Source organism: Lissotriton vulgaris, chromosome 1_1, assembly GCF_964263255.1.
Source record: "Lissotriton vulgaris chromosome 1_1, aLisVul1.2, whole genome shotgun sequence".
Classification (NCBI taxonomy): Eukaryota; Metazoa; Chordata; class Amphibia; order Caudata; family Salamandridae; genus Lissotriton; species Lissotriton vulgaris.
Genome location: NC_141685.1, coordinates 1,695,115,411 through 1,696,150,065, shown reverse-complemented (window position 1 = coordinate 1,696,150,065; position 1,034,655 = coordinate 1,695,115,411). Strand labels below are relative to the sequence as shown.

General features: G+C 47.5%; 1 protein-coding gene across 1 annotated transcript; it reads right to left on the bottom strand.

The window, feature by feature from the left end:
- Window positions 1-104,189: 104,189 nt before the first annotated feature.
- Window positions 104,190-1,015,471, bottom strand: TASOR2 (transcription activation suppressor family member 2). The gene is made up of 38 exons (XM_086918936.1): window positions 1,014,796-1,015,471; window positions 992,262-992,407; window positions 992,067-992,162; window positions 945,674-945,746; window positions 914,179-914,270; window positions 873,617-873,754; window positions 873,360-873,496; window positions 873,257-873,276; window positions 873,046-873,145; window positions 859,191-859,291; window positions 847,236-847,339; window positions 806,418-806,490; window positions 806,245-806,337; window positions 788,022-788,810; window positions 753,499-753,786; window positions 748,920-749,856; window positions 706,594-707,038; window positions 603,390-603,443; window positions 602,923-603,000; window positions 602,138-602,215; window positions 601,610-601,687; window positions 588,353-588,415; window positions 535,062-535,142; window positions 497,114-497,191; window positions 486,018-486,095; window positions 485,481-485,558; window positions 484,935-485,006; window positions 484,467-484,667; window positions 471,473-471,553; window positions 400,696-400,782; window positions 400,375-400,422; window positions 318,313-318,390; window positions 314,184-316,454; window positions 219,698-219,823; window positions 210,759-210,912; window positions 181,483-181,588; window positions 135,323-135,504; window positions 104,190-104,302 (listed from the first exon to the last, which is right to left on the bottom strand). Exons 1-38 carry the CDS (start codon window positions 1,014,920-1,014,922, stop codon window positions 104,190-104,192), a joined length of 7,944 nt encoding a protein of 2,647 aa, XP_086775062.1. The 5' UTR covers window positions 1,014,923-1,015,471.
- Between the last annotated feature and the right edge of the window lie 19,184 nt (window positions 1,015,472-1,034,655).

The following is a 1,034,655-nucleotide window of genomic DNA, read 5'->3' as shown; positions in this document are numbered from 1 at the left end:
GCCTCATTGGCGACAGGGTATCAAAGGCTGCGGTTAGGTCAAAAAGAATCAGTAATGTAGTATGCCCTGCGTCGACCTGTACTCGGATGTTATTAAGTACGGCAGTTAGCGCATGTGTCAGTACTGTAATAGCTTCTAAAGCCTTGTTGTGAGCGATCAAGCAACTGGTAATCATTTAGATAGGCGCTGTAATGAGAATTTAAGTGTTTTTCCAGTATTTTAGCTGGGACTGGTAACAGGGCGATAGTTCTTTAGTGCCACTGGGTCCAAGGAGGGCTTTTTTTTAAAAAGCGGTTTGACCACAGCAGTCTTCCAAGAGGTGGGGTACTGCCCTACGAAAATTGCTACGTTGAGTACTGCAGTAAGATGGGGAACAATAACTTCTCTTTCTGTTTTTAACACCTTCAGAGGACATGAGTCCAGAGGGGACCCAGATGGAATTCCCCCTAAAAGGAGGTCCGTAGTTTCTGGGGGTCATAGGAGGGAAGGTAAATAGCCTTGGTAGTTCCTCTGTGGTTACCGAATCATTCGGTTGGAGGTGTGACAGAGTGAGAGAAGCAGATAAAGCAATTTCCGCATTGGAAATTTCCAACGAGGAATATATATATCTGTTATTTTAGAGCATAAAAAATCCGCCATTCTGTCACATGGTTCTTGAGAGAAATAACGACAAATCAAACGGGGGTGGAATAAGAGAATTGATGACGTTAGAGTTCTCTAGATGATTTAATGGATAATGTCACCTTGGAATAATATGATACTTTTTCCTCAGTGATACATGTCTTATATTCCCTCAGACACTGAGGTAGTCTCTTATGCAGTCATAGTCTACCATCGACTTGGCCTCATAAAGGTTGGTAATGTAGAGCGCGGATGCTCCTGCTGTTGCATGTGCTGTTGTGTGCCGGGTGTCTGCTTCTACTCTCTGGCTGACCCAGTTTGCCTCTCTTTCCTTCCGGCTTAACCAAGCTAGGAGTTTCCCCCGCTCTATCTCCTGAATCATATGATCTATGTTGTTTGGCCTTAATTTGAGATCAGACTAGAGCTCCAAGTTCACTATGCATGACCTCTATCTGTCTACTCAGGGCTACCTCATTGTCCAGGGTGATGCCGCTTTCCAGTTATAGGAGTTTACCTTGGAGGTTTTCTATTTGTGATGAATCTCCCCTTAATTTTTGTGCTATTGTAGCTTACCCCTAATAACTGCCTTGTATGTCTCTCAGAGTGTGACTTCTGAGGAGATTGAACCCTTGTTCTCTTGGAAGAATAACTAAGCCTCTATTTAATTATGCCCTTCACTGCTACATCGTGGAGCTCCCACGCGTTCAGCTTCCAATCTTGACGTTGTCCACGTTCTCTCCCCCCCCCCCTATTTTCAAACTTAGCGGTGAGGAATCCAAGATGCCGCTTGCAAGGTATTTTACTTAGTCTATTGTCTGAATCTCCCTTGACAGAGCGAAGAGGTAGTCCATCCTAGAGAAGGTTTTATGTGCCCTTAAGAAGTAGGAATAACCACGATCTAGTGGTTGATGTCGGCGCCAAAGGTCCGTCAGTCCCAGTGAGCTCACAAATTCTGCTAGTGAGGTAGGAGGAACTCTAGTTCCGGCCGGTGTGCAGGACCTGTCTTAACTTGGGTTCACTAAATCTTGGAAGTCTCCTCCAATAATATTGGTTGCGGAGCCTTAATCTAATAGTATCTTGGGGTTGTAGTCGTGGTGGGGCATAAATGCTAGCAAGGGTAATCTCTTGCTGCATCCACATTCCTTGGACTGCGGCGTTGAAGCTGCATAATTGATCATAACATTAACCCTTATTTACCAGGGGGCGTAGCACGTGAACAGAAGCCACCTGCACTGTCCAGTCTCTGCAGAGAGTACCTCAATAGTTCCCATAGGCTGTCCTTCCTTTGAAGTGTGATATAACAGATTTACAAACATATGTATTTGGTATTACGTCGATTTCAAAATGTGTGTATTACACAGCCAACTTCCTTGGGGAAAAAGTGGGAAAAACTTAGCACAAAAAAAGGACAAGGTGGAAATAGGTAAAGAAAAACAGCATTAAGAAATTAAAACGCATTCCAAAATGTCCTTAGTTTACATCATCAGCTAATACACTGAAAAAAATATTTGCTCCTGCTTGTCATTCCAGCCAAGTTACATGTACATTCACTCTAATTCTATTTCATATTTTGAACACTGTTGTCCTCTTTAAACAAGATAGTGTATTTATTATGAACTGTCTTATCTGAATAATCCTATTTAAACGTGACTAAACTATTTACATTTAAAGATTAATCAAGTTTTAGCAATTAGATTCATACGAAATGCCATATTTCATAATAAGTTTATTCATACAAAATACTGGAATGCACATTACAGCCTGAAGTCTGTATGCATGCACATGGTGGTGTGTTTGTGCATGGATATATTGTTCTACATTAATGCATGTTCTGTCAATTTATGCAAGGATGTTATGTTTATGTGCATGTACTATGTGAAAGTCAACACTATTGGCTTTGTCAGTCACTGCTTGCTTATTTGTTGCGGGTCTGACTGATTCCCTTGCATCAGGTGGTTTATTTGGTTTGTGATGGGCCATTCCTGGCACAGGGCCTAAACAAATTCCTTCTAACTTGTCCCTAAAATTAGACCGGATTGGTTCCTACTTTGTTGTTTTAGGTGGGAAAGCTTTATTCTCGGTCGTTGGATTCTCTCAATAATCTAACTACATAGCTATCCTCGCCGAATTTGCGGAGATATGAGTTTCACACATGCGTAAGATACTGTCGCTAATGAATACCAAGAGAATGCCCATGATGGAGAATTATGATAATAGGTAAGTTTATTTCCCTTCAAGGATGTCTTCAGCAAATGGGTGGAGTTCATCATACTAAGTTCATCTGAAAGAGACACGTTAGTGATAGATTCCTTACCTTAGAATAGAATATCCCTAGGCGTCAGACTGGATCCGGAAAGTTTTGCGTAGCAGTACCCTTGCGCGTCGGTAGGCGTCGTCTGCGGCTCCGCGTCCGTCGTCGGCGCCGTGATGACATCGTCGGAGTACTTAGACGCCGCCTCCGCGTGCTGACGTCAGTTCTTCTTTTTTCCGCGCCAGCCAGCGTAGATCTGGAAAGAGCACTTCCCTAGTCATTTTTTGACTAAACTTTTGAGATCTTTTGATCCATTTCGAAGTCTTACGACTCCGACGGTGCCGTTAGGGACGCCCGGATTCAAGCATTGCGACGAGTGCGACCGTACCATGTCGGTCACGGATCCCCACCGCTTGTGCCTGATGTGTTTGGGCGTCGACCATGACGACGAGGCCTGCTCCGACTGTCGGGCCCTTTCGAGGAAGGCCAGGCGGGAGCGGTCCCGCAGGCGACTCGAAATCCGCCAGTCGGCCCCGCGCCGTGTGAGGTCCCGGTCCCACGGGAGGTCGAGGGACAGGTCGCGGGGACGGAGCCGTCACAGCTCCGGGAGTCGGCGCCACTCCTCCGGGTCCAAGTCGTCAGGTAAGAAGCATAAGAAGTCGAAGAGACATCATCGCTCTTCTGGCTCCCCCCCCGACGCTCGCGCGATGCGGCCGGGGGTTCGGGTGACACCGCCCACGCGGCTCCTCGGGAGTCACGTGCGCCGCGTTCGGCCCCATACCCCCCGGTCCCTGGGCTGAACACTACGCCGGAGGAGATCGAGCGTTTCCTCATGGCCATGAGGTCCCTTTCTCCTCCGACGGGTTCCGCGGCGCCTTCGGGCCCAGCGAACCCGTCTGGGGGCCCTAGTGGGTCGGGGGCTACGACCCTGACGCGGTCGGGTGCTTCGGCCTCGGCGCCGCGGGGCTCCACGATCCCGACACCGCCGCAGGGTACAGCGGCCCGGCGTCGTCGGCGCCTTCGGGCCCGGCGCCGCAGGGCGCCGCTGGACCCTCCTCGGGCGATGAATCGTCACCGGTGGACCTTACGACCCCCCAAACCCCCCCCCCCCCCCCCCCCCCCCCGGCGTCGGTCCGTGTGGTGTCTACTCTGGCGTCGTCCTCGGGCGGCGCCGTCCCCGATGCCTCCTCTCAATCGGTTACGGGGGGAGTTTAGTCTCTATGAACCGACCCCATTCACTTACGACCCTGAATCTCAGGAGATGGGAGAAGAGGAGAATTGGGAGGGGTCTGAGGACCCTCTGACCAGGGAGTGTCAGTCTAACATGGACTGGACAGGAGACCTTGGGGAGGCCAGAGGGCTGGACACCACTCCAGACACTGGATTTGTCTCTCCTCCTACCGTGGCTTCGGAGGAGGGTGCTACTTATGGTGTGGTATTGATGAGGGCTGCTAAGGCCTTGGGCCTTGAGCTCCCCGTCGCGGCCGTGAGGACTAACCTCCTCACGGAGGTCCTTAAGCCGCAGTCATGCTCCATGGAGCCTCTGCTGCCGTTTAATGAGGCCTTGACGGACGTTCTTTTGGGCACTTGGCCCAGGCCCGCTACAGGTTCGCCTGTAGATGGGAACGTGGCCAGACGCCACCGCCCGGCCCCGGGCGACCCATGTTTCCTGTCCACCCACCCCACCCCCGAGAGTCTGGTTATCCAGGCCTCTAACTCCCAGACCGCATTCCCGACGGCTCCCCCCGATCGGGAATCCAAGAGGTACGAGGCCTATGGCAAGAAGGTATTCTCGTCCCTTAGCTTGGGACTGCGGTCTTCCAACACCGCATGCCTCTTGGGCCGTTACACCCACTCTCTGTGGGAAGCGGTTGCGGAAGTGCTGCCTGAGTGCCCGTTGGAGGTACGGGCCAAACTCGGCCAAGCCCTAGTGGAGGGCCGGGACGCAGCAAAGTATTCAATCAGGTGCGGACTGGATACTACTGACTCGCTGGGCAGAGCGATGGCTACGACGGTGGCGATACGACGCCACACCTGGCTGAGATTCGCCAACTTCTCGGCAGATGTCCAAAATACACTCATGGACATGCCGTTCGATGGCCGTCGCATCTTTGGCGACAAGGCAGACCACGCGCTTGAGCGCTTTAAGGACTCCAGGGCTACGGTCAAGTCCTTGGGCCTCTCGGCCCCGCGCCAGCAAATGGGTGCCTTTCGCTCCTTTCGTGGCAAAGGAAGGGGCGCCCCCACACGTGCCGCCAGCCACTCGCCGCAGACTGTCGTCCAGCGCGGCGGCGGCCGTGGAAACCGCTGTGGAGGAGGTCAGGGAAACAAGCGGAGCCAGTCCACACCTGCCCCCGCAGCATCCGCCTCTAAACCCTCCTAGTCTGTGCTTTTCGGCCCATGTGACGCCACTGGGAGGCAGGGTTCGCCATCACCACTCTCACTGGCGCACAGTCACTTCAGACAGGTGGGTGCTGCAGATCGTCCGAAGGGGCTACTCCCTCCCCTTCGAGACGACCCCTCAAGCCATGCCACCGCAACACCACCGCGTATCGGGGGATCACTTGCGGCTCCTGCAGGAGGAAGTTTCGGCCCTCTTGGCCAAGGGGGCCATCGAGCGTGTTCCTGGGCCAGAAGTAGGACGTGGTTGCTACTTCCACTACTTCCTGGTACCCAAGAAGGGCAAAGGGGGCCTACGCCCTATCTTGGATCTGAGGAACGTCAACGGCTTCCTCCGGAAGGAGAAGTTCAAAATGCTGACACTGGCTCAGGTCTTGGCTGCCCTAGACCCAGGAGACTGGATGGTAGCGTTGGACTTGCAGGACGCATATTTCCACATCCCCGTCCTGCCGGCCCACCGGCGTTACCTGCGGTTCACGGTAGGCCTCGAGCACTTTCAGTTTACCGTGCTCCCCTTCGGCCTTACCAGCGCCCCACGGGTGTTCACGAAGGTGATGGCAGTGGTCGCAGCTCATCTGCGCAGGTTAGGGGTCTCAGTCTTCCCCTACCTAGACGACTGGTTGTTGAAGGCGGCTCGCCCCAGGCAGTCGTCAGCCACCTCCAGACTACGGCGGATCTCCTGCACCGGCTGGGATTTTCCATCAATGTGCCGAAGTCACATCTGTGCCCCTCTCAGAAGCTCCTTTTCATCGGAGCGGTTCTCGACTCGGCGCAGTTTCGGGTTTACCCGCCCGAACAGCGGGTTCGGGATATACAGGCCCTGATTCCGATCTTCGGGCCGTTATCCTGAGTCTCGGTCAGGTTGACGCTGCGGCTTCTGGGGCTGATGGCCTCCTGCATCCTTCTGGTGCATCACGCACGGTGGCGGATGCGGGCTCTGTAGTGGGACCTGAAGTTTCAGTGGGCCCAGCACCGGGGCAACCTGTCCGACCATGTCCTGATCTCGGAGGGCACTGCGAGACAGCTGCAGTGGTGGCTCACGGACCGCGATTGGGTCAACGGCAGATCCCTCTCCCTTCCCCAACCGGAGATCGTAGTTGTGACGGACGCGTCCCTCCAGGGCTGGGGAGGCCACTTGGGAGAGGCGGAGATCAGAGGACTCTGGTCTCCGGCGGAGTCCCGGCTCCATATCAATCTGTTGGAGCTGCGGGCGATTCGTCTGGCACTGAAAGCATTCCTCCCGTCTGTCCGAGGGAGTGCAGTGCAGGTGTTCACGGACAACACCACCGCCTTGTGGTACTGCAACAAAAAGGGCGGAGTGGGGTCGTGGACCCTTTGCCAGGAGGCTCTGCGTCTCTGGCAATGGCTGGAACATCAGGGCGTGACTCTGGTGGTTCAACACCTGGCAGGTTCTCTGAACGCCAGGGCGGACGAACTCAGCCGTCAGTGCTCGATGGATCACGAATGGCGTCTGAACTCTGACGTGGCGCAAGGCCTCTTTCTGCGATGGGGAGAGCCTTGGTTAGATCTTTTCGCCACTGAAGAGAACGCGCAATGTCATCAGTTCTGCGCGTTGGAATTTCCAAGGCGGCACTCGCTCTGAGACGCCTTTCGTCGCGAGTGGAGCTGCGGTCTGTTGTACGCCTTTCCGCCTACACCTCTTCTGCCCAGAGTGCGGAAGAAGATCAAGCGCGACCGGGCACAAGTCATCCTTGTGGCTCCGGACTGGGCACGAAGGTACTAGTATCCCGAGCTACTCAGTATGTCAGTCGATCCCCCGGTTCGTCTGCCTCTTCAGGAGGACCCTCTGTCGCAGCAGCAGGGGACGGTCCTCCACCCGAACCTATCCAGTCTCCACCTCCATGCTTGGAGATTGAGCGGCGGCGTTTGAGGCCATTTGACTTGCCTCCTGAAGTTTGCAACATCATTCTGACAGCCAGGCGTCCCTCCACAAAGACGGTATACGCCTGCAGGTGGAACAGATTCTTGGCATGGTGCACAGCAAAGGCTGTGGATCCCATCGATGCCCCTCTCTCTGAGGTTCTCCTCTTCCTTCTTTCTCTTGCCCAGCAGGGCTCTGCTCTGGGCACTATCAAGGGCTATCTTTCGGCTCTTTCAGCGTTTCTGAGGCTGCCTGACCAACCTTCTTTGTTCAAGTCCCCTATCGTAAATCGATTCCTGAAGGGCATCACTCATACCTTTCCTCCTGTTCCCTTCGTGATGCCTCAGTGGGACTTGAACCTGGTTCTAACATTTCTGATGTGCGCTCCCTTTGAGCCACTTCACAACTGTCCTCTTCGCCTTCTTTCTTTGAAGACTGCCTTCCTGGTAGCCATCACCTCTGCCAGGAGAGTGAGTGAGCTCCAGGCTCTTTCTTGTAAGCCTCCTTTCCTTTCAGTCCATCCGGACAAGGTTGTTTTGAGGACTAGGCCCTCCTTCTTGCCTAAGGTGGTTACGGCCTTCCACATTGGGCAGTCCATCACATTGCCCACCTTCTTTCCGCCTCCGCACCCCTCGAGAGAGAGGAGGAGAGGCTCCACCGTCTGGACCCAAAACGTGCGCTCTCATTCTATCTGGATCGCACACGCCAGTTCCGGGTGGATGATCAACTCTTTGTTGGGTATGCGGGCGCTAAGAAAGGGAAAGCGGTGCACAAACGGACCATCTCTAGATGGATTATCATGTGCATCCAGGCGTGTTACTCCTTGGCTAAGAAGGAACCCCCTGTTGGGCTGAGGGCTCATTCCACTCGAGCCACGGCCACTACAACTGCCTTGGGCCGAGGTGTGCCCTTGCAGGACATTTGCCAGGCAGCTACGTGGGCCTCGTTGCACACGTTTGCACGGCACTACTGCCTGGACAGTCAAGTCCGGAGGGACGGCTACTTCGGCCGTTCCGTTCTCCAGGACTTTCTGGTGTGAATATTGGTTCGCAGACCCACCACGGGGATGGTATTGCTAGGGTATCTATTCTAAGGTAAGTAATCTATCACTAACGTGTCTCTTTCAGATGCACAAGTTACTACTTGTGTAACGATATATCTGTAAGAGACATTAGTTAGTGATAGATTCCTTACCGACCCACCCATCCTCCCCGTTCTGCGAGCCGATATCTAGGGTTAAGGTCATCCCCTTTCAGGGCCCTAGTTTCTTGGCACCAGTGTCGGTTTTTGTCATGGCTCTGTGCTTCTGGCGCGGAAAAGCTGTGGCTAAGAACTGACGTCAGCTCGCGGAGGCGGCGTCTAAGTACTCCGATGTCATCACGGCGCCCACGACGCCGACGACGGACGCGGAGCTGCAGACGACGCCTACCGACGCGCAAGGGTACTGCTACGCAAAACTTTCCGGATCCAGTCTGACGCCTGGGGATATTCTATTCTAAGGTAAGGAATCTATCACTAACTAATGTCTCTTACAGATATATCGTTACACAAGTAGTAACTTGTGCATTAGTATGCATGAAACTAAATATTTCCACTTGTATGCATTCCCTTAAACATTTACGTTAAATATAAAACTTTTCTCACAATATCAATTTTAAATATTTTAGCCTCTCTTACCGAAGGTCATTAACCTGAAACAGATGACAGGAACCCTCCTCGGAGTTTAAGGAGCACTTTTTTCCTCCTGTTCCTTTGGGGGAAAATGTGGCACCTCATTGACAGCAGCATGCTAACCCTTCAACCCAAAGTACAGAGCAGTGAAAGTTGGCCTCAATTTCTTTTACTTCTTTGTTGAGCGAGGATCACAACCACTTCTATCCCGCCATTTCACTTTGATTTGTCCAGCAGCTTCTCAACTTCCTTTTGATAGCTTCTTTAGAGAAATGTTTGTAGCGGTTGCAGGTCTCTGTTCTGGGAACTTGTGCACAAGTGCAGCAATGGAAGCAGAACTAGCCATGCCTCAGTCATTGCACTCTGCGATAGAGAGTCTCTCCAATGTAAGTGTTACATTGAGAGGGCTTTAATGTCAGTGAAGCAGCAGTGACAGCACCTTCGTGATGTTGCAGTCTCTAACCCTACGATAAAGTGTAGTAGTGCACTGCAGCAGAGATTTAAATCAAAAGGAAAGAGGCATATAGTAAGGGTTAGGGGCACAGTTGGTGCCACTCTGAGAGGGGGATGTTTGAGCTGAAGTAAGCACGAGTGGAACTGTTATCTATGTACGTAATGTGCAGTCTTTCTTCTCGGTGACCGCCAAGGGGTAGATTTATGAACGTGTCACGCAGTGCAGCAAGTCGCCTTCCTGCTCTGCCTGACAGTGAAAGGGTAGGAATGTGCCATATTTAAGGCAATCCAGCACATTACTGCCTTTTACCCTGCGCTTGTACCCTTTTTGAAGCCTAGCGCCATCGCAGGTACCCTTGCACCATGGTGCCTCCGTTGCACGCAGGGTTGTTTTTGTGCAGGCAGAGCAACCTTCCTTCACACACAAAATCCTGAGATGCATATTGCTCTTTCTGTGTGTACTGCAGAATGCAGCACACATAAAGGAAGTAACATGGGGAAGTAAAGATCATTCTCCTCCTTACTCCTCCCCTGGGAAGGTGTATCTTTTTGGGGCATTACCAGGTATACTAATTCTGGTAACTCTAGAAGTGCGTCAACATCCATGGGAGTTGCGTGGGAATACCCACACTGCGTCCATGTAACGCTTTCCCAATGGCTAAGGCAATACAGTGATTTGCTTTGCGTTGCCTTACTCCAGATTTACGGAGCCACTCTGGGCCACACCAAGTGGCCTTTTGTGGCTTCATAAATCACATGGAAGGTTTAGAGCAATGCAAATCCGCTCATAAATTGGTCCCTTTGTTTTCTTGTATTTCAACAGCTAATCGTTTTAGGGTTACAAAAAAAACTGCTAGAGTTTAGCAGGAACCCCTTTTATTTTATTCATTGATCTTATAGTAGCAAAGGTTTTCTGAAGGGTAGAGAATAGTTTTGAAGTTATTTTTGTGTATTTTCTCTATCTGCATAAGAAGCATGTCTTCCAAAGGATATAGTACTGATTCCCTCATGTATAGTTCATCCCTCACTCAATCCATAGAGTTCACGCTTGATGTAATTTTGATGAATTTGTGAGTTGTATTGTAACTACTTTACTGCTTTTCTGTTTGAAGATAATTGGTAATAACCTCTGGCATTCTTGTCCAGAAGGGTTTCTCCATTTGATTGGTGCACAATATGAAGTAGGTACTGTTAGATTTGCATAGCTGTTTCAAATTCTTTGGGCTAAGCATCTTTTTTTTTTCTCCTCTTATTTGCCTCTGACCCCAGACAACTAGGAGACTAGTATGCTGCCACTGTTACGAGAAGTAGGCCCGCGAGATGTGAACCCCAGCTCTCTGACTGCGCCTATTAGTTGCAAGCAAACCCGCTCCTGTTTCTGACCTCTCGTTGTCAAGGAAAGGATGGTCATACTCTCTTCTGATGTCTCGAAGCAAATGCCTTATGCTGTGTGGGTCTATTTGCAATAGGAAATCGATACCGAAAAGACACAACACAACCTGGCACAGTCTGAGAGCTTCCTTGAGGCTTAATCATAGGATCACGAGATTATATGTGTTATATAGATTATCTTATAATGTGAGGTAGAATATCATTATTAACGTTATTGACCAGGAGACTATTTAATCAGGTGATCCCAAATGGCTTTCTTCCTGCTGTTTCCCAGTCTAGCTAAATCAGTTCTAGAAGTTTATATAAAGGGAATAGCCAGTCTGAGTGCGTGGGGGATATGGTCTCAGCCCATCTTTTACAAATTTCACGTCTAGCTAACAAAATAGCATAGAATAGGAAACCTCTGCTTGGGCCTATAATTTCACTTGATATACCGAAGATAATAGGCCTGAGGAAGATACATACTGGGCGCACTAAAATATCAGTAATAGTGGTTTCTGCTTTCTTCCAAAATTCTGAAATGGCTGGACAATCCCAGAACATACGTGTATCTGGAGCGCTTTCCATTTGGCACGTTTTGCAACTGGCAGGAGGGCCTTTGGATATTTTAGTAAGTCTCGCTGGGGGAAAATAGGCCCTTTGTGTTGTAAACTAATGATTTCTTCTTAGCCAAGATGGTTTCACAGCTGTAAATAGGGTGTTTCAATTGAATTTTCCACATATCTGCCCAGTCTATATCCGAAATTGCATCTCCACATTGTTCCTCGGGTAATTTGAATTCTCCATCAATGGTCTCCTCTATAATCCAATAGAAGAATGATACTTCATTCTTTCCTTCTTGCTTCAGTACTAAATGTTCCTCATGGATATTACCCATGCCTATGGGTTTATCAGAACTCTGAAATCAACTCTTTAACTGTAGATATTTTAATCTGGACATACCTTCCTCCATACTCTTGTCAAATGATGCCCAGGGCAAGAGTATTCCCGCAGAGACCAAATTTCCCCATACTAGAAACCCCGCAGTTTTGAGGGGAGCTGCCAGTTCATCTTTCAAGCAGCTCGGAGCTCCCGGACTATCCCACAAAGGGGCAAAGCTTGAGCAATATTCTAGGCCCATAGATTTTTCAATTCTGGCCCAAGTTTGAGCTACTAATACCTTCAGCCTTATTTTTTTTTTTTAAACTTCCGGTCTCCATATTTAAAAAAGAAAACCCTCGCATGATAATCCAACTTGATCAAACATTGCTGAAAAACATTCTTCCCCTTTCTGATGAGTCTGGACATTTTAGCAGCATTCTGGAATATGTTCGCTGAAAGGCCCAGGCATAATACTGGATATCTGGTAGTGTAAGACCGCTTTTTTCTCTCCTGCGCCTCAGCTTTTTCCACACTATTCTTGTCGATTTATAGGCCCATACAAAGGAATTAATAGGGTGCTGAAATTTATCTATGGCCTGCTTCTCAAATTATATGTTATGTTATAGGAGGTTTTATAGCGCGCTCAATTACTCCGGAGTATCCTGGTGCGTGAAGATGCAGATGAAAAGTAGACCGATGGAGATAAAAAGTTAGACCCACATTTTAAAGAGATGGGTTTTGAGTGCTTTTTAAAAAATATTAAGATCTTGAGAGGCGGGTAGCTGCATGTGAAGGGTGTTCCATGCCACAGCTGCTTTCACAGTGATCGAATGCCCACCAAGACGAGCCTGTCTAAAGCGGGGGCAACCAGCCAGTATTGAGTACCCGACCGGAGGGGGCGGTTAGGTACGTACAGGGAGAAACGTCTCCTTAAGTACCATGGTCCCTGATCATGGATGGCTCTATGTGCAAAAATGAGGGTCTTAAACATAACCTGTTGTGCAACTGGGAGCCAATGCAAGCTGCGCAGATGTTGCCGGACACTAGACTTTCGCAAGATGTTAAAGAGAAGTCTAGCCACAGCATTCTGTATGATCTGAAGGCGATTGATCAGGTACGCTGGGATGTCAATGAACAAGGCATTGGCATAGTCTATGCGGGAAAGGATGAGGGCCCTCGCTACTGTTTCCTTGGCCTCCCTTGGGAGCAGGGGAAAAAATCTGCGGAGGGCTGTGAGGGTACCAAAGCAGCTGCTAGTTTGTTTTTTGACATGTTCTTCAAATTTAAGTTTTCCCCAAACCACACACCCAGATTTTTTGCCGGTTTGCCCACAGAATTACGGCGTGGTGCATCAGGTGGCCACAGAGATTCCCTAAAGTTGGTAGGGTACTGTCCATAGAGCAGAATTTCCGATTTGACTTCGTTGCACTTCAGTTGGGCAAGTGCAAGCCAGTTGAAGACCGCAGAAAGGCAGGTCTGGACAGATGAAGTATCCAGATCCGTACCTGGCCAGGTAAACAGCAGCTGCGTGTCATCGGCATAGGCTATGATTTTAGCAATCAGTTCCTCAGCCAGAAAAATCAGGGGGTCAGGTAGATATTAAACAGGGGGCTTAAAGTAGACCCCTGTGGCACCCCGGTGGAAAGTAGCTCGGCCGAGGATGAATAGGGAGGCAGCCATTCCTGCTGAGTCCGGTCATCCAGAAACTAGGTCAGCCATTCTAAGGCAAAACCAGTGATGCCAATGGACGACAGCCGGGTGAGAAGAAGCTGATGGGGTACCGTGTCGAAGGCGGCAGAGAGGTCTAACGGTATCAGAGCTGCTCTGCCGCCAGCGTCCAGGCACTCCCGGATAGCCTCAGAAATTTCAACCAGGGTTGCTTTGGTGCTGTAAGCAGTACAGAACCCCGATTGAGCAGGGTGCAAAGCATGAGAGGCTTCAACAAAGGCATCCAGCTGGCGAAATGCGATCTTCTCACACACTTTGGCCAGTGCCGGCATCAGGGAAATTGGTTGATAATTAGCTGGAACTGAGGGGTCCGATCCTGGTTTTTTAAGAAGCGGCAAAAGTTTAGCCTGCTTCCAACAGGAGGGAACTGTTGCAGTCCGAAAGGAAAGACTAATAATCTCAGAGACCTCAAAGCAAACCACCACGGCCACCCCTCCTAAAACGAGCGGGACAAGGGTCAGTGGGTGACCCAGACTTCATAGATTTCAAGACAGCCAGAATGTCGGCTTCAGTTGGTAGAGAGAGTTTCCTAAACATGTGAGTAGGGGGGTAGGCTGAGGAGAAAGGGCCAAGGTGGTAGTACGCTGGCTAAAACAATGGTACGCAGGCTGTACTGAATCCCAGCTATTTTATTGGCGAAAAAGGAGGACAAATCCTCGCACCACTGCTCAGAGGATGGCAGCGTAGGTTGCTCGGCACAGGGGGAAAGAAAGCTCTTAACAATAGCAACATTTTCCTTGCTGTTGTTATTAGCCTTAGTGATCCTGCCCACATAATAGTCGCTCTTAGCCGCCCTGATGGCAGCATAATAATCCCTCTGAGCAGCACGCAGAGCACCCTTGGAAGTTGGACAGTAGGCGCGTCTCCAGCATCGCTCCAGTTTTTTACAGCCTAGTTTCAGTTCACTCAGGGCATGCGAGAACCAAGGCCTTAGAGGGCACAGGGCATTTTTTGGAGCTGGCGCCAGGTTTCACAGATGACCCCATCCCCGAACCAATCCAAGTGTTAAAGCGCAGCACAGCCACAGGAAGCTCGGAACCTAATATTGGGCGCCTCTGATGCAGAGCATTAGACAAGGCAGGAAGATTAATCTTCTGATGGCAAATGTTAGGCGGGATGGCACAAGACTGCTTAAGGCCAGGAGAATCTAATCAACAAGTGATCAAGGTGAGCAATTCGGGATCTGATAACGTTAAGTCATAGTTGAAGCAAATTACATCCAATAGATGGCTCACCGAATGCGGGGGCAGAATTACCCACTGTGTTAGCTGGGCTAGATTCAAGGAGTCCAACAGACTTTTAGAGTCCGGTGACTCGGAGACATCCACATGAACATTGAAGTCCCCTAAAAGAAGAAACTTAGGGAACCTCAGTGGGATGTATTGAAGAGAAAGGTGACTTTTGGTAGAATTACCATTTTTACTAAATTCTGCCCATGATGGTCAAAGGAAGGTGTGCCCAGGATTTCATGATTTTTTGACATTCTCTTATAATGTTAAAAAAAATAATTTCTGCAATCTTATTAATGCCCTGGACAATTTTTACTCCCAGATATCGTATTTCGTTTTTAACCTGATGTCGACACCCTGGTAGATTCTATGTCATAATTTCAGTTTTATCAGCATTAATTTCGTACCCCAAGACCTGGCCAAAATCCTGCGCTAGACGAATAATATGAGGGAAACATAGCTCCAGATTCGACGACAGAATAAGTATATCATCTCCATGCAAAGACACCTTCCTCTCCCACATTCCACTTTTAAATGGTATAATATCTGTCTCTTCTCTTAGACGCACAGCAAATGGTTCTATATATATAATAAATAGGAGCGGAGAGGGGGGGGGGGGCAGCCCTGTCTAGTTCCTCTCTCAATTTTAAAAGGTCTAGTTAAATTCCCATTGACTACCAATCTCGCTGAAGGGTCACTATATATGAGATTATTAGTTCGATAGAATTTTGGCCTAAATTATACTTCTCGAGTACTGCTGTAAGATAGTTCCAATTGACCCTGTCAAATGCCTTGGCATCCAGGGTCATTACTGCTAAGGGAAGTGAGAAAGTTGAGGGAAAGTCGATGGCACCTATGAGATCGTGGGTAAGGTTAAAAAGATTCCTGCCTTTCAAGAAACCCTTTTGGTCTGCATGCAGCAGACTTCCTACTACTCCGCTCAGCCTGTCTGCCAATATTCTAGTAAAGATCTTATAATCATTGTTTAAGAGCGAAATACGTCTATAGGACCCGCAGTTGGTTGGAGATTTACCTGGCTTAGAGGGGCCTAAGCATCTTGTAGAAATGAGACCGGGGATTCCTTCTCAGAGGGACATATTTTTCGTATCATAGTTTTGTACTTTTTATCTTGCAAACTGCTAGAGTTTGGATGTCAATGACCAGGTGCAATTTTGCGAATAATTCTCTCTTGTCTGCCTATGCGTAAGGTTCTAGTAGGGCTGCTTTAGTCCTTCATTCACCTTATCACTTTAGCCAGTGATCTTTACAAAAGTTTGTTTTTCTATGTTTGTAGTCACTATGCAACCCTGTTTTGTTAGTAGGGAATGATTATTATTGCTTTTGTGTATTTTTCTGCCTTCACTCAATATAATGGGAGTGTCTTTATTTTCTAAGATTTATTTTGGTAATCGACTCATCAAAAAGACATGCTGCCATCTTAAATAGATTATGATGTATATAATGCATAAGATCTGATTATTACGATTCTTACAATTAGTATGTAACAGCTGGAGTAATAGTATTTTAAGGCAATGTATGGTTTTTATCAGTCACACAACTGGTTGCCCTGTGGTTAAGAAGTTTTTCTGTTGAGCGTTTGAGGCCAGCCTCTGAGGTTACTCTCTGAAAGTATCGGGATGTTGTGGTCAGGCTTTGGAATCCTCTGTTACCTCGACCTCTAATGGTGGTTCCTGATGGATCTTACCTGTTGCTTAGCTGTTTTGTAGGTTTCAAGTTGGATGCTTTTTAGGAATTTAAAAAGTAGTATTTTGCTAACAAGTTACTTTTTTGTATAAATGTATTGTTGTTTATTACTTTTTGGATAACTAGTACCACATGAGGAACAGCCTCATGTGGTACTAGCCATATTGCAAACTTCTGCAATATCTTGAACAGGAGTGAGAGCTAAGCCATTCAGGGGGAACGGATGTATTGCCACCCCATATCAATGTCTGATTCCGGGGAATATGGTGGTAAAGACTGTTGTAAAGCAAAAAATTAAATGTCGCTATCTTCCTCCTCTGCTACTGTTTTCAGAATTTCAGTCACCCCTAAGAAGCTTGCAGTGGGGCGGATCGCATATGCAGTGTCTTTTTCTGCTAAAAAACCTGCTCTTTATTTCAAAGGAATCCTCAAAAGAAACTAAAAACTGACCTAGAGAATGTGGTCTTGTCCCAGCACAGTGATGTCAACTCAGTGACCTGAGGGTGTCCCTCCATCTGGGTGCCAATAGCTAATAGAAGACCAAAGCACAAGTTACTACTTGTGTAACTATATATCTGTAAGAGACATTAGTTAGTGATAGATTCCTTACCTTAGAATATCCCCAGGCGTCAGACTGGATCCGGAAATTTTTGCGTAGCAGTACCCTTGCGCGTCGGTAGGCGTCGTCTGCGGCTCCGCGTCCGTCGTGGGCGCCGTGATGACGTCGTCGGAGTACTTAGACGCCGCCTCCGCGTGCTGACGTCAGTTCTTAGACACAGCTTTTCTGCGCCAGAAGCGCAGAGCCATGCCAAAAACCAACACTGGTGCCATGAAACTAGGGCCCTGAAAGGGGATGACCTTAACCCTAGATATCGGTTCGCAGAACGGGGAGGATGGGTGGGTCGGTAAGGAATCTATCACTAACTAATGTCTCTTACAGATATATCGTTACACAAGTAGTAACTTGTGCATCTGAAAGAGACACGTTAGTGATAGATTCCTTACCTTAGAATAGATACCCCAGCAATACCATCCCCGTGGTGGTGGGTCTGCGAACTAATAATCACACCAGAAAGTCCTGGAGGGCGCCTGCTGGCAGCCAAATAAACCATCCTATGCTTTTGGGGCCACCATACTCTACCATCCGTACTTAAATTGATTGAAAGACGGTGGTGCATTCTTAGTATGGAGAAGCTGTTGAAACCAGCACAGGGGAGGAGAATATTTTCACTAAACATTGGAAACTACCTCAGCAGACACTTTAAGGAGTTGTTGTGCCCAAAGCACCTCTGAGCACTGAAAACCCTAAATCCCTCCAAGCGCAAATATTACTACACTATAATTTGCCTGCACTTTGAAGACCTACAGGGCCTGGATGTAGTTAACATTGGAACTTTAGAGAGACAGAATTCTGGCCTTGCAGCAACCCAACTTTACAAAGTCCTGGAGGACGGATGGGAGGGGGTAGTTATTTGGGTACTGGCTGTTGTTCGTTGTAAGGATGGCTTTATTTACATATTATATTCAATGGACGCTTGAACATGGCAATAAAAAGTTTATGAAAATGTATTCAAACATAAAATGACAGTTTACATAGGAAATGTGGCATAGCTAATACACCTAAAACACATTTCTATACATCATACAATACTTGTTTCAATTGCAGTTATGTTAGTTCAGTCTAAATAAAGCAAGTGGAAAAAGACATATAAATCATTGCTATGAATGCACAAAATAGAAACATTATTTTACAAACCCCACCCTCTGATTATTTTATAATCATTAAAACAACTAATAAAACTATTAGTAAGGAACGCATTCAGTCTGCATCAATTTTGGCTTCTTTCTGGAATTCACCATCTTTAACTAGTTGTAAAAACTGTTCTTGATGCCCTTCATCTCATTGGTTTCAGACATGACCTCGTTAACGAACTCTCATTATTCTTGTATTTGCATCTTTTAATCAAGCACCCATAAAGTTATAACACAAGAAACAAAATAATTGCATAAATCATTATAAATATGATTGGGGTTAGTATTAAGCATAAAGTCCTCCACCTCCCCCAAGAATCAATCCATTCACCAACCTTACCAAAACCCTTCCCTATCTAATCCAAAATCCTACAGCTTCCTGCTCTTGAAAAGACTGAAGCTTGTGAGAATATTAGATTTGAAATATAAGACTTAATATTGGACAGTTATCAGGACTGAAGTTGCAGCATCTCTATACCTTTAGGACTTTACAAACATCACTTTCCTTTGCAAGGCAAAAAATCTAATGCTTAGTCGTTCTGCAAAACCATAGCCATTAGTTCAGAATTTGAGTTAGTGCTCCAGCAAGTTTATCTACTAGGGTAGATAAACATCTAATGTTTACATTATTCATTGCCACATCTACTGGAGGAACATAGAACCTAGTATATTTAAAATGAACTGCTCATATCCTCATTTCACGCTCTACACTCTTCTTCTCTTCACTCTTCAAACCATCCATTTTACCCACATGATAAAGTCTAGGAAGCACTAAAGCAAGATTACAAGATCCAACCCATTTCCACAGCAAACTGAAATTATTAGTCTTACCCCACACACAAATAATTCCTTTCAAATTCGGCTCTGCACTAATCACACTTATAATAACTAATTTCACATTCACTTTCTCCCACCAATTCAACCTTGCCACCTTTAAGATGTTCTCAACGCACCATTCACATTTAACCTCTTCTTTACTGGTTCTATCTCAATCTATGAGGTAAATTCGACAATCCCAATTCTTCATCTACCGTAATGTGCTCTTTTATAACTTCTAAATCGCCCCAATTCCTTACAATGTTTACTGTACTCGCATTGTATTCTTTAATACATGGTTTTAGTCACTAAAACCACACATACACCTGCTTTTTGTGCAATCATTTTCAAAAAGGTATCACACTTAATATTATTATTGGATCCTCCATTCTCCGAGATGTGCGAATCTTCCAGTGACGCAGTGAAATCCGACAAGGAGGCAACAATTCATTATTGTTAAATATACCAACAAAGACTGCACAAGTTGATAGTGTTTTCTTGTGCTTGTTCTTTTCCGTGACTACCTCATCATTTACTTTATTACAGCCATAAAAGTACAGCAACATGCATCCAGATAACACAGTTAAAACCGTCAAATACTGCTTCTTCTAAAAATAGAAATAAAATACAAGGTACAAGTCAGCATCTAAAATCACAGGTGTAGAAGAGGCGATTCATAAATACAATGGGCTGGAATATAGGGGCATATTACCGAGGTGTGTGTTGCAAAACGCACAACGCGCATCTCCGTATCACCGGCTATCGCCGGATTTCATCGCCTAATTAGCGCGCAATTATCAATGCGCATCAGGCAGGCGATTAGAAATCCGGCGATAGTAGGAGATATGGCACATTAGCGCATGAAAACAAACGTTGTTTTCATGCGCTAATGTGGGCCTTGATAATATGGGGGGGTGGATTCAGCTTTATGATCCACACCCCCATGTTAACAATGCCTAACGCTTGGTCGGAGCAGGCGTTGGGAGACCTGCGATAAATGAGTTTATCACAGGTTTTTGTCTCCCAACGCCTGCCTTGGTAATGGGGTGTCCCTCATTCAGGAAATCACCTTCTGCTACGTGGTTAGCTACAGACTTCTGCCTGCCTGCACTTCGAGGCTGTCAGTTCGTCCGCTACCTTTCGCGACACCCGCTTCGCGGGTGCCGCTCATCTGCTCCCTGAGGCTGTTCTCCCCTGGTGTGAGCGGCTCCGCAGTCGGCGGAGAGCACACGCGCTCCCAGTAGAGGACGGCCCAGGTCGAGCCCCTTGGCAAGAGTACAGTGCGTGGAGCCTACCGGGGGACTGCGAGGACCAGCATCCTCCATTTTCACACAGCTGGTGCCTCTTCCCCCGGCGGCCACGCCCTCAGCCTCCAGCAATATCTGCGCTTGGGAACACCGGCTGATTGGGTCCCTCATTCAGGAAATCACCTTCTGCTACGTGGTTAGCTACAGACTTCTGCCTGCCTGCACTTCGAGGCTGCCAGTTCGTCCGCTACTTTTCGCGCCACCCGCTTCGCGGGTGCCGCTCATCTGCTCCCTGAGGCTGTTCTCCCCTGGTGTGAGCGGCTCCGCAGTCGGCGGAGAGCACACGCGCTCCCAGTAGAGGACGGCCCAGGTCGAGCCCCTTGGCAAGAGTACAGTGCGTGGAGCCTACCGGGGGACTACGAGGACCAGCATCCTCCATTTTCACACAGCTGGTGCCTCTTCCCCCGGCGGCCACGCCCCCAGCCTCCAGCAATATCTGCGCTTGGGAACACCGGCTGATTGGGTCCCTCATTCAGGAAATCACCTTCTGCTACGTGGTTAGCTACAGACTTCTGCCTGCCTGCACTTCGAGGCTGCCAGTTCGTCCGCTACTTTTCGGGCCACCCGCTTCGCGGATGCCGCTCATCTGCTCCCTGAGGCTGTTCTCCCCTGGTGTGAGCGGCTCCGCAGTCGGCAGAGAGCACACGCGCTCCCAGTAGAGGACGGCCAAGGTCGAGCCCCTTGGCAAGAGTACAGTGCGTGGAGCCTACCGGGGGACTGCGAGGACCAGCATCTTCCATTTTCACACAGCTGGTGCCTCTTCCCCCGGCGGCCACGCCCCCAGCCTCCTCATACTTTACCGGCCCAATCACCACCGCGACGCGGGACGCGCACGGGACGGAGCTCGGGGCAAAGACCGGGCAAAGAGCGGGCCGTTTGAGGCCGTTCGAGTATGTGAGAGCCCGGCCCGGGCCCCCCCTTTTCAATTGCCATATCTGGTCCTCTCTTCCTACGGAACAATGTGTACTAGAGAAACCAGAAGTAAATCTACATTAGCCGCGGCAGGAGCTGCAAAGGGCCCCATTGACAATTATTTTGTTAAAGCCTGATCTCTGTTAATCGAGGAAATTGAGGTCTGGGAAAGAAGAATTTCCCAAGAAATAGACTGGGTCAGAAGATCTTCAATTGGGCCAATGGCTCAAGCTAGAACTCCGGAGGGGAGGACCGAACTCATAACCCAACCAGGTAACACTTCATCTACCTAACCCAAATATCACTGACCCGGATTTAACAATCGAGGTTCCCAGTAAATTTGAGGACATGAGTATAATGGCCCTCCCAAACACCCAACTGCCACATACATCACCAGTAATTTTACCTTTACCGCTTGATCCAAAAATAGTGGTAGTTAACGATCAAGAGCCTAGCCTCGATAGAGATAGGGGGACCAGGGAAGGTGCTATACAAAAAAAGAGGGGGGGTCCCAACAAAGAAGCTAACAGGACAAAATCCCCAAAATCTAAAACTTCTAGGGGAAAAGGGGCAAAGGGAGGTATTACAGTTCCTATCCCAGAAAAGCAGGGCATAACAACTTCCCCCACAACCCATACTATAAAGGTACCAGCAATGGCCACAACCACTACTCCAGCTGATAACTCCAGTGATGACATCACACTGGAGGATATTGGTGTACTTCTTAGATCACTATTGAGCCCCCTTGAAGCTCGACTGATCAAGATTGAAGCCAGGCTAGTTAATATTGAAAAATCCACTGTGCAGCTAGCTGACTCAAAGAAACTTGATCTTAATGCAGCTAAAGTAGCAAAAGGGGGCCCTGATCTAAAGTCCAAAAAGGGTAACGTATCCATAGTCGCAAAGAATAACTTACCCCTCACTGATTCCCATAATCCACCGCCCACTTCGGCTAAAACATCTTTACCCCCGCCTAACCTAAATTCCAACAAAGCACCTCCACCAACGCCACAAACACTAACTGCTTTACCGATTACTACCCCCACACCCAAAGACACTGCTCCTACCCAGTCTAACTCCAAGGGTGACCAAACATTTACGGGAGAGAAATCCAACTACACCCGTAAACCAAAACCTGTCAACACCCCTCCAGAGGCTGCCCCTTACATGCTAGTTTTGGCAGGGGTTACGGAATTAAAACCTACAACAATAGAAACAACATCATCACTTAGGAATAAAGTTATTGGCTGGTTATCCACATACAGACCGAATAACCAGCGATATCTCTTTGGTTAGGCGGGTTACGTGGGTGGGATACTCCAGAAAATCAGTAAGGGGAGACTGTGTTTTGGTCACCTTCAGAGAACCGGGCACTGCCGCCTACATCTGTGCCTGGGCCTCTGATGACCAAACCAGTAACATCCAACCCCTCCCTCTCTCATTCTTTTATCCATCAAGTCCATACAACTTGGAGGATCAAAGATGGGGGCATCACCAAGACTTACTGGATGAATGGGGAAGTGGTCAAAGGGAGAGAAGCGGTCCTCTCAATTACAGGGGAAGACCCACTGATCATTTTATACAGTTTGAGGAGGATGCAGGCTGGGAAACTATTACAAGGAGGAGGGGCCGCCGGGGAGGATTTACAAGAGGTATCCCAGGGCCCCACAGAATGCATTATCCAGCCCATCTCCCTGTCTATAGCAGTTTGGAAATGGTGGATTGACGCATGGATAATGGGGGGTGTGAACTGCCCGCAATAGAAGGGATGGGGAATAGCCCACTCTCACTATCCACTCTGCTCACAGGGACACAAAACCCATTGGAATTAAATCTAGCCTCGGAGTCCTCTACAGAGGCTCCAAGTGCGACCCGTACTAATCTAAGATCTGCCCCGGCTTATTCACCCTCAATTCAGATGGTTACTCCAGAGATTAGAGAAGCTAATAATAACACCACCATGGGCCTATCCTCTACCAAACTATGCCCCTTAACCCTAGTTTCGTGGAACGTCGCAGGATTAGCCAGTAAAATTGACTCTACAGACTGGGCCTCCTTTATTAGCTCTAAAAACATTCTACTTTTTCAGGAGACCTGGGCGCGCGAGGACATTTTATTTCAGGGATTTGCAGTCTTTTTTTAACCCTGCTAAGTGGGGGGGAAGGGGAAGGCCATCGGGAGGACTCGCGACATGGATAGCTAAAGATTTAGGCTGCCAGGCTAATTGCCTGGAAACAGAATCTGATGATATTTTGGCCGTCCTATTAGAGTGGCCAAATTCCTCGAAATTGGTGGTCGTAAACACATATTCCAGGCCGGTACCAATGTCTAAGGAATCCAGCACCATTGAGCAACTCTCTGTGTTCCTTGACGGTATTCCCTGGGAACTTGCATGCCTGGTGGGAGGTGATTTAAATTCACAGTATGAACCGCTATCAGGTCTACGTGATGGCCCCTCCCTTGAGGAAGACTTACGTTGGCTCGTCCCTGTGACGGTGGCACCTCCCCCGAGAGCTTGGACCCCCCTGGCCCTGCAGATCACTGCCCTCACCCTAAACCAAGGATTAAGGGCCTGCAACGGTTGCTGTAAATCAGACTCACCTAGTATTTGTACTTACAATAAAACCAGCAGAGAATCGAGAATAGATTATATTCTCGTTAAACTATCCATGTGGCCACAAGTAGTTGATTTTAAAATCATTGAGAGAAGGGATAGTGACCATAATGCCCTGGAACTTTCCTACATCTCACCAGGGAACGAAGCCACTATGCTTGGCACGGATAATGACAAGTCAGGGCTCCTACTAGAAAATAATCGGAGGAAAGTCAGGTGGGAGAAATTGGTCACTAGGGGAGACAGATTACCCAAACTATATGCAAGGATTATTCCGCACTTGGAAAAGGCTTTCCAGACAGGGAAAGAGGCGGAAGGGCCAGCTAATAGAGAAAAGCTCGCTCACACACATGCTGAGCTAATTAGTACCCTAGAGCTAGATCTGTTCTCAAAGTCGGGAAAAAGATCAGGACCCGCAGCCAAGACGACCTGGTACAATGCTACTTGTAGGGAATCCAAGACCAAACTGCTACTTGCCATCAAGAGTGGCAATAGCAGGGAGGAAATCCAAGACAGGAGAAGATCTTATAGAAAGCTCTTGGTGGACGCGAGGACCGAATGGGACCAAGAATACTGGGAAAATCTCTCGAGGTCACTAACCACTCGAGACTCGCGCAAATTCTGGCGCCTAGTCTCTAATGGCACAGAGGATTTATCTTCAGCAATCGAGCCTAATATAGCTCCCAGCCTATGGCAGAGCCATTTCAAGGCATTATACTCAGCAGAAGAAGGGTCTCCCAACATCTCAAACAGTACGTCAGGTCTAGGCACATGTGGCGACCGTTTCACAGAAAAAGAGGTGAGGGAGGCTATAGCTGGGCTTTCCGCTGGAAAAGCCCCCGGTCTTGATGGGGTACCTGGGGACTTATTCAAGCAAGAACCAGGGATATGGGCCCCATACCTTACATTGATATTTAATGCCATCCTGGGGGTATGGAGGTCCCGGATACTTGGCTGGGCGCAGAGGTGGTCCCAATTTACAAAAAGGGGTCCCCTCTGCTCCCAGCCAACTACCGCCCAATCAGTCTTATTGACATATCCCAGAAGCTCTTTGAGAGACTGGTTCTGAATCGACTACAGGACTGGGTAGATGAGATGGGCATTCTGACTCCCTATCAGGCGGGATTCAGACAGGGGGTGTCCACAACAGACCACATTTTTAGGCTGAACCTCCTATACTGGAGGACAGCTATAATCGAGGGCGGCACCCTGTATACAGTCTTTGTAGACTTGCCTGCCGCCTTTGATTTAGTACCAAGGGTGAAATTATGGAAAGTTTTGGAGGAGTTGAATGTCCCTGGAGATATTTTGACTATCCTGATGAGATTGCATCATAACAACTATGCCCGCGTTAGGTGTGGCAGAGGTGGCAACTTAACCGAAAGGTTCCCCGTTCGCAGAGGGGTAAGACAGAGTTGTGTGCTCGCACCGACCCTGTTTTGCCTCTTTGTGAACGGGATAGTTGACACCTAACCAGGATTCCCAACACTGACGCCCCAAAGCTGACTGGCAGCAGGGTGCCTGCAGTCATGTTTGCAGATGACACCCTGCTGCTGTCCAAATCCCCTATGGGCATTCAACGTGTCTTGGATGGGTTCTTACAGTTCTGTTTAGATCGGGGACTTGAAATCAACCCACAAAAGACCAAATATATGATCCTCAACCCGAAGCCGCATAATCAAGCCCCTCCAAGGTTGGGAGCTGTCCAATTGGAACAGGTGTACACAATAGAATACCTGGGGATCACTCTTAATGAACACCTAACGTGGTCACCCCACCAGTCGAAAGTGAACATCAAACTGGCACAGTTGGAGGGTGGCACTATGAGACTGGCAAATAAATCCCCCTTCCGTCCACTTAGTCCCATTGTTCACATCTATAAAGTCCAAGCCCGGGGTGGTGTCACGTATGGGGGTGAGCTGTGGGGGCACATTCCATCGTCCAAATTATTAACAACTGAAAATAAATTCCTGAGACAGATTGTTGCTCTTCCACAGAGTACTCCATTACTCCCGCTCAGACTGGACTTGGATATTCGACCAATAAAGGAGGAGTTGGGCCTAAAGCCCTTGACAATCTGGCGGCGTCTATGGAGTAGCCCAGACCTTTCAAACTACAGAGCTGAGTTGCAGGAATTCTTAGAGTTACCCAATGCCAAAACAATGCCATGGCTGATCTACATCAGGAGAACGCTGGAGGCAATTGGACTCTCTGAACTATGGATAGACCCATTAAACATCTGCCCAAAGACCCCAAAAAAGGCACTGGCAAGAGCTTATTACGATCACATGCTCCTTAGAGCCAGGGACGGTGCACGGAAGGGGTCACTGTCCAACAAGTTCATACAATCAAAAGATTCCTATCAACTCGAAAGCGTCCTAGATGCCATTTCCCCACAACTAACCAGGAAATTCTTTCTCCAATGGAGATATGGAACTCTTCCCCTAGCATCGTTTACAGCATCTTGGTCCTCCCGCTCCTCTTCAGAAATTTGCCCGGCATGTGGACATCCAAAGGAGAATGACGTTCATGTTGTCTTCTTTTGCAGGGGCTATGAGAGGAGCAGGAAATATTGGCTTGTCCCTTTGCTCAGGAACCTGGGATTCAGAACCTTTCTACCCGCTTACAGAGTCCTAAAGACAGACTTATCCCCCACTGTAGTTTTTGCTCCATCTAAATTTTTAACCTCCATGTGGTACACTCGATGTCGTCGTGTAAAAATGATGTGTAAGGAAACTTGAAGTCTTGAGACAGTCCTAAAATTGTGTTACATTTTTAACTCCAGTTTTATGCTGATCACTAATGTTGTTTAAAATGCTTTTTAAATTTTGTATAGAATGGAATGTACATCTTTTATGATCCTGTGATCGCAATTTAGACTATTAAGTAAAAAAAAAAAAAATAGGGTGTTCCCACCTCCAACCACATTTTAAATGTGGTTGGACGTGGGAACGCCCACTTTGCATGTCATTAGCGATGTTTATCGCCGACATGCAAAGTGGACTCGGCCCAGGCTTTAAAGTGCCCTTGGTAATAGGGCTCTAGCTGTATCGCCGCTTTCTCGGCACAATTCACCGAAAAAGCGGCGATACTAGCCCTTGGTAATGTGCCCCATAGTTATGCAAGCAAGCATGTAAAATGTTTGACATTACACATATCTATCGGACAGAGTACAAAATCACAAGGACATAACTGCTAAGCTCATGAGCCTTAGACTGAAATATAGCTAGACAAATAAAAGTGCATAATACTTAACATAAAACATTCCATAAACCACAGGACAGGGTACAAATATGAGGATACCAGAAAATAGCAGCTAGTCAGCTGCAAACAGTGACTCATGAATCTTAGTATTTGACCACTTGCCTCAAGGCCTAGCCTTTTAATGCACCAGCACGATGGGACCAGACCCAATTTAGATATCTTGTGAGGGCAAACACAATGACTTTAGTTGTGTCAGTTTTCATTATAAGTAAGGTTACCTCACATTGATTTACTCCTAAATTTCGACAAAGGGGGAGGATCCATTTGGCCCTAGGGGCATGGTTTGGGTAAAAAGAGCAGCTCTTGAGTCCCTGGCCTGTGGTGTTCCCACTTTACAGTAAAGGACCTCAATGGCAGTATGCCAATTCAAGTGTATGTACAAGGATTTAGTCTCACCTGGGGTAACCGAGTCAAGACGTGTTTCAAAGTGCGAGTGGGCTTTTGGCTCAAGAACCCGGTTCCCAGTTCAGAGGTCGACAGCTCTAGCCATTAGGCCACATCCTCTCACGCTAGGCCGCATCCTAATGAGCAGTGGGGATTGAACACTATCAGTTTGGACTTCCCTGTGTTACTCTCAAGACCTCTGCGCTGCGTGAATTCCTCAAAATGATTCAAAAGATGTTGCAAGCCTATTAGGGTTTGTGAGATCAAAAGGGTGTTGTCCACAAATAGCAGTACTGGGAAACGTACACCAGCAATCTTTTGGGTGTCATGCTGCCAGTTGAACAGGTCTTCCACCACTCTGTTCATAGAGAGAAGAGGGTGGAAGCCAGCATGCACCTTGGGGAAGTACCCTGCTCAACAGGAATCCGCAGAGGTAAACCACCCAGGTCATTGCATCTCACCTTGGCATACGTATTTGTATGTAGCTGGATTAACAGAAGTAGCAGTGCACGAGCAGCCGCATCCGGTCCAGCACCTCCCAAAGTGTATATTTCGGTACTAGATCGAATGCGGCCCTCATCTCCATAAAGGCCACATATAAATAGATACTCCTTCCCAATCGTGGCATACTTCTAGCACAGGATGCTAAAGCAGAATATCTGTTCCACCTTTCCAGTCTTCTCCCTAAAGCCCACCTGAAAATGTGATAGAACATTCTGGTTCGTCATCCATTCGTGAATCCTAATTGAGACTTGGCGAAAATAGATCTGGGTGCAATCTATAAGGGTAATGGGCCTATAATTGGCAGGCGTGTATTTCTGTAATTTTTTAGGTCGCGCATGATCAGCGCATGTGCTGCTCTGCGAGGCATGCTGTACTCTGGTATGGACTTAAAAACCCCCCCACTCTCCGCCCATCTTTTCAATTTGCTCATGTTGCTGTTCTTTCTAAATGGTTGCTTCCGGTTCGTTAATGGGCTTGTTAGTCTCTCCTTAGTAACGCCTTGTCTGCATTTGTAACCTCCCAGGAGGACTGGACTTTTTACTTGTGTGGTTACACGGTATGTTTATTTAGTTTATGAGCACTAGGGGCCAGATGTAGGTGGCCGTAACGGCCGATTTTGGCCGTTACCGATCGGTAAATGGGTGACAGGTATGTAGGAGGCATTATTTTACCGAATCGGTAAAATTACCGATTTGGTAATTTTACCGATTCGGTAAAATAAAAATTCGGTCATTTTACCGATTCTGAGGCACCCAGATGTAGGTGGGACTCTTCAGAGTCCCAGAGGCCTTCCCCAATCGGTATTTTATCATCAAATCCAATTTGATGGTAAAATACCGATTCCGGTGTGCATGCACATGTGTGCATGCACACCTATGCCATGTGACAGGCAGACCTGCCCTTAGGGCATGTATGCCTGCCACATGGCACCAAGCCTGTTTTGGGGGTGCCAGAGGGTGTCAAAGTGACACCCCCTGCACCCTTGTGAAAATCGGTATTTACCGATTCGGTAATGCCCATTCATTCCTATGGGCTTCAAAGCCCATAGGAATGAATGGGCATTACCGAATCGGTATTTACCGATTCGGTAAATACCGAATTCTTCCGAATCGGTATTCCAGCACATCTGGAATACCTACATATCCACCCCTTAGATTTACCGATTTTTAATTACCGAATCGGTAAAATTCGGTAATTAAAAATCGGTAAATCTATTTTACCTACATCTGGCCCCTAGTTTCTTTAATTATTTTGTCCTACTGCAGACACAACATGCCTGCAAGGCTTTTAAGATGTGCGCGAGGCACCTTCAGGTTTGAGAACGGCAGGCGATTAATTGTTTTGTTATGTACGACTGACGAAATTAACACCAACTCAACTCAATCAATCAATCAATTAGTTCTTTATTCGGTATTCAAAAAATACCATAAAAGTACATGTTAAACAGTTAAAATCCATAAAATACAATTCATATTCCAATAATTAAGAACAATTGACCAAAAATGCATTCAACACCGCCCTCTTGAATTCCTTAGCCTTACAGAGACCTTAATAAAATTCATAATACAAAACAAGTATGAGGATCATTAGCCCTTTGCAGGAACAGTAAAGCAACCTTGGCGTGTTTAAATTTTGCCCGTTTTAAAATTTCTACTAAAAAACTATGCCTAGGTAAAACATAAAATGGACATAAAAGTACAAAATGGAGGGTATCCTGCGGAGACCTATTGTCGCAGCCGCAGGTACCCTTCTGCTCAACTGTCGCAGTAAAACCTGGTGGGTTAGCCAGTATGTGATGTAAAAGGTTGAGCCTAAAACGGGTCATTAAAAATCTGTCCTGTGCATTATAAGTAAGGGCAAGATAAGGCTCCATTCCTTCCTCTGTTTTCAGTAGTCTGTAAGATCCAACTGTGGGTTTACATTCTTCTATGGCCACCCTGCGTGACGCTGCCAATTCCCCAAAGATTTTTTTGACTCTCGATTTATCTTGAGGGGTAATTTCCATGGGGTTAATGAAAAGATTCTTACAGCCAATTCCCTCAAGTGTGGACTTCACATATTTTAGCCAGGGAATACTCATTCCTTTGTCGCTTTTCAGGCAGTCTATAATAATTTGTCTACTTAGATCTGCCTCGGTGTTGGTCCAGATCTTCAGCTAGGCAATGAGAGGTCCAACCTTTATCATGTCCTCAATGTATACCCTTCCTAACTCTTCATGTGCGATATAGGCGGGGATATTTTGCGGAATTTTAAGTATCTTTCTGAAATATTTGTTCTCCTCTGCCTGTAGCTGTTGAGTATTTGCAAAACCTCAAACTTCTGACCCATATGCCACTTTAGAGCAACAGATTGAACTATATCGTTCATAACTTGTTCGGGCGACCACCTTCCCAGCCCACGTCCGTAGTTCATTATCGCCCCATTCGTGGGCACCAATCTGGATCGTCGCTCTTCCACTAGAAGTTTGAAGTTTAAAAGCCCGCCAAATAACAAGCCTAGGTAAGAAAAGGACTGAACCTGCCCTAGTTTGTGAGTGCCTATCTTGTAAGAAAACTTCTTCCAGGGTTTGGATCCTGTCAGCATAACCTAGGACTTAGCCAAGTTTGCAGATAAATCTAAAGTATCTATAAAACTGACAAACCCGTCAATCAAACGCTGGAGTCCCTTAGGGGTGCGGGCTAGAAGCACCGCGTCATCCGCTGGAGCCTACTTGGGGAGAATTGACTCCTAATTTGCATAATTCCATATCTAAATTATTAATATATAAGGAAAACAAAAAAGGAGCTAATATACATCCCTGCCTGACCCCACTGTTGCTGGAAAAGGTAATGTGGTGCCCCCTTCCGAATTGAAGCGGACTTTGGCAGAGGTGTTCCAATGCAGTGCTCTCAGTATATTCACCAAGTCCTGTTCAACCCCTAATCTGGTCAGCAGGGCCCACAGCTTTTCTCTATTAACATGATCAAAAGCAGCAGTGAAATCCATGAACCCTAGATATACTGCCTTGTTACTGGCTAGAGTGTATTTTGCCACCAGGAGATAGAGGTTCAGGCACTGATCCGTTGTAGAGCTTTCAGCCCTGAATCCATATTGCGTGTCAGTAATGATTTGGTGTGCATCGGCCCAATCCGTGAGGCGGCTAAGACCTACTCGCCCCAACACCTTGGCTGTTACATCGATCAAGGATATCGGTCGATAGCATTGAGAGTTGTCCCGATTTCCTTTTTTAAAAATGGGTACTATTGTTGCGGATGACCAAGAACGCGGACGGCCGGATACGACCGCCACATTTAAAACCCTCGTGAGGATGGGGGCCCACAACTCAACCTTGCTTAAGTAAAGGTCAGGGGAGATACCATCTGGGCCTGGCGCTTTATTTTTGGATAAGCCCTGGATAGCCCCCACTACTTCCTCCGGTGTGAACTCGGTCGTAACTACCCACTGCGGGCCCAAGCCTTCATCCTCGCTATTTTATGCAGCGGGGTTATATACATTTTTAAAATGGTTATGCCATTGCTCTGGCAGAATAGTGGTGCCGATCTCTGGGGCGCTGGGGTCCTGGAAACAAGGGTTATTTATGATTTTCCAGAACTCTTGTCATATCCTTTCTCTCCGCTGCCTCCGTTAAATCCACCCAAGCTTGAGATTGGAGGGAATATTTCCTATATTTAAGTGCCTTTTTATATGCAAGCCTACATTGTGCAATACGTGACTTGTCCTGGGGTAAGGTTTTCAGGCTAGATTTCAGCTCATTGCGTGCCCGAGAGCAATCTTTATCAAACCATCTGGGGATGGTGTTTACTCTCGCTTGCTTAGTGGTCTTTAGTAGTCCGTCTATTAGGTGCCTCACTTCCTCAAATGCTTTGACCACGGCAGCACCCTCCACAGATAGATCGAGACACACCTTAATCTCTTTGCCTTTCTCCATTAAAGATTTATAAAAGGTGTCCCCATCCACTTTCGACCATCTAAACCCTCTCCCCTGATCCGTTGTCCTCTCTAAGCTATCTACCCCTACCCCTCTGCTAACGCTTCTAATGGACACATCTTTCAACTCCAACACAAGGAGATTATGGTCACTGAATATGCTCCATTCAATGTCTGCCCCTCTTATCCAGGCTTTGAATAGGCTGGAGACCACTATGTAGTCAATGTAGGATCGACACCCTCTGCCCTTAAATGTGGGGTTGATCTCATCTCTGCATCCCATGACTACAAGATCAATGGTGTGAACAAGGGCATGGCCTTCAAAACCCTATCCAATTCCATCCCCTCAGGGGAACGTGAAAAGTACGGGCCATCCTCCAACGTACAGCGGGACCAATCCTCACTAACAGGTCTCAGGGCCGGGCACAGGTGGCAATTAAAATTGCCTGCTAATACCACAAGCGGGGCCACCACGTTCTTCCTTGAGGTAGTCTCAACATTTAAAAAGTGTCCAGTTCTCTTATTGTGGATCCCTTCCCATTGGCTCCCACTGCGTTATATAAATTAATCAGGATGATTTTCATCCCATTTGTGCGTAACCCGAGGGCCTGCATATTATGTGACAACCAATTTAAGTTGGTCCACACTCCTTCCACTTGCAAATCCACGTATATGTGACCAATCCTCCCATGGCTCTCCCCGAGGGTGACTTTTGGGCAGGCACAAAAAAACACTTATATCCCGCTAAATAAAAGGGGTTGCAGTCTATCACTCAGGTTTCCTGCAAACAAATTACCTGAAACCTAGTGATATACTGCTTCCAATCCTGATTATCGAATTTCGCTGCCAGACCCGCTATGTTCCATGATAGCAATTTTAACCCCTCCTGTGTTTGTATCACTCTTACAGATGCTGTAACTGGGTTATTAACCTTTATACAATCGCTATTCGGAACTCCCTTAGGCCTGGAAGGGTTATGTAAGTTCGCCAGTTGCTGAGGGTATAGCGGAGTATGATCCAGCTCGTTGGTTCATCATTCATGGGTGGCCTAACTTGTAAACCAACACTTGTCCCGCCCGAAGGCTCTGTGCCTGTGCCTGATGCTTAGGTCAGTGAAGGGAAATAAGGTGAACTTATGGACTGGGCAGTGTAAGGTAAGCAACCCTTTTCCCAACATTGACTCTTAAGGGAGACACAGTCTATCACTCTTTAACTTCTCTAAGGACATTAGAGGATCGAATCTATTCTTCACACTTCACGACGACTAGCCCAGTCCAAGTTACTGTCATTTCTGCAGCGCCAGGCGGGCTCCGAGCCAAGGCTGCAAGGTAAATGTCTACTGTTAGTGAGATAACTAATCAGACCCCAGCTTAATATTTGATCGACTACTCTGTGGTTCCTAAAATTTACCACCACGCAGTCGCCAGAAATGTCCTTGAGCCTATTCCCCAACCAGCTCACCCTGCGGACCATCAAGATTTCCCCCTGTTCATTCCCTGTTAGCGGCCTGTTCTTATTCAGCCAGAACATGGTTTTGTTCTTAAGATCGTCATAGGCCTCTAGTTGACCTGGCTTCAACTCCGGAACCCCCGTTAGTATAATTACATATGGTACTGCTTCGGGGGGCAAGTTTATACAGGGTAGAGGATTGGTGGTTACTATGGGGGGTGGTCCTTTTGTTTGACACCGAGATGGAAGATTGGGTGAAGACTGCCTATGAACAATGGCTTGATGTATACCTTTTGTTGGACAGGGGATGACATCACCTGTACTTGCTGTCTGACCATTAGGAGCCCGGTTAGTATGTGTTTGCTGACGATCTGGGGTCTGTAAGGGGGATGTAACAGTGGTAATTTGACCTTTCAAAGAGTTACTAGGTAGCTCGACAGCCGAATTTATGGTATTGGCCTCCGCCGCTATAGCACTAGTTGGAGGGGGCAATGTTGTACCAGCCCCCAGCCCCTTCGTTTTTACCAGGGATACAACCTTATCTAGCCTGCTTAGAATTAATTTCATTTGGGTGTTAATAAGCTGCTCAAAGTGAGTCTGCAGGTCGCTCATAATTTGAGCTACCCAAATCGGGGGTACTTGTGAGAGCGGCTCATGCCCTGTGTGAACCCCTGCAGCCCCATTGTCCTTTTCAATTGGGGCCTCAATGGTTTTGCCATTCTTCTGCCTTGATTTCTTAGTGTTAATCTTCTTTTTCTTACTGGTTTTTCCCTTCTCCCCCTGATTTGTGTCTCTGAATCATTGATTATCACCAACTGGGCACAGGGAATTTCCGTTAGCTCAGCCTCAGGCGGAGTGTTTAATGGGGCTAGGGCAGCTTCTATCTCCACTTCGTGTAACGAGGGAGTAAGATCAATTTTCGGGGTTAATGAGAGACGCCTCTCCATGCGCTCAATTTCATTAGCGACCGCCCCAATAGCTTTACGCAACATTCTGTCAATTAAGGTTGGTTTATCAAGTGTGGGGGGGATGCACAAGTTACTACTTGTGTAACGATATATCTGTAAGAGACATTAGTTAGTGATAGATTCCTTACCTTAGAATATCCCCAGGCGTCAGACTGGATCCGGAAACTTTTGCGTAGCAATACCCCTGCGCGCCGGTAGGCGTCGTCTGCGGCTCCGCGTCCGTCGTCGGCGTCGTGAGCGCCGGGATGACGTCGTCGGAGTACTTAGACGGCGCCCATGCGCGCTGACGTTAGTTCTGACACACAGCTTTTCCGCGCCAGATACGCAGAGCCATGATAGAACTAACACTGGTGCCATGAAACTAGGGCCCTGAAAGGGGATGACCTTAACCCTAGATATCGGTTCGCAGAACGGGGAGGATGGGTGGGTCGGTAAGGAATCTATCACTAACTAATGTCTCTTACAGATATATCGTTACACAAGTAGTAACTTGTGCATCTGAAAGAGACACGTTAGTGATAGATTCCTTACCTTAGAATAGATACCCCAGCAATACCAACCCCAGTGGTGGGTCTGCGAACCAATATCACACCAGAAAGTCCTGGAGGACAGAACGGCCAAAGAAGCCATCCCTCCGGACTTGACTGTCCAGGCAGTAGTGTCTTGCAAACGTGTGCAGCGAGGCCCACGTAGCTGCCTGGCAAATGTCCTGTAAGGGGACTCCTCGGCCCAGGGCAGTTGTCGCCGTGGCCCGAGTGGAGTGAGCCCGCAGCCCAGCCAGGGGCTCCTTCCTCGCCATGGAGTAACATGCTTGAATACACAAGATGATCCACCTAGAGATGGTCCTCTTGTGTACAGCCTTACCCTTCTTCGCGCCCACGTAACCAACAAAGAGTTGGTCATCCACCCAGAATTGGCGTGTGCGATCTAAGTAGTAGGAGAGCGCACGTTTTGGATCCAGACGGTGGAGCCTCTCTTCCTCTTTCGAGGGATGCAGAGGCGGAAAGAAGGTGGGCAAAGTGATGGACTGCCCGATGTGGAAGGCCGTGACAACCTTGGGCAGAAAGGAAGGTTGTGTACGTAACACCACCTTGTCAGGATGAACAGACAGGAAAGGTGGAGAAGAAGAAAGAGCCTGGAGCTCACTCACTCTCCTGGCAGAGGTGATGGCAACCAGGAAGGCAGTTTTCAACGTGAGAAGACGGAGAGGACAGTTATGGAGTGGCTCAAAGGGAGCACACATCAAGTAAGTGAGAACAAGATTCAAGTCCCACTGGGGCATCACGAAGGGAACAGGAGGGAACATGTGCGTGATGCCCTTCAGAAATCTACTTACAATGGGGGACTTGAATAAAGAAGGCTGATCAGGTAGCCTTAAGAAGGCGGATAGAGCAGAAAGGTACCCTTTAAGAGTGCCCAGAGCAGAGCCCTGCTGGGCCAGGGAAAGAAGGAAGAGCAGCACTTCCGAAAGGGGTGCAGAGAGAGGATCCACAGCCTTTGCTGTGCACCATGCCACAAATCTGTTCCACCGGCAGGCGTATACCGACTTCGTGGAGGGACGCCTGGCTGCCAGAATGATATCACAGACTTCAGGAGGCAAGTCAAATGGCCTCAACTGCCGCCGCTCAATCTCCAAGCTTGTAGGTGGAGACTGGACAGGTTCGGGTGCAGGACCGTCCCCTGCTGCTGCGACAGAAGGTCCTCCCGAAGAGGCAGACGAATCGGGGGATCGACTGACATGCTGAGTAGCTCGGAATACCAGTATCTTCGTGCCCAGTCCGGAGCCACAAGGATAACCTGGGCCCGGTCGCGCCTGATCTTCTTCAGCACTCTGGGCAGAAGTGGTATAGGCGGAAAGGCGTACAACAGACCGCAGCTCCACTCGCGACGAAAAGCGTCTCCGAGCGAGTGCCGCCTCGGAAATTCCAATGCACAGAACTGATGACATTGCGCGTTCTCTTCTGTGGCGAATAGATCTAACCAAGGCTCTCCCCACTGCTGAAAGAGACCTTGCGCCACGTCCGAGTTCAGACGCCATTCGTGATCCATCATGCACCGACGGCTGAGTTCGTCTGCCCTGGCATTCAGAGAGCCTGCCAGGTGTTGAACCACCAGGGTCACGCCCTGATGTTCCAGCCATTGCCATAGGCGCAGAGCCTCCTGGCAAAGGGTCCACGACCCCACCCCGCCTTGTTTGTTGCAGTACCACATGGCGGTGGTGTTGTCGGTGAACACTTGCACTACACGTCCCCGGACAGAGGGGAGGAATGCTTTCAGTGCTAGTCGAATCACCCGAAGCTCCAGCAGGTTGATATGGAGCCGGGACTCCGCCGGAGACCAGAGGCCTCTGATCTCCGCCTCTCCCATGTGGCCTCCCCAGCCCTGGAGGGACGCGTCCGTCACAACTACGTGCTCCGGGTGGGGTAGGGAGAGGGATCTGCCACTGACCCAGTCGCGGTCCGTGAGCCACCACTGCAGTTGTCTCGCAGTGCCCTCCGAGATCAGGACATGATCGGACAGGTTGCCCTGATGCTGGGCCCACTGAAACTTCAGGTCCCACTGCAGAGCCCGCATCCGCCACCTGGCGTGACGCACCAGAAGGATGCAGGAGGCCATCAGTCCCAGAAGCCGCAGCGTCAACCTGACCGAGACTCGGGATAACGGCTGGAAGATGGGAACCAGAGCCTGAATATCCCGAACCCGCTGCTCGGGTGGGTAAACCCGAAACTGCGCCGAGTCGAGAACCGCTCCGATGAAGAGGAGCTTCTGAGAGGGACACAGGTGTGACTTCGGCACATTGATGGAGAACCCCAGCAGGTGCAGGAGGTCAGCCGTAGTCTGGAGGTGGCTGGCGACTGCCTGGGGTGAGCCCGCCTTCAACAACCAGTCGTCGAGGTAGGGGAAGACTGATACCCCCTGCCTGCGCAGATGAGCTGCGACCACCGCCATCACCTTCGTGAACACCCGTGGGGCGCTGGTAAGGCCGAAGGGGAGCACAGTAAACTGAAAGTGCTCTTGGCCTACCGTGAACCGCAGGTAACGCCGGTGGGCCAGCAGGACGGGGATGTGGAAATAGGCGTCCTGGAGGTCCAACGCTACCATCCAGTCTCCCGGGTCCAGGGCAGCCAGGACCTGAGCCAAAGTGAGCATCTTGAACTTCTCCGTCCGGAGGAAGCCGTTGACGTTCCGCAAGTCCAAGATAGGGCATAGGCCCCCTTTGCCCTTCTTGGGCACCAGAAAGTAGTGGGAGTAACATCCACACCCTACTTCTGGCCCAGGAACGCGCTCGATGGCCCTCTTGGCCAAGAGGGCCGTGACCTCCTCTTGCAGAAGTTGCAAGTGATCCCCCGACACACGGTGGTATTGTGGTGGCATGGATGGAGGGGATGCCTCGAAGGGGAGGGAGTAGCCCCTTCGGACAATCTGCAGCACCCACCTGTCCGAAGTGACTGTATGCCAGTGGGAGAGGTGATGGCGAACCCTGCCCCCCACAGGCGTCACATGGGCCTGAAAACACGGACTAGGAAGGTTTTGAGGCAGGTGCTGCTGAGGGAGGTGTGGACTGGCCTCGCCGCGGGCCCCGACCGCCGCCACGGCGGTTCCCACGTCCGCCACCGCGCTGCTGGACATTTTGCGGTGTGTGGCTGACGGTACATGGTGGGGCGCCCCTTCCGTGGCCACGAAAGGAGCGAAAGGCACCCGTTTGCTGGCGTGGGCCCGTGAGGCCCAAGGACTTGGCCGTAGCCCTGGAGTCCTTGAAACGTTCCAGCGCATGGTCTGCCTTGTCGCCGAAGAGGCGACGGCCATAAAACGGCATGTCCAGGAGGGTGGCCTGGACATCGGCCGAGAAGTTGGCGGACCTCAACCAGGCGTGGCGTCGAACCGCCACCGTTGTTGCCATCGCCCTGCCCAGTGAGTCCGTTGTATCCAGCCCACACCGCATAGAAAAGCGTGCTGCATCTCGGCCATCCGCAAGGGCTTGGTCGAGTTTAGCCTGGACCTCCTCCGGGCATCTAGGCAGCACCTCCGCAACTGTGTCCCACAAAGTGTGGGTGTAGCGGCCCACGAGACAGGCGGTGTTCACAGACCGCAGCCCCAAGCTAACAGACGAGAAAACCTTCTTCCCGAACTGTTCATATCTCTTGGATTCCCTGTCGGGCGGGGCCAACGGGAATGCGGTTTGGGAGTTTGAGGCCTGGATGACCAGACTCTCGGGGGTGGGATGGGTGGACAAAAAGCATGGGTCGCCCGGGGCCGGGCGGTAGCGTCTGGCCACGTTCCTATCCACAGGTGGGCCTGTGGCGGGCTTGGACCAAGTGCCCAGAAGAATGTCACATAAGGCCTCATTGAACGGCAGCAGGGGCTCCGCGGAGCCTGACTGCGGTTTGAGGACCTCAGTGACGAGATTAGTCCTCACGGCCGCGACGGGGAGCTGAAGGTTTAAGGCCTTAGCTGCCTTCGTCAACACTACGCTGTAAGCAGAACCCGCCTCCGAAGCCACAGTCGGAGGCGATGTAAATCCAGTGTCTGGCGATGTGTCAATACCACTGGCCTCCCCAAGCTCATATGTCCAGTCCTGCTGTGACTGGCAATCTTGTGCCAGAGAGTCCTCGGACCCCTCCCAATGCTCCTCGTCACCTGTGTCCTGGAAACCAGGATTAGCAGACAGGGCCTCCTCGTGGAGATAAAAATCCCCAAAGGCCGACGGAATCGGCGCCCAGCGGCACCCCTCCGGCGCCTGAGTAGGACTGTAGGAAACATTGGGGGCGGCAACCACATTGGCTGCCGGGGGCGACACCTGAAGGGACGGCGCCGGCGAGGTCGTAAGGTCGACCGGCGAGGTCCCGGATCTGGAACCGGATCCAGCGAGGTCCTGCGGCGCCGAGACCGAAGTCGCCAGCGGCGTCGGAGCCGAAGCACCCGACGGCGTCGGGGCCGAAGCGCCCGACCCGGAAGGACCTCCAGACTGAACCAATCGGCCCGAAGGCGCCACGGGAACCGACTGAGGAGGGAGGGCCCTCATGGCCATGAGATACCTCTCGACCTCCTCCGGCGTCGCGCCGTGCCCAGGTACCCGAAGGTGTGGGGCAGGCGGCGACGCTTGCGACTCCCGCGGAGCCGCGTGGGCGGTGTCGCCCGAGCCCCCGGCCGCATCGTGCGAGCGTCGGGGCGGGTCGGAGGATCGATGACGTCGCTCCGACCTCTCATGCCTCTTACCTGAGAACTTGGAACCAGACGATCGGTGTCCACTTCCGGAGCTTCGATGACTCCGACCTCGCGACCTGTCCCTCGACCTCCCGTGGGACCGGGACCGGGACCTGGAGCGGCGCGGGGCCGACTGCCTCAGCTCGAGACGCTTGCGGGACCGCTCCCGCCTAGCCTTCGACGTCAGGGCCCGGCAGTCGGAGCAGGTTCGATCGTCATGGTCGAGGCCTAAGCACTTCAGGCACCGGCGATGGGGGTCCATGACCGACATGAGTCGATCGCACTTCGAGCAAGGCTTGAACCCGGGCATCCCTGGCACCGATAGTCGAGAATTCGACAAAAAGAGAGAGATCAAAAGGATCAAAAAGTTCAGTCAAAAATTAACTGGGGGTAGAGCTTCTTCCGGATCTGCGCTAGCTGGCGCGGAAAAAAGAAGAACTGACGTCAGCGCTCATGGGCGCCGTCTAAGTACTCCGACGACGTCATACCGGCGCTCACGACGCCGACGACGGACGCGGAGCCGCAGACGACGCCTACCGGCGCGCAGGGGTATTGCTACGCAAAAGTTTCCGGATCCAGTCTGACGCCTGGGGATATTCTAAGGTAAGGAATCTATCACTAACGTGTCTCTTTCAGATAGCCCTTGGTTTGCTAACCGGACGGGAATCTGGTGTTGTAGTCAGATTGTGCTTGGCTGACCTTGTTTGTACCGTACTAGCCATTATATGTAATATCTGTGGGTGTAGTATCCTACAACAATAGCTACCGGCCTAACCTTCGGAGATGACAACAAAGGTACAAGCCTAGCTATGATGTCAATCAGAAACAGGGAGACCCCCTGGACACCAGCCCACAAACAATCTTAGATTGCCCCCCTTGTCCACTTAATCCTGTACAGAGATTCACCTCTTCTCTAGTCCACGACCAGTTCTGGATTCATCCCACAGTTCAAGCAGAGCTTCTTAGATGGGGGGCCCAGCCCAGCCTCTGCCTGCCCCTGACGGCCACAGTCGCGTTGCGTAGGGCCGGGTGTGGCTAAATACCCTCGATGGAAAGGGGGGAGGGGCTGCCGCTCCTCCCCGCGGCTCCATTGCCTGCTGGGACACCGAGTCCCGATGCCTGCCCTCGCTGCTGGTGCTCAAAGGTCTCTGTTGCGTGCACCCTCACACGAAGCGTCTCCCACGGAGCGGGAGGCGCGAGCCGCAGATAAAGTCCCGATGGATAGGGGGTGGGGGCTGCCGCTCCTCCTCGCGGCTCCACTGCCTGCTGGGACACCGAGTCCCGATGCTTGCCCCCGCTGCTGGTGCTCAAAGGTCTCTGTTGCGTGCACCCTCGCACGAAGCGTCTCCACTCACCGGGTTGGGTTGTAAAATTATTCCCGTCTACCACCCCTATCGTCGGTTTTCCTTTCAGCACCATTGCAGAAATTGTGAGAGATGGGTCAGTTAATAAAACATGATTTTGCACCATTTTTGTGCACATACTCCTCCTTACCTGGTCCCATTGTAAACTTTGCTCTCTCTGGTACCTGTATTCCTATTTTAATCTTTGTCAATGCACGACTGCATACTAGCGTGGCTGCTGCCTCCTCCCTCACCTCCACTGCTTGGTATTTGAAGGCTGCGTTCATTGTGAAAGTGTAGGAAGCTGGGTTTCTATTGCAGTAACCCCCCCCCCCCACACTTTTTGCCAGACTATTGATGCACTTTGAATTGATGTGCCCTGGGTCCATGCCAGTCAGGTTCCCAGGGCCTGTGTTCTTTCCCAAAACTGTACCTTGTACCCCCAATTGGCACCTCTCTGGCCACATGTTAGCCCCTTGTAAGAGGTACCGGGGGTAGAAAGGGCACTGTAGCCAGGGAAGGCCTCTAAGGGCTGTAGCTTATTGTGCCACCCTTAGAGGCCCTGCACCTTTACACACACACACACACACACACACACACACACACTGCCATTGCAGGCTGCGTGTTTTGTTACAGAACAAAGTGGAGAGTCGGCATGGCACACATCACCGTGTACTATTCACATAGAAGTACGTCAGGCTATGTGTCGGAAGAGGGGAAGAGAGGAGAGAAACGAAGACTGAGTACTATGTAGAAAGAGAGGGGAGAAAATTTCCTCAGGACAAGAGCCCTCATTCACCGTTAGGTGACATGCTTCATCATATGGGTTCCCTCCTCACACCGTAGTGTGGGCTACGACGCCACACGCGGGAGGAGCAAAGGTGTTTTCTCAAAAGATGAGCGTAAAATACAGATGAATGAGGGCCAGAGTGCAGAAAAGAGTGATAAAGTGTAGTTTTAAAATGTCTAGCTGAGTCCACTGAAAGTTTATTAGGTGGTCCCAGTGACATAGTTAAAAAGCCAGAGGATTAGGGATTCAACAGATATACCCTAGTTTATAAGGTCAACATGTTTCTGCCATCCGTAGATCCCCTAAAGGGATCCAAAGGCATTCATCAGGACCTATTATATCAAGTCACTCTGCAAGAAGTGGTAACGGTGAAAAAGAGAAACTGAAAATATACAAGCCACCACTGGAGCTGTTGGCCAGTTGTTCCTCGTACCTCTGCCTATTAGAGGGTTTTGTAAACTAATGTGCGATATAGTCATGTAGCTTCAAGCTCTTGTACCATCTCGTGGTGCCAGACTGTAAGTGCTGTGTGCCATGCCCTGGTATAGGTCAGCCACCCCTTTGGCTGGGTGCACTATACCAGTGGTGAGGATACAGGTGCATGAGCCCTGTACCTGTGCAGTGTCTAGACCAATTCTTAGACATTGTAAATGTAGTAATGCCATTAAGTGTATGTTGCTGGGAGTTTGTCATTACGAACTTCACAGCACCATAATGGCTTTACTGAAAACTGGGAAGTTTGGTATCAAACTACTCAGCACATTAAAGCACCCAGAGGGCATCTTAGAGATGCCCAATGAAAAACAACCAGGCTTTGGTGGGTTCCCTGACTGGTACACATCAGTAGCTCCCCTTCCTGTCTCCCCTCCTTCTCTGCAGGAAGACAAGCAGGTGAAATTAGCCCAGCCTAGAAAGTGTGCCCACCTCTGCCAACCCCACCCTTCAGGTGGGGAAGGCAAGGTGAAGCCCACTCTTCAGTGCCCACCATCTTGTAGATGGCAGGCGCTCTCAAATCAGGATTAGAGATTGTGCCAACTTCCCCACATGGGGTGAGCGCACACCAAGGGTGTAGTCACCCTAAGGTCAGTAGCCCATTGGCTACTGACCTAGAGACCCCTAAAACGCCCCTAAATTCAATATTTAGGGGGCAGCCCTGAGCCAAGAAGACAGATTCCCTCCTCCTACGAAGAAGGGCAAAAGAAGACTAGTAGCAGACAAGACTGCAGAGAAGAACTGACTTGGCCCCAGCCCGTCTGCAGTTTCCAGAGATACTGCCTTGTCCTGCAGCCAGCGACCTCCAGAACCCTGGGAAGAGTGATTGCCTTCAACAAAGACTGGATCGCCTGTGAACAGCGGCTCCAGCGCTCCAGATTCTGAGTCCACCGTGGGTTGACCCCACCAGGACTCCATGACATCTCCTGCAGCCTCAGCACGGAGTCCACCATGATTGGCCCAGAAAGATGAAATGCAGCCTCAAAAGACACCTGTGCATCCAGCCGCCCTGCACCCTGGAGAAGAGAACCTGAGGTGCACCTACATTCCAGAGCCCTCTAACTTACATACCCAGCTGTTGGTTCCTCCCGGAAGTCTTCCTGAACCAAGCCTGCAGCCAAAATCCAAAACCAGGAACTCCAATTGAAAACAACTTGGAACCTGATTACAAAACAGCACCCTACACCCAGCCTCCCCTGCACCGCAGCAGCTGCACCTTGTGCACCAACTCAGATCCCCCTTTGCCCTTAGTCTAACACCAGGAGCTTAGCTCCCACAACCTTGTGGCCTGCTCGTAGGCAGCCACGAACCGGAGGCCTCATATCCCCATTGGATAACATTGGGCCTCAGCACTGTGCACACAGCCGCCCTAGTGCAGCTAAGGGTGTTACAAGAGTGCATCCATGACCAGCCGCGGCCGGTAGTGGAAGTACCGGCTGGGCGGTGATGTGGGGAGGGGGAGGGGCAGGGTGGGGGGTAGTAATGTATGGATTACGAACTTTAACAGGTAAGTACACATATAAATAAATAAAATGAATTTCGTTGCGCGCACTGCTTCGCATTTGGTGATGCAGTGCACGCGACCTAATTTGTTTCATTTATTTATATGTGTACTTACCTGTTAAAGTACGTAATCCATACATTACTACCCCCCACCCTGCCCCTCCCCCTCCCCAGTCACCGCCCGGCCGGTACTCCCACTACCGGCCGCGGCTGTCCTTGACCCTGGGGGAACCATGGTTCTAACTCCAGAATACCAACTCCCACAAATAAGTACCAACCATTAACTTTATTTCCTCCTATAGGATTGCATGGACTGCTTTTCTTGAAAATTATGGAGTTTGTTTGTATGAAACATTGAAAAACTGCATATGTACCAAAAGTGAATTACTTACCTTTTGTCTAGGAAACATCTCAGTGTAATATCTAGGCATATCACACTGATTAGCAAAAATAACTTAAAATGTAATCCAAGAAGTAACAAGTACTGTAATCTACAAAGTAACTGAAAAGTAATTCCGATTATTGACTTACCTGTAAATTAACCAAATGCATTTTAACCTGCATTCAACTGTAATTAATTGCATAAGTATTGCACAGTATTATTTCAATTGCCTTCACCAGGCCTGGCTTGGTTCTAGAAATAAAATAACTAAATAATATTTTGATACAAACAAATTGGTCCTAGTACAGTGTTTGAGTGTGTGACATCATTTCTTGCCCGAGTGTGTACAACAAATACTTAGCACTGCCCTCTGATAAAGCCTTACTGCTCGCCCACACTACTATCTACTTTTATCTCTGCCTACCTTTGGGGATCCTCTGGACTCTGTGCACACTATACCTTACTTTGGTATAGTATATACAGAGCCAGCTTCCAACAGAAAGTTTAAAGAAAATAAAACTATAATTATGCACTGCTATAATTAAGACGTCACCTACTCACATCTCAATTTTAGCAGTGCATAACTATAATTTTATTTCCAATTAACGTTCACTGGTTCCATGGTCGTGACATCGCAGGTTGCATGGGGTGCAAATCCAGTTACACCATGCTTAGCCCCTTCCGTGCTCATGACGAGCTCAGGCGTTGGGAGAAGGAGACCTGTGATAATCTCGTTTATCGCAGGTCTCCCAACGCCTGCTCTGATCAGGTGTTAGGCATTGATAACATGGGGGTGTGGATCATAAAGCTGAATCCACCCCCCAAATTATCAAGGCACACATTAGCGCGTGACAACAACGCTTGTTTTCACGCGCTAATGTTCCCTATCGCCGGCTATCGCCGGATTTAATATCGCCTACGTCTTGCGCGTTGATAATGACGCGCTAACACGGCAATAAAATCCGGAAATGTGCGATGTGCAATTTTAACGCACATCTTGGTAATATGGCCCCATATGTTTATTCTAGCAGGGACCGGTATTAATGATGTGGGCACCTATTATGTCTTTTGAGCCTGTTTCCATCACCATTAACCCTATAGTCACGCAAATTTTTTAGCCAGATGATAAAACACCCCGAAGCCTGATCCTGATGTATCTTGAGTGGCATTGACATACAAAGTTAGATAACCAGGCCCATAATCAAGGTCTGTGGCCCATGTTTTGTTCAGTAGTATAATTTGGTGGCCACCTATGAATTTCCACACCCCATTCAGGATCACACAGCTTGGCTTGCAAGCCATCCACATTCCATGACATAAGTTTGACCGTGGTAATTGACTCTTCGGGGTTAGTTACAGGAGTTAGTGACAGGACTGTGTCTGTGAGAATCGTACAGGCAGGCATGTTCAAATTTGCTAAAGCCTTTCTGGAATCATTCATCTTTGTGTTCTGTGTGAGTATATGGCAAGACACAAATACATGCACAATAGGGTAACATATTGGCTCATGGTCGGTGTACGTTTTCTGGGCTGGGTGCTCATAGAGTCAGTCTACATCCGATGTGGCTGATGAGACAGCCCTCACCTTTTCCTGCTCCTGTGGATGTACAAGTGTTCAAACAAACCTTGAGTTAGTCGCTTGATGGGAAGTCCCAGGTGGATTGATTTTAATGTGTATTTTGGTGGCAAGTTGAGGGGGCTCTCAAATCCATAGCAATTAGACCTTTGTTTATTTTATTGCTGACAAATCTTATACCTATATGGTCTAACTCGTTCTGGTTACTACCATAACTCCTACAATGTCCTCCCTGATTATTAACCGACAGTTTTGAACTTTGCGGACCCAGTGGGTCACTTTGTTGGTGAGGGATTCACTGTTCTCTGTTTGGGCTTCAGTTAATTTAGAGACATTTATCAGGAGGATCTCTTCTCCCTGGGGGGTATTTACCTACCCTCTCTTTTTGCCTGGGGCAAGGGGTCTCCCCCATTCCTTGCTGGCTGATCACCCAATTTCATTTGACCTGCCCCCCTAGAGTTGACAAATGAGGGGCTGTAGCACATGTATTGGCTATGTTTGGATTTAACCACCCTCCTGCTCTTAGCACTCACTTGCCTTATGCTCATACTACGACTCATGGTGGAGGGTTTAGCGATAATATATGCATCATGGTTGGGCATCTCACAGGATTGATCCGGAAGCTTACATCTTGGGGTTGTATTGCATTCACTTTAGAATTTGAGACTGTCCCATCAAGCAAACAATTAGCTTGTCCACCTTCTCTGTAAGTATCCAGAGCGCTTTCCTTAGTTCACCTATTTCTCCCCTTACAAGCGGTGGATGAGCAACCGTATTGGTGAGCTCTGCAGCAAGGGTTGCACCTAACTCGTTGGTAGCCGAGCCTACATTATTCATGGATTGAACCTCTTCGTTTGGCTGTAGTGCTGCAAACCTATTGGAACACACAACACTAACTAACAAGCCTTTGCAATGCAATAGGTCTCACATTAGGAAAGTTTGAGCTATTGGTCTTGTAAATTACACATTTTTTATTTATGTGTTGGTTTTGAAAATAGCGAAATTAATAGCTTTGTCATTTACAATGCCAATACTTTTAAATTTGGCAAATGTGACACCTATAGCATTTGTAATGCAACATGTTTTGTATTTACGTGACTTAGATGTATTGATATTACAAATAACAATGGCTTTTAATTTTTTTAATAATATATACTTAAATAACAGTTATTGTAATTTATAATGGCAATAGCTTAAACTTTTGTAAATAACATGCCTTGGGAGGAATGCAACAAATGAGCTGCAGCAATGCAAGCACCATCCTACGGTTGTGCATGGCTGCAGTGGCAGCCTCTATTGCGGTCTCTCTTCTGCTGGTTGGGTTTTGAACTGCGGTCTCTTTTCTTCTCAGAGGACTATCAGCACAATTTGTCAAGGGTACCTTGGAGATTTTTATAGGGTAAAGCTAGATGAAACATTACATTACTGAAATAATTGTAAAATTATAGCAAGCTCAATCAATGTCAGACGCCTTTTAATTGCTCATATCAGGGACAACTCTAAAGAAACATATTTTATGTCCGCTTTATATTCTGCTGCACCTACACATTTTAGATTGCCCTCTGTGACTTGCGGGGGAGGACCTTCGTCTTTTCCAAAATAAAGCACATTTGGTAACTAAGCAACGAATAACCGCTTTGAGCTTAAAAGCAGAAGAAATTATTTTTTTCACACTTGTGGATGTTTTAACTTACCTGCCAATAGCCAGTTCCATTTTTTACTCCAGTGGTAAATAAGTCTGATGTGTTATTGAAGACATTTCATGTTCCCTGAAAAAGTCTTTCTCGGTTCTTAAATCTCCCTGTATTTAGACACAGAGTTAAGAAGGTTCGACGTTGTTTGAGCAAAGAAGGAAGTAGGCTTTCCATTGTTCATTGATTGACAGACACCACCTCTAAATGCGTTAATAAGCGTGCAGTCTGCACTTCAAAGACTGCTGTCATTCCTATACATATCACCCAGACATTTCTAAACATTTGTAACCTCAGTCTTTTTGCTCATCTTAAGATCCTTTTAGGCAACATTTTGTTAAAGTGAGAGGCTTCGAATATTTTAATTTCCGAGCCTAATTATTTAAAAGCATCTGAGACCGTTACCATAATCTCAGTATTCCCCTTGTACCTTCTTAGTATAGTAAATATAGTTGTGACGAAAAGAAAGACATCTGGCTTTTAAAAGAACTTTCTAGTGGGTTGAAAGGACTCTTCTGACATTCAAAGCCCGGTCATGCACAGGTAAGTATTAAAATTCCGGATCCGTCATTAGATCCAGTTAGTTTTTTTTAACCAAATATTCTTGTGGTTTAAATTTGAATTCTGATCTGTGTTTAGTAGCTTTTCAGTAAACACATTTTGTCTGTGATTCCAACCACTGCCCTGAACTATCTCCAGATCTCAGCAGGAAAGACGCAGAATTATTTTAAACAGACTATAAGCTGTAGTAACCCATTTTTAAGGTTATTAACTTTGCTTTGTAACTGCTTGGATTTTATGATCAGTGTTTGAATATTAGTTCCATTGCTAGCATCATTAAAGGCCTGCCATCCGCAATGAGTTTAAATTGTAATGGCGCGGACCTCGCTTTTAATTCATGGAGCAGCAGTCCTAAAAAACAGACATTCAAGTGCTGCGAAGGGGTAGAGCTGCCGAACAGCAACCACGCCACGGGGGTTATGACCTTACACTGTATCTGACTCAGTTCCGCCTATCAGTCAGCAAAATGTGGCCCACTCGTCTATGCTGCTCCACGCGGGGCTGAGCCTTGTAAATTTAGAGCACAGCCTGCCCACACTTAAAATACTTACTGTGCGTCATGAAGTCTGTTTCTTACCCCCGCCCAAATAAAAACGGCGGATTGATAGTAAAGGAGTGGGTGGCTGGAAAACAAAAGGATCGAGTGATCCCTTGAGGTTCATTGGAAAAGAAGTATAAAACCTTTCTCACAGTGAGTCGAGATTTAGTTGATGCTAGGAGAAACATCCCCCCTGACCCCCCCTCTCCCTTATAAAACTGCCTAAGATCAAATGTGTGTTTATGTTCAGGAATCGAACGCGCAACTCGCCTATTTGAACAGCTCAGTCTATTGATTTTGCAGCACAAACCCCATGAATTCTGGGCGTACGTGTACACCAATGTACAGCCTTTTTATGTGGCAGAGAGCGAGCGGGCGCTGTGGGGGATACCATTCTGTATGATTTGTTAGGTATTTGATTTTGTAGTTTCTGCGTGTCCTGGAGAAATGTTCGTGCCTTTTTCCTCTCTCTGCATGTTCAGAAAGATGCGGTATGGCCGCTTCCGTGTTTCTGTAAGCACTGCACTGTGCAAACTACTGTATTCGGGTTTCTGTGCACCGTGTCTATCAAGTGCACTGCCTTGCATGCCATTTTAAAGTGGTTTCTTACACTACGGTAAAAGTTGCGGTCACTACTGAAAAACGAGTCTAATAGGGGCAGAAGGGCAGAAAAACAAGGGAAAAAACAAGTCTAATAGGGGCAGAAAGGCACAAAAAAGCGAGTCTAACAGAGGGCAGAAGGGCTGAAAAACGGGAAAACACGAGTCTAATAGGGGCAGAAAGGCACAAAAAACGAGCCTAACAGGGGCAGAAAAAACGCGGCCGCGAAATGAAAGTAAATAAACGCGGCCGCGAAATGAAAGCCTTTGATGCAGCAGGGGGCGGAGCGGATCCCTTTGAAGTGAAGCTGCTGGCGGCACCACGCTGGGGAAGCAACAGATGGCTGGCTTTGATGTGGTGATACGAGGCAAGCAGGCAGATAGAAGCGCGTGCACGGGACACATGCACTTCTGGAAATCCGCATTTTTGAGAGCTTAGTTTAGCTCTTAGTTTCGCCCCAATAATCTCGTCCTATTCATTCCTTGCGGAAAGGAATAGGACGAGACCTAAAAAGGGGACTGGGCAAATTTCTTCCTGCTCTACCAGTAAAATGGTTTTGACTATCTTGGGGCTAGGCGGCATCCCACTAGCTGTGGTGGGAGTTGGATTGACCACAAGAGGAATACTACTCTGCCCAGGGCCATTCTTAAAATAAGACTTAATGCCATTGAACTTTGGTTTATGATGTGCAGGTTCACTTCCCTTTATCTTCTTTGCTGAGCAGCCCTTGTACTTCCTCAATTAGCCCTTCTATTTCTTTTAGGGTGCCATTCAAAGCTGCATGCTTTGCCTGCTTTCTAGCCTTCCCTGCCTGCCCTACATTTTCTGTGGCCCTCCATTTGCCCTGAGTGAGCAAAAGAGAAATTGGACTATAGATAGACAGAGAAGAGCACATATAACACCCCTCAGATCAATTATTAACAACACAGATTAATAACAAAAAAGTAATGACAAGCAGGTAAAACACGGTTCACAAGCAGCAGCAATCGCATAACGGACTGAGGGGCTAACTTGCACACAGAGCTACTGTTGCAGGGATTCTGCTCAGTGACAGAACTATGATTGGGACCATAGAACATCAGTATGTAGGGGACTGAGTCACCACAACAGTATCTACGTGCCTGAGTGCGACTAGCTTTAGTACCTCAGTTGCCCTCCTAACCTTTCCAGAGAGACAAGTGATTTGGCACCCCAGAACACAAGACTCTCGACCCTCTCAGGGATTGTGGTAACAGGACACACTCTTTGGCTCTCACTTGTACTTCTCCACAATAACATAAGAAAGAGACACAAAGGAAGTTCACAATGTTTTTTTAAACAATCGTGCTCTAAGATGCAATATTGCGCAACAATTAGAAAACAAATACATATCAATGATATCAGCATGGTTAATAAACCGTGCACCATGAAAAGCCCCGTCATAATATGACAGCTCTGCATAACCCCTCCTGTATTACTGAAGCAAATTGGTTATATAGTATAGATCTCTGGGTTTATTGGCGGACCCCATACCTTAGCATGCATAGGTGGATGTTCTAAATCCCAGCTGACGCAGCACTCTCCTCTTAGGATCTTTGCTCTCTCTATGTGCATTTACAGAACCCCTGTCCTCAGTTATATGACAAGATATGTGTATTCAAAAACAGCAGTTGCATTCCTATATTATGTCTAGGTGCTAGTATCTGACCAGGAGAATAACAAGGGGCAATGTTGTTTGATCTGGCTAAGTGGTTCAGACTAATTTCCAGGAAAAGAATAAACTGCAAAAACGTGCTGGTTGTGTGTGAAATTGTAATGTGGCACAAAGGCAAGTGTGTTATTTAGGGATGTATGACGTTACAACGCATACTTTTACAACGCATACCTTTAGCATGCATTTTTTACAACGCAACATCCATTACAACGCATTCCATTACAACGCATGCCATTACAACAAATTTTTTAAAAGTACCTTTACAACGCATTCCATTACAACGCATACTACCTTTACAACGCATACCATTACAACGCATAACATTACAACGCATAACATTACATTGCATGTAAGGAAAGTATTGGATAGTGTAGGGGTAAAAATTACTATTCTAACTCCAGGGGGGTGCAACAGTAGCGTAAGTGTTGGATAGTGTAGGGGTAAAAATTACTATTCTAACTCCAGGGGGTGCAATAGTAGGGTAAGTGTTGGATAGTGTAGGGGTAAAACTTACTATTCTAACACCAGGGGTGCAACAGTAGGGTAAGTGTTGGATAGTTTAAGGGTACTATGCGTTGTAATGGTATGCGTTGTAATGACTGCGTTGTAATGACATGCGCTGTAGTGGTATGCGTTGTAGTGTCATGCGTTGTAATGGTATGCGATGTAATGGATGTTACTTTGTATAAGTTTCGTTGTAATGGTAGTGCGTTGTAAAAGTTGCGTTGTAAAGGTTATTTCCCGTTATTTAGTAGCATGTGCAAAATCAAAGCGGCCTATAATGTGAATGTTTAGACTAACAGGGAAATCGACAATGGGCCATATGAGAAAAGCATGACACACTCCCTTGGGTCAGGATAATACCACGAAAAAGCACTAAAAATATAAATGCAATTGAAAAATAAACCTCAAAGCTTGATCCCAAAAACTGTACTGAAAAAGACTTAAGAAATAAGTTGTCAATTTAGAAAAAATAGTCATATTATGGAGCTTTGGAGAAATTCATTGTGTCTCTCACAAAGTCCGACTTCGCAAAAGATGATTGGTTAACAGTCACGAGTTCCAAAGAACAGACATGATCCTCTATCTCAGCTGGTGCTGAGATAGTTATTGGGCAACCTGCATCTGTGTTAGTAGAGCCACTATTCCGTGATCCATGTGCCGAATCACATATTTCCTCAAAGGTGAGTGGTTCAAACCTTGCATTGTGGAGAAGCCACAAACCTACGGGACAGTCCTGAAAATGGGGACCTAAGGAACTCAGGGGCATATTATCAAGGACAGGCGATACATTATCGCCGCTTTTATCGGCAGGAAACTGCCGATAAAGCGGCGGTAATGGCCTTGATAATATGCTCTATGAATTCCAATCGAACCCCATGTTCGATGTGAACACATCTAACATGGGCTTCGATTGGAATTCATAGAGCATATTATCAAGGCCATTATCGCCGCTTTATCTGCAGTTTCCTGCCGATAAAAGCGGCGATAATGTATCGCCTGTCCTTGATAATATGCCCCTCAATATCCAGTGCCTATTCAAAGCGGCACCAGAGGCAGTGGAACACTGGTTGTTCGCAGGTAAACCAGGCAGGCTAGAATGTAAAGGACCAATCAAGATCCAGCTCTTGTAAAAATATAAAATCCCAAAAATCAGAAGCACGCGCCCACAATAGTGTAGTAGCGGTTGTAGTTGCAGAGAGCTTGCAAAAGGAACATCCATTGGGGAGAACCAGTACGGGATGAGAATGAGGCAAATGAGGAATAACAGCAGCAAAAATCCAATCCTCTGAATACACTGGAAAAAAATGGAATGAATAAAAGCCGGTATTCCAAAGTTAGTCTGGATGGAACTGACAAGGCCAGAGCCGACTATTGAAAAAAAGTGTTTAAGACCGGCTATGAGAAAGTGCCATCTTTCTTGACTTGGTATGCCCCCACTTTTTTCTGAATTGCTGATGTGCTTTGACTGAGTGTGCCCTGGGCTACTGCCAACCAGGTACCCAGGTCCTGTGTTCCTTCCCTAAAACTGTACTGAAACAAAACCCAATTGGCATCTATGGCCTCCAGTCAGCCCCTATTAGTTGGTACCCTAGGTACCCAGGGCATGGTGACCAGAGAAGACCCCTGAGGGCTGCCGCACTTATTGTGCCACCCTCAGGGGCCCTGTACCCTGACACCCACACACTGCCTTTGCAGGCCGAGTGCCTAAGTACAGTACTAAAACCAGAGTCGACATGGCACACATCACTGTGTGCCATGTCCACAGAACCCACTGCCCTGGCATACTTCAGTCACCCCTCTAGCTGGGTGCCCTATGCCAGAGGTGTTGGCACAGGTGCATGAGCCCTGTGCCCCTACAGTACCCAGGGCCATTCCTGGGCACTGTACGTGCAGTGATCCCATTAAGAGCATATGGTGCTGGGAGGTTGGCATTACGAACTCCACAGCACCATAATGGCTACACTGAAGACTGGCAAGTTTGGTATCAAACTTCTCAGCACATTAAACCCGCACTGATGCCAGTGTGGGATTGAATGTAAAATTCTCCAGAGGGCATCTTAGAGATGCCCTCTGAAACCCTAGCCAATAATCCACGTCTGGCTGAGTGGCTGCAGAGGCTGCAGAAGTTGCTGGACCCGTGGGTAGGAAAGCCCCCGCTCTCCTGGGCCTGCAACAATGCACATCCTGGGCGAGGTGCTAGGTCTCCTCCCCCAGGATGGGCAGGGGGAAGCTTCAAAGGCATGCTGCCTCTGTGAGCTTCTCCAGACCATTTGCTGTACCCAGCAACCAGCCCCCACCAGTCCTGCCCCCCACTCTGGCAGGAAGACTGGCGGGAAAAACTACGTCAGGAAGGGGGGGGGGGTGCCAGCCTGTGCCAACCCCACCCCTCACGTGGGGGGAGATGAGGTGAAGCACGACCCTGGGCTCCGGCCATCTTGAAGCTGGGGTGCCCTGCCCTATCACAGCTAGGCTCCTGCCCCCCTCCCACAGGAGAGGAGTTGGCTAGGGAGTGTACCCACCCCAGGGCAAGGACCCATTGGTCCCTGTCCTTCACCTACCGGTAACGCTCCTAAATTCTGTATTTAGGGGCTCCCTGAACCTGCCTTCCTCAGATCCCGATAGGAAAAGAAGGAAGAAGATCAAGAAGAAGAAGACCCGCCGTGCAGCTGCTAACAGGACGACAACATCTGTCTTGGCCCCAGCCCTACCGGCCTGTCGATCCTGGAACCTGCTCCTGCTTAATCCCGGCGACTCCTGCGGACAGCAACCTTGGGACACCTGGAGGACCTACCTACCTTGACTCTCTTGAAGACTGGGACTCCCATCAGCAGAGGCTCTGCTGCAACAACCCACCTGGTGCCAACCAGGAAGCTCCGGACCAGCCCAATCTGCGCCCGCCGAGCCAAGGTCGGGCCCAACCGAACCAAGACCACAAGGACATCCTCCCGGCGACTGAGACCCAAAGTCCAGTGCCCAAAGACCCTCCTCGACGAACCAGCCGACTCAGAACCAGGGGCCACCCCAACCACGACCAGCCGAGGGTAAGCTTTTCCAACACCCAAAGACACCCTTGCACCCGGCCCCCTACAGCCCCCTGTGCCTCCCTTTGGGGTACCTACCTGTGCTCCAAGATCCCAACTTACCTCTCGAAGTGCTGGTCGCCCCTGGAGAGTCTCCGTCCCGAGCCTGCAGCCTTTGTTCCTTTTTTACCTTTCCCATTGGATAACATTGAGCGCCCGACGGCTCAAAAGCACCCTGCACCCAGCCGCCCGAGTGCCGCTGGCTGTGACCCCTGTGTCCTATCCTACTTCCCCCCTTGCCTTGAGCAGGTGACCCGGAGTCCAACTCCCATAGCCGCGTGGCCTGCTAGCCAGCAGCCACCAACCGAAGGCCCCCCTTCCTTCTTTGGATATCATTGGGCCTACCTACCTCTGCACCCGGCGGCCCCTGTGCTGCTGGGAGTGAACTAACTGTACTTACCTGACCCTGGGGGACCCCTGAGTCTATGTCCAGAACCTTAACTTCACCAACCAAGTACTCACCTGGGAACCGGTCATTTTTTTACCTGCCATTGGATAACATTGACTCATTTTGACTCGAAAATATTCTAAGTGTGAGATTTTGAAATCTGAAAATATTCACAAAAAATCAGCCAAAGTCAGAATTCCGAAGTACTCACCTGTGATCAGGGGAGAAACCAGGGAGAAACCTTTCAGCCCAGTACTGAACCGCAAAAGTAATCCCTAGCGGGGTTACCAGTAATCTGTATTTTCTCCATAGGAACCCATTGTCTGCTTTTCTATGAAATTTCTTCCGTCTACTCTTGAAAACTAGAAATATTGTTCAAAAACCACACGAAATACTGAAACGCAATTACCTACCTGTTTTGAGTTAAGACCACAGTGCTGGCCCTAGGAGACCAGTGCTGGGTTACAAAAGTAACGCGATCGTACTTTACCTGCAACCTGAATTTTCTCCCATTGAATAACATTGTCAGATTTCCTTTGAAAGGTTTCTAAGTGTGAACTTTTAAAACAGCTTTATATTCATGAAAATTCACTACAGGAACTAAAACGTTTTTGCTAACCTGGTTGCAGCTTAGACCCCAGGACTGAATAATCCTGGGACTACTAAAGTTATCTATATAGTAATCAACTGTACTTACATGTGGAAAATCCATTGAGCTCAATGCTATAGTGTGTTTTAGGATTGTGTTGCTTACTGTCAATACTGTATTAATTGTGTGCACAAACTTTATTGCTCCTTTGCAAAGTAATTACATGAGAGAACTCATAACAAGAAAAGTATATTTTTATAACTGTTGGTTCTAAAAATAAAACACCTAAAGCTGTGGATATAAAAACAATTGGCCTGGAGTTCAGTCCTTGGACAGCTCGTGAGTGACTCCTGGTCGTCGTCATCGTCGCCTAGTCCACGCTGCTGAAGAGACAAGCTTCACAACAACACCTGTTGGCACCCGACCACGCCTGGTTCCTACCTGGTTCCACGCCGGTCACTGGCTAGTGACTGTGAACATTGTCCCCTCTGCTTTCAGGTCTTCACCATTTCAGATTCACCCTTGGATCCACCGGAACTCTTCACGTCAGGTCGCCTGCAGCATCAACATTCCAAGGCTCCATCTTAACTCCTGCAGAATCCCGACACACTTTGGCTCCACTGCACCCGCTTCCTGTGGGTGAGGTACTTCCTACCTTCACCTTTAACACTTTTACGCATCCATTGATTTCAGTGTGAACTGCTCCTAACTTTGCGCACTGCAAACCAGATCCCGTGGGCCTCCTAGTTCCTAACTTGCGTTAGTACAGCATAGCCCCAGCGATTCCCAAGGCCCTAGGCCTTACTTCCTTTCGACTCGTGGTAATTATACCACTTCTTTAGTATATGGTTTTAGGGGCCACCTGGGCCTATCCATATTTGTGCCACTTTTGTATACTTATCAATTGTATTGTTTTAACATGTTTGCTTCTGTGCTCATAAAATTCAGGGGACTATTTGTAGTAATAAATACATATATATTTTGAATATATATCCTGTCTGGTGTCCTTTCACTTGGTGTTCAAGGGGGTTACATATGGTAATACAGCTGGCTTCACATGCCAAAAGAGTTTAGCCTAAGACTGCTTTGTCCACGCTACCACTAGGATAGCTGGTCTATAAGGGTGACTTACAACCAATCACCATAACGGTTGTTTGGACTGATACAAGGTGGTCACTAGAACTAGTGAACATCATATATCAGGCCAACTTCTCACAGTGATCCTCCCCCAAACACAACATGCAAATAAGGTGAGGGTCCGTCGCCGACATAAGGCGTCCACATGATGAGCATGTCTTAAAGCCTAAAGGCATCCGCACACTGTTCCCACAAACACACGCAGTGGCGAAGGGAAAAGCCAAACAGGCCCAGAGCACACGGAAAAAAAAAAAAATGACATAGGCGCGCTAGGGTGGGACTTATGTGACCTCGCTGACGTCACATACGCGGACGACGCCTGGGCGGAGTCGCGTGATGTCGTCGCCCCGGCGCGCAGGGATGCTGGGCAAACAATTTCCAGATCCAGTCTAGCCTGGGAATAATTCTACGTTAAGGAATCAGCGGCTAGTAGTCTCTATCAGATACCAGGTTTTGTCATCATATTGGGGGAACATATTGGTATCTCTCGCCATAATTGTCAATATCTGAGTCAGCATTTAAAAATCCCCTGGCTAAAACACATTTTTTATTGGTATAATTCCCTTTTTGGTCAAGACATTTTTAAAGACACCCTAACAGAATCAGTGCTAACAAAGCGTGACCTAAAATCCGCTTATATAGATCATGCAGAAGGGATTAGAATGCAGAGGTATGCTACACAAAGTACTTTTAAACTGTACCTGGAATATAACCTAAATACAGGATCCCCATTATATCTTACTTTCGTCAGTATTAATTCCCATCGTTTTGTCCTTGCACGCCTGAGGCTGGGTATAGTCCACCACTTGGTGGCCTTCCCTACTGTAAAGAAGCCAGGGTCTTGCCCGTGCCCATGCGATGGGAAATCGAAACAGAATATCTGCCACTTTTTACTACTTTGTAACTTTTATACTGGTTTTAGAAAGTTTTATCTAAAGCAACTATTTTTAGAATACAGTACATGTGATATAAGAGCTGCAATGCAACTGTTGTTTGACCTGTCGTCTCCCAATATATGTTACCGTGTAGCCACTTATGTCCTTAAATGCATCGGGCACAGGAAATCAATTATTATATGACTGCCGTTGGTAAAAATATCCATTGACCAACTGTGAGCTATCGCTAAAACTTTGCATTTCTCTTATACATGATCTTTTGGTATTATTATGTTCTTTGATCCCATATTGATTGTTCCCCTGGCCATGTATCCCTCTGGACCTACCTTTTAAAAACTTTTCTGTATATAATTGCTGCCAAATACGTAAGAGAATTTATAGACAGTGCACTTTAGTTTCTCTTGTGCATTTTTGCACATACTATTGCACTTTATACCTAGTTTAGGCCTTTTCTTTGTTGCTGCTAAAATATGTAAGTGACGTCGTAGACATTGCACTTTAGTTACCCTTGCATATTTTGCACACACTATTGCACTTTATATCCAGTTTAGGCCTCTTCCTGACTGATATTACCTCATTTTGCATTTTGCACTAGTTTTAAAAATTGCTGCTAATATAACGTTTTGTACTTTGCACATACTATGTCACTTTAGGCCTAGCATAGGTCTCATATTTTGTACCATCTATTTGTAAGTTGTATCAAATGCTAAAACGACTGCTATATATAAGTGATTATTTTTAATATGACTATTTTTAATATGATATGTTTTTCCATTAATTGTTAAAATTGCTGCTAAAATACTATGTTCAACCTTTTGCTTATTTTTGCACACATTACCGCACTTTATGTCTTGCATAGGCCTTTGTCTAGTATTACCCCACCTGGCATGTCCCGCACCAAATGTTTATATTAGCGCTATATCTAGTGATTACTTTCTTCTTTAGGTTTTATCTGATTGGCTGTACTAAAGTATTAATGTATTCTGTTTTTAGCATGTTTCATTATTCTTTAATACCTTCCAAAAGTGACTTCAATTGTATCTATGAATGTTGCTATATGGTTGTACCTGTACAAACCGAATAAAGCATTTTGAAACTGAAACTGAGTCAATGACGAAAATATTGTGAAAAGTTTGAGCCCTATTACTTGCTATAGATAAAGTATCAGAATTTTAGAGATTGACTATCGACTGTGTGCCGGTCGGAGCTGGGAGAGATTCTTGTTGAGTTTGCGGTGGATCCTGCTTGGAGTTGTATAGCATGATGAGCTGTACATCCTTTGGCATAGATGCAATAGAAATTGATGCTGGGACAGAAGAGGGTATAAGGAGTGCTGAACCAATATAGGTTTATGGGGCATAGACATTGTCAAAGGTAGACCTGCTGGTGGAGGTCCACATGGGGGACTCTGTGGATCCTTGGGGATCGAAGTCATGCCAGAGGGAGCCAAGTAAAGTGAAGAAAATGACCTCTCTGAAGGCCTCTACTTGCTGCAACGTCACTTACAGATTCAGAATCCACGCAGAGTGAGAATGGAAGACAAGTTGAGGACCTTTCAACCTCTCTTGAGTCCGAGAGTGGCAGACAGGGGCTGATTCCGACTTCGACTTCTTGGGCTCTTCTTGGACATACCTGAACACTTTGACCGCAACAATGATCTGCTGTGGGAATGACTTTGGGAGCAAGAACAGTATCTTAGTTTCGACTTTGACAGGTCATGACGTGGAGTCTTCTTGTATTTTGCAATGTGAAGTTTAGCCTCACGCTCTCTTATGGCCTTTAGGTTCAACTGGGTGCAGCTCTCCTGGTTCTGAAGTTGTGCTTCAACCCGATGTACCATAAGAAAACAAGTTACTTACCTGTAACTTCAGTTATCCAGTATTGATATCTTTCCTAGATTCACATGCCTGAATCATTCCCCGGTATATAAAAAAGCAGTGCCAAAGGTAAATTTTAGTAGTAGGCCGAAGAGAAAGGCCTGAGGCCTACACTGTAGTAGCCTATCTACCTCAGTATACCAAAAGGACCAAAGACTTTGTCCCAACCAATCAGCTTACAGCACCCTCTAAAACCCTCTCTGCAGAGCCAGTTCTCCAAAGACTTTCGTTAGCACAAGTGGGAAATGAGTATCCCAAAATTAGAGAACTGACTCTCTCCGGGGAGGAGGGTGGGTGCATGTGAATCTATGAAAGATACCAATACTGGATAACTGAAGTTACAGGTAATTAACTTGCTTTCTTATCCAGTTTTGTGGTATCTTTAGTAGCAAGCAGTATAACCATATACTGTGATTTGTAGATGTGGGAGACACTGGTTCATATACTCCCAAATAGCATCCTCAGTATTTGGAAAAACATCTTTCTCTTTTTTTTTTTTAAACGTAGTAGTCTTGAAGAAAGCAAAGCTATATCCAAGTATTATAGATATACATACATCTATATATATATATCCAATCCAATTTCAAAGCTTTATTCGACAGCATGTCATAAAAGCAGAATAAACATCCTATCACAAACATTATAAATACTACATAGCAAAAAAATTACGATGTTAAAAAGTTATTAAATGTTTATGGCTGTCATTTATAGAGTTAAAAAGTTTTTTTAAAAGAGTATTTTAAAAACAGCTAACATTATACATAGAACAAGATCAATCATATGTTTTTAGATGTCTTAGAGTTCTTTAGCTAACTTCTAGAGAGTTTAATGTGCAAGTGCGTATAATCCAAGCCCACCTTAGAAATTTAGCAACAGCAATCGCTATACAGGGTGAACAGTCAGTCTCTAATATTCTTAGGGCCTCAATATACCTCTGGGTGCCCAAGTTGATACACGTTGGTTTTAGCCAGTTACGACGAGGGCTTGTGTAAAGGGGCATACAAACAACATATGGGCTATATTCTCAGTCAAATCTTTACAGTTATGACATTTGTCATCCCGGATTGCTGACCATTTATAGCTGAAAGCTTTTACAGGTAGAGTTCCAGTTCTAAACTGGAAATACAGCTTTCGGTCAAACAGACCCTCTATAATATCCCAATAAGCCTCACAGAGTGGGCGAGGTTTAAAATCAAGGAAACATCCTGTTAGATTAGTGTTTGCACAGTTACTATGGGCGGACATCCAAATCATTTCCCAGTACTTTTTTTCAGAATTATTTTCGATGGCAACCTTGAGACGTCTGCATCTTCCCATAGGTGGTCAAGCTCCAACTTTCTTAATAGGCCCCTTATCTCTTTAAGCCATTGGATAGAATGAAAGCGGGCACAAAAGGAAAGGGAGGTAGAGGGAGGAAAGGGCATAGGCTCACCCACCAATTACTTTAGTCAACAGAAGATCTCTGAGAAACAGAAATCAAGAAGCCTAGCCACTAACTATAGCACCATTCACAACACTCATTGGGGTTGGACTGGTAGGTATAGTAAATGGAAAAAGAGAATTGCTCTTTTTCTTGGTGTCCCCTCACTCACCAGGGTTGCCCCATGGTGACATGCTTCATCATAGGGGCCATCCCAGTCCTCTACGGACTGGGGCGTGCTGCGACTGACGAATTACGTATGGGCACTTATAATTTGACTATGTGTGGTGCGGGTGTGATAGTGGAGTGGTATAAGTGAATGGTTAAAAATACCTGCCTAGTAAGCTTTCAATAAATTTTATTCTTGCTTCCTGGCGGTAACATTAAAATATGGGGTGGAAATACTAGGATACCCAAACGCAATGTGTTAAGGTGTACCTATCAACATGTTTCGTGCATACCCCAAGCACTTCTTCGGGACTACACAGGGACCAGCCCTGTGTTCGCCACTCCTTAAACGCTACAATGAGCTTATTTGTGAAATGCTGCAATCGAAATTAGTGCATGCATATAGTACCTACGCATTCGATTGAATCACGAGGTTCATGTAGTGGGACCTAATTGCGCCCCATGGACTCGAAGGGGTTCAGTATCCCAGCAATTTGCTAACAGGATACCTCCCTCTTATCAGCACCTACTCGCGCCGCTTCGGTCCGAATGCGGCGCGAGTAGGTGCTGATAAGAGGGAGGTATCCTGTTAGCAAATTGCTGGGATACTGAACCCCTTCGAGTCCATGGGGCGCAGTTAGGATTGCAGCATTTCACAAATAAGCTCATTGTAGCGTTTAAGGAGTGGAGAACACAGGGCTGGTCCCTGTGTAGTTCACTTATACCACTCCACTATCACACCCGCACCACACATAGTCAAATTATAAGTGCTCCTACGTAATTCGTCAGTCGCAGCACGCCCCAGTCCGTAGAGGACTGGGATGGCCCCTATGATGAAGCATGTCACCCTGGGGCAACCCTGGTGAGTGAGGGGACACCAAGAAAAAGAGCAATTCTCTTTTTCCATTTACTATACCTACCAGTCCAACCCCAATGAGTGTTGTGAATGGTGCTATAGTTAGTGGCTAGGCTTCTTGATTTCTGTTTCTCAGAGATCTTCTGTTGAATAGAATGAAAGCGATCTGCCCTAATGATATCCTTTAGTGCAAGGGCATAGTGGGCTAATTCCGGAGTTGTCCAGATACGCCTCCAATAAAGTAGAGTCCGTAACCGTGCTATATCCTCAATTTTTTTCCTGCCAAGATCATATAAAAGCGGAATGGTGGGAGTACTTTGAGGGACCCCGACTAGACAGCGTAGAAATGTATTCTCTGCCGTTGTTAGTTGGTTCAAATAATTATTAAATCCCCAAAGTTCTGAACCATACAAAGAGGCACTTATAACCTTCATATTGTAGATCTCTAGGGCAGGTGTAATTGGCTTGGTAAAAGAAGCTTTATGCTTTGTGGCTAAGGCACCCGCAAGCTGGTGAAATTTTAGAACAGCCATGTCAATATGACTTTTCCCACCCATGTTACTCTGGAGAGATATCCCTAGATACGTAAATTCCTCTACCTGCTCTAGTGGAGTTCCATTAAAATTAATTGTACCTTTGAAGGTTTTTCGCTGATTCAGGGACATGAACTTGGTTTTTGGGGTGTTTAGCTCAAGTCCACGCAGTTGACAAAATTCTCCAAACGCATTCACAGCCTTCTGGAGCCCACTCGGGGTCCGGGAAACAATCAACGTATCGTCTGCAAACATGAGAACTGGCACGCGGGCCCCAGCCAAAACAGGGGCATCAGTGGGGGAACGATTAAGATGATCCACTATGCCGTTGATGTATAAAGAAAACAGCGTGGGTGCCAGTACACACCCCTGCGGAACACCACGCTCGACAGGAAATGAGTCGGTCACCTCACCCTGTGCCCCCCATCTGATTCTGGCGTAGTTGTTCTCATGCAGGCGGAGGAGGAGAGTCAATAGTTCCGGGGATATCCCTGCTTCAGCGAGAACCCTCCAGAGTTTGGAACGGCGGACTAAATCGAAAGCAGATTTCAGGTCTACAAAGACCGCATAGAGTGTCCCCTTAGTTAAGGCCACATTCCTCCAGTAAAGTGCTATAAAGGAAAAGACCTGGTCAATTGAACTAGTACATGGCCGGAAGCCAGCTTGATATGGGGACAGAATGTTGTGTTCTTCTATCCATGTTTGCAATTTATTTTGCACTAGATGACCTACAAGTTTTTGGGCTGAGTCTATAAGACTGATGGGTCTATAGTTACTGGGTAGAGATTTGTCACCCTTTTTAAAAACCAGAATTATTTCAGCGCCTTTCCATGAAGGTGGGATTGGCCCAGCCCTAGCCACAGAGTTAGCTAAACACTCGAAGTACTGGCACCAAGATGATCTATCACTTAAAAACACGTCAGCGGGGATGCCATTCATGCCTGGGGCTCTTCCCCCGGTCACGCAGTCTAACGCTATACTGACATCTTTAGCTGTAAAGAGCGGACTTTGATAAAAAATAGTTCGGGGTAGTGGGCAGTCTTCTTCAGCTCGATTACGAGCGTATTGTGGTCTGAAGAAATCTACCCATTGTTGTTTGGCAACATTGTTTTAGGGCGGTTCAGCTACACCTCCTCTATCCCACTTCACAATGGCCCAAAATTGTTTTGAATCCTTTGCTCCACAGGCTGATTTCAGATCACACCATTGTTCCTCATCACACTGTTTTTTGCTACTTTTTGGGCTAGCCTATAAGTCTCCCTTGCCTTTCTCACTCCTGAGGGATTCCTAGACATTTAATTCTGCACTCATGTTTTGACGGGCTAATTTACAAGCGTTGGTATACCACCCCTCCTTGGGTTGTTTTTGTTTCCCTTGTCCAATTTAATGGTTTTCCTAAAAATCAATTGGAGTTTTGTGAAAAAGTGGATATGGGCCTCATACATTATTTGGGGAAAGTCTAGCTTACTAATGTGAATATTTAAATTAACCACTTCTTCAACAACCATGTTTTTAAGGACCTCCAATTTATCAGGGTTCTCAATAAAACTACCCCATTTAATGTGACGCATGTTGTTGGAGGCAAAGATATCCAGGGTGACTTTCCCACACCCCGGATTCAGTTCTCTAGACCCCTTCTGTGCTTGGAATTCCATGCAAAGTGGATTGTGGTCACTTTCCATCCTGTTTTTAACAGTCATATCTATCAGACTGTGCCATCCTCTTATATCCACCAGAAAGTAATCTATGACTCTAGAATGCCTACCATTATCAAATGTATTTTCTCCCAGGCGGTCGGACGGAGTACGCCCATTTGCTGCTCTAAGCCCTCTCACTAAACATAAGGCCTTAAGCTGTATTGCTACGGCTGTCCATCTTCTTACGGCAGGTAATTCAAGCTGGGGGACACCCCATTTACTGTCCTCCTCAGCAGCAAGAAACTGATCCTCTTGCCCAAGAGGTTCAAAAGTAGTATTGAAATCTCCACCTACTACAATAGACAACTGCGTAGGGAGGGCCTCAAGCTGGTGATCAAGAGCAGAGATTACCTCAGATGTTTGTCCCCCTGCTGTCCCCCTTGCATAAATATTGTAAATAGCCACCCCCTGACCATTTGCCCATGTGATTTTTACTGACAGAATATCGTTCGATGGGGGGCTAATTTGTTGCACCTTACAACATAAGGATTGGCGAACCCAAATGATCAAACCTCCAGCAGGTCGGCCTTTAGATTTCTTGGTGGCAGGAGCGTGAAAATTAAGGAACCCCAAGCGATAAACTGGAACCATTGACCAGGATTCCTGAAAAAGAATGATGTCATACTGGCCAACTAAACTACACACCATTCTGGAGATGTTATCTTATTGTCAATTCCAGCAAGGTTCCATGAAAGGAAAGCCAGCCCTGCCTCCCCTTGTAAGATGCAAGATGGATCCTGCCGGATTTTAGCTACTGGGGTCACGCCCTCAGTCACTGATTGATATTCTATGTTAGTGAGCATGTGGCAGTACATCTCTGGAGGGAGCCCATCTGATTCTGGGCAGTCATTTTCCCCAAATGGGTCCGAACAAATTATTTGTCCCAGATCCCTGCTCTCTGAGGGCTGCCCTGTACGGTGGGATCCCTCCAGTGGGATTATTCGAGGTATAGGGGCCTTGTTAGTTTCAGCCCTGCTCCAATCCTTAGGACCATACATTCTGCCAAACTCTGTTGCTTTCATATCTACAGATCTTTCAGCCCTCAGGAGTCAATCACATTCATTCAAGTCAGACAAAACCCCAAACCGATTTTCCAAGGTGATAATACTCCATCCCTAGTTTGGGCACCCCTCCCCAGTGTACTTAACACAGGGGTCCGTTTCGGCCATGGTCTACTGAAACTCGCTACACTCCATCTCCTGCTATAGAAAAATTCAAGTGTTAGTGGGATCATAGCAGAATCCCTGCCTTGTGGAGGGAATAAATTTGCCAGTATGTTTGGGAGTACCTCGGGTCTTGAAAAATTCAAGGCTATACAGTCTCCCTTAAATTTTTTCGGGTAGTCCCCAAGCCAGGCTACCCTTCTAGCCATAATAATTTCCCCTGCTAACTGCTGTTTACCCCAGGGGGCCATCTTCATGTTTTTCGTCAACCAGTGCAGAGCTTTATCGATAAGAGAGGTTGTTGACTCTACCTGACCAGGGGCCAAAGGGGGGGCATTTGCCAGGACTAAAACTACGGGAGAAGCTTCCACAACAAATTGGAATAAGTCGCGCTCTTGGCGCGGTTCTGTAGATGTTATTAGGGGAGCCTCTATAACTACAGTTTGGCAATCCTCGCCTACTGAGAGCTGGGTAGGGGGGTTGCTGTACGACATTCTCACTACCTCCTAATCCTCTTCCAGGGTGAACCTCCTGGGTTTCACATCTGTTTGATACCAAAGCTGATAAACTACCCACTTCCTCCATTGTCTTATTGAGGAGTCCTCCTAGTCTGTTAACCTCTGCAGTAAGCTGATAGATTTTTGCCACAAGGGGTTTAAACAATTCCCTTGATCTTTAAATCGATCATACTTACAATTTTTTTTATTTGGTCGTCCTCCAATTTCACAGTATCACCTTTCCCCGTAATTACATCATCATTATCTAGGATTTTGGGTGGAGAAACTATTCTTCTTCTAGCAGAACGTGACCCCCCACGTTTGGTCTGTACTTTTCTGCACGCTCTGACTGCTCTACGCACAGGAGTCGGTAGATTCTGCACCGTCGTATCTGACGATACTTCTAGAACAACTGTGGGGGCAGTGTTATGCTCAGGCATGTCACTGGCATAAAGATCAAAACTAACGATATCACTGCTATCATCCCGTGCCGGTAATGCTGGTGAAGGTTGCGCAGTGGATCGTGTAGGGGACAAACTTAACCCTAACGACTGCCGTCTTTCACTGTTTATTTTACTCACAACCTTCACTAGGTAATTGTCATGGGTGTTAGGCACCAGGGAACCCTTTTGTTTAGACATACCCAACGGTGTTACTTGAAAAAACAATCTGAAACTTTACCAAATAGCACAGGATAGAGCAAGTCACCCAAGATAAACACTAGGAACTCGAAATAACTAAGAGGAGTGAATATAAGTACAATATAGTCTCACTGTATGAGGGTCACGAATATTCAGCGTCAACAAGAATCAGGGTCCCTGGCCCAGCCCAGTCACGTCCAGTCCCGGAACGTCACAGATTGTCCGCCCTTTGTCCGGGCTTCGTCAGGCGCGGCCCGCGCGCGGTCCCGTGACGCGGGGGCTGTCCTGCAGTGAAAAGCGCCTCAGGGCGCGGAAATGGCGTGTGCGGCTTCCGCTGCTAAGGAGCCTGGGAATGGCAGTCCCTTCCCCTTCCTCCACTCGGCGGCTGCGAGGAATGGAGTTGCGGCGGCGGGAGGGGGGACCAAGAAGAGCAGCAACCACAGCGTTCCGCAGGTAAGGCATGCCCCAAGAGTTTTGACCAGTTCGCCCGCTCTGCCGGGGCTGTCCTGCAGTTAAAAGCGCCTCCGGGCGTGGAAATCGCGTGTGCGGCTTCCGTCGCTAAGGAGCCTGGGAATGGTAGTCCCTTCCCCTTCCACCACTCGGCAGCTGCGAATGGAGTTGCGGCGGTGGGAGGGGGGACCCAGAAGTTTTGACCAGTTCGCCCCAGTATGGATATCTTTCATAGATTCACATGCCTGAATCATTCCCCGTCGCCGAGGCGGGAGTCCCACGGTATATAAAAAAGCAGTGCCAAAGGTAAATTATAGTAGTAGGCCTAAGAGAAAGGCCTGAGGCCTAAACTGTAGTAGCCTATCTACCTCATTATACCAAAAGGACCAAAGATTTTGTCCCAACCAATCAGCTTACAGCACCCTCTAAAACCCTCTCTGCAGAGCCAGTTCTCCTCAGATTTTCGTTAGCACAAGTGGGAAATGAGTATCCCAAAATTAGAGAACTGACTCTCTCCGGGAGGAGGGTGGGTGCATGTGAATCTATGAAAAAAATACCAATACTGGATAACTGAAGTTACAGGTAAGTAACTTGCTTTCTTATCCAGTATTGTGGTATCTTTCATAGATTTACATGCCTGAATCAGAGTAGCAAGCAGTATAACCATATACTGTGATTTGCAGCTGGTGGGAGACGCTGGTTCATATACTCCCAAATAGCATTCTCAGTGTTTGAAAAAACATCTTTCTCTCTTTTTTTTTTTAAACGTAGTAGTCTTGAAGAAAGCAAAGCTATATCCAAGTATTATAGATATATATACATATATATATATATATATATATGCACACACATATTTAAAATATTGCAGACATGCAAATCTGTACATTTGCATGAATATTAGAGAATGGAATAATACATAAAAGGGGCAAAAGCACTTGAGTCTGATCTTAATGAAAGAGATGGCGTAGAACAGCCTGTCTAATCGCTGCATCTTCTTGATGCGAAGATTGAAGACAGTAATGCTTAGTGAACGTGTGGACATTTTTTCATGTCGCAGCACAACATATATTTTCCGGAGATACTCCAGCAAACAAAGCCGTCGACGTTGGTACTGTTCTTGTCGAATGAGCTTGGACTTCTCTCTGCAAAGGTTTGTTATCCTTGCCATGGCAGAAAGGAATAGTAGATGCAAGCCATATGGCTATTGTTGACTTTGCTACAGCATTTTTGAGAGTTGCTTGACCATAGGTCACGAACTGCTGGTTTGATCATCTGGTATCCTTAGTCTTCTGTAGGTAGAATTTGAAACAGCGTTTAACATCCAGCGAGTGTAAAGCTCTTTAAGCTGGAGTGGATGGATCTGAAAACAATGTTTTTAATCTTACCGGTTCGTTCAAGTGAAATTGTGTTGGTACCCTCGGAATGAACCTGGGATTTGTTCAAAGAGTTACGTAGACCCAGGCAAAATGTAAAAAAGAGTTCCTTTATAGTGAAAGCTTGGATCTCACTAACCCTTTTTTCTGAGGTAAGAGACAGTAAATGGGCAACCTTCAAAGTGAGGTATATGAGATCAGTTTTATGTACCGCCTCAAATGGACGGTTCATTAACTGCGCTAGCACTGTGTTGAGTTCCCACTCTGGAGGGGTGCTCTCACTGGAGGGAAGGCTCGGAAAAGTCCTTTCATAAATTGTTTGACAAGTGAAGAAGAGCAGAGAAAAGAAAAATTTGAGCATTTCCTGAATCTGGAAAGAGCAGCAAGATGTACTTTGACCGATGAAAAAGTAAGCCCAAACTTGGCTAGAGAAAGCAGATAATGGAGATCTTTTTCTGCAGGAGTTTGAATTGAGTGAATAGTATTCGCCTCACACCAACAGCAAAATCGATTCCATTTGAAACGATAAGGCTTGATTGTGATTTGGCCAATATTTCACGACAGTCCTGTGAAATGTTTAGGTCTTTGAACTGTAAGAAATGAGGAGCCATGCGTGCAAGTGTAAAACTGTGGGTCCGGATGAACCACTTGGCCTCCGTCCCTTGACAACATCGTAGACATCGGCAGTAGGCGAATGGGCCGTCTTGAGACAATAGTAGAAGATCCTGGAACCAATATTGTCTTGGTAATGGGGTGCAAACAGAATAAGATGGCAACCTTCCAGCTTCATCTTGCGTAGCACCCTGGAATCAATGGTATTGGGGAAAAAGCGTACGCACAAATCCCTGACCATCACATCCCTCTTGAGGGAACCTGCTGGCGTAATATCGGTACAAAAGGGGGTGGTGATGGACTGAGCATCTGAATCAATCAAACACTCACACCCAGTCAAAAGATATCGGCATTCCTTGTTCTCTCTCGTTGCGAATAGACCCAAGCTTGAAAACTGGGTTAGCCTCTTCCTTTTCCAGCTTCCACTTGTGACAGTCTGATTGAAACGTGCTCAGTGTGCCCGCCAGGGTATTGTGGAGATCCCTGACGTGTTTGGCTCTCAGGGCATCTTGTGGAATGTTATCCCTTCCCACAATTCCTGATCGTCTTGCGAGACCGTAGCTGATTTCGTTCCTGCTTGTTATTTGATATAATACATGCTGATGGTATTGTCGGTCCGGACTAGCACAGAGAAACCCGCAATCCTCAGGAGGAATGCTTGGAGAGACAGAAAAATGGCGCGGAGCTCCAGCCTGTTGATCTGCTGTTGTTTTTGTCTTCGAGACCATCTTCCTTGAATCTGCAAAACCTGCAGATAACCTCCCCATCCTTCCATGGAGACATCAGTCGTTAAAACGAAATCTGGAATGGTCTTTAGGTATGTGATACCCTGGGTTAGATTCTCTGTCTGCGACCACTAATTCAGAGAATTTATCATGCGCAGCGTGATCTTGATGGTATCGTCCAACGAACCCATGGCTTGTTCCCATTGAAGTTGCAGTTCCTCCTGAAGAGGTCCCATTTTGAGCCGTGCCAAGGGTATGAGATGTATCGCTGAAGAGACTGACCTGTTTGAAATGAACCTTGCAAATTTTTGAAGACGTAGCTAGCGGCCGTGTGACCAGAATGCATTGCACTGCACCGTGTCTCACCTTGCTCACAGAAAAAAACATGACTTGGAGATAATGTAACTGACTTGCTGTCGTTGAGAACCAGCCCCAGAGAAGAGAAAGCCAAATTTGCCAAGGAATTAGCCGTTGAACTGGCATAACCTCTTAGTTCCCCAATTTCCTATGCGGACGACACGCAATTGATTTTTACATACAATAAAAAACACCCTTAACAGTCAGAATACGTTCTTGGAAGGCATGAAAACAATCACCTCCTGGATGAATATCAATTTCCTACAATTAAATGCAGGAAAAACGGAAATCAGGCTTTTCAAGGAGGCTGTTACTGGGTGGTCCCCTAGTTGGTGGCCAGAAGATTTGGGCATTGCTCCCATTCCAAAGACAGTTGTTAAAAATCTTGGGGTCCTAATAAATAATGACCTTAACCTAGCAGACCACATAGCAAACACTAAAAAGGAATATGCTTCTTACCAGTATGCATCTGTTCTTGGCATGTAGGGCTGCTGACATTCATATCTGTGCATAGATCGCCGCCTAGTGTTGGGTCCGGATGATTGCACCTTGTTGTCCTGGAAGAGTCTTCGAAGTATCACAAAATAGGTGACTCCTCCCCTGGACTGCAGTGCGCATGGGCATCTTCTCCACCCTCAGATTGTTTTTCGCCATTGTGGCAGAGATGGAGATAGTAAAGTAAGAGATGGCCAAGCACAAGATAATGCACCGGGGAGGAGGGCGGGCGATATGAATGTCAGCAGCCCTACATGCCAAGAACAGATGCATACTGGTAAGTAGCATATTCCGTTCGAGGCATGTGGGCTGCTGAATTCATATCTGTGCATAGACTGAATAGCAGTATCTCCTCTAGCGGTGGTTACCTGTGCCAGCTGCAGCAGTTTGAAAAAGAGTTTTGAGGACAGCCTGGCCTACAGCAGCTTGCTGCTTTGCTTGCATGCCTACACAGTAGTGTTTTGTGAAGGTGTGTATGGTAGTCCATGTGGCTGCTCTACATATGTCTTCAAGAGGAATATTCCCTAGGAAAGCCATGGATGCCCCCATTTTTCGCGTAGTGTGTGCTCTCGGGGGGACAGTTAAAGTGCGTTTAGCCTTTTGATAACCTATTTGAATGCATTTAACGATCCATCTGGCTATTCCTGACTTTGATATTGGATTTCCTTTATGTTGTGGTGAAAAAGCAACAAATAATTGCTTTGTTTTCCTAAATGATTTCGTTCTGTCCACATAATAAAGCAGAGCTCTCTTTACAGCCAGTATGTGTAGGGCTCTTTCAGCTACTGACTGTGGATTTTGGAAGAACACCGGCAGTTCTATTGATTGATTAATATGGAAGTTGTATATGACCTTTGGCATAAACTTAGGGTTTGTTCTAAGAACCACCCTGTTAGCATGTGCTTGCATGAAGGGTTCCTGAATTGTTAGTGCTTGTAACTCGCTAACTCACCTGAGTGAGGTAATGGCAATCAAGAATGCCACCTTCCACGTTAAGAATTGCAGTTCGCATGAGTGTAGAGGTAAGAACTATATTTAGATTCCAGACTGGGGGAGGTGGGTGTCTTGGAGGGATCACCCTTTTAAGACCCTCCATAAAAGCTTTTATTGCTGGTACTCTAAACAGTGAAAGGTGTTGCCTGTTTTGAAGGTATGCTGCTATAGCCGCTAGGTGTAGTCTTATGGAAGAGTACGTTAGGTTGCATCTTTGAAGATGCAGCAGGTAACATATAATGTTCTGTATGGAAGCATCTAAAGGGTTGATTTGGTTATTTTTGCAGTAAATAACAAATCTCTTCCATTTAGCTGCATAGAACGCTCTTGTATTTAGCCGCCTTGCCTCTTTAATGATGTTCATGCAGTCTGGAGGCAAGTTAAGGTATCCAAATTCTAAGACTTGAGGAGCCAGATCGCTAGGTTCATCTGATTGGGATCTGGGTGTCTGATTTCTCCATGGTTCTGAGTTAGAAGATGGGGTGCGAGGCGCAGCCTTTGATGAGGAACTACTGAAAGTTCCAGGAACGTTGTGTACCATGGCTGTCTCGCCCATGTGGGAGCAACCAGGATCAGTGTGAGTGACTGTTGCCGCAGTTTGCGTGCCACCAGCGGAATCAGTGGTGCTGGGGGAAAAGCGTACGCAAATCTGCCTGACCAGTTCATCCATATTGCATTGCCTTGTGACAATGGATGAGGGAAACTAGCGGCAAAGTACTGGCATTTTGAGTTTTTGTTTGTGGCAAACAGGTCTATCTTTGGATGCCCCCACTGCCTGAAGAATGGTTGGAGAACTTGGGGATGAATCTCCCATTCGTGTAGTTGCTGGCTGTGCCTACTGAGCAGGTCTGCAATCGGATTGTCTTTCCCTGGGTGGTGTTCTGCCAGGAGAAAGATATCTTTTGGAATAGCCCACTTCCATATGCTCTGTGCTAAGTGGGACAGTTGTGGAGAGTGTGTTCCTCCCTGTTTCTGGATATAGTAATTTGCTGTCATGTTGTCCGTCCGGATCAACACAGTCTTGCTGTACAAGTATTTTTGGAATGCTTTCAGGACGAGGAATATCGCTAGCAACTCTAGTTGGTTGATATGCAGTTTTTTTTGTTTGTTTGTCCAGAGCCCTTGTACTGTGTAGAGAAGGAGGTGGGCCCCCCAGCCTGTCAGTGATGCGTCCGCTGTTAGTACTAGTTGTGGAACCGGCTCTTGGAACAGTCGCCCCTTGGAAAGGTTTTGTGGGTTCCACCACTGCAGAGAGTTGTGAGCGCGACTGTCTACCAACACTAGGTCTTTTAGTTGTCCTTGAGCCTGGTTCCACTGCCGTGCTAGGCATTCTTGCAATGGACGCATTTGAAGTCTGGCATGGGGGACAATGAATATGCAGGAGGCCATCATGCCTTTGAGTTGCATGAAGACTCGAGCTGGAAGAGAGTGTTGTGGCAGAAATTTGCGAATGTGCATCTGCATGCTGGCTATCCTCGCTGAGTTTGGGTATGCCTTTGCCACTGAGGTATCTATAGTCGCTCCCAGATATTGTTGTATGTGGGATGGTTGTAGATGCGATTTTGGGTAGTTTATGGAAAACCCTAGGCTGTGTAACAGCTGAAGTGTTTGAGATGTGTCTCTTGTACACTGTTGGTACGATTTTGCTTGTATCAGCCAATCGTCTCGGTACGGGAACACATGGATGTGTTGCCTCCTGAGATGTGCAGCTACTGTCGCTAAGCATTTTGTAAACACTCTTCGAGCCGTGGTCACCCCGAAGGGGAGAACCTTGAATTGGTAGTGTTGACCTTCTATTGTGAACCTGAGATATTTTCTGTGAGCTGGATGGATGGGTATGTGAAAGTACGTGTCCTTTAGGTCCAATGTTGCTAGGAAGTCTCCTTGCTGTAGCAACGGGAGCACTTGCTCTAGTGTGATCATATGAAAGTGTTCCGACAGTATGTATTGATTTAGGGGTCTGAGGTCCAATATTGGTCTGAGTGAACCGTCCTTCTTGGGAACAAGGAAGTATAGGGAGTATACTCCTGTCCCTTGGTGTTGGAAAGGGACTGGCTCTATGGCCCCCTTTTCCAGCATGCATTTATTTCACCTCTTGTAGTAGAATGAATGAATGAATGGGGGTCTTATAATGCGCAACTTAGCCCAGGGGCATCAAGGCGCCTGAAAGATCGGACAGCTGGTAAATTTTTCTAGAGCAGGAATTACAGATACGCCTCTACAAAGAGCCAGGTTTTAAGTGCTTTGCGAAAAAGCGTAATAGAGGGTTGTCCGGACAAATCAGATGGAAGAGTATTCCACAACCTAGGCGCCAGGGAAGCGAAGGCTCTCCCTCCCCACCTCACTTTGCGAAATCGAGTGATTGCCAGAAGGTTTTTACTGGAAGATCGGAGAGTTCTACAGGGAGAGTAAGCCTGTAAGAGGGACCTAATGCCCTCAGATCCTGACCCATACAGAGCCCCGTGGGCGATGTGAGAAGTTGGCCCGATATGCAGTGTTCACTATTCTAGCGACCACTATGCATCGGTCCAAACGACCCTTATGGTGATTGGTTGTAAGTCAACCTTAGACCAGCTATCCTAGTAGCGTGGATACGAGCAGTCTTCGGGCTAAACTCTAGAGGGCGTTAAGCCAGCTGTTATACCATCACATACCCCTTGAACACCAAGTGAAAGGACACCACACAAGTGTTATGAAAATAAACGGTATATTTATTAGAATCACAACAGCCCTGTACTCTTTATGAGGACAGGGTACTAGGCACAGAACAAAACTCTTAGGAAAATACTTCAAGTGCACAATCAATACAAGTGCCCGAGGGCACGGAAAGTTTAGAGGTCTCGGGCGGACCCGATAAGGCAAGTCGGAAGCGAGGGACTCGGGACCCTTAAGTAAGGAGGCTATGCGGGCACCGAAATGCCAAAGTTACCTAGCCACAAGGGCTGCGGCTGCACAAGTCTTACAGGCGTCGGGGGTCTTCGCTGATGAGCCAGGAGCCGGAATGGAGGAGTTTCTGGCCAGCGACCAGTGTGTGGAAAACTAATACGGTTTGGTAAACATTATCTGCGCCATCTTGCCTTTTCCCTCGAAGCCACACTTTTTGTCGTGCACACCCGCCATTTTAGGTGCCTTGGCCAGAACCACACTCCGCGCGCTACTGACCCCTAGCACGGCTCTTCGCCCTCACAAGCACATCCCCCCCGCCTGCTGACAGCCCCCGCTCTCACATGCCTTGGGTCATAAACCTCTCTTCCACGCAGCTCTGCCTCGGAACCCCATCCTGTTCCCAGCGCGACACTTCCCTCCGTCCCTTTCATGGTCCCGGATCCCTTGATAACACCCCTCTCTCCTTTGTGCCCGTTTGTCTCACTCGTTCCCAAGCCGCCACCTGGCCCTGCGGATACTGTCATTACCCCCTTCCTCCTGTACAGTGGGAAACCCCCCATCAAAGGATCCTTGGGCTGATCAAAGCCCCCACCCCATGAGATCCGATCAACCTCACACATTCCGTGAATCGGCGGAATGTCCAGCTGCGCAATAATCATCATCTCTTGTGACCAGGGTGGGGACTTCAACTGTAAATGTGTGTGGGAACGGGCCTGAAGCGGGGATTCCGAGGATGTCCTTCCGTACATCAAAGGGTTGACAGAGATGTGTTTTATGCAATAAAGTAATAAACTCATGTATAAGAGGCCAGGCCTCGGAGATGCAGTTAGAGCACCTCGTGACGATACTTGCTGTCCGAACTGATGTGTTTCTCCTCCGGAGAGAATAAACCCTTGTTTCCTGCCTTCCAGTCTCCAGCGCCTTCCTCTTCATTGATTAATATTTTGTGGGTGAAAGAGGCGACACCGCCGGGCAACACTAAAGGGTCTTTGGTCATTGGTTGTCAAAACGACCCTTTTACAAGTGAAGAATAGTTCGCAGAGATCCAAGCCTGGATCAGTGATAGATGATACCTGAAAGCAGAGGGGACCAAGTTCGTACTACTAGCCAGTAGTCAGAGGGTACCAGGAGGGCACCGGATGGCCGTCACCTCGACTAGGTGAGTGGGCGACGCTAGGCTCTGCAGTCTCACGGACCAGGAGGCGTTGTCGGCGACCAGGATGGAGGTGCGAGCTGTCCCACGAAGGTTGATGCTGTCGGCGTCGCTGGGCCCAGGGTTGGGGCAACATGCCTTGGCAGATTTCGGGGCCACGTGGTGGGCCTAAAATGGCGTCTTGAGTGGACCAGGAGGGTCCGGGGTGCTCCTCTCGTAAAAGGGAGCAAAGGCCGGTCTGGAGCAACCAGACCAACAGCGTTGGTTGTCGGATGTCGTCAAGGAGGTCACAAGCCAGCGGCGGGTAACCAGACAACGTGCTGAGCGGCAAAGCAGAAGGGCCCCACGCAGATCGTGGAGATGCTGGGAGACTGCACTTCGATGCTGGAGCTGCTCAGGGTCGGGGCTTCTCGGACCCCAGAGCACTCACCAGAGGATTCCTTCGGTGATCGTGCTGGTTTAAGAAAGCGTGCAGGTTTTGATGATGGCCGGTCCCTCGAGGTCTCGTCGCACCCACAGATCTCAGCTAAGCTGACGATGTGGGTAGAGGTCAGAGGTGCCAGGGAAGCCGGTTCTCGTCGAGCTGGGTCGTCGGATTCCTGAGGAAGGACTTGCAGCAAACCGCAGAGTTCTTAGATGGTGCCTGCGGATGCAGGGTGACTACTCCTTAGCCACAAGGGAGAAAGCTTGAGAAGAGTCTCGAATGTCCTTTCGTAGAAAGTAGTTCTTGATTCAAAGATGATCTAATTTGGAAGGGTCCCCGCTCCTGCCTTTATCCTAAAGAAAGGGGTGGGTACATGACTAGGTCCTGCCCTAGGGGTGGGACCAGGAAGGGGGGCAGTTACACCCCTCTCCCCTGCCGGGCTTTCCCCAGGTCAGGGGCTGCGCGCCCCTGGAACTGGCTCTAGCCGGCAGATGCGTAGTGAGCACCGGGGTGCCACTCCGCAGTCACCTTCTCGCAAAGCCCTACCTACCCAGAATACACAAAACCCTGTCTGGGATGGTGCAAACACCGCCCCTGACAGGAAACCCTTTGTCCAAGCTCTCCTCGCTGGAAGGACTCCCAGCAGCAGGAGGTCAGACTCGTGTCTGTGGTGGCAGCATCCATTTTGTGGAGCTGAGGCTTCAGTTAACTTTAACCGGGGTTCACAGTTACGTACATGTCGTGTCCCTCTAGAAGGGCGGAATGCTAACCTCGTCGCCAGCATTGGTGAGGGGGCAGCATCCCGATTCGTATGACACCTTACTCGACATGTCTTGATAACGCGATACTGAAGTTACCGATATGGTACGCGTTATCGTGGAACAGCCATTGGGTCTTGGTTCCGCAAGCTGCAACCGGGCTCGGCTCGTGCCAGAGCCCAATTCACACGGTTCCATGCACTCTGCCTTCAGGATTGTCAAGGCCTGCCATAGGAGTGACTGATAGGAACTCGGGTGTCCATCTTAAGGTTAGATATAGGGATACTATACCTATAGCAACGAGCGAGTACGCCACGTTGCCCCAGCTGTCGTGCAGCCAGTTGTGTCAGCTTTAGATGGCCATCCAGGGGTGGCATAATACATGCTTCAGCTCCTGGTAGGCCCTGGGTACACCGATGCCCTGAGTTACAGGGTCTGGCAAGGTGGCCAGGTCCAATTAGGTTATGCACCTAAGGTACACACATCAATTTAGCGAGAGAACAGCTAGGCTGTGGGTCTGATTGGCAGGCCCACAGCCCGAGAAAGTCGTAAACCAGTGAAACAAAAGCAAAAAGTCCGGGTGATCATAGGATTGCAGACCCTACTCTCCTACAGGCGAGACACAGGATCTTAAACGAGATCCTGAACTGGATGGGAAGCCAGTGTAGGCTCTTTCTGGCTGAGGAGAATCTGGGGAGATAAAGAACCATTCTGGCCGCCGCATTCTGGACAGTCTGTAAGCGCTGAATAAGGTTCTTATTTATGCCTGAGTAAAGTGCATTGCAATAATCAAGTCTCGAGGAAACGAGAGCAACAGTGACTTGCTTCCTCGCTTCAGGAGAGAGATAATGAGCAATCTTTCTCAGAATCCTAATAATACCACAGCAGGTGGAAACGGTCCTGCTGACTTGACGTTCAAAAGATAGCGAGGTGTCTATCAGCACACCCAGGTTTCTGGCAGATTGAGAGGGAAGTGGACAGGGCCCAAGGGAAGAAGGCCACCAATCACTCGACCAGAAGTTTTGGGCGCCTCTAAAGATCAGAACTTCTGTCTTCTCACCATTTAACTTCAAGGAATTATGGATCATCCATTGGGAGACGGCATCCATACAGTTCCTGAAGTTAAGGGCAGAGGAACTCACCGAGTGAGAGAGGGAGACCATAATCTGGGTGTCGTCGGCATATGATAGTACACCCAACCCAAAAGATCTTACTAGCCTGGCAAGAGGGTCCACGTAAATATTAAAGAGAATGGGGTTCAGGGCAGATCCCTGGGGGACCCCACACTGTACCGGTTTAGACGAGGAGAGGAATTCACCCAGCTTAACCCTCTGTTCTCTTTGATTGAGAAAGGAGGTCAAAAGTCTCAGAGCTGTGCCTCCCACACCAATCTCCCTGAGACGAGTGACCAGAACAGAGGGATACAGAGTGTTGAAGGCTGTCGTAAGGTCAAGCAGGACCAGAAGAGTGGTTTGGCCCATGTCGACCTTCGAACGGATGTTATTGATGACCACTGTAAGGGCGGACTCGGTGCTATGAGCTCTCCGAAAACCATGTTGGGATGGGTCCAGCAGGCTAGATTCATCCAGTAAGGAACTTAAGCGGAAATTGAGATGTGACTCCAAAATCTTTGCTGGTGCATGTAGGAAGGTGGATATCTGACTATGGTTGCCCCCAACTTTTTGCCTAGTGTTTTGCTGGTTTTCGACATAGTTGGCCTGGGATCCTGCTATTCAGGACCCCAGGCTTCCTGCTCTCTCTGTTAAAATGGGCTCCATATACCTTAGGTACATATCTAATTGGATACTGGGTCACCTTATCAGCCCCTGTACAGTGTACCTTAGGTACCCAGGGCATAGGTGTACCCAGTGCCTACCAGGGGCTGCAGCATGTATTATGCCACCCCTAGCTGGCCATCCAAAACTGACACAACTGGCTGATCACACAGCTGGGGCAAGGTGGTGTAATCACCCTTTGCTTTAGATATAGTATACCTATATCTAACCCTAAAATGGACACATATACTCATATAAGTCACTCCTATGGCAGGCCTTAACAATCCTGGAGGCAGAATGCTTGGAATTATGTGAGATGGTGCTCTAGCATGAGCTGAGCCTGTCTGCAGCTTTCGGAAGTCCTTTAGCTGTTTCCATGATAACGCTATACCATATACTCTTAAGTGCATTATAATCCTTGCGGTTAGTGCTAACTTTGGCATAGCATTATCAAAACATGTCGAGTAAGGTGTCATACGAATTGGAATACTACCCCCTCGCCAGTTCTGGCGACGGGGGAAGCATTCCACTCTTTTAGAGGGACACGACATGTATGTAACTGTGAACCCTGGTTAAAGTTAACTCGAGTCTCAGCATCACAAAATGGATGCTGCCACCACAGACCCAAGTCTGACCTCCTGCTGCTGGGAGTCCTTCCAGCGAGTGAGGCTTGGACAAAGGGTTTCCTGCCATGGGAGGTGCTAGCACCACCCCAGACAGGATTTTGTGCATTGAGGTAGGACAGGCTGAAAGGAATGAGACATGCCTGGGGCACACAAGGTGTCCCTGTGCATACCCCGGTTCAAACCAGTTGCTGGGGCACTCCAGCCCCAGCTCTGGCGCGAAACCGGACAAAGGATAGGGGGTGTAACCACCCCCCTTCCTGGTCCCACTCATAGGAGGGACCTAGTCATAGTACAGCCCCCTTTAGGAGAATAAAGGTAGGAGCTGGTCCCATTCCAAATTAGATTATCCTGAATTGAATCTACAAGAAGAAACTCTGGACTTCGACGTTCTGCTACACAGAAGACTGAATAAATCTCCCTTGTGCCCAAGGAGTGACCACCCTGCAGAAGCAGGCACCATCAAGCGTCCTAGCGGTTCACTTTGTCGTCCTTCCTGCCGGAACCAGACTTCAGAGGCCAACGAGATCCGGACTTCCAAACCTCTCCGACCTCTACTGTAGGAGAGTAGGGTCTGCAATCCTATGATCACCCAGATTTTTTGCTTTTGTTTCACTGGTTTACGACTTTCTCTGGCTGTGGGCCTGCCAATCAGACCCACAGCCTAGCTGTTCTCTCACTAAATTGACATGTGTACCTTAGGTGCATTATCCAATTGGGACTGGGCCACCTTATCAGACCCTGTAACTCAGGGCATAGGTGTACCCAGGGCCTACCAGGGGCTGAAGCATGTATTATGCCACCCCTGGATGGCCATCTAAATCTGACACAACTGGCTGCACGACAGCTGGGACAAGGTGGTGTAATCACCCTTTGCTTTAGATATAGTATACCTATATCTAACCCTAAAATGGACACACAGATTCCTATCAGTCACTCCTATAGCAGGCCTTAACAATGCTGAAGGCAGAGTGCATGGAATCGTGTGAGATGGTGCTCTGGCATGAGCTGAGCCTGTCTGCAGCTTGCGGAACCAAGTCCTAATAGCTGTTCCATGATAACGCATACCATATACTCTTAAGTGCATTATAATCCTCGCGGTTAAATGCTATCTTTGGTATTGCTTTATCAAAACATGTCGAGTAAGGTGTCATACGAATTGGAATACTAACCCCTCGCCAATTCTGGCGACGGGGTTAGCATTCCACCCTTCTAGAGGGACACAACATGTATGTAACTGTGAACCCCGGTTAAAGTTAACTGAAGCCTCAGCTCCACAAAATGGATGCTGCCACCACAGACACGAGTCTGACCTCCTGCTGCTGGGAGTCCTTCCAGCGAGGAGAGCTTGGACAAAGGGTTTCCTGTCAGGGGCGGTGCTAGCACCATCCCAGACAGGGTTTTGTGTATCCTGGGTAGGCAGGGCTTTACAGGAAGGTGACTGCAGAGTGGCACCCCGGTGCTCACTACGCATCTGCCGGCTAGAACCAGTTCCAGGGGCACACCAGCCCCTGGCCTGGGGAAAGTCCGGCATGGGAGAGGGGTGTAACCACCCCCCTTCCTGGTCCCACCCCTAGGGCAGGACCTATTCGCGTACCCACCCCTTTCTTTAGGATAAAGGCAGGAGCGGGGACCCTTCCAAATTAGATCATCTTTGAATCAAGAAACTACTTTCTACGAAAGGAACTCTCGACTTCTTCTCAAGATTTCTCCCTTGTGGCTAAGGAGTAGTCACCCTGCACCCGCAGGCACCATCTAAGAACTCTGCGGTTTGCTGCATGTCCTTCCTCAGGAATCCGACCGACCAGCACGACGAGACCCGGCTTCCCTGGCACCTCTGACCTCTACCTACCTCTACAGCTAAGCTGAGAACCGTAGGTGCGACGAGACCTCGAGGGACCGGCCATCATCAGAACTGCACGACTTCTATCCAGCACGACCGCCGAGGGATCCTCTGGTGAGTGCTTTGGGGTCCGAGAAGCCCCGACCCTGAGCAGCTCCAGCACCGAAGTCCAGCCTCCCAGCATCTCCACGATCTGCGTGGGGCCCTTCTGCTTTTTGCTGCTCACCGCGTTGTTTGGCTACTAGCCCGCTGGCTTGTGGCCTTCTTAACGACGCCCGACGACATCACTGCTGCTGGTCTGGTTACTCCAGACTGGCCCTTGCTCCCTTCCAAAAGACGAGCACCCCGGACCCTCCGGGTCCACTCCAGACGCCATTTTAGGTCCACCGCGTGGGCTTGAATTTGCCAAGACTTGTTGTCCCATTCCTGGGTCCAGCGACGTCGACAGCATCATCCATCGTGGGACAGCTCGCACCTCCATCCTGGTCGCCGACGACGCCTCCTGGTCCGTGAGACTGCAGAGCCCAGCGTCGCCCACTCACCTAGTCGAGGTGACTACCATCCGGTGCCCTCCTGGTGCCACCTGACTACTGGCTAGTAGTCACGAACTTGGTCCCCTCTGCTTTCAGGTGTCATCCATCTTCAATCCAGGCTTGGATCACTCGAACAATCTTCACTGGTCGCCTGCCAGCAACTTCTTTCTTCAGGCTCCTGGTTCGTCTACGAGGATTCCCGACGTCTTTTGAGACCTATGCAGCTGCAGCCCCTGGGCTAGGTAACTTCGGAATTTCGGTGCCCCAGCATAGCCTCACTATCCAAGGGACAGGATCCACTGTCGTTTTCGATCTACCTTATCGGGTTCGCCCGAGAACACTAACTTTGTCTTTACTAGCTCCCATAGACTTTGTCCCGCATCCCGCGTGAGAGTGCATACTCGGCACCCGAGTCCCCTAGGCCTCCTACTAGTAATCTGAAGGTTCAGTAACGTAGTCCTAGCGATTCCAAAGCCTATTAGTCAAGTACTTACCTGCTAGTAATTTCGCATTCCACTTTCAGAGTATATGGTTTTTCGTGCCCCTCGGGCATTTGTGTAAATTGTGCAACTTAAAGTATTTTCGTAAGAGTTTTGTTGTGTGCTTAGTACCCTGTCCTCATAAAGAGTACAGGGCTGTTGTGATCTAAATAAATACACTGTTTATTTTCATAACACTTGTGTGGTGTCCTTTCACTTGGTGTTCAAGGGGTATATGTGATGGTATAACAGCTGGCTTAACACGCCCTCTAGAGTTTAGCCCGAAGACTGCTCGTATCCACGCTACTAGGATAGCTGGTCTATAAGGTTGACTTACAACCAATCACCATAAGGTTGTTTGGACTGATACAAAGTGCTCACTAGAATAGTGAACATTATATATCAGGCCAACTTCTCACATCTACCTACATCTGCAGCACAGCTGAGATCCGTGGGTGCGACGAGACACGTGGGACCGGCCATCTTGAAGAAACTGCACTTCGCTTCCAGCACGACTTCAGAGGCATCCTCGAGAAAGTGCTTTGGGTATTGAGAAGCCCCAGCCCCGAGCAGCTCCTGCACAGAAGATCAGCCCTCCAGCATCCACGAGATCTGCGTGGGGCCCTTTTGCTTGATTGCTGCTCAACGCGTTGTCTGGTCACTTCCAGGCTGGCTAGTGGCCTCCTAGACGATGATCCTTGAAATCTACACCGCTGGTCTGGTTGCTCCAGACTGGCCCTTGCTTCCCTGCAAAGGAGAAGCACCCCGGACCCTCCTGGTCCGCACCAGATGCCTTTTCCACTCACCGCGTGGGTTGCCTTTGCCAAGGCCTGTTGACACCGAATCCGGAACCAACACCGCCAACAGCGAGAGCCTGCGTGGGACAGCTCGTGCCTCCATCCTGGTCGTCGAAGACACCTCCTGGTCCACGTGGCTGCAGAGTCAAGCGTCCACTCTTCACCTGATTGCGACGACAGCATCTGGTTCCTTCCTGGTTCCACTCCGGTCACTGGCTAGTGACTGTGAACATTGTCCCCTCTGCTTTCAGGTCTTCATCTTTCTCGATCCCTTGGATTGCTCCGGACAGCTTCCTCCTGGTCGCCTGCAGCATCTTTCTTCAAGGCTCCATAGACTTCAAAGCGGAAAGTCGACACACTTTCACACCTATGCACCCGCAGCCCGTGGGTGAGGTAACGAGAGCATTTCGGTGCTCAAGGGTAGATTGACTCTCCTAGTGTCCAGGTATCCAGTTGTTTTAGTCCTAACTAGTCGGAACTGTCTATTACTTACCTTTCCATAATTTGTACTGTCCATTGACTTTGTCCCGCATCTCGCATGTGAGTTCACACTCTGCACACGCGTCCCGTGGGCCTCCTGCTACTTACCTAAGGTTAGGGTAGTGTAGTCCCAGCGATCCTACAGCCTCTGGACAGCTCAATTCCTTCTATCGATTTCTTTATACTATTTACTTAGTATATGGTTTGTCGTGCCCCTAGGGCACCATTGTAATTTGTGCAACTTATCGTATTTTTCTTAAGAGTCTTGTCATGTGCTTAGCCCTCTGATCTCAGAGTTCAGAGGTGTTTTGTTAATAATAAATATATTGTTTATTTTCATAACAACCTGTGTGGTGTCCTTTCATCTGGTATTCAAGGGGTTATATGTGGTAAAACAGCTGGCTTCACATGCCAAAAGAGTTTAGCCTAAGACTGCTTTGTCCATGCTACCATTACGATAGCTGGTCTATAAGGTTGACTTACAACCAATCACCATAAGGGTTGTTTGGACTGATACAAGGTGATCACTAAAACTAGTGAGCATCATATATCAGGCCAACTTCTTACAGTGCAGGTAGTAGAGATATGGGGCGGAAGTTCTTCATAACCTCGGGATCCAACGAGGGCTTCTTAAGGAGAGGTTTAACCACTGCCAATTTCCAAGATAGTGGAAAAGTACCTTCCAAGATTGATAGGTTCATAACCTCTAAGAGAGGAGGAATCAGCACATCCCTACACTTCTTAAGTATTTTAAGAGGGCAGGGGTCCAGGGGAGAACCCGACTTGGTTTTATCGAGGAGCAGGTTAATCCTTTCCAAAGTAAGAGGAGGGAAGTTAAGGAGACTGGGGCATGGATCCTTCGACCCAGGGTCAGAAGAGCCAGAGCCAGCGAGAGGGAATACAGGCAGATTAACATTAAGTGATGGAAGTGTTGGAGTTCTTGTTAAAGGAATCTTGGGTGTTGACTTTGTATGTAGATGAGGTCTGTGAAGTATTGCCTTGTGTAGCTGCTCTGTATGAGGAGAGTCGAAAGGAACCTCTGTGTTGCTGAAACTGCAATGTACTCATTGATTTTGCAGTTTCTGTGTCTGTCTTCATTTTGTCTAGAATGGTGTCAACTGCAGGGCCAAAAAGGAAGTATTGATTGACTGGTTGGTTAAGAATGGTGGACTGCACCTTGTTCTTAAAACCCGAAATACGCAGCCATGTATGTCGTCGTAATAGAACGCTAGTGTTAATAGACCTGGCTGAAGTGTCGGCTGCGTCAAGCGCACATTTGATGGAGGCGTTTGTAATACATTTTCCCTCCTGTATGAGGTCATTAGCTTGGGCTTTAAAAGGCTCAGGCAACTGTTGCATTAAGCTTTCAAGCTGGTCATAGTGTGCTCTGTCGTAACGAGCTAGCAGAGCTTGTGTATTTGCAATTCTCCATGAACTGGAGGCCTGTGAAGCTACTCTTTTACCCGAGGCCTCTAGTATTTTGGACTTTTTATCAGGAGGAGGAGCCTCCCCTGTTGTCTGTGAGATGGCCCTTTTGCGTGCATTAGCCACTACCAGTGAGTCTAATGGTAACTGACCTCTGATATAGGTAGGGTCTGTAGGGGCTGCTATATATTTCTTTTCAATCCTAGGATTGATTACGCGTGCCCTGGCTGTATCTTTAAATATATCAGGCGCGTGTTTTAATACCCCCTTTAGCATAGGAAGTGTTCTGACGTTTTTTTCCGAAGTAGGGAAAGTGTCAAATAAGAAGTCTTCTTCTATAGGGTCATTGTGCATGTCAACGTTGTGGTACTGCGCTGCCCTGTCTATTAGTTGGTTGAAGACAATGGTGTCGTCAGTAGGTGACTGCTTTGTTGGGTATGAGGGGACATCAGGGATGGGATGCGTGTCATATGGGTCAGTTGATTCCCCCCATGGTTCATTTTGGGGTTAGGATCCTCTGGATAGTCAATCATGTGGAGGATCTTCCCCTGTGTCTCCATCATTGTCCCCATAGTGAGAAGGAGAGTAAGGAGCCAAAGGCGTAGTAGGCATAGTGGGATAGAAAGGAATGAAGGGTCTAGAGGGAGAAGTCCCAAAGTCCTTTTTCTTTAGAGGAATGGGGGAATGAGAGTCAGTGTTCAGTGGTCTCTTCTTCCTGTGTAGGATTGTGACTTTACCAGTCTCAGGATTAATGTATATTTTAGCCTTGTCGTCTGATGGATCTGGATGGAAGAGTTCTTCTTCCACCGTCCATTTCTGTGTCTTTGATTTCTTTGGCTTAGTCTGTTTTGGATCGACTATTGCCTCTGGGTCGATACCCCCTTCTGTGTCGACGGCTTTTGGTGGCTTATTGGTTTTTCTCGGCTTGGACTCTTTGGTTGGGTCGACGAGTGATTTCGGGTCGACCGGCTTTTTCGGTTCGACGCGCTTTTTGTGCTCGACAGGTTTTTTCGGTTGACTGTCCTTTGTCGAGTCGATGGCTTTTTTGGGATCGACCGGTCTTTTTGGAGCACTTGTCTTTGGTTTGATAGCCTTCTCCGGCTGGATCACAGGCTTCGATACGGCACTCTTTACGTCTGGGACCTTCTTTGGTTTGGCGACCTTAGGCACAGAGGGCTTTTTTGGCTCGACGGCCTTCTTCGGGTCGGCGCCCTTCGGCTCTGTGGCCTTCTTTGGCTCGACGGTCTTTTTAAGTTCGGCGCCTTGTGGGTCGACGGCCTTCTTCGGGTCGACGCTTTAAGGCTGTACGGCCTTTTTCGGTTCGACGCCCTTCGGGTCGACAACCTTTTTGGGCTCTTGAACCTTCTTTGGGATCACGTTACTTGGCCCTGGGGTGTCTGAAGGCTTAGGTTTCGGAGCAGAGCCGGACGGCGGGCTGGCGAATGTTTCTTCGGATCTTGGCTAAGGCCTTTTGGCGTTGTCTCGACGTGAGCCTTCGGTAACGGGGTAATACGTGTCGTGGCAGTGTACTCACGATTTGCCCCGGTGGGATCTCGTCATCGGAGTCCGAGTAGTCCTCGACGGTGATGATCTCTAGGTCCGAATCTTCAGCTTCTGGAAGTTATTGGTCATCATCGAAGATGTTGTCTGGTTCCGGTGCCTGTCGCATCTCTTGCCTAGCGGCCCGTCGAATCCGGATGCTTTTCTTCGACCGGAATTGGGCACAGGCTGGGCAGGTTTCTTCCTTATGGTCTGGTGCTAGGCACTTGTGCATACTGAGTGTTTGTCAGTATGCGGGAACTTGGATTGGCATTGTGGGCACCTTTTGAAAAGGCCCAACGGCCCGCGTCGACGACCGGTTCGAGATGGAAAGTTCGATCGAGTCAATGAGTACCGAGCGAAAACAATACCGTCTAAGTTGAAGGCCTTTTGGCCTTTAGAAAAGTTTTGTTTCGATTCCGAAGTTGGAGTATAGGAATAACATCCGAACCCAATGGTGGAAAAAAACAATCGGAGGATGGAGAAGATGCCCATGCGCATTGTAGTCCAGGGAAGGAGTCACCTATCTCGTGATACTTCGAAGACTCTTCCAGGACAACAAGGTGCAATCATCCGGACCCAACAGTAGGCGGCGATCTATGCACAGGTATGAATTCAGCAGCCCACATGCCTCGAACATCTTGTTTTTATGCCCTAAGCCTGCTCCGTAAGATCTTCCATTTTCTCCCAATCAGTACTCGCAAAACCCTAATCCATGCCTTGGTTCTTACCCGCCTGGATTATGGTAACGCTTTTCTGATTTCGGCTAGGGACTCTGACTTGCAAAGTTTGCATGTAGTGCAAAATACTGCGTCACGTCTGATGACCAATGCCCCTAGGCTTACTCCCTCTCTTCCTTTATTGCATAATCTACATTGGCTTCCGATTCGGAAGAGAATTCAGTTTAAAGCATGTTGCCTTGTGTTTAAAGGCCTCAATCAGTTGGCCCCCATCTATTTGTCGGAAAAACTCATCAAATATACCCCTTCTTGGACACTTCATTCTAAGGGCAAAGGCTTACTTGTGGTGCCTCAAATTAAACTAGCTAGATAAGGAGGAAAATCCTTTTCACACATAGCCCCTTCGCTATGGAATCAATTATCTTTGGACCTTCGCCTGAATAACAACTACTTGATATTTAGAAAGAAGCTTAAGACCCATCTCTTTTAACCTCTGCTCTCCCTTTATGCTGTACCGTTTGTCCTTAGCGCGGAGATGCCCCATTTGGGGCAATTCAGGCGCTTTATAAATGTGATAAATAAATAAATAAAAATAAATGGGTACATTCTGCTATGGCAATCTTGGCTTCGTGTTCTGAAGGACCTTTGAGCAACCAATCGTCTAGACAAGGGAATAATTGTATTGCTCAAGATCTCAATGCTGCTGCCACTGGTGCCAAGCACTTCGTGAAGGTTGTTGGTGCTGATTTTAGCCCAAGCGGGCGCACTTTGAACTTATAATGGGCGCCAGCCACTTGAAAGCGAACATATTTACGCTTTTTGGGGTGGATAGGTATGTGGAAATACGCATCATCCATATCCAGAGAAGCCATAAAATCTCCTTTGTTTAAACAACTCAAAATCTTGTGAGGACGAGGGGGAGGGGGAACCCTGGGCGGAGCAGGAGATGGCTGTTTGATGAATTCAAGGGTGTGGCCATTGGTTACTAGGTATAGAACCCATTGGTCTGATGTCATTTCCTGCCACTTGTGAACAGAAGCTGAAATCTTCAGGCCCACGGGTACGGAAGGTAAAATGGTTGGCGCCCTTCGGAGATCACTGCTTCAGGTTAGTGTCTCGGCCTTGATACTGCGATCTCTTTCGACCACCCTGACGGGAGATACTAGTCGTAGACTATTGACAGTATGATGTCTGGCTCTAAGGCTGTACTGGGATTGATACAGCTTTTTCTGTTGGTTTTGGTATCCTCCTCTTGATAAAAACCACGTCCTTTCGCTCCTCTGAAAGATCCGCGCCCGTATTGAAGGGTGCCTAATGATCGTGAAGTATCCGTGTCAGTTTTTATAGCTCAGCGGGCTTCATCAATATGTTTACCAAACTAAAAACTTTCCATCATAGGCCATGTCTAGAATCTTGGTTTGCCTCTCAGGCCTGAAAGTAGTGGCTTTAAGCCATCCCTGACGTCTAAGCACTGCAGCTCCTGCTAGCTGACGGAAGTTGGTGTTCACGATGTGCAAGGCGCAATCTATAGCTTCCGATGCGGCACATTCCTTCCTGCCTTCGATCCTCAGGAATGAGGTCAATGCAACTCGCCATGTCTGACCACATTTGACGTCAAAACAGCAGATTATGGCTAGAAGATTGGCAGCTCTAATAGAGGCTGCTGCCAACGTAGAGAATTTATTTATTTATTTTGTTTGTTTTTTGCCTATAAGGTCCAGACGACGTTCTTCCTTGTTAGGGGGTGTGGTGATAGGCGTTGCGGGATTTTAAGATTGTTGTTGGGCGGCCTGTGAAATTACTGAATCTGGCTGAAGGGTGGCCTTTCAGACAGGATGGGCTGTTAGCAGGTGCGCAGTATTTCCTTTCTATGCTGGAATAGACATTGTCTATTATAGGTACCACTCTCGTGATCTTCCTGGATTCTTCCTTGAAATCATAAAGGAAATATTCTGTCTGTTCAACTGTAACTGGCAGTTGAAATCTAGCTGCTGCCCGCTTCATTAAATTATGTACAGGATGCTGCCATAGATGAGGCCATCGTAGACGATCTCATCGTAGATTTTGCTGTCGTAGACATGGTTATGTAGGCGAGGTTATTGCAGACGGGAACGTCGTCATAGATAACCGCCATGAACAACCATCATTGATGAGGTTGTCGTAGATGACAGTCATAGACAATGCCATCATAGATGAGGCAATCATAGGTGAGGCCATCCGTAGATGGGGGAATCATAGATGAGGCCGTCCTATGATGGCCCTCTGTGGATGAGGCCATTTGTGGATGAGGCCATTCATGGATGAGGCCATTCATGGATGAGGCCATTCATGGATAAGGCCATTCATGGATGAGGCCATTCATGGATGAGGCCATTCATGGGTGAGGCCATTCTTGGATGAGGTCATTGTTGGATGAGGCCATTGGAAGATGAGGTCATACATAGATGATGAGGCTGTCATAGAAGACAGTCATAGACAATACCATCATAGATGAGACAATCATGGGTGATGCCATCCGTAGTTAAGACAATCATAGATGAGGGAATCGTAAGATGGCCATCCGTGGATGAGGCCATTCACAGATGGGGTCATATGTAATTGAGGCCATTCGTACATGAGGCCATACATAGATGAGGCCATTGTCATAGACGACCGTTGTAGATGACCATAATAGATGAGATTGTCGAGCTGAGACTTTCCTAGGCAATACCATTGTAAAAGAGACCATCATAGACGAGACCGTCATCGACGATCGTCGTAGATGAGGCCGTCTTCGAGAACTGTCATAGATGAGGCCGTCGTCGCCGGCCATCGTAGATGAGGCCGTCGTGGCCGACCGTCGTAGATGAGGCTGTCATCGTCGACCGTCGTAGATGAGGCCGTCGTAGACGACCGTCATAGATGAGGCGTTCGTCGATGACCGCCGTAGATGAGACCGTCGTAGATGAGGCTGTCGTTGACGACCGTCGTAGATGGGGCTGCTGTTGATGACCGTCGTAGATGAGGCCATTCTTGACAACCGTCGTAGATGAGGCTGTCGTCCTCGACCGTCGTAGATGAGGCCGTCGTCGACAAACGCCGTAGATGAGGCCGTCGTCGACGACCGTCGTAGATGAGGCCATCGTAGATGGGGCCGCCGTTGTTGACCGTCGTAGATGAGGCCGTCTTTGACGACCGTCGTGGATGAGGTAGTCAACAACAACCGTCGTAGATGAGGCCGTCCTCGACGACCGTTGTAGATGAGGCCGTCATCGACGACCGCCGTAGATGAGGCAGTCGTCGACGACCGGCGTAGATGAGGCCGTCGTCGATGACCGTCGTAGATGGGGCCGTCGTCGACGACCGTCGTAGATGGGGCCGTCGTCGACGACCGTCGTAGATAGGGCCGTCGTCGACGACCGTCGTAGATGAGGCCGTCGGCGACCGTCGTAGATGAGGCAGTCGTCGACGACCGTCGTAGATGAGGCCGTCGTCGACGACCGTCGCAGATGAGGCCATCGGAGATGGGGCCGTCGTCGACGACCGTCGTAGATGAGGCCCTTGTCGACGACCGTCGTAGATGAGGCCGTCGTCGTCGACCGTCATAGATGAGGCCGTCGTAGACTACCATCTTCTACGACCGTCAAAAGTGGCCATTGTAGACGAGACCATCGTAGATGAGGTCAATATTGGTGAGGCAGTAATAGTAGGCATGGAGTTTTTAGACTCCGAATGTCAGGTTAAGAGGATTTCCCTGATGAGTTGTAGGATCAGCCTCCGAGGAAGTTTTTTCCAATTGCCTCTTTCTGTGAGAAATGCCTGATAAAGAATCGAGGTGAGTCTTTATGGCTTTATGCGCGCCCTCTGGAGACTCCTGGTGCGACTTTTCCCTTTGACCTCACCTGTAAGGTGAAGGAATCCTCATTGTCTGCATCAGAATTGGCAGATAAAAGTATCTGTAGTCCCAATAATAGCCTCATCTCTCAGAGCATGGGAGTTATTGAGGAAAAGAATAGACATATTTCGTAGTCTATTACCTAGTTTTCTGGCAATCTGCCAAATTACTGCCTTAATAGGGTCAGAGAAATGAAGTATGATCCAGGTTGATCCAAAAAGAAGTAAAAGCTGAAGAAACTGAGCAGAGCTCAGGGAGACTCCCTTCACACACGACGTGCGGTGAAAATCTGAGGAGAACTGGCTCTGCAGAGAGGGTTCTAGAAGGTGCTGTAAGCTGATTGGTTGGGAAAAAATCTTTGGTCCTTTTGGCATAATGAGGTAGAAAGGCTACTACAGTTTAGGCCTCAGGACTTTCTCTTAGGCCTACTACTATAATTTACCTTTGGCACTGCTTTTTTATATACCGTGGGACTCCCGCCTCGGCGACGGGGAATGATTCAGGCATGTGAATCTATGAAAGATACCCCAATACTGGATAAATATACTTTCTGCATGTCCGTTACAGACACCCTTTTGCGACAATGCCTACATGGTTTAAATCCTGTGTTTTAGGGGGGTGACAATTTCCCTTGCACACTGGTAAGTTGTTATAATATGTGTGTTGTAAAGACAGAGGATATCTAGATATATGTATGAAAGCGCAGAAAGTAAGACATTTATATCAGTATGGGTGCTGCGTATTTGTGGCTGTGCTTGTCACTTGCAGAGTGGAACGACAATGCAAGGAGCTGCAAGACGCCACCTACTGGCCTGCAGAAGTACAGCTTTAAAGATGCCTCATCCAGCCTGATGTCCGTGGAATATTCACAAGGTGGGGTATGTTAGGTTTGAAGTATCCACCAGAAGCACATTTTCACTGGATTTTATTCATTTGTCCAGCACAAAGAACGTAAGGGGTAGCATAGATGTAATGACCATGAGAGACCTTGCACACACGAAGTCTAGTATGCCATCTTGACCTTCCCCAATAAACTTATTTTTAGCCTATTCTGTTTTGCAGTATTAAAGGCATTAGTTAAATTAAATAAAGTTGACTTTTTTCACAATAAAATTCCAAGTCAGACAGTCTCTAAAATCAACACACTGATCCTTCTGGGGAGATTGACAAAGTGGAGTAAACATAAATAACTCCACTTAAAATGTTGTTTATTCCAAAATGCTCATATTTTGGGCAAGCGCTGATCGGCAACATGTCCTGTGCTAATCAGTGCAGAGTAGTACGGTGGGGTAATGACACCAAAGGAAGGCCACAAGACTGTCTACATAATAGCTTGCACCATCAGAAGTTCGCTTGGAATGTTTGAAAGTGCACATTTAGGAATATTCAAATGCTGCAGTGAGAGCGGTAAATGCCTTGTGAGTATTTTCCTGGTACTGAATAAGGAGCAGTCAATAATGACCAAAACATGCACGTGCTTGCTCTTAATGTAAGAAAACCACCTAATAAAGGTGCTAAAATTTTATTTTATAGCAATAAAATAGGCAACCTCATAGTTAAGATCTAGTTCTATAAACATATGCACAGATACTGAATGTTATGCCACTACTTACATTTTAAAAAACATTTCCAATATGGATTTTTTTAATTTGCATGAATGTACTTTTTTAATGTACAGGTAACAGCTTCATGAAGTTCTCTATCATACATTCATGACAAATTACGTATTTATATAAAAATACAAAACTCTGTCCAAATACAATCATTCATAGTTGCTTACATGCTTTTCTAGCTCTGGTTTTCTTAGTGTGTTTTATATTTTTCTGATATTTTGTTCTTTTATATTGTAAATATGCTGCTTTTGATGAACTGCATTGTCTAGTTTCTTAGCTACAGGTACAAAATGTATTTACAAGAGAAAAAAATGCATTCATCATTTTTTTTAAATCTGTAATTTTGATGTGCACCACAAACAGCAACATGTGACTCTATGTGCTGGAAAACCTTAGTGTTCGCACTTAAGCTTTTTTTTTCTTAAATATTCATGCCAAAAATAAGAAACAGACGAGATCCTGCGCTTAAACATATTGTTCATTCTATGTACATAAAAATAGTGACTGCTTTAATCGCCACCCATCCAACATAAAAAAATATACAATAAAGTGCACATTTACACTACGCCCATTCTGCCTATGACAGCAAACAAAGCAAAGCAACAGTTTTTCCCTTCAAGAAAAACAGATTTCCTAAAGAATATGTTTTAATTCTGGTTTCGAAACAAATAAATTAATTCCTCTGATAGATGAAAAGTCAATAAATAAACCTAAAAGGCAAGCAGGAAAAGCCTTTTTTAACGGCATCGCGCTGCCAGCCTTAAATAGTCTGCAGATAATATGAAGACAGATGAAACGGAGTGATGTTGAAAGTTTCCATTGTGCTCTTCTGACACAGTGCCGTCTCTTTTAAACTTCTAGGTCTTCAGTCAGGAGGGACCTGTGTTTTTGCACAATTTCTTGTTGAAACTCTAGCCACAAAAATGCTCTTGGTCCATTACCTAGTGGGATGAGAGAAGAGATTTTCTTTTTGTTATCTTTTCAGTGATGTTTTTCCACTAATAAATAAACAAAACACATTATTTGTAGCCATCAATAAACTGTGTCCAATAAGCTTTATCTATGGCTCATTTCTCAGTAATATAAACCAATGTTAGAGATTCTGAATAATATTCTGAAAAATGTCTCTCTATGTTGACAAAACAAATAATGAATAAGACTCAATAACTTACGTAACAAGTTCCTGCTCTCATTTCATTTTTTTTCTCACCGACGGATGTCCCCAAATGTCTTGGCATTTCCCTAGGCAAGCCCTTTCCTCACAAACACCCAGTTACTTACCTTTGGTAATGCTCTTCCTGGTGGATACCCTATCAAACAGTGGATTCTTCAACTTTAGGCTATTCCCATGCACCAGACTGGACCTGGAGAATTGGCTTTGTGCGGCTCTACACTGACTCCAAAAGCCCTAGGAAGTGACATCAGTTTCCTGTCTTTCCTATGCTGTCCCCTCAGGCGCGAAGCATAAAAGATTATTGGTAATCGTGTGTTGATCACTAACTTGAGACCTTTGTTAGATGTTAAAAAGAGGGGGAGAAAAGTAGGCGGGCAGAGTGATGGATTGCCCTACGTGATAGGGAGCTATTACCTTATGCAAGAATGCTGCCTGACTCTTAGCATCAGCTGGCCTGGGAAAAAGACAGTCCGTGGCAGCTGCACTGAAAGGGCTTGGAGTTGCGACAAGCTGATGTAATCGCAATGAGAAAGACAGTTTTCTAATTCAAAAGATGTAGCAAGGGACTATGCATCAGCTTGAAAGGCATGCACATAACCAATGTCAAGACCAACTTCAGGTTCCACTGTGGCATCAGAAACAGCGTTGGGGGGGGGGGGACATGTTCATCAAACCCTTTAAAATCGCATCTCAACAAGTGATTGAAACAAGGGAGGTGGGTCGGTAAACGTAGAAGAGTCGAAAGGCCCAATAAGTAACATTTAATAGTGCCTACTGCAAGGCCTAGCTGGGCTAACTATTAAACAAAAATACGTCCATCAATTTTGCTTGTGAGGGGTCAATCTTATGAGGACCAATCTTATGAGGACCACACCAAGCAAACAGTTTGTCCAAGCTCCCAGTACAAATGGGAGGGGCTCTGGTGGCATGGATGACATCCATCGCCTCAGTCAAATGAAGTCTGTTGCCACCATGGAATCCTTACGCATCTACGTGTAGATTTTCACAGATTTGAGAGGAGGACTCTACCCCATTGCTGCAACATGAGATCCTCCCGAAGTGGCAGCTTGATAGGTGGACAGATACTCATGCCCTAAGTTTCGTTACCACACTCTTTCTGCCCAATCTAGAGCCACTAGGATGACCTTGGTGATCTTGACCTTATTTCAGAACCCAAAGCAGGGGCGGGAAGGAGGACAGGAGTCCCTTTTTCCATTTCAATCAGAATGCCCCCCCTAACAAGTGTTCTTGTGTAAACTTCAATGTGTAAATCGTTTGACAGTGCACATTCAACACGATGGTAAAAAGATCTAGACACAGTTCTCCCAACTTTTGCAAGATGCCCTTTTGGGATGCAGATGCCAGTCATGGTCTGCCAGGCGCTGCCTACTTAGATCACCTGTTCTGACATTCAGTGACCCTGCAAAGTGGTTCACAACCAGAGAAATGCCCTGGTAGTCCATTCAAATCCAGAAACAGAGCCTCCTGGCATAGGACCCAGGACCCCACTTTCTGTAATTCCAAATGCTGGTGATGTCTGTGAGAACCTGTACCAGCCACGCCTAAATGGAGGCATGTTATGTTGTACTTTATTACTGTGTTGTATATTGCTTTAAGGCTCGTGTTAGGAGCGAGCTTATCTCTAGAATGCTTAGACATCATTATGTTCCGACTGTGTGAGTCAGTTGAAGCCTGACAATATTGCTGTACGGTTGTGCTTCCTGGCACCACCTGTTCTCCACCTTTTATCTAGAATAAAGAATTACTGAAGGAACCTTGCCTCCACCTCTACTTTACAATTGGCGACGATTGGGATCTGCATACAATTTTTTTTATTTTTTATGAACATCGAGAGAAAGACGGAAAAAGAACACGGAAAAAGAAAATAGCGTCTGGAATTTGTATCAGAGATTTGTGGCGATTCCCTCTACAGCGTCTGCGTAACATATGGATTCGTTTCTATCTTATTTGTCTGCTTACTCCAGGTAGGCAAGAAGTCAATTGCTGGTTTCGGTTGGGCGGCGCATGCTTGCATCTTTTGACTGTGTGCTGAGTTCCGTGCACGATCTTCTGGCGGCGCGACCCTCGAACCACGAACTCATTAGAACGTCTTCTTACTTCCTACGCTGGTTACTTGCGTGATGATGCATTCGCGCAAGGTCACGTTGCGTGACCCTGCGTAGCGGCCATCTTGGATTTCGTCGAAAAGCTTCTCTGTCTCTACAGTTTCTCCGAGTCAAACGAAGAAGCACCGATTTTCAAAAATAATGGCACTATCAATTAAGAACAATTAAGCGACGCAACAATACCTTGCAAGGAGAACAGGTGAGACTGTCGGGGCACATTATTTTGTATTTATTTTTTTAATTGTATATTAGTGAAGCAAATTACATATTTAAGTAATTTACTTTTATGGATACTGGAGATCAACCCCAGGGAATTTTGAAAGAAGAGATGGCTCAACAAAGTTTTGTGATCAGTCCTCCACAACCTTTTTGGGCTACAGGTTCTCAACCGGACATGAAATGGGTGGAATGGAAAGAGTATTTCAACAATTATATTTGTGCTATTGATGAGAATGCAAAAATGAAATCGGAACAAAAGAAAAGGATACTTTTGCATTCTTTGGGACCTAAAGGTTTAAAGACTTATTCACGAATGCAAAAAGTGATTAATCCAGATCTAAGTGAATTTGATAACGCCATCGCTGATATGGATAGGTATTTTGCACCTAAGGTGTGTATAGGTGTAGTGAGGCACACATTTTTTCAGAGGAAACAAAAGAAAGAAGAATTGGTTGACGAATGGTTAGATGACTTAAAAAAACTGGCTATTGACTGTAAATTTGGAAATTTGCACGATGACCTCATTCGAGACCAACTAGTGATGCACAATGACAACTCACCGATGCAGGACCATCTTTGGGTAAATGGTGACGCACCTTTAGATGACGTACTTGCTATTATGAGGAAGTCGGAAATGTCAGGGAGGTGTGCTATTGTTGTCAAGGACACAGTAAAGGAATCGGACAAAGCGTCATCTGCTGTTTTCAAGATTCAAGGAACAACAAAAAGTCAGACTAAGCAATTTCAGAACAAAAGCTTTAATCAACCTTTCAAAAATCAAGGAAGAGACAACAGGGTAGATGACAGAAGGTGTTACCGTTGTGGTAGCAAAGAACACATGGCTTACAGCAAGTCGTGCCCTGCCTTGCGGAAAAAACGTAGTGTGTGTGGATTAATGGGCCACTTTAGCAAATTGTGTCGCAAGCGCAGTAATGTCAAATGCATCTGGAATGAAGATGTGAGTGCTAGTGAAAGTGGTGAAGATGAGGATGGTTGTGTGAAAAATGTGAGGGGGAACTATATGCTAAATATCACTGATGAAGCAATGGAAGGTAAACCAATTTGTGAAGTATCCTTGGGTGGTATTAAGGTAAATGTGTATGCTGATTCTGGATCTCCATACACGATCGTTAATGAAGAAGTATGGAGGAAGAAATTTACACACAAAATAGGGGACAAGTTGAATGCCTCGGATGTTAATCCTGTGAGTTACACAGGGGAAAGAATAGGGTTGTTGGGTTTCAGATGGCTCACTTTCCTCTTTAAAGGCAGAAGAGTTAGTGGAAGTTTCAAAGTTTATTTGTCAAGGATGGCCTAAAGAAAAATTTATGTCAGGCAGTTTGAAATCGTTTTGGAAAGTACGGTCAGAGTTATCATTTGAAAAAGAGGTTTTAATGAGGGGGGGCAGGATTGTTCCACCTGCTGGGTTAAGGAAAAAGATTTTACAGATGTGTCATGAGGGACATTTTGGTATAGTAAGAACTAAGTTGGCTGTCAAGAATTTGTTTTGGAGGCCGAAGGTTGATAAGGAGGTAGAAACTTTTGTTAAGGGTTGTTCAGTTTGTAGTTCAGCAGATAAATCCTTGAAGACATTGAGACCAACGATGAGTGAGGGACTCATTCCTAATCTTCCTTGGGAGACTATCGCAGTGGACATTTTTGGTCCGATTGGGGATGCGAAGGAATATGGTTTGGTTGCCATTGATCTTTTTACCAAATGGCCTGTGGTTAAATTTGTAGAAAAAGTGGACACTCAAGCAGTTTTAAAATTTTTGGATAAAATTTTCGTAGTGGAAGGATTACCAGTGAATATTCTAACGGATAATGGAGTACAATTTTTATCCAAAGCTGCTAAAGAGTATTTTGAAAAATGTGGCATCACACATAAAACAACCTCCTTGTACAATCCTAGCGGGAACGGAACGGTAGAACGCTTTAATAGGGTTATTAAAGGCATTTTGCAGGCAGCTAACAACAAGAATTTGGATTGGAAATTGGAAGTACAGAAAGCTGTTTGGTCCTATAAAGTGACTTTGAACAATTGTACTGGTGTGTCTCCTTTTGTAATGATGAGAGGTAGATTACCCAGGTGTAAGTTTAATCCGGGTTGGTTATTTAAAGACAGTGTTCAGGAATGGTCACCTGAGGAGGTGAAAAAGAATCTAGAATTAGTTCATTGCAGAAGCAAGGTGTACTATGATAAACGTCATGGTGCAAAGGACACTATAGTGAAAGCTGGAGATTGGGTAAGGATCAGGAAACCTTACAAAGTTTTGAAAGGTGAAAATAAATTCGATTCGCCTAAAAAGGTCGTTGATGTCCTTAGGAACTCGGTTAGACTAAGTGATGGTAAGGTTTGGAACCTAAAGGATGTTGCATTCGACATTTGTCAAGATCATGATGAGGAGCCACTTGTGAGGAAAAGTTCAAGTGATTTTGATTGGGTTGAAGACTATTTTGAAAACACTGAGTTACAATCTCAGCTAGCGCCTGATGGGTAGCTTCCTCAATTAAGGGAAGGGGAAGTGGTGGTTAGTGATCCTATCTGTCAGGCTGGTGGGTCTTCGCATGGTCCAGGTCAAGATGAGTTTTTACCAGGTCAAGGTGACGTAGGGTACAAGGCTGGAAATGAGAGTTCTTGTTCCACTGATGTTGATGCAAATTCTGTTCCCTGTTTGTCTGGCGCAGAGGGTTCAAAGAGGATAAGAGTTTTGCCTAGTTGGCTTAAAGATTATATTAGGTAGGTTTCTTAGGGTTTGTTTTTTTTCCTTCTTCTTCCTTTTTCTTTCTGCCTCCATCCCTTTGTTTTTTTTTTGGGTTCCTTAGTGAGGGGGGGATGTGTTATGTTGTACTTTATTACTGTGTTGTATATTGCTTTAAGGCTTGTGTTAGGAGCGAGCTTATCTCTAGAATGCTTAGACATCATTATGTTCCGACTGTGTGAGTCAGTTGAAGCCTGACAATATTGCTGTATGGTTGTGCTTCCTGGCACCACCTGTTCTCCACCTTTTATCTAGAATAAAGAATTACTGAAGGAACCTTGCCTCCACCTCTACTTTACAAGGCACCAGCCATCCCTCAATGGAAGGCCTTCATAGCCTGATGAATGGCCTGCAACTCCAAGAGACTGGTACAGAGCCAGGTGCATTCTGGAGACTAGAGTCCTCTGATCCGCATCTCCATCAGATGAACTCACCAGGCCAGCAGTGTCTGTCTGTCACCTCTGCCAGCTCTTGGTGAGAAAGGGTCCGTCAACTGCATTTGAGCAGCCATCACTGCAGATCTACAGCCGCCTCCTCTGAGATCTGGATGGTATTCAACAGATTTCCTTGGTGCAGGACCCAGTGGACCTTCGGATTTAATAGCAGACACCACATGTACCACAAGGAGCCGCTGACAAAGATGGTGCAGGATGCTAGGAGGCTACGAAGTCTCATAGCCTCTCTCAGTGTGATCCAGGACTGAGACTTAAACATCAGAATCAAAGGCCAAATGTCCTGGACCTATTGAGACAAAAGGATGGTCTAGATCTGCACTGTGTCTAAGACAGGTCCAATGAACGGAAGCCTCTGTGGAGGTGTCAGGTGTGATTTTGGCTAGCTTCTAGTTAACCTCAACGATGTCAGGAGGTTCACGGTTGTCTGGAGGTGTTCTACAACTGGCATGGCACGCCCTCCTTCAACAGCAAGTCGTCGAGAAAGGGGAAGGCTGGTATCCACGACCTCCAAATGAAAGCAGCAACCTTCACTTTCTCAAACACCAAAGGACGTACAGCAAAATGCAAATGCTCCTGGACTATCTGGAGCCATAGATAATGTTTGAGGGATTGCAAGACAATATGCATTCTGCAGGCCCAAGGACACAAACGCAGACAGAATTTGGGCCAATTTTTCCTTCCTCCTGAACGCTTTCAGAGGCCGAAGATCCAAAACAGGACGAAGACACCGATACTTTTTCAGCACAAGGAAATAACGAATGTAGCAGCAATCTTTTACTAATGTGGTTCCTTCTTGATAGTACCCTTAGTGAGCAAAGTTTGAACCTCCTGCAGTAGAATGGACAGGTGCTCTTCTGAAATGTTGTCTGAAGTTGGGGAAATGTTTGGTGGGACAAAAAGAAAAGGTAGTGCGTATCCATGCTGAACGATTTGTAAAAATTATCCGTCAGACATGATGGATCATCACCCTCGGAGGAAGTGTTGAATCCTGCCCCCATAGCGTGAACAGATGCCACTTAGAGTAAACGAATGCTACTTGGAGGCCGTTACGAGAGGGGAAGTGGGAGAACCTATGTTCCTGCTGGCCTATGTGTTGCCTGCCAGATCCACGCTCACCTGCTTGAAATAACTGTGGTAACTTTTATACTGGTTGAGAAGATTGCCTTTGCTTTTTCTCCAAACTTTTGGAATAGCCTTAGAACCTCTGAGGCACTGAGCAAACCGGAAAAGTGCTGAAGATCTGCAGTATGGATTCCTTGCTGCAGCATCGCCAATGGCCTGGGAAACTCAAGTAGACCCGGGCTCAACTGGGAGATTGGCTCTGTACTCGGGGACCCTGGGGGAGACTAATTGTGACACCCTTACACCTTCTCCTTGGACAGAGTGGTGGGATTGGGTCAAGACCCAATTTGCTTTTTTGTCTGCATTTAGACTTCGATTTGGATTTTACCAGGGGGTTCCACAGGAAGGTAGACTTCTCCAAAGATTGAACCTGAGAGCGAGACCGCACCGGCAACCTGAGGCACGACTTATACAAGGGTTTCCACTGCTTCTTATATTTGGTGACATACAGCCCCCCTCCTAGTCCTGGATCGCCTGTGGGTGTATACGGTTGCTCTTGTTGCACCACTTCAAGCCAAGCCCAAAAACCAGACACATCTCGTGCCGGTCTGTGACCAACATCTGTTTTCTGCAAAACCAGCATGGCTTGAAGCCTGCCATTTTAGGAAGGAACATCGTTTCTCTCAGCACAATGACTTTGGAATGTTTGAAAAATCGTTTTAAACCAAACAAGCATTGGCATAGCAATTAGGTCTCGCTTTTGGGACCTTATAAGTGTTTAGCCATGCAGCACATTATCCTGGGTGCTGTGCCACTAGATTGACATGGTAAATGACAATGCCTTTTATTTATGTTTTGGTTTTTAAAATATAAAGGCATTGTCATTTTCAATGGCCAGCCTGTTGGACACTGGCTGATTGTTCTGTAGACCAGGCCGACCTTAAATCACACCTTGAACCGCAGACAACAGTTCATCTGGGGGAAAAAGATATTAGATAAGACAAAGATATGCTTGGATATTACTTTACAGGCTGTATAAAGATAAACAGGGCTTTGACTATAATTTTGATCTTCTCTAGCTGTTTATCTGCAAAGGATTTGCTGGTTTATCTGTGTTTTGTAGGAAGGTCAATACAACAAGTAACATTACCGCATATAACAAACTAAGACTATTGGCTTTGTCAATGGTTGTTAGCTGCATAAGATAAATAAGCAACAACAATGGCTTCCTTTTTATTTTAAAATGCTTCAATTCTAAAATGACGAGACTGTGAAAGAACTATAAAAAGTTTTTTAAAATTACATCAAAGGCAGTGAAGGGTGGTACAGCTGCAGAGTGTATTTTTTACCTGGATGGTGAGGGCGAAAATGGAGAGCCTAATAGGTACCCCTTTCAGCACAAGACCCGGCCCACTTAAAACCCTGTATACAATATACTGAGCGTAAAGTCAACACATTTTGAATATTCACTAGATCCATCGCATAGAAATTACATTATTTTAGACCCATTTTTGGTCTGACATAGAGACAGCTTTAGCTGGTTGGCCAGCCTCATATTGTCCACAGCGTCATAAAAAATGCTTAAATGTATACAAACTTACTTAGGCTGTTTATTAGCTGCTGTACCTTGGCAGCTGAGCCACTTCTTCACTTTTATATTTGCGTAAGATTTTACGTTTATTGCATATGTCTGCACAAAAAGCCGCAGGCTGCTAGCCAGCTACCAGTGCGGAAAATTAAAAGGAATAAAATAACATTCCTGTTCTCTTCTGGCTGCATAATGGCGGCAGTCATACTACTGCTGTGTTTCAGTTTTGCTTTAGTGAACTGGGAGCACCACTCCCAAGTGACCAAAAACCATCAAGAGATATTGTCTTGGGATCCGCATAAGCAAATCTTAAGGATGATGACTTGTGTAGATCAGCTGTATCTTTGGTCCTTCAGCGGGCGGGGCGCGAGCAGACTTTAATGTGCACGCTGAGTACGTACTAGTGTGTGGATAAGTGTTAACATGTGGTTCGCTTCCCTTTTTTGGCTATTTTATTTTGCTCTGTATACTTTGTTTGAAAAGTATGGAGTAGGTGTTCCTCTACTGTCCGAAGACAACACAAGTGCACTGGCTGGTTCCATTTAGATCTTCCCCTGTAGCTAAGTGTTGTGCTGCCACAACACAGGCATTAAATGAAAAGTATTATTAGTTTAATAAATGGGCAAGTGATACAGATGCACACAGCTACACACTAACTGCCCCATCAATGGCCTCATGTTGATACCATAATGCCACACGCTTTGCAGGCTGGCAGGACCTTAAAAACATTTATTTTGAAAGTATTGTTATTTGTGCCCATGCCAATCATTTCGTGTGAATGGTTTTCAGAAACGTGCATAAGACCATCTCACTTTAACCCATAACACATGTGTCTGTCGAAGCTTGGCAGGCATGTTTAACTCTAGTAGGCACTGGCACAGAAGCGATGAACAATGTTGTGGGCTAGCTCAAGGCACATGTGTGCAAGCTTGTGACAACAATGGTCTGTCTGTTTTGGAACTGTTCCCAGAGCGCCTCCATGTCCTCGCGGTTGTGCTCACCCGCTAGAGCCCTGCCATCCTGGGAGCGCGGTCTTGTGACACTTGTAACAAGTAGTACTGCCAGCATTCGCAATGATGCTGGTTATATCGACCCCGAAGGATGAAGGGCCGTAGCAGTAACTATGTGCATTTGTCCTCTGAGCAAACCCTATCTTAAGTGTTCGGGCGCTTACTGGATCGAGTCTGTGGGTTCAACAGAAGAAGCTGGGAAACAAGTGACGAGCGCCGGTGAAAGTGCCCTTTGTGTGTGGAGCAGCAAGAGGGGAGAGCTTGTTAAGGAAGTGCTCTCTCGCCCCCCTGGCAGCTGGTGAGTGTGTGCATCCCCGGTGATGTGCGGTGCACTCCACAGTGAAAGTGCGTGGTGGAGGTTGGAGCACTAGTTTGTGCAATTGCCGAGTGTGGGGGAAGTGCTCCGTTTTTGGGAGAACTGCTGTTAAGCCAGCCTGCGTCCATAGGCTGGTCCTGAATGCACCAAGTCGGAGTGCCCTGGCTGTGAGGAGCCGATGCGATAACGCCGCCGACCCCCAGTTGTCCAGCAACCAGGAAGTGCCTGAAGTGGCTGCACCAGTCGGCGGGGCCTACCCGCACAATGAACAACACAGGAACATTGAAGCTGTCCTGAGGCCGTACTTCTGGAACGCCCTGCAATCACCAGCCTGCCGAGTGAAGGAGCAGGCCTGGGACAAAAGTAGCAGAAACATCGGACGCACAAATTCAGCCCAGTGACTAACAAGGAGAGAGGGGGAGAAGGGAGGGGGTAGTAAAAGCAGAGAGCAAGGGGGTGGAGGAGCATTAAAACAAAAGTGATTTGCGAGCTCTAAGGCTTAATGAGCCATGACAAAAAGCCAGATGGCGGGTGCATGCACGCGTAACCGCAAGCTTGAGGCCAGCAAAAGTTTGTGGTAGCACTTTGTAAACCCACGTACTAAATGTCTCACAGAGCAACGCATGCGCTGGCTCAAGCGAGACCTAAACAAAGAAGGAGTGGAGCTCCGGATCAGGGTCGGAAAAGAAAACTGACATTGGTGTGCAGGGGTGACGCTTGTATGCAGCTCCACCTCCGAACATTCAGGTCTGGGCAGAGCAGTCAGAGTTGCACAACGCCACCTAGCGGCATCCAGGACTATTGAGAACGTTTTCAGGTCCAGCCTGGGGAGTATTTAAAGGTGAGGAATCTGAGGTTAGAAGTATCCATCATAACACAAAACACTTCGGAACTGCCTACTTATTTAACTCAAAATGGAATCTCAGGGCCAACAAAAACTTCAGAGTGCGTACTACTTCCTCCTTGAAATCTAAGCATTCAAAAAGACGCCAACACTAAAGCAATCACTCCATGGGAGTCCCCCTAGGGTTTGGGACTCCATAACACTAAGCATTAGAACAACTCCTTCATATTACAAGAGGTTCCTGTATATTACGCCAAGTCCTGAAGTGTCTTGAAAGTTCTCAGTTTATTTTTATTTATTCACACATTAGTGTACACTTCCTTCAGGTTAATTACAGCACTTTGCCAGACTTTTGCATTTGTATACACATTGGGACTCCATAACACTAAGCATTAGAACAACTCCTTCATATTACAAGAGGTTCCTGTATATTACGCCAAGTCCTGAAGTGTCTGGAAAGTTCTCAGTTTATTTTTATTTATTCACACATTAGTGTACACTTCCTTTAGGTTAATTACAGCGCTTTGCCAGACTTTTGCATTTGTATACACATTATTTTCAGCATCCAATCATGTTCGATGTAACATGTTTGTATGATATTATGCAGTTCTTTCTGTCTTATTGGTTTTATATAGTCTGTCTAGAACGAGAAACGTTGCCTGTAAGCTTCTATCCTAAAACTATGGGAAATTGTCCATGCTTTAAAAAACTCTTACCTTTTTAAAGCTTTTCTATATATGGATCTTTCCCAGGATGTTTATAGGATATTTATGTGCCAGAGAGAAACACAAATTATTTGTACAGTAGAAAACCTTATTAACATTTTTCCTAATTTTCTTACCAGCTATGAAATGGAACAGTCATCTTCTGAACAGTTTCTGCAAATGTATTCACATCAACAACAACAATTCCATGTTTTGTGCAGGTTTCTTTCACAATATTTGGCTTTTCTAGAAGTGGAAAAATGGAAATTAAAACACAGTAGGCCGAAAATAGTCTATAAGGAATTACATTATAGTTTAAATGTGAACTCAAAAAATTGTGCCCAGCTTTGAGGAATCTATGAAAATAAGTGGTTTTCAACAGATATGCGCACTCAAAATACATCAGAAAAGGCAAAAACACAGATATGTCCTTTGAATTATAGACTGATTAGGTCAAACCCACCAAACATGTTTTTATTTCTGCTCACCAGAACAGAAGATGACCCACTCAAGTGTCTTCAACCTTTGTTGCCCTTGATAACACTCAAGGATTTCACAGCCTCTAGATTCAAAATATTTAATGCAATGCAGGAATGAGGTTTAATAATGTAGTTTGAAACAAGTGTGCTAAGATAACACTGCGACTTTTAATGCAGCTTCTACATATTCAGGCAGTTGTCATAAATACTAGTTAGATAACAACCCTTCTATCAGACAGGCAGACATTCCTTTAAACCTTGGTTGTAGTGCAGAAACGCACAAGTTACTTACCTTCGGCAATGCTATATCTGTAAGAAACATTAGTAGTGATAGATTCCTTACCTTGGAATTACCCCCAGGCGTCAGACTGGATCCGGAAAGTTTTTCACCAGCAGTACCCCTGCGCGTCGGTAGGCGTCGTCGTGCGGCAGGGATGACGTCGCCGGAGCTACTTAGACGCACCCACGTGCGCTGACGTCAGTTCTATACATGACTTTCCGCGCCAGGAACGCAGAGCCATGCAAGAAACTGACCACTGGTGCATTGAACCTAGGGCCCTAAAAGGGATAACCTTAACCCTAGAAATCGGTTCGCAGAACGGGAAGGATAGGTGGGGCAGAAAGAAACTATCACTAGTAATGTTTCTTACAGATATATCGTTACCAAAGGTAAGTAACTTGTGCGTCTGAAAGAAACACGTAGTGATAGATTCCTTACCTTAGAATAGATACCCCAGCAATACCAACCCCGGTGGAGAGTCTGCAAACCAAGATCACACCAGAAAGTCCTGGAGAACAGAATGGCCAAATAAGCTGTCTCTCCGAACTTGGCTGTCCAAGCAGTAGTGCTTGGTAAACATGTGCAGCGAGGCCCAAGTAGGTGCCTGACAGATGTCATGCAAGGGAACTTCCCGTCCAAGAGCAGTAGTGGCTGCCGTCGCCCTGGTAGAAAGGGCGCGTGACCCCCCTCGAGGCTCCTTTTTAGCCAAGGAGTAACAAGTCTTTATGCACAGAACGACTCACCAAGAGATGGGCCTCTTGTGCCCAGCCCGACATTTCTTGGCACCCACGTAGCCAACAAAGAGCTGGTCATCCACCCGGAACTGTTGTGTGCGGTCCAGATAGAAAGAGAGCGCACGTTTTGGGTCTTGACGGTGGAGCCTCTCTTCCTCTTTTGATGGATGCGGAGGCGGAAAAAAGGTGGGCAAAGTGATGGTCTGCCCGATGTGAAAGGCAGTGACAACCTTTGGCAGAAAAGAAGGACGAGTCCTCAGAACAATTTTGTCCGGATGGACAGAGAGAAAAGGAGGCTTAGAAGAGAGAGCCTGGAGCTCACTCACCCTTCTGCCAGAGGTGATGGCAACCAGGAAAGTAGTCTTTAGAGCGAGAAGACGAAGAGGACAATTGTGAAGTGGCTCAAAGGGAGCATACATCAGAAAAGTAAGAACTAGATTCAAGTCCCACTGATGCATCACGAAAGGAACAGGAGGAAACATGTGCGTGATGCCTTTCAAGAATCTATTTACAACAGGAGACTTGAAAAGGGAAGGCTGATCTGGGAGCCTTAAAAAGGCGGAAATGGCCGAGAGTTAGCCCTTGCTAGTGCCCAGAGCAGAGCCCTGCTGGGCCAAGGAGAGAAGAAAAAGAAGAACCTCTGAAAGAAGGGCAGGAAGGGGATTCAAAGCCTTTGCTGTGCACCATGCCACAAACTTGTTCCACCTGCAGGCGTATACCATCTTAGACGAGGGACGCCTGGCTGCCAAGATAACATTTGTTGGTTGATAGCTTTATTTCAATATGCAAATATATCTTAAAAGCATTACATACATGTACAAAACTACAAGTCATAAATTTAAAAATGCATTCGAGAATTGAAACAAGTAAAAAATATCATTGGTACATACAATAAGTTAGTTAAAAATTAATTAAATTGAAATAGACAGTCTTTTGGAGCGAATCAACCATGCCCATTTTAAAAATTTTGAAACACCACAGACTATAGGGGTGGGAGTGTCAGTTAGTAAAATACGTAACGCCACCATGTGCTGGCGTGTCCCTAATAGTCTGCAGAGAGGTTTGAGCCAACACCTTCTTGGTCGAGAATAATCGGGGCACTCAAAAAGGATATGTGCCACCGTCTCGGGCCTTGTGGAACAAAGGGTACAAAAAGGCGAGAACTGCACAGGCATTATCCATCTTGAAAGGAGATCCCCTATCGGAAGAGTACCTACTCTAAACTTAAAGTAAAGAGCCCTGTCAGTTGGCATGGTAATCAAATCCAGATAGGGTTCGTAGGCCACCACGTCCTTAATTCTTAGAAAAGCTGCGGTGGAATTGCAGTGACGGGAATTACCAATAAGTTGCGAGGAGACCCATTCCCAATACAGTTTTTTCAGGATAGCCTTGGGTGGAGAAGATTTTGTAGCCCAAGAAGCATAGCATAGATAACATTACAGACTTCGGGAGGCAGGTCGAAAGACGTCAACTGCCGCCGCTCAATCTCCACGCAAGGAGGTGGAAATTGGACAGGTTCGGGTGGAGGACTGTCCCCTGCTGCTGCAGAAGATCCTCCCGAAGAGGCAGACGGATCGGGGGATCGATGCTCATACTGAGTAGCTCGGGATACCATACTCTTCGAGCCCAGTCCGGATCCACAAGACTGACTTGGGCCTGGTCGCTCCTGATCTTCTTCAGCACCCTGGGCATAAGTGGTAAAGGCGGAAAGGCGTCGACGAGCGAGTGCTGCCTTGAAAGTTCCAACGCGCAGAAGTGTTGACATTGCGCGTTCTCTTCGGTGGCAAATAGATCTAACCAAGGCTCTCCCCATTGCTGAAAGAGACCTTGCGCCACGTCCGAGTTCAGATGCCATTCGTGATCCATCATGCACCGGCGGCTGAGTTCATCCGCCCTGGTGTTCAGAGAACCTGCCAGGTGTTGAACCACCTGGGACATGCCCTGATGTTCCAGCCAAGCCCAGAGACGCAGAGCCTCTTGGCAAAGGGTCCACGACCCCATCCTGCCCTTTTTCTTGCAGTACCACATGGCAGTGTTGTTGTCGGTGAACACCTGCACTACTCTCCCCATGACTGAGGGAAGGAATACCTTCAGTGCAAGTTGGATCGACCGAAGCTCCAGAAGGTTGATGTGGAGCTTGGACTCCGCCGGAGACCAGAGGCCTCTGATCTCCGCCTCCCCCATATGGCCGCCCCATCCCAGGAGGGACGCATCCGTTACCACTGTGTGCTCCGGTTGGGGAAGGAAGAGGGATCTGCCATCGACCCAATTCAATTGGTGAGCCACCACTGCAATTGCTGTGCAGTGCTCTCCGAGATCTAGACGTGATCGGACAGATTGCCCTGGTGCTGTGCCCACTGGAATGTCAGGTCCCCCTGCAGAGCCCGCATATGCCACCTGGCATGATCCACCAGCAGGATGCAGGAGGCCATCAGACCCAGTAGTCGAAGGGTCATCCTGACCGAAACCCGGGACAGAGGCTGAAAGATCGGAATCATAGCCTGAATGTCCCAGACTCGCTTCTCCGGAGGATAAACCCGAAACTGCGCCAAGTCCAGAACCGCTCCGGTGCAAAGGAGCTTCTGCGAGGGAATCAGGTGCGACTTCGGCACGTTGATGGAGAACCCCAGCAAATGCAGGAGGTTGGCCGTAGTCTGGAGGTGGGAGACAACTTCTTGGAGTGAGCCCGCCTTCAATAGCCAGTCGTTGAGATAGGGGAAGACTGAAATCCCTGATCTGCGCAGATGAGCTGCGACCACCACCAACACTTTCGTTAAACACCCGAGGGTCGCTGGTAAGGCCAAAGGGGAGCACGGTGAACTGAAAGTGCTCGTGGCCTACCGTGAATCGCAGATAGCGCCTGTGGGCAGGCAGGACGGGAATATGGAAATAGGCGTCCTGCAAGTCCAACGGCACCATCCAGTCTTGTGGGTCTAGGGCAGACAAGACCTGAGCAAGTGTGAGCATCTTGAACTTCTCCTTCTGGAAAAAGCGATTGACGTTCCGAAGGTCTCATATAGGACGCAGGCCCTTGTCCTTCTTTGGAACCAGAAAGTAGTGGGAATAACAACCACGATCTACGTCTGGCGTCGGAACGCACTCGATGGCCCCCTTGGACAAGAGGGCCCCAACTTCCTGCTGGAGAAGCGTCAAGTGATCCCCTGACATGCAGTGGTACTGAGGTGGCATGGCTGGAGGGTTTGTCTCAAAGGGGAGGGAGTAGCCCCTTCGGACAATTTGCAGCACCCACTTGTTCGAAGTGATGTTGCGCCAGTGGTGGAGATGATGGAGTATTTGTCCACCCACTGGCGTCTGATGGGCCTGATAAGTCTTACTAGGAAGGCTTCAAAGCGGATGCTGCAGGGGTGGAATGACCCGCCCGCCCGCTGGCCCCCTGAACCGCCCCGGCGATTCCCACATCCGCAACCATGCTTAGGTTGTTGCTGCTGCTGTGGTCTGTGGCTCTGCAAACGCTTAGGGGCATCCATTCCGTGGCCACGAAAGGAACGAAAAGCAGAAGGTGGAAGGGGTAGAGCGGCCGACAGGCCCAAGGACTTGGCCGTAGTCCGGGAGTCTTTGAAGCGCTCCAACGCACTTATTGCCAAAAAGGCGAATGCCATCAAAGGGCATGTCCATGAGAGTGTTCTGGATATCCCCTGAGAAGCCTGTTGTCCTCAACCAGGCGTGGCGCAGAAGCGCCACAGTCGTGGAAATCGACCTGCCCAGTGAGTTGGCGGTGTCCAGCCCACAACGTATGGTGAACACTGCTGCATCTCTCCCGGCCGCAATCGCCTGGGAAAGAACTATCTGGGCCTCCTTCAGGCAGTTAGGCAGCACCTGCGCAACCGTGTCCCACAGAGAATGGGTATGACGACCCAAGAGGCATGCAGTGTTCACCGACTGCAGCCCTAAGCTGTCAGATGAAAACAGTTTCTTACCACACTGATCCAGCTTCTTGGATTTCCCATCTGGAGGTGCGGTAGGGAACGCGCTCTGGGATGTAGAGGCTTGGACAACCAAGCTCCCCGGGGTGGGGTGTTGGGTAAGGAAGAGGGGGTCGCCCGGAGCCGGGCAATGGCGTATGGCCTTGCTCCTCTCCACAGGAGCCCCTGTGTTGGGCCAGGACCAGGTGCCCAAAAAAACGTTGGACAGTGCTTCATTAAGGGCAGCAAAAGCTCCGAAGAGGTAGCTGCCGGTTGGAGCACTCCTGCCAGGAGGTTAGTCCTGACGGCCACCCTATGGAGTTCGAGGTGGAGAGGCTAGGCCGCCCTACGCAACACCACTGGGTAACTGGCTCCCTAGCGACGGTAGGAGGAGACAGCATGGAAAGGTCAGGTGAGGTGTCAAGACCACTGGCCTCCCCCAAATCCTCTGCCCAGTCCTGATCATAAGCACAGTCCTGGGCTAGAGGGTCCTCAGACCCCTCCCAATCCTCCCCTTCTTCCAAAGTCTGTGAAACAGGCTCAAAATAAGGAGGAGGGACATAGGGCACAAAAGGGCCCATTGGCGTTAGTATCATAGCCTGGCGACGTCGATCGGGCATCGTGTCCGGGTAGGCGCTGAACCTGGGGACGGCGTCGTCCCGAGGAGCGGGTGACGTCGGAAGCGGTGCCGGGGAGATCAGCGCCTGTGGAGATGTCACTAGGTCAACCAGCGTTGATCGGGATCCGATCCCAGATCATTGGGCGGGCCGCAGCGCCGGGCCGAAGCCGCCGGCAACACCGGGGCTGGAGCCGCCGGAGATGGCAAAACAGGACCCCCCAGTCGGGCCCTCAGGGCCAGCAGCCAGACCAGCGGGGCCAGACGGCCCAAAGAGTCGGGCCATGGCAGCAAGAAACTCTTGCACCTGAGCAGGCGTCGCCCCCACACCCAGGAATGGAGGGTAGACTGGGGGCGAGGTCGCATGCTCCGCTGGAGCCGCGGGGGTGGCACTGCCCGCACCCTCAGCCGCGTCACATGACGGGCGAGGGGAAGTCAAAAAGCTGGATGAACTGAAAGAAAAGGAGGTTTAGAAGAAAGAGCCTGGAGCTCACTCAGTCTTCTGGCAGAGGTGATAGCTACCAGGAAAGTCGTCTTTAGAGTGAGAAGACATAAGAGACAGTTATGAAGGGGCTCAAAGGGAGCGTACATCAGATAGGTCAAACCAAGATTTAAGACCCATTGAGGCATTATGAAAGGCATGGGAGGAAACGTGTGTAATGCCTGTGAGGAAACAATTAACAACCGGGGACTTAAAAAGAGAAGACTGATCTGGAAGCCACAGAAAGGCGGAGATGGCTGAAAGATAACCTTTGATAGTGCCCAGAGCAGGGCCCTGCTGGGCCAAAGAGAGAAAGAACAGAAGGACCTCGGAAAGAGGGGCAGAAAGGGGATCCACAGCCTTTGCTATGAACCATGCCATAAATTTGTTCCAACTGCAGGCGTATACCGTTTTAGTGGAGGGATGCCTGGTTGCCAGAATGACATCACAGACGTCGGGAGGAAGGTCGAATGCAGTCAACTGTCGCGGCGCAATCTCCACGCATGGAGGTGGAGGCTGGACAGGTTCGGGTGGAGGACCGTCCCCTGCTGCTGCAACAGAAGATCCTCCCGAAGAGGCAGTCGGATCGGGGGATCGATCGCCATGCTGAGTAGCTCGGGATACCAGTATCTTCGTGCCCAACAAGGAGCCACAAGGATGACCTGGGCAAAGTCGCGCCGAATCTTCTTCAGCACTCCTGGCAGAAGTGGTATAGGCGGAAAGGCGTACAATAGACCGCAGCTCCACTTGTGACAAAAAGCGTCGCGAGCAAGTGCTGCCTTGGAAATTCGAACGCGCAGAACTGATGACATTGCGCGTTCTCTTCGGTGGCGAATAGATCTAACCAAGGCTCTCCCCACTGCAGAAAGAGACCTTGCACCACGTCCGAGTTCTGACGCCTGATCTGCGCAAATGAGCCACGACCACCGCCAACACTTTCGTGAACACCCGAGGGGCACTGATAAGGCCGAAGGAGAGCACGGCAAACTGATAGTATCTTGGCCTACAGTGAACCGCAGTTAATGCCGGTGGGCCGGCAGGACGGGGTTATGAAAATATGCGCCCTGCAAGGCCAACGCTACATCCAGTCTCCAGGGTCGAGGGCAGCCAAGACCTGAGCCAGAGTCAACATCTTGAACTTCTCCTTCCGGAGGAAGCGATTGACGTTCCTGAGGTCCAAGATGGGGCACAGGCCCCTTTCTCCTTCTTGGGGACCAGAAAGTAGTGGGAATAACAACCACGTCCTACTTCTGGCACAGGAATGCGCTTGATGGTCCCCTCGGCCAAGATCGCAGTGACTTCCTGTTTGAGAAGTGCAAAGTGATCCCCCGACATGCGGTGGAACTGAGGTGGCATGGCCGGAGGGGCAGACTCGATGGGGAGGGAGTAGCCCCTTCGGACGATTTGCAGCACCCACCTGTCCAAGGTGATAGAACGCCAGTGGGGGAGGTGATGGCGAATCTTGCTGCCTACCAGTGTGGGGTGCGCCCCAAAGCTCGGACGAGGAAGGCTTTGAGGCGGATGCTGTGGGAGCGGAAGTGGACTGACCCGCATGCTGGCCCCCCCCTGTCCTGCCGCGGTGCAAACAACGTCTGCGCAGAGGTTGGTTCTGCGCAGGCTTCTGGTTGATCAGGCGCCCCTTCTGTGGTTACGAAAGGAACGAAAAGCAGACCTGGCTGGGCGCGTGGTGGAGAGACCCAAGAACTTGGCCGTAGCCCGGGAATCCTTAAAACGCTCCAGTGCACTATCTGCCTTATCGCCAAACAGTACCATCAAGGGGCATGTCCATAAGAGAACTTTAAATATCCCCTGAAAACCCAGTAGATGGCAACCAGGCATGGCGACGGAGAGCCACTGTCGTGGAAATCGCCCTACCCAGCGAGTCTGCGGTGTTAAATCCACACCTGATGGTGAACTTAGCTGCATCTTTCCCCTCAGCAACAGCTTGGGAAAGCATTGCCTGATCCTCCTTCGGAACCTAAGGCAGCCTCTGCTTAACCGTGTCCCACACAGTGTGAGAGAAGTAGCCCAAGAGGCATGCGGTGTTCACTGACCTCAGCCCTAAGCTGGAAGGAAAACAGTTTCTTGCCAAACTATTCCAGCTTCTTAGATTATTTATTCGGCGGGGCAGTAGGGAATGCGTTTTGGGAAGTGGAGGCCTGGATGAACAGCCGAGAGCTTGTTTCTGGACAAAAGTGAAAGTCTACCGTGCTTGTTTACAGTATCCTTGCTCCTCAAATGCTGTTGCTGTGTTGCCATCTCGCTAGGGACACGCAGCTTGAAAACACTCGACTTGCTAGCTGCAATGCTACATCCGCTATGCTTTGTCTCTAGACACGTTGATCCCTCACAGACTGTGCTGACTCTGCCCCTCTTGATTCTGAAACTGACCAACGCAGTCCCCACACATTCTCTTTTCTCTGTCTTGTGATGTCTGGCCTGTCACCATTTACTTCGTACCCTTACCCGTACACCTCCTCACCCTCATACCCTCTAACACCCTCACACACCCTCAAACCCTCCCACACACCCTCACTCATCCTCTCACCCTCACACCCTCACCCACCCTCACTCACCCTCACCCCTCACACCCCCTCACCCACCTCCTCAGCCTCACCCCCCCTCACTCTCACACCCTAACCCTCACACACCCTCAACCTCACACCCCCTCACCCTCACACCCCTCATCCACCCTCACACCCCCTCACCCTCACATCCCCTCACCCCTCACACCCCCTCACCCACCTCCTCAGCCTCACCCCCCCTCACTCTCACACCCTAACCCTCACACACCCTCAACCTCACACCCCCTCACCCTCACACCCCTCATCCACCCTCACACCCCCTCACCCTCACATCCCCTCACCCTCACACCCCTCACCCACCGTCACCCTCACACACCGTCACCCTCACACACCGTCATCCTCACACACCCTCACATCCCCTCACACCCCCTCACCCTCACACGCTCCCCCTCACACCCCCACTCCCCCATCACAACCCCTCACCCTCACACCCCCTCACCCCCCACCCTCACCCTCACCCTCACACACCCTCACTCCCCCTCACATCCCCTCACCCTCACACACCATCACCCTCACCCTCACACACCATCACCCTCACCCTCACCCCCCCTCACCCTCCCTCACCCTCACTCACACACCCTCACCAGCATAGCATAGCATAACAAAACACAGCATAGCAAGCATAGCATAACAAGGAAAAAAATAGAGGATAGCAAAACATAGCATAGCATAACATAACAAAACAAAGCATAGGATAGCAAAACAAAACCTAGCATAACTAAACAAAACATAGCATAGTAAAACACAACAAAGCATAGCATAACAAAACACAACAAAACATAGCATAGCGTAACAAAACATAGCATAACAAAACAAAGCATAGCAATACAAAACATAGCATAGTAAAACAAAACACAGCATAACATAACACAAAAAAAATGGCATAAGATAAAACAAAGGATAGGATAACAAAACATAGAAAAACACAACAAAACAGAGCATAGGATAACAAAACAGCATACATAACAAAACATAGCATTGCAAAGCATAGCAAAACATAGCATAGCATAACAAAACACAACAAAACATAGCATAGCATAACAAAACACAACATAGCATAGCATAACAAAACAAAGCGTAGCATAACAAAACATAGCATAACAAAGCATAGGATAGCATAACAAAACATAGCATAACAAAACAAAGCATAGCATAATACAACACAAGAAAACATAGCATAGCATAACAAAGCATAGCAAAACACAACAAAACATAGCATAACAAAACAAAGCATAGGATAGCAAAACTAAACATAGCATAGCATAACATAACAAAACAAAGCATAGGATAGCAAAACAAAAACATAGCATAGCATAACAAAACATAGCATAACAAAACACAACACAGCAGAACGAAACATAGCATAACATAACATAAAACAAAGCATAGCATAACAAAACAAAGCAAAACACTACAAAACATAGCATACATACCAAAACATAGCATTGCAAAGCACAGCATAGCATAACAAAACACAACAAAACATAGCATACCAACACATAGCATAACAAAGCATAGCATAACAAAACATAGCATAACAAAACATAGCATAGCAAAACAAAGTATAGCATACCAAAACATAGCATAACAAAGCATAGCATAGCAAAACACAAAAAAACATGGCATAGCATAACAAAACAACACAGCATAGCATAGCATAACAAAACAAAGCATAGCAAATCTAAACATAACATAGCATAACAAAAAAAGCATAGGATAGCAAAACAAAACATAGCATAACATAACAAAACATAGCATAACAAAGCACAACACATAGCATAACAAAACATAGCAAAACACAACAAAACATAGCATAGCTTAACAAAACACAACAAAACATAGCATAGCAAAACAAAGCATAGCATAATAAAACACAACAAAATATAGCATAACATAACCAAACACAGCATAGCATAACAAAGCATAGTATAGCAAAACATAGCATAGCATAACAAAACATAGCATAACAAAACACAGCATAGCATAGCATAACAAATCAAAGCATAGGATAGCAAAACATAGCATAGCATAACAAAACAAAACATAGGATAGCAAAACAAAACATAGCATAGCATACAGCATCACTCCGCACCACCACAGCATCACTCAGGGGCACCACAACATCACTATGCGCTACCACAGCATCACTCGTTCGCCATCACAACATCACTCAGCGCCACCACAGCATCAATCAGTGCAACCATTCAACAACACCTGGTTCAAATATGTTCACTCAATGTTTCAAGCTTTATTACAAATGTAACAAAAAGATGTTAATATTTCACTTCTGTTCTTGGATTATCGTCACAATAAAATACACTGAACATAATCTTCACAAAAGTTATTTACAAAACTTTAAGCTATTGCCATTATAAATTACAATAACTTTTATTTAACTATTAATTATTGAACAAAATTAAAAGCCATAGTTATTTGTAATATCAATATATGTAAGTCAGGTAAATACAACACATATTGCATTACAAATGCTATAGGTGTCACATTTGCGAAAGTTAGAACTATTGGCATTGTAAATGACAAAGCTATTAATTTCGCTATTTTCAAAAACAAAACATAAATAAAAAATTTGTCATTTACAATACCATTAGCTCAAACTTTCTAATGCGAGACCTATTGCATTGCAAATGCTTGTTACTTACTTATTCTGCATAGTGTTGGTTGTTGTTGAATTGTTTGTGCAGTCTCCTTTCTTAGTAAGGATAATGGCTAGCCGCAGGATTACTGTTGGTATGCTATTGGAGTCTTCCTCTGACCATGGTTCAGAGACTGACTGCATCTGAGGCAAAGGAGGCAGGGGAAGATTCAGGCAGTGAGTTCTCTCTCCACATGGCATCATCGAATGATGAAGCTACTCTCAGTGTGGATAAAGCTACTCTTAGTGCGGATGTAGTTCTTGTGTTAGAGGAGGACATTAATGTGCCGATAGTGCACCAAGATGAATCTGGGCTGCAGCCTGGGGCTAAAAGGCTTCCCGTTAATATAGTGCAGCAAGAGGCATCTGGGTTGCAGCCTGAGGCTGCAAGGCTTCCAGTGGAAGTGACAACCTATGGGTTGCCCCAGGCATGGTGCAGCCTTTACTGGTGTTCCAAGTAGTAGAGTGAACACAGAAAACTTTTTGACGATAATTTTTTTTCAGTTGTTTATGGACGATGGGTTTTTGGTAGACATTGTTCAGCAGACTAATTTGTATGCCGAACAGTTTTTGAGGGACAACAGTGCCAGCCTTAAGCCCCATTCTAGAGCTACCCGGTGGACTCCCACAAATCTGGAAGAGTTGAAGAAGTTCTTGGGTTTAACTTTTTTGATGGGCTTGCTAAGGAAGCCATCAATGTCTTCATATTGGTCTACTAGTCCCTTGATGGTAACTGATACATTTCCGGCAGTCATGAGTCATGATAGGTATTTGCTTCTGCATCGGATGCTGCATTTTGTCGCTAACGGTTTAGCGTTGCCACAAGGTCACCCTGAGTGTGTCCGTATTTTTAAGATTTGGCCTGTCATTGATCACTTTGTTGATCGATTTTCTAAGATCTATTCTCCAGGGAAAGAAATAGCAGTGGATGAGTCTTTGGTCTTGTTCAAGGGCCGCTTGGTTTTTAGGCAATACATTCCTAGTAAGAGGGCACGCTATGGAATTAAGCTATATATGCTGTGTGACAGTAGGACTGGATATGTCTCTAATTTCAGGGTGTACACTGGTAAAGAATCCAGGATTAACCCCCCTAGTTGTCCGTCCACTTTTGGAGTGACTGAGAAAATTATGTGGGAACTTGGTAGAGGACTTTTAAACAAAGGTCACCATTTATGTGTAGATAACTTCTACACTGGTGTGCGGTTGTTGAGGGAATTGGCCAAAGTGGACTTAGTTGCTTGTGGAACAATCTGCTCTAACCGTAAAGGTTTCCCTAAAGGACTAGTTTGTCAAAAGCTTGTGTAGGAGCAGTGCGTTGCGTTGCGAGGCACTTCTAGCTGTGAAGTTTTCAGACAGGAGAGATGTCTACATTTTGACTACCATCCATGATGAAAGCACTTCACCCGTGACTGTTTGGGGTCAGGTTGCTGAAGCGCACAAACCTGTGTGCATCTTAGACTATAATAGGCACATGGGTGGTGTTGAGAGAGTAGATCATAGGTTGGAACCTTACGCTGCTCTTCGTAAGGCTTTCTTTTGGTATAAGAAGTTGGCTATCCATTTTTTCCACTTGGCAACCTTTAATGCTTTTGTTGTTTTCAAGGATTCTTGTCATGAGTCAAAGATGACTTTTGTTTAATTTCAGGAGTCTGTAATAGGCAGCCCCCCCCAAAAAAAACTAGGTAGTGTTCTTATTGGTAATTTTGAAGTCTCCACAGTACGATTTGGGCCATTTCCTGTTGCAGCCACAAAGCTTACTCACACAAGTGAGGTACCATTTTTATTGAGAGACCTGGGGGAACACTGGGTGGGAGGAAATTTGTGGATCCACGCAGATTCCAGAACTTTCCCACACAGAAATTTGAGAAAAAGGTGATTTTTTCAGTGAAATTTGAGGTTTGCAAGGGATTCTGGGTAGGAGAATGTTGGGGGACCCACTCAAGCCATACCTCGCTGGACTCCCCCGGGTGTCTAGTTTTCAGAAATGTGTGGGTTTGGTAGGTTTCCCTAGAAGGCCGCCGAGCCCAGTGCCAAAAGCTCATGGGACCGCCCTTGCAAAACCAGGCTGGATTTTGATAGGCCATTTTGAGGTTGCCTCAATAGGTATTGGGCCCTTGCCTGTCGCGGGTCCTTGACCCACCCACGCAAGTGAGATACCATTTTTATCGGGAAACCTGGGGGAACACTGGGTGGGAGGAAATATGTGGATCCATGCAGATTCCAGAACTTTCTATCACAGAAATGTGAGGAAAATGTGCTTTTTTGGACAATTTTTTAGGTTGCAAGGGATTCTGGGTAACAGAACCTAGTGGGAGCCAGTCAAGTCACCCTATCCTGGATTCCCCGGGGTGTCTAGTTTTGAAAAATGTATAGGTTTGCTAGGTTTCCCTAGGTGCCGGAAGAGCTAGGGTTCAAAAACTACAGTTAGGCACTTTACCAAAAAAGGGTCATTTTTCACTGTGAAATTGTGGTGTGTCCATGTTGCGTTTTGCGCCGTTTCCTGTTGCAGGCATTAGGCCTACCCACGCAAGTGAGGTACCATTTTTCTCTGAAGACTTTGGGGAACGCGAGGTGGGTGGAAATTTGTGGATCCACGCAGATTCCAGAAAATTCCACCACAGAAATGTGAAGATTTTTTTTTTTTTTTTTAAACTTTTGTTTAGGTTTGCAAGGGATTTTGGGTAACAGAACCTGGTGAGAGCCAGTCAAATCACCCCATCCTGGATTCCCCTGGGTGTCTAGTTTTCAAAAATGTATAGCTTTGCTAGGTTTCCCTAGGTGCCGGCAGAGCTAGTGTTAAAAAACGACAGCTAGGCACTTTGCAAAAAAAGGGAAATGTTTCAATTTGAAAATGTGGTGTGTTCATGTTGCGTTTTGAGCCGTTTTCTGTCGTGGGCACTATGCCTACCCACACAAGTGAGGTACCATTTTTATCGGGAGACTTGGGGTAATTCAGATTTGTAAAGCAGCTTTCAATGCATTTCTGCCTTCCAAATGAAAGACAATGTGTAAATCACAGGTTACTACTTGTGTAACGATATATCTGTAAGAGACATTAGTTAGTGATAGATTCCTTACCTTAGAATATCCCCAGGCGTCAGACTGGATCCGGAAACTTTTGCGTAGCAGTACCCTTGCGCGTTGGTAGGCGTCGTCTGAGGCTCCGCGTTTGTCGTCGGCGCAGTGATGACGTCGTTGGAGTACTTAGACGCCGCCTCCGCGTGCTGACGTCAGTTCTTAGACACAGCTTTCCGCGCCAGAAACGCAGAGCTATGCCAAAAACCAACACTGGTGCCATGAAACTAGGGCCCTAAAAGGGGATGACCTTAACCCTAGATATCGGTTCGCAGAACGGGGAGGATGGGTGGGTCGGTAAGGAATCTATCACTAACTAATGTCTCTTACAGATATATCCTTACACAAGTAGTACCTTTTGCATCTGAAAGAGACACGTTAGTGATAGATTCCTTACCTTAGAATAGATACCCCTGCAATACCAACCCCGTAGTGGTGGGTCTGCGAACCAATAATCACACCAGAAAGTCCTGGAGGACGGAACGGCCAAAGAAGCCATCCCTCCGGACTAGACTGTCCAGGCAATAATGTCTTGCAAACGTGTGCAGCGAGGCCCACGTAGCCGCCTGGCAAATGTACTGCAAAGGCTCACCTCAGCCCAAGGCAGTAGTAGTCGCTGTGGCTCGAGTGGAATGAGCCCTCAGCCCAACAAGGGGTTCCTTCTTCGCCAAGGAGTAACACGCCTGGATATACAAGATGATCCACCGTGAGATGGTCCGCTTGTTCACCGCTTTCCCCTTCTTAGCGCCCACGTAACCAACAAAGAGTTGGTCATCCACCCGGAACTGGCATGTGCGGTCCAGATAGAACGAGAGCGCACGTTTTGGGTCCAGACGGTGGAGTCTCTCTTCCTCTCTCGAGGGATGCGGAGGCGGAAAGAAGGTGGGCAAGGTGATAGATTGCCCAATGTGGAAGGCCGTGACTACCTTGGGTAGGAAGGAGGGCCTTGTCCGCAACACAACTTTGGCCGGATGGACTGAAAGGAAAGGAGGTTTACAGGATAGAGCCTGGAGCTCACTCACTCTCCTGGCAGAGGTGATGGCTACCAGGAAGGCTGTCTCCAAAGTGAGAAGGCGAAGAGGACAGTTGTGAAGTGGCTCAAAGGGAGCGCACATCAGAAAAGTTAGAACCAAGTTCAAGTCCCACTGAGGCATCACAAAGGGAACAGGAGGGAACGTATGTGTGATGCCTTTCAGGAATCGATTAACGATAGGGGACTTGAACAAAGAAGGTTGATCAGGCAGCCTCAAAAAGGCTGAAAGAGCACAAAGGTAGCCCTTGATAGTGCCCAGAGCAGAGCCCTGCTGGGCAAGAGAAAGAAGAAAGTGAAGAACCTCAGAAAGAGGGGCATTGAGGGGATCCACAGCCTTTGCTATGCACCATGCCACAAATTTGTTCCACCTGCAGGAGTATACCGACTTTGTGGAGGGACGCCTGGCTGCCAGAATGATGTTACAGACTTCAGGAGGCAAGTCAAATGGCCTCAACTGTCGCCGCTCAATCTCCAAGCATGGAGGTGGAGACTGGAAAGGTTCGGGTGGAGGACCGTCCCCTGCTGCTGCGACAGAAGGTCCTCCTAAAGAGGCAGACGAACCGGGGGATCGACTGACATACTGAGTAGCTCGGGATACCAGTACCTTCGTGCCCAGTCCGGAGCCACAAGGATGACTTGTGCCCGGTCGCGCCTGATCTTTTTCAGCACTCTGGGCAGAAGTGGTATAGGCGGAAAGGCGTACAACAGACCGCAACTCCACTCGCGCCGAAAAGCGTCTCAGAGCGAGTGCTGCCTTGGAAATTCCAACCCGCAGACCTGATGACATTGCGCTTTCTCTTCGGTGGCAAATAGATCTAACCAAGGCTCTCCCCACTGCAGAAAGAGACCTTGCGCCACGTCCGAGTTCAGACGCCATTCGTGATCCATCATGCACCGGCGGCTGAGTTTGTCCGCCCTGGCGGTCAGAGAACCTGCCAGGTGTTGAACCACCAGAGTCATACCCTGATGTTCCAGCCACTGCCAGAGGCGCAGAGCCTCCTGGCAGAGGGTCCACACCCCACCCCGCCCTGTTTGTTGCAGTACCACATGGCGGTGGTGTTGTCCGTGAACACCTGCACTACACTCCCTCGGACAGAGGGGAGGAATGCCTTCAGTGCTAGACGAATCGCCCGCAGCTCCAAAAGGTTGATATGGAGCCGGGACTCCGCCGGAGACCAGAGGCCTCAGATCTCCGCCTCTCCCATGTGGCCTCCCCAGCCCTGGAGGGACGCGTCCGTCACAACTACGTGCTCCGGTTGGGGAAGGGAGAGGGATCTGCCGCTGACCCAATCGCAGTCCGTGAGCCACCACTGCAGCTGTCTCGCAGTGCCCTCCGAGATCAGGATATGGTCGGACAGGTTGCCCCGATGCTGGGCCCACTGAAACTTCAGGTCCCACTGCAGAGCCCGCATCCACCACCGGGCGTGATGCACCAGAAGGATGCAGGAAGCCATCAGCCCCAGAAGCCGCAGCGTCAACCTGACCGAAACTCGGGATAAAGGCTGGAAGATTGGAATCAGAGCCAGTATATCCCGAACCCGCTGTTCGGGTGGGTAAACTCGAAACTGCGCCGAGTCGAGAACCGCTCCGATGAAAAGGAGCTTCTGAGAGGGACACAGGTGTGACTTCGGCACATTGATGGAGAACCCCAGCAGGTGTAAGAGGTCTGCCGTTGTCTGGAGGTGGTTGACGACTGTCTGGGGCGAGCTCGCCTTCAACAACCAGTTGTCGAGGTAGGGGAAGACTGAAATCCCTAACCTGCGCAGATGAGCTGCGACCACCGCCATCACCTTCGTGAACACTCGTGGGGCGCTGGTAAGGCCGAAGGGGAGCACTGTAAACTGAAAGTGCTTGTGGCCTACCGTGAACCGCAGGTAACGCCAGTGGGCCGGCAGGACGGGGATGTGGAAATAAGCGTCCTGCAAGTCCAACGCTACCATCCAGTCTCCTGGGTCCAGGGCAGCTAAGACCTGAGCCAGAGTCAGCATCTTGAACTTCTCCTTCCGGAGGAAGCCATTGATGTTCCGTAGGTCCAAGATAGGGCGTAGGCCCCCTTTGCCCTTCTTGGGTACCAGAAAGTAGTGGGAGTAGCAACCACGTCCTACTTCTGGCCCAGGAACGCGCTCGATGGCCCCCTTGGCCAAGAGGGCCGAAACTTCCTCCTGCAGAAGCCGCAAGTGATCCCCCGATACGCGGTGGTGTTGCGGTGGCATGGCTTGAGGGGTCATCTCGAAGGGGAGGGAGTAGCCTCTTCGGACGATCTGCAGCACCCACCTGTCCGAAGTGACAATGCGCCAGTGAGAGGGGTGATGGCGAACCCTGCCCCCCCACTGGCGTCACATGGGCCGAGAAGCAGGGACTAGGAGGGTTTAGAGGCAGCTGCTGCGGGGGAAGGTGTGGACTGGCCTCGCCGTTGTCCCCGACCGCCTCCACGGCGATTTCCACTGCCGCCACCGCGCTGGATGTTAGTCTGCGGCGTGTGGCTGGCGGCACGTGTGGGGGCGCCCCTTCCTTGGCCACGAAAGGAGCGAAAGGCACCCGTTTGCTGGCGCGGGGCCGAGAGGCCCAAGGACTTGGCCGTAGCCCTGGAGTCCTTAAAGCGCTCAAGCGCGTGGTCTGGCTTGTCGCCAAAAAGGCGACGGACATCAAACGGCATGTCCATCAGAGTGTTTTGGACATCTTCCGAAAAGTTGGCAGACCTCAACCAGGCGTGGCGTCTAACCGCACCGTCGTTGCCATCGCTCTACCTAGTGAGTCGGTGGTATCCAGCTCACACCGGATGGAATATTTCGCTACATCACACCTTCCACAAGGGCTTGGCCGAGTTTGGCCCGTACCTCCAACGGACACTCTGGCAGCACTTCCGCAACCGTCTCCCACAGAGAGTGGGTGTAGCGGCCCAAGAGGCATGCGGTGTTGGAAGACCACAGTCCCAGACTAAAGGAGAAGATGTTTTTCCCGTACTGCTCGTACCTCTTGTATTCCCTGTCCGGCAGAGCCGACGGGAATGCGGTCTGGGAATTGGAGGCCTGGATGACCAGACTCTCGGGGGTGGGGTGGGTGGACAGGAAACATGGGTCGCCCGGGGCCGGGCGGTGGCGTCTGGCCACGTTCCTATCAACGGGCGAACCATTAGCGGGCCTGGACCAAGTGCCCAAAAGAACGTCGGTCAAGGCCTCAATAAAAGGCAGCAGAGGCTCGGCCGAGCTTGACTGCGGTTTAAGGACCTCAGTGAGGAGGTTAGTCCTCACGGCCGCGACGGGGAGCTCAAGGCCCAAGGCCTTGGCAGCCCTCATCAACACCACACTATAGGTTGCCCCCTCCTCGGAAGCCATGGTAGGAGAGGAGACAAAACCAGTGTCTGGAGAGGTGTCCAGGCCACTGGCCTCCCCAAGGTCTCCTGCCCAGTCCTCTTGAGACTGACACTCCTTGGTCAGAGGGTCCTCAGACCCCTCCCAATCCTCATCACCCATCTCCTGATACTCAGGGTTCTCAATCAATTGGGCCGGTTCGTAGAAAAGAAAATCTCCAAACGGCGTCGAAAGCGGCGCCATTCCGATGCCGGAACCGGAGCAAAGGAAGTATCGGGGCGGTGCCGCCAGAGGACGGCGCCGGAAGCGACACCTGACAGACCGACGCCAGGGGGTTCGTAAGGTCCACCGGTGACGATCCAGAACCCGAAGAAGGTCCAGTGGGGTCCCGCGGCACCAGGCCCGAAGGCACCGGCGGTGCCGGGACCGGTTGACCCTGCGGCGCCGGGCCCGAAGGCGCCGGCGGTGTCGGACTGTGGGGCCCTGCGGCGTCAGGGCCGAAGCACCCGACGGCGTCGGGGCCGAAGCCCCCGACCCGCTAGGGGCCCCAGACGGGTCCGCTGGGCCCGAAGGCGCCGCGGAGCCCATCGGAGGAGAAAGGGACCTCATGGCCATGAGGAAGTGCTCGATCTCCTCCGGCGTCGCGTCTCGCCCAGGGACCGGAGGGTGTGGGGCGGGACGGGACAACAACGACTCCGAAGGAGCCGCGTGGGCGGTGTAACACGAACCCCCGGCCTCATCGCGCGAGCGTGGGGGGGGAGGGGGAGTCAGAAAAGCGATGACGCCTCTTCGACTTCTTATGCTTCTTACCTGACGACGACTCCGACCCGGAGGAGTGTGCCGACTCCCGGAGCTGTGGTGGCTCCGTCCCCGCAACCTGTCCCTCGACCTCCCGTGGGACCGGGACCTCACGCGGCGCGGGGCTGACTGCCAGAGTTCGAGTTGCCTGGCTTTCGAAGAGAGGGCCCGGCAGTCGGAGCAGGCCTTGTCGTCGTGGTCGACGCCTAGACAAGTTAGGCACAGGTGGTGAGGATCCGTGACCGACATCGTGCGGTCGCAATCCTCGCAGTGCTTGAAACCAGGCATCCCTACGGCACCGATCGGAGTCGCAAGACTTCCAGAAATGATCAAAAATGATCCCAAAAAGTTAGTCAAAAATTGACTAGGGTTACTGCTTTTTCCAGATCTGCGCTTGCTGGCGTGGAAAAAAGAAGAACTGACGTCAGCACACGGAGGCGGCGTCTAAGTACTCCGACGACGTCATCACGGCGCCGACGACGGACGCGGAGCCGCAGACGACGCCTACCGACGCGCAAGGGTACTGCTACGCAAAAGTTTCCGGATCCAGTCTGACGCCTGGGGATATTCTAAGGTAAGGAATCTATCACTAACGTGTCTCCTCCAGATAAAAGAAGTCGTAGGAGATGCTACAATACCGGCTCTCCTATACGCGGACGACACAGTCTTATTAGCTTGCACTGGAGTGGGACTTCAGAGACTGTTGGACCTATTCGGGGTCTTCATGGATCGGCTGGATCTAAAGATTAATGCGAAAAAATCCCATTCGATGGTGGTTGGCCACCATAGAAATAAGTGTAAATCCAAAACCTTTGTGCGCAAGGGCGAGGTGGTCTCCAGGGTTGCCGTTTTTTCCTATTTAGGGGTTCTCTTCGATGAGAAGGGGACGTGGGCCCCTCAAATCAAGGCCAAGAGCATATCCGTGGCTAGATCCACGACAGCCCCTATGGGCTTTTCCAAACAGCTAGGGGCTAGGCCCATGGAGGCCCTTTTAAAAGTGTACAACACCAAATGCATGCCAATTGCCACATACGGTTCATCTTTATGGGGCTATGTATCTCATGAAAAGATCTAAATAGTGAAAAATAGGTTTTTGAGATACCTTTTGTCTGTTCCCCAGTCTACCAGCACCTTCTCGATCCACTCTGAGGTGGGTCTGGACTACGTCACAGACAAGCTGAAATTAGCCCCATTAACATTTCTGGGCAAAAACCTGGCTCAATCAAGAATTAACTTTGAATCACGCTATCTTGATTGATGTTATGGCATTGGATTATGCTAAAAAGTACCCTGAATGGTATATGTGAGAAATGCTTTCACACAGTTAGGACGCCCAGAACTCTTTTTAACACCATCTTGCATCAGGAGGGAGGACGTTAATTGGATCAAGAAGCACTATATAGATAGGGATAGAATAGGGCTAGATTGGCTCGTGAGGAGCAGGAATTATTGAAACCTACAGTTAGATCGCATTATATGCTATCAATTTCCCCCTCACTTGAGCCGTATCTTACAATCATAACTAAACCATTTCACAGATTTTTATTAACCAAATTTAGATTCAATCTGATACATCACTCCCTGGGTAGCTACCAATCATGGGCCAAAGCAGAAGGTGGTCCACCTTGTAACTGTGATAATTTCTCGCAACAAGATACCATTCATTTTATTATGTTTTGCGGGATCTATTCGGACATAAGAAAAAAATATCTGTTACCAATCCTGAGAGTGGCCGGCTTTATTCAAGTCAGGCCCGCTCTTACCTACCTCCAGTTGTTGAGTAGCACCCGCATCATTTTTTGTGTGGCCAGTTTTTTAGTGGCGGCAATCAGAACTAAAACAAATAACGTGCCACCTAATGTATTATCCTGATTAATTGTTTTATTCATGTTGATTTTAACTTGATTAACTGCAGTGTATTTGTTTAAAAAGGCCTTGCATTGCATTGAGTTTGCAAATACATGAATTTCCCGATTTTATGTGTGTATGTAAATCTTTATGCCTTTTATGATTTTAACAAATCGAATTAAGTGTATTTGACTGACTGACTGAAAGACAGTGCGCAAAAAAGAAGTCATTTTGAAAAATGACTGGTAATTCTCATGCTAGTATGAGTATTCCCAATTTCGGAAATGTGCAAATATGTCCTGTTTCTAAACCCTATATTTTGTTCCCATTTCAGAAATACATAGGTGTCTTTCAACCGATTTTTCCATGTATACATTTTCCCAGAATAATTGCTACATGCACCGGGTACATAATAAAAACCATTGCAAGTTGCTGCTCAGATTTTGGCTCTGGGTTTGTCGGGTTCTTGGTGAACCTACAAGTCATATATATCCCCACAGCCAGTAAAGTTCAGCAGATGTAACGGTATGCAGCTTTCAAAGAGCTGTCATAATTAGAAGAAGTTACATGTGAAAACGTTGACACAAAAGGCTGTTTTTTTCAACTAATTTTCAATTTTTCCTATATTTAACTGTTAGCTTCTATAAAGAAACCTTGAAGGATCTACACTAATGACCCCTTGCTGAATTCAGAATTGTGTCTACTTCACTAAAATGTATAGCTTTCCAGGATCCATTATTGCTTTCATACCCATTTCTACCATTAAAGGAGGTTGAAAGCACAAAAATAGCAAAAATAGGCTATGTCCCAGAAAAATGCCAAAACTGTGTAAAAATATTTGGTTTTCTGACAAAAGTCTGTCATTCCCTAAAAGCTGGGAAAATGGTGATTTCAGCCCACAACCCCTTTTTTGATAACACTTGCAGGGAAACACCCAGACGCTTTTATTTGCGGCCCTTTTTCCCATTTTTACAGAAAAAAACAAAATGTAGCTGTTTTTTGGCTAATTTCTGGGTCCCCTCCAGGGGGATCCACAAACCCTGCAATCCCTATGATGTTGGAAGAAAAGGACGCAAATTTGGCGTAGATACCTTATGTGGTCAAAAAGTTACAGGGGCCTAAGCACGAACTACCCCAAATAGCCGAAAAAAGGCTTAGCACAGGGGAGGAAAAGGCCTAGCACCGAAGGGGTTAATGAATTTGCTTTATTATAGGACATTGAGGACACAGTGTGGTCATGTTTGAAGCCTAAGGGCAGGGTTTGTGTCAGCCCTTTTCAATTGCTATATTGTTTTTATGTTATTGAAATGAGAACATACGCAAGTTTTGTTTTTGATTTAACCCGTTGACACTGGTGATTTATGGCTGGGCGTGGTCCGGACGGCCCCCGGCCGTCCTTGGCACACGCCCACCGTGACGTCGGATGGCCGGGGGTCGTCCGATGCACGCAAAGGGTTAATGCACTTGATAGGTCGCATTTTCCTGGGTATATATTGTGTGCTTGAATTCCGACTGTAAGTTGACTTTGCTACGCTTTTTGTGTAAGATTTGGATTGCTTGCGACTTCGCTTTGGTTGATATTTATTAATTGAGCTTTTGAGACAGGCTGTGGTTTGAAGGCCATTTCGAGTCGCACATTATTGTGTTCTGATTCATGTCGAATGTGGGTTAGCTCATCTTTACGCACTCATGGCAGTTGTTTTGTATTTAATTAAAATATTTGTGTATTATATATGTAGGTATTGATCTGTGAACTAAATTATCTCGACAACTAGATTTCGAGATACAGTGACACAATTTGTCATGAGTTACTTTTGATCATGACTTGGGTGGATTTGTAGTGATTTAAAACACACAATATGGATGCCTTTATACAATCATGACTTGAAAGGAATTATATTAATTCACTACGCATGATACAGATGCACTTAAATGTAATTGCATTAAGAGGAGATTTGTATGGATAAATGATTAAATATCGTCTAAAACAAATTTTTAAGTCTAACTGTGAAGACATTAAGTATGAAGTAGTGTTCTTGTCCCTTTAGGTATGTAGGTACACTAGGTTCATATTTAAAATAAGTGGCTACGTTATATATGGAATTTCCTTAATGTTTTGTAACTAGTAAATGTATGTCTAATTCTCATTTATTACAGTTTATGTTTTAACATTTGTTGACCATGCATGTATAGACTAATGGTTAATGTGCCAGTCTTAATATTGTGGGTATTTTCTGGTGACGTTGTATATGTTTTGTTATTATTGTGATTTGTATATTCATGTTAACAAGTCATATGTTTGTGTTGAGTGTTTAGATTGTATTTTGATACTGGGTTTTATATATATTTGTATATCATTTTCAGCCATGACAGAGTTCTATTTGTTGCTGGAATGAAACGCGCTGGCTGGATTTTGTTGAAATTGATTGATGAAAATAAATAAGCATATTTGGAATTAACATATTAGATAAGCTTTGACTTCTTGTTGGTGCACCCATCCATTTGGTTACACCTACTTCTATAAGGCTTTAATGACAATGACTCTGAAGAGTGAAGATTGTTTCCTGTTTTATAGGTAAGTTGCAAGGGCAACCAAATGTAAATTAATATAAGTGTAAGCGAGACCGGAGTATTGCAAATGAAGCAAGTAGCAAACAATGTTTGTACTCTTGGATTTAGGTGTTTAGGTAGGCAGCAATGAATACCTTCCGATGGTAAAAACTGAAGTAACCAAACTCTAGGACATTTGGAGCCAAATCGCAAGGTTAAACTGACTGGGATTCGGGTGCCTGAATATGACCTGGTGTTGAATGAGGTGGTCTAATCGGTTTGGAAACCTTTCGTGAGGGATCACAGACAACTTGAGGCAGGTCATGAACCAAGGTTGTCTAGCCCACGTCGAAGCCACTCGGGTGAGAGATGTTTGCTAAAGCCGCTGAACCACGTACAGAAGTAGTCGGAGAGGACATAAAACATAGGCAAATATCCCTGACCAGCTCATCTATGGGTACAGAAACCTGGAGGTGAAACTTGGGCATTTGGCATTTTTGTCAGCTGCGAACAGGTCCACATCAGGGAACCCCCAATGCCAGGAGTATGGGAGCAGGACTTGCAAATGGAGTTCCCATTCATGGCCTTTTTGTCGCATCCTGCTGAGTAGGTCTGCAAATTGCTTTCCACTCCTGAAAGGTTTTCTGCTTAGAGACTTACTATCTGGTAAATCGCCCAATGCAAAAGGTTGTTTGCCAATGCAGAAAGCTGGAGAGAGAGTGTGTGCCTCCTTGTTTCTGAAGGTAGTACACAGCAGTCATTTTGTTTGTCCTGACCAGGAGCTACTTGTGATGTATCTGGCAGAAGAAAACCCTGAGAGCCAACTGGACTGCTATTATCTCTATGAAGTTGATGTGCAAGACCTATTGAAGCTGTGTCCACATGCCCTGAACAGTCATACCCTGCAGATTCATTCCCCAGCCCATTAGAGAGAGGCTTTCGTGGCAATGGTCACTTGGGGAACTGGGTGTAGAAAGGGTCTGCTCTGAAGCAGGCTGTTGCTGCTCCACCACTGCAGAAAGCGATGGGTACTTGCTCAAATCAACACTAGATCTTCCATAGACCCTCCGGTTGTGGCCACTGTGCCCCCCCCCCCAAAAAGTGTTGCTCTCTACTGAAGAAGGACAATTATCCTGAAAGACATGTCTAGAGAAACACAGCACTGGCTGCACCAACAAGGGTGAAAAACTAAAGCCTGACACCGAAGAAAGTGTTATCATGCACTGCATTTATTATGATGCATCGGGGCAAACTGAGTGCTGGAGTGTGAGGCAGTGTGCGCCCACCCCCCTCCTATTTGAAAAAGCCCATTTGAGTTAACACGCTCTGGTTGATGCACCTGCGCCCAGCAAGAGGTACTGAGACCTGGGAAGACTTTGGGCAGCGTCTCCAGCACCCCCCCAAAAAAGTGTTGCTCTCTACTGAAGAAGGACAATTATCCTGAACACGTGTCTAGAGATACACAACACTGGGTGTACAAACAAGGGTGGAAAAACTAAAGCCTGACACCGAAGAAAGTGTTATCATGCACTGCATTTATTATGATGCATCAGAGCAAACTGAGTGCTGGAGTGTGAGGCTGTGTGCGCCAATCCCCCTCACATATGTAATCATGTGTGGGGAACAATGGCGATGCAGGAAGCTATCAAGCCAAGTAGGCGCAGCATTACTCTCATGTCCATTACCTGGCGATCTGGCTGAAAAAGGGGCAGCAGAGGCTATAAGGCTTGAACGTGTGAAGGACTGGGATAAGCTTTCCCGGCGATGGAACTGAGAACTGACCCTAGGATCTGATGTATTTGAAGAGTTTGGAGGTGGTATGTGGCCACATTAATGGTGAAACCTATATTGTGTAAATTATCTAAGGGGATCTGGGTGTGGGCCCGCACTGCTCTCTGCTTGCACTTTTTATCAGCCAGTCGTCGAGCTAAGGGCAGATGTGGAGATAAGCAGTTACCAAGGCAAGGCATTTGTAAAGACCCTGGGGGCTGTAATTCACACCGAAGGGCAGAACTTTGAACTGGAAATCCTATCCACTTACCAAGAACCAGTGGGAGTGACAATGAGAAGGGTGGATTGGAATGTAGAAATAGGTGTCCTTAGGTCAATAGCAGTCATGAAGTCGGCTTGCTGCAGCTGAGGATTGATGTCCTGGAGCGTGACCATGTGGAAATGCTTTGACAGAATGTACTTCTTGAGGGGCCTGAGGTCGATGATGGGTCTGAGGGACCAGTCTTTCTTGGGGATAACAAAGTATAGGGAGTGCACCCCTTTGCCAAGCTGGTATTGTGGCACAGGCTCTATGGCCACTTTGAGCATGAGCGCTTGTACTTTTTCTTGGTTACTGAACACTTGGAGAGAAACAACGTGCTAGACGCCTCCCAATCCAGTTTCCGCTCCAATCACAGACCCGAGACAGATTGCTGCCACTGACGACATCTGCACCACACTCAAAAGGGGAGAATCAGCTGCCCTGATCCTCTTCAACTTGTCCTCAGCATTCGACACCCTATCCCACCATACAAACAGGAGACTTCACCACATCGGGATCCAGGGAGATGCAATCAAATGGATCGCATCGTTCCTCACGTGACAAACTCAGAGAATCGCCTCCCTCCCTTCACCTCTGAACCCAAGAGCCCCATTTGGGGCATCTTTCAAGGTTCATACCTCAGTCCCACCCTCTTCAACAGGACACCTCTAGCCGCATCGTCAGACCCCACAACCTCAACATAATATCCTACGCCAACGATACCCAGCTCATCCTCCCACTCCCAGCAAACCTTACCACCAGGAAGACCAACTTCCACAACTGCATGAAGCATGTCGCCGACTGGATGAATGTCAACTGTCTGAAAGTCAACACTTTGGCAACACCACCTCCCCTTGGAATGGCCTCCAGGTGGAACGGCACCTGGGGGCCTGCCGAACTCAGACCTACTCCCACACCAAAAGACTATGTCCACAACCTCAGCATCCTCGTGGACAGCAAACTCATCATGAAAAGAAAGATCAATGAAGTCGCCTCCGCCTGCTTCAACACTTTCCGCATGCTCTGAAGAATCTTCACATGGCTTCCCAATGGCACGGAAAAAAACATTACTCAGCTCTAATCACCAGCTGGCGGAACTACAGCAACACACTGTACACAGGAAACAACAACAAACTCATGAAAAGACTCCAGACAAAACAGAACTTTGCAGCCAGACTCATCCTCAACCTGCTCAAGCAGACCCACATCACCCCACACCTTAGGAATCTTCACTGGCTCTCCATCCAGAAAGGATGCCAATTCAAGATACTGAGGCTCGCCTACTAAGACCTCCATGACCAAGGACCAGAAATCATGAACTTCCACCAATCATCCAGGAACCTTCGCTCCGCCTGCCTCGCCCAGACACCGCCATCTGCCAAAGCCACAGCAGGGGCTGTTCCTTCCCCTACCTTGCATAGTCCTGGAATGAACTTCCCCTCCACCTCAGGCATCACCCTTGCTAGCGGACGTCAGGAAGAGACTCAAGACCTAGCTTTTCGACTGAGCCCAGCAACCAAGCACCTTGATGCACTCACAGGTAATTAGCAATGCTTTACAAATACTGATTGATTGACCGATAGGTGGCGCAAGTGTTTGCGGGGGTGTTTTGGTGGTGAAGCAGTGAGTTTCAGGAAGTAAACCTGCTCTGCATTGGAAGAACCCTTGATCTAAGATGATCTTTTGCCAGTGTGCAAGGAACCCCTGGAATTGTCGGGATACTTAACAGAACGCAGAGTGTCAGAAAGCATTTCAATGAGGAAGTCATCCTCCTCAGGGATTGGATGAAGGTCTACCTTGTGGAAGGTGGCCCCCCTGTGAATAACCTCATGATAAGAGGTGGGTCACTGGGTGGGGGTAGCTTTGCAGGGTACAAATCACGGTCATATTGTCCTCGGGGGCGGCGGGGGCGGGAGGTTTAGGGGGGACAACATCATCATTGTCCCAGGAATCGTCTGTAGGCTTAGGGTCATATAAAGCCTTATAAGCGGGCAGATGATTTGAAGGTCTACTCCCCTATAGTTGAATGTGGGGAATCCTCTGGAAAAGGCTGTGGAAGTGGTCTATGTGGCAGTGGTGTAGAGGGTACTGGTGGAAGAAAAGGTTATGGCGGTGGAGGAACAGGGGGGTGATAGGATAGAGGAACAGGGGGGTGATAGGATAGAGGACTGATGCGCCGGTCCTAGTGTTTCCTCTATTTTGGAGGTGGTAAGTGCTCCAGACTGAGTTGTTCCTCAAAGGTAAGTTTTAATTTGTGAAGAGTCTCCTGTACCTTTGGTTGTGTTTTTTTACAGAAATCTTGCCTGTTTAGGGTTGAATAAGAAGTATTTTCAGCCGACCGTTCAACTCCTCCTTGAGGAGCTGCAAAATAAGGAGGTCGAGCTCCTTGGAGTCCGCAGAGAAAGGTCGAAATAGGTTTCTGCTTAGAGGAAAGCTTCAATGCAGAATGTTGTTTCAGCTTTGAAGAGGCCTATGGCGCCAGCATCGAGGGAATCTTTGGTGTCAAGGGAACAGTAAGTGCCGAGGAAAGCAGCCATACTCACGGTCAATGTTTTCAGACATTGGCCTGGCTGAGGATGCTGGTCTTTGGTCTCAGAGATTGAAAGAGAACTCGACTCTGGGCCGGAGGTAAGAGGCTGGTCACTGGAAGGGGCCAAGCTTTGGTTTCTCTAGGACTTCCTCGTGGAACATGTCTGGGGTGTCATCATCGTGTCAATGCACCATTGTGCACCGAGCTAAAGTCAATGATCACACTAGTACCCGAGGGTCTTTTGGCGCAGTAGACGAGGCAGCGGAGCATCAGGTCACGTCATGGCCTGGTGATAAGCCAAGAATGCAGACCTGGTGATGATCTGTCCACAGGTCCGAGTGGCACAGTGGCCACTACTGAAAGGGAGTACCTTCTATAATGGCCTGTGAATTCTCAAGGTCGAAAGCCCCAAAACGAGGAATTGAGGAAGTCCCTATTGCAGAACTGACAGAACCATGAGAGGCGAACCAAGTGCAAAAAGAAATTGTCCCTTGCCAACAAGAATGGAAAAATCAAAAGTCCAAGTGACGAGCACCACACGTGGCATTGACCCGGAGTTTTAGCGATGCCCGTCCAAACTAGATGGCGGAAGAAAATAATATAACTAGGGAGCCGATGCCCATGTGCATTACTTGTCATAGGAGGAGCCACTATACCTTGTGACTTGAAAGATTTCTTTGAAGAAAAACAAGTTTCACACGTCCAATCCCAGCACTAGATGGCAGGAGTATGCAGAGCATGTGTATCTACAGCTACACAAGCCACATTCTGTATGTTATTCTCTATTTATTTTGCATCTAATGTTGTTAGATTAACTCTTTTGCAGTTATAAGGAATTCATTTAAGAACTGTTTCCAACCCACTAATTTTAATATCTGCAAATTGGTGCAACAAGTACACATCTTATGTGCAATATACAAAACAAATCTCCTTTTAATTTTGTGCTACCTATTCCTAGAATGGTTAACATATGGCATCTCCTGACACGAATGCCAGGCTCTCCAAGTCACAACTTCTTTTTGGGATTCATTCTGATTTATCTAGTACATTTTATGTTGAAAGGAGAGGGAGAAATGCTCTATTTAATATATCTACTTCCCGGATGCTTAATTCATAAACTCCAATAATGCCATCTCAAAATCCAATCCATCACCAGTTTGTGATCAATATATTTCATTTTAATAACAGTTGTCACTTGACTAGAGGCAAATAAATGCTGCAGAACAGATTGGGCAAGATTGGTGCCATCCTCCCAAAAAATATCATATTTTAGCGTTTATTTAAGGTTACCTAATAAATAATAACCTAATAATTTGGTTTAATGGGAGAAATGTCTTCTTTCTTAAATTCAATCATGCAGAGAAGCTCAGCTAAGTTTTCCGATTCATACAGAATCATCAGCTCCAAATCCCCATATTGTCTTTGGCCATTTAAGTCTTTGATAATAAAAAAGAGGGAAGACTGGGGGAAGTACAAACCAAGGAAATATTTTGAAACAGTTGTCCTGCAACTAGCCCGGTTTTAAATTTTATTATAGTACACTGATCAAATTGAGAGCTTTAGGGCTCCCATGTTGATGGAATATAATTGTTGCCACTAGTTTGAACCCTTTGATCTTACTAATGTATTTCTTAATATTAGAAATCTGTGAAGCTGGTCTGTTAATCCAGTATTTATAAAAAAATTGGTGTGCCCAAACCACTGTGCTTTCTTAAGGTATCTTCTTTGAAATTCCTGGAAATTTGAGCGTCCTAAGAAATCTAGAAATACTCAAGCGTCTTTGATGCTTTACTTGGGGCTGAAGTTTGTCCCATAAATCTGGGAAGGATTTCCTCCAGTAAGCCTAAACTGCTGAAAACCTCTACCACTGAAGTATCAAAGGAGTAACTTGGCTCTACAAATAAGAGTGCCCCAGTAAACAAGGCCACCCTCACAAGACACTACCAGTAACCATTAGTGTTCCAGGACTTCAAGAAAAGAACTCACAACTTCAAGTACCCCATTCACAAACTCCTCACTTTGGGAAGATTGTGACAGTCTGAAAGGTAGATTCCAAGGAATAAATAGAGGATTTATGTCTTTAGCTGAAGAAATGGGTGTAGAAAAACACATCTTGGGTTAGCAGTCATTTTTCATAGACACTGCTTAATACAATGGTTTTGATTACAAGAATAAATAGTAAGCTTATACAAAATTAATAATCGGAAAATTTGAGAAAAATATACAGAGTTGCAAGAAGGCCTTCACTGTTCTCTTGTACTGCGATTTGAAAGAAAAATAGTTGCAGTTCCTCGTGCCCAAAAAGAATAAAACGTTTATGTATAAGAAACACTCTTACCAGTTAAAAATATAGCAAATCTAGTGCTGATGTGTTGGATCAGTAGGTTCAACAAACACGTCAAGTCCTCAAATTTGGGAGGTGATTTGGAGTCACACTGGTGATAATGAAGAATCTCCACTATGTTGGACTCTTGGTACGACTTTAGCATCAGTTCCTTTTTCTTAGCAACATAATCCACCCTGTTTGGAAAAAGATATATAATTGTTAAATCAATAGTGTTTGAATTACAGGGGGCTCAGTACAGTACAGTACAGTGCAGTACAAAGTAATCAGTTGTCTAAGATGTGATAAACATTGCTATGCATTCACTTGCCAATGCCAGGTATCAGTTCAACTTGCCAACTGCCAGTGCTTAATCTGGGAAAAAGGAAGTGCCAGGGCCCTTCTCAAGAGGCTACTGCAGCTTGCATAACCCATTTCCTCTGCCAGCTCTGCCAATGCTAGTACCAACACAACGACCAACCACCACTCTCGAACAAGCGTGACAATTCGGACTATTCAAGCCACCCAAAGTTATTAGGATGGCCAAGGCGGAAAGTATTTCATTAATTTTTAATGTATAATGAATTATTAAACACTTTTGTTGTGCTCTCCTCAAAATTAGACTAACAGTGCCACCATGTAGTTGACCGTCATAAGTGCCGGTGTTGAGAATTAGGTGCCGGTGCCTAGCACAGGCAGACACCAGCTCAATATAAACATTGTCAACGGCTGTCTCCTTTAATACACTATAACAGAAAATTCTCATTATAGTTAAATTGTGCTCCAGATTTAGTGAACCATTCTACTAAGTTGCATGCCTGTCTTTGATGTTGGAAGCTGGACCGGAGGCGACACTAAAAGAGAAAGCTACTCCTTTAACATTCTGGCTTCTGTGAACAGCAGTATTTAAGAACATTACTGTATAAATGCAAGATACTTACCTTTGGTAATGCCTTTTCTGGTATAGACTCTATCTAATCACAGATTACTCTCCTTTTGAATACCCCTAGATCTCAGCCTGGATCTAGAAACATTTGTATATCAATGTCCACTAGCATCAACAGGTGATGTTGTGCTATCTCATGGTTCCGCGTGTGACTCCATCTCGTGCGGTTGTGATGTCGGCTCACCTACATATACGTCACCTACTCAAGCTGATGTCAGTTTCTTTCTATCCTCCACCAATACCAACAGACGTTCAGCCTTAAAAACCCAAATTCAATGTACATGTTAAGTATACATTTTTGTGTGTGCAGAAATTCAGAATGGTAAATGAATATTCACATAACCTCTATGTAAGTCGCTTCCACAGAACAGCGAGATGCAGTTAGATAGAGTCTCTAGCAGAAAAAGTATTTCCAGATGTAAGTAACTTGTTCTTCTAATAGAGACTTTTAACTGCAGATTCTTCACCTTTTGACTAGATACCACAGCAATACCTCCCAGGTGCTGAGTCTCTGGAATGCCTCAAACTAGGAAATCTTGCAGGACAGACCAGGAGAAATGCCCCTCTCTCCTGATCTGACTATCTAAATAATAATGCTTGGTGCACGAGTGCAAAGATGCCCACGTTGCAGCATTACATATCTAAAAAGCAGTTTCCCCATAGCCAAATCTGTAGTAGCAGCTTTTGCTCTAGTTGAATGTGCACACAGTCCCTATGGGGGCTATTTCTTTGCCCAACTACAACAGATCTTAAAACACATGACAGTCCATCTAGAAATTGTTCTTTTTGCATTGCCTCCCCCTTCTTCGCTCAGGAGAATCCTACAAAAAGTTGTTCATCCTATCCAAATTCTCTCCAAATAAGAATTCTCTTGGGATCACGAAGATGTAAACATGATGGATTGTTCCACATGAAAGGGCGTAACCACCTTAGGATGGAATGCCGCTCTCGTTCGCAGGACCAACATATCAGGGAAAAAGGAAACAAAAGGAGGTACCGACGACACAGCCTGAAGTTCACTTACTCACCTAGGAGACATTACTGCTATAAGGCACACTATTTTCAGAATCAACAAATGCAAAGAACAACTGAGCCTATGCTCAAAAAGTACATTAGATAAGTTAACACAAGGGTCTTGGGAGAATGGCACTGGAGGAAGAAAAATGTGTCCCCCGGAGAACGGCTTTGCTATCTAGCAATTTTCCTATTCACAGGTAGGCAACATCCTAGTTTGGCTCAAATGCCTATCAGGGAATTCTTTGGGCTGGTGGACTTTTGTGAGAATATTATTAGGTTGAGCCGAGCAAGGGCATGCGCTGCTCTGCGCAGCATGCTGTATCCCGAATATTTTCTTGAAGGCTCTCACCTCTTTTCTATTGGCTCCTGTTAGTGCCCTTCCTAAATGCCTACTTTTGTTAGGTGGATATGCCTAATTAGTCCCGCCTTTTGGTGTTTTGGACTCTCGCAGCTGACTGCCCATGTTACGTGTGGCCTTACTCTTTTTTTATGTATGTTCCTTCCTGGGCATTCTTTTTTTTTTTTTTTGCTTTCCCTCGGCTTGTGTATCAGCACTGTGCTGTGCTTCATGTTTTGGACTGTAACGCAATTCCATGCTTAGCTGACGGCATTAGGTTTGTTCCACAGCTCATGTATCAGCAAGGCTCCTGCTTCACCAATGCCACACTTCATGTTTTGGACAGTAACGCGATTCCGTGCTTAGCGGACGGCATTAGGTTTGCTCCTCGGCTCGTCTTTGGTCCACTCGCAATAAATCCAATCAATCGCATGGTTTTATCTGCCTCCCATGGTATTGGGCCCCCCTTCTGAATATGATGAACCCACCCACCACTAGACCACACATCTCACACTGCCCACCTCCCTAAAGTGTTCACGTCTCCTGGTCTGCCACTGACAGCTGTACCCCTCTCTTTGTTCCTCTTCCTCTTCTTCCCTCTCTTTCTGTCTTTCTCCTCCTCACTTGCTGAAAACGATGACTTCAACAAACAGCTCTTACCATCTCTTTCCTCTCCTTTCCTTTATTTGTTCCCCTGCGAAATGAATCATAAAAAGAAAAAAACACTTTGGCTGCAAATGTCATCTTTTTCTGTCATTTTTCTATTCCAAAGTGCAGAAAAAAACCAAGACCGAGTGGTTGCAAAGTGGCAAGACTGTTTTTATTCACAACAACACAAAACAGCGCCACTTTACAGAGTTTGCCAGTAAAGCGCAAATTTTGTTTTCTCGTCTTTCTTTGAACAACATTGTTTTCCCCGGGTGTGGAAGTGCAACAGTCCTGGAGGTACTGCAATACCGGATTGATGCATAGAGTGGAAAATGTGTTCAATGGGATCCATATCAGCTGTTTTCCTTATCTTAGTTTATAAAATGTATACCGCAGCTCTGTAGTGTGACCCAAAGTGAGGTACTAGTCCAGTGCGAGTCCTCACCCAAAGATTCTGGAAGTACTGACTCAGCAGTTTGTGCAAGTAAGCCACAGAAGAAGAAGAAAAAGAATAAGTGTAGGAAAGGTAGGCAACTTTTAGGCAGTAAACCAAGGAGAACCTGCCCCTGCTGGGGAGGGCTCCCTAAGTGGTCATGGTGAAGACCTACCTAACCCACAAGAAATCCTGACTAGTTAGGCAACTGTTAAGAATGAAATGGCGGCTCCTCAGCTTACAGAAAACAGAGTGAAAGGATGGTGGTTGCTACAGGATGTAACCCCCCACTCTCAAACAGCAGACAGGCAAGCTGAACACAAAGAAGCCTGTATGTTAGTACTTTAACCTGTCAGTGAAGAGCTAAAGGTGCGGTTCCGGGCACTGACAGCTGTTAATAGCCTCTGCGGGCTGCACTGTCCTTGGCATGGTAGTCTGACCCCATGCCAAATAGCAAACTAGGGGCCCCTGAAACTGTTAGTTACAGAGGGGTTACTCTAGTTGTGGGTAACCTCTTTGGGTAAGCTGGGGGTATGACTAAGACAGGGTTTGCAGAGGGGGGACACCTCTGATCCCAAAACAAAACGATTGGGAGGGGACACTAAAGAGTTAGACAAAAAGCATTTTACATTGGGTCCTATCACTGTTGAGGTAGGTCAGCGCCTCAGAGGGAATGAGCTAGACAAGAAGATGTTCGGCATAGAAGGCCCTGCAATAATCCAGCCTGTTTCCTTACTCTTTCTCGCCTAACAGCCTAGGAAGACTCTCCCAAGTTTGGCTGAGTCTCCAGCCCTGTGGGCTTGGGAGGGTGTGTGGGGGGCCTTGTGTAGGAAACAGGATATTTGTTGCAGTATCCCTCAAGATTTTGCCTGGTTTTTGATGCAACCTTGACTGAAATGTACTCGGTCTCCGCTAACAATCTGTTCAATTGTTCCCCCAAATTGCAACATCTTTAGCACCCTCTGTAAGTCTCTAGTTAATGGTACCCTGGAACCTAGGGCCTGAGGTGCTAAAGAGAGTCCCTAAGGGCTGCAGCACAAATTGTGCCACCCTAAGGGACCCCTCACCAAGCACGTGCTAGACTGCCATGGCAGGCTGCATGACTTGGAGGAGACAAAAGAAAAAACACGACATGTCACACATCCCTGTGTGCCATGTCCCTAAAACTGCAAGTAATATTTGAAAGTCACCCCTATAGTAGGCTTAACAACTCTAAGCCAAGGTGCTGAATATTACATGTGAGGGAATACCTGCCTGAACAGATATGCCCCTGTGCTGGTCAGCCTTATTGCTGCCAGTACAAGTGACCGGGGAAGCCATTTTAGAACATGTGCCAGACACTGGTGAAAACGAGTTCCCCAGTTACATGATGGCTTCAATGAAAATAGGGAAGTTTGATATCAAACATCTTGTATTGGTAAACCCACAGTGATGCCAGTATTGGACTTATCAATACATGCACCAAGAGGGCACCTTAGAGTTGCCCCCTGAATAGCTACCAGGCTCTGGTGTCCTGTTGACTGGTTTCCGACAGCATGCCACTTAAGATGCTGCTCTGGACTCCTAGGGTGAAAGCCTTTGCTCTCAGGAAGCCCATAACAAAAGCATGTCTCTGTGTAACAGGGTTATGCCCACTTCCCACAGGAAGTGGTCATATCGGGGCGTAGTGACCCCAAGGGTCAGTAGCCAATTGGCTACTAACCTACACTACCCTAATGCCCCTAAATTCAGTATTTAGTCCCTGGTACCAGAGAAGCAGTTCCTGACAACATAAGAAGAGAGAGGACACCGAAGAGCCACAAAAGCAGAGAGGAGAGAAGAAGCAGCTGACCTGGTACCAGCGCTGCCGGCCTGTCTGCATCCCTCATTGAAAACTGCACCAAAGTAGACCCGTCCTGCAGCTTTTGAAACCGGAAGCCTCGGAGGACTGCCTGCCTTTGAAAAAGACGCAACGAGAAGCTTCTGAGGCCTCCGGAACTGCCAAAACCTGACACCCGAAGCCACCGCTGCACCTGTCACCTCTGGCCCGAGTTGAAGTGAAGCAACGGTGCCAACAAGGTTTCCCAGCCCTTCAGAGCTCAAGACCATCGTGGTTTCACCCCTCTTGAACTCCCTGATGTCGCTTGCAGCCTCTGAACACAGGCCCTTCAACCGCGACTGCTCTTGTAAGGAAAAACCTGACGCTTACGACACCCCTGCGCCCTTCTTTCTTGCCTTGGAGAAGAGGACCAAAGGTGTCCCGCCGTCCCTGAGCATCTCAAGGCTTGAGCCCACTTGCTGGTTCAGACCGACTGGCTTTTTAGCCAGAGCCTGCAGTCTATTTTTACAGTGATGATCCCCACTGAAATGCATTGGGCTTCTGGCGCTGATATGCACCCTGCACCCGGCCACCCTGGTGCCACCAGTGGTGTACTGCTGGTGCTATCTTGGACCTTGCCCACCACTCATCTTAACTCCTGGAAATTGGTCCTGTAAGTCGATGTACTGTACCTGTTTGCAGAACTTGTTCTTCCTTCCATAGGATAAGATTGCAGAACTCAAAGATTTGATTAAGTGCTCACTTTTTAAAGTGAAAACAATTTATAATTAAAACCGTACTTACCTGAACAATTTTTCTCTGATAACTCATATATAAAAGTACTTGGTATTTTTATCAATTGGTGTGGATCTCCTTCTCGAGTCGTGTGTGTTATTTATCAATTATTGGGTGTATTTACAAATGTCTAACACTCCTCTGTGTTAAGCCTCAGGCTGCTCAACCGTACTACCCCTTAAGAGAGCACTTTGGAATTGCATAGCAAGCTCTATCCACTCATATGGAAACCCATGGACTCTTTACACGGTATATCAGATTTTTGATATATCACATAAAGAGCCAGCTTGCGTAACCCCTGTGATGTCTAGTTTCATTGGCACAACATTGCAAGTGTTCAGTAAGCCTTCTTAAGTATATGCAGTGGGCACTGGTCATTCATTACGAGTTACCCAGCTACATAATGGCTTCATTAAGAATAATGGTGTTTGGTATCAAAAACCTCGTCGTGACAAATCCATACTGATGCAAGTATCAAATTTGTCCTGACATGCATCCGGAAGGCACCTTAAAGGTGCCCCTGAATCCTACTAGTCTTTTAGTGAGCTGGCTGACTGGTATCATCCAGCCTGGCACCACAGACATGTTTCTGATCCCCTGCAGATGAGAGCCTGTGATCTCCGAGGTCAGAAACAATGTCTGCTTCAGAGGAAGGTGTTAACACCTCCTCCAGTAGGGTGGCTAGTGTTTTAGCATATCAAGACCAGAGCTTCAAAGCTCCTTTGATATGCGACCCCAGCTTCCCTTAGACCTGGGAGATGCCACCCCCACCCTGAGGCCCATTTGGCACCAGGACAGGCGGAAGAATTACTAGTTAGAAGGTGTTCATCCTCAGGATAATCACACCCCTAAGGTGGGCTACCTTAAGTGAACACCGAAAGAAGGGTTTGCTTGCTTGTTTTTAGTGGAACTAGGAACTCTGGGTCAGGTTTTGCCCACTCTCCACAAAAATTAGTCATATAGGGGTAGGTAGCCTATTGACTACTACCTTACGCTCCCCTTAACGCCCCTAAATTCAGTATTTAGGTGATCCCCTGATACTAGGAACTGAGATTCATCTACAGGAAACAAAAGAAGGACCAAGAACAGCCGAAAACACAAGAACTGCAGACAAGCCCCAGATTTGGTGCAAAACCCTACCTGCCTCTGTGCCGACAATTGCAAAGACCTGACTGGTCCAGCAGCTATGCATCCTCTTAAAGCCTTGGAAAGAAGCCAGCACTTTGTAAACAAGTGGAGGAGCCACTTCCTTGCAGGCACACCTGCATCTGCCTGCTAACCCGTTCTGCTGACCACCGGTTCCACCAAGAAAGCAGCACCCCAGAAGAAATACTTTGTGACTCTGAGGTCAGGCCCGTCTCCCCAGTGAGTTTTGTATTGCTAAACCCTCCAGGAGCCCCCCTGCACCAATACACTGGGTACAGAGCACTTGCAGCAGCCAAGTCTTGTTCAGTGTCCAGTCCCGACACCAACTCTGCCAAGACCGACAAACCGACGAGGAATGTCAGCATCACTGGCCAGTCAGTGGCCCTGCTGTCCTGTTTGCCCCCGTCCCCAGGTCGACTCCAAAGAAGTGAGAGCCTCCAACTCAAGAAACCCGCCGGACATAGCACCTCTTTACTCGAGCCCCACAGCCCAAGTCTGAGCCAATCACCGGTGCTCCCTTGCACTAAAGACCTTCAAAAGCCATACCCCCCTTTGGGTTCTGCCGGGCTTGTCTCCAAGTCCCCAATTTCAGCCATTTTTGTTACAGGTTACTCCATAGACTTTAACGGGTAGCGTTTGAAGCTACCATCGTGAACAGCACCTCTGCACCCGGCCACACCAGGGCAGGTAAATTTGAACTGCTGGTGGTTCAGGAGAGTAACCTTGAGAATGGTTTGTAAGTGTACCTATGCAGTGAATATTTCTCCTACAGGATAATATTACTGTGTTCGAGTCTCATGCCTCAAATCTGACATGCGATTTTCTACTGTTTCACCTCTAAAAAAATCGGTAACGTTTAAAGTACTTACCTGATTCCGATGATCTAAAGTACTTACCTAATGCTGATGATCTTGGGTGTCTAAAACTATATGAAAATCTGTATTATTTTTCTAAATTGTTCTTGAGTTTCTTCTTGAGTGTGTCTCATTTATTGACTCTGCATGTACAACAAATGCTCAACACTATCCTCTGATTAGCCTAAACTGCTGCTGCATGCATTATGCCACCCAAACGGACTAACACAGAAACTGCATGCAGACTGCCACTACAGGATGCGTGAAATGGTGCAAGCCATTCTGAAAACAGGACATTGCCCACTCACTGTGCACTGCCTAAGGTCACTTCAAGGCGGGGAGGATAGAGATAGGGGGTGTTGAAAAATATATTTTAAGAAACACTTACCTCTCGTCGTCTGCCCGCATCTCTCTCCACAGTCCCAGAACCAGGAAGCACCCAGGCAATACAGCTTTGTGATTGGTCTGAACACAGTGGATCGGCGCTCAGAGTGGGGCAGGTAGCCTGTGCATATTCCCTACAAGGCTGTCCATTACAGCCTGGGGGTGAATATGCAAACCGTGCATGACTGTTTGGCCGGGCCAAGACGGCCGGTCAAGCAGTCATGCACACTTAGTATGCACAGTCCATCCCTGAGCCAGCAGCCCCGCCCGCCCTAATCCAGCCCTGCAGCAACGAAAAATAAAATGATAATAACCTTGCTGTTATCATTTTATTTTTCCCTTTTTAACTGCTCTAAGAGCTATGGGGTGACACACCTCCGCCTTAGTGGAGGAGCTTGCCGCCACAGAGGAGTTTCTGATCACACCTCCTCTAGCACGATGGCTAGTGAATTTAACATATCAAGGCCAGAATCTTCAAAGCCTCTGCCACCTTTGATATGCAACAACAGCTTCCCCCCAGACCTGGGGTATGCCAGCCCCTGCCCGAGGCCCATTTGGCACCAGAGCAGACAGGAAATTAGATATACAGGGGGGGTGTTTCACTTATTGACTAGTCACACCCCTAACATGGGCCACCTGAAGTGGACAGCCAGAGAAGGGTTTCACCATCTTGTTTTTGATAAAACCGGAGAATTATGGTTCAGAGTAATGCCCACTCTCCACAGGAAGTGGTCCTATAGGAGTGTAGACAACTCAGTGGTAGGTAGCCTATTGGCTACTATCATATACTCCTTTAAAGGTCCCTAAACTGTCTGAGACCAGAACAACAGATTTGTCTTTCTGGGACAGAAGAAGGACAAAGAAGAGCCGTAAACGCGAGAACTGAGGACCTACACTGAACTTAGCGCAAAACCCTGCCTGGCTGCTAGTACCTCGACAATTGCTAAGAACTGAATCATCTAAAAGCTCTGCATCTTACACCAACACGGATAGTCTAGCACTTTGCCAACCATGTAGCATCTGCCATGGGGCAGAGGAGCCACCCCCCTGCATCTGCAGGCAGCGACTGCACTTGTTCGGTACACTGTGTTGTTGGCCATCGGGCCCACTGAGGGAGCAGCACGTCAGGCTCTAGGAGGTCAGCCCAGTCTCCCTGCTGAGATTTGAGTCGCTAAACACTCCTGCACCAATATCCTGAGTACCAAGGCACTTGCAACCTGGGCTTGTTTTTGTCCAACCTGGACACCACCGCCATGGAACTGACCTGCACAAGGAGGTACTCAGGATTCACGAGACACGTGACAAAAGAGGCCATACTGTCTTGTTTTTCCTCCCCTCTACAGTGACAGTGGAACAGCGACACCCTCAAACACAAGTGGCCAGCCAGCCAAACACCTCTGCACCCAAGCCCCACAGCCCGGGTTCACGACTCCTGACTGTGTTCCCTTGGTCTAAGGGTCCTCACGACCGGAACCCCCTTTTGGGTTCTCCTGGACTTTTCCCCAAGTATCTCCTTGCAGCCTTTTTGTTTCAGGTACCCTTGACTTTAGGCTCAAGACAACCATCTCGATCAGCACCTCTGCACCCAGACAACCCAGGGCAGGTAAACCCAAACAACTAATGGTTCTTTGGACCTTGGCCCCTAATAGCCTTAAGTACTAAAGGGCACCTCTGTACATCGACTTTAAGTATACCTTAGCTGTGTATGTTTTTCCTTCCATAGGATAACATTACCACATTTAAGGCTCATTCTTCAAAAAACGTTATTTGATTATTTTTTCTGTTTTCTAGTAAAATCGATAAATCCAAAAGTACTTACCCAATTCCGAAGAATTTGGTGTCTAAATTCATGTAAAAACAGGTGTTGTTTTTCTAGATTGGTCTCGAATTTCTAAATGACTGTTTATTGTCTCTATGTGTAAAACAAATGCTTAACTCTCCTCTGAAATAAGCCTAAGATGCTTGACCATACTAACACAAATAGAGCACTTGGGATAATTTATTTTTTTTGTTTAATAAGTTTATTAAATTTTAAGAAGTATAAGAAATAGTTAAATACAATATAAAGTGATACATCAGTTAAAATTGATACATAAGTGAAATATAAGAGACCCATAAGGGTTATGTCAGTGAACCAAAATATCCGTGAATGGCATCACTATTATGAATGGAAGAAGTAAAGAGGAAAGTAAGAAAGAAGAAAGAGAGTAGAAAGGAAGACAGCAAGAAGATGGAAAAAGAGAAGAATAAAAGAGGTACAAGGGGGGAAAGGAAAGAGGTGGACGTGGAGAAAAGGAAGGGAAGGATCCACTGCAGTACTACAAAAACACACCACACAAATAAGAAACAGCAAATAATTAGAAGAGACAAAATGATACTGGTCAACCAATCCCTTTGAAGCCAAATCCATATATGCGTCCAGAGCTTTCCAAACATCACTAGAGATAGTAGAGGTAAGATGAGCCACATCAACTGAAATGTGTGCACTTCGTAAAAAAGAAACCCATGCCCACCATTGTATGATATGATACGGAAAAAAAAGACTTCCATTCGATAAGGATTACCTTAACAGCAACTGTCAATAAAAGATCCAATAATTGCAAATATAAGGTATTCAATGGCAAAGGCACTCGGGAAGATAATGGGCCCAACAGAACCATGGTAAAGGAAAGTTGGAAATCAGTATTAAAAATTAATATAAGATGTTTATTTATTAGATCCCAGAAGGGTTGTAAAAGAGAACAGGTAAAAAACATATGTGGATTATCACCAGTAGCCAGACCACAGTTCCAACAGAGATCATCATCTTTGAAATTTAGCGAATGTAGACGCACAGGAGTCCAATGTAGAAGGTTGATAGAGAAAAATTTGGATTGGGTTAAAGAGGGGGCAATCTTAGCACAGAGCGACAACGTTCCAATCAACTGCCAGGTTTCCGGAGAAATATGCTCAGTAAGCTCCTTATCAAAATGATGTAACCATTTTTGTTGGGTAACAGTATGTGAGGCAGAGGAAGTACAAGTCAAAAATGTATAGATTTTTGAAGCCACATGACCAGATCTAAGCCACAAGGAGAATAACATAATAGTGGGCGAATTGTGCTCCAGGCGTAATTTAGCAAGAGCTACTTTAATTTTTAGAAAAGTATAGAAATCCAAATTGGAGAGCGAGAACTGTTGAGCTAAGGAGAAGAGCAACGGATCATTATTGGAGTCATATAGATGACGAACTAACGACACTCCTTTAGAAGTCCAGTAAGGGATCAACGCGGGATCAATAACACATTTTATTCTAGGATTACGCCACAAAGAAGACCACCTCGATTTATGAATCGGGGTAGCTACTTTCTTATCCACAGACCTAACAGCTGCAACAGTATCCAAGATAATTGAGAGGGAAAACGGAATAGATAACGTGGATGTGGTTAAAAAGGAAGAAGTTGGTAAGGGAAATGAGAGATATTGCTCAATTAATATCCAGGAAGGTGTGTGAACAGGAATCAAGGAAAACCATAAAGCACCTTGAGAAGCTAAAAAAGCCACTTGATATCTCTCCCAATCAGGAAAACTACAACCACCCATCTCATAAGGTTTTCTCAAGGACTTATATGCAATTCTAGCCCTCTTGTTGCTCCAAAGAAACTTAGAAGTAATTGAGTCAATCTCACGAAAAAAAGGAAGTGGACAATTTCACCAGAAGCATAGAAGAGACAAAGTTAATGATAGGAGCAATCATCATTTTTAGAGTTTGGATACGACCCCACCAAGAAATATGTTTAGGGGACCAAGTATCTAAAAGTTGACAAACTTTGAGTAAAGTTTGCACCTCATTATATGCCACCGTATCATAGAGAGTACCACAGAACCAAATCCCTAGGTATTTGAGATGTTTAGATTGCCACTTAAAGTCAGCGTCACCCATATGCGCTGGGAAACAATAAGCATTCAGGGGGAACATCTCAGTCTTGTCCGTGTTAAGAGTATAACCATAAACTTTACGAAAAAGGGCAATACTATCTGTAAGCGCGGGAATAGCTGATACAATATCATCCGAAAAAATAAGAACATCGTCCACATAAGCCGCTGTTTTTATGCAATGCGTACCAAAAGTAAACCCCTTGATATCTGGATGGAGATCAATTAATCTAAGAAGGGGATAAATAGTTAATAAAAACAGAAGCGGGGATAAGGGACAGCCTTGACGAGTACCTTGATGAAGACTAAAAAACTCAAAGGTAGTCCCATTGACTAGGATATTCGCTCTAGGTTGGGCATATAAGGACATGACCATGTTAACGCACAAGTTACTACTTGTGTAACAATATATCTGTAAGAGACATTAGTTAGTGATAGATTCCTTACCTTAGAATATCCCCAGGCGTCAGACTTGATCCGGAAATTTTTGTGTAGCAGTACCCTTGCGCGTCGGTAGGCGTCGTCTGCGGCTCCGCGTCCGTCGTCGGCGCCGTGATGACGTCGTCGGAGTACTTAGACGCCTCCTCCGCGTGCTGACGTCAGTTCTTAGACACAGCTTTTCCGCTCCAGAAACGCAGAGCTATGCTAAAAACCAACACTGCTGCCTTGAAACTAGGGCCCGGAAAGGGGATGACCTTAACCTTAGATATCGGTTCGCAGAACAGGGAGGATGGGTGGGTCGGTAAGGAATCTATCACTAACTAATGTCTCTTACAGATATATCGTTACACAAGTAGTAACTTGTGCATCTGAAAGAGACACGTTAGTGATAGATTCCTTACCTTAGAATAGATACCCCAGCAATACCAACCCCGGTGGTGGGTCTGCGAACCAATAATCACACCAGAAAGTCCTGGAGGACGGAACGGCCAAAGAAGCCATCCCTCCGGACTTGGCTGTCCAGGCAATAATGTCTTGCAAACGTGTGTAGCGAGGCGCACGTAGCTGCCTGGCAAATGTCCTGCAAGGGCACTCCTCGGCCCAGGGCAGTGGTAGTCGCCGTGGCCCGAGTGGAATGAGCCCTCAGTCCAACATGGGGTTCCTTCTTAGCCAAGGAGTAGCACGCCTGGATACACAAGATGATCCACCGCGAGATGGTCCGCTTGTGTACCGCCTTTCCCTTCTTGGCGCCCACATAACCAACAAAGAGGCGGTCATCCACCCAGAACTGGCGTGTGCAATCTAGATAGTAAGAGATCGCACGTTTTGGGTCCAGACGTGGAGCCTCTCTTCCTCTCTCGAGGGATGCGGAGGCAGAAAGAAGGTGGGCAAGTTGATGGATTGCCCGATGTGGAAGGCTGTGACTACCTTAGGCAGGAAAGAGGGCCTTGTCCGCAACACAACCTTGTCCGGATGGACCGAAAGGAAAGGAGTTTTACAGGATAGAGCCTGGAGCTCACTCACTCTCCTGGCAGAGGTGATGGTTACCAGGAAGGCAGTCTTCAAAGTAACAAGGCGGAGAGGACAGTTGTGAAGTGGCTCGAAGGGCGCACACATCAGAAAAGTAAGAACCAAGTTCAAGTCCCACTGAGGCATCACAAAGGGAACAGGAGGGAACGTATGTGTGATGCCTTTCAGGAATCGATTAACAATAGGGCACTTGAACAAAGAAGGTTGATCAGGCAGCCTCAAAAAGGCTGAAAGAGCAGAAAGGTAGCCCTTGATAGTGCCCAGAGCAGAGCCCTGCTGGGCAAGAGAAAGAAGAAAGAGAAGAACCTCAGAAAGAGGGGCAGAGAGAGGATCCACAGCCTTTGCTGTGAACCATGCCACAAATCTGTTCCACCTGCAGGCGTAAACCGACTTTGTGGAGGGACGCCTGGCTGCCAGAATGATGTTACAGACTTCAGAAGGCAAGTCAAATGGCCTCAACTGTCGCCGCTCAATCTCCAAGCATGGAGGGCGAGACTGGACACGTTCGGGTGGAGGACCGTCCCCTGCTGCTGCGACAGAAGGTCCTCCTGATGTGGCAGACGAACCGGGGGATCGACTGACATACTGAGTAGCTCGGGATACCAGTACCTTCGTGCCCAGTCCGGAGCCACAAGGATGACGTGCCCGGTCGCGCCTGATCATCTTCAGTACTCTGGGCAGAAGTGGTAAAGGCGGAAAAGCGTACAACAGACCGCAACTCTACTCGCGACGAAAAGCGTCTCCGAGCGAGTACCGCCTTGGAAATTCCAACGCGCAGAACTGATGACATTGCGTGTTCTCTTCGGTGGCGAATAGATCTAACCAAGGCTCTCCCCACTGCAGAAAGAGACCTTGCGCCACGTCAGAGTGCAGACGCCATTTGTGTTCCATCATGCACCGGCGGCTGAGTTCATCCGCCCTGGCATTCAGAGAACCTGCCAGGTGTTGAACCACCAGGGTCACGCCCTGATGTTCCAGACATTGCCAGAGGCGCAGAGCCTCCTGGCAGAGGGTCCACGACCCCACCCCGCCCTGTTTGTTGCAGTACCACATGGCGGTGGTGTTGTCCGTGAACACCTGCACTACACTCCCTCGGACAGAGGGGAGGAATGCCTTCAGTGCTAGACGAATCACCCGCAGTTCCAAAAGGTTGATATGGAGCCGGGACTCCGCCGGAGACCAGAGGCCTCTGATCTCCCCCTCTCCCATGTGGCCTCCCCAGCCCTGGAGGGACGCGTCTGTCACAACTACATGCTCCGGTTGGGGAGGGGAGAGGGATCTGGCTCCGACCCAATCGCGGTTCGTGAGCCACCACTGCAGCTGTCTCTCAGTGCCCTCCGAGATCAGGACATGGTCGGACAGGTTGCCCTGATGCTGGGCCCACTGAAACTTCAGGTCCCACTACAGAGCCCGCATTCGCCAACGGGCGTGATGCACCAGAAGGAGGCAGGAAGCCATCAGCCCCAGAAGCCGCAGCGTCAACCTGACCGAAACTCGGGATAAAGGCTGAAAGATTGGAATCAGAGCCTGTATATCCCGAACCCGCTGTTCGGGTGGGTACACCCGAAACTGCACCGAGTCGAGAACCACTCCGATGAAAAGGAGCTTCTGAGAGGGGCACATGTGTGACTTTGGCACATTGATGGAGAACCCCAGCTGGTGCAAGAGGTCTGCCGTCGTCTGGAGGTGGCTGACGACTGGGTCCAGGGCAAGCCCGCCTCTCCTGGGTCCAGGGCAGCTAAGACCTGAGCCAGAGTAAGCATCTTGAACTTCTCCTTCCGGAGGAAGCCGTTGACGTTCCGTAGGCCCAAGATAGAGCGTAGGCCCCCGTTACCCTTCTTGGGTACCAGAAAGTAGTGAGAGTAGCAACCACGTCCTACTTCCGGCCCAGGAACGGGCTCGATGGCCCCCTCGGCCAAGAGGGCCGAAACTTTCTCCTGCAGAAGCCGCAAATGATCCCCCGATACGCGCTGGTGTTGCGGTGGCATGGCTTGGGGGGTCGTCTCGAAGGGGAGGGAGTAGCCCCTTCGGACGCTCTGCAGCGCCCACCAGTCCGAAGTGACAGTGCACCAGTGAAAGTGGTGATGGCGAACCCTGCCCCCCACTGACGTCACATGGGCCGAAAAGCACGGACTAGGAGGGTTTAGAGGCGGACGCTGTGGGGGAGGGTGTGGACTGGCCTCGCCATTGTCCCCGACCGCCTCCACAGCGATTTCCACGGCCGCCACTGTGCTGGATGTTAGCCTGCGGTACAAAAGGGGGTGGTAATGGACGGAGCATCTGAATCAATCAAACACTCACACCCAGTCAAAAGATCTGGGTTTAATCCATCACCGTTCTTTAGCCCACTCTGCCACCCCAGTTCAGACATGGCTATATGCAAATCAGTCTGACCCTGTGCCTCATGGGAACAGTCCAGCCCGAACTGCAAAGCCATGTCTTCCCTGGACCGGAAACAAGCTTCCGAGGACCGGTTTCTGGCATTCCAGCCGACTTCATCCCGGCTTGCTTGAATCCAGTGGCAAAGTGAGCAAGGGACTCACGTCTGAGCATACCCTGCCACACTTATGGTGGCCAAAAGCGGTACAAAAGGGGGTGGTGATGGACGGAGCATCTGAATCAATCAAACACTCACACCCAGTCAAAAGATCTGGGTTTAATCCATTACCGTTCTTTAGCCCACTCTGCCACCCCAGTTCAGACATGGCTATATGCAAATCAGTCTGACCCTGTGCCTCATGGGAACAGTCCAGCCCGAACTGCCAGGCCATGTCTTCCCTGGACAGGAAACAAGCTTCCGAGGACCGGTTTCTGGCATTCCAGCCGTCTTCAGCCCGGCTTGCTTGAATCCAGTGGCAAAGTGAGCAAGGGACTCACGTCTGAGCATACCCTGCCACACTTATGGTGGCCAAAAGCGGTACAAAAGGGGGTGGTGATGGCCAGAGCATCTGAATCAATCAAACACTCACACCCAGTCAAAAGATCTGGGTTTAATCCATCACCGTTCTTTAGCCCACTCTGCCACCCCAGTTCAGACATGGCTATATGCAAATCAGTCTGACCCTGTGCCTCATGGGAACAGTCCAGCCCGAACTGCCAAGCCATGTCTTCCCTGGACCGGAAACAAGCTTCCGAGGATCGGTTTCTGGCATTCCGCTTTTGGCCGCCCACTTGCTCACTTTGCCACCTGATTCAAGCAAGCCGGGCACAGGGTCAGACTGATTTGCATATAGCCATGTCTGAACTGGGGTGGCAGAGATGGATTAAACCCAGATCTTTTGACTGGGTGTGAGTGTTTGATTGATTCAGACGCTCTGTCCATCACCACCCCCTTTTGTACCGCGGATGTTAGTCTGCGCGTGTGGCTGGCAGCACATGTGGGGGCGCCCCTTCCTTGGCCACGAAAGGAGCGCAAGGCACCCGTTTGCTGGCGCGGGGCCGAGAGGCCCAAGGACTTGGCCGTAGCCCTAGAGTCCTTAAAGCGCTCAAGCGCATGGTCTGCCTTGTCGCCAAAAAGGCGACGGCCATCGAACGGCATGTCCATCAGTGTGTTTTGGACATCAGCCGAAAAGTTGGTGGACCTCAACCAGGCGTGGCGTCTAATCACCACCGTCGTTGCCATCGCTCTACCTAGTGAGTCGGTGGTATCCAGCCCACACCGGATACAATATTTGGCTGCATCCCGGCCCTCCACAAGGGCTTGGCCGAGTTTGGCCCGTACCTCCAACGGACACTCTGGCAGCATTTCCGCAACCGTATCCCACAGAGAGTGGGTGTAGCGGCCCAAGAGGCATGCGGTGTTGGAAGACCGCAGTTCCAGACTATGGGAGGAGAAGATCTTTTTACCGTACTGCTCGTACCTCTTGGATTCCCTGTCCGGCGGAGCCGACGGGAATGCAGTCTGGGAAGTGGATGCCTGGATGTCCAGGCTCTCGGGGTGGGGTGGGTGGACAGGAAAACTTGGTTTGCCCGGGACCGGGCGGTGCCGTCTGGCCACGTTCCTATCTAAGGGCGAACCCGTAGCGGGCCTGGACCAAGTGCCCAAAAGAACGTTGGACAAGGCCTCATTAAACGGCAGCAGAGGCTCTGTCGGGCATGACCGCGGTTTAAGGACCTTAGTGAGGAGGTTAGTCCTCACGGCCGCGACGGGGAGCTCAAGGCCCAAGGCCTTGGCAGGCCTCATCAACACCACACTGTAGGTTGCCCCCTCCTCCGAAGCCACGGTAGGAGGTGAGACAAAACCAGTGTCTGGTGAGGTGTCCAGACCACTGGCATCCCCAAGTCCACCTGTCCAGTCCTCTTGAGACTGACACTCTCGGGTCAGAGGGTCCTCAGACCCCTCCCAATACTCCTCATCACCCATCCCCTGATAGTCAGGGTCATCAAACGATGAGGCCGGTTCATAGAAGGTAAACTCCCCAAGCGGCGTCGAAAGCGGCGCCCAGCGGTGCCGTTTCGACGTCGGAACCGGAGCGAGGGAGGCATCGGGGACGGCGCCGCCCGAGGACGGCACCGGAGGTGACACCTGACGGACCGACGCCGGGGGGGTCGTAAGGTCCACCGGCGACGACCCGGATCCCGAAGCGGGTCCAGTGGGGTCCTGCGGCGCCGGGCCTAAAGGCGCCGGCGGCGTCGGGACCGTGGGGCCCTACGGCACCGGGCCCGAAGGCGCCGGCGGCGGCGGGGCCGAAGCACTCGACGCATCGGGGCCGAAGCCCCTGACCCACTAGGGGCCCCAGACGGGTCCGCTGGGCCCGAAGGCCCCGCGGAGCCCGTCTGAGGAGAGAGGGACCTCATGGCCATGAGGAAGCGCTCGATCTCCTCCGGCGTCGGGTCTCGCCCAGGGACCGGAGGGTGTGGAGCTGGTTGCGGCACCCGCGACTCTGACGGAGCTGCGTGGGCAGTGCCACCCGAACCCCCGGCTGCGTCGCGCGAGCGTCGGGGGAAGTTAGAAGAGCGATGAATCCTCTTCGACTTCTTGTGTTTCTTACCCGACGACGACTTCGACCCGGAGGAGTGGTGCCGACTCTCGGAGCTGTGGTGGCTCCGACCCCGTGACATGTCCCTCGACCTCCCGTGGGACGGGAACCTCTCGCGGCGCGGGGCCGACTGCCGGAGTTCGAGTCGCCTGCGGGACCGCTCCCGCCTGGCTTTCGAAGACAGGGCCCGGCAGTCGGGGCAGGTCTTGTCGTCGTGGTCGACGCCGAGAAAAAGTAGACACCGACGTTGAGGATCCGTGACCGACATCGTGCGGTCGCAATCCTCGCAGTGCTTAAATCCAGGCATCCCTATGGCACCGATAGGAGTCGTTCTTCACATGATCAAAATGATCCAAAAAGTTAGTCAAAAAGTGACTAGAAGTACTGCTTTTTCCAGATCTGCGCTTGCTGGCGCGGAAAAAAGAAGAACTGACGTCAGCACGCGGAGGGGGCGTCTAAGTACTCAGACAACGTCATCACGGCGCCCACGACGCCGACGACTGACGGGGAGCCGCAGACGACGCCTACCGACGCGCAAGAGTACTGCTACGCAAAAATTTCCGGATCCAGTCTGTCGCCTGGGGATATTCTAAGGTAAGGAATCTATCACTAACGTGTCCCTTTCAGAGAAAAGAATCACCAAAATTATGTGCACGAAGAACCGCATGGAGAAAAGGCCAAGACACCTTATCAAAAGCCTTCTCGGCATCTAAGGCTAGAGCAGCAGCTGGAAGCGTAGACTGCTTAGCTGTACCTAGAATATGGCAAAAGGTACGGATATTATCTCTAGCAAGTCTACCCTTCACAAACCCCGTCTGAGAGGAGTGGACCAAAGAAGGAATATCAGAATCCAACCGTTTAGCAAGAATCTTAGCAAAGATTTTAGCCTCCATATTACGAAGGGAAATAGGGCGAATGTTTTTAGGGTCTGAGACATCTTTTCCTTCTTTTGGAATTACTACAATAGTAGCATCTGCCGCAGTACCTGAAACCGTGCTCTCTTGAATAAACAAGACAAAAACAGATTTAAGGCGAGGAACCATAGAAGGGAGAAATGTCTTATAAAACATGATGGGAAATCCATCTGGCCCAGGGGCTTTACCAGACCGAGTAGATTTGATTGCATATATAATTTCATCAGATGTAATTGGGCCACCCAATTTCTCCCCGTCCGCCGTAGATACATACTGAAGAGGAATAGTTTTTAAAAATTCTTGGCAATCTTCAAACAACGACTGATTAGTGGGGGTATAGAGAACTATAAAAATCTCGAAACACCTCAAGAATCTCCTTAGTCTGAAATTTTTTAATACCAGATCTATCAGTAATAGAAGAGATGTGAGAAGATTTAAAGTTAAACTCCTGAAATTTCAAAGTCGATGCTAGAATCTTACCAGCACGATTCTTCAAAAGTAACCGTTTGGATTTCTGGGCCTGAACACCAATATGAGCTCTCTTGGTGAGGATAGTGTTGTAGGAATATTTCAAGGTTTTAATGGATTGCAACAATTGTTTATCATTAGTACGTCGAAAAAGAAGCTCCTGTTTAATAATATCTGCTAAATCAGCGAGTTACCTTTTGATGTCAGCATTTCATTTCACCATAACTTTAATAATGTGTCCCCGGAGTGTACACTTAAAACGTCCCATAAAACCACTGGAGAACTAACTGAGCCTTTATTAACAGAAAAGAAATGTTCAATCTCATCATGTATATTTTGAACTTGAACATCGTCATGGAGAATTTCCGTATTGAGTCTCCATGAGGAAGGTTTTCTCTTAGGAGCTAGATTTAAGAGAGAAAAAGAAACAGCCGAGTGATCGGAGATAAGAATAGGATGAATGTACGGAGAAGATGAATGTTGCACTAAAGACGAATGAACTGAGAGATAATCAATACGAGAAAAGCTAGAATGAGGGGAGGAAAAGAAGGAAAAATCACTACCCGTAGGATGATGGAGACGCCAAATATCTTGAAGATTCGCAGAAGAGCACATATTTAACAATTGTTTATGAGCTCTAGGAGAACGGAAAGAGAAAGCCGAATTCCTATCTAGTATGGGATCTAGTGGCAAGTTAAAATCACCACCAACGATCAAATTACCAAGAGCTAATAGTTTAATGATCTTTTGCCAAAAAGAAGGATCATCATTATTTGGAGCATAAATGTTCAGAACATAAAGATCAGTAATACCATCAGACAATCTAGATAACAACCAACATCCCTCGGCATCATGCTCAGCAGAAATCACAGTTACTCCAGATTTTTTAGAGATAAGTGTTATGACCCCATTCACAGGCGCAATACATATTAAAATACAGACATTATGAATATATATGAACACGCAATAAAAATAAATACAAGTCGATGTAAAGAGCAAGCAGACAGCTATGTGTAAAAGAGTAAGCATATATCCTGTATATGGAACCTATATATTAAATATGTAGAATTAATGCTCAATAAATACTGTAATTAAAACATCATGAATAAATATGAGCCAGAAACTAACAATAGATAGAATTCGTCAAAGGAGAAGAAAAACAATGAACTATATACATAGAATATAAACAGAGTGAGTAAACTAATCATACAGAAGAAATAGGCAGAATTAATACAGAATAAATACTGCAATATGAATAATATGAATAAACCTGTAAACTAATCATGCTTATTAACTAGTCAGAAGGAATTCATCATAAATATTGTAAGAAAAACATCATGACTAAAAATAAACCAAAGCTAACAAGAACTAGAATTTCATCAAGAGAAATGATATTCAACTATTCGTAAATAGAAAAAAATGAAGCCAAAAAACCCAAAAACTAATCAAACATAGTAAATAGACAGAATTAATTCTCAATAAATACTGTAATACAAAAAACAACATGAATTAATATAAACCAGAAATAAAAGTAAGTAGAAGTGTATCAAAAGAGAAAAAATACAATAAAGCATTGGGATAGAGTATACAGGGAACCTGTAAATTAATGATACATAATAAATAAGTAGAATTAAATACTGAAGAGATGCTGTAAAACTAAAGAAACAACATAAATAAGAACGAACAAGAAACAGTAATACAGAACATTCCGTCCAATGAGAATAAAGCAATCAGGTATGTGTACCAAGTAAAAACAGAACATGTATCCTGATCACAAAACAAATAGATAGAAGTAACTATATGAAGAATATAGACATAGAGAAAGGAACATAATAAACATCAGATCTGAAGAAAGATAAAAACTACCAACACATGAAATACATTGGGAGTACATCAAGTGAACAATGCATATAATATACAGATATCAGGAATACAACGAGATATAGAACAATGCAAAAGGAGGGATAAACAAATAATAAAGCATAAGCAAAGGCAAATTATTAGACATATAAAAGATCAAATACAAACAAAAACCACATAAAAGAGGAAAGGATATGAAAAGATACAGAAGAAAAATAAGAAAGGGCGGAACCTTGACGTCTAACGACAGTACATCAAATAGAAGAAAACACCGTAAAAACTGGAAAGAGCAAAAAGAACTAATAGTTATATTTAAGAGCAAAACCACAAGCTAGGCAGAGGGAAGTACAAATACATGAAAAGAAAACACAACAAAGCTCAAGGAACAGAGGGACCAGGAGCAGGGGAGGAATCTATTTGATATTCAGACTGATTGTCTAGGAAAGTGGAAAGCTCAGAAGGTTCATCAACAATACGAAAACGACCCTTAAAGGTGATACTAAATTTTGAAGGGCCCGCAAAGGAAAAGGGAATCTTCATGTCAATAAGACGTTTCCACAAATTGAGAAAACCTTTCCGTCGAACGACAGTGTCTCTAGCAAAATCCTGAGCGATAGCAATCCGGTGACCTTCCCAGTGAACTGCCTTGATCTTCCACATATGGGCCAATATTTGCTCCGAATGTTGGTGACGTAGCGGCTTAAAAATGACCGCCCTCGGATGTGTTGAGGATTTGGGTCGAAAAGTAGGCACTCTATGAGCTCTTTCAATTTCAAAGTCTTTCTGAAACGAAATTTGCAAGGTAGAGGGAAGCCATTGATATAAAAAGTCAATCATCGAAGAGGCTGACTTTTCCGCATCCTCAGGTAGACCAAAAAATATGCAGATTGCTCCTACGGTTATGGTCTTCCTGCTCCGTAAGGTCTCTCCGAAGAACGCTCCATTTGTTGAAAAGATTTAGAATGTTAGTGCGTAGTATCTTCCACATTACTAATACGAGACTCTGCAGTGGTGACACAAATAGACAAATCTTTAAAATCATTCCTGAGAGCTGCCACCTCAACTGGCAGTAAGTCCGTATTAGTTTTGGTTGAATGTGCGATATCATGCACATTATTGAGCCTAGAAAGAATAGTGTCCAATGTGGTAGCAGAATCTTTCTGAGATGACTCTGGGGTAGGGGAGTTTTGCTTAGACCTCTTCAGAGCACCTTTAGAGTCTTTGGTAGTGGAAGGAGGACCCATGTTGTCAGCCATAAGGTAGCACCACAAGAAAAGCCCAATAGCACAATTTGTAGAAAAAAATAGATGAAGAGAAGGACAAAAAATAACAAAAAAGCAGGTTAATGCTCACAAAGACATAAGAGTCATGAGGAAATGTATGGAGAAGACAACTAACAAGGGCTCACTGATATTAGAACCTGTGTGAGCAACAAGCAAGGACCATGGCCGTGGCATTAGATCGCAAAATGGCGGTCAGAAACAAGTGAGGAAAAATAACGCCATGATAGTTTCCACAAGAGCGTAGAAAAACAAGACTGTCCAAGTGTTGATCAACCTCTAAATCAGGTTAAGCAGTGCAATAACCCAAGTTGGTCAAAATACCGTAGCAAAACAACAGAGGGAGGCCAAAGATGTCAGTCATGAAGCCACATCAAGTAGAAAGACTCATAAAAGTGTCTGAAGTCATTGAAACACATCCGTGAGACCAACAGTAGAGAAGTATAAGTAAATATCACGTCATGTTAGCTTGAAAAGTGAGTTCCGGTATACTGCCACTGCGCCTGAGACAGAAAACGCGAGCGCCACCACAAAAACAAAATGGAGGTCGCTCACGAAATTCAAGGAGCGGAGCTTCCAAACGATGTAAAATTAAGTTCCTGCCTTCTTCAGCGAGGACAGCGCACTTCAATACGCTTACGGCACATTCCGAATCAATATGCCGAATTCAGGACGAAAAACGCTGTCAATAGGGATCCCAAAATCGTCCCGACAGCCGCTGTTATCCCGGAGCTCAAGCGCGATCCGCCATCTCGTAGCAGCGCGCAAGCCACGCCCAAGAGCAGTTGGGATTATTAAAGTAAGCCCTGTAAACCAATAAGGGTTGTCTGGACTTTTTGCATTGTATGCCCTTACACTGGCACTATTACATAAAAAGCCAGCTTCCTACACAGGAGGATCAGAGGTGAAATACAAGCCTTTGCATTTGCTGATAACACTAAGAAATACACAATTGACATTACTTCATAATAATTTGTTTAATTTGTTTATTTCCGACTTTTTTTTACTACATGTTCTCATTTGGAACTGTTAGGGTCTTGTGTTACGTACCCCAATCCACTGCATTCGAATTTTAAAAAGTAAACTAGTCAGTTAGGGCTTTAGAATTTTGTTCAGTTTTCTAAAAGTGTCCTAATTGTGCTAAACATGTATCGCTCAGAGGCGATTGTGTAGGAACTCAACATGATCCCATATCTCCAGCATAGTATACAGCAGGAGCAGTTAAGGGACCTCTGCAAAGCCAGTAACATTGCTATTGCCTCAAATCCTATCAAAGTAAGCCTCCAGGAGATCCTTGAAGAATCTGATGCAGCCCAGTTAGCATAAACGTCCTGACACCCCTGAAGATGGGTGGACAGTGACAATGAGACTGTAGTCAGTACTCAACGGGGTATCCCCCATCCTAACCAGAGAGAATGAGTAACAAAACTGACACCTCTATCATAAACATGTGCCTAGAGTGCCTTCTCCTTCTGGGGGTAGGTCTTCCCACTCAAGCAAAATGCAAGAGCTAGATGAGGAAGATGACTATCTTGCAAGACTAGCCTAAAGAGCAGTCCTTGAAGCCACAAGATCAAGTTGCTTACTTTTGGTAACGCATTATCTGGTAGAGACTCTATCTAGCTGCAGTTTCCCTACCATTGATTTTTCCTGGCCTTAGGCTGGATCCGGAAACCTTTGCTAAGCAATACCCCATGCGCGCGACTTTGGGTGGTGTTTCTGCGTTGGTTATGAGGTTGTGGTGCCTATATAGGCGCCACCCAGGTGAGCGGACGTCAGTATTTTTCGTTTTTTCTATGCCAGAAATGCAGAGCCACAAAGTAACGGACTTTGTTGCATTCAAAACTAGGGCCCTGAAAGGGGAGAACAACCTAGTGCTACAAAATCAGTCTGCAAAGCGGGAGGCATGGGTGGGGCTGTAAGGAATCTGCAGCTAGACTCTACCTGATAATGCGTTACCAAAGGTAAGTAACTTGTTCTTTTGATGGAGACTTCGTGCAGCAGATTCCTTACCTTTAAATAAGATACCCAAGCCATACCATTCCGGCGGTGGGTTGCGGACTCATATCCTAAACAAGTCTTGCAGGACTGAATGGGCAAAATGTCCTGACGTACCTGACCATCAAGGAAGTGATGCTTTGCGAACATGTGCAAAGAAGCCAACGTTGCTGTCTGACAGATGTCTTGGACTGGGACACCCCGGGCCATTTTCGCAGCCTTACCACTGGTGGAATGGGTCCTTAATCACTCAGGGGGCTACTTCTTCGCCAAGGCATAACATATCTTGATGCAGAGAATGACCCAGCGAGAAATTGTATTTTCTGCACTGGCCTTCTCTTCTTTGCTCTCACGTATCCCACAAAGAGCTGGACATCCACCCGAAACTCTTTTCTGTGGTCAAGGTAGAACGACCACGCTCTTTTTGGGTCCAGCAAGTGGAGACGCTTCTCTCCCTTAGAGTGATGTGGGGGAGCAAAGAAGGTGGGCAGAGTGACAGACTGACTAAGATGGAATGGGGTCACAACCTTAGGCAAAAAGGAAGCCCTGGCCAAGACCATCAGATCCCGGAAGGAAGCCCTGGTGCGAAGCACCACCTTGTCCGGAAAGGACATAAGATAGGGAGGCGAGCAAGATATCGCCTGCAACTCACTCTCCCTCTGGGCAGATGTAATCGCCACAAAGAAAGCTGTTTTGATGGTCAACAGCCAGAGGGGACAATTGTGCAAAGGTTCAAAGGGAGCACATATTAGATAGGTAAGAACCAAAATTAAGTTCCCACTATGGCATAACAAAGGGTGTGGGAGGAAACAAGTGAGCCAGCCTTTTTAGAATTCTATTTACAATAGGAGACTTAAAGAGAGAGGGCTGGTCTGGCAGACGCTAAAAAGCAGACAGAGCAGCAAGTTAACCCTTGAGAGTTCCCAAGGCAGATCCCAGCTGGGCAAAGGTTAGAATGATTAAAAGAAGCAGAAAGAAGGTCAATGGAACTTTCTGTACAGTATAATACAAATTTCTGCCAACAACAGGCGTATACCGTCTTAGTTGATGGCCGCCTGGCCACTAGAATAACGTTACAGACTTCAGGAGGAAGGTCAAAAGCTATCAACTGTCACCGCTCAATCTCGACGCATGGAGGCACAGAGTTGACACGTTCGGGAAGAGCACCCTCCTCTGCTGTTGCGCCAGAAGATCCTCCTGAAGGGGTAGTTGATCGGAGGATCGATACTCATTCTCAGAAGCTCTGGATACCAGACTCTCCTCGCCCAGTGCGTCGCTACAAGAATGACTTGGGCTTGGTCGCTCCTGATCTTCTTCAGAACCCTGGCCAGGAGTGGTATGGGTGGAAAGGCATACAACAGGCCTGAGTTCCACTTGCGGCAAAAAGCATCACCGAGCGATAGCCGCTTTGGAAACTCCAGAGCGCAGTACCGCTGACACTGACGTTGTCTTCGGAGGCAAATAAATCTAACCAAGGTTCTCCCTACTGCTGAAATAGACCTTGCGCCACCTCCGACTGGAGATGTCACTCGTGATCCGCTAGGCATCGAAGGCTGAATTTGTCCGCCCTGGCGTTCAGAGAAACCAGCAAGGTGTTGAACCACCAGGGTTATGCCCTGCTGTTCCAGCCATGTCCAGAGACGCGGGGCTTCTTGACAGAGGGTCCATGACCCCACCCCGCTCTGCTTGTTGCAGTACCATATGGAGATAGTGTTGTCCGTTACCACCTGCACTAACTTCCCCTTGACCAAGGGAAGAAATGCCTTCAATGCCATTCGAATTGCTAAAAGCTCCAACAAATTTATGTGGAGCCTGTCTCCGCCGGAGACCATTGTCCCTTGATCTCCACCTCTCTCAGGTGGCCGCCCCATCCCAGAAGTGATGCATCTGTCACGAATGTGAGATCTGGTTGAGGAGGGAGAGGTGTCTGCTGTTGACCCAATCATGGTTCCTTAACCACCACTATCTATCGCAGTTCCTTCTGAGATCTGAACCACGTCGGTGAGATTTCCCCGATGCTGTGCCCATTGGAACTTCAAGCCCCACTGCAGAGCCTGCATACGCCATCTGCGTGTCTCAACATTAGGATGCAGGAGGCAATGAGGCCCATTAACCTCAGAGTCACTCTCACCGAAATCCAGGATAGAGGCTGAAATATCAGAATCATAACCTGAATATCCTGGACTCGCTTCTCCGGAGGATAAGCCCTAAACTGCACTGTGTCCAGAACAGTTCCGATGAAAGGGAGTGTCTGAGAAGGAGTCAGGTGTGACTTCAGCATGTTTATACAGAACCCCAGTAAATGCAGAAAGTTTGCTGTAGTCTGAAGGTGGGAGACGACAGCCTGGGGTGAGGACGCCTACAAGAGCCAGTTATTGAGGTTGGGGAAGACTGACACCCCTAACCTGGGCAGCTGAGCTGTGATCACTGCCATTACCTTGGTAAACACCAGAGGGGCACTGGTAAGGCCAAAGGGGAGCACAGTAAACTAAGTGCTTGTGGCCTACCCTGAACCGCATTATGGGAATAAGAAAATACGCGTCCTGCAGGTCCAACGCTACCATCCAGTCTTCTTGGTCTAGGGAAGACAAGACCTGAGCCAGAGTGAGCATTTTGAATTTCTCCTTTTTGAGGAAGAGGTTGGGGGGCTGAAGATCTAAAATGGGTCGTAACCCCTTGTTGTTCTTCGGAATCAAAGAGTCACAGGAATAACAGCCACTGCCTACTTCTGAATCAGGGACCCTTTCTATAGCTCCCTTGGCCAAGAGAGCCGTAACTTCCTCTTGAGGCAACTTTAAATGATCCTCTGTCAGCCGTTCCTGATTTGGCAGAATAGGAGGAGGAAAAGAAAGAAAAAGTAGGGAATAGCCCTTCTGAACTATCTGCAAGACCTAGTTGTCTGATGTTATGGATCTCCAGTGTGGGAGATGATGACGAATTCTCCCACCCACTGGAGTATTGTGTACGTCCTGCAGAATCAGCCTAGGATCGCTTGGAGGCTGTGGCACACAAAGTCAGAAATCCCAAAATTTGAGAACAACAAGAAGTTGAGAAAAAGCCTACCCAAAAAGTGGCAGAGGCGTAGCTCTTCCCGGATCGGTGCTTAACTGGTGCGGAAAGAAAAGAACTGATGTCTCGGTGCCTGGGTGTCGCCTATTTAGGGACCGCGATGTTATGACCGTCGCTGATGATGCCACCGACGTCATGTGGAGCCGAATGTAGCCACCCAACGTTACGCGCAAAGGGTATTGCTCAGCAAAAGTTTCCAGCTCCAGCCTGACGCCTGGGAAATTCAATGGTGAGGAACCTGCAGCTAGAAGTCTCTATCAGATTCCTAGCCATAGTTTGAGAGAGGGGTGATATGAGTTTAGAACCCATGAGTGGAGGCAGAAACAAAATAAATAGGGAGAGAGTGTACATTTTGACTCCAAAATCCCCAAAGGGATTGTCCCTAAACATGTTGAGGGTGTTGTCATTACAGAGTGGTTTACAACCATTGAGAGGGCTTGTAAAATGAGACCGTAACACCAGAGACACTGGGGCTCTCTGTGCGTGTTATTCTCAGAAAAGTGCAGGGATAGGCTACTGACACTTGGTTTGAAAGAAGTGGAGTCCTATGACTTCATGAAGGGTACCCTGATTGAGGGTTTTGGACTCACCACATAACAACACAGGATCAAGTTCAGGGAGACTCACAAAACTTTGAGCCAGTCCTGGATAGATTTTGTCGACTTCACAGTCAATACACTAGGTGGCCGCCTGAAAAACAGTAAGGTGCAAGAATTTGATGGGCTCTGTAATTTGATAACGAAGGAGCTCTTGTTAAGTAATTGTACTTCAGGAAAACTGCATTAGTACTTAGTGAACTTGAGGTTGGTCTCTCCTTAGGGGTTGGGAAGAAGGATGGCCACTGGGTGAAAACAAAGGTGTCCAGAAAAACCAAGGGAGGGTTGACCAGACAAAAAGGCTTACTGATCCTTCCCAGAGTAAAGATGTGGCATACAATGGGGAAAAACCAAAGGAGTCTTCTAAAGGCCCGAAAGAGAACTGGGTTCCCAAGAAGGAGTGGTGCCTTCTCTGTAAACAGAAGGATCATTAAACTGGGGGCTCTACTTGTTCCAAAAGGGTTACTACTAGTCCAGCACCCAGAGGGGTTACTAGTTTCAAGATGGGATCCTTGGTGATTCCTCACCGGGTCAGAGACTAGACTGAAGCTATTTTAGTCTCAGAGGATGGGGTTGCTACTGCTACCCCAGCTGTCTGGTCCAGTAACCTAGAGAAATACAAACAGAAGCCACTCATCAATGGGGTTGAAGTAGAAGTACAGACGGATACAGGTGCAAGTGTCACCATGGTGGCTGAAAAATGTGTATGCCCACAACAGTACTTAACTGGACAAACCTATCCAGTTATCAGTGCTTATAACATTACTAAGGTTCATCCAATGGCTATGGTGACCTTGCAGTGAGGAGGGGTTACTAGCCAAAAGAAGGCATTCGTGTCCTCTGCCATCCCAGTTGATTGTCTTTTTTTTTTTTTTTTTTTTTTTTTTTTTTTTTTTTATTGGAAATGATACATACATAGCTGATATTCGTATACAAGAGACATTCATCGGTTGATAAAGGACCTGTTGACAACACTTTCTACATATAGTCACAGAGATACATAACATTGTATGGTCTATCCTTGTTATTTTTCCGGCATTCCAGGTCGTGGATATAGCATTGTACAGTACACGATGGGAGCTGCACCTTTGTTACATATCTCCTCAGGGGGGGAGCCATCCTCAAGGGGCGGGTAGTCTGCTGCTTCCTAGGTTACATAGATGTGTCCTGTTCGCCAGCATCCGTGTGCGCCAGTAGGTGCTCTCCCTCGACCCCATCAACAGGCCACCTGCCGCTTTACCAGCATGAGGCCAAAGGACACAAATTTGCAATGTTTTGCCAGGATCTGTTCAGTATTGCCATGCAGCGCCACCAGAGGGGAACTCAGAATTTGTATAGAAACCATATGATCTAGTGTAGTTAAGGCCATAGTCCAGTATTCGTACACCCCTGGACACAACCAAGCTAGGTGGAGAAAGTCAGCAGATTCCGATCTCCATCTGTCACACCTGTTCGTGTCTTGAAACCCACATTTGTATAACTTTAATGGAGTGTAATAACTGCGCTGAAGAAATATATAGTGAGTGATGCCCAGACGTCTGTTTGAGGAAATTTGTTCAGTTTCCTTGCAGCAAAATTCCCATTGCTTGTCAGTGAGAGGTTGATCCAGTTTGGCTGACCGTTTTATCCCAGTTGATTGTCTGCTAGAGAATAATATGGAGACCTCAATTTGGGCTGATGTAGAGAAGAGAACCCATGTAGTCATGCTGGGAATACCTAAATGGGTTAATGTAAAAACAAGAGCACAGAGCAAAGCCCATAGTGAAAAAGAGTTCTAGAAGCCTAGAAATATGGCCCAGACCTCCAAGTGAATAGAAAGGAAGGCTGGGAAACCAACTTGCACACAGACAGAAGCTCAGGTCCCCTCTCCCCAGGGAAAATACCCGTCAGCCCTTGAGGGAACTGAACCTCAGGAACTTGGGCCTTACACAGCAAAGCTCCTAGGCCCAGTGGAACCTCTAGGGAACATTTATGCCAGGGACAAAAAACATCTCCCACTCTTGAAAGCCTGGGACAGCAGGCTGATGCACAGAAGAAATAGGATTTCAGTGAATCCTAGAGGACCTATTGGGAGGAAGGACTACTATACAGGTGGAAGATCCCAAACCTGGTGCCACTAAGAGAGTGGTAGTGCCTCAGATGTACAGGGAGTTTCCACTAACCTTAGCCCATGACATCCCCCTAGCTGAGCATCTTGGACAGACTAAAACTTGGAGTAGGTTGGTTACCCACTTCTACTGGCCAAAAATGTACAAGAAAGTAAAGGAGTTCTGTAACACTTAAGTTATCTGTCAAGCGAAAGCAAGAGAGGTAGCTAAACAAATGGCAACATAATTCCCCAACCAGTGGTTGGGGTTCCCTTTGAAAGGGTAGGGATCAACACTGTTGGCCCCCTTGACCCTCAAACATCTTCTGGCAAGAGGTTTATTCTGGTGGTAGTGGACCATGCCACCAGGTATCCTCAGGCTATTGCCCTTAGGACTGTCACTGCTCCTGCAGTTGCCAGTGATCTTTTAAGTATTTTTACTACAGTGGGATTCCTAAGGAGGTCGCTTCAGACAAAGGTACCTGAAAGCAATGTGGGGTGACTTACAAGTTCAGCACCCCATAACACCCACATACTAATGGTCTCGTTGAAAGGTTCAACAAGACCACGAAAGGTATGATTATGGGACTTCCAGACAAACTCAGAAGGAAATTAGATGTACTGTTGCCATTCCTGCTTTCCGTCTATAGAAAAGTGCCACAGAAAGAAGTGGGCTTAAGTCCTTTTGAGCTTCTGTTTAGTCATCCTGTTATAGGTCCTATAAATCTTGTGAGGGAAGGCTGGGGGAAGCCACTCAAAGAGTCAAAGCTGGACATAGTGGACTATGTACTTGGCCTTCATTCAAGGATGGTTGAGTATATGGAGAAAGTAAGCCACAACCTTGAGGCAAGCCAAGAGCTACAGAAGCAATGGTTTGACAAAAAGGCTGCACTGGTTCAATTTCAATCAGGGAAAAATGTATGGGCATTGGAGTCTGTGCCACCTAGGGCCCACCAGGACAAATGGATTGGACCCTACTCTACCCTGAGAGGAAAGGGTAGGTCACCTACTTGGTGGACCTTGGCACTTGCAGGAGTCCTAGAGGGTCATCTATGTGAATCACCTTGAACCAGGGCTGTTGTGACCATGCTCATTGTCACTGATGAGGATCAGGAAAAAGAGAGTGAACCTCTCCATGACCTCCTCTCTAACAAGCCTAAAGATGGGTCTGTTGAAGGAGTTGTCTTGTCAGACACCCTTATTGCCTAACTGCAAACTGACAGCAGGCAAGTCCTGAGCTAAATGCTGAGCTGGTCGGACAGCCTGGTCCACACACGATGTGGAGACTAAAGACAGCCTACCTGTCAAAAATAAAATGTACAGGCTGTCTGACCATGTTAAGGAAAGCATCAGAGCTGAAGTAAGCAAGACGCTGGCGCTACAAATGATTGAACCCTCTGAGAGTCCCTGGGCTAGTCCAGTGGTCCTCAAAACTCATTCCGAGAGAGGTAAAGCAGAGCTGAGGTCTTGCGTGAACTACAGGGGTCTCAATGCAGTCACCAAGACTGATGCTCACCCTATTCCAAGAGCAGATAAACTGATGGACAGGTTGGGTGCATCAAAGTTTCTCAGAACGTTTGACTTAACATTAGGGAATTGGGAGATTGGTCTCACCCCAGGAGTCAAAGAGAAATCAGTATTCTCTACCCCCAGATGAGCATTACCAGTATACTGAGATGCCATTTGATTTAAAGAATGCCCCAATCATTCTTCTATAGGGTGGTGAATAAAGTCCTGGCAGGGCTGGAGTCTTTTAGTGTAGCATAACTTGATGATATTGCTGTTTATAGCTCCACTTGGCAAGATCACCTGATCCACCTTGGAAAGGAACTTGAGGCCCTGCAGAAGGCAGGCAGGTCTCACTATCAAGGTAAGTAAGTACCAGATAGGATCAGTTGTATACTTTGGCCACCTTGTAGGTGGAGGCCAGGTTCAATCCTTACAGCCCAAGATACAGACTATTCTGGATTGGGAGGCTCCAACAACCAGACTCATGTCAGGGCTTTCTTTAGATTGACTGGGTACTACAGGAGGTTTGTGAAGGGGTATGGTACTATTGTGGCACCCCTCACAGAATTGACTTTCAAAAAGCAACCAAAGAAGTGAACTGGACAGTGAGCTGTCAAAAAGTGTTTGACACTCTGAAGGAAGCAATGTGCTCAGCACCAATTTTAAAGGCTCCAGATTATTCATAGAAGTTCATTGTTCAGACTGATGCTTCGGAGCATGGGATAGGAGCAGTCCTATCCCAAACCAACAATGATGGCCAGGATTCAACTGTTGTTTGTATTAGCAGAATCTTACTCCTCCAGAGAGCAGTGTAGCAGTGCCATTGAGGGGGAAGAGTTATCCCTGTCTCCCTGCAGAGGTTCTAGATGCTAGACACTCCAAGAGCCCCCCTGCACCAATACCCTGAGTAACAGGGTGCTTGAATAAAAACAAAGCTTGTATTTGTCCAGCCCGGACACCACTGCTGTGTTATGTTATGTTATGTTAATAACACTTCTATAGCGCACAGATGCCCCAGCAAAGGGGCGTCCCAGCGCTTCTGGAAGGGAATCCAGACACAACACAACAGAAAGATGGAGGAAGCACACAAGACAGAATCCTAAGAGGGATGGGGGAACAGATGCGTTTTGATGGCTCTCCTGAATTTCAGCAGCTCATCCATTTCGCGGATGTGGGACGGTAAAAAATTCCACAGCTTCGCAGCCAGGACTCGGAAGGAACGTCCTCCCGCTCTGCATAATCGAAATCGCGGAACCACAGCCAAGTTTTGGCCCATGGATCTCAAAGGGCGCAGGGGAAAATAAGGCTTCAAGAGATTGTCAAGAATCGGGGGGAAGCCATCTTGAGAATCTTAAACGACAAGCATAGTGCCTTAAAATGGATCCTCTGTGCCACCGGCAGCCAACGAAGAGAGCGGATGGTACTCTCAGCAGAGCAGAACCTCGGTAGCCCCACCAGGGCTCTGGCTGCAGCGTTCTGAATACGTTGCATCCGCGTGATTTCAGCCTGGTTGGCACCCAGCAATAATGAGCTGGCGTAATCAAGCCGTGATAATATAGATGCTTGGATGACCAGCTGCCTGGTTGAGGCATCAAAGAATCTCAGGATAGGTCTCAGCCCTCGTAAGATGCCGAAACAGTTGGCCGCTACTTTTTTCGTGTGGCCACAAAAGTTGAGGGCCGGGTCAAGCCAAACCCCCAAGTTCTTTACCTCTGTCACTGGGGTAGGGGTTACACCCAACTCAGGGGGCCACCACTTATCATCCCAGAGATCCGCTCGCTTACCCACTATCATGACCTCCGTTTTTTTGGCGTTAAGCTGGAGACAGTTGGTGTTCATCCAGCTGGCCACTGCCAGGAGTCCTTCCCGAAATCTGGGAGCATCACGATCGGAGTCACCACTTAGGGTGACCGCCAGCTGGGTGTCGCCAGCGTAAAAGGCCATGGTCAGACCCCAATGCTTGACGACATCAGCTAGCGGCCTCACATAAAGATTGAATAATGTGGGGCTCAAAGACGAACCCTGAGGCACACTCAGATCCAGGGGATAGAGTTTGGACTCAAATGGTGGAGTGGCAACCTTGAAGGTCCGATCAGATAGGAAGGAGGGCAACCAATCGAGAGCAGTGCCCTCAACCCCTGCCTCTCGTAGACGTTGAAGTAGAATTCTGTGCGAAACCGTGTCAAACGCGGCACTTAGGTCGAGAAGTATCAGTGCCGCAGTCTGACCGCACTCGAGCACAGAACGAAGATGTTCCGTCATAGAGAGCAGGGGGGTTTCCGTGCTGTGGCCCGCACGGAACCCGTTCTGGGAAGGGTCCAGAATACATTCCCTCGCAAGATGTTTAGTCAGCATGACGCTTCCGCAATTTTCGCGGCCCAAGGAAGGAGAGAGATAGGGCGATAACTCTCAAGTTTAAGGGGGTCCAGGGTGGACTTTTTGAGTATTGGTGTCACAACGGCCTGTTTCCACTTTATCGGGACAATGCCCGAAGTGACTGAGAGATTAATGAGGTGGCATATTGGAGGCAGGCAGGCAGGCAGCAGCTGATTCTCTAAACTGGGCAGGCTCCAGTGGATCCTCTGGTGAGCCTGATTTAATTTTAGAAGACAGTTTATGGAATGCCTCCATCGACAAACTGGGTAATGAGGATAAAGCCTCACCTATGGTAAGTGTGGAACTGGAGGGTTCATCTCCCTGATTAGTGGTGGGAAAGGCGCGATAAATGGCTTGAACCTTTTCAAACCGACCTGCATAAGGAGGGATGTCAGGACCCACGAGACCCACAACGATAGTAGCCCTGCTGTCTTGTTTTTCCTTCCCTCTACAGGTGATGTGAGAACCTTGAGAGATTCAAACAAAAGTAGCCAGCGAGCCAAACACCTTTGCACCAGACCCCACTGCCCGGGTTCACGAATCCGGACTGTCTCCATTGGCCTAAAGGTCCTCATGATCTGAACCCTTCTCTGGGCTCCCACTGACTTTTCCCTAACTCCCTTCTTGCAGCCTCTTTGTTTCAGGTACCTTTGACTTCAACAGTGTAGTCTCGAGGCTACCATCCCGACCAGCACCTCCTCACCCAGACATGCCAGGGCAGGTAAACCGAAACTGCTAGTGATGCTTTGGACTCGGCCCGAATCCCTTAAATCCTAAAGCGCACCTCCGTACATCAACCGCAAGTATATTTTTGCTGTGTATGTTTTTCCGCCCATAGGATAACAGTACTGCGTTCGAGGCTCATATCTCTAAAATAGTTATTTGAGCATTTTTACTGTTTTCTTATAAAATCGATAACTTGAAAGTACTTACCTGATTCAGAAGATTTTGGTGTCTGAATTCATACTAAAATGTGTTCTCTTTCTAAATTGGTCTTGGATTTCTTCTTGAGTGTGTTTCTCATGTATCGACTCCTGCTTGACCATACTACCATAAATAGAGCACTTGGGATTATTAAAGTAACCCCTGTAAACTAATAAGGGTTGTGTGGACCTTTTGCATGGTGTGCTCTTACATTGCTACTAATACATCAAAAGCTAGTTTCCTACACCAAACCCTCAGGGGTTGCTTCCTGGCCAGTGCGTACCAGATTTTAATGCAAAGCACGATCCATCGGGAGATGGCCTGCTTCTGCACATACCGCATGAAGAGTTGGTTGGTCCACACGGAACTCTTTCATGCGGTCACAGAAGAATGACAATGTTCTTTTTGGGTCCAGTTGGTGAAGTCGAAGGGATGGGTAGCTTACATGAAAGGAAGTAACTAACTGGGGAGAGAATGTGGCCTAACGGCTTGGGAGGTCGACCTCGGAGCGGGGACCCGGGTTCGAGTCTCGGCAGGGATGCTCAACATTCTGTGATTCTGGGCAAATGACTTAATCTCTCCATGCCTAACAAAACGAATGTGTCCATGTCTAACGTAACTGTTGCTCACGTAAAGCGCTCTGATACCTTTGGGTCTAGTTCGCCATATATAAAACTCCACAAAAAAACCCTTTTAGTAGAAAGGAAGTTCTAGTTGGTAGATCTAGTTGTCTGGGTGGATGTTCAGTTATGGAGGCTTGGATGACAAAGACTGAAGCTCAATGACCCTCCAGGGCAGGTACTATTGCCACCAGGAAGGCAGTCTTGATGGTAATGAGCCTGAAAGGACAGTTGTGCAAGGGGTCAAAGGGAGCGCACATCAGGAATGTCAGGACCTGATTAAGATACCACTGAGGCATGACAAAAGGAGAAGGAGGAAACATATGTTGCAAACCTTTCAAGAACCTGTGTACAATAGAGGATTTGAATAGTGATGGTTGGTCAGGAAGCCACAGAAAGGCTGAGATATCAGAAAGATAACCGTTTAAGGTGCCCAGAGCAGAGCCATGCCGGGCAAGGGAAAGAATAAAGTGAACCTCAGACAGGGGAGCAGAAAGGGGGTCAACCCGCTTTTCTGCACACCACAAATTTGCCCCAATTGCAGGCGTATACTGTTTTAGTGGAGAGATGCCTGGCTGCCAGGATCACATCGCAGACATCGGGCTGTAGGTCGAAGGCTTTTAACAGAAGGTAATTTCGAAGGGCCCGCCTGATCGGAGGATTGAGGGCCATGCATAAAAGCTTGGGATAGCAAAGTGTCCGAGCCCAGCCCGGAGACTAGAATGATTTGGGCCCTGTATTTCCTGATCTTCTTGAGAACTCTGGGCAGGAGTGGTATGGGCAGAAATAGGTACAGGAGGCCTGAGCTCCACTAGAAAGGAAAAGTGTCTCTGAGCAAGAGTCACCTTGAAAGCTCCAGTCTGCAGAACTGCTGACATTTAACGTTCTAGCCTGCGGGTCCCATACTCACTGTGCCACTTGATTCAAGCTAGCCTGGCTGATGTGGGGTGATACCCCGAAACCAGTCCCAGGATGCTTGTTTCTGGTCCAGGGAGGACCTGATCTGGCCATTCAGGCTGGACTGTTCCTATGAGCAGAAGGGTCAAGACTGGTTTGCATGTGACTGGGTCCAAACTGGGGTGGCATGTGGAGCAAAAAAAACAATGGCTTAAACCCAGATCTGTGATTGGGGGTAAATGTTTGCATTGTTCAGTATTTTGTTCCTCATTTGTTACTTCTCCATTTTTAGGAGGGCCATGTAAGCACTGATCAGTGTTTATGGCAAGGCAGAGTCCTGGGCATCAAGAAACTGATAAAGTATATTCTGGAGAAAAATTGGAGGGGTTCTGTAAGAACGACTCAAACCATGGCAAATCAATTCTTATGAAGTGTCACCAAAGATATGTATGTTGTAAACAGGTTGAGTTGATGTATTTGAATGAATGCAACTATTGAATCAATCTAGCAATCAATCTATTTACAAATCAATTTGATAAAGACTGGAGTGGTGCTGGCTGTTATCTAAATGTTAGAATCAGTAAAATGAATCTTAAGTCTTTCACTTGAAATGCAAATGGCCTGGCGCATGAAATAAAAAATGCAACATTTCCAATATTTGTATTGACTTAGGATGGATGTAGCATTGCTCAAGGAGTTCTTTCATCTAAAGATAAACTTAACTTATTCTAAAACACCTCCCAATTATTTGGTTAAAAGATACCAAATGAATTGGTCAGATGCCTAAACTGCAGTAAGGCAGCCTCTTAGTTTATTTGAGCAAGGTTTTGAGGCATTACAAAAGTGTTGGACATTTTTATGCAGCATTTTAATCGGAAATTGATGGAGATAAATTCTAAGAAGCATGGTGACAGGAAATGGAAAAATTACTCCACGATTTTGTATGCATTTAATCAATGCTATAGACTGACGGCTACCTTCGGTGACTTTCATATGCACATACAATTACATATTTGGTACAATGATAAGCAAAAAGACATGGATGTAAGCACATCTTGATAAAGGATTACTGTAGTCTAGTTAAATACCTCAACCTTTAAAAGATGAATCAAGTCTGTGACTTCTGTGTGGACTGTTCCACCAAGTAATGGCCTTTTTGCATACATGCCAGTACGCTACACATCATCTTGCCATTATCATAATGGGGCTTTTTTTAAGTTAGATATATATTGAATGTTCCTCAGTCTGTTTTTTTAATATCACTCTGACTCAGCTTTCCATCAATTTATTTAAGACATAAATGCACCTCCTTCTGGCTGCCTTACAGCAAATGAAGGATCTAATACACGCAAAAGAAATAGCTCATATCACTGTTCAGTACAGAGAGTTTGTGGGTGGCCCAGTGGTAATCAATTGGGTCCTACTGGTTTAAGCTTTCCTTCTGCTAGATGGTTCATGGAGTAAGCCTTGGTTTTGGGGAAGTCGTAGAGTAATGACTCTTGCCATGGAGGCCGATGCCGAGCAAACTATGGCTTGTAAGGATGAATTTCATCCTGTTGACTGAATACTTAGGGATTTGTGCATACTTTTGTTAACAGTATAAATGCAGCCAGGGCTATTACTAAACACATTTTCCAATTTGAAGAGGTCAAACCTTATACATTCACTATCAATATTGTTGAACTTCTTTGCTAAACCTGAAACCAGCAAAATATTTTATAAGGATAACGACTTAGAGAACGTTATTGTCATGTAGCATGGACTGCAGATTAGCACCCTAGAATGGCTGTGGTACATTTTAAAAAGGCTGGACTTTTGTGACAATTACAGGAAGTACTGACTGTTATCCAGTATTGGGGTATCTTTCATAGATTCACATGCCTGAATCATTCCCCGTCGTCGAGGCGGGAGTCCCACGGTAAATTATATATATATAGCAGTGCCTAAAAACCATTAGTAGTAGGCTAAAAAAGGATATAGGCCCAACTAGGCCCAAAACTTAGCAGCCTATCTACCTCATTATGTAAAAAGAACTGAAAATGTAGCCTCAGCCAATCAGCTAACCTCACCCTCTAGAACCTTCCCAGCCCAGGCAGTTCTCCTCAGATTTTCACCGCACTTCGTGTGTAAGGGAGTCTCCCAAGTGCCTCCTTAGTTTTCTTCAGAAATTTCTTCAATTCTTTCAAGATGTCGGAAAAGAAGGCTTTATTCAAGGCCTGTGCTTCATGCTTCAAGAAGAGAGTTCACGTGGACGACGAGCACTCGGACTGTATTTATTGTTTGCATCCTTCACATGTTGTGAAGGATTGCAGGATATGTCGAACCTTCCCTCCTAAGACCAAAAGGGATAGAGAGGCGAGAGTTCTTTTGTGGCTGAAGTCGTCTGTCAGAGATGACGAGGACAGAGCCTCTACTTCAAGTAAGAGAGCCAGTTCCAAAGAGAGGTGTTCCCCTGAGAGATTGAAAAAATCTAAGTTCTCTCATAAACCCTCTGAATCCACAAGGAGTGCTGCGTCAACAGAGTCTTCTACTGTGAGTACAGTCCGCACTAAAGCTGTCACTTTAGTGTCTTCTCTCACTGTTACCACCTATTCTACGTCTTCTACTTCTTCAAATACTGTCTCCACCTCAGCAATTACTTCTCCTGTGATGTCCGTCATGGCCTCTTCTTCTGAGACAAGATCGTCAAGGAAAAGCGCGTCGTCGACGAGTCTACCGTCGACGACCACATCACCATCTTTGAAGCGCTCGTCATCGCTTCCGTCGACGCTCTCGTCGACGGCTCCCCCGTCGACGAAGACTTCCTCTATCCCGTCAACGAAGACCCAGTCGACGAAGATCCCGTCGACGAAGATCCCGTCGACGAAGACCCCGTCGACGAAGACCCCGTCGACGAAGACCCCGTCGACGGAGGGCCCGTCGACGAAGGGCCCGTCGACGAAAGGCTCGTCGACGAAGACCCCGTCGACGACAAGCCCGTCGACGACAAGCACGTCGACGAGGTTTTCTGCTCCGTCGACGACTAGCTCGACGACGAAGAGTCCGTCGTCGGATCCGTCCACTAGAACGCCTTCCAAGAAGTCTTCCTCCATGATTACAATACCTGTGACGATACCGTCGACGACAATATCGGCAACTCACGCATCTGTTTCTCTAATGCCATCGACAGCAGCGCTGGCATCTTTGAATGTACCATCTACGCATTTGTTGCCCACATCTCCGGTTAGGGTGCAGTATACCCATTTTCAGATGAAATCTTTTCAGAGACAGAGTTACTCTCATTTGTCTCCCCTCTTGCCTTCGCATATCTTGGAAAATTATGTGGAAGCAGATTCGGATAATGAAGAGGATGATGATGATGATGATCCTTTTGGAGTGGCTCATCACCCTTCCCAGTTGCACATAAAATATCAAGAGGATGAGGATGATGATGAGGTTCATTACTATCAGGAAAATTTGGCTACTCCTTATCATCAGGAGCAACAACACACAGAAGACACGACTCATCTTCCGTCTGTTCTAGTACAGGATTTGCAGGCCATGCTGGCCGATTATCGTCAGAGGTTTCCACCAACTCTGCCTACTCCAAATACTGTGCCAGAGGACATGCCAGTACATCCACCGCCACATCCTTCACACTCTCCAAGGCAGGATGTTGGCCCCGGGACTGGAGACCAGAATGTTGACATCTCATCTCCAGATGAGGATGAAAGGGAGGAGGGGGAACTTCCGGATTCCACGCCTACGGAACCATGGAATGATTACGTCATTCCTATGCCCTCTCCTAATATGCCAAAACCCTCAGATTCTCCGCCAGAAGACATAGGAGGTTTTCATAACATCATGCACCGGGCGGCTGCTCGATTTGCAATCACAGTTTCGGTTGAACAAACCGACTGTTTTCTTCATGATTTTAAAGAAGGGTATAGAAGGGTGTCCAGGTCTATCCCTATCATTGATTATATCTGGAAAGAAGGGATTGATATTATGAAGACGCCAGCATCCATCCCGGCGGTTCTTCCAAGAGTCGACAAAAAGTACCGAGCACCACCGGACACTCCTTCATGTTTGATTGGTCATCCGCGTCCTGACTCAGTGATTTCACAAGCGGCTCAACAACGATCCAAAAATCCGGTTGCACCTCTTTCAACGCCTCCAGACAAAGAGGGCAGGAGATTGGATGCAATTGGAAAGAAGTTCTCGGCTAATGCCGCTGCTACTGTCAAAATTGCTAATTCTTTGGCAATTTTAGCACGGTACGACAGACAAATGTGGTCAGATCTGTCGGAGTTCATCAGTTTGGTTCCCGATGACCGTGTTGAAGAGGTCAGGAAGGTTGTCTTGGAAGGCGAGCGGGCAGCTTCTGAAATTATCGATTGCGCCCTCGATGTATCTAATACAGCCTTTAGACAATTGGCCGGAGCGGCAGTTCTTAGAAGGCAAGGATGGCTCAAGGCGACTTCTTTCAGACCTGAGGTCCAAACCAAAATACTGGACATGGCCTATAATGGCGAGTTATTGTTTGGCAAGCACATAGATGAAGCATTGCTTGCGATAAAAACGGATACTGATACGGCCAAATCGCTTGGTGCACTACAGTATAAGCGAGGTTTTTTCAGAGGAGCAAGAGGCCGGGGGTTTTCCTCAAGAGGACACTATCAAAATCAGCAAAACCGCCAGTATCAACCTCAAAATAAACCGTACTACCAGCAGTCCTATCGGCAGTCATCGTCAGCGGGTTTCTCTCGTCAAGGAGGGAAACGACGTTCTAACTACCAGGGACGTGATTCAAATAAACGCCAGTGAGTTTTGCCGGACACCATCCTCCCTTCCCTCCCTCCCCGTGGGCGCCAAGATTTCCGCCTTTTATCAGCAGTGGCGGAAAATAACTTCAGATCAGTGGGTTCTGGACATAGTCAAACACGGACACACTCTGGAGTTCTTGCAGAAACCTCCAACATTACCGCCCAGGGGTCCCCCCCCTCCTCGTCTTCATTTGTTATACATGGAAGCCATGAAAATGCTGCACAAAAATGCGATAGAGAAAGTCCCAACATCCCAGAAAAATCAGGGGTTTTATTCTCGCTTCTTCCTTGTGGAAAAGGTTTCAGGAGAGTGGCGTCCAATTCTGGATCTACGAAACTTAAACACATATCTGAAAAAGCAGAGTTTCCGCATGGTGACACTCACGGATGTCCTCAATTGCCTCATGGAGGGAGATTTCATGGCTTCCCTGGATATGGAAGACGCTTACTTTCACATTCCAATTCATCCAAACCACCGCAAGTATCTGAGATTCACAGTGGCTGGTGTCCATTTTCAATTCAAGGTGCTCCCTTTCGGCCTGAAGTCCGCACCAAGAATCTTTACCAAGACTCTAGTCCCAGTTGCGGCTGCGTTGAGGTCACAGGGAATCCAAGTATTCCCGTACCTCGACGATTGGTTAATAAAGAGTCCGACGAGGACTTCAACAAGGCAATCGGTCAAGAGTGCTCTGTCAATGTTCTCGAATCTGGGTTTGACCCTCAACGCCAAAAAATCTCAACTTCAACCCAGCCAAATTCTGACGTTCCTGGGAGCAGTACTAGACACCTCTCAGTGCAAGGCCTTCTTGACCCAAATTCGTCAGGACAAGATCTCAAAGCTGGCAAGCCAAATACGGTCAAAAAAGTCTCTTTCGGTCCGACAGTTTGTTTCCCTGCTAGGGATGTGTTCCTCCGCACTCCATCTAGTCCCACTGGCTCGACTCAGAATGAGGCCTCTCCAGGAGGAATTGCATCGACAATGGCGGCAGATAGACGGATCTTTCGAGGACCGTATCAAGGTCACGCCCAAGATAAAACAAACTCTTCTGTGGTGGGCGGCAAAGAACAATTTATCTCCAGGGCTCACTTTTCTTCAGACTCTACCAGAATTTACTCTAACGACAGATGCCTCCATGGAGGGTTGGGGAGGTCATCTCCAGGACCTTCAGGTGCAGGGACGGTGGTCCCATCAGTACAAGCACAAACACATCAACTGCCTCGAGTTGAGGGCAATTTTCCTGTCCCTGCGAGCTTTCCTGCCAAGAATTGCAGGCTCTGCAGTGCTGGTGCGCACGGACAACACCACCAGCATGTTTTACGTAAACAAGCAAGGGGGCACAAAATCTCTGGCCCTGTCTCTTCAAGCGCAGGAAATGTGGGAATGGTTACTCCACCACAAAATTTCCCTCAGAGCGGAACATGTTCAAGGAATTCAGAATTCTCTGGCCGACGATCTCAGCAGATCATTCACAGGATGTCACGAGTGGGAACTAGAACAACGCCAAGTGGAAACAATCTTCCAGCTCTGGGGCACACCAACGCTGGACCTGTTTGCCACGCAACAGAACAGCAAATGCATATACTTTGCCAGCAGGTTCCACCAGCAAGGATCGAGGGGAAATGCCCTGTTGATGAGGTGGACCGGAATCTTTGCATATGCCTTCCCGCCGATTCCTCTCATCCCAAAGGTTCTACAGAAAATGAAGAGAGAGCGTTGCTCTCTAATCCTAATTGCTCCTCGCTGGCCGAGGCAGTATTGGTTCCAGGAGCTTCTGATACTCTCCCATCAACCTCCACTGCGCCTCAAGCCGACGCTTTCAATGCTGACAAGGGAGGAAGGACAAATACTTCATCCAGATCCTCAGTCGCTACACTTGCACGCCTGGCTCCTGATTTCTTAGAGTTTAAGGACCTAGAGATTTCTCCAGACTGTAGAGCTGTTCTATCTCAGGCTCGTGCACAGTCTACCATCAGAACTTATCGCTTCAAATGGAAGAGATTCTGTTTATGGTGCGGAGAGCATGACGTCCATCCACTACAGGCTCCTCCAGAGAAGATTCTGCCTTATCTGCTGTCTCTAGCCAGATCAGGTCTCGCTTTTTCTTCTATCAAAGTTCACCTTGCTGCCATATCCAGATTCAGGAAGAGTTACAACAAACCATCTTTGTGTTCTTCTTCTTTGATTAAACAGTTCCTTAAAGGATTGTTTCGCGTTTTCCCTCCAGTGCGGCCTCCTCCTCCTGAGTGGGATCTCAATATTGTGTTATCTCAGTTGCTGAAAAGGCCTTTTGAACCAATTCATAAATCGGAACTTAAATTCTTGACTTGGAAGGTGGCTATTCTGTTAGCCCTCACTTCAGCCCGGAGAGTAAGTGAGATACAAGCGTTCACTATATCAGAACCTTTCCTACATTTTTCAAAAGATTGTGTGACACTTAGAACTCATCCTAAGTTTATTCCCAAAGTTCCGACCCAGTTTCACATCAACCAACCGGTGAAACTCAAGACTTTCTTTCCAGACCCAAAGACTCCAGCTGAAAGGATGCTGCATTCCTTGGATGTCCAAAGATGCCTCAAATTCTATTTACAAAAGACAAAGGATTTACGCAAATCTACCCAACTGTTTGTGGCTTATGGTCAAGCTGCACGTGGTCAGGCAGTGACGAAGGCAACTATAGCCAGATGGCTTTCCTCTGTCATTGTCTTCTGTCATGAGAAAGCGAACAAGCCCCTGAAAAGAACGGTTAAGGCGCATTCCACCAGGATGATGTCAGCGTCTACAGCCCTTTTTGCAGGGGTGTCCCTGGAAAACATCTGCCGTGCTGCTACATGGAAAAGTGTGCATACTTTTACCAAGCACTATTGCCTGCAGCCGGTGCTACATGAAGATACGTCAGTGGGAGAAGCAGTGTTACAGCATCTTCTTCACTGAGGTCAGCCTGTTATGGTTTTTTCTTGTTTCTATTGCTATATGTGTGCTAATATACTGTTTTAATGCTCTGTATATAGATATATATATTTTATATGAAGGTATTGTCATGATTTTGCATATGTATTGGAATATGTTATTGCTCTAGTACCTTCCAGGTTGTGTGGGGATATATGGTTTGGATTGTCTCCCACCTTCCTCTACCGACAGTTATGGTTATTACTGCTTGCTACTCTGATTCAGGCATGTGAATCTATGAAAGATACCCCAATACTGGATAAGAAAACAAGTTACTTACCTGTAACTACAGTTATCCAGTATTGGTATCTTTCATAGATTCACATGCACCCACCCTCCTCCCCGGCAAGGCAGTTCTTATTATGGATACTACTTCTCACTTGTGCTGGGAAAATCTGAGGAGAACTGCCTGGGCTGGGAAGGTTCTAGAGGGTGAGGTTAGCTGATTGGCTGAGGCTACATTTTCAGTTCTTTTTACATAATGAGGTAGATAGGCTGCTAAGTTTTGGGCCTAGTTGGGCCTATATCCTTTTTTAGCCTACTACTAATGGTTTTTAGGCACTGCTATATATATATAATTTACCGTGGGACTCCCGCCTCGACGACGGGGAATGATTCAGGCATGTGAATCTATGAAAGATACCAATACTGGATAACTGTAGTTACAGGTAAGTAACTTGTTTTCGTAGCACAACTCTGTTGACTTTGGTTATGGATTATATGCTTCATGGCCATCAAGTACTAGCCAACCTGATAATGCTATTTTAGGACATTTCTGGAAAAAGGGGGTGCTGAGAGGCTGTATCGACAAGAGGGTTTCACCTCTGCTTGCTCAAGAAACATGCCTTTGGGGTCTAACAGGTTTATTTAGGTTCCTATTACTGGCCAGACAACCATTGCTGCAGATCGCCAAGCAGATACTTGTAATTCAGAGGAGTGTTATAGCTACTTTATTCAGGTGATAAAACTCAAAGTGAATGTTGGAAATAGGGGTGAATATTCAAAATGCAAAACAACATATATACACCCCAGAACAATCCCAAGATGCTATTTAAAGTGGTTACACATGCATACAAAAAAATACAAGTACAAATTTAAATATTACCTAGATTCTTCTTTCATCTTTTTCCTTTCCCTGTAGTGAAGGAACCACTTCCACCTCTCATGTCGATTCAGCTTTTCCAAAAGTTTGAGAATGTCCTGTAATTGCCCTGCAACATGTTTTAAAAAGAGTTACGGGTAGTTAGAATCACCAGGGATTCATAACATCATGATATCCTATTATAAAAGTACATGATATACAGCTAGATTTTGAAAAATTCAGTACACTGTGCTTACTGAAATCGGATATCATAACTGTTAAGGCCATCTCTGTGATGATGGTACATTATTTTGTATCCCATACATTCCCTTTACCTCAAAATCTGATTGCTAAGTCTACAGTGAAATCTACTGCACAAAAAAACAAATATTTTTTAAATCATATTTAAGCATAATCAATGCTGTCATACATATGCAGTGTATACTGGCACTGTAAACTCACATAATCTTTGGTATCTAGACCTTCAACTATGTACTGGAATTGACAAAGTTAGTGTCATTCTTGTTTGGACAAGACTGCCAACGTTCATGATGCTGTTAACTATAACCTGTATAGGTTACAAAGAATCTGTAAGAAGTTACCATGTGTCATATTAAAAGCACCAGAATGCAGGCAGAGCAAACATTTTCCCATGGTACTTTATGACTATTTAAGTTTAATAGAAAAAGATGGCTCATGAAAAAAGGTCATTCTAGTAATGTGCGCCTATAACACCCAGATGTCTTAGCAAAACATTTACCTTCTTTGATTTCACCACTACCAATATGTTTCCAAAAGGTCTGTCATGTTTTTACACATATTTCTGCTCTTTCTCGTTGTAGGAAAGAGGGTTTCTGATGCAGTAACCCCCCCGTACTCTTTGTCAGACTATTGATGCATTATGACTTGATGTGCCCCGGGTCCCTGCCAATTAGGTTCCCAGGGCCTGTGTTCTTTCCCCAAAACTAACCCAATTGGCATCTCTGGCCACAGGTCAGCCCCTGGTAAATTATACCACAGGTAACCTGGGCACTGTGACCAGAGAATGACTCTAAGGGTTGCAGCACTTATTGTGCCACTCTTAGGTCCTGTACCATTACACTCACACGCTGCCTTTGCAGGCTGCGTGTTTTGGCACAGAACACAGTGAAGAGTCGACATGGCACACATCCCTGAGTGCCATGCCTACAACCCAATGCCGTGGCATAGATCAGTCACCCACCTAGCTGGGTGCACTATACTAGTGGTGAGGGTACAGGTGCATGAGCCCTGTACCCCTAAAGTGTCTAAGTCCATTCTTAAACATTGTAAGTGCAGTGCTGCCATTAAAAGTATATGGTGCTGGAGCTTGTCATTATGAACTCCACAGCACCATAATGGCTACTCTGAAAACTAAAATATTTGGTATCAAACTTCTCAGCACGATAAAACCCACACTGATGCCAGTGTGGGATTTAAAATGCACACAGAGAGCATCTAAGAGATGCCCCCTGAAAACGAACCCACCACTAGTGCCCAGGCTGAGTGGCTGCTTTCAACTGTCCACCCAAAAATCTAAAAGAATTCCTGTTTTTTTCAGCCTTCCTAAGTACATTACAATCAGCAACTAGAATAAGAAAATAAAGAATCCAAAAGCTATAGATTTTAAGTAAGTCTACTTAGCGGCTTCTTTTAAAACCCTAAAACAAGAATAAGCGAAAACTTGATGATTAAGATTATATCAACCCCCTCTTGTGTTTATAGTATAAATCCAACAAGAAGGACCCCTAGGAGGACCAACCTTTAGGGAATCCATTGCCAAGCCTCACATAAAGCGAAGGCCCTGAAGAAAAAAACGAAGTGAGTACAAACATCCGCTCACTATATTTTTAGAGTTTGAGTGGAAAAGAATATGAGGCAACATGGGGTAACAAATGTATAGAGCGAATCAGTATGTTGTTTCTTGCAATTATGTTTTGTTAAGGACTCTGTTCTGACATGCCCCTGAGAATAAAGGAAGTTCCCAGACTTTTTTTAAAATTAGGATAATATGTCTTATCAACCCAATAGACTTGAATAGAAAGAAAGTCCATCAAATGTAGAGGTCAACTGTACTAGAATGTTTAGCTAATACATTTTTTTATTTATATTCTTTACATAGATTGTTTTTAACCACTTAATAAGCATTGTCCTGAAGAAGGTGTCCCAGCCAGTTCACCGAAACGCCGCGTCGACAGTTATAGTGCTTTCTTTTAAACAAATGTATTACTTTTTCATGTTTTAATAAATGGAATACAATGATGTGTTTTTATCAAATGTTAATGAATGTATGATTTCTTGTGAATACAGTTACAATAAATGTGACAATTTTAAGCAATAGTTATTCTAGTATATGGAAAAATTTTTGACCTCTTATTTTCTCTTGACAAAACTTTTATGGTCATTTTGTGGAAAATACTGTGATACCTGTGTCAATATTTCACAACATTAGTCTCAATTGTGAATTTGTTACCATGTGGGGTGCCTCATATTAAACTATAACTTAAGTAGGGTATTCGGTAGTAGGACTGTCATTTACAGTCCTTTCTATCCTCTACAACCAGGAAAAGGGAAACTTTTCTTTTTTGCACTGCTTTCAACTGCCACCACCAGGCATGTTTCTGGACCCCTGGGTCGAGAGCCTGCTGCTCACTGGGGCCTGAAACAATGCACATCCTGGGCCGAAGTGTCAAGCCTCGTCCCCAGGATGGGCAGGGTTCACGAAGCGGAAGCTTCAAAGGCTTGCCGCCTTTGTGAGCTTCCTCAGGCCAATTGCTGCTTTCAGCAACTGGTCCTCACTGGTTCTGACCCCCACTTTGGGCGGGAGAACTGGCAGGAAAAACAAGTGAGGAAGCGAAGTGTGCTCACCTCTGCCAACTCTACCCCTCGAGAGGCGAGGTGAAGCACAACTCATAGTCACCCCATCTTGAAGATGGGGGACTCAGCCAACCAGGGACAGATACATGCCCCCCTCCCACTGGAGGGTGGCATAATTGGGGGTGTACCCTCCCCAGGGAAGGGACCCATTGGTCCCTGCCATTTACCTACCTGTAACGCCCCTAAATCTAGTATTTAGTGGCACCCCTGAACTTTGCTTCCTCAGACCCAGACAAGAAACAAGAAGAAAAGAATAAGAAGGACCGAACAGCTGTGCAGCAGCTAACAATAGGAAGACACCCACTGACTTGGCCCCAGCCTTACCGGCCTGTCTCGCCCTTGAACCTGCTCCTGGGAAATTCTGGTCATTCCTGCAGCCAACAACCTCAAAAACCCCGGAGAACCTGCCTGCCTTCACTTCCAAAGACTGCTTCTCCTGTGAACACAGGATTTTTTCAACTGCAACCTCTGGCAGCAGCCGGAAACCGCAAGTCCACCCCACTCTGCACCCGTCGTCCATGGCCCTAGCTCAAGTGGGCAAACACCACGACGAGTGCACCCCGGCGATCCTTAACCAAGATCCAGCGACCCCTGACCTTCCTCAAGCCCCAGCCGAAGCCTGCTGTCTAAATCCAGAAGGCCCCCTAACCACGACCAGGAGCTAGTAAGAAGATCCGACCCCAAAAGGCACCCCGGCACCCGATGCCCCACGGCCTTGTGTGCCCAAACCAATGGTGCCTAACCAACCCCTCCCATCTCAACTTACCTCTCGGAGTGGTGGTTGCAGCCAGAAGTCCTTCATCTCTCTCCCTGCCTGCAGTGCTTTTGCAACCAGAGGTTCTCCATTGGAAACAACAGGGCATCAGACCTCGAAACAGCACCCTGCATCCGGCCGCATTAGTGCCGCTAAGGGTGCACCTTTGGTTCTCATTTGTTTCCGCATTTGCCCTGAGCTAAAGTCCAGGAGCTTTACTCCCACAACCCAGTGGACTGCTTGAAAAAAAAAAAAACGTAAACGTGTTTACTTATATAGCGCACGTATCACCCCAAAGGGGTCTCGCGGCGCTTGCTTTGGGAACCCGTCCTGGTATTCCCCGGAGATAACCCCGGCAGGGTATCCACAAGGTGAAAGCCAGGCATCCAGCCGCGAGGGGCCGTAGTGGAGATTAAGCAAGCTATTGCCCAGAGTCGCAGAGTGTGAACCCGTGAGTCGAGTAGGCACCGGAGCGAGAATTATCTAGTCCGTGGAATTTTTGAGCCCAAGACCCGCCGAAGCGGGGAATTGAACCCCGGTCCAGGACCGATCTCAGCTTCCAGGTCTGCTGCCTCTAACCCCTGAGCCACACTTCTGCCAGCAGCCAAAAACCGGAGGCCCCCTATCCCCCATTGGATAACATTGGGCATGAGCACGCTGCACCCGGCCGTCCTAGTGTCGCGAGGTTGTAACAAGAGTGCATCTTTGACCCTGAGGGAACCCTTGTTCTAACCTCTGACCCTCAACTCCAAAGACCGATAACTTACCTGAAAACCGATACCCATATTTTCCTCCATAGGATAACATTGACCCTTTTCCTGAAAAAATTTCAGTGTGCACTTTTGAAACCTAAAGAAATTCTTTAAAATTGTACGATTTAACAAAAACGCTTTTACTCACCTGCTTACAGAAAATGTCCCAGTGCTGCATCCAGGCATACAGCAATGAGTAAGAAAAGTAATCCAAAAGTAACTTACCTGCTATTTTACTGAAAATCTCTTGAAGTCTATGTACTGTATTTACACGTGATTGCATTTCTCTGAAACAATACTGTAAGTCAAACCAAAGTGCATTTACAATTGCAATACAACTGTGTTAGACCTGGCACCTTGGCGTGAGTTTCCCTGCCACTTTTTGCTGATGTGCCTCAGATGTTTTTGCTGGTGTCCGCTGCTCAGGGCACTGCACCACGGCCAATCCGTGCCGCAGTGCAAGTGCTCCCAATGTAAAATGTATATGTGATTGATTTCCATGATTGGCTCATTGGATTTACTGTCAGTCCCCAGTAAAGTGCACCAGGAGTGCCAGGGCTTGTAAATGCCAATACTGCTAGTGGACCTGCAGTGCTGGTTGCGCCACCCACAGAAGCAGCCTTTTAAAATGTGTCTAGGGTCTGCCATTGCGGAACCTGTGTGCAGTGTGGTACTGGCATGCTGGCTGGGCGAGTGCACACATTTGCCAGCCTCAAAACCTTCCCTTAACTTCATATTAGTCACCCCTATGGTAGGCCCTAGGGCAGGGTGCATTCTAAGTGTAAGGTAGGACCAGCCCTGCTGTGTGTGGCATGTCCTAATAGTGAATTACAGCCAGTTTCGTTTTTCACTATTGTAAGGTACCTGTTCTCTTAGGCCAAGATGGGCTGCTGGAATTATTACACCCTATAATCCCAGCAGGCTCAGGGAACATGGTAGAAGGTCAAGTTTAGTATGCCTGAACTCAGAATAATAAAATACTTCTTTTAGTAAAGTTTATTTTAATATCCTGTGTTTGCAAATGCTACTTTTAGAAAGTTAGCATTTGCTTGCCTAGCAATTTCAGCCCGCCTCTGCTAGGATGTGTATCTGCTGTCTGGGCTGTGTGAGTGACAGGGCTGGGGGATGACAGGTGATGAATGCAAGGTTTACACCTTAGTGGGAGGTGGGAGTGCCCCTTGACTCTGAATAGGGCTGTGCTCTGCCACCACAATGCTGGCTCCACCTCCTTGGGAGCGACTGATGACTCAGCCCGACACCTGGCCCAGGAGGAGGTAGGACTGTCAACAAAGTACTCCTGGCTGCCCCTATCATCACAATGCTGGCTCCACCTCCTGCGGAGCGTCTGATGTCCCTGCCCCTCACACTGAAAGGAAAAGCCAAGAACAGCACAACAGAGTGCTTCAAAACTGAAAGAGGCTAGGCAAATGCCCCCCTGGCCTGAAGGAACAAAAGAAACTGAGTATAAGTATAGGAGCCCTGCTCCCTAGAAACTAGATCCTGTTTCCCACAACGAACCTCTGCCCAACTAGAAGGAGAAGAAGAAGCTGGAAGGACTGGCCTGCTGTCTGCCTTGCTGAGGAAGGAGAGGAGAAGACTTATTGAAAAGACTTTGCTGACTTGTGCTTGAAACTTTCTCCAAGGGCTTGACTGAGCTTGCCCCCTGAACTGAACCTCAGGACCAGTGGGTTCTTCTGTGCTTTGGCTCGTCTGAAATCTAAGGCCGAGTATTTCCTCCCGCCGGAGGTGAAGTCTGCGCCCTCTCGCCCCCTCCTAGGGCTGTGGCACCCGGGAGCCCGCCTGCCTTCTTGCCTGTGAGAGCCTCGCTCTGTTCAGAGTCGCTCTCTGCCCTCGGGTTAAGGCCAGCCGCTCCTCTGCCCCCGCCTGTTCCTGGATTGCCTGAGCGCTTCCTCGCCCCTCCCGCCGGAATCCAGGACCCGAGAGCATCCTACAGCCTGGACGGCCGCCCGTGCATGACATTGCACCCGGCCACCCCGCTTTGCCCTTTCGTCCAAGGAGAGGCCGCGCCGCACCCTGAAGGGATCCTCCCTCGGTACGGACCGTACTGAGGGCTCCCGTGCTGCGCCCCGCCTGTCGGAGATCGTCCGCCTGTGAGAAGACCCCCAAGCACTCTCCGTGACTACCGCACACTCGCTGAGTACGCAGCGTGGTCCGGAACCCTCTACGAACCGTACCAACCACTTCCGCGCGCACAGGGCTTGTCTCGGGCTCGGGGCCCGCAACGTTCTTCTTTCCCCATGGCCTGTGCGTTGCCCCAGTGGTTCAGGTACGCCTCACCCCCCGTCAAAACTGTACGCTTCACATTGTCAACCCGAAGCGCAGTTGGGACTTGACGTGCCTCTTAACCTGAAGTGCACTCGAGCCCCGAAGTACATTGGTAGCTGGTGCGCAACCGAGTGACAGCCCCGTACGCCTCGTTGTCGGATGCGGTAAGTCGCGTACACCGGCTCACGCGAGAGGCTTGAGCATTGGAAGGGGTGTCGGGATTTTACCCGTTCGAAGCGCACAGAAGCGCTACCAAGTGTACGGCTAGTTCTTTAGGCACAAGAGGGGTGGAAACCTGTCTAAATCAGTTTAAGAAGTAACAGAACTATTTTTAAGTGAAAGAGACTAGAATGAAGCAGTGTACAATCCAAAAGAGAATTTGCGATTATCTTACAAACTTGTGGCTTAGCTAAAAACGTTATATTGGTCTTGTGATAAATCATTACCTGCATAGATATAATTTTATATAAAGAAGACGCATTTTTACATAACCACAGCCTGGTGTCCATTTGTGGGGGGATTGATATATTTACTGTGTGCGTGATTACAAATGCTTAACCCAATAATGCCTCAAGATTAGCCTTGGCTGCTCACGCCACGCACCTAGAGGGTGAGCAAGAGTAATTCTAAAGGGGTCATCCTTCGCCCTGACTTAGAGGAGAGGGTCCCTTCTTGTCACAAGTGAATACTTGCGCCAACCAGAGACCCCCAATTCTAACAAACTGTATAATAGTATATACAGAGCCAGCTTCGTACACTCGCTTCCACTGGTCCCACCTTTCCTTCACCACTTACCATTCTTCTATTTCAAATGTATCATACTTCACACATTTTAGCAGATGGAATTCAAAATTATGACTTTGGGCCTGATTTAGATCTTGGTGGATGGGTTGCTCCGTCGCAATGGTGACAGATATCCTGTCCGCCAAAATATAAATCCCAGAGGATATAATGGGATTTATATTTCGGCAGACAGGATATCTGTCCCCGTTGTTACAGAGTAACCCGTCTGTTAAGATTTAAATCAGGCCCTTAGTCAGCTAATAAATTACAATGCTAAGAATAGAATAACCACCTATTATTTTTTGATTGAGACATTTTCTCTAGAGTAGCAACATACAATCAGGATTCAGAAAGAACCCACGCACAGAAACAACACTCATCGTGGCTACCAACGACATTCAAAACATCCTGGCCCGAGGAGAAAGAGCGGCTATCATCCTGTTCGACCTCTCCATGGCATTCGAAACTGTTTGGCGCACCTCCAGCGCCAGAGGTTGTGGTTGTGTTGTGGTAGAGGTAAGCCCGTTTGCGCCCGTTCACGCAACGGGCGCGCCTAGGGCCTGCCATTCTGCTCATTCGACTAGCCCACGCATAGTATATTCCAGGGCAGATCTCCTGCAGTTCAGGCCTGACCTGACCCCTCGCTCTCAGCAGGCTGCTCCTTTGGACAAGCCAGAGCAGCTTTCATGTGGACTACTTAACGTCCAGTCCCTCTGTAAGCACCATTTATTTTTTTTTTTTTTTTTTTTTCAAGACGTTTATTAATGTTCAAAGGTGCAGTACATATAGCAAAGCCTACAACCCTGCGGGCCGGCTGCAAATAAACGGTGAATCGTGAGGCTGCGGGTCAGCAGTAGAGGGTGTGTCACTGCGCCTCTTGTGTCCCCGGTGTACTAGGACATAGATAAGATAGTCACATTACTGTAAATCAAGCAAGGAAAAGTCCAGAAATGACGTCTTATTTTTCATTTTTTTTCTAGAACTGGGCCATGAATTTGGCAAACTAAACAGAACGGTTTGTATCTGTATGTCCCAGTGTTCCTATCGCGACTTCACCATTTGAAGTCCGCCCCACCTGCATGGTGTTAGTAGGAGCCACCTCTAATCGGTGTGGTGTTCGCCGATGTTGTTACAGTACTACAAGAGGGCAGAGGTGTGCATGCGCAAGTGTGCTCGTGCTTAGTGTGGGACAGCTCCTTGGGCTATGGTATTTCGCCGGTCGCCGGCCTTGTTAGTGGAGCATGTAGCAGGTAGTTGAAGTAGCCTCGCTGTCGGTGTGGCAAGCGGCGTGTACGCCTTCGGTTGCCGTCTGGGGCGCCACCGACGGCGTCTATCCATTGTGGCGTGGGGGGTTGGGGAGGCTACCGTCCGTGAGCAGGGATCCGATACTACAAACATGTAAACATATATATGAAAGTGGGTAGGGGGGGTGGAGTGTGCTTGTGGGGGTGATGTCAGTAGCTCTGTGCTTGGGGCGCTCTGCTGGGCAATGGCTGCTGGTGGGCTCCCGTGCGGGCGTCAGGTCGTGTCTGTGGTCTACGCGCTGATTGATTCTTGTCTGTGTCGGGGGGGCCGCAGGCGGTGGTTCCTGCTATAGAGCGTTATCCTCTGTGGCCCGCCTCTGGTGTCGCTTGTTCTACGTGAGCCCTCTGACAGTGCCCTCCCCCTGCAGGGGCCCCAGGATGCCATCCCAGAGCTGTGCTATCGGGAACTGCCGCAGGCCCGCTATTTCTTCCCGGTGGAGCGCTGTGCCTTCCGCTCTGGCCCAGTTTGTAAAGGATGCGAACCAGTGTTTCGGGGTGGGCGGTTCCCGCCGTTTCCAGTGTCGTGTAAGCAGCCGTTTGGCCGTGATGAGGCCCAGATCCCAGAATCGTGCCTGTGTTTTGTTCAGCTTGGTTCTTTTATAAAGTCCGAGAATGCACGCCTCCCATGTGTCCGGCAGGCCCGGGCCCGTGCTGTGATTCAGGAGTGAGATCACCTCCCCCCAGTACACGGTCAGGGTTGGGCAGTGCCATAGCATGTGCAGGATATCTGCGCCCAACAGGTCACATCTGGGACAAACGGCAGTGTCGATCACGAAGTACCTGTTTATTCTGTCTGGCGTTAGGTATGCCTGGTGCAGTATGTACAGTTGAATGATGCGGAAGCGGGAATTGCGGGGGACGTTCACTGGGCTGGCTAGTACTAGGTTCCACTCCTTATCCGTCCAATCTCTCCCTCGGTGCGCCGCCCATTTAGCCCTAATCTGCTGTGTGGGTTTTTGCGTGTGGATAAGTAGCGCCTGCGCTAACCAATGCGTGATGTGCGAGCCTCTGCCCATTACATGTAGATATTGGATCAGGTGGTGCATCGGCGGCTCATCCTGGATGTCGCCCCAGGAGTCGGTGTATGCCCGCAGTATCGACGCATGGAGTAGGAACTGCCCGGCCGGGAGTCCCGTGGTTTCAGACAATTCCGCAAACGGGAGCAGGGCCCCATCAGCATACAGGTCGCCCATGGTCTCTACTCCAGCCGCGATCCAGTGGTCCAGGTTGCGCGGCGTAACCATCCCGCTCCTCCTGGGGGTGCCCAGCAGGGGGAGGGCAGGAGCATATGGTCTAGTAGTTCGTGTCAGCCTCAGGCTGCGGAGAAAGCACTTGCGGGCCACGGCCATATGCAAAGGCAGGGGACGGGGTCCCTTGGTTAATGGGTGAAACAGGGCACAGATCTGGGGGTGGGTCCATTGGTAGTCCGCAGTGGCCGTATCATCTAGATGTGTATCGCTGAGCCAGTACGTCACCCATTGGAGCTGTGCGGCCAGGTAATACAGCTCCATGTTGGGGACAGCCAATCCTCCCTCCGCGGTCGGGGAGTACAATTTGGCCAGCGCCACTCGGGGCCGCCCCGCGTTCCAGATCAAGCCGCGAAGCATTGATTCCAGGTCGCGGAATATCCGCGTGGGGACATACGTGGGGATGTTCGCGAAGTAATAAAGTAGCCTAGGGAGCGCTATCATTTTAGAAAGAGCTATTCGGCTGGGCACGTTCAGCGGCAGGGTTTTCCAGAAGGACATCTGGGCTCGCAGAGAGGAGATGGCGCGCACTAGGTTGCCCTCCAGTAAGTCCTGTGGATCTCTATAGATGTGTAGTCCTAGGTATTTAAACGTGGTCGGGTACCAAGCAAGCCTGGCCCCTCCCAGTTGCACATCGCATTCTTCCTGATCGCGGCTGAACGAGTATACCCCGGACTTGGCCCAGTTGACCCTGAGGCCCGAGACCTCCGCGAAGGTCTGGAAGATGCCCGACAGCTCGGCTGGCACCGCTGCGAGGTCCCGCACATAGAGCAGCAGGTCGTCTGCATAGAGTGAGACTGCGTGCGTTCCGTCAGCCAGTGGGATCCCCCATTCCGCTCCTCTGTCCCGTAGCAGAGCCGCCAGTGGTTCTATGGCTAAGGAGAAGAGGAGGGGCGACAGGGGGCAGCCTTGCCTGGTGCCTCGACGCACCCCGATCCTCGCCGACAGCAGCCCACCCGTCCTCACTCGGACACTGGGTCTCTGGTAGAGCAGTCCGACCATGTCAGCAAATGCATCTCCCACCTCGAATTTGTCCAGCACTGCTCCCAGGTACGGCCATTCTACTGAATCGAAGGCCTTCTCCAGGTCCAAGACCAGACACCCCGACCTAGGCCAATGCGTCAGAGCCGCTTCCTGGATCCGGAATAGGCGGCGTAAGTTACGAGACGTGCTCCGCGCCGGCATGAAGCCGTTTTGATCCGCATGTACCAGAGTTGATACCTCCAGGGCCAGGCGGCGGGCCAGAAGGGAGGTGTAGATTTTATAATCAGTGTTCAGCATGGCCAACGGCCTATAGGACCCCATGAGTGCGCCATCTCTGCCCGGCTTCAGCAGCGAGACCAGGTTTGCCTCGTTGAGCGAGTCTGGGAGTGCTGATTCCTCCATCGCAGTATTGTACAGTTTGAGCAGCTCCGGAACCAGCGTGTCCGAACACGCCTTAAAGAATTCGGCGGGTAGTCCATCTGGGCCAGGTGATTTGCCGTTGGACAGTGCGAAAATGCCCTCGCGTATTTCTTCCGAGGAGAATGGCGCCCCCAGGGCGTCTTGCTGCGAGCTTATAAGGGAGGGTAGCGGGATATCCGCCAGGTAGTCTGCTATATAGGCCGCGGATACTCTCAGTTGCGATTCGTATAGGGCCTGATAGTGTCCCACAAACGCTTGATGTATCCTGGCTTGGGTATACACTAGCTCTCCCTCAGCCGTGCGGATGACGGAGACCGGCTCCGTGCGTTCCTCCTGCCTGACTAACCAGGCCAATAGCCTACCGGGCTTGTCACTGTGCTGGTGTACTCGCGCCGAGTGGGCCGCAAAGTTGATGTGTCGCAGCCTCTCCAGCAGCGCGTCGTGCTCCGCCCGGGCCTCCCGCAGTCGGTCTCCTGCGCCTCCCACCGCCTCCTGTTCCCCGCCGAGTAGGTCCGCTTCCACCCTGCGCAAGTCCTCCTCCAGCTTCCACCGTATGCTCCCCTGAGTGCTCAGGCAATGTCCCCTTATCACTACCTTGAATGCGTCCCACTCTACTCTCGGGGAGGATGCTGTATCTGAATTGTCTTCAAAATATTGCGCGACGCAGGCCTGCAGGGAGTCTCTAAAGGGGCCATCTAGCAGTAATGCAGGTTGCAGTCGCCACGTGGGGATTGGCGGGCGCGGGCGCTCCCAGGCCATGTGTAGTGTGTGGGGGTTGTGGTCCGAATGTGTCCTACCCAGGTATTGAGAGTCAGTGATATGGGGCAGCATTTCCGTTGATACCATATATCTGTCGAGGCGAACGTGTAACGCATGCGCTCCCGAGAAATATGAGTACACCCTAGTGTCCGGATTGTGCACTCGCCATGCATCTTTCAGATCCCACCGTGTCGCCCACTGTGTGAGTGCCCTCGTGGCCCCCTGGGATGTTGCCCCTGGCCTCGGCGGGACCGAACGGTCCAGCACTGGGTCTAGTACCATGTTATAGTCGCCTCCCAGTATCCATGGGACGCCGTGCCAGGGCGCCAATTTCTCTGTGATGCGCGCCAGGAAGGGGCCTTGATCCGTGTTTGGAGCGTAAATGGACGCCTTGACCACTGGTTGCCCGTCCATGCGACCCTTCACCAGGACATACCTCCCCTCCGCATCTATGTGAACCTCTGACATCACGAAGGGGGTTCCCGGCTTAACCCACAGCAGTGCTCCGCGGGCGTATGAGGAGTATTCAGTGGCATACAGTTGTCCCCTCCATCTCCGCCTCAGCGCTGTCACCTCCGCCCCACTCAGGTGTGTTTCCTGCAATAGCGCGACCTGCACGTTCTGCCTCTTCAAGTAGGAGTAGATTTGGTACCTGCGCGCGGGCGTGTGCATACCTCTAATATTCCATGTGCATAGTTTTATGACAGACATTTTGGCAATATGCAGTCCTCCCTGACATTCCCATTGGCATCGGCCCCACCAAAGGCCCCAGCAGTGACTCTCCCAGCTCTTCCGTTCCCACCCCCCACAGTACACTCAGCAAAATTCGGGAAAACATTGGGACAGGGAAAAATAACAATAAAAAACAACAACCAACAGCGGGCTATCCCCACTAAAATACCAAAAGGGCAGTGGCGGAACAGGCCACCGTCCATGCTCTCAAGGGAGAGGAACATTCTTACTCGGTTAAGGGGCAGTGTGTGCTAAGCACAAGTTCGGCAAGACGGATATTCAGTCAGTTAGGGGAAGCAGGTCGCTTCCCTGAGCCATTCGTTACAGGACATTAGTGGCCGCCCACTACGGTCCAATGTTCCAAGTAGCCCATCCTGTGCGCGGCCAGGCGCAGACACGTGCTAAGAGACCCCCCCTTCAGTGCCCTCCCTGCTTACCACCAGTGCCACAAGGGCATTACTCACTGTTCCAGGTGTCCACAGTTCGGTCAGCTGGCAGGGGGGGGGGAGGGGGGGGGGAGGTCCCAACAGTGGCGGGCGCCGATTGCGCATCATCGTCCAGTCGACCACTGCCAGCCCTCCCTCGTTGTGGCGAGGCCAATGCAGACACCTCCTGTAGGATCAATGGATCAGGTCAGAGGTTTGCGGTGTGACGATGGGCAGTTCCACCGAGATCTGTGAGTTTGGGATCCCGTATATGGCCTCGTCGTCGTCGCTAGGTACCGGCTGTTGGCTGTCTTCCTGGGCTGTCTCATGGGAGGATGAGTTGCTTATTTGGGAAACCTTCTGTAGTGCATCCCGTTGTTCTTGGAGCATCTGGTCCAGTGTGGGGGGGTGTCCCGCCCCCTCCTCCGCGCGTTGGGACTGTTGGGTCCTGTGCCTGCGGCGTCGTCGCGGTCCTCGTGGCCTGGCCCTCGCCTCGCCTCCGCGAGAGTGTGTCGGTGCCGTGTCCGTGCCCCCGTCCAGCCACTCGCTGGCCTCCTCGGGTGTGCTAAATCCGCCGCCTGGGCAACCGCCGTCACCTGCGTCCACTCCGGGTCGACCTCTGCCCCGCCGTGCCTCTCCTTGGTCGGGGCAGATCGTGCGTGGGGGCCACAGCGCGAATAGGGGGGTCCTGCTCTCCCCGTCGCCCGGGCTCGTCCCCGGCGATCTGTGGCTGTGCAGGGTGTCCTCCGGACCAGTAGCGGGTCTCCCCGGCAGGGCAGTGCGCAGCTCAGGAGGCTCGGGCAGCTCGGTGGGGGTGGGCCGTCGGGCCTGTCTTTTGGGCCCAAGCCCCGGTCTGCCTTGGATGCGCCGCCGGTCCGGGAGCGCTCTATCCCGCCAGAGGGCAGCAATAGAGGTCGAGGTCGGCCCCGCCGGAGCTCGACACCAAAAGTTCTCCAGATGTGCCGCGGCGGGTTCCGGGGGGGGTCCGCTCGAGGTTTCGGGCGGCCACGTCCAAAAATTGCCGGAGAAATGGCTCAGGAAAGGGGAGCCGGTAGCGGAGCTCTACCCAAGAGCGTCCGTCGCCATTGCGTGCTTAGCCACGCCCCCATCCCTCTGTAAGCACCATATGGAGATAGTTTTTCTCATTGAGTCCTGTGGACTTGATGTGCTTTTCCTTACGGAAACATGGACTCGGGCGGACAGTGAGGTAGAACTGGGCCTGGCCTGCCCTCTGGGCTACAAAATCAGGCATACTCCTCGCCTGAAGAACAGAGGTGGCGGCATAGGTTTTATCTTCCGGGAAACCTTAGCACTATCGCAGTTACAGATCAAGGAGGTGCCGGGCTTTGAGCTCATGGGCTTCTCATTCAAAGGGCAGGAGAAAACGTTACATTCAGGGGTTCTTTGTTATAGACCACCGGGTAATGTTCCATCTACTTTGCCGGATTTTATTGACCTCATTTATGATCTCTCCAATTCTCATAATAGACTGCTAGTACTGGGAGATTTTAATTTGTGGCCAAACAGGCCTCTGGACTCTGCCTATAATGATCTCTGCCAGGCTTGTAGCAACATTCAGCTGCAACAGCTGGTTCTCTCTGCTACTCACCAGAAAGGTCATGCTCTGGATCTGGTTTTTGCTGACGCCCAGCATGTAGTGGTGAATGACATGTCCCAATGCTGGACGGATCATGCGCTTGTTTCCTTTCATCTTTATCTACCTGCGGTCCGACCGAGTGACACAGGGCTGAGTCATACCAAAATAGGCAGACCTTGGTCTAGACTCCTAAAATCTCCAGTCCTGCCTACTCTCCTCCCTGAAGGATTCACACTAGGAAGTGGTGTTGATGAAAGCTACGCCAGTCTATGTCGGCAGATATCCAACTCCCTGGAGAAGGTGGTTCCATTGCGCAGATCAAGGGATAGACAGAACCGTGCTATGCCTTGGTATACCCCCGACCTCCTGCACCTGAAGCTGAGATGCAAGCAGGCAGAGAGGGCGTGGAGGAAGCACTACTTAGATGCAGCGAAAGTTACTTTTAGGCTAGCATTACAGGAATATAAAGCACAGATTAAGTGTGCTAAAGCAGTCTACCTGGAGGATATGCTAAACCAGGCGACTAACAAGTCACAGACCTTGTTCAAGATTGTGAAAGATCTTTCTCACCCGGCTGGAGCCATGAATAATATTTCAGTCTCACAGGCCTTATGTGATTCTTTAGCAGCCGCCTTTGAGGATAAGATCATCACGATCCTGAGCGGACTTGCTGGGGGGGCTCCGCCCCTGTCGGTCCCCTCGGACAACTTATCTAATCGGGCTCCCCCAGGAGGCCTCCCATGCCGCCCTCAGCTGGGAGCTCCGGCAGAGCCTTCTAGTTGACCCCTGCCGAGTTGTTTGTCCCTCGGCTTGGGAGCTCCGGAAGAGTCCTCCAGTCGACCCCAGCTGAGTCGCTCTTCTCTCAGTCTGGGAGCTCCGGAAGAGTCTTCCAGTCGACCCCAGCTGAGCTGTTTTCCTTTCGGCGTGGGAGCTCCGGAAGAATCTTCCAGTCGACCCCAGCTGAGTTGTTTGCATCTCAGCTTGGGAGCTCCAGAGGAACCCTTCAGCCAACCCCAGCTGAGTTATTCTTCTCTCAGCTTGGCAGCTTCGGGAGTACCATCCAATCGTCCCCAGGAGCTTCCCCTCCTCTAGCCTGGAGGCTTTGGAGGAATTTCCCAGTTGACCCCGGCGGAACTGCTTTCCCCTTAGTCCGGGAGCTCCGGGTGAACCTTCCAATCGACCTCAGCTGAGTCACTTCTCTCTTCCTCCTTTTGAGGAGTTTTGTAAATTGGCACAGACTGTGTCATCAGGCTCTCCGCTGGATCCTCTTCTGAATAAATTCGGGAAACTATTCCAGGAAGAACTCTTCTACCCTCTGTATTCTATCTGTCATCAGTCTCTTGCCACTGCGACAGTTCCGGAGAGCTGGAAGTTGGCGGTGGTCTCTCCCCTCCTGAAGAAACCTACACTTGACCCCACCTGTTTGTCAAATTACAGGCCCATTTCCTTGCTCCCTTTTCCGGTTAAGATCTTGGAGAAGTTGATTACCCGTTCTCTATCCAGTTTCCTAGAGGATAACATCTGGTTGGATGTGGCTCAGTTTGGGTTCCAGCCAGCGCATGGGACGGAGTCTGCGCTGGTGGCCGTGTTAGACAATATTCGTTCGCGGGTCGACACAGGTCGGGCAGCCTTTTTAGTGCTGCTCGACATGTCGGCCGCGTTCGACACGGTCAGCCACTCCACCCTCATTGAGAGACTGGAAGAGATCGGGGTACTGGGCTGGCCAGGGACTGGTTAGTCTCATACCTTAACAACAGACAGCAGGTGGTGGCTTTGCCGCCTTTCAAGTCGGAAGTGCGGAAAGTCGGGCAGGGGGTGCCGCAGGGCTCGGTCATCAGCCCGATACTATTCAATCTGTACCTCCGCCCTCTGATCCAATTGATAAGATCTTTCGGTATCTCGGTGTTTAATTACGCCGACGACACCCAACTGGTTTTTTCTTTGGAGGGCAAAGACGCTGTCTCCTTAGAGACATTTCACCGCTGTATGACTGCCACATCAAACTGGCTGCGCTTCAACTCTCTCCAGTTTAACGGATCTAAAACGGAGGGGCTGTACTGCTCCAATGACCGTGTCCCGCACTCACTACCGGATGATTTCTGGCCCTCTTCATTTTCCGGGGCAGTGACTGCAGCAGAGTCTGCCCGAAATTTGGGGGTCATGTTTGGCTCCAACCTACAACTGGACCTTTTTGTCAACAAAACGGTAGCCACTTGCATGATGCTGCTTCGGATGCTGCGTAAAGTCCTACCACTGCTCCCCGCAGGAAGGAAGTGTTATGTGCACCATACACCAGAACTTATTTATTACTTTTTCAGTTCTATAGACAATAATCAGGACAGAAAGGGCGAGGGAGGGAGGGGCAGCGGACTTGCGGAGTTTCCCGGGATGTACACAGACGGCGGTGGCAAGCTCTAGCTCCCACAGGACGGAGTTTCCCGCTAAATTTTTCAAATACGACCCCAGCACCGACTCTGCTAAATTACCCTGAGTTAGGTGGTGATGCTGCACGGACTTTAATAGACTAGTGCTACGGCGTGCAAAAGGCGTCCACATTGCCGAAATTGTTCGGAAGGCTGATTCATCCTGACCCTCGAGTACATCCCGGTGACAACATTGTCAATGAAAGCTTGAAGAAGAAGCAAGCTTCCAAGATACAGATCTATGGTGACGATTAAGGTCGCCCCCCTTTCTTTTAATTCGTGGAATCTGCCTGGTATCCAAAATTCCCCGCATGGGTTGACAACAGTGTGGGTTGACAACAGGAAATCTCACCAATCGGCTGATTGGTAGACAAACTAAATATTACTGCCCCTCCCTCCCTCGCCCTTTCTGTCCTGATGAAGACCCCGTTAAAGGACCTAACAGCCTACGGCCAGGGGTCGAAACGTCGACGGCTCTTCTCTCCGACACAGACCTCCGGCACTAGTCCTTCAAATAGCACTAATGCTTTATGTGTGACCGTTGAAGGTCTTCTGTGTATTAATTCTATATTGAATGCCCTAATTCTTCAGGCGATTGTATCAAATTTGTTTTGATTCAGATGTTATCATTCATGATTGTGTCCATTGTAATTACGTTTATTCCTTTTGACTTTACCCTGCCATGAGCACACCCCCTCCTTCACTCCCCTCCCCTCTTCTCCCCCGACTTTGGGGCTTTCTGAAATGAATTATGAATGTATTGTTAAGTGTACGACACTGGGTATTGGAAAATAAACTACAATACCTTTCTTGAGTAATTTTGATTATTGTCTATAGAACTGAAAAAGTAATAAATAAGTTCTGGTGTATGGTGCACATAACACTTCCTTCCTGCGGGGACCCCTCTCTACACATACCATATAGCGCCCAGGTCCCCGCGACTGCATGGGTTCAACCCCCCTTTGTGTAACTACCACTGCTCCCAGCGCAGGCTAGGCCAGAGGTAGTGCGGGCCTGATCCTAAGCAGATTGGATTACTGCAACGCACTGCTCCTGGAGGCACCTTTAACGCTGGTGGGCAGGCTGCAGCGGGTCCACAATATGGCAGCTAAGCTGGCACTTTCTCGACCGCGCGTTGCCTCTTCCACCATGGCACTACAGGATCTACACTGGCTGCCTGTTCATCAGCGGATCCTTTTTAAAGCATCCTGCCTGGTTTTTAGAGCTGTACATGGACAGGGCCCAGTCTTGCTGCAGAACTTATTCTCTTGGTATTCCACATCGCGTAGCCTACGCTCCTACTCTGCATATCTGGTGACGGTCCCCAGAATTCAGAGGGTAAGGATGGGAGGTCGGTCGTTTAGCTTTGCGGCCGCTAGACTCTGGAACTCTCTTCCGCTCTCGCTAAGGAGTCAGGGTGAATTCCTAGCATTCAAACAAGGGCTGAAAACCCATCTGTTTCCAAGAGTAGTTTGAGCTCTGCATCAGTGGTTTCGGCTTGCTGAGTCAAAGCGCCAGGATACCCTCTGGGTGACAGTACAGCGCTATATAAGTATGCAAATACATACATACATACATTCATCAGAAGACTCCAAGAAATTGGCATAAAAGGATACGCTCTCAAATGGATCTGTTCCTTCCTCACAGAAGGAACTCAAAGGGTCAGGTTGCCACTCTACACATCAGAGACCAAGAAACTGATATGCGGTGTGCCACAGGTATCGTCCTGCAGTCCCACCCTTTTCAAAATATTCATGACACCGCTAACCAACATCATCCGATCACAAGACATCACTGTCCTCTCCTGCACCAATGACACCCAACTTATTCTCTCCCTTTTGGACAAGACAACTACCAACAAAACCAACTTCACCAACTACATGACCATGGTAGTAGACTGCATAAGAATCAACAGCTTGAAGCTCAAATCTGACAAGACAGAAGTATTGGCCTTCAGCAACAAGACCTCCCCTTCAGATTCCACCTGGTGGTCGTCGGAGCTAGGACAAACACCCACACCCACAGACCAGGCAAGAAATCTAGGGATCACACTAGATGATAAGCTCAACATGATGGCTCAAGTCAATTCAGTGCGCACCTCCTGCTTCCACATCCTACACAGGCTGTGAAAGATCTTCAAATGGTTGCTTCAGACCACCAGACATACAGTCACACAAGCACTCATCAACAGCAGGCTGGATTATGGCCACACTTTCTATGCCAGAACCTCCATACAACTCCTACACAGACTCCATACCGTTCAGAACACAGCTGCAAAATTCATACTTGACCTCCCACGCCCGCACCAAAATCACACCACACCTCAGGAAGCTTTACTGGCTTCTCAATCACAAGCGCAGCCAATACGAACTTCTTATGCACACATACAAAGCCATAAACAACACAGGACCAGAATACCGTGTCGCGTTCTAATCTAGGACCCTGATCGATACTGTGACCTTATGCCCCTATTCGGCTATAAATCCATTTGTTCCCTATATTGGCATAACCGTTCAAGTGCAATATTCAGAAACTCATCTCTGGCCTCACAAGAACAGAGCCACATTTCAGAATCGCTTTCTCTGCCACTTCCTTTGCAACCAATTAGTGCAATGACATAGCAGAAGTTACTATCTGAGATTCCTAGATTAACACTCCGAGTTCTTCAACAAGATAAAAACTCAGCAACCTGGAAATCCCCACTTGCTATGTTTTGATTAGTAATAGAACTCTAATGAGCACTGATAGACGATCACGTCCTAGTGACATCTTTATTGACGTCTTATGTCCAAAAACTTACGTCAAACAAGGCACCTTTCAGGTATAAATATTACCAACGTTGCCTTAAGCAAATGCTGATGTTGCTGCTGTTTTCGCTGAAGCTATCGCTGTCTCGCTGCTGAAGAAGCTGCTGTTATGCTGATGATATCATAGCTGCTATCGCTACTGCTATCGCTGCTAACTAGCGAACGATGGTGTGGTGAACTTAGGAGCTGAACAGGCGTCCCCCTGCAAGAGCCCAGCAGATGCAAGCTGCCCGCGGACGCTGCCCCTCCTCCTTGACGCGCTGAGAGAGACGCTGTCTTTTCTCCTGCAGAGAAATCCAGCTCCGGCGTTTCTAGTCTACCCTTGCGGGTGACTGGGATATCGACCCCCTGAAGGAGATACCAGACCTCCATCATTCTATTCCAGAGGTATGGTGTTGACTAAACCCTTAGAGAGAATTCTTGAAGCAAACCTTGGCAAAACCAACTTAACTTAAAGCTACTTACTTACTCCCCTTCCAAGTATTAGGCTTAGGTCAGGTACATTGGGGTAGGCATAGTTAGAAGCACCAGTTGAGTATTTTATCCTAATGTATATATGAATGTATATATTTTATTCATTTTAAACCATTGTATGGCTAAGAAACCATATCAATGCTTTTACAGTATTATTTCGCAATACTCATCTTACTGTACGTACTTTTTATAATAACAAGTCTTGCAATTGTGGCAATTCATTTCTCTTGTACGAGAAGAAAGACTGTTCAATAAATGTTACCCTTTATTGACAACGCCCGTCTCTCTATTCTCTACATATTGTGAAAGTAAACTGCACAACCACTGACTGAGTAAAATAACTGTCTATTGTTTCACACGACCCTAGAGATTGACTCTTATCTGAGGAGCAAAGTTGTCATGTTGCACGGTTGTTGGAAAACTGAATCCCTTCTTGTCTGTACCAGGGAAGCTGATCACTTCCTATTCAGAGAAGAAAGTTTCCAGTGACCTCTGAGCTAGTTGGTAACAAACCCAATTAAGTTTAGCATAGTCAGTAGAGGCCTGGAAGATCTGCACTTCTACGCCAATACTACTGTTTATGTTATTCCAATGCGCAGGGCCTATTGGGAAAATAGGAACTACACTACAACCGGAACTGTTGCATGCACTTTCGTGAACCCAGCAGACACCAATGTTCTGCCACTCTCTCACTCGCATACACTCCCCGTATCCACAAAAGCAAAACTGGAGGTCACTCATTCCCCTACATAGCACCCAAGACATGAAACGACCTCCCTTAACACATCAGAGACTCCTCCTCATTTCCTGAGTTCTGCAAAAAGCTGAAGACCTGGCTTATAGCACCTTGGGATCAAATCAATCAATCAATACATTTGTAGAGTGCGCGCTACTCACCCGTGAGGGTGTTAAGGCGCTGAAGGGAGGGAGGGGAGGGGTGTGGGGGGGGGGTCACGGTGCCGCTATTGGTCGAATAACCAGGTCTTGAGGGGTTTCCTGAAGGTGAGATGGTCCTGGGTCAGTCGTAGGTGTGCGGGGAGGGAGTTCCATGTTTTGACTGCCAGGTGGGAGAATGATCTTCCTCCGGTGGTGGTTCTGCGAATCCGTGGGACGGTGGCGAGGGCATGACTGGTGGAGCGGAGCTGGCGGGTGGGGGTGTAGAACGAGAGGCGGTTGTTGAGGTATTTGGGGCCCTTGTTGTGGAGCGCTTTGTGTGCGTGGGTGAGCAACCTGAACGTGATCCTCTTGCTGACGGGGACCCAGTGCCGGTTTCTCAAGTGGGCGGATATGTGGCTGTGGCGAGGGGTGTCGAGGATGAGTCGTGCGGAGGCGTTCTGTATGCGTTGAAGGCGTTTCTGAAGTTTGGCTGTGCTTCCTGCTTATAGGGCGTTCCCGTAGTCCAGTCGGCTGGTGACGAGGGCCTGGGTGACCGTCTTTCTGGTTTCGGTGGGGATCCACCGGAAAATTTTTCGGAGCATGTGCAGGGTGTTGAAACATGAGGACGAGAATGCGTTGACTTGCTTGGTCATCGTGAGGGAGGAGTCCAGGATGAAACCCAGGTTGCGTGCGTGATCCGTGGGTGTTGGTGCGGTGCCCAGTGTCGTGGGCCAACAGGAGTCGTCCAAGGCGGATGAGGATTGTCCGAGGATGATGACCTCCGTCTTGTCCGAGTTGAGCTTCAGACGGCTGTGCTTCATCCATTCTGCGACATCTTTCATTCCGTCCTGGAAGTTGGCTTTAGCGGTGAGAGGGTCTTTGGTGAGGGAGAGTATCAGTTGGATGTCATCGGCGTAGGAGATGATGTTGATGTTGTGTTTGCGTGCGATGGCGGCGAGGGGGCTCATGTAGATATTGAAGAGGGGTGGGCTGAGTGAGGAGCCCTGGGGTATGCCGCAGGTGATCTTGGTGGCCTCGGAGCGGAAGGGAGGGAGGCGGACTCTCTGGGTTCTGTCGGAGAGGAACGATTTGATGCAGTCCAGGGCCTTTCCTTGGATCCCAGTGTTGTAGAAGCGGGTTATTAGGGTGCAGTGGCAGACGGTATCAAAGGCTGCCGAGAGGTCCAGGAGGATGAGAGAGGCTGTCTCTCCATTGTCCATCAGGGTCCTGATGGATCAAACACCTACACACCTTGCCCAAGCGCCTGAAACCCCTCTTGGTGATTAGTGCGCTATACAAATCAACATACATAGAATAACTAACCCATTATTAAGCAGCATCATCTTTTTATCAATAATGATAAACTTAAAATGTTAAAATATTCATCAGGTGAATTTTTCCTTATTTAGTCCCTCGAAATCTAGTACAAGCACCTCCATATGTGTTCTTCATTGCACTCTATGCAGTTGTGGTCAGTTATAGATATGAATTACCATCCGATGCAGATTTAAGGCCACTGTGCAATGTCTATATTTTGATGTTCATTATAGGTTAACAAACTAGACCTAACAGTTCGATAGACAGTGGTGAGGGCAGTAGTATTTAGGATGTAGGGGTTATGCTTTCCTCTGATGAATGCCCTAGGCCGTTTTTGGCTATACATCAGAGGACAGAAACATGTCAACTGCTTAAAATAGACCACACAGTGCACTAATAGCACACCTTAGGGTTTTGGAATTTTTGTTATTGTGATGTGGACACAGAAAATTCTAAAATTAAAACACCTTTCACTACACAATTTTAACCAGTCCCTAGAACGTGGATTATTTCCACACACCACAACTGCCCCAAAACAGGATATAAGACCTCACCCAAGAAAAAGGGTCCTTAGCTAGAATCGAACTCAAGAACTAAACACGTCACTTATTGTCGGTGAGAGTTCAGCATCCTACATAATATGAGACCTTCCCTTAAATATAGGTTTTCTAAATAGCATGCATTATTGACTAAAACCAGAGTTAGAGTGGCGCCTATATAGACCCCTCATGTCATTCCTGGAGCAAAATGGAGTCTCAGCGGAACCGCATGGTGCCACCTACCGGGGCACAGGGCTACTGCTCAAAAGACTTCTGGTCCAGTATGACACCTGGGGTATGTTCGAAAGGTGAGAAATCTGCAGTAAGAATTCTCTATCAGCAGTATACGTTGTGGGGATTCAGTTTCTTTAGTCCTGTGCTCTTGTCTACCAATGTTAAATGTTTTGTGTGGCTATAAACCTGGTGGCAAATGTGCATTCAATTTGCCAAGTTTATCCTCTCAAGCTCAAGGACAAATACAAAAGCAGAGGTTATGCCTCAGGCTAACTCTGAGGAATGCATTATGTGACTCGCTCCTCTCTCACGGGCTGAGTGGTCGCTCCCAGTGTCCCTTGCAGACATCTGGTATCGTAGCGCTGCATTGCTTCGTTTGCTTTGAATTTTACCATTTCATTTCGCCTGCTGTGTGCTAGATTAGCGCTTTGCTTCATTTGCGCTCTGTTTATTTGTGACTGCTGTTTAGACTTTATCAGCGCGTTTGCCTCTAGCGCTCCGCTGTACTCCCCCCTCCGCCTCCATTTTGTTTGTTGTTGTCGTCCTCATGTGCCCGCCCCGCCTCCCAGCTGAGACGCCCTCGCCCCTCCCCCTCCACTATCCATATATGACAGTTCTTCCCGCGCGCAGCGACCGCGCCCAATCCGCGCCGAAGGTGCGCCAAAGGTAAGCCCGTCTACGCCCGTCCGCGCCTGGACCGCGCCCAGCGCCATACCCCCTGCCCCTCGCGTTGCCCAGCCCTCCCGCATTACCTACGATGCCGCCACCCTCCTAGCCCTTAACCCCGGTCGCGCCCCCAACTGCGTCCAAGCCGCTCCTGGACACACCCATGGACCTTTCTCGCTACTCCTGCAAATTCATCGGCACCGACAACATCTCCGCTACGACCACACCACAGATTCCCGACCCCAACCACCTACAATGCATCTTGCTCAACACCCGATCGGTCCACAGGCACGCCATTGACCTATGGAATCTACTAGACACCATCTCTCCAGACGTCGCCTTCCTAACAGAAACATGGATGAACGCTTCCTCCGCCCCAGACATCACCATTGCCATCCCTGAAGAATATAAGATCACACGCAAGGACCGTACCGGCCACACAGGAGGAGGAATCGCTATCGTCCATAAAAAATCAATCCACATCTCAACCAGCTCTGACGTCAATCTCGCCAACTCTGTCCACCTTTTCTTCCAGATCCACATCGACCCCAAGACCACACTCAGAGGCACCCTCCTCTACAGACCACCAGGACCCCGCGCAAAATTCAGTGAAGACATCACGGACTTCATCACCCCACACGCGCTTCCCTCCAAAGATTACATCCTTCTGGGAGACCTCAACTTTCACCTTGAAAAGAACAACGACCGCAACACCATCACCCTCTTGGACAACCTCGCCAACCTCGGACTTAAACAACTGGTCACTTCCCCCACCCACATAGCAGGTCATACTCTCGACCCTATCTTCACCTCCAGCAATCACGTCTCCTTCAGCCACACCACGGCTCTCCTTTGGACTGACCACAGCTGCGTTCACTTTACCTACAACAAGCCTAAACTCATCAACAACCCCCAACCAACTCTGCAAAGAAACTGGAACAAAATCACCATCGACCAGATCTCCTCATCGCTCCTTCTAAACACCCCAGCCCACTCTTCTAACCCAGACCAAGCCGCCGCCAACTTCTCCCTATGGTTATCCAACAGCGCCGACATCCTAGCACCACTGAAAAAACGTCAAAGCAAACCTGGCAACAAGAAGGCCTCATGGTTCAACGATGATCTTAAGAAGTCCAAGAAACTCTGCCGCTCCCTTGAAAAGGCCTGGAAAAAAGACCCAACCACTAGCACCAAGGACGCCTTCAAAAACGCCACCCGCATACACCACCAACTAATCCGAAAGGCCAAGAAAACAGCATTCAAGGATCGACTAGACAACAACGCCCACAACAGCAAGGAACTTTTCAACATCGTCAAGGAATTTACCAATCCCTCGGCCAACTCCAACGACATCACCCCCTCTCAAGCCCTCTGCGACTCCCTGGCTCTATTCTTCCACAACAAAATTGCAGACATCCACAACAGCTTCAACAACCAACCTGGAGACCAACCCACCCAACCATATGCTGAACATTCACCCCCCTTGAACACCCTCAACGACTGGAACCCAATCTCCACTGAGGACACCATCCGCCTGATGAACTCCATCCACTCAGGATCCCCCACAGACCCATGTCCTCACCACATCTTCAACAAAGCAGACTCCATCATAGCACCACACCTCCGAGACGTCATCAACTGCTCCCTCAACTCCGCCACCTTCCCGGAAAGCTGGAAACACGCTGAACTCACCGCCCTTCTGAAAAAACCCACAGCGGACCCCACCGAACTCAAAAATTACCGCCCCATCTCGCTCCTTCCTTTCCCGGCCAAAGTCATCGAGAAAGCTGTCAACAACCAGCTCGCCGCTTTCCTCGAAGCCAACAAATCCCTCGACTCCTCACAATCTGGCTTCCGAGCAAAACACAGCACTGAGACCGCCCTCATCGCAGCAACAGACGACATTCGAACTCTACTGGACAATGGAGACACAGTCGCCCTCATCCTCCTCGACCTCTCTGCAGCCTTCGACACAGTCTGCCACAACACCCTTTTACAACGCCTCAGTAACATCGGAATCCAAGGAAAAGCACTAGAATGGATCACCTCGTTCCTCACCGGAAGAAGCCAGAGAGTCCGCCTTCCACCATTCAAGTCCGAGGCCACTGAAGTCATCTGTGGCGTACCACAAGGATCTTCACTCAGCCCCACCCTCTTCAACGTATACATGAGCCCCCTCGCGGCCATCGCCCGCCAACACAACCTCAACATCATCTCCTACGCGGATGACACTCAACTGATCCTTTCACTCACCAATGACCCTAGCACCGCCAAAACTAACCTACACGAAGGAATGAAAGAAGTTGCCGAATGGATGAAACACAGCCGCCTGAAACTGAACTCAGATAAAACAGAAGTCCTCATCTTAGGTACATCCCCCTCTGCATGGGACGACTCTTGGTGGCCGGAAGCCCTTGGAAAAGCACCCATCCCGACGGACCACGCACGGAACCTGGGCGTCATCCTGGACTCCTCACTCTCAATGACCAGACAAGTCAACGCCGTCTCATCATCCTGCTTCAACATCCTTCGCATGCTCAAAAAAACATTTCGCTGGATTCCCACCGAAACCAGAAAAACAGTCACCCACGCTCTGGTCACGAGCCGTCTGGACTACGGAAACACCCTCTACGCAGGTACTACCGCTAAACTCCAGAAAAAACTCCAACGAATCCAAAACGCCTCAGCCAGGATCATATTAGACATCCCGCGTAACGAACACATCTCCGATCACGAAATCGGACCAGAATGCCTCAACTCACGACTGTCCTTCTACACCCCCCCCGCCAACTACGATCCTCCAGCCAAGCCCTCGCCAATGTACCTCGCATCAACAAGACCACCATGGGAGGAAGATCCTTCTCATACCTGGCGGCTAAAACATGGAACTCACTTCCCACTTACCTTCGCCTTACCCAGAACCACCTAGCATTCAGAAAGCAACTTAAAACGTGGATATTTGACAAGTAATCCTCCTCCCCTCCTAAGCGCCTTGAGACCCTCTGGGTATGTAGTGCGCTATATAAATTTTTGTGACTTGACTTGACTGTTTATCATTATACCAGCCTCTGATCCCGCAAAGCAACATGCCTTCAAACAGTGGTGTGAATATTCCTATGCTGAAAATAAATAATGGCTATTAAAAGCAATTTAAGTGAACAATCTTAGGCTTACCACCCGGGAAAATCTATCTGTCACCCCAAAAGTATAAAACATTCAGAAATAGTGCCAGTGAAGCACCTCACTCGTTGCGAAACAAACATTCAGGTTTGAGAATGCCTTACTTCAGCCAGCCTAGGAACATCAATTACTAAAAAGTAATAGTCTGAAAACCTCACTCGGGTGGAGTGTTCCATGGAGGTTTTTTTAAATCCTAGTCATGAAAAAAAAAGTTCTATGATACGGGGTATATTGCGCCCTATTATTGTTCCATGAGCCTGATGTTAGCAGAAACAAACAAGAAGAGGACCTTTCAGTTCAACGCAGAAAATTCATGATAAAGGACATTCAAAATACTTTTAAAACAACCTGAGCAAGAATAACACATCATTGGAGAGACCACGTTATGGCACTTAAGACCCCTGAGGAGGATGACCCCATGGTGGCCGTTGATTAACAATCGGGTTTGACTGCAACTCATCATGTCAGCCAGCAGCTGTTACTGACCCTTGGGAAAGATGTCCGGCCCTGTGGCGACTATAACCGTCTTGATGCACTATGAGCTTCGGTTCTTAGCTCTCCACAATTGCAGGGGCGAGCCCTTGCACGACACGCCTTGGAGGGTGGTGGGGGAGGGGAGGCTGGGGGTTAGTTGAAGTTGGGGCAGGGTTAGTTGAGAGTAATCAGTTGAATAATGCCCACATATGAACTGTGTCACATCCAAGGTGGGAAGAGGGCAGAACAGAGGGCAATACTTACCTACACAGGGGATCCTATATAGTGGCTAATGGCTACGGGGAACGTGTTACATGAATTTGATTGTTTAGGCCTATTACTGGACGCTGTACATGAATTTGATGCAAAACAATAAAAAATGTTTAAAAAAAATCATTGGAGAGAACACGCGGATATGGATTTTAAATGATTTAAAAACATGTCTTGAATTTGCAAGATGGAACATGTCCTTGCCCCACTGCTTACAAGCATTTTTTTAACAAACATATGCTATGTATAGGTATTTGCCCTCGCTTGTGATTGGTTTCATAGGAAAGTGCATTACTAGTTGAACCTACAGCGGGAAAGTAGAGGCAGTGTTCATTTAATACATTAATGCTGGTATCCCAATCCAAAAGGCCGTTCCGCAACTGTTCGGGCTGGACTGTTCCCATGAGGCACAGGGTCAGACTGATTTGCATATAGCCATGTCTGAACTGGGGTGGCAGAGTGGGCTAAAGAACAGTGATGGATCAAACCCAGATCTTTTGACTGGGTGTGAGTGTTTGATTGGTTCAGATTATCCGTCCATTACCACCCCCTTTTGTACCGCTTTTGGCCGCCATAAGTGTGACAGGGTATGCTCAGACGTGAGTCCCTTGCTCACTTTGCCACTGGATTCAAGCAAGCCGGGCTGAAGACGGCTGGAATGCCAGAAACCGGTCCTCGGAAGCTTGTTTCCGGTCCAGGGAAGGCATGCCTTGGCAGTTCGGGCTGGACTGTTCCCATGAGGCACAGGGTCAGACTGATTTGCATATAGCCATGTCTGAACTGGGGTGGCAGAGTGGGCTAAAGAACGGTTATGGATCAAACCTAGATCTTTTGACTGGGTGTGAGTGCTTGATTGGTTCAGATGCTCCGTCCATTACCACCCCCTTTTGTACCGTTCCGTAACTTGAGTCGCAAAAAAAATTTATTCAGGCAGGCAAGATCTTATAAAGGATTTTGACAAACCTTCCAGTGAGCACTACGCCCTAAAGGTGACACCAATTTATAATCCAAAACCAATTGCCTTTCAGAAATTTCACAATTTGAGACTTAACAGGTGTTTTATTGGTCACATTTATTCAATGACAATAAAAAAAATGCTTACCTAAAGTTACATTTTCGAGGACCGTTTCGTCTGATACAACAAAACCTCCTGAGTGGAAAAGCTTTTGATAAGTGCCATCTGTTATATCTTCAGGACTATCTACTCCAGCAAATGTTACACTAGGTAGCATCTTCAAATGGAGCAAATCAGGAATCTATAAAGACAGAAGAAACATTTCTGAAGGTTTACCGAGATAAACATGACTGCTGCACTCTTTTCAGACAATACATGTAAAGGTGAAGGTACCATGACTTGTGTTCAACCATCTAAATAAACAAACACATTTCCAAGCAGGCACGGTACAGTAACGTATTCAAACTGATCTTAAAAATATTATTGCTATTATAAAACAGAAGACTGCGAGTAGCTAGTGCAAAAGCTCTCAAAGAAAGTAGAATTGACACCCCACATGGCACACTGCAGAACATTAGTCACACGTTTTGATAATTCAACATATAAGACTTTTATATACTTTCCAGCTGTAAGGTGCACACATATAACCAATATTTACAAGCTTTTAGACAATATTAAAACAAGGTCGTGATAAGGCCAACTTAAAGGTCATACAACAATGTTATTGAAAGCTAACTTTTAAGCTTCACAGATTTACCTGCGTCATTTCCTATTTCCCAACTGACACTCTACACGGCAGAGAGATCCAAAGAATCGTCTTTTGACCAGATCCAATCAGGTATTTTGAAGGGACTCCAATTGTTGTCTAAAACATGATTTTCTCTACCACTTTCTCTATCACTAAGCTCATGAAGACCTACCTATTTTGTTGCTGCAGGGGTTGGACTGGCTGAGGAGGGAAGTTGGGATGGGCAGAATAATCAAGACAAATTCAAACAAACATGCTAGCACAGTGACCATATTCTCCAGACAAGGGCGAGTACTCCTGCTAGCCATCCCACCATGACTGAGAGTGACCGAGAGGTCAGGTGAAGCTGGGCGCTCTCCAATACTTTTGTCAATTGGTCCCTGATTTTGCCTGGAGGGAATTCACAGCAGGAATGATGTTGAGAGGCTTGTAGGTGTACTTCATAGCAAACTGCTCCTTCTCGCTGTGGTGTTTGTCTTTTGCAGATTATGGATCTTTCATTTAGAAGAATGTCGCACAGGTGATAATGGCATCAGTCAAGAAGTCACAAATAAGGGTTTAGTAAGTTCAAGTGGTAGAACGGTCACCACAAATGAAGACTGGCATATTCCTTTTAGCCAAGGAAGAAAGTAGGTTTACTTCTCATCCTTGCCTTAAAAATAAACAATGCACAATGAAAAGTATCCATTTCACTCACTTCACATTCTATGTGGTATTCACAATTCTTTCACATTTTGGCTGAAAGTTGTGATATTTCTTGCCAGTATCATGTTCACAACCTACTTCCTAAAATAAAAAAAGAGCCCTCAGACCGGCACGTATCTGAGGCAGCATCACTGGCCAATCTTTGCTTGAAGTGGGATAAGCAAAAAGACTGAACATTTAATTATGCCTAACTTCGGAGTTATATAGGCTAAGTTTATCTCATTAAGGGCAACAGTTCGCCTTTCTTATAAAGTAATGCTAATACTCCCAATTAAGACTATTAAGAGATTAGGGCATAATAGAGATAAAAGAGCATGTACCTTTTTCCAACGGAACAGCTCAGTGCCACAAGGAAGCATGCTATATGAGTGAAAGTGGACTTTAAAGATAAAAACAAATACATTGCTCGTCAATGTATTTTTGAATTATTAAATGTAATAAAAGTATGGACTGCAGGGGGGCGTGGCTTCGTGGGCGACGATGGCGGACGTGGCTCCTTAGAGCACCCGCCGGCCCGCTACTTATCCTGTGGATTTATCCTTCCCCGAACCTGTAATTCTCCCTACAGTGACGGCGGAGACTGCTGGGGACGGAGGGCACCCTCCGGCGCTGTATCTAGGGCCCCCGATCGCCGGCTGGAGAAGCTGTTGGTGGCGGCGCGCGCCGGGCCTGCCCGCCGCGTGGTGAGCCGGGGCCTCAATTTTTGCCTGACCCCGCCTGCTAGCTCCGAGCGCCGGGCGGCCTGCTTGCTGGTGGGCCGCCCGGGTCCTGGACGGCTGGCTCCTGGCTGCCGGAGGAGGGGCGGGGGAGTCTCCTGCCGCTTGTGGGACCGGGAACATTGCTGGAGGCAGTGAGGAGGCGGCGCTGCGGAAGGATTCCGCGGACCCCGGGACGGTCGGGTCCCCCGGGGCTGCCGGGGGAAGGCGCTGTGACGGAGCTGGCGCTGGACTGCCGGAGTGAACAAGGGAGCGCCTCATCCGTTTTTGCGGCCTGCTGTGGCCCTGTGGTGTGGCCCCGGGGGGAGCCGGTCCAGTGAACTGCTTGTGCCCCATATTCCCACCGACCCGGCGGAGCGGACTGCGGCGCGTCAGCGCCTTTCTCGCCCCCCGACTCTGGGGCCAGAACTGGTGGCTGGTGCAGCCCGAGGGGGCGGCGTTGCCTGGTTGCCGCGGCCTCGGGGCCCGGTGGTGCCTGCCTTCTCGAGGCAGTGAAGTGCTCTATGGACTGAGGTGAGCGGCAGTGGCTGGTGCGAACCTGCGGGGGCCCCCTAACGGTGGGGGGCAGACCCGACCGCTACATTTGCTACTGGAGGCCCTGGCTGCCATCGGGAGCCGTTGATCGCTGGTGTCTGGCGTGGTGGTGGTGAGCGGGTGTGGCGCAGTGCCCTGCAGGACTTCCAGGCCCCAGTCTCACCCCGGATAGTGGCTGATCTCGGAGGACAGTGTGAGGAAGGCCTGCCACGGAAGCGAGTCGGCCCGCCGCAACTGTCTGGACCATGACCAGAGGCGGGGGTGGCACGGGCTCCACCAAGCAGGGGACCATTGATAAGTTCACCGGTCCCGGTGGAGGCTCGGGGGCTGCCGGGGGTGGCCAGGTCGCCGGACCGGACAATGCAGCTTTGATGGCGGCCATCACGCAGTCAAGAGACATGCCAAAATTGGTGTGGTGGGTGTCGATGTAATGCTGCTGCGCCAGGATCTCCGCAACGCTGTCGCCCGCATCACGGAGACCGAGACCAGGGTCGCGGGGGTGGAGGGAGACGTCGGCGCTCTGAAAAGGAAAATGGCGGAGATGGAGAAGATCCAGAAGGGACTGGCTCTTCATGTGGAAGATGCAGAAGGGCGAGCGCGAAGAAATAACCTGCGCTTTGTAGGCTTTCCGGAGGATTGCGAGAAGGGACCCATGGACGCCTTCCTGACAAAGTGGTTGGAGAGCTGGCTTCCCCCGGACAACTTGTCACGCTGCTTCGTGGTGGAGCGAGCGCATAGAGCCTTAACACAGAATCCACCGGTGGGGGAACGGCCTCGGCCAATCATCGCAAAAATCCTGAACTTCCACGACAGTGACACCATACTCCGGGAAGCGAGGGTCAAAGAGACTTTGCTGTTCGACAATCATAGAATTATGATCTTCCCGGACTACACAAGCAGGTCCAGCAGCAGCGCCACTCCTTCCTGGCGGCGAAGGCCAAATTGCGCGGCCTAAAAATCCAATATTCACTGCTTTATCCAGCCCGTCTGCGGGTTGTCTTCAACTCCAAAACCCACTTCTTCGACTCCCCGGAAGACGTATTCAAGTGGACAGATGAGACGGTCGGGATCCGACCGAACGCCCAACCGGGACTGAGCTCTGGACCTTCGCGTGGATCATCGCAGGAGAGGAGCGACCCCGCCAGCAAGGGTAAACGACATCGGAAGTCTCGTTCACGACGGCGGTCCCTGTCCCGGGAGGGCCTTTTGGGTGAAACACAGCCTGACACTGATCAATCTGGCAAAGAAAACTGAACACCGTATGGATCCAGCCTTTGTCGATTAACCCTGGTCCGTGGATGGACTCTATGGAGGACTTTGCTCTGGTGATGGAGCGGACGACGACTGGTGCAGTATGACTTGGGCCTTGGTGGGGGGATTTGGGGCCCTTGCCGGGCTGGCGCCTGTTTACTGCGCCCTCCCTGTGCACCGGATAATTGGTACAATGGGGTTCGGGGTACTGTTTGTGGGCCGCCTAGTCCTCCCAGTGTTGGGGGGTGGTCCTAAGGGTGAGCCCTGTTAGTTGGGGGGAGTAGTTGGGATCCATTGGTATGGTGGGTTTTAGGCGCTCTGTTTTGGGCCTGAAGCTCCACATGCAGCGACAGGTACTTCAATGTTTTTTGAGGTATAGGGGTGGGGGGTGGGTTCTGGGAGTTGGGCTGTTGGGCTGTTGGGGGGTTGGGGCTGGTGGACCGGGACAGGGGGGGTTGTGGGTGTTCTGAAGGGGGTGCACGTGACTTCTGATGTTTTGGCTTGTGTGGTGTGGGAGTCCTGGGTCGGGCCCTGGAGGTTGCAGAGACTTGTTCATCGAGACTATGGTTAACACCTCGGGCAGGAACCTGCTGGTAATTCTGTGCGAATTTTGAGCTGGAATGTCCGGGGGCTGTTGGACAAGATCAAGCGGGGGCCGTGTTGCGCTGGGGTAAAAGGGACTCGGCTGATGTAATGCTCCTCCAGGAAACACATATGTTGGGTACTAAGGCACTGAGCTTGCAGCGATTTGGCTTCCACCAGGTATTTCATGCGGGGTTCTCCAGGGGCTCTAGGGGGGTGGCCATTCTTGTCCACAGAGGGCTGTCATATACCCACGAGCGTCACTGGCTCGATCCCCAGGGTCGGTATGTGTTTGTGAAGGGGAGGATTGGAGCGGAGCCAGTGGTGTTTGGCAGTGTGTATGCCCCCCCGGCTGCAGTGGTCCTTGGCGGAGAAACTGTTTGACCTAAGGGCCGAGATCCACCACTCCCTGGCAGTGATTGGTGGTGACTGGAACGATGTAGTGGATGTGAATCGGGACAGGCAGAGGTTGCAGGGGGTCGCGGCTGCGGCCTCTCCTACGCGGCTAAAGACGATGATGGATGGGTTGGGATGGGCGGATGCCTGGAGACACCTGCATGCCAGGGCGCGTGAATATACCTATGTGTCAGCAGTGCACGGCTCCTTCTCACGCTTGGATTGTGTATTTGTGCCAGGGGCTTTCCTTGACAGGGTGAAATGGGCCGCAATTCGGCCTCGGGGGCTGTCTGATCACTCCCCTGTAGCGGTGCAGATTGACTTGCGCAAGACACGCCAACCATTTCGGTGGCGGATGTCCTCATGGCATCTACAGCAAGCGGCCTACACCCAGCATATGCGCAGTGCGATTGCCCACTATTGGCAGGAGAACCTGGCGGGAGGGGTTGACGCGGTGACGGTGTGGGAAGCCATGAAACCCACTATGAGAAGCATTGACCTTGCATGGTGCGCTGCTGCCCGTCGTACTCGACAGGAGTTCATTGTTACAGCTGCAGAGCGGGTGGAGGTGCTGGAGAGACGATGCCGAGGAGAGGGTGATGACATGGCACTGCGACTGCTTCTCCAGGCGCAGCAATCCTACGCCTCGGTGTTGCTAGACGAGGCTCGTCAAGCGTGGCTGGCTACGCGGAGCAGGGTATACCAATGGGGGGATAAGTCCTGCACCATGCTTCATAGGCTCTGTCAGCAAACGCTGCAACCGATCACCCTACCAGGCCTCACTGACGGGGAGGGGATCACGATAACAGACCCTGCGACTCTTGCGGCGAGCTTTGCGCGCTACTATGCCGAGCAGTACGCTTCTCGGGAATGCCTCCCACCTGACGCAATTGATGGGTTCCTCGCAGATGTTCCCCCTCGTGCAGTCTCGGACGAGGTGAGGGAGGCCCTAGACCTCCCCTTGACGGCGGAGGAGCTGGGTGATGCACTGGGCCAGCTCAATGTGGGCAAAGCGCCGGGTCCGAGTGGGTTCCCCAGTGAATTTTACAAGAAATTCCACTTGCAGCTTGGGCCGCACTATAGGCGGGCGTTGGAATTGGCGCGGGAACGAGGTAGCCTGCCGCCGGATTGGCGTTAAGCCGAAATTGTGGTATTCCAGAAACCAGGTAGGCCTCCCGACCGCCATGAGTCTTATCGCCCTATATCATTGATCAATTTCTAGGCCAAACTCCTGGCCAAGGCACTGGCGAACCGCCTGCTCCCACATATTGCAGATCTGGTCCACCCGGATCAGGCAGGCTTTATGCCGCACCGGGCGACGAGGCATAACATTCGGCGTGCACAGGCGGCGGTAGATGCTGTGGGGTCGACGGGGATCGGGCAGCGTTGTTGCTTGCGGATATTGACAGGGCGTTTGACTCTGTCAGCTGGACCTACCTCTTTGCCCTCCTGCCGCTCCTCAACTTGGGACCGGTGTTCATCTCCTATGTGAGGCTGCTGTACACAGACCACCGCCTCGGTGCGTATCTCTGGAGCGATCTCTGAGAAGTTCCCAATTGCTAGGGGTACCCGCCAGGGATGCCCCCTCTCTCCCTACCTCTTTGCGCTGGCCATGGAGCCATTGGACGTTCGGGTACGTCTAGATGCACAGTATCGAGGCTTTGTGTGGGGGGCGGAACTCTCGGACCGCATCGCATTGTATGCGGACGATGTCCTTTTCTTTATGACCGACCTTCACCGCTCTGGCCCTCGCATGCTGGACATAATGTGAGTGTTTGGCGAGGTTTCGGGACTCTTCCTCAATCCGCGTAAATCGACCCTGTGGTTGCTGGGTGACGAGCCGGAGACATACCCCTGGGCCTCGGCTCTACAGGTGGCGGTCGGTGGTCTAAAATACCTAGGTGTCTTCCTGTCGGACTCTGCTGCTGTGGCATGGGAACGCAACGTGCTGCCGGTATGGGACAAAGTCCAATCGGACGTCAAGACCTGGTCACGCATGCCCCTTAATATCTATGGCAGATCTGCCATCTTTAAGATGGTTGCCCTGCCACGGCTCCTCTATCAACTACAGAACCACCCGTACAGGATCGACCCGCAGTGGTTCCGTCGTGTGAATTCAGTACTTGGCCGATTTCTGTGGGCTGGGGGTGCCTCCAGGGTAGCACTGCGGACTTGCTTTCTTTCCACGTACTGTGGAGGTCTGGCTACCTCTGACCTTCTGTCCTACTACCAGGCCTCGCATCTACTGGTGCTCAATGAGTGGTGGTATGGCGACCACAGCGACCCGGCATATACGTTGGAACACTTTTTGATGGGGGATGCCAAGCTACACACACTGCTGTACTCGGTCAGGCGGCGGAGGGCGCTGCCGCGGGTCACCCAGGTGGTCTTCATGATATGGAGACAGGCACTGCGCCGTATGGGATGGTGGGGCAGGCTGACAGCTGAAACTCCGCTGTAGAATAACGGACAACTTCCAGCACTGGCCTCTCTCTCGGGCTTTGGAGGCTGGGACGCCATCGGGATTTCCTCACTCGGCCATGTCCTCACCGGGACTACGCTCAAATCCTTTCAGGACCTCAGCTCCGAATTCAATATGCCCAAGACCCAATTTTTCAAATATCTACAATTTCGTCATGCACTCGCACCGAGCCTGGTAGGGATGGACCAGCTTCCCGAATTCAGCCCAGTGGAGGCCAAGCTCTTCATGGGGGACCTGGGAGATAAGAAAGTTTCCAAAATATATCGAACGCTGGTTACTCACTGCTCTTCTTCTCTCCTGTCACTGAAGGCCTCCTGGGAGACGGATGTTGGCCCGTTGGATGAGGATGACTGGAGGGAGGCCCTTGAGTCCCCCGCGGGGCTGCCATAGCTATACGCCTCAGGTTCATACAGTTTAAATACCTACATAGGGCATACTACACTAGGGAGCGATTGTGGAGAGCGGGCCTCATTGCCGCTCCGGAATGTTTGCGCTGTGGAACTGAAAGAGGAACGCTGCTGCATACGGTATGGTCCTGTGTGAGTCTGACCCGGTTTTGGAATGGGGTGTGGAATTGTTTGTCGGAGGTGCTGGGGTGGGACCTCCCTCGTACGCCCAGACTGGGCCTCCTCCATGTCCTGGAGAATGTGGGAGGCAACATCTACAAACGCCACCTCCTGTCACTGGGGTTGGTTGTAGCTATACGGGATCTGGCGAGAGCCTGGAGGAGCGAACGTGCCCCCCCACTTAGCGCCTGGAAGGCGGGATTAGATTTTCTTATGGGGCTGGAATTACCTGTGTTTGAGGCCAGGGGGTGCCCCCGGAAACACTATAAGATCTGGAAGCGGTGGGCGGACTACAAGGGGTTGACCTTGGAACCCCCAGTCGATATAGATGATGTGCCACCTCTGGATGGGGACCTTGGGACCTAGGACGTTATCTGACACCTGCTTTGCCTTACCCACGTATTTGGTGAACTGTGAACACGTGCACGGGGTTAGGGTGGGATAAGGGGTGGGTAGCCGGTGAAGGGAGTTGGGGTATGTTTCTTGGGGGTTGGTGGGACATGGGATGGGGAGGGGGGTGCTTCCAAATTTAGGCCTTCTAGTCATTCTACCATGTATGTACTGTGGACAGTATCCTCCTGATTGTGGAGAACTGTACTTATGCTTTGCCTAAACTTCCAATAAAAGCGGTTTTGGAAAAAAAAGTATGGACTGCAACAAAAAGAGTTTGAAAGGTTAAACTATGTTCTTCACTTGCATTAAATACTCGTGCTATAAACAATATTTTTTGACTTCTAAAAAGTGAGTCAGTTGGAAATGTACAATGGTAAGAATTTAAATACCACTTAAAAATTACAAGAACCTTAGAAATATGGTCAGTCAGTGGCAATATTCCCTTTAATGCAAATAAGCACACATACAGTTAAAAATTAACTAGTGTGGTGGGTGCTGTGACAACAGAATCTAGAGTAATGTGCTTTCCACGATGTCCTCTGCAAGCACCAAGAACCAACAGCATCCATACAAGATCAAATTAAGAACAATCTTCTGAAATGCTTTGCTTCTTTCTTATATTCAATTAATAAATATATTCCAGAAGTTGGTGAAAGAAATAAAAGATTTTTGTTCTGTCCATTAAATACCTTTTAAAGTAAACTAAAACTCACCTCATGGATATGCAAAGCTATGTCTTCGTTCCTCATGACGATAGTCAGTACACTGTCTTCTGTCCGCTCTGCTTGGCAGAATTGAAGAGGCTCCATTTCACTGTAGCCATCCAGCTTCAGCATCGTCTGAAAAAGAAATATTTGCCATCATATTTAAAAGACTGAAGGCAGAAAGGCAAAAAATATTTATTGTGACAAGTCTTTTTCATTACTCATAACCTGAGTGGCCAAACACCCAGGAAAGACATATGCTTATATATGAGACAGAGTACATTATAAAGATATTAAAATTCACAGAGGAGTTTCATGAGCATATAGAGGAACGAGGCAGAAGGCCGCTTTCCTTTATAAATTTATGGAACTCCGAGGTGACTAACAATATCCTTATGTAATGCAGGGGGGTACTTTATTCCTTATAATGCAAGGATACACCATCACCTTTCCCACAAAACACCTAAATCCTTGTTACGTAGCTCTTTCATATAAAGGAGAAAGCATATTTGTAAACATGAAGAATAAAAATAGAATATCTTGTGCAAAATTAAACACATCAATATAGCTGTTGAACATTTGTTACAAACAAATATTCAAATCAGTTTAATAATAGTCTGTTTTGTTTATTAAAAAAAACAAAAAACAAGGCGCAGTAGCTGGGAATATGTAAAAAGATACAGAAAGATCCTAAGTATTCCATAATTACCTAGGGAGTGCAAAAAAAAACATATCTCCTTTCTGCTTCTCACTGTACAGCTAGAAAAACAAAACAGAAGAAAGAAAAGCCATGTTCGGCTTTCGTTTTCTAAAGAGCAGCTTTGATTATACTCTGTGACCAGACTTGTCTTTTCCCTCCGCTGCAGGCTTTGGCAGCAGGCATTGTGAAATTAGAACTCAACTGTTATACGTTATTACAGTTGAGCAGCGAAGGCTTTTGTTTAGAATAGGCGACTGGGTGTGTCACAAATTGTCTATATATTATATAGGCCGTGGAGGGATCGCACCATCCAACAACACGGAATGGATGCTTACAAGGGGAAACTTCCCCTTGTGAAAAGGCACACTAGGACTAATTCTAACAGGCAGAGTGCGATCCGGGGGCCCAATGGAGGGCTTGAAAGACAATCCTAAAGTTATTTGAACAATCGGGACCCACTGGAGGGCTTAATTATGCGTTACCTAAACCACAAGGACCAGCGTGCCTTGCGAAAATTATCAAAAGCAAAAGGCACACCTGAGGCCAACTGAAAATGTTTAAAAGCACGCAGGGAACTCGTGATTATGCATGAAATTACCTTTTGTTCAAAAGCCTCTGAGGAAAGAGGGAGACACCCTCTGAAACGCGTCAGGCTGGAAGGATTGAAATAGGGGATCGTAAGCTTTTTGTTCTCACAAATATAGGTTGTTCCTTACTTGATGTGTTGTGCGGCCTCATCTGCTGGGAAATATTTGGAAGATATTATATATATACACATACTGTGGCATTTGAAAAAGGCGCACAGTCGAAACCGGTCATGCCGTCTAGTTTCTAAATGAAGCAACCATACGTACCCCACTGTGTCCTCTGCTCTTTTGGGAGGAGAAAGTATATCTATAAGTGTATATATATATGGTCCAGTTGAAGACTGATTGCAGTCGAAACGTGTAGGCCGTCCATTTTGCACTTTCTTACACATGGTGTACTTAAAATAAACTAAATTAAATTATCCTACTGTTGTGGTGCCGTGACTTCCGTCGTGAAACCTGAGAACGTGAAGATTCAAAGATATATATATACATATATATATTACCTACTGGCGGTCGCCAGTAGGTATATATAGTTAGGACCTAGTTACCATAGGAAATCCCCAACATTCTATTGGGAATAACTTTGGCGCCGATTGAGGAATCTGCGTGTAATTTTCCTTAAAATTGCTTTGCTCCGCTACGCTCCTTCCCTGAAAGTTTCGGGGGGATTCGTCAAGCGGGGGCCGAGAAAAAAGGGGGGTCCCAAAACATGTTTTCCCCATGTTAATTTCCATAGGGACCTTTAGACACGGCTACAGCCTGAACGGCTGAATGGAATTACACCAAACTTGGCAAAATGGTACGGCCTGGTATGCAGATGTGCCTTTGCTATGTTTGGTGAAAATCCCTCCAGTAGTTCTTGAGAAAATTGAATTTGAAATTTTTCAAATGGCATTTTCTATGGGAGTTTAGACACGGCTACAGCCCGAACTGCTGAACGGAATTACACCAAACTTGGCAAAATGGTAGGGACAGGCATGCAGTAGTGCCTTTTCTATATTTGGTGAAAATCCCTCCAGTAGTTGTTGAAAAAATTGAATTTGAGCAAATTATATATCTATATGCGTTCAACATTCTATTGGGAATAACTTTGCCGCCGATTGAGGAATCTGTGTGTAATTTTTCAGAATTTTGGCCAGCTCCGCTCCGTTACTACTTGTGTAACGATATATCTGTAAGAGACATTAGTTAGTGATAGATTCCTTACCTTAGAATATCCCCAGGCGTCAGACTGGATCCGGAAACGTAGCAATACCCTTGCGCGTCGGTAGGCATCGTCTGCGGCTCCGCGTCCGTCGTCGTGGGCGCTGTGATGACGTCGTCGGAGCACTTAGACGCTGCCTCCGCGTGCTGACGTCAGTTCTTAGACACAGCTTTTCCGCGCCAGAAGCGCTGAGCCATGTTAAAAACCAACACTGGTGCCATTGAAACTAGGGCCCTGAAAGGGGATGATCTTAACCCTAGATATCGGTTCGCAGAACGGGGATGATGGGTGGGTCGGTAAGGAATCTATCACTAACTGATGTCTCTTACAGATATATCGTTACACAAGTAGTAACTTGTGCATCTGAAAGAGACACATTAGTAATAGATTCCTTACCTTAGAATAGATACCCCAGCAATACCAACCCCGGTGGTGGGTCTGCGAACCAATAATCACACCAGAAAGTCCTGGAGGACGGAACGGCCAAAGAAGCCATCCCTCCGGACTTGACTGTCCAGGCAATAGTGTCTTGCAAACGTGTGCAGCGAGGCCCACGTAGCTGCCTGGCAAATGCCCTTCAAGGGCACTCCCCGGCCCAAGGCAGTTGTTGTCCCCGTGGCTCGGGTGGAGTGAGCCCGCAATCCAACAGGGGGCTCCTTTCTAGCCAAGGAGTGGCATGCCTGGATACATAAAATGATCCATCGGGAGATGGTCCTCTTATGTACCGCCTTCCCCTTCTTAGCGCCCACGTAGCCAACAAAGAGTTGGTCATCCACCCGGAACTGGCGTGTGCGATCCAAGTAGAATGAGAGCGCACGTTTTGGGTCCAGACGGTGGAGCCGCTCTTCCTCTTTAGAGGGGTGCGGTGGCGGAAAGAAGGTAGGCAAAGTGATGGACTGCCCGATGTGGAAGGCCGTGACAACCTTGGGCAGGAAAGATGGCTTCCTACGCAACACAACCTTGTCCGGATGGACAGAAAGGATGGGGCCGGTTCATGGAAAGTGAACTCTCCAAACGGCGCCGGGCGGCGCCGTTCGGGCGCCGGAACCGGGTTGAAGGAGGCGTCGGGGATGGCGCCGCCCGAGGACGGCGCCGGGGGTGACACCCGTGGGGTCGGCGCCGGGGAGGTAGTTAAATCCACCGGCAACGACCCGGATCTGGAACCGGATCCAGCGGGGCCCTGCGGCGCCGGGGCCGAAGCACCCGACGGCGTCAAGGCCGAAGCCCCCGACCCGCTAGGGCTCCCAGACTGGGCCGCTTGGCCCGAAGGCGCCGCGGAACCCGTCGGGGGAGAGAGGGACCTCATGGCCATGAGGAACCGCTCAATCTCCCCCGGCGTCGCGTCAGGCCCAGGGACCGGAGGGTATGAAGCCGGACGCGACGCCTGCGACTCCAACGGACCCGCGTGGGCGGTGCCACCTGAACCCCCGGCCGCGTCGCGCGAGCGTCGAGGGGAGTCGAAAGAGCGATGACGTCTCTTCGACTTCTTGTGCTTACCTGACGACTTCGACCCTGAGGAGTGATGTCGACTCCCGGAGCTATGACGGCTCCGCTCCCGCGACCGGTCCCTCGACCTCGGTCCGGACCGGGACCTCTCTTGGCGCGGGGCCGACTGCCGGAGTTCGAGTCGCTTGCAGGACCGCTCCCGTCTAGCTTTCAAAGTGAGGGCCCAGCAGTCGAGGCAGGTCTTGTCGTCAACCATGATGCCTCTTGTAAAATGCTAACGATTCTGATTAAGTACGCTGAATCAGACAGGCAAAAAATGTTAGTAGAGATCGATCAGATCATGGAAGTTCTAAATAAAGACACAGATCAAGACCTTGTCACCAAGCATTTAAACGAGATGAAAGATCGTTTAAAGAAACTGGAGACATCCATTAAAGAACGTAAAAGCCAAAAGTTCATCAGGGACAAATTGGATTATGAACGGGGGCAAATTTACACCTTCGCTAAAAAATTCGACACCATACGCAAACAGAAAATGAACCCTCCCCATGGTAAAACAAACCAATCCGATGCAGGCAGTGTGGTTAGCTCGGATGTGGAAACTGACCCGGAAGAAGGCGCAAGTGGGGGAGCGGGACTTGCAGCAACTGTCTCGACTGTGATAGATGAGTTTGCTTTTTTAGAGGAGGATCGGCGCTTCAACCTGAGACCGAGGCGCTATGTATCCTACACAACAAAACCAAGAGGAAGAGGCAGAGGAACCGGCGGCGGAAAGGGAGGAGAAAACGCCAAAAAAAAAGCGAAATGATTGCTGCTGAAACATCACAGGGAGAAGTCAAAGACTCAACCATCATTAACCTGACTAAACTAACCCTGTCATCCAAGGAAGAGCAAGTGTTAAAATTGGGCTTATCCTTCTGTCCGCCAGCAGAATTCAGTTATGTAGATACACGCATAGATACTTACAAATTGGTGAGAAACTTAAAACTGAAGAAATTCTTTGCTCTCAATAAGTTCAAGCAACCTCAAGTGAATATGGAGTCAAAAACTGCTGCTACCGTTATTGACAATTTGCAAGTCTCTGATATGGACCTTATGATGGAACTTCATAGTTTTGACAACATTGATGATGAAATTACAACTTCTAGGGCTCTGGAAGTTAATGACGAAGCTCGAGGTGACACAGTAGATGTGCTTAGCCGAGCCCTGGATCTGGCTAAAGAACAGAATGTGGATATTTCTAAAACCGTGAGCACTGACTTCAGAACTAAATCGAAATTCACCCCCCTCAATGTGAGAGACTCTGTTGACATTTTTCACGAGTTGGTGGTCAATGACCTTAAAAATCTAGAGAAGTGCACAAGTGTGCAGAATAAAACATTTAGCAAGCAGGAAAAGGAGTACTTTGCCTTAGTGAATAAGTTGAAGTCTAACAGCAGCTGTATTGTACGTGATGCAGATAAAGGGGGCAATGTTGTCCTATGGGACAGGAATCAATATTTGTGTGAAAGCTATAAGCAACTAAACAACAAAAACAATTATGTTAAAACCATTGATAAAGTCATGTATGATAGCTTTGCTAAATATAATATTCAGCTACTTGAATGGTACAAACTTAACCTAATCTCTAAAGAAGAGTTGCAATTTCTAAGAGTGAGTAACCCAGTAACACCGGTGTTCTACCTAATACCCAAAGTGCATAAGTGTGCGGTCAACCCCCCAGGGAGACCTATAATCTCTGCAATCGGGGGGGCCCTGGAAAGCACCTCAAAATTTATTGACTCTTTTCTCTGCCCCCTAGTCAAGCAACTCCCATCCTATGTCCAAGATTCAGGGGATTTCCTGCGTAAGATCTATGACCTACCTTGGGAAGAAGACTATCTTCTCATGACAATAGACGTCACCACACTCTACACCAGCATTAGACATGAGGACGGCCTGAGGGCCCTGAGACATGCATTACGAGCCAGACCGATCAATCTTTGGCTACACTCACAAATGCTGGTGGAGATGGCGTCTGTTTGTCTCAACAACAACTTCTTCCTTTTTGAGTCTACTCTCTATAAACAGACATGTGGGACCGCGATGGGCACTGCTTCGCCCCCAGCTATGCTAATTTGCATATGGGCTGGTGGGAGGAGCAGGTGATCCGGGCGGAGTTCCACACTGAATGGGGTGTAAACATATTACAGTGGAGTCGGTATATAGACGACCTATTTGTAATATGGAAAGGTTCAGAAGCCAGCGCTAGGAATTTTGTAGATAAGATCCAGGCCAATAATTTGAACTTAAAATTCACAAGTGAAATCAGTTCTACATCTCTGAATTTCCTTGATTTAACCATTTTTGTGAAGGACGGCCAACTACATTCCCAACTGTTTAGAAAACCCTCAGCAGGGAATACACTGCTTCACGCAAACAGTTTCCATCCCAATAGCCTCATCAGGAGTATCCCTTATGGGGAGAGTTTGCGTGTGATACGTAACTGCAGTGACCCTGAGGGCCAAATACGAGAGCTCGGCACCCTTGAGAAAAGATTCAAGGCCAGGGGATACTCTCAATCAAACATCTCAAGTGCAATACAGAAGGCCAAAGTGAGAAGTAGGGAGGAAATTCTTTTTAAGAACCCCTCGAAAGATCAGGTAGCCAAACGCCCCATGAGTAACATCAGAATGATCACTTCATACAATAAACAACATAAAGCAGTAAGGGGGATCATCAAAAAGCATTGGCACCTTATAGCCAATGATCCGGTACTTGAGCAGTTTGTACAGAGGAGACCTGAAATTACTTACAGAAAAGCCAGATCGTTCAAACAAATGTTGGTTTTGAATGTGCTGCCGGCTACCATCCAGCATCAAAAGAAGGGGTTGGATTGGTTGAAAAGGAAACCTGGCTTTATCAAATGTTTTAAATGCAAAGCCTGCACTGCAGGAGTTAATACCCGCACATATCAGACTGGAATTTCTAAAAGACTTAAATCCATCAGGGTTTTTTTTAGCTGCAAGACAGATTATGCTGTTTACGTGCTCCAGTGCCCATGCGGCCTGAGGTACGTGGGCAGCACAATTCATCCAGTCCATGTTCGTATCCTGCAACATATGAGAGCCATCAAACATGCCGATCCAGCCTACCCGGTAGCCCGGCATTTTGAGACATTTCACAATCAAGATGTAACAGGGCTCTGTTACTTTGTTGTTGACTCTGTCCCCATCAGCAGTAGGGGCGGGGACCGCTTGCAGAAGTTGAGACGGCTTGAGTCCAGGTACATACTGGAACTCAATGCCAAGGCCCCTGGAGGTCTCAACCTAGAAGAAGATCTAAAAACACACCTTTAAATAAGGATGTCTAGACAAATTGCCTTAGTCTGGACCTGAAATTCTGCTTATAGGCTGCTGTACTAGTATATTTGTCCAACAGGAGTTGGTGGATGGCCCAAGATCCCCGCTCCCACATTGAAAGAGGTTTTTATCCTATTTTGCACATTTTTCAAGGGTGTCACAAATTTTAGTTGGGTTCATGTGTGAAACTGGTTTGGCTTATTTGCCCACTTGGGCAATATTCCTTGCGGATTGCTTAGCACTATGACATAAAAAAATGGCCTAAAATTGTCAATGACAATAAGCCCACTAGGGCGTAATTTTTCGAACTATTTATAATATTGTGGTTAAGTCCGTCTTACTGCATTTAATTTTGACTGTGTATTATAATGTATGTACATTTGTGATTGCTGCCGATGAATTTATTCATTTAGTCGTGCTTCGCTATGATTTTTTTTTTTTCACAACCAATTTTATTAAGCAAATGATCATCACAAATGTGGCATCTCCACACATCGAGAACACCACAACAAAATCAATATAGCAATTACACAGGCAGCAAATAATAGAGCAGATTCAGAATAGGCTTAGTATAGAAATTCCCCAACACCCTACTCTAACTCCCAACGCTACCCCCCCCATTCTAAGAACCCCCCCCCCCCCCCCCTACCACACGTGTATATATAGCAACAGGGAAGAGAAAAATGTGGGTGTAATTCCACCAGGGCGTTACTGCTGCGGGCCAAGATTGTCACTGCGATCAAATGTCCTCCTCCTGCTCCGCCGGGGGATCCAAGGACAGACCACGGTAGTCGGCCCAACGCTTCCAAATTTTGTAGTGTTTGCGCGGGCACCCCCTCGCCTCAAAGATCGGCCTCTCCAGACCCATGAAATAATCCAGCCCAGCCTTCCACGCCGACAAGGGGGGAGCCCTCACTGACTTCCACGCTCGGGCCAGGTCCCGCTTAGCCACGACCAGCCCCAATAGCAACAAGTGGCGCTTATAAACATTACCACCAATCCCTTCCATGATATGCAAGAGGCCCAGCCGGTGGGTATGGGGAAGATCCCAGCCCAGGACCTCAGCCAGACAACTCCACACGCCCCTCCAGAACCCAGTCAATCGGCCACACGACCACACCATATGCACCAGAGAGGCAGGCACCACTCCACAGCGCAGGCACTCCGAGGACGCAATCAACCCAGCCTTCCACAACCGCTCACGGGTATAATAGGCACGATGCAGATATTTGAATTGAATTAGCCGGAGCCGGATCGCAATGGCGGTTCCACGTGGGGATTCCAGTGCCTCCCTCCAATCGTCTTCATCAAGGGGGCCCACATCCACTTCCCACGCCTCCCGGAGGGAGTGTAGGGTGGAGGAGCAATGAATTACAAGTGTCTGGTAGATCCTAGAGACCTTCCTGTCCCCCAGGTCCCCCATAAATACCTTGGCCTCTACTGGACTAAATTCCGGCAGGGAGTCGAGACCGGCGATGCTCGGGGCGAGGGCATGCCGCAGCTGGAGGTAGCGGAAGAACTGGGACTGAGGCATTTGGAACTCTGCACAGAGCTCCTCGAAGGATTTGAGGGTGGTGCCCGACACAACCCGGCCCAACTGAGTAATCCCAATGGTCTCCCAACCCTCAAACCCGGTTAGGGCCGCCAGCTCCGGGAGCAAACCATTGTGCCAAAGCGGCGTCTCAGCCGTCAACCTGCCCCACCATCCCATGCGGCGCAATGACTGTCGCCACACCGCAAAGACCACTCCGGTGACCGATGGCAATGCACGGCGTAAGCGAGCGGAATAAAGAATTGTGTGGAGCGTGCGGTCACCCATGAGCAACCGTTCCAGGGCATAAGCCGGATCTCTTCTATCACCATACCACCATTCATTTAGGACCAGCAGGTGGGAAGCCTGGTAGTAAGAGAGGAGGTCCGAGGTGGCCAGGCCACCACTGTATGTGGACAGAAAGCACGTCTTCAACACCACTCTGGCCGCACCACCACCCCACAGGAAGCGGCCCAGCACTGAGTTAACCTGACGGAACCACTCCAGGCCAATGGGGTATGGGAAGTTCTGGATTTGGTACAGGAGCCGCGGAAGCGCCACCATCTTGAAGATGGCCGATCTCCCAAAGATAGTAAGCGGCATCCTAGCCCATGTCTTGACATCAGCCTGAACCCGCTCCCACACCGGCAAGACTCCACGCGCCCAGGCCACGGCCCGCGACTCCGAGAGAAAAACTCCCCGATACTTTAGGCCATCCGAGGCCACTCGCAACTCAGCAGCCCAGGGGTCAGCAACCACACCACCGCCCAGCACCCACAGGGTCGATTTATTCAGGTTAAGGTGGAGGCCCGAGACCCCGCCAAACTCCCTCATGATTTCCTTAACTCGGGGACCTGAGCGCCGTAGATCCGTAAGGAAGAGGAGGACGTCATCCGCATACAGTGCAATCCTATCCACCAAATCCTCATTCCAAACGAAACCGCGCAACCGGTCATCCGCACGTATCCGCGACGCCAGGGGTTCCATGGCGAGGGCAAACAGGTACGGGGACAGCGGGCAACCCTGCCGAGTACCACGACCCACACGGAAGCGCCCAGAGGTAGCACCGGCCACGCGGACCGAGGCCGTAACGTTGGTGTAGAGGAGACGAATGTACGACAGGAAGACCGGCCCCAGGTTGAGGCGGGCCAACAGTGTGAACAGATATGCCCAGCTCACCGAATCAAAGGCCCGGTCCATGTCCGCTAGGAGGAGTGCCGCCTGTTCATCTCTAGCACCCATAGCATCCACCGCTGCCTGCGCCCGCCAAATATTATGTCGAGTGGCCCTGCGAGGCATGAATCCAGCCTGATCGGGGTGGACTAGGTCAGCAACGTGGGGCAGGAGGCGGTTTGCCAAGGCCTTAGCCAGAACCTTGGCCTCAATGTTGAGGAGGGAAATCGGCCTGTACGAGTCATGCCGGTCCGGTGCCCTGCCCGGCTTCAAAAATACCACGATTTCCGCATGTCTCCAATCTGGTGGCAGCTCTCCCCGAGCCCGTGCCTCCTCTAGAGCACAGCGATAGTGGGGCCCCAGCTGGACGTGAAACTTTTTGTAGAATTCACTTGGGTAGCCACTCGGGCCGGGCGCCTTACCCGTATTCAGTTGACCAAGGGCCTCTCCGAGCTCCTCAGCCGTAAGCGGGGCGTCCAGTGCGGTTCTGGTCTCATCGGGGACGGCTTGCGGTAGTAGGTCGTCAAGATACGCGGAAATCTCGCTCACCTCTAAATGATCCCGGGGAGCGTATTGCGCCTCGTAATAACGGGCAAAGCTAGCCGCCACCAAATCCGGGTCGGTCATGACCGAACCGTCATCTGCAGTAAGGCCCGGTAACACTAGGGGCTGGAAGGTCGCCTGGCACAATCTATGCAGCATAGTACAGGACTTGTCGCCCCACTGATACACCCTGCTGCGCGTGGCGAGCCACGCCTGCCGGGCTTCCTCATAAAGAACAGAGGCGTATGCTTGCTGGGCCTGCAAGAGCTGCCTCACAATGCCCTCGTCGCTCCCAAGCCGGCCACGCTGCTCCAGCTCCTCCACGCGGGCCGCGGCGGTCACAATGGCCTCCCGATGTTTTCGTCGAGCAGCCACGCACCAAGCTATATCCACGCCCCGAAGCGTGGGTTTCAGCGCCTCCCACACCACCACTGCACTCACATCTCCAACCAAGTTCTCTCGCCAGAAATGATCAATCGCCTCACGCAGGTGATGCACATACTCAGGCCGCTGCAACTGCCAAGAGGACATCCGCCATCGAAACGGCTGTCTCGTGGAGGGGAGGGTCATGGTAGCTAGGACGGGGGAGTGATCAGACAGGCCTCTGGGAAGTATCATAGCATCTTTGACCCGACTCAGACAGGCACCCGGCACAAACAGATAGTCCAGTCTCGAGAAGGACCCATGCACCGCCGACACATATGTGAATTCACGCACAGCAGGATGAAAGTGCCGCCATACATCAACCCAGCCCAGGCCACTCGCAGTCGCACGCAATTTGGTGGGAGCAATAGTGGGGGGGGGATCCGACACCACAGGCACCCGCCTCAGACGATCCAGGCCTACATCCATAACCTCGTTCCAGTCGCCCCCCACCATGGTTAGGACTCCGGAATCTCATCCCACAGCGCGAATAGCCGCTCAGACAAAGCCCACTGCAGAGGGGGGGGGGGCATATACGCTACCAAAAACCACCTGTTCAGTACCCAACCGGCCTTTGATGAAGATATATCGGCCCTGAGGATCAATCCACTGCTTGTCATGCACATAAGCCAACCTGCGGTGTACTAAGATAGCCACCCCCCTAGAACCCTTCGTAAAACCCGCATGGTACACCTGCTGAAACCCGAACCTCTGGAGGCTAAGGGCCTTAGAGCCCAGCAGGTGAGTCTCTTGAAGCAGCAGCACATCTACCATCTCTCTTTTCCCCCAACGCAGTACAGCCCCACGCTTGATTTTGTCCAGAATACCCCTCACATTCCACGTCACAACACGCAGGGTCTTTTGAGGAGGTACAGTCGTAGTATCAGCCATAATCAAGACAGTGTCCAGCATCCGGCCCCCCGCCCCACCCTGGCGCACCCCACAAAGCAACAAAATCAAAAGCCAAAGACACGTGTGGTCCCACCCTCCCAACCCGAACACCCAGTAGCCCAAAACCCACCTGGCCACCTCCGGCCCCAACCTCCCCAACCCCCAACAATAAGACAACCCCCCCCTGCACCCCACACCCCCCACCCCAATACCTCAGAAAACAGTGAAGTATCTGTCGCGGCATGGAGAGACCCGGGTCCAGAACAGAGAACCCCAGGCCCACCATACCAATGGATCCCAACACCCCCATCAACACTCACTCACCACCCCCCCAACAACACCCACTACTCTTGAGGGTCTAAGGCCCATAGAAGCCGCCACCCGAGCCCCGCAGTGGCTCTACTCAGAGCCTCAGAGTGTTTGAGAAGCATACAGAGAAGCTCAGGCAAAGTCACATGGAACAGTCTCACCAGTCGGTCCATTTCGGGCAACACCAACAGCCAGGCACCACCAGGGTTCAACTGCCAGCATCAGAGTGTTCAGAGTCAATTGTGCCGTTCGTCTGCGTCGCACTGGCGGAAGCTGACCGTTTCTTAGATCTGGACCTTCGATGCCTTCCTTTCCGGTTGGTGCGGTCCGTCCGCTCCGGTGATGATCTCTGGGACCCGCCAGGATCCAGCCCCGGCTGGGCATGGGGCCGAAGTCGCACCGTCTCATCGGTCCAACGAAAAACCTCCTCGGGTGTATCTAAGAAGTGTGTCCGGGACTGGTGTACCACCCGCAGGCGGGCCGGGTACAGGAGAGAGTATTGAAGCTTCAGGCCCCGCAACTTAGCCTTGGCGGCCACAAAGGATTGTCGCTGCTGCTGAACCATTTTCGTGTAGTCCGGGAAGATCATTATGGCATGATTCTCATATGTAAGCGAGCCCTTGGTCCTCGCCTCCCGCAGTATGGCATCGCGGTCATGATAGTTCAGCAGCCGAGCAATGACCGGCCGAGGACGTTCCCCCTCAGGCGGCCGCTGAGTCAGGGCCCTGTGCGCCTGTTCAATCACAAAACACGACGACAGTGTCCCCTCGGGGACCCAGCTCTCCAGCCAGTGAGTCAGGAAACGCTCCATGCCATCTTTCTCGAACCGCTCCGGAAAGCCAATGAAGCGGAGGTTATTTCTCCGTGCGCGCCCTTCGGCATCCTCCACGCGGGCCGCAAGCGTCTTCTGGACACACTCCACCTCCGCCATTCGTTTCTTTAGGGCGCCAATGTCCGTTTCGGTCACCGATACTCGAGATTCAGTCTCAGTGATCCTCGCCACTGCGTTTCGGAGGTCCTGGCGAAGCAGTGTAACGTCCGCTCCCACCGCCCCTATTTTGGCGTCCAGCATGTCCCTGGATTGGGTAATGGCCGCCAGGATTGCAGCGTTGTCCGGCCCTGATCCGCCACCTCCGCCAGACGCCCCGGCGCCACCACTGGGCCCGGCAAACTTGTCCATGGGGCCCTGCTTGGGCGGGCCCCCTCCGCCACCCCTGGTCATGGCCGCTCACGGACACAGCGGATCAACACACTGGACTGGACGGGTAGGTTCAGCAGGCCCGGGGCAGTGAGTCCACAACAAGAAGCGCAGGACCACGTTCGGACGGCGGGACCGGTGCCCACGCAGGAGGGGCGGCGGGTCAATACGACTCCAGTGGCACGACACACAAGGCTCCGGACCAGACAGGTCCCCACGATGCCCACAGGTACCTCCAGGATCCAGAGGAGGCAGGGCACCTTCAGCAGTATCCTCATGTAGTGGTGTCCCCAGGCTGCAGCAGTGTCCTCATGCAACAGTGGCCCAAGAATACAGCAGTGTCCCCACGCAACGGTGGCCCGGGAATGCAGCAGTGTCCCCACTCACCAATGGCCACCGGGTGAAGTATCCGGCCAAAGTCCGCGCCGTTGACGCCACTCGCAGCGGCGCGCCCACTGCCACCTCTCGGCTGTCCCAAAATCGAGGTCCCCGGCCCACAGCCAGCTACCAGGCCGCCGACCGCCGTCAGCGCCACAGGGTCCCAGAGGGAATGGAGCCGCTAGAACCCGGCACCGGAGGAATCAGGGCCCACTCACGGACCGACGGCGCCCGCCCGGCACCAACCACGGGCTCAGGGTCCAAGCGCTGCAGGGACGTCCGGGATCCGCACCCCAGATGGCACCCTCAGCCGCTCTCCGACAGCCGCCACACAGCGTCACCAAAATCGAGGTCCCCGGCTCGCGGCCAGCCACCAGGCCACACTCCGCCGTCGGCGCCTCAGGGTCCCGGAGGAGACAGAATCGCGGGATCCCGTCACCGGAGAGAACAGGACACACTCCGGAGTCAGCAAGACTCGCCAGGGATCTTCTGCGGGCTCGGGGGCCAGGATAAATGTCAAAAGTAAGTTCGGGCCGGCGGGAGCTCTACTAAGCTGCGACCGCCATCATCGCCCGTCAAGCCACGCCTTCGCTATGATTTTTAACTATCTATTTACGTGATGGAATGAACTATGAGTCTTTTTTCCATTTCCTTCCCTAACTTCCCGTTTCTGTGCACGTGACCTTACAACCTGTTTTGCACTTTAAATGGCGATGGTTTACATTGTACCTTAGGTGATCAAGCATGCTGGTCAGGCGAAACGCGTCCAGGGTTTTGACAAATAAAACTTTAATTTGTCTGGTACACGGTCTCGTCAGTGCGTGGTCTTTCTACTCGTTGTGGCTTTATGTGAAAAGACCCGGCAGTGGAGGTCTTTTGAACAGACGAGACACCCGTTGATTTGGCGGCGGTGACTACTTCCGAGGCAAGGAGTGGAGATATATATATATATATATATACATACATATATAAAAAATATAATATACATATATACACTACAAATACAATGATAAAAATACTGAAAGTGATAAAAATGAAGGGCAAGTGCCCAATACTTCAGCCGACTAGTACAACAACAGTAAAATATTAACCTGGTATTACTGTCCAAGGAGGTCAGAGGGGACACGGTTCAGAAAAAAGGAAAAACCACATAATGTAATAGAAAATGCAAAAATAGTGCAAGAATATTGGCCCATAAAATGGACTAAAGCAAGATAATTTCAAAGAATTATAAGTTATCAGCAGCAAAGAAATTCTTACAGTGAAAAGTGCAAAGTGCAAAAAACGGCTAATGCATCATAATCAGCAGAAAAGTACATGCATATTGAAAAAGTGCAATACTGTACTAAAATTTAAAAGAATTCATAAGAAGAAAGAAAGAAAATAGGTTGCTCCTAACGTCTGTTCAAGAATGGTAAAACATTTCAACAAGTTATTTATCATGATATAAATGCCTGTTAAAATCTTTATAAACCGCTAAGTATCAATAAATTAGCCCATTAAATTGACATCAAATCATCCTATGCACAATATAAAAATAGGTAAAACCATAAATATAGGTAAAACCATTAAAAGACTGTGCTTATAATGAAAAAAGCTAAAATTCCTTAAAGTTAATGATGGTATAAACCAAACACAGGGGATATATGATAACAGGATTTATAAAAAATTATGAAGATCTTCCCCCATATTCAGGCCATTGGGAATTTTGCTATTAAGAAGGACTATGTAGTGACTTTCAAATTGTCTCAATTTCTTTTCTCTGTCTCCACCTCTTTTGGACAGAAGAACAGCGTCAATTACAAAATATTGTAAGTCATTTAAATTGTTGTGTATTAATTTAAAGTGACGCGCCACTGGGTAACATGGGTCAGAATTTACTATGGCCCGCAGATGTTGTAAAATGCAGTTAAACACTTGTAGCTTAGTACTGCCAACGTATTGCAACTCACAAGTGCATTTTAAAACATAGACCGCATGATCAGTCTAGCAGGTATAAAGATTATTGATCTTAATGGCAGTTTTAGTGAGTCCTTCATAGTACTCAGTAGTGTTGGTTCCAAATTTACATGCCCTGCAAGAACTGCATTTACGAAACCCAGTTCTTTTGGATAGCCAGTTAGGTTTACTGTTAATCTCCGGACTAGTTTTAACCAGAGCATCCCTCATGAAGGGTGCTCTACGAAAAGTGATTCCCGGCATGTCTTCCAACAGGGGAGCTAATGTAATATCCGTCCTGAGATAGGCCAATCAGATTTCAAAATCTGTCTGATTTTCCTTTCTTGATTATTAAAAGTGGTAATTAAACGGATAGTTGTTTTCTCAGTCTCAGTGGGCACCAACTCTATTATGTTATCAGTAGTAACCCCCGAATTGACTGCAGAATCAACCTGGTTAGACATCACTTTTTTAAGGGAACTAGTAAGGGCATCTTTGTTGTATCCCCTGCATAAAAACCTTTGAAAGGAATCCTCAAGACACGTTTCAAGGTCTATCTCGTTATTACATATACGCCCAATTCTTAGAAATTCCCCATACGGGATGCTTTTAATGAGATGGCGAGGATGATTACTTTGGGCATGTAAAATCGAATTTCCTGCTGTGGATTTTCTATGCATCCTAGTCACGATACTATTATTCACAATATAAACCTCTACATCCAAAAAGTCAACACTCACATTATTGATATTGGCAATAAATTCAAGATTCAATAAATTTGTGTTGATGTTTTTCACAAATTCTTCAGCAGAAGCCTTACAACCTTGCCAGATTTATTTATTTATTTTATTTTATTTATATTCTTATAACGCGCCTGAATCAGCCCCGAAGGGATATCTCCGCGCGTGGCTCCTGAATAAGAGGGATAAATCATATTAGGGGGATGACAGAGAAAGGGTCAGGTTAACCAGATATGAATAGGAAAGTTTTTAGTTGCTTCCTAAAGGAAAGAAGATTGGAGATTTGTCTCAGCTGCGGTGGTAGAGAGTTCCACAGCAAGGGGCCTTTTAGGGAGGGTGCTCGGCCACCCTGCCTTTCTCTGGTAACTTTCGGTATGTGTAGCAGCATAGTGTTGCTAGATCGCAGAGCACGTCCGGGACAGTAGAGGAAAAAAATATCTTTTAGATATTTGGGACCAGACCCATATATGTACTTATGCATGATGCAGCAAAGTTTAAAGCTCACCCTCTGTTGCACTGGGAGCCAGTGAAGGTGGCAAAGGAGGGGACGAGAAGGGGTACGGGGAGGAACATTCAGGATAAGTCTTGCCGCGGTGTTCTGCACCACCTGCAGTCTGCGTATTTGTTCTTGGTTGGCGGAACTCAGTAGACTATTGCAGTAGTCTATCCGTCCAAGGATTAGGGCCTGAACCAATGTTTTCCTATGAATGTTCGGTAGGAAGGGGAAGATACGCCGTATGAGACCAATAGTGCGGAAACACGTTCCCGCGACCTGGCTGACATGATCTTTCATAATCAGATTTTGGTCCAGGCGTACCCCCAAATTTTTGATGGTCTGTTTGGGTGATGGGACAGGTCCTAACTCAGATGGCCACCATAAAATATATAATATAAAGACATCGTCTATGAAACGCCACATGTTAACAATACCAGTCTCAGAGTCTACCAGACAATCACGGAGCCCACCAAGAACATGCCTCTCCCACCAGCCCATGTGTAAATATATATATATATATATATATATTGCAACACGTTCCAACTTAATGTAGTCGAAAGGATGGCAAGCACTCAGGGATCCGATTTGATAAATTATTTTATTTATTGCAAACCCCCCTCACCCCAGACAGACGCGTTTCGCTATACCAGCTTCGTCAGTGTCAGTTTGTGTTCAAAATCAATCGCCATTTAAACCCCACCGGTCATTGCTCTGTTCATCGACATAGAAGATGGTAAAAATGATGAAAACGGTGGCCATCTTTAAATATATGTATCCACATACATTACAGTTGTTTAACCTGGCGAATAATAAAGTGCTCAAGTGCTTAATAATAAAAACATTGCACCAACAAACAATTAATCATTTAAGTACATACTAATGATTTAATTAACGGAGAATCGTGACCGGATCCTACATGGCATCATTACGATATCACATAATTCTAGTTTATGTGCCTATAAAGGGGTGTATCCCCCATGTATACTATTTATAATTTCTATCAAGAAACTAGGTCACTATTCAATCATTCTTATTGGTCATGTCACCCTGTATGGGCCGGGATCTCATTTTGTAATTCAGTGAGCTGTATTGTCTCATGTCAGACCCACGGGTGCTTGGAGATTACAGTTGATATTATGTATTTTTCTCTCAGCTAGTGACCAGGTTGGACGGGCTGATATTTCACATGGTCCCATGTGTTGATCTACAGGTGTACCCACATTTCCTCATCATTATTGAGACCCCATGGTGTCATAGTTTTAAGGTCAATGATGTATCTGGACTCTAGAATCCGGAGTGCCTTTTCTCTGTCCCCCCCTCGCTCTAGACGGTTCACTTGATCTATACAGTAAAAACTTAGGAGATCCCTATTGCTTTGATGACATTCTGCAAAATGACGAGCCACCGGATAGATTTATCCTTATTAGCGATTGCTCGCATGTGCTCGAGGATCCTAAGTTTGGCGGGGTTAATAGTGCTTCCTATATACCGCTTTTTACAGGGGCACTCTAGGCAATAGATGGTATAATCCGAGTTGCAGTTTAGGAGATTTTTTATTTTCCTGTTTGGTCTACCCTCTCCCGTTCTACCTGGGTATTCAGAGACTTTTTTACTGTAATTGCACGCTTTGCAGCGAAGAAATGGGAAGAACCCCTTTATGTTGGTTAGATTGGGGGGCTGGGTTTTTGAGGAGAAATGACTGTGGAATAAAAAATAAGTTAAAAAAATAATTAAAAAAAAAAAATATATATATATATATATATATATATTCAAAATCAAGTGCCCATACTTGCACAAGAACGTACGCGACACTCCAAAATTGCTGGTGCACGTAGAATTTAATGGCAGGAAACTGGCTAGTTTACCGGAACTGTTTGAATATATATATATATATATATATATATATATATATATATACACACAAACTTTCTCCTCCCAAAAGAGCAGAGGACACAGCGGGGTACGTATGGTTGCAGTATTTAGAAACTGGACGGCAGCCTTCACAATGTCACAACAGCCAAATGTTAAGACTGCATGCCCCATAATGCAGCGTGTTGGTTCATACCGCGTTGCAGGAGGTAAACTCAGCAAAATACTGGTGATAAAACAACCTTGGGCCCCCAACTTCCAGCAAGCCCAATTCACAGGAACGAAAGCGGAGGGTGTAAGGACATATAATTATAGATTGGTTACGGTAAATTATGGTGATGCTTTTTACTGAGGGGTTCTGAGCCTCATCAAATAGACAACAAAAGGGAAGCTCGAGTTGTCAATGACGTCACCTAGTAACGCAAGGTGAAAAATATCCCTGTAATTCAATTTTTACCCATTTATAATTTGATGTTATGTATGGCCCACAATAAATCTGCCCTGCTTTCAACTGCTGCACCAAAGATAATGGGGGAGTCCTACATATCATAGTATCTACCCACTGCCCCCGATTTAAAAATACAAACCTTGCCTCCTCCTGCCCACCTCCACTGCTCTCTGTGCCTTCACTTCTCTCCACTCCAGAAGTTGTGCTCTCTACTTTCCAACACTGCTCTGACAGGCTTTGTGAGAGCCTTGCCAGAACAGCCTGAAATTCCTTTATGGCGTAACCTGTTGTTAACCCGTTTACCGCGGCGGACATTCCGCCGTGGTGCAGGCGTTCTATTAAGTGGGCGGGCTGCGTCAGCCAACAATTATGCGCAGCACCCAGAAGGTAGTGCTCGCATCAGCCGTTTGCCGACTCGAGCACGGAACGGGTTAAAACTGTTGCTGTGTCATAGGAGTGAGTTAGTGAATTTTCAATCCAATAATTCATGTTAGTGGCTCTCTACAGAGCCATACATATCAAATATATTATAGACTTGGTTTAATACAGGGATTGCAGTATCACATGAATCATAGTACTATACATTTTAAGACCCATTCCCAACCTAACCTCCCGAACCACATGGATGTAGGTTCACAGCAACCAATACTACTTGTGTTATTTTTCTCTTACTTTTGAAAGGGAGTCTGCTTAGTGCACTTCCTCCCTCCAAGATGTTAATCTATTAACACAGCTTTATCCCTTGTAAACTGTCTGCATTTCTGTAAGGAAACAGGCTTTTGTGCAGGTTCCCCCCAATTTTTCCCCCATTTGGACTATTAGCTGCTGGTCTTTCGACTTTGATCTTTGAAAGTGCACGGAGGCTGGCTCTTCAGGCCTTAGTGCTAGTGTTCCGACCCATTACAAAAGGTATGCATAATTGGATACACCCAATTTGCAAGGACTGACTTACTTAAAGGTAAATCTATGGTACCAAGGGCTTGTCAGGCAGGGTATTCACCCAGGGCTGCAACTATCTTTGTGCCACCCTGCTGGTGACAGAGTCAAAATGGCCCCCAGCCGGCCACTGCAGACTGACAGGGCAGTGTGTGACACTTCCAGTTCAACTTTGCCATTACACCTAATGGCAAAGCCACCACTTCCCTTAAGTGCTATATACAAGTCTCCCCTAATGAAGGCCTGTAGTGCCTAAAGGCAGGGAGCTGTATATTACTAAGTGAGACATACAATTTTTAAAATGTCTTAGCAGCAACATATCTAAATTATTGTTTTGTTGTGGAAAGGTTAGGAGAACCACTGGCTAACACAGGGTTACCGTCCGGCACCACAGCCCATATAACTTCTAAAGGGGGCCACCTAACAACATCAAGCATGGTATCAAATTAATGGGGAAATTAAATCAGACCTGATGCGCAGGCAAGATTTAAAGTCACTATTAAAGGGAAGCAACGTTTAGAAAGTTGGCACTCTGCACTGGCTAGTCCTGTAGCCTCACAAAGGCACTGACCCATAGACTGGTTTCTGACCACCGGGGGAGACGTGTTAACGACTTCCAGGCCCGTGAATGAAAGCAGTAGCGGCAGAGTGAGGTGTCACCTCCTCTCCCAGAATAGCCTCCCAGGGTGTTAGCCCAAAAGGCAGGCTTCAATTGTGAAGCTGCCTTTGAAGGGCCGCTTGAGAAAACATCCCCGAGCAGGAGGCCATTTGTTCCTGCAGACAATTTGGAGACAGAGCTAAGGAAGGGAAACCTGTGTCCTAACCGGTTTTCCTGTGGGCGTGTAGCCCACTGGTAGGGTGGCTAGCCTGCTCCTGATGACCAAGGAAGGGTTCTGCCATCTGAAGCAGGTAAAAATGGGGCACTCTGGGATAGCAAGATGCCACACATCACAGGTACTTCATTACTATGGAGGAGGGGGCCCAGTAGCCTTTGGCCAGTGACTGTGTGGTCCCCTCAGGCATTTTCCTGGGATAAGTTGGGCACCCCTGACACCCTGCCCCTCAGTTCATATTGGAGAAGAGAGGACCGAAGAAGGACTGCCCTGCTGCCCTTGAAACGCGCACATAAAAGCCCGCACAATCGAGAGGACTGCACCTGCTGCACTTTTGGGCTTGTGAGACTGGGTCTATGCTTGTGACTCTTTACCTCTGGAGAAGTTGACTGCCCAGCCTCACGACTCTGATGATCAGTCTCCTGATGTCCAGCTCCAGGACAACAAGCGCTGAAAGTGCCCAAATGGACAAGTTGGTAGGTACTGCATACGTTTTGCCGCAACCAGTCGGCAGGCACGACAAAGGACACATCCGCAATAGCCAAAACATGCAGTCTGGTCTGGTAGATCTCAGAGTGCTGTCCAAGTTCGGATTCGTCGTACTCAAGGGACACCAGCCCCACCAGAGAGTTTTCATCCAACTGCGGTGCAACGTGACCTGTAGTGCAGCATCGACTCTCGGACTACTGCGATGTAAAGGACTTCGATGGACCCCGATCTCCATGGCCATAATCACTCCAAGTCACCCGTGGTCTGAGGAACCACCACCAAGACATCTCCATCGATCGCACCACTACTGGAGCATCCTTTTGAGCATCCCTCAGCATTAGGACCACTCCATTGACCTCTATGGCAGTTGTCCTGTAAAGTTTGGAACTTGCTTCAGAAACTCTCTGGTGGCAAGGTAACTGTCAAAAGTATCCTATTGGATTTGGTAAACCAAACTGGGCCAGAGTACTCTCACTAACGTTTTCAAACGTTTCAAAAGTTTTCAAACTTTATGTTTGCCAATGTTGTTTGTGGTTGCATTTACAAGTGATAAAGCTCTAAAATCTGTATGACTGGAACCCTCCAGTGGATTTTAATCATCAAGGTCTCTAAAAATCCACAAACATTAGCTCTATGTCTATAAATTGTTGTTGTGTCATTTTACTGGTGTGTAATTTTCTTACACCTTTGTTTAGTGCTGTTAAATGCTTCACACTAAGTTCCTTGGCCAAACCTTACTGCTTGCAGCCCACAGCTAGCCAGGGTTGAGCTAAGGTTAAGTAAACAATACTGACTGGACCTTGGACAGTATGTGTATGTACTCCACGATTAGCTTCAAAGTCATATCATATAGTACACCCAGATCCTCACAATCTCTCACCAACGTCAAATATTTGTAGACAGTAGCATGAAAGGTAATAAAATGGGTAAACAATGTCATAGGCTAGAACAAACGTCTTGCTAACATCAAGGAGAAAATTAAAACCCTAGTAGAGGTATAGCTCTCTGAAAACCAATGCCATTTTGAGACATAAAACAGGAAGGAAAATAATAATTAGTCTTGTAAACATAAAATATAATTGTTGGTTTCAAACTGATGAAACTGGATCACAGGACGACTCCGTAAGTGCTACCCGGAGATAAAAACAAAATACACACAATACCTAGGAAACAGAACCCGTAAGTAGCACAAATACACAGTGGTCTCCATGGGGAGACCAAACCATATACTAAAATAGTGGAATGCGAACCACGTCAAGAATGGACCCAGAAGAAGTAGAAGAGCCCTAGGTGAGTATCTAGGATCCTCACTGAGGTCATGTGCAGAGTGGGAACACAACAGCGGGCTCAATGTTAGTCAATAGGTAAGTTGCGGTTGCAATTTTAAGAAGAAGGACCCTTCTCAGCAGAACCAGAAGAACCCCTGTGGAAGATGGAAGGTTGGGGAGTCACCCCACCAGTGAGTACCCCAGGAACCAGGATACCTACACCAGGGAAGCCGGGTGCATAGGTGTCAAGTGACGTTGAAAACCGCTGTAGACAACAATGGAGGACTTCAGGAAAGATGCAGCTAGAGAAGAAGACGAAGGAGTCCGGCGGAACCCCAAGGCGGATTCAGGATGAGAGGTACCTGAAAGCAGAGGGGACAGAGTCACTCAGGAGGCACGGAAGATGAATGCCAACCAATGTCGGAGATGCAGGAGAGGTTGAGGGAGACCAGGAACCGTTCACAAGCTGTCCCATGTCGGAAAAAGGTGCAGTGTCAGGACCAGCAAAGTCCACCTGATTCCTCAACGAGCAGGTAACTCTGAGCAGGCCCGAGCAAGCAGGGGACCCCACTGGAGCCAAAGAAGACCCTCAAGAGCCCAGCCGAAGGCACAGGAGTTGTAAGAGGACCTCAAGCAGCTCACCAATGAAGAAGGCCAACGGAGCAGGGGAAGGTGTGAGGGTGAAGATCTTTGCTGGAAGAGTTGCTTGAGGTTGGAACTTCTTGGAGTACGAAGATCTCTGGAGGAGAGAGTCAACAAGCCTTGGCAATGGCAAGTCAATGTGGTGCACAGGGGTCCTGTTCCAGCGGCTCCGATGAGGGATACTGGCCACTAACTCGGTATGAAGACAGTGCAGACCGCAAGGGAGTAGCAGAACCACCATCTGTGTTGCTGAGCATTTCTGAGTCCATGGGAGCCGAGGATCAGCAGACCGGTCAGCTGTGTTGCGGTGCCTGAAGATGCAGGGGATTGACTCCTTCACTCCAAGATAGATTCCTTCAGGTGTCCTTCAGGTGTCTTGGATGTCCCACAGGCCTGTGGGACATCCAAGACAATGAGATGCTGTTCAAACTAATTGCTTCTACTAGTCACAGAATCATAAATGCCTTAAAAGCTTTCGATCTTTTAAGTCTTTTTGTTGATGCAACTCATGTGAACTAACATCGTATATAAACTATCAAGAGGTGCTTCGCAAATAACATATATACACACAGGCAGTAAGCGCAATGTAAATACCAGCAGAACAGATGCACAATAGAGAAGCACGTCTGTAATAACCGAAAAGGCACTAAAAGGCTTTTTAAAAATTTTTATATAGCACAAACTCGACCCAAAGTTATCAGAGTGCTTTACATGAGCACCAGGTGCGTCTCAGCTGGACACATTCATTTTTTGTTAGGCACAGGGAAATGAAGTGATTTACCCAGAGCAGGATGTTGAGCGTCCGTGCTGAGACTCAAACCTGGTTCCCTAGTTTCGAGGTCGACCGCTCTCTTTGATAACAATGCACATACCCAAAAAGAATGATCACCAACTCTGCACACACTCTAGCACGAAGGCTCTATACCAACAATGCATGGACACTGTGCCAACAATGCATATACAAGCAAGAAAACCCAGCTAACAATTCAACACAAGCACTTAGAATCTATTTACTGAGGATGCTTATGCCCATGAACACTAGAATAGTAAACCTAAATAGGAAAACACAAAGAACATCTCTGCAAACACTGTATATACAAAAAGCTGCCCCAAAAGAGATACTAAATGCTCTGTCCTGCCAAAATGTAGACCTTTGCTTATAGCGCTATAGGCAGCATAGAATGGATATTTTCCTTTAGCAGTATACCTGTTCGAAAGCGAAGGTCTATTCCTTCATCTGCTCATGGTACATACAGAGGCCAGCTATCCCTAAACACCACCTTCAAGAGACAGTAGGGCTTTACACACTGCACATAATCATACACTAGAGACTCCTTCACTGCACAAAAACAATCACTGCTGGGAGGGAGGGCCATAACTAAAAACACCATAGGCTCTCACTTACTGCTCACGAATAAACATATGGCGCACGGCAAGGAGTGAGCAACGGGACAGATGTCAAGGATTAGCTTTTAGCAGTTTAAGTTTGAAAAAAAAGTGGCAAAATTTAGATGAATGGATGATTTCGGGATGTTGTGTTGTTAGCAAGTCAATGCCCTTAAATCGAATTTGTTAATGACAAAAGTTTGCAACAACCTCGAATATTTTATGGGTTTGGGAATCGTAGATGTAACAGCGTAAAATACTTTAATGAATAAAAATGCCTGTGTGTATAACTCACACATTGGTATGTCACCCGATAACTATTACGCCATTGCTGCAACTCAGCAAAATGTTGCTTCTAGCAATATGTTTTCCAGCCTATATTTAACTGGCAAATAAAAGTGACTTGTACATTTTAGTTAATTTTATAAACTAGGGGTCCAGTTAGCAATTTCACTATGGCTGTCATTCTGAAAATGTTATACTATTTCAAACCCTAAAATCAATTTTTTGCCAGCATTCCTTCCCCTCCCTACATCCCCTCTGACTAACAATCTACTCCTATGTTTCTGGGCCTCTTTTCACAGCCCTGCATACAAGGTGCTCATGAATAACACTGTTAGGCAGTATCCTGAGACAGGAATGTAGGTGGTAGGAGGACATGGGGCAAGGAAATAGATAAAGAGATATTAGGGAAAACACCTTGATAAAGGGACAAATAGAAAAAGTGAGCGTAAGGAAAATTAAGGATGTGAAATAGCAGATGGGTATATAAAGGAAAGACAGAAAGAAAGACTGGAAGGAAAGAAACATGAAAGGAGATGAGGGAGAAAAGGCAGGATAGAAGGGTGAAAGGAATGATGAAAGAATTAATGAATAGAGTAGTGGAAGAATTGATAGAGGGAATGTTGAAATGATGGCTGGAAGAGTGAAAGATCAATTGTTTCAAGGGTGAATGAATTGATGGATGGAGAATAGATAGATTGGGAAGAGTGAAGGATGAATAGATTAAATAATGTGTAGAGTGATCCATGGATATGATGATTGATGGATGCATGAAAGAAAGGCTATACATTTATGAAAGCACTACAGTCTTCCGCTTGCATCCACCTGTCAGGGATGGTGCACAGCAGTGGGAGCATGTCCAACTATAAAAATGCAAGCAGCCCTGCGTCATGGTCACACACACACTGTAAAGCTCGCATTCTGACATATAGTTGTCGTAGTAGTTCATTCAAAAGTTTATTCAAAAGACCGATGTGTTTCTACCGGAACGATCTTTGTGGTGTTATTTCTGATATTTACATGTGTTGATAGTCTTCATTGCTTAATTTTACTCACTAGAAAGTGTCACTCAGTCGTTGAAATGTCACTCACACTGAAATTATGAAAATGTCACACATGGCATTCTGAAACCTTGGTAGCTATGACTCCAACAGCCCCCTTTTTTTTCAGCCTACAGAGGCCCCGTCAGGGCTGTAGCGCACACAGGCAGCACTACACTCTCTCGCTGGCGTTAGTTGAACCATTGCATTGCCTCATAACAGTCCTACTTCATAAATTGTACATTTACTGCTGTAGTATGAGAATGCATTTCATTAAAAGGAATATAAAGTAGGGTTGCCAAAAGAAAAATGCCAGCCAAGTGTTTATAGAACCTGGAAAGACCTTGTCTTGGCACTAAATAGGGTTATAAATAAAAAGGTATGCATAATTATCAGTCATTGATCTCATCATTCAGGCAGCCCCAGAAGACAATGAAAGTGCATTCTATTTATATTTGCTGTAAGAAGTATGCACAGATAAGTGCTGAAAATACGGGTTTAGGTGACTGCTTGTTTTTGTTGGTGGGGCAAAGTGGTAGGAGGTGGGCCGGGCTGCTGGGGGGGGCCCTCATTGTGCTTTGCAGGGGGGCCCTCTCAAGTTTCGTTACGCCACTGGCTGAGCTCTGTATTTCATACACGTACAGCGCGGAATGCTGGAAGAAGGCCCACTTCGTAGTACAGTGCTATATAGCCGGCCGATAGAGATATAAAGTGTTGATAGTCTTCATTGCTTAATTTTACTCACTAGAAAGTGTCACTCAGTCGTTGAAATGTCACACTGAAATTATGAAAATGTCACACATGGCATTCTGAAACCTTGGTAGCTATGACTCCAGCAGCCCCCTTTTTTTCAGCCTACAGAGGCCCCGTCAGGGCTGTAGCGCACACAGGCAGTACTACACTCTCTCGCTGGCGTTAGTTGAACCATTGCATTGCCTCATAACAGTCCTACTTCATAAATTGTACATTTACTGCTGTAGTATGAAAATGCATTTCATTAAAAGGAATATAAAGTAGGGTTGCCAAAAGAAAAATGCCAGCCAAGTGTTTATAGAACCTGGAAAGACCTTGTCTTGGCACTAAATAGGGTTATAAATAAAAAGGTATGCATTCATTTGCAATGTGACTTTTCAGTCTTTGTTCCCCTTAATTATCAGTCATGGATCTCATCATTCAGGCAGCCCCAGAAGACAATGAAAGTGCATTCTATTTATATTTGCTGTAAGAAGTATGCACAGATAAGTGCTGAAATTACGGGTTTAGGTGACTGCTTGTTTTTGTTGGTGGGGCAAAGTGGTAGGAGGTGGGCCGGGCTGCTGGGGGGGGGCCCTCATTGTGCTTTGCAGGGGGCTCTCTCAAGTTTCGTTACGCCACTGGCTGAGCTCTGTATTTCATACACGTACAGCGCGGAATGCTGGAAGAAGGCCCACTTCGTAGTACTGTGCTATATAGCCGGCCGATAGAGATATAAAGTGGTGTTCATCTGGGAGAGGTGAGTGGCATCATTGAATACAAATCTATGGTATAGCTGGCTCCTGACTGAAGTAAAACCAGTGCAATCGCTGCAGATGAGAAATATCATAAAGCATAACTACTCCTGGAGAGAGTGACGTCACAAGGAGATGATGCGATCCAATCAGCCGTGTCCTACGCAGCGCTAGGTCTAAGGCTGCTGATTGGCTGTAGTAAGGGGCGCTCAGACTCACCTCATCAATGTCAGTGCTGAGTCCGTGCTTTTGGGTGGGCAAATGCAGACCCCCATCATGCAAAAGGGGCGGCTCCTCGCGGTGTACCTGCAGCTCACTTGTTAACTTTTCTAGGTTTCAATTAAAAACAAGTTTGAGAAAAGCGCGGAGCAAAAGGATGGGTTCATGGTGTCCGCACCGGGATTTTTCAACATGGGGTTTTAAAAATAAAAACTGTTTATAAGGAAAACTGTGTCGCAATGCCAGATAAGCAAACACGTCTGTAAGTACCGCAGCAGAGGAAATAATGCATTTGATAACACCAGGCGCGCAAAGCAGACCCAGCCCTGTGTGAGGTGCCCGAGGAGAAGCTGGACAAGGGATACATACACAGCGGCACGATCAGCAGCAGGCGGAGGTGAGCAGTGGCAGAGATACGGGTGTGAGAAGCAGACACTAGTGAAAAGCAGTCAGAGGTCAACAGTGGTGAGAGATACCGATGGGCAGCTTGAGCACCACCGCAGGACAGAGTGAGGAGGGGGTACCGCTACGAATGTCTCTAAACCCCTGGACCCTTTGTCCAAACACTCACCAAGTCTACACTCATAAACATTCTATCAGGCATTTGTAAGGCACAAAATGCGCTGCGATATAGAAGGAAACTCGGGAGGCGCACGCGGTGCACTGTGGATGGGGTGGCATATGGCCACTCACTCACCACCCATCGTCCTGGGCCCTACAATGAAGGAAACACTGAGCGTGGAGAGTACACTTAGCCTGGGGAGGAGGAAGTGTCTTTACAGTTTTGGAAGTTGTAGTGACCATCAACAAAAGGCGGAGACACTGTCAAAGCTGAAGCGTTTATTTTCACGGCAACACAACATCAGCACGTAGAGCGGGGCCATGGTGTGAATGACGTTATCACATACCCCCCCTTTCCTCTACACGCAGGTAGGGAATTGAGTGGAAGAATAGGGCAAAAGGAGGGCGGGTAAATTGGAGGCGGGAACATAGAATATAAACAATAAATCATCCTACAATGAAATCATGCAAACATTGAGGAGGTGTCCTGGCCGGTAAGGGTCTCTGATAAGGTTGGGCTTTATGGAGATCATGCAACTTGTCATTTATGTTAATTGTTCTTTGACCTGTGCTCAAGTTATCTCCACCAGGGCCTGGTGCCCTCACCTCTGTGCCTGTGCGAGCACTGTCAAGCAGATGAGGATCATGTGCCAACATGTAACCTGAACATAAATTCTTACTGGCAGCATTACTAACAAAGGTTTTAGGAAATTGGTCACACGAGCAATACTTTGCTACCCTTCGTAGGTTCCACTTTTCACCATTTTCCAACACTACATAGAAGGGATATACTTCCTTCACCTTGAAGGGTCCTCGAAATTTACATAAACCTCTGACCCATCGTCCGAAACGGACTTTGACCCAGTCACCAACAATTATATTGGACAAGCTCTTTTCTTTCTGGAGAACACTCTTGGAAGCATGCTCAGGAATGCTCACATCACCACCACCACCATTTTTTCCTTCAATCAATTCTCTGATCCACGGAGGCACCAGTTTAGAAGCTGGTTTTCTCCCTCGCATGGCGATGAAGGGAATAACTCCAGTGGTGGAGTTCTCAGTCGTGCAATAGGCCCATACCAACTCACTCAAAGTCTCTTCAACATCAAGATTATTGGAGAGTGCCAAACTTATCGCACTTTTAATCATACGATTGGCCCTCTCAACAATCCCATTGGATTGTGGGTTGTACAAAGTGGTGAACGAATGTTTGATACCACACTCGCTTAAAAATTCTCTACGCTCATTGGAAGTCAGCTGGGTCCCATTGTCTGTAATAAGGACGGTGGGATAACCCTCCTCTTTGAAAATCATGCGCAAAACTTTAATGGTAACACGAGTTGTTATTTCAGGGAGTAGGTAAACAATGAGCAAGCGAGTATGGACATCCATAACCACTAAACCAACCCTTCTGCTGGGGGCTGGGGTGAACATAGGCCTGATAAAATCGAGGCATATGCTGTGCCACGCTACGCCAGGGTCATGGATAGAACTGGGGACGGATTGGGGTCCCACCTCGAATCTCTTCTCACTCTCACAGCACTCATTGCACCTCTCCACCCACATAACCACATCACCGTCCATTCCAGGCCACCAAAATTTGTTTCTCAACCGTTTTCTTGTAATAGTTTGGCCCAGGTGCCCTTCATGCGCTAAGTTAAAGAGTCTTTTGCGAATGTCAGATGGGGAAATTATCTTATCACCACGCATGATGACTTGATCAGCGACAATAGATAATTCATCAATGACTGCATTAAAAGGTCTAACGCTGATTGGCAAGGTGCTTTCTCTACGTCTACCCTTAGAGATGAGGTTCATAACACTCTTTAAAACTTCATCCTGAGACATACCTTCTGCCCAATCTTTCTTACTGACTGGGCCATTACTCCATTGAATTACATCCTCAACACAAGAGATAGCCCCTTCTTTTTCTTTTTTTGTCACTCCTGTCTTGTCAACATCCTCCCATTTCAAGGATAAACGTGACATACAATTGGCTTGTACATTACGCCAGCCCGAAATAAATTCAACATCAAAATTGTACTCTTGTAGTCTGGAGGCCAGCCTAGCAAGTCTGGCTGACCCCTTTCCTGTTCCACCTGGTGAGAGTATTTTCAACAAGGGCTTATGATCTGTGTGAAGTTTAAACCTGCGCCCCCACACATACATCCTGAAATACTCTTCACCCCAAGCAGCTGCTAAGCTTTCCTTTTCTATAACAGAATAACAGCGCTCAGTGGTAGTTAAAGTACGAGATGAAAATGCCACTGTTTTCTCCTTGTGCCATCACTCTGCGATAACACAGCACCTATGCCAGTATCGCTTGCATCCACAGTGATATTAGTGTTCCCATGTACATCGAATGGGGCTAAAATGCCAGCATTGCAAATTTCCATCTTAATGTCAACAAAGCACTTTTCTTGCTCATCCCCCCAACAGAACTTTACTCCTTTCCTCAAAAGTACTTTAAGGGGTTCTGTCTTACTTGCAAAGTTCTTCACAAATTTTGAGTAATACTCAATTAGCCCAATGAATGAGCGTACTTGGTCTCTATTGGTGGGAACGGGAGCCAATTTTATGGATGCTAGTAGGTCTCTCTTCGGTTTCACACCATCAGACGAGATGGAATGCCCTAGATACTCCACCTCGGTTGCCAAAAAGGAAAACTTTTCCCTGCGCAATGTCAAACCAGATTCCAAAATTCTTGCAAGGGCATTTTTCAAGGCAAAGTTATGGTCACTCACACTGTCGCCAAAAACCAAAATATCGTCCTGGAAATAAATAACATTTTTTTCACCCTTAAAAATCTCAGTGACCACCCTCTGAAACACACTTGCAGCTGAACAAAGCCCAAAGGGCAACCTAGTAAATTGAAATATCCCTTCATTGGTGATAAACGCTGTCAAGTGTTTTGAAGATTCATGCAAACGTATCTGATGATAAGCATGGCGAAGGTCAAGCTTCGAAAAGTACTTTGCCCCTTTAAGTAATACCATCATTTCGTTAATGTTTGGTAGGGGAAAGTGTCAGGGATTACATTCTGGTTCAGACTTCCAAGGTCAACACAGAAACGAAAATTTCCGTCAGCTTTTTGTGAAATTACCACAGGGGAAATCCATGATGAGCACTCAATTGGTTCTATGACTCCACTGGAAAGCATCTCATCCAACAATTTCTTAACCTCCCCCTTACCATAAAGGGAACCTTTCTCAGTTTGTGTTGCACTGGGAAATCATTACTTTTGAGTTTTTTCTTGTGTACATATCCCTCAAAATTACCCAGCTGATCTCTGAAAACACCTTTACCTCCCTCTAAGATGTCTTCCACTGAGAGGTCATCCACCACCATAACCTGTTCAACAGCGTGTGGGTCAATTTTGATATGAAGGTCAAATTGGTGATGCCACCCTAAAATAGGAGATCCTGATTCTGCTATATACACTTTACCCCTCACAGATCTTCCCTTAAACACAATATCAGTTGCCATGTACCCTAGAATGTCAATTTGTTCACCTTGATACCCCCAGGGTTTATATCTTTGGGCATCTGTTTTATGTTAGGCCACTCCTGCTTGAAAATTCTCTTTGGTATGATGGTATATAGTGACCCTGAGTCAACCATCAAATCAACTTTTTTTCCTCCAATTACAAATTCTGCTTTAGGTCTGTGTTTCCTCCTGTCATCTGATTTGAGAGGTTCAGTGAGAAGAATTTCTCCGTTCTAACCACCATCATACAACGAAGGTTCAACACACAAGATCCTATCTGGTCGGTAAGAGCATTCATACACAGTGGGTTCTTCAGATAACATTGCTACCTTTCCCTTGTTTGCATCCCTACACATTCTTTCAAAATGACCCTTGCGGCCACACCTTCTGCATTCTTTCCCAACGGCCCAACACCGCTTTGAGTCAGACATGTGGTAAGTGCTGCCACACTTTCCACAAGTTTTGTTTCCGTATCTGCTTGGATATGTTCTACCCCGAGAGGTATTCTTCACACCCTTAAACTTGGTAGAGGCAGCTACTTCCCCTTCACAACCCTCTACGACTGAAGTTTTCCCCTCACTAGACATGTTAACTTTTGCATCCCTACGATCCATTTCTTTCATGCAAGAGTCTGACTCTATTATTTTTGCAATGTCAATTGCATCCTTAAGAGAGGAGTCTTTAGCAGCCCATAACCGCTCCTGGGTTTTTCTGCTTCTACATTGAACAATAAGTTGGTCTCTGATCATCTCCTCCGTCATAGGGCCAAATTTACATTTTAGTGAGAGCTCACGAAGTCTTGTGACGAAGTCATCAATAGACTCCCCAACTTTCTGTGGCTGGGTGTAAAACTTGTACCTTCTTAATGCTATATTAGTTTCCTTAGCAAATCTCAATTCCAACCTTTTGCGTGCCTCCTCAAAAACATCCCCAATGGATTGACCTCGCTCGTTGTTAGCAACAGGTAGATATTTAAAAATTTGTTGTCCTTCCTTACCCAAATTAGTAAGCAAAATTGCCTTCTTCCTATTGCTAGTGAAGTCCTCAGCATCCAGGGCCTCCAAATAATTATCAAACATCTCAATCCACTCATCCCATTCTATATTTGGATTCCCAGGCTGATTGAGGAAATGAGGAGGGGTAGACACAGCAGATACATCAAGGGCACTTATATCCATTTTAACTCAAAAGTCTACTCTAAACTAACTCAACTAACAGAAATTCAATTAATATTCCTTTATCTCCACTTTCTATTTATATGTAATGCAATGTGACAACAAAGATTGCCTGACCCAACAACCTGAAGTTTTGTACAACTGAAGTATACTTCACGACAACTCCAGTTCACACTCCCCTTGTACACAAGGTTGTTTTTACCGTTAGATGTGCTTTTACAGTAAATTAGGTGGCAAGTATATACCACTTTGTACCATTAGGTGGCAACCTTTCACCAGGAACTACTGTAGTCCTCGGCTAAATATGTCAAGTATGCGCTTTGTTTACGTGAACTCCGTCAATTTCAGTCACAGGATAACCTGTTCTTCTTCTCAATGCCCCTCGATGTGACACAGTAGATTACGAAACAGATGGCTCCCACTTTCAGTCCACTACGACAACGCCTCAATTAATGCGATGCTGCTCACACACCCAGCCTGCATTTTACTACGACGTGGCTCCTCACATATACAGCATATGCGTTGTTATGCTCGCGCTCACATCGTCCTTGCTACGAAGTGCGAACTTCAGAATGTTATCAAGAACCACTTCCTGATGTTGCGCCTCTCACCACAGTCAAGTTTTCCTTTCCTCATTCGACAGCCGGTGTGCTTATAATCCCCACGTCAATGGTATCGACTCGCCGCCTTCACACTGCTTACAATCCTGTCACTTCCATTATGCGTTTGAATCGCCTCAATGCCTTCGTTAATAAACCTCCCATGTGACTCATCATCATCCCAGGGTTTTCTTCTGGTACAGCTCTTCAGCTCAAATAGGCTGTCACTTTCTTCTCCCAAAGCAGAGTCTCACACGTTCTCCGTTCCGTTCTCTGTTCCGCTCTTCATCTCACATCAGTTGTCACTTTCTCGGTCTAGAGCAGAGTCTCACACGTTTTCCTCACACATCTGTCACAACGTTAAAATTCAGATTTGATTCCTTACTTCTCGACTGCTTCTGCTTGGGAACATCTCTCTTCATGACGCGTGATGTTTCAAACACAATGTTCACGCTTTCCTCTCGGTCGCATCGGAGGTCACTTCCTCGCTGTAGGTCGTGTTGCCCGCCGGCAGCAGAACACCTCGTCGCCAAGAAAATGTAGTGACCATCAACAAGAGGCAGAGACACTGTCAAAGGTTAAGTGTTTATTTTCACGGCAACACAACATCAGCGCGCCCGCTGCCTTCAGCGAGCATACCATAACTGACAGGTCAGCGTGCAGCGCTCACCATCGAAAGTTCACATTCCCAACATTCCACCGTGGCACGTAGAGCGGGGCCACGGTGTGAATGACGTTATAACAGAAGTGTAGAGTACAGTCTGGAGTCAAGGGTGTGATGGAGCAGGGTGAAGAGCAAAATTTTGTTCTAACCTGTGAAGTTAATCTCCCATAATGTATAACTAAACTAATAAGCATGTGGTGAAATTATTAATCAACTTAGTTTAAAAATGCAATCTTCAGTACACGCGGGATAGACTAATGTGCTTTATGTTGCAAACGCAAAAAAGAAAAATAATAAACTAACCCTGTCTATTGTCTTTGTCAGTATTAAATGCGGCTGTTTAACTAATGGCATGTGCTTATTATGTGTGCTTATGTTATGTCTTTTGTGACAAAAGCCTTTGGAGTTCGCGTAGTTCCTGAAGGAAAAGTAAATATATAAAGCTGCCTGACTGTGCTTCTGCTAGGTAACATAATTAACCCTGTTAATTAGTAAAGGGGGAGGGTAACAGAATGGGTCTCAATTCTTTAATTAATGGATGTCTTGTGTTTGTTTAATAATAGTTTCCAAAGTGAGGCCTGAAAAGTGGCTCAGAAAAATATGTCTGACAGAGATGCAGACGTGAAACCTTGTCCAGAGTGGAGCCTTGCATTTACGCAGTAGTGGATATTTTGCTGCACAAACATTATTAATTGAAAGAACAGTTCTTTGCTTGAATAAGATGTGCTCACGGAGAGAAGGCTCAAGGACAGGAAGAAAGTGTCTACCAAGATTAGGAAGTGATGTTCTGAACTCGAGCGAAAGTAACTTTTCTGAAGAAACTGAGAAACATGGAAATGAATAGACATTAGGGCTCATATGAAGACTGGACTTGGTCAAAATTCAGAAATGACCTAACAGTGGACTGACATGGCTCAGCCAATGAGAAGCCTGGATTTCATTGAAAGAATGTAAAATGTAGAAAGTTTAGATAGAAGAAAGGTATAAAACCTGACATCATGTGCAGGCCATAACGCTTGCTTCCCGATTCCTGAATGACGTGCTGATGGACTTTTGGCGCATGTAAGGACAGCAGACTTTAAATGATATTTTCCTTTTCAGGTGAAGCGAGAAATAGACAGGGAAATAGAATTAGGGTATGGAAACTGTTATTTGCTAATATTTCATGTTTCTGAACTTGCTTGAATAATGTCAGTTTATTAATTAATTTCCTAATAAAATGCTGCTTTCTTATTTGCTTATAAAATAAAGATTCTAAATGTAAATGTTCTTTCTTTATGAAGAATAAAGTTAATAAAAATTAGATTTGAAAGGACAAGCTGGTCTAGTTTATTCATGGTCTAGTTACTATCAGTTGATCCAATCGCCTTAAGTGGTTTGATTTAATAAATGACAAATGCTTAAAACCATGGTAATAGATGATAAATTGCAGTTGTATATAGTATTGTAAATATTATGTGAATAGTTTTATAAATCATACCACTAGATTCAGTTGCTCAAAATTGTCTCATTGGTGTTATGGGCCTGTTTAAGAGTATCATGATTAATGGTGAGTATTGAGGTGATAGATAGTTTGTGAGACGGCTTTTCTATAACAGCGCTGGATCAATTTCGTGGTAGCAGAGTTCGGTTACTATGGTAACTGACATGTTACATGGTAATACATAGGATACATGTCTAAAACAAGTTAAGTTTGTTCAGTTGTTACATGTAGTCGAAAGGTTTTTTCCAGCAGTGTGAAAATTCCTAGTTGTGCCGGGATGAGCAGTGTGACAGGTGAAGTTACACAGTGCATTTGTTCTGTTTCAAATAGTGGTATCGCCGTATATCACAAGTGTTGTGGACGTACAGCACAAGTTTAGGGATTTTAGGTGTGTAAGGTAGAATGCGTAGTGAGGATTGTCTATGAAATCGTAGCTTTCGAGTATAGGGACTTTTATCCTGTTTTTAAACTCACTGTGAAAAGAGTAGTAGAATTTTTCTAAGCTTGAGTGAAGGGTAAGGAAGCGTTGCCTATCTTACTGGCGAGTGAGTATTTCTGTTAGCAGGTTAAAGTCCTACTAAAGATTTATGTATGAGTGGTTAGGGATCCTTTCCGTATGAATGTGCGTAAATGAATGGGTAAAGTAGCCTTACTTTATCGACAAATTTAAATATTCTGTGAAAATAGCGTCGTCTATTTCACGCGAAAGAATACTTGATTGTTTGAGAAAGCTATCACTTTATTTAGCAAAACAGACAAATGGTTTGTTTTTGTGGTGTTACTAACTGAATTCAATTGAAAGGGTTGTAAATATGGCTCTGTGAAAATTTTTTGTAAAGGAGGTGTCAGTGTAAGGAGCAAAGGGAGAAACAGAAGCTGCAGTGGTAGCATACGTCACAAGAGTCACGCTGTGATTGGCTAACATACGTCACAGTATTCGCGCACAGATTGGTTCACGTGAAAAGACAAGCTTCCATTGATTGGCTCATCCTGAAAAGCAGTAATTCTATTGGTTGAGCAGAACAGTGACGTGGCTTAACCTGATTGGTTAATTAGTTAGTTTCGCGCACGGATTGGTTGGTGTTGCGGAATAACAACTTCCTTGTTATGAAAGTTGTTACGATCTTTACCGAAGCAAGAAAATTTGTTTAAAAGACATGGATTATTATTATTTGAAAGGAAAAAAGAAACTTACATGGTTTCAGAAGTTGAAAAATAAAGTTAAACCTGACAAGATAATTTCAACACGAAACGGAAGATTAATTCATAAGTACAAAACACCAGCAGCTTATATGTTAGGTGAATATGGTTACCATACTTGTCTTTGGATTGAGAATTGGATGAAATATACTGAAAATGATGGTATATTAGCATGGCCGGAAGATGGATCATTTAACATTGCGGTCTTGAGAAACTTAAGAGAAAGGATGATGAAACTTGTACCAAAGCCTAGACCTAATCAATTTGAAGCTTTAGATGAATGGGAGGATGAAATGTTTGAATTAGAACGAGAGAGTAGAGGCATACCAAAGGGAACAGGATTAGGTCTTGATAGGGAGACACATGAGGATAGAATGAGTCGATGGAGAAAAGCAGACATGTGTGATGGTTTGTACCCAGTGAGACTAATTGATGAGGTAACTGGTAAAAAATGTTCCCAAAAGAAAAAACATGTTAAAGAAGAAAGTGATTCAGAAGATGCGGTATTAGAAGAAATTTATACCAGAAAGCCACCACCTTATCAACCAGTTTGTACATGGACTTCTCCAAGTGCCCCTCCAAGGGAAATAATTATTGAGACATCCCCTGAAACAAATCTGAATTATAAAAGAACATCTGGAAGAGTAGAGACATCTCCAGAGACAAATCAGAGCAACAGAAAAACACCTGAGAGAGTAGAAACGGGATGTAATTCAAATATATCAGGAGAAAATAGTAATTTTACTGAAACTCCTGTTCAAAGAAATGAAACCCCAAGAAATGGAAATAGAACAGAAAGATATGAGGGTTTGCCAGATACATCAGAATACATTCGTTCTGCGAATGAATTAATACAGCAGTTAACAAAAAGCATGGAAGCAGTAACAGTTCCTGTAACAATTGGACCTGTTCTCCCAGTGTTTGATCAAAAAGAAATTAGACAATCAGCTTTAACGGTTCAATTAAATTCAGAAATACAGAGTGACTGAAACATTTTATTCAGATTTAAGTGAAATACATCGAGAAAAAATGATGATGCCTGATTCAACTTTTAATCAAAGTTTGTCATGTAAAACCCCAAAAAGGTGCAGATTCTGAATCTCCGGTAAAAAGTTTGAGCAAAATAGATTTAACGCAAACCCCAGAATGTAAATTACTTTTTGTTGCAAAATTGAAAGCAGACAGAGGAATTAATAATAGGAACGATTGGAACTGACAGATTAAAAGCATATCAGGATGATGAATTATTATTCATTTGCATAAGCATAACATGGAAAACGAAAAACAGATATGACCAATTAGAGGAAATGGCTTTTGAATTAGAAGTAGATTTAAGTAAGCAGAAGAGTTTGCAGAAAAATTATAGAGTAGATTTCTCTGAAAAAGACATTGAAAATCTGAATACTGCAGGAAGAATCACTCATATAAAAGATGTAACTGTGATCCTGAGAAAGTGGGTTGAATTAAGTAAATGGAGAGCAAAATGGGCAAAGAAAAAAGATGAAGACACAACAAGCTTAGCTTTTCCTATCAAAGAAAAAGAGAAAGTGGCAAATTAATTTCCAATAGCAGGAGGAGGCTATGTGCATGTCCCATGGACAAGACAAGACATTTTAATGTTTACAAATGATTTTCCTCGATTAAGAGAAAAACCTGTAGAATGGTATCGACAGGTAGACAGATTTGTGAAAGTTTCAAAAGTCCTGTGGGTTGATCTTGATGGATTTTTTGACATAGTTGTCCCATCAGATCCGTGGACGGAATGTAAAATTTCCATAGATTGGCCTAGAGAAGAACCCTCTCGAGATAAGGTAACAGGTGCTCCTTCACCAGATGTAATGAAGATGTATGATAAAGTAATTGTATTTTTGAAAAACAAGATTGCCCCAAAAGAAGTGGATTGGGTTAAAATAGACAGAACAACCCAAGAGCCGAAAGAATCAGTACATTCATTTTATGAAAGATTACTGCTGGTATTTAAACAATACAGTGGCTATGAACATTTAAGTGAAAAGGATATGAGCCATTTTATATACAGATTTGTATATGGCTTAAGACCTAAAATTGGTGAGATGATAAGGTCTGGAATAGTTGGCTGGCGATTACTCACAGTGGATGATATTTTGAGAAAGGCAAAATACTGTAGTGATGAATTAGATGCGAAACAAAAGAAGCTGAAAGAAAAAGCCATGTGGGCACAGGTAAAAGTGGCTGAACAGCAAATAGCAACTTTAAACAAAAATGTTGATCAGAATCAAGGGAAAATTAAAGGTAATTATGATAAACCAAAATTGATGGGAAACATAGAAGAGTTAAAAAATAAACTCCCATGTTTTAATTGTGGCGAAATTGGACACTGGAAGCGCGAGTGTTAGAATCCGCCCACAAATTTTGTAAAAAATGCATCATTAAATCCACAGATGCAGAATGAGATAAATGAGCAGCAACAGCTACGGCGACACATAGTGAATCAGCAAGGTCAGATACCACAACCGCCCCTTCCAAACTGTGTAAATGTGCAGAGATACAATACAGAAACAGGATTCTGCGGAGGTGAACAGGTAAACAGATCACCGAGAGTGAATGTGTCAAATGTGTCTCAACAATTTTGGATGAAAGAAGATGGAGGGAGTGAATCTGAGGATTACTTCTGACGGTGCCTGAGAGAGGAGGAAGAGTGTGTGCTTGGAGCCACTCTTGAGGTAGATCAATCTGGTCCATTTGTAAATGGTAAAGTGAATGATGTAGAAATTACTTTCCTAGTGGATACAGGTGCTACCCGTTCTACTGTTAGATCAGTGGAAATAGAAAACCTCCCTCTCTCTGGTGAAACGATCCAAGTAGTAGGTGTAGCTAATCAGCAAATTAAAACAGATCTAACTGAACCAGTTGAAGGTGAAATAGGTAAATTTAAGGACATGCATAGATTTGTATTTTGTGATAGCAGTCCTGTAAATCTATTAGGAAGGGATATTCTCTGCAAGATGAATTGCAAAATATATTGCTAACCGGATGGTATAGAGCTTCAAACTCCAGAAGGGAATGGGCTTTACAAATTAACAATGTCAATGGTTGAGGCAGAAGAAAGCAAATTATTTCCTGTGTTTGCTAAAAATAATTTACCTGAAGAATTAAAAGACACAGTGCATGTAAAAATTTGGGATTTCACTAGATCAAATCAAATATAAACTTTATTCGGATTATTACGATCCATAAAAGCCTTACAATTACAATTAAAAATCTTCAATGAGATCTGAGTTACCAATTAATTAAAAAGATAACAGTAAGAAGGGATTACAGTACCATTATAATTTAGAGGTTTTTCCGATGTCTGTATATACATTTCAGAAAATTAAGGACATGGTAACATGTGGCTTCGGTATTCATGAGCTGCAAACTCAACATCGCTGCTCTGCATTGTCTAAGACCCCAAGATTTTAGAAGGGTCAGAAGCCAGAGTTTGCGGTGTTCCTGATAAAATTTACAGAACAGAACTGTGTGAATAGTGGATTGAGCTGATGACCCGTCACATGGACATGGGGGTAAATTTAAATCCCAAACATTTGGTGTTGGGAAGACCACCAGTTTGTGAAATATGTTCAGTCTGAATCTTATCAGGAGAAATCGCTCAAAGGTACCAAGGTCAAGATTTAAATAGGGCTGCATTGAAAGGGTAGATTGGACCAGCACAGCATGCTGCACCGACTTTTTTCCAGCTTCTGCCTGAAGTCTCAAATTTGTCAAATGATCCAACGCTCGCTTTTTTAGGTTATCATTTGCGAGTTCTCCAATTTTGTCGGGATTAAGATAATATTTTTCCATTCCAAGGTCGCTAAGAAAGGTCCGAATATAGGCCAGCCATTTGATTTTTAAGACGTAGTCCAGAGACATTGCATCCGCCAATATTGTTTTTGTGAGGTCGTTTTTATCTGACGCCCAAATACGTCGCCAAAGTAGAAGTGGTTGGATTTTGGCAAGATCTTCAATATATGGTGCCCCTAATTCCAAGTGGCAGGCGTAAACGGAGGAAGTTTTGGGGGCAGATAGGATGAATCTAAAAAACGTATTTTCTGCGATTTGCAGAGAAGTGACGTCCGTGTGTCCCCATAGTCCTGCTCCATATAAGGCTGTAGATTGGCACTTGGCTTTATATATGGTTAACAGTTCCCTGGGTGGACGTTTTCCTAATTTTTGAGAAAACGACACCAATGCGGCTAGTGCTCTTTTAAAACAATGTTTTCTGGCTTCTACTGCTGGTTTCCAGGAGAGTTTATGGTCTATCATGACCCCCAAATAACAGTATTCGTTTGTTGAGTCAATTTTTTGGCTGTCGAGGTAGATGGATTTTTGGTGTTTTTTCCCGACCCCAGCATTCATTACGAAAGTCTTTTTCACATTTATATGGAGGTCGAGAGTTCTCATAAACTGGGAATATCTGTTGAGGGACCTTTGGAGTTCACGGGGAGTTTGTGCGAGGAGGACGGCGTCATCCGCATACAGCAGGGCGGGGATCGGGCGGTGTTTGGCCAATGGGAGGTCACGGGCACCCTTTAATAGCTCGACCTCCAAGTTGTTGGTATAGAGGGAGAAAAGGAAGGGTGCCAGGACACCTCCCTGTCTGACCCCACGCTCTACTGTGAAGGACGCCGTCAGTTCTCCCTTTGTCCCGTAGCGAACTCTTGCGGATGGGTTGGAATAGAGTTCCCTTAGAAAGTTCAGGAGTGGTTGGTCTACCCCCATCTGTGCTAAAAGGGACCACAATTTTGTGTGGGAGACGCAGTCGAAAGCCGCGGACAGATCTACGTAGGTCATATAAAGTTTTGCTTTCTTTGCGTGCACATATTTTCCGAAGAATATTGATAAGTTTAGAGCTTGTTCCACAGTACCTAATCCTTTTCTGAATCCGAATTGAAGGTCGGATAGGATGCCTCTTTCTTCCGCCCAGTCCTGAAGTCTTTCTAGTATCACTCTTCCTGCTATTTTCCCCAGTGAGTCCAGCAGGGAAATTGGGCGATAGCAGGCGGGGTCCATACGATTACCCTTTTTAAAAATCGGCACCATGATGGACCTAGTCCAAGACTCTCGAATTCCTACTTTTGCCGTAGCGCTGCAGACCCTTGTTAAAATTGGTGCCCAAAGATCTGTTTGGTGTTTAAAAAGGTCTGCCGGGACACCATCCGGCCCTGGAGCTTTCCCTTTTTTGGTAGAGTTCAATGCCGCGAGAATTTCAGGAATTTCGAAATTTATATCTATTGGGTATGGTGGGAAAATTTTTTCCTCTTCTTCCAGCTCTTGGTCATAGATTGGTTTTTGGAAGATACTAGTGAAATGTGATACCCAAGTTGCAGCATCTATGGCGGCTTCGATTTTTGGGCTAGTGTCATCCGCCAAAAAAGGAGTTCTTATAATTCTCCAGAAGGCTGTAGAGTTTTTTTCCTGGGCACTGGTGTGGAGTTCGTGCCATAGCGCTTGCTTCAGTTCCTCTTTCCTCTTTTTCCTTGTTTTTTGGTATTCACTCCTGAGAGTGGCTATTGTTCTGGAATCCCTGTCGTTTTTATTTAAGGCTAGCTTTAGTTTTGTGTGAGCCTTAGTGCACTCTTGATTGAACCAGCCAGTGGGCCGGGATGAGTCAGATTTTTGTTTTCTTGTAAGTAGCACCTTGGTTTTTTCCATAATTTGGGCGAAGCTTGTTAGAAGCTCCGTGTCATTAGTAGTTATATCCGAAAAAAAATTTCACTAGAGATAAAATGGGTTTGATGAAAAACGTAGATCCAGTACAAATATCAGTAAAGCAAGGAGCAGATTACCCAAACATTCCTCAGTATAAAATGAAACCAGAAGTGATTGAAGGTGTAACTCCTGTAGTAGACAAATTCATAAAACAAGGAGTTCTAAAAGAAATCGAGAGTAGCCCATGTAACTCACCGATTATGGGAATTAAAAAGCCAAACGGTACCTTCAGAATTGTTCAGGACCTGAGAAAGATTAACAAAATTGTTGTTCCATGTTGTCCAGTTGTACCAAACCCAGCGATAATTTTATATCAGATTCCGCACGATGCAGAATGGTATACAGTTATTGATCTATGCATGCATTCTTTACTGTTCCATTGCATCCAGAAAGCCAACAAATGTTTGCGTTCCGGTTCAAAGAGCGTATATTAGCATGGTTTAGAATCCCTCAAGGGTACACCGAGAGTCCATCCATTTTTAATCAGTTGCTAAAGAAATCCTTGGAAGATCTAGAGTTACCTGGAAATTCTACTTTAGTGCAGTATATTGATGATCTCCTTGTAGCTGCAAAAACAAGAGATAACTGTGTAACAGATACCATTACTCTTTTAAATCTTCTGGCAGATGAGGGACATAAAGTGTCACCTGCAAAATTACAGTTTTGCAAACAAGAAGTAAAATATCTTGGTCACAGAATTGCAAAGGGAATCAGACAAGTGACAACAGAAAGAATAAAAATGATTCAAGCAATGCAACCTCCAAAAACACAGAGACAGGTTAGAATGTTTCTAGGAATGGTAGGTTATTGTCGCCAATGGATCAGTGGATTTTCGGTAATTGCAAAACCACTGCAGAGACTGACAAAAGCAGACATAAAATATCCAATTAGATTAACAAAAACTGAATTAGAAGCTTTTGAACAGTTAAAGAAAAGTTTGTGTGAAGCTCCAGCATTGGGAATGCCTGATTATGAAAAAGAGTTTGAGCTGTATTGCAGTGAGAGAGAAGGATGTGCATTATCAGTTCTGATTCAAAGACACGGAAGACTGAGAAAGCCAATAGCATATTTCTCAGCTGTACTTGATCCTGTTGCAAAAGCATTACTAGGTTGCTTAAAAGCAGTAGCTGCAACAAGTGTGAGTTTGAAACAAAGTGAAGGAATAATAATGGGATTTCCAGTGAAAGTTTATGTCCCACATTCAGTTGAGATTCTCCTCACCAGAAGCAAAACACAGCATTTGACAAACAGGTTAACAAAATATGAAAAGGTTATTCTTGGTTCAGATAATGTTTCGATTTCAAGATGTGTGAATTTAAATCCTTCCACATTATTACCTGACACTACTGAAACAGAAGTCAGAGATGAGGTTGATCATGAATGTCTGGATGTATTAGAATATTGTACAAAACCAAGGCAGGATATTAAAGATGTCCCTTTGCCTGAATCAGATTTAGTTTTGTTTGTTGATGGTTCATGCTTAAGAACAGATGATGGTGTTCTGTGTGCAGCATATTCAGTGTGACAGATGCACTTCCACTTGTTCTGATGACTTTGAGAAGCATTCCAGATAGAAAAACAGGTTTGAGCCCCCATGAGATATTTATGGCAAGGGTCATGAGACAAGCATTTGTTCCAGTTGATAAACTACTGAGCATAAATGATAGCGTCATTATGGATTACTGCAAAAATCTATCTGACGTGGTGACTTCTGTGTTCCATCAGGTAGGAACTGAAGTACTTTCAAAAGAAAAAAAACAAGCTCATGACCTGTTGCCAGTAGACTGGGTAAGGACAAAGGTTCATCGAAGAAGGAATTGCCTAGTACCAAGGTGGCAAAAGGCAAGACAGGTGATACTGGTCACAACAAATGCAATAAAGTGTAGGGGATTGAAAAGGTTGATTCATGCAAGTCATACCATATGTGTACCTCCACATGAAAATCCTGACGACAAAGGTGATACAACAGCTGATTCAGATTCAGAAGAAGAACCTGAAAGAAATCCAGATTCTGAAGATCGACAAGAAAGTCGAGATCTGGAAGATTCAAATGCGAATGAAGCATTGAATGAAGAGAATGAAGAAATTGTGATACAAGATTCTGAAGAAGAAAATGATAATGATCTGCTAGATCAAGTAGCAGAAGAGGAAACTGAAAAAGAAGTGATTCAAGATCAAGATCAGGAGAGTATTGAAAAGCAGATTGGAAACTTTGGAAGAAGGAACGAAAATTATGAAACTGGTGGATTGGAAGTAATTGAAGAAGAAGAAGAAATTTCAAGTACCAGCTATAAGGATGCTGTTCCTAACAAAGTGAAACTGCTGAGTAAAGAAGTACCTGAATCTGAAGAAGAATCCGATATAGAAAAATTGATAATCAATGAATAAGCTGATAACACAGAAAGTGAAACAGATGACAGTGGAGATGAATCAAAAGTAAAAAGATCAAGAAAAAGAGCTTGGAGAGTGGAATATAATTTGGCAGAACAAAAAAGGAGGTTAACAAGAAAAGGAGACAATTGGCCAAGTGAAAACAAAGGCCTAAAATTCAAATTGGTGAATAAAGCAAAAGAGCAGGTGAATGAGATTTCAAGTCAAAAAGAAGAAGACTTGAATAAGAAAAAGCAAGCAGGATAAAGAATAGAAGTGATCAGTAGTAGGACAAAGAGAACAATAAAACCAAATCAGAAGTATAAGTCTCCTGAGTGGACGTACATTATAATCCCACCAGTGGTAGAAGTAAATAGCAGTCAGGTTGATTTAGATGATGAAAGTGATAATGATTGATTTTATTCTTTAAAGTGACACAAGGTCGAACAAATTGTGTTAGGAGACACAAGGTTAAAGAAATTGTGTTAGCTGAAAAACACATTTGATGTATGACATACGGTCGAAGAAAAGCTGTTAGAAAGCAAAGTTATCTGTTAAAAAAAAAACAGAGGGGAGTATATTTAGTAATTTTTCAATTTTATTTTTTTCTTTTTAGTAAAAATGCCTTCTTATAATAATAATTTGAGATGCTCAATTCTCAGAAGATGTTGCAAATTGTCTTTAATATGTGTAATTTTGATAATTTTAGTTTGGTTAATTTTAGCTGTCATTTTTCCTTTTGGAATAGATAACGAGATGTATAAAGCTAACATGACTAGTAAAGCTGTGGTCAATCATGACAAAATTGATGACCCTGATAAAGTTATTGTACATAAACATCAAGATAGATCTGTGGGAGATTTTTCTAGAAATACTTTTTCAAGACTTTTCTCCGAATATGTTAAGGTGATGAACGCAAAAGATTCCTATGTTTGTGTGAAATTACCAACTTCTGTGTCGGAGGGCGTCACTTATAATATGCTTCCTCTAACTTACGGTGTAACATGTAGTGTAATAGCTAGTTTGTTTTATAAAACTGGACGTCTTGAATACTACTATTCAGACTTTGGTGAGATTTTTGCATATTTAAAAATTGTAGAAAGCTTGAATAAAGTGAAATATGCTAAACAGATGAGGGAATTTTTCTTAGTGACTAGTGAACTTACTTATGAGTATGCTTTTAAAAAACCACGTCCTGCTGCTCCCGAAGGCGGAAGTCCCGAGGTCAACACCCCTCCTGCTCCGAATAGTGATCGATTACTGGAAAAAGGCGGTGAAATATACGTCTAGCGTGTCAACTTACGCCCCTACGATACCGCTTCTGGGACTCCCAGTTGGCCTGAGAACACCTTCGACTCCAATGCTTACGGAGTGGCATGACTCGGGCGTGACACAAGTGGGGGACCTGTTTGCAGAGGGCAGGCTTATGGCATTTGAAGACTTTCGAAATGCACACCACGCGCCTGGAGGATCATTCCTGCTACACGCGGGAGTGAAATGCTACATCTCCCAGGTGTGGACTCATGACGGGGTAGAGCCACCCACAAACCCACTACTCACAGTGCAATACCTGATGGGATCGGGAAGCCACTTAACCAGATGGATAACACACGGTATAAGGGAGGGCAGGGCTATCTCCTTGCAGCCCTTAAGGGATAAATGGGAACATGATATTGGGAGGCCACTCAGGGATAAGGAATGGGACCGGATTCTGAAATACCCTAAGAAGGTGTCAAGAAACCAGAAATTCAAATTCATACAGCTCATGATCATACACAGGGCATACCTGACCTCCCACCGCCTGCACACAATGTTCCCCGACACATCTGCTGCATGTCCCAGATGCGGTGCAGAGGATGCCCGTATAGTACACATGTTATGGACCTGTCCCAAAATAGGGTATTTCTGGACCACAGTACAAGATGACCTGACTAGGTTGGTCCCCGCTAAACCATACACCACACTGGAATACACCATACTGGGGCTGGGCCCTGTAGAACGGAAAAAGAGTGTTGGCACACGATTCACTGACTTGGCCCTGATCCTGGCGAAACGTACCATAACGATGAAGTGGAAGTCGCCTAGGCCACCAGACCCCGAGGTATGGAGGGCAGAGGTGGTGAGATGGGGGAGGGCTGAAAGCACAGCACTGCACCGCGAAGAACGTACGGGGCTTAGGAAACACCCCATATCCCTGGATTGGAATGCGGTATTGGGGTCATTTGAGACAGGAAGTGATGTTGAGTCAGATCACACAGTAGATATAATGCAACAGGAGTGATGACATGCACTAGCGCCACGAAGCTCCCCATTGTACCAGGCCTGTACAGGACGGGACCGGTACACGTAGTCCCGGTGCACGAGAGGTGTCAAGTATATATGAAGAATATGTAAAACCTTAATGTGGTTATAGCAGGGTCAGGATAAGCAATGACTATATCTAGAAGGAGTTCGGAACTAAGTATGCACACAATGTTAAGTACGGCAGTGCCATAGGGGGGAGGGAGAGGGAGGGTACGTTATGTTTGGAACTTGTTCCTTTTTTTGTTAAATAACAAATGAAAACGATTGCATCCTATTGTTACGATGATACTATATGAATACATTTTATGTAAAATATGAATATACTGTATTGTAGACCATGACCTATAACTATCCTGCTAATAAACAGATTAAAAAAAAAAAAGAGTATGCTTTTAAAAATAATCTAACATGTAAATTGAGAACAGAAGAGAAAATGTTTTTAAATATGGTGGAAAAGAGGAGGGCAATTTACAATCGAAATCAAATGTCGAAACAGACTAAGGGGGTCATTACGATTGCGGTTTTTCCGCATCCTCGGGGCCGGCGGAAGCCACCGCCGGCCCCGAGGATGCGGAAAAACCGCAGCGGACTGACCAAAGACCCACCGCCACATTAGGATGGCTGGTGGGTCCTGGTTTCCGTCTGCAGCTTTTCCGCCGCGGGTCGGATTACAACCGCGGCGGAAAAGCTCTAATATGGTGACGGTGTCTTCCAGACACCGTCCACCATATTAGGATGGCCAGTGAGTTATGCTTTTCCGCGGCGGGTTTTCCGCCGTGGAAAAGCATACGGAACTTCATTGCGGGGGCCCGTTGCGGGCCCCCTAGGTGAAGGGGGGGTGGGGGGTGCACATGGGGGGTACCTATGGTACCCCCCTGCATTTGCATGCAGAAAGCGGCAGGCACCGCGCGGTGCCTGCCTCTTTCTGCATGCAAATGCAATGCGTGCATTTTTAACATTGCCGCGGGTGCAGCTTGAAGCTGCACCCGCGGTAATGTTAAAAATAGAGGATGTGACCGCCAGGGTGGCGGTCACATCCTAATTGCAGAGGAGGGAACTCCGCATGCCATGCGGAGGTTCCCTCCTGCTCTGGGGTCGCGGACGGACGCAAGTCCGTCCGCGATCCTAATCGACCCCTAAGTCTAAATTTTGGCAGATGGAAGATAAAAAGATTAATGGTAGAAATGAAAATGTGGTAATTCACATAGATAAACCTGTTAGTGGAAAATTTTGTATAAGAAGAAATAATACCCAATGGGATAATTATTTTGTAGGTGCAAGTCAATGTGAAAACACCTATTGTATTGTAGGGGGTTGGGGATTTAAAGGAGGCAAAGATCCAATTTTTCCTGGAATTTATTTTATTGGTGGGGATAAAGCTTATTACAGTCTCCCGGACCACTGGTATGGGACGTGTTTCGTAGGTTTAGTTTTTCGCAAAATTTTCCATGTAGATAGAAATGCAAAGGGTTCATTTGAAATTGGTAATCACTTGAGTAGATTTAGAAGGGAAAGCTTTTCAGAAATATTGGGAGATATATTTGGTGCGTTAATACCTATGGTAGGAATAACCCTGAATGCAAACAAAATTAGAAAAATGTCCACAATTGTTGACAGATTGTCAACAGATAGCGCAGGTGGATTTCAATTAGTAGATACAGAACTTGTTGCCATGAGATCGATGGTAATGCAAAATCGTCTTGCCCTGGACAATTTGCTAGCAAAAGAGGGTGGAGTCTGTGGGATATTACATGTTCAACATTGTTGCACATATATACCTGATAAGAGTCAGAATATAGAAATGTGTATAAAAAATATAACTGAGTTACATAATGAAATAGATGATGAAAGTTTTACAGAGCGCTTGGGTACAAGATTTGCAACAATTGAACACTGGTTTCAAGAGATTGGTAGTTTAATTATAGGTAAAATAGTTTTTCCTTTAACAATCATAGCTATATTAACACTTTTGTTGAAAATTAGTTGCATGATACACAAGAGAAGAAAACACTTAAAAGAAAAGAAAAGAATTTATAAACTCAGAAAAGAAAAAGAAAAAGAGATTGAATTAGAAGAGTTTCGGAGAACTCAATATGAAAAATGCAGAAAAACAGATGAATCTAAAGTTTAGAAATACTAATATCAAGAAAGTCCAAAACATGTTCAAGGGTTGAAAATGTATAACATTTTGGGTATTGTTTGGTGATTTTGAAATCACCAGATGAGGGAGTTAATGGAGCAGGGTGAAGAGCAAAATTTTGTTCTAACCTGTGAAGTTAATCTCCTATAATGTATAACTAAACTAATAAGCATGTGGTGAAATTATTAATCAACTTAGTTTAAAAATGCAATCTTCAGTACACGCGGGATAAACAAATGTGCTTTATGTTGCAAACGCAAAGAAGAAAAATAATAAACTAACCTTGTCTATTGTCTTTGTCAGTATGAAATGCGGCTGTTTAACTAATGGCATATGCTTATTATGTGTGCTTATGTTATGTCTTTTGTGACGAAAGCCTTTGGAGTTCGCGTAGTTCCTGAAGGAAAAGTAAATATATAAAGCTGCCTGACTGTGCTTCTGCTACGTAACATAATTAACCCTGTTAATTAGTAAAGGAGGAGGGTAACAGAATGGGTCTCAATTCTTTAATTAATGGATGTCTTGTGTTCGTTTAATAATAGTTTCCAAAGTGAGGCCTGAAAAGTGGCTCAGAAAAATATGGCTGACAGAGATGCAGACGTGAAACCTTGTCCAGAGTGGAGCCTTGCATTTACGCAGTAGGGGATATTTTGCTGCACAAACATTATTAATTGAAAGAATAGTTCTGTACTTGAATAAGATGTGCTCACGGAGAGAAGGCTCAAGGACAGGAAGAAGGTGTCTGCCAAGATTAGGAAGTGATGTTCTGAACTCGAGCGAAAGTAACTTTTCTGAGAAAACGGAGAAACATGGAAATGAATAGACAATAGGGCTCATATGAAGCCTGGACTTGGTAAAAATTCAGAAATGACCTTAAAGTGGACTGACATGGCTCAGCCAATGAGAAGCCTGGATTTCATTGAAAGAATGTAAAATGGAGAAAGTTTAGATAGAAGAAAGGTATAAAACCTGACATCATGTGCAGGCCATAACGCTTGTTTCCCGATTCCTGAATGACGTTCTGATGGACTTTTGGCGCACATAAGGACAGCAGACTTTAAGTGATATTTTCCTTTTCAGGTGAAGCGAGAAACAAACAGGGAAATAGAATTAGGGTATGGAAACTGTTATTTGCTAATATTTCATGTTTCTGAACTTGCTTGAATAATGTCAGTTTATTAATTCATTACCTAATAAAATGCTGCTTTCTTATTTGCTTATAAAATAAAGATTCTAAACGTAAATGCTCTTTCTTTATGAAGAATAAAGTTAATAAAAATTAGATTTGAAAGGACAAGCTGGTCTTGTTTATTCATGGTCTAGTTACTATCCGTTGATCCAATCGCCTTAGGTGATTTATTAAATGACAAATGCTTAAAACCATTGTAATAGATGATACATTGCAGTTGTATATAGTATTGTAAATATTATGTGAATAGTTTTATAAATCATACCACTAGATTCAGTTGCTCAAAATTGTCTGATTGGTGTTATGGGCCTGTTTAAGAGTATCATGATTAATGGTGAGTATTGAGGTGATAGGTACCGTTTGTGAGGCAGTTTTTCTATAAGAGCGCTGGATCAGGTGCACATTCCTGCACGTCAGTAGTTTATGTTATGTGATGTAACGTGATGATAGGGTATGGTATGTTATATGCGTTTGCTTACGACTTGAATCAACAGTGTGTGGTTAATTAATTTGCTGGCGCTGACTCTTCTGCGACAGGAATGATTTTTATGGGGACATTCTTTGTCTGCAATCAACAAAATAAAAACAAGTTTGAGCTGTTGACGTTGTAAATGACTGCCTTTTCTATGTTTTTAAAACTTATACAAAAGGCAGTCATTTACAATGCCATTGTTTTAAACTCGTGTAAATGCGAGACCTGCATTCTCTGAAACCAAATTCGGCAAAAAAAACAACATGACTCCAGGCAAAGCGGACCCCGAAACCTTGATGGGTGCTGAGACATACTTGGCTACAGGACGAAGCAAACAGTCCAAGTGCCCTTCTCAATAGATGGCAAAATAACTTAGGAACACTAAACTAGACCAGAGGATGCGGGAGATTTGCCAAAGTAATCAGATGGAAACCAAGAAACACAATTGTTAAGGCTGCCACGGAAGGAAGCTTTGGTATGTAAATACAATAGTCTTGTCTTTGGCCAGACGTTGTTGGCAAGAAAAGACGAATGAAAATCCAACCTTTGCGACCCACAGGAGGCCTTCCTTAGGCCGAATGGAGCGATAAGGCCTTCTCACTAGAAAAACAAGCACTCACTTTCAAATCTGTCTGGTGGCCTCTTCAATGTCACATAGATTTTTAGGCCTGACAGTGTCACTTCTGCCTTACAACACAGTTGCGCTATCCTTCCTCAACCAGGGAATGGCGTAACGAACACAGCGATTGACTTGGGAAGTGGGGAACCGGGTTCTAATAATATTTTAAGTGGTAAACTTCCATGTATCAATCACTACACTATAGTTTCGTTAATTTTAGAATTAGTTGAAGGGAAATTTGGCTGAAATTCTATTTGAAAGAACCTCATTTGAAGAAGAACTGGAAACCCGAGCTAAAGCCATGCACAACAAGAATGTAATATGTCACTGGCTTTCACAGAAGCTGCATCGTGAATTGTTCCTCAAAACTGTCATGGACGTAGCGCAACGTCCGCTCCAGCTTTTTAAATGTTTTTATCATACGTGGGAATTGTCCCGTTTTCCCGGGACAATCCCGACAATTTGAAGACTGTCCCGTGTAATTCTGCAACCACATCGTCAGCAGATGGAAGTGGGTGTGCCTCTGGAATCAAGCATGGAGGAATACAAAAATATCAAGAGTGGAGGTAAGGGGAGGCGAGGCACAGTTATGCCATATACAGGACGGAGGTGAATTAATGACTAAACAGTTACGCCACGTTAGAATGTACAGCAGAATGTACAGCACAGGCATGAGAGATGTAAGTCACACAAAATGGCTCCGGGAGTTGAGCCTCTGCTGCAGAACCTTGCACGCTCCCTGAAGGGCAGGTGTGAAACCCCAGATTACAGATACGACCGTCACCAGGTGTACTGAAGAAATCTGTGAGCAGCCAGCAGTCACAGGTTCACATAAAAGCCGGCCTGACTCCGACTTTCAACCTTTCCACGCTTGAGAAAGCATTACCATTACTTTAGGTAATGACAGCACGTAACCTTGTAGTGCAAAGAAACGAACAGTTTGTAAAAAGTGCTTTGTAAATGTCACATTTTATTTTTAATAGTCTTCTCTAGACAGAGGCTACGGCCTGTGCTTAGCGCCGACTCTACCCTGGCATGGGCATACACAAAAACACCCTGGCGACCAGGTTTCATCCTGGACCTATAAATAATCCTCATGGGGGCTAAACACTGTTCCCATTCAGCTCTTCCCACCAGACTCGCGCTAATTAGGTGCTGAGCTCTGTATTTCATACACGTACAGCGCGGAATGCTGGAAGAAGGCCCACTTTGTAGGAATGTGCTATATAGCCGGCCGTGATATAAGAGGTGTTCATCTGGGAGCGGTGAGGGGCATCATCGAATACAAATCTATGGTATAGCTGGCTCCTGACTGAAGTAAAACCAGTGCAATCGCTGCAGATGAGAAAGTTCATAAAGCATAACTACTCCTGGAGAGAGTGACGTCACAAGGAGATGATGCGATCCAATCAGCCGTGTCCTACGCAGCGCTAGGTTTAAGGCTGCTGATTGGCTGTAGTAAAGGGCGCTCAGACTCGCCTCATCAATGTCAGTGCTGAGTCCGTGCTTTTGGGTGGGCAAATGCAGACCTCCATTATGCAAAAGGGGCGGCTCCTCGCGGTATACCTGCAGCTCACTTGTTAGCTTTTCTAGGTTTCAATTAAAAACAAGTTTGAGAAAAGCTCGGAGCAAAAGGATGGGTTCATGGTGTCTACACCGGGATTTTTCAACATGGGGTTTTAAAAATAAAAACTGTTTATAAGGAAAACAGTGTCGCAATGCCAGATAAGCAAACACGTCTGCAAGTACCGCAGCAGAGGAAATAATGCATTTGATAACACCAGGCGCGCAAAGCAGACCCAGCCCTGTGTGAGATGCCCGAGGAGAAGCTGGACAAGGGATACATACACAGCGGCACGTTCAGCAGCAGGCGGAGGCGAGCAGTGGCAGAGATACAGGTGTGAGAAGCAGACACTAGTGAAAAGCAGTCAGAGGTGAACAGTGGTGGGAGATACCGATGGGCAGTTTGAGCACCACCACAGGACAGAGTGAGGAGGGGGTACCGCTACGAATGTCTCTAAACCCCTGGGCCCTCGGTCCAAACACTCAACAAGTCTACACTTATAAACATTCTATCAGGCATTTGTAAGGCACAAAATGCGCTGCGATGTAGAAGTGAACTCGGGAGGCGCGCTCGGTGCACTGTGGATGGGGTGGCACATGGGCACTCACTCACCCATCGTCCTGGGCCCTACAATGAAGGAAACACTGAGCGGAGTCGCTCTATCAATGGGAGAAGCTAGCTCACACAAACAAGACAGCGCCGTAATCACAGACTATTGAATACTCTGTGACAGTTGAGAGATACTCGGCTGCCCATCAGTACGCACAATGCCAAATGTGTTCATGGGTACTCACAAAAAGAGATAGTCAAGCGTCATTAGAACTTACAATGGCAGGCATGGCAACACGGACAGCGAGATACTCACACGACCATCAGCACAAACAGTCACCAGTACTGGCACTGACTGACATGATCACAGGAACTGCGGTACTCACACTATGAGGCAAACACTTACAGATAGATAATACGCTTCAAATAAGATGTACTCATAAGGCACCAGCACAAATGTGTCCACCCGCCTCCTAGTTACCCCGGCACTCACAGAGGCTGGAGCTGCTCCAGTGCGGCTTCCGACATAAAATTAAAAGGCGGTATAATGCAATCGAAGCACACTTTTCGTACTCATTTCTGCAATTAAAGTATTTAGGGTCTGAAGAAAAAAAAAACAGTGGTGCGCGCGCACTACAGAGGAGCGTGGGTAAGGGAGTGAATACAAAGAATTTCAACCCTGCACGAAAACCCAAAACAATTTGTAGACAAAGTTGCATAAACAATTTAAACAAGCCTTTTGATTATGTACTTTTTAACCGCACCCCCCGGGTGCAGAGGTCAGCAGCGCGGCCCGCATCCCTTTGATCCCTCACAGCTAGAGTTCGTCGGGCGGGTCAAGAACGCATCGTGTCTGTTTCTTTCAAGAGGTGCCAACTTTACAAATAAATAAATAAATAAATACACGTTCAGGAGCTAACCAGTGCGCACTCTGTCGTCACCTTCATGGAAACCCTCATTAATGTATTTCTTATCAGCAGATACCCGTAAAAAAAGCAGAAAAAAGACACAATGGACTACACATCAGTATGGGGAAATAAAAGAACGAGGTCATTACAGACAAGACGTCAGGCTTCGCTGTGAAATGGATCCCAAAAAAAAAAAAAACGTCTGCGAGTGGTGCGCCCACGCGCGCCACTGCGAGGCATATGTCTTCAATTATCGCGCTCGTGTCGGCACGATAATTGAATACATATGGGCTTTGGTGAGCGTAACAGACACCAATAGGCCATGGGCGGAGCTATGCGACCGCCTATGGCCTATTGCGTGTTCTGTTAAAAAAACAGCACGCATGTAAAGCCCAATCAAAATGGACCTAGGAAATAACACGCACGAGCTGTGTGGAATTTCCAAGTCCATTTTTAAACCCCCTGTAAAAGGGCTTTTCGCTTCGCTTCGCTTCGCTTGCGAGCCCTAAAAAAAACACACAATGTTCCCATGGGAAACCATCTGCAATAGTCTCAGATGACAGGAGTGGGGACAGAAAAGGGTGCACTAGGGATTACTCCCTAGAACCTGCCTGGACTTTGAGATCCTACAGAGAGTGGGGACCAAGACTCAATGTAGAATGCCTTTCCCCCATATAGGAACTGAGTCAGCACAGAAGCAATGGAGCGAAAAAGGGGGCGCTCTAATAAAGACATGCTCATCAAAGCAGGGAGCTCTCAGGAAGGAGAGAACGAGGGAGGCCCAAGCAGCGCAACCTCCCCCACAGCGGAGGACTCAGAAGCTCCAGTCTCACGTTCTTACCTGGAGACCCTGTTCTCAGGTCTGAGAGAGGACCTCCAAGCTGTTAAAAGAGATCTTACAAACGAAACGAAGAAATAGAGCAATTACAACAAGAAATCAACTGCCTCTCAGTGCAACAACTGGATCTGCAGGCACACATGGAGGATTTAGAAAATTGTTCCAGAGGTAACAACATCCAAATATGTGGAGCGTCCAGAGGTACAGAAGGAGAAAGCATTGAGAACTATGTGGTGGACCAGTTCACACACATACTGGGTGAAGCAGCAACGGAAGCAATTTGTCTGGAGAGGACCCAGAGTTGGCAGCTGCGGTCCAGGAAAGACCTGCCCATTGGATATCCTAACCTGCGTCCATAGTTTCACCCTAAAGGAACAGAACCTCAAAAAGGCTTGCGCGTCGCCGACAATTAAGTTCCAGGGCCAGACTCTCCACCTGTACCAGGATCTTTCAGCTTCCATGCTCCAAAAAAGGTGAGAGTTTCAACCAGTCACGACATTCCTTTGAGACACAAAATTAGCTTATTCAAAGGGCCACCCATTTAGATTGGTATTTCGATGGCGAAGACAACTTTGACAGCTCCGTTCCCTGTTCGAAGCGTGTGAACTGCTTCAGATAGATAACCCAGAGGAACCCCGACTAAATACCCAAACTAGCAGGCAAAGACAAGATGGCAGATGGAGGTGACGGAGGGTCCACGGTGGCCTCAGAGGCTCTGGCCCGGATCAAGAGACTATGGCAGCAGAAAGTAAAGCTCTTCTGGACAAACTGGCTGAGGACAACATATTGAGTACACCTGCCTGAGGCTAAATGGAGATTGAGAGGTGGGTGGCGGGGGGGGGGGGGCGGGGGAGGGAGGTGGAGGGGAACGGGAGAACGGGAGATGTAGAGAAATGGAGAAGACCATCTAAGATAAAGCTGGACACTCACGCGGAGAGCACCACTGGGAACGGGATGTGGTGTTTCTGCCACCTCTAATCTAGGGACTATGGTTTTGTGTTGTTACTGTTACAGGGTTTTTCCAGGGATGCCTGTTATAGAGCAAGAACATTCTTTTCTTCCTAGATAGTGATAAGTCATTTGGGGGTCCTGAGGAGATAGCTGGAAGGGGGACTATAGGCGCGATCATGGAGTGTGCAAGACTCCAGACATGACATCGTCAACAAGGAACCTCAGGGTACTGACCCTCAATGTCAAGGGTTTGAACAACCTGGTCAAGAGGAATGAGATACAGTTCTACCTCGAACAGTCGAGGGCGGATGCCTGCCTCTTACAAGAAACACACCTACTGCGAAGGGACTGGAGCAGGCTGAAGACCCGAGCCTTACCACAGCAGTCCTTCTTCTCTATGACACATAAGATGGCGGGAGTCGCACTGCTGTTTTCGCGCTCCTTCCAGGGGAAGGTAGTGTTAAAGGTGGCAGAGATTAGGGGTCGTACACGTTGGCCCACACTCCATACTCCTGGGATCTATCTACGCCCCAATGAAAAACAGGAACAGTTTTTACAAGAAGCACTAGGAGAAATAATGGCGACACAGGATAGGTGGGTGATCCTAGGGGGCGAGTTAAACTTAGTGTTTCACAATGACTTGGACCGCCCAGCCCAACGACAGGAGGCTACAGGGGCACTATTCACAACTTTCACTATTCCTGGAGAGCAACAACCTACTCTGGGTCTCCCAGACAGGGTTCCGTCCAGGCCAGGGCACTGACATCGCCCTCCTGGCAGCAGTGGAGAAGGCCAGAGCATTCTGGACATGGGAGGATCAGTGGCAGTGATCCTCCTGGACCTCAGTGCGGCCTTCGACACTGTGGACCACCTCACCCTAATCCAACGACTGGGAGAAATCGGAGTAAGGGGTACGGCCCTGAAGTGGCTAAAATACTTTCTAGCAGGCCGTTCCTTCCAAGTCTGGGAGAACGACAGCCACTCACCCGTTATCCCCCTCCGCTGTGGAGTACCGCAGGGCTCATCCTTGAGCCCTACGTTATTTAACGTATACATGGCCCCACTGGAGAAACTGGTCAGTCCGTTCGGCGTATCAATCATCAACTACGCCGACGACACTCAGCTGGTGGTAACCCTCTCACACCCCCACCACTCCCCCTCTGACCTCCACAGTTGTCTCACTGAAGTTCACCGCTGGATGAACTTCTCACTAAAACTAAACGGCTCAAAGACCGAGATACTGATGCTCGGACACAAAGGGCCCTCCCTGCCGCCTCACCTCTGGCCCAACTGCTTGGGTGACCCCCCCGCTCCCAAGGAAGAGGTCAAAAGCCTAGGCGTATGGATTGAAAACGACCTGAGCTTCAGAACACAGGCAAAAAAGATGGCAGGAACATGCTTCGGACTCCTCAGAGCCTGCAGAAAGATCTTCCCCTTGCTCCCTGCGAACGCCAAGAAACTTCTGATTCAGGGCCTCATCCTGGCTAGACTGGACTACTGCAACGCAATCTACCTGGGAGCTCCCGAAGCCACCCTCAACACCTTGCAGAAAGTTCAAAACGCCGCCGCCCGCCTACTTACTGGCACACCTGCAAGATCTTCGGCAAAGCCAGCTCTCAAGTCTCTCCACTGGCTCCCAGTCAGAGAAAGGGTTGCCTTTAAGGCTCTCTGTCTGGCCCACAAAACCCTTAACAACAACGGCCCTCCCCTCCTCAAGGAATTCATCATCCCCTACAAAGCGGAAAGGGCCCTCCGGTCCAGCGGTCCCCAGAGTTAAAAAAGCTAGGTCCGGTGGCCGCCGCTTCTCGGTCCACACGGCCAAACACTGGAACAACCTTCCACGGAGACTGAGAACAGAACCCAATCTCCTCCAGTTCAGGAAATCACTAAAGACCCTCCTCTTTCCTCACCCATAATTCCCTCCATTGCTGAACCCCCCTGAGATTCAGGTCTAGCGCTGGGATGCTCTAGGGTTACTACGCGTTCTACAAAACCTTTAAATAAATAAATAAATAACTAGCACCGGGGATACCCGCTAGATATGGGAACTGGGCTTGAGAGATCAATGGCAACACCCGGACTTGAAGAGTATGCCTTTTACTTCCACGCACATCGATCCTACGTACAACTAGATTACCTCCTGGGCTCCAGGGAGGTACAAGAGGCATTACACAAAGTAGATCTGTCCGATCACTCCGCAGTCCAGCTACACCACGCTCTCCCGCCTTCAAAGCCGAGTACCTCGCACATGAAGACTACTACGCCGCCCAGAATATGTTCAACAGATAGAGAAAACTATTAGGGACTACTTAGAAGTGAAAGATATTCCTGAAACCTCACCCGCGATGATATGGGATGCTCTGAAGGCGGTAGTCAGAGGCGTATTAATCGCCATATTTGCGGCGAACACTAAAGCCAGGCATGACAAACGGGCAAAACTCCTGCAATAGGTCCGGGAACTCGAGCATATCCGCCAACGCTTGGGCGCCCCGAGGATATGGAGACAACTAGAGACAGCTAAGAAGCAACTGGCTGCCCTCTACCTTGATCACACAGAATATTCAATTTTACGTCTTAAAAGCGTGTTCTAGACAGAAGGGAATAAGAGGGGGAGACTACTAGCTAACAAACTTAAAGGGCAACAACAGGCAAACACTTTAGAGGCCCTGACTACAGAGATAGGAGAGGTAATAGAGGGGGATGAAGTGGTGGCAGCTAGATTCGGATCATTCGAAACGGAGCTATATGCGGCGCAGAAGCTCCCTTCCAAGCCAAGTTCTGACAATCCATGTACTTTGATGAAAAGATCAAGCTATCCGCTAACTCGTCCAGAGAGACATTCCAAATTGTAAAAAAACTCTTAAAACTCCCTAACCCTCCTCCGCTTGTGGATCCCTCAACTAGTCATTGTTATGAACTAGCCGATTTTTTCTACGCCAAAATCAAAAGAATCCTTATCTCTCTCCCAGCCCCCCCCCCCCCGACACTTCTTTTGAGACCCTTGATCCTGCATACCCTCTGGAATTCCCCACCCAGGTCCACACGCCTAAACTAAACCAGTTTGCTCTTACAACCCCTGACAAACTTTTATCCGTACTACAATCAATCAAAAGCGGATCCCCTGCGGACCCTGCCCCTTTAAATATTTTAAAACTGGTAACTCCGACCATCCTACCCTACTTAACCCACTTGATTAACACCTCGTTCTCACATGGTGTGGTGCCACCTAGTTGGAAGAAGGCAATTGTTAAAGCCCTAATCAAGAAACCCAATCTTGACCCTCTTGATCTAAACAATTTTCGCCCAATTTCCCTGTTGCCAGGAGTCAGCAAAATTGCTGAAAAAATAATTAATCGTCAAATTTCAGACTACCTGGAGTCCAAGGGTCTACTCCAATCCTCCCAGACAGGTTTCAGACCGGGTCAAAGTACAGAGACCGCAATGGTTGCTGTGGTCGAAGAAGCAAGAAAGATTCTGGACGAAGGAGGGTCAGTGGCAGTGATCCTCCTGGACCTCAGCGCGGCCTTGGACACCGTGAACCATTCCACTCTGATTCACAGGCTCAAGGATACGGGAATCTCAGGGGTCGCTTTGTCCTGGCTTACCTCCTTTCTGAGTGACCGATCCTTCCAGGTGGTAGACGGGAATTTCATTTCCAAAAGCATTCCTATACACTGTGGGGTCCCCAGGGCTCATCGTTGAGCCCAACCCTTTTTAATGTTTATATGTCCCCCCTGGAAAAGATTGTCACTGCATCAGGAATTAAACTCCTTTCCTATGCAGATGACACTCAGATGGTAGTATCTCTTAGTCAGCGAAGCCCCCGCTCCCCTGACCTTTACACCTGCCTTGGAGAAACATCCAAATGGATGGACAGATCCCATTTGAAACTAAAAAGTGGAAAAACGTAGATCATGATTCTGGGCAACCCCTCCCACTACCGTCCTGAGTCCCTATGGCCCCCCTGTATGCCCCCCCCCCCCCCAATCCCCAAGAATGAAATCAAGAGTCTGGGGATCTGGTTGGACGAAGGCCTTACCTTCTCTGCCCAAGCCTGAAAAACAACGGGCACCTGCTTTGGTCTCCTACGGTCCTCCAGGAAAATCCTACCACTGCTGCCCCCTCAATCTCAAAAACTCCTGATTCAAGGTCTAATATTGTCTCGCCTGGATTACAGAAACGCCTTGTACCTTGGAGCCCCCAAAAAAGTGATTTCGCAACTCCAGGTTGTACAAAACACGGCAGCCCGTCTCCTTCAAGGCACGCGTAACTACTGCTCAGCTAAACCTTCCCTCAAAGCCCTCCACTGGTTACCAATTCAACAAAGAGTGCATTTTAAAGCTCTGTGCACTGTACATAAAATTCTGCATAAAAAAGCTCCCCAGATACTGAAGGACCTCATTACCCCCCATACAACCAATAGAGTTCTTCGATCATCCCACCTCCACCTCACGTCAGTACCCAGAATTAAGAGAGCACGTTCAGGCGGCCGTCTCTTTTCCTACAACGCCTCCAAGTTGTGGAACACTCTCCCACTGGATGTCAGGGCTCAACCGAACCTGCTCTCCTTTCGCAAACTGTTAAAGACATGGCTGTTTCCCTAACCTCACTTCCCTTTCACCTTCTTCTTTTCTCACTAGCGCTGGGACGCTTACGGGCAGCCATGCGCTCTATAAATCTGTAAACATTAACATTAACATTAACTACCTGAAAGGAGCGAAGGTGTCTAGCTTGAAGGCGGAATAAGCAACGGACCTCGATTCGCATATCAGAATCAAGGAGGTCATGTCCGCAATCTCTAAATTAAAATCTAACAAATCGCCTGTCCCAGATGGCTTCTCAGCCACCTTCTACAAAAGTTCCTGTAGCCCATTAGCTCAACATTCAATAGGGTGTATTGGCCCTATCTGGCAGAAGCTCTGTGCAGTTTTGGATGAGGAGACAATTTCTGCTCGTGGGTGCTGAGTGGGTACGATAGACCCTGAGCATCATTCAGAGTTAACAGAAGGAACTCCGAAAGCTTCCTAATCAGACGTGGCACGCTACAAGGGTGCCCCTTTCTCCGCTCCTGTTAGCGCTCTACATGGAGCCTTTCGCGCTGAGAATAAGGGACGACCCAGAGGTGAGGGGGCTATGTTTCGGGGGTGAGGAGCATCTGATGACACTTTATGAAGACAATGTCATAGTCGGACGAGTTACTTACCTGCGGCTAGACACAGTCTAGCCGCAGATTCCTTAACTTATAATATCCCCATGCGTCAGACTAGATCCGAAAAACTTTCCACAGCAGAACCTCTGTGTGCTGGGGATGGCCCGCACGGCTCCAGCCCGACGTCGTCCACGGACGTGATGTCAGCGGTGCCATATAGGCCCCTCCCGATGCTGACTTCAGTTTCCGTCTGAGAAACATTTCCGCGCCACAACGCGGAGCCACCACCAAAAACTGTGAGAATATGGGAACAGTGTGCAAAAATTGAAGAAAAATAGAATCACAAAGGTCAGTGCCTGGCACTCTATCCTGCAAACCAGTAGAAGGAAGAGCAGAGCACCGCTCTGAGAAGCACCCCCACAAATGCGAAGGCCCAACTACCTGTGGAGTTAGAGGAAGATTTGAAAAAACAGCATGGCAGCCTGCAACTATAATGTATAACAGCGAAGGACCACAAGTCCAGAACATAGGATTGAGGACAATTTCAACATAAGACGTCAACAGAAGAGATATCGCAACCCCAATAAAAGACCGATAGAATGTGACAGAGCCGATAGACTTGAACGAATTACGTGAACGGGTGAAGCAGAGAAATGAAAAAAGAATGAACACTGTGTGTCGAAGTGAAGTGAAAAAGTCACCCTGTAGAAAGGCAAGCCACACACAGAGGGAGGCGAGTATAGAAAACCCCACCTGAAAAGGTCCTCCCAGAATGGGGAGGTCAGGCGGGCGTTAAGGAATCTGCGTCTAGACTGTGTCTCTATCAGATATATTGTTACCGAAGGTAAGTAACTTGTCCATCTGATAGAGACATCTAGCCGCAGATTCCTTAACTTAGAATAGATACCTAAGTCATACACATAGAGGAGGTGGGTGTGCGACTGAACCCCATGAAGTTCCTGAGGGAACTTAGCAGTCAACAAGGTGACGAAACACAGTGGGGACCGCAAGCCAGCGCAGCCACAACAGACCATGAAGCTCATAAAAGAGGGGAATACATGGGGAGGCAAAGGCACCACAAGATGTCCAAGAACAGCATGAAAACCCCTGTATGTATACCGGGTGAGAAAAAGAAAACACATACTAGATATGTAGGTGTGAAAGAGAAAGTGCAGGACTTCGCAAGAAGTGGAACTGAACCTAGGGTCTGATAGATCCGCAAGATCCGGCGTGCCGACTGTAAGTAAGACCCAGAGAGATGGCAACTGGTATGACAGAGTTAGCGCATACCGGTGCAGTATGCACAACAGCAGAAAGAAGCACTGTTGAAACCCGCACCAGCAAAAATACGTGTGACAGAAGTGGCAGAATGCCAACCCACGGCCAGAAAATGCCGGTGGTACGAGAAACAGGAGACACACCAGTACATAGTCGGTCTGTCACAGATATGTGAAAGGGCTGACGGCAACCAGCTGATGTGCCCAAAACCAGTAAGAACTATAGTCAAACGGAAGACTGGAAAGTACATAAGTAGACCGTGTGGACGTTAGAACCACACAAAGCACAGCGAAGACTCTGTATAGTGTAGCATGAACAGTCCATATGTGAGAGTCAACAGCAAGAAGGCAACCAGCAAAAGGAGACCAGGCAAGCCGGAAACCTATATAAGAACTTGTAGTACAAGCAGACCGGGTCAAAGACCATGGACACCACATGAAGGAACGTTGCCAGCAAGATACTACTGTGTAGGAGCACAGCAGACATTGAATAAGAAGAAAGACGCTCAAAAATGAAGCGTAACACAACAATAGACTAGGGCATGCGAAAAGTACCAACAGACATGTGGAAGCAAAACTGGACAGGACAATGTCCAGGCCCATAAGCAACATCCGTCCCTCGCCCGGGGGAACAACGGTCCCCCGCAAGACAGAGGAGGAGATGGAGCTAGGCACGATAGTGGAAACAGTCGGGACCAACCTAAAGGTCCCGGGACCCAAAAAGCGAGTATCCTTAAGAGAACACTCCTTTTGAGAGTGTTATAGAATGAACACAAAGCAGATGCGTGGAAAACACCTGTGCGGAAGCAGCAGGGAATGTGGAAAAATTGCTTTTGGGAAGTAGCCAGAAAACGAGGCTATAAGACAATGTACAGCAGAGACGGACATGCTAAATCCGCTACCTAGAGGGGCATGGCCAGGAGCGTCAAGATAGCGGTCGCACTTTAGGAGTGCTCTGGACCCTCTGTCATCAGCTCCTAATCGGCCACCATCAGGATGTCCCTGAACCCCAGACCTGCTTGCCTGACTGCCCCGGGCTCTGGAATCCTGTTTGGAGGTGACATTGAGAGCCTCTGAATGCCACAATCTGCTGTCCCGCCAGGAGCCGGCCTTGCGGCGAAACTAATATGGCGGCCCTGCGGAGGTGAGCGGCGACGAACCCCTGATCTGCCCTGAGCCCCGGACTTGCCTTGAACCCGGAGCTGCTTGCTGTGTGGTGCGGGCGGGCCCTGAATACCTTGAGCACTGCAGAGGCCCGGAGCTGCCTTGACCCCTGGAGTTGACTGCTGTGTGGTGCGGGCGGGCGCTGGAAGCCTTTGAGTGCCACAATCTGTCTTGCATCGAGAGCCGGCCTTGTGGCCGAACTGAGAGGACGGCCTGCAGCGGTGGTGAGTTCCTGGTCTGCCTTGAGCCTCGAGCACCAGAGCTGTCTTGGACACCAGAGCTGCCAACTGTGGGGTATGGACGGTGGGTCTCCCGGGGGCTGCACGGACCACCCTGCTCAGCCCTGCAGTGCTGGGCGCTCCCCGCCCTTTTGACGCCAGTGAATACCTTACTGCCTGGGGAACTGGAGATGGCCTGCCAGGACCTGAAAGCCGCAGTCTGATGTTGCTCCCGGAGCCGGCCTTGCAGCAGAACTACGATGGCGGCCCTGATGTGGTGAGCGGCGGTGAGCACCTGATCTGCCCTGTGCCCCGGACCTGCCTTGAGCCCCGGCACTGCCTGCTGTGTGGTGCGGGCGGGCCCTGAAGTGCCTTGAATGCCACGGAAAACCCAGGACTGTCTTGAGCCGCCTACCTTCGTCCCATGGCCTTCCCGGGAAGCGGTGTGGGATACATCCTGGGGCCACAGGCAGCCCCGGCCGAGATCTGGGCCTCAAGGGGATATCAAGATGGTGGCTCTGCTGTGCCGATCTCCCGACCCGATCTACTGTCTTGAGCTCCCGGTTCCTTCCTAGTGTGCTCTGGAGAGGGGGCCCCTGAGGAACTGTCTGCGCTGCTCCGGAGGATATATGTGCTGCTTCTTCCTTCCTGACAACGAGGGCTCCCTGGCTGGGGGCAGGACGCTTGGGGAGCCTCCTGGGTCGGATCCTGTGTTTAGGCGGCCTGCGACTGGGCTATGGTTCCGGAGCTCCGGTGAGTGCCTGGCGGTGGGGGGGGGGGACTGTGCTGCATGGCGGCGTGTGGTCCTGCTGGGCCCTATGGTTTGACTCTGTGGTGCTGGCCTGGCAAGAATTAGCACCTAGGGGGAGGGGGGTGGAACCGGCAGCAAGCATCAAACGGCGTGTGGTTTTAAGAGAAGGCCCCTCCACCACCTCACCACCCCCCTGCCTCCGACTTGCTCCCGTTGCTGACCGTGGGTCTTCCACTAAGGGCTCCCTGCTGACCTCGAGACCGGACCCCCATCGCGCTGCCTCCGGTGTGAGGTACAGTTCAAGGGAGGTGGAGCCGGCCGCGTGCACCAAGCGGTGTGAGGTCCTGGGAAAGGACCCCTCCACTGCCCCCCTGCTGCTGACTTGCTCTTGTGGCTTCCGGGACTGACTGTGGGCCTCCATCACAGAAGCCCTCTGTAGGAGACACGTTTGGGCCCCCTGCCCTGCTGGGTAACGGCCATGGTCGAGACAAGCCAGCCAAAACCCCTGCCACCTAGACTAAAATGGACCGATTCACCACCACGGACTCTGGGGCGACTGAAGGGAACACGGATAAGGATGCCCCACCTGCTGCGGATTTATCTACCATCCTTCAGGCCATCCATCCCTCGCAATCCTCTGTAGAGGGAAAGATTGCGGAAGACCGGGTCAATGTTACCCTCATCCGGCAGGACCTTAAAAACGCCAAGGCCCGGATTAAAGAAACCGAATCCCGCATTTCCACCGTGAAGGATGAGGTTCAGTAACTTAAAGGCCAAGTCACTTGTTTCCAGTCTCACACCCAGGAGCTACATCTGCAGGCGGAGGATGCAGAAAACAGGTCCCGCCGCAACAAGCTTCGCCTGGTGGGATTTCTGGAGGGTGCAAAACAGGGCGGACGGCAGACTTTGTGGAGAAGTGGCTGGGCTCATGGTTCCCCGAGGGCTCCCTCTCCCCATGGTTCACTTGCTCCTAAGACGCCTCCGGGGACACCCCCCAGACCGGTCATAATGTGAATCCCCAATTTTAAAGTTAACGACTCTGTTTTGGCCGATGCCCGTAAACAGCAACACCTCAAATATGACAATCATGCAATCATGATCTTCCCAGACTACACTCGCGAAGTCCAGTGTCAGCGCTGCTCGTTTGAAGAGGTCAAGCAGAAGCTGCGCACTGTCAACATACAATACAAATGAATGGGTGAAGATGCCTTCAAGGGAATTTATTTCATGCGTACTTGATTATTTAGACTAATTGTAGGAAGGATCGGTTAGTGATCCTTGTTAAGAATCAATCAAAAACTGTGGAATTTCAATTCAATTTAAACAATTTGTTTCAACAAGACACAACATACAAAAAACAACACAAGGTGTATTAGAAAAATATAATTTTATCCAAAAGAATTTTTAAAGAAATCACTTCATATACAGATAAGTGAACAAACAGAAAATTAGGACTGTGGGTACACACATGAGTAAATTAATACGTGACTCAACAGAACCTAAAAAACACCTATCCCAAATCACACTGAATAAAACTAGACAGGGATAAGATGAAATGTCGACGTTTCGGTTTCCTATGAATTAATTACGGAAACCATCTTCAGGACTGAAGTCAATTGGGATCTGTATAGAGAAAATTGCAATCTGACTTCCTAGCACTGCCCGACTATGATTGCTTGAGGGCTGCCACGGTCTAATTTCAAGGTGGAACCGCTTCTATTTGGTATGTTAGTTGACTTCTGACTTTAAAAACAAGTTTGTGGGCTTCGCTGTATTGATGCTTTAGTTCAAGATAGTTTATCGCTGTTCAGCAGTATGTGAAGCAGCTGAACAGCGATAAACTATCTTGAACTAAATATTTACCACGCTGCAATTTACTTTTATTAGATTATCGCCGTATGGTTGATTACACATCTGTGTCTGAACTCTCCATGTGGAAAAAACTTCTCTATGTACCGGTATTAGTTTCTGCTCACCGCGTCCAAGCTTCATTCAACATACCGCTTTTCAACAGGTGTGGCCAGAAACCTCCCTTCTTTTAAATAAAAGCCAGCATCAATATAGCGAAGCCCACAAACTTGTTTTTAAAGTCAAGAAGTCAACTAACATACCAAATAGAAGCGGTTCCACCTTGAAATTAGACCGTGGCAGCCCTCAAGCAATCATAGTCGGGCAGTGCTAGGAAGTCAGATTGCAATTTTCTCTATACAGATCCCAATTGACTTCAGTCCTGAAGATGGTTTCCGTAATTAATTCATAGGAAACCGAAACGTCGACATTTCATCTTCTCCCTGTCTTGTTTTATTCAGTGTGATTTGGGATAGGTGTTTTTTAGGTTCTGTTGAGTCACGTATTAATTTACTTATGTGTGTACCCACAGTCCTAATTTTCTGTTTGTTCACTTATCTGTATATGAAGTGATTTCTTTAAAAATTCTTTTGGATAAAATTATATTTTTCTAATACACCTTGTGTTGTTTTTTGTATGTTGTGTCTTGTTGAAACAAATTGTTTAAATTGAATTGAAATTCCACAGTTTTTGATTGATTCTTAACAAGGATCACTAACCGATCCTTCCTACAATTAGTCTAAATAATCAAGTACGCATGAAATAAATTCCCTTGAAGGCATCTTCACCCATTCATTTTCATTACCCAAGCCCTCAAGGGTATACTTGGGTTGCTCACTTTTTGTAAATAAAACATACAATACAGGCTCCTCTTCCCGGCGCGCCTGCGAGTTGTGTTCTCCAACAGGACCCTCTTCTTTGATACCCCTGAGGAAGCATGGACAAGGGCCACAGAGGAGTGCCCCCTACAGGCCGGCAACCGGAATCCATCACCTGTGAGTGCAGCTGGAAGCGCCCACCCGTAGGTCCCGGGCTCCCAGCCTCAACGCAACCGCTCCCGCAGGTGCCGTGGTCAGAGGTGAGCCCGCTTGGATTCATCACTGGGCCCCTCTCACCAGCTTGTGCCTGGGCTGCTCCGCGCGGGTTCCGTGGTCATGTGGAGATCTGGCTCCACAGGTCGCTCTGACCCTGGGGGTGCCTCGCCTCGGACATCGCTGTAAGACCTGCCGGATATAGATCTCTCAAGTTGCCCAACGCTTCTCATGGGCCCCGCATGAACTCATCTCTTCCTGCCCGGCCTGGCTCAGCGGCCGGAGGCAGCGCATCAACTCAACACTACTTCAATTCCCGATGGACTTGATTATGCACATCCTGCTATAAGTAGGGGTCCTCCACGATTTCCCATTCCCAAGCGTTCTAGTTTGGTTCCATTTTAGTTCTCTGCTGTTAGGGCGACAGATGCTATTGTTCCTGAAGTATAGGGTGGGGGTTGGGTTGGGGAGGGTGGACTGTTGTCCTGAGTTGTATTGTTTGTTTTTGTTGTTTCTCGCACCAGCACTTCTGCTCAGCTCCAAAACGAGTGCACAGTGACCGGCACTGTAAATTTGCGCCTGTTGCTCGCACAAATACACCACCGCACCCACTGTCCAAGCTGGGTTGCCCAGTTGCTCCATGTCTGACAGCTATACCGGGATAGCATCGCTTCATATCTCCTGGAATGTTAAGGGCGTCTTGGATACGGTCAAGTGTACTGCGGTCCTGCGATATGCCCACGCTGTGGACATACTGATGCTCCAGGAAACCCACCTGGTAGGCAACCACTGTCCCTTTCTGGCGCGCTATGGCTATGGTGGGCTCTAGCACTCTGGTTTTACCCAAGGATCACGGGGGGGGGGATGGGGAGGTTGAGGGGGGCTGCAGGTTCTGGTATGCGCGTAAAGTAGTACATGACCTTGGGGGCTACTTTGTTATCTTGGGAGGTAAGCATTGGAGACCGGTCCCTGAACCTAATTGCTGTATACCCCCCTCCCCCCTCTGCTGTCCTCTACGCTTCAGCGCCTCGCCACACTAGTAGCTGTGAGGGAGACTTCAATGCGGTTATGGACCCAGGCCTTGACACTGAGGTGGCCCCTTTTGTCTCCCGAGTTACACAGTCTGCCCTCCTTTCGAATTTGGCTGCTACACTGGGCCTCAGGGATGCATGGATGCTCTGGCACCGGACCACTCGTATGTTCACTCATCAATCAGCCTCCCACTACACATATGCCAGGCTAGATTATCTCTTCCTGCCGGCCTTGGACTGTCGGTCAATTCAGGCCATCACCATCCTTCCCAGGGGCTTATCCGACCACTCGTCAGTATTTATGCAGAAGGGGAACCTCTCGGTGTCTTCGCGCCCGATCTGGAGGCTAAATGCCTGGTTCCTCCAGAACAAAGACTTCCGGAAACAGATAGGGGACGAACTCTGTCATTATTTCTCCACTAATCAGAGCTCGGTCTCATCTCCTGGCACTCTATGGGAAGCCAGTAAGGCCACCATCCGCGGCTTTGCCAAAGGCCAACTCAAACTCCAACGTACGAAACCGCATTCCCGCCTCACACTTCTGGAGGCCCAGGCTGCCCTGCTTGAAGCCCAACCACCGGGGGAAAGAACAGAGGCCCGGGATCGGAAATTGGCGTTTCTCAGGGATGAGATCAGAGAGGCCTCCCTGGAGGCCTCTAAGCTGCAACGGAGGTCCTCTGTAGCACAAGTGTATGGGTGGGGAGATAAAAATGGGAAGCTCTTGCATTGTTTGGCCACCTACCCTGTAGCCAATCGGATTATCCCTGAGGTGATTGACTCACACGGGGAGACCCAACGGACCCCCGTGACGGTTGCCCAGTGCTTTGCCACCTAATACGCTACTCTCTACTCTGTGCAGTCTCCAGATCTCACACTCCCGGAACTTCTCTAGCCTGAACACCTCCCCCTTCCGCGGCTCAGTGAATCCTGGGCAGAGGACCTAGATCTTCCAATCAGCCTGGAAGAAATTAATGATGCTATCTCACACCTGTCCTCGGGTAAGACACAAGGGACAGGCGGACTCCCGCAGGAGTTTTATGCGTCCTATCGAGATACGCTGGGTACCCACCTCTTAGAGGTGTATCATAAAGCGGCTGACTGCGGCTCCTTCTGTCCCGAGATGGATCTGGCCACCATTGTGTTGAGTCTTAAGTCTCAGCCTCCCTCGGCCCACTGCTCTGATTATCACCCCATTTCCCTCAATAATTCGGAGCTGAAAATATTCGCCTCGGTCCTGGCTAATCGCATACGCCCCTAACTGGATGAGCTGGTCCACCCAGACCAATGTCGGTTCATGCCTTCCCGGGGAACCAGTCACAGCTTTAGACGTCTCCACCTCGCGAATCGGCAACAATTGGCCCCCATCTCTCTTTGCTCCTCATAGACTTAGAGAAAGCATTTGATTTGGTGGATTGGCGATATCTGGAGGCAGTGTTGTCAGAGATGGGTTTTGGGACCCACTTTCGCAACCTGGTTAGGACACTCTATTGTAAACCACAAGCCCAGGTACTAGTCAATGGCGCCCTTTTGCGCCCCTTCCCCATCAGGAGGGGGCACGAGACAGGGGTGACCCCATTCAACCCTCCTTTTCGTGTTAGCGATGGAGCCTTCTGCTTCTCTTATTCACAATGATCTGCTTCTCACAGGAATGCAATTGCCCAGCCTGGTAGAGGGTAAGATTGCCCTTTACGCTGACGACGTTCTGATATTTTGATCAGATCCAGCTCGATCGGGACCTCAGTGCCTCCAAGCCCTACACTTCTTTGAACGAATCTTCAGCCTCTGATTGAATTCGGCCAAATCAGTCCTGGTCCCTCTTCATCTTTCGAAAATGTGCTTTGATTGGCAGTCGTCGATTCCCCTCCGGCGGCAGTCGTTCAAATATCTGGGGATCTGGGTGACCCTCCTTCCCGCCTGGTCTCTCAACGTCACCACTCTAGTGAAGCGGGTTCGTGCTCACCTCCTTAAATGGCAAACGCTGCCACTGAACCCTATGGGCAGAATAGCCCTTTTTAAAATGATGGTCCTGCCAAGATTTCTCTACTTGCTTGGAAACACACTCATCTCCTTCTCACAGTCATGGTTCCGGGAGATGGACGGTTTGGCCACCACATTTTTATGGGGAGGTCAGAGATCAAGGCTGGCCCTCACCCAGTGCCAGATCCCGCTCTTTGATGGTGTTCTGGGAATGACAAACTTATATCAATATTATCTGGCGACTCTGCTTCTTACCGTGCATGACTGGTTTAATGGTGGCTGGTCAGACCTGGCGTACCGCCTAGAGCTACACAACTTGAGTTTCTCCAATATTCAGGGGCTGCTATACGGGAACGTTATCTCCCACACACTGCCCGAGGTCACGCGTAGGGTGCTTCTAGCCTTGCGAGTCTCCCTGCGTCACACCAACTGGTCGGGCAAATTAACCCGATATACCCCAATGTGGTGCGGAACGTGGCTCAGGGATGTTGCCACTCTCTCTGGCTTTAGAGCTTGGGATTTCACAGCTTGGGGATGTCTGGGGTGGGAGCCACATAGGCGCTTACCCAGATGTACAAACTCTGTACTCCCTCCACGCCTCCCAGTTTTACAGCTACCTGCAGCTGCGCAACGCCCTCCACGCTCACATCTCAGAGGGGACCTCCTTACCCGAATATAGTACACCCGAAGCCAAGGTCATGACTGGAAATTTGGGGAAAGGGGGGGGGGATCTCCCACATCTATCGTTCCCTTACAAATAACAACCCCAACTTTGTATCCCATCTCAAGGGCAAGTGGGAGGGTTGGCTTGGATTCCTGGACAACGCTGATTGGAGGGACGCGCTGATGACTCTCAAAACAGTCACTGCCTCAGCGTGGCTCCGATTAGTTAAAATATACTACCTACATGCTGCCTACCTCAAACCATCGCAACTTCATCACGCTGGGCTCCGATCTGATGAATCCTGTCACTGCTGCGAATACCCAAAGGCCGACTTTTATCATATGGTATGGCTCTGCCCCACAATTACGCGTTATTGGGAGTCAGTAACAAGGGAACTCACAGAGGTTATGGGTTGGGTGGTCCCCCTTATCCTGATGAACGTACTCCTGGGTATTACCGAGGGATTGGATGGCTCCAGAGCTGAGAAACTTTGCTTAAACACGGCTCTGATGGTGGCTAAGAGAGATATTGCGGCCAACTGGCTGGGCCCGACTGCCCCCACAATTGCGCGTTGGCACAGGGGGGTGCATTTGTGCGCTGTGCAGGAGCGGCCCATATATGCGGCCTGAGGGTGCACGAAGAAGTTTCGTAGAGTACGAGGCAAGTGGGTCGAGGTGGTAGAAGATTGAACATCCCAGAAGATTACCTATGGACTTGGGCAAAGACACTGTTAATGGACTGTACATTCTGGGGTATTAATTTCTCGTCAATGTTTTGCACTCACAAATGTACGAAGAGCTGGTATTGTTTTTTCTTGCTGTCTTACAAAATAAATAAAATTGATTATCAAAAAAATAATCTGCTACCTTGAAAGACAAGCCCAGTAAGGGCTAACCAGACAAACAACAACGCAAACATACCAGGGTGTATCCAAGTGTGCGCCAATAGTAATAAGCGTGCCGCCCAGCGGCTTTTGTCACTGGGGCAAAGCAAGGACAGGGCGTCCACCGTGAAAGAACTGCGCCTGAAGTGAAGGGAACAAAGGCCCCGAGAGACGTTGGCCATCAAAAGAAGAGCAGCCATTATGGACCAGAGGATCACTGCAACGCTAAAAAAATATAAGGACCTTGTCAAGGCAGGCGAGGGAGAGGTAGCACGGCAAGGAACCCATGCCTAGGCCTAGAAGCATTACAGACAACTGGAGCCAATTGCAACCGAAGAGCAATAGAGCAATGCTAACAGGAGGATCGCAGCAGAAAAAATAGGACAGCCTGACCCCAGAAGGATGTCCGTGAGGAAGACTCCATAGGAGCGTACCAAGGCTAAGGCAGTCACTCCATAGCCAGCAAATACCCCACATAGGGTAAGTCTCAACCCCTGTGAGGGGAGTCCTCTTGGGTAAAACACACATTCAGAGGAGTGGAAGGATGACAGAACCAGCCATCCGGTTGTACTGAATGAATACTGAAATGGCGGAACAACTGCTTACACTATCCAGATACTATGCAAGAACCTGGATCCGTGTTGTTTTTCTTTTTTTAAATCAAACCAACAAGGCAACTTTGCCTATGCCAAAGAGAAACATAGGGCAGGAAGTCATGCCGCAAGACTTACGGTAGCCCAGGCAAGAGGCGGGAGCCCGCAGAATCTGCGTGGCGGTCAAAAAGGTCCTCGCCATTGAATGGCAGATCCCTAAGAGCATCCCAAACATTGTTTAGGAAACGACTGTCGCGCAACCATGCATGACGGCGCAATGCCAAACACCAAACAAGAGCTCGTCCCACTGAGTCGGTGGTGTCAAGGGAAGAGCGGAGGGAAAATTGTGCCACTGCCCTGCCATCGTGCAGAAAGTGAAGCAATTCTACCCGCAGACCTTCTGGAATAGAAGGAAGAAGGTTCGCAACCAAGTCCCAAAGGGTAGAGGATGCGTGTGCGAACACGCAAGCCATATTTAATGCGCGGATGCCAGCACTGGCAGAGGCAAAAACCTGGTGACCACACGTGTCCAACCACCTGGTTGGAGGTAACAGTGGCAAGGCGGAGGAAGACTAAGTCAAAAGCCGCCTGAACAACTAGGCCCTGAGCTCCAGGGTGAAGGGATAGGAAGAGCGGATCATCCGGGGCAGGACGGTGTTGACGAGCTATGGCCTGATCAATAGGGTAACCAGAGGAAGGTTTCACCCATGTGCCAAGCATGATGTCAAACAAAGATGCCCCAAGGGGCAGCAAAGGCTCCATGTGTAGAAGATCCAACTGTCGGGTTCTAATCTAGGACCCCGATCAATACTGTGACCTTATGCCCCTATACGGCTATAATCCATTTGTATCCCTATAATGGCATGAACGATCAAGAGTGATATTTCAGAAACTCGTCTCTGGCCTAACACGATCAGAGCCACATTTCGGAATCTCTTCCTCTGCAGCTCATTAGAGCAAATGACACAGCAGAAGCCACTATCTAAGATTCCTAGATTACACTCCGAGTTCTTCAACAAGATAAAACTCAGCAACCTGGGAAAACCCCGCTTGCTATGTTTTGATTAGTAATAGAACTCTAATGAGCACTGAGAGACGATCACTTCCTAGTGACATCTTTATTGACGTCTTATGTCCAAACACTTACGTCAAACCAGGCACATTCCAGGTATAAATATTACCAACGTTGCCTTAAGCAAACGCTGCCTCAACGACATCGATGATAGCGATGGTGTGGTGAACATAGGAGCAGATCAGCTGTCCCCTGCAGAGCTCAGCAGATGCAAGCTGCCCACGGACGCTGCCCCTCCTCCTCCTAGACGCGCTGAGAGAGACGCTGTCTTTTCTCCTGCCGAGAAAATCCAGCTCCGGCGTTTCCAGCTTACTCTTGCGAGTAACTGGGATATCGAGTCCTGGAAGGAGATACAAGACCTCCAACATTCTATTTCAGAGGTATGGTGTTGACTAAACCCTTAGAGAGAATTCTTGAAGCAAACCTTGGCAAAACCAACTTAACTAAAACTGCTACTTACATACTCCCTCCCAAGTATTAGGCTTAGGTCAGGTACACTGGGGTAGGCGTAGTTAGAAGCACAAGTTGAGTACGTTAGCTGAATGTATATATGAATGTATATATTTTATTCATTTTAACCATTGTATGGCTAAGAAACCATATCAATGCTTTTACAGTATTATTTCGCAATCCTCGTTTTACTGTACACACTTTTTATAATAATAAGTCTTGCAATTGTGGCAATTCATTTCTCTTGCATGAGAAGAAAGACTGTTCAATAAATAATACCTTTATTGAAAACGCCCGTCTCTCTATTTCTTTCCATCTTGGTGAAAGTAATCTGCACAACTGACTGAGTAAAATAACTGTCTATTGTTTCACACGACTCTAGAGATTGACTCTTATTCTAAGGAGCAAAGTTGTCATGTTTATGCGGTTGTTGGAAAACTGAATCCCTTCTTGTCTGTACCACGGAAGCCGATCACTTCCTATTCAGTCAAGAAAGTTTCCAGTGACCTCTGAGCTAGTTGGTAACAAACCCAATTAAGTTTAGCATAGTCAGTAGAGACCTGGAAGACCGCACTTCTACGTTTATACTACTGTTTATGTTATTCCAATGCGCAGGGCCTATTGGGAAAATAGGAACTACACTACATGGCGCCCAACGTTTGGTAAGGCGATAAAACTAACGCAAGACGTTAGAGTAACTCAGTCGTGCATTTTTCACACAGACCCCTTTCTACCGTAAATACTCCAATAGACGTCTGGAGTGGGTGAAAGGTTAAAATCCGCCCGAACATAGTAGGAAGAGATTCCTATGTAAAGCTCTGGTTTATTCAACGTTGAAGGATACAGTGTTCCAAAATATTGTGCACCTAATCTTTGTCTCCTTGGAGACCTGCTCTGCAAAAAACCTGCATTTCATACAATGTCAGACTTAGAGAACGGAACCACTGAGGGTGCAGTAAATGCGACTCAGCAGGGTCCCGACGGTACTAATGAACCGGGTGCGATAATCATCCCGGTCAACATAAGAAAATCTATAACGTCAAAACTTATAGAAAATGGACTGACCACACAAGGTGGCACAGTCGTCTTCGTGATAGAGGCACACGAATATCGGCAGACAGAGATATTCTATTCTTGGATAAAATTTCCAGCGGCAAACACCGCAACACACGAGTTCCACTATTACCAAAATAGGGGATCCACCGGAAGAGTACGCTCTTTCGAGGAGATTGAAATCCCATTAAAATTCCAAGAGCACCTGCTCTGGTTTAAAGGCGCCCTAAAACGCAATGATCATATTACCAGGCTCGGTCCACTAGGTAGACCAGGAGCAACGTGGCCGGTTCTAGCCAGCTACACACCTCATCCGGACATTGATAAAATGTCAAGTGAAGAACTCTTAGTTAAAATAAGAGAATTAACAAAGGCATATAGAGAGTGAGTTCAATTGACAATGGAGGATAAAACGATCCGCCAGAAGTTGAAGGAAACAGATATAACAGATCAACCAATTGAGCTTGCCAGAATTATAGAAAAATGTTATGAAGAACTAGGTAGAGACAGCTTGGGTGGAAAACCAGTAAAGCCCCAACTGCTCGAAAATCCTGAAAAATTATTTATTAAAAATAATTCAAACACTCCTAAAAAGAGCTGGGATGGAAATAAACAATCCACTCCCAAGGAAAAAGTTTTCCAGTTAAGAGGAAGGTCTCCTCAACGGAGGGAAAGAACTCCGACTCGAGAACACCAGTCTCCCCAGAGGGAGCCCTCTGAGAAAAGATATAACCTTAGAAATAGGGATAATTTGAAGAAGCCTGATAGATATCAAAGTATTGATACACGTCCCTCTCGATCTTTTTCGCAGAAATCAGAAAGAAGAGGACGGTCAGACCCAGGAGAGCACACCAAGTCCAAAGACAAGGAACCTGCTCAAAGTAAAAATCTCAATTTCCAAGAAAGAAGGTAGCCAGTATTAGAGTAATCGAACATGCCGAGAATACTGAGGACACAGTTGAAAAACGGGGAGTGAGCACAGACAATGCTAGACAGTGCAGCAGAAATCACCATAGCTCGCAAGATCCTGATGAGTCATCTGGAGACAGTGGACACGAATGAATACATTCAAGTAGAAACTGCCGACACCAGAGTTAGCGAGCCCCATAAGATATACGAAATAACACTGCGTTTAGAGGGTGATAAGACTAGGAAAATAAGGGGTCTATTTTGGGATAAACTCTCAAAAGGCTATGACATTCTGTTAGCTGAAAAAGATTGGCCCCCAGAGTTTGTCAGGGAGAGCCCTCGTGGCGAAGAAATGATTATGCCTGCCTTCTCGAATCACATTCCGATTCACACTAAATATATATATATGCAAGGAAATGGGCAGTAGCCCAGGCACCAGCATTATATAAAAATCATGTAGGATGGGATGAGGACTCTCCTTCTCACAAAATCCAGTTAAAAAGTCAACCGACTGCACAAAGGCAGTATCCCATTAAGCAAGAAGCTAAAAAACAAGTCAGGGAGATTTTAGATCAACTTGAATACCAGGTGGTGATTGAAACATGCACCTCTCAAATGAACAATCCTTTGTTTCCTGTCTCCAAACCAGACAATTCATATTGTTTAGTTTTGGATTACAGACACCTTAATGCATGTTGCAAAACATTTGCAGTACAAAATTCACATAGTGCTGCACTAATGAATAACATAGTTAGGAAAAAATATAAAACGACATTAGACATATCAAATGGTTTCTTTTGTCAAAATATTGCACCAGAAAGCAGATACTTGACCGCTTTCTCAGTAATGGGCTCAGTAAACAGCCCAGGACTATTCTCAGCGGGAGTAACAACAAGTTACTACAAATACATGATGATGAGGCATTATCTTATGTAGATGATATCTATCTCACAGACGACGACTTGGAGACTCACTTGAAAAGAGTGAACACCATCATACTTGGGTTCGCAGCAGAGGGTTACAAATTCAACTTTAAAAAGTCTCGAATTGCCCATCTGACAGTATTATTTTTAGGATACGAATTATCAAGTGAAGGAAAAAGCCTAGCGGACAACTTCTTAGAGAAGTGCGCTGTACTCCAGGCACCAAAAACGCTGAAGAACTTACAATCGATTCTAGGCTTCCTGAATTTCGGAAGAACTTGCATACTAAATTATGCGGAGAGGGTTAAACCTCTCTACGAACTAATTAAACCTGATTTTAAACCAATCACCTGGACTCAAAAACACACAGAAATTTTGAGATCACTGCAAACAGACATGTTAGCAAAAACAAAATTAGATACACGTGATAACACACGCGATCTTGTAATCAAAGTAATCCCAGGAAGATGCGGATTCACGTACCGGACCTCTAATGAGGGAGAAAAGGTACCAATAACTTACAAATCACACTTGTACACACAAGCAGAAAAAACATTCAGTCCCACAGAAAAAACCGTGAAAGCAGTAGAAACTGCATTAGCGAATGAACGAGAACTAGCACATGGCAGAAGGATCAATATCCTCACAGCGGAATCCGCCTTCGAGGCGCTATTCAGCCCAGTAAACCTGCCTACAGTGTCACTGGATCCGAAATGGATACAGTGTGTAAATTCTCTTGGAGCGGAAGATGTGAAATACTATTTTGCCCCGCAATTCGAAAAACTGAATGATTTGACTTATGAAGAAGAATATCCTCTGCCAATCGAAATTCTGCCTCTCCAACAATACTCCTGTATAATCTATACAGATAGATTCGTACAGCATTTCAACGTAGAGAACAAATCCTACGATGCAGCCTGCGCGATTGTTAAAGGTCGCTGGCTGTGCGGTAAATTCAGACCGAAAATAACAAAAACTGAATCAGTAAGAAACTGTTCGGCTCAGCGAGCTGAAATCAGATCTTTAAAGATGGCGCTTGAAAATGCAGAACGTGAATTCCCAACACTAATCGTGTGCGATTCGCATTTTTGCGCCAACTCTTACAATAATAAGTTGCAGAACTGGATTCAAAATGATTACAAAGATGACACAGGTGCCACAATCAAGCATAAAATGCTTTGGAAACAAGTAGTTCTCTTACAGAAGGAACTACAAAAGACTCACGTGATACACACTCTGAGTCATCAACGTGATGGCGTTCACGTTGCAGGGAATTCATTGGCTAATACAGCCACAGCGGAAGCAACTAAACCGGCTTCCGTAGCCACAAAAAAGCGTTCAAAAAAACACATAGACAGGGAAACCATGCTGGCAGTAAAAACGCCCGTAAAAGGCGACTGTGCAGCACTACCCGTGAACTATCCACTCAATTATGCATACGTAATTGATGCAAACTCCGTTCCTTTTGCTCGAATCCCTGGAGTGGGGGATAGGGTAATTCCAAACATGAACCAGAGAAAGTTATTAATAGCAGACGCACACATGGGTGAAGGTCCAAGACACAAAAAGATCAAGAAATCTGACTGAATTACAATCAGTATACTGGTGGCCGGGGATGAGCGTGCAACATCAAATATATGTGAAGAACTGTCCCAATTGTTGCAGGGATCGCAGTAGTGAACCGGTTCAGTCTGTTGCCCGGCTACCAATTAGAAACAGCGTAATGCTGTCTATATGCCATCCAGTGTCCTATTAATCATTTAAGACAAAACACACTTAAAAAAAATGTGGCCCAAGCGCTCGGCTGACGCCAGAACGGTTATAAAATATCTGCGAGTCTTTATCGGCACATACGCAATTGCCATGTTCCATTCTGACCAGGGTCCTGCTTTCAGCTCTCGAGCTTATAAGGAGGCCATGGCCAGCATGGGCGTTGGCTTGCGATACTCTTGTCCATCACACCCTGAAGGGAACAGTGTAGTGGAAAGAAAAAACCGGGACATAAAGCAATCTATAACAGCGAAGGTATTAGGTTCGGGTGATGGGTGGGTCAAACATTTAATAAGTTTCCAGTTAAGTCTTAACAACTTGCCAAGAAATTCTCTAAAAGGTTTCAGCCCATACAAACTATTGTTCGGAACTAGAATGTACATTCAGGACTTAGATAGTCAGGTATCAGTGGTAAAAGATAAGAATAAAGACTTTGACATCAAAGACCGTTTGGCTGTTTTACAGGACTTGAATGAAACAAGAAAATCCTTAAGCAACATAAAGTTAAAGAAACAGCCAGCTACCACTGACGAGGCACCACCAGCCCCAGCAAGGCCTGTCTGGATTCCAAAGATTGGGGATCTAGTCAGAGAAAAAATAGCGGTGAAGAAAGAATTTGGGCCTTCTTACAGAAAAGCAGTACCTGTCTTGGCAATCAACGGAACAAGATCAGTAGTACTACCGCCCCTTGCTGGTAAAAAGGAGAACAGAGTTGTATCAATCGACCTGGTAAAACCACAAGCATGTGGCCTACAATCAACAGTAGGCCCAGTGGACTCCGGAGAAACAACAGAATACCCAAACTTGCAACAATTCAAGAGGTTCAAACTGAAAGACTAATCACATTTGATAAACCTGCAGTACAGAGAGGGACTACGCAATAATGCCATAGAACTTGTGCCTCTTGAAACACAGATTGAATCAGTTCGTCAAGAAACACCAGTCTACAATGATGTGGCATCAGAATGTGCTACCGAAAGACAATTGGAGAGAACAATTCCAACAATTGACAGAAAGGCATGGCTACTTCATCAATTTCGATACCTTTTCTGAAGATCAAGACGACACCGAAGTGATGCCAGAAACAAAGACTTTTAAAGAAAAAGCAACAGAACTCTTTCATCAACTCAAGGCAATTTACCTTGTTTCTCCATGGTTAGAGTTCTGGTTTGGTCTAGGTGTATTTTTCCTCCTGCTTTGGCTCATCATGGTACTTTGTTTGGGAAAATTCATTGAGGGAAAATACAGTTCAATGGACACAGCAAGTCAGAACATCAACTTAGTCCTCAAACCACACAAATCATCCCACGTGAAGAAAAGAGAACTGTCAACAGTAAATGTCACAGCCATTCCAATACCCGGCGGGGTAGTATGGGACAAAACTGACTATGAAGTATATGGTCCGGTCGAAATCCTGACATATCCTCACCAGTTCAAGGTTTCCTTAAGTGACTTTGTAAAACAAAGTACATTTTCTGATGATTGGGATTTTGAAAGTATTAATAATATGATGTCTGATTTAGTGTTGTCCGCAAGATTTACAGAACATGATTATTTACAAGGTTCGTCTAGTTATGAACAGATGTACTGCTTCTCACATTACGGTGACCATTACTTGCATAAATCTGCACAACCTAGAAATGTTTTTAAATATAACCAATGGGAACATTGTGCTACTCCACCTAAAAGCAGTTCTAAAACATTCTATGAGAAATTCCAGTACTTCTCAGGGTTTAACACCAGTGGTGCAGAAATGTTTTATTATAAACTGTTAGATAAAGCCGGATTGAAAACAATGCTGACAAATACTAAATTGATATATTCAGAAGCATTTTATGAAAAAATGATGACATTTGGTTTTGATTATTGGAAAAATAACATTGAAACAAAACCAATTTGGGGTACAAAAGATTGGCAGGTACAAGGCCTTGAAGCATTATTTTGAGCCTGCATGATCCCAGAACAATTAATGTTTTTAAATGACACAATTCACCAAACAACCTGTCTTGGCCTAGCTAAGATTAAAGACCTTAACAAACCGTCTATTCCGAAGCCAATACCTGATAATGCAACAACAGATATTGAGATAGACGTATCAACATTTTTTACATCTAAACAGAACACATCCTGATTGGAAAAAGTGGTTAATCTGGCCTACTGACACAAACAACTGTCAAGATAGATTCCTGAACAAAACACAGGGGTTAACAATGACCAGACAAGACCCTAGATACTCCCAGAGACAACATCCAGGGATAGTAACAACATACAGTGTAGGGAAGCTGTGCCTCGAATGGCTAGAAACATCCACACTGGCAGAAATTAAGCAACACTTATCTTTACTTAAAGATGGTGCTGATTTGCGCGATTTCATTATGAGACCTCGCAAAAAGCGTCGAAAACGTTTCATAGCGACCAGTATATATGCGGCTTACAACGAGGCTTGGAAAGTCACACAAATTGAAACAGCTGAAAAAATACGAGAAATTGATCGTATTAATTTGGAAAAATCACTTTCTGTTGTGGACAATGGGTTAATGACTCTGTCTTCCAGAATATATTCACTGGACAGTATTGTATCATCTGCCATAGATATAATAGACAATGACTTGCTAATGTTACAGCATGGCCAGTCGCAATTGCGTTCTATTGTACAGTTAGACTGGACGCTGCAGAAACTTCGTTCAGGCTATGTGCCATGGCGTCTAATCAACACAACGTCATTGTTTTCCATCCTTAACCTTACAGATAAACAAATCAGCTTGGCACAGAAAGGAGCAGACTATACAATCCTGAGCATCGAAAAACTTGAGAGATTACCTTTGACAATGTCAGAAAGTCCTGTCATTGAATGGATAATACACGGGATTATCACAATTCCGATAACAACTTTCCAATTTAAAAATTGCCTTGAATACATACCGACTGGCCAGTATGAACGTTTGGGTAAAGGGTACATTAAGTCAGCATGGAAATTACCATACACACACACATGCTATAGTGACAGCAACAAAAATGTATTTCTTAGTGGTGAAAACTGCAAACATTCACTAAGCGGTATACTTTTGTGCCAGGGTATTAATCTACACGGAGCCTGTGAAGGAAATTTAAACAACCTTTCATGCTACCAACATGTCACACCTGCAACGCAGACAGAGCCTTTCTTTAAGCAGCTCTCGAACGGGAGTTACATTCTAATAACGGATCACAGCTGTTGTGGCCTTTTGCCAGGGAAAGCATATCTCGTAAGCGTAACTTCCATGGTCAAATGCTGTATGCAAGCATTGTTTCCAAACGGTCGTGGAGACTCAGAGACTCCCATATGGCCTCGTTTGAATGCCTCTTCTATACGAATTGATACTTTAAGCAGAATGAAGTCTGTGCTTTTGCAGACAACAGTGCCCATCACGTCATCAAAAGAGACGTATGATCTCCTAGTTGCAAGGACAACATCAGAGATTCATGACCTTTTATCAACAAATTGCCCCGTGCATTTCACAGAAATGCTTAGCCAAATTCTTAACATGTCGAGTGCCATTGGCATCCCAGGCGTATTTAAGACCATTTTTACGGGACTGTTAACACCATTCAAAGCAATTCTAGGAATCATTCCTAATTTTGTCCATTCAGTCTTTGGCGGCATACCCCTATTTTTGGGACTTGTAGGAGGCATTTTGTTTTTGACCGTCCTGCTCCGATATGGCAAGCCAAAACTCAGACATGACTCCGGCAGGAATGGAAGAAACGATCCTAGCAATACGCTACCGGGACCGAATAACTAGAGTCCTTGGATTGGCCAGGCTGAGAGATCTGAACATGACCTGGTTTCTTTCATTCAGACCTATATGGCAGACCTGCATCTTACCTGTGCTTCGATGTATGCTATGCGGAGATGAGTGCGTGTTGGACATCTGTCTTGCACTTCCATCAGCAGTACCAATGGATATCGATACTTTGCTAAGTCCGGTAACGGCTCACACATTGTGTTGTCCCCAGCGGCTACCAATCCTGATAACGGCATTCGTTGAGACTCCTGTGCTACGACTAGGTGGTAACAGTGGAGCGAGAAATAAAAGCAACATCACCCAGGTACGACCCTCTGTGAGCATTGCTGATCCAGACTTTGATGATAGCAATCATTCTCACACCTGCCAAGTTACAGTACTATCGAACTTGGTCGAACTGTCACCTGATTTTGTAGACCAATTTTTTGAGAGCCTGTCTGATATGATGTTCTCCCCTGAACAGAAACAATCATTTTTGAAAAGCATTCCGACACACAGCGTTCCCATGAACTCTGAATTCGGCCTTCAGTTTTGATCAACAAAAACTACTGAAAAACGTTGGAACTCTATTCCCCCTGTTCACCATGAAAAATAATTTTTTGAATTGAACATTTTTTCAAAATATTTACCTTTTTCTGGCACAAAAAATTCTTTGCTTAAAGTAAACCTATTCATAAAGAACAGAACTTCTATTTTTAGGTAATTCTAGAGACATAATAACTTTACACCAGCCTCTAGCACATGTTACAGTAATTGCTTTTCTATGTGATGAAATTATCTCGCCCTTTTTTTCTGTATAAAGAGATATTTCATGTGTAATTTTTTCGCAAAATCGTTCATTGATTACATATGCTATAATTTTGAATGATTTCTATGCTTAAAGACGTACAGTACAAATAATTCCATGTATTTCAAATACGCCATTTCAAATGCGAATATGTATTTTGGGGTGGGTAATGTTACACATGCATCCTATTGCTTTAGTTTTTAGTAATTTGATGGACATAAATTCGTGGAGTGGGTGTCGTGCTCTAATCTAGGACCCCGATCAATACTGTGACCTTATGCCCCTATACGGCTATAATCCATTTGTATCCCTATAATGGCATGAACGATCAAGAGTGATATTTCAGAAAATCGTCTCTGGCTAACACGATCAGAGCCACATTTCAGAATCTCTTCCTCTGCAGCTCATTAGAGCAAATGACACAGCAGAAGCCACTATCTAAGATTCCTAGATTACACTCCGAGTTCTTCAACAAGATAAAACTCAGCAACCTGGGAAAACCCCGCTTGCTATGTTTTGATTAGTAATAGAACTCTAATGAGCACTGAGAGACGATCACTTCCTAGTGACATCTTTATTGACGTCTTATGTCCAAACACTTACGTCAAACCAGGCACATTTCAGGTATAAATATTACCAACGTTGCCTTAAGCAAACGCTGCCTCAACGACATCGATGATAGCGATGGTGTGGTGAACATAGGAGCAGATCAGCTGTCCCCTACAGAGCCCAGCAGATGCAAGCTGCCCACGGACGCTGCCCCTCCTCCTCCTCGACGCGCTGAGAGAGACGCTGTCTTTTCTCCTGCCGAGAAAATCCAGCTCTGGCGTTTCCAGCTTACTCTTGCGAGTAACTGGGATATCGAGTCCTGGAAGGAGATACAAGACCTCCAACATTCTATTTCAGAGGTATGGTGTTGACTAAACCCTTAGAGAGAATTCTTGAAGCAAACCTTGGCAAAACCAACTTAACTAAAACTGCTACTTACTTACTCCCTCCCAAGTATTAGGCTTAGGTCAGGTACACTGGGGTAGGCGTAGTTAGAAGCACCAGTTGAGTACGTTAGCTGAATCTATATATGAATGTATATATTTTATTCATTTTAACCATTGTATGGCTAAGAAACCATATCAATGCTTTTACAGTATTATTTCGCAATCCTCATTTTACTGTACGCACTTTTTATAATAATAAGTCTTGCAATTGTGGCAATTCATTTCTCTTGCATGAGAAGAAAGACTGTTCAATAAATAATACCTTTATTGAAAACGCCAGTCTCTCTATTTCTCTGCATCTTGGTGAAAGTAATCTGCACAACTGACTGAGTAAAATAACTGTCTATTGTTTCACACGACTCTAGAGATTGACTCTTATTCTAAGGAGCAAAGTTGTCATGTTTATGCGGTTGTTGGAAAACTGAATCCCTTCTTGTCTGTACCAGGGAAGCTGATCACTTCCTATTCAGTCAAGAAAGTTTCCAGTGACCTCTGAGCTAGTTGGTAACAAACCCAATTAAGTTTAGCATAGTCAGTAGAGACCTGGAAGACCGCACTTCTACGTTTATACTACTGTTTATGTTATTCCAATGCGCAGGGCCTATTGGGAAAATAGGAACTACACTACACAACAAAGGATCAGAAGGCAGGGAAACCACAGGGAGCTGAAAACAAAGAATAGCTACCACCTTGTGACTAGCCCGTGTGTAGGCAGCACTAGCCTCAACTGCCATCTGGGGAGGTGACAATAAACCATCGGTAGGAGACGGTTGGAGACTAACCCATCCACTAGACAGCAAAAGTGGAGGAGCCAGAGGCTGATCCGAAGGCCACGCAACACAAGGCACCTGCACCATGGACCGAAACGCCCTCAACTCTGGGGAGTCCATAGGGGCGTCAATCTCTTGCATAACAGGAAGCGTATGTGCCGGAACCAGCATCGACCGACGAGGCTGTGGGAGTCGCATCGACGTCCGAGGACCCGGGTGGGACACCAACCTCATGCAAAAGAGGAAGCATGGACGTCGGCACAGGCATCGACCAACGTTGAGTCGGAGTCGTCTGGACGTCGACGACCTACAAAGAGGACTCGGCCTGAGCGCCGTCCGACGTCGACCCCACGGCAACATGTGTGGAGAAAATACGTTGAGAGGGCGTCGAGGCCAGCGCCGCGTCCGACGTCAGTGCAGGAAGCCGCTCAGGGCTATGCAGTGACTGAAGGGGTCGGCTGGACAGTTGACTGGGAGGGCCCTCTGAGCCGTGTCCCATCGGCGTCGTATCGGCACCGGGGTGGATTCACACAGCCAGCGCCGAGAATGCATCCGCCGGCGAGGACTCGACATGAGTGCCTTCCACCTATGTGGGACCCGAAGGCGCACCAGGGAGAGGGCGAGACCCAAAATAAGAGTGGAGTGCTTTTGAATAAGCCTCCATTTGGGCCCATGTCGCTCCAACTCCCGGGAAGGGAGGATTAAGAGGAGACAACTACCGGACGCCCGTGCCTGGCAAAGAGCGAGAGGAACGGGCGCCAGAGTCACACGTATGGGAGGAGGACCTCCGCGACTTACGCTTGTGCTTACCTGCCTCCGAACAACGTCCGTGGTAACAACCTCGGGAATGGGCTCGATCCCGAGAGGGAGAGCGGCAGCGCAAAGATGCAGGACCGGACAGTCGTGCTGCCAGCAATTTCATATGACGCTCCCTTAAGGACATCGGTTTCATTTGCTGACAGGCGTCGCACTCTTTGGCGTCGTGGTGCACTCCTAGGCACCATATACAGATGGCTTGCGTGTCCGTTACAGACATATGCCATGCACAGGTCGCACATGCCTTAAAGCCCGAAGGCATTGCACACTGCTCCGGGATGCCAAAGGCGTCGAGAACACCTGAAAAACAGGCCAAGGAACCACTGGTTTTCCAGGATCCGCAATGGGACACGGAAAAGAAGAAAACTGACGTCAGCGTGCCGGGAGGGGTATATATGGCTCCGCTGACGTCACGTCCGTGGACGACGTCAGGGCGGAGCCGTGCGTACCGCTCCTGGCGTGCAGAGGTGCTGCTGCAGAAAGTTTTCCGGATCCAGTCTGACGCCTGGGGATATTCTAAGTTAAGGAATCTGCGGCTAGATGTCTCTATCAGATTCTCTCGCTAACCCTCGGGAGTCGCTCCTGAGTTTTCTGCAAGAGGTCTAAAGTGGTAGAGTAAATATTACCAATTTGCAGGTGCTGAGACCGATAGACTCTCAAACGACACAGGAGCACCTCACACAGGCATTCTCAATTAGCTGGAGAACTAATATTCTGTACCTGGGGATACAACTATTACCGAGAGCTAGTGATAGAGTGAAGTAGGACCCGGCCTGCTGGCCACCATACCCGCAGTCGTGGTTGGGGTCTGTCACAGCACTAAAAATGACAGCCCTTCACAGATTACTTTACCTATTTTTGACTCTGCCCTTTGGCCTTCACCGGGAGAGCTACCAGACATTTGTTTAGGCGAACCAGAAACCTCGGATGAGGCGTGATTTAAGTTGGCAGACCCTGAGGGAGGAAGGGCTGGGCATCCCACCCATACTGCAAAACTAAAAGGACACACAGCGGTGACAGGGCGCGGGCTGGAACCTCCTTGTGGAAGATCCCCTTCTTGAAAAAAGTAGGCCGCCCTCCTAGCCTGTACATCTTGGCTATCACTATGTCCTTGCTCAGGGTCTGGGATGCGGCTGGGACAAAGAGGGGACTTACATCATTCCGCTTCCCATTGACTTCAATAGTGGAGAACCCAGACTTCACCCCAGGAGTGAATTGCTCTGCATTCACCGCCTGGCAGAAGTCGGGGTGTAGATCTATAGGACATTTATTCGACAAAGAGGGTCGAAAATCTATTCGACACCATGAAAGCAGACAATACACTCTCTGAGGACGAGAGATTTCACTATACACAAACCAGGCACTGGGTAATGAGCTCAGAATTGAGTGAAGCTGCACAACAACATTTAACTAACTTTGAGCTGTGGCTGCTTGGTAGGGAGTCCGACAAAGGAAGAGTCTATGACATATACAAATTCCTGATAGGCCCAGAACCAGAGAAAAATCCTCTTTACAGCTACGGTGGAAAAGAGAACTGGGATGTCAATTAACACAGAAGGAATGGAGGGACATACACTATAGGGAAGGAGATAAGACACCCAACACTTCTGGCAGAGAGACGGCAGTGAAGATCGCTGCTTACTGGTATTAGACCCCTACCCGTTTACATAAAATCAACCCAGAACGGGGGGATAAATGGAGAAGCGATGACTCAACAGGGAACCTGGTTCACATTCTCTGGGAATGCCCCAGACTGTCACACTTCTGGGAAGAGATCCTATCGCAAGTCGACACCCAACTCCCCAGATTCCCCTCCTATATAGTACTAGGTCTCCCCAACCCGATAACCTTCCCACTGCAATCCAAGAGAGGCAGACACATTACATTGTCTTTGAGGGCGGCGCACCAATCAATACTGGCTTTATAGGGTACGGAAAAAATCCCATCTAGACTGTCCTGGCTACATCGTATTTGGGATTTGCTGGGTATGGAGAGGCTGGCATCAACACTTAAATCTGAAGGTTACACATTTAGAGAGACCTGGCGCCCTTTTATAAAGCTTCTCTCGCAGGAATTCACCGAGCTCACACGCCCCAGATCCCTCAGGCTGCTACGCTTCACAGAGCCACACCCGAACTAGTTTGACCACATGACCTAGAGGTTGCTATTCTAGGACGCACTACTAATAACACAGGTACAAGTGGGGCGGGGCGGGAGATGGGAAATTTAAAGTTATAAGTCGCATAAGCACGGAGAGTGGCCCAATGTTGACGCCAGTCCAGCAGAGGATTGATTATATTACCATGCTTTTCCAGCAAGAATAAAACAAATATAAACATAATAAATATTAACTGAGAACTAGAGAGTTAGATCTCCCCAAAAACATGTATCCTTAAGCCTGAGGAGTGGATGCACCCCAAGTGAGTTGGTGAATCTATAGCCATGGTCAATGCTCCCTTGTACCTTTGCAGGCCTGTTCATTACTTGACAGACATTTCAGTGATTCATGTTATCACAACATATTCATTTAACAAGTGCTCCATTATTCGATGTTATTAGGTGGTTTGTAATGCAAGTTTACAAAGCGCTTATCTAGCTGATGATTGTTTATCTCCCTTCCTACTACTGTTTGTTTGTTCCTATTTATCATCACGTTGGCTGGTGGTGCCCTTTATTCATTTTCTAGAAGTATCTTTCTCCTCACCAGGTCTATACCCATGCAGACATTCCATGCCTGTCTCACTGTGTGTTCTACTATGTAAGGCTGTTGTCTCTACACAGTTGAGATGCTGACTGTGGGCCCGATAGGGCCAGCTCCGCGTCGCATAACAGCATTTAACTCCCTGTCAATCTCCCTTCTTTCTACTGGAGACTAGCTGGAATATGTTTCTCCCAAGATAATGTCCCTCAGTTGTGCACTGTGGTTGGACTCCAAACAATAAAAGGAGGCAGTGCTTTTTTGAGGGTACGCGGGGGAAAGGGTTTCCGCACGAGCTCCACTCTGGAGCCACTCCATTGCTCTGGTGCTGGCCACACCCCATTACACAGTTGGATGTACAGGACAATCCTTCAGGTTCATTTCTGGATCGCTTTCCCTTTATTGCACCTTCAAAACCAACAAATAGCCGATCATCCAGGCAAAAATAGTTAGCAATAAGTAAGCTAGAGAATGTTTTAGATATAACTGTTGCAATCTCACCTCCTTCGTAAATAGATGGGGCGGAATAAAGAAAGTGTGAAGAGTAATGGATTGCCCAACATGAAAGGATGAGACACAAATTTAACATTAAAGGGTCAACAGGCTTCTTTCTCCTCTCACCAACAACAACTTGAGAACAACTACCTGGATATAAGGAACTTGTGGAATGGCAGCAAGCCAAAGATGAAGTCAAATGCTCAGATTACGAAAACTGAAGTAATAGATTATCTCAGCCCAAACTGGGCCACCAGAAGGATTAGTTACTTACCTGTAATCCTAGTTCTCTTCCAGGGGTATACTCATTAAAGTCATAAGCACTGAATTATCTCCCGGGTAATTCAGTGCTTATGACTATTAATGAGTATCCCCTGGAAGAGAAGGATTAGTTACTTACCTGTAATCCTAGTTCTCTTCCAGGGGTATACTCATTAAAGTCATAAGCACTGAATTATCCCCGCCCATGAGCGGGTCCCCGCTCATGGGCGGAGATAATTCAGTGCTTATGACTATTAATGAGTATCCCCTGGAAGAGAATGAACTGTGCTTGCCGCCCACATGATTTTCCTCAGAATATGCAGGGTCGAAGAAAATGATGAAAATGTGTACAGAAGTCCCACTGAAGGTGGAATATGTCTTGCAAAGATCATAAAGCGTAAACTGAAGAGCAAAAACAGCAGAGACAGAGCATTTTTTGAAGTAATAAGGAGTTCCACCAAGGGTGTATGCTTTTGGGTTAAGATTTCCATGATCTCCGCAGATGAGCTGCAACCAACGTCATCACCTTAGTGAACACCTGAGGTGTGCTGGTGAGACCAAAAGGGAGTATGGGGGACTGAAAATGCGTGTGGCCGCCAAGAAGCGCAAATAGCGCCTGTGCCCAACAATGGGAATGTGAAAATAGGCGATCTGCAAGTCCAACGCTACCATCCAGTCTCCGGGGTCCAGGGGAGAGAGGGCCAGAGCAAGAGTGAGCATCTTGAATTTCTCTTTCTTCAAAAGAAATTGAGAGGGCACTGGTTTGGGATGTCATCCTCAGATCCTTACCAATTTATTGTGATTTTCATTGGGCCAGCGGTTAATCTTATACCGTCTGTGCTTTTTGGATCTGGGTCACCATTATAAAAAAAAGGGAAAAAAGTTTAATTTTTTGACTGTTGCGTTGATTCTAACTGGTGTCTCCCCTTAGTCAGTCGTGACCGCGTTGGTGTATAGCGTTGTCTCAGCACCGAGGTGCTGAGACAACGCTATACACCAACGCGGTCATGACTGACGGTGGCAGTGAACGTGACAGCCAGTGAGACAGTGACTATGCACATACTCACATGCGCATAAGGGTACAGGTATGCCCATGAGAGGCAATATCCCGGAACACTAAATAATTGACAACAATTGGTGCAGGATGGTGTGATTGACCCACGCCTTGAAGAAATTGCAGTGAGTTCTCCCCTGGCAATGTAACATGTCGGCTTTTAAATGAGCAGACACACAGCACTGAATAAAACTTAAACAGCCAGTGTGATCTAGCTCGGTTTTAACTGGGACAGGCGGAGCTATGGTCCAGGTCCCGCAGTCCTAATCTTTGGGTTGATCCTGCGGTACATCGAGATAAACTATCTGGTGTACATGCAGTGTTTGACGTTCTAGCACCAGTGTTCATTTTTTCTTTTCTATTCACTTTACACACATTTTTGTTATGGATTGGTGGTCGCTGATGATGAGAACCTGAGGAAGCAGGCGAATACCTTCCTGCTCACTCCCATCGTGTTACTTCCGTGAGGCACCACCAACCCTTTTTCACACTTTTTTACACTCTAAACTCTCTTCTCGCTCCCTGAAGCATACACACTTCACATGAGGGTAGGGGATTGACTGAGGGAGACACCAGTTAGAATCAACGCAACAGTCAAAATGTTTTACTTTTCTCCTTTTTTTTTTAAAATGGTGACCCAGACCCAAAAAGCACAGACGGTATAAGATTAACCGCTGGCCCAATGAAAATCACAATAGATTGGTAAGGATCTGAGGATGAGATTCACAGTGTGAACACGTCCGATGTTATGGACTGCCAGCGGGTCAGGTAATGGAGAATCCTGCCACCGACTGGGTGCCCATGATGATATGTGGATAGACAAGGACGGTTTGCATGATCGGGCACCAGGGGGGATGGTGGACTGACCTGACTGCTGACCACCCGATTCACAGACCGGTAGGAACCGCGGCCATGCGGAGGCTAGGGAGCTTGCATGCTGTGGCGGCTGAGTTGGTAAAGATGCGGTTGCCCGCCCCTTCCGTGGTCAATAAAGGAGTGAAAGGGGGATTGAGGGTGAAGAGAGGCCATAAGAAGGCCCCAGGACTTGGCCATAGCCAGGGTTTTAGGTAAGGTAATTTGGGTCCCCTGGAGCAGAGTGGTGGCGGCTGGCAATCATCCTGGTCACAGGAGCCCCTGTGATGGGCTTGGACCAAGTACCAAGCAGGACATCAGTAAGTGCCTCACTGAAATGGAGAAGCGGTTCTTAAAGATACACTCCTGGCTGAAGCACTTTTGTCAAAACATTAGTCTTGACTGCCACCGAAGGCAAGAAAAGGTCCACAACCTCAGCTGCCCTCCTCACCTCCAATGTTATGTTATGTTAACAGGCATTTGTAAAGGACAGCTATCACTCAGAGGAGCATTGTGGCGCTAAGCGGATCGCTTGGTAGACAGGATAGCGGAGGGTGGAGAAATGATTTAGATAAGTTTTCTACATAGTGCATCAGGAGCGGCAAAAATTCAATTTTTTTGGGCCTTCCTGAAAAGAGTTTCTGATTGGATAAAGCGAAGGTGGTTGGGGAGTTGGTTCCAGGCTTTGGAGCCAATCACTGTGATTGATTTCCCCCTTTTAAGACACATCTGAACACTGGGGGTTTTTATCAAATTGGCGTTAAATGATCTAAGAGGACAGTGCGGTACATAGCGTGCAAACCTGGGCCGCAGATAGTGAGGGCTAGAGGAGTGGAAGATTCTAAAGGTAATTAGCAGAATATTCAACAGAATTCTTTTGTGGATTGGTAGCCAGTGTAGTGCTTCCAGTGCAGCCGAGGCTGACAATCTCTTGGGGGCCATTTTAGTACTAGATGGGCTGCTGCGTGTTGTACCATCAGGAATTTGTGTAGGACCGACTTACTGGCACCTGCATAGAGGCTGTTGCAGTACTCGAATCTAAATGTGAAAGAAGCTCTCTCCTCCGTAGCCATGATAGGGAGAGAAAACATGTAAGTATTTGAAGAAGTATCCAGTACATCGGCTAAACCCAGAACCTTAGGCCAGTCCAGTTGTTCCTCATAAGGCTCGTATTCTTCATATCCTCCCAATCCTCAGAGTCCTAGCCCGTAATAATAGGGTTCAGGCTCCGGCCCGGAAGGTAGGGCTCTGGCCACATTGAACAACGCATGTTGGAGTCAGGGATGAGAATGGGGATGGAGCCGCGGGGAGTATTCGCCTCGGGATTGGAGAAGGTCGGGGTGGCACGGCCAGCATCGATCCATCTGTGGATCCTTGGGGCCCGAATGGCACCAGAGCAGCCAGCATAGATCCAGTAGGGGCCCCTCCCAAACCCACAGGGCCCAAAGGGGCCCCATAGGGAATGGGCTGCCCAAAGATGCGGTGCATGGCATAATTAAATTTGCGCAATTAGGCGGGAGTTGTTCCAACTCCTGGAAAATCGGGAGGCGCAGAGCCGACCCAGATACGGGATAAACCACAGAGCCAGGCCTTGAGGTGACGCTCCCTTGTCTCATCGGCCGGAGAGGCGATCTAACTATGGGCTCCGCGACAGCTCCAGGGACCTTCCTCTTGACCGGGACCGTGAACGTCGTTGTGTCACACATTAAGCCATCAGCTTGAGTGATCGCTCCCTCAAAGCCTTTGTGTACATGGTGTGGCAGTCAGGGCAGGCCTTCGGGCCGGGTTCTTACTCGAGGCACCAAAGGCACACCAAGTGCAGGTCTAGCACCAACATCTGCTGGTGAGAGGCTCCACAGAGCTTGAAGCAGCGTTCCTCGAAGACATGCCTGCCACACCAGGAGGTAAACCTCAAAAATTATTTCAACAAAACATCAAAAAAACCTAGGCACAAAGTGACTAAGGGGCAGATCTTTGCTGATCAGCGCTGGCAGGTGTGGAAAGAAAAGAACTGGCATAAGCGTGCCTGGGTGGCGCCTACATAGGGACATTGAATGTCACGCCCAGCGTGGACGACTTCAAGTGGAGCTGAAGTCGGCACACATGGGTACTTTCCAAGAAACATTTCTGGATCCAGTCTGATGCCTGGGGAATTTTCTAGGGTAAGAAATATGCGGATAGAAGTCTATCAGATTTGGGTTTTATAATTATTTACATGTTTTTCTGCATACCTTGTATGTACAACATACACTTGACATGTCTATGGTGTGCTAAGCTGCAGGCTCCTTCAACCCACCTCCCATATCATGTCCTGTGAATTCTATCATTAGATCAATTGATTCTAGCACACATAGTCAAAACGGATAAGAAATTTTCAGTGATTCATTGCAGTAAATGCGGGTCTTCTAGCATTTAACTTTCATTAGTAAGCAAATATTTTTGAGGATTTCGAACTATTCATGCACAATTGGAAATTCACAATTAGGCGAAGAGCAAATGAAGGATAAGTGATCTTGCTAGAACCTAGGAGCACAGCATCAGCACCCAGTGTATTTAAATGACAGCTGCGATTCAAAATATAGTATCAAGAGTGCAAAGCATATGAAAATACACATACCTTTATCTCTGAAAAGTAAGGCTCTGGTTCAATCTCACAAATGTAAAATGCTAGGAGTCTCTTGCAGGCCTCACTGGCCACACTGTTCAGCCTGGAAGCAATGTTACTGCATAGGCTTGTAATGATATTTTCCAAAACGACTGGCTCATGGGTAACAGATGAAAGTGTTTCTTTTTGGGCAACTTGCTCCCTTTCTTGCTCAGAAGTTGTCCGTTCTTGGTCTGGCACTGTGCTCTGGTCTCTTACAGTATTGCCAGATGCATTGTTACCAAGCACTACACTGCAAGACTGTGAACATTCACTTGTCAGAAGGGATGTGCCACCTTTCTCCACTGCTTTACTTTTGTAGCGTAATCGATTAAAGTGGAAGGGAGTTGCTTGTTCACGTGACCGGTGTGTATGCTTTTTTGAATATCTAGAGCTTGGAACTTGTTCTGTGAATCGGGATTTTGGAGATGATACATCAAATTCGGCCTGTTTGTAACACCCAGCTCGTTGATTCGTAGCCCCCAGTCTTTGTTCTGAACACAATACTGTTATAACAAGTGGACTTCGACACCTGGCCTCTTGTGTTTTTCTAGAAGGCAACCTCTCTCCTGACGTTGGGCTATAACGAGTCTGACTCTTTATAACCTGATTCATATTGTGAATAAAACGTAAATATTCAAGATCTAATGTACTCCGTGTAACATCATCTCGAACTACACATCTATTAGTCCATGAAGACAGGAAATCTGATTTGTCTGAAAAACCAGGATCCCTCTGAAAGCCTCGTACTGCAATTCTGGTTTCTTTTACATCTTTTGTAACAGAAAAGTTTCTATATGTCCTCGACATTCGGTATCGCCCATCCTTTACCAAGTCGGAAAAGCCTTTGTGTTTTTGATTACATTTCAAATGTGGAGTCCACTTTTCTCCATGCATAGAGTCCTGTTCACACTTACAGTCACCATATTCACACTCTATGTTGTTGCAATTATGCTTTTTTAATCTTGTTCTAGGGGTGACATCATCCCTCCTTGAAGCTGAGGCAGTACCGAGTTCATCTGTGGAGCATTCAGTGATGCTGCCAACTTCTTTTGATATATCCGCTGAATGCTGGGAACAACGATGGTCAGAACTCTGACCTCCACTCACACCTTTCTGAACATCATCACCAGTTACAGCTGCGGATGTACTTGACATTTTATCTGTATGGTTGTCAGCATCTGCACACACACCATCCAAATTTGACGAACTTCTTGGAGAGGGGCATAACGTTTCGTCTCCTGTATTATGAGAAGTTGTATTCACAATTAACTCTTCAACAATATCTCTTTCTAAATGGTCAGGTATTTCACTAACAGGTCTCTCGTCAAGAGTGCTTGCAGGGCTAATATCTACTATGTTGTCGAAATATAATACACATTCCTCATGTTCATCATTTTTTGCGGAATCTGGTAAATGAGGTGCAAAGGGCTCGTCTGTAATACAGCACAGGTTCTCTTCGTGTACAGGGCCTAAGACATCTTTCTGGCCTCCAACATTGGATGACTGGTGCATCGGTGGCAAGTTGTTCCTCTGTAAACTGAAATGCTTATAGACCACCCAACCGGCTGATGGTGACTTCTCAACTCTAATTTCACCAGATGGTTTAGGCTCCTTGTATTCCATTCCAAGAAAGGAATTAAATCCTCTTTTATGGATATTACTTACTGTTGATCCTGACCTGGCATAATTATCTATTACAAACTCGTTTTGATTATCTGCTCTCTGATTGTCAGGTCGCAATGGTATAGGAGAAGAGTTCTTACTGTATGAAGAACCATAAACTATAGACTCCTTTGCGGATACTTCTAGGTCTGCAGGAGTACATTCATTTCCCCTCATGTTCAGATGGCTAAAATGAATTAGTTCAGACTGTACGTGGCTCTTAGCATACTCCTTTTGAGATGCCACAGTCTCATTCAAAGGTGTTTCATAGTCTTCTTTGTCATCTAAAGTCATAAAACCATCACCCAATGAATTATCATTTTCAGAAATCACTGTTTCGTAGCAAACCACAGGCTGCACACTCTCCATATGCTCAGACGTTTCAACAGCTGTGGTGCTGCTATCTTTAGGTACAGGTCCTTCATTAACAAGGGTACGGTTTGCATCCTCTTGGCGGTAGCTGGTAGAATGGTTCTCGTCTGCTACAGCTGGATTGTAGCAATTATCGTAAGAAAAGCTGCCGCAAATGTCTGTGACTATTTCAGACTCTACCACTTCCTCTGTAACATTCTCGGTTACCTGAAATTGCAAAGGTAAATGTTAGGGGTTCCATGCAAATATTTACTTTTATTTTATTTTAATGGCACTTATATTTTTCAGTAATAAGCTAATCTGAAACATAGTGTAGCTTCATGGAAATCTTGCTTTACAGCAAAATGCTGTTGACAAAATGTTGAGAAAGAATTTCATGAAAGCCTTGATCACATCATGCATGTGATATACCAAGCAGACAACAATGGGCATTTAGAGTCAACCCTAACTTGTCAAGCAACTGTCTCTCAAAACCATGATAAAAGGGAAAATACTGCAATCTAGATTAATGTTTAAACTAGAAACAACCCAAATAAAAAACTAAAATAGTGTGTAAATTGTGTTAGGGAGGGGCCCAGCAGCTCGGTCAATTTTTTCCTGAAGTATCTGATCATTTTTAATCCAGCTGCGGGCCAATTAGAGTCAAAACTTGCAAGAGGGACTTTGTTAACTCACTTGGGGGAGGGAGGAATCCAATTCAAAAAGACTTTGAATGGGGCATGAGAAAGTTTGTGATCATTTTTAATCCTCAACTTCAAATCTAATTTTAATGCGTTAAGCCTACTTTAGTAAAGCAAAGGATTAATAAGAAAATATTTCCCATCAGCAAGTTAGAAACCTGGAATTTTTTATTTCATATACACTATCAAATTAGATATATATCGTTGATTTTGGATGCATTTTTGTATTTTCTCTTCGAAAAAATTAAAATGTGTTCAGCTCCCTCCAAAGGAGGTAAGGCTAACCCATACTGCCCAGCCTTTGGGAGCTACAACGTAGAAACTGATAACGTGGGTTGGCTGCAGCCACCAGCAATTCTCTAGGTTGGACCAAGGCATATTGGCACTAAAAAGTCGTTGGAAAACATGACCTGCAACATGGAAAGGGTTGTCAGGAAATAGTGTGTAAAAGAAAATGAGTAGACCTTTTCACTGTGCTACTGATCCCTCCTAAAGGATCTGCTGATTTGGAGAACAACAGATAGTGTACTGTGACGATGGAATGTCTTTTAGTGATGCAAAGTTTCGGCTCACCTTTTCCAACATGGTTAGCTCACTTAAAATAACGTGTTGACATGCCCTTTGCCTGATATATACAGGAGGAACAATATAGTAGTAAACACTGATGATTTGTCTTGAGAATGGTGCATGGAACAAACACATACACGAATACAGTATGCACTAGGCTTGTAACTGGCTCTATCGAGTCTATAGGCAAGTCAAGAGACTTTTCAATAGAAGGAAAATAGGGAAATAAAAACATCTCTCTGGGTTGGAATTTGTTTGTTTCTTTATTTTTTTTAAAGAAAATACCCTTTCAATAACTTCTTAATGAGCATGTTCATTTTACATATACAGATTTGAGAGTACAGTACCTCTTTTGAAATGTACTGAAATATACATTAAAATCTATACAGTTTTATTTACGTCACTGCAAAAAAATTAGTAGGAAATACACTTAATGAAACTACAGAGTTTCCACTTCCAAGTGAGACCCTTGGTCTACACATTGGTGGCAAGTACCAAAAGCAAGAGTGTGGGAAGTAATACTACAGGAGTACTATTTTACATACTCTTATGTGCATTTTTAAATCGTCATGAAACACTCAAAACCATATTAGAAAAACTGCAAACTGGGTATTGGCCTTACTATTTGTTCTGAGAGTAGATGAATAGTGCTTAAGTATTTTGATTTTATTGCCATTTTAAATGTTTTAAGGCCAATTCACCAAGGCAGGTTTTACAGGAGCACTACTCTGCATACTACAAAATGTCTACGTGAATGCACTTTCATAAGCTCATCAATGCATTTCAGGAAATTATTAAACAATAACTGCAATTCTCACCTGAGTATCAGAACTACAAACTTCTTCAACAGCTCCAAACTCCACCATTTCTTCCCTTATAGTTTTAGGTTCCCCAACCTGTAAATTAAGATGGTTTGTAGTTAAATGTTTTTTGCACAGAATTTGGTCACATTCTTTTAATTCTCAACTATATCTGTTTGGTTTACCAGTCCCTCTGTTTCTACACGGCAAACACCAAGCCCTCCCATGGTGACTAGACTACATCTTCAGAACCTCCTAACTCCAATCTACCATTCTAGTGTATTGTTACAATCATGTTTATTGTGTTCGCTCCTAAATTAAAGCTAAAGTTACTTACCTTCGGTAACAATATATCTGTAAGAAACCGTAGTTAGTGTTAGATTCCTTACCTTAGAATATCCCCAGGCGTCAGACTGGATCCGGAAAGTCTTCGCCAACAGTACCCCTGCGAGTCGCAAGGCATCGTCTGCGGCTCCGCGTCCGTTGTCAGCGTCTTGATCGCCGGGATGATGTCGTCAGAGTACTTAGACGCCGCCATCGCGCGCTGACGTCAGTTCTGTACATAGCCTTCTGCGCCAGGAATGCCGAGCCATGATAGAAACCAACACTGGTGCCATAAAACTAGGGCCCTGAAAGGGATGTCCTTAACCCTAGATATCGGTTCGCAGAACGGGGAGGATGGGTGGGGCGGTAAGGAATCTAACACTAACTACTGTTTCTTACAGATATATCATCACCGAAGGTAAAAAACTTGACCACCTGAAAGAAACAGGTTAGTGTTAGATTCCTTACCTTAGAATAGATACCCCAGCAATACAAACCCCGGTGGTGGGTCTGCGAACCAAGATCACACCAGAAAGTCCTGGAGATTGGAACGGCCGAAAAAGCCATCTTTCCAGACTTGGCTGTCCAGGCAGTATTGCTTAGCGAACGTGTGCAGCGAGGCCCACGTAGCTGCCTGACCGATGTCCTGCAAGGGGACTCCCCGACCCAGGGCAGTAGTAGCCGCCGTGGCCCGCGTGGAATGGGCACGTAGCCCCACAGGAGGCTATTTTTTCGCCAAGGAGTAGCCAACCTTGATGCACAAAATGACCCACCGAGAGATGGTCAGCTTGTGCACAGCCCGTCCCTTCTTAGCGCTCACGTAACCAACAAAGAGCTGGTCGCCCACCCAGAACTGGCATGTGCGATCTAGATAGAAGGAGAGCGCACATTTTGGGTCCAGACGGTGGAGCCTCTCTTCCTCCTTCGAAGGATGCGGAGGCGGAAAGAAGGTGGGGAAGGTGATGGACTGCCCGATGTGAAAGGCTGTGACTACCTTGGGCAGGAAAGAACGACGAGTCATCAGAACAACCTTGTCCAGATGGACAGAGAGGAAAGAGGTTTTGAAGATAGAGCCTGGAGCTCACTCACTCTCCTGGCCGAGGTGCTGGCAACCAGGAATGCAGTCTTAAGTGTCAGAAGACGAAGAGGACAGTTATGAAGTGGCTCAAAGGGAGCTCACATCAGATAAGTCAGTACAAGGTTCAAGTCCCACTGAGGCATCACGAAGGGAACAGGAGGGAACATGTGTGTGATTCCTTTGAAGAATCTATTTACAACAGGGGACTTGAAAAGAGAAGGCTGATCAGACAGCCTTAAGAAGGCTGAAAAGGTCGAGAGGTAGCCTTTGATAGTGCCCCGAGCAGAGCCCTGCTGGGCAAGAGAAAGAAGGAAGAGGAGAACCTCTGAAAGGGAGGCAGAGAGTGGAGCCACAGCCTATGCTGTGCACTATGCCACAAATTTTTTCCACCTGCAGGCGTATACCGTCTTTGTGGAGGGATGCCTGGCTGCCAGAATCACATCACAGACTTCAGGAGGCAAGTCAAAAAGGCCTCAACTGTCGCCGCTCAATCTACACACATGGAGGTGGAGATTGGACAGGTTCGGGTGGAGGACCGTCCCCTGCTGCTGCGACCGAAGGTCCTCCTGAAGAGGCAGACAAATCGGGAGATAGACTGACATGCTGAGCTGCTCGGGATACCAGTATCTTCGTGCCCAGTCCGAAGCAACAAGGATGACTTGGGCCCGGTCTCACCTGATCTTCTTCAGCACTCTGGGCAGAAGTGGTATAGGCGGAAAGGCGTACAACAGACCGCAGCTCCACTCGCGACGAAAAGCATCGCCGAGCAAGTGACACCTTGGAAATTCCAACGCACAGAACTGATGACATTGCGCGTTCTCTTCGGTGGCGAATAGATCTAACCAAAGCTCTTCCCCCTGCTGAAAGGGACCCTGCGTCACGTCCGAGTTCAGACGCCACTCGTGATCCACCATGCACCAGCGGCTGAGTTCATCCGCCCTGGCGTTTAGGGAACCTGCCAGGTGTTGAACCACCAGGGTGATGCCCTGCACTACACTTCCCCGAATAGAGGGAAGGAATGCCTTCAGTGCAAGTCGGATCACCCGGAACTCCATAAGGTTGATATGGAGCCGGGACTCCGCCGGAGACCAGAGGCCTCTGATCTCCCCCTCTTCCCATGTGGCCCCCCCATCCAGGAGGGACGCATCTGTCACCACTACGTGCTCCGGTTGGGGTAGGGAGAGAGATCTGTCGCTGACCCAATCGCGGTTCGTGAGCCACCACTGCAACTGACTCGCAGTGCCCTCCGAGATCAGGACGTGGTCGGACAGGTTGCCCTGATGCTGTGCCCACTGAAACTTCAGGTCCCACTGCAGAGCCCGCATCCCCCACCTGGCGTGATGCACCAGAAGGATGCAGGAGGCCATCAGCCCCAGGAGCCGCAGCATCAACCTGACCGAGACTCGGGATAAAGGCTGAAAGATGCTGCAGGGGCGGGTGTGGACTGACCCTGCCGGTGTCCCCCGGTACCCCCATTGTGGTAACCACGTCCGCGCTGCGGTCTGTGGCTGGCTGGATGTGTGGGGGCGCGTAAAGCGGAAGTTTGCTGGTGTTGGCCTATGCCCAAGGACTTGCCTGTAGCCCTGTAGTCCTTGAAACGCTCCAGCGCACTATCCGCCATGTAGCCAAAGAGGCGACGGCCATCAAAGGGCATGCCCATGAGGTTGGTCTGGACATCCCCTGAAAAGTTGGCGGACTTCAGCCAGGCGTGGTGGCGAACCACCACCTTTGTTGCAATCGGCCTACCCAGCGAGTCCATTGTGTCGAGTCCACACCGTATTGAGTAGCGTGCTGCATCCCGCCCTTCCGCAAGGGCTTGTGCGAGCTTTGCCCGGGTCTCCTCCAGGCACTGTGGCAGCACCTCCGGCAACCGTATCCCACAGAGAGTGGGTGTAAAGGCACAAAAGGCAGGCGGTGTTGACAGACCGCAGCCCCAAACTCAAGGAGGAGAAAAGTTTCTTCTCAAACTGATCGTACCTTTTGGATTCCCGATCCGGAGGAGCGTTCAGGAATGCGGTCTGGGAGGTAGAGGCCTGAATCAACAGGCTCTCGATGTGGGGTGAACGGACAGGAAGCTAGGGTCGATCGGAGACGGGCGGTGGCGTCGGGCCACGTTCCGATCCACAGGGAGGCCTGTGGAGGGCTTGGACCAGGTGCCCAGCAGAACGTCGGTGAGGGCTTCGTTGAATGGCAGTAGAGGCTCAGAGGAGCTCGCCTGCGGTTTGAACACCACAGTGAGGAGGTTAGTCCTCACAACCGCGACAGGGAGCTCAAGAGCCAAGGCCTAGGCCGCCCTGTTCAACACCACGCTGTAAGCGGCCCCCTCCTCCGTAGCCACAGAGGGTGGAGAGACGAATCCAGTGTCGGGCGAAGTGTCTAGACCACAGGCCTCCCCTAGCTCGTCTGCCCAGTCCTGGCTCAACTGGCAATGCAGTGCCAGAGGGTCCTCAGACTCCTCCCAGTCCTCCTCGTCATCCATCTCCTGATAGTCAGGGAAAAATTATGGAGTTTGAGTTTGAGTTTGAAAGTTCTTGTAGAGCGCACGTTTACCAGCGGCTTCTTGGCGCTATAGCTAACGGGGACTGAGGTTGGAGGTAGGGAGGTCAGAAAGAACATTTAATCAAAGGATTTTGTAAAAAGATGGGTTTTAAGGCATTTGCGGAATTGTGAATAGAGGGGGATGGAGCGGAGTTCAAGGGGAAGGGAATTCCAGAGGGTAGGGGCAAGAAAAGCAAATTTAGATCCACCCCACTTCTTTCTCCGGAAGCGTGGGATGGTAAGAAGGGACTGAGAGGAGGAGCGTAGAGCCCTAGTGGGGACATAAGAGACAATCTCAGAGGAGATGAAGGCTGGCGCCGAACTTGTTCGGGCCAGGAAGGTAATGCATGCAAGCTTGAATTGAATTCTAGCTCGCACGGGGAGCCAGTGCAGTGATTTCAGGAGAGGGGTAGAGTGGTGGAATTTAGGGAGATTGAAGGCCAGGCGGGCCGCCTGGTTCTGTATTTGTTGAAGGCGACGCAGGCTGTATGCAGGAATGCCGGCATACAGGGTGTTCCCGTAGTCCAGGCGGGACACCACCATGGCCAGAATGATGAGTTTGAGGGCAGAGAAAGTGAGGAAGCGGGACACCCTGCGTATAGTACGCAGTGAAAGAAAGGAAGAAGATACCACAGAGCTAACCTGGGAGTGAAGGGTGAGTTGAGAGTTAAGTTTTATGCCTAAAGTTTTAACTGAGGAAGAGGGAACAGGAGAAGGACCAAGAGAGGGGGGCCAAAAGAGAGGGGACCAGGGGCTGGATGAACCACCCGTCAACACCAGTTCGGTTTTATCAGGGTTGAGTTTAAGGTGGTTGTGGTTCATCCAGTCCCTGATATGAAGCATAACAGTTTGAAAGTTAAGTGCAGCAGAAGGAGAAGAGAGATTAAAGACCAGCTGGAGGTCATCCGCATAATTAAATACGGTGACCTCCATCTGTTGAAGAGAGAAAATCAGAGGGGCAATATACAGATTAAACAAGAGGGGAGAGAGAGAGGAACCTTGAGGGACCCCGCACTGAACTTTTCGGATGTCCGCTGTGTAGTCACCCAGGCGGACAGCCTGGGTGCGGTCGCTCAGGAAGGAGGACAACCAGACCAGGGCACTCCCCCCGATCCCCGCCGCTGCGATACGGGAAAGTAAGATGTTGTGATCCACCGTATCGAAGGCGGCTGAGAGATCTAGGAGCACAAGAGCCTGGTACTGATTGGTGTCCATACCCTCCCTGAGGGTGTCAAGGACCGACATAACAACGGACTCCGTAGAGTGTGCGGGGCGGAAACCGGCTTGACGGGGGGCAAGGGCACCGTGCTTCTCCACAAAGGAGCTCAAAGCGCAGGTGACATGGCGCTCGAGCACCTTAGCCAGAAATGGCAGAAGGGAAATGGGGCGGAAATTGGCCGGGACAGAAGGATCTGCCCCCGGTTTCTGCAGAATGGGCACAATGACCGCGGATTTCATGGAGTTGGGGACTATGCCTTGAGAGAGGGAACTGTTGAGAAGGTGAAGGGGGGGGTCTGGGCAAGAGACAAAGACGTGACGGAGGACGTGGGCAGGACAGGGATCGAGCGGAGAGCCAGATTTGATCAATGGCACCACAGAGGTCAGACTTTCCCGAGTGATAGGGGGAAAGGAGGTCAGTGCGCCTTTAGGGGGAGGACATTGAGGATCAACAAAAGATGGGGAGGGAGGGGGGATGTTGGCCTTAATGGTGGTAATTTTGTGAATAAAATAATTATTAAGAGAGAGACAGAGATCTTCGGATGGAGCTGGTTTAAGAGTAGTTCTGTCCGAGAACGCCAGGTTGTGGACGATGGAAAATATCTCTTTGGACTGGTTCTCTGCTGCTAAGATTTTGGAGGAGAAATAAGATGTTTTGGCCTCCAAGATGGCTTTTTTGTACTGGCTCAGGATGTTAGTGTATTCCAGTTTCAAAATGGGGCAATAGTTTCTCCTCCAAGCCCGCTCCGCGCGACGGACTGTTAGTTTGGTGGTTTTAAGCTCATTATTAAACCACCGATTGGCGTCTTTGTCGCGTTTGGAGGTAATGCGTTTGAGCGGGGCAACAGAGTCGCAGCTGTGAGAGAGACATTGATTTATGGCATCAACCTGGGAAGCGGTGGTGAGGCCCTGAAGAGGGGGAAGAGAGTTAGTCAGGAGGGAGGAGAAATTTTCAAGATTGACACGGCTCCATGATCGGACCCAGGTGTTTTTGGGTCGAAGGGGCTTAGCTGGGGGAAGAATGGGAAGGAGAAAGGAAATCAAGTGATGGTCAGACCAAGGGCAGGGGAAATAGAGAGTGATTCCACAGGGCAGTTCAGGGACCAGATCTGGTCAAGCCGATGACCTTTAGTGTGGGTGGGGGAGTGAACATGGGATGTAAAGTTGAGGGAGTGGAGGGTTTCGGAGAATTCCTTTGATGACGGACATTCGGCGGGATCAGAAGGCCAGAAATTAAAATCGCCAAGGAGCAAGATGGAAGAATTGTTGACTGTAATGGTGGCCAGGACATCCAGAAAGTCGGGGAGGAACTGTAGGGGGGACTGGGGGGGACGGTAAGTGAGGAAGCAGGTTAGGGGGGGAGAAGTGGAGACTGTGCGGATCACTAGAAATTCAGTAGTAGCAATGGTAGGTAGGGGTAGGATTTGAAAGGGGAGATCGGTACGTGCGACGACCGCCACGCCGCCCCCGGCTCTGCCTGACAGACGATCCGCCCTGAGGGCGTAGTAGGAGGCCGGTAAGGTGGAAAGAAGTGCAGGGAGGGAGTCGTCGCAGAACCAGGTCTCAGTCAAGGAGAGGAGATCGGGAGTGTGAAGGTCCAACAGGACCGAAAGTTCGTGCGCATGGGCAACGGCAGATCGGGTATTGAGGTAGAGAGCTGTGAGGTTTTTAGGGATTGGCGGAGGAACAGTCCCACAGATAGTGGGAGAAGAAGTGACTGTGGGAGGAGAGTGAGAATGGGGGGTAGGGTGAGCTATGCCAAGAGTGGTGATAAGTGAGCTAGTTGTGGCCGAGATGGACCAGGGTCCCTGGTAGCTACGGAGAAGGTCCGGGGTGTAGGTGATGAGTGGGGCAGAGTGTGGCGCCCCTAGTCCCGGCCAGTCGCGGACGGGCGCAGACGGGCTTGCCTTAGGCGCGCCTTCGGCGCGCAATCGACGCGCCCGCTGCGCTCGTCCGCTGCGCTTCCTACCAAGACACATGATTTATAGTAACCGGACAGGGTGTTGGAGGGGGTGTGGCCAACCGAGGGGGCGTGTCTGATTAACGCGCCGCGCCCTCGAGAATGGCTGCCCAGGAAGAGAGTCGTTGCAGCGTGTAGCGCTGTTCAAGGATGCCAGAAAAGTGCAGGTAGGTGGGGGGGTAATCAGGACAAAGTATCACAAGGAAATTTTAAAAAGATTAAAAAGATTCAGCGTTTTTTTTTCTCGCTCCCGGCTTTTCGCCTCAGGAGTCCTGTCGTTAGTGCGACGCGTAGCGTCGGCGCGCACTATTTATAGTCTGGTGAGGGGGCGTGGCCAACCGAGGGGGCGTGTCTGATTAACGCGCCGCGCCTCGAGAATAGCTGCCCAGGAAGAGAGTCGTTGCAGCGTGTAGCGCTGTTCAAGGATGCCAGAAAAGTGCAGGTAGGTGGGGGGGTAATCAGGACAAAGTATCACAAGCAAATTTTAAAAAGATTAAAAAGATTCAGCGTTTTTTTTTCTCGCTCCCGGCTTTTCGCCTCAGGAGTCCTGTCGTTAGTGCGACGCCTAGCTTTGGCGCGCACTATTTATAGTCTGGTGAGGGGGCGTGGCCAACCGAGGGGGCGTGTCTGATTAACGCGCCGCGCCCTCGAGAATGGCTGCCCAGGAAGAGAGTCGTTGCAGCGTGTAGCGCTGTTCAAGGATGCCAGAAAAGTGCAGGTAGGTGGGGGGGGGGGGTAATCAGGACAAAGTATCACAAGCAAATTTTAAAAAGATTAAAAAGATTCAGCGTTTTTTTTTTCTCGCTCCCGGCTTTTCGCCTCAGGAGTCCTGTCGTTAGTGCGACGCCTAGCGTCGGTGCGCACTATTTATGGAGCCGGGTCGTAGGTGAATTGCTCAACCATCGGCGCCAGAGACGCCGGACCCAGGCTGGGACTGGGGACGACGTCGTCTGGGGACAGCATTGTGGGCGACACCCACAGGTTTGGCGCCAGCGGAGGAGTCATAAGGTCGACTGGTGACGACCTGGATTCGGGCCCGGGTCCTGCAGCGTCGGGACCGAAGTAGACGACAGCGCCGGGGCCGGAGCCGCCGGCCCGCTAGGACTCCCAGACGGACCCGTGGGGCCCGAAGGCGCCTCGACAGGGTCCGATGGAGGGAAGCGAGTCCTCATGGCCACGAGTACGTCCCGTATCTCCTCGGGTGTCGCGTGCAGCCCAGGGACCGGCAGGTATGGACCTGGACGCGGTGCTTGCGGCTCCAGCTGAGCCGCGTGGGTGGTGTTGCCTGAACCCCCGGCCGCGTTGGGGGGAGTCGGAAGAACGATGACACCTCTTCGACTTCTTTTTTGAGTGCCTCGACTTACCTGAGGACTTGGAGCCTGACGAGTGGTGGCGACTCGTCGAGCGGCGATGACCGCGGCCCCGCGATCGGTCCCTCGACTTCCTCCTCGACCGGAACCTCCAGTCGCACGGAGCCGACTGCCGGAGTTCGAGTCGCTTACGGGATTGCTCCCGTCTAGCCTTCGAGGTCAAGACCCGGCAGTCGGGGCACGACTTGTCATCGTGGTCTGCCACAAGACAATAAAGGCACCGACGGTGGTGGTCGGTCACTGGCATCAAGCGGCGACAGTCCTCGCAAGGTTTAAACCCAGGCATCCCTACCGGCACCGCGAGTCGAAGAAGTGATCAAAAGTGATCAAAAAAGTTAGTCAAAAAATGACTAAGAATACTGCTCTTCCCGGATCTGCGCTTGCTGGCGCGGAAAAAAGAAGAAAGGACGTCAGCACGCGAGGGCGGCGTCTAAGTACTCCGACGACGTCATCCCGGCGATCACGACGTCGACGACGGACGCAGAGGTGAGGACCACGCCAAGCGTGGTCTTCGGCTCCAAGTTTACAATATTCCAAGTTTACAATATTCATTTTGTGGCCTTTTATGAACATGCCACCTAGAGACAACCACTATTTCACTTCTTTACAACACTGACACAATCTAGTATTCATTATTAAATACATTTTATTTGTGTGGCATAAATTCTCTCTCACATAAGTCAGATGCTGAAAGTTCTTATGTCCAAAAGTTCCCTACATTTATCATCAAATTTGTGCATACACCCTCTTCTATGGTTAAAGTTCACTCTGTTTAAAATTATCTTCTGTGGGTTTATAAAAAACAGTTCTGTTAAAGTTTATCCACAATTCTGCATATTACCTTATAAATAAAATATTGCTGTTTCTTACTCGCTTACTTCTTTTGCATCTTGACTGGGTCACTGTCTACCAAATATTTATTTCAAAATGAGTTTTGGTTAAGATTCCAATCGTTTACAATTGTCTTCTGTGGTTTTCTCAACAAACTGTTCTATCAAAGTGTATTTTAAAATAATGATTTTCTGTTATGAAGTGTTTCCACGAAAACTTAACGAAATCACAATGCTACAGCTTAATGCAGATTTATTAGTGTTCCATGTAACATCTTGCACTTTTCTTGGATAGTTCCAATAGAGCCGTCAACAGCCCCAAAATATTCGGTCTCTTTACCTGCCCTCATTAGAGAACTTCACATGTAGTTTTCCATCCCCTACTTTACTCTAATAGTCCCTAACTTCTATATTGTCTTTGGGTGCTGAATATCAATGTCTCTCAGAATATATTGCATGAGAACGGACTATTTTAAGATGAATAGCTGATCACAAAATGAAAATTTTACAGTAAAGTATCTCATCACTTTCAAGTTAAGTTTTCTGGAACATTTCTATTATTGTTGGTTCGCAAAGACAGGAAATTACCCAACACTTGAACTACAGCTAAGCATATTTATTTTGATCATGTTCTTAGGCTTCATAATATTGATATGATGTTACTTCCAAACCCGTAATTAATTAGTGAACCAGATGTTCATTTGCTCAGCAGTCTCATATTTTCAGTGACAGGGAACATGTGATATGGGTCAGAAACGTACAGTACAGTTGTTTATGAGTGAGGCATATGACATATGCCTTCCCAAGAAGCACTATCCATGTACCTCTTATGTTTACTACCTGCGTAAAAGTGAACTCCCAAACTTGAGTAAAGAGTGAAGAGTGGCGAATGAAAACATCAAGGCACATTGAATACAATTCCAATTACTGTTAAATAATTTGTATTTCTTTTTCAACAGCATGACTCATAGTTCTAACTTGTGGGAGCAAATTCCCAAGCACAAAGCTTTGGGTGGTCAGAGTAAGGAAACACGTGGATGCAACCCCTCCTGAGATAAGCAGTTACCACAGCAAGACATTTTGTGAACACTCTAGGGACTAGGATGGCCCCAAAGGGCAGCACTTTGAATTGAAAATGCTGGACACTTACCACGGACTACAGGTACATGCGGTGTGAAGGGTGAGTTGGGATGTGAAAATAGGTGTCCTGTAGCTCAAGTGCGTTCATGAAGTCACCATGCTGTAGTAGAGGGATGCTGTCCCGGTGAGTCACCATATGGAAGTGCTCTGACATGATGTATTTGTCATGGGGCCAGAGGTCGAAAACAGACCTGAGTGTCCCGTCCTTCTTGGAAATAAGTACAGGGAGTACACCTCCTTTCCGCATTGGTGTGTCAGCACAGGCTCTATTGCCCTGTTGTGAATGGGTGCCTCTACATCTCCCTTAAGGAGGCGCTGGTGTTCTGGAGAGAGAGTGTGTTTGCTTGATGATGGAGAGGACCCACAGATCGGAGTTGATTTGTCCTTTTTAATTTTCTCAAGCATCTGATAAACCTACTATTGTAAGACGTGCTCCCCATAAAAGGGTAGGTTGAAGATATATCTTGTTGAAACTCCGGCTTGAAGCCAAAGGACCACAGCCAAGCATGGCGCCTAATAAGGACACTTGAATGTATGCCCCGCACTGCAGTATCAGCTTTGTCTATGGTACAGTAAATGGTGGTTTTGGAGATGACCTTCCCCTAAAAAATGAGATCATGGCTCAATTTCTGGAATTGATCTGGGAGGTATTTGAGGAGCACCACCATCTCATCCCTGCAGGCCTGATCCAAAACGCAGAACAGTCCGATGACGTTTGCAATTCACCAGTGAGTCGCAGGTTGGATAGCAACCCACTTGCCAGCCAAATCAATCTTCCTGTTCTACTTATCTGATGGAGGTTGATCGCCAGTGCACTGGTCATTTGCGTGCCCAATGGAACACTAATGAGTCCAGGACAAGTTGACCATAAACATATGGTGTGTTGGAGGGTGAGGGTTTATATTTCTGTCAACCCTCGGTATGACTACCCTGGCCTGCACAGGCTCATTGAAGGTCTCCGGAGTGGTTTTGAATGAATATTTAAGCATGGGGAGGAGCTACAGTGAGTGCTGGGTGGTAGACACCATTTTTGAAAGGAAGTTCTCATCTTCCTGGACCTCATGCAGCTTTACCTTCCGGAAAGGGGCAGTCCTTGAATAACCTCATAATAGGAGGTGACATTGTCTGGAGAGTGTCGTTTGGTGGGATAGAGGTCTTGGTCAGTGTCCCAAGATGGGTCAACGCTATAGTTATCCTGAGACTTGGGGTTTAATTGGGCCTCGTAGGGATCTAGCGGGTAGGAGGGAACCCCCCCCCCATCTGATGAATGTGGGGAACGCTCTGGTGGATGAGGTCCCTGTGAGGGCGGTGAAGTGGAACGAGTAGGAGGGGGAGAGAATGATGGAGGAGGAGGACAAGTACCCATGTCCTGATGCTTCCTGATTTAGGCTGGAGATGAGGCTGGTTCCTCCTCGAACGTCAGCTTCCTCTTGTGAGGGACAGTGTCCTGGACCTTTGGAGGGACATAGTGACAATCTTTGCAGTCTGCGGGTCAGTGAAAGGATTATGCTACTTACCCTGTAAGAATCTGTTCTTGGCATGTAGTGCTGTAGATTCACATGCTTAACATATGTCTGCTATTTCGTGCTGGGCTCGGATGATTGCAAGTTGTTTTTGTTAGACGTTTTTTTGAGTCATGAGGCTGTAAGACTCGTCCTGTGTGTAATACTCTGCATGGGCATGCTCTCCACTGTTTTGTTATGCCGCAAGTGGGTGGAGTTAGAATAAGTTAGTGCCTGAAGCTCACTTGCATGTCTGAGTGAAATTATAGCTGTTAAAAATGCTACCTACCACAATAAGTATTGGAGTTGGCAGGAATGTAGTGGCTCAAATGGTGGTCCCATGAGTCTTGTTAGCACAATTTTGGGATTTCAAGCCAAACTTTTGCAGGTGTAAATTTGGGTGGAATTACTCTTTTAGTCCTTTTATAAATGCTTTAATGACTGGTGTAGGAAGCTGGCTCTGTATATGGTATTACCACTAGGTGATTATACCGTGCACAGAGTTGCAAATGCTACTTACCAGTATGCATCTGTTCTTGGCATGTAGGGCTGCTGACATTCATATCTGTGCATAGATCGCCACCTAGTGTTGGGTCCGGATGATTGCACATTGTTGTCCTGGAAGAGTCTTCGAAGTATCACGAGATAGGTGGCTCCTCCCCTGGACTACAGTGCGCATGGGCATCGCCTCCATCCCCAGATTGTTTTTAGCCATTGGCAGAGATGGAGTGAAGAATGTGAGTGATGACCATGCTATGAGCATATGTATATATATGAATGAATACTGCAGCTGCTACAGGCGCCGGGGAGGAGGGTGGGCGATATGAATGTCAGCAGCCCTCATGCCAAGAACAGATGCATACTGGTAAGTAGCATTTGCAGTTCGAGGCATGTGGGCTGCTGAATTCATATCTGTGCATAGAATACATAGCAGTCCCTCCATTATCGGCGGCCGCCCGTGCCAGCTGCAGCGGTCTGAAAAAGTGTTTTTAGAACAGCTTGACCAACAGCTGCCTGCTGTTTGGAATGCACGTCTACACAGTAGTGCTTAGTGAAAGTATGTGTGGTAGACCATGTGGCTGCTCTACAGATATCTTCTAAGGGAATGTTACCTAGGAAAGCCATAGAGGCCCCCAGCTTCCTGGTGGAGTGGGCCCTCGGTGGGATAGTGAGGGTGCGTTTAGCTTTAGCGTAACAGATCTGAATGCACTTTACTATCCACCTAGCAATCCCTGCTTTTGAGATAGCGTTTCCCTTGTGGTGTGTGGCAAAAGCAACAAAAAGTTGCTTGGTTTTGCGAAAATCTTTTGTCCTGTCTACATAATACATCAAGGCCCTCTTAACATCAAGGGTGTGGAGCATGCGCTCCGCCAGCGTCTCCGGGTTTTGGAAAAACACCGGCAATTCAATTGTCTGGTTTAAGTGGAATTGGGATACCACTTTGGGTAGGAATTTAGGGTTAGTGCGGAGCACCACCCTGTTAGCATGTACCTGGAAGAAAGGTTCTTGGATGGTGAGCGCCTGCAGCTCGCTAACCCTCCGTAGCGATGTAATTGCTACTAAGAACGCAACCTTCCAAGTCAGAAACTGAAGCTCACAAGAGTGCAGTGGCTCAAAGGGAGGACCCATCAGCCTCGTAAGAACCACATTGAGGTTCCATTCTGGAGCTGGTGGGGTCCTTGGTGGAATGACCCTTTTGAGTCCTTCCAGAAAGGCCTTGATAGCAGGGACCTTGAAGAGTGACAGGTGTTGTCTATTCTGGAGGTATGCTGCCATAGCAGACAGGTGAATGCGGATGGAAGAGTATGCCAGATTGCATTGATACAGGTGGAAAAGATAGCAAATGATGTTTTGAATGGAAGCATCTAGAGGGTCAATATTGTGGTTAGCACAGTAGATGACAAACCTCTTCCATTTAGCCGCATAACAAGCTCTGGTAGTGGGCTTCCTTGCCTCCCGAATGATGTTCATGCAATCGGGAGGAAGATTGAGGTAGCCAAACTCTAGGACTTCAGGAGCCAGATCACCAGGTTGAGCTGTTGCGGATCTGGGTGCTGAATGTCGCCATGGCTCTGCGTCAGAAGGCTGGGAGTGAGATGAAGCCTTTGATGCGGCACCACGGACAGTTCTAGAAACGTGGTGTACCATGGTTGGCGAGCCCACGTTGGAGCAACCAGGATGAGAGTCATCGAGTGCTGCCTGAGCTTGCGTGCCACCTGCGGTATCAGAGGTGCTGGGGGAAAAGCGTACGCAAATCTGCCTGACCAGTTCATCCACATCGCATTGCCCTGTGACTGGGGGTGTGGGAATCTGGCGGCGAAGCTTTGGCATTTTGCGTTCTCCCTTGTTGCGAACAGGTCTATCTCTGGATGACCCCACCTTTGGAAGTACGGTTGGAGTACTGATGGATGTATCTCCCACTCGTGCATCTGATGGCTGTGCCTGCTGAGCAGATCCGCCATTTGATTGTCCTTGCCCGGGAGATGCTCCGCCATGAGGAAGATGTTCCTCTGAATGGCCCACTTCACATGCTCTGAGCCAGATGAGACAGCTGTGGAGAGTGTGTGCCTCCCTGCTTCTGAATGTAGTACATGGCCGTCATGTTGTCCGTCCGGATCAACACGACTTTGTTGCACAGATGTACTTTGAACGCCTTCAAGGCCATGAAGATTGCCATCAGTTCCAACACATTGATGTGCATCTTCCTTTGCTGTAGTGTCCATAGTCCCTGCACTGTGTACTGGAGTACATGCGCTCCCCATCCCTGGAGAGAGGCGTCCGTCGTCAGGATAATCTGTGGGACAGGCTCTTGGAATGGTCGGCCCTTGCAAAGGTTGTGTGGATTCCACCAATGCAGAGAGTTGTATGCCCGACCGCTCACCAACACTAGGTCTGTCAGTTGCCCATGAGCCTGAGTCCACTGACGTGCAAGGCACTCCTGAAGCGGACGCATATGTAGTCTCGCGTGCGGGACAATGGAGATGCAGGAGGCCATCATGCCTATCAACTGCATGAACACCTTCGCTGGAAGCGAGTGTTGGGGTCTGAATCGTTGGATCAGCGCCTGGATACTGGCGATTCTCACTGAATTTGGCTGCGCGGTGGATGCCAGAGTGTTGATTGTCGCGCCCAGATACTGTCGCACGTGGGCGGGCTGGAGATGGGACTTTGGGTAGTTCAGAGAGAATCCCAGATCGTGCAGGAGATGAATGGTGCGTGACACGTGGTCGACGCACTGCTGTTCTGTCCTTGCTTGAATGAGCCAGTCGTCCAGGTAGGGAAAGACGTGGACATGCTGGCGACGGAGATGCGCTGCCACAGTCGCTAGGCACTTGGTAAACACTCTCGGTGCCGTGGTGACCCCGAACGGCAGAACCTTGAACTGGTAATGCTGGTCTAAGATCGTGAATCTGAGATACTTCCTGTGGGAAGGATGCAGGGGGATATGAAAATAGGCATCTTTCAGATCCAGCGTAGCCAGGAAGTCCCCCTGTTGAAGCAGGGGAAGCACCTGCTGCAACATGAGCATATGGAAGTGCTCCGAGAGGATGTACCAGTTCAGGGGCCTGAGGTTCAGGATCGGCCTGAGGGATCCGTCCTTCTTGGGAATCAGAAAATACAGGGAGTAAACCCCTGTTCCCCGCTCTTGCAATGGAACGAGCTCTATTGCCCCTTTTTGCAGCATGACAAGAACTTCTTGCTGCAACAAGATCAAGTGCTCGCCTGACATAGGACGGCTCCTTGGGGGTATGTCCGGTGGAATGGACGTAAGCTCTAGACAGTACCCGTACTGGATAATAGACCTCACCCACCTGTCCGTGGTGATGGTTTTCCACGCCGGCAGGAACTGCTGGAGTCTCCCCCCGACCGGTGTTGCATGGTCGGGGGGCAGTGACAAGACGTCACTGTTTGTTGGTGGTGGTGGACCTGGAACTATTGTTTCCACATCCCCTGCCCTTGACATTATTGCCTCTGTAACCACCTCGACCCTTGTTGTTATACGAGGCTTGGGTGTTACTTTTGTAGTATGGGGTTGACTGGGACGCCTGTCCCCTTGAGGTGCCTCTGGAGTTTGAGCGGCGAAAGGAACCACTCCGAAACTGCTGACTTTGTAGAGCCCCCATAGACTTGGCAGTTTCCGTATCTTTTTTCATTTTCTCCAGTGTGGCATCCACCTCAGGGCCAAACAGGTGGTCAGGATTCACTGTTTGATTGAGGATCGTCGTTTGGATGTCGGGTTTGAACCCCGAAAATCTAAGCCAGGCATGGCGTCGAAGCAGCACACTGGTATTGATAGCCCTGGAGGCTGTGTCTGCCACATCCAGTGCACATTTGATGGATGCATTCGTAATGAGTTTACCCTCCTGAATGAGCATCTCCCCCACCTCCTTGTATTGGTCAGGCAAGTGTTGCAGTATGGCCTCTAATGTGTCATAATGGGCCCTATCATAACGTGCAAGTAATGCTTGGGTGTTAGATATTCTCCAGATATTAGCTGCCTGTGCAGCAATTCGTTTGCCTGAGGCCTCAAAGACCTTGGACTCTTTGTCCGGGGGAGGAGCATCACCAGTAGTTTGAGAGTTCGCCCTCTTCCGAGCGTTGGAAACAACCAAGGAGTCCAATGGCAAGTGTCCCTTGATATATGTAGGATCCGTGGGCGCTGCCTTATATTTCCTGTCGATGCGAGGGTTGACCACACGCGCTCGGGTGGGCTCCTTGAAAACCTCCGTTGCATGTTTCAGCACCCCCTTAAGCATCGGTAGCGTTTTGACAGACTTTTCGGCTACCGAGAAGGTGTCGAACAAGAAGTCCACATCCACGGGGTCCGAGTGCAGCTCGACGTCGTGGTTAGCAGCAGCTCTCTCTATCAGAGCATTGAAGGCCGCCGAGTCCTCAGACGGGGACGTCTTGGCCGCGAAAAGTTGAGTGTCCTGAGCCGACTGCGGGTCCTCCGTGTCGCCTCCGGCGGACCACGGTACGTGCTCCTCCTCCGGATCCGAGTACGCCGGATAGTTTTACTCGTCACCTTCCTTGTCCGCATCGGCTGCAGCGGAATGCGTCGGCGAGTGTCCTAGGGTTTGCGGGGACACAGGTTCCACCAAAGCCGGAGAGTCCTCGGAGTCCCTTTTGTTTTTAAGAGGAATCTTAAAGGGTTCCAACGTCGGCTCCGTCGTGATCTTCCGTTTGAGGAGCGACAGCTTTCCGGTGTTGGCGTCGATTATTACCGCACGACGTTCCTCTTCCGCAAGCGGCTGGAGACGCAGCTTCGACACCGCCAAGGCAGCCTTCGGCGTTAACACCTCCCTCGAGGGTCCGCCCTGTTTCGGTGCGAAGGCCTTCGGCGCCGACTTGGGCGGCAGGGTGAAACGGATAGGCGTTTGCTCCCTCGCAGGCTTAGGCGTCGGCTTCGGCGCACTGGTATCCTGTGCGGGAACCACACTGGCCTTTCGAATCCGCTGCAAGGATTCCGCTACCTTCTTTGTCCAGGCCGGAGAGGGTTGGGCCGGTTCGAGCGACCCCTCATCTTCGAGAGCCTGTGCGCCGGCAGGCACCGTCTTCGGGGCCGACGCCCCCTGCCTATGCGCGTCGTCGCCCTGACGCTTCTTCGAAGCAGTCTTCGGGTCCGCGACCCCTTTCGGCGCCGACGCAGCCGCGTCGAAGGACTTCGCCTTCGGCGCCGACCCAGAGGGCTTCGGGTCGGCCATTTTGGCGTGGCTCTTCAAGTCGGCCATTTTGGTTTTCTTGGAAGTTGACACCTCCAGAACCTTCTTCACCTGCGCCACTTTCACTTTCGGTTTCGCATCCGAGGGTGCGTGACCAGTTGGCTTCACTTTCGTTTTCTTCGACGTAAGTGATGGGTCATAAGTGTCCGTGACCGGGCCCGGAGGCGGGGACGTAGGACTCATAGTTAGATCTTGGGTAAGGCCCGAAGGCGATCCCTCGACCTGGGCCGTATGAAGGGGAACAACCCCTGAGTCAGGTTGGGGATGCTCTTCCTCCGAGCTATCTCCCATCGTGGTAAAAGTTTGTTCGTCGTCCCCTACCTCGTCGGTGACTTCGTCAAAGTTCTCCTCACCCGCGTCATAGGCCTCTCCCTCGGATGCGGGATTAGAGTCCGAACCTTGCACGTCGTCTTCTCCCTCGACATATTCTTGGAAAATGTCGTCAGGCGGGGGCGCCGTGGCCGATAACCTAGCCTGGAGCCTATTGGCTCGACGAATCTTCAAAGTCTTCTTGCTCCTGAATTTCGAACACGCCATGCAGGTGTCCTCGCGGTGATCCGGCGACAAGCAGGTATTGCACACCGGGTGCACGTCGAGGTGCGAGTATTTAGAGTGACACAACGGGCACTTCTTAAACGGAGTTCGCTCCATAGCAAGAGTGTAGTACAGGCCCGACCGCGCCGAAAGCACGTGGAAGGGCAGCAAGAGATCGGAGCTGAGAGTCAGAAAGAAACCCGTACGCAACTATACCGACGCCCAGCCTAAAGACCTTTTGGTCTCGAGTAGAAGTTGAACAACTATCGGTTCCGACAGAGGGAACCGAAACACATCCGAACCCAATGGCGGAAAAAAACAATCTGGGGATGGAGGCGATGCCCATGCGCACTGTAGTCCAGGGGAGGAGCCACCTATCTCGTGATACTTCGAAGACTCTTCCAGGACAACAATGTGCAATCATCCGGACCCAACACTAGGTGGCGATCTATGCACAGATATGAATTCAGCAGCCCACATGCCTCGAACTCAAGTGTTCCCTAAAAGTGTACAAGACTCAACGTGAAACTCAAAGTGCTCTATTAGTGGTAGTGTGGGCGAGCAGCCTTAGGCCTAACACAGAGGAGTGTAAGACATGTATTGCACAAAATTGACCAAAAATAGACACACATCTCAAAAAGGGGATCCAGATCAATTTTAGAAAGTTAAACTTTGTTCGCATTTTAATACCAAGATCTTCGTAATAAGGTAAGTACGTTTATAAATAAAAATACTTTGCACTTTGAAAAATCGACACGTAGAAACTTTTCAGAACAGTTCAATGTTATCCTACAGGGATAACAATATCGCAATTAAACAGCTAAGTAATGCACTTACAATTCCAGTCTTCGGGACCAAAGGTCAGCAAGGGTCAAGTGAGTAACAAACCTGCACCACCAGCGGCACAGAAGCGGCCGGGTGCAGAGGTCAAAATTGTAGTTCGTCCAAATGCTTTTCAATGGTGACTGGGGGTGCCTGGAGCCACACTGATTGCAGGTAGGTAAATCATTTGCAGGGGCCAAGCTTTGGGGGTTAGGAACAGCACAGATGGGGCCAAGAAGCAGCACCAAACATACACCACCAGCTTCAAAGGGGCAGCCGGATGCAGGGTACAAAACCAGCATCGGGTACCCAATGCTTTTCTATGGAGATTCTTCTTTTAGCAAACAGGCTGCAGGCAATGCACCAAAGGTTACAGGAGGGAGACCAATTACAGCAGAGGTAAGTAGAGATGTAGGTGGTCATAGGGGCACCATCTGGTCAGCTCACCAAGGCCCAGAGGGCTTTCTGTACAAGGGTGCCTTTTGACATCTTCTTACCGGAGCTGGTCGAGGTCGGAGGAGCCTCTGGATTCACACTGCAGGCACTGTCGTGGAAATCAGAAGAGGTCAGCGAACGCTGGACATGAGGTCAGGATCGCAGGGGAGACTTCACTGCACAGGTAAGCCACTCAGACTTGGGCCGTGGGCATCGGGTGCAGAGTAGACAGGGATTGCAGTTCAAGCTGGAGCCGGAGACCTTGGAGTGTGTTTTTTCTGGACAAATCCGCTGTCCAAGGGAGATTTTCTAAGCCAGCAGTCCTCCCAGGGTTTCAGAGGTCGATGGATGCAAGACATGTCACAAGTTTGCAGAAGCTGGAGACAGGCCAGTAGGGCTGGGACCAAGGAAGTCATCATCTTCAGTCTTCTCTGCAGAGATGTCTTCTTTCTTCTTAGGTTGTTGCAGATCTGGTTTCTAGGTCTGGGGGAGCCACCTAAATACTAGGTTGAGGGGCGTTTTAGGGGAGTGGCAGGTAGGGACAATGGGCACCATCCTGAGGTTTGGTGGTGGATAGCTGCCTACAGCCAGTCAGAGACCACACCAGGGTTCATAGGTTTTCAGGGAGAATCTTTGAGGTGCCTTCCTAGTGCACTGTACAAAAAATCCCACACTGGTATCAGAGTGAATTTATTGAAAGGAGTTGTTTGGTACCAAACACTCCTGTGTTCAGTGAAGCCATCATGGTGCTGTGGCACTCGAGTAGTCGAGTTTGCAGCTCATGTACGCTCTATGGCCGCCCTGGTACTCACAATATTTAGGAATGGATCCCAATATTGAAGGAGCATATCTGCTCATGCAGATATGCCATTATCTGTGGCATAGTGTTCCCTGCCTTAGGGCTGTGATGTCTGCTTATCTATGCCGGCAGTGCTGGCTGGCATGGCACCCAGGCAGGGTGCCATGTGGATTTTGTCATTTTCTCCCTCAAAAGGGGCATGCAAGCTGCAAGGGTAGTAGCATGGTCCCAGTGAGAGGGGTCCCAGGGGACCCTCTTCAGCTCCCAGTCCCTAGGCAGCCAGGGTACCATTTGCTAGGGACTTATAGGGGGTAGAAGTGGTAATTGGGGATTTATTTTTAGGGAAAAAGCACTGACACAGGGGACCTGGTTGGCAGGGACCCTGTGCACTACAATTGAAACCACATCAAAACCAGGCAAAAATTGGGGGCTAACCATGCAAAAAGAGGCACTTTCTCACAACTGGTATGGTAAATAAAGATATATGTTGTCTATTTTGTAGATAGGCTGCAATGGCTGCAAGGTGTAAGCGTTGAAGTATAGGCTAGAGCTGAGTTTTGGAGATACAGGAGATAACATAGGATAGTTTGTACTGGCACGTCTAGTTTTTTTTAGTTTTTTACGCTAGCAGTAGAGGAAAAATCATTTCCATTTGGCATTGTAGCACTTTCTGGTTATACGCTTTGAGCTGCTTTAAAAATATCCATGCACTACTGTGACAGGTTTAGATACTTCAGGAGCCATATGGCAAGGTTCATTTCTTTGGGATTGGGATGGATGATTTCGCTATGGTTCTGTGTGAGAAGGTCCGGGATGAGGGGAAGTTTTTGTGTAGAACATGCGAGAGTTCTGGTAGCACGGTGACCCATGTTTGACGAGCCAGGTTGAAGCTATTAGTACTAGGGTGAGAGAGGTCTGCCCAAGCTTTATGACCACAAACGTAAGTAGTGGGAGAGGTGAAAAAGTGTAGGCAAACATTCCTGACCATCCATAGAGCATTGCCCTTGGATAGTGGGTGTGGAAACCTGGATGCAAATTTTGGGCGTTTTTTGGGGTTGCAAACAGGTCAATTTGTGGAAACCCCCACTTGTGAAAGTAGGAGGACTTTAGGAGGACAAGTTCCCATTTGTGGACTTGTTGCTGCGTCCTGCTGAGGAGGTCAGCAACTTGATTGTTTATCCTGGCTGCATGTTCTGCTGGGAGATGAGTGATGTGAAGCTAAGGGCCAGATGGTCTGCGCTTTAAAGGATAATTGTAGAGAGTCAGTCCCGCCCCGTTTCTGTTGACAGTACATGATTGTCATGTTGTCCATACGTATTAGTATAACCTTGTTTATTAGGGGAGTTAGGAACGCTTTCAATGCTAGGTGAACAGCTTGAAGCACTAGCTAATTGATATGAAGACCCTGGTGTCGGAGGTACCATACACCCTGAATCGTAAGATTTTGAATGCGAGTCCCCCAAACAGTCAGAGAAGCATATTCTGTAAGAATGGCCTGGGGAACTGGGTCTAGAAACTGCTGCCCCTGACAGGTTTTGTGAGTTCTATCACTGTAGAGAGTGATGTGTGCCTAAAAGGCGCATGCCTGTCCTGACTTTGATTTGGAGCCTGGTTTGTAACTGTTGGACTAGTGTTTGAATGTTTTTTTTTGTGGCTACGGTTGGAGGTGCAATTTTTGTACGTTGATGGTAGACAATGTAGTATGGTGATTGTTTTTTTGTGTATGTTGGTTACAAACATTGAAGCTGTTGGCTTTTATAGGCCAATCGTCCAAGTAAGGAAATAAGTGAAAGGTTTTTCTGCGGAGATGTGCGGCTACCACTGTTAGGCATATTAAGAATACTTGTAGTGCAGTAAGGACTCCTAAGTGTAGGAAGGTAGGTACCGGACTATGGTTACCCCCAACTTTTTGCCTGGTGTTTTGCTGCTTTTCCGACTTAGTTTGCCTGGGACCCTGCCAATCAGGACCACAGGCCTACTGCTCTCTCTCTAAAATGGATTCCATGTACCTTAGGTACATTTCCAATTGGTACTGGGCCACCTTATCAGACCCTGTAACTCAGGGCGTAGGTGTACCCAGGGCCTACCAGGGGCTAAAGCATGTATTATGCCACCCCTGGATGGCCATCTAAATCTGACACAACTGGCTGCACGACAGCTGGGGCAAGGTGATGTAATCACCCTTTGCTTTAGATATAGTATACCTATATCTAACCCTAAAAATGGACACACAGATTCCTTTCAGTCACTCCTATGGCAGGCCTTGACAATCCTGAAGGCAGAGTGCTTGGAATCGTGTGAAATGGTGCTCTGGCATGAGCTGAGCCCGTTTGCAGCTTGCGGAACCAAGTCCTAATAGCTGTTCCATGATAACGCATACCATATACTCTTAAGTGCATTATAATCCTCGCGGTTAAATGCTATCTTTGGTATTGCTTTATCAAAACATGTCGAGTAAGGTGTCATACGAATTGGAATACTAACCCCTCGCCAATTCTGGCGACGGGGTTAGCATTCCACCCTTCTAGAGGGACACGACATGTATGTAACTGTGAACCCCGGTTAAAGTTAACTGAAGCCTCAGCGCCACAAAATGGATGCTGCCACCACAGACACTAGTCTGACCTCCTGCTGCTGGGAGTCCTTCCAGCGAGGAGAGCTTGGACAAAGGGTTTCCTGTCAGGGGCGGTGCTAGCACCATCCCAGACAGGGTTTTGTGTATCCTGGGTAGGCAGGGCTTTACAGGAAGGTGACTGCAGAGTGGCACCCCGGTGCTCACTACGCATCTGCCGGCTAGAACCAGTTCCAGGGGCACACCAGCACCTGGCCTGGGGAAAGTCCGGCATGGGAGAGGGGTGTAACCACCCCTCTTCCTGGTCCCACCCCTAGGGCAGGACCTAGTCGCGTACCCACCCCTTTCTTTAGGATAAAGGCAGGAGCGGGGACCCTTCCAAATTAGATCATCTTTGAATCCTGAAACTACTTTCTGCGAAAGGAACTCAAGACTTCTTCTCAAGATTTCTCCCTTGTGACTAAGGAGTAGTCACCCTGCATCCGCAGGCACCATCTAAGAACTCTGCGGTTTGCTGCACGTCCTTCCTCAGGAATCCGACCGACCAGCTCGACGAGACCCGGCTTCCCTGGCACCTCTGACCTCTACCTACCTCTACAGATAAGCTGAGAACCGTATGTGCGGCGAGACCTCGAGGGACCGGCCATCATCAGAACTGCACGACTTCTATCCAGCACGACCGCCGAGGGATCCTCTGGTGAGTGCTTTGGGGTCCGAGAAGCCCCGACCCTGAGCAGCCCCAACACCGAAGTCCAGCCTCCCAGCATCTCCACGATATGCGTGGGGCCCTTCTGCTTTTTGCTGCTCACCGCGTTGTTTGGCTACTAGCCCGCTGGCTTGTGGCCTTCTTAACGATGCCCGACGACATCACTGCTGCTGGTCTGGTTGCTCCAGACTGGCCCTTGCTCCCTTCCAAAAGAGGAGCACCCCGGACCCTCCTGGTCCACTCCAGACGACATTTTGAGTCCACCGCGTGGGGTTGAATTTGCCAAGACTTGTTGCCCCAATCCTGGGTCCAGCGACGTCGACAGCATCATCCATCGTGGGACAGCTCGCACCTCCATCCTGGTCGCCGACAATGCCTCCTGGTCCGTGAGAACTGCAGAGCACAGCGTCGCCCACTCACCTAGTCGAGGTGACTACCATCCGGTGCCCTCCTGGTGCCACCTGACTACTGGCTAGTAGTCACGAACTTGGTCCCCTCTGCTTTCAGGTGTCATCCATCTTCGATCCAGGCTTGGATCACTCAAACAATCTCCACTGGTCGCCTGCCAGCAACTCCTTTCTTCAGGCTCCTGGTTTGTCTACGAGGATTCCCGACGTCTTTTGAGACATATGCAGCTGCAGCCCCTGGGCTAGGTAAACTCGGCATTTCGGTGCCCCAGCATAGCCTCATTATCCAAGGGTCAGGATCCACTGTCGTTTTCGATCTACCTTATCGGGTTCGCCCGAGAACACTAACTTTGCCTTTACTAGCTCCCATAGACTTTGTCCCGCATCCCACGTGAGAGTGCACACTCTGCACCCGAGTCCCCTAGGCCTCCTACTAGCAATCTGAAGGTTCAGTAACGTAGTCCTAGCGATTCCAAAGCCTATCAGTACAGTACTTACCTGCTAGTAATTTCGCATTCCACTTCCATAGTATATGGTTTTCCGTGCCCCTCGGGCATTTGTGTAAATTGTGCAACTTAAAGTATTTTCGTAAGAGTTTTGTTGTGTGCTTAGTACCCTGTCCTCATAAAGAGTACAGGGCTGTTGTGATCTAAATAAATACACTGTTTATTTTCATAACACTTGTGTGGTGTCCTTTCACTGGGTATTCAAGGGGTATATGTGATGGTATAACAGTTGGCTTAACACGCCCTCTAGAGTTTAGCACGAAGACTGCTCGTATCCACGCTACTAGGATAGCTGGTCTATAAGGTTGACTTACAACCAATCACCATAAGGGTTGTTTGGACTGATACAAAGTGCTCACTAGAATAGTGAACATTATATATCAGGCCAACTTCTCACACTAAGGAAAGAACCCTTAGGTCCTTGCGATGAGAAGAATGGATGAGTATATGAAAGTATGTGTACCGTAGCTCTAATGGAGTTGCCTTTTTATAGTGGTAGTATTACTGCTTGAAGAGTTACCATGTGGAAGTATTCAGATAGAATGTAGTGATTTAGGGTCCCGAAATCTAGAATGGGTCAAAGTGAGGCGTCTTTTTGGGGAATGAGCAAGTACAGTGAATTTACTCCTGTTCCTTAATGATGAAGTTGGACTAGCTCTATGGCTACTTTGAGTGAGTGAGTGCTGTTATCTCTTGTTTGAGTGGAGCTTGGTGTTGTTTGGAAAGTTTGTGCTTGCGGGATGGAATATCTAGAGGAGTTGTGATGAGCTCCAAACAGTAACCATGTTGGATATTTTACAACACCCATTGATCTATTGTAATGGTTTGCCATTCGGGGAAGAATTGTTATAGACGTCAATCGACAGGTTTTAGAGGGTCGGAGGGAATGTTTGCAGTACGGGCTGCATTTTCTCGTCTGTGGCCTGTGAAATACTTTTCTCTATACGTAACTCTGTAGAAACCTCCAGAGGTTGATGTTTTATATGAGGATACTGAGGTGTCTGTTGATGCAGTTCTGGTGCCCTGTTTGAATTTGGGGTGACGAAAGGACCCACGAAAGGAGGGAGATTGGAGGGCGCCCATACATTTTGCGCATTGGGGTCCTTTTTCATTTTTTCCAGGGCTACATCTACTTGAGGGCCAAAAAGATGCTCTTAGTCAAACAGGTTATTAAGGACAGCCTGCTGGACCTCGCTTTAAAACCAAGAGACATGGAGCCAAGATGTCTGGGCAGAAGAATGCTTGTGTTTAGGCCTCTGGATTGCAGTGTCAGCGGAGTACAGAGCAAATTTTATAGAATTATTTATAATAAGTTTACCCTCTTTGGGAGATGCTGGAGGATCCCCTCTATTTCGTCCCAGTATGCTAATAAGGAATGGCTGTTGGCTATTCGCCGATGATAAGCAGAATGAACAGCAACCTGTTTTCCAGATGCATTAATTAGTTTTGATTTTTTGTCTTGGGGAGGTGCATACCCTGTTGTCAGAGAGTTAGCTCTTTTCCTTGCATTGGCTGCCACTAATGAGTAGGGGTTAATTGGCATCTAATGTAAATAGGGTCAGATGCAGCTGCCCTGTATTTTTTGTCAACCTGGTGCTATAATTCGCCTCTCACTGGATCTTTGAAGATGTCATCAGCGTGATGTAGAATTCCCTTAAGCATTGGCAAGTATCGAGAGCCTCATGCAGTAGTGAGGGTCTCGAAAAGGAATTGCCATTCACCTATTAGCTGGTCCTAGTTCTATTTAGGGGGGCATATCGTGGCATAGACCGCATCACTGGTATAGAGATACGGTGGTGCCGCAGTTGGGCCCAGATTTTCTCAAAACGTTTACTATTTTCCAGCAAGTTTTATCTCAGTTTCTATAGGACCATTGTTTCCCATAGATTTTGTATCCACAGTCAGTTGGTGGGGCCATTGTTGCCATCAGAACGGAGGCGGGTTCTATCAAGACTGTGAACCCGATCATGGAGTCTATGTGGCTTGAGATTTCTTGCCAGAAAGTCTGAATTGCTGGGCATTTTCACCAGATACGGATGGCTGTACCCTTTTCTGTACCATATCTCCTGCAGTGGTCCGATGCGGAGGGGAACATGGTCTTAAGTTTATTCGGTGTGAGGTACTATTTCATGAGTAGTTTATACTACACCTCTCTATATTGTAGGCTCCTGAAATGTTTGAGTAGTGCTTACCATTGTGAGGTCCACATTTTATCTCGGTACTTTTGAGCCTGATCACTTTCCCATGCTTTTTGGTAGGACCATTTCAATGTTGCTGCTCTGTCCGTCAAGATTTTATAGAGTGTCCTAATGAGCCCTTTTGTGGTGTAATAAGTGCCCAGACTTTTTTCAAATGGTGTAAGGGTTCCGATTGCTTGGACTTTGATCTCCCTGAAGACTCTTTTGTAGACTTGGAAGGTTTTTATTGTTCCCTTGTGGAACAGGTCATGTATTGTGAGACAACCCCTTTTTTCCAGTTCTGGAATTTCCGTTGACTGTGTTGCATCTTCAGCATCCTTCATCCCTTGCATCAGGACCACTCAAAAAGGATCCAATGCAAAGCGGATAAAGTGCCTTGAACTGCTGGAGGACTGCTTCTTGTTTAAATGTAACTGCTCTTGAGGACCTGGGTGCTTCCCCTGACTAGCTCCCAGCTCAAGTTTGTCGCCCCAAGCATTTCTAACCAGCTGCATTAACTCTTACCCAAGTTTACTTTGAAACAGTTTCTGTCAAATTCTTTGGCAAGGCTTGTTCATGGTTGAGTGAAATTGCTTTGATTTATTATTGTTTGTAAAATCAATATCTCCAGAACCCTCTGGTGGATCTTTTTAGTTCAAGTGTCTAAATTTGTATAAACAATATAGTCTATTTTTATAGATTGGTGTCAGATTTAGAATGTCGCCTCGATTTCTTCAATTGTTTTGGTGCCAATTAAATACTTTACACTTGTTCCTCTGTGTACGCCTTGCTGCTCAGTGCCACAGATACCCAGGGTGGAGCTGAGGGTTTGCTAGATGAAACCTAAGAGTCCTAAAGGGGATGGCAAGTGTATTACATGTATTGACATGCCCACCACAGCATATAACACACTTTATTTCCTCAAAGCAACTTTACAAGTTGCCACAGGTTTCCAGTGTACTGTTGTACTTGGAGTCTGTCCTGCAGACAGATTTCTGCCCTTTTGGGGAGACGTATTAATGACTCCCCTGGAAAGATAAAAATAGAGGCCTGGGACTATAGAAGGTGTTACCTTTCCAGACAGGGTGTTAGCTCAAATGGCAAACCTCAAAGGCAAAGCCATCTTTGAAGGACAAATGGGTAACATTTATGCGAGGATCTGCTTTATTGTTTAGCTAGACAAGCCAGCACCAGAAGCAGGAAAGTGGAAATCAGAGGACAAAAAGGTTTTCCACTGGCGTGTAGGCCACTTGGTAGCCACACTTTTGGTGTGGGCTGGGGGGGGCTCCACATTTCAGGAGAGGGGTCCTGCCATATTGTAAGTGGCCAGATGGTGTATCCATCCTCGTATGCTCAGATACCATGCTTTGCAGGAAGGGTACCCCTGGTGCACAGAACTCAGATTTCGACTGTGCAGAAAGATGGATCAAGGAAGATCTGTCATGTTGCACAGTGAAACCAGCAATGAAAGACTGCACCATTGTAAACTGCATCTGTTCCACCTGGTGGCTAGTAAAGGAGACAGCCTTTGTCTGAGTTTCCTGCTCAAGGAGAAATCGCCTCCAGAGCCCAGCCAAAGTCAAGAGTCTCCAAGGGCCAGCTGTTTTGTCGGTTCGCACCAAAGGGACACAGCAGCTGGAGAACCCTTCTGGGGCAAGTTGGCAGCCCAAAGTCTTTAAACAACCGCCATGCAGCACCAGGAACCAGGACCCGATGCACAAAGTTGCACCTGAGTGTCATCTGAGTGTACCTAGGACCTCCAGAGGATGAGTTATTGACCCACGAAGGATTGGCCTGTGACCGCAATACTGGGCGAATGGTAGTACACTGGTGGCTAGATTTCTGGCAGCACTGAGAGGACTTTGTGGAACCATTGACCCTGTGTCCAGGACCCCCGTCATGGACCGAAGAGTAGCTGCAGCAAGACCCCCCATCGACCGAATCGCTTCAGAAGCATCTTCTGAGCATCTTCAAAATCCTTCATCCCTTGCACCAGGACAACTTCTATAGGCAAGCATAGGCCATGCAAAGGATAAAAGTGCCTGGAAATGCCTGAAGACTGCTTCACCTGCTCAAGTAATTGTTTCTGAGGACCTTGCTGGTCCCCCCTGATTGCCTCCCTTCTGAAGTCGATCAACTAAAGTGACTCTATGGGACCACCATACAGCTAGGTCAGACTTTTTACTGAAAGAATTTCTAACTCAAATTTGTTGACTTGCCAAGGCTTGTTCAGAGCTGCTTGAAATGCTTAAATTTACTATACTTTGAAAATTCTAAAGCTCTGGAATATTTTTCAGTGTGGTGCCTAAAAATACATAGGACTGTAGTCTAAATTTACGAATTGGTGTTGGCTATCTTTGGTATCTTGTCGATTTCTTCTTCAAAAGGTTTTGGTACTGTTTGAATGCTTTATATTTGTTCCTTTGTGTAAGCCTTGCTGCTCAGAATCTGTGGTCTCCGTGGTCCAAGTGCCAATCTCCCGCTGACGCTCACACCTGATTGGCTCCCTGGGTTAGTTACTGCACTACAGTCCTTGAGCCCACTGTTCGATCCCGCTGTGGGGACCTTGACTGCCTGTGATATTTTCCTTTGTTTGTTTTACAGTATTGGTCTGTTTGGTTAACGTTAAAAAATGTTTTCCCTCTTTATTTGTACTTTTTCTTTTGCCTTGCCACATCAACCTTGGCTGATTGTCTATTCTCAGACACCGTTGGATGCCGTTTTTCACACCCTTTCCCCCGCTGCCCGCCCTCCTGCCTCCCTGCCGACCCTCCCTCCTCCGAGGACTGCTTATGGAGGCCACACCGCCAACGTGCCAAAGACATCAGATCTGCGCCTGTCTGTGCCAGGACCACACCCAGTGCCAGGACCCCTGCTACATCACCTCCCCACAATCGCCAAAAGAACCTTTCGCCTGCCGACACTGCCCCTTTCCTTGCAACATAGGACCGACAGCACACAACGGACACTGCACCTCTTCTGCTCAGAAGACCACGAATCACTCAGAACCGCTTCAATGCATCCTGCTCAACGCCTGCGCCCTCTGCAAACAAGCCATGGAAACCAAGGACACCATCACTTCCCTCTCCCCAGATGTGGCATTCATCACAGCAACCTGGCTCAACCCTTACTCGAAAGCAGACATTGGCACTGCAACACCCGCAGGCTACAAAATGTTACACAGAGACAGCACCAAGAAGCACGGCGTGGGCATCAATATAATCTTTAAGGAAACAATCCGATGCACCATCAGCAATGACAAACCCACGGCTCTTGTGGAACATCTCAACTCCCACATGTCTTTTGGAGAACCTGGATAAAGCACAGACACAGACGATGCAGAAAACGTGAAGAACAGCAAGACCAGGAGCAGCAGAAGTATTCCTGGGTGCAGTCTCGGTTCCAAAAGAATTCTGACAAAGTCCAAGTGTCCAGACGATTGAAGAGTGACGTAGTTTCAAGGTTGAGTCTGGTCCCACGACGAATTTGAGGATCCACCCACAGGGGAGCACTGAAGTACCCTAAGGAAAGGGTTCAGATGACTCAGGGGTACCTCCCAGAGGAGGGGCTGGACAGAGGAAAGCATGCTCCCCTGTCCTTTTTCCAGTTTTGTGCCAGAGCAGGAACCAAAAGGTTCCTGAACTGGCTCACACTGGAATATGCAAGGAGGGCATCATCTGTGCCGTTCAAAGCAGTCTGGTGGCGCTGGCAAACGCCCCAACTCCAGCCCAATACACTAACTCCTGTCTGGGAGGTGATCACACCTACCAGCGACAGGAAAGCTAGTGTTCTACCTTCCCCTGTGCGAGCTTGGCTCAGCAGCAGTAGGGTAGAATCGTGTTTGTGGTTGGCAGCAGCACTAGCTTGCTTGTAGAACATGAAAGGCTGTTACCGGCATTACAGGGAGGCCCCATAAGGGGTCCCCAATACATGGGATTAAACTTCCAACACTGGAATGGGTTATGATTCCAACATGTTTGATACTAAACATGACCGGCTTTGGTGCAGCCATTTTATAGTTAGACATCTCGGAATGACGATGTCCACTATACGTCTTAAAATGGCTGACCGAACTTACAAAGCCCGGATAATAGACACTGGGGTTTGTAGGGGTGTCCTGCTCATGCAAGGGCACCCTCAAACTCATAACCAAGCACCCTGCCTTCAGGACTAAAGAGCCTGTCGTATGGGTGACTTATAGGTTTTGAGTGCAGTGACCTCAGATATAAGGAAACCTATATCTGCTGTGAAAGGTGCAAGCACCAGCTCATACAGGCTGCAATGACAGGCCTGCAGTCACAGTATATGTGGACTCACATGGGTGGCACAATACATGCTGCAGCCCATGGGAGACCCCTGGTACACATATGCCCTGGGTACCTCAGTACTATATACTAGGGATATACAAAGGTACACCAGTATCCAACTTTGGAGATAGCACATTATTTACTAGAACCGATGTAGGGGGGAGAGGACAGTTGCTGGGGTCCAAATTAGTAGGATCCCAGCAGACTAGCTCAAAAATACAGACACCAGGCAAAAAGTGTGGGGTAACTGGGAAATCAGATTCTACTTTCCTACACGCCTCTCCTCCAAACGTAAGAATATAAGACTAACCTTGCCCAGTTGAGTCTTCATTTTCTAAGTGGAAATATCTGAAAAGTCCATCTGCGTTGACATGGTTACTCCCAGGTCTATGTTTCATTGAAAAGCCCATTTCCTGTAAGGAAATGGGCCACATCAAAAGTTAGGGGTTTTCACCCTTCATCTGTTTAAGCCATAAGAGGGGTTTATGGTCTGTCTGAACAATGAAGTAAGTGCCAAACAGATATGGTTCCAATTTCAAGGCCCAGAACACAGCAAAGGCCTCATTCTCAATAGCTGACCAACACTTCTACCCAGAGGTCAACCTTCTGCTTATATAAGTTACTGGTTGATCATGTCCCTCTGCATTAAGATATGACAAAACTGCACCTATTCCTATCACAGAAGCATCTGTCCGGACAATGAATGGCTTGGAGCATCTGTATCAAGTCAAGTCAATTCAAGATACGCTTTATTTGATTTAAAAATGTCCAAATCATAAAAGCAGAATACATACATCTGTATCTACTATATCAGTAACTACTTAGTCGCCGCCCCTGCTCGCTGACGTCAGTTCTTTACACAACATTCCACGCCAGAAGCGCAGAGTCCCTTACTCTATAAGTCAATTCGCATAACGGGGAGGATGGGTGGGGCGGTAAGGAATCCATAACTAATATATGTCTCTTACAGATATATCGTTACCGAAGGTAACTTGTTCATATGAAAGAGACTGTTATGGATTCCTTTCCTTACAATACATACCCCAGCAATACCAACTCCGGATGTGGGTCTACGAACCAAGTTCACCAGTAGTGGCTGCCGTCGCTCTGGTGGAATGGGCGTGCAACCCTACTGGAGGTTCCTTTTTCGCCAAGGAATAACACATTTTAATGCAAAGAACGACCCATCAAGAGATGGTTCGGGTTTGCACTGTCCGAACTTTCTTGGCGCCCACATAGCCAACAAAGAGCTGATCATCCAGCCAGAATTGTTTTGTGCAATCCAGATAAAATGAAAGCGCACTTTTGGATCCAGACAGTGGAGCATCTCCTCTTCTTTAGAAGGATGCAGGGGCGGGAAGAAGGTGGGCAAAGGGATGGTCTGTCCTATGTGGAAAGAGGCAACCACTTTGGGGAAAAAAAGAAGTTCTATTGCAAAGGACAACCTTGTACGGATGAACAGCCAGGTTTAGAAGAAAGAGCCTGAAGCTCACTCACCCTGCGAGCAGAGATATTGGCAACCAAAAAGGCAGTTTTGAGGGTCAACAGTCTGAGAGCACAATTATACATCGGCTCAAAAGGTGCGCACATGAGGTAAGTCAGAACCAGGTTCAATTCCCACTGGGGCATTACGAAAGGAATTGGAGGAAACAGGTGAGTAAAGCCCTTGAGGAAGCGATTTACAATAGGGGACTTGAAAAGAGAAGGCTGATCAGGAAGGCGAAGAAAGGCTGAAATGGCAGAAAGATAGCCTTTAAGCCTTTAAGAGTGGCCAAAGCAGAGCCCTGCTGGGCCAAAGAAAGAATGAGGAGAACCTCTGAAAGAGGGGCAGAAGGGGGATCCACAGCCTGTGCTGTGCACCATGCCACAAATGTGTTCCATCTACAGGCCTATACCGTTTTGGTGGTGGGATGCCTGGCTGCCAAGATAACGGTACAGGATTCGGGAGGAAAGTCGAAAGCTGTCAACTGTCACCGCTCAATCTCCCTACCAGGAGATGGAGGCTGGAAATGTTCGGGTGAAGGACCATCCCCTGCTGCTGCGAAAGAAGATCCTTCCGAAGAGGCAGTCTGATCAGAGGATTGATGGCCATGTTCAAGAGCCCGGGATACCAGACTCTTTGGGCCCAGTCTGGACCCACAAGAATTACTTGGGCCCGGTAGTGCTTGATCTTCTTCAGCACTCTGGGCTGAAGTGGTATAGGGGGAAGGCAAATAGAAGATCGCAACTCCACTCACGACGAAAAGTGTCGCCTAGTGAGTGCCGCCTTGGAAATTCCAACATGCAGAACTCTTGACATTGCGCATTCTATTCAGTGGCAAATAGATCTAACGAAGGCTCTCCCCACTGCTGAAAGAGACCTTGCACCACCTTTGAGTGAATACGCCATTCTTGATGCATCATGCACCGGCAGCTGAGTTCATCCACCCTGGGGTTCAGGGAACCTGCCAGGTGTTGAACTAACAGGGACATTACCTGATGTTCCAGCCACTTCTAGAGATGAAGCCCCTCCTGACAGAGGGTCCATGACCCCACCCCGCCTTCTCTGTTGCAATACCACATGGCAGTGGTGTTGTCTGTGAACACCTGCATTACTCTTCTTTTGACAGAAGGAAGGAATGCCTTCAGTGCAACTTGAATCGCCTGGAGTTCCAGAAGGTTGATGTGGAGCCCGGACTCCGCTGGAGACAAGAGGCCTCTGATTTCCACCTCCCCCATGTGGCCGCCCCACCCCAGAAGTGATGCATCTGTCACCACTTCTGAACTCTTGTTGGGGAAGGGAGAGGGACCTGCCGTTGACCCAATCCTGGCTTGTTAGCCACCACTGCAATTGGTGTGCAGTGCCCTCAAGATCTGGATGCAATCAGAAATATTCCCCTGATGCTGTGCCCACTGCGGTGCCCGCATATGCCACCTGGCATGAACCACCAGTAGGATGCAGGAGGCCATGAGACCCAGCAGCCTCAGGGGCATTCTGACCAAAACCCCGGATAGAGGCTGAAAGATCGGAATCATAGCACGAATAACCCATACTCGCTGTTCGGAAGGATAAGCCAAAAACTGCGCTGTGTCCAGAACCGCCCAATGAAAAGGAGCTTCTGAGAGGGAATCAGGTCTGACGACGGCATGTTGATAATGAACCCCAGTGAATGCAGGAGGTCTGCGATAGTCTGGAGATGGGAGACGACAGCCTCGGGCAAACTCGCCTTCAACGGCCAGTCGTCAAGATAGGGGAAGACTGGAACCCCAGATCTGCGCAGATGAGCTGCAACCACCGCCATCACTTTCGTGAACACCGGAGGGGCGCTGGTAAGGCCAAAGGGGAGCACAGTGAACTGAAAATACTCGTGGCCTACCATGAACTGTAGGTAATGCACAGGGGAGGTAGGAGGGGAATGCGAAAATTGGTGTCCTACAAGTCCAATGCTACCATCCAGTCTCCAGGGTTGAGGGCAGACAGGACCTGAGCCAATGTCAACATTTTGAACTTCTCCTTCCAGAGGAAGCGGTTGACATCCCTCAGATCCAAGATAGGATGCAGGCCTTTGTTCTTCTTGAGTACCAGGAAGTAGTGGGGAATAACAACCACAACCTACTTCTGGCACAAGGACACGCTCATTGGCTCCCTTGGCCATGAGAGCCGCAACTTCCTAATAGAGAAGGGCCAAGTGATCCTCCGACATGTGATGGAAAGCAGGTGGCATGGAGGGTGGGGTAGTCTCAAAGGGGAGGGAGTGTTCCCTTAAGACTATTTGCAAAACCCACCTGTCTGACGTGATGTTGTGCCAGTGGGGGGAGGTGATGGCGAATCCTGCCGCCCACTGGCAACTGGTGGCCCTGAAAAGTCAGGCTAGGAAGGTTTGGAGCCTGCTGCAGAGGAGGCGCTGGTAGACTGGCCACCCGCTGGCCCCCTGACCCACAACGTTGGGTCTCACGTCCTGGCAGCGCAGGGGCTCGACTGTTTACCCGGGCCTAGAGTGGAGGGCTTCGTAAAAGCTACAAAGTTGGGCAGGGGTTGCCCTGGCTACCGGGAAGGGAGGGAGGCTCGGAGCTGACCCAACAGGCTATGCGGGCGGAGCCAGACGACTACCTTCCGCAACCCTCGTTGTGTCGGCCGACGGACGGGGAGAAGGCGAAGAGCGACATGCTTCTTCGCCTTCTACTTGTGCTTCAACTTACCCGAAGATGAAGACTTTGAAGAGGAGTGATGATGGTGACTCTGCCAGCGGTCACGCAACCTCCCTTTTGACCGGGACCTCGAGCGGCATGGAGCTCACTGCCAGGCCTCGAAAAGCTTTTGGGCCGCTCCCGAAAAGACTTTGGGCTCATGGCCCGGCAGTCGGAGCACGACTTCGGGTCGTGGTCGCGCTCTAAACACCAGAGGCACATGTGATGTGGTTCCATGACCGACATTAACTTGTGACAGGAGTTACAAGGTTTGAAGCTGTTCCGTCGATGTGACATTCCTTGCACCAGGAGTTGAACTACTCAAAAAAAGAGAAGTCAACAAAACGCCCAAAAAACTCTAGCCAAAAAAGACTAAGGGTACCGCTCTCTCCGGATCTGCGCTGGCTGGCATGGAAAAAGAAAGAACTGACGTCAGCGCGCAGGGGCGGTGTCTAAGTAAATACTGCAACATCATTCTGGCGATCACAACAACAAACGTGGAGTCGACCGATGCCACCTACCCACGTGCAGGGGTACTGTTGAAGAAAAATTCTCCTGAACCGGTATGATGACTGGGGGTAATTCAAAGGTAAGGAATACACAACTAATAGTCTCTTTCAGATTCCTCATCTCTCTCTTACCATCATGGGTTTGAGGTTTTGGTACAAGGAATACAGGACCAGCCCAAGGGCTATCCGAAGGCTCAATGACCCCCAACTCCAGCATCTTTTGGATCTCTGTCCTGATGCAGTCTCTGACATGGTCAGGCTGTCTGTAAATTTTGCTTTTCACAAGCAGCTTGTCACCAGTGTCCACTTCATGGGTACACCAGGTGGTCTGACTGGGTGTCAGAGAAAAGAGACAGGGAAACTGATTGAGAACCTGTCTACAATCAGCTTGCTGTGGACCAGTGAGGGTGTCTGCCAAGACTACTCCTTCAACTGATCCATCAACGGAGTCTTGTGAGGAGATCAGGGCGAGAGCCACTCTCTTCCTCCTGTCCCTCATTAGGGGCCATGAGCAAGCTCATGTCATCCCCATCAATAAACGTTTTCAGGCAATTCAAATGAAGTACCCTGTAGGGACATCTGGGATACGTATGTCAACCAAGTAGGTGACCTCAAGTTTCGTCTCAAGTATGGTGTGGAGGCACTCCCCTTGTCCTGGAGAGCTGCTGGTGCCACAGGCTCCAACACCCACATTTTCTGTCCTGGTTGGTAAAAAGTCAGTATAGCCTTTTGGTCATGCCAAGCTTTCTGAATCTCTGGGCTGGCCTCAAGGGTTTTGATGGCCTTCTTCATGTTCTCAGATATGGAAGTGCGCAGGCCCAGTACATAGACATCTTTGACCTGTTTAGAGGGCTTGAAAGGTTGCTTCCATCCCTCCTTAACCAGACACAATGGACATCTAACTGAAAATCCAAACAGAAGTTCAAATGGGCTGTGGCCCACCCCTTCTCAAGGAACCTCTCTGTAGGCAAAGAGAAAGCAAGGTAGTAAGACATACCATTTTCGTCTCAGCTTTTCTGGGAGTCCCATGATCATACCTTTTAGGGTCTTGTTGAACCCTTCAACAAGTCAACTGCCTTGTGAATGATAGGGTGTGGTAAACTTGTAGTTTACACCACACTCCTTCCCCATAGCAGTGATGTAGTTAGACATGAAGTTAGTATCTCTGTCCAACAAGACCTCCTAAGGGATCCCAACTCTGGAAAATATTCCCAGAAGGGCCCTGGCCACCACAGAAGCTGTAATGATCCTAAGGGGAATAGCTTCTGAATACTTAGTGGCATGGTCACCACCACTAGGATATAATTGAGTCCAGTTGCTGTTGGAGGGTTTAAGGTACTTACAATATCTATCCCTACCCTCTCAAAGGGAACCCAAACCACTGGTAGTGGGATTAAGGGGGCCTGTGTAGTGCTACCTGATTTACCACTGGCTTGGCAGGCGACACAGGAGCAACAAAACTCCTTGGTGTCGTCAGACATGTGGGGCCAGTAGGGGGCCTTTGTAGTGCTACCTGATTTAACACTGGCTTGGCAGGTGACACCGAGCAGCAAAAATCCTTGGTGTCTTCAGACATGTGGGGCCAGTGAAAGTGAGGGACAAGCCTGTCCTAAGTCTTGCTTTGCCCAAGATGTCCTGCGAAGGAAATGTTGTGTGCTAGGGTTCATAGAAAACCCCAAAATATCTGAGGTATGCCCAACATCCTGGTGGAAGCATGCCTGGAGTCTCTACATTCAGAAAACAGGAGCCCATCTTCCCAATATGTCCTATGGGTCCCACTGACATTCCCTGCCTCCTCAGAAGCAGCTTCCTGCCTGAGTTGTTCAAGAGAGGGGCAGGCCTTCTGCTGCAGACTGAAGTCTTCCCTGAAAAGCCCCCCTGCTCCCAGCAGCACTGCCTTGTCAGGCCCAAGCTCCTCTGGAACAGTTCCTTCACAGGTACAGAGATCATCTTCCTCAGGAGGCAGATTCTCACTGGGAGTTTGAGAGGAGAAAAAATCCTTACCCTTTCGACTCCTTCTCTTCGGAGCTGGATGGTCCATTCTTTCAAGATCCAGGCCTCCAACTGTACCTAATCTCTTGGCCTGAGACCTAGTGACTGCAAAGGCACAGGCTGAAATTCTCATCATTTCTGCATGAGTCCTGAACTCCACTTTATTACCGAGCAGACAGTCCACAGGTAGGTCAGGGGATACCACAACTCTCTTTTGGCCAGTTACCCCTTTCCCCAGCTGAGATTAACAACTGCCATGGATTGATCTATCCCGACATTGCTAGCACTGGTCACTTGGTAGACCTCACCAAGCAGAATCTGCTCAAGGGACACAAGTTTCTCTGTCACCATAGTGACACTGACTCTGTGTCCCTGTTAGCCACAGCTTCCTGACCATCGATGAGAGGCTGTCTGTGTTTGCTCAAATTAGTTTGACTTACAAATAGAGTGGCAAGCTCCATGCCACTATCACAGACTAAAACAGCCTGAGTGGGTGTCCTGACTAGATCAGAACCCACTTCAGTACCAAAGGTTAACCCAACTAAACTCTTGGGGGCACTACTACCACCAGTGCTATTGCTAGGGGCACTAAGAGTCTTACGAGTAGTAGTAGTTGCAGTATAGATGCTAGACCTAGAGCAACTGGGATCCTTTGCCCTATGGCCTTTTTTTTTACACAAATAGCACCAAGTTTCTTGTTAGAGGAACAGTACTGGGACCCACCCCAGAGGAAGATTTTGGGGGACCTTCAGAAGACTCTTTCCTGTATTTAGCTCCCAACCCCCTCCCTCCCACCTTTCTCTTGGGCCTTAGAAGAATAATAGACTTCTGTTGCACTGTGGTGCACAACCACTTGTCTGCCTTCTTTCCCAATTCTTGAGGAGAGGTCAGATCCACCAGGTTCTGGAGCAGTTGCTGATTTTGACAGTTATTAAGGTTGTCCTCCCTCACTAGTAAATTGTACAGCCCTTCATAATCAATGCGCATTACTCCCATGAAGATAGCCTTCCCGAGCCTTAATAGTACTGTCTACAAAATCTCCCCAATCTTGAGTGTGTGCCTTCTGTGGGTCCCTAAACCCTGTACTGCTCAGTGGTTAAACCAAACCCAGCTATGAGGGCACTCTTCAAGACCTTGCAATTGTCAGCATCTTCTTCCTTTACAATAAACCGTATTTCTCTACCTTTGTTAGCAAAAGAGAGGAAAAGGATAGCTGCTCACCGGCCCTAAAGAACCTTCACGAATTTTACAGTCCCTTTCTAAAGCAGTAATCCACTTGTGGATGTCATCAACCTCCTGGTAAGGAGGGACTATTCTGCTCAAGCTCCTAGTGTCAAAGGAATGCTTCCTAACTCTAGGTTCACTAGTGCTACCACTGTGGGATCCTAATTCCAAATTTCTCCTAGCCCTCAGAACTTCTAGGGTCTCCTCATCTAGGGCCAACTGTGATTTTTAGCTTGGCTCTCTCAAGCTTGAGCAGATGGTATTCCCTTTCTAAGGAGTCCGACCTCTTGCTAGAGATGGAGGTCCCTATGGAAGTGTTAGAGGAGGCTGAACTCAGAGGAGTACCTGGACCTCCCCTCAACTCTTTGCACCCTGTCGGGAGGACTACAGGGAGACCTACCTCTAGGGCCTTAATTTGTACCTTTAGTGCTTTTCACTGGGGGACTAGAGTTCACCTGTGAGGGTCTTAAGACTCCTCCTGGTCATGCTCAGAATTGGGGTCACTTGGGTGAGACAACCCTGACTCTTCAACTGGAGCAACACCATCCATATCAAAATGATCCTGCCCTTCTGACATATCAGGGCTTTGAAGGTAATCCTGCAGGAACATCTCTAAGAGCTGCTTTGTGTTAGGGTTGCTACCTGTCTTAAGTTTCTTTGATGCAGCCAGGGTCCTGAGTTCTTGGAACTTGAGGCCACTGTATCTAGAGGGTTGCGCCTCACTAGTTTAACCAACTAAAGACATGGTACTAGGTGTAGTGTGGTGTGGCACCTACCTACCATAGTGAAACTAAACTTCCAAAGATTGGCGAAAGGTTTGTGCTAGACCCTCAACTATCAATCCAATAAGTTCAGTAGAACTTACTAGATCACAATATTTTATATGCGCTTAGCTAGTGACAGTTTTTCATGTAACCTTTACCTTGATTAAATGGTAAAACAGTGCAGGCTTTAACCCCACCGCTGCCACCAATGTAGGAGGCTGGATTAGTATATAGTGCATAATTATTTAACTGATGCACCTTCCACTAATCCAGACAACCCTTATGGTGATTGTAGTGGTCTTTTATAACCATAGAAAGCTCTCAAAGTGGTAGCTGTGGAAGCAGCCTTCAGGATTATTTAGACGGAGTGATCAGCAGCTTATTTTACCAACTTTAATCAATAGTGTAAGTTAAATGAAAAAGAACCACACAGTGTTTATATAAAAATAAATCAATTTATTACACAACACAACAGTGGAGAAGTGTCGCTCAAGTGGTTGGAGCGGCAGACCCTGCTGCAGAGGTCTGGTCCGGATCAGGGTTCAATTCCCCGCCTCGGCGGGTCTTGGGCGCAAATTTCCCCGGACCTGACAATTCTCGCCTCGGTGCCTATTCCAATCATGGAGTCCCACTCTGTAACTCTGGGCAATAGCTTGCTTAATCTCCACAACGGCCCCTCGCAGCGGGATGCCTAGCTTTCACCTTGGGGATGCCCAGTAATGGGTTATCTCGCAGGGGAATACCAGGACGGGTTCCCTAAGCAAGCGCTGGGACGCTTTCGGGCAGCCATGCGCTCTACAAATCAAATTTCATTTCATTTCAACACAATCCCTAACACATTGGAATATCTCCTACCCGGAGATATCAACACAATACACAAGAATACTTTGAAATAATCAGGTAAGTAGCACAAATATACACTGGTCTTTAGGGGGAGACCCATCCATATATTAAATAAAAAAGTGGAATGCGTACTGCAAAGGAGAACTGGACTGGGACCAGCAGACTCAGAGGAGATGGGGACACAAGGAAACACGCAGGAACCCAATGGAGGCTGTGTGCAGAGTGGAAACACAGCTGCGTGCCCAATGGAAGTCAATTGAGAAGTTGTGGTTGCAATTTTAAAGAAGAAGGACCCTTCCCGGAGGACCCTAAAGAAACCCTTTGGAGTGCGGCCCCACCCGTGGATCACCCATGAATCACGTTACCTGCACAAGGGAAGCCATGTGAAGTGACATCGGGAACCTGCCGTAGACGACAATGGGAGCCTGTGAAGGAGTCCAGTGGAATCCAATGGTGGATTCTTGAAGTGAAGAACCTGCAAGCAGAGGGGACAGATTCTATTCCACTTGGAGGTGACCGACGAGGCACGGAAGCACAATGCCCACCAATGTCGGGAGGTTCAGAAGAGACAGCGGTGACCTTGTCGCTGCAGCTGTTCGAACCTGGAGACTCTGAAGAAGACCAGGAGCAGTCCCACATGAGATGTCGGTGTCTAGGTGGTCGGTGGGAGCACCAACAAGCCTTGGTAGCTGCAAATGTCATGGAGAACGAAAAGGAGCAAAGGTTGGGACCAGCAAGGTCCAAGGGACTCACCAAATGCAGGAGAGTCAGCGCAGGACGGAGCAAGCAGGGAAGCTGCTAAAGCAAAGAAAGACCCTCAAGAGTGCCCACTGTCAGGAGGCAAAAGGAGTCGCAAGAGGACATCAAGCAGCTCACCAAAGTCGAAGGCCCATGATGCAGGAGATGCAGGGAGGAATCTGTTCTTCAGGAAATGAGGTGCTGGAGGCTGGAGCTTCTTGTAGTCTGAAGATCTCTGGAGTGCAGAGTCAACAAGCCTTGGCAATGGCAAGTTGATACGTTGCACAGGGGTTCGGACCCAGAGGTTCCGATGAGAGATACTTTCTTCCGAATTTCAGGGAAAACAGATCAGGCAGAACACTTGAAGAACAGCAAAACCAGGAGCAGCAGGAGTCTTCCTAGGTGCAGTCTCGGTTCCAATCAAAGTCCAACAAAGTCCAAGTGTCCAGACGATTGAAGAGTGGTGTTGTTTTAAGGTTGAGTCTGGTCCCATGATGAATTTGAGGACCCACCCACCGGGGAGCCTTTAAGTACCCTAATGAAAGGGTTGGGACGACTCGGGGGTCCCACCCAGAAGAGGGGCTGGACAGAGGGAAGATATTCCCCTGTCCTTGTTCCAATTTCGTGCCAGAGCGGGAACTAAGGGTCCCTGAACTGGCTCAGACTGGAGAATGCAAAGAAGGCACCATCTGTGCCCTTCAAAGCGGACTGGTGGTGCTAGCAAGTGCCCTCACCCCAGCCCAATACACTAAGTTCTGTCTGGGAGGTAGTCACACCTCCCTGTGACAAGAAACCTATTGTTCTGCCTTTCCCTGTTCCAGCTTGGCTCAGCAGCAGAATGGCAGAATCGAGTCTGTGGTCCATAGCAGCACTAGCTTGCTTGTAGACCCTGAAAGGCTGCTGCAGAGAGTATGGGGGTCCGCTAAGGGGGACCCCAGTACATTGGATCACACTTCCAACACTGGAATTGGCGTTTTTTAAAAAACAGATTTAATTTGCCAAGATTACACATATGACGCAGATCTCTGAACTCCAGAGACAACTGTCGCATAAAATACATAAAATGACTTTCACCATTTTACATTTTTAATACAAGTAGAATATAAAAGGCAATACAAATAAAATCGAACTTTCTAAACAACCACCTTCCCCCATCCTTCCCCCCCACCCAGCGCACCATACCCTTATTCCGGGGCAGCGAAGTACCAATTTAAGCTGCCATCGGTCCACACAAGAGCCTACCTTCCACAACACTATATCCTACCAAGGAATCATGGGCAACCCACTATGTGATGCCACGAATAGGGAACCCCGAAGTAAGGGACCCGGGGAAGGTTTCCAAAATGACCGGGTTCAGTGCAGCCATTATATAGTTAGACATCTCGGAATGACTAATGTCCACTATAGGTCTTAAAATGGCTGACTGTACTTACAAAGCCTGGAGAATTGACTACAGGATTTTTAGGGGTGTCCTGCTGATGCAGGGACACCCTCACACTCATAACCAAGCACGCCACTCTCAGGACGGACGAACATACCAAAGGGGTAACTTACAGGTTTTAAGTGCAGTGATCTCAGATATGAGGAAACTTATATCTGCTGTGAGAGGTACAAGCACCAACTCACACAGGCTGCAATGGTAGTTTAAGTGAACTCCCCATGGGTGGCATAATACATGCTGCAGCCCATGGGAGATCCCTGGGTGCCTCAGTACCATATAGCAGGGACTTATAAGGGTACACCAGTAGCCAATTGTGGAAGTACCAAAGTACTTTACAGAACTAATTTAGGGGAGAGAGCACAGTTGCTGGGGTCCTGATTAGCAGGATTCCAGCAGACTCTGTCAAAACACACTGACACCAGACAAAAAAGTGGGGGTACCCATGAAAGCAGATCCTACTTTCCCACAACTATACTAAGGGGCACCCTCATCTACAGACTCCCAGCACCCCTACCGACCTTCTGCTACGCCATCTCCAACCTAATCGCTCCCCTAGCAATTGACTGTCACCACTACGTCCTACTAGTGTTCTAAATTTCCATCTCGATGACCCCAATGCCACCGCCCTCCTGGAAAAGCTGACAAACATTGGCCTCACTCAACTTGTCACCGAACCAAAGCACAAAGTCGGACACACACAACCCAATCTTCACCTCCAGCAGCAGAATAAACATTCAGCCACATCACAGAACTCACCTGGACCGATCACGCCATCGTATACTTCAAAATCTGCGACGCTCAACAATCTGTCACCAAGTATCACAGCTCCTTCCACCACAGCTGATCAAGGTAACCGATACACAGTGGACACAAGTCATGCGCACCACCACATCGGAAATTTCTTCAGACCTGGACAAGGCTGTCCAGAATTTCTCCACTTGGATCACCAAATGCACCACAGAGTAGCTGCGCTAAATCAAGCAAAAACCAACAAAGCCTCAAAACAAGACAGCTGGTACACGCACGAGCTCAGAGCACCTAGCGAAACTGTTACCTAGTCTAGAAATACTGGCGCGCCACAAGGAACCCCTCCAACTGGGCCACTCACATAGTCACCCCAACAACTACCACCGGCACATCAAAAAAGCCAAGAAAGCCGCCATCACAACATATATTGACATCGCGGCCAACCACAGGAAGGAACTCTTCAAAATAATCGCACAAGTTACTACTTGTGTAACGATATATCTGTAAGAGACATTAGTTAGTGAGATTACTTACCTTAGAATATCCCCGGGTGTCAGACTGGACCCGGAAAGTTTTTTTGCTAGCAGTACCTCTGCACATCAGTAAGTGGCGTTGTGCGGCTCCGCGTCCGTCGCTGGCGTCGTATGCGCCGAGATGACGTCACGGAGACTACTTAGGAGCCCCCCATGCGCGCTGACGTCAGTTGTGTACACGACTTTCCGCCCCAGGAACGCAGAGCCATGAAAGAAACTGACCACTGGTGCCATGAAACTAGGGCCCTGAAAGGGATGACCTTAACCCTAGAAATCAGTTTGCAGAACGGGGAGGATGGGTGGGGCAGTAAGGAATCTATCACTAACTAATGTATTGTTAAACAAGCAGTAACTTGTGCATCTGAAAGAGACACGTTAGTGATAGATTCCTTACCTTAGAACAGATAACCCAGCGATACCAACCCCGGTGGTGGGTCTGCGAACAAAATTACACCAGAAAGTAACGGAGAACAGAACGGCCAAAGAAGCCTTGTCTCTGGACTCGACTGTCAAGGCAGCAATCCTTGTTAAAAGTGTGCAGCGAGGCCCACGTAGCTGCCTGACAAATGTCCTGCAACGGAACGCTGCGTCCCAAAGCAGTAGTGGCTGCCATTGCCCTGGTGGAAGGGCACGCAGCCCGCAGGAGGCTCCTTCTTAGCCAACGAATAACAGGCCTTGTTGCAGAGATGGTCGGTTTGTGCACGGCCAGACCTTTTTTGGCACCTTAGCCAACAAAGAGCTGGTCATCCACCCAGAACTGTTGTGTACGTTAAAGATAGAATGAGAGCAGACTGTGGAGCCTCTCTTCCTCTTTCGAAGAATGTGGAGGCAGAAAGAAGGTGGGCAAAGTGATGGTATGCCCGATGTGGAAGGGCGTTACAACCTTTGAAAAGAAAGAAGGACGGGTCCTTAAAACCACCTTGTCCGGATAAACAGAAAGGAAAGTAGGGTTGGAAGAAAGAGCTCAATCACTCTTCTGGCACAGGTGATAGCTACCAGGAAAGTCGTCTTTAGAGCAAGAAGATGCAAAGGACAGTTATGAAGGGGCTCAAATGGAGCGCACATCAAATATGTCAAGACAAGGTTCAAGTCTCATTGAGGCATGATGAACAACAAGGGAGAAAATGTGTGCCTAATGCTTTTCACAAAATGGTTAACAACCAGGGACTTAAAAAGGGAAGGCTGATCTGGAAGCCGGAGAAAGGCGGAGATGGCCGAAAGATAACCTTTGATAGTGCCTAGAGCAGAGCCCTGCTGGGCCAAAGAAAGAAGGAACAGATGGACCTCAGAAAGAGTGGCAGAAAGGGGATCCATAGCTTTAGCTGTGCACCATGCACAAACTTGCAGGCTTACAACCTTTAGTGAAGGGTCGCCTGGCTGCCAGAATGACATCACAGAATTCGGAAGGAAGATCGAAAGCTGTCAACTGTCAGCGCTCAATCTCCACGCATGGAGGTGGAGGCTGGACAGGTTCGGGTGGAGGACCAACCCCTGCTACTGCGACAGAAGATCCTCCCGAAGAGGCAGTCGGATCGGGGGATCGATCGCCATTCTGAGTAGCTCGGGATACCAGTATCTTCGTGCCCAATCCGGAGCCACAAGAATGATTTGGGCCCTGGTCGCGCCAAATCAACTTTAGCACTCTGGGCAGAAGTGGTATAGGCAGAAAGGCGTACAATAGACCGCAACTCCACTTGCGAGGAAAAGCGGCGCAGAGCGAGTGCCGCCTTGGAAATTCCAACGCGCAGAACTGATGACATTGCGTGTTATCTTCGGTGGCAAATAGATCTAACCAAGGCTCTCTCCACTGCTGAAAGAGACCTTGCACCACGTCCGAGTTCAGACACCATTCCTGATCCATCAAGCACCGGCGGCTGACTTAATCCACCCTGGTGTTCAGAGAACCTGCCAGGCGTTGAACCACCAAGGTAATGCCTTAATGTTCCAGCCATGTCAAGAGGCGCAAAGCCTCCTGACATAGGGTCCACGACCTCACCCCACCCTGTTTGTTGCAATACCAAATGGCGGTGGCGTTGTCCATGAACCCTTGCACCACACTTCCCAGGACAGAGTGAAGGAATGCTTTCAGTGCAAGCCGGATCGCCCAAAGCTCCAAAAGGTTGATATGGAGCCGGGACTCCGCCGGAGACCAGAGGCCTCTGATCTCCGCCTCTCCCAAGTGGCCTCCCCATCCCAGGAGGGACGCCTCCGTCACCACTGTGTGCTCCGCTTGGGGAAGGTAGAGGGATCTGCCATTGACCCAATCGCAATTCTTGAGCCACCACTGCAATTGTTGTGCAGTGCCCTCCGAGATCTGGACATGATCGTACAGGTTGCCCAAATGCTGTGCCCACTGGAACTTCAGGTCCCACTGCAGAGCCCGCATAAGCCATCTGGCATGTTGCACTAGCAGGAGGCAGGAGGCCATCAGGCCCAGGTGCCGGAGGGTCATCCTGACTGAAACCTGGGATAGAGGCTGAAAGATCGGAATCATAGCCTGAATATCCCGGACCCGCTGTTCGGGAGGATAAACCTGAAACTGCGTCAAATCCAGAACCGCTCTGATGAAGGGGAGCTTCTGAGAGGGAAACAGGTGCGACTTCGGCACGTTGATGGAGGAGTCTTTTCTTACCTGTAACTCCAGTTCTGTAGTAGGGGTATCTCTGTTATAGTCATAATCTTGTGAATAGTCCCGCCCATGTGCGTGGACCCTGGAGCAATCGAAATAGTCTCTTAAGTTGTCTTCTTCTGCAGTCCTGCATAGACACTTAAGAGAAAATCAAAGACAAATAAAGCAGCCTAAAACTACAAGGCTGCATTGGCCAGCACTTCATCTGGAAGTGAAAAAGATAGCCAAATAATATTACATTTTACACACTTTGTAAAGTTTCACACCTAGAGAAACTCCCCTTCACAAAAATCCTTTGTCATGATAGAGAGGAAGGGTTGGACAGACAAGCCCTATAGGCTACCATTATGTGTCTGGAAAAGGGATACCGTGCCTTTAAGGAACTCTCCAGAGACCCTCGGCATCCCAGGATGCACAGCCAAAGGCCTTTTACTTTCAGTTCTTTTTGAAGGTGTATAAAGCCAGGCCTGTAGCATTCTGTACATTATCGTTTCATCCACCGGGGAGGAGGGTGGGCGCTTATGACTATAACAGAGATACCCCTACTACAGAACTGGAGTTACAGGTAAGAAACTACTCCTTCTGTAGTAGGGGATCTCTGTGTATAGTCATAATCTTGTGAATAGAATGGCAAAGCCCATCCCAACAAACCAAACCAGCGGTGGAGGAAAGAGACAAAACCACTACTGTGCAAACAGATTTCTCAACTAAGCCTGCCCAACCTGAGCGTCTGCCCTGGCATCAGAGTCCAGGCAGTAGTGTTTGGCAAAGGTATGGACCGACTTTCAAGTGGCAGCCCTACAGATGTCTGCAATGGGAACATTACGTAGAAAAGCTGTTGTAGCCACTTTGCCCCTGCTGGAAAGAGCCTTAGGCTTATCCCCTAAGGTCTTGTTAGCCTTTTGGTAACATAGCTGTATACAGGACACAATCCACCTAGAGATGGACTGTTTAGAGGTGGCAAGACCAGTCCTGACCGAACCGTAATTGACAAACAATTGGTCTGACCTACGAATGTCCTTGGTCTTATTCAAGTAGAATTTCAACACCCTTCTTACATCCAGGGAATGAAGAGACCTCTCCGCCGGAGAGGAAGGATGTTGGACAAACGTAGGTAAAGTTATCGTCTGATTAACATGGAAATCAGAAATTACTTTCGGAAGGAACTTAGGGTGAGTCCTCATGACAACTTTGGATGAATGAAACACTGTATAGGGCTCTTGACAACACAGAGCCTGAATCTCACTCACCCTGCGGGCCAATGTTATAGCCACAAGGAAGGCCGCCTTCCAGGATAAATGCTGTAAAGAAGCCTTATGAATAGGTTCAAAAGGCTCCCTCATCAACTGTGACAGCACCACATTCAGTTCCCATGAAGGCGACGGACGCCTAACAGTGGGTAATACTTTCTTCAATCCCTCCAAAAAATCTTTAATTACAGGAATCTGGAAGAAGGATGTTTGTAAAGGGCATTTCCTATACGCAATTAATGCTGCGAGGTGAACCTTAATAGAATGGAATGGAAATTAAGGCCAGATTGAGCTAAATGCAAGAGGTATGGAAGGATGACATCTTCCTTGCAGGAGGTAGGATCAGTGTTCTTGGACGTGCACCAGATGCAGAACCTTTTTCACTTATAGGCATAGGAAGTCCTTTGGGACGGTCTCTTCCATGCAGTTGTCAGGCAAGTTCAAGTGTCCATATTGTACTATCTCAGGAGCGTTGCCACCAAACTCAACGATGAGAGGTTGGGGTGCACCATCTGCCCCACGAACTTCGTGAGAAGGTCTGGCCGACCTGGATGTGGCTGGAGAGACCGGTGGAGCAGGTCCGTGAACCACCACTGTCGAGGCCACTCCGGAGCAATGAGGATCATTCGTGCTCTGGATTGAGACAGCTTGATGAGTACTGCCGGAATTAGGGGAATGGGTGGAAAAGCGTACAGAAAGCTGTTCGACCAGCTGATCCATAGCGGGTTCCCCAGAGTCCCCGGTTGGTAAAACCTGGAGACGAAGTCTCTGCATTTTCTGTTTTCGGCGGTGGCGAACAGATCTATTTCTGGAGTGCCCCATCTTTCGAGGATGTTTCCTAGCACCTCGTCGTTTAGGACCCACTCGTGGTTTTCCTGGACCAGCCTGCGGAGTGCGTCCGCCTGATCATTCTGAACAACTGGTAGATGGGTAGCCGTTATCGTCAGTCCTCTGGCTACCAGTCAGTGCCAGATCGCCTGGGGTTCCTGTGACAGTGTGCGCGATCTCGAGCCCCCCTGCTTGTTGAGGTAATACATTGTGGTCGTATTGTCCGTCTACACTAGCAAGGAGTTGGTCTGGAAGGATGGATGAAAGGCTTTCAGCGCCAAATGAACAGCTCTGAGTTCCAGAAAATTGATGTGATACGCGGATTCCGCCTGGGACCACGTTCCGTGAATCTGTAGATGGTCTGAATGCGCACCCCAGCCGTGGAGAGAAACATCCGTAACAATAGTCTGTATGGGAATGTCCTTTTGGAACGGAACGCCCTTGAGGAGATTCTCTTCTGAACACCACCATCTCAGGGACTATTGAGTGTGTAGAGACAGTTGGATCCTGTCGTCCCAGCGTCCTCGTTTCTGGTCCTATTGATCCTCCAGACATTCCTGAAGTGGTCTCATGTGGAGGCGGGAGGAAGATGCAAGAGGCCATCGACCCGAGAAGAGAAGACACCGCCCTCACTGTCGTTGATGGAACGGACATGAGAGCCTGAGCCTTCCGAAGGATCGATAAGCGTCGCTCCTCCGAAGGAGACACGCTTGCTCTGATAGTATTGATGGAGGCTCCAAAGTACTGCAGGCACTGAACAGGAGTCGGAACGGACTTGGACATGTTGATGTGCAAACCCAGCTGATTCAAAGAACGGCCGTCCTATTGAAATGCAATTACGCTTCCTGGAAGGTGGAGGCTTTAATCAACCAGGCGTCCAGGTACGGGTAGACAAACACCTTGTTCTTTCTCAGGTGCGCTGCCACCACTGCCATGCATTTTGAAAAAGTCCTGGGTGCAGACTTCAGACCAAACGGTAGTACGGTGTACTGATAGTGATTGGTGCCGACTAGGAAGCACAGGAACTTCCGGTGTTTCCGTGCAATGGGCACATGGAAGTACGCATCCTGCAGATCTATTGTGTAAAGGCCAATCTCCTCGTTGCAGCTGAGGATAAATCTGGTGCAAGGACAGCATGCAAAATTTCTACCTGCGAATTCATTTGTTTGCTTGTCGCAAATCCAGAATGGGCCTGAACTCGCTTTTGTCCTTTTTGCATACCAGAAAGAACCTTGAGTATAGAACCTTTCCCCTTTGAGACCGAGGGACTTCTATTGCCCTTTTTCTTAACAGGGTATCGGCCTCCGCTTGAAGTTTGCGCAGCTGGTATTGCGAATGGACCGATGGACTAGCTGGAGGAGGGGTGACAAAACGAAGACTGTATCTATTGCAAACAATATTCAGCACCCACTTGTCCTGAGTAATTTTTCTCCACTCTGCCAAGTAATTCTGTATGCTTCCCCCCATCGGAGCGGGTAACGGCCGAGGGGGAAGTAACTCCTCAGGGCTTAGACCAGGCCAGGCCCTTATTCACAGAGGAGGGCTGCTGGCCGCCTCTGCCCCTCTGATGCTTTTGGAAGGGTTGTCGCTGGTATTGATGTTGTTGTTGCTGCTGTTGGCCAGCTTGGCGACCTTGTCCTCACTGAAATCTCTGGGAAGAGTAACGCCTCTGGAAGGGGCGGAAGGCCTTCCGCTGCTCCTTTGGTTTCTCCAAACTTACAGCTTTCAGCGTTTCCACTTCCGCCTTCATGCGGGCCATCTCTTCGTCCGCATGAGTCTCGAAGAGGGTAGATCCCGAAAAGAGCAAGTTAGCAATCCGCTGTTGCGCCTCTGGTTTAAAAGAGGTAAGGCGCAACCAGGAGTGGCGACTCAAGTTAATGCCATGGCAGACCCATGAGCGGCCAGGAGAGAGGCGTCTGCCGCCGAACTGATGACCTGATTCGAGACCATCATGCCCTCATTCAAGATCTCCTGGAAGTCTTCTCTCCTGTCCCTCGGGAGGAGCTCAATGAATTGCTGCAGGGACTCCCACAAGAAGCGGTCATACCGACCCAAAAGCGCTGCTTTCATAGAGGTGGCAGCTGCACTGCAGACCTTTCTCCCTGCCGAATCCATTTGACGGCTCTCCTTGTCGGGAGGGACCGTAGACGAAGGGGCAGTCGAATGCTGCTGCTTGGCCGCTGTCACAATGACAGAATCCAGGACAGGATCTGATCTTAAGAACCCTTGATCCGAATCCGGGGGCCTGTACTTCTTTTGAAGCCGGGATGGCCCCGACTTCACCGAGGCCGGCTTCAGAAACAGCTCCATGGCCGGTTCCTCTAGTCCTGGCACCAAAGGGCGAGAGAGGTGCCTGCGGTGCAACGTTTCAAAGATCATAGCGGTGGAAGGAGTGGGCACCGTCAGTGTGATCCCCAACTTCGTGCCCCCCTCAGCAGCACATCCTGGAACGTCACAATGCCATCCACTGGCGACACTCTCGTAGGAGAGTCTGACAAAGTGGGAGAATATCTCCTGTCACTGGACGAGTCCGTGTACCTGGACCTTGACCTTTCACTCCGCCGATGATGACGTGACCTCGTCGAAGATCTACGCTCACTGCGAGAGCGATGCCTCCCTCTGGATCTTGACCCTGGCTTTCTGGGCCTTGCAGGAGCCACGACCCAGGAGGCAGCGGAAGAGGCTGAGCCGGAACCAAAGGCTTCGGTTGTGGAGGCTGAGGCGGTGGTGGGGAATGAGGAGGAGGTGGAGGTGGAGGAGGCGGAGGAGGAGGAGGCGGTGGAGGAGGAGGAGGAGGTGGTGGAGGAGGAAGTTGCGGAAGAGTAGTAGGCGTAGGCGTCCTGGGCCTTGAGGGCGAATAGGTCCGGGAATAGTCAGAGTCCGGGGACCTAATAACTCTCGACTTGCTCTTCGACGTCGACTTGTCCCTCCTCGATGTCGACGTCTTCGGCGTCTCTCTTCACGACGTTGCTCTTCGTGACGTCGGCGAACTCTCCGACATCAAGTGCCTTCGCCTTGACGTCGATCTTTCTCTCCTCGACGTCAACCTTCGCGTCGACGATGACGGTGAACGGCGGTGTCGCCTCGACGGCGAGTGCCTGCCTCTTCGGGACTCATCACGACGTCGATGGTGTGTCGACGCCAGTGAAGTCCTCAAAGTCGACCTCGTCCGAGGTCTTGACGTCCTACCCCTCGCGGTTGACGTCGCTTCGACCCAGAGCCCTGGGTCGACGGGGAACAGATGGTAGTCATACCCCTCGAGGCCAACGTCGAAGCCATCAACGCCGACTGGGACCGGTGCCTTTTCTGGGCGTTTTCTTGACTGGGGAGCCCCAGAGAGGCCAATGCAGGGGCAGAGGATGAATACAGAGTTCCTCCATGCCCAGAAGTCCCACTGGTTCTTGATGTCTCCTCTGCTCCAGGCCTTGGAGACAAATCTTCTACCTGTCACGCAGGGTCCTCCTGGAGAAAGAGTGACATATCCAGGAGTCAGGGACATGGGTAGAAGGGAGATAGAGTATGCACACTCTGTGGGGGTCAGATTGAGCCTTCTTCCTACCACACTCAGGGCACTTGTAGAATAAAGCTGGCATTTCGACAATATAGAAATGGCAAAACTGGTAAAACAAGACAGCAACTGGAAGAGGAAGACCCCAGACGTCGACTGAAACACTCAAATCACTGGAAAAGCTCCAAATATTGAAGATATACCCAAAAAGGTAGAGCTCATAACTCCAGGGTCCTGCTAGCAGGAGCCGGAACAAAGAACTGAAAGTAAAAGGCCTTTGGCTGTGCATCATGGGATAGCAAGGGTCTATGGAGAGTTCCTTAAAGGCAGAGTATCCCTTTTCCAGACACATAATGGCATCCTTTGGGGCTTGTCTGTCCAACCCTTCCTCTCTATCAGGAAAAGGATTTTTGTGAAGGGGAATTTCTCTAGGTGTGAAACTTTACAAAGTGTGTAAAATTTAATAATATTTGGCTATCTTTTTCACTTCGAGATGAAGTGCTGGCCAATGTAGCCTTGTAGTTTTAGGCTGCATTATTTGTCTTTGATTTTCTCTTAAGTGTCTATGCAGGACTGCAGAAGAAGACAACTTAAGAGACTATTTCGATTGCTCCGGGCTCCACGCACATGGGCGGGACTATTCACAAGACTATGACTATGCACAGAGATCCCCTACTACAGAACCCGGGCAGATGCAGGAGATTGCCCGTAGTCTGGAGGCGGCTGACGACTGTTTGAGGCGAGCCCGCCTTCAACAGCCAGTCGTCGAGGTAGGGGAAGACTGAAACCTCAGACCTGCACAGATGAGCTACGACTACCGCCATCACCCTTGTGAACACTCACGGGGCACTGGTAAGGCCGAAGGGGAGCACGGAAAACTGAAAATGCTCCTGGCCTACCGTGAACCGCAGGTAGCGTTGGTGGGCAGGAAGGACGGGGATGTTAAAATATGCATCCTGCAAGTCTCCAGGGTCGATGGCAGCCAAGACCTGAGCCAGAGTTAGCATCTTGAACTTCTCCTTCCGGAGGAAGCGATTGACGTTCTTGAGGTCCAAAATGGGACGCAGGCTCCCTTTGTCCTTCTTGGGGACCAGAAAGTAGTGGGAATAACAACTATGCCCTACTTCTGGCCCAAGAACACACTCCATGGCCCCCTTGGCTAGGAGGGCCGCAACTTCCTACTGGAGAAGGGCAAAGTGATCCCCCGACATGCGGTGGAACTGAGGTGGCATGGATTGGGGGGGGGGGGGGGGGGGGGGGTAACCCCTTTGGACAATTTGCAGCACTCACCTGTCTGAAGTGCCCGAACGCCAGTGGGGGAGGTGACATTGAATCTTGCCTCCCAGAGGCGTGGGGTGCACCCCAAAGTTTGGACTAGGAAGGCTTTGAGGCGGATGCTGCAGAAGCGGAGGTGGACTGAACTGTTCGCTGTCCACGCCCATGGCGGTGCTGATTTTGGTTTTGCACAGGCTTGTGGCTGAATAAGGGTGCAGGGGCACTCCTTCCGTGGCCACGAAAGGAACAACAGGTAGACGTGGCCGGGCGTGTGGTGGAGAGACCTAAGGACTTGGCCGTAGCCCAAGAGTCCTTGAAACGCTCCAGCTCTTATCGCCAAAGAGGAGAGTACCATCATAGGGCATGTCCATGGGGGAGCTCTGGACATCTCCCAAAAACCCAGTGGACCTTAGCCAGGCATGGCGACGCAAGACCACTGTTGTGGAGATTGCCCTACCTAAGGAGTCCGAGGTATCCAGCCCACACCGAATGGCAAATTTAGCGGAATTCTTACCCTCTGCAACAGTCTGGGACAGGACAGCTTGAACCTCCTCAGAACACTGAGGCAACACCTGTGCAACCGTATCCCACAACGTGTGGGAATAGCGGCCCAAGAGGCATGCAGTGTTCACAGACCGCAGCCCTAAGCTGGCCGAGGAGAACAACCGCTTGCCAAACTGCTCCAGCTTCTTAGAGTCCTTATCCGGCGGAGCCATGGGAAAGGCACTCTGCGATGTCGAAGCTTGGATGACCAGACTCTCGGGAGTAGGATGAGTGGTCAGAAAAGCAGGGTCACCCGGCGCCGGGCGATGACGCCTGGCAACGTTTTTATCCACAGGGGCCCCTGTGGCCGGCCGTGACCAAGTGCCCAACAAGACGTCAGTGAGGGCGTCATTAAATGGCAGTAGGGGCTCCGTCGAAGTGGATGCCGTCTGAGGAGATTAGTTTTGAGGGCCACTGTAGGGAGATCTGGGTGGAGGACCTCAGCGGCCCGACGGAGTACCATCTTATAAGAGGCGCCCTCCTTTATGGTAGGCGGGGGAGCGGCAAATCCCGGGACAGAAAAGAACATCAAGGTCGCCGGCATCCTCTAAGTCATCCGCCCAGTCCTGCTCAGAGTCACACTGAGGAGCAAGAGGGTCCTCGGACCCCTCCCAGTCGTCGTCCACCTCCGCCGCCCGTGGTAGAGACCGCAGTGGCAGGGCAGGGACCGGGGAAGGAACAAATGGCGTCGGGAATGGCGCAGGAAGGGGCTGATCTGGCGCCGTGTCACAATGCGAATCCCATTGTGTTTTTGGGAAACAAGGGAGCCCGAAGGTAGTACACTAGGGACCTTGGGCATTAGATTATTACAAAAGACAGTGCACCCTAATATTTGAGAAATCAGGGTAAAAATAAACATACCCTAAATAGCCAATATGTCATTTGTCCAGCCGGACAGGAATTTATTTTTGAGGTTGCAAGCAATAACAATGAATCAGAAGTAATGTCAAGGGGGCACAGCCTGTGACCACAAGAAGTAAAGACAAAACAACAATTTACAGGCAAGTGCGAACAAGGCGGTCTGCGTACTAGTATTCAGTGTACAGACTTGATTGCTTTAAGGTGCCATTGTACAGAGCATTATAGGAACATATGGTACTAGTGTGTCCACGTTTCAAATCCAAACCTCAGATACATGGCATCATCTTCAGGACCATTTTATAAACCATGTTTGTCTTGAATAATATTTACAGTTGCCTTTCATACTGCATTCATTCAACAAGAAAATTAAGAGCATTTAGACACAATGGAAAGAAAGGGGGGAAAAAATGAAAAACAATGTGATTACGTTGCTAGGCATGTGTTGAAAATTATCACTGTTGGTGACATGAGAACAATTAGTGTGGTCATACCGGATAGATTATCACTTCGACATCATAATGGCTGATTCATTCTAGACACATTGAATAAAAAGATCATGCCATGCAATTTGGTGCAAGCATTTTAGACGAAGGTGACATGGTCATTCTGGCCAGGTAAAGAAAAACTTATTTTGGCGCAGTGATTTACTGGCGTGGCTGCCGTGGTGGTACCTGACTCAAAACTCAAGAGTTCCTCGTGAATTAAAAATCTGGTGCGGTGAGCGGCTGCTATGTTATTTACAAATTGCTGAGTGACTACGGCGCCTAGCAGGATAGTGAAGAACCGTAGCGCAACGAGAACTGTTTTTTGGGTGCACACTGGGCAAAAGAGAACTGGTGTTAAGTGACTTTCATACGGACAGTAACATACGTACTCAATCAGCGCAGTGTCTGCAAAATGAGTGGTGACATAAATAAAGAATCAGTGCGATATCTACAAAGGTGAGGATAGCACTGGTTACTCATTCTGAAAAGAGATGTGACATAGTTAAAGGACGACGGGGTGTCTAAGGCAGTTGCATTAATTAATAAGGTGAGGCGTGGCGAGTTTACATATGGGGGTCAGCGGAATTACCGTGGCAAAGTAAAAAGTGGATCGGGATCCAGTCAGGTGTTCATGTACTTTGCGGGAGGAAGACCTAAGGTGATAGGGAGGGACAGTTAGACCAACGTGGGTGGAGAGCATGGAAGCAATGTTTCTATTTACCCTGAGATAACGGGTCTGCATTATTCCCGCTTCTGTAAACAATGCCGTTGATATTGCGGCCCGCTAGGGAAAAGAAGGAGATCAAGTTGGCACTTAATTCTGGATCAAGGGGGCGGTGAGGGAGGAGAGGGATGTGGGGTCGGGTATCTACTTTCTGGAAAACAGCCGGAAGCAGGATCGCTTGGTCAGGCGTGCATTGCGGGAATCGCTGCCGTACTGTTGAGGCCATATTTAACAACAAGGGGTGGTGATGGACAGAGTTTCTGAATTAAGCAGAATACTCTCACCCAGTCAAGAGATCAGGGCTAGATCCATCACCGTTTTTTAGCTCACTGCACCATCCCAGCTCAGAACCTGGCTATATGCAAATTAGTCTGTTCCTGTCCCAGTGCATGATGGGAACAGGGCAAACCAAACTACCAAGCCAATTCTTACACTGGGAAGGAAACAAGCTTCCGGGGACCGGTTTCTGGTATTACAGCCGTCTTCGGCCCGGCTTGCTTGAATCCTGATGGTGCAATGAGCAAGGGACTCACATCTGAGTATACCCTTCCACGCTTATGGTGGACAAAATATTTAACAACAAGGGGTGGTGATGGACAGAGTTTCTGAATTAAGCAGAATACTCTCACCCAGTCAAGAGATCAGGGCTAGATCCAACACCGTTTTTTAGCTCACTGCACCATCCCAGCTCAGAACCTGGCTATATGCAAATTAGTCTGTTCCTGTCCCAGTGCATGATGGGAACAGGGCAAACCAAACTACCAAGCCAATTCTTACACTGGGAAGGAAACAAGCTTCCGGGGACCGGTTTCTGGCATTACAGCCGTCTTCGGCCCGGCTTGCTTGAATCCTGATGGTGCAATGAGCAAGGGACTCACATCTGAGTATACCCTTCCACGCTTATGGTGGACAAAATATTTAACAACAAGGGGTGGTGATGGACAGAGTTTCTGAATTAAGCAGAATACTCTCACCCAGTCAAGAGATCAGGGCTAGATCCAACACCGTTTTTTAGCTCACTGCACCATCCCAGCTCAGAACCTGGCTATATGCAAATTAGTCTGTTCCTGTCCCAGTGCATGATGGGAACAGGGCAAACCAAACTACCAAGCCAATTCTTACACTGGGAAGGAAACAAGCTTCCGGGGACCGGTTTCTGGCATTACAGCCGTCTTCGGCCCGGCTTGCTTGAATCCTGATGGTGCAATGAGCAAGGGACTCACATCTGAGTATACCCTTCCACGCTTATGGTGAACAAAATATTTAACAACAAGGGGTGGTGATGGACAGAGTTTCTGAATTAAGCAGAATACTCTCACCCAGTCAAGAGATCAGGGCTAGATTCAACACCGTTTTTTAGCTCACTGCACCATCCCAGCTCAGAACCTGGCTATATGCAAATTAGTCTGTTCCTGTCCCAGTGCATGATGGGAACAGGGCAAACCAAACTACCAAGCCAATTCTTACACTGGGAAGGAAACAAGCTTCCGGGGACCGGTTTCTGGCATTACAGCCGTCTTCGGCCCGGCTTGCTTGAATCCTGATGGTGCAATGAGCAAGGGACTCACATCTGAGTATACCCTTCCACGCTTATGGTGAACAAAATATTTAACAACAAGGGGTGGTGATGGACAGAGTTTCTGAATTAAGCAGAATACTCTCACCCAGTCAAGAGATCAGGGCTAGATTCAACACCGTTTTTTAGCTCACTGCACCATCCCAGCTCAGAACCAGGCTATATGCAAATTAGTCTGTTCCTGTCCCAGTGCATGATGGGAACAGGGCAAACCAAACTACCAAGCCAATTCTTACACTGGGAAGGAAACAAGCTTCCGGGGACCGGTTTCTGGCATTACAGCCGTCTTCGGCCCAGCTTGCTTGAATCCTGATGGTGCAATGAGCAAGGGACTCACATCTGAGTATACCCTTCCACGCTTATGGTGGACAAAATATTTAACAACAAGGGGTGGTGATGGACAGAGTTTCTGAATTAAGCAGAATACTCTCACCCAGTCAAGAGATCAGGGCTAGATCCAACACGGTTTTTTAGCTCACTGCACCATCCCAGCTCAGAACCTGGCTATATGCAAATTAGTCTGTTCCTGTCCCAGTGCATGATGGGAACAGGGCAAACCAAACTACCAAGCCAATTCTTACACTGGGAAGGAAACAAGCTTCCGGGGACCGGTTTCTGGCATTACAGCCGTCTTCGGCCCGGCTTGCTTGAATCCTGATGGTGCAATGAGCAAGGGACTCACATCTGAGTATACCCTTCCACGCTTATGGTGGACAAAATATTTAACAACAAGGGTTGGTGATGGACAGAGTTTCTGAATTAAGCAGAATACTCTCACCCAGTCAAGAGATCAGGGCTAGATCCAACACCGTTTTTTAGCTCACTGCACCATCCCAGCTCAGAACCTGGCTATATGCAAATTAGTCTGTTCCTGTCCCAGTGCATGATGGGAACAGGGCAAACCAAACTACCAAGCCAATTCTTACACTGGGAAGGAAACAAGCTTCCGGGGACCGGTTTCTGGCATTACACCCGTTTACGGCCCGGCTTGCTTGAATCCTGATGGTGCAATGAGCAAGGGACTCACATCAGAGTATACCCTTCCACGCTTATGGTGGACAAAATATTTAACAACAAGGGGTGGTGATGGACAGAGTTTCTGAATGAAGCAGAATACTCTCACCCAGTCAAGAGATCAGGGCTAGATCCAACACCGTTTTTTAGCTCACTGCACCATCCCAGCTCAGAACCTGGCTATATGCAAATTAGTCTGTTCCTGTCCCAGTGCATGATGGGAACAGGGCAAACCAAACTGCCAAGTCAATTCTTACACTGGGAAGGAAACAAGCTTCCGGGGACCGGTTTCTGGCATTACAGCCATCTTCGGCCCGGCTTGCTTGAATCCTGATGGTGCAATGAGCAAGGGACTCACATCTGAGTATACCCTTCCACGCTTATGGTGGACAAAATATTTAACAACAAGGGGTGGTGATGGACAGAGTTTCTGAATTAAGCAGAATACTCTCACCCAGTCAAGAGATCAGGGCTAGATCCAACACCGTTTTTTAGCTCACTGCACCATCCCAGCTCAGAACCTGGCTTTATGCAAATTAGTCTGTTCCTGTCCCAGTGCATGATGGGAACAGGGCAAACCAAACTACCAAGCCAATTCTTACACTGGGAAGGAAACAAGCTTCTGTTGAGGCCAGCCGGCTTAAAAGTGAAAATGTCATGTGGGGGTGGGAGAAATGGAAGATGTACTTCCACCCTGATTATGTCGGCCATCTTGGAGTGGAGCACAGGTACCGAAAGAATACGAAAGGGGAAGTGTGGTGGAGAGTAAGAAGGTACTTCCTTGCCGAGTAGGGCTGCCATCTTCGATTGGAGCTCATGCGCTAAGGGAATTAGTGCAAGCAACAGTGGAGCATTGTGAATGTTACCGTCCGTATGAAAGTCACTAAACACCAGTTCTCTTTTGCCCAGTGTGCACCCTCTGGATGCTCCACAGAATCTTCAGATGGATCCTAATCAACACTAGAAAAACCAACACTCAGGCCCTTGTCACCAGCCACCTCGACTACGGCAATGCTCTCTACACCAGCATTTCCACCCAGCTCCTCAGACGACTCCAGAAGACACAGAACACTGCAGCCAGATTCATCCTGGACCTCCCTAAATGGAACCACATTACTCCCAAGCTCAGACGCACACCATATAATATATCCCATTTCCGCACAGTATGGCTGTGGGTATGGTTTGGAAAAGATATAGGGGGATGTATATTAATTTTCACTATGTTTATCCTTCCTAGCCATAAATTAAATTGCCCCTTCCATTTAGTTAAAAGAGCTCCTGAGAAGGTGGGAAAGTGCTGAGCCAACCCAGGCACAGGTTCAGAGGAACGAGACCTACAATGCCAGACCCTTTCACCACGTCGGCCGACGGATGTTGAGAAGTCGAAGCACACTTCGACGTCTTGTGTTTTTTGTACTTCTTACCTGAACAACTCTGCAACTTCGAGTGGGAGGAAGAAGACTTGAGACACTTGGAGCGGCGCCCGGACTTTCCTCTCAACCAGGACAGAGAACAAGATCTCCTAGGAGAACGAGGCGGTGCAGAGCGCTGGGCCGCAAGCAGCTTTAGGGACCGCTGCTCAAAGCTTTTGGAGCCATGGCCTGGCAGTCAGAACAAGACTTTGAATCGTGGTCGTGCTCCAGGCACCAGAGACAAACCAGGTGAGGGTCTGTCACCAACATGGCACGGTGACAGGTGACTCACAATTTGAATCCAGACTTTTGTATATGATCGGAAAACCTACACACCAGAAAAGAGTCGAAAAAATATTGAATAAAGTCTGTCAAAAAGTGACAGAGGGTTGCTCTCTTAATGGATTAGATCTGGCTGGCGGGGAAGTATGGGTACCGAGGTGGCGCCTATATAGGTGATGCAGACGTCGCTTCCGGCGTGGACGACAAATTAACGTGGAGCTGACCGTTGCCACCTACCGGCATGCAGGGGTATTGCTTGAAGAAATATCTTCCAGATCCAGACTGATGCCTGGGAATTTCAAAGGTGAGGAATCTGCGGCTAGATGTGTCTATCAGATATCTCTGATTTCAGTGAAGCCATCATGTAACTGGGGAACTTGTTTTCCCCAGTGTTCTGGACATGTGCTTAAAATGGCTCATCAGTACTGTCAGCAATAGAACTGACCAGCACAGGGAGATATTTGCTCATGCAGATATGTTCACACATGTAGTATAGCACACCCTGCCTTAAGGCTGTAAGGTATGATGAAGGAGTGGCTTACCTATACTTCATGCAGTGTCTGTGGGCATGGCACACAGGGATGTGTGCCATGTTGTGTATTCACTTTTGTCTGCACCAAGACACGCAGTCTGCACTGGTAGTCTGTCTGTATTTGGTTAAGGGTTTCTTTAGGGTGACACAATTTGTGCTGCAGCCCTCAAGGACCCTCCTAAGCCTACTTGCCTTATGTACCAGGGGTACCATTTACTAGCGACTTACAGGGAGTGCTAAAGGTATTGTCAATTTAAGAAACAATTGTACAGTTTTGGGAACCTGGTTAGAAGGAACCCAGTGCACTTCCAGTCAAAATCAATCAAAAACCAAGCAAAAAGTGGGGGTGACCATGTCAAAAAGGGGCACTTTCCTACAGACATCAGCGAATAGGCTAATTTTGCACTGCTCAGCGCCAAAGGTCATTCCCTCTATCTGCGGATAGGTTCTATCTGATTTGCTAGCAGCTTTATCGCTAGAACAAATAGAAGGGAGAAATGGGAACCCCTGGCGTGTGCCTCTCCACAGTGTGAATCTATCTTTGCCTCTCCAGTGTGAATCTATCTGTTGCCTTCTTATTCACCCACATACGGGCTTCAGGTTGAACCTAGTTTGCAAGGATCGAGCTTTTGAATTCCGGTCCTGTCCAGAATAGCCCTAAGGTAATACCAGCTCAACCCATCAAATGCGTTCACTGTGTCAAAATATACCAGCATGGCTGAGAGTTGGAGTTTTCAGCATTTCTCAACTATGTGGGTGACATTCCTCACATTGTCTGCACCTTGCCTGTTCTTGAAATCCCTACCTAGTCAGGTTCCACCAGGCCTGGGAGAACTTTGCTGTAGCATTCGGACAGCATTTTTGTGAAAACCTTCACATCTATGTTCAGTAGTGCTATGGGACGGTAGGATTTGCATTCTGTTTTTGGCCTGCCCAGTTTGTGAATCACTATCGCAGCGGCCTCTCTCATTGTGGGGGTCGCTATCCTAGTCTCCTAAATGGAGTTGTAGTGAACTGCCAGTGGTTTTCAAAGCAGCAATGAGAATTCTATATAAAAGGCCCCAGACAGGCTATCTGGGCCTTGTGCTGGCAGAAAGGTTATCAGGATAACTGTGTCTAGAGAAGGAAGATCTGCACCAGGTGGAATTTGGACTAGTTGGAAAAAAAACCCAGGGTGGATATTAATGACACCGTTTTGAGCACATGGCCAACAACTTGCTGCAGTCAGCCCACCTTCTTCAGCCAGCTGTCTATGAAGGTGAATGTGTGCATCCTCGACCTGCGAAAATTTACTGAAACCCTCCGCCATGACCTTTGACTTGAGAGGCCGATGTAAGGTCAAAGGGTATTGCAGTAAATGGGAAGTGGTCTGACCCCATCACAAAGCAGAGGTACTTCCTCTGGTACTATAGGACTGACACATCAAAGTATGCATCCTGCAGGTCCAGAGACACCATTCAGTCTTTGTAATCCATGGCCTGTAGAATTGAGCATGGGTCATAAATCTGAACTATTATTTTTTAAGGAAAGAGTTCAAGGGTCTGTGATCTAGAATTCGTCTAAGTGCCTTGTTCTTCTTAGGAACTAAGAAGTAACAAAAGTAACATCCCAGTCCTATTTCCACTTCTGGTACCAGTTTTTTTTGCCCCTTTGATTAGCAACATAATCACTTCCTTTCACAAAATCATAATCAGTAGGCACTGCTGGACTCTGCCACCTACCAGTGTCAATGTGAGACTGAAGGGCAAACTAAAGAGGTATAGCAGCGGTGCCTTGTAATGAGAAGGACGAAGAATGTTGCTGCTATTTTTAGGCCTGTCTTTTGGAACCTCTTCTACCACATCCACCATGAAAGGTCTGTGTGATTTGCTGGATACAATGAAATGGTTGTTGTCGGCAATACGCAAGACTCCTTGGACATCCTCTGAACTTCCAGTATTGCGGATAGAACTGGCAAAAAGTGGAAAGCAAACTCTGGAGGAGGTTCATAGCTCAGTTGTCTTTAACCCCTTAAGTGCTGCTGACGGCCAATGGTCGTCAGCAGCGCTACCTCCCCAGTGCTGTGCACGACCATTGAACGTCCATTCAGCACTAGTTCTAATGGACAGCGCAGCACTGGGGAGAAATGTTTACACGCAGCTAAGGTGTTAAAATTCTCCAAGGCTGCATCAGTATTATTACCAAAGACCCAAAATACATCAGATGACATGTACTCTGGTGAGGCCAGTAACACCTTGTGTGACGTGTCTCAAAGGTTGTGTAACAGCTTAGGAGACAGACTGAATAAAAAAGTTCTGATGGATGCAACTGGTGGAGGCCTTTAACAGAAGGAAAGTTGTGTCAAATGTTTTTGGATCACCTGGCGCTGGTCTGTGATATCTGGTTGATTTGACACTGGTGCCCTTAGTGGTATATTTTCTTTTCCTTCTATTCAACGTCTCCCAGCATCGTCTCCTGGGGCCTCAGATTAGTGACAGCTAGGGAGAGATAGATATTTGTTTCCTGGATTGTGGGACTTCTGTTAGACCCTTATACTGTCCTCTGTAGCTAGGTAATTGGTTTCTGTCAGATGCTGAAATCTGAACTGTAATAACTGTCTCTTGAGCCTCTGTTGCAATCCACTCCATAGAGGGAAGGGCTGCTATTCCGAGTGAGGCCAAATGGATTGCAACCGGATGTGGTTGACAATACCAAAGTTCACATAGAGGAGCAAGAAATAAAAAGGAGTCCACTTTGAAGTGCAGTCATTATCCATGATACAGCCAACACAAACAAGCATTTATAATGCAATAGCTCTCGGAACTGCGAATTTTAGAGCTATTGGCATTGTAAATTAAAAGCCATTGTTGTTTACAATTCCAAAAGCAACACCTATTGCATTGCATAGCACGTGTCCGTTACTGACCATATCTCGAAAGTAGGGATGGTGCTGTGCAGGTGAGAGCTGCAAGGTTGAAATTTAAAATTTCAGAGACCACGAAAAATCTAGGATTTAACATTATTTCAAAGTTAATCCGTTAAGCACTCAATAAGATACACAAGAAACATGTTAATGTTTAATTATGATATTGCAATTGACTATCTGCAATTCTACTGATATACACACACACGGCATGTCACACCTAGTGTACTGAAAAGAAGACGCATTTACCAGCGCAGAATAGATCAGCGCCAAGTCCTCCTTCGCCAGACCATGCGCCGTGTACTCCAGGGCATTGCTGTTGCCGTGCTGCTTGCAGATGTGTATATAAACAGCGAAGAGTTGGCTCCTAATCAGTTAGGCTGAGCACTTAAACACAATAGACCAAAAGATATGCCAGAACTGATGTGTGAATTCAACAATAAATTTTGCTCATAAGTTAGAAAAACTCATTCCAACCTAGGATCTTGCTAACAAATAGCAATTTATTCAATCAATTTAAGGGAAATTATTTCAAACAAATTATTACATTTTATACAATACTACACCATTATTTCATGCAACACTCATTCAACTAGTCATCCATATCACAATCATACAAAATCAGACATCCATATGTACACAGAATAAAGAAGTTATTACAAGGGAAAAAGAATGTAATAATAGAAAGAGAGAGACAAAGGCTGCTCAAACAATACACATCTGTAATGTACCATCTATCTATACATATATATACACCAGGAAATTAGTCATGAACAACTTAGATGATGTCACACACTGTATATACACAGATTAGAGTATTCAAGTTAGCACTTGTTTGAATTTTTAACTTTAGAGAAAGCAGCACTTTGCGGGGGGGCCTACGCGTTTCGAGTCCTATACAATGAGGGGACTCTCATCAGGGCCAAAGGAAATATCTGGAAAGAAAAATATATAACTCCATGTCAGAATTTAGCTCGGGACCTTTTAAGAAGCTTTTCAGCATAAAGACCAATTCTCCCACACAGCTTACCCTACTGGTCTGCAAGGCCACTTGACAGGTGTAGAATGCAGGGATGCGGCCGGTAGCGCTCACTTTAGAAATTAGCGTTGTCACACTAAGAAGTGAAAGGCAGAGATTAGCCTCTAGTGTTCAAACTAGTCAGGAACATGTGAGAACATTCATAGGAGGACCGGTTCTTACCTCGCTCAATCTGAGCGGACCAGGGACGGAGTGGTTGTCCACTGTCTTGTTCAATGAGTAGACACGGACGAGGTCAAGGGGGGTGGCCTGGGGGGAACAGACAAGTGGCAAAGTGTGAAAACCACCCAGGTGTACTGGCACCCACACTCAACAGGACAGGATCAACTGTGGGGCATTCAGGAAAACGGAAAGAATCTATGAGAGAAAGTCACCTGAGCAAAGTCGGCCTTTGAACTCTGAGGGCAGACGTCCCAACCGTATTTTGATGAATGCTGTTTATTGATCCATGGGCTCCTGCAATAGAGCCACAAAGCATTAGTCACCAAAAGCCCTCAACCAGCCTGACTCGACGAATGATACTCGCCGCGTTTGAGGCAAAATGACAGCGCACCTAATGGAAGAAGTCTCCTCGTCTCGTTCGGCGTCTCCTGAGCGCTGATCCTTCGCGCATGCGCTGTGGATAGCGGGTCCAGTGGGCAGTCGGTTAAAATAGCGAGGTCCGCGAGGGACGCTAATCTTTGGCGCGTGAGCGCTGGGGTAGTGGAGGCATCAGTGCTGGAAAACAATATACCGGCGCATGCGTCCTGCATTCTGTGGACAGAGTATAGGTGGAACAACAGGTACTAATGTAAGGATCTAATTTCAACAAAAATAGAGGCAGACATTGTGAGATTTACGTGGCCATGTACAGGACAGGAAGTTCAGAGTTTATAAATCTCTGATAGTTCATTAAGGCCAGTGACGGCCGTGTTGAACTTTACAATGAGGAGTGCTTCCCTTTTGGAGAGTCTGGCATCCCAGTCTCCTCCTCTGGGGTCGCGCTCCACCTTGGAAATTATGGTCCATTGCAGGTCCTTAATTTGATGGGACAGTCTGTTCCAATGGTTTACCAGTGGAGCTGTTTCAACCCGATTTTTTAGTCTGGATTTATGCTGAGAAATCCTTTGTCGGACCTCCTGGTTTGTTTTCCCGATATACAGGAGTCCACACGGGCACACGATTCCGTACACCACATATTTTGATTTACAATTGCTGTGGGTGTCGTGTTTCCATGAGATGCCTCTGTGCTGGAACAGAGATCCCTCTATTGTAGACTCGCAGCATACACAGGTGCCACATTTGTGGTGCCCTGTGATCGGATTTAGCCCCATCATTTGTCTGATGGTGGGGGGTGCTTGTCTGGGAGTGGCTGCTCTTACTACAAAATTGGCGATGCTCTTATCTTTTTTGAACGCAAAAAGAGGGGGTTCCTTTAAGCATTCTTCAAGATTCTTCACAAGGTGCCAATTTTGATTTATCACTTTCTTTAGCTGATTGGCATTAGGACAGAACGTTGTGACGCAAACCTGACGTTTCAGCTGTGGTTTGATGCGTCGTTCCAGGAGGGTTTCTCTTGGAGTCCACCGTGCCCTTTTCATACAGTTAGAAACCAATTTCTTGGGGTATCCACGATCGCATAACTTTTTCACTAGGTTGCTGGCATGATACTTATAATCGTTGTTCATGGCACAATTCCTTCGAATACGAAGGAATTGCCCCAGTGGTAAGTTCTCTCGCAGACTCCTCGGGTGATTGCTTGAAAACAGAAGGGCTTTATTCCTGTCTGTTGGCTTAACAAAGAGCGATGTAGATAACTGGTTAAACGCACGGACAGTGGATATCAAATTCAGCATATCATCATCAAGAGAAAAAATATCCTTCTTGGATGTGGAAGTCTTTCCTAATGAAGGAAAATTATCTACATCGCTCTTTGTTAAGCCAACAGACAGGAATAAAGCCCTTCTGTTTTCAAGCAATCACCCGAGGAGTCTGCGAGAGAACTTACCACTGGGGCAATTCCTTCGTATTCGAAGGAATTGTGCCATGAACAACGATTATAAGTATCATGCCAGCAACCTAGTGAAAAAGTTATGCGATCGTGGATACCCCAAGAAATTGGTTTCTAACTGTATGAAAAGCGCACGGTGGACTCCAAGAGAAACCCTCCTGGAACGACGCATCAAACCACAGCTGAAACGTCAGGTTTGCGTCACAACGTTCTGTCCTAATGCCAATCAGCTAAAGAAAGTGATAAATCAAAATTGGCACCTCGTGAAGAATCTTGAAGAATGCTTAAAGGAACCCCCTCTTTTTGCGTTCAAAAAAGATAAGAGCATCGCCAATTTTGTAGTAAGAGCAGCCACTCCCAGACAAGCACCCCCCACCATCAGACACATGATGGGGCTAAATCCGATCACAGGGCACCACAAATGTGGCACCTGTGTATGCTGCGAGTCTACAATAGAGGGATCTCTGTTCCAGCACAGAGGCATCTCATGGAAACACGACACCCACAGCAATTGTAAATCAAAATATGTGGTGTACGGAATCGTGTGCCCGTGTGGACTCCTGTATATCGGGAAAACAAACCAGGAGGTCCGACAAAGGATTTCTCAGCATAAATCCAGACTAAAAAATCGGGTTGAAACAGCTCCACTGGTAAACCATTGGAACAGACTGTCCCATCAAATTAAGGACCTGCAATGGACCATAATTTCCAAGGTGGAGCGCGACCCCAGAGGAGGAGACTGGGATGCCAGACTCTCCAAAAGGGAAGCACTCCTCATTGTAAAGTTCAACACGGCCGTCACTGGCCTTAATGAACTATCAGAGATTTATAAACTCTGAACTTCCTGTCCTGTACATGGCCACGTAAATCTCACAATGTCTGCCTCTATTTTTGTTGAAATTAGATCCTTACATTAGTACCTGTTGTTCCACCTATACTCTGTCCACAGAATGCAGGACGCATGCGCCGGTATATTGTTTTCCAGCACTGATGCCTCCACTACCCCAGCGCTCACGCGCCAAAGATTAGCGTCCCTCGCGGACCTCGCTATTTTAACCGACTGCCCACTGGACCCGCTATCCACAGCGCATGCGCGAAGGATCAGCGCTCAGGAGACGCCGAACGAGACGAGGAGACTTCTTCCATTAGGTGCGCTGTCATTTTGCCTCAAACGCGGCGAGTATCATTCGTCGAGTCAGGCTGGTTGAGGGCTTTTGGTGACTAATGCTTTGTGGCTCTATTGCAGGAGCCCATGGATCAATAAACAGCATTCATCAAAATACGGTTGGGACGTCTGCCCTCAGAGTTCAAAGGCCGACTTTGCTCAGGTGACTTTCTCTCATAGATTCTTTCCGTTTTCCTGAATGCCCCACAGTTGATCCTGTCCTGTTGAGTGTGGGTGCCAGTACACCTGGGTGGTTTTCACACTTTGCCACTTGTCTGTTCCCCCCAGGCCACCCCCCTTGACCTCGTCCGTGTCTACTCATTGAACAAGACAGTGGACAACCACTCCGTCCCTGGTCCGCTCAGATTGAGCGAGGTAAGAACCGGTCCTCCTATGAATGTTCTCACATGTTCCTGACTAGTTTGAACCTCTGCCTTTCACTTCTTAGTGTGACAACGCTAATTTCTAAAGTGAGCGCTACCGGCCGCATCCCTGCATTCTACACCTGTCAAGTGGCCTTGCAGACCAGTAGGGTAAGCTGTGTGGGAGAATTGGTCTTTATGCTGAAAAGCTTCTTAAAAGGTCCCGAGCTAAATTCTGACATGGAGTTATATATTTTTCTTTCCAGATATTTCCTTTGGCCCTGATGAGAGTCCCCTCATTGTATAGGACTCGAAACGCGTAGGCCCCCCCGCAAAGTGCTGCTTTCTCTAAAGTTAAAAATTCAAACAAGTGCTAACTTGAATACTCTAATCTGTGTATATACAGTGTGTGACATCATCTAAGTTGTTCATGACTAATTTCCTGGTGTATATATATGTATAGATAGATGGTACATTACAGATGTGTATTGTTTGAGCAGCCTTTGTCTCTCTCTTTCTATTATTACATTCTTTTTCCCTTGTAATAACTTCTTTATTCTGTGTACATATGGATGTCTGATTTTGTATGATTGTGATATGGATGACTAGTTGAATGAGTGTTGCATGAAATAATGGTGTAGTATTGTATAAAATGTAATAATTTGTTTGAAATAATTTCCCTTAAATTGATTGAATAAATTGCTATTTGTTAGCAAGATCCTAGGTTGGAATGAGTTTTTCTAACTTATGAGCAAAATTTATTGTTGAATTCACACATCAGTTCTGGCATATCTTTTGGTCTATTGTGCTTGCAGATGTGGGCACAGTTCCTCTTGAACACGGCCTGGATGCCTTTGAAGAGGACCGCGCTGGTAGTGCAACCCATTCCAGATGTCATTCGAGTCAACACTGCTGGTGGCAACTCCTTCAAAGATCTAAATATCAAGACCATCCCTGATGAATTACTTCACCTATCCCTGCTGATGTTATCAGTCACAGAACAACTCGAGTGCAATGCCACGAGGTTGACGCTTCGTATAGTGCAATGTGTTTTGTTTAAATTTACAGTGACCTAGAGCGCCGACACCTCTGAATTTTTAGGAAGTGGCTTGGCTTCAGTCAAAAGGAGTGGCCACTTTTTATATATTTTTTATTTTAGGAAAGGAATGCCAGCCCTCCAACTGTAAACATTTATACATATCTGTTTCCACCAATCAATATTGATTTTTGACGAAAAATACAAACCAGTAGGTTTGGTCTAAACTTCACAGTTCAAAGAATTTCACAATTTACCCTAAAAATGCCCCTAAATGAAAGGTGCGTATTTTGTATTTTTACGCTTGGAGGTGGCGAGCCACTCGGGCTCGCTCGCAATGGCCTCAGTGTGCAGGGTAGTGCCTGCAGACTTTCTTATCTTTAGGGGCCGACACTGTGAATTACTTCACCTATCCCTGCTGAAGTCATCAGTCAAACAACAACTTGCGTTCAATGCCAACAGGTTGATGCTTCGTATAGTGCAATTAGTTTTGTTTAAATTTACAGTGACCTAGAGCGCTGACACCTCTAAACTTCATTGTTAAAAGAATTTTATAATTTACCCTAAATCTGCCCCTTAAAAGAAAGATGCTCCTTTTGTATTTTTACGCTCGCACAGGTTTCAGTGTGCAGGGTAGTACCTGCAGACTTTCTTATCTATAGGGGGGCATCTGTTTCTAATTAGCATGGATGTGCTAAGGCTATGCTAATTAGAAACAGATGCCCCCCCCCCCTTAAAGATAAGAAACTGCTTCAAGACAGCCGTGAAGCAGACGACCCAGTCCGGATGAGCTGTTCAAAAGGGAGAAAGGGCAGTTACCAAAAATCATTTTCAATGGGAAGCCAGCATTTAGAATAAACGCTGACACGACCCAATGAAAATGATGGGCGGGGCTTCAAGTTCCCTTCTGAAATCTCTTCCTTACTATTTGTCTCGCCGAGCGACACTAGACTAGACCTAAAAAATTCAAATGACTAAAGAAGGAAGCTGACACATGTTAGCTAATCATGAGTCTATAATTTCAGAGTCACAAGAAATCACAGAATGATATCTTGCCAGCCTCTATTGGCAGACCCAAGGCTTACAAAATGGTGGGCTTTGGGGAACCAGTAATAACTCACCACACAAATGCAGTGCAAGTAAATGCGAAAGAAAAAAATTAATCAGATTTTATTTTTAAACGACTGTTAAAATAACTATGTTATGAAACTCATCATGAATTATAATGTAGAAGAGTCTTCCTTAAAGTTCAGAACTGCAGGGATCCTGTAGGGCTTTCAACTATTTTCAGCCCGTTTGGTAGGTGTCTACTGTCAAACACCCACTGTCTATATATAATACAACAACAAAGTGTGCTTGGCTCAACCAATTTTTCGTGAATAGATGGCTTTTTTCTCTTTCCTGCTCCATATTCAATGGGTTTTCTCCCTATTATTTTTTTTACTTCTGGAGCATTTTTTCTTTATTTCCTTCTGACTGTATGAATTATATCCTTCCCCTGCTGAAGTGAGAGGACTATTTCTATATTTTCCGTTTAGCACATCACTAGAGTGCATTGCTTTCCTTTGCCATTGCCTCCATCTTAAACCTTATCAGTGTCTTTATTCACAACTTTCCAACCGGCAGCAACCCTAAACATATTATGTCTTCCTCCTTTGCCATATCATCTCCGACCATCCTGCTTTATATTTTTATTATACTTTTGTTTTGTTTGCACATTTTTGTGAGTCTGGTAGCTGCACACTGCTGCTGAAAAGCTCATGTGTACTCATTTCTACAACTTCACCATCAGCCACCCTGGAGCAACTTCCCCTTCAGCCATCATGGAGCACTAATCTATTACAATGGTATATTGAAAGAAATTCTTAAATGGCCACTACACGAGAGCATGCATGTGCACACACTGACAGCCTTTTTAAAATTATTTTTGTTATACTTTCACAAAAAACATTTCCAGATTGCAACTGCCTGCATGCATGTATGAACGGTACTGGAATGCTTCGACCCATATAGTATGCCACTGCTTGTGTTTTAAATGCAGCTTGTAAGTTTACAGTTCTTAAGTGTGCAATAGACCATCACTGTCCGGTGACGGTGTAATGACTGTAATCTCTACTGTGCTGGATCATTGCAGAAAGCTTTAAAGGATGTGAGGTGCCCATCATGAAGGGCCTGTAAGGCAAATGCTACTTAACAGTATGCATCTGTTCTTGGCATGTAGGGCTGCTGACATTCATATCTTAGCATAGATCGCCGCCTAGTGTTGGGTCCGGATGTTTGCACCTTGTTGTCTTGGAAGAGTCTTCGAAATATCACGAGATAGGTGACTCCTCCCCTGGACTACAGTGCGCATGGGCATCTTCTCCCTCTTCAGATTGTTTTTCACCATTGTGGCAAAGATGGAGTATAGGTAAGTAAGAGATGACCATGTAAATGTATGTAAGGAAGATAACCATGCAGCTGTGACAGGCACCGGGGAGGAGGGTGGGTATATGAATGTCAGCAGCCCTACATGCCAAGAACAGATGCATACTGGTAAGTAGCATTTGCCGTTCGAGGCATGTGGGCTGATGAATTCATATCTTAGCATAGACTGTATAGCAGTTTCTCCTCTAGCAGTGGCACCTGTATCAGCTGCAGTGGTTTGAAAAAGAGTTTTAAGGACAGCCTGCCCCACAGCAGCTTGTTGCTTAGCTTGCACGTCAACACAGTAGTGTTTAGTGAAAGTGTGTATGGTAGACCATGTAGCTGCCCTACATATGTCTTCTAAGGGAATATTTCCTAGGAAAGCCATGGATGCCCCCATTTTACGTGTTGAGTGGGCTTTTGGGGAAACTGTTAAAGTGCGCTTTGCCTTTTGATAGCATATTTGAATGCATTTAACTATCCATCTGGCTATTCCTGCCTTGAAAATGGGATTACCCTTATGTTGTGGTAAAAAAGCGACAAATAGTTGCTTTGTTTTTCTGAATGATTTTGTTCTGTCAACGTAATATAACAGAGCTCTTTTAACTTCTAGTGTGTGTAGAGCTCTTTCAGCCACGGATTGCAGGTTTTGAAAGGAAACTGGCAATTCTAATGACTGATTGATGTGGAAAGTGGACATAACTTTTGGCATAAATTTAGGGTTTGTACGAAGTACTACTTTATTGCGGTGTAGTTGCATGAAAGGTTCCTGAATGGTTAGTGCCTGCAGCTCACTTACTCGCCTGAGGGAGGTAATAGCAATTAAAAATGCCACCTTCCATGTTAAGAACTGTAGTTCACATGAATGAAGTGGTTCGAAGGGGGGTCGAATGAGTCTGGTAAGTACTATGTTTAAGTTCCAGACTGGAGAAGGTGGATGCTTTGGAGGGATAATTCTTTTAAGTCCCTCCATAAAAGCTTTGATAGGTGGGATTCTGAATAGGGACACATGTTGTCTGTTTTGAAGATATGCTGCTATAGCAGCAAGGTGTAGCCTTATGGATGAGTATGCTAGGTTACATCTCTGAGGATGTAGCAGGTAACAGATTACATTTTGGATGGAGGTATCCAATGGATTGATTTGGTTATTATTACAATAAATCACAAATCTTTTCCATTTAGCTGCGTAGCATGCTCTGGTAGTGGGGCGCCTAGCTTCCTTGATAATGTTCATACAGTCTAGAGGCAAGTTAAGATATCCGAACTCTAAGACCTCAGGAGCCAGATCGCTAGGTTCATCTGATTGGGATCCGGGTGCCTGATTTCTCCATGCTTCTGTGTTAGCAGTTGTGCTGAGAGGCGCAGTCCTTGGTGAGGAACCACTGAGAGTTCTAGGAGCGTTGTGTACCATGGCTGTTTTGCCCATGTGGGATCAACCAGGATCATTGTGAGTGACTGTTGCCTTAGTTTGCGTGCCACTAATGGAATCAGTGGGGTTGGTGGAAAAGCGTACGCAAATCTGCCTGACCAGTTCATCCATATCGCATTACCTTGTGACAACGGGTGGGGAACCTGGCGGCGAAGGACGGGCATTTTGAGTTTTCGTTTGTGGCAAACAGATCTATGTGTGGATGTCCCCACTTTTGGAAGAATGGTTGGAGAACTTGAGGATGAATCTCCCATTCGTGTACTTGCTGTGACTGTGTCGGCTTAGTAGGTCTGCTATCTGGTTGTCGATTCCTGGGAGGTGTTCTGCCAGGAGATAAATGTTTTGTTGTGGAATTGGATGTAGTACATGGCTGTCATGTTATCCGTCCGGATTAACACAGCCTTGTTGCGCAAGTATTTCTGAAAGGCTCTCATTGCTAGGAATACTGCTAGTAATAAGTGGTTTATATGTAGTGTCTTTTTTTTTTTGGTCCTCATATTCTACCCTGGTCTTTCCGCTAAAGTCTAGAGAGAGCGACGCACTGCCACAGTAAACTGGCTAGCATGGCTTATTATTCAGTCAGCTTCGCATATCAGTGATGTCACAACCTCAAAGACCTTCGTAAAGAGACCATTGGGGAGCCATATTGCTGCATTTATACATCAACAGCCTGAACAGAGCTGGTGAGTATAGGTGCGCCAGAAAAGGAAGAGAAACCAAAAGTAGCATAATCATTGGACCATGGGGGGAAAAAAAAAACATCTATAGACTCACTATTGGTCCCACTTCAAAAGGTACCACACAGCTCTTCTATTTTGGTTACCTGATCTCATTAGGTCCAGCTTCGAAACCTGCAATACTAATGCCAGCCAATGCAGAAAAGAGGGTGATATTGAGTCCTTCCATTTTTTACAAATTTCTCTCCTGGCCAACAGGATGGAATAAAAAAGATGATGTTTAGCAGGACCCATAACCCCATCCGTAACACCAAATATTACAAGTGCAGGATTTATCGTGATTTGGAAGCCCAGAGAAGTCGAGAGTGAAGAACTTATAGAATCCCAAAAGGAAGACAAAGAGGGGCAGTCAAAAAACATGTGTAAGTCCGAGGCAGCCATGGCCCCACATCTTGTACAAGCTACAGATGAGTCTTTGGACAATTTTGAGAGCCTCTGTGGTGAAAAATAAGCCCTGTGCAGAGTGAAGAGATGATTCCTTCGGAGCCATGCTGGTTTGACGATATCCCACAGTAGCTTGAAGGAGTTAAGCCAAAGGCTTTCCACATCGCGGTCCAGAAAGTAGGTCCCCTAGAGTTTCTCGGGCAGTTGAAATTCACTGTCAATCTCCTCTAGAATTGAGTGGTACCAAAACAAGATCTCCTTTCTGGCCGAGATTTTATCAAGAAGTAGGGACTCTAGATGGCTACCTCCCCCTACTGGAAATCTACTCTTAACAATGGCCTGTGAGTGAGCCTAACTGGCTATCTGTAGGTATTTGAACCTAGAAAGGTTTGGCCCAATTCTATCATGAAGAGATTCCCATGGTACCAGACCTCCTTCTACAAACAAAAAGCCCCAAACTTCCAACCCTGCCTCTCTCAAGGGCAAAGCCAGGCTATCCTTATGCCAACCCGGGCCCCCAGGTGAATCCCACAGAAGTGCCTTACTAGAGAAATACCCTAGCCTTATAGAACTCCTGAGTTTGGCCCATGTTCTAGCCATGCCTTGCAAGACCTTTAGTTTTATCATTTAAAAAAAATTGGGATCTCCAAATTTAAACAAAAAACCCTCCTGTGCTGAACTTACCCCACTAAGCATGGCCCTAAACATGCAGCCGATCCCGATGTCCGTGGGCATCTTCAATAGCATGCGGGAATGAGTGAGTTGGAATGCCCATGCATACAATTGGAGATCCGGAGCTGCTAGTCCTCCCTTTTCTCTTCGACGCCTAAGTTTTTTCCAAGCAATCCTGGGTAGGTGCTGAGCCAAAATAAAGGAATTAATATTGCTCTGTAACTTAGATAAAAGTAAGGGTTCAAAATAGAGAGGAATGGTATTAAATAAAAAAGTAATTTTTGGTAAAATAGACATCTTTATAAGGTTTACCCTTCCCAGAATGGACAAAGGTAGCGAAGACCATGATCGCATAAGTTTTCGACAATCTTTAGCTACTGCAGAAAAATTTGTTTCACCAATTTTATTGACATCATGGACAATATTTATTCCAAGGTACCGCATTTTTAGACTGGACTGCACACCTGCCCCTAAATCCTTGTCCTTCCACACCATGATCTTTGTTTTAGAGGCATTAACCTCATAACCAGAGATATCACCAAAATCCTGAGCCAATTTAATAACCGATGGAAGGGCTGTACGTAATTCTGAAGAAAAAATAAAGATGTCATCAGCGTACAGGGCCACCCTCTTTTCCCATCCCCTGTACCTAAAAGGCTTGATATTAAAGTCTTCACTCAGCCGTTGGGCGAAGGGTTCGATATATAGGTCAAACAGGAGAGGGGAAAGAGGGCAGCCCTGATGTGTTCCCCTTGTGATGTTAAATGGGTCTGGTAATGCTCCATTCACCAAAAGGCAGGCTGAGGGATTCTGGTATAGCAATCTCACTGCTCGACGAAATCTATCACCGATGTTAAATCTACCTAAGACCCCAGACAGGTATGTCCAGTTCACCCTGTCGAAGGCCTTAGTTGCGCCGAGCGTAAGAACAGCCAAGGGGAGAGAGTCAGTGAATGCCATATCAATCGCCCCTATAAGATCGTAGGGCAATTCAAATAGTTGTTGACCCTTAACAAAACCCCTCTGGTCTTGGTGCAAGATGTCACCTGCAACCGACCCCAATCTGTTGGCCATAATAGAGGCAAAGATTTTATAGTCGACATTTAAGATGGAAATCGGTCTATACGATCCACAATTTGATGTTGGTTTACCATGTTTTAAAATTAAAGTTATGGACGCATTATCCCAGGAAACAGGGGGTGACATCCCCTCCTGGAGGACTTGGTTAAATAAGGTAGTTAGAAAGGGAACAATTGCCTGCTCTAAAGCCCTATTAATCTCGGCGGGAAGGCCATCCGGCCTGCCGCCTTTCCCTTCTTGCTACTCAGAATAGCAGCTTTGACCTCGTCCTGTGTAATCACCCGATCTAAAGAGGCACGTTGTTCCAAGGTCAGCGATGGCAATGAAATCTCCTTCAACCAGTCCTCAATACAGCCCGCCTCAATAAATTTATCCTCATGATAAATATCTTGGAAAAGTAGCCGAAAAATTCTCCTAATGTCTTCGTCTGAAGAGTAAACCACATTATCATGGGTGATTGAGTCAATATTATTTCGAACCTGGTCAGTTTTTGCTTTCCAGGATAAAAGTCTGCCTGCCCCCTCTCCATAGTGAAACTAGGCAATTTTACTGGCTTCCCACCTTTGGAGAACACGTGCATTCAAGACTGAACCCAAGTGCCCCTTTACGTGCAATAACTTGTTTTGCAATTCCTGCAAGGTATTGATGGATGCAGCTGGATGTGAATCGATTTTCCCTTGTATCTTGACAATTTCAGCCTCACTAGAAGATACCTCCTCTCTATATAGCTTCCTCCTATAAGTGACCCTGTTAGTTATTTGGCCCCTTAAAAAGGCCTTAATGGAGTCCCAAACACATCCCAGTGAAGCGGAGCCGATGTTCGTATTCATGAAGCACTCAGCTTCCATTACTAAAAATGAAATCTCCTCTGGTAGTGAAGAAGTGAACGGTCATACGACCAAATTCAGGGGAAACTTTGGGAAAACCTTCCATTACCATACAGACAGCTGAATAATCTGATAGATGTGAGGGGAGGTATAAAATATTGTCAACTACGTTTTCCAGTTTCTGGCTAATCAGAATAAAATCAATTCTTGATTGATGATGATATTTGTAGTTACGAAATGAAACGCCCAATTGTTGTCCAGACCTAATTCTCCAAATATCTAAAAAGCCATACTGTTTCCTATTATCCAATAAAAAAGCCCTAGTTTAAGAAGGAATTGAGGCCCGACTGTTAGGTGATTTATCAAGGATGGGATCCAAAACTATATTGAAATTCCCGGCCAAGATGGTGGGTTCTGGGAAGGATAATAGATGCAAAAAGATGGACTTCAAGGCCAAGGGGTCATCCTGGTTCGGACCATAATATCCTACTATTGTAATTTGTGCCCCTGCAATATTTACTGTTGCAATGACCCATCTGCCATCTGGGTCTGCTAACTTAGATATAAGGCGGGCTTTTACAGATTTCTTAATAAGGATCGCGACTCCCCTATTATTCATGGTTTGCGTTGTTGAAATACATCAATCCATCTATTTTTTTAGCCAAGGAAAGCATCTCTGGTTCTGTCAGGTGCGTCTCCTGGAGAACAATGACCTGCGCATCAGAATCACGAAGATATTGCAAAATCTTGTCACTTCTGGGTCTGGTGCGAAGGCCATTAATATTCCAGGAGAGAATTCGTAGACTATTCATAAAAGAAGTTGCCTCCACCCTTCATCTTTCCGATTGCCAGCCAGAGCCCACCGAAACCCATCCGATACTGCAATAATATACTAATTCCACCAAGCATCTCTCTAATAACAAAAAAGAAAAACACTACCAAGCAGAAAATGAGGACATTTTTTCCCTTGCAACACCCTCCCACTAACCCCGTGCCCTAATCTACCCATCCTCCCTCCATGAGAAACCCTTGCCCTATCTGTCCAGAACAAGTCCAGAAGATAGTGCCACTTCGGACTCCCGCCCTGTCTACTCCTTGCTAAAAGTCCAAGATGCCAAAGGATTAATAGGTTGCCACAAAATGATAGAGGAGAAGTTGGCCCAGACGGTGATCGCTCTTTCGCCAGGTCTAAGATTTGCGGGACCAATTTGAAATAGGATCTTAGAGAGGGTGTTACTTTTGAGCCAAAAATAGCGGCAGCCTTAGTTGCCTTTGCCAATTTACACTCTTTTGAGCGCTTAGCTTTAACTTCGCCGCATAAAAACATAGAAGTTTTCTCCACTCACTTCTTTTTTCCAAGATGATTTTTACCCCCTCGCTTGCCTTTTTTCTTTCTTGTACAAGGCACCAGCCCGCTACCGCTGACGCTAAGCCGGGTATATCGTCCGGCTCCTGCTCACCGCTCACCTCAGCCCCGCTTTGCACCTCCAGCTGTCGTGCACTCACCGCTCCAGCCTCCGTCTTGCTCGCGTCTCCTCCGCCCTCGAAGGACCCAGAAGCGCTGCCCGAGTGCCCTGGAGGAGACTCCGGATTCTGCGCCCCTATGAAGCTCCAGGGCGGCCACTCTCCAATGCAGCAGACCCGGGAGCAAACCCGGTGTAAAGGGACTCGCTTCCATAAAACACATGGGGAGCGAGAGAACCCGGGAAAACAAGGAAAACGCGCCTGGGCGAGCCTTTAAACAAACGATGCACTGAGACGCCGAAACACCGACCCAGCTACACGCCCAGGTAGGAGTTTATTTCTTCTGGAAAAATGCACTATATGTTCGAAATATCTTCATGTGCGGGTGATAATCTGTATGCTATAACGCACTAATTCGTATCTCTGGCATCCATTCACAGAGAAGGAAAAAAGCTCTACGGGAGCCCGGGTCCGGAGGACTGCAGCAGCTCAACTTGCTGCCGCCATGTTTCCCCCCAAAAGTCGAGACAGAGCATATGTAGTGTCTTTTGTTGGACTGTCCAGAGACCTTGGACTGTATATTGAAGGAGATGGGCTCCCCAACTTGTCAGTGATGCGTCCGCTGTTAATACTACCTGCAGAACCGGCCCTTGGAACAGTCGCCCCTTGGAAAGGTTTTATGGGTTCCACACTCCAGAGAGCGGTAAGTGCGACTGTCTACCAACACTAGGTCTTTTAGTTGTCCTTGAGATTGGTTCCACTGGCGTGCTAGGCATTCCTGTAAGGGGCGCATTTGAAGCAGAGTATGGGGGACGATGAATATGCAGGAGGCCATCATGCCTATAAGCTGCATGAACACTTGAGCTGGCAGGGAGTGTTGTGGCAGAAATTTTTGAATGAGAGATTGTATGTTGGCTATCCTGGCTGGATTTGGATATGCCTTTGCTACGGAGGTGTCTATTGTTGCTCGGGTTGCAGATGTGATTTTGGGTAATTTATGGTCTTAAGTCTTTTCTTGTTTTTATTGTAGACTGATATATGTCCTGTATCAAGCTGTATATACAGTCTCTGTTGTTCTGGGTCTACTGGATCTGGATGAAAAAGTTCTTCCTCCACTGTCCCTGGCTTCGGCGCCGAGGATTTCGGATCGGTCGCCTGCTTGTCTTTATTTTTTGTTTTCGTGTGAGTTTCGGACTCAAGGACCCTTGGGTGTGGAGCTTTTTTCGGCTCGACGGGTTTGTTTGGGTCGAGTGTCTTTTTAGGCTGGACGTCTTTTGTATGATAGGCAGCCTTCTTTGGATCGACGGCCTTTTTCGGCTCGACGGCTTTTTTCCGGCTCGACGGCCTTCTTCGGCTCAACGACCTTCTTCGGCTCAACGACCTTCTTCGGCTCAACGGCCTTCTTCGGCTCAACGGCCTTCTTCGGCTCGACGGCCTTTTTTGGCTCTATGGCAGTTTTCGGATCGACGACCTTCTTGGGGTCTATGCCCTTTTTCAAGTTGACGACCTTCTTCGGATCGACGACCTTCTTAGTGTCGATGCCCGTTCTCGGCTCCACGGCCGTTTTGGAGTCGGCGGCCTTCTTGTGCTCGATGACTTTTTTCGGTTGAGCGGTTTTGCTTGATGCTGAGGCCACTTTGGGAAGTGTTTTGCTCGGTCCCAGGGTACCGGAAGGCTTGGGTGTGGTCTTCGGAGCCGAGCCGGAAGGCGGGGCTTCTGAAGCGGTGTTTCAGTTGCGGCTAAGGCTTTTAGGTGATGCTTTGACCGGAGCCTTGTCTGGAAGTGGAGGCGGGGTAAGGGTTGGTACTCACGGTTTGCCCCGGTGTGATCTGGTCATCGGAGTCCGACTGGTCCTCCACGGTGACTATCTCCAGGTCTTCGGAGTCCTCCGCTTCTGGGAGACCATGTTCGTCATCGAAAATGTTTTCCGGTTCTGGTGCCTGCCGCTGCATCTCTTGTCGAGCAGCTCTTCGGTTCCGGTTAGTTTTCTTTGACTGGAACAGAGCAGAAGCTGAACAGTGTTCTTCGTTGTGCTCCAGAGATAGGCACCTGTTGCATACTTTATGCTTATCACTGTGTGGAAATTTGGATGCACACTGAGGGTATCTTTTAAACGGGGTCCTTTCCATCAGCAGAGGGCCCACGTGGCGTCGAAAAGGCCCAAAGGCCCGTGTCGACGACCGGAGAGAAGTGGAAGTGTTGTTGAGTCGAGGGACACCGAGCGGAAACAATACCGTCGAATGTAGAAGGTTTTGGCCTTAGAAAGTTGGACAACTTCGGTCCCGAAGTTGGAGCTGTTGAAGTGCATCCGTACCCAATGGCGGAAAAAACTATCTGAAGATGGAGATGATGCCCATGCGTACTGTAGTCCAGGGGAGGAGTCACCTATCTCGTGATACTTCGAAGACTCTTCCAAGACAACAAGGTGCAAACATCCGGACTCAACACTAGGCGGCGATCTATGCTAAGATATGAATTCAGCAGCCCACATGCCTCGAACAATAATGTTTACCCCCATTCAGCCTTTAACAATAAATCCATTAGCTCACAGTGGTAGTTAGAGGGAAATACAAAAATGAAATGGATGGAGCTGGTATATTACTATAAATTTAAACTTTAAAAACGCTGGCAGGAGCTTCCTTAACTATAAACCAAAAACAGTACCAATATTGCCACACTACTTCAACTTGGACCAAGGATGATCACTCGAATCACTGACTGAAACAGTAACTCTCGGGAAATGTTTTATCCGGAATAAATCCAATGAGTTTAATTACTTTTACATCACGAGCATCATATCAATGAGCAATTTTTTTCTTTTTTAGATGAACACTTATTTAACTCCACATAAGTATGTCGAATAACGAAATTTAAACAAACAAAAAGACAATACTATTTAGCAACAAACTCTCAACTTGCATTCAACATTCATCTCCTCCTCTACCCAGCATTAGGAATTCTCGATTGACTCTCAAGCATACCAAAACTCTTTATTTGCTGATTTCCAATGCTATGTTTTTCTATATATGTTTTTCTAAAAATTGATGTTGTAAATATTTTTGTATAATGGCTATATGTGTATATATATCAATGTGTTGTTCTGTATGAATGTTGAATGCAAGTTGAGAGTTTGTTGCTAAATAGTATTGTCTTTTTGTTTGTTTAAATTTCGTTATTCGACATACTTATGTGGAGTTAAATAAGTGTTCATCTAAAAAAGAAAAAAATTGCTCATTGATATGATGCTCGTGATGTAAAAGTAATTAAACTCATTGGATTTATTCCGGATAAAACATTTCCCGAGAGTTACTCTTTCAGTCAGTGATTCGAGTGATCATCCTTGGTCCAAGTTGAAGTAGTGTGGCAATATTGGTACTGTTTTTGGTTTATAGTTAATTGATGGTGAGGCTTGTCCTTATTGCCAGTGAGCCCAGGCCCTGTCTTGGTTTAGGAGCTTCCTTAAAGCAGCAGGCCTAACTGCAGTAAAACAAAGCAAAGAGCATCATTAACCATGTATGTGGAACTACAAGCAATCACAGGTAATGACAAATGATGGCAAATTCATTTTCACCTTCCCATCCCTGCAACCTAAACAGTTGTCAAGTCACATTATAGATTGCCAACAATGTGCTTAACAATCTGAATTAACCAAGCAAATGTTCCAATGTCAGTCTGGGATGTGACATTTAAAAATGGAAAGCCCTGAGAGACAAATGGCACCGTTTATTATAAAATGTTACATATGCAATTAGTCTTCCTTACCTCAACAAAGGGGTCGACATGAATACGGAAACGTTGGTTATCTGTAATCTGCAAATTAAAGCCGTTAATGGCATTACTGTCAAATTGCCAGAATGTGATCTTTCATAAGAAAATCTGTTCTTACCTAAATTTAAATTATTAGCAATGTTGATTCCTACCTTCTTTGTGATAGAAATTCACCAGTAAGAGACCATTACTTCATTAAATTCAATGAAAACCAGCATCTAATCACTATGGAACATGCTTCCCTTTGCCATATTCATGCGTACTTCATTCAAGAGAGGCACCTCTTTATTTTGCCTTTTTTAATGTAAAACGTACCTTGGCTTGACCGCTACAAATTTGCACCAGGGATTCGGCTTCAGTGAAATTGTCTCGTCCAGACACAGACTCGGTGACTTGAAATACCTAGAAATGCAAGGTAAAAAATAGAGTTTATATCACTGCCATGCGGCTTCGTGTCTTTGTATTTCAAGCAGCAGAACCAACTATAAATATATCACATCACTGAGAGATTGTTAACCAAAACATTAATTACGACCTTTCTTTCATATTCTGTTGCACTAATGGGAACAAACAAAAATTTGATGTCCAACTTAAACCACATTTACAATCTCAGATTCTATTCCACATGTGAAACTGCTATTTCACCAACTTGAAAAGTATATGTTCCAGCACGTCAAAGCATCAGTAAAAAAAAAAGCGACACAAAGATTTGAGGGTCTTTCTGTTCCTCATAAAGTGCGCATATTTGAAAAAGAAAACATTAAATCTGAAAACGGAAACTAGATTAAAAAGCCAAAAATGAGCAGTTTGTTTCACAGTCCCGGGATGAAATGCTGCTCTAAACTTTTTTGATTAAATTGTTGAAAAATAGCAAATAACAAATTCAAGTTGTTGTTTCCTCCAGTTTAGAGCCACATAAAGGGACAATGAAGTTGTGTCATTAAAAGTGGAATGGGGTTAATCACAGCGGGGAGCTCACTAGCAATGTTACTAAGGGAAAATTCCTGAACAAATATTGCATACTTAAGTTTGTGCATGCACTCCGGCGCAAGTATGATAACATCTAATTTAAAGTCACTTTAGAACAATTACTTTGCTACTGAGGAAATTTTCAGAAAGCTCTAGTATTTCACAAATTTTTCCATTATTGGTGGACTCATTTTCTAGCCTCTCTCTCTTTTTTTTAATGTAACGGTCTCCATATTAGACAAGTGTTCTGCTCGAGCTGGATGTTTTGCAATCTATTAATTGACAAATACATTTTGTGTTTGCTTATATTAGTTTGTATGGTGCAGATTCAACTCTATAACAAAATAATATTTATTTTTTTACTAGATGACCATGACAGTAGTTCAGTCAAAAAGGCATTTACCTTGATGTCTGTAACACACAATGCATAAATAGTATCTTAACACAACATTTGGTCAGACAATTGTCTTCAAAATCAGCAGGAAAAAACAAACAGACCTTTCTCCCCAGAAACACACAAGACCATGACATACCAAAGTCTGAAAGTAATTGTCATTATTTAACCATCTGAAAATGTATAACCTTCAAACTGAGCATCTTTCAAGAAAAGCATTGCATTGTGGAAAGCTTCCTCAATATGGTAATGCTCGAAGCTGTGCCCACTAATGCAACCTCAAGTGATCAGAACTGGAAAAACTGCGGCATCTGGGTCATCTCCAAAGAGGGGGTCTGCGTGCTTTTCAAACGTGCCCTGAATATCACACTCGAGATTAGCACACATGGGAGATGTGCTCATACTCACTAGGATTCCCACTGCTGGATCTTCCAATATGAGAGGTTTTTAGAGATTATGCACTAAACCACCCACTGCAATCTACGTTCGAAGGGAACCTTGAACTTGAAATGTTGTTTCAAAAGAAAGGATACCATTTTTAAAGACATTAGGGGGGAATTCCTAATATAAATTAAGGCTGCTTTTGGTGAATTTAGTGAAATTATAAAGAAACACCTTTAATGCACTACGAGGCAATCTAAGAGTGTGACATTAATGATCAAACATATCAAGGGACAATGGTTCCTGCAGACAATATATGTGCTACTGAATGTGGGGTGAAACGCCGTCAACATGCACTTAAAATGAACCGTTTTCAGCCCCTACTTATGTATCAGAGGGCTGTTAATATTTATTGTATACTTACTGAATGGTCTTTTTTGTACATTATGAAACCTTATTGTATGTCACAAATTGCCACACTTTGATATGTAGGTTTTGAACCTGCCAGGTGTTTATCCACCAAGGTAATGCCTTGATGCTCCAGCCATGTCCAGAGGCGCAGAGCCTCCTGACAAAGGGTCCAGGACCCCACCTGTCCTGTTTGTTGCAATACTACATGGCGGTGGTGTTGTCGTGAACACCTGCACTACACTTCCCCGGACAGAGGGAAGGAACGCCTTCAGTGCAAGCCGGATTGCCCGCAGCGCCAGAAGGTTGATATGGAGCCGGGACTCCGCCGGAGACCAGAGGCCTCTGATCTCGGCCTCCCCCATGGGGCCTCCCCATCCCAGGAGGGACGCATCTGTCACCACTGTGTGCTCCGGTCGGGAAAGGAAGAGGGATCTGTCACATCTGTCACTGACCCAATTGAGATTCGTGAGCCACCAGTGCAACTGCCGTGCAGCGCCCTTCGAGATCTGGACGTGATCGGACAGGTTGCTCTGATGCTGTGCCCACTGGAACTTCAGGTCACATTGCAGAGCCCGCATATGCCACCTTGCATGTGTCACCAGCAGGATGCAGGAGGCCATCAGGCCCAGAAGCCGAAGGGTCATCCTGACTGAAACCCGGGATAGAGGCTGAAAGAATGGAATCATAGACTGAATATCCCGGACTCGCTGCTCGGGAGGATAAACCAGAACTGCTCTGATGAAGGGGAGCTTCTGAGAGGGACTCAGGTGCGTCTTCGGCACATTGATGGAGAACCCCAGCAACTAGTCTGGAGGTGGGTGACGACTGCCTGGGGTGAGCCCGCCTTCAACAGCCAATCGTCGAGGTAGGGGAAGACTGACACCCCGACCTGCGCAGATGAGTTGCGACCACAGTCATAACCTTCGTGAACACCCGAGGGGCACTGGTAAGGCCGAAGGGGAGCACAGCAAACTGTTGCCTACTGTGAACCCCAGGTAACGCCGGTGGCCCGGCAGGACAGGAATGTGAAAATAAGCATCCTGCAAGTCCAATGCCACCATCCAGTCTCCAGGGTCCAGGGCAGCCAGGACCTGAGCCAGAGTCAGCATCTTGAACTTCTCCTTCCGGAGGAAGCGATTGACGTCCCGGAGGTCCGAGATGGGGCCCCATGTCCTTCTTGGTGGTGGGAATAACAACCACTCCCTACTTCCTGTCCAGGAAAGCGCTCAATGGTCCCCTTGGCCAAGCGGCCCGAGACTTCCTGACGGATAAGAGCCAAATGATCCCCCGACAACCGGTGGTACTGAGGTGGCATGGCCAGAGGGGAGGACAGAAAGGGGAGCGAGTAACCCTGGCCGATTATCTGCAGCATCCACTTGTCCGAGGTAATTTTGCACCAGTGGTGGAGGTGGTGGCGGACCCTGCCACCCACCGGCGTGCACCTTGAAACTCTGATTAGGAAGGCTTAGAGGTGGAAGCAGCAGGGGTGGAGTGGAGTTTGACTAACCCGCTCGCTACCGACCCCTGCAGAAGCCAAGGCTGCGGCTGGTTCTGCACAGTCTTAGTGGAGGAGCATGCTTGGATGCTCTAACCCTGGCCACGAAAGGAAAGAAACCCAGACATGGCAGGGGCCTTGGCGTGCGAGTCTTTAAAGCGCTCCAGGGCATTGTCCGCCTTGTCACCAAAAAGGCAGGAGCCATCAAAGGGCATGTCCATGAGCGAGCTCTGGACATTGGGCGAAAACCCGGTAGACCGCAACAAGGCATGGCGTCGCAATGCCACAGTCGTGGAAATCGCCCTGCCTAACGAATCAGCAGTGTCCAGACCACACCTAATGGCAAACTTCACTGCGTCCTTGCCCTCCGTAACTGCTCGGGAAAGAACAGCCTGGACTTCTTCAGAACACTGAGGCAAGACCTCGGCTACCGAATCCCACACCGCGTGTGAGTAACGCCCAACAAGCAGGAGGTGTTAACCAACCGCAATCCCAAGCTGGCAGAGGAGAACAACCTCTTGCCATATTGGTCCAGCCACTTAGAGTGCTTATCTGGTGGAGCCGTGGGAAAGGCACTCAAGGGCCCAAGAGGACTTCGGTAAGGGCCTTATTGAAAGGGAGCAGCGATTCCGATGAAGTAGACGCCGTCTGGAGCACCTCCATAAGGAGGTTGGTCTTAAGGGCCACCGTAGGGAGGTTGAGACGGAGAGCCTTCGCAGCCCGACAAGGCACCATAATGTAGGAAGCTCCCTCCTCCATAGTAGGCGGAGGGGAGGCAAACCCTGGGTCAGATGACACCAAGTTCACCCGCATCTTAAAGGTCATCCACCCAATCCTGCTCGGAGTCACAGTGCCGTGCAATGGGATCCTCGGGCCGTCCCAGTCCTTGTCTGGCCCCGGGGTAGAAGGAGCAGGCCACGGTGGAAGGGCCGGAAAGGGGGCCAGTGGCGCCAGAAGTGGGGCCCGCTGGAGCTGCATCCCAATGCGGATCCCAGGCCAGAACAGAATGGTCCAGGAACAGGGGCAGAGGAGGGATAAACGGTACCCAGTGCGGCGCCTGTGGCGGAGCCAGGGGCGGCGCTGAGGCCGGAGTCAAGGGCAGCACCGGGGCCAGAGCCAGCGGCGCTGCACCTTGTGGCGCTGTGGTCGGAGCCAAGGGCGCTGGATCCAGTGGCTCCGAGGCCGGCGCCAGAGGCAGTACCGCCGGGCCAACAGGCGTGCCGAAAAAGGCAGTCCATAGCAGCAAGAAACTCTTGCATCTGTTCGGGAGTCGCCGGCGGACCCGGGTATGGCGGGTAGGCCCCGGGACTCCCAGGCTCCGGAGGAGCTGCAGGGGCGGAGCCCCTGTCCCCCTCGTCTGCCTTCGAGGAGCGACGGGATGGGGATGTCGGAGAGCGATCGCGCTTCTTCGACTTCTTTTTATGGCGTCGCTTACCGGAATCTGAAGGCGAAGACTTAGAGCCCGAGGAGCAACGGTTCTGGTCCCGCGAGCAGTCCCGCGAACTGCCTCTAGACCCGGAGCGGCGGTGAGAGGAGTGCCGGGCCTCTAGCAACTTCCAGTGCCGCTCCCGCAAGGCCTTCGTGGCCATGGCTCGACAGTCTCGACAATCCGGGGAACCATGGTCGGTCTCCAGGCAGTAATCATGGGGTTCCACCGCCGACATATTACGGCTGCACGACCCACAAGACTTAAGCCGTGTTTCCGTACGTGCACCAGGAGACAAGAGAAGGAGACAAAAAGTCTAAAAAAGTAGCCAAACAAGCATTGAAAATGCAAAAGGTTTCGCCTTTGATTAAGTTAAAGCCATTTGCTTTGCAAATGGTATTGTATAGCAAACCAAATGGCTTTAACTTAATCACAGGCTTGTTTATGTAACAGTACTTCCTTTCACCGCTCTACACTGCTTGTCTCCTTTTCTCACTCTTGAAGGTTTTTTCAAACCCTGCTTTCCCCCTTTGTTACTTATTTACTATCTTTCTCCTCAGTTTTGTGCCTTTCTCTCTCTTGCGCTTTGTCAAAATCTGCTGATGAAAGCAAGTCCCCTCTCCCTCTATGCCCGGTCTGCTCTCCCGAGACTGTACTGCCTGGTCCAGGGCAGTTCACAGACAGCTGTCACGTCGTCTCCACCCCACGCGCGTGCTTCTCGCTGTTTTTGCCAAGTCTCCTTCCTGCAGTTTTCACACCTGGCCGAGGGCTCCGCGCAGCCTTCCTTAGAACCTTACGGTAATTCAAGGGTATGTGAATCGGTTCTACTCCTTAGTTCTTGATGACATTGACAAGCTGGTATATAGTGATCAAACATATTTATTGAGAATAAAAATGGTCTTTGGAAGCAAAAAAGAGATGTTTTCTTTCATTTTTTTTTTTTTAGGATATGACAAGCTATTGCTTAAAGAATAGTTTTTTTTACCCAAAATGAAATGCCTGTATTTGACGGCAAAATGTGTGTATTTACATATTTTCAAAATCTGATAAAGTGAACGTTTGGATCCAACATGATGCCATTTTCAAGTTATAGTAGCGAAAGCAGTTACTTTAATGATAATTCATGTGGTGTTATACAACAGACCCATTGCAGACCCTATTTCCTTGACCTGAACATAATGAGCATGGACACCTTAAAAAGGACCAAATAAGACGTGACCGCATTGTACAGCCCGGCCGCCTTTTGGTCTCCATGAGTGTGTTAAAAGCTGTCGACACCTGGTGTTATGCTTTCCTGTGGAGCACCATTGGCTCCATTAAATGTAGAGTGCTAAGCACCAAGGCTTGATTCAGTCTCAAACCTTCCTTTCACTGCTCTACACTGCATGTCTCCTCCACCAGCGGGAACATTAATCACCAGCCTGATATTTGATTTACCAAGTCTCACTGTAATGGTCAGCTTCGTACTGCCACTGTCACTCTGGCTGAACTGTCTGCAGTCACTCATGCTCGCTTGCAGAGGCACCAGCTTTTATTCATTCAATCACCTGAGGCTTTTTGACTATGGCTGTTGTCAGTTTCCAATCGCACAAACACTTCAGATCTCCCCAATGAGGCGGGAGATATCCATGTGTGCGTCCTTACCTCCCACTTGTCAATCGACAATCTATAAAACCTGATTGCAGTTGCTTTCCTTTTCACTCCAAAGGAGTTCTAAAAGTGAAAGCACGGGCAGAGCTATTATTTAGACATCTAAATGAAGTGATTTTTGCAGATATTAGATACCTGAGAGTGACTGTGAATCACAGCCGCAACCGACCTTCAGCAGGCAGTCCCAGACAGTCACTGTCAGCTCAGAGCTTTTAGCAACGTCCCTGTGAAATGCTGGGGTTTTTTAGAGCAAACTTACGCCTTAAATCAAAGATACGAGTTCCAGAATCCACAGAACTGTTGGCAAGAAAAATGACCCTGACCAGATTTATCAAATGAATAGTAGGATGCGACTCTAATAGTATAGTAATATTACAATGGAATACCACTAATAAGATCTGGATAAGCTAAGCAGAGCGCATCCTAGACCTCCACGGCACCACTCCAGCGCAGTCTGAGAGCAGTAAGGTATAACAGGTTCAGGCAGTGACGCTGACTGAATATAAAAGATATTTCAAGGATTACAGACCTGAGAGTGACCCTGATAGAGAGCCACGGCCGCTATGAGTCTGCGGCAGCCGTGGTCTGATGTAATCTCGAGGCAGCATAATGAGGCACCAATTACTACTAGTGGCACAGGCAGTGGTGTGAGCAGAGTGGGCGCCAAACTTAACTTAGAAACGTAACTGGCGCCGACTCGCGACGCGGCGCCCGCCTAGTGTCTGCAAAGGGACACATTGTTGCAGTCTTTGTGACAGACAAGCGAATGCTGCAGTGAATGCTGGCTGCAGCGAGCGCAGCGGAGTTAACCTCAGGCTAGGCTGAGGCCTGTGAGATGGACTAAACCCCTCTGGCACCATATAAATGTTCATGTAAACTTTTGTAAACAATCTCAACACCATGGCTGCAGTGCACTTCACAGTGTGTAGTGCCACAAATTCTGCTGTCAGAATAGCGCACGCCCCCGTTGCTTTGTTCAATGAGTGCTAATTATAGCAGTGCCCCATCTCCTGCTTGTTAGCTTCCCGAGGTGCTATAAGTGCATGACTTTGCTCTATGTTCCCGTCTGCTCTCCCGAGACTGTGCTGCCCCGTCCAGGGCAGTTCACAGCCAGCTGTCACATCGCCCCACCCAACATGCGCAAGTTCACTGTGTTTCTGCCAAGTCTCGAACCTGCAGTTTCCACACCAGGGCTCCACGTTTCCAACGACAATGGGGCATATTTACAGCAAGTTTACAAATGTGCTAGCACACCCTTTAAAAATAATGAGGATAGTCGGAAACAAGTCAAGTCTTTTCTCACTTGTGTATAAAGTTACCAGCTGACGGCGATCAGCTTCCAAGCCACTCGTGAATCACCGGCACACTCCTGGCTGCGCATCCAGGTGGAACAGAAGGAAGAAAAGGTGTCACATATTTTATAAGAGGCTTGTCTCGGAAAAAACACAAGATCTCACTCACAGATGAAACTCAGCTTTCAACAGGTTAGCATGTCTGCCATGGGAAACACAGTGCTGTCAAAGGCGGGTTTACGGCTTTACAGCACTCTGGAGAGGAAGTAATTACTCAGTCATGGAACATCAAAAACAAGAGAGGAGAGGATGGGGGCGTGGCTTGGCGGGCGAAGATGGCGGTCGCAGCCTTGTAGAGCTCCCGCCGGCCCGGACTTAATTCGATCATTTATCCTGACCCCCGAGCCCGCTGTTGATACCCAGTGTTTGATTTCGATCTGGGGAAGTCTCCTGTCTACTTTGGTGTGTCGATCCTGCGTTTCTTCCCTTCCTGTGATCGGAGGGAGGCGGCGGCGACGTGCGGCCTGGTGACCGGCCGGAGACCGGGGTCCTCGAGTTTCGCGACGCCTGGTGGCAGTTGTGATCTGACGGGTGCGGGTGGCATCCGCTACGCCGCCCTTGGCTCATCTTTCTGGCTGCGATCGCCTGGAGATTGGGACGGTGCCACTAGCTCCTACTCATCGGCTCTTCCCCTGTGTGACCAGCGAGCGGTGACGGCAAGGCGTAGCCCCGCGACAGCCTGGAGACTGGGATCCTTGAGCCCTGAGGCGGCCGGTGACGGACTGGCGGTCGTTGGTGGCATCCGATCTGCCTCTCCTGGCCCGGCCCGCTGGATACGGCTGCCCACAGATCACGGAGCCACAGCTTTTTCCTGTACCTTGGACGGCCGCTCGTGGTGACGAGTGCGGGTGAGGCCTGTCCCACCTGGGTGACGCCGGGACCTCGATTTTCGCGACACCGAATTTGGGAGGCCGGCCCGCTTTCTCCTCGGAGGCCTCGCCTGGGCCGTCCCATCCAGGACTTGTGATAGTGCCTGACAGTTCAGGGGTGGTGTCCGCCCTGCCCAGCGTGTGCCATGACCAGGGACAGAGGAGGTGGCCAGCCTAAACATGGCCCCATCGATAAATTCACTGGGCCGAGTGGCGGCGCGGGGGCGGCCGGTGGCAGCGGTGGCCCTGGGCCGGACAATGCGGCTATACTGGCAGCCATCACCCAATCCCGGGACATGCTTGATGCCAAAATTGGGGCGGTTGGGGCGGATGTCACGCTCCTGCGCCAGGACCTCCGCAACGCGGTGGAGCGGATCACTGGGGCTGAGACCCGCATCACAGCGACCGAGGCGGACATTGGTGGCCTTAAGAAACGATTGGCGGAGGTGGAGAGCATCCAAAAGACACTGGCGGCCCGCGTGGAGGATGCAGAAGGGCGCGCGCGGCGCAACAACCTCCGCTTCATTGGCTTTCCGGAGCGGTGCGAGAAGGACAGTATGGAGCGGTTCTTAACCGAGTGGCTGGAAAGCTGGCTCCCCGAAGGGGCACTGTCTACATGCTTCGTGATTGAGAGGGCCCACAGGGCTCTGACCCAGCGGCCGCCGGAGGGCGAGCGCCTACGACCTGTCATCGCCCGGCTGCTGAATTATCATGACCGGGATGTTATCCTGCGGGAGGCGAGGAACAAGGGCTCACTCGCCTTCGAGAATCATACTATCATGATTTTCCCGGACTACACGAAGATGGTACAGCAACAGAGACAATCCTTCATGGACGCTAAGGCTAAGCTAAGGGGCCTCAAGCTCCAATACTCTCTCCTGTATCCGGCCCGCCTGCGGGTGATATATCAGTCCCGGACCCACTTCTTCGATTCACCGGAGGAGGTGTTCCGCTGGACCGACGAAGCGGTGCGACTCAGGCCCCACGCCCAGCCGGGGCTGGACCCGGGCAGGTCCCAGGGATCGTCGCCGGAGCGGACGGATCGCCCGAACAAGAAGGGCCGCCATCGGAGGTCTCGCTCCAAGAAGAGATCGGCTTCTGCCAGTGCATCGCAGTCGGGTGGTGCCAGGGACTCGGAGCACTCCGATGCGGGCAGCTGAACATTGCCGGGACTGAACACACTCTGTATGCTGAATACTGAACTGCTCTGCTTTGGCTGGTGAGACTGTTTCATTCTGTCCTTGAGATGCCGGTCGGTTCCCATGTGAGGACTCCAGTTATTGCCATGGGGACGCAGTGGGGCTCGGGGGGTACTGTTTGTGGGCCTCAGACCCTCACGGATGTGAGTGTTGTTGGGGGGGTGGTGTGTGTGTCATGATGGGGTTGTTGGGATCCATTGGTATGGCGGGCCCTGGGTCCTCTGTTTTGGACCCGGGCCTCTCCATGCCGCGACAGATACTTCAACGTTCTCTGAGGTATTGGGGTGGTGGGTGTGGGGTGTGGGGGAGAGTTCTGGTGTTGCGAATGTTGGGGGGGTTCTGGGTTGGGGGGGGTTGCTGAGTTCACGGGCTGGGGGGGGTGGGACCACACGTGTCTGAGGTTTTGATTTTAGTTGAATTGAGGGTTGCGCCAGGGTGGGAGGGGGGTCCGGATTCTGGACTGTGTGTCGATAATGGCTGATACTGCGACTATGTCTCCTCCAAAGACGCTGCGGGTGGTGACATGGAATGTGCGGGTATCCTAGATAAGATCAAGCATGGGGCTGTGCTGCGGTGGGGGAAGAGGGAGATGGTGGACGTGCTCCTGCTCCAGGAGACTCACATGCTGGGCTCCAAGGCCCTTAGCCTTCAGAGGTTTGGCTATCAACAGGTTTATCATGCTGGCTTTACGAGGGGGTCGCGGGGGGTGGCCATATTGGTACACCGTAGGGTGGCTTATGTTCATGAGAAGCAATGGATTGATCCTCGGGGCAGGTTTGTCTTTATCAAGGGCCTGCTGGGTTCCGAGCCGGTGGTCTTTGGAAGTGTATACGCCCCTCCCCCCCTGCAGTGGGCATTGTCTGAGCGGCTGTTTGCGCTGTGGGACGAGATCCCGGAGGTCCTGACCATGGTGGGGGGCGACTGGAACGAGGTCATGGATGTGGGCCTAGACCGCCTGAGGCGAGCTCCTGTAGTGTCTGACCCCCCCCCCCCGCGGCTGCTCCCACCAGATTGTGTGCGACTGTGCGTGGCCTGGGCTGGATTGATGTATGGTGGCATTTTCATCCCGCAGTGCGGGCATTCACGTATGTATCGGCGGTGCATGGGTCCTTCTCGAGGCTTGATTATTTGTTTGTACCGGGTGCCTGTCTGAGTCGTGTCAGGGATGCCACAATACTCCCCAGGGGCCTCTCAGATCATTCCCCTGTCCTGGCCACCGTGACCCTCCCCTCTAAACGACAACCTTTTCGCTGGCGTATGTCCGCCTGGCAGCTGCAACGGCCGGAGTACGTGACGCATTTACGCGAAGCGATTGATCACTTCTGGCGCGAGAACTTGGTGGGGGGTGTCGATGCAATAGTTGTGTGGGAGGCACTGAAGCCTACGCTCCGGGGCATTGATATAACTTGGTGTGCGGCTGCTCGGCGGAAACGTCGGGAAGCCATTGTGACTGCCGCGGCCCGCGTGGAGGAGCTGGAGCAGCGTGGTCGGGTTGGGGGTGACGAGGGCGTCGTGCGACAGCTCCTGCAGGCCCAACAAACGTATGCTTCGGTCCTATACGAGGAGGCCCGACAGGCGTGGCTCGCCACGCGCAGCAGGGTGTACCAGTGGGGCGATAAGTCCTGCACCATGTTGCATAGGCTTTGCCAAGCGACTTTCCAGCCCCTAGAGCTGCCCGGTCTCACGGCGGATGACGGCTCGTTCATGACCGACCCGGGTCTGCTGGCGGCTAGCTTTGCCCGTTACTACGAGGCACAATACGCTCCTCGTGACCCTTTGATGGAGGGCGAGATTGCCTCATACCTGGACGACCTGCTCCCGCAGGCAGTCCCTGGTGAGACTAGAACCGCCTTGGAGGCCCGCTTACATCTGAGGAACTCGGGGAGGCCCTGGGCCAATTGAATACTGGGAAGGCGCCCGGCCCGAGCGGCTACCCTAGCGAATTTTATAAAAAGTTCCACGTCCAGTTGGGACCCCACTTTCGCAGTGCCCTAGAGGTGGCGCGGACTAAGGGCGAGCTGCCACCAGACTGGCGTCATGCCGAGATAGTGGTATTTTTGAAGCCGGGCAGGGCGCCGGACCGGCACGACTCATACAGGCCGATCTCCCTTCTCAACATCGAGGCCAAGATCTTGGCGAAGGCCCTGGCGAACCGCCTCTTGCCCCACATTGCCGACCTAGTCCACCCTGACCAGGCCGGGTTCATGCCGCGCAGGGCCACCAGGCATAATATCCGGCGGGCGCAGGCGGCGGTCGACGCCATGGGTGCTAGGGATGAACAAGCCGCACTCCTTCTTGCGGACATGGACCGAGCCTTCGATTCGGTGAGCTGGGCGTATTTGTTCACTTTGCTGGCCCGCCTCAATCTAGGGCCTGTCTTCCTGTCGTATATTCGTCTCCTCTACACTAATGTTACGGCGTCGGTCCGCGTGGCCGGCGCGGTCTCTGGGCGCTTTCAAATCGGACGTGGTACTCGACAGGGTTGCCCGCTGTCCCCCTACCTGTTCGCCCTGGCCATGGAGCCCTTGGCGTCGCGGATACGAACAGATGCCCAATTACGTGGCTTTGTCTGGAACGATGACCTGGCAGATAGGATTGCACTATATGCAGACGACGTCCTTCTGTTCCTCACTGATCTGCGGCGCTCGGGTCCCCGGGTTTTGGAGATCATGCGGGGGTTTGGCGAGGTCTCTGGGCTTCACCTTAATCTGACCAAATCGACCCTGTGGCTTTTGGGTGGCGGAGTGGTTGCCGACCCGTGGGCCGCCGAATTGCGTGTGGCGACGGATGGCCTGAAGTATCTGGGCGTCTTCCTCTCGACCTCGCGGGCCGTGGCCTGGACACGCAGTGTCTTGCCGGTGTGGGAACGGGTCCAGACAGATGTTAAAACTTGGTCCAGGATGCCACTCACGATCTTTGGGAGGTCGGCCATCTTTAAGATGGTGGCACTGCCGAGGCTGCTGTACCAACTCCAAAACTTCCCGCACCCTATTGGCATGGAGTGGTTCCGCCAGGTGAACTCTGTGCTGAGCCGCTTCCTGTGGGATGGCGGTGCAGCCAGGGTGGCCTTGAGGACGTGCTTTCTGTCCACGTACTGTGGTGGTTTGGCCACATCCGACCTCCTCTCCTACAACCAAGCGTCGCACCTACTTGTCCTCAATGAATGGTGGTATGGAGATAGGAGTGACCCGGCCTATGCCCTGGAGAGACTTCTCATGGGAGATCGCACACTCCACACTATTCTCTATTCGGCTCGTATACGCTGTGGGTTGCCGTCGGTCACTAAAGTGGTATTTGCAGTGTGGCGGCAGTCTCTGCGCCGCATGGGTTGGTGGGGCAAATTAACAGCTGAAACGCCGCTGTGGCACAATGGCATGCTCCCGGAACTGGCGGCCCTGGCCGGGTTTGAGGGTTGGGAGGCTATTGGAATTACACAACTGGGCCAGGTCGTGTCGGGTACCACCCTCAAGTCCTTTGAGGAACTCCGCGCGGAGTTCCAGATGCCTCAGTCCCAGTTCTTCCGCTACCTCCAGCTGCGGCATGCCCTTGCCCCGAGCATTGCCGGTCTCGACTCCCTGCCGGAGTTCAGCCCACTTGAGGCGAAAGTGTTTATGGGAGACTTGGGAGACAAGAAGGTCTCTAGGATCTATCAGTCGCTTGTTATTCACTGCTCCTCCACTCTCCGCTCCCTTCGGGAGGCGTGGGAGGTGGACGTGGGCGCCCTTGATGAGGACGATTGGAGGGAGGCGCTGGAGTCCCCGCGCGGCACCGCAGTTGCGGTTCGGCTCCGCCTGATACAATTCAAATACTTGCACCGTGCCTATTATACACGTGAACGTCTGTGGAAGGCTGGCTTGATTGCGTCACCGGAGTGCCTGCGCTGTGGGGAAGTGCCTGGCTCCCTAATACATACGGTGTGGTCGTGTGGTCGCCTGGCTGGATTCTGGAGGGGCGTGTGGAGTTGCCTGGCTGAGGTCCTGGGTTGGGATCTTCCTCGTACCCACCGGCTGGGCCTGCTGCATATCATGGAAGGGGTTGGGGGCAACATGTATAAGCGCCATCTGTTGCTCCTGGGTCTGGTGGTGGCCAAGCGTGACCTGGCTCGGGCATGGAAGTCTGTGAGGGCCCCCCCCCTGTCTGCATGGAAGGCTGGGTTAGACTATTTCATGGGCCTTGAAAAAACAGTCTTTGAGGCGCGGGGCTGCCCACGCAAACATTTCAAGATCTGGAAGCGGTGGGCCGACTACCGTGGCCTGTCCTTGGAACCCCCGGCGGAGCAGGAGGAGGACATTTGATCGCAGTGCCACTTCTGGCCTCGAGTGGCAAAGCCCTGGCTGCACTATACCTGCTTCTTCTTTGTGCATCTTCTTTGTGTTGCTTTCTGTACACGTGTGGTGGGGAGGGGGGGGGTACGGGGGGGGTGTAGTTGGGGTTTAGGGTAGGCTGCTAGGGCATCTTTAAAGCTGAGCTTCATAGGCACTTGCTTCATTCATTACTGTATATGTCATCATTACATTGATACTGTTGTGGTGATCTTGGTGTGTGAAGATACCACATTCTTGATACTCTTATGCTCAATAAAATTGGTTGTGAAAAAAAAAACAAGAGAGGAGACCCCCCTCTGCTGCTAGGCAACCTGCGACGCTGGGCCAATCCCAGCGCAGCTCGCGGTGACGTAGGAGCCCACAGTCGATGAATCTCTCGGCGATTGTTAATGTGCAACATTTTTTATTGTAAAAATCATAAAACACGCACCAACAAGTACATAAACACACATATGCAAATGCAAACATGTTATGAAACCTATGGGTGCTATTTTACAATTAATAAACTTTGGGAGCCACAATAGTGCACCAGAAACTCTGCCTTCAGATACAGCTTTGTTTCCTTCTCTTCAAACAGCTTCTCACGGCCGCTGATCTCTATTGTGGACACATTTTTAAGCGTTTCTTTATTATGAGTTTAAAACCTCCAGTTCCTTTGTGGGCCTGAATCAACGCATCACAGCGAGCAAGGAACTTCGTCCTTACACACGCTCCTGCGGCTCTTGGTGCGAGGAGGCTGGTGCTCATAGCACGGGCTGGACTCTGGTCGAATGTATGGGTTCCCGGCGAGCGCGGAGTAAGTGATACAGTATAGGGTGGACACCGATACCCTCCGTGGTACCTTTCGTTCTGAGGTGGAGCGGCCGGACCTAAGGTGGAGCGAGAAGATCCGGAGTGGAGCATTGAATCCAAGGCAGCAACTTTGGGCTACTGGCAGAGCCCGGAGTGACGGGACGGCGCGCGGAGGTGCGAAGCCCGCTGGCTGCCCAGTGATGGGCAGTGCACGGGGCTGCCCGGCTCCCTGTGCACGGGATCTCCGGAGCGTCTGGTCTTGCGGTGCGTGACCCCCTGGGTGGTGCAACACTATGAAGCCCGTCAGCGGCAGAAGATGTGCGGCGCAGTGCTGCTGTGCGTGCTGACCCTGCGGCTCCTGCTGGGCACCCGGCCAGCACTCCAGCAACCTAAGCAACTGGAAGGGCAGGTGAGGTGAAAGGTGAGGTGAAAGGGGGCAGTACTGGCGGTGGGGTCTGTGCTGGTAAACCAAATCATCAAATGCTTTTAAACCGGCCTCGTCCGTTGCACAGCAACCCAATGGTGACAAATCCTTCCAAGGTCAGAGACGCCTCGAGGACACGATGTGTCGAGCTCGATTTAGACATATTTTACGGTGTAGCAAGATTAAAGAAGCGCCCGCACACCATGACGTAGACTTTCCTCTTTTAGAGCCGTCCCACTTGGATGAGCATGGCCGGACATCCTGCTGGCGTAAAAGGTTTATTATCTTCTTTATGGTGCTATCTGTTTGGACCCATAAAGAAGATAAGAAACCTTTTACGCCAGCAGTAAGTCGGGGCAGCCAGTCCAAGTGGGACGGCTCTAAAAGAGGAAACAGTATGTCACTGTAAGCTCTTTTCCAACGGCTGGCCACCGTTTAGCATGAACGGTGACGCCAGCCAATGGAAAAGAGGGGCGGGGCTTAAAGCCTGCTAGTGAATCACCCCAATCTCACTAAATCTCACGAGCGAGACTGCACAGTCTTACACTAGGCTTCGCCCTAAAAATGACCGAGGTAGGTGCTCAATCCAGATCTGCGTTTTCGGCGCGGAAAAATAGAGAACTGACGTAAGCGCGCATGGGTGGCGCCTAAGTACTCTCCGTGACGTCATCTCGGCACCTACGATGCCAGTGATGGACGCGGAATCGCAAGACGCCACCTACTGGCTTGCAGAGATACTGCTGACCAGAAAAACTTTCCAGATCCAGCCTGACGCCTGGGGATATTCTTTTTTTTTTTTTTTTTTTTTTTGGTGTAAGAAGTTTATTCGCACTTAGCATATCTGAAAATACATTACAAGTGATTCGCCTACATCCAGTGGTGGCCGGCTACAGTTGCACGTGCCCAATCGGGCTCTCTCTGGTATGTACACAGCCCATCAGCCGACATCCGTAGGACCGGCGGCGTTTTACATCGTCATCATACTCACTATCAAATACAGTGCTTCAGCAATGTATATTCTTGCCAGTGTTCTCACTTTTTTGGTTACTTTTTCTCCCAACTGTAAACTTGATGGTAACACCCCTAATTTAACTCGGAGTGTCCATCAGAAACGTATACTCTGTGTCACAGCATCCTCCCTCCCTGCCCATATCACATTATGCTCGTTCACCTGTTATTTACACTGCATGTAACATTCCTAATTGCTCACATTCATCCTCTCCTCATTACCTTGTTCCAATAAGTAGGTTCTGAGGTATTCCCAATAGTCTTTGGGCCTTGATCTAGCTGGCAGTTCCTCCTCATAGGTGTTCAGAGTGTCTCGACAGTACACCATATCTTCTAGCCACCTCTTAACCTCTGGGCCTTTTGTACTGTTCCAGTGCAGTGATACCCTTCTTTTCGCCAGCAACAACGCCACTGCACAGAACTTTCGCCTCGTCGCCCTTAATGTTGGTTCAATACCCAAGAGACACATTTTGGCATCGCACATTAAAGTAGTTTCTAGCATGACATTCAGTGTTTGCACCACCTGTACCCAGTAGCCCGCCACCTTGCGACAATGCCACGCCAGGTGCATGAAATCCGCCCCCTCCTGCTTACATCTTTTACACTTTGAATCCTCTTGTAACCCATATCTCTGTAGTCTCCGTGGTGTGTAGTAAACTTGATGGAGGTATTTGTAGTGTATGATTCGCAGGTTACCGTTTGGTGTCAGCATGTCTGTTAGCATGCATGCAGACGCCCATTCCTCCTCCGTTAGTGGTGTCACTAGTCCCTCGCTCCACCTGCTTCTAGCTTTATCTGTGCCACCTCCTATCGCTCCCTGTAAACTAGTATATAATTTAGACACCAGGTGTGATGCCGTGGGTGTCGTGAGAAGGAGTTGTAGGGGTGCTAGCTGGATCGGCTCCTCCGGATACGTCGGATAATGCTCCTTTAGTGCTCTTTGGAGCCTATAATAGTTAAAGGTGAATAGTAGGGACGGGTTGCTGATGTACTGTAGTTTGTCTAGCGTTTGGAAGACCCCATTGAGATACAAGTCCCCCATTTTATCTATGCCCGCCCACCGTAGCAGATCCATGCCCACCTGTTCTTGTGTCACTGAGATATGTGGGTTGTGCGCCAAGGGCAGAGCTGGAGCATACAGTGGTAGTGTCTTAGCCGCTTTGCCCATCAATCGCCATGCTTCCGTGGTGGTATCTACCGTGTTTATGTCTCTGTCATGCAGCCTGGGGCGTGTATGTAGCAGTATGTTTACCAGCGGTATCGGGTCTGTGTCCCCCGCCTCTACCGCCACATGCGTCAAGAAGGGTACTTCGTGATGCCAATAATGTGCGAATTGCGCTTGGGCGCACAAATAATAGAGATAGAGGTCCGGCACCTTGAAACCCCCCTGGGCATATGGAAGTGTCATGGTGCGTAGTTCCAGTCGTGCTTGTTTCCCTGCCCATATCAGACTAAGTACTAAGGAGTTGATATTGCGAAACACCGCCGCCGGCGGCTTTATTGGGATGTTGTTGAACAAATACAAAAATTTGGGCAGTATCACCATCTTCACGATTGCAGTGCGGTCCGCCAGGGACAATGGGAGCTTATTCCACCTTTTTATTTTATCCCCCAGGTCTGCTATCGCTCGCCCATAGTTGGTGCGTATGACAAGTTCTGGGTCCCTGTGGAACCACACACCTAAATATTTCGTGGGTTCCTCCCGCCATTCGAGTGGGTAGTCCAAGGGTATAGGGCGTGTGCTATCAGTCAGGGCTAGAATGAGTGATTTATCCCAATTAATTTGTAATCCGGAGTGGCTCCCAAACCTTATGTACTCCCTCATCAGCGGATTTAGGTTTTGTGCCGGGTTTTTGACATAAAGCACCATGTCATCTGCGTATAACGATATGTGGATGGGGCGTGATGGCATCTGTATGGCTGAGTAGTGATGGTGCTGTCTTATTTTACATGCCAATGGCTCCAGGATCAATGCAAAGAGCATCGGCGAAAGCGGGCAGCCTTGCCTCGTCCCTCTGCATATCGGAATGGGTGCCGAGACATGTTTGTTTATTCTGATGCGTGCCGACAGATTGGTATACAGCATGGAAATCCAGCCCAGGAACATCAGGGGGAAACCCATGCGCACCAGGACTGCCTTTATGAAGGCCCACCCTATTGTGTCAAATGCTTTGGCAGCGTCTAGTAGCACTGCCACTGCTTTCGTGTCTGGTGATAGGTAATGGGCCAGAGCAAAGAGTGTGCGGGTGTTATGCGTGGTGGCCCTGTCAGGTATGAACCCAGATTGGTCTGGCCTGATTAGTAGTGGCATGAGCGGTTTCAGTCTGTCCGCCAGTAGACTGGCTATTATTTTTGTGTCCACGTTCAAAAGGGACAATGGGCGGTATGAGTCACATTTATCCTCCTCCTTACCCGGCTTTAGGAGCGCAATGAGTAAGGCTTCCCTCATGGTGCCTGGTAGGGTTTGAGCTGCGTGAGCCGCCCCATACAGCCTCACCAAGTGAGGTGCAAGCAGATCTGCATATTCTTTGTAAAATTCTGTCACGTACCCGTCCGGCCCCGGTGCTTTGTTGTTCGGCAGTCGCATGATTGTGTCCGTAACCTCCTCGACCGTGACAGGGCGTGCCAGGTATGCTCTGTGCCCGTCTGACAGCCAGGCCAATTCTACATCCTCCATGTATGCTAGCAAGTCTTCCTGCGAGGGCGTGGGGCGTGCTTGGTATAGGGCACCATAGTGTGTCATAAATTCTGTCATAATTCCCTTGATGTCGTTCACCTTTTCACCCGTGACCTTAGTGATGGCTGTTATATTCTGTGGGGCCCTCCCCGAGCATATTTTGTCTGCCAGTGCCCTACCCGGTCTACCTCCTTCCCCGTAGCGCCTGGCCGTCGCCCGTTTAGTGACGTATTTGAGTTCGTCCGAGGCAAACTGTCTGTGTTCTGTTAGAAGGGTTTGTATGTCTCCTAGCACCTTAGTATCCCCAGTGTGTGTGTACATGTGTTCCAGCTCCTGTATCGCTGTTTCGCGCGTGCGCAGTTGCCGCCTGATGTCCTTCAGTATACCTGAGGACGTGCTAATGCATACCCCCCTGATTGTGACCTTAAACGCCTCCCACAAGAGACAGGGGTCGTCCGTGGACGGGCCGTTCATTGCGAAGTAATCTATGATTGCCTCATGTATCGCGGTGGCATAAAGCGGGTCCTTCAGGGCAGTCGCGTTGAAGCGCCAAGTGAAGGGCAGCGGTTCATATTTAGGGACCTCTATCTGTAGCAAAACTGGATTATGATCTGACAGTGTCCTGGGCGGATGCGAGATGTGTCGAACCCATGTTAGGATCTCTCGTGAACCAAGCCAATAATCTAGCCGCGCCCAACTGTTGTTTGCAGCATTAATGTGTGTTGCAGCGGTGATCCCGGCGTTACACTCCCTCCAAATGTCAGTCAGTTGGAGGTCCTCTATCGCGTCCCGCAACATATGTCTTGCATTGCTATGGTGCTCCGTGGTGTGTGCAGCCCGGTCCAACTGATCCTGTAGTGTGACATTGAAATCACCTCCCCACAGTATGTGGTCTATATGTGTATCTGCGAGTGTCTGCCAGATTTTCCTGTAAAACCCCGGGTCATCCACATTAGGGCCATACGTGTTCAGTAACAGGAGTCTCTGTCCCCTGACCTTCCCCTCTACCATCACACTTCTGCCCTCCGAGTCCCTGTTCACATTTGTAATGTCAAAGTGTGTGCCCTTACGTATGAGGATGCTAACCCCTCTGGAGTACGTTGAGTAGTTAGAGCTTGTGACTGATTCAGCCCACCGTGCCCCCAGTGTAGATGTGTGCGTGGCATCTTGGTGTGTCTCCTGTAAATACACTATATCCGCATGTAATCTGTCAAAATAGGCAAACATCTGCCTGATCTTTCTCGGGTTCCCTAGCCCCCGTACATTCCACGTGAGCAGGGTTAACGTGTCAACTCTCGACATTGGTATATGTGTTCATCTCGGCGTCTATTTCGAGGTGCGGCAGCCGTGTACGGCTCCAAACAGGCAGTAAACAGTGAAGTGCTGGATGCGTAATCCCCGCCGGGTCGGTGAAGCCGCTATTACATTGTGCATGTTCATGTATGGTCATGGAGGTCGCCATGCTTCTCAGACACAGAGTTAATAAATCAACCATACCCCGTTCCCCCTTTTCCCCCCCACCCACTTTAGCGCCCGAACTTTGCCAAAGCCATCCCTGAACTAACTGAATCTGAACTTGAAAACACATTGTGGGGCGCCCCCGCTCGGGGGTATCGCCAGGTTCACACATCTCCATCCACGTAGTGGACGTGGACGGACGCCCATGTCGACTTAGTATGACGTGTGTGAACATTTTCACCCTCCACCCACCAACCACCGACAATAAGTAGTCGTGCGCCATCGAGCAGTGCCTCCCACCGAAGATTTGATATACCCCAGGGACACTCAGTAGCTGTGGTTCATTACAGTGCTAGCAATGAGGGCTGGTCCTAGGGCTAGCGTCTGTACCACCCTTACTAAACGCTACTGTCATGGGAGCCATTCAGCCCCCTGTCCATGATGTCTCTTCGCGCAGCCATTGGTGGCCCCATGTTCCCCCCTTACTCACTGCGTGGACAGACATCTCAGGTCCGCTGCTTCAGTGTCCAAAAAGAAAAGTCTGTGGCAGTGCACCTCCAGGCCAAGTGTTCCGGGGTGAGCCAATGTGTGCCAACCATATGCCTCTGCGTGGTCCCTGGGTGGTTTCATGTTCATCAAGGCTTCCTTGCCACCCTACTTTTCATTCCACATCGCTGGTCGATTCTGCTCTGTTCTGCTCCCTCCGTCGCTTCCCCTGCTGCTTGATGAAATCGTACGCCGCCTGTACCGATTGCAAGATGACCGGTTTACCCAGGTTCGTGATTTTAAGTTTGGCCGGGTACAGCATGGCATATTCAAGACCAAGGTCACGCAGTTTCTTCTTCACCGGCGCAAATTCCTTCCGTGCTTGCTGCACCGCCATGGTGTGATCAGGGTAGAATTCCAGCGTGTTACCCTGGTGTGTGATTTTCCCCATGTCTCTGGCGAGTCGGAGGACTGTGTCCCTGTCCCTATAGTTGAGTGTACGCGCTATGATCATTCGTGGAGTGGCCCCTGGCTTCGGAACTGGCGCCAGGGAGCGGTGCGCTCTCTCGATCAGGAACACTGAGGATAGTTTGTCGGCGCCAAAGATTTCTTTTAGGAGGGTCTCTATGTACGTTTCCATCCTCCCTGTGTTGGTGGATTCCGGCAGGCCGGAAATTCGGATGTTGTTCCGCCTGGACCTCGCTTCCTGATCCTCCACCTTCGCTCGAAGGGTCTCCACCGTTTTCTCCAGTCCTCCGCATACCTTCGACGTGGTTGCATGTTCGTCTTCTACCCGGGATATCCGTTGTTCTGCTTCCTCCAGGCGCTCGTCATGTTTCTCTATTTTAGCCGCCATACTGTCCACTCTCTGCACCACGCTGTCCAGTTTCCCATTCATTTCCTGCAGACTCTGCTGGATTGCGCGAAGCACCGCTTCCATGGCAGACCCCTCCGCCATTTCTACGTCACCTTCGGTTTCAGGGGTGGCTGACACTGTTTTGGGCTGCTTCTTTGTTTCAAAGGGGAGCTTGGACTGTTGTTTGTCCGGCTTCCCCATAGTCCGCAGTGGTAGTGGCGAGGTGTGTTCGGCCGCTTTTGGGCTGCCGGCCGGTAGCGTGCTTTTTCCCGCTGGTGCCTGGGCCCCCCACCTCTGGGTGCGTCTGCTCATTTACCCCCTGGGTGTGGCAGGAGGGGGACGTTGTAGAGGTTGATATTGGTCTGGTGGCAGAGTTTACCGTGGGCAGTATCCCGCGTCGCGCTCTGGCTCAGCACTCTCACGTTGTGGATGTGGGGGTTGGAGTCTACAGCTTCAAGGGAAGCCCCGCGCACCTCCGCTGAGCGCGCAACGCAGTGAGCCTGCCGATCTGGGGGGGTCAGCTGGTCTGGCCAGGCGGTGCTTAGCGCTGGGCTGGCTCACCTCGTTGTCCGCTATTTCCGCTCCCGCTGGGGCTCCATGCCGCCTGTCCTGGGGGCCGCCGATACCGCCGGTCTCGTGCGTTCCAGCGCCGCCGCCATCTTAGTTTCAGTGGAACGCACACCGGACTTCTCCGTTTCTCGCCACCGCTATCGGCCCCCGTTGTCTTGCCGCCACGCTGCCCTTACATCTGCTCCGACGTGTCTTGGGACCATGCTGCAGGAACCCTCAGCGCTCCGCTGGTCAGTTGGTCGCTTCAAAGCGGCAGCCGTCAGGCGCGGCCATCTTGATAGTGCCCCGGCGGCGTCTCGTGTGTCCGCTGTTTTCTCACCGTGCAGCTCGCTAAATGCCTTCAAAAGCAGAGCATCTCGTCGGCTTTACCTTCCGACACCCGGGGCTGGCCACAGTTTAGCCGGGTCGGCGGGTTAGAAGGGCGAAAGGGCCGTTATGGTGGCGTCCATCCGGCGGAGCCGACAGGTCAGCCAGCCATCCCGCAGTGCGCCCTCTAGCGCCCTACGCCTGGGGATATTCTAAGGTAAGGAATCTATCACAAACGTGTCTCTTTCAGATACTGGAGAAGTACTGGCTCCGTGAACAAACACCGGACTACTACGCAGCCTACACGAACGCCACCCGCAGTCACCATCACCTCATCAGATCTGCCAAAAGGGCCTCCTTCAAAGACCGCCTCGACAACAAAGAACACAACAGCAAAGAGCACTTCAACATCGTGAAGGAACTCTACAACCCCAACTCCAACACCAACGACGTCCCACCTTCACAACACATTCTTCCACCACAAGATCGCAGACATCCACGACAGCTTCAACGCCACAACCGCCCTGACAACCACCGAGACTTCCACCCCCATCCGCACCCACCACCTGCTCGCCTGGACCAACATCACCGACAACGACAGCATCAAGACCATGAACACCATCCACTCCGGATCTCCGTCAGACCAATGCCCACACTACATCTTCAACAAAGCCAGCACAGCCATCGCACCCCATCTCCGGAAAGTCATCAACATATTCTTCGAGACACCAACCTTCCCGGAGAATTGGAAGCACGCCGAGATCAACGCCTTACTCAAGCAACCCAAGCCAGACCCCAAGGATCTCAAGAATTTACGGCCCATCTCCCTGCTCCTTTTCCCAGCAAAGGTCATTGAGAAGACCGTCAACAAACAACTTACCCGCTACCTCGAGAAAAACAGCATCCTGGACCCCTCCCAATCCTGGTTCCGCAACAACCAAAGCACCGAAAGTGCCCTCATTGCCGCCACTGATGACATCAGGACCCTGCTAGACAAAGGAGAAACAGAGGTCCTCATACTTCTGGACCTGTCAGCCGCCTTTGACAAGGTCTGCCACCGCACACTACGAACACGCCTTCACGACGCCGGGATCCAAGAGAAGGCCCTGGACTGGACCACCTCCTTGCTCGCGGGCAGAACACAGAGCATCCTTCCTCCCCCCTTCCGCTCCGAAGCCACCGAGATCATCTGCGGCGTAGCCCAGGGCTCATCCCTCAGCCCAACGCTGTTCAACATCTACATGGCACCACTCGCTCACGTTGCCCGACTGCACGACCTCAACATCATCTCCTATGCCAAAGACACCCAGCTAATCCTATCCCTCACCAAAGACCTCCACACCGCCAAAACCAACCTCCACGAAGGAATGAAGGCCGTCGCCGAATGGATGAGGAATCGCCGACTGAAGCTGAACTCGGACAAGACGGAGGCCCTCATCCTCAGTTCTACCCCCTCGGCCTGGGGTGACTCCTGGTGGCCGACCACACTGGGAACAGCCCCAACACCCACGACCACGAACACAACCTAGGGGTCATCCTCAACTCCACCCTCTCTATGACTAAGCAAGTCAATGTCGTCTCATCCTCCTGCTTCAACACCCTCCGCATGCTTCACAGGATGTACAAGTGGATCCCCACTGAAACGAGAAGAACGGTAACCCAGGCCCTCGTCAGCAGCAGACTGGACTACGGAAACGCCTGATCCTCGACATCCCTCGCCGTAGCCACATCTCACCCCACCTGAGAGACCTGCACTGGCTCCCGGTCAACAAGAAGATAACCTTCAAACTTCTCACCCACGCACACAAGGCACTCCACAACACCGGACCAGCTTACCTTAACAGACGACTCAGCTTCTACACCCCCACCCGCCAGCTCTGCCGACCTCGCCCTTGCCACAGTCCCCCGCATCCGAAGAGCGACCTCTGGCGGCAGATCGTTCTCCCACCTCGCCGCCAAGACCTGGAACACCCTCGCCACCCACCTGCGGCAGACCCAAGACCTGCTGACCTTCAGAAAACTCCTCAAGACCTGGCTTTTCAAGCAGTAACAGCATTTCCCACCCCCCAGCGTCTTGAGACCCTCACAGGTAAGTAGTGCGCTTTACAAATGTTATGATTGATTAAAACTCGTCAAGTGTCAATATTTTAAAAAACAGAGCACATTGAAAACCCAGATGGCTACATTACAGGAGCTCTGCAGATGTCTTGCCACTTTTGAACTAATGTGTGATGCATGTCAGGATTGAGGTGCACTGCAAGAACTCTCTTGATGTCTCAGTTGTAGGAAAGCTTCAACTAAATGTCCATTGTAACTCTCGATAAATGCATCAAATCAATGGAAATTAATGCATGATGCAAATAAAAGTATGAAGATTGGGTCTGGGCATGACTGTTGTGCCTGGGCATTTGGGGCATTGTCATGTATTGTCTGGAAAAAGTAATTGAGCATGCTTGCACATCTGAGGCTGTAACTTGGCATATGGTCGTTAATCCTGGACATTTGAAAATTCACTTATGCATGTCAGGTTTTAATTAAGCATCTAAAGTTTTGACTTGGGTATATGATCATTGTGTAGAATTTTACATCTGAACATTGCTATGTTATTGATTAACCCCTATACAACAGAAACAAGGGAACCCAATAAGTACCTAGGGACCTTGGGCAATCAACTATTAAGGAGAACAACGGTCCTTAGGGTTAAATTTTTCAAAACCAATGAAAATATAGACTCCAATCAGTACTATATTTAGCAAGTTTTTCAGTACCCAGCCGGGCCTGAACTGTTATTCAAATATAAACACTGATAAAAAGAGACCACCAGAGAGGTCTAGTGCAAAAACTGATAGGGTACAAGCCTGTACCTATCCAGAGCACACACGAACAAGGTTCGGGGGTGAGAAAGTAAGAGAAGAAAAGAGGGTAAAGAATATCAGGCAAAAAGAACATGGGAGCCAACTGTCCTTTGCATCATTAGCACATTAGCAAAGCAAGTTCAGACAAACAATTACTGTAACAATATTGACACAATGGGGAGGTTACAGAATTGTAAAAGTGTCGACGGCGTTTCGATCCCTGGCTCCTAGTGAACTGGGATCATCATCAGGACTTTAACAATATATTGCCTGTTTGTACTTTTTGAAGAAAACCTGTCAATAGTGGGGAAAAGCAAGATGGGAAAAAGAGAGGAAAATTCTTATTTAAATACAGCACTTATTTCAGGTACTATGCACTTAGATTCACATGGTATTCATCCGTATCACACCAAGGTGCTCAACGATAGATTTTGCCCATTCAAGTTGACTTCATATTCATAGTGTTCCAATTTCATGCTTTCAGAGAGAGTGCAACCGGATTTAATCGATTCATTACACTGTGAACCTATCGACGTTATGGTGATTGTGGCTAGAGTGATTAGAGCAATGGTGACTGTTCATGTGGACTTCATATTCATAGTGTTCCAATCTCATGCTTTCAAAAGAAGTGTAAACGGGTTTAAATTAAACCGACTCGATTCGTCGACACTAGCGTGATTGTGGCTAGAGTGGCGTTTCAAAATTGGAGCTGTGGTAACTGCGTCATGTACATGCACAGCGTGGACATCAAAGAATCAGTACGGCGAGACTATCTAAGTGCCTATTGAGTTTTTCAGCGATTTTAAGGTGCTGAAGGGACAAACCTTTTCGAGCGTTATTCAATCCGCTCCTATGAGTCGAGAGGTGGTTGGGAGCAGGACTTGTGCCTAGAATGAAGAAGATCGATTAGGAACGAGCAACGTTTACATGCAACGACCAGTGGCGTGTGAGAGCGGGGCGAGTGGTTACCTCAAATTCCTAATCCAATTGGTTAGGAATGTTGCTGTTTAGAATGAATTATCCATGTTGGAGGTTATACAATGTATCCAAACGAGGATAGGCACTTGAAAATTTCCAGGGTCTGGAAGAAAGCGGGATTTAAGTTACGTTAAAGTCAATTGATGCCGGTGGCAAGGAGGCAAGGGGGACCTATAAACCCTTACCTTGAGTACAAAGACGATGCTGTCTTGCTCACAATACTATTTAGAAAAGGGGGTGGTGATGAACAGAGTGTCTGAGTTAAACAGACCACTCTTACCCAGTCCAAAGATCAGGGCTTGATCCATCACCGTTATTTATCTCACTGCCCCATCCCAGCTCAGAACCTGCCTATATGCAAATCAGTCTGTCCCTGGCCCAGTGCATCATGGGAACAGGGCAGACTAAACTACCAAGCCAATTCTTCACCAGAAAGGAGACAAGCTACCGGGGACCGGTTTCTGGCATTTCAGCCTTCTTCGGCCCGGCTTGCTTGAATCCTGATGGAGCAGTGAGAAAGGGACTCATGTCTGAGTATACCCTGCCACACCTATAGTGGCCAAAAACGATTTAGAAAAGGGGGTGGTGATGAACAGAGTGTCTGAGTTAAACAGACCACTCTTACCCAGTCCAAAGACCAGGGCTTGATCCATCACCGTTATTTATCTCACTGCCCCACCCCAGCTCAGAACCTGGCTATAAGCAAATCAGTCTGTCCCTGGCCCAGTGCATCATGGGAACAGGGCAGACTAAACTACCAAGCCAATTCTTCACCAGAAAGGAGACAAGCTACCGGGGACCGGTTTCTGGCATTTCAGCCTTCTTCGGCCCGGCTTGCTTGAATCCTGATGGAACAGTGAGAAAGGGACTCATGTCTGAGTATACCCTGCCACACCTATAGTGGCCAAAAACGATTTAGAAAAGGGCGTGGTGATGAACAGAGTGTCTGAGTTAAACAGACCACTCTTACCCAGTCCAAAGATCAGGGCTTGATCCATCACCGTTATTTATCTCACTGCCCCATCCCAGCTCAGAACCTGGCTATATGCAAATCAGTCTGTCCCTGGCCCAGTGCATCATGGGAACAGGGCAGACTAAACTACCAAGCCAATTCTTCACCAGAAAGGAGACAAGCTACCGGGGACCGGTTTCTGGCATTTCAGCCTTCTTCGGCCCGGCTTGCTTGAATCCTGATGGAGCAGTGAGAAAGGGACTCATGTCTGAGTATACCCTGCCACACCTATAGTGGCCAAAAACGATTTAGAAAAGGGGGTGGTGATGAACAGAGTGTCTGAGTTAAACAGACCACTCTTACCCAGTCCAAAGATCAGGGCTTGATCCATCACCGTTATTTATCTCACTGCCCCATCCCAGCTCAGAACCTGGCTATATGCAAATCAGTCTGTCCCTGGCCCAGTGCATCATGGGTACAGGGCAGACTAAACTACCAAGCCAATTCTTCACCAGAAAGGAGACAAGCTACCGGGGACCGGTTTCTGGCATTTCAGCCTTCTTCGGCCCGGCTTGCTTGAATCCTGATGGAGCAGTGAGAAAGGGACTCATGTCTGAGTATACCCTGCCACACCTATAGTGGCCAAAAACGATTTAGAAAAGGGGGTGGTGATGAACAGAGTGTCTGAGTTAAACAGACCACTCTTACCCAGTCCAAAGATCAGGGCTTGATCCATCACCGTTATTTATCTCACTGCCCCATCCCAGCTCAGAACCTGGCTATATGCAAATCAGTCTGTCCCTGGCCCAGTGCATCAGTCTGTCCCTGGGAGCTTGTTTCCTTCCCAGTGTAAGAATTGGCTTTTGTAGTTTGGTTTGCCCTGTTCCCATCATGCACTGGGACAGGAACAGACTAATTTGCATACAGCCAGGTTCTGAAACTGGGATGGTGCCGTGAGCTAAAAAACGGTGTTGGATCTAGCCCTGATCTCTTGACTGGGTGAGAGCTTTCTGCTTAATTCAGAGACTCTGTCCCTCACCACCCCTTGTTGTAAATATTTTTGTCCACCCTAAGCGTGGAAGGGTATTCTCAGATGTGAGACCCTTGCTCATTGCACCATCAGGATTCAAGGAAACCGGGCCGAAGACGGCTGTAATGCCAGAAACCGGTCCCCGGGAGCTTGTTTCCTTCCCAGTGTAAGAATTGGCTTTTGTAGTTTGGTTTGCCCTGTTCCCATCATGCACTGGGACAGGAACAGACTAATTTGCATACAGCCAGGTTCTGAAACTGGGATGGTGCAGTGAGCTAAAAAACGGTGTTGGATCTAGCCCTGATCTCTTGACTGGGTGAGAGCTTTCTGCTTAATTCAGAGACTCTGTCCCTCACCACCCCTTGTTGTAAATATTTTTGTCCACCCTAAGCGTGGAAGGGTATTCTCAGATGTGAGACCCTTGCTCATTGCACCATCAGGATTCAAGCAAACCGGGCCGAAGACGGCTGTAATGCCAGAAACCGGTCCCCGGGAGCTTGTTTCCTTCCCAGTGTAAGAATTGGCTTTTGTAGTTTGGTTTGCCCTGTTCCCATCATGCACTGGGACAGGAACAGACTAATTTGCATACAGCCAGGTTCTGAAACTGGGATGGTGCAGTGAGATAAAAAACGGTGTTGGATCTAGCCCTGATCTCTTGACTGGGTGAGAGCTTTCTGCTTAATTCAGAGACTCTGTCCCTCACCACCCCTTGTTGTAAATATTTTTGTCCACCCTAAGCGTGGAAGGGTATTCTCAGATGTGAGACCCTTGCTCATTGCACCATCAGGATTCAAGGAAACCGGGCCGAAGACGGCTGTAATGCCAGAAACCGGTCCCCGGGAGCTTGTTTCCTTCCCAGTGTAAGAATTGGCTTTTGTAGTTTGGTTTGCCCTGTTCCCATCATGCACTGGGACAGGAACAGACTAATTTGCATACAGCCAGGTTCTGAAACTGGGATGGTGCAGTGAGCTAAAAAACGGTGTTGGATCTAGCCCTGATCTCTTGACTGGGTGAGAGCTTTCTGCTTAATTCAGAGACTCTGTCCCTCACCACCCCTTGTTGTAAATATTTTTGCTCAAAATACGAGCGGAATACACTCGGCGTGCTCAATGGCATTACGCCGACTCAACGTTTTTTGAATGTATTTTTAGAATTCAATTGCAAAACATTCCGATGCATGAACACGAGCACTGAAATCACTTGTTCCGCCCGACGGTGTAATTAATTGACACCTTTCTAAGATGGCCGCCATAGGGACACCCCGGTCACTCCCTTTTCTCTGTTTACTTAAACACACGGTGCCGGTCAATAGCTCACTTCCGGATCTGCGTTGAGTCGGCGTAATGCCATTGAGCACGCCGAGTGTATTCCGCTCGTATTGTGAGCAAGACAGCATCGTCTTTGTACTCAAGGTAAGGGTTTATAGGTCCCCCTTGCCTCCTTGCCACCGGCATCAATTGACTTTAACGTAACTTAAATCCCGCTTTCTTCCAGACCCTGGAAATTTTCGAGTGCCTATCCTCGTTTGGATACATTGTATAACCTCCAACACGGATAATTCATTCTAAACAGCAACATTCCTAACCAATTGGAATAGGAATTTGAGGTAACCACTCGCCCCGCTCTCACACGCCACTGGTCGTTGCATGTAAACGTTGCTCGTTCCTAATCGATCTTCTTCATTCTAGGCACAAGTCCTGCTCCCAACCACCTCTCGACTCATAGGAGCGGATTGAATAACGCTCGAAAAGGTTTGTCCCTTCAGCACCTTAAAATCGCTGAAAAACTCAATAGGCACTTAGATAGTCTCGCCGTACTGATTCTTTGATGTCCACGCTGTGCATGTACACGACGCAGTTACCACAGCTCCAATTTTGAAACGCCACTCTAGCCACAATCACGCTAGTGTCGACGAATCGAGTCGGTTTAAATTAAACCCGTTTACACTTCTTTTGAAAGCATGAGATTGGAACACTATGAATATGAAGTCCACATGAACAGTCACCATTGCTCTAATCACTCTAGCCACAATCACCATAACGTTGATAGGTTCACAGTGTAATGAATCGATTAAATCCGGTTGCACTCTCTCTGAAAGCATGAAATTGGAACACTATGAATATGAAGTCAACTTGAATGGGCAAAATCTATCGTTGAGCACCTTGGTGTGATACGGATGAATACCATGTGAATCTAAGTGCATAGTACCTGAAATAAGTGCTGTATTTAAATAAGAATTTTCCTCTCTTTTTCCCATCTTGCTTTTCCCCACTATTGACAGGTTTTCTTCAAAAAGTACAAACAGGCAATATATTGTTAAAGTCCTGATGATGATCCCAGTTCACTAGGAGCCAGGGATCGAAACGCCGTCGACACTTTTACAATTCTGTAACCTCCCCATTGTGTCAATATTGTTACAGTAAATGTTTGTCTGAACTTGCTTTGCTAATGTGCTAATGATGCAAGGGACAGTTGGCTCCCATGTTCTTTTTGCCTGATATTCTTTACCCTCTTTTCTTCTCTTACTTTCTCACCCCCGAACCTTGTTCGTGTGTGCTCTGGATAGGTGAAGGCTTGTACCCTATCAGTTTTTGCACTAGACCTCTCTGGTGGTCTCTTTTTATCAGTGTTTATATTTGAATAACAGTTCAGGCCCGGCTGGGTACTGAAAAACTTGCTAAATATAGTACTGATTGGAGTCTATATTTTCATTGGTTTTGAAAAATTTAACCCCAAGGACCGTTGTTCTCCTTAATAATTGATTAACCCCTAGCACATCTTTGCAGCTCCTTATAAATAAATAAATAAATAAATAAATGCTCAAGTGACAACTTAAGTATTACTTTGTCTGTTTTAGTTTCCTTTTTGTTATTAAATATTCAAATGATCTAGCATTTATTGCACTTTATGTTCGTTATGTAACTTCACAGACAAATTGCATGTAATGTCATCAGGGTCAAACAATGTGTGATGTCATATCCTGTGATGTCATCAGGGTCAAAAGTCTTGTGATGTTACTTCCGCTACCCTTAACATTTTGCTTAATTGACGTCCATGGCTTGTCTGGGTCGATGTTCAAGTATGGAGGCTTGGATGACAAAGCCCGAGGCTCACTGACCCTCAATCAGATGGTATGGCCACCAGGAAGACTGTTTTGATTGTAGAGCCTGAGAGGACAGTTGTGCAAGGGCTCAAAGGGAGAACACATCAGGAATGTCAGAACTAGATTAAGGACCCACTTAGGAATGATGAAGGGTGAAGGAGGAAACATATGTTGCAAACCTTTCAAGAACCCTCTGTACAACAGGAGATTTGAAGCGAGGTATCTGCTCAGGCAACAGCAGAAAATCTGAGATATCAGAAAGGTAGCCCCATTAAGGTGCCCAGAGCACCTTAATGGGGCATGGAAAAGGATGGGGCATGGAAAAGGATCAAATGAAGGACCTGAGAAAGGGGAGCAGAAATACAGTCAACCAGTCAACCTGTTTCTCAGAATACCATGCCATAGATTTGCCCCAACGGCATGCGTATAACGTTTTGGTGGAGTGACGCCTGGCTGCCAAGATAACACTGCAGACTTTGACCGGAAGGTTGAAAGTTGTCAACTGTTGCTGCTCAATCTCCACGCATGGAGGCAGAGTATGATATGCCAGGCAGTAAACCCTCTTCTGCGACAGAAGATCTTCCTGAAGGGGCAGCCTGATTGGAGGACAGTGCGCCATGCTCAACAGCTTGGGACACCAAACTCTCCGAGCTCAGTCTGGAGCCAAAGAGTGACTTGGGCCGGGTTGTTCCAGATCTTCTTGAGAACTCTGGGCAGGAGTGGTAAGGGCGTAAAGGCATAAAGGAGGTCATAGCTCCACTCGAGACAAAAAGTGTCATGGAACGAGAGCTACCTGGAAAACTCCAGCGTGCACAACTACTAACATTACACGTTCTCGACATTGGCGAACAGATCTAACCAAGGCTCTTCCTACTGCAGAAAGAAACCTTGCACCACCTTTGAATGGAGACAACACTGGTGAACCTCTAGACATTTTCGGATTAGTTTTTCCACACTGCTGTTCAGAGTCCGCCAGGTGTGGAATCAGCTGGGATATATCCTCATGTTTCAGCCATGTCCAGGGTCCACAACCCCCCCCCCCCCTGTTTGTTGCAGTACCATATGGCTGTGGTGTTGTCCGAGAACACCTGCACAAGCCTTCCCTTGATGGAGGGTAGAAAGCCTTTCAATGCCAGCTGGATCACCTGGAGATTCCAGAAGGCTTCCACACTGGAGAGCAGAGGTTTCTGATCTGTACCTCTCCCAGGTGGCCTCCCCATCCCAGGAGTGACGCATCTGTCATCATATTGAGATCTGTTTGGAGAGGGGTCTGCTGCTGACCCAATCGCGGTTTGTTCACCACCACTGCAGATCTTGTGCAGTTCCCGCTCAGATCTGGACCATGTCAGAAAGATTCCTCTGATGCTGCGCCCACAGGTACTTCTGGTCCCAATGAAGAGCACGCATATGCGAGCGGACATGTGTCACAAGCAGGATGCAGGTGGCCATCAGGCCCAGCAGCCTTAGAGTCAGTCTCACTAAAATCAAGGATAGAGGCTGAAACATTGGTATCATAGCTTAAATATCCTGGACTTGCCATTCGGGAGGGTAGACCTGAAACAGCATAGTGTCCAGAACAGCTCTGATGAAAGGAAGCTTCTGAGAGGGAGTCAGATGTGACTTCTACACTTTTATAATCAACACAGCGAATGAAGATGAGCTACAACCACCGTCAACACCTTGGTCACCTATGAGACACTGGTAAGTAATGTTTTCCATACTATCATCACTCTGCTTTTAATCATGCCGTTATAATGGTCACCCTCAATAAAGTTGTTCTTTGTCATCATAACAGGCATTTTTAACCTCTACACTTTCTGAGCACTGCAACCTTTTACTTTCTTCCCTCAGCCCTTCAACATTTCCCAGTGGCTGTCTGTCTCACTGGTGGATCCTTGTACTAGTATCCTTTGAGAACACTCTAAGAAAGGATCTAGTGGATACCAGTTTACATCTTTAAAAAACCCAGATGATGAGGTTCCGCCTGCGGGTGGGCTGATGGGTACACTTACTTGTGCTTTCTCTTTCTCCTTTGGGTTGTTTCCTTTACCTCTTGATGTTACACTACTTTTGAGTGTGTAGTTTCTTCCACAGTACCTTTCGAGACTCTTTGCACCCCCTTTAGTGTTTGTTGATTGTCTAGTTGGGGGACAGGGTGCAAGTTGGTCTTTAAATTGAGTTTCCCCTTAGACCCCCTACTTTTGTATTTGTTGTCTATGAACTAATACACCATTAAAAACAACACTTCAAGAAAGAACATTTGTTTTCATCTTTATCATCAACCACTGAGTATTTCATCTATCCACTTATTTGCGTGTGCACAGGGCCTGTTGTAGGACGGCCAGTATTATAATCTGCTTGTATTTTATGCCATGTATTTTATTCCATGCATTTAACAGTTGTATTTTCTTACTTATAAGTGTGTTATTATTGTTTGCACATAAATATATATCTCTATATACATTTGAATGTTGTTTGTTTGACATCTGGAAAAGCCTTTCTGTTAGAGAGTGTTGCACAAATAAAATCGCTCGCTTTATTCTGAAAATTGTCTTTTGTTGTGACTCATTTTATGAGAGTGAAATCTCTTTCCAGATGTTTTATATCCTTGGATTAAGTGTGCCTCTGTGTGGACATGCAGTATTTTCTATTATTTGGGAGGGCGAAGCAATACATAAGGCCAAACGGAAGCACAGCAAACTGAAAGCACTCGTGGCCCACCGTGGACTGCAGGTAATGCCTGTGGGCAGGCAGGATGGGAATGTGGAAATATGCGTCTTGCAAGTCCAAGACTACTATCCAGTCTCTTGGGTCCAAGTCAGATGGGACTTGAATGAGCGTGAGCATTTTGAACTTCTTCTTCTTGAAGTAGAAAATGAGAGGGACCAGGTCTAGGATACGACAAAGGCAACCGTCCTTGTGCACCAGAAAGTAGTAGGAAATAGCAACCATTACCTACTTCAGGCATTGTCACCCTCTTTTTGTCCAAGAGAGCAGTCAATTCCTGGTGGAGTAAGGTAAACTGGTCTTCTGTCAGTTTGTCACAAGCAGGTGGAAGGGTAGTTACAAAGGGGAGGGCGTATCCTGCTTCCTAGTGGGTGCGCATGATGGTAAGGAGGCAAACTATAAGAGTTTGCTGTGGTTGTCGGGTAGACTGTCCCTACCTCTGACTGCCTGACCCATGGGGTCGGTGGGTAGTGCGCACTCAGACACAGAGGCTGGGAAGCGTGCACGGCGCGGTGGGGGGGGTGGGTATAGACGTGGCTGGAAGCCCCCTCCGTGGCCATGAAATGAGCGAGAGGTGGATTGATGTGGCAAGGGGCCATGGAAAGGCCCAAGGACCTGGCTCCATCACTGAATATGACGTGTCTCTGAAGCGGATTGGACATTCCTTGTAAAGCTAGTTGTTCTCAGCCAGACCTATTCACAGGAGCCCCTGTACTGGGCTAGGCTCAGGTCCCAATCAGGACGTCTGTAAGGGCTCCACTGAATGGGAGAAGGGGTTCTGAGGGCGTCAGTCCTGGCTGAAACACCTCTGCCACAGATGGGGGTCTGAGGTCCAGGACCGTGGCCGCCCTTCTCACCACCATTGCAAAGGACCCTCTGTTTTCCATAGCCAAAGCAGTGGGAGAAAGCATGCCAGTATCTGGAGAAGAGTCCAGTCTACTAGCCTCCGCCAAGGCCTCACACCAGTCCATGTTTGGATCTAAAGGCTGGTATTCTTCAGTGTCCACAGACCCCTCCCAATCTGCTCGTGTCCTAGCCCACAGAAATAGGGCTCCAGTCAGTGTCGAGCGATGCTCCTCTGGTTCCATGTCTAAGTTGGGGGATCAGAATGAGGATGGCACCACTGGTGGCCCCGGGAGCATCGGGAACGGAACTGGGAAAGGTTGTGGTGGTGCAATCGACACTGGTCTGGATCCATCCATGAATCCAAGGGGCCTGACTGGCACCAGGGCTGGAGCCGTCAGTGTGGAATCAGTAGAGGCCCCTTACAAACCCACTGGCACTGAAGTTGTGCCAGCTGGAATGGGCCGCTCAAACATGAGGCGCATGGCTTCATAAAACTCCTGGAGTAGAGCGGGGATCGCTCCGGCTCCTGAAAACTCAGAGAGGTGCGGAGTCAACCCAGGCTTTGGCTTAACCGTGGAGCCAGGCCTCGCATATTGATACTCCCTCATCGGCTGACAGATGAGGAGAAGTTGAAGACCCCTTTGACTTCTTGCTATTCTTCTTTTTGTGTGACTTACCGGAGTGGTCCGACGATTTCGATCTTAGACTCCGCGACCGATCCCAGGACCGTCTTCTCGACATGAATTGTGACCATTGTGGCGTCGCTCATCGGGCAGCAAGGAGCTTGAGGGACTGCTCCATTCAGGCCTTGGGGTGCATATTGTGGCAATCAGCACAGGTCTTTGCGTAGTGTTTCTACTCCAGGCACCAGAGTCAAATCAGCGACTTCTGTCAATGACAGGTGCGGTAGGGCTTGAAGCCATCCTTCCTAGCGGACATCCCTACCACAACTAGAGAAGAACTTTCAAAGAAAGGTGTACAAAATGTCGATAAGCACAGTCTAAAACTTACTGACAGGCGTCCTCTCCCCGGATCTTTGCTGACTGGTGCAGAAAGAAAAGAACTGAAGTCAGCACGCTAGGGTGGGGCCTATATAGGCACCGCACACATCACTTAAAGCGTAGGCGACGCCACGCTGAGTGGATGCTGTAGTAAAGTGGGTACGAAGCTAGCTTCCTACAACGCCACCTGCTGGCATGCAGGGGATATTGCTCATAAAAAATTCCCAGATCCATGCCTGGGGATAATTCTAAGGGAAGGAATATGTGGTGGCTAGAAGTCTCTATCCGATACGGCATCATGACTTTAGGCAAAAACGTTAGCCTGTTCCTCAAAACTAGTTGGTCTGGGAAAAAGGTGGCTTAGGGTAGCTGGTGCTCCCTCATGCAACAAGCTGAAGTGATCACAATGATGGTGATGGTTTTGACAGACAGGACGCAACGAACAGCTGTGCATTTGTTCATTTAAAAAAAAAATATATTTTTATTAGATTTTACAACAATAAGACAATACAACAAATAAAACAGACCTCGTCCCTCCCTCCCCGGTCGAGCAGATCAGAAAGCAAGAAATTGGTCAAAAAAATCATTGGAAGCTATACAAAACAATATTGAAAAGGAAAATTTACACGTTAAATTAATGCATTTAACATTCAATTTCGTGAGATTGCAAAGTTGAGTAGCGGCTTAAGCAGAACATACTGGTTATTGCTATATATATCATTGCATTTTAGACCATTCTATTCAGAGAGACCAAATTTTTTGTCCTTTAATCTGACTCTTCCTGCCTTTGTTTTTGTATATCGCCATCTCTAAATTAAAAATTGCTAACAATCTTGCAAACCATTGTTGATATGATGGGGCGATAGGATCTAGCCAAGCCGAGGCTATACATATTCTCATTACGGCCATCGAAATAAAAATCAATTTGAGACCAGCTTTGTGGTTAGCAGGGTTTGTAAAACCTAGAACTACGGTTTCATCTAATAAATTAATCATTATTCCGAGGATCAGAGTCAGAAAACGTGCAAATATTTGTTTTAAGAGGAGTTAAAACGGGACAGGCAGAAAAGATATGTATACAGTCCGCATTTTGTAAATTGCACCGAAAACAACATGTACCTCTCCCACTACCCCATTTGGATATTTTGTCCAGGGTATAATACATAAAAAAACATATTTTATAAAATTGGGTTTGAAGTTTAGTAGACATAAGGATCGTTTGAGATAACCTATACGAGTGTTCAAATTCCTCAGAGGAAATTGAGATTTTACTTTGCCACTTCTTGGTGATTTTTTGAATATCATCCGCAAAATATTTCAGTAATAGAGAATAAATCTCCCCGATCTTGAATTTTTTCTGTGAGTGGCTTAACATATCAGCTATGTCTATTTTGCGGATGATACCCTCTCCCATTGTATGTCTTGACAAAAAGTCTCTAATCTGGAGATACTTAAAGAAGTCTTTCCATTCCAGATGAAACTTATCCCTCAAGGTTCCAAAGGAGTGTAGCCCCTCTGAGGAGAAAAAGCATCCCAAATGAGTGATCCCAAGCGCATTCCACCTATTAATGCAGCTATCTTTGAAGATTTCCGGTAGAGAGGGATTATTTTGAGTTGGTGTATAGTAAGATAAACGACCTAAACCTGCCATCTTCTTCACAGATTTCCATACCTTAAACGCTCCTATAAGCGTTTTTAATCTCACTTTTTTGTGATAGCTATCGAATAGATATCTCCACAGATAGCCTGTACTCTTATCCCCCAGTATTATCTGGTGAATTGATGGGGTCACGTTAATTTCCCCAACCTCTATCCCCTCAAGGTGGAAGAGTTCCTGATTATATAGCAGGACTGTTGCCCAATAGTATGTTCTAAGATTTGGGAGCGCTAGACCTCCTCTTTCTTTGGGGAGCTTCAGCAGTTTGTATGAGCGGTGGGGTTGTTTGTATGACCAGATAAAGTTTGTAAAGATACGCTCCATTGTCTTAAACCAACGGTCTGACATTTCAAGATTAATGGCTCTAAATAAATACAGTAGCTTTGGAAAATAGACCATTTTTAGTGTGTTGACCCTTCCAATCAATGAGAGGTGTAAATTATTAATACGGAGGAGATCTTTCTGCATTTTATTCGATGCGGGTTTCAGGTTTAAATCAACAAGTTTTTCTAAATCAGATGTGATGGTCACCCCTAGGTAGGTAGCAGATTCTGTTATACGCGAGTCCGTCATAACACAGTTATTATTAATAATAATCTGCGTTTTCCCCTGGTTTAGTGCATACCCTGAAAATTTTCCGAATATTTTGGCCTCTGACTCAATAATAGGCATAGCTAAGTTTGGATTGGACGTAGTGATGGCAATGTCATCGGCATAAGCAAGGGTTTTTGTTAGATAGCCTTGTGTCGATATAGGGGCTATGTTCCTGCTGCCTTCTAGTCTGCGAATAAACGGATCAATATAAATGGCGAACAACAATGGGGAACAAGGACATCTCTGCCTAGTTCCTCTCGTAATTATCAATTCTTTAGAAAGGCAGCCGTTAACCATTACCATGGCCCGTGGGTTATTATATAACTTTTGGATTGCCTGTATAAAAACCTGTTTAAATCCCACCCGGGACATGGCCTGCCAGAGGAACTGCCAGGAGACCCTGTCAAAAGCCTTTTCGGCATCGAGTAATATTAGTGCCATCGGGTCTCCGGCTACTTGAGTACTGTCAAAAAGGCTGATTACCCACCATATATGATTTTTGGTTTCTCTCCCGGGGATTGGTTCAAAGGAGACAAACATGAGGAATGTCTGGAACAAAGTAATATCCTACTATAGCATCACAAACAGCTTGCAATGGTTTTCTCTGTTAATGAGTATGTGCAATATGGAGAAAGCACTGTATACATGTAAGGGAAGGAGTGCCAGAAAACAAGGGGTGGGGAGTGGGGGCAGATTTGGTCCTTTTTGACAACCTGGATTAAAGAGTGTTTTGGGTGTAGTGACTGTCTGCTGCCTTGAGCTAGGTAGATTTTCTTTTTTAAGGATGCTAAATAGAATTTTGACTGTACTTCTTGCTATTTTAACCTGTTAACATTTTTGTTAGTTATTGATAAATCTATGGCGGCTTAATATATGTCCTGATGTCAGATGTCTGAATGAATAATGGATACCGTAAGATGTAATGATCAATTGTATCAATAACATTATGCTCAATAATAAAAAATACAATTTAAAAAAAACAGTTTGCAAGCAAATATGTGCATCAAACATGAAACGCGTCACAGCAGGTGCTATAAAGGGGGACAGGTGTTCTAGCAAACTTAAAAAGACGGACAATTAACCTTTAATGGTGCCTACTGCAAGACTTTGCTGGGCCAAAGATAAAACAAACAATAAAACATCCAAGAGTATGGCTTGTAGGGCTCTATATTGTGAACTTAACACCGGGCCACAAATTTGTTACAGCGCCTTGCATAAACAGATTTTGTAGAGTGACATCTGGCTGTGAGGATGACATCCACAACCTCAGGCGGTAGATCGAATGCAGTCAACTGCCACTGGTCATTCCCCACACATAGAGGTGTAAGTTGTGCTGGCTTGAGTGCAGAACCTGTGTAAATAGACCTGGTGATGGATGGAATGCTGACAATTCAAACATTCACCCCCAGTCACAGATCTGGGTTAAATCCATCGTTTTTTTTTTGCACGTCACGCCAATACAGTTTAGCCCAAGCCATATGCAAATCAGTCTTGAACCTGCTCCCCATGGGAACAGTCCAGCCCGAACTGCCAGGCCTGGTCATCCCTGGACCATCAGGGACCGGTTTTGGGGTATCACCCCTCATCAGCCAGGCTAGCTTGACTCCAATGGCATGGAGCACAGAACCATTGTCGGGGTATACCCTCCCCAGGGTGACAAATGCAAGAAGAAAAGATGATGGATGGAATGCTGAACAAATCAAACATTCACCCCCAGTCACAGGTCCCAGGATGCGTGTTTCTGGTCCAGGGAAGACTTGGCTTGGCAGTGTTGGCTGGACTGTTCCGATGAGGAGCTAGGTCATGACTGATTTGCATATGGCTGGGTCTAAACTGGGGTGGCATGGTGAGCAAAAGAACAATGGATTTAACCCAGATCTCTTGACTGAGGGTGAATGTTTGATTTGTTCCACATTCCGTCCATCACTTGTGTCTCTTTTGAGTGCAGAACCTTGCACCACTGCTGATACTGAAGATCTGTCTGAATCGGTAGCTTGATCGGAGGATAAATCTTCATGGCCAAGAAGTTCTGGGTATCACTCTCTCTAGGCCCAATCCAGAGACACTAGGATGACTTGCGCCTGATCATTTATGATCTTTTCCAGAACTTTGGGCAGGAGAGGCAGTGGTGGAAATGCATACAATACTGTTGCCCACTCTAGCCTAAATGCACCACTTAAAGAGAGTATTCTTGAGAACACAAATGTGCAGACGTTTTGAAACTACATGTTCTCAAAGGTGGCAAAATTATATAGCCAGGGTTCTCCCAACTGTGGGAAGATGTCCTGTGCCACCTTGTGATCTACCAGGCGTCACTAGATTAGCTCATCTGCCCTGGCAGTTAAAGTCTCCGCCAGGTGGTCGACAATGAGTGAGATGGCCCGATGCTCTAGTCAACTCCAGAGGTACAGATCCTCTTGGCATAGAATCCAGGACCCACACAATCCCCTCCTTGTTGCAGTACCACATGACATTGGTGTTGTCTGTAGGTACCTGCACTGTCCTTCCCTTGATGGACGGTAGGACAGATGCCTTCAATGCCTGACAATGCCCTCCAACTCCAACAGAACTGATGTGGAGCTCAGTCTCACCTAAGACCAGAGAACTGTGATTTCCACTTATCAAAGATGACCTTACCAACCCAGTAATAATGCTGTCAATTCTGGGTTTGGAAGGGTGAGGGGTCTGCCGCTGGTCAGGTTGCGGTTGAGCAGCCACCACTGCAGTTCTTATGCAATCTCTTCAGAAACCTAGTTGACATCAGGCAGGTTTCCTTGCTGAGGGACCCACTTAGAGTTCAGAGGCCACTGTAGAGCCCCCATATGCCACTTAGCGAAGTGGGTAAGCAGGATGAATGAGGCCAAGAAGCCTCAGAGCTGCTCTCACCTAGATCCATGGCCCAGGCTGAAACATAAGGTTTATAGACTGAATGTCCTGGACTTGTGATGCTGGAAAGGCTCTGAAATGCACTGTGTCCAGACATAAAAGGAAATCAGGTTAAACATTGGCTAGTTGGTCGAGAACCCTAACAATGTCAGGAGGTCTGCCATAGCCAGGGGCGGTCGACAAATGACTATGGCGAGCCTGCCTTTAACAGCCAGTGATCGAGGCAGGGCAAAACAGGTATACCCATACTTTAAAATGAGAAGTGGCCATCAACATCACTTTTGTGAACACCCATGGGGGACTGGTTAGGCTGATGGAGAGCATAGCAAATGCTTCTGGTAGACCCGAACCAAGGGTAACATCTGTGGGTCTGCAGGGCGGGCACATGAAAGTATGAATCCCGCAGGTCCAAGACAATCATCCAGTCACCCGGATCCACGACAGACAGAACCTGGGTCAGTGTGAGCATTCTGAATTTGCCCTTCCGTAGGAATGCATTCAGTGAGCAAAAATCCAAAACAGGGAAAAGGCCTCTGTCCTTCTTGAGCACAAAGAAATAGAGGGAATAACAACACATCTCAAGTTCCAAAGCCACTGCCCTCTCAATGGCCTCTTTGGTCAGAACAGCCTGCATATCTTGCAGCAAAATGGATTTGTGCTCCTCTGAAAGTCCTTTTGATGTGGGAGGAAGTTGAGGTGGGTTGGAAAGGAATGGCAGGGCATAGCCCTGCTGTTGGATGTATTGGCCTGCCACCCCGGGAGAAAATGTTTGATCCTATCTTCCATAGGGTGGTTGTGCGATGCTAAGAGCAAATTAAAGCGGCGTGGAGACTGAGGCCACACAAAGGGGGGATAGGGTGAAACGGTGTCCCTGGAAACCTGCGCACTGTCTACTTGATCCTCGTCCCTGGTCACGAAAGGACTGTGGTGACTGCTGAAGTGGTAGCGGGCCTTGTGGTATCACAGACACACCCTCTTAAGTAACCTCTGGAGGGTGAAGAAAGTGTTGGGCAGGGTTTGAAAGGCCTGAATAACTAGCTGTAGTGCTGCCTTCTTTAAAGCGCCTGAGGACCGACTCAGTCTTTATGCCAAAATAGTGGGACCCATCAAAAGGCACATCCACTAGGGAAGTCCCCAAGAAAAGCCAGTGGGTCACTTTCTTTTATGGCGGCAGAGCACCACACTAGTGGCCAACGCACACCTCAAGCAGTCAGTAGTATCCAGGCCAACCCATAAGACATATTTTGCTGCATCATGGCTTTCCTTTCCTGAATAGGTGGAGTAGGCTATGCTGTTTTAGGTGTAAACCTATAATAACTGATTAAACTCCACCGAACAGGAAACAGCCCTCATAAGTGTAAACATATAAACATTGCTAAACACCTGCACAACAAACTGCAATGCAATTGAAAGAAAGAAAGTGAGAGAGAATGATCATTTTTATTTCTTTCTGGATGTGCCAACACAGTGTATCTTTGTTAAACAGAGTAGCACCTAGGAAAATTGGTCTAAGATTATTCTGCCTATTTAAATGTCAATAAACAAATTATTTAAGAAAAGATTATTCTGTCTACGTTTTGTTGTTTAGGGACATCACTAAAATGTTGTTTATTCTCCCTTTTGGGTCTTCTAGTTTTGTGTGCTTTGTTCCAGGTTCCACAGCTTAGAAGCATATTTTACGTTTGAACTAATTATTCTATACACTAGAGGAAATATGAGAATATTAAAGTCATGTTTGATCTCTTGGCAGTGTTTGATGAAATAGCTAGCTCATAAAAATCTTGGCCAATATCTACTATCATATTTACCCACAGGGCAAAACCCTTTGATAAATCAGACTCTAAACCTCAAGTCTTAGAATACATTAAGATGTCTGTTAAAGGGTCAGGACTGACAAAGTTAGACATTTGACATGGGGACAACTGGCAGCTATGACTGTCGACACAGCAGCAGCACCACTTTTATGTAGTCAGGTAAAGAGTGAAGAAACGCTGTAGCGAGCATGCTAAAACAATCATGTTTCAGATGCATTAGAATGCAGGGCTACAAATGAATCTGTTGTAAAAAAAATCTCAGAGGTTTCACAAGATATTAAGCTTTTGGCAGGGTTTACTACCCCTATAATGTAATAATATTCAATAAGGGGCAGGAGAATGACCCACATCTGTGTCCAGGAGTTTTTTTAATTAAAACATTTGAATATAGCAAGCCTACTTTTTTAATCCATCAATAGTCCAGTAAATCATACAGAGTCCTACCATAGCGAGCATGATAACGTGAGGAGATGTAAGAGAAGGTAATGAGATGTGAGCGAGAGTGCAATACACACACTTTCTATGGTTAACATGGTGTAACAAAAGCCCATTCGACACACTGCCAATGGGAAGATACTATATAAATTGCATTACATCTCTTTTAAATTAAATATGTGCTTTATAACAATCACTGCACACAAGAAAACTTGTGTAAACACTAGAAAAAACACATGTATGTCCATTTTGGGGGTTGGGCAGTCAAATAAACACTGAGAAGCACTAATTTTAAAAAAGTTTGGAAAACACCACTGAAATTCACAAACAAATAAACATTGAAAACAGGACAGCCTAAGACTGAGCTAAAGAGGTCGGAAACTCCACCAGGACCACCAGCAAGATTTCACTGACCATGGTCCAAAGTGGTACATATAACAGCCTAATAAGCGGCCCGCACTAACTGACCTCAATGCTAAGACGCAGGAAGATACATTCGCTTCTCAAAAGCCATAGTCCAGTGGTTCCCAAACTTTTTTGACCCACGGCTCCCTTGACCCAATGGCTGTTGGTCGCGGCTCCCCATTATGTTACTTTTTGATTCGGGTGGGGGAATGTAAGCCCAGCCTCGGCTCAGTACCTACAAGTAGTTAGCAACAATGCTGGATTCAAGCAGGAGTATAAAACACTGGAACAAAGAAGTGAGTTATGTGCAAATGGCAGTTATTAGCCTTCCTGTAACAATGATTAGAGACAGACAAAAGGACAAGCCCCGTCTAGAAACTTCTTCACATTGAACAACATAAAATGCAGTCCCGCCTACGCCCCTACCATCCACTGAACAGCAGTGTTCCAGAAGAACTTATCCGCATAAATTTACTAACAGGGCTTTTATTCAATTTCTAAAAGGGTGCCCTGTCTCCCTTCCCCTTCACATTAATGTCTGTGTCTCTGCATTCCAGCCAACATCAATACATCCCACTGTCCTGAAAAGCTTTATCAACCCTCCATATTGTTCTGTGCTGAACAATATGCCATCCAACATAGATCTCACTGGTCCCAGTACTGAATTCTCCACCATTGAAAGGAAGGTCCAGCAGCGTTCCCAAACGTTCTCTGGGAACACACTGTCCCGAAGCCAGGCATGGCAGCGAAGTGCAACCGAGGAAGCCATGGCACGGCCAAGCACCTCCGAGATGTCCAAAGCGGAGCGAAGAATAAACGCCGCCAGCTTCCGTAAGTCTAACGCCTGGTGCCTCAAATCAACACAAGCACCTTCCGGAGAAGCGGCAGACACAAGGGACTCCGCCGAGTCCCACAAGCAAGAAATTGCCCTAGCCAGAACACACAGAGTGTTAAGGGCCCTTAGAGACACACTGGTCAAGGCGAACATATTGCGCCCCCAAGAGTCCAGCCAGCGAGCCGGGAGACAACAGCGGTGGCAGGGAGGAAAGGCATTCTGCAAAAGATGGCCCTGGCAGAGGGGGAGGGAAAGACACACCGGATCACACGGCGCCGGAAGGTGGCGGTGCAGAAGGTGTTGAGGCACCGGGTCCCCCGTGGCGGGACGACCTCAAGTCCCCAAAAGAGAATAATGGAGCAAACCCTCAAAAAGAAGCAGCAATTCCCTACCACCAGAGCCCTGATGGAGAACTTCCAGAAGATGATCCGCGGGGAAATGGGCAGCTGGATCACCCATGCGCAAAATTCGCACATCCGTGGAAATAGCGCGAGCAAAGGCCGCACCCGCCTCTGTAGGGCCCCGCGGAGGGGAGAGCAGCTCCTCGGTCGGAGACGGCTGCAAGCTAAGGCGGCCATCCCCCAAGCCAACCGGAGGGAGAAAGGGCCAGGACCGGAAAGTGGGAAGAGGGACCGAGGAGTGGGGAACCTGCGGCTCCTCCGGCAAAGAACGCTGCCACGGAGACGGCGAGTAGCCGTCCTTTGACCACATCGGGGTAAAAGCCTCGACGCGGCGGCCCTTCTCCCGTGAGGATGGCACCAGCAATCGCCAAAGCTCTGGAGAAGAGGAGGCGTCCGAAGAGAAGTCAACGACCCGGCTTCGCCCTGGCGTCGTAGAGTATGCAATCTGAGGCAGGACATCGTCGTCCGGTTCCAGGGGAGACGCCAGGCTGGCCTCGACCACAGCGCACGGCGCAGGAGACTAGGGCTGGGGCGGCGAAGGAACGGCGCCGGAAAGGCCCTGACCTCACCTCCGACAAGGCATCCGTCTGCATGGAGGGACGAGAGGGACCCGGAGAGGGACGAGTAGTCCCCCGTCAATCTCGACCCATGAAGGGACGAGAGGGGCCCTCTGCCGACCCCTGTGGCGCCGCCAGGGCCAGAAGCCGCCCACGCCATAGCAGCAGCAACTCATCCTCAGACAAGATTGCCACCTGACCAGAGGACCGAGAGGGGCTCCGGACATGCGTCCAGAGCCCCGGCGACCACCCGCAACACCACAGGGACTCCCGCAGGAGTTTGCGGCGAAGCGGAGGCGCCGTGGTCCGAAGGAGGGACCCCCGAAGGACCGCACCCCAACGGCACCACATCCTCCGAACCTGGATCCGAACCAGTCGGCACCGGCGACGCCGCGGAGGGCCCTGCACTCTGCAAGGGAACTGCCGAGGCCCCAGGAGGGGAAGGAGATGCCAGCGAGGCCTGCAAAGCCGCTGAATATGTCTCCATGTGGGCTCTAGTCGCCCCCACACCGGGAAATGGCGGACAGGGGGACGGCACGTGGGGCCGCATCACCCCCGGAGAGCCCACGCCCTCAACAGGCCAGGAACTGACCCTCGGGGACAAACTGCAACACTTACCAACAGGTGAGCGATGCTCTTGCGGCCTGGGAGAAGGACGATAACGACGACGGAGGCGGCGGTTCCAAAAACCCTGCGCAGGGGTTGGTCGAGGTGACAATGCCGATCTGGACATGCGAGCCTAGAGAAGTTTCATCCGGCGCTCCCGCCGGGACTTTGGTTTCATCTGCTGGCACGCCTCACAATCCGTGGAATCGTGATGCTCCCCCAAGCACCACATGCAGATGAGGTGAGGATGCGTCGCTGACATCAGGCGCCCACAAGATGAGCCCGAAGGCATTCGCACACTGTTCCCACACACACGCAATAGCGAAAGGGAAAGGCCTGAACAGGCCCGGAGCACGAACCGGATCCACGTTGCACGAAAAAACTGACGTAGGCGCGCTGGGGTGGGACTTATGTGACCTCGCTGATGTCACCTAAGCGGACAACGCCTGGGCGGAGTCGCGTGATGCTGCCCCCCAACCCCCCCCCCCCCCCCCCCTACCCCTCCCCCCCGGCGCGCAGGGATATTGTGGCAAAAATTTTCCGGATCCAGTCAATTTTCAAAATACTTTTTTCGGTTTTAAAGATTAAAAAAACATAAAAGCTACATTACATTACAGCCATTAAAACTTATTGAGTTTGTGAGGAATCATAAACATATTTCATAATCACAATGCATGAATGTTCGTTCCTATAAAGATAAAAAGGTATTTATGCAATAAAATCATTCACCTATGAAGAACATGTAAACTCTTGGGGGATAACTACTAAGGTGGCAGCTGCAAGGTGGGGATAAATTAGTTCTCCATACGAGTTCAAATTTTCAATGAGGATTTCAAAAAACCAACCACAAATAAAGTGCACTCTGGCTTTAGCATTTGTAAAAAGCATAGTGCTGGACGGACCTGGATAAAATTCAACCTTTTTAAAAGTGGCCTTAAAAAGAACCTCCGGGGAGCATCATAGAGTTAACAGAAAAAACACAAAGTGCACCAAGTCCTGAGGAGACACTCCGTTGCAGCCACAGGGTGGTAGCACCTGGCCTCTGTGTGTGGCTTAACTTCGGTACTGCAATTAATAAAATCAAATCAAATATACTTAATTCGGTTTTTGTGAAACAAAACCATGAAAGTTCATAATACATGCAAATTACAATCCAGATTATAATTAAAAACACTTTAAGAGACCAAGATACAGTAAGGCAGGGTCCCAATCATAAAAATTATTTTCCACTCCAAGGTTTGAGACAGTATCAGAGGAGTTCGTGGTTAGTCATAGGAGTTCGTGGTTGGTCATTGTTGCATGCCCAGGTGTTTCCCAAAAATTCCTGATGCATTTTATGAATCCTACCACATGGGGTATGATTTCGGAAGAGGAGGAAAACACAGGGTTTTGGGATAAAAGTCATGTAAGTCCCATATGGATATTGGGCCGTCTCTTACTTGAGGCGGCCAAGTTTTCAAGTAAGGGACAATATTTCTGTCTCTAAATCTCACAAGTACCAAATCCCCAGGAACATCTTTGGGAAGGGAGCCCAACCAGCCCACCCTTCTGACGCTCCTTATAGCTCCGTATAAATTACGAGGCAGTGGCCTATTTTTTGACAGCCAGAATTTGGTTTTATTAACTAAGTCATGTTGTCTCTCAGTTTTTCCAAGTGGAAGAGCAGGTACACCCGCAAGGATGCACAAGTATGGGGCCGCTTTGGGTGGTAAATGAATAGAATTAACTTTGTTGTGACCTACTCTAGGTGCGGTCAGCTGGAGAAGGGAAACTTTAGCGGGGTGTTTAGCTATTTTTTGCCCTGACGCACTAGGGCCAGCTGGTTGTGTTTGACGCTTTTTATCCTGTTTAGAGCCTAGGTGAGTAGGAGGTGACTTAGGGCGGTTGGATGCGTCACTACATTTGTCAGCCAGCAGGTTTGACTTGATGGCTTTCTCTATTCCAGAGAGCCTATCCCCTAACATGTTAATTTCTTCTAACAACGGAGCTTTCATGGAGCTAACCAATTGTTCAATAAGGGGTAGTATGTGCAAATGGGGAGGAGGTGTTATGGCCTCTGGGTACTCGACAGTCGGTGGGATCATTGAGGAATTAGCAGTGAATGGGCTTAGGCTCAGTTTTTGGATTTTGGGGTCGTTTCCACCTTGATTGACACCGTTATATTTCCTTTTCACCGATGGGACCTGAGGAGGTTCAATACTTTGAGTGTTCGGGCTGCAGGTTTTATTAAGTAATATGGGGGGATCTAGGAGTGTAGCCCTGTCTGGTAGTGTACTAATGCATTTGGGCGGAGGGGGAGCCTCCAATGTAGCATAGTTAGTTTTACATAGGAGGTGTAACTCGTCTAACAGGGAGAACATTTGCCCAATACCTGCTACGCTAGTTGAATGGTCCCCCTTGGAGGTCATGGTGATAAAGGGGTATAGGGCGGTAATATATGAAAAAGTCCGCAAATATGCAGACAAATCGGTTAGAGGGGGTCTTTACCTTCTTGGTAGTAGGCCTTAAGTGTGGCAGCCAAAGGGGGTGGCCCGTCCCGTCCTTATCCGGGCTTTGAGGGCCTTAGGGAGCCCGCCCTTTGCCCGGGCTTCGCCCCGGACTATGTCCCGCGCGCGTCCCGCGTCGCGGGAATAGGATCGAAATTAAATCACTGCTGGCGAGGGGGCGGGAACGCCGAGGGAAGAGGCAGCAGCTGGGTAGGCAGAGAGCCTGCTGGACCTCGCAGTCCCTCGGCGTCTGAATCACACCAGGTCCTTTCCCCTTCAAGCAGAACACACAGGGTGAATGAGCGCTAGCAAAGCGCAGGGATCCCACGACGACCTGCCCTCGCTGCCTGGGAACAGCAGCACTCCGTGAGCGGCACCCCCGTGAGCGGCAAGTAAAAAATGGAAATAATCCATTCGAAACCTAGTTAATAAAAACCGCTTGTGGACCGACAAGGTCCACAGGAGATATGGCTCTGTGGTTGCCGACGTTTTAAGCAACATAAAGTTAAGGATGCTTGGTTTGCACTAATCAACCTCATCTCTATTAAATCGTTAGAGTGCAGTAAAAGACTTCTTTACAAACTCCACATCCGCAGCGGTAATAAAATCAGGACTTAAAAAAAGGTCCGGTCGCCCCAGCTTTGCAAAACAGCCTTTTATATATTTTAGCCATGAAATATTAAGCATATAATCCAGGGACAAGGCTTCTTTCAGTATCTGATGGTTGATAACTAGTTCTTTCTTTAACCAGCAGTTGAGACAAAAAAGCATAGGGCGCATTGCCAGGTTGTCACAAATAAATGGGATCCCTGTTTCTTCATGGACTACTAAATTTGAGGTTCCTTTTGGGACTCCCAAAAGCTGTTTTAAGAAATTATTCTCTGCCACCTGGATCCCTCAGATGGCACATATCCCCATAGCTCGCTGCCGTAACTGGCGAATGCAACACTTTTTGCCTGGTATAATCTCAACATTGCCGCAATTGGGCGCTTACCCATTTTTGCGGCAAAGTTGAAAATAGCTGTGTTTACTCTTGTGATCTCCCCCCTTTTTCTCTGTACAAGGGCACCCCATTTTAGATGGTCATCAAAAAGGACGACCAGGACAGAGAAGGGTGACGTTATGGGCACTTTCTCATCGTTCACTTTGAAGGGGTTCGGCTTCTTGGGGCGCATCGCGACCTGCATTATATGATTTAGAATTGCTTATAGCTAGATCACGTTAAGCCAAAAAACTACAAAAGGTGTTGAGTAGAGACTGCAGACCTCTGTCGGTTCTAGCAAGGAGGACCGTGTCATCCGCATAAAGCAGGACGGGCAGAACCCTACGCCCCACATACAGAAAATCGTCCCCGGTTTCTACCAAGGTCTTGTCCAAATCGTTAATATACAAGTTAAAAAGAAATGGGCCAAGATACACCCCTGCCGTACTCCCCTTTCAGTTTTAAAGTTCCTAGATACCCTATGATCCTGGGCGAATCTTATGTTTGCCTTTGTGTCCCTGTGTGGATCCCTCAGGAAATCTACCAGTCTAGCCTCCACCCCCATGGCCTTCATGGTCTGCCACAGTTTCCCCCGGTTGACACAATCAAAAGCGGAGGAAAGATCCATGAAAGCATGTAGATCGTACCCTGGCGGGCAGCCGTGTATTTCCTGAGTATCATGTATAGATTAAGGCATTGTGCTAAGGTGGAATGCCCTCGGCGAAACATGTATTGAATATCAGAAATAATCCGGTTACCTTCTGCCCAGGCTGCCAATCTGTTCAGCACAACTCCGCCCACTACCTTGACCACGGAATCAATAAGGGAGATCGGTCTATAGCAAGAGTGCTATTGCGATCGCCCTTCTTGAATACCGGGACAATTGTTGAGGTACCCCATGACTCTGGACAACCGGCCGCCGCATTGAGTTTGGCCGCGAGGACCGGGGCCCAGAGGGATGGATTTGATTTGTAAAGGTCCAGCGGAATACCATCCGGACCTGGGGCCTTATTACAAGTCAGCCCAGAGATACCTTTCTCTACCTCACTCTGCGTAAATGGGATCAAGGATTCGTTTTGAGCTCCGTCATGTGAATGTTTATAGGATGTAGGACTCTTGAATATAGACCTGAAATGAGACACTCATTCATCTTCAGTTATGTTGGAGCCTATATCCTCGGCCCCCTCCCTCTCAAACAAGGGTCTATTGATTAGTCCCCAAAATCACGAGCTGCTACCTAGTGTACTGGGATCTAAAAGTTCTCTCCGTGTTGAATCCTTTATTTCAGCGTTACGTTTTGCCAATTACTTTTTATAGCTGAGATGAAGGGTCCTGATCAGAGGTTGGTCTCTTGGGCTGGCTTTCAGGGCTCCCTTTATATCTGTGTACTGGGGTGAATGTATGCCATTGTTCTGCATTCTATCCAACTATTGTTTTTGCATTTGTCACTCCGAGTGGGACGGGTATGCTCAGACGTGAGTCTCGTGCTCTCCACACCACTGGAGTCAAGCTATCCTGGCTGATGACGGCTGATAGCCAGAAACCGGTCCTAGAATGCTTGATTCCGGTCCAGGAAAGACATGGTTTAGCAGTTCGGGCTGGACTGTTCACATGAGGCACAGGGCAAAGGCTGATTTGCATATGGCCATGTATGAACTGGGGTGGTGTGGAGTGCAAAAAAATGATTGATTTAGGCCCAGATCTCTGTACTGGGTTGAATGTATGACATTGTTCTGCATTCTGTCCATCAACTGTTATTTTTGCATTTAGCTCTCTGGCAGCTTTAGAGCATGCAGAGTCAAACCATTTCAGATCCCTGGACAACGCTCTTCGAATGGGGACATTTAATAAATCCCCCATCTTTGAGACAATCCCCTCAAAGGCTTTGAGAACAGGCGCAGGTAGGGAATCAGGGGCCACACATAATGCTAGTTCTGAGGCACAAGATTCATATATCTTTAGATAAAATAGATCTGGCAACAACTGCGACCACTTAAGGCGACGCCTTCCAACCGTTGGTCTCAGCACGCACTGAGCTATCACCCTTGCCTGTCTTTTTAGCAGGCCACCCTCCAAATGAACACATACGGGATTATGTTCGCTAAAAATACTTTCCAAAATGGTGGAACCCCGGAGGATAGATTGGCAACCAGCCGAGATCAAGATATGGTCTATAAAAGTCCCACCGTTGCGGCTTTTAAATGATGGAACAGACTGTTTGCTGGTACAGCAACAGATGCCATAGAAGAAATCAAATCGAATTTATTAAGTAAGTTGTTAAGTGCCTCCCCCTGAGTAGAATGCTCAAAGTGGAGTACCCGCATCCTGGCACAGCCCAATTCGCCCATGCTTTTAGTTGCAGGGTCACCACATGGGTGAACATTAAAATCCCCTGCTATCATAAGGCTGTGAGCGGTGTGACCACAAGAATGTCTAACAAAGTTACTCAGCTGGGCGATCTTACAAAACCCAGAGGTATTTACTGCATTATAAAAATTAATCAAGCACAAACTCATGTTTCCTCGCTTTAAGATAAGGGCTTGGAAGTCATTGTGAGCGGTGGGGAGTTCCTTGATCCCACAATTCATAGATAAGGCTGTAAAAATAACCAAGCCAACCCTAGCTCTACCACTAACAGATGAGGTCGCCGGGGCAAAAAAGGCTTTGTATCCCTCAAGGAAGAGGTTACAGTTCACCAGCCAGGTCTCCTGGAGACAAATCACAGGGAATTGTCTGATGAACTGCACCCACATCGGGTCATGAAACTTCCCCGCTAGCACATTGCAATCAACTTGCTCCTTAGGCTCCCCCACAAGTACAATAGATAAAACCTCACTTGGCTCAGGAGTAGGTACCCCTAGTGGCATCGGCCTGAGTGATCCAGCACTATGAAAATGCTTCTGAGAAGGCTTCGGGAGTTGGACTGATGACACATTGGATTTTAAACTTGTATTCAGTCAGTCGCAATCCTCCAGGCTCGAAAGTGCTGAGAATCTATTTGGCCCCTGTGGAATGGATGAGAAGTGGGGATTCCTCAGGACATTATGCCTCGATACCCATGGGATAAATTGACTAGCCCCACGGGCTTCAGCAGGTTCTTGGAGCTGCCAGGTGTGCAATAAGGTCGAGTTATTACCCCTTGGGGGCTCAGGCTTATAGAAAAAGCCCTGGGGCAAAATCTGAATACCAGTATCCCTATTAGCCAAACCGCCAAAGACCCCCCCTAAAGATTCTCTCCACGATCATTGGGTTATTAAAGTTCACAATTATACAGTCACCCCCTCCCCCCTGGTTTCTTGGTGTTACCCAGTCACCAAACGCGGCATGCCATGATGATGTTTCGTTCTACTCATTGTCCCACAGGGGTATTAGTGGACAACCAGTGGATGACCTTATTCTTAAGTTGTGAGAAGTCCTCATTAGTACCCCGTTAGAGTGGCGGGACATTCCCAAGGATGACCGCCAAAGGGGTAGATTGAGGGGGTAAATGAATGACTACAGACTTAGACAGGGTGTTGGTGGAATATCCCGGCGGCTTTCCAATGTTTTTCCCCGGGTCCTGGGTAGCTTGATTGTCTTGCCTTACTGGTCGGGACCTATTCATTACCAAACCCTAATTTCTACCAACGGACATTCCCCCTAAACTACTGTTATCCGAGTTTATGCCGCGGGTCTCGGGGATGCTAGTAGAACCTGGTTCCCTAGGTGCCCCTAATGATGACGAAGTATCTGAGATGGTTTTCGGGTTAGTTATCACAGTAGAAGTTCTATCTAAAGATCGAATTGATTGTAGAATTTTGAACTGCTCTGCCATGCTTTGCTCTATTAAGTTTAGCTTGGTCATTATGGGGGACAACCTTTCCTCCAGCATGGAGCTCAGAATGGATCTGAAAACCTCCAATGTGGGGTATTCGATCATAGGTGACTCTACTGCCGGGGGCACCCCTGACTCGGATGGAAGCTTTAGCGCTACATTGAGTTTTGTCTCTTTGGCTTGGCTACCTATTGCTTTGCATTTTCTTTTCAGGCTTCCAGTGGAGCAACTAGCCTCCCCCAATTGTTGAGGTGGAGTAGTGCCACTGAGTGCCTCATTTAGAGGATCACTTATCTTCCCACCATTCCCCCGCTTCCCACCTATAACAGTGGGAACAGAACACTTCCTGTTTGCAATTATCACTACCAGAGATTCCGGGATGGGGAGAAGCACATCCTTGGCCTGCGTATTACTTCCCAACCCCGGGGAAAGAGTAGTGTTCTGGGTCTTTCTCCTCCCCATGGATGCTGCCCTATGTAGTTAACCTAAGCCTCTGGGAGTAAATACGCCTCGCTATTTACAACCGTTATCGAGTCTAACCACAGTACAAAAGACAAAAAAAAAAAAAGATTTTTTTTAAGCTAAATGACTCCCAGAGAAAGAAAACCACTATTCCCACCTGCAGGAACTCAAATAGGTTTCAACCGCCTACTAAAACCAGAGGGAAGAGAAAGTCAACAAAAAATTTAAAAACTTGGCTGTGATGCATTAAACAGAGAGATGAAAATAACGTGGCCCAGACTGGCCTCTTCCGGTCCCTGACGGGCGCGGATGGGCCCGGGCAGCGCCTGCGCGCGGCCCGCGTGCGACCCGCGCTGCGGGAGCCCTGCGTCGAATTTAAGTGCCTCCTGGCGCAATGGCGTTGTATGGGCGGCGTTTCCTGCTGGTGCCGCTATGGTCTCTGGGATGTGTAGTCCCGGCACACTTTCTGCGGTGGGAGGCAAGAAAGCGGCGTCTCCGCTGGTCAGCACAGCACAAGGCGCCCGGAAGACTCCGGTAAATGGGCACAGGATTGAAGAGACTTCCCCGCTGCGGGAGCCCTGCGTCGAATTTAAGCACCTCCTGGCGCAGTGGTGATGAGTGGGTGGCGTTCCCTGGCGGTGCCGCTATGGTCTCTGGGATGTGTAGTCCTGGCACGACAGGGCTGCCCAAATGACTCTCCGGCGGTGGGCGGCAAGAAAGCTGCGTCTCCGCTGGTCAGCACAAGGCGCCCGAAAGACACCTCCGGTAAGTGGGTACAGGATTGAAGGGACTCCCCTGCTGCAGGAGCCCTGAGTCGAATTTAAGCACCTCCTGGCGCAATGGCGTTGCGTGGGCGGCATTCCCTGGCGGTGCCGCTATGGTCTCTGGGATGTGTAGTCCCCAGGGCCGGACTGAGAACCAAAATCGGCCCTGGCAAAGTGCCTGGGGGTGCGACCGAGCTCTTTGTTGGGCCGGTTTTCGTCCGATTTTGTTACAGGACCGCTCTTGCAGCTATGCTGCAAAAACGCCCCCCTGGGCCCAAAACCGGCCCCCACCCTTGCGGCGCACCGGGGGATTGCCCGGTGCCCGCAATGGCCAGTCCGGGCCTGGTAGTCCCGGCACGACAGGGCTGCCCAAATGACTCTCTCTGCAGTGTGCGGCACAGCACATGGCGCCTAGTAAGTGGGCACAGTATTGAAGGGACTCCCCTAGAGTCTCTGACAGTCCGGGTGAAACAATGTAGCAATCAACTCACTTGCTTCCTCGTACACAGCGTACACAGTGAGCCACAATGCTTTACTCCCGTTCCAAACTCCACTCCCTTTATCACTTTATCACTGTTCCAATTCTTGCCGGATGTACATGGCCTTATTCACCTTTATCCTTTCTTACCGGGAGTTTTCTGCTCTTCTCAAGCGGCCAGAGTCTCTCCTGCCCATAGATTCACACAACTCTAAGCTGATGCCGCCGTCACAACCAGCGCGCTCACCGTCACGGCGTCTCAGCCTCAACAGTTGTGTATCGTCAAACAAGCCAAACCGCCAAACTGCTGAGCCGCAAGCCGGATCCAGTCTCACGCCTGGGGATAATTCTATGTTGAAGAATCTGTGGCTAGTAGTCTCTATCAGATAAATCAGTACTGATGTCAGTACTGGATTTATTATGATATTGAATCAGCGGGCACCTTAGAGTTGCCCCCTAAAACTCCATTAGTCAGAGTGTGCGAGCTGACTGGTACCTTCCAGCCTGTCACCACAGATGAGTTATTGTCCTCCTGCAGGTGAGAGGCTGTGCTCTATGAGGCCAGGAAATTGCCTGTCTGGCAGAAAGTGATCATACCTCCTCCAGCAGGATAGCTAGCAGATTAGCAGACCATCCCCTGGGGAACACCACCCCCTGCCCTGAGTCCCATTTGGCACCAGAGGAGGCAGGTAATTACATAGTCAGACGGCATGTCACACTAAAGTGGGCCACCTGAATTGGACAGTTGAAGAAGGGTTTCACCATCTTGGTTTTGGTGAAACTAGGAACTCTGGGTCAAGATTAGGCCCACTCCTCTTAGGAAGTGGTCACTTAGTGGGTGTAGACACCCCAGGAGTAGGTAGCCCATTGGCTACCGTCCTGCAATCCCTTAAAAGCCCCTAAATTCAGTATGTAGCCCCCTCCTCCGGCCCCAGGGCTTCAGCTTTTTCTACCTGGGACCAGGAGAAGGACAAAGAAGACCTGAAATTACAAGAACATAGGACCTGCACCAAAATTGGTGCCAAAGCCTGTCCAGTGCTTCAACAACCATGCAGCATTTCCCTTGGGGTGGAGGAGCCATCCCCCTGTATCTGCCTGCACCAACCACACTTGTCTGATGCACACTTTTGCTGGCCACTGGCCTACCGAGGGAGCATTTCAGCATGAGGAGGTCAGTCCCGTCTCTCAAGTGAGGTTGAAGACGCTAGACCCTCCAGAAGCCTCCTAGCACCAATAATTTGGGTACCAGAGCATTTGCTGCAAGCAACGCTGGTTAAGTGTCAAGCCTAGACACCATATCTGCAAAAAACGACCTACTGAAGAGGGACTTCAGGACTGATGAGGCCCACACCGAGAGTAGCCCTGTTGTCCTGTTTTCTTCCCCTTGTCACTCAAGAACAATGAGAGCCTCTAACTCAAGTGAGCCGGACAAAACACCTCTAAACTCGAGGATGGGTCCACGAAAACCGACTGTGTCCCCTTGCTCCAGAGACGCTCACGAGCCCAGTCACCCTATGGGTTCTGCTGGACATGTCCTCAAACCCCCACATGCAGCCTTTTCATTACAGGTATTCTTACATTTACTTTAACTTGTAGGCTACCAATGTGACCAGCACCTCTGTACCTGAACATACCAAGGCAGGTAAAAATGAGCTGCTGGTGGATCTTTGGACCTAGGCCCCTAAACACCTTAAGACCTAAAGAGGCACCTTCAACAACCGCTTGCAATGATATGTATGCAGTGTATGTTTCTTCCATAGGATAACATTACTGCGTTCAAGGCTCACACCTCAAAAACTGATATTTGAGAATTGTACTGTTATACCGTAGAATTTATATCTCCGAAAGTACTTACCTGATTCAGATGATCTTGGCGTCTGAAATGATATACAAATCTGTGTTATTTTTCTAAATTGGTCTTGAATTTCTTCTTGAGTATGTGTCTCATCTATTGACCGTGGGTGCAACAAATGCTTAACACTCCCCTCTGATAAGCCCAAGCCGCTCGGCCACACAACCACAAATAGAGCACTTGGGAATATTAAGGTAAGCCCCTGTAAACCAATAAGGGCCGTCTGGACTTTTTGCATGGTCCCTACTTTGGCCCACTTCATAAAAAGCCAGCTTCCTACACAGAGTGTATGGGGATGGGTATGCTGGAGTGGCGTCAATGCATGACTTTGGTTGGGTTCAGACCAAATTCAGCTCGAGGTCAGACACCTGACTCAGCAGGAAGTTACCCTCCGGCATCAGCGATGTCAGAACCAACATTGGTGAAGAAGGAACCTGGAAGATTTGGAGCGGAATACAAGTCAGCACCGAACCGGTGCATAATCTGAGGAGAGTTTGAGGGGCACAGAGGATTGATCAGCCAGCAATAACCCAACTTGAGGTCCCTGTGGATCCTTAGGGACTGAAGGAGCACCACAGAGGGACAGGAGAATCCAAAACACTCAGCATGGCCTCCTTAAAAGTCTTGTCGTAATGCAGCATCAATGATGTCCCAGGAAACTCAGGGCGCAATGGGATCAGTTGTGGAATTGGCTTAGTGATCGAGGATCGGGAGTGAGATTGACTGGCACCTTGACACCCTTACAACTTCTCTTTCAGCAAATTGTGGGATGGGGTCTAATCCCATTTACACTTATGCTTCTTTTCAGATTCAGACTTGAACCTTCCATATGACCTCCACCGCAAAGAGGATCTAGAATGGGAACGCCTTCAAGAGCGGGAATGAGTGCACGCCCCTGAGTTGAAGTGGGACTTATGTGAGGTGTAAAGTTTTACGATGTCTGAAGACATACATCTTCCCAACATGGTCCTAGAACAATTTTGGGTGTATGAGGGCACATTCTTTGCACAACTTGAACCAGAGGCACATCTCTTGCGGGCCCGTCACCAACATCTGTTTCTGGCAGTCACGGTATGATTTGAACCCAGTAGTCTTCGGTGGGGACATAATTCTCTTACACACTTGAATGGATTTTATGCATTTGGCAACCAACAATAGAGGAGAGGGGCTCTGGATTCGTGTTTGAAGGTGTTGAAAGAAAGGAAATGATGTCAGCACGCAGGGATAGCACCTAAATATGGCTCCGCTCCGTCACTTGGAACAAGAACAATGCAGAGCCACATGATGCCACTTAGCAGATAATGGGAGCACTGCTGTGAAAATCTCCGGATCCAGGTTGACACATGGAAATACAGTAGGGGTCAGAAGCAGAGAAATTATTTATCTCTGCATAAAAAGGAGGGGTAGAAAAAAATGTCATTTGCATGACATGCGAAAAATATCTCAAACAAACAGGAAGCCCTCTGGTAACAGGTGTCTATCTAATGAAATGAGATTGCAACTGGGCACAAGATAAAAGTTAATACATTTCCACTCTTTTTTTCACCCTCATCATGCAACTACGTGCTGAAAGGATACAGATTAGTTAATGCATTAAAATGAATATCAGTATGGAGAGATGAACAATACAATATGTTTCTTCATTGATCATAGCGCTTTTGCTGTACAATTTAATTGCACGTGGAACCCCCCTTCTTCGCAAAGCTAAGTAAAATGGTTGATATAATGATAATCAGGGCCACTTCCAGGCTGTACCAATACAGCCCCTGGACAGCCAGCAAGATACACTGCTAAGCAGGCTTTTACTGTTTACAAGGTAGGGTTGGGAATCCACAACATAACAAAAAAGTATTACTTCAAATAAGAAATGGAACTAAAAAAACAAAATACAAATAAATTACCACAGGCTGGAAATCAGAAACTACCACAGCAAGACCTCTGACATGATTCTATTTTGGGGCGGATGCACAAAGCTGCATGCCATAAAAGAATAATATGCAACATATTTTGTTTTGAAACAGAACACATAAAAAAAGAACACTAAATGCTGATTAACCACAGGCTAAACCCTAATGTCATCACAGTCCAATACCACACACACACAGTCCTACAGCTTTTTAAATCCAAGAAGTGTCCATTTTTAGTAAATTAAGTTTTCCACTCCCTGGAACCTTACCCATGTACTCTTTTCCCTTTCATCAAGCAACCCTTCTACTTTACGTTCTCTCTCCGCATCATTAAATCCAATTGTTCGCTAACTTACTTACTACTATGTAAATGAATCAGAATGTGACAACCCATTCTGCAGACTGTGCTTCTGTTTTTCACGCACCAGCTCACATACATAAAGTCACATCCTCCGCATCAGAGCCCCCATTATCAGAGTCTGCGTCAAATAATTCCTAAACAACATAAGCACTTCTGGAAAGTAGTGGCACTGTGTCAGAATCAGAAGGGTGGTAAAAAATTTGCTGTTCAGATAAAGGAGCATGTTGCCTTAATCCAGAAGGCACTGCCTTGACGTTGGACAGCATTATCGGCTGTCTGTTGGCATCAGGAATCGACGCGCTGGCATCGTCTCGGTTTATCACGTTCCGGTATGGGTTGCGGGCAAGGGAGGAAACAAGTACTGAAGTCGGTCTGGAGAATCTACAGAGTTCAGAGGGTCCAGCTGTCCCCGGGGGCAGACCCGCCGGGTGATGTGCAGTTTGAAGGTCTCTCGGTTACTTGGGGCCCAACCGCCCCGGATATTCGCAGAACAAGGGTCAGATTTGATGCCAAACTACAGCGTCTTCCAGAGAGAGTACTGGAGGTACAGAGATGCCCTCACCTTCTCAGGAGATCGAGTGTGGCCGAAGGGGCAAAATTCTGCTTGGACTTCTTACGCTCCTTCATGGATTTTCTTGAGGATTTAGATCGCGTAGATGGTAGGTGGCAGAAGCTGCTCGAGACTGGAACCAGACCTAACTTTATACTTCAACCAATCTCGACGTGGGGTCTTGCAGTCATTCATCGAAAATAGCTTTGTTTCCTGGTCTCAAATGGCCCTAGGGTGCATCAAGGCATAATCACTGCAGGCCATGGAGTGGTGGTCCGACATTAGGCACCACAGTCAAACTACATGTGGGTCTCATGAATAAGCACAATAGGCTCAACTGTGGAAAACTAGGAATACAACTTTGGAATCCACTCAATTGTTAAATTAAAGACAAGGTCTGTTAACTTGGTGTCGTTACTGAGTCAATCGGCCACCATACTCTTTGTGACTTTGATAATAGTTCGGCCTGAGGCCTCTGTGGGTAAATTACCCTATGGTCTCTAAACTGCTTGATAGCTTTGAGGAAATTTGGTACACCCTAGACAGACACCTGTTTTATGAGAGTACAGTGTGAACGGAATTGCTTGCATAGCTGTCAAGTTGTGAAAATGTCATGTGTGACAACTTCAACAACATGGGAACTATCGGTCATCGTTGAAGTGCAAAGGGTGTGAGCCATTTGTTGACTAGGAGAGTAAAGTGTGGTGACTAACCCAAAATAAATAATCGAACATTTGTGCAAGTAACACTGTCTGTCCTATATCTTTCCTAGTACTTTGGGACAAGTGATGAGGATCTGAAATTGAACAATGAAACCTGTATGTAGATAGCTGGTTTTGTATATACTATACCAAAGTAAGGAATAATGTGCACAGAGTCTAGTGAATCCCAAGAGGCTTCACAGAGGCTCAAGCAGATAATACTAATTCTCTCTTTTGTGGTTTTTTGGGCGAGCAGTTAGGCTTATAAGAGGGCTGTGTTAAGAATTTGCTGTACACACTCAGGCAAGCAATGATTACACACACTCAATGACTACATCCGAGATCAATTGTTTGTAAAAATATTACTTTTTCTATGTTTATAACTTAGAACCAAAGATACTTTGTTGCAGCAAATATCAGTTTTTCAGTATTTAAAGTGCACACAGTGCATGTTTCAAGCAGTTTAAATTTAACCTATGGAAGGAAAATAATAAAGCCATTTCATAGGTAAATACATTCCAGTCTTCGAGTTTTAGGATCAACACTGGGCAAGGGATGGGTAAGTGTAGAGATTGCACCACCAGCGGCACTGGGGCGACCGGGTGCAGAGGTCAAATGCGGACACTGGGGCCCAGTGTTAATCAACCGGGGGCACTAAGGAGGTTCCGGTTGAAGATAGGTAAAATCGGAGTTGAGGGTCAATCTCCGGGGGTTTAGACCAGCACTGGGGAGGCCACGAGGTAGCACCAAACACACACCCTCAGCAGCACAGAGGCGGCCAGATGCAGAGTGCCATCACAGAGTCAGGCACCCAATACAAATCAATGGAGAACAATGGTTTCAAACAAAGGCTGGAGGATCGGACCAGGTAGCTGGACGAAGGGAACCAGTGGCTTTAGAGATAAGATTGGATGCTGGAAAACTCAGAGACCCCGTCGGTTGAGTTCTCCAAGGCCCGGGGGCTGCGGGTGCAGGGGTCCCTTTGGAAGCCTGAAAAATCTTACTGGAGCCGGTTGCGGGTTGGGGACGCTTTCTGCAGAGGCTGCAGGCCGTGAAGTAACTTTGTGATGGACTCAAGCTCAGGACCGCTTGGGAACTTTCTTGGGACCAGTGGGCCACTTCAACTAGGGCCAAAGACGTCGGGTGAAGAGGTGGGTACAGAGGTCTGGTTGTGCGCTTCAGCAGGGCACTGGATTTCTAGTTGGTTTCTTTGTGGACAGGGAATCAATTCTTGGGAGGTCTTGGTGTTTGGGGAAGGCAGGCAGTCCTCCCAGGGTTTTGGAGATCTCTGGGCCCGCAGAATGAGTCACTTTTTGGAGCAGGTTTTTTCCAGGATTGAAGACAGGCCGATAGGGTTGGGGCCAGGCTAGTTTTCGTCTGAAGTCTTAACTGCTGATACGGGTCTTCGGTCCTTCTTCTTTAGTTCGACAGGAATCTAAGGATCGGGGTGCTTCTAAATACTCAATTTAGGCCATTACAGGTAGTGGAAGGTAGTAGCCAATGGACTACCTACCTTTAGAGTTACTACACTATTTGTATGTCTAATCCCTTTGGGGAGGGGGCATACCCCCTAACAAACAATATCTGAAATCCTCACAAACAATATGGAGGGTTTCAAAGGAGGGGGTCACTTCTGCTTAGGACACCTTAGGGGTGGTCCTAGTCGAGAGGGGACACACCTCTCCTACTCACTAATTTTCCCGCCGACCTTGCCGCCAAAAGTGAGGTTTGGTTAGGGGCGGGCATCTCCACTAGTTGGACAGGCCTGGCTAGCATAACAAAGGGCAGGAAAGCCTTTGAGGCTCACCGCCCTTGAATGCTATTCCTGCTTGGGGGTCAGTGTGAAGCACTTCCACCCAGGGCAGGCTTTCTTTCCGACCAACAAGAGCACAAGGCTCCCACCTAGGGGTGCAGAAACATGCCTGGAAGTGACAGGCTGGTGCAGACCAGTCAGCCACACACTAGCAGTTTGGTAGGTTTTCAGGAGGCACCTCTGAGTGCATTTATTAATGGCATCTGTGTGGGCTCATTAATCTGAGGCGTCTGGTACCAAACATCTTGGGATTCAGTGAAGCCATCATGGAGCTGTGGAACATATACTGACAAGCTCATGTACTCAGTATGGCTTCAATATGGACTTATAATACCTAAGAATTGACTTAGACACTGTAGGGGCATATTGGCTCATGCAGTTATGCCCTCACAAGAGGTATAATGCACCCTGCGTTAGGGCTGTAAGGCAAGCTGTAGGGGGTGACTTGCTGTGCTGGCAGACCTGGCACAAAGGGATGGGTGCCAGGTCGACTCTTCACTTCTAGCTGCACAAAAACATGCAGACTGTGTTGACATTGTGCATGTGTTTGGTGAGTGGTCTAATATGGTGATATATTGCATGCTGCATCCCTTAGAGACACTCTCTGGTCATAATGCTCTTGGTACCACTGGTACCTTTTACAAAAGGCTTATTTTTTGGTTGAATATATTTTATTAGTTTTTCCAACACTTTTTTTCAGTACACAATTATGTATTGAGCAAGGGGAAATGGCACACATAATCTGCATAACATCATAGCGACAACACAGCATAATGATAACACATAGTGGGTTATTGAACTCATATAACAGTGCCTTCGGCAAAGCTGATGAGATACATGAAAAGAAATGGAGGCTTTAAGGAGTGTGATGGCGAACCTTTTACAAAAGGCTTATATGTGTGCCAGAGGTGTGCCAACTGTGGAAACAAAGGTATAGTTGTGGGAAAGAATACAGGCACTGGGAACCTGGTTAGCAGTAACACAGTGCTCATTCAGTCAAAGGGCATTAGAATCAGGCAAAAAGTGGGAGGTAACTGTGAGAAAGTGCCATCTTTCTTGCATGGTATGCCCCCACTTTTTGCTGAATTGCTGATGTACTTTGACTGAGTGTGCCCTGGGCTCCTGCCAATCAGGTACCCAGGGCCTGTTGTCCTTCCCTAAAAACTGCATTTAAGCCTAAACCCAATTGGCATCTCTGGCCACAGGTCAGCCCCTGGTAAATGTGACCAGTGAAGGCCCCTAAGGGCTGCAGCACTTATTGTGCCACCCTTAGAGGCCCTGTCCCTTGCAGGCTGAGTGTCTTGGTGCAGAACTAAACAGAGACTCGACATGGCACACATCCCTGTGTGCCATGCCCACAAACACACAGCCCTGGCATACCTCAGTCATCCCTCTAGCTGGGTGCACTATGCCAGTGGTGTGGGCACAGGTGCATGAGCCCTGTGCCCCTACAGTACCCAGGGTCATTCCTGGGCACTGTAGGTTCAGTGATGCCATTTAGAGTTTATGTTGCTGGGAGGTTGTCATTACGAACTCCACAGCACCATGATGGCTACACTGAAGACTGAGAAGTTTGGTATCAAGCTTCTCAGCACATTAAACCCGCACTGATGCCAGTGTAGAATTTAATGCCAAATGCACAACAGAGGGCATCTTATAGATGCCCCCTGAAACCTAACCCAAGTCTCCTGACTGAGTGGCTACCAAGGCTGCCACCACTAGAGATATTTCTGGACCCCTGGGTCGAGAGCTTACTGCAGTTTTTAGGGAAGGACCACAGGCCCTGGGGACCTGAAACAATGCACAACCTGGGACGAGGTGCCAAGCCTCCTCCCCCAGGATGGGCAGGGGAAGCTTCAAAGGCATGCTGCCTTTGTGAGCTTCTCCAGGCCACTTGCCGTACTCAGCAACTGGCCCCCACCGGTTCTGACCCCCACTCTGGCAGGAAGACAGGCGGGAAACCCTAAGTGAGGAAAAGGGGTGTGCCAGCCTCTGCCAACCCCACCCCTCAGGTGGGAGAGGCGAGGTGAAGCACAACTCCGGGCTCCCGGCATCTTGAGGATGGGGAGCCCTACCCAATCAGAGCTATGCTCCTTCCCCCCTCCCACTGGAGAGTGGCTGGATAGGGGGTATACTCACCCCAGGACAGGGAACCATTGGTCCCTGCCATTTCCCTACCTGTAATGCCCCTACATTTTGTATTTAGGGGCACCCGGAACATTTCCTTCCTCAGATCCTGATTTTGAAACAAGAAGAAGAACAAGAAGAAAGAAGACCTGCCGTGCAGCTGCTAACAAGAGGACGATCCAAACTGACTTGGCCCCAGCCCTACAGGCCTGTCGATCCTTGAATCTGCTCCAGCTAAAACCCCTGCGTCTCCAGTGGTCAGCAACCTCGAAAACTTCAGAGGACCTGACTGCCTTGCTCATCTAAAGACTGGGACTCGCACGAGCAGTGGTTCTGCTCAAACAGCAACAACCCCTGGTGCCAGCCAGGAACCGTGAATCCAGCCCGTGCCTGAGTGGACAAAGACTGCGAGGAAATCCCCCCGGCAATTGTGACCACGAATCCAGTGCCCAGTGACCCTCCTCGATGATGCCTGCAGCCTCACAACAAGGAACCTCTCCAACCGCGACCAGCTGATGGTAAGATTTTCTGCTGCCAAAAGAAGCCCCTGCACCTGGCGCCCCACGGCCCCTGTGCCCAACTCCTGGGTGTCTACCTATCCTCCAAGATCCCAACTTACCTCTCGAAGTGGTGGTCGCACCTAGAGAATCTCCGTCCCCGAGCCTGCAGCCTTTGTTCAACTTCCAGTTCTCCCATTGAAATACATTGGGCGCCCGAAGGCCCGAAAGCACCCTGCACCCAGCCGCCCGAGTGCCACTGGGAGTGCAGCATCTAACCTACCCTACTTCCCCACTTGCCCTGTGTAAGTGACCAGGAGCTCAGCTCCCACAGCCGCGTGACCTGCCTGCTAGCAGCCACCAACCGAAGCCCCCCTATCCTCGATAGGATAACATTGGGCCTACTCACTCTGCAGCCCTTGTGCCGCTGAGGGTGTAACAACTGTACTTACCTGAGCCTGGGAGACCCAGAGTCTACCCCCAGAACCTTAACTCTGCTAGTCGAGTACTTACCCAAAGACCGATAATTTGATTTTCTCCATAGGGTAACATTGGCTGGGTTTCACTCAGAATTTCTTTAAAATATTCACTAAAAATCAGCAGATCAACGAAAACAAAATTACTCACCTATTATCAGGAGAGATCCCAGTGCTGTATCTTTGAGCCTAGCACTGAACCTAAAAAGTAACTATACCCGTGATTTACTGTTAACTCAATTTTCCTCCATAGGAATACATTGCCTGGTTTTGCCAGAATTTCTTCTGTCGATTTTCAAAATTTACAAATATTCCTTAAAAATCGCCTGTATAACAAAAATGATTTCTTTCAACTGTTTACAAGAAATGCACTATGGCTGAATCCAGGATCCAGGCCTGAGTAAGAAACATTTGTAAAGTGATTTTATTGCATTTACTTAAAACTTCCCATTGAGCTCAATGTTATTTTGTGATTAACTTGTGTTGCATATTGCAACAACTGTAATGATTTCATCCTTAAGTCTATTGCTATTTGAAAGTATTCAATTGCAACATCTCATTCTGAGAAAGTATTCATGATACCTACTGTGGTTCTAAAATAAAGTACCTCTATACTTTTATATACAAAACAATTGGCCTAGAGTTTAGTTCGTGAGTGTGTGAGACCCTTTGCTGACTGAGTGTGTACAACAAATGCTTTACACTGTCCTGTGATACTGCCTTACTGTTCGACCAAGCTACCACTTTAGAGAGTAAGGTTATATCCAACTTTAGCCTCTGCCATACCTCTGGGATCTGTGAACTCTGTGCACACTGAACCTTACTTTGGTGCAGTATATACAGAGCTACTTTCTTACAGTAACCATGCAAAAAGGGGTACTTTTCCAACAATGTAGATCTGAGTATGAAGAGAAACAAAACAGGACAAGATAAGTTAATCACTTTTGACACTGGCAACTTGTGGACTCACCAATAGTGACAATTTATCACTTCAGAAAGTAGGGCCCAATGTCATTCAAGTTAATCTTTCTTGTAATCTTCAAGATATGCACACATTTCCAGTGATACATAAAGAAGGGAGGGCAGACAAATGGACCCTTGTAAATGTAACACAATCTTCATCTAAAGTAGGAAGGAAAATTATACTTACCAGTATGCATCTGTTCTTGGCATGTAGAGCTGTAGAGTTACACACTGTGCATAGATCGCCACCTAGTGTTGGGCCCGGATGTTTGCAATTTGTTGTTGTCCTGAAAAGTTCTTTGGAAGTCACGAGATAGGTGACTCCTCCTTTGGACCACATTGCGCATGGGCATCGGCTCCATCCTCAGATTGTTTTTCGCCATTAGGGAAATGATGGAGCTTTGCAAGAAAAAGAAGGATGTCCATGTAAGCTGTATCTAATTAAGATAATACTGGAACAGACAAGGGTAGCCGGGGAGGCGGGTGGGCGTGTGTAACTCTGCAGCTCTACATGCCAAGAACAGATGCATACTTGTAAGTAGAATTTTCAGTTTGAGGCATATAAGCTACAGATTACACACTGTGTATAGACTGTATAGCAGTACCCACTCTTAGCGGCGACCACCCCTATCTGTTGCAGTAGTTTGAAATAATGTTTTGAGAACAGCCTAGCCCATATTAGCTTGTTGTTTGGTTTGCACATCTACACAATAGTGTTTTGTTCATGTGTGCAGTGTAGACCATGTAGCTGCTCTGCAGATGTCATCTAGGGGAATGTTCCCTAAAAATGCAATTGAAGCCCCTATTTTTCTTGTAGAATGAACTTTAGGAGGAACAGATAACGCACGTTTAGCTTTGTGGTAACAAATCTGTATGCATTTGACAATCTATCTAGCTATCCCAGATTTTGAAATGGGATTACCCTTATGCGGTGGTGAGAAAGACACAAAAAGTTGTTTTGTCTTACGAAAGGGTTGTGTTCTCTCGATGTAGTATAGCAATGCTCTTTTGATATCTAGGGTATGAAGAGCTCTTTCTGCTATGTCTGTGGCTGCGAGAAGAAAACGGGCAGTTCCACAGATTGATTGAGGTGAAAGGGAGAAATTAGTTTGGGCAGGAATTTTGGATAAGTACGTAGAACAACCTTATTAAGATGCATTTGCAAAAAGGTTTCTTGAATTGTTAGTGCTTGTAGTTCACTAACTCTTCGCAGAGAAAAAATAGCTACTAGGAACCTTCCATGTTAAAAATTGTAGTTCACATTTATGTAATGGTTCGAAGGGAGGTCCCATTAGCTGAGTGTGAACACTGTTTAAATTCCACACAGGTGAAGGTGGCACTCTGGGAGAAATTATTCTTTTAAGACTTTCCATAAAGGATTTAATAGCAGGCACTCTGAACAGAGATGGATGCTGTCTGTTTTACAGATATGCTGCTATTGCAGCAAAATGCAGTCTAATAGACGTGTAGGCTAAGTTACATCTTTGGAGGTGCAGAATGTATCCTATGATGTGTTGAATAGACACGTCTAAGGGGTTAATATTATTGTTGTGACAATATATTACAAAGCGTTTCCACTTGGCTGCATAGCCTGCTCTAGTGGTAGGGCGTCTAGCTTCTTTTATGACATTCATGCAGTCTGGAGGATGGTTCAGATATCCAAATTCTAAAGCCTCAGGAGGCTGGGTGCAGGGTGCTTTTGAGCCGTTGGGCGCTCAATGTTATCCAATAGGAAAGGTCAAAAAGGAACAAAGGCTGCAGTCTCAGGGACGGAGACTCTCCAGGGGCGACCAGCACTTCGAGAGGTAAGTTGGGAACTTGGAGCATAGGTAGGTACCCCAAAGGGAGGCACAAGGGGCTGTACGGTGCCGGGTGCAGGGGTGTCTTTGGGTGTCGGAAAAGCTTACCCTCAGCTGGTCGCGGTTGGGGTGGCCCCTGGTTCTGAGTCTGCAGGCGTCGTCTGGCTAGTCGAGGAGGGTCTTTGGGGACTGGACTTGGGGCCCAGTCACCGGGGGATTGTCCTTGAGGTCTTGGTTCCGTTGGGCTCGACCCGGGCTCGGCAGGTGCAGAGTGGGCTGGTCTGGAGCTTCCTGGGTGGCACCAGGGGGGTTGTTGCAGCAGAGCCTCTGCTGATGGGAGTCCCAATCTTCTACAGGGTCAAGGCAGGCAGGTCCTCTGGGTGTCCCAAGGTTGCTGCCAGCAGGAGTTGCCAGGATTAGGCAGGAGCAGGTTCCAGGATCAACACGCCGGTAGGGCTGGGGCTAAGTCAGTTGTTGTCGTCCTGTTGTTAGCAGCTGCACGGCGGGTCTTCTTAATCTTCTTTCTTCTTTTCTTATCGGGATCTGAGGAAGGTTCAGGGAGCCCCTAAATACTAAATTTAGGGGAGTTACAGGTAGGGCAAGGACAGGGACCCATTGGTCCCTGTCCTGGGGTGAGTACACCCCCTAGCCTGCTCCTCTCCTGGGGGAGGGGGCAGGAGCCTAGCTGGGATTGAGCAGGGCTCCCCATCTTCAAGATGACCGGGCCCGGGGTCGTGCTTCACCTCGTCTCCCCAACATGAGGGGTGGGGTTGGCACAGGCTGGCACACCCCCCTTCCTGACGTAGTTTTTCTCGCCAGTCTTCCCGCCAGAGTGGGGGTCAGGACTGGTGGGGGCTGGTAGCAGGGTACAGCAAATGTTTTGGAGAAGCTCACAGAGGCGGCATGCCTTTGAAGCTTCCCCCTGCCCATCCTTGGGGAGGACCCCTAGCACCTAGCCCAGGATGTGCATTGTTGCAGGCCCAGGAGAGCAGGGGCTCTCCTACCCAGGGGTCCAGCAACATGTCTGCTGTGTGGCAGCCTCTGCAGCCGCTGCAGCCGCTCAGCCAGACGTGGATTGTAGGTTAGGTTTTCAGGGCATCTCTAAGATGCCCTCAGGTGCATTTTACATTAAATCTCACACTGGCATCAGTGCGGGTTTAATGTGCTGAGAAGTGTGGTACCAAACTTGTCAGTCTTCAGTGGAGCCATTAAGGTGGTGTGGAGTTCATAATGACAACCTCACAGCACTTATTTTTTTTTTTTAAACAATTTTTATTGCAGAGTCAATTACAGTATACTTTACTGGAATCAGAGTCTCTAGTTGCAGAGTCATACTTCTATCTTATCCCAGATGCCACGTACACAGCCATTCAGCCCACAACCCGGAGGTCGGGAACCTCACAGCACCTTATACTCTTAATGGCATCACTGCACTTACAGTGCCCAGGAATGGCCCTGGGTACTGTAGGGACACAGGGCTCATGCTCTTGTGCCCACATCACTGGCATAAGGCACCTAGCTAGAGGGGTGACCGATGTATGCCAGGGCAGTGGGTTTGTGGGCCTGGCACACAGGGATGTGTGCCATGTCGACTCTTTGTTTAGTTCTGTACCTAGGCACTCACCCTGCAAAGGCAGTGTGTGGGTGCCAAGGTACAGGGTCTCTAAGGGTGGCACAATAAGTGCTGCAGCCCTTAGGGATCTTCTCTGGTCACCATGCCCTGGGTACCATTTACTAGGGGCTGATAGGTGGCCAGAGATGACAATTGGGTTTTGTTTCAACACAGTTTTAAGGGAAGGAACACAGACGGGCCCTGGGTACCTGGTTGGCAGGAGCCCAGGGCACACTCAGTCAAAGCACATCAGCAGTCAGAAAAAAGTTGGGGCATACCAATGAAAGAAAGATGACACTTTCTCACAACATGTTTTTAAATGGTGCTCTGTACAGATGCATTTACACAAATAAAAACACTACCATGCCAATGGCTACCAAAATTGGAACTTTTCAATATACTTCTAGTGTTAGAAAACCACACAGAATAGAACATAGACCATTAATCTACCACTCTAAACCAAACACACAATTTGTTTTATGCAACATGTATTTTAGCTACTGAACATACTGGACACGCAACACAGAGCAGTACAAGAATCTTGCAGCACACACATAAAAACGTCCAAAAATGCCTTGCAGCATGGAAACTTCTGTCTGAGCCTCTTCAAAATTTAACAGTAGTCTTCGCCCGAAGCAACCTTTTCAAAGTAATAAATGCTGATCAAAGTAATTTAAAGCATGCCAAACAGTAAGGAAAGCACAATTGGGCACACTACCTGAGGTATATTACTACTAGTTAGGTCCACCACTGTCGGAGGTCGCCTCAATTCCTTTGTTGCAGTGGGAGTTCCTTCAACCTAAAATTAGAGTGTTTAAAACAGGACTTGGATTTAAATGCAATGTCCATCATTTTTATTCATTCAAATATTGAAAAAGTAGATACAGAAAACAAAAAAATAAATAAAGCACCCCTGCTATGGAAGCGCAAGTTAATACTTGTGTAACAATATATCTGTAAGAGACATTAGTTAGTGATAGATTCCTTACCTTAGAATATCCCCAGGCGTCAGACTGGATCCGGAAACTTTTGCGTAGCAGTACCCTTGCGCGTCGGTAGGCGTCGTCTGCGGCTCCGCGTCCGTCGTCGGCGTCGTGGGCGCCGTGATGACGTCGTCGGAGTACTTAGACGCCTCCTCCGCGTGCTGACGTCAGTTCTTAGAAACAGCTTTTCCGCGCCAGAAACGCAGAGCTATGCCAAAAACCAACGCTGGTGCCTTGAAACTAGGGCCCTGAAAGGGGATGACCTTAACCCTAGATATCGGTTCGCAGAACGGGGAGGATGGGTGGGTCGGTAAGGAATCTATCACTAACTAATGTCTCTTACAGATATATCGTTACACAAGTAGTAACTTGCGCATCCGAAAGAGACACGTTAGTGATAGATTCCTTACCTTAGAATAGATACCCCAGCAATACCAACCCCGGTGGTGGGTCTGCGAACCAATAATCACACCAGAAAGTCCTGGAGGACGGAATGGCCAAAGAAGCCATCCCTCCGGACTTGACTGTCCAGGCAATAGTGTCTTGCCTGGAGTGTGCAGCAAGGCCCACGTAGCCGCCTGGCAAATGTCCTCCAAGGGCACACCTCGGCCCAAGGCAGTTGTAGTCGCTGAGGCTCGAGTGGAATGAGCCCTCAGCCCAACAGGGTGTTCCTTCTTTGCCAAGGAGTAACACGCCTGGATACCCAAGATGATCCACCGCGAAATGGTCCGCTTGTGCACCGCTTTCCCCTTCTTAGCGCCCACGTAACCAACAAAGAGTTGGTCATCCACCCGGAACTGGCGTGTGCGGTCCGGATAGAACGAGAGCGCACGTTTTGGGTCAAGACAGTGGAGCCTCTCTTCCTCTCTCGAAGGATGCGGAGGCGGAAAGAAGGTGGGCAAGGTGATGGACTACCCAATGTGGAAGGCTGTGACTACCTTGGGTAGGAAAGAGGGCCTTGTCCGCAACACAACCTTGTCTGGATGGACTAAAAGGAAAGGAGGTTTACAGGATAGAGCCTGGAGCTCACTCACTCTCCTGGCAGAGGTGATGGCTACCAGGAAGGCAGTTTTCATAGTGAGAAGGCGAAGAGGACAGATGTGAAGTGGCTCAGAAAAGTCAGAACCAAGCTCAAGTCCCACTGAGGCATCACATAGGGAACAGGAGGGAACGTATGTGTGATGCCTTTCAGGAATCGATTAACGATAAGGGACTTGAACAAAGAAGGTTGATCAGGCAGCCTCAAAAAGGCTGAAAGAGCAGAAAGGTAGCCTTTGATAGTGCCCAGAGCACAGCCCTGCTGGGCAAGAGAAAGAAGAAAGAGAGGAACCTCAGAAAGAGGGGCATTGAGGGGATCCACAGCCTTTGCTGTGCACCATGCCACAAATCGGTTCCACCTGCAGGCGTATACCGACTTTGTGGAGGGACGCCTGGCTGCCAGAATGATGTTACAGACTTCAGGAGGCAAGTCAAATGGCCTCAACTGTCGCCGCTCAATCTCCAAGCATGGAGGTGGAGACTGGACAGGTTCGGGTGGAGGACCGTCCCCTGCTGCTGCGACAGAAGGTCCTCCTGAAGAGGCAGACGAACCGGGGGATCGACTGACATACTGAGTAGCTCGGGATACCAGTACCTTCGTGCCCAGTCCGGAGCCACAAGGATGACTTGTGCCCGGTCGCGCCTGATCTTCTTCAGCACTCTGGGCAGAAGTGGTATAGGCGGAAAGGCGTACAACAGACCGCAACTCCACTCGTGACGAAAAGCGTCTCCGAGCGAGTGCCGCCTTGGAAATTCCAACGCGCAGAACTGATGACATTGCGCGTTCTCTTCGGTGGCAAATAGATCTATCCAAGGCTCTCCCCACTGCAGAAAGAGGCCTTGCGCCACGTCCGAGTTCAGACGCCATTCGTGATCCATCATGCACCGGCGGCTGAGTTCGTCCGCCCTGGCGTTTAGAGAACCTGCCAGGTGTCGAACCACCAGAGTCACACCCTGATGTTCCAGCCACTGCCGGAGGCGCAGAGCCTCCTGGCAAAGGGTCCACGACCCCACTCCGCCCTGTTTTTTTTTTTTTTTTTTTTAAACCTTTATTTGGAGACAAACAGGAAAAAGGGAAGTGCATACACAGTACATACAGTCACATATGGCCATTACAATGGTACGCCAGAACCAAAAATTGAGACAGAAGCGAGTACAGGGCAGCTTAGTAGTCAATACAGGGAGCCACGTTGAAATGTACAGTGCAAAGATGAGATCAATGATCCAGCATTGCCAGGCAAGCTAATAAGACAATACAGTATGGACACACTCTGGCAGCGTTTAGCAAATAAAGCAAAGGAGACTCAGATAGAGGGGACACCGAAACAAAAAAACAAAAAAAAAAGGGGACATTACAGGGATACAATCTCAATTCCTAGCCATCCACTTGACAGAAGGGGAACTACAGCCCACGAAAGCTCGCATGTAGAGGAGAGAGCACAGCCTCTCCCCCGATACTGGACGATCAGCAGGTGTGATATGAAATCCCAGCCCACCATGTTGCCGTCAACCAACCCCCACCCGGTCCCCGAGTTCAGAATCAGAGTCCTGCACAGCTCTGGTCAGGAGGTACACCTGGAGCGGACTCCAAAAGTCCTTCGGTCTGCATCTGACAGGCATCAAGTCAGAGTAGATATTGTATTGATCTTGACAGTATGTGAGGTCGGTCACCCAATCCTGGAAGCGCGGTACCCTGCCACAGGCAACCCTACGCTTAGCCAGCAGCAGGGCCACGTCAACAAATCTGCGGTGAGAGGCAGGCACGTCCTTAGAGTAGCCCAACAACATCACTAAGGGGTCAAATGCCACCCCACCCTCCGCCATAATCTGCAGGGCTTCATGAACCTGAGTCCAATATTCCAGCACCCCCGCACAACCCCAAGCCAAGTGCAGGAAGTCAGCGCCTTCCGCACTACACCTAGCACACCTGTCATCCTCCGCTAAATGAAACCGAAGTTTCCTCGCCGGGGTGTAATAGTACCTCTGAACAAACTTGTAGTGGATAATTTTAAGGCGACAACTAGAGGAGACATTGGCCGTGAGCCCACAGCAGTACTTCCATTGCTCGTCGGTGATAGGGGCTCCCAACTCAGCAACCCACTGCTCGCGCACCCGATTGGCCGGGACAGAACGCTGCCTACGAATAGCCCCGTATAATTTCGACACCAGGTGTCGTCCATCTGATACCAACAGCACGTGGAGGGGGAGGGTAACCCCAGGCTCCGAAGGGAAATCTGGTAGCAGAGCACGCATGCCCTGCCGCAAACGGACAAAGTAGAACAGCTCCAAAGGGGAGCAAGCAGCCGCTCCAAAGAAATGAGCCTGCGTACGGAAGGCACCTTCATGAAACAAGTCACCCCACGTGAGGATACCGAGCCGCCTACACATTCGTTGAAACCCCGTTTCCAACAACAGAGACAAATCAGGATGAGAAGACAGAGGCAAGGCCGGCGAATAAAGAAAGGAAACGCCCAGCAATCGAGCCACCCGTTTCCAAGCATCCACCGTGCACGTCACCGTCGTGCGAGGCGTTTCCACATCAGACACCTTGCCCAAAACCATCCCCTCCAGTAGGAGCGGGTGGGCAACCCAATGTTCAACAGCAATCTGGGGCATAAACGGCGTGGGGCGCATCCAGTGATAAGCATAATGCGCCTGAGCGCTAAGATAATAAAGCTCAAAGTCAGGAACGTCGAATCCGCCATCAGCATAGGGCAACGTAAGGGTAGCCCAAGCCACCCGCGGCTGCTTGCCCCCCCAGAACAATCGTATGAGCTCGGACCGAAGTCTGCGAAAAAAATAAGCACCAGGATAATACGGAAGGTTTTGAAAGAGGTAAAGAAAGCGGGGCAAGACTACCATCTTGATAAGGGACGCCCTACCGGCCATGGAGAGAGGCAAGGACCCCACCTAGTGACATCATCTGCAAGTTTAGTAATAGCTACACCATAATTAAGGCGAACTGATTCCTCCCTGTCCAATGACACGACTATGCCAAGATACCGCAACTCCGAATCACACCACTCCAGAGGGTAATCAAGGGGAAACCTAGCTACAGCAGCAGTGAGAGGAAACAGTTGAGACTTCCGCCAGTTGATGTGGACACCGGAGACACCCCCAAAAGCGACCAGCTCCCGTAAGAGCGGGTTGAGGTTGTTCTCAGGGTCTTTAACATAGAGTGTAACATCGTCGGCTTATAAAGAAATACCGACCTGCCGCTGAAGACAATTGAAGGCGCTCTGCTGGTGAAACTGACGAATCCTGCAGGCCAGCGGCTCAATGGCAATAGCAAACAAAAGGGGCGAGAGGGGGCATCCCTGTCGGGTCCCTCTCGTAAGAGGGAACGAGGGGGATAACACCCCATTCACCACCACCCTCGCCATCGGATCAGTATATAAGAGCTTAACCCATGAGATGAAGATCCTGGGGAAGCCCATCCGACAAAGAACATCAATAAGATAGCCCCACTCAACGGAGTCAAACGCCTTAGTGGCGTCAAGAAAGATAGCAGCAACCGGGATAGTAGGAGCAATGGTCGACACAAGCGAAAACAAGGTGCGAAGATTGTGGGAGGTAGCACGGCCGGGCACAAACCCCGACTGATCAGGCAACACAATAACGGGCATGAGCTCGGCTAGTCTTACTGCCAGGATCTTCGCGAGAATCTTGACATCGCAGTTGAGCAATGAGAGGGGCCTATAGGAGCCCACATCCAGCGGATCCTTACCCGGCTTGAGCAGCGACGTAATGGCGACCTCCCGCATGGAGCTCGGCAGGCGCCCCTCCTCCAGGGACTCCTCAAAAAACTCACGAAGAACAGGGGCCATGGTGTCCACATAACACTTATAAAACTCAGCAGGAAGGCCATCCAAACCGGCGGCCTTCCCATTAGACAGAGTCATGATGGCATTCCTGACCTCCTCCACCTCTAGAGGCCTGCCTAAGAACGCGCGATGATCATCCGATAACCAACAGAGTGCCAGCTCATCAAGAAATCCGCCATACCGGGTCTCACCAGTCTGCTGTGTCGTGTAAAGGTGTGCATAATGGTCAATAAAAGTACGCTGAATCTCCGAAGTGTCCCGACAGCGAGTGCCATCCGGCGTCACCAATTCCAACACGTCCGACCCATGCCTTGGATGTCTAGTAAGGGCAGCGAGGACCTTACCGGGCCGCTCCCCTTCACAGTATCGCCTCGCCGTCCAGTATTTCCCCCTATGCTTAGCCTCTCTAGCAGCCTCCTCCTCATATTCGGAGAGTTTAGTACGGAACTGCGCCAGAAGATCTGGATCAGAGTCAACCTGCATCCTGCGTTCTAAGTCTCGCAGGTCAGCTTCCAATCTCTAGAGGGCCCGAACAATCAGTCTCAGTACTCCGCAACTTTTAGAAATAGTGACACCCCGGATCGTAACCTTGAACGCCTCCCATATAACCTCGACGCTGTCCACAGAGCCCTTGTTTCTAGGGAAGAACGCCTCCACCTCCACACCAAGCTCCTCCTTGAACACCGGGTCAAGTAAAGCAGTCGGAAAAAGGCGCCGCGGTGGGCGCGGCCTATGCAGCCCGGGGACGGACACTGCAACCTTCACCGGACAGTGATCAGAATACGTCCGAGCCAGATGTGTAGCCTCCCGTAGGCCAGCCACCAGCCCTCTAGAGAGAAACACATAGTCCAGTCTCGCCCATGAACGAGCATGTGTGGTGTAATGAGTGCCCTCCTTGGTGGAAGGGTGGGCGTACCTCCAGCTGTCGACCAACCCAGCCTCCTCCACAATCCCACGCAACACTTCTCTAGCCTGCACATTATACTGAGGACTCCCCTCCGATCTGTCCGACTGGGCATGAAATGCAAAATTGAAATCCCCCCCCCCCCACACAATGTAAGTGGCATCCACAGCAAGAACATGACCCCACAAAGTGACAAAAAAGATTGGCGTATCGACATTAGGAGCATAGCAATTAACAAACAGTACAGTGTCCTGCCCAAGCCGCCCCCACAGTAGCACATAGCGCACCTCAGGGCCCCCCACAAATCCCAGTTCCTGAAATGCGAGCGATCGTTTAACAAGGATGACAACCCCTCGAGCATAAGAAGAATAGGAAGCAAACCTCCTGGCCGCAGCCCACCTCCCACCAAAGTTGGGGGAAGGGGCGGGACGCAGATGCGTTTCCTGGAGGAGAGCAACATGAATAGCATGCCTGTCTAGATACTGGATCACGCTACGACATTTCCTGGCATCATTAAGTCCCCGTACATTCCAGGACAGAATCGATATCTGATCTACAACAGCAGTTGACATTACCCAGTTTCCGGGCCCCACAGAACCCAATAAGCAAATACAGAGCATCCAACTACCAGTAACAGCCAGCAACAGGTCCACACCATAGGGCGCAGTCGTCCCCCCGCATACACTCCACACACCCCACAGTCATCTCCAAACCAAGCAACCAAAACCACAACAACCCCCCCCCCAGCCAAACCAGCCATGCAACAAGCACTCAGAACATACCGCGTGCCGCGCGCCGCCAATCCAGCTTACACGGCCCACCACTCGCTCACATATTCCTCGTGCAAAGCGCTCTGCGCCACGTGGCTGCCTAAGATGGCGGCCGTTACGGCCGGGCCCAAGACGGACGGGAGCGCGGGCCCCAGGATCAATTCCGCCACATAGAGAAATGGGCCAGCCGAGGCAGCGGGCACGAAACCGCTCCTGTGCACACAGACAACAGTAGCACCTCACACATCGATCCATGAGTCCTGGGCAGGCAAGCATGGCCAGCTTCATCCCCACCCCACCCACCCACCTGATACCACCCCAACTATCAGGCCAAGCGCACAACCACCCCCCCCGTCCCCCAACACACATCCAGTCAACCAAAGGACTAGAATCCAAACCAAAGGTACATATGAGGCACACCCTCCGGGGACCCTTCTAGAGGTACACGATACCACTCCCTCACACCACGCCAGTGTCCGAGCCAATGAGTGTCAAACGGCCCCAGGCGCAGCGCAGGGGGGGTGGGTGCCCAGAGCACGACACCAGATAGCACCATCCTGCGGTTCCACACCGACCCCAAGAAACAATACGTACACACCCATCTCAATAAAGACAGGACCCCCACTCCAACCAAAGTAAAAGCGGACAACAGTTAGGCCGCAATTGCGGAGAAGGAAGGCAGTAGAAGTCAGTGAAAAAGGCAAACGTCCAGAATGTTACAAAAGTGAAACAAAGACCAAAGTCACCACAATCAGGCGACCTCCTCCTCAGCAGCCGAATGTTCATCTTCAGGGTCTCGATCGCCTCCCCGATCCGCAGCCGCTCGCTCGCGCTGGAGGCGCTTCGTAAAATCCTCAGCATGCTGTGGGTTGGTGAAAAAGTGTTGCTTAGCCTGGTGCGTCACTCTAAGCTTGGCAGGGTACAGCAAGGCGTAATCAACTTGTAGATCCCGAAGTTTCTTCTTCACCCCCAGGAACTTACGACGCTGGTCCTGCACCATCGGCGTGAAGTCGGGGTACATGGTGAAAGACACCCCATCGAAGGAGAGGGCCCTATTAGTGCGGGCAGCCCGGAGGGCAGCGTCCCGGTCACGATAGTTTAAAAGGCGCGCAATGATGGGGCGCGGTGCGGCTCCAGAGGCCGGCCGTGGTCCCAGTGACCGATGCGCTCTCTCAACGATGAACTGGGACGAGAACGCTTCCGCCCCAATGGCGCCCACCAGTAGCCTCTCCACATAAGTCTCCATTTTACCCACATTTGTGGACTCCGGCACACCTACAATGCGAACGTTGTTGCGCCTACTCCTCGCCTCCAACTCCTCATTCTTGGCGGCAATGACACGCAGTATATTGTCCATTCTCGCCAGTTGGGTGGTATGGGTGGCCGCCGTGTCGTTATAGTCCGAAATGCGCTGTTCCGCCGCCGTCAAGCGCTCCTCATGCACGTCCAGCTTCTGGACGATCGCATCCATGCGCGACGATATTTTGTCCACCTTGTCCACTATCGTGGCAAACCCCTGCCTCATCTCCTGCATCATCTGGGTAAAGTCCCGTGGTGGTGGTTGCGGAACACTATCAGCGACAGTCGGAGGGGGGGATCGCGAAGTCCCAGCTTCCTGGAGCAAATGCGTCCCCCGCCTAGCTCCCCCAGAGTCAAAGGACAGCTTGGATTGTTTAGTGTCCGGCTTCCCCATAATGGCGCGCTAGTAATGCAGTGGGGGACCAAAGCAAATAGGAGTCAGGATGTGGGTCGGACAAAGGGTACGGCCAAGAAAAAACCCGAATCGTGGGGGCACGAGCAGGCCAACGCGCCCCGCCACTCCCAACGACGAGCAAATGGCCGACTCCGCACCCAGAGCAAAAGGGCGATCTCCCAGACGACAAGAAGGAGATCCGCTGCAACTCCGTGAGCAATCGTATCTGGGCAGGCAGTTGTAGGAGCCAAGAGAACAGTCCAATAGCAAGGAAGATCCAAACAGCTTGCCCGGCCAGCGAGCGGGCCCGGCGAAGAGGGGCAGAGCAAGGCCTACACCCCACGTGCAGAGCCACGGACTGGCATGAACGATGACGCCGGGCCAAGGGGCACCAGACCTCCAGAGCGCAAGTCGGGGAAACTTGGGAGCCTCGTAACTTCGGCCAGCAACCTCCGAATGGCCCAGGAGTTGGACCGTGGGTGGTCAGTCGATATCCCAGTAGATCCGTAGGGTCAGATCAGGGCGCAGCGATGGTAATCCGGATCCCTAGACGGATAATAGCTCCGGGCAGCGGGAGCCTCACGACAGTGCGGCCATTCCGCTGTGCGCCCTCTAGCGCCCCCTCCCACTCCGCCCTGTTTGTTGCAGTACCACATGGCAGTGGTGTTGTCCGTGAACACCTGCACTACACTCCCCCGGACAGAGGGGAGGAATGCCTTCAGTGCTAGACGAATCGCCCGCAGCTCCAAAAGGTTGTTATGGAGCCGGTACTCCGCCGGAGACCAGAGGCCTCTGATCTCCGCCTCCCCAGCCCTGGAAGGACGCGTCCGTCACAACTACGTGCTCCGGTTGGGGAAGGGAGAGGTATCTGCTGCTGACCCAATCGAAGTCCGTGAGCCACTACTGCAGCTGTCTCGCAGTGCCCTCCGAGATCAGGACATGGTCGGACAGGTTGCCCTGATGCTGGGCCCACTGAAACTTCAGGTCCCACTGCAGAGCCTGCATCCGCCACCGGGCGTGATGCACCAGAAGGATGCAGGAAGCCATCAGCCCCAACCTGACCGAAACTCAGGATAAAGGCTGGAAGATTGGAATCAGAGCCTGTATATCCCAAACCCGCAGCTCGGGTGGGTAAACCCGAAACTGCGCCGAGCCGAGAATCGCTCCGATGAAAAGGAGCTTCTGAGAGGGACACAGGTGTGACTTCGGCACATTGATGGAGAACCCCAGCTGGTGCAAGAGGTCTGCTGTTGTCTGGAGGTGGTTGACGACTGTCTGGGGCGAGCCCGCCTTCAACAACCAGTCATTGAGGTAGGGGAAGACTGAGACCTCTAACTGGCGCAGATTAGCTGGTGCCACCGCCATCACCTTCGTGAACACCCGTGGGGCGCTGGTAAGGCCGAAGGGGAGCACGGTAAACTGAAAGTGCTCGTGGCCTACCGTGAACCGCAGGTAACGCCGGTGGGCCGGCAGGACGGGGATGTGGAAATAAGCGTCCTGCAAGTCCAACGCTACCATCCAGTCTCCTGGGTCCAGGGCAGCTAAGACCTGAGCCAGAGACAGCATCTTGAACTTCTCCTTTCGGAGGAAGCCGTTGACGTTCCGTAGGTCCAAGATAGGGCGTAGGCCCCCTTTGCCCTTCTTGGGTACCAGAAAGTAGTGGGAGTAGCAACCACGTCCTACTTCTGGCCCAGGAACGCGCTCGATGGTCCCCTTGGCCAAGAGGGCCGAAACTTCCTCCTGCAGAAGCCGCAAGTGATCCCCAGATACGCGGTGGTGTTGCGGTGGCATGGCTGGAGGGGTCGTCTCGAAGGGAAGGGAGTAGCCCCTCCGGACGATCTGCAGCACCCACCTGTCCGAAGTGACAGTGCGCCAGTGAGAGTGGTGATGGCGAACCCTGCCCCCCACTCGCGTCACATGGGCCGAGAAGCAGGGACTAGGAGGGTTTAGAGGCGGATGCTGCGGGGGAAGGTGTGGACTGGCCTCGCCGTTGTCCCCGACCGCCTCCACAGCGATTTCCACGGGCGCCACCGCGCTGGATGTTAGTCTGATGTTAGATGTTAGTTGTGGCTGGTGGTACGTGTGGGGGCGCCCCTTCCTTGGCCACAAAAGGAGCGAAAGGCACCCGTTTGCTGGCGCGGGCCGAGAGGCCCAAGGACTTGGCCGCAGCCCCGGAGTCCCTAAAGCGTTTAAGCGCGTGGTCTGCCTTGTCGCCAAAAAGGTGACGGCCATCAAACGGCAGGTCCATCAGAGTGTTTTGGACATCTGCCGAGAAGTTGGCGGACCTCAACCAGGCGTGGTGTCTAACCGCCACCGTCGTTGCCATCGCTCTACCTAGTGAGTCGGTGGTATCCAGCCCACAAGGGATGGAGTATTTTGCTGCATCCCGACCTTCCATGAGGGCTTGGCCGAGTTTGGCCCGTACCTCCAACTGACACTCTGGCAGCACTTCCGCAACAGTCTCCTACAGAGAGAGGGTGTAGCGGCCCAAGAGGCATGCGGTGTTGGAAGACCGCAGTCCCAGACTAAGGGAGGAGAAGATCTTTTTCCCGTACTGCTCGTACCTCTTGGATTCCCTGTCAGGCGGAGCCGACGGGAATGCGGTCTGAGAATTGGAGGCCTGGATGACCAGACTCTCGGGGTGGGGTGGAGGGACAGGAAACATGGGTCGCCCGGGGCCGGGCGGTGGCGTCTGGCCACGTTCCTATCTACGGGCGAACACGTAGCAGGCCTGGACCAAGTGCCCAAAAGAACTTCGGTCAAGGCCTCATTAAAAGGCAGCAGAGGCTCGGCCGAGCTTGACTGCGATTTAAGGACCTCAGTGAGGAGGTTAGTCCTCACGGCCGCGACGGGGAGCTCAAGGCCCAAGGCATTGGCAGCCCTCATCAACACCACACTATAGGTTGCCCCCTCCTCCGAAGCCACGGTAGGAGGGGAGACAAAACCAGTGTCTGGAGAGGTGTCCAGGCCACTGGCCTCCCCAAGGTCTCCTGCCCAGTCCTCTTGAGACTGACACTCCTTGGTCAGAGGGTCCTCAGACACCTCCCAATCCTCCTCATCACCCATCTCCTAATACTCAGGGTTTTCAATCAATGGGGCCGGTTCGTAGAAGTGAAAATCTCCAAACGGCGTCGAAAGCAGCGCCCAGCGGCGCCGGAACGGGAGCAAAGGAGGCATCGGGGGCGGCGAAGCCCGAGGACGGCGCCGGAGGTGACACCAGACCCCGAAGAAGGTCCAGTGGTGTCCCGGGGCACCGGGTCCGAAGGCGCCGGCGGCGCCGGGACCGCTTGACCTTGCGGCACCGGGCCTGAAGGCGCCGGCGGTGTCGGGACCGTGGGGCCCTGCGACGCCGGGCCCGAAGGCGCCGGTGGCGTCGGGGCCGAAGCACCCGACGGCGTCGGGCCAAAGCCCCTGACCCGCTAGGGGCCCCAGACGGGTTCGCTGGACCCGAAGGCGCCGCCGAGCCTATCGGAGGAGAAAGGGACCTCATGGCCATGAGGAAGTGATCGATCTCCACCGGCGTCGCGTCTCGCCCAGGGACCGGAGGGTGTGGGGCGGGTCGCGACGCCCGTGACTCCGAAGGAGCCGCGTGGGCGGTATCACCCGAACCCCCGGCCGCATCGCGCGAGCGTCGGGGGAGTCAAAAGAGCGATGGCACCTCTTCGACATCTTGTGCTTCTTACCTGACGACGACTTCGACCCGGAGGAGTGGTGCCGACTCCCGGAGCTGTGGTGACTCCGTCTCTGCGACTTGTCCCTCGACCTCCCGTGGGACCGGGACCTCACGCGGCGCGGGGCCGACTGCCGGAGTTTGAGACGCCTGCGGGACCGCTCCCGCCTGGCTTTCGAAGAGAGGGCCCGGCCTTGTCGTCGTGGATCGCCGCCTAGACAAGTTAGGCACAGGTGGTGAGGATCCGTGACCGACATCGTGGGGTCGCAATCCTAGCAGTGCTTGAAACCAGGCATCCCTACGGCACTGATCGGAGTCGCAAGACTTCGAGAAATGATCAAAAATTATCCCAAAAAGTTAGTCAAAAATTGACTAGGGTTACTGCTTTTTCCAGATCTGCGTTGGCTGGCGCAGAAAAAAGAAGAACTGACGTCAGCACGCGGAGGCGGCGTCTAAGTACTCCGACGACGTCATCACGGCGCCCACGACGGACGCGGAGCCGCAGACGCCGCCTACCGACGCGCAAGGGTACTGCTACGCAAAAGTGTCCGGATCCAGTCTGACGCCTGGGGATATTCTAAGGTAAGGAATCTATCACTAACGTGTCTCTTTCAGATTGAATATGTTAAAAGAGCAATTTATGTAATGTAATTGTGTTGTTAGCAATTTAGGTCACTTTAAAGTTGTTACAAAATTAAGTGAAATCATGCAAAGTTCCACAATGGTATCTGACAGATTCACCAAGCTGACAAAAATCATGTTCCCAATATTCTTTAAACCCATCCTTCCCACTGCTTCTGTGCATGCACCTTTGTCCTATCAGACTTTACCATATTATATAACTGTGTGCTCCACTCAGTCAGCTGCCCTCCCTTTTTTTGCGCGATGATGTACTTTTTCAAAGCTCGACATTGCATTTCAGGAAATGAGGAAACCAGAATTGGACATGGTACTTGTGTTGCACTACTGCATACATCCACAGCTGTTTCAGGCTCTTTCACTTCTTCTATTTTCTTATCATTTTCATTGTCCTGGAATTATCAAGTTTATGGGTTACTACAAAGCAGTGTATTGCATTTACTGCACAGGTATACTTTATTTTTGCAATAACATTTTATGTTAGCCCTTTAAATGCTAGCTGCTTAACATCTCATTACATCTAAAGATTATTAAAATGATTAAACACTGTTTTATAGGCCCAGAATTTGCACATTAAGCTGTATAAAGTAATCCAACCCCTGCTGAATTTACTACAGCCTACTTAAGTTCAACTAAGCAGAAGAAAGGAATATTAATACCTGTGAATCGCTACTGCAAATTTCCACAACGGATTCAGGCTCCATGAATCCTTCAATAAGATTTTCATCAACCTTAAATTGCAAAATTTGATTGTAAACTTTGACAGTTTCAGTACTTTATTCACATGAAAATAGCCAAAATAAGCAGTTCTGAGGATTAGAAAAGTTTGTTTTACAAATGCCTTCAAAATAAGAACATTATTCTCTTTTTGGCAGGTAAAGATAACAACATTAAAAAACTACTCTGGAAACTCAACACTGTAATGCACCGTTGGCTTATGCTAGCAAACTACAGTCCTCACCCACCTCTATTTTGGAACATTTTATCCATCAGATCACTGCAGAAAACTCCTTTAAAAGCAAATAAATACATGTACTTCTGGATTTTTCTAAATCTAGTCACTTCTATTCAATGTTTTAAAGATGATTTACATTTTGGATTTTACACACCATGTCACTTCTATCCCCTCTTTTAAGGATAATGTACTTTTCCTAAATGTGTTAATGAGCATAAAGAATAAGGAGGTAAAACGTGATTTTCTCTACCTGTGGTGCAGTAGTGCAAGCTTCCACAACTGTTTCAGGCTCAGGTAATGTATCCTTTTCAGGCAAACTATCATTAACCTAGAAATGCAATGTTTTAAAGAGAGAATCACTTAAGCTGTAATTGACTTTTGTTTTTGCCTTTATAAAATAATCCTCAAAATGAAAAGCAACCTGAACACTTTTTTGCAACATGGATGTGTTCTGCTAAAAACTGTATCTTGAAGATCAAATGTATTTCTTTTGGCAAAGTACGACCAAAACACCTTTTATGGTATCTGCCAAATTATAAATTTAATCTGCCGAAACTGATTCTTTCTAACTCTTTCACTAGAAGTCAGTCACCTCATTTGTGAAATATAATGTTTAACAGTCCATAAGCCCTTCATCCTACTGTTTTCACTAAGAATGCCTCTTCCTATTTTTAGATAATACATATCACATATGAGGCAGCATATTATAGCACCCATTTTCTCCCCATGGCATTTCCTTGCATTAGCAAATACATTAATGTGAGGACATCAGAATTTTGAACAGTACCTGTGATGTACTAGTACAAATTTCCACAAAATGTTCAGGCTCGCACAATACTTCTTTTCCAATTTCATTTTCATCAACCTGGAATTATAAAGGAAAGCCTTTACTTCACTACATTCTCTACATTTAACTCAGGCAAGAGGGTTAAGACAATGTATTAAACAATGTTGGTTTAACGGTTTTGTTTAACAACTTACACTGGAACAAGGAAAGTTACTCACAGTACTCCTAGTTCTCCTAAAAGGGAAAGTCATAAGTGCTAACTTGTCCTACCAATGCACAGGATCTCAGAGGACTTACATGAATAAATCATAACTTGTCCTACAAATACACGGGATCTCAGAGGACTTAAATAAATAAATCATATATATATACCGAGGCAGCGCGGTGCATGATAGTAGCGTTTCAGCTTATCTGCCCGTTTGGAACATACTAAATTAGAGCGACCCTAAAATATGTCTATGGAAGAAATGAGAGAAAGAGAGCTCACGGCTGAGGAACTATTTTGTAAACGGACAAAGAATCCTAAAGATAGTGCACCGACCGCCAGCGCGGAAAACAGCAAGGACGCTGATGTTGCTATTTTGTTCAAAGAACTTGAAAAAAAGCGAAAGTTGCAAAAAACTAAATGGTGGGAGCACCGGTCACTTTCCAAGTACGCTGAAGTTGGGAGGGTGCCGAGGGGGCTGCGAATCCTCCTAGCACCCAGTTTCGATAGACCAAACCCCAACATGCTGCACGAGTGGGGAGAGAGCAATCTCACAGCCTCTCTGAACCGTGTCAAAATATTAATTAAGTATGCTCATATTGATCGACAAGAAATTCTAAAAGAAATAGATGCCATTATGGAAAAAGTGAACGCTATGGAAGTAACGGATCAAATTACTAAAATGAAGGAAGCGATGCAAGAATGCGTGAAAAAACATGAGGAGAAAATCAAAATAAGAAAGGCAACCAAATTCAATCGTGATCTAGAGGACTACGAAAATGGTCAGATTTTCACTTTCTCACGCAAATTTGATCCGATAAAGTGTCAGCAAAATAATGAAAAAACCAAAAGCAAGGAAGTAAGAAACGAGGCTCAGGGCAATGAAGATGCAGATAGTTTGCACACAATTTCGCTAACCAGTGAGTCGGGCACAGAATCGGCACCCGTAGTAAGGAGAAAGACCATTCTGAATGTAGGACAAGAAATTGAGTTTTTAGTCGAGGCGAGACTGCAAACTTTGAGGCCTCGGCAGAGAACAGCAAAAAATATAAGCTAACAAAAAGAAGACGTGACCAACGGAAAAGAGGCAAAGAAAAACACAAAGAAAAACACAAAAAAGAACTGGCAAAAGAAGAAACAACAATAAGGGATAATAGTGTGGTAAATTTATCAACTATCACTCTTTCGAAGGCTGAAGAACAACTGTTGGGCTTAGGTCTCAATTTTTGTCTAGGAGACAGTTTCAATTATGCACGAACACGTATCGATGTTTATTGTTGTATAAGAAAATTGAAACTCAAAAAATTCTTTGTACTTAAAACTTTGAAAGATGCAGGCGGCCTTAATGACATAGAAGATGAAGACACCGCGACTAGCCTGGCAGCTTCAGACATTCCTAATCTGCTTTTGGTACATGATCTACCTGGCGAGTCAGATACACCATTCAATTCCGATGTGAATGTCGACTTGGCCACTCAAGAGCGCTTAAGAAAAATTAACCATGTTCAAGAGGGTGCTGGGATAAGCCCCTTCAAGCCCAAATCCAGCTTTGTTCCACTTATGCCAAAGGACAGTATTGATGTTTTTCATGATCTTGTTGTGAATGATCTGAAGAAATTATATCACACTGTTCATAAAAATATAAAAGAAAGAAATCTTGTTTTTTAAGAGAAAGGCATATAATGATCTGGTTAAGAAACTGGAAAGAAATCAGGAAGTGATTATCAAAAAGTCTGACAAGGGGGGGAACCTTGTATTGTGGCCGAGAAAGGATTATATAGTGGAAGCATTACGACAGCTAAATGATGCAGACTGCTATTTGAAATCCAATGCCAAAGAGTATGACAAAGCTAAACATGTATTGCAAAAATTACTGGCATCCTGGAAAAGACAGGGCCTCATCTCGATGGAAGAACACAAGTTCATGTTTAATGATTTCCCGGTACTACTGATTCTATACCTAATCCCAAAAATACACAAGAATGTTGTTCAATTCCAGGAAGACCGATTATATCGCCCATAAACAGCTTAGGAGAGCATGTAGGCCAGTATATAGATTTTTTTCTGCAAAGCCTGGTAACTGAGTTGCCAAGCTATATAAAAGACACTGGCGATTTCCTACAAAAACTAAATAAATTACAATGGTCGAATGATTTGCTTCTTATCACTCTAGATATAGAGGCATTATATACGAGCATAGACCATCAAAAAGGTATGGCCTCGGTCAAACATTTCTTGGAAACTAGATCCAGTACGCTGTACGAACACAATAAAGTTGTGTTAGAACTCATTAAATGGTGCCTAGACAATAATTGCTTCCTGTTTGACAAAGACATATACAAACAGGTGAGAGGAGTGGCGATGAGGGCTTGCTTCTCCCCCAGCTACGCATGTTTACATGTGGGCTGGTGGGAGGAGCTGGTCCTCAAAACCGTCTTTCAGGTGGAATATCAGACTCATGTGAGGGCATATTTACGGTACATAGACGATGTGTTCATTTTGTGGCAGGGGAGTGAAGAAGAAGCTTTAAGCTTTATAAATAATCAATGACATCATCTATAGTTTAAAATTCACCTCCCATATTCACAAAAATGAAATAGAATTCATTGATGTTAAGGTCTTTGTGAAAAATGAGAAATTTGAAAGCACCCTTTATAGGAAATTGACTTCTGGCAATATCACCTTACACGCAACCAGCTCTCATCCTAAACACCTCATTGCTAGCATTCCTTATGGAGAAATCCTAAGGTTAAAACGTATATGCAGCAATGAGGAAGAGTTTAACAAATGTCAACAGGAGCTGGTTGGGAGACTTAAAGTACGGGGTATTCACAAACAATCTTGCAGGATGAGATAAATAAGGCCAAAACAAAATCCAGAATTAGCCTATTTAATCCTGAAACAGACATCTCATCGGTCCCAAACACTGCAGTTACCTCCAGGAGTAGTAACATTCCAAGATTGATTACCACATATAACAGGGAGGAACGGCAGATAAGGACAATACTTAACAAACATTGGCCAGTAGTGCAGACAGATAATATCCTTCGCAACAGAATAGCAGACAAACCTATTGTCACGTTTAGGAGAAGCAGCACTATGCTTTCAATATTGGACCGAGCGTCGCCAGAAGTCAAACAAGTCACTACGTGGTTAACACCTAAGAAAGGTTTTATAAAGTTCACTACGTGTCGTGCTTGTAAATTCGGATGCAACATGTCGAAATACTCTACACCTTTCAGTCCAACACCTACATTGATCCAGGGAACCTACAATTGCAAAACTGAGTATGCTGTATATGTCCTGACGTGCACCTGTGGGCTTAGCTACGTTGGTAGCACGAAGCTGCAGGTGCACGTCAGGATTTTGCAGCATATTAGGGCCATCCTCCACAGTGACGCAACATATCCTGTTGCGAGGCATTTTAAGAAAGTGCATGCAAATAACATCAATTCATATTTTCTATTTAGATGGCTCCCCCAGACCTAGCAAATGGATCTGTGATGACTTAACAAGAAAAAAAGACCTTCCTGTAGAGAAGACTGAAGATGATGATTGCCTTGGCCACAGCAATACCGGCCTGTCTCCAGCTTTGGCGAACCTGCAACCTGTTTTGCAGCCAGCGACCTCTGGAAACCTTGGGAGGACTCCAATCTCCTGTGCACCTGTCCAAAAGAAACCTACTCCAAGGACCTCGGATCCAGGCAGATCCGCATCTTCTGCCTACTCTGCACCGGACGCCCACGGTCCGAGTCTGAGTGGCTCACCTGTGCAGTCACACCAACAATTCTGTTCTCGAATCCAGCATTGGCTGACAGCTCCTGATCTTCATGACGGAGACTGCAATGGAGGTGCAATTCTTTTTGCACCTTGTAAGAACCTTTTGAGCACATGTGAAGTAAAGAAACTGTTCTTTATTTCTCCTCTGGTGTACGCTACATTGCTGCTAAGTGCACTTTTAATGATGTATAGCATAATTTACTTTCCTGTAAATGTGTCAAGTACTTTAGCACTGTTCTCTCCTTTGTAATCTTCTTTGAAAGACGTCTTTTAAGACACCATTGAGGTTATGTATTCCATTTTTTTTTTTTTTTTAATTCCACTTCGCTTTAGAACACTTCCTTGTTGTTGTTTTCCTAGCTTCTCTTAGAAAAGCCATTGTGCTTTCTGGTAGTTTGAGATGTGCGAATTTTAAGTCCTCAGGAGACATGCCGCTAGGCCTAAGCTCTCTGGTTCTGGGTGAAGTACCTTTCTGCTTTGCATTGTTAACAATTTTTTTTTTCTTTGGCAGATTGTGCATTTTTCCTTGCGACATCTCCATTATTTCTGATCACCAAGTTTGCCTGGCCCATTCTGGTGCGATGAGAATCATGGTCATTTGGCTGATCTTACATTTGCTGATCATCTTGTTCATTAATGGTATTGGGGGAAAAGTGTAAGCAAATATCTATCGCACATTCCCTAGGGACTGACTGCAAGGTTGCCTGGATGCGCCGTTTTGGCAATTTTGCACTGTGGGCTGTTGCAAATAAGTCTATTTGTGGTGTCCCCCATTTCCTGAAATTTCTGCTTGATTTAGATCCCACTCGTGGGATGAGGTTGTTTGTCTGCTCAGTCTGTCTGCTTCTACATTGTCCTTCCCTGGTAGGTGTATTGCTATCATGTCTATTTCCCTTGGAATTACCCATCTCCAAATCTCTTGAGCTAGCGTTGAGAGTGCTACTGAGTGAGTTCATCCTTGTTTGTTTAGGTACAACAATGTTGTGTTGTGTGTTTGTATCAACACCCTTTTCCTGTATAACTCTTTCTGAAAGGCTTTTAAGGCTAAGAATACTGTCTTCAACTCCAAGATATTGATGTGTTTTACAGCATCCTGGTGTGTCCACAATCCCCTCACCTTGAGGTTGTTCATGTGTGTTCCCCATCCCATTAGGGACGCATCTGTTATGGTCACTGTCGGAGTTGGTGTTGTGAAAAGTCTTCTCTGTGTTATGTTTGTTTTGATGAACTGTCTGCGTGACAACCACTAGATCCTCCCAACTCCCTGTTGCCTGTGACTATTGCTCCTGAGGCCATTTCTGGAAAGGTTGCATGTGTAAGTGAATGTTGGGGACTAAATGAACGCATGAAGCCATCATTCCTAGCAGTTTCCCCACTGTCTTCACTGTCAGAGCTTGCCCCCTGTGGTATAGATGTGTCTCCCTCAGTAGTGCTAATGTTGTATTCTCACTTGGGAACACCTTTCCTAATATTGTGTTGATTTCTGCTCCTAAGAACACCTTTTGTTGTTCTGGTTCTGTTGACGATTTGTCCCAGTGTATTGATAATCCTAGTTGAACTAGTGTTTATATTACTTGCTGTATATGCTGTTTGTATATATTGTAGGAGCTTGCTCTTACTAACTAGTCGTCTAGGTACGGGTAAACATGAATTCCGTGTCTTCTTAGCCGAGCGGCTACTGCAGCTAGGCATTTTGTGAAGACTCTCGGTGCAGATTTTAGTCCGAAAGCTAGCACCTCAAACTGGTAGTGTGTCTTGTTGACCACAAATCTTAACAAACTTTTGAGTCTTTTGTCTCTAAGTATGCCTCTGAATTGCAGTGCACCCATAAACGTTGCCGTTTCATTGTCTTTCTTTGAATTGGTTTAGTTTTTCATCAACCACACTTTCAAACAGCTGTTCTCCATTGAAAGGTGAGTTTAAAATGTTATTTTGCACCTCTGGCTTGAAACCAGAGATTCTCAGCCATGCATGCCTCCTTTTGGTGATATCGATTGCCATTTGTCTGCTGGCTGTTTCAGCCGCATCAAGGCCTGATTTTAGACATGTGTTTGCCATGTTCTTCCCCTACTCCACTAAGCTCCTTTGGAATTGCTCTGGCAGGTGTTTTAACATCTCGCCAACTTCTTCCCAATATTGATATGGATGCCTGTTGAACAATGCATTAGAATTAGCTATGCGCCATTGAATTGCCGTATTTCTCCCAACCTTCCTTCCCATGAGATCCATCCCTTTGCTCTCTCTGTCAGGTGGAGGGCCCCTCTAGCCAGGGTTGTTAGATCTTTTGGGCATGGGTATTTTATTATGCAGATGACACCCAAATGATGTTGTCCATTACTAACAGCATAGAAGCATCAGCAACTCATTTTATAAAACTGCATGCTGGCAGTGTCTCCTGGATGGTAGAGAACTATCTCAGACTCAACGGGGATAAACTGAGTTTTTGATTTTGGGTTACCAACAGGACATCTAGTCAGAGGCCTGGTGGCCAGATACGCTTGGCCCGTGCCCAGGCCCTGGCCCCATTGCAAAAAACCTGGGGTCATAGTTGACAACTCTTTCTCCCTGGGCCCGGGATTAGTAGAACGGTGTCCATCTGCTTTGGGACTATTAGGATTCTTAGGAAGATTTCTCAATTTCTTTCTTTTTCCTCCCAAAAGCAGGCAGTTGTTGCTCTTGTGCTGTCCAGATTGAACTATTTTAATGCTCTTTCATTGGGGATTAACAAGGGACTTGTTCATCTCCTACAGATGGTGCAGAATTCTGCAGCCAGGTTGGTGATGGACCTTCCCAAACACCATTCTGTTTCGGCTACCATTAGTAAGCTGCATTGGCTCCCTCTTGGCCGTAAAATCCTGTTTAAAGCCCTTTGTCTCGTCCACAAGGCTTCTTATAACACTGGGTCAGAGAGTATTGAAAGGCTTTTTTTGAAGATACGTTCCCACTAAGCAGTTAAGATTTGCTAGTAAAAATCTGCTGATAGTTCAGAGGTTTAAGAGAGTAAGATGGGGAGGTAGAGCCTTTTCCCTTGCTGCGGCCAAACTCTGGAATTCCCTTCCTTCTTTAATCTCTGGATTGGAGTCTCACACGTTCTTCCATAAGGCCCATAAGACTTGGCTCTTCACCCGCCCATCACTGTTAGCCCTACACATCCTTGTATGTTGACCCTCTCCGCAGCCCTGTGACGCCCCTGGGCTAAGTCCATGCTTTACAAAGCTAATATTTATTTACATTAGTAGGTACATTAGCTCTCTTTCGAGCCGTAGAAGCTATAACTGAGTCTGCTGGCACTGAACCCTTGATGTACATAGGATCCTTGAATGAATGGTTTTATTTCTTCACTCCTCATGGTGTGACTGCCTTGCATGTGGCTGGTTCTTTAAAAGCTTCCTTACCTTGATCCAAAACACTTGGCAACATGAGAAGGAATTAACTCCTTGTTTGGGTAGGCAGTAAGGTTTCTAAGAGAAAACATGATTGGGTTTTTTCTTCTTTTAATTGCACACCATAAGCTTTCTTTATGACTTGATTGTACATTCCAATGTCATCTGGTGGTGAACGCCTCGATGGATATGTCTCCACTGGTTTGTTTGGTGATTCGGCATCGAGATATTGCCATGGCAGGTCTTGAGTCTCTGAGGACGCCGAATCCTCATAGGTTTGCTCTTCCTCTTCTTCGTCTTGTGGTTCGGGAGTTGGTGGCGGCTGTAATTCCTCTACATGTTTTTCGAAGTCGACATTGATGGAAATTTTTGGTGGAATTTTGAAAAGTCTCATCTTTTCATCGAAATCTTTCTTGCGTTGCAAGATACTTGCGATTTCTGCTTCAAGTCTCTTTTTTCTCTTTCTCCATCTCTGACGCTTGAATTTCGACGTCGAGACTTCCGCCTTTCTTTTTGAGCTTTACAGCGACGATGCAGCTGTCAAAGCCTGTTTCGATCTCTCTTTTTTGGACATCTGAGCGTCCTTTTCGTGACTGTCTTTACCAACGTCTTTGTACTTTCCAGGGTCTTTTTTGCTGTTTCGGAATCCTTGTCTAATGAACCGACTGATTGTTTCCCCTTGGATGCGCTTGCGGACACCGAGTGTTTTGACGGCGAGGCTCCTTTCGTAGGCTTAGAGTCCGTTTTTCTGGACTCGCTTATCTTTTTCGAGGTTGACGGTTCTCTTACCTCCTTCGGAGTCTTCTTCTCGATCTCAACGGCTGTGATGTCCGTTTGCCCTTCAAATTCGGGACCTACGGCGACGTTGTCCTCGTCTTCGCTAGAGAGGCCCAGGTCTCGAAGCGATGGTTGTCGATCTTGATCCTGCATGTTATAGTTGGCTCTTCTATGCCTTTCTCTTGCTCTCAAAGTCTTTGGGGTGAAAGCTGAGCATGCATTGCAGTCGTCACTTCGGTGGTCTATTGGCAGGCAAAAGTTGCAAAATGGATGCTGGTCCTTTTGTGCGTATTTGTGGTGACAATTGTCACAGAATTTGAATGCTGTTTTGTCCATTACCACGCACAGGGAGCCCCCTGCATGCACATTCTTCGGGTTGTCGAAGATTTTTTTCTCCTTTTTCGTCACGCTGCGGCTTGTAGGATCGCAGCACATTAAACCCACACTGATGCCATTGTGGGCTTTAATGAAAAATGCACACAGAGGGCATCTTAGGGATGCCCCCTGAAAAACGACCTACCACTAGTGTCGAGGCTAAGTGGCTGCTTTCAGCTGCCACCACCAGATATATTTCTGGACCCCTGAGTCGAGAGCCTGCTGCTCTTGGGGGCCTGTAACAATGCACATCTTGGGACGAGGTGCCAAGCCTCCTTCCACCAGGATGGGCAGGGTCCAGAAAGGTGAGGCTCCAAAGGCTTGCCGCCTTTGTGAGCTTCCCCAGACCACTTGCTGCAGTCAGCAACTGGTCTTCACCGGTCCTGACCCCCACTTTAGGCGAGAGAACCGGCAGGAAATACAAGTGATTAAGAGAGGTATGCCCACCTCTGCCAACTCTATCCCTCAGGTGGGGGAGGTGAGGTGAAGCACAACTCTAATAGTGGGTGTACCCACCTCAGGGAAGAAACCCATTGGTCCCAACATTTTACCTATTTGTAACACCCCTAAATCTAGTACTTAGGCCATCCCCTGAACTTTGCTTCCTCAGACAATAAGAAACTACAAGAAAAGAAGAAGGACCAAACAGCAGTGCGAAACCCTGGTGCGTCCTGGAACCAGGTACCTCAAAAACCCCGGAGGTCATGCCTGCCTTCAACTACAAAGACTGTGTCTCCTGTGACACCGGATTAGTTCATCAACAACCTCTGGCCCCGGCCGGAAACCCAAATCCGCCCCACTCTGCACCCGCCATCCATGGCCCGAGCTGGCAAACACCACAAGGAGGTCTTTCTGGCGATCCTGACCTGAGATCCAGTGATCCCTGACCAGCCTCAAGCCTCCAGCCAACGCCTGCAGCCTAAATACGGAAGGTTCCTCCAACCGCGACTAGGAGCTGGTAAGAAGATCCGACCCTAAAAGGCACCTCTGCACACGACGCCCCACGGCCTTGGGTGGCCAAACCGACGGTGCCTAACCAACCCCCAACATCCCAACTTACCTCTCAAAGTGGTGGTCGCACCCAGAAGATCTTTGTCCCCGAGCTTTTGCACACTGGAGGTTCCCAATGCAGACAACAGGGCGCCAGACATCGAAACAGCACCCTGCACCCGGCCGCCCTACTGCCGCTGAGGGTGCACCTTTGGTGCTACTTTGTTTCCCCATTTGCCCTGAGCCTAAGTCCAGGAGCTTTACTCCCACAACCAAGTGGCCTGCTCATCAGCAGCCACCAACCAGAGGCCCCCTATCCCCCATTGGATAACATTGGGCCTCAGCACTCTGCACTCGGCTGCCCTAGTACAGCTAAGGGTGTAACGAGAGTGCATCCCTGACCCTGGGTACCCCTGAGTCTACCCCCAGAACCTCAACTCCCACTACCGAATACTTGCCCTAAAACTGATAAAACTAATTTCCTCCATAGGATAACATTGATTGTTTTTCTTAGAAAAGTTTGAGTTTAAAAACCTAAAGAAATTCTTTAAAATTGTACTAACTAACAAAAACGATTTTACTTACCTGTTTACAGGAAATGTCCTACTGTAGTATACAGGTATACTACACTGTGTAAGAAAAGTAATCTCAAAATGTAACTTACCTGTAATTTTCCTCAAATATATAAGTACTGTATTCGGAACAGCATTGAATTATCAGTAACACTACTGTAAACAAATCAAAGTGCATTTACAATTGCATATCAAACTGTGTTACAATCTGTATATTTACTGCAAAGTACATATCACTTACCTGAACCAGGATTGCTTGGTTCTAAAAAATAAAATAACTAAAAGAATATTTTTATACAAATCAATTGGTCTAAAGTTCAGTTTTTGAGTGTTTGAAATTATTTGCTGATTAGGTGTGTACAACAAATACTTAACACTGTCCTCTGATGAAGCCTTACTTGCTTGACCACAATACTATAAATAGAGAATGAGGTGCTATCTTCTTCACCTCTGCCTACCTTTGGGTTCCATTGGACAGCCTATCTGCCAACATTGCTCTGATTTTCCTTTTATTTCCCATTAAAAAGGTTTGGGAAAGATTTTTCTAGCTACTTTTACTGAAACTGACTATTTTAGATATAATTGGCTTTTTTTACAATTGAAATATATGAAATTTGGCAAATTTTTGACTTTTATTAGGTTGCAAAGATGTGCGTTTCATCATTTAAAGGATGTTTTCTACAGAAAATACATGACTATATTTTTTAAGTACTCTATGATCCTGCATGTAGGCTGGGACAATTTGGTGCTTATGACTTTGATGAGAATCCCCTACAGGGGAATTTTTCATTTTGCCATTCTGCCTAAGAAATTTCAAAGAAAACATTACAAGTTCACAGTTTGTTTATCTCACTCAATCAATCATAGAGTTATCCCTGAGAAAAAACAGTTTTTTTGTTTCAATTCTATGCATTTCCAACTCTGTCCACCGCGACTACTTCTCTTGCATGCTCAATAATGCAAGAATATGAAATGCATTATTAAACTTCAGGACAGCAAAATTACACACATTACCTCAGGCACATTATTACAAACTGCCTCAACTGCCGAAGGCTCAACCGCTTCTTCTACGACAGTGTGAGTTTCATGCACCTGTAAAACAAACATCAACGGTTATTTTTTCTCAAAATGAACTGCTTTTGCTTTACTTCAGCTCAACTATACCATTTGCATCGCACTCCCACACCCAAGACTATCAATGATGCAGCTCAAAAAAACAAGAATTATATTCACACTGATGATGTATAGTTTTTTACCTGTCCTTTTGCAGCTTTAAGAAATTTCTTGATTCATATGCTGCGTATTATTCTGCGATCTATTGGTTGGGTCCTGATTTCTCCCTAAAACATTTTGTCCTTCTACTATTTTAGTTCTTTAGTTGTTGGTCGGCGTCAATGGATTTTCATTTGGTGTTCCCTTGTGACCACCTTGTGCTTCCTTCAGAAGCTCCCACCTTTGGTCGCCATCTTCGGATTCATTTTTTTACTTTTATGCTGTTCCCTCCATTCATCTTCTTTTTAGAGGTGGGTAGGCTTGTCAATACATAAAGTTCTTCAAGCTGAAAAACTACACCGACAGGAAAGAGACACTACTTTTTGCAGCAAGAATCTTTTCTGAATTCACATGCTGTGCACAGATTTGGTAGCAGTGGTTGTTGGGTTGAAGATGAGCACTTATATGAAAACAGATAATGTAAGCCCTTTTGTCCTACTTGTACTTCTTTGTTCATCTGAATATCTACACAATAGTGTCTTGCGAACATGTGGACTGATGACCATGTTGCTGCCATACAAATGTCTTGCAATGGAGTATTTGCTAGGAAGACAAGGGTTTCTCTTTTCTTTCTCGTTGAATGTGCCCCAGGCGTGTTTTTTAATGTCTCTCTTGCATTCTTGTGGCACAACTGAATAGTTTGTGCTATCCATCTTGCAATTGTGTTCTTGGTAACTGATCTTCAGAGGAAAACTATTTGCAAATGAAACAAAGAGCTGTTTCATCTTTCTGTCTGCCTTTGCTTTTTCGATGTAATACATTACTGCACGTTTTGTGTCAAAAGTAATGTCCTCTCTGTGTGCGTCTTTGATTTCTGAAAGAAACGGTATCTGTATACTTTGATTCATAGCAACTGTGACATAAAATTTGGCATTAGCTGTCTGTCGGGACTCATGACAATTCTTTTTCTACTTGGAAATAAGGCTCTAGTAAGACGAGTGCTTGCAATTCACTAAATCTGCAGAGTGATGTTATGGCCACTGTAGCAAGCTGGCTTTTTATATACTATACTAAAGTGAGGTATAGTGTGCACAGAGTCCAGTGGAACCGAAAAGGTAGGCAGAAGTAAAGCCCAAGTTACCTCTTGTGTAACGCTATATCTGTAAGAGACATTAGTTAGTGATAGATTACTTACCTTAGAATTCCTTACCTTAGAATATCCCCAGGCGTCAGACTGGATCCGGAAAGTTTTCATCAGCAGCACCCCTGCGTGTCGGAAGGTGGCGTAGTGGGCTCCGCATCCGTCGCTAGCATCGTATGCGCATTGATGACATCATGGAGACTATTAAGGCGCCACCCTTGCGCGTTGACATCAGTTCTGTGCACGACTTTCCGCGCCAAGAACGCAGAGCCATGCAAGCAACTGACCACTTGGCCATGAAACTAGGGCCCTGAAAAGGATGACCTTAACCCTAGAAATCAGATCCCAGGATGGGTGGGGCGGTAAGGAATCTATCATTAACTAATGTCTCTTACAGATATATCGTTACACAAGTAGTGACTTGTGCATCTGAAAGAGACACGTTAGTGATAGATTCCTTACCTTAGAATAGATACCCCAGCAATACCTACCACGGAGATAGGTCTGCGAATCAAAATCACACCAGAAAGTCCCAGAGAACCGAACGGCCAAAGAAGCCCTCTCTCTGGACTTGGCTGTCCAGGCAGTAGTGCTTTGTAAAAGTGTACAGCGAGGCCCACGTAGCTGCCTGACAGATGTCCTGCAAGGGAATGCTGCGTCCCATAGCAGTAGTGGCTGCCGTTACCCTGGTAGAATGGGCACGCAGCCCCACAGGAGGCTCCTTCTTAGCCAAAGAGTAACAGGCTTTGATGAAGAGAACAACTCACAGAGAGTTGGTCTGTTTGTGCACGGCCCGACCTTTTTTGGCGCCCACGTAGCCAACAAAAAGTTGGTCATCCACCCGGAACTGTTGGGTGCACTTAGAATAGAACAAGAGTGCACGCTTTGGGTCCAGACGGTAGAGCCTCTCTTCTTCTTTTGAAGGATGCGGAGGTGGAAAGAAGGTGGGCAAAGTGATGGTCTGCCCGATGTGGAAGGGCTTGACAACCTTTGGCAAGAAAGAAGTCCTTAAAACCCCTTTGTCCAGATGAACAGAGAGAAAAGGAGGTTTATAAGAAAAGAGCTTGGAGCTCACTCACTCTTCTGGCAGAGGTGATAGCTACCAGGAAAGCCGTCTTTAAGTGAGAAGACGTAAGGGAGAGTTATGAAGTGGCTCAATGGAGGCGCACATCAGATAAGTCAAGACAAGATTTAAGTCTCTTTGAGGCATTATGAAGGGCGCTGGAGGAAACGTGTGTGTAATACCTTTCAGGAAGCGATTAACAATTGGGAACTTAAAAAGAGACGGCTGATCTGAAAGCCGTAGAAAGGCGGAAATGGCAGAGAGGTAACCTTTGATAGTGCCCAGAGAAGAGCTGTGCTGGGCTAAAGAGAGAAGGAACAGAAGGACCTCGGAAAGAGGGGCAGCAAGGGGATCCACAGCCTTTGCTATGCACCATGCCACAAATGTGTTCTACCTGCGGGCGTATACCATCTTAGTGGAGGGATTCCTGGCTGCCAGAATAATGTCACAGACTTCAGAAGGAAGGTTGAAAGCTGTCAACTGTTGCCGCTCAAATTCCACGCATGGAGGTGGAGGCTGGGCAGATTCGGGTGGAGGACCGTCCCCTGCTACTGTGACAGAAGATCCTCCCGAAGAGGCAGTCGAATCGGGGGAGCAATCGCCATGCTGAGTAGATCGGGATACCAGTATCTTCGTGCCTAATCCGAAGCCACAAGGATGACTTTGGCCCGGTTGCGCTGAATTTTCTTTAGCACTCTCAGCAGAAGTGGTATAGGTGGAAAGGCGTGCAACAGACCGCAGCTCCACTCGTGACGAAAAGCGTCACCGAGCGAGTGCCGCTTTCGAAATTCCAATGCGCAGAATTGATGACATTGTGCGTTCTCTCCGGTAGAGAATAGATCTAACCAGGACTCTCCCCATTGCAGAAAGAGACCTTGAGCCACCTCCGAGTGAAGACGCAATTCTTGATCCATCATGCACCGGTGGCTGAGTTTGTCTGCCCTGGCGTTCAGAGAACCTGCCAGGTGTTGAACCACCAAGGTAATGCCCTGATGTTCCAGCCATGTAGAGAGGCGTAGAGCCTCCTGACATAGGGTCCACGACCCCACCCGCCCTGTTTGTTGCAACACCACATGGTGGTGGTGTTGTCCATGAACACCTGCACTACACTTCCCCGGACAGAGGGAAGGAATGCTTTCAGTGGAAGTCGGATCGCCTGAAGCTCTAAAAGGTTAATATGGAGCCGGGACTCCGCCAGAGACCAGAGGCCCCTGATCTCCGCCTCTCCCATGTGGCCACCCCATCCCAGGAGGGATGCATCCGTCACCAATGTGTGCTCCGGTTGGGGAAGAGAGAGGGATCAGCACTTGACCCAATCGCCATTCGTGAGCCACCACTGCAAGCCTTGTTCAGTGCCCTCCGAGATCTTGCCCAGATGCTGCGCCCACTGGAACTTCAGGTCCCACTGCTGAGCCCGCATATGCCATCTGGCATGTTGCATTAGCAGGATGCAGGAGACCATGAGGCCCAGGAGCCGGAGGGTCATCCGGGCTGAAACACGGAATAGAGGTTGAAAGATCTGAATAATAGCCTGAATATCCCAGACTCGCGGATTGGGAGGATAAGTCCGAAACTGCGTCGAATCCAGAACCGCTCCGAAGAAGGGGAGCTTCTGAGAGGGTCTCAGGTGCGACTTCGGCACGTTGATGGAGAACCCCAGCAAATGCAGGAGGTCAGCCGTAGTCTGGAGGTGGCAGACGACTGCCTGGGGCGAGCCCGCCTTCAACAACCAGTCGTCGAGATAGGGGAAGACTGAAACCCCTGATCTGGGCAGATGAGCTGCAAGCACCGCCATCACCTTCGTGAACACCCGAGGGGCACTGGTAAGGCCGAAGGGGAGCACAGTAAAATAAAAGTGTTCTTGGCCCACCGTGAACCGCAGGTAATGCCGGTGGGCCGGCAGGAAGGGGGTGTGAAAATAAGCGTCCTGCAAGTACAACGCTACCATCCAGTCTCCGGGGTCGAGGGCAGCAAAGACCTGAGCTAGAGTGAACATCTTGAACTTCTCCTTCCAGAGGAAGCGGTTGACGTTCCTGAGGTCCAAGATGGGACGCAGGCCCCCTTTCTCTTTCTTGGGGACCAGAAAGTAGCGGGAATAAGAACCACGTCCTACTTCTGGCCCAGGAATGCGCTCAATGGCCCCCTTGGCAAAGAGGTTACGACTTCCTGCTGGAGTGCAAAATGGTCCCACGACATGAGGTGGAACTGAGGTGGCATGGCTGGAGGTGTAGTCTCAAAGGGGAGGGAGTAGCCCCTTCAGACGATTTGCAGTACCCACCTGTCCGAGGTAACGGAATGCCAGTGAGGAAGGTGATTGCAAATCCTGCCGACCACCGGCGTGGCATGTGCCCCAAAGCTCGAACTAGGAAGACTTTGAGGCGGATACTGCGGGAGCGGAGGTGGACTGACCTGGACGCTGGCCCCCTGCCCCTCGGCCGCGCAGAGGTTGGTTCTGCGCAGGCTTCTTGGTGAATGAACGTGTCAGGGTGCCCCTTCCGTGGCGACAAAAGGAACGAAAAGCAGACGTGGCCGGGCGCGTGGTGGCGAGACCTAAGGACTAGGCCGTAGCCGGGGAGCCCTTCAAATGCTCCAGCGCACTATCTGCCTCATCGCCAATTAGGCGAGTACCATCAAAGGGCATGTCCATAAGAGAACTTTGAACATCCCCCGAAAAACCAGTGGACCGCAATCAGGCCTGGCAACGGAGTGCCACTGTTGTCGAAATCAACCTACCCAATGAGTCTGTGGTGTCCAGTGCACACATAATGGCGAACTTTGCTGCATCTTTCCTCTCAGCAACAGCTTGGGAAAGCACTGTCCAAGCCTCCTCTGGACACTAAGGCAGCACCTGCGCAACTGCTTTGGGAAGTGTAGGCCTGGATGACCAGGCTCTCCGGGGTTGGATGGGTGGACAGAAAAGAAGGGTAACTCGGGCCTGGTGATGGCGCCGGGCAACCTTCTTATCCACGGGAACCCCGTGGCCAGTCTAGACCAGGTGCACATCAAGACATCAATTAATGCCTCATTGAACGGAAGCAGGGGCTCCAAAGAGTTTGACGTTGGCTGAAGTACTTCATTGAGGAGATTAGTCTTGAGGGTCACTGTAGGCAGGTCAAGGGCCCCAGCTGCTCTTTCGAGCACCACAGTGTATGTGGCGCCCTCCTTCATAGCCACAGCAGGAGGAGATAGAAAACCAAGGTCATAGGAGAGGCCAAGGTCACCGGCATCCTCTAGCTCTTCAGTACATTCTTGTTCTGACCCGCACTGCCATGCGAGAGGGTCCTAAGACCCCTCCCAGTCGTCCCCTTCCTCCACTGCACGTGGAACAGGCTGCAACGGTGGGGGAGGGACAGGGGAATACAAATGGTCGAACAGCACCGGGAACGGCACTGGTCGACGTTGGTCCAGCTCCGTATCCCAACCAGGAGCAACATTGTCTGGGAACCCGGGCAAGGGCGGTGGTGGAAAGAACGGCACCCACTGCAGTACCGGGATCGGAGCTGGGGCCAGAGCCGCGGGCTGCGCCGGCAGCGAAGCCGGTGGTAAGGGAGGGCCCTCAACTGGGACCAATGGGCCCAAAGGCGCGCTGTGGTCAAGCTGGTGGGAGCCCGAGGCCTGAAGAGGCGGTCCATGGCTTCAAAAAAATCTTGCACCTGGGCAGGAGTCGCCAACGGACCCGGATAAGGTGGGTAGGCCGTGGGGCTCGCAGGCTCCAAAGGAGCTGTGGGGGTGGTACCCCCGTCCACCTCGTCCGTATCCGGAGACCGATGAGGGGACATCAGAGAGTGGAAACGCTTCTTTGACTTCTTCTTATGACGTCTCTTACCCGAATCCGAGTGTGAAGACTTTGACCCTGGGGAGCGATGATGATGGCTCCGCGAGCGGTTCCTCGAGTCAATGTTATCCCATAGAGGAAAATACCAGGTGGCAATCTAATGCACAGTGTAAGATCTGCAGCTCATATGCCTCGAACCTAATGTTATCGGTTCAAAGGTAAGTACTTTGTTGTGGGAGTTGTTTCTTTTCTTTTTTTTTTTTGTCCTCATACCACCGTAAGTATCTGCAATTGTAATTTAATAGACCCCATCGATCCTACGCACCCTGAGTCCATGTTCCTGCATTCACTTTCGGGCCCACCAGGCCAGCTTCTTTTGTACGAGGCTTGGTGTAATCATCGGACCGTCTTAAACCAACAGCAATTTTGTGCCCAACATACCAAAGGTAGCCAGATGTTACCCTCCCTTTGGTCCAATCTCGCCATATTCAGTGCAGCCCGAACCCACTTCTCATAAGAAGAAGAAGCTTGGTCTTTCCATAATTTACAAATTTCCCTTCGGGCTAACAAAATCAAACATAGAAATAGACCCATTTGTAGGCTAGATATACAATTTACAAGATCAGCACTTATCCATACTAATATAATAAAGAGAGAGCCCAAACCTTTGAGGCGGGTAATCTCAGGAACCACAGCGCCAATCACAACACCCAATACAGCGTTGGAAAGGGCAGTTGCAGCAGAAGGACATAGGCTATGCAGACGCCCACCATATACATTTAAAAGGTAAAAGAATCGTGCCAGCAAAGTAGTCCCTTGTGGGCGTGTCTGGGTTGTGCTGTGGGCGTGTGCTGGGGCGTGACAAACGCTGGGGGCGTGTGGTACGTTCCGCCCTTCATGCCATGTCTCATATCGAGTGCTGTGGGAGTGTGCTGGGGGCGTGGACGTGTGCGGGGCGCGGGATTACGGGGAAAAAAAGCAAGCGTTGTGCCCAATAATTCATTGTTTTTTCTTCCCAAGTTCTGTACATTCCAGCTCCGGGTGTCCACCCTGCTCCCTTTAAATACCCCTGCACCCCATAACCATAAGCCACCCTTACTCCTTAAAATACTGCAACACCCTTAAACACTAACCCATCTTAACCCTATAAATATACCCTGTACCACCAAACCCAAACCTATCCCTAAACCCTAAAATTACCCCTCTAACCCAAAACCCAAACCTATCCCTGAACCCTATAAATACTCCTGTACCTCAAAACCCAAACCAACCCTAGAACCCTAAAAATACCCCTGTACCCCAAAACCCAAACCTAGCCCTGAACCGTAAAAATACCCCTGTACCCCAAACCCAAACCTATCCCTGAACCCTAAAATAACCCTGTACCCCAAAACCCAAACCTAGCCCTGAACCCTTAAAATACCACTGTACCCCAAAACCCAAACCTACCCCTGAACCCTAAAAATACCCCTATACCCCAAAACCCAAACCTAGCCCTGAACCCTAAAACTACCCCTGTACCCCATAACCCAAAACTATATCTGAACCCTTAAAATACCCAAACACCCCAAAACATATACCCCTATAGCCATACTTACCTTATCCAAACATTTAAAAAAAACATGCTTTTACCATTCATGCATTTACAACGAATTTCGTTGTAAATGTATGCGTGGTAAAAGCATATAAAATGTAATGCCATGCGTTATAATGGCATTGCGGAGTCATGTTACTTTCGTAATGAAGGTATGCGGAGTGATGGTATGCTGAAAGAAAGTTGTGGAATAATGGGTGTTTAACCTCCCCCGGTAAGTACATTGGTGGCACGGTGGCCCACATCTCCAGCAACATACTCATATTTTTTCACCACCCATTTGAAAAATGCACAGGTCTCTCTCATTGATGGCCAGCACCGACATACACTTTTAGACACACCTCCCGCCACAAGTTCTAGAATTGCGAACTTTAGAGCTGGGGAGCTACGTTCGAATCTCGGCATCAGCTCAACATCCTGTGATTCCAGGCAAATCGCTTTGTCTCCCCGTGCCTACCACAAATGAATGTGTTCTTCTGTAATGTAAATTGTGCTCATGCCATGTTGTCGAGTTTGCGCTATATAATATTGCAAGGAAAAATAAAGTTGGGAAACTCAAGTTCACACACTACTGAATGCGCACTCTTAAGTGCATCAGCAGTGCACTGTGAATGGAAGCGTTTCACAGTGTGTCACAGAAGAGGAATGCTATCAAAACGAAATCCTACAAAACAATATACTACTGGCTGGCAGCAATTCATACCCGGACAACGTCGGGACGGGCTGCTAGTACCAAATATGACTAGACCCGGGTCGAGATTGACCTTAAAATTAAAAATTCCCATCAGTGCAAGCTCCACATTCTACCAATAGCCCTTCAACTCAATGCACTCAAAGAACATGTGGAGATCATCTGCTTCTGTCAAACCACATTTAGGGCATCGAGGGGGTGGGTCTGAGGCAAACTTTGCAAATTTTTGTTGGAGTATGTATAGTACAACCTATTGATAGTAAAAAAATTATTCTTCTTCAGGGAGGCAGACTTAACAAACTTATATAGGTTTTAAGAGAGAAAAAATAAAACTCTGCAGTACTATTTTCTAATATAGATGAATTCCAAACTAGGTGTGGTGAAGGAAGCTCGATATCTTCTCTATCAAGTAGGCTCCTATACCATATCCCAACTTCCTTTTTAATGGGAGTTGGGTTTTGGAGCTTATGTTCCACCTCCCAATTCCCACCTATGTTTGCCTTCTCTGCCGCATACCATGAGCAAAGTTGTATAAACTTAAATCGGGAAAAGGAATCCCCAATCTTTGCTTTTAGAACCTCCCAGGGGAGAACTCTGTCTGAAGAAATTAAATCAGACCATATCAGAGTTCCAGCGCGCTCAATTGGAACAGCCAAGCTATTTTCCAAACCAGCCGGAAGCCCCGGGGAGTCCCAGATTGGGGCAAAGTCGGAATAATATTTTATCCCCCACCTTACTTTGAGAGCATTCCAAGTATTAAGTGCTGATCTAATCACCTTTAAGCGGACTTTCTTAAAGAACCTGGGAGCCCCAAACTTATACAGAAATCCAGGCCCCACCCCCTCTTGATTAACCATGGCATTTAGGGTTCTCCCCCAGTTGTTATCTGTGGGGCTGGCAAGTAAACAGCGAATATTTTTAAACTGAAAGGCGAGACGGTAACACAGTATGTCGGGTAAAGCTAAACCCCCCTTAAGTAACCCTCTTTTTAGCTTCTTCCAGGAAAGTCTGGATTTGTTGGCCCAAATAAAGCTCCCGATCTTGCTCTGGATTTTGTCGAGGAGTTTACCAGGGAAGTCTAAGGGGATGGCGCTATACAGGTAAGTTAATTTAGGTAATATTACCATTTTTACTAGATTTACCCGACCATATATTGTAAGTGGTAAACTCCTCCACCTAGGAAAAAGATGGTCGATTTACTTCGAAACTCTCCTCAGATTATTCAAGGGAATGTCCACCAGGTCCTGCACTATAGTGATCCCCAGGTATTTAAGTTCTATACTGCTGCTCCTCTCCCAGCCTTCAATCCCCCAACACATTATCTCGGATTTGGAAGGGTTGACTACATACCCAGAGTACAGGCCAAACTCATCTAAGATATTTTCAACTTCAGGAAATACCTCTGTTGGGTTGCTAGTATAAACTAGCAGATCATCTGCATACAGAGCGAGTTTAACGCTGAAATCTTGAACTCGAAAAGGGGTGATTCGAGCGTTAAGTCTAAGAGCTTGAGCCAGGGGTTCAATATATATGTTAAACAACAGGGGTGAAATAGGACACCCCTGTCGTGTACCCCTCTGAATTTTAAACCTCAGTGTTAATATCCCATTAAGAAGAATAGTGGCTGAGGCACCTTCATAGCATGTAACTAAAGTTCTTATAAATATTGGGCCAAAGTCCATTGCTCTAAGGGTTTCCCAAACGAAATTCCAACTGATGCGATTGAAAGCCTTGGCTGCGTCGTATGTGGCCACCGCCAGGGTCTCCGCCCGTGCAACTGCTAGGTCTATACATCCTATTAATTGTAGGGTCTGTTCTTGTATATATCGTCCCGGAATGAACCCCTTTTGATCTATACCTATCACCTGAGGTACTACCCTGACCAATCTCACTGCTAAAATGCTGGTGAAGATCTTATAATTCGCATTTAGCAGTGGGTCCTTTCCAGGTTTTAGTATGAGAACGATTGTTGCTTCTTTCCAAGACGGAGGGATTCCCCCCTCTGAAATATAGATGTAATTGAACAGCTCATGTAATCTGGGTATGATTGTCTCATCCAAAACTTTATAGACTTCTCCTGGCAGAGCATCCATCCCTGCAGCCTTATTGTTCTTAATTTTTTTAATGTAGAGCCTAATTTCTTCTTCCGTGATCGGCCTTTCTAACATCTCTTGGCAATCCTTAGTCAGCACTGGTAGAGCTTTATTTTTTAACCACTCTTGGATAAGGTCAGTATCTGGTACATCCTCTTTATACAATTGGGAAAATAAAGAAAGAAGACATTGCTGCATATCTTAATGATTACTTGAAGTTGAACCAGCCTCATTGATAATTAACTTATTGATATTATTCTTTGCTCTATCGGCTTTTATCTTCCAGGCTAAGGTGGCACTTGCTCGTTCTCCATATTCGTAGTTCTCCATTCTATGTACCTCCCATTGGGCCCTGACTTTTTCATCCAACTTAGTTCTATTCTCAGAGCGAACTCGATCTAGGTCCTTAAGAATTAAAGGGGCTACTTCGGGTTGACAGTACATCCTTGCATTTTCCAGTCTAGATATCTCAATTTCCATTTTTTGGAAATTCAACATATCTTCCTTGTTTTTAGAAGATATCAGACTGTGGAACACCCCCGGATGTAAGCCTTAAAGGCATCCCATACATAGTCAGGAGAGGTTGAGCATACGTTGTCTAAAAGAAACCTAGCTGTTGATTCTTTAATGTTGCTAGTTAATTCCTGATTAAGCAACATATCCCTTTTTAGCGTCCACCTAAGAGGGTGCTTAGATTTACTACCGACATATAAAAAAGTTATTGGGGCATGGTCCGAAAGGATACATGGAAGAATAGAAATATCTACCACATTTTCCAAGCCCGCTCTGTCAGTGAGAATATAGTCAAGTCTTGAAAAATGACCGTGTTTTTTACTGTAATAGGTGAACCCAGATCCCATTTCCTTCCTTGGCTCCCCAAACATCCACCAAACAGAGATCATGGATCATATTGTTCATCACTCCTCGTGTACGCGGTGCAACCACGTATTTACTATAGTTAGACCTGTCTTGAGCGGGATTAAGAAGTAAATTAAAATCGCCCCGATAATTACTGGGATTGTAACTTCTATCAGTTTGGGCTGTACTCTGCGAAGGCAAGCCGGATCATCTATATTAGGACCATAGTATGTTACCAAAACAAGGTCAGTCCCCCCAAGACCGCCCGTACCAGGATCCATCTACCAGAACAGTCAGTTAAAAAAGACTTAATGATACTACTAACTCCCTTTCTGATCAAAACAGCTACCCCCTTATTATGTGTCGTATGTTGAGAACAAAAAAAGTGCTCTATCCATTTATATTTGCTAAAGACATCCCTGGCCTCTAAATAACTTAGATGTGTTTCTTGTAAAAGAAAGACCTGCGCAGACTAATGTTCAAGATATTTCATAACCAGCCGCTGTCTTCTGCTGCATTGTAGCTCGTTAACATTCCATGAGATAAATTTTGTCCCTATGAGAGTCATTTTTTACTGCCTACCCTTTTCTACTTCCCAGGTCTAATGGCCAGGGCAAACATCTTTAATTTTACAAAAAAACAGACCGGATATGAGGACATTATTTTTCAATTTTTTTCCACTGCAACCCCACCCGTGCACCCGCCAACCCTTCCCCACCCTCTAACCCATTATGACCGCTTCAACCCTCTATACCCCTAGGGAACACTCCCTTTTCTCTTGGGTATACACCCTTGGTCGGAGTTCCCTCCCGGTGTGTGGCCACACTCAAAGAAAAAAGGAAAATCTGATATACTAAACCACGCTGAGGAGTGCCAGCCCCAGCTCTCTGCTCATAAAAATAAAAGATTAAATTACCCTAATAGAGGACTATATACCCCACCATAGTTATACTTTACTAACAACCCCTCCTCCACCTCTGCCACGTTCTACGTCCTCCCCTTCGCCTCCTCCCTTTCTGATCTTATCTATTAAAGAATCCACTTCATCCAATTGGCGCATATTATACATATGGTTGTCCCACATAATACGAAGAGATGCGGGAAATCTTAATTGAGTCTTAGCGCCCAGTTTATTCAGTATAGCCATCCTTTTGCCCAGTTCCCACTGCCTTGTAGCTGTACTATGGGACACATCAGACCGGATGGAGAAAAAAAAAAAATAGAGTGGAGGTTGAGTTACATTCCAGTTGAACAGCTTTCAGGGCAAGGGATAGAATCCTCTCTTTGACGGAATAGGTTAGAAAATTTACAAGTATTTTCCTAGGGCGGGCTCTTCCAGGTTCCAGGAGATCCTCTAAATGGGTCGCGATGGACTCTTTGAATATCAGCAAACAGATCCAAATCTTCATCTTTAAGTTTTAATACATGTGTTTTCAAATGGGAGACTACAAAATTCTTAATATCGCTTCCCTTGAGATCTTCCGGAACATTCAATAATTTCAAGTTATTTTTCCTTGAATGATTTTGGAGCCGCTCAATATCGTCTTTTAATTCCTGGTTCTGCTGGATCAGCTTATTCATCGTGAGGGAAGAAGCACTTATAGACGCCTTAATCTTTGGTATCCCAGCTTCGAGAGCATCTGTTCTCCGTGAGACCTCCTCCATCTTTGACGCCAGAAGATCACATGAGGCTTGAATGGCCTCTTTATTAGCCTCTGAAGTTGCGAATCTCCTACCTATATCGTCCCTCAAACTCAACAAAATATCAGCCAGCGTCCCAGGAATAGGAGCATGAGGTGGCTGAGATATACCAGGAAGAGTATCAGAATGAATAGTTGTGGAGGTAGCCGAGGGCCTGGCTAGTTGCGGTTTGAGTTCACACTTTGATACTTTTACCTCTGCCCCCCTCTCTGAAGTACCGGGCGTACCCTCCAGGCCTGAATTTTGTATGTCTAGGGCTGAGAAACTGTTTGAGAGTTCCACCGATGAATGCACTTCTATTAAGCATTCTTGTGCTGGAGGGTGCCCCGACATATCGGAGGAAGTATTAGAGGAGGGTAGGTCGCTTACCCTAATGTCCAAGCCAGTGGAATTTGGAACAAGAGGATCGAGGGTAGCCCAGGCCGGAGCCCCCTTAGCGGCCATACCTTGTTTAGAAGCCGAAGCTGAGGTAGAGGTGGAGGTAGTACTACAAATCTTATAAAAAGATTTTAACGATGGAGTAATTTTTAACTTTGAGGAAAGACCGGCTTTCTTCGCTTGTTTGCTCTTGCGCCTTCTCTTGCCTGGGGGAGTATCTTGTGGGGCCTCTTTCAGGACGCTGGAATCTCTTGACTGCCTTATACTGGCCCTTACCTCCACTATTGGTGGCGCGTCTTCCTTTGATTTAGACTGGACTGGGAAGTTAAACAGGGCTATATTTCGGAGCGTATAACGCCCAAACGCAGTTTTAGAAGCAATAGCAGCTTTAGTATTTAACAGACTGCACTCCAACTCGCAATCTTCCCTATTCTCCATTCACTGCAGTCTTCGATTATTGTTGTTATTACTGTTATTACTGCTATCTCTGTTACTGTCGATGTTACTGGCGAGATCGTGCAGCTCTGGAATCTCCCTGAAAGCCTCCCAGTCCACCACCCCAGCACCTGACGCCCAAGCCCCCCGTCTCTTCCAGGGGTACTAGCTATTGAAGACGCTGAAAAACGAATATGCTACTTACCAGTATGCATCTGTTTTTGGCGTGTAGGGCTGCTGACATTCATACCTGTGAATAGATCGCCGCCTAGTGTTGGGTCCGGATGATTGCACATTGTTGTCCTGGAAGAGTCTTCGAAGTATCACGAGATAGGTGGCTCCTCCCCTGGACTACAGTGCGCATGGGCATCCACTCCATCCTCAGGTTGTTTTTTGCCATTGTGGCAAAGATGGAGTGTAACACCGTAAGTGATGACCATGCTAAGAGTAATTCTGCGTGCTGCAGCCGCTACAGGCGCCGGGGAGGAGGGCGGGCGATATGAATGTCAGCAGCCCTACACGCCAAGAACAGATGCATACTGGTAAGTAGCATATTCGGTTCGAGGCATGTGGGCTGCTGAATTCATATCTGTGCATAGAATATATACCAGTCCCTCCATTAGCGGCGGCCGCCTGTGCCAGCTGCAGCAGTTTGAAAAAGTGTTTTTATAACAGCCTGCCCTACAGCTGCCTGCTGTTTGGAGTGCACATCTACGCAGTAGTGTTTTGTAAATGTGTGTGTGGTAGACCATGTGGCTGCTCTACATATGTCTTCTAAAGCAATATTTCCAAGAAAAGCCATGGAGGCCCCACACTTTCGCGTGGAGTGGGCTCTCGGGGGAACTGTTAATGTGCGCTTGGCCTTTTGATAGCAAATCTGAATGCACTCAACGATCCATCTGGCTATACCTGCTTTGGAAATGGGGTTGCCTTTGTGTTGTGGCAAAAAGGCAACAAACAGTTGTTTTGTTTTCCTAAAATCTTTTGTCCTATCTATGTAGTACATTAGAGCTCTTTTGACGTCTAGTGTGTGGAGCATTCTCTCTGCCACTGACTCAGGATTCTGGAAGAACACTGGCAGTTCTATAGTTTGATTGATATGGAACTGTGAAACCACTTTAGGCAGAAACTCAGGGTTAGTGCGGAGTACCACCCTGTTGGAGTGAATCTGTATGAATGGCTCCTGGATAGTCAGTGCCTGAAGTTCACTAACTCGTCTTAGCGATGTGATTGCTATTAGGAAAGCCACTTTCCACGTCAAGAATTGAATCTCGCATGAGTGGAGAGGCTCAAAAGGTGGACCCATCAGCCTGGTGAGGACCACGTTTAGGTTCCATACAGGCGCTGGTGGGTGTCTGGGAGGAATAACTCGTTTGAGTCCCTCCAGAAAGGCTTTGATGGCAGGCACTCTGAAAAGCGAGAGATGCTGCCTGTTCTGGAGATAAGCTGCTATTGCGGACAAATGTATACGAATGGAAGCATAGGCCAGATTGCATTTGTATAGATGTAACAGATAACAAATGATGTTGTGAGTAGATGCATCTAGCGGGTTGATGTTGTGGTCGGCAGAATAAATGACAAACCGCTTCCATTTTGCCGCATAACATGCTCTAGTGGTGGGCTTCCTTGCCTCCCTTATGATATCCATACAGTCAGGAGGCAAGTTGAGGTAGCAAATTCTAAGACCTCAGGAGCCAGATCGCCAGGTTATTATTATTATTATTATTATTATTATGTTTCTTATATAGCGCCTGAATCGACCCCCGAAGGGGTATCTCCACGCTTGCCTTGGGAACCCGTCCTGGCTTTTCCCTGTGAGATAGCCCCTACAGGGCATCCCCAAGGTGAAAGCCAGGCATCCCGCCGCGGGGGGCCGTTGTGGAGATTAAGGAAGCTTAATGCCCAGAGTTGCAGAGTGTGAACCCATGATTAGGTCAGGCACCGAAGCGAGAATTATCGAGTCCATGGACATTTGAGCTCAAGACCCTGCCGCGTCGGGAATTGAACCCTGGTCTCGGGTCTGACCTCTGCTTCAGGGTCTGCCTGCTCTAACCAGTGAGCAACACTTCTCCACAGGTTAGGTGTTGCGGATCTGGATGCTGAATGTCGCCATGGCTCTGCGTCAAAAGCCTGGGTGTGAGGTGCAGCCTTTGATGCGGTACCACGGAAAGTTCTAGAAACGTGCTGTACCATGGTTGGCGTGCCCACGTTGGAGCGACCAGGATGAGAGTCATCGAGTGTTGCTTCAGTTTGCGTGCCACCAGCGGTATTAGAGGTGCTGGGGGAAAGCGTATGCAAATATGCCTGACCAGTTCATCCATATCGCATTTCCCTGCGACTGTGGGTGTGGGAACCTGGCGGCAAAGCTTTGGCATTTGGCGTTTTCCTTTGTGGCGAACAGGTCTTTCTCTGGATGGCCCCACTGCTGGAAGTACGGCTGGACTACTGATGGATGTATCTCCCACTCGTGCATTTGGTGGCTGTACCTGCTGAGCATGTCCGCCATCTGATTGTCTCTGCCTGGGAGGTGTTCCGCCATGAGGAAGATGTTCCTCTGAATGGCCCACTTCCACATGCTCTGAGCCAGATGAGACAACTGTGGAGAGTGTGTACCTCCCTGCTTCTGTATGTAATACATGGCCGTCATGTTGTCCGTCCGGATCAACACAACCTTGTTGCACAGATGTACCTTGAATGCTTTCATCGCCATGAAGATAGCCATCAGTTCTAGAAGGTTGATGTGCATCTTCCTCTGCTGTGCTGTCCATAGTCCCTGCACTGTGTAGTGGAGTACATGAGCTCCCCATTGCTGGAGAGATGCGTCCGTTGTCAGAATAATCTATGGCACAGGCTCCTGGAACGGTCGGCCCCTGCAAAGGTTTTGTGGATTTCACCAATGCAGAGAGTTGTATGCGCGACCGGTCACCAACACTAGGTCTTTCAACTGTCCGTGAGCCTGATTCCACTGACGTGCTAAGCACTCCTGAAGCGGACGCATGTGTAGTCTCGCCTGCGGGATTATGAAGATGCAGGAGGCCATCATGCCTATCAACTGCATGAACACTCGTGCTGGAAGCGAGTGTTGTGGTTTGAATTGTTGTATCAGCAATTGCATGCTGTTGATCCTCACTGAATTTGGCTGTGCTTTGGCTGCCAGAGTATCTATTGTCGCGCCCAGATACTGCCGTACGTGGGCGGGCTGAAGGTGGGACTTTGGATAATTCAGTGAAAACCCCAGATCGTGAAGAAGGTGAATGGAGTGGGACATGTGGGCGGCACACTGCTGGGCCGACGTTGCCTGGATAAGCCAGTCGTCCAGATAAGGGTAGACTTGAACGTTCTGTCTCCGTAGGTGTGCAGCCACTGTCGCCAGGCACTTGGTAAACACCCTGGGCGCCGTCGTCACTCCGAAAGGGAGGACCTTGAACTGATAATGCTGATCCTGAATGGTGAACCTGAGGTATTTTCTGTGTGACGGGTGTAGCGGTATATATATGAAAATATGCATCCTTCCGATCTAATGTTGGGAGGAAATCTCCCTGACTGAGTAACGGTAGAACCTGCTGTAATGTGAGCATGTGAAAGTGTTCTGATAGAATGTACTGGTTTAGGGGCCTGAGGTCCAGTATGGGTTTGAGGGATCGGTCCTTTTTTGGGATCAAGAAGTACAGCAAGTACACCCCTGTACCTTTTTCTGCCACAGGCACAAGCTCTATGGCTCCTTTTTGCAGCACGACGACTACCTCCTGCTGCAATAATTGCAAATGCTCTGTGGACATAGGACGGTGTCTTGGGGGTATGTTGGGATGAGTGGATGTTAACTCCAGACAATAACCGTACTGGATAAGCTGCCTCACCCACCTGTCTTTAGTGATGGAATTCCAGACCGGCAAGAACTGTTGCAGTCTCCCCCCGACCGGTGTGGTATGGTCGGGGGGCAGTGACAAGACGTCACTGTTTGTTAGTGGCGGAGGATCGGGAGCTGTTGTTTCCACGACCTCTGCCCTTGGTGCTGTTTCCACGATAGCCACCCCAACTCTGTTTGGTGTAGGTGGTCTGCGTGCCTCCTTTACTGTATTGTGTCTGCTGGGACAGCTGGCCTCTGGAAGTTCCTCTATTGTTGGAGCGACGAAAGGAACCACCCCTGAACTGCTGCAACTGTAGAGCCCCCATAGACTTTGCAGTCTCAGTGTCCTTTTTGATTTTTTCCAAGGTGGTGTCCACCTCTGGGCCAAATAAGTGATCAGGGTTAACAAGCTGATTTAGTATGATGGTTTGTATCTCGGGCTTGAAACCGGAGATTCTCAGCCAGGCATGTCGCCGTAACATCACACTTGTATTAATTGCCCTGGCTGCGGTGTCTGCTGCGTCCAGCGCACACTTGATAGATGCGTTTGATATAAGTTTCCCTTCTTGTATTAGCATCTCTGCTGCCTCTTTATACTCATCTGGCAAGTGTTGTAACAGGGTTTCAAGTGTATCATAATGAGCCCTGTCATATCTGGCTAAGAGTGCCTGTGTGTTGGAGATGCGCCAGATATTGGCCGCTTGAGCTGCCACCATTTTCCCTGATGCTTCTAGAACTTTAGATTCTTTGTCAGGGGGAGGAGCATCACCCGTTGTTTGCGAGTTCGCCCTCTTCCAGGCATTGGAAATAACCAGAGAGTCCAACGGCAACTGTCCCTTGATATACGTAGGGTCCCCAGGTGCCGGTTTGTATTTCTTCTCAATTCTGGGGTTTATAACCCTTGCCCTTGTGGTCTCCTTAAAAATGTCTCCAGCATGTTTTAGGACACCCTTTAGCATTGGTAGAGTCTTGACAGTTCTCTCTGAGGTTGAGAAGGTGTCAAACAAAAAATCCTCTTCAATTGGGTCAGCATGGAGCTGGACATCATGATTTTTTGACGCCCTTTCAATAAGTGCATTAAACGCAGCCGTGTCTTCAGTAGGCGAGGTTTTAACAGCATAGACATGACTGTCGGGGGCAGTTTGTGGATCTCCTGGGTCAGCAGCGTCTGTCCAGGGTTCAGTGTGATCTTCAGGATCAGTGTCAACAGGATAGCTGTACGCCTCATTGTCACCATCCCCTGCCTCCACATCTGAGTATGTGGGTGAGATAGGGGCAGTGTCATGTCCATGTGGTGTTATAGGTTCAAAGAGAAGAGGTGACGTAGCAGAATCCCTCTTTTTCTTTAATGGAATTTTATATGACTCCATAGGCTGTTCAGGCGCGATCTTTCACTTGAAAATAGAAAGTCTACCCGTCTCGGCGTCGATGAATTGCCTCGACTGATCTTCAGGGGAAGGCTGTCGATGCTTGGTGGCCACCTCCGCAGTTGTAGGCTTCGGCCCCATGGACACCTTCTTGGTCGCTTCGACGGCCATCCTGGGGGGAAGGCCTTAGGTACCACTTTCGGCGGCAGAGTGAACTGAATGGGTGCCGACGGTTTTGGAGGTTTACTGACCGCCTTCGGGGGTGGAGTAGCCTTTGGTCCGACAGTAGTAGCCTTTTCTTTAATGCGTTTTAGCGAGTCCGACACCTGCTTCGAAAAGGAGGCGGACGGCTGTGTTGACTCGACGGGTTCCTTCGAGCCACCGCCGGGTGTGGACTCGAGGTCTGCACTGCTTTTAGCCTTGTCGGGTCGACGCTTAGGATCGAGAACTTTCTGAGTTCCGAGTCCCTTGTCTGTGTCGACGGTCTTCGGCGCCGACTTCTTCGGGTCGACGTCCTTGACCGGTTTCTTCGGTGCCCCGGTTTTTGGCTCGACACCCTTTAGCAACCTCACCGGGTCGATAACACTCTTCTGTTTTGTCGGTGCCGATGGTTCAGAGGCCTTCGAACCGACCAAAACAATACGCACTTTTTGTTTCGATTTAGCGTCCAGTGCTTTCTGTTGTGTAGACACAGACGCTTTCGGTTTCGATCGGTCAACCGATGGCTCGTTAGAAATGTCTATAGCCGGGCCTTGGGGCGAGGCTGTAGAACCAAGTGTACGATCTTGGGTAAGGCCATGTGGCGATCCCTCGACCTGAGCCTTATCGAGTGTTTTGGTTGCGGCCCCCGTACCAACGGCTGGGCCTAGCTCCTCGCTCGAGCTATCTTCCACGGCCCCAAAGGCCTCATCGTTGTCTCCTACCTCTTCGACGACGTCTTCATTATCGACCATTTCCACATCCGCGTCGTAACTAGAGTCGATCTCCGAAGCAGACTCTAGTTACGCCCCCTCTCTGGCCCCGCCCCCCGCCCAGTTCAAATAGCGCTGAATGAGAGCGCGATTTGATTGACTCTTCACTCCTGAGGCGGAAAGCCGGGAGCATACATGTAAACTGTCGCATTTTTTAAAAATTTTAATACTTTGAGTGTTATTCTGTTGTGTTTTAAAATCATTTCGCCTACCTGGCAAAAGCATCTTTTACTCGCTCTGGGAGCCTGCTGAGTGCAAGCAGCGCCTCCCAAACGCCGACCTACGCCCCCTGATCGCCGCCATTGACGGCGTGCAGCGAGACCACGCCCCCTCTCTGGCCACGCCCCGCCCAGTTCAAATAGCGCTGAATGAGAGCGCGATTTGATTGACTCTTCACTCCTGAGGCGGAAAGCCGGGAGCATACATGTAAACTGTCGCATTTTTTAAAAATTTTAATACTTGTGTTATTCTGTTTTGTTTTAAAATCATTTCGCCTACCGTATTTTCCGGCGTATAAGACGACCCGGCGTATAAGACGACCCCCCACTTTGCTTGATCAAATTTAGGTTTTGTGCTATACTCGCCGTATAAGACTACCCCAAGAATACCCCCACTTCCAGCACAGTCCAACGCTCTACTTGTACCTTGTACGCTTTTATAACCTGCACACTTATCACTTTTTTCTCTTGTAATGTACCGATTGCTACCTCATGTATTTTGTTATACCGGTAACCTGCACACTTATCACTTTTTTCTCTTGTAATGTACCGATTGCTACCTCATGTATTTTGTTATACCGGTAACCTGCACACTTATCACTTTTTTCTCTTGTAATGTACCGATTGCTACCTCATGTATTTTGGTTGCTCGCTATTGTCACTTTTGAACCATGTAACTTAGGCGGGCAATGTTTCTTCCACCTTGCTTGTATGCTGGGAATATTGCAAGCCTACCGTAATCTCTCCACCCGCTAGTCCTCCGAGTACGCTCAGCTTACCGCAGTGAAGCAGCTCCAGTGCCCGGCGGCGTCCTCCGACTCCGTGGATGCTATCGCGGATCCTCAGCGTTGTCCACCGATGCAATGCTCCGGCGGGAATCCTCCGGCATTATGGCTGCCAATTTCTGCGGGAGGCCTCGGGGTTACCCACCAGGCAGTAGGGGCGAAGTTGTAGCGAAGTTGCGGCTTGAAAGCCAATTGTGCGCGGGAGCCCCCAGGATGCAATACTCTTCAACTCTTCACCTCTGTGGCTGGCGGGCGGATTAGAGCCACCCTCCCCCACCTCCGGCTGGATTAGAGCCACCCTCCCCCACCTCCGGCTGGGCCGGAAGCGCGAGAACCTTCAGGAGTAGTCCGCGCTGTTGAAAAAAACCACGAAAACAAACAGTCTAATTTTGTATCCGGCGTATAAGACGACCCCCAACTTTTCAGAAAATTTTAAGGGGTTAAAAGGTCGTCTTATACGCCGGAAAATACGGTACCCGGCAAAAGCATCTTTTACTCGCTCTGGGAGCCTGCTGAGTGCAAGCAGCGCCTCCCAAACGCCGACCTACGCCCCTTGATCGCCGCCATTGACGGCGTGCAGCGAGGCCACGCCCCCTCTCTGGCCACGCCCCCCGCCCAGTTCAAATAGCTCTGAATGAGAGCGCGATTTGATTGACTCTTTAATCCTGAGGCGGAAAGCCGGGAGCATACATGTAAACTGTCGCATTTTTTAAAAATTTTAATACTTTGAATGTTATTCTGTTGTGTTTTAAAATCATTTCGCCTACCTGGCAAAAGCATGTTTTACTCGCTCTGGGAGCCTGCTGAGTGCAAGCAGCGCCTCCCAAACGCCGACCTACGCCCCCTGATCGCCGCCATTGACGGCGTGCAGCGAGGCCACGCCCCCTCTCTGGCCACGCCCCCCCCGCCCAGTTCAAATAGCGCTGAATGAGAGCGCGATTTGATTGACTCTTCACTCCTGAGGCGGAAAGCCGGGAGCATACATGTAAACTGTCGCATTTTTTATAAATTTTAATACTTTGAATGTTATTCTGTTGTGTTTTAAAATCATTTCGCCTACCTGACAAAAGCATCTTTTACTCGCTCTGGGAGCCTGCTGAGTGCAAGCAGTGCCTCCCAAACGCCGACCTACGCCCCCTGATCGCCGCCATTGACGGCGTGCAGCGAGGCCACGCCCCCTCTCTGTCCACGCCCCCCGGCCCAATTCAAATAGCGCTGAATGAGAGCGCGATTTGATTGACTCTTCACTCCTGAGGCGGAAAGCCGGGAGCATACATGTAAACTGTCGCATTTTTTAAAAATGTTAATACTTTGAGTGTTATTCTGTTGTGTTTTAAAATCATTTCGCCTACCTGGCAAAAGCATCTTTTACTCGCTCTGGGAGCCTGCTGAGTGCAAGCAGCGCCTCCCAAACGCCGACCTACGCCCCCTGATCGCCGCCATTGACGGCGTGCAGTGAGGCCACGCCCCCTCTCTGGCCACACCCCCCCTGCCTCTCCCTCACTATAAAATGCACCACTGGAGGAAGCGCAGCGGACGAGCGCAGTGGGAGCGCCGTTTGCGCGCCGAAGGCGCGCTTAAGGCAAGCTCGTCTGCGCTCGTCCGCGACCAGCGCAGAAAACTCTGCCCAAATTTGCTCGCAGCCCCCACGCTATACGCGGGAAACCCTGATTAACCTGCGAGAATTCGCTCACGAAGGTAAGCTCATCTTTGACGACACCGCCTTTCCACTGCTTGACTTCACTTATAAGGGTCTGCTCCTGGGAGGCCTTCTGAATGTCAGATCACTGCCAAAGCATGCTAACGAAATACATTTCTTATTCGAACACAGTCTAAAGAACAACCACAACCTCTCAACACTATGCGCAAAGCTCCCTCCTGCGAAGACTTCGCCTCGTTCTTTAACCAAAAAACTGACAACATAAAGAATGATCTCCTCTTGGACGCAAGCCTCTATCCCAAACCCCAGCGCATAACACCCACTAAACCAAAAAACAATGCTACCTGGTCAACCTTTGCCACCTACACGGAAGAAGAAATTGGCAATCTGCTCAGCACTCTGAAACCATCCAATCACCTCACGGACCCCCTTCCTGCTAACGCTGTAAAAGTCCTCACCCCGACGCTCCTTCCACTTTGGACCAAAATTATTAACAGCTCACTTCAACAAGGGATCATCCCCGACTCCCTCAAAGTTGGACAAGTAACACCTTTGCTAAAGAAACCTACAGCCGACCCCTCTGACCTGAACAACTACCGTCCCATTACCAACATTCCGACTCTTGCCAAACTGCTGGAAAAATGCGCACAAATACAATTGACTAAACATATTACTCAATTTGATCTCCTCAACTCTCATCAATCAGGCTTCCGAGCTAATCACAGTACGGAAACTGCAATGATTCACATAGTCGACGACGCCCTCCAAATCCTAGATCATAACGATACCTGCCTCCTCATCCTCCTTGATCTCTCCTCCGCATTTGACACCGTCAAACATGAGAACTTACTCGAACTATTAAACACAAGAATGGGCCTATCAGGAACTGTGCTCAAATGGTTCACTTCCTTTCTGCATAACAGGTCGCAGAAATTCAAAAGCAACAACTTGATGTCCGCACCAAGATCTGTATCGCTAGGCGTACCACAAGGATCCTCCCTATCCCCAACTTTGTTCAACCTAGTTATGGAACCTCTCACCACCTTGCTGCAAGAATCCAATGTACACTTCCACATGTATGCTGATGACACCCAACTCTATCTCAAACTACAATCACCCAAAGACATCACGCTCTTGAACTCAACGATCAGAAGCACCCAATCTTGGTTGGCCGCTAATCATCTCAAACTCAATGCCCTTAAAACAGAGTTCCTCCTGATCTCACCTCCCGCTAAGATCACTACCGCACAAATGTGGCTTAAAGACCTAACGGCACTCAATGTTCAACCCACCATCGTGGACTCTGCGAAATCTTTGGGCATAACACTTGACACCACTCTCAGCATGCAGGAACACATCAACAAAGCAACCAAGGGAGCAAACTACCAAATCAACACCCTTAGGAAACTTAAACCTTTCCTTCCAGCCAAAGACTTCCAAACTGCGGTACAATCACTAGTCATACCTCGAATAGAATACGGCAGCACCGCCCTCTGCGGTCTCCCCCTAGCTACTACGGCACCCATAAGAGCCTCTCTAAACGCCGCAGCGAGACTTATCACTGGATCAAAAAAACACTCACACATTTCCCCTGACTTCAAATCACTGAACTGGCTGCCGTTTGAAGCCAGAATACACCTGAAAATCGCTTGTATGACCCACAAGGCTGTCCACTTGAACTCCCCTAGATACCTCGCTCAGAAGCTGACGATTTCGGAAGGCTCCAGAAACACTAGAGGCGCAAACAATCTTTTGCTAAAGCCTAAAAGATTCCGCAAGGAAAAAACCTATAAACGCTCTTTCTCAGGAATGGCGCCCAGGATTTGGAACTCACTCCCCCCTAAAACAAGGCTCATCACCTCTACCATACTTTTCAAGAGAGAAGTAAAAGCAATCCTCATGGCCAAATACACCTGAACCAATATAGGGGAAAAACTACAGAGACTTGATACTCATCTGTACTACTTGTTCGAACCCTTGTATTTTTATTGTACTTTTTATTTTGACTTTGAAATTGAATTACTTGATTGTGTTATGACATCACTTCAATGTACTGTTAACATGGTGGAGGTATCTGCGTATACATGTTCCCCTCCTCTGTAAAGCGCTCTGATATCTGCGAAGATCTTGTTCGCGCTATATAAAACTTTCAAATAAATAATTAATCTCCTCATAGAATCCCACCACCTGGATGTCCTCTTCCTAACCGAAACGTGGACTCACGCAGACTGCGACATTGAATTAGCATGGGCTTGCCCTCAAGACTTCAAAATTTTGCACCTTCCCAGACCCAAAGGCCGGGGTGGTGGAGTAGGCATCATATATAGAGCCTCCTGGCACATTAATACCATTGACATAGACTCAGTTGCCGGGACTGAGCTCTTTGGCCTTTCCATAAACTGCCACTCCGGAGGCATCTTTACGGCAATTATTTGCTACCGACCTCCAGGGTCTTTCACTTCCCAACAACAGCAAGCGCTACTGACCATCTTCACGAACATGGCAACCTCCCATAATAAATTAATCATTCTAGGGGACTTCAACCCCTGGCCAAACAGGAGCCTAGACACTGGTCTAGAAAACCTCCTGCTCTCCTGCGAAAGCGTGGGACTCCACCAACTGGTTCAGCAACCTACCCACTCAGCAGGCCGCCGACTGAACCTCATCTTTTCCAATCATGGTTTAACACATTTGAACGACATTCTGCCCATGAGCTGGACAGATCATGCTCTTATCAAATTCTACATTTCCACCACAAAAACTAGAAAGCTGAATAAAAACGCCCCATCAGAATTTAATTATAGAGACTGGAAAGCTCTGGAAAAACTGAGCTCCACCACCACCGTCTTCAACGTAGACAATAGCTTCTCCCCAATCAACCCGGTTAAAGACAACTATAGAGCCTTTTGCACGAGGATAGTATCCACCACGGACTCTATTGCTCCACTAAAAAGATGCAAACCTAAAAACAGAGCACCAGCCCCTTGGTACAACGACTCCCTGAAAACCCTCAAATTAGCCTGTAAACAGGCCGAGAGGAAGTGGAGACAAGGCTACTGCGACTCACACAAAATTAGCTGGAAAAACAAGCTCCTTGAATACAAATCAGCCATCACAGAGAGCAAATCCACCTATTACTGCTCCACTATAGTCAACGCCGCAAATAGCTCCAAAAGCATCTTGCAGATCCTTGACAACCTTATCCACCCTGACTGTGCCAAGAAAACTATCCCCCCTTCTCAGACCCTCTGCGATAATCTCGCACAGTTCTTCACGAACAAAATTGAGACAATCATTCAGAATCTTGCAACTCCCCCTCCTCAAGATAACCTAAACTCGCCCGGAGCCGCTATTACCAACCTTGAGCCGCCGAGCCAAGGACACCTACCAAGGGAACGCCTACAGGCTCTCCCCCCTATCCCCGAAGTAGATTTTGAGAGACTGGCACACGGAATCACTTCTGGGTCCCCCCTCGACCCTTTGCCCCCTAAAACCTGGAAAGCGTGCGGAAATGAACCATTCCACACCCTCCGCAAGATCTGTAACCAATCTCTGGGCTGTGGATTTGTCCCCACCCCCTGGAAGCAAGCACTCATCACCCCGCTGCTGAAAAAACCCTCCTTGAAACCCGAGTGCCTAGCCAATTTTCGACCTATATCGCTCCTACCCTTTCCAGCGAAAGTGGTGGAACGCTGGGTTAGCTCCTGTCTTTCGGCACACCTTGAGCAGAATCACATCCTGGACGACCTCCAATTCGGTTTTCGCCCAGCCCATGGCACCGAAACGGCGGTGCTTACAGCCATGGAAGAACTTCGGATGCGTGCAGACAGGGGCCACGCAGTAGCCTTGATCTTATTGGACCTGTCTGCCGCATTCGATACGGTTAACCATGTGATTCTGCTGAAGAGGCTCAGAGAGGCAGGGGTCGAAGGCACCGCCCTGCTCTGGTTCCACTCATACTTGAGAGATAGGAAACAGGCTGTGTCTCCCCCCCCGCCCCCTTTCAATCCGCTTTTTCCCCAGTACCTCACGGTGTACCCCAGGGCTCGTCCATTAGCCCGATCCTTTTTAACGTTTATCTAAAACCACTGATCACGTTAATCAAATCCCACAGATTGAAAACGGTAAACTACGCGGAAGACACCCAGCTCATCCTCTCCTGGGAGGGGGAGGACTCAATCCCCATGGAATCGTTCCATGACTGCTTAAGAGACACAGCCGGCTGGCTGCACATGAATTCCCTGCAATTCAATTCCTCCAAGACCGAGGTCCTGTTCTGCTCTGCGAGCCGGATTCCTCGCTTATTTCCTACAGAATTCTGGCCCCCGGAAAACCCAGAAAAACCACAGCCGGTCACTAGTGTCCGCAATCTGGGTGTTATGCTAAACAACAACCTCAGCATGGAAACGCAGGTAACTAAAACAGTCTCTACTTGCTCAGCCCTACTGCGTTCTTTACGCAAAATCATGCCACTACTCCCCGCCCAGGCCCGAGCACTAATAGTCAGGTGCACTATCCTTAGTCGCCTTGACTATTGTAATGCTCTTTTGCTCGAGTCTCCAGCTGCTCTACTGGACAGACTCCAAAGAGTCCAGTCAGCTGCAGCCAAACTGGCCCTCGGTTGGACCAGGAGATCCTCGGCCACAGCAGCCTTAGCCGAGCTACATTGGCTCCCTCTGAAGCAGCGAATTGCCTTTAAAGCACTCTGCCTCGTCTTCAAGGCACTACACGGAACGGGCCCCAGATCCCTACAAAAAATGTTCTCCTGGTACACCCCCACCAGAACTCTCCGATCCACCTCAGCCTGCCTTGTGTCGGTACCCAGATTTAACAAGGTAAGGACCGGGGGAAGATCCTTTAAAGTGGCCGCAGCCAAACTTTGGAACAGTTTGCCGGTCGACATTCGCCAAATTCCAACACTCCTACCTTTCAGAAAGCGAATCAAAACCTGGCTCTTCCCCAAACCCGTTCACTGCTAAACTCCCTAATTAGCCTCCCGTCTCTTTCCATCCTAAGGAGTGAGCCTCAGCGCCAGGATACCTGTCAGGTGACAGTTGCGCTATATAAGTGTTTTAAATAAATAATAAATAAATAAGGATCAGACAGGTTCTCTTGAACTTCCTGCGTAACTCCCTCATCTTCCTCGGCATCGAAGATGTTCACCGGGTCAGGTGCCGTCTGCTGGGCCTCCTTCCGCACAGCGCGTCGAAGGCGAATCGTCTTCTTGGAGCGGAACCGAGAACAAGCCATACAGCTGGCTTCATCGTGATCCGGAGACAGGCACTTGTTGCACACCGGGTGGACATCGATGTGAGGATACTTGGAGTTGCAAACGGGACATCTCTTGAACGGGCTCCGTTCCATGATGGATCGTCGATAAGGCCTCTGGCGTCGACCGGGCCTTCAGTGCCGAAAAGCCACGCGGCTCCTCTTGATGTCCGGCTCGGGGACAGAGCTGGAACAAGTACTGGGCACCGATCGCAAAGACAATACCGACGATAACTAAAGGCCTTTTGGCCAAAGAGAACGTTTTTTATAGATTCCGAACTTGAGTTAACAAATAGACATCCGAACCCAATGGCGGAAAAAAACTATCTGAGGATGGAGTGGATGCCCATGCGCACTGTAGTCCAGGGGAGGCCCCACCTATCTCGTGATACTTAGAAGACTCTTCCAGGACAACAATGTGCAATCATCCAGACCCAACACTAGGCGGCGATCTATGCACAGATATGAATTCAGCAGCCCACATGCCTCGAACACTGAAAATGGAGACTCTTACCGCACTAGTTGCTTCCCCCACACTCCTCCCATGCTCCTATTTTACTGCCACAGGAATCAATGGACTCCGAAGTGCCTCTTCCTCCCTTACAACAGGGAGAGGGAGCAGGAGCTACTGCCGAAGTTGTACCGGGCAGAGAAAGCCTTCCGGAAGCTCCAGGGACCCACCGCTTCCATTCTTTTGCGGCGCGTAGTATGCGGCAACCCGGCATGTCCTCTGGCGCTCTACCGGTGTCTCTCACCATCCAGGTAGCCCGTACCGTTCCGAGCCTTCCAGGTGAAATGTAGAAAGCGAAGGGCGAAGGGGAGAAAAAGACAAGGAAAATAGAAAAACGAAGAAGCCAGGTGTAATCTTATGAAGAACTCGAACTCGGAGCCGCTAGCTAGCACTTCCAGCGTGGATCAAAGACGCCACACATTTCGGGAGCTCCGCCTACGGCCGTTAGCTTCCGTCCGCCATGTTCCCCGAGAGACAGCAGCCTTGTTGTGGGAGTTGTTATTCTGGGGTTAGTCTCAGGGGTCCCCCAGGGTCAAGGATGCACTCTTGTTACACCCTCATCTGTAGTAGGGCGGCCAGGTGCAGAGTGCTGAGGTCCAATGTTATCCAAGGGGGGATCGGGGGGCTTCGGTTGGTGGTAACTGACGAGCAGGTCACTGGGTTGTGGAAAGAAAGCTCCTGGACTTAAGCTCAGAGCAAATGGGGGTTTCGGCCAGCACAAAAGAAGTGCCCTAAGTGACATTGGGGCGGCTGGGTGCAGATTGCTGTTTTGTCGTCGGAAGCCCTGTAGCTTTCAATGGGGAGTCTCCGGTTTGCAAAAGCACTAGAGGCTCGGGTACGAAAGTCTTCTAGGTACGATCACCACTTGGAGGTAAGTTGAGATGTAGGGGGTTGACTAGGCACAGTCGGTTCGGCCACCAAAGGCCGTGGGGTGTCTGGTGCAGGGGTGCCTTTTAGGGTCGGATCTTCTTACCAGCTCCTGGTCGTGGTTGGGGGGGATCTTCCGGTTTGACGCTGCAGGTGTCAGCTGGAGGCTTGAGGCAGGTCAGGGGTCGCCAGATCTTGGGTCAGGATCGCCGGGAAGACCTCCTCTTGGTGTTGAGCCACTCGAACTCGGGCTGTGGGTGTCAGGTGCAGAGTGGTACAAACTTGCAGGTCCTTGCGGACCTGGAGTCTGTTGTTTGAACATTTATGGTATTCACAGGAGACAGAGTCTTTGGGATTGAAGGCAGGCAGGTCCTCCAGGTTTCTTGAGGCTGCTGGCTGCAGGACACACCGGGATTTCGCTGGAGCAGGTTCGAGGTGGGGACAGGCCAGTACGGCTGGGGCCAAGTCAGTGGGCTTCCTCCTCTTGTTAGCTTCGGCACGGCTGTTCGGTCCTTCTTTTTCTTTTCATCTTGTAGGTTTTTGTCTGAGGAAGCAATTTTCAGGGGTGCCCCTAAATACTAGATTTAGAGGCGTTACAGGTAGGTAAAAGATTGGGACAATGGCTCCCTTCACATGGGGTGGGAACATCCCCTATTATGCCACCCTCCAGTGGGAGGGGGCATAAGCCTTTCCATGGTTGGCTGGGTCCCCCTCATCTGCAAGATGGCGGGGACTGAAAGTAGTGCTTCTCCGCGCCTCCCCCGCCTGAGGGGTGGAGTTGGCAGAGGTGTGCGCACCTCTCTTCCTCACTATTTTTTCCAGCTGGTTCTCCTGCCCAAAGTGGGGGTCAGAACCAGTGGGTACCAGTTCCTGAAAGCAGTAAGTGGCCTGGGAAAGCTCACAAAGGCGGCAACCCTGCCCATCCTGGAGGAGGAGGCTTGGCATCTCAACCCAGGATGTGCATTGTTTCAGGACACTGAGAGCAGCAGGGGTCCAGAACCATGTCTGTGGTGGCAGCTGAAAGCAACCACACACCCTGGACACTAGTGGTAGGTCGTTTTTCAGGGGGCATCTCTAAGATGCGCTCCTTCTCTTTCCTCGCAGCCAAAGCATGGAACGCCCTTCCGCTCCACCTCAGACAGACAACATTGCTCCCCATCTTCGCAAGAAACCTCAAAACCTGGCTTTTCGACAGACCCCCTCCTTGATGGAATGGAACCTGCACCCCTCCCACCCCCCCACACCTAGCGCCTTGAGACCCTTACGGGTGAGTAGTCGCGCTTTAACAAACTCCTGATTGATTGATTGATTGTGTGCATTTTTTATTAAATCCCACACTGGCATCAGTGTGGGTTTAATGTGCTGAGAAGTTTGATACCAAACTTCTTAGTTTTCAGTGCAGCCATTGTGGTGCTGTCGAGTTTGTAATAATAAATTCCAAGCACCATATACTCTTAACGGCAGCACTGCACTTACAATGTCTAAGAATGAACTTAGACACTGTAGGGGTACAGGGCTCATGTGCCTGTACCCTCACCACTGGTATAGGGCACCCAGTTAGAGGGGTTACTGATCTATGCTAGGGCAGTGGGTTGTAGGCTTGGCACACAGAGATGTGTGCCATGTTGACTCTTCACTTTGTTCTGCACCAAGACACACACCTGCAAAGGCAGTGTGTGAGCGTAACAGTGCAGGGCCTCTAAGGGTGGCATAATAAGTGCTGCAGCCCTTAGAGGTCTTTCCTGGTCACAGTGCCCTGGGTACCTGTGGTACCATTTACCAAGGGCTGATCTGTGGCCAGAGATGCCAATTGGGTTTTGTTTTTAATGCAGGTTTAAGGAAAGAACATTGGCCCTGGTCACCTGATGTGCAGGAGCCCAGGGCACACTCAGTCAAAGCACATCAGCAGTTCAGCAAAAGGTGGGGGTTACCATGCAGAAAGAGGGCACATTCTCACAGCCACATAAAAGGCAGTCTTTAATATGATCATTGGTAATGTAACATGATGTAAAGTTTCAAATGGTGCCTTCCTCAATTGTGTGAGCACCATATGTAAAGTCCAAGTGGGTACCTTTTCTGGAAGTGTAATTCTCTTTGCTCCTTCTAGGAACCGCATAATGACTGGTGCTGTGAAGAAACGTTTGTCAATGTGGCTCCTTGTGCATGCCACTACTGCTGCTAAATGAACCTTTAAAGATTAATACGTCAGCTTACAGTCTATGTGTTAAGTACTTTAGTACTGTCTTATCTATTGTGTTCTTCTTAAATAATCCTTCCTTAAGACCCCAGAGTGAGTATCTTTTCCATTTATCTATATAACACTTTCTAGCTGTTGGTTTCCTTGCCTCTCTTAAGACGGCCATTGTATTCTCTGGTAATTTTAGTAAAAGAAAAATTCTCAATCTTCAGTAGCCATGCTGCCAGGCTTAAATACTATGGGTGAAGCACCCTTCCTTCTTGCATTGACAACAGATCTTGTCTGATTGTTAATTTGTGAATATTTTCCTGGGATAGTGCTATTAGTTCTGAGAATCATGTTTGTCTCATCCACTGTGGTGCAATTAGTATCTGGCTCACATGCTGCTCCTGCGTTTGCTAATCACTCTTTGAAGTAGTGGTATTGGGAGGAAAAGCGTAAGCAATTTTCCCTAACCAATCTACTTACAGTGCATTTCCTATAGACTGGTGATAATGTCTGGAGGAAAAGCATTGTTGTTTTGTGGTCTGTGATGTTCAAATAGATCTATTTCTAGTGTTCCCAATTTCTGAAATATCCACCGTTTGGTTCAGCTCCCATTCGTGAGATCATGAGGTTTGTCTGCTCAATCTGTATGCTTCGACACAGTCCTTTCCTGGTAGATGGACTGCTAGGATCTCCATCTTCTTTTGAATAGCCCAGTTCCCCAGTTCTTGAACTAATCTTGACAGAGGTAGAGCCTGCGTCCCACCCTGTTTGTGTAAAACACGGTGGTTGTGTTGTCCGTTTGAATCAATATTGTTCCCCCCCCCCCCCCCCCCCCCCAAGCTATTTTTGAAAGAATACTGTCTTTAGTTCCAGGATGTTGAGGTGTTGTACTGCATCCTGCTCTTTCCTGGCTTCCCTCCCCTTGAGATTGTTCATGTGTGCTCCCCAGCCCATCTGTAAGCATATGTTGTTATGGTCCAGTTGGACTTGGTTGTGTATATGTTCTTCCCTGTGTTATATGTGATCAGTTCCACCATGCTATCTATCCTTTGCGTGATAACCACTAGATCTTCCCAACTCCCGGTTGCCTGTGACCAATGGTGTTGTAACCATTCCTGAAATCGTCTCATGTGGAGGTTTGTGTTAGGTATCAAAGGAATGCAAGAAGCCATCATTCCTTCTTAGGTCCAGCAACCAGCTATTACTTCAGGTTCCTAGACATTATAAGACCAGACAGGGAGGTCGTGCCCTTTCCATTATGGGCCCGCGCCTATGGAACAATCTTCCCCTTTCCCTCAGAGAGTGCCCGAGCCATCTAGCTTTTAGGAAACGCCTAAAGACAACTCTATTCTAGTTGGAGCGCTGCCCGACCTGTTCTTCACAGCACCGCGCGGAGATACACCTTCGGGTGTGATGCCGGCGCGTTACAAGCCCATAAATAAATAAATAAATTCCTAGTAGCTTCCCCAACGTGCTCACTGTCATAGCTTGCCCCTTCTGGTAGTGCTGTATTTCCTTCAATAGTGCTACTGTTCTCTTCTTGCTGGGGAATACTTTCCCTAGAACTTAATTTATCCTGGCCCCCAAGAAAATGTTCTCTTGTTCTGGTTCGGGAGATGACTTCTCCTTGTGTGTTGAGAATCCTAGCTAGTATAGAGTTCTAATTACTTGCTGAATGTGATCTTTGCATTTTTTGTGTGAGTTTACTCTTACTAGTATGGCTAAATGTGTATGCCTTGCCTTTGAAGGTGTGCTGGTACTGCAGCTAGACACTTTGTAAATAATCTTAGTGGCAATTTTATTCAGAATGGCTGTTCCTTGAGCTGGTAGTCTCTTTTGTCTACCACAAATCTGAGGAATTGTTTGTGACCTGTGCTCATGGAAATGTGTGAATAAGCGTCCTTTAAGTTTATTGTTGCCATGTAATCCCCTACTTCAAGTTTTGTTATTACCACTTGCAGGGTTATCATTTTGAACTTTTTGTTTTTATACATTTGTTTAAAAACCTAAAGTCTAGAATTGGTAGCAGTGTCCCATCTACATTTGGAATTAGGAATTATGGTGAGTAGTTCCCATTGTTTATTGCTATGTTTGGTACTAATTCTATAGCATCCTATGGCAACATTTCCTCTACTTCCTTGAGCAGACGTGATGTTTCCTCCTTTGAATGTACCCTTTTCCATGGCCCCTTGCATGGAGGTGTCTTGTCGAATTCTATGCAATATCTGTATTGTATTATGTTTAAAGCCCATTTGTCTGAAGCGATCTTACTCTACTCCTGAAAGAAGTTCTTGATTCTGCTTCCAGCTGGTGTTGAATGTAGAGGTTCTTAATATTCTATTTCTGTACTCTTGTCTGTTTGTTGTCGCATTACTTCACTCCTGGATGCTTTTAGAGTGTCCGTTGTAATCTTTGATAAGTCTCTCAGTTGCGGGGGTGCTCCTCCCCTTTCTGGTTGTCCTCTTACGCATGGGCATCCTCGAAAGGACAGTCTTCCCTTCTGGTACCACCAATTTTGTTGTTGTTGGCTTGACTACCTTCCAGATATGTTGAGTGGTATGTCTGATGGGATGTTCCAAGATGGAATGAGTCCCTTCCTCTGAGTCTTTGTGAGGGTACTGTTCCCCTAAGTATATTGCCTCTGAACTGCAGAGCCCACGTTGACTTTGCTGTTTTGTTATCCTTTTTCAACTGATTCAGAGTTTCATAAATCACACTCTCGAACAGTTGTTCCCCACTGAATGGTGCATTTAGTATGTTCGTTTGCACTACTGGTTTAAAACCTGAAATTCTCAACCAGGCATGGAGTCGCTCTATAATGTCTATCATCACCTGCCTGCTTGATACATTAGCTGCATTCAGTGCAGGTTTTAAACAAGTATTTGCAATATTTCTGTCATCCAAGGTGTGCAGCCCTTTTTTGGTACTGCTCAGGGAGGTGTCTCATCAGTTCCCATATTTCCTCCCAATGTTGATTGGCGCGATGATTGAGTAGTGTGTTGGATTTTGCAATACGTCACTGATTTTAAGCTTTTCTCACAACCTTTCGACGCACGAGGTCCATCCTCTTACTTTCCTTATCTGGAGGAGGTCCTGCCTTGGGAAGGTAGCGCTCTTCCTTGCAGTTGATGTTATTATTGAATCCGCTGTAACTATTCCTTTCTATGTAGCTTGGATCTTTGGAAGAGTATCTATACTTCTCCTCTGCCCTAGGGGTACCTGCTTTACATGTTGCAGGGTCTTTAAATACCTCCTTTCCTTGATTCAGTACACTTGAGAGCATTGACCAAAATGGATTCCTTGATTGTGTGGGCTGGAAAGTCTCTAATAGAAAACATGATTTTGGCTTCTCCTACTCTAAGTGCACCCCATATTTATCTGCTGCGTTCTTTAATACTTGGTGTTAAACCCCAACATCGTCAGGTGGTTGTGATGGCCTTGACGGATAAGTGTCTACACCTTCTTCAAGTGAATCTGTTTTGAGATCCTGCCATTCTGTCTCCTGGTATTCTGAAGCTTCGGAACCCTTGTAGATCTGTTCCTCCTCATCTTCATAGTAGATTACTTCTTCTGGCTCTTCTTGAGGTTCAGGAGTTAAAGGTGGCTCTATTTACTCAAGACTTTGGGCCTCTTGATCCTTTGATGTTGAAGACTTTGTTGGGATATGAAATTGTTTTAGACTTTTGTCAAAGCTTTCCTTCTTTTGTAGAAGAATCTCCACTTCAGCCTCGAGTCGTCTCTTCATTCTACCTTGACCACCTGTTCGACATCGAGATTGTCAGGCTTCTGTTCGACAATGAAGAGTCTTTAGAAGACAACATGTTCGGCAAACAGTGTTGTTCTACACTATCCCGCTCCTGTTTGCAACGTTGATGCGTCTTTTCCTCGACCATCCTTCAACATCTTTGATTTTTTTGGGTGTCTTTACTGCTACAGTGGGAGAGAAGCTGGGTTTCTGTTGCAGTAACGCCCCCCCCCCCCCACACCTTTTGCCAGACAACTGATGCACTCTGACTTGATGTGCCCTGGGTCCCTGCCAATTGGGTTCCCAGGGCCTGTGTTCTTTTCCCAAAACTGTACCTTGTGCACCCAATTAGCACTCTCTGGCCACAGGTCAGCCCCTGGTAAATGGTACCACAGGTACCCAGGGCACTGTGACCGGGGAAGGCCTCTAAGGGCGTCAGCACTTATTGTGCCATCCTTAGAGGTCCTGTACCTTTACCCTCACACACTGCCCTTGCAGGCTGCATGTTTTGGTGCAGAGCCTACCCCCAGAACCTCAACTCCCACTAGTGAAAACTTACTCTAAAACCAATAACACTATTTTCCTCCATTGGATAACATTGACTGATGAGTTTGTAAGTCTAAAGTAATTCTTAAAAATTGCACTAACAAAAACGATTTTACTTACCTGTTCACAGGAAATGTCCCAGGGTAGTATTCAGGTATACTACACTGTGTAAGATAAGTAATCTCAAAAGTAACTTACTCTAAACCCTATACAAAGTATATGTACTGTATTCTGAAAAGCATTGCATCATCAGTAACACTACTGTAATCAAATCAAAGTACATTTACCATTGCAATCCAAACTGTGTTACAATCTGTATATTTTCTGCAACGTAGTTACCACTTACCTGTACTAGGTTCGGTTCTAGGAAATAAAATAACTAATAGAATATTTTTATACAAAAACAATTGTTCTGAAGTTCAGTCTTTGAGTGTGTGAAATCATTTGCTGATTGAGAGTGTACAACAAATGCTTAACACTGTCCTCTGATAAACCCTTACTGCTCGACAACACTACCACAAATACAGAGTAAGGTACTATCTAACCTTACCTCTGCCTACCTTTGGGGTTCCACTGGACTCTGTGCACAGTATACCTTAATTTGGAATAGTATATACAGAGCCAGCTTCCTACACAGTGTCCTTTTCGAAGGATCAGAGGGTACATTTCTCTCTGGTCAAGCCTGCGGCCATTGAGTGCTTCGACACCGATGCTGCCTGTGAGGATTTAGAGTTCGATTTTCACGACTCAGGTAAGCTCTTCAAGGACGATGGTTCTTTTACCTTGGTCCCATAAGACTTTGTGCACCCTTTTGTGTTGACGTCCACAATCTGGATGTCGGCCTCCGTATCTCTCTCTGGTCCTTCGGCAACATTCTCCTCTAGATGCTTGAGAAGCCCAAGTCTAGTAGATCGGGGTGGGATGTTGGCCCTGCATGTTATGTGTTCTCTGCCGCTGTCTTACCCTCAAAGTCTTCAGGGTGAACACTGAACAGGCGTTGCAATCGTCACTTCGGTGATCTACCGGCAGGAGGAGTTTGCAGACTGGGTGTTGGTCCTACTTATGTTGACAGTTTTTGCAAAACTGGAACGGTGTCTTCTCCATCACCACGTACAGGGAGCCCCCAGCAGGTGCAATCTCCAGAACTGCTGATGAGAATACATGTCCCCCTCACTGCTCTGGTACCTTATTTTTCTTCTAATTGTTGGAGAGCCTTCATTTAGAACGGCAGAAAAAAATAATCGAAAGATGGCGGAAAAAAAATATCTAAAGAGGGCGACAAAATATGGGAGCTTCCGGAGGAAGCACGACAACGTCACAAGTGGAGGTCCGTTGACACCCACCAACAAAATGGATGCCTGTTGATACCCACCAACAACAAAAAATCAAAAAGAGTAAAAGGAGGTTTTTAGGAAGAATTCCGGACCCACCCACTAGATGGCAGAATAATGCACAGCATGTGAATCCAGGCAAGATTCACACTGCAAAAACATAATGACTCCCATTTCAGCTTTTGGAAAAACGCTAAACATCATGCTGTCAAAAACAGGACATTGCAGAAGATTCTGAACCAGTCCAACACAGAATATCAAGCATCACAAAACTGATTTAAAGATCCACTGTGTACTTAAGTTCCAATGCAACACTGCAATTTTGTCTATTTATTTTGCACAGGCACTAAATGACAGGCTCTGCAGTGTGAGCATGCATCCAACATAGGATAAAATATGTCTTTACCGAAACTCATACTAAGAAAACTAAATAACTCTGCATCTGTTTAAACACTGTAAAACCTATCCATTGCTCTTTTTCAATGACAGTATGGCAGGCAATCTTCCAATTTCTTACTACGTCTTAGTCAGATTCCAGACTTTGACAAAATAGTGGTCCCTAATAGCTGTTTTTACTTGTTTTCTAGCACTGAACTATGCATCCGAATCTTAGTTATTTATGACATCATGTGGTACAAAAATTGGAAATGCCCCACTATCCGTTTCCTTTTTCCTTCTAATATGCTTCTTTACAAACTTTAATATATATTTAAACTGTACCTGGGGCACACTACTACCACAACTTTCCTCAACCAGTTCCGACTCCACAAATTCTTCTCTCTCTGCTTCGTGTTCTTCAATCTGGAAAGATATGATGAAACAAATGTATATAATTTTATATATAAAACTGACTGCATTGAATACTATTTATTACTAATTTAATTTCTATAAGTCCATACGAAAAAAACCTGAACACGGTAAACCCACTATCCTGCATTCAATCATTAAAAATATTATCTTTGTACGGTGTTATCCCTTATGATTTCAAATTCTGCTCATAATAAGGGAAATGTAAAAATAAAAAAAAAACACATATTGTCAATTGCTACACCTTCCTGTGGAACAGACTTCCCAGGGAGGTGGGTGGGCTCATGAGATTCTACAGCTCTACATGCCAAGAACAGATGCATACTGGGTAACGAATATGCTACTTACCAGTATGCATCTGTTCTTGGCATGTAGGGCTGCTGGCATTCATATCTGTGCATAGATCTCCGCCTAGTGTTGCTCCTCCCCTGGACTACAGTGCGCATGGGCATCCTCTCTATCTTCAGATTGTTTTTCGCCATTGTGGCAGAGATGGAGTGTAATACAGTGAGTGATGTCCATGCTACATAGTAATTCTGAATGCTACAGCTGCTACAGGCGCCGGGGAGGAGGGTGGGCGATATGAATGTCAGCAGCCCTACATGCCAAGAACAGATGCATACTGGTAAGTAGCATATTCGATTCGAGGCATGTGGGCTGCTGAATTCATATCTGTGCATAGATTACATAGCAGTCCCTCCTGTTAGCGGCGGCTGCCCGTGCCAGCTGCAGCAGTCTGAAAAAGAGTTTTGAGAACAGCCTGTCCTACAGCTGCCTGCTGTTTGGAATGCACATCTACGCAGTAGTGTTTCGTAAATGTATGTGTGGTGGACCAAGTGGCTGCCTTACATATCTCTTCTAAAGGAATATTCCCCAGGAAAGCCATGGACGCTCCCAACTTACGTGTGGAGTGTGCTCGTGGTGGAATGGTCAGTGTGCGTTTAGCCTTAGCATAGCAAATCTGTATACACTTAACGATCCACCTGGCTATCCCTGATTTGGAAATGGGGTTGCCTTTGTGTTGTGGAGAAAAGGCAACAAAAAGCTGTTTTGTTTTTCTGAAATCCTTTGTTCTGTCTATATAGTACAATAGAGCCCTCTTGACATCTAACATGTGTAGGGATCTCTCTCAGCGACATTTTCTGGATTGGGAAAGAAAACTGGCAGTTCTATGGTCTGGTTCATGTGGAACTGCGAAATCACCTTAGGCATAAAGGTAGGGTTGATGCGTAATACGACCCTATTTGCGTGGACCAGTATGAACGGCTCTTGAATGGTTAGTGCCTGGAGTTCACTAACTCTTCTTAGTGAGGTAATGGCTACTAGGAAAGCAACTTTCCAGGTCAGAAATTGAATCTCACAAGAGTGTAGAGGTTCAAAAGGCGGTCCCATTAATCTGGTGAGGACCACATTCAGGTTCCAGACTGGTGACGATGGGTGTCTGGGAGGGATCACTCTTTTAAGTCCTTCCAGAAAAGGTTTAATGGCAGGCACTCTAAACAGTGAGAGGTGCTGCCTGTTCTGAAGATAGGCTGCTATGGCGGATAAATGTATACGAATGGAACTGTACGCTAGATTACATCTGTATAAGTGCAACAAATAACAGATAATGTTCTGAATAGATGCATCCAGCGGGTTAATGTCATTGTTGGTACAATATATGACAAACCTTTTCCATTTAGCCGCATTGCATGCTCTGGTTGTGGGCCGTCTTGCTTCCTTGATGATATTCATACATTCTGGTGGCAAGTTGAGGTAGCCAAATTCTAGGACTTCAGGAGCCAGATCGCCAGGTTGAGCTGTTCCGGATCCGGATGCTGAATGTCGCCATGGTTCTGCGTCAAAAGCCTGGGTGTGAGGCACAGCCTCTGATGGGGTACCACGGATAGTTCTAGAAACGTGGTGTACCATGGTTGGCGTGCCCACATTGGAGCAACCAGGATGAGCGTCATCGAGTGTTGCCGTAGTTTCCGCGCCACCAGCGGTATCAAAGGTGCTGGGGGAAAAGCGTACGCAAATTTGCCTGACCAGTTCATCCATATCGCATTGCCCTGCGACTGTGGATGTGGGGACCTGCTTGCGAAGCTTTGGCATTTTGCGTTTTCCCTTGTGGCGAACAGGTCTATCCGTGGATGACCCCACTGCTGAAAGTACGGTTGGAGCACTGATGGATGTATCTCCCACTCATTCATCTGGTGGCTGTGTCTGCTGAGCAGATCCGCCATCTGGTTGTCTTTGCCCGGGAGGTGTTCCGCCATGAGGAAGATGTTCCTCTGAATGGCCCACTTCCACATGCTATGAGCCAGATGAGACAACTGTGGAGAGTGTGTGCCTCCCTGCTTCTGTACGTAGTACATGGCAGTCATGTTGTCCGTCCGGATCAACACGACTTTGTTGCACAAGTGTACCTTGAAAGCTTTCATCGCCATGAAGATTGCCATCAGTTCCAGAAGGTTGATGTGCATCTTCTTTTGCTGTGCTGTCCATAGTCCCTGCACTGTGTAGTGGAGTACATGAGCTCCCCATCCCTGGAGAGACGCGTCAGTTGTCAGTACAATTTGTGGCACAGGCTCTTGGAACGGTCGGCCCTTGCAAAGGTTTTGTGGGTTCCATCAATGCAGAGAGTTGAATGCCCGACCGCTCACCAACACTAGGTCTTTTAACTGTCCTTGAGCCTGATTCCACTGACGTGCTAAGCACTCCTGAAGCGGACGCATGTGTAGTCTCGCGTGCGGGACTATGAAAATGCAGGAGGCCATCATGCCTATCAACTGCATGAACACCTTCGCTGGAAGCGAGTGTTGAGGTCTGAATTTTTGTATTTGCAATTGCATGCTGTGTATTCTTGCTGAATTTGGCTGAGCTTTGGCTGCCAGAGTGCCTATTGTCGCGCCAGGTTCTGTCGCACGTGGGCGGGCTGAAGATGTGACTTCGGATAATTCAGTGAGAATCCCAGACTGTGAAGAAGATGAATGGTGTGGGACATGTGGCTGGCACACTGCTGGGCCGTCTTTGCTTGAATAATCCAGTCGTCCAGATAGGGGTAGACATGTATGTGCTGTCTCCTGAGGTGTGCTGCTACTGTTGCCAGGCACTTTGTGAACACTCTGGGTGCCGTCGTTACTCCGAAAGGGAGGACTTTGAACTGATAATGTTGATGTTGAATAGTGAACCTGAGATACTGTCTGTGTGATGGGTGTATGGGTATATGAAAATACGCATCTTTTAGATCCAGTGTTGCGAGGAAGTCTCCCTGACTGAGTAGCGGCAGAACCTGCTGTAAGGTGAGCATATGAAAATGCTCTGACAGAATGTAACTGTTTAGAGGCCCGAGGACCAGAATAGGTCTGAGAGACCCGCCCTTTTAGGGTATTAAAAAGTACAGAGAGTACACCCCTGACCCTTGGTCTTCTACAGGCACGAGCTCTATGGCCACTTTTTGCAGCATGCTGACGACCTCCTGCTGCAATAAGTGTAAGTGCTCTGCGGACATAGGACGGTGTCTTGGTGGGATGTTGGGTGGAGTAGACGTTAATTCCAGACAATACCCGTACTGTACAATGTCTCTCACCCGCCTGTCTGTGGTGATGGACTTCCAGACTGGCAGGAACTGTTGTAGTCTCCCCCCGACAGGTGTTAAATGGTCGGGGGGCAGTGACAAGGCGTCACTGTTTGGTATTGGCAGAGGATCTGGAACTGTTGTTTCTTCTGCCTCTGCCCTTGATGTTGTTGCCACGATATCCACCTCGGCTGTTCTTATTGTAGGTGGATTGTGTACCTCCCTTATTGTATTGTGTTTGTTGTGTTGACTGACCTCTTGAGGGGCCCCTAGTATTGGAGCGACGAAAGGAGCCACCCCGAAACAGCTGTGACTGCAGAGCCCCCATATACTCTGCAGTCTCTGTATCTTTTTTAAGCTTTTCAAGGGTGGTGTCAACCTCAGGTCCGAATAAGAAGTCTGGGTTAACTGGCTGATTGACGATAGAGGTTTGAATTTCAGGTTTGAATCCTGAAATCCTCAACCAGGCGTGTCTCCTTAACATACCGCTAGTGTTGATGACCCTGGCTGCAGTGTCAGCTTCGTCTAGAGCGCACTTGATGGAAGCATTGGTTATCAGTTTCCCCTCCTGGATGAGTAGTTCTGCCCCATCCTTGTATTGATCAGGTAGGTATTGCAACAGTGTCTCAAGGGTATCATAATGTGACCTGTCGTATCTGGCCAAGAGTGCCTGAGTGTTGGCAATGCGCCAGATGTTAGCCGCCTGCGCAGCTACTCTTTTGCCAGAAGTTTCCATAACTTTGGACTCTTTGTCCGGAGGAGGAGCATCACCTGTAGTCTGGGAGTTTGCCCTCTTACGTGCATTTGAAACAACCAATGAGTCCAATGGCAACTGTCCCCTTATATAAGGAGGGTCCACAGGGGCCGGCCTATATTTCTTCTCAATCCTTGGGTTTAACACCCTGGCCCTAGTGGTGTCCTTAAAAATGTCACTAGCATCCTTGAGGACCCCTTTGAGCATGGGCAGGGTTTTGACTGCCCTTTCCGAAGTGGAAAAATTGTCGACCAGAAAGTCTTCATCCACAGGGTCAGCATGTAGCTCGACGTCATGATTACTGGCTGCCCTTTCAATAAGGGCGTTAAAGGCAGTTGTGTCCTCAGTAGGAGACGTTTTCACACTACACACATGAGTGTCCGGGCCAGTCTGCGGATCCCTTGAGTCAGCACGGTCCGTCCATTGTTGGTCTTGATCATCAGGATCAGTGTCCACATGATAGAGGTCATCCTCATGTTCATCATCCCCTGCCTCCACATCTGAGTATGATGGGGAAAAAGTTTGAGGTTCCTGTCCATAGTGATGGAGGGGTTCCACAAGAGCTTGAGAAGTTGTAGAAACTCTCTTCTTCTTCAAAGGAATCTTATATGACTCCATGGGAGTTTCCGGCATTAACTTTCTTTTGTATATGGACAGTCTACCAGTTTCCGAGTCAATGAATTGTCTCGGCTCCTGGTCTTCAGGCTCTTCTGTAGCCACCATTTCAGTCGACACATGTTTAGTGGCGCCGATAGATTGTTTCGGCTCGAACATCTTCAGACGCACCGAGGGTGGTAACCCAAACTTGATAGGTGTCGACGCGGTCTGAACTTGTCCGACCAGCTTCGGCGTTGGAGCCTTTTTTGGTCCGACCGATGTAGCCCTTTCCTTGAGGCGTTGGAGTGACTTTGACACTTCTTTGGCCATGAACAGGCTGGGGCGCGTCGACTCGACAGGGTCCTTGGAGCCAGTCTTCGACTTGTCCGTAGGCTTCGACCGAGGATCGATCCCGCCCTTTGGTTCGAGCTTCTTGTGCGAATCGACTCCCTTCGGCGTCGGCCTTGGTGGTTCGACGGCCTTGACCTTGGTCTTCGGTGCCCCAACCATCGGCTCGACGACTTTCTTGAGCATTCCGGCATCGACGGCCATTTTCTTTTTCTTCGGCTCCGAGGGGTTTGGGGCCTTGGAGCCGACCAGAGTCACTTGCACTTTCGGTTTCGGTTTCTGCAAAGATGCTGTCGGTTTCGATTTCCTTGCATCGACCGATGGCGGTTTCGAAACCGAAGGCTCTTTAGTAATGTTCGAAGCCGGGCCTTTGTGCGGGGCTGTAGAACGAGATTGTAGATCTTGGGTAAGGCCTAGTGGCGATCCTTCGACCTGAGCCTTATTGAGTGCGTCATCTTCGGCCCCCGTATAGCCGGTTTGGCCTAGCTCTTCGCCCGAGCTATCCTCTACGGCCCTAAGGGCCTCCACGTCGTCTCCTACCTCATCGACAACGTTTTCCTCTTCGTCCTTCACCTCCTCGTCTTCGGCGTCATAGTCGGAGTCATGGCCAGAAGCCGGATCGGAGCAGTGTTCCTGATCCTCCAGATAGACGACCTCTTTGTCCTCGGTTCCAAATATGTTCACGGGAACAGGCGCTGACTTCTTTGACTCCAATCGAGCCGCACGTCGAATCTTGAGAGTTTTCTTCGACTTGAACCGGGCACATGTCATACAGTTGGCCTCGTTGTGGTCTGGGGACAGGCACTTGTTGCACACCGGGTGGACATCGATATGCGGGTATTTTGCATTGCAAAGTGGACACCTCTTGAATGGACTTCTTTCCCTTTGAGATCGAAGATCGGGTAGAGTATGGAAAAAAAAACTTGTTGAGTCCTCGATGTCCTCGAGAAGAAAAGCACCGATACCGAACGAAACGATACCGACGCAATCGAAAGCCTTTTGGCCTTGTAGAAAGTATTCCTAACTTGAGCTAAGATAGTAACATCCGAACCCAATGGCGGAAAAAAACAATCTGAAGATGGAGAGGATGCCCATGCGCACTGTAGTCCAGGGGAGGAGCCACCTATCTCGTGATACTTCGAAGACTCTTCCAGGACAACAATGTGCAATCATCCGGACCCAACACAAGGCGGCGATCTATGCACAGATATGAATTCAGCAGCCCACATGCCTCAAACGTAGCATTTTTCGTTTGAGGCATGTGAGCTGTAGATGACATGCTTATGCACAGACTATACAGCAGTCTCCCGTAAGCGGTGGCCATCCTGTAACTGATGAAGTTGTCTGAAACAGCGTTTTAAGAACTGCTTGGCCCGCATTAGCTTGTTGTCTGGCTAACACATCTACACAATAGTGTTTGGTGAATGTGTATGGTGTGGACCATGTTGCAGCTTGGCAAATGTCAGTAATGGGGATCTTGCCTAAAAAAGCCATAGTTGCTCCTAGTTTACGAGTGGAATGTGCTCTAGGAGGTACAGTTAGAGTCCTTTTGGCTTTTGCATAGCAAATCTGGATACATTTAACGATCCACCTAGCAATACCTGATTTAGATATAGGAATGCCCTTGTGAGGTGGTGCGAAAGCAACAAAAAGTTATTTAGTCTTACAATAAGAATTGGTCCTTTCAATATATTACAACGGTGCTCTTCTAACATCTCAGATGTGTTGAGCTCTTTCTGCAACAGAGTCAGATTGAGGGAAGAAAACAGGTAATTCAACCAACTGATTAATGAAAAATGCAGATACTTCCTTAGGTAGGAATTTGGGATTGGTGCGAAGAACTACTTTGTCTTTGTGTAACTGGAAAAAGGGTTCTTCTATTGTTAGTGCCTGAACTTCACCCACTCTCCTCAATGAAGTGATTGCAATGAGGATAGCTGTTTTACTAGTAAGGAACTGTAGCTCAGATTTGTGCATGGGTTCGAATGGTGTGCCCATTAACCTTGTGAGGACTATATTAAGATTCCACACTGGGGCAGGTGGAAGTCTTGGTGGTATAACTCTTTTCAGTCTTTCCATAAATGCTTTGATTATCGGCACCCTGAAGAGCGATAAATGTTGCCTATTTTGAAGATAGGCCGCAATTGCAGCGAGATGCAGTCTAGTTGGCAGTATAGGCCAATGACGACTGCTGTAAGTGTAACAGGTAGCAGATAATGTTTTGCATGGAAGCATCCAGCGGATTGATGTTATTGTTACTGCAATAGATAACACATCGCTTCCATCTTGCTGCATAGGAAGCTCTTGAGGTAGGCTTTCTTGCTTCCTTGATAATGTTTATACAGTCTGATGGAAGGTTCAGCTAACCAAACTATGACTTCTGGAGCCAGATCGCGAGTTTCAATTGTTTGGGATCTGGGTGTTTGACTTCTCCATGGCTCTGTGTGAGGAGACTGGGAGTTAAATGTAATTTTTGATGTGGTACCAGAGAGCGTTCCAACGGGGTAGTGAACCAGGGTTGACATACCCATGCTGGAGCCACTAGTATTCGTGTGAGGGATATTTGCCCGAGTTTCTGAACCACTGATGGAAGAGAGAGGCAGAAATATCCCTGACCAGTTCATCCATAGAGCATTGCCTTTGGTCAATGGATGTGGATACCTGGAGGCGAGGCTTTGGCATTTTGCGTTTTCGGGTGTTGCGAACAGGTCTATGTGAGGGACTCCCTAGGCTTGGAAGTATGGGTGGAGAACTTGAGGGTGAAGTTCCCACTCGTGTATTTCATACCTCTGCCTGCTGAGGAGGTCCGCAATCTGATTGCTGACTCCTGGGAGGTGTTACGCTATGAGATACATGTTGTGGTGAAAAGCCCATCCCCAGATGTCTTGGGCTAAGTGGGACAGTCGGAGAGAGTGTGTACCCCCTCTGTTTTTGTATGTAATATATAGCAGTCATGTTGGCGTTTTGGACTAATACAGCTTTGCCAGACAGGTGATTTTGAAAGGTTTTGAGAGCTAGGAAGATTGCCATGAGCTCTAAATGATTGATGTGGAGGAACTTTTGCTAGTGGCTCCACAGTCCTTGCACTGTGTGTTGTTGAAGATGAGCTCCCCGGCCAGTGAGAGAGGCGTCCGCTGTTAATACTGTCTATTGAACCGGGTCTATGAACGGCTGTCCTTTTGAAAGATTTTGGGTGTTCCACCACTGCAGAGAGCGAGGAGTATGGCGCATACCAACATTAGATCGGTTAATAGACCGTGTGACTGGTTCCACTGACTGGCAAAGCATTCTTGAAGTAGCATAAACACTAGAGATGGAATTGATTGAGTAGCTTGAAATTTGAGAATTAGCGCCTGAATGTTTCGAAATCTGGCTGCATTGGGAAACGCTAGAGCCCTTTGAGTACCCAGAGTGCCTCTTAGGTAATCATGAATTTTGTTTGGCTGAGTATGTGATTTTAACACATTGACTGTAAATCCTAGCTGGTGAAGCAGCTGAATGGTTACGGAAGTATGCTTGCAGCATTGTTGGTAAGTGTTGGCTTTGATGAGCCAGCCGTCCAGATAGGGGAGGACATGTATGCTTTGTCTTCTGAGATGTGCAGCTACTAATGCTAGACACTTTGTGAAGACTCTGGGTGCAGTGGAGACTCCGAACGGGAGGACCTTGAATTGGTAGTGTTGACCTTCTACCACAAACCTGAGAAATTTGTTGTGAGCCGGATGGATTGGAATATGAAAGTAGGCGTCCTTTAAATCTAGAGTAGAAAGAAAGTCGTCCTTTTGCAAAAGAGGTAGTACCTGTTGAAGTGTTACTATGTGGAAATGGTCTGACTGTATGTAAAGATTTAGTTCTCTGTGATCTAATTTTTGTAAATGTCTTTTTATTGCAGCAAGGTCATTGATACATACAGTATATTCGAGCCATTTCCCTTGGCGCTCAATTAATGCACGACTTCCCCGCGCCCGTGTCACACAGGTTCTCTGTGATCTAATATGGGTCTGAGAGAGCCGTCCTTTTTGGGAATTAGGAAGCAAAAGGAGTAGACGCCCGACCCTTGATGTTGTGGTGGTACGGGCTCAATAGCTTGTTTTAGTAGTTAGGATTGTACCTCTTGTTTGAGACGGTATAAGTGATCCAGTGAAAGTTTATGAAACATTGGGGGAGTGTTTGGAAGAGTGTTGATGAACTCCAGCCAGTAACCAGAATGGATAATTTGGGGAACCTGGGGAACCCACTTGTCTGTTGTTGTTGACTGCCACTTTGGTAGAAATTGTGACAGTCGTCCCCCCACAGGTGTTAAATGGTTGGGGGAAGTATGAGCAAGCCACTGCTTTGTATTGGAGGGAGAGGTACGTGTATTGGAACATCTACCCCAGCCATTGTTTCCTCTATAATTGCCTCTAAAGAAGGTTCTGGAACCTGAGGGTTGGTTATTGCCCATAAAGGTGGACGCAGTGTCCGTGGAAGTATTTTTGGTTCCTGCTTGATAAAAGGAGCGCCGAAAGGAACCACAACCTTGTGAAGACTGAAGGGCTTCCATGGATTTAGCCACTTTTGTATCCTTCTTCATTTTGTCAAGTGAAGATCCTACCACCGGCCCAAAAAGGTGTTCATTATCAAAGGATGCGTTTAATATTGAGGTCTGACCCTCCGGTTTAAACCTTGATATGTGAAGCCAGGCATGTCTTCTTAAAAGAGCTCTAGTGTTCACCGCTCTGGCAGATGTATCAGCACCACCTAGGGAACATCTAATGTCATTATTTTACATCAATTGTCCCACACACCAGGTCTTGTGCTTTAGATTTGTGTCTAGGGGTAGAAATTGAATGAGGTGTTCCATTTTGTCCTAGTGTGCGTGGTCATATCTTGCTCGCAATGCTTGGGTGTTAGCCGCTTAACCGATGTGGCGGTTTAGCGCAGTTGGCGGGGCCGCGTCGGCCAACGGACGTGCGCAGCACTACAAAGGTAGTGCGCGTTACGGCCGTTGGCCGACGCCAACAGTCAAGGGGTTAAATATGTGCCAGAAGTCAGCTGCCTGGGAGGCTATCCTTTTCCTTAAAACATCAAGGAGTTTTGACTCCTTATCTGGGGGTGGTGCGTCTCCAGTAGTCTGGGAGTTTGCCCTTTTACGTGCATTAGAAAATACTTCTGAGTCTAAGGGTAGTTGTCCTTTTATGTAGACTGGATCTGCTGGGGCATGCTTGTATTTTTCATCTACCCTAGGGGTAAGGATACGTGCTCTGACAGGATCCTTAAAGATGTCATATACATGTCTGTTCATTCCGTTCAACATGGGCCTTTTCAAGGGATTCTTTATGGAGCTGGACCCCATGGTAATTAGCAGCCCTGCCTAGTAGTTCAATATAGACTACACGGACATCTGGTGGAGAGGGCCTGGTAGGATATAGGTTCGGATCGTGGTCAGTGGGCCAGTCAGTGTTATAGTCATGCCACTTATCTGTAGGTCCGGGCTGATTGTCATTATCATCCTCCCCATCCCCATCACCCTGATTGTCAGGTGTATGCGGTGGCGAGTGCTCAGATGAAGTTGGCACAGGCAGAGACTGTGATAAAGGTGGTGAAGGAAGAGGAAGAGGAGGAGGGGAAGGATTTGTCCCAACAGCGCTCTTCTTTAATGGAATGTGATATTTCTCTTCTGTAGTAGCACCCCTCTTTAAAGTCACTTTGGTGGTAACTTGTCCAGTTTTTAGATGTATGACCAGAATTTTATGTTACGGATCTGGTTTTTCGAGCGGATCACCAGTAGATTTTTTGTTCGGTGATTTCGGAGTCTGTCTGTTTCGGCGCCGAAGTTTTCAGTGCAGATGGTTTCTTGGTTGGAGTTTTCAGATCCGAGGTGCCAGACTTTGTCTTCGACCCCAAAGGCTTTGGCTCAGTGCCCGATTTGGCATGGGGTTTTTTGGAGCCGGAAGGATTTTTTGTAGGCTTCGGTGCTGAGCCTGGAGGCGGGTTCGATGGAACTGGAAGTTGGGGCGAGGTAGGGACTGTACTTACAGTACATTGTCCATGCAGGATGTCGTCATCCTGATCAGAGATATTGTCTGAAACGGACATTTCTTCCTGTTCCTCATTGGCTCCGATGGGGTCACCGGCTTCTTCTTCCTCCGATTCAGGTCCGAAAAGGTCTGGAATGGAGCCTGTGTGTTGGCTCTGCATGTTCCGTCGTCGGGCCCAACGGTTGCAGAGTCTTTATGGAGCGGAAAGCTCGCGCGCGTCGCAATCCTGTTCACTGTGTTCAGGTGACAAACACAAGTTGCAGATGGCGTGTGAGTCGGTGCGTAGGGATTCCGCGTGGCACCGATCGCAGACCTTAAAGGGAGGTCGTTCCATTGACTGCGAGTCAAACCAGGGACTAGGCCCAACGGCCTACCACAAGCTTTCCGATTAAAATTAGTTTTTAGTAATAACACGATCCATAACGAAAGGGGAACGCGATCAGAAACAATACAGTCGAGGATTAATGTTGTACGCGTCGAGTGGAACCGAAGGATCAGCGTTGAACCGGAGCATAGCGAGTCACATCTGAACTCGATGGCGGAAAAAACAATCTGAAGATGGAGTCGATGACCATGCGCACTATCACCAAAAGGAGGAGTCACTTACCTCGTGACCAGGAAGACTTCTTCGAAGAAAAACAAAGTGCAAACATCCAGGCCCAACACTAGATGGCGATCTAGTCATAAGCATGTAAACTACAGCTCACATGCCTCGAACATGAGCTTTACTTTAGATCCATCACCTGAGGTGTGGAGTTGGTAAAGGGGAGCACACTTCCTATCTTTACTAAGTTATCCACTGGTTATCCTGCCAAAAGTGATGTAGTGAAGGCAGGGCCTGGCTTGCACACATTGCTATGTTAGCCTAGGTTTCTTAGAAGTTTAAACGCCATTTTGCCTTTTTGCCGCTTTTGCACATGACACTGCATGTAACTGTCGTCGTAAGTTTGACTGCGTGAATATCTTCACATGAGAATGGCTTGTTTTCAACATCCCTAGACTTACATCGCGACCTTAGTCTGCACAGTGAGTTCTGAAGCCTTCGAGGTTATCATAACAATGTTAATAATAAAATAATAATAAAAGGGATCTTATCATGCGCAAACATAGCCCAATGGGCGTCAAGGCGCCTAATTCGAAATCCAGCTCATAACATAGACCCTGCAGCTCAACCTGAATAAGCTCTCGAGAAGCACCACGTTTTCAGGGCCTTTTTGAACAGCGCTAGAGAGGGTAAGGTCTTCATCTCCATCGGCAGGGTGTTCCAAAGCTGTGGAGCAACGACGGAGAAGGCCCTGGCTCCCCATTTGGTGAGCTTAAAGCGAGGGACAACAAGTTGGAATAGTCCCGAAGAGCGCAAACACCTTGTGGGATGGTACCGGGTAAGGAGGGAGCTAATAGCTCCTTTAGATCCATCCTCGAGTGCTCTATAGGTCAAACACAGAATTTTGAAATAAATTCTGTGTTGGATAGGCAGCCAATGAAGGTCTCTCCTCGCAGCAGTAGCAGAGGAGGCCCTGGGAAGATCCAGGACGAAACGTGCAGCGGCATCCTGCACGATTTGCAGTCGATGTATGAGGCCCTTGTTGGACTCCATGTAGAGAGAGTTGCAATAATCCAACCTGGAACCAACAAGGGCGACTGCAATCTGCTTGCAAGCTTGAAGAGACAGATAGCTGCGAATTCTGTTGAGCGTCCTGATCACGCCCCAGCAGGTCGAGACAGTCCGATTCACCTGTAAGGACATCGAGAGCGAAGTATCGAACACTACACCCAGATTTCTGGCAGACTGAGAGGGAGTGGGGCAGATGCCAAGAGAGGGGGGCCACCACTCGCTCGACCAAATGTCTTGGTCCTTCCCAAAGACCAGGACCTCAGTCTTGTCGCCATTTAGCTTCAGGAAGTTGGTAACCATCCAATCTGCAACATGTTGCATACAGGACCTGAAGCTAGAGGCAGATGTTGTGACAGAGGACTGAGTGAGTGAAACCATGATCTGGGTGTCGTCGGATTATGATACCACCTCCATCCCCTGCGATCTTACTAGCCTAGCAAGGGGGGCCACGTAGATGTTGAACAGGGTCGGACTTAATGCCGACCCCTGTGGCACCCCACATTGCAAAGACTTAGCTGGGGAGAGGTGGTTGCCGAGCATCACTCTCTGTTCCCTATCAAGGAGAAAGGAGTTAAGGAGACTCAGGGCCGAGCCAGTGACACCTGCCTCCCTAAGCCGAGATGTTAAGATGGCAGGAGACAGAGTGTCGAATGCGGCCGTGAGGTCCAATAGCACAAGAACAGTTGTTTGTCCAGCATCAACCTTGCGTCGGATGTTATCGACTACAGAGGTGAGAGCAGATTCTGTGCTGTGATGTTTTCGAAAACCATGCTGGGTAATATCAAGATACTCCGAAGCTTCAAGGAAAGAAGATAAATGGCGGTTCAGGTGTGCTTCTAGGATTTTAGCAGGTGCAGGGAGCAAAGAGATGGGTCTAAAATTTTTCAAGAGGCCAGGATCGAGTGAAGGCTTCTTGAGGAGCGGCTTCACAATGGCCTTCTTCCATATTGATGGAAAGGTGCCTTGATCAATTACCTTGTTCATTACCTCAAGTAGGGGAGGAAGGAGGCTGTTCCTACAATATTTTAGCCTTTTGAGAGGCAGAGGATCAAGTGGAGAGGAGGATTTTGTCTTGTCTAGAAGAAGATTCAATCCCTCCAGAGACATAGAAGGAAAAACAGAGAGGAGGCTAGAAGGGGCAGTATCCAGTGCCTCAGAAGAGCTTATGCCTGGAGGAAGATTTTCAACCAAGGAGAGACGTTGTACTTCTAAGGAAGTATGAATATCAGAGATTTTTTTATGAAAAAAGTCTGCAATGTCGTCACAAAGACGTTGAGAGCTGACTACGGGATCTGGAAGTTGGAGGGAGCATAGAGAGTCAGCAATTTTAAAAAGCTCCCTAGAGGAAGTGAGTGAACTAGTAAGGTTGGAGAAGTACTCCTGCTTCTCCATTATCACTTTCTGCTTATACTCCCGTAGAGCAGACTTGTGAGCCTCCCTATCCATAGGATCCCAGGATTTCCTCCATCTCCTCTCACTACTTCTGCAGCCCTGTCTTAGTAGTCTAAGATGGTCCGAGAACCATGGCGCTGATGGTTTCCGCCGGGCTACATATCGCAGGGATGCAGGAGCAAGCTTTTCTACTGCAGTAGTGATAGAATCCTGCAGAGATTGTGCAGCCTCATCTGCGTCTTTTAAGGAGAGAGCCTCAGGAGTAGGAACAAAAGGGGCAAAGGCCTCATCAGTGAGGTTTCTAAGATTTCTTCTAGAGACGAAAGGGGTAGTCCCTTTCTTAATAGAATGAGAAGTAGAAAAGGCTAAATGCAGAGGAACCGCAAAATGATCTGTCCACACCAACGGTAAAGGTGTGCCGCAGGAGAGTCTTAGATCATTAGAGAAAACCCCGTCAAGAATGTGACCTGCTATGTGAGTAGCATTGGTAACAAGCTGAATGAGATCACAAGCTCCGAGAGTTTCAACCAGTGATAAAGTGTCCTTAGAGTGGACATCATCAAGATGGAAATTGAGGTCACCTAAGATGGTAAAAGAGGGCTTTCCGAAGTAGGGTTCAAGGATTCTCAACATGTCAGAGGCAAAATTAGCTCTGTGACCAGGCGGCCTGTAAATCAATATGCCCGTAAAAGAGACTGAGGGGGCGCAAGTAATACAGAAATATAGAGCTTCGAAGCGATCTTGGGGCGATGAAAGTAAGTTAACCGTACATAGCAAGGAGGATTTAAAAAGAATGGCAAAGCCTCCTCCTCTACGTTTAGGTCGGTCATGCCTATGTAGGGAATAGCCCTCAGGAATGGCTAGAAGAAGATCATGGCCCGAAGAGTCAGTGGCCCAGGTCTCTGTGATGAAAACCCAATCTGGCTGCCTTTCATCCACAAAATCGTGGAAGGCTAGATTATGCTTGATTAGCGAACGCGCATTTAATAGAAATCCTGTGTAATGAAAAGCAGAGGACCGTGAGGAAGTAGGACAGGGGATGGTAGAACAAGAGACGAGGGGATGGAAAGAGGAGGAGCAGGCCGTACAGCGGCGAGAATGTAATAACCCCAACGGAGTAAAACGATGTAGAGAGGGGCATGTGGGAGGTCTGAGAGCCAAAAGTGCAGAAGGAGCATAGCGCATAAATGTCTTACCAGGGAGTGATGAAGCGGAGACCAGGTCCAGCCCGACCTGCAGCACGTCCTCAGCGCGGACGGGCGCAGACGGGCTGAACTCTGGCGTAACTCCGGCGTCATTCTGGCGTCCCCGCAGCGCGTGACCGCTGCGCGTGGGCATGGCTCAATTTATGTACTGCTCGCCTCCTAGAGAGAGGACTAGAGCGTGCAAACAACCCCCCAAACTAAGATGGCCGCCAACGAGACGTGGGCGAGGGACCCGCCTAAGGCGGTGATTCACCAATTAGAGTGCGGGAGAGAGGGGCAGAGATGCAAGTATGCGTGGCCGGCAATTTTAAAAGCAAGGTAAAGGCTTCAAATGAAATTAAAACTAAATGACCAAAAAGGGATTTTAAAATATCCAGAAAGCTGCAAGCAGGTCGGGCTGCGAGTAGAGCGCTGCTGGTAATGCGCTGAGCGGTAGGAAGCGAACTGACGGATTTTGCCTCAATTTATGCACTGCTCGCCTCCTAGAGAGAGGACTAGAGCGTGCAAACAACCCCCCAAACTAAGATGGCCGCCAACGAGACGTGGGCGAGGGACCCGCCTAAGGCGGTGATTCACCAATTAGAGTGCGGGAGAGAGGGGCAGAGATGCAAGTATGCGTGGCCGGCAATTTTAAAAGCAAGGTAAAGGCTTCAAATGAAATTAAAACTAAATGACCAAAACGGGATTTTAAAATATCCAGAAAGCTGCAAGCAGGTCGCGCTGCGAGTAGAGCGCTGCTGGTAATGCGCTGAGCGGTAGGAAGCGAACTGACGGATTTTGCCTCAATTTATGCACTGCTCGCCTCCTAGAGAGAGGACTAGAGCGTGTAAACAACCCCCCAAACTAAGATGGCCGCCAACGAGACGTGGGCGAGGGACCCGCCTAAGGCGGTGATTCACCAATTAGAGTGCGGGAGAGAGGGGCAGAGATGCAAGTATGCGTGGCCGGCAATTTTAAAAACAAGGTAAAGGCTTCAAATGAAATTAAAACTAAATGACCAAAACGGGATTTTAAAATATCCAGAAAGCTGCAAGCAGGTCGCGCTGCGAGTAGAGCGCTGCTGGTAATGCGCTGAGCGGTAGGAGTTATTACGGCTGATTGGCTCACGCTTAGACACAACATGCACGCAGCTGGCGCCTTTAATATTTCACTGCACGCATGATTTTAGGCACTTGGAGAAAATCCGTTTCCAGATAGAGAGAGCTTTTGTAGATCGCAATGTGATTCACCTCTGCTGATCTTGGAGGTAAGGGGTTCCCCATTCAAGCCTAAGAGACCTTCTATATTTTATAAAACATAGTTCCTAGCTAGGGAGGGTGGCATACAAGACACTATAGGACCTATTCCCACTATCATTATAATATGATTTCTCCTTTTGTGTTTTATGGAATTGTAACAATGCTGATCGTATCATTTTTAATCTTATGCCTGCTTATGTTGGCAAAAATACTGCATCTTAGAGCATGCGTAAAAATAAACATTTTTTTTTTCATAACCAATTTTATTATGAGTTCAGGCAAAGTTCAGCACAGCCCTCCACAGTCAGGAGGAGACTGCCAACAACGGATAGAAAGAGATACATCATCAATATCGCATCGAACTCAGCGTTATATAGAAACTGACATCAAACTACCCCCCCCCCCCCCAACCCCACAACTACCCACCCCTTATCCCACCCTAACCCAGTGCACGTGATCACAGTCTAGCAACATGAAAAAGCCTACCAAGGTGGAGCCAGCCATTGGCCTAGGGTGCGGGATCCCCATCCAGCCATAATGTATCATCAATGTCTATAGGGGGGTCAAGGAGCAGGCCCCGGTAATCCGCCCACCGTTTCCAGATTTTGTAGTGTTTGCGGGGACATCCCCGGGCTTCAAAAACAGGTTGCTCTAGACCCATGAGGAAATCCAGGCCCGCCCTCCAAGCCCCGAGTGGGGGGGCGCGCTCGCTCTTCCAGGCCTGTGCCAGGTCCCTCTTCGCCACCACTAGCCCCAACAACAGCAAATGGCGTTTGTAAATATTGCCCCCAACGTTCTCGAGAACATGGAGAAGGCCCAGCTTGGGGGTGCGGGGCAGGTCCCAGCCCAACACTTCTGACAGGCAGTCCCAAACCCCAGCCCAGAATCGAGTCAGTCTCTCACAGGACCATATCGTGTGAAACAGGGTACCCTCTTCAGAACCACACCTCAGGCATTCCGGGGACGCAATAAGGCCTGCCCGCCATAGGCGGCGTCTAGTATAATACGCCCGGTGGAGGTATTTGAACTGGATGAAGCGAAGGCGGACAGCGATAGCAGCACCTCGGGGAGATTCCAACGCCTCACGCCAGTCATCATCATCCAATGGACCAATATCACCCTCCCAGGAGGCCCTCAGCGCTGCGAGTGAAGGGGAACAGTGTGTGACCAGAGTGCGATATATCTGCGAGACCTTCTTGTCACCCAGGTCTCCCATAAACAGTTTAGCCTCGATAGGACTAAATTCAGGGAGCTGTTCCAGGCCCACCAGACTAGGGGTAAGGGCGTGGCGAAGCTGAAGATAGCGGAAAAATTGTGTCTTGGGCATGCTAAATTCGGAGCTAAGTTCCTGAAAGGACTTTAGGGTAACACCAGAGAGGACATGGCCTAGGGACGAGATCCCAATCGCATCCCAACCGTCAAATCCGGATAGAGATGCCAGCGCCGGTAACAAGCCATTGCGCCACAGCGGGGTCTCAGCTGTAAGCCGACCCCACCAGCCCACCCGATGCAGAGCCCGCCGCCAGACAGCGAAAACCACCTGGGTGACCTGCGGAAGCAGTCGTCTCCGCCTAGCCGAATACAGCAGGGTGTGAAGGGAGGCGCCACCCATCAGTGAATGCTCAAGAGCATAAGCCGGATCACTACGGTCTCCATACCACCACTCGTTCAGCACAAGGAGATGAGAGGCCTGATAGTAGGATAAAATATCCGCGGCCGCCAAACCGCCGCAGTAGGTTGAGAGGAAGCACGTGCGCAGCGCTACCCTGGCGGCACCGCCAGCCCACAGAAACCGGCCCAGCACAGAATTAACCGTACGGAACCACTGCGGATCAACCTGGAAGGGATGGTTCTGCAGTTGATATAGCAGACGGGGCAAAGCCACCATCTTGAAGATGGCCGATCGGCCGTAGATATTAAGTGGCATGCGTGTCCAAGTCTTAACGTCCAGCTGGACCCGGTCCCACACCGGCAGGATGTTCCGGTCCCAAGCCACTACAGACGAGGTGGAGAGGTAGACACCCAGGTACCTCACACCCTCTACAGCCATCCGAAGGGATGCAGCCCAAGGGCAGTCCACCGTGGCACTCCCCAGCACCCACAGGGTCGATTTGCGCGGGTTAAGGAAGAGTCCCGACGCCCGGCCAAACTCGTGCATCAACTCCAGGACAAGAGGACCCGTACGCTGCAGGTCAGTCATGAAAAACAGCACATCATCCGCGTATAACGCTATGCGGTCGGAGTGATCCGCACCCCAGACGAAGCCACGGTAGAGCTCATCGCGGTGCACCCTGGCGGCCAGCGGCTCCATGGCCAGCGCAAAAAGGTAGGGGGAAAGTGGACACCCCTGACGCGTGCCCCTGGACACCGGAAAGCGAGCAGATGCCGTTCCCGAAATACGTACCGAGGCCGTGATCTCAGTGTAGAGCAGCCTGACATAGGATAGGAATACCGGGCCAAGATTCAGCAGCGGCAACAGAGCAAAAAGAAAGGTCCAGCTGACCGAATCGAAGGCACTATCAATATCAGCCAGCAGGAGCGCCGCCGGGTCCTCCGAAGACTCGATCGCTTGTATCGCAGCCTGCGCCCGTCGTATATTGTGTCTCGTTGCCCTGCGCGGCATAAAACCGGCCTGATCCGGGTGGACAAGGGCCGAAATGTGCGGAAGTAAGCGGTTCGCCAGCGCCTTTGCCAGGAGCTTGGCCTCGAAGTTGATGAGGGATATGGGGCGATAAGAGTCATGGCGATCGGGGGGCCTACCCGGCTTCGAAAACACTACTATTTCGGCATGACGCCAGTCCGGTGGAAGGTGACCACACTCTCGTGCCTGTTCCAGAGCCCGCAAGTAATGCGGTCCGAGCTGTAGAAAGTACTTCTTATAAAATTCGTTGGGGAAACCACTTGGCCCCGGCGCCTTGCCTACATTCAACTGACCCAGTGCATCCCCTAACTCCTCAACCGACATGGGGAGGTCCAGGGCCTCGCGCACCTCATCGGACACAGCCGATGGGGGAACCGATGCAATATAATCTGTGATAGTGGCAGGGGAGAGAGTCTCCCGTGAGGCATACTGGCGCTCATAATAGCGCGCAAAACTCGTTGCGAGAGTTGCCGGGTCTGTAATCGCCACTCCGGCACCATCAACAAGGCCCGGCAGAGTAAGAGGCTGTAGGTTCTGTTGACACAGCCTATGGAGCATGGCGCAGGACTTATCGCCCCACTGGTAGACCCGACTACGAGTGGCCAGCCACGCCTGACGAGCCTCATCCAGCAGGACCGAGGAATAAGATTGTTGCGCCTGCAGGAGTAGGCGCAGTGCCACATCATCGGGTGCCTCGCTGTGCCGAGCCTCGAGCTCCTCCACCCGCTCCGCGGCCGCAGCAATGCCTCCCAGCCTAGTCCGGCGAGCAGACGCACACCAAGCAATATCTATGCCCCGCAGAGTGGGTTTCATAGCCTCCCAGACTGTCACTACATCCATCCCCCCGGTAAGGTTGTCCTGCCAATAATGGGCGATCGCACTACGCAGATGCTGGGAATAGTCAGGGCGCTGCAGATGCCACGCTGACATTCGCCATCGGAAGGGGGATCGTGCCCTGCACAGGTCTATTTGTACCGCCACTGGGGAATGATCAGAAAGCCCGCGAGGCCGAATCGCGGCCCCCGTCACCCTGGCCAGGAAGGCCCTCGGGACAAACACATAATCCAAACGGGACAGGGAGCCATGGACCGCTGAGACAAAGGTGTACTCTCGCCGTTCCGCATGCATATGTCTCCACACATCCACCCAGTCCAGCCCATCAGCCATAGCCCCCAACCGTGTAGGGGAGGATACAAGTGCCACTCCCGGCCTCCTCTGCCGGTCCAAAGCCACATCCATCACATCATTCCAGTCTCCGCCAATCACAGCCATGGAGCGGGGGAACTCAGCCCATAGGGCAAACAAACGTTCAGCTAAGGCCCACTGCAAGGGGGGGGGGGCATACACACAGCCAAACACAACCGGCTCCACCCCGACCTTCCCTTGCACAAAAACAAAACGTCCCTGGGGGTCAAGCCACTGACGCTCATGTACATATGCCAGCCGTCTATGAATAAGAATGGCCACACCCCTGGAACCCCTGGTAAAACCGGCATGGAACACTTGATGGAAGCCAAAGCGCTGCAAACTCAGGGCTTTCGTACCTAGCATGTGTGTCTCTTGAAGGAGGAGCACATCCGCCAAGTCCCTCTTAGCCCAGCGAAGCACTGCCCCCCGTTTAATCTTGTCCAATAGTCCTCGTACATTCCAGCTAAGGACACGTATAGAAGCGCCATTAGGCGCCAAGTGAGGAACATCAACCATGATCATAATTCTCCCAGTCCCACTCACCCCGGCCCCCGGCCCATGTCTCAGACCCCACAGTTGCAAAAAACCCCCAGACCACGTGCACCCCCAAAACCAGAACCCCAGACCCCACAAACCCAATGACCCCAACCCCTACTACCCCTCCGACCCCTACCCAACCCTCAAGCAACCAAACACCCAGGTCCCCCCCTCCCCCACCCCTATACCTCAAGGAACAATGAAGTATCTGTCGCGGCATACGGTACTTCAGGCCCAAAACACAGCGCCTAAAGCCAGCCATACCAATGGATCCCAACTAGTCCCCCCCCGAACTAATCAGACACACTACCAGAACCACCCCCCGGTCCCAACAGAAGGAGGCAGCCCAAAGTACGTGTCCTGAACCCCAACAAACATACAGTAGAGTTATAGGCAGAGTACCACAAGAAGGTTATAGCCCATAAAGGCCACGGCAGTTGCCAAAAAGGAAGGAGTCAATACTGCACCAGCCAAAGTACATCCCACCAACCACGGTTCAGCTTCTGCCAGGTGTAGTCCCATATAGAAGGCAACCAGCAGGCAGCTCCCACGATAGGCGATCAGGAGCCTCCATCAGATCCATCCGCCTCAGGCTGTGTGTCCCCCAAGAGGGGGTCCCGGGACAGGGACCTCCTCCGGGAGCGGGATTTGCGATGACGTTTCCCCTTGCCAGACGAGCTGCTCCTGTCCTGGGACGAGCTGCGCGATGATTCAGAGTGCAGCCCCGGTTGGACGTGAGGTCGGATTCTGACTGTTTCATCGGTCCAGGCGAAGACGGCCTCCGGTGTATCAAAGAAGAGGGTCTTGGAGTTGAAGATCACTCGGAGGCGGGCCGGATAGAGCAGCGAGTACTGAATTTTCAGACCACGTAGCTTGGCCTTGGCATCCAGGAAGGAGTGTCTCTGTTGGTGGACCAGCTTGGTATAGTCCGGGAAGATCATTATTTTATGATTGTCATACAACAGAGTGTCCTTCATCCGCGCCTCTCGGAGAATGACGTCCCTGTCGTGGAAATTAAGGAGCCTGGCGATGATCGGACGGGGCCGCTCCCCGACTGGCGGCTTCTGAGTTAGGGCGCGATGGGCACGCTCCACTATGAAGCATCGCGACAGGGAGTCCGGTGGTAGCCAGCTCTCCAGCCACTGGGACAGAAAAGCCTCCATAGGCCCCTTCTCGCAGTCCTCCGGAAAGCCAACGAAGCGCAGGTTGTTCCGCCTCGCCCGCCCCTCGGCATCCTCCACACGTAGCGCCAGGCCCCGTTGTACCTGCTCCATATCGGCAATCTTCTTCTTGAGGGTGCCAACATCTCCCTCCACCGTCGTGACCCTGGTCTCAGTCTCAGCAATGCGGGCGACTGCATTGCGAAGATCTTGACGCAGCAGCATCACATCGGCCCCCACCGCGCCAATTTTCGCATCCAGCATGTCGCGGGACTGTGTAATGGCCGCCATCAAAGCCGCATTGTCAGGGCCAGCAGGATGACTACCCCCAGCCCCACCGGCTCCTCCACCGTGGCCCGTGTACTTGTCAATGGGTCCTGTCTTAGCGGCGGCCGAGCCCCTCGTCATGGCGGCCGCCCAGAGGGTAGAACAATGACACGCACCTGCAGTTGGGCCGCTTCTTGCAATAGTCCCCCAGCTAGGCCCCGATCGAGGCGTCCCGAACACACCAGGTCGCGTGAGAGTCCCTCGCCACCGGTCCACAGATCAGGTACACCCCAGGCAAAGCCGCTCCGCAAATGTGCAGGATACGTCGACGTGCCCACCGGTACTCCTGGCACGGCGCGGTTATGGGCCAACCCAGCGCAAACCACAAGTTCTCCAGCCGCCGCCCCAGGCACCACAGGAGCAGGATAGGGCAATTCTCCGGGTCAGGCGCCCGCCTGACCCCTCAGTACCCGGGGGGCCCCCTGCCGTGTCCACCCACCGGGGCAATGGATCTGGGCCGGGATCGCCAACTCAGAGGTCCGACTGCACCAGGGCCCGGTAGGCCGTAGATCTTCCAATATCCCCTTCAGTCGCGGGCCCCGCCGCTCACACGGTGAGGAAGGCAGGGAATCCCACCGCAGAGTGTCAGGAGCAGGCAGCCCCGGACCGTGGCCAGCCCCGGCCGTAAGGATCAATGTCCCGGCTGCGCTCGGACACACCAGGCCGCCCCGGCCGCTCCGGCCCCTTCGCCGCCTCCACACCACCTGCAGGTCCAGCCAGGCCCTGGGGGGGACAATCGGTATTCAGATGTCCAATGTCCGCAGCGACCCCCTCCAGCACATCACTCCACAGCGCCGGTCAACAAGAGCGGAGGATGCAGCCCTCACCAGCAATGGAGCCGCCGCCAGTCCCAGCAGAGGGCACCGCGTCCGCCGGCGGCGAGGGGCGCCGCGCCCCCGGAAGGCGGAGGGCGGCGCAGACAGCCACAGCAGAGCGAATGCCCTCGGGCGGGGGCCGCCAAACTCGAGGCCCCGGCTCCGGCAAGTCCAGGTAGGCCGCAGCCCCCCAAGGGCCTCCCTACCGGCCCAGGCCCCCACCGCCGGCAACGCAAGGACAGACAGGGCACCCCGCTGTGAGTCGCCGACAGCAGGGAGCCCCAGAGCACGGCCAGGGAGCGGCAGCGCCGGCTCCGGGTCAGGTCCCCGGTCGGGGACGTCAAAATCGAGGCCCCTGCTCGGCCGGCGGGCACCAGGCCGCTCGCTGCACCAACTCGTCTCACAGCCTCCGATGGTCTCGGCGCGGCAGCTCCAGCACCGGACGGCTCCCGGTGTCCTCCGCCAACACTCCCGTAAGTGTGGTGCACTTTGCAGGGTTCAGGGCCAGGATAAACGCAGGATAATCGGCGGGCCGGCGGGAGCTCTTAGGCAGCCACGTCCGCCATGCTCGCCCGCTAAGCCACGCCTCAAAAAAAATAAACATTTTAAACTTTATTGTATCTCTTTTTATCCATATTGAGGACTGGTATGAGAATAACAAACAAAAGAGTGTTCTTGATTCCCACCATTCCCGAGAGTAACCTAAGTTGCATGTTCTGGGTTGTCTACTCATTGGTTCCTTTGCTATAGGACGAAGAGCAAATGTGACACGGATGCTAGTTGGTTGGGGGTTCTAATTACTGAGGTGAGTTTTTTGGTCCTTCACAATTCACTGAGGTCCTGGGTCTCTGTGCACAGTTCTGTGTATGGCAGAATCCCTGCAACATGGCACATCTAACGATGTGGTCTTATTTTGAGACTCTCGAGTAGTGCTTATATCAGTCCACGACACTCTCACTACTGTTTACGGTTGACAGTGGTGATGGAATAACCTACCTATAGTTACATAGGTGTTATTCAAGCTTGATAATTTAAAAAGGTTCGTACTTTAAATTGCTACCCATTAGTGCTGCGCATCCTTTTCTTTGCTCATAGTCGGGTGGCCATTTGCAATCATTTGCAGGCGTTTGGGGTCACTCTCGATGGCATGGTGGTTGTTTTAATGGTGAGTGCTGAGGCGGCTTACCCGTTTGAGCTCTTCTACTCAAGGGTTACCTTTCCTGCGGTAAATGCGGGTTCTGGTACTTTTCACGTTTTTACTCCCACAGCCGTGCCTCTGAACTATACCCCATATAGGACACTAAAGATTCCCATTACAGCCTGGCAGCATTTAATTTGGTTTGATGGCGCCCTTCCCCAATCGGTAACGGCGGTTCGGTTGGGCCCTTTGTCTACTTCCGGGGCCACATGGCCGGTTTTGGCAGGCTACACACCGTATCCGCGTTACCTTACTGTCGATATAGATGAGTTACGTGTGCTCTATACCACCTTAGTTGGGGTGCACCAGGCTCTAGTACAATACGTATTCCTCAACGTCCAGATGGGGCCACCTGGTGATGCGGCGCACCCAGCTGGACCGGCCGGGATGATAATCAATCCTGTCATGGTTAATTCGGTTATGGGCAAGCGGCCCCAAGATAAGGTTGATATGCCTTTTTGGCTTGCTGAGAAATCTGACCAGCTGGAAGCAGTATTTCCTAATAGTTGAGAAAAACAGGATTCTGACAATAAGTTTGCAGAAAGAGTTAAAACCAGAGGTGCCTGATTGTGAAACCTGGGATAAGATTTTTGCGACAGTCTACACTAAGTGCTTCGGCACTCCGTCTATGGCTGTCCTGCCCTCAGTCATTAAACGTGTACAGGATGAACACGGTACGGAGGCGGCTGTTGAATTTGGAATGAAACTCGTGAGAGTGTCTGAGGTGGTTTCCGATCTCGTCCTTGCTAATGTCAAGGGAGATGCGGTAAACTTCCAGGTGTCTAATGCTCTACGCGATGTTCCCGATGCCGATAAACCCAGACAGTTACTGAAAATCATTGCAGAGGCTTATAAGACCATTTCCCGCAATAGTTTGGGTTTTAAGCCTTTAGCTAAAGCAGCACAAAGCCAAACTCAGGAGCAGAAATCTAAGAAAGATGAACCCCCCAATTTTCCCAAGCAGAATTGGAATAAGAATAAAAAAGGCGAAACAGAAACAGGGGTCACGTCCTGCATCACCAATACCTGCGTCTACTGAGCGCACATATGATTTGCGCGACTGCGCTATTAAATGACCCGAGCAGGTTCCTGATCAACGTTCTCCTCGCTCATTGCAGTACATCGGTCTCACCAACCGGTGGAGGAGACAGCTGCAAAGGCCGGGGCGTCCAGCAAAGCCGTGAGCAGCCCCGCAAGACTGAAGGTAAAGGTAAGCAAGACGACTTTCAGTGTCATCGACCCCAGTTTCAAAAGAAGAAAGTTGCCGCTTTAACAGCGAGGTACGCCACAGATAGTAAGAACACAGCTTCGGAACCTAACGTGGAAGCATTGCGTCAATTTCTGAAGGTGACAGCAATCGACACGTTCGTTGCTGCTGAGATGGCTGACACTAGAGCGGCTCCCCCTGAAAGACTCTATGAAATAGTCCTTTTAATTGAAGGTGACATAAACGTACTATAAAAGGGGTATTTTGGGGAAATATGACAACTATCTATGACATTTTGTTAGCGGAGGCAGATTGGCCCCCACCCTTCGTTCTGGCTGCTCCCAGAGGGAAGGAGGTAATCCTCCCTAGTTTCGCACATACTGTGCCAAAAGAGCAGGCCCTGCATTTTGCAGAAGAGTGGGCTAAAGTGCTAGCCCCGGCGTTGTACCGTACTCAGTGTGGATGGGACAAATTTTCCCCCAGGTACGAGATACCGTTGTGGTCTATACCACAGCCTCAACCCCAACATCCCATGCGACGTGAAGCGAAAGCTCCCGTGGAGGAAATCCATGAACAATTGGAATATCAAGGTGTGAGATTGAAACGTGTGTGTCTCCGATGAATAATTCTCTTTTTACTGTGACTAAGCCTGATGGCTTGCACCCTTTGGTATTGGATTAGCGGCACTTAAAACTCTCATTGTCGGGCCTGCGTGGTACAGAATACTCACAGTTCTGCCCTTGTGGATAGTCTTGTGCGTAAACGGTTTAAGACCACACTTGACATATCCAATGGCTTTATTAGCCATAAACTGTCCTCTATTAGTAGTCAATAGACAGCTTTCACCAGTGGCGGCAAACAAAAACAGTTCTGAAGATTAGCTATGGGCTATAAGAACAGTCCAGGCGTCTTTGCCGCATGCATAGTTTCTCTTTTGGAGAGAATCGACCCTGATGCATTCTCGTACGTTGATGACATTTATCTCACTGACGACGAATTATGGACGCATCTGTGTCGCGTTGACCCCATCATCTGTATGTTTGCAGACTTCGGTTACAAATTCAACTTTGCAAAATCACACATTGCACAGTTTACAGTGTTGTTCTTGGGCTATGAGCTCAACAATGAAGGTCGATGTTTGGCACCTCACTTCCAGTAGAAATGCGCACAATTGCGCGCTCCTACAACTCTGAAGAAACTACAATCTTTGCTGTTTTTTTTTAAATTTCGGGCGTACCTATAGACCCGATTATACCCAGCGTATCAAGCCGCTTTATGCCTTGATACAACCTGCTTACTCCAAATCTTGCTGGCTGCCTTAACATTCTGCAATTTTGAAATCTTTGCAGTCTGATCTTCTTGAATCTAGATTCTTACTGACTTGTGACAACCACACCAACCTGGTTATAAGAATTGTGCCTGGGGCAGTGGGTTTCACGTACCTGACTTTTAATGAGGGTGACACAGTCCCTATTGCTTACAAGTCAGACTTGTACACTTCGGCTGAATTGCGATTTTCCTCTGTGTAAAAAGTTTTGACTGCAGTGCAGAGTCCGATGTCGTGCATACATTAGGGGACTGTACCGCCCAATTGGCAGAGCTCCGTGCTCTGGTGCTTGCACTGGAGTACGCTGACCCTAGTGTGACTACTCTTATTGTAAGAGGCTCTTACCACTGTGTACAGTCTTACAACAACAATCTATTCTTTCTGACTCAGAATGACTATTGTAATACCGAAGGTAGCACGATTAAACACAAAATGCTATGGGTTCGAGTTGCCGAGCTTAAAGAACGGCTGCCACTCGTGTTTGTAATTCATACTCTTGGTCACCTACTCGTGAGGGGACACGCTGTTGGTAACGGCCTTGCTGATGAAGCAGCAAAGACAGCAGTTGCGATGTATGTAGTAGCAGCAGTGACACGTTCCAAAAGTAAGATTGATGATGACATCTTGGCAGCCATTGCCGCAACAGAGAAGTGAGGTAATTACTCTAGAGGTTTGCATTCTAAATACTCTTATCATTTAAGTCCTGATAAAGTTCCCTATGTGAGAATTAACGACGTTGGGGACCGGGTGATTCCCAACACGGACCGCAGGCAGACTTTAATAACAGTGGCTCACGAGGGTATGGCCTTGGCACCTGCCGGAATGTCAGCTTCTGTATCTCCCCTACAACAGCGTAACTGGTGGCGTAGATTGTACAAACAGACGTGTCAATATGTCCTTCATTGTGGTATATGACAGCAGATTAAACCTTCTACTGCTGCGCGCCCGCCTTAGACACAGTTGTACATATCTAATAAACCACTTGGGTGTGTTTATTTAGATCACTGCGGTCCTTTCTGCTCGGATACTGCGTATAAGCACATCTTAATTGCAGTAGATTTGTGCACACACTTTGTTTGGGTGTGGCCACAAAGGAGTGCTGTTGCCCGCACTGTCATAAGGGATTTGCGTGTCTTTGTGGGAATTGTTGCATGTGGTACCCTTCGTTCCGACTAGGGTCCAGCGTTCGCCTCTAAGGCGTACAAGGATGCCATAGCTTCATTGGGGGGCCAAGTGAAATTTTCGTCTCCATACAGAACTGAGGGCAATAGTATTGTGGAGCGGATGAAACGTGACTTAAAGCAATCCTTGACAGCTAAGGCTTTAGATACAGGCTGGAACTGGCTTGCCCATCTCTATAGCGTTCAACGTGCACTTAATAATCTCCCTAGGTCTCTGGGTGGGCGGACCCCATACGAAATGCTCTTTGGCATCAAAATGTTTGTTACGGACCTTGAGGGTCTAGACTGATGTTTTACAGAACCTACAAAAGACCAGAGACAGTCTTGCAAGGGAACATTTGCCCTCCACATCTGATGCTCCTCTTCAGATTCCGGTAGTTGGCTAGCTACTCAGAGTCGGTGACCTTGTCCGTGAGAAGGTGGAGAACAAGAGGGCATTCGGCCCCTCGTATCGAGCACCAGTTCCTGTACCTGGCATGCAGGGCACAAGAACAGTCAATTTACCTCCACTTCCTGGTCGCAAGGAAAACAGGTGCATCTCCATTGACAATGTCAAATTACAGCCAGTGGCCGATTCTTCTTAGTATGACACCAGCGGTCTCTTGACCAGGGATGCTGAGAAATTCTGTTCTGGCTCCGGTACCTACCACCAGGCGTGGTGTTGCCATTGAGATGCCTATAGTTAAAAATCCTTTATTGAATCCACCGGATGGTGATCCCCTTGATGATGCTGAGTATACTTACCCCACAGATTTATCAATGCCTGATTTGCAAACAAGTGCAGTTACCCAGTCACGCTTTTCATTTGACACTGACTCTACCACATCAAAGTCTTACTCAAAGATTTCTATTTTTTGCTGTTTGGTTTAAAAAACATTTTTTGATAACCCCTTGGACTTACGTTTGGCTAGTGCTTTTCTCAATTTTTTTTATTCATGTTCATTGGATTTGTGGTGTATTTTTTACGCTTTGTGAACGGTCATTATGTCAAAGAAAGATCTACAATTAGACTTATTGATGGAACTTTGGCACCCGACTCCTCATCACATAGGATGAAAAGGGACTAGACCTTCGTGAATATCACTGCTTTGTCTGACTTGGATGGAATTGTGATGGGATGCTGTGCAATTTCAGATCCACGGCCCTACAGAGGTAATTTATGTTCCCAATGTAATACGTGTTTCTATGGGGGATGTTGTAAAACAAAACATACACTCTGATGATTGGGATGTCAAAGCCGTAGAGGCTCTGTTTTCGGATTTGAAATATTATGCTGCTTTTGATGTTGAAGATTTGTATTTAGACTCAGCAATTTATGCTGACTTTTTTTCTTACCAACATTTTGGCAATCATTTCTGCATACGGCAAACACGTTTAGAAATGTGGTTAATTACACACAATGGAAACATTGTCCAGCTCCCGTTGAAGGCAGCTCAAAAACTCTCCTGAAAAAGTTTACTTATTTCACTGATTTTAATCAATCTAATCCAGACGCATTTTTTTTAAGATGACTGCTAAGTCCTCTTCCAAAGTTAGACTACCCACAATAAATTATTATATTCAACGTCCTTTATTGACCAGTCGGTTATAGAGGGCTATGAGCTGTGGAAAGATACTGTTGATCTTAAATCTGTTTGGGGTTCTAAAGGCTGGCAGGTACAAGGCACTGAGGCTTTGCATCGTGCATGTTCCACCCCAAACCAAATGTTTCTGAATTCGACAATTTCACAAACCACCTGCTTTGGATTGGCTACGTCTAAAATATTTAATTGCTCCTTCAATTCGTGATTTGGGAAAGTACACTACATGGTACAATCACACCGATAAATCCATTACTGAGGGCAAACTCTAATACCAAATTCCTCTTTAAATATTTCCAGTTTTGATTCCCAAGGTTGGTTGTTATGGCAAAAAAGTTCAAATTTGTGGCAACAGCGTTTTCTGGGTCTGGTCCCGGGCAATACACAGGTTAGGGTGGATCCTCGTTTTGAAAGTGACCATACTGTCACTACCTATTCAGTAGTCAAATTATGTCAAAGTTGGCTCAAACTTTCCACCTTAGCGTCAGTTACACTCCATTTGTCCAAATTGACTGAAGATGTCGACCTAAATGATTTTGTTCAAGGTCCTGCAGGTCGAAAAGATGGATTTATGGTTTATATGCTGTTTACAACGAGGTATGGAAATTATCACAAATAGTAGCTGCATCTAGATTACGTGCTGTCGACCAGGCTAATTTAGAAAAAGTGCTTGTAGTTGTTGATAACGAAGTTTCTTACCTGTGTAGTTTTGCAGCTTGAAGATCTTTCTGGATTCACTATGCTGTGCATTATTCCGCGGACTAGTGGTTGGGTCCGGAATCGTAGTATTTATTTTTTTCGTAGCCCAGGTGGGTGTTGACGTCCCACCTTTTGGTGTCCTTCCTGTGACGTTGGCATGCTTCCTGTGGAAGCTCCACCCTTTGGACGCCATCTTCGGATTCTTTTTTCTTGTTTTTGTGTCATGTTTGTTCATCCTTTTCCAATCTTTTCAAGTTCTTCCTTAATGTAAAGGAATTCCAGCTTTGTCTCTTTAAGGTGTCTGATTGTATATTGTTTTTGTATTTCCCCCTTCTCCTGCCTCATCCTTCTGGCGGAGGTGGGTGGATTCACTAGTGAATACAGAAAGATCTTCAAGCTGCAAAACTACACCGACAGGTAAGAAACTATTCGTTTTGCAGCGTGAATCTTTCTGGATACGCTATGCTGTGCATAGACTTTGTAGCGGTTTGTTATGTTTGTGGCCGCTGGGTGGAAGATGAGCGTTGGTTGTTAAATATGTTGAAGCACTTTCTGTCCTACTTGTGCTTCCTTGTTCATTTGTATATCCACACAGTAGTGCTTAGAAAAACGTGTGCACTGAAGCCAAAGTTGCCGCCAGGCATATGTCTTGAATGGGTGTGTTAGCCAGGAAGGCTATTGTTGCTCCCTTTTTCCTGGTAGAGTGGGATTGTGCCCCTCCTAGTAGTTCTTGACCTGCCTGCTTTTGGCAGAATTGTATAGTTTGTGCAATACATTGTGTGATGGTGCCCTTTGTTACTGGTCATCCCAGGAAACTGCTTGCGGAGGACACAAAGAACTGCTTCGTTTTCCTGTGCTCTTTAGTTCTTTCCATGTAATACATACTGCCCTTTTAGAGTCCAGAGTGCGCAGTGCTCTCTCCACTCTTGTGGATTGTTTCTGAAAGAAGCTTGGTATCTGTATGGTTTGGTTCATGTGAAACCTTGACACCACCTTTGGCATAAAGTGTGGGTCCGTTCTCATTACCACCCTGTCATTGTGTATTTGAATGTAGGGTTCCTGTAGCGTCAGCGCTTGTAGCTCGCTTACCCTGTGTAGCGAGGTGATTGCTACTCGGAAGGCTGTCTTCATTGTGAGCATCTGTAGTGAGGCCTTATGGATGGGCTCAAAAGGCGCTTTCATAAGCTCTGTTAGAACTAAATTAAGGTTTCATGCCGGTGGCGGCATCCTTTTTCGTGGGGCGATCCTTTTAGCCCCTTCCAGGAATCACTTGACAACTTGGGATGTAAAGAAGCTCTACCCGTCTCTCCACTTGTGTAGTCTACTATCGCTACTAGTTGTACTCTCAGCGAGGTAGAGCTTAGGTTTGCTTTCAGCAGGTGTGTTAAATATTTTAGCACAGTTGTTTCCTTGGTCATTTTCTTGTGTAGTTTTTTCCTGATGCACCATTGTGTGAATCTTTTCCATTTCGCCACATAGCACCTCCATGCGGTAGGTCTCCTTGCCTCCCGTAGCACCCGCAGTGTGCTCTCTGGGAGTTTTAGGGGTGCAAACTCTGCGTCTTCAGGAGTCATGCAGCTAGGCAGAGGCTCTCCGGCTCCGGGTGGAGAACTTCCCCGTTTTGCATGGAGAGCAAGTCTTTTCTTTTTGCTAACTTGTAAGGTGGTCCCTGCACCATCTCCACTATTTGAGAGAACCAGGACTGCCTGGCCCACTGTGGTGTCACAAGAATCAGTGTCATGTTGCAGGTTCTGCATTTGCTGAGTACCCTATGTATCAGTGGTATCGGGGGAAAAGCGTAGGCAAATGTTTTCGACCAGCTTATCCATGGTGCATTCCCCTGGGATTGTTCCCCTGGTTGCCTGGATGCTAAGTATTGGCATTTTGCATTCTGGTGTGTTGCAAATAGGTCTATTTTTGGTGTCCCTCACTTCTTGAATAGATTTAGCGTTTCCTGTGCACTGAGCTCCCACTCGTGGGATGCTGATGTCAGTCTACTGAGTTTGTCTGCCTCCACGTTGTCCTTTCCTGGTAGGTGTATAGTTAGGAGGTCTATTTCTAGTGGGATGGCCCATCTCTATATCTCCTGCGCTAGGTTGGATAGTGCAACTGATTGTGTTCCTCCCCGTTTGCTGATGTAGAACATAGTTGTTGTGTTGTCGGTTTGTATCAACACTCTCTGCTTGTACAGTTGTTTCTGGAAGGCTTTTAGGGCAAGTAACACAGTCTTTAGTTCCAGGTAATTGATGTGCTGGTTCGCATCTGTTGTAGTCCACAGACCCCGCACCTTCAGCTGGTTAATGTGTGGTCCCCATCCCTTCTGGGATGCGTCTGTGGTGATGGTCACTGTTGGGTTTGGTGGTGTTAAAGGCTTCCCCCTTGTTATGTTCTCCTTGTTCCACCACGCTATTTACTCTTGCACTGCGTGCGTTACAACCACTAGATCTTCCCAACTCCCTGTAGCTTGTGACCATTGTTGTTGGAGCCATTCCTGGAATGGTCTCATGTGGAGTCGTATATTGGGGACTAGGTGTATGCAGGACGCCATCATCCCCATGATCTTGCTCCCTGTCCTCACTGTCAGAGCTCGCCCCTTCTGGTATTGACGTGTCTGCTTCAGCAGGGCAAGTGTTCTCTTGTCGCTGGGGAACACCTTACTCTGTATGGTGTCAATCTGTGCGCCTAGGAAGATCTTCACTTGTTCCGGTTCCATTGAGGATTTCCCCTGTGGATCGAGAATCCCAGTTCTGTCAGCGTCTCTGTGACCCGCTGTGCATGTATTTGCATTGTTTGTAGGAACTTGCTTTTATTAGCCAATCAATCAATCAATCAATCACAGCATTTGTATAGCGTGCTAATCACCCGGAAGGGTCTCAAGGCGCTTGGGGGAAGGGGTCCGCTACTGCTCGAACAGCCAGGTCTTGAGTTGTCTCCTGAAGGCGAGGTGATCCTGGGTCAGCCGGAGGTGGATGGGGAGGGAGTTCCATGTCTTGGCTACCAGGTAGGAGATGGATCTGCCTCCGGCAGTGGCTCTTCGGATGCGTGGTACGGTTGCGAGGGCGAGGCTGGTAGACCGTAGCTGGCGGGTGGGCGTGTAGAAGGTCAGGCGGTCGTTGAGGTACTTGGGGCACAGGTCGTGGAGAGAGTTGTGTGCGTGGGTGAGGAGCCTGAACGTGATCCTCTTGTCAACGGGGAGCCAGTGCAGGTCCCTCAGGTGGCCGGAGTTGTGGGTGCGTCGGGGGATGTCCAGAATGAGTCGGGCGGAGGCGTTCTGGATGCGTTGAAGTCTTTTCTGTAGCTTGGCTGTGGTTCCGGAGTAGAGGGTGTTTCCGTAGTCCAGTCGGCTGGTAACGAGGGCCTGGGTGACCGTCTTCCTGGTTTCGGCCGGGATCCATCGGAAGATCTTGCGAAGCATGCGGAGGGTGTGAAAGCATGATGAGGATACAGCGTTGGCTTGTCTGGTCATCGAGAGGGAGGAGTCAACCAGACCGGAGGAGGCATCGCCATCGTCCACAAGAACACCATCCGCATCACGACTGACGCCTACGACACCCTCGCCACCGCCGAACACCTCCACTTCCAGATTCACACCGACCCAAAGACGACCCTCAGAGGCACCCTCATCTACCGACCTCCGGGACCACGCACGCAATTCAGCGAAGACATCACGGACTTCATCAGCCCACACGCCCTCCCCTCCGCCGACTACATCCTCCTAGGGGACCTCAACTTCCACCTGGAGAACAACAAGGACCGCAACACCGCCACCCTGCTGAGCAACCTCGCCAACCTCGGCCTCAAGCAACTGGTCAACACCCCCACCCACTACGCCGGCCACACGCTTGTTCCCGTCTTCTCATGCAGCAAGCACATCAGCTTCAGCCACTCCACCGAACTCCACTGGAACCGACCACAGCTGCATCCACTTCAGATTCAGAAAAACCACAACCCACCACCTCCCGCAACAGGTTCCGCGCTGGAGCAAGATCACCGCCGACCAGCTCACCACCTCCCTCAACCAGAATCCACCCGCCAGCACATCAGAAGCCAACGAAGCAGCCCGCAACTTCACGCAGTGGCTGACCGCCTGCGCCGATGACCTCGCACCATTGAAGAACCCTCCCAGCAGACCCAGAAGCAAGAAAGCCCCCTGGTTCACCGACGAACTCAATGACTCCAAGAAGACTTGCCGCACCCTTGAGAAAGCCTGGCTCCACGACTGGACCACTGACAACATGACCGCCCTCAAACACGCCACCCGCAAGCACCACCAGCTCATCCGCACCACCAAGAAGAAGTCACTGAAGGAGCGACTGGACAACAACCCCCACGACAGCAAGGAACTTTTCACCATCGTCAAGGAGTTCTCCAACCCCAGCACCGGCAACAACGACATCACCCCATCACAAGATCTCTGCGACTCCCTCGCCTCGTTCTTCCACCGCAAGATTGCCGACATCCACAACAGTTTCGGCGCACCACCCACGCACCCAACCACCGAACCAACGAACCCCACCGCCACCCTCCGCACCTGGACCACAGTGACCACCGAAGACACAGCCCGCACGATGAACACCATCCACTCCGGCTCTCCAACCGACCCCTGCCCCCACCACGTCTTCAACAAGGCCGACTCCACCATCGCACCCCAACTCCGGGACATCATCAACACCTCCTTCAACACCGCCACCTTCCCGGAGAGCTGGAAGCATCCCGAGCTCAGCGCCCTACTGAAGAAACCAACAGCGGCCCCCACCGACCTCAAAAACTTCCGACCCATCTCGCTCCTCCCTTTTCCCGCCAAAGTCATCAAGAAGATCGTCAACAAACAGCTTGCTGCCTTCCTCCAGGTGAACGGATCCCTCGACCCCTCGCAGTCCGGTTTCAGAGCCAACCACAGCACCGAGACCGCCCTCATCGCAGCCACCAACGTCATCCGAGCCCTGCTCAACAACGGAGAAACAGCGGCACTCATCCTCCTGGACCTCTCTGCAGCATTCGACACTGTCTGCCACCGCACCCTAGTCCAACGCCTCGACAACACCGGCATCCAAGAGAAGGCACTGAAGTGGATCATCTCCTTCCTCGCCGGAAGAACACAGAGAGTCCGCCTCCCCCCGTTTCGATCCGAGGCCACCGAAGTCATCTGTGGAGTCCCGCAAGGATCATCACTCAGCCCCACCCTCTTCAACATCTACATGAGACATCTAGCCGCCATCGCACGCCAACACAACCTCAACATCATCTCCTACGCCGACGACACCCAGCTGATCCTCTCCCTCACCAGAGACCCCGACACCGCCAGAACCAGCCTACACGAAGGGATGAAAGACGTCGCCAAGTGGATGAAGAATAGCCGCCTGAAACTGAACTCAGACAAGACGGAAGTCCTCATCCTAGGACCATCACCCTCTGCCTGGAACGACTCCTGGTTGCCCCCAACCCTGGGCACCGCCCCCAAGCCAACCGACCACCAGTCGTTGAGGTAGGGGTATACATGAATCCATTCCCTCCGTAGGTGCGCTGCTAGCGCAGTGAGGCATTTGGTGAAGACCCTTGGTGCAGATTTTAGTCCGAAGGCCAGGGCTGTGAACTGGTAGTGCGCTTTGTGGATTGCAAATCTCTGTAGATGTTTGTGTTGTCTGTTTATGGGAATATGTATGTAGGCATCTTTGAGGTCTATAGTGGACAAAGTCTCCATCCCTTATCTGAGGGATTACTTCTTGTAGGGATGTCATTTTGAATTTCTGAGTCTTTATGTATTGGTTTAGAACTGTAGATCCAGGATGGGTCTTAACGTTTTGTCCACCTTTGGTACGAGGAAGTAGTTTGAGTACACTCCCTGGTTTCATTCTTTGAATGGTACTGTTTCTATCGCCTCCTTGTGGAGGATTTCTTGTGCTTCCTTTAGGAGCAGCGCAAGTTCTTTGCTGAGCTCGCCTTTCTTTTTGGTTTCCTGTTTGGAGGCTTCTTTTCCAGTTCTATACAGTATCCGAACTGTATGATGTTCAGTATCCATTTGTCTGTTGTTATTTTCTTCCACTTCTGGAAGAAGTGTTTTAGTCTACCTCCTACTGGTGTTACATGTTCGTTGATCCCTGATTTGAGTGCGTGTAAAAAAAATGTGCTTATTTTGTTGTGCCCCTCCCTTAGAGGTTCTGTGTGGGTGGGCACGTTTGGTGGAGCGGAGTCACCTAGAGGTGGTTTGCTGGCACCCTCTTCTTGTTTGTCCTCTTACATTTGCCCTCCCGCCAAAGGAGTGGCCCCTCGGCTGGTATTGCCAGGTTTGCTGTTGCTGGCCCTGTTGCGCTTTGTTGTTGCCCTGGTAGTTCTGCTGGAATGTCTGATGTGACGTTCCCGGCTGGTTTCCCCCTCTTCCGTTTGGTCTCCGTGTCAGGGTGCACCTTCTCATTCCTCTGAATTGCAACGCCCCCACGGACCTTGCAGTTTCATTTTCCTTCTTGAGTTGCGTCAGTTTCTCATCTTCTGGCGCTCCGAACAGTGTTTCTCTATTGAAGGGTGTATTCAGAATATTATTCTGGCCTTCCAACTTGAAACCTGAGATCCTCAGCTAGGCATGCCTTCTTTCTGTGACCCCAATCATCATGAGCCTGCTGGATGTGTCTGTCGCATCCAGGGCTGATTTTAGGCATGAGTTTGCTATGTTCTTGCCGTCCTCCACCAGGTGTGTTGCTCTCTGTTAGTATTGCTCAGGGAGGTGTTTGAGTAGCTGTCTGGCCTCCTCCCAATGCTGGTATGTATGCCTGTTGAGTAGGGCATTAGAGTTGGCAATGCGCCAGTGGATTGCTGTATTCCTCTCTATTTTTCTTCCAGTGAGGTCTATCCTCTTACTTTCCTTGTCTGGAGGTGGGCCTGAGTTTGTGAGAACGTTGGCCCTCTTTCTGGCTGTTGCTGCAATGATGGAGTCAGATGTGACGAATTCCTGGATGTAAGGTGGATCCTTAGAGGAATGTTTGTACTTCTTTTCTGTCCTAGGTGCGACAGGCCTGCAGCTTGATGGTTCCTTGAATGCTTCCCTTCCCCGGTCCAGGACACTTGGGGAGGAATTAACTCCTAGTTTGAGTGGGGAGCAGGGTATCTAAGAGGAAGCAGGCTTTTGGTTTCTCTTCCTCCAGTTTCACCCCATATGCTGTTGCTGCCTTCCTGATGACTATATTGTAGATCCCAATGTCATCTGGCGGGGAAGGCCTCGAAGGATACGTTTCTACAGCCTCTTCCGGGCTTTCGGCGTCGAGGTCCTGCCAATCCAAGTCCTGCGCCACCGAGGATGCCGAGTCCAAACTTGTTTGCTGGTCTTCCTCGCCTTCTCCCTCGTGACAGTATAGGCCCTCTTCCTCTTGGTGTTCCTGGGGCTCCGGAGTTTTCGGCAGCTCTTCGGTGTCGAACTCCTCTTCGTCCTGGACCTCAACGATGGTCGTCGGCTTCGACAGGATGTTGAACCTTTTCATCCATTCGTCAAATTCCCTTTTCCTTTGCAGGATGTTGTCCATTTCGGCCTCGAGCCTTCTCTTTTTCCTCTCCATCTCGGCGGCCTGTTTGGAGTCGAGGGTTTCTGACGATCTCTTCGATGTCGACGTCATAGTTGCCTTCAGGTCCTTTTCCTTTGGCGTCGAGCGCGCCTTTTCGGGGACGTGTTTCGACGACCTGGGCTTGTCTTGTGTTTTCACCGACTGGGAGTCCTTTTCGAAGCATCCGCTGGGCTGTTTGTCCCTGGATGCAGCTGCGTCCGTCGAATGTTTGGGCGCAAGTGCTCCTTTCGAGGACTTAGACTCTGTTTTTCGAGAGTCTTACTCTGATTTTCGAGAGTCTGTCGGGTCTTAGGGGTTGACGTCTCTCTTACATCCTTTGTTGTTTTCATATCGTTCTCTGCGACCATGTAGTCATATGGTCCCTTGGCGACGTTGTCCTCTCCCCCACTGGAGAGGCCCAAGTCTTCGGGGTAAAAACGGAGAAGGCATTGCAATCCTTGCTCTCATGGTCGAACGGCAGGCAGAGGTTGCAAACCGAATGCTGGTCCTTCTATGCGTACTTGTGGTGGCAATTTTGGCAGAATTTGAAGGGTGTTTTGTCCATTCCTGTGCACAGGGGGCCCCTGTGTGAGCATTCTTCTTAGTCGTCCCGGTTCAGTGAACTTTCTTGCAAGATGTATTCTCCAAATTTTTTCTGTGGTTTTCTGTCTTTGTCTTCTTTTCTCCAAAAACTCTGGATCTTCTCGGAGACGATCCAGACCCAACGGTGGAAAAAAAAATCTGAAGATGGCGGCCAAAGGTGGAAGCTTCCGCAGGAAGCATGTCGACGTCACAGGAAGGACACCAAAAGGTGGGACGTCGACGCCCACCTGGGCTACGAAGAAAAAAAAAAACTGAAAAATACTACGATTCCGGACTCAACCACTAGATCGCGGAATAATGCACAGCATAGTGAATCCAGAAAGATTCATGCTGCAAAACAGTATTAACAACCTTTCTTCTCGAATTTACACATTGGATAATATGGTTTCATCTGTTGTTGATATTGTACAGGATGAAGTGACTGTTTTGTACCATGGTCAAAATAAATTACGTTCCATCATGCAATTTGCTTGGACTTACAAACGTTAAAGGCTGGTAAAGTTCCATGGGACTACCTAAATACCTCTTCTCTATTTTTACCATTTAATTCGACTGTTAAGCAACAATTTATGTCCATGAAGTATGCTACGTATTCACTTTTGCATATTGAAAAACTGGAACCTTTACCATTTTCTCGGCCGAATATAATTCAGCTGTATGGCTCATTCATAGGTTAATAACGTTGCCTTTTCCCTTATTTAAATTCGATTCATGTATGAAGTACTATGCCATAGGCAGACATGAACCTTTGGGAAGTGCCTTTCTCCATGAAGTTTGGTCTCTGCCATTCACCTTTAGGGAGGGTAAAGAAGTTTATTTGAAAGGTAAAGATTGCACTTCAACACCTGATCACTCATTAGTTTTCAGAAACATCCAATTGCACGGCACTTGTAATTCTGGCGCACCGAATTTAGCGTGCATTTTAAAAGGGAATCCTGTCCCGGCTATAACTCTGACTTTCACGTTGCTAGCAAACAGTAGTTATTGTCTTTTAAATAATGAAGATTGCTGTGGTATGCTGGCAGGGATTCCGTACATTGTGACTGTTTCCCAACGTGTAGTCTGTTGAAAAATGTGCTATTCCCTCCTCCGCATGGGAAGCTCGATGTATCCATCTGGCCTTCCATTCTGACCTTGAAAGGAGAGTTCAACAAGATGAGTCGAATAAGGGCTCTATTGTCTCAAAAAGAAGTCGCCCTTACTTCTTCGTGTGAAACATTTGTCCATCACATAGCATACACTCGCACCGAGGTGCATGCCCTTTTGAATACTGATCTCCCCTGCATTTTTGGGCTTTGATTCACACTATATTTAATGCCTCGTTGACCTCAGGCTTGGCGCACTTTTTTAAAATAGTAAGTTCTGGCCTTGTGAACTTATTCCAAACTATATTTGGTGTGATACCAGCATTTTTTAATTCTATTTTTTCCAGCCTCTTCTGCAGTTTACCGCTAATTCTCGCCTTGGCTGCCGGTTTTCCAGCCGTTAATTTTCTTGCTGAAAAATGGCTGCATAATCTGCGTCACACGACAACCTGCCCCGGCTGCTCCAACTTCGTAACTGGATGCTTGAATACTACGGAACGCTACTCTTGTGTACCTGGAGTGTGGCGTATGGATTATCTTTCCAGTTTTCGTACTTTACGTGTGTACAGCCTGTCTTCCTTTGCCTGGATTGCAGTTTTGAACGGGCTCTGGATTTGTGTCTCTGCAATACGGTGTCTCCTAAACCTGATTATGATCTACTTATGAGTCCCTTAGTTGCTCATGTGTTAGACTGTTCTGGTATCGGAATAATGGACTGCGCAGTGGCACATGGAGTACTAGGTTATTGGAACCTATGGACTGCAGTCCATGACTTTCTGGCACGCAGTTATGTCGAAGAACACCCGAGTTGTCCTTTGATGGTGCCAGAGGCTCAGGCTGTTGAAGAACATATATATTCTTTTCCATTACTGAATTGGATGGCTGAAATGTTCTCTGATGATAACAACGACTTCCTATAAGCTGTTGGATTGAAGTGAAATTTTTTCTACTTCATAGACAAGTACTGGTCTCATGATTTTTTATTATTTTTTTCTTTTTACACGTTATATGTGTTGGACACTATACAGCCCCTGTTGGGTTTTGATAATTTTTTTGTGGTTACTAATTCGGAATTTTATTTCCAATAATCCAGTTTGGCAAAATTCTGAACTTGGTTCTGTCTCATTCGAACTTGAACTCTGCATTCCAATATTGTCCCACTTTTTGTGCGTTTTCCGATCAAGGGAGGGTGTAGTGAAGGTAGGGTCTTGCTTGCGCACATTGCTATGTTAGCCTAGGCTTATTAGAAGTGTAAACGCCATTTTGCCTTTTTGCCGCTTTCGCACACGACACTGCATGTAACTGTTGTTTTACGTTTGACTGCATGAAAATCTTCACATAAGAATGGCTTGTTTTCAACATCCCTAGACTTACATCGCGACCTTGGTCTGCACAGTGAGTTCTGAAGCCTCCAAGGTTATCATAACAATGTTAGCTGTTATTCGGGCTGATCAGCTCACGCTTAGACACAACATGCACGTAGCTACAGCTAACTGAAATTCTGGCGCCTTTAATATTGCACTGCATGCATGATTTTAGGCACTTGGTGAAAATCCGTTTCCAGAGAGAGAGAGCTTTTTCAGATCCCGATGTGATTCACCTCTGCTGATCTTCAAGGTACGGGGTTCCCCATTCAAGCCTAAGAGACCTTCTATATTTTATAAATCATAGTTCCTAGCTAGGGAAGGTGGCATACAAGGCAAAATAGGACATGTTAACACTATCATTATAATATGATTTCTTCTTATGTGTTTTATGGAATTGTAACAATGCTGATCATATTATTTTTAATCATATGCCTGCTTATGTTAGCATAAATACTGCATCTTAGAGCACGTTGTTAAAATAAACATTTTAAACTATATTGTGTCTCTCTTTACCCATGTTGTGGACTGGTATGAGAATAACAAATGAAAGGGTGTTCTTGATTCCCACCATTTCTGAGAGTAACCTAAGTCGCATGTTCAGGGTTGTCTAATCATTGGTTCCTTTGCTATAGGACGAAGAGCTAATGTGACACTGATGCTAGTCGGTTAGGGGTTCTAGGTACTGAGGTGTGTTTTTTGGTCCACCACAATTCACTGAGGTCCTGGGTCTCTATGCACAGTTCTGTGTATGAGCAGAATGCAAATGCTACTTACCAGTATGCATCTGTTCTTGGCATGTAGGGCTGCTGACATTCATATCTGTGCAAAGATCGCCGCCTAGTGTTGGGTCCGGATGATTGCACATTGTTGTCCTGGAAGAGTCTTCGAAGTATCACGAGATAGGTGGCTCCTCCCCTGGACTACAGTGCGCATGGGCATCGCCTCCATCCCCAGATTGTTTTTAGCCATTGGCAGAGATGGAGTGAAGTATGTGAGTGATGACCATGCTATGAGCATATATATATACATATGAATGAATACTGCAGCTGCTACAGGCGCCGGGGAGGAGGGTGGGCGATATGAATGTCAGCAGCCCTACATGCCAAGAACAGATGCATACTGGTAAGTAGCATTTGCAGTTCGAGGCATGTGGGCTGCTGAATTCATATCTGTGCATAGAATACATAGCAGTCCCTCCATTAGCGGCGGCCGCCCGTGCCAGCTGCAGCAGTCTGAAAAAGTGTTTTGAGAACAGCCTGACCAACAGCTGCCTGCTGTTTGGAATGCACGTCTACACAGTAGTGTTTAGTGAAAGTATGTGTGGTAGACCATGTGGCTGCTCTACAGATATCTTCTAAGGGAATGTTACCTAGGAAAGCCATAGAGGCCCCCAACTTCCTGGTGGAATGGGCCCTCGGTGGGATAGTGAGAGTGCGCTTAGCTTTAGCGTAACAGATCTGAATGCATTTCACGATCCACCTAGCGATCCCCGCTTTGGAGATAGTGTTTCCCTTGTGGTGTGTGGCAAAAGCAACAAAGAGCTACTTGGTTTTGCGAAAATCTTTAGTCCTGTCTACATAGTACATCAAGGCTCTCTTAACGTCAAGGGTGTGGAGCATCCGCTCCGCCAGCGTCTCTGGGTTTTGGAAAAACACCGGCAACTCAATTGTCTGGTTTATATGGAATTGAGATACAACCTTGGGTAAGAATTTAGGGTTAGTGCGGAGCACAACCCTGTTAGCATGCACCTGGAAGAAAGGTTCCTGAATGGTGAGCGCCTGCAGCTCGCTAACCCTCCGTAGCGATGTAATTGCTACTAAGAACGCAACCTTCCAAGTTAGAAACTGAAGCTCACAAGAGTGCAGTGGCTCGAAGGGAGGACCCATCAGTCTTGTAAGAACCACATTGAGGTTCCATTCTGGAGCTGGTGGGGTCCTAGGTGGGATGACTCTCTTGAGTCCTTCCAAAAAGGCCTTGATAGCAGGGACCTTAAAGAGTGACAGGTGTTGCCTATTCTGGAGGTATGCTGCCATAGCAGACAGGCTAATGCGGATGGAAGAGTACGCTAAATTGCATTGATACAGGTGGAAAAGGTAAGAAATGATGTTTTGAATGGAAGCATCTAGCGGGTCAATATTGTGGTTAGCACAGTAGATGACAAACCTCTTCCATTTAGCCGCATAACAAGCTCTAGTAGTGGGCTTCCTTGCCTCCCGAATGATGTTCATGCACTCGGGAGGAAGATTGAGGTAGCCAAACTCTAGGACTTCAGGAGCCAGATCGCCAGGTTGAGCTGTTGCGGATCTGGGTGCTGAATGTCGCCATGGCTCTGCGTCAGAAGGCTGGGAGTGAGATGAAGCCTTTGATGCGGTACCACGGAGAGTTCCAGAAACGTGGTGTACCATGGTTGGCGAGCCCATGTTGGAGCAACCAGGATGAGAGTCATCGAGTGCTGCCTGAGCTTGCGTGCCACCAGCGGTATCAGAGGTGCTGGGGGAAAAGCGTACGCAAATCTGCCTGACCAGTTCATCCACATCGCATTGCCCTGTGATTGCGGGTGTGGGAGCCTGGCGGCGAAGCTTTGGCATTTTGCGTTCTCCTTTGTGGCGAACAGGTCTATCTCTGGATGACCCCACTTTTGGAAGTACGGTTGGAGTACTGATGGATGTATCTCCCACTCGTGCATTTGATGGCTGTGCCTGCTGAGCAGATCCGCCATCTGGTTGTCCTTGCCCGGGAGATGCGCCGCCATGAGGAAGATGTTCCTCTGAATGGCCCACTTCCACATGCTCTGAGCCAGATGAGACAGCTGTGGAGAGTGTGTGCCTCCCTGCTTCTGAATGTAGTACATGGCCGTCATGTTGTCCGTCCGGATCAACACAACTTTGTTGCACAGATGTACTTTGAACGCCTTTAAGGCCATGAAGATTGCCATCAGTTCCAACACATTGATGTGCATCTTCCTTTGCTGTAGTGTCCATAGTCCCTGCACAGTGTAATGGAGTACATGCGCTCCCCATCCCTGGAGAGAGGCGTCCGTCGTCAGGATAATCTGTGGGACAGGCTCTTGGAATGGTCGGCCCTTGCAAAGGTTTTGTGGATTCCACCAATGCAGAGAGTTGTATGCCCGACCGCTCACCAACACTAGGTCTGTCAGTTGCCCATGAGCCTGAGTCCACTGACGTGCTAGGCACTCCTGAAGCGGACGCATATGTAGCCTCGCGTGCGGGACAATGGAGATGCAGGAGGCCATCATGCCTATCAACTGCATGAACACCTTCGCTGGAAGCGAGTGTTGGGGTCTGAATTGTTGGATCAGCGCCTGGATACTGGCGATTCTCACTGAATTTGGCTGCGCAGTGGCTGCCAGAGTGTTGATTGTCGCGCCCAGATACTGTCGCACGTGGGGGGCTGGAGATGGGACTTTGGGTAGTTCAGAGAGAATCCCAGATTGTGCAGGAGATGAATGGTGCGTGACACATGGTCGACGCACTGTCGTTCTGTCTTTGCTTGAATGAGCCAGTCGTCCAGGTAGGGGTAGACGTGGACGTTCTGGCGACGGAGATGCGCCGCCACAGTCGCTAGGCACTTTGTAAATACCCTTGGCGCTGTGGTGACCCCGAACGGCAGAACCCTGAACTGGTAATGCTGGTCTTGAATCGTGAATCTGAGATACTTCCTGTGGGAAGGATGCAGGGGGATATGAAAATATGCATCTTTCAGATCCAGCGTAGCCAGAAAGCCCCCCTGCTGAAGCAGAGGGAGTACTTGCTGTAACGTGAGCATATGGAAGTGCTCCGAGAGAATGTACCAGTTGAGGGGCCTGAGGTCCAGGATGGGCCTGAGGGATCCGTCCTTTTTTGGGATTAGAAAATACAGGGAGTAAACCCCTGTCCCCCTTTCCTGCAATGGAACGAGCTCTATTGCCCCTTTTTGCAGCATGACTAGAACTTCCTGCTGCAACAAGGTCAAGTGCTCGCCGGACATAGGACGGCTCCTTGGGGGTATGTTTGGTGGAATGGAAGTAAGTTCCAGACAGTAACCGTACTGGATAAGAGACTTGACCCACCTGTCCGTGGTGATGGATTTCCACGCGGGCAGGAACTGCTGGAGTCTCCCCCCGACCGGTGTTGTATGGTCGGGAGGCAGTGACAAGACGTCACTGCTTGTTGGCGGTGGTGGACCTGGAGCTGTTGTTTCCACGTCCCCTGCCCTTGACGTTATTGCCTCTGTAGCCACCTCTACCCTTGTTGTTGTATGAGGTTTGGGTGTTACTTTTGTAATACTGTGTGGACTGCGATGCCTGACCCCTTGAGGTGCCTCTGGAGTTGGAGCGGCGAAAGGAACCACCCCGAAACTGCTGAGACTGGAGGGCCCCCATAGACTTGGCAGTGTCTGTATCTTTTTTCATCTTTTCCAGCGTCGCATCCACCTCAGGGCCAAACAGGTGGTCAGGATTAACTGTTTGGTACAGTATTGTTGTTTGAATATCGGGCTTGAACCCTGAAATTCTAAGCCAAGCATGCCGTCTAAGCAACACACTGGTGTTGATTGCCCTGGAGGCTGTATCAGCCACATCCAGCGCAAATTTTATGGATGCGTTTGTGATGAGCTTTCCTTCTGAATCAGCATTTCCCCTGCCTCCTTGTACTGATCAGGCAAGTGCTGCAGTAGTGATTCTAAGGTGTCGTAATGAGCCCTATCATAGCGTGCAAGTAGGGCCTGTGTGTTTGAGATTCACCAAATATTAGCTGCCTGTGCAGCAATTCGTTTCCCTGAGGCCTCGAAGATTTTGGACTCTTTGTCTGGGGGAGGAGCGTCACCAGTCGTCTGCGAGTTCGCCCTCTTCCGAGCGTTGGATACGACCAACGAGTCCAGTGGCAAGTGTCCCTTGATGTATGTAGGATCTGAGGGCGCTGCCTTATATTTTTTGTCAATGCGAGGGTTGACGACACGCGCCCGGGTGGGCTCCTTGAAGACCTCCGTTGCGTGTTTAAGCACCCCCTTAAGCATTGGCAGTGTTTTGACTGACTTTTCAGCCACTGAGAAAGTGTCAAATAAAAAGTCCACATCCACAGGGTCCGAGTGCAGCTCGACATCGTGGTTAGCCGCAGCTCTTTCGATCAGAGCGTTGAAGGCCGCTGAGTCCTCCGTCGGTGACGTTTTGGCCGCAAAAAGTTGCGTGTCCTGGCCCGACTGCGGGTCCTCCGCGTCGCCTCCGGCCGACCAAGGTTCGTGCTCCTCCTCCGGATCCGAGTACGCCGGATAGTTGTACTCGGCATCTTCCTCGTCAGCCTCGCCTGCGGCGGAATGCGTCGGCGAGTGTCCTAGGGCTTGTGGAGACACAGGTTCTATCGGGGCCGAAGTTTCCGCAGAGTCCCTTTTATTTTTGAGAGGGATCCGAAAATGTTCCAACACCGGCTCATTGGTGATTTTTCTCTTGAGGAGAGACAGTTTCCCAGTATTAGCGTCGATGATGACCTCTCGACGCTCCTCCTCAGCAAGCGGCTGGAGCCGAAGCTTCGACACCACTAAGGCTGCTTTCGGTGTCAATACCTCCTTCGAGGGCCCGCTATGTTTCGGCGTGAAAGCCTTCGGCGTCGACTTTGGCGGCAGGGTAAAAAGGATAGGCGTTTGCGCCTTCGCAGGCTTGGGCGTGTGCTTAGGCGCCACAGTGTCCTGATCAGGAACCACATTGTCCTTCCGTATCCGCTGCAGGGATTCCGCCACCTTCTTTGTCAAGGCAGGAGAGGGCTTGACCGGCTCGAGCGATCTCCCCGAGTCGGGAGTCGGATCGATGGCAGGCACCTTCTTCGGGGCCGACACCTCACGCGCCTTGCCCCCAAGGGCCGGCGCCGGCCGTGCCCGGGTCGCGTCGTCGCCCTGACGCTTCTTCGGAGCCGTCTTCGGGTCCTCGACCCCCTTCGGCGCCGACGCAGCCGCGTCGGTCGACTTCGCCGCCGACCCCGAGGGCTTCGGGTCGGCCATCTTGGCGTGGCTCTTCAAGTCGGCCATCTTGAATTTTTTGGAAGTTGACGCCTCCAGAACCTTCTGCCCCAGCGCAACTTTCACTTTCGGTTTCGAAACCGAGGGAGCGCGACCAGATGGCTTCACTTTCGTTTTCTTCAACGGGAGTGGCGCCTCAGAAATGTCCGTGACCGGGCCCGGAGGCGGGGACGTAGGACTTATAAGCAGATCTTGGGTAAGGCCCGAAGGCGATCCCTCGACCCGGGCCGTATGAAGGGGATTGACCCCTGAGTCTGGTTGGGGATGCTCTTCCTCCGAGCTATCCCCTACGGTGGCAATAGCCCGATCGTCGTCCCCTACCTCGTCGGCGACTTCGTCAAAGTCCTCATCACCCGCGTCGTAGGCATCCCCCTCGGACGTGGGGCTAGATTCCGAACCTTGTACGTCGTCTTCGTCTCCAACAGATTCTTGGAATATGTCGTCTGGTGGGGGCGCCGCGGTAGCCGAGAACTTGGCCTGGAGCCTATTGGCCCGACGAATCTTGGGAGTTTTCTTGCACCGGAATTTCGAACACGCCATGCAGCTGTCTTCGTTATGGTCCGGTGACAAGCAGGTATTGCACACGGGGTGCACGTCGAGGTGTGAATATTTGGAATTACACACCGGGCACTTCTTAAACGGTGTCCGCTCCATAGCAGAAGTGTAGTGTAGGCCAGTCCGCGTCGAAAGCACGCGGAAGGGTAGCAAGAGTTCGGAGCTGAGAGTCAGACAAGAAAACCCGAACGCAACTATACCGACGCTCAGCCTAAAGACCTTCTGGTCTCGAGTAGAAGTTGAACAACTATCGGTTCCGACAGAGGGAACCGAAACACATCCGAACCCAATGGCGGAAAAAAACAATCTGGGGATGGAGGCGATGCCCATGCGCACTGTAGTCCAGGGGAGGAGCCACCTATCTCGTGATACTTCGAAGACTCTTCCAGGACAACAATGTGCAATCATCCGGACCCAACACTAGGCGGCGATCTATGCACAGATATGAATTCAGCAGCCCACATGCCTCGAACTCCCTGCAACAGTGAGGGTTTGAACCGGGGGGCTGCCATCTGCTGCTAGCAGCAGAGGCTGGGTCCCATTACAAAGGAGGCAAGACCTTTGAAGCTTCCCTCCCGAGCATTGTGCTTATCATAGGGGGAGGAGGTGTTACACCTCCCCCCAGGATGGGCTTTGTTTCTGGCCTCAGAGAGCAAGGGCTCTCACCCAGGGGTCCAGAAACATGTCTGGTGGTGGCAGGCCGTCTAAAGCCAGTCAGAAACCACACCTGGGATGGTAGATTTTTCAGGGGGCGTCTCTGAGGTGCCCCCTGGGTACATGTATTAATAAATCCAACACTGGTATCAGTGTGGGTTTATTAAGACGAGTTGTTTGGTACTAAACACTTCTGGATTCAATGAAGCCATCATGGTGTTGGGGAACTCGAGTTTCCAGCCCATGTACTCTCTATGGCTTCCCTGGCATAGAGTGGAGTGGAGTGTTATAGAGTAGAATGTATTGTGTAGAATGGATTAGAGTGTTGTAGAGTAGCGTGGCATAGAGTCGAGTTGTGTACGAGAGTGGAATGTCAGAGTGGAGTAAAGTGTTGAAGAGTTGAGCGGCACACAGTAGAGTGGAGTGGCATAGAGTGGAGTGGCATAGAGTGGAATAGTGTGTCGTAGAATAAAGAAGAGTAAAGTGGCACAGGGAGTATGTTACTTAACCTGTAAGCATCTATTTGTAGCGTGCCGTGCTGAAGGTTCACATGCTATGTACACTCCTGCCATCTAGTGTTGGGCCCAGACTCTGCAAGTCATTTTTCTCAAGGAAGTTCTATGGTCGGAGTAATGTGTTGTATTGCCTACTTCTCGAGGTATTGCTCATGTTCAACGTCTACTTTGTTAGATTATAATGTTTTTTCCAGCCATACGGGAAGTCAGGAAAAAGTCTATTAAGTTAGTGTTTGCTGTTGAACATGCTGAAAGTTCTGTGCATTTGTGTCACCATCTAACACCGGCTGGGGAGATGTGAGGGTGCATGTGAATCTGCAGCACTACACGCTATAAATCCATGTGTTGGCTGAAGATGCTATTCATAGACTGTAAAGTAGCAATCCTCTCACAGTGGCTGTGGGCATCAGATGGTGCATTTGTTTGAAATAATTTGCATAGCACTGTTTGTCACACCAGAGCCTGTTGTCTGGCTTGCACATTTACACCAGGGGTCCCCAACCTTTTCTGTAATGAGTGCTACTTCTGATCAGGGAAAATCGCTGTGAGCTACTGAAGGCCAGGTACCTTGCATATTGTTACCAGGCACCCCCTAGCACATCTTCATTGACTTTAAACCTGATGTCCATGGAGACCGATACTATGGTTTGAACAAAATGCTGTGACTAGTGGTATCATGAGTCGGTTAGTGCATGGTCTGTGGCGCTTTATGAACATTTGTGTGAATGAAGGAGATATATGTGTATGGGTGACAGAGCCTGTGTCGTATGTACTTGTGCCACAGGACTTACCTTTTGCCATATGTGGCACCATAAAATGTGTAACACATTTTTTTAAATTTAAGTGGGAGAAATTTAAAGTGCAGAAAAATGTTCTCCAAAAATGTTCATAACAAGGACCATTTTTCTGCAATTGATGGAACATTTGTCTGTCTGCCCTTTAAATTTCTCCCATTTAAAAAAATGGCTGCATTTTTCAGTTGTAAATATGGCAGTGTGTCTAACAGCCACTGGAAGCCAGAAACCATAAGTGTGTAAATGCAACACTTTGAAATGAGACAAATTCAAGTGAAGAGTTAACTTTATGTTTATGTGCATTAAACAGTTATAAATATGGCACTGTGCCCACAAGCCACTGTGAGCAAGATGCCAGCTTTTTGTAAATGTGACATTTTGAAAATAGAGAAAATTAAAATCAAGAGTTAACTTAATCATTAAGTTAACTCTTCATAGTAATATTCTCTCATTTAAAAGCATTCAGAAATATCATTTTGTTTTCATGCTCCGATATTGAGTTGAGAACACTTGTATTCAAGAGTGAAATACTACAGTTCTGAACCTCTTTGACCCACATGGCTGATAGATTTGAGTGGAGAACTGCTCACTATCCGGCTCCGCTATCTGCAGCCTGATAATAATGTAAAATAAAAATAGCCTTTCCTTAACTTTAAAATAAAAATGCTGTTCTTAGTTAAAAATGAACTAAAGGCTGGTGGAAACTCTGTAGGTTTTTGCGAACTACTGGTAGCTTACGATTGATTGGTTAGGGACACCTGATCTACACAATAGTGGTCTGGTAAAAATGTGCGTGTTTGTCCATAATGGCGCTTTAAAGAATGTCTGCTAGAAGATATTACCTAAAAATGCAATTGATGCTGCTTTTTCATATTGAATGAAGTCTTGGCATTGTAGTTAGTGTTTGCTTTGCTTTGATGTAGAAAATTTCTATACATTTTACTATCTATCTAGCGATTCAAGCTTTTCAGATTGGAATGTCTTTTCGTAGGTTAGAAAAAGCTACAAATACTAGTAGCGTTTTTCTGAATTTTTTATTGTTTCCACATAGTACATAAGGGCACATTTTACATCTAGTGTATGTAATGCTCTTTCTGTGAATGTTTCTAGTTTTAGAAAGAAAACAGGTAAATCCAATGTTTGATTTAAATGGAAAGGTGATAAGACCTTTGGCAGAAACTTTAGGTTTGCACATAGGCAAACTTTGTCTTGGAATATTTAAAGTAAGGTTCCTCAATGTTAAGTGCATGTATTTCGCTGACTCTTTGTAGCGATGTAATGATCACAATGAATGTCACTTTCCATGTTAAGAACTGTATTTTGCATTTGAGCATTGGTTCAAATGGTGTGGACATTAGCCTTGTGTACACAATGTTCAAGGTCCACGTCGGTATAGGAGGGGTACGTGGTGGAATGACTTTTAAGTCCCTCCATGAATGCCTTTATGACAAGTATATGGAAAAGAGATTGGTGTCTTCTGTTTTGTAGGTACACTGCAATAGATGCCAAATGCAGCCGTACAGATGTGTATGCTAAATGTGCTTTTTACAGATGTAATAAGTAACATACCAGTTGTTGTTAAGGTGGTGAGGATGGGTTTATGTTGTCAGCAGTGCAGTAGTGGACAGAATAACACGCCCTTGTGGTTGGTCTTCTGGCTTCCTTTAGAATGTTCTTGCATTCTTGAGGTTATTCTAGATACCTGATTCTATGACGTCAGGAGCCAGATTGCAAGAATGAGTTGTTGAACATTGGGGTGCCTGACTCTGCCCACACTGTGAGTGATAAGATCTTGAATTTTGGGTAGCATCTCGTGAGGTACTAGGGAGAGCTCCAGCAGAGTTGTGTACCAAGGTTGATGTACCCATGTTGGAGCTATGAGTATCATTGTTAGGGAGGTCTGTTTGAGTTTTCCAGACCATGTAATGTATAAGTGGGAGAGTTGGAAAAGCATGCGCAAACAACCCCAACCAGTTCATCCATAGAGCATTGCCGTTTGATTGTGGGTGTGGCGCCGGCATATGAAATTTTGGCATTTCGCGTTTTCTACGGTGTCAAAGAGATCTACTGTTGGTGTCCCCACAGTTGGAAGTATGTTTGTAGGGTATGAGTGTGGATTTCTCTACTCGTGGACTTGCAGGTGCATTCTGCTGAGTAGGTCTACTAGTGAGTTGTCCGCTCCTGGTAAATAAAGTGGACTTTATGTTTGTTGGCCCATTCCCACATGAATTGTGCTAGCTGAGATAGTTGTAATGAGTGGGTCCCTCCTTGTTTCTGAATGTAGTACATTGCTGTCATATTGTCTTTTCGTAGAGGGGCATTTTACCCCAATATGTTGAGTAGGAACGCTTTGAGACACATTTAAATGGCTAGCAGCTCTAACATATTTATGAACAAGATCTGTTACTGTGGCGATCAATGTCTCTGTACCACAATGTCCTTCATATGAGCACCCCAACCCATGAGTGATGCATCTGTTGTGAGTGTTACCTGCGGGATTGGGTCCCTGAAGGCTCTTCCCATATGTGTGTTCTGACAGTCCCATCATTGTACTGCCTGATGGATCTTGGTTGAAACCAACTCTAGAGCCTCTGTGCAGCCCTCTGCTTGTGACCATTGTGATGCTGAGCACTCCTGTAGGGGTCTCATATGTAGTGCTTAATTTGAGCCTGTGGTTTCTGGTGCTCAGCACAGACACTTAATCATCAACACCGGCCCTCTTCCTAAGAACCAGTTAGGACACATTAATTTAAGGGGAAATTAAGTGATTTGCAAAAAATCACAGGATGTTCAGCCGATGTCGAGACTTGAACCCGGTTCCCCAGCTCTGAAGTCGGCAGCTTTGGCCATTATGCCACATCCTCTCCTACCATTCATGGTTAGTAATTGGTTCTGTATTAGGCAGCGCTAACAGGAGAAATGGCCTGGTGCAAGCTGTCTCGTAAGGAGAGCCCCAGCACTCACTTTTGTTTACAAATTAACCACTACTCATATGCAATGTTCCCTCTTATTTCTTTCCAGGTCTCTGTGCACTGCAGCCAAGGGTATGTGAGGCAAAATGCTGCAGCAAGACTCTTAACAGGACTGTTCCCATGAGGCACAGGGTCAGACTGATTTGCATATGGCTATGTCTGAATTGGGGTGGCGGAGTCAGCTAAAGAATGATGATGGATTAAACCCAGATCAGTTGACTGGGGGTGAGTGCTTGCAATGTTCAACACTGGATCCATCATCCCCTTTGGTTTTGCTAAAACAAATAGAGGCACGAAATAGAAAGCAAGAAATACGAGTTACAAACCACAAAGCCAATAGTAAGCAATGGACGGAATGCATTTCCTGGGAAGCTTTCAAAATGTTCCCCAAGATGTCGTTAGCAAACCAGACAGATCCACTGTCTGGTAAGCTACAACCTAAAAAGATTTTCATACAAAAATTAATCAACTAGGTGGATCACTTTTGAAAGGGAAGTTAATTAATAAAAAAACGGAGCTATAAAAGCCGACAGTACCTCAGACTCAATGTTAGAAACATCCACATCGTTTTCAGATTCCAACAACTCTTCTCTTTCAACCTATAATTGGAAAATAAAACTAATCAGCTGACCAGAGGTAAAATGCAGATGTCTCCAGGATTAATTTGCCATCTCACTCAAATATAATAAATCACCAGCAATTTATACAAAGTAGACAAACTATTGCATGGATAAAAGTGGCTCTGATACTCATTTGCCACCTGCACCTCATTTAAGTACACGTGGGGCAAGGTACAAAATTCCTAGGTAACACGTAACTTTTACACATCACGCAATAGGTCTCACATTTGCGAGAGTTTAAGCTATTGGCATTGTAAATGACTAAGCCTTTTATTTATCTGTTTTAATAATTAATACATAAATAAAAGGCACCGTCACTTACAATGCCAATAGCTCTAACTCTTGTAAATGCAAGACCTTTTTCATTTTAGAGAAATGGCCCTCTTTGTCCCGGGCAGCATGGATAGTGAAAGTGCACATTGTAGGAAGGTAGATCCTGACTATGGTTGCCCCCAACTTTTTGCCTTGTGTTGTAGCTGGTTTTTGATATAGTTGGCCTGGGACCCTGCCAATCAGGACCCCAGGCCTACTGCTCTCTCTGTAAAATGGATTCCATGTACCTTAGGTGCATTTACCAATTGGTACTGGGCCACCTTATCAGACCCTGTAACTCAGGGCATAGGTGTACCCAGGGCCTACCAGGGCCTGCAGCATGTATTATGCCACCCCTGGCTGGCCATCTAAATCTGACACAACTGGCTGCACGACAGCTGGGGCAAAGTGGTGTAATCCCCCTTTGCTTTAGATATAGTATACCTATATCTAACCCTAAAATGGACACATGTATTCCTAGCAGTCACTCCTATGGCAGGCCTTAACAATCCTGAATGCAGAGTGCTTGGAATTATGTGAGATGGTGCTCTGGCATGAGCTGAGCCCGTCTGCAGCTTGCAGAACCAAGTCCTAATAGCTGTTCTATGATAACGCGTACCATATACTCTTAAGTGCATTATAATCCTCGCGGTTATTTGCTATCTTTGGTATCGCTTTATCAAAACATGTCGAGTAAGGTGTCATACGAATTAAAATATTAACCCCTCGCCAATTCTGGCGACGGGGTTAGCATTCCACCCTTCTAGAGGGACACGACATGTATGTAACTGTGAACCCCGGTTAAAGTTAACTCGAGCCTCAGCCTCACAAAATGGATGCTGCCAACACAGACACAAGTCTGACCCCCTGCAGCCGGGAGTCCTTCCAGCGAGGGGAGCTTGGACAAAGGGTTTCCTGTCAGGGGCGGTGCTAGCACCATCCCAGACAGGGTTTTGTGTATCCTAGGTAGGCAGGGCTGAATAGGAAGGTGACTGCAAGTGGCACCCCGGTGCTCACTATGCATCTGCCAGTTTGAACCAGTTCCAGGGGCACACCAGCCCCTGAGCTGGGGAAAGTCCGGCATGGGAGAGGGGTGTAACCACCCCCCTTCCAGGTCCCACCCATGGGCAGGACCTAGTCCCGTACCAGCCCCTTTCTTTAGAATAAAGGGCGGAGCGGAGACCCTTCCAAATTAGATCATCTTTGAATCCTGAAACTACTTTCTACGAAAGGAACTCAAGACTTCTTCTTAAGATTTCTCCCTTGTGACTAAGGAGTAGTCACCCTGCAGCAGCAGGCACCACCTAAGTATCTTGCGGTTTGCTAAGACGTCCTTCCTCCGGAACCAGACTGACCAGCTCGACGAGACCCGGACTCCCTGCCCTCTCTGACCCCAACCTGCCTCTACAGCACAGCTGAGAACCAGAGGTGCGACGAGACCAGAGGACCCGGCGATCATCAGAACCAGCACGACACTGAACCAGCACGACCACCGAGGGACCCTCGAGTGGGTGCACTGGGGTAAGAGAAGCCCCAACCCCAAGCAGCACGAGCACCGAAGACCAGCCCCCCAGCATCCACCAGATCTGCGTGGGACCCTTTTGCTTCTGTGTCGCTTGCCACGTTGTCCGGTCACTTGCCCGTTGGCCAGTGACCCTCCAGACAACGTCCTATGTTTGTTTCACCGCTGGTCTAGCTCCTCTAGACTGGCCCTAGTCTCCTCCTGAAGGGGACCTTCCTCGGACCCTTAGACGCCATTTTGTGTCGCCACGTGGGCTTGCCGTAGCCAAGGCTTGTTGCCTCCCTCACCGGATCCAGCATCGCCAGCAGCCAACATCCGACGTGGGACAGCTCGCAGACCTCCAGCCTGGCCGACATCAGCGCCCCTGGTCCGTGCAGCAGCAGAATCCAGTGTCACCTCTTCGCCTGGCTGAGTGACCTCGTCCGGTGCCGTCCTGGTGCCCACCTAATCACTGGCTAGTGATTCAGAACTTGGTCCCCTCTGCTTACAGGTACTCTTCTTCAGCTGATCCAGTCCTTGGATCAGCCCGGAACATCTTCACTGGTCGCCTGCCAGCAACTTCCACTTCAGGCTCCTGGTTCGTCAACGAGGATTCCCGACGACACTTGAACCCTATGCAGCCGCAGCCCCTGGGCTAGGTAAACCGAGTACCATGGTGCTCCAGCGTAGACCAACTCTCTAAGTGTCTAGATCCACTTTCGTTTTTGACCTACCTAGTCGGGTTCGCCCGAGAACACTAACTTTGCATTTGCTAGTATCCATAGACTTCGTCCCGCATTACGAGTGAGAGTTTCCACTCTGCACACGGCGCCCCTAGGCCTCCTGCTTCTAATCTAAGGGTTCAGCATTGTAGGCCTAGCGATTCTAAAGTCCGTGAGAACTGTTACTTACCTGCTAGTGATTTGCATTCCACTTCCATAGTATATGGTTTTTCGTGCCCCTTGGGCATTTGTGTAAATTGTGCGACCTTCAGTATTTCTTTAAGAGTTTTGTTTTGTGCTTAGCACCCTGTCCTCATAAAGAGTCCAGGGTTGTTGTGTTATAAATAAATATCCTTTTATTTTCATAACAACTTGTGTGGTGTCCTTTCACTTGGTGTTCAAGGGGTATATGTGATGGTATAACAGCTGGCTTAACACGCCCTCTAGAGTTTAGCCTAAAGACTGCTCTTGTCCATGCTACTAGGATAGCTGGTCTATAAGGTTGACTTACAACCAATCATCAATAAGGGTCGTTTGGACTGATACATAGTGATCACTAGAATAGTGAGCACTGCATATCAGGCCAACTTCTCACACACATGGCACACTAAGTGTTGAAGGAAAGCATGTTGTGCCTGCAGTAGAAGAAACTCATTAAAGAAAATAGCGCTTACAGACTAAATAGGACATACTGTGTAACCTCAACGGTAAAAGGTCCAGGCCTCATGGGAGGTTACAAATGAAGCAAAGGCGGTACTACGGAGAAACTAACAAGCCTATTAACGAATCAGACGCCAGCATTTACGAAGAGCAATGACACAAGCCAATGACAAATATGGGCGGAGAGTGGGCAGAGCTACACGTCCATACTCGAATACAGCATGCCTTGCAGAGCAGTGCATGCGCTAACCAGGTTCTACCTAAAAGTATGTTAATAGGACATTATTGGGCGATCCCTGTGGGAAGACTTTTGTTTAGGAATAATAGTGATCATCACTTTACTATCCATTTCAAATATATGGAGTGCAAACAAGCAAGAGTGGGCAACAGGAAATGTGCTTCCTCCTGCGGATCCCCGCATCCCCTCAAGTAAGGCGGGAAAGGCGACGGCTGCTCCCCAGATTGCAGTGGGGGCCGTCCCCAGGAGAGAGAAATCAAGGAGGCTGGTGTTAAGGAGGAGCTCGGCCTGGCACTATAGTAGTGAGCAGGTTGGAGCTAGCTGAATGACATGCCCTGCCAGAGAAGGGACGCAAGGGAGTGGAGTAGCCGGAGCAGGCTGCAGCAAGAAGAGGCCGTTGGGGCCCGTGCGATTCGCCCTGCGAGACCGAAGACACAGCGGTTGGTGCCGGGTAGCTGCCATTGGAGCGGAGGTGTGACTGGCCATCCATAACCCACCCCCTATTTCTTTTTGGTTGCTGGGCAGTGTGGACTCCCAGGTGGAGCAGAGAGGCCATGGCCATAGGCGAGACATGGCCAGCAGGAGGGCCGGTGACAGAGCGCAGCCATCATTGCCAAAAAGCAGGAAGGAGGCCGGGAGTGGATGGCCTCCCTTTTTTTCCTGGTAGACCCTGCAACCCGAAGGCTGGTTGAGGGCAGGTAGCCGTGATAAACAGTGGACCCCTGTCTTCCCAGAAGGGAGGTCGGAGAGCCTGCGAACAATGTGCCACGGGGAGTGGCCCTATGGAGCCTAGCAAACTGTGGTGAGGCGGCTGGTCCCAGGGGTGGCGGCCCCACAAAGCTGCCGATGGATGCGCCTGGGCCAGTAAGGGGCCAGACAACTGACTGTGGGATTGGTGAGGTGCAGACAAGAGATGGTGAGGAGCATCACAGCTCCGCCTGGTGGAACTGGAGCAGAGCGCAGGGGGACGACAGGGGCCCCAGCGGTGACAAGTTGGAGCTGGCCTTGCAGGCACACATGGCAACGACACTGGTGGCACTGCGAAATACCCTGGAGGTCAATATTGACATCGTGGAGCAGGATGTGAGACTCTTATTAGCAGACCACCGTAAGTTGTAGGATAGGGTGTCACCCCAGTAAGGGCATATTGCGGCATTGGAAAAGACTGTGCCCGCCCTACAAACTGAACTGGATGATGCGGAGGAAGGGGGCCTGCTCTTGATAGCAGGAGAGGCTGGGGGTCGCACTACAAAGGCAGCAAGGCCTTTGAAGCTCCCCTGCCACAGATGGCTCTTCCTCAGCTGAGGGAGGTGTGACTACCTCCACCCAGGAAAGACTTGGTTTCTGGGCTCAGGGAGCAAAGGCTCCCACCCCAGGGGTCCAGAAACATGTCTTGTGGTGGCATGTGGACCAGTCAGGGAGCCCCACAGAGGCTGGTCGTTTTTCAGGGAGCATCTCTAAGATGCCCTCTGAGTGCATTTTTAATTAAATCCCACACATCAGCGTGGGTTTTATTTGCTGGGAATCTTAATACCAGACTTCCAGTTTTCAGTAAATCCATTATGGTGCTGTGGAGTTCATAATGACATACTCCCAGCACCATAAACTCAATGGCATTACTGCACTTACAATGTCTAAGAATTGGTCTTGACAGTGTAGGGGTACAGGGCTCATGCATCTGTACCCTCACCACTGGTATAGTGCACCGAGCTACAGGGGTGGCTGACCTATGCCAGGGGAGTGGGTTGTAGGCAAGGCACACAGGGATGTGTGCTATGTTGACACTTTGTCATGCACCAAAACACGCACGCTCCAATGGCAGTGTGTGTGTGAAGGTACGGGGTCTCTAAGCTATGACTGAGGCAGCAATCCATGTATGCAGAGGGGGCTCTCCCTGACAATATTGTCCTGGAATGTCAACAGCCTTGGCAACAACCTGAAAAGGGGAATAGTGCTTAGGTATCTGGCCAGACATGATCCCAATGTCGCTCTGATGCAGGAGACGCATTCGGTGGGGAATTATTGTGGATTCCGGAACAGGTGGTGGTACAGGCTTCTGGCTCTTGCTGGCTTCTCGAGGGGTCCGAGGGGAGTGGGTGTGCTGGTACGCAGGTCACTGCCACTGCAAGTGTCCCGTACTTGGGTGGACCTCTAGGGGTGCTATGCCACTGTGGAGGTTAGTAGGATTGGCATGGAATTGGCAATTTCACTTTCCACTGGTGAAGCTCGGATAATGGTTAACACATACTCAGGATGCCCAGTTTCTGGTGGGGGGCTACCTTAACTTAATGCTCCGAGGAGACTTGAATTGGCTTTTGCCAACCATAGGGAGGAAACTCGACTGGACTCAAAGACTCCTTTGTGGTCCATGTCTAGACCTTACTGCCTTCTGGTGCCGCATAATATGGTGGGGACCTTTGGGAACATGTACTATTTGTATACGGGATATTAGAACATGTTCCCCAGGTGACAAAGCTACAGACCATATTGCCCGGACCTGTGAGGGATTGGAGGCGAGGCCCTTGGGAGCCGACAGCTGACACTACACGGGCACTGATTCAACAGGCCACAGACCACTATTTTAGCGAGAATGTGGGGACTGTGTTTTCCAGCAGGATAGATTGGGAAGCATATAATGCTAGCCCGGAAGGAAGAGTCAGAGAAGGGTGCAATGCTTGGCGGCCCAACAGGGCTCCAGGGTGGAGACTCCAGACGACATAGGACAAGTATTTGCGGATCACCTGAGTGGGGCGTGTATAGGTCAAAGCTAGGGGAGAACCTCATCAATGTGGGGCAGTTTATGAACAATCTTCCTGTTCCTCGCTGTTAGAAACAGGGTAGCGTGGTGCGGAGTGGGTAAGCCAAACTCGAAGGAATTGTGTAAAGCATCTGCGCAGACCAAACACACAGGCAACACACCAGGCACACTACAAAAGAGACTCCACACTAGGTTGTGTTAAACTAGTCTTTGTGAAATTGATGGCACATAACCCAAGCAAAATAATAAGGTATGGATGAATTTTCCTATTTAACAGATGATAGTATAGACCTAGTCAAAAGTTCAAGAAGTGCAAGTAGTTAAAAGATATGAGGACTATTTGAGCCTGTCCGCATGTGCACATTCCCAGTAATTAATAATGAGCAAATATTTGATAAATCGTCAATTCAATTGGTTTTATACAAAAGTTTTGAAATGTACAGGCAATCTGAAGAGATAATGTTTACAAGTCTATCATTAGGGTTCACAGTATATGCTAGGCCTCTAAATGTATTGTTTTTATCTTTATACTTAGATTTTAATAAAAGAATTATTTTGTCCTGATGAAGGTGGAAATTATCTACTGTACACCGAAACACTGCGTCGACTGTTTTTAACATATCACAATTGTCTCACTAAAAAGAGACATGCTTTAAAAGTTCTTTTAGATTGTAAATATACATGAATAAAAATTCTTTTTTAAATAATATCTTTCTTAGATGTGCTTTTCGTAACGTACTGTGATACCCAGGAAAACTATTAGAATATTCTCTTTTTTTGTAAAATGATATTTAGACTGCTATAGTATACTCTGTGTAGATACCCATTGGGAATATCTACTGCATTCAAAAGTTTATCTCTTATGTAACTTGGTGTAACAGGGCTTACGTCCTTTTGGTTTTACATATACCCCCTCCCTGTTAAGTTTATAGGGGTACCTTCCTCCTCTTTGATGACACATCCCTGTGTGCCATGCCCACAAACACACTGCCCTGGCATGCATCAGTCACCCCTCTAGCTGGGTGCACTATGCCAGTGGTGTGGGCACATGTGCATGAGCCCTGTGCTCCTACAATACCCAGGGTCATTCCTGGGCACTGTAGGTGCAGTGATGCCATTAAGAGCATGTGGTACTGGGAGGTTGTTATTACGAACTCCACAGCACCATGATGGCTACACTGAAGACTGAGAAGTTTGATATCAAACTTCTCAGCATATTAAACCCATGCAATAGGTCAGTTGCCCTGGGGAAGTGACCTGGACAAGAGAATACAAGGCAGAGTATGCTCTGCAACACTGCAGCCTGTTTCCTAAATCTCTTCCTAGCACGACAGACTAGGAAGACTCTCACATGTTGCAGCTGAGTCTTCTGGGCTGTTGGCTAAAGGGAGGGGCTGGGGCATAGGGGAGTTGTAGGAAGCTGGATTTGTGTTCTAATTGTCTTGCCACAATTTGCCCCCATTATAGCAACTGGATGCTGGTTTTCGACTCGGATAGTGCACTGAGGTCTGCCAACCAGACCTCAGAGCCAGTGTTCTTTCCTTAAAACAAGGTGATATCTAATTGTAACAACGGCAGAGGTACCAAAGAGGTTCCCTAAGGGCTGTAGCATATCTTATGCAACCCTAAGAGACTCACACACAAATTCCACACAAACTTCCATTGTAGGCTGCATGACATGGTGCAAACCATGAAATGAAATCATGACATGGCACACTCCTCTGTGCTATGCAAAAGTCACAGCAGTTAATATAAGTAAGTCACCCCTACAGAAGGCCATTGAGCCCTATGCCATGGTCCCTTATAGTGTATGTGAGGACATATCTGCATGGGGAGATATGCCCATGTGATGTCAAGTTCTATTACTAGATATTGCAAGTGAACAGGGAAGACATCTTAAGGCATGCAATGGTCACAACGAGTTACCCAGCTAGATAATGGCTTTACTGAAACATATGGTGCTTGGTATCCGACCCCTCACAATATTAACCCCATACTGATTCCAGTGATGAATTTATTAATACCTGCACTGAGATGGTACCTTAGAGATATCCCCTTGAAACCTACCTTAGAGCTACCCCCTGAAACCTACTAGTCCTTCAGTGTGCTGGCTGACTGGTTCTGTTGAACCAGCTAAGACCTCCACAGCACCATATTGGCTACACTAAAAACTGAGAAGTCTGGTATCAAACTTCTCAGCACATTAAACCCACACTGATGTCAGCATAGGATTTAATGATAAATACACTCAGAGGGCATCTTAGTGATGACTCCTGAAAAATGACGTGTCTCTGGTGGGTTCCCTGACTGCCTCACACCATACTGCAATCCCTGAGACATGTTTCTGGACCCCTAAAGTGGGAGCCTTCGCTCCCGAGCCCAGAAACAAGCCTTTCCTGGGTGGAGGTGTTCCCACCTCCCCCAGGCCAGGAAGAGCCATCTGTGGCAGGGGAGCTTCAAAGGCCTTGCAGCCTTTGTAATGCAACCCCCAGCCTCTTCTGCTATCAGGAGCAGACGCCCTTCCTGTTTCCCCTCCTTTATGGCAGGAAGACAGGCGGGAAAAATTAGCCGGCCCAGAAGGTGTGCCAACCTCTGCCAACCCCACCCCTCAGGTGGGGGAGACGAGGTGAAGCCAACTCTTCAGTGCCCACCATCTTGCAGAAGGCAGGCACTCCCCAATCAGGATTTGAGATTGTGCTCACTCCCCCACGTGGGGTGAGCACATCATGGGTGTAGTCACCCTAAGGTCAGTAGCCCATTGGCTACTGACCTCGAGAACCCTAATATGCCCCCTATATACAGTATTTAGGGACAGCCCTGAACCAAAAAGACAGATTCCGGCAACCTACGAAGAAAAAGGACATAAGAAGACGCCCAGCAGAGGAGACTGCAGAGAACAACTGACTTGGCCCCAGCCTTACCGGCCCGTCTGCAGTTTCCAGTGATTCTGCGCCAAATACCGCCCTGTCCTGCAGCCAGTGGCCTCCAGAACCCTGGGAGGACTGATTGCCTCCAACAAAGACCGGAACTTCTGTGAACATCAGCTCTGTTCAAAAGAAAACGCCCAAGACAGACTCTGAGCCTGCTGAGGACAAAGAAAAAGGATGCCTGGAACCACCACTGCACCCGTCGCTTATGGCCCAAGTTCGAGTGGGCCACCGGTCCCAGCGAGCTCCCCTAGGACTCCAGATTCTGAGTCCACCGTGGGTTGACCTCTACAGGAACCCCCCCCGCCCCCCCCCCCCCCCCCCACGAGGTCGCCTGCAGCCTCTGCACGGAGACCCCCCCAACCGAGTGGCCCGGTAAGGTGAAATCAGACATCAAAAGACACCCATGCATCCAGCCGACCTACGCCCTGGAGAATAGAACCTGAGGTGCACCTATGTCCCCGGGCCCTCCAACTTACCTCCCCAGCTGTTGGTTCCTCCCAGAAATCTTCCTGGACCGAGCCTGCAGCTGAAAACCAAGACCGAAAATCGCAATTGAAGACAACAGGGCACCCGACGTAAAAAACAGCACCCTGCACCCAGCCGCCCTGAGCCTCTGCGGGTGCACTTTGTGTGCTAAACCGAATACCCCTTCACCCTGAGCTAAACCCCAGGAGCTTTGCTCCCACAACCTTGTGGCCTGCTCGTAAGCAGCCACCAACCAGAGGCCACCTATCCCCCCGTTGGATAACATTGGATCTCAGCACTCTGCACCCGGCTGTCCTAGTGCTGCGGGGGGTGTAACAAGAGTGCATCCTTCACCCTGGGGAACCCTTATTCTTAACCCAGAAACTTGTGTACCATTTATTGACTCTGTGAGTGCAACAAATGTCTAACACTCCTCTCTGATAAGCCCAAGGCTGCTTGACCACACTACCCTAGATAGAAAGCTTGGGATTGCTAGAGCAAGCCCCTGTCCACTCATAAGGGATAGCTAGACTCTTTACACAGCATACCTCTGTTTGGTATACTATAGAAAAGAGCCAACTTCTTACAGCCCTAAGTTCCTGCATTTGATCTGGCACTGTATTGTGATCTGTTGGCCTGGGTTTGAGTTAACAGGGCGAGAGAATTTTGGATGGTGATGGGCACCAGACAAGGTTGTCCCTTCTTGCCTCTCTTGTTTATATTTGCCATTGATCACCTGGCAATCTAGCTTCGGAGAGACGCGCAGGTCTGAGGCCTGAAGTGGGAGCCAGACTGGGAGGACATAGTCTTTATGCAAATGATGCCCTCTTGTACTTAGCAGACCCGAAGTGCTCAGTACCAGATGTGCTGGCCATCCTCGATGTGTTCCGTACATATGCCGGGATATGCACCAAATGAAACAAGTCTATAGAATTCCCACTGTCGGAGAGGTTACCATTTGGAGTGGGGATAGTCCAGTGTGATGGGAGAGGACAGGATTTAAATACTTGGGCATATACGTCACTAAGGGCTAGATGTAGGTAAATTCAAATGTATGAGTTATTAATAGCGAATTTTACCAATTCGCTAAAATTGAATGTAGTTAGGAATCGCTAAAAAATTACTGATTCCTTAATATTCCTTTATTACGAATCGCAAATTGATATTCGTTAATAAGGAATACCTACCCATTCATTCCTAAGGGCTAGGAGGCCCATAGGAATGAATGGGAAGATATTCACTATTTGCGATTCGCTATTAAAGAATCGCAAATAGCGGGAGCTATTTCAAGGGTGCCAGGGTGTCAAAAGGACACCTTGTTGCACCCCTGAAATGTGCATGTGTGCACATGTGGTGCACATACATGCCCTAAGGGCATCATTTGTGTTTTAACCCCTTCCACGTGGGGCTAATTCCCCCGCGGTGCTGGGGGGGAAGGGGGGGGGAGGAGGCGGGCGCGGCGCCGCAGTGCTCCTGATGAGCTCAGCTCGTCATGATGCACAGTGGAGCTATGCTCATGACGAGCTGAGCTCGTCAGGACTCCGCCCACAACAATAGAACCCTCACACACGCGGGGAATTAGCCGCGCGTGGGCCGTCCGCGGCCGTTATGACGAGCTCAGCTCGTCATGAGCACAGCGCAACTGTGTCTCATGAAGGGGTTAAAAAAAGCAAAAAAGTGCTTTTTTAAAGGAAATTCCTTAAGGCTAAAGTGCACTTTCTTTTGTGCTACTTACATTGTATTTAAGGAATCGCAATTAGCGATTCATTAAATGCAAGAGCAAATTAAGGAATCACAATTTTGCGATTCCTTATTTTGCTAGTAGGTTTAAACTCACCTACATTGCTCGCAGCCAAATACTGGTTGCAAATGCTGAAATTCTGCGAATTTCAGCGTTAGTGCTCGGTATTTTGCCACCTACATCTGGCCCCAAGTAACTGGATGTCTTTTTTTCTGGAAAACCTGAAGTGTATCCTGCAAGACTATAGGGGGTCATTGTCACATTGGTGGAAACTCCCATCTCCGATAGGGATGATTTTCCTCCGAAGATTTTGTATGTCTTGCAGAATTCACCATTTAGGGCCCCAGACAGCAATTGCTTTGGGATGAGGACCCACAAAGGATTGCCTTGTTGTATTGACGAGGAAGCCAGAGGATTTAGGCGGGGCTCTCCCAAATCTGAAGTTATATTATTGGGCTTCCCAAAGGCACATCATCAATGATTTGGTGTATGCGCCGCAGCAGCAACCAGCTGTGTATGCGGACAGGAGGGCTCTGGATCCAGGGGGGAGGGAGTTACCTTGGCTGGTTCTATGGGGTGGGCAGATGGGCTTCTCTGCCAGACCCGGCTGCCCAAGTGATTGGAGATTGGCAGAAGCCGACTCTGGCCAAGGGTTGGAAAGGACGAGTGGAGCTGGAGACCCCACTGAGATTTGGCATTGGGTATATCCAAGATAGGGGTCACCTGGGGTAGGGGGATGATCCCACTCACAGAACTTCAAGCCTAATATGAACTGGGCGGGGGAGACTATCTCTGCTACCAGCAGATCAATCATATACCGTGGGAACTTCTTCGGGATGTGGTAAACGAGGCACCTCTAGAGTGGAGGATGTTGGGTCCTTTTGCTGTGTCTCAAAACTATGCCTCGCTTGTGACGCATACTCAGCCCTCATTGACCACCCTACGCAGTAAGTGTGAAGACGACCTTGGAACGATGAAGGATAACGCTTGGGAAGAGGCCTGGAGGTACCAACGGGAAGTAGCTATCACAGCGGACTTTCAGCTGGTGCAGTTGAAGCTGCTTCACAGGGCTTCCTACACAAGGTCCTACCTATATCTGATGGGGAGGGCGGATACTGATCGCAGTCAGAGGGCATGTGGGCAGAGGTAGATCCTGCTCCATACACTGTGGGAATGCCTGTAGCTGAAGGAGTAGTGGAAGGCAGTGCGAAGGAGGATCTCTTTGGTGCTGGGATGCACCCTTACTCTCACCCTGCAGCTGGTGATGTTGGCAATCTGGGGGGAACAGATGTTTAACATATACCAGCTCCTGTTCTGCAATGTGGCAATGATGGTGGCTAGAAGAGCCATTGTTCTATACTTGGGGAGGGTGGCGGGGGGGTTGGTCCCACAGTGGTGGAATGAGTTTCAAATTTATGCATTCTATTGTTAACAGTAATGTTGCTGTGTTGTAATGGTGATTCCATTGCAGTTGCGATATCATGGTCGTACTTTTATTAGTATTCTTAAGCTGGACGCTTACTAGGCTAAATCATTATTTCTGGGAAACATCTTTTAAGAGGCTTGGAATGTTTTAAAATCTTCCCATAATCATGATGGACAATTTCTATCGCTGCTGCCTATTCAGGATCTCGCATATTAGAAACAATGAAACATCTGTGTATTTTATGTTCAATGATATAGGAAACACACTTTCTATAAATATGTTTCCAAGGTGTATAATTGTACTATCTGAAAATGCTTCAAGCGCTACATCACAACATCCACTACATCACTCTACATTTACCATTTGTCAGGTTCACTGCAAATGAATACCATAAAACAAGATCATATTTAAATGTCATACCTGTGGCACATTACTGCAAATTTCAACAACTGTCACAGACTTAAGCAATTCTTCTCTCTCAAATCCATGTACATTCACCTAGAATAACAACATTTTAAGGTTACTCAACTTCAACATGTTTTTCATTTTTAATCAAACAACAGATTTAAGTAAACACTTGACAACTGCAATTAACACACATGACTACAGAAAACCTTTTAAATAATCATCTATGCATGCTTTGTTAAACAAGAGTTCAACAAACAACACTTTTCTTGTGACTCTTCAAGAAAGAAAAAAACCAAAGACAAAAATTCTAATTTCTGGAAAAGCCGAGCAGGCTTAAATCGCATTAAGATGTTCAGCGATCATTTTTACGCAAAAAAGAAAAATGTATTTTCCGCAATGTCTTTGGAACCACAAATGACAGACTTCATATGTTAATAAACTCTTGAAAGCCAAGCTACGTGCTTATTTAGTAAAAACAAATATTTCTAAATAATTTAATTACATTGAATAAGAACATATAACCAGAGCTGTAGACAGTACCTGTGGCACACTGGCACAAATGTCTGCAACGGTTTTTGGCACAATCAAATATTCCTTTTCCATTTCACTTTCATCAACCTGGAATTACAAAGTTTAACATAAACATATTCATACTGCCTCAATTTCCAAGGTTTGCAGTTCTTCTTGTCGCCCTCCATGAACCGGTATTTTTGTATTTGTATTTATATAAACCAAACCTATCAAGGAAATCAAAGGAGTGCTGTGCACTATGGGTATGTTGGGAACAAGATAGGATTCATACATCAAAGAGGGAAATTACATATTTAAAATACAAAATTATAGTTCACATTTTTACAAATTCAGGAATATGGAAATCAAGCAATTTCCCCAAAATTACACAAATTAAACCTAAGTGCAAAGTCAGGATTGGAAACAAATCCCTGGGTTCCAGAGGTGGCACCTTTTGAACTCTACTTTCACTCATGATAGCCAATTGCTGCTTTTAAAAAGTAATATGTTACATATTGGCATCACTGGTACTATAATGTGCTTTATAAATAATAGATATGTGTAGATGTTCCCACATTTGTAAGAATCTTGATCTGCTATGGAAGAGAGCTCCACAAATCGGAGCAATGTCAGTCCCACAGGCTCCCACTGGGCTCATAAAATGGAAACAACAAAAAAGCTCTTTTAAGACACCTAGATGGTTAAAGTCAGTTGGATCAACAGTCACAAAATTAGCTGCAAATTATTTCATATTAGGCTATCTTTGTGGCAATCTCTTAAAATTGTAGAAAATATCAGAACATCACACACCGTACCTGCGTAACACTACTAGTTATTTCCTCAAAAGGTTCGGACTCAATAAAATCGTCACGTGAAGCATCATTATCATCATTCTGGAATGAAAAATAAATGAGTAAGCTTTTTTATTGAAATCTTGCATTTACCTAATAGACTATAGACCCACTTTAGAGTAAAGTTATTTTAGTACCTTAACTGAAAATGGATTCATGCAATGGACTTTACTCAGTGAAAACAATAATTGATATAAAAATGAAAGCACACATTTAACTTTAACTTTCATCTTCTTTTTGGCAAGGAGTTGGACAAATCAAATTCTACAGTTGTCATATTTTACTACTCTCGATACTCCATTATGCTACAAAACGTGTCCCAAAGCTGAACTATTGTACACCTAATTTAGGGTACTCATTTCACTTTTCTGAGACCTTGTTAACATGTTCACACATATATGAATAGACTTTCTAACACAACTGCGAAATACCTCAATTATTTCAGGGTCCAATAGTTCATTTCTTTCACTTTCTTCCTCATGGATCTGGAATAACAAATAATGTGCTTAAGTCTCTCAGTTGTGACTGGCGTAAACAAGAAATAAGTATTTGCAATGTATCAATAAACATTACTATTCTGTTACATAGGTTAAACAAGACACCAGTTTTCCAGCAAGGGATAACATCCACAATGCTGTGTAGAGAATATCTCCAACTCAAAAGTGGAAATATCTTAGAAGTGGTCATTGGCAACATACATTTTGTTTGAGTCACTATGACAGCACTCACCAATGGCTTCAGCCCAGTTCATACCCGTTTGAACATATGTGTCGTCAGATTTGTACAGCTATTTCAGACAAAAGTAAAGGCCCATAATGGTGACAGCAAGTAAAAAAAAAACATGCAGTTACTGGCACCCTTTCATGCACAGGCACAGGACCCTCTGGAACAGACATCTATCACTAAATAATGCACACAATGCAGAATTGATGAATATAAGACCATGTTATGACTAGTACCTTGATAAACAAAAATCTTGTTACTGAGTTAGTTATTTTATTGTAACCAATAATGTATCTGCCATCTGGTAAGAGCAAGTACAAAAACCCTGGAGTTACTGGCACTCTTAACCGCACAGAACCTACAGGAACAACGACATATATCAATAGAAAATGAACACAATACAGAATTGATATGCAGAAGGCCATGTTATGCATGGCACTGTGATGAACTAGTAATTCCTTTTATTGTAATCAATAATTTGTCTGCTGTTTGGTAATGTGTTGAACTAGAACCCTGAAGTGAACTTGTTCTACTATTGGAATCTGGCAACTTTAAAAAATATATGCAGGATCGGGATACTACAATATTCTGCTGACTTGACATAAAATAGCTCAATATATATGTTGTTTCAATGTGTTAGTTTTATGTGTAATGGTTTTCATTTAATATGCACGTTATTAATAAACGTTTAACACATAAAAATGCCTTTTGCTCCAAGCCTTTCTTGCTACAACTATACATTAATGAAACTCTAACTAGATATCTGTTTTGCTTTCTTTAGACAAACACAGACTCCTTAAGTGTTCTTTTTCATAATTTTATTTTAAACCCATATCTTGTTACATTGCTGATCTCTTGATTTTCCTTTCTCTAAAGCACCTTCGTATTAGCTCTACCATGGTATCTTTTCTTTCTTTTAATCAGCTGTTGCCTTAAAATAATGTTCTCTTCCATGTCTTCTTTCTTTCGACAACGCATATATGTTTTCACATAAATTTCATCCTTTAGCTGAGATAGCTGTGTGTGACACGCAAACGATTAATACACATACAGTAGCCTATGTCTCTCAGGGGCAGGCTGCTCCAACAATTTGTCTTTTAAGCACTGAAAATATCTGGTGTAATTACTAAAACATATTTTCTAATCTTTTTCATACACTACAGAAAGAAATTATGTTTTAATGACATTAGGATTGGACACAAACTTCTGAAATTGACTAGTTAACTAAGCCATTTTACAGGCTGAAGAAAGATGGATATTTCTTAGTCTCAAATTAGATACAGTAATTCCGTAAGCTCAACTAACTTTGAGAAACTGAAACACATTGGGATGGATTAACTGTTTATGTTTCCAAATGCTTTAGATTGCGCAGATGTAAAACTGAGAGTCAATGTGGCTTCTCAACTGCAATTTTGTCTTTGTCAGACAGCACTTTGTTGTCACTAAGAGGCAGACCTAGAATATTCTATTCAAGTACAAAAATGTGCCTGGTCTTTAAAGGAGAGATTATTGCAATCTACATACACATCCAAATTTACCAGCTGCATGACATCACTTCAAAGCTGAAGTAGTTTCAATGAAAACAAGCACTGGCGTTGCCAATAGGTCTCGCAGTAGGAAAGTTGGAGCTATTGGTTTTGTAAATGACATTTATGTTTTGTGATTTACAATGCCAATACTTTTAACTTTAGCAAATGTGACACTTTTAGCATTTGTAATGCCACATGTTTTGTATTGACGTGACTTACATGTATTGATATTACAAATAACAATGGCTTTTAATTTTTTTAAATAATTAATACTTAAATAAAAGTGATTGTAATTTATAATGGCAATGGTCCGAAGTAGATAAAATAGTGGCAAAATAGAAAAACTGGTTATGCAGCACAATATCCTTACTGCAACAGCATTAACTGTTGCATGGTCATAGACTTATAAGGTCCCAAAGGCGAGACCTATTGGCTATGAGCATGAGGATGTGTGCCACAGGACGTCAAAATGATGGCTTTGTTCAGTCCAGCAGTCATTTGCAGTGTGATGCTGAATGTGTGCCTATACTAAAGTTACAGTGATACAGAGAAGTACAGAGTGGTCCTGCACAAGGTACGAAACACACACATCACGAAAGAGCAAGATGTTCTAAAGCAATGAACTACAGATGCGTATCTTTAGGAGATTACAAGAGACCCTAATAAAAAATAAACTCCAATGAGCTGCGCAATCAGCACATCTTAAACAGTTACACATGTAAGATAATAAAAAAAACAAACACAGGCCAGTCCCATAATCAGCATATCTTAATAATTTACAGACATATGGAGGACAGCAGCCCAACAATAAGCACAGTTTAAATATGAGACACTGAATAAAGTGCAGGCATACACCTGACAATGATCAATAAAAATGTATGCTATGTTATGATGGGAGCACGCCCACTCTGAAAATTCTAGTAACACTAATTTTAGAGTATATCTTGCCATGCTTTCATTGTCTGTAGTAATGCAGCTTGGTTGCACTGATTGGATGTGTAGCTTGCTGTCCCACTCATACGCTCCACATCTCAACCTCCTTTTGTATTCCAAAACGGTGGTTGCTTGTTTTGCACTGCGGAGGGTCACCAATTCTTTCAAATGGGGCACTGTACATCACATCTAAGTATCCACACTCCAGAGGCGCGTAAAACAACATGAAACCAAGGTTGGAAGTCTGTATTCAATGGGCACTTGTAATTACGAAGTGACCTACTCCTACGGCATCAGTGTAAGCCACTGGGGCAACACCGAGTTGCCTGGCAACCATTCATAATATTGACACGCTATACCAGGACTTTGTCTTATCATACTATGGGTGTCGGCTTTGACATACATCCACACAGCTCAGCCAGCATGCAGCTGTTACCTTTGCGTGTCTATAGATAACAATACTTACACCAACATCTAGGACATACTGAGATTTGGTTAACAAGCATAGTCTGACAACCCTTGATAAAGAGGCCGGGTAGGATCGGTGGGGAAGTGGAGTTCACGAAGCAGCGACGAAAGCTGCAGGAGGGGCCGCCACTGAAGCATTGCAGGTCACTCTTTCTAGCTGAAAAGCAGCACGCCATGCAGCACAAATGGAGCTTTCGTCAAACACAGTTGTAAACAGGAAGAGAGCCCCCTTTTATTGGGAGCCTGGGAGAGTGGAGAAATTGTGCTAGTCTAGCTGCAGCACTTTAATTTAATGCCTTGCTGAGAAAAAAACATGGTACGACGCAGCACGCAAATATGAAAGATTGGCACAAATTTAGAACAAAAAAATGATTTACTTTTTATCTTCCTGGCAGTCAACATCCAAGGAGGGATTTTGGGGATGAGAACTAAACAAAAGGAATTTTCGCTGACACTGAATAGAACTCTTCTTTCCCTGTGCATTGCTTCTTTCAAGTTTCTAAGCTGTTGTGCATTATTTAATTATGCATTTGTTATATTTCTAAAGTGCATACTTCAGATTGACTGGCTAAATGTTGGTGAACTATACTATAAGGGTTGGGGTAGAACCAATATTCCGAAGAGGGGAGATGGAGAAGGGGGCGGGACGGGTTGTGGCCGCCGAAAAAGTGATCGCGTGAAAGCGAAGGGGAAAGAAAATGATGAAATCGAAAGTGTTCTGCAGTGGCGGGCGCAAGAAAGAGGAGAGAGGGAGGGGGGGCGGGGCGGGTTGTTGCGGCCCTAAAAGACACATGAAAGTGAAGGGAAAAAAAGAAGGGACAGAGAGGAGGAAAGGTGGGAGGGAGCACGGCCTGGGGGAATATTGACTGGCTAAATGTTGGTGAACTATACTATAAGGGTTGGGGTAGAACCAATATTCCGAAGAGGGGAGATGGAGAAGGGGGCGGGACGGGTTGTGCCGGCCCTAAAAGTGATCGCGTGAAAGCGAAGGGGAAAAAAAATGATGAAATCGAAAGTGTTCTGCAGTGGCGGGCACAAGAAAGCGGGGAGAGGGAGGGGGGCGGGTTGTTGCGGCCCTAAAAGACACGTGAAAGTGAAGGGAAAAAAAGAAGGGACAGAGAGGAGGAAAGGTGGGAGGGAACACGGCCTGGGGGAAGCTGGCTGGGGAGGGAGAGGAGAAATCCAAGTACGGCTGTGTGCGGGGAGAGAGAGGGGAGGTGCTGGAGCTGGGGAACAGATGGCCGTGAAAGTTTATGGCCCAAAAGCACGTGCCTGTGGCCACGTGAACTCGAAGAAAACCGCACCAAAAAGCCCTTGGTTTCACGAGTATTTTGAGCACTTGAATTCTCTCCATTTCCCATTCCTTCGGAATGGAAAAGGCGAAACCTAAAAATCCTCAGTGTCTATGGTACCCAATGCATCCTTTGAATATTAGCTACAAATCAAGGAATCACTTTTATGCAGTGATTAATCCCTTAGCTGAATATGTAACTTATGGGGGATTTTACTCCAACTGTGCCTCTCTATTTTTCCAGATCACTGAACCACAGGGGGAAAGCGAAGGACAGCGAAAAGAGAAGGGAGGAGGTTTTGTTGGATATTTTCCCTATACCTGCCAATGGGGATGCTGCGAGTGATGGACCTGGAAAGTGAGCATTAGCTGAGAAACGGGCATCAGCTGGAGCAGGAGGAGGTAATGCAAAAACATCCTATGTAATGGAATTAACTGAAAGTCGAAGGTGATTCCAGTACTATAGAGTGATATAGATAGGTTGTCCACCAGGGCATAGAGATGGTTAAGAACGGAGTCCTATGATCATCCTTTAAAGCTTGACAAAGACCCCAGGACTGGTCTCTAGAAGGTGTCCCAGAGTGCCCCTCATCCATGGTGAGAGCCAATCCTCTTCCACCTTTCTCCCTTTGAATAACTACCCAGGGGCCAAAGGTAGAGTTATCTATGTCCCTTGGGCTCCCTCTGATTTAATAAGTGTAGGTGCAAATTAGTTATTGTTATTGATAGTGCCAAGTGAAGAGTGGGAAAGACTTGTAGCAAAGTACTATGGCCTAGGGTGTCCCTAATGAGTGGAACTCTGAGCTATTGAATGCGATTTCAGCAGTTGTCCAGTGAAAACTGATTGGACTAAGATCTCGAATTGCAAGCACAATAAGAGTGAGGACCCAGTGAGGACCCAGCTGATTATTTGAACAGACTTAAGGATGAGTTTGAAAGATTTTCAGGTATAGCACGTCTGACGAAGATGGTTCAGCAAGATGTAAGTGTTTGTGCAGGCATTATTACTGAATGTTAAGGGTTTATTGACCATCATATGTACTGGATAGCAAACTAAGAAGCTATCAAAATTGGTGACAGTCGGCAATCGCAGAGTAGCTTCAGAGAAGAAAAAGAAAGAGAATGTTATACTGAAATTAATGTCTTTGAGATTGCCAAATATGCAGAGAGTGATTAAAGGAGTGGTGGGAGGAGCACTACAAAAGGGGGGAAGGCAAAGGAAAATGGGTAGGCAGAGGAAATGGAAGGAGTGGAGAAGAGGCCCCAGGGGTAGGAAGCTCTTCCTTTGTATGTGGTCAGCTAGGGCACTGGAATAAAAATTATCAACATACTGCTTCCAATGCATTCGCACTTTCAGACCAACCTAGCTACCATCCAAATGCTCAGAATACTTACCCTGAATTTTAAGATAACTGGAGAGGATCCAAGTATATCATGTATACCCTACTCACACTAGATCAAACTGGACGATATGTAAATTGTGTCACTGATGGTAAATGCACTATTTGTGTTAATGACACAGGAGCAAGCAGCTCAACTCCTAAAACCTCCAAATTCCTTTTTTACCTCTCTTAAGTATGTCAGCAGACACTCTCAGTATTTCCAATCAGAGTGTGCCCCGCCATATTAGTGACCCACTTTCTATTTCTGTAGGACCTATTAATGACAAGCATTCCATTCTGATTAGTCCAACTTCGGCAACAAACTTATTTGGCAGAAACATATTTTGTAAATTGATCTGTATTTCATTTTTTTTTTTAACTCTAGAAGGGGTGCTCTTGCATATACCTAAACAACAAGACAGCAAGGTCAATGTGAAAGCTTTGTTTTTTCAGTAAGAGCAGATATGGTTATCATGTCCCCCAATTTATCAGAATTACTTTGACAGATACTGTACACATTGTGGTCCATGCAGCTAATGAAGTGGGATTTATCTATTTGATAAAAACTTTAAAAGGGGAAGGTCGATCCGTAAGAAAAGTTACTAAATTGTCTCAGCACCCATTAAACCCTGAAGCAGAGGAAGGAATCTATCCAGCAAAAGATTTGATTAAGCAATTGATTTTAGTACCAATTGTTAATCGATGTAATGCCCTGGCTCTCCCGATACGCAAGCCATGAAAAGGCAAAGTGTACAGGGTCGTCCAAGATCTTAGGAATATTGTAGTTATCTCAAGTTTTTCTGTGATTCCTAGCCCCGCTGGCATTCCCTCCTGGATCACTGCCAACGCCCAATGGTTCACTGTGGCTGACATGTGTTCCACTTCTTTTCCATCACCGTAGAGATAGTCAGCATCTCTTCTTAGTCACATTTTGAGGGTCCCAGATTTCATGTCTTCCTCAATCTTTTCACAAGCCCAAAATGAGGATTTGGACATATTGGTTTTCTCCCGGGAATATACTCTAACTTAACATGTAGATGATTTATTGTTGCCATATGTTACTCTAGAACTATGCAAGAATAATTCAATGAATCTCCTTAATGATTTTGCTAAAAAACTGTACAATTCTTCAAAAGAAAAAAAAGACAGTTCCGCTTGCTTGAGTACGGTAAATTGGTCATTACGCCACTTGTTATCTGAAGAAGTTGAAGTCATCCATAAGTTGTGACATCCTGTAACTGTCTCCCAGAGAATATTTTTGGGGGAATCGTGAGGTACTGCAGACGCTGGATTCTGGTTTATGCCAAACTCAACAAAACCCTTGCAAGGATATATTCAAAAAGTTATCACTGAACCCTTGCAGTGGTCTAGAGAAGGTGAAAATGTATTGTAGAAATTAAAACAGACATGGACTACTGTGCCTCCCTTAGGGATCTCTGATTGAGTCAAACCATGTATCTTGTATTTTCATGAACGAAAGAGATTTGCACTTGGGGTGCTGGTTTAAAGTCCCTTGGATCATAAAAAGCCTTATTACTCCTCAGTTTTGGCTCAAGTCGAAGCTGGGCTTCCACCTTGTTTCTGGAGTGTGTTGAGTTCCCAGCTAACTATTGCTGTGACACATTCTGTGGTTACAATCCTCCTCACTACAAAAACCCAACACCTCTCCACAGCTTGATTGTCTTGTTATGAAATACTGTTGTTGTATGCCTCTCATATTACCGTAATCCATTGTCTTGCTTTTAATCCCAATTCCTTAATGTCTACTCATTAGGAGGTAGAGCCACATGATTGTATTTATCAACTGTCCATGTCACTAAAATCTGTGCTGTGTTCAATGATTTTGAATGTATTTTGTGGATAGAACAAGTCAAAGGTAGTCTAGTAGCTGGTTATGTAGTCTACACTGTATACTAAACTGTGGAAATGTGCCATTTATCCAATTTGAAATCAGCTCAAGTTGCAAAGCTCAACTCTCTCACCAAGCTTGTCCCCTATCCAAACTCAAAGTACACATTTGGAGTGACTGACAATTTTGGGGTACCCTGGATGCAAAGACACTCTGTGATCTTGGCAGGAACACCTATTAAGAATGAGCAATTTGTTTTGAAGCTTCTAAAAATCTTACAGAAAAGGTGGCAGTGAAGTGTGCTGCTCACCAGTGCCCTCATAGTTATGCTGATGTTACTATTTTTGTTATAACAACCAATCTTGTTTCATTTATCAATTTGTCTCAAATGCGGGAACAAGCCTCTGAAAATAAAAAACAGTCCTGGATGAGTAAGCAATATAAAACAGACACAGGGTGTGTAGAGAAATGGCACAGGGTAGAAGGATGCACCAAGCTTTCTACTCCCCAACCTTGCCAGGTTCTGTCATGGGGCAACCCACATAATACATACCGCTGCGGCGCACTGGTATAAACTCTTCTTTTTCGCTATAGCCCAAAACTATTCCCAGTCCTATGCCATATGGTTGTCACATAATCCTAGAAAAGGGATTCAGACTCCCTCTGCTCACTCTCCCCTAGGTGCCCCTTCGTTCACATATATAATAGATTTTACTCTGATGCCCAACTATATGCAAATTACTTCTACATCCTGGTTGTAGTATGCATTCTTTCAGGATGGGCAGAAACGTTCCTCTGCGCCTATGCAGATGACAGTATGGTATCTAAGCAATTGCTCAGAAAATTTATCCTCCAGGTTGGGGTGCCCGTAGTGACAGAGGAACACTCGTCCTGTTAGTAGTAGCGCAGTTGATTTGTAAGGCCTTAGGAACAGACAGCCATTTTCATTGTGCCCATCTCCCACAGTCATCAGGAAACTTTGAAAGGAACAATGAAGAGATTGTAACAGGAAGAGGTTATGTATACGATTTGATCTAGAAAATGAAGGTTGGTAGTATGTGTATTAAAAAATACTGCACTAAAGGCCAGATGTAGGTGTCCAAATACCGAGCGGTAACTCAGAAATTTGCAGAATTTGGCTGAGAGCAATGTAGGTGAGTTTATACCTACTTGCAAAATAAGGAATTGCAAAATTGCGATTCCTTATTTTGCTTTTGCATTTAAGGAATCGGAAATTGCGATTCCTTAAATGCAATGTACGTAGCACAAAAAAAATGCACCTCAGCCTTAAGAAATCACTAATTACCACCAACTTCAAGTTGGTGGCAATTAGCGATTTCCTTTAAAAAAGCACTTTTTAAACTTTTTTTAAAGTGCCATGTGGCACACATCCAAGCCCTTAGGGCATGTATGTGCGCCACATGTGCACACATGCACATTTCAGGTGTGCAACAGGGTGTCCTTTTGACAAACTGGCTCCCTTGAAATAGCTCCCGCTATTTGCGATTCTTTAATACCGAATCGCAAATAGTGAGTATCTTCCCATTCATTCCTATGGGCCTCCTAGCCCATAGGAATGAATGGCTAGGTATTCCTTATTAACAAATCTCAATTAGCGATTCGTTATTAAGGAATATTAAGGAATCGCTAATATTTTAGCGATTCCTACCTACATTCAATTTAGCGAGTCCCTAATAGCGATGCAGTAAAAATAGCTATTAAGGACTCGCTAAATTGAATTTACCTACATCTGGCCCTTAGTGAGGTATTGTACTGTGATGTTGTAAGGGAAATATGTTTCCAGGTTATTTAAAGTCTAGTACAATTTTCTTATTAACTAAAGCATAGGATTTTTGTTGTTGCCATCATGAGAATTAAACCGTGTTCTATTGGGATAGTAGTAGCAGTTCACCATTCATCATTGACAAAATAGTGCCCAACTACAAAAATGCAGCAACCACATTAACAGGCCAATTGAAAAAATGAGTTTACTAGTCAACCCCGCACTAGCATACCCTAACCTCTATTCTACACCCTACCCTTTTATGTAAACCCCATTGTATGGCAATGTTGAACAACACGCAACACGCTACAACAATATTGCACAGAACCTCTGGGGAGTACACCAGTATCACCTCTAGTATGGTCAAGACATCTGAATAGTGCCTTAATGATCTCAAAAGTGTGTTCAATGTTAGCTCATGTACGTGCGAGTGCCTGGATGTATCCCTATCGAGAAAGTGTGGTTGAACATCTGTTTGAAGTGAGGATATGGGGAGAAAGGGCATGCCCAGCATCATGTGGAGATCTCCGCTCACATGACAGTGACCTCTGCAAAGAAAAGAAAAGCAATGCTCCCTCCAATTTCGTTTTTGTCATGTGCAGACAAGAGACTGTCTGTGTGCAAACTTCCCTCTGTATTTTTTCTTTGTGCAAAATAGTACAATTATTAATTAGTTTTACCTAAATGCTTTATCAAAACAAAATGTTTTGTTGACACATTGTAAAAGCGTGCACAATTTCAAATGACATCCTATTTTGACTCTCAAACATTTTTGTTGCTCCCTACAAAAAAAGGAGAATGCTACTTACCCAGAATGCATCTGTCCTTGGCATGTAGAGCTGTAGATTCAGATGCTTTGCATAAGCCTGCCATCTAGAGTTGGGTCCGGATGTTTGCACTTTTTTTTACTTCGAAGAAGCCTTTTCCAGTCACGAGGTAGGTGACGCCTCCTTTCAGTGACAGTGCGCCTGGGCGACGCCTCCTTTCAGTGACAGTGCGCATGGGCATCGACTCCATTGTTGATTGTTTTCCCACAGAGGGTGAGAATGGAGTTAGTAAGTGTAGAATAAAGATGTCCATGTGTATGCATCTAAGTAAGATATTACTGCAACAGGTATAGGTATACGGGGAGGCGGGTAGGCGTATGTGAATCTACAGCTCTACATGTCAAGAACAGATGCGTACTGGGTAAGTAACATTTTTTCCTTCGAGGCATGTGAGCTGTAGATCATATGCTTTGCATAGACTATACAGCAGTAACCTCCAAAAGCGGTGGCTAACCTGTAGCTGTTGCAGAGCTTTAAAAAGTGTATGTAGAACTGCCTAGCCTACATTAGCTTGTTGTCTTGCTCACACATCTCCACACTAATGTTCTGTGAATGTGTGAGGTGTAGACCATGTTGCAGCTTTGCAGGTATCAGCTATGGGGATGTTTCCTAAGAAAGCCATAGGAGCCCCCAGTTTGCGAATGGAATGCGACCTAAGGGGAATTTTTAAAGTTCTCTTTGCTTTTGAATAGCATGGCTAAATACATTTGACTATCCACCGTGCAATTCCCAATTTAGAAATGGGATTGCCCTTGTGAGGTGGAGCAAAAGCAACAAAGAGTTGTTTAGTTTCACGGAAAGGTTCTGTCCTTTCTATGTAATAGAGTAATGCTGGTTTAACATCTAAGGTGTGTAGAGCACGTTCTGCCATAGAATCTGGTTAAGGAAAGAACACAGGCAACTCAACAGATTGGTTGATGTGGAAAGCAGAAATTACTTTGGGGTGAAATGTAGGAATAGTACGAAGAACCACTTTGTTTTGGTGTACTTGTAAGAATGGTTCTTCTATTGTTTGTGCCTGAAGTTGACCCACTCTCCTCAGTGATGTGATCGCAATGAGGAAAGCAACTTTCCAAGTGAGAAACTGCAGTCACATTTATGCAATGTCTCAAAGGATGGACCCATCAGTCTGGTGAGAACAATATTAAGATTCCACACTGGAGCAGGTGGAAGTCTTGGGGGAATAACTCTTTTGAGTCGTTACATAAAGGCCTTAATAAAAGGCACTCTGAAAAGAGACAGATGTTGTCTATTTTTAAGGTATGCGTCTACTGCAGGGAGATGTAAGCGTATGGATGTGTATGCTAAATTGGAGCATTGTAAATGCAGTAAATAGCAAATGATGTTTTGAACTGAAGCATAAAGTGGATTGATATGGTTATTACAATAAATAATAAACTGCTTCAATTTTGCAGCATAGCAAGCTCTTGTAGTAGGACGTCTAGCCTCCTTAATAATGTTCATACAGTCTGGCGGAAGATTGAGGTAGCCAAACTATGACTTTAAGTGCCAGATCGCTAAGTTGAAATGTCTGGGATCTGGGTGTCTGATCTCTCCACAGCTCTGTGAGGAGGTTGGATGAGAGATGTAGTTTTTGAAGAAGAACTACTGAGTGCTCCAACAGTGTGGTGAACCAAAGTTGACAGGCTCATTTGGGAGCTACCAGGATTAGTGTGAGGGACATTTGCCGGAGCTTTTGAACCAGCAATGGAATGAGTGGGAGAGGCGGAAAAGAGTAGGCAAATATCCCTGACCAGTTCATCTACAGTGCATTACCCTTGGACAATGGGTGTGGATACCTGAAGGCGATGCTTGGGGATTTTGCATTTTGGTGTATGGCGAACAGATTTATGTCTGGGAAGCCCCACATCTGAAAGAACGGAAGGAGAACTTGAGGGTGGAGTTATCACTCATGAATCGGTTGTGTTTTCTGCTGAGGAGATCTGCGACCTGATTGTCTACTCCCGGAAGGCATTCTGTGAGGAGATAGATTTTGTGACGTATGGCCAACCTCCAAATGTCCTGTGCAAGTTGTAACAACTAGAGAAAATGTGCCCCCGCCCTTGTTTCTGTATATAATACATGGCTGTAGTGTTGTCTATGTGTATCAGGTCAGCCTTGCCTAGAAGATGAACTTGAAAGGTTTTGATCACTAAAAATATTTCTGATAGCGCTAGGTGATTTATGTGGAGCTTTGCTGTTGATTCCACATGCCCTAAATAGTGTGAGTTTGGAGATGAGCTCCCCAACCAGTGAGCGATGCGTCTGCTCTTAGCACAGTCTGTGGAACCGGGTCGAAAAAGGGCCGCCCTTTGCAAAGGTTTTGTGGATTCCACCACTGCAGAGAGCGATGAGTGCAGCCTTCCACCAACACTAGGTCTGATAACTGACCCTGAGACAGATTCCACTGACGTGCTAAGCATTCCGGATGGGGACGCATTTAAAGTCTTGCATAGGGAACAATTAAGATGCAAGACAACATAATTCCTAGTAACTGAATGAATACCAGAGCTGACATGAGGGGTGAGGCTGGAACTGGGAAATTAGAGCCTGAATGTTGGGGATTCTGGCTGGATTGGGAGATGCTAGAGCTTTTTGTGTATCAAGAGTGGCTCCCAAGTACGTTTGAGTGTTGGAGGGTTGGAGTTTGGCCTTGGACAGATTTATTGTGAATCCGAGATCGTGAAGTAGCTGTACTGTTTTGTAAGTGTGTTGTAGACACTTTGCTTGTGAACTGGCTTTTATGAGTCAGTCGTCTAAGTATGGGAAGACGTGAATGTGTTGTCTTCATAGATGAGCTTCGGCTACTGGCAGGCATTTGGTGAATACTCTTGGAGCAGTGGTGACTCCATATGGAAGAACTTTGAACTAGTAATGTTGTTTCGCTGCCACAAACCTGAGAAATTTGCAATGATCAGGACATATTGGAATATGGAAGTAGGCATCCTTTAAGTCTAATGTAGACAGAAAGTCGCCTTGCTGAAGGAGTGGTTGCACTTGTTCGAGTGTTACCTTGTGAAAATGGTCTGATTGGATATACAGATTTAGTACTCTGAGGTCTAGTATAGGCCTGAGAGAGCCGTCCTTTTTGGGTATAAGAAAGTATAGGGAGTTTACGCCGGCTCCTTGATATTGTAATGGGACAGGCTCTATAGCTCCTTTTTGTAATAGGGAGAGAACTTCTTGTTTGAAAAGGGTGAAATGCTGTGATATTTTGTGTGATCTTGGAGGAATGTTTGGGGGATTGAGGGTAAGCTCAAGGTAATAACCAGATTGGATAATTTGAAGAACCCATCTGTCTGAAGTTATTGTATTAAAGACAGGTAGAAATTGAGAGATGCATTCCCCAACAGGAGTGGAATGATTGGGTGTAGTGGAAGGAAGTCACACTGTTATTTGCAGGGGGAAGTACGTGTTGAGTTGCCTCTACCTCTTACCTTGCCAATATTACCTCTAAACCCTCCTCGAAAGTAACCTCTTGAAGAGGATGACTGATTACTGATTACTACTTTGGATCCCTCAAGGCCAGACAGTTTTCGACCTATCTCGCTGCTTCCCTATCTTGCGAAAGTAGCGGAAGCACATATCAATTCCATTCTGACTGCCTATTTAGAGTCCAATGGGATCCTTGATGAGTCCCAGCATGGCTTCCGTGCTAATCACAGTACGGAGTCTGCCCTGTTAACAGTTACAGAACATCTAAGGGCCTCCCTGGATACGGGCGCAACCTCTATCTTGGTTATGCTGGACTTGAGTGCGGCCTTCGACACGGTCTCCCACAAGATACTACTTGAGAGACTATGGGAGATCGGAGTCAGGGAAACGGCCCTGGATTAGTTTGCGTCTTTTTTATCTGATCGCTCCTTCCAGGTGCACGCCCCGCCGTACTCATCCAGCAAGCTCCCTCTTGAATGTGGAGTGCCTCAGGGGTCTGCGCTCAGTCCCACATTGTTTAATGTGTACGTCCGCCCCCTGGCCTTGTTGGCCCGGGAACGTAAGATCTTACTAACATCTTATGCGGACGACACGCAACTTATTTTCAACTTCTCCAACAACAATGTGGAGGACCAAATTAAATTCCAGGAAGACATTCTGGCGATCTCAAGGTGGCTATCTAACAACTGCCTTCAGCTTAATGCCTCCAAAACAGAGGTTCTCCTGATTGGCAATGGCACGCAGACTTGGGAAGAGCACTGGTGGCCTCTGGCGCTGGGACCTGCTCCTTTACCCAAGGAGTCAGTAAAAAACTTGGGGGTGTTATTGGACAATACACTCAACTTGGAGTCTCATGCTCAAAAAGTGGCAGGCACCTGCTTTGGGCGTCTTCGCTCTCTTAAACCCATTCTGGGTTTTTTTTAGCCTACCACTCGCCAGATCATAGTCCAGGCTTTAGTTTTATCTCACCTGGATTATTGCAATGCCCTCATGCTAGGATCTAACAAGACTGCAATAAATAGGTTGCAAAGAGCACAGAACGCTGCCGCCCGCGTTCTATTTACTCTACCTAAAACCTGCCACACGTCCCCCCTTCTCCGTCGACTACACTGGCTCCCTATACAACAGCGCATTCACTTTAAAACCCTCTGCCTTACCCATAAAATCCTGTACAATGTTGGCCCCCATACTCTGCAAGGACTGTGCTCTTTCTATACTCCCACGCGTGCACTCCGCTCAGCGGACCTCTCACTGGCCTGTACTGTCAGAATTCGGAGGAGCAGAGCTGGTGGCCGCTCCTTCAGGTATCTGGCCCCTAAGCTCTGGAATTCTATCCCCCCTAAAGCTCGGGCTACTCTAAATCATCTGCAATTTCGAAAACTTATAAAAACTTGGTTGTTTGCATCCATCTAGCACCTCCTGTACCTTCCTGGATCTGACATGTCTGCAAGCGCTGGGACGCCCCGTCGCTGGGGTAGCCATGCGCTATATAAGATCCCATAACATAACATAACATTAGTGCCTTTGTAAGAGGAGGAGGGGTTTTCTGAAGATACATTTTTTGAGGCCCCTCTGTAAAAGGAGCGGCAAAAGGAGCCCCAATTAGAAGGGAGCTGCAAAGCCCCCATGGATTTTGCAACCTCTGTATCCTTCTTCATCGTGTTTAAAGAAGTATCTACTGGAGGGCCAAAGAGGTACTCCTTGTCAAAGGGTAGATTAAAATTGGAGGCTTGGACTTCGGGTTTAAACCCAGAAATTCTGAGCCAAGGATGTCTGTGCAAAAGAACTCTAGTATTAACTGTGCGAGCCGCGGTAGCAGCTGCTTCTAACGCGCATTAAATAGATGTGTTAGAAATTAACTTTCCCTCTTGAATCAAGTCGTTGGCTTTATTCTTATGTTCGTCTGGCAACAATTGTAATAATTTTTCTAGCTCATCATAATGAGCCCTGTTATATCATGCTAAGAGAGCTTGGGTGTTCATAATACACAAGTGATTGGCTGCATGCGCAGCTACTCTTTTGCCAGAAGCATCTATGAGTTTGGACTCCTTATCAGGAGGAGGGGCATCTCCTGTGGTTTGTGAGTTTGCTCTCTTGCAAGCATTGGAGACTACTAGGGAGTCTAAGGGTACTTTGATGTAGATAAGGTCAGGTAGTGCCGCCTTATACTTCTTTCCACTCTGAGTGTGACAATTCTGGCACGCACAAGGTCTTCGAAAATCTCATCTGCGTGTTTGAACATTCCCTTGAGCATAGGTAATGTGTGTGTTGCTCTTTGAGAGGAACTTAAAGTACCAAAGAGAAAATTCTCTTCAAGGGCCGCTTTATGAAGTTGTACCCATTGATACTCAGTAGCCTTATTGAGCAACTCTAGGTACCCTATATTGTCGTCGGGTGCCGAAGGTTTAGAAGGGTATAGATCTGTATCATTGTCTGCATTAGGATCTGTATTGTAATCCTCCAATGGATCAGGAATAATGTCCTGTGGTATGTCCTCATCCCCATCCCAGTTTTCCTGTTGATTATGTGACTGTGGTTGTGATGAATTTGTAGGGGAAATTAATACATTTGGGTCAATTGGAGAAGGAAGTGCAATTGGAGGAGGAGAAGGATTAGAACCCACATTTTTCTTTTTAAGTGGAATGTGGTAATCTTCTTTTAACTCTGGTTTTCTTTTAACTGGCATTTTTACATGAATATGTCCAGATTTTGGGTTAATGACCAGTTCCTTCTGTTTAGCGTCCGTGTTGGAAGGCGGAACGTTGAAACAAGGAAATTTGGGTGGAAGAGGAGTTGTTTTGTCTTTCGGTACCAGAATTTTCGGTGCCGAAGGTTTCGGCCCTGAGAGTTTCAGATCCGAATATTTAGGTTTCGGTACCGAAGGAATGGTCATGATGACGTATTTGGATTTCGGTGCCAAAGGTTTCGGTTTGGTGCCCGAACTGGGCCGACTCGATCCCAAGCCGAAAGGCTTTGGCATGTGTTTCGGAGCCGGGTCAGAAGGCGGGGCGATTGAAACTTTTTCGAAACCTTTTCTCGGTGCCGACCTTGGCCCGAAAGCAGAGGAAGGACTGGAGCCTTTTTGTTGGCCATATTTTGGGGAAGGGGAGTATCAGTACTCACTGAACGCTGAACCAGTGGGACTTCTTCTTCCGTGTTGGAGTCTGCTTCGAACAAGGAAATCTGTTCCTCCTCTTCTTCGGCTCCTTGTGCGTGGAATTCTTCCTGGTCGGAATCTTCCCCGAAGATGTCCGGTGCAGAGCAGCTTTGTTGATGCATTTCGTGACGTCAAGCCCGACAGTCACGGAGCGTCTTCTTGGATCGAAAAGATCGGCACGCATTGCAGTCCTGTTCGTCGTGTTTCGGGGATAGACGCAAGTTGCACACTTCGTGCAAGTCGGTGCTCAGAAACTTAGCGTGACACCCGGGACAGATTTTGAATGGAGTCCATTCCATCGACTGCGAGCTGACCCGACACGGTTAGGCCTAGAGGCCCTCCACGAGTTTTCAGATCGAAGATTTGAACCAAAACGAGACGCAGAGAATGGGAAACGCGATGGGGAAACAATACCGTCGAAGGTAGTGGATTACGCACTGAGGGGAACCCGAGAAACGATGTCGAACCGGAGCGCAGCAATTTACGTCTGAATCCGATGATGGGAAAAAACAATCTAACATTGGAGATTGATGCCTATGCGCACTATCACCGAAAGGAGTCACCTACTTTGTGACTGGAAAAGTGCATACATCAGGACCCAACACTAGATGGCAGGCTTATGCAAAGCATTTGATCTACTGCTCACATGCCTCGAACATACACTTTTTTTTACAGATATCAATCAGTTTCCACCAGCATTTACTGTGACAAACTTCACATCAGCAAAATATAATAAACACAGAAAATATAAGCCAATGCAAAAAGGAAATAAAAAATGGGTTTATAGTGCCGAAGAGTGAACTGAATCAGTGTCAGGCACTTGAGTTACATGTCTTTCGGAGGTGCCAGAGACAAATCTGAACAAAACAGATTAGCTTAGTTCCGAAAGGTCATTCTTTATATCGATGCTTCAGTGGTGCAAGCTTTTTTGCGCGCATAATGTAACAAACGCACATTAATGCAAAAGCCAGTTGGGTTGGCATTAGCATTCCTGATAAACTGTTTAGAAGGGGCGACAACTGCAGAAGGAATGGCTGGGGGCATGAATGATACATTCTGAGGAAGGATAGCAGAGCGAAGCACTGGTCTGGAATGGACTGGTAAACTAAATTAATCTAGACAGAACGATAAACTCTGTGAAAAAGAATAAACCAGAACAGGCCTGGGCATGACTGACAAACTCTATAGAAAAGGTGAATAGAAAAGCAAGAATGTCCTGAGCAGGAGCAATAATCTGAGTGAGATGAGTACAACAGGACTCCTTTAATTTGGACTGAATTATTCTCTGGCTACATTCTGTCCACATCTCCTCTTCTCAACTTCATTTATCATTGCTTACTGCTATAATAATTAGTTTTTAGGTCTCACGCCTAGCGATACACTGCGCAGCAGCGTTCGCCCAGTGAGAGTCCTTTTGTTCAGGTTTTCAAAATGGACCTGAAAAATGCACCCGCTCGTGCGTGTGATTTTCCATTTGTGGCCTGCTATTGGCCTTTCCCTGTGTGTTGTTTTGTGAACTAGACATCAATAGGCCAGAGGCGGGCACATAGCTCCGCCCCTGGCCTATGGGTGTCTATTACGCGCATTTCCTGCCATATGCTTTCAATCATAGTGCCCAGACATGGGCGCGATACCTGAAAGCTTATGGGTGGGCGTGCACCACTCGCTGGTATGTTTTTCCAATAACTGTGAGCAGAGCAGTAACTTGGAGGCCCAGAATAATGACGCAGCTCTGACTAAATTAAATCGAACGAGGAGAGAAATACCTTGACACTAATGTGTGCGAGAGCGAGTGCCACCATCGTACGGGCCAGCTGAGCCGCGACGACTCCCGCCATGGTCCGGTAAGGACTCGTGCTGCATTCTCGAGCTCCGCTGCAGGCAGTCTTTCTCTCTCTCCCTCTCACCTGCGGCATGTTCAAGGGCTCAGGAGGCTCTATACATTACTGGCACCGTGGTGCACAACTCTAGTGGTGCAGGTACTACAGCGGTGGGATTTGCAGCTGTCGGTTCTAGCATAACTGCTGCCAGCTCACCCCGCGTCCTGCCTCGGCTGCAGCACAGCCATTGGGCAAGTCATTACAGTCGCTCTCAGGTGTTCGGTCCCGTGAATCAGAATGCTGGGTAAAGGTATCCAGTGCGAGCGCAGCTGATCCATCCCCCAAGCCGTGAGCAGAGCGGACCGGGCCTGCCAGCTTTGCTCAGACCTGGCTAATTACTATAATCCAGCGCTCGGGCTTGAGAGCCGAGGAGGCGCTATAATGCGTGATCATTATTTTGAATGCAGTGAGGCGTGGACTTGCCTTCAAATGCGTTAGGCTAATGCTTGTTATATTCAGCGCTCGTGAAGGTATGGAGAGAAAGCTGATTGAAATATGTGGAGTCTATACCTGCCAACTTTGACATTAATCCTACTGTGTGAGGAAGGGGCAGGGCATCGATGGAGCGGGTTCTGGAAATGGGGAAGGAATTTGAACCCAGGGGCCTCTGTGGATGTACTGAGAGATGAAGCAAAAGGATGGGGCTTAGAGCCTTTCACTGTCCAGTATCAGCCCCCCCGAAATTCTTTTTTGAAAAAAAAAGAATTGCACGGTTTTCTAAGATGAACTCAAATGTCCGAAGGGGGTTGCAAGTCACTGCTGGATGTTGGCTGCGCAGAGTCTCCACACAATGAGCTGGAAAACTGCTCTATTCAGGGGTTTCCGGCTCACTTTGTGCACACTGTTTGATGTTGGCGCTTTACCAGGTGATCACGCGTAGGCAGACAATATTATGTCACATATGTTCCCACTGCGTGAGTTGGCAGGTCTGAGAGTCTCTGCCGCAGTGGTGCCCATTTCTTGTCAATTACTTTCTGCTGTGCTTTACCTCACGGTCTCCTCCTTCACATCTCGCCCCAGGCTCACATCTTGTAGCACTATCTGCACCCTAACTCACTTCTTCTCTGTCCCCACTTTGCAAGTTGCCCCCTAACAATACAAAGGCACTTTCTGTATTCAGTTTTAGGCAATGGCAAAAAGACCCATTGAGTGAATTAGTGACTTGGGGTGGTCATCTTTCCTACAAAAATATGGTCTAATGTCAAGCCGTATCTCAGCAGAGCTGCTATTAAAACAAATGGTGACTCCAATCGTGCAGTGTTGCTAGTATATGTTACTGTCAGCTCCACCTCCTTGACCCCAGATATTCATTTTTGCTTTGTGGTCTTCTAAATGTTATCTGGCTACTAACTCAAGTAGAGGGAGAAATCTGTGTGAAATCTGCAGAGACCATCAAACGCCTGTTGGCAACTAAAAAATCTGTTTTTCCTGTTGAAAAATCTGGGGCTGCATTTTTGGAATGTTCCTTGTTGTGGCCCGAACCAGCAGGTAAATGTTAAAAGGTTTCTACTGGACAATCAGGCACTGCTAATCCTGAATAGATTCACATTTATAGGTTTAATGCTTCACAAATCAGTAGTTAAATTGACACATTTAGAAGGTTTTGGTAAAAGTTACGGCAAAAGATATTTTTCAGATTGGTAAAAAAGACAGCTTGCAAAGTTCTACCCACGTGGAACAGATACCCCAAATGTATCTGGCATTACATTGCTCTGCACCCCTAAAAGTGGGTCCTCGAAACAGAAAAGGATCCACTGAGCAAACTTAAAAGGGTACTCGACTTCCCACAATTCTGCTTCTGGGCCTGGTCCATCACAGTGGATGCCTGGAATCACAGAAGCGTGAATTTCACTACCTAGGATTGACTCCTTAGGTCTGTAACTTGAAATATTTCTTCACACAAATAAATGATCTGGCAGGTAAATGTTGAGCAAATATATGTAACATGGAGGGGCAAATGATTGTCTAGGCTTGCCACTGTAACATTCATGTCCATCAAAAACCAACGCTGAAACTACCTTTTAATCTGGCTCAGGCATTGGGATAATTGTTGGTTTAGACATGGAGTCCACGATATCTGGATTTGTACACTGGATCAGTTTGGAGTTGAAACTAGCTTTGTGGCACAGAATTGGGACTGGTGAAGTTTTGAGAGAAATGTCCCCTAAGCTGTCTTGTTCCTCGTAATTCCGTCCATGAGAATGATTCTCTCTTAATTTTGGAGGGTCTTTGCATTTGCCAGAGAGAAAATAAGCTCAGAAATCAGGTAATGACTCTGGGGTACCCGAAGAGCAAACCCCTGTCTTTGCTGCTTTGGGGTCTATGAAGACTGTTCATAGGGAAGCTTGTCGCAGTTGAAGCTTCCGCAAACCCTTGAAAGAGAAGGACAAATGTTACCATAGAAAGCAATACTGGCTGGCGTAAATTTTGCTTCAGGAGGTATACTAAATGCCACTGGAGTTATGCAGCAGTAGAAGACCAAATAGGACATTCAAATTACGTGGCATAATGTATTGTATTGTATTATAACTGCATTTATATAGCGCTTACTACCCCTGAAGAGTGTCACATTCTTAGCGCGATGTCAGTGACTCACTTAATTCCAGTGGCCCCTACTATACTGCCTCATCAACAAGACAGGGTCTACAGGGATCATTGCACACCCAGGCCTGAGTCCACCCTGCTTTTTTTTTCTCTTTTAAGGTCTCGCCTGGCCCAGCGCATGCGCTGATCTGGCGAGACATTTAGTGAGGGCTCAAAAAATGCTACCATGGCCTGCCGGGCCAGCCTACAGCTACAGTGCATGTGCACGGGCGTGCGTTTAGGAGCTGAGGCGCCAAATGGCAAACCATGTCATACTCATTAAGCGCCCAAGATCACTTTCGCTTGCGATCACTTTAGCAGCGCCCCTTTGATATTCTCGTTCAAAGAACATCAAACATCAAAGAACATGTTGTTCTTTTAATACTTTGCTGCACCCGTTTGACTTACAATGTGCTTTCTCTTTCCACAAACTCAATGTTTGTGTTCCTTTATTTTGAGATGCTTTTAGTATTACAACCACAACCACATACACAACCACAACCACACACACACAACCACACAGCCACAGCCACACATACAACAACCACACAACCGCACGCACAACCACACACACAACCACAAATGCAATCACACAAAACCACACACACACACACAAGTACACGCACACACAACCACACACCCACAACCACACAAACGCACCCAACCACAAACACACAACCACATACAACTGCACACACATACATACACAACCATACACATACACACAACCACACACACAACCACACACACCCACAATCACACACACCACACAAACAACCACACAACCACACACACCTACAAGCACAACACAACCACGCCCAACCACACTCATACAGATCCCCACAAACATAAACACACACAACCACACACGCACACACACACAACCACACACACACCACAATCACAACCACAACACACAACCACACACACACAACCACACACACAACCACACACACACAACCACAAACACAACACACACAATACAAAACCACACACACAACACAACCACACACACAACCATAAACACAACACAACCACACTCAACCACACACACAACCACTACCACACACACAAACACCACAACCACACACACACAACCACAACCACACATATAACCACACACACAACCACACACAAAACAACATCCCCACATACAACCACACATACACAACCACATACACACAACCACCCATCCACACACACACACAACCACACATACACACAACCACACCCAAACACACAAACACACAACCACACACACAACCACATACAACCACACACACACAACCGCACACAACCACAACCACACACACACCACACCCAACCACACACACAAAACAACAAGCACACATACAACCACATACCACACACACACAACCACACATACAGACACACACACACAACCACACACAACCACCCAACCACACCCACAACACACACACAATCACACACACACACAACCACACACACAACCACACCCACAACCACACAAACACACACACAACCACACACACATGAACACACACAACCATATACACAACCATACACACAACCACACCCACACATGAACACACACAACAACATACACAACCACACACAAAAACATACACAACCACACACACACCCACACACAACAACACACACAAACACACACCCACAAACACACACACAACCACACACACACAACCACACACACACAACCACACACACACAACCACACTGACAGTGCACACTTTCACCAGGCACAGACACCATCAGTCGTCAGTGCACGCTTTCACCGGGCACAAATACCACCAGCCGTCAATGCACGTTTTCACCGGGCACAAACACCACCAGCCATCAGTGCACGATTCCACCAGGCACACACCACCAGACGTCAGTGCACGCTTTCACCAGGCACACACACACACACCACCAGCCGCCAGTGCACGTTTTCACCAGGCACACACACACACCACCAGCCGTCAGTTAAAACACTTTCACCACGCACACTCACACACCACTAGACGTCAGTGCACGCTTTCACCAGGCACACACACCACCAGCCGGCAGTGCACACTTCCACCAGGCACACACACCATCAGTGCACAATGTCTACAGGTACACCCACCACACATACCAAATTAATGTTGTGGGCCACAGACCATTCTACGAGCTCTGTCTAATTCTTACTCTTATTTTCCATCTTTGTAAAATATAGAAGGTGTAGCTCAGCCTACAGAGAGGCTCTAGACTCAGTTAAAGCCTCCCTTTAGTTTCACGTGTTCGAGGCTGCTGTATTCTTACAGTGTTTTATTAATTGATATACTATAATTATCTATTAGATGCGGGTTGATAAAAATATACCATATTAATCTTATGCTAACTTACATGTGCATTTGATGAAATCCCGCTTTTGGCAACTTTTTCTGTGAGAACTATAGCGGAAATTCACAAAAGACTACATCTCCCATGAGTTTTAGGTGTATTAGCAGTCCATTGCAGAAGAATCTGTGTTATATCGGTAGTTCTCCACATTGCTTATCTGATTGGTGGCTTAAACCATGTGTTTCTCCCATACGGAACCACCACAGCTGCGGACAATCTGGTCAGCTGTGTGGCGATATTTAAACCGCTACCCCGGACAAGACGTCACCGCCGGTGACTCTCAGGTTCTGGTCCGGGGTAGCGACGGAGTAGGTGAGAGTTATAATTTTTTCATTTAACCTTTGCAGCAACTCTGGAACACTCGGCTGTTGACGGACGCTTTCTCTTTGTAAACTATAGTTCAGCACCGAGTCATTGAGCACGCGGTTTCAGCTGCTTTGTCTCTCTCCTGCTCAACTATCCTCGAGCTATCAATGTGGTCTAGATGTTTTTTCACTGTTACTCTTCATTTTCTAGACAGCCTTTGAGTAGCAAGAAATTGGCCAAATCCTCCGTTTTTTATGCCATGCTTTAAATCTTTATGCAAACCTATGCACCTCATTTTAATCTTTCCATTCCTATCTGATATCTCACGATTGAGTTTTCTACTATGATGAATACCAGATTTTTATATACTTAGGTTAGTTTTTAACCACTTCCCTCTTTCTCTAGAGCGTTGCCTCACGTCCTGAGCGGTTGCCAGGAGCGGTGAGTACCCTCCCGATTTGCAACGGGTAAGGAGGTTTTTGATATAAAGTCTATCATCTTGTTTGGCTTTATATGGGTACACATTCATTAGAATGCGCCATTGATGTACTTTCACTGTTGAGACATATGCCCTTTTTTGCACATTAAACTTTCTTCACATTTTTTATAGGAGTGTGACACCTATGCCTGGTTGCTACAACACTGCTGTGTACAGGTATATGGCTGTATCGTTTTAATATAATTGTGCTATTTCCAACTTCACTTTTTACACAATATTATGTGCAGTAGTTTGCAAATGGTCCTGAAGAAAGCCTTATTTCAATTGGCTGAAACATGTCGACTGCATCACTAGTGCGCCCACACATCTATTGAGGGTGCTCATGCACTTTTTTACTTTTTGACACCAAAGGATGCATAATAAACATATTTTTCCTTTTGGTAATCAATTTTAATCACTTATCACTACACTGCACAGTCACAGCATCATACCATGCATTTTTCACAGACTTATTTCATATATCTGTGAGCTCCTCCTATTTAACAACAAGGAGGCGAAGAAGAAAATTCCAACATGATGAGAAACATCACCTTGGTGACTGATGGGAATCTACTTCTCTGAATGACACTCTTTTCATTTGGTTCTAGCTCCTGGTTGGTGCAATCTCTTGGTCTCAACGGTGTAACACAGTTTTTGTAAAGACCCACGGATTTGTGGTTGTTATATTTGGTTAGGGGATTTATCCGTGCAGGTCTATAAACATCCCTTGGACCCTCTTTCTATCTGGTATTGTATTACACACACCACCAGCCATCAGTGCATACACACATCAATTGTTAACGCATCCACAATTAACTATTGTAGCAATTGCAGTATGGCACACTTTACTTTTAAACATATTCATCTAAAGCGCAGCATGCCACCATTGCTACAAAAATAAACACACATTTATTTGGCCTACAATTTATAGACTTTTGTTGCAATTGGTATTGCAATATTTAGCAATGCCAATAGCTCAAACTTAATTAATGCGAGACCTATTGCATTGCAAATGCTTGTTTTATGTAGCCCTGCATATCACACTTTTGGCGTTTGTAAGTCCTCTAAATAACAGTTGCCATTATTCAACTTATAGTAATCATATTGCCTTTGAAGGGCAGTTCCCTTTCTAATGGGGCAATGCTCTCAATGTTACAAGTGACACTGAAACCATGAAGGGCACTCTTTGGTATATATCTATACCACTTCAGCCGCACCATATTTTGTTTCTGGGCTGATCACTTGTCATTGAGATCTCCAAGGAAAGTGCGAGGGAGTATTATTTCTTGATATATTAACTAGTCTGAGTATACCCAGGAGGCAACTAAAATATTGTTTATCCCTCTAAAAAGAGACCCAGAATTGCAAGAAGAAAGCAGTACTACTCCCAACATAAACAAGGCAAAATGAAGGTCTCTTTATTACTCCCATTCCTTTAATCCATCTTCCGTATGGCCCTTCCATATCTCTCTCCCTCAGTGCCTTACCCGCTCTCATTCACTCCCACTCCAAATATCTGCAACTTCACTGCCTCTGTGGTTTACGTACACAACTTATTTTACCTCTGGGGTAGTTGCGTCTAGGAGTGTGCAAAATGCGCATCATTTGCCTTTGCATAATTGCATGCAATGGCAGCAAAATTAAGCGTAATTTGGTGACATACAAATCTGTCAATTCACATTATATTTTTGCTCAACATGTGTCCTCTTGTCAATTTGTGACACTCGAGTTCTGCTGTTTGCGGTACATTTTTACAGTGAATTGTACGTTTCGCAGAAATGTTTTACAGCGTACGGTGGGTAATTACACAAAGTCGCATAATTGCTTGCATATCACATAACGAGCGTAATACGAAAGTCCCAAAGTTTAGTGAGTTACGCTGGCCAAAAATAAATTTCTCCCAAGCCTACTTGCATCCTGCAGTGCAACTGCAGGCAACCCAAGCAAAGTAACATCAGCAGAAATAGTGCTCTGACTCCTCATGGGAAATGTTATTGCCACTGAGGGCTCCCGGACACACTCCCTAACTTTGGAACTGCTGCCTTGCTCTGTGTGAGAAAATGCCTCTTTTGACATGGTTATCCCCTACTTTTTGCCTGGTTTTGATTGTAGTGCACAGGGTCCTTGCCAACCAGGCACCCTGCGCCAGTGCTTCTTCCCTAAAGACTATTCCACAATTGGCACTTCAGGCCCCCTGTAAGCCCCTAGTACCTGGGTACCAAGGGTATTCGAACAGAAGAGTGTCCCCTAGGGCCCATGCACCTAGGTCATGCAGACTGCCACTGCAGCATGCATGACCTGGGGCAGACAAAATGAGCAAGTCAACATGGCACACTGCCTGTGTGCCATGCCAACTAGCCCTACCTAAGATATAGGTAAGCCAAGCCCCTAGCAGGCCTTACCAGCCCTAAGGCAGGGTGCACTATATCCCAGGTGTGGGCATATCTGCATGAGCAGATGTGTCCCTACAATATTGTGGTCTATTCCTTGATGCTGTAAGTGCCAGGGAAGCCATAGAGAGTACATGGGCTGGAAACTCGACAACTCAAGTTCCACAACACCATGATGACTTCACTGAACACTGGAGTGTTTGGTACCAAGCTACTCATCACAATAATCCCATACTGATTCCAGTGTGGGATTTATTGTAATATACTCAGAGGGCACCTCAGAGGTGCCCACGGAAAACCTACCACAACTGGTGTGGGCACTGACTGGCTACTGCTTTTGGCCGCCATATGTGTGGGAGGGTATGCTCAGACGTGAGTCCCTTGCTCACTTTGCCACTGGATTCAAGCAAGCCGGGCTGAAGACGGCTGGAATGCCAGAAACCGGTCCTCGGAAGCTTGTTTCCGGTCCAGGGAAGGCATGGCTTGGCAGTTCGGGCTAGACTGTTCCCATGAGGCACAGGGTCAGACTGATTTGCATATAGTCATGTCTGAACTGGGGTGGCAGAGTGGGCTAAAGAATGGTGATGGATCAAACCCAGATCTTTTGACTGGGTGTGAGTGTTTGATTGGTTCAGATGCTCCGTCCATCACCACCCCCTTTTGTACCGCTTTTGCCCGCCATAAGTGTGGCAGGGTATGCTCAGACGTGAGTCCCTTGCTCACTTTGCCACTGGATTCAAGCAAGCCGGGCTGAAGACGGCTGGAATGCCAGAAACCAGTCCTCGGAAGCTCGTTTCCGGTCCAGGGAAGGCGTGGCTTGGCAGTTCGGGCTGGAATGTTCCCATGAGGCACAGGGTCAGACTGATTTGCATATAGCCATGTCTGAACTGGGGTGGCAGAGTGGGCTAAAGAACGGTGATGGATCAAACCCAGATCTTTTGACTGGGTGTGAGTGTTTGATTGGTTCAGATGCTCCGTCCATCACCACCCCCTTTTGTACCACTTTTGTCCACCATAAGTGTGGCAGGGTATGCTCAGACGTGAGTCCCTTGCTCACTTTGCCATTGGATTCAAGCAAGCCGGGCTGAAGACGGCTGGAATGCCAGAAACCGGTCCTCGGAAGCTTGTTTCCGGTCCAGGGAAGGCATGGCTGGGCAGATCGGGCTGGACTGTTTGCACTCCACACCACTTGGAGTCAAGCTAGCCGGGCTGATGAGAGGTGTTACCTCGAAACCGGTCCGGTCCTCGGATGCTTGATTCCGTTCTGGGAAGGACATGGCTTTTGTAGTTCGGACTGGACTGTTCCCATGGGGCAACAGGGTCAGAACTGATTTGCATATCGCCATTGTCTAACCCAGGGTGGTGTGGAGTGCAAAAAAACGATGGATTTGGGCCCAGATCTTTTGACTGGGGGAGTGTGTGACATTGATCCACATTCAGTCCATCACTTGTTGTTTTTGCAATTGCCGCCCTAAGTGCGCTGGGGATGCCCAGACGTGGGTCCCAGGCACTCCACACCACTTGGAGTCAAGCTAGCCGGGCTGATGAGAGGTGTTACCTCGAAACCGGTCCGGTCCTCGGATGCTTGATTCTGTTCTGGGAAGGACATGGCTTTTGTAGTTCGGACTGGACTGTTCCCATGGGGCAACAGGGTCAGAGCTGATTTGCATATCGCCATTGTCTAACCCAGGGTGGTGTGGAGTGCAAAAAAACGATGGATTTGGGCCCAGATCTTTTGACTGGTGGAGTGTGTGACATTGATCCACATTCAGTCCATCACTTGTTGTTTTTGCAATTTCGGACTGTTCCCATGAGGCACAGGGTCAGACTGATTTGCATATAGTCATGTCTGAACTGGGGTGGCAGAGTGGGCTAAAGAACGGTGATGGATCAAACCCAGATCTTTTGACTGGGTGTTAGGTTTGATTGGTTCAGATGCTCCGTCCATCACCACCCCCTTTTGTACCGCTTTTGCCCGCCATAAGTGTGGCAGGGTATGCTCAGACGTGAGTCCCTTGCTCACTTTGCCACTGGATTCAAGCAAGCCGGGATGAAGACGGCTGGAATGCCAGAAACCGGTCCTCGGAAGCTCGTTTCCGGTCCAGGGAAAGCATGGCTTGGCAGTTCGGGCTGGAATGTTCCCATGAGGCACAGGGTCAGACTGATTTGCATATAGCCATGCCTGAACTGGGGTGGCAGAGTGGGCTAAAGAACAGTGATGGATCAAACCCAGATCTTTTGACTGGGTGTGAGTGTTTGATTGGTTCAGATGCTCCGTCCATCACCACCCCCTTTTGTACCGCTTTTGGCCGCCATAAGTGTGGCAGGGTATGCTCAGACCTGAGTCCCTTGCTCACTTTGCCACTGGATTCAAGCAAGGCGGGCAGAAGACTGCTGGAATGCCAGAAACCGGTCCTCAGAAGCTTGTTTCCGGTCCGGGGAAGGCATGGCTTGGCAGTTCGGGCTGGACTGTTCCCATGAGGCACATGGTCAGACTGATTTGCATATAGCCATGTCTGAACTGGGGTGGCAGAGTGGGCTAAAGAACGGTGATGGATCAAACCCAGATCTTTTGACTGGGTGTGAGTGTTTGATTGGTTCAGATGCTCCGTCCATCACCACCCCCTTTTGTACCACTTTTGTCCACCATAAGTGTGGCAGGGTATGCTCAGACGTGAGTCCCTTGCTCACTTTGCCACTGGATTCAAGCAAGCCGGGCTGAAGACGGCTGGAATGCCAGAAACCGGTCCTCGGAAGCTTGTTTCCGGTCCAGGGAAGGCATGGCTGGGCAGATCGGGCTGGACTGTTCCCATGAGGCACAGGGTCAGACTGATTTGCATATAGTCATGTCTGAACTGGGGTGGCAGAGTGGGCTAAAGAACGGTGATGGATCAAACCCAGATCTTTTGACTGGGTGTGAGATTTGATTGGTTCAGATGCTCCGTCCATCACCACCCCCTTTTGTACCGCTTTTGCCCGCCATAAGTGTGGCAGGGTATGCTCAGACGTGAGTCCCTTGCTCACTTTGCCACTGGATTCAAGCAAGCCGGGATGAAGACAGCTGGAATGCCAGAAACCGGTCCTGGGAAGCTCGTTTCCGGTCCAGGGAAGGCATGGCTTGGCAGTTCGGGCTGGAATGTTCCCATGAGGCACAGGGTCAGACTGATTTGCATATATCCATGTCTGAACTGGGGTGGCATAGTGGGCTAAAGAACAGTGATGGATCAAACCCAGATCTTTTGACTGGGTGTGAGTGTTTGATTGGTTCAGATGCTCCGTCCATCACCACCCCCTTTTGTACCGCTTTTGGCCGCCATAAGTGTGGCAGGGTATGCTCAGACGTGAGTCCCTTGCTCACTTTGCCACTGGATTCAAGCAAGGCGGGCTGAAGACTGCTGGAATGCCAGAAACAGGTCCTCGGAAGCTTGTTTCCGGTCCAGGGAAGGCATGGCTTGGCAGTTCGGGCTGGACTGTTCCCATGAGGCACATAGTCAGACTGATTTGCATATAGCCATGTCTGAACTGGGGTGGCAGAGTGGGCTAAAGAACGGTGATGGATCAAACCCAGATCTTTTGACTGGGTGTGAGAGTTTGATTGGTTCAGATGCTCCGTCCATCACCACCCCTTTTTGTACCACTTTTGTCCACCATAAGTGTGGCAGGGTATGCTCAGACGTGAGTCCCTTGCTCACTTTGCCACTGGATTCAAGCAAGCCGGGCTGAAGACGGCTGGAATGCCAGAAACCGGTCCTCGGAAGCTTGTTTCCGGTCCAGGGAAGGCATGGCTGGGCAGATCGGGCTGGACTGTTCCCATGAGGCACAGAGTCAGACTGATTTGCAAATAGCCATGTCTGAACTGGGGTGGCAGAGTGGGCTAAAGAACGGTGATGGATCAAACCCAGATCTTTTGACTGGGTGTGAGTGTTTGATTGGTTCAGATGCTCCGTCCATCACCACCCCGTTTTGTACCACTTTTGTCCACCATAAGTGTGGCAGGGTATGCTCAGACGTGAGTCCCTTGCTCACTTTGCCACTGGATTCAAGCAAGCCGGGCTGAAGACGGCTGGAATGCCAGAAACCGGTCCTCGGAAGCTTGTTTCCGGTCCAGGGAAGGCATGGCTGGGCAGATCGGGCTGGACTGTTCCCATGAGGCACAGAGTCAGACTGATTTGCATATAGCCATGTCTGAACTGGGGTGGCAGAGTGGGCTAAAGAACGGTGATGGGTTTAAGGCATTCATTTTGTGTTAACCAAAGCCAGAGGGCAGTTTCGCACCCAAAGGTGACAACGGCTTTGGCACAGGGCTCAATGCCCGTTCGCCGGAGCAGCGGTGCTTGGCTACAACGTGCGGCTGTTTCTGAGCTATGGGAAAGGCTGGGGCATCAACAGTAGTCATACGACCCGTGATCTTCAAGTGCGGACTAGAGCCGACCGAGAAGGATGGAGCGTCCTCGGTGCCTTTTCTACTTCCTCCAGAATTCCTCCTGGCCTGACTTCAAAACGTCAGAGTCAATGAATTGAGGACTTTTCTGGTGTGCTGGGAGATGGAACAACTCACTCAAATCTTCACACCAAGCAGATTGGCTTCGCCGAAGATATCCTACGTTTCTGAAGACAACATGGCTCCCCTATTGTGTTCCACCTTCAGTCTTGACTTTGATGCAGAGTATTCTTGCAGCGAAAAACCTAACACAGTCACAGTGTCTCTCATTGTGCTCCGACGTGAAAAGCTGTCCAGAGCAAGCAGTGGAAGGCAACGACCTCTGAGGCTGCGATGAGAACTGACAAACTCATCGAGACCGGGATCATGCTGGCTCATGTCTTAATGCGCCGGCAGAGAAAAACAATCTAGCAAAGTAGTCAATGCCCATGCGCGTTCATGAACAGAGGAAAAGTCTCCAAGACCGTGTGACTCGGAAGACAACAAGTGGTAATCATCTGGGAAAGGGAAAGCAATTATAAATCTGCTGAATGTAATCAAACATTAATCAAGGTTTGAAAGAAATACTGCTTTCCCAATTTCCCTGATTTAAATAAAAAAGTCAATTTTTAATGACAATCTAGTCTAGATTAACGGCAACAAGCACTGACAAAGCTATCAGGTTCAGCTTTAATGAGTGTGCAAAAGCGTTTGTTCATGATTGTGTTGGTATATTTAAGGCAGACATATGGGCTTTGCCAAAGTGTGTTTATTAGCACATACGGAGCACTCCTTTATGAAAAATATAGGTATTTAAAAAATAATAATTAAAAGCCCTCGGCAGTGAAAAAATAAAATGTCATTATTTAATGTACTTTTCAGATGTGAATTAGTACCGCACATTACTGCAAAGAAAGCACTGCAGAGGAGGGAAGAGCAAAGACAGACATTCTCCTCAACATATATTTTTTAAAGTTTGCAAGATTAGATGCCAAGCCAGACTTAAAAAAATAGCTAAGATACTTCTGACACTAGCTGCTGTTAGACTATTCGGCTGTGATCTTTTATCTTACTCATTTTATTTTGGAACAGTTTCTTATAGTGCAAAAAAGAGTGGCATAACACTTTACATAAGGGATTCTATACAAAAGTGGTTTAGAAATGTAAGCATGTGCAAAAAGGTACGGAAATTCCAACATCATGTGTGAGAGGTTCATAGTGACAAAACTGTAAAAAGAGGTTTTTCAGTGGGCCACGTCATATTTAATGGAAAACAACAAAGTTTACATAAATATTAGCCACAGTGTTCTAATCAACAATGTGAATAATAGATAAAGAGGGTTTATAGTTTTACATAGCAGTAGTGACAGAATACCAGTTACCAGGTGTACTGAATTCACAGTTGCAATCAATTAGATTGTAGTTCTAAATGGTGAGAGTAATAGCTCTAGACACAAAATGATGAACACAGCAAGCAGAAGCATAAAAACAAAAAGTAAAAAAATAAAATGAAAGGAGAAGTAGGAATAGCTAACCACAATGGTAGAACAAGAATTCAATAATTACAAAGGTCCTAGAAGCAATTCCTACTAACTTCATAAGTGCTTGTTGTGAACACCAAATAATTCCGTCAACTACCCATACACTGAATTAAGAATTTAACACAATCGAATATGATGCAATGTAACACAACTGTGTTGACTTATACAGCTCATGTTCTAATCTGCATTATGTGACTACATATTGGTTGATATGTAATGTTTCAAACTCATAATGATAATAAAAACAAATGTAAACAAAAAAATAACTTCACAAGTGCTCATGAGTTTGACCTGTGGTTCTATGATCCTTTCACTTACGTTCCCAAATAATGTATAATAACTTCTTTCTTAAAGGGTTTGCTACTGTTGCTTTTAGGTTTGTTGAGATCTAAAGAACAGATACAATGGAAACACTGACTTATCCTACCAGCTGTACATTTCCCATCTTTGCCTCCCACTGTATCAACAGAATTCAGTTAGAGGTAATACTACTTTTTAGCATATCCCATCTATAACAAATACACGCCTAAATTACGCTCTGGGTACCACCTTGTTTTTAGTGAAAGATATTGCTTATCTGTGAAATGATGAAATTATCATACTACTTGCTTTAAATGCATTCCTATCAAACCTGGCTCATTCACAGAAGGGGGTTTTGTAGTAACTCGCTTTTTATAGCTATGCTTATCCATCTTGCTAATAGATTGAGTGAGAAATAGGTGAATATGTCGGACAACATCCTTGGGAATGTTTTGCAGAAAATAAATACTGCACATATTGGTCTCAATATGCCCTACAGAACTGCTTTATTTTGGGACTTCATCAACGCATGAACAAACACTGGGGGTATGTACATTTTCATTAAAGAATACACATTTAAAATCCCCATTGATTTCAAACTTAAAATAATTCCTATGTGCACAGCTGCGTCACTTCAAAGGTGATTGTCGAACAACGGCAAACTTTTCATAAATATGTTTCAAAATAAGAAAATGATGCACTCATCAGCGCTCACCAATTTAATGTAGCAGACAGGTCTAGAGAGTAATGAAATCTGGCTCATTGTGAACAACTTCAAGTACAACAACAATGTGGAAAGAAAGGTGATAGGTGAGAGATTACAAGCAGTACCTGTGACTCATTAATGCAGATTTCCTGAACAGGTTCAGGCTCCAACTAGGGAGGTAAAATATTACACAGTTAACACTTAAGCACATTTTGATATTGCAATAAAACATTTTAAAAGGTGTAGGGAATAGGTCTCTTTCATTTTTTAAGGTCCAGTGTACACATTAAAAACACCTCAAGAGAATTAACTTACTTTCGTCATTTTAGAGTCTCGTTCATAAGTTTTTCTCAGATGGCAGTGTGTTTTTCACCTTAATGAAAACAGCTGACAAAATGTTGAGTAGAGTGTAAACATGTTTACAGTTGATAGAGCCCTCATGTTATTTAATATTAATTAATTAATGAATTTACCTGCAACATCTGACCGTGATCCTCCTGCGTAGCTAATGAACAAGTTACTTATCTGGTAGAGACTATCTAGCTGCAGATTCCTTATCTTAGAATTATCACCAGGCATCAGACTGGATCCGAAACAAAATTGTGAGCAGTATCCGTGTGCACCAGTAGGTGGCATTGATCTGCTCCACACAGTGGCTGCCATGCTGGATGAGATGTACACGGTGCCTATATAGGCGCAAGCCTCAGAGCGGGGACGTCAGTTTCTTTTTGCGACCTTCAATGTCAGGAGCACTGATGTGAAAACCTATGGCCCTGAAAGGGGAACAGCCCTGTCCCTCGTAATCTGTTAGCAAAGCAGGGATGATGAGTGGGTCAGTAAGAAATCGGCAGCTAGATAGAATTCCTACAGGTATGGTGTTACAGATGGTAAATAACTTGTTCATCTGATAGAGACTTCTTGATGTAGATTCCTTACCTTAGAATAGATACCCAAGCTATACCTCTCTTGGGGTGGATCTGCGAAACAATTTCATACCAAAAAGTCCCGCAGGACTGAAATACAAAGTGCCCATCTCCACGTACTTGGCTGTCCAGGCAGTAGCAGTAGTGTTTTGTGAATGAGAGCAGAGAGGCCAGCGTAGCTCCCTGGCAGATGCCCAGGACCTGAACTCTGTGTACTAATGCAGTAGTTGCTGCCTTGGTTATGGTGGAATGAGCTCACAAACACTCAGGGGGTTGCTTCTTGGCCAAAGCGTAGCAGATGTTAATGCAGAGTATGATCAATCGGGAGATGGCCTCCTTCTGATAGTCTTCCCATTCTTTGCTCTGACATACCCCACGAAGAGTTAGTTTTCCACCAGCAACTCTTTAGTGCGGTCAAGGTACAACAACGAAGCTCTTTTTGGGTGAAGTCGCTTCTCTTCTTCAAAGGGATGTGGCGGAGCGTAAAAAGAAGGCAGGGTGATGGACTGGCCTTCAAGAACAGGAGTGATGACTTTCGCCAGAAAGGAAGTTCTGATACAAAGAACTAGCTTGTCTGGGTAGAAAGTCCGACTTCCGGCTCTGGCCTGGCAGATATGGGGTATGTGGGCGAGCGCAGATGTCTGGCCTGGGTGTGAAACCACATACGGTTGTTGAGGTATACTGTGCCTTGGTTGTGTAGTGCTCTTTAGGTATGTGTGAGGAGTTTAAAAAGTCCATGATTGTTGACAGGGATCCAGTTGCGGTGTTCCAGATGCTTGGATATTTGAGTGCGGTGAGATAGTCTTGCAACTGTGTTCTGTGCAACTTTGGAGTTTTTTTAATGAGCTGGGTGAGGATTCCGATGTAGAGGATGTTGCCGTTGTCGAGCCAGCTTGTGACGAGGGCTTGCATGTTGGCTCTGCGGGTGTCCAAGGGGTGCCACTTGAAGACTTTTCTAAGTGTTTTAAGGGTATGGAAGCAGGTGAAGGCAACTGTGTTGACTTTACTGGTCACGGAGATTTGGGTGTCTCTCATGATGCCGAGGTTCCTGGTAGTGTTGGGTGGGTGGGTCACTAGTCAGTGGACCACAGAGAGGTGTCTTTGCCAAAGGGGATGACTTTGATTTTGTCACTGCTGAGCTTGAGGCAGTTCCTTTTCATCCAGTGTGCTACCGAGGACATGCAACCTATTAAGTCTACTTGGGTGGTCTGGGTGTCTTGTGACAGGGAGAGGGTGTGCTGAGTGTCACCTGCATAAATGATGATGAATTCATGGGAGCAGATAATGCTGGCGTGGGAGGTTGTGTAGATGTTGAACAATGTGGGGCTCAGACACGATCCCTGTAGCACACTGCTTTTCAGATTGGCGCCTTTGGAGAAGTAGGGGGTTTGGGTGACTGTTTGGGTGTGTTCAGCGAAGAAAGAGCTGACCGGTCGTAGTGCTGGACACCGAATGCCAGTCTCATGGAGTCATTGGATGAGGATGGGGTGGTAGACAGTGTCAAAAGCTGCCAAAAGGTCAAGTAGGAAGAGTGCCCCTTTGTTACCATTGTCCATGATGAAGCATCTGTTCTCGGTGGCAGTGATGAGAGCTGCCTCAGTGCTGTTATTGGATCTAAAACCTTATAGTGAAGGTTCCAGGAGGTTGTTGTAGTAGAGTTAGTTTGCTTTCAAAAGCATCCCCAGGACTTTGATTGTGTAGGGGACATGAAGAACAATCCTCCACATCATGGTCGGAACTTAAGCACCAGATGCAGTCTTCATGGGGGTCGGTAATGGACATCATTTTACCGCACTCCCTGCAGGGCTTGAAGCCGGTCTTCTTAGATGACATCTTCGAAGAAACAGGATACAGAGATGCAGAAATAACCAACAAAATGGCAACAATGTACCAGTAGGCTACAGAGATTCCCGATAACCGTTAGCGTCGACGACGCGGAAAAAAGGGAACTGATGTCATCACGCCGGCGTGGGCCTGTTATAGGCGTCGGTGACGTCAGCGGAGTCGCAAGCGGAGCCGTGTCTCTGAGACGTCCTATCCACGTCGGCGCGAGGCTACGAAAAAGAATTTCCGAATGTTGCTGACGCAAGGGGGATATTCACAAGGTGAGGAATCCACACGGCAGATGTATCTATCAGAAATTGGAAATATAGGACACAAAAGATGCAGCATTGTGCATGGAGACACTGGAGGACTAGGAGGTGGAGGCTGTGGCACATTGGGGTGGGGTGGGGAATCATACAGACAAAAGCATGAGTTCAATTTCAAGTAACTTAAACAGAGCTAGGATTAGGATTCCTTGCGTCGCAGAGTCTGTCTGTGGTTGGGCTCACTTTGAACACTGAGTTCTCAACCACTTTCTGACTCTTTGCGCTTTTGTTGTATTGTTCCCTTCTCTCTCTCAAGTCAAGCAGTTAGCTTGTAGTACTTCCTGTGTTTTGTGGAGATTTATCTCTTCTTATTTAACCACCGATATTGATACTAAACTTTCTTCTGGGTCCATGGCTTTTCCTAGTACTGGAGAGACTTGTGATCAGCAGCTAATGGAGACTTCCAGGTTAGCCAGTGACAGATCTATAAGCAGGTTATTTTCTGCAGATGTTCATATCAGTATAATCAGTTTCTCAGACTTCCATTCCCATTAACACCCTTGTAGAGCTCATTATTCTCAAGCAAATGCATTCCTCAACTACACACTGTGCAGCTTTCTCTATCACCCCCTCCTCATTTTAGTTCTCGACTATCTGAAAGCGCATTGTGTCTGGTTGCAAAATATGTATTGTGAACTAACAGTGGGTTCACAGTCCATTCATTGCTCACTATTGGTTGACTTTGTCATTCTCATTTGTTTGCTTCTTATTTGATGGCTTGCCTTCCTCTTTTTGTGTTTGTCTCTGCCCTAGAGCACAGCCTTTTGACCATCCTTCTGATTGACAGGCTTGTACCCTTCCACTGTGTAATTTTCAGGAACTACTTTTTTCTTTTTGATTAAGCATTTTATGAGAGTGACTGTTTTACAGCATATCTCACTTGTGTGATTGTTATGCTGCACATATTCTGTGCTGCAAAAACCTCGCTACCCCAAAGAGTGTCTTTGACACAAATTATGTGTTTGTCTAAATAGAAGAACAATGGTCTTGAGGAGGGCTCATATCTCCTTTTACCACTGGGAGCATTTAGAAAAGCAACCTGAAGGTCAATATTAAACACTACAACATGAAATAAAACGTGTGCGTAGGCTTTTACTACCTCTTAGGGGGACATACTGCTCCATTTAAATGACAGACCACTAAACATTCTGACAAAAAACCCTAGCTCAGCACACAGTGAGTGTCACATTCACTTATCAGCCAGGTTCCCTTTTTAATGTAGTATGATTGCTTACGTTTTCTACTCAATGTCAATTTTTACAGCAGAGGTTTATAACTGTGCATCTTGCAGGAATGTATATCAATTGGTACCCTGTCAAATACATACAGGATGCTCTGCAGTGCTTGCAGAAAAGTGCAATAACTTACAAGTCCTTTTAAGAAACCTGATCACAGAGTTTACAGCCCTACATGGTCTCATTTTAAACAAACCACAAAAGATTAAAGAGATCTTCAGGTACCAAGAATGTTCTCCATTGAATAGCATACTATGTCCCCTTTAGTTCACCTGGTCAGAGGAATGAGAAGAAAAAGAGAAACTGAGGTGATGGGTGTAGGAAACTGTTTTTTTTTGTTTTTGCAGTAACGCTACAACTTGATGCATCTTCAACTGATGTGCACTTGTTTCCTGCTAAACAAGTCGCCAGTGTCACTGTTCTTTCCTCAAAACAAGACAAATGGCCATTTTATCCCAAAGTGACCAGCCCTTTAGCACCTCTGTGAGTCCCTAGTGAGTTGGACCTCAGGTACCTACGGCATAGGTACTAAAGAAGGTCCCTAAGAGCTGCAGCATATCTTGTGCCACTCTAAGGGATTAACTTTTGTCCCCTGGGTTCACTCATATTTGGTCAAATTGAAAATGGAAGCCATGGTACTTTTTCTGAAGATAAGGCTAAGAGCATTTTTTATTGACAAAGAAGATATCCCAAGAGTAGAAACCTCAGTTCTTTGTAATGAAGCAAATTTCTGCCCACTTATTTACAGTATCCCCAAGGAGGTCTAGGCATTCAAGCAAGCAGTGTTGTCCTCTCTGAGCAAACTTGAGAATAACAAAGCGTTTGTGAAGAATAAAATAGCACGAGAACAAAGGTTGGCTATTCAATCACTAAAAGAAGAGAAGTCTATTGTCATCAAGCCGGCCGACAAGGGCGGGCCATCGTCATCTGGTCGAAAGAGTCATACTTGTTGGAAGGGAGAAGCCATGTGTTGAACCCAATGTGGTATCAATGCATTCCTTACGACCCTTCAAAAGAAATCCAGAATGATATCATGAAGACTGTGAATGAAGGACTAGACACGGGCATTCCAGGACCAAAAGAGTTGGACTACCTTATAAAGAATTAATGTAGTGTATTTCTTACCTTAAGTTCACAAAGATGCCACGCAGATGTTTACGGCAGTGAATCAATTCTGGAGGCACTCTCAAAACCTTTTCTACCAGAGATTTCCTCATACCTATGTGACACAATTGAGTTCATCAACAGAGTGGAAGGATATGACTTTGATACCGCACGGAACATCTTAGTCACACTGGATGTCACGTCCCTTTATACACAAAGTCCCCAGAATGAGGCCTTGAAGGTGATGGAATTTTATCTCGAGCAAAGATTAATGCCACATCAAGTACCGACTCAGTTCATCTTGAGTCTGGCCTCATTGTCCCTGAGAAAGAATGTTTTCAAATTTGAAGATGATTTTTTCCTACAAACAAAGGGGACTGCAATGGGTTTTCCCTTCGCCCCAGAAATGGCAGTGTTATATATGGCCAGATATGAAGATAAATATATCTACAACAACCCCTTTATTGGCCACATAGCGCAATGGTATTGATACATAGATGATATTTAGTGCATTTGGAAGGGGAGCGAGGCATCTTTGATCGAATTCCACAAATGGCTTAACAATCGGAGCCCGGACATTAAATTCAGTCTGTCTCACAACACAAAAATTCTTGCATTTCTGGTCGTGGAGGTCAGAGCATCCCGGAAGGGATTAATCACTACCCTGCATACCAAAGTGACAGATAAGAATAATGCCTTACATTATAACAGCTACCACACTAGGTATTTGAAAGATAACTTGCCATATGGCCAATTTTTGCAAATTAGGCGCAGGGAAGACTATGAATTACATACTCACACACTGATTTGCAAGTTGAAGGAAAGAGGTTATCCACATAAATTATTAAAACACTCTATGACGAGGGCGTGGTTTACACCCAGAAAGCATCTTCAAACAAAAAAGTGCAAAAAATCTGTAGACCGTCTGGTCTGTGTAACAACATATGGGCCACATACCAACTCATTTAAGAAAATTGTACGCAGCTATTGGCATCTGATTGAAGGATCAGTTCAAGATATTGGGCCACCCCTATTCGCTTTGAAAAGGAATAAAAGCATTGGACAATAAATAATCAGTTTATGTGATATTCAAGTAAAAAGATCGGACAATTTATGCGCCCTCTTTAACCTGAAACTCATCCAGGGTCACCACAGATGCAGAAACTGTACAGTGTGTAACTCCACCATTGTGTGATCCACCTTCATGGATGGTCAAATACAAAAAAGGCACAATGAGTTCACAAACTGTAAAACAAAAAATGTGGTCTACGCCATAATATGCCCATGCCAGAAAACATATATAGGCAAAAAAATCCAGGAGGTCAAACAAACGATAGTTTAAGATCGCTCCAGGTTAACCTCTTTGATGTGTCAGATGGCGCCCAGCCGTCCAACGCCACAGTGGGCATGTGCAGAAGACAGCCGGGGGGCGAACGAACCACGCACGCGTCAATTCTTTCAGCACCGCGGTGGAATGTCCACCGCGGCGAAGAGGCTAAAGAATAAAATCCCAACAACTCCAATGGTGAACCACTTAGTGGAGAAGGGCCACACAGAAAGAGACTTCAAGTGGACCGTACTCAGTGCCATTATGCAGAGCCCTGTAGTGTAGTTCCTATTTTCCCAATAGGCCCTGCGCATTGGAATAACAAACAGTAGTATCGACGTAGAAGTGCGGATCTTCCAGGCCTCCACTGACTATGCTAAACTTAATTGGGTTTGTTACCAACTAGCTCAGAGGTCACTGGAAACTTTCTTGACTGAATAGGAAGTGATCAGCTTCCCTGGCACAGCCAAGAAGGGATTCAGTTTTCCATCAACCGTGCAACATGACAACTTTGCTCCTCAGATCAAGAGTCAATCTCTAGGGTCGTGTGAAACAATAGACAGTTATTTTACTCAGTCAGTGGTTGTGCAGTTTACTTTCACAATATGTAGAGAATAGAGAGACGGGCGTTTTCAATAAAAGGTAACATTTATTGAACTTTATTTCTTCTCGTACAAGAGAAATGAATTGCCACAATTGCAAGACTTGTTATTATAAAAAGTACGTACAGTAAGATGAGTATTGCGAAATAATACTGTAAAAGCATTGGTATGGTTTCTTAGCCATACAATGGTTTAAAATGAATAAAACATATATGCATTCATATATACATTAGGCTAAAATACTCAACTGGTGCTTCTAACTACGCCTACCCCAGTGTACCTGACCTAAACCTAATACTCGGGAGGGGAGTAAGTAAGTAGCTTTAATTTAAGTTGGTTTTGCCAAGGTTTGCTTCAAGAATTCTCTCTAAGGGTTTAGTCAACACAATACCTCTGGAATAGAATGATGGAGGTCTGGTATCTCCTTCAGGGGGTCGATATCCCAGTCACCCGCAAGGGTAGACTAGAAACCCGGAGCTGGATTTCTCTGCAGGAGAAAGACAGCGTCTCTTCTCAGCGCGTCGAGGAGGAGGAGGAGGAGGAGGGGCAGCGTCCGCGGGCAGCTTGCATCTGCTGGGCTCTTGCAGGGGGACGGCTGTTCAGCTCCGAAGTTCACCACACCATTGTTCGCTAGTTAGCAGCGATAGCAGTAGCGATAGCAGCTATGGTATCATCAGCATAACAGCAAATTCAGCAGCAGCGAGACAGCGTTTGCTTAAGGCAACGTTGGTAATATTTATACCTGAAAGGTGCCTTGTTTGACGTAAGTTTTTGGACATAAGACGTCAATAAAGATGTCACTAGGAAGTGATCGTCTATCAGTGCTCATTAGAGTTCTATTACTAATCAAAACACAGCAAGCGGGGATTTCCAGGTCGCTGAGTTTTTATCTTGTTGAAGAACTCGGAGTGTTAATCTAGGAATCTCAGATAGTAACTTCTGCTATGTCATTGCACTAATTGGTTGCAAAGGAAGTGGCAGAGAAAGCGATTCTAAAATGGGCTCTGTTCGTGTGAGGCCAGAGACGAGTTTCTGAATATTGCATTTGATCGGTTATGCCAATATAGGGAATAAATGGATTTATAGCCGAATAGGGGCATAAGGTCACAGTATCGATCAGGGTCCTAGATTAGAACGCGACAGCCCCAGAGGCAGAGATCCAGAAACTCTGTTAGTGAGAAAGGAGGCGTACCTAATTATGAAGTTCAATACAGTAACAAGGGGACTAAATGAAATGACTGAAATCAGCAGACTTTAGATTGAGAGTACATACTTCCAACATTTTCCATCATAAAGTTTGGGACCACAATATCCATCATGCAACTCCAAGAATAGGAAAAACGTATCCGCTCCTCACAAGTAAGTTTCGGTAATTGACTCAACATCCTTTCTGAACAATACAGTCAGGCGAGCAATCCACAACCGAGCAGCCACGAGACTGAAGCAGGCTTGCGGAATTAATGAGAAGAACTGTACGGATTACTGAAGGCAAGTTAACCTAATGTGGAATTTGAAGATAGAAATAATGACACAAGCAGCGGTTTTGCTGGCTGAGTAAATGTAATTTGGTTAAGCCACAAGCGCGCAAAATCTACATGCCTCTAACAAATGGCTTTCATTTCACAAGTGTGAAGTAGAACAAGGATGTCTCAAAGGAATTAGAACAGCTTACTTTGAATCAAAAGGCGAGTGAAATAGGAGTACGGGAATTTCCCAACAGCTTTCGTTACACATAACCCAAGCCAAAACCACTGCATCCGCAATTGTTAAAATCCACACAAGGAACTTGGATTAACAATTGGAATATTCCCTCTAAAGGAACTCATTTTCACGCAAACACCCATTGTGATTACACTCTACATTGGAGGATTCAACACTGAGATGACTAGAGATACGATAAAACAATTAATGAAAGAGTGGAGTGAATTAATAGAGTTAAACCAGAGTCAATACTCCTTAACCCTTTCGATGCTCATGACGAGCTCAGCTCGTCATGATGCACAGTTGAGCTGTGCTGATGACGAGCTGAGCTCGTCATGAATACAGCCTAAGTGCAATTTCCAGCACAGGGGGGGAAAACGCCTAGCAGCCAAGGTGTTAACATACACCTGTTTATTTTACCTGTCACAGAAATGACTGAATCCAGGTCCTGAGGAAAAATACCTAAAACTGTGAGGGGCTTGAAGCGAGTTGACCCATGCCATTGGGAAAATAACATTTGAATTGCACGTGTCTGAGAGAGATTTAGAATGTTGCAACTCTCTCCCTGACAACATTTAGAGTCAGCGGACCCAAGACAATACACATTGACAGGATATAACATATATAATAAAAAGGGAACAATCTGCCTAGTGTTAGTATGTAAATGAAGGACTGGTCAAAGAAAGGCCACACACTCATTGTTTTTGTTAAATATATGAATATGTTGGTTTGTCAATATATGTTTTTGGGTAATTCATGTGTATACAAATGTGGTTTAATGTATGTTTGTACTTTGGGTTTTACAATTAGGTGTTACCCTTCAAACAGACGTGCAATTTCTGAAAGAAAGATAAAAGTGAAATAAATCACAAGTGCTAATGAAATCAGAACATCGGTTCCTTTTTTTTTAGCAGAAAACAAATAAGGCAACTAGATACTTTGTCAGTTTATAAAATTCTAAGGGACCGAGCACCAAACTCATACAAACTGTCATAGCGGCCTGCATGACAAGGTGCTATAAAAGTGAAAACACGACATGTCACACACATGTGCGCTATGTCTCCTGACACTGGATGTAATATTGGTAAGTCATCCTTACAGCAGTCTGTACATCCCTTAGGCACGGTGCATTATATTGTATGTGTGGACAAATCTGCATGAGCAGGTATGACCCTGTGCTTGCCAGTTCAATTACCGCCAGTACAGGTGACCAGGGAAGCCATTTTAAGTACATATTCTGGACACTGGTCAAAAACAGTTCCCAAGCTACATGATGGCTTCACAAAACTAGACGAGTTTGGTATCAATCATTTCGTATTAATAAACTCACACTGATTCCAGTGATGGATTTATTAACGCATGCAGCCAGAGGGCACCTTAGAGGTACCCCCTAGAAGCCTCCCAGCTACAAGGGTGCTGACTGACTGGTCCTAGCCAGCCTGCAACCACAGACTAGTTTTTGACCTGACGATCCAAACCCGAGCTAAAGTGGGCCAGCGGTGCCAGCATGGTCTTCCAGAGAAGAAGCTCACATTAGATTTGCCAGGAGGGGACTCATCAAACCCATCTGCAGCCTATTTGTGCAGCTCTCTACCCCGACCAAGAGTGACTCAGCTGTGAAAACCCCAACACCTCAAGACACCTCTGCACCCGTCGCCCCTGGCCCGAGTGGAAGTGGACCAAAGGAGTCCCCATGTCCCCGAGCATCGTGAGACCTGAGCCCCCTTATTGGTTCAGCCAGAAAGGTTTCCCTTTTCAAATCTGCAGCCTCTTTCCAACCAGACCGATCCCTATTGACTAACTTTGGGCATCCAAATCCAAAATACACCTCTGCATCCAGATGCTCCAAAGCCTCGCGAGGTGAACTGTTGATGTGGCCTAGGACCCTGCTCCATATTCACCTTAAGTTTAGGAGATAGGTCCCATAGGGCGATGTGAAGTACCTGAATGCAGTGCGTTTTTCCTCCATAGGATAACACTGCCGCCTCTGAAAATTGCATCACGTGTCGACTTGAAATATAAAAGTATTTCTATTTTGAAATGTACTTACCTGATTTTGAGGATCTTGGTGCCAAAACATACAAAAGCTAACATTTATTTTTATAAATTGGTGTGGATTTCCTTATTGAGTCGTGTTCATCATTTATTGACTGTGTGTGTATTGCAGACGTCTAACATTCCTCTCTGATAAGCCTAAAGCTGTCGACCACACTACCCCCTAGAAGAGCACCTTGGGATTGATAGAGCAAGCCCCTTTCCACTTATAAGGGAATACCTGGACTCTTTGCACAGTATATTTATTTCTGGTATTCTACATAAAGAGCCAGCTTCCTACAATGAGCATGGACAAGAAACCACACATATCAGACAATTATGTAGGCTTTATCATTATTGTTTTGAGGGGTGGGATGGTCGGGTGCCAAAAAAGATTGTTGCATTGGGAGTCACCAGCACCAAAGCCTGACCTGCTTCCGACTGTGGTGTTGCGGGTTCTGACCCCCAGCGGCACCAGAAATAGGTAAACAGCCCAGTGGCAATCCGGCAGCCACCATCTTGATGGAGCCGTCAACGACCTCCACTGAGCCCATGATAAGGGAAAAGAGATTGCGGGAGAGAAACCGTACTGCCAGCCCAGTGGAGGGGTAGGGAGGGCAAACAGGGGGCCAGCAGTCACGGAACCGGCCTACCCAGCAAGAAACGTCAGATACTGCAGCAGCCCCCGATCAACGTAGATATGAGGAGGTGGTAAGGCACAGCAGCCTGAGCCTCAACTGGCTGCACCGACGACCAGAGAAGTGGGAAACATAACTAGCGCTGCATCATCCCGCTCTCCACAGCGGAAGGACCACTGAGGCACTGACATGCCTGGCTCACCAGCAGAGAAGTAAACATGCAATTCTAAAAGACCCATGGGCGGCTGCGATCATGTAGCCCGTAGCTTGAGGCTGCGAACAGTGGAAGCAAGGGAGGACCATCATTGCTGCAGCACCACTCCAATACCCAAGGACATACTGGGCCCACTATAGTGCCCACAGGACCAGGGACCTGGGATGAGATGGGGAAGCAGTAGGGCCAGGGCTACCACAGCATAACTTTGGAGGATGATTTTAGAGAGTGGACTGTGGTGCAACCCCGCCCCCAATTCCACATTGCACAACAACCTTCTTAACATCCAGCATCTCTAAGACATCAAAGGGGGCAATCCCCTTCACACAAAGCACTGATCCTCACTAGATCTTGCGATGTGGGCTCTGCTCGCCCTGAGTCTCACTGCGCCTCTGCAACATCAATTCACTGCTGACGAGACATAACGCACAAGTTACTACTTGTGTAACGATATATCTGTAAGAGACATTAGTTAGTGATAGATTCCTTACCTTAGAATATCCCCAGGCGTCAGACTGGATCCGGAAATTTTTTGCGTAGCAATACCCCTGCGCGCTGGTAGGCGTCGTCTGCGGCTCCGCGTCTGTCGTCGGCGTCGTGAGCGCCGGGATGACGTCATCGGAGTATATAGACGGCGCCCATGCGCTCTGACGTCAGTTCTGATAACACAGCTTTTCCGCGCCAGATACGCAGAGCCATGATAGAACTAACACTGGTGCCATTGAAACTAGGGCCCTGAAAGGGGATGACCTTAACCCTAAATATCGGTTCGCAGAACGGGGAGGATGGGAGGGCGGTAAGGAATCTATCACTAACTAATGTCTCTTACAGATATATCGTTACACAAGTAGTAACTTGTGCATCTGAAAGAGACACGTTAGTGATAGATTCCTTACCTTAGAATAGATACCCCAGCAATACCAACCCCGGTGGTGGGTCTGCGAACCAATATCACACCAGAAAGTCCTGGAGGACGGAACGGCCAAAGAAGCCATCCCTCCGGACTTGACTGTCCAGGCAGTAGTGTCTTGCGAACGTGTGCAGCGAGGCCCACGTGGCTGCCTGACAGATGTCCTGCAGGGGGACACCGCGGCCCAGGGCAGTTGTCGTTGCCGTGGCCCGAGTGGAGTGAGCCCGCAATCCAGCCGGGGGCTCCTTCCTCGCCATGGAGTAGCATGCTTGGATGCACAAGATGATCCACCTGGAGATGGTCCTCTTGTGTACAGCCTTTCCCTTCTTCGCGCCCACGTAACCAACGAAGAGTTGGTCATCCACCCGGAATTGGCGAGTGCGGTCCAGGTAGTAGGAGAGCGCACGTTTTGGATCCAGACGGTGGAGCCTCTCTTCCTCTTTCGAGGGATGCGGAGGCGGAAAGAAGGTGGGCAAGGTGATGGACTGCCCGATGTGGAAGGCCGTGACAACCTTGGGCAGAAAGGAAGGTCGTGTACGCAACACCACCTTATCAGGATGAACAGACAGGAAAGGCGGAGAAGAAGAAAGAGCCTGGAGCTCACTCACCCTCCTGGCAGAGGTGATGGCAACCAGGAAGGCCGTCTTCAGCGTAAGGAGACGAAGAGGACAGTTTTGAAGTGGCTCAAAGGGAGCACACATCAGATAGGTGAGAACAAGGTTCAAGTCCCACTGGGGCATCACGAAGGGAACAGGAGGGAACATGTGTGTGATGCCCTTCAGAAATCTACTCACTATAGGGGACTTGAACAAAGAAGGCTGATCTGGTAGCCTCAAGAAGGCAGAAAGAGCAGAAAGGTACCCTTTAAGAGTGCCCAGAGCAGAGCCCTGCTGGGCAAGGGAAAGAAGAAAGAGCAGCACTTCCGAAAGGGGTGCAGAGAGGGGATCCACAGCCTTTGCTGCGCACCATGCCACAAATCTATTCCACCGGCAGGCGTATACCGACTTAGTGGAGGGACGCCTGGCTGCCAGAATGATGTCACAGACTTCGGGAGGCAAGTCAAATGGCCTCAACTGCCGCCGCTCAATCTCCAAGCTTGTAGGTGGAGACTGGACAGGTTCGGGTGCAGGACCGTCCCCTGCTGCTGCGACAGAAGGTCCTCCCGAAGAGGCAGACGAATCGGGGGATCGACTGACATGCTGAGTAGCTCGGGATACCAGTATCTTCGAGCCCAGTCCGGAGCCACAAGGATAACTTGGGCCCGGTCGCGCTTGATCTTCTTCAGCACTCTGGGCAGAAGTGGTATAGGCGGAAAGGCGTACAACAGGCCGCAGCTCCACTCGCGACGAAAAGCGTCTCCGAGCGAGTGCCGCCCTGGAAACTCCAACGCGCAGAACTGCTGACATTGCGCGTTCTCTTCTGTGGCGAATAGATCTAACCAAGGCTCTCCCCACTGTCGAAAGAGACCTTGCGCCACGTCCGAGTTCAGACGCCATTCGTGATCCATCATGCACCGGCGGCTGAGTTCGTCCGCCCTGGCATTCAGAGAACCTGCCAGGTGTTGAACCACCAGAGTCACGCCCTGATGTTCCAGCCACTGCCAGAGGCGCAGAGCCTCCTGGCAAAGGGTCCACGACCCCACACCGCCCTGTTTGTTGCAGTACCACATGGCGGTGGTGTTGTCGGTGAACACTTGCACCACGCTCCCCCTGACAGAGGGGAGGAATGCCTTCAGTGCAAGACGAATCGCCCGCAGCTCCAGAAGGTTGATGTGGAGCCGGGACTCCGCCGGAGACCAGAGGCCTCTGATCTCCGCCTCTCCCATGTGGCCTCCCCAGCCCTGGAGGGACGCGTCCGTCACAACTACGTGCTCCGGCTGGGGTAGAGAGAGGGGTCTGCCACTGACCCAGTCGCGGTCCGTGAGCCACCACTGCAGTTGCTTCGCAGTGCCCTCCGAGATCAGGACATGATCGGACAGGTTGCCCTGATGCTGGGCCCACTGAAACTTCAGGTCCCACTGCAGAGCCCGCATCCGCCACCTGGCGTGACGCACCAGAAGGATGCAGGAGGCCATCAGTCCCAGAAGCCGCAGCGTCAACCTGACCGAGACCCGGGATAACGGCCCGAAGATAGGAATCAGAGCCTGAATATCCCGAACCCGCTGCTCGGGTGGGTAAACCCGAAACTGCGCCGAGTCGAGAACCGCTCCGATGAAGAGGAGCTTCTGAGAGGGACACAGGTGTGACTTCGGCACATTGATGGAGAACCCCAGCAAGTGCAGGAGATCCGCCGTAGTCTGGAGGTGGCTGACGACTGTCTGGGGCGAGCCCGCCTTCTACAACCAGTCGTCGAGGTAGGGGAAGACTGATACCCCCTGCCTGCGCAGATGGGCTGCGACCACCGCCATCACCTTCGTGAACACCCGTGGGGCGCTGGTAAGGCCGAAGGGGAGCACGGTAAACTGAAAATGCTCTTGGCCTACCGTGAACCGCAGGTAACGCCGGTGGGCCGGCAGGACGGGGATGTGGAAATAGGCGTCCTGCAAGTCCAACGCTACCATCCAGTCTCCTGGGTCCAGGGCAGCCAGGACCTGAGCCAAAGTGAGCATCTTGAACTTCTCCGTCCGGAGGAAGCCGTTGACGTTCCGCAGGTCCAAGATAGGGCGTAGGCCCCCTTTGCCCTTCTTGGGTACCAGAAAGTAGTGGGAGTAACAACCACGTCCTACTTCTGGCCCAGGAACGCGCTCGATGGCCCTCTTGGCCAAGAGGGCCGAAACCTCCTCTTGCAGAAGTTGCAAGTGATCCCCCGACACACGGTGGTATCGAGGTGGCATGGATGGAGGGGAAGATTCGAAGGGGAGGGAGAAACCCCTTCGGACAATTTGCAGCACCCACCTGTCCGAAGTGACTGTATGCCAGTGGGAGAGGTGATGGCGAACCCTGCCTCCCACAGGCGTCACATGGGCCTGAAAGCTCGGACTAGGAAGGTTTTGAGGCGGGGGCTGCTGAGGGAGGTGTGGACTGGCCTCGCCGCTGGCCCCGACCACCGCCACGGCGGTTCCCACGGCCGCCACCGCGTTGCTGAACATTCTGCGGTGCGTGGCTGACGGTCCGTGGTGGGGCGCCCCTTCCGTGGCCACGAAAGGAGCGAAAGGCACCCGATTGCTGGCGTGGGGCCGCAAGGCCCAAGGACTTGGCCGTGGCCCTGGAGTCCTTAAAACGTTCCAGCGCATGGTCTGCCTTGTCGCCAAAGAGGCGACGGCCATCAAACGGCATGTCCAGGAGAGTGGCCTGGACATCGGCCGAGAAATTGGCGGACCTCAACCAGGCGTGGCGTCGAACCGCCACCGTCGTTGCCATCGCCCTGCCCAGTGAGTCCGTGGTATCCAGCCCACACCGGATAGAAAAGCGTGCCGCATCTCGGCCGTCCGCAAGGGTTTGGCTGAGTTTAGCCCTGACCTCCTCAGGGCATTGTGGCAGCACCTCCGCAACCGTGTCCCACAGAGTGTGGGTGTAGCGGCCCAAGAGACAGTTGGTGTTCACTGACCGGAGCCCTAGGCTCACAGACGAGAAGACCTTCTTCCCGAACTGCTCATATCTCTTGGATTCCCGATCGGGCGGGGCCGTCGGGAATGCGGTCTGGGAAGTGGAGGCCTGGATGACCAGGCTCTCGGGGGTGGGGTGGGTGGACAAAAAGCAAGGGTCGCCCGGTGCCGGGCGGTAGCGTCTGGCCACGTTCCTATCCACAGGGGGACCTGTGGCGGGCTTGGACCAAGTGCCCAGCAGAACGTCACACAAGGCCTCATTGAACGGCAGAAGGGGCTCCGCGGAGCCGGACTGCTGTTTGAGCACCTCAGTGAGGAGATTAGTCCTCACGGCCGCGACGGGGAGCTCAAGGTGTAGGGCCTTAGCTGCCTTCGTCAACACTACACTGTAAGCGGAACCCGCCTCCGAAGCCACAGTCGGGGGCGATGTAAATCCAGTGTCTGGCGATGTGTCAATACCACTGGCCTCCCCAAGCTCATATGTCCAGTCCTGATGAGACTGGCAATCACGTGCCAGAGGGTCCTCGGACCCCTCCCACTGCTCCTCGTCACCCGGCTCCTGGAGACCAGGATCAACAGCCAGGGCCTCCTCGTGGAGATAGAATTCTCCGAAGGTCGTCGGAATCGGCGCCCAGCGGCGCCCCTCCGACGCCTGAGGCGGACCGTAGGAAGCATTGGGGTCGGCAACCACTACGGCTGCCGGGGACGACACCTGAAGGGACGTCGCCGGTGAGGTCGTAAGGTCGACCGGCGAGGTCCCGGATCCGGAGCCGGATCCAGCGAGGTCGCGCGGCGCCGGGACCGAAGTCGCCAGCGGCGCCGGGGCCGAAGCACCCGACGTCGTCGGGGCCGAAGCGCCCGACCCGGAAGGACCTCCAGACGGAGCCGATCGGCCCGAAGGCGCCACGGGAACCGACTGAGGAGGGAGGGCCCTCATGGCCATGAGGTACCTCTCGACCTCCTCCTGCGACGCGCCGTGCCCAGGGACCCGAAGGTGTGGGGCAGGCGGCGACGCTTGCGACTCCCGCGGAGCCGCGTGGGCGGTGTCGCCCGAATCCCCGGTCGCATCGTGCGAGCGACGGGGCGGGTCGGAGGACCGATGGTGTCGCTCCGACCTCTCATGCCTCTTACCTGAGGACTTGGAACCGGACGATCGGTGACCACTCCCGGAACGTCGATGACTCCGACCTCGCGACCTGTCCCTCGACCTCCCGTGGGACCGGGACCGGGACCTGGAGCGGCGCGGGGCCGACTGCCTCAGCTCGAGACGCTTGCGGGACCGCTCCCGCCTAGCCTTCGACGTCAGGGCCCGGCAGTCGTCACAGGTTCGATCGTCGTGGTCGAGGCCTAAGCACTTCAGGCACCGGCGATGGGGGTCCGTGACCGACATGAGTCGGCCGCACTTCGAGCAAGGCTTGAACCCGGGCATCCCTGGCACCGATAGTCGAGAATCGACTAAGTAGAGGATCAAAAAGATCAAAAAGATTTCAGTCAAAAAGTGACTGGGGGTAGAGCTTCTTCCGGATTTGCGCTAGCTGGCGCGGAAAAAAGAAGAACTGACGTCAGCGCGCATGGGCGCCGTCTATATACTCCGATGACGTCATCCCGGCACTCACGACGCCGACGACGGACGCGGAGCCGCAGACGACGCCTACCAGCGCGCAGGGGTATTGCTACGCAAAAAATTTCCGGATCCAGTCTGACGCCTGGGGATATTCTAAGGTAAGGAATCTATCACTAACGTGTCTCTTTCAGATATAGCTCCCTACTAAAGCAGGACCATGGTTAGGGGGAAGCAATCCAAAGATGGCTCTGTTGCAGACATGTGAGGCTGAAATTAGGCAGGAACAGCCCTCCGGGCAGGCCCACCAACAACCACAGGACCGCAGATCCTGCACCATCAAGGGCTTCCTTACTGAGATAAGCTCCTAACTGGGTTTCATAATGGTTGAATATAAATCCTGCCTCTTCAAGGTCCGCAGGAAAGCCGCTGAACTTGGCAACAGAGTGGACAATGTCGAATGCTTCGGATCGCTGGAAAAGGAAATGCTGTGGCAGTGAATCCATACCCTGAAAGACAAACATTTGGATCTTCAGATGGACCATGAGCACCTTGAGAACAGGAGCAGGCGGAACAATATCCGCATTAGGGGCATCCCTAGGGGAGCAGAGGGAGACAAAATTATGTCTTTTACTCAAGAAATACTCCAAACGATTCCTGGCCAGAACGTTGCGCCCCCATTGAGACTGGACCATGTGAATATGGTGATCCTTGGCTAATCTCAAGTCGATAGGGTGTCTGAAATTCTGACTGAGCCAATTTTTTCAAAGACAAGGAAGCAATCACACAGATTGTCAGAGGGAAGGCCGTACTTGTCTTTAGAAAGGCAACAATACATCTCTTACAAGATTTGTCCCTCACCATGCTAAAAAATCCAAAGACTTTTGACTGTACTACCTACAAGAGCACTGTAGGAAAGGGTTACTTTTTCACATGGTTACCCCCACTTTTTGCCTGGTACCGGTTGCAATTTTGACAGACGTGCACTGAATTCTGCTATCCAGTTCTCCAGTGCCATGTCTCTTTCCATAAATTGTACAACTGTGCCCAGCAATTGGCAATACCTTTAGTATCTCCATAGTAAGTGGTACCCCAGGTACTGAGGGCAGGGAAGCTAAAGAGGGTCCCCAATGGCTACAGAATGTATTTTGCCTCCCTAAGGGACTTCTCAGCAGCAACATGAAAACTGCTGTTGCAGGCTGCTTGTCTTGGTGCAGATAAATGTGACAACATGACACGGCACACATCCCTGTGAGCCATACCTGCAGATGCTGCATGCAGTATAGGTAAGCCACTCCAACAGCAGAACTTACAACCCAAAGAAAGGGTGCACTATACTACATGTCTGGACATATATGTATAAGCAGACATGTCTATGCGATGGCTAAGTCAATTCTTAGATATCACAAGTGAACAGGGAAGCCATTTAAGTATGTGCTGGACACTGGTAAAAACGAGTTTGCCATCTACATGATGGCTTCACTGAAATCGATGTTGTTGGTATCAAACATCTTGTATTAATAACCCCATACTGATTCCAGTGGTGGATTTATTAGTACATGCACCCAGAGGGCACCTTAGAGGTGCCCCATGAAAGCATACCAGCTTCTAGTATGGTGGCTGACTGGGGTCAACCAGCTGCCACTACAGACAGGTTTCTGGCCCCCTGTAGGTGAGAGCCTAAGCTCTTTGAGGGCAGAAACAATGTCTGCTCAGGTCGGAGCTGTTGTCACCTCCTCCAAGCAGGATGGCTAAGTAATCAGCATATCAAGGTAGGAGGCTTCAAAGGCTTCCCCAGACATGGTAAATACCACCCACTGCCATGGGCCCATTTGGCACCAGCGCAGGTGGGAAATTAGATATGCAGGTTGGCGTGGTGAACTAATGGGCCTGATTAGCTCTCCTTTAGGAAAATGCTGCCATCTTGGTGATTATATCGAAGAACAACGGCTCCTCTGGTATGATACTATGATATATCATTCAGTGTACAGCTTAATAGCAATTTCAAAACACAAAAGGGCTAACAGGGATGTCAAAAAAAGGGGGCCGCACCAACAATTTGAGAGACTTCTCAATACTGTTTATGTATTTCAAAACAGAATTTGCAAAATTACACAATTATATTCAGCTTGTCACATATTCATGTGAACACAAAAAAGAAAAAGTGCACAGTGTCCCAAGTGTACATATGAAACCAAAAAACAAATATACACACAACATACATTAAGTGTAAGCACAATGGTTTCTCATAGAATAACAATTTAGAAGGAAAATGACCAAAATATTGATAATGAGTTATTTGTAGTGGACTCGGCGTGGCTTACGCGCCGGCAGCAGAGGACGTCTTCCCCGTGAGCTCCGCTTCGGACGAACCTGCGGATGCCGTGAGGACCCGTTTTACCGTCTTTTGGGAGGATTTCCGGATGTGTAACGGTGTCGGAAGGTGGGCAGCATACGATGAAGCGCTTTTGCACCAAAAACAAGCGCTAGTTTATTGACAATTTATAACAGCAACTTTCTCTTCAATCTGTAACGCGAACGGCCGCCATTTTGTCTGCCGCTGAAGAGAATGCTAATTTGCGCACCAGCCGCATTCACCCTTCCGTTTTGGCATTAGCTTGGTCTGGAAACAGAGTATGATGCTGGGTCATTTACAGACTGTCGTGAGTTCTTTTCTAATTTATGCATTTTTTGCATTTTATCTATTTTGCATCTAATGCGTAGCTTATTCTTTGTGGTGAAACGACCGCCATTTTGAATTCCTGAATGCCATGATTTTTACTGCTACATCAAGGCAATGTGGTGACTGCCTCACCGTCGTTTCAAGACTTTTGCTCTTCTAATATTTCACGGCCACCTGCCTCCTGCATTCTCTCACTACCCTGTTGATACCAGCGTGATTGTGTTTTGGCTTTTCTCTTTTTTTTTTTTTCATCTAGCCTTGCACTTTCTATTAGCACGAACTTCTACCACCATGTTCATATGCTCCTCTTTGTGGATGCTCCTTCTCTGGTGATGTGTGGCTTTTAGTGTATCTTCGCACTGATAAATAGTGCACTACTACGCAACTCCTTTACTCATCGGCTTCTATTTGCCTCACTGTGTGCCCCTATCATCTTTGTGCATCCACACTCTAGTTCGTATTCAACAACTTTATTGGTCATATCTCCCTTTTGCTGTCCTGCACCATGGCCAATGTTTCTACTTCACCGAAGCTGACGCAGACTGGAACAAAACCTAAAAGACCTAAAAATGACCCGCCATCCCCCATTAACTCTTCTACTAATCCAGTACTGGACTCCATCCTTGAAGAGGTGCGTGGTCTTCAGCCTTTTATGTCTGCAACCAATGCTAAACTTCAGCAAATTGAGGAGCGATGGGTGGTTATGGAAAATAAAGTTTTGAACCTAGAACAACGTGTAAGCGATGTCCAAGACCTCTCAACTCGGATTCCACTATTGGAACAAGAAATCCACAAGCTCAAACTCCATACCGAGGATTTGGAAAATCGCAATAGACGCAACAACCTACGCGTTTATGGTGTTCCGGAAAATTTGGAGGGGTCTGACATGGTCTCTTTTATTCGAAAATTTCTCCAGGAACTTTTGGAACTCCCACCATCGACTCATCCTCTCAACATACAACGAGCACACCGTCTTGGCCGCCTCAACTCCAATGCCGCCAAACCTCGTGGAATCATCATGTTATTCTTGGAGTTCGCAGAATTAATGGCTGTATTGAAGGCCGCCAGGGCCAAACGTCGTCTCCAGTGGTCTGGTCACAACATCTTCATTTCCCAAGACCTCTCTTCTGCTACAAATGCTCGACGTAAGGAATTCCTGAACCTTCGGCCTACGATGAGACAACTCAACATTCAGTATGGAATTCTCCATCCCTGCTTCTGCAAGATCACACACAATGGTCGTACCAGGTCCTATGATGATCCCCAGAAACTTCGCGACTATCTGCTAAGTGTCTCACCTTCCACCATGGACACTGCTAGCTAATGCTTTTTTGTTTTTTCTCTGTTTTCTCGCTTTACATCCACTACTCTAACCTCTCTAACTTTTCTTAACTTATCTTCCTTCTCTATCTTCGTTTTAATATTTTCCTCACATCCTTGTGTTTTTTTTTCTTCTTCATAATGTCCGTATCCTATGTGCTCGTGGGACATGTCCTCTCTCTGGTGTACCCTCGTCTCACATGTTTCGGTTACTGTCTTCTTCTCAGATCAAGCCTTTGCGCCTTGATCTGTTTCCTTTTTCTCTTTCTCTATTTATGTATCTTTCCTCTCTCTCTCTTTTCTATCTTTTTTTTTCCTTTCTTCTTCCTAAGTGGCCTCTACTGTTTTCTCTAGTTGTTCGATTATTCTTTCCTCATTTTTCGATTATTCTTCGTTTTCGTAAATTGAGCGTTCTACGATTCCACTGTTTAACTGTTACCTTTTGTCTTCCCCTCTGTAGTGATCTCCTCGCCTTGTGTCGCCTCCATTTGTCGCCCATCCTCCCCTCCTCCAAACATGTGTAATTTTGTCTCTTGGAATGTTCGAGGTCTTGGTCACCCTGTCAAGCGTCAGAAGGTATTGTCTCACTTAACCAAATTTCATTCACAGGTTGTTTTCCTTCAAGAAACGCATTGCTCTGATACTGAATCACTTAAACTAAAGAGACATTGGGTGGGTCAGGTTGTGTTTTCTCCTGCTGTTAACAAAAAAGGAGGGGTTGCTATATTATTTCATAAGGCTTTAAATGCGCAAATTATTTCCTCTCAGAATGATGATGAAGGTCGTTGGGCAATGGCAAAGGTTGTTATACACAACAAGACGATGGTTTTATTAAATATATATGGCCCTGTTCGTCCAGATCCCAAATTTTGGAAAGACATTAAATTGCTCATTGCATCTATAGATTGCCCTGATTTTATAGTAGCTGGTGATTTTAACCAATGGTTAGACCCTTTTTCAGATCGGTTGTCTTCGAGTAAATTTCAACCTGACAAATCTCATAAGAGTTTTCAATCTGCCATTGCCTCACGTCCTATATATGATTCGTGGAAAGTGTGTAATCCTGATTTATTGGAATATACTTTTTTTTCTAATGTCCATCATACACGTTCGAGGATTGATTATATTATGATTAGTAAGTCTCTTCTTCCCTCCATTCAAAAATCTGTTATTGGTTCTATTTTTATCTCTGACCATGCCCCTGTCTATACTACCCTTGACCTTTCCCTTAGCCCCTCTAAATTTAGCCGTTGGAAGTTTAATTCTTTTCTTTTATCTGATGCCACTTTTATGAAAAAATGTACTGCGTTTTTTAATGAATATTTTTCCTTAAATAATCCCGCTGATACCTCCATTCCTAACACCTGGGATGCTTTTAAAGCTTCTTTTCGAGCTTTTACGATTTCCTATGTTTCTGCTAAAAAGAAGCTTAATAAGCAAAAGTATGAAGATCAACTTAAACAGATTAAAACTCTCGAACACATCTATTTCACCTCCAAATCCCCATCTGCCCTTCAAGATTTGATTCTTGCCAAAACAACACTTAATAAAATTATCACTAATGAAGCCTGTCACACCCTCCTTAAAATAAAATCCAAATTTCATGGGGGTCAGAATAAAGCAGGGAAAATGTTGGCCAATTATTTGAAAATCAAGTCTGAGCGCAAAGCTGTCGGCCCAATTTTGAATGATTCATTAAACAAACTAGTTACTTCCGACGAAGACATTGCTGAAGTATTTCACAACTATTATCAAGCCCTATATACAGATGACACACACCCTTCTGATGCAAACTTAACAACATTTTTTGAAGGCCTTCCCTCTCCTCCATCCATCCCTATTGACTTTTCGCATTTAGAACGTGAAATTACTCTCCAGGAAATCACCACGGCCATTCATTCCCTCAAGAAATCAAAAGCCCCTGGCCCTGATGGTCTGCCGGTTGAATTTTACTCCTCCTTCCATTCCTTTTTTGCTCCTAAACTCCTTCAGTTATTTAACTCTTTTATTTTGGAAGCTAAAGCCTCTGGGTCCTTTTTGGATGCCCTCATTGTAATTATTCCTAAACCTGATAAGGATCATTCCCAATGCAAAAACTACCGCCCCATATCCTTAAATAATTATGATTGTAAAATTTTTCCTAAAATCCTTGCCTCTCGCCTTGATTCCATTATCCCTCGCTTAATCAACACAGACCAGGTGGGTTTTGTTAAGGGCAGACTCGCTGCTGATAATGCTCGTCTTTTTTCCAATGTCCTTGCTCACAGTAAAAATGTTAAAACCCCGTTGGCAGCCCTCTCCCTAGATGCTGAAAAAGCTTTTGATCGTATTAATTGGCAATATATGTTCCGCACCCTTACTTGGTTTGGTTTTGGCCCAAATTTTATATCGTTAGTTAAACTCCTTTATTCATCCCCCCATCCAAGTATTTTTGTTAACAACCAATTTTCCAGATTCTTTTCTTTAACCAGAGGCACGAGGCAAGGTTGTCCCCTTTCCCCTTTATTATTTATTTTATGTCTTGAACCCTTTCTACAGCGCATTCGTTCTAACCCCCATATCACAGGTATAAAATTTTCCTCTGTCGAAACTAAATTGTCAGCGTATGCTGATGATGTACTCATCTACATGTCCAATCCCGAAACATCCCTCCCACCCTTTTTAAATGAAGTTCAGTTGTATTCCTCAATATCAGGATATAAGCTTAATTTATCCAAAACGGAAGTGCTTCCCCTTAACTCATTGTGTTTTCAATACATGTTTAACAATACTGATTTTGCATGGTGCCCATCTAAAATTAAGTACCTTGGTATATGGTTTTCTTCTTCTCTAAAAGATACCCTTAAAATAACCTTTGATTCGTTGACTAATAAAATTCAATCCCTTCTGCAGATTTGGTCCCCCCTATTTCTCTCTTGGTGGGGTAGATTAGACACCATCTAAATGATGATTACCCCTCATGTTTTGTATACAGTTTCTATGCTCCCTTTCAAAATTCCTAAATCCTATTTTTCTCGTATTAATTCTGTATGCACAACATTTTTGTGGAATAATAGACATCCCCGCATTGGGTTACATAAGTTGACTCGGCCTAAAAATGAAGGTGGTGTTCGTTTCCCTGATTTTGGCTCATATCACTCTGCCTTTTTGATCAAACAATCCTTCTCCTTGGCCTACAACTTCCTTGATACTCCTGTCCCTAAGTGGGTTCTTCTGGAACGCTCTTTTTTAAAAGATTTATCCTTTCAGCATGTTACTTTTATGTCAAACTGTACCTTTGTATCTAAATATCCTATTCTGAAGAATTCCCAATCTACATTGCAAAATGTTTTCTCCTCTACTCTTTCCCCTCTACAATGTTTTTTATCCTCTGTAGTTTGGTACAACAAATTTCTTAGATATAAGGGTAAATCATTCTATTTTAAGCACTGGAAAGAAAAGGATATAATGTTTGTACATCAGTTTTTCCTTGATTCCACTCTTCTTTCTTTTCCAGCTTTACAAAACATGTTTAATTTACCTCCCTCATTTCTCGCTGAATATTCTATTATAACATCTGCTATTCAATCTTACTTATCCTCTTTATCTTCTTCCTCCGAATCTTTTTCTTCTTTCACTCCTGTCACTCCACTATATCCTCTCTTTTCTACTCAACAACCTAAAGCTGCTCTTGTATATTCACTTTTACTGTCCAACTCTTCTGTTCCCTCTAAATCTAAAGTAGAGACTGCTTGGGAAACCGATCTTGCTGTCTCTTTTGACATTGCATTATGGGATCGTTTATGGTCCAGAATCTTCAAAGTCTCTGTTGCTGCACGCATTACCCAATCCTTGCTTTTTATTTACCATAGAGTTGTTATTACCCCGGTTACTATTCATAAATTTTCTCCAACCTCTTCTCCTTTATGTTGGTCTTGTTCCAAAGTTACAGGTACTCTACAACACCAACTATACCATTGTTCCCCTGTTTTATCCTTTTGGAATGATGTTTGGAATATATGTATGAAAATGTTATCTCTTTCTTCACAATTATCTTTTTTACGCATATTTTTAGGTTCTTTATCTGATGATATTGATATTGTTACACCCTCTTCTGCTAAGTTGTTACACCTATTTATTGCACTTGCATTTAAAGTTATTTTATCGTGTTGGAAAGACAATTCAAAAATCTCGGACCACACATGGTGGAATTATATTTGTGATGAACACAGAATTTCTATAGCCTCTTCTACCTCTGTTCCCTTGAAAATCAAATCTGATTTATTATGGCTTCCCTTCACTTCCTATCTTTCATCTAACCCTTCTCCCTTACCGCGTGCTCCTTGTCCCCTATGATCCCTTTGTTTACTTCCTTCTTCTCCTCTTTCTCTCCTATACTCTTTCCTTTCCTTCTGCTTTCCTCTCCTTCTTTCTTTTTCCTTCCTTCCTCTCTCTATTTCTTTCTACCCCTCTTTTTCATATATAAATTCCTCTGGATTGATGTCATTTATTTGTATACTCATATGTTCTTTTTTCTAATTTTTCATGACATGCTTCTTGCATCACTTTTCAATGCTTAATAAAAATTTCTTAAACAAAAAAAGAGTTATTCGTAGTGTCTATACACAATCCTAGGCATTAATTGTTGGTTCAATTCCTTATGGCGTCGACGGCGTTTCGACCCTCAGAAATATAGGTCTCCTCAGGACAAGACAATGGGGGACATCTACAATTAAAAAGGACGAAGTGGAAGCGAGTACGATATGTGACATTTTTTTATATACATATATACTATGTATATAGATAAGGGACCAAGGTACCTGAATAATAACTTGTTCTCACACCAAACGTGATAGAGAATTAAGAATGACTTACAGGTAGCCCAGACGGGTACTGTTGTCATACATAGAGAAAATGAAAGGTAAAAATTGAATTAAAGAACAGATTTGCTCATTTCAACTCTGGCAATTAGTGTATAAAAACGGACTTCAGCAGGTAAAGTACTCACCACTGTAGTGTAGTGTAATTGCCAGAGTTGCTAGCACCCTTCACTCACCTTAATGCTCCTAAATCTAGTATTTAGGGATGCCCCTGGCATCAGGAAAGCAGATTCTGATAACCTAAGAAGAAGAAGATCATCAAAGACCCATGGAGAGCAACTGACTTGGCACCAACCCTGCCAGCCTGTCTGCTACCCCCGACAATTGCTCCAAAGATGACTCGTATTGCAGCTGCTTGGTCTCCAAAAGCCTGGTAGGACTGCCAGCACTTTAAGGATAAACCAGTATCTCCAGTGAAGGTAGTGTAGCTACTTCCCTGTACCATGCATGCACCCAAGAAGAACTGTGAGGACTCTGAACTGCGAAACATCAGACATCGGAAAGCACCACTGCACCCGTACCCCCAGCCCGAGTTGAAGTGGGCCAACGGTGCCAACAAGATCTTGAGACCCACCAGAGTCAAACCACACCTTGGGTTTGCCCAGACTGGACTTCCAATCACCACCTGAAACCTCTTTGTGCATGCCCCCCTCAACCTTGAGTGTCTCCTGCAGCACGGACCAGACGCCTAAAGACACCACTGTACCTAAGCCCTACAGCCTGAGGAGTTGGACAAACATTGTCTCTACAAGCCTGAACATCTCAAGGACTGAGCCCCCCCGTAGGTTCACCCGGACTGGCCCCCCAGCCATAGCTTGCCACCTATTTTTTCCAGGTCTGCCTTCCATTGAAATCAACGAAGCTCCCAACACCAAAAAGGCACCTCTGCACCCGGATGCCCCAGAGCCTACAGAGGTGACCTGGTAGAGCTACCTTGGACCTTGCAACATGGTTACCGTAAGTCCATATGATTATCTCTGCTAATTACCCATATGCAGAACATGTGTTTTCCCCATAGGACAACATTACCGCATTAGAGACAATACAATGTGTATTTACCTGTTTTCTTCAAAACTGCAATTTGAAAAATACTTACCCAATAATTAAGTTCTCGTCATAAATTATATAAAGATACGGTTTTTTTCTATATTGGTGGGGACCTCCTTATTGAGTGGGTTTACTATCTTTGTGTTATCAACAAATGTTTAACATTCCTCCTTGATAAGCCTAAGTCTGCTCGACCACACTATCGCAAAAGGAGCATCTTGGGATTGTTAAAGTTTGCCCCTGTCCACTCATAATACCTAGACTCTCTACACATTATACCTCTTTTTGCTATATTATATAAAGAGCCAGCTTCCTACTAGCACAAAGTAAAATACCAATGTGGACACCATTATAGTCGAATTTTCCAATGAAAGGGAAAATTCAGATCAATTCACTCCCCTGTAGAAGCAGCAGCGCTCCAGGGGATTTCTCTGGAGGAGACCACTGTGGAGACAGAAGCAGCCATACACCAAATATGAACTGGGCGCCGCCGTGAATGGCACACGGTAGCCCACAACACAAGGTCTCGGAGGGCTGCACCTGAGTCATTGGACAGAGTCAAGGCAGACATTATCGCTCATCTCAGAAACATGAATTTGAATGCAGGGCCTTCATCACAGTCACCTCCAGCAGAGTCCCCACCACCTACATCATACATTGCCTCCCAGGACAGCCAAATATCCTTTTCGAGCAGAGCCCAGCAATTGGCCCTGTTGTGGGAGGGGACACGAAAAAGAATTCCCCACTCTGACAAGTTTGTTGGCCATGCCACCAGTCGGCATACCAAGCGGCAAACTCCCAGGGGATCTGTATGAAATATCCTCCATTACGGAGGGTTACACAATCTGAGGGGGACATGAAGTTCTCCATCTCACCCGCAAATGGATGAGAATGTTGAAACTGACCTGGTTGACCATTATGTTTGTGTTTAGGGTTGATAGTTACTGTTTGTCTCATCTTGGAGGGCAGACTGGTTGGGAGGCTTGGGGCAGGGATCAATCAACTGCTAGATATACCAATTTACCTGGTGTCAGAGGGCAAACACCTTACTAAACTCCTAACTCTAAAAAGTTAATGACCTTAGCTTCCCCAACAAATGCAAACCAATTTGGAAATGTCTTACCCAGCACGATGCTGACATAATTTTCTTGCAAGAGACACACTTTGTTCCCAAAGATCAGAATTGCATGTGCCACTCCAAATATCCCAATCAATTCTGGAAATCCACATCTGGACAAAATGGCAGGGTGGCCATCCTCTGCAAATCGTATATTTTCCCAAACAAATTCGGTGACCAAAGACAACAAGCATTGGCATAGCCAATAGGTCTCGCCTTTGGGACCTTGTAAGTAAAAATAAATAAAACTGAAGTATAAGACTTCATGTTTACATTTACTTCGTATTTAGGATGCAGTAAATGTAAATGTGAAGTCTAACACTTAATTTTTTGTTTTTACTTACAAGGTCCCAAAGGAGAGACCTATTGGCTATGCCAATGCTTGTTTAGTTTTTGGTGAGTTCCCCAAATAGTTATATTTTGTGATAGCTTATATAGTATATGCTAACTAGTATTTCACAGTCCTACACCAGATTAGTAATATTTATTTTCAAACTGTTTTTATTTTTATATTTTGTAGTTTCAAACAAATTCAAGTTATTGCAGCGAAATAATATGACTGTGTGCTTTCTCTGTTCTAGTTATATTTCTTAGCCAGTGACCCCTGAATGAGTTGGTGCAACCTTTGCAGAAATGTGTAAAATATTAAGCATATAATTCCCATAGCACGCACATATCTTGGGTGACAAGTGAAGTTTGGAGCAGGATGACTGAGGACTCTAAGGCCAGGTTGTGTTGAGTTGAATGTTGAGGTGTTGTGTTTAGTGTGTTCTGCAAGTCTGTGTGTGGCGTGCTTGGGTGACAAGTGCTGTTTGGAGCAGCATGGTTGCCGACTCTAAGGCTGGGTTGTGTTGGATGCATGAGGGGTGCTGTTTCATGTGTTATGCATATCTGTGTGCAGCGTGTCTTGGTAGCAAGTGACCCTTTGTCCAAGTTGTGTCTGGGGTGCTGTGTGTATTGTGTCCTGCTACATGCTTGTCTGTGATGGGTCTTGAAGTCTGTGCTGTTGGGAGCTGATGTGTCCTTTTGCGGTACTAAGATTCGTGTGTGTGTGTGTGTGTGTGTGTGTGTGTGTGTGTGCGCGCGTGTGCATGTGTGTGTGTGTGTGTGCGGGTGTATGTGTGTGTTTGAGCGACTTTTGGCAGGAAGGGCTTGGAAACACGTCAGTCGTGTGAGTTCTAGTAGAGGGGGCTCTTTCTGAGGGGGGCGGCGGCTGAGGAATGTCACATGCAAATGGAGAGATCACAGGCAGACCCTGTCGCTCAGCCGGAGATCCCCTGTTTCTCAGCACTTGTCTTATCTTGTTAGCTGCTGATAGAGGGCCCGGCTGCTGCAGAGAGTCACTTTTAATTAGAACTTCGCCTGGCATGGGGTGGGTTCCTGCAGTCTAAGCAGGTAATTATTGGATGCCCAGAGCTCCTCACGCCCCCGGCACTCTGTGCCACCCCACCCACCTCGTTTCCGCCTCGGAAGAGCGGCCGTCAGACTGAGGCAGTGGCATGACACGAGGCATGAACACCAAACCTGCTGGTGTCCGTTTGCCATGTTAACAAGTATCGGACGCGGACCCTAGGTTGTATCGTACGCCTCCTGTGCCAGGCGCAACCCCAAACCCTGCAGCCTCAAACCTTAATTCACAGCGGCACCCGGGTAGCCTTTTAACATCTCTTTAACTTGAGTTCCACTTGGAATGCGTTTTTATGCAAAATCCAGTAAGCAAGTTTGGAGTTGTAGAACGTCAGTAAGCCTGGTCGAGGTTTGCAGTATGCCAAGGCCGCTATTACGTATCTGGATCCTTCATCACTTAAATGTGCCAGGAACAGAGGAGAGGCAGGGAGGCTTTGAAGAGGTCAAAAAACATGTCAATTGAAAAAGAAAACGAGCGCTGAAAGAAGAGCGTGGCCCCGCAGACGGGAAAGTTAAAGTACTCGTGCATGCAGAGCGTTTGCCTTGTGGGAGCGAGCAGCGGAAGGCGTGATAATTGCTAACAGATGCCACTACTGCTCATTCCTGCAAGGCAAGTGCTCTGCATGCACGAGTACTCATTGGAAACAGTGCAAAACATGCATGAATTTCCAAGAAAGTACATAGCGATTCCAAGAGGTCCCTCCTAAACAGCGCTTGCGCGCTGCATTGGCAAGACCTAAGTAGGGGCCCTTTCTTCAAGCTTCATGTCCAAAGGGCAGATTCCCATGACTTTTAAAAATAAATATGACCCTAACTTCACGGAAGAAACTTTCCTCCATTCCTGGTTGCCCAGAAAGTTACCAGATTCCCTGGGGGACATTGGGGTTGGGGTCGACCTCAACCTGGTTTTGAACCTGACGCTGGATAGAAACCATAATAAGTATCAGGGTACAGGGCAAGGTCATCCCTCCTTAAAACGGAAATCACAGAGCTTGCGCTAGTGGACACCTGGCGTCAAATGCACCCTGACAGTCATGACTAATCCTTCTATTCACATGTCTACTCCTCCTGCTCCAGGATAGAGTACCTTGTGGTCACCCACACAATTCTTGAGCAACTGATATCAGTGGAGATATCAGATATCTCCATCTCAGACCACGCACACGTGGCGATATAATGGAACAGGAATCACAGCTCCCCTCGCAATTCATCAGGTTAGCGATGGCAAAGTCGTTCAAGGAATAGTTTGATCTCAATGCTCAGCCCGAGTGCACCTTAAGCATCGGATCGCAGCCTTTAAAGCTGCGATCCGGGGCTCACTCGTTACCCTTCACCCTGATACGAGTCACAGCTGTTAGAGCACTCCCTCACCACAGAAATAAAAACAATGAAGCATCACGATAAACAAAGCCTGAGCAAGGCTACTCATAAAAAATTAGCAGTCCTGTGTGGCCAACTTTGGTTCAATGGAACGAACAGGGACAAATGTTTGCTACTCTACCTGAAATGGCACTTTTACAACAAAGGTGACAAGGTAGGGACGTTCTTGGCATGTACATTGCGTCTTCAAAGGGCCAAGGCACATATAGCCCAATCAGGCAACCAGACAAAAAGAACGCTTCATAATTTATACCAAGACCTTTACAGACAGGGCGAAAAACAACTCCCTAACATACAAATCAACATGCACACCTGGGAATGGACTCACATCTCACCCGCTCACAAGAAATTCCTTGGAGTCCTCAAAATCCTGTAGGAAAAATGGAAGGCACTTTGCAAAATGTCCATTGGGAAATCACTGTGACCTGATGGCCTCGCTGTCACGCTTTACAAAAAACAAGTTACTTACCTGTACACTGTGGTTCTCCAGTACTGATATCTTTAATAGATTCACATGCTTGAATCTTCCCTGTTGTCATGGTGGGAGTCTCAAAGTATTTAAAATATAGCAGTATATAAGAAAATTTCATACAAAACCAATGTAAAGGGAACCAAATTTTATTAACCCATTGTCCCCTTTATAAAACCCAACTATCAGCCAATGACACGCCAGCCCTGAGTTCACAATCCCCTGCAGAGCCATTATACCTCAGATTTCAAGCACAAGTATGAGTCCAAGCTTCCTATAATGAGGTAAAAGTGGTTCACCATTAAATGGGGAGGCGAGCGGGCTGCATGTGCATCCTTAAAAGATATCAATACTGCAGACCCACAGTGTACAGGCAAGTAACTTGTTTTTTCTCCAGAACTGAATCTTTCATAGATTCGCATGCTTGAATCAGAATAGTAAGAAGTACATAACTTTCAGAAAAGCGTTTTAAAAGCATGACCCCTTTTCTCCTTATGACCAAATAACCACTTTTTACAACCTACAGGTGGAAGAAGAAAAACACAGCAGTTTGTATGTCCCAAAAGTTAAAACATCAAAGACTAATTATACACAACTATATACATAGGCAATATACCACATATTCATGTATATACAGTTATACAACATGAAGAAGTACCTTACTGAAGCAGTCGACGGAGCACCGCTTGTCCGACCGCCAAATCTCCTTTCGATGCTGTATCCAAACAGTAGTGCCTGGTAAAGGTATAGACATTTACCATGTTGCTGCTCCTCAGATGTCCGGGAGCGACACTCCATAAACAATGCAGCAGAATTAGCCATCTTCCTTATTGAATGGACAGACACCTTCAAAATCAGTGGTGTTCCTGGCTTCTCGTGGCAAAAGGCAATTGCTGAAGAGATCCAGCGGGGTATACAGTTTCTAGACAAAGCATACCCCTTCCTGGGAGGGGCATAAGCAATGAGTAACTGGTTTGATTTTCAAAATGCCTTTGTCCATTCAATGTAAAATCTCAAGCAACGTCTGATGTCTAGTGTGTGAAGGGATCTTTCCACGAGAGACGTTGGCTAGTGGAAGTATGTAGGTAAAACAATATGTTCATTCAGATGGAATGAACTTGGAAACTACGGAATGAACAATGGATTCGTTCTCAGCACCACCTTATCCCTCGTGAATTGCATCAAGAGTTCAGAAATTGAAAAGGCTTGTATTTCACTTACTCTCCAGGCCAATGTTAGGGCCAGCAATAGCGCCGTTTTCCAGGACACAAACTTTAACTCTGCCTCATGGATAGGTTCTAACAGTGACCTCATCAGCTGTGCCAGAACCACATTGAGTTGCCAGGGAATCGCTGGACGCTTCATTGGGGGGAATACTCTGAAGGGCCCTTTCATAAACTCCTCCATTACGCTAGCAGACCAAAGAGATGCCTGTCCCGGTTTTCTCCGATACCTCGAAATTGCAGTCAAATGCACCTTAGGAGATGAATGGGTTAAGCCTGTTTTGGCTAGATGCAGCAGATAGAGCAGTATTTGATCCGGCATGGACTGTAAAGTGTATGAAGTGTGATCCAGACACCACTGGCAGAACCTCTTCCATTTAGCAAAATAAATTTTATTGGTGGAAATTGCTATAGAGTGACTGAGAATATCTCTGCAATCTTGTGGAATATTCAGGAATTGAAATTCCTGGTCACGAGGTTCCAAGCTGACATATTCAGAGAGCCTCTCTGTGGGTCACCACTTGCCCCTTGCTAATGGATATCAGATCGTGCACAGGCGGAAATCGAATATAAGGGGATACAAACATTCACAGAAGTTCAGTGAACCAGAACAGTCTCGGCCATGCCAGTGCTATGAGGATCAGATGACACGGTTCTGATTTCATTTTGCGTATCACTTTTGGAATAAGAGGGAATGGCGGAAATGCGTAGGCAAACATTCCCAACTATCGTAGCTGAACAGCATTCCCCCACAAACCCTTTTGAAGGAATCTGCTTGCAAACCCTTAGCATTCTTGTTTTCTCGTGTTGCGAATATGTCCAAACCTGTTGTTCCTCATTGTTCGACTATTTGCAGAATCCGACGGTGATCAAGCTCCCATTTCGTGGCATAGGCTTGAAGACCTGCTTAGGGTGTCTGCCCATGTGTTGTGGACTCCTGGAAAATGCATCTGTAGAGTGATATTGTGTTTTTAGACGCCACTGCCAAATTTCTTGAGCTTGAGAGGATGATGTCTGTGACCTTGTTCCTTCCTGCTTGAGCAGGTAAAACATAGTGGTAGTGATGTTCGTTCTCACTAGAACTGGGGATTTGTGGATTCTGGGGAGAAATGCTTGAAGACCTAAAAACACAGCTGTTAGTTCCAGCAAGTTGATGCGCATCAGTGCCTCCTGAGAGTTCCAGTGACCCTGAATTTCCATATCTTGAATATGTGCTCCCCACCCCTGAAAAGATGCGTCTGTTGTCATTATGAAACTGGGAGGCTGGGGCTTGAATAGTAGTCCTGTTGAAAGATTTGTTCTTATTCCCCACTATGACTGAGCTTTCCTCATTTGTGGAGTGATAAACACGAGATCCTCAAACGATTCTTGAGCCTGTATCCATTGTAGGTCGAGTTGTTTCTGAAGTGGTCACATGTGAAGCCGACAATTTGAAATGAGTGGAATGCAGGATGAGAGCATCCCCAGGACAGATTTGTACATCTTCACTGAAACTGACTCTTTTCTTTGAATCCGATACACCAACTTTAAGATTTTTTGAATGCATTCTTCTGAAGGGCATTCCTTTGCCTCTCTTGTGTTCAGCACTGCCCCTAGAAACTGTAGAGTTTGACCAGAACCAGGGAGGATTTTCCACATAGCCTCTTAGACCTAGTATTTTGAATAGCCGACGACAAGCTCTTAACGAGTTTTGAGCTGAGTGGTATGTAGGTCCTTTTACTAGCCAGTCAAGAAGGATAAACCTGGTGTCCCTCCTCCCTCAGAAACGCCGCCACTGGAGCCATGCATTTTGCGAACACCCTTGGTGCTGACCGGAGACCAAACGGAAATACTTTGAACTGATAGTGGCACCTCGCCACCTCGTACCTTAGATAACGTCGATGTTTGACGTGAACGGAGATATGAAAGTATGCATCCAAGAGATCTAATGATGTCAAAGTATCCTCTGATTAGCATTAGGAGAATCTCTTGTAGCTATAGCATTCTGAACAGTTGTTTTTTATATACTTGTACAAGCTCTTTAGATTCATTACCTGCCTCCATTTGGTACTTTGTAAGTAGAATCCTTTTCCGCGATGTTGCTGAGGAACCTTCTCTATCGCCCCCTTCAGAAGAAGATCCGAGATCTCCTTTGTTAGCAAGGTCAGATGTTTCTTACAGATAGGAGGGCGGGAAGGAGGCTTTTAAACAAACTCTAGGGTGTGTCCCTGATGGATAATGTCTTACATCCATGTATCCGATGTTATTGCTAGTAATATTGAGAGAGGTAGTGGTTCTGATGAGCTTTGCGTCTTAACAAGGTGGGTGATGCCCTGAGAGTGTCAATCATGTCTACCACTGTCCTGTGACTTTCCCCCCGTGCCGGAGTTCTTCTTCTGACCGCCTGTTGTTGGTAGGGCACATTAGGTGATCAGTACAGCTGCTGATTTGCATACTGTGATAACCATGTTGCTGGTAGGGTTGGTATCTATAGGACTGAAAAGACAACCTTTATTGGTATTGTCTTCTTCCTCGTCTACCTCGAAAGGGCTGAAACCACTGCTGTTGTAGTGCCCCTAGTGATCGTGCTGTGTCCGTATCAGCCTTAACCCCTTGAAGGGTACGGAAACCGTAGACCTCTGAGGCGGAAGCCGGAGGTGTTGTGACTCGCTCTTTTTAAAAACTGTTTATTTGTGTTTGAATCTTTTTTTAAAACTTCTGTATCTTACCCAGAGCTCTTCTCTGTGTTCACCGCCTAGCAGGCTCCCCACAAACAGCGGATCTAGCGCTGCTCCGTGGGAAAGATCACACGGCCGCCATCGCTGCTACACACGAGGCCACGCCCACCCGTTAGGCCACGCCCACCCCCCAGCCTATGAATAGCGCTGACTGATAGTGCGCTCATTGGAAACTGTAGACCTCTGAGGCGCAAGCCGGAGGTGTTGTGACTCGCTCTTTTTAAAAACTGTTTATTTGTGTTTGAATCTTTTTTTTAAACTTCTGTATCTTACCCAGAGCTCTTCTCTGTGTTCACCGCCTAGCAGGCTCCCCACAAACAGCGGATCTAGCGCTGCTCCGTGGGAAAGATCACACGGCCGCCATCGCTGCTACACGCGAGGCCACGCCCACCCGTTAGGCCACGCCCACCCCCTCTCTCCCTAAATGTGCTTCCCACGCAAGCGCAGCGGACGAGCGCAGCAGGAGCGCCGTTTGCGCGCCGAAGGCGCGCCTAAGGCAAGCCCGTCTGCGCCCGTCCGCGCCTGGTCCGTGCCTAGGGCCAGCCCCCTGCCTGTCCGGATGTCTCTGGTAGCACGTGCTGGACCAGATCCCAGCTTCTCCTTCTAAAGCCTACTACCTGTCCTCCCACCACACGCTGTAGTCCTGAGCACTTGGAGGATGCCTCTTACTACTGCCTTCAATGTAACTTTACGCTCCCGCCTTGGAGCCTTCGCCCCGTTCCTGCCTCAGCCTGCCGAAACGCCTGTCCCACCCTCTGAAGCTGAAAGCAGGTCCGATTAACTGCCGTTCACTGCCCCGCCATGCCAACGAGATATGGACGTCAATAATCTCCGACGCCTGGGATATCCTGTTCCTCACCGAGTCTTGGCTCACAGATACCTCTACTCCCGATATCCATCTTGCCACCCCTCCGGGTTACCTCTTAAAGGGCATCAATCGTGAAGGGGGCAAATCAGGAGGAGGTCTTGCAATCATCCTAAAATCCCACCTCAATTCGTCTATCACTAAATTAACGAACATCGGAATGATTGAAGCCTTGTACTTCACTATCTCGGATACCGCGGCAGTAGTATTGGCGGGCACACTAGTTTACAACCCTCCTACTGCCTCTACTCTCTCTTTAACGGCACTCACCCACCTGTTGGCGGATCTCTCCCTCAAACACCAACATTTTTTGGTGCTAGGAGATTTCAACCTCCACGTGGACAATTCTCTCTGCTCGAAAGCTAACTACCTGCTAGAAACAATGCAGAGCCTGAACTTACTCCAGCTAGTCAAGGGCCCTACACACACAGCTGGACATACCCTGGATCTAATCTTTGCTAATTTCTCTAATATCACAGTTTTTCCTTCCCTCCCGCTCACCTGGTCTGATCATCATCTTGTCCCTTTTGACCTAGAGCTAAGTTCGAGACCCGTCCCCACTGTCCTCAGGAAAGAGCTAGGGAGAAAATGGCACAACGTCACCTGTGCTACCTTAGACCCCTTATTCAACTTTCAGCCAGACCCCCTATCCAGTGACATTGATGGAAATGTCTCCAGACTCAATTCTGCATTGCTCCTTGCCATCGACTCCATCGACCCCCTCAAACCCATCTCCTCTGCTAGGACCCGCCCCTCTGCCCCTTGGTTCTCTACTACCCTCTGTGAGGAAAAAAGCCGATGCAAACTTCTTGAACGCAAGTGGCGGCAGAATTACGACCCTGAATCCAAAGCTATTTACAAAACCGCTCTGAAAAAATTTCTTAAACAAAAAAAAGCCACCATGAGAGACTACTTCTCATTACAAATCTCCAACGCTAAGAACTCCTCAAAAATCCTCTTTAATATTGTCAAAGAATTTGTAAACCCCCCCCGCCAGGGCCACGCAGAACCCCTCCAGCCAGGCACTATGCGATGGACTCTCTGACTATTTCCTTGAAAAAATCTGTACCTCATTCCCTGAGGTACCCCCCCTGACCCCCCATGTGATGGCCCCGGAATCCGCCTCCTTGCAGTCTTATAACGAGCTGTCTCTTGAGACCGCTCTCAGGCTATACACCCAATGCAGATCTGGTTCCCCTTCCGACCCTTTTCCTGCCAAGACCATGGGTGACCTAGCCCCTTCACTGGCCAACTCTTTTCTTTCTATCTGGAATGCCTCCCTCCATCATGGCATCTTCCCAACTACGTGGAAGGAAGCTCTACTGGTCCCCATTCTGAAAAAACCTGACGCCGATCCTACTAAATTTTCCAATTATCGCCCCATCTCCCTCCTCCCCAAACCCGCAAAAATTTTGGAAAAGGCCGTGCAGCTGCAACTAACAGAGTATCTGGAAGATAACTCCCTGCTGCACGACTCCCAATCCGGATTCAGAGCAGGTTTCAGCACTGAGACTGCTCTTCTGGAAGTGGCTGAGACTATCCGTGAATGCGTGGATAGGGGCGAGGAGGCCATGCTGGTCCTCCTCGACCTATCCGCCGCTTTTGATACGGTCTCTCACAAAATCCTTCTAAACCGTCTAAAGCAGGTCGGAATCGGTGGCTCCGCTCTCGCCTGGATTGAAACCTTCCTCACTGGCAGAACTCAGAAGGTGGTGCTTAGGCCTTTCAAATCAGAGGGTAAACCCCTGCTGTGTGGTGTTCCGCAGGGCTCTGCCCTGAGCCCTCTGTTTTTTAACGTTTATCTCGCACCCTTGGCCCCAGTGGTGGAGTCTTGCAGAGTCAGAGTGGTCTCTTACGCTGATGATACCCAGCTGATATTTTCCTTTAGAGACCACTCAGACTCCACCTTTGCCAACTTCCGCCAGTGTCTGAACAACATCTGTGACTGGATGACCAACAATCATTCAAGAATGAATGCTGACAAGACAGAAGTCCTGTTTTTTAACCAGAAAACACCCATTTCCCCCAGCCTGTGGTGGCCCACAGCACTTGACCCTGCGCCCACCCCTGTCCAATCAGCTCGTAACCTGGGCTTTCAGTTCGATAACTCTCTCTCTTGCAAAGCACAAGTCAACAAGGTCACCTCTGCCTGCTTCGCGAAGCTGCGCATGATTAAGAAGATCTTTCCTTACCTCCCCTTGGACGCCCGCCGAACAATCACTCAGGCCCTCATCACTTCTCACCTCGATTACGCCAACAGCTTATATACCGGTGCTCCTCAATATTTGATCGATCGGCTTCAGATCGTTCAGAATACAGCAGCCAGACTGATCGGAAATATCCCCTACTGTCAGTCGGTTGCCGCCTATCGCAAAGAGCCACACTGGCTTCCCATTGTTATGTTATGTTATGTTATGTTATTAAAATTTCTATAGCGCACAGCTGCCCCAGCAAAGGGGCGTCCTGGCGCTTTGACAGATGCTGTAACATAACACACAAAAGAATTTAGCTAGAAACTGGAAAGAGGAAAGTTTTAATCGCCTGCCTGAAGGCGAACATATCCTCAAGAGCTCGAATGTGAACTGGGAGCGAGTTCCATAGGCCTGCTGCTAGTACCCTGAAAGAACGGCCACCCATCCTGCTCAACCTAAAGCGTGGACAGACAGCCAGATGAAGCCCCTCAGATCTCAAAGATCTCGACGGCACATAGGGCGTGAGTAGAGTGACAAGTGCCGGTGGCGAAGAAGTTTTCAAAATTTTGAAGGCCAGACACAGCGCCTTGAACATGATTCGCTGTCTGACCGGGAGCCAATGCAAGGCCGAGATGGTTCCAGACACTGAACAGTGTCTGGGGAGGCCCACAATGGCTCGTGCCGCGGCGTTTTGTACTCTTTGGAGCCTTGAGGCTTCCGCTTGATTCACCCCTAACAACAATGAACTGCCGTAGTCCAGCCTAGATAGTATTGCATTGCAAGCCGCATTCAATTTAAGATCCTCACCCTTGCCTTTCGAGCTATCAGCGGCCTTGGACCTAGCTACCTGAAAAAGCGAGTGTCAATTTCTCAATCTGTCAGATCACTGAGATCTAACAACTTACGCCTCTTGATTGCACCTCGCTTTCGACGTTCCAGAATGGGCGGCAGAGGGTTCAGCGTAATCACTGCTAAACTATGGAACTGCCTCCCCCTCGACCTCAGATTCTGTCCGTCGGAATCCATCTTCCGTGCTAAATTAAAAACCTGGCTATTCTCCAGATTATGATTCCTGTCTTGTAAGATGCTTGCTCCACCCCTCCCTTCCTGAGGTTCTGTTTCTAGCGCCGGGACACCCCTCCGGGGGTAGCTGCGCGCTGTACAAGCTACTTAAATAAATAAATAAATAAGGGTATCATCTATATGTTTTCCAAATACATTTTTGACATCAAAGGGCACGTCGACAATCTTAGCTTGAATCTCCAGACTAAAAGTAGTAGCTTTAAGCCAGACTTACCTGCGTAAAGCGATTTGCTCCTGCCATCTGTCTGAATGCCTCTGGTGAGATGTCCATGGCTATATCAATCATCTCAGAGGCTGCCCTAGTCCCTTCTTGTAATATCTTCGTCGCTTCTTCTTTCTTATTGACCGGTAGACAATCTAGGAAAGGTGCCAAATCGGACAACATTTGCCGGTCGTACCGACCTATTATGGCTACTGCATTTAATGTCTTGGTGGAAGTGGCCGCCATCACTGCAAAACGCTTTCCTGTACTATTCAGCCTTCTACCATCCTTATTGGGAGGCAGCGAACATGTAGCCACAGGAATCCTAGAGCGCCTCTGGGCTGCCTACATGACAACCGACTAGGTCTTGGATGACCGAATAGACATCCGGGAGACGATTCCAGAGCTTTACATTTCTTTTCAATTCTCGGAATTGCTGCAGGTACTGAAGCAGGACTTTTCATAATTTTTATATCTTCTTTCCAGTTGTAGTTCACCATTGGAATTAATTTCCTAGTGGAATCCTTAAAATCATAAAGAAAACCTCTGAGGCCCGCTCCAGCAGTTCATGAAACTCTCCAATGCCTTCCGGCAGAGAATTCTCTGGGGAAGGTGAGGGAGAGGATGGTGCAACATACCCATCCCATTCATCGCCCATAGGCACCACATCCTGTGTCAGCTCTCTTTCTTCTGGCTGGTCCTTCACATAATTTTCTATATAGTCATCTCTAATGGCTATTACTCTTGGAAGTTGTGTCTTCTGTGGAACCGGTAGTCTCAGAAGGTGCACCCTGCTGCTGATTCGGGGTGGTAGGCACAGGAGCATTAGCTTCCAGGAAGCGTTTGTAATAGTCATTTATTATGTGTCTCAGGTCCGTGATCAACGAAACTGGCACCGATATGGTATCTTCCAGGGGCAGTGGAAGGGTATTCTCCTGTTCCTCAAAATCATAACTCTCCTGAAAAGATTAGAAACTTTGTGATTCTGGAGGTGGGCGATCTTTAAAGGAGAAATCCGGCTCTTGATACTCTTCATTATCCCTATCCTGGCATTTTACCTTGAGCTGCGATGGACTATAAACAGTCCCAAACAAACCTTCCTCTTCCAATTCCTGCATTTCCAATAAATGAGAAGGAGGAAGCAGCAAGATTTTACTCCAAGATGCCAACTCTGATGACATTCTTCCTGATTCCGGCGATATGGAACTCTTTTTTCTCTCCGTCGTCGAGGTCGTCGACGGAGGCATCCTTTTATTGTTATCGTCATCAACGAGTCTTGCATCTTTAGCGATTTAAATACCATCGCTGACGTGGTCGTTGTCGAAGCATGTTTCATCGTCGACGGTGCCTTTGTCAGTGTCGTCTATGGTGTCGTCGTCAGGGCGGCTATCGACAAGTCCGTCGACGTGGTAAGGGTTATAACTCCTGTCGTCAACAATGCTGCTGTTGTCGTCATTGTTGCAGTCATTGACATAGTCAGTGAGGGACTTACTGTCGTCGATTTTGATGCCCTCGTCAACGAGGTTGCCGTCGCAAGGTCCGTCGATGGGGACTCCTTTCCCACAGAGGCTTTAGGAGGAGTATGTGGTACTGAGGAAGATGATACAGACTTTCTATGAGGAGTTCTCACAGAGGGCAGAGTTGCCGGCAATATGTCCTTGGTCTTACAGCGTTTAGGCTTCTTGGTACCAGTTCTTGTAAAAGCAGACTCCAGCTTTTTTTTATGTTCAGGAGTAGAATGAGCCTCTTCAACATCTGAACCAGACTCAGATCTGGATTTCTTCTTCTGTAGCCACAGAAGTAAACATGCTTCTCTGTCTTTCAAAGTTTTCGCAGAGAAAGTCCTGCAATGTTTACATTCCCTGGGTACATGGTTGGGATGTAAGCAGTACAGGCAGTGTTTGTGGGGGTCCTCAGAAAACAGTCTAGCCTTCCCACAAGATCTGCAGGGCCTAAATAATCTCTTTTTAGAGCCCTCAGACATCTTTACATTCTGAAGAAAAACAATACTTCTTCTTTTCCAGAGTTCTAAGTGGAAACAGTAGGGTCAAAAGTTCATGAACAGAGAGAACTGAGCAGAGCTCAGAGAGACTCCTCACACGACGTGCGTCATCTTGAGGTATGGTGGTTCTGCAGGGGATTTTGTGATCTCAGGGCTGGCGTTTCATCGGCTGATAGTTGGGTCTTATAAAGAGGACAATGGGTTAACAAAATGTAGTTCCCTTTACATTGGTTTTGTATGACATTTTCTTATATACTATTATATTTTAAATACTGTGAGACTCCCACCATGATGACGTGAATGATTCAAGCATGTGGATCTATGAAAGATTCAATGATGGAGAAACTGTTCCTACCACTCTTTGTGGATCACCTCATGCAGCTTTTAATTCTTTTACTCAGGCCTCAAGCTTGGCCCCTACTACCTTGTGCAAGGAGGAAATCGCACTTATCCAGAAGCCTGAAAAGGACCTCTTCAAGAGCACGTCTTACTGCCCCATAGCCTTGTTAAAAATAAATGCCAAACGTAACACCAAAATTATTGCGCTACGTCTAGAACCCCTCCTCCCGTCCCTTGTTGACCGGGACCAGCAGGGCTTCATCCACCACCGACAGGGCACCGATAATGTACAGCGTCTAGCCCATCTAGAGGAAAAATCTCTCAAGCATAACATCCCCTCAATTCTGCTAATTAAATGCAGCGAAAGCTTTTGATCGGCTGAACTGGGCATTCCTGCTGGATGTCCTTGCCGTTAGCCTTGGGGCCCGGAATGATCGATAGAATTATGGTGGCCTATCCATTGGCCTTCATTTGTCTTAATAGCCAGTGTACTCCCCCCATCAAGACTGAAAGGAGTACGACACAGGGGAATCCTCTCTTCACCAGGGTGGTGGAACCACTGCGATACACATTCGAAAAGCACCCAAGATCTCCGGTGTCACCTTTGGTGGCAGCACACACAAGGTGCATCTCTTCGCTGCTGATCTCCTGTTTGCCCTAACTAACCCCTTCTGAGTCCCAATAGTTCAGCAACTTGATGTATTCAAATGTGTCTCAAGCTTCAATGTAAACATCAACAAATCTCAGGCCCTCAATTTTACCATTCTAGCGGGTCAAGTCCCACCATTACAGTCCCTGCTCCCCTTCTGCTGGGCCCCACATTCCATTAGCTGCCTAGGCCTCAACATCACACCCCATCTCAACTGACAGACAATGGCCAATTGACCTGCATGTGCCATACGATACTAGAAGGACTAAGATGGTGGAATCCCTTATATAGATCTCGGCTGGGGCGCATAAATGCGGTCAACATAAATGTCCTTAATAGGGTGCTATACTTGTTCCAGACGCTACCTACGCTCTTCCCCGAGGCGGTTATTAAACTCTGTCAAACCAAATTGAGGATTTTCATAGGGGTGGTTGACAGTGGGTGCTCTGCTAAAGTGTGAAGGCGTAGTTCCAAATGTACCAAGCGGTAGTCTGCAGAACAATTTAGGATCTGGTTTGGCTACCCAAAAGTAGCCTCCCTAGAAGCGCGTATCTAGTCCCCCCCATGAAATCTGTTTTGGACAAATGGGATCATACAGCCATCAGGAAGGGCTTGACCACCTTTCCCTACCCCAAGTACCGTGTTGGTATGCAATCCAGACTAAACAACCCCCCCCCACCCCCAGTTTTGGATCCCAAAGCATTTGATGCCTGGTCATGGTGAGAATGCAGAACCTTTAGCAACTCCTTTCAGGGACCCACTATTAAATCTTTTGAACAGTGGAAAAAGGACTTACATGTTCCAGAGACAGCCAGGCTCCAATCAGCTCCAATATCTCCAACTCTGCCACTGAGCATTATATCCCACGAACCTTCAAGCAGCTACCGGCACTCTCACCCCATATGAAATGTTGGATAGGTTCTTTGAAGGTACAAAGGGTTTAATCTCCAGCACCAATATCATACTTCAAGAATCTAAACACACACCAGTCATTCGTACTAGACACAGTGGGATTATGTGCTGGAACTAACAATTCCAGAAAACAATGGAGCAACCTCTGGAAAGAAATCCAGAAACCGCACAAGAGCATCCCCTACAGGGAGTAGGGATTAAAAGTGATGTTTCAGTAGTTCACCATATTGTCATTTTGTAGACCCCCACACATTTACCACTCTCAATCGGTCAGCATTGCTGTTTCCTCTGATTATCCGCTCTACACTACCCCTATCTACTCACACATGAGACCACACCTAACACTTAAGTTCGTCACATGGAACGTTAATGGCTTAGGGGATAAGATCAAGCGGGGATTTGTGCTCCAATATTTGAAGCGGCAGGTGCCGGACATTGTCCTTTTCCAGGAGACACATTTAATAGTACCTCCTGCGGTGCACTGAAAAGCTGGGGTTATCACCTGCCCGCTCACTCAGAGTTCACCTCGAGTTCTCGTGGGGTGGGGGTGCTCAGTCGAAGGGGATGTCCATACATGATAGACAGGGTCTGGTCGGATGCACAAGGTAGGTACGGAGCGCTCTCTGGCACCTGTGAGGGGCAGGCTCTCAATGTAGTATCCATGTACTTTCCCCGCTTTTGTTTGATTTACCACTGGGACTGCTGGTGCTGGATGGGGGGGCGAGGGGGGGGGGGAGGGAGTTGGGGGAAACACTTCAATTTGGTCATAGACCGGGCCAGGGATCGCCTTCTGCCCCGTAGGGACCCCCCCATGGGGATCTCAATTGGCAGAATTCTTGACCTCTATGGGCCTTGTTGTTATTTGGTGACAGCTTAACCTAACCACCGTGCAATTTACATTTTATTCTGGAGCCCACAATAGCCAATAATGCATCAACCACATGCTCACTCACGCTCAGGATATACATGTTGTGAAGTAGGGGGGTCTCTATGTATAGTCATAATCTAGTGAATAGTCCCGCCCATGTGCGGGTACCCCGGAGCAATCAAAAATTATCTCATAAGCCGTCTTATTTGCAGTCCTGCATAGACACTTAAGAGAAAATCAAAGACAAATAATGCAGCCTATAACCAGAAGGCCACACTTTCCAGCACTTCAACTTAAAGTGAAAAGGATAGCCAAATAAAGTCAAATTTTACATACATAACCAAGTTTCACTCAGAGAAACTTCCCTTCACCAAAATCCTTGAAATGATAGAGAGGAAGGGTTGGACAGACAAGCCCCCATAGGCTGCCATTATGTGTCTGGAAAAGGAATACCGTGCCTTTAAGGAACTCTCCAGAGACCCTCGGTATCCCAGGATGCACAGCCAAAGCCCTTTTACTTTCAATTGAGCGCTCCCTTTTTTCAGGCTCCTGCTAGCAGGACCCTGGAGCATTGAGCTCTCCCTTTTTGGGTACTTCTTCAATTTCTGGCACTTTTCCAGTGCTTTAAGTGTTTCACTAGACATCTGGGCTCTTCCTCTTCCAATTGCTGTGTTTTTTTCCAGTTTTACCAACTCTTTCTGTTGAAAATGCCAGCTTTATTCGACCAGTGCCCTGAGCATGGTAGGAAGAAGGCTAAATCGGACCCCCACAGAGTATGCATACTCTGTCTCCCTTCCACCCATGTCCCTGACTCCTGTGAGATCTGTCACTCTTTTTCCAGGAGGACCCTGCGTGACAGGGAGAAGATTCGGCTCCAAGGACTGGAGCAGAGGAGACAGGAAGGACCAGGTAGGACTTATGGGCATGGAGGGACTCAGTCATCGTCCTCTGCCCGTGCTTCGGCCTCTGGGGGGCTCCCCAATCAAGAAAAGGTCCAGAAAAGGCACTGATCCCGGTCGACGTCGATGGCTTCGACGTCGGAGTCGAGAGGTATGACCACAATCTGCTCTCCGCCGAACCAGGGCTCTGGTTCCAAGCGGCATCGCCGCTCGACGTTGAGAGGCAGGATGTCAAGACCTCGGACGAGGTCGGCGTTGAGGATTTCACCGGCGTCAACACACCATCGACGTCGAGATGAGTCCAGGAGTTGGCGGCATTCGACGTCGAGGCTGTATCACCGTTCGCCGTCGACACGATGGTCGACGTCGAGAAGAGGCAAGTCGACGTCGAAGAGTTCGTCGACGTCTAGAAGATAGACGTCGAGGAGTAGAAAGGCGAAGAGGTCGACGTCGAGGAAAGAGAAGTCGACGTCGGGGAGACATTCAAGGCCCAGGACAGGGTCCGTTGCCTCAGTGGTCAGTCTGTCGTCTACATCGGCGAGTTTCTGGTCGCTGCGGCGCCGGTGGTCGGCCGCAAACAGGTCTGCCTCCAGAACATCTTCTTTGAGGCCTGCTCAGAAGAAGAGAAGAGTTGTGAGGTCATCGGAATAGGAGTATTCACAGACCTACTCACCTTCTAGGACCAGGTCGCCTACGCCTCCACCGTTGCCTCCGAGGATGCCTCCTCCACAGCTTCCTCCTCCTCCAGCAACGATTCCTCTTCCTCCTCCTCCCCTCCCGCCCCTGCCTCCTCTTCCACCGCCTTCCCGACCTCCACAACCTCGGCCTGAGATCCCAGCTACGATTCCACTTCCGCCTCCTCCAAAACCGGCGGCTCCGGCGAGACCCAGGAGATCTAGATCGAGGTCTAGATGGAGGGATCGCACCCGCAGTAGACACCGCTCCTCCACAAGGTCCCGTCATCGCCATCGGAGGGACAGGTCCCGGTCCCGTTACACGGTCTCCTCGAGTGACCGGAGGTATTCTCCAACATTGTCGGATTCCCCTCCTTCGAGGGGGTCACCTGTGGACGACATTGTCACATTTCAGGAGGTGCTGCTGAGGGGGGCAGCGAAGTTAGGGATCACGTTGACGGTGCCCACACCATCTACCTCTGTGATCTTTCAGACTTTACACAAACGGCATCTCTACCGCCCGTTGTTGCCCTTGGTGCCAGGTCTGGAGGAACCGGCCAAGGAGCTGTTTTTGACCCCAGCTTCTGTGAAGTCTGCTCCATCTCGGCTGCAGAAGAAGTACAGGCCCCCGGATTCTGACCCGGCGTTCCTGAGGTCTGATCCTGTACCGGATTCGGTCATCGTGACAGCAGCCAAGAAACAACATGCTACTGCCCCATCTTCTACGGTGCCTCCGGACAAGGAGAGCCGTCAGATGGACTCGGCCAGACGGAAGGTCTGTGGTACGGCTGCCACCTCCATGAAAGCGGCGAGTGCCTCGGCCCTTTTGAAGCGCTATAACTGCTCCCTGTGGAAGTCTCTACAGCAATTTATCGAGCTCCGCCCGAGGGATAGTAGGGAAGACTTCCAGGAGTTCTTGAACGAGGGCATGATGGTCTCTCAAATCATCAGCTCTGCGGCGGACGCCTCTCTCCTGGCGACACATGGTTATTGCCATGGCGTCAACTTAAGACGCCATTCCTAGTTGCGCCTTACCTCTCTTAAACCGGAGGCATAGCAGAGAGTCGCAAATTTGCCGTTCTCTGGATCGACTCTCTTTGGGACGCATGCAGATGAGGAGATGGCCCGCATGAAGGCAGAAGTAGAGACTTTGAAGGCCGTTGGTTTGGAGAAACCAAAGGAACAACGGAAGAAGCCCTTCCACCAGTTTCAGAGGAGGTATGGGTCCCAGAAACGGGGACAAGGTCGTCAGGCTGGCCAGCAGCAACAACAGCAGCAGCAGTACCAGCGGCAGCCTTTCCAGAAGCGTCAGAGGGGCAGAGGCGGACAGCAGTCTTCCTCGGCGAACAAGGGCCCGGCTGGGTCTAAGCCCTGAGGTACTACTTCCCCCTCGTCCGTTACCCGCTCCGGTGGGGGGGAAGCATACAAAATTACTTGGCAGAGTGGAGAAAAATTACTCAGGACATGTGGGTGCTGAATATTGTTTGCAATGGATACAGTCTTCGTTTCCTCAGCCCGCCTCTGGCAATTCCACCGGTTCGCTCGCAGTTCCAGCTGCTCGAGCTCCAAGCGGAGGCCGATACCCTGTTAAGAACAAGCATTTACAATGCAACGGTTTTGCCTTTGTAAAAGTTAGAGCTATTGGCATTGTAAATGACAACATTTTTATTTATGTGTTCGTTTTGAAAACAGATAAATAAATGGCATTGTCATTTACAATGGCAATAGCCTAATCTCTCGCAAATGCCACACACACACACCCACAGAGAGCCCCCCCACACAGAGCCTCCCCACACACACACCCACACAGGGCCCCCCCACACTCCCACACAGAGCCCCCCACACACACAGCCCCCCCCACACACCCACACAGAGCCACCCCCACACACTGCGAGCCCCCCCCACACACAGAGCACCCCCTCACACTGCGAGCCCCCATCCACACACTGCGAGCCCCTAGAGAGTATAATAAATAGGGCCTGTGCAATGAGTAAACAACACCAACTCCCCCCCCCCTTCCAGAAAGATGCCACAGAGGTGTTATCTGTTAGCAAATACTCCGGATCGAACCAGAGACCGTGGCTCTAAAGGAAAACGCTTTCCTTGGCTGATTTCTGCGGCCATCAGAGAGCTCAGGCTGGGCTAATGCAGGAGCGACCTGGAGGAGAAACCCATTAACGTCCATTAGTAGGAGCAAGAGCTGCTCCCAGGAGAGGCTGCAATGTCTGTAGGAGGAGGCAGTGTCTGAACACTGGTGGTGGACGGGGAGAAAGGAGTGGATAGACAGTTTTTATATAGCGCATCGTCTGACATTTACACTGCCTCGTGGAGCTGTTCTTTCTTAGCCAGGCTGGGGACAGGTTGCCCCAGTTTAAGGTGCTGCTATGGGAAGGGGAGGGGGGGTGGAGGTCTGCGTCCGCACTTTTTTTCTCTTATTATTGTGTTGTAGAAGCCTGGAGTCCTCTTTGACCTCAGGTGTCCTTCCACCCGTTGTCATTGACTTGCTAAATATAGGATTGTTATTGTACCTTTTCTATATGTGAATGTAATGCTGTATTTAGAATCAGAAAAGTACGCCCATGGGTACTCGAAAGCACAGCACTAGCTGGGTCAGGAACTCACACTGGGCACGGGGCGGGTGAAGACTTGCGCCAGGGCTGTCCTGGCCGCTGTGCCCGCTGTGTACTCTGCATTGGGGAAAATACTTCATGGTATGCAACAATGTCCGGAAACAATGAGGTGTTTCAGTTCCTCGTGGTCTGCATTAGTACCCTGGATCACTATTTCTCCAGAGCAGAAAATCATTTAGTGCCAATGAAAAAATTGTCGGCCAGATACACACACATACAAACTTGACGGCTTTGTTTTTCTCGGTCTAAACCTTTCTCCAGAACGAGCTCTGAATATTTGTACCCGTCATTGCTTTCTGTCTCTTCGAGGACAAAATGCAGGTTACTGCTCAGCTTATAGCCCTGCAGGGCGTTGATGCCAATGTCTGGGTCTCGGGCATTCCCGACAGCAATGCCCGTTCCTGGCAACGTGGACTCCGATATATTTAAATCAACAGCATCGGTGTGTGTAGTGCTCACGTCGCGGTGGACGATTGCTCCCGGTCACGCGATCTGCACGTGTATTTTATTTTTTGTGGCGAAGTGTCCTGTGCTCAGAGGGAGAGGCAGGAGAGACCCCAAGGAGCACAGCACGTCTCTGGCCTCTATACACGATGTGCGCCGCGCTGCCATTAAAGTGGATTATGAAAGCCCTTGCACCTCCCGCACAGGAAGGGTTCAGTAATAGTTTCTCGCCAGTGGAGCCTGGCACTGTGCACAGATGGAAGAGCGTATGGGGGAGAGGTTAGGGGCGGGAGTCTGGAGAGGAGTTATTGCCCCATTTCTCTGCCGCGGCCCTGAGACCTCCAGTCTGTCCCGTTTCCATGGCTGGTATCAAGTGAATCACACGGGGCCGGAGACATGGAGAGCGTGCGAGGCAGCGGGAGGGGGGGCGGGAACGGGGCCGGAGACACGGAGAGCGGGAGGGGGGCGGAGACACGGAGAGCGGGAGGGGGGTGGGAACGGGGCCGGAGACATGGAGAGCGTGAGAGGCAGCGTGAGAGGCAGCGGGAGGGGGGCGGGAACGGGGCCAGAGGCACGGAGAGCAGGAGAGGGGGTGGGAACGGCCAAAAAATAAAAGCAAGCACTCACCTGGACTTCTTCCGGGTGCCGTCAATGCCGGAACAGATTCAGGGGCGTTTCTGAGGGCTTTTGGCTGACGTAGCGTGACGTCGCCAAAAGCCAAAAATTCTCGGGAATGCCTCCGAATCTGGTCCGAGATTGACGGACAGAGCCTTCTCCCAATGGCTAGCCTCCATTTATGGAGCTAGCCAATGAGAGAGTGGGGACGGTCAAGTCCCCACACACAGACATCATTAAGTTTTTCCTAGCGCATGCGTACTTTCTACGCATTGGCTAGGCAAAACCTAAAAAGGGCGATAGAAGACGCCCCTCTGTCTCAAAGGGGAAAGGGTCTTTACTCGCGATTCTTCCTGGTGCGCAAGAAGGACAGGAAACAGTTCAGGCCCGTTCTGGATTTGCGACAAGCAAACAAATGGATTCGCAGGGGAAAGTTTTGCATGCTGTCTTTGCACCAGATTTATCCTCAGCTGCAAAGAGGAGACTGGCTTTGCGCAATAGATCTACAGGATGCTTACTTCCATGTGCCTATTGCACGGAAACAACGGAAGTTCCTGCGCTTCCTAGTCAGCACCAATCACTATCAGTACACCGTACTACCGTTTGGACTGAAGTCTGCACCCAGGACTTTTTCAAAGTGCATGGCACCTGAGAATGCACAAGGTGTTTGTCTAACCGTACCTGGACGACTGGTTGATCAAAGCCTCCACCTTCCAGGAAGTGCTACTGCACTTCAACAGGACAGCTGTTCTGTTGAACCAGTTGGGGTTGCATATAAACATGTCCAAGTCTGTTCCGACTCCTGTCCAGTGCCTACAGTACTTGGGAGCCTCCATCGATACTCTTTCAGCAAGCGTGAATCCTTCGGAGGAGCGATGCTTATCGATCCGTCGGAAGGTTCAGGTTCTCATGGTTGTTCCATCTACAACAGTGAGGACGGTGTCTTCTCTACTGGGGTCAATGGTCTCTTGCATCTTCCTCACGCCACACGCACGCCTAGACATGAGACCGCTGCAGGAATGTCTGGAGGATCAGTGGTACCAAAAGCGAGGGAGCTGGGACGACAGGATCATGCTGTCTCTTCACGCCCAAAGTCCCTGAGATGGTGGTCCTCGGCAGAGAATCTCCTCAAAGGGGTTCCATTCCACAAAGACATTCCAATTCAGACTATCATCACGGATGCTTCTCTCCAGGGCTGGGGAGCGCATTCAGGACATCTACAGATCCAGGGAACGTGGTCCCCAGCGGAATCCACGTATCACATCAATTTTCTGGAACTCAGAGCTGTTCACTTGGCCCTGAAGGCCTTTCATCCGTCTTTCCAGTCCAACTCCTTGCTTGTGCAGACGGACAATACGACCACAATGTATTACCTCAACAAGCAAGGGGGCTCGAGATCGCGCACACTGTCACAAGAAGCTCAGGCGATCTGGCACTGGCTGCTAGCCAGAGGACTGACGATAACGGCCACCCATCTGCCAGGTATGCAGAATGCTCAGGCGGACGCACTCAGCCGGTTGGTGCAAGAGAACCACAAGTGGGTTCTAAACGACGAGGTGCTGGAAAACATCTTCGACAGGTGGGGCACTCCAGACGTAGATCTGTTCGCCACCGCCAAAAACAGAAACTGCAGAGACTTCGCCTCCAAGTTTTACCAACAGGGGACTCTGGGGAATGTCTATGGACCTGGTCGAACAGCTTTCTGTGCGCTTTTCCACCCATTCCCCTGATTCTGGCGGTACTCATCAAACTGTCTCATTCCAGAGCACGGATGATCCTCATTGCTCCGGAGTGGCCCGACAGTGGTGGTTCACAGACCTGCTGCACAGGTCTCTCCTACCCCACCTGCGGCTGCCGTGTCGGCCGGACCTTCTCACGAAGTTCGGGGGCAGATGGTGCACCCCAACCTCTCATCGTTGAGTTTGGCGGCATGGCTACTGAGGTAGTGCAATATGGACACCTGAATCTGCCTGACGATTGCATGGATATACTAAAGGAGGCTAAGCGACCTTCCACTAGGACTTCCTATGCCTACAAGTGGAAGAGGTTCTGCATCTGGTGTACGTCCAAGAACTATGATCCGACAACTTGCAAGGAAGATGTCATAATTCCATATCTTTTGCATTTGGCTCAATCTGGCCTTAATTATCATTCTATTAAGGTCCACTTCACATCATTAACTGCTTATAGGAAATGTCCTTCACAGGCATCCTTCTTCCAAATTCCTGTGATTAAAGATTTTTTGGAAGGATTGAGAAAGGTCTTTCCTCCTGTTCGGAGTCCTTCGCGTTCATGGGAGCTCAATGTGGTGCTGTCCAGATTGATGAAGGAACCTTTTGAACCTATTCATAAAGCTTCAGCACTTGTCATGGAAGGCGGCTTTCCTCGTGGCCATTACATCGGCCCGCAGGGTGAGTGAAATTCAGGCATTGTGTTGCCAGGAACATTATACTGTATTTCATGCTGCCACGGTTGTGATGCGTACTTACCTTAGGTTCCTTCCTAAGGTGATTTCTGATTTCCATGTCAATAAGACTATAACTTTACCTACGTTTTTCCAGAATCCTACCACTCCAGCGGAAAGGTCTCTCCATTCCCTGGATGTCAGAAGGGTGTTGAAATTCTACTTGGATAGGACCAAGGACATTCGTAGGTCAGACCAATTGTTTGTCAATTATGGGTCGGTCAGGAATGGTTTTGCCACCTCTATACAGTCTATCTCGAGATGGATTGTGTCCTGTATTCAGTTATGTTATCAGAAAGCTAACAAGACCTTAGGGGCTAAGCCTAGGGCTCATTCTACCAGGGGCAAAGCAGCTACAACAGCTTTTCTACGTAATGTTCCCATTGCAGATATCTGCAGGTCTGCCACTTGGAAGTCGTACATACCTTTGCTAAGCATTACTGTCTGGACTCTGATGCCAGAGCAGAGGCTCAGGTTGGGCAGGCTTCGTTGTGAAATCTGTTTGCACAGTAGTGGCGTTGTCTTTTTTCTCCACCGCTGGCTTGGTTTGTTGGGATGGGCTTGCCATTCTAGTCACTAGATTATGACTATACACAGAGATCCCCTACTACAGTAGGGATATCTCTGTTATAGTCATAAGCGCCCGCAACCTCCCCGTTGGAGAAAATTATACTGTACTGTATGCTACAGGTCTTGCTTTATACACCTTCAAAAAGAACTGAAAGTAAAAGGGCTTTGGCTGTGCATCCTGGGATATCGAGGGTCTCTGGAGAGTTCCTTAAAGGCACGGTATCCCTTTTCCAGACACATAATGGCAGCCTATGGGGGCTTGTCTGTCCAACATTTCCTCTCTATCATTTCGAGGATTTTGGTGAAGGGAAGTTTCTCTATGAGTGAAACCTGATTATATATGTAAAAATTGACTTTATTTGGCTATCCTTTTCACTTTAAGTTGAAGTGCTGGCCAGTGTAGCCTTGTAGTTATAGGCTGCATTTTTTGTCTTAGATTTTCTCTTATGTGTCTGAGCAGGACTGCAAAGAAGACAGCTTAAGAGATTATTTTTGATTGCTCCGGGGTCCCCGCACATGGGCGGGACTATTCACTAGAATATGACTATAACAGAGATACCCCTACTACAGAACGGGAGTTACAGGTAAGAAACTACTCCTTTTTACTGAATCCAGGTGCCTCGCACACAGAATCTCCAACCACTCCCCCCATCTTCACAACCCTTGCACTCGACTTACCCAGGTGACGCACTACCCTCACTATAAATCATTGGGCACTGAAGGTACCCCACATTAAGGAAGCGCTGCTTAAGGAAGCGGACTTTTATTTCAAAGAAAATGTGGGGTCCGTTGCCTCAGCCCGCACCTTATGGGGAGCATTTGGGGCAATTATGAAAGGTAGAGCTTTATAGTTGATGGTCGGTCACCAGAGGGAACTCACTAAACGCATCACAGAACTGGAGGACGATATTCTAGCTAGTGGAAAAGACCTGGCATTTACCCCTGATCCGGAGATGCAACACTCCCCTGCGATGGTCCGTCTTGAATATCAACAGCTTCTGAAAGAAGCGGCCAGGGCACGGTACGCCTCCACCCACCATGGGATATATGAGCATGGTGAATGGACGGGTAAACTCCTGGCCTGGATGGAGAAAAAAGAACAACTGTCCAGATGGGTTCACTCAGTGAGCGGGGCTAATCATAGTACAATCACTGATCCCTAGCAGATCACCGACACATTCGCCTCTTATTTCTCGTCGGTTTATTCGTCCTCTGCGACGGTCCAGCCATCCGCGGCTGCGGACCTTCTTTCGACCATTAAAGTTGCATGTCTGTCCACACATGACCGAGATTCCCTAGAGGACGCGATCACAGAGGCTGAAATTCAGAAAGCTATCCAAGACGTTCGCTCGGGTAAAGCCATGGGATCAAATGGCCTCCCTATCGAATTCTTGAAGCCAATGGCTTCTAAGCTTTCTCCCCACTTGCTACAAATGTATACTGAAAGCCTTGATAAAGGGGAACTACCAGCTGATGTTAGGGCAGCATACATCGTGGTCATCCACAAACAAGGCAAGCCGCCTGACGATTGTAGGTCGTATCAACCAATTTCGCTCCTCAAGGTTGAGGCGAAAATATTGGCAAAATTGTTGGGGCGAAAATATTGGCGAAATTGTTGGCCAACAGGCTTATCCCCTGTATTACAGAACTAGTGCACCCCGATCAAACTGGGTTTATGCCGGGGAGGAATACAGCCCTCAACCTACGGCGTTTGCATGGGGTTCTAGGCAGGCGTGACACGATCACAGAAGATGCAGCACTACTGTCGTTGTATGCATCTATGGCATTCAACACCATAGAGTGGGATTATATATTTGCAGTGCTGGATAGGATGAGATTTGGTCCAAACTTTACAAAGTGGATCCAATTGCTTTATGCCCGCCCAACTGAACATGTGACGGATAATAACAATTGTCTCTAGACAATTTGCGCTGAGGAGGGGCACTAGACAGGGGTGTCCTCTGTCTCCCTTGCTATTTGCCTTAGTACTAGAGCCACTGGCAGTTTGGGTCAGGGGAGACACGTGGATCAGGGGTTTGAAGTGGACCGAGGACCACGAAGACCATATTTCCCTGTATGCGGATGATATCCTCCTGTATATGGCCTCGCCTTCCTACTCTCTCCGCCATGTCCTCCATATATTCTACATCTTTGGCGCCCACTCAGGGTATACTATCAACTGGACTAAGTCCCAACTTTACATGTTGTGGGGTGCACTGCCATACAACCCTAGAGGATATGACATACCGGTGGCATCAGAGGGCTTCAAGTATCTCGGCGTCTATATAACGCCAGACCTGACTTTGTTCTATGAATTGAACCTACTTGCTCCCCTCGCACGTCTTCGATCCGACGTCAAATAATGGCGGTCCCTCCCTTACTCTCTTGGGACGAGCAGCCCTCTTTAAGATGTTAGCACTACCACGTTTTCTCTACGTACTGAAAAGCACCCCTAACATAATCCCTGGCACCTACTTCGCCAGTATTGACAACATTGTGCGGGAGCTGATGTGGGACAGTCTGGCCCCACGCATTGCTATGAAAAAGTTGACGATGGGGCGGTATGATGGGGGTAATTGCATTACCCAACGTAAGGCTTAACTATCAGGCGTCCCAGTTGATGGCAGACAACAGGTGGGTGCATGGGGAGTATGATGATTCAAACTTCCGGACGGACCAGTGGCTTTTGGGTAGGGGGGCTACAGTAGGGCACTTTACAAGCACCCTCACAAGCTCAATCTCACGGGACCCACAGCTCGCACAGTAGAGGTCTGTCACAGGGTGAATAGGAAATGGGGTTGGCATGACAAGTTTACAAAAGCCACACCACTCTGGGAATCAGACCTGCTGGGGCAGCTCAGCAACTGTCCTGGTTTTGACAAGTGGGATATGATCGGCATCTCGGCGGTGGGTGACATGTGGGTGGGGGGACACTTAGCCACATTTGCAGACTTACAGACTAAACACTAACTAACACAGACCGAGGCATTCCGATATCCACAAATCAGCCACAGGATTAAAGAAGCCTTACCTAAGGATGCACCACTACATGATGACTCTCCATTGGAGGATTCTTGACCCCATGCCCAAAAAGGCCATATCCCCCACATATAAAAAGCTAATAAATAATCGTCCGGACGACAAAGTTGGGAGGCAGACCTGGGGGATTTAGAGGATGATGACTGGCGTGATGCTCTGGCCTCCCCCAGAGAGGTAGCTATTCCAATGAGATTGCGCCTGGTCCAATTGAGGATTCTTCATCGAGTATACTCGGACGCAGGGACCTTGGTTAAGATAGGTAGAAGGGATGACCCCCTTTGCCTCCGGCAATGCCACCAACTGGGAACCTTTTTCCATATCCTCTGGGATTGCTCATTAGTGCAGTCCTACTGGAGTAAGGTCACAAAACAGATGGCAGGAGCAGGTGGCAAGACTCTGAAGGTTTCCCCCCAGCTATGTCACTTAAATATTTGGGAGGCCACCGACTTAACACTAACGGAGCAAACGTGGACCTCACTGCGGTGGGCCATTGCAAAACGCAATATCACTCGGAAATGGGGAGTGGGGGCAGTCCCGGCTCGGAGCGACTGGGCAGCCGAGATGGACAGGGTAATGATCGATGAGAAAGATGTTTTTAAAAACAGGGGATGCCCAAAGAAATGAGACTATAAATGGGGGAACTGGAATAGATACAGAGGTAGCATCTGCTTGTCCCCTACTGTAGAACTGCGATGTGAACGACAGAAGCTGCTGGATATCTCTGGTACTGATGATGTGCCCTTACCTGGTATTGACTTAGGGGAACATTTCCGTATCAAGCAAGTAATGACGTAGATATTTGTTTCTCAAATTTAAGCTACTATGTGTGAATTATTTGATAGGTATACCTGCTAACATTGATATGACTAAACGGAGGGGTTTGCACGGTGCTTCCCAGATTTTAACTGTATTGAAAAATTTACTTATGTGCTGCGGACTTCATTGCTATGTCATTGCTGCTCTATGTTTTTCTTTTTCTTTTTCAATAAAAATGTTTAATAAAAAAAATAAAAAGTGATGTTCCAGTGGTACCCGTCCTCTGACAGACTAGCTCAGATGTTCCCCTACCTCGCTCATAACATGCTCTCAATTCCACAAGGAAAGGTGCACACTCATACATATTTATTTATTTATTTATCTATCTTTGAGATTTATACAGCGCGTACAATTGCCCGTAGGCGTCTCGGCGCTAGAAACTTTGAATGTATTCCCGAGGTTAGGCAGGTAACTATTCTTGATCAAACAGCCAGGTCATTATCTTTCTGCGGAAATGCATCAGGGATGGGCTGTCTTTGATGGAAGCTGGCAGGGAGTTCCATAACCTGGGAGCTGCGACAAGGAAGCGTCTATCGCCCCAGTTAACTGTTTTTGTTCGTGGTATTTGAAGGATTTTAAGGTTGTTAGATCGGAGTGATCTTATGGAGGACTGGTATCTGAGATGGGATTTCAGGAAATGTGGACCACAGTTGTGCAGTGCTTTATAGAGTATGCACAGCGCTTTAAACTTGATCCTGTTTCGAATCTTGAGCCAATGCAGGTCTCTTATAGTCTCAGAGATTGGTGAGAACTTTGGGATTCCAGACAAGAGGCGGGCTGCAGCATTCTGGATGGTCTGCATTTTGTTGGTCACTCTTGCTTGTCCGTTGATGAATAAGCCGTTACAATAGTCAAGAGATGACAGCACGAGGGCGCTTACCAGCCTCTTACCTGCTGAGGTTGGTAGAAACGGCATGATTTTCTTGATCAGCCTAAGTTTCTGATGGGCTTTTGCTGCTATTTTATTTGAGTGGGCCATGAAATTTAATTTATCGTCAAAAATCACCCCCAGATTTCTGACGGTGATGGCTGGTGTAGGTGGTGTTCCGTGCGTAGGGGGCCACCTGGTGTTTGACCATCCGGGGGAGAGATGTCCAAATATGACGACCTCCGTTTTTTCAGCATTTAACTTTAGGCAGTTAGAGGCCATCCACTCACCGATCGCCCGCATGCCCTCTTGGAAGTTTTCAGCTACCTTGTCTCCATTTACGTTGATGGCCAACACAAGCTGGGTGTCATCCGCGTACGAGGTAAGGCTCATCTCATAGGCCTTGATGACAGAGGCCAGGTCCGACATGTAGATATTGAATAGTGTCGGACTAAGGGATGAACCTTGGGGAAACCCACACGGTAGTGACAGCTTGTGCGATTGGAAGGGCCCCAGTGTGACCACCTGTGATCTACCGGCCAAGAAGGAGGAAAGCAGATTTCTAGCCATGTGGCGGATGCCCAGGTTTTCGGCACGGTCGACCAGGATCTTATGGTCGACCGTGTCGAAGGCCGCCGACAGATCGAGCAGTACGAGTATTGCTGTACCTCCCTGGTCCCGGATCACTCTTATGTCCTCTGTAGCTTTTATTAAGGCAGTTTCGGTTCTGTGGAACTTGCGGAAACCAAATTGGGTGTTGTCCAGTAGTTGATGTTTTTCTATGAACTCAGAGTTGTGAGTTCATAGCCTTTTCCACTACCTTGGCTAAAAAGGGGAGACTGGCTATGGGGCGGTAGTTTTTTGGTTGGTCCTTGTCCAGATTAGCTTTCTTAAGTAGGGGTTTGACCAAGGTGTTTTTAAGGGAGTCTCGGTATATCCCAGTTCTGAACATTGTGTTGCAGATTGATACAATGTCAGGGGAGAGATAGTCCATGATCGGACGAATGACTTTTAGAGGGCAAGGATCTAATGCTGAGCCTGATTTGATTGTGGTCGTTATTTCCTTGATTTGTGTTTCTCCAAGGTCTAAGAACTGAGAAAGTTCGATATTGTTAGTCCTGTTGTTAGATGTGGGGGGGCTGATTACTGTTTTTGTGGAGTATGCTTGATATATATCATTCACCTTTGTGAAAAAGAAATCAGCCAGAGAATCACAAAAGACTTGGGATTGTGGAGGATTCAGGTCTGGTGCGTTTCCCGCTAAAACCTTAGTTATCTCAAAAAGTTTTTTACTTGAGTTTTTAGCGGAATTGATTTGTTCAGTGAAATAGGATTTTTTTGTCTCGATTATAAGGGCTTTGTATTGTCCGAGTGCTTCCCTATAGCTGGTCTTGCTTTCAGCGCTGTAGGATCTGCGCCAATGTCTCTCCCTGTTTCTACAGAATTGCCTCTTAATACGGAGCTCCTCTGTAAACCATGGGGCTGATGGCGTTGCTCTATTTCTAGAGAATTTTTTTAGTTGGGGCTAAGGAGTGGGTGGCGGTACCTATCCACTCGTGAAATTGTTGTGTGGCCAAGTTTGGATCAAATGTTGAGTCAGGACGAGTTTTTTCAAGTAGGCTCGTTAGCTCAGCGTGATCGATGTCCTTCCAAACTTTAATGGTTTGTGGTTTCGGTACAGAGTGGGGTCTGAGTCTATTTAATGTTACTGATATTTTTATTAAAATGGCGAAGTGGTCGGTCCATGGCATTGGTAAGGTATCTATTATATTAATGCCTTGCATATTAGTAAAAATGCCATCTAGCGTGTGACCGGCTATATGGGTGGGGGTGGTTACCAGTTGCCGCAGACTCATGGTGTGCATGTCTGATATCAAGGAATGGGTATCTTTGTCAGCTGCATTCTCAACGCATGCTCAGTAATCCAAATGTGCTGGAAAGAAATCCTCAGACACATCAAAGCTGAATTACGCTACCCCCTACATCTGATCCCAATACTTTGTTCCTGGGGTTAAAAAACGTAACTTTGCGGTACCTCCAGTTCCGCCACGCCCTCGCCCCTAGCCTGGTGGGCTTGGAGCAACTCCCCGACTTTAGTCCCATTGAGGCAAAACTCTTTATGGGAGACCTGGGCGACAAGAAGGTCTCTCAGATTTACCGCTCCCTGGTTACGCACTGCTCCCCTTCCCTCTCGACGTTGAAGGCCTCCTGGGAGAATGATGTTGGCCCCTTGGATGATGATGATTGGCGTGAGGCCCTTGAATCTCCCCGTGGTGCTGCTATAGCCATCCGCCTTCGCTTTATCCAATTCAAATACCTTCACAGGGCATATTATACTAGGGACCGCCTGTGGCGAGCCGGTCTTATAGCCGCTCCGGAGTGTCTGAGGTGCGGGGTACTGAAAGGGGGACACTTTTCCACACCGTGTGGTCCTGTGAGAGACTGACTAGATTCTGGGCTGGGGTTTGGGACTGCCTGTCGGAGGTGTTGGGGTGGGACCTGCCCCGTACCCCTAGGCTGGGCCTTCTTCATGTCCTGGAAAACGTTGGGGGTAACATTTACAAACGTCACCTGTTGCTGCTAGGACTGGTGGTGGCCAAGCGGGATCTGGCTCAGGCCTGGAAGAGTGAACGTGCCCCCCCCGCTTGGTGCATGGAAGGCAGGATTGGACTTTCTCATGGGCCTGGAGCAGCCTGTATTTGAAGCCCGGGGGTGTCCCCGCAAACATTACAAAATCTGGAAACGGTGGGCGGACTACAGGGGCCTGGCCCTTGACCCCCCGATAGACATTGACGATGTACTGCCTCCAGATGTGGATCCTGCACCCTAGGCTGCTGGCCGACACCGCCTTTGCTTTTCATCTCATGTTGCTAAGCTGTGATCACGTGCACTGGGTTAGGGTGGGATAAGGGGTGGGTAGTTTGGGAACGGGGTTGGAGGGCGGTATTGGGGATGGGTGGGATGGGGGAGGTATGGGGTATGTCATTCTAAAACTCTGGGTTCAATGCTGTGTCTTTACATATGTGACATTGACAGTCTCCTCCTGACTGTGGAGGGCTGTACCGGATCTTGCTTGAACTCTTAATAAAAACGGTTTTGAAAAAAACGTAACTTTGGAAGCTGTGACGCATGTAGACTGGGCACTGACCATAGACATGGCTGGGGCAGCTAAACAGTTGATAGCATTGATTTGGAAGATGGCTGAACCCCCACCAATAGCTACTTGGTTTCATAGGCTACACCAGGTTCTTGCCATGGACACACAACTTCTCATATTCAGGGGCAAAATGTATCCACCTATGGCAACTATTGATCTACTATTTACCTAAGCTGGAGTTTCTCTGCTTCAAGGCCACTAGGCTTCGGGCAGGGCATCACTCCTCTTCGACTGAGATCCCTAATAGCACCTAAAGGCTTGGAAAGCAGGATAAGGATACCGGGTAGCTTACTGGACCACATGACTATCCTATTTGGGGTACAAGTCCTGCCACCCCCATACCCTCCCCGATCTCCTCCTCTTCTCCCCCTTATTGCTTTTCTCCGTCTTGCTTCTTTCTGTGATTATATTCTAAATGTTTCATCCAATAGTACCTAGGCCACTCTGTATGGCAAGAATGGGTAGTATTGATACGCAGCAACTAGTTTATTACACTTGACCACCTGGACATTTTCACTGCAAGTGGTTGCACTCAGTCACTGATCAGAGAGGTGTGAAAATCATTAAATATTTTTTATTTAAAATTGTGATGTTTTGAGCAACAAATGTCTAAGGTGGGCACTGTGAGATCTAGCCAGAGGTTCAATAGAATTAATACATGAAACTCATTAAATGCACAGGACTCACACATTTCTTCAGTCTGTGGGAGTTTATTTTCTGGGTCCAAAGGCAGCCAATGGTCAGCTACATCTGCAATGGGTGTCCACAAAGCTGATTAACAGCCAAAAATGTGCTAAAAACTGACCACCAAAAATTAGCAGGTGTCCAAAGGCAGCAAAGCTGTGTGCGGGGAGCGGATAGGCTAGTTTCAAAATGCAAAGATAGCCTAGATTTCTATTGATCAAATTTACAGGAGATTAAGTTGTTGGGTTTAGGGTGGCATCAACAGACCTTGACCAAAAGGTTCAAATGGTTATGGAATCAGGGCAACCAAGTGTAGTCACACAGGATGCTACCCGCAGGATTAGAATGAAAAGTGGAAAATCTATGTCCCTCTCAGGATGTACAAGACAGGGGCTTCCAGAAATTAGGGTTGGAAAATGGTAGGCAAGAGAGGATGCATGGTCTCCACCCACGCAATTAAGATGCCCTTTAGTGCAATTCTGGTCAATTGGTTCGAATATGCTACTTACCAGTATGCATCTGTTCTTGGCATGTAGGGCTGCTGACATTCATATCTGTGCATAGATCGCCGCCTATTGTTGGGTCCGGATGATTGCACATTGTTGTCCTGGAAGAGTCTTCGAAGTATCACGAGATAGGTGGCTCCTCCCCTGGACAACAGTGCGCATGGGCATCCTCTCCATCCTCAGACTGTTTTTCGCCATTGTGGCAGAGATGGAGTGTAATACAGTGAGTGATGTCCATGCTAGAAAATAATTCTGAATGCTACAGCTGCTACAGGCGCCGGGGAGGAGGGTGGGCGATTTGAATGTCAGCAGCCCTACATGCCAAGAACAGATGCATACTGGTAAGTAGCATATTCGGTTCGAGGCATGTGGGCTGCTGAATTCATATCTGTGCATAGATTACATAGCAGTCCCTCCTGTTAGCGGCGGCTGCCCGTGCCAGCTGCAGCAGTCTGAAAAAATAGTTTTGAGAACAGCCTGTCCTACAGCTGCCTGCTGTTTAGAATGCACATCTACGCAGTAGTGTTTCGTAAATGTATGTGTGGTGGACCAAGTGGCTGCCTTACATATCTCTTCTAAAGGAATATTCCTCAGGAAAGCCATGGACGCTCCTAACTTACATGTGGAGTGTGCTCGTGGTGGAATGGTTAGTGTGCGTTTAGCCTTAGCATAGCAAATCTGTATACATTTAACGATCCACCGGGCTATCCCTGATTTGGAAATGGGGTTGCCTTTGTGTTGTGGAGAAAAGGCAACGAAAAGCTGTTTTGTTTTTCTGAAATCCTTTGTTCTGTCTATATAGTAAATGAGAGCCCTTTTGACATCTAACGTGTGTAGGGATCTCTCTGCGACATTTTCCGGATTGGGAAAGAAAACAGGCAGTTCTATGGTCTGGTTCATGTGGAACTGCGAAATCACTTTAGGCATAAATGTAGGGTTGGTGCGTAATACCACCCTATTTGCGTGGACCTGGATGAATGGCTCTTGAATGGTTAGTGCCTGGAGTTCACTAACTCTCCTCAGTGAGGTAATGGCCACTAGGAAAGCAACTTTCCAAGTCAGAAATTGAATCTCACAAGAGTGTAGGGGTTCAAAAGGTGGTCCCATTAATCTGGTGAGGACCACATTCAGGTTCCAGACTGGTGACGGTGGGTGTCTGGGAGGGATCACTCTTTTAAGTCCCTCCAGAAAAGCTTTAATGGCAGGCACTCTGAATAAGGAGAGGTGCTGCCTGTTCTGAAGATAGGCTGCTATGGCGGATAAATGTATGCGAATGGAACTGTACGCTAGATTACATCTGTACAAATGCAACAAATAACAGATGATGTTTTGAATAGATGCATTCAGTGGGTTAATGTCATTGTTGGTACAATATATGACAAACCTTTTCCATTTAGCCGCATAGCATGCTCTGGTTGTGGGCCGTCTTGCCTCCTTGATGATATTCATACATTCCGGCGGTAAGTTGAGGTAGCCAAATTCTAGGACTTCAGGAGCCAGATCGCCAGGTTGAGCTGTTGCGGATCTGGGCGCTGAATGTCTCCATGGCTCTGCGTTAAAAGCCTGGGTGTGAGGCGTAGCCGTTGATGCGGTACCACGGATAGTTCCAGAAACGTGGTGTATCATGGTTGGCGTGCCCACATTGGAGCAACCAGGATGAGGGTCATCAAGTGTTTCTGTAGTTTGCGTGCCACCAGCGGTATCAAAGGTGCTGGGGGAAAAGCGTACGCAAATTTGCCTGACCAGTTCATCCATATCGCATTGCCCTGCAACTGTGGGTATGAGAACCTGCTTGCAAAGCTTTGGCATTTTGCGTTTTTCTTTGTGGCGAACAGGTCTATTTGTGGATGACCCCATTGCTGGAAGTACGGTTGGAGTACTGATGGATGTATCTCCCACTCGTGCATCTGGTGGCTGTGTCTGCTGAGCAGATCCGCCATCTGGTTCTTTTTGCCCGGGAGGTGTTCCGCCATGAGGAAGATGTTCCTTTGAATGGCCCACTTCCACATGCTCTGAACCAGATGAGACAACTGTGGAGAGTGCGTTCCTCCCTGCTTCTGTATGTAGTACATGGCAGTCATGTTGTCCGTGTGGATCAACACGACCTTGTTGCACAAGTGTACCTTGAAAGCTTTCATCGCCATGAGGATCGCCATCAGTTCCAGAAGGTTGATGTGCATCTTCTTTTGCTGTGCTGTCCATAGTCCCTGCACTGTGTAGTGGAGTACATGAGCTCCCCATCCCTGGAGAGACGCGTCCGCCGTCAGTAGAATTTGTGGAACAGGCTCTTGGAACGGTCGGCCCTTGCAAAGGTTTCGTGGGTTCCACTAATGCAAAGAGTTGAATGCCCGACCGCTCACCAACACTAGGTCCTTTAACTGTCCTGGAGCCTGATTCCACTGACGTGCTAAGCACTCCTGAAGCGGACGCATATGTAGTCTCGCGTGCGGGACTATGAAAATGCAGGAGGCCATCATGCCTATCAACTGCATGAACACCTTCGCTGGAAGCGAGCGTTGAGGTCTGAATTTCTGTATCAGCAATTGCATGCTGTTTATTCTCACTGAATTTGGCTGTGCTTTGGCTGCCAGAGTGTCTATCGTCGCACCCAGGTACTGTCGCACGTGGGCGGGCTGAAGGTGTGACTTCGGGTAATTCAGTGAGAATCCCAGACTGTGAAGAAGATGAATGGTGTGGGACATGTGGCTGGCACACTGCTGGGCCGACTTTGCTTGAATAAGCCAGTCGTCCAGATAAGGGTAGACATGTATGTGCTGTCTCCTGAGGTGTGCTGCTACGGTTGCCAGGCACTTTGTGAACACCCTGGGTGCCGTCGTTACTCCGAAAGGGAGGACTTTGAACTGATAATGTTGATGTTGAATAGTGAACCTGAGATACTGTCTGTGCGACGGGTGTATGGGTAAATGGAAATACGCATCTTTTAGATCCAGCGTTGCGAGGAAGTCTCCCTGACTGAGTAACGGCAGAACCTGTTGCAAGGTGAGCATATGAAAATGCTCTGACAGAATGTAACTGTTTAGAGGCCTGAGGTCTAGTATAGGTCTGAGCGACCCGTCCTTTTTGGGTATTAGAAAGTAGAGAGAGTACACCCCTGACCCTTGTTCTTCTACAGGTACGAGATCTATGGCCCCTTTTTTCAGCATGCTGACGACCTCCTGCAGCAATAAGTGTAAGTGCTCTGCGAACATAGGACGGTGTCTTGGTGGGATGTTGGGTGGAGTGGACGTTAATTCCAGACAATACCCGTACTGTACAATGTCTCTTACCCACCTGTCTGTGGTGATGGATTTCCAGACCGGCAGGAACTGTTGTAGTCTCCCCCCGACAGGTGTTATGTGGTCGGGGGGCAGTGACAGGGCGTCACTGTTTGGTATTGGCAGAGGATCTGGAACTGTTGTTTCCTCTGCCTCTGCCTTTGATGTTGTTTCCCCAATATCCACCACGGTTGTTCTTATTGTAGGTGGATTGTGTACCTCCCTTATTGTATTGTGTTTGTTGCGTTGACTGGCCTCTTGAGGGGCCTCTAGTACTGGAGCGACGAAAGGAGCCACCCCGAAACTGCTGTGACTGCAGAGCCCCCATAGACTTTGCAGTCTCTGTATCTTTTTTAAGCTTTTCAAGGGTGGTGTCAACCTCAGGTCCGATTAAGAAGTCTGGGTTAACTGGCTGATTGAGGATAGAAGTTTGAATTTCAGGTTTGAATCCTGAAATCCTCAACGAGGCGTGTCGTCTTAGCATAACACTAGTGTTGATGGCCCTGGCGGCAGTGTCAGCTGCGTCCAGAGCACACTTGATGGAAGCATTGGTTAGGAGTTTCCCCTATTGTATGAGTAGCTCTGCCCCCTCCTTGTACTGATCAGGTAGGTGTTGTAATAGTGTCTCAAGGGTATCATAATGTGCCCTGTAATATCTGGCCAAGAGAGCCTGAGTGTTAGCAATGCGCCAGATGTTAGCCGCCTGCGTAGCTACTCTTTTCCCTGAAGTTTCCATAACCTTCGACTCTTTGTCCGGAGGAGGAGCATAACCTGTAGTCTGGGAGTTCGCTCTCTTACGTGCATTAGAAACTAATGAATCCAATGGCAACTGTCCCTTTATATAAGGAGGGTCCACAGGGGCCGGCCGATATTTCTTCTCAATCCTTGGGTTTAACACCCTGGCCCTAGTGGTATCTTTAAAAATGTCAGCAGAATGCTTGAGGACCCCTTTGAGCATGGGTAGGGTTTTGACTGCCCTTTCTGAATTTGAAAAAGTGTCGACCAGAAAGTCTTCGTCCACAGGGTCAGCATGTAGCTCAACGTCATGATTACTAGCTGCCCTCTCAATAAGGGCGTTAAAAGCAGTTGTGTCCTCCGTAGGAGACGTTTTCACACTGTACACATGAGTGTCCGGGCCAGATTGCGGATCCCTTGAGTCAGCAGGGTCCGTCCATTGTTGGTCTTGATCATCAGGATCAGTGTCCACATGATAGAGGTCATCCTCATTGTAATTATCCCCTGTCTCAACATCTGAGTATGTTGGGGAAAAATTTTGAGGTTCCTGTTCATAGTGATGGAGGGGTTCCACAAGAGCTGGAGAAGTTGTAGAAAGTCTCTTTTTCTTCAAGGGAATCTTATATGATTCCATGGGAGTCTCTGGCATTAACTTTCGTTTGTATATGGACAGTCTCCCAGTGTCCGAGTCGATGAATTGTCTCGGCTCCTGGTCTTCAGGCTCTTCCGTAGCCTCCAGTTCCTTCGACACGTGTGTAGCGGCGCCGATAGATTTTTTCGGCTCGAACATCTTCGGACGCACCGAGGGTGGTAACCCAAACTTGATAGGTGTCGACGCGGTCTGAACTTGTCCGACCAGCTTCGGCATCGGGGCCTTCTTCGGTCCGACCGATGTACCCTTCTCCTTGATGCGTTGGAGCGACTCAGTCTTCGACTTGTCCGTAGGCCTCGACCGAGGATCGATCCAGCCTTTCAGTGCAGGCCGTTTGTGGGAATCTACAGCCTTCGGCGTCGGCTTCGATGGCTCGACGGCCTTGACCTTGGTCTTCGGCGCCCCAACCATTGGCTCGACGACCTTCTTGAGTTTTCCGGCATCGACGGCCATTTTAGTTTTCTTCGGCTCCGAGGGGTTTAAGGCCTTGGAGCCGACGAGAAGCACTTTCGGCTTCGGTTTCTGCAAAGACGCTGTCGGTTTCGATTTATTTGTATCGACCGATGGCGGTTTCGAAACCGCAGGCTCTTTAGAAATGTTCGAAGCCGGGCCTTTATGCAGGGCTGTAGAACGAGATTGTGGATCTTGGGTAAGGCCTAGTGGCGATCCCTCGACCTGAGCCTTACTGAGGGCGTCATCTTCGGCCTCTGTGCGGCCGGGTTGGCCTAGCTCTTCACCTGAGCTATCTTCTACGGCCCCAAGGGCCTCCAGGTCGTCTCCTACCTTATCGACGACGTTCTCATCTTCGTCTTGTACCTCCTCGTCTTCGGCGTCATACTCGGAGTCATGGCCTGAAGCCGGATCGGAGCAGTGTTCCTGATCCTCCAGATCAACGACCACCTCTTCTTCGGTCCCGAAGATGTTCACGGGAACAGGCGCTGACTTTTTCGACTCCAGTCGAGTCGCGCATCAAATCTTGAGGTTTTCTTCGACCTGAACCGGGCACAGGCCATACAGTTGTCTTCGTTATGGTCTGGGGACAGGCACTTGTTGCACACCGGGTGGACATCGATGTGCGGGTATTTTGCATTGCAAAGGGGGCACCGCTTGAATGGACTTCTTTCCATTTCAGATCTAAGATCGGGTAGAGTGTGGAAAGAAATAACCTGTTGAGTCCTCGATGTCCACTAAGCAAAGACACCAATACCGAACGAAACGATACCGACGTTATCGAAAGCCTTTTGGCTTTATAGAAAGTTTTCCTAACTTGAGCTAAGATAGTAACATCCGAACCCAATGGCGGAAAAAAACAATCTGAGGATGGAGAGGATTCCCATGCGCACTGTAGTCCAGGGGAGGAGCCACCTATCTTGTGATACTTCGAAGACTCTTCCAGGACAACAATGTGCAATCATCCGGACCCAACACTAGGCGGCGATCTATGCACAGATATGAATTCAGCAGCCCACATGCCTCGAACTCCAAGTTACTTGAAAGTGATTATTAAGCAGGTCCTGCACTTTGTAAGCACCTTCGTGCTAAGATTTAAGTCTTGAGTCAGATGAAGCACAATCACAAAAGAATGAAGGGAGAAAGTATTCATCTGATATGTCAAGGCAGTGCCTGTGATTAGCATGGGCATTCAAGTCGCTTGACAATCCTTCTCCTGCACACAGAAAGGATCCATTGTGTACTTCAATTACTGAGGAGCACTATCTAGCTGGTCCCATAACGTTTAACTCTTCTGGTTAACCCTACCATAAAGAAATGATAGGGAGCCTCTTGCCACAGCAGGATCCAAACAGAAAATAAGACGCCACCGTTTCGAACACTGCTGCCAGTGTAAATCCTGAATTACGTTATGTTACAAACATTCATATTGAGCATGGCTGTACCGGAATAGGTTTCCCAGGGCGCCAAGTAAGAAGCTGAGAAAAATATTACATACAAGTCAATGATATATACAATGTTAAAGTGCTTACCATAAAATTGCTGCATGAAGTATCAAAGTATCCACTTGAAGATACACAATGCTGCCCTTCATCATGCTTGGAACTGTCCTCGTGCTGTGATCGAGCAGTAAAGCTACTAGTTGATGAGGGTTCGTTACTTGAAATATGGCTGCTTGAAATTGGGACATCGGATGACTTTTTGCAGTATGTTGACTCCTGTGCAACAGCCTCAACTTCAGACGGCGAATCTGCAAAACCTACATTCGATTTCTCACTTTCATTTCCATCTTCAAACAGTTCAAAGGAATCAAGAGTACTATTTATTGAGACATATTTAGCTGGGTTGTTATGTTCTACAACTTTTCGAGTTGCGCTATTTAAAAGTTTACTTGGCTTAGAATAAAACAGGGCTATCCACATGTGAAGGATAAGCTTCACATCTTCAACGTGGTTAGGGATATCAGAATCCCAGGGTCTAAAAATAAAAATAAAAAAAGATAATTGTTAGTTAAAAGATATGGATAACAGCTGCGAAAGAGAACACCAGTGGGCCATACATTACAGAGCAAGTTTTGTCTTGATGATAGTGGAAACTCATTTAAGAAGAATAAGAACCCCAAGAACAAAATACAGCCTCAAATCGTTAAACCCCACATGCATTTTTCATCATGTCATAAAATATATAGTTTTTAATGGATGGTGTGGATTGAGTTGCAGACTGACAACAGAAGAGCATGGAAAAAAATACTGCACATATAGTAAGTGTTAAAATTACCAAAACGAACACAAAATGGGTATGGTAGCTACAACAAGTAAGGGTCTACTTCTCCTTTGTGAAAATCAAAATCCCTGCCCTGTTTAGTCCTCACAGGAGTTCTATCAGGACATGCGGGAAGACCAGTCTCTTAAAAGAGGGAGCCTCACCCTTAAGTTGTGGCATGCTTCATCATAGGCAATCTCTTCCCACCCTAGTAGGACAGTGCCACCAGGGCAGAAAGAGGGCATTCTTAGATAAAGTAGAACTGGACAATTGTGTGATCCAGATCAGTTAAAAATACATTTTGGGCACCCAGGTGTTTCACCTTTAATTCTGGGGACCCCATTCTTTTGTCCTCCTTACATCTTTTTATAGATCTATATAGTTGTGGTAGCTTATGACTGCTAAGTGTCCATTGATTGTGGAGCATAACCTTTTGATAATTATCTCTATTTAAAATGTATCAATACATCTAACTCTCATGGTAATATTATTAAATACATATTGTAAAAGTTTTGGTTTTAATCAAAAGTTTGTTGTTTTTTTATTATTTCCTAAAATTGCAGTAACATGTTTATCTAACTCAGAACAGTTTTCCAAGTTGTTAGCCAATTCCTTACCCACTGTGTCACTTCTAAGTAACCTCTATTATTTCATAAGATTCCAAACCTTTTTTAATTGTTCCATATGGGGTCGCCTCTTAAATTGCTTACATTCATGCTGCATGTTTGTTACAAGAAAATTCACCCAGGTTTACTCAATATGGGAACTACTTGGCTTAAGTCAGTACGGACATGTGAAAAAATAAGCATACCAATTTGTGATGATTTAAAGTAACAGTTCTGTACCCTCAGGTTTGTGCTTTATTAAAATCTTTAAAGTACACAGATGAAATTGTATGTTACTGGACTATAGAAAAAGCTATCCACTAAGGGTATATGTCCTGAGGTTTGCTGATAAACAAATGATTGCTTTTTTTATTGCAACTGGTAAGAATTGAAATTGAAAATGCTGCTTTAAAGTCAGCTTGACTCAAACTTTTTAGTCACAGTGATCCAGGTTAGGTTGAAAGTCGTACCATCTACCTCATCCTCTATATATATCATCTCTCTACAAAAGGACATTACTTACAATTACCTGGGTCACTTACGTTGGCTATGGACAAAGTCAGATTTACCACACTTCACTCACATGGATGCTCTTTGGAAAAATCTGCTCTTTGCAGATGTCAGTATGTGCTGAGAAACTAACGTTCTAGGATCAAAGGACAGCAAACAATAGAAAACGAGCATTGACATAGCAGTAGGTCTTGCCTTTGGGACCTTAAAATTGTTTAGCCATGCAACAGTTTGATGTTGTTGCACTAAGGATATTGTGCTGCATAACTAAATACTTATAAGGTCCCAAAGGCGAGACCTATTGGCTATGCCAATGCTTGTCTGACTAGGCAACCTTGATGGCTGTCTCTTAGATGCTGGAGACATTTGACTTGAAAAGGGACAGGAGACCCTTCCAATCCTGCCCTGATGGGATGGGTTCAGCTATGAGAATTTTCTGTTCCGCTTTATTGGAATATCATGCAGAATTCATTTGTTGAGTTTCATGCTACATTGTTATGATTTGCAAAGTTGTTTCTTAACTCATGTTTGCACCAGTAATTGCCCTATTGCATATTTCTATGTAGTTGTTGCACTGTGTTGGAAACGGCAGCAGCAGCCACAGGTTCCCAGGTGTAAGCCTGGAATACCTTCTGCATTCCAAAAATCTGAAAAGTTACACTGAACGTAATGGAAAACCAAAAGAAGTTTATTGTTTTTTCGAATAATAATCGGGCTCTGTGAGCGGTATATTAGGCAGTGAAAGGCTCGTTATGATGACACATATCCGAACTTGCGCTGAAATAGACAGAAATTGTGATAATGACAGGGCATCATTATTGTTGCAATGATCATTGACAATGTGTGGTTTCCTACTGGGAGTCAAGAGAAGGCACGAGAACAAATGGTGCAAAAATTAGTCATGGCAAGTAAACACATGCATTCATCCACCTTTGCAACTATTGTCGCCAACAGTCTTGAAGAACCTTTTTTAAAGAAAAACAAGGGCAGTATAGATATAACATATCGTACTATATTTTGCACGAGTTTTGTAAACCTCGAAAATTTGAGATATTATTTTAACCGCTTCCATGCTGATGACGAACCCCAGCCGTCATGCACTACGGTGCTCGTGTGCTGATGACGGCTGGGGTTCGTCACGGCCCGCCCCTGTTCGTGTTGTTTACAGCACACCAGGGGAATCGCGGCCGCATGGAAGGGGTTAACAAACATGCTATAGTCTTACAAATAACAATGCATGCGCAAGTATGGGCTCAAAAGCACCACACAATACTACGAAGTTCAAGGCCCGTCATATTTCGGAAATAAATCTGCTAGCCTCTTCCCATTATGTCGAGCTCGGTCATTTTCAGCTTCTCAACATCCTGCGGTGTCTGGGAGATCGAACAACTGATCTGTCATCTCTGCCCACAGTTCCAAGTCCTTCCTCGGCTACAGCCCATTCCGCAAGTCGGCTTTTCATTTACATAGTGGTGAAGAAGCCTGTGCGATCCAGTGTATAGCAATTTGTCTCTTGCCGACTAGTTGGCCCAGGGAGGCAAACCTAGTGCATATATGTATGCCTTTTTTTCGGTAGCGGTGTTGAGCGCTAGCAGGCAATGACTAATTGTGAGAGTCAGTTGTAACCTTGTCAATTCTGTGAGCTTGTCTAATACAGTGACCCAGAAATCTTGAAGGGTAGGGCAGTTCCAGGTCATATGGAGAAACATCGTCGACCTGGTGTCGCAGCGTGGTCATGTCTTAGGCTTTGTGGAACAAACTCTATGGAGCCAATGGGGTGTAAGATATGCACAGTGCAGGTAAAGAACTGTATGAGCTTACATCTAGCATTACTGGCTGCATCCTGCACTTGCATACATGCCTTTGCCCAGTCCCTATCTGACAGAGGTTCTGGTAGTTCCGCATACCATTGACTATGTACCGTGAGTGGTGCGCTATGTCCGTCATCCTTCAGTAGGGACCAAAGGTGTAAAATCATGCCTCTACTGGATCGCTGATCTAATATTAATTTATGCACTTGTGACTTGCCCCTTCTTTTAAGAATTCAGTTGGTTAACTCCTGAACATCTTGGGACATCTTTACAAACTCTAAGAACAGTACTGGGCCCAGATTAAACATCCCCAAGGGCATATATTAATATTAATATTATTATGTTTGTTATAAAGTATGTCCATATGCTGACTAATGACATATTAATTGGATTACTATTGTCCGTTTAAAAAATGAAATCATACCTTGATGATTTTTTTATTTAATCGTAGGTGGCACAGTCATAACATCCGTGTACACATCAAACAGTATATAAACTTTCTATACAGTATACATTGCTTGCCTTTCCTTTTATAGTACAGTATTGTTTGCACCTTGCTGTATGCGTTTATATCGTTACATACTTTAGTATCAATTTCATGAATTTATTTCCATTTCTCGGGTCATTGTTGGTAACTCACATATACCCCCTCTGTAGGTGTTCCAGCCTCCCCATAATCTTAGCCACTGTGGCTGTGTTCAAAACTTTGCACCACACCATGAGTGTGGGGGCGATGGCTACACCCCAATGTTTAGCAATGTTTCTTTTGGCCAACATCATTCCCAGTGTCGCCTAGGGCTGTGTTATGGAGTTAAGGTCCGTAGCTTTCCAGAAATTAAGCAGGCAACGTTTGGGCTTTGGAGAGACTGGGTTCACACTCTCCCTTGTGATGATGGTCATGATTGATTTCCAATATGACATTATTACAGGGCAGGCCCATAGTGTATGGAAGAATGTAACAACCGCCCCACATTGTCGCAGGCAGAGCTGGGTGTCAGCTTTCCCTATCTTATAAAGAGTAGTTCTGGTGTAGTAAATTCTATGGATGATCTTGAGCTGCACGAGGCATAATTTGGATGCAATCGCTACTTCTCTGGGTGATCCTAGTGCCACTTGCCAATCAGTGTCATCTAGTTCTCCTAAGTCCTCCCGCCACTTGTCTTGGAGCTTTTGCATGAGGTCAAGCATGTTATTAATAATCTTCCGATAGGTCATGGAGATTGCTCTTGTGTCCATGTTATCCGTCAATAATCTGTCCTCTAACAGTGAGGCCTCGGGTGGAGTGGTGTCAGGGGGTATTGCCGCCTCCAGGGCGTACTTGATCTGGTGATTGGGGAATTGCTCCGTCTGTGCCATCCCGTACTGGTCCTAGAGCTGTGTAAAAGGAATCATCTTTCCCCGCACCCAGAGATCCCCAACTTTGGATATCCCTATATTGTCCCAATGATTGAAGCCTTTACTCTTACCCAACCTTCCCAGCTTATCCGTGACCCAGAGGGGCGTTGCTTGTGTGATCTTGTTGTGCCAACTTAACTTTTTGCACACAATATTCCATACCTGGAGTGTGTGGTTCGTTGGGCCCATGAAGGCCAGAGTCTTGTTATAGAGTGCTCAATATAGTCCCTCCTCTCCCAACTCTAATCTATCAAGGCTGTAGGTCGGGTCCGTGTGGGGGACATGTAGCCAGTGGTTAATCACTATCAATTGGGACACCCAATAGTACGTTTGTATGGTCGGGAGTGCGATGCCCCCATTGTACCAGGTTTGGTTTAGTTTCGCCATAGCTATGCGAGCTGGTTTATAATTACAAAGGAGTTCAGTTACTTCTGCCTCTATGGCTCGGAAATAGGACTGGGGGACAAAGAAAGCGATATTTTGAAGGGCATAGAGGAACCTAGCGAGCGCCATTATTTTGAAGTGCCGCTTTCCCAAGGAGCGTTAGTGGCAAAGATTGCCAGTGTTTCTTTGCAGCCGTTTCAGGGGGGCTTGGAGATTCATAGTCATGAAAACATCTGGGTCATGGATGACAAGAATTCTTAAGTACTTGAAAAAATCTTCAGCAATTGTTACGTCACAGCCAGCCGGTAGAATTGGCAGAGGCCCTTTCAAGACATATAGCACTGATTTTGTTCAATTAATTGTGTATCCTGAATATAGTCCTTATGAGCCACATATGTCTAATATACAAGATAGGGAATGTCTGGCAGAGGCCATAAAGAGGAGGACATCGTCTGCATATAAGGATATTCCATACTCGCATCCCTCAGTCCAGCGGAGCCAGCGAATGAGAGGGTCTTGTCGCACCCAGGGCGGAAGAGGCACCAGCACAAGGGCGAAGAGAAGCGGTGACAGTGAGCAGCCCTGTCTCGTGCCTCGGTGCAGTGGGAACTCTCTGGATATATGCCCATTGGTCACTACATGGGCCAGTGGAGTGGTATATAACAGCCTAACTCAAGAACAACATTTTGGTCCGAATCCCAACTTTGCGAGGACAGCAGAAAAAAAGGGCCACACAACCATATCAAAGGCTATTCGTGCATCCAGGGACAGTGGCTTCTTCTTGTATGGTGTGCTTTTGGCCCAGCATGTTATGGAGGCGTCTTAAATTTAGGGCCGTATTCCTCCCAGGCATGAACCCTGATGGATCTGGATGTATTAACGTAGCTAGGTGCGGGATGAGTCTATTGGCCAGGGTTTTGGACAATATCTTGGCTTCAGCATTAATCAGAGATATGGGCCTGTAGGAGGCACACTCCTGAATGGGATTGCTGGGTTTGTGGATGGCCACTATTGTTGCCGTTCTTTGGTTTAGCGGAAGATCCCTTCTGTCTAAACTGGCCTCATACATAGCTACGAGGTAGGGCGTGAGTGTTGTTGCATTTCGTTTGTACCACTCTATGAGAATACCGTTTGGGCCCAGGGCCTTTACTCACTGGAGTTTACCGATCACTATCACTATTTCTTCCGTTGAGAGCTCTGCCTCTAATAGTTTAGACAACTTCTCCGTGAGCTTTGGAAGTTTTGATATCACGGAGGAACTCCGCCGCATCCTCTTGTGTTATTTTAAGCGTTGAAGTGTAAACCTGTTCATAGTGATGTGCTAGGAGGTCTACTATGTCTTGGGGGTTCTGTGGTGGTGTTTGTATAAGTGTGCAGCTCAGTAAATATAAGTATGATCCATTGTTTGCATAAGTGAGCAGGATGACTGCATAAGTAAATAAGATGTGTGCTTGTGTGTAATGTCAATATAGGTGTATAAGTATATTTCATAGTGTTCTATTGATCATTGACAGCATGTATGAATGAATCTATAGATAATTGATTAAATTTTTTTGTACATCAAAGAATGACTGAATGGGGTTTTAGATAATTGTATTAGTGTGTCAATGGATTCAAATATGGTACTCTATATTTTATAGTGAGTGATGAAAGAATATAGTAGTGTGTGAAGAGGTGTATCTGATTGTCACGTGGATGATGTCATCAGTGATGTCTCTGACCATGTCATGAATGATGCAATATGTGACATCATCCCAGTGAATTGCGGGTGCGAGTACAGTTAGTACAACTAACTATAACAGGAATTTCAATGGTTTGGTATGAGTGAAATGTCCAGGAACTATAACATTCCTAAAACCTAAAACCTATGGTTTTTTGCAGTGGTTTTTTCAGTGAATTTCTAAGTTTTTTTAAATGCTAGTTCCTAACTATAACCTGCCTGAAACCTATGTTTTTTTCAGTGAATTTCAAAGGTTTTTTAAATGATAATTCCTAACTATAACCTGCCTGAAACCTACGTTTTTTTAAGTGAATTTCAAAGGTTTTTAAAATGACAGTTTCTACTTATTATGTTGACCACTTCCCCATATTTTCAACCACAAACCAAATTTGCCATGCTACGTAAAAAATCAGGCAATATTTCCACTTACCATTAAGAAATTAACATCAACATTTAACTACTGTAAGAACGTCGAACATGTACTACGTGAATTACATCGAACTCACACCCATGTTTAAAGAGCAATATGTCTTAGAGATTGTAATTATACACTTCCGACACCCAACAAAATCTCAATACTCAGCACCACTACCAATACAACCACCCCCACAGACCCCTCCACTACCTCAGAGGCAACGCAAAACAGGACCTTTCCAAAATAATATATCCCCTCAACAGCACACTAGCTCAATCTACAAAGATGTGCCAACCAAGTATGTATAAGTGAAAAAACTCGAACATCAACAATAATGTGTACACAATGCTAAGGCTACCGGTGAACTACTATATACAATTCACTATAGAAATCAAAAACTTTTCAGTGTGTACATATACCATTGATACGTGTAGTGTACTGAATAGTGGACGCAACTATATTATCTCAGACACTAGGGAATATTTCAGTCATGTAGCTGTGTTCATCCCCTCCTTTGAAACAGAAGCGGAGTGGTCTAGTCCAACGTAAACAACATCAACATACGACTATAAATAATTAGCCTACGCCTTGGGCGTGGTTCGCTTCTGCAAAGAGAAGAGACTGCGGCACAGCGAAGGTCCCCACCCTGCCGCAATGACCATGTGCCTCTTCGATACAGGCCGATTGCGAACTCAACGACACAGCACCACAGACTTATGTCTGTATCGACTAGTGGTTTCCATCGACACTGCGGGGAGCAGGGTTCACAACTTGAATTCAACTTTGGCTCTAAATTTATCTTCAGTATTTGTGCTGAGAAGTGTCTACAATCTATTCTGTGGTCAGTAGAGTTGACAACTATATACCAGTTGAATTCAGCTTTGCATCAATACTACGGACAGAATTGAATCCAGCCTTGCTTTATTTAAGGCAGACACAATTGTACTTTGTCCTCAGATTCTGTGACAAAATAGCATGCTTCTATCTTTGTGTCGACTACTGCCTTAAATCTACACTGCGTACAACAGGGTTCAAAACTTGCATTCAGCTATCCATCTACACTATGGACAGCATTAAAGATATCCTTGATTTATGTAAGGCACAGACTATTTTCTTAAAGGATGCCACAAAAACATTCCTCAATGACTGTAGTGAGTTCTCTTTTCAAATGTACACTGTGATCAAAAGTTTACCGCTTGATATCAGTGCCGCATAAGCACTACAGACAGCATTAAATTCAGCCTCGATTTATTTAAAGCAGAGAAAAAATAGTGCTGTTGCACTGCTAGTATGTGCAAGAACCTTCAATAACTGCATCATGTGAACTATGATAACAAACAGTGTACAAGTTTGCGCCACAATGTACCTCCACCACCAGCAATACCAAGTATCTCTGGGGTATCACCCTCAACATCGTCACCAGACATACGTCCCCAATTTGTGAAAGTTACAATGCACTGCGTAAAGAGGAATAGTGTATTTTTTTTTACGAGGAACAATCAGTACACCTAGTTTTCACAACAATTGATAACCATCGATGCTATTCCCCCCCCCCTCAAAGTTCATATACTCCAGTATGCATAAGTGAATGATTTCAGTGCAGCCCGTTCAGACCACGCATCATCCCAGGGTGAGCACACGATAAACAACAGACGTACCACTAACTCAGTACACCGTAAAAAATCGCCATGTGCCCTTGTTAAGGCAAAATTCAATAGTCAAAACACATTTTTACCATTGCGGTATGCCTGAACCACGCATCATCGCAGGCTCCATACACACCGCCCCTACGTCAGTCCACCACAACCCATGAACTCTTTACGATAGAATCTTCTGTGTATTATTTCACATAAAATGCTACTACCTTTGTACAATAGAAGTCATAAACCGTTAATGATTAAATATCTGTGTATGATATCATGATTACTATTCTACTTCTTACCAACAACGTAATAAAATGGAATCGAGCACACGTGCCCGTACCCTCTTCAACTATCTATCTGTGTCTGTGTATTTCTTGTGTTTGTAAAATGCTGTTCCTCCGCCTTACCCGCAACATTCTATTTAGAATAACTTTTGCGTGGATTGATGAATCTTCTTGAAATTTTCCAAACTTTTGGCCAGCTCAGTTCCGCTCCTTCCCTGAAAGTTTGGGGGTGATTGGTAAAGCGGGGGCCGAGAAAAAAGGGGGTCCCAAAACATGTTTTTCCCATGCAATTTCCCATAGGATCTTTACCACGGCTACAACCCGAACAGATGAACGGAATTACAGCAAATTTGGCAAAGAGGTAGTCTCGGTTCACGCTTCACCAATCACCCCCAAGCTTTCAGGGAAGGAGCGGAACTGAGCTGGCCAAAAGTTTGGAAAATTTCAAGAAGATTCATCAATCGATGCCAAAGTTATTCCAAATAGAATGTTGCGGTTCTCCTATGGATAATAGGTCCTAACTATAACTACCTACTGGCGTCCCCCAGTAGGTAATATATATATTTGTATGTATATGTGTGCATATATGTGTGAATATATTTGCATGTATATATGTATGAGGACCTCAGGCACAAGTGGACTTTATCCCCCAAGCAGCAGTGCGCCAGCAGCCACATATGCCGAGTGGTGTAAAAAAGGGGTGTAGCCTCGGACCACTCAGCAATCCAGCTGTCTGGCGCTTACTGGAGGTAACAGGAGGGCTAGTTGGCCCCCAGAACCCTCAGGAGGAAAGGGGACTTAATCCCCCAACTTAGAACGCACCAGGAGGCATTTTTGCAGAGTGATGGAGAAAGGGGGCGTGGCCTGTGTCCACCTCTCAGCAATCCCACTGTGTGGGGGCTTACTTGAGGTAAGAGGTAGGCTAGTTGGCCCCTAAAAGACCTCAGCAGCGAAGGGGACTTCAATCCCCATCCAAGAGCGCACCATTGAGCGCGTTTGCAGGGGTGGCAAAGGGGGCGTGGGCTGCTATGAGAATTTAGCAGTCCTGCTGTGTGGGACTTACTGGACATAATAAGAGGGACAGTTGGCTCCTAAGGATGTCCTTGGGGGCCAACTACCCCTCTTTCTACCTCCAGTAAGTCCCACACAGTGGGATTGCTAAGACGTCTTTGGACACCATGTCCCCCTTTCTCCACCACTATTCAAACGTGCCTCCAGGCTGACTACGGGATGGGGGATGAAGTCCAATTTATTCCTGAGAGACTTAGGGGGCCAAGAAGCCCTCCTGGTACCTCCTGCAAGTCCAACGCAGCAAAATTCCTGAGAGCTGGTCGGAGGCCCGCACCCTTTCGCCACCACTCTGCAAACGCGACTACTAGTTAAAGAAGTGTTTGCAATGTAATAGGTTTCGCATTTGCCAGAGCTAGAGCTTTTGGCATTATACTTGCTGTCTTGTTTGCTGTATTGTAGAAACTCAATAAACAAATAACAAAGGAAGGGATTTAAAACTTGGGTCTTCCATTAACAACATTTGATGCTGAGCTGCATGACTTGAAAATGATCACACTGTAGGACAATCGTTTCCTCCCATAGTACATACAATAGCGCCAAGATACCTGTTGAGTGACAGACTCGCTTTAGAAAGGTGTTAAATAAATACTGGAAAGTAAATAAAAAAAATAAAAAAAAGAGCTATTGGCGTTGTAAATATAAAAGTTTTTTACTATTGTTTTTTGGAGTGGAGTGGATGTTCGTTGTGTGTAGTGGAATTATATGGTATGTTGTGCAGTGAATTTATGTGGATAGAAAGTATGTGGTATTTAGTGTATAGGAATGATGTAGAGTGGGATTATGTGTTATGGAGAGTAATTAAGTGGTATTGGAGTCTGTGTTGTGGAGTGGTAGCCTCAGGTTTAGTATTCCTTGTTTCCATAGAAGCTCAACAATGAACTCAGTGAGACAAAAAAAAAGGAATCACTGAGGGGCACTTGTGGACCTGGTCAGAGGCAGGAGCAGGGCCACTGGAATTATGCGACTGTTTGGCTGTACAAACTTTCGTACAATTACAAAGTAGATGCAACATGTTTCTTTCAAGAAAGAGCATACGCTGTCTAAGGCCGAGACCTAAAAAGGGAAAATGAAATGTTGATTTTTATTATAATATAGCATTAGAGCATGGGAAACATGTAGTGATTTATTGCTATTATAAAGTTATGCATTGGTAAAATATCTAAGTTTAATTTATAATTTTATATAAATTGTAATACTAATTCATATTTGTTTTTTTTTCATTTTTATACAGATGAATGGCACCATCTATTGGAATAATGCAGTTTACAAATTACTTCTTCCAGTGTGGTTGCATTAGATTATATTGTGAGGGTGTTACGGATACAATAAAAAAGCATACACCCATGTACAGTCAGAAGCCCATTTATGATCCCATACAGGCACTCATATGCCCACTCACACACCTACACAGAAACTCACTTCTCACATACCCGCAGTCATTCAGAGACACACTTGTACACCCACTCACACACTCACTTAGATACCTACTAACACACGCATACAGGCACTCACACGCCAACTCACAGATCCACATACACACACTCAGACATTTACATCCCTACTAACACACCAATACAGCCACTCACACAGCTACTGACATAACCACACAGCCACTCATCCACTCATACTCCCAGTCACTCACATACCCATTTACACATGCACACACCTACTGACATAGACTCAATACCCCTACACACACCCCCACACAGCCACTTACACACCCACTCATAGACTCACATTGCTACTCATAAACCCAGAGAGCAACTTACACAAGTATTGAAACACCCATTCAGCCACTCACACATTCACTGAGACACCCATACAGATACTTACACATTTTAGTAGTCTAGATGACATTGCAAAACATTTGCTAGTGTCTTCTTTAATACTTTATACGTTTATTCCCCTTGGTGAATATTAACGCGGTCAGATGTACTACTTTGGTTTCACTCATGCGGATGTGATACATGTATACATAGAAAAACTCAAACACAAAATTGTACAAAAACCTAAAACATGTACTTAGCTTTTTCTTTGACCAGATGAAGTAGTTCTAAAAAGAACCTTTTTGTGGTGGAGGATTTTCTCATATTTTTTAGGCTTTTTTCTTATGGAACAAAAATACCAAGGGTAGCAAAAAAGAGTAAGGGGAAAGCATCTTGGAAGAAGCTACTGGTTTCAGTTTTTAAAGGAATGGAAGAGGAATAGTGAGGTGAAAAAAACTAAAATTGACAATTATGCTTTTTGACAGCATCCATAAACTGGGCAACAGATGACATTTTTAATACAACTGGCATATGGCATTTGCCATAATGAGTCACCATATCTTGCAGTTTTGGCGAAACAGCGAGAGTGATAACCATCAGGTCAAGTGGTAAGGGTACCATAGATGGTCAGTCGCTGGTGATGTTGCACCACCTTCCCTCTCTGATCATCTTCTCATACATCCTTGTGTGTATGGTTTTCAGATCTTTCCACATGGAGGATGTGCCATACAAATACTTCTACCACATATTTATTAACAGTTTTTTTCTGCATATATTGAATTGCACAATTTTTGCAATCAACTTTCTTTTCTCCTTAAGGGATGGTGACAGGTTCCAAACGACAGATGCCTTCTTTGGAGGTGGCAAGTCTTCTTCATCCCGCTCTTCCCCATATCTTTTATCTTCAGCAGAAGACATATTGCCTTTATAACTCTCTTTTTTAGAAGGAAAGCCAAAAAATATGGAGCTGTTGTTTTCAGTCTGTCTCCTGAGAGATGTGAAACCCAATAACTGATTTAGCATATGGTTTGCAATGTACATGGGTGGAGACGTACTGTATCCAATGAGAAGTTGAGGTTTGAGCGTCTTTCTAAAATCGGGCGGATCCGCTCTTAAAATACATAAGTATGTTGTGAAACACAGATAGATTTCCAAATATTAATGAATGAGTATAGTTTCTTTGATGTCAAAGTTAAAATGTGTGGGGCCTCTATACGACATTTATATATATTTTTTAAAACATTTTATTGAATCTGCGGATGAGTGATGTCACTGATCATGTCATTAGTGATGTAATATGTGAGATCATAAGCAGTGCATCGTGGGGGCATAATTTATAGTTAGCTCAGGTAACTATAACAGATAAATTTTTATGATTTTGTGTGTGTAAAATCTGAACATAACTATGACGCCGTAGTAAATAGTTTTTTTCAGTAATTTCTAAGTTTTATAAATTCTACTTCCTACCTATAACGTCCCTGTAACCTCAGTTTTTTCCCACTGGGTGCGTGTGTGTGTGTGATGTTACTTACTGTGTAACTGTTAGTGGCATGTGGTGCTGTAGATTCAAAGGCTTTGAGTACTCCTGCCATCTAGTGTTGGGTTCGGAGTTGTACAAATTGTTTTCCTTAGAAGAATTGATTTGAGTGACTCATCCTCTCAGTGACGCTTCCTCTCAGTGAAACTGCGCATGGGCATTAACTCCTTTGTTAGAGAGTGAGAAAGGAGTGAAATAAATGTGTAAAAAATAGAGATGTCCATGCTAATATGTGAAAATATGAAAGACATTTCCTAATACTGCAAGAGCCACAAGTGGCTGGGGAGGATGGGGGGCATATGTGAATCTATATCACTACCTGTTATCACTACGTGCCATGAACTCAAGCTTACGGGGTAAGTAACAATCAGTTTGATGGCATGGGTGGTTGTAGATACACATGTTCTGCGTATACTGTAAAGCAGTCCCTCCTTAGAAGAGGTGGCTAGCGTGTGGGGGTAGAAGTAGTTTGAAAAAGAGTATGTAGCACTGCCGGACCTACATTGGCTTGTTGGCGTGCTGAAATGTCCACACAGTAGTATTTAGTAAATGTTTGTGGTGTAGACCATGTAGCTGCTTTTCAAATGTCAGCTATTGGAATATTTCCCCAAAAGGCCATAGCGATGGATTTTGCTTTAGGAGTTACAACTAAAGGTCTTTTGACTTAAATGTAACACGTTTGAATGCAGTTAACTATCCACCTAGCTATACCTAATTTTGAAATAGGGTTGCCTTGATGAGAAGGAGTAAAAGCTACAAAGAGTTGCTTTGTTTTTCAGAATTTTTAACTCAATCTAGTTAGAACATGAGCGCTCTCTTCACATCCAAAGTGTGAAGAACTCTTTCTAAAATAAAATCAGGGTTAAGAAAAAGAATAGGAAGATCAATAGATTCATTGAGGTGAAACTGTGAAACTGCTTTCGGTAGGAATTTAGGGTTAGCATAAAGAACCAATTTGTCGGTATGTATGTGAAAGAAAAGTTCTTCTAAGGTTAATGCCTAGAGCTAACCAATACGCCAAAGAGAAGGTGAAGGCAAATATAAACACCACTTTCCATGATGGAAATAGAAGAAGATATGAATGCAAAGGCTCAAAAGGAGGATCCATGAGCCTTGCAAGTACAATATTCAACTTCCAAGAGGTAATGGAGGAATACGAGGTAGAATAACTTAAGTCCTTCCATGAATGATTTAATGACTGGGATTCTAAAGAGAGATAGATGCTCTTTTTTTGTAGATAAGCAGCTATGGCAGCAAGATGCAATCTAATGGAAGTATATACCAAATTGGATTTTTGCAAATGAAGCAAATAACAAATAATATCCTATACTGGGGCTTTGAGAAGAGTTATTTGTTTAGGATGACAATAATAAACAAAACGTTTCCATTTTTAAGCATTACAAGCTCTAGCTGTGGGTCTGCATGCTTCTTTAAGAATGTCCATAAATTCTGTTGGCAAGTTTTGGTGACCAAATCCTAAGACCTCAGGTGCCAGATCGCTAGGTGGAACATCTTGGGGTTTCGATGTCTGATTTGTCTGTTGTCCTGAGTTAGAAGGTGTGGCCCTTTGGGGAGCTTCTCGTGCGGGATTAGTGAGAGATGTAGTAAGGTTGTGAACCAGGGTTGTCGTACCCAGGTGGAAGCTACAAGGATCGTTTGTAATGATGTTTGCCTGAGTTTCCATACTAGAAATGGAAGGAGAGGGAGGGGTACAAAAGCGAAGGCAAATATCCCTGACCAACTCATCCATAGTGTGTTGCCCTTGGATAGGGGGTGTGAAAACCTGGAGGTGAAATTTTGGCATTTTGAGTTTTCGGCTGTGGCGAATCGGTCTATTTGAGAAAATCCCCACTTGTGAAAGTATGGCAAGAGAGCTTGTCGACTGAGTTCCCTTTTGTGGGTTTGCTGGTGCATCCTGCTAAGTAGGCTCGCAAGAATGTTGTCCGTTCCTGGCAGATATTTTGCCAAGAGATGAAGGTGACTGTGAAGAGCCCAATTCCATATGGTCTGAGCGAGGTGTGACAGTTGAGATGACTGTGCCCCCCCTCTGTTTTTTTTTTATAAATCTTTTTATGAAACGGCATACTAGCATACAACAAAGAGCATAGTAGTAGTATATGCATGACAATTAGAGGCAACATCGTTACATATTACACTTCCAGTAAGGACCATTCAAGGAGGAAACAAATCATCATGTTAAATACTTTGTGGGGGAGCGCAAATGTCTTCACGATTTGAGTTCCACGGAGACAACATGCGGGACCATTTTTAGGGAGAGCCTCGAGCAGCGTACACCGTCTTTTCTCTAAACATACACCAGTCCACACTAGACTCCCATGCCTCCAAAGTGGGGGAAGTAGCTGCTCCCCAGGCCTGAGCAATGTTTCGCTTCGCAAGCATAAAGACCAGAGTGGCCCATTGCATTTGATAGGTAGTGAGGTAGGTCGGTTCCCATATATTTAATAAGCATCTGCATGCTTCAGGGTAAATGTCAACAGCAAGGACAGCCCTCATCACTGCGTGTATTTCTCTCCAATACGTTTGAATGAGTGTCCATTCCCATTTAGTATGCAAAAAAGGTACCAATCTGGCCACAGCGTCTACGACAGTCACCATTTTCCCCATCTGTACTAGCCAGAGGTCGGTTATATATATATCCTATGCAGGATTTTAAGCTGAACTAGCCGTAACCGAGCTGGAATGGCCACCACCCGTGGAGATGATATCGCCTCCTGCCACTCCTCGTCATCAATTTCTATGCCATCTGCCACCCACTTTTGTCGCAATGCTGAAAGGGGATCTTCCAAATTATGTATTATATTTTATAAATCAATGAAATGGTTTTATCTGGAATGTGGCCATCAAAAATTCTATCTTCTAGCGGGGACGATTCGGGAGGGGAAGTGCCCCTTGGGACAAGTGAATGCAGTGTGTGGCTAACCTGTCGATAGCGGAAAAACTCTGTATCAGCTAGCTCATGTTGGTTCTGGAGGGTAGCAAAGGGTACCACCTCTCCTTTATCCCAGATATCTTTAATTTGCGAGAAGCCAATCAAGTTCCATTTATCAAATCCCTTTGATGTCCACAGGTCACCCAATTGTGCCGAGTCCCATAGGGGAGTAGCAAGTGTCAGCTTAGCCTCCCATACGAGGGATCTATTTGCGGCGTGTCACACTTTGACCGAGTGCCCAATGGGGCCTGTCAGTTGAATCGGTTAGGTTTTGAATAAAGAGATTAACCATTTATTAATACGGTAGCCCAGGTTGTCAAGGCCTACATATGTACCATGATTAATAGCAACTAGATGCGCAGCCCAATTATATTTCCTTATGTCCGGTAGGCTGATGCCCCCATCGAACCACTTTAACATGAGTTTGCTTACGGCTATGCGGGGCGATCCGTTCCACAGTAGGTCTCTCTGGAGGTGTTCAATTTCTTTAAAATATTTTAATGCGACAGGATTGAGCGAATTTTGCAGGGCGTAAAGGAAACGGGGAAGAGACATCATTTTAAAAAGAGCTGCCTTGCCCAGGAGGGAAAGGGGAAGAGACTTCCAGCTGGCTATATCTCGCCTTAAGCGAAGCATTGTGGAAAGAGATTTTTTTCATAGCAAAGGGCAGGATCCAAGGACAGAAATATTCCCAAATATTTAAATCCTGCGACACTGACGTGAATTGGACAGTTGTGGGGCAAGGCGGGTTGGCCACCCTGAAGAACATATAGGTGGGATTTGGTCCAATTAATCCTAAAACCAGAGTATCCACCAAACACTGCCAATATATCCAAGACAGCAATTAAGGACTTTTTGGGATCTGTTAACTACAATAAAATGTCATCCGCATAAAGCAAAATGCGGTCCTCCCATTCAGGTGACCACTGCATACCTCGAATAACTGGATCATGACGGATCCAAGCCGCCAAGGGTTCCACCTCTAAAGCGAACAAGAGGGGGGAGAGCGGACATCCCTGGCGGGTGCCCCGGCTCAAAACAATAGTGTCCGATTTTTTATTATTTACCACGACTTGTGCCATTGGTTTTGAATATAGGAGTCTGACCCATCAGATAAATTGCTGGCCGAACCCCAGCTTCTGTAAGACTGCTATGAGGTAAGGCCATTCGATAGTGTTGAATGCCATGGTGGCATCCAGGGAAACAAGGAAAGGTGGTTCTAGGATTGTGCCCGCTCTACCTAGGACCCCTTGGACTCGGACGTACGTTTAGTGCTGTGTTCCGGTGTGGTACAAAGCCGGATTGATCTGGGTGTACCAGGTCTGAGATGACTTTAATTAGACGGTTAGCTAGACCTTAGCAAGGATTTATGGCTCAGCATTAAGGAGGGAGATGGCCCTGTACGAGGTGCAATCAGTTTTGGGTTTAACTTCCTTATGTATGGTTACTATGTTAGCTATGCGTTGGTCCATTGGCAGTTCACCTTTCTCTCTGCTTCGAACATATCTTTAAGATAAGGAGACAATTTGTTGAGTCTAAGTTTATAAAGTTAAATGGGGATGCGGTTAGGGTCAAGAGCTCTACCCAAATACAGCGATCTGATCGCCTATGCTATTTCGTCTGCCGTCAGGGGACTATCTAATAGCTGCTTGTCCTCTAAGGAAAGAATGGGGAGTGTAATGTCCTTTAACAATTAAGCAGATTCGTCCTCGGTGTAGGATGCCACCACAGTATACACTAGGTCAAAGTGTCTGGCAAAGTGATTCACTATTTCTTGGGGTTCAGTTATGGTAACATTATGGTCGTCATGGAGAACTGGAACTAGTCTGCTTGCCCACCCCCCTCTGTTTTTGTCGATAGTACATAGCTGTTATATTGACCGTGCGGACTAGGACAACCTTGTGTGAGAGATTAGGAAGGAAAGCTTTCAGTGCTAGGAAGACTGCCTTAAGTTCCACCTGGTTGATGTGAAGGGATTGCTGTACTAGATACCACAGACCTTGTATTGTTAGGTGTTGGGAGATGTCCACCCCAGACTATTTCTGATGCATCTGTGGTTAGAATGATTTGAGGCACTGGGTCCAAAAATGGCCCCACCTTCAATTGATTGTCGGAATTCCACCATTGCAGAGAACGGTAAGTGTGATGGTCTATCAACACTTGATCCTGTACATGACTATGTGATTGAGACCACCGGCGAGAGAGACACTGTTGCAGTGGGTGCATGTGTAGTCTTCTGTGTGTTCGACTATGGCAATGCAAGGCGCCATCATTCGCATAAGACACATGACAGTCCGAACTGTGCGAGCTTTGTTTGGCTCCAAGTGTAATAGGAGTTGTTTGAACATTTTGTATCCAAGCTGGATTAGGATATGTTAACTTTAACTGTGTGTTGAGTGTTGCCCCCAAGTATGGTTGAATCTGAAGAGGTTGATGGTGAGATTTGGGGATATTGATGGTGAACCCCAAGCTGTTGTGTAGACCCACTGTCAAATGAATGTTCACACTGGTGATGAGCGGTGGCTTTGATGAGCCAGTCATCTAGGTATGGGAATACCTTAATATTTTGTTCTCTTAAGTTTGCTGCCACTACTGCCAAGCTCTTTGTGAAGACATGAGGAGCAGTAGTGACTCCGATTGGAATAACTTTGAATTGGTAAGGTTTTCCTGCTATGACACACCTGATGTACTTGAGATGAGCAGGGGGTATGAGTATGTGAAAGGAAGAGTCCTTTAAGTCCAGTGTGGCCGTAAGGTCGCCCTGTTGTAGAAGGGGAGTGACATCCTGCAGCGTGACCATACGAAAATGTTCTGAGAGGATGTAATAATTAGATGGCCTGAGATCCAAGATTGGTCTTAAGGACGCGTCCTTTTTTGGGATTGGGAAAATATAGGGAGTGTACTCTGTGCCCTGCTGGTGAATAGGAACTGATTCTATCGCCCCATGGAGGAGTAGGGCTTGGACTTCTTGTTTGAGAAGTGCTAGATGATCCTGTGATAACCTGTGAGTGCGAGGTAGGATGTTGGGTGGCTTGATAACAATCTCCAGACAATAAACATGTTAGATAATATCTAGTACTCATTGGTCAGTGGCGATAGATTTCCGGACTGAATGGAAAAATTGAAGACTTCCATCAACATGTGCTGTGCTTTGTGGTTGGGGCAGGGGGTGGGGAGGAGGGGGGGGGGGGAGAGTCACTGTTTCGTAGTGGAGGATGCTCAACGAGAGGAAGCCCCTTTAGAGGAGCACCTGAAAAAAAACCTTTGGAGAAGGTGGATTGGCCCTGCTTCTGTTGGGAAGTGGTGGTGTCCGTTTTTGAGGATTTATATCCACTACTGTACCCTAATGACGAAAGGAACATTTAGATGTAGTAGTCTGTAAGACATCCATGACCTTAGCGGTCTCTGAATTTTTCTTCATTTTATCTGGAGGTGCATCCACCTGAGGAACAAAGAGATGTTCCTTGTCAAAAGGCATATTAAGGACCCCTTGTTGCACTTCTGCCTTAAAGCCGGAACATCTAAACCAAGCGTGATGCTTGAGGAGGACACTGGTGTTTATTCCTGTGTCTGCTGCATCTAAGGCACATCTGATAGAGTTATTAGTGATGGCCTGACCCTCTACCACAATCTGCTGCGCCTTTTTACAATACTCCTTCCATTTCATCCCAGTGGTCCCTATCATAGCGCGCTAGGAGGGCCTAGATGTTGTACAAAACGCCAGTGATTAGTTGCTTGAGCCGCTACCTGTTTGCCTGCTGTATTGATAAGCTTCCTCTCTTTTTCAGGGGGTGGCGCATTTCCAGATGATTGACTATTAGCTCTTTTATAAGCAGTGCTGGCAACTATATTCTGGTGGGACCTGACCACGTATGAAAAGAGGGTCTGATGGGGCTGGTTTATATTTTTTATCCACGTGTGGGGTAATGAGCCTAGCACGGATGGGTTCTTTGGAAATATCCTCAGCTTGGCGCAATATACCAGGGAGCACAGGCAAATACTGTGTGTCTTTGTTTGAAGAAGATAGTTTGTCAAAATGAAATTCTTACTTCAAAGATTCTTTATGTAATTGGACACCATGGTAGGTAGCTGCCCCAACTATAACCTGTTGGTAGGCACTAGAATCCTCAGGAGGAGAGGGTCTAGCTGGATATAAATCCGAAGCATTGGGTATCATGAGATCTCCTACTGGGCACCACATACCCCCAAGTGTGTGATCTAGGTAAACCTGGAGGTGCAGCATATATTGGATGATGATGTGGCGATGGATGAGAGGAAGGAGGAGATGGTGGATGAGGAGATGGTGGTAGTGGAGGAGGAAGAATTCCTTTATTTAATCTAATAGAGATCATTCACAAAATGTATAGACAACAGCCTTCCTTAATAAATTATACAATAGTACATAAATAGTCATAGCATAAACACTATAAAAAATGTAATTAATAAAAGGCAATTAAGAGCATATGCACGTTGACATTAAAAGCAAGTATCATCTAAAAGTCATAATATTATTTGCAAATTATACCTAGCCTGTGTTGTCCTCTGCTTTATCTTGCGGTTAACAACTTAGACCTAATGCGCCAGGTATAAAGCAAGTACAGTGATATGGCGATTACTAACCATTTTGCAAAATGTGATCTAAGTACTCTCATAGCATCTACTGGTCGCCTAAGCAATAACAGTCGGCATGGAGGTATAAGCCACTTTTTCCTAATCTGTGCATAGCAGGCACAAAAAAACATATAATGGTCTAGTGATTCAGGACTGAGGGTACGTGCAGGGCACATCCGTAGTTCCAGTAGCCTGAGTCCATCTAATTCTAGTGTAATTCAGGGGTAACGTGAATTGTAAGTAAAGTGCATGTGACTGTGGGAGTTCAATTTTATCCATGATTGCTATAGTGACTATAGCCACTCGCCCATCTCTGAATATAAAAATGATGGATACTATCCTATTCCCCAGCATGGAGCGGATGATCTTCTCCATGGAGCCCGCTCAAAGCTACAAGGTAATGGGGGCAGAAGTGTATCATCCTCTGGGGGAAAATAAGAAGGCCTTTTGCGCTTCACTATTGGAAACTCTCGTCCCTTACTTGCTGCTAACAGAAAGTTTTTTTCTTTATGGGGATTTTAATTTCCATTTTGATTAGGTCACCAATACTGATACGTTAGACCTGCTAGCAGCAATGGAAATGTTAGATCTCCTTTCCAGAGTACGTAAGGATTAGTTACTTACCTGTAATCCTAGTTCTCTTCCAGGGGTATCCTCATCAAAGTCATAAGCATTAGAATATTCCCGCCCGTACGCGGGACCCCGGAAAAACTATATTATATGTGCCCCACATATATATACTCATATATACTCATATATATATATATACTTATATATATATATATATATATTCCACAAAATTTCTCCCCCTCGAGGCAGAAAAACGGAGTCGCATTCAAGACAAAATCCAGCACAGCGCAGTAGTTAAGTTTCCTTCGTGATTTTATTCATCCATGGGGTCAGAAAAACAAAAAACCAACGCGTTTCGACAGCGTCCGCTGTCTTGTTCACGGTTAGTTTGTGTGTGTGACTCACAATGTTATGAAACATTTCCTGATACTGCAGGCACCGCCCACTTGGGTATTTCACAACAGGCATTGTGGGAGTTGTAGTTTTTGGTATTTACACAGATAAGGCGTTTCCAAAATTTAACAAAAAACTTAACAAACATTTATGTGCTCTTTCCCAATATTTACAATTACCAATTTCATGCCTCCTTAATGATTTATATAATCATTTGAAACGTTCACATAATTAAGCAATTTCCTAAAGCAAAGCAAAATCCTGCCCTCCAGTGGGCTAATTTACCTTCTATTGACGGCATTGTGGGATTTGTAGTTGGGAATATTTACATCGTCAGAGCCTTAAACTTGGATCAATATTTCTATGACTGTGTAATGGACCATGTGGTACCGCAATAAGAATAAAAGGATTTTTATCACTACATGGTTGTTACATGTGTCGAATATATGAATCCCGCCCTCCGGTGGGCTAAAATACAGTTTGTTTCAATTGTGATATGTGAGTTACTGTACCAAAAAGTGTGAGGGGAAGTGATGTGAGGGGATAATAATGTAAAACAAGGTTTTAAAATTTAGTGGATAAGGAGGAGGAGGCGGAACATATATAGCTAGTGTGGAGATTAAGTACTTTTCAGTCCGCTACAAGTGAATATAAAGTTCCTCCGACTGGTTGAGGCCCAGCGGGGTCATAGTTCTGAAGGATAGGATGTGTCTGGATTCTTTGCGTCTCAAAAGTTTTTCCATGTGGCCACCCCTAAACATATATATATAAAAACATGCAATAGCAGCGAAATAACATCAGAGCTGAAATATGCTGTGAAGAATTTCCACCATACATAAATAATATGCATTAGAAACATGAGAAACAACACCAAAGATTGTTTAGAAACTGTTTTAATGCTCAGATAGCAGCAGAAATTCTTATAACCCACTGAAAGCATAGAAAGCTCCCAGGCTGCATTGCAAACACACAGTCTAAAAAGACTGAAAAGCTAACCTGTAGCTGCACAGCAATAAACTGACACCGTGCCTTTAAGGCACTCATGACCCCCTGTATCCCATCATGCCTCAGGGGTGACAGTTAGGTCAGTTGTTCCTTTCGGAGACTGAAAAAAACAAGTAACAAATAGGTTAACAATATCTCCTTATTAAAGAATGTCCTTAGCCCGGGGAGGCGGGAGGGTTGCTTATGACTTTGATGAGGACACCCCTAGAAGAGAACTAGGATTACAGGTAAGTAACTAATCCTTCTCTTCCAGGGGATCCTCATCAATAGTCGTAAGCATTAGAATAGAATAGCGAGCCTCTCCTCATCCCTGCGGGCAAAGGAATAACAAGACAGTAATCTCATCAACAAGCCTGAGCAGGCCAAAGGTTATCCAAACAGATTTCTCAAGGAGGCTTGCCCTACTTGAGTATCGGCCCTGGAATCACATTCTAGACAGTAATGCCTCGTAAAGGTATGAACTGATTTCCAGGTTGCAGCCTTGCATATTTCTGACATTGGAATGTCGTGCAAGAAAGCCACTGTGGCCGCTTTCCCTCTGGTAGAATGCGCTTTGGGTGACCCCAATAAAGGCTTGCCTGCAAGCGGATAGGCCAATTTAATGCAGGAGACAATCCACCTGGAGATGGACCTCTTGCCGCTGGAAAGCCTGTTCTCATTGAACCATAGTTCACAAACAGCTGATCCGACTTCCTGATTCCCTCGGTTTTTTCCAAATAGAACTTGAGCACTTTCTTTAAATCCAAGGAGTGCAATGACCGCTCTGCTGGGGTCGCTGGATTTGGAAAAAAAGAAGGGAGGGAAATGGACTGATTTATATGAAAATCAGAAACCACCTAAGGCAAGAAGGATGGATGAGCCCTCAGGACTACTCTATTGTGATGGAAAAGAGTATATGGTTCCTTCGCACAGAGCGCTTGTATCTCGCTTACTCTGCGCGCTGACGTGATTGCCACTAAAAAGGCTGCTTTCCAAGAAAGATGTTGCAAAGAGGCCTTGTGGATGGGTTCGAAAGGAGGTGACATTAACCTGGATAGAACCAGGTTAAATTCCCAAGGAGGAGAAGGATTTTGCACAGGGGGATAGACTTTTTTCAACCCCTGGAGGAAGTCCTTAACCACCGGAACCTGAAAGAAAGAAATCTGATTAGGGGATTTCCTGTACGCTACTATGGCTGACAGGTGCACTCTAATGGAAGCATATTTCAAACCAGAAGTTGCCAAGGAAAGGAGGTATGGCAGAATTACCTCCTCCTGCCCTTTAGTAGGATCTAGGTGATGATCCCTACACCATATGTAAAACCTTTTCCACTTGAACGCATAGGACGCTTTCGTGGAAGGTCTCTTAGCCTCCTTTAAAATATGCATACATTCGGGAGCCCTATCATATTGTGAAAGGAGGGCTTGCGTATTAGCTATACGCCATATGTTGGTAGCTTGCACAGCTATTCTTTTGCCTGAGGCATCTATGACCTTGGATTCTTTGTAAGGTGGGGTGCCTCACCTGAAGTTTTTGAGTTTGCTCTCTTCCTAGCATTTGACACAACTAGTGAATCTAATGGTAGTTGTCCTTTAATGTAGGCTGGATCTGCAAGTGCAGGCATATATTTTTTCTCAATTCTAGGGTTTAAAATTCTAGTACGCACAGGGTCTTAAAAAAATTTCTGGAGCATGTTTGATGACCCCTTTGATCATAGGAAGAATTTTAACAGACCTCTGCGATTGTTCAAATGTGTCTAATAGAAAATCTTCCTCTGCCTCGTCAGAATGCATAGTGACCCCATGGTAAATGGCAGCTCTATTCAATAGCTGCCCACAGCCAATGTTATCTTCTGGGGGAAAAGGTTTTGATGGGTATGACTGTGGATCAGGAATATCTGGTATATCCTGTGGGTTTGGGTACTCCCAGTCTGTATCATCTGTAGGGTATGGGAAAGGTTCATCTGTGTCTATCCCTGTTCCTAAATTTTACTCATCATCATTTTGAGGTGAGTGTGGAGATAAAAGAGGAGAATGTGAAGGAGACATCTGTGGTGAATTGTTCAGGAGCAGGAGATGAAGGAGAAGGAAGTATAGGTGAAGAAGCGTGCATAGGGGATGTGGCAGAATCCTTCTTCTTGGCAGGAACCACAGGTGTGGATGTTTTATCTGCCTTCCTCTTCTTGTGTGGTATAGTGGACACCTGACCTGTTTTTGGGTCAATGTAGATCTTCTTTTGCATAGGATCTGGCTGGAAGAGTTCTTCTCCTTGTGGAACCTTTGTTGGCGCCGATTTTTTCAGTACCGGATGAGGTTGTTGCTTGTCTTTAGCCTTAGGAGTTGTTACAGTGTCCTTTGGCGTAGTTTTCGACACCGAAGGTGTTGCTTTCGGTGTTGAAGGCTGTTTCGAGGTCTTGGACGTGTCGGAATCAGGCCTTGTCGGTTTCGGCACCGAAGACGATGTCTTTGGAGTGGAAGCTAGTCTCGTCGGCTTCGAGGCGTCGGACGCTGGCTTCGTACCCTTGTCTTTAGAAGTCGACGGTTTCGGAGCCGAGACTTCTTTCGGTTTTGGTGCAGAGGGAGCTTGTGGGATCGGCATGTGCTGCTTGCTCGGTAGCGAACTACCGAAAGGCTTAAGTATTTTCTTCGGAGCCAGGCTCGATGGTGGGGTGTCTAAGTGGTTTTTCGGTCGCGACTGGGCCCCGGAGGCGGAATGTTGACATTTGCCTTCGATCTGGGTGCTATGTGTGGTGCAGGGGCAGTAGTACTCACGCTCTGACCCATATGGTATGGAGTCATCTGAGTCGTCTGCCTCTGATACGATCTGGAGATAATCGGAATCTTCTTCGGGAACGAGCGCAACCTCCTCGTCAAAGATATCCACCGGTTCCGGAGCTGATCTCTGCATGTCGTGTCGACGGGACCTCCGATCTCTAATGGTTTTCTTGGACCGAAAGGACGCGCAGGCTGTATATCTGTATTCGTCGTGTTCTGGCGATAAGCACAGATTGCAGGCCTCGTGGTGGTCACTGTGTGGAAACTTTGCTCCACACCCGGGGCATTTCTTGAACGGCGTCCTCTCCATGAGGTGTAGGATTCACGGCATGGATAGGCCCAACAGCCCGCGTCAACGACCGGAATCGAGCAGATGGAGTCGAAACTATGTTAGTCGATGTCGAAAGTAGTTTGGTACGTTTTTAGGAAGTTTTTTTGCGCCTCGAAGTGTTTGAAAAGTCTATTTCTAGCCGGAGCGGAAAACTTTCATCCGAAGCTAGTGGCGGAAAAAAACAATCTAAGGATGGAGCCGATACCCATGTGCACTATCGTCCAAGGGAGGAGTCACCTATCGCGTGACTACAAAGACTTCTTCCAAGACAACAACAACATGCAATCATCCGAGCCCAACACCATGTGGCGATCTAATGCTAAGTGTACAATCTGCAGCTCATATGCCTCGTACATAAAGTTATATTAATTAAAAAGTGGTGCATTATTTATAAATTCAAGGAATTAAAAAAAATATTAATTTTGGTGTTTTATAAAGAGTGTACATAACCCAAGGGTATCATAGGGCTGTACATACTAATGATAAACGTAAACAAAGAACTGAAACATAAAAGGAACATCAAATAAAAACACATAGCAACTTTTTTAAAACTCAGTAAAATATTATATTTAGTAACAGAGTTATTAATAGACGGCCTTCATTCGTTGGAGCCAATCCAGGGAAGAAGCATGTGTAGTTTTTTTTCTCATGAATCTGGGGGGGTCCTATCTTAAGAGAATTTGCGCTCCTTCGTGAGTGGCAGTCTCCTGGGATTAAAATCTTTTCTGCCAGGCACCTTGGTTTATTACAATGTAAGGCTTTATGTGTGAGGCGAGCAATTTTCAGTTGAGATCTGGCCTCAAGAGTAAGCCAGTTGAGAGACCTGAGTGATGGGGTAATATGGTTAAAGCGTCAAGTACCTGTTACCAGTCTAGCTGCTACATTGATGGTCACTTTGAGTGGAGCCGTTCTTGCTTTGGGAAGGCCTGAAAGGGTCGCCAAACCATATTCTAGTCTTGAGATCACTAATGATTGTACTGCTTCTTTGAAAGTCAGGAGGTGGCACCAATGCTTTCATTTTCTTCAGATGTTGGAGTATGAATGAAAAGTGGTAATGCCGATATGTGCTAGCATTTTCAGATTCTTGTCCAGTGTTTTTCCAAGGGATTTAGTAAGTCGATAATGGGAGGTCTGTAATTGACAGTGTCAAGGAGATTGATCCAGTCTTTGGTGTGTGTGGAGCTGTGATAAGGGGAGAAACATAGGAATTCTGTTTTCAGTGAGTGGAGCTTGAGGTTGTTTTGAGCTAGCGAGGACTGAGTTTTGTCAAGAAGCCTTGGCATTCCAGATCTGAATATATTTCACTATTCACTTTTGCAAACCCGGAGTTTGAAATATGATTATAGAGGCAGGGGCTTAGCAAAAGAAATAGTTATTTGGTTTCTCTATAGATTTGGTACCATTAATAATATAACACATTAATGCTCTTTTTACATCCATTGTGAGTAATGCTCTTTGTGCAGCGGATGAGGTTGTGAAAAAGAGATCAGTAGGTCAATAGTTTGATTAACATGGAATGTGGAGAAAGCATTGTTCAGAAAGTGAGTGAGCTTGTTCTTTGTTAATCCTTCTGAACGTGAATGAAAAGTTTCTCTACTGTCAAGGCTTGCAATTCACTAACTGTGCAAATAAGTAATTGAAATTAAGAAGTTTACTTTCAATGAGCACAATTGCATGAGACAAGAATGTAATGTATGAAAGGGGGGCCCATGAACTGTGGACATAGCTGGTGTTCTTGGTGGGATAACTATTTTAAGACTCTCTATGAACCATTTCACAATTGGGATCTTAAAGACGGATCAAGGTTGTAGGAAAGTGGCCCTTTTTTATGGCCATCCCTTAATTTTTTGCCCAGTGTCTGATGCACTTTGACTAACAGTGCCCTAGATCCATGCCAATCAGGTTCCCAGGGCCTGTTTTCCCAAAACCTTCCCATTGCTCCCTCAATTGGCACACCTCTGGCCCACTTGTACGTTCCTTGTAATAGGTACCAGTGGTACCAAGGGCCTTGGGACCAGAGAGGGTCCCTTAAGGGTGCATCATGTATTGTGCCACCTTAAAGGACCGCGCACCTAAAACCTACACACTGCCATTGCAGGCACTGTGGTGTGGCTAAACTAAGAGAGTCGACAAGGCACACCTTCCTGGGTGGCCATACCTACAGACCACTGCCTGTGGCATAGGTAAGTTTTCCCTCTGGCAGGGTGCACAATTCCACAGGTCAGGGCATAGCTGCATGAGCAATATGCTCCTACAGTGTCTTAGTCCATTCCTGGACACAGTAAGTGCAGTGAAGCCTTTTTGAATAAATGGTTGGGAGTTTGTCAACACGAACTCCACAGCTCTATGATAGCTTTACAGAAGACTGAGCAGTTTGGTAACAAACTTCTCAGCATAATAAACTCACACCGATGTCAGTGATGGATTTATTATAAAATGCACTCAGAGGGCGACTTAGAGATGCCCCCTTGAACAACAACCAACTTCTAGTGTATTGGCTGGCCAGTCACTGCCAGCCAGCCACCACCAGACAAGCTTCTGGCCTCATGGGGTGAGAGCCTTTATGCTCTCAGAGGTCAGAAACAAAGCCTGCTCTGGGTGGAGGTGCTTCTCACCTCCCCCTAGCAGGGACAGAAACACTTGGAGGTGAGCCTCAAAGGCTCTCACCTTGTGTTATGCCGATTTGGGCAACTCAAACTAGTGGAGAGGCCCTTCCCCCTTTCCTAACCCCAATTTTTGGTGGCATGACAGATGGGAAAATTAGTAAGCAGAGTAATAGTGTCCACCTCAAAGGGAGGGGGCACCCAAAGCGTTGAGTCACCCTAGGGAAAAGTAGCCATTGGCTACTGCCCCCCAACCTCAGTAACGCCATAAGTTTAGTATTTAAGGGCTCCCCCGAACCATATTCCTCAGATTAGACGACCTACGAAGAAGAAGGACCGAGTAGCCGCGCAGCATTGGAGAAGACGACTACTACTGACTTGGCCCCAGCCCTACCAGCCCGTCTCCTCCGCCAGCTAACCTTCTCCAAGAAATCCATTCGGGATTGGGAGAACCGCAGCAATGCCTGCGGAGACGTCTACAATTAAGGACTGCCAGTTTCTTCCAAGTCCTTAGATGGACTCAAGCCTCTTTCAAAAAGTCATAGGTAAAGACTGCACCTATGACAACGTGAGCCGTGCACCACAATTCTGAAGAAGGCCACGTGACTCCTAAGAGCAAACCTTAGACCGAAACATGTCGACCTCCCACTAGGTGCTGTGGACCAATCACTAATCCACTTACGCACCACCATTTCGTTTAATCATATCCCTATCCTGATCCATTAACACTTCTCTATACGGGAAAGGAGATGTTCGTAATCACTAGTCACGCTCCACAAGTGCAAACCACACAGACAGTCTCCATCCTGGTGGAGATTGGCTAATCACTAGGAGAACCGAACCCCCAAATGATTACGACCAGATGATGACACTACCCACCTTACCACACGAGCAGAGAAAAAATATACACCACGCACTGTGAAAGTGTGGTTGAGGACCTGCGATACAACATATGTGAGACTCTGGTTCATTTGACACTTGTGATTCATTCCCCTATGATTATGACTTTGCCAACATTGGAAACTGAATGAATCTTTGCTTCTTTCGCTCTCATAATGGTCTGGACAAACTATCAAAGACTCAGATGGTACCCGGAGTCTGATATATAAGGGGTTTGCTGCCGTACACTTGATCATGCTCAAGCATGAGCAGAAACTGAAAAAACTCTCCGGCTTAGAAAGTGTCTGAACAAGAAAGTCTCTTTAATAACATGCATCTTCAAAATGTGATTTTCTGCAGTTCTCTGGACTACTGTCTGATACATTGTTGTGTTATCTGGTCGTGAACCCTTTACCTGGTAAAGCTTAAAAAATGAATCTTCCTAGGGATTCGCACTATAATCGTGCAGGGACCATCTCCATCCTCATTTAGGATGGACCCATGGTAAGGATCATGTGGATTCAGTTAACGTTCATGGTCCAAGGTCAAGTATGGCGACTGTTATGCAGAAAGCAAATGCACCGGTGAGTGCACTGAAGGTTTAGCAGTAGTGTCTCATGGTGCTTTTTGGGTACGGGGAGAGTTATACGTTTCTTCAATATGGGGGTGTGGCTTAGCGGACCATGATGGCGGCTGCTCAAACAAAGCTCTGCTCGGTCAGCACATTTGCTGACTCAATCTACCTGCTGGGCTCAGTCTAAACACCCAACTGGCCCAGATCTGCGTGCCGGAATTCAAGGAGCTGAGCTTGGACTAAGCAGGAGCTGATCGTTCAACGTACTGGGCCTGAGTCCAGAACTACCGCGATCGCAGCCTGACCCGCGTGCCCACACACTGCCCCTCCTGGCCCCTGCCTGAGGCAGGCTACAGTCCAGTCCAGGGTACGAGTGAGGATGTGGTGATCTCACCCGGCTATCCACCAGGACCAGACACACATACGATGACAAGGAGGGCCCGGAGTACGAAGGTGAGCACCAGAGCCCCGGTAGGCCTCACGGCCTGAGGACCCGGCAGCACATAGCATCTGGATTCCTGGCTCCCTCTCTCCCTGACCGTCCGGAAGCGCAGCAGTGATCAGCTGCAACCAAAGCTGTACACATCACCCCTGGGCAGCCTGGGGGAGAGCAAGACACCCCCTCCCCAAGAGCCAATAAGGGCCTACTCTGCTTCTCTCCTGAGAATGCAGTGCCCCTTTACTCCCACAGACTCATAAGCCCAGTAAAAAACCCAGAGGCTGACAGACCGCGGGACCGACTTAGCTCTCCCACCCCCATCCCTCAACTGATGGCAGCCACGCTGTGCACCCTGCCCACCGGGCTCCTGGAAACAACAGCCACCAGCACAACACCATGCTGCAGGAACTAGGAGACCCTGTGAGTGCCGAAGACCCCCATGGACTGTTGCATCAAGCTAAATCTCTTCCAGTGAAGTAATCCTCAGAGAGAGTGGCTTCCCTTCCTTCCCCCAAAGACAGCTGCTCCACAGAGCCCTCTGTCCAAACGGCTCCTGAGAAGAAAGATCACTATCAGGATGCTGCGCACAACCTAGGGTGGCCTACCCGCAACCCCGAGTACCCACAACAGCCCAATCCACCTCCGGAACGGCACAACTACGACCTGTCCCTCCGTATCAGCTGAGTTCAGACCCGGACTAAACCCACTGACCAGTGTTAACTGGCCCTCCTCCCCTGCGGAAGCCCTTCAAAAGGACCCAACCTCTGCAGTTCCTGGAAGCGGAGCTATGGGTAGGCTGCGCTCGATCATGCCCACACAGGCATCACTATCTCCTGTGCTGCCAACTCTGGTACCGGACACGACTACAAAAGAGGCCCAGCGGCGGCCCTCCCTTCTCACGGCGGCGAAGCAGGACACAGCCCTGGAAGCAATAGAAAGCTCCTGCATCTCAATGGAAACCAACTAGGTTCCCTAGAAGCTGAACTGGGATTTCTCCAGGACAACCACCGCAAAGTAGAGGACAAAGTGACAGACAGGAAGAAAATGTGGACTTCGATACAACCACAGAAAAACATTGCATCGTCCAAGACCTGCAGAAACAGTACGAACCCTGGAGGAGAGGGCATAGTATGTTGAGAAGCCATGTCCGAATACTTAGCATGTCTGAAGGGATCAAGGGCCGTGACCCACTGACATTCTTAGAAAATCGGTTCTGTTCCTTCGTCACACCATCTGACCTCACTCCTTTCTACTCCAAGGTGAGAGCGCACCAGGTACAAGAACCACTGACAGGGAGGGGGACCCACACATCTTTACTACCAACAACAACTCGGACACCTCAAATGGCTTCAATCAGAATACCCAGACCCCTCCCTACTGGTGATGCCACAAACTAACAGACAATCTGATTTCACCCCACGACCAACGGAAGAAATTGGGTGGCAGGAAGGACTGGACCAGACTGTGGCCACTACTCCTGTCCATCCTCCAGCTTGATGACTAACTCACTGTGGACCACTCCTTAATGGCGGTTGGGGGAGGCACTACTGCTCCTCATTTTCTGCCTGACCTTACCCCCTCCTTTTTTAGGTCTCGGAACTGCGAACAGATTGCGAAGCAATCTGTCGTTCCGAGACTCTTTTGTAATCATTCTGGCTTTCGAGGAGTCAAGGGAGACAGACAAGCGAGGTGCACGCGCAACCTTGGAACTGGGATCAGGTCGCGCGCGCTTCCTGTCTCCCATGGCTCCTTGGAAGCAGACTCACACGCACGCACACACATACAGACCACCCCCCCCCCCCCCTCGCCGCACATACACACACTCACCCACACACACTCACACACACACATACAGAACATCCCCCCCCTCGCCGCAGCGCATGCGCAAGCACACACAGAGACACCCCCCCCCCCTTCCTACCTCGTCTCGGCGTGTCTTTGCGCTCCATGGTGACGTTCGCCAAATGAGGGTGAGCACTGGACAGACTGTCTTGCACAAGGACGGGCAGGTGCACAGTCGTCAACAGGCCCCCAACAAGTCACCGAGCACCTAAGGAGGGGTACCCTCTTTCAACAGGACACACCGGCTTGCCCCAGTCGCGTGCCGTCCCTGCCTCTCAGATTGCGTGCTAGTGCTCGCGCGCAGCCGCAGTTCACGGCTGCGCGCGCCCCCCCGCAGCTGAAGCAGCAGGCCTAAGGTCGCCAGTACATAGGGAGAAGCGGGTTGCTTTGCTAATTGTGCCGGTGCTTTCTGGTGCTTAGCACCGGCACTTACCTATCAGGGCCGTGTCTACTGCATGTCACATTTATTCACATGCTATTTATTACCTCACTGACTGTTGCTGTTAGTGCGCCCTCTGTCGGCTCCCAGCCGCTACAGCATTGATGCCGCCCGAGACGATTACTAAGTACCGCTGGAGCGATGAAGAAATGCTCCTGCGGTGTCACTTAACCACCAGAATCAAACTGAGCTGAAAGAATGGGTGACTTAACTGCTGGCGAGCGGGAAAAGAAAGATGAACACTGACTCACTGCCTAATAGTATGGAGACCCGGGCAGTGGTTATGTGTGTCGTGGCTGTGACCTCGCATCCTCCTCTGGAAGGAAGTGAGGTCGGATATTCAAAAAGTTGCTGGACCCGACTCAAGTGAGTGGTGTGCTCTTCACGTCCTAGCATCCAGCAGCATTACCGGCAGCAGTAACGAAGCATTCTGGTGACAACCAACACGTCTGATTGCAAGTAGGTTCCATGCACACGCACACCACCACTGCCATGCACACACGCACACCACAACTGCCATGCACACACGGACACCACCACTGCCATGCACACACAGACACCACCACTGCCATGCACACACGCACACCACCACTGCCATGCACACACGCACACCACTACTGCCATGCACACACGCACACCACCACTGCCATGCACACACAGACACCACCAGCTGAGTGCAGAGTGCTGAGTAGTGAGTTTCCAGAGTGCAGAGTAGTGAGTGCAGAGTAGTGAGTGCAGAGTAGTGAGTGCAGAGTAGTGAGTAGTGAGTGCAGAGTAGTGAGTGCACAGTAGTGAGTAGTGAGTTTCCAGAGTGCAGAGTAGTGAGTGCAGAGTAGTGAGTGCAGAGTAGTGAGTGCAGAGTAGTGAGTGCAGAGTAGTGAGTGCAGAGTAGTGAGTGCAGAGTAGTGAGTAGTGAGTGCAGAGTAGTGATTGCACAGTAGTGAGTAGTGAGTGCAGAGTAGTGAGTAGTGAGTGCAGAGTAGTGAGTGCAGAGTAGTGAGTGCAGAGTAGTGAGTGCAGAGTAGTGAGTAGTGAGTGCAGAGTAGTGAGTGCAGAGTAGTGAGTGCAGAGTAGTGAGTGCAGAGTAGTGAGTGCAGAGTAGTGAGTAGTGAGTGCACAGTAGTGAGTGCAGAGTAGTGAGTAGTGAGTGCAGAGTAGTGAGTAGTGAGTGCAGAGTAGTGAGTAGTGAGTGCAGAGTAGTGAGTGCAGAGTAGTGAGTGCAGAGTAGTGAGTAGTGAGTGCACAGTAGTGAGTAGTGAGTGCAGAGTAGTGAGTGCAGAGTAGTGAGTGCAGAGTAGTGAGTGCAGAGTAGTGAGTAGTGAGTGCACAGTAGTGAGTGCACAGTAGTGAGTAGTGAGTGCACAGTAGTGAATGCACAGTAGTGAGTGCACAGTAGTGAGTAGTGAGTGCAGAGTAGTGAGTAGTGAGTGCAGAGTAGTGAGTGCAGAGTAGTGAGTGCAGAGTAGTGAGTGCAGAGTAGTGAGTGCAGAGTAGTGAGTAGTGAGTGCAGAGTAGTGAGTACAGAGTAGTGAGTACAGAGTAGTGAGTACAGAGTAGTGAGTGCAGAGTAGTGAGTAGTGAGTGCAGAGTAGTGAGTGCAGAGTAGTGCGTAGTGAGTGCAGAGTAGTGAGTAGTGAGTTTCCAGAGTGCAGAGTAGTGAGTGCAGAGTAGTGAGTGCAGAGTAGTGAGTGCAGAGTAGTGAGTGCAGAGTAGTGAGTAGTGAGTGCAGAGTAGTGAGTGCACAGTAGTGAGTAGTGAGTTTCCAGAGTGCAGAGTAGTGAGTGCAGAGTAGTGAGTGCAGAGTAGTGAGTGCAGAGTAGTGAGTGCAGAGTAGTGAGTGCAGAGTAGTGAGTGCAGAGTAGTGAGTAGTGAGTGCAGAGTAGTGATTGCACAGTAGTGAGTAGTGAGTGCAGAGTAGTGAGTAGTGAGTGCAGAGTAGTGAGTGCAGAGTAGTGAGTGCAGAGTAGTGAGTGCAGAGTAGTGAGTAGTGAGTGCAGAGTAGTGAGTGCAGAGTAGTGAGTGCAGAGTAGTGAGTGCAGAGTAGTGAGTGCAGAGTAGTGAGTGCAGAGTAGTGAGTAGTGAGTGCACAGTAGTGAGTGCAGAGTAGTGAGTAGTGAGTGCAGAGTAGTGAGTAGTGAGTGCAGAGTAGTGAGTAGTGAGTGCAGAGTAGTGAGTGCAGAGTAGTGAGTGCAGAGTAGTGAGTAGTGAGTGCACAGTAGTGAGTAGTGAGTGCAGAGTAGTGAGTGCAGAGTAGTGAGTGCAGAGTAGTGAGTGCAGAGTAGTGAGTAGTGAGTGCAGAGTAGTGAGTGCATAGTAGTGAGTAGTGAGTGCAGAGTAGTGAGTGCAGAGTAGTGAGTGCAGAGTAGTGAGTGCAGAGTAGTGAGTAGTGAGTGCACAGTAGTGAGTGCACAGTAGTGAGTGCACAGTAGTGAGTGCACAGTAGTGAGTGCACAGGAGTGAGTGCAGAGTAGTGAGTGCACAGTAGTGAGTGCAGAGTAGTGAGTGCACAGTAGTGAGTGCAGAGTAGTGAGTGCACAGTAGTGAGTACAGAGTAGTGAGTACAGAGTAGTGAGTGCAGAGTAGTGAGTACAGAGTAGTGAGTACAGAGTAGTGAGTACAGAGTAGTGAGTGCAGAGTAGTGAGTAGTGAGTGCAGAGTAGTGAGTGCAGAGTAGTGCGTAGTGAGTGCAGAGTAGTGAGTAGTGAGTGCAGAGTAGTGAGTACAGAGTAGTGAGTGCAGAGTAGTGAGTGCAGAGTAGTGAGTAGTGAGTGCAGAGTAGTGAGTGCAGAGTAGTGAGTAGTGAGTGCACAGTAGTGAGTAGTGAGTGCACAGTAGTGAGTGTAGAGTAGTGAGTAATGAGTGCACAGTAGTGAGTGCAGAGTAGTGAGTGCAGAGTAGTGAGTGCAGAGTAGTGAGTAGTGAGTGCACAGTAGTGAGTGCACAGTAGTGAGTGCACAGTAGTGAGTAGTGAGTGCACAGTAGTGAATGCACAGTAGTGAGTGCACAGTAGTGAGTAGTGAGTGCAGAGTAGTGAGTAGTGAGTGCAGAGTAGTAAGTGCGGAGTAGTGAGTGCGGAGTAGTGAGTGCAGAGTAGTGAGTGCAGAGTAGTGAGTGCAGAGTAGTGAGTGCAGAGTAGTAAGTGCAGAGTAGTGAGTGCAGAGTAGTGAGTGCAGAGTAGTGAGTGCAGAGTAGTGCGTAGTGAGTGCAGAGTAGTGAGTACAGAGTAGTGAGTAGTGAGTGCAGAGTAGTGAGTGCAGAGTAGTGAGTAGTGAGTGCAGAGTAGTGAGTGCAGAGTAGTGAGTGCAGAGTAGTGAGTGCAGAGTAGTGAGTGCAGAGTAGTGAGTAGTGAGTGCAGAGTAGTGAGTGCAGAGTAGTGAGTGCAGAGTGGTGAGTGCAGAGTGGTGAGTGCAGAGTGGTGAGTGCAGAGTGGTGAGTAGTGAGTGCAGAGTAGTGAGTGCAGAGTAGTGAGTGCAGAGTAGTGAGTGCAGAGTAGTGAGTGCAGAGTAGTGAGTGAAGAGAAGTGAGTGAAGAGTAGTGAGTGAAGAGTAGTGAGTGCAGAGTAGTGAGTAGTGAGTGCAGAGTAGTGAGTAGTGAGTCCAGACTAGTGAGTAGTGAGTCCAGAGTAGTGAGTGCACAGTAGTGAGTGCACAGTAGTGAGTAGTGGGTGCAGACTAGTGAGTAGTGAGTGCAGACTAGTGAGTAGTGAGTGCACAGTAGTGAGTAGTGAGTGCCGAATCGTGAGTGCAGAGTAGTGAGTTCAGAGTAGTGAGTTCAGAGTAGTGAGTTCAGAGTAGTGAGTGCAGAGTAGTGAGTGCAGAGTAGTGAGTGCAGAGTAGTGAGTGCAGAGTAGTGAGTAGTGAGTGCAGAGTAGTGATTGCAGAGTAGTGAGTGCAGAGTATTGAGTGCAGAGTAGTGAGTGCAGAGTAGTGAGTGCAGAGTAGTGAGTAGTGAGTGGTGAGTGCAGAGTAGTGAGTAGTGAGTGCAGAGTAGTGAGTAGTGAGTGCAGAGTAGTGAGTGCAGAGTAGTGAGTGCAGAGTAGTGAGTGGTGAGTGCAGAGTAGTGAGTGCAGAGTAGTGAGTAGTGAGTGCAGAGTAGTGAGTAGTGAGTAGTGAGTGCAGAGTAGTGAGTGCAGAGTAGTGAGTGCAGAGTAGTGAGTGCAGAGTAGTGAGTGCAGAGTAGTGAGTGCAGAGTAGTGAGTGGTGAATGCAGAGTAGTGAGTGCAGAGTAGTGAGTGCAGAGTAGTGAGTGCAGAGTAGTGAGTGCAGAGTAGTGAGTAGTGAGTCCAGAGTAGTGAGTGCAGAGTAGTGAGTAGTGAGTGCAGAGTAGTGAGTAGTGAGTGCAGAGTAGTGAGTAGTGAGTCCAGAGTAGTGAGTGCAGAGTAGTGAGTAGTGAGTGCAGAGTAGTGAGTAGTGAGTCCAGAGTAGTGAGTGCAGAGTAGTGAGTAGTGAGTGCAGAGTAGTGAGTAGTGAGTTCAGAGTAGTGAGTGCAGAGTAGTGAGTAGTGAGTGCAGAGTAGTGAGTGCAGAGTAGTGAGTGCAGAGTAGTGAGTAGTGAGTGCAGAGTAGTGAGTGCAGAGTAATGAGTGCAGAGTAGTGAGTGCAGAGTAGTGAGTGCAGAGTAGTGAGTGCAGAGTAGTGAGTGCAGAGTAGTGAGTGCAGAGTAGTGAGTCCAGAGTAGTGAGTCTAGAGTAGTGAATGCAGAGTAGTGAGTGCAGAGTAGTGAGTGCAGAGTAGTGAGTAGTGAGTGCAGAGTAGTGAGTCCAGAGTAGTGAGTCTAGAGTAGTGAATGCAGAGTAGTGAGTGCAGAGTAGTGAGTAGTGAGTGCAGAGTAGTGAGTAGTGAGTGCAGAGTAGTGAGTAGTGAGTGCCGAATCGTGAGTGCAGAGTAGTGAGTGCAGAGTAGTGAGTGCAGAGTAGTGAGTGCAGAGTAGTGAGTGCAGAGTAGTGAGTGCAGAGTAGTGAGTGCAGAGTAGTGAGTGCAGAGTAGTGAGTCTAGAGTAGTGAATGCAGAGTAGTGAGTGCAGAGTAGTGAGTAGTGAGTGCAGAGTAGTGAGTCCAGAGTAGTGAGTCTAGAGTAGTGAATGCAGAGTAGTGAGTGCAGAGTAGTGAGTAGTGAGTGCAGAGTAGTGAGTAGTGAGTGCAGAGTAGTGAGTAGTGAGTGCCGAATCGTGAGTGCAGAGTAGTGAGTTCAGAGTAGTGAGTTCAGAGTAGTGAGTTCAGAGTAGTGAGTGCAGAGTAGTGAGTGCAGAGTAGTGAGTGCAGAGTAGTGAGTGCAGAGTAGTGAGTGCAGAGTAGTGAGTGCAGAGTAGTGATTGCAGAGTAGTGAGTGCAGAGTATTGAGTGCAGAGTAGTGAGTGCAGAGTAGTGAGTGCAGAGTAGTGAGTGCAGAGTAGTGAGTAGTGAGTGGTGAGTGCAGAGTAGTGAGTAGTGAGTGCAGAGTAGTGAGTAGTGAGTGCAGAGTAGTGAGTGCAGAGTAGTGAGTGCAGAGTAGTGAGTAGTGAGTCCAGAGTAGTGAGTGCAGAGTAGTGAGTGGTGAGTGCAGAGTAGTGAGTGCAGAGTAGTGAGTAGTGAGTGCAGAGTAGTGAGTAGTGAGTAGTGAGTGCAGAGTAGTGAGTGCAGAGTAGTGAGTGCAGAGTAGTGAGTGCAGAGTAGTGAGTGCAGAGTAGTGAGTGCAGAGTAGTGAGTGGTGAATGCAGAGTAGTGAGTGCAGAGTAGTGAGTGCAGAGTAGTGAGTGCAGAGTAGTGAGTGCAGAGTAGTGAGTAGTGAGTCCAGAGTAGTGAGTGCAGAGTAGTGAGTAGTGAGTGCAGAGTAGTGAGTAGTGAGTGCAGAGTAGTGAGTAGTGAGTCCAGAGTAGTGAGTGCAGAGTAGTGAGTAGTGAGTGCAGAGTAGTGAGTAGTGAGTCCAGAGTAGTGAGTGCAGAGTAGTGAGTAGTGAGTGCAGAGTAGTGAGTAGTGAGTTCAGAGTAGTGAGTGCAGAGTAGTGAGTAGTGAGTGCAGAGTAGTGAGTGCAGAGTAGTGAGTGCAGAGTAGTGAGTAGTGAGTGCAGAGTAGTGAGTGCAGAGTAATGAGTGCAGAGTAGTGAGTGCAGAGTAGTGAGTGCAGAGTAGTGAGTGCAGAGTAGTGAGTGCAGAGTAGTGAGTGCAGAGTAGTGAGTCCAGAGTAGTGAGTCTAGAGTAGTGAATGCAGAGTAGTGAGTGCAGAGTAGTGAGTAGTGAGTGCAGAGTAGTGAGTAGTGAGTGCAGAGTAGTGAGTAGTGAGTGCAGAGTAGTGAGTGCAGAGTAGTGAGTGCAGAGTAGTGAGTGCAGAGTAGTGAGTGCAGAGTAGTGAGTGCAGAGTAGTGAGTGCAGAGTAGTGAGTAGTGAGTCCAGAGTAGTGAGTCCAGAGTAGTGAGTGCAGAGTAGTGAGTAGTGAGTGCAGAGTAGTGAGTAGTGAGTGCAGAGTAGTGAGTAGTGAGTGCAGAGTAGTGAGTGCAGAGTAGTGAGTGCAGAGTAGTGAGTGCAGAGTAGTGAGTGCAGAGTAGTGAGTGCACAGTAGTGAGTAGTGAGTGCAGGCTAGTGAGTGCAGAGTAGTGAGTGCACAGTAGTGAGTAGTGAGTGCAGAGTAGTGAGTGCAGAGTAGTGAGTGCAGAATAGTGAGTGCAGAGTAGTGAGTGCAGAGTAGTGAGTGCAGAGTAGTGAGTGCAGAGTAGTGAGTGCAGAGTAGTGAGTGCAGAGTAGTGAGTGCAGAGTGCAGAGTAGTGAGTGCAGAGTAGTGAGTGCAGAGTAGTGAGTGCAGAGTGCAGAGTAGTGAGTGCAGAGTAGTGAGTGCAGAGTAGTGAGTGCAGAGTAGTGAGTGGTGAGTGCAGAGTAGTGAGTGCAGAGTAGTAGTAGTGAGTACAGAGTAGTGAGTAGTGAGTGCAGAGTAGTGAGTGGTGAGTGCAGAGTAGTGAGTGCAGAGTAGTGAGTAGTGAGTGCAGAGTAGTGAGTGCAGAGTAGTGAGTGCAGAGTAGTGAGTGCAGAGTAGTGAGTAGTGAGTGCAGAGTAGTGAGTAGTGAGTGGTGAGTAGTGAGTGCAGAGTAGTGAGTGCAGAGTAGTGAGTGCAGAGTTGTGAGTGCAGAGTAGTGAGTGCAGAGTAGTGAGTAGTGAGTGCAGAGTAGTGAGTGCAGAGTAGGGAGTGCAGAGTAGTGAGTGCAGAGTAGTGAGTAGTGAGTGCAGAGTAGTGAGTCCTGAGTCCAGAGTAGTGAGTGCAGAGTAGTGAGTGCACAGTAGTGAGTGCACAGTAGTGAGTAGTGAGTGCAGACTAGTGAGTGCAGAGTAGTGAGTAGTGAGTGCAGTGAGTAGTGAGTGCACAGTAGTGAGTAGTGAGTGCACAGTAGTGAGTAGTGAGTGCACAGTAGTGAGTAGTGAGTGCACAGTAGTGAGTGCACAGTAGTGAGTGCACAGTAGTGAGTGCACAGTAGTGAGTGGTGAGTGCAGAGTAGTGAGTGCAGAGTAGTAGTAGTGAGTGCAGAGTAGTGAGTGCAGAGTAGTGAGTGGTGAGTGCAGAGTGAGTGCAGAGTAGTAGTAGTGAGTACAGAGTAGTGAGTAGTGAGTGCAGAGTAGTGAGTAGTGAGTGCAGAGTAGTGAGTAGTGAGTGCAGAGTAGTGAGTAGTGAGTGCAGAGTAGTGAGTAGTGAGTGCAGAGTAGTGAGTGCAGAGTAGTGAGTGCAGAGTAGTGAGTGCAGAGTAGTGAGTGCAGAGTAGTGAGTAGTGAGTGCAGAGTAGTGAGTAGTGAGTGCAGAGTAGTGAGTAGTGAGTGCAGAGTAGTGAGTGCAGAGTAGTGAGTGCAGAGTAGTGAGTGCAGAGTAGTGAGTGCAGAGTAGTGAGTGCAGAGTAGTGAGTGCTGAGTGCAGAGTACTGAGTACAGAGTAGTGAGTCCTGAGTCCAGAGTAGTGAGTGCAGAGTAGTGAGTAGTGAGTGCACAGTAGTGAGTAGTGAGTGCAGACTAGTGAGTGCAGAGTAGTGAGTAGTGAGTGCAGAGTAGTGAGTGCAGAGTAGTGAGTAGTGAGTGCAGTGAGTAGTGAGTGCACAGTAGTGAGTAGTGAGTGCACAGTAGTGAGTAGTGAGTGCACAGTAGTGAGTGCACAGTAGTGAGTAGTGAGTGCACAGTAGTGAGTAGTGAGTGCACAGTAGTGAGTAGTGAGGGCACAGTAGTGAGTGCACAGTAGTGAGTGCACAGTAGTGAGTATAGAGTAGTGAGTATAGAGTAGTGAGCAGTGAGTGCAGAGTAGTGAGCAGTGAGTGCAGAGTAGTGAGTAGTGAGTGCAGAGTAGTGAGTGCAGAGTAGTGAGTGCAGAGCAGTGAGTGCAGAGCAGTGAGTGCAGAGCAGTGAGTGCAGAGCAGTGAGTGCGCAGGGTGAACAATTCCAATCCATACCACATAATTCCATTACACACCACATGCATACACTCCATAACACATGGCTAAAAGACATTGCCATTTACAATGCCATTAGCTCTAACTCAAATAAATCCGAGACCTATTGCATTTCCAATGCTTGTTCTCTTTTCAGCCACGATCTAGCCCAGTAACAAATTAATGAGACAAAGTTGGGCGACTCCGTCCATGTCTACAACTTTCACCTGCTCAACTACGACCCCTCCCACTTAATGACTAACTGTGACAACTGTCTGGATGCACTGCCATTTGCGGTAGCCTCTTCAATTGACAGTTTACGCTCACTGTTGAAATGTCTTTTCTAAAGTGTCCATTTGCGTGAAATGTTCCTTTCTGTAAATAAATAATTGAAAAATGCATTTCGGCATCAGCAGGTACACAAGATGATGTCCACCAGCTCGCACTGTATGCTGTTCAGAACAAAAAACAAGATAGAGATGCTAATAGATATTAGACTCTAAAATTGATGAGTTGCTTATATTCAAGTCTCTGCAAACAATTTTTCTGGCCATGAGTAAGTAATTAAGAAAATGTCAAAAAAATATTGAAGAAGAAATTTTTGTGTTGACTTTTGTTTCAAAGACAATAATACTGCTCAAAATGTGCAACACAATAGTTTACAAATTACATAAAAAAAACATTAGCCCACAACTTACCCATGCAGAGCTCGATTGATAGTTTTCTCTAGCGGATCACTAGTGTATTTGCTGTCACCATCAAAGAGATAATCTTTTTCCCAATTAAAAGTCACTTTAACCTTTCCATACCGCCTGAACACAGTACGTGGACAAACAAATCCCTTATATTGACCAATAAAGCCCCTCTTCCGCTTCTCAGTCAAAAACTCTGATTCCTTTGGTGAACCTGCAGTGTCCTCCTGAGGCCGAAAGGGCAATACCCTCCCAATGGGAGCCCCTTCCTGCAAGCCTTTGCCCCTGTTTTTTGTGTTAGATGGTGGAACCCCTTTAAGAAGTTGACCTCTTCGTGCATGTTCTGCAGTTGATGAAGCATAAGAGTGTTCAAGAGCTACTTTTTTTGGAGAGGCAGAATCTGGATGCAACTTTGAAATAAATCCATGGCCTCTTGCGGACCCTTGCCTTGAATTGATTTCTTCAGGTGTAGCGTTATTTTCCAATTCAAGATTAGTCGTCTGAGGAGACTTACAGAGACTGCTGAGAATAGGACTGCTGCCCTTAGGAAGTTTGGTTGCCCTTGAATATTCATGATCTGAAACAGATCGTGCCAGTTTCTCTCCCAAGAGAGCCTGCTGCTCCTCTATTGACAAGCCTTCACCAAAGGTTGCTGCACCATAGGCTGACCCAGAGCTAAGAGCAAGATCTGCAAGCAAGTTTAGTGCATGTGATTCATACACATTTAGTCTCTGAGCTAGAGCACTCACATCTTCTGCACCTGCTAAGAGCTCATCTGGCAAACTTTTCCTGAAAGCCTCCCTTTCCACAGAGGATTTCACTACTGCCTCAATAGTTTTGCTTAAAGAGTCGCCATTCTCCAAAGCTGCCTTGGCAATAAGAGCTGCTTTTCTGTTGAGGGGCTTGTGTCCACCAGCCAACTGCTTTTCATTAGATTTCTTCACTAAAACAGAAAATAAAAACATCAGAAACAATACATAAAAATAATTAAACACAATATATTGAAGCTCTCATTACAATCACACTCATACCTCAACATATGAGACAAGCAGAAAGAGCTTCTTCTAACCGAAGTCAAAGAAAGTCTGGTCTCTGCCGCAAGCGCAAACTCCCACCAAGGGCTAATAACGAATGCCCACAATATTTCCCTCCTGCTCCAAGGAGAAAGGAAAGGTATGGGAATTTCGGCCTTTAATTTCCCGAAAGAAGGTAGAAAACCATGAGGAATTAGACCTGGTATTCTTCGGTCCATGTATTATTCCCCATTCAGGGTGGCATAACTTGTAAACTCCAATAACTAATGGGGTGGTATCAACCGGACTTCTTAAGTTCGATGTCAGTATCTTTCAGCAGAGGTAATGGAGAACTCATAATTAGGATCCATATATTAAAACCCCAAAGCAATATTGTACTGAGGTGACATGTCTGTGCATGTATGGTCTGAGTAGGCATGCTGGTGGGTGTGGATGCTTTGATGCATGTATGACAATTTGGTGTTTGTGTATGGGGTAAAGGCCGAGAGTTAGCTACAGCTGGAGGGAGAATGGAGCCCTAACAGTACCTATCTGCTGTGAATGTAACCTAAGGGCTTAACATGGAATAAAGAATTTACTTCCTACCTGAATGGCTGCAAACACTTTTAAGACCCTGCTCTCCAACTACAGCATTTTTGTGACTAGGTGTTAAATGAATATGGGTGGACATGCAGGAGAATTCTGGTGACCTTTGGCAGCTGGTGCTGATAGAAGAGGAGTTCTGCCTAGTGATGGAGTGACCTTGTGACCATGATGAAGTAGTCTGAGGTCGACACCCTCAAATCCACAGGCAGGTGGTGTCAGCACTGGCTACTGTATAAAAGGAGCCCAGTGAGGAGGATTAGCAGGACAAGATATCCGGTGAACAGAGTAAATACTGAGCTGCAGTGTCCAGTAGGTAGCGAGGATGTTTTGAGGACAAAAAGCGAAGTAAGTGCTCTATTCCGGCCTGCACAGTGTCTTATTCATTAAGCAGCCTCTGCAAAGGTAATCAACATGAGAAAACAAGCCATGAACCTGTTTTCACTGGCAGCGGCATTAAAGCATAAGGAGCCTGCTGTTGCCTCAAAAAAATACAGAAACATGCATTTATCAAACAAATACCCAAATTACAAAACATTTTATGCAATTCACAAACAAAACAATTATAATAATTGGGATTTTCATTTTAATAGGAAGGTAGGATCTTTTTCATATTTGAATTTATTTCTAAAAGATGAAGCAATATTCTAGTTTCTAGCATATTGCTTTGTCTTTGTATGCTCTTAATACATGCTCACTTTATATTGTCGTACACCAGTACTTCATTTTAGGCTACCATTTACTCATACTAGATTCTATTTGATGTACTTGCACGGCCCTCAAGAATGAAGCTAAAGATACCATATTCACTTTTTTCCTTCAATTTTAAATGCCATCACATTTATAGAGTGGTTTAAAATGTTCAATTTTGCTTTTTGCATAAACTTTACTAATCTGCTAAAATAATTTTATTTTCAAAACAGCGGCAGTCTCAGTGAATAGGCATTGTGGACCCCAAGTTAAAGACCGCTACTCTCAGTCAATCAATTCTGTACTTGGCATTGGATTCCTGTTACGATTGGGCATTAGTATGTTCTCGTTGTCCAACAAGCCCATCTGCTCAAGGGACTTGTGCTTTGCCTGGGACATGGAATAGTGTGCACACCGTTGGTTTCTCTCTAACTTTTATGGTCCTCTGTTGGAAGCCCTCACACGCTTTTCAACTTTCTAACACTGTCCTTTAGTAGCTGCAAACTGCATCCCTTGTGAGTGCCCTTCTGTGCTGGTTTATGGTGGCTACTGGAGTAAATGCTAAACAAAGATTTCCATAACTACTTATATGAGGCCTAGGGATAACTACCAAATCCCAATGACGCATTTTCCAACCCCACGTGGTCGAAGTCTAGCTGAAAAATATTGTCTCTGCTATGTTTTTTCGGTGTCTGCTATCTCATCATTAATGTTACTTCATCGTACTGCTCCTGACTAACCCTGGGCGAAGTACTACGCTACGCTCGCGTAGTTTGGGAAGTTTGCGCTACTTAACACTTCGCGAATTGCACGTAGCACAGTGCAAACACGCGTAGCAGTCATTTTTTGCATGCTCGCGGTCCTCAACGTCAAGTTGGTGACCGCGAGCGAGCAAAATGACATCTGGGCGAGACTTTTTCCTCGTTCGCGATCAGCAACATCAAGTTGCCGATCGCAGGCATGGAAAATAAACCTCCCGGCGAGATTCTCAACGATGGGAGGTCAGGTTTCTCATAGCGAGTGGTCGCGAATGCTCGCGACCACTCGAGATGAGAAACTACCAGTCGGCGTTGAGAAAGCTGCTGCTCGAGTAAAAATCTACTCGAGCGGCAGAAAATGACCGCTTGCACTGTGCAAGATGTGGTTTGTACTGATTGCCCAGTGCGGACAACCATCCGACGCTGTGCAATCAGCACTTTTGCACAGTGCACTACGCAGTTCGCGTAGCTCGCGTAGTGCACTTCACATAGCTACACGTAGCGCTACTACGCAAACTACACCCAGGGTTACTCCTGACCTCAATGCCGCCTCTGGCTTCTTCATTGAGGATTGTCAAGCAGAGTCCTGATGAGAAATGCAAGACAAGGCATAGGCAGAATAGAGAGGGCCAAGCATGGGAGGCACTGGTGGAGTAGATGAAACGTAATGGTCTGGACTCTGGCAACACCTCCCCAACGGCGAGATCCAGGCAGGGGAGCCCCCAAAGACAGGAACCTGACCCGGACCTGGGGAAAATTGCCCACAGAATTAGCAAAGCAAAGCGGACCAAACATGACTAGGAGATGTAGACAGAACCATCAATAGAGAAAAGCGGCAAACAATGGAAGGTTTGTGAGGAAGAGGGTGGGGAGTTGGGGGGGCGGGGGGGGGGGGGGGGGGGAGAGTATTAGTGAACTCAAATAATTTGAAGATACCAAGAATGTAACTGGGTTACTAAGAAAACAATGTAAATCAACGATAGATGGCTATGAAAGGTATGTATGTAATCTAAATTAATGACAGTTTTGGAACGCGTGTCACAACAAAATTCAATAAAATATGTTTAAACGAAATTGAGGATTGTCAACTTGGAACCCCTGAAACTAATTTAGAACTCAACGTTGGAAAAAGAATCTGAAGATGGCAACCACAACATGGTCTTTGTGGCTTATATTTGACGTCCTACTGTCAACATCTGTATGATGACAAAATTACAAAAAAGTAAAGAATAGGGGAAGTTCTGGACACAACCAATAGTACAACATGTGAATTCAGAATGCTGCAAAACAGAACACTCTGTCAACCTGCCTGAATAGGTCTCTGGCAGATGCCATATGCTTATGTTTTGATATTTGGTGTGCTCTGTTCTTTAGGTATTGTTTGCTATTTATATTAATGTATAATTATTTTAAAATTCTTGCTAAAGTGGTGACAGATTAAAAACTAGAGAAAGATAAGCTCATGACAGAGTACACGACTTTGCACTCACAGCAATTCAAATAAAGCAAATGTTGACTTACCTGGTTTGGATTTCTTCTGAGCCACCAGTTTACATCTCTCTTCTACATTACCCAACACAACACTTCGGTTTTGTAATGTCTTGTTGGCTTCTTTGCCGAATGGAATACTTTTAAGAGGTATACTCATCAGTCTTTTTGACCTCTTTACATTGGGTTCAGAAGAAAAATACTCTTGCATCGGAGTCTCTTCCTGTGACACTGCTTCCATCTCTTCCTGTGACACAGCAACTTTATCCGAAGGCTCAGGCTCTGTTTTGTGCACAACTTCTGCAGTTAGTACCTCAGCTCCTACAGAGATAATGTGTTTAGATATTGTTGAATTGATGAAAAATAATTACTTTAAAACAATTTTAAAATCATCCGTCTATCTTTTGTTTTACTTAATCACATACATGCATACTTAGTGTATCAAGTGGCATACCTGGGTACCGAATGAAGAATAATGCAGGTATTCTTAAAGAGTTTTACAAATAGTCTGCATCACATTGTTGGGACAAACAGATGATGAAATACACGACAAGTACAGGCTGAATGGTTCCATGATCCTTGCTCTAATGCAGAATTGGACCCCCAAATGAAGCACCAGACTCCTAGAACCCATTCTATCCCCACCCATGTACTGGTCCTATTTTGCCTGCACCAACTTGCGTCATGCAGTTTCCAGGGGGTAGTAGCTGTAGCTGGAGGGGTGTCACAAAGCTCCCTTTCACGTTTCTTTAAATCTTTCCTTAACGCCATTATTACAAGGATCCACAACCACATTACCTTCCCCACAACCCCACAGGAATTGAATAAGATCAAACAGGACTTCTACCAGGTAGTCGGGTTCCCACATGTAATCGATTGCACAGATTGTACGCATGTTGCCATTTGTCCACCAGCAGTGAATGAATACTTTTTTGGGAACTGTAAATCCTATCATTCACTCGATATACAAGTAGTCTGCAATGCTAACTATATCATAACAGACATTGTGGTTCAATACCCTGGAATCACACGACTCCTATATATTTCGACACAGTGGCATACACGCCCGTCTGCTCAGGGGTGATTATCGCAAAGGACATCTGCTTGGTAAACATATATAATGATTTATCTCACACAATGGCCAAATGGCAATGCATAACTGTCACTAACCCTTTGCTCACTACCCTGTAGGTTACAGCGCATACGCAGTGCAAAACTACATATTGACACCATACCTTAACCCAGACACCCCAAATGAGCAAAGGTATAATGCAGCGCACATCGCCACACGAAATGTCATCAAACGCACCTTTGGGCTGATGAAAAGTTGCTTTCACTGCTTCCACAAGACTGGAGGAGCCTTGCAGTAGCGGCCCGAGACGGGCTGCAGGATTGTGGCTGCATATGCCATGTTGCACAATATTGCTATCAGGAGAGGCATACCCATTGAACTGACCGACAGTGAGCCTTAGGAGGACAACCATCAAGGGCCACAATTACGACTAGCACATGGGCAAGCTCAGCAGAAGGGCGAAGGAGACGTGCAGAAATTACACAAAATTATTTCTGAGGTGAGTAATGATGAGACACGACACAGCATATTTGAACTGTACTGTATTTACTTGCATTAAACCATGTAGTTGTGTTAAAGCACACATAGCAGGTGCAAAGCAGCACAGTGATTGTATGCCGAAAAAAAACAATATCTCATTTTCGAACTTGGATCTCAGTCACGAGTAAGGTATTGTCAATGGTTACCTCACCATGGTTGAATTGTTCTGCCCAAGTCAGTCTATCTCTTCATACCACACACCCCTAAACGCCTTTCGTCGGCATCATCCCCATCCCTCAAGAAGGTCAAACTAGTTTGTAACTCAGAAAAAGTATGAAAACCATTTACATCAAATAGCTGCCCTACCGTCAGTACACCAGATCTGTGCCATACTTTACAAGTTGAATCATGAGACTCTCCAGGAAACGTAGGGTTATCCCAAAGCGGCATGTTCCCATATATTAAATTTATAGAATATTTGACACAGATTTCTCAGTTTGTCCTTGACAAACTTGAACCTACCCACTAATAATATTTGGGGTCGGTTATTCTGTAGAGAAAAAGCCTACTCTCAGAATCCAATGCCAAATAGTAGCTAAATGCAGAGGATACCGGATCTACTGCAAACTGCGCAGACAGACGGCAAAAGCTACCCAAAAATATCGCTTAAAATCTGGAAACTGCAACCCTTCCTGGCGGAACGGTCATTTTAGTAAACGTATAGAGTGCCTCACCCGCCTATAGTCCCAAATAAAACTACTTACAGCCCTTTCTAATTTCTTGAAAAACACATTTGGAACAATTAATGGTGCAGCCTGGAAAAGATTCAGCGCCAGCGAATAATCCATCCTTCTCTCCTGGGTTGGTATCTGCTTTGAGAATCTCAGCGTCGGGACAGGTCATTTCGGGGTCTTGGCATAAAGGGCATAAGCGTTGTCTTTGAATATTAATAAGGTAAGCCCATGTTAAATGACAGCAGTCCCACAGGAAGTGTTAGCAATCCTGGCAAACATGCCATTCATCAAATTTACAAAATACAGAGGATCGGTACCTGGAGCCGGAAAATCCGGTACCGCCTTCTCAGGAACAGTCCGAGGACGTAAGGCTGGACCTGGCTGTGGCGCCTGAGACACCAGAGCCGGGGCAGAGTGGTCGGAGGTGAAGGCATCACTTCCCGGGGCGTCAGAGATCCCCTCGGAGTCAGAGAATGAGACGGAGTCACCTGTGGTAAAGGGGAAGGCGAGACTTCATTCTTCCTGTGACGTGTTAAAGCTGCGGACCCTGACTTTGGCAACTTGTCCTTAGAAGTGCGACATTTGGAGCCATGACACCGCTTCTTCTTGTGCTTCCTTGATGACTTCGAGGTGTGCGTTGTAGGCAACGTGGACTTAGACCTTGTCCTATTCCGACCCCTCTTCTGCGTCTTCGCCCTGGCCATGAACAGTTTTATTTGTCTCTCCTTGAGGACCTTCAGGTTCATAAGGCGACACAAAGAGCATCCCTCGACGTCGTGGTCAGACGACAGGCACCAAAGATAATCATTGTGTGGGTCCCTGATGTACATATGACCCCCACAATCCCTACAAGGTTTAAATCCAGACTTTTTCTGAGCAGCCATAGCACTGCTACAATTACAGACGACTGAAACACTGTTAAACTACAAAGAAATGGAGAGTCCTAGAAAAAACGTTACGAGTGGACGGCGCAGAAAAAAGAGAACGGACATAAGCACGCAGAGGAGGTCTTCTTATGGCTCTGATGATGTCATGAGGGGTCGCGAGCGGAGCTGTTCCAGTGTGAAGTCTCGTCAATGTGGGAGTGCTATGAAAAAGGTTTCTGTGGAATGCTGCGCAAGGGGTAATTCAAAAGGTGAGGAACCCACAGGCAGATGTATCCATCAGAAGTAGGCTTTCAATGTATCCCACACCAACTACGGTGAAGCTGTCCCCAGGCTACGTTCCAGAAATCCAGTGAGAGAACTTGCAACAGCCTTGTAGTATTCTAAGTTAGTGAGAGGGTGTTAAGGAAACGAAAACAGACACCGTCTACCCCCACCCTTAACAAGTTTATACTTAATATAAAAGAATTCTGGTCTGATGACACCTTAGGGCATACCTCCATCTCTACTTCCCCAAGAGCACCCCATTTAACAAATATCATATAAATCTGGGAATAGTGCTTGTGTGGGGTGAATAATGTGTATACTCAGGTATAGTAGGATAAAATGGCCTCCAGTTCAATAATGGAAGCCATCGTCTTCACCATTCTAGGAAAGGCAAAATGATTGGTTGAGTCTATAATATAACCAATCACATAGTTGAAGTCTCGTATTACTAACATTTCACCAGACCAATCCAATAATTCCAAACACAGCTCATTCTCAGGATCATCAACGTTTGGGCCATAGACTGCAAATAGTACACATTTCTGACCACATACCAGAAGTCGAGCAATCGCCCATCTGCCCCTTGCATCTGATGTAGCCCTCAAATCTTACATTCCAAGCTCTTTGCTACCAATATAGCAACCCCTAGGCAGTTTGTGACGTGTTTATCACCAAATTATAGCCAAGTTGTTTATACAAACATCTATATTTATAAGCCAGATGTGTCTCTGTTAGTGCTTATATATGTGGGTTAAACAATTTAATCTCCTCCCGTACCAATTTTCGTTTGATGGAGGAGTTGAGGACAGACACATGCCCTTTAGTCATTGTTACTTTAGCTCTATTGTTAGCCATCCCACCCTCCCCTGGGAAGCCATACCTTGTACACCTCCCTGCCAAATGCAAACGCGTTTATACATGTATCTTGACAGTAAACACCTCCCTCACCAAGAACCATCATCAGCCTGGCGGAGGAGCACACTCTCCTCCACCTGTCTCTGGCTAGTGAACCCTTCCCCACTTTTGGGCTGTGGTTGAATTAAACAGCTCAAAGAGATCACCGTCCCCCTACCCCCAGAGCATCTGCTGACCACCGACTTTACCCTGTGAAGAAGTAAGGAGAAAAAACAACAACCATTCCAGTAAACAGTGCACCAATAGCCGGTCCCTTAATAAAGAAAACATTACTCCGAAAAACCAGACACCATTCTTAATATTTCAGCTATCCAAATCTTAATCACTTGATTAACCCTTTAATGTTGTTGAGGGCTGCCTTTGCATCCTGTTCAGTACAACACATCTGAATCCACCCATTAGGAATTACTTTGAGCCTTGCCGGTTGCAGCAGAAAGACTTGTGCCCCAACCACCTTTAGAGGGTCAATCAGTTGGCGTAGTTTTTATCGCCTGTCCATTGTAGTTTTACTAGTCAATGATTGACATGGCATCCACTGCAACCGGCAGAGCAGGACAGGCTTTCATGGAAATTGCCTGTCTAAGCCAAAAATAGCCTATGTAGACTAGGATTGGACGAGGGTGTGCCGAACGCGAGTTAGAAAAAGACCTGTCGCTATCATGATTCATGAGTAGCCATTGTGCCCTTCGAACTTGTGAGTCCATGTCCCAGTCCATGAGGTCAGAAAAAGCTTTACCGAGCAGATACATTATATACCGCAAGGGGTCATCCTCCCCTTCCCTTCCAGAATGCGAAACACTGGAAAATTGTTCCTCCTCTGCCAATTTTCGAGATCTTCAACTTTAGACTGCACCAGAGCCAGCCTGCAGTCATGATATTTAATGGATTTAGCTGTGGCTGAACCAACATCTTCGGCATCCACAACCAGTTGTTGTAGTTCTACCACTTCTGTGGTCAGAACAATTACTTTGCTAGTAACCTCTGCTATTGACTCCTGAATTGCCACATTATCAACTCTTACTTGTGCATAATGCTGCTGCCCCTATCCCCACTGAGTCAGCAACAGTAGTAGAATTTCCTGAAAAGAATGGTTCCTGAGTTTCATTACCAGCTGGAGAGCCTTCTAGCACCCAATAAGCGGAGAAACTAGAGGTATGACTACAAACAGAACTGAAGCAAATATCCTGGGAAGGGCCAGCATCAGATCAGCTGTCAACTGATGCTAACTCCACAACTTACGGCCTCCCCCCATAACTGGCAGCTTAGCCCCCATGCTGGTGGTAGACAGGTGAGACACAATTGCTTTTACTTCACCCTTCGATATTACCCAGTTTCGTAATGGGCTACCTTTAAAACTGCTGCTGACAGTACGATTCTTAGCCCAAGTGGCTTTATTCTTGCCAGACTGCAGTCCTTGTAGCGCTTCATTCTGTTTTTTGGATTGCCCCCGATTTGTTGAAGACCGTCACTAGGTTGATAGTGCACTTTCAACTCTTTCTGCCTCCTCATAAACCGCCATGGTTATGTCTGCTACCAGATCTACCTCCTCTTCCTCCAAAGACCAGTCTGCATTAGTTGATACAGATATCACTACTGCCGGCAATAACAGGGCTTTGATTATTGCCTTATTATTAGGTATTTGCAGAATCACAGTAGAACCAACATTTTCCATCATTATTGCCTCAGAGTCTCCCCAGCAGCGCAGTAGGTGACACAGGGGTACTCACAGTCTTTTTTTGTCCTGTCCACCAAATCCACTGGAGCTAGACCCTCTGCAGTTGCCTGAGACTTCAGGAGTAGACTGGGTTTCAACCTCCTGAGTCTCGTAAGGAGTAGGCCATAGTACGCTGCTACAATGCTGTACCAGAGAGGTTACTGGTACGCCCGGTCCTGTTACAATGTTGCTTTCCGTATATGCTGTACTGCAGCAGAGATTATAGGTGAGACAATATTTACAATGGGGGCTGCTTCCATTAAAATGTCTATCAGTGAAGTCTCTCCCCGGCAATTAGACACTCCTTGGTACATGCCTGCAAAAAGGCTGGTCATCGTGCCTTTCCCCAGGAACTTCAATATTGGCCATGCAACATGAGAGCCGGTATCTGATGATGGACAAAGTATGCCACCGGCAGCCTCCAGCCAGCTTATTTCAGACAATGTCTGCTCTGCTTGGTGAGCTTAATGCCCCCCTCGGAACACACTAGATCGCGGCAGGGCCATGCTTCTATAAGTGAGCCAAGAACAAAACCAGTGCCAGGAGCCTCCGGTTACAGGCCCTGGGAGGTAGATAAGATAAAGTATAAGCGGGACCAGCAACAAAGCTGCCATATAGGTGTAATTGCCTGTCAGCAGTCTCTCCACCTTAATAGCAGGCGACTGAGCAGCAGCTGGGCAGCCTCTCACTCGACGGTCAGCTCAAGCTCGTGAAAATCGGTGCGAGGGGCCAGTCTTTCGTTGTAAGATAAGCTCACCATCTTCTCCCACCCCAGATAGCCGCAACCGAGCAGCTCAGGTCTGGTTCCTGACAGAAGAAATCGTGGTATGAATTCAAAAGAATGAGTCATAAGTAAACAAGACTTAATATATAATTTTGTCTATTTACAGGAAATTGAACGGTCTCCTCCAGAATCCCATGGCTTATGCATGAGACCATTTCTCTACCAATAAATGCCTTGTGGTTTGAAGGCACTTCAATAAGACAAGAAATAGGGTAGTATAATAAACTTAAGAATGCAACTGTATATTTTCACTGCAAACTCCACACTATCGACATTATTTATGTGAAAACAATCAGATTTTTCTAAGCAAGGAATACACTGGCCCAAAACCTACTTCCTAGATGATCAAGCAACTAATGATACACACTGAATGCAATTCTATATACTCAAATGACAAATGCCCTTTAATTTTCTCACAGAAACAGACCATTACAGAAGTGTTAATTCTGATAAAATAGTTAATATCTAGTCAAATTTGCACAATCATGTTGCTATTTAAAGGAAGGATTCAGTTACACACTTACTGGGAGTGAAAGGATGGAATGATGAGAATGAGTTATACACACCAACACTAGAAGCAACTATATTTCTCTATTAAACAAAGAATAACAAGCTCCTTTATGCAAACCTTGACAAACTAGCCAATGGCATGATGTAACACTGAATTCAGCACATCTCTGGTATCACATAGCATATAACAATTGACACAATATAGCATATGTGAGAAAGTGCACCCTTTCTTGCATGGTATGCCCCCGCTTTTTGCTGAATTGCTGATGTTCTTTGACTGAGTGTGTCCTGGCCTCTTGCTAATCAGGTGCCCAGGGCGTATGTTCCTTACCAAACACTGCATTGAAGCCTAAATCTAATTGGCATCTCAGGCCACATGTCAGCCCTGGTAAATGGTACCACAGGTACCCAGGGCACTGTGACCAGAGAAGGCCTCTAAGGGCTGCAGCACTTATTGTGCCAGCTTTGGAGGCCCTGTACCCTGACACTCACACACTGCCTTTGCAGGCTGTGTGTCTTGGTGTAGAACAAAGTAAAGAGTTGACAAGGCACACATGCCCACAACCACTGCCCTGGCATACATCAGTCACCCCTCTAGCTGGGTGCCCTATGAAAGTGGTGAGGGTACAGGAGCATGAGCCCTGGACCCCCACAGTGCCCAAGTCCATTCCTGGGCACTGTAAGTGCAGTGCTGCCATTAAGAGTATATGGTGATGGGAGTTTGTCATTATGAACTCCACACCACCATAATGGCTACAATGAAGACTGGGAAGTTTGGTATCAAACTTCTCAGCACATTAAACCCACACTGATGCCAGTGTGGGATTTAATGTAAAATGCACAACAGAGGGTATCTTAGAGATGCCCGCTGAAACTCGACCAACTCCTAGTGACCTGACTGAGTGGCTGCTTAGGCTGCCACCACCAGACATGTTTCTGGACCCCTGGGTCGAGAGCTGCTGCTCTCGGGGGCCTGAAACAATGCACATCCTGGGACAAGGTTCCAAGCCTCCTCCCCAGGGTGGGCAGGGTTCACAAAGGAGAAGCTTCAAAGGCATGCCGCTTTTGTAAGCCTCCCAAGACCATTTGCTGCTTTCAGCAACTGGTCCCCACTGGCTCTACCCCCCACTTTGGGCGGCAGAACTGGCAGGAAAAACTAGTGAGGAAGAGAGGTGTCCCTACCTCTGCCAACTCTACCACTCAGGTGGGAGAGGCGAGGTGAAGCACAACCTCGAGTCCCCGCCATCTTGAGGATGGGGGGACCCAGCCAACCAGGGACAGGCTCCTGCCCCCCCTCCCACTGGAGGGTGGCAGAATAGGGGATGTACCCACCCCAGGGAAGAAAACCATTGGTCCCCGCCCTTTACCTACCTGTAACACCCCATCATTTAGTATTTAGGGTGCACCCTGAACCTTCCTTAATAAGATCAAGAAACAACAAGAAAAGAAGATAAGAAGAAGGACGAAGAGCCGTGCAGAGCTAACAAGAGGACGACACCCACTGACTTGGCCCTAGCCTTACAGGCCTGTCTCCCCTCGAACCTGCTCCTGCAAAATCCCGGTGTGTCCTGCAGCCAGCAACCTCAAAAACCAAGGAGGACCTGCTTGTCTTCACTTCAAACACTGAATCTCCTGTGAACACCGGACTTGTTCAAATGGCAGCTTCTGGTGCAAGCCCACTCTGCACCCGCCGAACCCGGCCAGAGCTCGAGTGAAAAAACACCACGAGGAGATCACCCTGGCGATCCTGACCCGAGATACGCCGACCACTGACCTGCTTCAAGCCTCTAGACGACGCCTGGAGCCTCAATCCAGAGGACCCCCCCTACCGCAACCAGAGTGGGTAAGAAAATCAGAGGTCCCAAGGCACCCCTGCACCCAACGCCCCACAACCTTGTGAACCCCAAACCAACGGTGCCTAACCAACCTATGACATCCCAACTTACCCCTTGAAGTGGTGGTCGCACCCAGAAGATCCTCGTCCCGGCAGTGTTTCTTTGTACCGGAGATTCTCAATTGAAAATAACAGGGCACCCGACCTCAAAACAGCACCCTGCACCAGGCCGCCCTAGTGCCGCTGAGGGTGCACCTTTGGTGCTACTTTGGTCCTGAACTTACCCTGAGCTGAACCCTAGGAGCTTTGCTCCCACAACCTCATGGCTTGCTTGCCAGCAGCCACCAACCGGAGGCCCCCTATCCGCTGTTGGATAACATTGGGCCTCAACACTGCACCCGGCCGCCCTAGTGCCGCTGAGGCTGCAACAACAGTGCATCACTTACCCTGGTTTAGCCCCGAGTCTAACTCCAGAACCTTAACTCCCACAGTGGATTACTTACCTGCAAACAGATAACCTGTTTTTCCTCCATAGGATAACATGGAAAATTTTCCTTCCAAAAAAAGACTAGTTTTGAAAAGGAATATGCTACTTACCAGTATGCATCTGTTCTTGGCATAGAGGGCTGCAGAGTGGTACATTATGAATAGATCGCCATCTGGTGTTGGGCTCAGATGATTGCACTTTGTTTTTCTCTTGGAGAGTCTTTTGTCTCTTGGTGACTCCTCCCTTGGTTGGTAGTGCGCATGGGCATCGGCTCCATCCTTAGATTGTTTTGCCATAGTAGGGTTAGATGGAGTAGTATAGTAGAATACAGATAAGAGTGCCCATGTAAGTGTATCTAAATAAGATAATGTTGGAACAGACACAGGTTTCCGGGGAGGCTGGGAGGGCATGTACCACTCTGCAGCCCTCTATGCCAAGAACAGATGCATACTGGTAAGTAGCATATTCCGTTCGAGGCATATGGGCTGCAGATGGTACATTATGAATAGACTATATAGCAGTTCTCTCCCTAGCGGTGGTCGCCCGTGTCTGTTGCAACTGTCTGAAACAATGTTTTTAATACTGCTTGTCCCACTCTAGCTTGTTGTGTTGTGTGCACATCTACACAATAGTGTTTTGTGAAGGTGTGCGGTGTAACCCAGGTAGCCGCTTTGCATATGTCATCTAGTGGAATGTTTCCCAGAAATGCCATAGATGCTCCTAGTTTACGTGTAGAGTGAGCTCTAGGAGGAACAGTTAATGTTCTCTTTGCCTTTAAGTAGCATATTTGAATGCATTTTACAATCCATCTGGCAATGCCCGCTTTGGAGATGGGATTGCCTTTATGTGTGGGAGAAAACGCAACAAATAGCTGTTTTGTCTTTCTGAAAGTTTGTGTTCTTTCTATGTAGTACAATATGGCCCTTCTAACATCCAGTGTATGTAGGGCTCTTTCAGCTACTGTTTGTGGTTTTGGAAAGAAAACCGGTAATTCCACTGACTGATTGATGTGGAATGCTGAAATAACCTTCGGTAAGAATTTTGGGTTTGTTCTAAGAACCACTTTATTTTGGTGTAGCTGCATAAATGGTTCTTGAATCGTAAAAGCCTGCAGTTCACTTACTCTTCTAAGTGACGTGATAGCTATGAGGAAGGCTACCTTCCATGTGAGGAATTGTATTTCACACCTATGCATAGGTTCAAATGGTGGCCCCATTAGTCTGGTAAGCACTATGTTGAGATTCCAGACTGGGGAAGGTGGTCTTCTTGGTGGAATGACTCTTTTGAGTCCTTCCATGAAAGCTTTAATTGCTGGTACTTTGAACAATGACAGATGTTGTCTGTTTTGTAGGTATGCTGCTATGGCTGCTAGATGAACTCTGATAGAGGTATATGCTAGGTTACATTGCTGTAAGTGTAACAAATAGCAAATGATTTGTTTAGTAGATGCGTCCAGAGGGTTGATGTGCTTACTGTTACAGTGTATAGCAAACCTCTTCCATTTTGCTGCATAGCATGCTCTGGTGGTAGGACGTCTTGCTTGTTTAATGATTTCCATGCATTCTGGTGGTAAATCTAAGTACCCAAACTCTATGACTTCAGGAGCCAGATCGCTAGGTTCAGTTGTTTGGGATCTGGGTGCATTATTTCTCCATGGTTCTGTGTAAGATGCATGGGTAATAACCTTAGCTTTTGATGTGGTACTTGTGAGAGTTGTAGCAGCGTGGTGAACCACGGCTGTCTTGCCCACGTGGGTGCCACTAGTATCATTGTCATTGAATGTTGCTGCAGCTTCCGAACTAGTAATGGAATTAGTGGTAGAGGAGGGAACGCGTACGCAAATCTGTTGGACCAATTTATCCACAGTGCATTGCCCTGGGACCTTTGGTGTGGGTACCTGGATGCGAATTCTTTGCATTTTGCGTTCTGATGATTGGCAAACAGATCTATCTCTGGTTGCCCCCATTTTTGGAAGAATGGCTGTAGTATTTGGTCGTGCAGCTCCCATTCGTGCACTTGTTCTGACTGTCTGCTTAGGATGTCTGCTATTTGGTTTTGAACTCCTGGTAGGTGTTCCGCTAACAGGTAGATCTTTTGAGGAATGGCCCATCTCCATATGTCCTGTGCTAGTCTGGACAGTTGGAGAGAGTGTGTCCCCCCCTGTTTTTGAATATAATACATTGCAGTCATGTTGTCTGTTCTGATCAGGACTGCTTTGCCTGTTATTTGCATTTGGAAGGCTTTTAGTGCTAGAAATATTGCTAATAGCTCTAGGTAGTTGATGTGCAGTTTCTTTTGCTGCACACTCCACTTCCCCTGTACTGTGTATCTGTCCATATGCGCTCCCCATCCGGAGAGCGATGCGTCCGCTGTTATTATTACTTGTGGAATTGGCTCTAGGAACGACCGTCCCTTGGAAATGTTTTCTGTGTTCCACCACTTCAGAGAGCGATACGTCCGGTCGTCCACCAACACCAGATCTGTAATCTGCCCTTGAGCCTGATTCCACTGTGTCGCTAGACACTCTTGTAGTGGGCGCATTTGTAGTCTGGCATGTGGTATTAGCAGTATGCAGGAGGACATCATGCCTAATAGTTGCATAAACACTCGTGCTGGTAGTGAGTGTTGTGGTTGAAATCTTTGTATTAACCCGACCATTGTCTGTACTCTGATTGGGTTGGGGTATGCTATTGCCTTCTCTGTGTCTACTGTAGCCCCCAGGTATTGCTGAATCTGGTTTGGTTGCAGGTGTGATTTTTTGTAGTTCACCGTGAACCCTAGGTGGTGCAGCAATTGAATTGTCTTCTGTGTGTTGTGAAGACATTCTTCCTTTGACTTGGCCTTTATTAGCCAATCGTCCAAGTATGGGAAGACATGCATTTGTTGTCTTCTTAGGTGTGCTGCCACCACAGCTAGGCATTTTGTGAAAACTCTCGGTGCTGTTGTGACACCGAATGGAAGGACTTTGAACTGATAGTGTTGTCCTTCTAACACAAACCTTAGGTATTTTCTGTGGGCTTTGTGAATTGGGATATGAAAGTAAGCGTCTTTTAGATCCAGTGTAGAAAGAAAGTCCCCTTTCTTCAGTAAAGGGAGTACTTGTTGTAGCGTGACCATGTGGAAGTGCTTCGAATTTATGTAAGCATTGTGAGGTCTGAGGTCTAATATTGGTCTTAGGGACCCGTCCTTTTTGGGGATCAGGAAGTATAGAGAGTATACTCCTGTGCCCTGTTGATCTTTTGGGACCTTCTCTATTGCATGCTTTTGTAGAAGTGCTAGCACTTCTTCTCTTAACAATGTCAGATGATCCTGACTCATTGGACGCTGTTTGGGGGGGATGTTTGGCGGGGTATCTGTGAGTTCTAGGCAATAACCATGTTGGATAATTTGTCTCACCCACTTGTCTGACGTGATGTTTTCCCAGACAGGTAGGAACTGTGATAGCCGTCCCCCGACCGGTGTTATGTGGTCTGGGGGGAGTTCTATGAAGTCACTGTTTTGGTGTTGAGGCGTTGCGGTTATTATTATTTCCGCGGCCTCTTCCCTTATTGTTGTTACCTCTGTAACTGCCTCTTGAATTACCTCTGGGTGATGTAGGTGTGAAAGATGTGGATTGCTGATTTGTTCCTGTATTCTTTGAGCCCCCTCTATAGGTGGATCTACGAAAGGAACCTCTGTGTGTTGGCTGTTGCAATGCTCCCATTGACTTAGCCGTTTCCGTATCTTTCTTCATTTTCTCTAATGTCTCGTCTGTGCTTGAACCAAACAATGTCTTCTGATCAAATGGTTTGTTCAGTAGGGCTGTTTGTACCTCTTGTTTGAATCCTGAGATTCTAAGCCATGCGTGCCTTCTTAGCATGACACTAGTGTTAATAGACCTTGCTGCAGTGTCTGCTGCGTCTAATGCACACTTAATGGAAGTATTTGTTATTATTTTACCTTCCTGTATTAATTGGTCTGCCTTCTTCTGATGTTCCTTTGGGAGATGTGTAAGAAGTTTTTCTAGCTCATCGTAATGTGCCCTGTCATAACGTGCGAGTAGTGCTTGTGTATTGGCTATACGCCAGCTATTCGCTGCCTGTGATGCTACTCTTTTACCTGATGCATCTATTAACTTTGACTCCTTATCTGGTGGAGGAGCCTCTCCTGTAGATAACGAGTTTGCTCTCTTACGAGCGTTTGAGACCACCAGCGAGTCTAGCGGTACATGCCCTCTAATAAATATTGGGTCCTTTGGAGCCGCTTTGTATTTTTTATCAATTCTTGGGTTTAACACCCTGGCTCTCACTGGGTTTTCGAATATCTCATCTGTGTGAGTAAGAAGACTCTTTAACATAGGGAGAGTACCTGATGTTCTTTGTGCATTAGGTAGAGTCTCTAACAAGAAATCCTCTATTTGAGGTTCTGTATGTATATCTACTTTATGGTATTTCGCTGCCCTATTAATGAGCTGGACAAAACCTGTGTTGTCATCAGGTGGTGAAGGCTTTGAGGGATATAGCTCTGGGTCGTTGTCTTCATCTGACCCTACATCATAATTTTCCCATGGATCCTCCTCATCTGGGATAGTTTCGTCATCCCCTTGAGGTTCTCCCTCCCCCAGATCAGTCTACATCTGACTGAGGTGTAGCTGGTCTTGGTGTGGAAGGTGTAGGAATATTTGGCCTATTGTGAGGAATAGGAGAAGAGGGTGTTAGTCTAGGACGAGGAGAAGCAGGAGGAGTTATATTCGTCCCCATTGTTCTCTTTTTTGAAGGAAGAAGTTTATCTTCTGACTGTTCACTCTTTCTCTTCTTCGTGACCACTTTCCCAGTTTGTGGATCAATAAACAAGATCTTTTGTTTGGGATCTGTCTGTTGCTCCTGAATCGGTACCGAGGGTCCTGGTTCCGAGAGGTGCTTTTGTTTTCGATCGTCAGATCTTGTTGTTTTCGAAACCGAATGTTTGCTCGATTCCGACTTTCTTGGTATCGAGTGTCTCTTGGGCGATAAGTCATATTTATGTTTCGACATGGAATGTTTCGATCCCGAGCTGTCCTTTGTATGTAGCCTCGGTGCCGAAGTCGATGTCGCCCTTTTCTCGGATCCGACATGGTGGGAGTCCGAGTGTTTCGGTTTCAGTTTCGGTTTCGTTGCCGGGCCAGAAGGCGGGGCGTCGGAAACTTTTTTCAGCGGTTTGACCGGGCCCGAGGGCGGGGTCGTTACCGCACGGGGTCGGTTTTTCGGTAAGGGGACGTCGTCACTCACGGTTTGTTGCTCGATGAGTTCTTCAGCCTCCGACTGGTCCCCTTCCGACCCCGACTGGTCCTCTTCTTCCTCGATTTGTTCGTCTCCGAACAGCTCCGGGATCGCTTCCGCCTGCATTCTGGAAACCTCGTGTCTTCGAGCTCGACGATTTCTAATCGTTAGCTTGGAGGAGAATGCTGCGCAAGCTTCGCAGTCCCTGGATTCGTGTTCAGGCGATAGACAGAGGTTGCACACCTCGTGTAGGTCCTTGTGTGGGAACTTAGCACCACACGTTGGACATTTTTTGAATGGAGTCCTTTCCATGGACTCCTGGCTTGACTGTGTCGAGAAAGGCCTCCTGTTCTTCGACGTAGTTCCAAGTTTTTCTCTTCTATTTTGAATTTGTAACGCGTCGGAATGGAAATGAACGCGTTCGAATAACAATACCGTCGAATTGGAAAGGGAATACGCGCCGAAAATCACTTTCTTGCGAAGTTGATCTGGAGCGTCTCGATCTTCATCCGAACCCGATGGCGGAAAAAAACAATCTAAGGATGGAGCCGATGCCCATGCGCACTACCAACCAAGGGAGGAGTCACCAAGAGACAAAAGACTCTCCAAGAGAAAAACAAAGTGCAATCATCCGAGCCCAACACCAGATGGCGATCTATTCATAATGTACCATCTGCAGCCCATATGCCTCGAACCTAAAGATATTCTTTAAAAATCGTACAAATAACCAAAACGTGTTTTCTCACCTGTTTGCAATACATGTCCCCGTACTGAATCTAGGCATCCAGCACTGAGTTAGAAAAAGTAACGCAAAAGTAACTTACATGCAATCGGTTGAAAAAGCCTATTCATTTCAATGTACAGCTCCAAAAAGTTTCAAACTGTGGAGTTTTGAAATTTGAAAATATTCCTTCAAAATCACACAAATAACAAAAACGCATTGACTCACCTGTTTCAAGGAAATGTCCCAGTGCTGAATCTAGGCATCCATTACAGAGTTAGAAAAAGTAATGTAAAAGTAACTTACCTGTAATTCACTGAAAACGCCTATTCATTTCAAAGTACTGCATTTGCTAAGTGTTGCATACTACTGTTCTCCTGTAAATCAAACAAAGAACAATTTCTATTGCATTTTCAAACCGTTCTATATCCAGTAACTTATTACTGAAAATGTTTTAATGCTTACCTGTGCCAGACTTGCTTGGTTCTAAAAATTAACAACAGTATATTTTAATACTAAAACAATTGGCTGCGAGTTCAGTGTGTGAATTCATTTGCTGATTGAGTGTGTACATCAAATGCTTAACACTGTCCTCTGATACTGCCTTACTGCTCGGCCTAGCTACCACTATTAGAGAGTAAGGTTCTCTCTAACATTAACCTCTGCCTACCTCTGAGGACACTTGGACTCTATACACACTATACCTCATTTTGGGGTAGTATCTATAGAGCCAGTTGCTTACACCTTACAATAAGCCTCACAGACTTAGATATTTTGTATCTATTCCCTTTTCTCAATTGGCTGATAATTCTAATGGACGGAGAAATATTACTAATAAAAAAGCGAACATAAGCAAAACAGTTTATATACCTAGTAACTGAAGTGGTGAATGTGAATCAAAGAAATGAAAAAGAATATGTTTGGAAACTAACCCAAGAAAGTTTCTGCTGAGATTTGTCATGCCAAAGAACAAAGGAATATGCATGCTTGCATCCAGAACACAATTCAATTCAGTCCTCAATGATTCACCGAAGAACAACACAAAGAAGAATCAACTGCTCCAAGGTAGTGAACTAAATGTATTTTAAAGAGCACAATGAATTGAGCCACATCGTCAAATGATAGAGCATAAGTATCACTTACACTACGTTTAGTTTAGTGAATACTAATATTACATTTTTGAAGATTAATAAGCATACAGAACAGGATGACATTGCCAAAGACGGCAATTTGGCAAAAGACAAGGGTGACGAGATGAATTTTTATATTTATGTAATACTGCATATATTACAGTTCTTGTTTATTTATTTTATTTATTTTGAAAGTTTTATATAGCGCGAACAAGATCTTCGCAGATATCAGAGCGCTTTACAGAGGAGAGGAGCAAATATACACAGATACCTCTATAGTGTTAAAAGTACAGTGAAGTGATATCATAAACAATCAAGTAAGTCAATTTCAAAGTCAAACAAAAATGCAAAGGGTTCGAACAAGTAGTACAGATGAGCACCGAGTCTTTGAAGTTGATCCCCAGCAGTGGTTCAAGTGTATTTAGCCATGAGGATCGCTTTTACTTCTTTCTTGAAAAGTATGGTAGAGGGGATGAGCCTGGTTTCAGGGGGGAGTGAGTTCCAAATCCTGGGAGCCATTCCTGAGAAAGAGCGTTTATAGGTTTTTTCTTTGCGGAATCTTTTAGGCTTTAGCAAAAGATTGTTTGTGCCTCTAGTGTTTCTGGAGCCTCCAGAAATCGTCAGCTTCTGAGCGAGGTATCTAGGTGAGCTCAGGTGGACAGCCTTGTGCGTCAAACAAGCGATTTTCAGGTGTATTCTGGCTTCAAAAGGCAGCCAGTTCAGGGATTTGAAGTCAGGGGAAATGTGTGAGTGTTTTTTTGATCCAGTGATAAGTCTCGCTGCGGCGTTTAAAGAGGCTCTTATGGGTGCCGTAGTAGCTAGGGGGAGACCGCAGAGGGCGGTGCTGCCGTATTCTATTCGAGGTATGACTAGTGATTGTACCGCAGTTTGGAAGTCTTTGGCTGGAAGGAAGGGTTTAAGTTTCCTAAGGGTGTTGATTTGGTAGTTCGCTCCCTTAGTTGCTTTGTTGATGTGTTCCTGCATGCTGAGATTGGTGTCAAGTTTTATGCCCAAAGATTTCGCTGAGTCCACGATGGTGGGTTGAACATTGAGTGCCGTTAGGTGTTTAAGCCACATTTGTGCGGTAGTGATCTTCGCGGGAGGTGAGATCAGAAGGAACTCTGTTTTAAGGGCATTGAGTTTGAGATGATTAGCGGCCAGCCAGGATTGGGTGCTACTGATCGTTGAGTTCAAGAGCGTGATGTCTTTGGGTGATTGTAGTTTGAGATAAAGTTGGGTGTCATCAGCATACATGTGGAAGTGTACATTGGATTCTTGTAGCAAGGTGGTGAGAGGTTCCATAACTAGGTTGAACAAAGTTGGGGATAGGGAGGATCCTTGTGGTACGCCTAGCGATACAGGTCTTGGCGCGGACATCAAGTTGTTACTCTTGAATTTCTGCGACCTGTTATGCAGAAAGGACGTGAACCATTTGAGCACAGTTCCAGATAGGCCCATTCTTGTGTTTAATAGTTCGAGTAAATTCTCATGTTTGACGGTGTCAAATGCGGAGGAGAGATCAAGGAGGATGAGGAGGCAGGTATCGTTATGATCTAGGATTTGGAGGGCGTCATCGATTATGTGAGTCATAGCCGTTTCAGTACTGTGATTTGCTCGGAAGCCTGATTGATGAGAGTTGAGGAGATCAAACTGAGTAATGTGTTTAGTCAATTGTATTTGTGCGCATTTTTCCAGCAGTTTGGCAAGAGTCGAATGTTGGTGATGGGACGGTAGTTGTTGAGGTCAGAGGGGTCGGCTGTAGGTTTCTTTAGCAAAGGTGTGACTTGTCCAACTTTGAGGGAGTCGGGAATGGTCCCTTGTTGAAGTGAGCTGTTAATGATTTTAGTCCAGAGTGGAAGGAGCGACGGGGTAAGGACTTTGACAGCGTTAGCAGGAAGGGGGTCCGTGAGGTGATTGGATGGTTTCAGAGTGTTGAGCAGTCTGCCAATTTCTTCTTCCGTGTAGGTGACAAAGGTTGACCAGGTGGCATTGTTTTTTGGTTTAGTGGGTGCTATGCAGTGGGGTTTGGGATAGAGGCTTGCGTCCATGAGTAGATCATTCTTTATGTTGTCAGTTTTTTGGTTAAAGAAAGAGGCGAAGTCTTCGCAGGAGGGAGCTTCGCACATAGTGTTGAGAGGTTGGGGTTGTTCTTTGGATTGCGTTCGGATAAGCTCAAACAGCTTTCTCGGACGATTTTAGGCTTGGTCGAGCTGACGGCTGAAGAAGTCTGATTTTGACCGTTTTATTTTCCTGAAGTAGGCATTTCTCTTTTTCTTCAGGGTTTTTAGGTTCAGTGCAGAGGGAGCTGATCTCCAGGTGCGCTCTGCCATTCGCATGGCGCGTCTATCGTCATTGAGACTCCCGTCATACCAGGGATTGGAAATTTTTGCGGAGGCTTTTTTTAGCTGAAGGGGTGCGACTTCATTAATTATTGAGGACATAGTGTTAAGATAGTGATCAGTCAAGGATTGTACGTCCTTAACGCCAGTAGGAGGAAGTAGTAAGTTGCAGCTGTTGGGGGGCAGAGAGTTTGAGTTTAGTTTTTTCATGTCTCTTTTCCAGACTTTGGGCCTGGCGGATTGAACAGGGTTAAATTTAACTTTTTCATTGATGAAGAATGTGATAATATGATGGTCTGACCAGTCACAGGGTTGGATAGATTAGAGTTGGATAGAGGCCTCTTTGGAGATGATAAGATCGAGGATAGAGCCTTTCTCGTGAGTTGGACTGTTGCAAATTTGAGTGAGGTCAAGGGCGTTAAGGAAATTCTTCAGACCTTTTACCAACGCATCATTATGATCGTTCCAGTGGAGGTTGAAGTCACCAAGGTATATTTGTGTGAGTTGTCGCCCCAAGTTGGTTGAGATCATATCCATGATTTGTTGGGAGAAGGTAAGGTTGTCGCCGGGTGGGTGATAAACGCCGTGAAGAGTGCAGATCGGTTTGCCCTCACTGATAATATCGAGGCAGATGTATTCACAGGAGGTTGGGGAGGGTAAGGAAGGGGAAGTTACTTTCAAGACAGAGAGGTTGCGCCTGTATATACATGCGATTCCGCCACCTTTTTTATTGCCAGACCTGTCAAGTCTAGTGATGTGGTAGTTGGGGGGAATCAGAATGTCCATTATAGGTGTAGAAGATTCTGTTAGCCATGTTTCAGTCATGATGATTAAGTCAAGATCCAATTTTAGGATGAGATCGGCGATAGCGGAGGAGTGTCTTGCGGCTGATCTGCAGTTGAGGAGAGTGCATTTGAGACGGGGTGTGTCGAGGGTGGAAGGGGGTTCTAGAGCGAGGGGGACTTTACTCAGGTTACTATGGATAACGATTCTGTTGTTCAGTGTGGTGGGTCTAAGGGGATTGGAGTGAATCGTAGGAATGGCAGTGAGAGTGTCTGGTGTGTTGCTATGGGGAGCTGGGTCGTAGGAGCGGAGGAGGGCGATTGTGTTGAGGTCCGAGAGAGGGTTGCAGGAGCGATGGGGGCGGTTTTCGCGGTTGTGAACAGGGATTGTGGTCCAGTGCGGTGGGAGTCGATTGCGAGAGTTTGCCGCCCGGGTGGAGGTCCAGTTGGGAGGGGAGGTGATGGTGGAGGCGCGTGAGGGGTGTCTGGGGTGTGTGCTGAGTAATTGTTTGATGATGTGAATGTCTTGTTTGATCTGGTGGAGGGTGTTGGGTGAGGGGTGACTGGAGTGTGATAGACAGAGTAGTTGTTGTTTGATTATGTGCATGTCTTCTTTGAGCTGGAGGAGGGAGGCCGTAATGCAGTCCAGTGTGGGAAATGTGTTGGAGGTGGGGATGGGAGGGTCGGGCGTGGATGACATAGGGGAGAGGTTGGTGGTGTGGATGAGAGTATTGGTGGTAGGCGGAGAGTGCAGGGTGGAGGGTGGGCGTTTATTAGTGGTGAAGGGGGCCCATGTAGGGTAGTGAGGGGTGAGAATGGGGGGGGGGGAGGTGGGATGTTGTATTAGAACATGGCTGTTGTTTATGCACAGATAGTGTGAACAGTAACTTAGGGTCTAGTAGAACAGTCTGATCAATACTAACGTGAGCCTCTTGGGGTTTACCAGACTTACAAATTATTTGTGCTCAACTAGCACATATTTTTCTGGGGCTGACTTAAACAAGCCAGAAAGGTTTATCCCAACTCTATAGCATTTTACATTTCGCATTAGCTCTAGGAGAATTACTCTGAAAGTGTAAACAAACTTGCATGGTTCCATACAAAAGGAAAAAGAGGGATACATTAGGGGAAAAAATGCACTATTTACCGCACTAACAAATACAGGAGCCAAGCACAAGCACTTCTCTTCTCGCTCATTAGAACATTATGAATAAAAATGGACCAAAACATACCAGTGACTGAGGCAGGGCAATGCAGATGGACTGATTGCTAGAGGGAAGCTGAGAGGCAGTTCTCAGGCTTCGGGCCAGATACATGTCCAATTCAGGAAACACTAGGTAGACACCATAGAAAAACAAAGCACTCAAGCAGCAGATGTAACTCTCACCACACATAATTAATCCTATAGGATTACAAACTGTCTCCAGATCCCCAATCTACAACCATTTCTATAGGCAAGGCGAGTTGCATCACATCTTCTGATCTTTGCCAAACTGTCACGAGGCATTAACAAATTCATATTGTTTATCCTATTAATTTTCCTTTTCTTCAATTATTCCTCTTCCATTCACTATGCTATTTAGTTTTTTATTTGCCAGGTGTACGATCATGACTTAACCTATCCACAAGATGATACAAATGTATAAGATGTGTTATTCAGGACAACAAAGATGTATTATCTCAGCCAGGCTGAAAGCTCTTTAGAGTTCTCATGAGTAGTCTGGGTTTCCATTAGGTTTCCTTTACTTACATATTTCTTTGTGATTTGTATTAATTTGTGAATCTATACCTAAAATGAATACAATGTTTGAAACAAAAAAGGAAACAAGAAAATGTAGATGTAATTCCTCAAGTGTTAAGTGCTCCTCCCCCCAATGCTAAACCCCTGTTGACATTTGAGGCAGTTCAGACTTAAGCATATTTAACCTTTTCTCCGCAAAAGATATTCAGTCCAAATCAACATCAATTTTCCCCATATGTTGCGGACTGTAAAGGTTTCAAGGATTTTTGGTTCTCCCTAGAGGAGCCAGCGAAAAAAGCCAAAATGAGGCACAATGTAGTTTTTCTTTTACAAAATATTGGGGAAAAAGTTCTGTGCCAGAAAGTTTGTGGACTATTTTCTAAAAAGAGCCTCAACAAAATGTTTGCTGTGCTAAGATCAACCACATCCCTGTTTCCAGGTACAGCTGAAAAGTAATTTTTTCATCACAGTTTTTCCCATTTTTTAAGCCGTGGTCAGTATTTTCTATTTTTACATTTCATGTCAACTTGTAAATAGTGTTGAGAAGACGTTTGAAACCTATGCATGCACCCAGAAAGTTATAGATTTCCAAAATTCTGACTTCGGCAATGGCTAATTTAGGTATGTTTGTTAGTTGTCCACAAGCATGAGATTCCCCGAGCAATCGACCAAGCTGCGGTTTATAATGAATGTGTTTCCACCATGCATCAATTTATAAGGTTAAAGCTAATGAAGAAAAATGTGTATGAAGGGACACTATACATTTTTTAAATGTAATACTGAATTTAGAACTATCCAGCATTTCAGGTGATGATTCTAAAGGCACTGTACAAAATGTGTTCTTTTTAACACACTGGACTACATTTAGGTGTCAAAAACAAGGAGAAATTCAATAAATATCAAATGTTCTAATATTGTTCGTTCCCACACTTCATCTGAAAGGATTATGTTACTTACTCAGTAAGCATCTGATCTTGGCATGTAGAGCTGTAGATTCACATGCTTTGCATACTCCTGCCATCTAGTGTTGGGTCTGGATGTTTGTAAGTTGTTTTTCTTGAAGAAGTCTTTTCCAGTCACAAGGTAAGGTGACTACTCCTTCGGAGATAGAGCGCACGAGCATCAACTCCATTGTTAGATTGTTTTACCGCAAGACGGTGAGAATGGAGTAAAAGTAAGTTAAGTATAGAGATGTCCATGCGTATGTAATGTAAATAATGAGAACCGTAACAACTACAGGTACCTGGGGAGGTGGGAGAGCACATGTGAATCTACAGCTCTACATGCCAAGAACAGATGCTTACTGGGTAAGTAACAATCTGTTCGAGGCATGTGTGCTGTAGGTACACATGCTTTGCAAAGACAATATAGCAGTATTCTTCTAAAACCGTAGCTAACTGGTAGGGGTTTCGGTTGTTTGTAAAAGTGTCTGTAGCACTGCTTGCCCTACATTGATTTGTTGACATACCAACACATCTACACAATAGTGTTTGGTAAATGTGTGTGGTGTGGCCCATGTTGCTGCCTTGCAAATGTCAGCTATAGGAATGTTACCTAAAAAGGCCATAGATGCTCCGACTTTATGAGTGGAATGTGCTCTAGGGGGTATAACGTTCTTTTAGGTTTAGCATAGCAAGTTTGAATGCATTTGACAATCCATCTTGAACTACCAACTTTAGAGATAGTATTGCATTTGAAAGGTGTAGCAAATGCAAAACACAGTTGCTTTGTCTTATGAACATGTTTTGTTCTTTCAATATAGTACAATAATGCTCTCCTGTCATCAAGTGTGTGAAGAGTTCTTTCTGCTACTGAATCAGGTTGAGGGAAGAACACATGGAAGGAGTAGTTTCTTACCTGTAACGAGTTCTGTAGTAGGTGTATCTCTGTTATAGTCATAATCTAGTGAATAGTCCTGCCCATGTGCGGGGACCCCGGAGCAATCAAAAATAACCTCTTAAGCTGTCTTCTTTGCAGTCCTGCATAGACACTTAAGAGAAAAACAAAGACAAATAAAGCAGCCTATAACTACAAGGCTACACTGGCCAGCACTCCAACTTAAAGTGAGAAGGATAGCCACATAAAGTCAAATTTTACATATATAACCAAGTTTCACTCATAGAGAAACTTCCCTTCACCAAAATCCTTGAAATGATAGAGAGGAAGGGTTGGACAGACAAGCCCCCATAGGCTGCTATTATGTGTCTGGAAAAGGGATACCGTGCCTTTAAGGAACTCTCCAGAGAACCTCGGTATCCCAGGATGCACAGCCAAAGCCCTTTTACTTTCAGTTCTTTTTGAAGGTGTATAAAGCAAGGCCTGTAGCATACAGTACAGTATCATTTTCTCCACCGGGAGGAGGGTGGGCGCTTATGACTATAACAGAGATACCCCTACTACAGAACTGGAGTTACAGGTGAGAAACTACTCCTTCTGTAGTAGGGGATCTCTGTGTATAGTCATAATCTAGTGAATAGAATGGCAAGCCCATCCCAACAAACCAAGCCAGCGTTGAAGAAAAAAGACAACGCCACTACTGTGCAAACAGATTTCACAACGAAGCCTGCCCACCCTGAGCATATGCTCAGCATCAGAGTCCAGACAGTAATGCTAAGCAAAGGTATGGACCGACATCCAAGTGGCAGCCCTGCAGATATCTGCAATGGGAACATTACCTAGCAAAGCCGTTGTAGCTGCTTTGCCCCTGGTAGAATGAGCCTGAGGCTTACCCCCTAAGGTCTGTTAGCTTTCTGATAACATAACTGAATACAGGACACAATCCACCTCGAGATAGACTGTTCAAAGGTGCAAAAGACCATTCCTGATTGACAAACAATTGGTCTGACCTACGAATGTCCTTGGTCTTATCCAAGTAGAATTTCAACACCCTTCTGACATCCAGGGAATAGAGAGACCTTTCCGCTGGAGTGGAAGGATTCTGGAAAAACGTAGGTAAAGTTATAGTCTGATTGATATGGAAATCAGAAACCACCTTAGGAAGGAACTTAAGGTAAGTGTGCATCACAACCTTGGCAGCATGAAATACAGTATAATGTTCCTGGCAAAACAATGCCTGAATTTCACTCACCCTGCGGGCCGATGTAATGGCCACAAGGAAAGCCGCCTTCCATGACAAGTGCTGTAGTGAAGCCTTATGAATAGGTTCAAAAGGTTCCTTCATCAATCTGGACAGCACCACATTCAGCTCCCATGAAGGCGAAGGACACCGAACAGAAGGAAAGACCTTTCTCAATCCTTCCAAAACATCTTTATTCACAGGAATTTGGAAGAAGGATGCCTGTGAAGGACATTTCCTATAAGCAGTTAATGATGTGAGGTGGACCTTAATAGAATGAAAATTAAAACCAGATTGAGCCAAATGCAAAAGATTTGGAAGTATGACATCTTCCTTGCAGGTCGTCGGATCATAGTTCTTGGACGTACACCGGATGCAGAACCTCACCCACTTGTAGGCATAGGAAGTCCTAGTGGAAGGTCGCTTAGCCTCCTTTAGTATATCCATGCAATCGTCAGGCAGATTCAGGTGTCCATATTGCATCTGTGGAGCCATGCCGCCAAACTCAACGATGAGAGGTTGGGGCGCACCATCTGCCCTCGGAACTTCGTGAGAAGGTCCGGCCGACACGGCAGCCGCCGGTGGGGTAGGAGAGACCTGAGCAGCAGGTCCGTTAACCACCACTGTCGGAGCCACTCCGGAGCAATGAGGATCATCCGTGCTCTGGACTGAGACAGTTTGATGAGTTCCGCTGGAATCAGGGGAATGGGTGGAAAAGCGTACAGAAAGCTGTTCGACCAGCTGATCCATAGAGCATTCCCCAGAGTCCCCTGTTGGTAAAACCTGGAGGCGAAGTCTCTGCATTTTCTGTTTTCGGCGGTGGCGAACAGATCTACGTCTGGAGTGACCCGCCTGTCGAAGATGTTTTCCAGCACCTTGTCGTTTAGAACCCACTCGTGGTTCTCGTGCACCAACCTGCCGAGTGCGTCCGCCTGAGCATTCTGCACACCTAGCAGATGGGTGGCCGTTATCGTCAGTCCTCTGGCTAGCAGCCAGTGCCAGGTCGCCTGCGCTTCTTGTGACAGTGTGCGCGATCTCGAGCCCCCTTGCTTGTTGAGGTAATACATTGTGGTCGTATTGTCCGTCTGCACAAGCAAGGAGTTGGACTGGAAGGACGGATGAAAGGCCTTCAGGGCCAAGTGAACAGCTCTGAGTTCCAGAAAATTGATGTGATAAGTTGATTCCGCTGGGGACCACGTTCCCTGGATCTGTAGATATCCTGAATGCGCTCCCCAGCCCTGGAGAGAAGAATCCTTGACGATAGTCTGAATTGGAATGTCTTTGTGGAATGGAACCCCTTTGAGGAGATTCTCTGCCGAGCACCACCATCTCAGGGGCTGTTGAGCATGAAGAGACAGCATGATCCGGTCTTCCCAACTCCCTCGCTTCTGGTCCCACTGATCCTCCAGACATTCCTGCAGCGGCCTCATGTGCGTGTGGCGTGAGGAAGATGCAAGAGGCCATCGACCCCAGTAGAGAGGACACCGTCCTCACTGTTGTAGATGAAATACCCATGAGAGCCTGAGCCTTCCGACGGATCGATAAACATCGCTCCTCCGAAGGAGACACGCTTGCTGAAAGAGTATCAATGAAGGCTCCCAAGTACAGTAGGCACTGGACAGGAGTCGGAACAGACTTGGACATGTTTATATGCAACCCCAACTGGTTCAACAGAACAGCCGTCCTGTTGAAGTGCAGTAGCGCTTCCTGGAATGTTGTGGCTTTGATCAACCAGTCGTCCAGGTACGTGTTGACAAACACCTTGTGCGTTCTCAGGTGCACTGCCACCACTGCCATGCACTTTGAAAAAGTCCTGGGTGCAGACTTCAGTCCAAATGGTAGTACGGTGTACTGATAGTGATTGGTGCCCACTAGGAAGCGCAGGAACTTCCGGTGTTTCCTTGCAATAGGCACATGGAAGTAAGCATCCTATAGATCTATTGCGCAAAGCCAGTCTCCTCTTTGCAGCGGAGGATGAATCTGGTGCAAAGACAGCATGCAAGACATTTCCCTGTGAATTCAGTTGTTTGCTTGTCGCAAATCCAGAATGGGCCTGAACTCGTTCCTGTCCTTCTTGCGCACCAGGAAGAATCGCGAGTAAAGACCCTTTCCCCTTTGAGACAGAGGGACGCCTTCTATCGCCCTTTTTCTTAACAGGGTATCGGCCTCCGCTTGGAGCTCGAGCAGCTGGAACTGCGAGCGAACCGGTGGAATTGCCGGAGGCGGGCTGAGGAAACGAAGACTGTATCCATTGCAAACAATATTCAGCACCCACTTGTCCTGAGTAATTTTTCTCCACTCCAATTTTGTATGCTTTTCCCCACCGGAGCGGGTAACGGACAAGGGGGGAAGTAGCACCTCAGGGCTTAGACCCAGCTGGGCCCTTGTTCGCCGAGGAGGACTGCTGTCTGCATCTGCCCCTCTGACGCTTCTGTAAAGGCTGCCACTGGTACTGCTGCTGTTGTTGTTGCTGCTGGCCAGCCTGACAACCTTTTCCCCGTTTCTGGGACCCATACCTCCTCTGAAATGGGTGGAAGGACTTCCGTTGTTCCTTTGGTTTCTCCAAACCAATGGCCTTCAAAGTCTCTACTTCTGCCTTCATGCGGGCCATCTCCTCATCCGCATGCGTCTCGAAGAGAGTCGATGCAGAGAATAGCTGTGCCTCTGGTTTAAGAGAGGTAAAGCGCAACCAGGAATGGCGTCTTAAGGTAACGTTATGGCAATAACCATGTGCCGCCAGGAGAGAGGCGTCAGCAGCAGAGCTGATGATTTGATTGGAGACCATCATGCCTTCTTTCAAGATCTCCTGGAAGTCTTCCATCCTATCCCTCGGGAGGAGCTCGATGAATTGCTGTAGAGACTCAAAACAAGGAGCGGTCATAGCGCCCCAAGAGTGCCGAGGCACTCACTGCTTTCATGGAGGTGGCAGCCGTACCGCAGCCCTTCTGTCCAGCCGAGTCCATCTGATGGCTCTCCTTGTCCGGAGGCACCGTAGAAGATGGGGTAGTAGCATGTTGTTTCTTGGCTGCTGTCACGATGACCGAATCCGGTACAGGATCAGACCTCAGGAACGCCGGATCAGAATCCGGGTGCCTGTACTTCTTCTGAAGCCGAGATGGAGCTGACTTCACAGATGCTGGGGTAAAAAAAAAGCTCCATAGCCGGTTCCTCCAGACCTGGAACCAAGGGCACCAACGGGCGAGAGAGATGCCATTTGCGTAAAGTCTCAAAGATCACGGAGGTAGATGGTGTAGGCACCGTCAACGTGATCCCTAACTTCGCTGCCCCCCTCAGCTGCACCTCCTGAAATGTGACAACATCGTCCACAGGTGACACCCTCGAAGGAGGGGAATCTGACAATGTTGGAGAATACCTCCGGTCACTCGAGGAGCCCGTGTAACGGGACCACGACCTGTCCCTCCGATGGCGATGACGGGACCTTGTGGAGGAGCGGTGTCTACTGCGGGTGTGATCCCTCCTTCTAGACCTCGATCTAGATCTCCTGGGTCTCGCCGGAGCCGCCGGCTTTGGAGGAGGCGGAAGCGGAATCGTAGCCGGGACCTCAGGTCGAGGTTGTGGAGGTCGGGAAGGCGGTGGAAGAGGAGGCAGGGGCAGGAGTGGAGGAGGAGGAAGAGGAATCGTTGCTGGAGGAGGAGGAAGCTGCGGAGGATGCATCCTCGGAGGCAACGGTGGAGGGGTAGGCGACCTGGGCCTAGAAGGTGAGTAGGTCTGTGAATACTCCGATTCCGATGACCTCACCACTATCCTCTTCTTCTGAGCAGGCTTTGAAGAAGATGTTCTGGAGGCAGACCTCTTTGCGGCGAGCCCTGGCGCGACTGGGAACTCGCCGATGAAGACGACAGACTGACTACTGAGGCAGGGGACCCTGTCCTGGGCCTTGAACGTCTCCTCGACGTCAACTTCTCTTTCCTCGACCTCTTCGCCTTTCTACTCCTCGACGTCGATCTTCTAGACGTCGACGAACTCCTTGACGTCGAATGTCTTCTCCTCGACATCGACTTGCCTCTTCTCGACGTCGACCGTTGTGTCGACGTTGAAAGGTGATACAGCCTCGACGGCGAACGCCGTCGCCTCCTGGACTCAACTTGACGTCGATGGTGTGTCGAGTCCGGTGAAGTCCTCGACGTCGACCTCGTCTGAGGTCTCGACGTCCTGCCTCTCGACATCGAGCGGCGCCGCCGCTTGGAACCAGAGCCCTGGTTCAACGGAGAGCACATGGTCATACCTCTCGACGCCGACGTCGAAGCCATCGACGTCAACCGGGATCTGTGTCTTTTCTGGGCCTTTTCTTGACTGGAGAGCCCCCCAGAGGCCGAAGCACGGGCAGAGGACGTTGACTGAGTCCCTCCATGCCTAGAAGTCCCACCTGGTCCTTCCTGTCTCCTCTGCTCTAGTCCTTGGAGCCGAATATTCTTCCGGTCACGCAGGGTCCTCCTGGAAAAAGAGCGACAGATCCCACAGGAGTCGGGGACATGGGTGGAAGGGAGACAGAGTATGCATACTCTGTGGGGTCCGATTTAGCCTTCTTCCTACCACACTCAGGGCACTGGTCGAATAAAGCTGGCATTTTCGACAGAAAGAGGTGGTAAAACTGGTCAAAAAACACAGCAATTGGAAGAGGAAGACCCCAGACGTCGAGTGAAACACTCAAAACACTGGAAAAGTGCCCAAAATTGAAGAAATACCCAAAAAGGGAGGGCTCAATTGAAAGTAAAAGGGCTTTGGCTGTGCATCCTGGGATACCGAGGGTCACTGGAGAGTTCCTTAAAGGCACGGTATCCATTTTCCAGACACATAATGGCAGCCTATGGGGGCTTGTCTGTCCAACCCTTCCTCTCTATCATTTCAAGGATTTTGGTGAAGGGAAGTTTCTCTATGAGTGAAACTTGGTTATATATGTAAAATTTGACTTTATTTGGCTATCCTTTTCACTTTAAGTTGAAGTGCTGGCCAGTGTAGCGTTGTAGTTATAGGCTGCTTTATTTGTCTTTGATTTTCTCTTAAGTGTCTATGCAGGACTGCAAAGAAGACAGCTTAAGAGATCATTTTTGATTTCTCCGGGGTCCCCGCACATGGGTGGGGCTATTCACTAGATTTTGTCTATACACAGAGATGCCCTACTACAGAACTCAATAAATTGGTTAATATAAAAAGCAGAATCCACTTTTGGAAGGAATTTGGGGTTGGTGCGAAGAACTACCCTATCTTTATGAAGCTAAACGAAGGGTTCTTCTAAGGTTAATGCTTGTAGCTCAACAACTCTCATTAATGAAGTGATAGCAATGAGGAAGGCGACCTTCCACAAAAGGAACTGTAATGGACAATTGTGTAATGGCTCAAAAGGTGGACACTTGTCTTGTAAGCACAATGTTCAGATTCCAAACAGTTGCAGGAGGTACTCTGAGTGGTATTACTCTTTTAAGGCCCTTCATAAAGGCTTTAGTACTGGAACCTTGAACAAAGATAAATGTTTTGCAAATATGTGGCTACTGTCGCAAGGTGTAATCAAATGGATGTGTAGGCTAGACCAGCTTGCTCTAGAAGCAAAAGGTAACAAAAAAATGTTTGGATACAGGCATCTAGCAGATCAATATTGTTGTTGTTACCATATTCAACAAATTTTTTCCATTTTGCTGCATAACATGCTCAGGTGGTAGGCATTCTTGGTTCTTTAAGAATAGTCATACAATTTGGTGGCATATTTAAATATCCAAACTCTATGACTTCAGGAGCCAAATTGCTAGATTGAGCTCCTTGGAGGTTGGGTGTCTGAGTTCTCCATGGTTCTGAATGAGAATGCTAGAATTGTGGAGCCATTGATAGTTCCAAGAGTGTGGTGAACCACGGTTGACAGGCCCATGTAAGAGCCACTAAGATCAGTGTGAGCGATCTTTGCCTTAGCTTCTGAACCAGAAATGGAAGGCAAAGGGAGAGGAGGAAAAGCGTAGAAAGATATCCCTGATCAATTCGTCCTAAGGGCATTGCCGTTAGATAGAGGGTATGTGAACCTGGAGGCAAAGTTTGGGCATTTTGATTTGTGTACTGCGGTGAACAAATCTATTTGTGGGAATCCCCATTCTTGAAAGTATGGAAGGAGAACTTGCGGATGAAGTCCCACTTGTGTATTTGTTGGTGCATCCTGCTGAGGAGGTCAGCAATTTGATTGTTCACTCCTGGGAGATGCTCTGCTAGAAGATGAATTCTGTGATGAATTGAACAACGCCAAAAGGTCTGAGAGAGGCGTGACAATTGCAGAGAGTTTTTGTACACAGAACACAGCTGTCATAGTGTCCGGGAGGACTAAGATAACTTTCCCTATGAGGTGTGACTGAAAAGCTTTAAGTGCTAGATACACAGCTAGAAGCTCTTGATAGTTGATGTGAAGACTTTTGTGCTTGCTGTCCCACAGACCCTGAATTGTCAAATTGTGGAGAGGTGCACCCCAACCTGCGAGACATGCATCTGCTGTAGCACAATCTGTGGACCAGGGTCAATGGAGGGCGCCCTTTTGATACGTTTTGTGGGTTCCACCACTGCAGGGAGCAATGGGAGACGCTGACTACCAACCCTAAATCTGATAATTGACCCTGTGACTGATTCCACTGACGTGCTAAGCATTCTTGTAGGGACGCATATGAAATCTTGCATGAGGCACTATTGCAATGCATGATGCCATCATTCTTAACAGTTGCATGGAAGTCCTGACTGCTAAGCATTGGTTGGTCTGAAACTGTAGTAACAAAGTTTGAATATTTCGAATTCTGACTGCATTGGGAGCAGCTAGAGCTTTATGAGTGTTTAGGGTTGCTCCCAGATAGGGCTGCATTTGTGAACGCTGAAGATGAGACGTTTGCCTATTGACCGTAAAACACTTTTGGTGTGTGCTGGCTTTGACGAGCCAATCGTCTTGGTATGGGAAAGCATGAATCTGCTGTCTTCTGAGATGAGCTGCCACAACTTCTAGACATTTTGTGAACAGTCTAGGAGCAGTAGTTACTCTGAATGGGAGTTCCTTGAACTGATAGTGTTTTCCTGTTATCACAAATTTGAGGTATTTGTGATGTGCTGGGTGAACCGGAATGTGAAAGTATGCGTCTTAAGTCCAGTGTGGCTATAAAATCGCCTTGCTGTAGAAGTGGAAGCATAATGAAATGTTCTGCCAGAATGTACAAGTTTAACATCCTTAGGTCTAAAATTGGTCTTTAACAGGTGTTAAATGATCGGGGGAAATGCAGGCAAGTCACAGCTTATTGGGGGAAGGAGAGTTACACGTTGGTGTGCTTTTACCCCTACCTTTGACATTTTTCCCTTTATACACTCCTCTATAGATATATAGGGTTGTGTGTTTGATTTATAAGAGGAAGCATTAGGGTCTGATGAGGTACCTTTGGACCATCCCCCATAAAATGAAAGGAGCCTCTGTTTGATGGGGACTGAAGCACACCAATTGACTTTGCCACGTCGCTATCTTTTTTACATTTTTCTGGGGACTCATCAACTTGAGGGCCAAAGAGATGTTGGTTATTAAAAGGGGTATTTAAAATAGACTGCTGAACCTCAGGTTTAAAACCTGAAATTCTAAGCCAACCAGGTCGCTGTAGCAGAATGCTGGTGTTAATTCCCCTTACTGTAGTGTCTGCAGCATCTAAAGCACTTCTAATGGAGGAATTAGATATGAGGTTTCCTTCTTATTCTATCCCCAGTGCTTTCTTTTTGTGCTCTTTTGGGAGGTATTGAAGAAGGTCTTCCATCTCATCCCAATGTGCTCTATCTCATACCTGGCTAGTAGGCCCTGCGTCCTGGCAAAACGCCAATGGTTAGCGCCTTCAACAGCCACCCTTTTACCAGATGCGTCTATCAATTTAGACTCTTTGTCAGGGGGAGGTGCATCAGCAGGTGTCTATGAGTTTGCTCTCTTATGAGCATTTGAGACTACCAGTGAGTCTAAAGACAACTGTCCCTTAATAAAAATGGAATCAGATGGGTGAGGTTTGTATTTTTTGTCAACCCTTGGTGTTAATATGCAGGCACAAATATTTCATCAGCACGTCTCATCATGCCCTTTACCATAGGTAGACTCTGACTTGTCCTATGTGTAGACCCTAGTGTCTCAAATGAAAAGTCTTCTTCCAAAGACTCTTTATATCATGTAACCCCATGGTAAGCTGCTGCTCTTGAAATCAGCTGTTCATAAGCTACATTACCATCTGGAGGTGATGGCTTCACAGGGTATAGATCTGGATCATTATCCATAGTTTGATCAGTAATATAGTCATCCCATGGATCTACTGGTAAATGACTTATCATCATCCTCCTCAATATAAGGCTGTGTATGAGGAGACCCCGGAGGTGTTATGCCTAGAGGATCTGAGCCTGGCAATTGTGGTAGTGGTGAAGATGGTGGAGGGGATTGAGGATTAGGGTGAATAGGGCTTGTAGCCATGTCATTTTTTTTCTTGAGAGGAATTTTATAACCAATGTCCTCTGAACTAACTTTCCTTTTGGAAGGTGTTTTTACGAACAGAAGTCCAGTATCATGATTGATGACGATCCTATAGTCTTATTCGATCGGAATGACCAACAAGCCTCACAATCTTCTTCCTTGTGCTCCAGTGAGAGGCACACGTTGCAGGCTTTATGTAGGTCAGTGCAAGGGTGCTTGGAGTGGCACCTACGACAAAATAGAAAGGTAGTCCGTTCCATCGGCAGAAGGCTGGACCGACTAAGCTAGTCCCAAAGGCCGCCCACGATGTCTTCGACCGAAGATGGGGAGTTTCCCCGATTGATTCGATATGCGGAGAATAGCGAAACGCATACAAGACCATCTTGGGTATAGTGGATTGCGCACCGAGGGCAACCCGAAAGACGCTTTCGAACAGGAGCGCCGCAAACCACGTCCAAACCCGATGGCGGAAAGCAAACAATCTAACAATGTAGTCTATGTCCATGTGCACTATTACTGACCGGAGGTGTCACCTTACCTCGTGACTGGAAAAGACTTCTTCGAAGAAAAACAACTTGCAAACATCCGGACCCAACACTAGATGACAGGAGTATTGAAAGCATGTGTATCTACAGCACACATGCCTCGAACAAAGCAGTACCTACTAAGCGCCAGTGGTCCTACTACATGGGCCAGAAAAGGTCCAAAAAGACACCATAGCAACGTCGATTTTTTTATTTGAATTGCATTAATTCTTTGTTTAAATGGTATTTTGGCAAGATTCTAGTAAAATCAACTCCCCCTTTAAAAAACTGTCAATTTGTTTAAAAAAAACTTATTATACAGCTAGCTGGCTTGCCTAACATATGGCTGTACACATTGTCACCTGAGACGGCTATCATGCAAACACAGATTATTTTTCCTTACCTTGATATATCTGATCGAGACCGAAGCATGTGCTAAATAGGACCAGTAACAACAATATGCAAGGGTGCACCAAAAGGCAAGTAAAAATTAAATTCTGCACTTTTACACAGCCGTTTCACACTCTGCCCTTTTACTCTGCCAGAGTATGGTACAACACTTAGAATATCACCGATGGGTGGTGGTAGGTATGGCTGCTCACACATCAGGTGAACATTTTTCATTTTTGTCTTTGAATAAAGTGCTAGGTCAATACCACTGCATGGACAACCCCACAACCATACTGGGAATCCAAGGCAATGGTATATGGTAAGAATGTGACATACTGTCATCCCCTAAATTGTGTGCATTTCAAACTTTTTTTCTAATCGGTTGAACGAGACCTCATCCTCTCCAAGGCTGCAACCATTATAATGTACATAGAAATAAACAAACAAAAAAATAGGTGACATCATACTAACCTCTTTTACGTCTCTGTGGGAATGATGCGCTTGCTAGTTTCAGGGTGGTCTCACTTTTCCCATGAACAACAGTTTGCTCCTTTGAGGGTGGACTCTTCGGCTCTGGAACCACCCGCGTTGTTCGTCTCAAACTTACTACTTTTTTGGTAATAGGGATGAGAGCCTTGGGAGCCAACTTCTTTCGCTTTTTGGCAGTTAAAATGGCTCTACGAACCTTCTTTTTAGATTTTGTCTTTTTCAGGGTCTTGTTTTCTTTGGTTCGCTTAGCACAAGAGCTTTCTGTTACTACAATTTGCTCATGAATACCATCAATTTGAACTACATCAGCTTTCATGTTATCCTTCATTGTTTCTGAGGGTGTTGGAGAAGAAGAGTCTACTTTAGGGCTCAGATTGGTAAAGGAATACTGGGATATGCTACAACGAGCAAAAAGTTCCACAGCCTTGGACATCTGCAAAGCATAGATGCTCGAATTTGAGATATATGTTCCCAGCTGTGAGAAGCCTAGCTTGCTACACACTTCAGGCGTTGGAAAGTCAGTCCACATGTCAAACGACAGTGGGGAAGAGGTGCTGCTGCTGCTGCTTTGTGGGTCAGAAGATGACAATGCATCATTCCGAAGTCTTACAAATTCCTGAAAGTATTCTTCAACCTGAGCACCCCTGTGAATGGATTCTGCTAGCTGGGCTTCTTTCGCCTGTCGTAAGGCATATTTCAGAGCTGGCAAGAGGCTAGTTACTGTGGCTGACATTTTGTTTCCTCGTTTTCCGATGTTATAGTCTTCCATATCTATATTCCATAATAATGAAAACCAGAAGAGAAAATATTAGTTAGACAACTTATTTAAAAAAATAACTTGCACTCTTACAAAAGGTTGCAACAAAAGTTCACACTTGTATAATTATTACAAAGGTGGTGAGGACATAATCTCATTTCACTCTTTTAAAAGGACCTATTCAGTTTCTATCACAAGCCCTCAATTGCAAGTTAGGGTAATCTGTTGGTGTTTTTGATGCAATCTAGACAACATATTTGCACAAAAGGGGCAAAGCTTCAATCAAAAAATAAGATTTCTTTGATAAAGCACCTGTTTTTTGCTCACAGTGTTTGAAAAACAAAGACCAGTGCTGTGCTGAAGGCATTTTTATAAAGACCTCTGATATGGAATGTTTGAAAGGATGATCAGAAGGGATGTATTTCTAGCTGATATATATTCAATTAAACCTTAATGTGCTATTCACATGTAGATATTGTCTCCAAAGAGAATTTTGCACTTATGGTTACTAGACACAGAAAAAGCAACTGAATTAGACATTCCAAAGAAAATGGATAGCTTTAATGTAGTACTTTCTTCAGATCTTTTTTCAGTTATTTTTCTTGAAAATCCAATTACATTAATTGGAATTAACTGGTTAGCACTACAGTGACTACAATACCAGGAAGAGTTGGACTTTTCACCTTTATCAAACCACTTGATCCAAGCATCTTTAGGTCTTTAAATGCAATAACATTGAAGTAACAATGTTTTTATATGTGGATTATCTACTCTTAAACACCACAACTTGCTTTCAAAACGTGTGAGTGGCAAAACTCAGAACGTTACTTAGTTGTAAACCTAGTTCTTCACATGTGTATCCACCTTGAAGTTATAAAAGGCAAAATGTCTGCGAGCATGCATGAGATTCCAGCATACAATTATGTTATAAAAAAGGCATGTTTTCCATTCAAACCAAATTAATAGAAAATATGTCAAAGAAGGGAACAATTACCTTCTTTTTGCCAATGAACCAACATACATGTCAAAAAAGTGCTTTGGGCCGAACCCACCACTCTAAAAGTAGTATACCCAGAGCCTAAGATAAAACAGGAAATGGTGCCCAGTGTAAACCATTCACAAATTAGGATGTAAACCCTGCTCCTTAACAAATCTTTAAGACTGCACTTTTCCATCATGCCTCACAGGATGACAATTAAGCAGTTTGCTTTTAGAGCAACTGGAGCAGTTTTTCCTCATCAATCTTTTGTTTCCAACACAGGTTGTACGAGTGTTTTCTTTTAATACAACATTTACACTGGATCTGTGGAAAATCTGTCCTCTCTTCCAGACTAATAGACTTCACAGTCTTGTCTTCGACTGCTGAGATACCCAAGTTGTGAGGAATGGAGGTATATAATGATGCGACATCGATGGTGCACAAGATGGTATCCGAAGTGACCTCAGTCTTGATTGTGTCCAAAATGTTCAAGAAAACAGTAGTATCTTTTATATAAGTCGTCATTTGCTGTACGAGAGGTTGTTGGTGTCTGTCCATATATTTGCCAATGGGTTCATGAATTGAGTTGACAGAAGATAAAATGGGTTTGAATGGAGGTTTTTGGGCTGAGAGCTGCAATATACATGCTTGACTGTTTTGAAATATCATGACTGTAGAGTATACGGTCATCTTTCACAGTTATTACCTAAGGTTCACCCTATTATTTCACCTCCTTTCTTTCAACAGTGCTTCACTTTATTTTCTTAATTTTTAGGAAGACTTGATCACCTTCGAGTTGTATGCTTCGGTGATATCCTGTTTCCATTTCCATTGCCGTAGGAAATTACACTTAACGCTTTTCGGATGTTGTTTTCACACTTATCATCATGTACATATGTTAGGATTTTGTTATATTTTGGTAACAGCTGAGCACCGATTCACTCTCATCATATGATATTGCGTTTACTTTTTTAGTTCGTGATCACCATTTTTATTTACAGGTCTTCAGCCCTTTTAATTGCACATGTAATATCCGCTTATCACATTCATTGCCGTAGGCAAGCATACTAACTATAATTTTGACCTTGTTTTATTACACTCATCATTATATATATAAGTTATGATTCTCTCATATTATGGTAACGGTTGTGCCCAGATTTACTTTTGTTGTAAATAGTAGGGGTGGGCTGAATCTGCGCAAAGCTCTGCGAAACGGTAAAAAATCTCCGGGAGCACGCGCTGAGTTTCGCGAACACGCAGAATTGCTTGTTCTGCCCGTTTGCAATGCTTTTTTCCTGTTTGCGTGCTCAGGGGGAAATATCTCGCAAACTCACATTTTCAAAGTGCAAACAAGCAAAGAATTCTGCAAAACCACGGATCGGGGAATTTTTGGCAATTCCATGATCTACGCATAACGCAAAATTACCCAGATTCCGCGAGCGGAATGGAATTTACCGCCCAGGCCTAGTAAAAAGTTGTGTTTTCATTTTTGCCGCCTGTTTTACTTCTGGGTCTTCGGCCCTTTTAATTGCACTCATGCTATCCGTCTTGCACATCCGCGAATGACAAACGACCGTCCACGCCATTGTCTATCTTTCACGATTAAGAGACTGGCCGTTCACGTCATGTTTATTTTCTAACTCTGGTAGGCTACACTGGTATTGAACGTTTCCCTTTTCACTCTTTTTGTGTTGAGGATGTTTAACCACTGTTTTCCATATGCAGGTTTTTTCACAGTCTTTTTGGCATATCGCTCAATAGCTGTTTTCACGCGGTATTAAGTAAGTGAATCTCAGTCAGGAGCACTCTTTGGCTACGGGTATTGAACTTTGTCTAAACCCTTAGTATTCTTCGCATTTTCTTGATTTTTTGATCAGCACGTTACTCACGGGAGATTTTCTGCACTCTGATTGGATGTGAGCTTTCAGTTCACACTATCATTTCAACAAAGTCACGGTTACCTCTACCGAAGCACTCTGTTTTAATTCACCAGTTAGAATGTTAGCACACTCGGTCCTCTCACCATCGCCAACCTCGATTTACTGATTTTCTACTGAAGATTCTATCAATTACATTTTCGTTTCAGGCATGTGTGCTGCTTTTCCACCATCTGCCACGTTCGGATTTTGTCACAGAGCTTTTTTTTTAACAAAATTGCTTTTTCAACATTGACATTATTTTCTGTGAGTATTGATTTTAATTGTTTCAAATGTATGAACTGAACCCAAGTATTTTTCTATAATTGCAGCGTTAAGCCCCTAATGAAGAGCAACAGCCCAAAATGCATTGGGCATATGTGAAAATGTAATGAAGTTTCTAAAAGAAAAGTATCATTATGAATGAATAGTGAACGAAACCACCAAACAACAACTAAAGATCTTAATACAGTTTATTGAACACTAGAGTGACGATCTTAAGTACTTTTCATTTTGGATGCAAGTTGGAGACGCCCTTCACAGCCTGAGGCCAGCACTTTTTGAATCATGCATTTATTATACACACTCAGGCAAGAAATGATGTCACACACTCAAAGACTGAACTCAGACCAATTTTGTTCGTATAAAAATATTCTTTAGTTATTTTATTTCTAGAACCAAGCCAGGCCTGGTGCAGGTAAGTTAAATAATAATTTGAAAGATTTATGCAGTGAATTACAGTTGAATGCAGGTTCAAATGCAGTAGGTTGATTTACAGGTAAGTCAATAATCAAAATTACTTTTCAGTTACTTTGTACATTCCTTTACACGTTACTTCTTGGATTACTTTTTACTTTTGCTACTCAGTATGATATGTCTAGATATCACACTGGGACATTTCCTAGAAAAAAGGTAAGTTATTCAGTTTTTCTACATTTGCAATTTTTCAAGGTTTCATTCAAACCAACTCCACATTTAAAAGAATTTTCAAAGAAAAGCAGCCAATGCTATCCAATGGAAGGAAGTGAAGTTATCGGTTTACAGGTAAGTACTTGGTTGTGGCAGTTGGGTCTTTGGGGTTAAAACCAGGGTTCCCCCAGGATCAATGAAGTACTCTCAAAGCAGTATGAGCGGCACTGGGGAGGCTGGGTACAGAGTGCTGAGGCCCAATGTTATCCAATGGGGGATAGGGGGCCTCCGGTTGGTCGTTGCTCACGAGCAGGCCACAAGGTTGTGGGAGCAAAGCTCCTGGTGTTAGGTTCAGGGCAAAGGGGATCCGGTGTAGCACACAAAGTGCACCTACGATGGTACAGGGGCACCCGGGTGCAGGGTGCTGGTTTGGCGTCGGGTGCCTTGTTGATTTCAATGGGGATTCTCCAGTTGCAACAAACACTTCAGGCTTCTGGAGGTGACCACCGGTTAGAGAGGTAAGTTGCGATGCTTCAGGATGCTGGGACACAGTCGGTTGGGCCACCAAATGCCGCGGGAGGCCGTTTGCAGGAGTGTCTTTAGGCGTCGGGTTTTTCTTATTGGCTCCAGTCACGGTCTCGGGGATCCTCCAGAAAGGGGCTGCAGGCGTTGGTGGGAGACTTGAGGAAGCTCCTCATGGTGTTGGGCCACTCAAACTCGGCCCGTCGGGTGCAGAGTGGTGCAGATTTGGCCGGAGTCAGAGTCTATGGGTGAGAAAATCCGGTGCTGGCAGGAGACAAAGTCTTAGGTTGGGATGGCAGGGCAGGTCCTCTGGGTTCTTGGGGGCTCCTGGTTGCAGAACACGCTGGAATTTTGCTGGAGCAGGTCATGGTCAGGACAGGCCGGTAGGGCTGGGGCTAAGACAGTTGGTGTCCTCCTCTTCTTCGTCTTTAGCACGGCTCTTCGGTCCATCTTCTTCTTGTTTCGTCTAGTCTGAGGAGGCAAGGTTCAGGGTTTCCCCTATACACTAGATTTAGGGGCATTACAGGTAGGTACAGGTCGGGACCAATGGGTCCCTTCCTTGAGGTGGGTAAACCCCCTATTAGGCAACCTCCAGTGGGAGGGGACCCCCATCTGCAAGAAGGCGGGGACTGACAGTTGTGCTTCATCTCTCCTCCCCCACCTGAGTGTTGGGGTTGGAAAAGGAGGGCACACCTTTCCTCCTGACTTGGTTTTCCCGCCGATTCTCCTGCACAAAGTGAGGATCAGAACCAGTGGGGGTCAGTTGCAATTGCTGCGGTAGCTCACAAAGGCGGCAAACCTTTGAAGCTTCCCCTTAGAGGACCCTGCCCGTCCTGGGGGAGGAGGCTTGGTACCTCGTTGCAGGATGTGTATTGTTTCAGGACCCCGAGAGAGGCAGGCTCTCAACCCAAGGGTCCAGAAACATGTCTGGTGGTGGCAGCTGGCAAGAAGCCATTAAACCAGGGCACTAGAGTTAGGTCGTTTATCAGGGGGCATCTCTAAGATGCCCTCTGAGTGCATTTTCATTAAATCTCACACTGGCATCAGTGTGCGTTTAATGTGCTAAGATGTTTGATACCAAACTTCCCAGTTTTCAGTAAGGCCATTATGGTGCTGGGGAGTTTGTAACACCATATACTCTTTATGGTTTTACTGCACTTACAATGTCTACGAATTGAATTAGACACTGTTGGGGTACAGGACTCATGCACCTGTACCCTCACCAGTGGTACAGGGCACCCAGCTAGAGGGGTGGCTTAGCTATGCCAGGGCAGTGGTTAGTAGGCATGGCACACAGGCATGTGTGCCATGTCAACTCTTCACTTTGTTCTGCACCAAAACACGCAGCCTGCAATGGCAGTATGTGTGTCTTAAGGTACAGGGCCTCTAAGGGTGGCACAATACGTGCTGTTGCCCTTAGAGGCCTTCCCTGGACACAGTGCCCTAGGTACCTATGGTACCTTTTACAAGAGACTTACATATGGCCAGAGAGGTGCCAATTGGGTTTTGCAACAGTACAGTTTAGGGAAAGAACATAGGCCCTGGATACCTGGTTGGCAGGAAACCAAGGGCACACTCAGTAAAATACATTAAAAGTTTGGCAAAAAGGCGGGGCAACCATGCAAAAAAGGGCACTTTCCTACAAGAGTTGCATATTAATCCAGAAAAGTCTTCAAGCTGCAAAGCATTGTTACAGGTAAGCAATCTTTATTTTTTGCAGAGTGAATTTTTCTGGATTCACATTTTGTTCATAGATCATATATTGGTATTACTTTATTATGGGAGGCCAAGCTGAAGAAGAGGTGTGGTTGTAAAAAGGTGTCTCAGTACCTTCTGTTCAACTTGTGTCTCTCTAATAACATGGACACCCACGCAGTCATTTTTGTGAAGGTATGGATAGAGGACCATGCGCCAGCCATGCACATGTCATTTATAGACATTTGCTATAAAGGCCAATGAGTCTCTCTTTTTCCTGGTAGAATGTGCACTTGAATTGAAATCCAGCATTTTACCTGCTAATCTGTAACAGGTTTGGATGGTTTGTACTGTACAGCTTGGGATAGAAGCCCCTATGACCAGTGAACTTCTACTTTCCTGTGTTTCTTGCAGATAATCCAATACCAATTTCCTTACCTCTATCGTACGTTGTGCCTTTTGTGTCTGTATTTTTGGTTGTTCGAAGAAAGAAATGTGGTAATACTTTTGGAATGAACTGTGGATTAGTTAGTATGACTTATCTGTTCTTGAGCATTTGTAAATATGGTTCAGACTAAGCGCTAGCAAGTTGTTTACTCTGTGTAAGGATATGATCGTACAAGGAACGCTGTGTTCATTTTCAGAAGCTTGAATTTTTCTCTGTGCATTGGTTAGAAGTGAGTCTTCTTTTTTGTCCTTGTATGCCATCAAACTCAGTTCGCGTCACCTGAATGGTGTGCACTGACCATCTGGCGTACTTGCTGCTGACTTGGAGTAGTAAGGAGAACCTCCTAATGTAACCTCTTGTCGGCAAATTTGACAAAATCACTAGAATGAAATGATTTGACACTGCTTTCTCGCCTTGTGGTGCAGTCCGACCAGAGCCTCCAATCCCCTGCTTTTTTTTGTATTCAATGTTTAATTTGCATACTCTGTCCACAGCTTTCATCCATTCATTCAAAACGGCCAGGGTAACCTTCAGCCAGTTCGTACAAATCTCCCTGCTTGCCAGCAAGATCAGGTAAAAGAGAAGGCTTTATTGTCCGTAAGATATACACAAAGCTCGGCGTCAATTCCCTACATAACCAGGAGGGGGCTTACAATGATGTGCATAACAATGATCTCAGACATCACTATGCTTACACCTTTCCAAAATCTGTGCAGCCTAGGGCAAACTACAAACGTGTATATTAGATACATATTTTATGGAGAGTAAATAAATTATTTTTCCTGAGGGATGTAGATTAAACTGTGGAGTAAAGAAGCCCTATAGAGATCTGCCAGATATTTGGTTGTTCCTTTAATGGCAGATATCGGCCCCATAGATGGACATGGGCCTTACTTTTCTCATCATCTGTTTTTAGTAATTCCCAATAACATACAGATACTTCTTTCTTTAATGGCTTGGAGTCTTGAAGCTTCTCCTCGAATTACCAGCTTACCCTGCTTTCCCAACTTTGCCCTGACCTCTAGGAGGCTAAATGTAGGTATTCTGCCAAGAAATAGTACCCTTGGTCTCCTCCCACAGAACGTCCTACGACGTTACTGCAGAAATTGCATGCAATTTCCCCAACAACTGATACCAGCCATAATCAATGAAAGGCTCAATTTCTTCTCCAACAATGGGAGTGTACCTGGCGAATTCCAAATGGGGCAAACTTTCTTCTTAGTTTCGTCCAACTTTGTCTAGAAGTCATTGAGGCCCAGGTGAAACCCCCTAATCTCTCTTGTATCTTAGCTAAGCAGTCCTTGAGGAACAAAAGAGAGATGTTATCAATCAAATAGGTTAGCTTGGGAAAATGTGCCATCTTGACCAAATGTGTCCTACCATAAAGTGCTAAAGGAAGGTACCCCCACATTGCTAAAAGTTCCTCAATTTCCTTCCTCACTCGATTTAAGTTATACTTCGGCACCCTATCTAACTTAATTCCCAAATACAAAATCTTGGTTTTATAATTCACCTCTGTGTTGTCCTAATTCCATGCCATTACCTCTGTCTTCTCCTTATGCATCCCACCATTTTAAGGGGGTCCTTTATATACAGGATGATATTGTCTGCATAGAGACCAAGCTTAATCTTGTGGTTCTGGGACTCTAAAGTCACTATCTCAACATCAGCCCTGAAGGCCTGCACCAGGGGCTCTTTATAAAAATCAAAAAGTAACTGGAAGAGAGAACAACACTGAAGTTATCCCCTCAAAATGTTAATTCACCTTCCCAGGATCCTGTTGATCAAAATCTGAGCTGATATAGAGCCTGGTCAAAAATCTCAAAAACCTTCCACAGGTTCACCCAGCATAGCCTGTTGAACACCTTGGCTGCGTCAATAGTTGCTATAGCCAGTGGATCTATGTTTGCAGTTGCCCTGTCAACTGACAAAATCAATTGAGTAGCACAAGTTACTACTTGTGTAACAATATATCTGTAAGAGACATTAGTTAGTGATAGATTCCTTACCTTAGAATATCCCCAGGCATCAGCCTGGATCCGGATATTTTTGCGTAGCAGTACCCTTGCGCGTCGGTAGGCGTCATCTGCGGCTCCGCGTCCGTCGCCGGCGCCGTGATGACGTCGTCGGAGTACTTAGACGCCGCCTCCGCGTGCGGACGTCAGTTCTTAGACACAGCTTTTCCGCGCCAGAAACGCAGAGCCATGCTAAAAACCAACACTGGTGCCATTGAAACTAGGGCCCTGGAAGGGGATGACCGTAACCCAAGATATCTGTTCGCAAAACGGGGAGGATGGGTGGGTCGGTACGGAATCTATCACTAACTAATGTCTCTTACAGATATATCGTTACACAAGTAGTAACTTGTGCATCTGAAAGAGACATGTTAGTGATAGATTCCTTACCTTAGAATAGATACTCCAGCAATACCAATCCCGGTGGTGGGTCTGCGAACCAATAATCACACCAGAAAGTCCTGGAGGAACGGGCAAAGAAGCCATCCCTCCGGACTTGGCTGTCCAGGCAGTAGTGTCTTGCGAACGTGTGCAGCGAGGCCCACGTAGCTGCCTGACATATGTCCTGCAAGGGGACTCCTCTGCCCAGGGCAGTAGTACTCGCCGTGGACCAAGTGGGATGGGCCCTCAGCCCAACAGGAGGTTCCTTTTTAGCCAAGGAGTAGCACGCTTGGATGCACAACACGATCCACCGAGAGATGGTCCGTTTGTGCACCGCCTGTCCTTTCTTAGCGCCCACGTAACCAACAAAGAGTTGGTCATCCACCCGGAACTGACGTGTGCGATCCAAATAGAATGAAAGCGCACGTTTTGGGTCCAGACGGACGAGCCGCTCTTCCTCCTTTGAGGGATGCGGAGGCGGAAAGAAGATGGGCAAGGTGGTAGACTGCCCGATGTGGAAGGCTGTGACTACCTTGGGCAGGAAAGAGGGTTTTGTTCGTAACACAACCTTGTCCGGATGGACAGAAAGGAAAGGAGGTTTAGAGGATAGAGCCTGGAGCTCACTCACTCTCCTGGCAGAGGTGATGGCAACCACAAGGAGCCACAAGGATGACTTGTGCCCGGTCGCGCTTGATCTTCTTCAGCACTCTGGGCAGAAGTGGTATAGGCGGAAAGGCGTACAACAGACCGGAACTCCACTCGCTACGAAAAGTGTCTCCGAGCGAGTGCCGCCTTGGAAATTCCAAAGTGCAGAACTGATGTCATTGCGCGTTCTCTTCGGTGGCGAATAGATCTAACCAAGGCTCTCCCCACTGTTGAAAGAGGCCTTGCGCCACGTCCGAGTTCAGACGCCATTCGTGATCCATCAGGCACCGGCGGCTGAGTTCGTCCGCCCTGGCGTTCAGAGAACCTGCCAGGTGTTGAACCACCAGGGTCACACCCTGATGTTCCAGCCACTGCCAAAGGCGCAGAGCCTCCTGGCAGAGGGTCCACGACCCCACCCCGCCCTGTTTCTGGCAGTACCACATGGCGGTGGTGTTGTCCGTGAACACCTGCACTACACTCCACAGAGGAGAGGAATGCCTTCAGTGCTAGACGAATCTCCCGCAGCTCCAAAAGGTTGATATGGAGCCGGGACTCCGCCGGAGACCAGAGGCCTCTGATCTCCGCCTCTCCCATGTGGCCTCCCCAGCCCTGGAGGGACGCGTCCGTCACAACTACGTGCTACGGTTGGGGAAGGGAGAGGGATCTGCCACTGACCCAATCGCGGTCCGTGAGCCACCACTGCAGCTGTCTCGCAGTGCCCCTCCGAGATCAGGACATTGTCGGACAGGTTGCCCTGATGCTGGGCCCACAAACTTCAGGTTCCACTGCAGAGCCCGCATCCGCCAACGGGCGTGATGCACCAGAAGGATGCAGGAAGCCATCAGCCCCAGAAGCCGCAGCGTCAACCTGACCGAGACTCGGGATAAAGGCTGAAAGATCGGAATCAGAGCCTGTATATCCAGAACCCGCTGTTCGGGTGGGTAAACCCGAAACTGCGCCGAGTCGAGAACGGCTCCGATGAAAAGGAGCTTCTGAGAGGGGCATAGGTGTGACATTGATGGAGAACCCCAGCCGGTGCAAGAGGTCTGCCGTCATCTGGAGGTGGCTGACGACTGTCTGGGGCAAGCCCGCCTTCAACAACCAGTCGTCAAGGTAGGGGAAGACTGAAACCCCTAACCTGCACAGATGAGCTGCGACCACCGCCATCACTTTCGTGAACACCCGTGGGGCGCTGGTAAGGCAGAAGGGGAGCACGGTAAACTGAAAGTGCTCGTGGCCTACCGTGAACCGCAGGTAGCGCCGGTGGGCCGGCAGGACGGGGATGTGGAAATAAGCGTCCTGCAAGTCCAACGCTACCATCCAGTCTCCTGGGTCCAGGGCAGCTAAGACCTGAGTCAGAGTCAGCATTTTGAACTTCTCCTTCCGGAGGAAGCCGTTGACGTTCCGTAGGTCCAAGATAGGGCGTAGCCCCCATTGCCCTTCTTGGGTACCAGAAAGTAGTGGGAATAGCAAACACACCCTACTTCTGGCCCAGGAACGCGCTCGATGGCCCCCTTGGCCAAGAGGGCCGAAACTTCCTCCTGCAGAAGCCGCAAATGATCCCCCGATACGCGGTGGTGTTGCGGTGGCATGGCTTGAGGGGTCGTCTCGAAGGGGAGGGAGTAGCCCCTTCGGACGATTTGCAGCACCCACCTGTCCGATGTAACAGTGCACCAGTGGGAGTGGTGATGGCGAACCCTGCCCCCCACTGGCGTCACATGGGCCGAAAGGCACGGACTAGAAGGGTTTAGAGACGGATGCTGCGGGGGAGGGTGTGGACTGGCCTCGCCGCTGTCCCCGACCGCCTCCACGGCGATTTCCACAGCCGCCACCGCGTTGGATGTTAGTCTGCGGTGCGTGGCTGGCAGCACGTGTGGGGGCACCCCTTCCTTAGCCACGAAAGGAGCAAAAGGCACCCATTTGCTGGCACGGGCCGAGAGGCCCAAGGACTTTGCCGAAGCCCTGGAGTCCTTAAAGCGCTCAAGCGCATGGTCTGCCTTGTCGCCAAAGAGGCGACGGCCATCAAACGGCATGTCCATCAGTGTATTTTGGACATCGGCCGAAAAGTTGGCGGACCTCAACCAGGCGTGGCGACGAATCGCCACCGTCCTTGCCATCGCTCTGCCTAGTGAGTCGGTGGTAACCAGCCCACACCGGATAGAATATTTTGCTGCATCCCGGCCTTCTACAAGGACTTGGCCGAGTTTGGCCCGTACCTCCAACGGACACTCTGGCAGCAATTCCGGGACCGTGTCCCACAGAGAGTGGGTGTAGCGGCCCAAGAGGCATGCGGTGTTGGAAGACCGCAGTCCCAGACTAGGGGATGAGAATACCTTCTTGCCGTACTGCTCCTACACTCTTGGATTCCCTGTCCGGCGGAGCCGAATGGAATGCGGTCTGGGAATTGGAAGCCTGGATGACCAGACTCTCTGGGGTGGGGTGGGTGGACAGGAAACATGGGTCGCCCGGGGCCGGGCGGAGGCGTCTGGCCACGTTCCTATCTACGGGCGAACCCGTAGCGGGCCTGGACTAAGTGCCAAAAGAACGTCAGTCAAGGCCTCATTAAACGGCAGCAGAGGCTCAGCCGAGCTTGACTGCGGTTTAAGGACCTCAGTGAGGAGGTTAGTCCTCACGGCCGCGACGGGAAGCTCAAGGCCCAAAGCCTTGGCCGCCCTCATCAACACCACACTGTAGGTTGCCCCCTCCTCTGTAGCCACGGTAGGAGGAGAGACAACGCCAGTAGCTGGTGATGTGTCCAGACCACTGGTCCCCAAGTCGACCTGTCCAGTCCTCTTGTGACTGACACTCTCAGGTCAGAGGGTCCTCAGACCCCTCCCAATACTCCTCATTAACCATCCCCTGATAATCAGGGTTGTCAAACGATGGGGCCGGTTCATAGAAGGTAAACTCCCCAAGCAGCGTCGAAACCGGCGTCCAGCGGCGCCGTTCCTATGCCGGAACCGGAGCGAGGGAGGCATCGGGGACGGCGCCGCCCGAGGACGGCACCGGAGGTGAAACCTGAGGGACCTGCACCAGTGAGGTCGTTAGGTCAACCGGCGACGACCCGGATCCCGAAGCGGATCCAGTGGGGCCCTACGGCGCCGGGCCCAAAGGCGCCGGCGGCGTCGGGGCCGAAGCCCCGACCCGCTTGGGACCCTAGACGGGTCATCTGGGCCTGAAGGCGCCGCGGAGCCAGTCGGGGAAGAGAGGGACCTCATGGCCATGAGGAAACGCTCGATCTCCCACGGCTTCGCGTTCTGCCCAGGGACCGGAGGGTGTGGAGCAGGCCGCGATGCCCGCGACTCCGACGGAGCCGCGTTGGCGGTGTCACCCGAACCCCCGGCCGCGACGCGTGAGCGTCGGGGGGAGTCAGAAGAGCGATGACGTCTCTGTGACTTCTTGTGCTTACCTGACGACGACTTCGGCCAGGAGGAGTGATGTCTACTCTCAGAGCTGGGATGGCTCCTACCCCGCGACCTGTCCCTCGACCTCCGGTGGGACCAGGACCCCTCGCGGCGCAGGGTCGACTGCCGGAGTTCGAGTCGCTTGCGGGACCGCTCCCGCCTAGCTTTTGAAGTCAGGGCCCGGCTGTCGGGGCAGGTCTTGTCGTCGTGGTCGACGCCGAGACAGTGGAGACACCGACGGTGAGGGTCGATGACCGACATCAGTCGGTCGTAATCCTCACAAGGCTTGAAACCTGGCATCCCTATCGGCACCGTCCGGAGTCGCAAGTCTCAAGAAAAATGATCAAAAGGGATCAAAAAGTCTAGTCAAAAAGTGACTAAAGTACTGCTTTTTCCAGATCTGCGCTTGCTGGCGCGGAAAAAAGAAGAACTGACGTCAGCACGCGGAGGCGGCGTCTAAGTACTCCGTTGACGTCATCACGGCCCCCACGAAGCCGATGACGGACGCGGAGCCGCAGACGACGCCTACGGGTACTGCTAAGCAAAAATTTCCGGATCTAGTCTGACGCCTGGGGATATTCTAAGGTAAGGAATCTATCACTAACGTGTCTCTTTCAGATATATTGTACAACTACTTACCAGGCACATATCACTTTTGGTCCGGGTGCACTACGCTACTCATCACTATAGAGTCTCCAAGCCAAAATTAGAGCAAAGACCTTATAATCATAATTTAATAAAGAAATAGGCCTATACAAAACGATATTCTAAGGATTTTTATTGGGTTTCAAGAGCAAGGTTATTACCGCTTTGTTCAAGGATGGAAGATTGCTAAACCACCTGCCAACAACGCACTAACCAAATCCTTCCATATTGGAACTCTTTCATAGCCTTCTAAAATTTACTTGGAAGAGCATCCTGGCCTGCTGCCTTACCACTGTAAGTTCTATTAATTAGTGAGCTGAGTTCTTCCTCAGTAATATCTTTCAGGGGGTCATGTTGTTCTACCTTCAACTAACCTGGAAGCAGTTTCCCAGCTAACCACTATCTCACATCTGATTTCCTGAAACCACTTACTCCGGAATATAGATCCTTGCAACATTTGAGGAAACTCTCATTAATCTATCCATATCTTCTGACTATTTATCTTCCTCATATACTATCAGACACTATAAAATTACACCCTCTGTACACTCATGCCTTCCAGGCTAAAAGTTTGCCACTCCTCTCATCATACTCAAAACGGGCTAGCTTACTGGGGTGTCACTTTGCTCTGATCCTATTCTCAATAGCCTGGATAAAGGCTTCAGGTTTCCCAGACAACATCCTCTTCACGGACTCCATTCTCTCTTCTGAGGTGGGCACCAGAAGCTTTCTTTTCAACACCCTGATCTCTTCCTTAAACTTCCTATCCTCCTCATGCAACTTCCTGATTTTAATAAACCCCTGTTTGCAAAGAATTCCTCGGGCTACTGCCTCATAGGAGTCCCATACTATTATCAAAGATGCGACCTCAGATTAACACTAAAATAACATCTGCTCTCCTCCATAATGCATCCAATGCAACCTAGTTTGGAAGGAATACCCTGCTCATGGTCCAACTGGGATTGGTTTCCATGTCAGGTAAACCTATTCCTAATAGGGTTGCAGAATGATCAGGATAATGGACAAATATATACTCTACCTCCTTGACATTATTCAGCAACAACCTATCTGCCAAAAGGTTTTCAGGCCTAGTGGAGCTCCAATATCTGTTAAAATCAGGCATGAAGTTCCTCAAGATCATTGTTACTCTGGGAGCCCAGCTGCCCGCCTCTTTGACGATCTACGTAGTGCTACATCGAGACCAACATTGAAATCACCCCCTATTACTAATCGGGCTGGAAAATACAAAAGGTTTTTAACTAAGTCGCCAAAGGGAGAAGTATCATCACAGTTTGGGCCATAAAAGCTTGTGAATATAAATTTACACTGTCCTAGATAGAGGCAACTTGCCTTTGACCCATCTTCCCGAGTAATCAGTTTTTAAAATCCACAACTTTTATACGAATATTACTCCTGATAATGCGTGCTACACTCTTGGTAAACAGGGTTTGTTTAGAACAGACCACCAGAAGAACCCATGCTTGACCATGAAAGAGGCCCTCACACTCCGATCAAGTAATAATAATAATAATAATAATAATGACATTTGTAGAGCGCATGGAAAAATACGCCATCTCGGCGTGTCCCCGCGCTAAAAAAGAGAGGCATAAACTCATAAGGGGGGGAGTGGACAGAGCGAGGCAAAAAAGGGCAGTGGTGGGCTATAAGGAAAAAAGAAAAGTTTTGAGTTTTCGTCGGAAAATATTTTCTGAAGGCTCTAGGCGGAGATGGATTGGAAGTTTGTTCCATGCTGTGGCTGCCGTCACTCTGAAGGACCGGCCTCCCATTTTTTCTCTCCTGTAGCGGTGGGTCACAAGGGTGCCCGTATCGCTAGATCTTAGTGATCTGCGTGGTTCGTATCTGGTAAGCAGACCTGACAGATATCCGGGGGCTTTGTTCCAGTGTCTTCTGTAGAATTATAATATGGACCAGCCTTTCTGGCAAATACCGACTAATAAACCATAGTCTCCTTCTAGACTGAAGACTGTTGACGTTCTATGTCAATATCCTTGTCTCCTTAACCCCTTTACCCATTTTGCCTAATCTCTACCCACTCATAGTTTATACTGCTGGTTCTTTTACTGAAAAAAAAACTGATAAAAAAGGAGTCTTAAAATAACAGATGGCTATGAGGAGATATAAATACATTTTTTTTTCCATTTTTTTTTCTCCAATTTTCTTCCCTTATGCTCCCCACTCTTTGCCCTCCTGTGGGGAAACTCCACTGGTTCCATAACTGAAGTGTCTTCAATTCAATGGAATTTCTATTTACCTCTTGATCGATCCTCTGCACATTCGCTTCAAGCGCCTCAGTCCTCTCACAGACATCATCCAGCTTTGCCTCCAAGGCGTGACAAACCTCCCGAATTCCCTTTGGATTTGATTCAGATATTGCAATTCCCTTCTGCATTTCCTGACGGAGATCCAAAAGAATCTGTTCAACTGTGTTTGAGACCACTGGGGCATCAACATGGGCAGAATCTGTTCTCTCCACCTGCTTTGGCGAGAATTCTGCTGCGTCCAGGTGGCCTTCCGTGTTGGTGGTCCTGGTCGGCTAGACCACTTAATGTCCAGCATCTATTCTCCACTGAAACTCCGTATGACAATACAGAGCTACGCACTTCAGATCTGTGACCCTTTCTCTGTATGAGGTCCAAGGGGGCAGAGGAAAGATTCTCCCCCCAGTACTTCCTGAAACAATTGGCCATGCCACACACCTGGCCCAAATGGATCAGTGGAGGAGTCAGGCTGCATCGGTTTGATCTACAAGATGCCGCTCAGACTCTGATATCTGCCTTACCTCCTGTTTCTGCCGTGCTCCCATAATAGTGACCATGACCACGCAAAGGGGCGGGCGAGGGGGCCTGGGGGCCGGCTGAAGACGGTTGCAAGTTTGTGCTGAGGAGCAAGTGTAGAGAATGAACAGGCCTGAGCAGATCGAGTTGAGCAACTGATTTAGAGGGGAAAGGACTGTATAATACATTCAGGTAGCTCAGAGCCAAGGAAATTCATGCCAGTTGGAGGTGTGTGGAGTCTGCATTATGCTGGAGCCGAACAGAGGGCGAGGAAGTTAAAGGAGTGCCTAGCAGGACTAGAGGCAGGAAACAACATCAGATCATTCTCCATTAAAACCTTAAGTATCCCCTCATTCATGATTTTTAAATCATGGGACTCAAGGGTATTCTGAAACTGAATCATTTTAGAATGGAATGGTTGCTAGTCACACCTCCCATTCTGCATCAATTTTATGATATGTAAGTCAGCATCACAAAGGTAGTTTTAGCAAACCTGCACTTTATGCTTTACCAGAAAAAAGATGGGGTATGAGAAAAACATGCAACATAAAACTTTACTGTGTTAAAAGTAAGCAGAAAACACAATGGCATCAATCATTTTGTGGGACAAGAATGATTTATTCCCAAGTCACATGAACATCCACAGTATCTCTGATATTTTTTATTCTGAATAAATAAACAGAACATCTATCTAACAGATTGCATTTATATAAGCAAGCGCCTTCTCCATCCTAATGGACACCAACTCCGTTGCCCATTGCAACTGCTCTCGCAAACCACCCTGAAGAAAATGGCAACTCTCGAATCCACATATTTATGGATGGACAGGGTATAGGAAAAGGGCAAGCCTAGCTATCGCTGGTACAAGTGAAGAAACGCATAAAACTAATTATCAGATTAAGCTGGCAGAGAGTGAGTGACCAAACTGAACTTTAAAAACGATTTCAGTGAATTGGGAAAGTTCACTGGCAAAGCAGACTCTGTATAGACAAACAGTAAAATCTGAATTCATCTATTTGGTTTCTCACAATGCACTCCTTATTGTTTATGCTGATGTTAATCACAACAAAGAAAGTACATTTTCAAACACATACCATTTGTTGAGGATTCAGTTGTAAGACAAGTTATCCTTGAGGAAGGAAAAAGAAACAAAGCGTGGAGATGTATAGGTTCATCCGTGCCCAGGTCTGCAAAGATTGAAAAACAGGTCATTATTAAAGTTCACAAAATATTACAACACCACTTCTATTTTTGCCATAGGCTTCACCTTGGTTAGGTTGCAAAACTGCAGATGTAATCAAAATCAGAGATCCCTGATCCCTTAGGGATTTGATGATGACCTAAAAAGAAAAAAAAGAGAAAATGAAAAAAACATTGCAGCTACAGGTGTTTTTTTCTTTCAAACTATATTAAAGATATAAAAACAGTGACTGGTGTGAAAAAAGGCTGTGTATTCTGGGGTGACAAAGCCATGCCAGAATGTTGACCACTTGAAAGCTTTTGCATTTGTTAATTTGATCATTTGAAAAGGACGATATTAACCATTTGCCAGACACTGACTCCTCAACCACATAGGTCTTGGTATCGATGGTTAACACAATGGTTCTTAAACTCATGTAAGTCTCTCAAACAACAGATAAATCCCCAAATTAACAAAGAAGTCTACTTTTTTATTTCAATGATAATAATAAAAATTATTGACAGTAAATAATAAATTAATCTGCAAAGGTAGAAATGAACTCTAACAAAGTAACGCATTCTAAAAATCAAGTCTACTTGTTGCCAACCTAAATCGTCGAGATGAAGACTTTTTACAAAAATAAAGGCATTCATCATAAGGAGGCGTGCAAAGGCCTATGAGGGAAACTGGAAGTATTCCTTCTAGGTCACAGACTCAATTCCTTCTCTGAATCATGCCTTACTCTGGTACCCTCTTTCTGTTTTTTTCAGAGGCATAAGCCAGGAAGTGAAATGTCCTCAGAATAACATTTTCAAGGATTTTACAATAAAGTTCTTCCTGTACATATTATAGGGCTTTTGTTTGAAGTCATTTTAAGGTTACAAAGGAATGGAGTTAAAGGAAGCTATGTCAGAAGTCCCAATATTTCAATGCTTCAGGGCAAGTTTTATTTCATTGATCCTCTCCTTCGGTCTGGCTTGAAATTCTCACTCTACGGTGGGAATTTGACTTTGAAGGTGAAAATGGGGTTGAATATAACTGTGAAGAATGCATAAAGGCAGGCTTGGGCGGAACCACTGATACTCTAGTCACTCTCTCCTGCACTTGCTTCCTATTCACCCCAAGCAGCGAGATGCCAGACATCGATTCATCTGTCAACGGGCTTAATAAGACAAGGGTGGGGCTAAGCAGATTGCCCATTTTCCACTCATTGGTAGTTTAGATACACAGCATTTCATCTATAGGACTGACAAGCAGCTGGCCGAAATGTCAATGATGGGGCTAGCCTTTCAATTGCTGAACAGTCCCTTTTACTGTGTAGTCCTTCATATTCGGGCAAGCACAGCTTCCCGGCAGGGGCAATATTTTAGTTTTCTTTATCTAGTAAGTAACATCATTTTCCAAAATATCTTTTGCAAAGAATTACTTTTCAAAACATATTTTAAAAAAACATTGTGTTTCTATATTATGTATGATTTTGAACAAAATACTCTTTCCCTAAATTTCTATCTTCCTTTAGCCTTCCCCATCTATATATTTTAATTTGTCTTCGTATTACATCTATTTCTAGTCACACATACACATATGTATATATAACTTCAAACTATCTATAATTATCTCCCATTAGCTCTCACTTGCCTGTGGGGGCGGCTCCTGGGTGGGCTGTGCACAGTGGAGGATGGATAGATAATAGCAGAAGGCACTTAACTTAATTCATGGTACCCACCTTGCACAAACCACCACTTTGTCAACGTTACCAAAATAAATTTAAAAAAAAGAATTATTAAGAATACTTTTTGTGTGCACTGGTATCCATAACTGACAAATTTGTGTAATTTGTTGCATTTAATCCACAATGATAACTGACTTTTAAACTTTATTTTTTCAGTGGAAAAATCTATATATGTATCCGAGTATAGGTAGTTAGCATGAAAAAGCTGATTTCCGGAAAGTGCAGCTAATAATGGGCACTAGCTGGCATTAGAATATTTAGGTTTTCTTGAATTTTGTTTAATAAACTGTTGATGAAACAATGAAAAACACCTAAATCATCAGATCTAATCTATTCTGATTAGCGATTTTTGAATTTATGAAAAGGAAATCCCAAAATCATGTGAACCACATGGGAGTCCTAAGGCGAACCTATAGGAGTTGAAAACACCAGTCCCTGAATATGAAAAAACATTGAAACTGGCATGCTATTAGCTAATCAAAAATTGCTTGCAATTACGGAAGCTGTCATTTTAGATGCCGGATTTGACCACCATTTTGTTTAATTCGCAACTTTTGCACAGGGGGAAAAAAAATTCTACAACTGACATTCGTTTCAAAATATATTTGCACATTCTTTTATATAGGGTGCTATCTGGATCTAATGCAAATAAATTAAAAGATTAAATGTGTTGTGCCTCTCCCATAACTATTTACATCGTGCAGTCCTACCTCTATTTCCAAATTACCATAACACACAGAAATAGATTAAAATTGATGAAGATTATGGAATTTCCTTCCTATAACTATTGCTCTATTAAGAGGATACATTTTCAGTAAAGGGAGTAGCAAAAAAAATGCATACATCCCCTACTTTAAACTGTATGAAGGCCAATGAGCGTGCAAAGCATTGAATCCAAACCCTTTCACTGTAGGTACGCAGGAGTTGTTCCCTGCAAGGAAAGATTCTTGTATTTCTTCTTCTTTCCATTTTTAGGTTATTCTTTTAATTTTTCTTTCGCTCCTTGCAATGTTCCTCTCTGCCTTTCTTTTTTCTTTCTTTCCTTCTTTGCATTCGTTTATGCCCTCACTACATTTGGCTCTCAATTCAATTCATGAAGCTTTATTCGGTACAAAAGAAATGACCATAAAAGCACATGTAAAAAGTAAATAATACATAAATCATTACATTTTAAAAATGGATTTCAATACAATACAGACCAATACTCTAAAATATCATACTTTTACGTACACTGATGGATTTGATTAAAAACGTGGGAGTATAAAAACAGATATCAGCAGATTTCATGTTAAAAATAAGACTCATTGCCTCGTCCACTGTACGTACCCCATAATTAACAAATAAAGGCTTAAGGTACGAAATTAGATAGTTCAGGTACAGTTTACATATAAGTAAAAAGTGCAGGGTGCTCTGTTTTGATATACCATCACACTGGCACGGTCCTTTAGGATGTTGCTTTATGTTAGGCAAAGACACCAACTCATGTACAATTCCGAACCCAAGTCTGGTTAGGACGAACTTATGCGATTGCCTCGTTACCAGTGCAAGGTACGGTGGAAAGCCTTCAGTGAGGGAGTATCTACTGAAAAATGAAACAGTCGGCATGGACCGACATGCAAGTGCCCTCTTCTTTGCCATATTATCCAAAAATATTGCTTTCAGTTCCGCTTTAGATATAGTCAGCGCAGCCTTAGGATCGGCCAGAACATCAAGATTAAAAATTTGTGAATAACAGTCAGAGACATATTTTATCCATGGAATTTTTCTATACATGTCCAGTGAAAGACAATCTTCAATTATAGATCTGTTTAAGGTTTTTTCGTCCTGGAGCCATATAGAACGCCATAACATTAATGGTCTTAAGGCTAAAAGATCATTCAAGTATTTAATATCTAATTCCCGATGGGTCAATACAGTGGCGGCAGATAGGGGCAAACATAAAAGTTTAAAAAAAAAAAAAATCCTCAAGCTGCAATTTATGGTCACTACTATGACCCCAAATAGCTGCGCCATATAATGCAATAGTGGCGCATCTCGCTTGATATATTTGCAACATGTCTCTTGTTTGTCTATCCCTAATTTTTGCCGCGAATTTAAAGATACCATGGGCACTTTTCGCCATTTTATTACTAACGTTATTAAATTCGTTGGACCACTTCCTATCATGGGAAAAAGTAATTCCAAGATAACAGAAAGAATCAACTGATTGCACCTTGTTACCGTCAATGAAAAAGGCAGTAGGTTTCTTATTTTTAGCCCCACAGGTCATAATATGCGTCTTATCCTTATTAATGAGTAGTTTCCTGTCCTGAATGAACAGAGAAAATCTATCCATCAATCGTTGCAGGCCCAAAGGGGTCCTAGAAAGAAGCACGGCGTCATCAGCGTATAATAACACCGGCAGTGATACACCTTTTGGCCTGGGAGCATCTTCTTGAACACCTTTTAAAATTTAATTGATGAATAAAATAAACAATAACGGGGCTAGAACACAGCCTTGTCTTATGCCGCGTCGTACGCTAAATTTAGAGGTACATTCACCCTTGGTTCCAAAACGCACACAAGTTTGCAGTTTTTGGTGCAGCCTAGCAAGGAAGAAAATAATACCCTCAGGGGCGCCCATCCGCAGCAAAATGGGCCATAAAATTCCATGATCAACCATGTCGAAGGCGCTGCTTAGATCAGCAAAGCATAAATATAATGCGCCACCTTTAGCTTCAACATATTTCCCTATTATGAGGTCAAGACTTAAACATTGGTCCAGTGTGCCCCTACCTTTCCTAAAACCAAACTGACTTTCCGTCAGAATAACCTTATCCTCAACCCACTCCTCGAGCCTGGCTAACATAACTCGGCTCATAACCTTTACAGAGGAGTCAAGGAGGGAGATGAGGCGATAATTCTTTGCTTCAGACCGGTTACCATTTTTAAAAATAGGGTTAATAATCGATTCCCCCCAAGTAGTCGGAGCTTCAGTGCAAACAGCTGCAATAAAAACATTAGCAAGGAGGGGGCTCCAGATCTCTGGGACTGCTTTGTAAACATCTATAGGGACCCCATCGGGTCCCTGAGCCTTACCCCCTTGCTTGCACGAATTCCTAACTCGACCTCGGCCACAGTAAAATTTAAAAGTAGTACAGGCCAATTACATGGGATAGTAGCTGGACCACAATTTTGAACAAAAAATGTTAGAAGAAATGCGTTACCCAGCAATCACTAGGGACATTAGAGCTCAATACAGGGGTGTTATCCTCTCTGAGGAAAGGGAATTAACCGTAGCCCAGAATAGAGTGTTATTGTGTATCTCTGCAGCTTGGTTAAGTGATTCCCATGCTAGCTGCTGTAATTATCTTTTCCTCTTGTTTAATGCTAGTTGATATTTTGCTCTTTGTTTAATTATTAGAGTAGTGTTCCTAGGTTTTATGGCCAAAGCTTTCTTCAGCTCTGTTAGTAGCCTGGTACAGGTGTGGTCGAACCAACCTTGTCCATGACTACGTTTATCTCTAATTGGTCTAGTAAACCTAGCATCAATTAATATGTTAATATTTTTAAAAGCGGTTAAAATACATTCAGACCCAGTATTATTTTCAAGGATTAGAGTGATGTTGGTTAAACAATCAGAAATGATATAGCCTATAGATTCATCTGCTCTATCCCCAACCCATTTAACTCTAACACCATTAGGTCTGTGGGGTTCTACGTTGATGATGGTATGGCCCACAGCTACAGGACTCTCACTTCATAGCGAGCAGTCTAAGACAATATAGTTATGATCGCTCAAAGAAGTAACTTCAATCCTGGGAGTTTCACAAAAGGAGGTAATACTCGATGACACAATAACATGGTCTATCACCGAGCTTGTCCTCCAGTTTTTAAAAGTAGGGATGGTCATCCCATTAACATCTTTGGCAAAATCCAAGATTTCCAGATCATAATTGCTAATAAATTTATAAAAAATTTCTCCATAGCTATTGTGCCTAAAGTGGAGGTCTACAGCACCAGCATTGTTGACAACCCAACAGGCTTTCTGAAAGGTCAGTTCACATAAAGAAATATTAAAATCACCTAACCATATGAAGTCAAAAGAAACATTACATTGGTCAATTAAGTCGTCAATAGTGCTAGCTAGATTTTTAACAACAGATGTCCTACTATCGACAAAAATATTATTATAGTAGTTGATTAGGAGGACGTTTCGACCATGATCATTGCGGAGCCACAATAACTGCACGTGGTGCCACAGTTAAATATTTTACAATCCTGCTTTTTTTGTTAAATCGACACCAAGATTATAAGGCCTCCTTTAGCTCTCCCTGGTCCAGAACTAACTGCCTGTAGATTAAACGTTACAAACCCCTCAAAATGTACCTCCTCCCGACATCATGTTTCCTGGAAACACAAAATATCATGAGTGTTAATGAAATCCTTCCAACCCAAAGTGTCCTGTTTGGATTTTAGCCCAGCGACATTCCAGCTGACAATGGAGATGCCAATAGATACATTAGCGCTGGGGTTATTCAGAGGAATAGTGTCAGCTACATCTACCTCATTGATACTCTTCACTAGTGCTCCAGGGCTAATACCTCTTTCAATATGTTGGACCTCCACCATATTTAAATCGGGGTCAGGGGGCAAATCACAGGCATCGGGCACCTGGACGGTAACGGGCTGGCCCGGAACACAATCCCCTGTCCTGGCAAGTCAGTCATTTGGGTCCAGGGAGCTTAATGCCTGGAATCTATTTCGAATAGGGACCCCAAACCCCAGAAAGTGGTTAGGCTGGGGATTTCTATTTCCAAGATTATGAGGGGGGGTTTTAATTAAATGACTATAAAAAAAAGCCGAGAGGGCGTACACATATTCTGTCTTCACCGGGGTTTAAAGATGCAGCCCTTAACAAAGCTGTGGCCACATGTTGGGGGTGTTTAAAGTTAACGATGACACAGTCGCCCCTACAGGTTTTGCTAGACGTACCTATCCAATCAACCCTTCTGGTGGTTAGAATTTGATCGGGATAAGTAGTTGGAAAGCCACAGTTATTGTGTAGCCAAGAGACCGTTTTGTTTTTTAGCGAATCATGAGATTCAAGTTGGGGTCTAATAGGATCAGTCTCATAAGATGGAACATTGGTCAGAACGGCCACTTCTGTAATGATTGCTGGCCCTCTTCCTCTGGAACCGGTGGTGATGCTGCTGGGATATACCAGAAATGTACCGAAGTCAGACCGTAGATTTGTTGATATCGCGTTGCTACTCGCTAAGAAGAGGATTGCTTGCAGATGGGGGAGGGGTAGGGCACCAAAATTTAAGGAATGGCTGGACGACCTCACGTATTGCCAGGACCAGCATGGCGTTTATGCGGAACTGTTACCCGCCCGCTGTACACCCAGTGACTTTTGGTCCCCCTTACAGGTGTACTGGATGTCTCAGACGACTCACAGCGACTCCTCTGGAGATGACACCGGGCCCGTGAGCGTATAGGTGCTTTACATCACACTCGCCATACTACATCTCACACGATGGATGGGACCTTGGCCCGCCTTGATTGGGGTGGGATGGTGCGATTGTTGAAGGAGTGGTGTTGGGAAGTCTGGGATACTTGTGGGTCATGTGATACTGCTTATGGGACAGGCCTTTCTAACCCTCCCGCTACTTTGACACAATGGGCCGGTGGGGGCAGACGTTTACACTGGATCCTTCGATTGCACGTCGTTAAAGATGGCATCTGGGTTGTTGAGCGCTATGCACCGCTTTAAGCTGTACTGCATTCCGATTGCCCTTACACTGAACATTCGCTGGGGTGCTGAACGGGGCCGCGCTCTCTTGACGCACATATGACACACTACTGCACATGGTGACGCAGCTGGCTGACTGGTAGGGACTGAGACGATCGTGGGTCGGAGGGTTCTGTGATAACTCTCCTACTTGCTTGGCATTACACCTGTATACGAGGGTAAGGTGGTCTCCCCACTCCTTCCGCCCCTGACTGGGTAGGGGGGGGTTCCCTGTTGATTGAACTCCCACTGCAGGACATTGAGGGATGTGTTTGCATTGTACTAGCCCTTGTAAAGATGATGCTTCTCCACTGAATGTACCATGAGCATTGCTTTATTGGATTGTCGATGCTGTTACTGTCATGACTCTCTGTTGAACGCAACTAATAAAGGTTTTAAAAAAAAAAAAAGTATATTGCTGAAACATCTACATTGTACTGATTTCTATATGTATGCTGGCTGCGAAATGCATACAACCTGTGGATGTATGTTGTTATCTTGAAATGCCAAAAAAAATAATTAAAATAAAAAAATCAAGTTGTTTCTTGGTGTGTTACTTTGTTATATCATTAAAACATATTTCTTTGAATGTTTTAAGTACCCAGTGCTAATCAGTTGATTTCCCCGACAGAACCATTGTTTTTCTTTAGCATAATTTACGTAAGGCTGACGTATAATTTGTCCCTCTCCTGCAGCTTAATTCCAGTGGCCCTGGCCTTATGCTCTCCCCAACCCAAATTTCAGGACAACCATGGCTTTGCACAGCCTTCTGCCTTGTGCTCAACCCACACCACGCACACACATACAAACGCACATGTTGACCAAAGAGCTTGGCCTCAGCTCAAACCGGATGCCAGTCTACAAAGAAATTAATATCTGCTGTGTAAGGTAGGTCATGCACCTTACCACCATAGAGCCATCTCCCTTCTGTGGGAAGCTGGCTCTCTATTGTACTGAAACGAGGTGCACTGTGTAGAGAGAGTCCAGGTATCCCTTTCTAATGTACAGGGGCTTGCTTTAACAAGCCTTAGGAGCTATTGCCTTTGTTGCACAGAGTCAATAAATGAGATACACACTCAATAGAAAATCCAACACCAATTTATAAAAATAACACAGATTCTTATATGAATTTAGACATCAAGATATTCAAGATCAGGTGAGTACTTTTCGAGTTAGCGATTTTCAGAAACACAGAAAACATCTGTCAGATTTAAGGTATGAGCATCGAACGTGGTAATGTTATCCCATGGGCGAAATATATACTACATAGAATCACAAGGGGAGGGGAACAGATGCTCTCTCAAAGGGTTTGACACTGACCTCAAAAGAAATTACAGGACCACACCCTCCAGTCCTGTATGCGATTAAAGTAAACACTGACTAGTTTTGAGGTCTGAAGGCAGAATGAGTAGAACTCAGTGATCAAAATTTAGTTAATCGATCGTTAATTTATTCAATACTTTTTGCATCAAATGATATTCTTCCTACACGTGTTTCACGACAACATGATGTTTCATCAGGGCCATGAAATGTACGTTTCACACTTAGCTGTTAAATGCAACTGGAACAATGAATTACTCTTCATAATTATCTTGAATAATCTCATAACATTACTCTATTCTGTATATTGCCCTGCAATGTTTTAATGCAATGTTCATATGATGTGTTGTATTCTCACAATTTCGGTATGATGACCGAACGCCGGTTTTCGCCAGGGGTCTAAAAACCAGTTCCATTTAACAGCTAAATCTGAAACTTACATTTCATGGCCCTGATGAAGTGACGAGTTGCTGTGAAACACGTATTGGCCTACGAGGATTATCTTTTGATGCATAAATTATTGAATACATTTATGATTCCTTAACTACATTTTGATCACTGAGTTCTACTCATTCCGTCTTCAGACCTCAAAACCAGTTAGTGTTTAATTTATATACTGCATAGGGTCACTTGCAAACAACTTACAGGACTGTTCTTCTGGACTTAAGGTCCGAAGGGGCCAAGTTTCAAGAAAGCAGCAAGAGTTCAAGTTTACCTGCCCTAGGGTGTCTGGGTGCAGCAGTGCTTTACGCAGGTTTAGCCTCAAACACTGCCTATTAAAGTCAATGAGAAAAGTACCTGTAACAAAAAGGCTGCAAGGGTGAACTGGGGGACCATTTTGGCAGAACCCAAATGGGAGAACGGTTCTTGATGTTCTCTCGACTACGTAGGTATCGTTAGTTTCTGTGAACTCGGGCTCGGGTGCATAGGTGGTTTGTCGGGTGCATAGGTGGTTTGTCCGGCACATTATGGCAGTCAGAAGCTCTCAAGGTTATAGTTGGTTCTGCAGAAGAGGGGAACACATGACAGCTGAGCCACTCTTGATGTGGATCTCACTGACCTTGATGTCCCTAAACGTGCAGGTCCGTCTTCCTCAATGGTGGTGTTCGGACTGGACACAATAAGCTGTGGCTGCTGCAACTGCTCCAGTACCCACGGTACGGGTGCTGTAGGGCTCCTGTAGGGGTCAGTGTCTCAAAACCCGCTGGTGAGAAGGGGCTGTCCTTATAGAACCTCCTGGCAAGATGCCCCTTTGTTGGACCAGACAGTCAGCAGAACGAGATACCAGGCAGCTGCTTTTGGTGCTCTTCCGCCCCAAGTGAGACGTTGCTGGATTGATGAAGCACTGGGCAGACCTCTAGGGGCTTGGGGAAGCAAGTCAGCTTCAGGACGAGTCGCTCTTGGTGATTGTCACGGTGCAAGCAGCTTGGCAGGGTTTTGCTCCAAACTTTGGTGCAGGGCCTCTGTTCTCACATCTTCAGCTCTTCTTTGTCCTTCTTCAGTCAGATAAATCTGTTTTCCTGGTGTCAGGGGGCTACAAAATACTCAATTTAGGGGCATCAAGGGGAGTGTAGGGTAGTAGCCAATGGGCTACTGACTACCGGGGTCACTACACTCCATATATTATTGTGGGGAGTGGGCATAACCCTATCGCAGACTTCCAAATTTCACCACAACCAAGATAGTGAAATCCTTCTTTTCCTATCCACTTCAGGTAGCCCACCTGTGGGGTGTGACTAGGCTGACAGCGTAACGCACCTTTTGACTATCTAACTTCCTGCCTGTCCTGGTGCCAAATTGGCTTCAGGCAGGTGGTGGAATTCTATAGGCCTGGAGGAAGCCAGGGTCGCATATCAAAGGCGGTAGAGGATTTGGAGCCTCTGGCCTTGACATGCTAATCTCACTAGCAAACCTGCTGGAGGAGATGTGAACACCTTCCTCTGGAATAGGCCCTGTTTCTGACCTCTGAGAGCAGGGGTTCTCTTTGGCAGGGAGTCTGAAACGAGTCTGTGGTGGCAGGCTCGTAGAGTCCGGTCAGCCAACACCTGATGAGAATAGTAAAGTTTGAGGAGGCACCTTTAAGGTGCCATCTGGGTTGCATGTCATAATCAATCGGTTATTAAGACAAGGTGTATGATACCAAACACCAGTATTTTCGGTTGTATGTCGGAACAACGAGTTCCTTTAACAACGTGGTCTCTACCACGACCGTGCCTTAACCATGACTAGCTTTACCACGCATTTCTTCACCACGATTTTTCATGGTAAAGGCAGGCATGGTAAACAGCTACCCATGGTTGAGTTTACCACCCCCTTCCTTCTCCCCCTGAGCCCCAAACACATCCCCAACCTCCTAAAAACTACCCGACCCCCCACCTCCTAAAAACTAATCTGAACCCCTTCTACTCACTAAAAGCTACCCCTAATGCCGTCCCACCCCCTTAAAACTAACCCGAAACCCCCCACTGCCTAAAAAGAAACTCTAACTCCCCCACTCCCAAAAACGAACCCTAAACTCCCAGCCCCTAAAAACTAACTCAACCCCCTCCCACCCCCTAAAAATTATCATGAACCCTCCGACCCCCTAAAAACTACCCCTTAAAATTAAAATTAGCCCCAAAAAACTACCCCCACCCCCTAAAAACTACCCCATACCCCCCTCCTAGCCGCTAAAAAAGAACTCAAACCCCCACCCCAAAAAACTAACCCGAACCCTTAGAAACTAACTTGAATCCTCCCACCCCTAAAAACTACCCCTTAAAACTACCCCAAATCCCCCCAACCCTAAAAACTACCCAAGACCCCCACCCCCCAAAAACTAACCCGAAACCCCGCACCCTAAAAACTAACGAACTCCCCACCCCCTAACAAACCTCCCCCTGCCCCCCACAAACCCCTCCCACCCCCAAAAAAAGAACACAAACCCCCCTCCACCCACCTTACCTGTTCCTGGTCAACGCTCCTCTGAACTCCGCCCTACACGAACACAAGACTAACTTAGCCTTAACCACCTACATACGTGGTTAAGGCTAAGTCGTTGTTCGGGCAGTCATGAGGATGTTTCCTGTATTTTTAGTGCAGCTATCATGTAGCTGGGTAACTCGTGATGACCAGTGCCCAGTACATGTCTTAGGATCACTTTCCTGACCACTTACAATATCTAGTAATAGAACTAGACATCACAGGTGCATATCTGCTCATGCAGATATGTCCTCACATATACTAGAATGCACCCTGCCTTAGGGATCCAAGACCTGCTGTATGGGTGACTTGCATATAGTACCTGCAGTGCACTTTGGCATGGCACAGGATGGGTATGCCATGCCATGCCATGTTTTCAGAATGGTTTGCACCATTTCACACAGCCTACAATGGCACTCTGAATGTAATTTGTTTGTGGGTCCCTTAGGGTGGCATAAGACATGCTGCAGCCCTTAGGGACCCTCTTTAGCAACCCTGCCCCGGGTACCAGAGGTAGCATTTACTAGGAGCTTGTAGGGGTGCTAAAGTCCTTGCTAAATGGGTTTTAATTAGACTTTAGCTTGTTTTAGGGGGGGAAGAGCACTGGCACAGAGGTCTGGTTAGCAGGCCTCAGTGCACTGTCAGAGTTGAAAACCAGCATCTAACAGTCAGAAATGAGGCAAAAAGTTGTGAGGAAACTGCAACAAAATTCCAATTTCCTACACCTTCTACACACAGCTCTTCACCTAACCCTCTGTGGGGCTGGCTAGTTATGTGTATATCCAGAGGGATTGGCCTGCAGACATGCCCCTCACCCAACCTCTAGACGCTAATGTCATGCAGATTCATCAAACAGTGAAAAAGTTGCAGTAAATGGAAATATTATTGCCTTCCTCCCCGCCCCCAACACACCATTGATGCCCCTTGACGGATCTGCATAAAACCTGACAAGCTGTCGCTGAGATGGGTAAACCAAGTGACTGCCAAATTTCATGCAGATATGTCAAAGTAATTAGCATACCAAACAATCTTTCACAATGGATAGTGTATTTTTGTCAACTATATTATTTCGACATTTCCTAGAAATTTTTTGGAAGAGCAGATGTTCCATGCAACTATGAGAGAGCAGGAAAAAACAAAAGAGAGGGAAAACAGGGAGCAAGTAGCAAATGGAGCTAGCTTTTGTGGCAGGGAAATCCATGGTATTTTTTCTGTATACTTAACAAGGTCATCCTTATGTGCTGTGATCATCAAATACCTTTGCATTGTATGTAGTAGTGTGAAATGAGCATTGTTAAAGCCAATAGTTCAGGGTTTATAGACTTTGCAAATGTTTCATACTCGTGTAGGTGGTGTAGTATCCAAGCTCAACACTAGATGGCCTCCTTCAGTAGACCGGTTGCCGCCTTATTGCAAGTCAATGATGCAAAAGCAGTTAGGCCTGCCTTGTATGGGTTAGAATTGTGGGGAATTGACAAAATAGAGGAGCTCACTAGATCAGAGCACACATTTTAAAGAAATCTAATGATGTTGCCCCAGAGCACTCCACTTCATTCCCTAATGTTAGATATGGGACAACGATCTATAACGACATAGCCAAACTCCGCCCACTGTTTTCTGGGCCAGAATAAAACAAGCATTTACAATGCAATGGTTTCGCCTTTGTTAAAGTTAGAGCTATTGGCATTGCTCTTGACATTATTTTTATTTTATTTTTTTTAACATAAATAAATGGCATTGTCATTTACAATGCCACTTGCTTTATCTCTTGCAAATGACACACACAGAGCCCCCCACACACACACCCACACAGAGCCCCCCACACACACAGCCACACAAAGCTCCCCACACACAGCCACACAAAGCTCCCCACACACACAGCCACACAAAGCTCCCCACACACACAGCCACACAAAGCTCCCCACACACACAGCCACACAAAGCTCCCCACACACACAGCCACACAGAGCCCTCCACACACACCCACATGGCACAAGCAGGCAACAGGGGCACATGGAGGCACAAGCAGGCAACAGGGGCACACGGACGCACAAGCAGGCAACAGGGGCACACAGAGGCACAAGCAGGCAACAGGGGCACAAGGAGGCACAAGCAGGCAACAGGGGCACACGGAGGCACAAGCAGGCAACAGGGGCACACGGAGGCACAAGCAGGCAACAGGGGCACAAGCAGGCAACAGGGGCACACGGAGGCACAAGCAGGCAACAGGGGCACACAGAGGCACAAGCAGGCAACAGGGGCACAAGCAGGCAACAGGGGCACACGGAGGCACAAGCAGGCAACAGGGGCACAAAAACTGAGGCACAAGCAGGCGACAGGGGCACGAAAACTGAAGCACAAGCAGGCAACACGGGCACACGGAGGCCCAAGCAGGCAACAGGGGCACACGGAGGCACAAGCAGGCAACAGGGTCAGGAAAACAAGCACAAGCAGGCAAAAGGGTCACAAGCAGGAATTGTAATTTAGACGGGGCTGAAGTGGAGAACGGTCAGTAGGGAATAGTGCGGCTGGTGCAGTGGTACCAAGCCGAAAGGTGAGAGGGGCTGTCTGCACCCCAGTTTGGACAGTTTCCACTACCTAACAGGGATTGGTGGGAGGGGGGCGTACTTCTTGCTTGCTTTAGGGCTGTTACTTCGGGGACGCAGTGCACGCTCCTGCCTGCTGCCGCCGGGACACGACAACAGGCAGGGAGAGGACAGGCTGGAAATTCTGGTGGAAATGCAAGAAGCTGTCACGTTGAGTTGCTCTCACCTTGTCCAATATCAAACAAGTCTCTGCCACAGCAAAGCCAGGTGGAATAAACACGGAGAAGGCGGTCTCAAAGACGTAGACCCCCACTTCCGGAACCAACCAGAGCTATCCTCGCGAGATCAGCTTAACCACCTGGGGGGTGCAGTGAGCTCCTGCATGGAGGGCTGTGAGGTGCAGTGAACTCCTGCAGGGAGGGCTGTGGGGTGCAGTGAGTTCCTGCAGGAAGGATTGTGAGGTGCAGTGAGCTCCTGCAGGGAGGGCTGTGAGGTGGAAGGAGGGCTGTGAGGTGGAAGGAGGGCTGTGAGGTGGAAGGAGGGCTGTGAGTTGGAAGGAGGGCTGTGAGTTGGAAGGAGGGCTGTGAGTTGGAAGGAGGGCTGTGAGGTGGAAGGAGGGCTGTGAGGTGGAAGGAGGGCTGTGAGGTGGAAGGAGGGCTGTGAGGTGGAAGGAGGGCTGTGAGTTGCAGGGAGGGCGGTGAGGTGCATTGAGCTCCTGCAGGGAGGGCGGTGAGATGCATTGAGCTCCTGCAGGGAGGGCTGTGAGGAAGCCTGACGACAGTGGCGGATCCCGCGCTCCTGCCTGTGCGCATATCACCCCCTCAGAAAACGGCGGTATGGAGTGGGTCAGGCGAGCCGTGGGGTGAAGTAACGGGCCTCGAAGACGTCCCGGTGCCTCGTAGCGCTGAGCTCCTTCAGCAAGACAAAGGATTCCAGCCTCCATCGGGGCCTACGTGTTCATTCCTCAGCAGAGCCGCTCTATGGGCCCCTAGAGGACGAACTACAGCCACCCCTGGCTATCTTTAGCCACAAATGGGTCTCATAATCCCGAGGCTTATAGAGGGAAAGATCAAGAGACAGGTGGAGTCAGGTGGGGGTGTCCCCGTCTGCCCCCGTGGTATATTCCAGGAGCGCGACCCACTCACCGCTCTGAGAGTGCAGTCTGACTGCGCGGCCACAGCGCCACCTGCTACTCCCGCGGGGTCACCTGCGCACAGCTCCGTCCCGGCCAGCAACACCCCAGGCTCTTCTTGAGGCAGCGCGGGGCTCTCCACGACACCGGAGCCCCGCCTGCGCCTGAAGCTGCCCTCCTCCTCGCACCGCCAGGCTTCTCCTTACTGCCGGTACGGATTTGCAGTGGGGGCGGGCACCGACAATGTGCCCTGCGCCCCTTCCGCTCCTCCCTCGTCAGGCTCCTCTCCGGTCTCCCTCCAGGCATGGGAGACCGGCAACACCGGCAAAGGCTTCCCCCAGGCAGGGGGAAGCGGCAAACACCAAGGCTTCCCTTTCCCTCCCCCGGGCTGCGGGGCGGGACTTCCGGCCGCGAAGGGATTGGCCGGCCGGCCAGGTACTTCCGGGTCGCCACGGGCAGCGCGGCGGCCCTCGCTAGGCAGGCAGGCGGGCAGAAATCGCGAGGTGGGCACTCGCTAATTAAATAAATAACTGGGCAAATCCAAGTCGGCAAAATAAGCGGAGTGGGCTCCCGCGCCGATCCGCCGCCGGCCTCCAACAGCAACGCGCTTCCAAGCGCTATAGAGGCACATAAAGCGCTCCAGCACTAGAAGTGTACCTAAACTTACAAAGTGAAAACACATTTATAAACAAAATTCTCACGGACAGCGGGAGGGGGGGGGGGGGGGGGGGGGGATCACGGCGCACGCACATTTATAAACAAAATGCTCCTTACCTGATCGCCTCGTGGGAACTCGAATCTTGCAGCCAACTCCAACAACAGACACTTTGAAAAGGAAAAAGGAACAAAACAGGCCCACTCGAAAAAAAAGATAACACACACCCACCGCTGTGATGACGAACAGAAGTGGGTGGAGAGGGAAAAAATTGCGGGAACGCCCCCGAATCTGGTCCGGCCTTGACGGACAGATCTCTGTTCCAATGGCTAGCCTCCATTTATAGAGCTAGCCAATGGAACAGAGGGGCGTATTCAAGTGTCCCTTACTAAAAACTAGAGATTTCTCCTGGGGGCGGAGCTAACGCTCCGTGCCCCAGGCGAAACCTAAAAAAGGACCCCAGAGCAGGGGAAATATGCAGAAGCCATGGCGGAAGTAATCTGCCTAGATAACTGCAATAAGATTGGGTGGTTGAGCAATATAAGGAGGCTTCTTTTGGATATAGGGCTAAGGGAAGTCTAGGAAAGCTCCAATCTATCCCTGCTCCAAAAAAATACAGTAAAGAGGCACTATTGGGATTGGGCACGTAAGTAGACTGCCACAGGACTCATTGAGGGAAACTAGCAACAGAATTCATGCTTCACAAAGAGCTTAGCTGACTGGAGCCTTCTTTTGATCGAATTCAAATTCCTCAAGCTAGAAAGCTGTACATACAGTTTGTGTTTACCTTCTTGGTAAATGGCATAGTAAAGTACAAACAAGTAATATTACCGCCTCTCCAGCATGCTGACGTCAGAACTTTCACGTCTTTCCATGCCAGAAGGACGGAGCCATGAAGTGACTGGCCGTGTTTTTTAAAAAAAAGCAATAGGACCCTGAAGGAAAAAGCCCTCAACACTAGAACCAATCCGCAGTGTGGGGAAGAAGGGTGAATCGGTAAGTAATCTGCAGTTAGATCATGTCTCTACCAGATAAGGCGTTACCGATGGTAAGTAACTTGTCCATCTGATACAGACATCTAGCTGCAGAATCCTTAACTTTGAACAGCTATCCCTATCCAAGCAATGCCATCCCCAGGGCAGCGAATGCGGAAAGGTTTAGACCAGGAAGTCCTTCAAGACAGAGCGACCAAACAGGTCTTCTCTGCGAACCTGAGAATCCAGGCAGTAGTGTCTTGCAAACGTGTGCAGAGATGCCAACGTAGCAGCTTGGCACATATCTGAAACGGGAACACCACGCTGGAGAGCCGTGGTGGCCGCTTTTGCCCTTGTGGAATGGGCTCGAAGCCCTTTAGGAGGATCCTTCTTCCCTAAGGCATAACAGATTTTGATACAGAGGATAATCCAGCAGAATATTGTCCTCTTTTGGACAGCACGCCCTTTCTTTGCACCCACGTACCCTATAAAGAGTTGGTTGTCCACCTGGAACTCTTTGGTTCGATCGAGGTAGAACAATAACGCTCTTTTTGGGTCCAGAATATGGAGACGCTCTTCTTCCTTAGAAGGGGGCGAAGGCGCATAGAAAGTGGGTAGAGTAACAGACCGCCCCATATGAAAAGGTGTTACCTCCTTAGGTAGAAACAATGCCTTTCTGCGGAGCACCACTTTATCCGGAAAGACCACCAGTTAAGGAGGCTGTGATGACAGTGCCTGTAGTTCACTCACCCTCCTGACAGAGATTATTGCCACTAAGAAGACTGTTTTCATGGTGAGCAACCGTAGAGGGAAGTTGTGCAGCGGCTCAAACGGTGCAGACAGATGAGAACCACATTAAGGTCCCACTGTGGCATAATAAAGGGTGAAGGAGGAAAGAAGTGGGCTAACCCCTTTAAGAATCTCTGCACCACAGGGGATTTGAAAAGAAAAGGCTAATCAGGCAGCCAGAGGAAAAGAGGAAAGGGTCGAAAGATAGCCCTTCCAGGTGCCCAGAGCAGAGCCCTACTGGGCCATTAAAAGTATGAACAGGAGGATATCAGTTAAAGATGCAGACAGAGGGTCAGTAGATCGTTCTGTACAATATTTACAAAAGTTGGACCATCGTCAGGCGTATACCGACTTCTTGGAGGGACTCCTGGCTGCCAGTATAACCTCGCTGACTTCAGGAGGAAGGTCGAAAGCTGTCAGCTGTCACCACTCAATCTCCATGCAAGGAGGCGGAGAGTGGACAGGTTTGGGTGGAGAACCTTCCCTGCGATAGGAGGTCTTCCCAAAGGAGCAGCCTGATCAGAGGATCGATGCTCAGTGCCAGAAACTTGGGATACCAGACTCTCCATGCCCAGTCCGGAGCCACAAGAATGACTTGTGCCCGGTTGCTCCTGATCTTCTTGAGCACTCAGGAGGCCGGAGCTCCACTCGTGAACAACTAGCCTTCGAGCGAGAGCTGCCTTGGAAACTCCAGGGCGTAAAACTGCTGACATTGTGTGTTATCTACAGAGGAAAACAGATCTAACCAATGGGTTTCCCACTGCTGAAAGGGTCCTTGCCAATTGGTTTCCCACTCCTGAAAGAGTCCTTGCGCCACATCCGGATGGAGATGCCACTCATGTTCTGCTAGGCACATTCTGCAGTGTTCGGCCGCTCTGGCCGTCCAGAGAATCTGCCTGTTGCTGAACCAGCAGGGAAAAAAAGATGGATTTAGGCCCAGATCTATGTACTGGGGTGAATGTATGACATTGTTCTGCATTCTGTCCATCAACTGTTGTTTTTTGCAATTGTCACCCAGAGTGAGACGGGTATGCTCAGACGTGAGTCCTGTGCGCTCCATGCCACTGGAATCAAGCTATCCAGGCTGATGAGGGCTGAAAGCCCGAAACCGGTCCTTGGATGCTTGTTTCCAGTCCAGGGAGGACCTGGCTTGGCAGTTCGGGCTGGACTGTTACCATGGGGCACAGGGTCAAGACTGATTTGCATTTGGCTGGGTTCAAACTGGAATGGCATGGTGAGCAAAAAAACGATGGATTTAGGCCCAGATCTCTGTAATGGGGTGAATGTATGACATTGTTCTGCATTCTGTCCATCACCTGTTGTTTTTTACTCATGTTCTGCTAGGCACATTCTGCAGTGTTCGGCCGCTCTGGCCGTCCAGAGAATCTGCCTGTTGCTGAACCAGCAGGGAAATGCCCTGCAGTTCCAGCCAAGTCCAGAGACGCAGGGCCTCGACACAGGGTCCACGACCCCACCCCGCCTTGCTTGTTGCAGTACCACATGGTGGTCGGGTTGTTGGTGAATACCTCAACTAGCCTCTGCTTGATGGACGGTGTAGGAAAGTAGGATCTGCTTTCATGGTCACCATCACTTTTTGCTGGTATCGTTATTTTTTACTGACTAGTCTGACTGGGATCATGCTAATCTGGACTCCAGTCTGTGCTTCCTGGTCATGGAGAGTACTTAGGTACACTCCAGATTGGCTAATGGTGTATCCTTATAAGTTCCTAGTATATGGTACTAAGGTACCCAGGGCATAGGCACACCAGGGGTCTCCCATGGGCTGAAGCATGTATGTATGCCACCCATGAGAGCCCACTCAAATTGTGACTACAGGCCTGCCATTGCAGCCCGTGCAAGCTTGTGCTAGCAACACTTTCGCGACAGATATACGTTTTCTTATATCTGAGGTCCCTGCACTTAAAACCTATAAGTCACCCCTAAGGCAGACCTTTCAATCCTGAAGGCAGGGTGCTCGGTTATAAGTGCAGGACACCCCTACGGCCCTTGGAGTCCATTCTCGCGTGTTGTAAGTGCAGCAGCCATTACGATACATAGAGTAGCCATGCGTCATTACACGATGCCTATAGCTAAAATGGCTGTAACGAACCCTGTCATGTTTGGTATCAAACATGTTGGAATCATACCGGAGTATTATTCTATGTACTGTAAAGCTACTCCAGGAGGCCCTCAGTGCTCCCTGTACCAGTCTTCTAGACCCGGACAGCAAAACTATGGCTGCTGCCGACCAGAGACACGATTCTGCCCTCCTGCTGCTAAGCCAAGCTTGACCAGGGGCGGCAGGACAATAGGTTTCCTGTCACAGGGCGGTGTGATCACCTCCAAGACAAGACTAAGTGTACTGGGACAGGGTGGGGACGATTACCAGCGCCACTAGACTGCTTTGAATGGCACATTTGGTGCCCTCCTTGCATACTCCAGTTGAAACCAGTTCAGGGTGCCGCTGGCTCCCGCTCTGGCCCAAAACTGGACAAAGGACAAAGAGTATCCTCTCCACTGTCCAGCCCCTCCTCTGGGAGGTACCCCTAAATCGTCCCAACCCTTTGCTTAGGGTACTTAAAGTCCTATATGGGGGTGATTGTTTAGATTTGTCATGAGACGAGATTCAGATCCAAAACCACTTAAGCTTCAACCATCTGGGCACTTTGGACTTCGCTGGACTTCGCTTTGGGAACCAAGATTGCAACTGGGAAGACTCTGGATGCTCTTGGTCTCGTCGTCATGCCAATCTTCTGCAACATCTGTGCCTGTGCTCCATACAGGTTCTTTACAACGCCTGTGGACATCCAAGACACCCGAAGGAATCTCCCTTGGAGTGAAGGAGTCACTCCCCTGCATCTGCAGGCACCACAACGAAGATGACTGGCCTGCTGTTCCTGAGCTCCTACGGACTCCGAAAGGTTCAGCAACACAGGTGGTGGGTCTGCAACTCCCTCGAGCCCTGGACTGTCTTCACAACAAGTTTGAAGCCAATATCCCTCGTCGGAACCGCTTGAGCAGTACCCCTGTGCACCGAATTGACTTGTCGTAACCAAGGCTCGTTGACTCTCCCCTCCAGAGATCTTCGGACTCCAAGAAGCTCCAGCCTCAAGCATATCCTGCAGCCAAGATCTTCACCTGCACCGCATCCTTTGCGCCGTGGGAATTCATCCTATAGCAGGAATTGCAACCACAGTCTATTTCTGGCCCGGGAACCCTCTCTATAGCTGCCTTGGCCAAGAGAGCCTTGACTTCCTCGCGGAGTAGCGCGAGATGATCCTCCGTCAGACGGTAGTGAGTTGGAGGCATAGAAGGAGGGGTAATCTCGAAGGGGTGGGAATATCCCCTTCAACCTATCTGCAACACCCACCTGTCCGAGGTGATGTTGAGACAGTGGTGGAGGTACTGGCGTATCCTGCCACCTACTGGACTTTTGTGATTCCAAAGGACCGGACTAGGAAGGTTTTGCGGTGGAGAGGGGATGGTGGCTCAGCTCTACTTCTTGCCTCGAGGGCAGCATTGAGAGGTTTCTGAACTTGCGGAACCCGCTGGCTGGAATAGGGCTGGCGCGGTTGGAATCCCCTTCTGTCGTAACACAAAAGAAGCGAAAAAACAGATGAAGGGGGGCTTGGTCAGCCAAGATGGCCATGTGGACGTGATCTACAATGGCTTTGCAGCCGATTAATCAGCAAAATTCTTACCTGGGGACTCTCCACGACTGATGGCCACAGAGTTGGAGCAATTTAGAGCAGCGGGAGACAACCAGATGGCAGCAGATTAAAGAAGGGCTGGCGCAGCCTAGAACTAGGGTGGAGAATGACCTGCAGCGATAGCAGAAGGGCCCACGCAGAGTCCTCCGTGAACACCATGTGTCTGGAGCAGCACTGAGTGCGCGGGGGCTTCCCACTCCCCTTGGAGCCCCGCAAGGCATCAAGCGACCCTCCCCATGGTGGAGGTGAGTGAGAGCCGCAAGGCGCGGAGCGCAGGTAGTAACGCAGCGTGCCTTCATGGGGGAGAATCGTGGAGGTGGCGCAGCGGAGACAGCGGTGTGGGGGAACCAGCAACTTAGAAGAACTCCACCAACAAGATTCAGAGCTGAGGTCCGACACAGGGGAGCCGAATGTCTGACTTCAAAATGGCACCCGAATGAGACGATCGATGACAAAGTACACAGGCCTGCCTGAGACATGAGATAAAGACCTAGAACATTCCGAAATTACAGCAGAGCTGTACATCTGTACAAGATACATCTTCCGAGCACCTTTCCACACGCTCACCCCTAGATCTCAACAACGGCCCACGCTTCCATCGTGGGAGAGAACGCAGTGCGGCACGCTGACTAGAGCCGAGGGGAGGCCAGGGGGAATACGAAGTGTGGAAGGCGGATTCACAAAGGCTTGAGATGCCACAGTAGAGGAGCAATCTTGAGTTCTACGGAGAAGGCCTTAGACCAACACCCCACAAGACTCACGCTGGCAGAAAGAACCACCCAATACAAGGGAGCGAGGTGAGAGTGGGGGGTCCCATAGACTCCAGGCCTGGTGAGAAATCAAAATTATGTAAAACCAGCACAGGAGTAGTGGAGGGCTCCTCTATGCCTCCCAAAAAACAACAAAGCAATAGAATCTCCTCTTACTTCACTCCCACAACCACTAAAGACCCACAAGTACCTACAGGAGGGGAGAACACTATAGCACTATCTAAGCCTCCCTGAGAGAATTTAAACAGGAACTAAGGGAGGAACTAAAGGCGGACATGGCACAGTCCCTGGATTCGCTTAGAGCCAATCTCAGTGGCAGACTAACAACCCTAAAGCATGATCTTGACTCAGTGGGCACAAGAGTGATGGGCATAGAAATCAAAACGAAAATCTCGAACACCGAACTGAAAAATTATTGTCAGCCACGAGGGCACTCCAAATTCAACTACAAGCAATGCTGCTGAAAAATGAACAGGTCAAGACATAAAAACATACCATTCCACAACCTGGAAGAAGGAGCAGAACGGCTATACCTCGAGGCCTTTGTAACTGGGTCTATTTACTGAAACCCTGGGAGGGCCAACAACAAAGTCAAGATTGAATCAGTCCACAGGGTGGGGAGGCCAAACCAAGGAGAGAAACGTTGACCACAAGATATCCTGACAAAACTACACTCATTGAAGACTAAAGAGGCCATACTGCAAGCCACCAGGAAAATGGGCACAGTGCAGTTTCAAGGATTTTCCTGCGACATATATGAGGACGTAGCGCCAGCAACACTGGGGCGCTGCTAACAACTTAGGCCCGTCAAGGAGAAACTCAGGCAGGATAATATATACCGCTGGACCTACCCCGTTGGACTAGGTTTCGAATATTGTAACAAGGCGCACCATATAACGAATAGTTTCTTACCTGTCGGTGTAATTTTGCAGCTTGAAGATCTTTCTGGATTCACTATGCTGTGCATTATTCCGCGGTCTAGTGGTTGGGTCCGGAATCGTAGTCTTTTCTTTCTTTTTTTTTTTAGTAGCCCAGGTGGCCGTTCTAGCGTCCAGAGTGTGCAGTGCCCTCTCTGCGTTTGTGGTTGGTTTTTGAAAGAAACTTGATATTTGAACTGTTTGATTGATTTGAAACCTCAACACCACCTTTGGCATGAAGTTTGGGTCCGTTCTCATCACCACCCTATCATTGTGAATTTGGATGTAGGGCTCTTGTAGCGTTAGCGCCTGTAGTTCGCTCACCCTGCGCAGGGAGGTGATAGAGAGGTGATAGCCACCAAGAAGGCTGTTTTCATTGTTAGCATTTGCAGGGAAGCCTTATGAATTGGCTCAAAAGGCGCCTTCATGAGCTCTGTAAGGACTGGATCAAGGTTCCATGCTGGTGGCGGCATCCTCTTAGGAGGCGCAATCCTTTTTGCTCCTTCCATGAATCTCTTTACTATCTGTGACGTAAAGAAGCTCTTTCCAGTCGCTCTTCTTGGGTCGGCCACAATTGCTGTCAGGTGTACTCTCAGCGAGGATGAGCTTAGCTTTGCCTTCAGCATGAGCGTAAGGTACCTTAGAACTGATGACTCGATTGTCATCTTTCTGTGTAGCTTCTTCTTGCTACACCATTGTGTGAACCTTCTCCATTTCGCCAAATAACACCTTCATGTGCTAGGCCTCCTTGACTCTCGCAGTACCCGCAGGGTGCTCTCCGGTAACCTCAGGTGCGCGAACTCTATGTCTTCAGGAGCCAAGCTGCTAGGCTGAGGCTCTCTGGGTGTAGTACCTCTCCATTTTGCATTGACAGTAGTTCTTTTCTTCTCCCAAACTTGTGGGGTGCCCCCTGTGCAATTTCAATTAACTTTGAGTACCATATCTGCCTGGCCCATTGTGGTGCCACTAGGATCAGAGTCATGTTGCTGGTCCTGCACTTGTTGAGTACTCTGTGTATCAGGGGTATCAGGGGAAAAGCGTAAGCAAATGTTTTCGACCAGCTTATCCATAGGGCATTCCCCAGGGATCCTTCCCCTGGTTGCCTGGATGCGAAGCTTTGTCATTTTGCATTCTGGTGTGTTGCAAATAGGTCTACTGACGGTGTTCCCCACCTACTGAACAATGTTTGTGTTTCCTGCGTATTGAGCTCCCACTCGTGGGATGCCGATGTCTGCCTGCTGAGCCAGTCCGCTTCCACATTGTCCTTTCCTGGGAGGTGTATGGCTAGCAGGTCTATTTTCAGTGGGATAGCCCATCTCCATATCTCCTGCGTTAGGTTCAGTAGCAGAGCCGATTGTGTTTCTCCCTGCTTGTTGATGTAGAACATCGTTGTCGTGTTGTCTGTTTGCATCAACACTCTCTGGCTGTACAGTTTCGCCTGGAAGGCTTTCAGGGCGAGGAACACGGTCTTTAGTTCCAAGGTAGTTGATGTGCTTGACCGCATCCACTGGAGTCCACAGACCCCTCACCCTGAGCTTGCTCATGTGTGCTCCCCATCCCTTCTGGGATGCATCTGTTGTGATGGTCACCATTGGGGTTGGTGGTGTTAGAGGTTTCCCTTCTGTTATATTCTCCTTGCTCCATCACGACATCGCCTCCTGCACTGCGTGCGTTACAACCACTAGATCTTCCCAACTTCCTGTAGCTTGTGTAGACGCACGTTTGGCCCTCTCTCTTGTTCTGTTCACGTCCGTTTCCTCTCCCGTGAAAGGACTGGCCTCTCTGTTGTTGGTGCCAGTGTTGTTTCTGGTGCCCCTGCTGTGCTTGGTTGTCTCCATGCTGTGACTGCTGGAATGTCTGGTGTGACGTTCCTGGTTGGTAACCCCTCTTCCGTTCGGTCTACGTGACGGGGTACCCCTCTTTGACCCTCTGAATTTTAAGGCCCCCATTGACCTTGCAGTGTCGTTATCCTTTTTAAGCTGGGTGAGTTTTTCATCCACCGGCGCTCCAAACAGTGTCTCCTCATTGAATGGTGTGCTAAGGATGTTGTGCTGCACTTCTGGTTTGAAGCCTGAGATCCTGAGCCAGGCTTGCCTTCTTTCCGTGATTCCCAACATCATCAGCCTGCTTGATGTGTCTGCTCCATCCAGGGCTGTTTTGAGGCAAGCATTTGCCAAATTTTTCCCCTCGTCCACCAGGTGCGAGGCTCTGTGTTGGTACTCTTCTGGGAGGTGCTTCACCAGCTGGCCTACTTGGTCCAGGATTTGGTACTGGTGCATATTTAGCAGGGCGTTGGAATTTGCCATGCGCCAATGCATTGCAGCGTTGCGCTCTATCTTCCTCCCCGTCAGGTCCATCCTCTTGCTTTCCTTGTCTGGTGGTGGCCCTGATGTTGTTGGCACATTTGCCCTCCTCCTTGCAGTTGCCATGATAATGGAGTCCACTAGGACTGTCCCCTTGATGTATGGGGGATCTTTCGTCGAGTACTTGTATTTTTTCTCCATCCTCGGCGTAACGGACCTGCATGTCGCCAGGTCCTTAAATGCCTCCACCCCCTGAGCCATGACGCCCTCGAGCATCGGGAGATATTGGCTCCTGGTCTGCGTGGGGAGTAGGGTCTCCAAGAGAAAGTTTGGCTTCTGCTTCTCTTCATCAAGCTTGACTCCAAACGTCGTCGCCGCGTTCTTGATGGCGATATTGTACACCCCAATGTCGTCTGACGGCGAAGGCCTCGAAGGGAACGTGTCTACGCCCTGTTCTGGACTTTCGGTGTCGAGGTCCTGCCACTCCAGGTCCTGTGTCCCCGAGGATGCTGACCCTAGGAACGTCCTTTGGTCGTCGTCACCCTCGTCGTCATAGAAGAAGGTTTCTTCCTCTTGTAGTTCGACAGTCTCAGGGCTTTTCCACACCTTTTTGGCCTCGAAATCCTACTCTTCTTTTTCCGGCTCGACGATAACCACCTGTGTCTTCAATGGAATCGTGTAACTCTTGAGTCGTTCGTTGAACTCCTTCTTTCTCTGTAGGATGTTCTCCATTTCGACCTCGAGCCGTCTTTTCTTTCTTTCTAGTTCGGCGGCCTGTTCGGCGTCGGACTGTTCTGCTGGCCTCTTTGCCGTGTATTTCGGCGCCAATGTCGAAACGGGTCTCGTTTCCCTTGTCGACGTCGAGGTGGCCTTCGGGGCCTTTTCTTTCGAAGTCGAACGTTCCTTCTCGGGGGCGTGCTTCGACGACCTTGGCTTTTCGCAGGTCTTCGCCGCCTGGGAGTCCTTCTCTAAGGATCCGCTGGGCTCTCTGTCCTTGGTTGCAGCTGCGGCCGACGAAGTTTTCGGCGCCAGTGCTCCCTTCGAGGACTTCGACTCAGTCTTTCCAGAATCTGAGTCAGACCTTCGCTGGGCTTTCGTGGCTTTTGGGGTCGATGACTCTCCTACCTCTTTAGAAGTTTTCTTATCGGTCTCTATTTTCGCAGGTCTTCGCCGCCTGGGAGTCCTTCTCTAAGGATCCGCTGGGCTCTCTGTCCTTGGTTGCAGCTGCGGCCGACGAAGTTTTCGGCGCCAGTGCTCCCTTCGAGGACTTCGACTCAGTCTTTCCAGAATCTGAGTCAGACCTTCGCTGGGCTTTCGTGGCTTTTGGGGTCGATGACTCTCCTACCTCTTTAGAAGTTTTCTTATCGGTCTCTATGACGTGTAGCCGCCGTCTTCTCCGGCGACGTGGTCTTCTTCGTCAGTCGAGAGACCCAGGTCTCGAAGGGACGGTGGTTGGCCCTTCCCCGGCATGGTGTAGTTGGCCCTTCTCTGTCGCTCTCTGACGCGGAGGGTCTTCGGTGTGAAGGCAGAGCAAGCGTTGCAGACCTTGCTCTCGTGGTCGACCAGTAAGCAGAGGTTGCAAACCGGGTGCTGGTCCTTCTGTGGGTACTTGTGGTGGCAGTTATGGCAGAATTTAAACGGTGTGTTGTCCATGTCCCGCGCTCCGGGGGCCCCTGTGTGCGCATTCTCCATTGGACGTCGAAGTTCTCCTTCTCCTTCGTTGTCCCGGCTTGCAGGTGTTATTCCCTCGTCGTCTTCTCAGTCTTTCCTGCAAAATTTCGACTCTTCTGTGTTTTTTCCCGTCCACAACTCTGGAGCCTCTCGGGAACGATCCAGACCCAACGGCGAAAAAAAGAATCTGAAAATGGCGCCCAAGGGTGGGAGCTTCCGCAGGAAGCGTGCCGACGTCACGGAAGGACACCAAAAGGTGGGACGTCGACGCCCACATGGGCATCGAAAAAAAAAAAAAAAAAAGAAAACACCACAATTCCGGACCCAACCAGTAGACCGTGGAATAATGCACAGTTTAGTGAATCCAGAAAGATTAACGCTTCAAAACTGAAGTTAAGGAAGCATCCGCACTGCTAGGCCTCCCAGCCCCGGAAAACAACCACGAGGAGAATATTAACGGCTATCAAGAAGGCGCTCCCTCTGGCGCGGGGACTGGAAATCAATGGCAAAACTGCAGTACTCCTAGATCGCAGAAGAAATATGGCCCTCCTGACGTAACCTAAGAGATCCTGCACCTCTGACATTCCACCAGAAACTGGCATAAATTAATTTAAAGCCCCACAGAGTGACTGTGAAATCCCACTCCGTAATTTACACTTTCAACAACAAGAGACCGCTGACTATGCATACATCAAAATTCTGGTCATCATTAACACTAAACCACCCTAGGATCAACATCCCGAAACACGCTAGGGGAGCATGTCAACAAGACTAAACGCAAGGAAGCAAAACTGGTCTCATGATCTAGCTTCTGTAAACAGACCTCTGCAGCGGACTATGGTCCAACTCGCCGCAAATGTTTGACAGACACCACAAAGGTGAACTGAACTGGGGACAGGTTGCCCCAACGTTGACTGTGTTAAAGTTTGATAACCTCTCCTTTTTATTGTTTACTGTATTTTTCCCCTTTCTTTACTTTTCTTTTAGAGGGGACCTGGGTGACAGGGGTAACGTGGGTGGAACAAAGATGGGCAGCGCACACTGGAGGCACACAAGCGACCAACTTGGAGGGATTGGTCATGGGCGGCAAAAAGTGGAGGGGAAGGAGTGGGACATGCAAACAGAGGGAGACGAACAAGGGCTAGCGAATAGGTACACACAGTCAAGATGGTGATCACTATGCTGTCATGGAATGTTAAAGGTATGAGCGCCTCTTCCAAATGCCAGAAGATCTGGAAATAACTTATTCTAGGATACCCATTTCAAAAGATCGGAAGATCACAGACTAAAACACAAGACATTCCCACGGATATATAAATCCTCCTCCACTACAAAACACAATGGAGTCCTTCTTCTCTTCCACTCCTCCCTCACGTTCCAACCGGAAGATTACAAAACTTATAGGGAGAGGAGGGCGGTATTGGTGAAAGACCAAGCGCGGGGAAGGCTTTGTACAATTGCGGCGATATATGCACCTGACGCTAATCAGGCAGTCTTCATTCACAACACCCTACCCCTACTGTGGGCCTTTGCAGAGGGATAAAATAATACTGATGAAAGATTTTAACCTTACCTGGCACTCTCGGATCGACAGCACACACTCACACATAGCCCACACAGGTAGCTTCCCAAAGACTCTGAAACATAATATTCAGGAACTGGGGCTCAGAGACACTTGGAGGGAGGCACACCCAGAAGATAGGGATTACACCTTCTTCTCCCACACCCACCGCACCTATTCGGGACTCAACTACATTTTCATGAGCCAAGCATTATGTGCATCAATCAAGGAATTATTTCAGTTAAACGACCCCCAGGACACGTCACCTCTTATGCACAGGGCAATAAAGTGGGTGCACATTAAGTGAAACAATTACGAGTAAAGAAGGAAAAGGACTACAATGGAAATATACAGGATCCTGCAGGTGTACAGACGCAGGAAGAATCAGGGAAGGCAAGATTATTTAGGGATTTTTATAGCTCACCATGAACAGCTGACCAACCCAACCCTCAGGCGTAAGCGGACTACCACAGCGCAGTGGAGCTCCCCCAAGTCACACCAACCATGAACGAATATTTGAAGGAGCCTAAAATGGAGGAAGAGGTACAGCAGGCACTAAGATGTCTGAAACTGGAGGAGCCGAGCCGGTGACCAAGATGGCCGCCTGAAGATCGGCTCCGGTCGGCCCGCTCCATCGGCTCGCCATCCTGCTCAGTATCCTGTCCCCCAACCCGTGATTCGGGCGGGGGAACCTCATCGGAGCTTGCGGAGGCGTCCCCGGTCTCTCCTGGTGCCCCGGCGACCGCGCTGCGCCGCCTGCAAGATCGCGGCCTGCGGCGGCCGGAAGCCAGGGCCTTGATTTCCAACACCCCCCCTGCCGGAGTTAGTTAACATCGGCCGCCAGGACGGCCTTGTGCCGGTCCGGTCGGCGGTCGCAGGGATTGCTGGCTGCTGCCCTCTTGCTGCCTCGCCTGCTTCTCTGGGCCCCTCCCTGGAGGAGGGGGGACTCTGAACTACGGTCCGGGTGTCCAGTGGTTCCCCCTGTGGGCCCGTGGCACCGGTCGGGTGGGGTTGTCGGCCCCCGCTGTGGCTGCTGGGGCTGTGTCTGGGGCTTCACAGAGGCCTGCTTTGGGGTCCATGGTGGGGTGCCCTGAAAACGCCTCGGCTGAGGCGGTAATGCCAGTTTTTAAGGTGGTGGAGGCGGGGGACGATCGGTCTCACTCTGTGGGCTGGGGGTCCCGGAGGTGACTCACAAGCTGGTGGAGGTGACCATTGGATCCCGGAGGGCATTTGCGACGATGCTGGGTCTCCATGATTGACGCGGAGCGCTGCAGGTGTAAGAGACTGAAATGAGGCGGTCCTGCATCCCAGGTGGGCCTTCGCCTGGGTCGTCTGGAGGGGCTGATTGCGACGCAGGTGGTCCTGGTAAAGTTCGCCCCGGGGGTATCGGCTGCTGTGCGCCTGAACCTGGGACATTGGATTGGGTTATGCCCCTGTTGGAAAGACGGTATACGCACTGATCGGCTGGGTGCCCACCGAGCTGCATCCCAGACCTCGACGGTGGTCGCCTGGAGTGCGACAAGATGGCGACAAAGACGGACTTGGAAAAACAGCTGCCTAAGACCGCCAGGGGAGGAAGGCAGGTGCAGTCTAACAAGCTGGATAGGTATACCTTGCCTAAGGAGTCACCTCAGGAGTCTAAGAAGGGACCGGGAGGTGGCGCCGACGATCGATCCGCCGCGGAAGAACCAACCTTAACAGACCTCATGGCGGCTATTAATGAGGTCCGGACGTCCCTGGGCCAGAAGATGGAGACTCTGGATACTAAGCTTGACACTGTGTAGTTAGAAATGGGGCTGATCTGGGCGGACCTCTCGAAGGCGAACGAGAAGGTTAAATCACTGGAAGTGAAGACAGCGAGTCTTATAGACGATGTGAGCCAGTTGCAGTAAGAGGTACGTGATCTTCGGACTTCTAGGGAGAGCACCGATCGGCGGCTGGATGAGTACGAAGGGCGGGCCCGACGCAACAATGTTCGCATCCTGGGTGTCCCGGAGAAGGTGGAGGGGCAGACCATGGATCTTTTTGTAGAGAACCTTATCCTTAACCACCTCAAACCGAAGGGCCTCAGTAAGTTTTTCACGGTGGAACGGGCCTACAGGGTGCCGGCGGCAGGCCCCGGGTTGGGTCGAATCCCAGACCGATCATTGCCCGAGTCCTTAATTTTCGGGACAGGGACGCTATCCTGCAGGCCGCTCGTGCGGCTGATCCTTTGGAATTCGAAAATGCAACGCTCCTGTTCTTTCCGGTTTTTACTCAGGCGGTGCAGAAACAGAGGCAGAGGTTCGTTTCGATCAAGAAGAAACTGAGAGACATTGGCATGAGGTATGCCATGATGTTTCCTGCCCGTCTTCGAGTGGAACTTGATGGGAAGGCCTGGTTCTTTGACAACCCTGATGTGGCCGCGGACTGGTTGGAAAGTGTGCAGCGGCCGGTCAAGGAGTCCTGCGATCAGGAGGTAGCTGAGGAACAATGACTTGGTGCAGCGTGAGTTCAGCAGGGGGCTTTGGACAGTTGTTCCGGGGGTGTTTCGGCGGGGTTCGAATTTGGACTTCCTGCAGAATTGTGTGCATGATGTTGTTGAAGATTTTAGGGTGCAGGGGTGTCCGTAAAGAGTCGGAGGGGGGATGGTGGGTCGATTCGTAGGCCCTCCTCTGTGTTCTACTTTTAGATTTTTGTAGATTAGTTGGGGGCAACAGGCACACTGCTAGTTGGGGATGAGCGAAAGTTGTATGCAGGGGTGCAGGGAGGGGGTTGGAGGGGGGTCCTGGGTGGATTTGCGTTACATTGTATTTTGTATTATTGTATGTAATTTCTTTTCACACTGGGTATCAACATGCTATCCTGTTCTTTATTGGAATGACTATGTCCTCCGTTAAATGGGTGGTGGGGATCTCCGCAGTGAATTGGAATGTGAATGGATTGGGAGACAAGATTAAGAGGGGTATGGTTGGCCAGTTGAGTCGAAGACACTCCTCAGATGTGGTGTTAGTGCAGGAAACTCACCTTATGGGTAAGAGGTGCATGGCTCTCTACAGAGGGGGCTATAAGTTGGTTGAGCATGCTGGTTTTATGACTGGGTCGAGAGGGGTTGGGATTTTGATTAAGAACTCCTTCCCGCTGGCCATACAGGCCACATGGACTAATAACAGGGGTAGACATGCTGGCATTTTGGGGTTGTGGGAGGGGAGAACTGTAACTTTTTTGTCTGTTTATGTTCCTCCGGGCCTTCAGACTGATACATTTCAGGATCTGTGCAAGTTTTTTGACATTGCCTGTTGGGTTGTTGATTGTTGGTGGCGATCAAACATAGTTATGGATGCGTGTGTTGATAGGTGCCCGGCTCGGGAATTGTTGCAGTTCCGGAGGTGGTTGGCTGATTTTGTAGACACTACTGGTCTGGTTGATGGGTGGAGGCTTAGGAACCCCGGTGATTCTCAATACACTCATGTCTCGGCTGCACACAAATCCCTTTCCAGAATAGATTATGTATTGGTGCTTGCGGCCCAGGCTGCGTGGCTCCGAGAGGCGCAGCACTTGGCTAGGGGGGTTTCGGATCATTCACCTATTTGGATCAGTTTAGACCTTGGCGGGCGTGATGTGGCCCGGGTTGCACCTATTAGCGCTTGGAGGTTCCAAGACTGAGTGGCAAAGAAGGAGATAGTACGTGTGGCCGACAGATATTTTCGAGAGAACGTAGACTCGGTGGACTCCAAGTGTTACCTATGGGAAGCGTATAAAACTGTCCTCAGAAGGGAACTGTTATCGTATATTTCCAGAAAGAAGTAGAAGGAGGGCGCCGAGATTGATAGGGTGGAATCAGAGTTGCTTGCGCTGGAGCGGGAGATGTTGCTTGCTTCCACGCCGGAGGGATTGCATCGTTTGAGCATCCTTAAGGATGAGTATCGGAGCCTGGCCCGGGATAACGCAAAGTCACAATTGGCAGATAGCCAGAGTAAGGTGTACAAACACGGGGACAAGGCCGGGCAACCGATTGCCTGGTTGGAGAAGAGGGAGTAGGTGTCGCGGTTAGTTCCGGTGCTGCAGCCAGCTGGGTCAGATAAAATCACGAACCCGCAGGAGATTGTGGACGCGTTTGCTGGCTATTATAAGAAGGAGTATGTGGCTGAATGTAAATACCCGGAGTCCGAGAATGCAGACTTGATCCGTGACATCCCGATTCCCACTCTTTCGGATGAGGACAGGGAGTTCCTTGACTCTCCCCTTACAAATGATGAAGTGGAGCAGGCGATTAGAGGGGTTCGTTCTGGTAAGGCGTCTGGCCATAATGGGCTCCCTATTGAGCTCTACAAAGTAAACGCAAATAAGCTTGCTCCCTTCGTCAGGGACATGTTTGTGGAGAGTAGGGAGAGGGGTCTGCTTCCGTACGATCAGCGCGTTGCGAACATTTTAGTCTTGCATAAGGAAGGTAAGCCGAAGACAGAGTGTTCTTCCTATCGGCCGATCTCCTTGTTAAATGGCGAACCAAAAGTCAAGACTGTTGGCGACTCGCCTGGTAAAGGTCATCACGACACTGGTTCATCTGGATCAGTCAGGTTTTATGCCTCGCCGGAATACGGCTCTTAACCTGCGCAGGTTGCATGGGGTTCTCAGAGGGGCATCACAGATACACGAGCCGACCATTTTGTTATCTTTAGATGCCACCATGGTTTTTGACAGAGTAGAATGGCCATATCTTTTTGCCGTTTTGGGCAAGATGGGCATAGGCTCGAAGTTTGTTTTCTGGGTCCGCCTTTTATATTCCGGTCCGCTGGCCCGAGTAGTTGTCAATAACCATAGATCGGCTGATTTTACGTTGGGGATGGGCACCAGACAGGGATGTCCTCTCTCCCCGCTATTATTTGCGTTGGCGCTCGAGCCGCTCGCGGCTTGGGTCCGTTGGGATAAGTCGATCAAGGGGCTCAGATGGACCATCGACTGGGAGGACAAGATATCGCTTTATGCGGATGATATTTTGTTGTATCTGACCTCTCCTCGGACTTCGCTCATAGCATTTTTAGATGTTCTGTGGGTGTTTGGAAGATACTCAGCCTTCCCATTAACTGGACGAAGTCGGTCCTTTTTGTTTTGAGTGGTGATCTCCCGGAGGTTCTTCCAGGTTGTCCTGTTAAACTGGAAACGGAGGGATTCAAATATCTTGGTATTATTATATCCTTGGACCCTCAGAGCAGATACTCTAATAACCTGTTGCCGCCCCTGGTTTGGCTTCGACGCGATGTGACTCATTGGACGTCGCTTCCGCTCTCTCTTCTCGGTCGTGCTGTTCCGTTTAAAATGATGGCTCTTCCTCGTTTCCTATAAGCGCTCCAGAAACTCCATGGACCCGGTTCCTCAGTCATACTTCAGGGAGGTTGAATCTCTCCAGAGACAGCTTCTGTGGGACGGTAGGCCCAGAATTGCATTTGCGAAATTAATGTTGCTGTGGTATGACGGGGGGGATCGGTCTGCCTAATATCCGTAAGTATTATTGGGCGTCACAGTTGGCGGCGGTTAATCAGGCCATTTATGGCTCGCCGCTGAACCCCAGCTATGCCATGGACCGTGGCCAGGTTCCCGGGGGAGAATTTACTAGGGCACTATATGCATTGGCGAGGACGGTTTCCCCTGGTGGGACCAGCGGCGGTTGCTATTCAGGTCTGGCACGAGGCTAACCGCTCCCTTAAATGGGAGGGGAAGATCACACTGGCTACACCTCTCTGGAATTATGAACGCCTGGGCAGTTTATGGAAGTCCAAGGGTTTTGACAAATGGGACCTCATTGGGATTTCCCGTGAAGGAGATCTCTGAGGTAAGGATGGTATCCTCCCGTATGAAACTCTGCAGGAACGATATCAATTGCAAGGGAGTGAGGGGTTTAGTTACCTCCAGATTAGGCATGCGCTGCTTGCCGGTATTCCCCCGGAAACAACGCTCCCGGAGGCTTTCCAGTTGGAGGATCGAGTGTTGAATGGTCATCTTCCCACAAAGACAATCTCCTTCATTTATAAAAAACTAGTTAATCACACTGAGGATCCCCAGGTGGTACTTAGGGACCAGTGGATAGCTGATGGACTGATCCTAGATGATGAGGACTGGAGGGAGGCCGTGGCCTCTCCGAGGGTCGTTGCAATTCAAATGAGGCTCCGACTGGTTCAATTAAAGATCCTCCATCGCTACTATGTGAATGGCCCACGGATGGTGCGAATGGGTTTGGCTGCGAGTGATGCGTGTAAGAGGATGCGGCGAGGCTAGAACGTTCTTTCATATGTTGTGGGACTGTCCTCTTATTCGAGGGTATTGGTCTGCTATTCATGCCAAGGTACGTGAGGTGTGGGGAGTGAGCTTTGAGTTGGAGGCACGGCGGTGTCTCCTGAATGTTTGGGATCCAACCGACCTCTCGTCCCATGGAAGGGTGTGGGCCACGTTGGCATGCGGTATTGCCAAGCGTAATATAGCTCAATTGTGGGGGGCGAATCAGCCGCCTGCTGTTGGGAAATGGAAAGAAGACTTGGATTGGTGTATGTTTAGCGAACGGGCGGTGTATGTGGCCAGGGGGAGACCCAAGAAATGGGGCAAGATCTGGGGGCCCTAGAATGCTTATAGGGGTGATATATGCGCTCCTCCTGCCGAACCGGAGGATCCAGTAATGTTGGAGAACCCCTGAACCCGTATGTATTTCTTGATTAGGAGGACATATATATATATGTAATGCGTGTGAGATGCAACCCAGTGTATTTATTGTATGTGTTTTATGATTTCATTTGAAGTGCATTAATAAAAAGATTTAATTTTTAAAAAAAAAGATGTCTGAAACTGCATAAGTCTCCGGGACCTGATGGCCTGACAACACAGTTTCACAAACCTTTTAGCTCAGACTTAATCCCCCAACTGACTGCCCTTTTTAATCACATAGCGAACACCAAACAGGTAACAAACACTATGAGTGAAGCACTGATTACCGTGATACCCAAACAGCAATGCGGTTCCTACCACCCCATAGCCCTTCTCAATCTTGACACCAAACTATATTCCAAAATCTTGGCTTCTAGATTGGAGAACTTGATGCCGGGACTGAAACATCTGGACCAATCCGGTTTTATGAAGGGCACACAGACACACAAAAACGTACACAGAGTGATCCACATAATTGAAAAAACTACTTAAAAACAGATTTCCGCAGTTCTCCTGGGCTTAGATGGCGAGAAGGAGCTTGATCGGGTAGACTGGTGCTTTCTCTTCGAGGCCCTTCAGCGGTTCGGCTTCGGCAGAACATTTATAAACAGGATATCGGCCAACTTTGCAGCCTCCAATGCTAGAGTCCTTGTTAACGGGATGACATCTGATCCTTTTGTCTTGGGAAGGGGAACAAGACAGGGGTGCCCTCTATCCCCGCTCCTCTTTGCGCTTAGCATTGAACCATTAGCCGCAAGGCTCAGAGAGAATCAGGGGAATGCGTTTTGGCTCGGACGACGATAAAATTTCCCTGTTTGACGACGATATCCTACTGACACTATCGAACCAGTGGCGATCCTTAACAGCACCACTCCGGGAGGAGCTGGAGTACTTAGAAGAGGTTGCAGGCCTGCGTATTAACCTGCCTAAATATTTTCGTCAGAACTTACCTTCGGTTACAATATATCTGTAAGAGGCATATTAGCTATAGATTCCTTACCTTAGAATTACCCCAGGCGTCAGACTGGATCCGGAGAAATTTTTTCGTAGCAGTACCCTTACACGTCGATAGGTGGCATTGTTAGACTTCGCGTCAATCGTCGTGTTCGCCGGAATGACGTTGCAATGTCTACTTAGACGCCGCCCCTGGGCGCTGACATCAGTTCTGACACGACTTTCCACGCCAGAAGCACAGAGCCATGCAAGACACTGACCACTGGTGCACGTAACTAGGGCCCTGGAAGGGAGTCCCTATCCCTAGAAGTAAGTTCGCAAAACTAGGAGGATGGGTGAGGCGGTAAGGAATCTATAACTAATATATGTCTCTTACAGATATATTGTTACCGAAGGTAAGTAACTTGTTCATCTGAACTTGACACTACCAGAGCAGAAAAGGAAGACCTGGTGGCTGCAACCCCTTTTCAGTGGGCCAAGAGAAAACTAACATACCTGGAAATAAAGTTGACCCCCAAAATCTAAGGGCTATTTGCAGCTAATTATACCCCCCTCCTGCCCCAGATCAAGGCCAACCTTAAGAGGGGGGTACCACTATATCTCTCTTGGATGGGCAGAATACATGCCGTCAAGATGGTAGTTCTCCCAAAATTCTTGCACTTATTTCATAGTCTGCTCATTGAGCTTCACAGAGACTTCCTACAGGGAGTCCACACACTGTTAAAGAAATTTGTATAGCACAAAGAAGACCTAGCTTTCTGTTCGTCCTTCTCCAAAAGCCCTCTGATGAGGGAGGCCTGGCGATGCCTGATCTGACCCTCTAGTACAAAGCAGCACAATTCTGTGTCATAGCGGAATGGTCCCAACGTGAGTCAGACAAACACTGGCTACAGACGGATCGAGTGATCATGGGAAGGGTGATATGGGATCTACTATGGAAACCGAAGACGAACATTAGCATGCCTACCACAACAACTCTAAAAACCTGTGACGACGTTCTAAAGCAGACTGAATAGACTTCGTTCCCCTCACCATTTACCCCCATACATTACAACCCCGCTTTCCCACCGGCACTAGAGCCGGGTCCATTCGACGCATGGAGAGAGGGAAGTTGTCTCACCTTAGCTGACATTTTCCAAAACTGGGATATTTTAACATTTGAGAACTGCCAAAGGGACTTCCACCTGCCCAACACAGAATACTTTTGCTATCTCCAATTGTGTCACTGGGTCTTGCAAACCAAGATTAGAGAAGGGGCGACAAGAGAACTCACGTCACTAGAACGCTATGTGATTGGAGGCAGCTCAGTAAAAGGGGCCATTTCTTTCCTCTCTACTGTTGCACACACTCCCATCTAGGCGTCCATGGCATCTCGTATTTTGGGAACGCCCACTAGTCAAGGACATCACAGATACACAATGGAAAGCCCTATGGAAGGACATAGAATGTTATAACCACTCCCTAGGTCAACAAGAGGCTCACCATAAGATACTATACGACTGGTATCTATACCCTACGAAATTGAAGAAGATATTTCCTAACACATCAGATCTCTGCTGGAGAGGCTGCGGCATCTTGGGCGACTTGCGGCACATATGTTGGGATTGCCCAACAATTCGGCCCTTTTAGTCCAAAATCCTGGCTCAAATCAAAGAGATATTAGGTTATCCCATCCCAGACTCCCCAGATTTTGCACTTCTTGGTCTTCGAGACCCAGGTCTGAAACACGAAACGACAGCTGATCATGCCATATTATGGCACTGCTTAGGAGCAGCGAAAACAGCAATAGCTGCCACTTGGAAAAAGACAGAAGCTCCAGCCCTTACACAATGGCAGGCACGGTTATGGCAGGCTCTCACTATGGATGGATGAGTGACATTTATAAGGACAAGTTAAACTTTGAAAATGCTTGGGGGCAACTGGTCAGCTATCTCTCTAGGGGTCACCCATTGACTACCTGTACCACAAGGGTTAGAGCACTACACCTGTTCCAGTTTTAAGCAGAAACGATATCAATGTTCGAATCTACTCTAGAGTAAGATTTGCATCTCCAGGTCACCAGGGACCCCGATAATTCCAGGTCATTGGTTTTTATTTTATTTTCATTGTTGTTTACTTTCACCTTCCTCCCTTGATACAGTCTTGATGCGAGGCTGGTGGAAGAGAACATTTTCTTTCCAAAGGACTCCAGCTGTTTGGATTCCCTGTCCGAAGAGGCAGAACGGAACGCGCCACAGGAAGTGGAAACCTGGAACACCAAGCTTTTAGGGGGGGGGGAGAGAAAAACTGGGTTGCCCAGTGCAGGGTGATGGCGGAGTGCAATTGTTCTATTCACAGGAGCCTGTGTGCTGGGTTTGGAAAAGGTGCTCAGAAGAACGTCTGTTAAGGCCTCGTTAAAAGGCAGCAAGAGTTCTGATGCGGAGACACCAGGCTGCAGGACCTCCGTCAAGACTTTGGTCTTGACCGCCTCTGTAGGAAGCAGCAGGTCCAGAGCGCTAAAGGCGTCCATTGGCACCACCATAGCAAACACCGCACCCCTCCTTCATAGCCCGTTTTGGGGGAGACAGCATGCAGCAGAATGGTTAAAAACCTGTTTTTTTACGCCTTAACGTTGCCTCTCATCTTATTTTCTCAGAGAAGAGTGGTTAGCGCCAGGACACCCTCAGGTAATTGCTGCGCTTTAGAAATAGCTATAACATAACAGGCCAGAATCTGGGGAGGTGTCCAGGCCACTGCCATCACCCAGTTCCTCATATCAGTCCATGTCCTGGGGCTGCTGGATTTCTAAGGGATCCTGCTCCTCCTCCCAATCCACTTCACTCAACCTCAAACCTTAAGAAAGGGGCTGGTTAGACGGTTTGAATCCGCACAGCTCGGTCGACGCCAGCCTCGGTGTCAGTTGACGTCAGACAGACTCCGTATCATCTGGAATGAGGATGGGGAGGCACCGGAGACCTCAGCTTCGGATGAGACGCCGGGGAAGGCTGCTGTGGAGATGCGACTGGCACCGGTCTGGACCCATGGAACGGGTCTAACAGGAGGTCGAGGCGCTGGGGCCAGAGCCAAAGGCGCAGGACTCACAGGATCTCCTTCACCTGGGCCTGCGGGGCCCAAAGACGCACCTGCAGGGTCAGGCTGCCCAAACACAGCATACATGGCGCTGTAAAACTACTTGAGTTGAACAAGGGTCGCTCTCGGCCCCGGTAAGGAAGGGAGACGCAGAGTCTAGCCAGGTGCGTGCTCAGCGGGACAGGGCCATGAGCACCGAGGCTCCTCCTTCTCGTCGCATGGCGAACAGTGCAAAGTCGAAGCATGTTTTGACTTCTTGTGCTTCTGGTGGTGCCTCTTACCTGACGACTTCGCCGAAGAGGAGTTCCAGCTCCCGGATGATACTCAGATCTCCTCTTAACTGGAACCGGGAGCGAGATCGACAAGGTGACCTCTGTGGTGCGTGCCGGTCCGCTTCAGGGACCGCTCCTTTAAAGCCTTCAGTGCCATGACCTGGCAATCAGAGCATGACTGTGTTGCTTGGAGCGCGACCACAACACAGACACACAAGGTGGAGGTCCGTTACCAACATGGCACGGCGACAGGCACCACACAGCTTGAACACCAAAGTCGTCCTACTGGATATCCAAAGACACCAAAAGAAGTTGACAAAAAGTAAAAAAAACTCTCAAAAAGTGACAGGCGAAAGTTCTCTTCAACGGATCGGTGCTGGCTGGCACAGAAAGAAAAGAACTGACGTCAGAGCGCCGGAGTGGCGGTTATATTGACAACACGGATGTCACGTCAACGATTAACACGATGCCTACTCATCACGCGGAGTCGACTGACGCTACCTACTGTCGCACAGGGGTACGGCAATGAATAATCTTTGAGATCCAGCCTGATGCATGGAAGGTCAAAGGTAAGGAATCTGAGGGTAGATGTCTCTATCAGAAACAACAAATACATAATCTTTCTCACATGAATGTTTATGTTTTTCCAAGAGGTGTTGAAGCAGCACGTCAGGTAAGGTCAAAGGTAATCTAATGCACAATTTCTTTTTATGTTTAACACATACAAACTACAAACAAGTAACAACAATTTTAACACCTAATGTACTAACTAGCAATTTTAACCAAAGTCGTTATAATCTTCCCCATAGTACACCTAAAATACTGCATGTGGAAAATATGTTTTTGCACTGGTAAACAAAATGATCTACATGCTTTTCTCCATTAATTAGTGTGTACATCTTTTGCTGCACACCGTTACACTTCAATATGGTGCATACTAACCCTAATCAATGTAGGGAGAAAAAGACATCTGTCAATGGCAGTGGAGAAAGTACTCAATCATTTAATTCTCCTAAAATGAACTTATTCAAGTTAATTGAAGATGTTTCAGAGGTCCTAAGTATTATGTCACCAGGTAAAATATACACATAGAGAGATCCAGCAATAACATTCTTCATGCTTACCAACTCCTCCTTCTTCATGTGCTCTATCAGCTCCTGCAGTTTCTCTTCAACAGAACTGGATGTCACTACGTCATACAGACTGCTATAAATACCATTAAAGTTCACTGGGAAAGAAGAGCAAAGACAACCATTGAAAAGTGGAGAAAGGTATGGACGGCAACATTGCCATCTAAATGTACATGAAAAATAATTTTCTAAAGTATATCCAGTAAATTACAAGCAAGAAGAAGCAAATTACTAATGGTTTACAAAAACCTCAAAACCATTCTTTCCCTTTCATGTATTTTCTCTTTTTATACTGTTCCCCGAGACCATGAATTCTCAGGGTCAACATGTACTCAAAAAGTATAGAACAGAACAGAACTGTGAAATTACGAGTTAGGTCTCTGCATGTATAAAACATTAAAGTACCATTGACCTTCATTTGATCTTCGACAGGCTTCAAAGTGTGATTAACAGGCAACCCTTTTTTAATTTGATCAAGTAGTTTGTCATCTTACTAATGCTCCAGCACTGATTGAACTCATTTCGATTATACCAGTCAACACAGCTTTCGCATCGCAGACTAAAGAACAAGTTACTTACCTTCGGTTACAATATATCTGTAAGAGGCATATTAGCTATAGATTCCTTACCTTAGAATTACCCCAGGCGTCAGACTGGATCCGGAGAAATTTTTTCGTAGCAGTACCCTTACACGTCGATAGGTGGCATTGTTAGACTTCGCGTCAATCGTCGTGTTCGCCGGAATGACGTTGCAATGTCTACTTAGACGCCGCCCCTGGGCGCTGACATCAGTTCTGACACGACTTTCCACGCCAGAAGCACAGAGCCATGCAAGACACTGACCACTGGTGCACGTAACTAGGGCCCTGGAAGGGAGTCCCTATCCCTAGAAGTAAGTTCGCAAAACTAGGAGGATGGGTGAGGCGGTAAGGAATCTATAACTAATATATGTCTCTTACAGATATATTGTTACCGAAGGTAAGTAACTTGTTCATCTGAAAAAGAGACTATTAGTTACAGATTCCTTTCCTTAGAATAGATACCCCGGCAATACCAATCCCGGAGGTGGGTCTGCAAACCAAGTTCACATCAGAAAGTCCTGGAGAACAGAGTCGCCCAAAAAAGCCGTCTCACCGGACTTGGCTGTCTAGGCAGTAATGCCTTGTAAAAGTGTTCAAGGATACCCACGTGGCAGCTGGCAGATGTCAATTAATGGCAGGCAGTCCTACTAGGGGTTCCTTTTTAGCTACAGAAATAGTAGATCTTAATGCACAGGACAACTCGAGAGATGGTACGTTTGTGCACTGTCCGACCCTTCTTGGCACCAACATAACCACGAAGAGTTGATTGTCCACCCGGAATTCTTTAGTGCGGTCAAAGTAGAAAGACAGCGCACGTTTTGGGTCCAGACAGTGGAGTCTCTCCTCCTCTTTAGAGGGATGCGGAGGTGGAAAGAAGGTGGGTTATGTGACGGTTTGACCTATGTAGAAAAAGCTGAGCACTTTAGGCAGAAAAGAAGGCCTAGTACAGAGGACAACTTTGTCCAGATTGACAGAAAGAAAAGGAGCCTTTGCAAATAAGGCATGAAGTTCACTCACCCTGCGAGCAGAGGTGATGGCAAGCAAGAAAGCAGTTTTTAAAGTAAGGAGTCGAAGAGGACAATTATGTAGTGGCTCAAAGGGAACACACAAATAAGAAAAGTGAGAGCAAGATTCAAGTCCTACTGGGGCATTACGAAGGGAGAAGGAGGGAAGAGATGAGTAATGCCCTTCAGAAATCGATTAACAATAGTGGACTTAAAAAGGGAAGGCTGATCAGGAAGGCGAAGAAAGGCTGAAATGGCCGAAAGATAACCTTTATGAGTGACTAGAGCAAAGCCCTGCTGGGCCAAAGAAAGAATAAAGAGAACCCCTGAAAGGGGGCAGAAAGAGGATCCACAGCCTTTGCTGTGAACTATGCCACAAATTTGTTCCATCTACAGGTGTATATTGTTTTAGTGGAGGGACGCCTGGCTGCCAAGATTACATTAAAGACTTCGGAAGGCAGGGCGAAAGCTCTCAACTGTCGCCACTTAATCTCCACGCAAGGAGGTGGAGGCTGGACATGTTCAGGTGGAGGACCGTCCTCTGATGCTGCAACAAAAGATCCTCCCGAAGAGGCAGTCTGATCGGAGGATCGATGGCCATGCTCAAGAGCTCAGGGTACCAGACTCTTCGTACCCAGTCCGGAGCCACAAGAATGACTTGGGCCCGGTCACGCTTCATCTTCTTCAGCACTCTGGGTAGAAGTGGTGCAAGCGGAAAGGCGTACAGGAGGCTGCAACTCCACCCGCAACAAAAAACTTTGCCTAGCTAGTGCTGCCTTTGAAATTCCAACGCTCAGAACTGCTGATATTCTGCTTCTCTTCGGTGGTGAATACATCTAACCAAGGCTCTCCCCACTGCTGAAAAAGTTCTTGCACCACCTCCAAGTGAAGACGCCATTTGTGACCCATCATGCACCGGCGGCTGAGCTTGTCTACTCTGGCATTCAGAGAACCACCAGGTGTTGAGCCACCAGAGACATGCCCTGATGTTCCACCCATGTTCAAAGACGTAGAGCCTCTTAACATAGGGTCCACGACCCAACCCCGCCTTGTTTGTGCAGTACCACATGGTGTTGGCCTTCAGAGGAAGACGGATCGCCCAGAGCTCCAAAAGGTTGATATGGAGCCCAGACTCCGCCAGAGACCTGAGACTGCTGATCTCCGCCTCTTCCATGTGGCCACCCCATCTCAGGAGTGACGTCACTACTGTGGAGTCTGGTTGGGGAAGGGAGACAGATCTGCCGTTGACGCATGAATATGCTACTTACCAGTATGCATCTGTTCTTGGCATGTAGGGCTGCTAACATTCATATCTAGTGCATAGATCGCCGCCTCGTGTTGGGTCCGGATGATTGCACCTTGTTGTCCTGGAAGAGTCTTCGAAGTATCACGAGATAGGTGGCTCCTCCCCTGGACTACAGTGCGCATGGGCATTGACTCCATCCCCAGATTGTTTTTAGCCATTGTGTAGAGATGGAGTGAAATAGTGTAAATGATGTCCATGCTAATGATTGAATGCGAGAAATTACCTGCAGCCGCTACGGGCGCCGGGGAGGAGGGCGGGCGATATGAATGTTAGCAGCCATACATGCCAAGAACAGATGCGTACTGGTAAGTAGCATATTCAGTTCGAGGCATGTGGGCTGCTAAATTCATATCTAGTGCATAGAATACATAGCAGTCCCTCCATTAACGGCGGCCGCCCGTGCCAGCTGCAGAAGTTTGAAAGAGAGTTTTAAGAACAGCCTGACCTACAGCTGCCTGCTGTTTGGAATGCACATCTACACAGTAGTGTTTAGTAAAGGTGTGTGGTGTAATCCACGTGGCTGCTCTACAAATATCTTCTAAAGGAATATTACCTAGGAAAGCCATGGAGGCCCCTAACTTGCGTGTGGAGTGGGCCCTGGGGGACCGTTAAAGTGCGCTTAGCCTTGTGGTAGCAAATCTGAATACACTTAACGATCCACCTGGCTATTCCTGCCTTGGAAATGGGGTTGCCTTTGTGCTGGGCTGAGAAGGCAACAAATAGCTGTTGTGTCTTCCTAAAGCTTTTGGTCCTGTCAATGTAGTACAGTAATGCTCGTTTGACATCAAGCGTGTGGAGCATTCTTTCTGCTACTGTTTCAGGGTTTTGAAAGAATGTTGGTAGTTCAATGGTTTGATTGACATGAAACTGCGACACCACCTTAGGGAGAAACTTAGGGTTAGTGCGCAGCACTACCCTGTTAGGATGAATTTGAATAAATGGCTCTTGTATTGTGAGCGCTTGTAGCTCACTAACACGCCGTAGCGACGTGATGGCAATGAGAAAAGCCACTTTCCATGTCAAGAACTGAATCTCACAGGAGTGTAGAGGCTCAAACGGTGGTCCCAATAACCTGGTGAGGACCACATTGAGGTTCCACACAGGAGCTGGAGGGGTCCTGGGGGGGATGACTCGTTTCAGCCCTTCCAGGAATGCTTTGATGGCAGGCACCCTGAAAACTGAGAGGTGCTGCCTATTTTGGAGATAAGCCGCTATGGCGGATAAGTGTATCCGAATGGAAGCATACGCCAGATTACATTTGTAAAGATGTAACAAATAGCAGATGATATTAGGAATGGATGCATCTAGCGGGTTGATATGATGTTCTGTACAGAAAATGACAAACCGCTTCCATTTTGCTGCATAACAAGCTCTGGTTGTTGGCCTTCTTGCCTCCCGGATGATGTCCATGCATTCCGGGGGCAAATCAAGGTAGCCAAACTCTAAGACCTCAGGAGCCAGATCGCTAGGTTCAGCTGTTGCGGATCTGGGTGCTGAATGTCGCCATGGTTCTGCGTCAAGAGCTTGGGTGTGAGGCGCAGCCTTTGATGCGGTACCACGGAGAGTTCCAGAAAAGTGGTGCACCATGGCTGGCGTGCCCACGTTGGAGCAACCAGGATGAGTGTCATCGAGTGTTGCAGCAGCTTCCGTGCCACCAGCGGTATGAGAGGTGCTGGGGGAAAAGCGTACGCAAATTTGCCTGACCAGTTCATCCATATCGCATTGCCCTGCGATTGTGGGTGTGGGAACCTGGCGGCTAAGCTTGGGCATTTTGCGTTCTCCCTTGTGGCAAACAGGTCTATCTCTGGATGACCCCAATGCTGGAAGTACGGGTGGAGTACTGATGGATGTAGCTCCCACTCGTGCATTTGGTGGCTGTACCTGCTGAGCAGATCCGCCATCTGATTGTCCACGCCCGGGAGGTGTTCTGCCATGAGGAAGATGTTCCTCTGAATGGCCCACTTCCACATGCCCTGAGCCAGATGAGACAACTGTGGAGAGTGTGCCTCCCTGCTTTTGGATATAGTACATTGCCGTCATGTTGTCCGTCCGGATCAACACGACCTTGTTGCACAGATGTCCTTTGAAGGACTTCAGTGCCATGAAGATTGCCATCAGTTCTAAGTAGTTGATGTGCATCTTCTTCTGCTGTGTCGACCATAGCCCCTGCACTGTGTAGTGGAGTACATGCGCTCCCCAACCCAGGAGAGATGCGTCCGTTGTCAGGATAATTTGTGGCACAGGCTCCTGGAACGGTCGGCCCTTGCAAAGGTTGTGTGGAGTCAACCAATGCAGAGAGTTGTATGCCCGACCAGTCACCAACACTAGGTCTTTCAACTGCCCTTGAGCCTGAGTCCACTGGCGTGCCAAGCATTCCTGTAGCGGACGCATATGCAACCTCGCGTGCGGGACTATGAAGATGCAGGAGGCCATCATGCCTATCAACTGCATAAACACTCTCGCAGGGGGTGAGTGCTGCGGTCCGAACCTCTGTATCAGCGACTGGATGTTGTTGATCCTCGCTGGGTTCGGCTGAGCTGTAGCAGCCAGAGTATTTATAGTCGCGCCCAAATACTGCCGCACATGGGCTGGCTGAAGGTGCGACTTTGGATAGTTGAGCGAAAACCCCAGACTGTGAAGAAGGTGAATAGTGCGGGACATGTCTGCGGCGCACTGCTGTGCCGACTTGGCTTGAACGAGCCAGTCGTCCAGGTAAGGGTAGACATGTATGTTCTGTCTCCTGAGGTGCGCCGCCACCGTTGCCAGACACTTTGTGAACACTCTGGGAGCAGTGGTCACACCGAAGGGTAGGACCCAAAACTGGTAATGCCTGTTTAGAATGGTGAACCGGAGGTATTTTTTGTGGGATGGATGGAGTGGTACGTGAAAATAAGCATCCTTGAGGTCCAAGGTTGCGAGAAAGTCTCCCTGGTTTAACAGTGGAAGAACTTGCTGCAGAGTTAACATGTGGAAGTGTTCTGAAAGAATATACATGTTGAGGGGGCGTAAGTCCAGAATGGGTCTGAGTGAGCCGTCCTTCTTTGGGATTAAGAAGTACAGGGAGTAAACCCCTGTGCCTTGTTCCTCCAGTGGCACGAGCTCTATTGCGCCTTTTTGCAGCATCACAAGAACCTCTTGCTGCAATAAGTGCAAGTGCTCTGCCGACATAGGACGTTGTCTTGGGGGTATGTTGGGTGGAGTGGACGTTAACTCCAAACAATAGCCGAACTGGATAAGTTTCCTTACCCACCTATCTGTGGTGATGGACTTCCAGACTGGCAGGAACTGCTGGAGTCTCCCCCCGACAGGTGTTGGATGGTCGGGGGGCAGTGACAGGAAGTCACTGTTTGTTGGCGGCAGAGGAACGGGAACTGTTGTTGCCTCTGCCCCTGCCGTTGGCGTTGTTTCCTCTGTAACCTCCTCTACCCTGTTTGGTGTATGAGGAATGTGCCCCACTTTTACTGAATTGCGCCTGTTGTGCCAAGTGTCCTCTGGTAACACCTCGAGTGCCTTAGCGACGAAAAGTGCTCCCTCTGTATTGCTGAGACTGAAGTGCACCCATGGATTTAGCCGTCTTAGTATCTTTTTTAATTTTTTCTTGGGTGGAGTACACCTCAGGGCCAAATAGTCTGTCTGGATTAACGGTCTGGTTGAGGATAGTAGTCTGTATCTCTGGCTTGAACCCTGAGATGCGGAGCCATGCTTGACGCGTAACATCACACTAGTATTTATCGCTCTTGCTGCCGTATCCGCAACGTCGAGCGCACATCTAATTGCAGCTTTGGAGATGAGCTTAGCTTCTTGGATAAGCATCTCAGCTCCTTCTTTAAACTCGTCTGGAAGGTGTTGTAAAAGCTGCTCTAAGGTGTCATAGTGTGCCCTGTCGTATCTGGCCAGCAGAGCTTGTGTGTTGGATATGCGCCAGATGTTGGCTGCCTGCGCTGCCACCCTTTTCCCCGATGCCTCCAGCACTTTAGACTCTTTGTCCGGGGGAGGAGCTTCACCTGTTGTTTGTGAGTTCGCCTTTTTGCGAGCATTAGAGACCACCAAAGAGTCCAGAGGCAACTGGCCCAGTATGTAAGTTGGGTCCCCAGGTGCCGGTCTGTATTTTTTTTCTATTCTAGGGTTTACAACCTGTGCCCTTGTAGTTTCCTTGAAAATGTCTGTGGCATGCTTAAGAACACCCTTAAGCATTGGAAGTGTTTTTACGATTTTCTCAGCAGCAGAGAAAGTGTCAAATAGAAAGTCAACGTCCACAGGGTCAGCATGCATTTCCACCTTATGGTTTGCAGCTGCCCTTTCAATTAAGGCATTGAACGCCGCAGAATCTTCTGTAGGAGAAGGCTTTGCGCCAAAAGCTTGTGGGTCATGGACAGTTTGTTGGTCCCCTTGATCACCTGAGGCTAACCACGAGTCCTGTTGCTCATCAGGGTCTGTGTTTTCGGGAAAAGTATACTCCTCGTCCTGATCACCTGGATCTCCATCTGAGCAAGTGGGTGAAGGCGATGGGCTCCTTGCAGGATGCAGAGGAATGCGCTCAACAAGTTCCGGCGTCTCTGGCGCTGGCCTTTTCTTTTTCAGAGGGATTACAAACGACTCCAAAGGCTGTGAAGTAATTTTCCTCTTATAGAGCGTCAATTTTCCCGTGTCGGCGTCGATATACTGTTTCGACTGCTCTTCTAATAAGGGTTGTCGACTCAAACTGCCACTCAGCTGAGTATGCCCAACCCCTTCTGAGTCCTTAGGCACCGACCGTGGTGAAAAGGCCTTTGGCACCACTTTGGGTGGTAGAGTAAAGAGGAGCGGCTTGGAGGTCTTCTTCGGTGCCGCTACCGGAGTAGGTACCGAGGGTGTCTTCGGCACCGACGTCAGCTCTTTCTCCCGAATCCGTTTGAGGGAGTCTGCCACTTGCTTTGTAAAAGAAGCGGACGGTCTCGTCGACCCGACTGAGGACCTCGATCCACCCCCAGGGGAAGACTGGAGGGTCAATGAATCCATGTTCTTTGCTGGAGGCGCAGACGTAGTCTCGACAACTGCGCGGCCACCGCCATCAACGGCCCCATGCGTCGACGTCGATGGCTTCGGATCGGCGGACTTTCCCTTCGGCGTTGTGGCTCCAGACTTTGGCTCGGTGCCCTTTGCCGATTTGGCCTCGACGGCTGGTTTGCCTGTAGATGCGGTAGGCTTGACCGCTGACGGCTCGACGGCCGACTTCGACTTCGACTCGACCACCTTACTGGAGTGCTGGGCGACTGCTTTCGAGCTTGGCTCTCTGACCACCTTAGACGCTTTAGCCAGTTCGACAGCCTTCTTCGGCTTCGAGGGCTCCGACGACGACGCCGTCAATGGCGTCTTCGGTTTCGGCGCTGCGTTGGCCATCTTAGATTTGGTCGATCCCGAAGGTTTCACTTTCGGTTTCGATTTAGGCAATGGCGGCTCCGTAGTGGTGTCCGTAGCCGGGCCAGGAGGCGGGGCCGAGGAGCGAGGTGTAGGGTCGTGGGTAAGGCCTTGTGGCGATCCCGTGACCTGAGCCTTTGTAATAGTTTATTAAGGGCATAGCTCATCCTCCGAGCTATCTTCCACGGCCCCAAAAGGTTCTTCGTAGTCCCCTACCTCCTTGACGTCTTCCTCGAGGTCTTGGTATTCTCCGTAGTCGGCCTCGACTTCCATCGATGGAGGTGAAATCTGCAGGTGAAGTTCTTGCTCGCCTGCGTCGGGGCTGTCGAAGATGTCCACTGGTGCTGGTGCCGATCGCTGGGCCTCGAGGCGCGCCACGCGCCGAAGCTTGATCGTCTTCTTCGATCGAAACCTGGAACAGGCCATACAGCTGGCCTCGTTGTGGTCAGGCGATAAGCACTTGTTGCCCACAGGGTGCACGTCGATGTGTGGGTACTTAGAACCACACACGGGGCAGTACTTGAACGGAATCCGTTCCATTGTAGAATCGTCAGGGTCTTGCTGCGTCGACAGGGCCTCTATGACCGAAGAGTCACCCGACTCCTCCAATATCCGACTCGACGAGCCGGAGTATACACGAGGCCGAACGCGAACAATACCGACGAAGTAAGGAAAGCCTTTTGGCCTTTAAGAAGTTGTTTTATCGATTCCGAACAGAAGACGTCGAAATCACATCCGAACCCAATGGCGGAAAAAAACAATCTGGGGATGGAGTCAATGCCCATGCGCACTGTAGTCCAGGGGAGGAGCCACCTATCTCGTGATACTTCGAAGACTCTTCCAGGACAACAAGGTGCAATCATCCGGACCCAACACTAGGCGGCGATCTATGCACTAGATATGAATTTAGCAGCCCACATGTCTCGAACATCCTGGTTTGTGAGCCACCACTGCAACTGACTTGCAGCCCCCTCGAGATCTGGACTGCATCGAAAAGATTTCCCTGATGCTGCGCCCACTGGAACTTCAGGTCCCACTGCAGAGCCTGCATATGCCATCTGACATGATCTACCAGCAGGATACAGGAGCCCATGAGGTCATGAGGTAGGGTCGTTCTCACCGAGACCCGAGATAAAGGCTGAGACATCGGTATCATAGCCCGAATATCCCGGACTCGCTGCTCGGGAGGATAAGCCCAAAACTGCACTGTATCCAGATCTGCTCCGATGAAAAGGAGCTTCTGAGAGGGAATCAGGTGTGACTTTGGTCCATTGATAATAAACCACAGCGAATGCAGGAGGTCCGCCGTAGTCTAGAGGTGGGAGACAACTACCTAGGGCAAGCCCGCCTTCAGCAGCCAGTTGTCGAGATAAGGGAAGCCTGGAATCCCTGATCTGCGCAGATGAGATGTGACCACCGCTATCACTTTCGTGAACACGTGAGGGTCGCTGGTGAGGCCAAAGGGGAGCACGGTAAACTGAAAATGCTTGTGGCCTACCATGTACCATAGGTAATGCCGGTGGGCAGGCAGGACGGGGATGTGAAAATAAGCGTCCTGCAAGACCAACAGTACCAGCCAGTCTCCAGGGTCTAGGGCAGACCAGACCTGAGCTAAAATTAGCATTTTGAACTTCTCCTTGCGGAGGAAGCGGTTGACGTCCCTGAGGTCAAAGATAGGATGCAGGATTTTGTCTTTCTTGGGTACCAGGAAGTAGCGGGAATAGCAACCACAACCTACTTCTGGCACAAGGATACATTCGATGGCACTCTTGGACAAGAGTGCCATAACTTCCTGCCGGAGAAGAGCCAGTTGATCCTTCGACATGCAATAGAGTCTAGGTGGCATGGAGGGAGGGGTAGTCTCAGGGGAGTAGCCTATTTGCAAAACCCACCTGTCCGGCGTGATGGTGCGCCAGTGGGGGAGGAGATGGCGAATCCCGCCACCCATTGGCAACTGGTGGCCCTGCAAAGTCGGACTAGAAAGGTTTGGAGGTTGCTGCAGAGGGGGCACTGTTGTACTGCACATTCAACAAACAATTAGGAAGGGTCTAAGGGCAAGTTTACCGACCGACCAGATATAAGCCCCGAACTCAATATACAACAACAAATAATATCTGGGGGTCTGAGAGCAAGTCTGTAAGTCAAGCAAAAAGGACCACTATACCAAAAACATGCAAAACAGTATCAGTGAGAGAGAGTAGGTAATTGCAGGCCAAGTCAGGGCTCAAGAGTATGTGGAGAAAAATATTGTTCCCATCAGAAGCCACACTGTACCGCCCTTGTTGTCATCATTTGGGTTCTCCTTACCCAGGAGACATAACGGCCAGTAAGTTGTTACCGTGACCGAAATGTGGTGTGAGGGCAGAACCGATCTAGATCCAAGCCTGGATACATCGGGGCCCTGCAGAGCCGGGGCCGGAGCCGCCGGCATCCAAGGCCTACGGCCCCCAGCCGAGTCTGTGGGGCCCGAAGCATGCCTGTGGAGTCGGGCTGCCCAAAAATGCTGTGCATCGCTTAGAAGAACTGAGGAAGCTGGGCAGGGGACGCTTCGGCTCTGGGAAAGGAGTAAAAAGCACAGAGTCATCCCAGCGGGCTCCAAAAATGGAGCCGGAGAGCGATGACGATCCGGGTCCCGCATTGCGTCGGTCAACGGACGGGGAGAAGGCAAAGAGTGATGGTGCTGCTTCGCCTTCTTCTTGTGCTTCGACTTATGAGTGCGAAGACTTTAATGACGAATGGTGATGGCTCCGCGACCTTCCCCCTCGATCGAGACCTCGAGCTGTGCGAAGCAGACTTCCGGGCCTCCAAGAGCTTTCGGGACCACTCCTGCAAAGTCTTCGGGTTCTGGGCCCGGCAGTCAGAGCACGGCCTCGGGTTGTGGTCGCACTCCAGGCACCAAAGGCACACAAGGTGAGGATAGGTCACAGACATACACTTGTGATAGGAGTCACAAGGTGTGAAGCCAGGTCGACGGTTAGACATCCCTTGTGCACCATGAGTCGAGAGACTCAAAATGTTGTTGACAAAAGTCGATAAAGAATTAGTCAAAAAGTGACTGAGGGCACTGCTCTCAACGGATCTGCGCTGGCTGGCACGGAAAAGAACTGACATCAGCGCGCAGGAGCGGTATCTAAGTAGACACTGCAACGTCATTTCCGCGACCTTGATGCCGACGGCGGACGTGAAGTCGACCGACGCCACCTATCGACTCGCAAGGGTACTGCTAATATGATAAAATTACTACGTATCCAGTTCGACACCTGGGGGTAATTCTAAGGTAAGGAATCTATAACTAAAAGTCAGAAATGCAAAGAGAAATCAAATGTATCATGCTATAATCCAGCCACAAATGCTGGGACCATACGAGTGCCAAGGCTATCTAGCAAACGCAGCAGATGCACTACATAAGACATAGGTTTCTGAATTACTTTAACAAGATTAGAAGCAGTCCTCTTTTTTTTTTACACAACAGTTTTTAGTACTATCTACACAATATTTATATACAGTGAGCTTATTTAGGCCTAATTTTTGTTGCAGAGAACAAATAATGAAAAGAATATTAATAAACAGAAAATAATTGCATCAATTATTATGACAATGAAAACACTCCGAGAGTCATCTTAAACAAAATAGCTCTTTAATTTAAATATATAAACTATACCTTCTTTATCAGTGTAATTGCACTTATTGAAGATGCCCTCTGGAAGCGTTTTCTTCAGATCCGAAATATTCATGATATATTTAATTTCGAGCATATCTGACCTATTAAGACCAAGAGAATCGGGTAAAAAGGAATGCAATCATAGGAGTAAGTGGTAACATTTAACATACCCCAAAACCAACAACCCAACCATGTATAAGAAAAAAGCAGGCCACACTAAAAAGCAATGATTATCCTGGCCATGAATGAAAAGGTGAGATCTTGGATAAAGCAGAGGAGGCACTCAGAAGTATTCTCTCCTCTTCCTTCTAAAGATGCTTTCATTTTTACAGCCCCCACAGAGGTCTGCCCCAGTGATCAGATATAGTCTCATTGTTGTCTTGTCAGAAGCCAAGAGAAACCCAAATGCCACTACCTGACGTCATGACCTCATTCCACACACAATCATGAACATTTGGTTATGTGATGACGGCAAGAATAGTGCCTCCTTAGATAAATGGTTGATTTAGAGTTAGCAACCTGGCACGCAATGTAATTGCTAGATGGCAGCTTGTGGTCCCTCATCCTAGCTGACCCTTCTCCCCGTTGGACCTGCTCCTCCCTTATGCTGGGTGCCACCTATCGCGCTGCAACCTGGGTCCCTTCTCAGGAGGCTTTCTCCCACAGAATGCTGGGAGAATCACGGCTAGTTGGATGAACACCAGGGAACATTTTGGGCTCAAAAGTTCTGGTAGGATCAATCCAATATGTCAATAAACCTTTTTTCACATAGTGCAGATGCATAACACCATTCGGTCCTGAAGAAAGCTTGGACAAATTGTCCGCACAAGCTGAAACATGTCGACCCCCATGCACTACGCCATGATATAGCTATTCTTTAAAGCTATAGGCGTTGTTTTTACTCTTGACCCTGGACCATACTTAATAAACATATTTTTTGTCACAGGAGCCAATTTTACTCACACTTGTTTTCTTTTTCTCTGTCTTACGAGCACTGCACTCCATCGGTCCTACCTTTGATGTACTGTGGTTCAGAAAAGTACCTTCCAAAACCTATCTCCGCATCATTACCAGGTGCGTTGGGAGAAATTCAGGTTTATGGCATGCATCCCACATGACGAAACTCCGCCAATAATGGTGGGCTGATGGGAATTTTTTCTAACCCAGTATTATCATTGTGGTGACATGTTGGTCTGACGGCTTCTTTAGGCACGACACAACACGTAGACAAACAATTGGACCAGGTAACTCTTGTTTGTTTCTCAGTCTGCCTAGGCTGCCACACAGCAGACATGTTGCTGGACCCCTGCATGGAGAGCCCCCTGTTCTCCTGGGCCTGCAACAATGCACATCCTGGGCGAGGTGCTAGGTCTCCTCCCCCAGGATGGGCAGGGGGAAGCATCGAAGGCATGCCTCCTTTGTGAGCTTCTCCAGGCCACTTGCTGTACTCAGCAACTGGCCCCCACCAGTTCGGACTCCCACTCTGGCGGAAAGACTGGCTGGAAACCCTTCGTGAGGAAAGGGGGTGTGCCAGCCTGTGCCAACTCCACCCCTCAGGTGGGAGAAGCGAGGTGAAGCACAACTCCGGGCTCCAGCCATCTTGAGGATGGGGAGCCCTGCCCAATCAGAGATAGGCTCCTGCCCCCCTCCCACAGGAGAGGAGCAGGATAGGGGGTGTACTCACCCCAGGACAGGGCCCTATTGATCCCTGCCCTTCCCCTACCCATAACGCCCCTAAATTTAGTATTTAGGTGCACCCTGAACCTTCCTTCCTCAGATCTCGATTTCGAAACAAGAATGAAGACCAAGAAGAAGAAGACCTGTTGTGCAGCTGCTAACAAGAGGACGACACCAACTGACTTGGCCCCAGCCCTACAGGCTTGTTGATCCTTGAACCTGCTCCTGCTAAATCCTGGAGTCTCCTGTGGACAGCAACCTCAAGAACCCCAGAGGACCTGCTGGCCTTGATCCTCTTAGAGACTGGGACTCCAACGAGCAGTGGTTCTGCTCAGACAGCAATACCTCTGGTGCCAGCCAGGAACCGCAAATCCAGCCCACTCTGCACCCGCTGAGCCCGGCCTTTGCCCAAGTGGACAAAGACCCAGAGGATGTCCCACCGCCAATTCTGACCTTCAATCCAGTGCCCAAGGACACTCCTCGACGACCCAGATGACGCCTGCAGACTCAGAACCAGGGACCTTTCCAACCGTGACCAGCAGAGGGTAAGATTTCCCGACGTCCAAAGACACCCCTGCACCCGGGGCCCCCCGGCCTCCTGTGCCCAACTCCAGGGTGCCTACCTATCCTCCAAGATCCCAACTTACCCCTCGAAGTGTTGGTCGCTCCAGAAGTTCCTCTGTCCCCGAGCCTGCATCCTTTGTTCCCTTTTCAAGATCTCCGTTGAATAACATTGATCGCCCGACGGCTCAAAAGCACCCTGCACCCAACCGACCGAGTGCCCCTGGCAGTGTAACCTTTGTCCTATCCTACTTCCCATTTGCCCTGAGCAAGTGACCAGGAGCCCAGCTCCCACAGCCGTGTGGTTATGAATCAACAGAAGAGTGACTAAAAAGTAGAGGGATAGTTAATAGCTACCACCAAGCAAAAAAAATTGTTTCAAACAAAGAGCAGTCAAACAGGGTTGCATGCAGAGTGCCACAAGAAGAACCCTCAGGCACCAACAAGACAGTCGGTTGCCATTTGTCTTCATTGGGTTCTTTTAGAAAGTAGTGGTAGAAAAGTTAAAAGTATGGACTACTCCCCAAATTATTTTATTAAGGGGGTAGCTCTAACTTCATTAAAATTCTTGGTAAGAAGAAAGCGGACAGAAATGTGGTTATGTTAGTTTGAACCACCCAGTCCTAAACAAACAAGCATTGGAAATGCAATAGGTCTCGCATTAGGAAAGTTTGAGCTATTGGTATTGTAAATGACACTTTTTTTATTTATGTGTTGGTTTTGAAAGTAGCAAAATTAATAGCTTTGTCAGTTACAATGTCAATAGTTTTAACTTTTGCAAATGTGACACCTATAGCATTTGTAATGCAATGTGTGTTGTATTTACGTGACTTAGATGTATTGATAATACAAATAACAATGGCTTTTAATTTTGCAAATAATTAATACTTAAATAAAAGTTATTGTAATTTATAATGGCAATAGCTTAAACGTTTGTAAATAACTTTTGTGAAGATTATGTTCAGTGTATTTTATTGTGACGACAATCCAAGAACATTGCATTTGCACCTACACACACAGAGCCACACACATGTAGATGTGGTGGTGGTGGATCTGAGGGATATGGTGGTGGTGGATGTGGTGGTGGATGTGGTGGTGGTGGTGGATGTGGTGGTGATGGTGGTGGATGTGGGGGTGGATGTGGTGGTGGATGTGGATGTGGTGGTGGATGTGGGGGTGGTGGTGGATGTGGTGGTGGTGGTGGATGTGGTGGTGGTGGTGGAGGTGGTCGATGTGGTGTTGATGTGGTGGATGTGGTGGTGGTGGATGTGGTGGTTGTGGATGTGTTGAAAGTGGTGGTGTATGTGGTGGTGGAAGTGATGGTGGTGGGTGTGGTGGATGCGGTGGTGGATGTGGTGGTGGTGGTGGATGTGGTGGTGGTGGTGGATGCGGTGGTGGATGCGGTGATGGATGTGGTGGTGGTGATGGATGTGGTGGTGGTGATGGATGTGGTGGTGGTGGTGGATGTGGTGGTGGTGGATGTGGTGGTGGTGGTGGATGTGGTGGTGGTGGTGGATGTGGTGGTGGTGGATGCGGTGGTGGTGGATGCGGTGGTGGTGGATGTGGTGGTGGTGGATGCGTTGGCGGTGGATGTCGTGGTGGATGTGGAGGTGATGGTGGATGTGTTGGTGGATGTGGTGGTGGTGGTGGATGTGGTGGTGATGGTGGATGTGATGGTGGATGTGGTGTTGATGGTGGATGTGGTGGTGGATGCGGTGGTGGTGGTAGTGGTGGATGGGGTGGTGGTGGTAGTGGATGTGGTGGTGGATGTAGTGGTGGTGGGTGTGGTGGTGGTGGTGGATGCGGTGGTAGTGGATGCGGTGGTGGTGGATGCGGTGGTGGTGGATGAGGTGGTGGATGAGGGGTAACTTACTGTTACAACGCAACTTTTACGTCGTAATGCTGTTACAACGCAGCTTTTACAACGCTGGTTCCATTACATCGGATGCTATTACAACGCAGGATTTTACATAGCAGATGCTATTACAACGCATACCATTACATCGTAAGTATTGGTAAGTATATATATTTTTTTAATTTTATTTAATATTATTTAATTTATTTAATTATTATTAATTATAAATAAATATATTTATTTATGTTTTTTAATATTAAAAATTAAATATATTAATTTAAGTAATTTTTAAATTAAGTATGAGTATAGGAGTATATGTTTTGGGGTACTGAGGTATATGTTTTGGGGTATAGGGGTATTTTTAGGTTTTAGGGCAGGGTTTGGGTTTTGGGGTACAGGGGTATTTTTAGGTTTTAGGGCAGGGGTTGGGTTTTGGGGTACAGGGGTGTTCTTAGGTTTTAGGGCAGGGTTTGGGTTTTGGGGTACAGGGGTGTTCTTAGGTTTTAGGGCAGGGTTTGGGTTTTGGGGTACAGGGGTGTTTTTAGGTTTCAGGGCAGGGTTTGGGTTTTGGGGTACAGGGGTGTTTTTAGGTTTTAGGGCAGGGTTTGGGTTTTGGGGTACAGGGGTGTTTTTAGGTTTCAGGGCAGGGTTTGGGTTTTGGGGTACAGGGGTGTTTTTAGGTTTTAGGGCAGGGTTTGGGTTTTGGGGTACAGGGGTGTTTTTAGGTTTTAGGGCAGGGTTTGGGTTTTGGGGTACAGGGGTGTTTTTAGGTTTCAGGGCAGGGTTTGGGTTTTGGGGTACAGGGGTGTTTTTAGGTTTTAGCGCAGGGTTTGGGTTTTGGGGTACAGGGGTGTTTTTAGGTTTCAGGGCAGGGTTTGGGTTTTGGGGTACAGGGGTGTTTTTAGGTTTTAGGGCAGGGTTTGAGTTTTGGGGTACAGGGGTGTTTTTAGGTTTCAGGGCAGGGTTTGGGTTTTGGGGTACAGGGGTGTTTTTAGGTTTTAGGGCAGGGTTTGGGTTTTGGGGTACAGGGGTGTTTTTAGGTTTCAGGGCAGGGTTTGGGTTTTGGGGTACGGGGGTATTTTTAGGTTTTAGGGCTGGGTTTAGGTTTTGGGGTACAGGGGTATTTTTAGGTTTTAGGGCTGGGTTTTGGGGTTCAGGGGTATTTTTAGGGTTTATTTTTTTTAAAGTACGACTTTAAATTAAATTAATTAAATAAATTATAATTAATTAAATTTATTAAATCAAATTAATTACAATTTTAAGATTAATTCAATTATATTAATTCAATTAAATTAATTAAATTTAAATAATTACTATTATAAAATTTATTAAATTAAATTAATAAAATTATATTAATTTAATTAAATTACATTAATTCCCATTTAAAATTAAATTAAAGTTATTTAAATAAATTATATTAATTACATTTATACAATTATTTTAATTATATTAGTAAAATAAAATTAATTAAATTAACTTAATTACATTTTTTTTAAAAAGTTATACTTACCTATACTTACGATGTAATGGTATGCGTTGTAATAGCATCTGCTATGTAATATCCTGCGTTGTAATGGCATCCGATGTAATGGAACCTGCGTTGTAAAAGTTGCGATGTTACAGCATGCGTTGTAAAATAACGCGTTGTAACATCAAAGATCCGGATGAGGTGGTGGATGAGGTGGTGGATGTGGTGGTGGATGTGGTGGTGGTGGATGCAGTGGTGGATGTGGTGGTGGTGGATGTGGTAGTGGTGGATGGGGTGGTGGTTGTAGTGGATGTGGTGGTGGGTGTCGTGGTGGTGGGTGTGGTGGTGGTGGATGCGGTGGTGGTGGATGCGGTGGTGGTGGATGTGGTGGTGGCTGTGGCGGTGGATGTCATGGTGGATGTGGAGGTGATGGTGGATGTTTTGGTGGATGTGGTGGTGGTGGTGGTGGATGTGATGGTGGATGTGGTGTTGATGGTGGATGTGGTGGTGGATGCGGTGGTGGTGGATGGGGTGGTGGTTGTAGTGGATGTGGTGGTGGATGTAGTGGTGGTGGTGGATGTGGTGGTGGGGGATGCGGTGGTGGTGGATGCGGTGATGGTGGATGAGAAGCAGCAGGGGAGGAGTGCTGCTGGCGATTGACTGGCGATTTGATGCGCACAGCAGGCGAGCCCTAAAAAGGCAGGCCAATGACACAGGCTCCTGAAGACATGGACTACTGGCTGAGTCCCGGCAAAAAGCGCCGTGGACGAAACTGTGTGTATATCTCGAGAAGCCAACGAGGCAGCGGAGTGCGTTAATGCACCGGATACAGAAATGAAGGCGCACATAAAAAGGTCACGGTTCTGGTGGTTTTTATGTCACCGCAGTTGTCGTATGCAACCAGCAAGTTTCATATTTATTTTAACCATTACCATGTTGTTCCTTTACCGAGACTTGCTTCGGAGTTAGCAATGCATATTTTATGTTGTAAATGGACCCAAACTGTGTTTTGAACTGATTGCAATAATGCTGATGTTGAGTTTGTATACCCGAAAAAATAAACGAATGAAAACACAATTCCTTCAACAAGCCTGCCTGCTCTTTCTTCAGTAAGAAAGCGCTTAGAGGCGCAGGTGTCCTGGTTTGTTCATGCATGCATTATGCACGTCTCCCAGAAGATTTACACGTTCAGAATACCTTTCATCCGTCCCAGGTGAATAAAATGAGAAGCCAGGGCTCGAATAACAGAAACACCTATTATTGACAGCGGCTAAAAGCCGATAGACCGGACAGCAACCACTATGTTAACAACAAACATTGTAGCCGAAAGCTGAACTCTTTCTGGCAACCAGTATAGAAACAAGCTAGCTTCATAAACACACCAGGAAATACATGGAAGAGTGCCCACTGATGTCACTGGACCAAGATCAGACAGGCAGCTCGAGGGAGCTCCAATGCTCTTCGAGGCAGATGACATCACAGGAAATTATCCCGCCTGACGTTTGACCCACAAAATGTAACCCAAATCAAAAACCATGGCAGATCTATTTTTATAAACAATCTTTATTTCAGGTTCGAAGAAGAGCAACATGTTTAATTGAAAAAAAAAACACCTCACTACAGTCCAGACACAAACGAGCAGCTACAAAGGCATGCCAACACAGCAGGCAAACAATCTCGAAAACAATTGTAATCAGCCTGGAGGCAGCACACACAGCCTGGTGACACGAGAGACAAGGAGAAACACGGCCGTCAAAGTGAAAGTACGGCCGGCTGAGGGCATTGCTGTGGGGAGGGGGGATGAGAAATGCGACACGGCGGGCAGGGGAGGGGGCGGAGCGGGGAGAGCGGCATGAGGGTGTGAAGCAGCAGGGGAGGAGTGCTGCTGGCGATTGACTGAGATTGTGTCACTGTGAATTTCAGTTTACTTAAGCTGTGTAAAATTTGGGGTAGACTATTCAAGGAATAGGTAAATAAGCAACTAGCAATGTGTCAAACATTTTCTGAACTAATTATGTAATGGGAAAGTACAATTTGTTATGCGTGTAATAAATCATAATCCTAATGACCTAACAATATTTTCGTTATTTAGTGTTGCAGTCTAGTTTTTTGCCCCCTTTGTGTTCCTTTTGTGAGTGACATGTCCCTCAGCCAATGCCATTGCTACGTTGTCTTATGTAGCGTATGTACGTAGCGCAGCTGGAAATTCCCACATAGTAAACTGCGTAGTTTCTAGAAGGAGTGTAGCGTCTGCTGTTCGTTTCCGGCCTCGTGTGACAGGTAATAAAAAAAAAGCGATCTTTTAATTTGTTTGTAATGTTAGTGCTCTTTACATGGTATGGTGGGTGGGGGTGGCTTGTAGGTGATGTTTGGTGAATGTGAAGTTTTTTTCCGTAATTAAGAACATAAAGTCAAGGGCTTTAAGTTTTAAATGGAGCGGAGCTGGCTTTGTAATTTGGGTGGGTGAGGGACGTGGGAGATCTCTTGTTTGGGAGGAGACGGAAAGGAGATAGATGCAGGAAGTGCACAAGTGGGGGAAGGGGTGGCGTATTGAAATGCGGTTGTTAATGGAGGTAGGGAAATGGGAGGAGGGGGAGGTCAGCAGCACACATGAGGACAGAGGAGTTGTTGGTGCAAAATTGAGATTGAATTAAGGGCGCAGCAGGGGCCTTTTATTTTTAGGAGGTAATTTATTGTGAATGTAATTTGTTTGTGGTGTGCAAGAGCTTTAAATGGTATGGTCGGTGGGGGTGGCTTGTAAGTGCTAGTTAGTGATGGTGGAGTTATTTTTTGCTGTAGTCGATATGCTGGGGGGCGAATTAAGGACAGAGGGTCAAAAGATTAAAGTTTTGAATGGGGTGGGGTTGGCTTTCTAACTTGGGTGAATGAGGGAGGTCGGAAGTTCGATTGTTTAGAAGGACATAGAAAAGGGATAGGGGCAGGGGAGGGGGTGGAGCGGGGAGAGGTGCGACACGGCAGGCAGGGGAGGAGAGTAGGAGGAGGAGGGGGGAGGAGAGTAGGAGGAGGAGGGGGAGGAGAGTAGGGGAGGCACGGCCTAGCGGCCGTGCAACCAAGAAGTGAGGGGGCGGAGCTGGGGGAGGCTGTGAGAGAGAGAGTGGGCAAGGCAGGCGGCTGGGGGCATGTGCACGCGCTTTTAAGCTCAATGCGCATGCGCATTGAGCTTAAATTTCACGGGCACTGCAAGGAATCGCCACGATTCCTTGCAAGTTGGTTAAAGAGTGTTTAAGCCCCCATAGTCTCGCAAGCTCGATGCGCATGCGCATCGACAGGTGAGACCTAAAAACAACAATATAGGTCGACATGTTTCTGCTACAAGGAGCCTAAACTCAGCTCAGCGTTCATCAGGACCATACATAACTACAACGAGTGGGTGAAGCACGCTAAGGCTTCACTACCACTTGATGTAGAAGAAATGATAAAAAAGGGGATTACGACCTTATGTGTAATCGAGACACTGGAACTTCCTAGTGTTTCTCCTCCTACGAGTGAGGGATTTGGGTATGCGTGTTGCCAGGTCCGCGGCCCTGGCATCTTCGGGCCGCGGACCTGGCAACAAGCAGGTTTATATGAGGGGAGTCGCTGGGAGTCAGGTGCCCGAGCGTGAAGATTTTCCTCCAGCCGCGAGCCCATGCGGTGCTGTAAAATCGACACGCATACCCAAATCCCTCACTCGTAGGAGGAGAAACACTAGGAAGTTCCAGTGTCTCGATTACACATAAGGTCGGTGGGGGGTTGCTGACCTCCCCTCCTATTCTGGCCCCGTCCATTGCCTCTCCCGCGAAAGGGCTGGCCCCTCTGCTGGTATTGCCAGGACTGCTTTTGTTGGCCTTGCTGTGTTTGGTTCTCCGTCTGGTGGGATTGTTGGAATGCCTGGTGCGGTGTTCCTGACTGGTTCCCACCCCTGCCGTTGGGCCTTCGTGATGGGGTGCCCCTTTTGGACCCTCTGAACTTCAATGCCCCCATGGACCCTCTGAACTTCAATGCCCCCATGGACCTTGCTGTTTCATTGTCCTTCTTTAGTGGGCTGAGATTTCATCTACTGGGGCCCCGAACAAGGTCTGTCCGTTGAACGGGGTGTTCAGTATGCTGTGTTGTACCTCTGGCTTGAAGCCTGACACCCTGAGCCAGGCTTGTCTTCTTTCTGTGATGCCCATCATCATGAGCCTACTGGAGGTGTCCGCTCCGTCCAGAGCTGTCTTGATGCAAGAGTTTGCCACATTCTTCCCTTCCCCTCTTCGACTAGGTTTTCAGCTCTCTCTCTGAATTCCTGAGGCATGTTTTTCATCAACTTGCTCAGTTCCTCCATGATTTGGTACTGATGTCTGTTTAGTAGTGCGTTGGAATTGGCCATTCGCCAGTGCATCCCAGCATTCCTTTCAATTCTTCTCCCTACCAAGTCCATCCTCTTGCTCTCCTTGTCTGGAGGTGGTCCTGAGGTAGTAGACACATTAGCCCTCTTCCTTGCTGTGGCAGCAATGATCGAGTCTGCTGAGACCGTGCCCTGGATATAGGCTGGGTCCTTGGATGAATGTTTGTACTTCTTTTCAGTCCTTGGGATGACTGCCTTGCAAGTAGCCGGCTCCCTGAAGGCTTCTTTCCCTTGTGCCATGACACTTTCTAGCATTGGCAGGTACTGGCTCTTGGTCTGTGTGGGGAGCAATGTCTCAAGGAGAAAGTCAGCCTTCTGCTGCTCTTCGTCGAGTTTCACCTTGAAGACTGCCGCTGCATTCCTGATGACCGTGTTGTACACGCCAATGTCATCTGGCGGCGAAGGCCTCGAAGGATAAGTGTCGCCGCTTTCTTCTGGACTCTCTGTGTCGACATCCTGCCAGTCGATCTCCTGGCTTTCCGAGGTCGCTGAACCCAGGAGCGTCTTGCGGTCGTCGTCCTCCTCATAGCAGTCGAAGGCCTCGTCTTCGTCCGGTTCGGCGAATGTTTCGACATTCCCCGACTGTTACTCGACTTCATCCTCTTCCTCCTCGACCACCTCATGCACCTGTGGCTTGGGCTTTGTCGGGATTATGTAGTCTTTCATCCTGGCGTCGAAATCCTTTTTTCGTTGCAGGATGTTTTCAATTTCTGCTTCGAGATGTCTCTTCTTCTCCATTTCGGCAGCCAGATCTGCGCCTAATGGGTCGGCCGATCTCTTCAGCGCAGAACAAATTTTCGGCGTCGAAGGTTTCGGCGCCAAGCTTATCTTCGGCGTCGCACTGGGGCCTTTTCGGAGACGTTTTTCGACGGCTTTAGCTGTTCTTCAGCTCTCGGCGCCGGGGACTCCTTCTCAGAGGATCCGCTGGGCCTGAGTTTAGGTGCGGGTGCCGAAGCTTTCAGCGCCGGCGCTTTCGAGGATTTTCCCTCGATCTTTCGAGTCTCTTGGTCTCTCGGGGCTTTAGGGGCCGTAGAGTCTCCTACCTTCTTTGGAGTCTTTGTAATATCGGTCTCTACGACCGTGTAGCCGTCGTCTTCGTCGGCGGCGTTGTTGTCTTCTTCGTCTGAAGATAGACCCAGGTCTCGAAGGGATGGAGACTGGCCCTTGCCCTGCATCGTGGCGTTGGCTACTCTGTCTCGCTCGAACTCGAAGAGTTTTTGTCGTAAAGGCGTAGCAGGCGTAGCAGGCGCTGTTCTCGTGGTCGTGGTAGGCAGAGGTTGCAAACCGGGTGCTGGTCCTTCTGTGCGTACTTGTGGCAATTCGCGCAGAACTTGAAAGGAGTCTTGTACATCTCATGCGTTCAGGGGGCCCCCTGCGCTCGCATTCCTCGATGGAAAATCGAAGTTCTGGAACTCTCTTCCCTCTTTTGTCGATCTTCTTTTTCTCCAAAAATGTCTGGAGCCCTCTCGGGAACGATCCAGACCCAACCGCAGAAAAAAGAATCTGAAGATGGCGCCCAAGAGTGGGTGCTTCCGCAGGAAGCGTGCCGACGTCACCGGAAATACACCAAAGGGTGGGACGTCGACGCCCACCTGAGCTACAAAAAAGACCGCGGAATAATGCACAGCATAGTGAATCCAGAAAGATTCACGCTGCAAAATCTAACAACTGCTGTTGTACTGACTGACTGGTGTAGACTAGCCTGCCACGGCAGACCGGTTTCTGACCAGCCTGCACATCTCGGAGGTCAGAAACAATTTCTGCTCTGGACAGAGGTATTGTTACTGCCCCCAAGCAGGATGACTAGAAATCAGCATATCAAGGCAGGAGGTTTCAAAGGCCTCTGTCGCCTTTGATAAGTGACCCCAGCCTGCCACGGACCAAGGAAATACCATCCCCTGCCCAGGGCCCATTTGTCACCAGGACAGGCAGGAAAATTAGCTAGTCAAGAGGATTGTTCACGGTCAGACTAGTTACGCCTCAAAGGTAGGCCACCTGAAGTGAACATGAAAACCAGAAATCCACCATCTTGGTTTTTAGCGAAATTAGATAGACTGGGTCAGGGAAATGCCCACTCCCCAAAGGAAGTTGTCATATAGAGGGTGTAGGCACCCCAAAGGTAAGTAGCCTATTAGGTACTACCTGATTATTTAGGTATTTAGGTGGCACACCTGACACCAGGAACTCAGATTCGACAGACGCAAGAAGAAGAGGACAAAGAGCAAAGAAGTGAGAACTGAGAACCAGACTGAGACTTCTTGGCACCAAACTATGCCTACCTGCACGTCTCGACAATCGCAACAAAGAAACTCTTCCTGCCACTGTGTATCTGCCAAGAACCCTGATGGACTGCCAGCACTTCACAAATTGCCAGCAATCTCTCTTGGGGTAGAGGAGCTACCACCCTGCAGGCACAAAGTGCAAAGTCTGGTCCACTGTTCTGCCGCTCCCTGGTTCGGTTCTACTGATGCAGCAGCCACCCAGGAAGAGGTTTCTCTGCTCCAGAAGGTCATATCCGTCTCCCCACCAAGTGAGAAGACGCCAGGACTAACCGGAGGGCGCACAGTGCTAGTTCACGGGGTACAGGACCCCTTGCAGCAACCAAAGCTTGTTTGAGTTCAATCTGGACTCCAAGCAGCCATTGAGGCATGTCCACACCACCCCAGAGACCCACTTTGGCAGTGGCCAGCTATTCCTGCTGTTGTCGCCTTAACCAGCGAAACCAACATCTGTGAGTTTCCAGTGACGCTCAAGCCCAGCCGACGTAACCACTCGGCCCCCAAGCCCAGGTTCCCGAGAACCGACTGTGCTTCTTTGCTCTCAGGCCCCCTTGAACAGAGCCTCCAATTGGAAGCTCCGGGACCTGTCTATAAGTCCTTGAGTTGCCCCCCACCCCCCTGCAATCTGTTTGTAGGTGCATCCCCAACCTCTGCTTCGGTGTAGAACGCAAAAGCTACCGCCCCCACCAGCACCTCTGAACCAGGACGATCCAGGCCAGGTAAAGACTAACTGCTCGGGGTTCTTTGGACCTTGGCCCCTTACCACCTCAAGTCCTGAGTGGGACCCCCGGAAACTATTGCAAGTAACTGTATGCAGTATATTTTCGTCCATAGGAAAGCATTGCTGCATAAAAACACATTTAAGAGAACTTTTACTTGCCTGTAAAAATCAACAACTTGTAAAGTACTTACTTGAGTACGAAGTTCCTGGTGTTAACATTTCTATAAAAAAGTGTTGTTTTTTTCTCATTGGCTTCGCAAATGAGAAGAAAACAACACTTTTTTATAGAAATGTTAACACCAGGAACTTCGTGCTCAACCAGCAATCATCCAGAGTACTAAGTAGAAATGTTTTGGTGATCGTATCCCAATTGCTGGTGGGTGCACAATGCATGCTGTACATTAATATGCCTTGGAGATCCCCGATTTGTCACATCTAACCATTTAATGGTATGTCTTAACAGTACCCAATACTGGGGGAATAGCGCTTGCTGAAACTCTTTCACTCTTAAGTGGGAATTACTTAATTCTTAGGTTCTCAAAGTGGAATAAAAAGTGTAAAATGTGTGGAGAGCGGATCGTCATGCGACTGCTGAAAAAAATAAAGTGAAATAAATGTGAAGAAAGCCACAAAAGGGACGAAGACAAGGGAAGTCTGAATTTCTGATGTCTTATCGAACTTCTGTTTTTTCTAAGGCAGCACAAAAATTCAAAATACTCCACTTTCTTGTGCTGAATTATTTTGAGTTGGTTGAGGCCACCTCAAATGAAGCTGATACAGTGGTTCCATTTCCTACTAGGATTCCATGACACATGTTAATACATAGGAATGACAATACATCAATTGGTAAAAGTGATCAAGAAAAAAACATCTGTAACCTTAAAAACGTGAAGTAAAGACTTACAGCTGGGTAGGAAGGAAAGCACCATAGGGTGACTTGAATACAACATCACACAACAGCCGGCCAAGAATAAGAAGCTGTCCACTCCACACACTGTAACACTCTGCAAGTAAAACAAAATGTTAAAAAGATTGTAAAATTAAAACCATGTCAAAACGAATTTCAACTAATTTGGCACGAGCAAAAATAAATAATACTGGTACTTAAATCCTACCTTCAGCGTTGCGTGTGATTCTGGTGAGAAAAACAAAAAAAAAGATGCTTAGAAAGCAGACGCTGGTACCAGGAACAATCAAAGCCATCAGAAATCAGCCTACCTGTTTTTATCTGGAATTGCACTTTTATGTTGTTTTGTCTGTAGAGGCTCATTGTACTGGAAGGCCAGAATTACATATGGACAAACTTGTCTTGGCCTCTTAACAAAACTGTCCTTATGCAACTCGTACACATAGTACTATCAACAGAATGAGAGAGAAAAGCAGGTTACATCTATGTAAAGCTGAAATGTATCTATGCCACAAGAAATAACGCATTCATTACTAGAATAATTTACTGCTATGTAAGCATGTATTACCTGATTTAACTCAAAGGCCTGAAAATGGCTGGTTTTGACTGAAACCTTGCTATTCTTTGCAGACATGTGGCAATCATAACTGGGCGTAGGAACTGTATAGTTGGTAGTATAGTTCTCAGGTACAACTTTTACTTTTCCCTGGAAAATATTAAATGGAAATAGGCAAACATTATTTTAGCTAAATAATAAATGCAGTATATTTTGAAATATATTCTTAAAAGTAAATGAAACTTTCAGTGAAAATCATGACATTTCTGCCCAGAAAACATTATTCAAAGAATCAACAAAGGTGATTTTAAGCCAGGAATTATTCTCTGTCATGAACGATCTTATCTCATAGGAAAGAAGTTGATATCTAAGGTACACAACCATGTGAATCCTATGAGGCATTTCTTAAGAAAGAACCACGCCTAATGTGACGCCTGCTATATCAGCCTGCAAATGAAAGGGCGTTTAAAATCGAGACAAATGAATACTGGATATTTTAGAGCTGAAAGAAGCAAAGGCCACACCTGATTCTTCAGTTCATTTTACTTTTATTAGAGGGGCGCTTTTCAGCATATCATTAGGTGGAAATGTCTAAAAATGTTGGACATAAAGCATCGGGGAGGGGTGATTCAGGGTTGATTTTGGCCCCAGGGACCATATTTCCCAGGGCCTGGCTATGCTTTTAATAATGAGGGACCCCAGGCCCAGCTCCCGCTATGTCCCAGGGTGCCCACCATAGGGAAACCTGTATTTGCTCTCGCTTGGTGGGAGCAATTTCAAAGCTCCTGCAAGTGAAAGCAAACACTAAGCCCACTCCCAGCGGGCATGTGCGTGAAAAATGCCCCCCCCCCCCCCCTCCTTGCTGGGAGTGGACTTTTCATCAGTTTCTCTGCCTGCACTAAGGCCCGCAGGGAAACAGAAGGTAATAGCGTTCACAGGGTGCAGCATTTTTAGTTCCTCCATGCTGATGAGAGCAATGCCAGCTCCCGCTGGAGGTTGGGAGCCAGCTGGGGCTGCCTTGTGGCCACCTCACCCATTCATTATTGGCCGGGCCCTGGGGAATGGGGTCCCCCAGGTCGAAATCGGCCCGGGTAAGAGCGACGGCGCTGCCCCCCTTCCTCATTACTAATGGGCCAGGCCCCGGGGAATGGGGTCCCGGTAACCGATATTGGTCCGGGGGAAGCGGCATGCTCCCCTCCCTATTTAGAAACGTAGAGGGCCCGGGGGATGGTGTCCACGGGCAATATTGGCCCGACGAGGGGGGCTGCATGCCACCTTTATATTATGGCCGGGCCCCATGAGATAGGGTCCACAGGGCCAGAAATCGCCCAGCAGAGGGGGGTTGTGTGCTTCCTCCCCATTCACAATATGGCTGGGGCCCGGGAGATGGAGTACCCAACAAAGCCCAGGAAAGTTCCTACCTCACTTTCAGTGATGGGCACAACCACTTCCACAAGAGTTTCAACTTTCTTTAGCTGGGAGTCCATTGCCTAAACTATAACCCTTATTTTGTACCTACTTCAAAGCTAGAATACACTTGAAAGCGTTAGCCATAATGCCACTTGCTGTCAGAGTTCTGAGGACTTTTTTTTAGGTGTTCGAAGTTCATTTTCCCATCAATTGATATTGAGACTTTATCTTGATGTTGATGAGGAACTAAGTAATCTGTGATACAATATATATTTGTAGAGAGCACAGTAACCCCAGAAAATAGTGTGCCCTGGGACTAGTTTGAGTTCAGACAGAACAGACAAAGTACCTCACTAAAAAGAAGAAAACAGGGAAGTTTTTAACAATTTCTGAAATCTAGTGAGACATTTTTCTGCTCTCTTTCTTAAAGCAGGGGGGAAAAACGGGTGCCCCCCAATTTTTTTTTTTTTTTAATTTTATCCCAACTCCTCGGTGGAACCACTGGAAAATGGGGAAAAAACAAGTGCAGTTTTCCGCACTGTTTTTTAGGTCTCGCCTGTTGCCGATGCGCATGCGCATCGAGCAAAGCGAGACTATTGCGAGTTATCCACACTTTATCTGCACTGCAAGGAATCGTGGCGATTCCTTGCAGTGCCCGTGAGTTTTAAGGTCAATGCGCATGCGCATTAAGCTTATGCGCATGCGCATTGACCTTAAAACTCACGGGCGCGTGCACGTCCGTCTTTGTTTACCCCTCCGCCCCCTCCCGCCGTGTCGCATTTCTCCTCCCCCTCCCCTCTCTTCCTTCCGTCGTGTCGCACCTCTCCCCTCTCCGCCCCCTCCCCTGCCCGCCCCCTCCCGCCGTGTCGCATTTCTCCTCCCCCTCCCCTCTCTTCCTTCCGTCCTGCCGTGTCGCACCTCGCCTGCACGTTTTCGGCAAGGAACTTTGTGGGGGAATCACAGAGGAAATTATATAAAGGATCTTAGTCGACTGGGACGAGAGCTGAGCAAAGTTATAATAGTGGACAACTCACCCGCTTCTTACATCTTCCATCCTGAAAATGCAGTAAGTACCAAGAAAACGCTAATTCTTATGGTTGAGCTCCTCCCCCTCCCTCTCTTCCTTCCGTCGTGTCGCACCTCTCCCCTCTCCGCCCCCTCCCCTGCCCGCCCCCTCCCGCCGTGTCGCATTTCTCCTCCCCCTCCCCTCTCTTCCTTCCGTCCTGCCGTGTCGCACCTCGCCTGCACGTTTTCGGCAAGGAACTTTGTGGGGGAATCACAGAGGAAATTATATAAAGGATCTTAGTCGACTGGGACGAGAGCTGAGCAAAGTTATAATAGTGGACAACTCACCCGCTTCTTACATCTTCCATCCTGAAAATGCAGTAAGTACCAAGAAAACGCTAATTCTTATGGTTGAGATGTATTGAGGTTTTCTGTTGTCCGGGAGCCGCAGGTGTCGTCAAAGGTTGTGCTCCCTGTTAAGCATTTCAACATAAGGGACAGAGCATCTGCATATGCTAGATGCTTAATTAGCTTTGCAGTACTCCATGGACATTTAAAGGGGTATGCAGGCTGTACAATCTGGTGATGTGAATGACTGAGTTATGTCAAGCATACCTTCAGGGTGTTGTGGCTAAATGAGTCATGGCCTGCAATGTGCATCAGAAATATTGTCAGGCTGAGAACTTGATTTTTGTACTATAGTCTCAGTTATGTTGGTCGGAGCTCTTAGATATAGAGAATCAAAGAGACCGAGTTTATTACATTCCTCACTCAACACATTGCACCACCGTCCTGCATTGTTATAGCCCACTAATCCCTCTATCTAAAACCTCCCATTCATTCCTTGGCTCCTGCAAATAGGAGTGAAACAGCAGTATGCACAATGTTTATTGCTCCATGATGGGTAGTGCCCACATATAGAACTGCTAAAAAAGGGACAAAGTCATTTGTAGTGCCTTCGGTCACCACCGTTTCCTTAATCACTCAAATGTCCCAACACAATCCAGACTCGGGAGCCTTCTATTAAAACTACCTTAAAAAGGGCAGTGTTCTCTTTAGTTTACGTACTACATAGCGGTACAGGTTACTTTCCTAGTAGCTCCTGCCCCAGTGCCCCCTTATTTAGAAACCAGCCGATCACTTTACCCAACCATTTTATGCACCAATTACCATTGTGTACCACCCATTGACTTGCACTTCTACGGCCAATAATTTTAGCTTACTCTTTCTGTGCGTTTTCCCCTTTCTAGTGGAGTGTTTTGGCTTCAGAACTTTAACTTGTTTGATTCAAGCCTTTGCTTGGTGGTCAACTGTAATCCTGGTAGTACTCCCTAGGAAGTTGACCAGAAACTCACAATGCTCCACTGCCAACTCCGTCTTCTGAGTTTAAATGCAAGCCATTCAGTTGGTGATAGACATCCTGTAGTGTCTACAGGAACTTTATCTGCGCAAATAAAATTAGATGTTTATCTGTTCAGGCTCTTTGTATAGTCTCGCTTGGTGGAATACATAAATGAATAAATAAATAAATAAATCCTAATCTAGTGGCTGAATTGTGTATTATACCAGTGTGTTAGAATCCTGCTGTGATCACTTGGCTAAATTGTGTGATCCTCGGCATATCTCTGTGTCACGAATCTCTTTTCGCAAATGAGATCACTTTGAATGAGGGTGACAACAAAGTACTAAATAGGTCGGGCTTTTATAATGAGAGTGGCACGTTATTAACTTTGCCAATGCTTGTTAGTAAAGCTTTTTTATTTTTAAAAGGGGGGGAAGAAAGGGGGGAAGAATTAAATCCCTGTAGGAAAAGCAAACTCATACCATAAGGTACTTCAAAGCTGTATATTGGATTCATTATTTTCCGTCTTTATAAATGACTTTGTTTATTTTTCAAATTCTTTTCACTCAAGGAACTGTCAACAGAATTTAAAAGGAATAGGAAAGCATCGGGAACAATTGCCACAGCCACATTTTCTCTCCCCAGGCCTTAGAACTGAAGCAAATGCTCTTCCACTTGGTCCTCTGCAGTAGCCAAGGAAGCAGATTTATCACCTTCCAGGAGAAGAAAAATCTCCCTTTTCAGTCATTCTCAGTAAATCTTCGGCCCCAAACACCAGCTGAGTGCAGCAGCCAGACCCTTCCTCAGCGCCAATAAAGCCTTTGTGTGCCTGTACGGTCATGTAATATGTTTAACCTAGAGGGGTCTGGGCTATATTAACGTCCAAACTAGGCCACCATGTATTTTTAAAAGCTTGAATGAGCGTTTGATCTCGACTGGTGGACTGTGGGGAGAATGTCGTCACTTCACCTGAAAAGAAGACCCAGCTGCCTGGTTTAAAGGGGGGGGGGGGGTCTGTCTTTATGATGCATTTACAAGATTAAACGTCCATGTGATGTGGCAAGTGCAGTAAAGTGATAACAAAACGTGACCAGGTCCTTTATTGTGAAAGTGAGTAAAATTAAGCAAGTCTCTTAGGAAATATTATTTTCAAATTTGCATGGATTAGTATACCAAACGAAGCAGCAATATATGTCAAAATAAGACGTACATACAAAGTGACCTGGGCTGCACATCCTGGAAGTAGTGAGGCTCACTCACACTCACCCTCACTCACCCTCACTCACCCTCACTCACCCTCACTCACCCTCACTCACCCTCACTCACCCTCACTCACCCTCACTCACCCTCACTCACCCTCACTCACTCACCCTCACTCACCCACCCTCAACCCCTCACCCTCACCCACCCTCAACCCCTCACTCACCCTCAACCCCTCACTCACCCTCAACCCCTCACTCACCCTCACTCACCCTCACTCACCCTCACTCACCCTCAACCCCTCACTCACCCTCACTCACCCTCACTCACCCTCAACCCCTCACCCTCACCCACCCTCAACCCCTCACCCACCCTCAACCCCTCACCCTCACTCACCCTCAACCCCTCACTCACCCTCACTCACCCTCAACCCCTCACTCACCCTCACTCACCCTCAACTCCTCACCCACCCTCAACCCCTCACCCTCACTCACCCTCAACCCCTCACTCACCCTCAACCCCTCACTCACCCTCACTCACCCTCAACCCCTCACTCACCCTCACCCTCACCCTCAACCCCTCACTCACCCTCACTCACCCTCACTCACCCTCAACCCCTCACCCACCCTCAACCCCTCACCCACCCTCAACCCCTCACCCTCACTCACCCTCAACCCCTCACCCTCACTCACCCTCAACCCCTCACTCACCCTCACTCACCCTCAACCCCTCACTCACCCTCAACCCCTCACTCACCCTCACTCACCCTCACCCTCACTCACCCTCACCCTCAACCCCTCACTCACCCTCACTCACCCTCAACCCCTCACCCTCACTCACCCTCAACCTCATGCTAAAGATTTACAAAAAAACCCATAAACAATTCTAAAAGCACTAACTCTAATGCTGCGAGACCTATTGCATTTCTAATGCTTGTTTACTAGGCCCCCAGGTCCGGGGTGGGGAGGAATTATTTAGTACATGAAGGGGAGGGGCGCACGCGGCAACCTTTCCTGCTTTAGGCCCCAGGGCCTGGTAGATCTAAAAAACGGGGAGGGGTGATTCAGGGTTGATTTTGGCCCCAGGGACCATATTTCCCAGGGCCTGGCTATGCTTTTAATAATGAGGGACCCCAGGCCCAGCTCCCGCTATGTCCCAGGGTGCCCACCAAAGGGAAACCTGTATTTGCTCTCGCTTAGTGGGAGCAATTTCAAAGCAAACACTAAGCCCACTCCCAGCGGGCATGTGCGTGAAAAATGCCCCCCCCTCCCCTTGCTGGGAGTGGACTTTTCATCAGTTTCTCTGCCTGCACTAAAGCCCGCAGGGAAACGGAAGGTATTAGCGTTCACAGAGTGCAGCATTTTTAGTTCCTCCATGCTGATGAGAGCAATGCCAGCTCCCGCTGGAGGTTGGGAGCCAGCTGGGGCTGCCTTGTGGCCACCTCACCCATTAATTATTGGCCGGGCCCTGGGGAATGGGGTCACCCAGGTCGAAATCGGCCCGGGTAAGAGGGACGGCGCTGCCCCCCTTCCTCATTACTAATGGGCCAGGCCCCGGGGAATGGGGTCCCGGTAACCGATATTGGTCCGGGGGAAAACGGCATGCTCCCCTCCCTATTTAGAAACGTAGAGGGCCCGGGGGATGGTGTCCACGGGCAATATTGGCCCGAGGAGGGGGGCTGCATGCCACCTTTATAATATGGCCGGGCCCCATGAGATAGGGTCCACAGGGCCAGAAATCGCCCAGCAGAGGGGGGTTGTGTGCTTCCTCCCCATTCACAATATGGCTGGGGCCTGGGAGATGGAGGCCCCAGGGCCGAACACAGCCCAGGGAGGGGGGCTGTGTGCCCCGCTCACTCATAAATTCAGCGGTGGGTCCCTGGGGCCAAAAACGGCCCGTAGAGGGGGCCATGTAATCCACCCCCGAAAGAAAATTAGGCTGGGCCATTGAAATGAGATCCCAGTGGTCAAAATTGGCACAGGGAGGGGCTGCCTGCTCCCCTCCTGGGTTGGCTGCCTTTGGGTGGTTTGCCATAGAGCCTGCACGCAGGCATGCTATGCTTAAATGCTACAAATCCACATATGACGGGGGTGGCAGTGGTTGACCCTCTAATTTTGCTATACAGCAGGCGCCTCCTTATCCTTAATGAATGGCTGTTTAAACCTAGAGGAGATCTAGAGTATAGAGTTGAGCTCTTGGCTTTGAAGGACATGCATCCTCAGCACTACATTTACAGGGGCTCTGCCCCCAAGTGGTATTCCTCCAGATACCAAAGTGGTGCTGAAGGCCTGGTCGCATACAGTGATACAGCACTAGAGGGACACTCTGTTCCCTGAGGTTGCCTTGCATTCTGGTTTTTGAGGCTGGGATACTTTGGGAAATTCATTTTTGGGTGAGGTCCTCTTCCACACCACTTTAACACTTTTTGAGAAAATAATAAAAGCATGCAATAGCATGTTTAACGTGTGGAAATCAGCTCCGTAGTTGGGCTGCTGACCCTTGATTGGGGAACATTGGTCAATAGAGATTTTTTGCATAATTATTGGGTCATGCCTGCTGGCTTTGCTACTTGATATGTTCAGCGTGAAGTTTTCCAAGAAGATATTAATTCATTGTAAATGGCATTGTTCATAAGGATCTGATTTCTGAAGAGGATGCTTCCTCCCTAATCTGAGAAGTAGGGAAGTAGGTCTCTTTGTTGTTGGAGCTGTTGAATCGGCCTGCGTTCTTTTTGTAACCCCTTCCCTGCTCGGCACATTCCCCTGCTGTGCTGGGGGGAGGGTGGAGGGGGGGGCGCGCGCAGCGTTCCCATGCTCATGACGAGCTCAGCTCGTCATGAGCTACAGTGCTCATGTGCTCATGACGAGCTGAGCTCGTCACGGCCGCACCCGTTTCTTTAGAACGCTCAGAACAGCAGGGGAATTAGCCCAGCGTGCGAGCGTTGTAAAGGCCATGACTAGCTCAGCTCGTCATGAGCACCGGAGCACTGTAGCTCATGACTAACTGAGCTCGTCATGAGCATGCAAGGGGTTAATGAGTTGTCTCCTTCATTCTGATTTGCATATAGCTGGGTCTGGACAGAGGCAGCGAAGTGAGCTAAAGAATGATGATGGATTCAACCCAGATCTGTGACTGGGGGTGAGTGTCTGAAAAGTTTCAGCGCTCCGTCCATCAACTCCTTGTGTTTGCATTGTTCGCCCTAAGTTGGCAGGGTATGCCCAGATGTGGGTCCCTTGCTCACTTTGCCACTGAAATTCAGGCTAGCATGGCTGATGAGGGTGTTACCCCGAAACGGGCCCCAGGGTGCTTGTTTCCAGTTCAGGGAAGACCTGGCTTGGCAGTTCGGGCTGGACTGTTCCCATGAGGCAAAGGGTCAAGACTGATTTGTAAATAGCTTGGTCTGAACTGAGGTGGCGAAGTGAGCTAAAGAACGATGATGGATTCAACCTAGATCTGTGACTGGGGTTGAGTGTGAGTGTCTGAAAAGTTTCAGCGCTACGTCCATAATCTCCTTGTGTTTGCATTGTTCTCCCTAAGTTGGCAGGGTATGCCCAGACATGGGACCCTTGCTCACTTTGCCACTGGATTCAAGCTAGCCTGGCTGATGTGGGTTGTTACCCCGAAAGCGGTCGCAGGATGCTAGTTTCCGGTTCCGGTTCTGGCTTGGCAGTTCGGGCTTGACTGTTCCCATGAGGCACAGGGCCAAGACTGGTCTGCATATAGCTGGGTCTGAACTGAGGTGGTGCAGTGAGCTAAGGAACGATGATGGATTCAACCCAGATCTGTGATTGGGTGTGAGGGTCTGAAAAGTTTCAGCGCTCCGTCCATCATCTCCTTGTGTTGGAATGGAGCAGTTGAATCAGATTGCGTTCTTTATTGATGAGTTGTCGCCTCCATTCTTATTTGATCATAGAGGGTTAGCTGCAGTTAGACAGGCCTTACTGTGTATCTTGAGTGTTCAGGATCACCACTGTCTTTTCAGTCCTCACAGTGTGCGACTTACCATTCAACGTGAAACTCAAGCAAAACGGCTAACCCCATAATAAGGTATTTTCTTTTCGGGGATGAATTGTGACCTCTCTCATTTCTGTTGTAGCGAGCAACACTTTCTGGAATAGTTGAATATCATCACTGTTGAATATTATGTGATCTTCTTTGCTGGCAGCTCTCAAAATGTTTTCTTTAATACTGAAAACGCCAGAGTATTAGGAGGTAATTTCTTTTTTGGTTGGTAGGCCGCGTACACAAAGCTAATACTGTCTAGGATCATCTCAGGAACCTACTAAATGCTAATGAATACCTGCTGCACCTGCATTTTCTATGTTGGCTTCAGTCATTTCAATGTTAAACCCTCCGATACGTATGTTGTTTGTCCAACTATGGCCTTTTCCATCATCAGTCCGGTCCTACATAGTTGATGATTGTTGATGAACGTGATCTGCTCCATGAGGTTGTTATGTGTATGTCCAGGGCTCGAAAAATCCAAAAAATGGTACTAGTCCTGCAGGACTAGTACCTTAAAAAATGTCCTCGACCTAACTGCAGCCTACTTGACCTCCGTCTCTGAAAGCCGAGCAAATGTCACAAGATAACAAGATTTAAAGGCATTTTTATTGCTCATTAACTTTGTGAGAAATAAAAATGCCTTTAAATCTTTTATCTTGTCACCGTTTTCACAGACAGAGAACAAAAGTTGGTTTGTTTTCCTACTCGCCAGAAAGGGCGAGTAGGACCTAAAAACAGCTCGACCTTGTTAAATTTAGCTTGACTATGCGAGCGGTCGAGTGGAATTTTCGAGCCCTGATGTCCCTTTTACAGTTTCAGCTTTTTCTACTTGTTCTAGCTATGACTCAAGCTTTTGCAACGTGAGATTGGAGTTTCTCAACGATTTATTAAAGTCCTGGAAAAGGTTTATATTTCTTTCTTAGACTCTTGTAGCAGTTTGCTGATATTCGCTTTCATTGAGGGGGCCAGCAGGTGTGTGGAAGCCGGAGTCTAATCTTTGGTCTGGGAGGCAGATTCTTCCACTCCATCTCTTCAGACAAATTTCTGCAAGGTCACGAGGTCTGTTATTGGTTAGTTTTTTTTGGATTATTTTTATTGGATGCCATAGCTACCTGAGGTCGATTGTTGGTCTGGGAGGTGGATTTTTCCACTCTATTCCTTTGCCTGAATTTCTGCAAGGTGAGGAGGTCTGTTATAAATTGGTCTTTCTCAGGTTGTTTTTATTGGATTTCATTGCAGTTTGAGGGAACCCCTTTGTGATATTGTTCTACTCTGGACAATTTTCTTGACTCTGGGTTGCGAGTAGCCATCATCGCAGTGAGCAAGTTCAGTCTAAGCTACAACGCTGTTTTATTTCCCTTGGTTAGCTCCTAAATGGTAGCAATCACAACTGTTCCACAACTGGACTTGTAGGTAGTGCAAATTGCATTCCAGCTCTCTAAGAGCATTAAATGCAACTTTGAGGGCATTCCACATCATCTGCTGTTAGCCCCTCAGTGTTACCATCATAGAGACACTTTCTGCACCCTTCATTTATTTCAGCAGCAGGTCCAGACCCACACTTGTTGGTGCCTGTGGCCTGTAGCATTTCCTTAACTGTTTCGCCTTATTGTGCTGATCCCTCTCTATTCCCTTTTCATATCTAGCCTGGACCAGGTCCCTCGGGTTTTCTTTTTTTGGGTTGTTCCAGTGAGCTGCCGCTCATCATCAAGCAGCCAGTTATCAGGCTGCAGAGCAGGGCATTGTTGCTCTGTCCTCCCCATTGACCTAGCACAGGCATACCAAAACTACTGCTCAGGATTCCAAATCCCAGCACGCTCTTGGCTAGATAATCTGACATACTTCGTTCACTGTACAGCGTGTTTCCTAAAACACAACTTACAACAGTCTGGCAGTCCGTGCCTAATCACATTCTTTGTCTTACACTTCTCAGCTGTGTGCCTGTCACTCAAACTATAATGCGGCCATCTTGACTGATCAGGTTTTGGGGGAAAGGGGGCCGTTTCAATCCACTTAAACTTCAGATCAGAGAGACCATCCACACTTTTAAATGCTATGGGAATGTAGCATTTTGTTTTTTACTTCATATCTCTCTGTTCATTTGTTATGAAATTATTGTTAATGCTGGAAGACCCAGTTACAGAGCTCAATAACAAAGCATCTTGGTGAGTCCATGCTCTAGCCTGCCCCCTCTGATCCATTCTCTTTTAGTAACCCAGGTTCTACTGTGCCTTGACCCTCTACCTTGCTTTCTGTTTTCCCGTCCTTTCTAACCCATTGGTAACTAAACTTAAGCTAGAAATGCCAGATAGACCTGCATGGCAGTGCTTGTAACAGATAGTTGAAAAGATAGTGATCACCCCCAGTCAGTAGGTTTGGATACGGAGTGGGATGTGGGAGGCATGAGGGATGGCAGGGGTGAGGTTATGGCACCAGGAACCAGCGGCACATTCTCAACCTCTGAGATCTGACTACACAGATACCCCCTCCCCGAGTCTTAAAAAAGCCCTGGGTCCCCATCACCCGGGACCGGCTCACTGACTGTGTGCCGGGGAGCCCAGGACACAGTAGTTTCCATGCCTACGCTACCATTGGCAGGGACACGTGTTTGCTACCGTCTGCCTGGAGTATTTTTAAATCTCACGCCAAACAGGAGCAAACATACAAGTCTCCCGCCAGCTGATAGCAGACTTGTATTCTGTTTCCCTGCCCGCACTGATGTGGGCAGGGAAAGAGAACAAATATTGCTCCCACTGAGAGGGAGCAAGCATAGACAGCTGCTCCCTCCAGGAGAGAGAGCAATGTCGGCTTCCGCACCATGCAGGGAGCAGGTAGAGGCCATAGAGGCCCTGGGACTCCCCCCACGATCACCAATGTGGTGAATGGTGGGCACAGGGGCACCCACTTATAATTAATGGAAGCCCCGGGAATATAGGCTTGGGGAAGGGATCAATATGGCCCCCTCACCTATTTGGTGCCTGTAAGGCTCAAGGTGGTGGCGGCGGCGCGGTCCCCCTTCCCCATTTTTATTGTATTTGGACCAGGGGAGGGAGTCACTAGGGCCTTTTAAGGCCCGGGGAGTGGACGCTCGGTCCTATCCCCCTTTTTTTTCATATGTTTATTGCATTTGGCCTCCAGATGGCAGCCTGGAAAACAAAACAAAAGTTAAAGTGACATTATAGTTAGGGGACAATGGCAGTGAAAACATAACGTTTTGAACTAAAAAAAAAGGACATTCCCCAGTTTTAGTTGGCAGAGCTAACTATAACTTGCTACCCTGCTATGCACTGCGTATGACCTCACATATTACATCACTCATGGCATGTTATATGGCATCATTGATGACATCATTGATACATCATCTAAGCTTCTTGTGGACACATTGCTCCATAAAACAGTACGGCATTATAGGTCTGAAACTAAGTACAAAAAAGTAATAATAGGAAGCATAAGTAATGCCATCAGACATACAAATCTGTGTTATGTGCAACATCGACCCTATAACATACACTTCATGGGTAGCCAAGTTCACATTCAATCAACCACAGATAGACCCCGACTGTACAAGGAGTTAAATCTTTATACAACTGTTCAGACAAAAACAAAATGCTTCAGAGACAGAGATATACATATCTAGGTTGCATGACAGAACCACACATGCCTTTACAATGCCGTTATTACAACTCATGCGTCTTTACCGTGAAAACTTTAACCATGCATATGCCTTTTCATTGTAAAGGCATGCATGGTTGAGGCATATGCGCGGTTCAAAACCAGTGCTGTCTGTGTAAAATTAAGATACCATGATCTCCAACTGTCTCTTTTCTGATTTTCTCTTTTTCCACTAACCTCGCACATGAGCACTTTTCTTGCACCTCTCATTTTTGACAACCGTTTTCTGCCCTATTGATTAGGCAAAAGCTTTAGCTAATATTAAAAGAAGATTTTGCCTCATGGATTTAGTTGTTTTGTCTTTCTCTCTGGTGTATGTTTGAAGAGTATTTTACTTTTTCAGTGACTCGGTAAATTAATTTGAAAAGTCTTTTTGCCTCTTTGGTCTCCAAAAAATATACGTTAGGTTTTTGTATATCTTGAGGTAATCAAGAGAGAGGATTTAGGAGTTTATGTATTCGAAATGAAACCAACGATTAATCTTTCTTCCTGATTTTCTTGTCATCAACTAGATTACGTTTTATATCAAGTAGTATTAGACCGGAAGTGTATAAGGGCAAATGTTTTGAGGGAAACCACCTTATCAACGGTTAAAAGAGGCACGAATGTAGAGTCTGGCAGAGTTTGTAGACATCTGCTGTTAGGTAAATAAAGACCGTGCTTACGGAAGATGTGAGTTTAGGGCTGGTAAATTTACAGCAAGCATGATTTGGGATGGAAGTCAGAGTCGCAGTAGGGAGGTACAGAGTGAAAACAATGGGAAGAATCAACAATGATTTCACGGAAGACTGACCACAGACTCCAATAAAGAGCAGTTAAGAGGTCGTGAAAGTAAGGTAATGGATGTGACCCACCAAATAAGTCAAGCTTTTGAATCTTTGAGAGAGTTCCAGGATAAAGCAGGTATTAAAGTAATCCAAGGAAGCAATGACACAATGTCAATATGGTACAATGCCATGCACAACGTTGCCCTCCATTACAACATGGTAATCACATGGTGATCACCACAGCATTGCAATGCTTCATGGAACTTTATTTACATCAATGGTTAGGTGGGAAGTAGCATTTCTAACCCCTATATATTTGACAAACTTATTTTCTGATTTAAATCATTTGCATATTAAAATGAACCTGCTGCAATTAAAATGATAATGCTGGAATATGCAGAACGAATATGCTACTTACCAGTATGCATCTGTTCTTGGCATGTAGGGCTGCTGACATTCATATCTGTGCATAGATCGCCACCTAGTGTTGGGTCCGGATGATTGCACATTGTTGTCCTGGAAGAGTCTTCGAAGTATCACGAGATAGGTGGCTCATCCCCTGGACTACAGTGCGCATGGGCATCCTCTCCATCCTCAGATTGTTTTTCGCCATTGTGGCAGAGATGGAGTGCAGTACAGTAAGTGATGACCATACTAAGAGTAATTCTGAGTGCTGCAGCCGCTACAGGCGCCGGGGAGGAGGGCGGGCGATATGAATGTCAGCAGCCCTACATGCCAAGAACAGATGCATACTGGTAAGTAGCATATTCGGTTCGAGGCATGTGGGCTGCTGAATTCATATCTGTGCATAGAATATATAGCAGTCCCTCTATTAGCGGCGGCTGCACGTGCCAACTGCAGCAGTCTGAAAAAGAGTTTTTAGAACAGCCTGCCCTACAGCTGCCTGCTGTTTGGAGGGCACATCTACGCAGTAGTGTTTTGTAAATGTGTGTATGGTAGACCATGTGGCTGCTCTACAGATTTCCTCTAAAGGAATGTTTCCAAGGAAAGCCATGGATGCCCCCAACTTTCGTGTTGAGTGGGCTCTTGGGGGAACCGTTAATGTGCGCTTAGCCTTTTGATAGCAAATCTGTATGCACTTAACGATTCACCTGGCTATACCTGCTTTTGAAATGGGGTTGCCTTTGTGTTGTGGTGAAAAGGCAACAAACAGTTGTTTTGTTTTCCTGAAATCTTTTGTCCTATCTATGTAGTACATCAGAGCTCTCTTGACGTCTAGTGTGTGGAGCATTCTCTCTGCCACTGAATCTGGATTTTGGAAGAACACTGGCAGTTCTATAGTTTGATTCATATGGAACTGTGAAACCACTTTAGGCAGAAACTTAGGGTTAGTGCGTAGTACCACCCTGTTGGAGTGAATCTATATGAATGGCTCCTGGATAGTTAGTGCCTGAAGTTCACTAACTCGTCGTAGCGATGTGATTGCTATTAGGAAAGCAACTTTTCACGTCAAGAATTGTATCTCGCATGAGTATAGAGGCTCAAAAGGTGGTCCCATTAGTCTGGTAAGGACCACATTCAGGTTCCATACAGGTGCCGGTGGGTGTCTGGGAGGAATAACTCGTTTGAGTCCCTACGGAAAAGCTTTGATGGCAGGCACTCTGAAAAGTGAGAGATGCTGCCTGTTTTGGAGATAAGCAGCTATTGCGGATAAATGTATACGAATGGAAGCATAGGCCAGATTGCATTTGTATAGATGTAGCAGATAACAGATGATGTTGTGAGTAGATGCATCTAGCGGATTCATGTCGCTGTTGGCACAATAAATGACAAACCGCTTCCATTTCGCCGCATAACATGCTCTAGTGGTGGGCTTTCATGCCTCCCTTATGATATCCATACAGTCAGGAGGCAGGTTGAGGTAGCCAAATTCTAAGACCTCAGGAGCCAGATCGCCAGGTTGAGCTGTTGCGGATCTGGATGCTGAATGTCGCCATGGCTCTGCGTCAAAAGCCTGGGCGTGAGGTGCAGCCTTTGATGCGGTACCAAGGAGAGTTCTAGAACGAATATGCTACTTACCAGTATGCATCTGTTCTTGGCATGTAGGGCTGCTGACATTCATATCTGTGCATAGATCGCCGCCTAGTGTTGGGTCCGGATGATTGCACATTGTTGTCCTGGAAGAGTCTTCGAAGTATCACAAGATAGGTGGCTCCTCCCCTGGACTACAGTGCGCATGGGCATCAACTCCATCCCCAGATTGTTTTTAGCCATTGTGGCCAAGATGGAGTGAAACTCAGTGAATGATGACCATGCTATGAGTATATGTGAATACTGCAGCTGCTACAGGCGCCGGGGAGGAGGGCGGGCGATATGAATGTCAGCAGCCCTACATGCCAAGAACAGATGCATACTGGTAAGTAGCATATTCGGTTCGAGGCATGTGGGCTGCTGAATTCATATCTGTGCATAGAATAAATAGCAGTCCCTCCATTAGCGGCGGCCGCCCGTGCCAGCTGCAGCAGTTTGAAAAAGTATTTTGAGAACAGCCTGCCCTACAGCTGCCTGCTGTTTGGAGTGCACATCAACACAGTAATGCTTAGTAAATGTATGTGTGGTAGACCATGTGGCTGCTCTACATATGTCTTCCAAAGGAATGTTTCCAAGGAACGCCATAGAGGCCCCCAACTTCCTGGTGGAGTGGGCTCTTGGCGGAATGGTAAGAGTGCATTTTGCTTTTAGATAGCAGATCTGAATACATTTAACGATCCATCTAGCAATACCAGCCTTGGAAATAGGGTTACCTTTGTGGTGCGGTGCAAAAGCGACAAAGAGTTGCTTAGTTTTTCTAAAATCCTTGGTCCTATCAATGTAATACATTAGGGCCCGTTTAACGTCAAGGGTATGGAGCATCCGCTCCGCCAATGATTCAGGATTTTGAAAGAAAACAGGTAGTTCGATTGTTTGGTTGATGTGGAACTGAGACACAACCTTGGGCAGAAACTTAGGGTTAGTGCGGAGCACCACCCTGTTGGAATGAATTTGGATAAATGGCTCTTGGATTGTGAGGGCTTGTAATTCACTAACCCTCCGTAGCTATGTAATTGCTACGAGGAAAGCCACTTTCCATGTCAAGAACTGAATCTCGCAGGAATGCAATGGTTCAAAGGGAGGACCCATCAGCCTGGTAAGAACCACATTGAGGTTCCACTCAGGAGCTGGTGGAGTCCGTGGTGGAATGACTCGTTTGAGGCCTTCCAAAAAAGCCTTGATGGCAGGCACCTTGAAGAGTGAAAGGTGCTGTCTATTTTGGAGATAAGCGGCCATTGCAGACAGATGAATGAGAATGGAAGTATAGGCCAGATTACACTTGTACAGATGGAAAAGGTAACAGATGATGTTCTGAATAGAAGCATCCAGCGGGTTAATGCTGTGGTTCGCACAATAAATGACAAACCGCTTCCATTTTGCCGCATAGCAGGCTCTAGTAGTGGGCTTCCTCGCCTCCCGAATGATGTCCATGCAGTCGGGAGGTAAGTTTAGGTAGCCAAACTCTAGGACTTCAGGAGCCAGATCGCCAGGTTGAGCTGTTGCGGATCTGGATGCTGAATGTCGCCATGGCTTTGCGTCAGAAGGCTGGGTGTGAGATGTAGCCTTTGATGCGGTACCACGGACAGTTCTAGAAGCGTGGTGTACCATGGTTGGCGAGCCCACGTTGCAGCAACCAGGATGAGAGTCATTGAGTGCTGCCTGAGCTTGCGTGCCACCAGCGGTATCAGAGGTGCTGGGGGAAAAGCGTAGGCAAATTTGCCTGACCAGTTCATCCATATCGCATTGCCCTGCGACTGTGGGTGTGGGAACCTCGCGGCGAAGCTTTGGCATTTTGCGTTCTCTTTTGTGGCGAACAGGTCTATCTCTGGATGACCCCACCTTTGGAAGTACGGCTGGAGTACTGATGGATGTATCTCCCACTCGTGCATCTGGTGGCTGTGCCTGCTGAGCAGGTCCGCCATCTGATTGTCCTTGCCCGGGAGGTGCTCTGCCATGAGGAAGATGTTCCTCTGAATGGCCCACTTCCACATGCTCTGAGCCAGATGAGACAGCTGCGGAGAGTGTGTGCCTCCCTGCTTTTGAATGTAGTACATTGCCGTCATGTTGTCCGTCCGAATCAACACGACCTTGTTGCATAGATGTACTTTGAAAGCCTTCAGTGCCATGAAGATCGCCATCAGTTCTAGAACATTGATGTGCATCTTCCCCTGTTGCTGCGTCCACAGTCCTTGCACAGTGTATTGGAGCACATGCGCTCCCCATCCCTGGAGAGAGGCGTCCGTGGTCAGGATAATCTCTGGCACAGGCTCCTGGAACGGTCGGCCCTTGCAAAGGTTTCCACCAATGCAGAGAGTTGTATGCCCGACCGCTCACCAACACTAGGTCTTTCAACTGGTTGTGAGCCTGAGTCCATTGACGTGCTAAGCACTCCTGAAGCGGACGCATATGTAGTCTGGCGTGCGGGACAATGGAGATGCAGGAGGCCATCATGCCTATCAACTGCATGAACACTCTTGCTGGAAGCGAGTGTTGAGGTCTGAATTTTTGGATCAGCGATTGAATGCTGCCGACTCTCACTGAATTTGGCTGGGCTGTGGCCGCCAGAGTGTCTATGGTCGCACCCAGATACTGCCGTACATGGGCGGACTGGAGGTGGGACTTTGGGTAATTCAGTGAGAATCCCAGATCGTGCAGGAGGTGAATGGTTTGGGACACGTGGTCGGCACACTGTTGGGCTGACTTCACTTGGATGAGTCAGTCGTCCAGATAGGGATAGACGTGGATGTTGTGACGTCGTAGATGTGCCGCCACCGTCGCCAGGCACTTTGTGAATACCCTGGGTGCCGTGGTGACCCCGAAAGGCAAAACCTTGAATTGGTAGTGCTGGTTTTGGATGGTGAACCTGAGGTATTTTCTGTGTGAAGGATGTAGCGGAATGTGGAAGTACGCATCCTTCAGGTCCAGAGTTGCCAGAAAGTCTCCCTGTTGAAGCAGTGGGAGAACTTGCTGCAGTGTTAGCATGTGGAAATGCTCGGACAGGATGTAAAAGTTGAGGGGCCTGAGATCCAGGATGGGCCTGAGGGATCCGTCCTTCTTTGGAATCAGGAAGTACAGGGAGTAAACACCTGAGCCTCTTTCCTGCAAGGGCATTAGCTCTATTGCCCCTTTTTGCAGCATGACTGTGACCTCCTGCTGCAATAAGTGCAAGTGCTCGCCGGACATAGGACGGTGCCTTGGGGGTATGTTGGGTGGAGTGGATGTGAGCTCCAGACAATAACCAAATTGGATAAGCTTTCTGACCCACCTGTCCGTGGTGATGGACTTCCACACGGGCAGGAACTGCTGGAGTCTTCTCCCGACCGGTGTTGTGTGGTCGGGGGGCAGTGACAATGCGTCACTGTTTGTTGGCGGTAGAGGACCTGGAGCTGTTGTTGCCACGTCCTCTGCCCTTGGCGTTGTTGCCGCTGTATCCACCTCGACCCTTGTTGGCATAAGTAGTCTGGGTGTTGCCTTTGTAGAACTGCGCGGACTGCGAAAGTTGACCCCTTGAGGTGCCTCTAATATTGAAGCGACGAAAGAACCCACTCCGAAACTGCTGGGACTGCAAGGCACCCATGGATTTTGCAGTGTCGGTGTCCTTCTTCATCTTCTCAAGGGTGGTATCAACCTCAGGGCCAAACAGATGATTTGGGTTGACCGTTTGGTTCAAGATGGTGGTTTGAATGTCCGGCTTGAACCCAGATATCCTTAGCCAGGCATGTCTACGAAGCATAACGCTAGTGTTAATTGCGCGTGCGGCGGTGTCAGCCGCGTCCAGAGCGCGCTTTATGGAAGCGTTGGAGATCAGCTTCCCCTCCTGTATTAACATTTCAGCCCCTTCCTTATATTGATCGGGTAGGTGTTGCAAAAGGGTCTCTAGGGTATCATAGTGTGCCCTGTCATAACGCGCCAGGAGCGCCTGCGTGTTAGAGATGAGCCATATGTTGGCTGCCTGCGCTGCTACCCTCTTTGTCTGGGGGAGGAGCATCACCCGTAGTCTGCGAGTTGGCCCTTTTCCGGGCATTGGAGACAACCAGGGAGTCTAGAGGCAACTGTCCCTTAATATAAGTTGGATCAGTGGGCGCCGCCTTGTACTTCTTGTCGATACTCGGGTTGATGACTCTCGCCCTGGTGGGTTCTTTGAAGACCTCAGCAGCGTGCTTTAAAACACCCTTCAGCATTGGCAGAGTTTTTACAGTCTTTTCAGAGACAGAAAAGGTGTCAAAAAGGAAGTCGACGTCCACAGGGTCAGCTTGCAGCTCGACGTTGTGATTGGCCGCTGCCCGCTCAATGAGGGCATTGAAAGCCGCAGAGTCTTCAGTGGGGGAAGTTTTTGCGGAGAAGAGCTGAGGGTCATGCCCAGAATGCGGGTCCCCAGGCTCACCACCAGCAGACCAGGGCTCTGACACATCCTCTGGGTCTGTGTAGACGGGATAGCTGTATTCATCCTCGTCGTCGCCCTCACCAGCGTCCACATTGGAGTGAGTGGGCAAGACTTTGTGAGCCTGTGGTGAAATGGGCTCCACCAAGGCTGGAGTACCAGCAGAGTAAATCTTCCGTTTTAGTGGGTTCATGTACGACTCCAATTGGGGCTCCGGGGTGATTTTCCTCTTCAGGAGGGAAAGCCTGCCCGTTTCAGCGTCGATGAAATGTTCTTGACGCTCTTCCTCTGAAAGTTGTCGAGGCCGTGGGCCGAGGACTACCAACGATGCCTTCGGCGTCGAAGATACCTTCTCGGGCACGCCGGCCCCCGGTTTAGCAGCGAAAGCCTTCGGCGCCGTCTTAGGCGGCAAGGTGAAAAGGATCGGCGTGGGCGCTTTCGCCGGTTTCTCCAGAGGCTTGGCCGGCGGAGGGTCCTTCAGCTCGACTGCTGCGGCGCCGTCCCTAATGCGCTGTAGGGACTCCGTAACCTTCTTTGTGAACGCGGCGGATGGACGCGCCGGTTCGACAGAGTCCTTAGAGGTCGGTTTTGGAGTGGAGTCCGACGAGGTTCCTCTCGGAGTCGACACACTTGGCGCAGCTCCCTTGGCCTTGTCGTGTGGAAGCCGGGCAGAGAGGGTCTTCGGGCCGTCTGGCCGCTTCGTCGGGTCGGTAAAAGACCTCTTGGGATCGTCGCCCGTCTTCTTGTGATCGAGTCGACCCTTGCCGGCGTCGACAGTCTTCGGCGCCGATGCGGCCGCGTCCGACCCCTTAACTTTCGGCTTCGACGTAGTAGCCTTCGGGTCGGCCATTTTGACGTGGCTCTTCGGCTCGACGGCCATCTTAGATTTCTTCGGCGCTGAGGCCTCCGAAGTCTTCGATCCGACCAATGCGATGCGCACTTTCGGTTTCGATATCTCTGGCGTCGAGACCGTAGATTTCCCTTTCGGTTTCTGTGTCACCGGGAGTGAATCGGTATCAATGTCCGTGGCCGGGCCAGCAGGCGGGCCGAGGAACTCACAACAAGGTTTTGGGTAAGGCCCGAAGGCGATCCCTCGACCTGGGCCTTATTGATTTGAACGGCCCCGGAGTCAGTTTGAGGAAGTTCTTCGTCCGAGCTATCCTCCATGGCCCCAAGGGCCCTGTCGTCGTCCCCTACCTCCTCGACGACTTCACCGAAATCTTCGGCCTCGGCGTCGTAGTCGTCCTCGACCTCCGACGCGGGGTTAGATTCTGAGATGTCCTGGATATCTTCATCCTCGACCTCCCCAGCATCGAAAATGTCCGTAGGCGCCGGTGCAGATTGCTGGGCCTCCAGGCGCGCAGCTCGACGGAGCTTAAGTGTTTTCTTGGACCGGAACCTTGAACAGGCCATACACTTGGCCTCGTCGTGGTCCGGCGACAGGCACTTGTTGCACACCGGGTGGACGTCGATGTGTGGGTAATTCGAGTTACACACCGAACATCGTTTGAATGGACTTCGTTCCATGATAGATGGTCGAAGAGTCTGGAGCGTCGACTAGGCCCTCCGCGCCGAAAGCACGCGGAAGTACAAGCTTGGCTTGGAGCTGAGGAAAGTTGCGAAGCCGAACGCAAGACAATACCGACGCAAGTCCTGAAGACCTTTTGGTCTCATGTAAAGTTAAGTTAATTCTTATCGATTCCGACAAGAGGGAACCAAAGACATCCGAACCCAATGGCGGAAAAAAACAATCTGGGGATGGAGTCGATGCCCATGCGCACTGTAGTCCAGGGGAGGAGCCACCTATCTCGTGATACTTCGAAGACTCTTCCAGGACAACAATGTGCAATCATCCGGACCCAACACTAGGCAGCGATCTATGCACAGATATGAATTCAGCAGCCCACATGCCTCGAACACGTGGTGTACCATGGTTGGCGTGCCCACGTCGGAGCAACCAGGATGAGAGTCATCGAGTGTTGGTTCAGTTTGCGTTCCACTAGCGGTATTAGCGGTGCTGGGGGAAAAGCGTACGCAAAGATGCCTGACCAGTTCATCCATATCGCATTTCCCTGCGACTGTGGGTGTGGGAACCTGGCGGCAAAACTTTGGCATTTTGCGTTTTCCCTTGTGGCGAACAGGTCTATCTCTGGATGACCCCACTGCTGAAAGTACGGTAGGAGTACTGATGGATGTATCTCCCACTCGTGCATCTGCTGAGCAGGTCCGCCATCTGATTGTTCTTGCCTGGGAGGTGTTCTGCCATGAGGAAGATGTTTCTCTGAATGGCCCTCTTCCACATGCTCTGAGCCAGATGAGACAACTGTGGAAAGTGTGTACCTCCCTGCTTCTGTATGTAGTACATGGCCGTCATGTTGTCCATCCGGATCGACTCTACCTTCTTGCACAAATGTACTTTGAATGCTTTCATTGCCATGAAGATAGCCATCAGTTCCAGAAGGTTGATGTGCATCTTCTTCTGCTGAGCTGTCCATAGTCCCTGCACTGTGTAGTGGAGTACATGAGCTCCCCATCCCTGGAGAGACGCGTCCGTCGTCAGTATAATCTGTGGCACAAACTCTTGGAACGGTCGGCCCCTGCAAAGGTTTTGTGGGTTCCACCAATGCAGAGAGTTGTATGCGCGACCGGTCACCAACACTAGGTCTTTCAATTGTCCGTGAGCCTGATTCTACTGACGTGCCAAGCACTCCTGAAGCGGACGCATGTGTAGTCTCGCGTGCGAGACTATGAAGTTGCAGGAGGCCATCATGCCTATCAACTGCATGAACACTTGTGCTGGAAGCGAGTGTTGTGGTTTGAATTTCCGTATCAGCAATTGCATGCTGTTGATCCTCACTGAATTTGGCTGTGCTTTGGCAGCCAGAGTGTCTATTGTCGCGCCCAAGTACTGCCGTACGTGGGCGGGCTGAAGGTGGGACTTTGGATAATTCAGTGGAAACCCCAGATTGTGAAGAAGGTGAATGGTGTGGGACATGTAGGTGGCACATTGCTGGGCCGAGTTTGCTTGGATAAGCCAGTCGTCCAGATAAGGGTAGACGTGAACGTTCTGTCTCCGTAGGTGTGCAGCCACTGTCGCCAGGCACTTGGTAAACACCCTGGGTGCTGTTGTCACTCCGAAAGGGAGGACCTTGAACTGATAATGCTGATTCTGAATGGTAAATCTGAGATATTTTCTGTGTAACGGGTGTAGCGGTATATGGAAATCTGCTTCTTTCAGATCTAGTGTTGCGAGGAAATCTCCCTGACTGAGTAATGGTAGAACCTGCTGTAATGTGAGCATGTGAAAGTGTTCTGACAGGATGTACTGGTTTAGGGGCCTGAGGTCCAGAATGGGTCTGAGGGACCTGTCCTTTTTTGGGATCAAGAAGTACAGCCCTGTACCTCTTTGTTCCACAGGCACGAGCTCTATGGCTCCTTTTTGCAGCATGCTGACTACCTCCTGCTGCAATAACTGTATATGCTCTGCGGACATAGGACGGTGTCTTGGGGGTATGTTGGGTGGAGTGGATGTTAACTCCAGACAATAACCGTACTGGATAAGCTGCCTCACCCACTTGTCTGTAGTGATGGATTTCCAGACCGGCAGGAACTGTTGTAGTCTCCCCCCGACCGGTGTTATATGGTCGGGGAGTAGTGACAAGACGTCACTGTTTGTTAGTGGCGGAGGATCGGGAGTTGTTGTTTCCACGACCTCTGCCCTTGGTGCTGTTTCCACGATAGCAACCTCTATTGTTCTTGTTGTAGGTGGTCTGCGTGCCTCCTTTATTGTATTGTGCCTGCTGGGACACTTGGCCTCTGGAAGCTCCTCTATTGTTGGAGCGACGAAAAGAACCACCCCTGAACTGCTGCGACTGTAGAGCCCCATAGACTTTGCAGTCTCTGTGTCCTTTTTAGTTTTTTCTAAGGTGGTGTCCACTTCTGGGCCAAACAAGTAGTCAGGGTTAACTGGCTGATTGAGTATGGTGGTTTGTATCTCAGGCTTGAAGCCGGAGATTCTGAGCCAGGCGTGTCTTCGTAACATAACGCTTGTATTAATAGCCCTGGCTGCAGTGTCTGCTGCGTCTAGCGCACACTTAATAGATGAATTGGATATAAGTTTTCCTTCTTGTATTAGCATTTCTGCTGCCTCCTTATACTCATCTGGCAAATGTTGTAACAGGGTCTCAAGTGTATCATAATGAGCCCTGTCATATCTGGCTAAGAGTGCCTGTGTGTTGGAGATTCGCCAGACATTGGCCGCTTGAGCTGCCACCCTTTTCCCCGATGCTTCTAGCACTTTAGATTCCTTGTCAGGAGGAGGAGCATCACCCGTAGTCAGCGAGTTCGCTCTTTTACGAGCATTTGAAACAACCAGAGGGTCTAATGGCAACTGTCCCCTGATATACGTAGGGTCCACAGGTGCTGGTTTGTATTTTTTTTCAATTCTGGGGTTTACCACTCTTGCCCTTGTGGTCTCCTTAAAGATGTCTCCAGCGTGTTACAGGACACCTTTAAGCATGGGTAGAGTCTTGACAGTTCTCTCTGAGGTCGAGAAGGTGTCAAATAAAAAATCCTCTTCAATAGGGTCAGCATGGAGTTGGACATTGTGATTTTTTTGCTGCCCTCTCAATACGTGCGTTAAAACGCAGTCGTGTCTTCTGTAAGTGAGGTTTTAACAGTATAGGTATGACTGTCAGGGGCATTTTGTGGCTCCCCTTGGTCAACAGTGTCTGCCCAGGGTTCCGTCTGGTCTTCTGGATCAGTGTCTACAGGATAATTGTAATCCTCATTGTCACCATCCCCTACATCCACATTTGAATGTGTGGGTGAAAGAGGAGCAGGTTCTTGTCCATATGGTTGTAGAGGTTCAAAAAGAAGAGGTGATGTTGCCGAATCCCTCTTTTTCTTTACTGGAATTTTATACGACTCCATAGGCCGTTCTGGGGCGATCTTTCGCTTGAAAATAGAAAGTCTACCAGTCTCAGCGTCGATGAATTGCCTCGACTGATCTTCCTGCAGAGGCTGTCGATGCTTGGTGGCCCCTTCCGTAGTTGTAGGCTTTGGCCCCATGGAAACCTTCTTGGCCGCTTCGATGCCCGCCTTAGGGGTGAACGCCTTAGGTGCCACTGGCGGCGGCAGTCTAACCTTAATCGGTGCCGGCGACTTCAGAGGTTTACTGACTGTCTTTGGGGGTTGAGTGGCCTTCGGTCCGACAGCAATAGCCTTCTCTTTAATGCGTTGCAGCGAGTCCGACACCTGCTTCGAAAAAGAGGCGGATGGGTGTGTTGACTCGACGGGGTCCTTAGAACCACAGCTAGTTGTGGACTCGAGGTCTTTACTGCCCTTTGCTTTGTCGAGTCGACGTTTAGGATCGAGAACGTTCTGAGTTGAGTCCCTGGTTTGTGTCTACGGTCTTCGGCGCCGACTTCTTTGGGTCGATGTCCTGGACCTTTTTCTTCGGCGCCCCGGCTTTCGGCTCGACACCCTTTAGCGACCTCCCCGGGTCGATAACACTCTTCTGTTTCATCGGTGCCGATGGTTCAGAAGCCTTCGATCCGACCAAAGTAATGTGTACTTTCGGTTTCGATTTCGTTTCCGTTGCTTTCGGTTTTGTAGACACCGATGTTTTTGGTTTCGATTTTGATCGATCAACTGATGGCTCGTTGGAAATGTCCGTAGCCGGGCCTTGAGGCGAGGCTGTAGAACTATGCGTTTGGTCTTGGGTAAGGCCATGTGACGATCCTTCGACCTGAGCCTTATAGAGTGTTTTAGTCTCGGCCCCCGTACATACGGTTGGGCCTAGCTCCTCGCTCGAGCTATCTTCTACGGCCCAAAAGGCCTCATCGTCGTCGTCTTCATAATCAACCATTTCCACATCTGCGTCGTAACTGGAGTCGATCTCCGATGCAGGATCAGACAGGTTCTCTTGAACTTCCTGCTCGACTCCCTCATCTTCCTCGGCATCGAAGATGTTCACCGGGTCAGGTGCCGCCTGCTGGGCCTCCTTCCGCGCCGCGCGTCGAAGGCGAATAGTTTTCTTGGAGCGGAACCGAGAACAAGCCATACAGCTGGCTTCATCGTGATCCGGAGACAGGCACTTGCTGCACACCGGGTGGACATCGATGTGAGGATACTTGGAGTTGCAAACGGGACATCTCTTGAACGGGCTCCGTTCCATAATGGATCGTCGATAAGGCCTCTGGCGTCGACCGGGCTTTTAGTGCTGAAAAGCCACGCGGCTCTTCTGAGCGTCCGGCTTGAGGATAGAGCTGGAACAAGTCCTGGGCACCGATCGCAAAGACAATACCAACGATAACTAAAGGCCTTTTGGCCAAATATAAAGTTTTCTATCGATTCCGAACTTGAGTTAACAAATATACATCCAAACCCAATGGCGGAAAAAAACAATCTGAGGATGGAGAGGATGCCCATGCGCACTGTAGTCCAGGGGAGGAGCCACCTATCTCCTGATACTTCGAAGACTCTTCCAGGACAACAATGTGCAATCATCCGGACCCAACACTAGGCGGCGATCTATGCACAGATATGAATTCAGCAGCCCACATGCCTCCAACCTGTATTTTTCTCACTTATGCTAAATTAGGCCTCATGTAGGCCATAACTTCATTTTGTATTAATACAGATGCTACTTCATAATATTGTGCTAAATAATAGAGGGATGCTTACTGCCACTCTTGGGCTAACGAACCATACAACAAACAAAAAAGTGAGTGCAGGAATATCTTTTAAACATTATTTTTTATTACAAACACCCTAAATGTGTCTGAAAAGGCATCCAAATTAATTATGGCAACATGTATCTAAAAAAAAACATGCTGTAACCATATATTTCCAAACCTAGCCATTGGCGTTGTTTTAATACCAATTTTTCAACAAACAATCATCAATATACACGAATGTACATTTTCCACAAAATTATGTTCATCCTTGGCCTTTCCCGGAGATATTTTTTACATCAAATTTCACATGTACAATGTTGGTTCCATTCTTCCTCCGTACTGGTTTGAAATCCAACCATAAGTGAATGTTTGAGGACCACAGTCTTTAAGGCTTTCTAATCTGATTTGCCAATCCAGGATAATTGATTCCTAATTGCCATCTCTGGATTGTTATTTCTCCCAGAAGGGTAATGGTTGATGCATTTCGGCCTTCAAGATATTTACGGCCTCATCAGGACCTGAGATAAAGGGATGACCAATTTATTCTCTCGCTCTTAAAATCATGGGTAACACAAGTTATTATGCCATGTCACAAGACAAAGACCCTGACGTATGGATATGTCTGTTACGTTGTAAATGGTCCTGTGTTTGTTATAATCCATCACAACTTTATCAGCAGTGGGTCTTTAAAAACTAAGGAGCCCGTGTAAGAAAGTGGCTCTGTATATACTGCACCAGAGTGCACAGAGTCCACAGTCCCCAGAGGTTTGGCAGAGGTTAAAGTTAGATATAACCTTATTCTCTAAAGTGGTAGCTTGGTCGAGCAGTAAGGCAGTATCAGAGGACAATGTAAAGCATTTGTTGTACACACAGTCAGCAAATGGTCTCACACACTCGAGAACTGAACTCTAGGCCAATTGTTTTGTATATAAAAATATATTGTTCAGTTATTTTAGAACCACAAGTAGGTATAAAAATACTTTCTCAGAATGAGATGCTACAGTTGAATACTTTCAAATAGCAATAGACTTTTAAATGCAATAGATATAGTTGTTGCAATATGCAACACAAGTTAAACACAATATAATATTGAGCTAAATGGGAAGTTTTAAGTAAATGCAATAAAATCACATTACAAATGTTTTTCTTACTCAGGGCTGGAACCTGGATTTAGCCCAGGAGCATTTTCTGTAAACAGTTGAAAGAAATAGTTTTTGTTACTAGGGCGATTTTTAAGGAATATGTGTATGTTTTGAAAATTGACACTTAGAAGAAATTTTGGTGAACACCAAGCAATGTTTTCCTATGGAGGAAAATCAGGTTATTGGAAAATCACAGTTGTAATTACTTTTTAGTGTCAGTGCTGGGCACAAAGATCCAGCACTAGGATCTCTCCTGGTCACATGTGAGTAACTTCGTTTTCGTTGATCAAATGATTTTTATGGAATATTTCAAAGTTTCAAAACTCAACACTTTGAAGAATTTCCAAGTGAAAAATAGCCAATGTTACCCTATGGAGAAAATGCAAGTTATCGGTTTTCGGGTAAGTACTCGAATGGCAGAGTTAAGGTTCTGGGGGTAGACTTAGGGGTTTCCCAGGGTCAGGTAGGTACAGTTGTTACATCCTCAGCGGCATAGTGGCAGCCGGGTGCAGAGAGAGTATGCCCAATGTTATCCTTATCCTATGGCAGGAAGGCCTTTGGTTGGTGGCTGCTAGCAGACAGGCCACGCGGCTGTGGGAGCTGAGCTCCTGGTCACTTACACAGGGCAAGTGGGGAAGTAGAATAGGACAGAGGTTTCATTTCCAGTGGCACTAGGGCGGCTGGGTGCAGGGAGCTTTTGGGCCGTCGGGCGCCCAATGTATTTCAAAGGGAAAGCTACAAGACGAATAAAGGCTGCAAGCTCGGGGACAAAGATTCTTCAGGTGCGACCACCACTTCGAGAGGTAAGTTCGGAAGCTGTAGGTTAGGTAGGCACTCCAGAGGAGGGCACAGGGGCCAGCCGGGTGCAGGGGTGTCTTTTGGTGTCGGGAAATCTTACTCTCAGCTGGTTGTGGTTGGAGGTGTCCCTGGTTGTGAGTCTGCAGGCGTCATCAGAAGCGATGAGGAGGGTCCTTGGGTGCTGGATTCGTGATCACAGTCACCGGGGGGACGTCCTTGTGGTCTTTGTTCACTCAGGCACAGGCCGGGCTCGGCAGGTGCAGAGTGTGCTGGATTTGCGGTTCCTGGGTGGCACCAGGGGTTGTTGCTGTTTGAGCAGAACCACTGCTCGTGGGAGTCCCAGTCTTTGGATGATCAAGGCAGTCAGGTCCTCTGGGGTTTTCGAGGTTGCTGACCACAGGAGACGCCGGGATTTAGAAGGAGCAGGTTAAAGGATCAACAGGCTGGTAGGGCTGGGGCCAAGTCAGTTGGTGTTGTCCGCTTGTTAGCAGCTGCACAGTAGGTCTTCTTTCTTCTTGTTCTTCTTTTTGTTTCGGAATTGGGATCTGAAGAAGGAAGGTTCAAGGTGCCCATATATACAAAATTTAGGGGCGTTACAGGTAGGGAAAGGTCAGAGACCAATGGGCCCCTTTCCTGGGGTGAGTACACCCCCTATCCTGCCACTCTCCAGTGGGAGGGGGGGCAGGATCCTGGTCCTGATTAGGAGGGCTCCCCATCCTCAAGATGGCGGTAGGCCGGAGTTGTGCTTCACCTCGCCTCCCCCACCTGAGGAGCGGGGTTGGCAGAGGCTGGCACACCCCCTTTCCTCACCTAGGTTTTCCCGCTGGTCTTCCTGCCAGATTGGGGGCAAGAACCGGTGAGGACCAGTTGCTGAGTACAGCAAGTGGTCTGGAGAGGCTCACAAAGGCGGCTTGCCTTTGAAGCCTCTCCTGCCCATCCTGGGGAAGGAGACCTATCACCTCGTCCCAGGATGTGCATTCTTCCAGGCCCAAGAGAGTGGATGGCTCTCTACCCAGGGGTCCAGCAAAATGCCTGCTGGGTGGCAGCCTTGGCATCCTCTCAGTCCAGACAGGGGTCGTGGGTTAGTTTCAGGGCAACTCTTAGTTGCCCTCGGTCGTGCATTTTAGATTAAATCCCACACTGGCATCAGGGCGGGTTTTATGTGCTGAGAAGTTTGATACAAAACTTCTCAGTCTTCAGTGTAGCCATTATGGTGCTGTGGAGTTCGTAATGACAACCACCCAGCACCATATACTTTTATTGGCAGCACTGCAGTTACAGTGCCTGGGAATGGACCTGGGTACTATAGGGGCACAGGGTTCATGCACTTGTGCCCACACTACTGGCATAGTGCACCCAGCTAGAGGGGTGACTGTGGTATGCCAGGGCAGTGTGTTTGTGGGCATGGCACACAGGGATGTGTGCCATGTCGACTCTGTTTGGTTCTGCACCAAAAACACTCAGCCTGCAAATGCAGTGTGTGTGTATGTGTCAGGGTACAGGGACTCTAAGGGTGGCACAATAAGTGCTACAGCCCTTAGGGGCTTCTCTGGTCACAGTGCCCTGGGTACCTAGAGTACCATTTACTAGGGACTGACATGTGGCCAGAGATGCCAATTGGGTTTAGGCTTCAATGCAGTTTTAGGGAAGGAACACAGGCCCTGGGTACCTAATTGGCAGGAGCCCAGGGCACACTCAGTCAAAGTACATCAGCAATTCAGCAAAAAGTGGGGGCGTACCATGCAATAAGATGGCACTTTCTCACAGCTCGAAGTGCTGAATCTTACTTGAGTCCTAGGAGGAACACCTTCCCAGGAGCCAACTCTCTTGTCGAACCCACCAAAAGCGCCAGCTCTCTCATTGGATGCTGGACGATCTAGATTACGATGAGAAAGTTGCCGTTTGGGAAGGTTTTCCTCCTTGGACACGGGTTAGATTCAGCTCCCCAGGCTCCATCGTTTTTAAAGACCCTCTCTGCTGATGAAGTCATTTAGTGGGGCATGACGGATTATCACAAATACAGGACCGTTTGAAGCGTAATGGACATATCCATACATCGGGTTCTTCATCTTGTGACATGGCATAATTAACATGGGTTACCTATGATTTTAAGAGAGGGAGAATAAATTGGTCATCCCTTTATCTCGGGTACTGAAGAGGATCTTGAAATCTGAAACAAGTTGACCATTACCCTTCTGGAAGAAGTAACAATCCACAAATGGAAATGAGGAATCAATTATCCTGGGTTGAATATTGTTTGCTGAAAAATTGGTATGTTAAAAAATTTGCAAAGGAAAATAAAACAATGCCATTTATTTATTTAGGCTATTTGTTAAGCGCTCAATTACCCGTAGGTATCTCGGCGCTGATCTCAGTTTGGAAAGATACACTTCAACTACAAAATGAGGAAGGCTGCAATTCTTCCAACAATTATTAGATGAGGTTAGTATGCGATAGTTTGAAACTCCACACGAAAAAGATGAAATGTGTAGCTTTCACTTCCATATGTAACGCGCTTGTGAATGTTATACATTATGAATAACCAGTACTAAGAAAGCAATTGGAGATTTCACTGGTAAACATCCAGTATTGTATTGTAATTGTAACTGTATTTGTATAGCACTTACTACCCCTGATGAGGACCTCAAACAAAATATCCTCTCATTAAAAACTGCTGCCTGTTGGAGCTGACCAGGAGAAGTGTGGCTCACCGGTTAGAGGAGGCAGACCCGGACGCAGAGGTCAGACCCAGGACCAGGGTTCAATCCCCGACGCGGCAGGGTCTTGAGCTCAAAATGTCCACGGACTCGATAATTCTCGCCTCAGTGCCTACTCGAATCATGGGTTCACACTCTGCAACTCTGGGCAATAGCTTGCTTAATCTCCACTACGGCCCCACCGCGATGGGATGCCTGGCTTTCACCTTGGGGATGCCCAGTAGGGGTTTATCTCGCAGGGGGGCCTGGCTTTCACCTTGGGGATGCCCAGTAGGGGTTATCTCGCAGGGAAAAGCCAAGACAGGTTCCCAAAGCAAGCGCCTTGAGACCTTACGGTGAAAGGCGCTATATAAGAACGTATGATTTACGATTTATATGCTTGAGAGATGTTATAAGCAAGATAAGGACAAAGTGGCAGTTAGACACCAGCTGAGCATAGAGAAGAAGGGTTGTGATAGGTATCTGAAATGTCTGGTAGATCTCTTGAAAAAAGATCCAATGCAAGGTAACCAGAAGGTTCTTTAAAACGCCAACTCAGGGACCGAACTGCTAGAGTGACAATGAGGTGAAAGGTGAAGAGTAGCATATCTTCTGGACATACCTAGTCTACACAGAAAATACATAAACGTATTTGGAAACTGGCTCAGTTCTGGGTGTACAGGTCCCAAATGACCTGGTCCCTATCCTGTTCAGATCACAATCTGTGAAGAAAATGAAAAATGATAGAATTCGCCTATTAAGAAAAACTATAAATACTGTGATGCTAGCAGGCAAACTATTCATATTTGTTACCTAAAGAAACCGTTGAAAGAGCGGATGGAAATTAAGCATATAATACAAAATATTGGACAACAGCATAACTTTCCCAAAGAACAATGTTAACAGTACAATGCCAATAAGCACAACACAGTGCATCGTAGACACAAATCCCAACTGTATAAAATCCGCTAAAACAATCAGGAACACAGAGATTCTAAGATGGCATCACAAGTAAAAGGAAACAAATCTCACATTCCAGGAACTTCCATAACCGAAGACCACTGTGATCCAGCCACCTGAGAACATGCTGTGATACAATAGGAAGGTACCAGCATAGACCTACCACATTTCCACTATTGTTTTGTTGGTTTGTACTTTCGTCATTACATATGTTTTCTTCTGTTCAACAATTAACAACATAGCTGGATTGCTCTCAAAGCCACAGTATACAGAAGGTAGTACTCTACAGATTGGAATTACCAACCATCCCTGGGCACAGTGGAAGCTTGCTATGTTAAAAAAATTACCCATTGGGTAATCACAAAGGCCTATGCTCCCTAAAGTTTAAATGTCCATAATGCTTGATGATAACTATTAAATTGCAAATCCACGTTTTGCTTTAATGTAATCAAGAAAGCTTCTAATAAAGTATAGGCAGAAATGAAATTTGTCTAAATTTAGTATACATTTTTACAGAAGCACATTCTGTCTTCGTTGTGACCTCATTCTATTTTCATTTCATCATTCTCCATTCAAGATAAAAAACTTAAACAAGAAAAAAGACAGAACTTGCTCCATTTTGAAGCGCCGGGACGCCCCTTTGCTGAGGCATCTGTTGCGCTATATAAAATTTCCAAATAAATAAATACATTTGCAAATCAATTTTATTATTTTCAGAAGTTGCCCTCATTTCTTATGTGAGCTATTTATAACACCTACATTACCATCTACTTCTTTAACTCTAGGTGTCTTATACATACTGTCTTGGTCTGTCATATATTGAATAACAATATGTACAAATTAAGATCTAGAACCATTCAGAAATTTAGTTTCAGAAAGCATATGGATTCATCTGTTTACCCAACTAATATCCTGGACGCAATTTATAAACACGAAATAATGTCAGGGTATTGTAGAAGTATGTTTATCAAATAGCTGCTGAGTTTTTATTCGGCTGCAAACATTATGCCTTTTTATTTTACAGGAAAGTACAATATAGTCAATGTATTCTTAACAGTTATGTCTGTGTACATACCTATCAATAGAATGTGGAATGTTTCAAGTGGAACTAATTTCTTTTCTACTATCCATTTAAAAACAGAGAAAAGCAGTGATTGAAAATTATTTTAAATCTGATCTCTCAGCTGTCATTCCCAATTTTGTGATCCATTTTTTTCTCTACTCATCATGATATTTATACAGTTCTAAACAACCAGTGCTTCAATTCTCTACCATAGAAATCTTGTTCATAAAATTTAGTAGGTTAACAAAGGTTTTATCACTACAGTTGTTACCAGACAATGACCGCAATACATTAAAAGGCTTTAGCAATATAATTGTTATAATATATTAATTCAGTAAGAATATAATGTTTTAATAATCATTTTGTAAATAAACCAACTACATGTTCCAGATGGAGCAACTTAATCACAATGATGGTTCAGCAAGATACAGTGCTAAATCCACAGATACACAGTTTTATTCCATTCTGATCTTATTGTAATTCGAAAGACAAAGCAGATTAATCTCAAAGTCATCTTATAAAAACACTATTCTTTCTGATTAGCAATGGTGAGACCCATAACTCAAGAAGGAACATCTTACATAGACTGCATGTCATAACATACAGCCCTGAAGATACAAAGATAGTCTCCTAAAAATTGCCAGTTCTGACAACTTAATACATGCCTCTATCAATAGAATGTACAGCACCGAGTTACACTAGATGCCCTCCCATGCAACCCTTCCAATATTTCTCAATCCTGGTTTACTCAAATATCTGCAGTGAGTTAAATTTTAGCTTAGGCCCCAGCTTTACATTGTTTATAGTCCGTCTGAAAAGGTGGCGAACAAGAATGGCAATCAATATTTTTACAGGATGTTTTCTAAGAGATGAACTTGAACAAAGGTACTAGTAAGCAATTATCACCAAAAAGATGCTCCGGCCTCTTCGGACAGAAATTTGGGGATCTGGTTTGACTCCGAGCTCTCTTTTACCTCGCAGATCGGGCAGATCTCTTCCATCTCCTTCCTGAAGTTCAGACAAGTCAAAAAGTTGATACACCTGCTCCCGGCTCAGATCCGAAAAACTGTAATCCACACTTTAGTGACATTACATTTGGATTAGGCAAACAGCCTTTATTTAGGACTCACAGCTTTCTGATCCACATGTTACAATGCGGTCATAAGGCTGGTCAGACGGGTCCCTTTTCGCCATCCTATATCGCTACATCTAAAGCAGCTACATTGGCTTCTGGTGGGATAAAGAATAAAGTTTAAGGCTCTGACATTGGCGTTCAGGTAAGGGCCTCGATATTTGAGAAACAGACTGGGTCAACAACAACAGGAGAGATCGCCAAGATCAAACTACCTCCAACTTATGGACACTCTCAGGTTTGCCAAACGCCATAAGGGTTGGCAGAACTTTCCTAGTACAGACTGCTAAAATTTGGAACACCCTTCCGATTAAGCTCAGCAAGACTGAGTCAGAGCACCGTTTCAAGAAAGAATTCAAATCTAGATTTAACTGTCCAGCCTAACTCTCACTCACTTTGTTTTGAGCACCAGGAAATTCTCCTGCAGCAGCCGTGTGTTGTACAAATGCTATTGATTAATTGACATAAGATTACATTTATATAGCACATGATGTCTAAGAGATTAACTAGTAAAAAGGGGTTGCTTTTTCAAACACTTACCGAACCTGTACTTTGCTCCACAGTCACCTGGGGACTGCTGCTCTTTTGCCGCCACTCCTGCTGGTTTCCCCCCGCCGCCGTCGCCACCAGCCATCAGGCGCGGCCGCCGAGAGGGGGCAGCGCAAGACTACATCTCCCAGGAGCCTTCCCTACAGACACGCCCACAACAAGCCCCGTGGCGCTTAAAAACTCCTGCGACCTCCCGCATCGCGGGACACGCGTGGGACCTGCCGGGCAGAGGGCAGGCCGTCTGTGGCCGTCCGGGGTCGGAGGAGGCCGGGCCGTGCCACCCCTCTAACATTCATGGTTGGCCAATACTAGAGACTCCAACAAGTAAGCTGCAAGACATTGTTAGTCACTGTCATACTAGGCCCATCATATTGACAGACTTGGGTTAGGAGTGTTGTACCAACGTTTAGGTTTATTTAATTGTATTGCTATGGCTAAAGTTAACCCTAAAGTGTGTCCTGGGGTTGGTGAAGTTGGGACTTTAGATGCCTTCCTCAAACGGGCCGAATCTGCTGTGGCCAAGGAAATCGCACTCGTAGAAAGGAGGTGGTCCCTGGACCCATCTTGTCGTATTGTTCCTCCTATATTAATTCCAGAGATGTTGGATTGTCCCACTGTTTTATCTGATCCCATACATCTCCCGCAGGCCACCAACGGGTCGGTGCTAGACGGCAGTTTATCTATTAGTACGGTTTCTTCTCCTGCTATTAGTTTACCTGGTTCACCCCCGGCAACACGTACTAGGCAACATCGGGCCATGTCGGCGAGTAATGCTAAAACCATAACGGGTAAAAGAAAGGCTAGCAATGCTCCCAAAGGAAGCCGGCAACAAGCTAAACAGCCCAGGAACATAAACTCCTCATCTGGGTTGGGTGGTCAGCAAGATAAGGTTCCACCCAATGTCGTTGAAGGTAGAGTCCCAGGTAGAACTGAGCAGACTCAAGAAGGAGCGACCAATAAGGGGTGTAATATGTCTGAGTTTATGAGGCTCATGGACGAACGGCTTAGGTCCTTTATCTCTCCATTAATGGCCAAACTTGAACAAATAGACGGTAGATTAAATACCATCGAAAAACACTTCTTAAGCCACAAAAATCCAATACTTGGGAATGATCCACCAGTAGCTCATCCTCTGAGCACAATTACAACTAGAGTAAACGACTTGGTGGATTCTATGATGACCCCTTTACCTCAAGTTACAGCCCAAGTTGTAGTACCTACTACGATATCCCCAGCCCAAGGAGTCAGGGAGGGAGTTAAACAAGGGCCTCGGGCCCAGAGGGGAGAATAAGTCCATTGGCACAGCGCTCCAAAAAAGAGTTCTCTGCACCTCCCCCCAGAGGCATGCCCATACTCAGTAATCCTAGCAAATGTTCCGAAAACCCAGGATGGTCGTGAAGAACATTGGACCACTTTAAAAAATAAGGCCCTTCATTTACTGAGCACCAAAACCGTGTTGGGTGAACACTTGCATAATAACTTTAAGATGGTGAGAAGGGTATTACCATGGGTGGGCAAGTCCAAGAAAAGTATGGAGGGTGACTGTGTGGTGGTGAGTTTTAGCTCCCCCAGATTGGTTGGTGATATTTTGAGGCAGGCGGGGTCAGCTAGAATTCACCACGACTATGTAAATGTAGTCCCGTTGTTTTTTTTTTATCCCCCCCATAACTTTGGGGCCTTTGGTAAGGGTTAGCCCAGTTCCCAAGCAGTTCCCCATATTGACCTAGTCACATTAAGCAATAGTTATGAGGTCCTGAGTTCATTATATATTAATGACTGCCTCGAGGACGCTAGCACTAGGGCTCAGGGAAGGGTTGGTTTAGCTGATATAAATAGAGTGGGTTTACCAGTGGAAATTGGGTTGCAAAGTTCACCTGCACAGTTAACTATCCCCACTGGGGGCAGGGGCCTAGATATAATAGAGACAAGGACTAGAGCGACTGAACAATCCATAGGGGATAGAGGGCTGGATCCAGGGCACGTCGGAACCTCTGATGAAGAACGGTCTATCAGTGGAACAGGGGAAGCAGCGGATGTAGTAAGAGTCATCTCCTGGAATATAGCTGGTCTGGCATCCAAATTTATTAACTATGAGTGTCGCGAATACATCAGCAGGTACCAGATAATTAGCCTCAAGGAGACATGGGTGGTTGATAATAGCCCCTTTCACATTCAGGGGTATAAATGTTTTTTTGTCCCGGCACAGAAATCAAGATCAGGTAGAGCCATGGGAGGATTGGCTATATATGTAGATTTGAACCTCCAGGGCACATGGTCCGATACGGACTGGTGCTCGCATGCTCTACAAGCAGTACGGTTTAGGGGCAAAGGATTAAGGTTGACCATGTTTAATGCTTACAATAATGGGGCTAGTGGAGATTATAATACATTTATACGGGAATTGAATGACAGATTGAGTCAGGAACCATAGCTAGGAAGAGGGCTTATGCCCCTATTATTCTCGTTATGGGAGATTTTAACTGCCACCTATGCCCGGCTCTAGTTCCGATAGACGCGGAATGCTCACAGTGCCCCAGGGAGAACTGGCCACATTTTGAGCACACGCTAGAAGGTTTGGCTTTAAGTAAACTCCTACATAACCATGATTTAGAGCACACAATTAATATGATGGTTGTGGAGAGGGACGGCAGTCTACCCCCGACATTCAAGGGCAGAGGGTGCTCCTCATTTATTGACTACATCCTAGCCTCTAGAGTCTTTAAAAAGAGAATCTCCAGTGTAGGGATAGAATGGAGCTCTTTTAGCGACCACAATCCGCTAGTACTGGATTTCCTCTACTTGGCTCGGTCCAGGATGAGACAGCCTGGTGCAACCATTGAGAAGGTAACGGACCAGGGTAGACGTTTGAAGTGGTCCAAAATAGACAGGGAAACTTTCTATAAAACTTTGATGGATACTGGGAAATCCGCTTTTAAGGACTGTTTAGATATGTCAGTAAAAGGTTCTACGTTACTCTTGTCATTTGGGAAGATTGCTAGCTTGATAGATGGGTTGTTAAAAACAAGGGCGCCTATGAGGGTAAACTGTCAACCCAGATGGTTTGATAGCGACTGCTCCCACGCTTTAAGGGAGCTTAAACGTAGCCTCAAAATAAGGCCTAGGGATACCCAACTAGTAGCAAAGTGTAGACATAAATATAAGAGCGAGATCGAGAGGAGGAAATTAGTCCTACGGGGGGTAGCATGGGCAGACTTGAGAGGCAGCAGAAAAAAGGGACATGGCTAAATTCTGGAGAATTATCAACAGACCAAGTTTCCAGGATGATAATGCCCCTGAAATAGGGACAAATATTCTGCCAGAACAGTGGGTCACCCATTTTAAGGGGCTGTACAATCACGAAGCAGGAATGATTGAAGCGAAGGCTGGGACGGTGCAGCTGGGTCAGCCTGTAGTTTTTTCCATTAAGGAAATTACCGCCGGAATTGAGGGTCTGTCAAAAAATAAAGCGCCTGGCCCAGATGGGATCCCACCGGATTTGTTCCGGAGCTGTGTGGAGCTGTGGGCCCCTATAATGACTAGAATTATATATGCAGCTATTAGTTGTGGTTTACCGCCTTCATGGTCAACGGCCATAATTGTCCCTATTTTTAAAAAGGGTAATAGGGACAATCCCCAGTGGTATTGTCCGATTTCTCTGATTGACGTGTCTGCTAAACTTTTGGGTCAGGGCATCCTTAATCGCCTGTCTGAGTGGACTGAGGAAAACAACAACATCTCTGACACTCAGTACGGCTTTAGGATAGGGAGATGTACTAGGGATCAATGCCTGAACCTCTATATGCTGATTGCCAAATACACCAAGGCCAGCAATGAAGCCATCTATATGGGGTTCATGGATTTGGCAGCCGCTTTCGACCATGTCAATAGGGATAAGCTCTGGGATATGATGACCCTTATGGGGATTGACGTTGGCCTAATCAATATCTTAAGGGAGCTCCACAGTGACACCTCAGCAAAAGTACGGTACAACAAGGAGGGTGGGTTGACAGAATCATTCCCATGTAGGAGCTAGGTACGGCAAGGCTGTATTCTCGCCCCTTTTTTATTCTCACTTTCTATAAATAATTTAGAGCAGTTCTTGTTAAATTTAAAAACAGACTGTCCAAGATTAGGGTCTCGCTACATCCCAGTTTTACTTCACGCGGATGACGCGGACCTCCTCGCGCGCACGCCAAAGAGTCTGCAGATTTTAATTGACGGATTTGTTAAATTAATGGAATCTTTAGATCTGTCCGTCAACCTGGGCAAGTCATACGTGTTGTTGGCAGGCAATAAACCTTGTACTAAATCTACTTTTAATATAGGAAACCACAAAATAGAGAGGGTTAAAACATTCTCTTACTTAGGCTTACTATTCGATAGGTCTTTAAAATTTAAATCCCTGGTGGAGGAGCGTTGTTGTAAAATGATTGCCACTAATGCTGCTATTGCAAGCTATGGGCGGAGGGTAGGTAGATGGTGCCCCGAAAAGGTGATGAACCTTTATGGCTCTATGTGCTGCTCCAAAGTCATCTATGGGGCAGAGGTATGGGCTTTGCTAACATCACGCAATTACAGCGGGAAGAAAATAAATACCTACGATCCATCTTGAAAGTCCCACAAAGTACCCCTGCTGTAATAGCACATAGGGAATTAGGGAGGCCATACCTCGAAGATCTGGTGAAGCTCAGACCCATCCTGGCCTGGCTGAAAATCTGGCCAAACCTTAAGGCGCCCTTGAGTAGGGAAATTGTAAGTAATTGCCTAGGAAAAGATAAATGTATGAGCATTCCATGGCTCAACTATGTAAAGGCCACCCTAGAAACCCTGGGCTATAAGAATCTCTTTGTCGACTAGGAAGTAATTGTACCTCAGGACAAAGTGATCGTAAAGAGAGCCTTTTTAACCCAGAAAATAAAATACAGAGCTGAGGTTGAAGGGTCTAAAAAAACTGTGAGTGCCCATAATCTTGTCAAAAGTACTGAAGGAATGGAGCCATGTTTATACCTTATGCACAATGCTCAAGATAGGTTTTTAATCTGTTGTTTTAGGCTCAATTTATTACCCTATTTATTGGCGTCCCCGTCAGGGTTTTTAACTACAATTGAGCAGAAGGTGGTACCCTACGGCTACGACAATAGGTCCCTGCAGGATTCCCTTAATTTTGTATTATTGTGTTCTTTTTACTCAATGCCCAGACGAAGATTCTTGGTAGATATTTTAAAACAAGCTAATTTGAGATATGCTAGAGCTGCTATAATTTATTTACAACAGGCGACGGACCCTTTTACATTGTGTTGTATTATGTATTTCATTAAAGTGGCGGTCCGATTGAGGGTAACTAGAGGGGGGGATTGATTGATAAGACCTCCAATGCATTTATACTGTTTTCTCTTTCTGTTTAAAAATTAGATTGTACTATAGGCAGAGTTCTGTTCATGATTTAATGGGATTTTTAATTAACTGTATATATATATATGTGCTTTTATGGTGATTTTTAATCATCGAATAAAGAACTCTTGAATTGAATTGAAAAACTAGTAAAAAGTTAACAGATTGTCTATAGTAAAGGGTTCTTATCATAACAGACTTCAGACACGGTTTGGAATATTACCATTTCAACTGGGAATTAAACAAGCAAATAAAGTACAAATGATCTTGGAACTAATCCCAGTAAATGAGGAAGGTAAATGTAGGATGATTTTTTGTTATTAACTTACCTTAATTATTTTGAATATAACAATGTATCCTGCTTTCCCCTGATACCAAGGTCTTGGATGGAGATAATCTGCATACTTGGAGACATAAACACCTGTAAAAGGAACAATTTGGCTATTTAAATATGTTTCGAAATGCTACACAAAGAATTGTAGATTTTATAACCAAGCCAGTAGCTTGGAACGTTTTTCATTACCATGAATGAACAAGCATTTACAATGCAACAGTCTCTGCATTATTAAAGGTAGAGCTATTGGCATTGCTCATGACATATATATATATTTTTTTAATCATAAATACATGGCATTGTCATTTACATTGCCAATAGCTTAATCGTTAAATAAATGGCATTGTCATTTACAATGCCAATAGCTTAATCGCTCGCAAATGCATGACCTATTGCATTTACACCCACACAGAGCCACACACACAAAGCCACCCACACACACATAGAGCCACCCACACAGGGTCATTACACATAGAGCCACCTACACAGAGCCACCCTCACGCAGACAGAGCCACCCACACATAGAGCCACCTACAAAAAAAGCTATCAACACCTAGAGCCACCTACAAAAAAAGCTATCCACACAGAGCCACCTACAAAAAAGCTATCCACACATAGCCACCTACAAAAAAAGCTATCCCCACACAAACAGAGCCCCCCCACACACACAGAGCCCCCACACACACAGAGCCCACACACACACACAGAGCCCACACACACACACAGAGCACACACACAGAGCCCACACACACACAGAGCCCACACACACACACACACAGAGCCCACACACACACACACACACAGAGCCACACACACAAACACACACAGAGCCACACACACAAACACACACAGAGCCACACACACACACCCAGAGCCCCCCCACACACAGAGCCCACACACACACACAGAGCCCACACACACACACAGAGCCCACACACACACACACACATAGCCCACACACACACACACAGAGCCACACACACACACACACACACAGACGCACACAGAGCCACACACACAAACGCACACAGAGCCACACACACACACCCAGAGCCACACACACCCAGAGCCACACACACTCACACCCAGAGCCACACACACACACCCAGAGCCACACACACACACCCAGAGCCACACACACACACCCAGAGCCACACACACACCACCAGAGCCACACACACACACCCCCAGAGCCACACACACACACCCCCAGAGCCACACACACACACCCCCAGAGCCACACACACACACCCCCAGAGCCACACACACACACCAAGAGCCACACACACACCCAGAGCCAAACACACACCCAGAGCAGTGCCCCAAAATGTGCTTTTAGGGACTCTTCCTTCTTCGGCAGAGAAAGAAAGAATCACCTTACTCTCTTGTATTTCTTGTGTTGTGCCTAAGTTCTTGGTTGTAAACTGGTCCCAGACAGGGCGCTATATAATAATGAAGTAACCTCTCAGGCCTCACATCTTAAAACCGATTAGATTAAATCAGAAAAAATACCACGCACACAGCTCTGCATCAGGGATATCCACCTAGAGTGTAACACTTATTTAGAAAATATTCACAACATACTGCATCAATTTAAGATACTCTCAGAATGAAGAGACAAAATAATCCTGAGGAAGAAATAAAGGAAAGGTTGATAGCGTTATATAAATGCACGTAAAGTGGCAGAACATAATAAAAGTGGGTGTGGCCTAAAGGCCAGAGCCGCCGACTTTGGTGCTGATGAACCATGTTAAACATCCTGTAATTCTGGGCAAATCATTCGTACTCACAGTGCCTACCAAAAACATTGTGCTCCAGCAAAGTGCTTGAATACCTTCGGGTCAAGTTCGAGCTATATAAAAGCGCAAAAAAAGAATGAGTGAGTGTGTCACACGCGCACCCGACTGAAGCAGCGCAGATGGGCTGTGGCTTGGGAGCCGCTGACTGCACTCGCCTCCGCCCCAGCCTGCTCCATGAACTGGTAGGACACTTCACCACCGAGGGAGGGCGGTGTCCCCCGGTGAGACTTCAGACGGCGCTCGGGCAGACCGAGGAACAGCACACTGCACTGCCCGCCAGACTATGAGGGAGACACTCCTCTGAGCCGGTGAACCCTCCTTCAAGCCACAGTGAAAGGGTGCAAGCTGACACGGTATCAATGAAAGCTCGTGGAGGGGATAAACAACAGCCAATAAAATAAACGGAAAAAACCTGCGGATGCGTCTAGGATCGCAAACCATGGCACGGTTTGCGCTGCGAACCGTACCATTTTATTTTTCAATTAGACTTTAAAAACCCACACAAAATAGGATACCGGGCAAACCCCGCACAGCTGCCAGTTGTAATGGGAGCCCTCTCCTTGGCAGGCGCTCTACTGAGAGTGAGAGAGACGCACCGTGAACAGAGGGAAACCAGGGTCAAGTGACCACCCAGGATGATGGATGCGAGAGGGGGGGGGGGGGAGGGGGGGTAGGTGTGCACTGTGGATGCGCCGTGGAACACGGGGTGGCGAAGAGCGAGCGGGACGAGAAACAGGGGGGTGGGGGGCCGAGCAGCGAGCAGAATGAGGAACAGGGATGGCAGAAAAGCAAGCACTCACCAACTTCTTGCGGTGGCGGTCGGGGCGAAATGGCATATCCCTCCAGGAAGCCTTGTCTAATAACCCAAAGCGTATGCATGAGAAGGGAATCCCCCTCTCACATATAGAAAAACACCTTAGTGAGTGTATCACATAGTCTGTACCACAACAGTAAGTCTGTTTTATTTCACCACACCTTTTTAAAAAACGGTTCTGAGGAAAGCCAGAATACTCTAAGGCACTGGCTGAAACATGTCGACCATCTGAAGGACGCAGGGGGCAGTAACTCGCCACCCTCACGCGTCCTGTAGCCTTACTTTTAACCGCTGGTAACGGCCCAGTTATTAAAATTTAATTTACCCTCGGGAACTGGGACCACCACCAAGCAGTTATAAATCACAACTCACCCAACCTCACTGCACTCTCAGCAATATACCAGCTCCGCTGTAATCAGGCGTCGTAGGACACCCGGGACATACTAGGTGTCACTGGGTGGGCCCGATGATGAAGCATGCCACCAACTAGGTTGGTGGGTGAGGGCTTCATGAATACACCAACAAGGTGCCCGTGACAGAACTAATTTGAGTACTACAACACTTTGGTCAACTTAAGCTAGTCCTCTTTGTTTAATCACATATAAACCCTCGGGGACTCGGACTAGCTAACTAGTCCTCTCTCCCTCTTGTTACACGCAATCACATAAGAAAAGCGCCGCCATTTTCGGATTCAGGGGCGGGTTTTTTGCTGAGTGGCGGATGACGTCACAGATAGAAAGAACGCAAAAAACACACCCCCAAATCCGAAAAAGACGGGGCTTGAACCGAGTGACGCCCCTCTCCTCCAATGGCTGGCCTCCATTTAGGAAGCCAGCCAATGGAGAAGAGGGGCGGGTTCAAGCCCTCTAACTAGAAGAAATAAAATCTTCGGACCGAACTGCGCAAGTGCAGCCTACACTTGGGTGAGAATGAACATGGTGGTCACAAATGGCAGGACTAGCAATCCACCGGAGGTGGCAGGACAGGCACTGATGATCAGTCAAAATACACCCAGGAGAGAGACCACCAATCTCACTTTCAGTAAATGGGGAGAGGAGGTCAATATTACGACTAAGACAGATTCCTTTATAGGAGGTTCACAAAGAAGACAGGAAAGAAGTGACAATAATTACAGGTTGGGCAACAAGTCAAGCTGGGGATCATCATGTAGCCAAATTGTTTGCCACCTATGCATTTAAATCTTGAAGGATCTAAGAGGTAGAATGCACTCAACCAGGTTTGGAACAATGGAAGGGCAAGCAACACACGTCACATAAAGCACACAGTCTACACGTTTATGCAATTATGCAGCAGCAGGGTACTTACTACCTTAATTTTGTTTACATAATTTCTGGGTCTACTCTTGTTTAACCCATATCAAAATTATCAACTAATCTTCCACTAAAAGGAACATAGCAAGGCATTATTGAAGTCTTATGAAACCTACCATTCATGCCCCAAACCTACAGCAAAATAATAAAATTAACAATAAAGCAAACCCTATGTCTTGGAATTGAGACGGAGAGATCACCTAAACATTACGCCACCAGGTTTACATGATATTAGATAACTGTTTTCACTGACGGAGCATGTAGTACCCAGCTAAAGATTGATTACTACAAAGTAAGGGACATGATTGAGGTGGTAACAGAACAGGATGTGCAGGCAGTGGAGAATATTCTCTGGTCTAGGTTGAGGGTAGTAGTGTTAAGCAAATTAGATAAAGCTTTAATGTAAGCCCCAGAATTGTATATAGATGTGAGGCGGGCAGTGTGTGTTAATGGAAGCCTTTACTTTTACAAGTGCTCAGTTGAGATTAAGATAATTCCTATGACATATTGATAGACTTGCAGAATTATTCCATATCACTAATCTTTCCTTCTGAAAACAGTATTCAGTTTGGCATTACACAAGGCCTCCGACAAAGGATGCCAACCCCGAAGAGACTCAAAGATGAATCTAAGGTGGTGAATCTTATAAGTGCTGTGTCAAGAAAGGTCCCAGTATTTTTTCCAGATAGACTGGCAGATAGAACAGGCCTAAGTAATTGACAATGTGATCTCATCTGGGCACAAATAAATTCAGCAAAAGTGCCATTATCATTTTGTACCATTTCCTCGTCCCAATACTTACATCATAAGGGACGCTGTACTGCTTCCAATTAAAATCAAAACAAAACAAAAAAAAATATTTTAGAATCTCTTCTTATCCTGCAGGAGGGTCCGATAAGTTAATCCGTCTACTATTTATCCTGTTTTTCTGTTTCCTCTAGAGCAAATTTCATGGAGGACTTGATAGAACTAATACATGCTCGGGGCATCCCAGCAGTATCATTATTAGGAAGAATGACTTACTGCTATCCACACTTTGAAATGGGTCGTGCTTGATACACAAACACTAGGGCAAACTAAAGAAAAAAAAATCTAGTTTTTGAAAACCACTATGCCAATCCAGACACTTATTGGGATGAATACTTACTCTGAGTCAAAAAGAATATAGTAACGCTGTCCACATCGGTACCTGTGTAGAAGCGCCACGGCTTTGACTAAACCACACTCCCAACATGTAAACTGTCTAAACAAGGTAAAAGCAAATCATAAAGGAGCCATGCTGGACGTCTCATGTTAAAAATGAAATAGCTCGTAGTCACTGTATTTAAATAGGTCCGCTCATCTCATCTATATAAACAAATACAGAGTGCTTACCTAAATAGGAATTGTAACTGCGTGTGGAAGTGCTAAAGTTCGGACTAAAACCACTCTCCAAAGTATAAACCATAAAAATGCAAGCACCATGTTAGTGGCCTTCTAGAACAGGTGAAATAACTCTGTATCACAGTAATTAAGATAATGGAAAAAGGGGTTTGTTGAATTCATAAATGCACACTAATGAAATTAGTGTCTACCATAATGTGAATTATGTAATATGCTGTATTCAGGCATTTGAGATAAATGTGGGTAATATATTGGATAAAACAAAAAACCAACAAGAAACAATTCATAGCATAGTGTATGTCGGAAAATATTTCCAAGTTGAACGAGACCTACAAGGAGCATAACTAACAAAATGTGAAACATCCATTCATGGTCACTGAACCCATAAAGAAGAAGTATCACAACGAGAAAGGAGCTAACAAACTGAAAGGTAACTAGAAAGGCGTGAAAGTCCATTCAGGTGCATAAGCAATATTAGAAAGGCTGCTGTTACAACTAATTAAAGCCACTCTGAGTGATAAGTCGGGCTTTCTGTGTGTCAGACAAAGTAAATATGTATAAATAGGACTGCTGGACTTTATAGTGGCTAAAGAAATACAGATTGGTGAGACCGTTTAAAACCTAATATAGGCAAAGAGTTATTTTACACTGAACAGAATGTCATTTGTGTACAGATGAAGAATACCATTCCACTATACAATTAAGGCCATATCTATCTGTTTCCCATAATGGTGAGTAGCTTATCCACATACTGTTTCTCTATTGAACACTTCACAACCTCAAAAACCCACCATTTTATTTAGTGTGCCTGGTGTTGTTGCACGGAGCCACCAGTATCATCCACCACCACCTCTGTAGGTCCCGGCGCTGCTCCTTTTAGGTCTCGCTAAGGAGCAGCACAAGAACTCAGAGAATTCCTGACTAGACCCCTTCAGAAACTTGAACAGTCCAGGACCGTCTCCTGCTTGAGGCAGGGCCCAGGGCTCCGGGTCTTCCCACTCAGGGCATTGAGACGTCTGCCGACAGGCAACAAGCTTTCTTTGATGTCTCTTGCGTCTTTGAGGGGAACGGCTGAGCAGCTGGGCACCGAACACTGCTTATCTGACAGGGCTGGAGCATAGCGTCTAGTAACTACACTAGTAACTTCTCTTGGATCTGCTCTAATACTTTGCACCAGTAACCACACACACCGGAAATCACACCTTTGACACTTGCGCTCACACCAGCAACAACTCCGACTTTCCCCTATTCTTGCATTCACACCTGCACTTGTACCATTTGAATCATGTTTATACCTTCACGTGCACCATCATGGCCTTTGCACCGGTAACATCACTCAAACCTACACTGGCACCTGCACAAGCAACCTCACTTACTCACACTTGCACACGTACTGGAGCATGCACTAATGCCCTCGTTCACACTTGCACTGGCACTAGTAACAATAACTTCAAATGTGCATGTGTTCCTACCTTCACTGGCAATCACCTTGACACTGGTACTCAAGCCACTTCCACTCACTCTACCACTTCCACTCACCCTGCCAATGGCACTTGCAGTTGCACTGACACTTGCATTCACACCGGCACTCGCAGCTTTAATCACACCTGCTTGCAACAGTAACTTTACTCACAATTAAACTCACACATGTACTGGGACTAGTACTCACACCGGCAGGGACACTTGCACCAGTAACCTCTTTCAAATGCTCACTCACATCTCAGTTTACTCTTGCACTCACACCTCAACTGCAACTTGCTGCATTGTGGCCTTCAGAACACAGCCTAGTGTACTATAATATTGTGCAATCACACCATCAGATGCATAGCATTGTACTGGAATTGCCAAGCTTGACATTGTAGCTGGTAAGGTGCCACTACCCTGATACTGTGTGAGGGTAAACAGAACTCCATAGCACAGCTAGGGCAACGTCTGGAGCAGATCTATCAAGTAAACAAGTGTAAGATTGAAGCCAGCGTAAGAAAATGGACACCACCAGGAGTGGTGTTTGATCCAACAGGTCACCTCCCTTCATCATTTATCCATATCCATACTAATATAATAAAGAGAGAGCCCAAACCTTTGAGGCGGGTAATCTCAGGAACCACAGCACCAATCACAACACCCAATACAGCGTTGGAAAGGGCAGTTGCAGCAGAAGGACATAGGCTATGCAGACGCCCACCATATACATTTAAAAGGTAAAAGAATCGTGACAGTAAAGTAGTCCCTTGTGGGCGTGTCTGGGTTGTGCTGGGGGCGTGACAAACGATGGGGGCGTGTGGTACGTTCCGCCCTTCATGCCAAGTCTCATATCGAGTGCTGTGGGAGTGTGCTGGGGGCGTGGACGTGTGCGGGGCGCGGGATTACGGGGAAAAAAAGCGAGCGTTGTGCCCAATATTTCATTGTTTTTTCTTCCCAGGTTCTGTACATTCCAGCTCCGGGTGTCCACCCTGCTCCCTTTAAATACCCCTGCACCCCATAACCATAACCCACCCTTACTCCTTAAAATACCGCAACACCCTTAAACACTAACCCATCTTAACCCTATAAATATACCCTGTACCCCAAAACCCAAACCTATCCCTAAACCCTAAAATTACCCCTGTACCCCAAAACCCAAACCTATCCCTGAACCCTATAAATACTCCTGTACCTCAAACCCAAACCAACCCCTGAACCCTAAAAATACCCCTGTACCCCAAAACCCAAACCTAGCCCTGAACCGTAAAAATACCCCTGTACCCCAAAACCCAAACCTAGCCCTGAACCGTAAAAATACCCCTGTACCCCAAAACCCAAACCTATCCCTGAACCCTAAAATACCCCTGTACCCCAAAACCCAAACCTAGCCCTGAACCCTTAAAATACCCCTGTACCCCCTGCACGCTCTAGGCCCAAAGACTTTTGGTCCTACTTTACTGACTATTTGGTCACGTTGGAATCTGACACGGAATGATAGGTAACACAGTGTGGATGGGTGTGCGGGGGACTGTTATGGGTGGGGGTGGGATGGGGGGTGATCTGGGTGCATGGATCGAGGTTGTTGCAATATGCTACTTGACCGTGACGATTAATATGTGTAGGTCTCGTGGTTGGGGTGTTCTTTGTTAATGTTTACTGTGTATGTTTTAATACACCAACAAAATTACCATAAAATAGGCCTCATTTATGTACTTCACGCCGCCGGACGGAAGTTGTCGGCTGAATGGCTGTGTATAATACATGTTGAACACGCACTTTATTTTGATTGCAGCCGGCCCCAGGGTTGTAGGCTCCTGGCTGTGTAACTCTCTGATGATGTGAATAAAGGTCTACCAAAAAAAAAAAAAAAAAACCCTGTACCCCAAAACCCAAACCTACCTCTGAACCCTAAAAATACCCCTGTACCCCAAAACTCAAACCTAGCCCTGAACCATAAAGATAACCCTGTAACGCAAACCTACCCCTGAACCCTAAAATATGCCTGTACCCCAAAACCCAAACCTAGCCCTGAACCCTAAAAATACCCCTGTACCCCAAAACCCAAACCTAGCCCTGAACCCTTAAAATACCCTTGTACCCCAAAACCCAAACCTAGCCCTGAACCATAAAGATAACCCTGTAACGCAAACCTACCCCTGAACCCTAAAATATGCCTGTACCCCAAAACCTAAACCTACCCCTGAACCCTAAAAATACCCCTATACCCCAAAACATATACCCCTATAGCCATACTTACCTTATCCAAACATTTAAAAAAAACATGCTTTACCATTCATGCATTTACAACGAATTTCGTTGTAAATGTATGCGTGGTAAAAGCATATAAAATGTAATGCCATGCGTTATAATGGTATTGCAGAGTCATGTTACTTTCGTAATGAAAGTATGCGGAGTGATGGTATGCGGAAAGAAAGTTGTGGAATAATGGGTGTTTACCCTCCCCCGGTAAGTACATTGGTGGCACAGTGGCCCACATCTCCAGCAACATACTCATATTTTTTCCACCACCCATTTGAAAAATGCACAGGTCTCGCTCATTGATGGCCAGCACCGACATACACTTTTAGACACACCTCCCGCCACAAGTTCTAGAATTGCGAACTTTAGAGCTGGGGAGCTATGTTCGAATCTCGGCATCACTCAACATGCTGTGATTCCAGGCAAATCGCTTTGTCTCCCCGTTCCTACCACAAATGAATGTGTTCTTCTGTAATGTAAATTGTGCTCATGCCATGTTGTCGAGTTTGCGCTATATAATATTGCAAGGAAAAATAAAGTAGGGAAACTCAAGTTCACACACTACTGAATGCGCACTCTTAAGTGCATCAGCAGTGCACTGTGAATGGAAGCGTTTCACAGGCCTGTCACAGATGAGGAATGCTATCAAAACGAAATCCTACAAAACAATATACTACTGGCTGGCAGCAATTCATACCCGGACAACGTCGGGACGGGCTGCTAGTATCTATACTACTATTATAAAGTAAGAACTTTGAACCTTTGAGGCTCGTAAACTCGGGAACCACAGCGCCAATCCAAACACAAGATACATCATTGGAATTGTCAGGGTCTGCAGAGTGACATAGGCTATATATACCCACAAAATATACCTTCTATAAAAAATATACATTCATAAAAAAGTAGTCCCTTGAAAGTAGCGCCGGGCGTGTGCGCTAACGACGTGAACGTGCGGGCCGACATCATCTAGCGCGGGGGAGTGGCGGACAGGAGCGCGAGGAGGTCGAGGAGCGGCAGACAGGAGAGCGGGGAGGAGCGAGGAACTCAGGCTGAGGTAGGTGAAGCGCGGGAAGGATCGGCCCGTTAGCGCTCGCACACGCCTGCGGGAAGTCTCCAATGTGCGGCTGACAGGAATGCGGGGAGGAGCGGAGGAAAGGACTCGGGCTGAGGTACGCGCCTGTGGGAAGTCTCCAATGTGCGGCTGACAGGAACGCTGGGAGGAGCGGAGGAAAGGACTCGGGCTGAGGTGGGTGAAGCGGCCCGTTAGCGCTCACACACGCCTGCGGTAAGTCTCGGTCCCTGAAGGTGGCGGGTGCGCAAAGGGGGACCCCCCGGACAACGTCGGGACGGGCTGCTAGTATAGTATAAATGCATTTGTGCAGAGTGTAATATACTCTCTATAGTCTATGATGTGTGACTTAGGCTTCTGAGAAGTAGTGCCTCAAATGTGTCATGTTGGTCCCCTTCCTAAACAGTGGTAATAAATAGCCTATTTTCCGCACATCTGCATATATATCCTACAGTTTGTCCTGTTTTATATAAACAAAGGTATTTAACCTGAACCAGGATGCAGGGAATTACATTCTTGCATTCAGATTAAATCACCATAAATAGACCTAGTGACTATCAGCAGAGCCGTCTTGCCTGACAGGTCTCTTTAAAATGCTTTCTGCAAGACACTATGCAGAGTTTTTGCAGGTTAGTTATGCTGTACTGTGGTACTATGGATTCGACCTATGCATGTTAGAAATAAATGTATGTATCTTTATCTGTTAGTACACTTGCTTTACATATTGTTTTACTGGGCCACTTTAATGTTTACTGATATGGTACATTTTTACAGCAGAATCATCAATTATGTGGTTGTCTGTCCAGTATTTAGCTGGTACGGAACACCAAATATGCTCCTTGTTTTTATTGTAAGCATAAGGTAGGCTCAAAGACTTGCCACCAACTGATTTTTGATCCCACAGCTGTGATTAATCTGCAATACAATTTTGAAAATGAGGTTGAATGCTATTCCCTGCTGAACGAACCAGTTTTTAGAATTGGCGTGCAAGGAAACAAGTACAGGGCCGCAACTAGGGAGATGTAGCAACTCCCATTCTTCAGTTTTTAGTCATCAGAAAAGCTTTGCTAAAGGTGAGCGTAGTGGATAAGTTGGACATGGCTTATGCTAGTGACTGCTCTCACCTCACCTAATCCATAATATCTAAACTATCATCCAAGTAATTAAATTGATTCAAATGAACTCATCATCAGAATATCAGTGGGTTGGATAGTGATAATTTCATTTGCTGCATTTCAAGAGAAGTTTTAGTTCCCAACTACTTGCTGATAAATGGTGTGACCATGGAGCACTTGATGGTTCTGGTATGGTTAATTGGTATTACGAGTAAATAGCAAGCTGGATTTAGAATAATTACTGTGTTACGGTGTAGGAATCTGGCTCTGTATATATTATACCAAAGTAAGGTATAGTGTGCACCTAGTCCAGTGGATTGATCCTCAGAGGATTCGGTGAGGCTAAAGTAGATAATACCTTACTCTCATTTGTGGTAGTGTGGTTGAACAGACAGGCTTATCAGAGGGTAGTTTTAAGCATTGGCAAGAAATTATGTCACACACTCAAAGACTGAATCCAGACGAATTGTTTGTATAAAACGTTGTTACTTTATTATTTTTATTACTAGAACCAAGATGTACTTAGTAGCAGGTAAGTGATACTTTCAGAACAATAACACTTTTCAAAATACGGTGTGTACTGGTTTTGGAGAAGCATACTGGGTTATTGCAGTACAGAAAATGTGTTGTACACTCTTTAGAATACATGTAATTACTTTAGATGATAATTTTTTAGGTACTTTTCAGTTACTTTCTAACTTTGTGCAAAACAACTAATCACACAGTTTAGACATTGCGGTGCATCAGTAAGCAGGTTAACTCATTTGAAAACACAACGTTACTTTTGTTGCAGTACTAGACAGAGTAAACAGAACATTTTTCAGAGAAAAACCTCACCATGCAATTCTATAGAGGAAAAAACAGAGTTACGTTTGCAGGTAAGTAAACGGTTTTGGTAACTGAATTTTGGAGGGTAGAACCAAGGTTCCTAAGGTTCAATTCTGCATTCAAGGTGCACCACCAGTGGCACTAGGACAGTCAGGCGCAGAGTGCAGGCATGCCAATACTAGTCAATGGAAACTAGTGGCCCATCGGTTGGAGGCTGCTCACCGGGAGGTTAAGCAGCCTTGGAGGACAATCTTCAGGACTTAAGGTAAGTACAAAGCGGGCCCAAGGCAGCACTAAAACCACACCACTAGGAGCACAGGGGTGGCTGGTTGCAGGGTGCTCACACAGCGTCGGGTGGCTAATGTTATCCTATGGAGAGCTTCAAGTCTGGTTTCAGGCTGCAGGCTCAGACCAGGTGGTCTCTTAGAGGGAACCAAAAGCCAGGAGAAGGAGTTGAGATGGCAGACGATGTTGGGGCACCATTGGTTCTGGTCACCAGCACACAGGGCCAGAGGATTCAGGGGTGTCTTGTGAAATCGGGTTTCTCCTTAATGGGAAGGTCGTGTTCGAAGGGGTCATGTGAAGAGGATGCAGGCTTTAACACTGGACCTTGGAGGTGACGCTCCACAATGGATTGGAGGTCAGGATCTCTGGGGAACCACTTCAGGACCTGTGGACCCTCTACACATGGGTCATGGACGGAGGGTGCAAAATAGAGTCCTGGAACAGGGGTTCTTGATTTCTTAAGGGCTTGATCTTCTTTTGTGGACCGGGCCGCTGTCTTCAGGAATTCGAGTCATTGTTGAAGCAGGGGGTCTGTCCTCACCAAGTCTGAAGGTGGCTGATCCTTTTTGGAGCGGTCGTTTCCTGCGCAGGGCGATTCGGAGCTGCAGACAAGTCAAGTTGGGCCTGGAGTCTTCATTTCTGCAACATCTTCGGGTTCCAGTCTTCTTAGGTCGTCGATTCTGGGTTCAGAGCTGCCCTTTAAATACTGTATTTAGGGGGCGTTTTAGGGGTCTCAAGGTAGTAGCCAATGGGCTACTATCCTTAGGGTGACTACACCCCCTGACAAACCCTGACCCTAATTGGAGGGTGCCTGCCATCTGCAAGATGGCGGGCACTGAAGAGTGGGCTTCACCTCACCTCACCCACCTGAGGGGTGGGGATGGCAGAGGTGGGCACACCTTCTTGGCTGTTCTGATTTTTTCCAGCCGAAAAGGGGATTATACAGGAAGGGGGCCTGCTCCTGATAACAGGAGAGGCTGGGGGTCGCGCTGCAAAGGCGACAAGGCCTTTGAACCTCCTTTGCCACAGATGGGTCTCCCAGGAAATGGCTTTGTTTCTGGGGCCAGCGAGCGAAGGCTCTCACCTCAAGGGTCCAGAATCCTGTCTGGTGGTAACAGGCTGGTGTTTTCCAGTCAGAGAACCCACCAGAGGCTGGTTGTTTTTCAGGGGGCCTCCCTAAGATGCCTACTGAGTGCATTGTATAATAAATCCTACAATGGCATCAGTGTGGGATTATTATGCTGAGAAGTTTGCTACCAAACTTCCCAGAACTCAGTAGAGCCATTATGGTGCTGTGAGGTTTCAAATGACAAAATCCCAGACCACACACTCTTTATTGCTTTACTCCACTTACAAGAATTGTACTTACTACGAATCGACTTAGACACTGTAGGGGTACAGTGCTCATGCAACTGTACCAGTGGTATAGTGCACCCAGCTAGAGGGGTGTCTTCACTTTTTTCTGCACCAAAACACGTAGCCTGCATTGTGTGTGTGTGTTGGGGGGGGGGGTGTTATTGCATCAGAAACCCACTTTCCTACAATGGCTTAACTCTGAAGGACTGTACACCCTCGAAATTGGGAAGGCGAACCAAGAGTTTGGTGAAAAACCCTGTTCAGCTAACTAACTCAGGCCCTACATCTTAAGAGTTTTACAATTTTAGGCTGATGTGTATGTCATCAGTGTAACTGTAAGAAGTTAAGCAGAAGGAACTAGTCAGGTTTGGTAGGGGTGTGAGGCACATGCTGAACAAGAACACAGGTTGAGAGCTGGTCAAGCCCTAGTTTACTCCACAGTCTGTGGGGAAAGGATTTGAAGTGAAAAGGGCAATGAGAGGATGCTCTGTCTATCTTGAAGACAGGAGGCAGGTTAGGACTCTTTCTCTTATGGTGGAAATTGCAAACGTAGAATATATGCCCTGCAATAGTAGTGCCACTAGTCCATTTCTGCCAAATGTCATTTTCTGATCAGTCTATCTGGATACCAGTGTGGACACAGCATGTCTGCATGGATGGAAGACCATTTGAGGGTGCGAAAGAAGACTGTTTACGGAGTGTTGAGGGTCAAAGTGGCAGCTTACAGCTGAACCGTCGTTGCGGTCCTGTGCTCTTGAACCCTGGAGACCCTTTAAGCAGTGCCTACAGCTTGAAGGGCACCCACCCAGCCCCTCGCCTGTTCCCTTATCTTACCTTATCTGGTTGACCCTCTGATGGTTCGCCAGTCCTCGGAGGCTTCCCGGACTCTGCTCCGGCTGCCGGCTTCAAGGCAAAGAGCCGGCAGAATGAGACATGCTGACCGGCTTTCGCGGGCATTCCCGAAGTCCAAATATAGAGGGGCCCTATTGGACGCCGGTTGGCTGCAGTCAGAGGTTTGAGTGGAGGGATCTGTGGTGCTGCAGCATTCGAGGAGGCTGATTGTTGGGGGCCCTACTGTCACAGTGCTGAGCTTCTGTCGGTGCGGAGGAAGGCGCATACCATCGTCAGTCTAACTTTGTTGATCATTTTTCGCTTCAGGTACCGCATTTTTACTAGACTGACCCTCTGTCAGATATACTGTAGCGAGCTGCAAACCTTGCGCTCTGCTTGTTGAAGGCCAAATCATTTCGGAGGACATTTCGGAGGCTTCAGTTGGGGGCTGCCAGAACTACAAGCTGGATTTGGGTAGAATGCCTGCGAAGGGAACCCTTAAGAAGAGGGGTCAACTGGGTACAGACACTTCTCACATCTCCCACATCTCCCAGAAGCAGGAGAAAAAGCGTTTATTACCTGGCAAGTTGGGGGATGGCAGTATTAATACTCGCAGTGGGCTAAAGGGGTAGAAAGCAGTCTACTGCCCACCTCGTCTCCCCTAAATTTCAGGTGAGGGTAGAGGATTCCCCTGCATTGGCCACTGTGGAGATACCCCTGAGCGAGATGGCACACGGGGACACTCCTGTATCGACCAGACCAGGGTGGGACAGTCTTGTACCTCGCACCCAACGTACAATAGATGTGTTTCTGACAGTGAGCCCACCTTCTCTGCTACAACTAATGAGTCCGGTATGGATTGGGGGAGGATGACTATCTGCACCCTCAACTTTTCCCCTCTGTTCTAGTGAAACTACATCCGACAGCGAGAGGCTGATCCCACTGATCCTTACTTTACTTCCTCAACTGGGTGTTTCGGTGGTCCCAGTCACGGTGGCTCATGTAATGGAGCCTTCAGGGGTCACTCAGACATTGTTAGACAAGTCACAATCTCTTCCGGCTGCTCAGCTTCTGCCCCCAGGTAGCATGGAGTTCAATGCGAGATGGGGGGCAGTAGGGAAGGGGCGAGACCGGAGGCCTTGTTTTTTCCATTTTCTGAAGACGATTTGGATGAAGGTCTGGAGCAGGTAACCCATACAGTACTTGTCTCTAATGTCCGTAATGATCCCTCCAGGCCCACATCTGGGCACTCATTTCTGTGCGCTTTTTTTTTAATCTCAATGGAGGTGTGAGGGTGATGGCCTGCCTGTGGATTCAACAGAGGGTCTTGTGTCTGCAGTGTTCCTTAAAGGCCTATTTGAACCTGCTGCCCCACTGGAGGTGGAAGATGAGCTTTTATGGGATCCTGATGGAACTGAATTGATGCCTACGAACTGTTCTCCTCTGGGGGCAGGGGGCTCATTCCTGGCTGCACCATCTAACTCCAAGGATCTGGCAGATTTAGCATCCCCTTCTGGATCGCCATCTACTGCCTTGACACAGAATTCACCCACATTAGGGGACATTTATCATCTTCTTCTCCAGCACAGAGAGGATTATTGCACATACTCAATGGCATTGAAGGCCGCCCACCTTAAGACCCAAGTGGTTCTTCACAAACTATCAAACAATATGTACATTAGTAACAGTTGGGTGTTATGGAAGCCTCCCAGGTGACTCTCTAAAAGAAATTGGAATCCAACAGCTTGAAGGTGTCTCAGCATGAGCAGCAGATTATCACGTTGTCTTCAAGGGTGGAGGAATTGAAGAGCAGGTCACGTCTGAACAATCTGCGGGTTTTGGGGGATCCAAAGTTGGCTGAAGGTGATGCCCCTGGGGTTACGTATTCTGTTTGTTCTGAGAGGCATTTCTAGCTCTGAGTAACTAGGATATGGATTTTATGATACAGTGGCCACATAGTTTTCCTTTCCATCATCTTAGTAAACCCTCCCGGTACCCTTGCACCATACTGATTTATATTGAAATTTTCATCCTGCGACAAGAGGTCTTTCGGGCAGCGACTCCTAAGCTCGATAATTCTCAGTCAGGTTTCCGTGCTTGCTATAGCACAAAGGGGTCGATTACGATCGCGGACGGACTTGCGTCCGTCCGCGACCCCAGAGCAGGAGGGAACCTCCGCATGGCATGCGGAGTTCCCTCCTGTGCAATTAGGATGTGACCGCCAGCCTGGCGGTCACATCCTCTATTTTTAACATTGCCGCGGGTGCAGCTTCAAGCTGCACCCGCGGCAATGTTAAAAAGGCACGCATTGCATTTGCATGCAGAAAGAGGCAGGCACCGCGCGGTGCCTGCCGCTTTCTGCATGCAAATGCAGGGGGGTACCATAGGTACCCCCCATGTGCACCCCCCACCCCCCCCTTCACCTAGGGGGCCCGCAACGGGCCCCCGCAGTGAAGTTCCGTATGCTTTTCCACGGCGGAAAACCCGCCGCGGAAAAGCATACTTTACTGCACATCCTAATATGGTGGACGGTGTCTGGAAGACACCGTCACCATATTAGAGCTTTTCCGCCGCGGTTGTAATCCGACCGCGGCGGAAAAGCTGCGGACGGAAACCAGGACCCACCAGCCATCTTAATCTGGCGGTGGGTCTTTGGTCAGTCCGCTGAGGATTTTCCGCATCCTCGGGGCCGGCGGTGGCTTCCGCCGGCCCCGAGGATGCGGAAAATCCGCTATCATAATGACCCCCATAGTCTGTATTGACGGAGGTAACAGACTCGATAAGGATGTTACTGGACAAGGGAACCCTCACGATGTTAGTTCTTCTTGATCAGTCGGCAGCTTTTGACACCATCTCTCATAGGATCCTTTTGGATAAGCTTCAAGAGACTGGTGTCAGAGGAAGGGCTTCAAATGGTTGCAAAGCTTACTGTCCAACTGGACACATTTGTGACACAGACCGCAGTAGTGGACAAGGGAGTACTGCAGGGTTCCATCATAAGTCCCACCTTGTTCAATATCTATGCGTCTTCCCTGGCTTTTATGATTAGATCTTGCAGGTTCAATACGATCTGGCATGCGGGGGATACTCAGGTGATAGTCCCCATAGAGAAGGATCCTGCTCTGACCAGAGAAAAATTTAAGAAATGTATGCTAAAAATAGCCTCATGGACGAGTAAGAATTTCCTACAGCTTAACTCCAATAAAACTGAGATTTTGCTGTTTGGGAAAGCAGAGTAGTTATGGACCTCTGACTAGTGGCCTGTGGAACTCGGGGAAGCACCTACACCCAAAAAGTGGGCGATGAATCTGGGCATCGTAATTGATGACAGACTTTCTATGGAGGAGCATGTAAAAACCATCTTGTGCACATGCTTTGGTGTGATGCGAATGCCGAGAAAAATCTTCCCTTGGATTCCTTTTTCTGCCAGAAAAGTCCTTATACAGGGGCTTCCAGTCAGTAGAGTAGACTATGGAAATTCCCTACTGGTAGGGATTAGGCAAGATTTATTATCAAGGCTGCACGTTGTTCAAAACACAGCAGTGCGCCTAGCCCTCAATAAACTTGCACGCACTCCGTTACTACCCCTTTTGCGACAACTGCATTGTCTCCCTATTAGAAAAATATCAGTCTTTAAACTGCTAACTCTAGTGTTTAAATCACTTCAGGGGATGGGTCCGGCCTATCTAATGAAAAAATTAGAACCTTACATTCCTGTGCGCCAACTGAGATTGAGCAGTCAAAATCTGCTCTGCACTCGGAGAATCAGGAAAGCCAAAACAGGCGGGTGCGCTTTTTCTCATTTAGCCCCCACCCACTGGAACAGACTGCTAGAGGATATTTGAGCCTGTTCCAATCTGGCACAATTTAAGAAACTGCTTAAAACGTGGCTGTTTTAATGAGCACTCCTTAACATGTTGTCTGCTACCCAGGCGCCGAGAGATCCCCCTGGGGATGATTCGCTGCGCCTTACAAATAATAATAATAATATTAATAATAATAGGCTGCCGGACAAAGCATGTGATATCGATTTTTTGTCTGCTCTGTCTTTTGTCATCATGCAGTCGTGAGGAGTTGGTAGTTGCGGGAGTCCATTCTGGCGCACCTGAAGCTTGGTTCGTCTGTTTCTCTTATGAAGCCTGCAAGTCTCCTGATTCGTAAAGATGGCCAGGCTTTTTATTGTTACGATGGTCAAAAAAATACATGAACTGCTAGACAAGTGTCAACCGGGGCTTGGGAGATGACCCTCTTTTCCTTTTGAATCAGGAGTATGCTTGGTCAGGGGGGTGCCTCATTTGTTATTTCTCCTGTTAATGAACTTGGGCTCAAATTGGGCTGGGATTAATCACCTGCAGCCTTCAGGATTGGATATTGTTTGCTTATTGGTTGAAAGGTTGGGGATTTTCTTTTTTTCACACCGTGGGTGTGTTGGTTGGGTTGATGATTAGGGTCTCCTTATTTTTGGGTAGACTCTATCTCAGGGAGATGCTCGCGCTGTCTTGTTTTCGGTCTTAGACTTAAACTCTCTGGGTAGGGGGATGGGCATGGTGCAGAGTCAGCGGTGGGCCGCTTCCGAACCACAACCCAGGCATGGGGTTGGGATCTAGGGAAATAGGTCATGGCATGGAGGGGTGGGGGGGGGGGCAGACTCGCCTGTAATGGAGTGGGCTGAGGATTTTTGTGTTAATTCTTCAGAGCATTTGGGGTATATATTTTGACAATTTTACTTGGAGCAAGTCGCTTATACTGCAAGAAATATATATTCAGCTTGATCTGGAAAAAGATTCTCGAAGTTGGCACATCTTATTGTGTTGTGGGAGGAGACGCCTGTGGATAATATGGGGTAATGGCACCAGCTAGTAAGAGCGGAGGTCCTCGTCAGCAGCTGTATATTTTATCATGGACCATTAATGCCGTCAAGTCGTTACAAAAGCGGAAACTTCTACAGAAGGAACTAAACAATCTTAGGCCACAAATCTTTTGTCTCCAAGAGACTCCTCTATCTCAGACTGAATGCCCAGTATTAAAAGAACTCTAATATAAGACGTTATCGCTTTCTTGTTATACGTCTTTCCAGAGAAGGGTTGCGCTTTTGGCACAGGATAGTCGGTAGGTGATTCTGCATCAAATAACAGATCCGGGGGGGGGCGCTGGTTGGTGGTGACTATTCAGAAGGACAAGAATCACTTTACTATTTGTGTTGTTTACAGGCCCAACACAGATGACCAGACAGTTTTTGATTTTCTTCTATTGAAGTTGCATCTCTGGCCCTCCTTATATTGTTTGTGGCAACGTTAACGTTACAATATGCCCAAAGAATGATTCAGCATCCCAGCTTGTGCACTCAGGTTAGCTTTTTAATGACCTGGCCCAGCGGGGCAAGTACTGGCTACAGCCAATATCCTCAAATGCTTTGGTCCATCTTTGGCGTGTTAAGCATCCTAGGGATCCGGGAGTCACGTTTTCTTCTGCTCCTCATAAGGCCAAGTCACGATTGGAATGTGTTTGGTCAGCAATATGCTGGCTTCCTTTCTAGGATCACACACAATCTAAGGGTCCTTTCAGACCATAACACCTTGTCATTGTTTATACAACCTGGTGTGTCTACTCGGGTATCTGGCCTCCAGAGTTGGACATCTGAACGTAGGTTACTCTCAGAAGATGGCTTAGCTCATTGAATAGCATGTACGGGGTTCCTTGAATTTAATCTAGGGACAGCATCACTTCTTGTGCTCTGGGATTCCCTTAAAGCGTTTTGCAGATGTAAAAGTCTTTAGTTTGGTTCTTATCAATGAAGGACTGCATTGGTGGAGGAAACTAGCATCCAACGGTCTCTGGGGTCAGTTGAATCCGATCTAGAATACTCTGCTAGGGTGAGGTAAAGGCCTCAGGCTGAGCGGCTACTGGTACAGTCTACTGTCCTCAGTGTTTACCTTAGGAAAATAATCTGGGAGAGGGCAGTCAAAAGCAGTAGGGCCATACGAATAACATACTTTGAGAATAGTGAGGAAATTAGACAGGTGTTATCATTTCGGATAAAAGATAGATCTAGTGCAAATAGCATTCAGCAAATCAGGGATGAGAATGGCCTTCCAATTGCTGATCCTGCTTTAGTGTGGGAGGTCTTTCACGGGTTTTACCAGGACCCCTATAGGGAGAATGGTCTCTCTTCTGACAAGGATATCTCTCGATTTACTCAATGGTATTTGGACTGTCGGGCGACCCCTGCCCAGCGGTCTAAACTAGAGGCACCTATCATTTTGTTGAGGTCAAAGAGGCCATAAGCTCCCTGGCTAGCGGTAAGGCTTTGGATTCCAACCAGATACCACCTGAATTTTACGTCATAATCTCACAGATTGTGTCCCCAGTGTTAATGGATCTTTTTAATTTGTTTGATTTTTCGAATAACGTCCCTGAGACTTGGAGAGAGACAAATATTGTCTTACCACCAAATTTCTTTAATTACTGCTCATTCTAAAATCTGTAAACACATTGTTGCCAATCAACTGTCAGAAATTATATCGAAATTGGTTGACCTAAAACAACATGGTTTTATCCTGGGCCGTGATAGAACGTCACATGTAAACATGGCAGTAACGCCTTTGGAGGTGGCCTCAGCGGCAGGGAGCCGTTGTTTCCAGGGTTAGGCGTTGTTACTTGTGCCTTAAGGCAAGGATACGCAGCGCAGGCATTTTATCAGACCCTATTGCTATTATTCGCAGTAACTGGCAGAGGTGCACTCTCTCCCAGCAATTGATCACACTCTAAATTTTAATTATTCATTCAATCTCTTAAATGGAATGATGGGATACAACCTTTGAGGTTATTCCAAAATGAAGTAAAATGTCTCTCATACATGGATGCTGTTTTGATACCTGCTCGGACTTGAAGACTAAAAGCAGTGGTGGCAGCTGCTCAATCATTCGGGGAGGTTGCTGGCTACTCTGAAAAGACTCAGACTTTATCCAATGACTGACGAGGATCGGGGGTGGGTGCAGTCCTTGGTCTATTTCGGGGTCATCTTAACATCCCTAATATTCTGGAGTATTACTATGGGAAGTTGTATCAGCATTCAGTGTAATTCTTTCTTAAAAGGAATCATCGGCATTTGGAGCTTATAGGTCACAGTAATCTTATAAAAATGACTATTCTCCCTCAGTATCTTTACTTCTTCAGATGTATTCAAATAATTTTCCTTCCAGAGGCCTTTTTTATCAGAGTGGAGGCACTATGGCAGACATTTATCTCGGCTTATAGCAAACCTCGATTGTAAGATTCTGTTTTTACAGCAGTCTAAGGAAGATAGAGGGTATCACTCCATATTCTCAGGTTCAACTTGTTTGGCGTAATTTTTCACACAAGTCCAGTCAGTGTTGGGGTATAGGCTGTGGCCACTGGCTGGCACGTTCTCAGACTTTTTTCAGCTGAGTGTATCGATTGTCCACGGTTCAGGTATTGTCGACACAATGTACTTTAGGCATACTCACTTTAAGATGTTAAAAGTTTTCCCCTAAGTTTGGTGTTCTTTTAGGAGATTATTTTCAGGTATCACCCAGTTTAATCAGTTTACATACTTGGGTTATAATCCTAATTTTCCTAATGGCTTTCATGATGGGTTCCGGGAGATATGGGGAAGGGTCAAACTTCTAACTTTTGGACACTTTTTGAGGGTGATGTATTTTCTTTATTTGGTAGTTTACAGCAGCAAGTTCCCCTTCCGTTTATGTTTTTCTTCAAATATTCACATTTGCAGCACTTCATTTTAAGCCTTAAGGAAAAGGATCTGAATTGCACTGATAATTCCTGATTGGATGTTATTAGGAAAACGACTAGGAAGATAAATTTAGTGTATGTCTACAATTCAATTTATATGGCTTTAAATAATGAAGCAGATGAATTGTTCCAGCAGAGGGCTAATAAGTGGAGTTCTTGGCTTACTATGGAAACCACGGGGCCGATCTCCAGCGTAGCAAAGTGATGTCGCATTTAGAACATCTCAGATTAAGGTATATCACCTTAACCACATGCGCGCTGCTCTTATTCTGCTGCTATGCTGACTTTTTAAAAAACCCATTGTTCATGACGAGCTGGGCTCGTCATCAGTGTTTGAGGAGGCTACACCATGACGAGCCCAGCTCGTCATCAGCCTCGAAGGGGTTAAATGTATTAATAAGTGGCATTATGCCCCGTATGGTCTTTTTATTTTGAAGCTGTGGCCTGTTAACCAGTGAATATGTTGTGGGAGGACGGGAGTTAATGCCGGTCTTATTTTTGAATCCTACCCTGTGCTACGACTGTAAGAAGTTTGTTTTTGATAAATTCGTTGGTATATCCAATATGGCAGTTTCTGCAGATCTGAAGCTCTTCCCCCTGTCTTTCAGGTGCATATTTGTTCTCCATCACGTTAGCTAGGCTGGTTTTAGCATGATTCAGGCTTGCCAGTGAACCACCCGATCCATCGATCAGGTGGTCGGAATTATTAGATACGAGTAGGCTAGAGATGGTGCCAACTGAGAATGACCTTTGGAGGAAAAGGCTGGGTCGGATTTGGGATCCCCTTCGGGGTTATTTGTCCAAGATGCTGCCTCCCAGGTCTGATCCGCCTAGGCTGGAGCTTTGGCTCTTATTTTGCTTGTCCACAGTGCTCTCCTTCTCGTAGGTTTAACGTTGCATGTCTATTCTCATGAAGTTATTATGTTTGTCATTTGTTAATTTGCTTATGCGGGATATGTTATGTACTCTTATCCCAGTGCTTTGGGAATTGGTTGATTCCTTGTTATTTTAAAAATGTAAAAAAAGGGAGGGGCGTGGCCAAGATGGCCAAGCGGTAGGACTCAGATTCGCGTCCCTCCGGCGCTGCCGCTCATTGGCCTTGATTTATCGCCTGTTCCCGGGCCATCCACAGCCGATCTGACTCAGCGAGTCAACGGAGGGGCTCAGGGAACTTATGAGGAGAAACGCGCTGTGGAATTTGCGCCACAATGTCGCTTCCGAGCCTCCGTGTGTGAGGCCTACGAGGATCTGGCTGCGGCCTGGGAGGTGGTGTGGCCCTTACTGAGATTGCGTGCTGAGGCGGAGTGGCTGGCCCATGTCAAGAGCAGAGGACCCCGAGCCTTACCAGTGGCGATTGCAGTATGCGGCTGTCTGGCGGTGGTGACGGCACCTGATAAGGACGAGACACCCGGCGCTGTCGGAGGCCCGCGCTGGTAACACCAAGGAGCGCGGCCACCTGGAGGTGCGGACGGTCTGGATTTGGCCTTGGGCTGCCACGAGTTGCCTGCTTGCTCACCCTATGTAGCGGCGCGTGATTTGGGCGATGGCCCGATGGTTTGCGCCCCCTAGCTGGCGACCCTAGCAGAGCGAGGCGGAGGACGAGGAACACGAGAACAAGGCCGGGCCTAGATTAGGCCTACTTGGTCCGCGGATTGGTGGACAGCGCACGCCTGGACCACCTACCTGACGGACACCGACCCCAGTAGTTCTGCCTGGTAGGTGGTGAAGCTCCAGCGTGACGAGGGGTGCGGTGTCAGGGCCACAGCGCTATTGATCCGGCCCCTAGGGGGCTTGCTGTAACGGGGCCAGCGGGTGAGAAGAGCACCTGCCCCAGGGCGGAGGACGAAGAGGGCGGTGAGCCGGCAAAGCAGCTGCGAGTGCTCTCACCCACCCAGCAGCACTAAGAGCGGGCCTGAGGTGAGGCTTTAGCGGTCCGTGAATTGGCGGACGGTGCTTGAGGTGCGGAGTGGGTTGCGGGCCTAGACTGGGGTGAATCGATCTGCAGATTGGCAGAAGAGATCTAACTTGAAGGTGGCCCTGACAGTCCACAAACTACGGGGACATGGCGTGGCTCAGGATTAGAGTGCTAGCGGACCAGTGCTACTAACTCGGAGGGGCGGAAGGCAGTTTCCGGTGTATCGAACTGATGGTTCTTCTGCGTCGAAGTAGACACTAGTCGAACCCTCCACGGGCTAGACGATAGTCTCAGCCACGATCCCCTGGACTTTACCTACTGTGACGAACTTTGGTCATGATCTTCTTGTTGCATTCTTTTCTTTTAGGTGTTGTATTGTTTGCTTTTATTTGGGGATGCGGTTCGTTAGGGTTACAGTTCGGGATCTCCACACCAGTTCTCGCGCCAGGGCGGTTTGTTGAGGGGCGAGTCAGGGTCTCTGTTAAGGGTTCACCTGATGGTCAGAAGACGGCTACCACCTTTCATAGCAATTATTTGGGCTGTTACATGGGTAGGGATCCTAAGGTAGTAAGCCTGAATGTTCTTGGGTTAAATAATCCTGTAAAACGCACTGCAGTGCTCGCCCTCCTTGAACATGCAGATAGTGACATTTGCCTACTTCAGGAGACCCATCTGCTCTCTAAAGATACTATGCGAATGCGCGATAGGCGGTTCCTGCAACAATTTTGGTCCGCTGGGCTGTCCAAGAAAAACAGGGTGGCTATCTTATTGGGTGCTCGTTGCCCGTGCAAGGTAATATCGACTATGACAGAAATAACGATTGTTGGCTATAAGGGTCTCGGTAAATTATGCCCTGCTGCTGGAACACAAGACCAAGGCGCTGGACGCCTGGTCGAGTCTTCGGCTGGCATGGTTCGGGAGGATAGAGGCAGTGAAAATGACAGTGCTCCCGCGCATCTTGTATATTTTTCAGATGCTGCCGATGACCCCACCGCCTGGTACAGTCAAGAAACTACAGTTCCTTATTAATAGGTTTATATGGGAGAGGAAAAAGCCACGTCGCTCTCTGGTGCAAATAACAGGCATGAAAGCGCAGGGTGGACTGGGTCTCCTGCTCATAGGCGGCTACTACCAAGCAGCGTGTCTACGATACCTAGTGGAATGGAATAGGCCTCTGTCTAGTAAACACCAGAATTTTATGGATCAATCAGTCGCTGGGGTGAATATTTGGCTGGAATTCCAGTTACCCCACAAACATACAGCAAGGGGGCTATACTCCTCTCTGGTCACTTCGCATACCCTCAAGGTCTGGGATAGATTAGCTTTGACGAAAGGGTGGACGTTGTTCCCTTCACCTATGTCCCCCATTGTCGATAACCCTGATTTTACCCCGGGACAGGTGTCAACGGTGCTTAAGAGGAGGCGAGAGGAAGGCTGCAAGCAGGTTGTTTCCCTTTTTGACACGGAGGAGCTGATACCCTTTGACCAACTGCGAAAGGACTATGATCTTTTAGCAACAGACGCTTTTCCCTATAGCCAGGTTTGTCACTGGGTCACTAGGCCAGCCAATTATGCCTGCATGTCCAGACCACATGCTTCGTTTGAAAAATGGCTAGTGCGCAAGGCGGATGATCGCCATCTTATCTCCGAACTGTATTCCATGCTTATGACACATGACACGCCCTTCAGGTCATCGCACAAAGGCACAGGTGCGCTGGGAAACTGAACTGGGTAGGCCCTCAACACCTAAGGAATGGGAGCATATTCTATACAGGGTTGTGTGCCTGAAAGCTGTGTACTTACACTCATGTCTTGCTCTGCCGGCCATTAGAGGTATGCAAAAATCACAGTTGATGGACAGAATGCAGAACAATGTTATACATTCACCCCAGTACAGAGATCTGGGCCTAAATCCATCGTTTTTTTTGCACTCCACACCACCCCAGTTCAGACATGGCCATATGCAAACGAGCCTTGACCCTGTGCCTCATGGGAACAGTCCAGCCCGAACTGCCAAGCCATGTCTTTCCTGGACCGGAATCAAGCATCCTAGGACCGGTTTCTCGCTATCAGCCGTTTTCAGCCAGGATAGCTTGACTCCAGTGGTGTGGAGAGCATGGGACTCACGTCTGAGCATACCTATCCCACTCAGGGTGACGAATGCAAAAATCACAGTTGATGGACAGAATGCAGAACAATGTCATACATTCACCCCAGTACAGAGATCTGGGCCTAGATCCAGCGTTTTTTTGCACTCCACACCACCCCAGTTCAGACATGGCCATATGCAAATCAGTCTGACCCTGTGCCTCATGGGAAGAGTCCAGCCCGAACTGCCAAGCCATGCCTTCCCTGGACCGGAATCAAGCATCCAAGGACCGGTTTCAGGCTATCAGCTGTCTTCAGCCAGGATAGCTTGACTCCAGTGGTGTGGGGAGCATGGGACTCACGTCCTAGCATACCCATCCCACTCAGGGTGACAAATGCAAAAATCACTGCTTGATTCCGGTCCAGGAAAGACATGGCTTGGCAGTTCGGGCTGGACTGTTCCCATGAGGCACAGGGTTAAGACTGATTTGCATATGGCCATGTCTGACATGGGAGGCTTGGTGAGCAAAATAACGATGGATTAAACCCAGATCTGTGACTGGGGGTGAATGTTTTGCCATTGTGCAACATTCCGTCCATCATCTTGTGTGTTTTGCTGTTCACCCTATGTGGGAAGGGTATGCCCAGACGTGGGTCCCTTGCTCACTAAGCCACTGCAGTCAAGCTATCCTGGCTGAAAGCAATTAACTCTAAACCTCTATGTTTAAATCTCAAGCACAATTACCAAAATTGGATATGGTTTTATTAATTTGCAGATGCTTTATAAATCGTGACGACCAGAATTAGCTGACGAAGCACATTTAGCACGCGGCTACAGCGATTTTGCAAGCAGTACCTTTGGTGAGTTCCATCAACTACAGGGCAAACGTATGCTAGTTATGATAGTTAATTCATCGTAAGAGTTACTAAAACATCTCCCTTATTTTATTTCCAGTGAACGCATACCTACTGGTGGCCCCTCCGATACAGTGAAAAATTATCAGATCTTATCATTAAGGTATGCATGCGATCAATGCTTCTTTAACCAACCATCAGACAAGAAACTGTGGGGTCAGTATAACACTCCATTCTCCCCCCTCTTCCTCCTTTTCTTTTATAGATAAAGACAGGCATTATCATATCCCGAATAAATGGGACTTCAGTACCTTTGAGTGTGGACCCAAAACAGGACACCTCTATTTGTCTTTAATAAATTAGACCTCAGATTGAATAGCTGAGGTAGACATCACAACTAACATTCTGAGGTAAGATACCATTATACCATAGATTGGGTTATATTGAAACTCACCCATAATAGGTGTTTTGGCCTCCTACCATTGGAGACACAAAAAGCTTTCGGTTCTATTTAGTTTGATTGTCCCCACGAGTTCAATGGCACAACCACCAGTATAAAGTATTGTTTACTGTAATCCCTGTGTACATTTATGAAATGTTAACCCCTGCAACTGTTGGTGTTAGAGTATTGTCATTGCCTTTGAAATAAACATTTTTTAACTAATTCTGTGACAGCCATATAAATGTGACTACTGTTTAAATATATTATTTACAAACTCTATTATGATGTAGTAATATTGTGTTTCTTTATAGAAACTGTCCTGAGGAAGTTTTTTAACCGAAACGCCGCGTCGACTTGTGTTCTCACGAACATTTTTAATGTTTTATGAAATTTTTTGCATAACATGATGTATTTTAAAATTGTATGAAAATTTTTTTTCTTTTATTTGGGAATATGTAGTAAACTCATGTTTACTTTTTAATACTTTCGCAGTGTCTCTTCCTGTCACACAAAAAAACATAAATTTCTTTGATATTGTCATTTGCATGATTGATACTTTTGTATGCTGTTGTCTAAATTTGACCATTGATAGTTACAGTACTTGTTGTGATACTTGGTGGTTGCGTCCAGTAATCGAACCTATGCAGTGGGTACCCAAACCCGGAGGGACTTCTCCCACGGGCATCCTTTACTTTAGGACATTGCAACTTCTGCATGTTTATTCCCTCCACTGCCAAATACACCTTTGCTGGCTGCTTGTTATTTTTTAAGGAAAGTAAAGATTGGGCCACACTGCTGCCGGTCGTTTGGGGCCACTGTTATTTCACAGGATGCCAATGCACCATCCATAGTAAACGAGGACACGCCGACTTGTAGCGCATGAAGAAGTACACAAAAGCATGGCCAATAGGCCTCACCTGGAGTTTTTTTTTTAACTTTCAGACATGTTGTACAGCAGCTTCACAACATGGCTGAAATTGAGAAAAAGTGCTGTTATACTGAGCGCTGCAGCATCGTATCGCTTTTATATTACTAACTTTTAGACATGTTGCACAGTAGACGTGCTATTGTACAACATAGCTAAAAACAAATTGACACAGCTAATAAGTCTCATAGTTAAGACCTACTCGCTTTGCCAATGTTTGTTCTAAGAATGAGCAATTCAAGAATGGTCAAGAGTTGGTTGGATCTGATAAGATTATTTAATGAACGGTCTGATGAACAAGGTCTTAAGAAGGTTCATGTTGGTCAGGGGTCTGACACATTGCCTGATGGCTTGTTTACCTATACCAGTTACTTTAATTTGGCTTCAAGCGGGAATGGAAAGAGGTCAAAGACTATTGCCAGTCCTGTTCAGTTTGTTTTGACCATTAGGTTCCTCGTATACAAACTGATAGGGTGCACCAATGCGAAACTGGCCTGAGTAGCTTGCATTCTCCTTCAGAGAAGACCTGGCAGTCGAGGTAGGAGTCTTCTACTGGAGCAGTACCAAAGCTGATTTACATATTACCGGTCCTGGTCTAGAGCCATATAGTGGTCAATAAAACAATGGGATGGATTGAGGTCTTAGCACCTGGCAGTGGCTGAGACTTTTCTCAGATTTCCACCTATCACTTCTGTGCTTCAGAGTGAAGTTCTAAGTGTAATAGGTTTGCCCAGTTGTCGCTGTGCCACGGGAGTCAAGCTGCACCTCCCTAAAGATGCCAAACAAGCCCACAAGCCCATTAGCAGTTTGGTTTATTTGTTTTTCTGCCTACAGGGAACCTGGCCTGTCAGGTTAGTCCGTATTCGAAGTGGCCCAATGAACAAAAACAAATGCACTGCAAAACCGCCTAAGCGATTGCCAACAGATAATATTTTTAAAGCACTTCAAACATCCCTTGCGTTCCAGTGTTGGTCAGCTTGCTCCTGTGTGTAGCTCTGCAGTTTATTTTAGAGGTAAGTTCATTTGCAATGTCATCGCAAAAGACTTGCAATTGTGGGATTGTTTGGGTGGTGAACTGGAGGTTGCAGACTCCTGAGAGGATTCTATGTAGTTCCTTACATAAGCCTTTTCCATTGAGATCTGTACAGAGTAATGATGCACGATTTATATATCTTGTTTTGGCAATTTAGGCACATTTGAATCCGTTTTCTTCTTTCATTTTACCCATTTGCACTGTATACCATCTAGTTTTGTTTTAGCGTCTTTATGTTTATCTGAAGTGCCTTCTTTCTAAGGTTAAAGTCTGTGGATGTCTTCTGGGGTATTAGACTATTGAAACCGTTGATGAACCTGTTGCAGAACTGTTCCACTTCTGGTATTTATTTGTTTGGAGAGGTAGAGTTGGGAGCAAAGGGAGCCCAGAATGTTTCTTTCCACTATCTGTAAGTAGTTCCATTGATCAATATCCCTGTGGTAGTTGCTCTGGTCAATAGATTCACAATGCTGATAATGAGCTGATAGATGTTCTAGATTTCTGCTAATACTACAAGTCTATTTTCAACCAAAAAGTGTCCAAAGGCCGGCTCAGACACCTATTGGGAGAAGTTGCGGTCTGGTGATAGTCTCTTAAGGCCTCTTCTACCAATGTGACTTATCTTTGCCATAAAATTCCACTGCCATCCCATGCCGGCAAACACTGCTGCCAGGGCATTCTAAGGCAGTCTCTTACACCTTGGTGGTGCAGAAGCAGGGTCTACAAAGAGCTCCCCACAACCACTCTTGCTCTTGACTTTCTGTGGTGCTGCCAAACCTCCCATTGGTGCAGTTAATCTCAACTACAGTGCGACAATGCATTTTCCTATTTTCTGGCATGTTTTCTTGGAGAATCGTGATACCGCCCTTTACCTAACTCATGTCAACTCCTCCACTCTTCTTGGCACTCTTTATGGTCTGGCTGCCCTGTTTCCATCAGCAAGAGCCTTTTAGACATCTAGCCTGTGTAAGAGGTGGTGTGGAAGCGCTATTTTTGACTCACAATTATTTCCTCTATTCTGTCATTTTGGATTTCCAGACTAGGAAAAGCTTCTTTGGAGTGTTTACAGGCCTGCATTCTAAACTTGTGGTGCAGCTTTATGACAGATTGGTGGGGCACTATCACCTTTAGCAAGGCAGAAAGAAAAGTACTTAAAAACAAAATCCTTCAACACTTTAAAGTTAAGGTAATTGTCTCTGCTTTGGCAGGAGATCTCCACTGACTAGTTGTTAAAGAGGTTGCTTATATCGCCCAAGGGCTACATGGCCTATGTTTTTTTTCTTTGTGATCTTCTATTTTAGGACCATGATGCTATATTTTATGTCTTAGTCATATTATGCATCCTGCATACTTAATTTCATGTGTGAGTTGAGGGCTTAAGTACACTGCACCCCAAAGCAATCATGAGTACAATTTTGATACTCTACGAACATATCTACATGATCTTGCTGTGAACTGGAGGTTGCAATGAATTACAAGATGACAGATTTGCATGGCAGATTTCTGAATATTTTGCTTAACCTCCTACTATGTCTGCCAACTCCTCCACAGTCTAAAGGAATGTGATTGAGATGATTGCCATCTATTGCATATAATTAATGCATCCAACGCATGGGGAGCAGAGAGGTATTCTCCACAGAGACTGACTGCAAACCTTCAATATAGATGCCTTGTGAATTTCTCCAACTACCAGCCTTGTTCTACTCTACAGTTAAAATATTAAATATAATTTCATTACTACACCCAAACACTCAGGATGTAGGAACTCTTGTCTGTGTAATTAATAAGAGAGCAATATGTGTAAAAACTTGACCAAACAATTATTACGTACAGACCGGTAAGTTACAGATAACAAAGCAAGTGTACTTCTAACAATATGCTTTAAGACTGAAAAAGACAGTAACATTTTACAGTTGCTTCCTCACCTGCATTGGGGTCACCCAGGGTCGTAATGCTACTGTTACCAACGTGAAGCCCATTCTCGCACACTAACCTTGCCTTTAAAATAAAATTAAAAACACATTAAATCTGTCATTGGTTTAAAATAAATATGCAGCTACAGAATATTTGAATACTGACAGGCAATAGAATTATAAAACAGACACACAATGATATTGAAGGCTAGGACAAAGACTATAGGTTAACAGTTAAAATTGTCTTAGATGCACAGAACAAAAATAAGGTTTGAGAGACCAGAGACAAAGAGCTACAGATTTCTCTCCTTGTTTAACATGCTTATGGCAGAATAACAATTTTACTTGAATCTTACAACTTCATATATGCGGCAAATCTCACACACTTAATGACGGGACACAAAACCTGTAAAACACACTGCAGTGTATACTAGGTGTAGTGGCACATTTTAGAAACGCTCTCCAAGACACATTATTTTGCCACACACAATACTAGTATTTTTGTATATAGACTCGGGTTCGCTTTTAGGAACTGACTATAAATAAGACATATGTTTGTGCAATTGGCAGCAGGGTTACCAGAAAGTTTTCACACATTCACCAACAGATTTGTGAGTGCACACATTCTTAACCTGAAAATACATATTTTTCTATCTTCGGTAACAGTATCATGGTTGGAATGAGGTGATGATAATGCATCAAACCCTTTTTTCTTCATGTAATTTACCATGGAAACTTTAGTCAGTGCTACAGACAAACAACTGAACAGAATTACACCAAATAGGGCAGAAAGCTAGATCTTGATCAAGAAAGTGTGTTTTGAGATTTTGTGTGAATCTGGTGCTCAGTAGTCTTTGAGAATAAGGTAAAAAATATACAGATATCTAGCAACGCAGTACCTTCGCTGTACTTCCGCAGAGTACCTAAGTATTGCGCCAAGCACTGCTTAGTACGACAAATGATACATCACTCATGACATATTCTATGACATCACTGAAAACATCAATGAGACATTTAAAATGACATCATTAATGACAAAACTGCATACTGCCAGGGTGTGACTTATAGTTAATTCAGTTAATTATATCTGGCGAAATTCACTGTATTTTTTAGCTTAAAATGTAGCATTTTAACTGACATTTTCAACTAACTATAACACCACTTTAACCTTTGTTTTTTACACTAAAGGGCACGTTTGCGAATGCTGCAAGTTATTCACGATTTAGTAGCAAGCTCATGCCGTGCTTTGGCAAAAAATGCCTTGTTCACAAGTTTTTTGCGGAAAAGCATCAAGACTTTGCTGCTGAATCATTAATAAACTCTCAACGTTCACTAGCTTCCAGAAAGGGTGTGCTTCCTGTTCGCGGAGTCCCAATGGGACAGGGTAAGGATATGTAATGTCGTGCTAGGCTCTATAAATAAAGTGCACAGACACACGTGTTGCTCTCGTGGTGGCTAGCAACTTACTTGACCGCGCCCAGCAGCCTGGGCTATTTATTATTTTAACAGCGTGCTGGTCCGTGGGGACGCCGGACCAGCCCATTGGGTTTACGCTCTGGGGGGAGATTAAACTTTAACCCTAGCAAGGGTGCAACATCGGCAGGCCTGATTCGCGGGCAACATTACATTCCTCCTTTACCCAGAAATATGAAACACTACAAACAAAGTTCAAACATTATAGTTCTCAGGCGATACTCCCGCAGTCTTGGACATACTTTATAACAATTAGGAACAGTCTTACTTGATCTTCTCTGGAGTACTGGTTCGCCGGACCACACGTGGCTGGCAGCGGGCAACAAAGTTTTTATACCTCTGCGATGGCTGGGGATGAGGCCTCAGGTGGTACTTGCTCTGGCTGCTTCTGGCCGATGGTGTCGGGGGTACGTCTTCAGAATCGCCCATCTCGGAAGTGTCCTGTTCCCCTGGTGTCCCTTGCGCCAGAGTGTTTTCCGGACTCACAGCTTCTCGGTCGCTCCTTCCGCTGGAGGCCTGTTGAGGAGCACAGTCTTCTGCTACCGCTCCAGGGCTGCGGGTAGCGCCGTGGTCTGATTCTCTTCTCTCACTGAACTCTTCCCAGTCGTCTCCCAGGACTTTATTGAAGAAGGATATGTTTCTAGTGACTCTCTCTGCCCCTCGGGAGGCGGTGACCATGGTGCCCTTGATTTCTTTCACTGTCCAGTGGTCTAATTCAAATGGTAGGCGGAAATTCCCTGCTGGGTGGGGGTACCTCACTAGCACCCGGTCGCCGACACCAGTCGGGCTGCTCACAGCTCGCTTCTTCGGGATGCTTCCAGGTTTGTCCTGGTTCTCCGCTCCATGGATTGGTTCGGGGGGTTCGGAGACGTCGCCCACGCAGGGTGGTGTGGGATGGTGTCGGTCACAGCCCTGCCAAAACAGAGGCGGCTTGGCGGTACGTCCGTGGTGCAGTGGGGGGGGGAGGCGGTACTCTCGGAGGAATTGGTAGAGCGCCAGTTCAAGATTTTGGCCATCCGCCAGAGTGATCTGGATGGTTTTGTTTAGGGTTCTCATTAGCCGTTCCACTTCCCCATTTGCCTGGGGCTATCGCGGGGTTATCCGGCGATGCATGATTCGGTGGTTTGCCAGGTAGTCACTCAGTTCGCTACTGTTGAAGGGTGGGCCGTTGTCGGTACGCAACTCACCGATGAGGCCATGGGTGGCTATCACCTTAACTAGTTTTGGGATGACTTCCGACGCGGCGGTGGAGGTCAGGATCTCAACTTCCGGGTACCTTGAGAAGTCATCCACTAGCACAAACATGTACCTGCCCCCTGGGAGGCTGCCGAAATCAACACTGGCCCGTTCCCTTGGAGATGTCAGGCCATCTTCCGTGATTACTGGCGCGGGACGGTTGGGTGTGCTGGTCGCTAGACACACAGGGCATCGTTGGATTAATGATTCCACTACGCGGTCTAGGCCCAGGAACCAGAGCTTGCTCCGGAGGCGGTTCTTCGATTTTACAATGCCTTGATGGGCGCTGTGTGCTAGGCGGGTGGCTTGTTGCGTGAGACAGTCGGGCAGCACCAGGCGGGGGCCTCTCAGGAGACAACCTTCTGTGGAGACGGACAGCTCATGGCGGACTTGATAGAGGGCTCTCAGCGTGGCTTGTGCCTCCGGTGTGCGGAATGAGGTTGGGCTTTGGAGGGACATCCAATTTCCTGATGTGAGGGATTGGATGGAGATTTGGAGGCAGTCATCGTCCCTGGTGGCTCTCACTACTTCTTCTAGGGAGATTGGGAGTGGTCTTGATTTGTCCACAATCATCCTGACGTATTCCTCCGTTGCCGAAGCCTCAGCTGCTTCTGTCACGGTGCCTGGCCGATATGTCACAGCAAATTGGAATTCCTGTAGCTGAAGAATCCACTTCTCGATTCAGGGAGGAGGACGCGATGAGGAGCCACGGAGTAGTGGAACAAGGGGTTTATGGTCCGTGATCACCACAAATGGATGCCCGTATAGGTATATGTGGAAATGATGGCACCCCCACAGGATCGTGATTGCTTCCTTTTCGATCTGAGAGTAGCGCTGTTACGTTGGTGTGAGCATCCTGCTCACGTAGGCCACGGGGGCCCACTCGCCACATGCTTGTTGCTGGGCCAGCACCGCTCCTAGGCCAGTTGGACTAGCGTCTACTACTAGTTGTGACTTCCGCCGGGGGTCGAAGTAGGCCAGGGTCGTGTCCGCGGAGAGTGCAGTTTTTGTCTTCTGGAAGGCTTCTTGCTGCTCTGTTCCCCATACCCACGCGCTGGTTTATTTGGTGAGATCGCGGAGGGGGCCTGTGAGGTCTGACAGGTCTTTGATGAATCGACCACAATATGTGACCATCCCTAAGAAGCTGCGCATGGCGGTCACGGACGTTGGGGCAGGAGCATCGTGGATGTCTTTGACTTTGTCGGGTTCCAGGCCGATTCCTTGGTCCGAGAAGTGATATCCGAAGAAACTGATATCCTGGCGCAGAAACTCGCACTCGTCCCGGTGGAGGGTGAGGCCTCGGTCTTGAAGTCGAACGAACACCGCGTGGAGGCGTCGGACGTGTTCATCATTGGTTGGTGCGTGCACCAGAATGTCGTCACTGACATTCAAGACGCCGTCGAGTCCTTGGAGTACGTTCTGGATGATGTTCTGGAATACCTCCGCTGCGCTTGATATCTCAAAGTTGAGGCGTGTGTACTGCCAGAGGCCAGCGTGGGTGGAGAAGGTGGTGATCTGCCGTCAATCCGGGTGTGTTGGGGGATCTGGTGGTACCCTGAACGTAAGTCCATTTTTGAGAACCACTTCGAGCCTGCCAGCTCACCAATGATGTCATCTATGGTTGGCGTCAGGTGGCACTCCCGCTTGATGGCAAGGTTGGGTATTCGCATATCCACGCAGATCCGAACTGCGTCAGGCTGTTTAGTTTTTTTCGCCACGACATTGGGCGACACCCACAGGGTGGGGCCGCTTACTCTCTCGATAATCCCCGCTTGCTCTATGGTGCGTGGCTCTGCCTCCACTTTGGGCCGCAGGTGGAAAGCAATGTGTCGGTGTTGGAGGGCTACTGGGGCCACGGATTTGTCTATGTGAAGGAAGACTGCTGGTCCCTTCAGGCGTCCAATGCCACTGAATAACGTTGGAAATCCTTACAGCAGATGGTCAAGGCTGTGGGCTTGCCCAGTGAGGGCAAAATGGGTCAGTCTGAGGTCTTGCGCAGTCTTGCATCCTAACAGAAATCCTGAGCCTTCTTGCGACACGTAAACCTTAGTCTGCTGTCGGGCTGAGTCGTGTGACAGGTCCGCTCGGAACATCCCACACGGAGTGGACGTTTTGTGCCATACGCGTATACTCTGGTCGGGTGGAGTGCTGGGGGATCTACAAGAGTCTGGTACACACTGGCGGCCATCAGGTTGATGGAGGCCCCGGTGTCAATGAGGGCTGCCACTGCTTGGTCTTGGACCTTGATAGTGCACATGGGTGCCGCCGATGGTGTGGCCGCGAGGGTGTTGAGCATCCTGACAACGTGGACCGAGGCCGTGTCCACTTCGTCGTCGTACATGTCACTGCTGGCGGGGCTGCCAGTGGGCATTTCTACCATCCGCACCCTCCGGGGTGGGTCGCTCTGTTTCTTCCTTGGCGTTGATCGGCACACAGTTGAGAAATTATTTGCTTTTCTGCAGGCGCTGCACATTTTTCCATGTGCTGGGCAGGCACCGTTGTGAGGTGTGGGGCCTCCGCACCATGCACAGGCGCGGCCACGTGGCGATTGGGCGGGCTTTTGGTTTCCCCGCCGCGAAGGTCTCGGGCGGGTGCTCGCAGTGTCGGTTTGTAGGGCGCATACTGGTTCCGTCTTGACTTCTGCGGATGGCGTGGGGTCCATGTGCGCGGCCCTGGCTTTGGATAGTTCTTTTGAGCGCCTGAGTGTAAGGATGTCGCTCATGGGCATGTCATTTTCCTGCAAAACTCTCTCACGCAGCTTGGATGACGTGCAGCCCTGGATGAACTGTGCGCGGATCTCGCCGTCCGCGTCCGGGAGAGGGCACGTGCTACCTAGTTTCTTCAGCCTCGCATAAAAGACATCAACAGATTCTTCCGGCTTGGCGGAGAAGGAAACGCTCGTAGTCAGCACTTGCAAAAGGTTCAAAATATGCAGTAATGGCATCGCGCACGGAGGCATAGTTTCTGGGTGGGTCCGCCTCTCTGACGTCCTTTGAGATCTCGTGTATGTCTGCACCCCCTAGGTGCAACAGCATGGCTCTCAGTCGCGGGGCCGCGATATCTGCCGCTTCAAAATATTTTTCCAGCCTTTCCACCCATTTTTTCCATCTTGCTGCTTGAGACGGCGGGGGTCCGGTGATGACAAATGGATCTAGGGCGGGCACGGTGGTCATGGTCGCAATGTTTGGCTGTTTGATGGGTGATTGTGCGCGTCACAGGCTTGGCGCGGCACACCGATGCAGATATTTGCAGCAGGTGGAGCAGGGAGGGCGCTGCAGGAGCACGTGGTGAGCGTGAGGTTAGGACTTTAGCTGGTCGACTATGCCGGGCGGGCACGCGGCTTTGGATGGGGAGGCAGGAGCGTGGGCCTTGTCTCCGAGTGCTAGGTGGCACCGTGGTGAGGAGTCTGTATTAGCCCCAAAACGGGGGCTGAAGCTGGGAGCGACTGTGGGCGTTGGGCGCTTTCGTGCGCACTTCAGTGCGATGTGCGCACTCACTGCCGTGTTGCGGCCGGCGCCAGTCCGGGAGGCAGAGCAGGCTTGGGCCGGGCCCGCACGCATGCGCGGCCGGCGTGCAGGAAGGCAGGCAGTGGCAGAAGGCAGGTGCAGCCACGGGCCGAAGGCTGGATGACGGAGTCTCGCTCCCTGGGTGACACTGGAGCAGGAGGGACAGGGGGTACAGCCGCTCGTGACGTGGGGGCTGCAGCACCACTGGACACGCCAGAAGGGGCAAAGTAGGCCGCAGGGGCACAGTGGGTCGCTCCGGTGATCATGCCGGCAGGAGGCACAGAGGTGGCGGAGAGCGCGGCGGGTGGCAAGACCACCTCGTCGCCAGTGTAATGTTGTGCTGGATCCCTATAAATAAAGTGCACAGACACATGTGTTGCTCTAGTGGTGGCTGGCAACTTACTTGACCAGGCACAGCAGCCTGGGCGATTTATTATTTTAACAGCGTGCTGGTCCGTGGGGACGCCGGACCAGCCCATTGGGTTTACGCTCTGGGGGAGATTAAACTTTAACCCTAGCAAGGGTGCAACTTCGGCAGGCCCGATTCGCGGGCAACATTACAGGATACCCAGACCTGGAGGGGGGACGGGGTATCTCAGAGAGACAACGCTCATACCCCCGGGCCAAACATTATTTTTTTATTTTAATGTTGCTGTGAATAGGCGTATGACCAGTGATTACGTAGCAAAATAAAAAAAGTGTACCCTCCAGCGCAACAAAAAAAACAGAGGGTGGGGCAGTAACACATTCAGAGGAGGGGGGCACGTGGCCCCATCTCCCCAGGGCTGACATTAGAAAGGGGAAGGGAGCTCGCAGCCCCCCACATGAACCTGAAAAGGCCCCAGGGCCTCCCTCCCGCAGGGCCAACACACATACTGAAAGGGGACGGGGCGTTGTGCACACTTCTCCCAGAGCCTCCTGAGGCCCCGGGTCCTGATCCCCAGCAGCTGTCTCACTAAGTGTGGCCAAGGGAATCCACCCCTGTGATGCAGTAGATTTCCAACCCACAAGAGTGCTGGCAGGGAAACGCATGTTCCATCCCACCTGGTGGGCACTTTAACACCAAGGCTGCTGTGCATTTTCCCCTCCTGTACTGACATTTTATTAATCCTCATTGTTCATGACGAGCTCAGCTCGTCATCAGCACAGCTCAACTGTGCCTCATGACGAGCTGAGCTCGTCATGAGCATCGAAAGGGTTAAAAATGCTTCTGCCGGGTGGGAACAGACATGTTTTCCTGACCCCACTGTTTCCCTTGCTCCAGCAGCAAAGTGAGCAAGCAAAAATAGCTGCTCCCTCTAAGCAGCAACAAACTGGTTCCCGATTCACCCAGGATTGGTGCATGCGGGGAGCCAGCGGGGCTGTGGGCTCTCACTGTAGACCCCAATGAGGAGTACTGTGGGTGCCTAGTGTCCGAAGCTACCATGCAAGGGCCTGGACAATGGAGACCCCAGGCCACAACTGGCTCGGGGAGGGGACCATGTGCCCACTACCTTAAAAAAAATAAAGGCGATAAGGAATGGGATCTCTGAAGTGTTTCAGGGAGGGAGGGTCTAGCGCCACCTTTAAATATGTTTTGGCCCAATAGTATGGAGTCTCTGGGGTCACAATCAGCTCGAGGAGGGGGGCTGTGTGCCATGTAGTCAACCCACTCAAAGGGAGTCCACCTCCCACCCTTGGAGGCGGACAACCCAATGCCACACACAGACTTTGGTGACACCGAAAGTCATGAACGGTTGGCCATAGGGAATGGCATAAAGCCAGGCCTTGCTTCCAACCACTGCAGGCAGCCAACCCTACACTGGTAGGTCAGGCAGCCAGTCCCACACAGCCTTCAGCAGTAGTGTGGGCAGGGAAACAACACAAATCTGCTCCCAGCTAGCTGAAGCCAGATGGGAGGAAACATATGCTTCCCTGCCCACGATATTTCAAGCAGGGAAACTGCTACATCCTGGAAGTCGACTCCCTGGGACACAGTGACTGAGCGGTCCCAGTGGATTGGGATCAGAGGCCTTTCTAAGGTTCAGGGAGGGCGTCTGGGGTAGTATCCCTACTCCCAGTCTGTTTTTGTGGGATTTTTTAGGACTCATGATTGAGTTCTAAGATGGCTGCCACCACTTCCTGGTTGATCCTACTCAGCGTGAAATATATTTTTTTTTAAAATGAGCATAAATTGTTCAAAAAATACTGCACTGAGTTACACCAAATCTGAGAGCACTCTTCTGGACCAAGATAAATCTTTCTGCCAAATTTGGTGTACATCTGTTCAGACTGTATCTAAAGTTCAGATGGAAAAACTAATAGGGACCGCCCCCTTTTTTCTTAATCCCCGCTTGCGGATCACCCTAAACCGTTTTATACGCAAACTAGTCACAAGCATTTACAATGCACTAGGCTTCACAATTGCGAGATTTTGAGCTATTGGCATTGTAAATTTGTTTATGTGTTTAAAAAACCTGCAATAATAAAAGGCATTATCATTTACAATACCAATAGGTCAAAGTTTCATGCTGTGCTTTCACGTTAATAGTGGCCACGCCCCTTACTTTAGACGAGCCGTGTCTAGAGAAAGGTCCGCGGCTGCTGTTAAAAGAAGGGAAGGGAAGATATAACTGTGCGTGTGATGAGTGGAAGGAGAAAAGACAGTTATCATTTGGGAATGAGCCAACTGATACTGAATCAACAGGAAAGAACTTAGGGAGGATACAGGAACAAGAGAGTAGTTAGTGTGAGACGGTCAAAATTAGATAAGGCTTCAGTGAGGACACAAAAAGCTGTTACTGTACAAGAGTACTGAAAAAGAGCTCTAACTGAGGACATCGGAAAGTAGGGGTAGGGGTAGTTGTGGGGGGAGATGGTCTTCCTGCAGGACACAGAAAAGACAAAGCTGTCAATGTGGACATGATGGAAGAGACAGCTCTCTGTGAGGACACAAGAAAGCCCATAGTGTAGGCATATGAAAAAACACAGCAGTCAGTGAGGGCAGCTGTCATTTACAGTTTAGGAAGGGCAGCTCTTGCCGAGGGCTTAGGAAAAGACAGCTACCAGGAAGTGACAGCATAGCAAAGAGCTGGCTGCCAGTGATTGCGTGGGAAAGAAAAGAGAAAAATGGAAAGACGCTGGTGACAAAAAATGCACAGTGAGTAGACGAGACAACTGCCCGGAAAGAGATATGAAGGAAACGTCTCTCAAAGGAAAATGGCAATGAGACCAGCCATGGGACCACGAGAATAAGACTGCTTCCTGTAAGGGCAATAGACTACAGTCAAGTAAGGTCTGTGGGTGAGGAACGTGAAGGAGAAAACGTGAAAAGGACAGCCTTTTATCAGCCAGGATATCAAGCGGAGACAGCCGTCAGTGAATTGCCTCGTGTCGTGAAGCAATACTCAGAGGAGTATTTTAGATTCACTTTATTGAAGACTTGAACCCAGAAACCGCATCGAGGAGACACATACAGATACCTCCTCACAGCCCGGTGCGCTCTCCTCTGGTGACCTCATAGCATTCCAATGCCAGAGGGAGACCGAGCCTTGGAACCCCATGAGCTCACCAGCAGGCTATAGCCTACAAACTTCGCCTTCCCTACAAAAAAAACTTAAGCAAGAGAAGACAATAATTACAAAGAGATGTAAGACCTCTCTCTACTTTCGATACCTAAAGAAAAAGAACAAAACAACAGTGCCCGGCAGCAAGGAACTCCTGGAGAAGTTACACAACCACATTACGCGATAAAGCGTAATATAACATAACTTTTAAACTTGACATATGTGCGTGATATAATCACCCAAACGTTTTGGTTTGACTCAGGTTCTACCAGCTCTAGTGACCTCGCCACACTTCTCATCTGTCAATCGCCCACACAACTCTCCCTTCCGTAACATTTGAGTTTGCTCCTCGTGAAACAGGGAGTGGGCATGCAAAGGCCTCTGAACTTTGAGATGAACAGACAATTAAAAGTGGGACATTATTGTTGAATTCTAAAGGTGGGTCATTGTAACTGGCTACTAAAGTGGGCATTTGGTGACACAGACTTTCTGAGGATCATATTTTAAAGGGAGAGCATCAACATACAGGCCAAAGCCAGCATCTCCGTTGTTCAAAACTACATCTGGAACAGCACTGCTATTACCTTTAAACAGTGTTATTCTTGGCATGCCACACTTTGCCATCACTAAGCAGAGCAGAATTGCACAAAATTATAATTACCTTATGAAGAGCTGAAAATGTACTTTCCCCTTTGCGTGTTAACCTCCCCTTGACTTTGACAATATCACCCACATGCAAACACACCTTTTTAGCTCCATGTGACTAGTCATACCAGTTTCTATACTTGGCCTGACTAATCACAAGGGAATCTCTCACTTTCTTGGCAGACCATGAGACAGTTTTTGTGCCAGTCAACCACCCCATGGTACAAGGGGATTTCAACTCAAATGGAGAATATCCAGTAGATTCACATTGTGTAACCCTGTATGCACTCACAGTTTTCCTTAACTCATCCTCCAAATCCATGTGATTTCTGATAGCCAACTCAATAATGTCCTTTATGACCCTGTTAAAGTGCTAAACGCTTCCATTCCCTTATGGGTGATAAAGGGAAGTAGTTCTATGAACTATCCCTGCTCCCTTCATGAGCTTTTTAAAAATATCGCTAACAAATTGTCCTCCATTGTCTGAAATCAGGTGCTTAGGTAAGCCTTCGCTTCCAAAAACCTCAGCAAAGAAATACAACAAGTTTTCCAAATCAGCCCTCTCAACAACCTTGACTTGTGGCCACTTAGAGAAGTGATCAACTAAGACCAGAGTTTACTTCTGTAAACCCTTGATATCTCTCACGGGACCAAAGATATTGATTCTCACGCTCTCCCATGGCATGCTAGGGGTGTAAGGGTGATCTGGGAGTGATTAAACTCTTAACAGGAATTGTCACACTTCACATGATCCCTGACCACTCTTTCGATGTCCTTGTCAACGCCAGGCCACCAGTAAGACTGCTTAATCCTGCTTTTACTTTTCACAATGCCCAGGTGACCTTCGTGGCAAAGATGGTTTACCTAGTACCGGAAATCCAGGGGTGGAATCAACGTGCCATTCCTGCGTAGCAGACCATCTTCCTGACCTCCCAAAAAGGAAGCAAGGCACTACTTGAATGGGCTTTCTGTGACCACCCCATATGAATGTAGACAATAACAGTACAATTCTCATCTTGAGAAAGAGACTTGATCCACTCGTGAGAAATACTGTGCCATTATTTGCCAAAAATTGTAGCCACAAACCAATCATCCCATTCATTCTTAGCTTCATTGATGACTGGTAACGGACACCAGATCAAGAAATCGGCAATTCTATTACGAACACCAGGCACATACTTGATCTCGTACACAAAGTCCAAAAGTTGCACAGACATGCGTGTAATCCTAGGAGACACATTGCTAAGCTCCTTGGATGCAAGCACTTTCGTTAAAGGCTTATGGTCTGTTCTTACAGCGACACATGTGCCCCATAAGTGCTGTCTAAAATGTTTGTGTCCCCTAACACACCCCAGAGCCTCCCTCTCAATAAAGGAGTACTTTTTCTCCGTTGGAGAGCAGGCTCTGGAAGTGAACACCACCACACACTCCGTGCCATCTTCCTGCGCTTGGGATAAGACTGCACCTAGACCCTTCCGCTGGTGATGAAACTCCGGAGACTAGGTTCAAAGCCTTTAAGTGCTGGACAAATATCTTTCTTGATGCCATCAAAACGGAGTTGGCATTCCTCAGTCCATACAAATTTGCACACTTTTTTTAGCAGCTGTCTAATGCAAAACATTTTTTCGGAGAAATTGTAAACTAATTTAAAATAAAATTCGGCCAGACCTAAGAAGTATCCAACCTCCTCTTTGTTCTGAGGAACAGATGCTTTTCTGAAGGAATCCACCAATTCAGACTTTGGACAAATCCCTAACGAACTGATCTCATGCCCAAAGTATGTTAAGTTCTGCCTTGCAAACTTGCAATTTGACTCCTCCGCAGTCAAACCATTCAGCTCCAGAGTCTGAAGCACCTCAAACAAACTTGTCATGTTCAGTCCTATTTGACCCCATAACAAGAATATCGTCCTTGAAGAAGACAACATTCTTTATGTCCTTAAAAATTAGGTGCATGGAGGTCTCCTTCCTTCGCCAGGATCTTTGTACGGCGGTAGACCGCATTACCGAAACGGAGTCCTGTGTATCGGTCGTGGAGGTTATGGTTATGGTTATGGTTACAACCCTTCGGAAGCAAGTCAACCGCCTAACCTTTCACACACAAGGACTCGCCATGAGAGACGAAGACGCAATACCTGCGCTTTGTGGACTTCCCCGAGGACTGTGAGGGGTCCTCAGCAACCAAATTCATCACGCAGTGGCTGCGCTCGATGATGCCGGAGGATTCCCTTTCTTCTTAATGTGTAGAGGAGCGTGCCCCCAGAGCCTTAGCGGGGCGGCCCCCCCCGGATATATGCCCAATCCCATCATCGCTAAGCTTCTGAATTATTCCCACAGGGACGCGATCCTGCAGTACGCCCGAGGTCATAGAAATAAACTGATCTACGACTCGCAGAATAATATGATATTCCCAGACTACAGACATCTTGTACAACAGCAGCTGCAAACTTTCATCACTGCTAAGCGCAAACAGAGAGACCTCAACATTCAATAAATGTTGCTGTACCCGGCACAGATGCGAGTGGTGTACAAACCTAAAACTTTAATTTTTTTAAACCCCAGAAAAAACTTTAAATGGACGGCTGAAGCCACCGCACTGAAGCCATACTCTCCGCCCCCACCGGAATCTGATTCTTGTCAGAGCACCAGACTGAGCCACCCGAAGAAACATTTGTCAAAGAGACAACATCCCTTGCGCTCGAATTGGCGTTCCGAGACTCATGTGGAAGATTCAGAAAACAGTTGTATTATTCCCTTTGTATCTTCCCTTCCCCTCATCATCCTGCCTCTCACTTTGCTGCACTCAATATTGTTCCCAGCATCTGCGGCAAATTGTGGGAGGGCAGCTTGACTGTACTGACACCAGGGTAAGTGTAGGCATACGTCCTTACACATTGAATGGTTGGGGATATGTGGCCTTTAGGGCTCCATTAGCGTTTAGCCTCCCGGGCCCCCCGTTGGGGTACTGAAACCGCCCCGCTGTGGCAGGTACTTCAAGTTCCCAGAAGTATAGGAGTGGGGGTGGGGGAGATTTGGGGGGGTAGGCGGGATGGTTTATGGGTTTTACTGGTTACTGGCTGGGCAAGGGTGCGGACGTTCCGAAACTCTCCTGTACCACACTCAATGGCACTTTAATCCCCTACGCTTCAGATCTAGCTGATGAAGTTGAAGAAATTTGTTGAGCGCACTAACACCTAGCGGTTTCTTGGCGTTGGGACTTGACATATGAGGGGAGAGAAGCCGGGAGAGTATTGCAGAGGAAAAGCTAAAGAGAAGAGGTGAGTTTTTAAAGCTTTACGAAAGTCCATGTAGACAGAGAGGGACCGGATGGAGAAAGGCAGGGCATTCCAGAAGCGGGGGGCCAGAGTGGAAAAACGCAGGCCTCCATGTTTTTTCCTCCTAAAGCGAGGTACCTCCAAGAGGGCTTGGGTAGAAGACTTCTGTTGGGGAAATAGGCTCGAATTTTTGAGTTGATGAACCCTGGGGCAGTGCCGGCTAGAGCCATGAAGGTAAGGCAGCCCACCTTAAAAAGAGAGCGTTGTGAAATGGGTAACCAGTGGAGGGATTTGAGTAAAGGAGTAGTGCGGTGGGACTTAGGGAGCCTATAGATAAGGCGCGCAGCCTGATTTTGGATGAGTTGGATGCGCCTGAGCTCGTACGCCAGAGTCCCTACATAAAGGCTAGTGCCATAATCCAGGCGGGAGACGATCATGGCCAATATGATGAGCTTAAGGGCCTCAAGGGAAAAAAACAGAGATTTTACAGATAATGTGGAGGGACAAAAAGCAGGACGAAACAACAGAGCTGATCTGGGGGTGCATGGTCAGATCATAGCTGATTTGGATGCCCAAAGTTTTTGCTTTAGTGGAGGGTGAAGAGGGGTGACCAAGCGCGGGGAGCCAAAAAACAGGGGACCAAGGGCTGGGACGGCTACCAGTAAGGATCAATTCTGTCTTGTCCCGATTACGTTTTAAATGGTTGGAGTTCATCCAGTCATAGATGAAGGTAAGTACAATATGGAATTTGAGGATAGAATCATGGGAGGAAGAAAGATTGAAGATGAGCTGGAGGTCGTCAGCATAATTAAACACTGAACCTCCATACCTTGTAAAGCAGCAATAAGAGGATGAATGTAAAGATTAAATAGAAGAGGGGAAAGGGAGGAACCTTGGTCAACCCCGCAAGTGACAGAGCAAGAAGGGGCAGAAAAGCCATCCAGGTGAACGGCCTGTGTCCGGTCTTGTAAGAAGGAGGTAAGCCAAGCCAGTGCAGTCCCCTGGATGCCGGCGCCCCGGACACGGTCGAGAAGGATGGAATGGTCGACCGTGTCAAAGGCGGCGGACAGATCGAGGAGAACGAGGGCCTGGGAGGAGTTGATGTCGCACTCTGCCTAAGCTCGTCCAGGACAGAGAGGACCACAGACTCCGTAGAATGGGCTGGCTGGAAACCGGCCTGATGAGAAGCCAAGAGATGGTTCTCCTCAATGAAGGCCGAGAGGCTGGTTGTAATATGGCTCTCCAAAATTTTGCCCAGGAACGGGAGCAAAGAAATTGGAAAGAGAAGAAGGATCAGCCCCAGGTTTTTTAAAGATAGGAATAACTGTGGCTGATTTAAACGCAACTGGGACAGTTCCCTGATACCCAATGCACTCCCCAGTGACATTCAGGTGCTGAACTGGTATGTACGGGGTATGCTAGACAGAATTAGGCAGGCGCAGTGTTGAAGCAGGCAAAAAGATGGAGATTTGATATTGATCTAGGAAACCCATATGTTGGGCAATAAGGCCCTGTGCCTTGCGCATTATGGGTTTGATCAAGTATACCATGCAGGATTTACTCGGGGTTCACAGGGTACCGCCATCCTTATCCACCGCAGGATTCCTTTCAGGTGTAGCCAGACATGGTTGGACGAGTACACTGTATGGGGAGTCCCTGGTCCTAGGACGTTTTTATGCTTCCCCTCCGCTCGGACATACATTTGTGGAGAAAGTCATAGCTTTATGCGGTACCATACCGGATGGACTGTCCGTGTTGGGGAGGAGCGGGGTAGGGGGATTTGCAGCGGGGTCTAACTGACCATTGATCAGTGACCCTCAAGCTTAATCAGGGACATTTGCGATCCCGCCCTCGCTGGCGCATGTCACCAATGCACTTGAGACCCCAAATATTTGTCAACCCTTCCCCAGGCTATCGTTGAGTACTTCTCCTTTAATACAGGATCTACAGCCTCAGCTAGAGTGTTGTGGGAGGCCCTTAAGCCCACATTAAGGGGTTTTGACATTAGCTACCGCACAGGGGAAAAACGGCAGCACCTGGCCCAGATTGTCGAACTAGAGACACGACAGCGGGCGTTAGAGGTGGAAGTGCGAGCTGGTGGTGGTGTACAAGCCCAGAGACAGCTCCTCTTGACAGGCAACGCAACTTTGAATATATCAGTGGGGGGATAAATCGAGCAAGACCCTGCATTGGCTATGCCAAGCAACTCACGCTCCGACTCCCATACCAATACTCCGGGACATAGACGGAACCCTCTGCACAAGCCCACATAGAGTGGCTCATGCACTCGCTACATATTATACCAACCTTTATCAGCACTGGGCATGTGTATCCTCTGACATGGTAAGCAAATTTCTGCCCTATATACCTCCGAACCGACTCTCTGACAAGGCGCGCGGTCAAATGGATGATCCCATCACCCTGGAGGAACTCTCAGCCGGTCTTAATGATATTCATGCAGGTCGGGCCCTGCGACCTAATGATTCCCTAGTGAGGTATTCGGTAGAAGTATTTCCCTGACAGGCCCACCTCTGCTCACGGCACTATGGGAGTCTTTAGAACTAGGGATTCTACCACCTGACTGGTGACATGTCAAGATTGTGGTCTTCCTCAAGCCAAGACGCCTTCCAGATAACCCCGCTTCGTACCGTCCCATTTCGCTACTAAATTTGGAGGCAAAACTCCTCGGCAAGATCCTGGCCAACCGTCTTCTACCCCGCATTTCGGATCTAGTTCATTCTGATCAATCTGGCTTTATGCCACAAAGATCAACACGCCATAATATCAGGCGAGTGCATAATCCTCTTGCCATGGTACAGAGGCTGGGATGCCCTGCTGCAGTCCTCCTAGCAGGAATTGGTAAAGCCTGACTGGGGGGATCTTTTCTTTCTCTTACAGGCCTTGAGTCTAGACCCACGGATCATCTCCTATATCTGCCTCTTATACACAGATCTCTCTGCGAGTCGCCGGGGCCGTGACAAGCCCATTCCCGATTAGTTGGGGCACGCGGCAGGGGTGCTCCTTGTTCCCCCTTCTGTTCGCACTTGCTATAGAGCCATTAACGAATTGGGCAAGACGGGGCCCAATGGTCCGCGGATTCCGGTGGTCCGAGAATGTTTCGCATAAGATCGCTCTATATGCGGACGATGTCCTCTTTTTTTTTTACTGACCCGGGATTTACGGGCCCATGGATACTATACTGCAGATCCTAATGGTTTTTGGAGAGACCTCTGGTCTCTACACAAACCCCTCCAAATCCATACTTTATCCGATCTGTGGAAACCAGGTGCGGGGCAAGTGGGCTGCACAACTGACACATGTACTTGACGGTTTTACATATCTGGGAGTATTCATATAACTTGAACCAGCGAAATCCTGGGCCCACAACATACAACCGCTCATACCTACATCAGAAACTAGGTGCATGTCTGGTCCCCTCTCCTCTTGTCCCTCTACGGCCGGCCAGCGATCTTTAAGATGGTCTCACTGCCGCATCTCCTGTACCGGCTTCAAAACTATCCCTACGACATTCCTCAGTCATGGTTCAAGCAAATCAGCTCACTATTCAATACGTTCCTATGGGATGTAAGGGCCATAAGCGTTGCATTAAGGACGTGCACCCAGTCCACATACTGAGGTGGGTTTGCAGCGTCCGATATATTCGCTTCTAATGCGGCCTCACATCTCCTTAACATTAATGAATGGTGGTATAATCCCCAAACAGATCCAGCCTATGCGGTCAAAAGAATAATGCTAGAGGACCTTGCACTGCTGGATCTGTTGAATAGCCGTAGCCGACTAGACCGACTGTCCCCCGTCAGTAGAGTCGTCATCCAGTTATGGAGGAGCGTGGTAAGGCAGATGGGAAGGGGACGGTGACTAACGCAGACAACTCCTCTATGGTGGATTCCACTTTCGGCAAGTAGCGTCGCTGGCAGGATTCCGTTCTTGGGACCTAATTGGTACTTCCACGCTCAGGGACATCATGAAAGGGACAGTCCTTAAATCCTTCCAACAATTTCAGGAGGAATTCCATCTCCATCGTAACCAATTTTATAAATACCCCCAGTTACGACACGCTATATCCCCATATATCACAACATTAACAGAACTTCCGGAATTCCATCCACTCGAAGGGCGGTTACTAATGGAAGATCTTGGAGCCCACAAGATCAGGCATATTTACCAAACAGTAGTCACACACAACAACACAACATTAGATGCACTCCGATGTAGTTGGGAAATTGATACACCCGATATGTCAGACGACGATGGGACAGAGGCACTGGCGAGTCCTTGGGGCATGGCCATAGCATCCCATTATCGCCTGATACAATTTAAACTCCTACATTGAGCCTACTACACCCAACATCGCATTTGCCGCATGGGGGCTATACCATCGCCAACGTGCCTGCGGTGTGCACGCGAGACGGGTACCTTCACAGTGTCGGACTGTTCTACCCTTCAGCCCTACTGGGACAAAATACTGGCATGTCTGGACAAAGTGCTCTCATGTAGCATCTCATCTGATCCCAAAGTCATATTACTTCACAGTACAGATGGCATTGGAGGCAACACATTCAAACAACACTTGCTCTTCACTGGGCTTACACTAGCCAAAAGGGACATATCACAATAATGGAAGAGTAGTTCTCCACCGCCGGTGGGGAAGTGGAAAAAGGCCCTAGACTAGTGTATGGGTATGGAACTGGCTGTGTTTCAGGCCCGGGGCTGGCCACAGAAAGACCGAAAGATATGCCAGAGGTGGGTGGAGTATAGGGGTATTGAACTACCAGCAGTGGATGCCCCAGACACTTTCATGCAACGAGAAGTAGTACTGTAATAGTGCAGCCCTCAGACATTGGATGTAGATGTCCAGCGGGCACCCGAGCTTGCAGATTGGGGGTGGTGGTGGTGGTGGAGGGGGTGGATGGGGGTGACGACGCGATGCCTTAGCTCGCCATGGTTATTATATGTTCTTCATTATTTTGTCTTATTACGCTGCTACAAAATGACTAATGTAGATGTGTTTATTGCTGTGCCGGTCCCCGGCTCATGGTATGCTGGCATAAAAATTAATAAAATTTGTAATAATAAAAAAAAAAATAGGTGCATGAGGAGTCGGAACATGGCGGTGGCAGATGCCAACCCAAAACGGGACCTGTTTGAACTGGAAGATGCCAATGGGGATGACAAAAGCAGTTAGGTATCTGCTGCTCTTCTTACCTGATTGTAAGCAGAGGTCAGGTCTATTGTAGAGAACCATTGCACGTTCCTTGCAACGGACAACAATTCTGAGATCCTGGGAAGACAGAATATATCTACAAAGATGTTTTCATTGAGCTCTCTCAAGTCCACACATAAACGGATCTGTCAGTTAGCCTTGCCGGCGACTACAAGGGAAGCAACCCTATCCGAGGACTCAACATGCTCAATTAGCTCATTGTCCACCAGCTTCTGAATGTCACCAATCACCTCTTCATTGACACCCATAGGAATATTTTTCACCTTGTGGATACAAGGACAAGCGTCCTTTTTCAGAATTATCTTGTGTGAGATACCTTTCAGCTCATCCACACAGAGAATACCTTGGAAAACCTAGTTACCACCTCACCACACGCATCCTCCTTCCTTTCTCCCATACTTAGAACAGGATCAGGGCTGTTGGGATCAAGTAGAATACCCAACTCTCCTTGATACCACCAACCCAGGACACAAGGTCCTGAAGCAGACATGTAAAGTTTACATTCTGCGCGCCTTCCATTAAATTCAAAAGGTAGCTTGCGAAAACACAATAGATCAATGGGCTCGCCCGTGTAGCACATCAGGGCTTTTTTAACTTCTCACCAATTTTCTCCTTGAAGGAATCAACCCAGGTTTTATTATTGATGATGGTGTAGGGTGAGCCAGAGTCAGCCATAAGGAATACCAACGAGCCACCCGCAACATTCTTGCATACTTTTTCCTTTGTCTGGCATCTGTTCCGTACGACACCACCTCATGTAAACACAAAACATGTGAGTCTTCAAAAGGAGAATCCAAACTCTCCTCCCCCTGCTCCAGCTCATCCACCACAGAGTTAGTTTAACGACAAACACGTGCATAATGTCCAGTTAACCTGCACTTGGCATACTTCTGCCCTAACGCAGGACGCCTTTTATCATGTGCCAAATGTGACGAGCTACCACACCTGTAACATTTCCCTTTTAGGTCAGAAAACTTGTCCTTCTAGCTATGTTTCTCTTTTACAAGATCTTTTTCATTTTTGTTCTTCGCCTGTTCGTTGACATGTGAATAGCTCCCTTTTACTAATCTAACCATCTCTTTGCTATTATCAAATTTGCTGGAAGCTGCAACAGCTTTGGCACACCTAGAAGAAGGTTCAGCTTTGGTGATGATAGCAGTAATTTCACGTAGACTTGCATCCCCAGTTATCCAAGGTCCTGAAGATGAGGGTTGTTACAATGAATAACTACATGGTCACTTATTTAACTCCTCTTCTATAACTCCAAACTTAAGAGGATAAAGCTAATTTCCTTAAGGCTTATCATACTGTACTTATTCCTCTTGATTGTATAATGAGCTATCGATTCACTATGTTTAATAAAAAGAACTATTAACAAAAAACAAAATTTCCTTAAGGCAGCCACATAACCCTCTATTTTCTTGCTAGGACCTGGTTTACGGTGGTAAAAATTAAAGCGATGCACTGCTTTGCATACAGTGGGCGCAAAATAACCATCTAAATCTGCTATGGCATGTGTAAAAACATTGCCATCATCACCTGCCCTAGGCCTCTTTGTAATGCGATTGTAAACCCGTAATCAACCTGGACCCAAACAATGGAAGACATTTTTTTTCTTCATTTCAGGAGTCAGTTATTTACTTTCAAAAGTGTCATTATAATTAATAAGGTAATCTTTCCACTCTTCCCATACAAGGCTACTAACTTCACCGTCCGTCACCATAAAGGGTTGTGGAGCAGGAAGACTCATTGTGGCCATAGCTAGCAACTACAAGAGAACTGAAGAAAGTATGAGAAAGGTATGCTGCCCTATCAGAACAGACAGATATGCTTACTGGGAGTAAAAAAACACACATAAGAAAAAAGAAAGTACCTTGAATCAGTGCACCCCAGCACTTCAAGTGAAAGACGTAGCTAGTGCTGTAAAAAAAAAAAAAAGAAAAAGCTCAGGAAATTTTGTGTGTGGTCACCATATCAACAAGAACTGGGCCGTACCTACACCTCCACTGGGGTGCAATCATCATGGGACGCACAGGGTGTGGGTATCACCATGACATAAAATGTGCTGGTACTTTTTAAACTCTGCCGGAGATGTCAATATGTGTCACGCAAGGTGTGCGCATTTCTGTGACAGGAAGGAAGAACAGGTTCCCTTGTGCCTCCACCGGCACCTCTGTCGGAGGTGTAAATACGTGACATGCAAGGTGTGCACGTCACCGTGACCGGAAGCGATGACAGCTTCCCTTACGCCTCTGCTGGCTTCTCCACGGGTTCAGCATCCTTCGTTGTAGATGCAAGCAAAGGCTTGCGCGTATCCTTCACTCTCCCCACTGAAGATGGTCGTCTCAACATCCATGTTGCGTGCGTGAAGATGTGACACGTTCTCTGTGTCGTCACAAAAGGAGCTGCGCAGTTTGTCGTTCTTCCACAGCATGAAAACGTCACACCGGGTATGAAGGGGAGTGGGGGCACGCGCAGACCACCAGAAGTTCTTCGCGAGCCCAATGGTCAATGGACCATTAGGAAAGGAAATAAATTAAGGTACTTTGATCACGCACCTTTACTTTGAAGTCCAAGTGCACAGAGAAGTTCCAAAAGTTCATAGGATTTTGATTTCTCTTCACGCTGTGAAGGATAAAATTCCTTAAATTTCTGGCATGGAAATCGACACCGGCAGTCACTGACGGATGGGCTCGTCAGGGTTCAAGTCCCTCATCGCCATTGTTGTGAAGTAATACTCAGAGACTGGAGCATTTTAGGTTCACTTTGTTTAAGACTTAAACCCAGAAACAGCATTGGGGAGACCCGTCCAGAGACCTCCTCCACAGCCTGGTGCTCTCTCCTCTGGTGATCTCAGAGCATTACATAGACTGAGCGAGACCCGAGCCTTGGAACCCCATGAGCCCACCAGCAGGCTCGAGTTTACAAACACAACACCCCGCACCCCCAACCCCAGTTCCTCGGAATGCAGTCATGGCAGCTACAAAATGTAAAGTTAAGACACTTTGTGTAATATTTGGGATTGTTTAAAAGTCCGTTTTTTTTTTATTAACTAGCATTGCAAGCTTTAAAATAATGGTAAGCTTGCTTTGCAATATTTAGTATTCTGCAACTTTTTGTCATAATCCTTTGAACATCTCTATTTACCCACCCTACCCTTGTGAGCTCCGTGGAGGGTGTGTGTCTAGGAAGCTGGGGCACGAGTCCAGAACTAGGGCAGGAACCACTCTGCGCCTTTAAGTTATCCTGCTCGAGCAGCGGTTGAGGGAGGAAGAGGAGGGGAAGCTGCCTGTAGAGATGGAGCGCAGAGGGCACGCCGCAGCCTCCGACGAGTAAAAGTGCGGTATGGGCGCTTTTACCAAAATAGTATTTTGTTTGTCAAGTTTTTTGTAAAAGCGCCCCGTGAAAGCGTGCATGAGGCGCTGAATGTTGCAGGCAAGCATAGGGAATTTTTTTTTAAAGAAAATAGTGCTTACAGAGTGAATAAGACATACCATGTAACAACCGAAGCAAAAGGGCCGGTCCTCATGGGAGGTTACAAATTAAGACAAGGTGGTACTAAGGAGGGACTAACAAGCCTATTAACAGGAGGAGGAGCTACGATGGCAAACAAGATGGCTGCTTAAGCTCCCGGCTCCGCCGACCACCGTATCCTGCCACAAGATCCTGTACATTATCCTGATTTTACGCCCAGCCCCTGTGTGAATGAACTGTTCCACACTCCGATGGTGAAATCCGAAAACTTTTATCGGCTGGTTTGACGAAGCTGCATCGACTTGAAGATTGTGGCCTACTCCAGCGGTGAAATCGGGGCCTCGAGTACTTGCAAAGCCGGGCTGCAGTGCAACAACAGCGGCCGGGAGAACCAGGCAGGGTCCGGTCAATCGTAGTGGAGGCTTCTTTTACGCCCGAATTTGGCGGCGATTGTTTCATTTGCTGGAGGAGTGACTTTGCTTGCTGCTGACTGTGGGTGGAGGTCCCCGTCCCGCAGACCCGGTGTTGGTCCCCGCCGGGGTTCGGTGAGTCGGGGTCCCGGCCTGCGGCGTTAAGCCGGGTGACCGCGGCTGCAGATAACGACTGGTAACCCTCCACATCTGCCTGGTCGTGATCCTGTTTGTCCCCCCCGGAGATGCCAGATTCACCGGGGGAGGTGATTGTGATTGGTATTGGGTGTGAGACTATGGATCGAACGGCGCCTGAGCCATCGCTGAGGTCAATATTGGCAGAGATTTGGGCGTTTCATTCACAAGTGGGTGTCTTATTAAACAAATTGGATGCAAGCCTATCTGAGATGCTGCTTGTGGTACCGGATCCTGCCCCACTGTTGGAACAGCAATCTGCAGCCATTCAAGCCGCGGCCATTTTGACTCCGTGCGAGGACCCCGTGAGGAAGCGAGTATTGAAACCATCGGATGGGGCCCTGGTAGACGGTGTTCCTGAGGTCGTGAGTGTACCACCGAACCTTCCATCACTATTGACTTTGGAGGTAACGAAAGGCGTTCCCTCCCGGAGACTTTTGTTGTTGACTCTTCTTTCATCTTGTGGTCATCTTTTCCCTTCTTCGTGACTTTACGACTCCGGGGCAAGATACATTGGGACTGTCCATCTAGGAGAAAGAGACTTTCTGCGTCTGAAGTTCTCGTGGACTTACTATCTACGAGTTGTAACGGATTGATTCTCAATGACTTCCTTCTCCTCTATGACTCCTTTGTGTGCTTTTGGGTCTCGTTGAGGGGGGTTCGTTTGCTGGTTCGGAATGGTCAAGGTTAAGATCAATTAAATCGGGACGGTTTGGAGTGCCTATTATGGGTGTTCGACCTGTAATTGTTTGATTTAAGAGGCTGGGCGGTGTATCACGGTGCCCCCTAATTTCTTCTATAAGGGTCGTTATACATTGGTCTTTTTGCGACAGGGGGTGTCTGTTTCTGGCGGGGGAACTAAAGGGGCTGGGAGCCCATACGGATATGCCCTCCTCCATTCTTTTTCCTACTTTTAGGGTTTTAGTTATTTGGGGCGACAGGCACGCTGCTAGTGGGGTTAGGCTGTAGCCATCTACAGGGGTGCAGGGTGGGGGGCTGGAGAATTTTTTTGTTTTGCCTTTATTAATTTCTATGGCATTTTTTTTCCTTTCTTTTCTTTCTTTTAGGATCAGTATTCCTCGCGAATTATTCTGATTTTAACCGTGTTCTGTAGTTTAGTGCTCATGCTTCTTACGTTATCCTGATTCCCGGGTGGGCAGGCCCTGAGAACTGGCGCTTACGAAAATGTATATTGTATTGTTGTTCACTCCGATTCATATGCTTTGGCGCCAGAGTTCCAATTATAGCTGTTCCCATGTGCATATCCTGTCTCTAGGCCAGTCCCCCGTATTCTTCTGTTTGATTGTATGGCACCTGATCCGTTTACTTAGATAATATAAAATAAAACCTCTGGTTCATCCTGGGACTTATTTGTGCGTTCTAATACAAGCTCTATTCTGAATCGCTGCCGGACCTCAGGGTTGTCGGCTGAAGAGCTGTGTCGTACCGTGATATAGTGGGTCCTAATTTTGTTTAGCGGCCGGCCCCTGCGGTTGCAGGCCCATGCTTATATTTTTATTGAATGCTGCAATAAAGGTTTTTCAAAACAAAAAAAAACAAGCCTATTAACAAATCAGAAGCCAGCATATACAAAGGTCAAAGATACAACCCAATGAAAAATATGGGCGGAGATTAGGCGGGGCTTCTATTCCTTACTCCAATACAGCATGCCTTGCAGAGCAACGCATGCACTGCTCAGGCTCAACCAAAAAAATTAGCACATTTTTGGAATGCTTTATGAAGATTCATTAAATGGCGTCAAAGTTATACCTACCTTGTGGCGCACGTACCTCCGCCCCCAAGGAGAGTACCAATCGCAAACACTTCCTGCAGGCTACCTGTTGTGCAATGCCTACAGGACCCAGAATGCAATTTTCCTGCCAGGTGCAGTGTTGCAGGAGAGAGTATAGCGCAAGCAAGTTAATATGTCCCCAAATGGAGTGCGCCCGCCGAACGTCAGCTGCCTCCTCCGGTCCCCAGACCACAACAACCCCCAGACCACGGCGTATACTATTGGTGGGGGCAAGGCTGGAAGACCCCCTCGCCCAACGTGCAATCTCGCCGATTACAGCACCGCCCCATCTTCTCCCGGGCCTGAAGGTGGGCCTTGGTCATTCCATCACCAGGGATGCGACAAAAATTCCGCAGAGGCGGAGACCAGCGTTACCAAGGCCAACTTAATGCTGCGGGGCCTCTGCAAGCGCGACTCTGGTGCACGCGCTGAAAATATGAACAGGAACTCCTCCGTAGGAAGAAGAGTGGCCACAATAGGGGAAACAGCTGTGTAGATAGGCTCCATCAATTAACTGGCGACTTTCAGGGATCTGGAAAGGCTATTCCGTGGGGGTGTCTAAAAGGCGGATTTGAACTCTTAAATACAACCCAAGCGAATACAAGAGCAGAGTGGTCCTTTCTGTGCTCCTACAAGTACTCACTTTGCTGAACAGGTCCTTCAGTCACCAATCCACCTGGATGCACTGACATGTGAACAGAAAGTCTTACAATCACATGCTACAACAGTGTTTTGTGACAACCCGAGTGAGATATAAGCTCAGGGGTGTGTAAGGTAATAAAATATCTACGTCCTTGGGGCAGGTTGCTTCATAAATCTACTTGTACTGTATCAAAATCCACTTGTCCCATTTGTGCCATGTAATGCGGAGACAAATTATGCCAGCAATCTCATTATATAAGAGCTCTGATATAGCCTCTCTGATTATGCCAGGGCTCATACCATGTTAGGGTTTGAATACTAGCAATTCCCTTATTTTGACATGTTTCCACAGAGCTACGTTCTGGGTTTGAAGGTAGTGCCAAGCAATAGTTCCACGGTTGGAATGCCCTTTTGAGCCTATGCAAACTTACTAACTTGCATGTTTTACGGGTTTCCACAAACTCTTCTCTAATCTTTTCCCATGCAGAGAAAGGTTGGAAATTTACTCCTGACAATGGCAAACTTAAAACTTCTTCCAGTGCTGTGAAAACAGTGGCTAGAGGGAAAGTGGACTTGCAAACACTCAAGAGATTTTCACATGAGCAAATCTACACATGCATATTTGCTCATTGTATTGTAATCGCATTTATATAGCGCTTACTACCCCTGACGAGGTGTCGAAGTGCTTTTTCGGCGAGTGGCACGCCACTCCGGAACCCAGTTGACAAATATTTTCTAGGAGTACTATAACTAGGCCTACTTCTGGAAATTCAGGAAATCCGTAAATCTGCACTCAATGAAAGGACATATACCATGGGTGCACTTTTGAGACTGTCTTTATAATTGGGACCCTAATTAGGTCTGGTGTTAACCATGACCTTTTTTGTTTATTAAAATTATGTCTCTCTCGGTCTATTGGCTGCTTCACTATGAGTAACAGTATTCTTCCAGTTCACAAGGAGCATATCGGGATATGAAGTAGGTTTGTTCCGTGCCAGGAACTGCTGTGGCAATGTGTGCTTTTTGAGGCCAAAAACAATTTTTGCTTTTAACTACGTATGTTATAATGGTGAGGGCCCGGCAGCTCCCACACCAATAAGGTGTTACAAAAAACATGCCAAAAAATTGGCTAAACCAAAAGGCTGACCACCAATTTCAGACCTACTGGCTTTGCCCATGCTGTTTAGTTTTCGGTTTACCATAATCTTATTAAAAATCTTTACACTGATTTTACATTATGAATATTTTTGGGGAATACTAGCATACATCAACACATTTGACTAAATGATGATGCAAAGAAATGGTACCTAAAGGTTTACAGTAGTTTAGCTAAATGTTTTTTTTCCTACTTGCATTGTTTTGGGAACATTTTATTTTGAAAGCAAAGAATCATCAATCTTCTTTCAAGCTTCTGCAAATATTTGCATCTAATCAGAGAGTATTCTGGGAGCATTATACCTAGTCTCATATTGCTAAGCTTTGAAAATGTGTGTACATATTTTTACACTGGAACCATTGTCAGTAGTGGAGTCCGAGCTTACAATATTTACTTGGAGCGCTCACCCTAATAAGAAAGGCTTTGCATTAATGAACCATAAATACAAGTTTGAACAACATTAACACATGACACAAATATTACCTTAACTGCAGACAATGCCCTTCCCTGATCAATAATGTGGTACTGTAAACTGGAAATCAAAGGGGTTGTGCTTTAGGGGATTGGGCCCACTTTTCCCAAGGACAAAATGCACATGAAAACTTGTAGTCCTTGACCCCAAACAATAGTTCCTGGGCGTTGGGCTATAGGAATTCCACATACCTGTAAGCTCTCATTGGGAAGGCATTATTATCGGTGACACCACCTACAATTGCCAGAGAAAGGTTTTAAATATATCTCCGGAGAACTGACCATGGCGAAAAAAGACACTAGAATGAGCCTTAAATGCTTCAAGGCCGAACCACCGTCCCCAGACTCTCAAATCAAGCAGAAAACTGACGTAAACAGTCCTATGGACATGATTTTAAACCAGATGAAGTCCAAGACCTTGCTAAACCAACAAAGTCCAACACGGATATGATGCAGCTGGAACTGTACGCCATAAGATCAGACATCCTTTCCATTAAAAACAAATTGGCTGAAGCAGAGAATTTGTAAGCACAGTTTAGGACATGGCCGCAAAAATCAAACAAAGACCTGTGACATTACAATCAACTGCCAAATTCCTCCACAGGGCCCTGTCTGAATTATACAGAAACTGAAGATGAAAAATACAGAAACATACAGGTTTTCAGCATCCCTGAAGGGACGGAGGAGTCAGGGGATTATTGTATCTCCTTTCCGATTATCGCAAGCAAATGGCATGTCATTCATTACAGATTTTGAACTAGAGAGGGCACACCAAGTCCCATAATTTAAACCATCAAACTAATCTAACACAAGACAGATTATATGTAGGCCTTACGGTATCAATATTTAGAGCTTATCTTGAACTGGCCATAAAATATACATCTTGCACGACTACTCAAAACAACTGAGGATGCCAGGAAAGGTTTTCTGGCACTTCAACCTAGTCTCAGGAACTAAAATATAGAGTGCATGCTGATGAGAAACATCATATTTTTGTTGATCATAAATAAGGCTCCAAGTTCTTCGTTTTTACAGATTTTTACAGATAAATACAGACAGAAAACAATGCATTTTCTGTCTGCGTTTATTTTTAAAAGTGGATAAATACAGAAAATTGGGCTTCTTTTAAGGGACTCTGTGCTGTCTTTCATGAATTGTAGCCCAACTGCTGAGCAGACGAACAGCATGGGAAATGAAAAAATGCGACGCAATTTCATTAAATAATGCCATGTGTCAACATACATTTGTGGTATAATGCTAATATTTACCAGTGGTTGCATTGTTATGTTCTATTTGGCAACTTAAATAGCTAAAACATACCATACCATCAAAGTATGAGTGCACGTCTATCAGTTAAATAAATATGGAAATGTACAGTTTTACAACTTTGTTTATCTGTAAAACAAAAAATAAATATGGATAAATACAAATAAAGTTGGAAAAAAAAATATGGATAAATACAGATGGAGATGCTTAAAACCATGAAGCTGGGAGCCCTAATCATAAAGACTTGTAAGCTTTCATGAAAGAAAGAGATGGTCTTAACATGGAGACCCAGGACACCACCGCTACCAAAAGGGAAAGTTGAGCTTTTGACAGCAGAAGTCAATCACTATCTGTGATCTTATTGACAACTGTATGTTCTATACCTGTGTTTTCCTTCGTGCCACATGAGTGTGCATGTTACCTTTAATGCTGTTCTGATTAGTGTTCAAGTGCTACTAAATAAATCGGTCAATCGGAGAGGGTGGGCTATGCATGGGGTCTGTACTGGTCAGTATATCTTCCTGCTCTAGATTTGTGACTATATGGACTGTCTTACACTTGTTACATTGCTATCTGCCCATGTGGACTCCTTATATTAAGTCACCTAGTTACCGGACATACATACCCTCCGGATCACTACCAAGTTAGATATGCATTACAGAAAGCTCATGTATGTTCTGGCAGATGTTTAGCCACCTGTAATGTGCGTCACTACGCTTATTGTTCTTTAGATCATTAGGACCGTATCTACACTGTACTAGATCTATTACATTACCTCAGTGACCGCTGGGATGTTGCCCCACTCTCGTCTCTCTCGTATTCAGTGTTAGGGAAAAGATAGCTGGGAGAGAAGTCTTGGGATGATGGAGGGTCTTTTGGATGGTTACTTTTTTAGTGCTTACATTGTATTAAATATTTGCTTTTTCTTCCTTATACAAGTTCTCTGACATGGCAAGCCAACCTTTTTGTCTCACTTTGCCTATTTACTGGCTGCAGAGTGTTCCTACAGAGAACCTCATATGCAATATATTAGCCCATTTATATTGAAGGAGTACAAATACACAGGTACTGGGTCCACCAGACGTGTGCAGCCTTTCACCCGCCGGGAGGCATCCTGCAGCCTCTGTTGATCAAATGCTCATGTATCACCAGACCATACATGCATTCCTACATTAAAGCTAGTTCTTCCTCAGAAAAATCGACAGGTGATCTCACTGAATTTTAAGGGACTTAATCACTCCGTCAAACATGAATAAATGGAGAACTATCCATTTAAACTTAAAGTCTCTATAGTCTTCTTACCAGAAACTAAGACTGGACCTAAGGAAGTAGTTTTTCTTTGGGAACAATTGGATAAGTGGAGTTATGTATTCCCCTGAATCAAATAAGAATGCAGTGGTGCCCTTGATTTACCCAAAATCAGGCCTGAAAATAGATTACCATGAGATATACTTGGCAAGAAGGAGATACTCACTAAACTTAAAAAAAAAAAAAAAAACGACAAGCCTTTCACTGTCTATAGACCAAACTCAGATGAACCAGAATTCTGGGATTCCTTAACTGTACCACTGAGTCACATCCTGGGTGATGAACGGATTGTAATGGGCAGAAACTTCAACCTCCCTCTAGACGCAACTTTAGACAGGCAGTCAAAATCCTCATTCCACCACCAAAGTCCCACATGTCTCTTCTCAAATTATGCTCGGAGATTCAACCTATTAGACTTTTGGAGACTACAATATCCTGATACCAGAGAAGATACTTTTTTTCTCTAATCCACACAGGTCGTACTTGAGAATCTATTCTCTCCTTGTCTCTAACCCGCACATGCACCTCATTGACCAAACAGATATCCTACCTATGCTGATCCCCGGTCACACATGTATTTCCCTAATTCTCACCAGTATTAATGAGAAACCAAACTGGAAGATTTGGTGTTTTAATGATGGATCCATCAAAGATAATTGACAGGGACGCTGTAGAAAAAACATTCTTAACTACATTAGTTACAATACCTCTGCAGACGTTTTCCCAGCCATTTTTTGGGACGCACTTGAGGCAACAGTTAAAGGCACTCTAAATAAAGCCTGCAGTAGCAAATTATCAGAAACGTGAAATCAAGATGGTAGAGGCACGTCATGTGATCAGCTTGGGAGCCTCTACACTCACCCTACTAACAAATAGGAAGTACGAATACAACAGGATACTGAGTGATTAAGCAGCGGGTTGGATTAATAAATATAAAGGCTTGAAACTATGTGATGAGTATTAAGCGGGGAAAATGCTTGCATCCTATCTAAAACGCAAACAAAATCCAAAGGGCCTCACCATGATCAAAGATTCGACAAATGTGATGCAAATAAACCCACCGAAGATCCCACAGTTCTTTAGAGATTTCTACAAGTCACAGTATAAAGATGATTTCCGGGCCTCAACGAAATGTGCGGGGCTTACCTAGATTGTATTCATCTACCTAAAATCTCTGAGGAGGATAAAAAGGCCCTCAATTCGGCATTTAGTACGGAAGAGGTAACTGCAGCTATCAAAACTCTTATATTCAACCAGATGGTTTTACTGAAAATTTCTACAAATCATACGCATCCTCTCACCCCCACTTGTAGATCTATTCAATGGTTTTACAGCTTCTAGATCCATGAGTGAAGCACTATACTTGTGCCTCCGAAAAAGGGTAAGAACCCAACATTGGCCAATTTTGCTAATAAATTTAGATGTGAAGATTTATACCAAAATCCAATCTAAAAGACTAGAACCTTTCTTACACTGCTTAATTAGTCATTCATGAAGAAAAGTAAGTCTAGTGCCATACCCTAGAAAAAGTTAATTGTGATAACAGATGTCAAAAAGGCACCTGAAAGGGTGTCATGGCCATTTCTTCGAGAAACACTACTAAAATGTAATCTTGGTAATGATTAATGCAGATATCTAAGTGCTATGTAAACTGTTGGCCACTCACTTTGCCCGACATATGCACCACCTGGTCCATGAATCTGCAGCGGTTAACTCACATATTACAACAAGTGAAACTTATGACATGAGGAACTGGCCCTGGTATCGATAGATCTGGAAAAGGCTTTCAATATGGTGGCTTGGGATTACTTACGAGATGTGGGTAGAGTGTTGGGTATGGGACCACAGTTTCAGAGCTGGGTCAAATTGCTCTATGCGGCCCTATGCGCTAGGATTCGTGTGGGCCAGAGTCGCTGGGGAGTGTGGACACTGGAACGGGGAACGCATCAGGAATGCCCACTCCGGCCACTGTTATTTGCCGTGGCAATAGCGCCATTGGCGGTTTGGGTGTGTCAAGAAATAAGTAATTGGGGAATTCAGCTGAGAGCCACACATATGATATCCTTGTAAGCAGATGATGCTCTATTCTACATAGCTTCACCCCGGGTGGCACTGCCTAACCTGTTGTGGCTTTTGGGGACTATTCTGGCCTGCTCCTTAATTGCCATAAATCCTTAATCTTCCCCCTGGCGAGCATGGCAACATTACCCTTAGAGCGCCTCCCATGTTGGCAACTGTCACCTTTTCACTATCTCGGTGTACAGGTGGCGCTTACAGATGCCCAACTGCTCTACCTAAATGTGGAGAGGGAAGTCGCTGCATTGTGGAGAACAGTGGCCTTTTGGAACTCGTTGCGGGCCTTTTGGAACTCGTTGCTGCTCTCGCTGATGGGCAGACTGGCGGTGTCCAAGATGGTGGTTCTCCCCCACTGTCCTAATGCTTTGCAGAATACTTTATGCCCTATTCCCAAGGCTGTTTTTAAATAACTGAACTCAGGGCTTACATCTCTGCTCTGGGCAGGTCACCATAGTAAGGTGGGTCTGAGCACCCGGCTTCAGCGGTATGAGGCAGGGGGCTGAAAGCGCAGAGACTACACTTGTATTATTAAGCAGCGCATCGACAACATATAACCCCGTGGTTTGACAAGTGAGACAGCTGGGAGAAGAGACTATTTGCGGGGTGCATTCTGGTTGACAGACTGCCTGTTGCACTGATGGAGGGTACTGGGGTCACGGTTGACGTACCCTACATAGTACGCCACACTGCGTGCATTTGGCAATTGAATCAGTCCTGGAACACGTACCATTTAAACGGGAACTACCCATATGGATATTGACGCCAGTGGAACAAATAATGGCCCACATGTCATTCCAGGCATGGAGGGACGGTGGTTGTGAAATGATGGCCGATTTGTACCCTGGTGAAACTTTTATCATGTATGAGAAGGCATGTGGGGATTTCGCGCTGGGACAAGGACACTACTTGGACTACACAGGATTGGCGGAAGTGTTTAAAGTGACATGGCCCGCCTATTCCACAGATGACCTATACCCTAAACATAATTATACTAACCTGCGGCACCAGACGTCGATTGATTTCCTTACTTTACAAAGCAATGACACTGGATGCGGTTGCTCTTCCCCCGAAGGCCGAGGGTGACGTGGGACACAGACTTGGGAACACTCATGGAAGACAAAACGTGGACCACCATTATTGGACTAAAACATACAGTATCATCCAACGCACGCCTTAAGTTAGCGCATTACAATTTTTTGCAGCGCACAAAACATGAAACTTCATCGTGTTACCCCCCTTCCGGAACAGATAACTGCTCACAATGTGGTGAGTGAGGAGCAGATTTTCTACACTTAGCCTGAAGATGCCCTGTATGCATTTTGGACCCAGGTGAGGGACGATGTACAGAGGGGTATGAGATTCCCAATCAAATGTTCACTGCAACACTGTTTAATTGTTCACTTTAGAAAACTTAAAGGGTGCAAAACGGCCTACAAATTAATGCAGCTACTTTTGGCAAAATACATTTTAAAAAATACTATATGGATGGAGCATCGCGCCCCCACAGTAGATACATGGCACCGCGATGTGAGTGAGTGGTCACTAGCTGAAGAAGTCCATATGAAAGTGAGCAGAAGTGACGAGAAATTGGTAGATAACCTCAAGGAATTGAGGTAAACGTTTGAGGTATTTTTGAAAGCTAACCAAGATAGGAGAGACCCGCGTGAATTTGATATTAGTAAGTGCGAGTCCGATGGGGAAAATTAGTGCTAATGGACGGAGAGAAAAATTCCAATTTGCCACTGTGAACAGTAAAGTCCTGTACCAAGCTAGCCGATCTACTAATGAATGCTCTGTTGATTGCTGGCAATTTCGCATATTGTATTTGTACATCAGCTGCAAGGTTGTTGAAAAATCTTGGTGATGATTTTATTAGAAAGATCATGGCAGTCTACAGAAGCCCCCGCAACAGGAAGCGAGCAGGTGGTCTTGTATTTTCTTCCTTCGCACTAGAGAGGGGGGAAAAGGCAGTGTTGTCCAGTCTCCCCTACCCTTTCATCTTGGCCATGGAACCATTGCTTCATAATATCCAGTCCAATAACCTGATCTCCTGTATTGCATTTTACAGTACCATTGTAAAAATGCGCCTTACACTGACGATATTTTAATCGTGACTGAAAAAGCTTGTCAATCCATCAAGGCACTCATCTATACAATTGACAATGACTCCTTAGTGGCCGGCTACAAACTTAAAGACAATTCAGAGGTCAAGGGCTTAAACAACTTATGTGCCAGCAGCCTTTTGGAAGACTTGAAATATTTAGGCATAGAATTTGGGTCGTATTTGTTAGAAACTTTAGGACACAATGAAAAGCTGATATTAAAGAAAAAAGAAGACTTACTGGATGGGTGGAACCCCAAATATATCACCTCTGGGAGTATAGAGACAATTAAAAAGATGGTAGCCCCAGTAGTAAACTATCTCATTATTATTTATTTTTTTGGGAAACATATTTTATTGTTTGCATTACAATGACAGTATAATGTACTGTACAGGCAACAGTTGTTTAAGCATATCTCTCCAAATTAATTACCAGTTCTACCCCACCATACAAGCTCACATGCTATAAAAAGACGTATGAGTTCCCCATTACAATAATTGCAAATCAGACTACATGCTAACGATATCATGCCTCTAACTTAAAGAGGACTCTAAACAGTGTACCAAAGAACTTCTGCTAAACCAAAATAATCCCACCCCCTCAACGGTGTGTATCACCTTAAGTGCCCCATCCACAGCGTGTTACTTGATCCAACTAAAAACCACGGTTTCCCATAATAGGCGTGTAATGGACCTCCCGAAGCTATACCGTCCTACATACATCCCTCCTCTGATTGTTGGTTGGACAGAGATTGTACCAATGCCTCCCATGCTCTCGCTAAATCCAGCGCTTTCTCATTGTTCAAGCGTAGTGCTTGTTGAAACCTAACAACACCCTCGCTACTGGCCCATTTTGTCAGCTCGGCTCTCCACCTCTTGCTGTTGGGACCCTCCTTTGACTTCCAGTGCAGTGTTATTTCTCTCTTTGCCAGCAGCAACCCCAGATCTACGAATTTACTTGTAATCTTTGTCTTGGAGGTCTGAGGGAACCAATGTAGTATACATGTTGCCATATCAAAATCTAACTGGTGCTCAGTGACTGCGTTCAATAGATCTCCTACTTCGCCCTAATAACCCCCAGCTTCGGGCACTCCCACAGCATGTGCTCTAGTTCCACCCCCTCACCTGCGAACCTTGGGCATGCTGCATTGTCAACCTTAAAATACTTCTGGATCTTACCTAGTGTCAAATATGCTCTATGTATTATAAAAAAATGCACCTGTTGGAACCTTGCGTTCCTGGTGCCTTTCCAAGCCCTGCCTAGAATATGTCCCCATGCGGTCTCCGGTATGGGCTTCCCAATGCCTGTTTCCCATTTTAGTCATAAGGTATCTAGCGGAGCCAATCCCTCGTTCAGCATTCTCGAATAAAGGCATGTAACTGCTTTAAATGTGCCTGCTGCCATCACTACATATTGACATACCATAGTTGTTTTGGGTTCTACCAATCCCTCCCTCCAATGTTTCCGAATTGCATACACCAGAGCTGCATGCACCAGAAATCCTCCCCTGGGGAGGTCATACCTTTCCTGCAATGCCTGATAAGTCATTAATTCACCACCCTCGTATAAATCTCAAAGTACCTGGATCCCAGCCTGTTCCCACTCCATCAAGGACGTCCAGACTCCACCATGAGGTAACGCTGTAACCATTCCCAATGTGATTTCAGGTGCATATGGATGCAGCACACCCACTCTACGCTGGCTTCGATTCCAGCATAATCTCAACGTTTTCTATTCTAACGAGAGATCTCTAAGGTTAAGCCTTTATTGTAATATTATAAAGGATAGGATGTGCCTCAGAATTCCTCTACCTCTCAGGTTCTCAGGGCCCCTAAATTCCATTGTTACTGCCTGCGTCAAGACCCGTAGTTGAGATGCCAAATAGTAAAGTTCCAGGTCAGAAACCGCTAGCCCGCCCTCTGCCTTCGCCCTCACCAGTGTTGTTAGGGCCACTCTCCACCTTCCAGATCCCCAAAGGAACCCTACAATCATGGACTTCAGTAATTTAAACATAGAGCCCGGTATCCATATGGGCAATGTTCTAAAAAAAATACAGCAGCCTAGGCAGGGCCACCATCTTTAATAAGGCAATCCGTCCCATCACTGATAATGGTAGCGTAGTCCAGAATGCCATGCTACCTTTCAGTGCTCACACGCATCTCCAGATGTTCCCTTCAAGAATATCGTTGACCTCATGATAAATATGCACACCAAGGTATGCCAAACAAGTCGGCTCCCAGTACACATTCCGTGGTATCGTAGGGGTCATCCCCCTGGATTTCACTGGAAATAGACATGTCATGGCCCAATTTACTCTTATTCCTGAAATGTCACCAAACTCCGACAGCAAGCCTGCCGCTCCCTTCAGTGCTCCTTCTGCATCCGCCGGAAACATGAATAAATCATCCGCATATAGCAAGATGTACTGCTGTTCCCCTCTGAACTTTAGGCCCTTATACCATTGTCCCAACCTAGCTCTCGCTGCCAAAGGTTCGATTGCCAAAGCAAACAATAGCGGAGAGAGTGGGCAGCCCTGTCTTGTCCCGCGGGACACTCGGTAGCGGGGTAAAATTAACGCCCCCACTTTTACCCTAGCCACTGTGGAGGTATACAACACCTTAGTCCAACCTACAAATGCGTCTCCCAATCCAAAACACCCCATTGTTTTATACAAGTACTTCCATTCCGAACTGTCGAAGGTCTTCTCTATGTCCACTGAAAGGATTGTGGCCATAGGTGAATCAAGGCGGTCTTCCCCCATAATCCTCAGCAATCTACGCACGTTCGTGGCTGTATTTCTAGTTGGGCTAAACCCATCCTGATCCCCATGAATCAAACCGGTCATATGCTGTAGGAGGCGAGATGCCAAGATCCGACTCAAGATCTTATAATCAGTTGACAACATTGACAATGGTCAATAAGTGTCTGTGTCTGTACCCTCCCTTCCAGGCTTTAGTAATGGGATAATGAGCGCCTCTCTCATCGTCACAGGAAGTTGGCCCAATTCTCGCGCCTCCCTATAGACCTCCAGCAACCTCGGAGCCAGCAAATCTACATACTACGAGTAAAATTCTATCGGCAATCCGTATACTCCCAGAGTCTTATTGCGAGCCATATGTTTAACTGCACTCCTAATTTCTTCAATTGTTATATCTCGACCCAAATGTTTCGCTTGTTCCTCCTCGACCAGCGGGAGGGGCACACTCTCTAAAAAGGCGTCAATGTCTGACTCTCCCACCACCAGTGTGCTCTCATATAACACTTCGTAATATTCCAAAAACCGAGCCATAATCTCTCGCTGAGTGTATATGGTGCTACCATCCTGCGCCCTCAATGCCATAATTGGGGAGCCTTGTGGAGTGCGACTGGCTAACCACGCTAGCAGTGTCCCCGCCTTGTCCCCTTCAGCATGGGTCTTTGTAACATATTTCTTATAATCGAAGCACCGTAGCCTCTCTAACTCCGCCGCTCCTGCCTCCTTTGCCTCCACTACCTCTGATTGTACTTCTGGATGTTCAGGTCTTGCTTGTTCAGCCGACCATAACCTGCTTTCCGCCCGGTCTACATCCTACAGCAACACCTTCCCTACTCCTACATGCTTACTAATTCAGAGCCCATTTATCACCACCTTAAAGGCGTCCCACTCCGTCACGCTAGTGGAAGCTGTCCCTGCATTTTCATTAAAATAATGTATTATCCCCTCTCCAACTTTTCTTTGGAAAATCAGGTCGTCTAGCGTTTCAAGTAAGGATTTCGGACTTTACCACCATCCAGTGCATAGTAAGCAGCAACGTGTTGTGGTCGGACAATGTCCTAGCTAGATATTCAGAATGGGTTATGGAAGGCAGTATCGACGCTGAGCATAAGATTGCATCAAGTCGAACATGTAGTTCATGCATTGCTGAGAAGTAGGAATAATCCCGGTCTTGCGGGTGGTGGGTTCGCCATATGTTCAAAAAGTTCCATCTGGTTTGCCAATCTAGTCTATATTTGGCCAACCTGTGAACAGGGGAATCTGGCAAGGAGAGGGAGGGGGGGGAGCGCGGGGGTACGGGACCTGTCCTGAGAGGCATCCACTACGGAATTAAAATCCCCTCCTAACATTACCAGACCTGAAAAGTAATGTGCCAATGTGCCTGACATGCGGTCTAGGAAGCGCGCCTGGTCTACGTTTGGTGCATATATACTACATAGCGCTACGTCCCTGCCATGTAAACGCCCCTCAACCGCTAAAAATCTGCCTTCGGTGTCTATGGTTTGCCTTGTGACTTGAAAAGGTTCAAATCAATGCCCCCCCTTGCAAATGCAGAGTATGATGTACTAAAAACCTGCCCCCACCATCTGCGCTGTAATCAGACCCTCCAGGATTTTGCGGTTTTTCGCGAAATCAGCACCTTTTTTAAAAATGCAGCGATTTTTACTAAAGTGCCCGCAAAATCGGAACTTTTGTAGAAATCGCGGAATTTTTACAAAAGCTGCTATATCCTGGGGGGGGGGGCTGTGGGGGGGGGGGGGGGGGTCTGCTTAATATTTGGAGAATCAGATTATATTGTGGGCGATATGCAGAACCACATTTTATTTTTGTCAATTTTGCACATCTTTTAAGGACATCAGCGCGCTTGACAACCGAAACAGAGTATCGTACACATCTATTTGTTTTCAGCACATGGAGATTTAATTGGATTCACAGGATGTTGAACCGGGGTCAGGATTTGAACCTGCTTCTTAATGTAGGCCACATTACCGTCAGAGAAAGCTCGGCTTGTTCTGTACTCAAGGTTGGAAGAGGACTTCGAACTGAGCCAACGGCAGTCATGTTCCTCGAGCTTTCAGTGTCTCGCCCATCTCAAGTCTTTGCTAAAAGTTAGAGCATGATGTCTGTAATCCACCGTTTTACGTACATTTTGACTATTTTCAGCTTCATATATTGTCTGATTGTTGTTTTTATGTAATCTTTGCTGCATAGCCTAGCCCACCTTATAGGATTGAATTCACGATCTGCAGCAATGTTAATGTCCAGTAGTTTTCTTTTTGACACAAAGCTGTGTTTTTCGGTGTTGGGAGAATGTAGGTCGGGGGTAAGATTTTGTTGCATTTTTCTGTATAATAAATTCTTGTTTTTCCTGCACTATGAAATATTGACCACATGCCAATGAAGTGGTTGTGTCCCTTCAGGTGTAAATGCCGGTGAAATGGCTGTTGAGTGAGAGTAACTAGATTTGAAGGATTGGTCCGTTCGGTGCTAGTGGTCATTGCACTTAGAAATGGGTGGACACTGCGCGGAGGCTGACTTCGTCAGGCCAGCTTAGGCGTTTCACATGGATGCCTGAATGAAGGGGCTAAAGTTGGACAGACAGTTTAGATAACTATTTGTCACTACCGATATTTACATGCAGTTATCAATTAGCCATTTCAAAATAAACAAACAATTTGATTTCTCCACACCATATTTTGTATCTACAATGCCCAAAAGTCATAAGCATATATTTAATGTTTATCAGATCCTAATATTTCAGTTTATCGCCCAACCTCTTTTTTTACCACCACAGACACCTTTCTGCCTGATAATGCTGTGCTTTCTAACAGGATTTCAATGGTGTTGTGATGAGCAGAGGTCATTTCTCGCAGTTTCTGGGTGAAGCTCAGGTAGCAGGTTAAATGTATTTCACACTGGTCGCTGCTTCGGTGAGGCCGTCGATAGATCATTGCTTTTTTAACCCGTTCACTTCCCTCTAACACATTCGATTTATTCAGCATCAGATCTTATTTCTCTCACAGAAGCAAAGCTATCGGCCGTCAACGTTCATTCTCTTTTCTTGTTTATTAGGAGTCAAACCTCTCCGTTTTTTTGTTTTGTGATTTGTAAGGTGAATATGCTATGCATTTTAGTTATTCGGCGAGAGAGGGTGTGCATGCGGTCTGATGGTCACGAGTGTCATTTCACTATCTATGTTCGGTGCCACGTGAACTCTGGGACTGTATTTACTCTACCAGGTTCTCTTGTTAAGTACTAGAGTACTTATTCAGATGTGTTTCAGTCCTGGCTCTGAACACAGCTTCTATTTTAATACTATCAGAGACACGCAAACATATTGTATTTTAACTGCCTATATATAGTGCTTAACACCCCTGACGAAGCGTTGAAGCACTTTACGGTGAGTAGCACGCTACTCCAGACCCAATGTTAGTGGTTAATCCACTGGTTAGGGGGATTAGTTTAACGGTCTCGAAGAGACCTTTCATGCTTTTTATCCAGGGACCTTGTAGTGGATTAAACAGTAGTAGACAGCTGTGGGCATTAATGAAGGATATCTATTAATAATGACCTCTGCGGATCAATCACTTGGGTATCAGCAGGGGTGGTGCAGGCCCCGGTGCCTCTGCAGCGCCTGTGGTAGCACAGCCATAGGAGGGTGTACAGACTCAGCCATTGCTGTTCCAATACTGAGGCCCTGTACGCCTCCATCACTGCTCCCCAGTACCTGCCAGCACCCCCTTTCACTGCAGTGCTGGGCACCCACGCAGCAGTGTAGTGTTCCAGGGAGGGAGTGCATTGGCAGCACTTTCTTTGTATGGAAACACGTTATTTCCAAAGTGAAAAAGTGTTGAGCTTGTGTGGTCTCTTATCTAGAGTAAAGTTTCAACACAACTACTTGTCTGATCGCTGTTGAGTAGAACATGATGTAGAAACTAAGATCTTATTCTGCGTGCAGCGGCCTGGCCTGTGCTGGAGACACAGGTTACACAACACCGAACAGTTCCACACTACACTACCTTGACTAAAGAATTGGTATAGGGCCCACCAGCACGCTAATGGTGTTGAAGCACAGCCCTTCTGTGGGGCCATTTCATGTTGACTAGGCAGTGTCATCAACCTATGGTGTTTGTCACCTGTTGATGTTGTTTGTTGGCTGCTGTTGTGTCGGGTGAGTGCGGGGGCAATCAGATGACTCCGACACCAGTGTGGGGGGTAATGGTATGGCCGGTGCTATGATATAATTACAGGAGGCAGTGATGCTGGTAACTGGGTCTCGCCGGCATAGCCCAACTGGCAGATGAAGAATTGCAATTCAAAGGGATGACAGCCTTCACCTGTGGGCTGCTTCCTCTATTCCATATTCCAGGTTGCCTATTCCAAGTGGAATACTCTGCTAAAACAGTTTCCATTGATTTAAGGCTGAAAATGAATGATTATGAGTAAAATAAAGTGCCGCTAAAATGCCGCTAAATTTCCATATTTGTGCCGCTAAATTTTCATATTTGTGCTGCTAAATTTGCGAATCCATGGCGCTATATCCTGGGGGATGTTAAATGCCAGACCTTCTGCTTTAGTAAGGTGTGTTTCTTGAAGCAGTGCTATATGTACTCCTCTCCTAACCAAATACGCATGAACCTTATGCCGCCTTGTCATTGTATGTAGCCCCCTTACATTCCAAGTGATACAGTGTAAATCAGGCACTGCCCCCATTATAGTAGAATAACTTTCTCATTTCGCTCCGTACAAAATTAAACACACTGGTGATCCCCTTGCCCTAACCCCCCCCCCCCCCCCCCATCCCAGAACAGGCCCTAGAACAGAACTGCTAGTCCCCATCCAAACTAATCTAACAATTAACACACACCTAAGCCCACCAGTAGTCACTGCTGGCATGCCTTATGGGCGATGGGGGGTGCCCAGTGCCAACGGGCTGCCGCTTACGTTTCAGGAATTACCCCGCTTTGATCCCCCATTTAAAACACAGAATCCTCTTCTTGCCCGTGCACCTTTCCAGAAACTATTGATCTGCTACATACTGTTGGAGCCTTTCATCCTAGAGCGACCCCTTAAAAGACCCCATAGATTACCAAGCGTCATCACCCCTCAGCTGCATCAGCGTTCGTAAGCCTCCCCCGGTCTCCTAGCATTTTCCACATCAGCCCCCCGGAATTGCAAACAATTACTCATCTATTAGTCCATCTGCTGTGGTCGGTGTGACCTCCGGCAAGCGTAGACTATCCGTCTCTGAGGCCTCAGTGTCTGAATGTGCTTTGTCCTTCTCAGAGTCCATGCTCTCCTGTTGACCCGACAAAGCAGACACCGCCTCCAGCAACTCCTGTCGCTCTACCTCAGTCTGTGATAGCGATGGTTTCCGTAGACCCCGCTGCTGAAGCCGTTGTGTCTCGCGCTGAGGAAGTCCCCTCAAAGACTCCCGGGCATGACGTTCCATTCGATCTGTTCCAGCTCTGTAAGATTCCAACCCCGTCCATGCGTCTTCTGGGGTATGATGAAAATGAGTGCTACCATCCAAAATTATTCTCAGTTTGGCTGGGAACAACAGGGAGTACTGGAGACCTTCCGATCTCAGCTCTTTTTTAATCGCCATGAAGGACGCGCGGCGGCGCTGGACCTCAAACATTTAATCCGGAAAGATAGTCACTTTGCCATTTCCGACTTGATGTGGGCCAAGTCTCTGTCCTTATAATGCAGCAGTCGGGCTGCCACCGGGCGGGGAGGGCGTCCCAGCTGTGGCGGCTTCGCAGGCACTCTGTGTGCTCGCTCTAAGGTGTAGAAAGGAGACAATCCTTCCGGGGCTACCACAGTCCTCAACCAGTTCTCCATGTCTGACCCCTCCACTTTTTCAGGCAGCCCACCACGCGAATGTTATTCCGCCGATTTCTACTTTAGTGTCCTCAGCACGTTTCTCCAGTGCCAGTATACGTTCCAAAGCATCTATCATTTTGTTCGCCAACACCGTTTGGGCTGGTGCCACATCCTGCCGTATTCCCTCTACTTGTTTCACTCTCTGTGAGCTTAGAGTGATCCGCTCTCTGGAGGCCAAGTCCCGTCGCCACTTGAGCAATGTCTTGTTGCAGGGCCGTGCGTGAATCCGCAATCGCCGTCAATATTCGATCAAACTGCTGCTGCATCCTGGGGTGTCTCTAAGTTATCTAACTCAGTTTGGGTTGGTTCTTCGCTGCCCGGTAGATGATGCACACATCCGTCTTCCCTTTTGTTTTCCCCATGCTCAGGTCCTCCAGCACGAGTCCAAGGATTTATAGGCACACCATAGCGTCCCGACCGCCTAATGAGTACCAGTCCTCCAAGTCCACCCCGGTCAAGATCCGGAGTCCTGCTCGCCAGGAGGGACCTTGCTCAGTAGCGTAGGTGCCCCAGCATGCGGAGCGCTATAGTTCCCCAGCTGAGTCAATTCAGGAGCCGTGTCCTTGCCATCAATCTCATGCCACAATATTGCGTTCTTGCACTCATGTTCGTTACTATCAGTAGAGGAACAGCTCCTCGCACCCGGGAAGAGGCCTAAGCATGTATCCTCCACAGCCTCTGGCCCTTCTCAGGTTATGCTTCCTTCTCTGCTCCAGGCAGGGGCCAGTCTAAGCGTTTCTGGACGCTATCTCAGGCCCAGAACTCAACTGTGACTCCCCTCCTCCGGGGCTGTCTCAAAGCTACTGAGCTCCTCGGATTGCTTCTGGTTGCTCTGCCTTGGAGGCTATAACATCCGCCACAGTCCCCTTCCGCTTCACTCAGTGCTCCTCTGCTTGCCACCTCTCAGCGTCAGGGGCCACAGCACCAGGGCGTCAGTGTTCCAAACAGCTCTCACTGCATGGTCCTCGTTATGGGCCCCCAGCCGCCCCCCTGCGCACACTCCCGCCGCAGCTTGCAAGCCGCAGCCGTCCCCGGTGCCCAGCGCCCGCCTTCGCGGCCTGGAACTCCGGGTCAAGCCGCACCCCACTCACCGAGGCAGGTTCGGTAGTGCCGCTGCTCCACTGCTCCCGCCAGTCGTTCCCACGACTCCGCACCCTCTCCGGCTCTTGTGATGCAGCCCCAGGGTGTCGGGGTCTCAGGGTTCGTGCCTCCAGCCTCCGCACCTTCTCAGCTGCAGGCAGGATGGCACCGTTCACACACCTCCTGTGTGTGGCCCCAAACCAATCCACAACTGGGCCTCCGTTTTGCTTCCCCTACTATTCCAATAACAATCGGGCCCCTCAGCTGGCGGCTCCTTTCAGCCCCCATTCCTAGCTCGGCTTTTGCATCGGCCGCACCGCCGCCATTTTGAGTCCCTCTGCTGCTAACAACGTCGGGCTGGGAAACTGCGATAACTCCCGATTTAAGCCGGGTTTACTGTCAGAGTAGCGCCAGGACAGGTCCGCACCACTCCTAGTTTACTCGGTGCCACCAGGCGGGTCTGAGAACTGCTTTTAGTCAGGATTATTACGGGGATCTTCGTGGAGCTTGGCGCTCACGCAGCCTGCTCCATCGGCCTCCAAGCTCCAAGCCATGCCCCCCCTTAGTCAACTAACGCATAAGTATGCGACCACTATTCATTTCCGAGGATTCCCAACAGAAACTAAATAAGGTCTGAAAGTTCAACTGGCAAAACAAAACCCCTAGGACATCAATTAAGAAACAGAGGATCCTGGTGAACCTGGGCGGCGTAAACCTGGCTGATTTTAGAAACTATCAAACCGCATTTCTAGCTAAACAGGGCTCCTTTTGGTTCTCCCAATTGCTGGACTATACCCCTTCATGGCTCTCAGTTGAAAAAGAGATCCTTGAGGATATACACATCATTATGCTTTAAACCACAAAAATGAGACCTTCCCACCATGCCAAATATATATATTCAACAACACTAAACAGGCACTAGTAAAGATAGACAAACTTCTAGCAGTCCCAATAAATTCATCTAACCTTTTTTTGCTCTAGAACATCCCCAAATTTAAAAGACACCCTAGGCTTGTGTACTGGCATTCCTGGTCCTACAAGGGCATCCACATCTTAAAAACAGCTCAGTAAACAAAACTCACCATTCTCCTTCAAAGAAATACAACACCAGTATATTCTGATGGAGTTCGATTTTTATGACTTTCTTCTGCTTAAAGCCTGTATAGCCAAGTCCATGTACTACCACACGGAACCCACTCTACCTATACTTGTATGCTCACTCAACAACTTCAGTCATTAAATCGCCAAATGTTACCACCTTTTAAAAGCCGAATCCACTCGCCTGAACTATGCCTTATTAAGGAAATGGGAGGAGACCAATAGCGCCGGATGACTGGAGTTTGATTTGGAAATCGGCTGTTTCTCACAAAATTGCCCCTTCCTTATCCCAAACTAAATATTGTTTTCTTCACAGATCATTTTGGACATCCTCATGTCTACACAAGATGTCCCTCAGAGAAGATCCAACATACTGGAAAAGCAATAAAGAGATCGGAGACATACCTCATCTACTTTTCCACTGCAGCTCGGTCTTCCTATTTTGGGATAAGGTCTATAACTTATCAAGACTCTGTTTACATTCAAATTAAAGTGTGACTTTACATCTCTCATTCATGGATTTTTGAAACCACAGGTCAATTTGCCTAATGATGGGCTGCTAAAAGACATCCTACTGACTGTGGGCTGTATTTTTGTGCTCAATAATTGCTGCACCCTTTAAGGCATGGCTGAACAGGATTTCGCAACTAGGAGGAGCTGACATTATTGCATTCCATACTCACCCTGGAGACCGCAGCACAGTCTGTGGTGAATGCTGGATAACTTCTTTACTAGTAATAAACCTCCCTGAAGTTATCCTCCGCCAAGTTCAATATTACACTCAGAGTTAGATGTTCGAGTTTAGCACTTCTTTTTACTTACTACCGCCCACACAACAGGGAGGAAGGTACTGGCTTTTATACTTACATGCCTTTGGCCTTACCTACCGTTGCCCTGTATGTTCCAGAGATAGATCTGTATACAATAGGCTTTATCTGCATCGTCTCATGGAATGCACACCATTTATTAGATTTCTGTACTCTCGGATGTACTACTTTATCATGTTGTCTGATGTCTAAGGATATAAACACGGACAAGATTGCCTACAGACTTGCCCTGTCAATTGTTGTCTACTTCTTTCTTTCTTTCTTTTTGTTTTACCATTAGTATGCTGTGTTACATTGTTTGTTCAACTTATTTCATTGCAATATGAGGCATGTATCACTGTCTCATTACTGATTTTCTATAAAAAATCAATAAAGAATTTAATATAAAAAAACTATTTAGGACCATGTTTCTGTATCAGGGATGCCATTCAGCAGTTCCATTTATTTCAAGAACATGCTTGTAAAAATAAAGGAAACCAACATTTGATGTGGGCCAGACAATTAGGACCAAGGTGATCCACCACATACCAACAGATTTACTAAAAAGATAAATTTGATGTTCCTCTACTTTAAAGGTAATTTTTGTTTTTTACCAAACAACTGCTGACAACTGTATCAGTCTGGAACTGCATCTAGTGCGTAATGGCAGCAAACAGCTATTATTTTGGTGCCGTAGGTAAGTCCTATCGGCTTACCTGTTTTTCTCTATCCAACATTGTGGGGAACATCTGTTATGTGAGCCATGTGTTGGACAATGAATGCAGTTACTATCTGCAGGTATGTTAGATGATAACGAACTTTCGCGAAAACTTTGAGTAAACCTAAGCAAACACCAGCACAAATATATTGAAAACACAGTAGATATATAATGGAAGGCACTTAGATTATTAGCAAGCGCAGTCAATAAAGTAGGCTACATTAATGAACACAAGTATCTTCTTACGTCGCTTTCGTTGTCAAAAAGTAGAAAGGCAAATGACTCCTTCAGTTCCTCTTGTGTATAGCCACACTCTTTCTTCTGCTGAGCAAACTTTTTAAACTGCGTTCAAAAAAATAAAATAGACAACAAGCTTTAAAACAACCTGAAAATGCACAACAATAACTTTTTGTCTTTAGTCCTTAGACATCAAAATGTTACCTCTTCTGTGAAAATTTCATTGGTCACCACACTCGCTTGGCTGTACCGGAAACAATTTTTAGACGCTGGAACCAGGAAACTACTCTGCAGCAATGAACAGATTGCATCAAAGGTAGGATCTGAATCTGGTCCCACTTCCTGAAACACTGGAGGTAAACAAGACATGGTAAAATCAACATAACACAAAAATCACAAGGCAATTAGCAGTACACCTACATTGAGTCCCACAGACCTAGATAGGATTAAACATTTCTGCAAAGTTAGATAATCATCCCTTCTAAAGTACTGTATCTATCATAATACAATAGGGAATTACTGCAATATGTTCAGTGCTGTTTTGTCCCAGTGCTAATTCAATATATGTGACCAGTTCAAAACCAGTTATTGCCTCTTGTTTTTATTCACCTTCGCGCTCAAACAATTTGGCACAACTAGAACTTGTGCTACTATCAAACAGATGTAGTTACAGAAAGCACCATTTGAACATTCTAAACAAATGTTCTTATCAACATAAACGCAAATATAGCCATTTTGGAACAAACATGGCTGACACACTGATCAGCGGAAGGCATAAGAAGAACTATGTTTTCCAGTTGCATAGCAGTACTACTATCTAGTTTAAGAGTGCAAGCATCATAAAAAAAAATTAAAAATTGGGGGGGGTGAGGGGGTAATTGTTTAGGCCCCACCTCTGAAGAACTGACCACCAGAGCGTTGAGCTGCCAGTGTTCCACCTTGCATTACTGTATTTGTTTAAGCTATGTTTGGAGGGCGTCAGAGGTAGATTTTTATATTTTACTTCTGAATCAAAACAAGCCTTCTCATGCCTAGCTCAGAGACCGTAGAACTCTATTTCTGATCACCGTAGACTGAATCCCAAACAGTTGAACACTTAAAATCTTAGAAACGGTAGAAAGGAAACCTTAACAAAAAGCCAAACACGTGTCTTCAGAACAACATTTAAAAAATCAAACAACTTACACCGGTAACTAAGAAGCTGTTGTGTTATCATTAAACAGAACACTACTTACAGTCTTCTATTCAGTTGTAAAGCATGTCACAGTAGGAGATTTATCAGTTCCTCCACACCAGAAATAATACATTTCAGAACAAAAAGGGAATCCAACTTCAGAGGAACGAATTTTAAAGGATGGAGCTTCATAAACACGTGTTGTCAAACGGATCTACTCTTGAGTACATTTCCAATTATGCGGATAAGTTCATAACAACCTACGTAAAACAAACTACAATCGGTTTTCAGGAAAACAAAATGTGTACTTTTCAGCCAGCATGCAAAATATTCCTCGTAAAGTTGTTTAGAACCGTGACAGTAATCATCAATATAAACCAGATTTTTAATAGACAATCAGTTTGAGTTCTTGCTCTTAACACCATAAGTCTTTGAAACAAATATTTTGTCTTCAATGGACTACATGGCAGGTACAGGCTTTCCCCCCCCTACTACACAAACTGAACACTGGAATGTCACAAAGGGATAAGAAAAGGAATGACAAAAAGATTTTCAGAAGACAGGTCTGCAAGAATACATAACACAACACATCAGCTATGTTATGGATTCAGTGGAAGATTAATGAAGAAATCGGCATAGAATTTCAAATGATACAGGTTTAAGAGGAAGCAGTGATATTAAACTGTCAATTAAATCTTGATTAACTGAAAACTTGGCACAAAAACAACCAGATGATGTAACGAATGTCATCTGTTTATCCCTCCAACAAACAGATAAAGTATAAGTCAGAAACAAGCTTAGGTAGTAGACTGATCTTAGAAAGTGCAACAGGATAGCCCGCTACACATTTGTTCTATATAGGTAGACATGAATCCGTGTGACAGCTGTAATATATATTATAATGTAACTAGAATATTTGCTGTAGTGGATAAGATAATTCAGTATTCAGATGAGATACTTGAGCAGCCCTTTCAGAAAATGTACAACTGATACCATTTCGGTTTTAGATCTCGCCTAGGTAGCGTTTGCGCTGTCTCTTCGAGACATGATGTAGCTAGGATTTGGGTTCGAAAAAAAAGCCCAACTTTTTCATTGGTTCTTGTTGTTGTCCTATAGAAATGCTGAATTTTCATTGGTAAATACATGTAGTAATCCCTCCTTTTGGAATTGTGTATCCTCCCATGAGGACTGCCCCTCTTACTATTTTTCTTACTATTCAGGTTATTTATACTCAGAGATAACTTTTTTTAGTTGGCCTGCCTCTTTGCTTGTTAACTGTTACAACTATGCCACCTGTGTTAGCTGTGCCAACTCCAATAAAATGCAAGACCTATTGCATTTGCAATGCTTAATTAAGATATTAGTAAATTAAGATGATAGCTTGCAAGTCTGAGTTGTACTGCTCAAGATTGTTAAAAACATTTGAAGAGTGTAGAATTGTTAATGTTTTAAATTCTAAATATTTGTTGTGTTATTTGTCTTAATTATTAGGTAAATAATGGGAGAAATGTAATGTATTTGAAACTCAATTTGAGAATGTTTGCCACTAAGAGCCGCATATGAACCCACTTTACTTAAATAAAACTCAATTTCTGTTGTCATTTTCTTTCGTTTTCTACATTTTTTCAGAGCCTTTGAGCAACCATTGTTTGAGGATTCAATCAATACTTGGGTGAAACTGGCTTGCAGGGTTAGAGCCCATCATTCAGTCTACACCAGGTTTCAATAATTAACGCTTTGGCTCCTTCTTGGTAGGTTGGCAGTCCCCTGAGAAGGTGTAAAAAGTTACAGTGCTTGCAAACTAACATCACAATTCTACACCACAAAACAAACGCCACTATCCACAACCAGTAACAAATAAAAAAAAATACATAAGTTAAAACAGTAAGCATTCAACAGAAACTAAGTTGCATTTAAAACTAATAGAAAGCCAAAAATAAAGAAAAAAGTATCTCAAAGTAAAACTTATAGTTCCAATGTTACATTTTGAATAACCTTAAAAAGGAAATGTGAAAATATAGCAAAAAACAACCTAATGAAAATTAAAAAACACATATGACTCAACATTAATGGGTAATCCCAGCAAAGGAGATTGTAACACATTACAGATGTCCTAAAAATATCGTAAATAGTAAAATTGGTCAAGTTCAATAGTTGAAATGGACATGTTAAATCGGTCAGAAAAAATTTGCATTTCAAGAATCATTTCCACTCCTGCCACTCTAAATATTTCAATCTGACCGTGCTTTGCAAGTACAGCAGCGGTGTATGCATAGTTCTGTTTCTCTGAATGCATGCAATATATGGCCAAATTGCAAATGGGTCTGAGTGGTTGTTTTTGACTTCAGTAACAGCATTTCAAGAAGCATATGTATGATTGTTAAATAGACCAGCCTAATATGTTACTTGGCCATTTCTGCTGCAGACTGATGATAATTTTGGCATGCATTAACAGAAGAATTCAGGTACGTCTCCTGGATCAGAAAAAGATCAAGGATGTTTTATTGTAAGTCGTCGTTGCTTTAAGATGGTACTAGCATATAAAACCCTTAATGGGAGAAAGGACGAACTGGAAGATGGAAGGGAGTAAAGACTGCTGCTACACTGCACTTTGAGAAATCTTTGGGCAGTGTTCTATAATATATTTGCAGTGGCAATTCACTATTTCTACAGTTTATTTCAGTAATTGTATTCTTTCCGTTGTGTCCCTTCTAGAGTGGGAAACATCAATATTGCAATTTTACAGTTTTGGACTTGCGTATAGTAATCAAATCCGAACATGCGAGGTTTCTGACATTTTAAGGCGATCCACAGGTACTTTCGGAATAATGGGTAAAATTATTTTAAATGTGCCTTATAGCATTAACTGGGGGAATCCGGAGTTAATGGGTAAAATTACTATTTTGCTTCATAATTTGAGTGTGGATGAAATTATGATTTATTAAAGATTAGCTTAAGCAATCGTGGGTGGATGGGTATGTGTGTGTTTATGAGGAACCAGCCCACTGTACATGGTAAAGGTACAAGATCAGCCCTGGGTCAATATGACACTTGGTGAGGAGGGTCTGTGGATAGTTCGTTGCCAGAAGGGGGAAAGCATATATATTTCTACCTGGTAGATTACCGTTTGGGATGGGTGGTGGTATGAGCGATGTTTACCACTAGAGTATTAGTGAATTTCTACTGAAAGATGTTAATGAAGAAGGGAATCCCTGCTGTAAGTTCAATGGATAAAGGAGCATTCTTGAGGAAATTATGGTGAAGCACCAGAAGACTACATTGTACTATCCACAAGTGAATTGGTGGACTGAGTGTGAGAACAGGATGATTAATGAATGTTTAGAACTAATGGCGGAATTGTTTTATATAGGTAGACATGAATCAGGATGACAGCCGTAATATAATGAACCTAGAATATCTGCAGTAATGGATAATATCATTCAGTATTCAGATGAGATACTTGAGCAGCCCTTTCAGAAAATGAAGAACTGATACCATTTTGGTTTGAGGTCTTGACTAGGCAACGCTAGCGCTAGTGCGGTCTCTTCGAGACATGCTGTATCTAGGATATGGGTTCGAAAAATGCCCATCTATTTCATTGGTTCCTGTTGTCCCTAATCTCATGTGCCTGAAAAAAGCAAGTATCTTCTGTCTTATCAGTGACAATTTCTTAGCAAATTCTTCAGAATGTTCCTTATTAAGTACATGGTACCATCCTCACCAAATAGATCATCCAACTGCTGCTCAAACAGGCTACTGAGCTGAGTGTAATAGTCTGACATCTCTAGGCATCATGACTGCTTCTTTCAACATTAATGTATTGGACATTCCTACTTCATTAACCATGCCACCAACTCGCCAGTCTGTTCACTCTTTTCTTTTAGGATATCAGCTCTCTGTAATAGCAAACTGGCTTTCATGAATTCAATTTACAGATTTTAGGGTCTCTCTCAGTGTCATTTTCCAGTGCTTAAGAATCCGGAAAACACATCAAGGAACAAGAGGCTTGAAAAGAGATTGGCAGACATGGAAAGATATGCTTTCGCAATGAACTTACATGAAAAATGGGTATTTAGAAGAAGTTAGAGGAGTACGTTTGAAAGAGTGGAAGGGGCTAACAAGGGCGAGGGGTTTAAGCAGAGCGAGGCATGAGGACGAAGGAGCTCCAAATGCTGAATTGTTTTGCACGTGTACAGCTATTCAATCCAACTTGGAAGGATGAAACCCCCATCTTGATTTAAGGCGCTCCTACACATGTTCCTTTATCAGATCACTGTGGAGATATTTTACAAACATTCGAATGAGTGCATATAAAAAGAATGAGTGCATAAAAAAACAAGTCCGGCAAACGCGCAGGTGTAGCATCCTGCAAGTGGAGCGCTCATAACCGCAAGCCGTACACATGCATAGCATCCTGTTCTATAATGATTTGTGACTTTAAAGGTATCTAGAGATGGTTTCATGGCCACGCGCAAGCCATGGAGTAAAGCCTCATTAGCTCCAGGAAGAGGACAGGAGTGCAATAGCTTCTGAGCGAGCAGGAAGGGTGGTGGCAAAATGTTCGATTCAGCAGAAAAAAAGACGAAATTTTGTAAAGTCGTCTGATTTCCCGCCCCTCTCCAGGAACGTTTTAGCCCTACTCGCGGGGCTTTGAGGGAGAGAAGCCAAACCTAGCCCTCCCCCTCGCCTCACTGGGAGTTCCTTCTCTTCTCTATTGATCTTTTAATTATGACACTAGAGATTCAGGGCAGAAGGTTTATTTTGAGCACCAAAATTTCAAGCGCAAGTGGAAATGATATGACAGCATTGGAACAATATAGAACAAATTGGGGGGGGGGAAACTCTCTTGGTGTAGCTCGCGGGTTAACAAGTGGGAGGGGTGGGGGGAGTGTGGCCGAGAGCACACACAGCGTTTCCCTTGCAGGAGCGAGCAGGGGCACCATCTGTTTGAAAGTTAATTACAAACAGATCATTTCAAAACTTGCTCCCGCAAGAGACTCGCCAAACAGCAATGCAAAGCGTGCAAGTTTTTGGCAGAAAAAGCAAATCTATTCTTTAAGGTCTTCTCCTATGCAGCACATGCGTGCTGTGTAGGCGAGACCTAAAAATGGGCAACCCGGACAAGGGACAGCCTCGTCTTACATTTGAAGCGAAAGAAATTGCAAAAAAAAATGCGCAAAATGATCAGGGCGACAAGGAACAGTCCCTAGCCGTGCTAGACTCAACTTGCAGCGACGCTTCAGGCCATGCAGCAGAGCCTTATGTCCATAGACAGTAAAATGACACCTTGAACCAACGGATGGATTCCATGGCGGCCAAGCTGGATAGACAAACCTCCAAAATCACAGAGGCGGAGCAGAAGATTTCGAATGTAGAAGATGGTGCAAGCATCTCCTCTCCATCATTCAGGTCAAAAATGAATTTTAGCGGCGCGTTCTCGTTGTAGCAACATTTGCATAATCGTATTCCGGAGTCCACCGATACTGGAAAGATGGAGGAATATGTAGAACAGATGCTTATCGAACTGTTCAGCCAAGAAAGCTTCTCAGCATTGTTTGTAGTCGAGCGTGCCCACAGATCTTTGGCACGAGGCCGCCTCGTGGTGTGCCCCCCAAGGCGACAATTGCCAAGCTTTTAAATCACCGTGATTGAGAGACAATCCTCCGTCAGGCCCGCGAGAAAGCGGATATAAACTACTGGGGTTTCCAGGTGTCCTTCTACCAGGCTTTACAGCTGCGGTGCAAACTGCAAGGAGAGAATATACAAAAGCGAACATCACATATGCCATGTTATACCCAGCAAGACTGCGGATTGACTAAGAAGGACAGCAAAAAATCTGAAAAAACCATTCACCAAACGTTCGCAGGAATTGATAGACTCGGATCAAGAATGAAGACAGACTGTCCCTTTGAGCCTACACAAAGAACGAGAATATGATGCAGACTTATACGGGGTAACTGGTGCGGACTGTAACCCGTACCGCCTGGCCACCTCAACGATGGAGGCTGTTGGGGCTCCTAATGCCCCTCCAGTGGGTGATCCCCGCTTTTCTTTTTCTCTTAAGCGGGTTTCCTGAGGGCTGGGGGTGGGCTCAGTTATACACTGTCCTCAACACATTTAGGATGCTGTTGTGGGTGGGATGGGGTAGGGGGTGGGGAGTTCCCTTTTCATGTTTTGTATGACTGTTCTATATGGCTTGCTGCCATCTTGGCATCTCTTTATTTGGTATTTGGCCGCATATGGATGGTCCATATGTCTAGGATATGTTAGATGGCTGGGGTTACAGAGACAGATAGTGCTTCCATTGCATGTGTGACGTGGAATGTGCACGGGCTGTATTGTCCCAAGAAAATAAGACAAGTTTTAGCACAACTCGACAGACACTGCATCAAGGTAGCTCTCCTCCAGGAGATACATCTTACTAAACACAATGAGATTAGGATGGGTACGGACTGGGCGGGGTATCGAATGTTTTCTTCGTACTCATCCTACGCAACAGGGGTGGCTATACTAGTCAAGAAAGGCACTCCCTTCACGGTGCTCAACTCAGCCATAGATGGCAACGGAAGGTATGCCATTGTCCATGGCAAACCTCATGGGATGCACATCACCATAGTGAACACCTGTGGGCCCAACACAGACAAACAAAATTCTATGAGGAGCTGCTGAGAGTACTGCGAGAGTGGCCAGAATCAAAAATAATATGGGGTGGAGACTTCAATACACATTTAGATCACTCCAAAGATAAATCGAGCCAGCAAAGAGGCTAGCCTAGGGCTGCTAATATCATTATAGCGGGAATGGAGGAACTCAGGCTTGTGGACACGTGGAGAAAGCAAAATGTTGACACATTAGAAGGGACATGCATGTCCACTGGCCATGGAAGTTGGTTGAGGCTAGACCACTGGCTCCTCAGTGAAGGGGCCAATACGTGAGTGTCTAACATAGCTAGACTACCCAGAACTCTGTCAGACCACAATCTGGTCAAGCTCACACTACATATCCAGACTATGATCCCCTGTCAGTTTACTTGGAGATTTAGAGCTGAGGCGCTGCTTGACCAGACATCCACTCTCTGGGAGGCTTTTAAAGCCAAAATCAGAGGGACTTGTATCAGCACAAATGCAGGCATATTATGGTATATCAGGGGGCGGCTCTCGAGGATGGACACTTTCGAGAGCGGCATTATGCCTGAATATTAGAGAATCCTAAGATTATAATCGAACAAGTTTATCCTGATCTATACAGTACATTTACTAACAATCCCTGAAGAAACCCCAGTCCGGATGGCCGTGTAAAGGGGCGAAACACGTGTTGGCTGTTCGGTTCACTCACTATCATGGATAGAGTGACAACACCACTATAAACAACCTACAAAGCGAATTAATGTGTGATTGGAATTTTTCCGCAAAGAGTACAGAAATCGAATCTTGCCCTTACAATCCTGTTTGAACAAGGTGGATCGGGCTGCCGCTCTCACTGGCAGACAGAATTGCTCTCATTAAAATGATAGCACTCCCATGCTTTCTGTACCTTTTTAGTAATATACCCATGAGGCTTCCCAGTCAATAAAAAAAAAATCTACTCTTACAATTGCTGAAACTGGTCTACGGCGGCGAACAACACCGGATAAGCTGGAATACACTTACATTGGACTACAAAAAAGGCGGCTTTGGAGTCCCTGACCTGTACCAACCTATTACCTTTTACCCAAAATCCCCAAACCGACTAGTTGTAGTGTCTCATTCGTTCTCCTCCAAAAATCACAAAATGGTCAGGGGCATTAGGTGTTAGGGAACAATAGATGTAAAATCTTGGCCTGAAGTGAGGTGAAGTTAGGTATGTGTGGGAATGTGTTGTGGTAGTGATAGAACTGTGTGGTGACGAGTCGGTAATGTTGCTGTGTGCATGGATAGGACAGCAGGGTGTTTCCCCACCAAATATCTTCCAGATGTGTGATCCCTATCTTATCCCACTGGGTAAACTCAGTAAACCGGTCACATGTTGTAGCCTGATCCCCTGCCATAATGTGGGTCATCCCATTAAGCCCACGATCCCATTTAATGAGGTGAAGGGCAGCTCTCCATCAGAGCAGAGTCACTCGGTGCAATCGGGGTGGGAGCGGCGGATCTTGTTCCCATATAGAAAACCCAGGAAGCCATCCAATCCCAGCAAGTATAATTCCATGCGATACGTAGAGTCAGCCCAACCACGACTGAGCCACTCATTTATAATCGCAATCTGTGTGGCTCGATAATTGTTTTAGACGTCTGCCATTCCCGGTTCTATGTCATAGGGAGATTGCCTGCCATTATCAAAGATCCCCGATGGTGACCCCGGCCTATAAAAAGGCTACAATCTTCACAGTTATTGTCTGGAACCACCTCTTGGGGGTCGGGTGGGGAAAGTTGGCGAGGACAAACAGAAAATGTGGAATGTTCATCATTTTGCTAATGCCACCCTCCCCACAGTGTTCAAAGGCAAGCACTCCCAGCACCCGGGATCCCTCTTCAGCCCATCCACAAGGTGCCCGACGTTTAGGCTCCACACCAACTCTGGAAGATAAAGATGTCCAGGTGTTTAAACGAGAGGCGGTGTATCGGAATCTCCTGACACCATGAATGTTCCTACGCATCTGCCCCAATGAGAACCAGCACGGACTTGCCTGTGTTGACCAGCAACCCAACACCTCCCTGTATTACCGAAGATTCTTTCGGTACCCAGAGCCCGAAGACCGCGGATCTGCCATAAATAGCAAATCGTCTACATAAAGTGCAATGCATTGTTCCGGTCCATTCCCCCAGGCCCACCCTCTCACCCGAGCGTCACATCTAATCAGCCATGCCAGGGTTTCAGTCGTTAAGGCAAATATGAGCGGAGAAAGTGGACAGCCGTGCTGGGTGCCTCTGCGAATGGGGAAAGATGGAGATCGCATTTCGTTCACCCGAACTTGGACAGTAGATGCGGCTTATAAGAGGTCTATTAATTTGTGAAAGTAAGGCCCAAAGCCTACACCTCACAGAACTGCTGCAAGAAAACCATGCAACTGTATCAAATGCTTTCTTAAAATCTATTAGTAGTAACGCTGTGGGACTGGCAATAGGATGTACTTGGGGCAGACCAGCTGCCCTCTACAGATGCAGTGGCCAGTGCTTCTATTCAGCATGAATCTCCATTGATCTGGGTGTATCAGTTGGGGAAGAGCTTCAGTCAGTTGGGCCCCCACTATCTTTGCATATACCTTAAATGGCAGCGAGAATCTTAGAAGTCAAAGATAAGCAGAATACCTCAGTTTTGAGGTCACGTATCATATCCTCCAAGGTTTATTAAAATATTTAAGTGCAGTACAGAAAGCAAAAACATAGTTGGTCTCAATAAATTAGTGATAGGACTCAGAAATCAATTGGCATTGGGTTCTTAGCATTTAAAATTAGATGCAACATAGTCCAAATCTGAAAAATAGGCTTGTCCAGAATGTGCAGCAAACCAAAGAGAAACCGCTAGCATCCATAGTAGAGACCCAAAATAATCAGGTTTACCCACAAAATCAGAGCGGTCTGGTACATTCTATAAAACATTTTACAATGGAAAGCAATGAAAATCGAAGTCTGCATGGGATGAGCAAATATTACAATATATTGTCAAATCACATTACAGCATTATTAAATGTCATACATTGCAACCATCCTAGCATTGTCTCCCTAAATGAATACTAATAAGTTCCCCTCTGATCTAATGTCATTGGAGGTGTCAGTAAAAACCTGGTTACATAAACAATGAGACTCGTAAATGAATAGCCTAAAGTCAGTGAGCATGGATGAGCCTTGAAAAGTAAGTAAATACTTCCTCGAAAATTATTCGAGAACAATGTCATCACAAAACCACAGTGTACATTGTTCTGCGTCATTGTAAAATATAAACACATAAATATTATGAATGTAGCCATGCAAATGCAAGATGGAGTTGAGACCTAGGTTTACCCATGCGAGAACATAATTCTATACATCACAATATGATCATTTTAATTGTTAAAGAATTTTTGTTAATAAGTAAATATAATTCTAATCAGAAAGTAGCTATAACATCATATTTCCTGGCTAAGTGGTAGGAGTCTCCATGGATTCCTTTCCTACACTGGCTGTGGCACAGTGGGTTATTTAATGCACTGGCAGCGTTACTGCATTGATTGCATAACATGGTAAACAATTGTCTGGTGTTGATTTCTTCACTGGCTGATAGAGGGAAATGTTTGGGATCAATTTCTAGGGTGGTGGGGTGCAGGGTAAAGGGGGAATCTGTTCTATTATTCTATGCATTGATTGAGGTTAACCTCCTTTTCCTTTCAGTGTGGATTTGACACAATTTCTACAGCTTTTCTGTGTGCACTGAATGAAGGCAGTGTAGCTTTCACTGGCTTCCCTTTACACATTGGTTAGGGGAGGTGCATATGTCAGACGTTATTTTCTGCACTAAAACAACAAGTATTTGTTAGCAAATTATTTTTATAGTGGCAGGAGAGAGGATACTTTTACTAACTAATGTTTTATTTCCTTTTAGATTATTGATGACTTCGCTTTTTATGGAATTATTTTTTCACTTGCCAAGGGCAGGAAACCCATTCCTGTCCTTACGGTAGAGGATAAGGTAATCATTTTTTTGGGGCACTTCATTTGAAGCACAACTTATAGTAAATTGCATTCCTGCATGAACGTTACTTTCTTTTTCATCGACTGATGATGGGGAATATTCCTACGTAAATGAGTAAAGCACTAACTGGAGTGGGCTTAGTTTGTACTGCTCAAGTAAAAGAATCTTTATTTTTTTTGTCCTGGGGTATTTGTGTTTCACTTAAGTCGATTTATGACTACTTTAAAGGAAGGATTCTGCAAGAAAGTCTGTGACTTGCTCGTTCAGCGCAGTCCACCTGGAACCTCGGGTATCTACTAACAAGTAACAGAGAACTAGTTTTCTCTGATTTGCTTAAACTGTATGGCCTATCAGCATATGGCTACCCACGATTATCAAGTCTCATATTTTCTTCTGGAGGGGTTGGCACTCTTGTGTTGCGACTGGGATTTCCCCTGCATTGTATACTGCGTGTACCATTGCCCAAATACACTCAACTGCATTCAAATTTGGTATCCTAGCTTTTTGTTGCCCCTGCAAACATGCTGATGTAGTTTTTGGGCTAGGTCTACCCATGGAACTGCTACCTGTGACCTGAAGGGACGCACCAAGCGTGCCCTCATAAAATGCACTGGACTACTGTCTATGTCCCAGGTTGATCACATAAAGCAGTGGTGGCAATGTACTAAGTTTGGAGATTGGGTACATACAAAACACACGAAGCTACAGCAAGGCTGGAGCAAGATGACATTTGTGTAACATTGGAATGTTACCCAACTCGATAGTTCATCGGTCGGCTGCAATGCCTGAGCTATACGAGGTACGCGAGAAGAAGCCTGTGTAATCGTGGAGAGCCAGGAAAGCAACCGCTACTATCCAGGATGAAATGGAAGCTATAGAAGTCAAGATCGAAAGGGCAGCTTGGATCAGAGAACCCTACTTATCTGGCTTCTGTGGTGACTCTCAGGCTGACAAGGTGTTTTCTCCATTTTATGACCAAGGTGCAGCGGGCACAAAGAAGTCCTTGCCCGGGGTAGTTAGTTTCACCGAGTCTGGAAGAGGGTAGCCTTTAATTAATTTGTTCTCAGCAACCAGGAGTAAAGGCATAAAAGTAGTAGATCCAATGCTTGCCTCAGATATTGTCAAGGCTACTTCAGCTGAAGCTTAGGCGGCAATCCAGAGCGAGCTGATAAGCAATAAGAACGGTGAGCCTAATGCCACAATAATAGCCGCACCCTTGGATGAGCAAGAGTTGGTGCCCCCAGCAGCTCTACCTGGGAGAGTGACTAGAACAATCAGATAGTAGTCTTGCTTCCTTCGGTCAGGTCGATACTGGTGGTCGGGAATTGATATTGCTGTACCCCAGGAGATATTTGTCTCTCTCGCAGGGTAAATCAGGGGGAACAAAGCAAGAAGCAATGTTTTCCCCGGATATAAAGGGGGATAAATTATTTTTATTGACTGATGATTCTGGGTTGTCAATTACCGGAAACGTATCTCCAAGTGATCCTGTCCATTCGGACTCAAGTGCCAGTAGCTTATTGGAGGCATCACCTTTACTAACACAAAGAAAAAGTAAAATAAAATCTTCATTAAAAAAAGAGGGAGGAAAAAGGGAAGCACCGACAAGGAAAAATAGGCCGGAGAGACATTTCAAAGCTGAGATGGGATTACTCTGCAATGCAGTTGGCTTATATAGATGGAGAAAAGAGTGACAAAGATCTGGCTATGGAAAGACGTGCAGAAATTGCAGGCAGGGCAGCAGGGTCAGAGTTGAGCAACACTGTAAAGCCCTCCCTTACTGTAATTCTCTCCTTCATCAAACAGATGCCGGAGGAAGCCCAAAGCCACAGCCATCGGGCCCGACAAGCATCAAAGAAACTACAGGGTGCGATAAGGGAGAGAAGTAAGACATGCTCCGACATATCTGAAAGGATGTCAATGGTGAAAGTGTGGACAGAGAGCCTTGAAATGGAGGTTGCTGCTTTTAAAACTCAGAAGGCATCTCAGGAACCTATGATGGATGAGTGATGTGGAAACTGGAAGACTAGGAAAACAGGCAAAGAAGAAACAACTTGAGACTTTTGGGGGTGCGTAAAGGCACTGAAGGGGGTAATGCTATGTTATTTTTAGTGAACCTTTTAAAGGGCGCCTTTCCAGATATGACAAAATGGGAATGGGATAAAGAAATACAAAGAGCACAACGTGTCCCCTAATGCTGAAAAATCAACATTCAGGTAACTCAGAACGGCCACAAGCAGTACGTGTACATTTTGGCAATTTCCTGTTGAGACAGCTTATTTATGATTAGGGCTCCCGGTTCAGGAGTGGGTAGTATGTCTGTAGTTTGGCAAAATCCATGAGCACGTATGTGTCAAATAGGTCTCCAACCCTTTTGCAATAAGAATCCTGCCATGCCTTAAATCCAGAGCGTTCTAATGCGGCCCAATGCCCGGGGAAAGTCCGGGTTGCCTATCAGTGGGGTCTGCGGGGATAGTGGAGAGGTTGCGTCTCAGCAGTACCTTGTCCCAGACTCACAGTATCGATCTCGTGACCGGGGAAATGTATACAACCAATAGTCTATGGGGCTTGGGCAGCCACAACATAGTCGTTTGTGTTACTTGTTCCTTTTTTCCCTTGTCTTTTTATATGTTTCCACAATCTTTTTGAAGCATAGAATGTATGTCATTGATTTTTTAATTGAATATATGTATATTTATAAAAGAAACTTTCAACAAAAATGAAGAAAATAATCTAAATAAATTTTTTAAACTATTTTGTATACACACAGCTAGTTTCGTTTCTATTAATTTTGTCTATATGTCACAATGTTCACTTAATTAATTGACTAGTTTCCTTGGGATTTTTGGCTTAACTAATAAGCTCACTACTGTTCGCTTTTCAAAAATAAGTAATTTTGACGGCTGCCAGCCTCCACAACCCCGATAAGTTCTGTGGCTTCTATTTAGTGAGGTCTGGCCGAGTCATGGCAAGTAAGCTCCGAAAATTATATTCTCCATTAGCTTTGAGTGTGGGAAATATTTGTACGCCCACATATGGGACTCCACCATTTGCCCACTGAAATGGCATCTGCTCACAGAGGTGTGTTCGCTCAGGTTCCTGCAACATCAGATCTAGAATCAGGAATTTCTGTTGATTGAAAACAAGATGCTTGCCCAAATTCTGAGAACTCCGCCATGACGTCCAGCAGAGAGTCCGACGGTTTCCTGAGGGTCAGGAGCATGTCGTCTGCGTATTGCATGATCTTATGTTCCCTACCTCCCATCTGAATCCCGGTCACCCTTGCATTACCCCTTATACACAAGCTAAAGGCTCGATGTAGAGCAGAATAGGAGAGGGGGACAGGAGGCAGCCCTACCTGGTTCCTCGCTCAATGGGTAATGCCGTTTACGCAGATATTAGCTTGTGGAGCTGCATAGCATGCCTGCACCCAACTTCAGGAATCGGGGACCAAGGCCCACATGTTCAGGTACCCGGTAAAGATAAGGCCAGTGCACACGATCAAAAGCTTTCTCTGCGTGTATTGTTAATATTAGTGCTGTCGTCTGGGAGTGCAGCATTTTATCCAGGAGGTGGCGTAGCTCTTTCTGTTTTCACTACACCCACGCTCCGGGATGAACACGGCCTGGTCTGGTCGATTAGTCCTTTCATGTACGGTGCCAACCTGTGCGCTAACACACTAGTAAAAATCTATGGGTCTACGTTCAGCAATGAGACCGGGCGATAAGATGCGCAGTTTTGGGGTCTTTGCCTGGCTTGAGGATTACTGTGATGGTGGCCTTATGCATTAATTCTGGTAGTGTACCCTGTGTGTCAATAGACGTGTGAGTATCGATGCTAGTTGGGCAGCAAAGGTTTTATAGAATTCCTCTCCGTAGCCATTAGAGGCGGGTGCCTTATGGGGTTGCAGCTTATGTATGGCAGTAAGGACTTCTTTACTGTGATGTCCTTCTCTAAGGCAAGGCACACTGGTACCTCTACTTCAGTTGAATACACCTGGGACAGATATGTATCTATCTCTGCATCCTGTAGAGGGTAGGCAGTGTAGAGGGCCTTAGAGAATGCTCGAAGGAGTCTGCAATGCCTACATCTGTGGTGAAAGCAGAACTGTCATCCCTACATATTTCAGGTATCCGTCATTCTAGCACCTGTGACCACAGTCGGTGTGTTAACATGTGTCCAGCATTGTTTCCCGCTGCATAGTATTTTTGACGCAGTCGAAATAAAGTGTACTCTGCCCTCCCCGTATCTATGGGCCGTAGCTGTTTTTGTTTATTAGTCAGTTGACGCACCACCACGGTTCCCATTCTGGTGTGCGCGGTCTCCAATTCCTTAATCTGACTTTCTAGTTGACTCCGCTTGTCTCGCCGCTCACTGTTGTAGCCTGTTGCGGTGCCAATAAAACTGCCCCACAGAACAACCTTTAGTGTCTCCCACAGTGTGGCAATTGTTGTGTTGGCTTTCTCATGGTGTTCCAGGAAAGAGGTCTGTGCTCCTAGGGTGGCCGTACGCACCTTATCATATGTGAGGAGTTTTGTATTTGGGCGCCAGCGATGGGAGGTTGATGAATGCAGTGAGGGGCGAAAATGTAGACTAATGGGGGGAATGGTCGGACAGAGCAGCTGCCCCTATATCTGCGGCTGTTGTGGCTCTAGTTATCCCTGCTGCGTTGAGGAAACAGTTGACTTGTGTATATGTTTGGTGCACCGCCGAAAAGAATATGTAGTCTACTTCCATGGGGTGTGTGTGACCCCAAATGTTTACTAGACCCGCTTCGGCCAGCCAGTTTTTGGTGCCCATGGTGAGGCCTCTGTCCAGGCCCGTCCGAGAGTGTGATCTGTCCCGTTGACCATCCATTGTGACATTGAAGTCACCCCCACCACCATTTCCTTGTCTGGAGTAAAGAGCAGTCGCCCCAGGGCATCCCTGAGCAATAGTTCCTGTTTGTTGTTGGGGGCATAAATAGGGGCCATTGTGTACCTGGCGCCCTGTATCTGTATGTGTAATACCAACACCCGCCCGCGATGTCCACAAGGATACCCTCCACCTTCCCTGCAAAGTGTGTGGTGAACAGAATGGCAACTCCCGCTTTCTTAGCAGTACTATAGGAGAAGTATGGACGGTCAAACCATTGGGAGCACATCCACCACCAGTCTTGTTGGATCAGGTGAGTTTCTTGCAAAATGCACACAACGCATTTGGAGTCTTTAAGATATGAAAGTACCGTAGGCCGCTTCGTCTGGGAGTTAAGGCCTCCAACGTTGAGGCCAAGTATAGACACCATGTGTAATGCCTTCGCACCCAGTTTCCTGCTCGCTAAAGCGTCCCGCCACCCCACAGTCCCCCACAGAAGGGGGCTAAAATGTGGCGGGGTAGGGAAGGGAAGAGATAATTAAAGCACAAAAATAACATAACAAGAACAATAAATCTACTACCTTCTCCCACCCGGGAGTCATTACATTTAACGTGTTGGGTCCATGTCACACCTGGGTGTGCAAGTTGGAATTGAGATGGGTTATTTCGATGAGCTCCAACGGCTCTTGTTCGGGAGGTCGACGTCAATCGCACCGAGGCAGCAGGGGCCCAGCCCCCTGAACCTTCAATGATCAACAGGCGAGGCATGAAGGCTCCCTCATGCTGCAGGTGTTGGAGGAGCTATGAGTGTTCCTCCCAGCTGTTGGCTTCTGTCAGTTTATTCAGTGTTTTCGGCCCCCGTCTGGCGGAGCTCCTTAGTCTCCGTTTCTCGTCCTAGGTTTCGCAGGACTGTGACCTCGGAGGGGAGGGGGGGGGGGGCAGTCGCAGGTCTGGCATCTCTGGTACTGCACATGCATCAGCTAAGATGCGGAACAACCAGACCTCCTCCTTCCATATAAACTGTAGTCGGAAAGGATGCCCCCACTTGAAGCTAATCTTTTGAGTTTGGAGAAGATCAGTTAGCGGCTTCAAGGCTCTGGGGCGCTGTAGTGTAGTTGGGGCCAGATCATGATACAGCCCAACCTTGAAGCGCTCTAATTCGATAGATCTCAAGTCTCTGTATTGCTGCCATTATTGGTTCCTACTGCTTGTAGTAGTGCAGGCATGCGAGTATGTCCTGAGGCTGGCTCGGTGCGTTGCTGGTCACCCGGCCCGGTGCGTGCGGTCCAAAACTATCTCTTAGTCTAGTAAGGAGGGTGTCACATGTTCGAAAAGCAGAGTCACAAATCCCTCTAAATCGTTAGGAATGGCCTGAGCCGGCACAACTTTAATACGTATGTTAGAACGTCAAGATCGATTCTCTAGGTCTTCAATATGGTAGTGTAATTCAGAGTTCAGGTCCTGGAGCTCAAAAAGCTCCTGGCGGGGGCCCTCTAACTCTTCCTCCCGGGCATTGTGCTTGCACTCCACCGAGTCCAGCCTTTGATCGAGGGCATCAATGTCTTGCCTGATTCCCTTAATGTCTGAGGCGATGTCACGATTGAGCTCCGCAAAGTCCTCTCGAAGAGTGCCGAACAGGCACTTCATGAACGCCTGGGTGATTGGGGCTCCTCACCATCCTCGCCACTGGCCTTATCAGGGTGCCCCCCTTGGGCCTTGGCTTCCCGCACTACATCTGCCTTCTTCGTGTTCATGGGGGCAAACACGTCCCTTACGGAGGAGTCTTTCTTCATTTGGTGGTGGGTGGACAATCTTGCTAGGGTGTATTTCCCCCGCTGTGTGACAACAGTCCAAATGGGCCACCTTCTGTGGGCTCCGCTAGGTAGTCTGACGTCGGTCAAGCCGGTCTCGGACTCCACAGCCACCGCAGCAAGGAGGGGAAACTCCTAGCCTTAGTGCGTAGTAAAAGCGAGACGGGACGGCTCACCATCAGGGGGCCACAGAAGGCCGCATTTCAGGGCCCTCACCTCCAATGTTGTGGCCCAGAGCGGGGGAGGACCGAGCTGGTGCGAGGTCTCAAGGCGCGTCTCCGGCTGAATGGGGAGGGGGGACCCAATGAGCCACTAAGGCCCACCACTACTCACCCCTATGCACTGGCCTCAGTGGGCCTTGTTAAAATTATCTTTGGGTTCAGGGCCCAAGCCCCACAGGATATCAAGCACACCCGCTCTGCCGTTACCACCGGACTAGGAGGGGGGTGCTGAGGGGGGGGGGGGGGTTAAGGCCCTCCGGGGCGATCGTTTCCCCCTCTGTCACAGGCCCCAGTGACACTCTACAATTGCTCATAGCGAGGTGGGCCAGCCTACAACTATGGGCCGCCAACGTGCACCCTCTTCTCGAACTCCAGCTTCTCGGCTCAGCACTCGGCAGTCAGATCCCCGTGGCTCCGGCAAGCAGGGGAGAAGCAGCGTAGGTCCCACTCGCATCCCAGGTCCAGGTTCAATCTGTAGGCTGGCGGGGGGGGACACGGTGGTGATCGGGGGCTCTCTCTCACACCGCAGCGATCAATGGACCGCTACCCTGCACCCACACCCCAGCGTCGTCACTCACCGCAACTGGTGGCTGCCTGAAGGGGCCAGAGGTCCTCTATCATGTCGCTGGAACCCGATCCTCAATTCAGGGAGGCCCACCGTGGCAAGCCTCACTCTCCAGGGAGCCTCCGATCCAGGCCAGTCACGTCCCTCGAGCCGAACACGCTCCGCCGCAGAGACAGCGTCTGTCCCAACTCCTCAACCACTGTCAGCCCCTAGGTCGCCTTCGCCCGCTGACACACTGTCTCTCCCGCTGTATCAGGGAGCCAACCTCCTCTCTATATTGCATCTGGGCCTAAAAACCGGTGGAGTTCCAAGGTGTGCACCCTACACTGCCACCATCTTGGACACGTCACCCCGGCCTGGCTTGTTTTAGGTATATGTGTTTGTTGTTGTGAGAGGTCTGCAAACAATAACAAAACTAACAGCGAGGCAACCAAATAACGGTCAGATGGCATATCATGTGATGAAGTATACACCCCCTTAATTACATAGGCCACGCCTGTTAAAAAGGATTCCTGGTGCTGTTTCTTTGGCCATGCTACTTTTAGAGAGCCACACGTTTCTCATCCCATTTAAAGCACTGGGAAAGGGTTCCTAGTTTTAGATGTTGCAGAGCGATTCCTGCACCTATTCAAAACACAACAAAATTCATACAATGTAGCTTGTTCATCACGCCAATATACATCTTTACAGACACTCAATTTAAGTCAGTTTAGACATAAGACATCCTCAACCGACTGCATAGAAGCAGCATAATAGCAGGGCGACTGGTGTTAACGGCCGAAAGGGGAGTTGCCCTACTAGCTTCGGGACTAGCATCGGAGGGGAGATAAAAAAGCGAGAATGTACGCTCTGCTGCAGCTTCAAATGGAGTGCTCACTGATTCGTGTTGATTACAAATTCAGGTTGTTTTTTTTAAAGGAAAGGATGAGGTCAGACACCGCCTGCGCATGTGCTGGTCGGGGCAAGGACTATTGTTCGCCCTTGAAGCACATGCGAGAAGATTGATGTCAGTCTGAAGGGAGTAGCCAGAGAAAGAGGCAAATAGTTGATTTTAAATGGGGTGTTATTCTTTGGCCCAGGTGGTTTTAGCAGCGCGCTATTGAAATTAATGGTAAGGGGCTGGGCTGGCCTATCTCAAGATACTAGTGGGTGGCAACATTTGGAGCACTCCCTTACCTTTGCGCTACTTTTAGGCCTCCTGATTGGATAATGGGAGCTGGGCGACTGGGCTGTGAAAGAGTTTGGCTGCGCAGCTCGGATTTCGGCATACATGGCATGCAGCAGGTGTGCTGTATTCCATGTGTTGGCTGTGTTTATTGCTTGGGACGGACACTGGCACCAGCTGCATTCACAGCATAGTATTGCAGATTATTGCCAGGCTGGGGTGAAACAACAGGTAGGTACAATCAAGAAATCAGGAGAGCCCTGCTTGTGAGCCCCGGGTGTTGTTTGGTGTTTTGTAAGTCTGCCAGAATGGCGTGTGTGGTAAACTGTATACCGGTAGTCGGTCGGTGTTTCAGAGGAGATATTTAGCTCTTGAATTGATTTTATATTTTTGTTTTGACGTTACAGTTAATTATGAGTTTAATTGGTATTAGATTGCTCATGTTTTGTGTAAGATGCTTCATTATTTAGCATCAACAGTATTTTTATCATATATGAAGATATTTTAGTTTTTTTGCATTCATCTATAAAGAGCGCTGCATGATGTTCCTTTTTACTAAAATAAGTTTCAATATCACTGCAGTACGTTTAAATCTGCTGTCATTTAGGGAAGTTGTGTCACAATAGTTTCCTTAATCACCTGCAAAGTAACATGCTTGTATACTCCTGCCATGAGTTATTGATTACCAGGATGTCTAGTTCACAGGCGTAGCAATGACCTTATTAATTGTAAACTACAAACGATGCATTTAATTTTGTGTAGCGCACAGTGAGAGTCGAATTTATCCTAAGTGACTCCATTTTACGACAACTTAAGCCTATCTTTTAGAGGGAATCATGCAAGGAAGCTGCAGAGGGAGTGCGATAAATGTACTCCCTGTAAATCAACGATTTAGTAAAATAACATACAACACTATCTGTGGAGAGAGTGGAAGAGTGAGCTTAACTTGCATCATTCAAGCTTCCCCTACTTGGTAGATAATTGGCAGACAGGTAAAGTGATTTGCCCAGGGTCACCCACTTTGCTCAAGAAGGGAAGCAAAGATTAGGGCTCAAGTGTTCCAGTTGTGACAGGAATCAGGGGCATTCAGAGTCCACCACTAACGCCAAATTCTTGCATACTTTGTAGTTTTTTTTGTTGTAAAATGAAGACTTCTGACAAAACTTTGCTTTTGACATACCATGTATGCAAATGTTTGGTATGTATTCCTTACAATTACCCTGTCATGGAGTGTGTCAGTGGCAAAATGATGCTCCTCTCCCCGCAAATTAGAATGAGGGGCTCTTTAACTTAATGCCCCATCATTTTGAAGTCACCAGCCACCACTGCATAATTGGCTAGCAATGCCAGTCTGGTCAAGCCAGTAAATGGAGAACCCTTCACACTTGGGAAATTAAATAAACGTTGAGTTCTTCGGTCAACACACATACATGTTACAAAAACCAAGGCCGGACAGGGCACATTTTAGTTTGCCCAATAACCACCAGAAACTAATATTAAATAGGAATCTAGACATGTGGTCTGGAGACCCATAGGGTCAGCGCAGCCTATTCAGGCAGCACAAGATTGCAAAATAAATTACATTATGTTGACGGATTAATAAAATGTATATAAAGCAGTAAAATATGCGTTCTGTAATTAAATAAGTACTTCTCTTGTGTGAAAAGCAGCCTTGCTTTCCATGACACTGCCAATAAATTAAATTAGCAAAATATAAAATTGTAAATTAAAAAAAGTTCTGTAAACGTTAAGGAATTCGAAACTAGACACAAAAAATTAAGTTTGCATGCTCAGATTGAAAGTGGGGGCAGTGATAGTGCATTAAACATAACATTGTCTGGATGATAAGTGGCCTCAATTTAATTTAGAAAAAGCCCTAATCTTCTCATTAAAATCAAAATATAGATTTTTTTAATTATATTTGTGAATTAAAATATGTCACCATTTGAGGATTTGTTTGATGAATACTTTCAATATAGTGTTTTTTTGTGGTTCTGTTCATTGAAAATGCTTAGGCAAATGTTCCAGTAATGACTCATAGGGGGTCCCTGTATTCCAATAATGATTTAGTAAGGATCACCGGGTTCTAGTGAGGGTCCACAGGTTAAAATCCAATACTATAGACAAGCCTATCTACAGCACCCAAACACTACCGACCGATTAAAATCTGGAAAAAAAAGTATGGCAATAATACCTATAACGTCTCTAGAATGAGCAGTATGGTTAAAAATTAAAAACTGTAAAGAGCGCTGCAAGTGCACCGTACAAATGCTGATAGCATAACACTATGTTTGGACTCACCAGAGCTGGATGTAGGTACAGCATCCTCCTCCTCCTCCTCATTGACCCTCATACTTCCCCTAGCTCCTGAGGACCCCGTAGGGCCTCTCCTAGTTCTAATGTCGATGCCAGCCTTGGTTTTGGTCATTGATCTGCGACCCTCCTCGACCTATTCCTCTGGATGCAGACCCTCGCCCTCTTCTTCAGTAATTCCTGTGCCAGTGCGCACTTTCTCTGGATCTAGTCCACCTTAGTGCGGGCCTTAGTGCAAAAACACACGCCTGCTGTCAAGAATCCGTGTTCTCCTTTTCGTTATGTTTACTCTAGCTCCTCTGGCTTATCGTGGTGTCGTTGGTCATAGCACGTCTCATGCCCGAATCTCCTCAGCCCCTTGGGGCTCTTCTTGCTGCTCTCTGCTTAAAACAATATGGGGCGGGCTTAGGGACTAGCCCAGCCCTCCAGCGCACATTCAGTGTGCACTGATCTCATGTAGAGTACCGGCCGTATACAACAGCAATATTCTCTACCAAGGCGTCACCTTCAACCAGAAGGGTATCATGCCCTTGTTGGTGTTCTCAGGTGGGCAAATAGGAAACGGTTGCACAAAGGGCTGAGGAGTCCACAGGTCTCGTAAAGAAAAAGACACAAAGCGAGTTTCAACTTGGATCCCTCCTCCGTTCACTTCTAAACCGGAAGTACTAAGCTATGCATAGGGAAAAAAACATACAATGTGAAAACGAAACCTCAACCGGAAGAACAAGAAAGAAGCATCGGAAGTGACGTCATTGAAACCCCGCCCCTTTCTCAGACAGCACTGGGAACGGTCGCTGCCATTTTCGTTGCTCAACACTGCAAGGCGTTCAGTACGTTAGAAATGCCACGTTTGAATTTGGTTTTTGTCCAAGTTCAAGTCTAACATCGAGGGAATTGAAAATTTGAGTGAAAAGTCGTCTGGGGATAGTGCTCCATACCGAAATTATCCGTAGCTGCGAAGTTTTCAGACAGTTTATGAGCAGTGCTTTAAATTGACTTATAAAAGTGCGGGTACTTACTAATTAGAGTACCGGTTTCCTATTGAGACGTCCTGATACACTTCCATTAAATGTTTTGCAACAGTGTTGAGAAGTGCAGATACTTTCCTTTTCAATTTAAAGTGCAGTTACTCATAGCTGCCAACATTTGAAACATTTTCCAGGGCCACTTTTCCATAGCTGCCAAGATTTCAAATTGCTATGTGTGACATTTTTTTTTTTTTTAATTTTTAAAACCTTTATGTTCAAGTCAGTGCACACAGCTATTTAGCCATACATCCCGGAGCCGGAGTCTAGGCAGCAAATCGTTAACCAGAAGGTCAGTGTACAAGGAGCAAGTTACCAGTACATATCAAGGTTGGAATTTTCTGTTTTTTGAGAGTAACAAGAATAAGAAAGGAAGCACCAGAACTAGTGCTAAGAAACAAGGCAATTAAACAGTTGTGCAGCAAAGCCCGATCCCGGATTCGTCTAGGCCCAGTAACCACAATAATAATCAAAAACAATACTCATGTGTAGGACCATAGGGGGAGGGGAAATACAGGATGGCTATGCAATTCTAAACGTGTGTTGGGGTTATAGGTTATGGGGTCAAACGTTCCTCCAGTGGGGCGGTGTCGGGTGGTATGCAGATGTCACCCCTATACTCATTCCAGGCCCCCCATATCTTCTGCCATTTTTTGGGGTTTGCCCCTAGCCACGTACACCGTCTTCTCTCGGAACATACACCAATCCATGTTGGCCTTCCACTGTACCACCTTTGGGGCTGTTGCGGCGCCCCACAGCTGTGCAATGTCCCGTTACGCAACCATATTCCCTAGGGTAACCCATTGAGTTTGCGCACTGTTGTAATCTGTTGGGCCCCAGACATTCAGGAGGCAGCGCCGGGCCTCCGCTTGAACATCCACCCCGGTCACCTCGCTCATGATCATGTGCAACCGCCTCCAGTAGGAGGCTATTGCACTACACTCCCAGATAATGTGCATGAAGGTGGCTATGGCGCCACATCCACGCCTACAAAGTCCATCCACTGAATGACCCATGTGTACCAATCTGGGACCTGTGACGTAAACCCTATGGAGAATTTTTAATTGTACCAACCGCAGCCTAGAAGGGATAGCAACTTCCTTGGGGGAGGACACTGCACATTGCCAGTCTTCGTCATCGAGCTCTATCCCATCCCGCACCCACTGGTCTCTCACCCCCAGGAGGAGGTCAGTACGGACATTGATCAGTTTTTTATAAAATAGGGAAATAGCGCTATCAGGCATATGGCCGTCCAGCACTCTATCCTCCAAGGGGGAGTATTCAGGGATCTTTCCACCCTCCGGCATAACTGCCAGTAGTGCATGACGGAGCTGGGCGTACCGGAAATATTCCGTTCCGCCCAGCTGGAACTCCGTCTGTAATAAAGCAAATTATTTTATTTCCCCTCTCACTATCATATCTTCCACCTTGGAGATACCTATCATGTCCCACTTGTCGAATCCCTTAGTGTGCCACAGTTTACCCAGTATTTCAGAGTCGTAAAGAGGGGTTGCCATCGTGAGTCTATCCTTCACCCCTGTGACTTCGTGATCGCCCTCCATATGTGCACCGCTGTCTTCGTTGGCCCCGACATTCTACCATCCAGAGATCTCTAATACAACGCCCTGTGATACTTCCCATCGTCCAGGAGCCACTGATCCATGGCATAGCCTGGGCTTTCTGCTGGACTGTAAAGACCGTGATTAAGGGCCGCCAACTGGGAGGCCTAATAATATCTCCGGATGTCGGGCAATGCAATACCTCCGTCATACCAAGTGTAAGCTTCGTAATGGCTATGCGTGGCCTACCGTCCCAGAGCAGGGCACGCTGCAAACCCTCGATCTCCCTGAAGTAACTGGCTGGGACCGGATCTTGGGTATTTTGTAGAGCATACTGAAATCTGGGCAGGGACATCATTTTAAACAATGCCGCTCGCCCAGGGAGGGAGAGCGGGAGTCTACGCCAGCCCTCTATGTCACGTCGGAGACGGACGAGGGGGGGAAGCAAGTTATTCATATAGCGCAACTTGGGGTCCGTTGAAATGTAGATCCCCAAGTATTTAAAACCCTGCCTCGCGACCTGTATGCCACAGTCCCTTGGAAGTTGAGGCGTCCCTCCTCTCAGCACATACAGGTGTGACTTCGACCAGTTAATAACCAGGCCGGAATGCCGGCCAAAGAGACGAAGCACATCACACACCACAATAAGCGACTTGCAAGGAGAGGTGAATACAACAAGATATCATCAGCGTATAGCGACACTCGGTCTTCTAATCCAGGGGACCACCGTATCCCGTTTATGTCTGGGTGGTGCCGTAGCCACGCGGCCAACGGTTCAAGTGCCAATGCAAATAACAGGGGAGACAGGGGGCAACCCTCCTGGTGCCTCTGTGGAGAACAAAGGACGCGGAGACACGACCATTGACCGTTACGTTGGCCAGCGGGCCGGCATATAGAAGCTTAACCCACCCAACGAATTCCGAAACAAATCCGAACTTCGCTAACACTGCCCACAGGTAGTTCCATTCAAGGGAGTCAAACGCCATCGTGGCATCCAAGGACGCCAGAACGGCTGGTTCCCTGAGCATGTGGGCCCTAGCAAGGGCTCCATGGAGTCTCCGCAAGTTAAGGGCAGTGTTGCGGTGTGGAATAAAGCCCGACTGGTCCGGGTGCACTAAGTCGCCAATCAAACGGTTGGCCAGCAATTTAGCCAGGATCTTAGGCTCCGCATTCAACAGAGAAATGGGACGATACGACCGGCACAGATCTCTGGGTTTCCCTTCCTTATGAATGACCACAATGGTGGCCAGTCTCTGGTCGTGGGGAAGCATGCCCTTCTCCAGCGCCTCCAGAAACATGTTCCGCAGGGCCGGGGAGATGACATCGGGTTTAATCTTATAAAGTTCCACTGGAATACCATTGGGGCCGGGTGCCTTACCGGACCTAAGGGAGCGAATGGCGAGGGCTATCTTGTCTGCGGAAATTTCCCTATCCAGGTCATCCCGATCTTCCTCCGACAGACACGGGAGGTTCACCTCCGCCAAAAGCTCCCCAGAATCGGTCTCGGACTGGTTAGTGACCAAGGTGTAAATGGCCTCAAAGTAGTCTGCGAACGTCTCGACTATGGCCTTCGGATCAGTGACAGTCAAGCCGTCCTCCCCCAACACTTCTGGGACCACCCGACTGGCTCTTTCTTTTTTATCCAACCAAGCTGTGAGCTTGCCCGCCTTATCCCCGACATCATAGATCCTACCCTGTTGCTCTCTGCCCATGACTTTAGCAGCGTCAGTAACAGTAGCTCGATATTATGACTGTTTAAGTGAGAGAGCATGGAGTAGCTCCGGTGTCGGGCCGACCTCCAGTCGGGAATCAAGATCTTTAATCTCAGCTTCGATACGCACCACATCCGCATCTCTACGTCTCCGAACGTCAGCAATAAGGGAGAACGCCTCTCCCCTTAAGACCGTCTTGAATGCTTCCCATAGGGTGACAGCCGACGTAACCGACCCCTCATTCTCAGAAAAATAGAGCTCAATAGCCTTGGCCATGAGTCCACGAGTCTTTGGGCTGCGGAAGTACCAAGGGCTGATCGCGACCATTCGGTCGGTTGCCTCAATGTCAAAGTCGAAGGACACCCAGACCAGGGAATGGTCCGAAATACCCCTCGCCAGCAATCGGGCCTCAGAGACTGCGGACGCGTGGGCCGCTAGAGTTAGTACATAGTCGATTCTAGAAAGACTACCGTGCGCCCCCGAGTGGAACGAATACTGACGTTGGGTAGGATGCCTAAGCCTCCAGCAGTCAATCAGTCCCATGGTGTCCAGAAAATCAGGTAGCCAGGATTGCGAACTTCGGAGATCTCTGGATGGATGTCTGTCTAAGGTCCCCGAGCAGACCGAGTTGAAGTCGCCCCCCACAATAAGTAGCCCCTCGGGTAGACCCAAGATGGCGCCTCCAAGGTCTTGAAACGTGTTGTTTTGTAACCCAGGGGGGACGTAAACCGAAACCAAAACTAGAGACCGTCCCTCCCATCTCCCCGAGACAGCAACGTACCGCCCTCTCTCGTCAACAACGCTAGAGTTAATCTCAAGGGGGAGAGACGCACGTACCATAATCCCCGCCCCCCGGGATCCCGAGGAGAAGCCTGAATGTGCCACCATCTTGAATCCCTTCCTGTTGAGCGCCTGGCACGTATTTCCCACCAAGTGTGTCTCTTGCAACAAAATAACATCAGGCATATTTCTCTTGAACAATTGTAAAACCACCCCTCTCTTAATACGGTCACCCAAACCATTAACATTCTAACACAGCACTTTTAGTTTCCTACCCCCCATCGTCAAATCGTGGGCCCTTTCCGCCCCCGGACGGCTGCCTAGCTACACAAACAGAAGTATCACAGTCTTTGAATTGCCTTGAAAAAGGAAAAGAGAAAGAAAGAAAAGATAACACACCAACAATCAAACCTCCCCCCACCCTGCACCCCTGCATCAGACTAAAAAGCCCCCCCAACCAGCAGTGTGCCTGTCGCCCCATTAACTACACTACAAAAGGACCCTAGAGGAGAAAGGAGATCTCACAGGCCCCCCCCGCCACCCTCCATAACGAAAGGAAGGATATTCATCGTAAAGTGCAGCAGTATGGCATGGTTGTCGTCAACAGGGCCACCGTCCGACAAAGTCATGAAAGTGAATTCTATTCCTGTTGCTCAGGGCCTCCCGACGCGCCCTCCGAGTGTTCCTCCCGTTCATCGCGTCTGTGCGGCAATGTGTCCAACCAGTCGCTCACCACTTCAGGCAGGTCAAAAAACAGAGCACGGCCATCGTGTTCAATGCGTAGTTTCGCGGGGAACATCATTGAGTACTTCATCCCAAGGTCTCTAAGACGCCTCTTCACTCCCGCGAAACTTTGGCGCTGTCGCTGAACAGCCCGGGTGAAGTCCGGGTAAAAGTTGATGTCCGCATTTTGAAATTTGAGGGGCCCGTTCCCTCTCGAGGCTTGTAGGATAACGTCCCGATCCCTGAAGTTGAACAGCCGTGCTATGATGGGTCTCGGCGTGGCACCCAGTTTGGGGCGCCCCCGGGAATTCTATGGGCCCGCTCCACTGAGAAGAAGCGACTGAGGCCCGCTGGGGCCAGATGAGTTTGCACCAAGTCCTCCACGAACAGATCAGTGGCCGATTCCTCTGCCCCCTCCGGTACTCCGGTGATTCGGACGTTCTGCCGCCTGGCACGTCCCTCAAAGTCTTCCAGTCGCCTCGAAAAGAGTTCGTTGGCCGACCTCAAGTCCCGGACCTCCGTCTGCAGGTCCGAGACATCAGTTGTGAGGCTCGCAGTTTTAATGTCCAATGTTTTGACCCTGTCGTTGGTCTTGCCCAGGTCAGCTCTGATCAGATTAATTTCGATCGCCAGAGTGTCAACTTTGTGCGTCAGGACCTCATGCTGTTTGTGCATCTCCGTCTTGATGCCAGCTATGGCGCTCATAACGTCCCGAAGTGTAGGGTCCGACGTGTCTGGCGATCCCTCCCGATGAGAATCCTTCGGCCGGGTAGTCGCACTCGGTGAAGTCCGTTGCTGGGCATAGCGATCAATCTTATTAAACTGGGAAAGAGTAGTCTTCCTACTAACTCGATTCGCCGTCCTGTCTGGCTCGCCCCTGCCCGCCATGATGGAGTCGGGGAGCTGAACAAAGGGTGGTACACCAAGGCCACTCCGGCTGAGCAAAGCAATCACAAAGTAAAGCGGTCACCGATATTTTCTCAGCGACCGTTCACTCCACAACTCCGCGTGCTCCGTAGGGCCAGCGTAGCAGTCACTCACATAGCATTTCGATCATGCGTTGCGGTGTCGTCGCCGTCGGCCACCACAGGGACAATAGCCCCTCCCTGGCACGAATCTTCAGCACGACGTAACTCCGTCCAGGAGTGTCGGATTTTAAATCGGACAGCGGGACCCGTCTCCGCAACCGTTCACCAACAAGAGTCCACCGTCGTGGACCAGGATTTCAGACAGGATTTATGCGGAGGGTCGGAGGGTCTCCGGAGCTCCGAGCTCACGCGGCCATCTTGCTTGCCCGCGAAGCTCCTCCTCTCTATGTGTGACATTTTCATGATTTCATTGTAATTATGAGTGACATTTTAACAACTATGAGTGACACTTTATCGCAAGCAAAAATCAAGCAATGAAACATATGGAGAAACATATAAATTTCAGAAATGAGAACCATTGGAGCAACAAGAAAGTGCGCTAACGGGCTTGCCTACGAAGAGCGCCAGCGAGCTGCTCTGCCAATCAATGCTGCCCGTGCTGAGTGGCGGCCTGAGGAAAAGCAACCACGAAAAAAAAAAAAAAAGCAAAATCTCACGGTATGTGTAGAGATGAGATCCAGTGTAGAAACCAGCATATTTACACCATGTGCCAATGTTGGCAACTGAGCGCCCCAATATAACATCACTAAAACAAACAAAGTTATCATCCAAGCAAACTGATATCAAACTAGTCATAAACAATACAGGTGGAAACAATCCTTTTAAACATGCGGTGGAGTTAATTTACAAACAAGTGTCAAGGAATATAAGAAATTTGTTACCCTCTGCAGTGATTCATAATGTGCTCACTCACCATGCCTACTATGTGAAAATGATACCAATCACTCGACTCCTTAGTCAATGAACATGCATAGTGATAATCACAATTGTAAAAAGCACAAATGTAGTGATTGCTGTCTAGATTAACAATATAATAACTATGACCTTAATCCCGCTGCTACAGCTCAGACACAAAAGTTTACTTGCACCCTGTCATTGAAAACAAGAACGAAAAGAAAAATGAATCAATGCTCCATGAGCAATTATCCGCCGTTTGTTTATGTATAAAGATGAGCAACAGCATTTCACTGCGTTTGGCACTAATGTCCTCTTACTGAAAAATGCACCACATTCTTGTTACATGTTGACTTACGTATTTGTCTACTTCCAGAAACCCTCAAAGCACAACTCCTGGAAGCCCGCCGGCACAATCCACTGTGTTTGTTCTGTTGTTCTTCTGCAGCCCCCAGGCTGAGGCAGCGTGGCTCTCTCTCAGTGGCGACGGGCCCTCTCACAGCGGTTGCATAATCATGCAGCACTCTCCCTCACCATGGCCTCAAGTCAGTCCACCGGCCCGGGCTGGTCTGAAGTAATTTGCTGGCGGGTGGCGTGGCCGCCAATAATTCAGCCCCTGGACCTGTCAGTCCTGCTCCAGTGTGGGCAGACCTGCAGGACAGAGTCTGAGGTCACTGCGAAAAGCAGCGTGGTTGATGCGAGCCAGCCGCTGAGCACCATGATGCCCGGGCCCGCAAACCAGTGAGGCAGAGCAAGGAGTCAAGCCGCTCAACGCAGATTCTTTACAAAATGAAATAAGTCCCTGCGCCCTTTGGAAGCAGGACGTCACGTCACGTGCTCCTGTGGCACTACAGAAAGTCTGAAACTTGCGTCACTCAGCCCAATGGCGCCATGGAAGTAAAAATAAATACATTATAGCAGAACTAGCTCATTCCGCCTCTGTGAGGCTGAGCCTGATCAGCTGCTGGGAGCGCCCAAAGCCTGTGGGAGAAGCCAGTGCAGGCACTCAATCGTGCTGCCAGCTGCTACACACAGTTGTTTGCAGTGCGCTTTGTGACAGCAAAAACTACTGCATTATGCGTGACAATGCATTTCAGTGCGGTGTTGCGGAGCACCACACTGAAATGCGTTAGTGTCACGTCTGATTCGTGATACTTGGCAGGACTGCTTTCCGCACAGCTATCAATTACTTACTTTAAAATTTACCACACCCGCTACTACCTCAAAGCTCTATCCACTGCTCCCAACCCACATAATTAGCATCATTTAACTCCACCTACTTATAGTGCAGATTATAGGGTCTACTCAAAGAGAGATTTGCAGGGAATTGAGGTGGGATTTCAACACGTATATTTTTTTAATAACTTTTTTATTGATAGCATTGCTCTACTTTGCATCTTATAGAATTATCATGTAGTTCCTTACATTGTAACACTATACATTAATGTGCCACATTTTGTACGACCTATCTAACTACAATATACTTGCAACACCCTTTATTTTTTTCCTAACTGTAAAATGACTTCCTATGAACACATTGAACATAAACCTTTACCCCCCCCTCACACCTCCCCCCGGGATTTCAAACTTAGGCCCAAAGTAGACGAGTTGGGAAAAAATTCCCCTTCAGCTGCATTGGAGAATTTTTCTAACTTGGCTACTTTGGCCTAAAGTTTGAAATTCCCATCGCAATTCCCTGCCTGTATCTCCAAAGTCCAATAGAAACTTTTCTAGCATATTGCAACAAGAATTTTAGATTCTTTTAAGGACATGGAGACGAGGATTATGCTTCTCAATCTTTACTACTCAAATTAACAGCAGCCAATCAAAAACAGTAAACATTAAAAACACTACATTTCCCATGAGGCTTTGAACCACACAATCAACAATTACCATCATATAAAAAATAGATAGGCACCATCTTTCTGCCTTTTTCTTTGCAAATAAGCAGTATATAAGTCCAAACAAAAACAGCATACAGTTCCAACTTTCAACGGAGAGTAATACTAAAGGGAAAACATCCGAAAGGAAAACAACTTCCACTGATCCGGGGGCTCTAGGTGGCGCACTACCAAGAAGGCCACACACCTGTGAGGCTCTGGATGCTTGGCTGTAGAATCCTTCATTTATCCTATTCCACTGCGGAATAAATCTCCTGATTGCTTGAGGAACTTGCTGCTCAACACACCGCTATCTCCAGTTCTGATTTTATATGCGGAAGGCATAGCGTGTGGAATTTGTAGCTGAGGGAAAAAATGGTGGGGACGCGGCGAGACCTGCCCGGAGCTGATCGGCTGCAGAGAAAAATCGGGAGCCGTGGCTCCCACGTGGTCAGCGGGCCTCTGAGGAATAGCACGACCGGGAGAGAGGCGCCAACACAGCCAGTCAATTGTGGGCGCACCGTTTACTGGCTCAGGTGACGTCGTGATTTTCTGTGGGTGGTGAGTGCAAACGGACTGCGATTTAAATAAATACTGGGGCCTGTACTGTTGGAAGCCCGCGGAGTGGGCCGCATTCCCCAGCCGCCACACTGATACTTGCGCCCTCCCTGCCTGCCCGACTTTGGAAGTCAGCCTCGTCCGCCGCACTGATACTCATGCCCTCCCTACCTGCCTGACTTTGGGAGTCTGCCACATTCATTTGCCGTTAGGAAGACGCAGCCCTCAATTTGGTAAGCCTCCCGCTGTACATTACTGGTGGCATACTGCACGGCTGGGGGGAAAAAACGCTCCCAGGCCCAACTGCACAGCGATTACGGTCACAACTATCCTTGAGACGCTTCTGGTGTGGCCCAACGTGGTACAGCTGCCACATTCACAACTGGGCCTCCCCTTCCTCAGCCTGAAATCACACCTCTGCACCTAGGCTATGTCCGTTTTAAGGTGGCCCGACTTACCTGTATACCACTATATCGGTGCTGCGGGGTATCCAAGAGAAGTATTGTATCGACCTCATGCACCTGGGGTACTCCTGTTGTGGCCTGGTGCGGCACTTCGTGCTTCTGACAAGTGGCTGAGTGGGTGCCATATGCCTACCGGGTGACGGGAAACTGGACGCACTCTGGAGCTTCTGGGCACAGTGTAATTTACTAGACTAACATCCTGTTTGCTAGCCATATAGAACTTTCCTGCTTAGTGGATCCACCGTGAGAGCACCATCAGATTGGACCCACCGAACACAGTGGGCACATTGCTCAGTGTCACCACAGCTAACGTTCATGCACCCCTTGCTCCTAAGACTCTTTGTCTCAATTGTGCTGTGGCACTCATGGGTGTGAGGGGGCTACTGAAGAACCAGCAAGGTGAGGGCCCCACTAACGTTGGTAGCTCTTGCTTGCACATAGTGCGAGCCCCCGCTGATTCGCAATACACAGTAATTCCCGCCCACGGTTGCGATCTACAGGCCTCGCTGCTAACATGGGGAAACCAGATGGCCGAAAGCCTAAGCTGGTGTTTGATGCCAAGAAAGTGGCTGCACGCTCAACCTCGGAGGATTCGAATCAGGCAACTGGAGAGCCGTCGCAAGCACAGATTTCAGCTTCGGGGATGAAGTAAAAATGCTACTCCTTGCCCTGCAACATAGCTTGTCTGACCTGTCTGGAAAGATGGACACTATGAACAACTGCCTTGACTTCCTAGTTCAGAAAGTAGACAAACATGATGGGCAGATCAAAGAAGCTGAACTGCGCATATCGGAAAACTAAGATACCACCTCACAATTACAGCGACAGGTGTCGTGCATGGATAAACTTCTCAAGGTGAGCGTTGCCAAGAATGAGGACCATGAGGCCCGCAGTTGCTGGAATACCATCATGATCTATGGCATACCGGAAAGTACCAACACTGGCTGCATGGAGGAGTATGTTGAGCGGCTACTGCGTGGGGCCAGTGAAGAGGACCTGTTCTCGGCGCAGCTCATTGTGGAACGTGCACACCGCTCCCTGGGGCCACGTCCCGCTCCTGGCGGGCCCCCCAGCCCTATACTGGCTCACATCCTCAACTATCGAGGCCGGGATGCTGCCCTGAAGCTAGCAAGAGAACATAAGAATCCACACTATGACGACGTGTAATTCACCATCTTCCCAGATTTCACTGTTGCGATGCAGGCGGAGCGCCGTAAATTCATGGGAGTCAAGCAAAAGCTTCGAAAAGCAGTGATCAAATATGCCATTCTTTACCCGGCATGCCTGAGAGTCTCTTATCGGGGGAAAAGCACAAATCCACATCAGGCGAAGAAATTCCTGTAATAAATTCAACGTCAGTTTCCAAGGGGTGCATCGGATGACCACACTTCTAGATCGTCTTCTCCTAACACTGACTGAGTATCTCTTTTGGTTACAAGCCGTTTTTACGATGTAAGCGACCTCTCGGTCGGTTGAAGGCTCTTTGCTTGTCTTACTGTACATGCAGCTGTAGACTGTCTACTCAGCATGGTCCGCTATGATCCCCCTCCTAAGGTGGCTGGACTAGCTTTCACCAGAGGAACATAGATAATTGAGCACAAGTGGTACAGTCTTGTTGTAATTTTCTTCTATATCTTTGCTTACAATTACACATATAAGTAGCAGTTAGTTGAAAACCGTACTATGCCAAGCACCCCCCCCTCCCCTGCTCACTCCCTGCTGAAACACTGGGACTCTACCTGGGCAGGACTGAGGGAAGGGAGGTTTCATTGTTGCCCTGGCGACCTCCTGTATGGGCATTCCTCCTTACATTTCGTTGTTGATTTTTGTGATGACATTTAGCTCCGTTCCTTTTTGGTATGCAATGTCATGGACCAATTGGGGTTTGGGTGGGAGGTACAATTCCGGCACAATTGGGGTGCTGTTGTGGGTGGGGGTGGGATGGCTTTTGTTGTTACACTCAGTGGTTCTGATGTAATGCATCAGCAGTTAGACTTACCAGTACTCTTTGAATCACACATACACAGACATTTTCATATGGCATTATTAGGGAAATTTTGTTACCACGATTATGGCATTGAACACTGACTCCCTACGCATAAATCCTGCTCAAATGGAATATCAGGGACCTAGGAGACCCTCGTAAATGTTGACAAACACTTGCATACCTTGACAGACATCATATACACATAGCGATGCTCCAGGAGACACATACTGAGCCCCGTAGGTTGCCCTGCTTTGGAGGTAGGTGGGCATCGGGCAGGGTATTTTCCTCTTATTCGTCATACTCACGGGGCACACTGATTCTGGTTAAGAAGGGTACTCCTTTTGTTCCGGGTGGTTCTCTCTGGGACCCGTCTGGCAGGCATTGCATGATTTGGAGCGTTCTGGGATCTCAATCGGTCACCTTGGTTTGCTGCTATGAACACTGATGACCCAGACTATTACACTTCTCTCTGGGAGCAAATTTTAAAAGTGGGATTTGGGGAGGCGATTTCAATGCTGCATTATGCCCGACGCTCTAAAGCTCTCATCCCCAGTCTAACCACTGTTCCAAAACTCAAGGGGCCTTCTCCCAGCTGCTCCCAGAACACGGGCTCATTGATGCGTGGAGACACGTGCATCGAGGGCATAGAGAAGGCACATATCACACCACAGCCCGCGCTGCTTTGTCTCGCTTCGATTATTGGATTGTTTCTTGTGGAATTGTGCCATGGACAGTCACCGTAGATCACATGGACAGAACGCTCTCAGACCATGCGCCCGTACGCATGCAAATAGCACCCATTAACTCAATTGCAGCCCCGTTCTGCTGGAGGCTAGTGCCCGAAGTGCTACTAGACACAGTCTTTCAGGCAGAGCTGGGGTAAGATATCGCTAGCTTTTTTAGTCGCAACAGGGGTTCGGTCGCCCAAATGAGTACTGTTTAAGAAGCTTTTAAAGTTTTCAAAATGCAGGTTCTGCATGCAAAAAGTTTTGGGGTACTTTGTGACATCAGACGTAGTTTGCGTTGTTTAGAGGGCAAACTCAAGCAACTAGAAGCTGACATGTGGCATGAGAATTCAGGCACTCAGAGGGCCGCAATACGTGACAAACGTACTGAATATACTGACACTGCCAGCATGAGATTTGCTTCCAGGGTAAATGTTTTACTGTGCTTAGATATGGTGAGGGAGTGAGGCAGGGCAGAGCACTCGCAATAGATGTTCGACAACCTCGATTTTTTAGCTATATTCTGGACATATTGGATGCCTCGGGAGAACGCCATAGAGACAGTCGGCCCATCCTTCATACATTTACCTCCTTTTACGAGGAACTATATAATACCCGACGGGCAGCATCCCCGGATTTTAATCCCTTTCTTAAGGATATCTCCCTAGGTGGGCTAGAAGATAACCAGCGGGAATTTCTAGCTGCACCCTTTGAGGCAGATGAGTTTCGGGAGGCGATTATGAAAATGAAGTCCAGGAAACCCCTGGGCTCAGATGGCCTATCTGTTGACTTTTAAAAGTCATACATAGATCAGTTGATCCCAGTATTGTGAGAGGTCTATCTGGAAGGTCAGGAGGCCCAAATTATTCCAGACACTATGAGGGAAGCGCTTATCATTTCACTCCTGAAGCCCGGCAAGCCAGCCTGTTATTCGTACAGGCCTTTATCTCTCATTAATACGGATACAAAAATCCATGCGAAACTACTAGTGAATTGTCTTAGCCTATTAATGGAGAAGCTGTGCTACTGAACCACGCTGGTTTTATCCCAGGGAGGGCAACTTCCCACAACCTGCGTACACTATTCTCCGTTATGCACAATGTTGATCCCCAACTGGCACTCGTGGCGGTCTTCTTTTTTTTTTTTTAAATTTTTGAAAACCTTTATTGTGCTCAAAAGACAATACACATACGGGCCTACAACCATCCGGCTGGCCACGATACCTCATGTAGCACTAGTGCATGCAATACGGCGACAAGGTAATGTGGCATGGCAATGGTTACGGTGAAAGGACAACTTGTAAATCGCCACAATACCCAGGCACAGGAGCAATGTAGGTTAATTTTAAAATTCTTTTTTTTTGTGCGGACATTAAGAACAGGTCATATTACTCCGTACTTAAACTACAAAAAGAAAGGAGCAAGGTCCATGTAGGTGGGACTTGACAAGAAACATCAGTACCTGGCAGAGCGCTTCACAACATGTAAGTCCCGACCAGAGGATGGCCACATGATAGTCAATCATCAGGAAGCTGCCTAAACAACCCACCTTCTTATGCACCGCCACCCATCCCCCAGTACACCTAGCATGGGCCCAAAAGAGAAGAGAAAAATCATAAAAGAGCAAAGAAAGGCACCATAGAAATAAAAACTCGAACTAAAAATTAACCCCCCACCCTACACACATGCAGAGGCTATGGCCTGCCCCCCCCCCCCCTAGCAGAGTGTCTGTCGCCCCATAAACCCGAAATATAGCGAGTGAAGAGAAGAGAAGAGAGGAAGGGGAGAAAACAGTAGGGAAAGCAGAAAGAAAAGGTATAATCCAATGACTCAGGGAGTAGGAACAGAAACCCGTCCCTGGGCTCCCACAAGTGAAGATCCGGGAGGAGGGTCAATTAAACATACATGCGAACTCCGCCGGCCCAATAAGCATTTCCCGCCCCAATAGCAACATCAGATAAAGCAACAGCAAGCAATCAAGTGGGGAGAGTCAATGCGCAGTCAGCGACAAAACAGGCCAAATTCGAGGTCCACCCTACCTCCACCCACCCGCCCGGGTGCCAAACAAAGAAAGTCTCCTATCCCTGGCCCGATCTGGGACGCAGTTTCTCACCCCCTCCGCTCGGCAGTCCAGTGAATTGCAGGAGAAGAAGAGAAGATGGCCGCCCGGGGGAGGGGGGAGGTGCACAGACGAAGAACAAATGGCGTCCGGTCCCAAAAAAGGATTCCCCCTCAATATCAGTTCTCTCTGGCATGGTCCAGCCGTTAAAGGCACAAAGCGAAGCGATCAAAATCCAAGGCGAGCATGTTGGTAATAAAACAGGGGGGCAAAGCACTGGTAGCCAAATCCTCGACACCTCAAGTGACTGTACACAAGCGAGCCCGGAGCAAGGGAGAAACAATGTATCGGTGACCGTACTATTACGTGGCAACAGACCGCCACCAGCCATGGCGAAGGTTACAGTAACATCCACTGCATCTCCTCGAGACAATGTTGCGGTGGCAGGCTGCGGCGACTCCCGTCCGGAATGATGTGGGGAACAATACTCCTGCTCCTGGCTGGAATCCCGGGCACAGGCATCTAGTCGTGCCCCCAGCGCGCTACAGCTGCTCTGCACCACCGAACGCAACTCACCCAGGGCTGCCAACACATCTGCAAGTGTAACGTCAGACTGTAGGGTCCCCATCATCACAGTCCCTTGGGGAGAAATTGCTCAGTTCTCATTCACGCCGGGGTGCTCGCCGCTCCGTCGGATCGCCCTTCAATGGCCAGCCGCTAGTATCGCCATCTTGTCTTCTTCCCAACTCGGTAGTGCAGGGGGAGACAGGGGAAAGTAGCGGGACGAGACCAGGCTGCAGTCGATAATCCCTGGTCAGTAGTATCCCGCCCGACTCAAGTGGCTGCTTAGAGGCCGTCAATTGCGTGGCGAGGCTTACCGATCCGGGCAGAGTGCGCCGTCCCAGTCCGGAGGGACTCGCGGAACAAAGCAAAAGTATGGCGGCCAAACACAAAGGACTCGCTGGTCAGGCGCCTCTGCCCTCCGTCACCGTGTAGTCCAGGGAGTGCACAACGGTCCCCGTCGGCAGGCAGCGCTCAGGTCGTGTCCCCTCAGAGAAGCGCCGTCTAGTCGCACCACCCCGGCAGCAGGGCAACTGCAGGAGGGGACGCGAGGTCCGCAGAGCTTCGTGGAGCAAGCTGGGTCCCGGGCCAGGGCGCGTCTGCCCACAGTTTCGGAATCCGGGCGGGTGGAGAGGCCGGCGGAACACCGGTGGCATCAGCTCCGTTGCCCGCACCTTTCGGGATGAAAACTGGCGAACGAGGCAAGCAGGATCTAGGTGCGGGATTCCGGGGCCGGCGGAGCCGAAGGCTGCGCGTCCGCTCAGGTCGCCATCTTGGCTCCTCCCCCCGTGGCGGTCTTCTTAGATGCCACAAAGGCCTTTGATTCGGTAGAGTGGGATTATCTTTTCACTATACTTCAATGCATGGGTCTTCCTGTCGGATTTCTTTGTTGGATACGTCTTCTCTATGCCTCTCCGACAGCGCGGGTGAGAGTTAATGGTCACACATCCTCCCCTATCAGGCTCACACGGGGCACCACCAGAAATTCCCTCTCTCTCCGCTTCTGTTTGCCCTTGCAATAGAGCCCCTCATGGTGAGGCATAGGCAGCTTCACCAAGAAAAATCCCTTTACCGCTTTCTCCGTCCCATACTGATCTCTCTATATCCGGACAACGTCACTCTATATGTTGAAAACCCAATTCAAAACCTTAATCCGCTCCTCCATCAATTTGTGAGATTTGGCGGACTATCGGGCATATACATTAACTGGGCAAAATCCCAACTTTTCCCGCTTACTCCAGCGGCAGCACCCTTCACTACGGAATACCCTATTGAGTGGTGTACAGAGGAGGTAAAATATCTGGGAGTGCATGTCACCAATGATCACAAGGAATTATTGCGTCGTAACTATGGCTGTGCGCTTGACCACATAATTAGCAGTATCAGTGGGTGGATAGTCCTCCCCTTCACCGTTGCAGGATGCATATCAATTATAAAAATTATTATCCTTCTCAAATTGTTATATTTGTTTTTAAACATACCGCTATATCCTGGCAGGCCCTTTTTTAATATGCTACGATCGGAGCTCATACGGTTAGTTTGGGGCGGCAAGCAACCACGATTGCAATGGGACACACTCACTCGCCCCTACTCCCAGGGAGGGTTTGATGTGCCTAATTTTGAATTGTACTATTTGTGTGCCCAGGCACACTTTGCGCACTATTGGTTCCACCCACCCCCCAGATATACACCCCAAGTCGCAACAGAACACTGGCTGGCGCATCCTATCCCGCTGGACGGGGTCATACTGCGAGATATGATCCTGTGGCAGGAACAAATACACACCTACTCTTAACTACTCCCCTTGCCTTCCCGGCCTCGAGACATTTGGGACTCCCTCACTATGTCCCTTATCGAACATCCACTTGCATCCACTGCAGATTTAAGCACGCAGCCTCAGTAGGTTGACCACTTTCTGAAGCACTTTAGGGGAAAATGTACTCTAGTTATTGCTATGATAGGTCCAAAGTGTGTTATCTGTGATTGGTTATATACCCTCATATATGGGGGACGGAGGTCGGGTGGTATAGTCAAGTCAAGTCAAATAATTTATATAGCGCGCTACATACCCAGAGGGTCTCAAGGCGCTTGAAGAAGGGAGGGGAATTATAAAAATAAGTTTGAGTCTGAGAGTATCTTAATCATGAACAACAACATCTAGAACCCATCACAAAGGTGTTGGAGGCCATATCACCCCTAGTAGAATGAGCTCCATAGACCGAAATGCCAATCCTTGCTTTAGACATGATCCAACAAACCCACCGTGCCAAAGTAGCAGCTGACACAGGGAGGAACAGCTTCTGGATCGCAAAAGTAAAGGGCCCAAGGAGTCAGCCCTATGAGTCAAGGTAATTCCTCATAAGCCTATCAATATTTTACTACACATAGTTTAGCACTGTGAGGAAAGGCAGGATAATTAATGGAGCGTGACATAGTCTTTGTTTGCTTAGATATAATAAAAGAGACACCATTCAGAGAAAATAACCTACCTGCTAGATCTAGAACAAGTAGAACTGACACTAGTCGGCAGGAAGTCAAACATTAAAGCATGACTAATTTAGCGTGAAGTTGTTTCAATGTCAAATCTTTTGTTTTCAGGCCAAGATTCAAATAAGGATAACACCTTTGTAACATTCCATAACTGAGAGTATCTAAGTCTCGGGAGTCGAGCCACTCTGATTTCTTTCAAGAGTTTACATACTACAGGGTGGACAACCACTGGCTTGCCATCTATTGGGTTGTGTCCAGCTGATAATGCTGATCTAAAATTATTTAATGACCTGTAACAGAGACCATATTCAGCACCCTCTGACAAGAAATTAAGGACATCTTTCAACTTGGATCCCACAGGATCCACCTCCAGTTGAAGGTACCAACCCAACCGATGCTTCCATGCAGAAATACATCATTTACGGGTGGAAAGGGCCCACGCTTATTCCATGAAGTCAGCAGCCGCCGCTGAAATTCCGTCAATTTGCTCATGTCTCCTGTAATTTTCGAAATCATGAACGTCAATTGATGCTGAAGAACGAGAGGATGAGGCAACCTGACAGGGTCCAGGAGTAACTGAGGGAAAACTGGAAGACGAATGGGAAGAGCCACCGATAATTCCAAGAGTGTCAGAAACCACAACTGTGTCTTTCACAATGGCATGACTAGTAGCAGTGTTGCTGACTGATGACAGATTTGGGCAGCCACTCTTGGGATCATGTCAAACGAGTAAAGGCGTAATTCGTCTGGGATCCCCAGAAGTGAAGGAAAGCATCTGTCCCAAGGCCATCGGATCTGGTTTCCAACTATAGAACCGGAGAAGTTGAGCATTGAGCTGGGAGGCAAAAAGGTCCACCTGACACAGGCCTCAGGTTGCCATCATCTCATGGAAGATGGAGTTTCCAGTCACTGTAATCCCTCAGGAGTCTGGAGTTCCAATCCGCCACTGGATTGTCCTTGCCTGGAAGATATTCTGCCCTGACTGTGATCTTCTGTGAGAGACAAAAATGCCTGACGTCTCGGGCCATGTTGGCCAAAAAGAGAGATCTTGTACCTTCCCAGCAATTTATATGCAGGAGGATGCAAAAATTGTTCTTCATGGGAGAAATAGAATTGATGGTAAAGGAACCCTGCAGTAGTTCCAGACAATTGATATGCAGTTTTAACTCTTCAGCTGACCATCGACCGCCTGTAGAAAATTCTCTGCATTGTACTCCCCAGCCCCAGTGACTGGCATCAGACTCAATGACTACATCTGGCAAGACTGCGAACATGGCTTTGCCATTCCATGTTTCCATATGCAGAAGCCACCGTTGAAGTTCTTCCTGAGCCTCGAGCGTCAACGGGATCAAAAGATCGTAGCTGAAGCACTGTTGTAAGTAGTGAGTTTCCAGGTATTGCAGAGCTCTGTAGTGAAGAGGTCCTGGGAAGATCCCCTGGATTGAAGACGCTAGCAATCTCATAATTCTGGCTAGGGATCTCAAAGATACCATCTGTTTCAAC

What these genes read in the sequence shown, in the direction of transcription:
- TASOR2 (XM_086918936.1), bottom strand. Translation starts at nt 1,014,922, where the DNA reads ATGACCAAAACCAAGGCTGGCATCGACATTAGAACTAGGAGAGGCCCT. An exon ending in TTTGTAATAATGTGCCTGAG is followed by an intron (nt 486,096 to 497,113) that starts GTAATGTGTGTA and finishes TTATAATTCCAG; the next exon opens with GTTGATGAAAATGAAATTGG. An exon ending in TTTGTAGTTCTGATACTCAG is followed by an intron (nt 316,455 to 318,312) that starts GTGAGAATTGCA and finishes TTGCAATTTCAG; the next exon opens with GTAACCGAGAATGTTACAGA.